We start from the raw sequence: 1,153,433 nt of genomic DNA, 5'->3' as shown, positions 1-1,153,433 counted from the left end.
GTATGAGGGCAGCCCCAATGTTAACCTATGATGGGAGCAGGCCTCGCAGCAGTGTAAAAACAAATTTAGGGGTTTTACACTACCAGGACAGGTAAACTACTTAGGTACATGTCCAACCTTTTGCCTACACAGCACCCAGCCATAGGGGTTACCCAGGGCACACCTTAGTTTTAGGCTTGGCAAGTACTTTTAAATGCCAAGTTGAATTGGCAGTGAAACAGCACACACCGGCCTTGCAATGGCAGGCCTGAGACAAGGTTAGGGGGCTACTTAAGGGGGTGGCACAACCAGTGCTGCAGGCCCACTAGTAGCATTTAATCTACAGGCCCTAGGCACATAAAGTGCACTCTACTAGGGACTTATAAGTAAATTGAATAGTCCAATTGGGTATGATCCAATGTTACCATGTTTAAAGGGAGAGAGCATATGCACCTTAGCACTGGTCAGCAGTGGTAAAGTGTGCAGAGTCTAAAAACCAGCAAAAACAGTATCTAAAAATTGGAGGGAGGCAGGCAAAACGTTAGGGGTGACCACCCTAAGGCTGTCAGGCCTACCAATATGTATATGAATGTTTGTTGGTAACATGAGGCTAGACCTAAAACTGAAATGAAAACATGCTATTTGAAACAATATGGGTAACTTATTTCTCCAGCTTTTTAGATGTTCCAACTCCTGACACTAAGAGAAATGAAGCGCTCACTATACCTTTCCCCAGCCCTAATATTGCATTGGTTATCACCACTATGCAGTTCTGCACATCTGACTTGTAAATTCAATATCACAACTTCTCTATAAATACAAGTGATTCCACTGTTTCCAAACAAAAAAGAGGAAACATAGGAAATGCCGTGAATTATTTTCTTCTCTAGAGAGAAAAAAATATGAACTGAAAATATAGCTGATGTTATATGCTGCATAAATGAAATTCCAGAACTTTACAAGACAGTGCAACACAAAACCACACACAACCACAGACCACATTATAGTGAGATAGACAACATTTATTAGGACAGGTCACAGTTATGTCAACATTCAAACACAATAATGTGCACCCAAGCCACATTAATACATAGTGAACAACCCGGTCATCTCCCATCCCTTAAAGTTCCTGCCACCCCAAAAAATGCCAAATCTATCCCCCCCAAAAAATTAAATCGCCACACTATAATTTTCCTACCATTCTCCACTACTCTAACAACTCAATGGATCAAAGGCCAGCCACAAAATCTGCACCATTGACCCTCTCACCTCTATACAACTAACCCTAAACCACCACCGTACCTGGCCCTGACTTATCCATCTCTGGGATCTCTGGCCAGTTCCACATACCTGAACCAACCCAGGGGGAGACAAGCCTAAGGGCCATGCTCCCCAACAAACCTCCCATTGCCTACCTCCAGTTAAGCCAGTACATCCTAGTATTAAAGAATGTTATGTGCATTGGAAGTAACATTACATTCTGATAACCCTGGTACTGTACTTTTTGCCAGCTTGCAACTGACAAATCAACAGAGCAATGTAAACATAATTATACAAACTATTATGTATTGTGTATAATTGGATAAATACTATTGAAGAGTTGTTAGTTATGCAAAATATGTGCATAATGTAAGGCCTTTGTTCCAAAAAGAGATGACACATCTAGCCCATGCAGAAACCAAGCTGCATTTCAGTTTTGTAACAGAACCTTCAACACAGTGTTTTTCGGTTGTACCATAGTCAAAATGCAAGTCAGACTGAACCTGAAACATACAAACTTCTTGTACGCTAAAGCAGCAACAAAGTATATCCTTTTTACCTTTTAGTAAAAGCAACAATTGACCTCTTCTTCCCTTCCAGGACTGTAGTAGCTGACTACTATGGCCCTTGGAGTTGTTTTGTATTTCCGGACATCTTTGTTGTGTATAAAAGTATAGATGGATAACAGTGCATGTTTTCAGCAAGAGGTTTTGAGTGCCATCGAAAATAAAGAGGCTGCCTGAAAGCATTGTCTCCTGTCTCCTCTACTGTATGTGTGTGTGTATGTATATATATATATATATATATATATGTATATATATACTGTATATATATATATATATATACATACATGTGCTGGTAATATAAGGTCTCCTATAGACAGCTGGTGTAGGTAGCTCTGTAAGCAAGACTTAAAAAGGGAGAAGATCAGTTGTTAGAAACTGGGTTTCTAGATGGCAGAGGTATGCACCCTGTCCAAGTAGGGACTACAATCCTAGTCATGCTAATTCAGTTACATTCCCTAAATTAAGCAGTGCTCAACCTCTGGTTGCATGGCATAGAGTAATCAGGCATAACTTAAGAGGCAATGTGTAAAGTATTTGTGCAACACATGCACAAAGTAACACAATACAAATACCACAAAAGGGACTCCCCACCAGTGTAAAGAAATAGAGACTATTTATCTAAGTAAACTAGACCAAAACAACAAATATCTAATCAGTAGAAGTAAAGATGTGAATTTTTAAAGAATAAATTCAAAATTGTCCTTATAAGTCACTAGGGGTCAAAAGGTTACATGAGGTCACAAGGGACCGGTGTAAATCCAAAGTTCAGGCCCACTGCAACGTCGATGTCAAGGGCATGATGCGTCGGTTCTGATCCTCGCAGTCAGGTCCTGCATTGGTGCCTAACTCCGTTGAAGTGTATAGTATGCGTCACCGTCAAGCCGCACATGCTGTGGACCTGATGTCTTTGGGCAGCCTCTGCGTCAGCGTCCAAGGAGTGATGTGGCAAAATTTTACACACACTTGTGTTGATGCATCAGTTTTTACAGGATTCAGCTGCAGAACCCACTTCTGAGACCCAGGACTGGAGAGGGGCACCTCAGGCCAGGGTAGGACTCACAGATGGCAGAGTCCAGCAGCACAAGGAAAGTTGCAGGCAGTCCTTGGTGTCCCTGAGACTGCAGGAGAACAGATGGCAAGCCAACAAGCCCTTTGAGAATATTGGGAACAAGAATGTAGAGAACAGGTTCAGTCCTTCTCACTTCAGGCCAGAAGCAGTGGGCAGCTGGCCAACACAGCAAAGCAAGTAGCAAATTGCCAGGCCCTCCTACAGCACAGCACACACCAAACAGTAGGTCAGCAAAGCAATGCAGTTGCAGAGTGGCAGTCCCTCCTGGCAGCACAGCAGACATTTCTCCTAGCAGAATGTCATTGGTTCCAGTAGAGTTCTGATTTGGTAGGGTTTTGTGTGCAGTACTTATACCCAAATGTGCCTTTGAAGTGGGGGAGGCTTCAAAGAAGCCTTTTGAAGATCGCAAGGTCCCTGCCCTTCCTTCCCTGGTTCCATATACTCCACAGGGTGTTATGCAGCCCCTTCTGTGAGGAGAGGCACAGCCCTAATAGGTATAAGTATCAACTTCTCACTCCATTTAGTCCAGGAAGACTCATCAGCCTGGTGAAGGGCCATCAGGATGCAAATGCCACACCCAAGCTCCCTTTGTGTGTGACTGTCTAGAGGGAATGCACAAAGCCCAGCTTTCATCCACCCCAGACATGTACTCAGAGACAGGCAAAGGCACAGGACGATTAAAGGAAGAAAATGCCAACTTTCTAAAAATGGCATTTTCAGACTTACAATTTGAAATCCAACTTCACCATTAATTGTGATTTTAAATTGTGAGCCCAGAGACACCAAACTCCATATTTCTATATTTTCCCAATTGAATGTTACTCTTAAAGGGTGCTTCAAAGAAAGTCCAATGTTAACCTATGGTAAAGATAGGCCTTGCAGTAGTGCGAAACGAATTTCTCAGTGTTTCGCTACCAGGACATGTTAAATTTAAAAGTACATGTCCAACTTTTCAAATACACTGCTCCCTGCCCTTGAGGCTAACTGAGACCTACCTTAGGGGGTGACATATATGTAGTAACAAGGAAAGTTTGGGCCTGCATGTGGGTGTATTTACCAGTCAAATTGACAGTTTAAAACCGCACACACAGGCTCTGCAGCGGCAGGCCTTCAACATGTTTGAGAGGCTACTGTAGTGGGTGGCAGAATCACTGCTGCAGGCCCACTAGTAGCATTTAATTTACATGCCCCGGGCACATATAATGCACTTCACTAGGGACTTACAAGTATATAAAATATGCCAAACGTGGTTTAGCCAATGTTACCATGTTTAGAGTACATAGCACCTACACTTTAGCATTGGTCAGCAGTGGTAAAGTGCCCAGAATCCTAAAATCAGCAAAAATGAAGACTGAAAAACAGAAGGTCAGAGGACAAAAAGTTAGGGGAATGACGCCAAATGTGCCAAGTCTAACACTGGTCTTCTGCACTGTATGTATATATACGTACATGTGCTGATAACATGAGGTCTCCCATAGACACCTGTTGTAGCAAGTAAGCAAGACCTAAGAAAGAGTTGTGAAGACCTGAAAAAGAGAGGTGAAGACACCTGCCGCTCAGTACATTTCAGCTTGTTCGAGATGCTCTCTGGAAGGTGACATGTCTTGTACTTCCTCCAGGAAGACGTCGCAACAGTGATGACCTCAGGATCCTGTTCTGTTCTGTTCTTTATTCAAACACAATGAACTTGGAGCGCAGAAATGTGGTACCTGGTCCGACAACACCTAATAGATGAACAAAACTACTAAAAGATCCTCACTTATTCAAGGTTGGGGATCAGGTTCTAGTACTTCTATACACCTTTACTAGTGGTTTGTCAGTCCAGTGGAAAGGGCATATCACACCAAAGTGTTGATTGAATATATAGCATTCATGAACATGACATATAAGTCAGAAAAGGTGCCCCAGGTAAAACACAAGATTATAGGAATTTCCCTTGATTGCTTTAGGGGTATTCTTTACAGGAGCACAGGTACAGGTTACCCACACCACGGGAACGTGAGGCCTCACAACACGGACAGAAAATGCAAATATTTGAGACTTTTAACAGAAAATGGAGTGTACCTTTATCGTTGATATCCAACCCCTATGGGTCAATTGGTTTGTGCATTGATTTTCAAACATGGAGCTCCATGTTGGTATTGGTGCATATTCGATTTCCTGTGGATGTTCCATAGGCTACGCATACTGCATCTCACAACTCACTTTTACTAAGAGGTAGTGACGGATACCAGTTTTCAATGATGACAGAGAAAAGACTACCTTTTCCTCAACATTAGGACTATTTCATGTTCATGGTATGCTCTCTGTACCATTTGAAGCTACAGCAGCATTTCAGTTACGAGCGGACCCATTGATAGGACCACATCAAGCATACTGAATAAAATATTTAGAAAGGATCCTCATACTACACTAAAAATAAATCTAATCTGTCTGCAGTATGTTCCAAAATTGGAGCCGACCCATAGTGTTATTCATTGGAGGATGAAAAGCAGCTGGACAGGCATTATTTCAACAAAGCAGATGGTTCTACAGGGAGTGCAGAATTATTAGGCAAATGAGTATTTTGACCACATCATCCCCTTTATGCATGTTGTCTTACTCCAAGCTGTATAGGCTCGAAAGCCTACTACCAATTAAGCATATTAGGTGATGTGCATCTCTGTAATGAGAAGGGGTGTGGTCTAATGACATCAACACCCTATATCAGGTGTGCATAATTATTAGGCAACTTCCTTTCCTTTGGCAAAATGGGTCAAAAGAAGGACTTGACAGGCTCAGAAAAGTCAAAAATAGTGAGATATCTTGCAGAGGGATGCAGCACTCTTAAAATTGCAAAGCTTCTGAAGCGTGATCATCGAACAATCAAGCGTTTCATTCAAAATAGTCAACAGGGTCGCAAGAAGCGTGTGGAAAAACCAAGGTGCAAAATAACTGCCCATGAACTGAGAAAAGTCAAGCGTGCAGCTGCCACGATGCCACTTGCCACCAGTTTGGACATATTTCAGAGCTGCAACATCACTGGAGTGCCCAAAAGCACAAGGTGTGCAATACTCAGAGACATGGCCAAGGTAAGAAAGGCTGAAAGACGACCAGCACCGAACAAGACACACAAGCTGAAACGTCAAGACTGGGCCAAGAAATATCTCAAGACTGATTTTCTAAGGTTTTATGGACTGATGAAATGAGAGTGAGTCTTGATGGGCCAGATGGATGGGCCCGTGGCTGGATTGGTAAAGGGCAGAGAGCTCCAGTCCGACTCAGACGCCAGCAAGGTGGAGGTGGAGTACTGGTTTGGGCTGGTATCATCAAAGATGAGCTTGTGGGGCCTTTTCGGGTTGAGGATGGAGTCAAGCTCAACTCCCAGTCCTACTGCCAGTTCCTGGTAGACACCTTCTTCAAGCAGTGGTACAGGAAGAAGTCTGCATCCTTCAAGAAAAACATGATTTTCATGCAGGACAATGCTCCATCACACGCGTCCAAGTACTCCACAGCGTGGCTGGCAAGAAAGGGTATAAAAGAAGGAAATCTAATGACATGGCCTCCTTGTTCACCTGATCTGAACCCCATTGAGAACCTGTGGTCCATCATCAAATGTGAGATTTACAAGGAGGGAAAACAGTACACCTCTCTGAACAGTGTCTGGGAGGCTGTGGTTGCTGCTGCACGCAATGTTGATGGTGAACAGATCAAAACACTGACAGAATCCATGGATGGCAGGCTTTTGAGTGTCCTTGCAAAGAAAGGTGGCTATATTGGTCACTGATTTGTTTTTGTTTTGTTTTTGAATGTCAGAAATGTATATTTGTGAATGTTGAGATGTTATATTGGTTTCACTGGTAATAATAAATAATTGAAATGGGTATATATTTGTTTTTTGTTAAGTTGCCTAATAATTATGCACAGTAATAGTCACCTGCACACACAGATATCCCCCTAACATAGCTAAAACTAAAAACAAACTAAAAACTACTTCCAAAAATATTCAGCTTTGATATTAATGAGTTTTTTGGGTTCATTGAGAACATGGTTGTTGTTCAATAATAAAATTAATCCTCAAAAATACAACTTGCCTAATAATTCTGCACTCCCTGTAATTCCTTAAAATGTATAACAATGTGATCTAATTCTTTAAAATGTAGAACAGCATGATTAACAATTTTCAAAAACTCCATTTGAAGAACGTACTCACAGACGCCTGATGATGTGGCAGTCTGCCCAGTTCTCAATCACCTCAAGTTCATGCATAAATAACTCATCTATTCCATGCCTTTCTTTTGCATTTTGGGACTCGTAGTCATGCTGTTGTAATGTAGTACGCACGACTAGTTGGCCCAAAATGTTAATTAAAAAGACTACATGTCCCACAATGCAAATTAAAAACGTGCTGAAAGAACTACTAATCCACCCAGGTGTGATACTTGAGAACTCCAGGACTGGGCCATATTCTTCTGACAGTATTTGGACAAAAAAAGTTCTTAACAGAAGAAATAAAAGAAAATACCATGTTGAAAAAGTGAGCGAAAGACACCGAGTCACAAATTCAGTCACAGAATAATGCACATCAAACGTGATTTTGGCAAGAAAAAACATGAATTAATTCAAAGCAAGTTTTCCTTCGTCATTTTATTGTACTTAAGCTTCGAATTAGGTCCTCTAAAATTCCCCTGAAACAAAAGCTAGAAGCTCAAAAACAGTCCTCGCATTAGTTAAGGTCTGCTAACCTTCATTTTAATTTCCTGATGTTGGCAGGTGATGCCTGGCCCCTCCCCCCCCCCCGCGATCTTTCCTGTGGTACGCCCTGACACCTGATAAAACGGCGGCGCGGGTCCGCTGCTAGACTGTTTTACTGCTCAGTGGGGATGAATCTAAGTGAGGTGGAGAGACGCTGCACCCAACAGCATGAGGAGAAGCAACGGGATGCGAGGCTGGCGCACCCCACCGCCGCTGTGGAGCAGGGCTTGGCCCAGCCGGCCCGTGACTGCTCAGAGGGAAGGGAGGAGACCCTCGAGGGCTGCTACTGCTCAGCCCCCTCCTCGGCGGGCCTGTTACTCCTCAGTGATGAGGTGCTGCTGCTGGTACTGCGGATGCTGGACCCCTTCTCCCTGCTGCGGGCCGGCTGCACGTGCACCGTGCTGTGGCGCGTCTGTTCCACCGCCTCCCTCTGGCGCAAGCACTGCATGGTTAGTCCCGCACAACGGAATGGTGTTCAGTGCTGTAGACAAGACCACACTGCTTTATCTAGGGGCTTCTCAAACAAACTTTACACACATTTGGGCTGCCAGCAAACGTTTCTTACGAAACCTTTTTTTGAAGGTAGCCAATACGTTAGTGCAGTGGTTCCCAACTTGTGGTCCGGGGACCCCTTGGGGTTCGCGAAGCCTTCTCAGGGGGTCCGCGAATGCTTAAAAATGAAAACAATATTAACAGATTAGGTCCCCAGCTTTCAGTAATGGCTCAGTGGAGGGATCCCCGGATTACAATAATGATTCAGTGGGGGTCCCTGGTCCCAGTAAAGATAAAATGGGGGTCCACACAAGTCAAAAGGTTGGGAACCACTGCGTTAGTGATTATTCCAGCAGCTGAGTTTCCACTTATTTCACTAGGGAACGTATTACCGTACCAAACAGCGCTACCACGAGGGCTAGCGATATTCGACTTCATACGGTCCTATGCAGTGCTTGAAATGGAGAAATAGAAGTGCTTACCTGCTTGTTTTTGAGAAGCTCCAGTACTCTCCAATAAAAAGTATTACTTTTTTCTTGAGAAGTGCAGGTACTATTCCCTCCCAAAATGCAAAAAAAATAAGTCCAGGTACTCCGTACTGGACAGTACCGGCCCATTTAAAGCACTGGTCCTGTGGTGTCATTTTTCACCAGCAATTTGCATTCTGGTACGTGTTGTTTTCCTTTCCCTTAAAGTGTCCGCTTTGATATTGGCTGTTGGCCATTGGCCAGGCCTGCATATTCTTTTTTTTGGGGGGGGGGGGGGGGGTGCACTTACATTTTAAACGATCGCTAGTTTTTTCCAGCTGGGCTAAAAAGTAATGGTTCATAATGCAACTGGTTAGATGACCATTGTGAAGCTAAGTTCTTAAAATTGTGGATTTCCCTTTGTTGGGACGTTTGGAATTTCTGGATAACCCGTGGAGATGGCTTGCTTTGGCAAGTTTATGGATTTAATTTTAATTTCCGTCCACTGCGAGTTTAGACCGCTGGCAGATTTTTGCTGCCCCTTGAGTATTAAACGTTTCAATTATGGTTTTATTTGCTTTTAAAATTGCTCTTATTTGCATTATATGAAACTCCAGGCGTTGTATCACAGATTCTCCTGTTCCCTTTACGCATTTAGACACGACGAAGCCCACGCACCGATGCTGTTTTATAATATAAAGTATACGTGCCTATTTTAATTGATACATTAAATAAATAGTAACTGTTTAGCTGGCCCACGTGAAAGTTGCGTGCATTCCCTGGGTTGTTGCTCATGTGTTTATTAGCAAATAAACCATGCGTGTGGGCGGGGTGTGCAAATGATCGAACGAAGTATATAGAGAAGACAATTTTTTTTTTTATGTCAAGTGGTGATATTGCCTGTGAAAGAATTGTGGATGGGGGTCTGTGCAGCCAACCTTTGTGCTGACTGGACTTTCAAGGCAACGATACTATGTACCAGTGGGCGGGTTAGCACCTTGATTTGATCAGGACAGATGTGATGGACAGCTTCCATGTGGGGTCTCTGGTGGCCCCTGTGAGCTTCTTAGATGGGTGAGTGGCTTGGACCAGGGATGCTCCGGTTACTTATCGGTCATCTTCTTTACTCCAGGTCCAAGTCTTCCCCGATAGTCCTGGGTTTTCCATGATTATATGTGCTTCTTTTTTTCTGTAGTTTGTTTGATACTACAGGATGTGTGGATTGACTCCTTTTCCTTTTTAGTGGCCCCTGGGTAATGGCGGCCATGTTGGGAGAACTATTTTGAGTCAGCTAGGGAATAGGGTTTGCCAGGAGTAGATGAGGTATCACATGTAAGTGCTGGATCTGGAAAGATGGGCATGAAGGTAATGGCATGTGCCCCCCTGAGTAGGAACAACTAAGAGGAGAGGACTGAGTGTGTAGAGGGACTTTGGCAAGCAGTCTTGCTGACGTTTGTTTCCTACATGTTGGACCTCCCAGTCAGTCTTGGAAAGCTAGGCATTCAAATTTGTGTGCTGCATCCTTTTTACTAAGCAGCAAACCAACTTCATTTGGTGTTGGTAGCTAATTCAGCAGTTACCCCTTTTCGGTGCATAATAGTTGCTGTTGCAGGCCTTCCAGGCTACCATCTGTGTGTAAATTGTAGTAGGTGTGAATTGACCCGAGTCGGCCAACAGCAGAGCTACGCTTATTTTACTCACTGGTTGATATTCATTGAAGCCTAAATGGTTATGCCAAATTACACCGGGAAAGACTGTTCTGCCCCCATTCACTCTCCTCATAGTGTGGCTTATAGTAATTTCAGTGAAATAATCACAGAGCACAGTAAAGTTAAACCTGTCATTCACTACCAAACACTCTTAGTGGTAAGTAAGGCAATGCTTGCCTTATACCACTGTCTTACGAAAGTGGAGGTGAGAAATTTGAGACAAGTGTGTGATTTGTAGCCATGGTCTGTTGTGGTGTTTTATGCTGTTATGTTTTTGTGCTGTCCTATTAGATTGTACTTTTTGGTGCGTTCTGTTTTGACTATTCATGGTTTGGTGTTGTGTTTTTGTTAGTGATTTGCCCCCCCCCCCGTTTTTTTTTTTTTTAGGAGCTCTCAACAAATGCTGCTACATTTCCTTGCTAAAGCAGCACATTCCTTTAAATTTCCAGTCAAACCAAGCTCTTTTTACTACTGTCTAAATTAGCAGAACACGGCTGCTTCAGTGTTTAAACTATTTTAAACAGTCTGTACAGAACTGTATCGGAGACTGTATCTTAAATTAGTATTTCCAGGTCTTGCGTATATGTCTCAAACGTTTTGTAGTAATTTTGTTTCAGAGCTGAGGTGGGATTTGTAGACCCTCGAGCTATGCAGGATCTACTTCACAGGGCCGTAGCTCTGGTAGGGGTGTTACACCCCCCTAAACATATATTCTTTAGTAATTAGTTGGGTTCAAGTGCTTTCAGTCGGATAATGTGAAGTGTGTCAGATGTCGCCTGGGATTTTTATATACCCAAAAAGACAAACACACCATGTTTTGAAGGCCATGAAAAATGTTGTTTTAAGTACCCCTAACAATCCACATTCCTCTTTCCACTGTCCCTTAAACCTCCATGTTCTGCTTTGTATATAATGCGTTTTAACAAGATACCCCAGCCTGAGTGATGGGAAACCTGAAGCATCCGCCCCCCCCAATCATACTAACCAAGCTACGCCCCTGCTACTTCAGTTCTTCCGTTGTCTTTCCAAAGACAGACTTCCTCCAAATAGACCAAAACTTCAAGTTCATTCCTCCCATATTATGTTCCATGAGCTGCTGGAGGTGATTTTTGCACTGTCTTCTATGAATACGCGTTTGCTCCTCTGTTTTTATTGCTTCCGAAATGAGCTATGAGCTTTGTTTGCAACAGATCTTCCCAAAACTAACTTTATTCCAAATAGGCCCCTACTAATACATTTTCCAGTATTTATATTGTAATAAATTCTTCATACCAGCTGTCCCCCAGTAGAAATATATCCCGTCTTTTTTATTTTGGGGAAACTGCTCTAAATTAGGTGCCAGTTGGGCTGAACTGTATATCTGACAGTGCTTGTTGTTTCCGGTGCGGAGCACGGGCACTTATTTTTGAGGGCCGGCGCGTAATTATCTGCCTCAAGCATTTATTGCGAGCAAAAGACACGTATGGGAAAGACAGAGGAAGAGAAAAACGAAAAAGCGTGACAATGGGAGAAAGTAGAAAGCTGCAAGAGTGAGCTGAAGAGCCAGGAAGTGGCTGTAAATTGATTAAAGAGGCCCGAGAAGGCTTCAGGATTATGCTGCCTCAGTATTCAGTGTTGCACATTTAATTGTAGCAGAAGTGTTTTTAACCCCTTCGCTGCCAGGCATTTTCCCCTTCTGTGCCAAGCCTTTTTTTGCTATTTGGGGAAGTTCGCGCTTAGGCCTTCATAACTTTTTGTTCACATAAGCTACCCACGCCAAACTTGCACCCTTTTTTCCAACACCTTAGGGATTCTAGAGGTACCCAGACTTTGTGGGTTCCTCTGAAGGAGACCAAGAAATTAGCCAAAATACAGTGAACATTTTTTTTTTTTTTAAATAAAATGGGAAAAAAGGGCTGCAGAAGGTGGCATCAACAAAAGGGTTTGCGGTGGTAAGATCACCATCTTCCCAGCTTTCAGGAACAGGCAGACTTGAAATAGAAAACCCAATTTTTCAACACAATTGACATTTTACTGGGGCAAACCCCATTTTTACTATTTGTTTTTTGTGCTTTCAGCCTCCTTCCAGTTAGTGACCAAAATGGGTGAGAAACCAATGCTGGATCCCAGAAAGCTAAACATTTTTGAAAAGTACACAAAATCCTGAATTCACAAGGGGTCATTTGTGTAGATCCTACACGCGTTTCCAACAGAATATAACAGCTGAAATAAAAGAATATTGAAATTGAGGTGAAAAAAACAGCAATTTTTCTCCACATTTGACTCTGTAACTTTTTCCTGCGATGTCAGATTTTTGAAAGCAATATACTGTTACGTCAGCTAGACTCTTCTGGTTGAGGGGATATATAGGGCTTGTAGGTTCATCAAGAACCCTAGGTACCCAGAGCCAATAAATGAGCTGCACCTTGCAATGGGTTTTCGTCTATACCTGGTATACAGCAATTCATTTGCTGAAATAGAGTGAAAAATAGGTATCAAGAAAAAATTTGTATTTCCAAAATGGCCACAAGATTAGGTGTTGAGAAGCAGTGGTTATTTGCACATCTCTGAATTCAGGGGTGCCCATGCTAGCATGTGAATTACAGGGCATTTCTCAAATAGACGTCTTTTTTACACTGTCATACATTGGGAAGGAAAAAATGTAGAGCAAGACAAGGTGCAATAACACTTGTTTTGCAATTCTGTGTCTCCCCCATGTCTCCTGATAAAAATGGTACCTCACTTGCGTGGGTAGGCCTATCGCCGGTGACATGAATTGCCCCAAAACACAATGCGGACACATCACATTTTCTCAAAGAAAACAGAGCTGTTTTTTTGCAAAGTGGCTAGCTGTGGATTTTGGCCTCTAGCTCAGCCGGCACCTAGGGAAACCTAGCAAACCTGCGCAGTTTTCAAAACTAGACACCTAGGGGAATCCAAGATGGGGTTACTTGTTGGGATCAGACCAGGTTCTGTTACCCAGAATCTTTTCCAGACCTCAAAATTTGTACAAAAAACACTTTTTCCTCCTATTTCGGTGACAAAGTTCTGGAATCAGAGGAGCCACAAATTTCCTTCCACCCAGCATTTCCCCAAGTCTCCCGATAAAAATGGTACCTCACTTTTGTGAGTGGGCCTACTCCCCATAAAAGGAAATGCCCCAAAACACTATCTGGACACATCAAAATGATCAACTACAAAACTACCTGTTTTTGCGGGGGGGGCACCTGCGTTTTGGGCCTGGGATCAGCAGCCTTCTAGGGAAACCTACCAAACCAGACACTTCTAAAAACTAGACACCCAAGGGAGTCCAGTGAGGTGTGACTTGCTTGGATCCCCCAACTATTTCTTACCCAGAATCCTCAGCAAACCTCAAATTTAGGTAAAAAATCAAATTTTTCCCACATTTGTGTGGGATCACTGCACTGGGACAAATTTCATACCACCCAATGTTCCCCTCAGTCTCCTGGTAAAAATGATAACTCATTTGTGTAGGTGGGCCAAGTGCTTGTGAAAGGGAAGAGCCAAAAACATGTTGATATTGAGGGGGAACCAAAGGGGGTCCAAAAGGGCAGTTTTCAAAAAACATTTTTAGGTAGACAAGTGCAGCAGAATTTTTATCCGTATAGATGAGACAATGCTCGGTGGTAGGAATTTTGTGGATTCCTGCAAATTCCGGAAGGTTCCATCACAAAAATGTGGTAAAATGTGTTATTTCTAGCAAAGTTGGAGGTTTGCAGGGCATTATGGGTACAAAAATGGTGCGGGGTGCATGTGAAACACCACCCTGGGATCACCCAGATGTTTAGTTTTCAGATTTGTCTAGGTCTAGTGGATTTTTCTACATGGCAGCGTCCCAAAGTCCATAAAGTGCAGCCCTCACCATTCCAAGTGGGACGATTTTGAGTTAGCCAAGCTCTCGTGGCCCTAATGTAAAACCAAAACCCAAAATAATCAAATGTCTTCTTGCTTGCTATGAGATAAGATGTTTGAGTGTGGGGGAGAGCTGAAAGACTGTTAACCCCTTCAGTTGGGGTGGGGGCATAACCAGGCCCATACTGGTTGGTAGCCACCACCCCAATATATATATATATATATTTTTTAAAATTCCCTGGCATCTAGTAGACTTTCCGCTCCCCTAGGGTGTAGATCAGGGGTAATTGCCCCATCTGTCCACTGGTGGTCAGAACAACTTTGGACCCATTTATTTGGGGTGGGGGTATGGCCATACCACCACCCTCTTATTTTGGAAAAAAAACTTTCCTCGTCTCTGGTGGGCTTTCTGCCCCCCCTTTGGTGCAGATGGGCCTTCCAAAAATGGCCAACAGTAATGCTCCCCCATGGGGAGCGACCCGTACCCAAGGGGCTGGCCCCCTAAAGAAAACACACACATATACACACACACACACCAATCTCTGGTGCCCAAGTGGTTTCTGCCACCCTTGGGGCAGATTGCCCTAACAAAAATCGGCCGATCTGCCCCCAAGGGCAGCAGAAATGGTCTAAATACAACTTGCCCCCCAGGAGAGCGACCCTTGCCTAAGGGGTCGCTCCCCACCTCTTAAAACAAAACAAAAAAAAAACCCAAAAAAAGCCCTGGTGCCTAGAGGTTTCGGGGGCAGAAATGGCCTAAAATTAATTTGCCCCCTCCCCCCGGGGTGCGTCCCTTGCCTAAGGGGTCACTCCCCTTCCGTGAATTTGGTGTAAAAAACAAAAAAAACTCCCTGGTGTCTAGTGGTTTCTGCCCCCCCTTGGGGGCAGACTGGCCTCATAAAAATAGGCCACTGGCCTAAATATAATTTGCCTCCTAGGGAGCGACCCTTGCCTAAGGGGTCGCTCCCCAACTAAAAAAAAAAAAAAAAAAAGATCCCTGGTGCCTAGTGGATTCTGCCCCCCCACCTTGGGGCAGATCAACCTAACAATAGGCCAATCTGCCCCCAAGGGGGGCAGAAAAGGCCTTGCACAATATTGCCCCCCTGGGGAGGGACCCTTGCCCAAGGGGGTCTCTCCCCTTATGCCAATTTCCTTTTCAGAATAAATCCCTGGTGTCTAGTGGGCATTTCAAAAGCCGAATCGCTTTACAATCTGGCTTTTGAAATGCTCTGAGAGACTTCAAAGGGAAGGATTTCTCTTCCGATCGCACTGGAAGCCGAGCTTCCAGCGTGATGGGGAAGTGGCCTCTGATGAGGTCAGTGCGCAAATGCACGCTGACATCATCAGACGTCACTGGGGAGAGGGGGGACGGGGTGGAAGGGGAAGGGCTCCCCCTTCCATCCTTGCTTTTTGGGGGTGGGGGGGTGGGAAGCCCACAGAGGGGAGCGCTAGTCCCTCAGAGCTCAGTGCCCAGGACGTAATGGTTACGTCCTCGGCACATGAGCACTGTGCCGCAGGACGTAACCATTGTCTGCGGCACAGAAGGGGTTAAGAGGAGGGCTTTGGGCACAGGCACGTTTTTATTTACAAATTAACCACTGTTCTCCGACCAAGTTTATTTAAAAATATGTACTTTAGTGCGGGGGAGTAATACGTCTGTTCTGGAGAAAAGATTGTGGGAATTTTAACAAATATTTTGATGTTTAGCTATTCACCACTCTGGACATTAGAACTAGACTCGGGACTTGTGAGGCAAAGGTTATAAGATGACACAGTATTTTCAATTGTCCACCAGAGGGGATCGGAGGTTAGTTGTCTTCCACTATTGTTAGGCCCCCCTCCCTACTTTTAGCAGAGTCTATATTTTGTTATTGAAATCCTCTTTTGTGAGTTTTGTTGCTTACATGTTGATTGGAGTGAAACACATCTGCCACAAACACATACATTTTATTACACACATTTTTGAAATCTCTTGAGAGAGTTCTACCCGTTTCTACCCTTCTTTTTCGACACTGTTCCATCATGCACAGCACACTGGTAATCAATGGGGCCTGCTACAAGGTGGGCTATCATGTTTACTTGAGGTCTTGGTTTCTGTACTGAGTGCACATGTAAGCACTTTCTTGAGCAGTGTGCTTTGATGTAGCAGTGCCATATTACAGCGAGCATTGGTTAAGCCAGTAGGTCTGCTCTTGATTAGCTGGTGAAATGGTTTGTTTTTTCACTTTTGTATTGCAAACATATGCAACAAATTGAAGACAAAACACAACATGCTGACATCTAAACATGGTCAAAAATTGCAATACAAATTTTAATATGGGGGGGAAAAATAATCATCATAAATAATTTTAATAGAACACTAAGTGCTCTCTACTAGACTTGCATGTGGAGTTTGGGATCTCTGAACTCACAATTTAAAAATACATCTTTTAGTGAAGTTGGTTTTGCGATTGTGTGCTTGAAAATGCCACTTTTAGAAAGTGAGCATTTTGTTGCTTAAACCATTTTGTGACTCTGCCGGTTTGTCGATTCCCTGTCTGGGTCAGTTTGACAGTTGGGCTGGTTGCACCTCACACTAGACAGTGACACCAAGGGAGCTGGGGTGTATCCTGCATATCCTGATGAGCCATCTGTGCTAGGAGGGTGGGGGGGGAGTGGTCACTTACACCTGAAAGGGCTGTTCCTGCCCTCACACAATGCAGTCTCCAACCCCTGGTGTGAGTCTGGGATCTGGCCTGGGCAAGGCAGGATTTCACAATCAAGAGACTTTTGTTTGAAGTAAGCCTACTTCAAGGGCCAAAAATGGACAGAAGAGCGGCCAAAAACAAACTTTAGCTCACTTCTGGACACCAAGAGGAAACTCTGCCTGGAGAAGAGCTGCGGAGCAGTGCTGCCCTGCCTGTGACTGCTTTGTGGAGCTATCCTGCAGTTGCTGCTTCTGCCTGGTGAAAGGGGACAGACTGGACTTTGTTGTGCATTCCTGCTTGTGAAGAAATCTGTAAGGACTTGTCCTGAGCTTGCCTCCTGTTGTTGAAGTCTCAGGGCCATCAAAGGCTTTCCCTGCCAGCACCTGGACTCTCTGCTGAGACTCCTGCCCTGCCAAGTGGTGCCTTATCCAGTTCCGGGGGACTTGACAGGTGAAGCTGGCAGACCAAGATTGAAAATCCAATCAGACCGCTGTGCGGGGAAATGTCCGATGCAACCTCCAAGATGCGGCTGAAGAAACGACACGCCGCCGGCTTCACGGCTGATATTGACGCTCTGGCTGAAGCGCAGCTGGAAGATGGAAGCATGCGGCTGAAGAAACAACGTGCAACATCACTGTGGCTGGTAACATCGAAACCCACACAGCGCGGTTTTGCTGATACCGTGTGGCAGGTTTTTCGATGCAAACCTTCCTGGGTGTGGAAAAATGACGCAGCGCCTGCCGAGACACGAGTGCTTGCCCGGATCGACTCATCACTGTCCTGCGGAGAGGAAAAACAACGCACGCTGACCCGACCGGAGAAGGAGAAAGGACACGGGTCTCACTTCCGGCTGAGAAATCGACACATTGCTAACCTTTTTCGACACACTCACCCGTGCTTGTTATTTTGACGCTACCCAGGTACATTTCAACGCTAATAGTGTTTTTACTGTTTACAAAAGGATTCAAGACACTTTTGCTTTTAAAATGAATAACTTGACTTGTGTATGTTGGATTTTTGTCATTTTGGTCCTGTTTTGTTTAGATAAATATTACCTATTTTTTTTTGTAAACCGGTGTTGTCATTTTGTAGTGTTTTCACTGAGTTACTGTGTGTTGGTATAAATATTTTACACCTAGAATCTGAAGTTAAGCCTGCCTGCTTGTGCCAAGCTACCAAGGTGGTGAGTGGGGGTTAACTGAGCGTGATTCTCCTTTACCCTGACTACAGTGAGGGTCCTTGCTTGGACAGAGGGTAACCTGACTGCCAACCAAAGACCCCATTTCTAAAACTATGCATGTACCGTCTCTCTACTCTTATTTGAATTGTATCCATGTACAGGGTATCTGGATACCGGGTGTTCCTTAATAGTTTCATTAAGCATATAGAATTGCCGAATAGTCTAAGAGGATGGATTTCTAGACTTGTTCTTCACATTCCAGTTTTTACTAATAATTCCTGGTGCATGTATTTGTCACCCTAAACTGAAAGAATATTCATTAAACCCTTTGTACGCAGAAAAAATGTTACTGAATACAGCTTTAGTGGGTGTGGAATATTGCCGGGCCACCAGGAATGCCTTTTTTCCCTTCTCTGGTCCCTGCTGCATAGCTTCTCAGCTCCCTCTACCCTGCTTGGCTAATTAAGCAACTTACAGCTCTGTTTTCCTCAGTCCCCATGACTATCCCTTTTCACCCCAATCTAGGTCTCTAGGTTTACCTCGGTCTCTAGGTTTGATGTATGTCTGTCAGTTTGCCAGTTGATGCCGCCATGGAGGTCAGAGTTTCCCTTCAAGATACGTTGTCTTCATTATTCTTGGCCCATGGGGTCTGGGTTATGTCTTGAAGCTTCCTTTCAATGGGAGCAGGGTCGGCTTTAGTGCTAATGGCAACATGTGCAACCATTAATTTTTATTTTTTTAAAACCTCCTCCCCATAAGACCTTGTCCATGGATTCTCTCACTACTACCCTTCCAACAGTGCCCCTCATTGGTCCTTGGCCTTCTCTTTCACGCATTTAATTTGTTTTATAGCGCTACGTGTACCAGTGTAGGGTGTCAGAGCACTTCACATCACACACATAATGCAGAAGCAGTGAATAATACTTGTGTGAATCAATACATATGAAATGTTATACAAGACAATGAGGATTGCAAGGGGTTGGAACTGTAATCCATTCTAGTAGATTTTAAGAGTGTTTGGTCTGGAGAAGCACAACTCAGGATTTAAAACATAACACAGTGGTTGGCTTTGTTACTAAGAATATATTTCTTCCCAAACAAGTTGTCCTTTTTTCTTTTTCTGAAACATTAAGATAATGAATGATTGTGGGGGGGCATAAGGGTCTAATCTGCCATCCTTTTTGCATGCAACTCTTTGACCCATCATACATCACTGTGCTATAGTAGGATTGTAATTTATGAACTGCAAGTAACACTAGGATCTCTGACAAAAGCAGTAACCCACTGAGCTAACCACATAAATTACAGTTCTGTGATCTGTGTGGTACAGGTTCTTTGCAGCAGTCATATTCACCATCTGCACTACTTTAAGTTGAATCAAAGCTTCCAATAAAAAAAACTCCAATCTCTCTCCAGCAGGAACATTAATCACCTGAGATCTTTACATTTTTATTGTTTCCTAAACGCTGCTGCACACAAAAGGAACTTTGCAGCAGCTGCTTTTAAACCCATAAGTTATATCTAAACACTACATGACCAAAGGCAAGTATACTTTAAAGAAATTCTTGGTTTGCCTCATTGGATTCTACTGTTTCAGTCCTGTGTGCATCGAACCTAGCCAAGACTGTCTTTGGAGAAGTAATCATGCGCAAACTGCAGGGTAGACTTGTGACGTTGAATAAAGATTGTTCTCTTCACATACCAGTTCGCCCACAAACTATCTGAAAAGTACCAGTTTTTAGTTAAGTTTTGGAAAGTAGAGTTTTACCAGGATATGCAAGATTTTCTCATGCCTTGCTACACTTCACTCCCCTTGCAAAATGTTTTTTTTTCAATAAACACCCTTTTTTGACAATTTTAGGAACTGACCTTTGTTCTTCAATGCTGGTTGCTTGTACGCATTTTCAAATCACAATATGTACTGGTCTCAAATTAGCCGTTCTCCTGTACATTCACAAATATATTTTATTGAAACTGCATGTTGTGTTGGGATGCCGGTAAATGAAGTGCCAAAACAGTCAGTAAGTACTTGCATGCTCCTTTATTTGCCACCCTCAGCTCGTGTCCCCGACCTCCTCTGTTCTCTACCACCCCCTTTCTGTCCCTTTTCCCTCTCTTTATAGTTCCTGGCCCTCTGCCCTCACTGGACACCTACCTGTCCGGGAGGTCTTAGTGCCCTCATGTCGCTGCTCTTATCGCAACAATACATCTTCCCGCCCTTGCACAAATGGGCTTAGTTCGGGATGGCGTCCAATATATTTCTTCTGAGATGTGTAGGACTTCAACAAGCACACTGTGGCGGACTTGCTGAGGTTCAATATGTAGATTTCACCCCCCCCCCCCCCACACACACACACACAGTTGAGGAGAGGAGTGGACTCGCTCTCTTGACTGATGTGGCAGTATCCGCATAGACCTCGCCGTCCACTCCTGAAGTTGCCTCTTTGGGTGGTGGGTTGCACTTACTGAAGTGGGTGATGCTCAGAGTAATTTTCCTATCCAAATCAGATGTGACCATGGTGCCTTTTAGATATGTTACTTGCAGTGGGTGTTCGTGGTATCAACTGTCAGATTTTCTCTTGTTCTTACCTGATGAGTACCCAGTCTCCTTCCTGGACTGTCGACCGCCGGGCCTTCTGACACCTTTTCGCATGTTCCTTCATTTTGGCATTCTTGGTTCTGTCTAGCTCTGTCAGCTCATTGTAATCAGTGGCTTGCCGGACACAGTAAGCTGATTTCTTCCAGGTGGGTATTCTTGTGCACATGGTGTGGCCTAGCATCAGGGTGGCTGGGCATATGTTTGTGGGGCTGTGGGGCATGGTTCTGTATTCTCTCAGCACTTCTTTCAGTGCTGCCTGAACATACTGTCTGGTTAGTTCAGCTCTTTGTATGGCTTTCTTCAAAGTGGCCATTAACCTCTCCATCATCCCATTGGCCTGAGGCCCCAGGGGAGTGATCTTTCGATGTCTGAAGTTGAGGTGACTGGCAAAAACTGCAAATTCTTGACTGTTAAATGGAGGACTGTAGTCTGTTTCGACTACCTATGGGATTCCTCATGCTACAAAGACTTAATCTAGCACAGGTACATTGGTGAATGCCCTGGAGGATGATACTTTATGTGCAATTGGGAATCGGAAATATTTGTCCATTATGATGAGGATGTATTTGCCGGAGTACAGAGGTCCAAAGAAGCTTACTGCAACTTGTTGTCAGACTCCTACCGGTAGTTTGGACATTTGCAACAGCGAGGGAGGTTTTTCTCGGCTGACAAGTTGGCACGGAGGACAGTCCTTTAGCATAGCTTCGACCGTCCTGTTCAGGGAGGGGAACCAGACATGAGCATGTAGGGTTCGTTTGATGGCTACTATGCCCCAGTGTCCCTCATGAGCTAGGTTGACCACCCCTTGATGTAGATTTTTTGGAATGACCATTCTTTTTTCTCTTAGCAGTAGGGCATCCTTTGGAATGGGCAGTTCCTACTTTACGTGTCAAAAGGAGGTTAGTTCTTTAAAGTCAGTGAGTTGGTTCCTTTTGGGTTCTTCTACATGGCCCCACCAGTTCATTGAGATGCAACGTGTTACATCTTGCAATGGGTCATCAGTTGCAATGGCCTCAATGATGGCTTCAAGGGGAACTGTAGGTGGTGTTGCATGAGCAATAACGAAGTGAATGTACGCCTCTGCTAGTGATGGTTTCATTGTAGAGGATGTTCTAGGGTGCCGTGACATGTAGTCTGCTGGATTTGCTGCTTTTCTGGGTTTGTGTATGATGTACGTGTTTTCTAGCAGACACATTCCCTATTGCTCGATCCTGTGAGGCATCTTTGCTCAGGGATTTCCAAATATGGTTATTAAACCCTGATGAGTGTGAAGTGTTTCCTGTATATGAAGATGTGGAAGTGCTCACAGGCCTAGACAACTGCCAGACTTTCCTTTTTCGGCTGCGAGTATGCTCCCTCGGTGTCTCAGGCTGTGACTGGCATACACCGCTATGTGTCTTTGATCTTTCTTTGTCATATTGGCCTAAGATCTTGGAGTCCCACAGGACCAACGTCCACGGTGATTTTGGTCGTCTTGCAGGGATTGAAGTATGCCAGATTGCTGGCTGGCTCAGTTGTGTCCTTGATTGCATTGAAGGCTTGATCACATCTCACTGACCACCTGAATGGTTGTCCTTTTTTAGTCAGCTCCCTGAGGGGATAGCTGATGGTAGAATAGTCCTTGATGTACTGGGCGCAGTAACTGGTCATTCCCAGAAATGACCAAGCATCCCCAGAGTCTTTGAGGTGGGGGGGTGTTGGTCAGGGCCGTGACTTTCTCAGGGACATCTCGTAACCTGAGAAGCTGTGTCCATAAAATGTCAGTGTGGACCTGTGAAATTCGCATTTGTCCTTGTTGAGGGTCAGGTTGGCTTCCAGGAACTAATGACATGTCTGATTCTGGGCTTTGTCATGCTCTTTGACCGTGGCACCAAATAAAAGTATGTTGCTGTAGTTGAGGGCATGGGATTGTGTCTGGTTAATCTCCTCATCGCTTCTTGAAACCTCAGTTGCCAATGAAATGCCAAAACAGCTGTTTATACTGAAATAGCCCTTGGCGTGTTGGAAATGTGGTGATGTAGCGTGCACTTTCATGGCGTTTGAGCTGGTGGTACCCTTGTTTAGATTCAGCTTGGAGAATAATTTTGCCCCATTTAGTAGTGTGATCATGTCACTGATATGGGGTTCTGGATGTCTTGCTCGTTCAATGGCAGTGTTTGAGGCTCTCATGTCCACACATAGGTACCACCACCACTGGGGACACCCATGGGGTGGGTCCCGAGTTCACTCCAGGAGGTCCTGTAGTTCGTCCTCGACCGCCTGTTTTAGATGAATGGGTACCTTAATGTGATGATGGGCCACTGGTATCACTTGCTTGTTTATGTGCAGGCGGACTTGAAAATTAGCCAGCTATCCAAGTCCCTGAAGAGAATTGGAAGCTTGTGTACAATGCCAGATTCATCCTCCACTCGATATAGTACCTCCACTAGCCTTAGTTGTTTGGCAGTGGGCAGACTGAGGAGACGGTCTGCTTCGGGCCCTTCGATCACATGAATCTGTGTGTGTGCAGTTCTGTCTTTGTATGTGAGGTGTTTGAAACTGCCCTAGACATGGAAGAGGATCTTTGGACATCCAAGTTTAGACTCTCACATCCGCTTTGTGTAATTTGGGCTTCAGGTTCATTCTGTTGTATTCTGTGACAGACGTAATTGAGGGAGGCACCACTCTCTAGCACAAATGCGGTGGAGTGCGTTCCTATTTGCAGATGCAGCCTTGGGCATTTCTTCAGTCTGTCACCAGTGACCATGCAAATGTACTCCTCACTGTCTTGTGAGGGATCTTGATACACTGAATTCAGAACATCGCGATCAGTATGTGCTACGTGAGTAAAGGCTTGATTTGGTGGAGCGTTTCCATTGGTCAGTCTTCACATGACACGACCCGGGCTCCCTGGATTTCATTTGTATGTTCCTCTGCAAGGCCTGGCACATCTTTTCAAAGTAGTCTTCTTTTCTGCAGCAAAGACAGCACTGGGTATGGATTGGTGTGTGGGATGTCTTGGCCGCAGCAATAGCATTTCATCTGTTGCTCCCTCCTTGGGTCCGCTTCTTGGGGCTGCGACGACATCCTGTTCATTGGGGATAGTTTGTGGGTTTCGTGTCCTCCGGCGTTCCGGTGACTGATGTTCCTTCCTGCAACTTTGAAGCCTGAATGCCTGTTTCAGTTTTCTCTAACGTTCCCACTTCTATCTTCTTTGCATGTTCTTCTGCCTGATCATTATCCCTCGTCATTTCTTCTATATCGTCCAACGAGTAGCATTTCTTTAAGAGGCGTCTGTGCAGGGACTTGGATTGACACACTTCAGTGATCCACAGGTGAAAGGTGTCTTCAGTCATAAGTGTCAAAAGCGCAGTTATGGGCTAAGCGTTTGTCTTGAAATTAACTCCGCCCACCCCCCCGCCCAGGATTCATCCCTGTCCTGGGATGCTAAGTTAAAGCTGTAGCATTCATGGTCAATGTACAGTTTATGGAAAAAGTTCCTGTTGAGTGTCTTGTGGACATCTTGATATGACAATGCAGTGTCTGTCGGCAATTCCTTAATAATCAGGTCATCCTCCTTTCCAATGAGGTTGCATAGAGCAGTTATCTGTTGCGCAGGATCAGTGACTGGTAACCCTTGCTTGAAGTCTTTGAAATCTTCAAGCCAGTCTTGCCAGCGGAGACCTATGCCCCCCTCCAGAGGTTCTGGCTGGCGCAGAAATGGGACTCCCAGTATGGCTGGTCTGCGCACTTCGTGAGGTGGAGAGCTGGGTGACTCTGAAGTGGCACCATCCGTGTTGCGGCCTGTGCTTCACGTGGAGTCTGGTGACGTGGACATCTTGTGATATTCTTTGTTGAGACGGCGGTAAATGAAGACACAGCAGTCAGTAAGTAATTACATGCTCCTTTATTTGCCTGCCTCTGCTTGTTCGTCTCCAACCTGTGTTCTCTACCATCCCCTTTCTGTCCTTTTTCCCTCCCTTTCTGGTTCCTGGCCCTCTGCCTTCACTAGACACCACCCTGTCCCAGAGGTTCTAGTATCCTCCTGTCGCTGCTCTTATGACATTACACTCAATGATCAAAGCAGTGTAGAAAAGCTGTTGCCCACTCAGAATATCTAGTTGCATTTGTTTAAGCAGGTAAATTAAAGGGCCTTTCTGAAGTTACCTATACCTTTCTTAAAATTTGAGTGCCCTTTTACATAGCTTTTTAAGGTTGTCTCAAGTACTAATTTGTGAATTTTTATGTTTCAGGACTATTTCACTTTACCATTTACTGGCTGCGAGAACTACACTCCACAAGAAGCTTTCAGACTCCTGTATATGTGGCACAGACTGTATAGAACATTACCATATAACAGACAGATGCAAGACTTGTTTTTTTCTGGAGCACCACCATCTAAATACTGGATGCAGTGGTTGGTTTTAGAAGAGATGGTGCCTTTACCTTCAATCCAACTTCCGGCTCAAGAAATACAAGATGTCTGGGGATTAAGTGAAGAATTTTTAGAAGAGAAGCATAAAGGTTGGTAGTAACATAGTATTTATTGTGCATTCTTACACTTTTGCCTTGCTGGTCTTAGAAGATCAAGCTCTTTGGCACTCCCAGTATGATTTGAATGCGACAAGGTTTTTGTTTTGTTTTTGGTGTTGCAGAATGTTGATTCTGCAGTACCTCCCTCGTTTGAGGTTTCTATTTACCTTATGATATCCTTTGTATTTTACTTTTTTTTTTGTTCAGTGATCTTAAATGTGAGATTTTTCAAAGTGAACCAAACTAAATATCTAATCATCTCTTGGAATTTCCATTTGAATTAGTTTTCCACAGTGAATGCAAAACACAAGCATGCACTCTTTGGATGGCAGGCTATTGTTGCCATTCCAGGTTGCACAGTTGCCATAATCATTTGCATTTTGTGTTTAAGTTTAGCTTTTGTACGATTATGATTAATTGGTCAATAAAAGTTATTGTCACCTCAATATTTGAGCTGTATAACACTGTTACCCAACAGAGTGCTCTGGTGTTCGGAGTACAGTAATAGCACCGATGCCATACACAGAACATTAGCTGCTTCCTGAAGTGCTGTAGGTTCCTTTGAAGAGTAAGGGAATCAAGATGTTTGGGGTTATAGGAGCCAAGTATTTGCACAAGGGCCATCCAGGACTGGATCTGAAGATTTTGGGTACATTGAGAGTTCTGTTCGCAAATAGGTCAGGAGAGGACTTTGTAGAAAGGCAGGGCTAGATCCAGAAATGGTTACGGACTATTTTTAAAGCAATCCACTCATGAGCAGCAGTCACTATTGTCAGAGCAAAGGGAAACAGATGAACGACCATCCAGGCCAGGCTAAGATTAAAAAAAAAACCTCTGTGCCGATTGAGCAGATGCTTCTGCAAGCGCAAATGTCATTAATATAATCTAATGTGGAGGAAATGTATGCCTGGACACTATCTTCCAACAAAAATGACTCTTCCAACCACATCCCACATGGTATAGCATGCTACCCATTTAGGCAAGCACTTCGGCACCCCACATATGGGTAGTAAGCGCTATGTAAATGATGTAATACAATACAACTCATCCTGGAAGTAAGAATGATCTGTCCCAAGGTACCCAGTCTAAAGAAACAGACGGAAACCACTTTAATTTGCTTTCTAGAAGATAAAGCCTCATTGAGCCAGATTCCCAGATCATGGGTATTAACAGGAAGTGAAGGGAAACCCTTATTAGGCCACCAATATATATTTTCAGTTGCCAGGATTCACAGATGACATGATTGGAGAACTGCCTATATTTAATGGGTTTTTCTTTATCCAGGCTTTGGAACTGGTGAACGACCATTCGTGAGGGTGAAAATCTGACAATCATGAACATTTCATTAGAAGGAAACCCCACAAGAATGAATCTGGGCAGAGAGAGTGGGGCAACATAAATATCGAGCTATGCTAAACTCGAGGACTAATCCTGCGTGACTCCACACAAGTAAGAACAGTGGAATAAATGGGCACTGCATCTCAACTGCCTGAAAACAATCCTGTCAAAATGGTGACAGCGGGGTCATTCCATTCAGTCAGGGGGTCAGAGTGAAATACTTGTTACCAAAGACCTTGGATAAAATCAAAAAGATGAGGGGTTGACATGTCCAACATCCACCACTGCCACAAGAGCTATCTGTGCCCCATGTGTGTGCAGTCTTACTGACCTCTTAATAAACAGGATATTTATTTTACTTCCCTTTCCAAGATAGCAGTGTAGGGATAGAAACATGGGAAATATTGTGGGTAAGAGGGCCTCTAGAAGGTGGTTTTAGGGAAGGAATGTTTTCCTTTTATAGGAGTGGGACTAACGTAACTGCTAAGTGAGGTTGAAAGTTCCCACCACCCCATCCTCTCAAGATAAAGGGAAATTAATAAATTGCTGCAAAGACAAAAAAATGAGATCAGTAACTGACTTTACATTTTTTATAAGACCCTGATCAAGTTGGGACTCAAACATAATTGCTTGGAAAATAAACTGAAGGTGTCTTCCAGTAATGACCAAGAAAATCATTCGAGACTAAATAACATGCAGACTGGTTAAATAATCTAATACAAAAGTGAAATCTCGTATTTCCTTGCTCAGTAGATTAATCTTACTCTGATTGCAAGGTCACAGATCAAGTTGAATCTTGCAGAGGTCTTTCGTAGCATGAAATGCCAAGCAGACAGAGTATTAATATGCGGCACAAGCTTCATGTCTGGGTCTTTTATCCTTCTGGATTATTTTGATGCCCATTTCTTTAGAAACTGGGTAATACTTTTTTTTTTATTTAATCAACTTCATTTGGTCTATTTACTTGCCCTTTTAGTAAGTGCCAAATCAGAGGTAAACCAGAGAGCACGTGTTAAGAATGTTTTGGTGAAATAACGCCTATGGTGGCAATATTATCGGCTGCACTCTTATTCCAATACTTACATTTCATAACACAGGAATAAGTTTGGCGAGGCCATAATTTAGCTCACCCTATGGTGTGATCCTTCAGATATAACTTTCTTCTGTGCCACTCTTGAAATGTGGTTCATGAGGGAATACCTACTTTACACCTCCTTAGAGGTGTAATAGCAAATACTAGGTCTCCACTGTGATTTCCAATTCATATGTAATGTTTCACACACTGCCACCAAAAGATAGGTCTGTGGTTTGTCAAGATCTGAACTTAATTATGATCATTGAGCTATGCCTGATTATTTGTGCCCTTAGGGTATTGTTTAGAGATTTTCAAAACAGAAGTGGGTCAAGTAAGTAGGGCTACGTGGATAATATGCCACAATATGAACATAGGTACAAGTCGTACTAAAAGACATAGCAGAAATCTTGGCATACGGGAAAAGCAAATTTAATGTTGACACGGATGTGTATTTATGAGCACTGCCCCCTCCCTTACCGATGTAGTAATGCGGACAGGTAATTAAGTCCAAGGTCAATGCAACAGCCAGGTCAAAGCGTTTGAGTCACCCAATCAAGTCTCATAAAGAGCCAAGATAAAAATGATTACTGATAAGGTCCCGGATGAGTGTATTGTGCTTATTAACGGACTTGTTAATCAGTCTGGCACTAATCAACATGGTGGCACAGATGGAAACTGCAATACTGGGGAAATGCATGCTAATTATCTGACTGAAGCTATCAAGATGCTGGGTGTGTAGAAAGAGGCTACAGCCAGGCTAGGTGCCACCCTGCCTTCTGAAAGCCACTTTAGATAGAGATACAAACAGATCATGAGTTTACTGGATAGGTTTGGCACCACCAATGTAGTTTCTGTCCTTGTTGCATGCTAATCTCAGATGGGCACAGATGGGCTTACCATAGGGAGAACCTTAAAATCTAAGTCTAGCTCTGGAAGTCTCTGCCCGCGCACCTGAAGAGACCTTTCCTCCTGCCCAAATGGGCTAAACTACTCCCACCACCTTCACTATCAGTCTGACAGCTTTCAATGAGTGGGGTAGATATTTGTTTGGTTGCATTTTCCACTATTGAAAAGTACACTAGATGCTAAGAATGTATTCGGTAAGCAAAAAAATGTAAAGGGACCATCTAACCAAAAGGAGCATATTTATTTCATGATGGAGCATAACCTTTATCACAGTGGAGCAACTCATTGGGGTTAGTGACTATTCTGTCCCATCAGGGTACATGGCATGACCTCTGCATTAGAGGTTGGAAGGGGCATCCTGTAAAGATCCTATAATGCCCCTTGACAAAGGGATCAATTTTGTTGATCACAAAACGAGAAACTGAGTGAGGATTGTGCATCCTTCCTGAGTGGGCCCTTCTCATGGCTATCTCAACTATATGTATTTCAACCCACTAAGCCCTCATTCTTCTCCTTTCAGCCCTTTTACTATGGAGGTGTGACTGATGTGGATCACATAAACTACCCAATTTTAATGCCATTTTAACAGAGGCATTAACTGCCAAGCACAATTATCCTACGACACTTAACTTTTCACATTCTCTTGGTAATAATGATCTCCAATTGGGCTTTAAGCTTACTGCACTGCAGAAGAATGGTTCTAAAACTTGGGTATGATAACTCTTGTCAATTAAATCTGGCTACATATTTATCTTGATATTAACTCTGGTTTTGCTCAGCACCAGGTGAAACCTACCACCTTGTCAATCCGCTTTATAGCTAGAGACCTAGTTGAATCTAAGGTGGTATGTTTATGGATCACACAAGCACAATATTACCCATATTGCCCTGCTAATGTCAATCTATGTTCATACAATATTTCCTACTTGTACATCCTGTTCCCATAGAAGAACGAGTCGCAAAAGCACGAGTGTAATATAATTTCTTTAGAACTTTGTCTAGACAAGGGCTCATTGCCATCCCAGTCCTGTGTACGATCTGTCCAGATGTGTGTGCAAATTTGCATTTTGGTTTGCAAGGTTGATCTGGTTTGCCATTTAAAGACTGTGCTTCCTTTTGGTGCGCCTATGGGATGGTAGGCAAAAATAACTCCTGCACAGATGTTCTGCTCTTGTAATAAATCCTAACTTATTGCAGCATGTGTATCTATAAACTGCAAGATCACCTCTTGGAGCGTCTTGTTGTGGGGTGGCTGTATAGTTACCCAGTAGTACTCATTACATTGGCCTTGTCAGTATAAAAGAGCTGAGTGGACCCACTGGGGTTCGAACCTGTAACTAAGGTCAAACACAGCCTCTTGGTTTATTGGTAGTGGGCCACTGAGCCACCAGATCAGATTATAAGGCCTTTGCTGAAATAGTAGGCCATTGTTCTTTACTTTCTAGAGCGTAGGTCGCTAAAGCCTACTGTACATTTTCTAACATTCATTGTAATAGTGGTGTCGTTTTGTTTTACCCGTTTTTCAATCCATTCTAAGTTAATAACTTGAACACTTACATATATGTGAATTAGTTGAATCCCCTTTGCTGAACAGTAAACTAAAACTGCCTACTATACATTTGCTTTGATTGTGAACCCACGTAAAACTGAAGTATGACTTCTGCTTCTAAAACGTGGTCTTAGATGAAACCATCCTCAGTCGCACTTCTAAATTTAGCCCTTAGCAGTGGGGTTCTTGAACACTTCATGACTTACATTTCCGCTGAGACCCCTTTGAAGACCAATCCATTGATTTTTCGTTGCATAGCCTAACTTATTTTTTGAAGTTTGAAGCAAGTTCTTCAATAATTCTTGGTTTCATTTCTTCATTGGAACCTTTCCAGCTGATTGTGAATACACCAGCTTTTGCTTTGCCTATAGCTGTCTTTCGGTTCCATGCCATTGAGTTTACTACTTTTGACGTTTTGCTACCCGCTCGTTTTTCGTATTTTGCTATTTCTAACGTAACTTTTTCACAAAATAACCTGACCTTAGTTTGAGGCTTGTTTTTCATTCATTTTTAATGGGGCTACATTCACAAGTGTGATGAATTAGTGTACCCTCCAACTTGACTCCCATTTCTAATTGGGCTGACCTCTTTCTGAACGCTAGCTCAAATATTTTCTTTGAACATGTTGGCTTGCACATATATCGGCTTTAGTATTTTTGCTTGTCTCGCTAGTACTGGCGTGGTATAATTGCATGACAAGGGTAATACATTTTCATTGCCTGTGCTATGCACAGTGAGGGCCTCAATGTATAAAGGAGGGTCATGTTCTGCACATTCAGTTCTGCTTCTGAACGGTATATTACTATTGCTTACATGTGTAACGTGGCAGCCAGTTCTCCATAGCTACAGTAACTTTTATACAGACTTAAGCAGTAATATATATTTGTTCTTTAGTAGTAGAGCACATGTTAAGTTTTACAGTGCATGCTGAAATCTAATCATTGTGTGTTGAACTTGATCTATTTTTGTTTTAAGTTCTCCTTTAATAAGAGTTTCACGGACTTGTACCGGTGTTTGAATATTTGCAAATTGTAAGAGGTTTGGCAAGTATGCTGGGTGTTCCATTTTACAGCCTGTAGTGGCAGGTATGAAGGATGCGAAGGAGGCAGATTTCATGTTAATATCTTTTATTCTTGCCACAATAAATAAGGCCCACGAGCAGCCGGCCGGCCGCAACACCGCGCTTTCTTCGTGCCTCTGCCTTTCCGCCGCGCCGCCCCCTGACGTCACGACCGTCCTCGTTACAGATTGGTCGTGGCGTCATGAGGCGTCTAAACATAGAAGACAGACTAGCTCTGTCCCTCCGGCCTCGTGCGTTAACTCACGTACGACATCTCCCTTTTCAACAGAACAAGAAACTTAAGGAACTTCACCTCATAACAAAATCTTCGAACCTCTTGGGTGCTCGGATACGCCTAATTGGCCTGCTCGGAGTAACATACTGAAGTGAATTCGCCTTGACGGCGCACGCATCCTCTAGGCTTGACCCCATTACATTGTGACTGTCGCTCTCCACAGATTCGGGCCTGCAGCCATTCTGTCCTGAGGCAGCCGTCAAGCCACGCCATGCCTTCTCGCATCGCTCCGCACTCGCCTGTCCACTTATTCCTGGCCTGGAAGGCGTATTCATACATTCCTCCTCATCAATGACTACATCCCTGGCTTCGTGAGTTTGCCACTCATCAACATCATCCGTGCCTTCGGCCCCATCCACACGGACATCTTTCATGATGATTTTCTCTTGCCCAGCCTTGAGCCTAACTATGTCGTCCTTGCTCCGCCACCCCGCTCCTTCCAGGCAGACTGCCCCTCTTGTCACTCCTTGCACACGCACCGGGGTTTGAAACACAGACTCCCCCTTCATCACCCTGTTGGGTTTCTTCACCAATACCCAATCCCCTTGCGCTATATTTTTAGTTTTGGCTCTATTCACCATGTCAGCGTACCTCTTATTGTTTTCCTGTTTGGCCACTATTCTTGCTTTGACTCTCAATCTCTCATCAGATTCTGCCTCAATTTCCCGGTTCATGTCATACCACTTATTTAATTTGGGGGTAAGCTCACTCATGCATCTTCTCCCTCTCATCAAATAAAACGGAGTGTGTCCAGTAACCTCACTGGGCGTGTTGTGGAAAGTGTTCACCTTGTCCGCCAGAAACGCTTTCACATTCATGTTGGAAGCGATCGCCTGTTGCACGCCCTCTTTGAGGAATCTATTCATACGCTCAACCTGCCCATTGCTCTTCGGGCTGTACAGCGGGGTTTTCTCTTGCTTAATCCCCAACCTGGACAGAAAATCCGTCATCCGCCTGGACACTAACTGGGTGCCGTTGTCCGACACCATGATCTTCGGCTGTCCCTCAATCGCGAAAATTTTCGTCAATGCCTTGATCACTCGTTCAGTGGTAACTTCCCTGACGAACTTGTAGTGAATCCATTTGGAGAAGTAATCCGTAAGGACGATGAGATGTCTACATTCGTCAGGTAGCCTTGTAAATGGGCCCGCAAAATCAATGGCAATCTTGTTCCACGGGCCGGCAGGTATGTCCACCAGCTGCAACTCTCCTTTTGTCGTCTTCCAGTGCTTATCGGCCCTTAAGCACGGTCCACACCGATCAATGAATCTGCTGACATCGCTGCACATCCCTGGCCACCAGTAGTACTGCTTGAGGAGATTCTTTGTAGCGGTATTGCCCGGGTGGCCTTTATGGGCAATCCTGATTAGCTTGTCTCTTAAGCTTTCCGGAGGTACAAACAGCTCGTGTCTCTTCACAAAGCCGCCTTCGATGGTGAGTTCGGGACTAATCTGTTGGAAACTTCTGAGTGCCCCGTGCAAGTTCCGGATAGGGGGCCAATGAGCCTTCATGTGGTCCATCACCCTCCGCATAGTCCCGTCCTTCTCCTGAGCCGTCAACCATTCTTCCTCTGATATGGATCCCTCGCACATGGCTGTTGCGTCAACCATTGCCACAACGCACTCCGTGTCGTCCAGGGAATCATTCTCCTCGTCCGGGATCGGTATGCGAGATAGGCAATCCGCCCTGCAGTTGAGGCCCCCTTTGATGTGTCTGACGGTGAAGTGATATTCTTGCAACTTAGACAGTAGACGTAGGAGCCTAGAGCTGGCTTTGCCATTGCCACGTCCTTCACCGTCCATCATGTATATCAAGGGTTTGTGGTCGGTGACTCATTCGAACTCCCTGCCCCACAAATATTTTCTCAGTTTCTCCACGGCCCAGACGCACGCGAGCGTCTCCCGCTCGATGGTGCTGTAGTGCTTCTCTGCTTCGCTCAATGACCGCGATATGAATGCAATAGTGTTCTCCTTCTTCCCTTGGAATTGGCAAAATACTGCACCGATTCCCTTGGCACTGGCGTCAACCGTGATTACATTCCGGAGGTCCTTGTTGTACGGTCGTAATACTGGGGCCGCGGCGATTGCCTGCTTGACGGATTCGAAGGCAGCGCTTTGTTCTTGTGTCCACGTATACTTTTCGTTCTTCCGTAGCAGTTTCCTTAGAGACTCCACAGTGGTTGCGTATCCTTGCATGAACTTGGAATAGTATTCGCTGAGTCCCAGGAACGATCGCAAGGTGTCTTTGTCTCCTGGGCAAGGGGCATCTCGTATGGCCCTCACTAAATCATCTTTCGGCGCGATGCCATTAGGGGTAAGCACGTGCCCTAAGTATTCTATCTTGTTTTTCATGAATTTGCACTTGTCTTTGGAGACTGTCATCCCCTTTTTTGTAGCACCTCCAACACTCTGCGCAGCAGTTCTAAGTGCCCCTTCTCGTCTTCCGTGTGTATCAGAATGTCGTCCTGAAATGCTTCAACCCCCTTCATATCGCAGAAGAGGAGGTCCATTAGCTTTTGAAAGACGCCCGAGGCCGATGCAAGGCCGAATGGAAGACGGATGTACCTGTATGCTCCAAACGGGGTAATAAAGGTGGTAAGTTCCTTGGATTCCTCCGTGAGACATACTTGGTGGTATGCAGACTTCAGGTCTATCAGGGTGAAAAACTTCGATCCTGCTGTGGCCGACAATATCTCCTGAATGTTGGGCAGTGGATGGCAGTTCACCAGGATATTTCTGTTCAGTGATCGCAGGTCTACACACAACCGAATGTCCCCTGTCCTCTTCTTCTTGGACACCACGATTGCGGACACCCATTCTGATGCACCTGCTTCCTCTATTACTCCTTCCCTTTTCAGCTTATCAAGAACAGCCTTAAGCTCCCCCCTTACTGAAAGAGGAATTGTTCTGACTTTGTGTTTTATGGGTAGGGCACCCTTTTTTAGCCGTATAGCATGCACAAATCCTCTTACGCACCCTACCTTGTTTTCAAAAACGGAGTCAAACATTTCGAGGACCTCAGCTAATCCATCATGTAAATCATCAGGCTGCACATAATTGACCCAGTTATCTCTCAAAACTATGGGATCTTCCGCCCCAGGGACTAGCATCACACCTAGCTTCGCCAGGTCCTTCCATCCTACAAGGCTCCTCCCATTTTCAGCCACATATATCTTTGTTCTCACAGTGCGCCCTCGAAAGGTGAGGGAGTCCCAGAAGTAACCTTTCATCACTATGTCGTGTTCCCCGAAGGCCTTTGGACTCACATCCGTCTCGTGCAGTCGTACATCTTGCCACTTCGAATCAAATGTCCTATCAGAGATCAGGGTAAGGGGGGAACCAGAATCAGCCGTAAATGGCAATTTTATCACACCAATCATGACGGAGCCAATGGGACCCTTCACTCTACCGTCCTCACCATCAATGGACAACACCATGTCCGCATCCGCATCAGTATCATTCTCGCTTACCGAGCTCACTTTCATGCCCGTATTATATTTTTTTGCTTTGCATACTGCCGCAAAGTGGCCCAACTTCCTGCATTTAGAACAGCTTTTGTGCACGGCAGGGCAGGCCCTGCTATCCGCTAAGTGATCTTTTGACCCACATCTATAACAGACGAGCTGCCTCCTGCCTCCCCCTCTATCACTCGCTGCCCTTTCTGAATTTCCGGGCACATGTTTACGGCTGTCCTGTACATAGAACACATTTGAAGCCTGACTGGTGTTCGCCAGTTCCTTGGAAGATACCATGGAGCGTTCCACTGCCTTTGCAATGGCAATTACGTCCTTCAGCGAAGGATTCCTGCATGAAAGCAAACGTTCCTGCACTTTCTTTGAATGGCAGTAGAACACCACCTGGTCTCTAATGTACGTATCAGTCATCACTGCAAATTCACAATCTTGAGCTAGGACACGTAGACATGCAATATATTCCTCGATAGTCTCTCCTTCCTCTTGTTTCCGCAGTGCGAATTTATGGCGCCCCACCATGATGTTGCACTCCTCTGCATACTGCAGCTCAAGCCGCCGCACAGCCTCCTGGTACTCATTCAGCGGAGCTGTGGCTCCATGGGGATTCACATATACCGGCAGGCTATCGAAAACCTCTTGTCCAGCCTTCCCCAACAGTCCGAATAGCAACGACTTTTTCCGTTCGGGGCTATACCCCTGACCATCAATTGAGATAATATAGTTCTCAAATGCGCGCAGCCATCCTTTCCACTTCATGCATGGCTTACCGGGAGAGTCCAGGAAGAGAGGAGGTACGCAGATATGACCTGTCTGCAACATGGCCGGAAAGCGGGAGGCTACTGGGCTGCGCAGAACGGTAGGAGTCGTCGAAGTCAATCGTGTGGAGACCGCAGCATCAGCGCCTTAGGGGTTGCACGTAGTCCCAGTGAAGAGATATCAGCGCTTTCCACTGGCCTCCCGAAACACCAGGTAAGGTGGGCTACACTCGTGGGCCTTGGTAGAAGCTGTGACCCTCGTCGCCATTTGTAGTGGCAGGTATGAAGGATGCGAAGGAGGCAGATTTCATGTTAATATCTTTTATTCTTGCCACAAGAAATAAGGCCCACGAGCAGCCGGCCGGCCGCAACACCGCGCTTTCTTCGCGCCTCTGCCTTTCCGCCGCGCCGCCCCCTGACGTCACGACCGTCCTCGTTACAGATTGGTCGTGGCGTCATGAGGCGTCTAAACATAGAAGACAGACTAGCTCTGTCCCTCCGGCCTCGTGCGTTAACTCACGTACGACACAGCCACTGCAGTAGCAGCTTTGTGTATCTGAGTGGAAACTCAAAATGCAGGTATGACCTTTCGTGAAATTTACAGTAGTTAGTGTTTAGTTCACATAAATTGGGTGGGAAGAGGGGAAATCTCTATTTAACTAGAGGCCCGATTAGTACAGCTTACGGCCTGTCAGGGGTCTGCCAATGTTTCCGAAGATGTTGCCTTGCTCTGAAAATCTAGTGCCAGATAACTTTGAATTAGAATTACTAAAGTAACCAAAGGGGCTAGGCAGTTTGGCCATTTTGAAGCACACAGGAAGTGTGGCTTAGGATATAGGAAGCCAAAATGTAATTCTCAATGCCGCAGAGCTGAAAAGTGGATATGTTAAGCTGGACAGCCACCTCACCGTCTGTTAGGTTGGCTGCTTGAGTTAGCCATCAACCTAGGGTTGCAACTTTATTACAAAATGCCAAGATACAAAGCAGAGCTCTAACCTCTTACATGCGTGCCTCCCTACCTGTAATTGCCTGACTGGTTTCTTGTCAGTGTCTCTTTACTGCAAACTGGTTGACTGTCCACTGATGCTCTCCATACTGTGACAGATTCTTCTTGTATGTGGAGCACTGCAATTACATTTTTGTAAGATCTACTGCCGTAAAGTGCCAAAAAAACAAAGCCTGGAGCTGTGGGACTCTTCACATTTGCATAGAAGGTCTCTTGTGTGAACAGCTGAAGCCTTCTTCAAACTCCGAGCTGCTTCCTCGAATCCGGTCACCCAGAAAAAGTTTGGAGCAGCTGGTTAGTACCAAGACTTTTAGGGCTTTCCTTGATGCTGGTCTTGACTTGGTGATTTGTCAGCACAGGCTACCGGAAATCAAGCCTGACATGAATCAAACTAGAACGCCTCCTCCTTGCTCATCGTCAATCCGTGGTCAGAAAGCATATTCATCCTTGAAAATACGTAAATGAGCTACCAACATGCAGATTTAAGTCTGTGGAATAATTTTTGGACATCATTTGAACTGTAAATGAAGGTTTTGCGCTCAACTAGCTTGGGCGAACTCCGATTATCCTCCAGGACCATCTTCAGCATGAATCTTTTCATATCACCCTGCTTCACTTGGGGCTCTGATACAACTGTTAACTTGCGAACTGAGCTGTAAGAAAATTTGTTCTAAGTTATTTGTTTTTTCCCGGACAAACCTTGAGACTCCGGCTCGCTACTGCCTGGCCTGCCTATTGGTTTTTATTTGTTATTTATTTTTTAAAAGACCCATCAAACTTGAAATTTGCCATCTGTTTCCATCCCTTCACAGTCTAACACGTGCATCCATTGACTTCAATCTAGCCCACACACCCTTTTTCATTAAACCACAGTATGGACATGTCTTTATTTCGCCACTTTCTTTTTCACGTCTTATGTTTAAGTTGTATATGGAGAATATATTTTTATTGTTCTGGTTTATGTGAGAAATCGGGCTGTTGGTTGACTGGGGTATGAGCCCTGGTCAAAAAGCAACCACAGTTCTTGTCAGACGAAGGCACAAGCAAATCCCAAACTAACCTGTGCTCTCATTCTGGTAGCTCTGCCCAGAGCAGGTTGACTTAACTTGAAGGCAATTTGTAAAGTATTTGTTCAACACTTCAAACAGTAAAACTGTGCAAACTACACAAAAAGGATCTTGCACCAGGTTGGAAACCTAGAACTTAATTTAATAAATAAAACCAAAATGAAAAACATCCAATCCGTAGAACTTGAGTTATGAATTATTAAAAAATATGCTGTAAAATAGCACTTATAAGCGCCAACCAGATATTTGAGGGTGCACCAGAGCAGAACAATGTCAAAATGTTAGGCCAACCGCGATGGAGCGTGTTCAGCTATGGGGGTCCAGTTAGGCCAGCTGATCCAACGTACCTCAAATCCTGGTTCTGAAGCACTGTCAGTTCAGAAGCATGCATTAGAGACAATGCTTCGGTTCTGGACCAAGCAGTAGCAGCTATGTGTCTGTTCCAAGATGCAGTGACGCTGCAGTGAAGGTTCCTGCTGCATCAAGTGTAGAGGCCAGTGTTGAGGATGCGTTGTGCAGTTGAAGCAATGCATTGGTTCCAATCTGCACAGCGGCTGCAAGGTGGAGTGTCCGCATAGTCTTTGAGGCTTCCATCGACGGATGAGAGTACCATGCACCAGAAAAAGTGGTGTTTCGAAGGCAACATGCCGACCCCAAGATTCAAGGTGCAGTGGCTATGTGAGCCTGGTTGCGTTGGTTCTGACCCACGCAGTAGAGATGTGTAGGTTCTGTTCCTTGCATCTGCAGCAATGCATCAATTCTACTCTGCTCCAAAGGAACCAAAATCCTCTGTTGCAAAACACCTTGGTCCCACTTCCAAAGGTCCAGACTGGGATGGCACCACTTGGCTGGGTAGACTCACAGATGGCTGAGTCCAGGTGCAGGAGCATCGTGGATGGCAGTCTTTTATGTCCATGAAACTTTAAATCAGGAGACCAGCCAGCTAGCCCTTGGAGTTACTCTGGGTTCTAGGTTGTAGATGCGGGTGCAGTCCTTCCCACTCCCAGGCAAGAGGGCAGCAGGCACAGAATAGCACACCAAAGCAAGAGTAAAGCAACATTGCAGTCCAGGAGAGTAGCAAGCATTCAGCAGTCCTTGGCAGAATATCCACACGGCCAGCAGTGTACTGAAATGGTGGTGTCAGATGTCCAGTACTTATACCCAGTTGAGGCTTTGAAGTAGGGAAACTGCAGAGACCTGCCTTTTGAAGTGCAGAGAGCCCCTGCCCTGCCTCTGGATTCGCTGTAGGAGGTTATTGTATGTGGATAGGACAGTCTATTAAGGTGTTAGTGAGGGTATGCCCTAAGGCCAGCAAAAACAAAGTCCGCAAAAAATTGAGGGTACCACACCAAGGCTGCAAGTTCATACAGTTTGCATATTTGTATTAAAATGTGTATAAAAGCCCAACTCCTGAACATTTCTAGCAAAGTGGCAGATGGAGATAACCCAAGGGCACAGCAACCTACATCCCTTCCACTTTTTCTCAACTCCCTCAGTTTCTATATAACATGAGCAATAGTGTTCAGAGTTTGAAACCAAAGGAGAGAAAGGGGACCAACCAGGGCAACTCTTCACATCAGTTCATGGCAAAGATTGGCCTCTAGTTTGGGGAAGGGTGACACATTTGCAAAAGGGAACAGATCCTCATGCGATTTAAAAACGAAATAAAAAATAGTGGTGCAATGACAGGGGTGCAGGGGACCGCTCCCCACTTTCAGACTTTTCAAAGAGGTAAATCTTTTTTGTTAAATGTAGCCCGGTTTCCTTTACGTAAAACAGGCTGCAGTAAAAAAATAAAATGTGTGTATATGTGTGTATTATGCGGTTACAGCCATGGTGGTTTGCTAACCCCAGTGGGACTTTATCCCTATGATAGATTCCAATTGCAGTGAGTAGCTATTTGCAATCTTCATTAATAGTAGAGGTACATAGGATTGCGACTCACTCAAAATTGGAATTTTGCAAATTGACCATTAGCATATAGGTCAGTTCTCAAATTCCGTTCCATTCGCAAAAAGTTGATGCATAACTGCAACCCCTTCTTGTGAATGGAATTTTCATACATCTGCCCTTTGAGGTTTTTTTAATGTTACCAAAGGGAAAGTGTGGTAAACCTTTTAAAGTGCTTTATAGGGTTGTTCACATTGTCTAACTCTTAGTGTGCTGTGGATGTTGATCTAACCAGTTAGTAGACCAGGCTGCACTCATTGATATGATTAACAATTTATAAGTGGTGGAAATGGAGCTATTTCTCTGAGGTGGTGGATTATTAGGCAACCGTTTAGTAGTGTTGCTTCACTGGTGCACTCAGTGTGATGATTACTGTCAAAGGGCTGGTGGCATGCATTGCTGTCTTTGCTGGTTCATGCTACTGTATCAGTGTGGGTGGATGGACCAACAGCCATCTCTGGGTCAAGAGTTTGCTTGTCAGGTTGAAGAGTCAGGCACTGCAGAACACTCTCAGTATTGTGAATCATGATCATGTGCAGTTCTGTCCGTGGCTTTCCAGTTACTGCCAGGCTAGACTGCGTTATGAAGTCTGAGTGCCCTGAACAGCAAATGATGTGTTGGAGGGCAACACCTCTACTAATGGGGCGAGGCCAATAGTCAGTTATGTTATGTTAATTTGTATAGCTCACTATTCACCCGAGAGGGTACCTAGGCACTTGGGCAGGTTTGTGGTTCCCAAAATGCTTATACAAAGAGCCAGGTCTTCAGTTCATGCGGAACTCAAGAAGTGAGGAGGCTCTTATGTGTTGAGGGAAGTTGTTCCATGTTTTCGGTGGGATGTCTGAGAATAAGCAACCTCTGGTTTTGCTTTTGTGGATGCAGGGAGTGTGAGAGCGTCAGGGAGGCAGAGTGTAGGTGTCTGGTGTGTGTGTATGCAGTTCATGTATTTTGATCCCATGTTGTGTAGAGCTTTGCATGTGTGTATGGGAAGTTTGAATTGGCTGCAGTTGTGAATGGGAGCCAGTAACGCTTCCTGAGTTGTGGTGTGATGTGGGAGGTTGAGTCTTGCTCTGGTGTTCTGGTAGTCTTGAGTCTTTGTAGGAGTGTTTTGGGGATTCTGGTTTAGTGTTCTTGTAGTCCAGCCTGCTAGTAAGTGCTTGTGCGACTCTCCATCTGATGTTCTGAGGCAACCATTTGAAGATCTTTCGCAGCATGCATAGGATGTGGAAGCAGACCGTGCACACTGCATTGACTTGAGCTGCCATGTTTAGCTCACCATCTAGAATGATCTCTAGAATTCTTAAATGGTCTGTGGGAGTTGGCCCTAGTTCTGAAAGACACCGGGTGGAGTCCCATGGAGAGGTCTTATTTCGGAAGACCAGTACTTCTGTCTTGTTGGAGTTGTGCTTCAGGCAATTGTTTTGCATCCAGTATACAACCATTGCCATATAGTTGGTTCTGGGGTTTGTTGTCTGTCAGGGAGGGGATGAGTTTGGTGTAAAAGGAAAGGGGATGACTGTGATGCCTTGTAATCGAATCATGTTGGTGAGTGGTGTCATGTATTTGTTGAAAAGTGTGGGGCTGAGGGATGATCCATGTGGGACTCCACATATCAGTTTCTTGGTCTGTGATGTAAAAGGTGGAAACCTGAGCCTTTGAGTTCTTCCTCACAGGAAGGAAGGTATCCATTTGAGAGTGGACCCTTTTATATGCCAATCTTGTGGAGTTCTGATGAGACTTTTTGTGACAGATGGTGTTGAAGGTCGTAGAGAGACCAAGTAGGATGAGGGTGACAGTTTCTCCATGATCCAGGATGATTTGGATTTGAATGTCCTTAGGGGCTGCGATGAGTGCTGTTTCGGTGCTGTGGCTCTTTCTGAATCCTGATTGCGTGTTGTCTAGAAGATGGTGAAGTTCAAGATGGGTTGTGGCTATCATTTGCTAGTCAATTGGAGGGCCCGCCTGCCCACACAGTACATTTGGTTACTTTACAGGGCCTTTATACATGATGGTGTGACAGTGCTGTTTGCCAACTCTCTCCACTGGCCATATTTCTCAGAAGGCTGACAATCTCATTGGTGATAAGGCAGATGCTCAGCTCTTCCATAGTTATTTCTTCTAATGCCTGTCCCGTCTCTTGGTCATTGCTAAAATGGACCACACATGTGGGAATGGGCCATTTTTAAACAACTTTCCTTATTCATTGCCAGAAGGAGGAGTTAAGACTGCGCGGTTACTGTCCAATTAGAGTTGAGCACCAGACTAAATGCACTGAATCCTGTTGTATGTAACACAGGATGTAAGGCTTGAGTCCAAGCAGTCTTGATGCATCTCTACTCTGTGTAATGAAGCGTGGCACCACTGGTAGGCGGGAGGAGAGAAATACATGTAAGACACTCAGCTTTGTTTACAAGGCTGGAACTGCATGATACTTTTCAGTCCTTGTGGTGATGTGGGCATATTGGGCCAAGATAAGATGTATGGAACATGGCAGGGTGGCTTTACACCAGTGTGTATTTGTCACTCCTTCAGCGCCACAATAGCTGCAAAGTCTTCACTGTGATTGACATTTTCATGTTTTTACTGTACCTGTGTGATGTTACGTCTTCCGTTTACGTTTAGCAACCCTTTATCACCATAGGTGTTAAAGTATGAAGATGAACATTACATTCCTGTGTGGCAGTAATTGGACCGTGGGGGTTCTAATTGGAAAGCATACCATCGGCACCTGGGAAATTATGGCAGACCCTGGGTGTGTTCTAAATCCCTGGCATGGTAGCAGCCCTATTGATATATATTTATTTATTAAGTAGCATAGACCTGTATCTCCTCGGACCACTTTTTCTAGTTTATTATTCCTGAACATATTGGGAATTTTTGCCTTTTATTGTATTTTTTTTATTTTGGTGATGTCACTACTTGTGATGTCATGAGAAGCAAAGGTCATATGACATCACTTCTTCATGCCACCAGCAGTGAGCTTGTGTGATGTCACTTCCTGTGATGTAATCAGGGGCAAGTGATGTCACTTCGCTACTCCTGGCATTTTGGTGAACCGACATGCATGCCCTGTCACCTGTATGCACCAATGTATGTATATAATACATAGTTTACAAGGATTGCCTGCTATTAGCTTATCTAAAGGGCTGATTAAGAGTTTAGTGGTCAGACTGTCGGACTGCCAAACCCGTTTGGATGAGGCTGTTGTCAAGCCAACTGCCTCACACATGTCGTATTATGATGATTGCGCTGGGCTGACTGGTAGAAACATCATGTTATGTTTCTTCCAGTCAGCCCAGTGGAAACAATGTGGCAGCATTGGCCTTGGTTCCCTTAGGAATCCAAGGGTAATGCAGATGGTGCACATTTCGAGGGCGCTGGTGGGTGGCTGCACTGCCCACATCATGGTTTTGGACAGTGCAGGCCTGGCCCCCCGTACTGGCTTTCTGCCAGCCTTTTCATGTATGGGACCCCTCCATGAAAAGGCCGGCAGAAGGTGGAGTTGTGGTCAGCATGGTGGTGCCAAACTCTGTCCAGCCACGGCTGATCATGACTCAGACTGCCAACAACCCATCAGGATCTATGATCCTGGCAGTCGCAGCGGTCTCCTGGTGGTCTGACTGCTAGGATCATAATCTGGCGGTCGGACCGCCAGGAGTGCAGCAGTCTGTCCACCAAACTCTTAATGAGGCCCTTAGTCTGGTTAATGCTCTGAGCCCTATGTTATCATCTTGGTCTGGTTCTCTTACCCATTTCACCTTTGCACTGTTTTGGCAGACAAAATGTGCCACTTTGGGTTTCTTAAGTTGTCTTTTCTTGCTGCATCTCAATTTGATCCTTCCTCCCTACATAATTCCAGTGGTCCTGTCTACAGGCAATCAAGTATGCAACAACACACATGGCAACAAATGTCTTTAAGCCAACATATGCCAAAGCCATGTGATGAACCAGATTTGTATATACTGATAATGGGTCAAAACGTTGATCTTTACTTATGTGGTTTAAGAGTGAGCATATGATGTCATAACTCTTTTTTTTTTTTTTTGTAGTAATGGATGAAACGTCTATAGAATGCACTTTTAAGTACGAATGGAGGGAGATGTACACTCTGACAATGAAATATTATAGCAGCTTTTCGGATCTCCAAAGACACGTCCTGAGCAAATTGACCACTGAAAGTAAGTTTAAATGCAGTTGGTGTAATTCTTGGTGAGTACCCTGTGTTTATATGATGCATTAAGTAGAGTGATGATTTTAAAGTGGGATAAGCTTGTTGGCAGTGGCTTCAGTGGACTAAAGGGCCACCTGGGTCGGAGGTAGATGATGGCTATTGGGATGGGAGATATGCGATCACTGAAATTCTTTCCTGTCTTTGGTCATCTTCCTGACTGGGCTAGTTTTTACCTGTGGTTAATAAGAGTTTGACCTGGGGAGTGTTTGAGGATTTCGGTGAGTAGTGGGTTAAGAAACCTTGCCTGCAAATCCCATCATGAGCCAAGCACAAATGGGTTGAAAAGTGATGTGGTCTCCTGGAACAAAAATGTAACTCCCCTGTCAAGAGTTGTGCTTGATGTACATATTTCAGCCCCATGGTGTGTGTTTTGTTTGGGGAAATCACTTTGCTGCTTATTTCACTGCTTTATACTTAAACCTGAAGAGTGAAAGGTGCTGTAATTACAACGTGGTGTTTAATTTCCATTGAGGACCTGGTAGTGATTTACTGAATCAGCTCTCACATTCACAGACGTATTTTGTTTGTTTTAGCGATCCACCCATTTGAGCCTCCTAAATTTTCAAATAAAAGATATCTGGCCAGTGAGCTTCCAGTGCAGAATTATAGTTTTTTTTTTTCCCCTTCTACAGTGCTTCTTTTTCCCCTCTAACAGTGCTTTTTTTTTTTTTTTTTTAAGTGTTCAATCGTGGTAGTCTAAGCTCAGTCTTATTTCTGGAAAGGAAAAAATAAAAACTGGATGGAATCAGGCCGATTTATTCAGTGTTCAGCTTCTACTGGCAAGGTAAAGTATGCCATTGCAGAAAATGCTAAGCCGTGAGCATACCCTCACTGCCAGCCTTTCTATGTTGGTGAAACCTGGTGTTCCCTGGACCGTCCGAAGTGCACTCGTCTTGCTGTCAACGCGAGTGTGGCGGTCTTTGGACTGACACTCGTAATGAGGCCCTCAATATTTTGTTGAGTTCTACTGGGATATCAAGTCAATCAAAGATTTCCACATAGCATTTGCAGGATGGTTTTGATTAGTTCCACCAGACAACCACGTGCATGTTAGATTGTGGAAGTTCAATGTACAAGCCAGTGAGTTTTCTACTATTTGTAATCTTGACCAAAGCACTCAACCAATTGACTGTTCTATTGAATTAAGTATGCACATGTCATAGAATGATGTATTCTGTATGTCAATAAGATTTATTTGCCTTGGTTTCGTGCTACAAATATCAAGGCAAGTGTCCCTCCAATATTTGTACAATGTTGGTACAAACACTGGACAATCATATACATGAGTATGCAGACACCTTTGCTGTCAAGGGATAAATAGATTTGGCTAACATCCACGCTCTTGGACTTTGCATCTGAACTTCCATCCGTGATAGTATGCTTGAAGTAAAACAAATCCTAGAGGGTTTACTAACTTCTAGTATTGACTCTAGGTACTTACCAGGAAAGAAGATGAAGGTTTTGACCCCAGAGACTGGGAAATACCTTCCAATATCTCAAGATAAAATGAAACCTTAGCTTTAAGTGAGGGTGGATGCCTCCAGTGAAGCATTGGATTAATTCAGTTATCTTGGAAGACCAAGGAAACTGGACAACTGCAACATGCATAAACTCATTTAGCAAATTCTAAAGAACGTCTGACAGTGAGGACAACCATATAAGACTATGCTGAGCATTATTTTATTTTGGTCACTGACATGTACAATTTTTGAAAAACGTAATGGCTTTGGTAGGGATCATTTGCAACAACACTTTCGGTGATAGTTGTAGTGACACAAATGCCCCAGTTATGTTCAAACATTTATTTGGCTGGAACAAAAACAGATGGCAGGATGTTGACAAGTCTGTTTTAGCCATTGTTATTACCAATCAGAATAGTGTAGCTTTCACTGATTTATAGTGAAACTAAGCACATAAACCATGAGTTTCAGAAATCAACTAAAGCAATGAGCTACATGCTGCTGTTGATGTCTCCGATCAAGCCCCACAAGAATACAGATGACACACATCTCATGATATTTGAATGGCCACGTTTTCCCAATAAACTATTTCAAGTTTGCCCTGTTTCTTGTTGAATACATTGCATCAAGACCAGGCTTCTATTCGGCCTGCCTAAAAACACTGGAGACCACATAGTCCTGAAAATAAGAGACCTCAAGAATCAAACTGAAATCACAGGACTGCATGGATTGGTGACACTCCTAAGTAAAAAAGAATGCTTTTGTAACTTAAGTGTGTAAGACTCTACTTTCGCCTTAAGTGCGGACAAGAACCAATAATTTCAGAACTGAAAATAATCAGGAACAGGATTTTATTTGTATACATGCGCCTCTCATCTGTACACAAGACTGACAACCACTATACATGAGGGGGTTCACCTGTACAACAAAAGTATTCCTAAAAACTCATAATAGAGGGACCTTTCCTATGGGACATATCTGTTATGACAGTAGCACACTCACAATGCTAAGACTGATGCTTTGAAGCAGGAAGGGGCTTTTAATTAACCTATTATTCACAGGATTTCCTTCCAGACATTGCTAAGCTAACCAGATCCACATAAATGTTCCGGTGCAGATGCATTCCTTTTATTTGAGTTCATTATTTTAATTATCTTGTGGGGCTGCTGTGCCTGCATCATCTTTGCTCACTCCTATACTAATAATTTGTGAGGCAGTCACTTGCAGCAGATGCCCATTCAGCACCACCCGTCTAAAACATGAGTTCTCGTCTATTTCTGAAGTCCACATCAGGTCTTCAAACAAGAGAGTAGGTTTACTTGGCCCTCTCTACTTTTATATAAGCTACTTGAAGTAAAGGAAATAACATCCAGTCTGGTTCTGTTTACACAATCTCCGATCTCTGACTGTCAAGAGTGTCTGCACAACACATGTCCTTGTAGCACAAAGTCACAAACTGGACTACACCAGCTCAACTAGATCAGATACTCTTTAAACCTGAAACGGAGTCCATATTATTCAGTGTTTTCTGGAAAATGGTGTGGGAAGGTGCTCCGATTTTGCCCTGTGGTTAAGGGGGACCAAGAAAATCTGTTCTATACCAGTTTACTGCTAACCCTTCCTGTACTGGTGGTCCTGAGAAAGATATTGTGTAAATCAAGAGAATGAGGGCCTTCCTTCATCACCAGAGCGGTCTGGCACCGGCACGTAGGTACTCTCCTCGGCAATCCCTTTGGAGTGAGTGTGACTATAAGGGAATACCCCTCCCCCGGCTCTATTCAGACCAGAGGCAAATCACCCTTATCTCCGGGCCATTACAGACCTACCACACCATGAACCACCTGTTCAGGTAGGCCCTTTATGATTCACTTTGAGCACTTCACTTATTGTTGGTGCTCAAGGATCCTAGACCCTGACGAATGCCCCTGACCTACCAGCACCTTGAGAGGGCAGAAACATGTTGGTCATATACTCCTTTTTAGACTCTAAGAGACCTTATTCTCCAGTGAGCCTCCTCCCCCAGTTCTTAACCTTACCGACATGCACCTCCGTTAAATGTTAACTAGCATTAATTGGTGACATGTATGGTATTTTTATTTCTACCCCATCTGGATCCCTGTAATTTAGCCAGCCAGTTTAATTTCAGCACTCCCTCGGGTTCTTTTAACCAAGAGGTTGAGTCCGCCCAAGTAGTATCATCTTACTTGGGTGGGGCTAGGTGGCCAAATGATGAAGCAAGACACTAATGTGTGTGAGACCACCTAGTCCGTAAGGGAACTCCCCCTTCTTCTCCCCCCCCCCCCCCCCCCCCCAGGACAACAGTTTCCCATACCTGGGACATTCTTCACTCATGCCTTCTCCATCTTGTATCTTAAGGCGACCTAATTGATACCGCCCATTGAGGGGACATTGGTCAAGTTCCACCCTCAATCCCTACCACCCCACACCCTTAGTGGTTATATGGCCTTCCTTCATCCTCTTTTGGAAACCACTCTTTCTCGATATTGATTTATCGGGACTCGTTATCAAATATTTGTTGGTATTTTTTTATGGTAACACTTAATTTTGCAGTTGGTGGTAGCCGAGTTCTTAGTTCCTTGGAAAGCAGCATAAACCAATGTTTGGTTAGTTTATAGAATTTAAGTGTATAGATTGAAAGATCTATCACAATGGGGAGAAATTAAATTTAAAAATTGTAATGTAGATCTAGGCCTTCTGAAGGGTTACATCGAAGAATACAAATATGGGTTTCTACGCTCTCACGCCTGTCTGGTCATAGCGTGATCAGTTTGCCTTAAACATGGTAATTTGGTCGTTAGTTGACCCAATTTTATTCATTTAATTTTTATTTTTCTATTCAAGCTTTAAGAAAACATAAATAGGCACCAAGTAATGCAATTGAGCCTGACCTCAAACCTTCTGTTCTGTGCTCAAAAGGTTAAATTTGTGAAGGAATTTATTAGATCAAGGCAGGCAAACCAGGGTACGGACAATTGCAAGGCGTGTGGTGTCAAGCATGTGAGGTTCAGGGTGCTTGTGAATATAGGAGTACTTCTTTGGCTGAAGTTGTTGCTTCTGCATGTATTAGTGTGGAGACAAGAGACTTGCTGCTTCTCTTGAACTGTGGTGTGGTTACTGGAAGGAGGCCAATAGAAGTTGCTCTTTAGAGCCCCCACTATATCCATGTTAACTGGTGCAGATGGTAATCCTGCGTTCAACACACTGATAATAGCTGGGGCTTTGGACTACCATCAATGGTTTGGATTAGGTGCAGCACAGTGAGTGGTGCAATAGAAGACCTAGGTGAAAAGCCCATTGTCCAGACATAGCAGAATATACAGAGGCAGTGTCTGAAAACTCCCAGGAAGAGCTGTTGAGTATAAGAAAGGCATGCTAAAATCCAGTAACATCAATGAGAAGTCAAGGTATGACAAGTAGCATTGAAAATGAAGTTCATGAAAAGATGTATTTGTGGGAGGTGGGGGCTGTAGAAGCAAAGAAAAGTGTGGCAATGGCAGATGAGATTAAACCCTGTGAAATTTCTCTCTGCAACTGACATTCTGTGCAACTCTGCAGACTTCTACAAATGTGTAATAGCTAACATTATTAAAATGTAACCGATGTAGAGTCTGGAGAAAGTTGGAATCTATGCTGTAGAAATCTCAGCATGCTAAAAGGGTGAGCAAATGATAGAAGGCTTGGGGAATGATGTATGGCACTCCGGAAGATCTGGCATTAGAAGAGTGAGATGGGCAGGTGAAATTTAGTCTCCTAAAAACCGAATGGGTTAGTTGTGGAATATGGTTCATAGTAGTTTGGAAGCTGTGATACTTTCTGAGGTTTCCTTAATGCAGGGGAACCCCATGCAAGGGTCTATTGAGAGAGGTTCATCCAGGAGGGCAAAGAATGTCGGTATTCTCAGGCCACCTCGCAGGCAGTATTGGATACATTTAAAAATCCACCACCTACATCAAGAAAGAGTTGCATATGTGTAAAAAAAAATTCCCACCTGTGAGACTACCTGGAAGATGTTAAAAGCACGAGAGCTTAATGCCCTATGTATATCGGTGCTACCAGTTAAAGTGCTGCACATTGCTAGGGAGGGGCTAAGAATCGGTTACACAACGACATGCAGCAGCGAGGGCTACATGCTGTTAGGAGTGGACTGAGTGGATTTGGTCAAAAGGAAATGAATTGTGACAAATACAAAACAATTTGCAATTGATTTGTGTTTGCTTATTTACTGTATTACAAACTGAAATATTGTTCTAGGGTAACTCCCTACGCTTTACTTCTGTGTATGGTCAAGATGTTATCAAAGTGCTCTGTTTTGTCTTGCGCCTCTTCTTCCACCTATGTCCCTGTTCCCGCAGTCCCATTCACTGTGTTGTAAGGGATGAGTATGAAGGTGGTATATTGGAGTTTCTAGCTCTGTGTAACAAAGGTAGAAGCTGACATTTTACCAATACTGAGGGTTCTTTGTTTGCTTTGTCCAATAGTTCTACTCTGTGAAAAGGGATGGACTGGAATGCTTAAACAGCAATTCAACCTCAAATTGTATTGATTGAGCCGGACCCTCTCTGGAAGGGTTTTCATGCAACCGCCGGTCCCATTTTTAAAATAAAAAAAATAAAAAAAAATAAAAACTTAGGCTTTTTGTAGCAGCATATACAATATATTGTTTCCTTTTTTTTTAATCTTTTTTTTAATGTTACAAATAGTTTTTCAGCTATATCTATTCTAGCTTAAGGAACCTAGGTGGTACCAGTTTTCACAATTCCTCCAAATGCTAAGCTCTACACAAGCAAATTTGTGCAGCGGGCTAGAAGGCAAAGCACAATTGACATAACCATAGCCAATCTAGTTGCCACAGTACCCCGGTATGTAATATACCATATCAAGGCAAGTTTCTTGATGTGTCTGTACTTGAAACACCACAGCTATTTACAATAGCCAGCCATGTACTGCTTCAGTTTATAAAGTACTATGGCCAAATCAAAATTTAATTTTTTCCATAAGTATGTAAGACACATAGTTAAATTATTCATGATAAAATCACAGGATGTGCATCAATATTGCCAGACCAGTAGCTAGTGAAGCAGCCCCTCCACCCCTCCCGGTCCATGTCCCCTTGGTCTAGAGTGTGAAACATTGTTACATTGCATTTCCTTCAGGCCTGTATCCATATTGCTGCAACATTGAAATCAAAAATGCCATTGAAGGCAATCTGCAATGTGGCATTATGTAATGCATATGCTTATGTATGAAACCACATGGGATGTATAGGATTCAACATTATTTTAACGGTCCATTTGTAGATTGTGATGCTTCTGTCGCTCTTGCCCATTCTACTCAAAGTATTCTAGAATCTGCATCAGAGATCCATATGTAGTATAAAAGCTATGGTTTTGGAGGAAGCCTTTTCCCTACCCAGAGCATAAATGCTCTAGTAGTGGGGATGGCAGTGTGGGCTGTTGGTGTGGGTTGCAAGAAGGGTGTAGGATGAAGAATTGCCTGATCCTGCAGGATTGGGTCATTGAGTGGATAGTTGGCTGCTCTGGGGATTTTCTTTTTGGAAGTTCAGTCTAGCATGACTTTAAATACTCTCTAGTTCAATATCTACAGTTGACAATTTAAGTTAGTTTTCGGACTGCACTGTTGCCACAAATTCATGGCATGTCCAGTCTTTATTGGTTGTTTGCAATTGATATAATCATAAATGCAAACTAAACCTTGATAGCTTTATTGTTCTTACAGTAAGGTTTCTTAAAAGTACAAGCTGGAATGGGGTCGGCAGAAGGCTGTTAAGGGTTCTCCTGGAACCAGATAGATCCGTTATGTGGAGGATGTCAGTCGGTCACTTGGATTGGTACAGGAGCACGGGGTTGCATCAGTGGGAGTGTGAGAACACTGCATGAGCTACTTCAAGTGACTGTACTATGGCAGAGAGAAAGACCTTTGTCAATTATGTTGTGGTAAATTAAACTGGCACAACCAGGCACTTGTCATGTTGTATCAGCTTTTCCAGCTTATATTAGGCCTTTATGGGGAATCCTAAATGCAGCACAGGACATATGGAAAAGGGAAATAACCTTTTCAAATGATCACTTATTTATCTTCTCGCCGAATTGTTTGTCCACTAGTATGATTCCAAGATCGGTGGCATGGGCATAAACTGCACAGTACTTTTTATAGGTATTTTACTTAATAATCCACTATTATTCTCTCACTAGGTCATGAGGAGTTGGATTGGCTGTTTGGCCAATATAATCGATTTAGATTCCAGTGGCTTTTTACCTATTGGTTGTTTGGTTTGTCAAAATCTTGTGCCAAACAACTGCAAAGAATCTTCCTCTGGTGGAAAAGGTTCAACAAGCAGAAAGTTTCCTCCTGGGGGAAAAAAGACTGCAACGTCCAGTACCTGGCTTCACTTCACCACATCACAAGTGATTTCTGGAATGGAAGGCTGGCCAAAGGGGATGAAAACTTAGGTAATGTATCTGTAACAAACAATTGTCATCCTAAATTCCAGGGACTCCAGAATTTTTACTTCTAGATCTCAACTAGCGCGTCCGGGTTTGAAACATGTATATTTGGGAAATTGAAATCAAGTCGCCCAAGATAAATGAACAATGTTGCTGTGTAATCCGCTTGTGTGGATGGCTACTCTTGAGATTTGTATAGCAGTCTGCAGTTTTTACAAGAATAATTCAGTGACGGTCTTGAGAGTTAAATCAACCACTGTGACTGTCTCTTTGTGTGATAATGGTTGAAATCCTCAGTGGCTTTTCAGATATTGATGTAGAATTTTAAAGTTGGGAGTGGAACATCTAAGTCTGGAAGGGAGTAGGCGATGTGCTCCTTTGTCACTGGACATAAACATTGGTTAGTGAACCAGTATTACACTACCATGGGTGAAAAGTATGTGTGGTGGTAGGTGAGTTTGGACTTTGGCATTTGTAGACAAGATAACATTTATTTAAAAACCTGCTAAGTTGCTGAAGAGTGAACCCCTTTCACCTTAAACAAGGCAGGTGTATTTACATTCATTCTACACAAGATCTGAAATGGGGGAAACAAGGACACTATAAGATTTAGCATTCGCTTTAGGTTCTGTTTTGTTTAAGTGAGAACTTCAGTTGTACACTTGACTCTGGAAGAGGAATATTGGTGAGTCTGTGCCTAAGAGATGCAGGTTTTTTTTGGGGGGAGGGTGAAAGATTGGGTGTCGGTCAGCCGCATTTGAGCGGAAGGTGATTTTAAGGCTCGAAATGGAGCCACCTGGAGGGACTGCAACATGAATCTGCTGCAGGATGTGTGGTCTGAATCCAGCTTCTACTTTTTTTTTTTTCCAAAGTGAAAATTGAGCTCTGAATGCATGAACTGAACGGCATCTTGCCCACCTCTTACCTTAGAGCGATCAGTTCCCATGGTGCTAGGAGGAGATTAATAAGGATCCTTGTGTTTTAGTGAGTTAGATTCCCAGTGGCCCATTGCCAAAAAGACTATGATCTAAGCAAGATTAGGTTAAACGTGGATATGTTTTGAATACACCAACTCCATTTCTTCAGCAAGTGTAATTACAGTAGAACAACTGGCAAGCAATTACAAAGTTTCCAACAATGGTAAATTGTCAAACGTAGAACATCTGTTTTACAGGATAGAAATGACTTCCTAGATACATGTTACTTGATCTAGTTAGGTGGAACCGGTAGAAGGATCAACTGAAGTTGATCGGACCGAGGTAGAGTTGCATGTGTGCAAGTTGTGTGCACATCTTGTGCATTCTGCATTCTACCAGCCTTCAAACTTGCATTATTTTTAGAAGAAATGGGAAAAGGTGCTGGTTTAAACAGGTTCTTACCTAGGGTGACTCATCTTTTTATTAGAAGAGCCTGAATACCACCTGTTTAGAGCCGTTGTCCACTGAAATTGCAGTCATGCTCCATTGTGGACTACAAGTTTTCTTATTTGTTTTTCCTCATTATCGAACTTGGGATCTCCTTTTTTTTTCTCCTTGCTTTGCTGCCACGTTAGTTTGCTGTGTTACAGTTCTGGTCTTCTCCTTATGTGTGACCCTTTTCTCTTTATGCTCCCCTATTCAATGTAAACATTTTAATTCTTGCCATTGCTGCTCTTCTCCTTTTTTTTTTTTTTAACACTTCCATTTCCATGCTTCTCCTATTTTTTTTACAGTGATGCTCGAGCACCAAAATAGATAACGAACATGAGGAGGGTCGGATTGCGATTGCAAATAGGCCTGCACAGCAAAATAAAAGTGGCTCCCTTTAGTAAATTAGAAAACTAAAAAAAAAAAGTGTCCTATGTTTGCAAATTTGGGATACTGCATGCATCGGAGCTTGAAGCGGGCAATGTTTGTTCTGTCAGGGAAATTAGCAGTAAAAATTCGGGCCTCCAGACCATAAAACAGGCCCAGAAACCGCCAGAAAACCATCCCACACTTATCTTTAGGGACTACCCAATTGCCCTACAGGCCAGTCCGAACCTGATCCACTCTTAGGGGCAAGCAAGTCAAAATAACTTAGACAATGCAAGTTTCTTTTCTCGGAATTAATCTCCAAAACACATTTTCTCTAGTCCTCAAGGATGCTCTAACTACATTCCACAACATACTTGGCTCCCCTGACTGTCTTCCCCACTGTCTGAAGTCAGTATTGACCCCAAGACCATGCTTGTCTCCATTTTTCTGAATTCCTCAATTCTAAGGTTGATGGCAAATATTCACAATCCCACAGAGCCATCTCGAGCTTTGAAATTCAAGTCATTCATACCTGCAGCAAATCCCTGCATCAATTAACAAATATCCATGTGAAACTTACCTAGCCTCCATCAACACCCATTAAGGTGTGTGTGTGCCCCAGGCAGCAACCACTCGCCAGGCAACAAGACCTGAATCTCTGGCATATACTTTGCCATTCTAAATGCCATATTCCTGCCCACGGACAAAAAACAAACGGAACCCACCTTCACCAGATTGGCATCCCATGCTTGCCTCCTTCAGAAATCTAGACATTCTTTTGAAGAAGGTAGCTGTTTGAATCATTTACTGCACAACTACGCCTGGACACCTACCAGACAATCATGTTGGTTTTGCTACATGTGATCAATAGTAATATTGGACTCTGGGACAAAGACCAACTCAGCAAAAGCTGATCTGGATGCTGAAGATTCATAGTGGGTTTACTCGAGTGAGGTCATGTGCAGTATTCTAAATTCATCTTGTTGATAAATCTGGTGTTATCAGCTTGTTTTTAAGACCTTTTTATGTGCTCAAGACAATGTTAAAATGGCACAACTAATTTCTCTTGGGTTGTTTTTTTAGGTATCCAGACTGTAGAGAACTATTTCTCCATGTGCAAATCGCTCTCTGTGTGGATTCTCGGGCGCAACTGGGGCAGACTGAAGCAAAAAAAGGTGTGTTTCTATATTTTTATTTTTATGTTTGGGAGTATAATTAGTAACTGGTACTCATCCTAGGTTAATGGTTTCACAGATTAGTATAGGACCACCAATACTATGGTTAAGGTTGCTACATATGATCCAGTTCTGTATTTCGTGTGTGGTGAGGGAAAGTGTGTGTGGAAGCATGAGCAAGTGTCCAACTGCACAATGGTGGTAGTGGACATGTTTGATGGTTGTCTCAACTTGTGGAGAAAAATTGTACTTCATAAAGATTCCAGTGTCTAGCTGATTATATGGGGGATCATATATGATTATATGAAGCCCCCACTTCAACTAAAACGCGGAAGGTTTAGGGGTAAATAAACTGGACCGGTTGACCTTTATTTTCCTGCCAAATACGTATCTAAACATGCATGATGCTCTCGGCAGAAAAACAATTTTCTCAGAAGTGCCCTTCTATTCATTATAAAGGAATCCAAACGCTACACTGCCTAGGAGCTTGAACGCCTTTTAAAAACATCACAGTAGATACAAATTGGGTGCTTAGTATAACACTTACTAGCGCTGCTTTTGACATTTTTAAGGGCTATAAATAACATGTTGCTAGTCCCAATGTAATAGTTCTCAATTGTCCTCAAAATTCTAAAAGCAGGGCTGCATTGGTCATGCTGGCATCCAAACGCCTGTAGATCACGCCAGATGCCAGCGGCCATTCGCCTACACGCTGAGCCTTTTACAGTGTCTTGAGTGGGCTGAGCCCTGGCAAAGCAAAAATCCATGTATTTAGCAGCCATACTACCGGGTTGCCTCTAGACAGCCTCTGAGGCATAGCAAGCATTGGTAAAATAAATAGGTCTGGTTTTCATCTGCTTACAAATCAAGCAAAATTCGTGCATGCCTATTTGCAAGCAAGATTAGCACATTGAAGCCAAACCTGTTGGCATTATAAATGCTGGCCTCGATGCTTTTGAGCCCTGGAGGTGCAACGCATGCAGATGCCACAGATTAGTCCCTCAACCTTCCTCAGTAGACAACAACGCTGACCCAAAGTTTTGAATAAATTATGAAGTTTTAAAATGCAATGTTTTTCCTCATACAGGGAGTGCAGAATTATTAGGCAAGTTGTATTTTTGAGGATTAATTTTATTATTGAACAACAACCATGTTCTCAATGAACCCAAAAAACTCATTAATATCAAAGCTGAATATTTTTGGAAGTAGTTTTCAGTTTGTTTTTAGTTTTAGCTATATTAGGGGGATATCTGTGTGTGCAGGTGACTATTACTGTGCATAATTATTAGGCAACTTAACAAAAAAAAATATATACCCATTTCAATTATTTATAATTACCAGTGAAACCAATATAACATCTCAACATTCACAAATATACATTTCTGACATTCAAAAACAAAACAAAAACAAATCAGTGACCAATATAGCCACCTTTCTTTGCAAGGACACTCAAAAGCCTGCCATCCATGGATTCTGTCAGTGTTTTGATCTGTTCACCATCAACATTGCGTGCAGCAGCAACCACAGCCTCCCAGACACTGTTCAGAGAGGTGTACTGTTTTCCCTCCTTGTAAATCTCACATTTGATGATGGACCACAGGTTCTCAATGGGGTTCAGATCAGGTGAACAAGGAGGCCATGTCATTAGATTTCCTTCTTTTATACCCTTTCTTGCCAGCCACGCTGTGGAGTACTTGGACGCGTGTGATGGAGCATTGTCCTGCATGAAAATCATGTTTTTCTTGAAGGATGCAGACTTCTTCCTGTACCACTGCTTCAAGAAGGTGTCTTCCAGGAACTGGCAGTAGGACTGGGAGTTGAGCTTGACCCCATCCTCAACCCGAAAAGGCCCCACAAGCTCATCTTTGATGATACCAGCCCAAACCAGTACTCCACCTCCACCTTGCTGGCGTCTGAGTCGGACTGGAGCTCTCTGCCCTTTACCAATCCAGCCACGGGCCCATCCATCTGGCCCATCAAGACTCACTCTCATTTCATCAGTCCATAAAACCTTAGAAAAATCAGTCTTGAGATATTTCTTGGCCCCCTTTTGACGTTTCAGCTTGTGTGTCTTGTTCAGTGGTGGTCGTCTTTCAGCCTTTCTTACCTTGGCCATGTCTCTGAGTATTGCACACCTTGTGCTTTTGGGCACTCCAGTGATGTTGCAGCTCTGAAATATGGCCAAACTGGTGGCAAGTGGCATCGTGGCAGCTGCACGCTTGACTTTTCTCAGTTCATGGGCAGTTATTTTGCGCCTTGGTTTTTCCACACGCTTCTTGCGACCCTGTTGACTATTTTGAATGAAACGCTTGATTGTTCGATGATCACGCTTCAGAAGCTTTGCAATTTTAAGAGTGCTGCATCCCTCTGCAAGATATCTCACTATTTTTGACTTTCTGAGCCTGTCAAGTCCTTCTTTTGACCCATTTTGCCAAAGGAAAGGAAGTTGCCTAATAATTATGCACACCTGATATAGGGTGTTGATGTCATTAGACCACACCCCTTCTCATTACAGAGATGCACATCACCTAATATGCTTAATTGGTAGTAGGCTTTCGAGCCTATACAGCTTGGAGTAAGACAACATGCATAAAGAGGATGATGTGGTCAAAATACTCATTTGCCTAATAATTCTGCACTCCCTGTAAAACATCTGATTTTCTGCAACATGGAAATACACTATAGCAGCAGAACAAGTGTGTTAGGAGTGCCAGATGTGGAACGGAAGGGAGAAGCAAAGAAGTCTCCGTATTATACAGTGGGCTGTCATCGCTTGACTAATCATTTTACACTGTAATCAATTGGAACACTCCGGGAGATGGGTGAAAGAGTGAAAGAATATGACCACTATTGTATGGAGACTGGGATTAATCCATATTGCTTAAAACATCTTAGAGAAACATAGGCTATCTAGGGAGTGAGCCACAAAAGCATTTGTGAATATGGGAACAGGTCTAAAAGGAGTACTATTTTTACATACTCCTAATATTACTTTATGTACTCCAAAATGCCTTCTGTGAATGGAACCCATTGCATTCTTTTTGGTGTAGGCAGTTTGTTGCATGAAGATAATGTGATAACCTGATGCTAATTATTTTAGTTTAGCTTTTGTGACCCTCGGGCCAACACCCAGTGTTTTGTGCAAAACGGAAGTACAGACCACTTTAACTGTAGAGCTGCCCTTGCTCTCAATGCAGCTTTTGATGTGAGACCAGAAGAACTCTGAATAATAAAAGGACCTCCTTGTGAATGGTCATTCTTTCAACATCACGTTAGTTCAGTAGACTTTGTACTCCAAGCCATGGTGCATGCCAGATGTGGAGCAGTGGGGCGTTTCACAGGGCAATTGATAATTTACAGAGTCCATTCCAGCTATCCGTAAACAGATGTCTCCAGCAAACTTATGATTTTCAAACAATAACTTCTTTATTGCAGAAGCAGGGACGGGTAGCAAATACAGGTGTCCATGGTACCCAACAATATCAGGATGGTTAGGGTCCATGTGGTTGTACTGCTCAAGTACACAAGCCCCTGTCTGTCTCACAACTTGTCTCATTATGGGTAGTGGTGGTACGAAGGCTGGCAGTCAGAGACCAAGAAGTCCCGTGCAGTAATGGTTACACTGTATGGTCAATAAACATGGACACTAAAGATTACCACTTTGTTAAACTTTTTGTGGGCAAACTTAACAAAACATTTCATACTATTGAAGATGTTGGTGATCTACTGAGGAGAATGTTACCTTTTACCCGTTACTCGCTTTTCTGCTTTGTCAACGAAGGTTTGCTAAAACCAACCATAAATGGGACTTGATGCACATCATAGATACACTAAGTAGACCTCTATATGTGTATAATTCTGTAAGGCAGTACGTTCTCTTGAGTTAGAAGCATGTGAAACACCTTGTTGCTTTTCCCCAATCCTAGGATTCATTGTTTAAATCTTGAACAAACTATTTATTGGTTATGTCTTGTGCAGTTCTTCACTGAGAATTTGTCACACAGTGGCCATAGTGTGGAACATGCAACACATTGGTACTACTTTCATACTTTCTCAGAGGCATACATTATAGAACCAGCAAAACCATGCACGCACCCTTACCAGGTATTTAGCAGACGAAATTAAACTGCAGATGTAGTCCTTGACTTAGCATGGACATGATTGTACTTTAATTCTATAGATTTTGTGCAGTCGTCACAACGGTGCCAGCCAAGCTTTCGAAGGGTAGCACTTGCCACCAATGCCGAGAAGACAATCGTGAGATGCCAGACAATAGAAATACCATGTTTCCATGAACTGGTCATCAAATATGTAATGTTCACAATAATTTCTTCTATTTACTGAAAACCTAGTGCAGCCTATGCTAACCTTAAACACTTACCCACCAACTGCATACTTTTAGTATGAAAATGAAGCCCCATTTGTGGAAGAGACTGCTGTTTCACATTTGCACACATGTGAAGAGTAGGTGTACCGTGTTGTACATGAAGCTTAACCAACAATAAATGTAACCTGCACACCAAGTCCAATTAACATACACTAGAAATGTTTAATTTTGTTCTACAGTTGTTGCCTGCTGCAGATGGAAGCATACACAACTGAGCAGGCTCTGGAGATTTACTCATTGATTCAAGAAACTAAAATATCAGGGGCTCAAGGGGGGGTCCATTACTCAACAACTTAAAATATTATAATTTTTATTGCAACAGGAAATTAGTCCTATTACATGCTTCCACGCTGATTCAATATCATCGAGCCAAGCATGTTACATGCAGTCTATGCCTGGCTATCAAACCTATGTTACTTAAACTTCAAATTCAACAAGGCATTTATGGAGAAATGGTACGCGATCCTTAACAAGTACTCCTTGGATTCAATATTACTTCCCATTGAAGAATTGTTTAAAGTCCTTTGTGGATTAGAGGAAGAGATTTATGTTCTGAAAAGGCAGTTAACATGCATGGAGCCTGACATTAGGCAATCAATGATGACTGAGAACTGAGAAATTGGATAGCTATATCCAAGAACGCCAAGAGCGAAAACGACCGATTTAAATGAGGTACCATTGATTATAAACTCAATGAGGTTTACACTTGGGCAGACGTTTCCGCTCAAAGGCAGTCATTGAGAAAATCTACTGTATCCTCTGAGGAAAGTATAGTATCGGACAAGGACCTATGCCCTACTCGCCAGCCGGTGTCTCGCAACACAGGATCAACATCCCAGAGCTGATCCACAACCCACATCGACATTGATGCAAGAAACCTGTTTGCCAGGACCACCTTCTTTTATTGACCGGTCCAGTGGCCAATCATCCACCAGACAGCAGAAGGCAAAAAAACAGGTCCCATATCCGCAAACCTCGCTGAAGACAAAGAAAAGGACAGAGAATGAAGAATAAACTTACAAACCCACAACAAGATTTAGTGATCATATTTCATCCACTAAATTTACATCTAAGCAGACAGCTGTGTTGAACAACGCTTTGTCATTTGTTCCTACCTATAACACTAACTTGTTCGAAACTGAAGTGGCTTTCTTTAAGTTTGAGGAAATTACACCTACAGCACTTTTCTGATGTTGCATAACCTGTTAATCTGAGTCTGCATATCAAGAGTTCAAACCTAGATCCACATTAATTGCACCCATTTCACATAAGATTTTAGATACCATTGAAACCTTAGTTAAGCATTATCTTTGTATTTTGTTTGGTAATTCATTTGTCAGACAATGTAACACCTAGTGAACTGGGGATCTTGAAAATGTTATCTACTAACAAGGAACTCACCTTACAAATGGCTGACAAAAGTAGCACGCTGGTGGTGACACGTGTTATCATAGAACTAAAGTGATGAATCACGTTTCTGATGACACAACATATTTGCGTTTGGCTCAAGATCCCACATGAGCCTTTCTCAAGACCTTGGATACCATCTTGGAGAAGACTGTCTTTAGACTGAATCAGTGAAAATACAAAAACGTTTGACTACAGATTTTCCAGGCAGACCTAAGTTATGCATGCTGCCTAAGATACATAAACATCCCACAGATTTGCCGTTCAGACTGATAGTAGATGGGTGCGGGTCATTACATGAACCCCTTGGCAGGAATCTTGAGGCATTCTTGCAACCTTTTGTTCAACAATGGCGAACCTACATGCAAGATAGCACAGATTTTCTAGGAAAACTGCAGAATCTGGTTGTGGTGGGAAATGCCCCCCTTAAGGCTCTGCACAATTGATGTTACTGCGTTATAGACTTCCATCTCTCACCTAGAATATTTGGAGCAGTGGAATGGGCTTTGCTGCAATTTCCAGAGGTCCATGCTACCTAAGTTTTTCTATAGGAAGTAATTCATGTTTGCCTCACCCACAGCCATTTCCAGTGGGAATATCAATTCTCCTTACAAAGAACAAGGAATTCTATTAGCTTTTCGGGTGCTCCTTTGTATGCAAATATCTTAATGGCCAAATTTGAGGAGGGATTTATTCTCAATAATGTAAACCCAATTGAACATTTGAATCCCAGGATTAAATTTACTCATACTATCAGTAATAGGAGTATTACATTTTTAGATGTCTGACTTGATTTGGATGAGCATGGGTTGAACACCAGCATCTCTAGAAAATCCACAGATTGCAGTAAAGCTTTGTTCTTTGACCGTTTTCATCCGGCCTCTTTGAAGAACTGTTTGCTATATTCGCAATTCCTTTGGATTAAGTTACGTCTGATCCAAACACATGTAGCAAAACTTTGGCAACACACATCAGCTTTCCAGGCGCTGCATTATCCCATTGATCATTTGGATGGTATGGCCACTAAAGCTAATTCTCAAGAATGTAGATGATTATTTCAGAAACAACCATCCTCAAAAACAGAACGCAATGTCTTTGTGACTATTTTCTACAAAATCGTAAATGATTAAAAAGTTGATTTGTAGACTGTTAGAAATGGGGTCTCTGGTTGGCAGTCAGGTTACCCCCTGTCCAAGCAAGGATCCTCACTCTAGTCAGGGTAAAAAAGAATCACCCTCCGCTAACTCCTGCTTGCCCCCTTGGTAGCTTGGCATGAGCAGTAGGCTTAACTTCAGATTGCTAGGTGTAAAGTATTTGCACCAAGACACAGAGTAACTTAAGGAAAACACTACAAAATGACACAACACAGGTTTAGAAAAATAGGAAATATTTATCTAAACAAAACAAGACTAAAATGACAAAAATCCACAATACACAAGTCAAGTTTTCAAGCAAAAAGTCTTCATGTAGTTTTAAACACACACTAACACTGTTAGCTAGAAAATGTAATTTGGGTGTGTCCAAAATAACCCCGCATGGGCGAATGTGCTGCAAAAAGGGCTTGCAATGCGTCAATTTCACTCACGAGTGAGACCTTGTGTCGTTTCTCCTTTCGGGTCAGGGCGTGTAGTTTCTTCTCTTGGCAGGAGAGCGATGCGTCGATCCGGCCAGCACTCTCGGGCAGGCCTTGCATTGTTTTTACACGCCCAGCGGTACTTGCGTCGGAAATCCAGCCTCACGATAATCGAAAACCACTCACCGTGGGTTGCAATCTCCCAGCCTCGGTAAGCGATGCTGCGTGTCACTTCTCCAGCTCCATGCGTCAATTCTTCAGTCACGTTGCAGGTGAGTCGATTTTCAGCTGCGAAGCCGGCAGTGCGTTTTTTCTTTTTTTATCAGCCGCAGATCTGAGTCACGTCAATCTTTTCCCCGCACAGCGTTCTGTGTGGATTTCTTCCTCTTAGGCTGCCAGCTTCTCCTTTCAGGGTCCTAGCAACTGGATGGGCACCATATGGCAGAGCAGGAGTCTCTCCAGAGACTCCAGGTGCTGGCAGAGAGACGTCTTTGCTGTCCCTGAGACTTCAAATAGGAGGCAAGCTCTAAATCAAGCCCTTAGAGATCTTCACAAGATGGAAGGAACACAAAGTCCAGTCTTTGCCCTCTTACTTTGCCAGAAGCGGCAACTGCATGATAGCTCCACAAAGCACAGTCACAGGCAGGTCAGCTCTTCTTCCTCCAGCTCTTCTCCAGGCACAGGTTCCTCTTGGTTTCCAGAAGTGTTCTAAAGTCTGTGGTTTTGGGTGCCCTTCTTATACCCATTTTCTCTCCTTTGAAGGCCTACTTCAAAGCAAAGTCTCTTGATTGTGAAATCCTGCCCTGCCCAGGCCAGGCCCCAGACACTCACCAGGAGGTTGGAGACTGCATTGTGTGAGGGCATACACAGCCCTTTCAGGTGTAAGTGACCACTCCTCCCCTCCCTCCTAGCACAGATGGCTCATCAGGATATGCAGGCTACACCCCAGCTCCATTTGTGTCACTGTCTAGTGTGAGGTGCAACAAGCCCAACTGTCAAACTGACCCAGACAGGGAATCCACAAACAGGCAGAGTCACAGAAATGGTATAAGCAAGAAAATGCTCACTTAAAGTGGCATTTTCAAACACACAATCTTAAAATCAACTTTAGTAAAAGATGCAGTTTTAAATTGTGAGCTCAGAGACCCCAAACTCCACATGTCTATCTGCTCCCAAAGGGAATCTACACTTTAATCCTATCTAAAGGTATCCCCATGTTAACCTGTGAGAGGGACAGGCCTTGCAACAGTGAAAAATGAATTTAGCAATATTACACTGTCCAGACATATAAAACACATTACTATATGTCCTACCTTAGCCATACACAGATCTCTGCCCTTGGGGCTACCTAGGACCTACCTTAGGGGTGCCTTACATGTAAGAAAAGGGAAGGTTTAGGCCTGGCAAGTCGGTACACTTGCCAACTCGAATTTAAAGTTAAAACTGCACACAGACACTCCAGTGGCAGGTCTGAGACATGATTACAGAGCTACATATGTGGGTGGCACAGCCAGTGCTGCAGGACCACTTGTAGCATTTGATTTACAGGCCCTGGGCACCTCTAGTGCACTGTACTAGGGACTAACTAATAAATCAAATGTGGCAGTCATGGATAAACCAATTACATACACATTTTGTAAAGGAGCACTTGCACTTTAGCACTGGTTAGCAGTGGTAAAGTGCCCAGAGTAACAAAAATAGCAAAATCAGAGTCCAGCCACATCAACAACCTGGGTAACAGAGGTAAAAAGTTAAGGGAGACCACCCCAAGGATGAAAAGTCTAACATAGACGATGGGAAATATTAACCAAGAAAACAGATTTCATGAGTATTTTCAAGAATAAGCCACAGTTTGCATAAACCAGGTCGAAAAACTTAAGTGTTTTTGTCTTCTGTTTCTAATACTTCCGGCATGGCTTGTGACCAGGAAGTGTCAGTTGTATTCATTGTAACAATGTGATCACAGGCAACACTATTAACCATCCTATCGTAGGCAAACTAATAAGACTGCAACATTCGGCTGATTGTAACTCCCCGTGTGTGATGGACTGTATCAAGTGTCCTTATGGCTAGGTATACATTGGCAAGACAAAGTTAAAAATTTGCATCATTGAACATAAAAACATTATTCACAACAATATTACCATTTCTAACTTAGCAGCACATTGGTTAGAATCCAAGCATTATACTGCTCAATTGCTTTTTCAGGTGGTTGAAGTGTTGAGACCCAGTCCGGAAGTGGATGTTGTGAAATTATCACAACATAATTCATTATGGATAAACTGTAAATTTCGTACTTGTATAGTGCACTACTCACCCGTTAGGGTCTCAAGGCGCTGTACGCATACCGCTGTGGAACCCTTCCTGGCTTTTCCCTGTGAGGTGCCCACTCCTGGGCAACCTCCAAGGTGAAGCCAGGCATCCCATCGCTGTTGGGGCCGTTGTGGAGATTAAGCAAGCTATTGCCCAGAGTTAGAGTGGGACCCATGAATTAGATTGGGTACCGATGCGAGAATTATCAGGTCTGAGGAAATTGAGCCCAAGACCCGCCAAGGCGGGAATTGAACCCTGGTCCCGGGCCAGATTTCTGCATCCGGGTCTGCCGCTCTAACCATTGAGCCACACTTCTCCACTGGATAAGACGCTTTGACACTATGACCACATGGGGTCCTAATAACCATTTAGAATTATCATGTTTCCCCTGACACATTAACTTGTGGTTAGGGACTTCTACCTTGTCCACCTTCTAGATACCCTCTGCTTAGGGCCGACAGCACACGTAGTACATGGTTTAGTTAATGCACATTTTTGGAGGAATTCACACTTTGAAAACGCTGGAAATGAGTTAATGTACAATGTCATTTATTGGGCATCAATAGTACATTGCGTTCTCCTGTCCTATGTGCATGGTGTAACTTTCTATCTCTGTACGCATACTCCATTTCACCCCCCCCCCCCCCCCCCCGCTTTTTCACTCTTGACTTGTGGGGCGGATGAAAGGAGTTATCTGGTTCTTCCAAGTAATCAAAACTCCTGCAGCTACCACAGTGTCATTGCTTCGTCGTGTATATTCAGCAGAAGGACGACTTCCTGAAGCTACTGTCCATTTCAATTAGTTTTTGTTTGGCTGAAGATACAAAATAATAAACTGCTGCTGGCAAAAATAACATTGAGTTCCTATTGTACGTTTTGTGAGTTTGCCTAATATTGCAGGCTCTGTTTTTCATTTTCGTATCACATTCGCCAAGTTTGTGCCTTTGCTATTAAATAACAATGGCATTTGGAAAAATGTTTTTTGCTCCAGACCTTTAGTCCAGATGATCTTGGCAGATGTTATCTGAATCGGCAGAATGAATGCTGTAGGTGGAAAGGGATGGCATTGGAAGGATCTTAGGATACATCTCCCCTGGTCAAAATGGGGGGGGGGGGGAGGGTTGGAGAAATGTCATGGGCTACAAAAGAGAAGGACTGCAGAGCAAAGCCAATTAAAGAGAACATGACGCACCTGAGTAGGGAAAAGGCATCAACTGGGAGGCAGTATATAGCGTAATGATGCGATATGGCTAGTTTTATGTAAGTACTGTGAATTATATTTAGACCAATGGTTTGAAACTAGGTGATTTGAAAATATCAATTTTCACGGCAGTTGACATTGGTTCAATTGAGTTGGATCAAGTACACATTGGTCGTTTTTTTTCACTAGTCCCTAATCCAAACTCTTCAACAAATTGCTCCCACACATGCCCCAATATACATATCCAGTAAGCCCCTAATCATGGTGCCAACACTTAATTCCTATCTCCTTAAACTAGCCCTTTTCATTTTGCTTCTAATATTTAACCCCCATAAACTTTGTTCTTAAACGTTTGGGAAGTACTACCCCAACAAATTACCCAATCCATTGCCCAAGTCCTTGTTCTATTTGTACTGTCTTTGAACACAGGTATTCTCAGGAATGGTTTTTCTAAATAATTGTTTTTTTAGACATTCTGTTAAGAACTACATGTAATTCATATCAACTGATTCAAATCCACCAATGAGTATGAACTAATCAGTAAAGGACGATCTATCTTGTGTCATAATGCAAAACTCCTAATGAGGCTCCTAGCCTGCCCAGGGGGGCTGGGGTTGCCGGAAGTGAGTGGTGGCTAGATCTGACCGGTAATGGCTGGCTTTTCATGAGTTTTCCAATTTTAATCACCCTTTTAGTTTGACCTTTACTGTACCTTGGACAATGGGTGGTGAGTCTGGTTTAGTCATCATGCTTGTGATTTCTACTTAGATTGGCAGGTGAAACATCAAAGTGAAACACCATCCTCAGATTATATTTAGAGGGACCACCAGCATGTATGGTGAGGAGTACTATTTGCTTGCTGGCCACAACAGGGGAACATCTGCATGGCTTCCACAGATTGATTGGTCAAAGGAGACTTTTCTTCTGTTTGCCATTCAGTACCACAAATCCAGAGAAGTATCTGCAGTACCAGAATATTCTGGTTTGCCGGACCATCTGAAGAAAATGTTACAGGACCCTGGATCTTGGTCCTGAAGGCCTGTAAAAATTGGGAAAGGACTCATTGGAGAGCAGGCTTTTCACACCCTTGTCCGCTCCCAAGACACGTTTGAGCACAAGAGAACTTAACTTGGAAGAGATGGCGCATAGGATACTAGTTAGACTTCACTTTAGCTCACTATGCTACGACCATTCCCCTTTTGTTGTATTTTTTTTTCTTTATTTTTTTCCTCTTATTCAGTTCCCTGGTGCCTTGCTAGTGTATTGTGCTTAATTACTTCCTTGTTAGTTTGACTTTTTGTCTAGGCCTCCTTTTTTCCAAGTGCAGTGCAGGTTTTTATCTTCTCCTGTCTGGAGTCTGCGGTATGCCATGGGCTAGATACAGAGTGCTAGCAGAAGGGATGATTTAAGTCATACACCTTGTTAATCTTATATCTAATGTGTATTCAATGATGTTCTCTCTTTAGTATGTATTCCCTCACTCTTACGTGGAGACAATGAACTCCTTAACTTGGCCGTGAGATATTATGCCTCAAATCCACTCTTGTTTTTCCAAATACCAGCCTGCAGGAGCATTTTAACCATCCTTACCACCTTTTCTTCTTAGCCTGGATCTTTAACATCCTTGGTCCAGTGCAAGTCTACCTCTAGGGGAAGACTGATGGATTGGCCTCGACATCCACACTTATTAAACACTGTGATGACAGTTTGCACGTCCCACGCGAAATGGAGACTGAGGCCTATACTCTGCCGGCAGCGGCATATGCAATTCATAACTTCCTAGATGATCTTGAAGTCTCATCAGCAGCAAGCATTTCTCTTAGAAAAGGCAATCTGCCTTCATAGTCACTGGAGGGAAGGATTGAATCCTGCTACTTCTAGTGTCTTTACCCGTTTAGATACAGGAGAGAGTAGTTTGATAGCTGCACAAGCGGGACTCTTCTGTTTGCATGGTACATGAAAAAATTAACGGGAGATCACATCACTTTCAATCCTTTATGACTCAGTGCAATTTGCACTTTATGACCAAACATCAGTAATTTGAAACCAGTCCGGCTAAGATAACGTTTACGTTATTTTATTTAAACAAAGATGCTTTGCTTGAGTCACTCACTTAGTTTTCCAGCAAAGCCCTCCACTGTCGATCTTTGAAATCTTGATGCAGCAATTTATGGCAGCTGCCATGCTTGCTAACACTCTGTTCAGCAAGGCCACTAAGATTTTCCCCGTTTACTTTTGAGTCAGTCAGTGGAAGCGCTCCTACAGGCGAAAAGTAGGGTACAAATGGCTGGGCAAGATATAAAAGGTTTGTTGATGGGTATCGCACTTCTTGTCCTGAATACAAGATTGGGGACAATGTTTGTGTTCCAAAGATTACCTACCCATTCTGGGGGAATACACTCGAAATCTGTTTCATAGTTTGTGATTCATTTTCGTGGGATAGCAACAGTAAGATTAGTGCTTCCTGCTCACTGGAAGATTCACCCAGTTTTTCATGTGCCAATTGACTACTTATGTGATTTCTTCTCTCACTTTGATTGACGGCCGCCTAAATATAGGGTTGAAGCCATTTTGGACTCCCATTGGTGCTGTGGTCAATTACAGTATTTGGTAGCATGAAAGAAGGGTGTAAGAGCTTGGATAATTCAAGGGGACCAGTTTCATTTTTCCTTACCCTAGTGAAACCGAGATGCAGAGGAGGGGAAACGTGGGGGGAGCAGTGGTAGTGTAAGGTTACAAGACATAAAACTGAACTTGGCAGACTTGTAAGACTTTTATATGTGGTCTCCAGAACTCAGGCTGGTCACCCTGGCTGGCCATCTCTTGACGGTACATTACATGTACTAAATCCTGATTCTACTGTCTGTCACATTTTTAAGCTTGCATGGTTTGTATGGAAAAATCTCACAAAAGTTTTAAAAAAAAAAAAAAAAAAAAAAAAACTGGTAATTTTAAAGAGCTGTCACACAACATTATTTTTTTAATTCTTCACTTTCACAATAGTTTACTCTCTGCTTGTTTGGCCGTATACCTTTGTTGTTTTTTCCCTTTGTTCTATTCCATTATGCACCCTTTCGTCACCCTTGTTTTTGAATCCTACTTTATTACCTCCTTATCAGTTTTTCTTAACAGCTAGGCCTCCTCTCTGTGCGGGGTTGGTTTCCGTTTTCGGTGTGGGGTTTGTGATATGCCGGGGGTTAAGTCTAATTCTAGGGTTAGACAGAGGGTTCAATCTAGACATCCACTCTCTCGAAACAATGAGTTCATGGCAAACTTTACCCCTTAGCTCATGTAGGTGGGCCCAAAAGGGCTGCCTTTTTTTTTTGTAAACACTTTTGGATATGGCTCTGTGGCATGACTAAAAGATCAAGTGAGGCTCTACAGTACTGTCTGTGGGGGTGGCACAGAAAGCTTCTCCACCATGATGTTGAAATCCTGTGCAAAAATAGTTTGCAAGTACCTAATCTGTACCAACCCAAGCGACTGATGCGTGCAAAGAAAAATGGCTCCTTGGAATGAAAGCTTGTGGGTTGGCCACCAGAGGAGGAGTGAGGCAGTGCTTGGCCAGAGACAGACCCTGTGGCCGCCTTCAACTGTGCAGTGCCTTCCTGCACAGTGAAGAGGTTGGCTGCCTGCAGAACTGGTAGATGCTGGACATGGCTGGAAGCCAAACCCTGTGGTCCGCCTTCTGCTATGAAAGGCTGAAGGCTGTGTGAAGGAGTGGGTAGTTGCATGTGGAGGGGTAAGTGCAGAGCCAGATCCTGTAGCCAATGTTCACCCCCCAAACTTGGTTGCAGAGGGATGGGAATATAGCTTGACTAAAGGCCATTCAAGGAGAAATCTGAATAGGAGTACCATAGATGACGTAATCATGAACTTATGTTTAACAGGTCATAAATTATGTGATATTTGAGATCCTAAGCAGTGCATGACTGTGGTGCAAGTTAGTTCACTAAACTAGATCTAGCATATTTTAATGGTTTTTCATTTTTTTAAACGTTAAGTTCTTTTTTCAACACCTAACTGTAAAGTCATTTTACCCTTTTTCTTTAGGTGGAAAAATATATATAATAATTTTATAATTACATTTTAAGAACACAAAGTACATTTAAATGGGATAATTTCAAATAACTGAATAAAACAGTATATTAAATTATCACTAGGGCAGCAGTCCAGCAGATTAGCAGTCCTTTTTCCTGGCAGTCTTCCACAGGTCTAGAAGTGTACTGAAGAGATCAAGCCTGAGGGCCAATACTTATACCTAGTACCCAGGTTAAAGTAGAGGAAATGTCTAGAAGTTCCACCATTCCCCGAGCTGTCAAGCGTCCCCTTCCTCCTTTCTCCTGCAGTTCTGGGGTAACAAAAGTCAAGTGGCAAGTCCTTTGTGAGAGTGCCCAGGCAGAGCATTTGTGATGTGCAAGTGTGGTAGTTGGCACCTCCTCCCCTTTAACTCCAAATTACCATCCTGCCAATACCTATATTCCCTTTGTCTCACTGTTTGGGAGCAATACGCAAAGCCATCTGCCAGCTACACCTAGTCATGTGACCTAGGATCAGGCTATAGGCACCAAATGGCTAGGTCAAGAAAATGCCAACATTCTAAAAGTTGACTTCTCAATTGTGACTAAACTCTGACTTTAGCATTAAAGAGAACTTTTTAACTGTTCTTTAGACACCGAAGTCGACTGTCTTACCTGCTTTCATTAGAAAGCTGTCACTTATTAAATGTAATAAGATAACCCTAGGCCTTGTGGTAGTGTAAAATGAATTTAAGATCTTTTTTCACTACCAGTACATGTAAAACTTGTAAGTACATGTCCAATGTTGTAAATACAGTGCCCCTTGCCCTCTGGGCTGTTCGAGCCTACCCTAGGGGTGACTTACATATATCATATAAAGAAATGTTTGAGTCTGGCCAAAGTTTTATTTTGCCAGGTCGAATTGGCAATTTAAAACTGCCCACACAGGCTGTAATGGCAGGCCAGCGACCTATTTAAAGGGCTACCTAAGTGGGTGGCACAATGAGTATTGTCGTCCCACTAGTAGCATTTAATTTACAGGTAATGAGCATATGTGTCCTCTTTACTAGGGGCTTAAAAGTGAATTAAATGTGCCATTTGGGTATAACACATGTTACTATGTTTTAAAGAAGAGGGCACAAACACTGTAGCAGTGGTAAAGAACACTCCGTGCTAAAGGCCAACAAAAATGGGTTCAGCAGCGAGAGGGTTGAGGCAAAAGGTTTGGGGATGACCCTGCAGAGAAGGTAAAGTCCAAGAATGGTTCTTCCCACAAACCTGGGGTCTGTTATGCAAGCTTCAGGACTCTGCATCAGTTAGCCAGATGAGCTAACAATGCAGGTAGTGGCATGGCTTGGGACTGATGGGCTGGTTCGTTCAATTTCCATAAGTGAACATGGTCTTTTAGGGTACTGGGCCAGACTGAGGAACATGCCACACACATCTTGCTGTCCCGCACACATCTTCCATTCTCGAACATCTTGCCTTCATTAGCCACTGTTCTATTCTTAGAAATTTTACCTGGTAATGAGCCTGAGGTGGATGCAGAGATGCATTGGTGAAATGTGGCTGGGCAAGCAGCCCCTTGCAGTAGGCAGCCGTGCACACAGATGAGGGTGTTACTGACCTGTGAGCTAGGTGTAGCTTTTCTCCATGGCATTGGCACATCTGGGCCACCATGAACACTTTGCCTAAATCTCACCACATGTGTTAATGTGATCATAGATCCCTCCGTCCGGGACGGTGTTGCTGACCCACAGATTTCCTGAACAGTGAAATCACACACCTGATACTGTCATGCCCTGTATTAACATCATAACAGCTCCAATCCATGCCTTTATCTGTGTGAACACTTTCGTCCACCTTGATAGGGTCCCCATACTAGCCGGGAAAAGGTCATTCCCCGTCTTGCCACCTCAACCATGCAGAAAGCACACACACTAGGTCAGGATATAGCTAGAGCCTCAACCAAACGTTACTCGAGGGTGCAGCAAAAGTTACAGAATGTCCCCTATCTGATCAGTCATCGGTTCGATTTTAATTTGTGGCCTTTCTTTCAGGGTGAAAGTGAATCTGTCATAAGGTTCTTCCAGGAGATCTGCTGAAGCGAATGGATACGATTTATGATTGTGTGGGGTGTGGGGGGGGGGGGGAGTGGGTAACTATCATTTGGACCTGTTATGCATTGTGCTTTGTGGCTGTGTAGCAACGTGGGGATGCTGTAGAATGTTCTGTGGTTGCTGTGAGAATGTGATGATGCATGGAATGTTTGGGTCTGTGTCTCGTGAAGCCTGGAAGTTGTGTACAGTTAAAGGGAGACTGGAAGCCTAACTAAACATATTTCTGCGACTGTAAGCTAAGGGCCTAACGGACTAAAGTAACTTGGCTCCACCTGAATTGTTGAATTTTCCATGAAGACCCTGCCGATCATCTACAACAGGTTGTAAACTATATTCTTCTATAATGGCTCTGAGCTTTTATTTCAGTAACTACATAACCCCACTGGTACCCTCTTTGATCAGTGACTTAGTGTTTCTTAAATCTTTTCACTCAAGTCTGGTGGAGCGATGTAGTGTATGCAGAAATTGTTGCTATGGGACTTATTTGAAAACATCTTTGCTCTTTTCCTTCCTGGCTTCCATTCATGTTCATCTTGGAAATATGTACTAATTTTCCTAAACTCCCGAAGTTGTTCACCATATACCCATCAGGGCTCAAATAGTTTGCTGCATGCATAAATTGTTACCTGCTGAAAAAGCTTTCCTAATACATTAATTACTGTTGGTTCCCTTGCACCTCAGAACCAGGTAGCATGTTCTTTTTCATCTTCCTTTTGCCACCTTACCCAAATTATCAGAATCCTGTCCAAAGGAGAGTACAGCATAGTCTGCAGCCAACAAGACCACAGGGTAAAACCATCAAATACCGGTTCACATCTTAATTCTGAGAAATATATTTGTCATATGTATCCTACCTTTCTTTTCTAGTGAGCTTGTAGAGTTCCTCAGCCCGCCGCTTTCCAGCAGCTATTTTTTTGAGGACGCATCCTGCATTGTGCTCCCTGTAACCTTTATGTGATGAGGATGCATTTTTCTTTCTTTGCTTATTGAATTGAAGTGGGCCACCATGCATTCCTATGGTGAGCATCCAGTAGTAGCCTCTGGCCCTTGTGCCAAACAAAAAAGCCTTCTGCCTCATTCATCGGTGAAACCTGAATGGCAGTAGTCCACTGGCACAAATACACTTGACACTTGGTTGTGCCCCCTCCCAATACTCTTGTCCACAGTCCTCCTGAAATAGTAGGTTCTCCTACAGCAATTGGTAAAGTACCTCAATTTACACTCTGATGTCTGTGGGTCTCATTATGTTGCCTTCTCTCTATTAAGAATTCCACTGCCCCACAAACACATCTCCAGTTTAAATGCCATACATGTTGGTACCAGTTGCAAGCTGACGTCCACATCTACTTTGCAGAAAACAAAACTTGTCGGGTAAAATTCAGACTTGCTTGCCTACCTGGTGAGGAGTGATTTGTTTGTGTTTGATCTTTACTTTACTAAAGCCACTTTTATATTACATTTTTTATTTTTTGTTTAGTTTCCAGTGATTCCTTTGGTAGTTTCACCGTCTTCATCATTTTGGAGGTCTCCTGGTCTAATCAGGAGAAGTTTAAGGATCAATGTTGGTCTTTGCTGCAGTACTAGCGTTATCAAATGTAACAGTTCTATGAAAAGATTGTTCAGTAGTGACCATATAAAGTAAACACTATTACTGTGATTTGGACTGTAGCCTGTCCAAGTACAACTGCTTTGTTAACTGGGATGCCTCGGAAGGTACGGCACATAGTCTTAATTTCTGGATCTTACTGTGAAACTTTGTTTTGCAGGTCTACGAAGACACACTTGAAGGAGTGTACAGGTCACTAAAATTAGAACTACAACTGTCTGTTGTTGATCATGCCCAGTTCTGGCAGTTGGCAAAAGTTCAGATGACCAGGGTGTGCAAGCTTGAAGAAACAGCTGCTAACTATGTGAACTGGAGGTTAATCGATTCCTTGCCTTCCTACAGGTACACTTCATGATCTTTGAGCTGTACTGCATGCATGTTTGTCAAATGGTATGTTGAATTTTTGGTATCTTTTGAATTTAATAGGTTTTTACAATGTGTTAATGTAACTGAATGGAACCTTTCTTTAACACCAAACATATTGAAGTATTGAACCTCTGAAAATGAATATAACAGTACTTACATCATTGACACTAAATGTATGTATGGCTTCATGTGTCATGCTGGATTTGAGTCAAATTTTCCCTTATTTGATACAACTTTCCTGTCTCCTTTGGCAGTATTCCTTGGTTTTGCCAAAGGAGAAAGCTATTGGAGAAAGAACTAACATTCTTTGTGAGAACATCCCTTCTTTAAGCTATTTACTCCCATTTTGGTAACCTCTGCTCACCAGGGCATCGCTGACCATCCATCATGAGATTTGACACCTAAAACATGGTAACTTTACCTAAATCCCAATTTACCTATTTCTTTCAATTAAGGCCATCGTATATGGTGCCACAAAATACATAAAAAGGCATAAAAATAAAAATCTCACGTGGACTGCAGCACATGTTGTGCCATCCACTAGGCTGAAAAACATGCCTCAGGCCTACCTTCACACCCTGCCTGTTGATGCTTTTAAACCTGCAGGCAAAGTGCAACAATTCAGTGTTGGCATATACCTACATTGACAAGTCCCCAACAAGCTACCTTAACTGTTGAAGGACTGTAGTTGTCCTATGAGGAAAACATAAGGTTCAGATAAAATACTGTCCTTTGGAACAAGCTCCTGGAATAATTCAGCTACTAATTTAATTGTGTATGAAAAATCCAATTTACTGGTGAAGTTGGATTTTTAATATCTAGGCAAGGTAACTTCTAAAAAGTTACACCTGTTTTGTTCAAACCTCCAGTAGGCTAATTAGCATTAGCCTCTCAGCATCTAGGCCTTGCCACTGCTTACCATTAATGAGGTGTGAAAGCTGTTCCTAGAGCAGAAACAACGGCTTGCGCCTTTTGGCAGGAATTTCTGATCTGAAATGTAACCCCCCAACAGCTCAGAAAGGGCAGTTGGGACCGGTTCAGGAACTTTAACTTGAAAAGGACTGCGGTGATACCTGACCATTTATAGTTAAGGTAAAGATATGTTTTTTTTTTTTCTCCTGGCCATCTGTAGCCAGCTTCGTGCCAGTCTAGTCGATGGGAGAGTTAGTCCCAGAACCATCTGCTCATTACCTTAGAAATACACCTGACTGGCACTCCCACCAGCTAAATGGCAGAAGGATGCTGATGTGGATTTTACTCAGAATATTGCACTGAATGATCATTAGCAGTATGGAAAAGGGGTGTGGTACATAAGTGGGAAGAGTGCCTCTGGAAACTTTTTCTTGTTGACTAGGGAGCTTCGAGGAGTTATCTCCATTGACTGGCTAGTGAATCTCACAAACGTGTTGCCTCATTCACAGTTCATCAGACCACATCCGAGCCTGCAAAAGAACCAAAGAGGACTAGGCTTACTGTCTGCAACCTTTGTGGAGAGCTGAAGGCCTCAAAGTGTCACTTGCCTTTTACCTTTGAGGCTACAGGGAAACAAACTTCAAGTAGGCTTTTCCTAGAATGACCATCTGACCAGTAACAAATGGACTCAGAGAATTTTGACCCCCTAAATACTGTTCTTGTGGTCCTGAGAGATTTAGAAGTAACCAAGAGGAACTGCTCCAGAAAGTCTTTTTTTTCCCATTTTTTTTTTTTTTTTTTTAAGAGGAGGATTTTGAGCTCCATTAAAACAACTAAGACCCAAGGTAGTAATCTGGGCAAAGGCTCAAAGTCTCACTCTAATGAGAGGATTGGATTTCAGCAGCAGCAACCTTCTCCCCCTCCCCCCCCCAAACCTTTTCCTCTAATACCAATGGCTTCTGTAGGACCTTGTCAAAAGGGTATCTGACTTGGAGAGGACTTCACTGGATGAAGCCTCCAGCCCTGCCCCAGGTGAGGAGTTCAACTTCCATTTCAGATACTAAGTCAGAGGATAACATCTTTCGCTCGATGCCACTCATGGTATCTGACTTGTGTGCTGTCTGTTGACCTAAAATCATACCTAGGTCCCAGTCAGCCGCAGCAGTGACTACTGGTTGGTGCTTTTTCTTAGTGCCTTTTGCCCTAAATCTAAAAAAATTCCTGTCTTCTAAGCCATCCGGTTTTGTTTAGGTGCTATTTTTCTTAGTCCTTGTTTCTCTTTCAGAAATTGAGTATGGGATTTTTATTATGTTTTGATTTTTGTCATTGTTGTCATACTGGTAAGCACTTTACAGACTTTTCCTTAAGTTAAACATGTTTGCTTTTTTATTTTTGTATTTTTAATTGAACTTGTGTGTTGGGCCTTACAGAATTTCAGACTTATTACTTGGAAAGGACTTGCATCCTCCCCAACTAACAAACTATTTTCTTACACTTCATAAATATACTGGACTCCTCCACCTCATGACCATGATCCATGAAATCTTGCCTATATCTTCACATGTCGCAGGGGAGCAGTTGGTGGCGGTCGTACACTGGGCATTTTTATTAAAAATTTCCCTGCCTCAGTAAGGCTGAGCACCATGAACTGGACTATGGTTCTCCTGAATGTTAGGTGAGTTTTTTTTAATCAGATGGGAAAACAAAGCCCTGTACCTTCCATACCGGCTCTTGTGAGGTCTCGTTCAGGTAAGATTACCATGGACAGCAGTATCTGCTTACCTGTGGTCCATAAATTTGAAGTGTCCTTCAGGTGTTCTGGAGTGGTAGTAATACCATAAATAATTAGATGAAAAGTAGGCCTGGGTGGAGTTCTGCTACGTGGAACTCCACAAAGTGCTGAAAAAAAGTCTGCGCTATGTGGAGTTCCGCGAGCAGCGGAGTTTGAGTAAGTCACACTGTTCGTGTTTATTTCCAGTGCCAGGAGTTTCTCCTTCACTGTAAAATCAGCACAAACAGCGTCACGCGGAGCACCAGAGGGTGCTAACTTCCTTCTGCCACTCGAGTAGATTTATTATATATTTTTTTTTTGAACGGCAGCTTCCTCGGCACGAGCAGCAGCTTTCATCATCAGTGGTTGGTGCCCACAAATCTCATTCAGAAATCTCGCTCGCAAACTTAATTTTGGCTAGCGCAAAAAAACCTCTGTGCTGCATCACTTCGCTGAGTTTTTCAGAACTCTGCATGAAGTGAGAAACTCAGCGGGCGGAGCAGAATTCTTCGCCCACCCCTAATGAAACAAGTATGTGTGAGGGCCTGTCCCTCATTAGACCTCCAATGTGCCCCCACCACCACCACCCCTCTAGGACATCCTAAATGATGGGCCTTGCCTACAGTTTCTATCAGGAACAAATGAGGCATCTCGTAGCTGAGGGCTAATCTAGTGATCAGGTCTCACCTCATGGCAGTAAAGCAAGATCTAAACAATGTCCACCTCAGTTAGTAGCTTTCAGCTTGGTGACCCTCCATTCATTGCCAAATTACTGTTTAAATAGGTTCCAGTGAGTCTATGCCATCCCATGTGCACCATGCCTACTGATTCCAGGCTGCATAACTGCTAACTTCTTGAAATCTACCTACCATTGGCTGAAACCTACTATAGCCTTAGAACCCGCCGTAGTGGGCTCTACCAGCTATTAAAGGCCCGCTCCCCGCGTTAAATGCCCGAGCCGAAGGCGAGGGCATTTAACAAGGTCGAGGGACTTTAATAGCCGGTAGAGCCCGCTATGGCGGGTTCTAAGGCTATTAAAACATTCTGCCACTCAGGGCAGAATGTTCTATTAAAAAAAATATATGTTCACGGAGCCCGAGGGGATTAAAATCCCCTCGGGCTCCATGAGGCTTTGTTCACAGCTGTTGCTGTGAACAAAGCGAACATTGGAATGTTGGCGTTGCGGGCTTTTACCGGCCAGTAAAAGCCCGCAGCACTCCATTGTTTTCAATGGAGCTTCCAGCATTCCAATGTTCCAATGTTCAACAGCCACTCACTTCAGGAGCACACTAATCTGGTCACTGCAGTTATTGTCACTTACACTGGACCTGGCTCAATGTACACCTGATAACCTATTCCTTCATTTGTAATAGAAGGTACATTGTTCTTACTCCTGTATCCCAGCTGTACCTTTCCAGGCACCTGCAAAATAGTACACATCCTGCCATTGTTCTCTGCACTCTGAATATGCACTCTTTGAACATTGAGGACGGTCTTGTGTACTGTTTACTTTTGAATAGTATGTATAGAGTAAGCATGATCTTGAACTTTCAATATGTAGCTGGAAGTGGAGGTAAAATACACTTTATTAAATCAAATGACTGTTGGCTTTCTGAAGTACTGCATTTTAGATATGTGAGTATTTGTTATTGGTGTGTATTTATATAGGAGTGCATAGAATATAGCAAGGTTTAGTGTTTATAGGTTTGTATTTGTCTGTCCACTCCCGTTCTGGACAAATTATTTCTATTCTATTATACAACCAGCTATGTTATTGGCTCCTGAATTCCTCATTTGAATGTTGCCAAGGGAAAATTGAAGCTCATTTGTTGTGTACTTGTTTTATGTTTTCTTGCTCAGTAAACTCGTGTCAAAAGTTCCTGCAAGCTGCATCACAGTAATTTTGGATGTTACTCCCCTACAGTGCTTGTCTTGGCTGAAGTGTAGGCCAGTTCTAGCTCTGTTCAGAATGAGGAACTGTTGCCCATGTGACCATGGTAACATGTGACTGACGCTTCTTGTGGTGGAGTTCACTGTTCTCATGCTGAAAAGGCCATCTGTTGGCCCTCTTGGGTAAAGGCTGCGGAGTTTGTCATGGGAGTGACATCTCACTCATCCCACCTCCTTAGAGTACCCCACCCTGGGATCAGCGGGGAGGGAGGCTGACTTTGGATCGGTCTGCCCCTTAGATGCTGGGTTGCCAGTGAATATTTGTAGGTCTTTGTAGGTAAATGTCATATGTCCTAAGGACATCACTGCTCTTGCCTTTACTTCAAAAGGCAATTCCACTTGTCAAGTAATAGCCACTTGCTTTCACATGAGGTAGTAGATGCGCTCTGTTCCGTTTTCCGTAGCTTGTGCAGTTCGTACCAACTAGCTGCAGCCCCAAATAACTTCTGTGTGGCTGAGACCTGTCATGAGTTATTCATAATTCACTGAGCATTACAGGGCAGTCCCCATCAGTATGGTGCTTCAGAGATTGCAGGTATTATTCAATGGTTAATCACTACTTGACAGGAAATGTATAAACAATGAATTTGGTTGGGTCTGTTACTTAACAAGTGCTTCTCGTCATCTGAGTGTCTGGTTGGCCTGTGCCCCAGGTTAGAGGATAAAAGCTGGTACTTTACTTTAATGAAGGCCAGTAGAATGTCCGACCAGAGGGGACAAGGGTCAGGACTCTTGTTTCGGTGAACCTATGAATCAGCCAGGGGAAAGCTCTACAAATAAGGAAGAAGCCTGATGGTTTTGTGACTCTGAGAAGGAGGTAAGCTATCTACGGTGCAGAGAACTGGTCTAACCTAAAGTTCGAAAGCCATAAAGCTGACCTGCCTTGAGATCTGCTGTGAAGGCCTGCCTGTGAGTGTTGGTGTGGGGACAGCAATGCACCCTGCATGGTCACCTGGTGCATTGCTGTGCCCAGAGGGCCCAACTGCATAGGAAATTGGCATCCTAAATTGTAATTTGGCCCTTGCATTCCATTACTCCAACATGAGCAAAGAAGCCTGTCCCTGAAACATCCAGAAATTGTCCTGTAACCTGGATAGACACACCAAGTAAGCTGTCATAGTGGACAGTGGGCTACTGTGCCTTTCCTGGGTGTAGTACATAAGCAGTGGTGGCAGCTTTCTGAGTTTTGTAGAACAGACCTATTTATCTGTCAATGAGTGCGGCCTACTGAAAGTTCTGCTATTATGTCAAACCCTGAGCCTTGCTCTTACATCATGTGTTATGTGCATGTATAGTATGCATTCTGTAGATGTGTAATAGTAGGACTCTGGGTGAGTGCATTCTGTAGACCGTAGAATCCATTTTTTATTCCCTTGGTTGTCGCATGGCACACAATGCAATATGCTAATGTCTTCCCCCAGACAGTGGTAGTTTATACATTCCTGCAACCGGAGGTTGGAGATTGGGCCAGCTTTAGCAACACCATGAGCTTTTTTCAATGGGGCTGCTAAATAGTTGGCCTGGCCTGCCCTTTTGTCTCCCTCATTATTGCTTCCGGAAAGCTGATGACCGCAAGATGAAGAAAACTTGCACTTGGTTGTGCTGAAGTGGGTGCTCCTGCTTGGAGACACTCATTGCTATTTACTGTGACATGTTTATAAAGTAGCCTCAGAAAGAAAATTGAAAGATAGCCAGCCCAAACTGGTTCAGAAATTTGAGACCGTGAATTCACATCCCATGACTGCCCAGGGGTTGCCACCGCCTGTAATCATCCTTGCCATGAGAAGGGTTGGCATGAAGGCTGCATCAACCTTTGGCTGAGCATACTGGCCTGTAGCAGCTCAAAGCTCCATCTGTGGAGCTGAGCACCAGCATGATGGCCCATCTCACGCAAGGTAAACACGTGCACACAAGGTAAACACACGCATATATAGTACGAGTTGCAGAGATGTTTCAGACAGGCTGGATATTAAATCTATGGATTGTCCAAAAAACGTGAACACGAAAAATAGTTTCTTTTATCAATAAATGAGTTACCTACGTTATTTACATTGTGAAAAAGGTGGCATGATAGAGTAGTCATGTAGAGCTTTAAAAAAATGAAATATACAGTACAGTTGTATAAAATGCAAATGTTTCTGTGTAGCAGTTATGTAAAAAAGTGTATATATAGAGATATATTTGTGTGTATGTGTGTATAAATATATATATGGACAGGACATTGCTCAAGAATGTGAGTGATTAAATCACTTAAAACACAAGTGAGTGTGAGTCTAAGCATTACTTTAATGATAACAACCATTCTCATGTCGGGGTCATTCCTTGCAGAAGCCCCATAAGGAGGCCAAGCTCCTATTTCGGCCTTCACCCCATACCTACTGCTCCATATAGCCAACCTTTTCTGGACAATCAAGCGGGCAGCTACCTAGTGCGCACATTCTTCACTAATATCTGCAACTTTTCATGGAGAGCCAAATCCTTCTGGACTGTCGAGTCCGTTTAGGAGGCCAAGTACCTACTAAGCAAACCTTTGCCTGTAGCAGTAATTTTGCGGGTAGTTGACCTCTTGTGGACAATCAATGAGACAGTTCAGCAAGTCCATGCTGCTCTTGGTCTTCACCCTGTGACTACCCTTCATAGAGTTTACTCCCGTCAACTCCCCTAGATAAATCAAGAGGCCAAGCATATTACGAAAATATATATACACTTAAGCAGTCATGCGTGATGTTATATGTGAGGTGGTGTTATATGTGAGGTCCTATCAGCGCATGGTAGGGGCACAAGTTATAGGAAGCATGCTGAAGTATAAATGGTGAATTTAATAAAAAAAAAAATCTGGTTTAAAACATTGTTTTATGATTTATTCTGTAGCCGAACTATGTCACTTTACCCTTTTGGTTGTACTGTGAAAATGTAAGGTTTCTTCAATGAAAGTAAAGGTGATTTTTCTATATCCAACTAAAACGTTGGCTTAACCTTTGTTCATTGAATTTCATAGGATTTTTTAATGTAAAGTAAGATGTTGCAGGGGGAGGAAGAGGCTTGTAGAAGCTTGTTGCTTCCCTGTAGCTTAACAAGAGGTCAGCCAACTGACCCCTGGAGTCACTTCAGGTGTTCTGGGTGCATGACAAGCAAGTACGGTACTCCTTCAGGTTCTTCACACAGTGGAGCAGTTCTTATGAATCTTCCCAGCCCCAGAAATGTTCTCTGGAGAGGTCCATTTTTATGTCAAATACCAACCTGTGGGTGAAGGGGGGGGGGGGGTGTAGGGGGCAGGCCTTTGTCCACCCCTAAACCAGTTCTGGTCAGTTTCTCTACCCCCACTTGGTTTGGTGCCAACCTTACTAGAATGACAAAGGGAGAGGCTTGCCTAGGTGTGATTTACCTCCCAGTGAGTCATCATTTGAACCTCAGGAAAGGGCTAGGCACAGCTCTAAGGCCATCCTCTGAAGAGAGTAATCCCCTGTCCCACTTCCAGGGCCCTTACTCCACTGTCTGGGTGCGATATTAATTTTACCACAGAGGAGACACTAGGTGTCAGGTGACTGCTGGGCCCTGGCAGGGAAGCCTTTTTGTTTTAGGTAGGGAAATGACCACTTTCTAAAAGTGTAATTTCAAAAATAGAGATATATTCGACTTGACCATTTATGTAATATTGCATTAATATTAACATGAGTCTTTGAACCATTTTTATAGCTACTCCCAAACTGATTTTGGCACTTAAGTAGTAGTGTAGACCAGTGTCAACCCATTGTAAAGCCAGCCTTGCCACAGTGAAAAACAACTTAGTAGGTTTTTCACTGCAAGGACAGGTAAAACAAATTATGCTGGGCATATTTTTCAATACCATGCACCCTGCCCTTAAGACTTTAGGGCCTACCTTGGGGCTGACTTATAAGTATTAAAATGAAATATTTCGTTTGGTAAAGGCTTGCTTTGCCAAGTCGTAGTGGCAGTTTTAGAAATTGCACACCCTGGCTGCAATGCCAGGCCTTGATCTGTTTTACAGTGCTACTTTAGCGGGAGTACAGTGAGTGCTGCAGCCTACTGGCAGTAAGTAATTATCCGGCCCAGGCTACTTGTAGTACCATATACTGTGGACTCAAAAGTAAATGAAATGTCAATTGGTTACACAGAAGTGTTTAAAAAGGATGGCACTAGCACTGTATAGCATGAGAAGAGCGCAGAGGCCTATGGTCCACAAAACTGGTTCAGCAGAAGGCAAAAATCTGGGGGAATGCTACATAAGATTGGTAATTTCTAACAGCTAGTAGCGTATACTGGCCATATTTTTTTCCAAGTGAAAAAACGAGTGCTTAAGAAAAGAAAATGGACCTTTTAATGTCTAGTAGGTACTGCTATGATAACATGAGAAACTACCATAACATTCCATTTGAGTGTCAAATGTTCTCATAGACCACAAAACAGACTGTGAACATACAGTGGCTTTACAGCTGCAGATGGTTTGGTACAGGCAGACAATGGTTATAGTAGGAGCTTGGACATTAAATGGGGCTTCCTTGTCTGGAGAGTGGCTTTCTGTGAGGGGTTTGTGCACTTGGCGAACTGCACGCACAAAGGGTTCTTGCCACCCATGCCTGATTGAGTGGGCTTTCTGTGAAGAGCATTACACAGGGCAATGTATGTGCCCAACATATACCCACCAATGTGTGCTTCCACAAAAAGGTCATCTACTCATGAGTTAAGCGCAGGATGAAGGCTGTCTCTAGTACGGGCTCCGCCACATAAGGGGCTGAGGTGTCTAAGGAGAAATGTGCTCTTTGTGAGGTTTTACATAGGAGCAAAGATCATTTGCATCAGGGGCTCGCCTACCCATGTCTGGTGAATTGCCAGTTGTATACAATGCAAAGTCTGTACATAGTAGGGGTGTAGACTCATAAGGGGACTTGGGTGTGTAGAGGAAAGTATCCATGAGCTCTAGCCAGAGGAGGTTGTAGGTTCCCACCCCCCTCTCGCTCTAAGTGGTCCTTGAGAACTGGTGGGGGATCCAGCATGGACCCCCAGAAGTCCCACAGGACACATGGGGATTGGTGCTGGGACCCAAAGGGTGGGATTTGTGTGTGTTTTTTTTTTTTTTTTTTTTTGTGTGTGCCCCTTGTGTCCCTATGTTATGTAATGGTGGCCAAAACATTGGTTTGTGTTGCCGACAGCCATTCGGCATGCTCGGTTTTGTGTACTGACTGAGAAGAGAGTGGGTGGAAGAGGGGGCACGTGGGGGGTTGGAGGTGCAAAAAAGCTTTTGCAAAACTGAAGGAGGATCTCAGTACTCCGTGGGTCAAGATATCATATTTTGAACCTTAATATCTCAAACCTGCTGAACAGATTTACACACATTTTTTTTTTTTTTTTTAAAGACTGAGTAAAGATCTAATTTTCTACCCAATTTGGTACAATTCTGTTCGTTTTTTTTCCTGTATTGCTTCTCAAAATCCCTTTGGAGATTTACATGGGCAATACGTGTTTTGGGATGTCCCCTTTTCTTTTTCTCACCTCCACATTCACAGATCACCCAAAACTTTCCAAGAAGGGGCTGAGAAGGATATTTTTTAGCTGTTAATTTCAACAAGCCTTTTTATTTCGCCCTTTTGGAAGTGACCTACTCTGTGCATTCAAGACTTGGTTTGCTTTTCTAACTTTGGCTGATCTACATACTTTCCATCTATTTCAAAACAGGCTCTACATGATGTCTGGGAATCAAACCTATTTGGATCAGATAAGAGGCTTTCTAATGAGGAAAAGGCTGGTGAATAACTGGCTCCTGAAGGAAGAGAATGCATGGGTGAGATGTTTACTACCTGAAGATCTCTTACTCTTGCTGGAATATGACACTAAGCTATGCGAAGGTAAATAAAACTGATTGTTTTGTATAGTAATGTATCTTATTTGACAGTGGCTATCTTGTGTTAATTGTCTGGAGACATTGCCATCTGGGTGTAGCTAATTACTCGCTTTTAGCATCACATGGTGTATGGAAAGGGCACTAACAATACCAATACGTTATCTATGCATTGTCATTTTGCATATGCTGTGCACATTTCTTGTTTTATTCCAGGCAAGAGTCAATGGAGCACTTACGTATTTTTACAAGTTGTCTTTGCCTTGTTGCAAATGTCTGACATACAGTTTAAAAAAAAATGCAACCCGGAAATCATGCATTTCTGCATAAACGTTATTGACTAGTTTTGGGTAATCCCTTTCCTCAAAGAATCTAGCAATCACCTCATCTTATCTAGTCATATAGCCATTAGGCTTGGGCGTCCTTTACACGGGTGGTGCAAAAGGTGCAGTGCTAACATCACTGGTTCCATTTTCTATTTATAGTAACAAAGTACTCCATTTCCTTCACATGACTTAGTGTTCAGAATTCCAAGCTGCCCTGGAAATCCCAATGAGGGCTCATTTGAAGCTTGAAGCCCTGTTTAGGCTCCTGGAGGCCAAATATTTTATTTCAAATGTTCCCCTCTCTGCACAGATTACAAGAATGAGCATTGCTGTGGGAGACCCAGGGACCTGGTTGCCATGTGCCATGATGTGCCCGGGATGGGGACCCACTGGCCCCAGAAGTCCTCTCCTGCTTGCCCTGGGATAAGACACTTGACCTTGGGTCAGAGCCCCAGTGGGCCCAAGAGTGGAAGCCCCCGGCATTAGGTTCTGATCGATACCCTTTCCTATCACATGGAGGCTGGGACTAGAACCTGTGGGCCAGAGGAGACCTAAACTGCATGCCCATTTTAAAGAAATTGGGTTGCTGGTTGAGAGGGGGTAAAATCCTGCTCCAGCAGGGACTGCAATCCTTGTCAGGGTGAAGGCACAAACATACCCTAAATTACCCTGTGCTCTTCCCTTGGGTAGCATGGCACAGAACCGTCCGGCTTAGCTCCCAGTCCTCGTGTAAAGTATTTGTGTAACATTTTAAACAGTAACAAAGTGAAAAAATCCCACAAAAACGGTCCAGATAAGAAAAATGAAGTCATTTTTAATAAATTAAACAAGACCAAAATAGCCAAAATCCAATCAGTAGAGCTGGAGATACTCAGTTTTAAAGATTTCAGTGAAAATAGCGCTGAAAAGCACATCACCAACCATGGATATCTGGTTTTGCTGGACTCATTCAACTTCACGAGTTAAGGCCAACCACGATGGAGCAGGGGCTGGCTACAGAGAACCAGTTAGGCCCATTGAGCAGGAGTAACTTAAATCCTGGTCATGGAGCATTGCAAGGTCTTTTGTTGAAGATGTGTCATGCAGCTGATTCAATTTGAAATCTGAGTTGGAGATGCATTGCGCAGCATCAGTTCCTAGGACCCGCGATGTGAGGTCCTTTGTAGACATCAAAGAGGTTGTCATCGAAGGAAGCTTGTGATGCAAAATCCTGTGTCAAGGATGCGTCACACACAGGCTGGTTCTGAAGAGATTGTGAGGCTTGCAATATGAAGTCCTACATCCTTGGTGAGGCTGCCCATTGATGAGGTTTGCAATGCAAGGCCTGCCTCTGGATGCATCATTCAGCGGCGGTTCCAATGAGGGTGCAAGGTTGATGCAGAGTCCTTACGCTGGAAGAATTTTCAGAGGCAATGTGTTGGTTTTGGTGGGGGGGGGTCGTACCACGGAGCAGAGGCTGTTGGATCTTCTGGATTCACAGATAGGATGGCAGACAACCTTCAAGCCCTCTTCCAAAGGCCCAGGACTGGGGTGGCTCCCCTTGACAGGGCAAGACTTGAAATTGAGAAGGCCAGGTGCTGGTTACAAGAGACTAGTCCTTGGAGTCATTCTTGGGGTCCTGGGTACAGGTTTCAGGTCCAGTCCTCACCCAGACAAGAGAGCAGGTCGTCAGCACATTAGCCAACAGTCCAGCAGAGTGGCAGTCTTTCAGCAGCACAGCAGTCTTTCCTGACAGTCTGCCACAGATCCAGATGTGTACTGAAGTTTGTTTCTGTGGTCCAGTACTTACACCTGGTGCCTCCTTTGAAAAGGGAGAAGCTTACAGAGGTCCCCCTTTAAAGTGCACAGGTTTCCTGCTTCTTCTGTCCTGCCTCCAGACTGACTACATGGGAGTATGCAGTTCTTTGTGGAGGCAGGACACCGCCTATTCAGGTGTAAGTAGGGCTGTGTCCAGCTCCGCTCTCCCATCCTGCCAGTCATGGGCCATCCCGGCACACCTAAACTCTCTAGTATATGTGGCTGTCTAGGAGGACTACACAGACCAACTTTCAGCTACTTCCGTCCAATCATGTGACCCAGTGACAGGCTGCAGGCACTAAATGGCGGAGACAAGAGGATGCCAACTTTCTAAAATTGGCATTTTCAAAATTGGATTTACCATAAAAGCGGAATTGTAATGAAAAATCCTGATACCAAATATGAACTAATGAATGAATGTGCGAAATCTATAAAGGGCGTGAATACCAGAGGGTGTCTTGGCACTAAGGATCTAGACTTACTGGGAAACACTTCCAGCTAGACTGCATGGTTAAGAGGATGTGTGAACAACCAAGAGTTCAGCAGCTTGTGACCGTTATGGAGGCTTAGTTGATTACGAAGAAAGCATTTTGTTCCATAGCTGGCTAACATTATAGTCAAACCCATGTCCTCCCCAGGAGGCTTTATTTATCCTAGTAGTTAGCACGAGAAAGGATGAGGTGGATCTCAAATTTTGGTTAGGTTGGATACAATCTAATTTTTTTGCCATGTAGTGGGATTTGATGCTATGGAGAGCTTTGCGGGCGCAGCCAACTGCCACATGTGAATGAAGGCAGTTGCTGCATGGATGAAGGAGAGCTTCCTCAAGCTAAATACCAAAGAAACTGAAGTCCATGTCATTGGCAACAACCCCTCAGCGTGGGACATCTCTTGGTTACCCACAGCCTTCAGAAGCACTCCAGCCCCCACCGACCAAGCCTGCAACCTCGGATTCATCCTGGACTCTTCACTCTGGCTGAACCACCAAGTCCGCAGTCTCCTCCACCTGTTTCAACATCATGCGCATGCTTAGGAAGATCTTCAAATGGATCCCCACTGAAACCAAAAGAACAGTTACCCAGGCCCTCGTCAGCAGCCACTTAGACTACGGCAATGCACTCTACGCCGGAACCACCACCAAGGTACTAAAGACTGCAACACATCCAGAACGCCTCCACCCGTCTCATCAACGCCACCAAACACAGCCACACCTCCGCCCTACTGAGAGACCTGCACTGGCTCCCAATAGATAAGAGAATTACTTTCAAACTTCTCACTCACGCATACAAAGCCCTCCACAACGCTGGATCAGAATACCTCCATCAAAGACACCACTTCTACACACCCACCAGGCAACTCTGCTCCGCTGACCTCTCACTCTCCGGTGTCCCATGCATCTGGAATGCCACAGCAGGAGGAATGTCCTTCTCCCACCTCGCTGCCAAGACCTGGAACTCCCTCCCGATCCACCTCAGAAGACCTCCCACACTTTCCCAGTTCAGAAAGGACCTCAAAACATGGCTCTTCACCTGATCTCCTCTGACCTTAAATGACAAGTCAGCATCCAATACAACCCACCAACTTACCATGAAAACCAGATTTGGAGGCGGTCCTAATTCTTGAGGCCACCAAGAGTGGCCCCAAAAGATTAGTTCTTTTCCAAAAATTAAAACTTCAGTTTTATCTGAGTTAAGTTTTAGACAATTAGAAGACATCCAACTTACTAAAGCATTCATGCAATTGTTCAACCTGTCAGCTACTTCATCTGCATTGCCTGGAATAGAAACTACAATCTGAGTGTCGTCGATCTAGGCTACTGAGGCAAAACCAAAGGATTGAATAAGTTTAGCCAAGGGTGCCACATAGATATTAGAAAGTGTGGGACTAAAGGATGAACCTTGGAGGCGCCACAGGGAATTAAAGATTTTGATCAGAAATCCCCCAAGGCCACTGATTGTTAACTATCACTCCGGAAGGAAGTGTTAAGTTTGAATGCAGGTCCAAAAATGCTGATGTTGGCCAGGCAGTCTAACAGTACTGTGTGTCTAACTGTGTCAAACAGGGCAGAACGATCAAGTAAAGTTACCTTCACACTTCCACCATGGTCCTTTATGGCTCCAGTCACCACTAAGACAGCAATCAAAGCTGTCGCTGTACTAAATCCTGGTCTAAAACGATACTGAGTAATCGCCAAGAGGCCATCTCCTTCCAGATATTCTGATAGGCTGACATAAAGATGTTTTTCCAACATTTTTAGCAGGGAAAGGAAGTCTTGAGATGGGGCGGTAGTCTTTCACCGCACTAGGGTCCAGAGAAGGTTTTTTAATAAAAGTAGTACTAACACCTTTTTGCCAAGTGGCAGGGAAGGGGCCATTAGAAAAAGCCATATTCAACAAAGTCGTCAAGACTGGAGCAATGCAATCTGCTATCACCTGCACAACTTTGGGTGAGCAGGAATCGGATGGTGCTCCTGGTTTAACTTCACCAATGGGCTTGATCATTTGATCACCACTGTGGGAAATGATCAAGGCTACCTGTCCCCATTTCGAGGTTACAGCTTATTAAATGTAATAAGCATAACATCAATGATATGCTTTGCAATAGTGAAAAACTCTTACATTCATTTTTCACTATCAGGACATGTAAAGCTTAAAAGTATGACCTACTTTCTTTAAAATATTGTATATATTAAAAGGAAGGTTTGGGCCTGGCAAAAGGTTTATTTTTCCATGTTGAAATGGCATTTTAAAACTGCACACACTGGCTGCATTGGCAGTCCTTAGACCTGTTTAAAGGGACACAAGTGGGTGGCACAATCTGTGCTGCAGGCCTACTAGTAGCATATAATTTACACGCGCTGGACACATTTAGTACCATGTTAATATGGACCTGTAGGTATATTAAAAATGAAAATTGGGTATAAGCAAATTCTGCTATAATTAGATGACAGAGCACAATGACTTTGCACTTCACCACTGTTGACCAGTGCTAGAGTGCCAAGGCCACCAAAATTGAAATCCGAAAAACATGGAGTAAGGCAAAATGTTTGGGGAAAGGCCACTCCAAGGCTGACGGGTTTAATCCTGTGAACAGAAGCTCTGACTGGGCCCTGGTTCAGAGACCTAGGGGGCCTGCAGATCGAAGACCCTAGCCCTGGGCTCTATTCCATGGCCTGTCATGTCACTTAGAGCCCCGGACGGGGACCCACTCACCTGGAGAGGTCTGCCCTACGTGTCTGAGTTGAGAGCTTTAACTAGGCCCCAGGTCAGAGCTCAGGCTTGCCTTTGGGTGAAAGCCCCCAGCCCTTGACTCTCTTCTCTGGCCTGCTGTATCGCAGAGTGCCTGGGACTGGGTCCAAAGGCCCAGGGAAGGAGAGAGCTCTGCTTGTCTGTGTTCAGAAGCTCTGACCGATTCCCCTGGGCCAAGGGTGGAAGCCCCCCTGACTTGGGCTACGTTTCATGGCCCACCCTATCTAAGTGCCTTGGATGGGGACTTGCATGGCCAGGGAGGCCTTCCCTGCTTGGCCCGGATAAAACGTTCTGCCTGAGCTCTGTTAGTCATGCCCCTTGCATTTGCCAGATGGCTGGGCTGCTCTGGAAGTCCAGATGAGGGACAATTTGACACTTTGAGCCCAGGTAGGGCTCTAGGAGGTCAGGTATGTTTTCTCCGATGGCCCTCTTATCATGCTGTGTGCATGGATTACAAGAAAGAGGGTAGACTTGCTCTGGAATAGTAGGGACAGCACCCCATCCCCTTGTTGACCAGTCAGTCTCACTCAGGTGCTGCCAGGGCCGGACCTCTGCTCCCAGGGGCCTGAGTCTGTGGCTGGGTTTCTGGCCTGGTCAATGGGCGTTTCCACCAAGCATTGCTTCCTGGAGAGCAGACTGGGATGTTAAGCTGAAATCCCCATGCAGGGCGGTCTGCTCATGTTTTAGCCAGCACTGTGATTGTGATGACTGAGCTTATTTGCAAGTCTGATTAAATCTCATATGACTCCAACCCCAGACAGGGCTCCAGGAGGTCAATTGTGCATGCTGATGGCCCTCCCTTCCCCCCCCCCCCTTTTTTTCTTTTTCTGGGTCCATGGATTACAAGAAAGGCAGGTAGTTGTCCTCTGGATTATTGGAGACCAGGTATGAAGCACCATATTGTCCCCTGGCGTTTCTGCCCAGATGCTGCAAGGAACTGGTCTGGTCCACCCTGGGGTCCCAGAGCCCTCAGTCTATGGCTGTCTTCCAGCCTAGTTTAATGGGTCTCTCCTCTGAGCCCTGCTTCCAGTAGGGATAAAAAGGTGTCCACCCCATGCAGGGTGGCCTGCTCTGGGACAGTTTAGCCAGCACTGTAATTGATTGGTTTCAGAAGCTCTGACTAGACCCTTGGTCAGAGGTCCACCTCTCTACCCCCTGTCACAAAGTGCCCAGGGTGGGGTTCCGCAGGCTGGGAAGGTGTGAGGGGGGCCTTCATAGAGCTCTGTCCCAGGGCCCAGTCGGCTTCTTAACCCAAAGAAGCTGGGGAGACCAATAGTCTCTTGCCTAATACTCATCTTAGGCTCCAAGAACCCAGGCCTTAGAGTCCCCGTTCTCTCCAAGGGAGAGTGGAATCCTTTTGCATAGATTTCATAAGACATGGTGCAACCAGATGGCTGTCCTTTGAGATGAAGCATCCAAGCATGTAACATGCATTCCTGCTGAACATCCAGATGACCTGGCTGCCCTAAAAGCACCAATGAGGGCTAATTTGATTCCTCAATCCCACATCCAATCCATGGTGCAAGCAATTCCACAAATTATAACTGTATAGACACTATCTAAAGACCATATTCCACGGACAAACGTGTGTAAGTGTAGATGGAGGGCTGGTTTAGACCGCTGTCCACAGCTAACTGAAGGTGCAATGAAGAAACTCCAAGAAGGCTATGGGAATCCCATAATTTGAAAGTTCCAGAAACATAGCCACATGTCATTGATGGTGGGCATTATATCTACCTATGTTACCTAGAGAAAACCCTGATTGCATTTCTTGCTTTGGGCAGTGAGCACCTGTAGGGCACAAACAGGCATGGCCTTCTATGGTGGTCATTCGAACGAAACCTTCTGCTGATCTTGCCGAGCTTTTGGTCTTATTTGACTGCAGCCCGATAGGACACCCAGCCATATTGCCACTACTCAGTCTAAATTCCATTCCTTTTAAGACTTAGCAACGTTCTGCTTTACGGTTTTAAAGTTGCTGATCTTGGTTAATGGAAAGTGAGTATATTACATTTTTCTTGGCAACGAAGAGGATTGAACCATAGCATACCTTAGTTCTCATAGGTGGACAGTGGCAATGACGGGTGAAATATTCTTGAGGTTAGAATTCTCCTTACAGTGGTTATTTATGACAGAACACACTAATTTAATTTTTCAATGCTTATGAGCTTTCAAAGATGTCTTTCACATATATTAAAATCACCCAGGAGTGGGTTGAATTAAAACAGTAAGCCTTTTGTTCAGCATAGATGGGCATGCGTAAATGGTTTGCCAACTGCTGATCTCATGTTGCTTTGTTTTTTGGTGATCCTTATGTTTACCTCCTGAGTCAGCCCTGTGTACGGCATACGTGGTTATAGGTAGGAGTACCCTTGCCCAGTAAGTCCAATGAAATGAGATCATTTTAGGTGGTGAGACATTAACAAGAGTAGTTGCACTTCTCAAGCGAAAGAGTACAACATTATGTGAACAAAAAGTCAAGTACTCTGAGTACCAACCACAAAATACCTATTAATTGAACTAATTTTTTAAACAAATAAATGCATCAGTTTTGGTATAGGTTATGAATAAGAACATATTTGGAAGCCTGAGAGCAACGCTTCCAAAATTTTGAATCGGTTTCTGCTTTGTCAAGGCTAAAAATGTACTGCTTTACTGTTTCTTCAGTACTAGACTTGGCCCTCCAAGCTGCACTAAAGTTGGAGTGGTTGACTATTGGGTTTTTCATCATGCTTACTATATACCACAGTCATGTGGTCTGCAGCTATGGAGTAATGGCTGGTGCTCCATCCGGCCAGTTGCACGATCTGTTTTTTTTGTTGCTCTGCAAACTAACAACCAGTTGTTTATGCGTGAATGAAACTATCTTTTTGAACAAGCCTCTTGTCCTGAGTTCTTCAGTGATGGCTACTATTTAAGCATATTGAACACTCCTTCAAACTACATCTGTGAATAATATCCACTGAAACTCATCTTCGAAATTGCCTTTGGGGCTAGATTGTCATGTTCTTCTCAAGGACCTGCATGTCCTCTGGCAATGTCTGCTTCCACCTGTAGCTTCTTCCCACAACCTCCAAGTACTCTGCAAACTGATGAGGTGTTGGACCACTCTTGAAGCACGACCTGCTCTCACTTGACAACAAAGATTGTATTAATTGGTTCTAAACCGGAGTTCTTATTTATCTGTTGTCGGCCACATTTTATGGTATGTAATATATTTCTTATCTGCCTTGGTTTTGTATGTCGCCTTCTTATCTGAGCAGATTTTAGGTGTTTGTCATTTCCCCCTTTAATATCTAGTAGGGTTAAATGCCATTTGTTCAAGTTAGTAACTGGAGAGTCAGATTTCTCACCTCTTTGTGTACAACTCATTGGGTAGTAGCTGCTATTAAAGAAAACCTATTGCGTCTATTTTGTCTTTCGCTTCGGTCTAGGTCGTGGCATCCGCACACCAGTAAAATACTGTCCAAGATAGATTTATTGTTCCCTATATCGCCTCTGAAAAGGATATCCAACGTTATGAGCAGCATACAAAAGACCATATTCGGGGCCTTTCCAGACCTCATTGTGTCTGTACTGTTCTGTTTCTTAGAATTCCAAGACTTTAGGCTGATGTGGAGATTCCTGAGGCCAGGATAATATGTTGGAAAGTTGAGCTTAAGGCTCACACAGTGGCTTTTCTTGCAGGTGTCTGACAGCCTGCGTTTAGTAGATACTGGTTATTACCCATAAAACTCTGGAAAACCCCTTAAACCACTCATAGGTGGTATATGGCATCCCTGATTTTGTGGCAATCCTACACATGTCTATTCTGGTTGTGTTAGAAAAATGAGAATCCCCAGAGAGATTGTCATAGATGTACCAAACACTTCCTTCAGCGTGCATTTCCTTAGATTTGGCTAACCACATTAGCATCACAGTCAGTATTAAACAATGTGCCCCGGGGGAGCCACTGCCATGTGCACCCGCTTTGTGCACCCCAGGGGCACAGTGGTATTACAAAAGGGCCTCAAATGCTTGTGTGTCCCCCTCTGTAATACTGATGGCACTGGCACACACGTAGCGGCAGCACTATCATGAGGGAGTCTCTTTACTGCTGCACACGTGCCTTATGGATGTAGCTACAGAGGCAAACATGCCATTCAGTGTGCCACCTATATTCAGCCCTCTGGAGTGGGAAAGTGGGTCCCATGAACCACCTCCGCCCTCCCCTCCAACACCTACCTGAATATGGGTGCAGTCACTTACAGCAACCACCTTCAAGGGAATCTCTCGCCCCTCTTCAAAGTGTGGGTGGCATACCGCTTGCACTGTGACACACGGAGCACCTTTGAAGAACATGCTCTGTATTTCACATGAATGCACTGCACCCAAGGCAGCATCAGTGTGTTACTTCGTTGGGAGCATCGTATTCTTTGTGATCTGGCACACTGTCCCTATTTGCACCCTGGGCTCCTTTTTGAAAGGTGTGCCAATGCGAAAACAGGAAAAGCATGCCATATAAGTGATATCGCCCCAGGTGTGTGACCAGGTTGGTTGGTCATTTAACAGTCTAATTTGGATACGCCTTAACAAGAGAAGAGGTTTAAAAGGGTGAGAGGGATTTCCACAGTTTCTGCTGTGTAGCTCCTTTCGAACATGGTCAGCAGGAGTGACCATGACCATTTTCATGAACAGCAGCAATGCATCTGCAGCTTCTGATTTTCAGCCATCCTTTCAGTTGGTGTAACGTTTGTGATACGAGACATTGTGTAAAATGCCCATACTGAAAAGTCCGAACACTGCTTCAGAAGTTTAAAAATGTGGATACACCATCAGCTGAAGATTGAAAGAATGGTTATCAAAGAGATTGTGTTCAAATAGCATAATTTCTGTTAGTGAAGAACTGCAAGGTACAGATGGAAGACTGAATATGGTCCCAATTTTTGTAAAACACTAATTGTGATGGAAAGACCACATTGCAGTTTCTCATTTGCCACACCAGCCACTGCTTTTTTTTCTACAGCCACAACATATTGTTCAAAACCAAAACAATGTTGCATTTTGATGTGCATCATGATGGCCAATACAGTTGATTTTAAGTTAGAACATCCATGCCAATTGCTGATTGCAACTTGCAGTTCACTGAAGCTGATGATCTAGATCAGACACAGTTCACTCCCGGACCCCCTCTGTACTCTCAACACTTTATTTAATGACAAAGTGATGGCAGTTGTTAAACGATCAACCAGAAAGTTAATCTACACTAGCGTGTTTGATTAGGGAACAAGAAATTAAACCTACCTTGAGTCTATGTACTTTTTTACGTATTTTCATTTTCTGAAAGACAAATTGATGCAATGAGGCAACATTCATTGTTGCAAACTCTAGAACCAGTGCACCTGGATTTGAGGATTGTGCAAATGGGCTGCCCAAATGCAGTCTATTGTAATTATAAAATTGCTATTGAAGGGCAGCAGAAAATTAGTGTATCCTTTGTTGGCACTGAAGAAGTTTGTTCTATAATAGGCCATATTACTCAAAGGTATGCATTGGCAACGAATGGTAGAAACTTCTTGAGGTTCCTAATCCAATGTATGAAGTGGGTGCCATTTTTTTTATATATTCCTTTTATACAAACCCAAGATGGCTGATGCCTATTGGAGCAGTATATAAAATAATTTTCACTTGTGCAAACGCGTATTCATTAAAGTGGAACATCCCATCCTGGTGGGTGATTGGCCCACCAGAAAGTTTAAAAAATAAAGTGTTGTGAAGACTTCTGAGATAGGTGGGAGATGGAGGTAACAACATGCAGTGCATGGTGTGTGGCTATTCAACAAGTAAAGCAGGGCATAAACGAGAAAGCAGTTGGGGGTGGAAAGAAAATGGAGTGCGGGGGAGGATGGTACTTGGGAGGGTAAACATCACAAAAAGCAGAGTGTTTAACACGTGCACTCGGTGCTAAAAAAAAAAAAAAAAAAAAAAGTTCCCTAAATGAGTAGTGGAAAGATACAAGTCAGCCAGTCGAAAAAGATGGAAAAGTGTATGTGCTCAGGAGGGACATACACAAGAAAAGAAAGGCCTGCAAGCAAAATAGTGACCTTGCCAAACAATGGTAGCAATGGACGGGCTCTAACCTCTCTAAGTGTTAAGTGATAGTAACGAGGCCTTTTGCATTCAGGCTGCTAAAGGCTGTTTGATAGACGAGCTCTATAATTGCTCGCCAGCCAGTGCTAGTTACAGAGTCTACTTGTCCTGATAAAGTTTGGCAAGTATGATTTTGTTTTCCACCCTACCTCTGGTGTTTCTGTTCACTGCTGTTAGTTAACGTTTTATCCTCCTCAAGAAAATCTCGTCTTTTATCACCAAGATCTTTTTACTTTTTTTTTTAGGCCAGCTACACGGAGACACCTTATCTGCCCACCTGAGTCGAATCATTTGGATATACCTCCATTCTAACCAGCAGCTGTACATGGAAGCTATGAAGGGCTTCGTCTTTGAATGCGCACATGCAAGTTATATGTCCCAGATCTACGAGAGCGGCAGTATAACCCTTTGAAAGGGCGCACTTGATGCAGAAGCTAATGGACATTTACTGCATGAATCATTTTACACTGCACATTTTAAAATCAGTCCTGGCAACTAGTTGGGCTGTTTTAGCAATTTTTAGGATTTTTGCACACTGATTTAAGGTATTTGTTGGACTATGTATATATGGTTTTATTCAATTTTAAACCAATATTTTCTTAATGCATTACTTTTTAACCTGGGTGTATGCCCATAATATGAAAAAGCACATAGGAGTATTTGTACAGATATTGCCTCCCAACTCAACAGCTGCTAAATGAGGATTATTGCTTTAATTCCCGAACATTAGCACAGTGTTCGACAGATTACGATTAACCATGCTTCCCTTGATTTGATTTAGAAAAGTTATGTATCTCACTTTTACAGTGGTGTCCTGGGAGTATTTGCATGCCTGGTATTGCAAGTGAAAATGTATTGATTACTGTGTAAGATAATTTAACACTCAACATGCTTAAAGTGAATTCTACTGAATTTTAACAGAAGCGTTTTACAATACTGTGCATGCAGAAGGGGGCATTGGTAACGTTTTTTTGAACTAACACATCGATTGTTGTGTAGATTTAACTGGTTATACATCTGTATTTTTGTATGGCTGGTCACTGGGCTATTTATTATTCCCATTGGAACAATAAATACCTTTTGTGCATGTAAACCAAACAAAATGGTATTTTATTTCAGGCGAGTTAAATTTTCTTTGTGTCAATTTTAAGTCACTTAACCTATACTTGTGCAAGCACGCCCTGGGCTTGGAGTGGTGCACGGATTTTAGCCTTTTCAAATGAAATTGTTACCCCCTTGCGTCCAATTTTTGTTTAAGAGCTTCTTGGTTAATTAGCGTCCTGCTGCTGATAGCATTTTTGATGGTTGCCTAGAATTGCATTATTCTAAAGCGCGCCCTAAACATGTGGTCAGTCCTGACAATGATAAATGGGACTAGATGCATTGGATTTTCATTCGAGGCAAATTCAAGCCTTTGGACACACCTTTCTTCAGTTCAGAACAGTAACCATTTTCTGTTGAAATTGTTTTCTCCAGGGAATGCTTATCACTATACGTTTGGAAATGCTTTAGCAAAAGTGTGTGTAACCGATAGGGTGTACCATCAAAAATTTTCTATTTTCGTTGGTCTCAAATGCTGGTGTAAATTATTTCATTTTTTATTTTATACTGTATAGTCCGTATTGTAAACAAATGAAATACGAAAACGAAATAGCTGTAGGATGTTACAGGGCCCCGTCCTGTGAGATGACGCTGACCCTCACCCTGACCCAACGTTGGAAGTTGCGGGTGATTTAATTAAAAGGGGAGAAACTCTGCCCTTCTAACAGATGCAGAGATACCCAGCACAGCAGCCTTTTTCTCTTGCACCTGCCACTCCTGCGGACCCTGCAAACCACAGGGGCATAACAAAACTTGAGGAGGGCCCCCTGCAAAGTGCATGAAGCCCCCCCCCCCCCTCCGAACCCTGGAGCACTTGGACCAGGGTATTAAGCTGGAGGGGACCCTGCAGCTCGGTCACCTCCCCCTCGCAGTGGCAGTGGGGTGCATTGTTCTGCAAATGAGTGGCGGTGAGATGGAGCAGGCCCTGCTGCACCCTTTTCCCCAGCCCTAATTAGGGGAGAATGTGCATGCCGCCAGATGTCCAGAGCAATTGACTTGAAGGATACAACACTGTTCAGCTGCACCAGCTACCTGAAGTAGCCCAGCAGAATGAGCCATCCCTCAAACATCACCTTACGTTGGCACCTTACCTAGCTCCACAGTGCCCTGCCAGCTAGCTACATTTGTAGCTGCCTGATTTAGTGGAAAGTGCCACTGAATAATCTTTAAATCTCTGATCCTGCCAGACCATACCGTGTCCCTGCACTCTTTCTCTAGCCTGTCTTAGCTCTTCAACCTGAATGTCGCACAGCAGGACAACGCGCAGGCTGTCACGTCAGCAAGACTCACCCCTACTCCACCTGGCCACACCTCAGCTGCAACGCCTCATGCCAGCACATTGTAATTGCAATAGTATTTATATAGCGCTTACTACCCCTGACGAGACGTCGAAGTGCTTTACGGCGAGTAGCACGCTACTCCGGAACCCAACAATAATTAGTGATGGATTAGTATCAGGAAATAGGAGTACAGTTTTAGTAGTATTATGAGTTAATTTGAGCCGCGGATATGAGAGTTTCTTAGTTAGATTGACTGGAGTAATGGAGGGGTGGAGGAGGAAAGAATCCAGAAGTGTTAATTGGGAGTATATGGTAATAGGATTTAGGCTTGGGATGAGTAAAGGAGGATGGAGGAGGGAAGAGTCTGTGGAAGGGGTTAGAGTAGCAGGGTGAGATAAATGAGGGTGAATTTAGTAGGGTTGTTTGGGAGGTCATGGTAGTAAAGTGAGGTTTGGTGAGTTAGATGTGGAAGCGGAGGGAAGAGCTTAGACAGTTATTTAGGAGATGAAAGTAGTAGAATAGATTTGGGATGAGTCGGAGTGGGAATGGTGGATAGATTGATAGACATGACATATGATGATGCGTAGATAAGTGTGATATAAGATGAGAGAAGGGATTCATAGATATCTAGTCTAACAACCCACCCAGGAGACATGCAATGACCCACGAACATGCCAAGAAAGAACATACACACATATATATACACACATACATGAATACACACATGCACACATGTACATACAATACATATTTAAAACATATTTAAAACCATGGGTAAATATACTTAAACAGGTTTAAAGAGTGTGTGTAGTTTGTTATGACATAGTATGTATGTATTGGGCATTTATAAAGCGCATTCCGGCCCTCGGGCATCGAAGCGCTAACTGGGTGAGGCCGAGAAAACCTAAGCAAAGGAGCTCCCAAACTTATTGAGGAAACAGCCATGTCTTGACCAGTTTCCTGAAAGTTAAATGGTTGTGTTCTTGCCTTATACTCAGTGGAAGAGAGTTCCAAATTTTAGCAGCTGCAATAGTAAAAGCTCTGTCTCCCCATTTTACTTTCCTAGTACGGGCTATTTGAATTTGATAGGCAACGGCTGAACGCAACAAGCGATTAGGCTTATACCATTTTAGTTTGGTGGTTAGTGTTGTAGGCCCAATCCCATGAGCCGCTTTGTGAGTGATGCAGAGGGCCTTAAAAGAAAGCCGATGGTTGATCGGAAGCCAGTGTAGATCTTTAAGGCCCCTCTTAACAGAGGCCCCACGAGGTAATCTTAGTAGCAGCCTGGCAGCCGTATTCTGCATCAACTGAAGTCTGTGCAGAGATTCTTTATTCAGATTAAGTAAAAGCGCATTCCCATAATCCAATCTGGAAATGACCAGGGCCAAAATGACAGTGGTTCTACTGGTCTGAGGAATGAAAGGGAGAATTTTTTTTAACTTCTTCATTGTCCACACACAGGACTTAATTATCAGATTCACCTGAGGTTTAAATGACAATTGCTCATCGAACACTACTCCTAAATTTCTCGAGTGAGACCGTGGAACAGGAAGCGTCCCACACTCTTCCGGCCACCAGCTAGAGGTCCAATGTACCCTGTCCATTCCGAAGCACAAAATCTCGTTTTTTTCGCAATTGAGTTTCAACCAATTGGACTTCATCCAGTGATTGACTGCCGTCATACAGGCATTGAAGCGAATAGCTACTTCTTCAAGATCATTATCAATAGGGATAATGATTTGAGTATCGTCAGCATAAGAAGTAGGAATGAAGCCAAAAGATCGAACCAACTCCGCCAGAGGTGCCACGTACAAGTTAAACAACGTCGGGCTCAAAGAAGAGCCCTGAGGGACCCCACACGGCAAAAGATAGTAGCAATACATTTTTCTAAAGAACTATACATAACTAGAAATATACACCTAATCAAAAGATATTTATCAACATAGGCATATGCAGTCCATAGTTGTTTGTATATGGTGGTTATGAAGGAAAGAGCCAACTCTTGAGTAGGTTTCTGAAGACAGTTACCTGTGGCTCTTATAGTTGGGGGTAATGAATTTCATAATTTGGCTGCTTGAATTGAGAAGATGTACCCCCTATAGTCTTTTTCTTGTATCGTGGTGTTCTAAGGCAGGGTGCCAATCTTGAGCGGAGGTTTCTTTGTTGAATGTATTTGGTTATTTAGTTTCTGAAAAAAAGCGGTCCTGTTCCATATATAGCTTTGTGGGTGATACAATGCAGCTTGAAAGTGCATCTTCTGGCAACGCGTAACCAGTGTAGTGCTCTCAAGGCAGGGGAGATGTGGGCTTGTGGCTTTACATGTAATAGTAGCCTGGCTGTGGAGTTCTGAATATGTTGTAGTTTTTTTTTTATAATAGAGATGGTCCATGGTAGAGGCCATTGGCATAATCCAGTTTGGATAGTACAAGCGAGATAGTAGCTTGCCCCTTGTGTGGAAATCCGAGGTGGGGGGGAAGATGCATTGTAGAGTCTTCAAGGTGATGAAGCTTGTTTGTGCTAATTTGTCCACTTGGACATTCATAGTTAACTTGGAGTCCATGGTGATGCCAAGGTTTTTAACTTCCTTGGATAATTGAGGAGGAGGTGGTCCGAGATAGTCAGGCCAGACGCCCAGAGGGTCATAATGTTTCCAGTCACCACATAGAAGTATTTCTGTTTTGGAGGTATTTAGTTTGAGATGGCTCCAGGTCATCCACTGATCAACGGCTCTGAGGCAACTGAAGATTTCTGAGTTTTCAATGTTTTTGGGGCATTCTAATTTAAGTAGTATTTGTGTATCATCAGCATAGTTGTAGCATGTGAGATGAAAATTATTGATCAGTTCCGGTAATGATATGTAGATATTGTAAAGCAAAGGTGAGACAATTGATCCTAGGGGGGTCCCCTGCTTTTGTGAAGTAGGGCTTGGACGAGAAAGGGGGGCGAGTAGATATTAGATCTTTTTTGAAGATACGAAGTAATCCAGTCGAGAGCAGTCCCTTGTATGCCGGCTTCGTGGAGTCTTTGAATTAGGGTGTCCTGGTCAACCGTATCAAAGGCAGCCGAGAGGTCCAAGAGAAGTAGTGCAGCAACTCCATTGCAGTCAACTGTGTTTTTAAAATCATCCCAGATTGCTATGAGTGCCGATTCAGTGCCTCTTCCTGGGCGGAATCGAGTTTGGAAGTCAAAGTGTAGAATTGTCTTCAATGAATTGTGACATCTGGGCCAATGTTGCTCTTTCTATCAGTTTGCCTAGGAAAGGTCCATTTGTGATTGGTCTGTAGTTGTTGGGGTCCTGCGGGTCTAGGTTTGTTTTCTTTAATAACGGTCGTACGTATGCCTTTTTCAGGTCAACAGGAAAGGTTCCTGTAGTTAGTTGTTGGATTCTTCTTACAGGTGTGGCAGCAGAAGTAGATAAAAGAATGTTCTTGAAGATTTGTGGTGGACAAGGGTCAGAAGGGCAACCGGAAGGCCTGCTTGCTTTGACCAAATCCATAAATTCACCTTGGGATATTTTTTGGAAGGACTATAGAGGCTGGGTTGGTTTATTCTTGGAAGGTATTTTAGAAAAGGTGTTGGTGCTGATGGTTTTCATCTGTTTTAAATAGGAGTCCAATGTGTCTGCCTTGGTTGTGTAATGAGTTGCCAGTTTGTGAAATCTTGAGCAGTGGGGTGACTTCCTTCCATGCATGTAGGTTTTTTTAATTTGAGAATTTTATAATTTCTTGGATGTAGATTTAGCATTTTGAATTCTGTCTAAGTAGTAACTTTTTTTTGTTGCTTTTTTGATTGATTTGTATACTGTTAAGTTTGTGTAGCTGCAGTTTGTATTGACTGTTTTGAGGCAGGTCCTCTGCAACTTTCTGATCTGTTGCTTTCTTTTTAAGCGCTGTGTTTCTCCAAGGTGTTGGTTTTCTTTTGTCCTGCTTACTTTTTCTGAGTGGTATTAGGATATCAAAAGCTTCCTGTAGCCACTCATAAAGGTTTGGAACAGAATTGATTGTATCTAGATCTGTGTTGTCTGTTAGTTGTGTTTCTAAGTCATCCAAATTGAGTTTGTCCATGGTCGATAGGTGTATGTAAGTAGTTGTGGGGTGTGAATTTGTGGAGTTTAACCTGTTCTGTGCCCAGGACGTAATGGTTACGTCCTGAGGCACAGTGATGGTGTGCCCAGGACGTAACCATTACGTCCTGGTCACAGAGCCCAGAGGGAGCGCTAGCGCTCCCTCTGTGGGGTTCCCCCCAATCCCCCCCCCGTGACGTCAGCGCACGAGCGCGTGCTGATTAGTCACAGGGTCTCCCCCATCGCGCTGGAAGCAAAGCATTTCTCTTTCAATCCCATGGGGGAGGCCCGGAGGGGCTTCAAAGGGAAGGAAATGTATTTCCTTCCCTTTGAAGTCTCTCCCAGGGTTTCAAAAGCCGGATTGCTTGCAATCCGGCTTTTGAAACCCCACTAGACACCAGGGATTTTTTTTTCTTCTCTGAAACTGACAAAAGGGAGCGACCCCTTGGGCAAGGGTCGCTCCCAGGGGGGGCATTTTTTTGTGAAGGCCTTTTCTGCCCCCAGGGGGGGGCAGAAACCTCTAGGCACCAGGGATCATTTTTTTTTTATTTATTTATTTTTTGTTTTTTTAGGTGGGGAGCGACCCCTTAGGCAAGGGTCGCTCCCCTAGGGGGCAAATTATATTTAGGCCATTTCTGCCCCCCTTGGGGGCAGATTGGCCTATTTTGATGAGGCCAATCTGCCCCCCTTGGGGGCAGAAACCATTAGACACCAGGGAGTTTTTTCTTTTTGCGTGAATTTCACGCAAGGGGAGCGACCCCTTAGGCAAGGGTCGCTCCCTGGGGGGGGAATTATTTTAGGCCATTTCTGCCCCCCTGGGGGGTAAAGAAGCTTATTTTGATTAGGCTGATCTGCCCCCAAGGGGGGCAGAAACCACTAGGCACCAGGGATTTTTTTTGGTTTTGTTTTACAGATGGGGAGCGACCCCTTGGACAAGGGTCGCTCCCCTGGAGGGGTAAATTGTATTTAGGCCATTTCTGCCCGCTTTGGGGGCAGATAGGCCGATTTTAGGTCAATCTGCCCCCAAGGGGGGCAGAAACCACTAGGCACCAGGGATCTTTTTTTTGCGCCGTCACGTAAGGGGAGCGACCTTGTAGGCAAGGGTCGCTCTGCGGGGGGGGTGGGCAGCATCATCTAGGCGCCAGGGCAAATTGTTTTTTTTATTTTTTTTATAGAGATTAGGCAAGGGGTCGCTCCCCTGGTTGGCAAATTGTATTTAGACCATTTCTGCCCCCCTTGGGGGCAGATTGGCCGATTGTAGGTCAATCTGCTCCAAGGGGGCAGAAACCACTAGGCACCGGGGATTTTTATTTTGGTGCCAATGTCACGCAGGGGGAGCGACCCCATAGGCAAGGGTCGCTCCTGGGGGAGGGGGTGGGGGGACAAATTTATTTTAGGCCATTTCTGCCCCCCCTGGGGCCGGCTGAGCTAGAGGCCAAAATCCACAGGTAGGCACTGTTTTCTATGAAAAAAATGTGGTGTCTCCACATTGTGTTTTGGGCCATTCCCTTTCGCGGGCGCTAGGCCTACCCACACAAGTGAGGTACCATTTTTATCGGGAGACTTGGGGGAACGCTAGGTGGAAGGAAATTTGTGGCTCCTCTCAGATTCCAGAACTTTCTGTCACCGAAATGTGAGGAAAATGTTTTTTTAGCCAAATTTTGAGGTTTGCAAAGGATTCTGGGTAAAAGAACCTGGTCAGAGCCCCACAAGTCACCCCATCTTGGATTCCCCTAGGTCTCTAGTTTAAAAAAATGCACAGGTTTGGTAGGTTTCCCTAGGTGCCAGCTGAGCTAGAGGCCAAAATCTACAGGTAGGCACTTTGCAAAAAACAGCTCTGTTTTCTGTGATGTGTCCACGTTGTGTTTTGGGGCATATCCTGTCGCGGGCGCTAGGTCTACCCACACAAGTGAGGTATCATTTTTATCGGGAGACTTGGGGGAACATAGAATAGCAAAATAAGTGTTATTGCCCCTTGTCTTTCTCTACATTTTTCCCTTCCAAATGTAAGACAGTGTGTAAAAAAGACGTCTATTTGAGAAATGCCCTGTAATTCACATGCTAGTATGGGCACCCCGGAATTCAGAGATGTGCAAATAACCACTGCTTCTCAACACCTTATCTTGTGCCCATTTTGGAAATACAAAGGTTTTCTTGATAGCTATTTTTTCTCTTTATATTTCAGCAAATGAATTGCTGTATACCCGGTATAGAATGAAAACCCACTGCAGGGTGCAGGTCATTTATTGGCTCTGGGTACCTAGAGTTCTTGATGAACCTACAAGCCCTATATATCCCCGCAACCAGAGGAGTCCAGCAGACGTAGCAGTATATTGCTTTCGAAAATCTTACATTGCAGGAAAAAGTTAGAGTAAAACGTAGAGAAAAATTGATGTTTTTTTCACCTCAATTTCAATATTTTTCTTTTTCAGTTATTTTCTGTAGGAAACCCTTATAGGATCTACACAAATTACCCCTTGCTGAATTCAGAATTTTGTCTACTTTTCAGAAATGTTTCGGTTTCTGGGATCCAGCATTGGTTTCATGCCCATTTCTGTCACTGACTGGAAGGAGGCTGAAAGCACAAAAAATCGTAAAAATGGGGTATGTCCCAGTAAAATGCCAAAATTGTGTTGAAAAATTGGGTTTTCTGGTTCAAGTCTGCCTGTTGCTGGGAAGCTGGTGATTTTAGCACCGCAAACCCTTTCTTGATGCCCTTTTCAGGGAAAAAACCACAAGCCTTCTTCTGCAGCCCCTTTTTCACATTTTTTTGAAAAAAACGAACTTTTCACTGTATTTTGGCTAATTTCTTGGCCGCCTTCTGGGGAACCCACAAAGTGTGGGTACCTCTAGAATCCCTAGGATGTTGGAAAAAAGGAAGCAAATTTGGCTTGGCTAGCGTATGTGGACAAGTTATGAGGGCCTAAGCGCTAACTGCCCCAAATAGTCAAAAAAAGGCTCGGCACAGGAGGGGGAAAAGGCCTGGCAGCGAAGGGGTTAATGTCAGAAAGTTATCAGATGGTGGTCTGACCATGTGATTGGCGTGATGCTATGAAGGGTAACTAGTTCAGGCTTAGCAAAAATGAATCTAGGATGTGTCCAGCGATGTGTGTGGGATTGTGTGCAATCTGATGTAGGTTCAATGCGACTAGGCCAGTGTTAGCTTTTGGATGGGGCATATTGGGTATGTCAAACCAACTGTTTAGATCCCCAAGAATGCATAGGTTGGAGTATAGTGTAATACGGTTTGAGACTGTATTTAGAAAAGTATCTGGGACTGTTGAGTTGTTAGGTGGAGGTCTGTAAAGGAGGAGAAAGTTACTGGAGGAAGTTGGAGTAGGGTGGCATCTGGTGAGGAGGGCTTCACAACCTTGTATGGAAATGTCTGTTTTACTGAACTGTATTGCCTGTTTTAATAGAATAGCTGGTCCTCATCCTCTCTTGCCTATACGGTTTTGTGTGATGGTTTGATAGCCTGGAGGAAGGGCTACGTGCAACACTGGGGCCATGTCATCTCCCAACCAAGATTCTCTTATGAATAGTAAGTTGAGTTGTGTGTATGTGAGCAGGTCGTAGATGTGGTGCTTTTGAGAGTGATCGAGCATTTATTAGCTGGCAGTTTAGGAAAGGTGTTAGTGGCAGTGTTTCCTTTAGGAGAAGGGTAAGCAGTATAATTTGAGCTTGAAGCAGGTGTGTTGTGATAACTGTGTGAGGCTCACAATAGTCTTGCTTTTCAATATAGTGTTCCTCTTCCAGCAGGTTAAGGAGGCATTTTGTTGGGGTGTGGGGGGGGGACTTGGTGGCTGAGAGAGACATGAAGAGTGTTCTGTTTTTTGTAAGGTAGTCTTATTATGTAATAGACCAGGGGATGCAAGGTTATTAAGAGTGGCATGTTAAATATTTTGTTTGCGTCTGTTTAGTGTGGATGGAGTATGGGTTAGGGGTGGTGGAGGAGCATGTGGATCATGATGTAAGGCTCTAAATTGTGCAATGGAGGAGAGGTGAGTGAATGAAATTGCTGGGTTGGGGTGCTTGTGGTAGGTGTTTGTGGATAGTGGGAAAGTAGGACTAAAGATAGGACAGGACTTGTATTCTTAGTGTAGTCGTGGGAGTGGGTGTGACGATAAGTATAATGAAAGTTTGTGTTGATTTGATGTGCGTGGTCTGTATTGTTTTTGTGGAATAGTGAGCGGGGATATTGATGTTGTTTTTGGTGAGGGGTGTTTGAGTTAGTGCTGGTGTGTGGAGTTAGTGTTACAGGGGGTGTTGATGTGTTTTGGAGTTTAAATGTATGAGTTGTGTAAGAGGACGTGGATGTGTCAGGGGAGTTAGTGTTCGTTGTGATGACTGGAAAAGGTAATGTGTGGTGGAGTGAATTGTGGGGATTGTATGGTTGTGTGTAATTGGTGAGGAGAAGGGTGTTTGTATATTGTGTAGGAAGGCTGGGTTTGGGCATTGTTATGATGAAGGGTGGTCTGTTTGGAGCAAACAGAGGATAGTGTTGTTGGTTAGTATGAACAGGGAGTGTGTATCTGGAAGGCTGAGAGAAAAGTATAGTGTGGTTTTGTGTTGTGTGGGTGATGGCAGATTGTGTTGGTGGGAGTCATTTGGATATACCTCTGTTCTAACCAGCAGCTGTACATGGAAGCTATGAAGGGCTTAGACTTTGAATGCGCACATGCAAGTTATATGTCCCAGATCTACGAGAGCGGCAGTATAACCCTTTGAAAGGCGCACTTGATGCAGAGGCTAATGGACATTTACTGCATGAATCATTTTACACTGCACATTTTAAAATCAGTCCTGGCAACTAGTTGGGCTGTTTTAGCAATTTATAGGATTTTTGCACACTGATTTAAGGTATTTGTTGGACTATGTATATATGGTTTGATTCAATTTTAAACCAATATTTTCTTAATGCATTACTTTTTAATCTGGGTGTATGCCCATAATATGAAAAAGCACATAGGAGTATTTGTACAGATATTGCCTCCCAACTCAACAGCTGCTAAATGATGATTATTGCTTTAATTCCCGAACATTAGCACAGTGTTCGACAGATTACGATCAACCATGCTTCCCTTGATTTGATTTAGAAAAGTTATGTATCTCATTTTTACAGTGGTGTCCTGGGAGTAGTGGAAAGAGTAGTGTTTGTTGTGAGCATGCAGGTGTTTGACTGTTGTAGTTGTGGAGGATAAGTATATATGTGTTGTATAATGGGTATTGTGTTGGGTAATGGGACATTGCAATCTGTCTGTGGTCTGTTTGTGAAGCATTAGTTAGATGCCTTTGCAGATAATGTGTTTGCATGTTGATGGATGTGCAGGGACTGAAATCAATCCTGGTCAATTGAGAATTGGGCAGCATTTCCCGCCCTAGGCCCTACCTGTTCTGAACAGGCCCAAACAGGCAACAGCCTTTGTCCTCTCCACCCTTAACCGAGACGCCCTGAGTCGTAGGCTTAAATAGCCCTTCTGGCCAATAGAAACCTAGTCCTAACCAGTCAGATTTGTAACCCGGATTCAAACAACTATTGGGAGACCCAGCCCTAATCACCATTCATACCCCCTAATCCTGACGACCACTAATCACAGCCCCAGAACCACCAACCAATCAGATTCCCAGCCCTATCCACGAATCAGCCTTAGAACTAGCAACCAATTAGAATCTCAGCCCTATCCACCAATCACAGCCCTACAACCAGCTACCAATCAGATTCCCAGCCCCCTATCCACCACTCACAGCCCTAGAACCAGTAACCAATCAGATTCTCAGCCCTATCCACCAATCACACCCCTAGAACCCACACCTAGTACCAATCTCAAACCCAACTCTAATACCAGGAACCAATAGGAATATCAGCCCTAGTACCAATCACAAACCCAACCCTAATCCCTAAGCCAATAGAACGACCAACCCCCAACAACCTATCACAACACGATATGCAACAACCAATAGACATTTATATAGGAGCCAAGTTAACTGAAGCCCCAGTCCCTGTGGGCTGGGAGGAGGCAGCTGCTGCTCTATTCAGAATCTCCTCGGATATAGACAGGCCGAATCCACACTTCCAAGTTAGCAGAGTCTACCTTCCAGGTAAGAGAGATTGTTTAAAAACAAACACTGAAATACTGCTTGTCGCGCACTCTGAAATGTGGCTTTTTTAAGGCAAAAAACAGGGGAAGCAGACAGTTTCTAAACACAATTTAAATCACAGAAACAGATTAAACAGTCTCCTAAACATATTCTGCAAGATCTATGTACCCTTTGTACTTTGAAAAAAAGGGGGGTCGGGGTTTGAAGTCATGTGCCACAAACTAGAAAGGTAAATCGCAGTCATGGCAAAAAAAAAAAAAAAACTTTAAAAGGCCAAGTTGCCTGAAACACAGAGAGCATAAGTAAAACAGGAACGGGTAGCTGAAAAACCCCCACACTTTTGAACAAATAATACTATTTACCCAGAAAACTGGGGTGGCTCCAACCCGCTGGCACCATTCAGTGAGCTCAGTGACATGGTGACTGTGGAATCACCAATGCATGAACAAACAACTTTTAAGGTCACAAACGTCTGGTGTACTACTAAACTATGTTTACTGCAGTACATGGGAGAGGAGATATTCAAACTATTTTGCAGTTTACCCTGCACTGGCACAGGTAATGACTGACAGGGCCATCACAGTCCTCAATGCAAACTTTGATCCTGATTAACTCTGATTTTCAAAGATTTAAACTGTTTAAAGGCACACCAGTGCAAAGAAGAATCCATTAACCTTTTCTACTCCCACCTGCGGGAACCTGCACTGCAGACAACCCACAGAAGGAGGTGCATGTCTCTAATTATTCAGGGCTGCCAGAAATGCTTTATTTGAGAAAAAATAAGTGTTGGGCTCTTTTCAGGAGTTACCAGCTTTTTGCACCACCCTTTGCCAGCACTGCCAATGACAGTAGCAACACAACTATCATCACACTCCTCCAAGTGTGACAATTCAGTTTATTCCAGGCCCACAAAACTATAAGAATGGCTTGGAAGCCAGGTATTAGTGACTTTTCAGGTATACTGAATTACAAAATAACTTTTTCAGCTAGTCTCTAAATTGGGCAGTTACAACAACCATGTGACAGACTATCAGCAGCAGCATTGTTGATAATTAAATGCTTGTGCTGAGCACCAGAAACCAGACACAAATTTAGCACTGGCTGCTGGGTTAGCTGTGCTGCATAGCGACATCCTTCACCACACCAACATGTAACTGGATGATATTCTAACTCTGGCCTGCTCCCACAACCTGTCTAACGATTGTGAGACCAGATTGAACTGGTGCTTCAAAAGCCTGCCACCATACCAAAACTCCCATTGCATCCCATCAGAGTGGAAACTGCAGCTGCAATCTTGAAGGAGGCACCCTAGGAATGTTACTCCCAAGCATCTCCCCGTGGACAAACTCTCCAAGAACTCCTGCAGCTACTGTGGTTTCTCTTTGCACCTTCCCATGAGTGTCCAGAGGGGGGCAAGTCTTGTTCCTCCTTTCACTGCCCTAACCACTTTGCAAAGGTCTGCTGAGGTGGAAATCCATCTTCAGCTTACATACTGTGAGGCACACTTTGATGCTCAAAGTATGAGAGCAGTCACTCAAGACGGCTAAAAACAGAAGAAGAACCGCTTTGCCCACAGGTGACACCCATGCCCCAAGCCAAGAAGACGCTGATGACATTTTGAATATACTCCCTTGAACAAGGACACATCCTGTGACTGGCTTGCCCCACATGCAGAATAACCATGAATGATAACCCTGTAATTTCTTTAATCAATACTGGTGGGTCTGTCAATATAACCTGCCTGGAGCAATTCCAAGCCATTCAGCCGCGTCCCTACCTCCTTATAACTACTGCCAAACTCTTTGCATATGGCACTTCAACTTCCATTTCACTAGCCGGACTTGCTCCATTTCCTACAGAGCCCACTCTCACTCGACAAAGTTCTTCATCACCTTTACAGACTTTTAAACATTCCTGTGTGACACTGCAGAGCGACTGCATCTCATCCACTTCACTGCTACCATTGAGTATCCTGTCAGTGATATTGACAGCATCCGTCTCAAATTCCTACAGTTGTTCACCAGTCTAGGCTGCCTGAAAAGGCCCCCAGTATCACTCCACAATCATCCCACAGTCTGTCCTGTTGTACTGAGACACTGCAGAGTTCAGTTCCACCTTTGCCTTGTTGAAGTGGGATTCCAAAAACTGGGTTGCTGGAGTGTTCCAAAAAAGTATCAGGACCCATCCCACGGGTGCCTGGTATGGTGGTTGCAAACAACCAAGAGCATCCCCATCTGCACTGACCTGCACCTTCCCAACAGGGCAATGAAATTAGAATGTTTTATGCCCCCCCGATGCCTTAATCAATGGAACAAAGTGGTATTTGATGTTTGACGAATTCTGGATATCATAAGCTTGAACGCCACAAAGACAGCAGATATATTACAATGTTTTCCACCCACAACAACCTTTCCCACTACAGCAGCTCAACTTTGGAATATCCTTGGTTGCAGTAGTTTTCCAGAACGCCAATCGTGAAGTTCTCCCAAGCCTTGAAGGAGTCATCCATGTCAGTAATGACATCCTCATTCACGCTCCTGCAGTCTAGAGGCACCACCGCTGTCTGCAAGTGACTCTCCGAAGGCTCACTTCAGTCTGCCTCACTCTCAGTAGGACCAAATGACAGTTGTTTCGTCAAGATAGAGTTCTTTGGATATCTTTTATCACACATGGATAAAGGTTGACCCCGCCAAATTTGTTAATATCAGAGGCAACCACACCATCTTCAGCTGTTGAGGTCCTGAATGTCCTTGATCTCGCAACCTACTGTGGGAGATTTATCATCAATCTGGTGACTCTAGCTGGCCTGCTAAGCCACCTCACAAAAGCATCCACTCTTATAGGCATGCATTCAAGCAGAGGACGGTGCGTTCAAAGGCATGAAAGATGCCCTTCTTTAAGAGAGTCTTGACATACTTCGACTGGGATAAAGAGTCCAAACTGGTAGATGGCTGCCCCATTGTCCTTAGAGCCATCCCTATGGAGTATGCTGGCGATAATCGCTGAGCACAAGTTGCATTTGCTAGCAAATCCCTTATGGACATGGAGGAGCGATGGACACACAGAGAAAGAGGCACTCTCAATCTAATGGGGTTGCCTCAGATTCCACCTTTATCTCAACAGCCGCCCTTACAAGGTCATCACTGATTACTGAACACTTATACTGCTTTTCACTGGCACCACTCCACATTCTCCTCCCCACACTGAGATGGGATCTGCAGCTCTAAAAAATAAAATAAAAAAAAAACTGAACATAAACTACTAACCTGGATGCAGTAACCCTGTGGGCTACCTCTTACGACACCGATGGCAGCCTGCCAATGGTTCTCCAAACCTGGTGTCTGACGTAGATGAAGATGCATAGTGGATCATTAGTCAGCGGTCCAAAGTTGTTTATGCTCCATGATATTGCCTGTGCAACCTTATCCGATCAATGCCTCTCGAAGATCCTTGAGGTTGCCAGTTCTGGAACATGGAAAGATTTCCTCAGACATCAGTAGATATGAAGACATTGTCCAAAAATCCCCGGATGGGCACCTACAAATCTTCTGATGGGGCCACAGAGGTGGCATGGCTGTAGAATTCATTGCCTGTTGGGTGGGGGGCAGGCTGGGGGGGAAGGGGAGCAGGGCCTCTTTAGCCCCACCAGGGCAGGCTGCACTTGGAGCAGACTTCAGCCTGGCTTGGGGCATGGTTGCATGAGTCTCATACTGTGCACCTGTAGAGTCTGTGGTCGAGCTGATACAAATTTAAGCCCTCTTCTTCTGAATGGATCCAAGTTTCACTGATGTAGTGCACTGTGATTCTCTGGTGTTGCAACGTCACCATATCAGATGACCCTATGTCAATAATATGGTCTCTGGCTTCCCTCAACTTTAATCCTCCTACTTATGTGGGCTGGCCATTGATACAATACTCCACTCAGAAGCCATTCAACACCATCGTAAGCGATGTAATGGAAGTGCATTTCTGCTTCTCTTGTATGAATTGACTGGGGGGGAGGGGGAGGGAAGGATAACCCTTATCTGAATTTGCTCTCTAAGTGATTTCTGGGAACTCTGCACCAACAGTTTCAGATCTAACATTACCTGGTACTCAAAAGCAACAATACCTATTAAAGATTCTTATTGAACCATTTAGCAAGCTTCCGTTTCTCTAGAGTTTCAACAAGATGTTTACACAAACTGATAAAGCATTCTAAATGACCTCACTTGCTAGACATTCCGTGCTGCAGAGTTAGGCAGTAAAATACAGTTCAAAACCAAGAACTTTCACAATCCATTCAGACAGAAGTAGTTTCCATTAATGACCAATCAAACATGAAATTCGCCACTAGTCTCAAACCTGAAAGAATATATTGTATTACAGTGGCAGTCAAATATGACAAACACAGAAGTTAGAATGCCTGAACTTCAGGTTGTCTTCCCCTGCTAATTCAAGAATATCTGATGCCAGAGAAAAGCTCTGCATCAGGTCAATGTGCTGGCTCATTTTCCTGCAAGAGTAGTGCCTCCTGAACCTCCTTCCTGCCACTCTAACCACTAAGGCCCTTCAATTCCCTATCCACTTCTCCCTACAGTGCCTTCTCACACTTCTTCTTAACCCTTCTCCCACCTTACTTCACTGTTTCACTCTCATTCCTAACCTGATAATCTATTCAGGTAAGCTGTTCTCCATTCCTTACTTTCTCCTTGATACGTTGACAGCTTTCAAACTGTAGCCAAACAACAAAGCATTCCCCAGCACCTTAATTGTTGCCTTAGTTGAGATTACAGTGATCCAAAATGATTCTCTACTTGCCGGCAGACCTGAACATCTGAGTAGTCCAACCCCACCTTGATTAAAAGATTATTGCAGCAAATCTAGAGTCTTTCAACTTCTTGCTAATTTGGTTTGGTTTAGCAAATACTGCTGCACAAATCTTGGACATAATCTTCATAGCATTAGGGTTTGTTGCAGAAAAGGAAACCTCCCTGTTATCTAGAGCAATTATTGCCTCATCTACTTCCTTTACAGGTGTCCATGCTCATCAAGGCCGATGGACCATTGGACCCTGCAAAAGTGTGTGGTAGAACCATACAACTGTGTCAATACAAGCCAGTTAAATTAAACAGTATGGCCATTTTGGCCGTGCAAAGACAACTCCAATCAAGAATAAAGGTAAGGGGTTTATTACAAACTCAAGCTCCACGTCATGTAAATGTGACTCTCGGGACCGGTAGAAAGATACAGCATCACCAAGGGTTGCCCAAGGCGATGAAATCAATTCAGGTGAACTAACATTAATAAAACTAAGCATTTAATAGGGAAAACACAAAATATTAACAAGGTCATTTGTAATATAGAAGGTAAATGTTGCTCAGGCTTAGCAAGCATCAATCAGTTTCAAAACATTAGATCATAATTGCGGCTGAGCAAAGGGTAAAATATACCAGGGTCAAATTAAGGATTAATGTGTGGGGTGGAACACATTAGGAAAAAAAGAAAGGGAAAAAAAGCGCAAAAAGAAGCTGGAAAAAGGAAATCTTGGGCAACAAGATACTAAGATTGGCAAAAGATAGGTAGAAAGGCAAAGTGTCAGCATGGCAGAAGCTCGATCAAGAGTCTTCTGAAGGGATAGGGAAAAGTCTCAGTCTTTGTGGGGCCTCACAAAGAGGGCAAAGCACAGAGGAAGATGCGTCTCCAAGGGGCTCAGCATTCAAGGATACAGGAACCAGGGACTAGGCTTCTCATCAAGATTCTGAAGGGATCTTTCCTACCAAAGTCCAACTGGTCATCAGTATATTAAAGTTCATAAAGCAATTTGATTAGCTCCATGAAGCAGTCCATAGTACCTTGAAGGAGCATCATCCAATAATAATCAATCATACAACTCCAGGTTGAAACATCTACTTCCATTCTCAGGATCATCATGGGAATATCATCCATCCATGTAGCTCCACACAGGTTTGAAATATTTATATAATTTATTAGTCGATCTATTCAGAATGTTCCGATCTCAAGGACAAAATTACACTTTCTATGTCTAAACAAAAGGGCCTATTACCAAAGCTAGCCTTCTCACGAAGACTGAAAGAAAGCTCACGTTATGAAAAAATGAATCAACATGCCTTGCACAGTCATGAAATTCAAAACTAACAGGCTTTTCTTAGGCTAACACAAGCAAATTTAGGCAATACATTTAATACATTTTAATAAGCACACTTTTAATATGTGAACTTATGAATTCAACATTATTTCAATAACATGCATGCTACTTTTTTTAAACTAAAAAAACTCTACTAATGCATTTCAATTGAGACCACGCCGAACTGCATTTTCAATTTTTGGACTTGTATTTAAATCATTAATCAGTAGAAATTCAATATCGTTTCAATGCATTCTTTCAGTCCAAGGCCTAAATTATAACACCTTATGAATTAAATCCTGCAAACATTTGATTTATGAAAGATACTACCTGGGTTTCTAATACTAGTTCAAACAAATGCACTATTAAAATGATTTTTTTTATGACCTCTTTCTACATTCAAACTATTAGTACTTTTGTTAACAGAATGCATCGTGTTATATAATGACTTCTGTGACTTGACCGCACTAAAATTTCAACTACATCAATGTCAACATCCCGACTAGAAGAACCACCACAGGAACCATGATGAACAAATCTACTTAAGCACGCAACTTTGACACTGGACTCCTAGCCCATAACGACCCCTCCTTGTAATAAAATCACAGAGCTGGGCTAATTCTACAACTATCATCAAAAGCATCGTAGACTAATGTCTGAAAAACATTCGGTTACTCACAGCACAGAGTTTGCTGGATCAACAAAAATTAAAGCTTAAAACAATAAATACAACTACAGTATGATCAAAATCAATAGACAAAATAAAATAGCAATATTTATTGTGTACCCTGAACTCTATAACAGGCTATATGAATCAAGAATGTTACAAATATTACTTTTTTTTTTTAAACCAACATCCTAGCCTATGGCGAGCATGCTGAACAAGCAAAATTGTGACTGTAGACAGTAGTCTGACTTTAACAGACTCAATTTTAAGGCACTATTACAGGCAAATGGCCTTTGTGGACTAACTGTACCCAGTGCACACCCTAGGGTTACTCTCCTTTTCCTCATTTGGGGACCACATTCATCATGGAGTCTGTGTGCCTGTTACCAGTGCATCAAATGGGTTTCTCCTCTGTTGCTCCGAAAAGGACTATCTAGGACATATACCCTGATGGTTTGTAACTGGGGTGTACCATGGATTACAGAGCTACCACTCCTGGATGGACCCTGTAGTGCATTTATCGTACCTCTCTGAATTCTGGAGTCTACTGCTCTGTTACCCATGTGTGGATCCAAATGGATGTTTTCCAGGTCAATAGACCATTAGCCAGTGCTTGGTGTGACTAGGTCTTCTCCCGCCTGTCTGGACTCTATAGAGCAGTCTTCATAACTACCTCTAACCAATATATATGACCATGTGCTGCATTTCTACCAAACATTCTGAAAATGGACACTGCTAGTTTTCCTTTGTGAAAGGTGTGAATGTTAAATGCTTGAGTAGGGCTTTTGATCTTAACTTTCTTAATCTGTTGCTCACCAAATTGGTCTGTCATTTGTTGACAATGCTTGTGGGTCTATTATCCAGCTTATGACATTGGGGCCCTGAGCTATCTGTAACCTGTACATGCCTGCGGGTCACCCCTTTCGTTGATTCTGGGAAGAATTTAAAGGGCAATAATTATGCACTTTCTGGCTTCGTTTCTCCTCTGCAGGTCTGTGGTTCCTGTAGGCTAACCTTCTTTGATGCATGACTTTAGAGTACTTATGGTGGTTGTTTGAGTCCACTGCATGCTGCAACTATAGTACTCGTACATGGAACTAATAGGGAATTTCCTAGATTTCTATATCCAGTCCTTGCCCATGGCCTACTTCCTTTGGCTCAACACATACCCCAATTAGGAGTGACTTCAAGCAGGCCATGGACTTGCTTGAGGGACTGTAGTTTGACCGGAACACAAATTCTGTTTACCATGGATATGAAATGTTTGCACACCAACGTTGCTCTGGCAGCCATGTTGGTTGCTTCAGAAAACTACTGAATGATTCCATACTACTTCTACTCTTCACTTTATCTCCGCTCTGTATTCAACATTTACTGTAACCATTCCGACTTAGTGGTTTGGTCGACATTCTGACCTCCATTCGGAGTTTTGTCTACTTGAATATTATTACATATAGCTATTCTAGGTAATGAGTTGCTTGCATTCTAAAGCAAATGTGCTGGCTCTATTGACATTTAGAATAATTATGAGCAGTATTATTTTTTTATAATCCTATGAACTAGTTTATGATGGCAGATCCAGGTTTTGAACTAGGCAATGCAAGATACAGAAGTGTATTGTTCACTTCAGGTTTGCAGCGTTTATCCACAGTGTTGCAACGGCTAACTGTGCCAGCCTGGATGCTCAAGAAGAGTGCTCGCGATTGAGGAAGTGAGCTGGGCTTCACAGTCCTTGCTCACAGGAGACATCCATGACAATGCTTTCTGTGAAGGATTTTGTGGGACAACAAGCGTGCACAGTAGATCGCTACTTTGGCGTCTCGTATTAAGTCTAACTATCCAAAGTTGAGAGTTTAATAAGATGTGGCCTGAATCTGTGTGAGCTGTTTGTCTGTTTTTACTTTCACTGAGTCAAACATTTTTTCCATATTAGGCAGTGTAGCCTATTAACCCCCTGGGTGCCTGGGGCGAGCTGGTCTCGTCCCGGCACATGGTTCCTGTGCACTAGCGGTCCCCGTGGGCCTCCCTCCCACACCCCCCACTCGGGGATGGAAGGGGGATCGCTTCACCTTCCAACCCCCAGTGATGTCTGATGTCTGATGTCGTCCGCGTGCAAATCGTGCGCTGACCTCATTAGAGGTCACCTCGGATTGCGCTGGAAGCATGCTTTCAGTGCGATCCTGGAAGAGAAATGCAAAAACATTTCTCTTCCAACCAGGAGGTGGGGGCGGGAGAGACATGAAAGGACCTTTCCTTTCCTTTCATATCTCTCGAAGCATTTCGGCAGCCCGATCGCGATGCAATCAGGCAGCAGAAATGGCCACTAGAAACATTTTTTTTTTTTGTGTATTTCAATAAGGGTAGAGGCCCTTTGGGCAAGGGCCGCTCCCCAGGGGGGGGCAAATGATTTTTATGGCAGGACACCTGGGATTTTTTTAAAATCATATTTACGCATGAGGGGAGCGGCCCCTTGGGCACGGGCTGCTCCACAGGGGGCCAAATTATTTTTAGGCCATTTCTGCCCAACCCCTCCCTCCCCCCCCCTCCTCCCCCAGGGGGGGGGGGAAGAAAACCCATAGACACCAGGGATAATTGTTTTATTTTTTTATTTTATTTTTATATATATATATATATATATATATATATATATATATATAGGGTGCGACCCCTTAGGCAAGGGTCTCTCCCCGGGGGTGAAAAATATTTTTAGGCCATTTCTGGCTCCCCAGGGGCAGAAACCACTAGACACTAGGGTTTTTTTTTTTTTATTTATTTTTTTTATATGCTTACGCATAAGGGGAGCGGCTTCTTGGGTAAGGGCAAAATATTTGTAGCCCTTTTTTACACCCGGAGGGGGCGGGGGGGCAGAAACCTCTAGACACCAGGGATATATATATATATATATATATATACTTTGTTTTTATGTATGAGGAGCAACCCCTTAGGCAAGAGTCGCTCCCCTGAGGAGTCAAATTGTATTTAGGCCATATCTGCCCACCCTTGGGGGCAGATCGGCCTATTTTGGGAAGGCTCATCTGCCCCAAAGGGGGTCAGAAAGCCCACCAGAGACTATTTTTTTTTCCCCCCAAAATAAGAGGGTTGGGAAATGGCCATACCCCCCACCCCAAATAAATGGGGCCAAAGTTGTTCTGCCCCACCAGTGGGTAGATTGGGCAATTACCCCCAATCCACACCCTGGGGTGGCAGAAAGTCTACTAGATGCCAGGGAATAAAAAAAAAAAGTGAGGTGGTGGCTACAAACCAGTATGGGCCTGGTTGTGCCCCCACCCCAACTGAAGGGGGTAACACTTTCAGCTCTCCCCTGCACACTAAAACATCTTATCCCACGGCAAGCAAGAGGACATCTGATTATTTTGGGTTTTGGTTTTAAATTTGGGCCGTGAGAGCTTGGTAACTCTCCAAATCGTCCCACATGGAATGGTGAGGGCTGCAATTTGTTTCCACAAGACCTAGACACATCTGAAAACTAAATATCTGGTTGATTTCATGGTGGTGTGCTTCACATGCATCCTGCACCATTTTCTTACCCACAATGCCCTGCAAACCTCCAACTTTGCTGAAAATCACACGGTTCCCACATTTTTGTTATAAAACCTTCCGGACTCTGCCAGAATCCACAAAATTCCTACCATCCAACATTGTCATCTATACCTATAAAAATTCTGCTGCACTTGTCAGCCTAAAAATGTTTTTTTCCAAACTGCCCTTTTGGACCCGCTTTGGTTCCCCAACAGTTTCGACATGTTTTTGGCTGTTCCCGGTCACAGGCACTTGGCCCACCTACACAAGTGAAGTATCATTTTTACGGGGAGACTTAAGGCAACGTTGGGTGTTAAGAAATTTGTCCCGGTGCGGTGATCCCACACAAAAATGTGGGGAAAATGTGATTTTTTTTTTAGCTAAATTTGAGGTTTGCTAAGGATTCCGGGCAAGAAAACTTTGGGGGATCCACGCAAGTCACACCTTCCTGGACTCCCTCGGGTGTTTGGGATTGGTACCGTTTTTATCGGGAGACTTGGGGGAACTCTGGGTGGAAGGACATTTGTGGCTCCTCTTAGATTCCAGAACTCGGTTACTGAAATGTGAGGAAAATGTGTGTTTTTTGGGCCACATTTTGAGGTTTGCAAAAGATTCTGGGTAACAACCTGGTGAGAGATCCACAAGTCACCCCATCTTGGATTCGCCTAGGTATCTAGTTTTAAAAAATGCACAGGTTTACTAGGTTTCCCTAGATGCTCGCTGAGTTACAGGCCAAAATCCACATCTAGGCACTTTGCAAAAAACAGCTCTGTTTTCTTTGGGAAAATGTGATGTGTCCACATTGTGTTTTGGGGCATTTCCTGTCATGGGTGCTAGGCCTACTCACACAAGTGAGGTACCATTTTTATCGGGAGTCTTGTGGCTTCGCTCCGATTCCAGAACTTTGTCACCAAAATGTGAAGAAAAATGTTTTTTGGGCCAAATTTTGAGGTTTGCAAAGGATTATGGGTAACAGAACCTGGTGAGTGTGAGAAATGGATTTCTTAACTTGGCATGAGGTCTCCATTTTGTCTAATATTTTAGTTCCATTTGTTCTGTGCTACAAACAAAGTTGAATGCCTTCAATCAGCCCTGTTTAATTTAATTTCTTGCAGATTTGCTGGTTTCTTAGAGTTGCTTTCGAAAATTTGCAAATGGGTTAAACAGCCCTATGTTGTAGAAATGTTATCTCTGTGTTTGAACATCCTTTTCTTGTGGTTTAAAGGTGTTACAGGAACTGTTTGTACTTGTTTGGAAATTATGATGCATGTAAAGTGTTGTGTGTTTTTTTTTTTTTTTTTTTTTTTTTGCAATAAGACATCAAAGGCTGAGGGAAAGGGCAGTTGCTTTGGCCAAAGAGTTTCATTTTGACACTCTTTGGAAGTGACCCGCTGCAATAAATAAAATGCTATCTTGAAGCATAATCCGAATCCTTGTATTCTATTTTGTAGAAATTCAGCCTCTTACAAGAAGAGACTCGTACATTTATTTCACAAACCTGGTTGCCCATAACGGGGACTCATGGGGAGAAATTTGACAGACTAAAAGGCTATGACAGAGGAAGGAGACCGCGGATCATGGGGGGCCCTGCTAAGACACGTTTCTTGCAGCTGCCATCTAACGTCGCCAAGTTCCATCACCTGTAAAGAATTTCTCCCACTGAGACCCAGTAGGAGGCTGAGGAGACATTTGACCTCAAGAATAAGAGGATCCTGACCCGACCTATTTGGTGAGACTGTTCTGTGTCACTTGTAACTTGTATCCTGGTTTTGACGTCCTATTCATCTTGGTATTTGATCTTGGTACTTGTTTGTGATCTTTTCGTAGGTGAATTCTGCATTTAGGACAACCATGAGTAAGTTCAAGAAATGAATTTCTAAATGTTGTTCTTGTTTCTGGACTCTTTTCCTGGACGAGTCAATACCCGTGCCAGCTGATAGTCCAGCGTGGATAGTAATGAACTATGGTGCGGGCCCGACCCTCTGGGGCCCAATTTGGCACAAGTATATGAAGAAAGGGGGAGACACAGTGGCCATTAAATGGATCCTTTGACGATGACAAATTACGTTTTTTACAGCAGACATTATTTAAGAAAAATGTTAGACAGAAAATGTGGGACAGTTATTAGACCTGGGAAAAAGAGGCTAGAAAAAAGGCCATGAGAGGCCAGGAATTTGAAGAAAAAAATAAAATAAATTGTCAGCCTTGACACTGAAAGAATATAGTGACGTTAAAGGAGGGAGAATGACTACAAATAAAATGTATAGGTCAGAAAATGACATACGACAAGGGACTACATAGGACAAATTGTTGGAGAATATTTTGAACAGTATTTCGCCTTATGTTCCCATCCAGCCCAATGCTCCAGTGCAAAATGTTAATGTTGATTATCCCTAATCCCTGTCCTCGTGTTACTATTTCTCCTCCCCCCATATCTGCCCCTAATGTCCCCAATGTTGGCTATCAGGTTCTTGGTCCTCAAATATTTAATCCAGCCCAGACTATATATATTCCTCCCAACCCAGTCCCCATACAAATTACACAAAATGCTGATATACTAAACACTACAATGGGAGGAATGCCTCAATTGAATAGTAGTTAAAGTATAATGGTCACTCCACAGATTCATTCTAACATGCATCAAGGAACTATTTCGTATACTCCACAACAGTCATCATACATTAGTAACAATTTTAAATATAAGACATACAAGAAGGGACACAGGCCCTCTGTGGGACACACTTGAGACACCACTCCATGTAGTGTTCGGAATGACCCCACGGTAAGGTTTTCTCGCATTAGTTTGCAATATGGTCTCCTCTCTAAAGGAGAAAGAAGAAGTAGATCCCAAACAGATGGAATGGCCTTGCTGGTCACTGTAAACAGGTGAATGACGGATGCCCCATATACAAATACAGCCATAATTTCACATGAATTTAAAAAGTATAATTTTCAGCAACATTGTCTTTTGGACTTGATGTCTAAATGGATCAAGGGGAATGTTTAACATGGCCCCTATTGACAGAATAAAGGCAGTCGAGGAGCAGACTGGCCAACAAATGTTTGCAGAGAAATTTATTAATAACATGCAAAAGGACCTCTGTGATTATTTAATATACTGAAAATACATGGCCAACTAAGAGCCTGTCAGAATTCCTATTTATGGCCACATATTATGAAAATGTGTTCAAAAACAAGATAGAGGTTTGTGATAAGAAAAATAAAGGATTTGGGAAAAAAAGCGTTAATGCCACAGGCTTCCCTAATCCGGCCCAAAGTATAGGACAGATGGAGAGGGCAAGAGGATGTGGACGGTGGGTTGGCAGAGGACAAACAAATACTCCTGCGCAACAGGGAATGAGTCATAGGATATAATACCTGTGCACATTGTAAACAAGAAGGGAATTGGAAAGACACTTGTCCAGAATTATACAATTCTGGCCAAGGAATGCAGAGAAGAATGGGAAATAGGAGAAAACAGGGAGGAACAGGTGGACCATCTAGACAAGATTTTGTTGCACATTCTCAACAGACGCGCACTAATTACTTTGATACAACACACATGCACAGATCATATGTATAGACAATATGGACTAGGGATGCCCACGAGAGGGAGAAGGGAGATTGGCAATTGCAGTAGATCAGTGGGGACTGTATGTAGACATGCAGGTGTGTTGTGAAGAGCAGCCTTTTTGTTACACTGGAGTTACCCACACCTCTGCCATCCACAGCCATTTTCCTCAGACTCCCCTCTCTGGGTCTATTAATACTTCACTTGGATTTGCTGGAATGCCTGTACGAAACCTTATATCCATTCCCATTCATTGATTTTCACTGAAACATGTGACGAAAATTTGTTAGGGTTGGGTTTGTTAAAGAAAGTGCATGCTCATATTTGTTACCCTGATGGAGTATCTGTGACAATTGTTAATACTTCCATTTCAAAGAGTTACCTTGTTCTTTCGCATATAATTTACCCCAACAGTTGTCAACTATAGATCCATGTTTTTTTTTTTTTAGCTACAGGGAAAAAAAAGATTTGTTTCATAAACCTGGAACAAGTCAGGATATGCTTTAAAGAAGGTGTGTCCTTACCCCTCATACCACAATACACATTATTCCCTGAAGCTGAGGCAGTACAGGACCTCCTTGATAACGGTATTGTGAAGGAGAGTTATGGTGGTCTCTGTAGTAGTTCCATACTTCCTGTCATCAAGAAAGGCCCTACTGGACAACAAACAGAATATAGAATGGTTATTGACCTGTGAGTTATTAGCATGATAGTAGTACCACAATACCCAGTTGTACACCTAATGTCACTACACTGTTCACATGATTTCCCCGACTGCCAACTTTTTATCTGTTAAAGATTTAAAGAATGTTTTCTTTAGTAAATCAATTGTGCTCTAAAAAGCCAATTGGACACTTTAAAATTACTGGGTGGCAATGTTCTTTTACAATACATTGATGAACCCCTCGTTGTACCTGACACACTTGAACAATGTGAACAGGCCACATCAGAATTGCTGTCACATTTAGCCACACATGGAAAAAAAGTCTCCCTATCCAAGTTGCAATATTGTCAACAGGAGGTGTCCTATTTAGGGCACCTCCTGTCGAAGGGGGGTAGGAGACTAGACTCACAAAGAATATCAATAATTTGCAATTTACAATGCCCACAAACACAGAAAGATGTTTGAGGTTTCATAGGTATTACCTCATATTGCAGACAATAGATACCTAACTGTTCCCTCATAGCGAAACCTTTGGTTGCCCTCACTCTCAAAGATGTACATGTACCAACCACTTGGAATAATGAATGTGAAAGAGCCTTCTGTGAATTGAAAAAGGCTGTGTGTAATGCACCTGTGTTAGCCACGCTAGATTATTAGAAATCATTTACCCTAATTGTACATGAAAACGAAGGTTGCAGTCTTGCATTATTGACACAATCACACGGAGACAAAAACAGACCATGTGCTTATTTTTCGTCCAGTTTAGACCCAGTAGCACGACCATTGCTGCGTTGTCTCAGGACTGTACCAGTAGTGGTGACAGCAATAAAACAGAGTGAAGTATATGTACTTGGACATCCATTAACAGTGATGGTACTTCGTGTCTGTGTTTTATTCAGCTGGACATCTACAGCATAACGTTTAGCAAATGCTAGGTTGACAGGCTACGAACTCACTTTGTTTTCTCCACATATGCCAATATGGGGATGTAATGTTTTGAACCCACCAACTGTTACTTTTACTTAATGAAGTGTTACCAGCAGAAATACATGACTATTATCAGAACAGAACAAGAGACCAAAGGTAGAGTGGACCTCACTGACAAGCCATTAGAAGAGTGGGATGGCGAATTGTTTCTTGATGGTTCCTGCAAAAAATTATCTGATAAGACCACAATTGCAGCCTATGCTGTTACTACATGAAGATACTTTACAACTCTGCGAAGGTCACAGAATTGATACCCTGGATGCAAGCAGGTGAATTGAGTGATGGTTTAAAGGTTAATGTGTACACTGACAGCTTTTGGCATAGTACTTTCTTTTGGCAGATTGTGAAATAAGAGTGGGTTTATGGCTTCTCATGGAACACAAATACATCATGGTGAACTCATTGTAAGGTTATTAAATGCTTTAACCTTACCTGAGAAATTGGCTGTGGTAAAATGTTCAGTTCACAAACAAATTGAGAATGATGTAGGAAAAGGAGATGCATTTGCAGACAGGACAGTGAAAACTACTGCACAAGCTGTGTACAGTATCATGTATGTGACGGGGACAGTTAAATGGTTACCAGAAGTTGCATGATGAACCAGACAATAGATTGTGTAAAGGATATTCAGAACGCACCTACTCTAGAGGAAATATAGTGAAGGATGTTGGATAGACAAAACAAAGAAAAGGAGATGGATGTTACCTAATGCTTATGTGGATGCCATGGTTTTCTCAGCACATGTACATGCACACATTAGCTCTCAAGGAACAGTGGATACATTGGATCAAGTATGGCATAACCCGAACATACCAAAATATGCACATTATCATGTACAAAGGTGCATCATGTGCCAGACATACAATGTAGGAAAAGGCACTTTTGTCTCTAAAGGAAATTTTGCACCACCGGACTTGCCATTCGAAGTCCTGTGAATGGATTTTGTAGAAATGGAACCAGAAAAGGTATATGCTGGCAGTAATAACTACCTTGTGTAGTTAACTGAACAATTGAGTTCTATCCATGAACAGGTCAAAGAGGCACTGCCCAGAAGACTTGAGGGCTCTGGACACCAACAAGCCAGGAGATTGGATCTTTGTAAGAAATTTCCAAAAGAAAAGGAGCCTTGAACCCAGGTGGAAGGGGCCCCTGCAAGTTCCCCTGGCCACCCAGATTGCTGTGAAATGTGATGGGAAGAACTGGATTCATGCATCACATGTAAAAACAAAAACAAAAAAGTGCCCTTTGCCTTTACCTTATGACCAGTGAGTTTTAGGCAATTGTCCGGATACTGAGACTGAGCACACCCTGTACCAAGTTCCTTTTGGGAATGGGGAAGTGATTTTAAATGGTGAAATGAGGACACCAGCTAACAATTCTTCTCTTTTTGGTTCTTTTGATTCTGAAATATATAGACATAGATACGAGTTGAGGAACAGGGTACGGTTGAACTATAAAGATACTTAAAGGAAGAAACGGTCCCAGGCCCTCCTGCACCCCATGCCGGTGGTCAAGACTGCCAACGTCCGGACCAGTACATAAGCTTGCCAGTGTGGCTTGGATGTAAAGGACACTGGGGATTATTATATCTTTTGTCTGTTAGAGTACATAGGGGAAAATGGCAAGGTATGACAGTATCTCTGAGGTGAAAAAGGTAATGAACAAAGAAAAGGCAGAATATCGTAATATATTCTGCACTGATTTTTATTTTTTACTCATATTGGTGACATTGCTATTACTTGAATGGTACAAAGGGCGGTTTGTGGAAAAAGGATTTCTTAACTTGGCGTGAGGGCTCCATTTTGTCTAACATTTCAGTTCCATTTGTTCTGTGCTACGAGCAAAATTGCACGCCTTCCATCAGCCATGTTTAATTTTATTTCTTACAGATGTTCTTGTGGTTCAAAGGTGTTACAGAAAATGTTTGCTTTAACTTGTTTGGTTTTATGACGCATGTATAGTGTGGTAAAGTTTTTTGTTTTTTTTGGCAATCAGACATCAAAGGCTGAGGGAAAGGGCAGTTCGTTTGGCCAAAGAGTTTCATTTTGACACTCTTTGGAAGTGACCCGCTGCAGTGAATAAAATGCTATCTTGAAGCATAATCCGAATCCTTGTATTCCATCTTTTAGAAATTCAGCCTCTTACAAGAAGAGACTTGTAAATGTATTTCACAAGAGCCCCACAAGTCACCCCATCTTGGATTCCCTTAGGTGTCTAGTTTTCAAGAATGTGCAGGTTTGGTAGGTTTCCCTAGGCACTGGCTGAACTAGACCAAAATCCACAATTAGGTACTCTGTAAAAAAACAGCTCTGTTTTCTTTGGAAAAATGTGATGTGTCCAGGTTGTGTTTTGGGACATTTCCTTTCACGGGCGCTAAGGTCTACCTACTCAAGCGAGGTACCTTTTTTATTGGGAGACTTAGGGGAACGCTGGGGGTAAGGAATTTGTGGCTCCTGATTCCAGAACTTTCTTTCACCAAAATGAGAGGAAAAAGTTTTTTTGTTTTTTTTTGGCCAAATTTTGAGTTTTGCAAAGGATTCTGAGTAACAGAACCTGGTGCGAGCCCCACAAGTCACCCCATCTTGGATTCCCCTAGGTGTCTAATTTAAAAAAAAGCACAGGTTTGATAGGTTTCCCTATGTGCTGGCTGAGCTAGAGGCCAATATCCACAGATAGGCACTTTGCAAAAAACATGTCAGATTTCAATGTAAAAATGTGATGTGTCCATGTTACGTTTCCTGTCGCGAGCATTAGGCCTAACCATGCAAGTGAGGTACCATTTTTATCGGGAGACTTGGGTGAACACATAATAGCAAAACAAGTGTTATTGCCCCTTGTCTTTCTCTACATTTATTCCTTCCGAATGTAAGAGTGTGTTAAAAAAAAAAAAAAGAAAATTCTATTTGAGAAATGCCCTGTAATTCACATGCTAGTATGGGCACCCCGGAATTCAGAGATCTGCAAATAACCACTTCTTCTCAACACCTTATCTTGTGCCTATTTTGAAAATAAAAAGGTTTTCTTGATACCTATTTGTCACTATATTTCAGCAAATGGATTGCTGTATACTGGGTATAGAATGAAAACCCATTGCAAGGTACTGCTCATTTATTGGCTCTGGGTACCTAGGGTTCTTGATGAACCTTCAAGCCCTATATATCCCCACAACCAGAAGAGTCCAGCAGACGTAACAGTATATTGCTTAAAACAAATCTGACATCGTAGGAAAAAGTTAGAGTAAAACGTGGAGAAAAATTGCTGGTTTTTTACCTCAATTTCAATATTTTTTCATGTCAGCGGTTATTTTCTGTAGGGAACCCTTAAAGGATCTACACAAATTACCGCTTGCTGAAATGAGAATTTTGTCTACTTTTCCGAAATGTTTAGCTTTCCGGGATCCAGCATTGGTTTCACACCCATTTCTGTCACTGACTGGAAGGAGGCTGAAAGTACAACAAAAGTAAATATGGGGTATGTCCCAGTAAAATGCCAACATTGTGTTAAAAAAAAATTAGTTTTCTGATTCAAGTCTGCCTGTTCCTGAAATCTGGGAAGATGGTGATTTTAGCACCACAAACCCTTTGTTGATTCCATTTTCAGGGAAAAACCACAAGCCTTCCTCTGCAGCCTCTTTTTCCCTTTTAAAAAAAAAAAAAAAGAAAAAACGAAATTTTTGCTGTATTTTGGCTAATTTCTTGGTCTCCTTCAGGGGAACCCACAAACTCCGGGTACCTCTAGAATCCCTAGGATGTTGGAAAAAAAGGACCCAAATTTGGCGTGGGTAGCTTATGTCGACAAAATGTTATGAGGATCTAAGCACGAACTGCCCCAAATAGCCAAAAAAAGGCCTGGCACCTGAGGGGGTGGGAAAGGCCTGGCAGCGAAGGGGTTAAGTGATACTTGATATGTTCAACCTGCTGAATCACTATTGATGAATAAGGGGCCACCTAGTGTGTTTAACCTGCTGTCTTATTACAAATGGCTACTAAGCACATTCTGGTACTAGAATACTCTGTTAGACTGGCATTTAGTACTGGTTTTCAAACCACTACTATGGGCTATTGAGATCGATTACAGAATTAAGCCATCACTCAGCCCATGCCTTATCGTATTTTAGCAACATCATGATTTGTTAGAAAAGACTTGCCGTGTCTTTTGAGGTAGACCTGGTATATAAGGATGCAACAATACATGGGTGCACTTAAACATTTTTAAAAATAATTGTTTTGCTCTCATGAGAGAATAAATCCTGTATTCATTCTTCTGTGTCTCATACATCTTCAAATGTTTGTTTGTTCTACCCTTCCACACAGTGGAGATACCCTATTGATGTTGCACCAAGATCTCTCATAGGTAGACCTGGTATGATCAGTAACCTTTGGGTCAAGGTACTGACACTGTTTCAACTATCATCCACTCCTTTTTCTGAAATAGCTCCCACATGAATGGGTCTGTAGTAAGGATGTGCTTTACTTTTTAATTTTCTTTGATTTGTATTTAGGGTGCAGTTAAGAGTTTGGCGATAACCTCTTTTTTCAAAAAGCTCTCAAGTCCTGAAGAGATTGTTTGAGAGAGACTATAAAAATGTCAACCTCTTTCCTACAATGGTGTCCATATGTTTAGTGGATTTTAACACATACTGGGAATGATAAACTAATTACATTTTATAAATGTCTCCCTGACAGGTTTTTCAGACGCTCAACGTGTAGCACAAGATAAATCCCTTAGTTAACTCAGTGACACTAGGATGCAATGATTGGCTCAATTATCAGTAGGGTTCATTGTTGCCCCATGAACTGTGACCAAAGTGGATTGCTGACTATATAGCACACCGACTTTATAGTTAGTCCCACAATGCTTTTGAGTGTACACCAATGACTACAAGCCTGAGACACAGTAACCATTGCATCTGTGGTCCTTCATGCCATTCCTTTGTGTCGCCTGCTATTCTAATGTGGACTTCATAACTCTGACACAGTGGTGCTGAACCAAATGTTAGGAACAGTTGCTAGAGACCGTGCCTAATTTTTGGTAGTTTAAATTAGATCTCGTTACTGCTAGCACAGGTGTGTTAAAAATTATTACGGAGTTTTTATGGATTTTGAATAATGAGTTTGTGTAGAAAAAGTAATAACATAGAAAAATAATGCACAAATTTGAAAATGTGATTACGAAGAATGGCCACCAATATTAACGAAATGTATTAATCAATGATTAAGTATTAGGAAATGTTGAATCTATGTTGGACTAATGTAGTAATATGTCGAATTGAGGGTTATGAACTAAGCTTTAGCTTTAATAATTGTAGGCCTTAACTTGGCGAGTGTCTTGGCCTACTTGCCAGGCCTCATGTAAAAGCTGTATTTTTTAGTGCTTAATAAACTTGCTGACCAAGGGAGTTAAACTGTGAATGTCTATTGCATTGTTTAAATGTGCTTAACGGAAGCTTTTCGTGTGAACTGACTGCTAAAAGATGTTGTTCTTTACTAATGCAACATTTTATGTGTAGTGTGTGTGAGACTGACCTTCCCAAGACAAGAACAATGAAGATACTGACTAGAGTAGAAGCTGCAACAATATTGTTACCTGACAAGCCGGATGATGACATCGCAAGATGAACCAATCAACAATATGAGAACAGAGAAATATTAGAATTCATAGATTTGGGATATGAGTTTTATTCGAGTGTGACCATGCGATTAACTGACCAATGGGGATTTAAGGGATAGTTTAGGTGACTTTAACTAATGAAACTGCACAGAGTGAAGACAGCTCATTCTGAGAGAAGTCAGTCCATTCCCGTTATTCTTCCTGACTGAGAGGTTACTATTTTCTTATGCGTCTTGACAAGAGACATGCTTAACTTTAATGCTTGAAGACTTTGCCCTGAAACCTGATGCCTTGTTGATCGACTGATATCCGGAGAACGAAGACTGAATCTGCTTTGCTGATCCACCCTGAGGATAGGTATACTATAGCCTGTGATTATAATGCATATTTGCTTTTTCTTTCTAGGTACCGACTGCGCTGTTTTGATAGCCATAGTTAGATGTTTTTCGAAATTTGTGTTACTAAGTTGTTTTGCTTGAAGCCCAACATGCTGATGCTAATTTGATGTTAATTAAGGATTCTAACTAATGACTTAGGATAACAGGGACTAATGTTTGGTGAATTTCTCTGCTAAACTTCATGTACTTCATATCATTGACGCAGTTGACTTTGCTATTGACTTGCACAATAACCTTAGAATGTGTTGTAGTTCAAGCTTTGTTAGATTGTGTTTCTTCCACCGTTTTGGTCAACCAGTGTTTCTGTATGTGTTTCATTTGATTTTGAGATTAATGTACATGACCTTAGCATTGTTAATATAGGGAAATAAACATTCTAAACTTTTACTAAAGGTGTGGTTATTCATGACTGAAAGTTCATGGTGCTTGATAATTACTAACTCCATTGATTTATTTTATTACTAATGATTATTGATGTGCATTGATAAATGTACTAGATCTATGGTAAGAACATCTTAATTGCGAGTCAAAGGGTTCATCGATCTATTCACGCCCCCTTGTAAGTTTACTTAAGGTCAGGCGTGCTAACAGTCATGGTAGCAGATTGATGGTTTGTCTCCTTAAGAGCTTCCCATAGAATTCTAGTACATAGTGACAAGTGTGAACAGAGATGGTAAGAGACTTGATGGTTCATCTCATTAGAATAATAGGTGAACAGGCTTGGTAGCAGGTTTGAGTTGGAGCTTTTGAGAGTTCATTACTGGGATTTGAATTTTGTTTTTCCATGATGGTAATTAGAGAGAAAATGATGTTCCCTTAAGCCCAGAAATGACTTTCCCAGATCTTGGATCCTATTAATGGGTGTTTGAGGACGTTCCCGGCGTTCTAGTGAGAGTGAGTGAAATAGGTTTTGCTTGCACAGCTTATGCAAATCGCAGGTGAATTGTGACGTTTGTGAGGGCTTTAGGGAGTTTGCGTACTACAAATGAAGTTGTAGGAGTGTGCGTACTCGGCAGTGTGAGAGTAGGGAAGTCGTCGAACTTCACGTGTGTGTGGTGCTTTGTGCTCAAAAATTGTCCACGTGGTGGTTGATGTATGGACCCTTCGTGGTCCAATACTCCAGAGTATATTAAAAAGTGTATGAGACACTTGGTTATATGTTGGAATCTGTCTGGTTGATCAGGCGTGGTCGACAAGTCAGAGTGTGAGCTCAAGTTAGTGTAAGAAAAGTTCGACTGAGATTTGGTGAGTCCTAGGTTTTCCGCGATTCTTTTATAGTTGGGAGTCTACACCAAATTTGGAAACACAATATTATTAAACCTCTACTGAAAAAACCTAAGCTGGATGCATCTCTACTAAGCAATTATAGACCTATTGCTCTTCTTCCTATAGCATCCAAAATAGTGTAAAAGCATGTTAACAAACACATTTCTGGCTTCTTAGAAGAACATAAGCTCCTACATCCCACTCAGATGGGTTTCAGACCTCAACATAGTACGGAAACCTCCCTTTTGACAGTGACGGAAGAAATTAGACAGCGACTAGATACTGGTGGCTATGCAGCAATTATTTTATTAGACTTAAGTGCAGCAGTTGACACAGTAGATCATAAAATCCTTCAAAGAATTACTCAAGTGGGATTCAAAGGTACTATTTTTAACTGGCTTTCTTCCTTCTTACAAGGTAGTTTTTCATGTTTTGGGTAGGTCTTTTTTCTGATATCCAGTCCTTTAGCTGTGGGGTTCCTCAGGGCTCCTCTAAGCCCCACTCTTTTTAACATCTATATGACTCCCTTGGCTAAAATTTTGGAACCTTATGGTCTCTCTGATATATTATGCTGATGATACCCAGCTGCTATATAATTTTAGCACCAATGTAAACTCTGATCAGGAAGCGTTATTCTCCTGCCTTAGACATCGCTAACTGGATGTCAGATAGTAAACTCAAGCTAAATGATGAAAAACTGAAGTAATGTTGGTTGGCAATTTTTCCCCACTTAAATCTCCCATCTCAATTCCAGAAGAATTGAAAAGACTTCCTCCCCCCAAGGGAAACCATAAAATGCCTAGGAGTATGGCTGGACTCCCGTCTATCGATGGAACAGCATGCAAACAAATTAGCGACTTCTTGCTTCAATCTTCTAAGAATGCTTAGAAAAATTTTCAAATCTCTCACCTTCACTTGCCAAGACTTACTATTCAAGCCCCCATATTATCCCGCCTAGACTATGGGAACGTGCTATTCCTGAGTTCTCCCATCTGTATGAAGGAGACTGCAAATAGTGCAGAATGCGGCAGCCCGGCTACTCATGGCCATCCCCAGAACTGCATTGGCCAAACCAGCCTTAGCTTCCCTCCAAGGGCTTCCTTTCCAGCAAAGGATTAATTTTAAAGCCTTGTGTATGGTACATTGAGCTCCTCATGACAGGGGACCTTCTTTTATCAAGCGCATGATCACCCCCCCCCCCCCCCCCCCCCCCCCCCAGAGATCCCTTAGATCCTCATCTGCAGCTCTAATTAATACCTGCTGTGTTAAAAAAAAAAAACAAGATGGGGAGGTATGTCCTTCACATTCAAAGCAAAAAATCTATGGAATTCCCTTCCCATGTCACTTGGAATGGACAATTCCAAACTCTTTTGGAGGTAAATTGAAGAATCTTTCCAACATAAATTCTCACTGTGATGCCTTGGTCCTCTTTCAGCACTGGGAGGCCTTCGGGTAGCCGTGCGCTTCATAAATCTATTAAATTAAACTGTGCACCAGGACAGATCCATTGATAAGTTGAGAGTAACATTTTTGGGTTGAATTTTGCTTGGAAATCTGGATGACTGCGAAAGGAGTAGCTGTAAGTGCGGGAAGAGCCATCAGTGAAAAATCCGTAAGGTTTCTGAAGCCATTGTGTTATCTTTCCTGTAGCAAATCAGCAGATTTGTTTTGGGGTTTTGGTTTTTGATTAGTGATCGCAATATTTTGCATTCGTTTTGTGTGAATTGGAGTTTGGGAGGGCAAGCTGCAAGGCGTTGTCAGCCGCAGTACGTATGAGTGTGATGTCATTGGAGCGGCGCTGGGATAAGATGGTTAGTGAGTAGGGTCGCTCACGGATTGGCAGCCATCCGTGAGAGGCAATTGGTTGAGAACATAGGTGAAAGGAATCTTGGGATTAAAAGTCACTTCCTGATTTGATTTTGAATAACAAAAAGATAGAAAAGATGACATTTTTCAAAGCATTAAAAAGTGCCCTAAGGGGAGATTCGCATATTACAGCGAGTGTAGGCGAGGCTACATTGCCAGAAAATACACCAGCTTACATTGTAATGGAAGAGAGGTGCCGCGCCAAGTCTGTCTAAAGCGATGGTGCAAGTTGATAGAGAAAGATGGGAACTTAGTGTTTCCTACAAATGGGATGTTCAATTTGAGGGTTTTGGAGCGTTCACGTTGCTATAAGAATCAAAGCCTCTCCTGAGACTAGCACAGTTTGAGGCATTAACGATTTGGTAACTAGTAGCCAGATAGCAACAGCAACTGAATTCAAGAGGAGGATGAGAAAGGCAGAAAATACTCTAGCGGAGGCTAGATGGGATTGTGATAAAGCATGGAGAATGGAGACCTTGCACTGAATTAAGTTGTTTCCGGCAATTACGTAGGAGAACGATCTAAAGAAAGCAACTAGGAAAATGAATAAAAGTCTATCCGAGAGTAAGGAGGCTAGAAAGTCTTCAACTATAGAGGAGGAATCGGACGATGAGTTTATTACACGGTTATTGAGAGAGAGACCCCCACCATATACAGTACATGAGTGGTCCAAGTACCAGTGTTGATGGTGTCAACGGAGCAGGTCTTCCCGAGACCGATACTGGTTCGGTCTGAGCCAACACCGATTTTACTACCCCAAATACAGCCACAGGTAATGCCAAGATTTACACCAGTGACAGTCATATATGACTCTGATGATGAATCAAAATATGGGGGTTGCTCTCCTACAGTGTGGGAGCCAGAACAGCCCAAGATGCTAGAACGCTACCTATTACTGTTGGTCCAGCTGTGCCATTATTCGCACAGAAGAAGCGGACTGTAGGTGAACAGGGAACAATGTCCCAGAACCTAATGATGGAGAGGACATAATGAACATGTTCAGGTAGTCTCGCCTGTGGGTCAGACTTTTGACAGATCAATATCACTACTAGACCTTAGTCCATTCGAAGCACTTCCAGATACGGTGACAGGGCCAAATGTTAGCCAGAACTTGAAATTATTGACACCACGGACTCCAAAAGCAGTTGCACAGCAGGTGCCCCCGATCCAAGCAAGTAACATTTTGTTACAGGGACTGACAGCTCAGCAATTAACTGAATGGTTAGACAATCTGAATACCCCACAGAGTGCCCCTAAGGGAGAGGAGTATTTGAATTGGGCTAGGCTAAACATGAAAGCAGGTGAACTCATGGAGGGAACGATGGGATGAATAGGTTAGAATCCTATACAGAGGCAGATTTGAGGTATCTGTAGCCAAAGATTACAAGAGAAGTGAGCAAGGTGCATCGGAGATTAGCAGACTTGGCGGAGAAATATGGCATAGAAATAGAGAAAACTAAGCACTTGAAAAGGAGTTACATATTAGATTTTAAGGCTAAAGATTTTGAACATGAGAGATCTGTCTGAATGAAGGCACACCTTAAAGAATCTCTTCAAAGTGCTCAAACCTGGGGAGCTTTAGACCAACGGGAAGGCAGATGGGTAAAGAAAAGAGAAGAGAAAATGTATTCTTTGGAGCTGACTTAAAATATGCAGCAGGATAAAGATCCAGTGAAGATTTTACCAATGAGAGAGATTCCAAGGGGACGTTTTGTTCATGTCCCTTGGAGCATAAGTGACATTTTGTCTTTCACAAATGGTTACCCAAAATTGAGAGAAAAGCCAGTAGAATGGTATACGCAGACACAGATTCATGAAACTTGCAAAGTGAGAGGACTTGAACACATTACTAGAGATTGTGGTTCCAGCTGACTTGTGGATTGAGGGTAAGAGGTGTGTAGATTGACCAACAACTGAACCAGAGAGAGACAAGAATACAGGTGCACCTTCTCTTGAGGTAATGAAATGTTACTATAAGGTGATTGAGTTTCTAAAGTCGAGAATTTCAACCAAGAATTTTGATTGGCAGAGGACTGACAGAACAGCTCAGGAAGCAAGAGTCCATACATGCATATTATGAGAGATTGTTGCAGGCATTCAAACATTACAGTGTTAGAGACAATTGAGGCAAAAGACATGTTTCACTTTCTATTCCTATTTGCAGAGGGATTTATACCTGAAATTAGTCAGATGAATATAAGTCATTTGATTTTGCTGGCAAGCAAAGCTGATTGATGAGGTGTTGCAGTATGCGAATTACTGTAGTGATGAGATTGAGTTGAAGCAGAAAAAGTTGAAAGAGAAGGCGATGGTGACGCAGATTAAGGCAGCTCAAACAGGAGTGCAAGGGAAGTTTTTGCAGCAGTTACCACAGCAGATGGGAAACATGATGTTTCAGCCCCTGATGAGAGGTAGAGGTCATGGAGGCAATATGAATTATGGTCCAGACTTGAATACTGTAGTGGTTCAGAATGATATGCAGGGAATTAAGAAGCTATTGCCATGTCACATTTGTGGAGCCGTTGGACATTGGAAACGGGAGTATCTGAAGATGGTGCAGGAAGGTGTTGTTCAGCAGAGTAATTAAATCAATTCATTCCAGAATGTGAGAGGGCAAAGAGTGAGAGGTCCCGTTAGAAATTGGGTCTTTGGTCGGCAGTCAGGTTACCCCCGTCCAAGCAAGGACCCTCACTATAGTCAGAGTAAGTCGCACACAAGCCAAATTATCCTGTGCCTACCCTCTGGTAGCTTGGCACTGAGCAGTCAGGCTTAACTTAGAAGGCAATGTGTAAAGTATTTGTGCAATAAATCATACAACGACACAGTATAGAACCACAAAAATACAAAAAGACCTTTGAGAGGCTTGTCACCCACTTTTACTGGCCCCTAATGCACAGGCATTCAAATGCACATTGCAGGTCTTGCCAAACTTGTCAGGCAAGTGGCAAGAGTTGGGGGCACTTATGATGTAGACACTGGGAACAGTCCACCCATTAAACAGAAGGTTTACAGGGTGACTGACAGGGTCAGGGCTTGCAATAAGGATGAAGTATCCAAGATGTTAACCCCTAGGGGTTATTGAGCACTCCATCAGTCCTTGGGCCAGCCCAATGCTATTGGTCCCAAAGGCTGCTGCACCTGGTGCCACTCCAGAGCCCAGGTTCTGCGTGGACTACTGGGGACTCAATGCGGTCAGCCAGACTGATGAACTCCCCATCCCCGGAGCTGATGAGTTCATTGACCGGTTGGGAGCTGCCCAGTACCTCAGTACGTTTGACTTAACATCTGGGTACTGGCAGATTGCCTTAACTGAGGGAGCCAAGGAGAGGTCAGTATTTTCTACCCCAGATGGACACCTTTCAATTTAAAGTGATGCCATTTGGGATGAAGAATGACCCTGCCACATTTCAGAGATTGTTCAACCAGGTGTTGGCTGGGCTGAATGAGTTCAGTGCTGCCTACCTGGATGACATTGCTGTGTTTAGTTCCACATGAGGAACATCTGCAACACCTCTGGAGAGAGTTAGAGGCCCTGCAGAAGGCAGGCCTCACTATTAAGGCAAGCAAGTGCCAAATAGGGCAGGGTTTGTGGTGTAATTGGGACACCAGGTGGGGAGTGGAGTGGCCAGGTAGCTCCCCTACAGCCTAAGATTGATACCATTCTGGCTTGGGAGCCTCCCAAGACCCAGACTGAATTGATAGCCATCTTAGGTCTCACAGGATACTACAGGAGGTTTAAGGGGTATGGTACCATTGTTACCCCTTGACTTCTCAGAAGCAACCCAGGAAAGTGATCTGGACAGAGGCTTGGCAGAATGCTTTTGATGCCCTGAAGGCTGCCATGTGCACAGCACCTGTGCTGAAGGCACCGGACTACTCCAAGGAGTTTGTTGTGCAAACAGATGCCTCAGAGTATGGTATTAGTACAGTAATCACACAGCTTAGTGAAGAGGGCCCAGATCAACCTGTAGCCTTCATTAGCAGGAGGTTACTTCCCAGGGAACGTAGGTGGAGTGTCATAGAACGTGAAGCGTTTGCTGTGGTCTGGGTGCTGAAGAAGCTAAGACCCTACTTATTTGGGACTCACTTCCGGGTTCAGACTGACCACAGGCCCCTCAGATGGTTAATGCAGATGAGGGGTGAGAATCCAAAACTGTAGAGGTGGTCCATTTCTGTAAAGGGGATGGACTTTATGGTGGAACACCGTCCTGGTATAGAACACGCCAATGCTGATGGTCTGTACAGGTTCTTCCGCCGTAGTGATGAGAACTCCCATGAGGTTGGGTAGTTGCTCCCCACTTTCAACTCAGGGGGAGACACATGTTAGAGTTTTCATCCTTGGCGTGGTCTCCCTTAACTTTTTGCCTCTGTTTCCCAGGTTGTTGTGTGCTGGACTCTGTTTTTGCTGTTTTGTTACTCTGGGCACTTTACCACTGCTAATCAGTGCTAAAGTGCAAGTGCTCCTATATAAAATGTGTATGTAATTGGTTCATCCATGATTGGCATATTTGATTTACTAGTAAGTTCCTAGTACAGTGCACTAGAGGTGCCCAGGGCCTGTAAATCAAATGCTACTAGTGGGCCTGCAGCACTGGTTGTGCCACCCACATAAATAGCCCTGTAATCATGTCGCAGACCTGCCACTGCAGTGTGTGTGTGTGCAGTTTTAAACTGTAAATTTGACTTGGCAAGTGTCCCCACTTGCCTGGCCTTAAACTTCAATTTTCCTACATATGACACCCCTATGATAGGGCCTAGGTAACCCCATGGGCAGGGTGCAGTGTATGGTTAAGGTAGGACATATACTAATGTTTATATATCCTGACAGTGAAATACTGCCAAATTTGGTTTTCACTGATGCAAGGCCTATCTCTCTCATAGGTTAACCTGCGGGCTGCCTTTTAACATGATTAAAGCGTAGATTTCCTTTGAGAGCAGATAGACATGTGGAGTTTGGGACCTCTGAACTCACAATTTAAAAATACATATTTTAGTAAAGTTGGTTTTGAGATTGTGTGTATGAAAATGCCACTTTTAGAGTGGGCATTTTCTTGCTTAAACCATTTTTGTGACTCTGCCTGTTTGTGGATTCCCTGTCTGGGTCAGTTTGACAGGTGGGCTGGTTGCACCTCTCAGCTGCCTTGGGCCCCTCTAGTGCACTGCACTAGGGACTTACTAGTAAATCAAATATGCCAATCATAGATGAACCAATTACATACACATTGTGTATAGGAGCACTTGCACCTTAGCACTGGTTAGCAGTGGTAAAGTGCCCAGAGTAACAAAAACAGCAAAATCAGAGTCCAGCACACATCAACAACCTGGGAAACAGATGTAAAAAAGTTAACCCCTTAGCTGCTGGGCCTTTTCCCCCCCAGTGCTGAGCCCTTTTTTTGGCTATTTGGGGTAGTTCGCGCTTAGGGCTTCATAACTTTTTGTCCACATAAGCTAACCACGCCAAATTTGCGTCCTTGTTTTCCAACATCCTAGGGATTCTAATGGTACCCAGAGTTTGTGGTTTACCCTGGAGGAGACCAAGAAAATAGCCAAAATACAGTGAAAATTTAGTTTTTTCCCAAAAAATGGGAAAAAAGGGCCGCCGAAGAAGGCTTGTGGTTTTTTCCCTGAAAATGCCATCAACAAAGGGTTTCTGGTGCTGAAATCATTATCTTCCCACCTTTCAGGAACGGGCAGACTTGAATCAGAAAACCACATTTTCCAACACAAATTTGGCATTTTACTGGGACATACCCCATTTTTACTATTTTTGGTGCTTTCAACCTCCTTCCAGTTAGTGACAGGAATGGGTGTGAAACCAATGCTGGATCCCGGAAAGCTAAACATTTCTGAAAACTAGACAAAATTCTGAATTCAGCAAGGGGTCATTTGTGTAGATCCTACAAGGTTTTCCTACAGAAAATAACAGCTGAAATAAAAAAATATTGAAATTGAGCTGAAAACAACAGCCATTTTTCTTTGTTTTACTCTAACTTTTTCCTGCAATGTCAGATTTCTGAAAGCAATATACCGTTTTGTCTGCTGGACTCTTCTGGTTGCGGGGATATAAAGGGCTTATAGGTTCATCAAGAACCCTAGGTACCCAGAGCCAATAAATGAGGTGCACCCTGCAGTTGGTTTTCATTCTATACTGGGTATACAGCAATTCATTTGCTGAAATATGAGGAGTGAAAAAGAGGTATCAAGAAAACCTTTGCATTTCCAAAATGGGATCAAGATAAGGTTTTGAGGAGCAGTGGTTATTTGCACATCTTTGAATTCCGAGGTGCCCATACTAGCATGTGAATTGCAGGGCATTTCTCAAATAGACGTCTTTTTTTACACTCTCTTATATTTGGAAGGAAAAAATGTAGAGAAAGATAAGGGGCAATAACACTTGTTTTGCTATTCTATGTTCCCCCAAGTCTCCCGATAAAAATGATACCTCACTTGTGTGGGTAGGCCTAGCGCCCGCGACAGGAAATGCCCCAAAACACAACGTGGACACATCACAGAAAACAGAGCTGTTTTTTGCAAAGTGCCTACCTGTAGATTTTGGCCTCTAGCTCAGCCGGCACCTAGGGAAACCTACCAAACCTGTACATTTTTGAAAACTAGAGACCTAGGGGAATCCAAGATGGGGTGACTCGCGGGGCTCTGACCAGGTTCTGTTACCCAGAATCCTTTGCAAACCTCAAAAAGTGGCTAAAAAACAAGTTTTCCTCACATTTCGGTGACAGAAAGTTCTGGAATCTGAGAGGAGCCTCAAATTTCCTTCCACCCAGCGTCCCCCCAAGTCTCCCGATAAAAATGATACCTCACTTGTGTGGGTAGGCCTAGCGCCCGCGACAGGAAATGCCCCAAAAAACAACGTGGACACATCACAGAAAACAGAGCTGTTTTTTGCAAAGTGCCTACCTGTGGATTTTGGCCTCTAGCTCAGCCGGCACCTAGGGAAACCTACCAAACCTGTGCATTTCTGAAAACTAGAGACCTAGGGGAATCCAAGGAGGGGTGACTTGCGGGGCTCGGACCAGGTTCTGTCACCCAGAATCCTTTGCAAACCTCAAAAAGTGGCTAAAAAAACAAGTTTTCCTCACATTTCGGTGACAGAAAGTTCTGGAATCTGAGAGGAGCCACAAATTTCCTTCCACCCAGCGTTCCCCCAAGCCTCCCGATAAAAATGATACCTCACTTGTGTGGTTAGGCCTGGTGCCTGCGACAGGAATAGATCACACAACGGTCAATGTTGGTCCTTACGTGAGGCAGCTGTTGACCCTGGGGTGATCCATTCCTGACAGACACTAGGTGTAGGCACTCAAGTGGGGTAGTGTTTTTATCAGGACAGGTGAGGAGTCACTGGGTGGTAGGAATATTGTGGATCCCAGCATATTCCTGTAGTTTGTGTGACAGAAATGCGAGAAAAATTGAGTTTTTTTTCAACATTTCAGCTTTGCAGGGTATTCTGGGTAAGAAAACTTTGGGGAAGCCACACAAGTCACACCTCTGTGGACTCCCCCGAATGTCTAGTTTCCAGAAATGTTTGGGTTTAGTGTGTTTCTCTATATGGCCGCCGAATCCAGGACCAAAAACACAGGTGCCTGCCTTACAAAACCAGTTTGTTTTGCCATGGATAATTTTGATGTCTCCACAATATGATTTGGGTGGTTGAATTTGGGGCTGAACTAAATTGGGGAGCTCCCAAGAGAGCACTCTCTCTCTGCTTGCCGCCGCATTCACCTGCTCTCTGGGTTGGCCTAACCCACTATTACCCAGTTGCACAAACAGCTTGCGAAGGGACAGCAGGACTGTCCTCATCACCTCCCTCATAATGTACTGGAAGAGGAGTTATCGAATGGGACTCCTATTACTGAAAAATCACTCCCAGAGTCTGCGCCATTGTCCTATCCCTCAGATGCTGTCTCAGTATCTGATGTCTCAGTCTCTGATCCTATGTCAGAGCGGTCCTCTATAACCCGAGTGTAGGCAGCAGTCATCCATCAAGATGCCATCTCTGCTATTGGCTAAACTGTTGCTCTAAAACACTAGCCTACGTAGACAGTCACAAAATCGATGGTGTGTGAGATACGTGCAACAGTAGAGGCCACCTTACCTGCGCTTCTTCCCTCAATCAGCACGTACTTTCAAGACACTCAAAAAACACCTTGTCACATACCATTCGTCACAGTCTTTAGCACCTCCTGCGCCCAGTCCAACAATCATTATTGGTGCTCCCACTCCCTCCTCCTCGGATTCCCTCATTACCACCCAGCAAAAGTGCCCTTCATCTCTCCATAGACTTTGCTAATGTACTCAGCTATTTACATAAAATACAGATTTGCTCTTTGCAGTAGGCATATAAACCTTCTGCGCTTCTTTATGGCACTAAAACTGCCACTAGACAAGTCGGACCCTTTTCCCCCCAGGGAAACCACACACATATTGACAAAAGTGATATATATATGACAGCCAATCACCTGAAACTCAACTCAAGCAAAACCGAAATAATCCTCTTTGGCCCACACAAAAACACCTGGGACCCCTCATGGTGGCCCACCACGCTAGGCCCTGCACCCACCCCCGCCAACCACGCACGCAACCTCAGCATCATCCTAGACTCCTCCCTCTCGATGACCCAACAAATCAACGCTCTCACCTCCTCATGCTTCAACACACTCCGTATACTGAAAAACATTCAAATGGATCCCCACAGAGACCAGAAAAACTGTCACTCACGCACACATCAGCAGCAGGCTTGATTACGGAAACGCCCTCTACGCCGGCACCACTCTAAAACTCAAGCTCAAACTACACGCATCTAGAACTCAGCAGCACGACTCATCCTCGACCTCCGCCGACACGAACACATCTCTCCACACCTCAAATCCCTCCACTGGCTCCCCATTGACAAAAGGATCACCTTCAAGATCCTCATCCTCGCACACAAATCACTCCACAACACAGGCCCTGCCTACCTCAACGAGAGTCACCTTCCACACCCCCACACGAAACGTCCGCTCAGCTGACCTCTCTCTCGCCTCTGTCCCCCGCATCAAACACACCACCACCGGGGGCAGATCCTTCTCCTACCTTGCACCCAAAACCTGGAACGCCCTCACAACCCACCTTCGCAAGACCCAAAACCTACTTCTTTTCAGGAAGGGCCTCAAAACCTGGCTTTTCAAACAGTGAACCTCCCAGCCCCTTTCCCTCCCCCCGCCCCCCCCAAGCGCCTTGAGACCCTCACAGGTGAGTAGCACACTTTATAAATCTCTTTGGTATATATAGATCTACCTCTATATATATATATATATCTATGTACATAGATATATCTATAGATATATCCATGTACATAGATATATCTATCTACATAGATATATAAATATAGATCTATATATAGATCTATTTTTTTTAGTTGTTGTATGGTTTCCTTGGGGGCCAAAATGGCCCCCAGGGAAACCCTACAACATCTAAAAAAAAAAATTGCCCCCACAGGGGGTCACCCTGCCCACGGGCGACCCCCTGTAATTTTTTTTTTTTTTAATTTTTTTTTTTTTTTTTTTTAAAACAATCCCCGATTGCGCCCCCCCCCCCCAGGGGGCACCTACCTTTTTTTTTTTTATTAATTATGCCCCGGGGGGGGGCGGCCCATTTTCCGAGGGGGCCGCCCCACCAAAGTGAAATCCCTGGCGTCTAGTGGTGTTTCCTGGCCCAGAAACAGTTTGAGAAGGCCTTGTAAGAAAGGGGAGACAGCCGATGCAACAGCAGGTTCCCATGGTACCTAGACAGCAAATTCCAATACCTCAGACGCATAACAAAAATAGTAATACAGTGCACCAATTCCTGTTACACAGTGAGAATGGAATAAATGAGGAGTGGACGAGTGATAGTTCAGATGAGGTGATATGTGCTTGTGACTTTCTTAGAAGTAGATCAAAGAGGACCCTATGTGAAGGGAAAGGTTATGGGTCACAAATTTTCAGTCTTGGTTGACATGGGAGCTACACGCTCTAGGAAACACTTTCAGGTTTCCTGGCCCCCCGATCGCAGCACAGCTGCGATCGGGGGCCAGAAACAGTTTGAGAAGGCCTCGTAAGAAAGGGGAGAGTCTCCCCTTTCTTACGAGGCCTTTTCAAAGTGTTTCCTGGCCCCCCGATCGCAGCTGTGCTGCGATCGGGGGGCCAGGAAACCTGAAAGTGTTTCCTGGCCCCCGATCGCAGCACAGCTGCGACCGGGGGGCCAGGAAACACTTTCAGGAAGGCCTCGTAAGAAAGGGGAGTGTGTCCCCTTTCTTACGAGGCCTTCCCGAACGTGAGAAAGGCCGTTTTCCCCATCAAAGCAGGAAGCGGCCGCAAGGCTGCTTCCTGCTTTGATGGGGAAAACACCTTTGCAACGTCAGCGCGCCGCGAGGCGCGCTGACGTCACAAAGGGGCGGGTGGGGGGGCGGGGGGAGACACGGAAGCTTCCGTGTCTCCCGGGGGGGGGTTTAAAAAAAATAAAAAATCCTCGGGTGCAACGCACCCGAGGATTTATTGATACCCTTCCTGGTGTCGGCCACTGGTCGTGACCCGCACCAGGGAGGGTGTGTGGGCGTCGGCCACTGGCCGACGCCCGCACCTAAGCGGTTAAGGGAGACCATGGCAAGGTTGAAAAGTTGAAGAGGTCCGAATCCAAATATTCTGAATAATGTGAATCAAGTGCAAAATTTTCAGCCCATGCAGCAGGTGCAAATACCCTGTGCACAAATGTCAGTTGCAGCCGATGCAACAGCAGGTTCCCATGGTACCTAGACAGCAAATTCCAATACCTCAAGCCCTGATGGAGCAGCAACAGATGATGCTTTCTCAACAGGTCAGACGCATAACAAAAATAGTAATACAGTGCACCAATTCCTGTTACACAGTGAGAATGGAATAAATGAGGAGTGGACGAGTGATAGTTCAGATGAGGTTATATGTGCTTGTGACTTTCTTAGAAGTAGATCAAAGAGGACCCTATGTGAAGGGAAAGGTTATGGGTCACAAATTTTCAGTCTTGGTTGACATGGGAGCTACACGCTTTACAGTGAGAAGTGCAGAAGTTCCAAACTTGCCCCTTTCAGGTAGAACAGTCCAGGTTGTGGGGGTAGCAAACTAGTATTTGACAAACCTGATTACAGATCCAGTTCAAGTTGAGATTGGAAGTTTTCAGGGATTGCATAAAATTGTAGTCTGCTATTCAAGTCTGGTATCACTACTGGGAAGAGACTTGTGTAAAAAGAAGTGTTTAATTACTTGCTCAAACGATGGAATTGAGATTCAGACGAATAGTGCTTATGAAGAACAAGCCCCAGAGATAGTGTGAAAGTATGAATGAGGAGTACCCTTTGACGTTTTTCTGATGTTCACAGTGAAAGAGCTCCATCCTGATTTGCAGGGGACGGTTCTAGAGAAGGTGTGGGATTTGACAGGAAAAGAAGTGGGTCGGATTAAGGGAGTGGAGCCAGTTAGTTACTGTGAAGCCGAATGCAGCTTTTCCTCAGCTTCCGCAGTACCACATGCCACAAGATGTCCTGAGGAAAGTTGCTCAGATAATTGCAGACTTTGTAAAGCAAGGGGTTCTGAAAGAAGTATTGAGCAGTCCATGTAACTCACCAATAATGGGTTTGAAAAAGCCCTGTGGGAAGGTTGGGATTGTTTAAGATTTGAGAAAAATAAATGAAATTGTGGTCAAATGTTGTCCTGTGGTGCTAAATCCAGCGGTGATTATGTTCCAGATTCCATGTGATGCCGAGTGATTCACTGTTATCGATTTGTCACAAGCATTCTTTTCTGTGCCTTTTCATGAGGATAGTCAATTTCTCTTTTGTTTCAAATTCCTGTTTCGAGTCTATTGCTGGGGAAGAATTCCTCAAGGGTTGTCAGTCACCTTCCACAATCAATCAGATCCTGAAAAATATTTTGCCCTTGGTGTAGTAAATTGATGACTTGCTGATTGCGCCCAGGACAAGGGACGAATGCAAGCATGATACGATTGCCCTGTTGAACCATTTGGGAAAGAATGGTCATGAAGAGTCTCTGCTGAAATTGCAGTACTGTCAGAAAGTAGTGAAGTATTTGGGTCACCAGATTGAAAACACCACAGAAAAAGGAGAAGGTTCAAATTTGACTCTGAAGATAACACTGACAGAAGGTCCACTGAAGGGAGATAAGTGGCCGAAATTGCAAATGGAGAAAGGGAAAGAGGTGGTTGTTGAACCAACAATCGAGGAAGGAATAGATACCACAAGGAAAGAAGATCTAAGTGAAAGAGAGCTGAAATGATGATCGAAAATTGAAAAAAGAAAGAAAATAGCAAGTCAAAGATACGCAGATCCTGAATGGATGTATGCAACTACTAACGAACGGCAGCAAGAGTTTGTATTTTTGTTTTGATAGAGAACTTCCGGGTCAGTATTTTGGCACGTAAAGGAAGCTAATGAACTGAAACTGTTGAAACCATCTGAGAGAAGTTTTGAAAAAGAGACTGCTGAAAAATAGCCAGAAGAGACTTTGATAACCTGATTTGACTTTTGAGACCTGATTTTCACAAAGCTGCTAACAGAATTTGATTGAGGGATCCTGCAACTGAAACTGAACTGCTGAAAGAAAAGTTGTCTATTTTTGATTTTTGCTGCAAGTTTTTCTACATTTTTCTGCTTTCTGATTCTTTACGGATCATGAGTAACATTAGCCAACAAGGCATAGGTGCTAGACGCTGTAAATATATGAGCATTGGTTTGGGGATTGTGTGGGATATTGTTTGTGGTATTGATTGTGGGTATGTCTGTTCTTGATAAGAGGGAAGCCAATCATACTTCTGCTTTTGAGTCAATTACTGCTCTAACGGCATTATAGAAATTTAGGTTTGATGAGAAATATTTGCATGAGGATACCAATGCGCAGGGAGAACTTTCTTCTTACGTTTTCTATCGCTTATAAAGTGAGTATGTTTTGACAATGGATGCGAAGATGTGTACGCAGATTCCATCATCAGTTGAGGAAGGAGTCACCTATCATAGCTTGCCTTTAACCTACGGGATAAAGTTGTAGTCTGTTAATAACATGATTTTATAATCGGGAGTACATTCAAAGTTTTTACTCAAACTGTGTTTTCGTTTGCTCCTATAATTAGGTATTGGAGTAGAGTAGCTGAAGATAATGACATAGAATTTTTTAGAGGGTTCTTTTAACCTACATTGACGTTTGGCACAGCTTATGCACATAGAAATAATTTTACATGCTTGCTTACACCGTTGGAGAAAAGCTTCTTAGATCCTTTAAATGACAGGAGAAAGGCGTTAAAGGAGAAATTAGGAAAAGGCCTAGAGAGAAGGACTTACAAAAATGATTATGCTTATAGTGCAATCAAATTGCAAGGGAAATTAGCTTTAGATGTACAAAACATAGGGAAACTTTGTATATATAGGCCTAAATCGTGCACTGACACTTAATTTGTGGGAACGAGTGAATGTACGCATGGGTTTTTGTTTCAGAGTAAATGGACGTTTATGTTGAATGGACAGGACCCTGCAATTCCAGGGATTTACTACATCTGTGGACTAAATGCTTATTACCGTCTTCCAAGTGGATGTTATGGAACATGTTATTTGGGGATAGTTTTCCAAAAGAGTTATCAAATGGAGGATTTGAAAAAGTTTCCAAAAGTGACTGAATTACATCTTAGGAGACAGAGGAGGGAGTCCTATTCTGCTATAGTGGGAGATATATTTGGAGCAGTCATTCCTTCAGTCATTAGTCATTCTAAATTCGATAAAGATTCAAAAGTTGTCTACTATTGTGGATAACATGCTGACATTTTTCAGGAGCCATACTCCTGATAGACACTGAATTAGCTGCTGATAGAACTATGACTCTTCAAAATCGTCTTGCTTTAGACATTCTTTTAGCGAAGGATGGTGGAGTCTGTAGAATGATTAATTTTAGGCATTGTTGTTCATATATAGCAGATAATAGTGAAGAGGTAAGAGAATTACTTACTGATCTGACTAATGCAAGTGCTGATTTTAAAGAATTTAAAGAACCAGGTGTTTGGGAAAAGGTTGGCAAATGGTATGCTTCAGTTTTATATTGGTTTAGCCACATTTGGAATGGGATTCTATGGAAAATATTACAAGGGATATTAATTGTTGTGGTTGCCTGTTGGGAATATGGGGATTGTTTAAATTATGCAAAAGATTTGACACAAAAAGGTCGAAGAATAATCAGAGGAGGGAAGAAAAGGGAACATTTTTACAGAGAAAATTCAAGGGGGAAACGAAATTATGAAGAAATTAAATTATAACATTTTTAGCTGGTGTGAACTTTTGTGGGTAATAGATAGTGTGATTAAATATATAGTCATCAGAGGAGCGTTTGCTAGCCCCGGTGTTTTAATAAAAATTATTAGTGAGTGTTTATGGATTTTGAATAATGAGTTTATGCAGCAAAAGTAATAATGTAGAAAAATAATGCACGCATTTCAAAATGTGATTACAAAGAATGGGCACCAATGTTAACAAAATGAACTAATCAATGATTAAATATTATGAATTGTTGAATATATGTTAGACTAATGTAGTAATATGTCATATTGAGGGTTATGAATTAATCTTTAGCTTTATTAATTGTAGGCCCTAACTTAGTGAGTGTCTTGGCTACTTGCCAAGCCTCATGTAAAAGCTGTATTTCTTAGTGCTTAATAAACTTGCTGACCAAGGGAGTTGCACTGTGGATGTCTATTGTATTGTTTAAATGTGCTTATAATGGAAGCTTTTCTTGTGAACCGACTGCTAAAAGATGTTCTTTACTAATGCAACATTTTATGTGTAATGTGTGTGAGACTGACTTTCCCAAGAGAACAACAATGAAGATACTGACTAGAGTAGAAGCTGCAACAATATTGTTACCGGACAAGTCGGATGAAGAGGACATCGCAAGATGAACCAATCAACAATATGAGAACGGAGAAATATTAGAATTCATAGATTTGGGATATTAGTTTTATTGGACAGAGTGTGAACATACGATTAACTGACCAATAGGGATTTAGGGAATAGTTTATGTGACTTTAACTTAACCACACTGCACAGAGGGAAGACAGCTCATTCTGAGGGACGTCAGGCCACTGCCCTTATTCTTCCTGACTGAGCGGTTACTATTCTTATGCGTCTTGACGACAGACGTGCTTAACTTTAATGCTTAAAGACTTTGCCCTTTAATTCTGATGCTGAAACCTGATGCCTTGCTGATCGACTGATGTCCTGAGGACGAAGACTGATTCTGCTTTGATGATCCACCCGGAGGATAGGCATACTGTAGCCTGTGATTATAATGCATATTTGTTTTTTATTTCTAGGTACCAAGTGCGCTGTTTTGATAGAGCCCTAGTTAGATGTTTTTCCAAATTTGTGCTACTAAATTGTTTTGCATGAAGCCCAACATGCTGATGCTAATTTGACGTTAGTTAAGGATTCTCACCAATGACTTATGATAACAGGGACTAATGCTTCGTGAATTTCTCTGCTAAACTTCATGTACTTCATTTCATTGACACAGTTTACTTTGCTATTGATTTGCACTATGACCTTAGAATGTGTTGTATTTCAAGCTTTGATTAGATTGTGTTTCTTCCACCATTTTGGTCAACCAGTGTTGTTTCTGTATGTGTTTCATTTGATTTTGAGATTAATCTACATGATCTTAGCATTGTTAATATAGGGAAATGAACATTCTAAACTTGTACTAAAGGTGTGGTTGTTCATGACTGAAAGGTCATGGTGCATGATAATTACTGACTCCGTTGATTATTGATTTTGATTGATTAATGTGTATTGATTTTTGATTATGTACTGGATCTATGGTAAGAACATCTTAATTGCGAGTCAAAAGGTTCATTGACTTATTTGCATCCCCTTGTAAGTTTACTTATTAAGGTCAAGCGCGCTAACATTACTGATGTCGATTAGAGTCACTTTCTCATTGGGGTATGTGTTGAACTCATATTCTGGATAGATAGTGTCCCAACAATTAACCTTCCTAACTCCTTTGCGTATATGGACCCTTTTGCCTCCAGCAACAAGTTCTTGTTTGTGGGTTACTCAGTCATTTCTGCTCAGTCAATGTAATATAGATGCATGTCTCTTGTGTGCAGCAGTACAGGACTCTCAAAATAATGACAACCAAGAGCGCACTGGATGCCAGATCTCTCTCGTTTACATGGAACATGTGCAATGACTTCCCAGATATATTGCATTAGATCACCTCCGTCGTTAACATTAATCAGTGTACAATTTGTGTGTTCTATCTCTGTCAGACCCTGCTTCGGAGGAGAGGAGTTAAAAAAAGAAACTACTGGGCCACAACTGCGGTGGTTGGGGTCATTTTCCAGTGGTGTTCTGAGGTCTCTCCTACTGTGACTCTGAAAACTAGGCCAATTCCCCCTTTTTTGCACTTGACTGTCAGGCTAGCGAGAGTGAATTGTCAAAGACTTCTAGGGTAGGTAGTGTGAAGACTAATACTCAGAACTCAACAATCAAGAGACACAGTAATTCACTGTCCATCCCAGTGTTAGTTTTAATCGAAATATAGCTAATTTAATGTCACATCAAAACTCAATGTTCTAAAGATTAATGGACATTCAGCTACAGGTTTACATGATCCCATCTAGAGGCTACAGCCAAGAGTTGTACCATCTATAATGTGCGCTCCCATTTCCTATAGTGCCTCTGATAACTAATATGCTTAACTGAGATGAAAGGTCACAGCCAATATTTAGGTACAAGTGCGAGTTGACTAGCAAACCATCATATTAGGCAATCCATAGGCCACTTTTTTTGGGGGATCTTGAGCTAAGCAGTTCACACTGGCAAACATTACTTTTGGCTTTATCTTTATAAAGTCAAGAGATATTTCCTATTCTTTTATTCTAGCTGCAGGGGTTATGTCTTGGTGCAGCACTGGATGGTACACTGGTTGGGATTGAACTGTCAGCGTCTTCATCAGACACTCAGTACCAAGTGAGATGGTCTCTCTCTTCACTTGGGCTGTTGGTGGAACAGCATAGCACCTTAGATCAGAACATACTTGTCTTCCACAATTGTACCCTCGAAGCTGAGGGGGGCAGGTTTTCATCTTTGATAGAAAAGATAGTTCTTGTATGATCTGCTAGAGGTCAAGGAACGTGGATCCACTGTGGAAGATCCTATAACTGGTTTGTTGTGGTTCCCTTTCAAATGTATTTTTTTCACTTTAGAGCAGACACTTTTTTGTGCAAAGATGATAGCTCTCACAGCAGGTAGTGATGATGCTGGCTTCAAGTAGAAGTATCCAAAGCATGGGCACAATGAAGTGTAAAGTCTGCGTCTGGCGGTTGTCAGCCTTCCTGCAGTAGCAATCAGGAAAAGACAAAAGGACAGGTCATGCCTAGAAACGTCCTTACCTTCACTAAGAGTCTTCTGACTCACCTTTTCTTCACTGTCATCCACCAAATGACACTAGTCAGGAAATACTAATCAGCAATCCCTTGCTACTAGGTCCCCATAATTTCTAAGAGTAGCCCTATCGCCATTGTCCCTTGCTTCAGTGCCTGGGTCTCCTTGCACCATCTCCAGTAATGACGACAATACACTTCTACTGTCTAGGGATAGTGAACCCACTTTTCCCTGTGCAATGCTAAAGCAGGGGCCATCCAAAATATATCCCTCCTATCCCAGCAATCATACTCAACAAACATGGGGACTTGCTACCACTTGTGTACTATATATATATATATATATATATATATATATATATATATATATACACACACACACACACTCACACTCAGTAGCAAAGTCATCTATGCTAAACTCTGCAGGAATGGGGCCTTTAGGCTGTACTACCAGAAGCTGAAAAAAGGTCTGCTCCGGATTATTACCCCACAAAAATCAGTACACTACCAACCTGACTTCAAGCCAGCATCCTAGGACGTGGACTGTATTCCCATGTCAGTAAAGAGAGTGCACTTGGTGCGTCCCTTTCAGGTCATATCACAGGTTCTGGACCTTGGATTTATCCTGGTTATGCTTAGGTCTCAGTGCACGCTCTAGATTAACATGTTGGATGTGCAAACAAAAGATCGGGAAACCAGATTCACATGTAATCATGTCACTCAGGATGGGAGTACATTCCCGTTTACCATGTACAGGTCATTCTAGGTCCAACACTCGCTCTCTTCATTTTGCTTCTACAAGCATACCTGCTGTGAACTAAAAAGGATAGAATCACCATTCTAGTCCACATGCATTGCACCGTAATTTAACCTTCTTCCAAGCACGTCTATGGGAAGCCGTTCATGTCAAAATTACAGCTCCCCAAATAGGACACCTCCTGAAATGCATAGCGTGTTGCAAAATGAATATGACCCACACCAGAATGAATGTACTATGTATCAAAATAATTAGGATACCTGGAAGATTGACTCTGAATTGAACCAAAACAAATATGAAACCAGTCAGAGTGAATATGCTACTTAGTGATTAATATGAATAACAAACACACACCGAATTGAATAAGAAATATACTGAAATATATATCAATCATACTGAAATTAATATGGCCCTCACTGTAAACAATAAAGCAATCACTGAAACAAATACAATATTCATCTAAAAGAATGGGACATTTCTTGAAAAGATTGACATATGCCAAGAGGAATGTGGCATACATTGAAATGAATATGTCAGATTGAAATGAATATAAGGTACTGATGACATTATTATATTATATTTTGAAAAGAAAATAATGCATATTGAAAATAATATAATGTACACTGAAATGAACATTAAACCTGTTGTAATGAATTTGATTTGTGTTGATATGAATATTACCCAGATGGCAATGAATAGGAGACATATCGAAATGTATTGGAGATGATTGAAAATGAATATGGCCTGTGTTGAAATTAATGTAACCCATTGAATTGAAGTTGACATGCCTTCAAATGAGTATGACCAAAGCAGAAATTCTCATGCCATTTGTTAAAATGAATTAGGCACGCTTTGAAATTAATATGACACATATTCAAATGAATATGATATATGTTAAAAATAAGTTGCATCTTAAAATTCATATTACAAGTGTTAATAGGAATATGACATCCATTGAAATAAATATAACATCGATTGAAAGGAATATAACACATGTTAAAATGAATATTACATAAGTTGAAATTAATATGACCTTCATTGAAATGAATTTGACATCTTTTAAAATGAATACGAGTAACACTAAAATGATCATGACATTTATCACAGTGAATATGACTTGCATTGATAGTAATATGATAGACATTGACATGATTGTGATATATGTTGCAATGGATATGATACATGTTGAAATTAAGACGTGTTAATATGAATGAAACATTCATTGAAAGGAATATGACAGATGCTAAGATGAATATGACTTGCATTGAAACAAATAGGAGTTCCTCGCATATGACTTCAACATGTCTTAAACTGATTATGACCAATGCTGAAATTAAAATTAAACTTGTCAAAATGAATATGTTATGCTTTGCAATTGATATGGTACAGAGCAAAATAAATATTGTATATATTGAAATGAATATAAGCTATGTTGAAATGGATATGACCCGTGGTAAAATTATAAGGTGTTAAGGTGAATATGACAGCCATTGAAATGAATGACCTCCTTTGAAAGGAATATGACACGTTAAGATGAATATGAGCCACTTTGAAATTAATATAAGACATGGTGAAATTAATATGGCCCACCTCAAAATTAACATGACATTCTGTAACATGAATATAACACTTTTTGAAATGAATATGAAAAAGTGAGATAAATGTAGCATGCTTTGAAATGAATTAGGCACATATTGAAATGATTACAAGCCATTTTTAAATGAATATGACCCTGTTTCAATTAATATGGCTTGCACTGAACAGATGTTGATTTGCTTTAAAATTAATATTACATGTTGAAATTAATACTACATATTCTCAAAGGGTATGATATGGACTATTCCAAGAGACTTGGTCAGAAGGGGTTTTGGAATGGAATGGATTCCAAAGGTTTGCCGTTTCGTCAGAATGGGTGCCTGGTCACCACTGAAAGGAGGATCTAGTCACCCGGTCCACATCTCCAAGATCTATAGGGCCTCATTATGGCCCTGGCGGCTGACGGTACACTGGCGGTGTACTGGCAGTAAATTATGACCGTGGCCCATTAGCCATGGCCATACCGCCGGCCCCTCCAACTGACCGCCAGGCGGTCATAATCCCCAACCGCCAGCCTTTCCATGGCGGTAAACACCGCCATGGAAAGGCTGGCGGTAAGGGGGACTCAGGTGTCCCTACACTGCCCATGTACTTGGCATGGGCAGTGCAAGGGCCCCCTTGCACAGCCCCATCGCGCATTTCTGTCGGCTGCAATGTTGATGTGACTTTTCCGCTGGGCCAGCGGACAGAAACACTGTTTCCGTCTGCTGGCCCACCGGAAAATTTATAATAGGGAGCCACATATAACGCCAGCACTGGCGGTATAGTGGTGCCCACAGCTTTGGCGGTCTTTTAGTAAGTTCGCCGAAGTCTTATCGAGGGCCCTAGAGTGTATCAGATTAAAGGTAGCCATCGGGGAATCCTCATTGTCTGGGTGGTGTTTCCAAACAAGTATAATATACTCCTGGTAAATTTCTATAATGCAGTATGGGATTTTGGTTGCCGAATTATGGTCCTCTTTTCTGCTCTGCAGACATTGAAGAGAAGGTTGGATCCCTGCTGTATGGAATTTCATGTGATTGTAACTGGAGATTTTAATGCAAAGACAGGGGGCTATCACACTGCTGAGAATCCCTTTGAGCAGGATCATAGTGTGTATGTAGACAAGAGACTACAGGATGCCTGGAGTAGGACCCTCATTAAGGGGTTGCAGAGTCTGGGGTTGATAAACATCTTTGACCTGGAATTTGCTTCTGACAAACAGGCCCCAACCTTTGTGGGTAGAGGGGTTGGGTCCATAATTGATTATATTTTCGTGTCCACCCAGGTGAGAAATTTGGTCCGGCATGAGGAGGTCAAAAGGCAGAACTTCAGTGATCACAACCCCCTTATGTGGTCCCTAAATTTTCCATGCAACAGTTTTATGGCCGCGAGTGTAGGGCCGGCTTGCTTGAAAACAAAAGATCAGGGGTGAAGAATATGTTGGCGGCAGGCAAACATCCCACAGGTACTGGAGAGGGTGGTGGGCCAGAATTTAAACCTAATAGTAGGGGTTCCCTTGGCTGAATCCTCCTCATTGGGGGAGGTGATTGATGCCACGGATAAAATAAATGATTCCATTTAAGCTATTTTTACCAAAAACAGAGAGGGCCACTCCTAAGCGGCAGGATGGATGGCTTAATAAACCCTGTCACGCAGTGAGGAGAACTCTGAAGAGGGTACAGAAGATGCAGCCTAGAGATAAGGTTTCTGTGAATAGTGTGAGGGCACAGTACAAGCTGCCTCTGAAGGAGAGAAAACGGCAGCTCATGGAGCAGGCCTGGAAGAATTTGGAGTCTGTTCTGGAAGATAGTAAATAGGGGTCCTCTTGAGACTGGCATATATGTGGGGCCGGGTCATAATATTCCCCCCGAAGAGTGGATGAGCCATTCTTATATGGTCTTCTTGGGAGTAATCCAGGGTGAGGAAATGGATGATTCGTTTGGTTCTACCTCAAATCTGTCCATCAGATTTATGCTGGAGGAGGCGGTGGTGGCTCTGCAGGATAGCCCGAGTCACAAAGTGCCTGGTCCTGATGCAATCCCCATGGACCTGTACAAGAGCAATTGTCAGTTGCCGGCACCTATAATTCTTAGGCCCTCATTCTGACCTTGGCGGTCTTTTCGCAAGACCGCTGAGTTACCGCCGCGGTGAAGACCGCCGACCGCGGCGGTGTGCCGCTGTGCGCATTCTGACCGCTGGGAGCGTTCCGCCGGAAAACCGCCAGCAGCCACACTGGCGGTCGGCGGGAAAGTGGAGACTGGTCAACCTCCACCGCCACGCCAGCAGAACACCGCCCACAGAATTACGACCCACATTTCTGTGTGGCGGTCTTCTGTTGGCGGTCTTCTGTTGGCGGTCACGTCCCTATGGCTCCCGTCGCCTCCCGGAGGACCAACGCACAAGGTAAGTTGATCGTCCGTGAGGGGAGGGGGTGGGGGGGTGTTGTGTGATGTGGGCGTGCATGGGGGTGTGCGTGTGAGTGTGTAGAGTGGGTGTGTGAGTGCGTGTATGCGGGCGGGGGGTGCTGCTGTGTCTATGGGTAATGTGTGCTGTTCGGCAGGTGCGCATGTCGGCATGTATGTGTGCGGGTATGTGTCCCCGTTGTGTATGTGTGTGTAGGGGGCGTGTATATGTGCATGTTGGGGGTGTGTGCATGTCGGGGTACATGTATGTGCATGTCGGGGTGGGGGTGGGGAGGGGGTTCGTACCACCTCTGGGGGGTGGCAGGGGGGTGGAGGGTGTGGGGGGAGGACTCGGGTGGGTAGTGGGGGGTGGGGGAGACCCCTATCAGTGCCAGGGAAGGAATTCCCTGGCCCCGATAGTGCTTACCGCCATGGTTCGCACGGCGGTTCCCGCCCGCAAGAAACCGCGGCGGTAGGCAGGGTCATAATACCCTTGGCGGTCTTGGGACGACCGCCGGGCCGGAGTGCGCAAACTCCAGCCCCGCGGTCATGACCGCCGTGGCGGTCGGAGTGGAGAAGTAGCGGTCGGTCGCGGCGGGGACCGCCGCGGTCAGAATGCCATTTTTAATACCGCCGGTCTGTTCGCGGTCCGACCGCCGTCTCTCCGCCGACCGCCAGGGTCAGAATGAGGGCCTTAATGTCCTAGATGCTACATTAAGTGTAGGAGTCCCTCGCTCCTGGAAATCTGCTTGCATTGCTCTTATGTTTAAAAAGGGAAACCGCAGTGATCCTAAGTCCTATCGCCCGATTTCACTTCTAGACTCATCGATGAAAATATTGGGTCGTGTTGTGTTACGGCATATTGAGGAGTGGATGAGCGAGCAGGATCTGATGAGTAAGGTGCAGTATGGTTTTAGGGAAGGGTTGGGGACTCAGGAGCAGTGTTTGTACTTCCTTATGTTGATTGGTAAGTACACTCAGGTGAAGGGGGGTACTCTTTATCTGGCCTTCATGGACCTTATCAGTGCTTTTGATAAAGTAAATCGTAGCAAACTATTGGGACGTCTAGCCAAGATGGGTATGGCGACCCAAATCATGGAGCTGCTGCGATACTTACACTCTGTAACCAATGCTTCTGTGAGGTATGTGACCCATGGGGAATGCACAGAATCTTTTAATTTTAATAGAGGTGTGAGGCAGGGGTGTATTTTGGCCCCCACACTGTTCCTTTTATATACAAATGGTTTGTCCAACTTTTTGATTGATAGATGCAAAGAGTCCCTAAAATAAATGGAAAGAGTGTGCCGTCCCTGATTTAAGCCGATGATTGGCCTGCGCTATGAATGGTCGCCGTGTGGTGGTAAATGCCTATGTTGACTTCGTGTCGTATTTAGATTTAGAGGCCAACATCAGGAAAACATTTTACGGTCTGTGGCAAACCGTTGAGCAAAGTAAGGGCCATGGTGATTAACGGCCAAAACATCAGCCGTGTGCATGAGTTTCCCTATTTAGGTGTGATTTTTTTTTTATGACAAATGGTCGTGGAAGCCCTGCATAGCGAGGCGATGTGCTCGTTTTAACGCCGCTGTCGGGGCTACCTTTGATTTCACAACTAGAGTGGGTAACAAGCCCATAGCACCTCTGCTTGAGATATACACATTCCGCATGAAGCCCCCTCTGGGGTTACTCGGGAGGTATGGCTCCCCAGATAGAGGAAAATCGCTTTTGCAGAAGGTTACTGGGTGTGGGGCAAAATACTTCTGGGTTTTGCCTACACGAGGAATTGGACTTTGTGGGTGATGGCATTAAGATCACGCCTCTCCTACTGTGGATCTCTGTGTGGTCTAATGATTGTGCCTCCCTAAATAGGGAGGTGATCCATAACTGTCTGGTTTGTGACCGAGGTTTGAATATTCCTTGGATGGCATACATCAAAGAGGGCACCACGCTTCTTGACCGTCCAGAATTGTTTACTGCCCCACAATGTTTAACATGCACCGGCAAGCGGTGGGTGAAGGAGAACTTTTTAAATATTTTGAGAACTAATGGGGAGGCGAAGGAATTAATGAAACCAACAGTGAGAGATGTTTTAATGCTGAAGTCGCAGGCAGGTCCTGAGGTGTACCTTTTGGCGTTACAAAATGTTTGGGAAAGGACACTTATTACTCGCTTCCGATTAGGTGTAATTAGATGTAATCTGTGCTTCCCACTCAGCCAATATGAACTGAAATCTATACAAATTTGCCCGTGTGATGGGGTGTCTTCATAGTCTTTAATTCATTTTACCCTGTTTTGTGATTTTTATGCTCCTTTTAGACAAAGATTTTTACTTCCCTTACTGAAGAAAAAGGGTTTTGTGCAATATCGCCCAGCTTACTTGTGGCTATGTATGGTCCTGGATGTGTTGGCGCGCCGGGGGGTTGGTTCTTTTTTAAAAGGAACAGAACAGTATACATTTTTAAAAATTCATCTAATGTTTTAGCTTTCGTGATAAGACTGTAAATGAATTGGGTATTTTTATGACTTTTCTTAAGTTTTTATGTTTGTAATGATGTTTTATGTGATTCATGTTTGTATTTCATATAACCAACCAACCAAATAAAGAAAGACAGATATGGGCTAACGTTAATTAGCTAAAATTAATATACCATACATTTAACAGAATATAAAACAAGGAACCAGCCTTTACCACGCATCCATTACATGCATCTATTTACAATGCATGTAAGCATTTCTACATTTGTCACACAGTATTTTATTACACAGGTAAGTATTTTTTGTAACTAATTGTGGAAGGCTCGGCGGTACAAAATAAGATTCGGATCCGTCTTATAGTTTACCCAAAGTGAGGCTATTTTATTAAATTATGTGTAGTAGTCAGAACTGTTCGTATAATGCACATCTACAGCTGTTCTTTTCCTGGAGTTGCTTCTCTTAAGGTCTTCTTGTAACAATATCTTGTTCTGTCCCTTTTTTCCTAGGTTGTGGCGGTCTCCTGGTCTTCTCTCTCTCTCTCTCGCTCTCTCGAGGGGTTCCCGGAAAAACAAGAAGACCTGAACAGGACAACTGGTAAGTGGCGTTGTGGGGTTTGTTCGGGCTATGTTAGTAAAGGGGGGGGGGGAGAAGTGAAGGGAAAAATATAGAGGCCAGTGTATTAGGGTGCACAGGCTTAGGATTATCCTTGTGAGGTGGTGACAAAGGGTCTCAGGGTGAAGTGATTCTCCCACAACTGTTTAGTGCTCAGCCCAGCCTGTTCCCTTTCTTTTATCCCGTCCCAATGCCTCTTTTCTCCCCAACCCCTCCCCTTTATCAGAATTATGGCCACTCTTCAAAGTCGGTTGTCCCTTCAACAGGGACCGTACCTATGTAAGCCACGACCCTCCTTGGCCGTGGCGGGGCTTGTTTTCTTTTCGGTCGAGGTTTCGGGCTCCGTTCTCGTTCCTGCTTGCCGTTTCCTCGTCTGCTTCAGTTTCAGTCTTTTCCTCTCTTGGCGTTTGCACCTTTCCTCTCGCGGGCTCCTCTCTCCCTTCCTGAGAGTCCGTTCTCTCTTTTCCTTTCTCAGTAACCCGGAAATCCGCTTGCATGTCCGGTCCCCACGCGTCTCCATGGAAACGCGTAAAGGGGTCCTACGAGGTGCGCGAAAGGCGCCATTCCGAAATGGCGATAGACGAGGGCGATGAGACCCGTCTACACTCCCCATCCCAAGAGCGGGACTGGTAGAGGACCGTAGAGTCAGGACAGCGGGAGAGAAAATCAGCAGGGCATTGACGGGTTCCGGGAATGTGGCGGACCTGAAAGGTAAAAGGCTGGAGCTCAAGAAACCAGCGCAACACTCTTGAATTAGTTTCCTTATGGGAGGCCAACCACGTCAAAGGGGCATGATCAGTGTAGAGGACAAAAGGTCTACCCAAGAGGTAATACTGTAAACAATCAATGGCCCATTTTATGGCTAGGCATTCCTTATCGATAGTAGGATAGTGAACTTCTTTCTGAAGGAGTTTGCGACTAATGTATACGATAGGATGATCATGACCCATCTCGTCGGGCTGAGCTAAGACGGCCCGAGACCCACGTTGGAAGCGTCTGTGTAGAGATGGAACAGTTTGGAAAAATCTGGACACCGTAATTTAGGTTCTGTCGTAAGGGACTCTTTTAGTAAGTGGAACCCCCGATTCTGAGAGGCTGAAAAAGGGGGAAGTTTGGTGGGGATATGTTTCTTCAGAAGGTCCGTGAGGGGGGCCGCAATGGAGGAATACTGCGGGATAAACCTACGGTAGTATCCTACTAACCCTAAAAAAGAACGGAGTTCTTTCTTGGTTCTGGGAAGAGGTATCTGCTTAATAGCCTCAACCTTGTCTTTTTGGGGATGTAGGACCCCCATCCCAATAATGTAGCCGAGATATGAAATTTGGGTTTTCCCTAGTACACATTTCTTGGGATTAGCCTTGAGGCCGGCCTTTGCTAATGTGTCAAACACCGTTTCTAGGTGGTGTAGGTGTTCTGGCCATGAACCGCTAAAGATGACAATGTCGTCGAGGTATGCGGCCGTGAACGCTTGGAACGGTCGTAATAGCCGGTCCATTAATCGCTGAAATGTAGCAGGTGCTCCGTGCAGACCAAAAGGAAGAACAGTGAAATGGTACAAGCCGGATTGGGTTGCAAAGGCTGTCTTCTCTTTGTCGGCTGGGGCCAAGGGGATCTGCCAATATCCTTTCGTTAGATCAATGGTAGACATGTATCGTGCGTCTCCTATTTTTTCTAGTACCTCGTCTACCCGGGGAATAGGATATGTGTAGAATAAACAGATGTCGTTTAGTCTCCTGAAGTCAATGCAAAACCGGATGGACCCATCCGGTTTTGGAACCAGAACGACCGGGGTACACCAGGGGCTCGTGGAGGGTTCGATAACTTTTAAAGATAACATTTTCGTTATCTCTTCTTCGATGATATGTTTCCTTGCCTCCGGAATCCGATAGGGCCGTAGGCGTATGGTCTGACCCTCTGGGGTTCGAATATGGTGTTGAATCCGAGATGTCCGGCCGGGAGTCTCTGAGAAAAAGTCGGAGTATTGGTGTATCAACGCGGTTAATTGACTTTTTTCTGTTGTGGACAAGGTATCGTTGATACAGGGACTAATGGGTTGTTCTGTGTTTGGCGTGGGGTACAGGTTAAGATCCAACCCGGTGGTCGGTGTTATTAGGCACCCAATAGCTGGAAGGTCAGGGTTGTTTTCAGGTTTTTCCAGAGTCGTCTCTTATTTTCCGTAGTAAAGTTTTAATGGTACGGTTATATCGTTCCACTAAACCGTCTGTTTGTGGATGGTATACTGCGGTCTTTATCTGGGAAATCCCTAGTGTTTGGCATATCTGTTTCATAAGACCTGATACAAAGGGGGTACCTTGATCAGTGAGGATTTCTTGCGGGAAACCTACGCGGGAAAAAAATATTATCATGGCTTGGGCGACTGCTTTTGTTGTGGTGCTGGTAAGAGGGATCACCTCAGGATACCTGGTAGCATAGTCCACTATGACGAGTATATACGAATGACCCTTAGAGGACGGTAACAGAGTGCCGACCAGATCCATACCCACTTGCCTAAAGGGAGTGTCTATAATAGGTAGAGGTTGCAAAGGGGCTCTCCTCAAAGCTCCTGTTTCGACTAACTGACATCTGGGACATTGTGTACAATACTTTCGGATGTGTTCATAAACTCCGGGCCAATAAAACCGCCTCTATAAGTATTCTTCTGTTTTCTCTCGGCCACAATGTCCACCACCTGGTTGGTTATGAGCTAGGAACAAGACCTGAGTCCGGTAGGCCTCTGGTACCACTAGCTGTTTTTTTTCCCCGTTAGCCGTCATCGTGACTCTATATAGCAGGTTTTTATGGACTAAGAAGTATGGACCTACCTCCCCAGTGGACTCGCTTTTGGCATTCTTCCAAGCGTGTGCGAGGGTGGGATCCTCCCGCTGGCTATGTCTAAAAGAGACTGGGACACTGTCAATGCTAGCTATCCTCTTCTCTGGGGACCTCTCCCTCCTGTTTAGGGCATACTTTAGTTTTTCTTCTCTTTTTTTCCTTCAGGGATAACTTCTTCCGGTCGGGAGAACCCTCAATGTGACTGGTAGCAAATGGTGCATTCAACCACCACTCAGTGGTGGGTTCTGGTTTCCTTGTTTGTTCTAAGAGATCAGGGAATCTGGGATAATCAGTACCAATAACGCATTCTTCTATTAATTGGTCCATTAAACCTAGGGGGAGAAAATCATGATACGTTCCCCATTCTATTCTGACCAGCTCCAGGGGGTAGTTGGCCCTGTCTCCATGGATACAACATATTGTAACCCACTGACTCGGAGTCGGGCTTACGTCTTTTACCACATCTCTGCATATCACCGACTGGCTACAACCCTAGTCAATCAAGGCCTCTACCGGTGTTCCGTTTATCCTTATGATTTTTTTGAAGGTGTTATTCCCTTTCCCGATACACAACACCCTACCCCGGGTGACTCCTATTTCCATGGGTTCAACCCCTTCATGTTTTTTTGGACATCCTCTTGCGATGTGGCCCCATTCGCCACAACTGAAGCATTGGGGTTGTTGCATGGGGCTATGTTCTCCACTTCGGGAGGGCCCAGGTTCCTCGAGGGGTCGTCGGGGTGTATACTTGAGAGGTCCTATAGATGGTTTACTTAGGTTCCTGGGAGCTAGAGCCTTAACATCCACAGACCGGTGTTACGCACAGGCCAGGTCGACTGCCAGTTCGGTGTCTATTTTAGGGTGTTGTATCCAATTTCGGGTACTCCCGGGAAGGGAGTCTAGGTATTGTTCCAAAATAATGGCTTTAATGACGTCTTTGCGGTCGGTCCCTAATGGCCCCAACCACTTTAGACCGAGGTCCTTGACCCGGAAGTAGAAAGTACGGGGACCTTCATTCTGTCCCCATTTGACTTTCCGGAACTTTATTCGGTGTCATGGCCCACTCTCTCTAGAATGCTTTTCTTAATGTCCGTATACGGGGTAGTGCCCCCGGGATTCGCAGCCTGATAGGCGGTTTGGAGGATACCCATCAAAAGGGGGGTAATATATTGACCCCACCGATCCTCAGACCATTGAGCCGAAGAAGCCACCCTCTCAAAGTTTGTAAAAAATGAGTCAGGGTCCTCTCCTTCCTGATATTTTTGTAATACCGAGCTGGGAACGTTCGGGTGTACCTTACTGGCTGCAATGGTGTCTGTCAGTTTCTGAAGCGCAGTCTCGTGCACCAGCTGGTTGTTAGCCATTATGGTGGCTTGGCTTTTCAGAGCTGTTTGGAGGGCCTCCCGATCTTCCTTCGCTTCCCTTTGGTGTGCCTCCATACCAATTGCAGGTGGCGTTGGCCCTCGGCCAATTGTATTATCATCTCCTCCAATGTGGGTTTCTCTCCCATGGTATCGGATCTTCTGTACCGCCTAGGGACCGTAGATCCCACTTCTGACACCACTGTGGAAGGCTCAGCGGTACAAAATAAGATTCGGATCCGTCTTATAGTTTACCCAAAGTGAGGCTATTTTATTAAATTATGTGTAGTAGTCAGAACTGTTCGCATAATGCACATCTACAGCTGTTCTTTTCCTGGAGTTGCTTCTCTTAAGGTCTTCTTGTAACAATATCTTGTTCTGTCCCTTTTTTCCTAGGTTGTGGCGGTCTCCTGGTCTTCTCTCTCTCTCTCTCTCTCTGTCTCGCTCTCTCGAGGGGTTCCCGGAAAAACAAGAAGACATGAACAGGACAACTGGTAAGTGGCGTTGTGGGGTTTGTTCAGGCTATGTTAGTAAAGGGGGGGGGGAAGAAGTGAAGGGAAAAATATAGAGGCCCGTGTATTAGGGTGCACAGGCTTAGGATTATCCTTGTGAGGTGGTGACAAAGGGTCTCAGGGTGAAGTGATTCTCCCACAACTGTTTAGTGCTCAGCCCAGCCTGTTCCCTTTCTTTTATCCCGTCCCGATGCCTCTTTTCTCCCCAACCCCTCCCCTTTATCAGAATTATGGACACTCTTCAAAGTCGGTTGTCCCTTCAACAGGGACCGTACCTTTGTAAGCCACGACCCTCCTGGGCCGTGGTGGGGCTTGTTTTCTTTTCGGTCGAGGTTTCGGGCTCCGTTCTCGGTCCGGCTTGCCGTTTCCTCGTCTGCTTCAGTTTCGGTCTTTTCCTCTCTTGGTGTTCGCTCCTTTCCTCTTGCGGGCTCCTCTCTCCCTTCCTGAGAGTCCGTTCTCTCTTTTCCTTTCTCCGTAACCCGGAAATCCGCTGACATGTCCGGCCCCCACGCGTCTCCATGGAAACGCGTAAAGGAGTCGGACGAGGTGCGCGAAAGGCGCCATTCCGAAATGGCGGTAGACGAGGGCGATGAGACCCGTCTACACTAATATAATATTTTATGTGCACGTAGAGGTAATGGGAGGTGTTAGTTGGCAGTGGTTTTACCCTGTCTAAGTATGGATCCTCACTCAGGGGTAGGGAGTCACACAGCTAAGATAACCCCTACTCAAAGCCTTAATAGCTTGGCGCAAGCAGCCAGGCTTGTCTAAGAGACTTGTGTAAAGTATTTGTGCATGCACACATAGTAACACAATAAAAAACACCACAAAAGTACTCCACACCAGTTTAGAAATAGCCAATATTTATGTGAATAAAACAAGACCAAAGTGACAAAAAATCCAACATACACAAGCAAAGATATGAATTTTCAAAGATTAAGGGCTTCATTATGAGTTTGGTGGTCTGTGCACCGCCATGCCGGTGGTCCAACTACCATCTGCTTGGCAGTCGGGCCACTGTTTTATGATGCTGGCAGTATCATGGAGGAAAGACTGCTGCTGTCCCCCTGGCACCACAAGGCAGTGCAGACCACCGCTGTGGCGAGGAAGGCCAAACAGGCCAACAGAGCCAGTGTTTCTGAAGGAAACATTATGATGTTGCCTACCGCTAACGTGACATGGCAGTCCAACCACCGCATCCCAGTAGGTAGAAACAGAGCATAAAGGAAGCAACTCACCTGCAGGCAGGTTTACACATCCTGTGCCACCATGGAGCCCATCACACACTCCTACCACAGGTGTTGCTCATCGATTGACCCACAGAGCTCCCACATTGCAACACAATGGAAGGTCAATGGAATGCACAATAGGTTGTGTAACAAATATCCAAAGCTCACAATGCAAGCAATACCTGCACAGTGGTGATGTCAGCATCAGGAGCATTCATGGAAGGAGTCTGCCCTGGGACACATTTCAATTTGCAAATGCCCCAAAAACAGCATTTTCACAGGAATTGGCCCTCCATGTAGCTCAGGGACAAACAATATTTGAGCCTAGTGACATCTCTATCTGCCAAATGTGTAAGTGCAAGTCAAGAAAAAACATACATCAGAACAGCATGGGCCATACATCTAGATGAAGTAGCTGCAAGGGATACACATCAAAATGGACACATGGTCAATCTAATGCAAAGGAAGCTACTACGTTTGAACCATCCATGTGTGGACAAACAAAACTTTAGCTCCCACGCATGAGACAAAAGTACATTCTATATCAGGGGGACCAATCTAACACCATACCTGCTGACATTGGCCAACACAAGATGAAATACCCTAGCAAACATAACTCAATGCAATGACACCCCAATTGGATCAACACCCACATATCCATATAGTGCACATCTACCCTTGTCTTGGGTGGCCAGCACTGCCCACAAAGTCAGATATTGCAAACAACAGCAACTGGAGCAGCAATCGGGGTGAAACACACACAACTGTAGGCATACAACACAAGTTACTCAGGAACAACATAAAGGTAAAAAAGTAATGGCAGGACAAACCTGTACCCAACAAAACAACAGTTTGGGTATATTCAATTTAAATACTGAAGAGTGAAGGTCATTGGCAAGTCCATATGAGTCCATGCACATTACTGTGCCCAACCTTGACTCCAATTACTGCCAGGGAACCTCCACAGGAAGGGGCATCAAGTGGGCAGCCAGGCACCTCAGAGCTCATCCTTAGATGTGGTGTGGTCAGATATGGGATGGGTGGGTTTAGGAGGGGGGCTTTTTCTTCAGAGGGGTGGGCTTCTCCTTGTGGGGGAGGGGAGTGGATGCTTGCAGGGGGGCAGGTGTGAAAGGGGAGGACTTGGATGTGGAAGGAATGGGTTGGGTTGAGGTGGGACCCTCTTGGGTTTGGGAGGGGGTTTGGAGGTAAAAGGGGAAAGGTCGAAAAGGAAACTCTCTTTGGGAAAACGGGTAGGGTCATAAGAAGGGGTTGGGGATTTGGCGGTTGAGGGAGTGGTGGGCTTGTCTGTGGGTATAGATGCCCTAGGGGTGGGTGGGTGTGTGTGTGTGAGGTACGCCTGTGTTTGGGTAGAGTCTGTTGTGTGTGTGAGTGTGGGGATTTGCGTGTCTTCGGGGGCTGGGAGGTGGAGGTGCTCGGTGATGTGGGAGTGGTGGACGTGTGTGTGTCTGGGGTGTGCTGGATGTGTCTGTGCGTGGGGTGGTGTGTGAGGGCATGGTGGATGTGTGTGGGTGTTGCAGTGGTGTTTAGGGGTATGGTGTCTGAGGTGTGTGGGTCCGTAGGTTGTGAGCTGTTGTTTGATTGTATGGTGGGTGTGGTGGATGTGTCACTTGGTGTTGTGGTGGTGTCTTTGGGTATGGTGGATGTGGTGTGTGGGTCGATAGGGGTGTCTGTTAAAAATGGTTGTTGATGTGGTGTCTGTGGGTGAATGTTGAGTGCCTGCATGCTGGTGTGTCTTGTGGTATTTGTGTCGATGTGTGCTGCTTGTGTGCATTGAGGTGGGTGGATGTGTCTGTGTGCTTAGGACAGGTAGGGGAATAGGGAATTTGGATTGAGAAAAGGGTGGGGGTGGGAGGTAGGATTGGAGGTGGATGGCTGCCATCAGTGAGGAGGCCAGAGCCTGAAAAGATCTCTGTAGGCCAGACATGCCACAATGAATGCCTTCAAGGAAAGCATTTGTCTGCTGAAGTTGGCATGACAACCCCTAGATGGCATTCACAATGGCAGTCTACCCCACAGAGGTAATCCTCAGGAAGTCACTGGCCTTCTCACTCAGGGCAGCAGGGGTAATGGGCTGGCACTGAGGTGCCTCGGGCAAAGGAGACACCCACCCTCTTGGGTGAGTGGCATGGCCAACTGGGTGGAGAGCAACAGGGAGGGTGCTGACAGAGCTGGGGGTGGCGGACAAGGATGGTACAGGAGCGGGTCCTGATGGGTCCCCCACCACTAGGGAGTGGGCACTGAGGTAGAATCTGGAGATGACGAGGTTGATTCTGTGGCATTCCCCTCACACTCGGGGCCACTCGGTCCCTCTGTGTCGGTGGTGTCATAACTGAAGGTACTGTGGCCCGATGCTTTCCCACTTGGTTGCTCCCGGTCTCCTTCACTTGCCTGGGATGATGCTGCAAATACAGAGGAAAAAAGCTCACCACATGTTCCTGATCACACTTGAACAACAGCTGTGATTAGCAGACATTACCATGACGTCAAGTATGCCCCAGCAAAAAACTACATCAAGGTGGTTCCTGCATACGCATGCATGCCACATGAACTGTCAACAGTTCCCCTCAGGAAAATCAGGATCTCAGACAGCTCCAATTGCATGGGTGAAGTTGTGCAATCACAGTAATCATTGAACAAGTAGGAGACCATATCACCTTCAATACTTTGCCTTATGGAGCATACCTGTTGTCATACAATAGTAGGCCAATGCCAAGTTCATTCCAACAGATCCCACACAATGTCACACAGACATCTATTTGTCACATACACAATAACACAACAATAAGAAATGATGCTCCAAAATCCTGCCATGTTGCTGACAGCAGTACAGTATCCTGAAGAAGGTGACATGGAAATAGTCATGTCACACTGGAAACATATCAACAATGCACACTTCACCATGTGTACATTTTCCTAATGGAGTCATGGAGGTAGTACTAATGTTGCTCAGAAGTACTACATATTTGGCATGGAAATGTACACTGTAGACAAAATGTGCAAATTGTCAGGGAGATATGTCTCTAAAATTTGCAACACAATAAATCAGCTAGCCCCAGGGAAATCACCACTACTGTATGGCACCCCTTCCAATGACATACCCTGATTGCATCAGTGGAAGCCAATAGTCCTTTGTATGTTGGAGAGGCCCAGGGATTTGCAAGTACTTGTAGAAGGCCCTCAACATGTTGCCTGGTGTGAAGCTACATCACTGTCTCCATTTTGGTCCTGCAAATCCAGAGTCCGTGGATGAATGGTTTTGCCCAACCACATGTGATTCCAACATAACTGCACCACACACTATGATGCATGCCAACAGTCAGGTAACAAATCTTCCCCATTTCACATGTGCAGTGCACTTTGCCACATGATGCCACATCAATGGCATGGAAATTGACATTTTGTGTAAAACCTCTAGTCTTACCTGTCCTGTCCTTCATTGCTACTGCAGTTGTAGATGCCAAATGACATGCAATGACGGGTGAGGGTAGGTGTGAGCCAACAATCAATGGTGACACACTCCTGTCTGTGGTACCACATGAAATGTAGCCTCTTTGCATATGTCAAATTTAAAAGACAGGTTGGCATGCAAATATATGTGAGGGAATACAGAAATCATCCCATGAACACAGGTAGACGATGCATGAAACAACAGAGTACACATTTTGTCAAAAGAGAACGGGACACATGTTAATATGTCAGCACAAGGGATTTTGACAACAGTGATGGGCCATAAATAATGTCAATGGACATTCCCCACTTACCAAGGGAAGGTTTTGATCTGTAGCTGCACCCAAAGAACAATGTATGCTCTGTTCATGTCTGATGGCCACCTTCATGTGACAGACAGTAGTGAGGCACCAGCACTCATCACACACTGAAAACAAGTGGCCTCTGGGGAGCAGATGCCAATTTACTCACTTGACCAGACACATGGCTGAGGACAGTGATCCGTCACTTTCTTTTCCTTTGGGCTGTAACACTGAGGACTAGTGGTCTGTTGCATAGAATTTAGACCCACTACAACAAGAAGCCTTACTTGATTGATAACTGTACACAGCCATGTGTTGTCTCTGAAGAGCAATTTTTTGTGGATTGTACTCAGTTGTGTCCTAGGTCCCTGGGCTAATAGGTAAGGCACATCAGTATGTGCCAAATTACACATCTACACAAACAGTTACTCATCTTGTGTTTCACACATGGCCCATCCCCAGTCATCAGGAGATGTTAGAATTTAACACATCAACGTGGCTATGTGACAGGCATGGGTATACCCTGTACTCATACCCTTGTGGCTGCTGTGCTCCCCTCAAACTCCCATCAAGGTCCGGGTAGGTCATTGCTAGAATGCATGACCTTAGGGGGGTCATGCTCCAACGTGCACCCCACCCAGGTTGGGAGGAAAACCCCAGCTGGACCTCCGCAGTCTTCCGGGCCCAGTGTCTCAGGTCCTCCCACCTCTTGCAACAGTGGGCACTCCACCAGCTATGAACCCCCAGGGTCTGCACCTTCCGGGCGATGGCTCTCCAAATCTCCTTCTTCTGATGGGTGTTAACCTTGTCTCGTAGGTACTCATTATCCTAATGAGGCTACTGGATTTGGGTGGCAGAATTGCATAGATTGTGGGGGTACTAAGTACAGTTCCACACCATGTGATGCCTGTTCGCCTAATCCGGGTTTTATGGCTAACTAGCAGCAACTCATCTCTGCCCAAGAACAGGGTTGATTGTGGCAACCAGGCGCATGACAAGAAAGACTGCTCAGGGGAACCGTGATCGATCAGATCGCACCCCTTTCTCTCGATTACATTAGTCTCACACAGGCAAAATATAGTTAAAAAAAGATTTATTGAAGTGACTACATCTTAGATAAAATGGCATGTATTGCAATAACTAGGATGATAAAACACACTAAAAGCAAAAAGGTGACAAGGAGTGTGAAACACAAAAACAGTCCCACCATATTGCCACCAGGAGTGATATATATTTTTCCTACCTAAGCTATGTTAGAGCACAGCATAATAAGCCCTAGTCTGCCCTTCAGGTTTCCTCCTTGGGAAGACATCATCCCTCGTAGCTGAGCAAGGAAGCCTGTAGTCTAGAGAGACACAATCCCCATAGAGACCAGGGGTTTGGTAGTCTCAGCAAGCAGCTGTAGCGAAGGTAATCAGCATGCAGTCGTGGTCATCTGGATGGAATCTCCCTCTAACTTGTATGGGACAAAGGAGTGTCATTATAATTAAACAGTTTATGTCCTGAGAAAGGGTCCCACGTGAGAATATGTATGTTTCTGGGAATGCTGGAGACACAGCGTACCACTTTGACCGGAAACCCTTTCTGACTGCAGCTTTGAGGAAAGCACAAAGTGTAATGCTAAGAACATGATGCTTTTCTAAGGGAGGGAACAAATAGAGAAAATAAAACAAAACCGCAAATGTGGCTTATGCTAGAAAAATAAAGCGATGCTGAATAAAATGTATCTGGACTAAAGTGCACAAAGGCAGGCCTAGTTTGCTAAAATAACATGTCTAAAATATGGCTAAAATAACTATATAACAACCTATATGGATGAAAGAGACAAATCAAACAATTACAAACACAAGCCTTTGCCCAAATGGTTGTGTTACACACATGTCAGAAACACCAAGCATACAATGGGAAATAAGTCAACATACCACAAGTGTGAAGCACACATGCCCATAAGTACAGGGACATGACTACACATTTTTGGATTCATCTGTAGACTAACCCACTACCCTGCTCTAGGCCTTTAATGACTAACAAAGGGCTGCCATGCTGGGTATGGAAATTGTCTTCCCTGTGCATGTGTGAACGTGGCCTACCAAATGCAGACTCATGTCACTCCAGGGTGGGTTTCAGTGGTATGAACCTGTACCACAAAACACTCCTTTAAACATATGTTTCTAGCGTACAGAGATGGCATCCAGCATACAAAGGTATGTATTGTACTATTTCTGCTATGTAACCAAGCTACTGAGTCGCATGTCATGGCCTCCCAGGAATCTACACACTGTCTGCACTGTGGGTCTGTCATTTGTGCATTAAACCTGTACAGGACAAATATGACTTCTGTGAAGGTGACAACAGAGCTGTGGGAGCAGGAGGCCTGTCATGAATCAAAGACACACATTGACAATGATGCAAAATGCACATATGGCCCAGTTCAGGAATTTGCCTCAGTACCCATTCCTAATTTAGTGAATGGACTGAGGCATTCAGGGCAAGTTTTTCCACTAGAGCCTCATATTGGCAACCTGACAAGAACTGCAGGTCTACAGGAAGTGGGCACAGTGTCACAGCTGCATAGCCACAGTGACTCTCCCACAGCCTGGACTATGTCCTATACTGGGAGATACATTTGACAGGCCCTGATCTCTGCAGGCTGAGCATACAGAACCTACATGACACTCACATTTCCATCACTTCCATACATGACAGTACATCATGTGACCATCTGCAATGTGGCTTGAGGCCACCTGAAGGGCACAGTGAGTCATCATATGCCTTCCAGACACCAGTTTGGCAATGCCAGATGTGGGGTGAAAGATCTGTGGCACAATACACATAGCTTGCAATATCCTCACTGACTCAGACAAGATGCATACAGAGCTCATGCTGTCATGAACATACATATTGTATAACATTTACAACCATCATAAACAAAACAAATTTCATTGGATGGCAGTAAAGTCTCCATGCCTAGTTATGCTCATCCAACATAAGAAGGATCTAGGGCCCCAAAAAACTTCGCACAACACAATGTGAATGAGCACATCATATAGTACTGGTCTCCAATATCTGCAACAAGTACATCCCATTGGTGCCACACAGACTGCAACAACAGGCACACAAAAAGTCTAACTGGCACACAGGGTCACTTTGTAGCCTGTGAGGAGGGAAAAGGAGGTGCTGAACCGAGTCAATCATGAAGTACTTACCTGCTCCTCTGGTGAGCAGTAGTGCTGACCATACAGGGGAAGGACATTGCTCACAAGCCTCTCCAGCTCCTCTGGAGAGAAAGCAGTGGCCCTTTCACCTGCTGGACATGAAGTGGTGGATGTGTTGCTGGCAGCAGTTTCAGGAGTCAAGTGACTGATTTTGCACAACGCGGCGTACACATATGCAATGTACGCGGTCATCACCACTGACATACACAGCCATTGGTCTGTGACCACCACAGGCAATAACGTTAACCTATGGCTGTGTCCCCCGTAGTTGAAACCACCTACCACGCAGATGACTTCCACTGGAGGCCGTGGGTTGTTCCTGATGTCCAGTGGAGTACATCAGGCATCCGCCATTTTGGCGGCTTGATAGACTGTAAATGGCCCTGTTATATACAGCACAAAAACAATCTAAGTTGAATATTATCACAAACATCTTCAATCTGTCTTGTTGTGTAGGTCTGACTACACAATCACCAGTGTAGTGGGTTGTAGGGCACAGATGGTATATGATGGTGGTGCATAGGCCACCGTCATGGACGGTATTTGTGGGGGTCGGAAGTACAGTCACATTTCAAGGGGAAACTGTAGCAGATAGTTGGGTGTTCCCCGAATCCATGTTGTGGACACATGTGTTCACAACCATGGGGGTCACATTTGCCTCTAGTGTAGTTGCCACCTGTGATATGTACTGGGTCTAATGTATATACAGTCTGAAATGCTTTGTCACATGATATTGTTAGCATTCATCATGTCGCTGTGGACACAGTGACTAATGTTCCAAATCATTTCTTTTCATACATAGGTACCCTGGGAGAGGGAGGATGCAACAACATCCTGTCTACCATCCATTGCCAGACCTTCAGACCATGGAGAAATGCCACGTCATCTAGCTGTACAGTTTGAATAGGCAAACTGTAGTGGATTTATGCCATCAGTTGGTGGCAGAACTGATGTCACCTAACAGTAATCCATATTGCGTACCACCCATTGTAAAAGTCATGTCAGTATTGCACTTCTCGGTCACAGGCTCCTTCCAACATACAGTGGCCCTATCTGGTGGTATGTCCCAACCTATGTTCAGTCTGGTGTTGAAAGAGTTTCTATAAGCAGTGTTGAAACACATTGACAGATATGTCCGGTTCCCCCGATGTGAGGATTTAGCCAATGTGAAGGCTGACTTCTATGGGTTTGCCTGCATCCCACATGTGGTGGGGGCCATTGATGGCACACATGTTGGCCTGGTGCCACCACAGGCCACTGAACAAGTCCATTGCAACAGAAAAAACTTCCATTCCATCAACGTGCAACTTGTCTGTTTGGCGCATCTCTACATCTCAAATGTATGTGCCCGTTTTCCTGGATCATCACCTGATTCCTTTGTAATGCAGAACAGCACCATACCCCAGCTGATGTCACAACTGCAATCAGAGCGGGCCTGGCTGGTTGGTAAGTCACATCTGTACTGATTATTTGTGAGCAATGTCAGGTGCTACAATCATGAAGTGAGTGACTCAATGCTGCATTTATGTCCCACTCCCTAACAGGAGACTTAGCACATCCAACCCGTCCTTGGTCATTGACGCCACTGAGGAATCCAACTATGCCAGGGACAGTTCGCTTCAATGAGGCCCATGGATATAAACCAAAGGCACTAGATTGGCTTTAAGGCTAATCAAGGCCAGATTCCGCTGTCTGGACAGGACGGGTGGAGCCCTCCTCTACTTACCCAGGAAAGTGTGTTAGATCACTGTGGCATGCTGCGTGCTCCACAACATCCCCCTGCGGAGAAATATCCATACATCCCAGAGGAGGGGGAGCCTGGAGTGCCACCAGGTGAAAATCCTGAAATGCCAAATGAAAATGAAAGTGGAAAAGAGGAAGGAGCTGACTTGCGAGAAGATCTCATCCACAGATTCTTCTTGTGAATGTATGTCACATGATGTAATGACTGTGACTGTACAATGAACTGTAGTTGTGAGAATGCGTGCGGTTAGTGTTTTTGAAACAGTTAGGGAGCTGATACTCTGCAAAAATCAGCCATAGGCACTGACACATTCCCACCTTGATGAAGTTGCTTTGTTTGTGTCAATTTCTTTGTAATGTAATTTGTTTTCCAGATGCTTGCTGTGTGACTTGTCATATGTATAAGTCTATACTCCTTGTTTTGTTCTTTGTACAGGCACCTTCACCATGACATCTTCATGTTGGCATTTCAGAGTTGTGACCTGGGCAGGTATATGATGCTGTTCTTATATAAAAAGTGGCCATGGATTGTTCCAGGTAATGTAGGTAGCAGAGTTTAGGTGTATGAGACCTGTACAAAGACAGTTTGCAAAGTGTCTGGGTGGAGGTTCAGAAGTGCCCATTGCACTTGTTTTGTGTCCTGTGGTGGGCATGATGCATCATGTTTGTCATCATGTGGTAATCAAATATGTAGTCCTAGCTTATGACCAAGTCATTGTTCCTTCACTTTGACTAAACACTTTTTGTATGACCTGTATGTAGCTGTAGATATGTTTCATCATTGTAGGCCATAGCGCCAAAACACTGACATATGTTTGTGTCATATCACCAGATGCATGAGCACTGTATTATAAAGGCCATGTGATCAGGAACTGTTGTACTGCCATCTGTCTAAATCTTGGATTATATGGTATTTGATTACTTTGTTGTGGTATGTGATAAGGATCAAGCTAGTGACACCCACCACTTCAATGTTTGCCTATTCTACAGGGCAATGTCTGACAAATTCCTTCCGTCCGTGGTCTGGAGTTCTGTATTTGTAAATATGTTGTTTACTTAGTATGAGTCAATCATTTATGATTTCCAAGAGTTCAGACATATTGACTGCCTGTGTGCTGATCACTATAATATTTTTTTGTTTGTTTGACCAGACACTTGTATGTATGAGTTTGTGAGGGATGGTTGTAATCCTGAGCAGGAAACCGTGTGCATGCAACATAGCTGATATTAAATAAATACCTTCGATCATCATTGTATGGTTCACATGATCTGACATACCTACATGGCTAAGTATGAAAGCAAAATCATCAGGGAATCAGCTGCTACAGAGGCAGGGGTGTCTGTGGCTGGTTGTTCCTCTGGCAGGGCCTTCCTTCCTGTGGCAGTCACTGATGTTGATGGGCCTGCTGTTGGTGAGCCAAAGGAAAGAGAAGATTGGTTTTGAAAAGCCCTGCTAAGGGTTGTGTGTATGTCCCTCAACACTCCTGTTAGGGAGGCCATGTTGGAATTGTGGGCTTCCAACTGTTCACGTAAGTCCCTATGCATGTCCCTCTGTAGCTTGAGTTCCAGGAGTTCAGCCAACCCATTGCCCATCACACCTTGGGGCTCCTGATAAACCCCCTAGATGTGGCTGAAGGAGCCCTAGTCTGGAGGAGTGCCAATAGCCCACATTATCCCTCTCACGCACCCTACCCCCACAGGCCTGTGCCCTTGCCACAGGGTGACCTCTCTAACTTGTTCATGGACCCTCATTGTCCAAAGCAGTGCACTGCAACTCAGGATCCAGGACTGGGGGGCATAAGATGATAAATACTGTGCTAGGTACACAGGTGGGGGGGAGGTAAATGTTTTTCTGTGATGTTGAAGGAACAGGGTTGGGAGGTGACGTTGTGGGCACAGTGAGGCTCACTCTTGCCATTTGACCAGGTTGCCCATATGGGCCAAAACCATCCTCCATGTCCACAAGTCCAGGAGTGTTGTCGTCACTGAGGGTTTCATCCAGGAGTGTAGTGGTAGTCTGTTCTATGGCCTCGGTTTGTCTCGAGCAGATACACCTGTTGATTAAATACATACATTGTTGCTTGTTGAATTGTGACATTTACCTCCAAAGGTTTTGTGTTACAGTAAGCAGAGACCTTTGACAAAGTTAAGTTGTAGGTAATCAAATTGTGCCAAGTAACCATGGGATTGGGTGATTTGACATGACACGTGTGAAGCATGCCAATGCAATTTGACTCAAGCAGCTGATGAGATGTGCAGATCAGCTGCACTTTGGAAGATGGCCTGAAAATGACATTTTACCACCAGCACAGCCAACACAGTGGAGAGGCAAGATGGGTCTTTGATCATTTGGAGGCCTAGTTGAGTGAGATGCAAACAAACCCAGGACTTTGTTGTATATGTGACTGGAGTCATCATGTGCACTGTGCTATGTCATTGTGTCTGCTACCAATACCAATCTGGTGATGCATCTTGAGGCCTTAGGAACACTTGTTGTATACACTGGGTAAAATGTCATACCTGTCCTCAATAGTTTCAACTTGGGGTAGCAAGTCAGGATGGAGCTAGGTAGACAGACTTGTCTCTGATTTGAGCATGATCTGTATCTGAGTAAACTTCAATTGAGAGAGAGTTCACAAACCAGTGACTTACTGAAACAGGGCCAATTGTGCTTTGCAGTCAGATCCCTCTCGTTACTGAAACAGTGCCTCCTGGGAGTTGCAGTCAGGTCACTCCCCCTACTATACACACTTGACAAACATCCTCCCCGGTGAGTACAATTTAATTGAGCATTCACAAACTAGGGTATTTGGACAAGTGACCACTGGGCTGTTGTTTGGAGTTACTGAAACAAGGCCTATTGTGCTTTGCAGTCAGATCACTTTCTACACTACACACATTATACAAATGGCATCCTCCCAGGTGAGTACGCTTCAATTGAGAGTTCACAAACAGCGGTATTTGAGCAAGAGACCACTGGGCTGGTGTTTGGAGTTACTGAAACAGTACCTCCTGGGAGTTGCAGTCTAGTCACTCCCGCTACTACACACACTTACCAAACTGTATCCTCCCAGGTGAGTACACTTCAATTGAGAGTTCACAAACAAGGGTATTTGGACAAGTGACCACTAGGCTGGGGTTTAGAGTTTCTGGAACAGTGCCTCCTGGGAGTTGCAGTCTGGTCACTCTCTCTACTCCCCAACACTTGACAAATGTTTGGTTTTACATATCTGTATGCAGGTTGCATTTAGGTTTGAGCATAAGTTTACATTTTGGAACATACCATGTATCCTGGAATGTGTTTTAGTTATTGTGAGATTTCCAGACACCATTCAGACTTATGGCATGTGATGGGCCTTGGTAGCTGTGATGTTGGATCCAATTATACAGATTGACAGTGTTACAACTCAGATATGGGTACTACATTTTGTTGAGGTACATGAACAAGACAGTGGCAACAGCTAAGCTGTGAGCATGCATGACATAGCAGTTTAGTGACATTATTTGTGTTGTGACTTATCAGACTCCACTCCCCCGGTTATTTGTGTCAAGCCCTGTGGATGCAGGATGGCCAAGACGTTCTCCTCCCAGGGAAAGAGTCTTAACAGAGCACTGGGAAGGCCACTGCCAGTCTTCTTGGCTTCCAGCTGCTGCCTGCAGACCAGGAAACTGACCTTGCCCCTGAGGTCGTTCCACCTCTTCCTAATGTCCTCCTTTGTGCACCAGGTGGTGTCTACAGCATTCATTCTGTCGACTATCCTGTCCCACATTTTCATTTCCCTACTGAGAGGAGAGTGCTGGACTTGGGCTCCAAACAATTGTGGCTCTTTTCTAATGATTTTATCCACCATGACTCTCAACTCATTCTCTGAAAATCATGCGTTTTTGGCCTGTGACATGCCTGGAAATTAAAGGGGGTGACAGTGACTACCTAAACAAGACAAGTGAATATGGGGGAAAAAATAGACGATGTGTGTGGAAGGTGTAACATGGGATGGGGGAAAAAAGGGCTGCCTTATGACAAAAAATGGACGAAATGATGTGTGGTCTGTCTTTCTGTGCTGCAGTGGAAATGCAAAAGATTGTGGTCTGTTAAGGGGTGTGATTTTTAACATCCTATGTAGGTGAGTCCACTTGGCTGATGTGTGTCAGCTGTGTTACTTTTGAATTCATCCAGTGTGCACTTGTCTGTTACTTTGCTGAACATCAGACTCCACTCCCCCGGTTATTTGTGTCAAGCCCTGTGGATGCAGGATGGCCAAGACGTTCTCCTCCCAGGGAAAGAGTCTTAACAGAGCACTGGGAAGGCCACTGCCAGTCTTCTTGGCTTCCAGCTGCTGCCTGCAGACCAGGAAACTGACCTTGCCCCTGAGGTCGTTCCACCTCTTCCTAATGTCCTCCTTTGTGCACCAGGTGGTGTCTACAGCATTCATTCTGTCGACTATCATGTCCCACATTTTCATTTCCCTACTGAGAGGAGAGTGCTGGACTTGGGCTCCAAACAATTGTGGCTCTTTTCTAATGATTTTATCCACCATGACTCTCAACTCATTCTCTGAAAATCATGCGTTTTTGGCCTGTGACATGCCTGGAAATTAAAGGGGGTGACAGTGACTACCTAAACAAGACAAGTGAATATGGGGGAAAAAATAGACGATGTGTGTGGAAGGTGTAACATGGGATGGGGGAAAAAAGGGCTGCCTTATGACAAAAAATGGACGAAATTATGTGTGGTCTGTCTTTCTGTGCTGCAGTGGAAATGCAAAAGATTGTGGTCTGTTAAGGGGTGTGATTTTTAACATCCTATGTAGGTGAGTCCACTTGGCTGATGTGTGTCAGCTGTGTTACTTTTGAATTCATCCAGTGTGCACTTGTCTGTTACTTTGCTGAACACGGACTGCAGTGGTCGATAGCCATTGGCTTCCTGCCTCAGCAGCTGTGTGTTTGTAATAGGCTTGGTGTTTGGCCACGGTGCTGACGGCGCTGGAGGTCAGACCGCCTAAATCCAAGCCACTGCGCCACTGACGGTCTGCCTTTTTTGCTTGGCAGATGGCGGTCCTGCCTGTACGAATCGTAATACAGTGGTCTGGTGACCGCCAGCGTGGCAGTCTTTTTGGGACTGCCAACATTGCGGACTGGCGGCCAGGCCACCAAACTCGTAATCAGGTCCTAGAATCAGCACTTAGAAACACACTAGCTCCAACTGGGGCTATCACGACGTCTAGTCGGAGTCATTCCCCACAGTCTGAAAACAGACTGTGGAAGTGTGGGCTGACAGTTGCACAGACCCCAGGTACAGTACCTTGAAAAATGAAGAAACAAAGATTTTGCACAAAGTCAGGGAAGTGAGGCGTCACTGGAGTCAGTGTGGTGTTTTTTCCTTACTGCTACTGGGGAAGGGAGGCATTGGTTCCTTACTGTTAGGCAGGGTAGGTGAGGCATCAGTTCCTTCCGGTTGCAGGGGAGGTGATGCAGCATTGGTGGTGAGGCGTTGGTTCCTTTTGACAAGGTAGGGTCGATGGATCCAGCAGGTCAAGACACGAGGCGTCAACTTCATGGTGTCGCAATCACACAATGGGGCTACAGGAACTTCGGTGGAGTCAGAGTTGGGTGTCAGTGAGCCTGCACTTGGAACTCACGCTGTGGTAGAACATCGCAGGTGCTGCAGTGGCATCGGGCTTGTGGCATCGGTCTCGGTTTGTTGTACTCAGTGGGGACTACGGCTCGGGTGTAGGCAGCTGCACGGAGTCAGACATCGGCGCCTGTTCCGAAGTTGCCCTGAAGTTGATGTACATGGTTTAGTCTTGGCTGCACCAGAACTCACTCCCAAGGGCCCAGGAACTGGATTTGGCACCACTTGGCAAGTCAGGACTCTCAGCAAGAGAGCCCAGGTACTGGCAGATGAAGTCTTTGATTTCCATGAGACTTTTTAACAGGAGGCAAGCTCAGTCCAAGCCCTTAGAGAACCTTTAAAAATAGGATTTAGAAAGCAAAGTCAAGTTCTTTCACTCTCAGGATAGAAGCAGCAAGCATCAGACAAGCAAAGCAACAGGCAGAGTGGCAGTCCCTCCTAAGCATTGTTATCTTGTAGTGCACAAAACCCTGCCTTTTCTGCCTTGGCCCCAGACACACTCCAGGTGGTTGGAGACTGCTTTGTGTAAGGACAGGCACAACCCTATTCAGGTGCAAGTGCCAGATCCTCCCACTACCCTACCTCAGGAAGACCCATCAAGATATGTATAGCACCCCTCTGATCCATTTATGCGGCTCTTTAGAGTGAATTCACAAACAGACCAACTGTCATACTGACCCAGACGTGTATTCCACAGCCAGGCATAGACACAGAATGGTTAAGCAATACACTGCCCACTTTCTAAAAGTGGCATTTTCAACCTTGTGAGTTTTGAGACCCCAAACTCCAAATCTCTATTGTTAGCAATGGGGTTTCTGGTTGGCTAGGGTATGCACCTAAGCCAGGCAGAACTCGCCCATTCTAGTCTGGGCAAGGGAGTTACATGTTCAAGATAACCCCTGCTCACCCCATTGGTAGCTTGGCACAAGCAGTCAGGCCTATCCCGGGGGCAATGTGTAAAGTGTTTGTACAACACACACAACACACGTGACACAATGAATACACCACAAAGGAATCACAACACCAAGGTATATAAAAATAAACTGTATTGTTCACTAGATCAAACACAACATGTCAGTAATACCCTGCTACACAAGCAGTTGTCAGCACATTACGCAATACTGTTACTCTGCAGAAATCAGCAGTAGTCACATATGACACACAGGTTACTCATTATTCTGCAACATAAGCAGTAGTCAGGAAAACATTACTGTTCAAATAATGTACATGTCATAACATTATCACCAAACAGGTAGATGTCATAGGAAACACATTATCATGAATGCCAGGCTATCCTTTTTTAGGAACATATCATGGAAACCCCCCCATGGCACAGATCGACATAACTCTCCTTGACATCGCAGTCAAATAACTTATGCTTATGTTAGCCTATGAGTGGTGACATGATTCACTAATGGTTTGTGCAGATGCTCCTGTGCTACTTTTAGGGTAATTATGGTATAATGGGCACTCCGAGCACAAAGGAGCTGAGGTGCTCCTCTTACAACCAATGCAGCAGCCAAAGCTTCCCATATGGTTTGTACCAAAGCTCCTGCTCTCCTTTTGGGGTTATAACGGTATCCTGGGCACTCCAACCACGAAGGAGCCCACATGCAAATCTTTACAACAAAAGCAGCATCCAAAGCGGACGCAAAGGGGGCTCGGCAGGGACGGGGCCTCAGGCGAGGTGCCCCTTCCCACCCTGTGAGCTGCCTCAAGGTCAACTCCAATGACGAGGGGGGAGCACCCACCACCGGGACATGCAGGGAGTCCTCGCTCCGTCACAAGGAGCACTATGGTGATTCTCTGGTTGGGCCTCAAAGGCTACCGAGGCACGAACGGTTTGGCCGCGCCTCTGAGGATTTCTCCAGCGGTGTTCGCACCCTTGGAGGTGTGGTTAAGGATCACGAACTGTAGCTGCCCTCCTCCTTCCTTACGGACGACTGCACTCACCACGCGCTTTAGAGGGGGAATCCCTCAGCGCTCACCATGCGCTTGAGTCAAACACAGGGGGGGTTGCTCCCAGCACAGCGCTGTCCTCGCGCTAGATATCCAGCAGGTGCAGGGGACAGGGGCCACAGCACCCAGCCCCTGGAGGACACAAATGAGGCACAGGGCCAGCACAAAGGGGATGCAGTCAGTGGAAGTTCCTCCTAGTGACCCAGAAGGTCACAGGTCAGCACAGCAGCAGCAGTCTAAGGCAGTTCCTGGTGAGTCCCTCCAGCAGCATTCTGTGTCCAGTTCTAAGTATGTTTCTTGTGTCTCTTAATGGGGAAAAATATCCTGTACTTATAATCAGTTTTGCAAAGCATTTTCAGTGAGGGGCAGAAGAGGTTTCAACCAGTTACAACTGGTTCTTGGAGTGTCCCCTCTCTCCTCCAGCACAGGCTCCAAACATCAGTTGGGGGTAAACGAGACCTTTGTGTGAGGCCAGGGCACAGCCTTTACAGATGCAAATGTGCCCTGCCTCCCCTTCTCTCAGCCCAGGAAGACCATTCAATATGTAGATGCACCTCTGTGACACTTCCACCCTCCCTGTGTACAGGTTGTCTGAAAAGTACGCACTAAGCCCAACTGTCACTCTGCCCAGACGTGAATTGGAGTCAATGTTCACTTAATAGAAGTGGCATTTCTGTAATGATAATAAAAAATCCACCTACACCAGTGAGCAGCATTTCTCATTACCAGTACAACCATACCAAACATGCAAACACTACCTCTCATAAATCAGATAATACCCCCTACACATAAGGCAGGGCATTTCTTATACAATCCTATGAGAAGGCAGCACTCACAGCAGTGAGAAACCAAATAGGCTGTTTGTCACTACCAGGACAGGCCATGCAACCAGGCACATCTCCTGCCTTCTACTTACATAGCACCCTGCCCATAGGGTTGATAGGGCCTACCTTAGGGGTGACTTACATGTAATAAAAGGGGAGTTCTGGGCCTGGCAAGTAAAATTAGATACCAGGTCCCTGGGGCAGACAACTGCGCACACAGGCCCTGCTATAGCAGGGCTGAGACAGGTTTGAAAGGCTACTTCAGTGGGTGTCGCAAGCAGCGCTGCAAGCCCACTAGTAGCATTCAATTTACAGGCCCTGGGAATAGGGATATCACTGTACCAGGGACTTACAGGTAAATTTAATATGCCACTCAGGTCTAAGCCAATCATACCAAGTTTACAAGGGAGAGCACGTGCACTTTAGCACTGATTAGCAGTGATAAAGTGACCATAATCATAATGTCAGCCAAAAAGGGTCAAAAAAATTAGGGGAAGGCAACAAGTTTGGGGAATCAATCAATCAGGAATTTGTCAAGCACACTATTCACCAGTGAGGGTCTCAAGACACTGAGGTGGGGGGGGGGTGTTTGGGAGGGGAAGTTGCTGCTACTGCCCGAATCAATCAGTCAGGAATAACCCTGTAGAAAGGGCCAGGTTCAAAATCTATCTGCTCCCAATGGGAAATTACACTTAAAAGATATTTCAAGGCAATCCCCATGTTACCCTATGGGGGAGATAGGCCTTGCAATAGTGAAAACCGAATTAAGCACTATTTCACTATCAGGACCTGTAAAACACACTAGTACATGTCCTAACTTTTAAATACACTGCACCCTGCCCGAGGGGCTACCTTGGGCCTACCTTAAGTGTGACTTACATGTAGTAAAAGGTAAGGGTTTGGCCTGACAAGTGGGTGCACTTGCCAGGTTGAAATGGCAGTTTAAAACTGCCCACACAGGCGCTGTAGTAGCAGGTCTGAGACGTATTTACAGGGCCACTAATGTGGGTGGCACAATCAGTGCTGCAGGCCCACCAGTAGCATTTGACTTACAGGCCCTCGGCACACATGTTGCACTATACTAGGGACTTACCAGTAAAACGGTAATATGCCAATCATGGATAAACCAATCATCAATACAATTTAGACAGAGAGCACTTGCACCTTAGCACTGGTCAGCAGTGGTAAAGTGCTCAGAGTCCTAAAGGCGGCACAAAAGAAATGCAGCATAGTCAAAAACATATATTGATTTTAGGTAGTTCATTTTTGTTCATATCATATCCTTTCAGATTATGTAATATTAATTTCAATACATAATGTTAATATTAAAGCTAATCAACATTGCGTCAATGCAAGCCATATACATGGCTTATATTCATTTAAACATGCCTTGTGTCGTTTTCGATATGTGCTTTATTCATTTCAAAGCATGCTACATTTATCTCACATAGTTTTATACTCTTTTCAAAAAGTGTCATATTCATTTTAATGAATGTCATAATAATTTTGATATGGGTCATATTAACTTCTCCAGATGTCAAATTCATTTCAAAGTGGTTCATATTCATCTTAACATGTGTCATATTGCATTCAATGAATGTCATATTCATTTCAATGGATGTCACATTCACCTTAACACCTGACATAATAATTTTAACATGGGTCATATCCATTTCAACATAGGTCATGTTCATTTCAGTTTATGCAATATTCATGTTGATAAGTATCATATTAATTTTAAAGCATGACATTCATTTTGACAAGTTTCATTGTAATTTCAGCCTTGGTCATACTCAGTTTAAGGCATGTTGAATTAATTTCAAAGGGGCTCATATTCATTTCAATGCATGTCATATTCATCTTAGCAGGTGTCATATTCCTTTCAATGGATGTTTCATTCGTATTAACACATAATATTAATTTTAGCATGAATCATACCCATTGCAACACATATCATAATCATGTCAATATGTATCATATTACTTTCAATGCAAACCATATTCATTTTGATAAATGTAATGTTCATTGCACGTTATATTCTTCTCAGAATAATACATTTTCATTTCAGTACCTTTTATTCATTTAAATTTGTCACATTCATTCCAATGTATGTCATATTCCTCTTGGTCTATGTCAGTCATTTGAAGAAAGCTCCCATTCTGTTTTTATGAATATTGTATTTGTTTCAGTGATTGCTTTATTGTTTACAGCGAGGGCAATATTTATTTCAGAATGATTATTATATATTTCAGTTTATCTCTTTTTCAACTCAGCGTGTGTGTTATTAATATTAATCACTAAGTAGCATATTCACTCTGCAAGGTTTCATATTTGTTTTGGTTCAAGTGAGATTCACTCTGCCAGGTATCATATTCATTTTGACACATAGTACATTCATTCTGGTGTGTGTCATATTCATTTTGCAACACGCTATGCATTTCAGGAGGTGCCCTATATGGGGAGCTGTAATTTTGACATGAACGGATTCCCATACACGTCTCCATAGTGTATCATGGTACCCTTATGCTAATGTGCATCACTGGGGTATGGTTCGCTTTTACGTAAGGGTAAATATAAAAAAGAAGTGATGCCGATATTTGACAGTATCTATCAAGTGACTGAAAGTGAAGCGGATTTCTCTGTTAAATATTTGATTTCTCTGATACTTGAATTCACCAAATTCAATCTCCCTGAAATGTATACATTGGTGACAGACACCCGGGTTTACCAGGTTCATGCAAAACTTAAAAAGTGAACTGTGAAATATTTACCATCAGATTTTTGCTGACAATTTCTGTTTAGGTGGAGTGATGGTCTTCCAGTACTTTGTCAAAAAATTGTGAAAGCTTGCTTGCCGATTTGAGAAAATAAGTTAAACTCTGGAGGCTAATATTATGAATTGCTGTTTTTTATGGGCTATAATTTGCACCACCTAGGTCCAGCAGCAGGTCTTCAGCTTGAGCACACTTCCTACAAAGTGTCTTGGTGTATATCCCTATTTCTCGAACTGCAAGGGAAAGTTTCGTAGTTCTCAGTCTACAATCTTCCCTTCTCTAGATATGCATTAAGTATCCTCTAACAAGCGGAATCATGTCACAGTATGTGGGAATGGATGATGTCTATAATGAAACCAAATCTTTGCAGCATGTTGGTGAGAGTTTCCTGGAACACTTGTCTAACCAAGCAGTAATAGTCTTAAGTGACTGCCTAGAATGCAATGGCCTCATGCCACAGGAGTGATCGCAGACTGTACTTTACCGAGGGTCATGCTTTTAGAACGCACTCCACTGATTGATGGGAATTAGAGTTAGATCATTTTAGGTTTGTGACAGAATCAAGGAGGAGTCAGCCCAATTACTGAATTTGGAACTGTACACGCAGTGGACCTGAGCCTGGTCCTTATATCCAGCCATAGCATTTGGTTAAGCCTCCTGGATCTACGAAAGGAATGGAGAACCAACTGAATGTTATTTATCAGGTATGGTTGTCCTGTGACTGTATGAGTTCATCTCCCTCTTTTTAAGCATTGGGTTATGCCTAGTTATGACAATGGTGCAAGCTTTATTGAGGTACTCATTTGCAGAGGCGTATAATAAAGTATGCCTTCTCTGCTAATTCTTTTGCAGTCCTTTTAAGCAGTTGGTGTTGCTGACAGAGGACACCTGCTCCCATTTATGGGAACCAGGACTTATTTTGCATCATCAGATTTTGATCCAGAGCAAGACCAAGGCAGAAAATTGAGAAAGGAGAAGAAAGGGAAACATAGAAGAATAGTTCAAGGGTAGAAAGTAGGGCTAAAAACTTTCAAGAGTGAAATAAAGAGACTGAGTATGGAGGGTGGTGGAAGGAAGAGGCACTAGGTAGAATCAAGACTACGCAGCCTTGAACTTCAGCAACTCTGACGTCCAACAGTGTTGATGGTGGGTTCGTAATCAAAACTTTGGGCTCCTTCCCTTATTTATTTTTCTTCACAAAATAGGCACTGGCACCTTCTGATATCTATTGTCGATGGATGGGTTATCAAATTATCTTTGATAACCCAGTTCCTTTTTTTTTTTTACAAGGCTTGGGGAAATTCTAAACAAGTTTAAATTTCAGTTCTTTTGATTCCTTCCGGAGCTATTGTGGACTCTGCCACCCTTAAACCAGCTTCCCATCAAAGCCTTCGAGGACCCCACCAATGAGTACCATCATGCCAGGACAGGTTGGTAGTGAGAGTGCTCCTCTGGTGTGATACTGAATTGGCAGTAAGTGGGCTATTAACTGTATGAAGCAATAGTGTTACATGTTTTTTAGTATGCTGTAACCAGTGCTTAATTTGTGCTTGTTGTTTCTGGTGCGGAGCACTGGCACTTATTTTTGAGGGCCGGGCCTTATTCTTCTGCCACAAGCATTTTCTGTGAGCAAAAGACACGACGGAGGAAGGGAAAAACGAAAAAGTGTCCCAAAGGGAGAAAGAAGAAAGCTGCAAGAGTGAGCTGAAGGGGCAGGGAGTGGCTTTATATGGATTGAAGAGGCCCGAGATGGCTTCAGGATTACGCTGCCTCAGTATTCCGTGTTCACACATTTAATTGCAGCAGCCACGTGTTTGAGAGGAGGGTTTTGGGCACTGGCACCTTTTTATTTACAAATTAAGCACTGGCTGTAACCATTAATTTCACCCATAGTTTGTGAATTAACTATTCTCTTTATAAGCAGACATTATTTTCCTGACATATTGCAGCCGTTGTGTCTGCTGTCAGAGGTTAACTTCTATCTGGACCTTGCTGTTTTTAACTCACTGTTTATTCTTCATTGGAGAAGTTACCTAATAGGTCCTGTGTTGGGGCGGGACGCCTTGCATTTGGAGTCAAATTACATATAGAAACAATTAAAGCTTACTTACTACTGGTGAAGCCAGTGTCCTTAAATGAATTCTTCAGAAAGAAAATTTGTATGTCCAGCACTTTTCGCATCATAGAGCTGTGAGTGTTTTGGGAACAGGGATTTGCCTCTAATACCTTTTGAGAAGGCTATTTAACGTCGGTGAACCACTCCCTCCTTTTGAGCACCAGCCATGCACTTGTAGCATGTTGATACTGCTTATAGGACTTAATCGCCACTGCAAATTAGGAAAGGAAGGTGAGATTCTCACAGTTTGTTTTTGTGTGGATCACAGACACAAGCATAACTGAGGTCTGCACATCACCCTATGTCCTACTCATCGATTAAATCCCCACCTGCAGCTTATACATACATGTTTTTACGAATTGCACTCAAGCAGGCCTCCACGATATCCTGAGTCCAAACTGCCCAAAGGGAAAATAAAAGCTTAACCAACCAGGAAATACCCAATGAAGAAACTTAACCAGTAGTGATTTTAGCCTTTTAAGTGAAGATCATGGCCAGCTGCCACTGGTTTTATTTTGTAAATTGTGCAAAAGGTGGCTGAATTAATTTCATGAGGCATGTCCTTCAGTTAGAGATGACATGGGTTAGGAGTAAAATGCCCTTTTAGGGTATGAATACTTCCAGCTGACCACGAATGCCCCAGACTACACTCTCAAGTGAGGTCACCTACTTCTTTTCACTCTGTCATACTTTTTCGTAAGTCTGTCTCTATCAAGTTGCACTCCTTTGTCTCATACAGACGTCTTCCATACAATCCAGGCTGAAGCCTTCTACCACTCTCCATAGCACCATTCTCCTCATCTACGCAAAGCCCAATATTATTAATTTATTCTGCACAATTGTACCTCTACATTTTTAATATTTATATTTAAATATAGGGAAATATCGAAGCCAAAATATAGACACCTTTAATTTCGACAACCCAATATTTATCATTAATATACCCAAAATGCTGAATCCAAACTATTGTGCCACTGGGAAGTTAGTTAGGTCTGCATTTCCATAAGAAGAGTGCTTTATGGTTTGCTTATAACTTTGGCTCGATTGATGAATCTTCACAAAACTTTATTTAAAAAAAAAATGTTTATCCACCTCAGCTTCTTCCTGGAATGTTTTGGGGTGATCCGTCAAGCGCGGGCTGAGAAAAAAGGAAGGTCCCAAAAAGAAATTTCTTCATGCATTTTCCATTACATTTTTTTAGGCAGCTCTACCACAAAAACTGCTGAACAGAATTATACCAAATTTGGCAGGAAGCTAGATCCTGGTCCAGAAAACGTGCTTTGTGTGTTCTTGGTGTAAATCCATTCAGTAGTTTTTGAGTTATTAGCCTTAAAATATATTTGTATATCTGGACAGTTGGGTTTGAGGGACTCTGATGAGAGTCCCTCAAACCCAATTAAAAAAAATAAAGCGTTTTGATTGGCCCAGGGGGCTTTTTTTCTCTCCTTGAACAAATGCTCTTCGATGGGAGACACGCTTCTGCGGTAGCAATCGCTCAGCACATTAACAAAAACATTAACAAAAATATTGCAAGGAGTCATTATAGGATTTGGGGACTTGGGGCCTCATTATGACTTTGGCTGTCCCACCATGGGACTGCCAAAGCCACAGGGAGAAAAAAAAGTATTCGGGATATGATCATACATACACGCCCACGGGTAAACCCTACCACAAGTAGACAAAGGACCCTTTGGGACCTGCCTCCCCCCAAAGGACACTTTCCATGCGGCAGCTGCAGCGTGTGCGCACTTACCAAGAAAACCCTTACACTTGATTTAGGACTACGGACGCCCTGGGAACTGAGACAATTAACAAATTGCAACAGCAAAAACGTGGTATATATGATCACATGCCCCTGTGACAAGAGATACATTGGGATGACAACGAGAAAAGTGGGCACACGCATCGTCGAACATAGGAGCACCATCCGGTGCAAAAGAGATGCCACAAGACTCACTGAGCATTATATCTCCAATAATCACCATCCTGACCACATGCAATGGGTGGTGTTGGACCAATTGAAATCAACAACAACCAATGCCAAACATAAACTATTACTATATGAACAGAGGTGGATATGGAGGTTGCAAACAGACACTAGAGGATTGAATGACAATATCCAGTGGTCATCTTTAGGTTGATGACTAGATGTCTTTATGATTCCCTCCCCACATGAGATCCCCCCCTGGGGCCCTATTACGCCCTACGGCGGGTTCCACTACCCACTCACTCGTTATTATTTTTGACCAGGGGAGTACCCCTATTAACCAGACCAGTCTCCTCTCTCCTGCCATCAGAGCTATTGTCGCTCATTTTCTCTCTCTCTCTCACATCTTGTTCCTTTCCTCTTCTGCACATACCTCTATTCTCTCGTTCCCTGTCGTCTTTTCCCTTCTCTTTCCCCTTTCCTTCTTCCTTTTCTTTCCCCCCCCCTCGTTGCTCTCCCTCTCTGATACCCTCTCCTTTCCGCATACATCCCGTCTGTCTCCTCTCCCCGACCCTTGTGTTAATTCCTCAACTTCCTTCTGTCGTTCTTCTTTCTAGTCTTTTCTTTCCCACTTGCCCCCTTCCACCATTTTTTTACACCCTTTTTTCCCCGTTTCCCTTCCCCCCTTCCCTTTCTCCCCCCCCTTTTTTCCCCCCCCTCTTTCTAGCCTTCCCTTTTTATCCCTTTTTTTTCTGTCTTCTTCTTCTTCCCCCCCCCCCCCTTGCTCCTTTCCCTCTTTTATCCTCTGGCTCCCCCCCCCCCTTTTTTAGCCTTTCCTCCTTTTTTATCCTTTTCCCCTTTTCCTTTCCCATCCTCCTCCTCCCCCCTCCTCCCCCCTCTTCTCCCCCGTTCTTCCCTCCCCTTCCTTCCTTCCCTTTCTGTTCCCCTGGCTTCCCCTTCTTTTCTTGACTCCGCATGGGCGTCCTTCTTGGACTAGCAGGCGCGCTCCGCTGGACTCCATTTCCCAGAGTCCCGCGAGCGTAGATGACGCGCCGCGCCTCCCGCGACGCGTCTCGGCAGGACGCTCTCCGCGCCTGCCAGCCGCCGCATCCTCATGACGTACTTTCAGCACGTCTCCCGCGGGCCTCGGTTTCTCAGAGATCCCGCGGGTGGATCCCGTTTTGAAGCACCGGCGCACCCCGCACGGGGGGCGCGGCCGGTCTATGGGCGTGGCAGCAATACTCCTTGAGAATCGGGAGTCTTTTAGGCAATACGCCCGACACACCTGACAATCTTCACACCGGACCCCGCCCCCTGGCTCCCCAGCCTCTTGCCAATTGGTTGTTGATCGACATAACAGTGCAGAGCAGCCCTCGAGTCAGTACCAGAGCGGCCTGGCTCCGGCATGTAGGTACCCCCCATGGTATTCCCTTTGGAGTGGTAAGTGTTAGCCTCCCTGGCCCCTTGTATTTTTTCTTTGCCTTTTTCTTTCACCTCTTCTACCCTTCTTTCTCTCTTTTTGATTCCAATCCTGTTTCTTCCCCTTTTTTCCTGTTTTCCTCTTTCTTTTCTCTTTGTCCTTTTTTCCCTTGTTTTCCCCCCCTTTTTCTTTTTTTCTTTTTTTCTTTCTTCCTTTCTCTTTCACCAACTGCCCCCCCCACCCACCCCCCTTTTCTTTCCCTTTTCTATTCCCTATGCCCCTGTTCTTGCTTTCCCTGTCTATCCTCACTTCCCTCTCTGGGTCTCCCTCGTGCCCTCAAGTTCTGCCCTTTCTCTATACAATTTTTTATCTTCTTCCCCTTGCTCTTCCCTTCTTAAACGCCTAAGCTCCTCAGAGTGTGACTACAAGGGAAAACCCCTCCCCGGCACTAGCCAGACCAGAGGCAAATCGCCCCCTACCCCTTGGTAAGTCACATCTGCATGCGTGTGTGATTGCCTTTTACATTTTTTACATGTTTTCACCTTTTGCTGTGTGTTTTGCAGTTGTTTGCCACGGTTTTCCTCACTCTGAATATATTCTGAACAAATTGTGGTTTATTTATTTTCTATCACAGACCTACCCCACCGTGAACTACCCGTTCAGGTAGGCCATTCATTATCCACTCTGAGCACCCCACTTACTGCGTGTGCTCCGACCCTGACGAATGCCCCTGATCTACCAGCACCTAGTGAGGGCAGAAACATGTTGGTCACCCATTTTTCATTTTAGACTCCAGGAGACATTACTCTCTAACGAGCCTCTTCCCCTTGTTTTTAGTCTTACCAGCATGCACCTATATTAAAACTAGTAGTAACTATCGGTGACATGCTTGGTAATTTTATTACTCACCTCATCTGGATCTAAGTAAATATCCAGTCAGTTTAATTTCAGTACTCCCTCTGGTTCTTTTAACCAAGAGGTCGAGTCCGCCCAAGCAGTATCATCTTGCTTGGGTGGGGCTAGGTGGTCATATGATGAAGCATGACACTATTATGTGTGTGAGACCACCTAGTCCGTAAGGGAAATTTCCCCCTTCCCCTGTAGGACAACACAGCACCCCCCCTGCCTGGATATTCTCCAACAATGACTCCCCTGCTTTAGGATCCAAAGCAACCTAACCAATACTGGACACCGACATAAGACTGACCCAGTCTTACCTTCGGTTCCCTACTACCCACACCTTCAGTGATTATATAGATTTCTTTAGGGAGGCGGTGTGGGCTAGCAACACTCCCAGTGCTCTCCTTTTGTGTATTTGCAGGGAGAATGCCACCATCGTGCCAGTACCCCCCCTCGTCTTACAAAGTTCCCGCTGTGCTGACCGGTGGGAACAGTTCTACAGTATTGATCTCGGCTCCCCTGTAGTCCTCTGCACTGTATTTACACCAGCCTTTTCATGGTGGAGTCCCCGCTAGGGAAAGGCTAGTGGAAACAGGAGTTGTGAAAAGCACAGTGGTGGGGAGTCCAGTGCTGCCGTGGCTGACCATGTGTCTGACCCCCATCAGCTCTTCGGGAACCATGTTCCTGGCAGGCATGTTGGTCATAATGTGACAGTCAGACCTTCTGGATTGCGACGGTCTGACCCTCATCACGAGTCTGGCGGTCCTTGGACTGCCAGATTCGTAAGAAGGCCTTTGTCCCCTGTCCTGAATTTAAAACATAAACAAAAATATAAGAGGTCTGTGTTCCTTGTCCCTCTAGCCCTTGTTGGAGGTGTCCCAGAGGGATCCAGAAACCCTCCCTTAGCCAAAATATATGTGTATATATATATTTTTTTTAAGTCACGGTTTTGCAGGACTCCGGAAAGATGAAGACTTTGAAAAAAGAGCGATGCTGGGACACCCCTTGTGGCCCTCAACGTATTGATTTCTGGGTGCTCTGGGTCAGCACTGGGACACCCACCAGAGGTTCCGGGCGTGGGGATGCCTGGGACCATAAAGGCAATGGGAGGTGGGGGGAATGTGTCCAACACCCCTTAATTTAAAATAAAATTAAAAAAAAAAGCCTGGGGGATTGGGTCCCTTCATGGCTTTTGGAAGAGGGGGGCATGCCGCCCTCCCCTTAACTTGAAGACAAGTCCCAACGGATGGATGGTGTCTTTTGGGCATGCAAATGCTCAGGAGGGGGGGCTGCGCATCTGCCTCCCCTTATAAACAATAATATATAGGTGTCCCAGTTGTGCACCGGAATATCCAAAGTATGCTTATTTTTTATTTTTTTTAAAGTGAGAATAATAATTGTGGTTCAGGAGCTGGTCACCTATTTACTGTTCTTTCGAAGGAGCGCCCCGTAAGTCCCTGCAAGTGCTCTACTTTTTGCAATATTTTATTTTTATCTGGTGGTGCCCTAGAATAGAGGGACACCACCTGCCTTTTTTATTAATGTTGGGGGATGTAGGGAGTACAGTTGCCCCACCCCTAATCAAACATTGAAAGAAAAATGCAATAAGACCTCTGGGTTAATAAATCCGTGAACCCAGGAGAACTTGCCATGTTTGTTGTTGCTCATGAGCTGGAGTGCAAGGCCCTTGTTTGGTTGTTTTTATGGTTGATTCTGGACGAAAAATGTTTTTAAAAAAAGACTCTGAGGCATGTTGGTTTTATTTAAAGAAAAACAATATGCCTCTATTTTAACATTTTCACCAACAAAATATAATAATGCCTACATAAAAAGAAAGTAATATACATTGTTATATATTATATGTAATAATTAAAAATGTATTAAACATTTTTTATAATAATCAATGTTAATAAACCTTACATTGTGTGAATTATTGAAAAATACATTTGATTAAAAATATTGGTGATTTTTGGGGAAAGGTGATAGATCTGCTTTATATATATTGACATTCTCACTCCTTGATAAAGCCAATAGGCTCACTTTTTATATTTTGATCTTGTGACAAAGTTAGTAAGTCTGCCTGAGTGTGGCAAGGTACTGTGAGGCCACCCGCACACTGTACATGCCAGGAGGCCGTGTGTGACATAGGGTTGGCTGCTCGCAGGCTAGGCCTTGCAGCCATTCTCGTGCTGTTCATGGGGGGTTAGCTGCCTTCAGCCATCCCTCCAATGCACATGGCCAAAGGCCGTGCACTTCAGGAGGGATGTTGGCTGCCTGTGTGGGGTTGGCTTTACATATGGTAATAAAATATTACTTTAAGCTAAAAACAAACCTTAAAAATTAACTGGAAAAAAACAAAGGATAAAGTGACATTTTTGTTAGATGAACGTTTCAGTGACAGTGCAATGTTTTGAACAGAAAAAACACAGAAATTCTCCAGTTATAGTTCTCAAGTAACTATAATTCGTGCCCTAAAGTAACTATAATTTATGCCCTTGCCATACACAGCTAGTTACCCTACATATTACATCCTTGTGTTCTATAACAACATTAAAAACATCATTGCAACCTTTGAAATAACACTATTGATGAGAAGACTGTGTATCATTAATTTAAAAATGTAATTATAATTAATACACTACCTAATGTAAACCCCAACAATACTTAAAAACAATTAACGTTAATTTATCTTAAATATATTTAAATATAAATAATATATTAAAACACTTAAACAACATTATGCAGCAATATTTGTTTTACATATATTTAAAACTATGATATTATTTAATAAAATAGAAAAATTATATACTAATCAACAATAATACTTACCTCGATATAAATGTAGTCTTGCTGTTCTGTCTTCAATATTTAATACAATCTATATTTTGACTTCAATATTAAGGGTGCAACCCTCCTCCTATTCAACATATTTTGATGCTGTTTGTGATTCTAATACATAGGGGGTTATTACAACTTTGGAGGAGGTGTTAATCCGTCCCAAAAGTGACGGTAAAGTGACGGATATACCACCAGCCGTATTACGAGTCCATTTTATCCTATGGAACTCGTAATACGGCTGGTGGTATATCCGTCACTTTACCGTCACTTTTGGGACGGATTAACACCTCCTCCAAAGTTGTAATAACCCCCATAGTCTCTTTCCTGTTTACCTGTGTCATTCAAATCGATGCATTCTAGTAGATGTATCTTGCAAAATCAATCCAAGTCCTCATAAGTGATGTCTTCTTTACTTCTCTGTAAAATGTGTGATGTATGTGACATGTTTCACATGTGTTGTGTGGATGTGTGACCTGGTACAAAGTAAATGTTGGATGTCCTGAGGTTAATGCAGTGAATGCTGCAGAAAATGGTGGTACTACTGCACATGGTATGCGCATCTTGAAGATAGGATAACCTGTCGTCTTCTTGGACCATAGCTCATGACCTTCTCAATTTCTTCTGTACTTGGGGAATATACAGTTTTATCCTGGTCGTGGGATTATCTTCCCTTCAATAGTACCCAACACCTTCTTATCCCTTTGTTTTGTGCTCAGTGTTGCTTAACAGCCAAAAGCCAGCGGCCCAAGGCAGCTCAACAGCCACAAGTCCAGAATTTCATGCCTGGTCAGAGGTGGTCCCCCACCCCCGCTCCCATCCACCTCTTGTCCTGGGCATTGTTAGCCATCCGCCTACCCCTTACTCAGTGTATTGCGACTCACAATCTCACCTGAGCTGCATGACAGAAGTGATACCAGTGAGGTCACGTATGCTGCCCATTTGTCACTCCTACTAGCACAGTAAACCCAATTTCTATGCAGGCACCCCAAAATCCTTGACCATGTGCCCGTCAGAGTTGCAAGCAAATATGGGATTTTGGGATCTACTGCAGGATTTGAGGATCTACTGTAAGATTCAAGGATCCCGCAGTCGATTAGAGCCACACCCTGGGCATGGCCTAGTGTTTGGCTTTCCTCCCTGGTGTCCATGTTTCTTCAGGTTGTCTTAGTTGTGGAGCATTAACAAATGCCTTAGGACAGTTGACAGAAAGCAATCTCATGTCTGTCGTTTAACTCATGATGTTAACAAGAAAAAGGTATTGTGCAATTGATATGTTGAATGTTTATCATAGTGCATCCATTACTTGAGTAACTTTTGTGTATAATCTCATTTAAGTTGGTTACCATTCATGTAAAATCCATGTAAATGAAAAAAACTGTATTTTAAGGTGAGCAGAGAGTAACAAAAGTCTTATGTTCTGTTTTGTAGTAAAAAGCTGTCCATCGTAAGAGTCTGTGGAAAATCTAAGAGAATCTCCATTTGACAGGGTGAGCTGTATGACTACACTCCTCCCAACCTAACAAGGATGATTCCTAATTCTGTGGAAACCTGCATCCCCCCTGTCAGAAACTGGACTGTTAATTTGGGACAGGTGATCCCTACCAACTTAATAAAGACAATCTGGGTAGATTGAAACACTTTTTTGATAGAATCTCTGCTCAACCTTGGTAACTATAGAAAAAGCAGCAGGGAATTCCCAGAGAGCTACCTGTTAAATTTCAGCAGGACCAACAATTTAAAAATAAAGAACACAGCACAGTAAATTTCCCAAACCAATTCAGAAAAATAGGGACAAAATGTAATGGGCAAAAAACATACAAAGATCTTGAAACTAGGATATTAATTTTAGTGTTTTAGGGTAAAGAGCACCTAGGAAACATTAGGTTGCCATTGAAAACAATATTTCGTAGTTAACTGGGACCTAGGCATAATTTCAGGACAACAACGATGGAGCAGGGGGTTGAATACACCAAGCAGGGCCTTCACCCTTAGTTTCTGAAATTGATTTTTAAATTTATAGTGGGGGCAAGGTCTAAGGCTGTAGTCAGTGAAGGTTCCCTCAATGTTCACTACTCCAGCTGGAGCTATTTTGTTTTTGGCACCCAAAGCTCAGAGTGGGACAAAATTGTACTTCATGCCTGCCGAGGGTGCTTCATTGCTCAAATAGATTTTCCCCCGTGCTCCTGGTCCAAGAATTTTCCTTCAGACCTAGTGAATTTTTGGGGTATCAAAATGCTGCAACATAGTAAGTCTGGAAGCGGCAGCTGGGCAGGGCTCCATAAGACCAAATAATTTTACAGTGTGGTCCCATTGAATCTATTTTCAGTGCAGTGAAAATCTGAGGGCAGCCGACCTTCATGGGCAAGCCTGTGCTCCTTTCTTGGTCCTTCGAGGTGGAAAAATGACTTGGGGCCTCATTACAACTCTGACCACCAAATCTGTGGGGAGGAAGCAGCCACGATACCGGTTGCCTCTTCCCCTCCACCCTGTCGTATTACGATGTTCTCGTCGGCCTGACTGTCAGCAACAGTGCTACTGTGTTGGCCTTGGCTCCCCTAAGGGAGCCAGGGTCGTAATCTGGTGGTCGGACCGCCTGGAATGCAACAGTCCAATTGTCACTGTGAGACTGGTGGTCCTTGGACCAGCTAGACTGATAATGAGGCCCTTAATGCCATTTTCCTCTAACTGCTAGGAAGGTTGCTTCTGGAATTTCCTATAGACCCTAGCTCACCAATGCAGGGGTTCTCTGCACAGTCTCTCTCCCTCTAGGCCTCTTGCAGGGTCCAGTCCATTGTGGACAGCCTGGCCCTCATCGAGCCAAAAGTCATTCTAAGGCAGGCAAACAGGAGACCAACTGCTTGACCCTTGAAGTGTGTTTCAAATCCCTGGGTGTCAGCAGGGGTTTAGGAGTCCTTGAGTGAGTGCTATTTTTTCTTGCAGGATTCGTGAGCCTTCTTCCAGCATGGCATTTTACTTTGAGTGAAGTCTTCCCTAGTCTAGGAATATTTTGAGGATGTGGTGGTTGGGGTGTTAGATTTATCTTGTGCAGTAGCCAGTGATTGGAGAAATGTTGCTAACTATTCCACCTCCAGCTGCAGCATTTCCTCTTTGTCTTACTGTAAAATTACTCGGGAGCCCCTGTTTCAATATTTAAGAACTCTTCTTCCAACAGATAAGGCAGTGTTTAGTTCTGTAATCGCGTCCCTATTTAGGTGAGTTATCCTCCCACCACCTGACTGGGTCCAAAGATATCCCTGCCACTATGACTGGAGTCAAGCTGTCCAGGAGATTCCTGGGAATGAATAGAAGCCATCCCTGGCAATGAATAGAAGCCATCCCTGGCATCTCCAAGTCAAAAGAGATTTTAGGCTGTCCTTTTTTCTGCCAATTGATCCTCCCCTCTTCCATACCGCAAATCCCTGTCAAGTGCTCAGCAACTAATACCCCCAACCCCATCCTTTCTTGGCTAAGAGGCAGGTCATTGTCTTCTGAGCCTGAGTCATTAACTCTCCCACCAATGATTTGCATTCCAGCTCTGGAGGTATGATTACTGAAGGGACTGGTTTTGCTGCAAACCTCCTGAAGTGCTTCTATTTAAACTAGTTTTTGACCTTTAATCAAATTTTGCCAAATACATAAGAAATAAGGGCCAGATGTAGCAAAATCCGATTTTGCGAGTTGCGAGTCTGAGCGACTCGCAATTTGCAAGTCGCAAAATCGGATGCAGAATGGCGTCTCAGACACCTTCTTCGACTCGCTATGGGGTCGCAAAGACCCACCTCATCAATATTCATGAGGTGGGTCGCATTTTGCGGCCCCATAGCGAGTCCCTGCACTCACAGGGATGGTGGCCTGCTGTAGTCAGCAGACCTCCATGTCTGTGACTGCTTTTTAAATAAAGCAGTTTAAAAAAAATATTTTGCAGCCTGTTTTCCTTAAAGGAAAACGAGTTGCAAAATGAAAAAAAAATGAAAAAAATACTGAAACCATTTGTTTTTGTTTTTTTTCGATATTAACCAAGGGGAAGGGGTCCCCTGGGGACCCCTTCCCTTTTGCGAATGAGTTACCACCAGTGTGACACTGGTGGTAACTGCGAGTTGCTTTGCGACCGCATTCGCGGTCACAAAGCAACTCTGAATTGCGATGCGAGTCGCAAATAGGAAGGGAACACCCCTTCCTATTTGCGAGTCGCATTCCCAAATTACTCGCAATTTGGGAATGAGCATCGCGTGAGGCCGTTTGCATGGCACAAACTGCGTTTTTCGCAGTTTGCACCATGCAAACGGCTTGCTACATCTGGCCCTAACTTTGAATATTGCTATCACTTTCCCAGGCAGAGGTAGCCTATTAAATATTTAACCATACCCAAGTCTGTTTATTGGAAACATCTAGCTAGGGTTAGGCCATCGGGACTGTGGGGGGGGGGGGGGGGCACTTTTATTAGTGTGCTATTTTTCAAATTTAATGCTGGTAGACCTAGAGCACTGGGCAGGCCATCCTCATTCCCACCAAGCTTAACTCTGTGAGGCCAGTATTTTGTAATTAGTCTTCATTTTTCCTTGATATCTTAGGAAGAGTGATTTACATACTGGGTTCTTTCGAATGGCTCTGAACCCTTGTTGGGTCCATGAATGGCAGAAACATGTTGACCACGCAAAGGGGGTATATTTACTATAAATCCCCCAGTCCTCTCTCTTTTTAACTCTACCACAGAGATCATCTGAATAAACTTAGTCTATCCCTTCTGGAGATGGTTTTAACACCTGTTGATTTCTTTTGCATTCTGCCCCTCGATCCCTGCCAACATCTGCACATCAATTTAAAACACATCAGCTCCTTGCCATTGGTAAGTTGTAATCTACACCAGGGACCTTGCGGTCGTGGCGTGAGGAGGAAACTCGATGATGATACATGTTACCCTAGGGTAAGTGAGGGTTCTCGTCCTTAAAGAAGTGCTCTTTTTCTGGAGACACTCGTCTTCTTCTGCTGTCTCCTTTTTTCTTTTTTGATACCAGACATACCTTTTGTGAGTTTCATGGAATTTAGAGAGTAGTACCTTTCTGGTAGGGCATATCCCTTTGGAAATGATATAATATAATTAAACCAATATAAAAATTAAACAAAAAAAAAAAAAAAATCCCACCCTATTTTTCTAGAAACCAAACAATACACCATGAAAGGGAAATAATGTATAAAACAAACCTCTAAATATATTACTAAATTATCGAAAACAAAATTACAATAAAATAATTAAACTCACTTAACATTAAAATACAGACTTACGGCACAAAACTAAACACAGTCATTAAAAAACAATATTGTATAATTATTGGAACAAAAAACCATAATGGCTTAAATGAACAATGTTCTTACCGTCAATATCCATGTTATTTTTGACATAATATTTTCCACACAATATTTGTGTCAGTCAATGTTTTGGAAACAATATTTTGGACGTGGGGTGATACCCCATTTTGTTTTTAATTGTCGGTGTTTGGAAGGCTTAAAACTTCAAAAAGTTATCAGGAGATTCTTAACAACTGGAGCACAAACAATAGGAGTTGTCCATTCTTGCAGTCAGTATATTCTGCAACATTATGCAGCTATTTAGGTCTATTTTACACACACCGACAAAAAGGATTTCAATATTTGTTAAAACTATACACTCTCAGAAGATCCTATTCAAAATGTTATGCGCCAGCAAGTAAAAATACTTGTTTGCACACCACCGCAGGTCTGATATATTTTACTAAAACTAAAGGAGGCACAAACTTACAGCTCTTTGTGGATGGCTAGAAAGTATCATTCAAAACATCAACACAGTGAATTGAATTTGAAGGATTTTGTCCAATTGGATCATAAATGTTAAAACAAACACATTACAAATACTGTGAATGGAAACTTATGTTTGCAGATCCTCATAAAATTATGATGGTTGATGCACTCAGAAGAAATTTAGATAGGTGTTGATACAGTTTTCATTGATTATTATGAGTGCTACAACTTTACTCTTCTCTTCATAGTAATGGGGTTTTCGTGTAGGAGAACCAGAGAGAACCTTCAAGGCAAAAAAGCACTTTTAAAAAAATGAAAAAATTGCAGTGAATTTGTGATGGCGTTTAATTTTTTGTTTTGTTTTTATGAAGCCTGCAGGTGGGCCAGGTCCTGGACATGTTGAATAAAGGAGAGGGGCTCTGTGTGCCCCCTCATAGGGCATTTTTATGACTTGGGGACCACCACCACCTCCCCGGGGCATAAACCTTATAAATTGCGAGGGTTGCTGTGGCCATGCAGCCACAGACCTTCAATCCCAGGGACCACCACTTCCCCAAGGCTTTGATAAAAAATGAATGCAGGGGGACCGCATTTCCCCCGGCAGGCCTGGGGACAGCCACTTCCCCAGGGTAAGTGTTCATTGTGTGCGGGGGGGTCACAAGGCACTCCTGGGGACTGCCACCTCCCTGGGGCTACTTCACATTGGAGGGGGGTTGCACAGGCCCCCTCGTGGAGCCAGTAATAGCCCTGGGGATCGCCAGCGTCCAGGACCAGCTCCTGCTATAACCAGAATAGCACAAAGTGGACTTTTCATCGGTTTCCCTGCATGCAAATATGCGTGCGGGGAAATGGATAAAAACATTGGTCCTGCAAGCAGGGAGCTGCTTGTGGGATCAATGGCGGCTCCGACAGAACGCGGGGAGCCAGCTAGGACCACAATGGCCTTGAGGATCCCCCATGGTGTGTTGTCTCTCTTTCTCTCATTCTCTCTCTCGTTCTCTCTCTCTTGTTTTCTCTCTCTCTCTTCTCTCTCACCTCCCACACCAATCTCATCCATCCCATGATGGGATAGAAGAGAGATTGTTATTGAAATGGTCACATCATGTAATGATTTTAAAGCATCAAAATAGCAATATGGTTTTGATGGACAGCAGACCAGGGTCACTTCTGGCCTAATGATAAAGCTCTTGGCCTGTCCGTAGGTCGAAGGTTCAAATTCTAGCATCTCATCACAGTGTGCTTCTTTATTTTCTAGTGTTTTGACTTTTAAACTACCCTATTGATGGAACATTGAAGTCTTTTTCCACCTCAAAATCTCTGGGTTGAATGCCATAGCTACGTCTGAACACTGCAGAGTGAGGAGTCACCGTTGGCCTAGTGGTTAAGTTCTCAGACATGCACACTGAAGGTTGAGGGTTCCAGTCTAGGTGAGTTTATGGTCATTTCCTGCTTTAATTTCTTTTCAACTATAAATATTTATGTTACATAATGAAAGGTGATCTCACTCTTTTTAATTGACAACAGCATTTTTCTTTTTAATTTGTCCAGAAATATCTAATTCTCAGTATATCATTCATCAAAGACTAAAAACATTCTCTGTCTCTTTCTCAATTACTATCTGTGAAATCTTTCTCTCGATCACCCTCTCTCTAAATCTCTCACTTCCCCCAACCCCTCTCTCAGGTTTGTAGGGGATAGGCCGCAGCAGTCAATCCCTGCTGCCACGGCCAAAGGCTGTGCATAGCGATGGTTGGATTAACATATGGTAATGAAAATTATTGTACATTAAAAAATAAATCCTAGAAATTCACTGAAAAAAACAAAGGTTACAGGGATGATTTAGTTAGGTTCACATTTTAAATGTACAGAACCATAGAAATTCACCTGTTATAGTTATAGTTTGCGCCAAGGTAACTATAACTCGCACCCTTGCCATGCACTGCTAATTACCCCACAAATTACAGCACTCATGACATATTTGATAACATCATTAATAACATCAATGTATATTTGCAGTAAAAGTTTTGATGAATATTACCTGCTGGCAGTCACCAATAGGTAGTTTTACTTACGACCTAGTTTCCATAGGAAAAGGTTTTTGGTTTTGTCAGTGGCTTTGGCGCTGCCTGATGAATCTCCACAAAATTTTCAAAATTCATACAACAGTTTGTGCAACTGCTGTCTTGAAAATTTCAGGGTGATCCGTCAAGCGGGGGCTGAGAAAAAAGGGGGGGTTCTTAAAACATGTTTTCTACATGGTTACCATAGGCTCTTTAGACATGCATACAGCCCAAATCGTTGAATGGAATTACACTAAATTTGACAGGAAACTAGATCTTGGTGTGCAAATTGTGCTTTTTGGTGTAAATTTGTTCAGTAGTTTTGGTGATATTAAAGGAGAAAAAATATAGATATAAGGGGACGTGGATGCTCCATGGATCCATTTCGGGTTGATCTGAGGATCCGCTTGCCAATGCAACAAGCGGATTGGCTGGCCGCAACCCAACAGGGAAGTTGTGGCTACCATTTTATTTTATTGGGGAAATGGTCCACTGGGCTGAAATGTGGGAGCGGTGGAGATTATGGGGTCAGGGTGGAGATTCCCTGACCCTCTGGCAGTAAATACCAAACAATGGGTAGCAAATACCTACAAACATATTTTTTGTTGTTTGCCAAGATCTGCAGATCCAACCATGGGGCTCAGTGCAGCCGCAAGTTTAAATCTGCAGATGGATACGCAGATTTCACAAAATGTATAAAAACATATATATATATATTCACCCACCCACTAAAACAGCCAGACAAACACTCTCACACCCACTCTGATACCGAGACACACCTTTTCAAACCCAGACAAACCATTTCACATCCAATCTTGCACAGAGACAGACACTCTTACACCCACAAACACACCCCGACAGACACTGCCACACCTACTCTCTCACCCAGAGACACACTCACACCCATTTTCACACCCAGATGAACAATCTCACACCTATTCTCACACCCAGAGGCACACTCTCACACCTGCTCTCACAGGCAGACTCTGTCACACCCACTCTCACACCTACTTTCATATCCAGACACACACTCACATCCAGGCAGACACTCTCACACCCACTTCCACACCCAGACACAGCTTCTCACACCCATTCTCACAGCCATACAGACTCTCTCACAATGACTCTCACACCAAAGCACACCCTGTATCACCAATTTTCACACCCAGGCAAACCATCTTACACCCACTTTCACACCCATACAAACCCTCTAACAACTACTCTCACACTGAGACAGTCACTCTCACACCCAAACAAGCACTTTCACACCTACTCCCACACCCAGAGACACACACTCATACCCACTCTCACACCCAGACAGACTCTCACACCCACTTCCACACCCAGACACAGCATCTCACACCCACTCTCACAGCCATACAGACTCTCTCACAACGACTCACACCAAAGCACACCCTGTATCACCAGTTTTCACACCCAGGCACACCATCTTACACCCACTTTCAACCCATACAAACCCTCTCACAACTACTCTCACACCGAGACAGTCACTCTCACACCCAAACAGGCACTTTCACACCTACTCCCAGACCCAGAGACACACTCCCATACCCACTCTCACACCCAGACAGACACTCACACTCAGACACAGGCTCTCTGTTAGACCTGGCATCCTTGGTGTGGTCTCCCCTGTCTTTTATGCCTCTGCGTCCTATGTTTTGACTGTTTGTTTGACTCTGTTTTTGCTGGTTTTGGTACTCTGAGCACTTTACCACTTCTGACCAGTGCTAATGTACTAGCGCTCCCTGTGTAAAGTGTATGTGCAATTGGCTTTTCCATGACTGGCATATTTGATTTACTAGTAATTCCCTAGTAAAGCACGCTAGAGGTGCCCAGGGCCTGTGAATCAAATGCTACTAGTGGGCCTGCAGCACTGATTGTGCCACCCACAAGAATAGCTCTGTAACATGGCTCAGACCTGCCACTGCAGTGTCTGTGTGTACAGTTTCTAAACTGTCAATTAGACCTGGCAAGTGCACCCACTTGCCAGGCCAAAACCTTCCCTTTTTATACATGTAAGGTACACCTAAGGTGGGCCTTAGGTAGCCCCATAAGCAGGGTGCAGTGTATGTTAAAAGTAGGACATGTGCTGGTATGTTTTTGCATGTCCTAAAAGGGAAATACTGCCAAATTTGTTTTTCACTGTTGCGAGGCCTATGTCTCTCATAGGGCAACATGGGCCTGCCTTTAAATAACTTTTAAGTGCAGTTTCCCTTGGGGATCAGATAGAGATGTGGAGTTTGGGGTCTGAGAACTTACAATTTAAAAATACATCTTTTAGTAAAGTTGTTTTTTAGATTGTCAGTTTGAAAATGCCATTTTTCAGAAAATGGGCATTTTCTTTCTTAAAACATTCTATGACTCTTTCTGCTTGTGTATTCCTTGTCTGGGTCAGACTGACAGTTGGACTGTTTGTGTCACTGTCTAATGGAGATTCACAAAGGAAACTGGGGTGTAGCCTGCATATCTTGATGGGCCATCTGGGCTACAGTGGATGGAGGAGTAGTTACTTACACCTGAAAGGGCTGTGCCTACCCTCACACAATGCAGACTCCAACCCCCTGATGTGAGTGTGGAGCCAGGCCTGGACAAGGCAGGATCTTGTGAACAACAGAGACTTTCCTTTGAAGTTTACCTACTTCAAAGGCAGAAAGGGGTAAAAGTAGTGGACCCAAAACCTCAGATTTTTAGATTACGTCTGGATTGAAGAGGAACCTCTGCCAAGGAGAAGAGCTGGAGGAGGAGTACTGCCCCTTTGCATGTGACTGTGCTTTGCTGGGTTGACCTGCAGTTGCTGCTTCTGCCTGAAAGAGGACAAAGACTGGACTTTGTGGTATATTCCTGCTTGTGAAATGTCTCCAAGGGCTTGGCATGACATTGCCTCCTGTTTTTGAGTCTCAGGGCCCTCAAAGCCTTCCTCTGGCAGCACTCTCTGCTGAGCCTTACTCTGGCACGTGGTGCCCTATCGAGCCCCTGCGTCCTTAAAAGATGAAGCTAGTAGAACCAAGGTGGAAATCCACACACAGAAGCTATGCGGGCAAAATTTCAACACACCACCTGCAATGCGGCTGTAAAAAATGAGGCGCCACCCAACTCTATAATGTCTTGATGTTGGCAATCCTTAATGGTTTCAACCAAAGGGAGGAATTCGTGCTATTTTAACCCTCTCCGGCCAAACCAAGTAATATCCACATTAAGTAAACCCAGGCCCCTGTCAATGCTAATTTTTTTTTTTTAGCACTCGCTCTGGCCAAACGTATGTCCCACAATCCACACTCCGAGCATTCTGGATAGAAGCTGGAGTACAACACAGGAGAAGGCTCACCTTTTTTCCGCTGCCCCTTCCCCTGTCTTTGACTGGACAACACCTGCCATTGCTGCTGCCACTGACCCATGGAGTAAAACCACCCCCTGTTGATGGACTACAAGATAGGGACTACGCATTGCCAGTAAACATTGGGTGGGCACTGCATGGAAGGTGGGGGCCACTGGAGACCTATACATGTCACAGTAATTTTTTTAATCACTGTGAAATGCATATGTTGGGGACACAAGTGGGATAGACTAGGATGAGGGACACTAGTGTACAACATATACAGCACACACACAACTGTATTATAAAACCATAAAATACATTCTTTTCTTGGTAAAGAATGTGAACAGTTGTTATGGAGTCATACATATAATTTCAGATAGGGAATGCAGGTGAGCCTTGACTGGTGTGGACACAATGTAGGCCAGTGAGTAAATGTCCAGATGTCTGGCCTGAGGGGTGTGTGTCCCTGCAATTGTTGTGTGTGCTGTGTTGTGATTGGCTATGTGTACCTACCTACATCTGGCATCTAACGATATGGTGTTTTGGGGAATGCATGCATCCCTTTGGCCATATGTGTTTTATTGAGGCCAATCTCCAGGGACTATTGTGGTGTTGCTTTCTACCTGATCTAAGTTTTCCTGTTTGTGCATTTGGCTGTTGGCTAAGTGTTACCCCACCTATGAGATGTCAGTAATTAACCTCAGGCCTTGGTCTGCAGGAGTTGACGGAGAGTTTATGATGGAGAAATCTAATAATGGTGGGGCGTCTTTGCTCGTGTGCATAAATGTTTTTGTTGTGTGCATTGGCATTAATTAATCCAATATTAACATTCCCCCCTCTATTTCAATTTTCAACTACATTGTCAAATCCACGTCATGAAAGTCATATTGTCAGTACCTAGTTGTCCCATTTCCCTCACTACTTTTACTCTACCCAATTTGAGAACTGCATTTCTACAGCAGGAAACCCTCACTTGCAGGAAACCACACAAAAACAGTAATATGATAAAAGCGGGTAACAATGACGTGCACCGACCGGTCAGCCACTGGGGGAGCCAGGAGAACCAGTTTGTGAACCACTCTTGTTCAGGAGCATCTCCCACTTCACGTATGTCTTTTTTTAGTCGGTGCAATGCTTGCCTAGCAAGAGTCAGAGTTTCATTGTCCATGTCATTGCCAGATGTAAAAGTGCACCAAGATGCACCAATTTTTGTGCACACCCCATTCTCCATTGCAGTCAAGTCCAAAACATACTGATGTTGCATCATCATGAGGCGGATAGCTCTCAGTTCTTCCTCTATTGCATCAAGGCTGAGTATGGTTCATCATTTTGAGCATTTCCCACCAGATTACTTATAACCAGTGGGCATTTGCTTTTGTCTGCAAGGTGAAGAAGTGCATAGACCCTCCTGCTGATACGTGGGCATCTTGAACAATGTAAACGCCTCAGGAATGTTCTTGTACTGAGCCAAGCCAAAATAATCAGCAGTTATTTTCCTTCAAGTTTGATGCAACAGTGTTTTCTTCCTCAGCGGGTGCTGGTACAGTTCAGACAGATCTTCTCAGAGGATGACCAGGGTTGGGGTGTGTATGATGATGAGGGAGCAGAGGCTACGCTATGCAGGGTCGAGCTGCATTACCAGTAGGTGTCCATCAGCGTGGAGGTGCCCCATTGACTGTATGGAATGTGTAGTACTGTGCCACAGTTCTTGTTCGTACCCAGCAGAATGATTACTTTGTCTCTAAAACATAAGGAATACAGTCTGAGTTTCTGTACAATTAGGGGTTCTCCCTTCCCTTTTATCCACGTGTACCTATCCATCTCAGTGTCCCAGATCTCCTGACATGAGGTACCTACGCTGTTGTTCAACCCTCCCCTATGACACCCATTTCCCTTCAATCATTGAGGTGGATGGCCCTGCACTAAAACTCCATGTCTGAGGTTCATTTGTTGGTAACATAGACAGCCCCAGACATGCTAAGGGCCACCCTGGGACTACAAATGGAAGTGGGAGTAGATGGGTTTGTGCACTGGTTAGGTGGTTAACTTCCTCCAAGAATCTCTCCTCTGGGAAATCTCTGGGCCAAACAGTGTCCTCCCCTATTGCTCCCTTTTTTCACATCCCGTCTAGCTCATTATGGATACTGCTAGACTCTGTGAGAAGGTATGCTGCGGGGTTGGTCTTGTAGTGGGTCAGATTTACTACTATCCTGTGGGGCCCTACTCTAATAGGTTGCATTTTGTCCCTAATTCTACATAGGTCGAGATGGAGAAGACATTTTGCTTTTTCAGGGGCCATCTCTTGGGACAAGTAAAGCCTATCTGCGCTCACTACATGTGGTATCAACAGACATAACATGGCCCGGCTGATGTCTTAGACCTGATGGGAGTCATGTGCTGACGCCACGTGTTGTAAGTGTGTGTGGAATGCTTGTGTTGGGTGCGGTGTAATTATATGTGATGTAGGAGAGGTCCCTAGGCAAATGCTGTGGTGATCTCTGGGTAGACTCCATTAGACTAGACTGTTCTTTGGAATGGACTGGATGCTGCAGTACCCAGAACAAAACAAAGAAAGTACATACGTGCAACTATACATAACTTTTGAACATTTTCAGATGTATCAAGGTAGCATGTCTGTAGCCCTCTGGTAGCTGGAGTTTGACAGTTTCAACAGTTCAAAAAAGTTTGTGGTGCAGTTCATGGAGGGTGTACTATGGAAGGTTTCAGCCGTATGTAGGCATCTCTCCCTTCCTCCTTCAGGGCAGTATGCGTGGTGAAGATTACTCGGTAGAGTCCTTCAAATTTGGCTTGCTTACATTTTTTTTTTTTTACAAAGTTCCAAACATAAACTTCTTGATGAGGTTGTGGTGTTTGATATGATAGGTTGGTGGTGGTGCACTTGGAGCTCTGATGGGTGACCTGTTTGGATAAGAATTTAGCAGTTTTGGTTAGCTCTGAGATATACAGGTAATTTGTCCCCTCATGCTTGAGAGCTAGTCTCAGCGCTCAATTTGATCTGAGTTTTGGGGAAGGGTGTCCTCCATGGTCTACCTGTTACTATTTAGTGTTTTATGAGGTGGTGATCGCTGCTTGGTGTGTTCCTCTGTGCAAACAAGGCTACAGGCAAACAGTGGAGTCACTTCTTGTTGAGGCTGGTGCAAATCTTACTTTATTTATTTTTTAACATGCCATTGAGTCTTTCAATTACACTGTTGATTTGTAGGTGTTACACAGAGGCTAGTTTGCGTAATCCCTAAAAAGGTACAGATGTGGTCCAACATGAAGTTAATGAAGTGATTTCCGTTGTCTGACCGGATGACATCCAGTACCCCTACCTGGGTATTACCTCTCTTACAAGGAACTTGCCGCTGCCTTAACATTATAGTGCACGCAAGGACTGGCTTCGATACAACTAAAGTATGGGCAGATCACTACTGTCAGGTCTCATAGTTAGCACATCGATCATGTCAATTAAGTTGATGTGTAACATCCTGATAGGCGACGACACAAACTTGACAGTAGGTTTCAGGGAGTATAATTGGCAGATGGAGTATTCGTTCAAGTACATTGTCACTATTTCAGAAAGTTGGGAATAAACCAGTCACTCTGGAGTTCTGCTATTATGTTATCTTTGACTGTGTGTGCTGGTAAGTGTAACTGGGGCACAGCTATGTTGACTAAGCTCTGCTGCATGACAGGTTTCCCTGTGGGCATGTCTGTATATGAGGTTGTGTGCTGTCGGTGTGCAGCCCCTGGCTACCCATTGCTCTTTCTTTCAGGCAGTGCAGTTTCCTCAAGTATAGCCCTGTGGTTTCCATGTAGGGCTTTCCCTGATGGAGTTCTGCCTCTGATGCCTGCTTTAATGGGAGTACACATGCCTCCACAACCATACCACATGCTGCTCTTTTGCAATTTCGTCGTCTAGTGCATTCCCCCAGGATACAAAATCCTTGCCTCCAGTACGAGCAGTGCATTTTACCTCGGCCACGCACTTAGGCAGGGTCAGCGAGTTGATGAGTATCTCTAGGAGGTCTCGGTGTGCAATGGGTATGCCATCTGACTTTAAAATTTAAAAGCCCTCCTTTTTTTCACCTTCCTATGCTTGAGTGTACCATGTTGGTGACATAGGCTGAGTCCGAATAAATTGCTACTGTCTTACCCAAGCTTTGGGTTAGGGCTTCAATTAGTGCTGTCAGCTCTGCCACCTGTGCTGAGAGGTGGGGAGCAGAGTTATCTGTGCGATGACATGCAGCTTTACATAGGGCTTATGGCTATAGACCGCAGCCCCCTTGTGTTTTACCCTTGTCTCTTGTTCGATCATGCAGGAACTGTTGGTGAACCGTGCCTCAATATCTAGGATGGGATTCTCCTCTGCCTGGTTGATCTCCTTGGGGGTATGTCAGATAGTCATGGGTCTCCTCCCCCCTCTTGAACCTTATGCGCTGGGAAGGTGGCTGCATTCACTCGGTGACACTGTACTGCCTTTAGCGATGGGGTAGAGAGAATCAGCTTGTAGCTCGAAACCCATTACATAGTCAGCATGCTCTTGTGGATAACTGCAAACACTGAATGTTCTGCATACATCGTCAGCGGTGCCCCCATCACGATGAAGGTGCTTTTGTCAACAGCAAAGGCTGCTGCTGCCAGCGTCTGCTTGCATGGGAAGTGACCCTGCATGACAGAGCCTAAGAGCTCGCTGTAGTATGCGAGGGGCTTGTGTCCCAGGGGGTATTTTTGTTTCAGAACTGCTGACTTGATTTGCCTTTCGCTGTGGCGAAGAATTCTTTCCTACAATCAGGCGTCCCTAACATGTGGGAATGCGTGATCTCTGTCTTCAGTTTGCAGAAGGCGTCGTACATCTCAGGCATCCAGATTAATTACTTGTGGCCAGCTTTTTCCTTTTTTATGGCCTTGAGTAGGGAGGCAACAAGCGTGCTGTAATCGAAGACCCACTGGCGGATGTAGTTGAACAGCCCTAAAATGTTCTGCATGCTCTTTTCTGATTTCAGTGGTGGCATAACCCTGATAGTCTGCGTGCTCCAGTGTGATCTGCAGACTGGCCGCTGATATCAGCTGACCCAAATAACTAACCTCCTGTTGTAAGTACTGCATCTTCCCATTCTCTACTTTGCACCCTCTCTCAGTAAGTGCAGTCAGGAGGGATATCATATCCTGACATCATAGATCCTCAGAGGGACTTCATATTAATATGTCATCAGCATACTGTTTCATGGTGCTATCTGATCTGAAGTTGGTAACATACTGTCTCAGTATCCTATTGAAGATACTGGGGGACTCACAATACCTGTACAGTAGTCTCTGGTATAGCAGCTGACTCCCTCAGAAAGTGAACGCAATCAGGTAATAACTGTCAGGGTGCAGCAGGATGCTAAAGAATGCATTATTTATGTCTATCAAAGTGAAATAGCGGGCTTCTGTGAGTATATTGGTTAGTATGATGGAGGGGTCTGGCACCATGGGTAATTCCAAGACCACAGTGTTATTGAGGGGGCACAGGTCCTGCACCAGTTGCCAGGTGCCGCCCTTATTCTTTTTGACTAAGGAGATCAGGGTATTGCGTGGGAAACCCCCCCTATGGAAGACTCCTACTCAATTAGTGCTTGTATTGTGGGTGCTACACCCTCATCAGCTTCCTTGGAGAGAGGGTACAGACACACCCAGGGTAGAATGTCCCCTTCTCACAAGGTTATCTTTACTGGTGCACCAGTTGATGAGACCCACGTCATAGGCACCCCTCGCCCATAGCTGGTGCGATATTACTGACCTTTTGTCAATACTGCCATGGGCGGCAGAGCCCCATTCTACACCTCTACCCAAACCTTAAATGAATCGGCAAAGATGATCTCTGAGGCTCCTGGACACTCGCTGAACAGGTGTTCATTAGTTTCCTCCTGTACACTGAAACCGGGAGTGATGAAGGTGATGCATGCCCACAAGGCGTCTGCCTGGTCAGTGGCCAGCAGGACCCCATATTCAGACTGCACCTCAACAGCCTCCAAGCAAGGCAGCACCTCCTCTTGGGGTTTTCAATCAAGGTGACTCTTCTGGGGGAACACAAATTTGCAGGGTAGCTGCAGCCTACAGCCCAGCAGTCTGGTGCATTAATGACAATTGTGAGGGATGTGTTAGTAAAGTCTGTCCGGTCAACAGGCGCCGCTCTTATCGGCCGGTCCGTGCAGTGTGGGCAGGTGAAAGGCGTCAGCCTTGATGGGGTAACCCCAGGGGTTAAACAGGTCATTGTTCCATCTTCCAAAAAATGAATGGTCATGTTTAGTTTGGCCATTAAGTCTTTCCCTAGGAGATAGGTTGGGGATATGGGGTGATATAGCAGCCGTCCTTCCATGCAGTTGCCTCCCACGTCTAATTCTAAGCGTTTTGTGAAGGGGACCCTCATGACCGTGCCGGAAAACTCCTGCACATCCATGGAGTGTTTGGATAAGGGCACAATCCCTTCTATTAAACACAATTATGTTGCTCCTGTATCTATTAGGAAGCAATAGGGTATGGTATTTACCAATACTGTCACAGTGGGCTCCTCCTCAGGTCATCAAGTTACTGACAGTACGAGACACATAAGAATTGGCGAGTGCATATCATCCACCGGACGCAGGGCTGACCCATGTTGGCCCCACAGCTTATCTGGTTCTGGGAGCGGAAGGGCAACTGTGACCTGGTTCCGGCATTGGTAGTCCCCCTGTACAACCTCATCAATTCATGCTACGTTCTCTCTGAACCTCTGCTTTGGCACCTCCATTAATGCTGCTGCCTTCTGAGCCATTGCAGTCACAGCTGTTCTGGCCAGGACCCTCTTCTCCCAGCTCAGGGATCTTGCTGTAACAACCTGGTTCCATTCTACCCACTTCTTGCTCTCTTTCTCTTCCCTCCTTTCCTTCTCTCCTAATTTAAGTCATTGCTGCATGTAATGGAAATTCCAGTCAGGATTCCCATTCTTGTATCTGATGCAGTCCTCTGCTATAACCTTGTCCTCTAACTCTAATGGCCCTCCCCTAGTCCAGGACCGGTCAAATTGGTTCCCCTCCCTAGTCCAGTCTGCCAACAAGTCGCAGAATGGGCACGCAAAGAATACCCCATCGTTTCTCACTATTACCTCCAGGGGGGTCAGCCTGCGATAGTCATGCTCTGAGGCCTGGCAGCACCCACTCTCATCATCGGATCCCATAAAACCAGGATCCCTCTCCTCACCATCACTGGTTGTAACTGCAAGGAATCTCCCCGTTACTGCCATGTGCTCCCCGGAACCAGCAGGAGTGGGTGTTCTCCGTTCCGCTAGGTTTTAGTACCCTGAATGCGACAGACGTGGGGTCGAGCTTCGGAGCGCTCTAGTGCTGGACTGGGTTGGTGCAGGGAGTGTCATGGCCTGTTGGCCTGTTAGTCCGACATGCCTAGACCTAACAGCCTGTTGTTCAGTAGGGCTCCATGGGCTCCCTTGACTGGCAGATTAGTGTATGTTAATGTGGGGATAGCAGGCATCAGGGAGAGCACCTCCATAACTTCATATGATAGGAGATGGTGCGAGCGCCTTACTTGCTGATTGCGGATCAATGTTATTTGTCTGAGCCTCCTCAAAGACGGCTCATAATTTGAACAATGCTTCCCATTTGTCCTTCTTTTTACCTGTGTACTTTGCATAAACGTTCTCGTATGTTCAATCCTGTTGGAGTCAAAGGTTCCGTATTTTGGCCAGAGGAACGTGTGTACCTTGGTGTATGTGTGCCATTCATGGCAGAACTTGTCAAGCTTTTTAGCCTGTGTGGGGAATTTATCTTGCATATGCTTTGGTGGCTTATGATAAGTTTGGGTATTTTTTTTATGGGATATTACCAGCTAGCTTTTAAATCTTTATTGGGGATATTTAAGTTATACATGTTCTAGCTTATCTGTTTTTATAGTATTTTCTAAGTTTTACTTCTAGTGGTGGGGAAATATGTACAAGGTTGCTACTAGCTCTACCCCGGTAGGCAATATGTACACAAGGGGAATACTGGATCTAGTCTGGTAGAGGGAAGGTATACACAAGGGAATTGCTAAATCAGATGAGCTCAATGTTATTCACAGATGCATCAAATTAAACATTTTCACAAGCACAAACATCAAAGCATATAAAGAACCACAACCTGGGAAAAAGTGCATTTGTTAACTCAAAACAGTTTAGAAATCTGGCATCAAAATAGCGAGCCTTACTTTGGCATCAAATAACAATTTGTAAAAATCAACAATGTTTTCACAGCATATTCATCGACAAAACACAACACTTAAAGCAAAACACAGTTACATGAAATTTACCGGCACAGCACGTCGGGTCCCCAACAAACACAACACTTAAGACGAAAACACAGTCATATTAGTTCACCAATGTCACAATATCAAAACAACACCCTTACAACTGGCGCAATGAAAAACTGACTAGGCAAAAAAAAAAAGTGAATGGCCTGTCAGAGATACCTTAGCCCACTCCTAACGCACGTACTCCTGTGACCAAGTGAAGCTCTGTGCAGCACACAGGGCTAGAGGAGCCTGATAATCTTGTCAATATCAGCTCAGGAGTGAAGATTAAAACAATTTATGTAGAGAAAGAAAGGAATCACTTCAATAACCATAGACCCTTCTTGACAAAACACAAGCCATGCCTCTAGTTCCCTAATCGTACAATTTCCCCTATGTCATACCCAGGGGTCCTCTTATCATCTGTGTCACCCAGTGGTCCAGTCGAACACACCTCTCACTTCTTTCAGATACTTTCAGTGTTAAGAAACTGGTAGTACTGAGAAAACCTCATTAGCCTAGCAAGATTGAAGTGTAGGCCCTATATCACACCCAGAGCCTATGTGTACCATCTGTGTCATGCCCAGTGGTCCAAGCGAAAGACACCTTCCCTGACAATCAACAAAAGTGACTTCCACAAGTTATATGGGTATACTTTTTTCCTAGTTTGCCACACACCAAATGCTAGGATTACGGTTGTGATGTAGGCTCTTACCCTTCTGAGGGTGGCTTCAGGAGGGACCTCCACCCTGTGGATTCAGGAGAACTTCCAATCAATTGCGGAGTCTGCTCACCTCTCTTGTTGGGCAAATGTGAATACGTCCATGCAGGGTTCCCTTCCTTTGGTTGCAGTCGGGTCTGAGAAAAAACAATCAGCTCCTGGCTGGCTCACCAAAATGTTGCTCAAATGGGAATTTACCTTAAAAAACAAAAGACAAGCGATGCCTTGGCATAACAGGAATGGTTCATTTAATTAAACATTATGGCCATGAGAGCACTTACAGAACCGGAGTCTGAGGACCGTCTCTCATTGTACAATGGACTGAAGCAGGTTTTTATACATTTCTCCGAGTGTCATAAAACCATAAACATTATTTTCTTGGTAAAAAATGTGAACAGTTGTCATGGAGTCATAAATTCAATTCCGAATAGGGAATGCAGGTGGGCCTTGACTTGGTGAGGACACAATATGGGCCAGCAAGTATGTGTCCAGATGTCCAGCCTGAGGGGGATATGTGATCGCAGATGTGCTGTGTCCTGATTGGCTATGTGTACCTAACTATATGTGGCATCTAACTTTATGTTTTTTTTGGGAATGCACGCATCCCGCGGCCATGTGTGTTTTACTGGAGCCAACCTCCGGGTATTATTGTGGTGTTGCTGCTTATCTGTGGGATCTGATCTATGTTTTCCAGGTTTGTGCATTTGGCTGTCTACTAAGTGTTACCCCACCTGTGACCTGTCAGTCATTAACCTCTGGTCTGGGTCTCGGAGCCTGCGTGACAATGTACCTATATGCAGAGGTTGACAGAGAGTTCACGACAGGGGAATCTAATAATGGTGATGTGGCTTCCTTAGTGTATATAAATGTTTCATTGTGTGCATTAACATCAATGAATCCAATGTGAACCACAGTCTCTACAATATGTAGCAGTGCTTTCGGAATCTGGTTGCCCATTCACAGATGTAGTCCTTTAAACATGGTTTGGGTGTACTACTGCGGAGCCCGAGTATGAACTTTTATTGCCATCTCAACTTGGTATTCAAATGTAGATTTCTAAATGTTAAACTTTCATGTTGGACAGAAAACACACCTCAACTATGTTGTAGCAAGGTGATAAGACTCTGCCCTTTCTCCTTAAAAAGTTAACATTTTCTTACTTTCACTGAGTTACCTGGGCACTAGCAGAAACCTGTGGAAAGTTTATATGCAGTCTCCCACCCATACTGCAAGTCACATACCTCTTTATGAAAGGCTAGATCCCCTCACACACTCAGTCAGACTCTGAAGGACCCATTAATAAATTCATGCTCACATCAGCTATATATGGCACTATATCACAGGTAGTTGCTAAGTGATACATTCACTATGATATGTACTCAACTACTATTATAATCTTGCTTATTCAGATGAAACGTCTTTAGTTTCACTGAGTTACATGAGTTATTTACAAAAGCATAAAGCCACAACCACAGCCAATCAGGCAATGAAAGAGACACTTATGCATTTATGCACATAAATAGCAGTTACCTATCCAGCAGTGTTGGAGCCAGTTGCACAGACAGTTACCCATGCTAAGCACTGATACGACCTACTTACCACGATAGAGCAGTAGTATTTTAAACATGGCTCAGGCCTTCTTCTGCATAGCCTAAGTGTAAAGTATTAATGTATGCTTGACTTGGCAATAGAAACCCTGCTTGAGAAGCCTTAAACTGCTTTTTAGTACACAAAACTCACCACTCAGCTATGCTGTAGATAGATAGATGCTTTCTTCTTAAAACATGAAACATGTCCTTCTTAGATTCACTGAGTTAAACATACACTTGCACACCCCCTATACTCAGTTATATATGGAGTGTCCCACTAACACAGCAATTCATGTATCTACATACAATAGCATAAAGCCACACACACAGCCAGTCAGACACAGAAAGAACCACTTAAACATTAATGCACACATCCAAACAGCAGCTATGTATGCTGCAGTATGAGACTTTGTTGGCAACTGATAGCCAACCCAATAGTACTCTCATTACCTAGTTACTCCTTCAGAAAAATACTCCTTTGAATATGGTTTGGGCCTACTACTGGTGAGCCTGAGTGTACGCTTGCCATTAGAAAAACTGTTTGATTAGCTTTACCCTCCCCTTTTAATACACACAACTAACCCTTAGTTTGGCTGTAGGCCATAGAGGAAAGTCCTTTGCAATTAAAAGGTGAAATGTCATTATGGGTTTAATTGACTTGGATATCACATTATAGATCCCTATGCCCAGTTATATATGCAGTCTATCTACACATACCACTGCTTATATACCTAATAACAAAAGGATAGGTTCACTCACACACCCAATCAGACACTGAGACATCCACTTACACATTCAAGCATATACGCATAGAGCAGTTATGTATCTAGTAGTATTGGGCTCAGTTGCACATAGGGTTAGATACCCCTGTACTCATCAGTCCAGCCAGTAAACAATTTATATAGTGACCTACATGCACATTTACAGACCTACATACTTAGTAAAAGAGCCAGATATATAGTACCATATTTACTTATGTAGTGCTCACCCATAGAGGAACTGATACACTCACTTAAACATAGGAAATTACTGACACAACCAAGTTACCTATCTAGACAAGCAGTCCTTTAAGCAAGGCTTGGGCATACTACTGGACTTCCTAAGTGATAACTACTTATAAATGAATAGAGAAACTCACATGCCAAGTCGGACAGAGAAAGAACCACTTATTCACTCATGCACACATGCAGACACCAGCTATTTGTGCTGTAGTATGAGACCTAGCTGGCAATTGATAGATGACCCCAATATAGAGTCAAGTACTCTCAATAACTAGTTGCTCATTCATCAAAGTAGTCCTTTCAACATGGTTTGGGCCGAATATTGCTGTCTGTGAGTGTGCATTTTTACTGTCAGCTCGACTTTTCATTAGAAAAGCTTCTTGAGAAGCTATGGACTCCCTTTTTTACTGCAGAAAACGCAACCCCTAGGTAGGCTGGAGGTAGGTCATAGAGCAGGGCACTTTGTTATTAAAAGCTGACACGTCCTTTCGAGTTTAACTGACTTAAATGTGTACTTACAGATTCCCATGCCCAGGTGTATATGCACTCTGACACCCATACTGTAACTCATATAACTATTGACAAAAAGATGGAGCCACTCGCACACCCAGTCAGAGACTGGGAGACACCCATAGAGGGACTCATACATTCACTCAGTTTTGTAGGAAACTACTGACACAACCTAGTCAGCCATCCAGAGAAGTAGTTTAAACATGGCACAGGTCTACTACTGCACAGTCTTGGTGTGCAGTTTTACTCTTAGCTTGGGCCTACGACTGCAGAGCATGCAGTTTTAGTGCCATTTCAACTTTGCATTCAAAAGTCCTTTGCCTAGCCTTCAGCTTTAATTTTACTACACATAACTCACCCCTCAGCTAGGCTGTAGGTAGACCACAGAGCAGGGTGCTTTAGCCAGTTGCACATACTGTAACATACCCCTGTACTCAGCAACACAGCCTGTAAGCTCTTCATATAGTCACTTATATACACATTTAGAGACATGGCCTTGCTGAAAGAACCAGTGATTTACTGGCATGTCCATCTAGTGTCATACCCTTAAAGGGACTCATACACTCAGATATGTGGCAAAGTACTGACACAACTTAGTCAACCATCAAGACAAGTACTTCTTAAAACATGGTTAAGTCCTACTGCTGCAGAGCCTGTGTGTGCAGTTTTACTGCCAGCTTGACTTGGAATATAAATGTCTTTTGCCAATATTTAAGCTATCTTTTTACTAGAGACAACTCACTCTTCGGGTAGGCTGTATGGTAACAATTGTCCTTTTGAATTTTAGTGCATTACAAGTGCACTTGCAAACTCCTGTGCCCCTTTATATATTCAGTCTCATAGCCATACTAATAGATCCAGCTACTTATCATGCATACGCTTACATACCTAAACACAAACTCATGCATAAACTATAACAGCGAGGCACACCCTAATGCATACACTGACAGATCAAGATACATGTTGATGTATGCAGTCACACATCCTGGTACACACTGATGTACACTCTGACACACCCAAGCATAGACTGATACATACACTGACATACCTAGGCACACATTAATGCATACACTAACACTCCTAGATACATAATCATTCATATAGTGATGTACCGAGGTACACACATATATACAATGATATACTTAGGTACGAACTAACAAATACACTGATACACCTAGATATACACTGATACATACACTAATACACCCAGGTCAACACTGCTGTATACACGTAGACACCCGGGCACACAGTGATGCATATAATGAAACACTGAAGCACACAATGATAAAAACACTGATATCCGGAGGCACACACTCATGCATACACTGACATACCCAGGCACACACTGATGCAAGCACTAACGCACTGAGGCAGACAACTGTTAATGAGAAAGGTAGGAACACAGTGTGTCTTATATATACAGAGAGATTTCTTCAACTATTCAGGCACTTAAAGGACAACTTATCCACGTATTTAATTACTTGATGTATCTCATTTTATACTATGTTCTGTAGAGTTAAATGTATTGTTTGTTTCCCAGATATTTACTTCCAATTAAATAAGAACATTGACAATGCCTTATAAAACACAAAGAAGAAGGAAACAGAAACAACAATACTACTGGGTTAAAACTGACAGTAAAAAGGAAGACAAGGTAGAAAATGTGGGAAGAAATAAAAAGACTCACCGGTAAAAGCACTAAGAATTTTTTGGAGAAAAAAAATGCTGTAAAATGAGGGAAAGATGTCAATTAAAAGGGGAAGTTTGAAATGTACTGACAAACAGAAAGAAGTGCATGGTGTTAAATGTAGGAAATCTGTTAAGAAAACAGACTTTGACTTACAGACAGAAACAGTTTAAAGAGTTAGGACTACAAATGTTTCAAAGCATAGTAATTCAAACTTTGCTGAAGAAGATGAAGTATAAGAGGAGAAGTGCAGTACTTAAGCAAAAGCAACATATTGAGAGTATAGTTGAGAAAGCATTTGCTGTGAAGAGGAAACTTGTTATCTCAATATTGAACAGAATTAAGACACTAGACAAAACAGTATTGTTCATGAGGAAAAGGGCATTAAGGAAAAGGCTTATTAACAAACATTATTTTTGTAACATTTTAAAGGTGAGTGGATGCACACATTGTTAGACCTGACAGTCTTAGTGTGGTAATCCCCCAACATTTTGCCTCCCTCCCTCCATTTTTCAGACCCAGTTTTTGCTGGTTTTAGGTCCCTGCACACTTTACCACTGCTGACTATTGCTAAAGTGCATGTGCTCTCTTCCCTAAACATGGTAACATTGGCTTCTACCCAGTTGGAATATTTAACTTGCCTGTAAGTCCATAGTAAATTGCACTGGAGGTGCCCAGTGGCTGTAAATTAAATGCTACTAAGTGGGGCTGAAGAACTGATTATGCCACCCACATAAGTAGCCCCTTAACCATGTCTCACGCCTGCCATTGCAAGACCTGTGTTTTCAGTTTCATTGCCACTTCGACTTGGCATTTAAAACTACTTGTTAAAGTTAAACATATTTGTGGATATTGAACTTGGTTTTAAAAAGTTAAGCCAGATGGACAGAAAATCATAGGATGAATGTCACAATAAAAAAGAAATTGGAATAACAAATACAAAATAAAAATAATTGCAATTAAAACACTGACATACTCTACTTCTTGTTAATGGATTACCAGAGTTTACGACATCATGCAGCCTACCAATGGTAATGTCTTTATAAGGCTTTTCATCTACTTCGATCCTTCTTACATATTAATTCTATTATGACACTTTTAATATAAAACATACTTACAATAAGCATGTATCTAATTCATAACTTAACAAGTATAGGTAAAACAGGTAATTATTTGTGGCAAATGTGATATATAGTAATGCTAATTTAAAATAACATATTATGCACATATGGTTTTTTTTCTACAGTCTATTTGATTGTTTTTCCCCTCCTTTTCAGTGATGGATATCTATACAACACTTTAAAACACTGTAAAAGTACGGAAGCTGAGAACAGTGAAAAAGAAAAAAAGAAAATACTTAAATTACATGTATGATTGCATTACAATGATACACATTTGATCTGTTTTACTATTAAAAAAAACTTTTCATTACAGATTGTGAAACTTTAATGATAAAATATATTATATGAAACTTTAACCTCTATTTCTGTTATCTTTTTCTTTTTACACAGATTAATGGACCCACTTATTGGAGTAATGTAGGTTATAGACCATTGGTACCTGCACTACAGCAAATGTGCAATGCAGTGATACACTAATATACAGTAATGAAAGCACTAATATATCCACATGTATATTTGTACATGCACTTACTCACCAATGCACACACTAATGCATGCACTCACATACCCATTCACACACTAATACATACACTGACACACCCATGCACACACTGACATATACGCTAACACACTCAGTCAAGCACTGATACATACACTATCACACCCAGGCACACACTAATACATACACTGAGACACCCAGGCTCACACTTATGCAGAGACTCACATACCTATGCATACACTAATGCATACACCGACACACCGAGGCACACACTGACACATACACTGATATATATACTAACACACCCAGGCACACAGTGATGCTTACACTGACACACCCAGGCACACACTCATGCATACACAGACATACCCATACACACACTAATCTATACAGTGACACACCCAGGCACACACTGATACATACACTATTGTGTATCATGCGCACACTGATGCATAGGCTGACACACTGATGCACACAGTAATGCATGCATTAACACACGTTGACACACAGAGATGCATATAAACATACTACCAGACACACACCGATGCATTCACTAACATACTCAGGCATACACTGATAGATACAGTCACACTCCCAGGCATACACTAATGCATGCACTAGCACATACAAGCACACACTGATACTAACACTTGCATATCCAGGCACATACTGATGAATGTGCTAACACACCCAGGAACACACTAATGCATACACTGACACACCCAAGAACACATTCATACATACACTAACAGACCCAGGTACACACTGATGGATACACTTACACGCTCTGGCACATACTGATAGATACAGTGGCACACCCTGGCACACACTCATGCATACACTGAGATGCCCAGCAACACACTGATACATACACTGACACACACATGCATACACTTACACTCCCAGGCACACACTCATGTGTACAGTAACATACAAATTCACACACTTGTGCATACAGTAACACATCCATGGTTGTGCTGATACATACAGTTACACATCCAGGCATACACTAACACACCCAGGTACATAGTGAAGCACATACCAACACACTGAACTAAACACTGATGTATGTACTGACACACACACAGGCATATCCTGATTCATTCACTGACACACCCAAACACTGATGCATACACTTATATACCCAGACAGACACTAATACATACACTAACATATTCAGGCATACACTAATGCACACAGTGACACACTCCGGCACACACTGATGCATCAATCAATCAAGCAATCAATCATTCACAGTCAGCAATTTGTATAGGGCTGCTGATCTCCCATGGGGGTCTCAAGGTGCTGTTATGGGTGTGCCGATCAGTCAAAGAGCCAGGTCTTGAGGTCATTCTTGAACTGATTCAGTGAGGGGGCCTGCCTGAGGAGGACTGGTAGTGTGCTCCAGGTCTGCACACATTAACGCAGCCAAATACACATGATGCATACACTAATACACTCAGGCACACACTGATGCATACACTGACACACCAATGCACACGTTCATACATATATTGACACATCCATGCATAAACTAAATGCCTACGTACTTGCTTATGCAGACACTCAGTCACCCAGGCACACATTCATCCACACACTGACACACCCAAGCAAACACCAATACATACATTAACACACCCAGGCACACAATGATGCGTACACTGACACACCCACACACTAATACATGCAGTAGTAGCCACAAGCACTGGCTCCTGCATGCACTAACACACCCAGACACACAGTGATGTATACAATAACAGACCCAAGCACAAACTGATGCATGCACTAACATACCCAGACACAAACTGACACATATACCATCTCACCCAAACACACACTTACCCATGTACTAACACACCCAGGCAAACACTAATAGATACTCTCAAGCCTACACTCATCGATAAGTTTAGACAGCAAAGCGCACACTAATGCATACACTAACACATTCAGGTGTGTTTATTATTTTCAGTCAAAAATGACCATTTCTGGACGCACTTTTACTTGTCCTTCAATCATTTTCCACCATGGGGAACATACATTTTATTGTCCTTACACCATATAGTTAAGAAACAATACAGGATGGACTGAATGTGATGACACAAAGTTAAAATGTAAACCCAGGTTGCGGAAAAACATAGCGAACTGTTTTAGTCTTATACTAACTCCCAATTTTAATTGTAGGTTTGGAAGTGAAGAGTACATATACTGCCTACAATAGATACGTCATTATGTGGCCTAGCATGGTTGATGATTTATGAAGGAATCTACTGTTTTAGGTAAGCAATGTAGTTACATTTTGGGAATATGTTTACCAATTAAAGTTCAACTAACAGGTGAACTAGCACAATTTTATGTCTTTATTTCACAATCAATTTGAGTTGTGTTTTCTTCCCAGTGTTGCATGATGATCACATGGAAATGCTAATCTGTACCCTGGTGTCATAAATCATAACATAGATTAGTAATATTGGTGTTCCTAACATCTCAAGGACACCAAATAAAAAAATCTTACAATTTGTAATAAATACTGTATATTACATGTTTTGTTTTTCTCTGCATTTTGTTTACATTGCAATCTAAGCAAAACATGTGATTTTAAATTACAAAATAACAATAGCATTTATCAATGTAATGGAAATTGTTATTTTTCGAAACTTACTGATCAATTGCCTTCTCATTTACTCTTCAATTGCATCCACTTACTTCTAGTACCTATAACTAAAAGGTTAGCTTTTTATTAAAATGAAATTGAAAATATTTCAGACAATCTTTTTCTTTTGGTTATTTTTTTCCCTTTTTGTTGTTTCAATGAACTATAGAACAACTGGACCAACGAAAAATAAAAATAAATCCGACAGGGTACAAACACACATCCTGCCAAAAACAAAAGCTATGATTCTGGGGAGGACAAAGGTGAGCAAGCCAAGCTCCTGATGAATGTTCAAGTCACTCTCCTTGTCACGATAACTGTATGACAGTACAGACAGTACATTGCAGTTGGCTCCATGATGTTTCTCTGCTGTCCAAGATGGTTGACAGCAACTTGGGTGCCAGGTGCTGTAATGGTGGGTGGAGTAGAGGTAGAAGGCTGTGGTGGGACTTGCCTCTGAAGGTCGGATGTGGCAGGAACAGGAGCAGGTATTGCGTCCTCAGAAGCACCAGTTGTTCCCTGTTTAAGTTCTGCCAATTCCATGTTGTGCCTTTCACCTCAGGACAAATGAGTTGCAAGCATGGCTTGCAGGTGCTTCATCACTCTCGTTGTCCCACGGGAATACTGTTGGCTGGTCCCACGCGAAATAACTTTATTGCATAAGCAACAAGTAACCAACCATGACCTAACATTCTTCTAACTGGATGGAATTGAGAAGAACTGCCACACTACAGGCTCCTCGAGCTTCTTCGGACACTCCAGCTCCTGTTTCCCCCATTGTGATCTCCTCCTCTTCCCTCTCCAATGGATCTGGAGCAGCTGCAGCAAGTTCACCTTTCTTTGCCATCTAACAAAGAACTCAACTAGAACAGCAGCAGGAGATGAAGTGGGCCTGGTAAAGCTCTTAACAACTCTGAGCCACAACAGAAAGAATCTAAGACCGAAACAAGCTTCTTATTGCCTGGAAAGATCTTCTTCCAGCCCATCAGAATCAGTGTACAAGTGCACTTGTGGAGTATAACAGTACTCATGAGTGAGTACCTTGGTACCGGCAAAATACAGAAAATAAAACAATGCTTACTGTGAATATAGAAACATATACCCTGGTCAATACTACTAGGTTTCACCTATAAAAAGTTGATAAATCATATTTCTAACTCATTTGCATTAGAAACAGTTCGTAAAAAAAATATAGGGCATAAACATGGCCCAAATCAACCCCCCCCGAAAATGAATTACCTTCTAAAATATATATAAAGTCAGCAGATAACTTTATATAATCTTCTCCTCTAAAAACCCAACAAATTCACAAAAAACTAAGGTTACAACGTAGTTATAGTTAGGGGTTATTAGATTAGTACAACAACACACTTAAACTACATAAACATTTGAATGACCATAGTTATAGTTCTTTAAGACTTTTACTTAAGGCTTTATAGCATAAAGTATACTATGGTCCAGATTTTCAGATTACATATAAACGTCAGGTACACATTGGAAGAACTATAACTTGCCAATGTTACATCTATTCTTTACAACATTAAACAAGCCCTTCATACAACATATATGAAGGTAGTCATCCTATATGAAAACTATTATAGAAATGCATATTTTTAGTCATACGACCTCGATATATCTCCAGTTATAGTTCTTCCAATGTATCTGTGACGTTTATATGTAATCTGAAAATCTGGACCGTAGAATACGTTCTGTAATAAAGTCTTGAAATAACGTTAAAAAAAAACTATAGCTATGGTATTTTAAGTTTTTACTTAGTTTAAATGTGTTATTGTACTAATCTAATAACCCCTAACTATAAATGTATTGTAACCTTTGGTGGGTTTTATTTGGGAATATACATATATATATATATATCAAACACTGATCACACATCGAAGAGTACCAGCCTCTGCTCCCTCTACATGCCAAATTCCCATCTGCACTTTTTGCAAGAATTCTCTTTTTAACAACAACACAGGCTGATATAACAAGATTTAGAAGTATAAAGTAAGACCCGTGTTCATCAAACTACTCCCTTATGTGACCTATTTAGAATGGGAAAAAGTTGATTAGAATGCCAAATATTCAACAAAGCTCTCCTACAAAAGCCCCAGGGAACCACCTAATGAGTCTGTTTTGATTATTTCCGTGATTAGCCCATTAAACTTTGTGAACCTGCCAAGTACAAAAGCACGCGTCAGTACCCTGTTCGTAGTCCATTCACATGACTAATTGACAGAGGACACTCATTAAAGCTCTAGCATCTTTAAAAACAGATGTTTACCTAATCCATTAACATTTCAGCTATCACATTGAATTGACAAAATATACAAGAAGATGCCATCTTGTAAGTGCTGATATCTTTTCTGCAAATAGGTAGTGTACATTTACAGCAGAACCAACTGTTATGACTGAATGAATAGATTTGAATAAGTTGACCTATCAAACTGCTTACCGAAAATTCTCCTGTTTGAGAAGTGCTGAACCCTCCTTTGGTGGCAAATCTAGTTTCCTTTGCCATAGTGTGTAGCTACCTATATATTTTCATTCATCTGATTCCTTGCTCACTGCTCCCCCACAAGTGGATGACTACCTGGAAATAACATAGGTGATAAAGGTAGATTCCTGCCTCCAGCATGCGAGAAACCCTGAAACACAACACAGCTCCTGCAGAGTAAATTGTTACCAACATCAGATAAATGTTCAGAAAAATGCTACAAACATGACTAGCTTTGATTAGATCACGTCTTCTGTGACTTGCTGATTAACAAGCAGTATTAAAATAGTTTAATTTGAGTTGATTAAGATTCATGACTTAGGGGGTCATTACAACCTCAGCGGTCTTGCAAGAAGACCGCCGAGGCTGCGGGAGACAGAATACCGCCATTGCCGGCGGTATTCCTGGCTCCCTATTATGACATTTCCGCTGGGCCAGCGGACGGTAACAGTGTTACCGTCTGCTGGCCCAGCAGAAATGTCACATCAACATTGCTGCCGGCTCGTAATAGAGCCGGCGACAATGCTGATGTGCAGCGGGTGCAGTAGCACCCGACGCGCATTTCACTGCCCGGAATTCAGGCAGTGAAATGCGCGACGGGGCTATGCCTGGGGGCCCCTGCACTGCCCATGCCAAGTGCATGGGCAGTGCAGGGGCCCCCAGTGGCACCCCAAGTCCCCTTACCGCCAGCCTTTCCATGGCGGTGTTTACTCATAATCCCCAGGGCAGCGGTGCTTGCACCGCTGCCCTGGGGATTATGACCGCCAGGTGGAAACCTGGCGGTAAATTGGAGGGGCCGGCGGTCATAATTGCTGCCGGAACACCGCCAGCCTATTGGCGGTGTTACCACCACCTTACCGCCGGCCGCCAGGGTCGTAATGACCCCCTTAGTATTGTTAAAGAAAGGGTAATAAACTTACTAAACTTATGATTAAAGGTGTGGTTATTCATGGCTGAAGAGTCATGGTGTGTGAAATTTACTGTTAGACTTTTCATCCTTGGCGTGGTCTCCCTTAACTTTTTGCCTTTGTTCCCCAGGTTGTTGATGTGTGCTGGACTCTGATTTTACTGTTTTTGTTACTCTGGGCACTTTACCACTGCTAACCAGTGCTAAATTGCAAGTGCTCCTGTTTAAAATGTGCACAAAATTGGTTCTCCGTGATTGGAATATTTGTTTTACTGTTAATTCCCTAGTAAAGTGCACTAGAGGTGCCCAGGGCCTGTAAATCAAATGTTACTAGTGGGCCTGCAGCACTGGTTGTGCCACCCACACAAGTAACCCTGTAATCATGTCTCAGACCTGCCACTGCAGTGTCTGTAAGTGTATTTTTACACTGTAAATTCGACTTGGCAAGTGTACCCACTTGCCAGGCCTAAACCTTCCCTTTTCTTACATGTAAGGCACCCCTAAGGTAGGCCCTAGGTAGCCCCAAGGGCAGGGTGCAGTATATGGATAAGGTAGGACATATAGTAATGTGGTTTATATGTCCTGACAGTGAAATACTGCCAATTTCGTTTTTCACTGTTGCAAGGCCTGTCTCTCTCATAGGATAATATGGGGGCTACCTTTAAATATCATTAAAGTGTAGATTCCCCTAGAGAGTAGATGGACATGTGGAGTTTGGGGTCCCTGAACTCACAATTAAAAAATACATCTTTTAGTAAAGTTGATTTTAAGATTGTGCGTTTGAAAATGCCACTTTTAGAAAGTGAGCATTTTCTTGCTTAAACCATTCTGTGACTCTGCCTTGTTTGTGGATTCCCTGTCTGGGTCAGTTTGACAGTTGGGTTGTTTTTCACCTCGCACCAGACAGTGACACAAAGGGGGCTGGGGTGTAACCTGCATTTCCTGATTAGCCATCTCTGCTAGGAGGGAGGGGTGGAGTGGTCACTCTTATCTGAAAGGACTGTGCCTGCCTCTGACAATACCGGCTCCAACCCCCTGGTGTGTGCCTGAGGCCTTGCCTGGGCAAGGCAGGATTTCACAAGTAGGTGTGAGTCCCCTTTGAAAAAGGTGACTTCAAAGATTAAAATGGGTATAAGAAGGGCACCCAAATCTACAGACTTTAGAAACACTTCTGGAACCAAGAGGAACCTCTGCCTGGAGAAGAGCTGATAGCTGAGGAAGAAGTGCTGCCCTGCCTGTGACTGTGCTTTGTGGAGCTTTCCTGCAGTGCTGCTTCTGCCAGAGTAAGAGGGCAAAGACTGGACTTTGTGTGCCTTCCATCTTGTGAAGAAATCTCCAAGGGCTTGAGTTAGAGCTTGCCTCCTGTTGTTTGAAGTCTCAGGGACAGCAAAGACTTCTCTCTGCCAGCACCTGGAGTCTCTGGAGAGTCTCCTGCCCAGACAAGTGGTGCCCTAGCCAGTCCCTGGGCCCCTGAAAGGAAAGCTGGTGGAAATCCAAGGAAATTGACTTCGGACGACTCAGGACCGACACCGCTGCTGAATCCGGTAACGCCGCCTGCACCCGACGCAGTGACCTTCGCTGGAACGCGACGCTCTTCGCAGGCCCGACGCCGCAGCAACCCCACTGAAGTCCGCGACTCCGTGGAAGTCGCCGCACCACGTCGTGACCGACGCCGCTCGAAGTGCACGGATTCAACGTTTCGCACAGACGCCCCGATCCCCGACTTCGCGCATCGGCTTGTTTTCACTCTTCACCAAAGGTACTGTACTTGGGGGTCTACACGACTCCATGTCCGGCGCCACTGGTGTCGGCTTGTTGGGAACGACTCCGTCACGACGCCGTGTTAACATCTCATTGAAGCATTTTTGTTTCTAAGCGCTATTTTTTAGTTTAATCTCTAAAAATTCATAACTTGACTTGTGTATGTCGGATCTTTGTTGTTTTGGTCTTGTCTTGTTTAGATAAATATTTCCTATTTTTCTAAACCGGTGTTGTCATTTTGTAGTGTTTTCATTAAGTTACTGTGTGTGTTGGTACAAATACTTTACACCTAGCGCTCTGAGGTTAAGCCTACTGCTCTGCCAAGCTACCAAGGGGGTAAGCAGGGGTTAGCTGAGGGTGATTCTCTTTTACCCTGACTAGAGTGAGTGTCCTTGCTTGAACAGGGGGTAACCGGACTGTCAATGATTGTTGATTTGACTAATATGTATTGATTATTATGTGTTGAGTGTTGATCCTGTATCGAAACTATGGTAAGAACACCTTATACGAATCAAAAGGTTCATCGACCTATACAGGTCCCCTTGTAAGTTTACTTATTTAGGACTGACGCCCTAACAGTTATGGTAGGAGACTGATGGTTAGTTTGTATAGGGGCTTTCCATAGGTGTTCGATACAGGGTGACAGGTGTTGACAGTTGTGCTAGGAGACTGATGAACAGGTGCTTCTAGTTATGGTACAAGTTTAAAGAATGATCCATTAGAGAATTCAGTATTACTGAAATTTGGATTTTGCTTTTCACAATGGCATCTGTAGAGAGAATGATGTTCCCTTAAGCCCATGAATTACTTTCCCAGATCCTGCTAGTAGTGTTGGGTATGTTCCCGGCGTTCCAGTGATAGAGTGAGAGGGATAGGTTACTGTAGTGGGTTCTTCTTAATTGTTATGAAGAAAGAGATCCGACCACTCCTTTTTAATAGTAGAGTGTTATTATTTATTTCAATTCAATCTGTTGAAATTACCCTCCATGAACTGTTTTCTTTTTTTAGTTGTTCTTCTTCTTTTTTCCTTTTTGTTTCTTTAATTTCTATCTGTTGTCTTCTGTTCTTTTGTGCTTTTTATGGCTTCCTTTATTGTTCTTTCTCTCTTCCTTTTAGACGTCATCAGTGTTCCCATCGGACGTAATTTTCCACCACAGGCCGGATGCCAAGGAACAGGAAAAAAAAGGTAAGTGGAACCTGTTTTTCATATATATATATATCTATATATCTATAGATATATAGATATATATATATATGTCGGTGTTTCTATAGGGTTATGGGGAGGAAAAGAAAAAGGAAATGTGGGAAAAGAAGAACAGGAAAGAAAAGAGAAGGAAAAAAAAACCTGTGTAGAAAAAAGAAAGCTTCTTCCTCTTAGAGTAGTGAAGGATACTGTTCTTATCTTGTGTTACTATCCCTTCATTTAAGCTGCTCTGCTGTCACACACTCTAGTGTAAGTGAAATCTGGACCCCAATAACGGTGGTGCCAACCATTTAAATAGCCCAGTCTCACATTTGGTCAAAGTCCTCCTTTTCCCTCTCCTTTCCCCAGTCCGCCCTTCCCTCCTCCCCACTTCCACAAGTATTTAGTGGGACTATGTAAGCAGGCACTTACCTGCATGAGCCACGTCCCTCCAGGGACGCAGCAGGTTCTCTCGCTTGTCCTCTCCTCGTTGTGCATGTTTCTGCCTTTGGAACTCTGGGTCTCTGAGGTTCTCTCACTCGTGTCCTCTCTCCCTGTTCTCTCCTCCTCCGCGTTCTCCTGCCGTGCTCTCTCCTCCACCGTGTTCCTCTGCTTGGCTCTCTCCTCCACAGCGTTCCTTTGCTCTGCTCTCTCCTTCGTAGCGCTCCTCTGCTCTTCTCTCTCCTCCGTCGCGCTCCTCTCCTCTGCTCTCTCCTCCGTCGCGCTCCTCTGCTCTACTCAGATGTCTGGTTTTATGCCGCTATTATGGTCCTTTTGGCTTTTGATCGTGCCCCTGGGGTACTGAGTCGTCAGCCCCGTATTAACAATGTCCTTTGTGGGCCGAATAACCCTGCTACAGTTACACTTGCACAGCTTATGCAAATCACAGGTGAATTGTGACTTATGTGAGGGAATTTAGGGAGTCTGCGTACTCCTAATGAAGTTTTAGTAGGGGTGTGCGTACTCCGTAGTATGAGAGTAGGGAAGTCTTCAAACTTCATGTGTGTGTGGCGCTTTGTGCTCAACAATTGTCCACATGGTTGTTGATGTACGGACCCTGCGTGGTCTAAGACTCCGGAGTATATTGAAAAGTGTATGAGACACTTGGCTATATTTTGTAATCTGTCTGGTATAGTAGGTTGATCGGGCGTGGTCAACAAGTCATTGTGTGAGTTAAAGTGGGCGAGAGAAAAATTTAAACTGAGATTTGACGAGTCCTATGTGCACCAGGACAGACCCATTGATCAGTTGAGTGAAATTTGCGGGTCGAATTTTGCTTGTGAATCTGAGAGACCGAGAAAGAGTAATAGCTGTATGAGCGAAAGGGCCATCAGTGAAAATCCTTAAGCTTTCTGAAGGGATTGTGTTACCTTCCTGTAGTAAACCTGCAGATTTGTTTTTGGTTATTGGATTTTGTATAACTGCTCGCTATAATTTATATTAGTTTTGTGTGAATTGGACTTTAGGAGGATGAGCCGCAAGACTTTGTTCGCCACAGTGTGTGTGCGTGTGACGTCATTGGAGCTGCACTAAGATAGGTCAATTAGTGAGAAGGGTCGCGCACGGATTAGCAGCCATCCGTGAGAGGCAATTGGTTAATAACCTGGGTGAAAGGAATCTTGGGAGTAAGTAATTTCCTGATCTGAATTTGAATAAACAAAAAGTGGAAAAGATGCAGTTTTTCAAGGAGTTAAAGAGTGCCCTAAAATTTAGGGAGATACTTACATTAAAGCTAGCGTAGGAGAGCCCACCCCGCCAGAGAATATTCTGTCTTCCATTTTAATGGAGGAGCGAGGTGTCGCGCCCTGTCTTTGGTTAAAGCAGTGGTGCAAGTTGACAGAGAAGAATGGTGGCTTAGGGTTTCCTGAGAATGGGACGCTCAATTTGAGAATTGTGGAGCAATTGCGGATGGCGCTGTATGAATCGAAGCCCCTTCCGAGCCAGCACAGTTTGAGTCATTAGCAGTTTAGGAGCAGGTAGCTAGACAGCAACAGCAAACAAAATTCAAAAGGAGAGTGAGAAAGGTACAAAAAGTCACTAGCAGAGGCAAGATGGGACTGGGAGCAGAAGTAATGGAGAGCAGTGACAGTGCAGGATGTTGAGTTGTTTCCAGCAATTAAACAGGAAGATGACACGGAAGGAAAGAAAGCCACTAGAAAGTCTAATAAGGGTTTGGCTGAAAGTAAGGAAGCAAGAAAGACTTCTATAGTAGAGGAGGGCTCTGATACAGAGGATCTTGTTACAGATACTGTGAGATAGACCACCACTGTATGCAGTGCATGATGATGGTCCGAGTACTAGTGCTGATCCAACTGCCCCGGCACAGGCAATGGTGATAGGGAGTCCGATACAGGTTAATACTAGCCAGACACAGGGTGTAGTGCAAGGACCTAATGTGTTGACTACTCCAGTAGTTTAGGCACAGATGCATCATCCACCCATGCAGAGAATCTACCCTGATCTGCCGGTCTTAGAGACGACTTCGAACTTAGTGGTACCTACGGAGCAAGTGGTTCCAAGACCACTGTTGGTTCAGACTGAGCCGACTCCGATTTTGTTGCCTCAGGTACAGCCGCAGGGAATGCTGAGGTTTACGCCAATGGCAGGGACACAGTCAGACTTGACACCGATTATGAATCAGAGCATGGGAGTTACTCTCCCATATTGTTTGGGGGCTAGAGCAGCCCCAGATGCAATATCGCTTCCGATTACTGTTGGTCCAGCTGTACCATTTTTTGCGCAGAAGGAACCAGGCATGAGTGAGCAAGGAGAGATGTCACAGAGTCTAGAGAGGAGGGGACCAAATGAACAAGTGCAGATAGTCTCTTCTATGCGTCAGACCTTTGATGGGTCAAGATCATTGTTAGATCTCAGTCCATTCGTTGCACTTTCAGATGCTGTGAATGGACCTAGTGCAGGTCAGAGATTGAAATTGACACTGCAGACATCAAGTGCAGTGGTACAGCAGGTGCCACCGATGAACATGAGTAACATTTTGTTACAAGGACTGACAGTTTAGCAGTTGACCGAATTGGACAAGCTGAATACTCCACAGAATGCTTCCAAGAGTGAAGAGCAGATCAATTGTGTCAGACTAAGTATGGAAGCAAGTGAACTGGTAGAGAGAACGATGGGGGTGAATAGATTTGAGTCCTACACAGAGGCAGATTTGAGATACTTATGCCCGAGAATTACAAGAAAAGTGAGCAAGGTACACCAGAGATTAGCAGACTTGGCAGAGAAGCATGATTTCGAAATTGAGAAAATGAAGCATCTGAAGAGAAGCTACAGATTGTATTTTGAGTCAAAAGATTTTTAACACATGAGGTCAGCCGGAATGAAGGCACACCTTAAGGAATTACCGCAGAGTGCGCAGGTTTGGGGAGCATTAGAGAAGTGGGAAGGGAGAGGGGCAAATAAGAAGGATAAAAAGAAACAAGATTCTCTAGAGGTGCCTGAGAATGTACAGCAGGGCAAGGATCCAGTAAAGATTTTACCGATGAGAGAGATCCCAGGGGGACAGTTTGTTCATGTCCCTTGGCATAGGAGTGATATTCTGTCATTCACAAATGATTATCCAAAGCTGAGGGAAAAGCCGGTAGAGTGGTATCAGCAGACGGACAGATTTGTGAAGGTCTCAAAATGTTTGTAGGAAGACTTGAATACTTCACTGGAAATAGTGGTTCCGGCAGACTTGTGGGTCGAGTGTAAGAGAGCTGTAGATTGGCCGACAAGTGAGCCAGAGAGGGATAAGAATACAGGTGCACCATCTCCTGAGGTAGTCAAACATTATTATAAGGTGATTCAGTTCCTGAAGACGAGGATTTCGCCCAAAAACATTGATTGGCAGAGAATTGACAGAACAGTGTGTACTATGAGAGATTGTTGAAGGCATTCAAGGAGTATAGTGGCAAGGAAGTGATTGAGCCAAAAGACATGCTGCATTTTGTGTTCAGGTTTGTGGAGGGACTGAGACCTGAGATAGGTCAGATGATTAAGAGTCAGTTGATTTGCTGGCAGGCGAAGCCGATTGATGAGGTGTGGCAGTATGCGAAATACTGTAGTGATGAGATTGAGTTGAAGCAGAAAAAGTTGAAATAGAAGGTGATGGTGATGCAGATTAAGGCAGCGCAAACAGGAGTACATGGGACTTTTGTGCAACAGATGCCACAGCAGCAGGGAACTGTCATGTTCAAGCCTCAGATGAGAGGTAGAGGTCGTGGGGGCAATATTCTTGGTATGGATTTGAATACTGTAGTGGTTCAAAGGGATGTGCAAGGAATGAAGACGCTATTGTGTCAGATTTGCGGGGCCTTGGGACACTGGAAGCGGGAGTGTCCGATGATGGTGCAAGAGGGTGTTGTTCAGCAAAGTAACCACGTCAATGTATTTCAGACTATGAGAGGACCGAGATTAAGGAGTCCTCATCCAAATTTTCAGTACTTTCAGCCCATGCAGCAGGTGCAAATGACCCGCCGACAAGTGTCACAGTTGCAGCCGATGCATCCGGAGGTTACCATGGTACCTAGACAGTTAATGTAGTTACCTCAAGCACCGATGGAGCAGCAACAGATGATACTTTCTCAACAGGTCAAAGGGCAGAGACAAGGCAGGAGTAGTAATGCCGTATACCAATTCCCATTACATAGTGAGAATGAAATAAATAACGACTGGAGGAGCAATAGTTCTGATGAGGAGCCATGTGTGCGACTTCTTTAGAAGCAGATCAGAGAGGACCCTATGTGAGAGGAAAGGTTATGGGTCACAAAGTCTCATTTTTGGCAGACACAGGAGCTCCACGCTCTACAGTGAGAAGTGCAGAAGTTCTGAATTTGCCCCTTTCAGGTCCAACAGTTCAGGTTGTAGGGGTAGCGAATCAGTATTTGACAAACCCTATCACAGATTCAGTGCAAGTTGAGATTGGCAATTTCCAGGGACTTCATAAGTTCGTAGTCTGTGATTCGGGTCCAGTATCCCTACTGGGAAGGGACCTGCTGTGTAAGACAAATTGTTTGATTACTTGTTCAACTGACTGAATTGAGATCCAGACAAATAGTGATGATGAGGAAGACCCAGAGCCCGAGTGTGAAACTTCAAATAAGGAGTACCCCTTGATTGAATTTTCCCGATATTCACAGTGAGAGAGCTTCATTCCGATTTGCAGGGAACAGTGCAAGAAAATGTGTGGGACTTGACAGGGAAAGAAGTGGGTTTAATGAAAGGAGTGGAGCCAATTAAGGTCACCTTAAAACCGAATGCAGTTTTTCCGGAGCTTCCCCAGTATAATATGATGCAAGAAGTCCTGATGAAAGTAGCTCAGATTATTGCAGATTTTGTGAAGCAAGGAGTTTGGAAGAAGGTGTTAAGCAGCCCGTGTAATTCACTGATAATGGGTTTGAAGAAGCCATGTGGAAAAGTCTGAATTGTTTAGGATTTAAGAAAAATAAATGACATCGTGGTCAAATGTCCCGTAGTGCCCAACCCAGCTGTCATAATGTTCCAGATTCCATGTGATGCAGAGTGGTTCACAGTAGTCGATTTGTCACAGGCATTCTTTTCTGTGCCTCTTCATGAGGATAGTCAATTTCTCTTCAGTTTCAAATTCCTAGATCGAGTCTACTGCTGGTGTAGACTTCCTCAAGGGTACACAGAGTCACCATCCTTGTTTAATCAGATCTTGAAAAAGAATTTGGAGTCATTAGAATTGCCTTTCCAATCGACTCTGGTGAGGTACATTGAGGTACATTGATGACTTGTTGATTGCATCCAGGACAAGGGACGGGTGTAAGTACGACTCGATTGCCCTATTGAATCATTTGGGAAAGTTTGGTCACAAAGTGTCACCATTGAAGTTGCAGTATTGTCAGAAGGTAGTGAAGTATTTGGGTCACCAGATTGAGAAAGGGTCGAGGGAAATATCCAGAGTAAGGATCACAATGACACTGCAGATAAATCACCGACCTCACAGAGAGATGTTAGGATGTTCCTGGGAATGGTGGGCTATTGTCGCCAATCGATACTGAATTTTTCAGAAATCTCAAAACCACTGCAGAAATTGACCCATAAGGATGTCACAGACCCCATAGCATTAGATGAAGATCAGAAGAAAGCGTTCACTGAATTGAGAGAGTTTGTGCAGAGCTCCAGCGTTGGGTATGCCTGACTACACAAAGCCATTCACATTGTTTTGTCATGAGCATGATGCATGTTCATTGTCTGTCTTGCCGCAGGTCCATGGAGGTGCTCATCGCCCAGTAGCATATTTTTCAGCTACTTTGGACCCAGTCGCCACAGTTGGTCAGAGTCTTTCACAGTGTGAAGGAGTAGTGATGAGATATCCCCTGACTGTAATGGTCCCTCACTCGATTGAGATTTTACTTACAAGGACTAAAACCCAATACTTGACTGGTGCTAGGCTGACTAGATATGAGACAAGTATTTTGGATGCTCCAAATGTGACACTGAAGAGATGTACAGTGCTGAACCCGGCATCTCTACTTCCAAGTGATACTGCTGAAATAGAGAAAGAGGAGGATGTTGAACATGATTGTCTCGCGGTAACTGAGTTGTGCACAAAACCGAGACCTGACATTAGAGATACCCGATTGGAAGAAAATGACCAAATTGTTTTTGTCATTGGTTGTTGTCTGAGAGACAGCACAGGGGCACTGAGAGCAGGATATGCAGTGTGCACAATTAAAGGTACCTTACAATCTTCCTGGCTTCGAGGAGTGTATTCTGCTCAGGTAGCGGAATTGGTCGCTCTTACTAGGGCGTGCCATATTTCTGCTCGATTGAGAGTCACCATCTACACCGATAGTCAATACGGATTCGGAATAGTTCATGATTTTGGTCAATTGTGGTCACAGAGAGGTTTCCTGACCTCTACTGGATCACCAGTGAGAAATAGTGAGAGAATAAAGGCGTTGTTATATGCGATTCAACTGCCAGAAGAAATTGCCGTGGTGAAATACAGTGCACATCTAAAGTCACAGGACTACATGTCACTAGGGAATGGATATGCGGATCAAGTCACAAGGTTTTGCGCATTGAACTGTATATCGTTCAAGGACAAGTGGGAATTGTTACCTGAAGAAGACACTACATGTACGAGCTTTGCATTAAGTGATCGATACATTAGAGGAGTTACAAACCTTGCAGAATCATGTTGACAAAGAAGAGAAAAGGTCATGGAGCAAAATGAAATTTGTTCAAAGACAGGATAAGCTGTGGGTATCAGAAGATGGTCAAATGGTATTGCCAAATATTCTGTTGTCTCAGATACCGAGGTACTATCATGGTCAGGCACACATTGGGAGGGATGCCATGGTACGTTTGTTCAAAATTGACTGGTTTAACCCCAAGTTTAGACAAACTGCTGAAGCAGTATGCCATTGTTGTGTCTTTTGTCAGCAATTAAATGTGGGGAAAGGGACAGTGGTAAATTTGAGCCACACTGGAAGAGCAGGGGGTCCAGTCAGCAGAATGCAATTGGATTTCATTGAGATGCTTGCATGTGGAGGTTTGAGATGTGTTGGTGATTATGTGCATTTTTATTCATCGGATTGAAGCACACCCTACCCGGAGAAATGATAGCCTCACTGTAGCAAAATTGTTGCTTAGGGAACTGATACCATGTTTCGGATTTCCGATCTCTTTAGAATCAGATCGCGAAACACACTTCAATAATGAAGTGAATATTGAGCAGAAGTTGCATTGTAGTTACCGCCCTGAAGCATCAGGACTAGTGGAACAGATGACTGGTACCTTGAAATCAAGAATTGCAAAAATGTGCGCAGCTACAAATCTGAAATGACCAGATGCATTGCCTTTGGTGTTGATGTCAATGAGAAACACATCTGGCAGGAAGACAGGATTGTCGCCCCACGAGATTCTCATGGGCAGAGCAATGAGGTTGCCAGAAGTTCCAGCAAATGCACTTGTCAACATTACAGATGATATGGTGTTGGATTACTGCATGGGTCTGGCTGATGTAGTCCGCTCTTTCTCTCAGCAGGTGGAGGCCACCACACGGCCACCGATCCATGATCCAGGGCACAACCTGAGAGCTGGCGACTGGGTTGTTGTCTGAAAACATGTTCGCAAGATGTGCTTGGAACCTCATTGGAAGAGACCATAGCAAATGGTTTTAACAACTACGACAGCTGTGAAGTGTGCTGGGATCCCGAACTGAATTCACGTGAGTCACATGAAGAAAGTAGAATGTCCACTAGATCATGAAGTGTTGTTTAGAGTACCAACAACTGTGAAACAAATGACAGCACCCGAACAAGAAAAGGAGCAAGGAAGAACTGAAGCTGAACCTGAGCTCGTTGAGAACGGTTCCCTAACCCTTGTGAGAGACGAAGGTGAATATCTCCAGGAAGGTGCTGAGGAACTATTACAACTGAACCAGCAGGAGAGCCAAGTACTGAGAGAGCTTTCCCTGAAGCAGACGATTCTGAGTGACAAACAGAGCAAGTGCCAGGCCAAGAAGGGGAAGGGGTTGAGCTGGATCAAAGCCAAAGTGATCTGACTCCTCCTGAACCTGTTGCAGGTCCACCAAGAGAAAACACCACAGAGAAAGAAAACGGTTCAAGTTCAATCTTGAAGAGAATATTAACAGAAGGTACACAAAAAGGCGATAAGTGGCCGAATTCGCAAGTGGAGAAAAGGAAAGAAGTGATTGTCGAACCAACAATAGAGGAAGAAGTAGATACTACAACAAAGGAAGAATTAAGTGAAGGAGAGTTGGATGGTGATCAGAAGTTGAAAAAGAAAGAGAATAGCAAGTTGAAGATACGCAGGTCCTGAATTGGCGTATGCAACTACAAACAAATGGCAACAAGAGTTTATGGCTTTTTGTTTTGATAGGGAAGTTCTGAGTCAGTATTTTGAAGTGGCTTGAAGAAGATTGATGAATTGAATGGTTGAAACAATCTGAGAAAATGTTTTTGAGAAAGAGACTGATGAAATAACCAGAAAAGACATTGATAACCTGATGTGACATTTGAAACTGATTTTGACACAGTTGCTAACCGATTTTGACAAGGAGAAGGGTTCCTGGAAGTGAAACTGATCTGCTGAAAGAAATGTCTATTTTTGATTTTTGATGCACTTTTCTAAGTTACTTCTGCTTTCTGATTCGTTACAGATCATGGCTGATGTAGATAAGGAAATTAGGGATGTTAGGCACTGTAAATATATGAGCATATGTTTGGCAATTATGTGTGGGATATTGTTTATAGTATTGATAGTGGGAATGTCTGTTCTTGACGCGAAAGTAGCCAACCATACTTCTGCTTTAGAGACTACTACATTAATGGCCTTAGAAAGATTTAAGTTAGATGAGAAGTATTTGCATGACTTTACTAATGTTAAAGGAGAACTTTGTTCTAATGTTTTCTATTGCTTGCTGAGTATGTTGAGACGATGGATGCAAAGGATTGTCTTGTGTGTACACAGATTCCTTCATCAGTTGAGGAAGGAGTCACTTACCATACTCTTCCACTAACATGTGGGATAAGTTGTAGTTCTGTTCCTAACAAGATTCTATAATCAGTAGCACATTCAGTATTTTTACTCCAATCACGACCTCATGTTTTTGTTTGTTCCGATTATTAGTTATTTGAGTAGAGTAGCTAAGGATAATGACATATAATTAGTTAGAGGATTCTTTGAACCTACACTAACGTTTGGGACAGCTTATGCTCATAAAACTAATCTCACATGCTTGCTTACACCTTTAGAGAAAAGCTTCTTAGATCATACTGATGATAGGAGAAGGCATTGAAAGAGAAATTAGAAAAAGGCTTAGAGAAAAGGACTTATCAAAATGATTATGCTTCCATTGCAATTAAAACGCAAGGGAAATTAGCTTTAGATGCACTACACATAGGGAAGCTTTGTATATATTGGCCTAAATCGCGCACTGACACTTTATTTGTGGGAACGAGTGAATGTAGGCACGTGTTTTTGTTTCAGAGTAAGAGGACATTTATGTTGAATTGGCAGGACCCTGTGATTCCGGGGATCTATTATACTTGTGGACTTAATGCTTATTACCGTCTTCCAAGAGGATGGTATGGGACATGTTATTTGAGGATAGTATTCCCAAAGTTTTACCAGATGGAGAATTTGAAAAAGTTTCAGAAATTGACAGAATTACATCATAAGAGACAGAGGAGGGAAACCTCTTCTGCGATAGTGGGAGATATATTATGGTGCAGTGATTCCTTCAGTGGGAGTCACCCTGAATGCAATCAAGATTCAAAGGTTGTCTACTATTATGGATAACATGGTGACAAACATTTCAGGGGCTATACTCCTGATACATACTGAACTGGCTGCGGATAGAGCTGTGACTCTTCAAAATCGTCTTGCTCTAGACATTCTTTTATCGATAAATTGCAGAGTCTGTAAAATAATTAACTCTAGGCATTGCTGCTCTTACATTCCTAACAACAGTAAATAGATAAGAGACTTACTTACTAATCTGACTAACGCCGGTAGTGATTTGAAGAAGTTGAAAGAACCAGGTGTTTGGGAAACAGTTGGTAAGGGGTTTGCTTCAGTGGGAAATTGGCTTAGTAGTATTTGGAATGGAGTACTATTGAAAGTCATACAGGGAATATTAATTTTCATAAGTTATTTATGAGGAATATGGGAATTATTTAAATTATGCAAAATAATTACATTGAAAAGTTCAAAAAATAATCAGAGGAGGGAAGAAAAGAAAAGGGAAATAATTTATAGGGAAAATCCGAGAAGACAAAATGTGGATGAAACAGTGTTGTAAAATTGTGGGTGGGAAATTTGGTGTGATGACACATTTAAACATAAGAGGGGGGATTGCTGAAGCAGATGTCTTAATTAGAAATTATTAATGAATGATAACGTATTTTGAATAATGACATGTAGAAAAATGAATAACATGGAAAATTATCTGCACGTTTGAAATTGTGACCTTGAAGAATGGCCACCAATGTTCACGAAATGTACGAAAATTATGATTAATCCTCATGAAATATTAAAAATGTATTTGATTTGTGTAGTAATATGTCATATTACGGGTTATAAATTGTGTTATTGCTTATTAATTTTATGCCATATCTTAGCGACTGAGAGCCCAATGTGTTGCTGATCAATTGATGACCTGAGGACGAAGATTGATTCTGCTTGACGACCTATTCTGTGGATAGGTAGATATGACTGAACTGCATTCTTATGTCTTTTCTTTCTAGGTACCAACTGCGCTAGCTTAATACTTTCCTTTAGGTAGATGTTTTTCCAAATTTGTGTTCTAATGCTAATTCATGTTAGCTGAGGTTACTCACATGACGAATGACGAATTACAGCGACAAATGGTTGACAACCTATTTTGCTGAACTTGATGGAGGTCATAGCTTTGCTGAATAGGGTTTTACTAATGTTTTGTGTTGATGCCTTTAGAATGTCTTTTGATTCAAGCATTGATTAGATCACATCTTCTACGACTTGCTGATTAACAAGTGTTATTAAAATAGTTTGATTTGAGTTGATGATTAAGATTCATGACTTAGTATTGTTAAAGAAAGGGCAATACATTTACTAAAGTTCTAACTAAAGGTATGGCTATGTATGGCTGAAGAGTCATGGTGTGTGAAATTTACTGACTCCATTGATTGTTGATTTGACTAATGGTTATTGATTGTACGGAAACTATGGGAAGAACACCCTATACAAATCAAAAGGTTCATCGACACATACGCGTTCCCTTGTGAGTTTACTTATTAAGGACCGACGCACTAACAGCGATAATGCAGAAAATGAGGAAAAACAATTGATACAGTTTGAATATAAGTTTTCCTGCCTAACCATTTGATCTAAAATCCTAAATATGCTAATGTTCTATAGCTTCAGGAAAGGAGTCAGCATGACAGAACTTCTGGAGAAGTTTCCATCAAGAGAGGTGTGGCAGAATGAAGCCAAAAGAAATTAGACTTCAAGAGAGGTATCTAAGTAAGGTCTACTCTCAGCTAAGGTCAAAAGGAATCTGAAGATTACTGCTAACTAAACCACACTTTAGTTTTGATTCTTCCCAGGGTGAGCTCATTGGCAAATACCTATCCCTGTTCAAAAACACAGTTCCAAATTATAAGTTGCTCGTTTACCTTTAGTCTTCTGAGGTTTCTGCATCAACCTTGGTACTCCCTTGTATTGTGGAATTTCACAAGAGATACTGCTGCCAGCGCAGGATCCTCCTCACATCCTCGATAAGCATTCCGCTGGCCTTTTCTTATCATCTCAAACAATGAGCTCCCTATTAACTCTGTCTCGGATCTTGACACCTGCATCTTTAGGATAATAGTCAAAAAACAAGCTTCACATTGATGGTTAGAACACAGAAAAATATATGGGCCTTCACTCTGGCCAAACTAATTAAGCATGAATACTCTTTTAGGTTAAATAAATTCTTTATGTCTCTTATGTCAAATATATAATGATTATAAAGAATAATATTTGTATGGCACTATAATATAAAAATGATTTCAAAATGATGATAAAATATGGCATACATGAAACATTGCATTCATCTGTGCACTTTGCTCAGATATTTCACCGTGCACAACGTTTAAATGAAAACATTTCTTACATTAAGCAGAAAAACAACCACCCCTTCACTTGATGGTTTAAGAGACGTAATGGCACAGCCAGGTTACACTCTCACATATAAATATTACTCAAGAAAACAAAACAATGTTGTTATAATGTAAGTTACCAGGGCCCCATTCACAAAATGTTTTATAGTTCTAAGTTACCCTTACCGCAAGAAATTGAATTTAAGGTCAAAATTCTAAAAACTTGATTCACAAATGATGAAGGCATTTCAGTTCAAGGAAAATAATGGGATGTGCCCTAGTGTGTTGAGCTATGTCGTGTGGGGTTACAAGCATTAAATATTAGACCTTCTGGCACCATAGCAAATCTCTCACTTCAGCAGGTCTGCATGAGTAGCTAATGAAGTCCAGGCTTTCCGCTTTGCACTCTGGGACTTGTAGTCGATCTTACCCCCTTGCAGATGTTCCCAAAAAGCAAAGAAAAACATGGTGTGCATGTGTTGTTGACAACTGAAACTTGAGAGCTCTGCAATCATACAGAAGTTAGGGTAGGTTACCACATGTATGATTCCTACATCTGTATTTCTTTTAGGCCAAAATATAGTAAGGTCACCAGATAACTCCATGTCACCAAGAAAGAATTTGCCACTGGGGGCTTTTCTCTTACAAATCATTGCTTTCAGCTATGTAATGCAAGTGAACAGAACTAGGATTACAAATCCCAGAACACAATAGGTTGTTCAATGAAAACAAAGGCCTTGAGTGCTGTGTCGTTTGTGGCATGGAGTCATTTGGTAACCATACTCTTACGCTGCTGTAGAAGGAATCAAGCAATCATCGTGCACCACAGACCCACCACTGTGCCTATCCATGCATCCAGTCGTAGGCACAAAAGATCCAGGGCCAGATTTATCAATAGTTCATGCAAAGCAACACAGCAAGACAACTTGCTGAGCTGCAATAAAAGGGAGAGGGCAGGAATACGTCATATTTAGTAATATATGGCACATTCCTGCTCTTGCCTGCACTGAAGCAAAAAGTGTTACCTTGCATCAATGCAGGCACTCTTGAGCCATGGCGAAAGTGTTCCTGCACTGCATACAGGATTGTTTTTGTGTGGTAAGGGACACCTTCTTGCACATAATTATTCCCCTGAGGCTTTTTCTCCTTTCTAAATGTGCTGCAGAGGAAACAACGAGAAGAAATATAGATATTCCTCCTCGCTGCACCTTACCTGGGAAAGGAAGCATTTTGATATAGTCCCAGGTTTACTAGTAATGATAAATATGGGAATGCACCAAAATCCATGGGTGAATACTTGGGAACACCTACCCTCCACCCATGAAACGCCTTCCCAGAGTAAAGTAACACAAGGCAGCACCTTGCACTGCCTTGCTCTGCTCTAGATTTAGCAAGCAATGCAGGGCTCACAAGGTGGCCTTGCGCTACTTCCTAAGTCTGATTTATTGAGTCGGATGCCCTTGAGACAACCAGTGTGACGCATGGGCAACACAATCCTTTGCTAATTCTGGCCCCTTGTATCTATGCAAAACTACTACCAGCAGACTCAATCTCATTGACATGAATACAGGATGAGACCACATATTATTGTGAGCATGGCGAATAAAACTAAAATCAAGGGTGTCATTAATCATTGATGGGACATTGCAATATTAATCCATGCATTGCTGTCAGGGTGGCTTGTTATGCGGAGCCATGCGCAGCAGGGACCCTGAACATAATAGAAGACATGGAAAAGTTCAAAGTGATGGCACCCCGAGAAATGCTCAATAGCAGATTTTGCTTGAAATTGCTTGAGATTCTTCATGGTGGTTAATGCTCTAAAAACGCCGACATCAATGAAGGCAAAAATCAACACCAGAACCCCCCTTTAAAAACAGTACACTTGTTAACTGTGTTATTTTTCAAACCAGAACAGCCCTGATTGTCTGCGTGGTAATGCGTAATTTCGAGTAGTTCTCATTTATAGATGGTGGGATTGTGCAGATTATTTGTTGATTGGCGGGATCGATTGCTTCCACCGTGATTAGATGCTCGTGGGGTGACATTTCAAGGAACCATCCACTTCAGAGGGATTTTATGTTGCTTTTTACCCAGCCCAGAATGTTCATCTGATAATGTATGGTTGGGGTTGGAGGCCTACTTGTGACATCTTTCACCAGATGGCCCCTTTCAAAAAGGGAGATTGGAGATGGAGGTTGAGCTTTAGAGGCCGTGAGAGCACTTGTTAACAGGAGTCATCAGCTACCTGACATGCACCACTGTAGGGAGTGAAATTGCACCCGCGGCTGGATTGTTGTGCTTTCCTGTTTTTCTGGTATTTTTTTGTTTACATCTGTTTTATTCAATTTTTCATTTCTACATTTTACAAACATAAGTGACATCAAGTTTCAACACTTACAGTGACAGCAGTTACAATTCGGTTTCGTAATTGTGAGTATGATGCATTAATAGTGGAAGTAGGACACATGGCCTAATATGGCTCGGAGAGATCAGGAGTGAAAACGTCCATGTCCATCCTTTAAAGTAAGTATGACGGCGTGACTGAGAAACACAAGGGGGTCACAGGTATACTCGGGTCACAGGAGGATGCAATGCACAACGTGAGAAATAAACAAATCATGACTATAATAAACTAGAAAAACTACGATAGGAACGACAGTAGAACAATAATAACATAACTATTGATTGTTCAGGTCTCAAGTTCTCGTAGCATCTCTCCTAGACGATCATTCATAATGCAGACGATGTTAAGGACAACCGTAAAGAGTTGGTGTAGTACTCTATTTTTTAAGTGGATACCTGAATTGAATGTCTCTGACCCACCACATGGAGATATTGCGTGGTACGGTGTATGTAGGGCTCCTGTGCTATGTCATCCCACACCTGTCTCAGTGCCCCAATGAGAGAGTTGTGCAAGAGGAAGAACCCCGGCAGCAAGTCCCTCTCCTCCATCAAGGCCTCATATGAAAGAAGTACCCCATCTCTGTAAAGGTCTCTAACCGTGTGGATTCCTGCCTAATGCCAGTAGATAACTCCACCATGGATGTAATCCTTTGCCCTCTTGGTGTGCCCAATAGTGCCAATCCGGGAGCATAAGAAGTAGTTCCCTTTCTGACATAAAGGCATCCACAATAGCAATGTCGTTTTTCTTGCATGTTCTTTCTATTTCCCTAGTGGGCTCGGCATCTTAAAGCCCACTGAAGGCACGCCATTCATGGTTGGACAGTTGGTATATCCAAAGAGGACTCTTGCCCTTGGCATAGGGTAAACACTGTTGCCCCCTCCACCCTGATACAGGGAGACAGATGGATGGTGAAAGATGAATAAGTAGTTGTGGGTTACAAGATTTGTAATGGTCTGGATTGACAGCAGCTCTTGCCAGACAATTATGTGAGAATCATCAGGAGAAGCGTTTTGCCCACCACCCCACATGTTGGGAGTCAGTACTACTTTTTTTGATTGGACAGAGGTTGTGTGTTTACACAAAACAAAGTGCTTCCCTCCACATAGCTGTGATCATTATGTTCATTTTTCAGCTGCTTGAGCTTGACTTTTCATCGACACACACATGACATTGCGATGCTAGTAAAAAGTCTTAAACAACTAGATCATTTGTTTTTTTCTATGGCAGCAGCACAGATGGAAGGAGGGCAGCCATTAACCATATATGGATTTTAGGGACACCTTGACAGTGCAATTGTCACCTGACCTTTTAACTTACACCAACATTTTTCTACAGTTCTTTGCTTCCACATAACTACATATTAATTCTAATGCTATTTACTTGTAATGCTTCACCATACCGTATAACATTCCTTTAAAGCCAGACCTATTGGCATTGCAAATGCTTGTTAGTTTTACCCCAGGCAGTAGGACTGCAACTCCATGTGGATGCTCTGCACCACCCTTAAGAACTGAGATCTTTCATTTCCCACTAAGTACACGGTTTGTGTCATATGGTTTCTGTTGTGTGTTCCATGTTTGAGAGTCCACGTACTGTGATAATAATGTCTTCTGCAAGAATTCAATTATGTCAGCACAAGATGGAGAGTTCCTATTTTTAAGTACATTACAACCTGCATGCATCTTTGCTTCTGTGACCACATTATCGGGCTGGGACAGTGAGAAAATCAATATTAATATCCTTCCTCAATACAGAATGAAGCACTGGCTTAAAACTATATGGTGTGAGAGCATCTCTCTCCCAAGGTATACCCACAGACCGGTCGTATTCCGAACATTTACCCTGTACCTCCTTCATACACATCCAAATAGAAATCTATGACCTTCTGTGGTATAGGCAATGGATGAGTTCAGCCTGATTAGAATGCTCACTAGCTTTGTCTGAGGTCATCCATGACATGTGAGTAGAATGTGGAATGGTAGGGAAGGAGAGATCACTGTGAAGAGAGCTGTTGGATTAGCTGGATGGTGGATGGGATGTTCAAATAAAAGAACCTATAACTTCTATCTGGAGATCATTGGAGTTTATTTATTACACTGGCGACGAGGGTCCTTTGAACATCTCAACACAGAAGGCCATCTCAAGAAATCTACAAGGAATTACTACAACTCTGCTGTCATTTTATTTGACGTCTGAAGACTTGAACAGCTTTGTCGTTTTCAACTGATGAAATCTCCATAAGGTACTTCTGAACTGATTTATCATAACTTATATGGACTTTACAGTTATCTTTTTCAGTTATTTCATCAAGATTTATTCTAATAGCTATAACGGTATCAGCTGGCGCGTGGATCAAGTGCGCGTGCACTAGTGATCAGAAGAATGTTGTTCGCTCGCATCTAACGCGAGCTGCCTGCCGCACGCCTTTCAACTCGAGCGCGTGCAGCTATTTTGAAAGAAAACATTCTTCACGAGCGTCTTTCACTCGCATCGAACGCGAGCTGCCTGCCCGCACGCCTTTCAGCTCGAGCACGTGCATTTATTTTGAAAGAAACATTTTTTTACGTGCGTCTCTTGCGCTGCCATTGCGAGCCGAAGTATTATAACTTCAAAGGATATCTACTTCATCTGTATGCGTGTTTCTCGCGCTTCCAGTGTGAGCCAGAATCGCCTAATTATAACACGCATTTCAACTTAGAACAAACCAATTACTGATGTGAAAACCAAGAAAACATTCACTCGTAACTAGCTCCTTTCTGAACATTATGAAATTCATTAATCTGCTTTTATGTGTTTAACCAGTTTGAATTTAAAACATTCTACTTCATTTTAGAACAATCTATACAACAAGAGGATATAAACAAACATAATAACTTCCCTGCAGTTAACATCAAGAATTTCAGCCATTCTGGTTCATTTTACACTTATCAACAAGAGAATTTAAACATGCAAAATATTCCTCCTCCGCCTTTTTTCTTAACTTCTCCAGGTGAACCACCAATAAAATGGTCTAAATGGAAAAAATCATTTTTACACTATTCGAGGGTGTGTGGAACGAATCTATCTAGTGAAAGAAAGACTGCTCTTCTCATGCATTGCTTAGGTTGTGAAGGCCAAGAGATATTTGAAAATCTACCAGATCTTGGTGAAGAAGCTACGGATTTCAATGAGTTTGAAATGTGTTTAAAGAAACTGGATTTACATTTTCTGCCTAAGATCAGTACCATATTTGAGCGGTTTCATTTTGGCATGAGAGAGCAGAGATCTGGTGAGAATATTGAAGAATATATTACTGCTCTCAGGAAGCTGGCATCATCATGCAAATTTGGGAGCACGTTGGAAGAAAGGATCCGTGACCAGTTTATGTTGAGATGTACAAGTGATAAAATCAGACACGAGTTATGGAGCAAAGATGATCCAACTTTACAAGAGGTGATCGTCCTGACTAAAAGTGTAGAACATACTATGGCGTGTGTTAATGAACTGGAGAAAGAAAAAAAGGTGGAAAAAGTGGATGTGAGCAGGATTGTTACAAAACGTGAACCCACTGCTAACATGCATTACAATGTGATGGAGGGTAAGGATGATCTTTCTATGGTGGCACGATTTAAGGATGCTAAATGTTTCCGTTGTGGGAATCCGGGACATTATGCGTCCTATAAAAGATGTCCAGCGGTCAACTCAATTTGCAGATTGTGCAATAAAAAAGGGCATTTTGCCAAATGTTGCCGAATTCCCAAGAGTCAGACTTCTGTGAAGGTAGTTGAAGACTGCATCTTGACGGTTTCCATGGGTGCTGAGAGGAAAAAACACCCCAAGGATGTTGTGACCATTCTTGGAGTGTCATGTGAAATGTTGTTTGACTCGGGAGCTTGGTTAACCCTGATATCAAATGAGGTTTTTGACAAACAACTCAGTTATAAAGTTACATTAAAAGATCCGGATATTGTTCCAGGAGGCTATGGTGGTCAGACGATTGATCTCAGAGGTTATTTTGAAGCTGAAATCACCTATCAGACTAACACCATACGTGGGAAGGTTTATGTGCCTGTGAAAGGAGACAGTGTTCTAAGCTGGCCTCATCAGGGAGATCTGAGAGTCATACTGGATCCAAATTCGCCTTCGCCTGTCATGACTAAGGAAGATTATGTTAATTCTCTACATCACATTGAGGAGTTGCAGGTACAAAAGAAATTGCTCTTGTCTGTTTTGGTTGAAGAGTTCAAAGAAGTTTTTAGTGGGAAGTTAGGCTGTCTAAAGAAGTACTCTCATCAAATAAAGTTAAAAAAAGGTTCCGTTCCAGTAGCATCCAAGGTACGTCCGGTTCCCATCTCTTTAAAAGATGATGTAGAGAAGGAGATTAAGAGACTTTGTGATGAAGACATCATTGAGCCAGTCGAGTCAGCTGAGTGGATTTCTCCGATTGTAGTAGCCAGGAAGCCGTCAGGGGACTTGAGACTATGCATAGATTTGAGGAACCTCAATAAGTGTGTGGTTAGCGATCAATTTCCCTTACCCAACATCACGGAGATGGTCACGATGCTGTCAGGTTCAAAGTATTTTAGTAAGATTGACTTAACCTCTGCGTACCATCAAATCAAATTGCACCCAGATTCGCGTAGTTACACCACCTTCATCACTCCGTTTGGGACCTTCAGGTTCATAAGGATGCCTTTTGGACTGGTATCGGCAGCTGCTGTGTTCCAATGTCTAATGTATAATCTATTTGGGTCGGAACCTGGTGTTAAGTGCTACCAAGATGATATTTTGATACATGGGAGGAGTGAAGATGAACATGACTCAAGAGTGAGAAGAGTGCTAAGTATACTCACAGAGCATGGTCTGACTCTAAAGCCAAAGAAATGTTCTTTTGGGGAAACAGAAGTTGAATATCTGGGACATAAGATCACTGCAGAAGGATTATGTCCAAAGGCTGAATTAGTGAGGAACATTTTGAACTTGCGGACTCCGGAGAAAAAAGAAGAATTGTTATCGTTTTTAGGAATGTTAGAATTTCATGCTAAATTTCTTCCTAACCTAGCATCCAAGACACTCAGCATGCGGAGACTTGTTAAGAAGAATGTTGAATTTGTGTGGGGTAAAGAATGTCAGAGAGAATTTGATTGTATTAAAGCAGAGTTATCTTCAATTGGATCATTGAAGTCGTTTGATCCAAACAAAAAATCTGTGATTATGACGGATGCTTGTGAGACTGGATTGGGGGCAGTGTTGTTACAGTATCTGGATGATGGAATTCCTAAGCCCATAGTATTTTGTTCCCGGACTTTGAGAGGAGCAGAAATCAATTACTCCACAATAGAAAAAGAAGCATTGTGTGTGTTTTGGGCGATTAGTAAGCTGAGAAATTTTGTATGGGGTAGAGAGTTTGAAGTACTTACTGATCACAAGCCTCTGGTAGAGGTGTTCATGAAAAAGGGTCTAGATTTGATCTCCCGTAGGATCAGTAGATGGGTGGTCAGTCTCCAAGATTATGATTATACTGTACACTATGTTCCTGGATCATTCAATAAGGTTGCAGATTGTCTTTCTAGACTGAGTTCAGAGGTAGAAGAGTTACCGGAGAAGGAGATACATTGTGCTGTTTCTGAGTGCATGGTCACTTGGAGTGTGATAAAACAAGATGAATGGGTGAGAGCTGTGAGTGAGAATGAGATTTTGCAGAGAGTGTGTGAACTGATTAGGTGTGGCTGGAAGAATGAGGTCAAACAGGATAAAGATCTTGTAAGTTTCTGGAGAGTAAAAGATGAATTATCTGTGGAGGATGATATCCTTTTACGAGGTCTAAGGTTAGTTGTTCCTGTTGAATTAAGAAACAAAATCATTGAGTTGGGTCATGAAGGTCATCAGGGTATGAGCAGGACGAAGGCAAGGATTTGTTTAGATTATTGGTGGCCTGGGATGGATTTGATGATTGAAAGGTTTGTAAGGGAGTGTGCAGACTGTTGTTGTAGTGACAAAATTTATAAGACTAGGGTCCCTCCTATGTGCATGAGGGATATGCCACGTAGACCTTGGGAAATAGTAGCTGTGGACATTGTTGGACCTATAGGTGGAAGAAGTGGTTCAAACTATTTGATAGTTTTAATTGATCAGTTTTCAAGGTGGGCTGAAATTGGCATATGTAGTTCCACCGAGTCCAGTAGAATTATAGACTTCTTTAAAGATATTTTTGGTCGTGAAGGTATACCAGAAGCTATTGTGACGGACAATGGACCACAATTTGGGTCAATTGAAATGGAGGAATTTCTCCAAAAAAGGGGGATCCAGCATAGAGTGTGCTCTTTGTATCATCCGGAAGGGAATGGTACAGTTGAGAGGTTTAATAGATGTGTGAAGGAGTGCATTCAGTTGGAAGTGGCGTCTAATAGAGATTGGAAAGAGGGATTGAAAAAGTTTCTTTATGTGTACAGAGTTACACCTCATTCCACAACGGGGAAAGTTCCATTTGACCTTTTCAAAGGTCGGAAAGCCAATACCTCTCTCTCGCCAGCATGGGTGTACTGGAGCAAGGATGTAGCAGAATGTAAGATTAGTGTGGGTGAGGAGAATGACTTTGAAAAAATATGCATGCGGAAAAGGAAGGAGCATTTTGATGATAAGAGAGGTGTGCATCTCTTTGATGTTAAGGTTGGAAATCTGGTTATGGTAAAGAAACCCATTCAGCGGAAAGGTGAAAGTAAATTTTTAGGTCCATTTGAGGTTATCAAATTGTTTAGAAATGCTGTTAAGATTAGGGATGGTAGAATTTGGAATCTTAATAGAGTAGTTAAATTTAAGGGGTAGAATTTGGAATCTTAATAGAGTAGTTAAATTTAAGGGGAAGTAGTATTGTTTTATTGTTATTCCGTTTCCTGTATTTTCTGTTATGTTTATTCATTGTTAAGGGGAAAGATGTGTGGTATAGGCAATGGATGAGTTCAGCCTGATTAGAATGCTCACTAGCTTTGTCTTGGGCTGAGGTCATCCATGACATGTGAGTAGAATGTGGAATGGTAGGGAAGGAGAGATCACTGTGAAGAGAGCTGTTGGATTAGCTGGATGGTGGATAGGATGTTCAAATAAAAGAACCTATAACTTCTATCTGGAGATCATTGGAGTTTATTTATTACACCTTCCTATTTTGTTGGAAATGGAACAGGCTAGAAACAGGAAATAATCAGTTTAGGATGACTATACCATTGATCTCAAGTGCATTGGTATAATCTGTGTTATTTCCCTGCCACAGAATTACCTCTGCTGTGAGGCCTCGTTATTTAGCGGAATTTTACATTATTACACATTTTGGGCAAAAACATGCAGGATTCTTGCATGGTTTTCCCGGTGTTTCACACAGAGATTTTGCTGCTTTCAGCACCCGAAAGCCCAATTTGAAACACCACAACCTAAAATTGTGATGGAACAAGTAACTTCCATTACTTCATTATAATTAGCAGGGTGTAGGAGGCTGGCCCTCTATGTAGAGTACAAAACTAGGCACTGTGTGTGTGTGGGGGGGGAGTCCAGGTAAACAGCATGTTGGTTTCCAGAGGCAAAAATCAGATCACCTAATGCTCCGATTTTTTAGGTAGTTGGTCGAGCAGTTAGGCTAATCCAGGAGATGTGCTAAGCATTTGTTGTACTCACAGTATCAATCATGCATCCACACACACACACACTCAATAATTAACTTGAAACCAAATTTATGAAAATGCCCCAGATTTTTATATAATTTTTTAAGACCAAGATGGCTAAGATATGTTAAGTACTTTTTGAGTTATGATTTTTTGAAGTTAAAATAAAGTTAGTCTTTCTGTGTGCAATTATGCACCATAGGAATCAATAGGCAGTCACTTTTAAAAATGCATTACAAATTGCACAGTCGGGTTACCAGGTTCTTTTTTTCAGGATGGTCAAAGCAGTCGGTGGGCACACTGTGCCAGCTGGAGAGCCTCAGGTGTCTCCCTGTTCCGGCGGGAGCAGAGCTGGAAAGTCTCTTGGCACAGGCACAGGGCCACGTGGAGGGGCCACCTGGAAAAGGAGATGGTTTGCAGATTTGAAGGTGGTGCCTTGGGGTCCCCTTGGGTTGTCAAGGTTGCAAGAGGTTAGCACACAGCTGGTTCCGCGATGCAGGGCTCAGGGCAGCCAGATGCAGGGCGAGTTGGAGGTCTTGGAGGCTGTGCGCACTGGAGCCCTTTGGAGCCAGAGGGTAGTCTTCTTCTGGGGGTTTTGCAGGAAGACAATGGTGCTCTGGTGGGTGGCCTAGGGTGTTCCTGAAGTCCCTCGACTGGGGCTTCCTCCTGGTCCAGTTGCAGCTCTGGGCGAGCTGTTTTTGCTGTAGTCTGATGTGTACTGACCAGTACTTGGGGTACTGGCACAACTCGGCCACGGGAGGGTGCAGTGCCACTAAAGTTGGCACACTTGTAGGTCTCATTCGAGCTGTCGTTGGTGTGTCGTTGGGTCCAGCTGCAACATCCGGTTGCGGAGATCTCGGCCGGTTGGTGAAGAAAACCCTCACTGGTTTGCTAGTTTCTTTTGGTTCTTGAGTGGTGCCTGTACTCAGGAGGGAGATCCCAGGCTATTTGCTAAACCTGGAAGTCCTCTGGGTCTTTTGAGGTTGGTCCAGTGGTCAGCTCCCATGCAGTGGTGATTGTCAGGACTCTGGTGCAGCAAGCAGGGGTCTTGGAGACTCTTCTGGTGCAGCAGGTCCTCTGTTCTCGTGTTGTCGGGTTCTTTGGTGCTGTCTTGTGTTCTTCCTGATGAATCTAATTTCTTGGTCTAGGGTTTCCCACTAAATACTGAATTTAGTGGGCGTTTTAGGGGGAACCTGGTAGTGTCCATTGGAACACTTACCCTTGGGTGGCTACATCCACTACAGTGACCACTTCCTGTGGGAAGGATCACTACCCTAAACCTCATTGGCTATTTTCCTGCCATCTAACATGGAGGAAAATGAGATAGAGGGTCCACTTCGCCTGCGAGCCCCTAGGGGTAGTGAATACTCAGTGAAACCCCTCCTCCTACCCTTTGTGTGGTTTCCTGCCTTTCCTCCTGCCAAATGTGGGGGTTGACAAAGGGGAAGCCATCTGCTGCCAGCAGCAGGCCTGGGACTCGAGTTTCAAGGGCAGTAGCCTTTTGAAGCTCAATGCCAGGGGAATGCACGTTCCAGAGGGAGGGGGTGTTAGCTCCTCCACCCAGGAAGGGCATTGTCTCACAAACCAGAGAGACAGGGCTCTCCCCCAAGGTTTGTGCATTGGCTGTCTGGAGGTGGCATGCTGGATGGAACCAGCCAGCAACATGCCAGTTAGGTTAGCTTTTGCAGGGCACACCTCTAAGGTGACCCCTGAGTACATTTAGGGATAATTCCAATACTGGTACCAGTTTGGATTTATCATCCTGAGTTGTTTGATACCAAACAACCCAGGGTGCAGAGTGGCTAGCATGTAGCTGGGGAACTCGTACTTGACCAGTGTCCAGTACACATACTTAAAATGGCTGCTCTGTTCACTCACTATGTCCCAGGTTTGGCAAGGACACAGTGGGGGCATATTGCTCATGCAACTATGCCCTCACATATAGTATGGTGCACCCTCCCTTGGGCTGAAAGGCCTGCTACAGGGGTGACTTACCCATAACATACGCAGTGTAAGGTGGGCAGGGCACATAGGGTGTGTGCCATGTCAAATTTGTCTTTTTAGGTTTGCCCCAGGGCACTCAGCCAGCAATGACAGTGCTGGGTGCAGCGCCCTAGAGGGTGGCACAATCAGTGCTACTACCTTCAGGGGCCTACCCCTAATATTCCATGCCCTGGGTACAGGTGTACCCATTTACTAGGGACTTACAGTGACATTGAAGAGTGTATCCAATTGTGCTAAGCATCACAACAGATTTAGGGAAAGAGCTGTGGCCCAGGGAACCTGGTTAGCAAGGGCCCGGGGCACTGCAACCTCTAGGGCACATCAACATCAGGCAAAAAGTGGGGGGCTAACCATGCAAAAAGAGGCCTCCTCTCACACATGGCTACTCATAATGAAACCCAGAGTATTTCCAATCCGACGTGCACCTCAAATACTGACCCCAGAATATCGATTGAACACAATATGGACAAAATATAGTAAAAAACATATCAACAGGTAAGTGAAGATAGGTTTTCTATACCTATGTACCTATAAGGCACATTAATCTTCTCAGTATGTAGATGCGGAGTTAAGAATTGTAAATCTGTACTTCCCTACCTGCACTTACCTTTTGATATTTTGTCTCCCGATATTCTGCCCTCACTATTCCAGTCCAATGAAATTCTAGGGATTGATATTCATTAGTACAATCCTCCAATCCCTGGTCCCTTTGCTCATTTGTGGCTGCCTCTCTCTTCCAGAGTATATAATGTGCTCTGCATTGGAAAGTGGCACACCTTGTGATTTGTCCTTGCATCCTGACTGACCCACCAATGACACATTAAATAGATAAGAACTGCCTCTCCTGATGCAGTTTCTTTTACTTGTGTGGACTGCAGAGTAAGCTCCGTACCAGCAGCACACAGAGATGTATGACCAGGGCACCTCTTGTTGCTGTTTCTTCAGATGGCCAGCTAGGAAGATTGGAACAGCTGGGCACTCTGGCTCTGCCAGTTCGGCTAGCTTGGAAGGGTCAGTGAGGACAGGTTATTTTGGTCCCATCATGGCCTATGGACCAAAACAATGGCCTGCTTACTGGCCCTTTCAAACAAGCCCATCTTACAGTGCCAGAGTACCCGCCAGTCCAGTCCAGTCTGCTGAACAGATGGCATGCCTGAATAGATGAGCAATGCCTTGATGAACCGAGCATGCTTAAAAGCCACAAGCATCGGCAGCCCAGTGGCAATACCGGACCATGATATCTGCTTCAATTGTGCATTGTGCCTTTAGCCGCTTAATTTTGTAGGAATGTGTTAGTCCGCTACCTACTTTGAGTGCCGACTCAGTCCCCAGGATCAATAACCCCATGTCAGAACTTAAACCTTTTAGGTCAGATGGGGCTGTAACAGTTCTCTCCCGAAGTTGTCTCCAATCCCCTCTGGCACTGACCACTTGATCGCTGATTACCACATCAAAAGGATTCTAGAAATCTGCCGTAGTGATCTCTTTCTTATGCCAACTAGAATTTACCTTGGTATAGATTGGAAATCCCAGTTCCAATTTTGGTAGTCAGTCTTTGGGCTTTTTGTGATTTTATTCAAATTTATAACCTTGGTGGATACTTCCAAATAGCCATTTGTTGCCCTTGAGCCCTGTGGAAACGTCCCAGATTGGAGGCTAGAGGTGTGGATGTCCTTTCCAGATTCCAGGAGCTGAATACCACCCAACTAGGTCCAGTACATTTACAGGAGTTTGCCAGTTAAAAGATGAGTAGTTGCCACACTCAGGTCAGTTGAGAGGTTTGAGGTTCATGGACCATTGAGCCCAGAAGTACACAGTGCTTCTGAAAGAAGAGGTGCTGGATAGAATATTAACTCAGCTGTGTATTAGACGATACCACTACTGTCCATCGTCAAAGATTCATTACTCTGTACGCTTTAGAGTTGATATAGATTTAGCAGCTTGAGTTGTTTGAGGAGATCTTGGGGAAGAATAAAACTAGAGCGTTTGGGTAGGCAAATTTCATGGTGTAGTAAAAGAGTAATGAGATAGAACAGATGGAAAGGGTATCAACAAGTGGATATTGCATGAGGTGGCTGATTAAGAAAGGGACAGGTTGTTGCTGTTCAGTTTTTAGGAACTGGAAAAGGAGAAGGCATGGAAAACTCAACCTCTTTGTTACCTCAACTACAATGGGTTCAACACAATATTCCTGGCAGGTTTTGGGGAACTTTATCATTAGTGCTGACATCCTTATGTGGATGAACACACTTGAGTTGGTATGTAACTTGCAGTGGCTGATAGAAGAATTAAAAGCAGTGATCCTACAGGGTGGTTTTGCAATCAGTGGCAATGAAATTATATATGGGCTAAGGTACCCCCTGCCATACATTGTAAGGAATGTTGCAAGTCACAGAGGAGTTCCGTCACAAAGAGAAGAATGAGGCTGAAGGCTGAGATCCTTTATAAGGTCATGGCACTCCAAGGTGACTTGTAATGCGTGTAAGGGGTACTTTAATCCATGTAATACATGGTCACACCATCTCCCTTCCCACAAACCACTCACGTCTTTGGTGTGGTGCTCTTTCATTTGAAAGAGATGTTTGTAAATATGAAGAAAAAAAATAGAATCTCTAGTGCAAAATTAAACAAACCAAGATTCTATCTTCCTAATAGTTACCTGAAGGGTGAAAAAATATAAACACGTTGCCATAAATATTTCATTTTTTCTTTATTGCCGTTCATCACCAAAACAGTGCAGAAGAAAAAAACGCCACATTATAATTTTGTTTTTGAAAGTGCAGGTTTAATTATCCTCCATTTCCTGCCTTTCACCTTGGATGCTTGTTCTGGTAGCAGGCACTGTGATGGCAGAACTCAATTGTAATGGTATTAAGTTAAGCAGCTATGTTGGTTCTTTATTACATACAATTAGATGTGTCACAAGTAATCTGTAATAAGTTAAGACGCATTTTTATTCAAGGAGTGTAGGATCCCATGTATTATAAAAGAGTTGGGGGTGGGATACTTCGTCACAAACATGGTGGATGTCTGGCACACAGTATGACAAGTGCATTATAGCCTATGGCAATTGTAATACAGCTGATGGGATAGAGTATCCCATCCGCCAAACTCTCAATGAGGTCCTAAGTGGAGGGTTGCCTGTTTATTCCATGGGGCATTTCCCCAGTGGCCTGGAGCCACTGGGGCCATGTTTTAAGGCAGAGGGCTGTTGCTAGCATCCCTGACACTTTCTGTTACTCTCCCAGGTTATTACAGCAGATATTAGAGAGGCGAGAGAGGAATGAGAGAAAGAGAAGAAAGAGAAAAGGAGAGAGCGTAAGAGAGGTGATAAACGAAGGGGGTGAGGGCTGTTTTGAACATTTGAGGCAGAGCTGATTTGTTTTCCAGTCTGGTACTGCCTAAGTGAAGTGGACCATAAAAGTGAAAAAGAGGCAATATATGTGTGCCTGAATGTTGTGTGTGCTTGAATGTGTATGTCTGTGTACCTATTTGTATGTGTTGCTATTATATAGGGCTTCACCACAGATCAGCACTTGAAAAACGATCAGATATACAGGAAGTTAGTGAAGTCACATGGGGGATAATGATGCTTGGGGTGCAGAAAACTAGTGTTGGGGAAGATGATGGCAACCACTGAAGGACCAAAAAGCAGTAGAAGGTACAGCAACAATGGATCTGTTGTGTTTCCATAAATGTTCCAGTTAGAAAAGCAAGGCACCTTGTGGTGGTCAACCCACTGCTCTTCATCAACTATCAAGACTTTCGGAATGAAACAAAATGAGCACTTAATCAAAGTAACAATCCTGAAGTCTCAATTTGTGGTCCCTTTAATACACATTTAGTACATGTGCTATTTAGCCTTCATGGAGCAGGGTATTATGGATCTGTGTTTGTTAACTAGAGATAACCTTAGTTATGTATTGAAGGGCATTTAATTTCGGACAATGCACACATTGCGGGGAAGTTTTAGTGCCTATTCTGGGCTGCATTTTACGTTGCAGATAAGCTCCTTTAAAATGTTTAAATGAATTTAACTTTGGAAAAAATATGTATATTAATGCACTTGTACACATACAGAAGTATTTATATGCATACACATATGTCAATTTGTATACACATTCATTTTTAAGGTTAGGCACATTTAGCACATGAAGCGTAAAGTATAAAAATGCATTGCAATTAATTTAAACATTTTAGGTTTATTCTCATTTTTTCGTAATTACATTTAAGGTTAAATTATAATTTGATATTGGTGTTTAAATTTAATATATTTTGAGTGTTTTTATGGTTTATGGGTGGGTACAATTTTGGGCGTAATAGGTTCTTAAGATTCGGGGATTGGAATGGGTTTAGGGTTAAGGAGGGGGTATAGTAGAGTTTTTTTTTAGTATATGGGTTTCCGTTTTTAGCGTTCTGGAATGATTTTTTTCCATTTATAGGTTTATAGAATTTTTAGGGTTTAGGTATGAGTACCTTTGAGGATAATGTATTTTTTTATGGTTCAGTGATGGGAATGGGTTTAGGATTGAGGATAAATGTAAGGGTTTCACGGGGCGTTTTTTGGAAGGGTTCCCTGTAATGTTTAGGGATTAGTTTTTTTGCTTAATGGGAATTTTAGGGATCAAGGATGAGTTGCGTTTGAGGGTAATGGGTTTTTGGTATTATTATGTACATTAATAATTACAAAATTATGAATGTAGTTATTACTGTTATTATTTAGGTTGAGGTTATTTAAATTGTAATTATGAATCCTCTCATTGTTTTTATGAATTTGAAAATATTACATATTGCCATTAAAGTTACCATTATCAGAATTATTAATTTTGTAGCTATTAAACTATCGTAATAATTAATATGTACATTCAGAACACTAATTTATATAAATACTACTAAAAGTAAATGCATATTTACATTAACATATATCTTTTAAATGTAATATATATATATTTATATATATATATATATATAAAAATCTAGTTTGTGTGTGTACGTGTACTTAAACTAAAACATTTAAATTAAACTTACCATTAATATTGTGAGTAAAGGCGCTCCCTATGAAATAATTCCTGATGTACAGGTCCTTTCAATGCACTTACCATGAAGTAATAACTCTTGATCTAGTTGTGTGCGAAGAAAAGACCGACATTCGTGCTGAAGATGCTGAACTCGCACCGCATCAATTGATTTGGACACCTTACTAAAGTTACAGGGTGGCTGGGTTGCTAGAACAGTTTAGACAACTCGTTTTATTAGGGTCGAGCCTGCGTTGCATGCGCTCGCGCATGCGTATCGCAGCGAGACACTTTAGTTAATAGAAAAGGGCTCGGAGCCATGTCGACATCACGTCAGTGTGTTTCATTGGTTCATGGGCTTGCCTAGTAAAATCTGATTGCTTTCATTAGTGGAAGGCATGTACACGTCATGCCTTTTCCGGTGGTTAGCCCTCCTCGAGCGCAGCGACCAAGTACAGAAAACATGCAAGACTCGCTGTTTTCTGTCGGATCGTGGACTACTTTTTCTCTACTTTCCTAGCGCGATTTCGCTTAGCAGAAGTCGAGCGCTTTACACAGTTAATTTGACTTTTTCGGGTTACCTACATAAAAGCACTTTTGCCGATAGATGAAAAGTCGGGTTAGGAGTTTACAACGAGATCAGCGCTAACATGAGCAAACGCAAGACCTGTTGCTAACATGTACTCGGATCATGTCACACTGGAAGTGCCCATCCCTGTAACAGCCTGGAGCTGTGTGCCCAGCACAAATGAGAGGAACATATTATCTCACATCATGAGGGTACTCCTGCCTGTAATGTTCGGCTTCTGAAAAGCCAGTGCTACAGAAATATATATATCCTGCTGCCCATGTGAACACAGATCCCGTCCATCATGCATGTTTTTCTGTTTTTGTTGATGCTTTGTTTTTGCACAGCACACATTTCTGTGACCTATGGCAATTACATCAAGAATTCATAATTGTACAGCTGCCTTTGTGGACTTGTCACATTGAGCCGCCCTTGAATCTATTTTGTTTTGTACGGCGGCCGTGCAGATCAGGGATCGCCTGGAGTGAAATTGTATTATTCATGAAACAGTGTGGGCTCTCCTTGCTGTGTTTGTGAGTTGGTTGGTAGCAATTATTGGAATGTTGATCACGGAAGTTCGGCCAGGACATGTTATATTACATTTTGTATTTAATGCATCGGATGAAAAGTGCTTTTTAAATTTGATATGTGTTTTTATGGCTCATCGTAGAAATAAACTGTTTAGGATTAAGGGAACAGTGTTTCAAACCAGAAAGTATGATTTTTAAGGACTCGAGGATAATGTTGAGGTGGTTCCGAGTATGGTACAATTTTCGGATTCAGCTGAAAATGACACAACAAAACACCACAACAGACTAAGGGCCAGATGTAGCAAAGGGTTTGACCCATTCTGTGTCTATGAGAAAATGTGTTCGTACATATGACCCTAAATCACGTTTTGCAAAAGATTTTGAAAAATCTAGGCTAGAAACATAGGCAGAATGGTCATTGTTATTCCCAGGCCTGCCCAGATGGGGAAGGTGCCCGTCGAGCATGATGTGAAATCTGAAGCAGACAGTGATGCTCAGAACAAGGCCAGTAATGGGTACCTTCAAAGTGATTAGCAGGGCTACAGATTAAAAGACTGCCCTTGGCTAAAAGTCACAGCTCTAACTGCTAGCATTGTGTTTCACTTGGGAGTGCAACAGGGTCCCATGTGCTCAGTACAGCCAGTGATAAATCTGATGTCCAGTCAACTTACCTCACACGAAGATGTTGTTTCACATGCCCCACATAGCTTCCCACTTCAAGCATCCCCAGCCCCAGCGGTGCAACAGACATGTGCACCCATTTGTGGACCCACGTGGTACTGTGGTATTATAATAGGAGCTGCAATGCTTCTTTGCCCCCTTTTATAATACGGTTTGTGCTTGGCACATTTTATGCCTGCAAGATCACAAATGAGTGTTCCATCATGTGCACAGGGACATGGCCCCATGCAATTTAAGAAAAAAACTTTGCTTCCGCGCTCATGCTATATTGTACTTATGGGTGCATATGCAAAGTAACCATCAGGAGGCACACTGACTGTGCACCACATAGATGGAGCCCGTTGGGGACAGGGGGGTCCCAGGGGGATTCCCTGCAGGTGTGGGCAGTCACATCTGCATTCACCCGCAGGTGGATTATTTCCCCCTTTCAAACTCAGACTGAGTTACTCCTCACATAATGACAGCAGGCCAACTGCTTCAAGCAGCCAGAACCATCTTTCACTAACACGCTGTCTCCAGGGAATGTGCGAGACCCAGAAGGGACTTCGTTTCATCAATGTTCCATGTCTTTTAGTATTCTTTAGAGCTTTGTGCCAGAACAACAAAGGTATCCTCATGAAGGGTGGCAAAAGATGGGGAACAGCTGTCCCATATAGGATAGAGATTAGGTTATGTGCTCCCTCGAGGTCAAGCTCCAGCCTCACCACTAATTCCTCTCTATCACAAAAGAGCTAATCATTAATTGGAATTAGCTGACCCTGTGGTGTATTTGGCGACCTGGCATCCACTCCTCCCATCCTAAGGTGCCTAAATGCATTTGGTACTGCTACCCATTCTTTAAGGGGGTTACTCCAATCTGTGGCTGGAGTAAATCTCTAGTTATTTCCAAGATGGGAAAGGGTCGGATCAGAGTTTGAGAATGCCAGCAACAGTATATGTTTATGGGCGCGCCTGAACTTCCAAGGAAAAACAGACTTTGGACTGACCCCTTTCAACGCTTGAGCAGGATTTACTGTAGCAGATTTTCATGCACTTGTGGCAAATCAAATGCTTGCCAGGAATCCTTGTGTGACTAGAGGTATTTTTCAGCTACAAGCGTATGTTTATGTCTAAAAACACCATGTTTTCCCAATTGAATTCTAGAACAAATTTAACTACTTGCATATTGTTGTGAACTTAAGGAGGATTTTAGGGCACTATCAACTGATTGTACTTGTGCTTTCATGACTTCTTGAATGAGACTGTGCTTCGGGATTAGATCATTATAGCATTATTTTATTAACAGGAATATTAGTATTTTAAAATATTTAATCAGATGCAGATATTCTCAAAAATACATTGGGAATCCAGGCAGTATCTAAAATCTTGCCCCCTACCAGCACACATCAGCACAGCTCTTCCCGCCACTCTCCTTGCCCGTAAAAGGGAAAAAGAAGTGAGAAATGTCATACAAATCAAAAATTTGGGTTGTAAAGATTTTTCACTGACAAAACGTGATGGAGAGGTGGCTATGCATGAGTGTCTAACAGAAATCCAACTTAAAAAAATCAATATCAATTCTGTTGCAGAATAACTTGAAAATGATTCCAAAGCACAAAGTAAATCTTAGTAAAAACACAGGAGGCTATGAGTAAGAGTGGAGCCCCAAGCACAGAGACAAAACGAATGTAATATCTTGGCATATCCATACTACAGGAAAGTGGACATAAGGTATTGGATACATTATATAATGTGTAAACAAGAAATGTCACAACGCTACTATCAAGGCTTCCCAAACAAGTCATTATGCCTATAATAATGATTATATGGGTGGAGGGTTTATGTGTATTTCTACCATATCTTTCACCTACTTTATAAATTAAAGAAGGGAAGCAGGCGATAAAAACTTTCTGGTTGCCCAGAGTCTCCTGCTACACTGGGAGTAGAATCCAAATCCAATGGTACATTGGTGGGCTCTTGAAGTTTACCAGATATCCCGCCTTTATTCTTTCAAGTACGGCAATCAGTTTAGCTTACTGTGAAGTGGACAAAATCAAGGCCTTTAGCTTCCATGGAATGTAGTTTGCATTAGAGAAAGCATATTAGGAAGTGAGAGTTCAATTCTTCCACCCTGTTCAGAAGATCTAAAATGTGAGGATCCAATCTTCAAGAAATTTAGAGGTTGGTTATCTTCACCACGGTAGGGGAGTCTGATGAATGCAGGGCAACAAATTAACTATAGAAAGGGGGTTGACTTGCTTCCATCAGTTCCCACTACCCTTCCCCTGAAGTTAGACATGGTGAAGATGATAAACAAGGCCCATTCTTACCAACAAACTTCAAGGAGATGTTGAAGAGAGGGTTAGTGATAAAATCTGTTGAAGTCTCTTCCAGTCCAGTAGGGCTATTCAGCCTACTGGAAAATGGCCAGAAATCTAGGCTGAGGCTGCTAAGGTTTGGTCCTTCTCTTTCAGGCTTCCCCCACTAATAAGGTTAGCTCAATGGCCATATCACCAGGACTATGTATAGTACAAGACCATAGGACAGAAACTTCAGGGCTGAAAGCCATATATCTTTCCAATGTTTGTGGTTCATTGGGACGTTTCTGAAAGCATTAGTTGATTGATAATGTTTATTGACAAAGTTAAACATTGATACTGAGAGTGGGGGAAGAAAAGGAACTAAGCTGCAGTTAATTTAACCATTGAACTTGAAATTTTAGCACTGCATCCATCTTGATATGTTAACTGTGACACTGCATTGTGTCCTGAAACCAAACTGGATTCACAATCAGGATCTGCGCTGGTCGGAATAATTCCCAACTTCATTTGTTCTTCACAATTGGAGCAAAGGGACCGCAGTGTTTTTGTTGGCATTCACCTGATTGAAGGGGAAAAGGCTCACAAAGGTCTCTGAAAAGTATCAAATATCACCTGGGTATTATTCGTGAGGGAGGCTTGTTTACTGATAAATACCTTTGATGTCCTCTTCAGAATTGTTCTGGTCCTGCAGAGCAGTAGGCTGTTGAGGATCACCAGAATACTTCGAAAATGCCAAAGTCCAACAGACTTCTTGGTATCTCCAAGCTGGAGTGGGCTGAGTTGCATTGTGATTTAGACACACAAAGTGATGGCCATAGTTGAGTTGATTTAGGTCTCTAACTAAGTGCCTCGCTGGTGCCACCTGGACGACAAATATTCGACCCTGGCTCCCTACCACAGGCCAATAAAGCTACGCTCCTCAGCAGGCTTTAGCACCCCCTCCCCCCTTTACCACCTCTCCCATCAGCCTCTGTGACCTGAGCTGAGCTGGAGCCAGGATGGCAAGTACCATCACGCTTTTGTGCTGCTAAGATCTATGCTCTAAAGGCTGTTTACAGCTCATCAAGCCTTTTTTGTCTCTTTAAGCATCTCCCCAGTCCCTCTTCTGCCCCTGATCTGTCTGCCTAATTGTGACAACTGCATTATAAAAACACCAAAGGAAGATAACTTTTAGATGTGAAATCAGCAGCTATTCAAGTGCTGTTATCACATCTTATCCCCATTCACCTGCAAAACACAATGTTGCAGAAAAATAAAACTCAAAGCATGCAAGTCTCCTGGAGTACAAAAGAATTGTGCCTTCTCAATAAAATGTATCAAAAATTGTTAGAAATGGGGTCTTTGGTTGACAGTCAGGTTACCCCCTTTTCAAGAAAGGACCCTCACTTTAGTCAGGGTAAAAGAGAATCATCCTCAGCTAACCCCTGCTCACCCCCTTGGTAGCTTAGCAGAGCAGTAGGCTTAACTTCAGAGTGCTAGGTGTAAAGTATTTGTACCAACACACACAGTAACTTAAAGAAAACACTACAAAATGACACAGCACCAGTTTAGAAAAATAGAAAATATTTATCTAAACAAAACAAGACCAAAATGACAAAAATCAACAATAAACAAGTCAAGTTATCAATTAAAAATCAAAAATAGTCTTTATGTATATTAAAGCACACTCTAACACTGTTAGCGTGAAAATGTACCTTGGGTGCGTCAAAAATAACCCCGCATGGGCGAATGTGTGTCAAAAAGGGCTTGCGATGCGTTGATTCCACTCACGAACGGGACCTTACATCATTTCTCCTTTCATCGGGTCAGGGCACGTTGTGTCTTCTCTCCACAGGAGAGCGATGCGTCGATCAGGTCAGCACTCTCGGATCCGGGCAGGCCTTGTATTGTTTTTACACGCCCAGCGGCGCTTACATCAGAAATCCAGCTGCACGATGATCCGAAAACCACGCAGCGCGGATTGCGATCTCCAAGCTTCCGTCAGTGATGCTGCGTGTCGTTTCTCCAGCTCTGTGCGTTGATTCTTCGGTTGAGTTTCTGTAGAGCGTCGATTTTCAGCCACAAAGCCGGCTGTGTGTCGTTTCTTCAGCCGCAGATCTGAGTCGCATCGATCTTTTCCCCGCACGGCGTTCTGTGCGTGGATTTCTTTCTCTTAAGCTGCCAGCTTCTCCTTTCAGGGTCCCAGGAACTGGATGGGAACCACTTGGCAAAGTAGGAGCCTCAGCAGAGACTCCAGGTGCTGGCAGAGAGATGTCTTTGCTGTCCCTGAGACTTCAAACAACAGGAGGCAAGCTCTAAATCAAGCCCTTGGAGATCTTCACAAGATGGAAGGCACACAAAGTCCAGTCTTTGCCCTCTTACTCTGGCAGAAGCAACAACTGCAGGATAGCTCCACAAAGCACAGTCACAGGCAGGGCAGCTCATCTTCCTCACTCCTTCGGTTCTTCTCCAGGCAGAGGTTCCGCTTGGTTCCCAGAAGTGTTCTAAAGTCTGTGGTTTTAGGTGCCCTTCTTATACCCAATTTCTCCTTTGAAGTAGGTCTACTTCAAAGTAAAGTCTCTTTTGAATGTTAAATCCTGCCTTGCCCAGGCGAAGCCCTAGACACTGATCCAGGGGGGTTGGAGACTACATTGTGTGAGGACAGACACAGATTTTTGACGTGTATAGGGACCACTCCTCCCCTCCCTCCTAGCACAGATGGCTCATCAGGAAATGCAAACTACACCCCAGCTCCCTTTGTGTCACTGTCTAGTGTGAGGTGCACCCGGCCCAAATGTCAAATTGACCCAGACAGGGAATCCACAAACAGGCAGAGTCACAGAAATGGTATAAGCAAGAAAATGCTCACTTTCTAAAAGTGGCATTTTCAAATACACAATCTTAAAATCAACTTTACTAAAATATGTATTTTTTAATTGTGAGCTCAGAGACCCCAAACTCCAGATGTCTATCTGCTCCCAAAGGGAATCTACACTTTAATTAGATCAAAAGGTAGCCACCATGTTAACCTATGAGAGGGATAGGCCTTGCAACAGTGGAAAACAAATTTAGCAATCTTTCACTGTTAGGACATATAAAACACATTACTATATTTCCTACCATAACCATACACTGCACCCTGGCCTTGGGGCTACCTAGGGCCTACCTTAGGGGTGTCTGACATGTATGAACAGGGAAGGTTTAGGCCTGGCAAATGGGTACACTTGCCAAGTCAAATTTACAGTTAAAACTGCACACACAGACACTGCAGTGGCAGATCTGAGACATGATTACAGAGCTGCTTATGTGGGTGGCACAATCAGTGCTGCAGACCCACTAGTAGCATTTGATTTACAGGCCCTGGGCATCTCTAATGCACTGTACTAGGGACTTACTAATAAATCATATATGCCAATCATGGATAAGCCAATTAACCATACAATTTACACAGTGAGCATATGCACTTTAGCACTGGTTAGCAGTGGTAAAGTGCTGAGAGTTTGACAACCAACAGCAACAGGTCAGAAGAAATAGGAGACAGGAGGCAAAAATATTGGAGATGACCCTGCATAAGCAAAAAAGTCCAACAAAAATGTATAACATTAGAACATAATTATATTATTGTTAGCCGTTTTACTTTTTCAATGCTGTGAGGTCACTCATGGCAGCGCTTTAATGGAAAAGTAGGAGTATAGGTACTCACTAAGTAAAGTACCTGTTTGCTCCTGAGAAGTGCTAGTACTCTAAATGTATTGCAGCAGTGCTGAGAAGTGCTGGTACTCACCCTATTAAATAAAAAAATGCAGGTACACAGTATCGGGCAGTACCTGTCCATTTAATGCACTGATTTACATGATGCACCACAATATACATGTGAACAAAACAAAAGAAATGATGTTTTCTGGTTTAGGGTTATCTAAGACATTCTATCAGCTTTTCTATTAATGTACATGTATTGTTTTGTAATAGTATTTATATAGTGCTTACTACCCCTGACGAGGCATCGAAGCGCTTTTCGGCGAGTAGCACACTACTCTGGAACCCAAGAGGAATTAGTGGTGGATTAGTATAGGGAAATATGAGTACAGTTTTAGTATTATTATGAGTTAATTTGAGCAGAGGATATGTGAGCTTGTTAGTTGGATTGACTAGAGTAATGGAGGGATAGTTGAGGGAAGAATCCTGAAGTGTTAGTTGGGGGTTTATAGTAATAGGATGAGGCTTCGGATGAGTAAAAGAGAAATGAAGGAGGGAAGAGTCTGTGGAAAGGGTTAGGGAGATCATAGTAGCAGGAGCGGTTTTGGATAAGCCAAAGGTGAGATAAATGAGGGAAAATTTAGTAGTGTTGTTTGGGAGATCATGGTAGTAAACTGAGTTTTGAGTGAGCTAGATGTGGAAGAGGACGGAAGAGCTTTGGCAGAGTTATTTTGGAGATGAAAGTAGTAGAATGGGTTTGGGATGAGTCAGAGTGGGGATGGAGGGGAGATTGCTAGAGACATGACATATGGTGATGGGTAGATAAAGTAAAGCTTACAAGAGAGTAAATTTATATTATTTTTACCTATTTATAATTATATATATATATATAGTCACGGTTTCGGGCGGGTCTGATCAGGATTCTGGTTGGGACACCCCTTGAGGTCACCGAATATCCTAAAGAGGTAGTGTACTGGGGCAGAAGAGCAGCTAAAGGCATACACGGAAAGGACAGCTATGGACAGACACAGGAAACAGGAAAGTAAAAGCAGAGCAACCCTTGTGTGAACAAATGGAAACAGATTACTAGTGGACAAACACGCTGGAGTTGTACACAGAGTAAGGCACAGAACCTCCCACAGTGACAGGGAATCTCAATGCCTCTGTGCAGTTTGCTCTTACAGATAGTCATCCTGCCAGCCCCATAGAAAGGAGGCAGCAGAAGTGATTCTGTCTCTGGACCCTAGAGCACAAACAAGGATAGTACTTACATATACAGGACACACTCTTGTGGGTCCAGCTGGAAACACAGTGGCGATTCCTGAGAAAACAGCAATAGCACACTGTCACTGTTAGGCACGAAAGACAACGTATAACACTAGACAAGGATGGGGGCTGGAATTGCCTCCTGGAAACCAGGAGCCAACCCCAGTACAAAGGAGGACACTTATACACTTGTGAAGACTGATAGAACACTTACCAGACACAAAGAACCAAGAAGAAACGGAAACAGAAGGGAACAAACTAAGAGGCAGAGGCAAGGACTGGGAACAGGCTCAGGCTGAAGCAAAGGCAGGACTAGGACTGGAAAACAGGGCGCAAACTTCTGGCTGGGACAAACAGACAGGACTGGGAAACTGAGAGCAGGCTCTGGCTGGAACAGGCAAGGACAGGACTGGAATACAGGGAGTAGGAATGAGTAACAACAGGGCTGGGAAACAGAGAGCAGGTTCAGGCTGAAACAAGGCAGGAGCAGGGCAGAGAAACAGGGAGCAGGCTTTGGAAGAAACAAACAGATACAAGGCTAAGAGATAGGGAGCAGACTCTGGCTGGAACAATCAGGAGCAGGGCAGAGGACCCAGGACCCAGGACCCAGGACCCAGGACCCAGGACCCAGGACCCAGGACCCAGGACCCAGGACCCAGGACCCAGGACCCAGGACCCAGGACCCAGGACCACCGACAAAGGGTCTGTAACACAAAGGAATCGAAGTCCGATGCACGGCGGGGAGCTTGAGGAAATGGCTGCTTATAAGCAGTTCCAAGCTGGGCTGCACAGGAGAGGTTTCAGGTGTGTGTGGTTTCGGACACTTGCAAGTCCTGGAGGAGAGGATCCAGTGAAAAGGAGCAACTGGACTTCTCCCATTGAAAACAATGGGAAACAGAATCCGGGTTTTCCTGACTACCAAGCTGTGCATTATGGGATATGCAGTCCCAAGAAGCAAATGTAGTCCTACACAAGTGTACCATGGAGAAAAGAGAAACAAACAGGAGTCAGCAAGGGACTCTAGATAGGTGTTCAAGGTGATTCCCAGGCTTCTGATAGTCCCCTTACAGCGCCCCCTGGAAATGGGACGACCGAGTCGTAACATATATATACATATATATATATATATATATACACATTTTTTAATCATTATGTTTATTTTTCTTTAATTTATTTATTCATTATTATTATATTTTTACTTTACTTATTTATGATTTGAATGTTATTTATAGATTTTATTTTGTTTATTTTTATTTAATTTTTCTCTAGTACAGTAGGACTAGAGTAATGAATAAATAGATATGTAAATACATAGTGAGGTAATATATGTTGAAGGAATATAATAATGGGTATAATAGATTTTTTTTTTTCTTCTCTAGTACAGTAGGACTAGAGTAATACATAAACAGATATGTGAATACATAGTAAGGGAATGTATGTTCAATAAATATAATAATGGGTATAATATGAGAAGAAAAGTAGTATTGTATAAACACAGACTTTCAAGATTTGTAATATTCGAAGTTAATTAATAAGTGTATTTTTCTAACATTTATTTATCTTTCCTCAATTTTTGAATAGCGAAATGCTTATGATAATAAAAATTTGATCAGTGTGATATAAAATGAAAGCAGGGATTTATAAGTATCAATATAACAACTTATCTAGGAGCTACGCAATGACCTATGAACATGTTAAGCATAGAATAACGTACAAATATACGTAAATACACACACACATGCATACACACATATACACACACACACACATATATATATATATATATATATACATATATATATATATATATATATATATATATATATATATACACACACACACATATACATATGTAACTGTGAGTAAATATACATTTATTAAACAGGTTTAAAGAGTGTGGCCCTCATTATGACATTGGTGGTAAATCCCACTTACCGCCAGACTGACTGCCGCCAACTTATCGCAGCCACGGCGGATATCCATTCACCATATTATGACACACACATACCGATCCATCAGTATTCAGCCACATACACAAATCCACCAGGCCAAAGGTCAGTGATAAACTGACGGTATCAAAACCCACACCATTACGCCAACAGAACAGTGCCCATCACATTATGACCCACAAATCACCCGGCGGACATTCAACGGTGGTAAACCATTGGTGGTACATACCGAGGTGCTCAAAATGGACACACACATGCAAAATAACACCACGTTGGACAATTCAAACAACACACACCTGACACCCATACACACACCACACCCACACCACTAAAAAACACACACCCACATTACCCACAACCCTTTACCATTTCAAACCATTGCCAGCAGAGAGACATCAAGACCACTCACACAACTGGAGCCACACACTATTCACATCTATACACCACTCACGCACCCCACATCACACACCCCAACACATTACCCAACACACCCTCACCTACACACCTCACACAACACCCATGGCACCACAAAGACACTCCAGTTTCACAGAGGAGGAGCTAAGGGTCATGGTGGAGGAAATTATCAGGGTAGAGCCACAGTTATTTGGAGCACAGGTGCAGCAGATATCGATAGCTAGGAAGATGGACCTATGGCGGGGAATCGTGGACAGGGTCAACGCCATGGGACAGCACCCAAGAACTAGGTATGACATCAGGAAGAGGTGGAATGACCTACGGGGAAAGGTACGTTCCATTGCAGCAAGACACCAGCTCGCTGTACTCCGGACTGGCGGTGGACCCCCACCTCCTCCCCTCCTCCCCCACAACTAACAGCATGGAAGGAGAAAGTCTTGGCAATCCTGCATCCTGAGGGCCTGGCCGGAGTAGGAGGAGGACTGGACTCTGGTAAGTCAACTCTCTACTACTACTACTACTACCCCCCTACCTGCATGCCATCACATACCCCCACCCTCACTCCACTCCATCCCACACACCCCACCATCACATCTCACTCATCCCAATGTCAAGCCCTGAATGCTCTACCAATGCATGGACACCACTCACAGCCCTGCATGGACACTCATCACTAAAGCATGCACACTATAGAGAACTAACTATCCCGCCATAAACCAAGGTACACAAATGAAAGCTGCCAGGGCAAATGCATCCCAAGAGGGCAAGACACGGATGCATAATATGTCAGATACAGAAACTATAACACATCATTTACATCCCCACAGGTACCCCAGCCAATGTCAGCGGAGAGAAGGTGCCAGCACTATCCAGTCCCCCAACTGAAGAAGCCTACAGTGATGACAGCAACTCTGGTCTTCAGGATCTGGATGCCATACCTGGCCCATCAGGAACGAACCTCTGGACAGCCGGTTACCCAGGCCCAGTCACACACCACCACAGAGCCTCCCCCATCAGGAAACACCACCACAGCACCCACCCAGCGTACCAACACCTCTGTCCTGAGGACACGTCAATCAGCAGTGTGTCCACCTCTACAGGGGGAGGACAGGCCCAAGGAACTGACGCTCCCAGGATCTCTGCAAGTGCATCCTGGAGAGTCAGTTCCTGGGAGCCTATCAACATTCCCAGGATACGATGGGTCAGATCCTGGACAATGTGCAGGAGAACAGGCGGCTGCAGGAGGGACAGTACAAGGGGATCAGGGAGGATTTGCAGGCCATCAACAACACCCTGATCTCCATAGCAGGGGTGCTGGCAGACATGGGCAATATTATGAGGGAGGCAATCTCACACCAGCTGGCCCCTTCCACCTCTGCTGCCGCTATTGGCCAAGAGGCCCCGCCAGAGGACTCACAGTCCACCAGCACCCCTCCCCCTGCAGAAGGAGAACCACCCCACAAAAGTTCCCTGCGATCTAGACAGAAGCCAGAGACACTTGCCAAGACCCCGCCAGAAAATTAGACTCTCCTGATTGTCACCCTTGTGTCCCACCCGGTCACCCAGTCCACCTTGAACTGCCATTGCTCCCCTTCCTATGTCCCCTTGGACAATGCACCTGTGCTACAAACAGACTGGAACAATACACTGGACTTTCCTCCATTATCACCCCATCCCATTGCACTGCCCCCCCCCCAATATTTTAGCACTTCATTAAACACACTTGGAAAACAAGAAGTTTGGAGTATGTCATGTATATGAAATATGTATTCATTGAAACAGGTACAAACATTGCAAATCAACTGTACAGAAAATGAACATAGATTAATGACCTGTAGCTGGCTGCAGCGATCATACCAGGAGTATATGTGAGCTCACCAACATCTGCAAAATGAATTGCCAGAGGAAACAGTAAGTGGGCATTGAAGTGGGAAATATCTGCATGCCAGTGCCACACAAATTAAAACAAATGTGAAGTAACACTGTCCTACCTGTGTGTCATTGGAAGTATTGTCTGATCACAGATGTTCTGTTGTCCTCATCCTCATCCTCTGCCTCCTCATTCTCACTGTCCACAGGGCTGGCACACGGTCATCTCCAGCCTCCTCCTCCTGCCTGAATGGGACATGGCGTCTGAGGAGCAGGTTATGCAAAATGCAGCATGCCACCACTATCTGGCAGACCTTCTTTGGTGAGGAGCACAGGGATCCACCTGTCAGATGGAGGCACTTGAACCTGGCCTTCAGGAGGCCAAAGGTCCTTTCAATTTTCCTTCTGGTTCGCCCATGGGCCTCATTATAACGTTCTTCTGCCCTTGTCCTGGCATTCCTCACAGGGGTCAGCAGCCATGAGATTTTGGGGTAACCAGAGTCACCTGAAATATTGAGGGACAACATTTAGCCACATGACCCACACCATACCCATACTCCAACATATACTGGGTGGGAACCAGGGCTCACCTATTAGCCACACTCTGTGCCTCTGTAGTTGGCCCATCACAGTTGGGATGCTGCTATTGCTCAGGACAAAGGCATCATGCACAGACCCAGGATACTTAGCATTGACGTGGGAGATGTACTGGTCCGCAAGGCACACTATCTGTACATTCATAGAGTAGAAACTCTTCCGAATCCTGAACACCTGTTCATTTTGGCGGGGAGGGGACAAATGCAATATGTGTTCCATAAATTGCCCTAATTATGTTGTGGATATGTCTCATTACATAGAACTCGGCCTTCACTGTGGCCAAATCTTCACCCTGGGGCAAAACAATGTAGCTGCACATGTGTTTAATCAGGGCCGACAACACTCTTGTTAGCACTATTGCGAACATTGGCTGTGACATTCCTGCTGCCAAGCCCACTGTCACTTGGAAAGAACCAGTTGCCAGGAAATGGAGCACTGATAGCACTTGCACAAGAGGGGGGATCCCAGTGGGGTGACGGATAGCAGATATCCGGTCAGGCTCTAATTGGGCACACAGCTCTGTGATTGTGGCCCTGTCCAGTCTATAGGTGAGTATAATGTGCCTGTCCTCCAGTGCTGCCAAGTCCACCAGGGGTCTGTACACGGGGGTATGTCCCAATCTTCAATTCATCCGCAGCAGTAGGAATCTAAGGGGCACAAGATTGAGGAGCCAGTCACAAACTGAACAATGGAGCTACAACTGAACGTTGCATCCTGTAAACTTGTAATGGGTCAGTGTGATTTGTCCAGTATGTCCTAATATCACCAGTGATGCAGCGTTTTTCCAAAGCCTGTCCCCCCCACGAAATGGTGCACACCTGTCCTGTGTGGAGGGACAGGTGGAAGTGATGTAAGTCTGCTGATGTTGTGCGCTGTTGCGGGAGGCGGTCAGGAACCGCTGTGCAGCTCCTCATTGGTTACAATTGGGCCCTATGGGGTACAGTGGCCAATGGTGATCTATGCCGGCGGTGACGGTATGCACCGCTGTGGACATGACTGCCATTTTCTATCTAATTCATCACTTGCTACCTGACCTTTCAGAGGAGAGGACCTACACTGCATGTGCTGTTGTGACCTGTGTCTGGAATCTACCATGGCCCTTGTGACTGGAGAAAAGGCCCCAGCCTTCACTTCGGAGGAGTTAGAGAGACTGGTGAATGGGGTCCTACCCCAGTACGGACCGCTGTATGGGCCTCCAGACCAACAGGTGAGTACACTGTAGGCACAATGCATGTGGCATGAATGCAAGGAGTGGTGTGTGTGTGAAGGCCTCGTATAAGGGGGGGGTCAGGTCATGTCCTCTGGGCGGCGTACAGGTTGTGTGCTGGGCCATGTGTGTGTAAATGGTGATGGAAACGGTGTGGTGGGCCATATGTTTAACAGGCAGGACTGTTTGTCTAAATCTATTTTCCTGTGTGCATTGCCTCTGCAGGTCAGCGCCCATCAAAAGAAGAATATATGGCGTGCCATCACCAAGGACATGCGGACCCTGAGGGTCTATAGCAGGTGGAGCACCCACTGTCACAAACAATGGGAGGACCTGAGATGCTGGGCACAGAAGACAGCGGAGGCCCAGCTGGGGATGGCCTCCCAATGAGGAAGGGGTGCCCGTCGAACCCTGACCCCCCTGATGGCCTGCATACTGGCAGTGGCCTACCCAGAGCTGGATGGGCGCTTGAGGGCCTCACAGCAGCCACAAGGGGGTGAGTACAGTGCCCATAATTACAACTTACACATGGTAGGGCCTGGCATTGCAGCATAGGTCCCCTGGTACCCATGGTTCAGAAAGGAAAATCTTGCTACCTAGCTCGTAGGCATCCACTACTGGTCAGGGCTGCATGGGTCTCATGTGTGCTGCATTTGGCGGTGTGTGCCCCTCCCCATTCCTTGGCCGCTAACTATTTCTCTGATAGTGCAATGATATATTGCGTAGGCGTGTTCCCTGTGTGTGAGGGTGCTGTGTACGCCAGCTGTAGTGTTGGTGCAGCCAAGTGGATCCTTTGTCTCTTCCCCCTTTTTTTGTTTTGTCATCCTGTCCTTATGTGCATTAGCATCATCTGGCAGAGGAGCAGAGGCACCGGAGACAGAGGGAGCTGCATCCCACAGGACTCAGGAGGCAGAGTCCACCGACGGTGAGGGCACCAGTGGGATGGAGTGTGAGGGGAGCACCACGGCGGAGACTGGATGGGACAGTCCAGACACCGATACCTCCTACGATGGAAGCTCCCTGGTGGTGGCGGACACTTCTGTGGCCACCCTAGCTACAGGAACATCTGCCACCCCGTACTAGCACCGCCCTCCCAGCAGCCCCTCAGCGAGTTGCCCGTGCCCCCTCACTCAAGAGGGTGGGCATCTCCTTCACCCCAGGCACCTCAGGCCCTGCCCCCAGTGAGCCCTGCTGCCCTGAGTGAGGAGGCTATTGACCTCCTGAGATCCATCTCTGTAGCGCAGTCAACCATTGTGAATGCCATCCAGGGGCTGGAAGCCCAGATGCAACAATCTAATGCATTCCTGGAGGGCATTCACACTGGATTGGCGGCCCAACAGAGATCGATTCAGGCTCTGGCCTCCTCTCTAATGGCAGCCATTGTCCCTGTTTCTACCGTCCCCCTTCCAACTTCCACTTCCCAGTCCCATTCTCCTCAACCCCAACCCATCCCAAGTACACATTCAGATGAGCCTGCACCCAAGACAACACCCAAGAGTGTCACAGGCAAACACAAGCACCACACTTCATCCCACAGGCACTTACACAAACACCATCCAGTTGCAGACACAACATCCACTATTTCCACTGTCTCCCCCTTCTCCTCCTCCACCACCTCCCACCGAGTTCCATCCATACTCACACCTGCATGCATTACATCATCATCCACTACCAGCATCACCACACCAAGCAGAACACACACCTCACTGGCAGACACCTCCACAACAGCCATGCACACATCCCCTGTATCCTCTCCCACTGTGCCTGTCCCCCCCCTCCTAAAGTACACAAACATAAGCATTCAGACACCCAACAGCCATCCACCTCACAACAGCATACAGCCCACGCACCTGCACCCAAAAGCAGCAGACAGACACCTCCATGGGCAGGGTAGGAAGAACCAAGCCAAGCACCTCAGTCACACAGTCCACAAGCCCAGTTGTCACCACACCCACTCGTGGTGGAAAGGGATCCAGGCCACATGTCCTGAAGGTGAAGACCAGGGAGCCTGCACCAGTACGCAAGAAGGGAAAGGAGCCTGCCCCAGCAGCCAGGAAGACCAAGGAGCCTACTCCAGCAAGCAAGAAGGGAAAGGAGCCTGCACCAGCAGGCAAGAAGGGAAAGGAGCCTGCCCCAGAAGCCAGGAAGACCAAGGAGCCTGCACCAGCAGGCAAGAAGGGAAAGGAGCCTTCCCCAGCAGGCAGGAAGACCAAGGAGCCTGCACCAGCAGGCAGGAATTCCAAAGAGCCTGGGCCAGGAACTGTGACGGAGTCCCCACCACCAACCATGGTTGTGCAGCCATCTGAGGTTGCAGGGGATGGGCAGGACCCTCCTCCCCCCACCAGCAGCACCACCACTGTGCAGATGTCCGAGGTTGCAGGCGATGGGTAGGGGCCTCCCCCCACCAGCAGCACCGCCACTGTGCAGCCGTCCGAGGTTGCAGGGGATGGGCATGGGCCTCCCCCCACAAGCAGCACCACCACTGTGCAGCTGTCTGATGTTGCAGGGGATGGGCAGGAGCCTCCCTCCACCAGCAGTACCACCACTGTGCAGCCGTCTGATGTTGCAGGAGATGGGCAGGAGCCTCCCTCCGCCAGCAGCACTATCACTGTGCAGCTGTCTGAGGTTGCAGGGGATGAGCAGGGGCCTCCCCCACCAGCAGCACCACCACTGTACAGCCGTCACCACCGGCGGATGGTATGTAATCCTACCTCCATGTGCTGCTGTGCGGCCTGGCCCTCCACAGCCAGTGGGTACGACACCCACTGGAGAGACTGTGAACTTGCACTCCCCAGGATTAAGCACAGGGCATGTTGCCCCCTGCAGAACCAGTGGGTATGACATCCACCTTAGAGACTGTGGCCCATCACTCCCCAGGATCAAGCACAGGGCACGTTGCCCCCTCCAGAACCAGTCGGTATGACACCCACCTTAGAGACTGTGGCCCATCACTCCCCCAGGATCAAGCACAGGGCATTTTGCCCCCTCCAGAGCCAGTGGTCTTGTTACATCTCCCGGCTGAGGTGCCTCCCTATCCCCCGTTCCCCTGAGGTGCCTACCTATTTACCAACTGATGCCCCTGCAGTGTTCTCTATGTGTTGAAGCAGGTGACATGTGTGGCCTTGGACTTTGGCCTGTGGCCATGTGGCCTACAAACATTGTGGACTAGGCTGTGTCCCTTTTTCTGTACATATGTATATATCTATTATCTTGCCTAACTTATTTTTCATACTGTGTTGATCTCATTACACTCACTTTTGCTAAATCGTTTTGTCCTTGCATTATTCAGCCGAGTGACGGGGTAAAAATGTTTTTCTAATGCATCTGGTTGTGTGTATGGTGTGTGTGTGTGAGGGGTGTGTGTTGTGTGTTGTGTGTTGTGTGTGTGTGTGTGTCACTCTCTTTTTTTCTCCCCCCTCCCTTGTGTGCTAGGCGGCTGTACTCACCGTCGTCGCCTTTGCCAGGGTTGGTGTTCATGATGGAGCAGAACGTAGAAGATCATCGGGAAGACATGCAGTGCAGGTTCCATGGCGGGTTGGTTGTTCCCTGTGTCTCCAATGGTGAGTCCTTTCCTTTGTGAGCTCTGTTTCCGCCAGGCTTTTGATGTCATTGGTTCCGCCCGGAAAAGGTGGCGGTTTGGCATGTCATAATATGGTGGGCGGAACATTGACTTCTGCCTGGCTGTAGATGGCTACTGCCGTGGTGGCAGTTGTTTTCCGTCCCACCCTGGTGGTCGGTGTGGTACATTTGCTGTCTATCGGAGATCTTTCCGCCATGGTCATTATTTGGCAGTAGTTACCGCCGGCCTGTTGGCGATATTACTGCCACTCTAGCAACGACTGCCAGGGTCGTAATGAGGGCCTATGTTTGTAATTTATTGTTATGATATAGTAGTGATACATATTTCCTAAAGAACTATACATATCTAGAATATACAGATAATTAGATTAAACATATTTATCAACACAGGAATATGCAGTCCATTGCTGTTTGAATATGGTGGTTATGAAGGAAAGAGCCAACTCTTGAGTAGTTGTCGGAAGACAAATAGTTATCCATGGATCTTATATTTGGGGGTAATGAATTCCATAATTTGGCTGCTTGAATGGAGAAGGATGTATCACCTATAGTCTTTTTCTTGTATGGTGGTGTTCTAAGGAGGGGTGCCAATCTTGAGCGGAGGTTTCTTTGTTGAATGCATTTGATTATTTTGTTTCTGATAAAAAGCGATCCTGTTCCATGTATAGCTTTGTGGGTGATACAAAGCAGCTCAAAGGTGGATCTTTTGGCAACGGGTAACCAGTGTAGTGCTCTCATAGCAGGGGAGATGTGGGCTTGTGGCCTTACTTAACTTGGAGTCCATGGTAATTCCAAAGTTTTTAACTTCCTCGGATAATTGAGGAGGTAGTCCGAGATTGTCAGGCCAGGTAGACAGTGGGTCATAATTTTTCCAGTCACCACATATGAGTATTTCCGTTTTGGAGGCATTTAGTTTGATATTTCTCGAAGAAATTCACTGATCAACGGCTCTTAGGCAACTGAAGATTTGTGAGTTTTCAATGACTTTGGGGCATTCAAATTTAAGCAGTATTTGTGTGTCATCTCTATAGTTGTAGCATATGAGTTGAAAATCATTGATCACTTCTGGTAATTATATCATATAGATGAGGAAAGCAAAGGTGAGATGATTGATCCTTGGGGGACCCTGCTTTTGTGAGGTAGGGTTTGGATGCGAAGGGGGTGAATAGATAATATTAGTTCTGTTTTGAAGGTAAGATGTAATCCAGTCGAGAGCGGCCCCTTCTGTGCCGGCTTTGTGAAGTCTTAGAATTAGGGTGTCCTGGTCAACCGAATCAAAGGCAGCCGAGCGGTCCAAGAGAAGTAGTGCAGCAACTACATTGCGGTCGACTGTGTTTTTAAGATCATCCCAGGTTGTTATGATTGCTGATTCTGTGCCTCTTTCTGCGCGGAATCCAGTTCTGTAGTCTGAAAATATGGAATTGTCTTCAATGAATTGTGAAATCTGGGCAAATGCTGCTCTTTCTATCAGTTTGCCAAGGAAAGGTCCATTTGTGATTGGTCTGTAGTTGTTGGGGTCCTATGGGTCTAGGTTTATTTTCTTTAATAACAGTCATATGTATGCCTTTTTCAGGTCTTCAGGAAAAGTAGCTGTAGTTAAAGAGTTGTTGATGATTCTTCTTACAGGTGCGGCAGCAGAAGTAGATGAAAGAATGTTCTTGAAAATGTGTGGTGGACAAGGGTCAGAAGGGCAACAGGAAGGCCTGCTTGCTTTGACCAAATTCATAAATTCACCTTGTGATATTTGTTTGAAGGACTGTAGAGGCTGGGTTGGTTTATTCCTAGAGGGTATTTTAGTAAAGGGGTTGGTGCAGATGTTTTTCTTCTGTTTTAAATAGGAGACCAATGTGTCTGCCTTGGTTGTGTAATGAGTTGTCAGTTTATTTGTGAAATCTTGAGTAGTGGGATGACTTCCTTCCATGCATTTAGATTTTTGAAATTCATTGAGAATTTTATAAAATTCTTTGGTTGCAGATTTAGCATTTTGAATTCTGTCTGAGTAGTACCTTTTGTTAGCTTTTTTGATTGATGATTTGTATGTTCTGTTAAGTTTGTGGAGCTGAAGTTTGTCTTGAATGTTGTTTGTTTCAAGCCAGGTCCTCTGCAACCTTCTGATTTGTTGCTTTATCTTTTTAAGCGCTGTGTTTCTCCAAGGTGTTGGTTTTCTTTTGTCCTGCTTCGTTTTTCTGAGTGGTATTAGGATACCAAAAGCTTCCTGTAGCCATTCATAAAGTTTTGGAACAAAATTAATTGTATCTAGATCTCTATTGACTGTTAGTTGTGTTTCTAAGTCATCAAAATTGAGTTTGCTCCATGACCGATAGCTGCATGTATGTAAGTAGTTGTGGGGTGTGTTGATTTGTGGTGTTTTATGTCAGAAAGTTATCACATGGTGGTCTGACCATGTGATTGGTGTGATGCTATGAATGGTAACTAGTTCAGGCTTAGCAAAAATGACATCTAGGATGTGTCCAGCGATGTGTGTGGGATTGTGTACAATCTGATACAGGTTCAATGCGACTAGGCCAGTGTTGATAGCTTTTGAATGGGGCATATTGGGTTTGTCAAACATAATATTTAGGTCCCCAAGAATGCATAGGTTTGAGTATAATGTAATAAGGTTTAAGACTGTGGGGGTTATTCTAACTTTGGAGGAGGTGTTAATCCGTCCCAAAAGTGACGGATTTACCACCAGCCGTATTACGAGTCCATTATATCCTATGGAACTCGTAATACGGCTGGTGGTATATCCGTCACTTTACCGTCACTTTTGGGACGGATTAACACTCCTCCAAAGTTAGAATAACCCCCTGTATCTAGAAAAGCATCTGGGAATGTTTAGTTGTTAGGTGAAGTCTGTAAAAGGAGGAGAAAGTTACAGGAGGAAGTTGAAGTAGAGTGGCATCTGGTGAGGAGAGTTTCACAACCTTGTATGGAAATATTGTCTGTTTTACTGAGATGTATTGCTTGTTTGAACATAATAGTTAGTCCACCTCCTCTCTTGCCTATACGGTTTTGTGTGATGGTCTGATAGCCCGGAGGAATGGCTTCATGCAACACTGGGGCCATGTTATCTCCCAACCATGATTCTGTTATGAATAGTAAGTCAGGTTTTGTGAGCACGTCGTAGATGTGGTGCTTATTTTTTCAGAGTGATTGAGCATTTATGAGCTGGCAGTTTAAAAAAAGTGTGTTAGTAGCGTGTTGTTTTGTTTAGGAGAAGGGTGAGCAGTATATTTTGAGCTTGTAGCAGGTGTGTTGTTAGTTGTGATAACTGTGTGAGGGTCACAATAGTCCTGTTTTTCAATATAGTGTTCCTCTTACAGCAGGCTTAGGAGGCATTTTGTTGGGTCTGTGTGTGTCTGTGGTGGACTTGGTGGCTGAGAGAGACATGAAGAGTGTACTTTTTTTGTAGGGTAGCCTTATTATGTAATAGACAAGGGGGTGTGAAGTTGTTAAGAGTGGCATGTTGTTTCTTTTGTTTGCGTCTGTTTAGTGTGGAAGGAGTATGGGTTAGGGGTGGTGGAGGAGCATGTGGATCATGATGTAAGGTTATAAATTGTGCAATCGATGAGAGGCGGGTGAATGAATGTTGCTTTGTTGGTGTGCTTGTGGTGGATGTTTGTGAAGAATGAGAATGTAGGGGTAACGAGTGGTCAGGATTTGTATCCTTTGTGTAGTTATGAGGGTGGGAGTGGTGTGACGGAAAGTATAATGAAAGTTTGTGTTATTTTGATGTGCTGATATGTGTGGACGATTATTTATGTGGAATAGTGAGTGGGGTATTGATGTAGTGGTTTTCTGTGAAGGATTTGTATGTGAGTTAGTGCTGGTGAGTGGTATTACAGGGGGTGTTGATATGTTTTGGAGATGAGTGTATGAGGTGTGTAAGAGAGAATGGATGTGTGTCAGGGGAGTTTGTGTTAGTTGTAATAACTGGAAGAGGTAATGTGTGGTGGGGTGGAGTTTGAGGATTGTATGGTTGCGTGTAATTTGTGAAGAAAGGAGAAGGGTGTTTGTAGATGGTGTGTTGGAAGGCTGGGTTTAGGTATTGCCTTGATAAAAAGAGGGTCTGACAGTAGGAAATAGGGGATAGTGCTGATGGTTTGTATGAACAGGGATGGCTGAAAGTAATATATAATGTGGTTTTGTGTTGTGTGGGTAATGGCGGGTTGTGTTAGTGGGAAGGGACAGAGTAGAGTTTGCTGTGAAAATGAAGGTGTTTTACTGTTGTAGTTGTGGTGAATATGTGTATAGGTGTTGTATATGGGGTATTGTGTTGGTTGATGAGACATTGCGATCTGTGTGAGGTCAGTTTGTGATGCAAGAGTTGGATGTCTTTGCTCATAATGTGTTTACATGTTGATTGATGTTTAGGGAGTAATGTCCTTTCTGGTCAACAGAGATTTTGGCAGCATTTCTGGTCGTAGGCCTTACCAGTCCCAAACAGGCAAATACCCTTAGCCTTGACACCCAGGCTGAGACTCCCTGAGCCTTAGGCTTGAATAGCCCTACTGGCCAATAGAAACCTAGTCCTAACCCTGTACAATCAGATTTGTAACCCTAAATCTCACACCCAAAGGGAGACCCAACCCTATTCACCAATCCCTAATCCCGACAATCAATCACACCCCAACCCTAAAAAACAGAAGCCATTAGGAATCTCACCCATAGTACGAATCACAAACCCAACTCTAATAACCAAGAACCAATAGGAATCTCAACCCTAGTACCAATCACAAACCCAAACCTAATCCCTAAGCCAATAGAAAGACCAACCCCCAACAACCTATCACAACACCATTTGCAACAACCAATAGAAATGTACATAAGAGCCATGTTAACTGAAGCCCCAGTCCCTGTGGTAAGGGAGGAGGGAGCTTCTGCTCTATTCAGAATCTCCTTGGATACAGACAGGCTGAATCCACACTTCCAAGCTAGCAGAGTCTACTTTCCAGGTAAGGGAGAGACTGTAAAAAACACTGACATACTGCTTGTTGCGCACCCAGAAATTTGGCTTTTTCAAGGCAAAAACAGGTGACTCAGACAGTTTCTAAACACAATTTAAATCACAAAAACAGGTTAAGCAGTCTCCTAAACACACTCTGGTTGGCCACTGAGGTGTATGTAGCCTTTTTACTTAAACAAAGTTGGGTGGGGAGCTTTATGCAGTCTTTTGCCACAAACAAGAAGGGAAATTTCAAACAGTCACGGCTAAAAAACAGCACTTTAAAAAGGCCAAGCTGCCTGAAACACAGAGAGTCTACAGTAAACAGGCACAGGTAGCAGTAGAAAAGACTTTTAAATGAATAATAAGATTTCCCAGAAAGGTCTGTGGCTCCTTAGCTAGGTCTCTGAGGAATCCTTGATTACTGGCTGTATTAGGGCGCAGGGAAAAAGCTGGGCTCACAAAATGGAGGTGGCTGTCTTGGGGTTCCCTCCACAAACTTAAGGGGCCAGCGTAGGCGTGTTATGTGCATGCATACATTTTTGTGTATATGAGTATATTTGCCAATATTGTGCCTTATAAGTCTTTTGAAGGGCATCCCAGTATTTCATCTGTGTGAGATTAATGAAATGAGTTTCACTGATTTTCTTGCACGCCACCTGATATTTACAGTGCTGTAATATGCAACATCTACTGTAGCAAACACTAGTATCTCTGCTAACAGACTACACTCCATTCCATAGAGCACAACCACAACCCTCCTCTCTCTGAAACCCGATAATACCTAGTCCCTTCTAGCCACTCTAATCATCTATTCACTCACTTGTGTGATACCACAAAGCCCTTACAAATGAACTGCTACTGAATTGGTGCCGGGTTAAACCTTAAGAATGCACCTGTCTTAGACTACCATAAATATTAAAACTCTGAACTATATTGTCGCCCAATATCTATGGCTATACCTGTGCACAAATCACGTCACCTGCCACCAAAGGGGCAATCCTGAAAGGATTACATCCAAAAAGTTATGGATAGTGCACCACTGCGCAAAGTCAGTAAAGTCCAGTAACACCACGTTGTCTTTTAAACATCTTCATTTTTTATTATTGCTTTTTCTTGAACAAACGTGCAATCAGCCAACGCGTTTCGTCCTACACAAAAGGACTTCTTCAGGGCTTATATTTGCATGGTCTTTAAATTGATTGTCTTTCCATATTATTGGAATTAAATGTCCAACCTAGTATTACCCATAAAGTAAGGGATCAACCATGTCCGTCCCGGTCGGCAAAGGAAGTGCCCTTACAAATGTTATCATTTAATTCCTAACAAAGAAATAGATGCAAATGCATGGAATTGGGTGTCTGATTTCAGAAGCATAAACCTGATAACCAATACTCCACTAACCTAAACATTTACCTTTGTTTCCCGTAGTAGTGTGCTACTTGACGTAAAGCACTCTAAGACTTCATCAGGGATGGTGAGAGCTATAGACAAGCAATTACAATGCAATATTTTTTTTCTACAATGAAAACAAGGTGTCATAAAGTGCTACAGTGAGTTATACCAGGTACAGGCTACAATACAAAAAAAGAAAAGTTTAAAAGGTACTGAAACAGATGAGTTGAAGTGTGTTTTTGTAATAAAAAAAAGTAGCACCTTACAAGGTACAATTTTTCCTAAACAATGCATGAAGTTATGTCATGTTCTTTCAGTACTGGTGTTACTATAAAATTACTTAAGAGTTTTCTGTGGAATGATAAGTTTATTCATAAACATCCTAAGTGATATGCTTTGCCTTATTGCACCCAATGTACCTCAAACCATCCACTCTAAGTAGGGTGGAAGGTCTGATTTACTTACACGAAAGGCCCCCATGTCAGCCAGGCTGTCAGTGTGAGTGTTCCACCGGCAGAGCCGGAGATCGCACCACTGTCAAACATAATGGGCTGCCTGACTCTAAATAGAGTGGGAGGACTATCGGTTTGGCTGAAAGCATGCATGCTATTTTATGTATTTCTTGAATGAATATGTATATTTTTATGGTCAGTTCAGTTTGAATGCATTTAGCTGACTCATGTTAATGTGGTGTTGTGCAGATGCTATATAAATGTACATTTGTGTTTGTAAATGTACATTCATTGATCTAAATTCTTTGGAGCAGGTGAACAATAATGAAGTCAAATGTATTTTCTTGGTTTAAATGTACATTGGTTAGAATGGTTGTACGTTTGTCCGATTGCTCACTCATTCTAATAAATGTACATTTGAGTAGGCTCCTTTACTATGTGACAGATAGCTAATGAAGTGGATTTCCTACCAGTTCAGAACCTACTGAACTGGTTTTGGTAATAGCTTTGTGTTTTGACGTATTTTATTGTAGCATTTGCATACCAGTTTCCTACCCTTTATAATGCCTGAAGTATTTTCTGGTGGTCAGGAAAACATATACTCAGCTTGTTATGCATGGCTGGTAGGCAGAATGTTCCAAATTGTGGTCTATATTGAAAGTACTTTGATGTGTGTGAAGTTCAGTGGTGTGTTACAAACCTCTGGCAATATTTTGCGGTGCTTATCCAAGGTACAAAGCAGAAAATATGTTGGGAAGTAGAGCTGCTTTTGCATACATTTACCCTACTCTACTTGCCATCATTATTTACAATGGTGCTGTTTGAGTGAGCTACCTCTTCTGTGCTTGGTGAGTAGGTGTGGGGTTGGAGCCCAGGCAAAGGAAGGGTGTGACCCAAGGGAAATCAACAGTCATCATTGTTATATGGTGCATCTAAGAGCAGAGATGCTCTGAAGCAGGAGGATCACAAGACCCCATTCATACATGGGTCTATGGGATTCACCAGACAAGAGTCCCTTCTTATATGAGTCTATGTGGCCCACCATGAAGTGGAGATAATACAACCCTAAGAATCAGGTGTCTTTTAGGTCCAACCAGGAGTGAAAGATGCCATGTTCCAGCAAAAGCAAGAGCCTCTACTTGTACAAGGGCATATGGGGACTGCCCAGAAGTGAAATTTGGTTCTCACAAGAAACAGAAGAGCATATCTATCAGTCTTTTGTTGAGCACATCATTTATTTATATGCTTGATAAAGTTTCTAAGGAGGGAAAGTCAGTCTTGGGAGAGAAAGTCTTTTGCATGGCTCTGAAGAGTATGCTGCCCGGCCCTTGTTGTGTTTCCTGTAATAGTGTGTCTTTTATTTGTTTTCCCCCAGTTAGCCCTGTACTCCACAGAGATCATTGAGGCACCTCCATATTACATGGTCCTAAACCCCACAGCTTTGTGTTGAGGTTGAGAGGAAGCCAGAATGCACCTTATATATGAGCATGACTATTGTCCTCTCTGTGTGGGCACTGTGGGACTGGCAGCAGTAGTATCATGAAGGCACATGTAATTTTACCTGTCTGCTTCAGTGTGGGGGACTAATGGTCTGCCTCATTTGAAGGCTTCTGCAATTCTTCCTTAACAATTTGTTTACATATGATTAGAAAGGGTGTGGAATAGTATGCACTTTGTATGTGATTGGTTGTGTTTGAACCCTGTTGAGGCATTTGGAAGAATGTATAATGGCATCCACTTTTGCTCTGTGGTGAGTGATACAACATGGAATAGAAGATGGTTTTGTTTCATCCACTCCTCTAGCACTAGAGCGTAGTGTAGTGTTGGGCAGTCTGGCATCTTGAAAGGGCCATTGTATGGTTTGCTTTTTTGGTTCTTCCTGCCCATTTGAGAAAAATAAAGCCCCACACTAGACTTTTCAACCTGGCCCATCTGGCAGTGCCAGACTGCCTGATAGGCCAGTTCAACTCTGCCACAGGGTTTCATTGGGTGAAGGCTATTAGTGCCAGGCACTGAAAGTTGCTTGGGGGGGAGCTTTCAAAGAGCACTCCCATCACCTCTTCTTCCTCCTGAAGAAGCTTCAATTTTCAAAAGAGAAAGTACTTGCTGACATACACCACTCTACACAGAAGAACCTACCTGGAAAGAGTTGAACAACTCATGTGCCTAAGGACCTGTTGAGGGATGTTGTGAAGTCCATGCTGCTCCAGGACACAACATTGCCAAGGTGCTGTGCAGTGAAAACACTTAAATCTGTCTGCATCCCTCTGGGCTCAAAGGATAGATTGTCACCAGCACCACTGCTTGATGACCCACCTTTTTCTATGACCCTGCTGGCATTGCAAGGGAAAAAGGAGGCTCTACCTTATTGCATCCAGGAGGGCTGGTGACCCCTGGGTTTCATCTCTTTGCCTGGAGAAGTCTGAGACGTAATTAGATGAAGCAACACTTGGGACATAACTGCAAACTACATCCAAACCAATGACACTGTTAAAGAGATATACTGATTTGAACTTCTGTCTCCTTCTCCGTCTTCACTGAGTGCTGCCACATTGGAGTCCGCGCCCCTTGTCTTGTGGGCACCCTCTGCCACAGAGAAAATCCAACTGGTAGCTGCAAAGACATAGGGCTGCAAATGGTGCAGTTCAGATATAAATATACTAATAAACCCAGGTGTTTTTGTGAAGGTGGGGTGTGAGGGAACCCTATGGTTACCATCAGTTAAGACTTACTTGAGCATGTCTCATTGTGTGTGGATAGGTCTTGATATCTTGACTCCATACATGGTAAAAAAGAACTCGCAATGTAACAACTGCAGGGATGGAGTTTTAGTCCAGAATGCCATAACACCTGAGTGTCATACTTTGATTTCAAGAAATTTGTTTTTAATTGTTTTGTTGGAAATACACCTTGATTGTGACGGATATCCGTTTGCCGAGGTTCAGTCTTGAATGCCAAGCACTGGGTAATCATGCGACAGAAACCAAAGTGAAAATGGTGTTGCTCTGTCAAATTCATACATGTGTAGTGTGCACAGTGCAGTTGTGCTTTTTGAGCCACAAAGGTGATGAAGACGCAGCTTAGTAGACGTGGTAGTATACTGAAAATATTGTAATGGAATTGTACTGGAAATTTTGAAGAACTTTCTTTAAGAAACCTGGCCACTATAAAACTGAAATTCAATTGCGGTGTCTCAATACTGGATTCCTCCGAAGAGCTTGTTTGAGTGATTTTTCAAACAAGAAAAGCTTGTTTGAGTGATTTCTCAAGCAGGAGTACCAGAACGTTTTCTACATGAATGCTTACCCATGTGAGGAGCCTCATTCTTGAGCTGTCATAACCATCAGTAACATCACTTCCCATAGCACATCTCACATCTTTCAGATGTTCATTCACTACAGCTCGTTTGTCGCACACCAACACCATGGATACGTCCTGAATAGTATTGTATGTTGTAATATGCCACTCAAAACTCTTGACTTTCTAATTGGCTAACATTCATACGCTATAACCATAAATCATGAAGAAGACATAATTCATTTTATGACATCATTCCTGTGTGATTTTGAAATGTTAGCTTTATGATCAAAACATTTAATCCTGTTTTTTGCCAGTAATGGCTTACTATAATATCACAGCAGTCAAAATTCACCACTCATGTGCTTAAGGCGTGACGTAAGCAGTAGTGCTGCCTGTGGTAATTGCTACACCTGGCGTTGCTGGATTTGATATAACAGGCTTGGGCAATAACATTAAGCAGCAAGACCAGGTGTCCTGAATTTGCAGCTTTCTGTACTTGATAATCTTTGGTGGCGTTCAGACTGCACTGTACCTGTTGAAGGAATTTTGAAGGTCATGCAGGTTTTCAGACACACTAAAGCTTCTGAATAGACTGAGAAAAGAAAAGATATGAGCTACACAACAGTAGAAGGAGAAAGAGAAAAGGAGATAGGGATTTCCAGATATAGTGGGAAATAGTTGAATAAAGTGAAAATAAAAAAATGGACGAGAGCTATACAGAGTGAGGCAGAGAAAGACAGAAAGAGATTTAGGAAATTGATGAGATCGAGGAGGACATCGGAGGATAAACAGAGAAAGACATAAAAGAAGTGAGATAAATGAGAACAGAAGAGAGAATCAGAAAAGAGGGGGTAAAAGAAACAGGAAACTGAGAAGGAAAAGTAGAAGTGAGCCAATGGCAGGAAACTGTAAGGCAGAAAAAAATACCAACGTTAAGGATTACTGTGGGTTGAGTCAACAGGGCAGTTCTTGAAGTGGTAGATGCCAAGTGCAGGTATTTATTGTCTCAAATGACTTATTTCCTGCTCAGATTGGCCAGTGCTTTACCTCTGAAACTCAAATGAAGTTGGGATTAGGATTGCTGACCCTATGTATTTTGCCCACTTCTCTGCTGCAACACAATACAAAATATTATGTCTGCAACTTACTCTTTTCATAACACTAATTACTCCTGATGATCCAGAAACGTTTTCAATTCCACTTCTGATCTGTCCCCTTCACTCTAGCTGCATGCATGTATTATGTAATCTGCAAAAATTCGACAGAGTTAAAGATAAATTCAAATCAAATCATTAACATTTATAAAGCGCGCTACTCACCCGTGCGGGTCTCAAGGCGCTAGGGTAAAAGGGGGGGTTACTGCTTCTCGAATAGCCAGGTTTTTAGGAGTCTCCAGAAAGCGGAGTGGTCCTGGGTGGTCCTGAGGCTTGTGGGGAGGGAGTTCCAGCTCTTGGCCGCCAGGAAGGAGAAAGATCTCCCACCCGCCGTGGAGCGGTGGATGCGAGGGACGGCAGCGAGTGCGAGACCAGAGGAACGGAGGAGGCGGGTGGGGACGTAGAAGCTGAGGCGTCGGTTGAGGTATTCCGGTCCCTTGTTGTGGAGGGCTTTGTGTGCGTGGGTGAGAAGTCGAAAGGTGATCCTTTTGCTGACTGGGAGCCAATGCATGTGTCTCAGGTGTGCGGAGATGTGGCTGTTGCGGGGTACGTCGAGGATGAGGCGTGCCGATGCGTTTTGAATGCGTTGCAGGTGATTTTGGAGTTTGGCTGTGGTCCCGGCGTAGAGGGTGTTGCCGTAGTCCAGGCGGCTTGTGACGAGGGCGTGGGTCACGGTTTTTCTAGTGTCGGCGGGGATCCAGCGGAAGATCTTGCGGAGCATGCGGAGGGTGAGGAAGCAGGCGGAGGACATGGCGTTGACTTGCTTGGTCATGGTGAGAAGAGGGTCCAAGATGAAGCCGAGGTTGCGGGCGTGGTTTGTGGGGGTCGGTGCGGTGCCGAGGGCCGTGGGCCACCAGGAGTCGTCCCAGGCAGACGGGGTGTTGCCGAGGATGAGGACTTCCGTTTTTTCAGAGTTCAGCTTTAGGCGGCTGAGCCTCATCCAATCTGCGACGTCCTTCATACCCTCTTGTAAGTTGGTCTTGGCGCTGGCGGGGTCCTTGGTGAGGGAGAGTATAAGTTGGGTGTCGTCGGCGTAGTAGGTGATGATGATGTCGTGCTTGCGAACGATGTTGGCGAGGGGGCTCATGTAGACATTGAAGAGTGTTGGGCTGAGTGAGGAGCCTTGAGGTACGCCGCAGATGATCTCGGTGGGTTCTGAGCGAAACGGAGGGAGGTAAACTCTTTGGGAACGGTTTGAGAGGAAGGAGGCGATCCAGTCCAGGGCCTGGCCTTGGATCCCGGTGGAGCGGAGGCGGGTGATTAGGGTGCGGTGACAGACGGTGTCGAAGGCAGCCGAGAGGTCGAGGAGAATGAGGGCGACTGTTTCACCGTTGTCCATCAGGGTTCTGATGTCGTCAGTGACTGAGATGAGGGCGGTTTCCGTGCTGTGGTTGGTTCGGAACCCGGTTTGTGAAGGGTCGAGCAGGTTGTTGTTTTCCAGGAAGGTGGTCAGCTGTTTGTTGACGGTCTTCTCTATTACCTTGGCTGGGAAAGGCAGAAGAGAGATGGGGCGGACGTTTTTCAGGTCGCTCCGGTCAGCCGTAGGTTTCTTTAGTAGGGCGTTGACTTCGGCGTGTTTCCAGCATTCGGGGAAGGTAGCAGAAGAAAAAGAAGAGTTGATGATGGTCTGGAGGTGCGGGGCGATGATGTCGTCGGCTTTGTTAAAGATGAAGTGAGGGCAGGGGTCCGAAGGGGCGCCGGAGTGGATAGAGTTCATTATGGATTTGGTTTCTTCAGTGTTGATGTGGGTCCAGTTGTTGAGGGTGATGGCCGGGGGTGCGGGTTCGGTGGTGTTATGTTGGGTCTGGTGTCCGAAGCTGTTGTGGAGTTCGCTGATCTTGCGATGGAAGAAAGTGGCGAGGGATTCGCACAAATCCTGAGAGGGCGTGATGGTGTTGGCGTTGGCGTTGGGGTTGGAGAACTCCTTGACGATGCTGAAGAGTTCTTTGCTGTTGTGGCTGTTTTTGTCCAGTCTGTCGGTGAAAAAGGTCTTTTTAGCAGCGCGGATCAGGCGGTGGTGTTCGCGGGTAGCGTTCTTGAGGGCGGTCATGTTGTCAGCAGTGTGGTCCTTGCGCCAGGCCTTCTCGAGGGCGCGACAAGTTTTCTTTGATTCTTTGAGGGTGTCAGAGAACCAGAGAGGTTTTTTGGTGTTGGTCTGTCGATGCGTGCGTTTGAGGAGAGCAAGGTTGTCTGCGCAGTTGGAGATCCAGTTTGTGAGGCTGAGGGCTGCGTCGTTGGGGTCGGTGGTGAGGGTGGGTTGGTTGGCGGCGAGTGCTGAGAAGAGTTGCTCTTCGGGGATCTTGTTCCACTGTCGACGAGGGATGGGTTGAGTGCGGAGGTGGCGGGTCTCGCGTCGGAATGTGAAGTGGACACAGCTGTGGTCGGTCCAGTGTAGAGCGGAGGTGTGGCTGAAGAAGACGTGTTTGCTGGCGGAGAAGATAGGGTCAAGCGTGTGTCCGGCGATGTGGGTGGCGGTGTTCACCAGTTGTTTGAGGCCGAGGTTGTCGAGGTTGTCGAGCAGGGTGGCGGTGTTGGGGTCGTTGTTTTGTTCCAGATGGAAGTTGAGGTCACCTAGGAGGATGTAGTCCGGTGAGGCGAGGGCGTGCGGGGAGATGAAGTCTGCGATGGCGTCGCTGAAGGGGGCGCGCAGTCCGGGAGGATGGTAGACGAGGGATCCTCTGAGGGTGGTCCTCGGGTCGGTGCGAATCTGAAAATGCAGGTGTTCAGCGGCGAGGGGGGTGTCTTCGGTGGAGGTGGTGACGCTGATGGAGTCTTTGAAGACGATGGCGATACCTCCTCCTACTTGGTTGGTGCAGTCTTTTCTGGAGATCTTGTAGCCTTCGGGGATGGCGGTGGCGATGTCTGGAGCAGAGGAGGCGTTCATCCAGGTCTCCGTGATGAAGGCGACGTCCGGTGCTGTGGAGTCCAGGAGGTCCCAGAGTTCAACGGCGTGCTTGTGGACGGATCGAGCGTTGACCAGGATGCACTTGAGGTGGTTGATGGCGCGTGGGCTTGTGGTCGTGGTGGTTGCGTGGTGGAAGATGCGTTTGCAGGAGTTGCAGGCGAAGGGTCCATGGGTGCGTTTGGGGTGAGCTTGGAAGCAGGTGTTGGAGCGTCCTGGGTTGAGGGCGAGGAGGGTCGTGGGGTCGTAGCGAAGTTCAAGCAATGTTACCAAGCAGTTTCTTCAATTGACTTATTATTTGATATTCTATAGCTACCTGTGCTATGAGTATGTGTTATCACGCCCGGACAAGAGGCATTCTTACCCTTGACAGCAAGACGGTTGATTCCTGTACCAACATCTGTCCTGCAAATATGCTGGTAGTGTTTGCTGGTAAATGTAGCATGAACATAACAATAAGTACAAAATTGTGTTTAACCAACCACTGTTTTGCTATACCTAAATTGGCGATGGCCACCCAAATATTTTGTAAACATTGTTTTTAAGATGATTTTGTTAAGACTAACAAGATTGGAAAATGTATTACAGAATTGCATTTTTAGCTGCTGTTTGACCCAGAAACTAGAACCGGAAACCCCACACCTTTTTCAGGTCTCGTGGCTTCATATGTAATACAACAAAGAAACATTTGTTATTCATTCTTCTAAAATTCCTTGAGGGAAAACTCTCCCAGTCTAAGAGTTGGTATGTCTTGTTATGCTAAGACCAATCTTGCTGCCCAGTGCACTTGAAATGGTTTATTGGCCACATATCACTAAAAATAATGACACACCGTATCAGGTATTGTACCAGAAGATTAAAGGTAACCCCACACCTGGCTTTCATTCAGCTCTGTATATGGCTCCGCCCCCATTATTCTGAGTGTAATATAGTTATATACCTTCACAAATTCAGACATTCATCTTGTTAAAACATTCTATTTAATTTGTTGGTATCCCGCTTTGTTCGGTACATAGAACATCCGTCTCACATTCACTACTTTCTTGGTCTTTATTTGCCTCCTTACATTCAGCAATGCATTGCAGCCTTCTCTCGCCAGTAGATTACAAAAATCGAATTGTCTTTGCTTTGCTTCTGACTCTAAGCAACTTTCAGGATAGGACTTTTAGGATTTGTGTTGTAATATGAGGGTTGAGGGGAGCCGTTGATGGATGTCACGTATTGTGTACAGTGACCCACAGTGTGGCTAGATTACATATGCATGCTGTGTTGTCATAACTCATAAAGAAATATTTTTTAAAAAATACATATAAGGACTGCATGTTGGTTTTTGCAGGTGGAGAAAGGAGGATAGTGGATGATGGGCAAAGCAGAGTTAGCGGACCCACAAGCTTCTTTGTAATTCTCTTTGACTTTTAGAAAGAAATGCAAAGTATGTAGGTCACCATAATAGGATACTGCTCATCTGCAATGCATCTTGTGATAGGAGTTTCCAATCATCCACAGGATATCTACCTTGTACCAATGTAATACTTACAATCATTCTTTATACTCCACAGGATGTCTATTTTGTACCAATGTAGTAATTATAATAAGTCTTTATTGCTTGATTTGTTAAAAACCATTGCACTACTATACACAATAAAAACATTGATAACATATATAAAACGTATGCAGATAGTCATTATCATTAAAAGCATTATCATTATCAGTAAAAAAGCGACCCTTGCCTAAGGGGTCTCTCCCCTGACATGAAACTGACAAAAAAAATCCCTGGTGTCTAGTGGTTTCTGACCCCGGCCTAATAAAAATAGGCCGATCTGACCTGGGGAGCGACCATTGCCAAGGCGGTCGCTCCCCGCATATAAAAAAAAAACACGAAAAAAAAAAAAAGATCCCTGGTGTCTAGGGGTTTCTGCCCATCCTGGGGGCAGATCGGCCTAATTATAATAGGCCAATCTGCCCCCATGGGGGGGGGACAGAAAAGGCCTAAAAATATTTTGCCCCCCTGGGGAGCAGCCCTTGCCCAAGGGGCCGCTCCCCTTACGTGTAAATATAAAAATTAAAAAAATCCCTGGTATCTAGTGGCATTTCTGCTGCCTGATCGCATCGCAATCGGGCAGCAGAAATGCTGAGGGAGACATGAAGGGAGAGGAAAGGCCTTTCCTCTCCTTTCATGCTTCTCTTGCCCCCTCCACGTGATCGGAGGAGAAATGCTTTTGCATTTCTCCTTCGATCCGAGGGGTAGGCCTCTGATGAGGTCAGCGCGTGATCGCGCGCTATCATCAGATGCCACGGGGTGGGTGTGGAAGGGGAAGTGATTCTCCTTCCATCCCTGCCCAGGGGAGGGGGTGCGAGGCCCCGAGGGCCCCTACCTGGAAGTAATAGTTATGTCCTGGGCACCCGAGCGGTGCTGCCCAGGACGTAACCGTTACTTCCAGGGCACCCGAGGGGTTAAATATGAGAGGCCTGCTGATTTGTCTGGGAGTATTCGACTGTTGAGCGCTTTGATGCCAAGGTGTTCAAGATTGCCTCGTAAAGTCCGTCCTCTCTTGACCTCTTTGCACCTCTGTGACCTCATTAGCTGGTAGTGCACTCATTAGCCACATATTGAAATCCCTGATATGATAAGGTCTGTACTGGGCCTCTCAGTCCTTAGGCCTATTGTGCTATTAATCAGCTTGTCAGAGAGCACAGACCTTTATCTTGCATGTGGATGGATGTTCACATTTATCAAGGTGATTTTCTTAGTCTGGCCATTAGATGTTTTGAGATTCCTTTCTACTACCTGCCATCCAGCATCATTGCTATCCTATTCCATGACATAGATTGCACTGGTGGCAGATATGTAAATGGCAAGACCACCCTTGCTGCTCCCATACCTACATACTTTGGTTGCTGTGATGATAAAAACGATTTGGGTAGCCCTCCAGGTGAAGTGCAGTCTGTGACCAAGTCTCTTGCAGGAGCACTATATAGAATGACCCTAGATATTGAAGGATTTCCAGGTCTTCCAACTTGTAAGCTAGGCAGTTTATGTTCCAGGATCATACCATTAGCACCTGATCTGTGGAGTTGATTGGGAGAGTGCTTTGTCATTGTAGAAGTCTAGATGAGTTCAAAGCTCTCACCATCAGCCCCATTTAGCAACCACTGCGGGTCCAGAGGTGGGCTTGCCCAGAAGCCCACCAGTTTGTTGAGTCAGGGAACCTGTGGATTTGCTTAGGGTGTTTCTTAAAACCGAGTAGACTGGTCTACATCGGGTCAGTGTGGTGCCTTCATTCCTCAGTCTCCCTGGTTCCTTAGAGGGCTGATTATGATCCCCCCAGTGCTTAAATGTCTCAGCATTTTCCAGGACCTTCTGGGCAAAATCAGAGGTTCCCCAGATTACCTTGGTAATTTCGTTGCTCTGGCCCGGGACCAGGCTTATAAATTCAATTGAGAAAATGTCTTATGGTGAAACATCTCGGGGCGTGTCCAATAATTGTACAAGCCTGAGAATGTTTTCCGGGTAGAGTAGCATACAGGCTTCTGCTGTTGAGAGTCACAGATCTGCGTGAGGACCAGCACATAACTCTAATGATGGTTGGTCTCTGCGATCCTGAGGGGAGACTTCTGAAAATTCTTTTGTAATGAAAGGGGGTGGTGCTTGCAGATTGGATGGTTCTCTCTTGATTCCAAGGCATATGACAGGCATCTTGTTGTCATTACTGTGCTGAATCCTAGGAGTAGGGTAAGACCCCCCCGGTGCAGGTATTTAAACTTGAGATTGATCTTGCCTGGGCTATCGTCCAAGAGAGGGCTGCAACGAGATCTGATTTGCCAATTGTGACTGACTCTGTAGTGTCCTGTGAGGCACTTGCTTGGGCGATTTCAGCCTTATTGGGTACTTGGGTCCCATGGATAATCTCAGGAGACGGGCCCATCTATGTCAAGGCCACCTCCCCTGCTCTGACAGGTTCTTGTTCATGGTCCTAAACAAAAGAGAGCTGGACTTTGCCTTATATGAAAGATTGGATAGGCTGCCAAGTTGGGAGCCTGAGGTAAGTTTTTGTTGCAACCCTTCCTTTTGTCTGCTATTTTACATTAAAGGATGTTCCCTGCCGGATTCTTGAGCACTTGTAATTGAGGCTGGTATCTCCCTGCAGCCAGCTTTGACATCATCTCCGGAAGTGTAGATAACTTGTTGAGGATGGAGGAGCAGTTGCACCCCCAACCTGAGCCCTATGCATTCACCTGTACTCTTTTAATCAAGTTCTTTAGGTTGGCAATCTTTTCATCAAGTCCTTCTACATACATTGCAAATGTATTTAGGAGGCTGATCTGTAAGTCCATTTTATTAGCCTGGAAATGTATTGCCTCCACTGAGCTCTGCAAGATTCCGAGCATTGTTGTCCAAAACAGCTCTTGGGGCCCTTGGGTTTCCCTGTTGCCAGTTATGATGGGACTGTATTTTGTCTGTACATCAGTGCCATACGTACGCAGCATGTTCTTCCATTCCTTGAAGTGAATATTGGAAAGGTCATTTGAGAAGTCTTGTGAGTCTTCCTTAGATGGGGCAGTTTGACTAGCTCCTTTTTGCTGCAGCTTCTTGCATCCTTGAATCCTGAATCCTGAATCCGTAGATGTGAGCATAGTTGAGCTGGTCCTGCTACATCCTGCTTTGTGGGCTAAGGCAGCCTCAGTCCCAGGTGGAATGCACTGTTTTCCTCTTCCTTTAGTTGATTTATTAGGTGGGACAAGTCTTCCCCTTCCATTGATAAGCTGGGCAGAGGCTGCGGCTGTGGCAAGTATCCCCTGTCTGTGGATTTCAGGTTGATTTTCTTGGCTGTAGCTTCTAGGGCCACTGATTTCTCTTGTGGCAAGGGGCTAAGAGAATTACTCAAGCACGTTTTAGCAACCGTCTCCTCATCCCTGCCCTGAAAGTCATAGCCGTACTCTTTGAGGGAGGGGCCTTGGTCAACATCCATGCTCTTAAGTTCCTTGCAGTATCCTGGGCTGTCTTCTTGCCAGGAGAAGGGCTTGGCCCTTAGTCATATACCCATGGTGGGACGGGAATGTCCATGATATTGGTGTTGCTGGAAAAAATGATAGCCCTTGTGTCCTTTAAAAAGTTGACTTTGGTCATGATTTTTGGTTGAAAGCGACTTGAGTTTGTCCCTCCTGAAGAGCGGTATGTGCCCACATGCGCAGTTGCTGCAGGCTGCACTGCTACTGTTCCGCTTAGTGCTACGATCTTGTCTAGATGGGCAAGATGAACTAATAGGTCTGTCTGCTTTCTTCTTTTCTTTTGGACCATTACCGGTCCTTGAGATTTTCCGGATCGCATAGTGAATAGTGCGTCCCCTTGTAAGCACTTTGGGCTGACTTGTGCAAAAGGGTCAACATGAGGTTCAAGTCACACCGGACCAACTCCTGCTGCTTCCAAGCCTTCCCACTCAGACACCAACCACCTACTATCTCTCACAGCCCAAGGGTCTCTCAGAGTGTGGCCCAGCGAAGCCTAGGCACTCGCCTCATGTGGCACTCCCTACCTACTGCTGCGGGGTTAGGAGTGAGATGTACAAGACGGCTGATAACTCTGGCTGGTAAGTCCATTAAGTCCTGGTGCCTTGCTCCTGGGTACTTGGGCATCACTAGCTGCTGAAGGGGCACACCACAAGCACACAACAGGATAGGACTGAGTAAGGCCAAGGGTGGAGCTGACGGCAGCTGACAGTGGTGCGGCGGGAGGGTGCAGGCTCTCAGGCTTCCAGAGTGCACCACACTGATGCGCCTAGCCTCACACCTCACATGGGCTTTCAGAACCCCACTTCCTGCTTCCAGAGCACCCCGTTTCCAGAGTGCTATGGCCGCTATGGCCTGTGGAGACTGGGAAGTCATTGTCCAGGCAGTATCCCAACAGTATCACGGCTGCAGAGACGTGGCATCTTCCTTCCTCTTTGGAGCTTTCTGCTCGCTCCTTCCCCTGTGATGTGGTTGGCGTGCGGGCAAAAATTGCATCCCAACCTTCCAAATCTTGTACGAATGTGAATAAGGTCAACAAACTAGTTTCTAAATTTCATTTGTTTCCTTGAAGGAGTTTTTGATCTCAATCCTTGTCACTATTAGACGCATCTGAATAGAATTCCGAATCCTTGAAGCTCATGCTTGCTTTGCACATAAACATGTATTTTTTATTTCCTCAAATGACACTTATCAAGTATGCATGGCTCGTCAAACCACCATGGCGTAAAATCTAGTATCTTTACAGGGGGATATTTGTATACTTGTTGGTTGTTCCAAAAACCCATCTGGATTTTGAAATTCCATGACTGGGCGATACATGCCCTATTATCAAGGATGATTTAAGTTGGCTCTATACCTAACAGGATGACTGAGCATGAAGGAATCACTGTGTGCCCATTGCCTCTGAGTATGTCTCGAGAGTATGTGTCCAGTATGCCATTTCCTTTTCCTCTCTCAAACCACTTTCCCAGGAAGTAAGTGCATCAAGATGGTTGATACACAGCCTTATTTCTTGGAGAGGGCACTCTTGAGCACACAGTGTCCCATTCCACTAGCCTCTTTGTATGATGGTCTGGAACCCCTGCCACTGCAGAGCATGCCAAATATACAGCCGTCCAGGGCAAGAGTTCTCTGATTTGCTTGCACCCTGCGGGCCAGAAGAAAAACAATGCTCTATCTGCCAGTAATAAGATGATAGCTCTCGTTCAAAGTGGCAGCAGGAACCCGGTTTAAACAATGATGAAATCGGGTCCTGCAATTCCTGTCACATCCACCTGTTGAGGTCGGTGAGAGCTGCAAGTGTGAGTCCCGCTTTCAAATGTCCCAGAAAAATTTTGTTGATTCCTAATTGCACAGAACGCGCACTGTGATGGAATTGGGGGGCGTTTCAGTGAATTGAGCTTCAGAGAGGGATCTCCTGTGCCTTCTGGACCTTGAGATGGATAGATCCAGTACAGATCATTTTGAACCCAAATCAAACTACAATCCTGGAACACCACATGATAACATTCACACCTTCCATGAGGTGGCAACCAGAGATTTAATGGCAATATGGAGTAGTGCTAAGACCAGTTAACACCCAAAATCTTATGAAGGGCCATAGATTAGCCCTGGGCACGTTAAGAAAAGACCTGACCATTATCATTAAACTCTCAGAATAGGGTGGAAATATAGTTCTCTAGGGATGTTAACAAGTATACACAGGAGGCCTATAGACAATTGCAGACATCAGGCAGTTGTGAAGTGACCAGCTTCGACACATGCAAACAGTCCATTACAAAAGACCACAGCTTATTGTATGATTAGAAGAAGGAAGGCCATATAAACATAGATGACTACTAATTCTGTACATAAGTAAACCAGTAGCTCCATGTTTTTTATATGCTACCCAAGGTGCACAAAGACAGGGCAAATCTTCCAGGGAGACCTATTATCTCTGCCAACAACAGTCTGCTGGAGAACACTTCCACATACTTAGACTGTTTCCTTTTACCAGACAGCACTGACTTCATTACAAAAATAGGGAAAATCCCTTGGCAATCAAGTATTTTTTTAAATAAACTATATTGGTTTATAGATATATCACATAGACAATTACAGTGAAAAAAGAAAATCTCAAAGTCAGCATCATATTTTGTTATCATCCATGGCAAGTAAAGGCCCAAATGGACCCAACATCGTAGTGCACACAAACTTTGGTAGATACACAAGCAGTGCTAGCAGTCAAGTATGCTTGAAGAAACCGCATTGTCATGGTATCCTATGTCCAATACATACATAAGAAATCCCCCCACCCACTCCCACCTGCTCTTGCACCAAGTCACTGCAGAACCTGCAGCGGAAAAGTCTCCCTGCCCAGATATTTATAGCCCACACCAAGCTGCTCATTCTCCAGGGATCACCCAGATCACAGGCAATCTGTTGCAGAGTCTCAGCTCCATCGCCATCCAACTCTTGACTCTCCTTTAAATCACAAAACATCGCAGACCATGTACATATATCTTCCTCCAGTTTATCATCACAAAAGACATGCCTCATCTGCACCTCTTCCACCATCGCCATTTCAAAAATATCTTTTAACCATGCAATGTATGTGGGGGATGTTGGGCTAAGCCAAGCTATTGCTATGCATCTTTCCGTCAATACCAGCCCAACAAGAACAAATTTCCTGCTCAGTTTCTTTTTCAGAGAGGAGGGGAGCAAGCCTAGTAATATCTGACAGACCTCCATTGGCACATCCCACCCTTGGCTTTACTGAGGTTCAAGACCACCTCATGCCAGTAGGAGGACAGAAACTGACAATACCAAACCATGTGGGGGAAGTTGGCCACCGGGTCCCGCACCATGGACCGCTCCCTAAGCGAGAATGGTATATTCCGTACAATACCTCAGGGGTGAGGTATGTCTGATGTATAAAACTATAATGTATAATGCTTAAACTGTGCGTTAGTTGATCGCCTTAACCCCCTCATGAATCTCCAACCAGATTTCAGCTGACAGGCTCCCCATTCATGGCCTCCCATTTGGCCTAAACAGGTAACACCATCAGTGATAAATCATCCCCAAGAGCGCTATATAGGTGGGAAACCAACCAATGCTCCCAGGCCATATCTAGCAGCTCAGTCAACATACAGGACCAAGGCGTCTCACCAGGGAAGGACAGCCACACCTCCTGTGCCGTGGTTGAGATTTTGTTATACTGGAGGAATTGATCCAAGTCTAGAGAGAAGGACTCCTTAGCCTCCTTCCTCCAATGAACCACCCACCAGGATAAAGGTCACCCATACCCTCACAACCTCCGTCTCTCTGTTTCTGCACTGACATGGAGTTGGCAATGCTAAAAAACTCTTGTACCACTCACAAAGGCATTTGCAGGGCATACAATGCCAGCTGAGGAACCTTGTGGACTGCTCCCACCCACACCCCCACCGCCAGTCGAATAACAGATGGAAAGCAGGAGTATGTAGAGGCCGGATGCATCTGACAGACCCTTAAGTAATGGACATCAGTCAGCATCTAAGGAATGCCCACCTCCGGCAGCTAATTAGCCAGAACCTTCAATGGAAAAGTTTAGATTTGTTTGGGTTTACCTGCAAACCAGATAGTTCACCGAAGACCTGCATAACATTAAGTAAAATAGGTATAGGTACAGAGTAAACCGGTTGCCACAAATACACTAAAGCTTCATTGATGTAAAGGGAAACCACATGGTTAGCATCTCCTAGCGATATCACCCATGGGCCTAATGCCTGGCGCAAGGTCTCCGCCAGCAGCTCCATGGTGATGGCAAATCAGAGTGGTGAGAGAGGGCATCCCTGTCGGGTGCCCCTACTCGAGAGAAAGGGATCTGAGACCACTCCACTCATGCACACCCTGGGGTATGGCTCATAATAGAGGAGACAAACACAGCCTATAAATCTGGGGCTTGGCAATTGAGATACATCCTGGTTATCATAGATGTAGTTTCTTTGTACACGTGCCTTGATCATGATTTGGGAATCCAAGCTTGCATGCATTTTTTCAGAGGTAAACCCATTCCCATGCATGAGCATTCTAGCATGTTATTTGAAATGTAACATTGTTGCCTGGAGAGCAATTTTTTCTTATGTAATGGTGTGTGGTACAAACAACTAGTTGGGACAACAATGGGCTGTTGTTTTTCTCCAAGCTATGCACAAATCTTCATGGATTAGTGGGAGGAGCAACATGTGTGGGCAGAGAATGATGAGGAGTGGACCAGACATATATCTTTCTGGGCATGTTATATAGATGACCTCGTATCATCTGGGATTGACCAAAACCCAAGTTAGAGGAATTCTTGATGTTCATCTCTGGGAATAATCTCAATTTATGGTTTACCCACAAGATTCATTGTACCGAGATGGATTTCCTGGATGTGTGTGTCAAGGTTATAGATGGGTCTATTCAAACCAGTCTTTTTTTAAATGAAGACCGGGAACAGTGTTGTACATGCTCGCAGCAGCCACCTCAAGAAACTCAAACAGACTATTCCATTTGGGGAGATACTGATGGCAAAATGCAACTGCAGCGCACCACAAACTTTCAAAGAGGAAACAAAAAGAATGATCAACAGGTTCAAGATTAGGGGTTACCCTTCCTAGGTTCTTAAAATTACCAGTGAAAAGGCTTGGCTTTTTCAGGTATTTAGACATGCACAGCACCTTTTCTATGTTGATTATTTTAGAATTGTTTTTAAAGGTGACTGTGCACATGAATGTTTCGGGCCATGAGGAAGACTGCAAGATTGAAACGCGTTACCATTGGTTAAACATTTGAAACAAGTCCTAGAGTTCGAGCCTTTCTGTGTGATTACGGATCAACACAATTTTTCTGGGACACTGGAAGGAATGGTCGTCACTAGGTAGTTATAGTTAGGACCATGTTTCCATAGAAAAAGCTTTTGTTTTTACTTGCCTGTATCTTTGACACTGTTTGATGAATCTTCGTGAAAATTCCCCCCAAAAAGTGGCCTGGTGATTCTTGGTGGGTTTGAAAAGTGTTGAGGTGATCTGTCGAGCGGTGGCCGAGAAAAAGGGGGCTAAAAAAACATTGTGTTCCCATGTTAATTCCCATAGGATGTGTCAACACATCTACAGCCAAAACCGCTTGACGGTATTAAAACAAATTTGACAGAAAGCTAGCTGTCAGTACGCAGATTGTGCTTTTGGTTAATTGGTGTAAATCCCTTCAGTAGCTTTTTAGAAATTTAGGGAAATTCAAATGTGTATAACTGGCCGCGAAGTATTCATGGACAAAGATGAGCTTTTGCGCAGGGAAATGCATAGCTCTGATTGGCTGGTACACTTCAAACCAGGAAGTGTTGGCAGCCATATTGGGACTTGGCTTGAGCCAAGTCCCAGAAAAAAAGTTAAAAAAAAAAAAAAAAAACGGGGAGATGCCCTGACTCCTTAGCACTGGTGGGGGTAAAAAAAACATTTTTTTAATTAATTTTTTGCAGTGAATTCACGAGATTTGTGAATTTGCTGCAAAACTTTTTTTTAAAAAACCAGCATGGGCTACAGTGCTTGTTTTTTATAGGCCCCTGTGTGGGCCAGGACCCGGGGGCATTAAAAGTTTTGCGTGGGAGGCCTCCAGGCCCGCCCACAGCCCTGGGAACCACCACCTTCCTGGAGCTTTCATTTTTTTATATGCGGGGTCCCGCAGCCCCCTACTGCCCTGGGGACAACCACCTCCCCAGGGCTTTCATTTTTATATATGAGGGGGCCCGTGGCCCCCCTGTGTCCTGGGACTACCACCCCACAAGGGTTCTATGAAACAATATGCAGGGGAGCCCATGGCCCCCACGCTCTGGGGACCGCCACCCCCAGGGCTTCATTTATTTAAAATATATGCTGGGACCCAAGTGTCCGCAGGCCCCGGGGACCACTACACCCCCGGGGCAAAGAGAAAAGAGTAAAGGGCATCCGTTTCAGACTCCCGTTAGCCCCTGATACCACTGGCCCCCGGGGTCATCTTCATGTTGGATGGGGGGCCCGTGCCGATCCTCTTGGAGCCATAGATGGCCCTGGGGACTGCCACACCCCAGGGCCGGCTCCTGCTATGTCCAGGGGGTACCCACCCACGGGACATAGCTGTTTGCTGTGGCTTGGCTGCAGCACTGCAGCTGCAGCCAAGCCATGGCAAACAAGCCGCTGTTTGACAGCAGGAACTGTAAAGCAGGTCCCGCTGTCAAACAGTGGAGCTTTCATCTGATTCAGCAAGCAGGGAGCTGCTGTCAAAGCTTTCTGAAGCAATGGCACTGCGCAGGAAACCTTAAGGCTTCCCCTGAGGTGCCAGGTAGCCCATAACGGCATCAGTAGGAAAAAATAATAATAAAAAAATTAATAAATAATTAAAAAAATATTTAGATGCCCTGGAGGAGCCCTTGGGGGCTAAGAAACAGCTAAGAAAAATGCTAAGAAAATAAAGGAAAAGCTGCGTTTGGGGTTTGAGTTCAGCTGGACTTGTTACCCTTTATTTTATAATAAAGTACAAATTATTATAATTTTTACAAATCCTTTTTTATTTTTTATTGTAAATTGTACACAAATAGATCATTCTAAGTATATCAGACATCAAAGCCTAAAAAGCTCTCTATCTCTCTGTATTTCACTTTTTTCTCTCTCTGTCTCTCTTTCAGTCAATTCTCCCACTCACAGACCCACTCAGACACTAATGCAGCCACTCACAGACCCACTCAGACATTCACGCACACACTTACAGACCCACTCAGACCCTCATGCACTTACTCACAGCTCCAGTCAGACCCTCACGCACTCACTCAGACCCAATCAGATAGTTATGCACCCACTCACACTCCAAGTCAGTCTGTCACACACCCACTCACAGACCCACTAACACCCTCATACACCCATACTGACACACCCACTAAAAATGCTGATGTAAACACTCTCACACCCAGACAGACACTCTGACAGACACTCTTACCCCAGATACAGCTTCTTACACCTATTCTCAAATCCAGATAGGCCACAGCCAACTTCTGCCGTGCATGCGCAAAGCGCTGTGCACAGGTTTGGGTTGGGTGGTTAGGGACTTTGGCTGCAGGGAGTGGCTGCAGGCCAGCCCTTGCGGGCAACTCCTACTGAGCACAGGTGCGAGTTATAGTAACCTTAGAGCTTGAGTTTTAGTTACTAGAAAGACCTCTAACTATAACTGCTGAATTTCTATGGTTTTGTACGAGTAAATTCAAAGGCTAACTATAACGTTCCTGTAACCTATGTTTTTTTCAGTGAGTAAATATATATATATATATAAAACCAACAGGCGGGTGCCAGTAGGTAGTTAAATTATAGTTAGGACCTAGTTTCTTTAGAAAAAGCGTTTTTTGACTTGGCCATATCTTGGGCACCGTCTGACAAATCTTCATTAATTTTTCTAAAAGAAGTATCAAGTTGGGTCTTGTTGTGTCTGGAAAGTTTCAGGGTGATCTGTCAAGTGGTGGACAAGAATAAAGGGGATAAAATAAATGTGTTTCCCAAATTAATTCCCATAGAGGCTTTAGAAATGCCTGCAGCCCAAACCGCTGCACAGACTTACACCACATTTGTCTGTAGATCACACTTTTCATTATTTGGTGTAAATCAGTTCAGTAGTTTTCGAGATATTAAAGAAAATCTAAATTTGGATATCTAGAAGTGTGAATACTTTGCAAATAGTCCCAGTCTTGTGCTGATATTTGAGTGGCTGCCAACAAATCAACCAGGAAAAAAACGGGGCAGGCTAGGAATACCCTAATCCTCTAGCCTTGGTCCAGGTGTCCCCCTGGAACTCCACCAGGGCAACCAAAAAGCAGTTTTTTAAGCCAGTTTTGAAAGATTTTTTTTTTTTAACACGAGTGCGGTCTCCCCTTCTTGCTTTTAATTTTGCCCATGGTTGGGCCTTTCCCCAGGGGCATACTTATTATCATATTTAAGGAGGGGGCCCACAGGGTAGTTGTAGATAGGATCACTTGCCTTCACAAAACTTTCCCAAAATAAATTTGCCAGTTCCGTCAGCTGTTGCCTGGATAGGTTCAGGGTGATCCATCCAGGGGGGTGGGGTGGGGCGAGAAAAAAGGGGGACCCTAAAACACAGTTTCCCCATTCATTTTTCCATGGGGATTTTGAATAGTGTTAGCGCAAAAACTACTGAACAGAATTACACCAAATTTGCAGGAAGGTAGGTCCTGGGCCAGAAAGAGTGCTTTGTTTGTTTTGGTGTAATTCAGTTTAGTAGTTTTTGAGAAATTAAGAGGAAAACAAATTTGTACATCTAAGGACGTGAAGGATTCGCGACCCCTAATGATCTCGTGCTGAAGTGCTGTCAGCCATCTTCGGACTCAGCTTCAGCCGAGTCCAAAAATAAACGTATAAGAAAACGAAAAGGGCCAGGGTACAAACAGCCTGACCCCTTAGCTGTGGTGGTGGGGTCCCAAAGCCCAACCCCCACACCAGGCAAAAAATATATATCTTTTTTTCAGTTTACGAGCAGTGACGTGGTGGACCTGCGAATCTGCTGTTAAAAAAAACAGAAAGCAAAGCGCGGACTCCCACGCTTCGTTAGCCTAATGCCCCTGGGTGGGCTGAGTCCCAGGGGATTTAAAAAAAAAAAAAAACAGGGGTGGCCTCCTGGTTCCCTCCCACTGCCCCAGGGACCACCACCTCCCCAGGGCTCATTTTTTTGGGATGTGGGGGGGGGGGGGGGGGCTGTCACCACCGCCCTAGGGCTTTATTGTAATATGCGGGATGGGCCTCCTGGCCCCCTCCCACTGCCCGGGGACCACCACCTCCCTGGGGCTATCTTGTCATTAATAAGGGGGCCCTGTGGCCCCCCGCTTCCCCAGGGTCCACCACCCCCTGGGGCAAGACTGTGGCCCATATTTATACTTTTTTAGCACCGCATTTGTGCTGCTTTTTGACGCAAAAACGGCGCAAACTTACAAAATGCAATTTAATTTTTCTAAATTTGCGCTGCTTTTGCCTAAAAAGCGGCGCAAATGCAGTGCTAAAAAGTATAAATATGGGCCTATATTTGGAGCGGAGGACCACGTGGCCTCCCCAGGCCCTGGGGACCACCACCCCCAGGGCAAATGTTTTAAAAAATAAAGGATGTCTGTTGCGGACCCCCGTGTCCCGGGGACCACCACCCCTGGGGCAAAACTGTAGTTGGAGCAGCTCAAGTAAGGAACACCCTGCAACACCGGCAACACTAGATTTGCTCGCCTCAAATGTCTGTTTATCTAGCAAAGTTTTTAAGCATAGGATCAGCACAGTGCTATCCATGCCAAGCTAGATAGGGACAAAGGCCCTCATGACGTTGGCGGGCGGCTTCAGCCGCCTGCCAAGATCTGACTGCCGGGCGGCCGCCAATGCAGCCGCACTCTCACCGCGGTCGTTATGAGATCCCCGCTGGGCCGCAACACAGGAGCTGGCTCCAAATGGAGCCGGCGGTGTTGCTGCTGTGCGACGGGTGCAGTTGCATCCATCGCGCTTTTCACTGTCTGCATCGCAGACAGTGAAAAGCTGCACGGGTCCTGTCAGGGGGCCAGTGGCATGGGCAGTGCAGGGGCCCCCAGGGGCCCCCGCGACTCCCCGTACCACCAGCCTTTTCCTGGTGGTTCAAACCGCCAGGAAAAGGCTGGAGGTTGGGGACTCGTAATCCCCTGGGGCGGATTAACACCGCCGGGGCAATTGTGGCAGGAAACCGCCGGCCCCGGCGGTGCGACCGTGGCGGTCAAAATACCCAAGATTGCACCGCCAGCCTGTTGGCGGTGCAATCGCCACAACAGCCCTGGCGGTCTTTGACCGCCAGGGTTGTAATGACCCCCAAAGTTTTTTGCCCTTTGTACAGAAAAATCTTAAAGCATAAGATTGACACAGTGCCATCCTAGCCAAGCAGTAAAATGACAAAAGCCATTCACCACTCCAGGCAAGGTATTACAGCTTTGGACTAGTAAAATACCATCCAAGCCAACCTGGAATGAGTAAAAGCAAACCCTGACAAGTGTTCCACTATTATTATAGCTCGTCATAGAGGTTTAGATTTGTCCAGACACAAGGGAGCACCCAGTATCAGTCAAAACAAAGCCTTTTCAGGGTTTGAGTGATGCATAAATTATGCAAAAAGAAGGGAGATCGCTTGGTAGTTCCGAAGTTTAGGTGGACAGCAGCTCCAGTAAGGAACACCCTGCAACACCAGCAACACTCTTAGGACCATATTTATAGGCCCGTAGCGCCACAGGAGCGTCTCTTTTTGTGCTGTATTTACAAGGTGGCGTTAAGCTACTTTTTGTGGCTTAACGCCACCTTGTAAATACGGCCCCTTCTCACGCAGCACTGTGCGTGGAAGGGTTGTGCAATGGGTGTTGCTGTGGGCGTGCCACAGCAACACCCATGGCATTTTGACGCTGCCTCAGATAAATGAAATTTCGTAAGCCAGAGGCAGTGCCAAAATCTAATGCCACTCTCAGGGCTGGCGTTATCAGGGCGCAACAAGGAGGAATACTTTTATTCCTACTAGTTTTTTGCTTTTTCTATGCATGCTGCATTCTGCCGCATGCATAGAAAAAGCAAAATTCCAGAAATGATTGCGGACACCTTCCCGCACATAAACAATCTTTGAAAATGATGCTTTGGCACTTCTGTTTGTGCTGCATTGTGCAGCACACACAAGTGCCAAAACGCCATTAGTGATTGTTTATGTGCAGGAAGGGACACCTTCCCACACATAAACAATCACACCCCTCAGCACAGACATCCTTGCACGATGGTGCAAGGATGCCTGAGTTGGCGCTGGCAGCTAAATTTAGCACCAGCACAGGGGGAAACACAGGGGTGCACCGTATTCCCTTAAATATGGTGCATCCCTGCATTTGCAAAGTGACACAGCGCGGGGCTGCCAATTTTGGCACAGCACCTCACTGCGCCACTTTTCTTTAAATCTGGCCCTAGATTTTCTCACCTCAAATGTCTGTTTATTTAGCAAAGTTTGTAAGCATAGGATCAGCACAGTGCTATCAGCGCTGAGCTAGATAGGGCCAAAGACGTTTGCCATTTGTACAGCAAAATCTTTAAGCATCAGATTGACACAGTGCCATCCTCGCCGAGATGTAAAATGACAAAACCATTCACCCCTCCAGGCACAGTATTACAGCTTTCAACTGGTAAAATGCCATCCTGGAATGAGTAAAAGCAACCCCTGACACTTGTTTCATTATTATGAAAGCTCTTCAGAGAGGTTTGGCTTTGTCCAGGCACAAGGGAGCACCCAGTATAAGTAAAAACAAAGCCCTTTCATGGTTAGAGTGACGCATATATGATGCAAAAACAAAGAGAGAACTCTGGGTAGTTCCCACGTTTAGGTGGAGAGCAGCTCCAGTAAGGAACACCCTGCAACACCACCAACGCTTTAGATTTGCTTGCCTCAAATGTCTGTTTATCTAGCAAAGTTTTTAAGCATAGGATCAGCACAGTGCTAGTCACGCCGAACTAGATAGGGATAAAGGGGCATATTTATAATGCCCTAGCACCACCTTTAACGTAATTATTTTTTACGTTAATGTTGCCCAACGAGGCAAAACCCCTGCGCCTTATTTACAGGGGGGCGCAATGCATGCATTGCGCCACTCTGTGACTCTTTGCCCTACATTTAGCCTGTGATGGGTATAATGTATGCAAAAGGGGCGTTCCCCCATTAGGGGAGCTGGAAAAATGGTGCATTTCCTTGCACCATTTTTTACGGCACTTTTAATGTCTGCTCAAAAGCAGGCATTAAAAGGGGGCTTCCATTCTTTAGAATGGGGCACTATGTACACTGCAGGAGTAGCGCCAATATTTTGCTATTGCCCCTCACCCTGCACTATGGTGTGCCATATTTTAAATACAGCGTACACATGGTAGCAGTAGGGGGGTGCTAAGGGGCGCAGGGAAAGTGGAGCTGCACTCGGTGCAGCGCCACTGTCCATAAATCTGCCCCAGAGTCTTTTGCCATTTGTACAGTAAAATCTTTAAGCATAAGATTGACACATCGCCATCCTCGCCAAACAGTAAAATAACAAAAGCCATTCCCCACTCCAGGCACAGTATTACAGGTTTGGACGGGTAAAATACCATCCAAGCTGACCTGGAATGAGTAAAAGCAACCCCTGACACGTGTTTCACTATTATTACAGCTCTTCAGAAAGGTTTAGCTTTGTTCCGACACAAGCAAGAACCCAGTATAAGTCAAAACAAAGCCCTTTCATTGTTAGAGTGACACATAAATTATTCACCCTACTGGTGATAGTTAGGACCAACTTTTCCCATACACATATTGTTTTTTGTTTTGCTAATAACTTTGCTGCCATTAGACGAATCTTCACAAAATTTTCAAAACTAGTTTGCCACTCACTTAGCTGCTGTGCGGAAAGTTTCAGGATGAATTGTCAAGCAGGGTAGAGAAAAAGGGGCGGTCTCAATTCTTTTTCTCTATGCAATGTCTGTGAGGATTTTGCATGTTTTGAACACAACTACAGCTCGAACCACTGAACAGATTTACGCCTAATTCTAATTTGGCAGAAAGCTAGATCATGGTACAGAAAGATCTCTTTTTGTTATTTGGTGCAAATCTATTGAGTAGTTTTGGAGTTATTTAAGAAATAAAAATGTGTATGTCTAGGGATGCAGATCCTTTATGGGTACCCGCAGATCTGAAGCCCAATGAGAAAGAAAGAAAATCACCCACTAACGCACAATATTCCTACTGCACACGCCGAATGCCATGCACAATGCGGCATTGGGTGCATGTGGGGGGTTGGCAGCAGAACCTGTCCTGCATCCAAGCCCTGATGCCAACCCCTGCCAACCACAGTGGCGGTTGTATTAACATACAGTATTTATATATTACTTTACATTAAAAAAATAGGAATTCACTGAAAAAAAAAAACAAAGGTTACAAGTCGTTATAGTTAGATGCACGTTTTACCCACACAAATCCATAGAAATTTAGCAGTTATGGTTATACTTATCTGAAGAAAATATAACTCATGCAGGAAACTATCTTTAGGCTACAAGTTATAGTTTTTTAACATTACTACATACATATTATATAAATGCACCTATACACAAATATATGCATACACATAAATGTACATAATATACCTACATAATTGAAAGGGTAGGTGCAATAAATCATTCAAAAAGTAACTTACCTGTGCAGTAAAAAAAACTAAGAAGTAAAAGGTATTACCATTTACCTGTGATGTAATGACTTCCGATGCGAAGATGTAATGACTCCCGATGTAACTCTCACGGTGGATTGTTGTCGATGTAAGGCCTATGAAGTAACGGTTTCACACCTTTCAGACTTCTAGGCTCTCTATCCTGATGATGATCTCATGTAATTTACAACACCCTAAAGATGTTAGAATCCATTCAAACACAGTTAAAAAGCAGGATATCTGAACAAGAATGTATTTACTAATATTTCCACATATTTTTCAGTGTCACCCTCGACTGCACACAAAACAGACTTGTGAGCCCAGTCGCATGTGTCTGATCCTACTGTAAATCACATTGAACATTTACCTCAGGATTTTGCTTTTCACACATGAAGGTGCTCATACTAGTTGGTAAATGGTGATTAAGGAAACACACATTCTCAGAAGGCTTTTCATGGCTTATTACCAAGTGTTTTGATGTGAACACTAATTTCCTTCTACTGGCTGATCTGGGAGTTCGAAGTACACACAATGATCTGGGTCATGTAACAGAGATAAAGAAGAATTTGTGAATAAGAGATGATGCATACAGAAGTAATGTATTCATTTTTCAAACATTTTTTAACTTATGGCTGAAACTGACACAACAATTGTAGTAACTGTGTCCTTGAGGCACACTCAGGCATCAGTGTTGATGGACATTTGTTCGTTATACACTCCGGTCTGGTGTGATAGTCCCGTAGGGTCTGGCAGGGGAGCTTTTCAAGTCTCGGCCACTGTAATATAACTACCACCCTGAAGTAATGAAGGTTAGGTGGTGAACTTTATTAACACGACCCATCCACCATCCGAAACCTGTAACTGACTCATTTAATGTACAGGACACTTTAATTAGCATTCCAGGCCACCATTCTTAATTAGAATACTGTCTAAGGGGCAGATGCAGCAGCAAGATACCACAGCTACTTTATTGATTGCATCTATAATGTCTTCCGAAATTCTATTATGGAACATTATATGATGTCTGCACCCCAGTTCTAGGTAATTGATGGAATTTTTGCCAGGTAGCAATACGTATTGTCTCTTTACCAGTTGTTTGAAATCCCGTATCCAGATCGTGTTTTGATTAAATCTGGAAGTAGACAAATCGCAGTGGTAGTTGCTATAACACGTTTGTTTCTGGAAGTGTAAGTGCTCTTCGAATCTAACCATTTCCATTTTCCATTTTATTTGTTGCAGCCTATCCGGCCACAACAATTACACACAATAAATACCAATCCATCGTAACACTGTAAAAATCACAGTAGATAAAACATCTCAATAAAAACTACACTTGGCATCTTTGGTTTGACATGTGCCAAAGTGCACCCAATTTACCCTACATTATCATAAACATGATTTATAACAATAATTTACATAGCACACTTAATATATTCTTAAAAGACATTATAAATCTAGAAATTATTCTGGCACTAATCATTTGGGGCCTTACGGTGCCAACCACCAGTTTGATTGCGGCCCAGGACCCATCCCCATTTTACAGCAGCCTGCACCAGCTTCCCAAGCTGATAGCAGTTATGGGACGACGCAAGCAATTATACTTGTGCCAACTGCAGGTGCATTGATAAACGTAACTTCCAAGCCTCCAGTATATAAGTTGAGACCTTCGTCACAATATGTTTTTCATCTGATCGCATACATAACACTTCCGCTTCTTTGCACTTCCTGACTCCGTATGATCTAAAGAGTGGACGTAAGTACAATTTGCGGAGTTTAAGCATGAAGTGACATAATAAAAGGAAGTGGGATAATGTTTCTTGGCCACCATGAAGACATGTACAGCAATCTAATCTACCCGGGGGGACGGGTTGCCATCTATTGTCACCGCTATCACCGGTAGTGTACCCATACGAAATTTAAAATAGAGAGACCTTTTTTCTTCCGGATAAATACTATCTATAAAAACAGCTGGTTTGAGCTCTTGATTAAACAAAATATAACGCTTAAATAAAGGACTAAGGGGGTGATTCTGACCCCCAGGGTCGGCGGGAGCACCGCCAACAGGCTGGCGGTGCCCCGCAGGGCATTCTGACCGCGGCGGTTTGGCCGCGGTCAGAAAGGGAAAACCGGCGGTCTCCCGCCGGTTTTCCGCTGCCCTATTGAATCCTCCATGGCGGCGCAGCTTGCTGCGCCGCCATGGGGATTCTGACACCCCATACCGCCATCCTGTTCCTGGCGGTTCTCCCGCCAGGAACAGGATGGCGGTATGGGGTGTCGCGGGGCCCCCGTAAGAGGGCCCCAAAAAGAATTTCAGTGTCTGCTTTGCAGACACTGAAATTTGCGACGGGTGCAACTGCACCCGTCGCACCTTCCCACTCCGCCGGCTCAATTCTGAGCCGGCGTCCTCGTGGGAAGGGTTTTTTTGCACAGGGCTGGCAGGCGGCCTTTTGGCGGTCGCCCGCCAGCCCAGTGCAAAAGCCAAAATACCCTCAGCGGTCTTTCGACCGTGGAGCGGTATTTTGGAGGGGGGAAGTCTGGCGGGCGGCCTCCGCCGCCCGCCAGACTCAGAATGACCCCCTAAGTGTCTCACACATGTTCTGTGTCTTTTGGTCCCAGTATGCCTTTTTTATAACAAATAGACTAGGCCTTCTGATTTTTTTCTGGATGGAGCCAGAGATCTTCCTGGCCTATAGCAGCCAGGATGGTTGAGATGTGTTTGAACCAGGGCAATTTCCGATGACTTTGTAGCTTCATAATGTTCATAATGTCCATTAGTGCATCTCTATATGGTTTAAGTTCCTCTTTTGCCCAAATACGAATCCAGTATCTTATTGGAGCCAATGCAATGTAATCCTCAATCTTCCTCATTTGTAGATCTATTCTTATTGCGTTCATCAGTGTGGCATTGCCTAAGCAAAGTAATCGGCGTAAAAATTTGTTCTCGGTTACTTGTATTGATGGAGTCTTTCTAAATCCCCAGATCTCTGCGCCATATAGTGCTGCAACCCTTGCTTTTGTTTTAGATGCAAGCAGTGCAGAACTCACAGAGTGATTGCCTGTAGCTTTTGCGAATCTGAGTACAGCTCCAGCTTGTTGGGCCAAGGAGATGTTGCTTTTATAAATTTGAGGTTTCCATGTCAGTTTTTTGTCCAGCCTACAGCCCAGGTAGTCATAAGTAGCCACTTGGGCCAAAGGCTTTTTATTTACCCTAAAAGTCAATCGCATCTTCTGTTTTTGGTTAAGAATCATGAACTTGGTTTTCCCCTCATTAATTACCATACTCCTTGAGGTACAAAATGATTCAAAACCCCCAAGTAGTCGATGCATTGCTATCTCCGTTCTTGCCAGTAATACAGCGTCATCTGCAAAAAGCAGGATAGGTATGTTTTCATTGGCTAGTTTTGGCACATCCAAATTTAATTTCCTAGGTCTTGACTTACTTCGTTTATGCAGCAATTAAATAAGGTTGGAGCCAAAACACAGCCTTGTTTTACGCCTCACTGGATTGGGATCTCTGCCGTGTAATTGTTTCTCGTACCGTATCTGACCCTGGCAGTATTACCTGTATGCAGTAGGATTAACAGCCTTAGGATTTTTCCCTGTATTCCCATTTCCGACAGTAACTGCCATAATGTTTGGCAATTCACGCTGTCAAAAGCTGTTTGAAGATCCACAAAGACCAAGTATAATGGACAATCTTTTAGGGCGACGTATTTAGCGCAAATCATGTTCAACTTAAAAAGTTGATCTGTTGTGCTTTGGCCTCTCCTAAAACCAGCTTGATGTGTCGATAATAAATCTCCATCCTCTAGCTATTGATCTAAACGCGATTGGATCAGTTTGGCGAACATTTTTCCCACACTATCAAGCAATGAGATTGGCCTGTAATAACACACCATATCCCGTGGCCCTTTTTTGTGTATTGGAACAATTATTGATTTCTTCCAAGAAGTGGGGATTACCTCGAGGTGCCAAACACTATTGAATAGACGAGCTAAAGCACGTAGCCATAACGCTAGTTGGTTACGATAAACGTCTGAAGGAATGCCATCTGGGCCTGCAGCCTTGTACGGCTTTTGGAGGAGAATAGCATGTTTAATCTCTTTCTCACTAAATTCCAGTGTTAACTCCGTTGCACATGGAACAGCATGGATTGCTTGCATGGAATTTGTGCTAGGGAGTTTATTAGGGACTGATTCGTCCTGTGTTTCATTTTCCGACACAACGGGCCATTTTAATGATGCCACATAAGTCTCTTGGAGTGGAAATGCCTTACTTGATCTTTGGTTACTGCCTTCCAACCCTTGACTGAGACTATTTAAGTTATTGGTGCTCCCGGGTACCATCTTGACCTCTTCCTGGTACAGGGCAGGGAAGTGCTTTACCCAGAGTTGCGGGTTGATGTTCAGCTCTAGATTTTTCGGAGGGCCTTCGCATCCCCACCTAATTACCTCCCAAAACATTTTACAGTTTCCTGCCGAAATTGCATGCAGGAGAATTTTCCAAAGCTTGTGTGGGAAAGTCTTCCTCTTGTATCTCAGTAGTTTCTTGTACTGTTGCCTGCGCTCGTAAAAATGTTGTTCATTAAAGTCATTCAGATGCCGGTTCTTTAATGCTTGTGATAGCACCCTTTTTAATTTTAAACACTCACCATCAAACCAGCCCTCCATCATTTTTTAATTAGTTTGGAGATGGTTGGTTCTTTCCTTTGTTGTTTGTAATAGAAGATTGTTAAAATTATGCAGGAGGGGTAAGGGCTCGTTAACTGATAGATTAAGGAATGTGCTGAGTGATAACAACCAGGTTTGACTAGGTACACTCATGAAGGATTCGTCCACATTGGACCATAATATGTTTTTCCTATTTGGTCTCATAGTTATTGTTAGGCTATTCCCGTTATATGGAGACTCAGTTTTCCCTGAACTCATGTCCGGATGGGCCATCTCCATTAACAATGGGTCATGGTCACTCTCAATTCTGTCCCTTATTTCCATGTCGATGACTTAGTGCTAGGCTTCGATGTTTATTGCCATGTAATCGGTTATACTTTGCCTTTTTCCAGTTCGAAGGGTGGGTTTGAAGACTCTGGCGGTCATTCTGACCCTGGCGGTCAAAGACCGCCAGGGCGGAGGACCGCGGGAGCACCGCCGACAGGCCGGCGGTGCTCCAATGGGGATTCCGACCGCGGCGGTAAAGCCGCGGTCGGACCGGCACCACTGGCGGGCTCCCGCCAGTGTACCGCCGCCCCATTGAATCCTCCAAGGCGGCGCAGCTTGCTGCGCCGCCGAGGGGATTCCGACCCCCCCTACCGCCATCCAGATCCCGGCGGTCCGACCGCCGGGATCCGGATGGCGGTAGGGGGGGTCGCGGGGCCCCTGGGGGCCCCTTCAGTGCCCATGCCACTGGCATGGGCATTGCAGGGGCCCCCGTAAGAGGGCCCCTAAATGTATTTCACTGTCTGCTGCGCAGACAGTGAAATACGCGACGGGTGCAACTGCACCCGTCGCACAGCTTCCACTCCGCCGGCTCGATTCCGAGCCGGCTTCATCGTGGAAGCCTCTTTCCCGCTGGGCTGGCGGGCGGTCTGAAGGCGACCGCCCGCCAGCCCAGCGGGAAAGTCAGAATTACCGCCGCGGTCTTTCGACCGCGGAACGGTAACCTGACGGCGGGACTTTGGCGGGCGGCTTCTGCCGCCCGCCAAGGTCAGAATGAGGGCCTCTATCTGAATTTGTTCTTCCATTTAATGTACGGATTCCTCCTTCTATTAGAGCTTCAAAAATTAATTCTCCTTTCTTGGAGTCTTGACAACGTTAGATGAGGGGTGTCGGAATGTTCCAAGCGTGATCTTCCTCTACTACTTGTTCATCCCCAAGAATAGAATGGGGTTTAATGTTGAAATCACCGCATATTAGTAAAAAGGTTTTACAAAGCTGAGAGGGGCGGTTGTTCATGTGACCAAATGCTAGATTCCTCCAACCTTTGGATCTTTTGTTTAAGATATGTTCCTTGAGGAGCCACACACCTGGCTAGACTTGGACCAAGCTAATAGGAGGGAAATACACATTTACTATTTATCGTATTTTACTGCAAGCGTGTGGATTTCCTTGCTTAATACAGCATGAGTTACTGCAGAGTTTCCCAGCAGTGAGGTTCTGATCCAGATGGTCAAGCCTCCTGATGGTCTTCCTTTTTTTTGTTTGGTGGCAGGTAGATGTAAAGTAGAAAACCCATCTAGATCGATGGCATTAATAGACCAGGTTTCCTGGAAGCAGCTGATATCTTGTTGTTTAATGAATTCTACCCAATCCTTGTCCTCCATTTTGCTTTTTAAGCCTGCAATGTTCCAGCTTAAGATTTTTAATGTTGGGCTGGTTCTGTCCTTTATATTCAAGCAGTCCATTTTTTGCTACAGGCTTCTAGATGTCTGATCTTCATATATCTGCGACTGTGGGGGGTTACCCATGCTGTTTCTTGGGGAATTAACCAACAGGCAGAACCTCATGTTGCTCAGATTTGTTCATTCAGGTAGTTGTTGTTTGGAGCTAATTGCTCCCTGCAGTATCAAGCCAGAATTGCCTTTTACCTCCTGCCGACCTGACACATTTTGCTTTGGAGCTTTTTCAAGAAATATTGTTGGATACGGTTCCTTTTGCGGAATGGTGGTAGATATTCCCCAGATCTTCAACGAATTAGAACATTTAAGGATCTGTTTTACTATCCAAGGTGAAGCCCAGACTGTTTCTGTTGATTCCCCACTCTCTAGTCCTTTTCTTTGTATGAATCTTACTGAGAGCAGATCTTTGGTTGTTACGTTCTGCAGGGCTGGCAGGGAGTTAACCAGATGTAAAATATTGGACCTATTTAGGATGTCTTGGCTTCCTCTTGAGGAATACTCGGGGATAAAAATAATCGTGTCTTCAAGCTCTTCGCTTGTTTCAGCCACATCCCTGCGACCATCTTCCTTGAAGTTGATTATCTTCCTTCTCTTTACTGTAGGTGGTAGCTGCCCATCCGGACAATGCTAGTTCTTCCTGACCTTTTATCCATCCATATTGTGACTCTATATTCCTATATCCTTCATGTGGTTGCCTTTTTGGAGGCCAGTTTCCCGTTTTCTCTTTAATTTCCAGGTCAAGCACTGGGCGCGATAGGGCAGGCAAATCAATAACCCACCCGGGCTGGCTACTGAAATTGTAATTTCCTGGGCTAGCCTGAGAGCTGTATTTTGCTTTCGTCCGAGGTGCGGGAACCGGAGCTAATAAATTGTCCACGCACATAGTTGTTCTTATACTTTGTTCCCTTCCTGTGAGCTCGGGGCTCTTTGCCCTCCTGATTTCACTTTTACTGTTTTCTTTTGGTGCCCCCTCAATAATAGAGTTCGGAGGCTGCTGACATTTTCCGTTGTAGTTCCCTACTGTGTTTGAGTAATGTACCTGAGCTACGTGTTCTGTTTTTGTAACTGGGAGGTACTTGTCCATGCCAGTGCTTAATTTTGATGTCTCTAGGCTCTTTTTTAGATATTCCATTGGCTAGAGCGTTGCTTACCTCGCTTGTCCCTAGGTTTGCACCTGGAACTTTTTCCGACCTCCTTTCATTATGTGTGTCTGGCCCAGACACTTGGTTTCCCCTGAGGCCAGTGGGTATACGATTTATGTGGGAATGGTAAGTGCAGCTTTTGTCGCACAATAGTCCGGGATTTTTATTTGTAAAATTACTGTCTTTATCTGTTGATTTTTCAAAACTCTCAAGCTTAATGTTTTGATCTCTGTACTGCTGTTGGACAGGCTGGTCACCTATATTCCTAATTTGCCCCACTGGGCTTGCCTCTCGTGACAAATTTAGTGGCTTTTTACTGACACTTTTTTTATTTCCTCTGGCTTTTTTCCACTTATTTTTCCATTTACCTATTGATTGAGGCCTTTTGCTCAGGACCCTCTTTTCTGCTATACTTAAAGCTTTGATTCCAGGTACAGGACTTTCGTTCTTTCCCTTTGTCTTATCTATACAGATGTTCACATCTGGGCAATCCTCTCGTGCTGGGCCTAAAGGCCCTTCTCTGTCTTCTCTGTCTATTGGCTTTCCCATTGATCTGGGCTCTGTTTCTGTTGACTCATGGTTGCACACCTGTGCGCTTTTGAGGCTGTATTTACAATCTTTGATTATATTTTTGATTACTTTTGGGACTTCCAATAGTTTTTCCAGCAGTGGGCCACAAGCTTGCCTGTCCATCTTGTCGGCCACTGCCTGATGCAACAGATTTTCCCTTACAACGCCCTCTACTAGGGCCATCCTGTAATCTATGGTCTGCATTGAAGTTGTAAATTGTTTAGTCAGTTCAAGTTGATCATCGAATTTTTGAGACTGGGCCATGATCTTTGTTGCAATTGAGTCCAATGTTGTACATATAACTTTCATAATACTAAGAATTGGTTGGTCTAATGAGAAATCATCTCTATTTCCCCAAGCTTGCCCATTTTGTTCATTAATTGTTTGACCTTCTAAGACCTAATCATCCTTTTCCCTATGGCCTTGTTTTAGACTGCCTTCCAGGAAATTTAAATCTTCCGATGTTATACTATTTAATTGGGGCTCTATATTGCCAATTACGGAGTTGTCGAGCGAGGAAAGCTCCAGACTAAATTAACTACTTTTGTGTCTACGAAGTGTTGAATTGGTTTTTCCTGTTTGGCTTTCGTGATGGAGCTGAGACACTGAAAGCTTACGGGTCTGCTTTATTAATAATTGTTCTGTTTCGGGCCCCTTTGTATTTTGGATTACTATAAGTTCTGCTTGTGCACATTGTAGGGGGGATATTAGTACGGAGCTCCTACGATTTAATAGTCCTGTTTGGGCTCCGGGATAATTTCTAAATAGCTCATGGCTTGTTCTTTGGTCCCCCAAAGAATGGCCCCATTCTGGGAAGTTGTTTAACTCCACTTCGCCATCCTTGAAGGAGTTATTCATTGGACGAGATGATCGAGAAGATCGCAACTGGGATAGGGGAATATCCGGCTGCCCGGTCTCTGAATGCTCCAGTTCGACCCCCCCCATGTTGTTGCCACCTATTTCCCCCGGTGGCAATACTGGGGAGTCACTAGCTTTTAAGCTTTGCATCAGCAGCCGATCAGTGTTTGAGTTCACATGGTTATAGTAGTTAGTAATGGTGTTTGCTTTTGGTTTGGCTTTACTTGCCCCCCTAGTCCCACATGGACCCGGGTGCATCGGTGTGTGCGGTTGTCTCCTACTCGGAGGACTTGCAAGGCCCCCTGCAGTTTCTCCTACGTTCAATATTACACCCCCCATGTTATTGGGGTCAGTACAGGCTAACAGCAAAGGTCCTAAAGCCAATTCAGGTGTGCCACCCATCTCCTTGATTTACAAATTCCCTTTGGGATAGCTGAGTGATTCCGGGATCCTGGTCCTGGTCTAACCCAGGATCTTGCGGACTGTCGGATTCCTGCCTTGATTTTTGGGATTTCGTTGGGCGGACTAGTGCTTCGTTGGCCTCCCTAGCCTCCCTGGCCCTCTTTATTTCTCCTCTTGTTCCGACCATCTTCCCCGTGTCCTCCCCTCAGTTCCTCACTGGGTCTTTAGAGAGTAACTTTTATTATTATTGTTATTGTCTTATTATATATTTTTTTTACTTGAACTCTTGCCGCAAAGGACAATACCAGCAGTTTGTTTTTTTCAGAAGTGAAATTGTTTTTGTGGAGGTACACAATACGTGGCGCACAAAACGCAGTACACAGATGGTGTCTATCCCTCCGGCACCATTAACATCTGCTCCTCTCTTCTCTTTATCAATCTCCTGTTTCCTTTCGTCCCCCCTTGGCAGCCGCTTCACTCCACGTCTCAAATGTCTATAACTGTCTATAACTGACTTGACAAATTAATAGCAAGTTGGTAAAGTCGCTTACTTGCACTGTTTGTGCTTCCACTCGTGTCCACCGGGGTCTGGCATCACCACCCCTCTCCACTTCTCCACTTCTTCACTTCTCCTGCCTCTCGTCACCTCAGGATGTACCTCACAGCGCCTTACACCTCCCAGGGCTCAAGGACCACATGGACCGAGCAACAGCCGGACCACCAGCAACCAAGGCAGGAGCTGGAGCTGGGGGCTGAGGGCTGTGGGCTGAGGGCTGTGGCTAGGGCGAGGCAAGGGGCGACCAAGCACCAGCAGCCGGAGACCAAACCAGGACTGGCGCTAGAGCGGGGCGGGGTACAGCCAAAGCACAAGTCTCAAAGCACAGCAGGACCAGCACAGCAGGAATCAGCAGGAATCGGCGCAGGAGTCAGGGACTGCCTCAGGCCAGGCACAGCAAGGCATCACAAAGCGCCGCAGGAGCCGCATGAACCGGCGTGGAAGCCAGTGTGAGAGGCAGGGGCTTGCTTTAGGGCACGGCAGGAGCCACAGGAACTGGCGTGGAAGCAAGCATGGGAGCCGGGGGCTGCTTCAGGGCTGCTTCAGGCCGAGTGCAGCAAAAAAACGGCAGCAGGAGCAGCCCTCTCAACCAGAACACCGCAAAACGCTGCAGCGCCGCAGCAGCACACCTCTGTGGCCGGGAGCCAAAACGCAAGCCACCCGGCACCGGCGTCAGACAGCGTCGCTCGCTCGTTCGTGAACAGCATCTTCCGAGTACTGTAAAGTACAAAACGTAGCATGAATGCCAAGGACGCAAAACTGGTTCGAATCTAATGAAACTCTTTATAAATCAATGGTCACCACTTCTCAGACATCCCTGGGCAAAGGCAGTGTTAGAAATGGGGTCTTTGGTTGGCAGTCAGGTTACCCCCTGTCCAAGCAAAGACCCTAATTCTAGTCAGGGTAAAAGAGAATCACCCTCAGCTAACCCCTGCTTACCCCCTTGGTAGCTTGGCACTAGCAGTAGGCTTAACTTCAGAGTGCTAGGTGTAAAGTATTTGTACCAACACACACAGTAACTTAATGAAAACACTAAAAAATGACACAACACAGGTTTAGAGAAATAGGAAATATTTATCTAAACAAAACAAGACCAACATGATAAAAATCCACAATACACAAGTCAAGTTATAACTAAAATTGCAAAAGGAGTCTTCATATAATTTTAAACACAACGCTAACGCTATTAGCATGAAAATGTTCCTTGGGTGCGTCAAAAATAACTCCACACGGGTGAGTGTGCGCCAAAAAGGGCTTGGGATGCATCGATTTCACTCACGAGCGAGACCTTGCATTGTTTCTCCTTTAGTCGGGTCGGCGTGCGTCATTTCTTCTCTCCACAGGAGAGCGATTCGTCGATCCGGTCAGCACTCTCGGGTCCGGGCAGGCCTTGGGTTGTTTTTACACACCCAGCGATGTTTGCATCAGAAATCCTGCTGCACGATGATCCGAAAACCACGCAGTGCAGGTTGCGATCTCACCAGCCTCCGTCAGCGATGCTGCACATTGTTTCTCCAGCCGGGGTGTCGATCTTCCGGTCCCATTGCAGGCGAGTGTTGATTTTCAGCCGCGAAGCCAGCAGTGCGTCGATTTGTCAGCCACAGATCAGAATTGTGTCGAACTTTTCCCCGCACGGCGGTTGGTTCGTGGATTTCTCACTCTTCGGCTGCCAGATTCTCTTTCCAGGGTCCCAGGAACTGGATGGGCACCACTTGGCAGAGTAGGAGTCTCAGCACCGGCTCTAGGTGCTGGCAGAGACAAGTCTTTGCTGTCCCTGAGTCTTCAAACAACAGGAGGCAAGCTCTAAATCAACCCCTTGGAGATCTTCACAAGAAGGAAGGCAACACAAAGTCCAGTCTTTGTCCTCTAGCATAGGCAGAAGCAGCAACTGCAGGAGGGCTCCACAAAGCACAGGCAGGACATCTCATCAGCTCTTCTCCAGGCAGAGGTTCCTCATGGCTTCCAGAAGTGTTCTAAAGTCTGTGGTTTTGGGTGCCCTTTTTATACCCATTTTGCCCTTTGAAGTAGTCCTACTTCAAAGTAAAGTCTCTCTTGTTTGTGAAAGCCTGCCTTGCCCAGGCCAGGTCCCAGACACACACCAGGGGGTTGGATACTGCATTATGTGAGAGCAGGCACAGCCCTTTCAGGTGTGAGTGACTAATTCTCCCCTCCCTCCTAGCACAGATGGCTCATCAGGAAATGCAGACTACACCCCAGCTCCCTTTGTGTCACTGTCTAGTGAGAGGTGCAACCACCCCAACTGTCAAACTGACCCAGACATGGAATCCACAAACAGGCACAGAAATGGTTTAAGCAAGAAAATGCTCACTTTCTAAAAGTAGCATTTTCAAACACACAATCTTAAAACCAACTTTACCAAAAGATGTATTTTAAATGGTGAGCTCAGAGACCCCAAACTCCACATGTCTATCCGCTCCCAAAGGGAATCTACACTTTAATCATATTTAAAGGTAGCACCCGTGTTAGCCTATGAGAAAAACGAATTCAGCAATATTTCACTGTCAGGACATATAAAACACATTACTATATGTCCTACCTTAACCATACACTGCACCGTGCCCTTGGGGATACCTAGGGCCTACCTTGGGGGTGTCTTACATGTAGGAAAAGGGAAGGTTTAGGCCTGGCAAGTAGGTACCCTTGTCAAGTCGAATTTACAGTTAAAACTGCAGACACAAACACTGCAGTGGCAGGCCTGAGACATGATTACAGAGCTACTTAGGTGGGTGGTACAACCAGTGCTGCAGGCCCACTAGTAGCATTTGATTTACAGGCCCTGGGCACCTCTAGTGCACTGTACTAGGGACTTACTAGTAAATCAAATATTCTAATCATGGATGAACCAATTACATATACATTTTGTATAGGAGCACTTGCACTTTAGCACTGGTTAGCAGTGGTAAATTGCCCAGAGTAACAAAAACAGCAAAAACAGAGTCCAGCACACATCAACAACCTGGGAAACAGTGGCAAAGAGTTAAGGGAGACCATGCCAAGGATGAAAAGTCTAACAGGAGCGTCTGTAAATATTCTACATTACAAGCTTTGTTTGTGCTTTTACAGATTTGAGAGTCTTTTAAAGACTTATTCACTTTCAAAATATGTAATCCCAATCTTTTATTGTATAACTTTCTAAATGTCAACTATTCCTGTTACCCTCTTGAACCAGATTCACAAGTGACTAAGGGCCAGATGTATGACCTTTTGTTTTGCGAGTCGCAATTTGTGATCCGTTTGGGCAAAACAAAACGTACAACAGTGTTAAGTACACTGTTTGCTATTTCCAATGGGGCCGCACATGACCTACCTCATCAATATTCATGAGGTAGGTTGCAATTTGTGACCCCATTGGGAATGGCTGCACTCAGAGGCTTGGTGGCCTGCTGGGGACTGTGTTTTAGATAAAACACTTTTTTTTCAATGCTGCCCGTTTTCCTTCAGAAAAAACAGGATGCATTCCAAACAAAGAAATTAAAAGGGTTTTTTCCCATTTTTTCAGAGTAGGCAGTGGTTCATGGGACCACTACCTGCTCTGAAAAAGTATTTGTGCTTCTATTCACAAAAGGGAAGGGGTGTCTCAGGGACCCCTTCCCGTTTGCGAATGGGTTAACACCATTTTGAAATTGGTGTTAACTGCAATTGCTTTGCGATGGACTTTGTACTTCCCCAAAAACATTTTTCTAGTCGCAAACGGTTTGCAACTAGAAAAATGCTTTGTACATGTGGCCCATAAATGTCTCTTTTGCATTCAGAAAATTGTCAAGCTGTCTAAGAAGCAGATAGGACCCAGAGTACCGTCCTTCATTACAACAATTATGTCACTTACTATGATAGAAAAGTTGTATGTAATCAAAGCGACTTTTCAATAGCCGACTAAATGAGTTGAGTTAAAACTGACATGGTAATAACGTTGAACACTTCCTTATGATTCATGACAGTTCAAAAATTGTCGAATTTTCCAACTCACCTTTAGTATAAAGATTCTTTAATTGATCAAACTGCACCCTTATGACTGCTTTGTTTACTTAAAACAATTCCATCCTAGAACCCTAAAAATTCCAAACTACCCGTTAAGGATAGCCTTCCCTGAACCCTAAAAAACCCTTACTACCCTCTCAACGCCATCCATTCTTGAACCGTCAAAGCTCCAGACTACCTCTTAACCCTGCCCTTCTCTGAATACTGAAAGCACCGTACTAGTCACCCAATCCATTTCCCACCTTCCCCTCCTAATGCAAATACTCCTCTCTACTTTAGGTGTATACCAACATCCCTGTGCACTTACATTTGCCCCATGTAGCTCAAATTATTTTGATGTTTTTGTAGCCACAATTGTTTTATTCTATTTTGTCAATAGAGAACATTTTTGACATAACATTTTGGGCATTCTACTTTTTTCCCCATGATCTTTTTGCTACAAACTGATTCAAAGTGAATGGGAATTCTGAAGAAAGTTTTTGATATATTCGTCTTGAATTAAGGAACCTTGCACAGAGTATATTAAGTGATGGGCAAAAGATTTCTGACTTCTTAATTTTGCTGGTGGAATTGGAGGAATTTTCCAATTCCACATTACTCTTGTAATGCAGAATTACTAATTAATTCTGCCACTCCGCTGGTTTACAAAGTGGTGCAATGATTGTAATGCAACACTTTGTGACCCCTTGCGCCACAGTATGACTGCATCAGGCATAATGTATGAAAGAGGGGAGTTCTGGCACAGGGAGGCCTAAAAAAATGGTGCACAAACATTTCACTTTGCCATTGTTTCCATCATTTTTAATGTCTGCTCAGAGCAGGCATTAAAATGACACACCCATTGAATTCATTGGGCTTCCCTGTGCTTTGCTACACTAGCATCAACATATTTTATGCTAGTGTAGCAAAGCGCCACAGTAGCATCAAACATATAGACGCTATTGTGCTAACGACCTCCATGGAGCACCGTATTCTAAATACGGCGCAACTATGGTGTTGTTAGGTACCTGTAGGGGGGCGCAAGAAAAGTGGCACTTCACCTATAATGCACCACTTTCTTGTAAATATGCCACTTAATATCTCTGGTGCTTATAATTAGATTTGTGTTGCTTTGGTTGTGCTTTATTTATTAAAAAACACTCTATTTTTAAACTGGTGTGGGATCCTTTTGTGGTGTATTGCCAAAGTGTTAAATTTTGCAGTGTTGCACAAATACTTTACACATTGCCTCTGAGTTAAGCCTCACTGTTCTGCACAAAGCAGCCAGAGCGTTGATCACAGGTCAATTTAGGGTTTGCTTGTAACTTCACCCTGAGAAGAATGGTGGTTGCTGTTTGAGAAGGGTTCCCCCCCATCAACCAGTAACCCAATTTCTTACACTGGTGTTCAACGGTGAGGATATGTATTTGGGTGTGTGCAGTGCCCTACACTAATGGTGTTACACTACCACCCCACATAAATATATGTAAGACCAATTCAAGTTTTTTAAATTGTCCTTGATTATCTACTTTTGTTTTTTCAAATCTACTCTCTTTGCTACCTGACTGTCTGTGACCATACCTGCAGTGATGTCTTTCAAGCTGGCCAACATGGACAATTACACCATGACTGAGCTCAAGCAGTTCTGCCAGAAAGGTGGGGTCCCCACCAAGAAGAGTACCAAGACATTATAGTTACAGAAAGCTCTGTGGGCCAGGTTTGGTGGGAGGTTCACCAGTCACTGACAACCACAGAGGACAAGAGGATGAAGATGATCTGGATGAGCAGGATCAGGACATAGACATTAACTCTGAAATTTAATCTTCAGTAGAGAAAGATGACCCTTTTCAGCAGTGTATTCTCACATGGCCTGAACCCTGAGGAACTAGTGAACAGTAGTTTCAGCTCCAGATGGTGAAAGAAAAGATGGGGAAAGAACTGACTCTTGTTGAACATAAACTTGCTTTGGAGTATTTGGCTCATTCAAGGAGTCTAAGAGAGCTGGAATTGAAGGCAAAACAGGCAGATTCCAGCAGTGGCGGCAGCATACACTCAGGCCCTCATTACGAGTTTGTCGGTCAGTGTACAGCTGCAGTGGAGTTGGCGGACACACCACCACGGGCCTGGCAGTGAAGACCACCATATCACAAGTACTGGGAAGGCACCAGCAGAACACAGCAAAGTCACCTTTAGGCCCGCCACAGCGGAAGGGCTGCTGTGCCAAACAGCAGCCATCTTCAGCCTGGTGGTCAGGCTGTTTCCCATAACCATATTACAAGTTGCACACCAACAGGATTTCTGTGGCGGAACTCCTGCCACCAAAAGCCTGGCGGAAATCAAACCATATAAAAGGGAACACCTACCTTCAGGAAAACAGGCATGTCCATAGACGCAATGGCACACGAATTGCAACTCCTCCCAATCCTCTACCTGGCCCTGCAACTCCCAGACCAGTGCCGGCGACCACGAGACCAACCGTAAGTACACCAACCTAGCACACACTGGAGGGAACGACGTTAGTACACACACACACAACACACGACACAGGAAGCCATGCCCACATACATAATCAGCCGTACCAACACACACACACTAATACCCACAACCACCACACATAAATGTTGAATAAAAGCCAGGACCAGGTAGGTACCATCAACACCAATGGTATTGTGCCGTATACATATAATAACTTTTAAAACTGTGTATAAAACAATGAACATACTGGCCCAAAGGGCAGTCCAATAGTCCACAGTGCCCAAGCACATTGGGCACAAGCTGACGCCCCAATTTGACTCCTGACTGCACAGTGCAGGCCTCCACAGGGCAGGGGTATCAATGGGGAATGAAGGCACTTCAGGGCTGAGAGGGTGCAGGGGGCCTTGGGCTTGGAGGGGGTTCCTTTTGTCTGGACCTGGAGGGGGGGTCCTTAGGAGTGGACTTGGATGGGGGGGTCCTTGGGCTTGCCTTTGGAGGGGGGGCAGCCAGGTGGGGTTTGGGCGTGGCTTTGGAAGTGAAGGGAGTGGGCTTGGGCTTGGGTTTGGCAGCAGGAACAGTGGACCTGACAGGGGCGGCAGTGGCAGGTGGTGGAGGGGCAGTGGCAGATGGGGAGGTGGAAGGCAGGGGCATTTTAAGGGTAGCAGGGCGCTTGGGGGGAACAGGAACAGGAACTGGGTCAGTGGTGGCAAACAGGGTAAACTCACATAGGGAATGTTTTTTGGGGAGTGGGTATGGTTGTGAGGTGTGTACGTGTGGGTGCCTTGGGCGCAGGTGCATGGATGGATGATGTGTGTCTGGGGGACTGTTGGGTGGGTGAGTGCGGGCGTTTAAATGTACTGGGAGGAGGTGGGGAGGAGATGCAGGGAGAAGATTGAGTGTAAGTTGGGGTTGTGTTTGCCGGTAGGGTGGATGTGCTGCATGTGGGTGTGTTGACAGTCATGGTGTCTGCGCCAGTGTTGGATGGGATGGATGAATGGGGGTCAGAGGATGTGGTGACGGTGGCAGTGAGGGTACATGTAGCAGGATCAGTGACTGATGTTATGCTGACTGCAGGTGTGAGTGGTGTGTTGACTGTGAGGGGGAGGTGGTGGGGAGTCAGTGCAGGCTGTGAATGTTGTCATGTCTGCATGTGTCTGTTGAGTGTGTGCATGGCGGTGGTGGCTTGTGTGGTGCTTATGTCTGTCCTAGCGTACTGTGTCTGCTGATGTGGACACATTTGGGTCTGTAGGTGTGCCTTGGATGGGTGAGGAGAGTGGGATGTGGGTACGGGAACGGTAGCTGGAGGGGGACAGAAGTAGAAGGGACACTAGCTGTAATCAAGGAGGATGCCAGAGCCAGCAACAATCTCTGTAGGCCAGATAAGGCACCGTGAATGCCTTCCAGGAACGCATTGCACTGTTGTATCTGGGATGCCAGTCACCGGATGGCATTCACAATAGTTGTCTGCCCCACAGAGAAGGACCTCAGGAGGTCAATAGCCTCGTCATTGAGTGCAGCAGGGCTGGCTAGGGCAGAGGTGCCTGGGGTGAAGGAAATGCCCACCCTCTTGGGTGAGCGGACACGGGCAACTGGGTGGGGAGCTACAGGGAGGGCGGTGCGGGTAAGGAGGTGGCAGACTAGGATGGTGCTGGGATAGTCCCAGATGGGTCTGCCACTGCCAGGAAGCGTCTATTGGAGGAGGAATCAGAAGATGTAGTTGTCGATCCGGTCTCCCCCGTGGCACTCCCCTTGCCCTCCGTCCCACTGGTCCCCTCGGGTCCGCTGGTGTCTGCCGCATCAGTCCCATGGGCTACAGCTTCCCCACTCGCCGGTGCCCCTTCTCCTTCGCCAGATGATGCTTTTGTACACAAAGACAGAGGAGGACAGGGAGGGAGAGAGAGACCGGGTGCAATGGGTCAATGCCAGCACAACAGTCACACCTGGTAGAACATCAGCATTTGATGCTATGCCATGATACACTATGCCCACCTCTGAACATCCTACAACTTGGGAGCACCATAGGGGAAACAGCAACAATGCACATGTCAACCACTGATGGTCTGACTGATGCAAACATGTACATAAGGAGTGTCATACCCGCCACACCTGTCCAGCACCTGCCCACTACCCATGGCTGTTGAGACAGGCATGCAAAGGACTGCACAGCGAACAGGATCCTGCATGGCTAGTTGGCAGGCCTACTTGGGTATTGTCAAGTAGCACTGTCACCACTTGGTGCACCCACCCCACAACACATGCAGTTCCTGCCAGCTGAATAAGGTCATGGATCCAACCCTGGCACAGTGGTTGGTCAGGACCAATCACAATGCCATGGCACCCCAGGTGTAACAATCCTGTTACCATGAGCTGGCATGCTTATCTAGCTAGTAGGTGGCCACACTGTTTCAACATTGGAGAAGTCTGCCCCGCTACCACTGACTACATGGCATTACCTACACCTATGATGCCAATCCTGCCCAGATGGACACAACCCATAGTGGACATCATTGTACCTAGCATCCACGCCACAGCTACCAAATGGTGCCCACCCAGAGCCACCATGCCAACACATGTTGCAAGTGAGAGTCAGTGCTTACCCCCATGTGGATGCTGTGCTGCCCTCAAGCGCCCATCCACCTCAGGGTACGCGACCGCCAATATGTGGGCCATTAAGGGGGTCATGGTCCGACGGGCACCCCTCCCTCATTGGGAGGACGTCCCCAGCTGGTCCCCTGTGGTTTTCCGGGCACAGAGTCTCAGGTCCTCCCACCGCTTTCTGCAGTGGGTGCTCCGCCGGGCATGAACCACCAGGGTCTGCACTTGCTTGGTGATGGCACGCCAAATCCCCTTCTTCTGATGGGTGCTGACCTGCAAGGGTGACACAGACAGAAGGACACGGTCATGTAAAGTGGCATCCCTGGAGTGAACAACACACATCACACTCCCACACGTCACCAGCCAATGTAGTCTTAGGTCCCTCACCCTTGTCGATGCTCCATACGCACTGCCACCTACTAAGGTCCCAATCCCCATGCACACATATCACAGACAGGACAATGACATTGGGCTCACCTGCTGCTTTGGTGCCCCAAACAACTGTCCATACAGGGGCAGAACCCCATCCACGAGCCGCTCCAACTCTTCCTGGGTGAAGGCTTGGGCCCTGTCTCCAGCAGGACGTGGCATCTTGGCTACCAGAGTCGGGAGAGCAGCACATGCATTCGAGGTCTTCAATGCACGAGGTTCAGAAGTCAGGTGAGCAATAGCACATGAAATGGCGCTCACGGCCACCGCGGACATCACCGTCACCACCAGCGGCGATCACCATTGGCCCCTGCCTCCCATTGGCAATAGTGTTAAACAATGGTGAGATGCACAGTGGTTGTGACCACCTACCGCCATGACGTATTACGCCTGCGGGATGATCTCACTTCTACCTTTTCCATGCCTGCAGACAAGCGGCTAGCATTTCACATATCATATTCAATGTGTACTGTGTGTGAAAGTTACTGCATCATGGGGGACATATAGTGGGCTGCGGCCACATCATCACCATCGACACAGTCTATGGTGCACAGCATTGAACCATCTCTCTACTGTTCCCAGGAACGATGGATGGTTGAATATGAGGAATGTGGAGACATGGAGGGCTGTGATGGGATATGGCCAGTGGTAGGGGCCTGCTGGTGGATGGTGGACTCACGCATGACAGTGGTCAAGTTCTTAAGCACCCCTACTATAGAGTCCATGGTGGTATTGTGGGCCTGCTATTGTTGCATGGCCTCTTGATGGTGTTGCTCCTACAGCCCCTGGGTCTCGTGCACAGTTCGAGGATCTGGGTCACTGTGTCCTGGGTGTGCTGGTATACACCCAGGACTTGGTTGATGCCCTCCTGGGCAGTCAGTTGGTGTGGTTGTCCCAACCCTTGTCCCAAGGTTCCCCTCCCACTACCCCTGACTCCCTGTGCCCCTGGCACAGTGTGCCCACTCCCAGTAGCAGCAAGGCTTTCATTGACTGGGGCGTGTGCCCTTGACTCTGGCCGCTGTACTATGGGGCACACCTCTGATTTAGGGGTCCCTGGGGAACAGGTTTGGGGTTCAGGGTCTGGCTGTGGTGTTGCCACATGGGTAGTGGTGTCCGGTATGTCCAGGGTGGGTGTGCCGTTGGTGGACTGTCCAGTGGCCCCAGATGGCCCAGGCAAGTCGTCCTCATCCACACATCCAGTGGGGCCTTCATCCTGGGGAGGGCTGTCTGGACCTGGCATCCTCTGCAGGGTGTCAGTGGAAGGGGTACCTTTGGATGGATACAGTAGATGTTAGTTGTGTGACTGTAGTTGTTATGTCCCTATTGTGATGCATGCAGTGGCTTGGCTTGCTTCCCAGTGATGGCAATGACAGCTGCTGCACTGCAGACATTGATTTGGATTGGATTGTGGGAGCTGTGGTTCTTCACATTGCGGTTGATACCCATGCATTAGAGGTGTGTGAGTAGGGATAATGAGAGTGGGGTGGGTTGGCATGCAGAGGAGGAGTGTGGGGTGTTTGGAAGGGGGCAGTGGGGTGAGTTGCAGTGGGTTGGAGAGTGGTAGGAAGGCATGCTGGGCGTGGGTGGTTGGGGGATGTTGCTGGCACCGGTCCTCGGTCCTGACTAGGTCGTGAGAGATGCTAGTTGTACCACCATTTTTACTTTGTTTAAGCCTGCTGTTTTAAAGAGATTTAGCGATTTTTTTTAATGTATTAATATTTTATTAGTCTGCACTGTGTTTAGCTCACTGACTGAGGCCTGTGTTCAGTGGCCAGTCAGTGTTATCAGGGAAAGTTTTACATCTGGTGCTATTCCCCTTCTTTTCCCACTCACCTGCCTGTTTTGCTGCCGTTTTGACTGCCGGTCAGGGTGTGCCCGCCATTTCACCTTCTGGGGCCATAAGCAAACCGGACTGCCGCCATCTTTAGCTGTTAGCGGTCTAGTTGCTAGAGAACTAAGCCGAGACCCCTATTTAGAGCGCAATGTTGCGGTCGCGCAGCGGACGCGCGCAGTGGGCGAGCCACTGGCGCGCCGAAGGCACGCCTAAGGCAAGCCCGTCTGCGCCCGTCCGTGCCTGGTCAGGCCTAGGGGTGAGTTCCCCTGGCCCGACCACAATAAAGGGTTCAAAGAGGTCTGTCCTTGTTTATTCCTTTGAAACCCTCCGGACACTTAGGCCGCCCCTTTTTAAGGAGTGTCTGGCTTGCCCAGATCTGAGGACTAATTCATGGAGATGCCCCTCCTGCCAGTGGTCTCCCCAACTTAGAGGGACAAGGGCGCCCACGGAGGTTACATCCCATACCTCCCTCCTGACGATTAATTGTCGGTCTTTGCCAACTCACAATTTTGATATTAATCTTCTATTAAGTGAGGCATTGCCTACAGCCTTGTTCCTTACGGAAACGGGGCTGCACGAAGGGTCGGGCCAGATATCAATCTGGCACTACCTCCAGGATACCTCATAGCTAGGGCAGATAGAACTACCTCCAGAGGGGGAGGAGTTGCAATTATTTATAAGGACTCTACTAAACGTACCCACCACCCCCTTCAGTTATCAGAAGGGGAGGGTATGTTCTTCTCCTTCGCGCTCAATCCACTATTTACATTCTCAGGAATTTTACTCTACTGCCCCTCCCCCGTCCCCCCCCCCCCCGGTTCTCTGGATTTTTTTTTTGATTCTCTATCAGACTATCTTACAGATACAAAATGTAAGAGACCCAATTTCACTATTTTAGGTGATTTCAACATCCATGCTGAAAAACTAGACCAGCCGGCGGCCAGACGGCTTCTTGGTGACATGGATGCTCTGGGTCTAGAGCAATTGGTGAGAGGCCCCACTCACGATAAAGGTCACACCATCGACCTAGCTTTTAGCAATTTAACAGCTTTAACTTCTAAACCCCCTCTTCCTTTGGCTTGGTCAGATCACTTTCTAATTTCTTTGGAATTAGCCATTGCCACCTCAAGGGGTTGCTTACAGACAACTGTGCAGTCTGGCAGGCGCTGGCACAAGCTTAGTACCAATGACTGGATTGGAGTGCTGGAAAACCGCAAACCCTTTTTCTTTAACAGTAATGTTATCGAAGCGGAGGCATTCAACGATTGGATTAGTGACAGCTTAGATACATTACTCCCTTATAGGGCAAAAACCAGGAGTCGCTGGAAAGCTGGTTCTCAGTGGTTCACCCCTCACCTGCATCTTCTTAAAAGAAAGTGTAGAGGCTTAGAGAGAAGGTGGAAAAAATCATACGACCTGTCGGACAGGGATGCATATAGGATATCGATCAGACACTATCACGCAGAGATAAAATCAGCACAGTGTATATACTCTGCTGACAGAATTGAAGAAGCCTCTGGCTCTCCCAAAGAGGTCTTTCAGGTGTTGAAAGAAATTCTTCAGGTTCCTTTAGAGGAGGACCCCACTGTAGCTTCCGTAGAGCACAGCAATAAGCTGGCTGTGTTCTTCCAACAAAAAAATTATCGATATATATTCAAACCTTCCTACCAGTAAGGCAAGGTCGGGATAATTCCACCAACAATGCTACTGCCTCTATCTCTCAGTTCACCCCTCTATCACAGGAGCAGGTTGCCTCGCTTCTCATCTCTCTTAAATCAGGATCCACTGGACCCAGCTCCCCCTCAGATATTACTTCGGGGGGGGCCTCAGTTATTGTTCCGGCCCTGACGGAACTACTAAATGTGTCATTATTCAGGGGTTCAGTACCCGGTCAGTGGAAACACGAGATAGTCAAGCCACTGCTAAAGAAACCTACCTTGGATGCCGCTGCACTCAAGAATTACAGACCCATAATCATTATTACCCACTCCGGCCAAAATATTAGATAAGCATATTAACACTCAACTTTCTACCTTTTTGGAGGAAAATAACTGCCTTCACCCTACTCAGATGAGTTTTAGACCCCGTCATAGTACTGAGACAGCCCTGATCGCAGTCATGGAAGAGGCTAGGAAGCGCATGGACCTGGGCCAGATGACGGCGGTGATACTTCTTGATCTGAGTGCGGCCTTTGACACCGTAGATCACCAGGTGCTGGGTCAAAGGATGAAGGAAATTGGAATTGGGGGTCTAGCTCTCTCTTGGCTTACCTCTTTTTTAGAGGGTAGATCATTCCAGGTCCTTCACCGATCCTACTTCTCGGATAGACTCCACTATAGCTGTAAAGTGCCACAGGGTTCATCTCTCAGCCCCACACTATTTAATATATATATGGCCCCTCTGGCCGAGCTGGTGGAATCCTTTGGACTATCACTGGTTTCTTACGCAGATGACACCCAATTGGTGGTCTCTTTCTCATCAAATTTTGCCTTGGAGAACTCTTCATTGTCCTCCTGCTTACAAGCAGTCTCAAGATGGATGACGGATAGTAGGCTTCAACTTAATGGGGATAAAACAGAGGTAATGATCTTGGGCCATTCCTCTGGACCAGGCAAGCTTATTACGATGCCAAGCGCCCTGAGAGAATTGCCACCCCAAAGAAATATATTCTGGGAATTTGGCTAGATCCCCTACTTAAGCTGGAACAGCATGCTAGGAACATCTCTGCCACCTGCTTTGGATTATTGAGACTCTTGAGGAAGGTCTTTGTCATACTTCCATCTTTGGCAAAAAGGCTCATTATTCAGGCTTTTATTCTCTACCATCTTGATTACGGCAATGGTCTATTGCTCGGCTCTCCCACTTATGTGAAAAATAAATTGCAGGTGGTACAAAATGCGGCGGCCCGCCTTCTGTTAGACATTCCCAGACGTTCTTCTGTAAAATCAGCATTAGTCTCGCTGCATTGGCTACCAGTGGAACAGCGCATAAAGTTTAAGGCCTTGTGCTGTATTCATAGGTCACTGCACAACAGAGGTCCTCGTCTGTTAAAGACCCTTGCAGTCTTTTATAAGCCTAACAGAGACCTCAGGTCGGCATCGGCAGCCTTGGCCACCCTACCTAGAGTTAAAAAGGTAAGATGGGGCGGTGCTACGATGGCTTACCTGGGAGCCAAACTGTAGAACTCCCTCCCCCCTAGACTTCGACTGATAAGTCACAAATACAATTTTCGTAAAGCACTGACAACTTGGCTGTTCTAGAATTGGCTGTCCTTCCTCCTAGTTTAGGTGTCGGTCCATTAGTGCTGGGAGGCCTTTGGGTAGCCATGCACTCTAAAAGTTTAATAACATAACATAACTTACCAGAGTCGAGCCCGCTGCTGATGCCAGTTAGGCCCTCGGGATGCAAGATGTCCAGGACCTTCTCCTCCCAGGATGTCAACTGAAGGGGAGGAGGTGGGGCTCACTGCCGGGCTTGTTACTGGCTTTCCTCTGCTTGGATGCCATGGAATGGACCTTTCCCCTGAGGTCGTTCCACCTCTTTCTGATGTCCTTCCTTGTGCGTGGGTATGTGCAGATTGAGTTGACCCTGACGACGATCCTCTGCCATAACTCCGTCTTTTTGGCTATGGATGTTTGCTGTACCAGGACTCCCATGAGCTGTGGCTCTACTCTGATGATCTCGTCCACCGTGACCTGCAACTCAATGTCGGTGAACAGTGAGTGCTTCTGGCTTGACATGTTGTGGGGTGGGTATGGGTTGTGCATGGCAGGTGCAGTGCAGGGTGTTTGGTGATGTGGGGATGTTTGGATGTGTGTGCTGGTGAGCTGTGGTGTTGATTTGTGCAATGTGTACAGTGTGATATTTGTTTGGGGTGTGCTTTGTCTCGAGTGTGGCTGTGGTTGCTCGTATTTGTTGCAAGGGTGTTAGGGTTTGTGCACAGCAAAGACCATGTCCCCTCTCACTGCACTAGTGGGTTCTGTAATAGCTCCCTTTTAAACTTACTATTGAAAGCCTTTCTTGTTATCTCACCTCCCCCCCCCCCTAGGCTTCTGTGTATGTTGTTTAATGTGCTGTTTTGTTTACACATTGGGCCTTGCTTTTACCAAGGCTTCTTTAAAACACTCCTCTCTAGGCCATGTGTTAATTTAACTCATTTGCATAATAACTGAAACTCTGCACACCTTTCAAGAACATGTGCAGCATGTGAGGACCACACCCAGCTCTTCAAACCACACCCAGCTCTGCACACCTTTCAAGAACATGTGCAGCATGTGAGGACCACACCCAGCCCTGTCTATAAAAGGCAGCCCTCGAGCCTCGCCCAGTGCTTGTGCTCGTCTACCTCCCGCTTACCTGAGGACAGATCCCTTGGCGCTGGCACTCCTGCTCTCTACAGACTTTCATTGGCTTCAATGGGCGCAGCTGCTGGCTCTTCCTTCTTCCGGTTTCCGGTTCCTCCTTGCCTCAGCCTCTCTCCTACAAGCAACCTGCAAAAGAGAAAGAAGACAAGGTTAGACTGATCAGTATCTCTTGCCAGCAACAAGTAAGTGCAAAACTTTTATTACCTGAACGAACTTTGACAACAATTTCTGGATTTGTGTATAGAAAATTTGAAACAAGATACCTTCCACGAACATTGTGATTCAAACTCTTTGTTACAACAATACTTTGCAGAACTTTGTGAAGCAAACATTTTTTTATGGAACTTTTAAGAATCGAACCGTGGAAACCATTAACAGCAAGGCAAACAGTAAATCAAGGACTTGCACAAATTACATGCTGTATTTTGACGTAAAAGTACAGTATTTGTTTTATAAAGGATTCTGGAAATATGGGAAAAGTGAGTCTGCTATTGGCAATTTAGGCTTTAGTTATATTAAGATGAATGTTTGATATTGATAATTCTGATAACGGTATTTGTTTAATGTTTTAGAAGCTTTAGAGTAATAGAAAGCACATCCCAGAGCAGTAACACATTCCAAACCTGGAAACTAGAGACCAGGATCCAAGAGGTACTTTTAGAAGAAAATTTCTAATAAATAAAGGGATAGTCAGGAACCCAGTTAGGAATAGGATGTACTTATCTGTTCTTTGTTTATGTTTCCTTAGGCACCAGTTTCTACCGAAGTCAGAGAGGGCCGCAGATTTGTGCAGCACTTCAACAGTGGAAACGCAAGAACGCTGTTGTCTCTTTATTTTATTTTATCCACTTCCCCCCTTCCCTTGAGCTTCTGTTCTTAGTGCACTGTTTTAAAAACTAGTGTGCTGGAACAAGCAGTTTCAGGGTGGGGTCGGATTGTCTTCAACCTCCATCAGAACTGAACAAGGACTCAGGTGAGCTGGGCTTTGACAAAGGGATTGGTGGTGTGGAAGGGTTATATGGTGGCGTGAAAGGTCGTTATACCGCCACCAATGCAGGTATGGTGGCACCATTTCACATGGTGCTCTTGCCTGAATGCCGCCAAACTCGTAATGAGGACCTCAGTGTCATACACTCAGTGTCTGTAGGAGACAAGAAGGCTTGGATACCCAAAGACCTAATGCCCAGTTATGTGGTGGTAGATGATATTGACAAATGGTTTATCGCTTATGAGGTGACCCTGAGTTTACACAAAATCCCAAAAGAGCACAAGGGATGGGTGGTCTGTGGAAGCATATGCCTCCATTGGGGAGGGACATTCTTTTGACTCTAGAAGGACCAATGTATGTACACCCCAGTGAAAGACATTCTGCTAGCTAAATTTGGACTGACTTCTGGAAAGTATTGCTGAGGTTCAGACATAGCCACAAGCTTCCAAATCAGTCTTGGGTGGATTTATGGACTACTCCAGCAAGGCACAGAAGGGCTGTCTGAGAGGCAGCAAGGTCAATGATTATGATTGGCTGTACAACTTGATCCTCAGGGAGAACATGCTCAGTACTTGTTTTACAGAGCAGCACCAGCTCCTAGTGGACAGCAAGCTGAAGGACCCCAGGAAGCTTGCTGAGGAGGCGCACCTCTGGGTCAGCACCAGCGTGTCCAAAAGGCATCTGTGGGGACTCCCAAAAGGGTGGTCAATGATCCTAACAGAAGAAAGAGGGGTGAAAAACTTAAAGATAAGGAGTTGTCAAACAGCCCCCAAAATTATTACCAAGGGAACAGTGGTAACCAGTCCCAGCCTGAACCCAAGAAAAAGAGATCCTTTGGCATGTAGACGGATAGGTTTGTCCCCCAATGTACAGAGTGTTACAAATATGGGCACTCCAAGTGTCCCAAGAGGGCACAGCGTCCCACCAGTGGGCAGACACCTGGGTTGACTAATGTAGCACTCAGGGAAGAGGTGGTCCGAGTTGCCTTTGGGGAGCAGACAAAGGTGACCTTAGTGACCCTGGGGTATAAGGAGATGGTGTCAAGAGCACATATACCTGCCAGTATTTCTAAATACAGGCAGTGGGTCACCATCAATGGGTAACGAGTCGAGGATCTGAGAGAACAGAAGCAATCATGATTGCTGTAAGGTATCTACTAATGTCCTCACAGTAGGTCCTCCATAACACATTCCACCAAGTCATTGTCACAGACAACTGTGAGAGTCATCTATCTGTGGCTCTAGCTCCCTTTGAGTGGGAGGTCTCAGGTTCTCTAAAAGTATCTGTGAACCCTGCCCTGTCTTGCGTGTAGATAGTTTGTTAGACCATGATATGAAGCAAATTATCTGAAGGGAGGTAGAGCTCAGAACAGACTTGGACATGTTAGGATTGCCTGGAGGGGTATGTATCACCACAAGGTCTATGGCTGCTAAGGAGGGTAACCAATGGTGCATGGAACGAGGCCCAGGCAGCTACCAAGAAAAGTAGGGACAAAAGGTGGGGCAAACCAGCCCTGAAGTTCCCCCGGCCCAGGTTGATGGGGCACCTGAGGAGGATGCTTCTGAGCCAAACGCAGAGGACATTGCTGCCCTTTGTGACGTGCCTGAGCTTGCTAGATAGCAAGTTGAGGGTGGACCTACCGGGAAAGAATTCAGGAAGGTGCCGAAGGGTGCCACACTGTAGAAGCTTAAGGCAGCAAGCTGAGGCCCAGGCAGCAGGTGATACCTCTGGAGATCACCTTATCTACTGGGAGAATGACTTCCTATTGGTGAATCTAAGGTTCCTAGACCTGGAACAGCCCACATGCTGGTGGTCCCTCAGTGTTATAGGACATTCCTACTGGGGATGGCTCACAACATTCTCCTGGCAGGACATCTAGGGCAAGACAAGACCTTTGCCAGGTGTGTTGCCCACTTCGATGGGCCCTGGATGAAAAATGCCTCAAACATATTCTGTAGGTCCTGTCCCAACTACTAGGCCAGTGGGAAGTCAAGGAAAAAGCTCAAGGCTCTACTGACCCCATAACTTGTCACTGGTAATCCCTTTGAGAGGGTGAGCATTGACATTGTTGGACCTATGGACCCCTAGGCAACTTTAGGCAACAGGTTCTTCCTGGTCTTTTTGGATCACGCCTCTTGTTACTGAAAGGCCATCCCTCTGAGGTTGGTGACGGCACCTGCACTGTCCAGGGCCCTAATGGGAAGTTCTCCACTCCCTATGACCCCTAATCAAAGAGTTTTGTGGAGAGATTCAACAATACTCTCAAAGGCATTGTAATGGGTTCACCTGAGCCCATGAGGTGCAAGTGGCTTACTTAACAGAGTACCTTAAATCCTGGTTTGCGGAGCATTACAAGGATCTGTGCTGAAGATGTGTTGCGCATTGGTGCCAAGATGCGGCGAGGCTGCGGTGTGAGGTCCTGCATCATTTTTTAGGATCCCATCGACCAGGGCTTGCGATGCAAAGTTCAAAATCGAAGATGCTCATCGTAGTTGGGGTGATGCTTCGGTTCTAAGGAGCTGTGGGGCTGGGATGCGGAGTCTGATGTTGTCGTTGAAGTTGCTGTTGATGAGTGATGCAATGACCTGCACTAAGGATGCGTTGCACAGCTGCAGTTCCGGGGTGGTGACGGCTGCAATGCAATGCAGGTCTTTGCTGCAGTTCCAATACATGCAGTTGGTTCTGCTTGGGCATGCAGAGCAGAGGAGATGTGTCGGTTCTGCTGGATCCACACACTGGCAAAGCATCTTGGGTCCACTTCCAAGAGTTCAGGACTGGGGTGGCACCACTTGGCAGGGTAGATTTACAGATGACAGAGTCTAGGTGCTGGATCAAGGTTGTTGGAGCCTTCTGTCTCTGAGACTCAAGTCAGGAGGCCAAGCAACTAGCCCTTGGAGTAGCTATGGGGTTCTAGGTTCAAGAGATGCAGGTCTAGTCCTTCAAACCCAGGCAAAAGGTCAGCAGGTCAGCACATCAAGGCAGCAGCACATCACAACAGTATTCCAGCAGGACAGCAGTCAAGCAGAGTGGCAGTCCTTCAGCAGCACAGCGCTCCTTCTTCTAGGCAGAGTATCCACAGGTCCAGAAGTGTACTGAAGTAGTGGTCCCTGACGTCCACTATTTAAACTCTGTTGTGTCTTTGAAGTGGGGGATAAGCTTCTACAGGTTTTGCTTTGAAGTCCCCAGGCATCCTGTCTCCCCGGTCCTGGCTCCAGACTAACTACAGAGTGTATGCAGCCCTTTGTGTGGAGGTAGGAGACAGCTCCTTCCTTCATCCTGCCAGTGATGGCCCATCCAGGCATACCTAAGCTTCTTATAGTGTGTGGCTATCTAGGAGGAATACACAAAGCTCAACTGTCAGCTACACCTAGTCATGCGACCCAGGTATAGCTACATGTACTAAATGGCAAAGGCAGGAAAATGCCAACTTTCTAAAAGTGGCATTTTCAAAATGATAATTAAAAATCAGACTTCACCCTAAGCTAGGATTTTTCATTACAATTTTAAAGACACCAAACATGAACTCAATACCTGCTCCCATTTGGAAGTTCCCACTTATTAAATGTAGTAAGCTAACTTCAATGTTAGTCTTTGGAAGAGACAGGCTTTGCAGTACTGAAAAACAAATTTAAGCATTTTTCACTGCCAGGACATGAAAAACTTAAACGTACATGTCCAACTTTTTAAATACACTGCCCCTGCCCTCTGGGCTGCCCAAGGTCTACCTTACAGGTGACTTATGTATATTAAAAAAATATTTTTAGTCCTGGCAAAAGGTTTATTTTGCCAGGTTAGAATGGCAGTTTTAAAACTGCACGCATATGCTGCAATGGCAGGCCTGAGATGTGTTTAAAGGACTACTTAAATGTGTGGCACAATCAGTGCTGCAGCCACACCAGTAACGTTTTGTTTAGAGGCTTTGGGCACATGTAGCGTACTTTACTAGGGACTTACAAGTACATTACATAAGCCAATTGAGTATACGCCAATGTTACCATGTTTTAAGGAGTGAACACAGGCACTTTAGCACTGTTTAGCAGAGGTAGTGTGTGCAGAGTCCTGGTTGTTTTAATTACTGAGGTTGCAGATCTTGATATGCTTGATATGGCTATCAAATGTATTCTTTGAGACAGTGACAATTAGTTAACTGTGGAACTGACCCCAGACAGATCCAAAGATGTCCTGTGCTAGTTAATTATGAATCTTCTCTTCAGCTCATCCCATAGCACTGAAAGATAGTCTTCAATATTGCTGTGCTACTGAATTAATTGGTGAGTCAACTTACAAGGTTATCTTGCAGTAATTAAATTTTCCACAGCTGCAAACCAAACTTGGGAATAGCCTTTTTTGATGTCATAAGTAAGAGTCAATGAACGTCCTGGAAGTAGATAGTTGACGATGTATTGGAGATTCATCAGAACCTTACTCTGATAGTGAGGAGGCAACAACTATCTACATTTCACCAAGTCAAGAATATTTTTTATGTTCATTCTACATTATGACGTTGGCAATAGCACCTGTGTCAGTAAAGAAAGTGATCAGGAAAACATTGATGCTGATTTGTGAGACAGGCTATAGTTACCACTATACTAGCAATCTGCATGCTTTGGAAAACATTGATGCTGATTTGTGAGACAGGCTATAGCTGCCACTATACTAGCAATCTGCATGCTTTGGTGGAGGTAATGTTGACACACAATGCTTCTCCAGAGACAGAAATGGACCCACTGCTTACGCTCTTTTATGTCTATACCTCTCATGTTCTGGTCTTGTAAGTGGCACCTTCCTGCTTCTAGGATGAGATAGGGTGCAGTCCATTCCAAAATGGAATGATGCATAAGGTTTATTATTTTTTATCTCAATGGTTGCTTTGCAGATGATTTCAAAATGATTGTCACAGCCACATAGTGTGAAATTGTGTTGAGTGATGGGGCACATTACATTATTAGGTTAGCCCTTGTCTCAACTGTAATATTTACTATGACTAGTGCACTAGATCTGATGCATGCCTTTGAGTTATCAAGCAATGGCCATGAGTCGAGGCTCATCATGGCCAGTGATTCCTCCACTTTTCGTGGTTTCTGAAGTAGTTTGCGCCTGAAAGAGGGCCACTGACATCCAGAAGTAAGCTGTAATTTGAGGGCCTACTCATGGGATATTTGTGGGAATCACAGTCTTTCATATGTGCCTTCAACTTTGTCCCATAGCCTTCCATAGATCCTCCAGTGTTCTGGGTCATTGAGTGGACGATATCTCTTGTAATCAACATTTTTCATAGTATTGTAACTAATGACCCTGGTCTTGAGTTTGTACTAGATGTCATACTCATAACTAGCAATATATATATATATACATCAAATCAAATAAAGGGCATATCTAGACTTCTTTTTCCCTCCTAATCTGTGACACACAAGACAATACCAAAGAGATGAAACTTGTGCCACCACTTGTACATGAAGTGATGAAAGTTTAGAGATGATAAGGTATTAATAGATATTCAATGGGATGGGCCCATCCTATTGCCCCTCACCATCTCTGAATACATTTTATTCTGTGATATGCCTGTTGAAACTATCCATGGGTATGCACTGTAGGGGGCCCAATAACATTCTGTACTCCTCAGGAGAGTAATGCAAGGTCCTATCAATGCATCCCTCGCACAAAAGGTATGGGGACTGCAAATGATGTTAGAATGCTGACTTGAAAACAAAGAATAGGGGACATGATGCAGGCCATGTGGCCCAAATATAACATCTTTCTATGCTTTCTAAAGCAATGAAAAGATGTGGGCAGTGTAGATAATCTTGTATTTACGATTTCCTGTAATAACATTATCAAGGAAACCTTGAAGGTTATTACAAAATCTTTCTGTGCAAAGAGAGACCAGTTGCACCACTTTACTCTCTCTTAGGTCTGGGTATGTCCAATCCATCATTTCCTGTCCCCTTTGTATACTTGGGACGCTCTATGTAGGATAGAAGATAAACTACAACACCCATTTAATTAATGGCTTTTCATGTAGCAAATTTCCCTGATGTCTCAAAGTGATTTGGATGCTTCTCTTTGGGTTACTCAGAAGTTCATCCCCCAGCAATTTAAACCCCACAGTTCAATTTATTTTTTATAAATACATTTTATTTATTTGAACAAATGAAAACATTGTATCATGACAACATTTACAGTGCAGTGAAATTATCTGTCCCATGAATCATATTTTTTTATTAATGATAATGTCCCTTAATAATCTATGTAACAACCAAAAACAATCTTTGACAACACAACAGGCAGCTACCATAGAAGCAGGGAAAAAGAACAGGGTGCCAAAAAGTGTAAAAAGAGAAAACAAAAAGAGGGGGATAAAGAGTTTCTTTGTTATAATTACTAAACATAGAAATCTTCAAAAGGGCTCCATATGTAAGCAATTTTATTAAAGAGGGAGGGCACTGCCAAGTAGCTATTGACCTGGGTTGGGTCAGTGGGTTCCAAATGGAAGCCTACCCCCTTGGATAATATTGCTATTGTAAATCAGATGCTTAGAATGTGGGGTGAAATTCATAAAGTCATGAATTGTGTTTTTCATAGGTCAAGAAGCATACCTTTTGGATTTTTATGCTAATTGTTAAATTAAGAAAAAATAAGAAGTCAAAAAATATTGTACAGTGAGGATTACATTTCTAGGGGGTCCATTTTCTGTGTTTTCCAATGATAAATATGCTAAGCACTTTGAGACCACAAGGAAACTTGATTTCTGAAATGTCCTTAATTAAATAGGCTTTGTGGTGTTGTCATTACTAAGGGCACCTCAAGGGGAATATAAAGGTAACAGGGAGTGATGGATTTGACATACCCAGACTGCAGAGAAATGTGGTACAAAAGGTCTTGTTTTGTGTACAAAGTGCAAGAATCTTTAAGGTTTCCTTGATGATGAATTGTATTGAACACCTGGTTTTGAGGGTCACACATACTAGGAAATATAAAGGATGATTACAGATTTTAATCACATATATTTGTTGATGATATCATGATAATATTAGAAATTGTGGTGAGCTCTAAGAAGATTTCACGCTGTGAAAAAAACAAATCCTCTGCTGGGAGAGAAAATGGTTTCGTCTCATGATTTTCTCGTAAAGGTTATGGAAAGGTGCTCCAGAAACTAAAATAAGAACATGTTATCTATAAATTTACAAATATCTTCCTCAGCCATGTGAGAAAAAAAGTCTGGCTTGCTAACTGAAGCATGCAATTTACCAGGGAGCAGCAGCCTGTCAGTCGATTCCCCCGTGCTCTACTTCAGTTTCAATATAGAGCTCAAATGAACAACTACAGCTAACATTCTATATTCATGACAAATGTGAAGCACATCTGAACACCATGTCATTGTAATCAGGGCAGAACTGGAAGGGTTTCCTACTGAGGAAACTGCAGTAAATGATCAAATGGAGGCATAGAAATAAAATTAGGGGTCTAGAAAGTTACAATGAGGGCATTTGTTCTAGAAATTACCAAAGACCTTCATTATCCAGGTCAGGAACAAAAGCCTGGAACACTTATGAAACATACATTTAACAACATCAGCAGTGTGTCAGTTGACTCCCCTCACCACAGAGTTCTAATGAACAATTAAAGTGCTAACGTTCTGTATTCAAAACAAAGGTGAGGCACTCCTGAAACCATTTTGTTGGATTAGTTGTTGAACTTAAAGCCTTTCCTGGGAGCAACCTGAAGTAATTGAGTATTGAGAAGTTATGGCAGATACGATGTGAGGGAGGTATGGGTTTTAGTCATTTGAGGCATAATATATTTTTATAGGGGTTACAAATAGTTAAAGAGAGAGAGAGATCCGTACCCGAGTACAACCATCTCTTTCAACATCTGTTTACTTAGTCTAGCCATCTTCTTTGCCGCTTTGTACTGCCCTATTTCTAAAATAGTAACAATTTTGGTAGACATCAAAGATATTTTTGATCTTCCTTTGCAATATATGTGAATAGATTTTTTAGTGATGGAAGAAGCTATTTCCAGACAGATATAACATGCAAAATCAATAGATGTGTGCTGCAATTGGTAGTGAGACCTTCTGAAGGAGTTGCTGTTCAGCTAGTTAATGTTTTTCTTTTTACTTTTTCCCACCTCCTCTTGTCAGTATTTGCAACTACTTGCACGGATGTGTGGTGTATTCACAATATTTCTATGCCAGGTAAATACAAGCAAATAATACAACAAAATTAAAATATATATTTACTGTCTATTAAAATTCCAAGATAATTAATTAAAAAATGCTTTAAAATAATTAACATTGTAAATTCAAGAGTGAATACTGCAAGGAGGCTTATCTCAGGTACTAGCTATGAATTTCCAGGATAGAGTCTGAATAATAACTTGAAGCAACTCAAAATGCAGCATTTGTGTTACCATATAGCTGTCTGATTTACAAAGATTTGTACATTCTTCATCTTGTTTCAAGTGCATTATATGCTCATATCTTGACAGTATCATTTGCTCTTCCACCAATTCCTCAATGCAATGTACAGTGTCTGTTTGGGCTTCCAATGCTGCAATATAAATGCTTTAGCCACTATCAGAACCCTGGAGATCCAATTGATCCTAAGTCCCTACTTGAAAGTAAAAGTAAAGGGGGTAATTTCAACCCTGGCGGTACAGGACCGCCAGGGCAGAAATGACGGAAGCACCGCCAATAGGCTGGGGGTGCTTCCAGGGTCATTACGACCGCAGTGGAAGCGCCGCGGTCGCACCGCCGGGGCCGGCGGTTTCCCGCCACAATGGCCTCGGCGGTAGTAATCCGACAGGGCAGCGCTGCCCAGGGGATTACGAGTCCCCCTACCGCCAGCCTTTTCCTGGAGGTTTGAACCACCAGGAAAAGGCAGCCGGTACGGGGAGTCGCGGGGCCCCTTGGGGCCCCTGCACTGCCCATGCCACTGGCATGGACAGTGCAGTGGCACCCTGACAGGGCCCCATGCGGCTTTTCACTGTCTGCTCTGCAGACAGTGAAAAGCGAGACGGGTGCAACTGCACCCATCGCACGGCCTCAACACCACCGGCTCCCATGTTGCAGCCCAGCAGGGATGTCATAATGGGCACCGCGGGAGTGCGGCTGCACGCCGGTTACAACTTGGCGGGTGGCGGTTGCCGCCTGCCAATGTTGTAATGAGGGCCAAATTGTTTGCTCATGGGTGATCCACAAAAAGGTTGAATCTATCTAGAACATCCTTACCGAAATATGTAATTTTACTGCATGACCAGTGCATCTGACATTATGGCCCTCATTACAACATTGGCGGTAAATGCCGCCTACCGTCGTGCTGACGGCCGCCAACATACCATGAAGGCGGCACTATACCGCTACGGGTATTCTGACCCACACAAAGAAATCTGCTACTATGCAGACACCCACACAAGTCCGCAAGACCAAAGGTCACTGACAAACTGGCGATACCAAAACCCACACCGTTACGCCAACAGAAATATGCCCACAGTATCAGGACCCACGAATCACTGCAGCGGTCTTTCAACCGCAGTAAACCATTGGTGGAACACACCGCCGCACTCAAAATACACACACACTTACAAAACTACACCACATTGGACAATTCAAACTACACACACCTGACACACATACACACCACACCCACACACCGACAACATTATAAAACACACACTCACATTACCCACAACCCGTTCAATGAAAAAAACATTGCTAACAGAGAGAGAGAGACAAGCCAGGAGCACCCACTCAATCTGAGCCACAGAACAACATCACCCATACACCATCCACACACCTCACAGCACACACCAAAACACATCACCCCACACATCCTCACACATACCACTCACACCACATCCATGGCACCCCACAAACACCCCAGGTTTTCAGAGGAGGAGCTAAGGGTCATGGTGGAGGAAATCATTTGGGTAGAGCCACAGATATTCTGATCACAGGTGCAGCAGACATCCATTGCAAGGAAGATGGAGCTATGGTGGAGAATTGTCGACAGGGTCAACGCCGTGGGACAGCACCCCAGAACAAGAGATGACATCAGGAAGAGGTGGAACGACCTAAGGGGAAGGTGCTTTTCGTTGTTGCAAGACACTAGGTAGCTGTACAGAGGACTGGCGGTGGAGCCCCACTTTCTCCCCCACAACTAACAACATGGGAGGAGCAAGTCCTGGCGATAAGGCATCCTGAGGGCCTCACAGGAGTACCAGGAGGACTGGATTCTGGTAAGTCAAATCTTTGCTACTATATCCCCCACCCTACCTGCATGCCATCACAAACTCCTACCCCTACCCTCACACCCATCACTCCACCACCTCACATATACCCCACTATCACAACCCACCCATCCCAATACCAAGCCCTGCAAGCAACACCAATGCATGGACACCCATCACAGACCTGCATGGACACCCATCACTAAAGCATGCCCATTAGAGAGAATCACCTAGCCCACAAAATCACTACTCACACAAGCCAAAGCTGACAGGGCTATCACAACCCTACAGGGAAACACACCTGTGCACAAGATGGCACACACAGATACAATAACGCTGCATTTACCTCCCCACAGGACCCCCACTCAACATCACCGGAGAGGAAGTGCCAGCAACATCCAGTCCCCCCACATAAGAGGCCCACAGTGATGACAGCAGCTCTGCATGCCTGGATCACGATGACCAACCTGGCCCATCAGAGACCTCTGGACAGTCAGTTACCCTGCCACAGTCCCATACCACCACAGACCCTCCCCCTCAGGAAGCACCAGCACAGCACCCTCCCAGCGGGCCCATACCACTGTCCCCAGGACACGTCAATCAGCAGTGTGTCCACTACTACAGGAACCCCAGGCAACCCCACAAACCCAGGTCGATCAGGGATCTGGGGTCAGTGGCAGTGGGCACACGGTTCAGGGGACAGAGGCACAGGACAACAGGGAAGCTGGGAGGACTGCTGTGCGACAGGGGGAGGACAGGCCCAGGGAACTCACTCTCCACGAGGCACTTGCAGGGATCGTGGGAGCATACCACCATTCCCAGGAAACCTTGGGCCAGATACTGGCCAAGTTGCAGGAGACCCAGCGGCTGCAGGAGGGCCAGTACCTGGGGATCAGGGAGGACCTCAAACACATCCACACGATCATGGTCACCATTACAGGGATGCTGGCTCACATGGCCAACACCATGAGGGAGGCAGTGGAACACCAACCGGCCCCTGCCACTAGCCACACTGAAGAACAGCCCTCCTCCTCCACCGGCACTAGGAAGCCTTGCCACTGGAACAACAGGCCACCAGCACCCCTCCCCCTGCAGGAAATAGGACTCTCCTGAATGTCACCCTTCTGTCTCACTATGTCACCCTATCCACCTTGAACTGCCATTACTCCCATTCCTATGCCCCGTTGGACAATGCACTTGTGATACAAAGAGATTGGACTCTATCTGGACATTCATCCTCCATCACCCCAGCCCATTGCACATCCTCCTGAACCTCTTAGCACTTAAATAAACACCATTGGAACAAATACAAGTCTGGAGTCTGTCAATTGATTGAAATATGTATTAGTTCAACAATCTGTAAACATTGCAATTCATATGTACAGTTATATATACATTGGTATGACCCGTAGTGGCCAGCAGTAAACACACCAGGAGCCAGAGTGGGGCACAGAGATCTGAAAATAGAGATGCCAGAGGGTACAGTAAGTGGCCATAGACAAAGGGAAATCATGCTGCCATGTCCAATGTCCAACACAAAACTGCAGTGTAAAGTGAAGTTACAGTGTCTTAACTATGTGTCACTGGAAGTACTGCTGTATGAGAGAACTTCTGTTATCCACATATTCAGCCTCTGCCTCCTCCTCCTCACTGTTCACAGGCTCCACTGCTGCCACAAGACCATCTCCAGGCTCATCGTCCTGCAGAAAAGGCACCTGGCGTCTCAAGACCAGGTTGTGCAACATGCAACATGCAACGATGATCTTGCACACCTTCTTGGTCAGATGGAGGCACCTGAACCTAGCCTTCAGGAGGCAGAAGGTTCTCTCAATTATCCTCCTTGTTCGCCCATGTGCCTCATTGTAATGCTCCTCTGCCCTTGTCCTGACATTCCTCACTGGGGTCAGTAGCCATCAGAGGTTGGGGTAACCAGAGTCATCTGCAAATATCGAGGATACCTGTTAGCCACACACCCTTAGGGACATCCCCATACACCAACATATACTGGGTGGGGACCTTGGGCTCACCTATTAGCCACACCTGGTGCCTCTGGAGTTGAACCATCATATATGGGATGCTGCTATTCCTCAAGATAAAGGCATCACGCACAGAGCCAGGATACTTGGCATTCACATAGGAGATGTACTGGTCCGCCAAACACACCATCTGCACATTCAGAGAGTGATAGCTTTTTCTATTCCTGAACACTTGTTCATTTCTCTGGTGGGGGCAAATGCTACTTGGTACCATCAATGACACCAATGATGTTGGGGATATGTCCCAGGGCATCAAAGTCAGCCTTCACTGTGGCCAAATCCTCCACCTGGGAGAATACGATGTAGCTGCAAATGTGTTTCAGCAGGGCAGGCAACACTCTGGTCAACACGTTGAAGAACATTGGCTAAGACATCCCTGATGCCATGGCCACTGTTGTTTGGAAGGAACCACATGCCAGGAAATGGAACACTGAAAGGACCTGCACTAGAGGGGGGATACCTGTGGGCTGGCGGACAGCTGAAATCAGGTATGGCTCCAATTTGGCACACAGTTCTTGGATTGTGGCCCGATCAAGTCTGTAGGTAAGGATTATGTGCCTGTTCTCCATTGTCGCCAGGTCCACAAGGGCTCTGTACACAGGGGATGTCTCCATTTCCTATTCATCCGTAGCGGTTGAACTTTAGGGTGGAAAACAGTGATCAGAGGGTCATGGTCACACATATGTTGCAATAAAAATGCATTTCTTCCTTTCCAGAAACATTATTTGAATTTGCAAGTCAGTTGATGTGCCAATGTTTGCTGTGATGCAGTTAGGTGCCATGGCCTGAGCCCCCCTGAAATGGCGGCTGCCTGACCTCTGAGGAGAGACAAGTGGAAATGAGGTAATTCTTCTGGTGTTGTGCGCCGTTGCGGTCGGCGGTCGACAACCGCCGCGCAACTTCACATTGGTTATCATTGAGCCCTATGGGTTCCAGGAGCCAATGGCGATGTACCCCGGCGGTGACGGTACACACTGTCGCGGACGTGACTGCCATTTTCTATCTGTTTAATCACTTGCTACCTGGCCTTCAACAGGAGAGGACCTATACTGCAAGTGCTGCTGTGACCTGTGTCTGGAAGCAACAATGGATCGAGTGTCTGGGGAAAGGTCCCCCGCCTTCACTTCGGAGGAGTTGGAGAGACTGGTGGATGGGGTCCTACCCCAGTAAACTGCGTGGCCAATGAATGTATGGAGTGCTGTGTGTGTATGCCTTGTGTAGGAGGGGGGGCTGAGGGGTCCTGGGTACAGCGTTGCATGTCTGGTGGTCAATGTCTGTGCGTAAGGGGATGGGAGGGATATTGTGGGACTTGAGTGTAACAGTCCAGACTGTATTAGTAACCTCTTTTTTTAATGCATATTTCCCTTCAGGTCAGCGCCCATCAGAAAATGGCTATTTGGCGTGCCATTGTCAAGGAGGTGCGGACCCTGGGGGTCTTTGACAGGCGGACAACCCACTGCCGCAAACGGTGGGAGGAGCTGCGCCGCAGGGCAAGGAAGATGGCGGAGGCCCAGCTGGGGCTGGCCTCCCAATGAGGAAGGGGTGCCCGTCGTACCCTGACCCCCGTGATGTTACGCATCCTGGCGGTGGCCTATCCGGAGTTGGATGGGTGTTTGAAGGCATCACAGCTGCTGCAAGGGGGTGAGTACACATTCAGAATCATGACTTTAAGGTTTTACCTGGGTGGGGGATGTGGGATGTGGGCTGTGGGCTAGGCCAGGGCGAACATGGCAGGGTAGGTCCCTTGTTGGGCAGGCTCTGAGGCACTCCAACCCCAATAGTGTTAGTGGCCATCAACTACTGGGCAGGGTCCTGTGGGTTTCAGGTGTGCAGCTAATGGCGTTAGGCATTGTACCCTATGGGCTGGTGACTAGCTGTGTAACTGGTAGTGCGTGGCCTAGTGCATAGGGCAGCTCCCTGTGTGTTATGTACGCCAACAGCAGTGGTGTTGCTGGCATTGACCAAGTGTATCCTCTCTTTCTCCCCCCCTTTTTGTTTTGTCACCCTGTCCTTGTGTGCATTAGCATCATCTGGTGGCGGAGCAGAGGCACTGGCAACTGAGGGAGCTGCATCCCACATGGGCCTGGAGGCCAAATCCCCGACGGTGAGGGCACCAGTGGGATGGAGGGTGACGGGAGCAACATGACGGAGACAGGAGAGGACACTACCAACAGCGACTCCTCCGATGGAAGCTCCCTGGCCGTGGCAGACACCTCTGTGCCCACCCCAACAACAGGTACATCTGTTACCCCTGTACCAGCACTGCCGTCCCAGCAACCCCACAGAGTGTTTCCTGTGCCCGCTCACCCAGGAGGGTGGGCATCTTCTTCGCCCCAGGCACCTCAGGCCCTGCCCCAGTCAGCCCTGCTGCCCTCAGTGAGGAGGCTATTGACCTCCTGAGATCCCTCACTGTTGGGCAGTCCACGATTCTGAATGCCATCCAGGGTGTCGAGAGGCATTTGCAACAAACAAATGCATACCTGGAGGGCATTTACTCTGGCGTGGCGGCCAAACAGAGAGCATTTCAGGCTCTGGCCCCAGCACTGATGGCAGCCATTGTCCCTGTCTCCAGCCTCCCCCCTCCAATTTCTTCTACCCAGTCCCAATCCCTTCAACCCCAACCTATCCCAAGCACACCTTCAGACCAGCATTCACCCAAATCAACACACAGAAGTGGCTCAGGCAAACACAAGCACCACACATCTACCCACAGGCACTCACAAAAGCACCATCCAGATGCAGACACACCAACATCCACTGCCTCCACTGTGTCCCCCTCCTCCTCCTCGTTCACCTCCCTCCCAGTAGCGTCTCTACTCACACCTGCATACACTACATCCTCATCCACTACCTCCATCACCAGCACGCCTATCACAACACGCCCCTTACTGGCAGTCACCACCCCCACATCCATGCACACGTCCCCTGTGTCCTCTCCCACTATGTCTGTGACCCTTCCTCCCAAAGTACACAAACGCAAGCACACACCCACCCAACAGCCATCCACCTCACAACAGCATCCAGCTCATGCACCTGCACCCAAACACAGCAGACTGACACCTCCTACAACCACGCCCTCTTCCTCCAGTCTCAAACCTTCACCCTCTTCCCGCCCCAGTGTCCCTAAGAACTTTTCCTCGCCAGGACATATTTCCACTCCCCCCACATCCTTCACCTCAGGCTAGGGTGGCCAGAACCCAGCCCAGCACCTCAGCCACCAAGTCCACGTCCGCTGTGGTTTCTGTAACTCGGAGAGGCCACCTGCACCGCGGACACCACCGCCTGCTGCCCCGCGGCCAGCACCGCCACCTGCACTGCAGACAGCAGCACCGCCACCAGCAGCAGCAGCCCCAGTGGGCAGCCGTCTGAGGCTGCAGGGGAAGGGCTGGAGCCTCCCCCCTCCACTGACAGCACCGCCACCTGCACCACAGCCACCAGCTGCACCGCGGCCAGCACCGCCACCTACACCATCGCAAGCACCACTGCAAGCAGCACCGCCAGCAGCAACCCCAGTGGGCAGCCATCCGAGGCTGCACGGGAAGGGCTGGAGCCTCCCCCCCAACTGGCAGCACCGCCACCTGCACGGCACTGCAACCACTGTACAGTCGTCCCCTTCAGCGGATGGACTGTAGTCATGCATCCATGGTGTGTCATGCATCCTCCCCACAGAAAATCGTGTGGATCTGACACCCAGGTGAGTGACTGTGACCTTGCACACCCCATGTGCTGCATCACTGGGCACCACAGCCCCCTCCAGAACCAGTGAAAGAAGGCATCCACTCACCCTGTCCTTGGCGTGATGAAGCACACTGGGTACCAAGCCCTCTCCAGAGCCAGTGGAAAACCGGCACACACTAGAGAGACTGTGGCTTTGCAGTCCCCAGGACTAAGCAGTGGGCACCCCACCCACTTGAGAGACTTGAGAGACTGTGGCTTTGCACTCCCCAGGAGCAAGCAGTGGGCAAACCACCCACTTGAGAGACTTGGGAGACTGTGGCTTTACACTCCCCAGGAGCAAGCAGTGGGCAAACCACCCACTTGGGAGACTGTGGCTTTTCACTTCCCAGGACCAAGCTGTGGGCACCCCACCCACTTGAGAGACTGTGGCTTTGCACTCCCCAGGACCAAGCAGTGGGCAAACCACCCACTTGAGAGACTGTGGCTTTGCACTCCCCAGGAGCAAGCAGTGGGCAAACCACCCACTTGAGAGACTGTGGCTTTGCACTCCCCAGGACCAAGCAGTGGGTAAAGCACCCACTTGAGAGACTGTGGCTTTGCACTCCCCAGGAGCAAGCAGGTGGCAAACCACCCACTTGAGAGACTGTGGCTTTGCAAACCCCAGGACCAAGCAGTGGGCACCCTACCCACTTGAGAGACTTGAGAGACTGTGGCTTTGCACTCCCCAGGACATTGCAGTGGGCATGGAGCCCCCTTCATGAGCAGTGGCGCTGTACCATGTTCCTGCTGAGGTGCCCCCCCTTCCCTATCCCCCTGAGGTGCCTGTGTGTTTTCGACCTGAGGCCCCAGCAGTGTCCTCTCCGTATTGAGGCAGGAGTCAAGTGTGGGCTTGACCTACATGTTTTGGCCCAGTGGACCACGGACATTTTGAGTGGACATTGTCCCGCCTTTTGCACATATTGGATTTTTTTTGTAAATACTGTTTTTGATTTATTAACATATTTCTAGCTATTTCTAATATAACACTCATTTGACTCAATTACTTTTGTCTTTGCGTTATTCCAGAGGGTTACGGGGTGTATATGTAATATTGTTGCATGTGTTTGTGTGTATGGTGATGGGGGTGTTTGAGGGGGTGGGGGTGTTGCGTGTGTATGTCACTCTCTTTTTCCTCCCCCTCCCCTATGTGCTAGGTGCAGTACTCAAAGTGGTCGTCGTCGCTGCCGTTGGTACACCTGATATATGAGCAGATACACCAGCATGGGGAAGGCATGCAGCTCGGGCTCCATGGCGTCCTGGTTCTTCCTTGAGTGTCGAGAGGTGAGTGGTTTCCCTTCAAAGTACTGTTTCCGCCGTGCTTTTGATGGCGTTAGTACCGCCCTGGAAAAGCTGGCGGATGGGCGGGTTGCAATGGAGTGGGCGGTACATTGTCTTCCGCCTAGCTGTTGGCGGTTACCACTGTGGTGTTTGTTGCTACCGCTGTGGCGTTTGAAGTGTTAAAGTAGCTGAATCTGTTGGCGGTTTCCGCCGTGGTCATGATTCCATTTTTGTCACTGCCATCCTGTTGGCGGTATTACCGCTGCTTTAACACCGACCTCCAGTGTTGTAATGAGGGCTTATGTATCCTTTTTCTGTTAAATACCCTACAGATATCTGATAATGATAATCCAGGTTTCATCAGTCTGTTGGGTGTTCAGTAAAGTTCACATGTATTTTTGCTGAATACATTTTGCAGATCTTTGACCATTGCCTAAAGTTAAATGTAGGCTTGTGTACTCTTCTTGTGCTCTGAATATTTTTTCAAGACAATTATGATTTACTAACTTCTTTTCTTAATTCAAAAGAAGGTAAATCAACCTGTCTTTTTAATACTACTCTGATGGCATATGTCATTTTAAATAGTCGTGCAAATTTGTATTCTTGTACAATACTGTAAAAAGTCTTGCAAAGCCTAGTTCCTCTGTTGTCTGTACTAAGTGTGAATCCTGAAACTGCTTGCTTACTAACTTAAACACTTTATTCCTGTAACATTTTGAAGGCCAAAACTGTTGCACATAAGGTTTGTTGGACACTTTGTTAGAAATACTAAACATTAAGGCCCATATTTATACTTTTTGCTGCAAAACTGTACAAATGCAGTTTTGCGGCAAAAAGAATAGTGCCGGCTTCCATCATTCCAAAGTGGCAGCTGTGTGCAAAATTTATGGAATCCTGCAAGCGGGCATTCAGGTTGGGCTAGCAACAGGGAAAAATGGTGTTAGCCGGGTGGGGATCGCGGTACGGGGGAAGGGGGTTTTGCCTTAAAAAATTACGCTATGCTGGTTAGAGGCAAAAAAATGCTGTTAAACGGCCTAGCGTCATTACCTGACACAAAACCATCCATACCACATGACTCCTGTCTTATAGAAGGCACCCCAATGGGCAGCACAGGTGACCAGTGTGCCCTGGGCATGGCCATTGCACCCAGTGCCATGCAGGGGGTCCTATTTCAGGGCCCCCAATGGCACTTAGAACATTTTCAATAAAATACTTACCTATATTTACCCTACTTACCTGGGATGGGGGTCCCCCATCCTCTGGTGTCCCTCTGGTGTGGGTGGGAGTGTTCTAGGGGCTTGGGGTGGGCACCTGTGGGTTTATTCCATGGTTTTTGACCGTGGAAATGGGTCCACAGGTCTTCTAATGCCTGCTCTCACCCAGGCGCTAAATAATGGCACTAAGCAGGTTTAGTGCCATTATTTAGGCCCGCCTCCCACCCGTGCACCTTTTTTGCATGGGAGGATAAATAAGGCGCTAGGGACTTGGAGTAATTTTTTGGACAGGAACACCTACCTTGTATCTCATTGACTCAAGGTAGTTTCACGCATCCAAAAAAGTATGTTAACTCATATATTTTGCTGCTAGATGGGTCTAGCGTCAAAATAGAAATATGGAGTTAGGTTTGCAGCAAATTTCCATACCAAAAAAAAGATGCACATTTAGCGCAACCAGAGTATAAATATGCCCATAATTACATGGATTAAAGAATGTAGCATTACTAATGCTCAAAGGAAAGCATTGCGCTGTTTCTCTATTCTGAGAATTTACAGAGTGAATAAATATATATTTAACTTCTTTTAAGCTGTTTTACTTCAACATTCAACAACCAGTTATTTTTGATGAATCAGAATAGAATTAAGATGCTCAAGGTGGCAGTTCATGGTCCGATTAAGAAATTTCAGAAGATCTGAGAATCTCGTTTGCTCTCCAATAATGAGCGTTTAGTTAAATTTTAAAAACTCAAAGCATAATATTGAAATGTGTACCAAACATCTTTAATCATCAAAGTTCGCACTAATACCCAAAATGTAAAAATGACATTTATTATTTAGTTGTTAAGGCTGAATCCTACCACAGTGATGCATTAAAATATATACAGTAGGACACCCAGCTTCACAGCGAACTTGCTTCCAAACAGTTGTCGTGTACCTGACAGTGAGAAACATTTTTTTGTTGGGGTCATTACAACCCTGGCGGACGGTGTTAAAGCTGCGTAAATACCGCAAACAGGCCGGCGGACAGAAAAAGGGAAATATGACCCTGGCGGTAACCGGCAACAAAGACAGCCACTTTAACACACCGCCCGCCACGGCGGTACAGACAAGCAGCGCGGTGGTTACCGCAAACACAGGCGGGAGACAATGTACCGCCCACACAATTACAACCTGCCAATTCGCCTCCTTTTCCGGGGCGGATTCACCGTGGATAAAAACACGGCAGAAACAGCTTTTGCTATGGGAAAACGCTCACCTGAACACATCCCACGAGGAAGGAGGATACCATGGAGCCCGAATTACAAATCCTACCTGCCCTTGTCGTTCTGCTCCTCTACGACCAACAGCTACGTAGGCGCCGAAGACACCGGTTAGTACTGCACCTACGACATGGGGGAGGGGGGAGGCAAAAGTTAGGGGGACACCCAACAAACACCCCCTCCCCCACCCTCGCATATTACAACATACACACCAATGCAGTCACAAAAATCACAGTAACAACCCACAATCCCCCCGGAAGAATGAAAACACAAAGCGAATTTCAGGCAAACATTGTAATGTGGCAATATACATGTCATACCAAAATATACAGATATATATCTCAAAATCACTCTTATTTACACATACAATCCGAGAAGTAGTGCAGATATGTACACAACAATGTCCGTGCACCAACAGTCCAAAAATGCATGGGCGAGGCCCACAAACTATACCTGACCAAAATCGGAGAGAACACTGCCGGGGCATCAGATAGAAACACTACAGGCACCTCAGGGGGAAGGGAAGGGGGGGGGGGGGGCACCTCAGCCACATGAATCCGAAGTCAGATCCACGACGGGGCTCCATGCCCATTGATGTATCCTGGGGAGTGCAAAGCCACAGTCTCTCAATTCTCTACAGTGGGTGGGTTGCCCACTGTGCCATCCTGGGGAGTGCAAAGCCACAGTCTCTCAAGTCTCTACAGTGGGTGGGTTGCCCACTGTCCAATCCTGGGGAGTGCAAAGCCACAGTCTCTCAAGTCTCTACAGTGGGTGGGTTGCCCACTGTGCCATCCTGGGGAGTGCAAAGCCACAGTCTCTCAAGTCTCTACAGTGGGTGGGTTGCCCACTGTCCAATCCTGGGGAGTGCAAAGCCACAGTCTCTCAAGTCTCTACAGTGGGTGGGTTGCCCACTGCCCAATCCATGGCAGTTCTGGACTGTTCAGCTGTGCTTTGCCATGGCGGTCTTTGCCCTGTTCAGCGGTGCTTTGACATGGCGGTTCAGGACTGTTCAGCGGTGCTTTGCCATGGCGGTCTTTGCCCTGTTCAGCGGTGCTTTGACATGGCGGTTCAGGACTGTTCAGCGGTGCTTCCACATGGCGGTTCTGGACTGTTCAGCGGTGCTTTGCCATGGTGGTCTTTGCCCTGTTCAGCGGTGCTTTGACATGGCGGTTCTGGACTGTTCAGCGGTGCTTTGCCATGGCGGTCTTTGCCCTGTTGAGCGGTGCTTTGACATGGCGGTTCAGGACTGTTCAGCGGTGCTTTCACATGGCGGTTCTGGACTGTTCAGCAGTGCTTTGCCATGGCGGTCTTTGCCCTGTTCAGCGGTGCTTTGACATGGCGGTTGTGGACTGTTCAGCGGTGCTTTGACATGGCGGTTCTGATACGGACATTGGTGTGTGGCATGACGTTCTCTACAATGGGCATTGGTGGGCGGCATGATGTTCCATCATTGCCCAGTGGGGCTGAGACTCCGGCGGTGGTCTCCTGACCAGTAACGATACTTGGGCCCTGCTGGGCTGTGACTCCGGCTGTGGTTTCTGGACCAGTGACGATACTTGGGCCCTCCTGGGCTGTGACTCCGGCGGTGGTTTCTGGACCAGTGACGATACTTGGGCCCTCATGGGCTGTGACTCCGGCGGTGGTCTCTGGACCAGTGACGACGGTGCTGGCGGTTGTGTCTCGACCGCCGGAAATGATGGCGCACTTCTCCGCCGTGACACTCACAACTGGCTGGGCAGACTTCCTCTGGACCTTCCCCACCTTTGTTGGAGTTACAGCTGACTCACCAATCCCCTTCGAACCCATGTCACTTGTTGTCCCACCAGGAGTCTTAACACAGTCCCGTCAGCCACTCTCCAATTTTAGAGCCTTTAAAGGGGGTGGGCTGCGAGTGCCTTGGCTCCGGGTCCTACTGCCTGCCCTGGTGGCCGGTGCACTCCACAAGCCTTGAACACGCACCACTGGTATTGGAGCCTTTTTGGCTGAGGCGCTACGACGGGACTGATGAATTGGAGGGGGGGGGGTGAGGGCAAAGAGGTCAATTTGACATAGGGACAGTTTCTGACGGACACTGGGATGGGTAGCTGGAGGGGGTCTGGGAGTGGAGGAAGAGGAGGTGGTTGTAGGAGGTGTCACTTTAGGTGTTTTGGGTGCAGGTGCAGGTACTGGAGGCTGTCGTGAGGTGGATGGATGTGGGGTGAGAGATTGCCGGCGTTTGTGTACTTTGGGAGGGGGCATCACAGACACACTGGGAGAGGACACAGGGGACGTGTAAATGGCAGTGGAGGTGGTGAGTGCAGGTGATCGGCTTTTGGTGCTGGGTGTCCTGGTGTGAGTCCTAGTGCCTGTAGATGTGGTGCTTGCAGGTGTATGTGTAGACGAGACTGGGAGGGAGGAGGGAGAAGAGGAGGAGGGGGACACAGTGGAGACAGTGGATGTTGCTGTGTCTGTATGTGGGTGAGGCTTGCGTGAGTGCCTGTGGTGTGTGTGGTGCCTATGTTTGCTTGAGCTACTTGTGTGTGTTGACTTGTGTGCATGCTGGTCTGTAGGTGTGCGTGGCATGGGCTGGGGTACAGGGGATTGGGTCTGGGTGGAGGAAGTTGGAGGGGGGAGGCTGGACACAGGGACAATGGCTGCCATCAGTGCTGAGGCCAGAGATTGCAGGGTTCGCTGAAGGACAGCCTGACCAGAATGAATGCCCTCCAGGAATGCATTACCATGTTGCAACTCTCGTTCTACACCCTGGATGGCATTCACAATGGTAGACTGGCCAACAGTGAGTGACATGAGGAGGTCAATGGCCTCCTCACTGAGGGCAGCTGGGGAGACTGGGGCAGGGCCTGAGGTGCTTGGGGTGAAGGTGATGCCCACCCTCCTGGGTGAGCGGGCACGGGGCGAACGCTGAGGGGCTGCTGGGAGGGCGGTGCTGGTAGGGGAGGTGGCGGCTGTACCTGTAGAAGTGGGGTGCACAGATGGTGCCACCACCACAGGGGAGCTCCCATCGGCGGACGAGTCCGTGTCGCTGGTTGGTGATCCGGTGGCCGACGTGAAGCTCCCCTCGCCCTCCATCCCACTGGTGAATTCAGAGTCTGTGGTGTGGCCCTCCATGGCCATGTGGGATGCAGCTCCCTCGTGCTCCGGTGCCACTGTACCTCCGCCTGATAATGCTGATGTACAAGAGGACAGGGAGAGCAGGAAAAGGGGGGGGAGACAGAAGAAAGAGAGTTTTAGTGCATGGCATTCTGCTACCGTTGGCATACAAGACAGACGCAGCAGCCCCCTGCATAACGCCGTGCTCCTGCCCTCTGCACATGCAATTTCGGGAAATGGCCTACATGGCAAAGGTGGACATCTGCGCACATGGATGCCACAGGGGCAACATTACCTCAACTTGGCACTCTGCTGAGGTGGGGTTGAGTGCCACATGGCCTACATTACGGAGGGGCCTTGCCTACAGAATTCGCCCTGGCCTAGGGACACCCACAGCCCACCTCCCCCACCCAGACACCTCCACTGCACGCAAAGTCCGCAGAATGAGGTTGTACTCACCCCCTTGTGTCTGCTGTGATGTCCTCAAGCGCCCATCCAACTTCGGGTAGGCCACCGCCAGAATCCGGAACATCAGGGGGGTCATGGTGCGACGGGCACCATTCCCACGTTGGGAGGCCATCCCCAGCTGAGCCTCCGCCGTCTTCTTGCTGCAGCGGCGAATGTCCTCCCATCTCTTGCCCCGTCTCTGGTGGGCCCCCAGGGTCCAGACCTCCTTGGCGATGGCACGCCAAATGTCCCTCTTCTGGTGGGCGCTGACCTACATGACATGCACAAGGGAAGAGGAACAGTCATTACCAACTGCACCGTCAATGTGAGTGGCCCCCTCCCTACTCTGGCCATGTGGCCCATTCATTCACATGCATTAATGTTCTATGTACTCTGCCCCCTTCCCTCTTCCACCCAGCCCTCTCCACCCAGGCCTAGCCCATACAACGTGCTCCCTGTGTACTAACCTGTTGGTCTAGAGGACCGTAGAGTAGCGTGTACTGGGGGAGGACCCCATCCACAAGTTTCTCCAACTCCTGTGCAGTGAAGGTTAGGGGCCCTTTCCCCAGATGCAGCAGCCATCGTCGCTTCCAGACCGAGGTCACAGCAGCACTAGCAGTGTAGGTCCTCTCCTGTCGAAGGTCAGGCATCTAGTGATTGAAGAGATGAAATGGCGGTGACGTCCGCGGCAGTGAGCATCATCACCGCCGGCGCACCTGTTCATTGGCTCCTGGGACCCATAGGGTCCAATGTTAACCAATGCAGCATTGCGCCGTGGTCTACGACCGCCTACCGCGACGGTGTGCAACGCCAGCGCAGTTACCCCACAATCCCATTGTCCCAGTTTAGAGGTCAGGCCATTTCAGGGGCCCACATGGCTTCATTTACTACTGCGTCACACATAGCTAGGCCTACACTCAACACACATACAGGAAGGGTTTTGTGTCTGGTGTAGTCTTGTGTGTAACTGTGGGTACATACCTGGAGGAATAGTGACTGGTTCTTCGCTGTTGTCCTTCGTAGGCACCGTCAGCTGGGACATATGAGAAGATGGCGGAATCCTCCGGTGTACCGACCGGTGGTGGACCTGTTGACAATGGAAGAAAGACATGTCATCGTCACCTACAGGTTTGACCGTGCCACTATCCAGGAACTATGTACCCAGTTGGAGCCAGACCTGATGTCACCGATCCGCCATCCGACTGGAATCCCCCCTGACGTGCAGGTGCTGTCAGTGCTCCATTTCCTTGCAAGTGGGTCATTTCAGACAACAGTGGCCATGGCATCAGGGATGTCCCAGCCTATGTTTTCCAACGTCTTGTCCAGAGTGTTGTCTGCCTTGCTGAAACACGTAAGGAGATACATCATATTCCCTCAGGTGGAGGATTTACCTAGAGTGAAAGGTGACTTCTATGCCCTTGGACATATCCCCAACGTCATAGGTGCCATTGATGGGACCCATGTAGCTCTGGTCCCCCCCCGCAGGAGTGAACAGGTGTACAGGAACAGGAAGAGTTATCATTCCATGAATGTCCAGATGGTCTGTTTGGCAGACCAGTACATCAAGCAGGTATATGCTATGTTCCCTGGCTCTGTGCATGACGCCTATATCCTGCGGAATAGCATCATCCCTGATGGTCAACTCCAGAGGCACCGTGTATGGCTATTGGGGGACTCTGGTTACCCCAACCTTTCCTGGCTATTGACCCCAGCGAGGAATCCCAGGACCAGGGCAGAGGAACGGTACAATGATGCCCATGGGCGGACTAGGAGGCTTATCGAACGCACCTTCGGCCTCCTTAAGGCCAGGTTCAGGTGCCTCCATATGACAGGTGGATCCCTATTCTACTCACCGAAGAAGGTGTGCGACATCATCGTTGCCTGCTCCATGCTCCATAATTTGGCATTGCGATGCCAGGTGCCTTTTCTGCAGGAGGATGATCCAGATGACGGTGTTGTAGCAGCTGAGGAGCCTGTGGAGCTTATGGACAGTGATGAGGATGAAGCTGAGGAAGAAGAAAACGACAACAGGGAGTCAGTCATACAGCAATATTTCCAGTGACACACAGGTGAGAACATTTTCTGGTTTGACATTACATTAACTTTCACACGTCTACCTCTATCCTGTACCTACATTTCACTCACTATTTGTTAATTGAGTTGTACCCTTCCATTTCAGTTTCACAAGTGTGGTAACCTACGTGTCAACTGCTTGCATCCTTCAAGGGCTTGTGATGTGTGACATAGGTTTGTTAGCCTTACAATGGGTAACCCATTATGACACTGTGATTGATAATACAAAGTACCAAATCATAGACTGACTCCAGATTTGTTGGTGTTTCAAGGGTGTTTATTTAAGTGCTCATAAAATGTTGGGGGGTTGTAAAATGGTGATGGGTGATGGTGGAGGAATGTCCATGGCAGAGTCCAGTCTATTAGTCTCACAGTGCACTGGCCATCTGGGCTTTGGAAGTGGAGCTGGGGCAGTTCGAATATGGACAGGGCAACAAAGTGGGACAGTGGGGGGAGAATCAGGGTGGTCTTATTTCCTGGCGGGGGTCTTGCCATCTTGCTCTGTCCTGTTCCTGGATCTCAGGGACCGCTTGCGTGGTGGTTGTCTGTCTGCAGGGGGTGGGGTGCTGGTGTGGTGGTCCTGTGGCGGTGCCTCCTGTCCACTAGCGGAGGTGGTGGGCAGTTCATCGTCCTGGCTAGTGTCAGGGGCCCCTTGGAGTGCCACGGTGTCCTTCAAGGTCTTTTGAATGTCCGTCAGCACCCCTACGATGGTGCCCAGGATGGAGCCGATGGTCCTGAGCTCCTCCCTGAAACCCAAATACTGCTCCTCCTGCAGACGCTGGGTCTCCTGCAACTTGTCCAGGACCGTCGCCATCGTCTCCTGGGAGTGGTGGTAGGCTCCCATGATGGAGGAGAGGGCCTTGTGGAGAGTTGGTTCCCTTGGCCTGTCCTCCCTCTGTCGCACAGCAGCCCTTCCTGTGCCTCCGTCCCCTGGACCGTGTGCCCACTACCACTGCCCCCAGGTCCCTGTTGTTGTTGGGGTGGTGGGTTAGCCTGGGTGCCCTGTAGTGGTGGACACACCGCTGATAGACCTGTCCTGGGTAGGGAGGTTTGGGCCCGCAGGGTGGGTGCTGTGCTGGTGTTACCAGAGGGTGGAAGCTCGGTGTTGGGCTGTGGCTGGGCAAGGGGAACCGACTGTCCTGAGGCCCACGATGGTCCGGGCTGGTCATCAAGATCCAGTGGGGCAGAGCTGCTGTTGTCACTGTGGGCCTCTTCTGGGGGTGGAGTGGTGTTGTCTGGACCCTCTGGTGTGGTGACGGACCTTCGGGTTCCTGCAGGGGTATAAGTACATGATTATTGCATGTGTGTGTTTCATGGTTTGCAATGGGTGGGTGTGCGTTAACCCCAGTGCAGGCATTCCTGTGTGGGGGCTTGTGTGATGGTTGGGGGGGTGTTCTGGGTATGTGCAGTGAGCATGCTTTAGTGAGGGGTGACCATGCTTAGTTGTGTCATGCAGGGCTTGGTGTTGGGATGGGTGGTTTGTGTTATGGGTAGATTAGTGAGGATTTGGGGTGATAGGGGAGGGTGTGAGGGTGGGGGTGTGTTATAGCTTGCAGGTAGGGTGGGGGATGTGATAGTTAAGTTTTGACTTACCAGTGTCCCATCCTCCACCGACTCCTCCGAGGCCCTCAGGATGCAAGATGGTCAAGACTTGCTCCTCCCATGTTGTTAGTTGTGGGGGAGGAGGTGGGGGTCCGCCGCCAGTCCGCTGCACCGCGATGTTGTGCCTGGAGACCGTGGAACGCACCTTCCCCCGTAGGTCGTTCCACCTCTTCCTGATGTCCTCACTATTTCTTGGGTGCTGTCCCACAGCGTTCACCCTGTCCACTATTCTGCGCCATAACTCCATCTTCCTGGCTATTGATGTGTGCTGTACCTGTGAGCCAAATAGCTGTGGCTCTACCCGGACGACTTCCTCCACCATGACCCTGAGCTCCTCCTCAGAGAGGCGGGGGTGTCTTTGGCGTGACATGGGGTGGTGTGTGTGAGTGTGGGGTGGTGTATGTGGTGATGAGTGTGATGAGTGTAGTGGTATGTGGTGTTTTGTGCATGGATGTTGTGTGGGTGATGGTGTTGTGTGCCTCTGTGTGATGGGGTTGTCAATAGCTGTGCTCTCTCTCTCGCCTTCTCTCAGAATTTCTGGTTGTAGGGGTTTGTGGGTGATGTGGGTGTGTATTTTATATTGTGTTGGGTGTGTGGGAGTGGTGTGTGTATGTGTATCAGGTGTGTGTATTTGTAATTGTCCAATGTGGCGGTGTTTTGGAGCTGTGTGTGTATTTTGAGCGCGGCGGTGTGTACCACCAATGGAATACCGCGGTTGAATGACCGCCGCGTGGATTCGTGGGTCGTAATAGCAAGGGCGTGTTTCTGTTGGCGTGGAGGTGGAGGATTTGTTTCCCCATGTTTATCGCTGGCCTTTGGTGTGGCGGTGTTGTGTGGGTGTCTGAATTTCGGCGGATTCCGTGATGTGTGTCATAATTGCTGTGGCGGTCTACCGCGGCGGTGTATTGGCGGTCTTCTGCACGGCGGTAAGCGCCTTATACCACCAATATTGTAATGACCCCCAAAGTGTTCTTCAATATGATACCACCTTACCATATTAGTTTTAGCTTCTCTAACCTAGAGTTTTTCATTATTATTTATAATAATTAAATAAAAAATTGGAAGCGACTTCAGATTTTTTTCCCACTTGGTGTTCCCTATTATACGATGCATTTTTTCCCTGATTCTCATAGGAAATCATATTTTTAAACATTAAATTATGGAGTGGTAAAAGGAGAGTTTATAAAACATTAAATAATTCCGGAAATACACATTTTCAGCCTATACACTTCCTCAGAAATGTGAATTTATCTTCTCCCATCTAATGCAATCGGGATCAATCTCTGTAAGACTAAAGCATAAAATATACTCAAGAATAGGCATGGTGTCTGTCACTCCTTTCTTAAACGGAGTACCTGTTAAATTTGTGTTATCTTTGATGAAAGATAGACCAAAAATTAGGCCCACAAACCGAGAAAGCCTGTCTTGTAAAAGGCTCACATTAAAATTTGGGATGACTGCAAATTGAGATTGCAGGAAGTCGTACCCCTTTCACCTCAAATACTTTGGACCTTTTCCATACAATTTATTTTTCATAGTAGTAAACAGTATATATCGGGTTCTAAGTTAACTGTTTGCAGCACAATGAGACGCATGTGAGAGATCAACCAGATACTTATTATAGACCATGTGGAGGAAATCAAACTGTTCAGGCTTTTCTGAGGATAATTAAAGAACAGCCATCATGAAGCCCTTGAAATGTAGCATGTTGAACAATCAAAGCAAACCAGCCAAGCCAAACCACTGACTAGGCACCACTGTGTACACTTCGGTCTCAACTGACAGCGCATCACAGACTGCAGAATATTATTTGGAGCTATTTTCACTAGGGGTTGTGTTTTGTTGAATAGTAAACTCCTTGACTACAGCCAGTGATTGCAGTGATCAAACCTTCTGAAACTCAATTATTGTAATACCTCAACAAATCTTCCTTTGCTTCACCTCCGTTCAAAATGGTATGTTTCTCAGTTCCAACTGTGTGATGTCTCCTGAGGCCCGTAGCTATAGTTGCATACTATCTAAAAACCTTCTATTGTGCCCTAGCTATATATGTACAGCACTCTGATTCCTGGCAATGGTGTGTTCCATGAATAAATGCAAATTTACAATCTGGTACTTTACTTAATGCTCTCTTTCCAGGACATATCAGGTTATTATTAATGGGTATATTGCCTTGGTGGATGTCACAACCATACGTAGTCGTTGGTAAGAAGAAATAATAGTGGTAATAGCCCTGGAAACTGTGCTTTTCTCAAGTGGCCAAGTTGGCCTGTTACCTAGCCATGGTACATTAAAGGAGAGTAATGTGTCTGACTAAACTGTGTCTTGGCAAATTGTGTTCTCATCTTAGTCCTGGCCCCTTGATATACCTCTGTAAAAAAATTGTTGGCCAAAGATTTTCATTTTTGACTTGTGTTTTTGTATCATTAGTGAAGTAATTTAGCTTGGGTAGACGTTGCTAAGCCGGACCGATGTTTTCTGGACAACATTTTTAAAAATGGCGGATGTGTTGTAATGATGATGTAATATTTCAGGAACAATGAGACCTATATTCTTCATTTTGGTGTCAAAACATAGGTTTTGGGGATCTAGTAGTCTTATAGAGACAGAAAATAACTCCTCGTAGTAACCCTTCTGCTATTTTCCAAAATAGTGGCTCTTTAATGATGTGTTTTAGAGATCAAATTGGTAATTTATTTTAATACTGTTTTTGTTTCAGGTTTTCGGTTGATTTTAATTTGTAAACAAGAGAGAAGCAGGTGGTAGCAGAGGATCTTTACCTCCTGACAGAGTGTTGCTAACTACAAAATCTGAGGACTCCTTCAACGTAAAAAAATGTGTCATATGTAAAACTATTCTGAAGGAAAAGCTAACATCAACTGTGGCCGGACAAAAGAGAGTTTGAGATGCTGCAGAAATATGGCAAGACGAAGTTCACAAAAGATTGAAACTGATGGGTGAATAGGATCAAATATTTTATCATTGTAACAACAAGTGCTACAAGTCGTATACAATGGAGAAAAGCCTGGAAAAGAATTGTCAAAGAAAAGCAGAAACCAATGATTCACAACAAGAATTTGAGTCTTCTGAGAAAGTGACGACAAACAAATCCAATTCCCCTCCACTTAGAAAATCGATGGCTACCCCTTGTCCACCTCGAACAACTGATCAGAAAGTTAAGAATCTTCGATGTGTTATCTGTGGATTAGCAAGAACCAGGGCCAAGGGGATTGACAAAAGAAAAAAGTACAGAGTATGTGAGTCTGAAAGGGCAAACATGTTTTTATCTGCAGCTAGTTTCTTCCAAGATGAAGTTTTCAGCAGAGTAGCTGATCTAAACAGCGAGGTGAATGTATTTGCAGTGGATTTGTACGCCCACCCGAACTGCATGCGTGCATACATTCGAAAATATGAACGTACAATTAGCTCCCATCATCGACGTAACCGCCAGCCTTCAGATATGTTTTCACTCTTTGAAAAGGGAATTAAGTTTTAAAGCCTTTCTTGAGTGCTGGCTATGGGTGCACACTTGGGGCCAGATGTATCAAGCTCCCGGTTTGCATTTCTTAAATAGCGAATTTAAAGAAATCACTATTTTAGAAATGCAAAATGGGATGTATCAAAATAGCGAGTCGGTATTTGCGATTTCGTAAAATTCGCAAACACAATTTGCGATTAGCAAATACCGAATTGCAAACCATTTGCGATTTGGTATCTGAAAATCGTAAATTGTGAAAATGGCAACCCGGAACAGCCTGATGACATAACAACCAGGAAGTGAGCCAGCCCATGCTGTATTGAGGAGCCACTTCCACAGGAGCAGGCAGGGAGACACAGCCCAGCACCAGGGAGCCAGCTTTGTGATCCAGCCAGGACCAAATTGCAACATGGACACTGATGAGAAGATGAAGGACAATTCAGTGAGCAGGAATTGGAGGTGCTCACTGAGGAGGTTGTCAGGAACCATGACAAACTCTTTGGGAAGAACTCACCGCAGGTCCCTGAAAGTGAGAAAAGGAAACTCTGGTTGGAAATCCAGACTAAAATCTGTGCAGTGGGTGTTGCTCTGCGCTTTGTGGAGGAAATTCACAAGAGATGGTATGACCTGCGTTCCCATGCAAAAGAAAGGGTAGCCACCAGGCTAAAGGAGGCAAGGAGCACCGGAGGAGGACCATCCATCCAGACACCGTCCACACCAATGGAAGACACTGTAGAGTCCACACTGCTTCCGGAAGCTGTCAGTGGTGTCAATGACATTGACACCTCAGGGACACCTAAAACAACAATGACTTATGGGAGTGATAGGCCACAATCCTAAGGTCAAAAAAGCACATTGAAAACAACTTGGTGTTAAGCCATATAGAGAAAAAACACATACAAGTCACAGTGATACAATGTCAGAGTAGAACATTTACTATTGTGCTACTTATTGTGAGATATAAATGAATGACATGCTGCACATTGTCATTGCAGATGTCCTAGGCCCTGCTGCAGCAGAAAGTGGAAATGTGGGGGATGTTGAAACACAGCCACAGTCCGACTCCAACACAAGTGAGTCTCTCAGTATTGCACCAACCTCACACAGGGCAAGGGTGTTACCTCACCCAGAGTGCAACCTGGACTCAGATGAGGCGCCGGATGAACTCCCCACACCACCCCCAGAGGATAGACCCACAGGAACACAGCAGTCCCTGCCGCAGCGTCAGTCAACTCCCCTCAGGAGGTATCATGATTCAGGCAGACAGTGCACAGAGGACAGAGAGGGCCCATCAATCTTTGGCGAACTTGAAGCTTCCATGCTGGAAGTGCAGTGCCTGCAATGCAAACATATGAGGTCAATGCACAGGCAGTTGGTGTCATTTAATCAGAAAATGGGCGCAATAAACAAGCATTTGGAGTCACTGCATAAGGGACAGAAAACAGCAGCCGAAATCACAAAGGACATGACAAATGCCATTAGGGACCACTGCACCGAGATTCAGCAGGAGCATGACAGCCACCATAGGCGCCATCACCAATTTATGAGATGGTTTGATGGGTTCTGCAGATTGGTCAATCGGCTTGCTAGCTCAACTGCCACGATGTCACGACATGCTGTGGGTTTACAGGTGGAGATGGCACACTGCAGTCGGGACGTTGCACAGGGTTTGACTCAAATAACCAACGTCCTGGATGCAATGCAGACCACACTCAGTGCTACAAACAGCGAACTGGGTGATGGAGATAGTGAGGAGTTCTCTAGCCTAAGCAGTCTTACAGCCCCTGTGATGGATCCAAGGCGTCGCAGTACCAGACACTGCCAGTGAACCCGCTACAAGAGGTGCCAGTGAGGCCACTGAGCACTCAAGTGGAGTGCGTGAACATAGGAAGTAATGTTAAGGCCTACAGGGGACTACCGTAACATGTAGCTGTACAGTTATACTATGATGCTAATACTGTGACACTTTTATTTGCACATAGTAGCCTATGCTTCATGGTTATGTCCTATTGACACATACGGCACCTGACGTCAAGGTAATCAAGTTGCTAAAAACAGAAACACATAATATTGCAGTGGTGTTGTCATTACTTACTTTAGAAATGGTTGTGTATGATGCCAGCACATCTTTGCCTGCCCTCTGCTGCACTGCTCCTGTCTACTGGGTGATGGGGTGGTAAGGGATCTCCATCTTCATCTGAGTCCGGCTCCATTGGTTCAACAGGTATGCCCCTTCTCGTTGCTATGTTGTGCAACATTGCACATGTGGACACAGTTTTACATGTTGTCTCTGAGCTGTACTGTAGTGCCCCTCCACTCTTATGGATGCACCTGAAGCGGCTCTTCAGGAGACCAAAAGTCCGCTCCACCAAACTGCTGGTTGCCCTGTGTGCAGCATTGTACCTCCTCTCTGCAGGAGTTGCAGGGTTCAGGTAGGGCGTCAGTATGTAGGTGCGCACAGCATAGGCACTGTCTCCTGGAATGAACAGAGGGTAAAATGAGTACTGTTGGAATCTGACGTCACTATTACTTAAATGCAACATAGTCATCTATTACTTTACCCAGTAGGTATCCTTCGCCAAACTCCCCAGCTAGCAGTCTTGTATTAATCCTGCTGTGGTGAAAGATGTAGGAGTCATGTGTGCTACCTGGGTATCTGGCAACAAGATCAGTGATGATGTTAGAGGCATTGCTAATCACCTGTATGTTCATGGAATTATGTTTTTTACGGTTCTGATAAACATACTCGGTGGCCAATGGTGGACAGATAGCTACATGTGTCCCATCAATGGCACCTATGACATGAGGGAATTGTGCAATCTGATAAAAATAGATTTTTGTTTGTTGTATTTCCTGTGGCGTGTTGGGAAATCTTATGTGCTCTTGTATTTTGCTCAGCATGGCATTTAAAAAAGCTTTGAACAATCGTGAGAGAGCACTCTGTGAGACCCCTCCTGCTGCTGCTATGACCCCTTGATAGCTCCCTGATACTAATAGGTGCAGGGAGCATAATACCTGCACATGGGTGGGTATGCTATTGGTCCTGTGTGGGGTGTGCTGCAGTAGAGGTTGTAGATCTGCTATCAGGTCAAGTATCATGACTGAGCTTAACCTGTAGTTATCATTGATTTCCTACTCTAACTGATCAAAAAGGGTTATGCACACTCTGAAAATGCGCTCCTGTCTCCTCCTCCCTCTCCTCAAACCTGCCAAGATCTTCATCCTCCTCGCCATCACGTGGAGTACAGCCATTGTGGAAGAGCGGCTGAGGCATTCTGGGCCTCTTTATATAGCTTGCACCTGGTTACCATCTGATTTCAGTTTGTGGTAAATTGCATGTGCAAAAGGCCATTCTGAGAATTTCCGTAATTTGTGAATTTTTGATGCATCCCATTGCGACATGGTTTTGCGTGTCGCAATCAGTGTATCTCAAATTGCGCCATGATTTTGCGGATCGCTATCTGTGCTTCGCTAAACTGTGTCGCAGTTTGCATCTCACAAATAGCGATTTGGTATTTCATGTCGCTATTTGCGATACGATGATTGTGACATGCAAAACCATGTCATATTCGCAAACAATTCGCATTTTTTGCGATTCAGTTTTTTCACACTGCGAATGCCTTTCATACATCGCAGGGACCATTTTTGCATTCGCAAATAGTCGATTTTTCCTATTCGCACCATTTGCGAATGCAAAAAATCTTGATACATCTGGCCCTTGGTGAGGTCAGAGAAATAACGGTCAACAGTGATGAAATTGTACTGATCCATAATAATGAAATTAAGATTTTTCTGGTAAGGATGTGCTATGACAGCATTTGTTTTTGTCAGTCTAACAAAAAGAATGAGCCACTTTTGGTGTTCTCAGCTGAATTGACTCCTGAATTTCTTGCTGCCAAAAGAAGATCACATAATGCAGTAAAATCAGCAGGAATCATTTTAAGAAATATAGTGAAACATTTAGATTCTGGACTTAATGACAAATTTTGTGTGGAGCCCCAGAGCTCTGCAATTCATAGGAGTCAACAAGAATGGTTTGTGCTATCTTAACATTTTTTACATCATTGTTTGATATCAGCAAAGCAAAACTGTTACAAACTAAAGTTTTTGAGGTCATAATAGAAGCCGACAGCATTGATGATGGCTTTAAAGATATAGGCGAAGAAGTGGAAGACAATCCCATGAACTAACAGGCGTATGCTGTGCAAATGAACTGTCTTTTCCAAATCATGTTCTATGAATTACATCATAGCAAAAAGAAAACTCTGCTACACATGGTGACCGCCCACACAATCTATGACACGGGCAAAAGTAGAGAGCTAATCACTTCAATGAATAGGATTGGTACATCAACAAGTTATAATGACAGTACGGATCAGGAGCTTGTTAGCAGCTCATCCTGTAAAATCTTGTGAATTCAATAGCTCACCACTTCCAAGTCACTTTACCAGTAAAGGATTTTAAAATTGCTGCTCTCGATAATTATGATTTTGAAGACAGCTCTTCTTTGCATGGAACAGCCAGCACACATGATACTGCCACTGTACTTTTTCAAGACTGTTCCAATTAAGTAGCTGCTGGAAAACAAGCTGTGTCTGCTGTAGGCATAAACAAATGAAGCTGTAAATGTATAAACCAACTGCCTTGCCAATGTGAACCAAATCACTTCAAGCCATCAACAAATTCCAGCCTACCAGAAAGTTTCAAAGTGGCTGAGGACATGGCTCTTCTTCTACCTTATGCTGTGCTCTCTAAAGCTGATCTAACTGAATTAATTATATTGCTTATTCGTTGAGAACTGAAGGATGAAGAAACTCCAGTTTCTCTATGGGCTGGAATTCATGCTCTGATCTCTCAGAATACTGTCCCACCGAAGAAGGTTGGGTTTTTACCAGCAGTGCCATCTCCAGTCACATACTACGCAACAGTATACACATCTCTAACAAATTTCCAAAATGTGCATGCTAAGCTTGAAGACTAGCCTATCCTGCCAATTTTCTGCAGTGAAGGTGTTTTCTGTATTGTAGCTGACATTTTTAGGAGCAATCCAGTAGAATTTGATTACCTTTATCCAATGATGGGCATATTCCACATGACAAAAGTTGCATTGCGATGTGCAGGAAGTTATCTCGGTGGATGTGGCATAGACGATGCACTTATTGAGGCTATAATCTCTGGAAGCAAAACTGTCCAGTCAGTATTGAGCGGAACTCATTATGTTTGTTCATTACAAGGTATGCTCATCATATCTGAGGCAATAGAAACATTGTATTGGAATGCTTTCTGGAACAATAATGACAAATTAAGTTTTGCACATCGTATCTCAGAAGTGAACATTGAACAGGGTGCACTTCATTTTAAAGACATAATACAAAGCCAGACAATGTTCAATACACTCAGTTCAAAATCAGAAAACCTGTAAACCAAGTTCGTAGAGTTTGTCAAAGAATGTGAAGAAAAAGCAGAACTTTATAAGTACTGGGGACATTTTTTTACAAATTATAGCATTAGTGAAAAACTTTGGACATGCTGATAGGGAAGGTATTTGGGAGCTGCACGTGAAAACTGTGGAGTCACTGATTATTGTGTTTCCCAAATTTGATTGAATAAAATGCCTAAGAAATGGGCCCTGGTATTTGGAAAGCATGAAGAAGCTGGAGGTGGAAAAACCATGCCTCTACAGAAAATTAATCCAAAGACATTTTGGGTGAAAGACAGAGATGAAAGGTTCAATGGTGTGGCTCCAGATATGACATTGGAGCAGACATTCCAGAGATCATAGAAAAGCTCCAAGGAAATTAATGGTCAGACATGTAAAAGGGAATATGTTGCTCAACGGCAGCTAGTTTATCATGAAGACCTTTCTATTTGTAATGTTATCAGAAAGATGACAAATTGTGAAACTGTTCCTCACCACTAACTTGGGAGAAAGAGAGGGAAATGTTTTAACAAACACGTTGACAGCCTTCTTCATTTGATGCCGCAGCAAGGAAACCCCTTTGAAATTACTGAGCCTGTGCGACTACACAACTTTGTGATGAAACAATATGCAGGTAACAATAAAAAGACACGTCTACTAGATGTCCTGGATCATGGAGTGAAACTATACGCAGAACTGAAGCAGGAGAGATTTGTATTCAAAGAAAAAAAAGCTGTTTTATATATTCACTAAAGCTAAACTTCCATGCTTTAATTGCCATAGTAAGAGTTTCGTCCAACCAGCCACTACAAAACAGACTACAAAAAAAAATATTTTTGCAAGCACATGGAGAGATGGATGTAGAAAAAGAAAGCAGTGAATTTATCAAAGACATTCTGTTGGATGATCTTCTTCTAACAAACGCACAAGTTGATGGAGATGATGCAATCAAACCAGTGAGACACAAACTTGTACAAGAGCTCCAAAAAAAACTTTCACCTGAAGACTTTCAATTCGAAACTGTGCCCTCATTGAATACTGCTGTTGTTGTATCACAATTGCGAATGGACAAGATTTCACCCATGCTAAACTTCGCAGGGGTTGTTCAGAATGTTCTACAGATATCAAAGTCAGCGTGTACCTTGCAAGAACTGCACATTGTCTTTGACAGTTATCTTGAAATATTTGTCAAAGAGTGTGAGAGAATCAGACGAATGCCTATAAGTGGAACAATTGACCTTGCCTGCATCAAAAAGTCAACACACATCTTGATAAATTCTGGTCATCAACATCAAACAAGATGAACTTGGAGATGGTAACTCGCCCAAACTTTGCTGATGCTTCAGTGAACACTGAATTTCCAGTTAGTGCAAGTGGAATGATTGTCAATGAGGAGTTGATGCCTGAAGAGGCATATTCAAAAAGTGAGGGCCATATTGTCCACAAACCTAACAGCAAATTAGGGGAAGTTGACTTTCGTCTTGTGCCACATGTTGAGTGGGCTGTTTGAAATGGTTCCAATCGAGTCATTGTACTGTCAAATGACACAGATGTTATTTTTGTGCATCGTAGATTTGTTGCAATGTTCATAAGATAGGGATTGTTGGAGTTATGGATACGTTATGGAACAGGCAAGAAAAGACACTTAGGGGGTCATTCCAACCTCGGCGGTAAAAGGCGCTTACCGCCGTGCAGAAGACCGCCATAACACCGCCACGGTAAACCGCCACGGTCATTCTGACCCACAACAGGCAAACCGCCAAAATACAGACATCCCCAAAAGTCTGCCACACCAAAGGGCAGCGAGAAACTGGCGATGACCAAACCTCCACCGTCACGCCAACAGAAATACGCCCACACTATCAAGACACACGAATCCACGCAGCGGTCTTTCAACCGCGGTATTCCATTGGTGGTACACACCGCCGCGCTCAAAATACACACACATATACAAAACACAGCCACATTGGATAATTCGAAATACACACACCTGATACACATACAAACAATACTCCCACACAGCCAACACAATATAAAACACACACCCACATCACCCACAAACCCCTACTCCTAGGGATTCGTGAACACGCACAGAGATAAGAGACCCAAGCACCCAGACGCGCAATTCACTGTCACCCAGCAATATTACCACGTACTTCAAACTACACACCAATACACATCACCACACTTAGCACCACACAATCCACCCCACACATCACCCAAACCACCCCATGGCACCGCAAAGACACCCCAGGTTTTCTGAGGCTGAACTCAGGGTCATGGTGGAGGAAATTGTACGGGTAGAGCCACAGCTCTTCGGGACACAGGTGCAGCACACCACCATTGCCAGGAAGCTGGAGCTATGGAGCAGAATAGTGGACAGGGGCAATGCTGTGGGACAGCACCCAAGAAATCGGGACGACATCAGGAAGCGGTGGAACGACCTACGGGGAAAGGTGCGTTCCATGGTATCCAGGCACAACATCGCGGTGCAGCGGACTGGAGGCGGACCCCACCTCCTCCCCAGAATTTACAAAATGGGAGGAGCAGGTCTTGGCGATCCTGCATCCTGAGGGCCTCGCAGGAGTAGGCGGAGGAATGGACTCTGGTAAGTCAAATCTTAACTACTTCATCCTCCCAACCCCACCAGCATGCCAACTCCTACCCCCACTCTCACCCCCACCCCCACCCCCATCACACCTACTCCTTGCAAATGTCTCACCCTCACAACCCACCCATCCCAACACCAAGCCCTGCATGCGACCACAAAGCATGGACACCCATCACCTAAGCATGCCCACTGCACATACCCACCCCCCCCCCCAAACCACCGTCACAAAAGCCCCCACACAGGAATGCAAGCACAGGGGTACACGGGCACCCACCCATTGCACGCTATGGCACACACAGAAGCAATAATCATACTTTTATACCCCTGCAGGACCCGAACGCCACGTCACCGCGCAGGAGGGTCCACAAATGTCCACTCCACCCCCAGAAGAGGCCCACAGTGATGACAGCACCTCTGTCTCCCTGGATCTAGATGACCAGCCCAGCCCATCGGGGACCTCTGGACAGTCGGTTCCCCTCAGACAGCCACAGGCCACAGCCCACAGCAGACCTTCCCCCCTCTGGGAACACCAGCACAGCACCCACCCAGCGGGCCCATATCTCTGTCCCCAGGACACGTCAATCAGCGGTGTGTCCACCACTACAGGGCACCCAGGTTAACCCACCACCCCAACAACAACAGGGACCTGGGGGCAGTGGTAGTGGGCACACGGTCCAGGGGACAGAGGCACAGGGAAACAGGTGAACTAGGAGGGCTGCTGTGCGACAGGGGGGGGACAGGCCCAGGGAACCCACCCTCCACGAGGCCCTCTCCTCCATCATGGGAGCATACCACCACTCCCAGGAGACGATGGCGATGGTCCTGGCCAGGTTTCAGGAGATCCAGCTTCTGCAGGAGCAACAGTATATGGGGTTCAGGGAGGAACTAAGAAACATCAGTACCGCCATGGGCACCATCGTAGTGGCTCTGAATTAGGTAGTCACCACATTGCGTGACACTGTTGCTCCACAAAGGGCCCCTGTCACTAGCATGGACCAAGAACTGCCTACCACCTCTGCCGGCACTAGTGGACAGGAGGCCCCGACACAAGACCAACAGGCCACCAGAACCCCACCCCCTGCAGAAGGAGAACCACCCCGCAAGCGGGCCCTGAGATCCAGGAAGAAGACAGAGTAAGATGCCAAGACCCCCGCCAGCAAAGGATACCTCCCTGATTGTCATCCCACTGTCCCACATTGACACCCTGTCCAACCTTACACTGCCCCTGCTCCACTTTCCACAGGCATCTGGACGATGCACCTGTGATACTGATAGTCTGGACTCTGCCATGGACAATCCTCCACCAACACACCTCAACGATTTGCAACCAACCACCAATTTAGAGCACTGTAATAAACACACTTATTGCATAAAACAATCTGGAGTCTGGCTGTGATTTTGTACAAATGTATTAGACATTACCGTGCCAAATGGCATATTCACATTGTGATGCCAACATACCAATGTCACACAGCTGTAGTCCATGGGGAAATAAAGCAGATGTCACGCAGTGCGGCCCACATCTCTGAAATCGGAAGGGAAAGTCACAACTCAGTTACCATACACTGGGGGAAAAGGACAGACAGTAGAGAGGTAGTAGGGGTTAAGTATATGTAATATGCCGGTGTGGATTCTTACCTGTGTGTCATTGAAAATACTGCTGTATTACAGTGTTCCTGTTCTCTATGTCGTCCTCTTCGCCTTCCTCCTCTTCACTCTCCACAGGCTCCACAGCTGCTACAACACCACCATCTGGACCATCCTCCTGCAGAAAAGGCACCTGGCGTCGCAAAGCCAGGTTGTGAAGCATACAGCAGGCCACGATGATCTGGCACACCTTCTTTGGTGAGTACATTAGGGATCCACCTGTCATATGGAGGCACCTAAACCTGGCCTTCAGGAGGCCGAAGGTCCGCTCGATCACCCTCCTAGTTCTCCCATGGGCCTCATTGTACCGTTTCTCTGCCCTGGTCCTGGGATTCCTCACTGGGGTCAGTAGCCATGACAGGTTGGGGTAACCAGAGTCTCCTAATAGCCACACACGGTGCCTCTGGAGTTGACCCATCACGTAAGGGATGCTGCTATTCCGCATGATGTACGCGTCATGCACTGACCCAGGGAACTTGGCATTAACATGGGAGATGTACTGGTCAGCTAAACAGACCATCTGGACATTCATGGAATGATAACTCTTCCTGTTCCTGTACACCTGTTCACTCCTGCTGGGGGGGACCAAAGCAACATGTGTCCCATCAATGGCACCAATGATGTTGGGTATATGTCCAAGGGCATAGAAATCAGCCTTCACTGTAGCCAAATCCCCCACCTCAGGGAAGACGATGTAGCTCCGCATGTGTTTGAGCAGGGCAGACAACACTCTGGACAACACCTTGGAAAACATGGGCTGGGACATCCCTGATGATATGGCCACTGTTGTTTGAAATGACCCACTTGCTAGGAAATGGAGTACTGACAGCACCTGCACTAGAGGGGGGATCCCTGTGGGTTGGCGGATTGGTGACATCAGGTCTGGCTCCAACTGGGTACATAGTTCCTGTATAGTGGCTCGGTCAAGCCTGTATGTCAGTATGACATGTCTTTCCTCCATTGTCGACAGGTCCACCAGCGGTCTGTACACGGGAAGATTTCTCCATCTCCTTGCATGTCCCAGCAGACGGTGCCTATGAAGGACAACAGCGAGCACAGAGTCAATCAACCCACAGGTACGTAACCACAGCTTGCACATAACACGATTCCCAATGCATTGAATGGCTTGTATGAGTGTCGATGCAAGGCCTAGGTATGTGTGACGCAGTAGAAAATAAGGCATGTGGGCCCTTGAAATGGCGGCTGCCTGACCTGTGAAGTGCGACAATGGGATGTGAGGTCAATGCGCTGGCGTGGGACACCGTGGCGGTAGGCGGTCGAAGACCGCGGCGCAAAGCTGCATTGGTTAACATTGAACCCTATGGGTCTCAGGAGCCAATGACGATGTGCGCCGGCGGTCGCGGTACGCACCGCCGCGGTACGCACCGCCATTTTCTATCTGCTTAATCACTCGATACCTGATCTTCCACAGGAGAGGACCTACACTGCAAGTGCTGCTGTGACCACGGTCTGGAAGAGACAATGGCTCATGTGACTGGGGAAAGGGCCCCTGCCTTCACTGCTCAGGAGTTGGAGAAACTCGTGGATGGGGTCCTCCCCCAGTATGCGCTACTCTACGGTCCTCCAGACCAACAGGTAAGTACACTGGGACCATGCTTTGTGGCCAATGCCTGTGTTAAGTCGGGTGGATGAAAGATGGTGGTGAGGGGAGCGATTGAGGCATGCATCAAACGACAGATGAGAGCATGTGCCACATGGCAAGGGTGGGGATGGGGGGGCCACTCACATCGAGCATGCAGAAGGTGATGATTATTCTTCTCTCCCTGTACATGTCACATAGGTCAGCGCCCACCAGAAAATCGGTATTTGGCGTGCCATCGCCAAGGACGTCCGGATTCTGGGGGTCCACCAGAGACGGGGCACCCACTGCAGGAAGAGATGGGAGGACATCCGACGCTGGAGCAGGAAGACGGCGGAGGCTCAGCTGGTGATGGCCTCCCAACGTGGGAGGGGTGCCATTCGTACATTGACCCCCCTGATGTCCCGGATCCTGGCGGTGGCCTACCCCGATTTGGATGGGCGTGTGAGGACATCACAGCAGACACAAGGGGGTGAGTACACTCAAATCCTGGTGACTTTGCGCGCAGTGGAGGTGTCTGGGTGGGGGAGGAGGGCTGTGGGTATCCCTAGGCCAGGGCGATATCTGTAGGCTAGGCCCCTCCGTAAGGCATGGCCCTGTGCCCCGCCCCCCACCTCTGTAGGGTGCCAAGTACAGCTATTCATTGCCTTGTGTTATGTATGTGAGCAGAGGTCGCCCATAGGCTTGTAGGCCATGTCCCACGGATTGCGTAGTCGACCCCAAGTGCGCGGCGTAGTGCAGGGGGCTTCTGTGTCTGTCCTGTCCGCCAACGGTGTCGCCAATGCATGCACTCAACATTTCTTTATTTTTCCCCACCCCCCTTTTTTGTTGTCTTCCTGTTCATTTGTGCATTAGCATCATCAGGCGGAGGAGAAGTGGCATCGGAGCACGAGGGAGCTGCATCTCACATGGCCATGGCGGGCCATGCAACTGACTCGGATTTCACCAGTGAGACAGAGGGCGAGGGGAGCTCCACAGCAGGGACTCGTGCGGATGTCAGTGACAGCGACTCGTCCTCTGAAGGGAGCTCCCTTGTGGTGGCGACAACATCCGTGCCCCCCGCTACAACAGGTACAGCCGCCACCCAGCGCACCAGCACCGCCCTCCCAGCAGCCCCTCAGCGTTTGAGATGGTCTGCTGATTAAACCATCTTTAACCATTAATAAATTGGTGTGGTTATTGTTTGAGATTTAAAATCTTTGATGATATTAATTATTGTTGATGCCTACATTCTTATTTTATGACATCCTCTAATTCCTATGTTGCTTCAATTCATTGACCTCTTGCGCAGAATCCTCTATTCAGTTTAAGTAATGGGTAGGATTCCGTGGCACTGCAGCAGTTTTTGGTAGCAGGAAAAATTATCCACGTGGTTGTTGATGACAGACCTAAGGAGAGAGGTCTGGGACTCTCAAGTATATTGACAAGTGTAGTGAGACAGTTGGTATATGTTGTAATTTGTCCATTTAATAGACCGATCCGGCGTGATTGGTAAGTTGAGGTTGTGAGCTAATTGGTGTGATTGAAACTATACTGAGGCTTGGTGAGTACTAAGTGCACTAGGACGACTGCCCAAAGATCAGCTGAGAAGTAAAATTTGCAGGTCGAATTTTACTCGCGATTGAGGGGAACTGTGACAATGCGTAAACTCGGGATAAGAGTGAGATTTAGGTGCACAATCTAATGGAGTTTCTTTGAAAGGTTTATCTGCACAGGAAATAATTTAAAAACATTGGAAAGAAAAGACAGGGAAGAAGACACAATTATCAGAGTGAGGTTATCAATGGAAGGAAATGAACCCTTGGAAGGGACTAAGGGGGTGAACAGACTTGAGTCTTATACTGAAGCCGATTTGAGATATTTGTGTAAAATAATTACCAGAGGAGCAGAGAAGGTTCATCAGCAGCTACAAGAAAAAGCAGATGAATATGATATTGATTTATCAAAAATGAAAAATCTGAAAAGAAGTTACAGTTTAACATGGAGGAGGAAGATTTTATACACATGAGATCTGCAGGGTTGAAAACACATCTTAGAGAATCACTTGAGAGAGTGCAGGTTTGGGGAGCATTAGACAAATGGGTCAAGAAAAGAGAAAGACCAATGAAAGATGAAGCGACACAGGCAGGAGGTCCAGTGAAGATGCTACCAATGAGGGAAACACCTGGAGGAAATTTTGTACATGTACCTTGGAATAGGGGTGACATTTTAAGTTTCACAAATGATTACCCAAGGTTGAGAGAGAAACCAGTGGAGTGGTACCAGCAGACAAATACGTTTGTGAAACTTGCAAAATGTCTGTGGGAAGACCTGAATACACTTTTTGATATTGTTGTTCCAGCAGATATGTGGATTGAATGCAAAAGGAGTGTGTATTGGCCAACGAGTGAACCGCAAAGAGATTTGAAAACAGATGCACCATCTCCCGAAGTAATGAAATATTACTATAAGGTTATTGAGTTTCTGAAAATGAGAGTTTCACCGAAGAATGTAGATTGACAACGCATAGACAGAACATCACAGGAAGGGAAGGAATCGGTTCATGCGTATTATGAAAGGTTGTTGAAGGCTTTTAAGCAATTTAGTGGCATGGAAACAATTGAGAAAGAGAGCATGAATCATTTGGTGTTCAGGTTCATTGAAGGGTTGAAACCAGAAATAAGTCAGATGATTAAGAATCATTTAATTTGTTGGCAAGCAAAACCGATTGATGAGGTGTTGGAGTATGCTAAATACTGTAGTGATGAAATCGAGTTGAAGCAGAAAAAGCTAAAAAGAAAAAGTGATGGTGATGCAAATTAAGGCTGCACAGACAGGACTACAGGGAAATTTTCAGCAGCTGCCACAGGGAAGTGGTTTGTTTCCAAGTCAAGAGGTCGAGGTGGAATGATGCTTCCGGTAGTCAATAAAAATATAGATTTGAGTTCAGTGGTGATGGAGGATGAGCAGCAAAGGCGAAAAGTGTTACCATGTCATAATTGTGGAGGAATTGGACATTCGAAGAGGCAGTGTCCGATGTTAAATCAAGGTGGAGTATTGCAACAGACAAATGGTGTCAATCCATATCAGAGCATGAGAGGACCTACAATGGGGGGTCAAAATCAAAATTTCCAGAATAATGTGAATTATATGCAAAGTTATCAGCCTTTACAGCCAATACAACAGGTACAGAACACACAACCACAGGTACATAAGGTACAAATGCCACAAATACAGCAGATGCATCCACAGGTGCAGATGGTACCTGTACAGCAAATGCACATGCTGACACAGGTTTAAATGATACAGAGTCCTATGGATCAACAGTGGGTGATGCTTTCGCCAATGGTCAAGAATCACAAAAAGAACAAAAGTGTAAAAACAGCTGAACAGTTTCCTTTACACAGTGAGAATGAAAAAAAAGATGAATGGCCGTTAGATAATTTAGATGAGGAGGCTTATATGATGGCCGCATCATTAGAAGTAGATTAGGAGGTCCTTATGTGAAGGGTGAAGTACATGGTCATGAAGTAAATTTTCTGGTTGATACAGGAGCAACACGCTCAACAGTGAGAACTGTAGAAGTTCCAGACATACCAATCTCAGAAAGGAGAGTGCAGATAGTAGGAGTCGCAAACAAACATTAGACTAATACTCTTACAGAACCAGTTCTTGTTTAGGTTGGTAATTTTAGAGATTTTCAGTTTTGTCATTTGTGATTCTAGTCCGTGTCATTATTGGGAAGAGACTTGCTGTGTAAAATAAATTATTCAATCTTGTGATCAATTAAAGGGATTGAGATTGAGACAAACAGTGATGGAGAGGATTCAGCAATTGTTGTCGAGAAAAGGATGGTGTCTCGAGAATTCCCTTTGATTGATCCTGATGATCGAACTGATGAAAATGAGCAGACAAATGAGGATAACGATTTGGTATATTTAATTAATTTATTTACAGTCTTAAAAAATAAAAGATCTGCCAATCGATTTATAAGAGAGTCAAGTCAAAAGTTTGGGACTTGTCAGGAAAAGATATAGGTTTGATTAAAGGAGTTGAAGGAGTCAGAGTAACATTGAAAGAGAATGTAGTGTTTCCACAAACTGCACAATATCCAATGACAAATGAGGCGATTGAAGGGATAAGACCTTTGATCGAACAATTTTTGAAACAGGAAGTTTTGAAAGAAGTGATGAGTAGCCCGTGCAATTCACCAATAATGGGTTTTAAAAAGCCGAATGGGAAAATTTGTCTTTTTCAGGATTTGAGGAAAATAAATGATACTGTGGTGATACTGTGTGTGTTGTCTAGTTGTACCAAATCCGGCAGTGATAATGTTTCAGATTCCGTGCAAAGCAGAATGGTTCACAGTGATTGATTTGTGCCAAGCTTTTTTTCTGTGCCTCTAGATGAAGACAGCAGATATCTCTTTTGTTTCAAGTTTCTGACCAGAGTCTATTGCTGGTGTTGAATTCCTCAAGCGTTTTTGGAATCACCAGCAATTTTCAATCAGATTTTTAAAAATAACCTGGAGCCATTGGTAATGCCTTACCAATCAACATTGGTGCAGTAAATTGATGATTTGTTAATTGCATCAAAGACAAAAGAAGGTTGAAGAGAGGATACAATTGCATTGGTGAACTTTTTGGGAGACAATGGTAATAAGGTATCTCCTACTAAGTTGCAGTATTGTCAGCAGGAGGTGAAATATTTGGGTCATTTTATTGAAAAAGAATCAAGGAGAATTTCGAGAGAAAGAGTAGCGGCAATAATGAAAATGAAAATACCTAGCTCACAGAAAGAGTTGAGAATGTTTCTGGGAATGGTAGGATATTGTCGCCAGTGGATTCCAAATTTTTCAGCCATTTCCTAACCACTGCAAAGGCTGACACATAAGGATGTTTCATATCCCATAATGATGGATGAAGAATGCAGGAGAGCATTTACTGATCTGAGAGAAAGTTTGTGTCAAGCTCCATCTTTAGGTATGCCTGATTACACAAAATCTTTCTTGTTGTTTTGTCATGAGCGTGATGGATGTTCCTTGTCTGTCTTGACACAGACACATGGTGGTGTCAATCGACCAGTAGCATACTTTTCAGTTACTCTGGATAATGTTGCAGCAGCCTTACTAAGAGCCTTGCGAGCAGTTGCAGCAGTTGAGCAAAGTATAATTCAAAGCGAAAATATTGTGATGGGTTATCCTCTGACAGTGATGGTACCTCATTCGATAGAGATACTATTGACCAGATCAAAGACACAATACCTAACAAATGCAAGGTTGACACAATATTAGACAGTGAATCTTGGATCACCAAATGTAACGATCAAGAGATGCACAGTACTTAACCCGGCAACATTGTTACCAAATCAGGGAGATGATCCAAACAGAATAGATGACATTGAACATGATTGTTTTGAGGTGACAGAATTATGCAGAAAACTAAGAGATGACATTAAAGAGACTTGTTTGGAAGACAATGATCAAATTATCTTTGTCAATGGTTCCTGTCCAAGAGACAACAGAGGTACATTGAGAGCGGGTTACGCAGTATGCACAGTTACTGGCATACTAGGAGCATCATGGCTTAAAGGAGTAATTTCTGCAGAAGTTGCAGAATTAGTGGCTTTTACTAGAGCATGCCTATTATCAGTTCAGATAAAAGTAACGATCTACACTGATAGTCAGTGTGGATTTGGTATTGTACATGAATTTGGGCAAATTTGGTCACAGAGAGGGTTTCTAACGTCGTCAGGTTCACCTGTGAGGAATGGTGAAAGGATACATGATTTACTACAAGCTGTAGTGAAACCTGAGAAAAGTGCCATGGTTAAATGCAGCGCATACCAGAAAGGACAAAACTATATAACTTTGGGAAATGCTTATGCAGACCAGCTTGCAAAATGTTGTGCTCTAAATGGAATTTTATTCAAAGGAAAATGGGATAGATAAGGGAACAATTAGTAGAAGACCTAGGATTGATTATGCTTAAACAAGGAAACAAGGAAAATTAACATTGGATGCTGAACACGTGGGAAGACTTTGTGTATATGTAGGCCTTGGAGTTAAAATGATAGAGTGTTTGTTGGAAAGAGCAAGTGTAGACATGTTTTTATGTTTAGGAGTTAATGGGATTGTATGATGAATGGACAGGATCCACCAGTGCCTGGTATTTACTATATATGTGGAAGAAATGCATATTACCGTCTTCCTAGAGGATGGTATGGAACATGTTATTTGGGAATAGTCTTTCCAAAAATCTATCAGTTGGAAGACTTGAGATGATGAAATTTCAATTGAGACACAAGCGAGAATCAATTTCTAGCACTGTGGGAGACATTTTTGGGGCTATAATTCCCTCAGTGGGAGTTGTTCGAAATTCTATCAAGATACAGAAATTGTCTACAATAGTGGATAACATGTTGACAAGCTATTCTGGAGCTATCATTCTTTTAGAGACTGAGTTGGCTACTACAAGAGCTATGGCACTTCAGAACCGCCTTGCGTTAGACATTCTTTTAGCAAAGGAGGGCGGAGTTTACAAATTGCTTGGTTAGAATCATTGTTGTGCATACATTCCTGATAATTCAGTAAAAAGTTAGAGAATTGATAAAAAAAATTAACAATTAACAAAGAAGATTTAAAAGAACTAACAGAAACTACAGTTTGGAAAAATGCTGGCAAGGGAATTGCATTTGTGGAAAATTGGTTTAGTAATGTGGGAAGAGGCGTAATCTTGACAATAGCAAAATTGGTGTCAATAATTGTATTTTGCCTAATTGGAATATGGGCAACATATAAAATGATAAAATGTTTGAAAAAGCGAAAGCTGGAAAAGAATCAAAGAAGATTTGATATACAAATGGCAAAACTTTATGGGGAAAATAGAAGGACAAAGAGGAATAATGCGAAAATAAATGAGACCAAATTTTGAAGTATTGATGATAATAAATACATTTATTATGGATTGATGTGATGACATAAATATTAATCAGAGGAGGGATTGTGAGAGAGTAAATTTTCTAACAAGTTTTATTAATGATTTTGGTACATTAATTATATAGGTAATTAACATGTGAAAACGGGTGACTTTTGAAAATGGTCTCCATAGTTCACTTCTGTTCCTAACTGAGCTAAATTCTAACTAAATGTTGTGGTTATTTTCCATTGTTTAAAGCTTATATAAAAGTGTGTTAGATAATTTAACAGATGTGTACACAGCTACCCCTATTGGGTTGCTGCATTATGTCTTACAAGACCATGTTTTAACCGAGCTTTGCATAAGTTGAATGTTCTATTGTTTGAATATGTTCCTAATACGTGGTTTCTTCCTCGAGGATGGAAGTGAATGTAGTAAGTGAGAAAGTTTCTTCCTGGGAAGAGAAGTTTAGACGAGATGGAACAATGGAGCTACAGACAAGAGGGAAGAGAAAAAGCTACTGTTGAGAGAATGTCCTGGTTAATGTGACGTTGTTGCATTTTAGGTTATCAATTAGAATTATTATTGGCTGAATCATAACCACCCCATGAACTGACCAATCATAAGCTTTTTAAAGATTAGTATAACAACCTGAGTAAGATTCTTTTTGGAGAGAGATTCTGAGATTCCATGATGAGAATTTGAGAAGAGAGACCTGAGATCCAGATGGTCCGAGTCATATTAGAAGTGTGGGTTTAGCTGTCGTTAGGCCTGAACCTCTGAAGACATATCTCATGGTGTCCCCTTGCTGAAGTGAACCGCATGTTGTTGTTACTGGGGTAATGTATGACATTGTAATGTTATATGTGTCGCTTTTGCTTTGCAGGTACCAGCTACAACTTATGATTTAACTGCTGCATACTAATAATGGTTGTTTATAATAACCCGAGTTAGAGTGATTTTTCTAAATTCGTGTTTCTAAATTCTTTTTACATGAAGCCCAAAATGTAGATGCTAATTTGAGGTTAGTGAGGGTATTAACTTCGAATGCTCAAGATTTATATTGACACCTTCTGAATGTTTGTACTGATGTATACATTGCCATTATTACCGATTCTGGTGCTGCTAATCAGTGTAATAGTTTTGGAGATTATTTGCTTGATCGTTTTGATTAAACTTAGATATATAAGATGTTCTAATCAACCACTATTAAGTCTGTATGCTTATCATTTGTGTTTGAGAGTTATCTTCGTGACATTAGCATTGTTAATCTAGGGAAATACATTTTATAAATCTTCCTAATAAATTGGTGTGGTTATTGTTTGAGATGTAAAATCTTTGATTATATTAATTATTGTTGATGCCTACATTCTTATTTTATGACATCCTCTCATTTCTATGTCTCTTCGATCCATTGACCTCTTGCGCAGAATCCACAATTCACTTTAAGTAATAGCTATGATTCTGTGGCGCTGCAGCATCTTTTACACTTTTGTGATCACATATACATCACTTCTGATTTCAATTAATTTCTGGCAGACAGTGTGCTTTATAGTCGAAATAATAAGTGCCAGGACCCAAAGTTTTAATCAGAAGCCTGCAGATAGCGACATTGGCTGCCACAGATGCAGAATATTATGGCTGCATAGTCTTGATTCTACTTCGAGCCTCTTACTTTCTTTTTCTTTATTGGTTTTAGGTTCTCAGAACAAACACGTTTGACCTTATAACATATTAAGAAATGCAGTACACATTACTTGTTGAGTATCAGCAATTAGCTGTTTGTTACTGTACATTTAAACTGTTTTAATGTGGGTGGCATCTGAATGCAAAAGCTGTAGTCGTAGGTAATAAATAACAGCAGTATACTTTGCAGTATACATCTTAGTTCCTGGGTCGCTGTGTCCCAATAAAATTAACTAGAAGAAAATACATCGTGGCATGTGCTTTGCTAGTGGTAGCTGTGAGCAGGAGCATGTGGGTGGCATTCAGTGCCTGTGAGGGCTCAGGAGGGGGGTCTGCTTCCCCGGCAGTGGGAACCCTGCGGTAAAGGCGGGGGATGGGGCCAAGAAGTAGGGGATCCCAGGAGGTCTCCATAGGGCCCTGTGCCATGTGGGGTCATTTTTCATGAAGGAGCTACCCTTCACTCGGTATGATTTTAATGTGGTAATGAAGTCAGGCTTGAGCTTGTTTGGGCGGGTCGATCCGAGGGGGGGCTACAGCACTCGCTCATCAGAATTGGATTTGGAATCTATCTTTTCAAGGTATGTCTGCCAATCTGGTGGTGTAAGGGTTATGAGTTGATTAGGTCCACGTTCTGCTAGTATTTGTTGTTCTACCAGCACAGCTGTACGTAAGTCAGACAGCTGCAGCCTGATCAGTGTGGGGGCATTGGATTACCATGACATGCTATCCTACGTTTTGCCAGCACCAAGACTAAGCCTATTAATTTATTAATGGATTTGCGCGATGTGGTCCGAGTAGTGATGCCCAATAGACAATGCGCACTATCCTTCCAGAAAGGGGTGCCCCGGGTGTCTGTGAGAAAACCCACAATCTTGTCCCAGTAAGGGGTAAGTACTGGGCAGTCCCACACCAGGTGTAGAATGGCAGCTGAGGAGGCGTGACAGCAGGGGCAGGTGTTGGTTGCCCCTGGGTACATGCGTACTATTTGTTTAGGAGTCAAATAAGCGTGATCTAAGTATTTAAATTGAGTGTGTTTAAGTGTGGCATTCTTTGAAATAATTTTTGGTGCGCTCAGGCATTGGACCATTGCGTATCTGTCAATTGTGTTGCGATTGTTGTTTCCCAATAGGTTTTGAGATGGGGTAAGGGGAGTTTCCTTTCTGACCGCAGGGCGGTATACAAGTGTGTTACTGCTTTACAGGCTGTCCCATACATCAGTAGTACCTGCAGCACCAGGGAGGGTTCCGGTTCATCACGCGTTGGAGGATTCGAGTGAGCGTGGCATAGGGTGGAAAGGAGCCCTGTGGGTTCCCTTTGTCGTCTATCAAATTGTCTAAAGCATTAAAAATCTTGTTAGAGAATAAGTTTCCCCATGTTGACAGTCCTGAATGGGTCCAGGCTGTTGCATCAGGTCATCTCTGTAGGTCTTTGCACTCTAGGAATGCCCATAGGGGAACTGTTGGTGAGTATGGGGGCAGTTGTGTTAACCAGCGAAGTACACGGTCCAGCACAACTTAGCTACCCTCATCAGTTCCTCTTAGCCCCCGGTGCATCTGAGTCAGGTCCCAGCAGCCATTGTAATGTCTAGACAGTCATCAGATCGGGTCCCTCATGCCCCATTTCTATGGTGGTGTGGTTTGCGAGCGACCTTATGGGCAATTGGAGTTGTCCCATTGCATAATAGTATTCGTACTTTGGGGCACCAAATCCACCTCTATCGATTGGAGAGTAATATTTGGTTGGTGCAACCCTGTGTCTGCCTGTACTCCAGATCAACACAATAAGAAAAGTGCTGAGATCGGTGAAGATTTTTGCTGGTAATATCATCGGCACGTCTGAAAAGAAGTAAAGCTCTCTGGGCAGTATGAGCATTTTGGAAATAGCGACTCTGCCCATTGTTGAGAGCAGAAGGGACAGCCAGAAGGGGAGGGAGGATCTGACTCTTCTGATGGTTGTGCCTATGTTACCTTCTATGAGGTTTGTGGTCGAGTGGTACACACGGACTCCCAAATATTTGATGGAGTCTAACTCCCAGGGGAGTGGTAGGTTCCCCTTCTATGGGTCAGTCAATTCCCTTAAGGGGAACAAGTTAGATTTACCCCAGTTCACTCGTAGACCTTATGACTCTCTGAAGCATTGAAATAGGTCCAGAAAGTGGGGGAGAACATTAAGGTCATTTTTGAGATACATCATGGCTTCATCTTCGTATAATGAGATGATATGGCAACAAATAATGCGCATATATATTTCCCAGACCAGGGCCCGCGCTCAGAGGGCCCAGGCTAGCTAGCGCGCAAATAACAGGTGACATAGGGCACCCCTGCTGGATGCCCCATTCTATAATGAATGGTTCAAATATAATGTGCCCAGTCCTAACCTGTGCCTGTGGGTAGTTGTAGAGTGTTTTGATCCACCATAAGAACGAAGGGCCAATTCCCATCCTTTTGAGTACCTTGCATAAGTACTGCCATCCGAGGGTGTTGAATGCTTTCTCTATGTCTAAGGAGGCGACCCAGGGGTGGCTTCAGTAAGTTTTGCCCAGTCCATCAACATGAATAAACGGTGAAGACTCAGGAAGGTGTTCTGTCTTGGGATGAACCCATTTTGCTAGTCGTGTACTAGCTGCTGAACCGTGGGTGTCAATCGGTGGCCAGGACCTTCCCTATGATCTTGTAGTTGATATTTAGCAGGAAAAGAAGGCTGTAGGAGCCCATTAGAAGTGGGTTAAGGTCTGGTTTGGGGAGGACCACTAAAACAGCTTCTCGAAGTGATGGCGGTAGTATTCCTTTGGTGAATGCCTCATTAAAGACCTTGATTAGGTGTGGCAAGTGCATGGAGCGGAACGCAGAGTAGAATTCAGTTGACCAGCAATCCGTCCCCAGTGTCCTGCCTCTCACCAATTGTTGAATTGTCTCTGATATTTCATCAGCAGTAATCAGGCGTCAAGAGAGTTTCTTTGTGGTGCCTGGAGATGGGGTCGGTCGATAGTGTCTAGAAATGTGTTGAGTAGGGTGCTGTCCACTGATGCTGGGGCCAAGTTAAGGTTAGCATAGCAAGTTCGAAAGGCCGCATTTATGGCCCCTTGGGTATTGAGAATGTTTCCCATTGTGTTGTGTATAACAGTAATTTGAGCCCTGGGAGTCTTGGATCAGAAGAGCCACACCAATAGCCTATCCGCTTTGTCCCCCTCAGCGTGTTTTCTAGTTTGGGATTCCATTTAGTCTAACTGACAAAGATGTTCCAGAGTCGCTTTGTGGGCTATGTGCAGATAAGTGAGTGGACTACCACCGACAGGTCAGTGGGTAGCCTTAGTTCAAGATTGTGCAAGTCAGATTCTAGGATATCTAGCTCTGGGCATAGCGTCCTTCGGGTGCCATACACTGTTGTGATTGCGTGGCCATGTAGGACCACTTTAAAGACATCCCATTCAAGTCCACGGCCAGATGCCATATGCTCATTGTCCTTGAAGTATGTGGTGATGTGGGTAGACATAATCTGCCGAAACAGCACGTCTCATTAAGTGTCTGAAGGGAGCCACCAAGTAGGTATACAGGAGCACGCTTGTCCCGATTTCATGTGTAAGAGTAATGGGTAATGATCAGTGCTGGTGATCCCCAACAGCGCATCCGCGCTGCAGTATAATATGTCTATCCTGGTGTGTACGTCATGTATACTAGAGTAGTATGAATATTCCCTGTGGGCAGGGTGCAAGCTCTGCCACACATCTTTGATCTGCATGTTTGTGACCCAACGCGTCAGGTGTTGTGAGAGTACTGTTGACTGAAATGGGGAGATGGGAATGATCTATTTTGGTGTCTGGTATGCAGTTAAAGTCTCCTCCCCAGCAACTAGATGCTGACAAATTGTTAATTAGTGGTGGCATGAGGATTTGCAGGAATTGGGATTGGCTGGCATTAGGTGCATATAGGGGAAACCAGTGCATTAGGGAGGCCATTCAGCACTCCTTCTAGTATTGCTTATCTCCCTTCCGTGTCCATCTTAGTGTGTGTAATCTGCAGTAGTGTGCCTGGCGCTACCCAAATGAGAGCCCTTCTGGCATATTGTGAGTACGTGGCTCCTAGCAGGTTACTCTTTGAGGGCTTGTGCGTGTTTTGTAGGTTAATTGCTGTCAGGTGCATTTCCTGTAGGAGCGCTACCGTTCTGTGACGTCTTTAAAGATATTGTTAAATTCAGTAGCATTTTGTGTATCCAGCCATCCCCCATAGGTTCCAGGTTAATAACCGGTAGTGGGTGTCCAATCTCATCACTGCTGTGACCATGAGAAATCTGCGACTGCTGTGGTGTATTTAATCCTCTCTCCCTCCATGAGGACCTGCCGTCGCCCCCAGCAATTGTGTCGCACAGCATGCCTGGATCAAATAACAGTAACAAAGTAAAATATGAAATAATAACACAACCCTAAACCTGAACATCCCTTCCCCAGATGGTGCGCCAACAGGCACCCAGCAATTCGCACTCAGTTGCTGTATAATGGAAAAAAGAAAAAGTGGTATTTGAATTATGGATTTGTCAATGTAGTGGGGGATAAGGTTTCAGTCTCAGTATATGTCCAGTTTATGGCATGATGTGCCTAGCCGTTGCAGTGTAGAAAGTTAAGGCTCTCCATCCCAAGTTCGTCCTGAATTGTCTCTTCAGGAGGTCCCGGGACGGGATAAATGTATGAGTGTCATTCCCCTCTTACCTCCATACATTTCTTCCATTGTCTGTGTGGTGACCACCGGGCTGCACCCGAGTACGGTTTCCCTTAGTGTCTGGAAAGGCTTGCAGTGACCTCCTCCAAGCCCCTGGCCAGGGACTCATGGGGGGGAGGGCAGAGCGTATTCTGACCTCTCCAGTTCTGTCACTGATTGTGCTTGTTCCTTAGCTGTTTGTTCCCTGTTGGGGCCCAAGAGGGTGCGTGTTTTACAAGCCTTATAACATTTCTGTGTGCTCTAGTTCTTCAAGGCGTTCTTCGTCCCAGGTGGTGTCGCTGTTATACCTTTGGCCTCTAGCCAGTCCTTGGCCTCCTCAGGAGTACTGCAGAATGTGGTGTTATTGTCGTGCATGCCCCTAAGTGTGGCCAGGGACTGCTGTGCATATTTTATACCATATTCTCGTAGTCAGCATTTCACTGGTAGGAAGGATAATAGATGGCTCTGCACTTCTAGGGTGTAGTCTGGGAATATGTTGACTTGACTGTTCTCCACTGTTCACGGGCCTTTGGATTGAGTACCTTGCAAGATATGATCGTTGTCTCTATAATTGAAGAGCCTGGCTACCACAGGGCATGGAGGGGCACTGGGTGGAGGAGGGGTGCCCGGAACCCTGTGGGCCCACTCTACCGAAAAGAAGGTTGAGTGTTTACCTTGTAGAATGAGGGTTGTGAACCAGTCCTCCAAATATAGCTCCTTACTGTGGCTGTTTCTTAAGGTAGCCCACTTCCTCCTGCAGGTCTTTGATTAGAGTTGTGGTTTTCAACACTGTAGGCCTGATAGATGCTTGCATGGATTCAGCTGTCGCCACACGCTCCTTCAACTTCCTGTGGTCATCTCGCAGTACGCCCATGTCGATCCTTAGTGTATCAATTTTTGGATCTAGTGTAGTTTTAACATCCAATACTGTGGAAAGGATCTTATCAAATCTGTGGGACTGAGTGGCCAATGAGGACTCTATGAAACCACCTGGGGTGGGGTGGGGTGACAGCGCCCGCAACCAGGGCCGGTGCTGTATCTGTTGGGCACCCCATTGCCTTGTCTTATTTCGTGCAACCATGTTAGAGTTGGGAAACATCCTTTATGCCGACTTTCTTAGAACGAAGTCCTAGTTAACGAAAGCGGAACAACGCTTTCTTTAACCACGACTTCGTTATTTTGTGCCTTAACCACGCATGTCCTGAACAACGAACATGCATGGTTAAGGTACAAACAAGGGAATTGGCTGAGGAGGACGACGCAGATGATGAGGCGACGACTCAGGTAAGTGGGGTTTTTAGGTTTTGGGGAGGGGGTGGGGGGTCGGGGGTTTTAGGTTTTGGGGTGGGGTTGGGGAGGTGGGGCGTTTTGGGTTTTGGGGAGGGGGCGGGGGGCCGGGGTTTTAGGTTTTGGGGTGGGGTTGGGGGGGTGGGGCGTTTTTGGTTTTGGGGAGGGGGTGGGGGGTCGGGGTTTTAGGTTTTGGGTTGGGGTTAGGGGGGTGGGGTGAGGCATGCAGGATCAATGGGTGCCTGTTACTAATGACTTTACCAGGAATGCCTTTACAACGAAATATCGTTGTTAAGGCATTCGTGGTAAAGGCATTAGTAGTAACAACGAGGTCGGTGTTCCAACCTCGTTGTTTAGGCACCCGTTATTTTGTCAGTCGGCATTCCGTCGTATAACCGTTAGAGTTGTATGGTGCTTTTTTGGCTGGTTCCCAGAATGGGGGAGTGTGAGGCGTGTCACAAGGGTCTCCCCAGAGGATCATTTGTGGCCGTGAGGGATCCTCAGTGTCGCGGTAGGAGGTGGCTTAAAGTCGAGTCAGCTCCTTATTGCCTGCATCGTCGATATGGTGGGGGTTCGTAGATCGCTACCCCAACTGCTGCTACTGGGTCACATTGTGTCTGGTGAGGCCCAGTCCGGTACCCCACCTCTCTGTGTTTAATTTAGGCTTTTCATGGCGGGGGAGGGTGAGGCCCAAGGAGGTTTCCCTTCAGTGGAGCATTGTGGGGTGATGGTGGGGATTGAGTGAGGGCCTCATCCCTGGGAGTGTGCCAGTGCTAAGGGGCTAGGTGGTCTCTGCTTCATGGCTCCAGTGGGTGACCCCAGAGGTGGTAGTGTTCTATGCAATTTGTGGCTTAGGTCTATCTCTTGATGTGGATTTTTGGTGCTGTTACTCCCCCCCCTTCCCACGCAGTCAGGCTGAGCCGATCCATTATGTACCTGCTTTTTGTGGTCACGGTGATCCTAGGACTGGTTGTTACAGCACACAATCAATTGTCGTGTTCCTGGCGTGTGGATCAATGATGGGAGGGCCCTTGGTGCCTGATGAATCAGTGGGCCCTGCAGATGGGCTCCACGACTGGTATTCTCCCCGGGCTTCCCAATACACGCTAGTGGTGTCACCTTTCAGCCCTGGGGTCAGGTGGGGTCTTCTCATTCGGAAAATGACTTTTGGAGCAAGGGCTTATTTCATGGTGGTTTGAGTTGTTGAGGGTGGGCTGCTTCCCTTCAGCATGCCAATCGGGCCGTTTCAGTCACTGCGCGGCCCACGGCTCATTTTGCCGGTTGTTGGGTGTGGACACATAGTGGGGCAGCAGCTGGGGGCTCCAGTAGTAACCCCCAGGCAGTTCAGGGAGGGGTAATGTTCTGCCTCCTCGGGGGACTGCTGCCTGAGACATAGGGTTGGTTTCCACTCTCTGGTGGAGTCCCCGGCCCGTGGGCGTTGGCCGCTGCAGTGGAGCCTGGTGGAATTGTGGGTCCATTAGGTCGGCTGCCTCCTTGCAAGAGAGTGTTGATCAAGATCCAGTGCCCCCTGATCTCTGATGGTTAGCGGAGAACTGTTTTTGGTGGTCAGGATGTTTATTTTCAGGCCCGATATCATGGAGCCCTGTGTTGTGCGACCTACTCATAGTAATCTTGAACACGCCCCCCACTTCAAGCCTCTTTCATCCACCCTCAGACATTCCACCCCTTTATCATACCCTTTCAATTTGTTTAATCCCTTATTCCTTTCTCTGAACTTCATTTCCATCTTTTTTCTTCTTTACCTCTCTTGTGTTGTTCTCTTCCCTGCTCTGGTTCAAAATCTGATGAAACAAAACAAAAATTCCAGTCCCTAAAATTCAGTACCAGTGGACCCAACCTGCAAACACCGTCTAAAATTAGGCACTGCTGGCAGTTGTCTTCATTGCCGACCAGTGTTTTACTTATGGAAATTGCAATCTCCTTGATCTCCCACAAAATCATCTTCCGTATATGGGTTTTGCACCATTTTTCTTAGGTGAGAGAGTGTATACCATACAGGAATTGGCATCCTTCCTCGTTCTGTATGTAAGTTTGATGTTTCTTTAGACAATGTGATGATGCTTCGTGTAGGTATTTGATTCAATGTTGGCGAGGAGGTCTTGGACATTGGCATATAAAAATGTTGGTCACACAGTCATTCTCATTGTAGTATTGATACACATAATTGCCCTAAGACTTCATGTATGGTATATGGTATGTTCTCGGTTGCAGCCTTTTGCAGCATTGGTGCTCCATTCTTCAGTAATGAGTAGTAAATGCAAGTAAGCTATTAACTCCTGCTACTGCTCTTCACACCTTTACCTTCTCACTGGGTATACGAGGCAGAAGGAGCAGAAGGATGTTTACTTCCAGAGCTCGGTCAAGGGAGAAGTGGCCAGTTCATTCTATGATCAGCTTAGAAATGCACTGTGTGCAATAGATTGTAGCAGTGAGGAAATTCCGCTATTGTAAACAGGCCTGTCAGCTGAACAAGGTTTCACCCCTTGGGTGATGGGAATGAGACCAGCTTGTTGTGCACCCGGCCCATGGGGGAGCGCTAGAGCCCCCCCTGGGCAGTGATAGCAGGGGAAGTGCTTCCCATGCCACCCTTGATCCGCCCGTGACATCTGATGACATCAATGCGAGATCACACTCTGACCTTATCAGAGGTAGCCCCCTCACGCTGGAAGCTCAGCTTCCAGCATGATTGGAAGAAAAAAACTTTTGTTTCTCTTCCGATCGGGGGCTGGGGGAGATGAGAGAGGCATTAAAGGAAAGGCTTTTCCTTTCCTTTCATGTATCTCTGAGCATTCCTGCAGCATGATCGCAGAGCGATCATGCTGTAGGAATGCCCACTAGTCACCAGAGACTTTGTTTTTTGTTTTTTAATTAGGCTGATCTGCCCCCAAGGGGGGCAGAAGCCACTAGGCACCAGGGATAATTTGTATTTCTATTTATTACAGGTGGGGAGCGACCCCTCAGGCAAGAGTCGCTCCCCTGGGGGGACAAATGTATTTTTGGCCATTTCTGCCTCCCTTGGGGGCAGATCAGCCTATTTTTATTAGGGCATTCTGGCCCCAAGGGGAGGGGGGCAGAAACCACTAGACACCAGGGATTTGTAGCTTTTACGCCAATTTCACGCAAGGGGAGCTACCCCTTAGGCAAGGGTCACTCCTCTTGGGGGGTCATTTATTTTAAGGCCTTTTCTGCCCAACCTGGGGTAGATTGGCCTATGTTAATTAGGTCGATCAGCCCCCAAGGGGGGCAGAAACCACTAGGCACCAGGGATCTTTAAAAAAAAATCATTTTACAGATGGGGGCAACCCATTAGGCAAGGGTCTCTCCCCTAGGGGACAATTTTATTTTAGACCATTTTTGCCCACCTTGGGGACAGATTGGCCTATTTTTATTAGGCCTATCACAGAAACCACTTGACACCAGGGATTTTGTTGCACCAATTTCACGAAAGGGGAGCAACCCCTTAGGCAAGGGTCGCTCCCCTGGGGTTGGGGGGCGTTTTATTTCAGGCCATTTCTGTCCCACTTGGGGGCAGATCAACCTACTTTTATTAGGCCAATCTGCCCACAAGGGGGGCAAAAACCACTAGGCACCAGGGTTTTTTTCTTTACTATTTTATGTAAGGGGAGCAGCCGCTTGGGCAAGGGCCATTTCCCATGGGGGCAAATTATTTTAGGCAATTTCTGCCCCCCTTAGGTGCAGATCGATCTATTTCTATTAGGCTCATCTGCCCCCAAGGGGGGCAGAAACCACTTAGACACAAGGGATTGGTTTGTGTGTTTTGTTTGGGAGGGGGCAGCCCCTGCGGCAAGGGTCGTGCCTCATGGGGGCACATTACCGATGGCCATAACTGCCCCCCTTAGGGCCACATTGGCCTATTTTGGAAGGCCCATCTGCCCCCAAGGGGGGCAGAAAGCCCACCAGAGACCAGGGAAGAATGTTTTTTTTAAAAAGAGGGTGGAGGCATGGCCAAATAAATGGGGACAAAGTTGTTCTGCCCACTCGTGTGCAATGGGACAATTACCCTCAATCCACACTCGGGGTGGACAGAAAGCCTACTAGATGCCAGGGATTTAAAAAAAATAAAATGAAAAACAGTGGGGTGATGGCTACCAACCAGTAGGGGCATAGTTATGCCCCCACTTCAACTGAAGGGGATAACAGTCTTTCAGCTCTCCCCCCGCACACTAAAACATATTATTCCAACAGCAAGAAAGAGGACATTTGATTATTTTAGGTTTTGATTTTACATTTGGGCCATGAGAGCTTGGCTAACTCTCAAAATCGTCCCACTTGGAATAGTGAGGGCTGCACTTTTTGGACTTTGGGACGCTGCCATCTAGAAAAATCTACGAGACCTAGTTACATCCGAAAACTAAACATCCGTGTAAGTCTAGGGTGGTGTGCTTCAAATGCACCCGCCACATTTTCTTACCCACAATGCTCTGCAAACCTCCAACTTTTCTTGAAATCACACATTTTCCACACATTTTTGTGATGAAACCTTCCGGAATCTGCAGGAATCCACAAAAGTCATACCACCCAGCAGTGTTGCATCCATACTGATAAAAATTCTGCCCCATTTGTCAGCCTAAAAACATTTTTTTTTCCAGAGTGCCCTTTTGGACCCGCTTTGGATCCCCCTCAATTTCGACATGTTTTTGACTCTTCCCTCTCACAGGCACTTAGCCCAACTACACAAGTGAGGTATCATTTTTATCGGGAGTCTGAGGGGAATGTTGGGTGGTAGGAATTTGTGCAGGTGCGGTAATCCCACACACATGTGTGGGGAAAATGTGATTTTTCAGCTAAATTTGAGGTTTGCTGAGGATTCTGGGTAAGAAAACACTGTGGGATTCACACATGTCACACCTCCCTGGACTCCCTTGAGTGTCTAGTTTTCAGTAATGTCTGGGTGGGTTTGGTAGGTTTCCCTAGATGTCTGGACTAAAAAAGCAGGTACCCCCCCTCCTGCAAAAACAGGTAGTTTTGTAATTGATAATTTTGATGTGTTCACATAGTGTTTTGGGGCATTTCCTGTTTCGGCCACTAGGCCTACCCACACAAGTGAGGTACCATTTTTATTGGGAGATGTGGGCAAAAGCTGAGTAGGAGGAAGTTTGTGGCTCCCCTCAGATTCCAGAACTTTGCAGCATCAAAATGTGAGGGAAAAAGTGTTTTTTTTACCATATTTCGAGGTTTGCTAAGGATTCAGGGTAACAGAATTGGGTGAGACCACAAGTTACCCCATCCTGGGTTCCCCTAGGTGTCTAGTTTTCAGAAATACCCAGGTTTGCTAGGTTTCCTTAGGTGCCGGCTGAGCTAGAGGCAAAAATCTACAGCTAGGCACTTTCCCAAAGGCATGGCAGATTTCAATGTAAAAATGTGATGGTCCATGTTTTTTTGGGGGCATTTCCTGTCGCGGGCACTATGCCCACCCACACAAGTGAGGTACCATTTTTATCGGGAGACTTGCGGGAACACAGAATAGAAGAATAAGTATTATTGCCCCTTGTCATTCTCTAATTTTTTTCCTTCCATATGTAAGGCAGTGTGTGAGAAATAAGTGTCTTTGAGAAATGCCATGTAATTCACATGCTAGTATGGGGACCCCCTGAATTCAGAGATGTGCAAATAATAACTGCTTCTCAGCACATTATCTTGTGCCCATTTTGGAAATACAAAGGTTTCTTTGATACCTATTTTTCACTCTTAATATTTTACCAAATAAATTTGATGTACACCTAGGGTAGCTCATTTATTGGCTCTGGGTACCTAGTGTTCTTGATGAACTTACAAGCAACCAGAAGAGTTCAGCAGACATAATGGCATATTGCTTTAAAAAATCTGCTATAGCAGGATAAAGCTACAGAAGAAAACGCGGACAGAAATGGCTGTTGTTTCAGCTCAATTTCATTTTTTTTTTTATTTCAGCTGGTATTTTCTGTCGAAAAACCGTGCGGGATCTACCTAAATAACCTCTTGCTGAATTTAGAATTTTGTCTACTTTTCAGAAATGTTTAGCTGTCCAGGACCCAGCATTGGTTTCACACCCATTTCTGTCACTAACTGGAAGGAGGCTGAAAGCACAAAAAATAGTAAAAATGGGTTATGTCCCAGTAAAATTCAAAAATTTTGTTGAAAAATGTGGTTTTCTGATTCAAGTCTGACTGTTCCTGAAACCTGGGAGGATGGTGATTTTAGCACCACAAACTCTTTGTTGATGCCATTTAGAGAGAAAAAAACACACACTTTCTTCTGTAGCCCTTTTTCCAATTTTTCTGAAAAAAACACATTTTAGCTGTATTTTGGCTAATTCCTTGGTCTCCTCCAGGGGAACCCACAAACTCTGGGTTTAGTTTATGTGGACAAAAAGTTATGAGGGTCTAAGCACGAACTACCCCAAATAGCAAAAAAAAAGGCTTGGCACAGGAAGGGGGTAAGGCCTGGCAGCGAAGGGGTTAACTTCCATTTTTAACAAAAGTTCTATTATGGTCTGTTATATATTGGTATGTTATGTTACGTTGCGGTATGTGACTTGCATAGCATTGGGTTTCCATTTCTGTGTCATCCAAGTTCTGCAAACACTGTCTGCAACAGAGTCAGTTATTGTAATTTAAAACAGATGACCATTTAAGGGAGGAACACAAGAAAATGGCGTTAGCAAGTACCCCAAAAACTAGAACATGTGTTTGTTGTTTTTGCACATTGGAGATTAGAACTCATATTTGTTGACAAATTCAAAGGCTGATTAACAATAACAATAATTGCAGGGAAACCCAGTCTTGCATTACAATTGGATTGAAACACCTTGACCATTTAACTGATTGTTAAAAAAATATAAAGGAAAAATAAATAAGCAACAAAATAAGGGACTACAGTAAGAAATAAAGGTATATATCTTGCTTCTTTGCTTTGAATACATGTTCTATTATCCTTAAACATTAGGATATCAGTTGTTATTTTTTTCCAAGCCCTACCTCATGTATGCACATTTCTTTTTATTTTGCTAACTACTTTACTTTGGAGTCTTGTACAGGGCACACAGCAATTTAAATCACACTTGGATCCCCCTTAAACGGGTGTTAGCATCAGTGCTAATAAAATATGGTGGGTTTGAGTTTCTCTCCAAACTGCAGCCAGTTACGATGATGTTCTCAGTTGGAACTGAGCAGAAATTTCCAAAAAGATGATTTGTTCAAGGTAATTGCTTAATCAACGCACCTGTGCACAGCTGTTTTATGGAGGACCCATTGTAATAATTAAGCCTAAAGCTTTGGGTAGCCCGGGGTGAGATTCGTCAGTCACATGAGACGTAATATTATTAAGATGTCTTCTACACTGACACCATAACAATATCAGACTCCATGGGAACGGTGTGATGTTTGGCAAATGTTAGCAGTGTTATTCCATTCTGCTGCCTTCGCGTGCTGCGGTAGCCGCTGCCATCCACACGACCTGCTTTCACACTAAAATGCAGAAATCACTCCTAGCAAACAGAATTGAAAATGCATCCAATTGAGCACCACCAGATCTGAACGTCTGAGCTTGGCAACGATCATCTAAAACACAAAAAATTTGCGTGCAATTTTAGAAAAAATGTTGATGGGCCATTTTAACGTCTGATTAAAGTTTTGCGAAAAATGAATGCCAACGTAGTTCCCAGTGAGTCCTAATTATAACTTTAATAAAATATGCCAGGCACAGTGGGGTAATTGTAATCCACAATCACAGTAGGGTGTTGCAAATCCAACTGCGTTTTTCAATTTTGTTTTTAACTAGGGTAGACATTTTGTCATACAGAAAAGGGATATTGGCGTGCAGGCGTGTAACATTTTGCGATACAGAAAAGGATATTGACGTGCAGGCTTATAGACACTGTTATTCGAGTTTAGCGCAATAAAAGTGGCCCAGCGTAGCTAACACGCTAAACCACAGCACAACACGTTGCACAATTAAGCACAATTAAGCAAATCCTTAATTTTAATCTGTGCGCTTCTTCATTTTTTAGCATCTTTAGGGGAATCAGTGCATTGGACTGAGGTGAGTGAGGGTTTTCGGGACCCATTCAGTGACTAAGTCAGTTTAGTGTAAAAGGCCATTTATTTAGGACAGGATGGCAACTTATACTTACTTTTATCAAACTTTCAACAATAACCCCAACATTATAACTCCATCTTTAAACATTATCATCGCTCATCCTTTCAACCCCTCCCTTCACTTTACACTTCCATACCCCCACACATTCCCCTTTTCCTTTCATGCCCTACCTGTTTCGGGCATCCCCCACACTCTCATCCATCACCTGCTTCTTTTCCCCCTGGAAGGGTGGCCAGGCCCGCATCTGACTCTCCACCCTCCCCATCTACTGCCTCTCGTATTCTGTCACAACCTGCCCTAACTGGCATCCCAAACCCCCCTATCCAGCTCTTCCCTCAACACGCTCTTATTTTATTATTTACTTATTTTGACCTACTACTCTCTCGCCTGAACCTATCTACATGCTAGGTGGCCAATTTTCTTTACGTGCGATGAGTAGCACGGAAAAGAGGCCGGTCCCTCCTCTACAGCTCCTAATAAACCCCCACCCATGTCCCACCCCCACTTACCTGTCCACCAATCCTGCTGCTGCAGGTCACTTCCTCTCCTGAATGTTCCCGCGGAGAGACTAGACCGAGTCTCTCTCTCTCAGCGGGTCCCTCAATCGGGACCCATTTAGTGACTCAGTCAGTTTAGTGTAAAAGGCCATTTATTTAGGACAGGATTACAATTTATACATACTTTTATCAAACTTTCAACAATAACCCCAACATTATAACCCCACCTTTAAACATTATCATTGCTCATCCTTTCAACCCCTCCCTTCACTTTACACTTCCATACCCCCACACATTCCCCTTTTCCTTTCATGCCCTTCCTGTTTCGGGCAATCCCCACACGCTCATCCTTCACCTGCTTCTTTTCCCCCGGAAGGGAGGCCAGGCCCGCATCTGACTCTCCACCCTCCCCCATCTACTGTCACTCAGCACAAACCCACTTGCCGTTTTGCTGCCCCACCACGAACACTACTGCAACATACTTTCTCAAACCTTTCCTTTGAGCCTCATCTTTTCACTCCATAAATCACCTACAAGTAACCTCAAATCCGTAAGATAATATGCATTCCCCAATTCAGACAGATGCACCCCATCAGACGTGAACAATGCTTCATTTTGATTCGTAATGTCTTCATGACATAAAACTTTGATGTCTTGTGCCTGACAAAAAACCCTCATAGCTCTATTGAGCTCCCTCCGAGCCCGTTCATGGCTCCATGCTTTATAGCCCCCCTCCATGTTCTACGAGGCACAAACTCAGTCCACACCAAGCATGTGCCATGCAATTTCTGTTTAAGCAGCTCCAGATCCCGCTGCATATGTTGCAGGAGTGTGAGCCCCGAAAGTCTGACCAAGTCATTCTCACCCAGGTGAATAAGAGCAAATCAGGACAACCCTAGGTCGGCAAAACAGAGGTTATAAATGGAAAAGATTGCCCCATCTCATGCCACTCTTTCCCCACCCAAAAACTTCATGTTGTTTACAAGGTAGTCCCAATGCGCATCCATAAACTTGTTTTTCCTCAAACTTTGCCGCCCAGTGGATGAAGGAATGGTAGACCAGCCACGTAACCATTTTTTCCCTCCTTGGACCAGACATGCAACCTGAAAAGAAAAAAGACTGTAATATCTCCAATGTACCACCTACCCCCCCAACTCCCCAAAACTGTTTGTCAGTGCCCACCCACAACTTCACCACTACTCGCCTTTAAGGCCTCACATAACGCTCACAGCACCTAGATTTCCACCTCCCAACCCTCCGAATCTGTGCCCAGTCCCAACCCAAATGAGCCACAGCTATAGCCGCCCCTATTCTAAAAGAATGTATGCCAAAACCTGAAGGCTGTCGACCCGTCCTCCTCAGTGCCATTCGTAATACCTGCAACAACTGAAAAGCCGTATGCTTAGCACCAGACCTATGAGTAAAAATCCCGCTCCCCCCAACAGGTGCCCTTAGAACTTGGAAATTCATTCACTCCAAAACCGGACACATGGTAGCATCCCCACCTGTCTCGAGCCACACCCATTTTCCTTTTCCTAGCTGATCAGTTTTGGAGCACCTGAGCCAGATACCCAAACGGTCCCCATGACTCAGAACCTCTTCACACTTCAAACCAACAGCCTTGCCTACACCCAGGAGTTCTGACAACCTGAAAGCCCTAAAAAACATCCACACCATGCATAAACGAAACAGGGCCAATTCATATGAATCTACGCAGCACACAGGCAAGACATGCACCAACTCGCACAGCAGTTCAAAAGTAATCGGTTCCCCAGCTGACCTGACTGACCCCCTTTCATTCGACCCCAACCTTTCAACATTTTTTCCAACATGTCATCCTTAGCTGGATCACAACCAAAAAACAGCTTCCCGTAGAGGGAATCCCCTGCTAACTTGCCCCCTATTGTGGCGGGCGATAAACCCTTGTGAATTAAAAACAGAACAAAATGCAACGCTCGAAACTCAAGCTCCCTGTCGTTCAGCAACCAGAAATTTCCGGAAAAGCTGTCATAACTCTGAAACTCCAACCATGCCAGTCGGTAACTCCGTCGTGTGGACTCAGCTAATGACATCTCCACCAGCCTAGTGATCATCATGCCCCCCCATTCCCAAATTTCTGCCGGAACCGCTATCTTGGTTCGTTCTGCTCCAGGCACCAGGGTACAAAAACTTTGCCACTGTGAACGAGACAGTGAATCTGCAGTCTCATTATACACACCAGGGATGTGCGCAGCTTTGAAGATAACATTCAAGGATAGACATCTAAGCATAAACTGCCATAAAAGGCGCAGCACCCTGAGATCCTTTGCCCTTTGCCTGTTAACTAAGTCAACAACCGTCATGTTATCAACGTGAAAAACCACGGTCCTGTTTGCCAGCTCCTCGCCCCACACTGCCAGGGCAAGGAGAAAAGGAAAAAACTCCAGGAATGCTATGCTCCTCCCCTGCTTAAGCCATTGCTCCGGCCATGCCTCCGCACACCATCCCAAAAAAGCCCAAAGCCATTAGCACCTGCTGCGTCAGAAAATATCTGCACTTGCCAAATCATGTCTCTCTCCCCAAACTGCATTGAAACCCTGTTGAAACTCGTCAGAAATGTCTCCCAGACCCGTAGGTCCTCCCTCAGTCCCAAAGACACCCGTACCCTATGATGCGGAAGGGTAACACCTGACATGGCGAGGCCCATCCTCCTACAGTATGTCCTACCCCCTCTCACTACTCTGCAAGCAAAATTGAGATAACCTAACAGCTTTTGTGCTGTATGCAAATCAATCTTGTGCAGGGACCGTATGCGTCACAGAAATTCCAAACTCTCGTCCACTTTGTTGACAGGTAGCCGTGCTATTAGGACTCCCGCATCCAGTTCAATGCCTAAAAAAGTCAATACACACTGCGGCCCCTCCGTTTTCTCTGGGGCCAAAGGTATTCCCATCTGACGAGACAGGTTTTGAAAAACAGCTAAGGCCCGTCCACAAGCCCCAGATCCTGCCCCTCTGACAAACAAGAAATCATCCAGGTAGTGAGTCACCGTCCGATGCCCACTGACCTTCATGAAAACCCACTGTACAAAGGTGCTGAACGCTTCAAACAGCGCACAAGAGGTGGCACAGCCCATTGGCAGGACTCTGTCGACAAATATCTCCCCATCCAATTGCATCCCCAGGAGCTCAAAATCGTCTGGGTGAATAGGCCACAGCCTGAAAGAAGATTGAATGTCACACTTCGCCAATTCCGACCCTTGGCCACACCCACGTATTAGCTTAATGGCATCATCCACAGAGGAATACACTACTTTAGTATTGTCTGGTGCAATGTAATCATTGACCGAAGCACCTTCCGGCCATGACAAATGATGTATCAGGCAGAACTCGCCAGGCACCTTCTTAGGTACCACTCCCAGTGGAGATATCATTACTCCTGCATGGGCCAGTCGTAAAATGGGCCCGCTATTCTGCCTAAAGACACTTCCTTGCATATTTTGTCCCTCACTATCTGTGGCATTTCCTTTGCAGACTGCAAATTGTCTTCCCATCTCCTGATTCCTGGGCCCTGGTAACTAACCCTGGAACCTTCCTTAAAACCCCATTCGAATTTACAAGCCGTGACCTTATCGGGATAAATTTGTAACCAGGACAAAAGAGCTTCCAACCTAATTGGTGTAGGAGCCCTTTGCCTGAGGAGCGCCTTGCATGCCTCTTCCCTTGGATGCCCTCCACTGCTCGGATGGGGTTGACAGTGAAAAACACTGTGTGATGACCCCCACACTTGGAGCAATCATGCTGAAATTTACAAGGCTGTCTGGAACAGAAACCCTTATTAAAGTTCCAACAGGCCCGGGGGTCCGCTGACCAACACCTGCCCCTCCCTGGGTGGCACGAGCCTGAAAAGGCTTGTACTCCACTGGTAACCCACTCGCAGTGTCCGTGGAGGCCGAAGACTGCGGCAACGCCATCCACTGCATCCATAATTCAGGGTCTACGTTCCCCCACGGCTTCTCAGGATTGATACTCACTCGGCCCTAAACTCCTCATCGTAGCTCAGCCACGCAAATTCCCCGAAATGCATCTGCACTTTCCTGATAATATCCATATACTAGAATAACGCTATGACCCTGTCTGGGAATTTCTCGCAATAGATACTTGCGAAAATCAGAAAAGCCGAAGTCCAACTGTCCATTGTTATTGGAACCCGTGGACAGCGAGCCAGTTCCCATTCTTCCTCCTTGGACCCTTCCTTGGCCTGTATGTCCCTATGTAGGAGCTTGAACACATCAACATATTCATGTTTCCATATCCGTGCCTTCGTCTTCTACGCTACATGGGAGCCTAAAGGCATTGCCAAACACATATATGGAAGCCGCTTCTTATGCCCTCCTGCTTCCTTATCATCTGCACCTTTCCCTTCCCCAGCAGCACACCCCCCAGTCCCGGCTGCCAATGCCATCCCCACATCTTGCGACTTGGAATTATCAGTGACCTGACTCACACCAACCCCCAGAATCTCAACAATTGAATAGTCACCTACCCCAATAGATTTGTGAGGATGACCATTACCCGTACTCTGGCCTTCTCCCCATACAGACCACCATTCCGCCTTACCTGTGCCTCTGGAGACTAGAAACCATGCTCCCTTTCTTGCCCCGGGACCGCGTGCTACACCTCAAAGCACCTCTTGTGGTTCACCACCAGCCTTCCGCTCCTATAAGATAGAAACAGAAGAGGTTGCGCCACTCCTGCGCCCCTTCCCTCTCCCCCCAGCACCGCTCACTTCTTGTTCCCGAATCTCCCCTTCTTACCAATCATCCATTTCTTCATCATAGTCAGGTTCAAACACATCCTCCTCACCCAACTCCCATCTTCCGCCCCCCCCAGACAGGCAAGCATTAGTTGTCGCATCATTCGCATTTCCCACATGGCGTGAACCATCTCTGTGAAGACCCCGCTCCTGCATTGTAGAGAAGGTTCCCGATGACCCCTCTATTGCTTCCAACCAGTGTCCTGAGGCTGTGTTGCGCACCGCTGGCATCACCTTCCTTCTGCCAGTCTCCACCACTGGCATTGACTCTCTGCGCCTATCATGGCCATGTGCACCAATCATGTTCATCGCGCCACTAGACCCTCCGGCCGCACCAGCCTCCTGCTCACTCCCCTCCTCTACCTAGGCACCCAGATCCAACTACCTCTCACTGAAGTCTGGCCTTTAGGCGCCATTTCAGCCCTCCCCCCAACCTGACGCTTCACCTGTCTGTCACTAACTACGTCCCTGTCCTTACACAACTGCGCCCATCTCTCCTCCGTCTCAGCCACAATGCACCTCTGCTCCCTTATCCTGGCTTCCAGATGCCACGTTTCTACTTCATCTACCCCGTCCTGCCTGACTCAGGGCTCTCCTGTACTGGGCCAGAAACCCCTTCACCCTGGCCTGCCATGCCACACCCAACTGTAACAGGCGCTGTGGCCATCCCTTCTGTATCCTGCACCACGCTCATTGCTGCCCCCCAACACTTTTGCCAGCACTCTTGGCCTTCCTCTTAGCCTCCTGCCTTCTGCATGCCCTGCCCACCTTTTGGCATGGAGAGATCCAGTGGCCCTGTACCACCACTGGGTCCAGCCTGTTGATGCACTAGCCCTTCATTCGCTACTAGGGCCCCCATATCTATTGCAGGGAACTGCTGGGCCCGTCCCTGTCTGTATTACGAGGGCCTGACCGTCGGCCAGATGTTGGTCCTCCCCCGTCCTGACTAACTTCACGTGCTGCAGTATGCACTTGGGGGGTGGATACGCTGCGCTGCGCGCCCTCCCCCACCTGTTTCTTCTTTTTGGACCTTTCTGGGGATGTACACGCGGCAACTGCAGCCGCTACCCGGCCCGACGCGATTCGCATCGGGTGTGCCATGCCGACCTAGGCCTGGTTGAGAACACTAGGCCTGAGTAGATCAGCCCGGCCAGCTTCGCCCAAGATGCAAAACGCGGCCGTTACTGCTTCCGCTTCATGGCCGGTTGCCATGACGCAGAGGCGTTATACAGAAAATCAAGACCTGCCTGAAAACAATTATCCCCCGGGGACTGACCAATATTCTTTACGCGCAATGAGCAGCATGGAAAAGAGGCGGGTCCCTCCCCTACAGCTCCTAATAAACCCCCACCCATGTCCCACCCCCACTTACCTGTCCACCAATCCTACCGCTGCAGGTTACTTCCTCTCCCGAATGTTCCCGCAGAGAGACTAGACCGAGTCTCTCTCTCTCAGCGGGACCCTCCATACTACACAAGCGATGTCTTGCATGCATCTCGATTACTGACTTACCTCTAGTTTGCGGGGGTCCCCGTTTTTCCTCCTTGCCAAATGTTGCCTCTCAGTTTGCCGCTATTCCTGCGTGATTGCTAATTGGATTTTAAAACAGATTGCCATTTTTCTGCGGGTTAATTTACAGTTTTACTTGTGACTTTTTGGATATCAGCAGTCATTTTTTTTTCTCATAACAACCTAAGTGGACTTGGGAGCCGTGATTTTAATGTGAAAAGCATGTGCAGAAAACTTTGCAAACTACGAGTAATGATCGCAGTCGTCGCGGGAGGTTTGAGAGAGAAACTTTTCAATTCACGTACCCTTAGTCCTCAATGGTTTAACCCAAAATGTCGAAGGCCCCCTGCAGACCATAAAGAGGGGTCCAAGTTTCCGATATGTCATAGATATTCATTGACCTTGGCCTAAATGAAGGCCCCTGAGGGTTGAGGGAGCCCCTGAGGGGGCGGGCCCCCCATGCCACAGGGGCTGCAGAGACTTGTGTTACACCCACTAATAGTGTATAAATCCTATATTTCCATTTCCCCTCAAAAACGGAGAGGCAGATTTATCAATCTTTTACCTTTCTGCGCTGCGCGAAAGGGCAGGAATGCACCACATTATTGGGGTCATTACAACATTGGCGGTAAAAGCTGCTTACCGCCGTGCAGAAGACCGCCAATACACCGCTGCGGCCGTGGAAATCTGCCACAGCTATTATGACCCACATCTCGGAATCCGCTGAAATTCAGACACCCACACAAGTCCGCCACACCAAAGGTCAGTGATAAACTGGCGAAAACAAATCCTCCACCGTCATGCCAACAGAAACACGCCCATGCTATCACGACCCACGAATCCACGCGGCGGTCTTTCAACCGCGGTATTCCATTGGCGGTACACACCGCCGCGCTCAAAACACACACACATCTCCAAAACACCGCCACATTGGACAATTCGAAATACACACACCTGATACACATACACACACCACTCCCACACACCCAACACTATATAAAACACACACCCACATCACCCACAAACCCCTACTACCAAAAATTCAGAAAGAAGGCCAGAGAGAGAGCACAGCATAGACAACCCCACCACACAGAGGCACACGACACCATCACCCACACAACATCCACACACAAAACACCCCACACCACTACACATCACCACACTCATCACCACATACACCACCCCACACATCACCTACACCACCCCATGGCACGGCAAAGACACCCCAGGTTCTCCGAGGAGGAGCTCAGGGTCATGGTGGAGGAAATCGTACGGGTAGAGACACAGCTATTTGGATCACAGGTGCAGCACACCTCCATAGCTAGGAAGATGGAGCTATGGCGAAGAATCGTGGACAGGGTCAACGCAGTGGGACAGCACCCAAGAAATCGGGAGGACATCAGGAAGAGGTGAAACGACCTACGGGGGAAGGTGCGTTCCGTGGACTCCAGGCACAACATCGCGGTACAGCGGACTGGCGGCGGACCCCCACCTCCTACCCCACAACTAACAACAAGGGAGGAGCAGGTCTTGACCATCATGCATCCTGAGGGCCTCGGAGGAGTCAGTGGAGGAATGGACACTGGTAAGTCAAATCTTAACTATCATATCCCCCACCCTACCTGCATGCTATCACACACCCCCACCCTCACCCTCTCCCCTATCACTCCAACTCCTCACTAATGTACTAATAACACAAACCACCCATCCCAACACCAAGCCCTGTATGACACAACAAAGCATGGTCACCCCTCACTAAAGCATGCCCACAGCACATACCCATAACACCCCCCCAACCATCATCACAGAAGCCCCCACACAGGAATGCTAGCACTGGGGTACACGCTCACCCACCCATTGCACACCATGACACATACAGATGCAATAATCATGCTTTTATACCCCTGTAGGACCACTACCCAACGTCACCAGACAGGAGGGTCCAGACATCTCTACCCCACCGACAGAAGAGGCCCACAGAGATGACAGCAGCTCTGGCCAACTGGATCCAGATGACCAGCCCAGACCATCGTGGGCCTCGGGACAGTCGGTTCCCCTCGCACAGGCACAGCCCAACACTGGCCTTCCACCCTCTGGAAACACCAGCACAGCACCCACCCAGCGGACCCATACCTCCGTCCCCAGGACACGTCATTCAACTGTGTGTCCACCACTACAGGGAACCCAGGATAACCCACCACCCCAACAGCAACAGGGACCTGGGGGCAGTGGTAGTGGGCACACGGTCCAGGGGACGGAGGCCCAGGAACACAGAGGACCTGGGAGGGCTGCTGTGCGACAGGGGGCGGACAGGCCAAGGGAACCCACTCTCCACAAGGCCCTCTCCTCCATCATGGGAGCCTACCACCACTCCCAGGAGATGATGGCTATGGTCCTGGCCAAGTTTCAGGGGACCCAGCGCCTGCAGGAGGAACAGTATTTGGGCTTCAGGGAGGAACTCAGAACCATCAGCTCTGCCCTGGGCACCATCGTAGGGGTGCTGAAGGACATACAGAACACCATGAGGGACACCATGGCACTCCAAGGGGCCCCTGACACTAGCATGGACGAAGAACTGCCCACCACCTCCACCTGCGCTAGTGGACAGGACGCCCCGCCACAGGACCACCACACCAGCACCCCACCCCCTGCAGACGGAGAACCACCCCGCAAGCGGTCCCTGAGATCCAGGAACAGGACAAAGCACAATGCCAAGACCCCCGCCAAGAAATGAGACCACCCTGATTGTCAAACCACTGTCCCACTTTGTAACCCTGTCCATATTGGAACTGCCCCAGCTCCACTTCCTATGCCCATATGGTCAGTGCACCTGTGATACTAATAGACTGGACTCTGCCATGGACATTCCTCCACCATCACCATCACCATTTTACCACCCCCTCCAATAATTAGCACTTCAATAAACACCCTTGAAGCACAAAACAATCTGGAGTCAGTCTGTGATTTTGAAAATGTATATTAGCAATGACAGTGACAAAATGGGTTTTCAAATGTAATGTCAACATACCTATGTCACATATCACAAGACCATGAAGGATGCAAGCAGATGACACACGTTGGTAACCACACCTGTGAAACCGTAATGGATATGTACAACTCAGTTACCAAATACTGCTTGAAATAGTCAGACATGATAAAGGTAGAAGTGTGAAAGTACTTGTAGTAGGCAGGAATGTGTTCTCACCTGTGTGTCACTGGAAATATTGCTGGATGACTGAGTCCCTGTTGTCAATGTCTTCTTCCTCTGCTTCCTCCTCATCACTGTCCACAGGCTCCACAGCTGCCACAACACCGTCATATGGACCATCCTCCTGCAGAAAAGGCACCTGGCGTCGCAAAGCAAGATTGTGAAGCATACAGCAGGCGATGATGATCTGGCACACCTTCCGTGGTGAGTAGAATAGGGAACCACCTGTCATAAGGAGGCACCTGAACCTGGCCTTCAGGAGGCCGAAGGTCCGTTCGATCACCCTCCTAGTCCGTCCATGGGCCTCATTGTAGCGTTCCTCTGCCCTGGTCCTGGGATTCCTCACTGGGGTCAGTAGCCATGACAGGTTGGGGTAACCAGAGTCCCCTAATAGCCACACCCGGTGCCTCTGGAGTTGACCCATCACATAAGGGATGCTGCTATTCCGCAGGATGTAGGCATCATGCACAGAGCCAGGGAACATAGCATTTACCTGGGAGATGTACTGGTCTGCCAAACATACCATCTGTACATTCATCGAATGATAACTTCTGGTTCCTGTACACCTGTTCACTCCTGTTGGGGGGGACCAGAGCTACATGGGTCCCATCAATGGCTCCTATGATGTTGGGGATATGTCCAAGGGCATAGAAGTCACCTTTAACAGTAGCCAAATCCACCACCCGAGGGAAAACTATGTAGCTCCTCATGTGTTTCAGCAGGGCAGACAACACTCTGGACAACACGTTGGAAAACACAGGCTGGGACATCCCTAATGCCATGGCCACTGTTGTTTGAAAAGATCCACTTGCAAGGAAATGAAGCACTGACAGCACCTGTACTTGAGGGGGGATTCCTCTGGGATGGCGGATTGCTGACATCAGGTCAGGCTCCAACTGGGTACACAGTTCCTGGATTGTGGCACGGTCAAACCTGTAGGTGATGATCAAATGTCGCTCCTCCATTGTCAACAGGTCCACCAGCGCTCGGTACACCGGAGGATTCTGCCATCTCCTCACATGTCCCAGCTGACGGTGTCTAGGAAGGACAACAGCGACCACAGAGTCAAGCTACTCAGAGGTATGTACCCACAGCTACACAGAACACGAAACATAATCCAAAAAGCTGTCTGTAAGTGTGTTGAGTCCAGGCCTAGGTATGTGTGACGCAGCTGAAATGAAGCCATGTGGGCCCCTGAAATGGCGGCTGCCTGACCTGTAAACTGGGACAATGGGATATGAGGTAACTGCGCTGGCGTTGTACACCGTCGCGGTAGGCGGTCGAAGACCGCTGCGCAATGCTGCATTGGTTAACATTGGACCCTATGGGTCCCAGGAGCCAATGACGAAGTGCGCCGGCGGTGATGATACGCATCGCTGCGGACATCACCGCCGCGGACGTGACCGTCATTTTCTATCTGTTCAATCACTCGATACCTGATCTTCAACAGGAAAGGACCTATACTGCAAGTGCTGCTGTGACCTCGGTCTGGAAGAAACAATGGCTTGTGCTTCTGGGGAAAGGGCCCCTGCCTTCAATGCACAGGAGTTGGAGAAGCTCGTGGACGGGGTCCTCCCCCAGTACACGCTACTCTACGGTCCTCCAGACCAACAGGTGAGTACATAGGGTGCAAGTTGTATGGGCTATGCCTGGGTGGAGAGGGCTGGTTGTAAGAAGGAAGGGGGCAGAGTTCTGCAAGCATGAAGGACTGTGAATGCATGTGCCACATGGCAAGGGCAGGGATGTGGGCCACTCACTTCAACGGTGCAGTTGGAAATGACTTCTCTTCTCCCCCTGTACATGTCATGTAGGTCAGCGCCCACCAGAAGAAGGCTATTTGGAGTGCCATCGCCAAGGACGTCTGGACCCTGGGGGTCCACCAGAGACGGAGCACCCACTGCCAGAAAAGATGGGAGGACATTCACCGCTGGAGCAAGAAGACGGCGGAGGCTCAGCTGGGGATGGCCTCCCAACGTGGGAGGGGTGCCCCTCGTACCATGACCCCCCTGATGTTCCGGATCCTGGCGGTGGCCTACCCTGAGTTGGATGGGCGCTTGAGGGCATCACAGCAGACACAAGGGGGTGAGTACAACATCATTCTGCGGAATTTGCGCGCAGTGAACGTGTCTGGGTGGGGGAGGAGGGCTGTGGGTTTCCCTAGGCTAGGGCGAGTTTCATAGGCTAGGCCCCTCCGTAATGCAGGCCATGTGGCACTCCACCCCACCTCTGTAGAGTGCCAAGTACAGGTATACATGCCCCTGTGTCATCTATGTGTGCTGATATCCACCATAGCCATGTAGGCCATATCCCAGGAACTGCATCAGTAGAGCCCAACAGCGCGGCGTAGTGCAGGGGGCTGCTGTGTCTGTATTGTCCGCCAACGGTAGCGGTAAGCCATGCACTCAACCTGTCTTTCTTCTGTCGCCCCCCCCTTTTTGTGCTCTCCCTGTTCTTTTGTGCATCAGCATCATCAGGCAGAGGTACAATGGCACCGGAGCACGAGGGAGCTGCATCCCACATGGCCATGGAGGGCCACACCACGGACTCTGAATACACCAGTGGGATGGAGGGCGAGGGGAGCTTCACGGCGGTCACCGGATCAGCAACCAGCGTCACGGACTCGTCCTCCGATGGGAGCTCCCTTGTGGTGGCGGCAAAATCTGTGCCCCCCACTTTTACAGGTACAACCTCCACCCCCCTACCAGCACAGCGCTCCCAGCAGCCCCTCAGCCTTCGCCCCGTGCCCGCTCACCCAGGAGGGTGGGCATCACCTTCGCCCCAGGCACCTCAGCCCCTGCCCCTATCACCTCTGCTGCCCTCAGTGAGGAGGCCACTCACCTCCTCAGGTCACTCACTGTTGGGCAGTCTACCATTGTGAATGCCATCCAGGGTGTAGAAAGGGAGTTGCAACACACTAATACATTCCTGGAGGGCATTCATTCTGGTCAGGCTGCCCATCATCGAACCCTGCAATCTCTGGCCTCAGCACTGATGGCAGCCATTGTCCCTGTCTCTAGCCTCACCCCTCCAACTTCCTCCACCCAGACCCAATCCCCTGTACCTCTGCCTATCCCAAGCATACCATCAGACCAGCCTGCACACATGTCAACACACAAGGGAAGCTCAGGCAAACATAGGCACCACACATCCCACAGGCACTCACACAAGCATCACCCACATACAGACACAGCAACATCCACTGCCTCCACTGTGTCCTCCTCCTCGTCGTCTCCCTCCTCCCTCCCAGTGTCATCTACACTCTCACCTGCATGCACTACCACTACAGCCACTAGGACCCGCACCAGCACACCCACCACCACACCCCGCTCACCTGCACTCACCACCCCCACTACCATTTACACATCCCCTGTGTCCTCTCCCAGTGTGTCTGTGACGCCCCCTCCCAAAGTACACAAACGGGGGCACACACACACCCAACATCCATCCACCTCACGACAGCCTCCAGAACATGCACCTGCACCCAAATCATCAAAAGTTACACCTCCTACAACCAACTCCTCTTCCTTCACTCCCAGACCCCCTCCAGCTACCCGTACCAGTGTTCCTAAGAAACGTTTCCTGAGCAACGTTGACCTCTTTCCCACCACCCCCCCCTCCAATTCATAGGTCCCGTACTAGCACCTCAGCCAAAAAATCTCTGGTACCAGTGGTGCCTGTTAGAGGTATGTGGAGTGCACCGGGCACCAGGGCAGCCAGTTTGACACAAAGCCAAAGCACAGCCAGTCCCCCCGTGAAGCACCAGAAGTTGGACAGTGCCCGACGGGATAGGGGGAAGAATCCAGCCAGCAAAGCCGCTCACAAGGGTCCCCGGAGGAGTGTCGAGTCAGCTGTGACTTCTCCCAAGGTGGGGAAGGGGCAGAAGAAAGTGCCAAAGTCTGGGAAGAGCAGCACGGCGGAGAAGGCCGCCATCATCCCCGCTGGCCAGGAGGCCACCACCAGCCCGATCGTCACTGGTCAGGAGACCACCGCCAGAGTCAGTGCCCAGGAGGGCAGTCCCATCATCACTGGTCAGGAGACGACCGCCAGAATCAGTGCCCAGGAGGGCAGTCCCATCGTCACTGGTCAGGAGACCACTGCCAGAGTCAGTGCCCAGGAGGGCAGTCCCATCGTCACTTGTCAGGAGACCACTGCCAGAGTCAGTGCCCAGGAGGGCCCCGGCAGCCACAGCCCCGCTGGGCAATGAGGGACCGCCATGGCAAACACCGCTGCACAGGTCAGAGACAGCAAAGTCAAGCACCGCTGAACAGGGCAAGCACCGCTGAACAGGGGAAACACCGCCATGGGAAGCACCGCTGCACAGGTCAGAGACAGCAAAGTCAAGCACCGCTGAACAGGGCAAGCACCGCTGAACAGGGCAAAGACCGCCAGGGCTAGCACCGCTGCACAGGTCAGAGACAGCAAAGTCAAGCACCGCTGAACAGGGCAAAGACCGCCATGGCAAGCACCGCTGAACAGGGCAAGCACCGCTGAACAGGGCAAACACCGCCATGGGAAGCACCGCTGCACAGGTCAGAACAGCAAAGTCAAGCACTGCTGAACAGGGCAAAGACCGCCATGGCAAGCACCGCTGAACAGGGCAAGCACCGCTGAACAGGTCAGAAACTGCACACTCAAGCACTGCTGAACAGGGCAAAGACTGCAATGGCAAGCACCGCTGAACAGGGCAAGCACCGCCATGGCAAGCACCGCTGAACAGGGAAAGCACCGCCAACTCAAGCACCGCTGAACAGGGCAAGCACCGCCAACTCAAGCACCGCTAGCCCATGTGCGGCAAGGGCAGTGACGGAACTGGGACCGTGACGGGGAGAGTGAAGCACTCTGGGCACCAGTCCCCCTCCAGAACCAGTGGAGAACAGCATCCACTACTTCAATCCTTAACAGGATGAAGCACTCTGGGCACCAGTACCCCTCCAGCACCAGTGGAGACTGTCATCCACTTGAGAGACTGTGGCTGTGCACTCCCCAGGATGGTACAGTGGGCAACCCACCCCCTGTAGAGACTTGAGAGATTGTGGCTTTGCACTCCCCAGGATTGAACAGTGGGCAAACCACCCACTGCAGAGACTTGAGAGACTGTGGCTTTGCACTCCCCAGGATTGAACAGTAGGAAACCCACCCACTGTAGAGACTTGAGAGACTGTGGCTTTGCACTCCCCAGGATTGAGCAGTGGGAAACCCACCCACTGCAGAGACTTGAGAGACTTTGGCTTTGCACTCCCCAGGATTGAACAGTGGGAAACCCACCCACTGCAGAGACTTGAGAGACTGTGGCTTTGCACTCCCCAGGATTGAGCAGTGGGCAACCCATCCACTGCAGAGACTTGAGAGACTGTGGCTTTGCACTCCCCAGGATTGAACAGTGGGCAACCCACCCACTGTAGAGACTTGAGAGACTGTGGCTTTGCACTCCCCAGGATTGAACAGTGGGCAACCCACCCATTGCAGAGACTGGAGAGACTGTGGCTTTGCACTCCCCAGGATTGAACAGTGGGCAACCCACCCACTGCAGAGACTTGAGAGACCGTGGCTTTGCACTCCCCAGGATTGAACAGTGGGCAACCCACCCACTGTAGAGACTTGAGAGACCGTGGCTTTGCACTCCCCAGGATGGTACAGTGGGCAACCCACCCACTGGAGAGACTTGAGAGACTGTGGCTTTGCACTCCCCAGGATACATCAATGGGCATGGAGCCCCCTCGTGGATCTGGTGTGGTGCTGTCATCTGGCTGAGGTGCCCCTCCTTCCCTTCCCCCTGAGGTGCCTGTTATATTTCGATCTGATGCCCCTGCAGTGTTCTCTCCGTTTTGCTCAGGTATCGTGTGTGGGCCTCGCCCATGCATTTTGGGCCCAGTGGTCCACGGACATTGAATGGTGCATACCTGCACTACTAATCGTGATGTATATTTTGTTGAATGTGTATATATATCTGTATATATTTGGTTACTGTATTTTGATACATTACAATGGTTGCACTCATTTCCTTTTGTATTTGCATTCTTCCGGGGGGTTTTGGGGTTGTTACTGTTATGTTTGGATATGCATTGGTGTGTGTGTTGTAGTGGGTGGGGGTCGGGGTGGGGGTGTGGGTGTTGCGTGTGTGTGTCCCTGACTTTTGCCTCCCCTCTCCCCTATTTCGTAGGTGCAGTACTCACCATTGTCTTCGGCGCCGGCGTTGATGATGATCGTACAGAAGCAGGAAGACTATTGCAGGGAGTATTTGGAGTTCCGGCTCCATGGTGCCCTCGTTCCTCGTGGAGTGTGTAGAGGTGAGCGTTTTCCCTACGAAATGGCTGTTTCCGCCGTGTTTTTATCCACGGTGAATCCGCCCCGGAAAAGGTGGCGGATTGGTAGGTTGTGATACTGTGGGCGGTATTTTGTCTCCCGCCTGTCTGTTGGCGGTGACCGCCGCGCTGCTTGTCTGTACCGCCGTGGCAGTCGGAGTGCTATAGTGGCTGTCTTTGTTGGCGGTTTCCGCCACGGTCATAATTCCCTTTTTTTTTTTCGCCGGCCTGTTTGCGGTCTTACAGCCGCTTTAACACCGTCCGCCTATATTGTGTATTCCTATTCTTTTGTACCACTGGCATACTTTTGGCTGCCTAGAGCTCGTCATGTTGAAAGGGTTCCTGTGCTGAACATAGGTTTGTTTATGTGCACGAAGGCACACCTTCTTGCACAAAAATCGTAATGAGAGGAATTTTCCTCTTTCTACGTGTGCTGCTGAATGCAACACACGTAGAAAGAGGAAAAACAAGGAGAAAAAAAAGATATTTCTACTCGTTATGCCTCACCTGGGGAGACAGGGCATTTTTACACATTCCTAGGTCTACCAATAATGGTAAATCTGGGAATGCATCACAATCCATGGGTGGATGCGTGGAAACACCCACGCTCCACCCATGGAACACCTGAGTAACATAAAGCAGCGATTTGCCCTGCCTTGTATTGCTCTAGATTTATCAAGCCATGCAAGGTCACGCAAGGTGGCCTTCGGTGGCTTGATAAATGTACCTTAGGTTTTGCATTGTGCTTGCACCCCATTGCATGGCGCAAGGGCGACACAAAGACCTGATAGATATGGGCATGAATATCTGTAGTGGATAGGTAGGCTTTGCTCTCCAGAGATCTTCTTATGACTGCTTCTGCTTTTACACATCTAAGTGAGTTTCAATGAAATGCACGCAGACAAACTATTCATCATTGGTCTAACTCAAGAACCCTAAGAGACTCAGGAGGAAACATGCACAATGCACAAGCCTGGAAAACAGGAGCTGCATAATTTTCTACGATTCACGAAGGCCAAAGCAGGAGTATGTATTCATATTTGCAAGTTTTAATTTTGGCAATTTCTGCCATGACAGCAAAATGTATCCATGTTGAACTATAAACCGGGAACTATAAAAGTGGGAGTCTCTAATGGGTGTGCTACTGAAAATGAGGAATTACATTAAAAATGTGACTTTTGGAGGGGTTGCAAAATATTGGCCATAGGAAGATAAGGGAAGCTAAGGTACACACTTGCAAAATGTTAAGTCGAACAGAAAGCATACTTCTTCCAAAAAACACACACACACACTTATTCCAACCATGGCCATTCATAATTTGTTACTCACTAACAGTGGTTTTGGTAGCTGACCTCACAGTTCTCAGGCAGGGGATGTGACCGGATTAGTGCACACTCTGGAATATTACAAAAAAGGTCAACAAAAAGGACAACAAAGGTCAACAAAATTTACAAAACACTGATGACTGGGCAGAAACACTTGATAGAGATAAAATGTTACTAATACATTAGTGGTATAGAAGTTAGCATATGGTGACTTACAAACATGTCGTTTCGTTTAAAGCCTAACAGAGAAATTAATGTGGAAATGTAAATTGTGCACATTTAAATAATAATGGACAAATGTGGCCGCAATTCGTATTTTGATATCATGTTTTAACATAAAGATATTGTACACTTAAATTTGAGTAAGATATTAATATGAATTAATGCTAAGAGTGTTTCTATTAGATTAATATTAGAATGGAAGTATTAAATGAACCTGAACTAATCATATTTATACCAATTTAAATGGAAATTATTAACGTGAGTTACATGTGGGCAGAAAAATAACTGCACGTTTAAACTGTTTCTAATATGTTATAAGTAATGTGTACAATAAAATAATTTCCTTTGTATAATTGATTTTAATTGTAAGGTGTGCAATAGGGTTTATAAATATTACATTGCATTAGAATGTATGTAGGCTTTCATAACTTGACTAGGCCTGAAAGATTAATTTTTGCAGCAGTAAAGGAAAATTATTTGCTTAATTCTGTTTCTGTTAAATAACAATATTTGTTCTAGCTGTCGAACAAGACAGGAAACATATACATTTCATTTGAGAAATGCTTAGTCAATCCTGAAATAACAATCAATTAGAAAATGTAATATTTTGTTGGAACTGTATGAAATCATTGATATGACTATGCACTTTTTTCCAGAGAAAATCCAGAATAGCTGCAAGCTTGATGTTGTCAGCGGCAACCACTGGATGCTGAATCTTGTGAGTAAGGTGAGCCCACCTGAAGGACCAATCAAAGGACCATGAATATTTCTAATTAGTGAGGAACTCTGAAACTTTGAGTCATTTTGCTAGAGCCAGTCTTGATGCGCTGATGATCCCAGATGGGGTGCTGCTCTCTGTTTCTTCTGAATCCCTCTACCCTTTAGCTATCTTCTGATTAATAAAGTCATGCTTTTATATGCCCCAATTACTTATGCTGCTTAGTACTAATATGCCCAGCCAATTCTGAACTGCTGACCTGTCCTATGTGCAGCCCGTGTTCTGCACCGTCCTGATGCTTCTGTCTACTGATGCTGATGTGATTTTTGTTCCCTTTCAGTTTACATATTTCCACCAGCATATTTTTAAAGTGAGTTGTCCTACTTAGTTGATTTTACCAAATTATTTTTGTCCTTTCTTTTTTGAGTTTGCCTGAATGTATTAGCCTGTTCCCACACACGCAAGTCCAAATTCGTGTTATTGATAGGAATGGCCCAGCACTGAAATATGAATGTTAATAACTGCATTTTGATGATTTACTGATGTAACCATCATCTGCTTTAAAATTTGATATTAATGTGCATATTGTGGTTTTGCTTATTTATGTCAATCTTTTGGAGTGTTTAACAATATTGATGTTTAGTAGGCTAAATCTCATTAGACGTTATGGTCAGCCTATGGTTTTCATGTATGTTTATAACTTAGTTTTGTGCACTTATAAGTTATGTTGATTCTGGGATTTTCATAACGCTTCGAAACATTTATTCAGTTTGTAGTTTGATTTAGTTTTTAAATTGTTCCTGATATTAAAAAGATTTTTGTGGTTTTATGTAGTTGTTTTGTGTTGAAATAACCTGACTACTACACTCCTCCCTAAGTTCAAAGATCCAATTGTCTCCAGAAGGTGGGATAAGGTATGGTGTCTCACCAGCGCACTTGTGGTTTCTGAACCCGTGGTGGGAAGAGGACCTCTACGGGCGCACCAGCACACTCATGACCTTAAAATGAATGATATGTATTAAACCCATCAGAGACAAAACTATCTGGAAAAGGAGTTGTGCATCAAGGTTGAGCTACCCAAGTGACCTCAGTTGTGATAACGCGTCCAGCCCTTATAAATTACCTGTACCTGGACACGTTGGAGGTCGGTGAACCTTTTAGCCGAGTTGGGCTCTTCTCATCCTAGAATAGTCGGGTCACTTAAATCAATAATCAATGACTATTGTAATCGATAGCCAATACTCAATTAATAGATCAAAATAACACATTAGGAATCAGTAACAGTTGGTATTTCGATGCAACATGACCTTTCAGTTTATTAATAGTTAATGATTTTATTTCCCTATATTAACAAAGCTAACACAATATATATGAGTCTCAAAATCAAATGATATATGTATACGAACATTACTAGCTGTCCATAACGGCGGAAGAAACGCAATCTACGCAAAATCTGAATTATAATGCACTCGGTTACGGCAATGCAAATCACTAATATGAGTAATTGAATTTGACTAATTGCATATATCGGTCAGCATAACAAGATTTCAGTTCAGCATGGTGCGTCAAGTGCATACCTCGACTAACCTCTAATTAGCATTGGCATGTGGGGCTTCATGCAAAACAAATTTAGTCAACACAAATTTGGAAAACTTCTAGCTTAGGCCCTATCAAAATAGCAGTTGGTACCTAAGAAGGAAAACACAATGCATAATACAATTATCCTTTCATAATTACCAAATACAATCAGCATACAAGGAAAATCTTCGTCCCTCAGGTACCGGTTCAATCAGCATGGGGCAGATTTCAAAGAGGGCAGGGTTTAGGGCAAGTTTCCTTGCAGCAGCAAGGAGAATGGGGCAAAGTTACTGCATGGGCAAGACGTGGCAAATTAAAGTTAAAGTCTCTAGGGTGAGAATTCTTAAAGTCTCTTTCTCTGGAATAGAGAAAAGGGCATCAAGATGTCGTCCAAGATGGCGTCTGGCATTTGGCTTCAAAGATGGCATCAAGGAAAATGGCTGACTTCTCTTTGTCCAGTGGGTTTAAGTAAGAAACATTCCAAATACTTCAGGGTCTTCCATTGGAGGGTTCATAGGGTGGCTTCAAATTGACCAATGAATAGTGTCTTTCTCCTAGTACTCATTTATGCATACATGGTCCTTGGAGCCTTGGAACACAAGTTGCAACAAAGTTTGCCAATTATTTCGGTATCAGTACTTTTATTGTCCGCACCTGCAGAAACTGACCTTGTATCAAAGGGGATGAAACCGGCCTAGCACGAAACCTTGGAGATAAGTGTATTAGTCATCTTCTACTGGAAAAACACAGAATAAGACCTTTTTGTTAATAAAATGAAATCCTACACAGTTAAATTTGAGGCCAGGCGACTAGGCCAAAGCCTCTACTAAATTTAAGCTAAGCATAAAACAGTTTCAACAAGAAATCATAGCACATATTTGCAATTATGACGGATTACTACAATTTTCAATTCTTCATGATTAATTAAGCTTGTTTATTATAATGACGAACTACTCCAAGGGCACAATTTCCCACGTACATTATTTTCTTTACTAAAATCACACCACCTTATACCATTTTTGGTTACATGATATATGAATATATGTTGGTCCTTCTTTTTCTGCATCATCAATCCCTCCTCTGATGACTAATTATGTCATCACATCAAATCTTCCCACAAATTTTATTCCATTAAAATTCTGTTTTAATAATTTGGCACTTCAGTCAATTCCCTCTTCCTTTTTGTTCCCTTTGATTTTTCTCTGTATATTTCTATCATTTTATTTTGTTCTTTCTCTTCTCTTTTCCTTTTGTTTCTTGTTTTCAATATTTTAATAGCTTTCCATATTCCCCAAATACCTAATAAACAAATTAACACTATTAATATTCCTTTTACTATTTTCAGTAATAATCCAGTCCAAATGTTGCTGAGCCAATTTCCCACAGAAGCAAATCCTTTTCCAACCTTCTCCCATACTCCTGGTTCTTTCAATTCTTTCAAATCTGCACTTTCGTTAGTTAAATTTGTAAGCATTTTTTTAATTTGCCCGCTGTTGTCCGGAATATAAGTATAACAGTGACGTGTACCAAGCATTTTGCAAACGCCGCCATCCTTTGCTAAAAGAATGTCTAAGGCAAGCTGATTTTGAAGAGTCATAGCTCTGTCTGCAGCAAGTTCAGCATCCATCAGGATTATAGCTCCTAAGAATTTTGTCAGCATGTTATCCACAATAGTAGACAACTTTCGTATTTTAATTGAATTCAATATGACTCCCACTGAAGGAATCATTGCTACAAATATATCTCCTACCACACCAGAAGCTGTCTCTCTCTTCTGAACATGTTGTGATTCAGACAGCTTTGGGAATTTCTTTAAGTCGTCCAGTTGATAAACCTTTGGGAATACTATTCCCAAATAACATCTCCCATACCATCCTTTAGGAAGACGATAATAGGCGTTAAGTCCACAAATATAATATACCCCTGGAATAACTGGGTCTTGTCCATTCAGCATGAACGTACATTTGGGTTGAAACAAAAACGTATGTTTACATTCACTCGTTCCCACAAAGACTGTGTCATAATATGATTTATGTCTATGTACACTGAACCTCCCTACGTGTAATGCATCTAAAGCTATTTTCCCTTGTGTCTTTATCGCGGCAAAAGCATAATTATCTACAGATGTCCTCTTGTGTAATTCCCTTTCTAATTTTTCCTTCCCTGCTTTCCTCCTATCGTCAGTGTGATCTAAAAAACTTATCTCCATCGGTGAAAGCAAGCATGTAAGGTTTTCTCTGTGGGCGTGAGCTGTGTGAAAAGGTGACAATGGCTCAAAGAAACCCCTCATCAATTTTATATAATAATCTCTTGCTACTTTACTCAGGTACTCCATTATGGGGATATATGCAAATGTAACATCCTGATTGGAATAAAAGTAGTGAATATACTCCTGGCCATAAAATCTGGTCATTATTAAACTACATGTAATTCCGTACGTAAGAGGCATGCTATGAAATGACACCCCTTCCACTACTAAGGTAGATATTTGTGTGCATACATAACAATCTTTTGCATCCATTGTCTCAACATACTCACTCAACAAGCGATAGAAAACGTTGGACGAAAGTTCCTTCTTATCATGCAAATGCCTTTCGTCTTGTTCGAGTTTCTTCAAAGGTGTTAGTTCAGTAGTAGGTTTAGAAGTAGAAGCATCATTCATTTCTCTCTCATTCTTTCCATGCATTCCAAGAACTATTGCTACAATGATTAGTACACATGCAGTTATTAGACCTATACACACGTATTTACAACACTTCATCTTATTTCCCTGTGTAGTGTAGCCTGTCATGATCTATATAGAATCAGAAAGTTTAAGACACTTTATAAAATCAGATTTGCAGATATATATATATATAAAGCTGAACGAGTTTAATGTTCACACAGTTCTTTTTAGCAGCTTAGTCTCTTATCGGTTTAGCAGCTTTGTCTTAAAATCGGTTTCAAAGTCAATCAAGTTAGCAATGTCTTAGCCGGTTCAAAAGTCAATCACGTTGTTAATGTCTTATTCGGTAATGTTCATGGAATTTCACTTTTCAAGTGCCAAAGTGAAGTTCTGCTTCTTCGTCTGACCAATCGTTAGTGGCTCTGTATGCCCACTCCGGACCAGAATATCTTCTGCTCGGTGTTCTTTTCCTTTTAAATTTTTCATCTCCTTTTGATTCTCTCTCACTGGTACTTTCTTCCTCCGGTCTTTCTCTTCACATGGTGTTGTTATTGTGACAGACACTCCTTTTCTTTTCTCTTTCAACTTTGGCCCTTCACTTTCGTTTAATATTTCCCTAGTTCTTAATTTCACTGGCGAAATGCTTTGTCTCCGTTTCGCACTGCTTTCACCTGACGGACCTGCAACCGGCTCTGGAAGATTTTGAACAGTTTCACTCTGTCCTGTCTTGTCTTCTCCCCCTAGGAGGTCAATCAGGTTTTCTTTTTCTTTTCCTGTATCGTCTGCTTCTGGGAAAGTCCTCCTCTGATCAGGCTCTCCTGCTCCTTCACCTGTCGCAGGCTCTTCGTCACCTTCAAGATCTTTGTCACTTTCTGAGGCTTCTCCTTGGTCCTCCTCAAACGAATCAGTTGTTTCTTCCTCAGAAAATATCTCTCCCTCCTCTATTTCTGCTTGTTCGCCTCCAGGTTCTCTTTGTTCTGTCTCGGTGCCTGGTACTCTCTTGTCAGTCACTGGCGATTTCAGCGCTTCAACTTCCTCTTCTGTGGGGCATGTCACCCTTTTCGTGTGACTGGCGTGAATCCAGTTGGGAACTCCCGCACACTTCACAGCGGTGGTAGTTGTCAGTATCACTTGGAAAGGTCCTTTCCAACGGGGTTCCAAACACGACTTCCTCACGTGCTTCTTTATCACGACCCAGTCACCTGCTTTCAGGGCGTGTCCTGGACCTTGGATCGGTGGCAAGGTGGTTGCCTCCACCTGGTGAGAAAAAGAGCGCATCACATCAGCTAGACCTTTGCAATAGTCCAACACCATATCATCTGTAATATTCAAAAGGGCATTTGCAGGAACTGCTGGAAGTATCATGGCACTGTCCATGAGGATCTTGTGCGGGGACAGTCCAGTTTTCCTATCAGGGGTGTTTCTCATTGACATTAACACCAAGGGCAATGCGTCAGGCCATTTCAAGTTTGTTGATGCACATATTTTTGCCATCCTCGATTTCAAAGTGCCATTCATTTGCTCCACTAGACCTGATGCTTCAGGGCGGTAGCTACAATGCAATTTTTGCTCAATGTTCAGTGCTGCACACAGTAATTTTATTACTTCGTTATTGAAGTGACTTCCCCTATCTGATTCTAAGGAGATCGGGAATCCGAAACGTGGTATTAGTTCTCTCAAGAGTAGTTTTGCAACTGTGAGACTGTCATTTCTGCGTGTAGGGTATGCTTCAATCCAGGGACTAAAAATACACACAATCACCCACACATACTTCAAGCCTCCATGCACAGGCATTTCAATAAAATCCATTTGCATCCTGCTGAATGGACCTCCAGCTCTTCCAATGTGGCTCAAATTCACTATTGTTCCCTTCCCTCCGTTCATTTGCTGGCAAATGACGCAACGATGGCAAACTGCTTCAGCAACTTGACGGAATTTGGGATTAAACCAATCAATTTTGAATAGCCTAACCATGGCATCCCTTCCAAGATGGGCTTGTCCATGATACAGTCTGGCCAACTGCGTCAAAAGACTGTTTGGTAGAACCAATCTCCCTTCACTTGAAACCCACAAATCATCTGTTTTCTTTACGCATTGTAATTTGCTCCATGAGAGTTTCTCATCTTCACTAACATCGTTCTGTAGGGACTTCAATTCATCGATTGTATCTACAACCTTTAGAGCGAAAGCTTCACTTGGTTCAAGTTCTGGCTCATTTATCAAGTTCCATTCGTCTCTGAGCAATATACAGTTCAATGCGCAAAACCTTGCGACTTGATCTGCATACCCATTTCCCAAAGAAACATAGGCCCTCATTCCAACCCTGGCGGGCATAGAGCGCCAGGGTGGATGTCGACGGAAGCACCGCCAACAGGCTGGCGGTGCTTCATTTGGCATTCCGACCGCGGCGGTACAGCCGCGGTCGCCCAGCCGGGTCCGGCGGTTTCCCGCCGGATTTCCCCCGGCTGGGAGAATCCTCCATGGCGGCGCTGCAAGCAGCGCCGCCATGGGGATTCCGACCCCCTTCCCGCCAGCCTGTTTCTGGCGGTTTTTACCGCCAGGAACAGGATGGCGGGAACGGGTGTCGTGGGGCCCCTGGGGGCCCCTGCACTGCCCATGCCACTGGCACTGCCACTGGCATGGGCAGTGCAGGGGCCCCGTAACAGGGCCCCAGCATGATTTTCACTGTCTGCATAGCAGACAGTGAAAATCGCGACGGGTGCAACTGCACCCGTCGCACCCCTGCAACACCGCCGTCTCCATTCGGAGCCGGCTTCTGTGTTGCAGGGCCTTTCCCGCTGGGCCGGCAGGCGCTCCCTTGGCAGGCGCCCGCCGGCCCAGCGGGAAAGTCTGAATGGCCCCCGCGGTCTTTTGACCGCGGAGCGGCCAAGTGGCGGCGTAAGTTTGGCGGGCGGCAACCGCCGCCCGCCAAACTTGGAATGACCACCATAGTTTTGTGATTTTGAGTGTGCACTCTCTTCCATTGGAGGGTTCATAGGGTAGCTTCAAATTGACCAATGAATAGTGTCTTTCTCCTAGTACTCATTTATGCATACATTGTCCTTGGAGCCTTGGAATACAAGGGGCAACAAAGTTTGCCAATTATTTCGGTATCAGTACTTTTATTGTCCGCACCTGCAGAAACTGACCTTGTATCAAAGGGGATGAAACCGGCCTAGCACGAAACCTTGGAGATAAGTGTATTAGTCATCTTCTACTGGAAAAACACAGAATAAGACCTTTTTGTTAATAAAATGAAAACCTACGCAGTTAAATTTGAGGCCAGGCGACTAGGCCAAAGCCTCTACTAAATTTAAGCTAAGCATAAAACAGTTTCAACAAGAAATCATAGCACATATTTGCAATTATGACGGATTACTACAATTTTCAATTCTTCATGATTAATTAAGCTTGTTTATAATAATGGCGAACTACTCCGAGGGCACAATTTCCCACGCACATTATTTTCTTTACTAAAATCACACCACCTTATATGATTTTGGTTACATGATATATGAATATATGTTGGTCCTTCTTTTTCTGCGTCATCAGTTGATACCCAGTGATCCAACCCAGCCCAGCACATGCATGACCCTTTGGGAACTTTGTATCTCTCTTGATTCTCTACACAAGTCTGTTCATGCAAAGTGTTACTCTCTTTGGCAGGGCAGACAAAAAGATAGTGGTAGGGATAACTTTCACCCACATGTGATTCTTTATTGTCAGGGGTTTTGAGAGTCAGCTGACATAAACAACTGCTCACTGCTCTCCCAAGCCACTGGCTCCATTCAAAAGACGAGGTACAGCACAGTGGGTATTTGAATTCCATTGCTCTTTCTTTGTGGCAGGATACCCGTTTTGTATGTCTGTGCCAGGTGCTGTGGAGTTTCAACAACTACAAGTTGCCGCGCATCATCGTACTGTGCCAAAGTCCATTCAGGATAGGCACTTCTACATCTGGGCACATTTCCCATGCGACCTTGGTGTACGGGTCTGCTTATGATGCATTACAGTAAACTACACATTGACCATCTATTTTTCAGACTACAGAGGTGGCACAGCTTCGGTGTATATGTTCTTTGTGATCCAAGAGTACACATCACATATTCATATGCTAATATCCAAACAGCAACACAAGACAGTTACATCTTCTGGCAATTTGCTGCTCGCCATGGGCTGACCACTAGTACCTTTTGGCTTTTTGGTGAGTATCAACAAAAATGAAAATGTATGAAGAGTTGATGGCCCATCGCCAGCACTTGAATGAACATTAAAATATGAGAGCACACACTAGAATGAGTGCTCATGAATGATGTACAACACAGATCATATTCACACAAGTGGCAGGACAAAGTTTCTCTATTTATTTCAATTGAAAACATTTTTATGCTTTCTCCACCATAAACATTTGCTGAATAATTCCAGGCTGGCACTACTGTAAGGTATGGCTGCTTGGCAAGTATCTTCAAAAATGCAAATTTACAGTTGTGTGAAATGTGGTGGGCTTCACCATTAGCATTTGGCAACACACATCATGCATGGGCCCCAAAATATTAATGCATATTGGAATGAGTGTTCATGGACAAGTGATGATGCCTTACAACACATATCATTTCCACACAGGTGACAGCACATAACATGCCTGCCCACATCTTCGGGCATCCTAGGACCCACTACACAATCTCACTCATACATAGCAGGGGCCAGAGTTATCATTGTGTTGTGTTGCCCTTGCATCACACAAGGTAGCACAAGGACAAGGCAACACTAAAGTTAGATTTACAAAGCCACGCAAGACCACCTTGAGTGACCCTGCAGTGGTTGGTAAATCTGGAGTAACGCAAGGCAGAGCAATTTGCTGTCTTGCGTTATTCTGGCCCATCGAGGAGTACTATGGGTGAAGAATGGGTATTCCCATGCATCCACCCATGGATTTTGGGCCTTTCCCAGATTTACCATTAATGGTAGATCTGGGAATGTGTCAAACTGCTACACCTCCCAAAGGAAGGAGTAACAAGGAGAATTACATTTAATTCTCCTTGTTTTTTCCTCTGTTTATGTGTGCTGCACTCTGCAGAATCTGTGGAAAGAGGAAAAATCCTCAGAGGATTGTTTTTGTCTGAAGCTGTCACTTCCTGCACAACATCATCCTGCCTACAATTCAGGCACCATGGTGAAGGAGTGTTTATGTTGGCGCTAGGCAACCGTTTGTGTGCCAGGGCAGGCAAACAGCAGGAATGCATTGTATAATGTTCCATATGGCGCATTCCTGCCCTCTCCCTTTCATGCAGCACAGTACAGCAAGGTGGCTTGCTGCTCTATGTTGCATGAATATTTGATAAGTCTGGCCTTAAGTGTCTGGATCACATTGGTGGAATGCTCCTTTAGACCTCAGTGTTGTTTTAAAGATCATATTGAGTTATGATGTACAATATCACACTCCATCAGTCCTTTTATAATGTAGTCAGCCCACGTTTCTGTTTTGACCCAGGATCTGCTGCCATGATCGAGCAAAGGGAGCAGGTGGTGGAAGCGAGAAACCATGAAATAAAATACTTTTTACCAGGTTGCCCACTGTGGCAATTGGCTGTAATTGTATGTCAATGATGAAAAAAAAATTCCGTTGTTTACACAGCTATATCAGCCTATGGGCCTGATTTAGAGTTTGGAGGATGGATCACCTGTCACAAACGTGATGGATATCTTGTCCTCCGAATTACTATCTCCATAGGCTATAATAGGATCGTAATCAGGTGGACGGGATATCCATCACGTTTGTGAGGGAGTAACTGCCACTACCAAACTCTAAATCAGGCCCTAAGATGCCTATATCAGAACTGGAGGCAGACTACAGCTCAGATGAAGCGCTGACTACATTCCATGCATCTCGATGGATAGTAACCCTGCCTTACCATAAGCACCAAGGATCTATGCCTCCAAACCAATTCCAATCTGTTCTTCATAGACCATGTCCACAGAAAATCCCTGTTGGTGTTATTCTATTAGTCACATGCAAGTTTAAACCCTTTCTTCTTTCACACACCTTCTAGTCAACCGTGGAGATCTTTGTTCTCTTTTTTATCACAGTACTCTCAGATACTACCCTCACAAACATCAACGTCAACTTTTATGGTACCGCACAACTGATTGCTGGAAAAGGCAAATTTATTCACATTGCTTAGAACATAAAAGACTGGCCAACAATTCATATCCTTATGCATCGACTGTGAACCAAACACCCTGACTATCTAACTGAAAAACCCACTCTGGAAGAGCGCACACAAGCCATACAAAGCATACACCGTTGAATTCTTGAAATCTCTAAACAATCATTTATAAAAAGTGAAGGCAAGCTATCTCATTCTTCACACCCTCTTATGTGGATTTGACTCCTCCCTCATCTCAGGCTAGTCCATTCTCTTTTGGTGTTTATGAAAGAAGCATACACCCCTCTCTTCTCTGTTAACCTCCCTCTGCCTTCCCCATACCCATTCTCCCAACCAACATACTTCTATCACTTTTCTCCGTCTTGTACTAAATTAGCCATCAGTTTACCAAAGCCAATGTCACACGTACATTTCTGTATTGTAAAGCCTAGGTTCAATTTATCCCTCTATATGGTTGTATGTCAGAAAATTAAAAAATATTATTTGAAATTGCGCGTCCAAAATATTTTATACAAATTTGTCATTTCACGGAGTGTAGATTTTCTAATCTTACCTCTAATTAGATAATATTAAGGACACAATATTTATGTCAGACAATATTTTGTTATGATATTCTGGTACCAAACTCTAGGTTGAAGTTAATAGCTTCTGCAATAATGTATTAAAGACATAATTTCATGTAAGTCTGTACCCATGTAAGATTATTGTAACTCTGCAAGTTCTTGTATATGGCCGACAGGACAACATTACCATGTACTTGTCATGTCATATCTTTGCTCTTTTTAAGGGGGTTAGCTGCCAGTCAGTGCTTAATTTGTGAAAACGTAAGAGCTAGGGCCTGAGGTATTTGTTTGGAAACGTACTGTGGTTAGCGCTACCTACTGTCTATATGGCCTGAACCAACAGCTTTTATATTTTATAAGTATATTGCTATATTGTTGATGAGGTGTGCATAAAGATATACAGACAGCGCCACCATGTGGTAAGCTGTCATAAATAAATGTTGTTTACAAATAAGTCCCAGAGCTAAGCACTGGCAAACAAAGATACAAATTAAGCACTGAGGCCAGAACTCTACCGTATAGGAACAGGGCTTCAAAGAACCCCAGCAAAAACAAAATGGAAGCTGTACCCTTGACTTTCTTTAATTGAACCGGTAGGACTAACATACCTGTAAATGCTGTCTTGGAATGGAAAAGGGCAGGGTTTGAAGCAAATCCCCTGTGGACCATTAGTGATCTGGCCCCTTTGGGACTGTTCTGGATGAGTGTATTATATAATGAAATAGACTGAGCAAGCATCAAAAAGCACGCAGAGCTAGCATAAATTATTTATATTTTATTGGAAAACATTATACAGGCGGTACATTGCCACATCCAGTCCATATACTGTAAGAGCATGCAAATATCAAAACAGAGAAGGGCTTTCCTTCCATTGGTGCAGGGTTCCCTTTGTTCCAGTTCAGACAGTTGCTTCACATTCTGCAGTGTCAAAACTAGTGTGCTTTGTTAGTTAAACTAGTTTAATGATAGAATCCTACCCATGGGGTAAGATATACAGGGAGTGCAGAATTATTAGGCAAATTAGTATTTTGACCACATCATCCTCTTTATGCATGTTGTCTTACTCCAAGCTGTATAGGCTCGAAAGCCTACTACCAATTAAGCATATTAGGTGATGTGCATCTCTGTAATGAGAAGGGGTGTGGTCTAATGACATCAACACCCTATATCAGGTGTGCATAATTATTAGGCAACTTCCTTTCCTTTGGCAAAATGGGTCAAAAGAAGGACTTGACAGGCTCAGAAAAGTCAAAAATAGTGAGATATCTTGCAGAAGGATGCAGCACTCTTAAAATTGCAAAGCTTCTGAAGCGTGATCATCGAACAATCAAGCGTTTCATTCAAAATAGTCAACAGGGTCGCAAGAAGCGTGTGGAAAAAGCAAGGCGCAAAATAACTGCCCATGTACTGAGAAAAGTCAAGCGTGCAGCTGCCACAATGCCACTTGCCACCAGTTTGGCCATATTTCAGAGCTGCAACATCACTGGAGTGCCCAAAAGCACAAGGTGTGTAATACTCAAAGACATGGCCAAGGTAAGAAAGGCTGAAAGACGACCACCACTGAACAAGACACACAAGCTGAAACGTCAAGACTGGGCCAAGAAATATCTCAAGACTGATTTTTCTAAGGTTTTATGGACTGATGAAATGAGAGTGAGTCTTGATAGGCCAGATGGATGGGCCCGTGGCTGGATTGGTAAAGGGCAGAGAGCTCCAGTCCGACTCAGACGCCAGCAAGGTGGAGGTGGAGTACTGGTTTGGGCTGGTATCATCAAAGATGAGCTTGTGGGGCCTTTTCGGGTTGAGGATGGAGTCAAGCTCAACTCCCAGTCCTACTGCCAGTTCCTGGAAGACACCTTCTTCAAGCAGTGGTACAGGAAGAAGTCTGCATCCTTCAAGAAAAACATGATTTTCATGCAGGACAATGCTCCATCACACGCGTCCAAGTACTCCACAGCGTGGCTGGCAAGAAAGGGTATAAAAGAAGGAAATCTAATGACATGGCCTTCTTGTTCACCTGATCTGAACCCCATTGAGAACCTGTGGTCCATCATCAAATGTGAGATTTACAAGGAGGGAAAACAGTACACCTCTCTGAACAGTGCCTGGGAGGCTGTGGTTGCTGCTGCACGCAATGTTGATGGTGAACAGATCAAAACACTGACAGAATCCATGGATGGCAGGCTTTTGAGTGTCCTTGCAAAAAAAGGTGGCTATATTGGTCACTGATTTGTTTTTGTTTTGTTTTTGAATGTCAGAAATGTATATTTGTGAATGTTGAGATGTTATATTGGTTTCACTGGTAATAATAAATAATTGAAATGGGTATATATTTGTTTTTTGTTAAGTTGCCTAATAATTATGCACAGTAATAGTCACCTGCACACACAGATATCCCCCTAACATAGCTAAAACTAAAAACAAACTAAAAACTACTTCCAAAAATATTCAGCTTTGATATTAATGAGTTTTTTGGGTTCATTGAGAACATGGTTGTTGTTCAATAATAAAATTAATCCTCAAAAATACAACTTGCCTAATAATTCTGCACTCCCTGTATATTCATAGCTAGCGCCGAGGAATAATAAAATGGTTAAAAAAAACAAGACTACACACGTTTCAAATGTTAATAGCACACGTTAGCAATATCTACACTAAAATGTACATGAAAACCTTGCAGTTTGAGATGACACAGTGGTGCAAGATACAGAATTGCTTGGTCGACGATTTTTTTTGTTTTTCTTTTAACTGGTAGCTGCTTTTGGGTTGAATGATAAGCAACATTTAATACTAGTGCAGCTCTTCGCCCTGTGTCTGAAACTACCTCGGTTTTTATCGGTTGGTAGAGCAGATTTACCTTCACTTCGGTCTGTATCTGTCACATTAGGTGACTGTCTGTTGGGGCCTCCTCCAAGTAAGACCGCTTTGGATAGATTACGCAGATTGGTCCTGTGTTGGAAAAGTTTGCACCAACATTTGTACCAGTTGACATGATACAAAAACAGCATAGGCACTGACTAACTGATGCAAAATGTTATTTCTGTGCTCTTAAGTCTGGGCACATGATCCCTGGAAGATTGATAAACTCAGGAAGGGAAATATGGGCTGTGATGAGTTCAAAGTGTGTATCATCCAGACACGCACGTACCAACACTTTGGTTCCGCATGTCCATGGGAGGAGTGAACAGGAAGCTGGGTCATGTGAAAAGCAATTAGCTCTCAGCTACAGAGATGTTTTAAGGCATGATCAAAGTGGGCATGTGCCCCTGGCCCCCCGCTTTCTAGGTGGCCCCCCGGGGAGAGTTCACTTTCTCTCTTTCTATCTCCCCTCTGTCAATTTCTATTTTTCAACATCTTGTCTTCTTGCTGTATACCTCTATCTCTATGTCTTTCTTTGCCCCGTATCATCTTCGTGATTTTGGAGCTACTGAAAAAATACAATATTTCAACTGTTTTTGTTTGATCCCCATTTCTGAAAGTTTGTTTGCCATCATGTGGGCTTCAATTAGCAGAAAATGAGGATTAAAATTCAAAGTTGCTATGAATCAAGGGCCCAAAATGTATCTCGCCCGAGGCTCCAAAAATCCTTATATGACACTACTGGGCTATTTAGAGAGGCAAGACACAAGTTGGAAGGCTTCTGCAGCTTTCTCCTTTCAGATATGTTAAAATGTATGTGGGTTAGAGCAATAAAATCTGTTGTACCCTGCTGGTTTCCGTGTTTCTGGACAATAAAATCTGAGTGACAACTAAGGTCTTGTATGAGCAACATACAGGAATGTTGTTGTTACTGGTATAGAGTGCATATCTGAACAGTCACAAGCTATTTCCTTCAGTTCAAAGGTGAGAAGTTTTAAAATAGTCTCAAAACTTATGTGATGTCCCCCTCGAGCCACCACAGTTGCAGTCCTTCTTAGACAACACCCAAGCCGACAAAACTGGCTAGGAGCAGCCACTACGCCACTGCACCAAGTTAACGCCTCCGGCTTAGTGTCATGGCGGAAAAAAATGGTAAAAACGAAAATAATAAGAGATTCCAAAAATGGTTCACAGCATAAATAGCACATTTGTGATAAACTAAACGTATGTAAAATGGAAGTATGTAAACATACAACAAAGCAAGTGGCAGTTTTCAGAAATCTTTACAATGACGTCAAACAAAATAGTCAGAGAAAGGTATTCTCTTGGTTCGCTGAGGTTCAGTAGCTGCCTCCTTATTCCTGTGTGCGTCTTCATTCATAGAATATCGTACATGTGTTTTAGGATCTGTGTAACATGTTAATCACGTTCTAAGCTTGAACCAATTGCAGTATATTTTCTTAATGCAAAACAGAAATGAAGTACTGGGGCATATAGTGGTCATTACTGCAGCAGATGCTGAGGCTTTGGAGCCTAGGTGTGTGAAGGTCAAACTGCAACTCCAATATGTCTCACTTTTACAACCCTGTGTCAAGAAGGCAATACCTTGTAATGGGGCCATTAACTCCCTTGCTTCACAACGAATGAGAAGACACATGTAGGAGTACACAGAAAGTCCACTGGTGAGCAGGAACACTAACTATTTACTAAGCACTCAGTGACCGGACCTTCTTGATAGAAAGTTCGGATAAAACAATTTAGATCATAGGGATTAAAGTGGAGGAAGAAATCATATGCACTTAAAAATATAATATGTAAGAGCAGCCCTTAAATGCCCGGTGCCTGCATTGCTCTTGTATCTGTGTGTTGTGTGTGGTCGTGTGAGAAATTTCTGCAATGTGTAAAGAGAGAGAGAGGATGCAGACACTTGATTCCAGAGGTGTCGTCTTTGGAACTGGGGTCCAGAAGGATCCTCAGCACAGCTAAACATCCTGTGATTCTGGACAAATCACTTAGGGCCAGATTTACACTTTTTCACGCAAAACTGCATTAGCGCAGTTTTGCGTGAAAAAGCATAGCGCCGGCTAGCGCCATTCCAAGATGCCGGCCGTGCGCCATATTTATGGAATAGCGCTAGCCGGCGCTAAAACCCTGTTGGCGTCCTTGGATAGGACGCTAACAGGGCGGGGGAGGCGTAAGTGAAACCGGGGCATGTGTGCCTAATTATGGTGCTACATTGTTTAGAGGCAGAAAAATTGCTTCTAAGCGGTGTAGTGACATTTTCTGGCACACAACCCCCATGGACATGGCTCCTGTCTTAGTAAAGACAGGAGCCATGGCCACCACCCCAATGGCCATGCCCAGGGGACCATTGTCCCCTGGGCATGGCCATTGAGGCCAGCGCCATGCATGCGGGCCCAAGTCAAGGCCCCTGAGCGGGTAAAATAAAAAAATATATATACATACCGGGACTTACCTGGGATGGGTCTCCCATCCTGTGGTGTATCTCCGGTGTGGGTGGGGATGGGTAGGGGTGTCCCTGGGGCCAGGGAAGGGCACCTATGGGCACTTTCCATGGTCTCTGACCATGGAAATATGCCTACAGGTCCCCTTACGCCTGCCCATACCCAGGCGTTAAATAATGGCGCTAAGCAAGCTTAGCACCAATATTTAAGACCCCCATACCCCGTGCTGATTTTAGCATGGGGAGATAAATATGGCGCTAAGGCCATATCGTCCTTTTCTGGACGGGAGCGCCTACCTTGCATCTCATTGACGCAAGGTAGGTTTTCACATCCAGAAAACGACGTTAACTCCATAAATTTGGCGCTAGACGTGTCTAGCGCCAAAGTATAAATGTGGAGTTAGGTTTGCGCTGAGTTAGGGTAAAAAAATCACGCTAATTCAGCGCAAACACAGTATAGATATGGGCCTTTATCTCTTTCTTCCTTAAAAAACATGAATGTTACTTTGTACAGACCTGCCAACTCACAGGGTGCCACCGTGTGTTACACCATTTGGGCTAACTTTATACAGTCATCAGGTGAGGAGCTGGAAACCACTGCATTTAATCCTTTTTTTGTGGCTCTATGTAGCCAATGTTCTTTAAGAGGTCTGGAAACACCCCAGGATGTCGGTGACAGCCTCAGAGACCCATTTTGTGGGGGGGAGGAGGGGGTGCGGTAGGCTTGGTGGAGGGCAGAGTGCCTCTTAGGTAGCTCTCCGAATGATGACCCACCCCACAAAGGCTCCAACCCTCCTCACACAGTGACAATTATTTACAGGTTGGCAGGCTTGCTTGTGTGATGTAACTGGTGCACATGAAAAGCGTTTCAATACCTTAGAGTCAAGTTTGCGCCATATAAAACTGCAAAACAAATCTTGTTTCTGTTGAAAGGCCGCAGGATATGTAAAGATTTAACAGTGCAGAGTATAACAGTCATTTTTTACAAAGCACATAAGAACATGAAACACCACTAGGCTTTGTTTTAGAAGACTAGAATACAATTAATATCACAAAATAATTTCTCACACTTCATGGCTGCAATAACGTGAATCTCCTTAGGGGTCAGTAAGAAAATAGATACATTTACCCGCCTTTTAGTGGTACCCTCATTCCAGAAATGCTCTTTCCATTAAAATGCAATGTTTTATCACATGAACTCAGACACTTGGAAAATATACAGCACTATAATTTGATAAACTACATTTTGGCAGTGAAAAACGTTCTTGGGCCTGCTTTTATACATGATTGTTGCCAGCCATTCCTTCCTGGAATCCAAATTCGAGGCGCTATATTGTATCCGCTCCTCTCACTTTGGCTTGACAGTGATGTGCATTTTAGCTAAACGTCATCATTAACATACCCACAGTGTAACAAACACTATGTCGAGTGCAAACCCAAATTTCGAGGTGAAATTAACATCTAATTTAAGCAACCTAACATTAACTTTGAGGCTTAGTGATTTCCAGTTGATTTAAATATCAACGTGTTTCAGTACAGCATAGCGAAAGGTAGAGCGTTCCACAGTCTGCATCGTCCCGTTCCACTGTTTGCTAATATGCATCCAGTGAGATATCTTTCATTGTGTTCCTCAAGTAAGATGAGTTTGCTATCTTTGCTTGTCACCTGGCATAGCCGCACCTGGTAAATACCTTTCTCTTTGCACAATACAGGGATAATGGACATAAAAGAAAAACTCCACTGAATCCTCAGTGGGTTGCAATAGCCTTGGTTTAGGCAACACGGACGCGGGGTTCCTCTTCCGTTTCCTGCCCTAGGCTGGTGTATGTTACTGATGGTTCGAGCTGGCCAGAGGCCGGTAAGTCTACTGCAGGTCCAGATGGGTTGCGGAACTGCTTGTATACCCTGGGATCCTGGGCGATGTACGTAGAAGTGGACGAGTACAGGACCAGCCCAACAACGATAGTGAAGAATGACAAGAGGTACAGACCTGAAAACTAAACAGAGAAAAAAGGATTCATTAAAATATGTAGTGATGTAGACTGTGGCATACTTTCCTGAGTTTAATGCATTGTTGACAGCCTGACTGGAGCACGCAAAAACTTGTCAGTCCCTTTTCCATTTCTGATGTATATATAATTGACATTAGACCACTATTTCTGTTCACAGACATAAAGGCTGCATACGTAATTGACAGAATCCCTATAATTGACGTAACAGATATAAAGGGAATAGTTTAATGGTGCCAATATGCACAACAGGACTGTTGGTAACAGTAGAAGCCTGAACCTATATGTTCCTGCAGAGCCTTGTGTTTGGGGAATGTTAATTCAATGACAAAAGACCTCTTTGGAACTAGTTAACGAGAATATCAGCCAGATCCTGAAACAATAAAATACCACAAGAATGCAGAATTCAAATGCCACAAACATAACACAACATACCATGCATTTCTCTTGGGGCCGAAACACAAATTGCACTTGCATTGATGAACAACGCATACGGTCTCTAATGTGATGGTTTATTGCAGTGTCTTCATGAGAGAAATATCCGAGTGTAGAGCGAGTGAACAGAATGTGTATGTGTGCAGTCCATATGAGTTGATTAAGTGAGTTGTGTTCAAGCAAATGCAGTGCTGTGGTGGGTTGTGATTATAGTAATAGCATGCTTGCTAGGTGAGAGCAGAATGCACTTGTGTGTTGCAGGCACATTCAGAGTGTACTGATTTATTGACTGTGTGTGTGTGTTTTTGGGTAGTTTGCACAGGTTAATAAATTATGGGAATAAACTGTTAGAGGGGGCGAGCAGAGTGTACACCTGCTAATAAAGTATGAGAAGAATGAGCATAAGAGTGGAGTATGAGTAGTTATACTGTGCGTGACTGAAGTGTGTCAAGTTTGATTTAGTGGATTGTTTTGGAATATAACGTTTGTGCATTACTACATTGTGTGTATGTGTTGGTCAAGTTTGAGTAAAGTGGGTCTGTATGTAAACCATAGTGGATGTTTTTTCTATGTGTGAGAGTTTGTAAATTAGTTCAGTACTAATTAGTTAAACATGTAAATGTGGTGCATGGTTGTGTGAAGTGTGTATGTGTGTGTATATGTGTTTGGGTGAGTGGGTGAGTGCCTTTGTTAGTTCACTGAATAGGTAAAGCATAAGTGGAATGTATACAGGGAGTGCAGAATTATTAGGCAAATGAGTATTTTGACCACATCATCCTCTTTATGCATGTTGTCTTACTCCAAGCTGTATAGGCTCGAAAGCCTACTACCAATTAAGCATATTAGGTGATGTGCATCTCTGTAATGAGAAGGGGTGTGGTCTAATGACATCAACACCCTATATCAGGTGTGCATAATTATTAGGCAACTTCGTTTCCTTTGGCAAAATGGGTCAAAAGAAGGACTTGACAGGCTCAGAAAAGTCAAAAATAGTGAGATATCTTGCAGAGGGATGCAGCACTCTTAAAATTGCAAAGCTTCTGAAGCGTGATCATCGAACAATCAAGCGTTTCATTCAAAATAGTCAACAGGGTCGCAAGAAGCGTGTGGAAAAACCAAGGCGCAAAATAACTGCCCATGAACTGAGAAAAGTCAAGCGTGCAGCTGCCACGATGCCACTTGCCACCAGTTTGGCCATATTTCAGAGCTGCAACATCACTGGAGTGCCCAAAAGCACAAGGTGTGCAATACTCAGAGACATGGCCAAGGTAAGAAAGGCTGAAAGACGACCACCACTGAACAAGACACACAAGCTGAAATGTCAAGAATGGGCCAAGAAATATCTCAAGACTGATTTTTCTAAGGTTTTATGGACTGATGAAATGAGAGTGAGTCTTGATGGGCCAGATGGATGGGCCCGTGGCTGGATTGGTAAAGGGCAGAGAGCTCCAGTCCGACTCAGACGCCAGCAAGGTGGAGGTGGAGTACTGGTTTGGGCTGGTATCATCAAAGATGAGCTTGTAGGGCCTTTTCGGGTTGAGGATGGAGTCAAGCTCAACTCCCAGTCCTACTGCCAGTTCCTGGAAGACACCTTCTTCAAGCAGTGGTACAGGAAGAAGTCTGCATCCTTCAAGAAAAACATGATTTTCATGCAGGACAATGCTCCATCACACGCGTCCAAGTACTCCACAGCGTGGCTGGCAAGAAAGGGTATAAAAGAAGGAAATCTAATGACATGGCCTCCTTGTTCACCTGATCTGAACCCCATTGAGAACCTGTGGTCCATCATCAAATGTGAGATTTACAAGGAGGGAAAACAGTACACCTCTCTGAACAGTGTCTGGGAGGCTGTGGTTGCTGCTGCACGCAATGTTGATGGTGAACAGATCAAAACACTGACAGAATCCATGGATGGCAGGCTTTTGAGTGTCCTTGCAAAGAAAGGTGGCTATATTGGTCACTGATTTGTTTTTGTTTTGTTTTTGAATGTCAGAAATGTATATTTGTGAATGTTGAGATGTTATATTGGTTTCACTGGTAATAATAAATAATTGAAATGGGTATATATTTTTTGTTGTTAAATTGCCTAATAATTATGCACAGTAATAGTCACCTGCACACACAGATATCCCCCTAACATAGCTAAAACTAAAAACAAACTAAAAACTACTTCCAAAAATATTCAGCTTTGATATTAATGAGTTTTTTGGGTTCATTGAGAACATGGTTGTTGTTCAATAATAAAATTAATCCTCAAAAATACAACTTGCCTAATAATTCTGCACTCCCTGTATAGACCAGTAAAACGTGTAAGTGCATATACGTGACTTGCATGTGTAATTTGAATATGCACGAGATTGACATGATTTGAATGTAGTCAGTATGAGTGTAATATATCTGAGAAGAGTCTGTGTAGAGTGCATGAGTTGTGTGCATCCACATGTGAGAATACAGAAAAGTGTGAGCTACTCAAATAGGGATAAAAGACTACATTAATTTGTGTATGTGGTTTTTAATACACACATTAATCTGTAAGTTAGTACTAGAAATGGGTGATAAATTCCACTCCACTTGCAAAATTGATGGAATTTACACTTGTAACACAGATTTCCAGGAAAATTCCACCAAACGCTGTGTGCGTTTTCCTGTGTGCGGCTCACCAACAGTAAGTTGGCAAGTGCAAGTATGAATTGGCATTCCCCAGCACGATTTTCAGGCACTAGGAAGGTACCCGGTGAGTTTTTCTTACTGCAAAAGGGCTCGAGAGCTCGCAACCCTTCACAGTGAGAATAGTGCTGTTCAAGTACAAAAATCCACTTGAGTCACAGCAAAACCAACTTGAGCAACAGTCCCATTTTGCGAGCCATGTGGTGGCATTCGTTCTGATTTTTCAGCACGGATCAAGCTCCCGGTGCTAAAATCAGCACAAGCAGTGCGACGTACCAATTTCCACCCATTCGCAGAACTCTGCAGAATCTTATGGAGTTTTCATGTAACTCCCCAGAATTATGCAGAGTGAAACTCGGCAAGTTCCACCCATCCCTATTTAGTACAGTAAGTGCCGTACCTTTTTGGTGAGTCGAATGTGTATAAATGAGAGACATTTTTGGGTCTGTGGAATTTATGTGCGGGGTATATTGGTTTAATGCTTGTGTGTTGGTTTATAGGTGGTTTGTGCAGGGTAATGAATTATGTGAATGGATGATTGAAGTGGGTGAGTGGAGTGTGTACCTGCTGATAACGTAGGTCTGAGAGAGTGAGCATAAGAGTGAAGTGTGACTAAATATATTGTTCGTGTGGGTCTGTTTGTAAACCATAGTGGGTGTTTTTTTTATGTATAAGTGTTTGTGAATGGAGTGCTGTAGAGTGGAGTATTAATTAGTCAATCATGTAAATTTGGTGCATGAGTGTGTTTATGTGTTTGGATGAGTGGGCTGAGTGCCTTTGTTAGGTCAATGAAGACATAAAACATGAGTGGAGCGTGTATAGACCCGTAAAGTGTGTATGCGCACTTATGTGATGTGAATATGTAATTTAAATATGTGTGAGTGTGACATGATTTGAATGTTAGTGTAGTGGTGTGACATCAGATGAAAGTGTGTGCAGAGTGCATCAGGTGTGTACACCCAAAAGTGTGAAAACAGAAAAGTTTGCACTACTCCACTGGGGAGAAAATAGTACGTTTGTGTATGTGCAAGTATGTAGATTATTAAAGCATGCTCATGAGTGCAGAACCTTTCTTGATGAGTCAAATGTGGATAGATGAGTGTATTGGTTGGGTCATTGGAATGTATGTGTGAGGTCCTAATGTGTGTGTTTTGTGAATGGCAATCATGACAATTACCAGGAATTTTAATTTCTTGAAGACCAAATCCTTTCAACATAATAATTTCTTTTTGTGTTGAAGCCTCATCACATAGATAGTACTCTAACGTCTAGCCTGTCCTACATGTTTTGTTCCAGTGCCAAAAATACTCCTGAGAAAGGACTGTGATGCTGAAGATGGGGAAGGTTCCAATCTGCAACTATGAGGAGTGCAAAAGGAAGGTGCTCCTCCTTACGGTTATCAGACTTAGGTACCAATTATGCGTCTTCCATTGGTTTATAGCCTCTAAGGATACACCTGAAATATAGGCTGTGTATGTACAAAAGGTTGGAAGCTAAAGTATTGATTCTGTGAAACCAGGGAGAAGGGTTTCATTGATTACTCTGCCCTGAAACAGTGATTTCTAGGTTTTACTTTCATAATATGTTGGGCTCACAAAAGTTGTCTGAGTCCAGGGGTGAATTGTGGACCTCAAGAGATGTGGATCATGAGGAGGTTGTGCTTCTACCACGTGGCATGTCAAAAAATTCACTCCCACCCGCTTTTAAATTAATACATCTACTGTGGTGGCCTCATGGTTGATTTGAAAAGGACACTACCCTCTGCTTCCAACAAACACAAAATTAGATGCTTTTGAGAATCTAAAAGTAAATTAAATTAAGTATCTGTAAGTAAGTTTTACTTGAGCAAAATTGAGTTTGAACCAGCCATATGTACATGAGTAGAATGAAAGTGAAATAGTTCCAAAGTCATATTTGCATTTTTTCTAACTTGTCCTTGTAAAAAATTGGCCTATTGGTTGACTTGGGTGTGAGCCCTGGTCAAGCAGCAACCACAATCCTTATCAGGGTGAGGAACAAGCCAAACCTAAATTAACCTTGGCTCAACCCTCTCATAGCTTGGCACAGTGAAGTAAGGCTTAACTTAGAGGCAATGTGCAAGTATTTTTGCAACACTTCAAACAGTAAAAGAGTGAAAATGCCAACAAAAAGTTTCCACACAAGGTTACAATTATAGAGCAGAATAAATAAAACAAGACAAATTGACAAAAATCCAAATTAGTAGAACTGGAGTTATGAATTTTTAAAGAATAAATTGTAACATAGTGCCTAAAAGCACAAAGTGCCAAATGCAGCTTTCATTCATGCCGGACCGTGTCAAAATCAAAAGATCAGGCTGACTGTGATGGAGTGCAGGTCGGATGCAGACCCAGGTTAGTCCCTCTGAAGTTTTACCTTCTCAAGTTCATGCTAAACTGTTCACGTTGCAGAAGGTGGTGAGCAGCAGGGAGAGTGTTGTGGGATGCAGTTGGTGAAGTGCAAGGAGCTGGCCGGTGTCATGGGCAGGCATTGCTAGACCTTCATGGTGGCGGTCCCAGTGAGTGGTCAATGCTGCAGTGCAAAGAGTTGGGCTGACAGTGCTTTGTGCTGATTTGCGGTGTGAGGGGCGAGGTCTTGGTGCAAATAGGAGCTTGATTTCAGCACCCATGAGCCACACCAAGGGTCCATGACCTGAGAAGCACCACATGGGGGTCAGGATCGACCTGCAGATGGGTCCAGAGACTGGTTAAGGAGGTTAGGGAGCTTTTTATGCCACCCAGGGCTCAGATCAGGAGACCAGCAGGCTAGCCCCTGGAGTCACTCTCGGGTCCTGGGATCAAGATGAAGTTGCAGGTCCAGTTCTTCCCCAGGCAAGAGGGCAAGAGGGAGCAAGGCAGCACAGCAGGGCAGCAGTTCCTTCAGAACAGCAGTCAAGCTGATTGGCAATTCATTTAGCAGTACAGGAGTACTTCCTCCTGGCAGAGTATTCACAGGTCCAGAAGTGTACTGAAGAGTTTTTATCTGAGGCCCTACACTTAAGCCTACTGCCCTGGTTTTTGAAGGTGGGAGAAGCTTCTAGACAGTGGCATTGAAGTGCATGGAATGTCCTATCTCCCCTGCCCTCACTCCAAGTTGGTTGTAGTGACAATGCAGAGTTGTTAGGCTCTTTGTGTGAAGGCAGAGCACAGACTTTGGGCCTGATTACAACTTTGGAGGACGGTGTTAATCCGTCCCAAATGTGACGGATATACCACCTACCGTATTACGAGTCCATTATATCCTATGGAACTCGTAATACAGTAGGTGGTATATCCGTCACATTTGGGACGGATTAACACCGTCCTCCAAAGTTGTAATCAGGCCCTATAAGTTGTAAGTGGGGCTGTGGTCAGCTCTGCCTCTCCCATCCTGCCAGTAGATGGTCCATTCAGGCACACCTTCTCCCTCTTTTGTGTGAGTCTAACTTGCAGTTGCACCCAGTCATGTGACCCAAGACAGGCTGCAGTAACAAAAGGGTTAAGAGCAGGAAAATGACAACTTAGTAAAAGCGGTGTTTTAAAAATGGTAATATAAAATATGACTTTTCCATTAAAGAGGTTTTCTTATTACAATTTCATAGACACCAAAAATGAAATAGACACCAGCTCTCAATTGGAAATGACAGCGTATTAAATGTAATAAGAAATCTCCAATGTTATCCTATCGGAGGGCTAGGCCTTACAGTAGTGAAAATGAATTTAGGAGTTTTTTTACTACAAGCTCATGTAAGATTTAAAATTACTTGTCCAACCTTTTAATTACACAGCACTCTGCCCTATAGGCTACCTAGGGCCTAGCTTAGGGGTGGTTTATATGTAAAAATGGGGAGATTAAGGCTTTGCAAGGTGTCCCTTACTACATACAAACAATCATTCCTGCAATACAGACCCCCTTGCACCATGGTGCAATTGTGTCAGCATAGGCGCATGGCAGTCAATTATGCGCCATCACAGTGGAAGAGGACAGGAATGCGCTGTATCTCAGATACAGCGCATTCCTCCCCTTTTCTTTTGTTGCAGGACAGTGCAGCAAGAAGCCTTGCGGCGCTGCCCTGCGCTACAATATTGTAAATAAGCCCCTTGGTTCCTAGAACCTAACAAAGTGATCTAGCCTTCCAGACAAACAATACCACTAACAGTTCCACATGACATAAAGGAGAGGTACTATCACCCTACAATGTGCAACAAAAGCTTCAGTTGTTTGGTGACTCTTAAAAATTCAATTAGGGACTTCCGTTCTCCCAGTACCGCTACCATTCTAGGATAAAATATTTCACAGAGAAAGAGTAATTTAAACTGAATCACAAAAAAGAGTAGGACTCCGTGGATATGTCATCACTCAAACTTAATTTGGGTGTTTTAATTTGGACATATACTAATTGCACTTTATAGTTTAATTGCCATTTGAAGAGCAGAGAAATCAGAGAAAACAACCTATGGCAAGTTGATCATAAGATACACAAATACAATTATAATTTATTGTTTTCCCATTAAAAAGCTTTCAAGAAGGAGGGGTATTTGTAACACATGTTAACTGTTATTTTGCTTACATGTGTATATTACTTGTGTGTTTGGATATACGTGTGCTGCTTTCTTGTGGTTCATTAATAATAACAATAAAACGATTTTATAAAAATAAAGCCTTAACTCAAAACACACACAAAGTTTTTTTTTCAAAGGTGTCTAAGATTACGGTGTGTTTAGAAAACAAATTTATTAAATATTTTGTTTTGGCAACAAGGATTTTCATAAAAAGTGTTTTTGAATGTAGGAAAAACAAATGATAAAAGGGATTATGATCTGAGAAAATATCTTTGTTTTCCCATGTTGCATACATGTATGTCTGCAATGTTGTAATTTGAAATTCATTTCATTTGTCTGTTGCGAGCACAAGAGGTCTGATTAAACATGGGAGCTCTGAAGCTTGTGCTAGAAAGGAGCTTTGTGCAGTCGAGGGACTGTTAAACTGCTTTGTAGCAGGAATGTTATCCAAAGGCCATGCAGTGTAGCAAGAAGTGTGTAGAAACAGAAACACATGTTCATTTAAAGTACAGCCAGATGCTCAATATATTTTTTCTGCCAGAAAAAAATATTTATTTGAATATAAAAAACACTCACGTGGCGCTATAAAGATAGATAGCATTCCGAATGTAGATGAGCTACATAAGGGGATCTTTCACAGAGACATCCATATTTGAAAATGTTCTTGTTTTAATTGTACGATTGCACAATATATGTTCTATTTTCGAAAGTTCTCAAAAAGTATTGTTTTTGGCGACATCTCAATTCTCTTGTAATAAGCTTAAAAATATTTCCTATTATTTTTTAATACTAATATTATTATAGATGTATCAATAAGTAGAATTGCAGAAATTCTTATTAAGGGGACATTTTAAGTAATACTTTGAGGCAGTGCAATTCATCTGCCAAATCTTTATTTAAGTGCATTATTACTAACACACATATTAGTGTGATTTCTAAGTTTCTATGTTTGGATTATTGACTGGAGACGGATCACATGTATATATTGCATTATGTTGTGTGTGCTACCCAGTATGATAATTCTCCATCCTGAATCCAAACAAAAGTGGAGTTATGTAGGAAGAAGGAAATCCCCCAGACAAATAGCCATACTCATTTAGATTATGATCTCCACTAATTTGTGGGATATTTCCCTGTATGTTTTCGGGGCAACCATATTGCTGTTTAGGAAAGTGTTCATCACAATGAAACTTTATAATAAATTCACAAAAGATCGTGACACACCGATCGCCTTAAGAATAATTTAGAATAATCTCAAATATGGATGGTGATATATAGCTAGCAAGTACACAGCTCCAAAAATGAGCTCATTGTGTTTGTCAGGAAAGGAAGAGTGTGGATTTGATTCAAGCCCTGTCTTAGACATTTTAGACAAAGTGTTTAACTGTTATCCAATACTTCCAAATTTAGGTGTGCTCTTGTTGAAAATGTCACCCTCAAAACTCAGGTAGGAGCAGTAGAGAATAACTATTTCATCGACTTAATAAATTGAGGTATCTCATACCAGTTCTTTCATCTGAACATTTGTCTCTAGTGGTGGGGACTGCAATTATCTTACACAAAGACCATTGTAAAATATAAAAATTTGGGTTGCTAGCATGTTAATTTTATCAAATTTAGAGAGCAGAAAATACGGCAATTCACATAATCATGAGTACATTTAAAGGAAGTCGATGCACTGCTGCCAAAAAACACATTTCATTGGCCCCTAGTTCACAAGGGCAGATGTTTAAAGTGAGCTGCATAATTAATAAAACCTCCTTTATCAAGCCACTGAATATTTGGCAAAAAAGATGTCAGGACTGCATCCCTGCTAGGAATATCAGAAGCCAAACATGAGTAACTGGTGGTCCCACAGTACAATCTGTGCTCTGTGGCGGCCATATCTTCCTCTCTTCAAGGTCCTTGCCTCTGGGATCCTGAGAAGTACCAAGTGACCGTCTTGAGAGTGATGTGAGCGATCTGTTTAAGGGTAATGTGGAAAGTCAGCCAGTCAGCCGGTGACACAATAGCTGAGCGTGAAGAAGTAGGTGAGAAGTCATAAAAGAAGAAAATGAGACATCACTGTCAGCGTGCCAATGAAAACATTGAAAAGTGATGACAGAGCTCCTTACAAGACTTTGAACTTTAAGGCTATTGATGAGAGATGAGTGGAGTGTAAAGGGTAAGCCAAGACAAATAATATATAAAGGAAATGGTTGCCATAAATAGTTATTTTCCTCAGAATAGTGCCTCGCCTTTCACATCAACAACCCTGTGGTCCATGTAGTTCTTAACCTGGGATTGCCTTAATACCAGAAACAAAGTCACTACTATAACGTTTAGGTAGAAAGCACTACTGTAAGCAATGGGTAAGCTATCCCCTGTTTGTTTTAACAAATAAAAATGAGGATTTACGTGATTATTTTGCACTTTCCCTGATTTGGTTCCAATCTTATCCTTCCAACAGTGATGTGTACCTTTTTATGATGCCCTGTACATTACTTGAATTGTTTTTATCCTTGCACTTAATCCAGTAAATTATTACAGTTGAATTTATACAATCTACAGTTGCCACACATTTCCTCAATGGCACCTACGTGTCATCAGCCTACCCCTACAACCAAACAAACTGCATTGGACGTACATGCCTACCTTTTGCGTACTGGACTCTATGACCTGAAGCTACAGCTTAACCTTGAAAAAGCCCAAGCTGACCTCGCAATCAGGTGAAACTCGTGTTGTCAACTGTGGCTTGTATAAATTACTTTCATTGGCCTGCTGTTCTTTTATTGATGCCACTTTGTATCTCTGATGAGCTATACAGGACAGTGTGACAAATATGAACAAATCAAAAAGTACACAGGATTTTCTCAAACGGGTTGTACATTCAATCATCCAGAAGAGGTGGTAGTGAGTAGCGGAAACGCCCACTGGAGGCAAAATCTCAGCAGTCACCACTTGTCCACAGAAAGTGCTGTATTGACCCAAAGCATTGAAGGTGGAAAGTTATACACTGCCCAGATATAGATCAGTGGTCTGCTGTTCTAAACATGGATGGTGTGTGCAGGGGGTTCAGGTGGGTCTGGAACTAGATCAGTGGTGTGCTGTTCAAAACATGGATGGTGCAGGTGGGTCTTTAGAGATCAGAGGTATTGCTGTGACTTTCCAAGGGAACTAGCTACTCTCTTACTAAGAAGCATCATGCACAGTGGAACAGGATGGCCCTTATTACACACAGGGCACACTTTTCATGTTTGTGCCATGGCACACCTTTAAATAGGTGCACCGTGTGCAAACAGTGAAAGTGCATCCAATTACAGCGAATGCGTTGCCCCCAGGGCAGCCGCGAACTTGTCAAGTAAAATACGAAGTAGCTGCCTAAAAGTGAGTGACTGCACCGACCTGCAAAGGGATGTTTGGGGGGTCCATAGGACCCTTTTTCCCTCCTCTAGGGGGCTGCCATCAGGGGACACACTGAGAGTGCACCCCCTGACAGCTGCTTTGCCTTTGCACCTGCATCTATCATACAGCGCGTTTGCAGAAGCAAGGAGATTTCCTCATTTGCATGGGGGCATGGGAATACTCCTGCGGTAGCAATGGTGCTACAAGTGGGTCAGTGCTATCAGTATTACAGAAGTGGTAGCACAAGCTACTGTGGCCTCTTCTGTAACACCAAGGTCTCCTGGGAGGGCCACAAAGTAGGCACACACGCCTGTTGCCCCCAGGGGCACTTTCTGTAAATCAGGCCCAAATGTCTCCATCTGATGGATATATCCAGTGAGGCAGGAAAACGGTCTACTTGGTAATTTTTCATGCCTACCTAAATGTAGGGGATTATTCTCTGTGCTCCCACTCTGCAAGGGCCAGATAACTTATTTCCACCTAGGTACATTGGACTATTTATGTAATGAGGCTCACTAGTTCTAAAACAGTGTTAGGGTGACCAGATTTTGAAAACCGAGGCATTCCACAAACATAAAAGTTCGCTTACAATTGTTCCTGCACTGAACAGCATAGAATGCTTAATTGACAGCATTCATCAGCCCAGAAAACGCAGTTACTGAGGCGCTAGGGGGAATTAAATTTACACAAAGTATCTTTGCAAATTGAAGATGTTAAACCATACAGTGAATTCATTGTACAATCTTGTCAGCTTACACAAACTCCTCTGTAATTCAGTGACAGCCAAAACATGTCAACTAAGATTTAAGTGATAAAAAAAAGCAAGTTGGACATATGCCCAATTACACAATGCATTGCATACGACAGTAGGTTTGACCACCTGCTAAGCAGTGTCACATAACATTCCTTTTAGACACAGAACTGAGAGGGGTAAGGGTTATCCATGGGTGTCTATTCACCAAAATGCCAGAGGTGGCGGAAGTGACATCACATACCCTTTGACCTTAATAACATCACAAGAAGTGACATCATGTGACCCTTGCTCCCTGTTTGTTTTAGCAGGAAGGTATACATCATGGCCCTAGCATCACCCTCACTCTCCTGCATCCATTACACTCATTAATCTCACTCCAACTCACTCATACTTACCGACACTCACTCACAGGTTTCTTAACTTTGGACCGTGTGGATGGAAACCAGTGCAAAGAGTTAGGGTTGACTTTACTATCCAACCCAAATCCTGATTTGTGTTAGACAGAATCCCATAGTAAAGCAAAGTTGAGCTATGCACTGACTTCCTTTCTTTTGGGTCATTAGTGGGCATTCCTTGGGTGGTAATGGGGCATTCCCATGCAACCGCTCTTACTTTCTGAGCAAATTCCTAGCTACAAACATTGGGAAAGTGGAATTTGTGCCAAAATCCTACGACTTTTTAAGGCAGGCCAACTTTGTTTGTGTGCTGCATTTTACAGAACACTACAAATTGGGTAAAGCCTTAAAGTATTGTTGTACTGGAAGGAATCCGTCCCAGAAAAAAACCTAGGCTTTAGAGAACACACACATCCTTGAACTATGGCGTAATTGTGAGTTCGTTGGTACATTGCTACCAAAAGTGCACCAGTGCAGAGAGAGAGAAACAATGCACTATATCTTAGTAGATATTGTGCTTTGTTTCTCTCTCCCTTTGATGCAAGGCAGTGCAGCATCTTTGGTGGAGCATTGCCTTGCATCAAAGAATAGTAAATATGGGCTACAATCTCACCCACTTTCACTCACACAGATGCTTATGCATACACTCATGCTCACACGCCAGTTCTCACATAAACACACCCTCACCCACAATCATGCACACAACATACATTTAAATACATTTTTATTGATCACAGCTGCCACTAAAGATGTGCTCAATTTTCAAATACACTCATAGTGAATAATAAAATATAATTCACTATTAGTAGAAAGAAAAAATGGCTAAAATGAAGGAATGTGAAGCTGCCCAGTGCCTAAATGAAACTTGATGGGGCGCCCCTGCAGAAACCATGGAGGGACCTCTTCAACCCTCCCCCCCTGGACTCACTGGGGTGCTTTCAGGCCAGAGTGCTGTGCTGAGGGAGCACCTTGCAGCTCAGAACTCCCCCCCTGCACTGCGGAGGCTGCAGGGGCTTTTTGTTATGCCACTGGAGCTGCCCCTGTGTTCTTGCCGCTAAGGGCCTGATTTATGAAAAGATTTTGATGCAAAAGCAGTGCAAACTTACAAAATATAGTTGTATTTTGTAAGTTTTCACCTCTTTTGTGTAAAAAAATGACGGAAAGGCGGCACAAACTTTTCATAAATCAGGCCCTAAATTTGCCACCTCTGAGGTCAGCGTCGCAAAGGCAGTGCCAGAGGTCACAAGGGGCAAGCTACGACCCCTGGAGATACCTAAATGACGCCCATGGGTTAACTGTGATGTGTGGCTTAAGCGACCGTATTGTGTTTTTTAGGGTCGTGCCTGCGTCTGCGGAGCCCCCTCCACGTCACGTCATTGGTTCATGGGCTTGCCTGTTAGAATCTGCTTGATTTCATTAGAGGAAGGCATGCATACGTCATGCCTTTTTCGGTGGATAACCCTCCTCGAGCGCATCGACCAAGTACAGAAAACATGCGAGGCTCGCTGTTTTCTGTCCGGCCCGTGGACTCCTTTTTCTCTCTTTTCCCAGCGCGATCTTGCTTGGCAGAAGTTGAGCGCTTTCCATAATATCGGCCCTGTGACACAGTTAAATGCACTTTTCCGGTTAGTACATAAATGCACTTTTGCCAATAGGTTTCATTAGCAGTGAAAAGTCGGGTTAGGAGTTTACAACGCTGTCAGCTCTAACACGAGCAAACGCAAGATCCGTTGCATTGAAAATGCTTGTTTTGTTTTGTTTCAGTGAATAGATCTCAGTGCTCTGAGAAAACACTGCATGTCTGCGTTGGTAAGAATATCACTTTGTCACTTTCCTGTTAGCAGCTGTGCTGCAGCATGGACGATCTGACACTCCAAATATTGCTGACCATGTATGCTAATATCGAAACACAGGATTCATGCCATCACCCCCACAGATGTACCAGAAACGTTCCCGACTGTGGGTACGACAGTCTGCCAAATGGATGTCTAAGTGCTTTTGAGCATTAGTCGTTCACTGAAGGCACCCACTGTGAAGTCAAAGAGTCTGCCTACAGGTTTGTGCTAATAACTGTTATTTAATCTTAAAATGACTTAGCTGTCTGCCAGAAAGTGGAAGATCCCTCGTGTTAGTAAATATGAGAGAGGGGGTATTTAAATTACATGTTTTGAAGCTTTCTGGATAAAAGAGATATGTGTCCATGTGTTCACCAGCAGAAGACTCCACTGTCTGACAGTCAGATATTGATTGACATTTTCTTCCCATACAGCAGAGCGCCATGGAGTCCGTTCATCCAGTCATAAACGGGCGTGACCCTGCATATGTTGCAAACCGTCTATGTAGTTATGCTTTTCACACGTAACGCTGCTACTTGACCGTGACAGGGATGATTTGAGTCTGAAATTTGTGAGGCTCATCTTCCTCCTGGCGGTTTTTACGGACAATCCCTCTTGATGTGCGTCGCTCTACGTGCCCACTTGTGTTCAGTCCCGTCCGGCACTTTCTTCAGCCTCCACCAGCACATACTGCATATGATCCCGTAATGCTGAGCTAAAATATGGGATATTGCAGTTCGCTGTGTCTCTTTCTCCAAAGATAGCTTAGCATTGACCTGACCACTAGATCACATTGTGGCCCAGCGCTCCCCAGGGCTGACCTTTTGGTAAAAGAAAGGTAAAGGACATGGGCTTGTCATGTCTCTGTCTGTAAGTTTTCCTGTGCACACCAGATCTGAATGGTGATGTCATCGGCAGTAACCATAAGGTTCACACCTGCAATGAGTGTGGTTTGTCTAAGGGACGCAGTCTTAGACTCCCAACACATAGGGAATAGTTACAATACCCTTGCGCCAACTTAGCACTAAGGCAGCACTAAGGTGGCTTTTCTGCTACGCCATATTTACAAAGTGGCGCAATGCTTCCATTATGCCACTTTGTAAACCCTTGCACCGAATTATGCATGCAGCAGGCATAATGTTTACAACAGTGGCGCTGAGACGCAGGGAGGCCCGAAAAAAATGGCACACTGAAATTTAGAAGGCTTCACTGCAATATTTTTTCCTTCATGTTTAATGCCTGCTCAGAGCAGGCATTAAAATGACGCACCCATTATATTCAATGGACCTACCCGTGCTTTGCTGCACTAGCGTCAAAATATTTGACGCTAGTGTAGCCAAGCACCACAATAGAGGCAAAAATGATAACGCTATTGTGCTAATGTTCGCCATGGTGCGCTGTATTATAAATACGGGAAAACCATGGTGTTGTTAGGTGCCGGTAGGTAGGTGCAGAAAAGTGGCACATCATTTATAATGCACCACTTTCTTGTAACTATGCCCCATAGTCACTTGTCTACGTCTTCGAGTCTGTAACAGAGATGAGACCTGCCATGCTATGGGGCTTACATTTAAGGCTCTAATTTTTTAGCTGATTTTTACATAAAAAGATAGACATAATACAATCTGCTATCAGGGCTTATTTATTTGGGACACCGCACAAAAGAAGAAATTCGTTCTTCTTTTAACTGCCACTCCATGCAGTCAGTCATGACTGCCAGGCCAAAAGCTTTTCAGGTTGACACATTGGTAAAATGGACGAGAGTTCTGCTGCACGTGCGTGGTACTGTTCATGCTTTTTTGTACGAGAGTTGGTTAATAGCATAAATCTACTTAGTAGGTTCGAATTTTACAAGCATCAGTTTGCAAGTGCACATTCACTCCTGAAATAAGTATAGAAATGTACTTGTCACAACTTTATTTTTTGACCCATGAAACACAGACATGGATAAATAGCAATTAAATGTGAAAAAACTAAATATGGATTTGTTTATGCTCTAAAAACATAGTTAAGAGAGTATCTGAGTCTTCATAATACTGAGTCAAAGCCAAATCCAATACATCTAAATTAGACAGAATTTCAAGTTAAACCTTATAGGTTTGTTCAAAATTAAAATCATTACAGAAAGCAAAAACTCGTTATTTATGGAATTAACAATACATCTTTCAGTAGTGAACCTAAATAATGCAAGAGGATTAACATAAGGTGTATCTTCAGAGAAATTAAGAAGCCAGAATCAAATACAGTTAAGCAAGACTGGCATAGTGTATGCCTCCAAAGAGTGTTCCAAAAACTGTAACACATCTCGCAAAAACAACATCTTTCATATGGGTTTAAACAGAGAAGTCACACACATTTAGTGGAGAGAGATAACAAAATAGGGTTGTACTAGCAATGTAACATACTATAACTCCAGTCACCATTCTAATTCATAAGATGCATCAAATAAGATGCATCTAGGTACACCTACTTTACTGCACATTAATGAATGAGAAAAGTAGCACTGCCAGCCTAGAGAATCAAAAGCAGCTTGGCAAAAATGATCAAACCATAATTTTTGCCAGCTCCTTCGTCTCCTTCCACACTCTCCTGCGCTCTCTTTTCATCTATTCTCTCTGTCTCCTGCTCTTCGCTTTTTTCCCTCCCTGATTGCTTTCCTTTTAACTTCCCCCTACCTATCTTTCTCTGGAAGCCTTTCCGAGCCTGCTGCAATTCTCCTAGGGGAGCTCAGCAAAGTTAAAGAAACAGCAGGAGTGGCCCAGGCTTTCAAACCTGGCCACCAAGAACTCCAGCCCACTGGGGAAATGCCCAGTGGAATGGCATGCATGTCCAGTCCTAGAAAGTAACTTCTAGAAAGTACTGTGGGGATTTTCATGCGAGGTGGAGGCCAAGAACCGGTGCTCTGGGGGTGGGGCTTGGAGGGCTGAATGCACTAAAATGTCTAGGGGGTTGGGGGTGAGGCTCTGTTTATTGGAGATGCCAGCAAATCAAAACTTTGTGCAAATGATGTGGAACGCCAGTGATCCACTATTTTGGGCAGCCTCATTACAGAAAGCAGAATGTCAAAGCTCACAATTGGGGGTAGATGGCTCCACTTAGGACACTTGCTGGAGGATTACTTCAATAGAAAGAGTCATACATCCTTAAAAAGGAACACCGTTTCTCTTCAGCCAGAGCTCGAAGGATCTGTTAAAGCCCCTACAGTGGAAAAGCAAAGCACCTGAAAAAAGACAGAACTCTATAATATCTCAAAGATTAGCATAAACATACTGCATGAAGTACTCTCAAACCCACAGAGTACCAGTCACACACTACTGAAGCATTATTACACCCCTCATGTACTAATAGCCTTGCAGAACTGGCAGCACTCTAATACCCAACAGAGTAGTAGGCACATGCTACTGGGATCACTCCCGCAACCCTCACAGGCTATCATTTACACACTTCTATCAGCACTCTCACATGAATGACAGACCAGTCATCATGTACTATCGTAAGCACTCACACATTAGCAGCAAAGCCAAGAGGTCTAGCTGATAACTAAAAGCTTACAGAATTACGTAAGCCTTAGACCTCCATTACCTGTGCGTGCCCTTCCTGGGATCAGTCCTCAAGTGGCACCGCCCTTTCAGCTATGGTCTCAGACACATATCCCCATGGAAAGGCCTCTATATTGAGGAGATCTTCCCAAAGAAAATGGTGGCAGTAGGCCATTCCTAGCCAGCAGATGAAAAAGGTATTTTTGGGAAGAGCAATCAAGGCAGCAGATTCAAACGACTGGAAGTCAGAGCTGCAGTGTTGTATTTATGAACTGCATCACCAGTAAATCCAACCCAAACTGTGCTGAGGAAGTAAGATACCCAACATTGATTCATGTATACATGTATAAGTGCAGGGTCCCAAAGTTTTCTCATGAGTCCACTGCTGGTACAGCTTTATGCTGGGCATTCTAAATACCAAAGCTGCCTCGTTTTGATTCTCCCTCTTTTTCTCTCCACCTAGTAGTGCCTGTCTCTTATATCTTATTTTTCATCACTACTTTCTTCTTTTCTCACTTTTTTACTATCCTTTTCTTCCCACTTCCTTGTCCATTTTCTGCATTTGTCGTGTTCTGAATCCAGGATTGATCATAGAAAATAAGTCCAGTTTTCAAAAAATGAGTGACGATTCCCACCACCTGCAACCAACAGTATAAATTAAGCTCTTATGCTTGAAACTTTCCTGAAACCCTCATGAATGAAGATTTACAGGTTTAGAGGCAGGCAGGGCAGGGCAGGAAAAAGCAAAATCTCACACCAGGCTATAAGTCTATTGTAGATGTCGAAGGTCAATGGGCTTGTGGTAAGATATCAATGATTTAAATTTCTTAGGTAGGACATACTGTTACTAATTTAATTGCACCGTGCATCTTCTGTTAGATGTCAGAATTGAATCTCAGTCAATCTAGGCCTTGCTTTTCAAAAGGGATTGCATCCAGTTAATTAAGTGTAAGCATCTCTTTGTTCAAGGAACAGAACATTATATTATGCGGTTAACGGATGGCATCCAACCATTCATAGAAGGGAAAGTCAACTACACAAACCTTTGAATCATATATTAAAAGAGTGCCCAATCTGAAACGAGCACTTGCAGTAGTTCAGTGAGATTGGAAAGCAGAACTCTCATCTATAGCACAGCACTGTTAAAAAGAAGAGAATTGAGTGCTTGCTAACAGTAGTAAGTAGATCTCTTTTGGCATATAGCCTTTCCCTTGGGTACTCGTTCATCCATTCATTTGAAGAATTCCAATCTCATCGGTGAGAGAGCCCTCAGCAATTGCCAAGGAGGCTAGGCCTTTTCCTGGCAATTGTTACACTACACTACAGAGCACATTTCCCTGCATATATATGCAGATACAGTTACTTTTCAAAGGTTGTTGCATCTCATAGGAAAGACAATTACACACAGCAATTTCCCCAGAATACGTCTTAGCCTTTTTTCACATAAACAAAAATATCCTAACCGCTTATAACAAGTTCACTCCAAGCCGACTTTGGTTTTACACCATGAAGCCACCCACACTCCCAGTCCTTTTACCACATGTTTCCACTTGGGAGAGAATGCCTTGCTAGCTTGAGGGGCTTGTGCTAGGCATGTGCTAAAAGAGTTTACTTGAAGTTCAGTTTGGATCCAATAGAAAAATGGTCTCAGGACTCCAGAGATAAATGACTCAATTCATCCAAATTGAAGTCCAGTTACCCCTGATTGAAACGTGGCCATCCCCCCTTAGACAGCTCCCACATTCCCACATGAATTGCAATTATGGTGCATTGTAATTGGCCACTGCCCCAGAAGAAATCAGTCTTGCTAGAGTTAATCAACCCCAGTGCCCCCTGCTGTGGCATTATAATCTCTAAAAGCTATAAGAGTGGTCCTTACCTGCTACTTAAATGAGTACAGCAGCAAACTGCATACCACTCAGTACCAGGCAATCTAAAGTTATTGGTACTGTAACCTGTCCATACAGTTCAGAACTGGTTGGTGGTTGCCTATGATGGAAAAGATAAAACTTTCTATGTTCCCAGGGTACTTCTTTCCTAGTCAGTACAGCACACAGCTTTATCGTCTTAACAGCGGCAAAACAATATGTGTTCACTGCACAGCAGTAATCTTCATACAGACATACATCACTTACTTGTACACAGTTCTATTCAGTCACACACAATCCTCCTTCCTATTTTGAAACCACCATTCACCAACATAGTTGCAAGGCTTTATAAGTATGATTATATCCAGAGTAGAAAAGACTGGCCCTGTTTGGCTTAGCTCTCTCTCTATGTCTCTTTATTCACAGGATTCCTTTTTCTGTGTGATTCCTGCAAATCAAATACTTGAATCATAATTTAATCCCACAACAACTTCTTATACTTTCCTAAAAATCCATCCACGTTGGCCTTTCCCTGTAAAGATGGATCGACGCCCCACGAATGGCCAGATGATCTGGCCAGGTGACGTTTGGTCTATATTCCCACACATAGGCTGTTTAAACATGAAGGATGCTCTGGGACAATGACATTTAGGCACTCATTTACAAACCGTTGAAAGTGGTTCCATCATTGCCTTTTGTCAAGGTCCTCAAAAAGTTCTGTTCTTATGAGCCTCTTCTAATTTCACAGCGTATAACATTTTGTTTCTTTTATTTAGACTATTATCCGGGGCAGCTTCTTCACCGCACTGGCTGATCCAGTAGCTGAAAAATGAAACAATATTTTAATATTGTTTTATTTTTCAGCTGCTGGTTCATCCTGTGTGTGCAGGGAGGGGTGGGGCTGGGCCATGGGAGGCGGGAGAAGGAGGAGTGGAGTTAGCGCACTAAGTGCACATGTCAGTTTGGTCAGCCATCTTAAGCTGGCCAAACTGACGTGCACTTACGTTTCTCCAACTTGACTGTGTTGCACATCCTGGTTGGAGAAACTGCACAGACTCAAGTGCACTGTCTGAGTGGCAGACCAAGCCACTCAGACCAATCCTGTCACTGCTGAAATACCATGTATAGCATGTGAGCAGCACCAGGATTGCATGGGGAGCTATGCTGATATCTCAGGGACTGCTGGTACACCAACACCATCGGAAGAGGAGTAAGGCGGCCGGCGGTGGCAGGAACAGGTATGTTTTTATTTTTTTTATTATTATTTTATTTTCACCCACCCACCCCTCCCCTTGAAATTGCAGCGGCCGCCGTTGTCTATTAGCATGGCACACCTAAGCATTTGGTTACGTTTCACCACGGCCACTTGGGATCACAGTGGCAAGATTAGGGAAGTTAATAAATGTACTCTTCTCAGGCTCTGTATCCAATCAGAATAATTTCTCCTTAGGCTAAGCGAGCTCTCCAAGTCCAGCCTAGGTTCACACAAGATGGCACAGTCCTGCTGTTTACTTGAGTCTCTATTAGACCTCTCTTTTTCGTTTGGGCCTCATTAAAAGGCAGGCTCAGTATATATTTACGTGAATCCACCCAGCTCTCCATTACTTCCTCTACTTCTTCTTGTGGCAAAGCTTATATCCTTCATACCATATATAATGCTGAAGAACTGACAAATTAGAGCAACATACTGGATGCAATTAAAACAAGTTAACTGTAGGCCACTAGAGTATTGGAAACATAGACATGAAGACTCAAATCTAATAAAGTATTCAGACTCTTGTTCGATGCAACCAGCCACAGAAGACGGTGTGGCATATTCATGAGCCCTGATGTGTCGCTCTTGCACCACGCAACATGGTGCAAAACCAACGCAAGCCGAAAATGAGATTAATGAAGCCAAGCAAGGCCACCTTGTGTGGCCCCGAGTGGCTTCATAAATCTGGTATAAGACAATGCAGTGCAAGTCGCTGTGCTGTGTTACTCTGCCCCAGGTAGGCATTTCATTTGTGTTTCATCGGTGTTTCCACACAGAACCCATGGATTTTGACGCATCCCCAGATTTAGCAGAAATGGTAGACCTGGGAATGCTTCAAAAACCTACTCCTCCCCAGGTGAGGCATAACAAGGAGAAATACCTTTATTTCTCCTTATTGCTTCCTCTTTCTCTGTGTGCTGCACTCTGCAGCACACATAAAAACAGGTCTATGCCTCAGTAGATTCTTTTTGTACAGAAAGGTGCCCCGTCTTGCACAAAAACAATCCTCCTTACAATGGAGGCGCTCTTGCACCCCGGTGCAAGGGTGACTGCCTTAGTGCTAGGCTGCCAAAACTGCGCCAGTGCAGGGACAAAATAGGAATGTCCTTTCCCTGTGACGCAGCATAGCAAGGATACTTGTTGCACCATAAAGTCATAAATATGCCCCATTGTCTGTTTACGAGCGTCCATGCAAACTTTACTGAACGTGGCCCTCTGTTAAGGTATACTAAGGTATACAGAAGTGAATAGCTGCTGGCACCTGATGACGCCTTCACTAATACAACGAACTTCAAAGTTAACGGAGAGAATTACAACTCATCCAGTTGTCTGATGAACGTGGACGATGATACGCCCCTAAAGGTTACACTTTCCCTTTTAAATTGGGTTTCCTGACCTGTTATTTTGTACAAGAAACCCCTAATATTATTTTATTTAAAAAAGGGTAGTTCTTTTGATATGAGGGACTCTGTGATTGATTGCCAGGCAAGCATGACGTCGTCAAAGAAAATAGCTTTATTCTCGCTGTTTGCACTCTGGTATGGATCCTGAAACATTGGAGCAGCTAGAACACGCTGTTCTGTTCGCTTTTCCAGAGAAATAACGTTTAAATGTACTATTTTTTGTAGGCAGTCAAGCATTTAATCAGACCACTTCAAATAATTGGAATCCTTACCCGAGGGGGTTTGTAAGGCCCTTATTTTTGGGAACATTGCCCAGTTAAGATTTCGCTCTTTTCTGATATATTTTCCTGCAGTAACAACGCCCCACAAAAAGAGTTTAACGCTAGCCAGGGGACTTTAAAGGATAAAAATCCCGAGCTCGAGACCTTAAATGAGAACTTATTGCTTTATCGAGCCGGCGATTTTGTACAAAATCATTGTATTTATCACATTCATTAATCGCATCATTACATTCTTTGCACGCACCGTTTAGCGGGAGCGGGGGCAGTAACTGATGACCCTCATTACAGCCCCAGAGGACTGTTTTCCACAGCCCCAGGAGTCAACTATTCACAATAATGTTGCTTTAAAAGTTAATATGTCTGTAGCTGTTGTGTTGAAATTCTGACGCCTTGAAATTTCAATAAAAATTGTGCTTTAAAAATTCCCTAGCCCTTAAACTATTGTGTAATGCACTTCCTATAATATGATGATGGTGGTAGGATTTGTGATGTCACTGTAGGAAAGTCATCCTTTTTGCCCTGATCACCCCCATTTTTTACTGATGCTGGTTGTTACTGACTCTGACAGTGCCCTGGGCTCTACTAACCATTCCCATGGCCAATGCTCTGTCCTCTAAAGGTATCTGTCAATTGATATAATTTTAATTGGCAAAGACAACCTGCTAGATGCTGGGTTTCTGGTTGGCAGAGGTATGCACCCTGTCCAAGCAGGACAACAGTCCTAATCAGGGTAAGTCACAAACACTCTAAATTAACGTGTGCTCATCCTCTGGTAGCTTGGCACAGAGGAGTCATGCTTAACTTAAGAGGCAATGTGTTTAGTAGTGTGCAACACTTCGAGCAGTAAAACAGAGAAAACACATTACAAAAAGACACCACACCTTGTTGGAGAAATAGAGCTTCGTTTAATGAACAAAACAAGAACAAAACGACAATTAAGTAGAAGTCGAGATACAAACTTTTAAAGGACAAACTTAGTCGTAGTGCTTAGAAGCATACATTTGCAACCGGGGCTATGTGGTCCCGCTAGACTGGGTCATATCTGAAAGGTCAGGTCAATTCTGATGGACCCATGGTTTGGATACAGGGACCAGTCTTGGCCCGCTGAACCAGTACCTTGATTCAGAATTGTGTCCACATTGAGAACAAGATGCAAGGCGCAAAGGAGGCGATGTGCTGGTGTTGATCTCGAAGATGTAGGCGATGTGTTAGCTTAAGTCAGAGCTGCGTCGGGAATTGAGGTGATGCATAATGCAGTTGTCATTGCAGTATTTCAGATCCTCGCAGCAGTGGGGAGGCGCAGTTATCAACGGCGATGTGATGCCCTCGATCCTCGAAGCAGGGGAGATGCGTTGACATTGATGGACATGCACTGGTTCCAAGCAGTGCAATGGAGTTGATGTGTGGATTGGAACAGAACTTTATACCCACTTCCAAGGGCCCAGGACTGGTTTGGCACCACTTGGCAGGGCAAGACTCACAGATGGAAGAGTCCAGCTGCTGTAGGTGATGAGTCTAATTGTCCATAAGACTTTGGAAGAACAGGAGGCAAAACAGCAAGCCCTTGGAGTCACTTTGGTTCTGGGTTCAAGTGTTGTGGGTCCAGTCCTTCTCACTCAGGCAAGGGGGGCAGCAGGTTAGCTCAGAAGCTATTCCAGAGCAGCAGTTCTTCCAGAGCACAGTAGCAGTCCTTGTAGCAGCACAGAAGTCCTTCTTCCTGGCAGAGTATGGACAAGTCCAGAAGTGTACTGGGTTGGTAGGGTCAGAAGTCTAGTTCTTGTACCCGGTGATGCCTTTGAAGTGGAGGAGACTTCAAAGAAGGGCTTTGAAGTGCACAGAGGTCCTCCCTTCCTGCCCTGGCTCCAGCCTCACTACAGGGGAGGTATGCAGCTCTTTGCGTGGGGTCAAGACACAATCTATTCAGGTGTAAGTGTGAGACTGTGGCCAGCTCCTCCCTCCTATCCTGCCCAGGATGGCCCATTAGGATCTTGGTGGCCCATCAGTCCCACCTAAGCTCCTTTGTGTGTGGCTGTCTAGAGAGAATGCACAATCCCAGCTGTCACCCCACTCCATACAGGTTGCAGGCACACAGTGCTAAGAGCAGGAAAATGCCAACTTTCTAAAAGTGGCATTTAAATTTTTTTAACAATAAATCTGACTTTACCATTAAAGAGGTTTTACCATTACAATTCTATAGGTACTAAACATGACAGGTCTACCTCTTTCTCATCCGGAATTAAATGTCATAAGGAATCCCCAATGTTATCCTATGGGAGAGGTATGCCTTGTAGTAGTTAAAAATGAATTTGAGAGTTTTTCACTACCAGGACATGTAAAACCTAAACATATTTGTCCTGCCTTTTCATTACATAGCACCTTGCCTTGTGTAGTACCTAGGGCCTACCTTAGGGGTGATGTATATGTAATAAAAGAGTAGTTTAAGGCTTCGCAAAGGGTTTTAAATGCCAATTCGACATGGAAGTGTAACACTGCATTCAGACTGTAATGCCAGGCCTGGGACATGTTTTAAAGTGGTACTTAAAAAGACGACCCACGAGTTGCATTTAATTTACAGGCCCTGGGCACATGTAAAGCAATTTACTAGGGACTTATACTTAAATTAAATATGGCAATTAGGTATATACCAATCAAGCCTTGTTTTAGGGCAAGGGCACACGAACTTTAGTACTGGTCAGCAGTGATAAAGTGCTCAGAGTCCTAAGGCCAGCAAAAAGAAAATAGTGAAAAAGGTGAGGCAAACAGGCAAAAAGTTTGGAGGAAGACAGCCCTAAGGCTGTCAGGTTTAGCACAAACTACCTGTAAGTCCCAGGTATATGGTAGGGCATGTAGGTTTAGAGACCCTAGTGGACTTAATGCACTTAAGTGCACTGCTGTAGTGTTTGGTGTCATTAAAGCCAGGTCTGTCTTGAAGGGTTATTTTTAGATGCAACAGTGTCCAAAATTGACTTTAGAATTAAAAGTACTTCCAAAGACCTAAACTATCTTTTTATTACGTTTAATTAACCACTAAGGTCTGCCCTAGGGGCCCCAAGGGTAGGGTGCATCGTTATAAAAAGGAAGGACATTTTAAAATATGTTTTACATGCTCTGATAAGGAAAACAGCCACTGTTGTTTTCCCTATAGTAGTGGTGCTAGGCCCATAGGCTAACATGGGAAGGCTTTATTAAACTTAATAAAGTCTAACTTTTGATTGGAGCTAGCTAGACATATCATTCAAAGTATCAACATAATAGTTACAATAAACCCAACAACTTGCCAGAGACAGAGTTATTATAATTATTACAGGAAAGTAGTGTTAGAACTTACTATTTTGAAGTTACCTAAAGCAGCCCTGTAGCGGCCTCTTCTGGATGGCCAGCCTTTAACGGCCTGAGCTAAGCTGCTACTTGAGTAGGTGTGAACTGGCCTGAGGCTGCAACAAAACAGTCATTTGGTGGGAGAAGATTTGCTCCTTGGAGAAGCCAGGGGGAGAGGAAGGCTGTTTGGGGAGATAAGCTGGACTTCAAAAGCAGGAGAATAAATGTCATAGGACCCAGTCCAGCCCCTACTTCCTAGATCCCCAGCCTGATGGGAGCCCCCTAATTAGATTAGGAGAGAGACTGGAAAGGGAGTGTAGTCAGATGTTAGACACATATTGGGTTGGATTACACAGACACAAACAGAGAATTTCTCCCTCCATTTTGATTTTTTGGGGAACAGTGCATTCTGGGTAAAAATACAAACAATTTGTAGGACACTGTCATAGCAGGGGGTGGTTGCTTTATCCCTATTGGTTGGGGTGACCACCCTTCTACAAGCCCAGAATGGAGGATAAATATGAGAGAGCTGCAGGTGCTCTTCAGATCACTGCCTGAAACATCAGAAGTAGATGGACTACCCTTCTGGACTTTTGGAATTTACCACAGAAGGCTTGCACTTGGAAGGACTGCACCTCCTGCACTCACAGGGCTCCACAAAGAATCGACTGTGCCTGACTTAAAGTAAAAGGAGTGGACTCTTTGATCAGCAACAGATACACCAGAGCTGGGAGAAGTCACCTGCCAAGCTCAAGGGAGGATCACCCCAGCTGATCAGTTGCAACTGGATTTTTCCTGGACTGTGCAGGTTCATTGTGAGAAATTAAGTCCTAGCCCCTAAGAGGCAATCCAGAGTCTCTAAACACTTGGCTAGTGCTAGTGGACCCTTATATTTCCTAAACGACTTATTCAGAACCAACAAGATTTCAAAGTTGAGAAACTTTCTATAAAGTTTTACAGAAAATCTCCAGGAGGAGACTGGCTCGATATTGAGAGTCAAGCCGTAGCCTTTGACTTGCAAATTGGCCTGAATGCACTGGTTTGACCCGCTGAAACTCCAGAGGTCTTTGTCATTGAGGACAAAGTCTTCCAGAGACTCACAGAAGCATCAAGTGCAGCAGGCTGCTGCCATCAAATCAAACTCTGGATCTGAGGATCCCGAAGACTCGTTGCTGAGGGTAAAACTCCATGAAAAAGGCTAAGGGCCTAATTTAGAACTCAGTGGATGGGTCAATCTGTCAACAGTGATGGATATCCCATCCACCAAAATCTAAATCCCATTGGATATAATGGAATTTAGATTTTGGCAGACATGATATCCATCACCTCTGTGATGGAGTAACCCAGCCGCTGATTTCTAAATCAGGCCCTAAATCTGAAGGTAAACTTTTGATCGGGACCTAGTCCTCTGCTTATTTGACCTGTGCTCCATCACGGTCAGCCTAAAACTTTGACTTTGACGCAGTCAGGCACATTCAGATAGCCGTGAGAGGCAGTTTAAGCTTTTTGGTGCTAGAAGCACAATTATTCATTTAATCTTTAAAAGTTAACCTTCTCTGGTACCCTACATTAGATTTTTGTTGTTTTGGTGTCATTTTAAAGATACAAATATTCTCTATTTTTATAAATTAGTTTGGATTTTTATTATGTTGTGTCTTTTACTTATATACTGTTGTGGTAGTATTAAATGCTTCATAGATACATATCTCCCAAGTTAAGCCTGAGTGCTAGTTTGCTAAGCTACTAAGGGCTGAGCAAGGATGAATTCAGTGAGACTTGACTGGGCATATTAGTGATTGTGGTATTATTACTAGCTGAGGTTGAATGCCCCCAACTACTAATAACTCACTTTCCTACAGTCACTCCCACTGTGTTTGTGTTTTTGATATAGTAACCACATTCACCAAACCCTCACAACTCCCAGTGAACAAGACATACTGATGATATTCTGAGGATCTTTTTGGAATTGAGAACTTCATTTTTTGGAAGACCTTTTCTATGTTTCTCAGAGATGGTAAAAGATAGTAATGCAGCATTTCCTCTCACTTAATCAAACGAAAAATGACCAGGCCTATTTTTCTTTGTATGGCATGCCAAACCATTAGTCCTGAGTATGATGTTATGGGATAGTTTGAGGGAACTAATCATGATGGACTTTCAACTCAGTTCCATGCCACTAGTGGAGCCAAAAGTCATTATCTGTAGTATCACCTGATACAACCAGTGATGCCTTTGCAACTACCTGGCAGTGCCTAACTACGGTATTCAATTTGTGCCAGTGGTTGCAGTCAGTGGGCACCGGAACTCTATTTTTGGGGATCAGTACTTAATTTTCAGGATAAGATGCTGATCTAGAACAAGAAAAAGAAGGTACAAACATGAGAAAGAAGGAGAAAACGATACATAGAAACTCAGTTGCAAAGAAAGAAAGCAAGATGAAAAAGAAACCAGAGTGGGATAAAGTGATAGAAAGCGTAGTGTGACAGAAGAAAGAGCCTGAGGTGGAATCAAGTCAAGGCAACTTTCCTATGTAGTAACATCGACATTTGGCAGGACAGTCCAGAAAAAAAACTCTTGGGTCCAGATTTACAAGCACTTTGTTTTGGTTTTACATTCCTTTTTAAATGCAATCCTGGTGCAAAGTGTTGTGGTGGGTGGATTGTAACTCAAAGTAATGCAAAGCGGTGGAATGCACTGCCTCCTATTACTATGCATCATGGAAGCGTTCCGTATATGGTACATAGGTGTTATGATGTAACCACCCTTGGGTTTCGATGCAAATCCCTTTCTACAAAGAATTGCAGACAGGGATTTGCGCCAAAATCCTGCCCCTCCTCGAGGAAGGCATAACAAGGAGAAATGTTTTCATATTGCCTCATTTTTTCCACTTTACATGCGTACTGCATTGTACAACATACATACAAAGTGCAAAAAAGATAAAAGCATAATTTTTGAACTCAAAGGACCCTGTGGCACTATGGCGAAATGGTGCCTGCGTTGGCGCATGACTGCTAAAAGTGTGCCAGCGCTGGGAGAGAGCAGAACATTGCCACATATTTGTAGATAAGGCAGTTTGCTGCTCTCTCCACAGCAAACTTTACTGGCTGTGCTGCATTTTATCACATTTTAAGCTTGGCCTTGGTCCACACTCTTTCTGTTTTACAAATTGAGTACTGTCTAATTGAAACATGCAGAGCGAGATGCCAAAAACATACAAAATGCCTACACAACAAAAAACTACACAACTTGATGCTGTCTTAACTCATTAAACCAAAACCTCATTCACATGCTCATGTCCTGCCCAGTTTTCCTTCAGGGAAGAAAACTTACCCTTGCTAAGTACTCCGCATACTCCCTCCATTCAAGAGGGAAGCATTGTGTGTTTCATTTGGCAAGGCTGCAATGCTCGAGTGCTCTCATTCACTCATATCAACACATGAGCGTGCTTAGTTTGTCTTCTTATATTCTAGAAAGTGTACGAGCTGTTTGGTATGTCTTGAATTTATATTTTTAATTTGAGGCAGCTTACTTGTACACTCCTATTAATACTGCACCAGTAGTGAATTTATACCTACTTGTGATTTTGCACTTTATTGTGACGTTGCACTTGGTTAAAATAACACAATGCTGCTTACTTTACATCAAACAGTGATTTTGCATCTAAAAGTGATTTTGGACTTTAAAGTATTTTCACACTTGAATCCGATTTCGGCTTCTTAAAGACTACACATATGCTGCTGTTGCATCAAGTGTGATTTTGCATTTCAATATGCTGTCAATCAAATGTGATGTCATACTCATACACATATGTATGCCTAAATTGACATTGTACTACTGCATTTTCTCTGTCTACTTAGGATTTTTTCAGCTAAAGGTGCTTCTTTGTGCTAAACATTTCAAAGGAGTGTCAGAAAGGAGGGAGTGCAGCATGTGATATCAAAAGTCTTCCTCAGGGAAAACGTTTTTCCATTCTAGGCATGGATGGATGCCACTATGTTGCCGCATACTACGTCAGAAGTCACTGTACTACAGCCACTACAATTCCATGACCATCTCACTGGTAAAAAAAATTCTAAATATATTTCTCCTTTCACATTTGTCTATTAGATGTTCCTGTTTTTTCAACATTTTTTGTAGGAACTCATTTTTTAATATAATTTTCTATGTCCTCAACCATTAACTCATACCAACATCATGTTTTATACTCTTACAGCCTAGTGCACAGGGCTACTCCAGCTTCTAAAGTCCCTGAGTTTGAGGTCTATAATAAGGGACGCAGAGACCTCAGGGGTGCAAAACTTTTTTCTCTGGAGCTTTTCGCTCTAAATCACAGTTTTGCTGAGTATCCATCTTGATGCCAGAATATGTTGATTCTGAGCTCTCTCTTCTCTTGGCTCCATCCCACTACCTGCTCTCACTGAAGGCCATTGACATTCAAAGGTTCCATTGGGACGCACCTAGTCATTGTATCCAAGCCATGCTTCATTTCAGCTGGCTTGAAAACGTATTCTTGATCTGGTCTAGCGTGACCAGTTGCCCACAATTGGCATTTTGCACTTTTTGGTGCTAATTTTATTTGTAATTTTTTTAATTCATATCTCCTGTTCTCTTTATTTTTTTGTTTAGGTCTTATTTTGTTCTTTAAATTATCCTCTATTTTTCTAATGTGGTGTGTTTTCTGCTGTTTTTAACTGTTTTGATACTTTTAAATGTTTACACATTTTTGTATCTTAAGCCTGTCTGCTTTGTGCCATAGCTACCAGAGGTTGAGCTCCAGTTTAAATTACTGAAAACTTTACTGGACACAACAAGAACAGTGACATTATTACCTGTAGTGCCATCCTCCCGAGCTAATAACTTACTTTCTAACAGCACTCAAAAGTTGATTTTACACTGCTTTGCATCACAAAGTACTGCTTAAGATAATGAGAACGCCCTCAAGAAGAGTTTGTAAATCTGTGCCTGCGTGTCTTGCCAGTAAACACCTGTTTAGTCCCACTCCTAATTGAGAAGGAAATCACGCATCTAAAACCAGAATTTTGCAATAACTTAAAAAATTAACTAAAAACAACGGGTGCTTTAATACACTTTTGCTGGAGGTCTGCAAGGCTTGGCATTGCAATAGTCAGCTACACAAGCCATTGAAGATACTCAGGTGAGTTTGCAGCCTCTGCTTCCACTTGTCTTCATTAGTTCTCAGAGCCATAACTGGTCCTGGTGTCCTGGGACACACTACTCTCAGAAATGGCCCTTTGCTGTCACTAGCCAGGAGCAAACAAGATAATGGCTGCTTCATGGCACCTCCTGCACACTTGTGAAGCGAAATAGATCATGGCCCAGAAGAAATTAGCTACTTAAGGTAAAAAATGTGATACGCATGTTTTGACTAGTAGAGCTCTGGAGTACATATCTTGATTCTTTGGTTACAGTTTAATCTGTCAATACCTTTACCTCATTATGCTATAGAACTGCTATATGCTTAGCATGTATAAGTGTGTCTTTCATGCATCCATAGTTTGAAAATTGACCATAGGCCCTGTTTTGAGGCAAGGCTGTGCTATTCAAGAAAAAGTAAAACTCAGCTTGCTAGCTGATAGTCTGCTGTCCCAACACTGCTCCAATGAAAACTTAGCCTCGGTGAGATTTTAATCACACCTGCAAAATTACCAAACTTCCCGTCACAAGTTTCTCAGAAATTTGCATTATGCAATTTCGAGTAATTTTTGCCCGCGGGAAACTGTCTCGTTAAGGAAATGTTCGCCGAGGGTAATTACTGCTTGAACCAATCTCCTGGCAGAAGCATAAACACGTCCTGTGACATACTGGCAAACCACACCACATTTTGACCTAAATGTGTCATTTTGCAAAAAGTTACTTGGAATTCCATGAAGTTTCAGAAAAATTACACAATTATCAGGGTTTATTAGTCCCACACAGGGCTCTGGGGTTCTCCCTATAGCTACGATTGCCAGTTCACTACTGCATAATAAATCCGTGTTTTATTAATTTCTGTTATTGAGAAAGTCTAGTTATGTTATCTTTGTTAGCAGCAAGTCACGCATTATTATAAAACCAGCAACAATGAAGTGTTGAGATGCTGCTAGGCGCTGAGCACCTGACTTTGGTCAGTAAAAAACCCAATCTATTCCCATCCTGTTCTTCTCTCATGCTTCTGCAAGTGAGCCTGCACAGACTTGTCATTTTTCATTCTCGTCTGGGCGACTGAAGGAATAAATGCTGTGTTGTTATTGTTCTGCAATACTGGTTGAAGCTTTGTCACATGATTTCTGCCCAGGAGTGGCAGGCTTATACTCATTAAACCATGCCAACCAACTATATGCACAGAAGCCATCTCAATAAGGCTCTGATTATGTGTATGTGTGTATTTGGGGCCCTGTGCAACCCTCTGTTTGTGAAGGGGTTGAAATTCTAAGCTGGTGGTAATTCTCATAGCTGGTAATTATCAGGCTTTAAGCACATCACTCTTCACTAAATGTCAACAGGTCAAACTTGCCAGAATTTAAAAGGGGAAATAGTGTTTACCATCACCTATAGATTTTAGGGCTCAAAGCACTAGAGTTTGCATGCTGTTCCACAAAACTTGGAACAGATGCTATATATCACACCCAATAAATCCTAAACCCTGAAGTATCAGATTTTATCGGATGCGATAAATAGCACGTACTCCTGCGACCAACTCCGAATCAGGGCCAAAGTATGCTGCACTTGCTTTGACTCTTACTCCACACAGGGTTCCATTTTGAATCAAAGATTGGTGCTTTGAGGGAGAGACAGACAGCAGAAGTAAATTGCAGGGGTTTCCCCAGAATATTACAGGGATCCTTTATAGGGAGTCAGACTGAAAAGGAGATAAGGAGACTGAAGACAGGGAGGATCCCACTGCCTCTTAATGGCCTTTTGTTCTCTGGCAGAGGCTACCCCTCCCCCACAGGTTAATAGGTAATTAAGTGAGCAGCCTGTCTAGACTCTGTGTTCCTGTTTTGGGCCGCTTCCGAAAGGAGCCTCATGGCTCCCACGTGGCCTCCTGATCACACTTGTAACAAAGACCGAGGCCGGATCAATCAAAAGTGAAAGACTGCCAGAAAAGGTCCCAGAACTGAACTGCTGGAATACCCAAGAGCTGTCTGCATTTTGGGTAAAAAACGGGACAGCAACTTCTAATAAGTGCACCACGATCTACTGACCAGAAGCCTTTGGTTCCACACCAAGGCCACTGGAAGATTCCCCTGAGCTCCGGGGTTGGACTGATGACTACCAACGCCACTTGCCAGGGTCGGGACCATAACCTTGGGAAAACTCAACTAGTCTTCCAGGTAGGGCTGCCTGTCACTTACATCAAGGTAAAGAGATGACAGGAGGGGCACTGGAGGCGCCTTTGCACGATGAAGACACACTCAGAAGAAGAGAGGATTGAGAAGGAGCGTATTCAAAGTTAATTAATATTGCTTCTATGACACAAGGCATGACCAGAATCACCATGCCATGAGTGAGGTCAAAAAGCTAGAATATTAGTCCCCAGTAGTAGAGGCATCGACACCTAAGGCTGAGTGTGTTATGGAACTTAACATGATATGAGTTCTGCGAAGCTATCCAGCATCAACAAGTGTCCGAAGTGCTAAGGACACTGTGACCTTTGTCTATGGTCATGCTAACAAGAAACATCAAGTGGCAAGGGGAGATTGACATCATCAGAGAAGTGTCAGAGCTGTGACTAGTGGTAGGCACCTGCTTGTTTGAGTGGAGGAGGATCAAAGTGGCAAAAACGTCAAGACAGCGAGCACTGAGACCCTTGGTGCATCTCCTTCTGATTGGTGCTGGCACTGCTGTGACTTGCCTGAGGGTGCAGGTGCTAGCACTCCAACGTGAAGCACAATCCGCGCCGGCTGAAGCAAGGACCATCTCATCCCCGCTCTATGGGCGATGAAGGATGCACACCACTCAATGGTACGACCACCACAGACCAGATACTCTTGCAGGTGCTGCCTGCCAGAAGGACTTCATGAACTCTGCATGGACAGTCAGCTACTCTGGCATTATGCATGAACCAAGGGTAGTGGGGGGTGCGGACAAAAGTGCATATCGATAAGGGGGGTGGACTGATTTAGTGGGAGAATTAGATCACTACCTATGTGGTATCACTCTGCTATAAGATGCTTTCCCCCTGCAGAATATCACAGAATCACATTGCCACGCCAATGTACAATTAACTTACCATTACTGACTGTCTCAAAATAACAGTGGCTACTGTCTCCATTAGCGCTACAGATTCATTCCCTCTGTTGATAGTATGTGTTATTTTATGCTATGTGAAAAGTGGTATTCAATACGTTTTCTTCTTCATAAACTAAAGTACTGAAAAAACATTGATCTACTGATTTTTGGATGCTTCTCAGGTTCTGAGTCTTTAACCCCACCCCACCTCCCAAAGTAAAATTTGGACCACTTGATTTTACTATCATTAAAGTCAAGCATGAGATGTATTTACTTGGTGATCAGCTTTCGGTCCAATAGTAAGGTTAAGCCACCAGGCCATCAATGGTAAATACATTGATTCACTTAAACAGAGCACATTAAACCCCTGCCGCCCTCTGACTCCTGAACAAGAAAAATCAGAAAAAACAAGAGGAATGATGGGAATCCTTAACATATTAGATGAAAGCTCTAAGAATCCAAACTGCCAATCGCAATGGAACACCACCACTTCAGATAGTGCGGTCCAGCTTTTGGGATTGGCAGAGCTGTTTAGAAAATCCTAAGGAGCAAAAGTATTGAAGGCTTATTAAAGAACTGATAGTAAAAATGGTTGACTATCTGTTAATGGAGAGCTCTCATTTCCCTACGTGCCACCCTGGTTACCGCTTATGTCTGTTTTTTACCAGTCACCAGACTTTGGTACCTCCACACATCCACATCACCACATACTGACAGATGTGTAGCAAGACAATAAAGACTTATGGGTTACTCAGGGAGAAGTGTCATGCCACATTCTCCACTTTAAAGACAGACAACCATAAAGTGTTCACGAATGCATCTCCTTAGCACGAGCAGTATGTGCAACACCTCTGACAATGAGGCATTTGGGGGCATATTTAAGAGCCCCTAGCGTCATTCAAACGCCTCATTAGTGTAATTTATTTACGCTAATGTGGTGTTAGAAGGCCAAAAACGCACAACTTTGTAACCCTTTGTAACCCTTTGCGCTACATTATTCCTGCGCCAGGCATAATGTATGCCAAGAGGGTGTTCCCCCGTTGGAGGGGGAGGGGTGAACAAAATGGTGCAAAAGAAATCTAACAGATTTCTTTGCATCATTTTTTTCTGGCACTTTTGACGCCTGCTCAGAGCAGGTGTTAAAAGAAGGCTTCCATTGGCTACAATGGGCCTCTGGGCGCTTTGCAGGATTGCAGTCCATTTGCAGTATCAACATTTTTACGCTAATCCTGCAATGCGGCGGACTAGCGTCAAAAATTTGAACGCTAGTTCCCTAACTACCGCCATGGTGCACCATATTTTAAATATGATCCACACATGGTGGCATTAGGGGGGGCGCTAAGGGGCGCAAGAAGAGTGGAGATGCACTGTGTGCAGCGCCACTTTCCTTAAATATGCCTCTTGGTATTTTAACAGCATCCTTCCATTTATGTAATACACACCTGTTAGAATTGGGGTCTTTGGTTGGCAGTAAGGTTACCCCCTGTCCAAGCAAGGACCCGCACTCTAGTCAGGGTAAGTCACACACAATCCAAATTATCCTGTGCCCACCCTCTGGTAGCTTGGCACTGAGCAGTCAGGCTTAACTTAGTAGGCAATGTGTAAAGTATTTGTGCAATAAATCATACAATAACACAATATAGCACCACAAAAATACACCACACAGTGTTTAGAAAAATATATAATATTTATTTAGATATTTGCAGGTCAAAACGATCAAAGATGTAATAAGGAAATGTAGAGATATCACTGAAAAGTGATATAAAGTGTCTTAAGTCTTTTAAAAGCAAACAAAGTCTCTTTCAAGCACAAAGTACCTGGTTTGCGTGAAAAATCTCTGCAAAAGGCTGCAGAGGAGGAGAAGCGTGGAAGCAAAGGGGTGTGCATCGATTTCTTGGGCCGCACATGGCGATTAGTTTCCATGCAGGGACGGCTGTGCATCGATTTCTGGCACTCGGTGGTCAATCCTCTTTAGGTTGTGGGGTTTTCAGATGCCCTTGGGTCTGTGCGTGGAATCCTGGGCTTGCGGAGCGAAGTCACAAGCACTGCATTATTCCGGTGGGCATTGCGTGGAAGTTTCTTCCGCACGGCAGGCGCTGTGTTGATTTCCCCTCTGAAAGTCGGGCTGCATCGTCCCAGGTCGGCTGTGCGTCGATCCGGTGGGCCGTGTGTCGAAGTTCCGGTCGCAACGTAGGTGCTGTGTAGATCTTCTCCTTGTGAAGTTGCGATGCGTTGTTCCGGTTCGACGTGCGGGGAATTTCTCACCGCGGGGCAGGCTGTGCGTTGGTTTTAGCAAGCTGTGCATCGCATTTTCACCGCACAAGGAGTCCAGTTTCAATAGAGAAGTCTTTTTGGTCCTTAGACTTCAGGGAACAGGAGGCAAGCTCTATCCAAGCCTTTGGAGAGCATTTCTTCACCACAGCCAGAGAGCAGCAAGGGAGCAGGGCAGCAGCAAGGCAGTAGTCCTTCACAGAAAGCAGTCAGGTGAGTCCTTTGGGCAGCCAGGCAGTTCTTCTTGGCAGGATGCAGGTTCTGGTTCCAATTATCTTCTCCAGGAAGTGTCTGAGTTGGTAGGGGCAGAGGCCCTGTTTATATACCCATATGTGCCTTGGAAGTGGGGGAGACTTCAAAGAGTGGGTTAGAAGTGCACCAGGTCCCCTTTCAGTTCAATCCTGTCTGCCAGGGTCCCCGTAGGAGGTGTGGCAGTCCTTTGTGTGAGAGCAGGCCCTCCACCCTCGCCGCCCAGGAAGACCCTCAAAATGCAGATGTATTCAAGTGAGGCTGAGTATCCTGTGTTTGGGGTGTGTCTGAGTGAATGCACAAGGAGCTGTCAACTAAACCCAGCCAGACGTGGATTGTAAGGCACAGAAACAATTAAGTGCAGAGAAATGCTCACTTTCTAAAAGTGGCATTTCCAAAATAGTCATATTAAATCCAACTTCACCAGTCAGCATGATTTTATATCACCATTCTGGGCATACTAAATATGACCTTCCTACTCCTTTCAGATCAGCGGCTGCCACTCAAATAATGTATGAGGGCAGCCCCAATATTAGCCTCTGAAGGAAGCATGCCTCACAGCAGCGTAAAAACGAATTTTGGAGTTTTCCACTACCAGTACATGTAAACTACCTAGGTACATGTCCTTCCTTTCGCCTGCACAGCACCCTGCCCCATGGGTTACCTATGGCATACCTTAGATGTGTCTTATATGTAGAAAAAGGGGAGTTTTAGGCTTGGCAAGTACTTTTAAATGCCAAGTCGAATTGGCAGTAAACTGCACACATAGGCCTTGCAATGGCAGGCCTGAGACAAGGTTAAGGGGCTGCTTAAGTGGGTGGCACAATCAGTGCTGCAGGCCCACTATTAGCATTTAATCTACAGGCCCTGGGCATGTATAGTGCACACTACTAGGGACTTATAAGTAAATTAAATAGTCCAATTCGGTATGATCCAATGTCATCATGTTACAAGGGATAGAGCATATGCACTTCAGCACTGGTTAACAGTGGTAAAGTGCGCAGAGTCTAAAAAACAGCAAAAACAGTGTCCAAAAAGTGGAGGGAGGCATGCAAAAAATTAGGGGTGACCACCCTAAGGCTGTTAGGTCTAACAACACCTTTATATTGGTTAACAAATTAACTATGAATCAGAAGTCAGCTTCAATAGCTGAACCCCTTTGCACAACATTTGTCTTCCTTTAAAAATAAATTGTGCTGGTTCCTTCAGCCTAAGTACTCCTGGATGGCAATTATTCTTTCTTCAGTCAAGTAACGGCTGTCCTGAGAAGTATTGATTTGAGGGTTTATTAGGCCCAAAGCTGCCAACGCATCTAAAAGTGCGGCATTACAAGTGTACAAACATGGACTGCTTGTAAAGGTTCCTGGATGATTGAGACCTCTAATTTGTGTTTCTGTTTTAACATTGCCGCACTTATCGGTGAAGCCATCACAGACTGAAGGTAAAGATAGAATTGTAGACTTGGGCCCTAGTAAGTCTTGGGCCTGATAAACCCGTTTTGGGCACAAACTACAGTGTGCACTCACAACGTGCTCACATTCTGGACACAAATTCCTGGTGTTCTCTTTCTTTATTTGCTGAAGGCGAAACCCTGCACAAATCGCAGGAGCAATTAATGCACATGGGTTGTTTGGTCTTTGTGCACTAGGGAATTACATGCACTACCAAATGTTATTGGCCATTCTAAACGTCAACAAGCATTTGCAATGCAACGGGTCTCGCGTTTGCTCATGTTAGAGCTGACCGCGTTGTAAACTCCTAACCTGACTTTTCACCTATCGGCAAAAGTGCATTTATGTACATAACCCGAAAAAGTGAAATTAACTATGTAAAGCGCTCGACTTCTGTCAAGCAAAATCGCGCTCATAAATTAGAGAAAAAGAAGTCCACGAGCCCGATGGAAAACAGCGAGCCTCGCATGTTTTCTGTACTTGGTCGCTGCGCTCGAGGAGGGCTAGCCACCGGAAAAGGCATGACGTGTGCATGCCTTCGACTAATGAAAGCAAGCAGATTTTATCAGGCAAGCCCACGAACCAATAAAAAACACTGACGTGACGTTGACAGGGCTCCGAGCCCTTTTCTAAACACTAAAGCGTCTCGCTGCGATACACATGCGCGAGCGCATGCAACGCAGGCTCGACCCTAAAAATGTGACTGCGTGCAAATTGCACACCAGATAATTAGAGAAACCCACACAGTAATACATTAGTGAGGGCAGCGTTTGCATATGATTGTTGAGAGCCAGCCATGACGGGGCCCTCAATAAAGCATACAGTGTTGTGGCAGGCACAGATCTCTCCAGATGAGATCAGGTGCCTGACACCAATATCTGTCCATTTGGGTGTGTTATGAGCTTTATCTCTCCTTGAGGACCTTACTGACCTAAACGCTTGCCCCCCAGCAGGCTGTGGTGCTGGGGATGCTGCTCTCATCTTGGAATCTGGTTGGCTTCCCGGCAGCAGAAACAAGACTGAGAGACGCAGAGGAGCCTGATGACTGCAACACTGCAGGATTCTTCTATTGTCATAATTCACAAAGATCAGAGAACTTCAGGACTGCCCAGTGGATGGGATACACCTCTAGGAAAGGTCTTGACTCCCTGCAGAAAACAGGAACTGCTAGCTGTGACCGTGAGCTAGCGTTGCATAGACAAGATGGATGGGCTGCTTTCTCTGGTTTGGCCTTTGGAGCCAGGTGGTCTAGTGACCTCAATGAATTCTTTCAAAACAGAGGAGATTACTACATCCTTGCGGCAAGTAGGTTGAGGGAATCTATGTAATCTTCTGGAAAGGTGGAGGGTTCTTCTCAGACCCCCATTGAAATGAACAGCCTTTCTTTCCCTGGGATTGGCTGCCCCTACTGGGAGCCAGCCTGGAGGGAAAAAGGAGATACAAGGACTCAGCTGCTGGGGGTTGCTATATTCTTCCTGAAGATCTAAAGAAAGTTTATGCTGTAGTGCCGGCAAACTCTAACTAAGTCCCACCACCCTCAGCAGTGCTGTTTGCCGGAAGAGTCCCTTGAGTTCTTGGGTTGAAGCATTTGTCCATTCATCTGCAGTGTGTGCCATTTAAACTCACTAATAAGACATTTTCCCAACAGAGGCCTACTACTTAGGCATCCTCTAGAAGCCCGGGTGGTAGTTTTTCACTTGGCAGCATCATTGTTGATTCACCCTCTTCTCTCACCCGGGCCCTGCATAAGCTGCTGGACCTACTCCTTTACACATGCATCATTCCTTCACTGGGGCTGGCCAGCCTGCCATCTATAACATCTGTGCTATCTGGCTGCTCCTTTATCATTGGACTAAAGACCAAACGTGCCTGGACTAAGCCATAGCTTGTGGCCCCAAACTAAAGAAGAGAATCACCTCTTAAATCTAGCGGTCTGTGATTTCTTACAAACGTGTCACATATGATCACCAGTGTGTCTAAACACTGGGGAGGGTATAGTGCTTATGATGAGGTGACAAGTACCTGGGGTCTACAAAAGCATTCTCCATGGGTAAGCGTGTTGTGCTTATGAAAACATTAGTAAATCACATCTAAAGCTACAGTAAAACACAACTACTCACAGAAATTGCTTCATGGCTTAGCGTTGTGACAGAAAAGGTCCTCTGCACGGCGCCAGAGAGGATGCGTCCCTACCTTAACTTCCCCGTATCCCTCAAAGTTCTGTATGATTTTACTTCTGTTTCAGCACACAAGACAATCATGCGTGAGTGCTGAGGGATACCTGTGTCACAGAATACAACCCTAAGTAGGGTTCTGGGGCCTGAATGGATGGATCCTGTACATCCACATTTTCTGAGTGTGACTCCATCACAAATGTGGCAAATGTCCAGTTTGCCATATTACAACGGCATTATAGCCTATGGCAATGGAAATACAGTGAGTGGGATATCCACACTTTTTGAATGAGTATCCCATCTGCCAAAGATTAAATAAGGCCCTAGGTGTTCAGAAGACAGAGGGGAGGCACTAAAATAATCTAATTGTATTTAATTATTTCATGGGGATTTATTTAACGTACTATCATTTCAGCTGAGTCTCTTGGGGCTTGTGTGACATGCAGGAGCAGAATGAAGGCTGGTTGCTGAGAGAATGGCTAGGCAGCTTTTAAGGGGTTTTATGAACTGTACAAGATATGAAATGGCACTCGTGTTCTGAGGGATGGAATTCCATCTGTTAGCTCCTTGTACACCAAAAGAACTGCCACCCCAGTAGTGACTGTGAAATGGGGGTCCTCAAACAGCAAGCAGTTTAAAGCTGGATCTCAAGGCTCGGGGACTGATATTTTCTGAATTTCTAAGTTAGAAGCATAGGGCCCCTGTCAGCGTAAATATGATGAATAATGCGGGCAGGTATAAATAGAATTCTTTTAAGGGGAATCAGTGCAAAGAATTCCAGTTAGACGTAGTAAAGTCAATTTTGTTGAGCTGAACGATACCTCTAACGAGGCATTCTGAATTTTCTGGATTCTGGTGAAGGAGGTCTTAGGAGTGCCCAAGTACAAGCTATTGCCCTAAACGATTCCGGCACATATGAAGGCATTGGATACCATTATCTTATGCAGGCAGGAGAGTAAGTGGGAAATTCTCCATGGGCCTTTTTTGGTGGGAACAGAATATAGTGGGCAGGTGAGATAGTATTTAAGCCTAATCTGCAATCAAGCACAATGGCATGATTTCTAACTTTAGTACTCGGGTAACGGGGCATTCTCCTAGAGCGGGGGGCCATAGGGAGTTGTCCAAGAGATTCACTTTATGAAAGACTGGGAGGATTTCCGATATTAGCTGGGTTGATCTTTAGGTTGTTTCATGCAATGCATGTGACAACCTAATTCATGACAGCTTGTACATCCCGTCAACAGGTTCAGGAGTTGCCCTGATGATCAAAGATGAGATGAATATTGTCATAAAGATAGCTCATTTCTTTGCCTATGAAGTTCTGCCAGTTGACCATAGAGATGGAGAGTATCTCTGGGGATCTTACCACTTCAACAAGAATAGGGGGGGGTGCAAAAGGTACCAAGTTGATAAATTTGGGACCTCTCCACAGGAATGAAGCGATCCATTTGAGAGCTGTATCTTTGATTCCTATTTTTTATGACTACCAAGGAGAAAGCCACGATCTATGGTGTCAAATGTTGTGAAGAGGTATTGCAAAAAGCAACACTCCCAAACCTCTCTTCTTAGCCAGAGTTTGAAGTTCATCCATCGGTGAGAGAACAACCAGCTCTTTGGAGCAACTTGTATATCACACAGGAGATAATGTGCCTCTACATAGGCTTGCAGTTGGGCCATGACTATTTTTGCAATATTTTGGTGAAAAACGTTAACTGGGAGATTGGCCTAAAACTGGCCAGGTTATTAGAGTCCAGGCAACGTTTTTTGAAATGTGGTATAGCAATTGCTTTTTTAAGAGTAGGAGAGATGATGCCTTTGCTGATAGATGAGTTTAAAAAAATTGTTAATTTCGGGGCTGAAGGACATCCTTGTGACTTAAGGACAACCAAAGGGTATATATTGAACCGGGAGCCCACAGGTTTACTGGTGAGCAGGATTTTACTATAAAAATCTGTGGTGATATGGGAGAATCTGGGTAGGTTAACTGTGAGGCTGGCCTCTTAGCACCCAGAGCGTGGGCATCAATAAATATGTAGAAGGGCCTCGGGGTTTGCACAGAGGTATCCTTTATGATTATTTTGATTTTATGGTCAAATTAGGTGCCTATTTTGTCTTACAAACAGTCAATCAATCAGGATTTGTAAAGTTGAGCTAATCACCCAAAGGGGTATCCAGGCACTTTCAGATCCCGGAGTAAGCAGTGAAACAAGGGAAAAGCAAGAAGTAGACACACAAACAACAGGGGGAAAAGCAAGACGAAAGCAGTGAAAATGAGGACAAACCAAGGAGAGAGACACACAAAATGGGAGAAAAAGCAAGGAGAAAGCAGTGAGAATGAGGGAAAAGCAAGGAGCGGGCACACAACAAATGGGGAAAAAAGCAAGGAGTAAGCAGTGAGAATGAGGGAAAAGCAAGGAGAAGGCACATAAAAACAGGGGGAAAGCGAGGAGAAAGCAGTGAAAAACAAAGGAAAAGTAAGGAGAAGGCACACAAGAAAGGGGAAAAAAGCATGGAGAAAGCAGTGAAAAATGAGGAAAAGCAAGGCGAAGGCACATGAAAAATGGAGGAAAAAAAAGGAGAAAGCTGCAAGAACAAAGGAAAAGCAAGGAGAAGGCACACAAAAAAACCTGGAGAAAACAGTGGCGTAAGCAACTGGAGAGGGCCACCCTGCAAAGAACATGGAGGGGTCCCCCAAGCACTCATGAGCTCTCAGGCCAGGGTGCTGTGCAGAAAGGCCCCCCTGGAGCTATGGTCCCCCTGCACCGCAGGGGCTGCGGGGCCCTTTGTTACACTACTGGGGGAAAAAGGATGGAGAAAGCAGTGAAAAACAAGGGAAAAGCAAGGAGAAGGCACATACAAATTGGGCAAAAAGCAAGGAGAATGTATGAGAATGATGGAAGAACAAGGATAAGGCACTCAAAAAACAGGGGAAAAAGCAAGGATAAGATGGGAGCAAGAGCACGCAGCAGCACGGGGAGAGCTGGGCCTGGGGCCTGCTACTTGCTGAGAGTATTTGAGATCTACCTTTGTTGCCAAGCGGGGTATGGATTTTCTGTTGTTATGAAAAGTACCCTGCTATTATTAGTGCAGAAATGATCTTCTGGAAGTAGAAAGAATCTTTTAGCTTTGTGGGTCAGATGGTGTTTATGCATTTGTGTGAGATAGGCATTGAACACCCGAGGTTTAGATGAGCTTTTCAAAGCTCTTTTGAGCTTGTGGAGAGTTTTTTTCCCGCACTGAGAAGGTAAAAAAACAGATTGGCTGTGGCATTTGGCTTTAAAGTGGTTGACCTGGGAGGGTACTAGTGTCTCTATGATATGGCATTATTAAGACTCGTCAGTAGAGATTCTCAGTCAGAGGCAAGGGAAGGCAACAACTGAGTACAATCTGCCAGTGTTAGTAAAGATGAGGTCAAGGGTGTGGCCTGCTTTGTGGGTGGAGAAGGTCAATAATTATCTGAAGCCTAAAACACAGATATTCTCAATATTTTTCAAATTGCCTATTCAGATTAGTTGATGAGCTTTTTGGCCCATATGTTAAAATCTCCTAACTATAGCAAACCCTGAAAGAACATAGAGACAGTTATGAAGAGTGCTTCAAGCTAATTGAAATACACTCTGGTGATATGGAGGGACCTGTAGCAAAAAAAATATCTTTAGGTCAAGAGAAGGGTAAGATTGCAGCTTGTGAAATATAGGGCCAGAGTTGGAGTTTGGCAGAGAGGGTACTCTATTGCAACGGTAATTGCCTACCCTCTCCGCCAACCTGAAGGTCCACTTGCCTCATTTAGAGTTGGGCGGATCTTCATTATATTGATAGCCGAGACTACTCCATTTCTTCCACTGACATAAATCTCTGGCAACCTGACAGAGTAAGGGCTGTTGGAGATTTGGCCATGTGTCCTCCCACCCAATTTAGAGTGGCACACATATGGCCACATAGCAAGCTGTCACTGGCAGGTAAAACCCTGTGGTACAGGGCAGTGAAAACTGCAAAATGCTCTCTTTGCCATGGGAGAAAACTCTATTAGAACAGTGTTCAATGGAATGCACCTATTTTTGGTATACTGCACCTCAATATTTTACACTAGGGCACACCTCAGTTATTAGATACCATGGTGGAATCAGTGCCTTGATATTTTAGTTGAGGGCAACAAAAATATCAAAACAAAATAAATCTGTAGCTCTGTAAAGGAGCACCATAAAACATTTCTACTAAGTGAAAAGGCATTCATGTTTCACTTTGAATCCAAGGACCAGGGCGGATTTGCATATGTCTAGCTCTAATTTGAGGTGGCTTGTGGAAATTTTATTATTCATTGTGATGTCCTGGGTGCAACAGGTATGCCCAGATGTAAGTTTTGTGCTCAATGTGCCCCTGGAACCAAGCTGCACTCAGCTGAAGAGACCCAAATAGGCCAACACTGTTCTTGGGTTGCTGATGTTCTGGTTCAGAGAGGACCTGGCTTGGCAGCTCCGGCTAGAATGTTCCCACTGGAGCAGGCACAAAGGCTAATTTGCAAATGGCTGGGTCTAGTCTGGGGTGGCACAAAGGGGAGAAATTGATGGGCTGGAATACGGCACCAGTAATTACCAAAGGATGAGATCAATTTGAGAATTCCTTACAACATTTTTGGTGTACTCCAATATAAATCTACTCCTATAAATATAGGACCATTCAGTGGGATAACCCGCAGGGTACAGTCCCACAGTATGTGCCCACTGTTCTAGATAGTGACCCACAGAATGGGATGGGGTTCTACATGGGTGGGTACAGGCTAATACGCGAGCCGACAAGAAAAATTCAGCCTCCACCCTCCCCATAGCATGTCTCCAGCACATCCTCCATTCAAAACAACTACTGTAGGTCCCATGTCAATGAAATAGACTACACCGGTGTTAATCACCATGCTAACCACCTGGGGTGATTGCTCATACCTCACTTCACCAATGCAGTGATACATAATCCGGTGGAAGCATTTGGTGCTACTTAAATATATAAACAAACGCAAGCTATGGAATGTGGACCATGTCTTTTACAATGAAAGACAACTTCGGACAAAAGAGGAGAAATCATATGGCTGACTGATATGCCAACAAGCCCTAACAAAGGACATCACGACAGGTGATCCCTGGAGGTAAGGAAAATTAAGTCTATCTATAGACCCATAGTGAGCTCTTTCTTACCATTAGAAAACAATAGTTCCATGTGGCAAGTTTTAATCCAGCTATTTGTGAGTCCCCTCCACAGTAAATATTTTGAAGGTATATAGCTTGCTTATTGGAGGAAAGAGCTTCTTTCTGGTTGTTAAATGAGACAATTTGAGACAGAATTGCAAGTTCTGTTGCTCAAACTCATATATGCACAGAGTCCTACCATACACATGCTTCACGCATACTAGACCCACACATAAACACACATGCACATGCATGCACGCATGTTCTCCATAGACTAACAGGATGTTAGCACTAGGTGATGAGTTTTCACATAACAGCAAAACTTTGCATGAAAGGTGACAATAGCCCACCCTCACTGACACAGATAATAAGGTTGGTCAACTATAGGAGATCATAAAAAATAATATGTTCCACCATCTTTATATATGTTAACGCTATAGCAAGGACAGTAGTTCTTTCACTACTCTTGTCTCAGGACAGGTCCAGGACCTCGCTTCGTCAGAGACAGGCTTAGGTTTCTCTGTATAATCTAAATTAATGTGAAGCCAGGGCCAAAATAATAGTCAGATTAGCAGATGCATGCTCATTCTGGCACTCAGGGCAGAGAAATAAACCCATATACCAAAAAAGGGATAATTCAGTTCACAACAGAAATCAGTCTAAGTGGCAGAAAGACTGTTTTCCTGATTCTAGTGCCTCTCAAAGTTCTTAATATAGCACGACTCGCATGCAGATACTGTTGTTTACATCCTCAGCTTCCATAGGAGCCCAAAAAGTCTCCTTTCACTATATTCTAAAACCCTGCATGAAAATGTGACTTTGACATACAACTTTCAATTGTTTCCTCTGTTGTTCTATTGAATGAAAACCCTCCTTATCTCAGTACTTTGTATGCATTCCCTCTCATGGTATAGCCTAATCTAAATCATATGTCTGCCCCCCACTCTCATTTATTGCATTTCTGCAAATCGCACATGCTTATTTTCATTGACCACAACCATGCCTTCCGTTAACCACACCTATGCAACCTAACAGTACTCAACCTCCTATAGCCTATCTATTCATCCCACCAACCATTTGGAAGAGCTCACGTAGGCCCCACTAATGAGTGCACCAAACTTCTCTTAATATATTCTAATACAAGAAACAGAAGCATTTTATGAAATTCCCTTATGGCTCTAATGCGCATGTGCAAACAACATACCGCTCCTCAATAGTCCATGAAATGACCACGCTTCCAAAGGGATTGACGGTAATCTGCTACGTCAAAACATAATTCAATACCACCCCCTCCACTGAGGAACGAAAATCTTGCTGGCTGTCGTGTTCGTCTCTTAGGGAGTCTGGCCTGTCTTTCCTAGGAATGCTATTAACATTCTATCTGGGAGGCAGATGAAATGGGAACACCTGCAGCACGCGGCTGATGATGTTCCAGAGGTGATCAGAACCTGTGAAAACGGATGACGGACAGCGAGCCGACTGGGACTTGACGATTAATTCAACAGAGGTAATACGCAAATCTGTTCATTATTATTATCTTTGAGAGCCGATCTCGGTCCCACAGGAGTGCCTCGTAGACCTGCGCGAGTTAATGACAATATGGCAGTCACACAGACGGAACAGGCACGCGCAGCGTTAAACAGATTAACTTGAGCCGCTGCCACATTAAGGCAAAGACAGCATAACGAGAGCCCTGGGAGAAACAATAAAAACTGCAACAAAATCTGGTGGACACGTGGCAAAAACAAATGTATACAGGTAAATGATGGCATAACAATGAGCACAGGCATAAACGGCAGACGCCTATTGTGGCACAGCAATGTCACCTGACACGCTATGAATTTATAACACCTGCTCTGCTGATCTCTTAGAACGGTGTGCCATAATCAATCTGATGGCCCCGAATATCAAAACCACAATATTGAGGGGGCACAATATCGAGGACAGAATAGCACAAATAAAATATTGGCAGGTGAGTGCGTCTAGATTTTCTGTACCTAAACATGTATGTACCTTCGCAGCACATATATCTTACATATTTCCACATATGTATATGGAGTTATAGTAAATCTCTACTTCCCTGTACATCGCTACCTTTTCTTATTTTTTATCCTTTGATGTTCTGTCCTCAATATTCTTGTACCGCACTGATGTTGGTGTCGATATTAAGTGGTACAACTGTAATTAATGCATCTGTTAACTAATCAATAACAATAAAATATTAAAGACTGCTAAGAGTAAAAAATATATTAACTTTCTAGGAGCAGACAGACGTGCCTAATAGAAAAAAAATGCAGCACACTATGGTAGAAACTGGAAACGATTGAGAAATATCTCTTCTGCAAAGACCAGGATGGACCAAGAGTGGCTTTGATGAGCCTCACGAAACAATCCACATAAACACAGCGTCAGTGTGATTTTCAGCGTTTTTGGCATTCCTGACACACGGATCTGATCGATGCCGCAGCGTGCATTATTTGATATATTTTCCTCCAAGTCAACATTCTCAAAAAACGACTATAGCAACCACACAAAACAATACATAATCAGAACATAGAGGAGCTCATTCAAAATAGGCTACTAAAATATTTTCAGCCAGTCAGAACAAAAAAAAAAACGTCAAAAGACGGTCACAAGTCAAATTTAATTGCCTGGAGGCTCTACACAATTAATACATTTTGGCTGCAAAATAGTGGTTTACGTGGCAGAATACTACTCGCAGTGCCTGGTCTAATATTGACGAATGAGGAGAATACTAAACATTTTAAGCACATGACCAGGTGATGGGCAAGGGGAAAACATTTGTCACCATCATAAAGATTTGAAAGTCAAGATTTTGACATGAGAGCGAGTCTTGATTGCCATTGAACGGATCAGAAAACTAGTATTGTTGGAAATGATCATCTTTTGCATGGCAACCACCCAGATGTGTGCCTTCATTACCTTATTTGTTTTACTGAACCCGTTGTTCTTGACATCATAATTGTGCGCGATGCTAATGCCTTGCATGGGCAAAATGGTTGTGGCCTCCTTTACAAACTTGGTAAAATTGGTATACACCTAATTTACTTATAAGTCCCTAGTGATTGGCACTACATTTACCCAGGGCTGGTAAATTAAATGGTACAAGTGCGCTGCAGCTCTCATTGTGCCACCCACTAAAGTAGCACTGTAAAACATTTCGTAGTCCTACCAGTGCAGTCTTTAGTGCTGTTTAACTTCCATTTAGATCTAGCAAAATAAACGTCTTGCGGGCCTAAACCTTCTTTTTTAATGCTTATACATCACCCCTAAGTAGGCTCTCAAGGCTCCTAGGGCAGGGTGCTTGGTATTTAAAAAGCAGGACATGTGTACTTAGATTTTACATGTCCTGACACTGAAAAACTCCCAAAGTCATTTTTCCACTGTAGAAAGGCTGCCTCTCCCATAGACTAAAACTGGTTTACTTTATTACATTTACTAAGTGATAACTTCTGCCATGGTTTCCCCCACTTGCATGCATGCCTGCACGATTAAAAGTTCATCTACCATTGCCTTCCATATCCTGTTCCTACATGCCGCCCTGCATGTCACCCCTCCAACTCCCTCATGCTGCTTCATGCTGTGTTGTTAACACGCATGGATAACATGTCCCCAGCCCTTCAGCCCGGTGCTTTCCTGATAGTCAGCACAGTGCAAGCAACCTGCACTGCTACCACCCTGGTGTCCCCCAATCTGCATGCCTACAGCGCTGTGCTCCCAACATGCCCCTTCCTTGCACTCTAACATACAATTTCCTCACTATGTGCTGTAACCACCAACATGCACTGCTCTTGCACCCCCAATACATGCCTCCCATTAGGAAGTAATGTGCCAGTGAAACATATACTGAACTACCCACGTATATACTTGTTTGACAGATTTGTGGGTAGTTTCTGTTGCCTTGGATAGGGAGTGTTATTCTTCTGTGCACGTTTCAGGTTGTTTTTTCCTTCAGTACATTGAGAACTCGCTGCTGTGAGTTCTCACAAGAAGATCCTTCAGGTCTCGGGCACCATTTTGGATTGGTCTGGCCATAATAGGCAGCCGCTCCCAGAAGAACGTGCCAGTTCTTCTCATTCCAGCTTCAGAGCAGCATCTTGAACTTCCATCTGGAGACTGATTGTAGATCGGGTCCTACTTCCTGGTTCGGTGTGGGCAGGCAGTTCCTTGCACCTGTGGTGTGCATGTGCACAGAGTCTGAGTCAGAAAATTCACACCACTAGAGAAATTCCGGTAAGGCATGCATTACCTACTGTGCACAGTCAATAATTGCTAATTTACACTACTCAGCTCCCCAGGCTACCTATCCCTAGCTCAAAAGATTCAGAAAGGTGCTTTACAGTGTATGGCTTGAGATTTTAAACTTAGAGTAACTACAAGAATGTTTGGACACTAAGACTGATATTGTGCAAATTCTACTAACCCTTTCCTTTCCAGGTCTCCTTCCTCACAGTACCCTCCCCAAATACCCCACCACGTCTAGTCACTCTGAACATCTGTAACTACTTGATTCAGAATCTGTGCTGCCTGAAGGTGGGCTTTGTGAGGGTACTGATCCGGACGAACCAGGCTCCTGACAACTTCAGTTTGGAAGCAGATAGAAAAATACCTTTTTCACTAATTTGAATTATAATTTAACATCATCTTTAATGGTAAAATCTGATTTTAGGTTGCTATTCTGAAAATGCCACTTTTGAAAGGTGACATATTGCTTCCTAAACCAAATATGCTTTTCTGCCAGAGTCACATGACTTTAATAGCTCTCATGTGTATTCTCTCCAGAGAGGGGAATAAGGGAATTTGGGTTTGGAGAAGGGTGATCCTCTCTGCGTGGTATTGCCTGGGGGGCTGTCCTCAGATCTTCCAGAGTTCAAAGGGTAGTCTGGAGCTGAACCACCTTCTTCCTGACTTCAGAAGTTGCCTGCTCTGCCACTCGCAAATACAATTGACTCCTGGGCCTGCCTGGCCTTTGTTAACCTTGTCAGTTTGGAGCCAAACCCAGGGGAAGGGAAAAACTGACCAGAACTAGTTAGGGAATAGATAAAGAGAGTGATCCCCACACACAGCCTTGCACTGCATATAAATGTGACACATTCAGAACCTCTCATTAGAACACTCCTCAACCTGTGGAAGATTCAGTAAATTGACTCCCCTGCTGTATGAAGAAGGAAGACTGGGCCTGCTTGCCTTGAACCAGGGATCCCCAGAAGTGACTCCAAGGGTCAGTTGGCTAACCTCATGTTTGTGCTTCAGGGACACAGCATGCTTCCGGGGGCCTTCCCTGCAACAGCCCACCTGCCCAGAACCAACTGGACCTGCCTGGAGTGAGTCTACACCCTAAGAGGTGCCTTCCCAGGTATTGGAGCCATGCCTGGCATCAGAGTGTACTCGTACTATTTCAAATTTGCATGAACTGAACTTGAGGTGAAAATCCAGAATCTTTGCACTCATCGTGACTGTGAATGATCACCCACGTCTCCCGTCAACATGACGATCCCAAGGTGACCTGTTCTTCATGTCAGCAACAACCCCCCATGTCATCGGCCAATGCAAAGTTCTGATGGTGACCTGCTCCTTGCACCAACAATGATCTCACTGTGGCTCCTGCCGACATGAGTCTCTGGCTAAGGCTCCTCGCTTGGAACTGAAGTGTGTGAAAAGGTAAACTCCCCACTGTGACAAACCGCATGCCTCTATCCAATCTGTGATCCATTGCGTTTGGCCTGAACTGTTAACTTGAACCGGGTCAAGCTCAAGAAGATAATTGATAGTGGCACTTTGGGCTTCTTGACACTATTTTTACCTGATACTTTAAAAATTCATAACTCCGGACTTACTTACTTGATTTTTCTCATTTTTGTGTCATTATCTGTATTTATAATAATGTACTCTTTTAAAAACATGTTTTGGGATAGCTTTTGTTTTGTGTTTTCACTTTGTTGTGGTTTGAACACTGCATGAATACTTTACACATTCCCTGTAAGTTAAGCCTGATACAGGTTTATTTAGTGACCTTTGTGGTTCACCCTAACAAGGATTGTGTTTATTACTTTTGTGGGTCTCTCTCTCCTCTCAACTAATAACCCAATTTCTTACATTTTCTACCATATGGAGAAAGTGGATAGATAGGATGACTGCTGCCTTCTTTGAAGGAGACACCACCAAGAGAGGCAATCAGACTTCGCTTTCCTCCAAAAAGGCCATCAAGTGCTGCTTTTTTTTATAGAAGATGCCTTTGGACGCTGACTTCTTCATAAAGAAGACACCACCATATGCTGTATTCATCAAAGAAGAGGCAATAGGTTGCTATATTCTTCAAAGAAGGCACCATCAGATGCAGCACCCTTTGTAAAGAAGTGGACATCGGATGCTGCATTCTTCATAAAGAGGATGACATTGCTTTTGGCATTTAAAAAAAAGACAGTATTGAATGTTGCATTCTTCAAAGTAGAGGCCATATGATGATGCATTCTTCCTAAAGAAGATATTGCCATCAAATGCTGCTTTCTTTAAAGGGGTGGCAGTTGAATGATGCATTCTTCAAATAAGAAACAATAGCTGATGGATTTACGCTGTACTCTTAAAAAATGTCGTCAGATGATGTATTCTACAAAAAAGAGACCATCAAATGCTGTATTCTTCAAAGAAGAGACGATTAGATGCTACATTCTCCAAGAAGATGTCCTGGCAGATCTTAGTACAAAAGGCTTTAGTCAAGACCTGATGTTCTGTTAGCCCTTGACTGTTTTGTTAGTCCTGCCATACGGAAAAACTGTTTCCCAGGTTCAATGGTACTACAATCTTCTTTAGTGAGGTTGCTCATTTATCCTTGGAGTTCCTGAATATCAAGACCACTATTTGTAGCATGGCTTAGCATCTGCACTATTCATACATACTGTGCAAACTCCAACAGACATCCTGATCAGCGTAAGATTGTTCCCTATCCTTGGACCAATAACTCATTCTGAGCCTATCAGCAGACGTTTATAAAACCACCTTATGGTAAAGGTGGCACTTGCATGCTGTTTTAATTCACCTGCATTTAGACCTTGTCACACTTGTTGTAGTTTCATGGCTGGTAATATATCTTGATTTCTCTCTAAAGGTGGTTTGTGGAAAGAAAAAATAAACATATTTAAAATCCACTCCCAAACGTAGCCACTTTAATATCACCTTCATTTAGATAGGTGTCCCAGAGACAGCACAAACACATCCATTTTCTTTGCCAGTAGCAGCACTCAGAGGTTTACCAATGGCTCTCCCTTCAGGTGGATAATAATGTTGAGTTCTGAGCAAGTGAGTTAGTGATACCAATCCACTGCAAGTAGAATTAATCAGCTGCCTCTCTGGTACGTGTCAACAAAAAACATGTTTAACGTTTAGAAACCATTAACTCTGCAGTGAGACATCTGGGCAGGAAATCATAATTCCGGCTTGTATCTATCTGTCAAGTAACAGGGATTACAAGTTATTTCTCTCAGACTGGGGAATAGCATGCAGAGCTGATGTGGCGGTAAGGCACAGTTTCTTTCACTTTAACTGGAGGGATCGTTTTCTGCTCCACTTCAGGAGCCAGGTGCAGAAGCTACTCAGCCCTTGCAACTCCTCACAAGTCTCTGAGTCTGGTGACTCTGGGAACAGAATTATTAAGCCTGGGATGTTGAGGACTCAGTAATTCTGGGGAAGGAGACAATGGAAACCTTGTAGGTGGCCCTGAGTGGTATCCTCCGTCGTAGGACTCGCGTTGTAATAACAAGACTGGTGGATTTTGGGCGGCAGCACCACTGAGAATGGGGGACTGAACCTGATCCCACACCGTGTGACAGGTGTCGGCCTAGCCGTCTGGCTAGTTAGCAGCACCTCACCAGTACCAGATGTAAAAGTGATTTGTGGCAGCCTATCCATGAAAATCAGACTCCTCAGAGAAGCCATGGTAGAATCCTTTCTCTGTTATTCAAGTCTCATACATATAGAAACAAAACAGAAGCAGGATCTTGGTTCAATAGGTTTTATTGAAGCAACTGCGCTCTATGTAAAAAGCCGTGAATTGCGATTATGAGGATAATGAAACACAGCTTTATTACAGCAGTGACCAAGAAAGTGAAACACAGAGAGAGTCCCACCATATTGTCACAATAGCATGTCTAACATCCCTACCTACACTACTAAGTTTCTACATGAGAGCAAGTTGCAGTGGTAGCCCTAATCCACCCTTCTGGTCCCACTAAGGAAACCTAACCCCCATACCTGTGTTCAGAGGTAAAGAAGAGGTATGTTTGTATGCTAGCATTCCTCCCACGTAGACTAAGAGGAACCAAAAGGTTTCAGCAGAAACTGCAAAGACGTCTAGTATGATATGGCAGGCTGGCTGGAATGTCCCTTCTAAGATGGTGTGTGCAGTGTGATGTATTATAATCATATATCTATTGTTCTAAGAAATGCCCTAACATGACAACACATGATTTTCTGTGTAGGGTAGACAATGTACTCTTTGTACTGGCAATACCCTGTAAATATCATGTACAGCCTTGGGTTGAGCACAGGATGAAAACGCTGTGCAAAGATATAAATAACACATTCTGTATGGAAGGGCAACTGATAATAGAATGAAAAAACATCTCCACTAACATGAAACTTTGCTAAAATAATAAAAGGAATAAAAGCGAAATGTAACTAGGTGAGAGGGCACAGGCCCAGGGCTAAATAATGTGCCTGCGTAAATGTTAAAATAATCTCAAAACACCCCCATGGGATTTCACCCTGGGAAACTCGAGTGCAAAGCCATTGACACTCTCAGGAGAACTCAAGCTCCCACGCACAGTGCTGTGCCCAGAAAACTATACTTACTCTGTTGAAGGGCAGACTGGAAGGACTCTATCTAAGCTAAACCATTATACTTTCCCTTTTCTGAACAGTGGCATTCTTTCATCTTTTTAGCAATTATACTCTGTGCATTCAATACCAACCTCGCTATTGGTGTGGAGAGAAAACCAGATGCAAAAACTGTCCATGTAATATACTGTTAATGCAAATTCTCAGGATGCTTTTTGTTCTAGATTCTGAGCTTCACACTCGAATAAAGTGCAATCCTGGCTTTTGTGACTTATTTTAACACACTGACTTCTCATTAGAAAACGGTCTTAACTACATATTGCCATCTAAGTAAATTGCACATGCAAAAATGGATAGAGAAGCCCATTTAGTACTGAACCCATGATTTAAAATTCGGTGCAAAGATGGCACCTGGTTTCAAACTTAACACAGCACATAGAATGAAGCTATGCATCTAGGGTGTCTAGGTGTCCCAGATTTGTCGGGACAGTCTAGGTTTTTCTGCATTTTTCCTAGTCAGTTTCAAACAAATTTAGCACATGTCCCTGTTTTCATCAACTAATGACACAGATTAAACCAAGTGTAAAGGTTACATTTAATTACTCTTAGTGCCACATTGTCTCTGCCTTTTATGTTTATTAGCACTATCAATTAAGTCATTCTGTGTCCATCGCTGATGCAAAATTGGAGTTCTTTTTCTATGTTGTGGAATGCCTGGTTTTTAGTGTTCAAAATCTAGTCACCCTACATAACTAAATCAGGGGGGTAACACAAATTAGAACATTGGAATGTTGCGAGCTCTATTGGAGACAATGGAGTGCGCAGGGCCTTCATAGCTAGGCTATACCAGCAATTAAAGCGTTCGGCTGGGCCCTTAATGCTGGAGTGGGCCTTTACTGGCTGGTATAGCCCACTACGGCGGGCACTAAGGCTATAATAATGGTCTCCCAAAATGATAAACCCCATAAGGTGAAAGTTGAAGTACATTTAGTTGCTGTCCCAGTGCTGAACAATCGCACAACAGCCAAGATAATGGCAACTGACAAAAAGTCAAACAATACACTCTAGACCAGTGGTTCCCAACCTGTGGTCCGAGGACCCCTGGGGGTCCGCAAAGCCTTCTCAGGGGGTCCGCGAGAGCCTAGAAAATTAAAACATATCATTAAATATTGACAAATTAGGTCCCCAGCTTCCAATAATGACTCAGGCGGGGGTCCCCCGGATTCCCATGATGATTCAGTGGGGGTCCCTGAGTTACATTAATGTTAAAGTGGGGGTCCACAGAAATCAAAAGGTTGGGAACCACTGCTCTAGACTGGTATGAAACTTTGTCATTAACAAAGCAATAGGAGTGAGTATGAGCCTAGTCACACTCCCAGTCCAAGGTAAGTATTCACATCATGACACCTTTCCCCCGCAAACGACAATAACAAATCACTAAAAATAAATAACAGAAAAATACCTTTACTAAAAGAACTAATGACAATCTTTAAGAAGCAAAACATTCATCCCGTTGTGATGGCCTTACAATCGCATGCCTACATTTGCTCATGTGTGTACCCTCACGCCCATTTACACCGTGCTCACCAGAAGTCGAACTTAAATCAACCACATCACCATCCCCACTCATCTGACCTTCATGTTCATCCATTAATCATGTAAACTTCCTCTTCACGTTTCTTCCTATTTCCACTGCACTCATTTGTAATACATTAGACCCACTCTTAGAAACCACAAATCTGCAAAAGTGCCACATATAACCATTGCTCAATTTGGCAGCATTGGTGAACACTGCCGTGTCTTCTTAAGGATCTGAAAAATACCTTATCTCCTTTATAAACCTTGCAGTTTTTTGTTTACTCAAACCGAATCACCTTTCTTCAAAACACATTCTTTCACACACATCAATCTTTTTTGTACGTTAACTGTACTTTCAATATATTGTCTATCACAACATCATCTTTTCATTATCCAACTCTGATTATCCTATGTGAAAGGTGTCCTCCAATGCATAATAGAAAATGTGCATTCTGTAAAAGTGGGAGTAATCTTCTCCAACTCTCTTTTCCAATTAAACACATACTTTCTAGACAATTGTAATGTTTCTTTTACAACTCTGTTAAATCTCTCAATTTCTTCATTACCCCCAGGATGATACACTGAATTGAGCTTGTGCAAAACACTGTTCTAAGCCAAAATCCATGTGAACTCAACAGTGGCAATGGTCAACATGCTCTTATTATCATTTTATTTTTCTCCTTTCCTGCTTCCTTTCAGCATGGGGGTGACGCTCCTCTGCCATAGTGGAGGGGCCACCCTTGGACATCCTGCAGAAGAATATCGATTCATGATAAACCACTAATTCATTAGAGGTGCACATAAGAAGAAACCAAATAGATAGCAGTAATGACTCTACCGTTGATGAAGTTTGCCATCAAATGATGATGTCAATTCTTCCCAAGAAATGTGCACCTGACTACAATGCCCAATGAACAACTGCTAAAGCAAGATGACAACTTCTAAACATAACCTCAAGTTGCATGTTTTGATGAGAACTCTTCGAAAATGGCTGCTTCCAAGCGTAACTACTCTTTGCACATTTACAGATCCAAAACGGCCTCTGGCAAACATGATCACATGTTGCAAGTTTCCAGATCTCCAAGGCACTAGCTTACTTGCTGACAAAATCACACACAGGTTTCTCTACACACAATGTCTACATCAGAGCACAGTTGTGTGTGCACTACCATTTACACAGAGAGAAAATCCATCAAAATTCCACCTTATGGTCGATAGTAGAAGTCAAACTACACACTGCAAAATACAAACACCTTCCCCTCAAGGAGCTGCGCTCCCTTGGAAGAAAACCCTTGCGTTCCAATAGCCCAGCACAGGGTCCTGGAAACTCCAGGCTCCACAATGGGCTTCTTGTACCAACTGGGGCTGCTCCAGCTCATCAGCCAACTTTGCAATGATGAATCCCACAAAAAGGAAGTTGAAGTAGGTAAGTTTATTTGCAGCTCTGGTGCTGAACAGCCATACCACAGTCAAGATAAAAGCAACTGACATAAACTCAGACAATACATTCTATACAGGAATAAAACATCGTCATTAAGAAAACAGTAGGAGTGAGAGCACGCCTAGTCATTCTCACAATCCAAGGTAAATCTTCCCAAAATAACACTCCTTCTGCAGATTGGGATGAGTGGGCCCCGGAGTACAGGGCCAGCTTTAGAGTTGATGGCGCCCGGTGCAGTGTTTGTTGCCGCCACTCAATGACCACCTTCGCCATGGATCACCACCACCCTTTAACAGAGCCCCTCAAGTCTCCAGAACCACTCTTTCTTAGATGCATTTATTAGTTTTATAGCACCACTCATACCAGTGTAGGGTGTCAGAGCACAGAGACAATCAATCTTACGTGTGTAAATCAGTGTAAAGAAAGTGTTACATATAACAGAGTACTACAATGTGTAGGTAGGCAGTATAGAAAGTTTGGCCTGGAGAAGCACAAACTCCAAATTTAAAATGTGACACCAGGGTTGGGGTTCTCTTCAATAACAAGAATTGATTTCTACCCAAATTAACCCATTTTGCAACATTAGGATCATGAAAAACAGGGGAAAAAAACATAACGCTCTGTTCTATATCTTGTAGTTTGCATGCAGCTCTTTAATGACAGGTATTATAACTCCCTGTTCTATTTTGGGATTTTAACTTATAAAATGCAAGTAAAAAAGCGTCTCTCTGACAAAAGCAGTAACCCACTGATCTATATACATTATATGCACTTTATTATCTGCATGGTACACGTTATTTGCAGCAGGCATAATAACCCTCTACACTACCTTATGAGTGAAAACTTTCATTGGACAAAACTCCAATCTCTCTCCAGGAAGAACATCTATCACCGGAATTGTCTTTTTATTGTCTGAAAATTGCTGGAGACAAGGAACGCAGCAGCAGGTGCATTTTAAAGTTTTATATACCTGCAAACATGGCGCCCCCACTCGAAGTCGGCGCCCGGTGCGGTGGCACATGACGCATCGCCCTAGAGCCGGCCCTGCCGGAGTATCCCATATTTCAAAAATATTCCTTTGGGGCGGATGGGGGGTCTCCTGAAGGGTTGCCCCCCAAACCCCCGCCCCGCGCCATAGAGGCTCTAGGAGCCCCTGAAATAAATCTATCAATTGAAGCCTGTGCTGTCGTTTTAAAGATTCTCCTACGTTTATGAACACGTATGTTGCTTTGCAGCCATCTCTACAGAATGGAACAGCAACTCAATACACCACTTCAAATGTGTAGTCAGCTAATAGCGTAGAGGCGTTCCTGGCGACCCTCTAGTGCGGTTCCACAAGGTACCAAAAGGGAATTCCTTTCACCGTGGCAGTACATAACGCGATTACATGGCTGAGCCAGTCGAACAGTCAGTTCAGGGGAAAAGAATAAAGGGACCCAGGGAATAAGAAATCACGGGCCATTTTCTGAGCCATCATAAAAATGGAGCCAACGAATGACACTAAACCAGTTTTATGGCTCCAATTTAGCATTAAAGTAATGTCCGATTCGCATAAAGAACGACTTCAACGGATACAGCATGCGCCACAAACAAGTGGATCCGCGTGCCTGCACGTAAGCACCACTCGGCCAATAATTAGCAGCGTCTGAGGAATAAAAGCATTTCGAAAAAACAAAAGCAACACGTTAGAGGGAATACTCCGACTTCATTTAGACCAGTTTTCTTTTGATACATACCTTTGTGGGCTTCCCCTGGTGAGGGTAGCGGGTGAGGGACAGGGATATATTCAGAACAGGCAGGAGGCACACCTCTGCAGCCCCTGCAGTGAGCTCCAACACTTCAAGGGTCGCCGAACCTTCAGCGGTTCCCATTCAACCCAAGGCCGAGGTACATCTGTGAGATACGGGATACTCAGCGGCCCTCAACACGTCCCCTCATCATTTTGCATTACGCCACTGATGCAGAATAAAGCGGAATGAGCATAACATGGAACAATGCAAAACATTGCTCGCCAGTCGATCATAATTACTGAATTAAGCAAAATAAGCCTAATTAGTGCTAACAAAAAGTCAATTTGGGCTACCTAAGGCTAAAGAAACATCAAATGAGACAAGATACTTTCTAATTATTATAGGTGGGTGAGCCTCGGAACGGTAGAACTGGCTTTGGCTCAGCCCAACGTACCTATAGAACCCTTGAGCCAAAACAGAGCCAAGCCCAACTGTTAAAGAGTGACTGGCTGGGGCCCAAGAGGGAGGGGATAGGGATTAGAGAGGAAGAGAGACAGGACAGAAGAAGCTGTCATATTATCGAAGACACAGAGGAATACAGGTGACAGCCTGGTGAGGGATATGCCAGCAAAAAATATAGGGAACCATACTTGGCACTTGGGAAAGGTGTGGAAATGGAAAAGGAGTGTAAGAGAAGGGGGAGGAAATACATGCCATGCACGAGGGGTGATACTGCAACATGGGTTGTAGGAAGAGCAGGTGTGCTGGGGCAGCATCAGTTGTGTGACATGTGACTGCATTTGACTGCCCCCCCTGCCTGCCTTTCAGGGGTATCTGCCTGTCACAACTTGTCCATATGCACTAGTGGGTCACTCCATCACTCCTCTCCCTGTATATTGCTTCCACCAGGGTCAGTGTGGGAAAGAAAACAGGTCCAGGAACTAAAATGAAAGTGACCCTATTTGTGAATCTCATAGCTAAAAAAGTAGCACACATTTGCAAATTGGGGGAGTTGTGAACTTGAAAAGATAAGCTGTATAGCTGTTTTCGATATATAGGAGACCAAATGCATTTGTGCTTGCTGCAGGCAATGATAGTGGTAATATCAGAGAACTCAACAGTATAAACTGACCCACCAGACCATAAAACAGGTCCACAAACAGCCAAAAAAAATCAGGGCAACAAGCTGACCTCTCAAACCTGTCCAGCCTTTCTGTCACTGACACGTTGCCCTACAGGCCAGTCTGACCCTGTCTCTCACTCCCCGCTACCCCTTTCTCTACTCCCTAGCATTTCCCAGCATGACAATGCTTTTGAAGGCTTGACTTGTACTTTGGATTTTAGAGGCAACCTAAACATATGTTTTGGCTCGGATCTTCCAATAAATTCTCCTGCTTGCCCACCTCTATACTTACATGCAAAATAAATGTTAAATAAAGACTTAAGCCCTGATTATGAGTTTGGCGGCTGGACGAGCCAACGCCATACTCGCATGGATGAGACTGCCATCAACCTGGCGGCCTCACCCCCAGTCGTATTAACCGTTGGGAACATCGTATTACGACATTACTGCCAGCCAGCCCAGTGGGAACAGTGCTACGGTACTGGTCTAAGCTCCCATAAGGGAGCCAAGACCAATACCATAGCGCAACAGCACCTTCGGAATGCACACTGTCTGCAGAGCAAACAGTACCCATTCCAAGGGTGCTGGGTAGGAGGGCCCTGCTCTGTCCACGACATGGTCATGACCAGTGCAGGAGCCCACCTGTGGCCCCCAGCACTTCCTTTCTCCCAGCTTTTTCATTGTGGTTCAACTGCCATGAAAAGGCTGGTGGAAAGCCTGATCACCGTCAGCCCGTCGGGAGCCACGTTCCTAGCAGAGACGGTGGTTCCCTGATGGTCTGACCGCCAGGGTTGTAATGTGGTGTTCTGACAGCCAGGAGTGTGGTCGTCCAACTGCCACCGTGAGGCTGGCAGTTTCAAGACGGCCAGCCTTGTCATGAGGCTCTAAGTATTCCTATTTCAGTTACCTTATTGAACACAGGCTACACCCTTGAAAAGTGTAAACATCTCTTCTCTATAGTGATGTGGAAACAGAACATTGCTAGAATTTGGGTTATTGGTTGGGGGTTGGAAGCCACACTCAGGCAACAACAAGAATCTTTGTCAAGGTGAACCACAAAAGTCACTGAATTAACCTGTTCTTAACTCTTTGGTAGCTTGGCTCAAAAGCAGTCAGGCCTAACTTAGAGGCAATGTGTGAAGTATTTATTCAGCTTACAAACAGTAATAAAGTGAAAACACAACACAAGGAAAATCCCAAACCAATTTGGAACCGGAATAATTAATTTTTAAATCTTTTAATGTAAAATAGCACCTACACGATCAAAACACAGTATTTCGCAGGCACAAGATCAGGGCAAAGTTAAAAGATAATACTAATGAAGATGAGGAGCGGTTTAGATACAAGGGGTGGATTGGTCCCGGTCTCGGCTTACCTTCAGACTTAAAAGAAATGTTGAAGAGAAGTTCCTGAGAAGGTAGAGGTTTAGCAGGGCAAGGCAGCAGGCAGTGTCTGACGAGGAGGCGTTGTCATTGAGGAGCCACTATATGAAGTCACAGTGAAGACTTTTACCTTCAGACCTTTTTGGAAGTCAGAACTCTCTAGTGGGATGAAACTGCAGGCTGTAGCTGATGAGGACATCATGAGGCCAGATACCTTCACAGGGAACTCCAAGAGCTGCTGCAAAGTAAAGTAGACCGAGTATGCACCATGGGTGGATCATCTGGCAGGTGGATCCTGGTCTTCTGTTTGTTCTCAGGGCACTTTTGGTGAATTGTATTAAGTCAGAGCCTTCAACATCACCACAATGAAAGGTCCAGGACCTGGGAGGGCACCATTTGAGGGGGTTAAGACTTGTTCCAATGGGAGCTTACTCCAGAAGGAGGTGCAGGGTTCAAGGCCCCAGGAGTTTGTTAATGTCCATGTAGCTCACTCAAGAGGTCAGCCAAATAGCCTTAGGAGTCATGTATGTTGGCCCTGGGTTCATGGACATGGTCCAGTTCTCCTTCTCGCAGAGCATGGCAGTCCCCTGGTAGTAGCAGGACTGTTCTCTAGGGAACAAGGCAAGCCTTTTAAGTAGCAGGGCAGTCCTCTGTGTGGGAAGGCTGTCCTGGTCTGTAATGTTCACAGGCCCTGGAGTGAACTGAATAGTTGTTCAGAGAGACTGCTTTTTATACCTAGTGTTAGTCTTTGAATGGGGTTTTCCCAATACTACACCCACATCTGGTTCTGGAAAGATTGTTATGTGTGCTGAAGGCAAGCCCCTGTGAAGTACAAGTGGTGCAGGTAATAACTCCTCCCCAGCCATCCTGGCAGGATTGCCCATCCTGTCTGCTCTTAATCCCTTTTGGGTCACTACCTGGGAGGGATACACAAAGCCCAACAGCATAGTCATTGACAGTCATGTGACCCAGACAACAGAGGAGGCACAAAAATGCTTAGGGCAGGAAAATGCCAGCTTGCTAAAAGTGGCATTTTCAGAATTGTGACCTAAAATCCAACATTACCGTTAAAGAGGATTTTAAATCACAATTCATTTGAGTCTAAACCTGATATTCATCTCTCCTCCCAATCCTGAATTAGCACTTTTTAAATATAATAAGGTAGCCTAATGTTATCCAATGGGAGAGATGGGCCTTACAGTAGTGGGAAAGGCATTTAGGAGTGTTTCACTACCAGGACATGTATAACTTAAATCCACATGCCCTACTTTTTAAATACACTCCACCCTGCCCACTGGCCCTTTCAGGTCAACCTTGGGGGTGACATTTATGTATTTAAGAGGAAGGGTTATGCCTGGCTAAAAAAAATTGTGCAGGTCGAAATGGCAGTCTAAAACTGCACTACAGGCTGCAGTGGTATGCCTGAGGCAATTTTTAAAGTGCTTCTGTAGTGAGTGTCAGAATGAGTCCTGCAGGCCACTGATAACATTTAATTTACAGGAACTGGGTACCATGTAGTACCATGTACTAGAGACTCATAAGTTAACTAAATGTGCCAATCAAGTGTAGGCCACTTTTACCATGCTTAAAGGAGAGAATACAAACACTTTAGAAACACTAGTAAATAGTGGTAAGGTGGAGCGAGCCCAACCTGTAATCACATACTGTCAGTGTATTGCATTTTGAATTGCATCAAAGAAAGGAATTCTGGTTCAGTAGGTAAACAGAATCTATTGTATCACAAATATATCTGAATTAATAACCAAGATCCCAGTGAATTTGGAAACACCCCTCTTGTTCTCACCCAATACAAAGAATTCTGTTGTCTCCAAATAGGCTTGTCCCACGCTGAGCAGATACATGCTTCCCACCACCCATGGCCTAAGATGTCTGTTGACTGTCAGGTCAGCCTTCCATCCCCAAAGTTATATGTATCTTGGATGATGGGTTAAACTTTTTTTGTGTAAAACCACTTCTCAGTGCAAATTTTGGGCTACAATTTTTCATTGAGTGAATATGTCAATATCATTTTATATTTTAATTTTTTCTTCTTTTTCTTTTTCTTTCTACCGCACACTACTCCCTTTGGGGACTCGTCATACAGTTGCCATTTCACCCACAGTTCCTTTGCATCACTGTCAAAATCAACACCCCAAGAACAAACAACACATACGCGATCTCTGAAAATATTCATGTCATGGCCCACATCAGGGGCTACAAATACACTTAATGGATTAAATAGATGAATGCTTGCTGTTGTAACAGTCAGCGATTTGAAGGTCATCAGTTTGAATGACGGCAGACTTGCGGTAGGCAGAGCTATATATAAAAAACAATATATGATATTAAAATGGTTAAATTGAATCTTTGAAGGCTACTATGCTTCTAGAAATAACACTTCTGTAACGCATCCTTCCATCATCTCACGGTATACAGCCAGTGGCGTAACAAAACTTAAGGGGGCACCTCTGCAAAGTACCTGTAGAGGGGGACCCTCCACCCTGGACCCTGTCAGAGGACTGCCGCCCAGGCACAGTGTACTGTGCTGTGGGGGCCCCGTGGAGCTCACCCCCCGGCACCGCGGGAGCTGTGGGGTCTTTGTTACACCACTGTGAACAGCATTACATACACGAAAATCAAACCTGTGCCAAGGATTTTTTTTATTACTTTCTCCAATGTGTCAAAAAAGGAAGGGAAATTTAAGACACTTTGTCAAGGTCCATAAAATTCAGCAAAAACGTTAAAATGTACTAATGTAAAGAAATCTCCAAATGGTAGGTGAAGAAACAATTTACATGGTGGTAGGAACAAACTATAGAAGGGAAATGTCAAAAATCACATCACAGTGGTATTTGTGAAATAGCCACTTACCGTGTAATGAAAGAGGAACAAGCCACAGAATAGGCTATACAGGTCTGCAGTCAGCAAGGAGAGGCTGACAGATGTGGCACTGGTTTTCTTGATGACCACTGGCATGAAGCTGTAGAGACCGAACATGCAGGCACTGAAGCCAACGTAGAGCAGCCCTGGAGAGGAAGGACCAAGAACACGATGATCCAACACGTCCTCTTAAAGAAAGCATTTTTCCATTAAGTAAAATGTCTTAAGCTAGAGGGATGTCAGAGTTCCCACTAAATATTGTTTCAGACAGTTGTTGACTATGTTAAGGAAAATGTTAAACATATCTTGGATGTGCAAGATGGTGATTCGTGAAGGTAAACTGTAAATGTTGACAATGAGTGCTGAGTATGGGTTGAACTGCTAGAATTTTGCAAAAGCCCATAGCAATTGGGACATGAAGTGTGAAATGTTTAACGCCAACAACGAACGTCCTATCCCAAGTACCCAAAGAGGAAGTGGATATCCTGTATTTTACTTATAGGTACATTAGATTCTAGTAAAATGTTTCTTGCCAGGAGATGGTTTGGAATGCATACTTGTAGATTAGCTCAAAATGATGACATGTAGAAAATCAAAACATATTTCTATTTCTTCAAAATGAAGTTCACAGTGTGCTCCACAACCCATCTTAACATCTGCAAATGCAGGTTTTACACTTACTGCCAGAAGCAGCTACTGCACAGGCTTGACCTCACTGACAATATTAAAATCAGATCAAGCAACAAATCCTTCAAATTCTATGACAATTTATTTTTAACATCAAACACATTTTTGCGCTACCACAAACAGTCATACCTATTTGCCAATCCCATGGTACTTTAAGCAGCTCCTTGTGCTCCATTATTGCTCTGAAACATAAGCACAAATTAAAGAAAACAACGTTAGTTGATCAAGGGTGTTGGAGACCTGTGCAGTCTTGATTTGGTTATGCCTGGTTAGAGATAAGATCCACCACATGCCCCTCCCATAAAGAGAATATCTCAATTAGGAACGCAGCAAGTTGCAAATATGAATTTCTCCCACATTGTGAAGAAGTTTTCAGCAATTTGACAAAGTGTCTGATGGTGAGCTGACTTTTCTCATTTAACACTCCATTCACTCCATGTTTACATTTTGGTGATTCTGAGTTTCTATTTACTTTTGATTTTCTTTGTTTGCGTTTAATTTCACTAGGAGACCTATATTGTTTATTTCCTTTGTGCTATCACGTTTTATGCCTATTAACTCCATTCTGAAGTAGAATGCATTTCTTTACATTTCCTTTCATCATCAATGTCTTCTCTACACAATTTATCAATACTCTTTTGACCCAGTTTAATAGATAGTAAAGGCAGAGCATACTGGGCAACGGGTACAGCCATTAAATGTACTAGAGTGTGAGTAGTTAAAACTACCAGATTGGCCACTCATTAAATAAAGAGCTTAGCGAATAAACCCATGGAAATTAATTAGATTAATGTATTCCTCATCCATATTACGTGTGCTGTCCTGAAAATCTGACTTGATTTTGATATTCGGTAGGTCTTTTTAAGAAACAACACATACGTATTAAGAATGTATGACAAATGTGGCCAGGGCCGGCTTTAGGACTGGTGGCGCCCTGTGCAACAGTTTATTGTGGCGCCCACCCACCCATGACCGCCTCCTCGGTTTCACTCACTACCACCGGCAACTGTGCCCCTCACCTTTCCATCACTCCTCTTTTACATACATTCATGTGTTTTAAAGCACTTGTAAATACTGGCTTTACTAATCCACTCAGCTAGCCGCTTAAAATATAGGGGCATATTTAAGAGCCCCTAGCTCCATTCTAACGCTACATTGCCCTCTGACCCCTGTTTCGCCCCTAAATCTAGAATTTAAGAGTACCCCTGAGCCCAGTTCATCAGATTCCTGGTGACCTCACAAGAAGAAAAAAAAAAGAAGGACTGCTTAGCTGAAACCCCGGCAGAGAAGATGGAAGACAAAAACTGACTTGGCCCCAGCCCTACCGGCCTGTCTCCAGCTTCAAAAGCCCTGCAAAAGAAAGCAATGCATCCTGTGGTTCCAGCGACCTCTGCCAAGCCTCCAGAGGACTGCCTGCATCACAGAGGACCCAGATGTCTCGTAGACAGTGGCCCTGTTCAAGAAGGACCCACACCTAAGGACGCCAGAGCCTCCCCGGATCCGCAAGTTTTGACCCCTCCTCACCCAAATCCGACAGCCTGTGTCCAGGTGGCCCAACCAACTAAAGAGGGTCCCCAGGTGATTCTGAGCAAGAGCCTACCCTGGGTTGACTCCTCCTACCCTCCACAATGATACCTGCAGCCTGAATCCAGAGGACCCCCCTGATCGTGACAGTACCAGACAAAGATACCCATTGACAAAAGGTACATTGTGCCCAAAGCCACCTGGCCTCGGGGAACCCAATCTCCAGTGCAGCAACGTTCAGCAGGCAGCCCTCCCAGTTGTCCAGCCTGTGGTTTTCCAGAACTGACACCCTGGACCCAGCCTGCAGCATCCAAGTGATCCCGGGGGTCCCCCTATAGGAAAGCATTGGGAGCCTGATGCTGTGTTTGCACCCTGCACCCGGCCACCCCTGCACTGCTGAAGGTGTATGTTTGGTGCTGACCTGTGGCCACCTTGGTGCTCCTTTAAACCCCCCTGGTCTGCCCTCCGAAGACACTGGTACTTACCTGCAACCAGGCCTGAATCCAAGTGCCCCCAGTCTCCATAGGAACCCATGTTAAATTTGCCTCATCTTTGACTTCTGCACCCAGCTGGCCCCTTGGTGCTGGTGGTGGGTGTTTGGGGTTAACTTGAACCCCATCTTGTGGACTTCCTAACCCCCAGAGACTGGAACTGTAAGTCTTGTACATACCTTCAAATCGTACTACCTTTTCTTCCCCCACAAACTCTTTCTGAAAGTTGCACTGTCAACTTTTAAAAGAGATTATTGCCATTTATATTGTAAACTGTACAACCTGCCAATTCTAATCAAAGTGGTACTGATTTGTCAGTGAACTGCTCTGCCTCCCGTAGCGCCACTGGCAAGTAGAGCCCTCGTTCCTCTAAACTCTTGACCTCTGTCAGGAGTTCGAGGCCCTTCCCTACCCGCAGGCTTCTGCTTGCTCCTCATCCCTGGTGTCTAGTGGGAGAGCTCTGCTCTTCTACAAAGCTGCCTTCTGCTTCTCTTCTCCTTTTTCCTACTTTGCGCTTTGTGTGCTTTTCCTTCCGTATTCTGTCCCTTTTGTGCTCCTTTTGCCTTTCGCTTCTGCGTTTCACTCTTTCCTCGTTTCTTTCTCCTCTCACTCCGCGCTCTCTCTCTCACGCTCGCTCTCCTCCCTCTCTCTCCCCTGCCGCTGCTGCCCCTGCCCACCTCCTCTCTCTCGCTCTGCATTCCCGCCGCTGCTGCCTCCGTGGCCCCACCACCTTTTTTCGACACTGTTTTCCACCCCCGCTCCCGCTTCCCAGCTGTCCTCTACCCCCCTCCCTACTTAATGGTGGCCGCGCCGCTGGCACGTCGAAGGCATGCCTAAAGCATGCCCGTCTGCGCCCGTCTGTGCCTTGACTGCGCCCAGCACCAGAACCCCTGGTTCTGGCTCCTCCCACCGCTGCGACACATGACGCTGCTACGATGTTATCAGCCTCCATGCGCTCAACGCCGGCCACTCATCTACCTGCCATCAGGCCACCCCGCAGCTCACCCACGGACCCTTCTCCTGCCGGAACTGCACCTTCACCAGCCTCCATGCCAGCGACCCCGACCACCAAGGCAGCACTCAACCATCTCAGATGCATCCTACTCAACACCCGCTCCGTACACAAACACGCCATCAAACTCTGGAACCTACTCAACTCAGCCTCCCCAGACGTCCCCTTCCTCACCGAGACGTGGATGAACCCCTCCTCAGTGCCTGACATCGCCATAGCCACCCCTGACAGCTACAAGATCACCTGTAGGGACCGCACCAACAGACCAGGAGGAGGCGTCGCCGTCGTCCACAGGAATACCCTCAGAATCACGACCTGCACCAAAGACACCTTCAGCGCCACCAAACACCTGCACTTACAGATCCACACCGATCCAAACAGCACCCTCAGAGGGACGCTTGTTTACAGACCCCCCCGGATCCCAACAGCAGTTCAGTGACTCCTTGTGTGACGTCATCAGCACGCGCACCCTTGCATCCACAGACTACGTACTCCTCGGGGACCTGAACTTCCACCTCAAGAACACCAACAACAACGACTCCACCACCCTGCTCGCCAACCCCGCCAACCTTGGCTTCAAGCAGCTCTTCACGACACCCACCGGACGACACTCCACAGGACATATGCTCAACCCCATCTTCTCTGCCAGCAAACATATCTCCTTCAGCCACACCACCGAACTCCACTGGACCGACCACTGCTGCATCCACTTCACCTTTGAAAAACTCACAACACAACACCACCCACAATGGATTCCACACCACAGATGGAAGAAGGTTGCCGAAGACCAGCTGTTCACCACCCTCTCCCGGAACCCACCAATCTACACCACCGACACAGCTGCCCGCAACCTCAGGCAATTGATCGACGACTGTGCCAACACTCTCGCCCCGATCAAGAAACCTTCAAACAGACGCTTCGACAGAAAGGCCTTCTGGTTCACCGCCAACCTCCAAGAATCCAAGCAAACATGCCGAAGACTCAAGAAAAAGTGGCACCAAGAACAGACACCGGACAACCACACATCCTTCAAGAACGCCATCCTCATTTGAACCGCCAAAAGAACCGCCTTCACAGAACACATCGACAACAATGCACACAGCCTTAAGGAGCTCTTCAACATAGTGAAGGAATTCTTCAACCCTGGTTCCAATGTCAACAACATCCCACTATCGCAAGACCTCTGCGACTCCCTAGCCACCTTCTTCTACCGCAAGATCGCAGACATCCATGACAGCTTCAATACCCAGACCCCCCATCAACCACCGATATCACAGACTCACCGCCCCCCAGCCACACCAACCTCCTGCTCTTCTGGACCCACGTCAACGATGAAGACACCATCAAAATCATGAACACCATCCACTTTGGCTCACCATCCGACCCCTGCCCTCACCACATCTTCAACAAAGCGAGCTCTGTCATCGCACCCTAACTCCGGAAGATCATCAACAGCTCTTTCGGGACCGCCTCCTTCCCAGAGAGCTGTAAACACGCAGAGATCAACACCCTCCTCAAGAAACCCAAGGCAGACCCAAAGGACCTCAAGAACTTCCGGCCCCTCTCCCTGCTCCCCTTCCCAGCAAAAACCATTGAGAAAATTGTCAACAAACAACTGACCCGCTTCATCGAGGAGAACAACACTCTGGACTCGTCCCAATCCATATTCCGCAGCAACCACAGCACCGAAACCGCCCTCATCACTGCCACCGACGACATCAGGACCCTACTTGACAACGGCAAAACCGCGGCCCTCATCCTCCTGGACCTCTTGGCTGCCTTCGACACTGTCTGCCACCACACCCTACGCTCACGCCTCAACGACGCAGGGAGAGAGTCTACCTCCCTCCATTCCGCTCTGAAGCCACCAAGATCCTCTGCGGCGTACCCCAGGGGTCGTCCCTCAGCCCGACCTTCTTTAACATTTACTTGGCTCTGCTCGCAAACATCGTCTGGTCACCCAACCTCAACATCGTCTCATATGCCGATGACACCCACCTGATCCTCTCCCTCACCAAGGACCCCGCCACCGCCAAAACCAACCTCCACGAAGGAATGAAGGCCATTGCCGAATGGATGAAAAATAGCTGCCTGAAACTGAATTCTGACAAAACTGAGGTCCTCATCCTCGGCTCCACCCCCTCCGCCTGGGACGATTCCTGGTGGCCTGCCACACTGGGAACCGCACCGACACCCACCGACCACGCTTCCTGCTTCAACACCCTCTGCATGCTTTAGGAGATCTACAAGTGGATTCCCATCAGAACCAGAAGAACGGGCACCCAAGCCCTCGTAAACAGCAGACTGGACTACGGCAACGCCCTCTACAAAGGAACCACGGACAGGCTCCAGAAAAGATTGCAACGCATACAGAACGCCTCCGCACGCCTCATCCTGGACATCCCCTAACACAGCCACATCACAGCCCACCTGAGAGACCTGAACTGGCTCCCTGTCAACAAGAGAATCACGTTCAAGCTCCTCACCCATGCTCACAAAGCACTGCACAACACCAGACCAGAATACCTCAAAAGACGACTCTCCATCTACAACTCGACCCGACAGCTTTGCTCTGCTGACCTTGCCTTTGCCACCATTCCACGCATCCATAGAACGACCGACGGTGGCAGATCGCTCCCCCACCTCGCAGCGAAGACGTGGAACACTCTTCCTATCCTCCTGCTAACCTTCAGAAGACACCTCAAGACCTGGCTGTTCGATCAGTAGCACCACCCCCCCTCAGCGCCTTGAGACCCTCACTGGTGAGTAGTGCGCTTTACAAATGCTATGATTGATTGATTGATTGATACATATGTGGAATGCATATTTATCATTGTACTTACTTGCAACTTGAATCTTGTGGATCTAGAAATAAATTAACAAAATATATTTTTGCTATATAAAAACCATTGGTCTGGAGTTAGTCTTTGAGTGTGTGCTTCCCTTATTGTCTGTGTGTGTACAACAAATGCTTTGCACTGCTCTCTAATAAGCCCAACTGCTCAACCACACTACCACAAAAGAGGGCATTAGCATTATCTACTTTAGCCTCTGTTAAGTCTCTGGGGATCCCATGTACTCTGTGCACACTACATCTCATTTTGATATAGTATATACAGAGCCAGCTTCCTACAAACTTTGAAAAGCAACTCACGAGCGTGGGACAACATTGCTTTGATCTCCCACAAATCTGGAGCCGATTTGTATCTTTGGCAAGCAAACTTTATGGTGCTACAATGGACAATGCAATGCTTCGAAACTCAATGATTGGGAATTCAAAACGAGCTCCTGTGGTGTTCTCTTATTGTAACCTGATACTTTGCCCTGCTACAGTAACGATTCTTAATGAAGGGGTAGTGCACCAGTTTCCAAGGGGATCTGTGACAGAAATAGACAGTTATGGTCCAATTTACTAAAAGTATTTTTCAATTTTTAAATTATGATTTTCATGTTTAACTATTAACTACACTGGATTAAAAGGCACGAGTTGCCTTGCAAGAGCCCTAGTAAACCTTTTAACCATTAAATGACGTTGCTACTTTGCTAGCCCATCACGAATCAGGCATTAAACAAACAACTGGATGCCTTATTGATTAGATATAGGCCCTGCTTACTGTTGCCCAAACCTTCTAATTCCCAAGTATAAGTTGAAACCCACTAGTGCTGTCTGTTTTTACCTTCCCAGGCTGCACCTTTGAACTGAAATCTGAATTTAATGAGGGAGCAACAGTGATTATTCATTACAGAGGCATCCATCCCCAATCTGCGTATCATAGGTAGGAAAGTCAATCACTCAGAACACAAACAATACATGTACTACAAAGCAAAGTAATGTGTTAATAGTTTTTGTAATTAATGTTGTAGGTCCTTTTTGTGCGTATCCTGATGAGACCTAGTAAAATACTAGAGACTGCAACGCATCAACATAATTGGAGGAAAAATATGAAAGAAATGAAATTGTAAAAGTGAATGCATTTTTCTATGTAAAGATAGGCAATTAAGATACTTTCATTTTGTAGCTCAAGAACGAGAAAGAACTGTGTACATAATAAAGATGCAATTTGTTTAACTTTTTTAAAGGTTTTTGAATATCAAAAACATAGATGAAATTGAAATAAAATAAATGTTAGAAATGGGGTCTTTGATTGGCAGTCAGGTTAACCGCTGTCCATGCAAGGATCCTCAATCTAGTCAGGGTAAAGGAGAATCACCTTCACCTAACCCCCGATCAACCCCTTGGTAGCTTGGCACGAGAAGGCAGGCTTAACTTCAGAGTCTAGGTGTAAAGTATTTGTACCAACACACACAGTAACTCAGTGAAAACACTTCAAAATGAGACAACAGAGGTTTTGAAAAATAGGAAATAATTATCTAAACAAAACAAGACCAAAACGACAAAAATCCACCATACACAAGTCAAGTTATAAATTATAAAAAGCAAAAAGAGTCTTAAATCCTTGAGAAAACAGTAATAACACTGTTAGCATTCAAAGGTACCTGGGTAGCGTCAAAATAACACCGCACTGGCAAGTGTATGTCGCAAAAGGGCAGCGATGCGTCGATTTCCCACCTGTAAGCGAGACCGTGCGTCATTCCTCCTCTGGTCGGATCAGCGTGTGTCGTTTCTTCTCTCCCCAGGAGAGCAATGCGGCGATCCGGGCAAGCACCCTCAGGTCCGGGCAGGCTTTGCGTTGTTTTTCCACACCCAGTGAGGTTTGCGTCAAAAATCCTGCCGCAAGGTATCACCCAAACCGCGCCATGTGGGCTGCAACGTTTTCAGTATCCATCAGAGGGTGATGTGCGTCGTTTCTCCAGCCACGCGTGTGGATCTTCCAGCTGCGATGCAGGTGGAGCGTAGATTTCAGCCGTGAAGCGGGCGGCGTGTCATTTTTCAGCCGCGTCTCGGAAGGTGTGTTGAAATGTTACCCTCACGGCGGTCTGTGTGTGGATTTTCAATCTTGGTCTGCCAGCTTCACCTGTCAAGGCCCCAGGAACTGGATAGGGCACCACTTGGCAGGGCAGGAGTCTCAGCAGAGAGTCCAGGTGCTGGTAGGGGAAGTCTTTGATGGCCCTGATACTTCAACAACAGGAGGCAAGCTCAGGACAAGCCCTTGGAAATTTCTTCACAAGCAGAAGTGATCTAAATTCTCAGGGTTTGGGTGCCCGTCGTATACCCAGTTCTACCTTTGAAGTAGGCCTACTTCAAAGGAAAGTCTCTCTTGTTTGTGAAATCCTGCCTTGCCCAGGCCAGGCCCCAGACACACACCAAGGGGTTGGAGACTGCATTGTGTGAGGGCAGGCACAGCCCTTTCAGGTATAAGTGACCACTCCTCCCCTCCTAGCACAGATGGCTCATCAGGATATGCAGGCTACACCCCTAGAGAGAGGTGCAAACAGCCCAACTATCAAACTGACCCAGACAGGGAATCCTGAATGGTTTAAGCAAGAAAATGCCCACTTTCTAAAAGTGGCATTTTCAAACACACAGTCTCAAAACCAACTTTACAAAAATATGTATTTTTTTATTGTGAGTTCAGAGACCCCAAACTCCACATGTCTATCTGCTCCCAAAGGGAATCTACGCTTTAATAATTTTTAAAGGCAACCCCCATGTTAACCTATGAGAGAGATAGGCCTTGGAACAGTGAAAAACGAAGTTGGCAGTATTTCACTGTCAGGACAAATAAAACACATTAGTATATGTTCTACCTTAACCATACACTTCACCCTGTCCATGGGGCTACTTAGGGCCTGCCTTAGGGGTGTCTTACATGTAAGAAAAGGGAAGGTTTAGGCCTGGCAAGTGGGTGCACTTGCCAAGTGGAATTGACAGTTTAAAACTGCACACACATACACTGCAGTGGCAGGTCTGAGCCATGTTTACAGGGCTAGTAATGTGTTTGTTCAAAATTCGGCCTGTCGTGGAATATTTGTCTTCCAGGTTTCCAGAGATCTATACTCCTGGAAAGAATATAGCAGTCGATGAGTCCTTGATCCTGTGCAAAGGAAGGCTGCTGTTCAGACAGTACATTGCGAGCAAAAGAGATTGCTATGGCATAAAGCTGTACATACTGTGTGAGAGCTCTTCTGACTACGTGTACAGCTTGAGAGTGTATACAGGGAAGGACTGTACCCTAAACACTGTAGGTTGCCCTCCTGTGTTAGGGGTTACAGGTAGGAATGTATGGGAACTTGTCCAGCCTCTCCTTCACAAAGGTTATAACCATTATGTGGACAGTTTCTATACAGGAGTAGAGCTGTTCAGTGAGCTCTACAAAGCTGGCACTGTGGCCTGCAGTACAGTTCATCGTAACCGCAAAGTATTCCCACAGGAGCTTGTTTGCAAGAAGCTCCAGAAATCCCAGAGTACTGCGTTGCATTCCAACGAACTGCTTGCAGTCAAGTTTTTGGAAAGGACTGATGTATACGTGCTCACTACAATTCATGATGAGAGGACTTCCCCCATCACGGTTTGGGGTCAGATGGCCAAAGTCCACAAGCCCATCTGTAAACTTGATTACAATAAGTACATGGGCGGAGTGGACAAGAACGACAGGTTCTCCAACCATACAATGCGTGTCGTAAAACTCGCACTTGGCACAAGAATCTGTTTACCCACCTGATCCGGATGCGTATGTTGTTTTTTGTCAGGCAACTACAGGAACACTCATGACTTTCCTTGACTTCCAATTGTCTGCAATTGAAAGCCTCACTGGTGTTATAGAAGCAGCAGAAGCCTTCACCTCATATGTTCTGGCGGATGTGGCAAGGCTGCAAGAGCGACACTTTGCTGATCGCATTCCTGAAACATCCAAAAAGGATCTTCCATGTTGTCACAGTAAAGTGTGCTCAAAGCATTGAAAGCGTCAGGAGAGTTAGTATTACTGTCCCCAGTGCCCACCTCATCCAGGCCTCTGTGTCCCTACTTGCTTTACGTTCTATTATACTAAAGCAAAGTTCTGGGAAATCGACTGAGATGGGGCTGCCGTTGGGTAATCCTTTCAGTGGCTGTGCATGGATACCGAAAATCAATGGACCACTGCTTCGTTAGGCAAGCAGTAACAGAATTTTACTTCATCTACTTCAGGAAATCATGGACTTCCTTAAGGCATGCTTGACACCTACATCCGCCGTCAGAACATGGTAGGTGTTCTGTTCAATTGACATGCATTATAGTTCCCATACTGCACATACTAGTGGACAGAACATATGTCACAGAGTACCCTGTGTGGCAAAATGTTAAAGGCATGACTGAATTTTGAAGTGCTTCTTAGAGAATTTATGTATGCTACACAAGGACCACCATGATTGCCAACGAGAACCAGAGTAAGTGTAATAAGTCAAAAAAATGCCCTGTCTGACATATTTACCAACATTTCTACTTGTTTGAAAGTGTGCAAACTCAATTTGTAGCTTCACTTTTGAAGCAAAAGTAAAGGTGTTGGTGAATGAGTCCCACAGGATATTTGTTTGACTTTTTACTTTAGAGACTTTCGGATTTCTTCACCAGCATGTCTGTCTTAGTTCCAACAGTAGATATGCTCCCTCAGTTCGAGGAATTGGCCTCCCACGGAATACTCGGACACCCACAACTTGCATCCACAAACTAGTATAGGTTCACTTGGCAATTATACAGGATTAGTCAGGACTCTGATGAGGACAGAGACATGAATGGGTAAGGAAAGCCTATGGTAGGTGTGCCTTTACAGGGATATTGCACACAGAGAGGGCAGATAGTAAAGGTAGTACAGATGTACATCACCTACACTTATCCCATCCCAGCACTGAAGGACAATGACACATATGGTTCAGTGTTAGACCTGCTTTTCATGCTCATCCTCCATCAGAACTTAGTAGATGTTCAATTTGCTGTATGATAAGTCCATTACAGTCACAGCACTGCACATAATGTTGGCTGGGACATATGCTACATTCTCACAGACTACCCTTTTTCATAGTCTCTGACCTTCTCTTTAGTGAACATCATGAGAATTCCCCAGCACGTCTGCCTTACTTTCAAAAGGTAGATATGCTCGCTCTGTTCGAGGAATCACTTTGTACGGCATACTCGGACACCCCCCAACTTGCATCCACAAACTGGAAGGAGTTGGATTTAGCACTGTGAGAGCGTTAAAGGTGCATGAAAAACATGTCTTCCTGAGCCTTTGGTGGCTGTCATGGGAGTCATTAGTAAAGGTCCGATATGCATGCCTTCGATGATGTTCAGGAAGAAGGAGGCGGATACTTGACAGTTGGTAAAATGTAGTCAAACTTATTCTGTCCTGTGGAGTATGAATGTGATGGGCCCTTGTCTGGCAGCAGTAATTTAATGTGAGTGCAGTGATTGGTTGGATTGAATGGCGTGTCAATGGACCATAAAGAGGTTGGTGCCTGGACGAGGCTTTATGGCCCACATTCAGAAGGCTTGGTTGCAATATTCTGATACTTTGATTAGTATTCATGCTTTGAAACTGCTTTGAAACCATAATTTCTGGAGGTGCTAAAACAAACCAGTGTGAGCGGTGGATTAACTTTAACATACTAGTACCAGGGGAGTCCAAGGGTGCAGGACTTCTGTGACTCTCACCAGTTTTCCTTCACCCAGAATCCCCTTGAAATCACAAACTTTGCTTAAAAAACACTTTTGTCTTACAGGTCAGTGAGGGGAAGTCCTGGAATCTGCAGCCAGCCACAAAATTTCTACCACCCAGCATTCCACTAAGTCTATAGAGAAAAACATTGCCTTACTTTAGTGGGTGGGCAAGTGACCGCAACAGGGAAGTTTCCAAAATGGATTGGGAGACATCAAAATTACCTACCACAAAACAGCCTGGTTTTGTAAGACACTCACCTGAGTATTTGGTCCTGGGCATGGCTGCCATATAGGGAAACCTACCAAACCCAGACATTTCTGAAAACTAGACACCTGGGGCAGTCCACGGAAGTGTGGCGTGTTTGGATTTGACAAAGTTTTCTTACCCAGAATACTCTGCAAAAGTGAAACCCTGATTAAAAACACTATTTTTCCTTGCAGATTCCAGAAGTTTCCATCACCGAAATGTGAGAAAACGTGTTTTAGTTGCTAAATTTAGAGGTTTGCAAAGGATTCTGCGTAACCAAACCTGGTGAGAGCCCCCCAAGTCACCTCATTCTTAATTTCCCTCAGTGTCTATTTTTAAAAAATGTACAGGTTTACTAGGTTTCCCTAGGTGCGAGCTGAGCTAGAGGCCAAAATCCAGTGCTAGGCACTTTGCAAAAAACAGCTCCGTTTTTTGGGGGAAAATGTGATGTGTTCATGTTGTGGTTTGGGGCTTTTCCTGTCACAGACACTAGACCTACCCTCACAAGTGAGGTACCATTTGTATCAGGAGACTTGAGGGAATGCTGGGTGGAAGGAAATTTGTGGCTTCTCTCAGATTCCTCAACTTTCTATCACCAAAATGTGAGGAAAAAGTGTCTTATTGCCAAATTATGAGGTTTGCAAGGGATTCTGGGTAGCAGAACCTAGTGAGATCCACACAAGTCACTCCATTATGAATTCCCCAGGTGTCTAGTTTAAAAAAGTGTATAGGTTTGCTAGGTTTCCCTAGGTGCCGGTGTGCTAAAGGCAAAATGCACAGCTAGACACTTTGCAAAAAACAGGTCAGTTTTCTTTGGGAAAATGTGATATGTCCGTGTTGTGTTTTGGGGCATTTCCTGTTGTGGGCCCTAGACCTACCCTCACAAGTGAGGTACCTTTTGTATCGGGAGATATGGGGAAACACAGAATAGAAGAACATGTGTTACCACCCATTGTGTTTCTCTACATTTTCTCCTTCAAATGTAAGACAGTGTCTAGTCTAATGAAGTGTATTTGAGAAATGCCCTGTAATTCACATGCAAGTTTGGGGACCCCTTAATTCAGAGATGTGCAAATAACCACTGCTTCTCAACACCTTATCGTGTGCCCATTTTGGAAATTCAAAAGTTTCCTTGATACCTATTTTTGACTCTTTATATTTTACCAAATAAATTGCTGTATACTTGGTATACAATGAAAACCCATTGCGAGGTGCAGCTCATTTATGGGCTCTGGGTACCTAGTGTTCTTGATGAACCTACAAGCCCTATATATCCCTGCAACCATAAGAGTCCAGCAGACGTAATGTTATATTGCTTTAAAAAATCTGCCATAGCTGGAAAAACTTATAGGAGAAAATGTGGACAGAAATTTTTCTTTTTTCACCTCAATGTCAATATTTCTTTATTTCAGCTGTCACTTTCTGTAGGAAAACCATGAAGGATATATACAAATGATCCCTTGCTGAATTCAGAATGTTGTCTAATTTTCTGAACTGTTTAGTTGTCTGCCATCCAGCATTGGTTTCACACCATTTTCGATCACTAACTGGAAGGAGGCTAAAAGCACAAAAAATAGTAAAAATGGGGTATGGCTCAGTAAAATGCCAAAATTGTGTTGAAAAATATGTTTTTCTGATTCAAGTCTGCCTGTTCTTGAAAGCTGGAAAGATGGTGATTTTAGCACCACAAACCCTTTGTTGATGCCATTTTCAGGGAAAAAAACATGCTTTCTTCTGCAGCCCTTTTCCCATTTTTCTGACAAAAACTAAATTTTAGCTGTATTTTGGCTAATTTCTTGGTCTCCCCCACAAACTCTGGGTACCTTTAGAATCCCTAGGATGTTGGAAAAAAGGATGGAAATTTGGCATGGATAGCTTATGTGGGCAAAAAGTTATGAAGGCCTAAGCGCAAACTATCCCAAATAGACAAAAAGGGGCTCAGCACTGGGGGTGGGGGTGGGAAGGCACAGCAGCTAAGGTGTTAATGGACCAGTGCATTAGCTTAATGCAGAGTCTCCAAAAATGAATATATGGCTAGGCCCATCCCTAGAACAAAGAAGTTTGCTGATGAACAGGACCCAATCGAGGGCATTACTCATGAACCACCTGAACTGGATTGTAGCTTCATTGATACCAAACAAGAAGGGGAGGTGCAAAAATTGTTCAGCACCTACAGCATAAAAATACATTGCCTGCATGTATTACTATAGCTCAAACCTAGCAATGAAGTAATGAGAACTTGCATCAGGAAGGACTAGTTTTGAGGGGATACAATTCAAGATTGTGTACAATAATATGGAGTGAAACTGCATGCCTTTTTGGGCGTTAGAGACTGGAGGAACCTGGACAGATTTGAACGCTATGTCAGCAGGCTATTATGTGTTAGTAATTTAGATAGGCCATGGAACAAGGCAACAGATTACTGAGAATCATTGTTCTGGATTGAATTTGCATTCACTCTTTTTATTGTTTTTGTGGACTTTTAGCCACATCCAATAAAGAATGTAAAAAGTAAAGCACCAACTGAAAAGGAAGTGTGTGAAACTCACAAGCATAAAATACTGTACAAATGATAGAAGATTTAGAGCCTCATGAAGGCTCCCCCGCAAATTGGCGGATGCTGCATCTGTCCATCTGTTGGATCTCCCAGTTTATTTAGAGGTCACAGGAATGGTGTTTTCCCAATGAGAAAGATGGATGTTGAAAACCTTTACACAGCGCTAACTCATTGCAAATTACATCAGAGGGCAGCCCTATTAAACTGGGCCTCTGAGTCTAGATCCATTGGTGTCTTTCCTGTCCGGGACCAGCATGCAACCCATGGCAACCCTGGACACAAAAAGTCCTGCAGTGTCCCCCAGGATCCGGGAGAAGACTTTTAGCACACAGAGTCAATACCGTATGGGTATTTGTATTCATCCTATGGCTCGATGACACCAGTGCCATTGCGACAAGACCACTACTAGCTTGCTAATATAAGCTATGATGAAATCAGCAATACTATGACTAGAATAATGCTCTCTTGGCTAGTCAACCGCAGGTCAATCAGTTGCTTGGAGCACTGAATGCCCAATTAATCAAATGTTTTACATGATAGTTGACTTTTTAACTTAACTCTTGATCCTTAATAAACTCCAATGATGGGCTTCTAGCAAATAAATTCAACAATATTTAATCGATGCTCATGATGCTTCCCGGTCTAGGAAAACAACACATGAAGTGACACTGTGACTACAGAGCTGATGGATTCACTCTCTGTAGGAAAGTACCATCTTGCCTGGCATGTTACCCCCATATTTCACTGTAAATATGTTGTTTTAGTCTATGTGTCACTGGGACCCTGCCAGGCAGGGCCCCAGTGCTCACAAGTATGTGCCCTGTATGTGTTCCCTGTGTGATGCCTAACTGTCTCACTGAGGCTCTGCTAACCAGAACCTCAGTGGTTATGCTCTCTCTGCTTTCCAAATTTGTCACTAGCAGGCTAGTGACTAATTTTACCAATTCACATTGGCATACTGGTACACCCATATAATTCCCTAGTATATGGTACTGAGGTACCCAGGGCATTGGGGTTCCAGGAGATCCCTATGGGCTGCAGCATTTCTTTTGCCACCCATAGGGAGCTCTGACAATTCTTACACAGGCCTGCCACTGCAGCCTGCATGAAATAACGTCCACGTTATTTCACAGCCATTTACCACTGCACTTAAATAACTTATAAGTCACCCATATGTCTAACCTTCACCTGGTGAAGGTTGGGTGCAAAGTTACTTAGTGTGTGGGCACCCTGGCACTAGCCAAGGTGCCCCCACATAGTTCAGGGCAAATTCCCTGGACTTTGTGAGTGCGGGGACACCATTACACTCGTGCACTGTACATAGGTAACTACCTATGTACAGCGTCACAATGGTAACTCCGAACATGGCCATGTAACATGTCTAAGATCAAGGAATTGTCACCCCAATGCCATTCTGGCATTGGAGGGACAATTCCATGATACCCCGGGTCTCTAGCGCAAAACCTGGGTACTGCCAAACTGCCTTTCCGGGGTCTCCACTGCAGCTGCTGCTGCTGCCAACCCCTCAGACAGGTTTCTGCCCTCCTGGGGTCCAGGCAGCCCTGGCCCAGGAAGGCAGAACAAAGAACTTCCTCTGAGAGAGGGTGTAGCCTCCCCCAGCCTCTGGAAATGCTTTGATGGGCACAGATGGTGCTCATCTCTGCATAAGCCAGTCTACACCGGATCAGGGATCCCACAGCCCTACTCTGGCGCGAAACTGGACAAAGGAAAGGGGAGTGACCACTCCCCTGACCTGCACCTCCCAGGGGAGGTGCCCAGAGCTCCTCCAGTGTGTCCCAGACCTCTGCCATCTTGGAAACAGAGGTGTTTGTGGTACACTGGACTGCTCTGAGTGGCCAGTGCCAGCAGATGACGTCAGAGGCTCCTTCTGATAGGCTCTTACCTCTCTTGGTAGCCAATCCTCCTTCCTTGGTAGACAAACCTCCTTTTCTGGCTATTTAGGGTCTCTGCTTTGGGGATCTCACCAGATAACGAATGCAAGAGCTCACCAGAGTTCCTCTGCATCTCCCTCTTCACCTTCTGCCAGAGGATCGACCGCTGACTGCTCAGGACGCCTGCAAAACCGCAACAAAGTAGCAAGATGACTACTAGCAACCTTGTATCGCTTCATCATGCCGGCTTTCTCAACTGTTTCCAGGTGGTGCATGCTCTGGGGGTAGCCTGCCTCCTCTCTGCACCAGGAGCTCTGAAGAAATCTCCTGTGGGTCGACGGAATCTTCCCCCTGCAACCGCAGGCACCAAAAGACTGCATCAGTGGTCCTCTGGATCCCCTCTCAGCCCGACGAGCGTGGTCCCTGGAACTCAGCAACTCTGTCCAAGTGACTCCCACAGTCCAGTGACTCTTCAGTCCAAGTTTGGTGGAGGTAAGTCCTTGCCTCCCCATGCTAGACTGCATTACTGGGTACCGCGTGATTTGCAGCTGCTCCGGCTCCTGTGCACTATTCCAGGATTTCCTTTGTGCACAGCCAAGCCTGAGTCCCCGACACTCTAACCTGCAGTGCACAACCTTCTGGGTTGTCCTCTGCCGTCGTGGGACTCCCTTTTGTGACTTTGCGTGGACTCCAGTTCACTTTTCTTCCAAGTGCCTGTTCAGGTACTCCTGTGGGTGCTGCCTGCTTCTGTGAGGGCTCCCTGACTTGCTGGGTGCCCCCTCTGTCTCCTCCTCCAAGTGCCGACATCCTGGTCCCTCCTGGGCCACAGCAGCACCCAAAAACCTCTACTGTGACCCTTGCAGCTAGCAAGGCTTGTTTACGGTCTTTCTGCGTGGGAACACCTCTGCAAGCTTCATCGCGACGTGGGACATCCACCCTCCAAAGGAGAAGTTCCTAGCTCTCTTCTTTCTTGCAGAACTCTAAGCTTCTTCCAACAGGTGGCAGCTTCCTTGCACCCTCAGCTGGCATTTCCTGGGCTCCTGCCCACTCTCGACACTGTCGCGACTATTGGACTTAGTCCCCTTGTCTTACAGGTACTCAGGTCCGGAAATCCACTGTTGTTGCATTGCTGGTGTTTGTTCTTCCTGCAGAATCCCCCTATCACAACTTCTGTGCTCTCTGGGGGTAGTAGGTGCACTTTACACCTACTTTTCAGGGTCTTGGGGTGGGCTATTTTTCTAACCCTCACTATTTTCTTACAGTCCCAGCGACCCTCTACAAGCTCACATAGGTTTGGGGTCCATTCGTGGTTCGCATTCCACTTTTGGAGTATATGGTTTCTGTTGCCCCTATACCTATGTGCTCCTATTGCAATCTACTGTAATTTTACACTGCTTGCATTACTTTCCTTGCTATTACCTGCATAATTTTGGTTTGTGTACATATATCTTGTGTATATAACTTATCCTCATACTGAGGGTACTCACTGAGATACTTTTGGCATATTGTCATAAAAATAAAGTACCTTTATTTTTAGTACTTCTGTGTATTGTGTTTTCTTATGATATTGTGCATATGACACCAGTGGTATAGTAGGAGCTTTACATGTCTCCTAGTTCGGCCTATGCTGCTTCGCCATAGCTACGTTCTATCAGCCTAAGCTGCTAGAAACACATCTTCTACACTAATAAGGGATAACTGGACCTGACACAAGGTGTAAGTACCTCTGGTACCCACTACAAGCCAGGCCAGCCTCCTACACTCTCCAGTACATTAGTTAGAGAGTTTAAACGATAAATACTATATTGATGCTGGGCTCACTTAATAATTCTCACTGGAGATTTAGTTAATCTATGGAGTGAGGAAACCACAGTGCTCTGTTTACTGGCAAGACCTCGGGTGATCCGTCTGACGCTTGTGACCTTTAAGTATATTTGATGACAGGACTGACACATGAGGTGTTATAATAAACTGGATGGAATAGTTTTGCACTATGGCTTCTGTGGCAAGGGCAACTCTCTTTTGAAGGCTCTCACTCATTCAGCTGTATTCACCTGCCAGCTGGCCTGGTAACTGTAAATCGCTGCACTCATGTCCGAGTTGGGTGCCTGGCGCATCTCCCATCTAGCCCATCAGCCCACTGCTGAGTGAATCCGGGCCACCAGCTCTAGTGTGTGGCGCCACATTGCTCTTCAGTCCTCTGCTGTGGCACCCCAGCCTCACTGACCCACGGGAATCTCTGCTAGCATCTTCCAGACTGCAGAAGGTGTCACTTCAGAGCACCAACTTGTAGATCCTTTTTCTTTTCTTGACAGAGCATAGTCTGCACTATTGCTTCTTGGATTAGAGCCTCTGAATGATGCCCTCGTGCTATCAGTGAAGATCCTTTAATCTCCCTTCGCTGTGACCAGATCTCCCAGACCTCATTGTCATTCAAGTCCTCCAGGTATTAGCTCCATTTCATTTACACATTTTCAAGTCAATTTAAGTCCATTTAATTTACTTTACAACTGAATATCTTTTGCATTGAGATCATATCTGTTCAACACACTGGGCTGAAAAGCATGAAAGAAACCCTAGTTAATCCGTAAATATGTTTAGAATGTACTTGGTTCTTAACACCTGGCCTTGCATGCTGCATCACTATATGAAAACCAAGAGAGCAGGGCCTTGGCTCCTGTATGCTTGCACAGACACAAAGGCCGCCTGCTCTTCTAGATCACTTCTTGTGTTTTTTAAATGGGAGGTGGCAAAAAAGACTCAATAACTCTATTTCACAGCTCACCAAAGCTTTTACAAGGCATTTTGAAACACCATGCATGACATCTGGAAAAATGTGCAGGAACTGGATTACTGTGCACGTCTATCCCGCTGGCGCGTTTTTACTGATGCATTATACTGCAGTAGAGTACTGAAGATCTGTGAAGTTATCAAATGTAGGTTATCAAAAAGCTAATGATAAAGATAGGCGCATACATTCAGAAAAACTTACTGTAACAGTGTTAGTCGAATTAGTTTACATTTGTTAATGTAAACCTCTAAATCAAGGGGTAATGATGCACACCTCAAAGCCAAGATTTATCAAGGTCTGCTCAATGCAGGAGTGTGCACTTTTCCGTGATAACAAAACGTGGCAGTGCATCTCCGCTGATTTCATCCGCCATGATCATGCAAAAGATGAGATTTTATCTAGATTCTAAACATGGTTTAGCATTGCCCTACAGCGCAGGGCAAGTGTGCAGTGTCCTTTGTGAAATATGTGATCAAGATTTTAGCTTGCAGATAAACCTCAAAACATAGGAAATCCCCTAATTGTTATCACAGCATGCAACAAGGGTCAAGTGGGTCAGCTCACTTCAGCAATTGACTCTTGCGCTGTCAGTGATGGCATTTTTTCCAGATCACATGTGCTCTTCCGTGTAAAAAGAAGCCCCTTCAACGTCTGAGCTGACGTGTCAATACATTACGTTGGCAATGTTTTTTTCTTTTCTTTCTTCATTTATTAAAAATTGTAGTCATCCTTTAATGTTTAAACTAAAACATCTTTAGGTTACAGTATTTCAAAGCCTGTGGTACCTTTTCTTTGCTTCAAGTAAGAATCCTACTTTCCTGTGTTTCCTTTGCTGCTACAAAGTGTTTCTATACCTCCCCTATGCTGGGAAGCGCCCGTACTGTTCTGGCAAATGCGACTGTTGTATTTTTTATTTACATTTTTGTTCTTTAAGAATGGAGCTTCCATGTGTAGGTGGTGGCATGCTTTTTATTTTTGCGGCATACGCTTGAAATAAAAGTTAAAAAGAAAACGAATCATCGGACCAGTTTGCCAGGCCAGACCTACTGACTTTGCTAATGCTTGTTTCTATATTGTTGGAGGTAACAGGGCACATTTTTTTATGGTGTGATATGGTATTATTAAAGTATTATTCAAAATTAACAGGAAGTGTGTCGTAATGTGTTAAGCATCCCGTTTCAAACTCATTTCTGCAGCAAGTTAAAATGATTTCCTCTTGCGGACCCTGGGGTAGGGAGGATGTCAACGTGTGAGTTTATTCCTATCTGTGGCCCGAGGAGCGTTTTTGCAATATTACATTTCCCTAGGCACACAGTCTAAGTTGGTAATTATAAAACCTCTTGATTCAAACTACAGTTCAGCTCATATACAACCACTGCTGCTCGAGGACCTGGGACTTTGAAAGCTCTGGCACTTAAATGATTAATAATGTGTCACTATGAGTTATGAACTCTTCTGAGTCACTTAGAACTGTGCAAATCTGGTAAACCTAATCCTCAGAGTTCAGTGTGATAAAATGGCTGTGTAAGCCACAGATATAGACCACAAATGCCTTTCTAGAGACATCAAGCTAGGGTCATAAGAGCACAATGACGTCCAGCATCTAAGCACATGACGCCAATGTTGACAAGATGGCAAACAATCCTGAGATCTCTTGTATGGTTGGGCGAGGAAACACTTGTTTTTCTGCTGTGAAAAAGGGAACTTTTACTGGTCACAAGCTGGGCTCACATCTATCCATCCTTTGTCTGGGCTACACAATCCATCATGCCTTAAACAAAACACTGATCACTACCACTAACCTTCCCCCACCCTCTAACCCTTTTCCCACCTCTACATCTCGCGCCGCCTTCTTGTCAACAGTACACTTTTAACAAGAATGCATCCTACATTCTTCATTTGCTCTCACTTCTGTCCTCTGCTGCTTCACTTTGCTTGCCTATCCTGTCTGCCCTTGGACCAAGGCTACCTCTTGGCTCTGTATCCTTCCTGTCTTTTCCCATACTCCCTTTGTTCACAAGGAAGTACGCTTATTCATCTCTCCATTCTTTGAGCCTTCATACTTTCACCAGAAAACTTATCCACATGAGGCCTTCTTCCCACCAATTCACAGCCCATTCCCCTAACTTTCCACCACCTTTTCCTGATAGGGCATAAAGCACCGGACATTTGACCATAATCTCCCTATGTTTGATGACCCTAATTTTGTTTGACCTCAAAACCCCAAAATTTCATTGTTCACTTCCTTTCAGATCCTGATTATTAAGCCTTGCTTCTTGGCCTTATTCCATGCACTACTGGGCAGTTATTGAGTCCACAATTGTGGTGTCTCATTCCTTTTTTCTTTTATGGTATGTGGTTAACTCTTCATCATATTTATGAGCTATAGCCCTGTCACCAGAACCTGCTCAGTTTCCCCAAAGTATAACATTACCAGAACTGGCCATGGCCACTTAGCTTTCACCGCCCACAATGTGTACATCAGTTTTCCCCACCTAATGGAACCACCTCCTGCTCAAAATCCATTCCCAACTCTTGACCAAAACCCTGCCCCCCCCACATGGCTTGCAACCCACTTCACAATGGAATGATCACAAATCAAGAACCCTTTCTTCCTATCCCTCCACTCCACCGGCCCTGTGGGCTGAAAATATTCCTCTTAAGTTCTAATCCCTGTTGCTCCTTTCTTCACATAAACTCAAATGCAGTCACTCTTCCACCTACATATGATCCTCAACCTAGCTACTTTCAGCCACATTTGAAACCTTTCACTGCTGCCCCTGTTGTAAATGAGTGGGTCCCAAAAAGCTCTCTCATCCCAGTGTCCTTTCTTCAGTCATTTTATCGGAAATCACAACAGCTGCCTTTCCATCGCCTATGCAATGTCTTCATGCTGAAACAACATCCCTCATTTCATGCTTCTCATCTTAATGAAGCCTCACCCGACATATCTCTTCTTCCCCTCTTGCTCTGATCAAACTCATGTTGCTCTTCCCATTTTGACCCGTTTCATTTCTCACCCGAATGAATAATTTGTCTCCCTGCATCTTGATATTGCCCCATTATAGGCCCTCATAGCCCAATGACTCATCTACCACCAATATCCAGAAGGCTCTGAAGAACAACACTAAAGATTGTACTAAAAAATAACCTCTCCCAGGTGGGCCAATATTCTTCTCAAAACATCTACTGTGATCGGCTTCCACCGATCCCTTCCTCTAATCTTTTTCCGGCCCACCCTTCCAGGATCCTTTTCCCCAGTTTGCCACTACGTGGATCGTAACCTTGTAAATATTTACCATATAACACAATGCCAACCAGTGTGCCCCTTGTGGTCACAAGCGCTAGCCTTTTCTCTTTTTGCTTCATCAAAAAGTTAATCACGTCACTCCTCTTCTCTTTCAGTTCCAGCACATTTTTCACTCACCTCCTCAACCGTGAGTCAATAAACCTGTACATTCTCCTTGTCAGCTCTTCTGCAAGTTTCTCCACCAGCTGCAGGACTTTAAAAGTCCTGAGGTACTGGTGTTCGTCTCAAAGTGTCTTTCTGGGGGCAAACCATGGAATCTCCTCCCTTGCGATTTAAATAACATATCAGCCACATCGTTGTCTAGTCTCAGTATGAGCCTCAGTTTGAACATCACGTTCGATTTTAAACACATCAGCACCAGTTCTCTCAGAAGGCGCAACAAATGTTCAATCTGTTACTAACGTGCACAACAGACTCATTGTTCATTACAAAAAAATCACTTTCTAGTCCCTTAATTCCTCGCTCCATAATCCTGCTGCTAGCATTTCTAGACAGAATTCCAAGAAAGTAATACAGTGCCATTTGGCTCTCCTTGCTGCTGGCCACCTTTCAGCACATCATTGGCTCTTTGAGGTTACTCCAAAACTTCCTGTGCCTGACACACCCGTAAAGACTTCAACTGTCCAAGCCAAGTTTTGTCCTGGAACCATAATGTTACACTGTTGTAATATTCCAAAAAAATCATCCTTATTTGTTGGTCATGTTTAATTATGTAGATGTGTCACTAACTATACCTGTTGTTCTTTTGCAGGTCAACTTTTCTGCCCATCAGTAGCTGAGCCTAGGTCCCTGTAAGGAATTTTGAACCCTTGTGAAAACCCATTCAATAAACCCTGACCACAATCCCATCTGGGTACCATAGTAGCCACTCTTTAATTCCAATTGCTTTAACCAGTGTAGTTGCTCTGTCCCACAGCTCCCTTCTCTTCCCCTTTGCCTCAACTTTGTCCTTGACCTCTGAAGCACTGAAGGACCGAGTGATTGTCCCTGTACTTGGAATATTGATGCCTGAATCCACTCTGGTAACTACGGTACCTCCTCTTTTGTAATTCCAGCATACCCAAGCCAGACCTGACCAGGCTGCAAATAGTGGTTGAGTGCCCTTGAAAAGACAAGTAGAGTAATGGTAACCCGCTGGCTATGTGTACTGTCGGTAATGGCTATGTCGGTGTCATAAACTGAAGCCAAAGCTCATTGTCCAGGTCACCCCATGAATTCCCTGTCGTATGAAATCCATGCTAGATCCCCAAAGCTTATACTGGCCTTCCCTATGATATCCACATACTTCTCTGAGAACTTCCCTCAAATAACATTTACACAGATTGTGAATGCCTCTGCCCTGGAGTCTATATTTTGGTTGACAACTTTAGGTGATTAACTAATTCTACCACCAGTTCTTCATAAAACATGCTTCGATTTTTTAGTTACTTTACTTTTATTCATTTTTCTGTCGGACAAAAAGTTGCATAACTATATAGCCAATATGTTCAAATGGAGGTCATAGTAAGCATCGTATTAAACATGGCCTGCTTTCACACATAAGAGATAGGTTTGAGATGCTACAAATAACCTAAAGCACTACTATAAACACAGGTGGAGCAGGTCGCACCCTGAATTACCCACTGTCATAATCGGGAACTTTACAATTATGTCTGTGCATCTTGTCTAGGTTCAGTCACCTATATTAAGTGCCATGTTTATGTTTCACCTTGGGTCGTTTGACATTTCCAGAAGGTAGGAATGGGGTAGATGAGACTAACCAATGGAAATATGAATGCTAAAGAGTAATTTTGCAGGTTGAATCACCATGAACACAGAAGTATCTTTGTCATGAGTGCTGCAGCCTTATCAAGAGGGTCCACTGTTGTATTTGTTGTCAATTGCAAGAGAAATGTGCCCTATTCGTTGACTTGAAAGTGACGTGGAGTGCACCTCTGCTGACCAGTCAGATCAGCTTCTTTAACCTCCGGTCACTTGGAGAACTCTTTTCTCCAATGCAAAGCATGGGTACTCTATCACACCTCTACAGTACAGCTATGTGTCTCCATGCTGGGGGATGAGTAGTAGGACTATACATTTGCATTCCAATTTGTTACGCTTGGTTCCCAACATTAACCCCTTAAGGCACATTTTGGGATTGCATTTGAGATTGTGACCCGATATGTGTTCTGTCTACTCTTGTGTATTCATCCAGTAGGTCATCCTGAGTGGCAGGATCAGAAAATAAGGAGAAGGCCTGTGTTACTGATTCACCACCTAGGGCATAAGTCTGGTATCGTGGCAAACATTCTGTGGAGTCAGTTAGGTGTCATATAGTATTTTGTACTGCAGCACTTTGAACATTGTATTTCCGGACACCGTTTTTGGATCGTTTAATGCCTTCTGCTAGTCCTCATTCTTCATTGCCTGCCCTAGGCTTTCTGTTCATAATCTTCTGAGTGTCCTTGAACAAAAATAATAAGTGGCAGAGCAGTAAGTAAACCCAGTCTCCCTTGGGGCGACATGTCCGCCAGACATCAACCAGTGCATAGGAACTCAGTAGCTACCACAAAGTGTCCCTAGGATAGTGATTTGCCTTAGGAATCATACTCGGATGCCCAACGCGTGAGGAGTCAGACCAGGATCAGGATAAAGAGTGACATTAAAGTCATAACAAAGTATCAATGGATCAGGCCACTAATGGAGCTCAGCCAACAAGCCATTAAAAACTGTCATCCTCATTAGGACCAGTAATGCGGCTAATAATGCATTAGGGGTTCGGTCCAGTGAAGGGGGCGATGTTGGAATGATAATGTTGGATGAAGAACATTCAGCCGTGCCTCCTGGGCTTTTTTCTGGGTAGATATGAGGGACTGTGGCTTTGGTCCAAGGTTTAGCAACCAGGTACAAAAATTGTACATGGGTTTGATGGTGGGTCTTTTTTTCTGGTACTCTCTCAGACCATATAGCGATCACCAGGGGTACTCGCAAAAGGTGTCCTTTATCACCTCAGTTATTCACATTATACATCAAGCCTTATATTCAAGCTTTAAGAAGGCATGAAGGTAGTCGCCCACTATGTATACATCAACTTAAGCTTAAGGTCCTAGCCTATGCAGACGATGTCACTATTATGACCTCCTCCCCAGATACCGCCTTGTCAGCAATAGATGTAATTGCGAGTCAGTTTGGGGATGTGTCTGGGTATAAATTTAACATCGAGTTCTGAGTAATTTCTCTGGTTTGGGACTAGACAGGTGTTGGGTACAGTCTGCAATATATCTTGGCTTTCAGCTATAATTGCAAATGGAAGAAACTGGGGATAATTGAGAGGTGTAATCCTATTAAAATGATTATTTTAGATGTATACCTTTCTTTCTCCCCTTTTACAAGATTGCGGCAGCCTGGCAGAAATTTATTTGGAGTTATGGAAAACCTAGATTTAAAATAAAGCTTCTTCAACTGCCTCGAGAATGAGGGGGTTTCTCCCTACTTGATCTTTGGGTTTACTACCTAGCCGCATTTATGTCTAAATTAGCCACGGTGCTTGGCAGAGGGCAGTGGTAACTGTGGTGCTTATTCCCAGAGTATCTACCATGGGGGCGTTATATCGCCCCTCGGTTGGTATTATCGACACAATCTATTTTAAAAGGGTATCACTCCATCTGGTCTTATTTAAAAAAGACAGTATTGAATATCACTTTATACAATAACTACACATATTTGGGTTATAATCCTAACCTGCCTTGACTAGTGCATGAGAGCTTCTTGGAATGGCGTGAAGGATCTAATCTTTTTACATTAGGGCAGCTATTTGAGTGCAGTACTCTCCTCTCTTTTGAGAACTTGCGGCAGTGATTCTCCCTCCCTCATGCCGGTTTTTCCAGTACCTTCAGGTCCAGCACATATTGAGTAAAATAAAATGGAAGATGTCAGTGTGCCTGTTGTGCCTTGAATACTTTTCTGGAATTCCTGATGAATGGCCCCCTTAAGGGAAGCATTAGTCTTTCCTATAAAATGATTTCTTCAGCTGAGGCTGTCAGTCTATGGCACGTAAGTGTAGCTGGCAACGTGGTGTGGGGATAGCCTTAGAGGATTCAATTATGGGGACGCAGAATCTAATCTTGTTGGCTAATGTGGTATAGGATCCTAAGTTACTCATATTAGGACATGCTCCAGCGGTTCCATCTCATTTGCAGGGGATTTATATTTTTCGCAATATCCCTGGCAAGATTGGTTTTGCCCGGACACTGGCTTCTCAAGGTGGCCCTAAACCCTTTGCTCTGGTGGCATGAAATCTTGAACACTGGTTTTCTTGAAATTTCCTTAATTAACAGCGATGAGCAATGGGCTAGGTTAAGCAGAATCTGGGTCCTGCTGAGGAGGATCCTCACTAATTTTCGGGCCGGCTAGGACTGGTCATGGCCCTTTATTGGTAAAATTCATTTTCTGTTTACTTTGCAATTGTAGTCAATCAGAATCGTTTTATTCTGAATTCTGTAGCATTTTGTTTTACAGCTTTGCATTTCTTGAAAGATGACCTACGTGTCTTTTTTTTTTTTTTTTTCCTTTTATGCTTGAATGCATCCTTTTTGGAATGAAAATGTACTCCAAAGGAAGACGGAAAAAAGCAACACTGTCACTAAAGGAAACTCCGTGTGTGTGGAGGTGCACTTTGTGAAGGAGCAAAATGCAGTCACTCAAAGTGATGTTAACCAGCAGGGGCGGCTCCTCCATTAGGGCAGAGGAGCGTTGACCCCCGCCAGCAGCGGCAGCTGCAAAACCTTTAAAGAAAAGGATAATAAACACAGTTTACTATCCTTTTCTTTTAAATGGGTGGGGCAACTGGGGTGACAAGCAGTGAGGGTGAGTGCTCACTGCACATGTATGTTTGTCCGGCCTTCTCCGATCGGCCAAACATAAATGCGCAGTGTGCTCTTGTTGCCGGGCTGGAGAGAGTCTGCACAGGGCACTCCCAGCCAATCCTGATGCTGCCCAATCCTGATGCTTTGTGCAGCATCAGGATTGGCCGCAGGGCAGGCTGGGAGCCTGTGCCTGCAGCGAAACACAGGAGAGGAGCGCCGTTGTGAGGAGTGAGGTAAGTGTCTTTTTCAATGTAATTTATTTTAATGCTTATTACTCCACCCTGCGCGCCACCCCACGCCTTTCACGCTCTGCAAGCTGCTCCTGCTAACCAGGGGCTTAATAGGCTGACCCATTGCCCCATATTTTATGAGGTAATCGGCGGAGACAAATTTGGAATGGCACATAAACAGACCAGTGGGTGAAGAGACGTGGCTGAAAGCCCCTTTCAGTATTTTATACATGTTATATTAGTAAAATGAGGTCTCAGTTAACGCCAGACCTAATTATGCCTTTCTTGGCAATTTCTTAGAACATTTGTTCTGTAAAATATACCATTAAAAAACACTTTGTGGTTTGACTACGGTGGAACACAGTGTATACTAATGTGATCTATATTGTTTTCCTCACTTGCTAGTTGCAGTTGTGGCCTACTTTTATGCCTCACCAGTTGAAATGTTCACCTGCTGCAGCTGCTTATTTTACTAAATGTGAGTTTTCTGTGCCAAAATTCCATGTAGCAAAATCCAGTGGCTTTAAAACATACGTCTTTGAAAATATAGACAACAGAGATGTCAGTGTATTATAGTATAGTGTATTTATTTGCTATCATACAGCAAACATTTATTTTTATTTTTACATTTTCTGACACGAGCAGCTTGACTTTTCCAGCAGAAATGCCATGGAAAAGAAGGCAAGCAGCACATAGAGGGACAGGCAAATGAGGTGAACAGCACACGCTAGTCTGGGTGCTTGAAATATTGCACAGATATGCTATTTTTGCATATGTAGTGTAAACAGATTACTTCTAACAACTAAATGGTAGATCTATCCCACCCTCCATTTTCCAAACAGCCCTATCCATAATGACCTTGAGCCTGCTGATTCAATTTCAAGGCCATTCTAGATACAGAATTTTGGAACCAGGACAGCTGAAGACACTCCTAAAAAGTTCTGGACAGATTTAAGAAAAGTGGCGCTGCACCCAGTGCATCGTCACTTTTGTTGCGCCCCTTAGCGCCCCCCCTAATGCCACCATGTGTGTGCCGTATCTAAGACATGGCGCACCAAGGCAGTAGTTAATGAACTAGCATCAAAATGTTTGACACTAGTTTGAAACTTTGCAAGATTAGTGTAAAAAATGTTGACGCTGATCCTGTAGAGCCCATGGAGGCCCATTATGAATAATGGCGTACCTCCTTTTAACACCTGCTCTGAGCAGGCGTTAAAAGTGCTGAATAAATGACGTAAAACATCTCTTAGATTTATTTTCGCGATTTATTCGTCCCCCTTAAATCTTTGCATACATTATGCTTGGCGCATCCATGATGTAGCGCAAAGGGTTACAAAATGGCGCAATGCATGCGTTGCACCACATTGTAACTTTGGCACAGCATTTTTGGCCATCTAACGCCACATTAGCGTAAAAACAAAAAAACGAATGTGTCATTAGATGGTGCAAGGGGCTCTTAAATCTGCCCCTTAATTACCTGTTTTGCAGTCAGAAAGTACCAGCAGACCCTGTCTGTAATGCATTGCAGTAAGGACAAATTACACAAAGATTTGAGTGTACCATCAGATTTAATGTTTTGCAAAAAACAGGTTTAAATGTTTGGAGATAGGGGCTACATTTCAAGTTAAAGGGCTCCTTTCACAAAGAACTCACAAGTTGTAATCTCTGATGTACAACAGTGTCTGAGACACAATTTGCGATCCCCAAGTGGGTAACAAGGGACCTGCCTCATTAATGTTCATGACGCAGGTCGCAATTTGCGACCCATTGGGAATGGTCCACACTCACAGGGATGGTGGCCTGCTGGGGTCTGCAGACCACCATGTCTGTGACTAATTTTTAAATAAAGCATTTTTTTTTAAATCCCTGAAGGAAAACGGGCTGCATTTAAAAAAAAAATGAAAAGCTTTCTTTAATTTTTTTTTAGAGTGGGCAGCCTGCTCTGAAAAAAATTTGGCGTCACCATTCACTAAGGGGAAGGGGTAATTTGGGGACCCCTCCCCATTTGCGAATGCCTTATGACCAACTTGAAGTTGGTGGTAAATGCAAATATTTTAAGACTACATTCCCAGTCGCAAAACATTCCTACATACCAGTGCAACTCGCTATTAGCAAGGAATGCCCTTAACACACCCCTTCCTAGTAGTGGCTTGAAAACCTTATTTTGCGAGTCAGTACTAGGTTACCGACTCGCAAAATAGGGTTGGTACATGCCAAAAAGCATTTTACGAATTGCAAACAGACCATTGGGTAAAATGCTTTGTACACCTGACCCTTGATTCATTGCAAAGCTGTGGTGTTTTTCCCCCGAGTCTGTAGGCCCAATTGTGAATCAACCCGTCTTCCGCATTAGGGCAACATCCTAATTATTTAATCACTATAAAACACTGCACGTTTTTCACCCATGAGACATCTCTAATCCTCTTTCCATTCATGGGGCATCGAAATTCTTCTCAGGCTTTATTCTAATTCTTCAGTGTCTGTTTTTTTTTCTATTTTTCCCTTCACAGAGACATATTCTCATTACTTTTTGCACTGGGGCATCCTCCTAATTCTTTTACATCCGAAGCAATGTCCTATTAATTCTTCCACCTATTGCTCTAAGGCTTCCTCCTAATCCTTTCTGTGCTGCATAGACCACTAATTCTTCACTCACACTGCATCATATCACATCAAGAATGAGGGAACATTCCAAATCTTCTTCAATGGGTCTCGTTCTACCTCTTCAATAAATGAGTTATCATTCTATTTCCCCTTCCACTGAGACATCATAATAAAACTTCTTCCAGTGGAACATCCTCCTAATTATTTATCCTCTGGAGCAATATCCTAGTTATTCCTCCACTGTGGCATCATTCTATTTCTCTCTCCTAGGGAGCTTCATCTTAATTCTGGCTCCTGCGGGGAATTGTCCTAATTTCCCCTCCTCTAAGACATCATTCTAATTCTTCAGCCACTGGGGCACCCTCCAAATTCTTTTGCCTTTATAACAATGTCCTAAATCTCAATTTATTGGAGGGCCAACCTAAAACACCCTCCTTTCGGGTTATCTTCCTAATTCTTCTTTCACTGGGGCATCATCCTAATTCTTCCTCCTTGGGAGCACCATCACAATTCTAACTCCTCTAATTTTTCCTCCACTAGGGCTTCATCCAAAATATGTCTCCACTGAGACATCATCCTAATTCTACCTTTCTTTAGGAATCGTCCTGGCACTTGTCCTTAAAGGCATTATCAACTTCTTCCTCAGGGGTGTCATCTAATTGTTTATTTTACACTAGGGTTCATTCTAATTCTTCCTCAACTATAAAAAGAGTCATTATGCTACTTCTTCCTCAAAGGAGGCATTATACTAATGTGTCCCTCCACAGAGCCAACATTCTTTAAGAGAGAGACATTGCTATTGTGCTGTAAACATCCATTGCATTCTACCTTATATCCAAAAATACAGCCATCTCAAATAGAACTATATCTGTGCGTTTTGCAGTAAGCAGCGAGGCCCTTATGTAATAAAAGTCCATGCACGTGTCAAGGCTAGAAATGCTTTGGTCGTGCAGCTGGGTCAATCGCCTGCTAGTTTATGCGGCATCTGCTGTGGGAGCCATTCAGGTTTTATACTGAAGAACCACTTTGTTCCCAGGATGATTGATATCTAAAAACCAGACTACTGTTCAAAAGGCATTTCCTTGCTAGTGTTTTGTTGGCAGGGAGCTCAAGTGCCAACCGTGTTTATTGCTACTTGTTTAACATGACCATAAACAAGATCTATTTCTAAAAGCAAGGGGGAGACAGCAGTCACAGACAGCAACACAATTTACTGTGAATGATTTTTGAATGCTTCATTGCGTTTAGTGTCAACAACTGTCCAGTAGCCATTTGAAAGATATATTTAACTCATCGTATATACTGGCACAATCATATGAGGAATTGAAGGCGACTATTTTAACTGCAGAATCCCTTGTTTTCACTGTACCATATTATCTGTGCCAAAAGCTGCTATGGTCAGTTCAGCAAAACGGCAGGAGGAATGAATCAAAGACCATTTTAATTGCTGAAGACGTCATTAGATTCACGCCATGCCACAACCATTTCCATCATTCATCTCCCATTTGCTTCAAGATAGGGTCACAGGATTTTGTAAACTAAACACAAGGGCAGTCCACATACATAGAAGAAGGACTATCATTTTGCACCAGCTAATGGGCACAGAACGACTTAATTGACAGCTCAGTCCAACATAGGAGAGGCAGACAATATGTACTAAGGGGAGTTATATGAAGCTTTTACACCAAGTATTATCGGTGCTAACTGAACTGCTTTCTGGCAAGAGCTAATAATTCTGCACCAAAATACGTGAAAACTTTCCCCCCTTCGTATTGTCACTCCAAAAACAGGATAGGTATTCAAACCTGCAAAGAAATTTCGTGAGTAAACAGGCCAGCCCCAGCAAATCCAGGTCACCAGGTCACAGTAACAATGACTTCTCTTTCTGCCATGGAAGCACTATACAGGCACATCCCACAAACCAATGAGACAGACTATGGACCTCATTATGAGCCTGGCGGTCTAATGACCGCCAGGTTCGCCGGATGGCGGTAGGACCATCGCCAATGCGGCGGTCTGACCGCATTATTACAGACATGGCGGTTGGTGCCACGTGAGGACTGCCAGCACTGCCAGGATCCTGGACCCCGGTGGCTTGGCGGTCTCAGCGATCCTAATCCTCTAGGATTACAATTGTTTTTCTCCACCAGCAGTTTCATGTCGGTAAGACAGACATGAAACTGTTGGTGGAGAAAGGGTGCAGGGGGCTTCGGGGGGAGTCCTGCTTTGCCCATGCACTTGGCATGGGCAGTGCAGGAGCCCTTGGCCAGCACCGTCGCAATGTTCACTGTCTGCTTGCAGACAGTGAACATTGTGAGGGTGCTGGTGCACCAGGCTGCCTACAGCATTGCCGCCTGTTCAATTATGAACTGGAGGCAATGCTGTAGTCAGCTTCCCGCTAGGCTAGCAGGCAGAAACTAAGGTTTCCGTCCACTGACCTAGCGAGAAGTCTATAATAGCATCGGCGGGGAGGTCACTGCGTACGCGGTGGTCTCTCTGTCGAGAAGTTGGCGGACCAGCTTTTCGGTCTGTCCACTTCGTAATCGGCCCTAATATGTTAGCAAGGCAAACACAATCGGCTTATTAGAGCTTGCACCTTTTTGTTCAGCTTTACCTACCTAATGGAAGAAATTTCAGATGTCTCAAGTTGCCTTATGAGTAGATCATTGAGCCTGTTGGCATTCTGAGACTTGTAGTCTTGCAAATATCCATAAAAATATATATTTGCATTTTCTGCAACATAGAACCAAAAAGAAAACATACAGGGGAGCTTTTTAAACAAGAGACAGCATTAAAGTTATGCCCACAGATCACAATCTAAACTAAAATAGTGCAAACAGTGTTTTCGTTAAGTAACCCATTGCCTTCATTCCCAGATGTTGTGATGCACCTAATGGGACAGTTCACAAGCTTTTTTTTGACTGTTTTCTCAGATTCTGATATGCCCCTCTTTACACACTGTTGTGCTGATTCAATGACACTGAAGTTCAATAAGGCTAGAGAAAGGGCAAGACGTGGAAACTGCAAAGGGTTAAGTGCAGAGGCATAACAAAACTTGAGGGGGACCCCCTGCACAGTACATGGAGGGACTTCCCGCTTGACTCACGGAGGAGATTTCAGGCCAGAGTACTGTGCTGAGGGGGCCTCCTGGAGCTTGAGGCCACCCCGCATCACAGGGGATGTGGGAGCATTTTTTACGCCATGAGTTAACTGGGCTTCTCGATTCTTTGCAGTATGAACAAGTGCTACTTATTGTGAAATAATTGGTGCTGGCTTTGTGTTGAATTTGCTCAACAAATCAGAAAACAAACCTAACAGAAGAAACGTACACAATATAGGGAAGGTCAGAAAATGTGCATAATGCATGTAATGTAACATACAAAATGGACATAGTAAATACACATAACTTAGGAAATGCTCATATGATAGCATAACATATTGGTACAAAATAATATGGACTGGTAACATATAAAAAATTGCTGTAAAATAGCACAAGAAATGCAGATTCAAATAATTTAAAATGCTCATAACACACAAATGCAAAAAAGATAAGCACTAAACATATCATAACAAAGGAAACACAAAATCAATAAAATATCACAACATTAAAAATGGACATGGGAAAACAAGGTAGGTATAGTGCATAGATATGCACATAAAATAACTTCTCTACTCACAGCTGGATACCACTGAAGAAGGATCCAAATAGTCCAATCATCCCCAGGAACTCCACCCGACTAAGGTTCCGGACAATGTACTCCTCACAGACATTAGAGATGCCGTACAGTGTGGCTCCCGCCAACACAAACAGATCTCCGAGCAGTTTGTTCTCACCTGGAAATAGGTACTCTCCTTGAAAGCAAAAGACAAACAAATCTTTGTGGCTGTTCTTCAGCTTAAAATACATTTGAAACATCAACAATAAAGAGGTGAAGCTAGACTCAACTTGAGCAGAGAGTTAGTTCCTCTCTTACAAAGCAATCATCTCATATGTCTACTTTTCCAAGTGCTATGCACTTGATGGTACTTTCGTGTTCAGCCTGCAATTTACTTTTCATGCTGTATATGTGACAATCAGGCTGCCCTTGTCACTTCCAGGAATCATTTAGCATGTATTCAGTGCTCCTGACCCAGGAAATTTGTGTCTCCTCCTGGAAGAAGTTGTAGGCAAACCAAACTTCTTTTATGTGCATTCAAGACCTTTCAGACCTCTGTGACCAGGATGAGATATTGGTCCCTTACTAAAGTGGCCATCTGGTGAAAAAAGTCACACTAGAGCTCAAAATCGCAACAATTAACCAGACTTTCAATATTGCCTGTTGTTAGTGAAGCAGGACAGGGTAAAGAGAACTTTTTCTCTAGTCTGGATGGTCCCTTAAAGGAGCTGCATAATATAATTTGTTATGTGCCAAACTAGTGTTTTGGAAGTTTTTTTTCTGAGTGCCCTTTTAGACCAGAAAGAAGTACCTGTTGATGTTTCTTTCCTGAATTCTCAATGCCTGTTAAAGATAAATGCAACTGATGCGTCATTACAGGGAGAGTTGGCTTATCGAAGGCCAGAGTCTCCTGTGGAATTGGCTATACAGTTAAACCTGTGTTCTATTGACTTTGTACGTAGGAGTTTATGTGTGGGTTTATATGGTTTGCCTAGGGGGGCTGACAATCATACAGGCAAAACTCACCCTCTCCTTTTATTTGTTCTCTCATCCTTTTACCCATGCCTTTGCTCCATATGCAGAGCAGAGCTGTGGTGGAAAATCAGGTGGTTTTTCATATTATGGTGTTTAAGGTGGACTGCTGCAAACAGAAGCCCTTCTCTTCCTTCCCCGGCCCACTATATTTGTTTCTTCTTTGACAAGAGAAGGCATACATCAACTGGGGTGCACCTCTTTCTCCCACCCAGGAGTTCTTCATCCCTCTCTTGCTCATTTCTATGACTCAGGGGAAGGAGAAATTGAAATCCCTTTCGCTGCTTTTGGTTGCTTGGTTAGCATGAACAAAGAGGTAGGACCCTCCATTTTGAAAGTCTGTTTCTCTGTGAAGCATTTGAGCTTATCTGTCTGGCTAAGCACCACAGATAATACTAAGCACCTTAGCCACAGTTTTGCATAAAGGATAGGGACAATCTCTGCACTGACACTGCAAGCAGATCCATACGTACCTGCTGCTTCTCCTGCTGATTCGTAGGCAGAAGACTGCACTGAAGGAGACATGCAAGTGTCTTCTTCACTGAAACCCCCAATAAGTTGGTGGAGATGACTTTTGCCTTTTGGTATTACTGGTTCTTGTACATGCCTGCGTATGGTGATAGCTGAAGCCAAGCGACATTTGGAAACATTTGTCTCTGGGCATCTCCTTAATTATGATATACTTAGCTCCCATGAATCTGGGCTATAGACTAACACCAATGGACTGGATTTATTACATTGTCTTCATGTTCATACAGCTTTCAGGGAAAGAAATGCAATATAATTTTTTAGTCTCAGAACACATTGGCACTTAGATGAATTTTGAAAAAAATATATTGAAGTGATCTAGAGCTTTAAGTGGGCTTAGATTCTCATTTGAATCTAGCCTACGTGCTTTACCACACACCCTCCAACACACTTCTACAAGCTACAAATCGTGCAGGAATGATCTTGCTGTCTTCACCGGAATCCTCACATAACGAAGGAGGCTGCAATACACCAGGAGTGACTTAAATCCAGATTGTAGCTTAGGGTTTCTTCAATTTAAACAGATTTGTAGCCTCATTTATGATTTGTGTATGATCCACCAACCCCGGAGCTCAGCAGGACCACATTCACTGTGATCTGGCCGCCCAGTGGTAAATTGGTCATCAGAGTAAGGGTAATAACCACATGGTTCTTCTTCCTAGCAAGAGGGGATCATAGATATGGCTGACAGAGGATCTGTCATTTGTTGGTGGATGCCCCGCTTCTTCAATCTTCTAAATGAGGCTCTAGGTTCTTTCCAGAAACCTCCACTTCTTATGAAACTGTTGCACTTAGCTGCTGCAAGAAATAACGTGACCTGGACAGATCCATACAGTTTGTCCTGGTAAACACTGTATATTATTGAGAAGTCTATCTGGCCAATTGGGCTTTTTCACTCTTCCCTGCATCCTGCACAGTCCTCCAACACTCCACTTCTTAATAAATGAATTGTTTTATGTACTATATGATTGGTTAATACATTTTAGGATTGCATTTTTGGTTTTATTAATTGTATATTTTCCTTGAAACTATTGGTATAGACAAGTGATCGCATTGTATTCTGTATGAATTGCATTTTTGTAAATGTGCTTTGTGTCTGGTCTACTGCTGCCTCTCAGCCTGCAAGTGTTATTGTAAGAAACTATTACACTTTTTGTGCTGTCTTTTAGAACCTGAACATGGTAGGAATTCTGATTTGGTTCCCAACTTTGCCCTCCCCCATCCTCCTCTAGTCAACAGAGTATTTTCTTAGAAAATGCACTGTAATTAAATGTTGACATTATAGAGAATTATTTCAATATTTGGTAATAAAAAGATGTCTATTTGATGATGAATACGAATAATCTCTAAAAACAGTAGGTTTGTCCCAGCAAAGGAATTTAAACATAAAAGGATTTGAATAAGCAGGGTTAGACTGGGACAGAAAATAGACCCAGATACAAAAATCTAAGTGGTCCATATAAGCCATTCAGATACAAATAAAAGTGGCCCATGTTTGCATACTGCGGTAGTAAACTTGTAAAGAGACGCTTTATAGTTGTTTTGCTAGGTATGGAAGACTGCATGGATTTGAGCTTATGAAGGCATTGTTTGAGTTAATATCAGGGACGTCTACAATAAAAACCAGCCCAACAAATCACAAACAGGCCCACAAAAAGCCAATAATCTGGCCCACACACTGACCTGCCACATCACTCTTTTCGTGCACTGCCTGATTGCCCTGTAGGCCACTTGACCCTGTGAATATGTATTTGGCATAGCTATTGATGGATCTGTAAATGATGTCCTGTGAAATATGATCAATACACATGAAAATGTCATTAAGGGGGGCAGACCCATCATGAGAGTACTCATCAAACATACTTAGAATATTTTCAGAAATATTCTAGTTTCATCATAAACAATTCTGCTAATTAGTCAGTTCTGAATTCTAAAATGTTGAGAAGTGTGAGAAATTGGTTTACTGTTTGAGGAGGGGTCAGTCGTACTCAAGTAGAAGCTACAATCCTGGTGAGGGTGAGGCACAAGAAAACCCCAAATTAACCTGTGCTTAACCCTCTGGTAGCATGGCACAGAACAGTTAGGCTTAACTTAGATGCATAGTATTTATGCAACACTTCAAACAGTAATAACATGAAAACACAACATAAAAAAGAATTCCACACTAAGAAAAGTAGAACGATTTTTACCACATAAAACAAGATCAAAATAACAAAATCCTATCACTAGACTGGAGATACACAGTTGTAAAGATTTAAATAAAAATAGCGTCTAAAAGCACAAAGCGCCAACCTTGAATATCTGGCCGCACTGGACTGAGACAAAGTCACAAATTCAGGCTTACCACGATGCAGCACAGGCCAGCTACAGGGACCCGGTTAGGCCCAGTTAGGCCCATCGAACAAGAGTACCTTAAATTCTGGTTGCAGACCATTGAGAGGTCCTGCACTGAGGATGTATCATGCAGCTGAGGCGATCCATTATTTCCTGGCAGCTGCAGAGCAGTGATGTGAGGTCCTGGATCATCATCGAGGAGCCCGTTGATGAGGGCTTGAGATGGGAATTCCACCTTTGAGGATGCGTAACACATTGGAGGCAATGCGTTGGTACCGAAGAGGTGCGAGGCTGCGAAGGGAGAATCAGCATCACCGTCGAGGCTGCCGTCAATGAGAGATGTGCGATGCAATGCCTGCATCAATGGTGATTCACACAGCAGCAGTTTCTATGTGAGCTGTGCTGTTGATGCACTGTTGATGCAGAGTCCTTACACTGGAAGAACCCTTGCAGTAAACGTCATGCGTCAGTTCTGCTCGTGATTGTTCCATACAGCAAAGGAGATGTGTCAGTTTTGCTGGATCCACAGGTGGGCTTGCAGGGCACCTCCAGGCCCACTTCCAAGGGTCCAGGACTGGGTTGGAATCACTTGGCAGGGTCTGACTCACAGATGGAAGAGGCTTGGTGCTAGATTCAAGATTGTTGGAGTCTTCTGTCCCTGAGGTTCTAGTCAGGATGCCAGTCAACTAGCCCTTGGATTCACTTTGGGGGCCTGAGTTCAACAGATGCAGGTCCAGTCCTTCTCACCCACACAAGAGGGCAGCAGGTCAGCACAGAAGAGCAGCAGTCATTCAGAGCAGCAGGTCAGCAGAGTGGCAGTCCTTTCAGCAGCACAGCAGTTCTGCTTCCTTGCAGAGTATCCACAGGTCCAGAAGTGGACTGAAGAGTTGGTGTCTAGGGTTCAATATTTATACTTGGGCCACCCTTTGAAGTGATAGAAGCTCTGAGAGGTTTCCCTTTGAGGTCCCCTGGCATCCTGTCTTCCCTGTCCTGACTCCAGACTAACTACATGGAGTACGCAGCCCTTTGTGTGGAGGCATGACAAAGTCTATTTAATTGTTATAGGGGGGTTGTGCCCAGTTCTGCCCTTTCATTCTGCTAGTGATGGCCCATCCAGGCATACCTACGCTCTTGATTGGATGCGGCTGTCTAGGAGGAATACACAAAGTTTACCTGTCAGCTACACCCAGTCATGTTACCCAGAGGCAGGCTTCAAGCACTAAATGGCTAAGGCCGGAAAATGTCAACTTTCTAAAAGTGTCATTTTCAAAATTGTAATTTAAAATCTGACTTCACCATGAGAGAGGGGATTTTTCATTACAAATTCAAAGATACCGGACATCATCTGTTTACCTACTCGGAATAGGAAATTATCACTTATTGGATGTAATAAGGTAACTCCAGTGTTAAACCAATTTAAGTGTTTTTCACTACCAGGAAAAGTAAAACTAAAAGGTCCATGTCCAACCTTTTAAATACATTGCACACTGCCCTCTGGGCTGTCCCAGTGAAGATTTATATGTATTACAAGGGAAGGTTTGGGCCTGGCAAACGGGTTAGCAATTTAAAAAAGTGCACACACAGGCTGCAATGCCAGACTTGAGACATGTTTAAAGAGCTACTTATGTGGATGGCACAATCAGTGCTGCAGACCTACTAGTAACATTGAATTTACAGGTCCTGGCCCCAGGTAGTGCCACTTTCCTAGGGACTTACAAGTAAATAAGTAAATTAAATACACCAATTTGGTATAGGCCAATTCTACCATGTTAAGGAGTGAGCACAAGCACTTTGGCACTGGTTAGCAGTGGTAAATTGTGCAGAGAATTAACGCCAGTAAACACCCAGTCAGATAAACAGGAGAGTTGAAGGCAAACAGTGAGAAGGAAAACCACATCATGGATGCCAGGTCTGACAAGCAAACATAGACATATTGATATATTTTCCTTTGTAAGGCCAATTGTAGTAAAATGTGAGAGATAGATATCTGTATGGCCATTTACAAAATGTTAATACGTTAATTTAATAATATGGCACTGAATGACCATTCACAATACTCTAACAGGTTTACGATAAAATTCAGCATTTTGGCACTATATGACTATTCACAACAGTATAATAAGTTTATGATAAAATCAGTATGTTTGGTGCTCTATGGCAATTTACAACAGTCTTATATGTTTATATAACAAATCAGTAATATGGCTGTAACAGAAGTGGATCTAGGTGAACTGAGCGTGGAGTTCTTTGTGGCACATCTACCCATGGCTCTCACCATGTATTTTGTGGACAATAGGCAAATATGGCACTGGCAGGGAATTAACCTGCACCCAAGCGACCATGTGGTACAAGAAGAGCAATATCATGAAAGCGCAGTCCACATAGCCTTGACCTTAACAATAAGTTCAGATGTAACGTAAAACTGGCTTTATCTATCCCAGTACATCTTTCTTTGTTCCCTGTAGTGACACATTCTGGGCCAGATGTAATGAATTTAGGAAATTGCAATTTCTAATGTACATAAATGTACAAATTAGTAATAGCGATTCCTTACGGGGTCACAGTAGACCTACCGCATGAATATTAATTTGTGACCCAATAGGAATTGCAGCCATCACAGCGATGAAGGCCTGCCTGCTGTGGTCAGCAGACCACCATGTCTGTGATTGCTTTTTAATAAAGCAATCTTTTTTTAAATGCAGCCCTTTTTCCTTAAAGGAAAATGGGATGTGTTTAAAAAAATTAACTCCACTGTACCACTACCTGCTCTTAAAAATAATTAGTTTCAAAATTCACAATGGGGACAGAGTCTCGCGGGGACCCTATCCCTTTTGCAAATGGTTGCCACTTCCCTTGAAGTGTTGTTAACAAATGAATGTTTTGCGAACGTAATTCAGTCGCAGAACATTCATACATACTACTGCAATTCAGTTTTTGGAAGGCACTCCCTAAACACGCCCCTACCAAGCCATGAATTGTAAAACACAAATTACGATTCAGTAACATGATACCAAATCTCAGTCTGTGCTTTGTACAAATGTTAAAGCATTTTTGCAGTTGGAAACAGCCCAATTCTGTGATTGTATTCTTATGTAATGTTAATGGGCTCAAGTCATTGGTCTATATATTTGAAGGCTCAGCTTGCTCAGTCCATTGTCAAAGTGCTATGCAACCATTCACAACAGTGATACGGTGGTCTACTGCACAGGCACATGGTCACAAAATGTGTGCACAGCATACAGAACCCTGCACGCCACCATCTATCATAGGTGGTATCGCCAGTCCAATGAAAGTATGAATAGAATAAAATGTACAAAACCTCATAGGTGGGCTACAAAATCCAGCTCAGATGAATGTGTATACCTTGTAATGGCAACAGGCTCTGAGATGCATGAGGCACACTTCTAATCAAACTAGGCGACTTCATATTTTGAAAGCACATAATTGTGATAGGAGGTACTAGATTACAACAGAGCATAGGGCCACTGGCACAGGCCCACAGTGAGTCATGATACAGGACACATAATTGCTGTCTTAATAACCTTATGCAGAGCACATTAGCTTAGTCGGCAACAGGGTATTTGAGAAGTCTGTTGCTTGTAACAATGGTCTAAAGTGGTGAAAACCTTTTCTGCAAAGAGAAACACTCTGAGCATCATCCAGAAAACTCTCCCTTAGGACTGGTAGTTTTAGAGATTTCCTTGGAATGTGGGGACCAATATGCAAAGATTCGTAATGAGAAATCATAATTTGAATCAAATAACGATTTGCCATTTGCCAGGTTCTTATTAGGAAGCTACTAAAATGGATTTGGTAGGAGTGGAAGATATTTGCACACTGAATGCTACTGAATGCTTTGGTATTTGTGGACCAACCTTTCTATTCCTAGGTTTGTTAGCAAAATATTGATTTTTAGTGGGTTGCAGTTCGACCTTCCCCATTAAAATACACGCAGCAGGTCGCAAATTGAAACCCTCTACGATTGGTTAGATTCACAGGCATGGTGGCCTGCTGGGGTCAACAGACCACCATGTCTGTCTTAGCTTTCAAATAAAGCCATCTTTTTTAATGGAAAAAGATACAGGGATATGTTTAAAAAAAGAAAACTATTAATAAAAAAAAAAAAAGCTTTTTAAGAGCAAGCAGTGGTCACATGGACCACTGCCTGCTCCTAAAAACTGTTTTATCAACCTTCACAAAGGGGAAGTGGTCCCTTGGTTATCACTTCTCATTTGCAAATGATCACGACCAATTTGGCTCTTGTGGTAAAATATTGATGTTTTGCAGACGGATTTTAGTCACAAAAGATTAATAAATACCTTAAGGAATCAGTATTTGGAAAAAAAAGCCCTTTAAACGCCCCTTCCAAATGTTGATTCTGTATTTAATCTGAACCCACACTGCGATTCGGTCATGTGTCACTGAATCGCAATTTGGGTTTTGTACATTTAAAAATGACATTTTGTGGTTTCAAATGCTCAAATTTGACCTTTGCGACCATAAAACTGCCTTGCACTTCGGGCCTGTGGTTATCTCACTTCTGTATTAATGAACATGAAGTATTTAGCTAAGTGACTCCTGTCCATCACTCATTATTTGCTTTTTCTCATTGCACAGGTCATATTGCTTGCTTCATACGATTTTGGAATTCGGGCCTCCATTTACAAAAAATCTAGTTGGGATATGTGGTCACATATTGTACACTGACTTTTACCAAATAATGTTTGATTTTGCGAACCAATCTATATATTGATAGCTAGGTTCACAAAATACAGAATCGTAATGAGTCTCTATTTGACCTATCTTATCAATATTCGAATTGCAATCCATTATGATGGGATGGTGGCCTGCAGGGTTCAGCAGACTACCATTTCGGCTGCTGCTTTTAAATAAAGCCATCTTTTTAAATAAAAAATGGAGGCCCTTTTCCTTAAAGGAGAATGGGATGAAACGAAAAGGTACACATTATTTCGAGTAGACAGTACTCCCATTAACCACTGCCTACTCCAAAAAAACGATTTGTCAACATACACAAAACGGAAGGGGTTCCTTGGGCACCCTGTTTACGAATAGGTTACCAGCTCCTTTTTGTTGGTCACAAAATAATAATGTTTTGCTGTTGGATTTCAGTCGCAAAACATTAATACATACCGTAAGAACTATGCATTTGGAAGGGATGCCCTACACAAATCCCTTCCAAAAGTGAATTCCTTATTATTTTTAAAATCCATTTAATGTTTCAGAAAACTTTTTACGAACCCTCATATCTCTTTAGTACATTTCAAAAAGTGCTTTTGGTGTAACAGACCGTCAGATTGACTAAATCTGAGGCTTTGCAACTTGCAACTGTTAAAACACTTTGTGGGAAAGGCTTTAGGTCACGTGTGCTCTTGGTAATGTTGCTCTAGACTTTCTCTTCTCTGTTCTTGCACTTTATGGACAATTGGCCTGAAGGACTGGACAAAACACTGTAGATCAAGTCTTGCTATTCATTTGTACAGCAGTAATACAATATATTTCAGTTATATTGACAGAATACCTGTATATTAGAAAAATACATCAGTACGCTCACCTGTTCCCAGTTGTCTTCCAACGAGTACATCCGCACCGGCCAAGCAACCTATTCCTAAGATGCACACCACCACTCCAATGCAGTGCACAGCCTTGTATCGCACCAGCAGGAAGAACCAGGACAGCAATATCACCACAGGAATGATGAAGCAGCTAAGGAGCTAGCAGAAGAACAAAGAGGGACAAATCATGACTTTGAAGCCTCTATTTCAACAAAAGACTAGTCTAAAAAGCATTGTGTTTCATCATGGAAACTTTAACATTAACCAGTCAAGAACACCTGTAGGATTCAAACAAGAGCAAAAATAGTAATGTTGACAAATGAGTTTCTATGCTTATTTTGGTTACTATTTGTGGTGAGAAGTTACATATGTGTTTGTGTCACTGTTTAGGTTTCTGGGCGAGTTATTCATGAGCAGAGTTTGAAACTTTTTAAGAAGTCCAAATCCTGTCTCTAGAAGTAGAAACAGAGGTTGAGTGATCTAATTGAAAGCTTCTAATGGTGAAGTAGTAGCAGTTCTTCTCATTGAACAAACAAGCAATGCACCAGCAATAACCAATGGTTTGTAGCATTTCACACAGGTATTAATGAACTGTGAAGCACTGTGTAAATTTCAAACACCGACTTTTTTTATCACTCTTTTTTAGCCATTGCCTAGAGACTTTGTCAATCACTTCATGGCTGAGCCTGAGGAGTATTTCTCTCTCACCTAGAGCTATTGACTATTACAGTGTATCTTTCCACTCCAGTGGAGTGTTTTCTTTCTACAAGCCTGAATATTGGCTCCTCATGCACGTTTCTGTCCCTTCCACTTTCCCTTGTGTGTCTTCTTCTCCTGACTACTGCCTACCCTTGCTTTATCCTGTGTGTCTCACTTTTCTGTTTCCCAGCCCACCCCTCCCTCGTGTTTCTGTTTTAAGCCCCACTCTCTTTCATCTGTGTGCTCCTCTTTGCCCCTTCAACATGTCCCCTTGTTCCTACTTCCTGTGTCCGTCAACCTCAATGTTCCTATAATTTGCTTTAATGAGCATACACTGCTTGATTTAGTTCCTTAAACCCAGACTTATTGACTTGTTCGATACAAGTTTTATTCGTAAGTTGAAACTAACGCTGCCTGGCAGTCCCATTACACATCATTATGATGTAGGAATTAATTTGAATCAGAAACCAGTCTCTGAGACCAACTTTATTTTGATAAACAAACTTCAGCCCATGGCCATGTCTATATTTAAGAACCAGAAAAAAGCCAACCTGAAATAATTGTTTATTTCAAAAGCGGTGTCCCCTGTTGTTTCTGACAAATGAGTCATCATTTCCATAATTCATAACTCTATGGATAAGCACACCACTATTAAAATTCCCTGCATCCTACTGTGTTTGCTCTAAATGCATGCTGAAACTAGGTGTGAAAATGTAAACAAAGTACCAATTTGCATATGTTTGCTTGTCATTGCAAAGATCATGTTCTGTTCACGGAGATCATAATTAGAAGGCTGGGAAAGACAGAACAGTAGTTTGAAAATTCAGTTCTCTGTTAATCACCAGTCCAACATTCAGGTTGACAGCGCTGGCCAGTGTTTTAGTGCCCGAGTGCATGTTGGCGGGCTAGAATTTGGGCGACCACACTCGCCATTCATTTTACATTGCTTTTCCTTCTCATTGCCCATTGAAATCATGGTCTTCTGGGCAATGAAGGGGTGTGGGTAAAGGCTGTGGTGTCTCGTTTTCATTGTGCCATAGGATTCCAGCTGCACACCAAGCAGACAAAAACTGGCATGGGGCTGCTTGCATTACTTTCTTAAGGGGGCGTGGCTTGTCAATCTGGACTAAATGGTTTCTCTAGGAGCTGGCCCCTGACTATTAGCTTTTGACTGGTCTCTGTAAAGGGGGGCAGAGTGGGCAAAAATGAGGGACTGGAATGTGGCCCCAGGCGATGGCGGGTGGCTGAGATTAATTCAAGCCTTGCTCCCATTACTTCGCTTTAGTTTAACAAGGCATTCATGGAGTCACACAGCAGAAGAGAATTTAGCAGACTGGTCACTAAAATTAACAAAGCCATTTCAGTTTGTGTGAAAGGGAGAATAAATCTTCTAGTCACCACGTGGCTGACCCTTGAATCCAAAAGCCTGGGTTCCAGTCTCTGTGAAAGGGAGGGTAAACATTCTAGTGAACACGTGGCTGACCCTTGAATCCAAAAGCCTGGGTTCCAGTCTCTGTGAAAGGGAGGGTAAACATTCTAGTGAACACGTGGCTGACCCTTGAATCCAAAAGCCTGGGTTCCAGTCTCTGTGAAAGGGAGGGTAAACATTCTAGTGAACACGTGGCTGACCCTTGAATCCAAAAGCCTGGGTTCCAGTCTCTGTGAAAGGGAGGGTAAACATTCTAGTGAACACGTGGCTGACCCTTGAATCCAAAAGCCTGGCATCCAATCTCTGTGAAAGGGAGGGTAAACATTCTAGTGAACACGTGGCTGGCCCTTGAATCCAAAAGCCTGGCATCCAATCTCTGTGAAAGGGAGGGTAAACATTCTAGTGAACACGTGGCTGGCCCTTAAAACTAAATTCCTGGGTTCCAATCCCAGTTTCTTGTCACAAGGCAGATAAATGGTGTGTTTTGGGGCAATATTTTTTTCTCCCACTGCCTACATGTAACTATGTGTGATGTAAATGTGTGAGAGCATATTGCTCACTTTGCTAACTAGTACTGGCTCAGTTACCTGCCACCCCCTCTCCATCACATGCTACCTTCTCTGATCTGAGCTCGATTGGCCCCCACATCGTTAGCCTCTATACTGCACCTCAAAATCCCTCCTGCAATACAAATACTCATTGTAAAGTTCCTTTCTGCTCCTTCGAGCTCTGTCAGTTTGTTTCTGAATTCATACTTTAGTTGGGCAAAGGTTTTTTGCAACCATTGCAAATTTTATATAATATTTTTCAATTTTCGCAAATGTTGCAATGATTTTTTGCTTTGTTACAAAAGGGTGAAAATCATGGCTTTTGCTACAATATATGTTGCAGATGTCTTTATTTAAGATTAATAAAATGGTCCTAGAAAAAATATACTTTGCAGGAAAAGAGTTGTATGCTGTGTTATGTTATGTTGTGCTATGCTATGTAACGTTACATTATGTTAGGGTGTGTTATGTGTCTCTGTAAAGCGCACTATCATCCGCGAAGCGTACCTTGGTGCTGACCAGTTTCGTTTAGTTTATTTAATTAATTTATCGCATAGTTGCTAAAAACCCTTGCCATAAAATACATCATAAAACCCATCATTTAAACTATAACACAGTGTAACAATGATTGTGGCAGCTGCCCGTAGTCATACTAAAATGACACTAAAATTACATATATTTCAGTAAAACCGCTGGGCAATAAACCAGACAGTACTAGGTATGACAATTAGCCGCTGTACCTTAGTAAAATACAGATCGAAAGGGACAGGACAGGGAAGGGCATCCGACGGTGGTGCGTCGGTGCATAAAAGTGCAAAGTAGGTTAGTTCGAAGGTGCCAGAAGAGATGCAACCAAGATGCAAGTAGGTCAGTCAAGTGCGAACTAACAAATAAGTGAAGTGGCTGGACCCTGTCGCCCTGTTCACCATAAGGCTGTGTTAACTGAGTGGGAGAGCTGTATGTGAAAGTGCCTAGAAAGTGCAAACGGAAAGCGGACACTTCACAGGATGCAGCCAGTCAATTTGACAGGGGCGATGGCCCTTACCTCTTCCCAGCAAAAGGACATCCCAAGTAACTGATCGACTGTTAAACTTGTTAGGGCCATGCACCCTAGGAGCTGACTCCTTCCATTGTGACCGAAGCCATTACTGACACCCAAGGAGAGGGGTAGCAGGCCTTGCTATGTGCCATCTTCTTTTCCACCTTTAACAAACATTTTACCAGTAGGCAGTTCAGCTGTGGATCCCCTGGTTTGAAGTAGGCCAACATGGCCTGCCTCCGCATGTGTCTAACTCTTTGGTTAGGAGGAACTCTTGCAGCTGTCCCGTTTCTCCTACCACCACCTCACAAGAGCATAACAGGTGCAGCAAGTCTTCGTTTTCAGAACCTCATAGGTGCCAAACTTTCTGCAAGCCCTACCGCTGCCAAGGGGAGAGACAGAATAGTGAGGGCAACAGCTCTAGCCGGTACCTTAAAAACTTAACTGTAATAGCGTACTCATTGGCACTGACCGGATTTGTGTGCTTATCCTTGCCTATTGTAGGTTGGTTCATTGAAAGGCCAGAAGAGAGGAGGAGGCCCTGATGTGGAGTGGGAGGTCATTGCCTGCTTTAGGAGTAGTGCAAGAAAATGGATGTCTTCCTGATCTAGTTCTGTTTATGCACATGATGTGTGTGAGGAGAAGTCCTATGGAGAAGAAGTGTCTGGGTAGTTGGTGAAAGGAGAAATGCTACTGTTCATGTAGGTGGGGCCTATGTTGTGTAGTGCCCCGAATGTATGTGGGAGTAGTTTGAAATGAGTGTCTTTGTGTATCATTTGTGTGTTTCATAATGCCATAATTAAAACATGTCTGTGCAAGTTTAGTGTCCATTTTAATAGAAAATGATTTAACTGACATAACACAGGTGGCAGCTCCCACTCTCAAAACTGATCCAGCACACTGCTTTCTGCACCCTCTATTACCATTGTCAGCTTTGGGATAGATTTCCTTTCATTTTTGAAGTATTGTGCTTTTCCAACTAGATATGTGGATGCATGTCAGTTAGTGACTTTTCAGATTCTCGTCTGGGGTTTTTCTAACTGGGATTGGTTGGGTTATAACTGGTGTTGCCCTAACTTTTTGGTACCTGGCTCTTTGTAATTAGAACAGATCTGTACTCTTCTTGCCTTTTTCTTTTGGGTCTATACCCTTGTCATGGTATGTTATGTTTGGCATTTCCTGATCTAGTGCCAGACTATGGACCTTATTATGACATTGACGGAGGGGTTTCCTCCATCACAAATATGACGGATATCCCATCTGCCGGATTACGATCTCCATAGAATATCATGGGATCATAATACTGCAGAAGGGAAATACGTCATTTTTGTAATGGAGGAAACCCCTCCGTCAAGGTCTCAATATGGCCTTAGTGTCCCTTTACCCAGGTCCCTCACTTCAGTCCTGCTATCAGTGGTAGGTTATTCTCAGTGCTTAATTTGTAAAAGAATCAGCTCCAAGTCCCAAAGATTTTCTCAAAAGCTGACCTCTGGCACTGCCAATTATTGGGGTTGCTGAATACCAAGGTTGTCTAGTCTTGATTTCATTTCATGGTACTTTCATCCATGACCATGCACTCCTTTCCCTTTATCTCACTCATTTACGTTACTTTTCATTCCTGCTTTCTCCCTTAGTCACTTTTTTCTGTCTTTCTCTTACTCCTTCTTTCCCCCTTTCTGCCTTGTTCTGGGTCAAGGCCTGATGACGAAAAATAACTCCTGGTTCCCAAAAATGAGTGCCAGTGCAACGATTTTAAATAATTGTGCATTAAAGATTATATATGAGTGATTGCTGGTGGCCCCACCATAAAGCATGGGCCCAAATGAATCACAGCTTGTTCTACCTGGAAAGACAACTAGCACAGCCCTTCCTTGGCCCCTATCCATAATAGTTACATTTCCGCAGAGAGTCTAGCATTGAGAAAGAGTTTGGGAGAAGCATGAGCCAGTGACTATCAGTGTTACCTTCCCTCAATTCCCTAGGAGCATTTTTGGAAAAAGGAAATATCTGGAATTAGGAAGAAGCCCTTGTTAGTTTGCTGGAAAGAAGGCACTAGCAATTAGTGATCGCAGTGTGCCGAAAAGAAGACCCCGGCACTCAGTCATCGCAGTGTGCCGAAAAGAAGACCCCGGCACTCAGACATCGCAGTGTGCCGAAAAGAAAGCCCTGGCACTAAGTGATCGGAGGGCCGCCTGATTCATACTTTTGGATGCCTGTCTACAAGGAGAAATTTCAGTGTTTTTATAAAATGTCATAGATTTAAATAAATGTATTCTTCTTCCTGGCACTTTAATAGGGATTCCAAGGTAGCTATTAAATGCAAAATTGGTTAAGACCAACTATTCTGTGTGCTGGTATTAGTTACAGAAATAACCTCTAGAGGTAAGTAATGTAGTAGCTAATTCCATAGGATTACTCGTCAAGATGTCTCACACTGTCTGTGATGCCCCTGTTATAGTGGTCATGAACGCAGGAACGGGGCCTAAGTGTTCTCTTCACTTTCCCCAGGTGCAAATCCTTGCCTTTCTCCTTACCCCCATTAGCAAATAATTGGCTATGGAGGAGCTAAGGGTGAGAGAAGGGGACATACCAGTAATGTCATCAGGGGTCAAATGGTGAGTGGTATCACTTCTGCTTCCCTTGACACTTGACCCTGTATTGACATCCGGTTCTTGGTTGTTGACTGCAGATCACATATGTTACTATTGCAAAATTCAATTGTATTCAAATTATCAAGCTAGGAAGGCTGAACGCTGACTAGGTTCTGCCAATGGCAGTTTGCAAAATCATTATTCCCACAAAGGTTCAAATCTCATTTAACTGTCCCATAAGCTCCTTTCCACCCATAATGTGAAAAAAAGTAAATTAAGCCTAGAATGATTCCGCTATAAACGCTAACTAAGGCTCATATCAGATTTGTAGTGCCTTCGCCCAGTAGTGCATGCCTGGCGCTATTACCTCTTCTTCCCCTTCTACTTCACTGAAAATAAGCATTCTTATGGGGTTAGAGTGCCCACAAGATGCCCCATGAATTATTTATCGTATAGGATTTTGAAGACTGTGCAAAACGCTACCTTCTATTTTAAACCAGTAATATTTATCAACAATACCATTTTGTTTGCTTATAATAGTTCTTGTTAAACTGTTGTTCTTAAAACAGAGCAGGGAAGTTCTGGATTCCAGCTGTAATGCGGTTGAATGTTTTTAGTAATTTTAATAATGTTTTTTATGTTTGATCTTGACACACAGTTATCGTTTTGCTGTTAGCTGGCTTTTTATTTAGCAGTTGATTAGTTTAACATAGAAATGAACCTGAAATGTTAAATAATAACCTACCCTGAGATTTACATCAATTGACTGGAGTAATGCATCAAGTATCTTTTTCTATGATTGTCTATTGATTTCGAAAACTAGTATTCTGGCCAAAAGCGCACCTCAAAGATCATCAATATTAGAGTTATTTTAAATGAGTCATAAATACACCATCGCTCATTGACACGCCTGCTGAATTATTCACAGTTTATCTGTAGCACCGAATGCATTTTTGGTCTCTAAAATTGACAATGCAGAAAAGAAAAAAAGAAAAACAACATTAAAATGTTGGATACCTGAGAGGTTATACTTTTCAAATTAAAAGAAAAATATGCAAAAACATTTTTTTCATCTCTTGGTTTCTGTCAGAATACAGGACATAACATTGGAGCTCCTAAACTGGAGGAAAGGAAAGCAAGCTGTTTTATTTCATGATCGCAAGGTGTGTTACAAACCACAGTGTTCTTCTTGGGAATCATTTTGAGGTCCTGATTGTGAGGCCTTTTAAGCCTCCTGCCTCTCTAACAACGCTGTCCCCAAAATGTACAGATTCCTGAGGCACCAGTACCACCAGGTGTGGAATTATCGGGATTACATGTGGGAATCCAAATTTTCAGGAGCCAAAATCCCCAGGTAACCCAAACAGGATGCACATGTGTTCCCGCAGATCTTGTAAGCGTAAACATACAGGAAGGTTTTGGTACTGACCCTGTTGGTATTGCAAGGGGACTTGTAATGAGGCCTGTTGGGTTGACATGCATGATCTATATGAAGTAAAATGGAGTGATTCCTTCCTCTCTGATGTCAATTAGCTTTGGAAATTGGGCGTATGGTATGGTAACTTGTTCCATCATTGCTTAATATGTTAGTCTGTGTTGAGTTACTTTGCCTCAGGTATGCAATACATAGGTGGAACATAGCTTTCCCATGCATCCTACCATGTATGTTGTCACAAACTCAGAATTACATAGACTTGTGAGAGAGATCAAGTTTTAACAATATACTAGTGTCGTAGAAGTCAGCATACGGTGATTAATTCACCTAGATATAAAGGCCTGACAGAGAAAATAACATGAGTTGTAAAATTTGAACGTTTGAATTATGGTGAACCATGTGGCCACCACTCTTATTAAAAAACACACTTTAACATGAGAGTTTTTGCATTCATATTAAATAAAGTATTAATGTGAAATAATATTAAATATAGTCTAAGAATTGAAAGCATTAATTGAATATGAATTAATCATACTTATATTGAATTAAATGATTTCATTAATAAGAGTTACATGTGTGCAGAAAAATAAATGTACATTTAAATTAGCTCTAGCATGTTATAAATGATGTTTACAATGAACAATTTGCTTTGCGTATATGAATTGCAAGGAGCACAATAGGATTATTAATGTGTTAATGTATTAATGTGCATTAAGGTTTCTTAGCTTGACTGGGCCTGAAAAATTCATTTTGCAGCAATAATGGAAAATCATTTATTTACTTTGTCCCCTCTGACCTGAATATTTTCCCTAAGCCACTAATGCGAATGTTGAATGTCCTATTGTATTGTAGGCAAGAGACATGTTTTAGAATTAACAATGTAAAACTATTTGTTCTGGCTGTCGAACTAGTAGTTCTCAGTTGAAAAGTATTGGTTTAGTTTACTGTGTGTCATGAGAAAGGATCTTAAGTAACAAATAACTAGAGAATGTAACATTTTGTTTGAATTGTGTGAAATTATTCACTGACAATGCACTTTTGCTTAGAAGATTCCGAAAAGATGCAAACTTGGTGGCACCACCGCTAGCCATTGGATGTTAAAGTTGACAAACAAATTGCACCCACCTGAAGCACCAATCACAAGATTTGAGCATATTTTAATTAGTGAAGAGTTTGGAAACTAAGGGTCAATCCTATGCCTGCTTTGGTGCTGTTTAAAACTCTGTTTTAGTCCATTTAAGTCTGCTGTCACACTCAGTTTCTCTAAATACTCTGATGAGTTTCCTCATCGTAGTCTTAATTGCCCTATTTTGTTATGTGGTTCAGTACTTATAAGGGCAACTAAATCTGAACTGCTGATCTGTCCTATGTGCAGCCCGTGTTCTGCACCGTACTGATGCTGCTGTCAACTGATGCCGGAAGAAGATGACCGTCCTGTCTTGACGAACTACACTGTATGCTGTCCCATGAGGAGAGGTATAACTAAATGTGGTTTCTAGTATCCTTTTCAGTTAGGTACTTACACCAGCATATATTTCTAGTAAGTTATCCTAGTTAGAAGTTTTTTTCAAATGATTGTGTCTTTCTTTTATTTTTGTTTTTGCTCGCTTGTGTTAATTCGTTCCCACACGTACAAGTCCAAATTCACTAGTGATAGGAATGGCCCAGCTCTGAAACTTTAAATCTGAAATTGAATGTTAAACTGTAATTTGATGATTTACTGATGTCACCGTCATCTGCTTTGAAATCTAACAATAAGGTGCATAGTGTATTGTTGCCATTTTACATTATCCTTTTGGAGTGCTAAACAGTATTGATGTTTAGTAGGCTACATCTTTTCAGACGTTTTGCTCAGCCTATGGTTTTCATGTACGTTTAACTTAGTTTTTGTGCACCATATATGTGACATTGATTGTGGGATTGTAATAAAGCTTTGAAACTTTATTCTTTTTGGAGTTTGATTTAGTGTTATCATGGTATTTAGAATTGTTTATGGTATAACGTTATTCATTTGTGATTGAATAATTCTGATTACTAGACTCTTTGCCAAGTCCAAAGGTTCAGTCGACCTCTATAGTTGAGAATGGTGATGGTATCCACCTGAGCTCTGGTAGTTGTTGAACCCGGAACTGGGAAAAATAAATTATTGTCCTGGGCCCCCAGCACTCCCTCACTTGTAAACCTGAGTTTGTGCCATAAAAGTGCACCTACCCAACTGAGGCATAACAAGGAGAAATATCTTTATCTCCTTATTACTTCCTCCCTATCTGTGTGATGTATTCTGCAGCACACATAGAAAGAGGAATTTGCCTCTATGGATTGTTTTTGTGCAAGGCGGTGTCCCTTCCTTCATCAAAGTATTTCTGCCTGTAATACAAGCAGCCTTACACTATGGCACAACGGTGCCTGCGTTGGCTCTTGACAGCATATGGATAGAGCAGAAATGCTCCATATTTGTTAATATGGAGCATGTCTGCCCTTTCTCTTTCACACAACGCAGCACTTGCAAGTTCTGAAGCTGTGCCGTGTTGAATGAAATACTAACAGGCTTCTCCAATGAGAAGCTTGTGAGCAACTGGTTGCTCTCCTGTCTGCATTCCAGGCTTCTAATTTCGAACATTTTCCTTTCTTGAATGAACATATGTATGACAAATTTGTGTACTCCAAATGAAAATGTGTGTATTCTCAGAACTTATAAGCTGATGTTTGGAGACAAAAGACTGAGGGCCTGATTCTAACTTTGGAGGACGGTGTTAAACCGTCCCAAAAGTGGCGGATATACCACCTACCGTATTACGAGTCCATTATATCCTATGGAACTCGTAATACGGTAGGTGGTATATCCGCCACTTTTTCCAAAGTTAGAATCAGGCCCTGAATTTCCTAAATATTTTGAAAGATAATTCTTAGAGTTATAAATCATGGGCAGAGACTTGTTACTAATATGGTTACTTTTGTGACAGGACACTGTGGCTGCCATATATTACCAATGCATAGGCATTCCAAATTGAAGAAGCCTTTTTTTGCTGGCAACCCTCCTGGTGCACTGAGGTGATCACTGCTTGTAATCTTAGACATGGTGGTTACTAATGTAATCTTGTCCGATGTGATCACTATTACAACACTAATAATATAGTAGCTTGCGATGATTTTCGTTTAACATAAGTAGCTCTTGGTACACAAAAGGCTGGAGACCCTTGTACTAGTAAATGTGTCCCCTGATTCATTAATGCCATTTGTTCTGTAGGGACCATCTGGAGGCCTCTTGATGCAGTTCAACTGTTAAAGGCCCATTACTGGTGCCATCAGATCAGAAGGACACATGTAATGAGGGCCTACATGTTCAACAAATGGAAGAAATAAGAAGCAGCACTGCAAAAAGCAACAGGATTTGTATTTGATCAATTTCTCATGCCTCATACTTCTCCTTGGTTTTATAATCATAACTGAGTCATAATGTTCTTTCCTATTTAGAAAACACCATTGAAGCATAATTCAAAAGATGGAGAACATATTGAACGTTAACTTTTAATTTATGAAATGTTGACATATTGTTTAAGGTTGCAGAGCGGCAGAAGCACCATGAAAAGCAGAAGCAGACAATGGTGATGTGCTTTGTATCATACAAGAGCTACAGTCATTTGTGTCTGAAAGATCAGACCGCTGCATAAAGAACTCCTTGTACTGACACATGCCTGAATACCAGGGACTACAAAAAAAAAGATAACTTCAGGAAAGGGAGATATTTTTGTATATTCTGTAAAGTGCTTCTTTGCTGCTCGAACCACGCATCTCAGGCATTTGCTTCACAAATGGCTTTAGCCAGTTTCTCCTTGAAAATGATCAATGGAGATGTAGGGGAGTATTTATGAAAGGCTTGCACCGCCAATGAGTCACTTTTAGTGTCGCAGAGGTGGCGCACATCTTTCAAACATATCTTTAAGGCCATACAAAGCCACCTTGTTTGGCACTGAATGACCTCACAGATATGGAGGAAGGCAAGACAGTGCAAATGTCTGCGTTGCCTTACTCTGCGTTAGGGAGGGGCTCCATAGGCGTTGGGTGTTTCCACATAACACCCATGGATTTTGACTCATCCCTTAGATTTACAAGACTTGGAAACTGGAAATGCACCCATGCCTTACACCTCCCCAGGGGAAATGCAACGAGGAGAAATATCTCTATTTCTCCTTGTTTTTACCTCTTTTTATGTGAGCTGCATTTTGCCTCACAGGATTGTTTTTGTGCAGGAAGGTGCCTGCATTAGTGCTATGCATCCAAAACACCACTAGTGCAGTGGGACAGGATCTATTGCATAGATACAACGCATTCCTGCCTTTTCCATTTGACACAGGGCAGCGTAGCAAGGTGACTTGCTGTACTACCCTGCGCCAAAAGCCCATAAATCTGGACCACAGGTTTGTTTTTCTATCTCAGTGTTTACTTTATTGGATCTTAGGGGAAAATTTATAATCCCTAGCGTCACCTTGCGCCACATTAATGTCATTATTTTTTTACGTTAATGTGGCTCAACAAGGCTGAAATCCCTGCGCCCTATTTACTGGGTGGCGCAATGCATGCATTGCGCCACTTTGTAACCCTTTGCGCTACATCATGCCTGCACCAGGCATAATGTATGCAAAGGGGGTATTCCACCACTAGGGGAGCGAGAAAAATGGCGTAAGGAAATCTATGAGATTTCCTTGCGCCATTGTTTACGGCACTTTTAACGCCTGCTCGAGAGCAGGCGTTAAAAGAGGGCTCCCATTCTTTAGAATGGGGCCCTATGTATTCTGCAGGAGTAACACCAATATTTTGAGTACATCATGAGAAATTATGCTATTGCCCCCTACCCTGTGATAAATACGGCACACACATGGTGGCGGTAGAGGGGTGCTAAAGGGTGCAGGGAAAATGGCGCTGCACTCGGTGCAGCGCCACTTTCCATAAAACTGCCCCCTAGTGTATTAACCAGAAACACCTGGAATAAAATGAGGGATGACTAATAAAACAACTATTGGGGGGGCATTTTTGCGATCTAGACCAAGTAAGCGATTACAGAAGAAATATGACTTTTAAACCTTTTTGGTTTTCTTGGTCATAAACATGGTCCAAAAACAAGGTTTGACCAGTTACAAGTGTACTCAGAAGCAAGGTTAAGCCACGAGTATTACTTGTTACACAGACACATACCGCTTTTTGTTCCAGTTAAAAGAATGATTAAAAAAGAGATTACACTATGGTTATTCCTGGTTAACTGCATACAAACTATATGTTGTCTCAATCAAAATCATGTTGAAAAAGAAGGTCAACCTATGGTTTATACTGGTTGACCATTTACAAACCATCTATTGCCCAAGTGAAAATCATGGTAAAAAAGATGAAAACATGAATATCTCATTGCACAAATTAGTTGCATATCAGAATTTTGTTAACAAAAATATTGTCGAACTTAAATCTCACGTAGAGTTATATTATTAAATCCAATGGGTGATAATTTTGCATTCTCAATTTAGGGATGTTTATGTCACGTAATGTTTAGGCCACAATATTATAGTATTACACCATACAAAGCAACTGTTGTTCCAGTCAAAAATCAAATTATGGTCAAAACCAAGGTAAGTATGTGGTTATCCTTGGCAGAACAAAAAGAAACTGGTGCTCAAGTCAACCGCATGTCAAAAGTTTAAAATATGCGTATTCTTTGTTGAGCATTTACAAATCATTTGACATTCAGTTCAAAAAGAAAGTCCAAAATAAGGTTAATACGTAGTTATCCTTGGGGCACCATATACAGTACATTTCTAATTTCTATGACAAGGTTAGATGGCCAAAACAGGCTAAATCATGGTTACCCTTTGCTGACCAAGGACAAATAATTTTTCGCCTCAGTCAAATGCATGGCCAAAAAGAAAGTTAAGCCGTGTTGATTATCAGAAAGTGGGTTATAATTTTGGAATGCAGGAAATCCCTTATCAACTTAATACATACAACATGTGAATAGTGAATAGGTTTCAACACAATTCTCAGTGAATCGCTGCTCAACAATGCTAGCGATGGTACAAGCAGCTGGCAATTCCACTGAGAAGTATGTGTTAAGTTCAAGCGGTACCAAACATTTTATGAAAACAGCTCAATAAAATTCCCAAACCAATTTAGAAAACTATATAAAAATGTAATTAGCAATATGATCCCAAAGTGACTAAATCAGATAAGGGGAATCAGAAATATGAATTGAAGTTTGAAAGGAAAAAGCACCAACAAAAAGTTAAGCGGCATAAACAAATTACAATTTGTGGTAGACAGGAACCTAGATGTCATTTGAGACTGACTGTGACTGAATTGAATACATAAGTGGATAGTCCCAGTCAAAGTTTTTACTCTCTGACTTAGCCTACTTTTTGTTGGTCAGAATCCTCAAATGTGGCAAAGTTCACGGCTGAAGGCAGCGAGGGTCCTTTGAAGTCTTATATGCCATTTTTTTAGCTCCTGCTTAAGCTGCAGGTTTGGTGCCAAAAGTTGTGAACCAAATCGAAGCTGGTCTTTGTAGCTGCCTAATTTTTTTTGCTGCTGAGATAAAGCTGCTGTCACCCCTGTGCCCAAGGTTTTACCTCTGGACTTATACTCTCTTTTTGCTACTCAAAATCTTTCAGTGGGGCATGATTTGAAGGTGTAGCTGGGCATGTCTCCACGAGGCTAGATACCTTTCAATTGTGGTCCTGGAGAACCCATTTTCAGCCCCCAAAAAGCTCAGTATCATACAAAATTGATTTTCTATCCACCCTGGCAAGTTGCAGCACTTTGTCTCGGTCCTACAGATGTGGAAAAAATTACCAAGTTCGACTTTTCTCCAGTTGCTGGAAAACTTATTTCTGGTCCTCCAGGCAGATTTCCAGACACCTCATCTCTCTCCAGTCAGCGCACCTGGAAGGTCTAGTCATCTGTGGCAGCTGGCCCTCTTGGAGTCAGTAGCGCCTCTGATTTTTGGGCCTTGGGAGCAGGCAAACAGGAGGTCAACTACCCAATCCTTGGAGAGCACTTTCAGTACTGAGTTGCCAGTAGGAGTCAGAAAATCCAGAAGTTCTTGAATCTTAGGGCCAGATGTAGGTAAGTCACAAATTGCGACTTGCAATTTGCGAGTCATAGCGACTCGCAAATTGCAACTCGCAATTCGCGATGCAGAAAGGTGTCTCAGACACCTTCTGCGACTCGCTATGGGGTCGCAAAGACCCACCTCATAAATATTTATGAGGTGGGTCGCAGTTTGCGACCCCATAGCGAGTCTAGGCACTCACGGGGAAGGTGGTACCATCCACTTCAAGTGGATGGTAACTGCGAGTTGATTTGCGACCGCTTTCGCGGTCACAAATCAACTCTACATCGCGGTGCGAATCGCAAATAGTCGGAAACACAATGTGTTTCTGCATCGCGTGAGGCCTTTTGTGCCTCGCAAATGGCGTTTTTCGCCATTTGCGAGGCGCAAAAGGCTACCTACATCTGGCCCTTAGTTCTTCCAGAAGAGTGTTCTTCCTCAGATGTAGTCTTCCCAATTCAGAAATATTATGCTGAGGTGGTGGTGAAGTGCTAGTCATATCTTGTATACCAGCCAGTGACAGGAGATTTTTTACACCCATTATGTCTGCGTTCTTTCTCTCTGCATACCTCTTTTTAAAGCACTTCTTATTTACTTTACGAGTTCCCAGAAAACCTAAACCCAAATGGCTAACACCTTATCCACCAGAATGTGTGCTCTGTCAGGGTCAATAACTGTTTTGCCCTGCTAGTAATGGAGCCAGAAAGTATAAGGTGCCCTTGTAAATGAAAGGGGCAAAACCTGCTAGTCCCGTCTGCTATCTCCAAGTCATTAAAGGTACTGTGAATGCTGTCCTTTTTCTGCCAACTGTAACCTATCCACTTCCAGAAGGGTATTCCCTGTTATTTGGCCAACGGTTAGCAAAACCCTTTCCTTTCTGGAACCAGAGGCCAGGACATTGCCCTCTGATGAGCAAGTCATTACCTACAGCCGGGGGGGTGTACTGGGACTCCAGAGGTGAAATGAGTGGCAGTTTTGTTTGAGGCAGCAGAAAGTAAAGTTACTTTTCCACTAAAAGTGTCAAAGTCTAAATTTACCAGGACATTAAAGTTTTAAAACTAAGTGAACATAATTTTGAACTAATTTGGTACCATTCCCCAGAGAAAGATAGAAATTAGGGGTATGACTTTAAGGTATTGCTGTTGATAGAGATTCTAGCTGAGGCTGCAAATAAAACAGCTTTTTGACATTTAGTCACAGTGAAGGCACTCTATACCACATATGTAATTCAATATTTTTTTGTATCTTAAGCACTAGCCATCTAGGCCTACAAGGAACAATTTGTGAGTGACATTAATATATAAATATATGTTGTCATACGTGGCAAATGCACTTCTGTGTGTCACTGCAGTGCTTTTAAACCTTAGCGCAGACAGAGCACAGTGGTGCTTCTGGTTGCAATATATTTTGTCACATCTGTGGGTGGTGGAAATAGACCATGCAGCTGACATATGACATTTTATTCCAATGCCATTAGTTTGGTTTCTGTCCCACCTACTTCGGCCTTATAGAAAGTTAACTAGGCCTTTTGGGTGAAAGGAAATTTGACAGTATCATTTTAGAGCCAGAGCACACCCACTGTAGTACTGGATAGCAGTCATAATAGCAAGAAAAACTGTCTAAAAAAAAGGAGAAAAGTCTAAGGTGACCACACAGACCAGAAAGGTGAGGGTGCTGCAGTCATCTATGGTAGGCCAAGTACAAACCTTAGATAGCCATGGTCTGACTTTAAGCTAAAGGTAGTGTTTCTTAGGCAATGACGACTCATAAAACTTTGGCCATTCAGCCACAAGTGATTTTAAAAGAAATAGAAAATGTCAAATTGGCATAATTTCTCATGGAGCAATTAGCAAATCCAATAGTACAGCAAGTAACGGCACAAATGGCTCTGGTGCTATTAACATTACCAGCAGTCATTTCTGTCATATTTAGGGGATGTCGAGAGAAATTAGCAAATAACTTCAGGAAATCTCTGATCATTTCTGTGTCATAGACATTAGCGGAAATGAATTGCTGGTGTGCAGTTTTTCCATCACATCTCCTTGTACATTCCAGAAATGTTTCTAGTTCTACAAAAATGAAAAGAATATCCAGAAAACCAATTACTCAAATCTTTTCATCTCTTCAATGTTTTTTCTTTAGAAAAACAGTTCCTAAAATATGCTTGGTAGATGTCATAGAATTAAACAACATAAAAATAGAATACATGGAAAATCGGAACTTTGTATTAGTTGTATGTTTCACTGGAAAGTGCAAGGACAATACAGCTTGGTGGGGCAATGGAAGCCTGGGTAAGAGGATGAGTAGCCGACATATCTGGATGTAGGTTAGGGTTTTGTTCTCACAATGTATGTCTGGTATTATGACTCTGCTTGTTAAACTGTCGAGGTGGCAAGTAACCCTTCTAAATGGTGAAGAACTCCCGATCTCCCGTGTGGTGCCATAAGATGTGCTTTAACAATGGTTGATATTTCTATGTGGTTCACTGAAACTTACCAAACGAATAACCTAATTGGGTTACCACACACTGCTGAAAAATGGCTTGCTTGAATGAACTGTTCTATGATAGGCGTCCCAACCATTATTAATGTACATAGGTATAGATAGTAGTCATCATCCTCGAGGGACCGACAATAATCAATCTTTATCCTCCTTACATGCCCTCTCCCGTTATCTATAATCATGGCAACAGGAATTATACGGCACAGGAGTGCCAAATTATATAGCAAGGTTGAGCAAATTATGTGGCAAGAGAAGGCAAATTATGTGGTGTAATGTGGCACATTTTGTGATAGTATTACTTCCTTATTTTGTCATTTTTACCCTTGTTAACACTGTCCGTGCATTGGCAGCACCTCATTAATATCAGTTTAACACCCAAATATACCAAGAATCAACAGAAAGATGACCAGTCAACATTTGCAAAGGGTCTTTGACTGTGTGGCAATACATGCTGCTGCGTTTGTAGTAACCTTTGAACCATTTGAGCTAGAATTTTGTTATTTGTTAAACAGAATATCTAGCTGATGGTGGATGTGACAAATGTGGCCAATCTACAATTATGTGAAGAAATACAACTGCCACACAATCACTTAATTCCAGTGGCCCTGAGTATAGATTGTCCATAGAGGAAGGACTGGCATTGGTGTGGGAGGCTGAAGTGCAGATAGGTGATAATGAAAGGGTGGAACAGACTGGTTTGAATGAAGTAATACTATCACAAAATGTGCTGCACTGTGTTGCATAATTTGCCTTTTCTAGCCACATAATTTACTTGACCTAGCTGCATAATTTGGCTCACCCTTGCTGCATAATTCCAGTGGCCTTGTCCTGTCTACTGTCCATAATCCCTCCACATGGTTCCCACACCAATACCAAACCTTCCTCCATGAACAATCTGTACCTCAGCCTCCGATTCTAATGTGAAACATGGATTGGGGCTTACAAATTACTTGCAAAGCTGTGGCCCTCAAGTTTAGGAATTTGGAAATTATTTTAGAGTTCAGCATTGAGCTGCAAGTCCCCATCTGGTCCTTAGCTGCAAGATACTGTTTTAGCTCCCTGCTCTCCATAAAGATGTATGCAGAGAAAGGTACCCTTGCAAGAATCTCCCTGGTGGAAGCATGATGCTCTTCAGGCAGTTGCTGAATAGTATCCCATTGACGAGAACTTGGCATCACTATTTGAGAATTTGTACGCCCACACTAGATCTCCTTGAATACCTATATTATTTAAAGCATGACACACCCATGGATCTTTCATGTGGGGATGGATGGGATGACTCAACTACTGCCACCCAGCTGAGACACAGAAGACTGTATCATTGCAAAATAAACAGCCATTCAAATACACCACACATCAATGTAGCCCTTGTAGAATAATCTCGAACACAGGTATTCTACAAATAGATTGCATGGAACTCATATGGCATAAAAATCACACTGTATACTCAGGATAGCCTGCCAACCGTGCCTTTCCTCATAATGTCCCAATCCTTCCTTCTGCAGCCTCAGTTGGTCTGTGAAAGTGCTGATATTTTTGCATGACATCAGCATTTTGCATTTTTCTGTGTTCCAATGTAAGTACCTATACCTCACCCACAACTACACCGACTTTCTATCTGAGCTGAGCCCAGCAGGCCACCATGTCTGTGACTTAAGCGTTTCCTAACGGGTCACAAATTGCAACCAACCTCATGAATATTAATGAGGTAGGTTGCTTTGCAACCCATTAGGAAACGCCAAATGAAACTCCATGAATTTCATACAATTGTATATTGATTCCCTAATTGCGATTCCCAGGGAATCACAATTTAATTAAATGATACATCTGCCCATGGTCTCTTATTGAGTTTGTGCAATGAAATGGTTTTTTTTTCTTGTCTCTGTGGAGAAAATATTTGTCATTGTGTAGAAATCCCGGCCTTTATCTCACCAGATAATTTTATAGGTGTTTATTTCCCATTACCACCCTAGAAATTGATTTGCTCCTGCCTTAGACAGGAGTGAATCTTTAACTGTTTCCATGGTTGGGAATAGCCACATATTCTGGAGTGTGTGACTGCTCCCGAACCTTCTAAGGGATCGACTCTGAAATACCAACACAGCTCGGTAGTATGATATACTCATCCGTAACATTACACCATTCTGTGTAAATGGATTGAAGGATACAATTTCATCTTTTGAATTCCTATAAGAATACTCACAAGCATTCAAGCATGTGGATGTTCCTCTACATTTGCAGGTAGGACCTCCTTGAAACAAGTACAAACCTGCCCCGGACCATGAATTTACGAATGCTGAAATTCAACCGATGCTGGTGGAGTTCTTAAATTCACAAATCCCATTAGTGTGGGGGGTTGGAATTTCTAAAGATTGAAATTTTGTCCTCTGAAATGCAGTTGTTTATGTTTTGATAACATGCAGAACAGGCCCTGTTCTAGAGGGTAGGCCAGGTGGGCCCACCCAAGGATATTTATAACTGAAAAACAAACCTTTTACACTTTAATTTTTTTAATGGGCGTGCGTCCCGATGGGCTCTCCCTCATCGTTTATTTTAATGATTAGCACAATTGACATTAGACATTTTCAGGCGTGGGGAGAAACTTCAATGCTTTGCCAAATAAAAAGCTAGCAACGTTTTTTAAAAACATGAAAAGCTGTAAAATGGCCCTGCATGGCAGCAGACACATTTCTGCTGCTGCACATGACCAGAAGAAACATTTTGCAGTCAAAGTTCTGCATCTTAAAGATCTGACAAGCATCTTCCCTCCCCTTCGCCAAAGCACAGTGAAGAATGAGAAACGTGCAGCTCATTGGGTGTTGATTATTGTGTTAAACATGTCAAGCGCGGAAAGATGCCAATAACTAAATTATCAGATAATTACGTCGGTTTTTGGGCCAGTACTCGTTCATTTTCATGGCCCACCCATACTTCTTTACGGCCCTCCCAGACAAAAAAATTCTCTAGCCGGGCCTGATGCGGAAGCAGATTGAATGGCCAAGGGTCGGTTCCATAGCAGCAGCTCGCGGTCGGCGTCCCTGCACTAAGATACTTGGACGCTGAGCAGAGGGGGAGGTGGCAACGTTTGTCCTGCAGACAAAAACGGAATCTGACAGAAGAACTTGAGTACACGCGCCCTGTCATATCGCGGACTGCGTGACCAGTGTTGATGTGACGCTAAGGGCAAACGTTTCATGTGTTTACACCAGTTTGCGACTCACTCTTGAATCAGTGACATAATCAAGTTTGCCTAGAATTATCAGTTGAGCTGCTCACCCGCCCCCTCCCCGAACATTTTCTCCCGCCCGGAGGTACCGTTAAACAGTGAGTGTGTCATGCAATTTCAAGTAATTAATTGTTATATTTAAATAAAAACATTAAAGATGTCTGGCAGCTAGTTTGCTTTTCACTTTCAACTTCTACAAATGGGAAGTTTAGGCAACGTGCAGTCGTTTTGTGCATTGTTAATTGTAGTCTTAAGTGATTATAATGTAATTATTTTAGGAAGTAATTATAGTTGGGCGCAATCAATTACAGTTTCGCTCAATTATATTTCTAATTACAACTGATTTCCACTTGTGCATTTTTGATTGGGTTTAATTACTGTCACACACATCAACAGTTACAGTTTGCCTGTTTTTTGGTTGTACCCACAGCAAGGTTAAACCGGTGTGTTAAATAAATCTACTGAACGGAGAATAGACGTGAATGCATTCGCAGCACCAACTCTTATGTTTTCTTAAAAGGTGCTGCAGAATGTTACCCTCTCCACTGTAGCAAAAATGATGCATGATATTAGACAACTATATGCACTTGAAAGGGCAACTCTAGCTATGAAATATGATTTACCTCCCAGAAGCTTTGTGTCTATCTAGGAAAACTTCCTTTGATTATTTTTAGTTCCCATAATTAAAAAGAAAAAGATGCTTTGTGGCTGTCCCAATCATAAATTGGCAGCCATTTTACTGGAGCACCATCACCCTGTTAAAGCAAGCAATTACAAAACCAAGGGGTCTGGTCTCAGCAAACTGTGCATAGATTCATTTTTCTTTTCATTTTTATTGATGGCATGTGCCATAAAAATTAAAAAGAAATCATGCCACCTCTTAAATACAATATGCTTGCAAAAATTATATTTAAAAACATTCACTGATGTTGGCATTTTGCTAGCGGTACTTATCAAGTAACTAGCCTTTTGTCTCTCGCAATGCATTTTATTATTATCACTATTATTATTTGAGAAGGAGACTCGAATAGATTTTCATCTAACCATGCACTCAAATTGCAGACATCTCCAGTTTTACACTGTCATTTAAACACTTTATAAGAGCAACTGTAAAAGGAGACAGGAAGTAAATCACAATGTAACTGGGAATCCAAAGTTTAAGTAAAATAAACAGCTGGTTTAATATAAAAAGAACACAAAAAATCACACCTTGAAACAGCTTTGCAGCTGAAAACAAACTATTTTTACGCACATGTGAACAGTATCCACATAGTATATTTACTTACTCAAAGCGAAGGGAGCAAAGAGGCAAAAAAGGATTGTTTCAATGCCCGTGCTGTATGCTGTGGTAGGTGGAAGCACAGTGTGAACGACAATTAAACAGATCAGTGAAAAAATCCCGCTGACCTAAGCCCCTCAATGTATGTATATTATGTATGATTTTTTTTAGGAAAACATAACTCTGACAAAAGAGCTGAAGCTGTCTCAACGGCCAGACCTAAAAAAGGCTTCCAGTAGCCTGTTACAATATCAACAGGGCAGGAAGAGCATAGCAAAAACAACAAGTGATGGACGGAATGCTGAACATTGTCAAACATTCACCCCCAGTACAGTGATCTGGGCCTAAATCCATCGTTTTTTTGCTGCCCATGCCATTCCAGTTTGGACCCAGCCATATGCAAATCAGTCTTGACCCTGTTCCCCATGGGAACAGTCCAGCCCGAACTGCTAGGCCAGGTCTTCCCTGGACTGGAAACAAGCATCCTGGGACCGGTTTCGGGGTTTCACCCCTCATCAGCCAGGCTAGCTTGAATCCAGTGGCATGGGAAGCACGGGACCCACGTCTGGGCATACCCTTCCCACTTAGGGCGACAAAGCAAAAACAACAAGTGATGGACGGAATGCTGAACATTGTCAAACATTCACCCCCAGTACAGTGATCTGGGCCTAAATCCATCGTTTTTTTGCTGCCCATGCCATTCCAGTTTGGACCCAGCCATATGCAAATCAGTCTTGACCCTGTTCCCCATGGGAACAGTCCAGCCCGAACTGCTAGGCCAGGTCTTCCCTGGACTGGAAACAAGCATCCTGGGACCGGTTTCGGGGTTTCACCCCTCATCAGCCAGGCTGGCTTGAATCCAGTGGCATGGGAAGCACGGGACCCACGTCTGGGCATACCCTTCCCACTTAGGGCGACAAAGCAAAAACAACAAGTGATGGACGGAATGCTGAACATTGTCAAACATTCACCCCCAGTACAGTGATCTGGGCCTAAATCCATCGTTTTTTTGCTGCCCATGCCATTCCAGTTTGGACCCAGCCATATGCAAATCAGTCTTGACCCTGTTCCCCATGGGAACAGTCCAGCCCGAACTGCTAGGCCAGGTCTTCCCTGGACTGGAAACAAGCATCCTGGGACCGGTTTCGGGGTTTCACCCCTCATCAGCCAGGCTAGCTTGAATCCAGTGGCATGGGAAGCACGGGACCCACGTCTGGGCATACCCTTCCCACTTAGGGCGACAAAGCAAAAACAACAAGTGATGGACGGAATGCTGAACATTGTCAAACATTCACCCCCAGTACAGTGATCTGGGCCTAAATCCATCGTTTTGATGAAGAGCATAGACAGGCAGCTAACCTCATGCTGGCTCATGGGCTGCTTCCCTGTCTGTGGCATAAATGCAGCCTTCACTTCTTAAAGCTTGAAGGTGATTTCTTTCTAGAACACATTTTGACAATATAGAGCAATATGAGGGAAATATATTTAGGACCGTAGGGAACCCCCTTCTATTTAGCATATCTAACAACAACAGAATGCTGTAGTCCTTGTAGGATGAAGGAGGTTGCAGCCAAAACAGGCTAGTTTACTTGTTACTTACTACCTAACTGTTCTAGCTAAAAGCTAAAGGGACGACCGATTCTCAACCATGCAAGGCAGAATGCTTTGACATAGGATCCGTGCCTCATCATAGAATAATGATTTATTCACACAATAAATTTGTTGTTAAATGTGAATATATTAATAAGTACTGCCCCTACACACACACACAGACACACACACTCACACACACACACATATACATATTTTCAGGTTCAGATTTTACACACACAAAACCATAAAAAATCAGCTGTTATAGTTACTTCAAGTAACCATAACTCGTGCCCTAAGGTAACTATAGATGTTACAGTGATATTCTCAAGGCTGTCATAGGAGATGTCATGAGTGATGTAATATCTGGGGTAATTAGCAGTACATGGCGAGGGCACGAGTTAGTGTTACCTTAGGGCCAGCTTCTCCCTACCCTCTGTTGTCCGAGTCCACGCACCAACCCCCTCCCTTTGGCCCTACATGGTCCGATGGTCTGCCACTGCCCATTTATATATGTATCCCATGATTATATATATATATATATATATATATATACATATATATTACCTAATGGGGTTCGCCACTAGGTAGTTATAGTTAGGACCCAGTTTCTATAGAAAGAGCGTTTTTGTTTTGCTGATAAATTTAGTGCCGCTTGGTGAATCTTCATGAAATTTTAAAAGGAAATACGATGCTCACTTGAGCTGCTGTCTGGAACGTTTTGGGGTGATCCGTCCAGTGGGGTAGAGAAAAAGGGGGGTCCCAAAACACCTTTTTCCCATTCATTTTATCATACAAATTTTGAACAGCGACAGCGCTGAAACTACTGGACGGAATTACACCATATGTGGCAGAAAGATAGGTCCTGTTCCAGACAGTGAGCTTTTTTTGTTTTGGTGTAAATCAGTTGAGTAGTTTTTGAGAAATAAAGGGGAAAACAAATTTGTATATATAGGGACACAAAGGATTCGTGACCACCTCGATCACGTGCTGGGATCTGATTGGCTGACAACACTTCCACAATGAAGCTGTTGAAGTATTGGCAGCCATCTTGGGACTAAAAAATAATACAACATACAAAAGGGGCCAGGGCAAGAACACCCTGACCACTTAGCTGGGACCCCCCCAGGGCTAAAAAGCATTTTTTTTAAATGTTTTTCTACCAATTCGCTATGAGCTTGTGAATCCGCAGTAACAATTGAAAAAAAACCAAGGGTGGGCTCTTGTGCTTGTTTTTAAATAAGCCCCCGGGTGGGGCAGATCCAGGGGCACTTTTTCCTTTTTAATATGGGGGGGGCTTTCCACCCCTTACAGCCCGAGGACCACCACCCACGGGGCAAAAATTATTTATATCATGGAGAAGGCCCAATGGTCTCCCACACAGCCCTGGGGACCGCCACCTACCTGGGGCTATAATGAAATATCAACAGGGGTCTACGCGTTCACCTGTGCCCCAGGGACCACCACCTCCCATGGCAAAAATGTTTTTATATTGTGGGGGAGTCCCAATGGCTTCCCCCACAACCCCGGGGACCACCACCTTCCCGGGGCTATAATGAAATATGAGAAGGGGATGCATGGCCCCCTGTGCCATGGGAACTACCATCCCCAGGACAAAAATGCTTTTATATCATAGGGGTGGCCTCCCCCACAGCCCCAGGGACCACCACCTTCCAAGAGCTATATTTTGATATGTGCAGGCGGCTCTGTGGCCTCCCCTGGGCTATATCAGATATAATTACAGGGGGTCTGTTTCGGACCACTCCCTGAGGCTTCCTTCACATTGGAGGGGGGCCATGCAGCCGCCCCTAGAGGAGACACTGATGGCCCTGGGACCACCACCCCCCAGTCTAAGGCTCCTGCTGTGTCCCAGGGTGCCCACACCGGGACATAGCTATTTGCTGTGGCTTGGCTTCAGCTTTGCAGCTGCAGCCAAGTCACAGCAAACGTTCTGGTTTTTGACAGCAGGACCTGTCAAGCAGGTCCCTCTGTAAAAAAATAGTTCTTTCATCTCTGTTCCTTGCACACAGGGCTCCCCGCAGTCCTAGATAGCCCATAAAGGGCTAAAAAAAGAAAATATAATAATTTAATAGGTTCACATTTAGCATTGAGCGTTCAAGTCCAGCCAGACTCGTTTACCTCTTTTTTCCTACAAATTGTTAAAGCTCATACTGAAAGGTAATTTTACTCTTTTTAAATGACAAATACATTTTTCTTTCTAATTTGTCCAGAAATATCTCATTCTAAGTATGTCATATATCAAAGCCTATAACACATTTTATCTCTCCCCCTCTCCCACTCTCTTTCTTTCTCTCTCTCTCTCTATCAATCTTTAACCACTCACATACCCACTCAGACACCAAAGCTCCCACTCACAGACCCACTCAAAAGCTCACGTACAAACTAAAAGACCCACTCAGACCCCCAGGCACCCACTCACTGCTCCAATCAGACCCTCGCGCACCCACTCACAGACCCACTCAGTTAAGCACCCATTCAAGGATCCACTCACAGACCCGCATACACACTGACACACCCACTAAAACACACTCTCACACCCAGACAATCTGACAGCCACGCTCACCCCCATATACACCCTCTCACACCTTTTCTCACATCCAGAGAGGCAGCAGCCAACTCCCATCATGCACGGCCAAAGGGCTGTGCACAGCATGGGGTTGGGTGGTTAGGGGGCATTGGCCGCAGGGTCTGGCTACAAGGCAGGCCTTGCAGGCAACCTCCCCTGCACACAGGTGAAGGCCGTGCATGAAGCAATGTTGGGTGCTTATAAGGGGGTTGGCCTCAGGGCTCTGTGGCTAACCGTGAGTGCGGCGGTGGTTGCAATGTCGTACAGTTATGCAAAATTACTATATGCTATAAAAACATAGATATTCAATTGGAAAAAACTAAGGTAACTAGGACGTTATAGTTAGGCTCACATTTTAAATGTACAAAACCATAGGAATTCACTAGTTATAGTTAGAGTTACCTCAAGTAACTATAACTTGTGCCCTAAGGTAACTATAACTCACACCCTCGCCATGCACTGCTAATTACCCCACAAATTATGGCACTCATGACATCTTTGATTACATCATTGATAATATCACTGTAATATTTGCAGAAACATGTTTGATGAAAAAACAGTGCATGGGAGGGGCGCCTTGTATGGCAGAGCCTTGCCACAGGGCTTTCCCTGTGGCCTACCCTCTATAACAACTTAAACCCACGGCACACACAGCTTATATATGGATGTAGGGCCTGACCATGGTCTTCAGCCATGCACGGCAGGTCTTGCCAGCAGGGCCTGCTGCAGCCTACCCCTGTAAACACCCATGCCAGGTATAGCCTTTGGTCTTGCGCAGCAGGGGGTTGGCCTCCACCATTGTGGCCTATCCCCTATAAGCACCCAACTCCATGCCAGGCAAAGCCTTTTGTGAGCAGGGTGGGGTTGGTCACAAGACATGGCCTATAGCTAGGTCCTGCGGCCAACCACCCAAAGTCATCCATCCACGCCTCCCTGGGGCTTTATTAACATTGGACTCATTGAGCCCTTAGGTCCACCACTTCCACAGGGCCTATTTTGTTTAAAAAGGAGGGGGGCACGTGGACCCCTCAGCTGAAGCTTGAATATTCCCCAGGGACCACCACTTCTCTGGGGCTAAATGCACAATAATGAAGGGGGCCGCGTGGACATCCCAGGGACCACCACCTCTATGGTTTTTAACATAAAGTAATTTTCATTGCTATATGTTAATCCAACCACTGCCGCACCTTCGGCTGTGTGCAGCAGGAGGTAGCCAAGGGGCCTTGCATACAGCAAGGCCCTGTGACCAACCCTCCTATAACCACCTAACCCCATGCCAACCACAGCCTTCGGCAGGGTTTGGCCACAGGACACCATAACCACCTAACCTCCTGCTGGGCACAGGCTCTGGTTGTGCATGCCAAGAGTTGTCCTCAGGGCCTGTCTCTCTGAGTGTGAGAATAGGTGTGAGAGGGTGTCTCTGGGTGTGATAGTGGGTGTGAGAGTGTATGTTTAGGTGTGAGAGTAGGTGTGAAAGGGTCTATGTTGGCGTGAGTGTGGGTGTGAGAGTGTCTGTCTGGGTTTGGGAGTAGGTGTGAGAGGGTGGCTCCGGGTGCAACAGTGCGTGTGAGAGTGTCTCTGTGAACGGGTGTGTGAGTGTCTGTGTGGGTCTGTAAATGTGTATGTGAGAGTCTGAGTGAGTCTGTGAGTGGGTGTGTGAATGTCTGAGTGGGTCTGTGAGTGGGTGTGTGAGTCTCAGAGTGGGTCTGTGAGTGAATGTGTGAGCCTCTGAGTGGGTTTATGAGTGGGTGCATGAGTCTTTGAGTGGGTAGGTGAGTGGGTGCGTGAGTATCTGAGTGGGTCTGTGAGTGGGTGCATGAGTGTCTAAGTGGGTCTGTGAGTGGGTGCATGAGTGTTTGAGTAGGACCGTGAGTGGGTACATGAGTCTCTGATGCATATGTGAGTGAGTTTATGGGTTTCTGAGTGGGTCTGTGAGTGAATGCATGAGTCTCTGAGTGGGTCTGTGAGTGGGTGCATGAGCCTGAGTGGGTCTGTGAGTGGGTGCATGAATGTCTGAACGGGTCTGTAAGTGGGTGCATGAATGTCTAAGCGGGTCTATGAGTGGTTGTGTGAGTGTCTGAGTGAGTCTGTGAGTGGGTGCAAGAGTTTCTGAGTGGGTGCATGAGTGTCTGAGTGCTTCTGTGAGTGGGTATGTGAGTGTCTGTGTGGGTGTGTACAGTGCGAGTGACTGAGCCACAAATGAACCTCACCTGCCCTGTTATCCAACAATAGTCCACAGCGTTGCACAAAATATCTACCTAAGTGGAGTTCTTTCTACCTCCTGGGGTAAATGTCCAGTACGTATTCTACACTACAACTGTATAATGGACCATAAGGAAATGTCACCAGTAACCTTGTGTGTGTTTTGGCAACATGATTGTTCCTGTTGTCTTTTTCTCTAGAATTTTGTGATAACATATTCTCCTATAGTGTGGCCAAGGAGACTGCAATTAAGTAAATCTCCACCAAACCAGGGTCCTTCCTCTTATCTATATGAAGTAAATGCTTCTTTGTTTTGTGGAGATGTCCTCATATTCCTCGTTGTCAAGAACGTGCCACCAAACAGGCAGGAAACAGATTGTGGGGCCCTTTGGGAAGCTATCTTTCATTCTGGAAAAATGTGGGAAGACCTTTGAATACTACTGAGGTGGACAATGCATGGCCAGGTGATTTGCACATTTGCATACTCATAGTAGTTTAAAGATCCATGTACTCAAGGGGAGGGAGGTCATGTTTCCCCCCCCCCCCCCCCGGGCCGATTTTTGGCCCCGGAGACGCCATCCCCTGCTGTCCTGCCATAAAAGCATGGAGGAGGGGACACACAGCCCCCTCCTTGGGCCAAATTTGGCCTCAGGGACCCCATCCCGCAGCCCGGCCTTCATTCAATAGGGAGGGTGGCTGCACTGCCCCTCTCCCTAGGATGATTTTGGCCCTGCTGACCCCATCCTCCAGGGCCTGGCCTTAAATAAATGGAGGAGGGGGACCATGTGCCCCTCATCCCTAGGCCGAATTTGGCTGTAGGGACCCCATCACCTGGGGCCCCACCATGTCTCCTGAGTGCCCGAGGCCACCTAGTGTGCAATGGCATAACGGGGGGAGCCTCAAGGCCCCTGCGGTCCCAGCCAGCTCCCCGCCTACTGCATGAGCCTGAAATGCTCTTGCACACAGGGAGCTGTTAAACATGCTGATCCCTGTGTGCAAGCGCAATAGTTTCATCTCTTTCCCAAAAATGAAACCACTGCTTCCAGTGGGCAAGAGCACTTTGACAGCTCTTGCCCGCTGGAAGCAGAGTGTTTGCTCTCACTTAGGGGTCTGACAAAGCTCCCTGTAATTCAGTGCAAACAGCTATGTCTGGGGGTGGACACCCTGGGACGTAGCAGGAGCTGACCCTGTAGATTGGCGGCCCCCAGGGCCATTATTGGCTCCACAAGGGGTGCTGCATGGCCCCCCTCCAATGTTTAAGATAGCCCCAGGGAGGTGCCTTGAGACCCTATGGGTGATTAGCTGCCCTCTACAGATCTATGACTGATTGATTGATTTTGATTGATTGGTGGTCCCCGGAGTAGGGGTTCTGCAACGGACCCCCTTCATGATTGTTTCCAGTCCTGGGGAGGTGTGGGTCCATGGGGCTGCCGGGGGATGCCTGCTCCCCACCCCCTTAATTGGAATAAATTTCCATGGGAAGGTGGCGGTCCATGGGACTGTGGGGGAGACCGTACGCGCCTCCCTCATTAGAAGTTACTCTTTTGCCCCGGGGAGGCGGTGTTCCCTGGAGCTGCGGGGTGTGCGCCTGGGCCCTCCTGCATTAATGTTTTTTTTATCCCTGGGAGGTGGCGGTCCCTTGGACTGTGGGGGAGGCTGTACAGGCCTCTCTAATCACATATAAACATTTTGCGCCGGGGAGGTGGTGGTCCCTTGAGCACAGGGCCCAAATTGCCTGGCATATGTTTACATCATGTTTACATCATTGCCCCAGGGAGATGGTGGTCCCTGGGGCTAATTTAAGCATTAGGATGGTAGCCCCATGTGTCACCCTCCTTTTTTAAGACCCCAATGCCTCTGGAACCTGGCCTACCCGCTTTAAAAAAAAAAAAAGTCAGAAAAACCCATGGATCTGGATCCACAGATTTTTCTGAGATTATTTTAAAGAAAAGATTTGTTAATCCTGCCGGGGTCCATGAGGGACCCGTACACCAGGCTTGGGGCTCAGGGCGAGCCTACTCTGGCCCCTTTTCTGTTTTTTTATTTTTTTGTGAGATTCGGCTGAAGCTGAGTCCCAAAATGGCTGGCAACACTTCCTTTTTGAAGTGTTGGCAGCCAATCAGATATCAGCACAGGGACAGGTGGATCCGCGGAGGATCGGCATCCCTGGATATCTATATTTTTTAAACTCTAATACCTCCAAAACGTCTGAACGGGTTTACTCCAGATCACAAAAAGCACGCTTTCTGGAGCAAGAGCTAGATTTCTGTCAGATTTGGTGTAATTCCAATCACATATAAACATTTTGCATCGGGAGGTGGTTGTCCCTTGAGCACGGGGCCCAAACTGCCCGGCATATGTTCACATCATTGCCCCATGGAGATGGTGGTCCCTGGGGCTAATTTAAGCCTTAGGGTGGTGGCCCCATGTGTCACCCTCCTTTTTTAAGACCCCAATGCCTCTAGAACCTGGCCTACCCGCTTTAAAAAAAAAAAAAGTCAGAAAAATCCATGGATCTGGATCCACAGGTTTTTCTGAGATTATTTTAAAGAAAATATTTGTTCATCCTGCCGGGGTCCATGAGGGACCCGTACACCAGGCTCGGGGCTCAGGGTGAACCTACCCTGGCCCCTTTTCTTTTTTTAAATTTTTTTGTGAGATTCGGCTGAAGCTGAGTCCCAAAATGGCTGCCAACACTTCCTTTTTGAAGTGTTGGCAACCAATCAGATATCAGCACAGGGACAGGTGGATCCGCGGAGGATCGGCATACCTGGATATCTATATTTTTGAAACTCTAATACCTCCAAAACGTCTGAACGGATTTACTCCAGATCACAAAAAGCACGCTTTCTGGAGCAAGAGCTAGATTTCTGTCAGATTTGGTGTAATTCCATCCAGCGTTTTGGACTGTAATTGTGTTTATGGGAAGATGCATTCGGAAAATGTGTTTTGGGACCCCTCCTTTTTTCTCATCCCCTACTTGACGGGTCACCCTGATACTTTCAAGACAGCAAATTAACCCAGTGAAGTATATGTTTTGAAGATTTCTTGAACATTCATCAAGCGGCACCAAAGTTATTGGCAAAAAAAATGTTCTTCCTATGGAAACAAGGTCCTAACAATAACTACCTAATTATATATATCTATATCTATATACATATATATAGTAATTTCAAGTAACTATAACTCACATTGTAAGTTAACTACAACTCGCCCCCTTGCTATGCACTGCTAATTACCCCAAATATTACAGCGCTCGTGACATCTTTTATAATGTCAATAAAAATATCAATCAAACAGTAGCAATCAAATTACTATTGAAAAAAATGTGCATGGTGGGGGCTTTCTGCCACATTTGGTGAAATTCTGTCCAGTAGTTAGGGCTGCAGCCTTGTTCAAAGGTCCTATCACAATAAACATGGGAAGCACAACTTTTTTGACCACCCCCCTTTTTCTCTGCCCCCGCTTGATGGATCACCCCAAAACTATCAGTGTGCAGAATCACCAGAGGACTTTCTCTTATTTTTTTCATTTCATGAAGATTTCTCAAAAGGTGCCAAAGATAGGCAAGTCAAAAAATGCTTTTTCTACGGAAACATGGTCCTAACTATAACTACCTGGTCCAGACGGCCACTAGGTAATCTCAGAGCATCTGTGACATAATATAGAGAATAAAATGCAGCCCTCCTTCCACAGACTCTTCAAAGATCTGAGCTCAGTGTACAACCTATTGTGGAGGGTGGAAAAACATGTAATATCTAATAAACCCTAGAAAAAATCATATAATCACTGCATCAGGTCTTTGGGAAAAATGTCAAAGTATTGGGGCTTAATTAAAACAGGCTTGCGCTGATGGCGTGTCACTTTTTCTGATGATCCAGTGGCCCAAACTTTTCAACCATATCTATGAAGCCACTCAAAGCCATTTTGCATGGCTTTGAATGACCACATAGATATGGAGTAAGACAAAGCAGTGCAAGTCGCTGCATTGCCTTAATCTGTGCCATGAAGGCGCTCCATGGGCGTTGCAGTGGGTTCTACCCCAGATTTACTTAATCATGTAAACCTGGGAAGCACCAAAACTTCAAACCTCCCCATCGGAGATGTAACGAGGAAAAATATTTTTATTGATCCTCGATGTTTCTTCTTTCTATGTATGCTGCAAAGAAAGAGGAAAACGTCTATGGGGACTGCTTTTGTGCATGAAGGTGGCCCTTTCTGCACAAAAACAAACCTACATGCAATGCACTTACTTTAGGCAGTCAATTGTGCACCAACACAGGAAAGAACTGGAATGCACCATACTGCATAAATATGATACATTCTTGCTCTTTCACATTGGCGTAGGGCAACGCAGCAAGACGGCTTGCAGCACTTCCCATCTCCAATACCCCATAAATTAGCCACATTATTTGCAAAAGTGCACTGTTTGAGAACAGGATATCATAATGTCTCTGCTGTTCACAAAGAGGGCTAACTCTGAGCTTCATCTTTCTGCTCTCTAAAAAGTCTGACACCTCCACAAGACTTACAGGACGGAAATGCTATTTCGACTTAGGAACAAAAGCTTTATTTCCTGATTACAAAATGTGAGTACCTGTATAAGAGGTTATGCTTCCTAGATTATTTATTTTTCCGTAAACACTGCAAATCCAAAATGAAGGCTAATCTCCCATCATATTTTGTGTGTTGATGTACCACTCTAGGTGGCAAGGGTGTGCGCAGATGTGGACCCCAAGCTCAGTGTGTCTCTGGAAGCAAACTACATCCAACTGATGAGGTAAAGCCATTCTTGAGTTGCTTGTGTTCCAGTTCAGGGAGCACCAGGACTGACAGTTCATATTGGACTGTTCCTACTGGACAGGGCCAAGACTGATTTACATATGGTTTGGTCCTAACTGAGATGGCATGATTGGAAAATGTACAATGGACTGGAAAGCTATACTGAGCGATTGCCAGTGCTTAGACAGATTGCAAGCGTTCTTCTGACCCTCATTTTGTGTGTTTGATGTTACCACTTGGCTTAAAGTCAAAATGAATATGAAAACAAGATCCAGTTTGGTTGTCTACAAAATATTACTTGTTAAGTAAAGGCTGACAAAACATCTAAAATCTTGCCTTAGTGGTCCATGTACAATACAGTAAATTCATGAATTTAAGTTCTACCATGATATATAAAGATTCATTTGGTGTTCCCATATTTTAGGAAACTGGAAGAATGTCAGTGGGCACATGGGTGTTTGGACAAAATATTGAGTTTTAAACATCAAGTTTCCGAACTATCAGAAAAAAACATCATTTTATACAAATATCACAAATACAGAAATATCGTTGCCAAGGATATAGATTTTTTTACCTAAGTAATATAGTTTTCAAAAATATCTTTCTTCTTAATTCATTTTCGAAATTATAGTTGTCAAAATATTGTTTTTTAATTATCTTCATGTGTTTTAGTTCATATTTTATTTTTATGTTTTATTATAGTTTGTCTAATTGTTAATATTTCTAAATATAGTAGGTAATTTTAAGTGATTTATAATTTTTAATGTAATTGATAATAGTAGTCTATGGTGTTGTAGCGGGTTACTGGGTTTGTAGGGGGAGGAGGTGGAAAGTTATTTAAGCAATAATTAATTAACAACTAATTATTAATTTATTTTAAATATTTAATTGATTATCAATCATGTAAATTGTGTAATAATTATCTTTTTTGGTTATTTTGTGGTGCAGGCTGCTGAGTTTGTAGGAGTACGGGGTGGGAATTTAACTAAATAAAAACTAATAATGAAATAATATTTTTATATTAATTATTTAATTGCTTATTAAATATGTTAATTATGCAATATTTATATGTGTAAGTAATACATTAGGTGCAGGTTGTTGGGTTTGTAGGGGAATGGGGTGGGAAGGTAATTAGGTAATAATCAATGAATTATTATTTTTTAATTTATTAATTGATTATTAATTATGTTGATTGTTTAATAATTATAAGTTAGTTGCTGGTTGCTGTGTTTGTAGGGGTGTAGAAGTTAATTAAGTAATAATGAATTGATAATTAATTATTTGTTAATTAATTACTATTTAATTGATTAGTCATAATATTAATTGTTTTTAGGTTATATATTGAATGCGGGCTGCAGGTTTGTAGGGAGATAGGGTGGGAAGTTAAAATGTTAATCAATAATTAAGTATTAATGTATTATTAATTATGTAATTGATTATTAAATACGTTATTCGTGTTATACCTAATTATTTTTGTTATATTTTAAGTGTGGGTTGCTAGATTTGTGGGGGTATCGTGAGAGAAGATAATTTAGCAAACACAAATTTTATTGATAAATAATTATTACATTGTTTAATAATGTATAAATTGTTTAATTATTTTATCTTCAGATATTTTTTATTTTTAGTTAGGTATTTTTCGTATTAGGAGTTTTCATATTTCTTATAAATTAATAGGGTTATTTAGTTATGGTTTGTCTTTAAAGTGAAGTATTTCAATACTGTTGCATAGACTGGAGTGGGAATAATAAATTTTACCACTCCGATATCTAACGCTTTCCCTACTGATCCCCAGACTGGAGTGGGAATAGCAAATTTTGCCCTCCGAAGTCCAACGCTTTCCCTACTGTTGCACAGATTGGAGTGCATATAGTAAATCTTGCCCCTCCAAAGCCCAACTCTTTCCCTACCGATGCACAAACTGGAGTGGGAGTAGTAAATATAAGCCCTCTGAAATCCAATGCTTTCCCTACTGTTGCACAGACTGAAGTGGGAATAGTAAATTTAATACCTCTGAAGTCCACTGTTTTCCTTAATGTTGTACAGATTGGATTGGGAATACTAAAGTTAACCCCCTTCACAGTCAAATGCTTTCCCTACTGTTGACAGACTGGAGTGGGAATAGTAAATATAAGCCCTCTGAAGTTCAACACTTTCTCCACTGTTGCACAGATTGGGGTGGGAATACTAAATCTATTTCCTCTGAAGTCCAATGCTTTCACTAGTGTTGCACAGATTAAAGTGAAAATAGTAAATGTAACCCCTCTGAATTCCAATGCTTTCACTACTGTTGCACAGACTGGAGTGGGAATAGTAAATGTTACCCCTCTGAAGCCCACTGCTTTCCCAACTGTTATACAGACTTTAGTTGAATAGTAAATCTTATCCTTCCAAAGTCCAGTGCTTTCCCTAATGTTGCCCAGGGTGGAATGGGAACAGTATATCTATATTTGTTCTAACTAATATTTTTAAACATATATTATTATTATTATTATTAGTTTATTTTTTACTTTAAAATTATTTTGTTTATATATATATATATATATATATATATATATATATATATATATATATATATATATATATATGTGTGTCATACTTTGTAAAGCTCCAGCACTTCTCGTTTGCGTGGGTTTGTGTTTACTATTTCCCAACGCTGCTTTGTTTCCTTTCTACTAGTAGACAAGGTTACACAGGACCTTTTCCATTGGTACCTACATAGTTGTCCTGTAATGACCCTCACAGTTTGTCACTCTCACAAGTCAAATTCAATGTTTATATGAAAACATTTTGGATGAATCAAGAACTATATGCCTGAGAGCTCTGCTTTTACTGAGGTTATGAACAATATATTTGCATACTAAAGACAGTCATGACATCATACTACACTCAGACTACCCACCAAAGACTGGATGTGCTACAGTTGGATGCAGCATACACTTACACAATATAAATCCCAGTAGTTGGCTCAAAGACACTAAAAGAGAGCATTTGCACATCTCCCATTGCCAATATCTTTTTGTGTACAATAGCTATGCAATGGCAGATGAAACAAACAACAAAGTGATCGAAAGAATGCTTACACTAACTTCGGCAACTGGCAATTGCTTGGGGCCCTATTCCATACCACTGTTTTCCATCCACTGTGCCACTTTAGACAGGGAACAACCATGTGCACATCAGTCTTGGCCCTGCTCGAGTAGGCAGTCCAGCTAAAGTGACGGGTCAGATCCACAAGCCCCTCCAGATGGAAGCACTAGCATTCCCAAAGACTACTGGGTCGAAATGTGGGATTTAAAAAAATATCCACTCTCATTAATTTGCTGTATTCTCTTCCAAGAGCATCATGGGCTCCAGCGAATTCAGAGTTGTCTTTGTAGTTTGTATTCCTCTACCAATTGTGAACCTGCTGGCCCTCTCCTTCTGGTATTCTGGTATTGTTGATGACACTCTGGGCAGGCAGACAATTCTAACAACACACGCACACCACTACCTTACAAGATAAACAGTATTTCAAAAACAGTGTTAGGCCTACTGGTCCAGTATTTTGTCACCAGAGGGCGTACACCACAGGACTGTGGGCCATATGTACAAAAGCTTTTTCCCATAGATACAGAATGGGTTAAAATCCTTTTGTACATCTGGCCCTATATGTGTTGAAAGGCCTTTATTGGTCTTCCGCAATATTCTGCATTCTTTATACATCATATTATATTCACCGATTTACATCTTATAAAATCTATGCTGTCTATGCAATGTGCTAGGAAAAGCTCCATAACTCAGTGAAATGATCATGATGGAAAAGAGAGCTATTTGGCTGCATAGAAGCTGAGTGGTTCAGACTACTCTCCACATATGGCACTGGCATCGAACAGCCACCTCTCTGGTGCAGATTGTGCACCCTGAATCCTTCTAGGTAAACCTCGTACTTACCTCTTTGTTATGCTCCTCCCAAGAACCTGAGCGCTAGGGCTTGAGTACAAGTGTAATAGAAACCCATCCAAAATATATTTAGTCAGTTACACTAATTGAATGAATGTTATAGAACAATTCACGAAGGTCACTGCTCAGTTATGCAAAATTGATGAAAGAGCTTCAGCAAGAAAATATATAACATTATAATTATTTGCGACCTTGAGGAAGAGCACATTAGTCAGAAAAGCGCAGCTTCGGAAAATGTCATTTTGACTATTATTGAAACAGCTCTATGTAGATAGGATTAAAGTTTGTGAAGACTTGAAGACACATCAAGGATGGGGAGCGTGTAAAGCACCGTTTGAATAAAGACAGAAAGAGCAGCAGCCTCAGAACCCTAACAAAGTGAAAATGTCTTTTGAGGGTTGGCTCTCCAGAGGTCTGTGCTCATATTCAGAGGCATGCATTGCTTTCAATTCAGTCTGATGAAAGAACCCTCCGGGGAGGATCCAGTGCTTCGGTTTGGACAAAATTGATATGGGCAATGCAGGGAATGATCTCTGCACTTCAGGCTATGGCAGGCTCCCCAGGCTGAGCGTCCGCAGCCTACAAAGGCAGATCATCGCAACAAAAGGCATATCATCTCCATTTCACCTTCCAACAAAGGATGGGAATCTCCAGAGAAAGCATAGAGGCTGCTCTGCGGTTTAAAACACTGACAGAACCTGTGTAGCCTCAACGCTAGCATGAGCATGTCCGACCCAGGACACTCGTCCTTCATATTCACAAGGTGGGAGAATGCGGGAACAGCTGTAAGCGGCGAATCAAGTCCCTTGTATCCTGCTGTGTGAAGTGTTTAGAAATCCTTGGCTATTGGGCACACAAAGTAGAAATTACTATCTGTGGCATGGCTTTCCTTAGCCTTAAAATATGATAAGTTTATATATTTAGTCAGGAAATACATTTAATAAATGCATGCATAAAATACAAATGCATAAATATATAATTTAATACCTTTAATATTTTTAATGAAGCTTTTTTATGTTGAGATAATACATTTTGGGAAGTTCAAACTTATACTATATACTATATAATTATAGTAAGACTCAGCCTTCCTTTGGCTGGGAAGGTTATGATTGCATCCGACTCACCAGGAAGGCTGTCTGAGATCTTGAGGCTGATCAATCCAGTGGGAGTCATTTTTCCTTACCAGCTCTGGACATACACTACCGTACTGAGCCAGTACCCGAAGATGCACTACAATGCTCTACATAGAACTCACTCTAAGGGTGTTGATTCTTTTGCGGGGGCAGTGTATGCTATGATTATTTGTATACAAGCAATATCGGATTTCAGGAACTGTACTTGCCTTAGTCTGTCAGCATGTGCAACCACGCCCTCTTCCTTCAGGAGCCTGCTGAAGGCCAACTATTCAAGCAATCATTTGACCGACACCGCACGCCCCTGGCTAGAGCAACCAAGTAATCTGGGACGGTTTCTCAGGGAGTGCCTGAGGCTCGCTCGGATAACTCAGATAATGAGTCTGACCTCGCTGAGAGATCCCAATCTGAAACAACATTCAGCGACCTACTTCTCTATAAAGTGGACTATTAAATGGTAAAAACTTGAAAATTATTGGATCACTGTATTAAGGATTGTTGTTGATCTCATGCACAAATGTAAGCCTACATTGATTTATGTTTCAAAATTGAACACATTCCAAAAAAGGATTAGAAATGGACAAATAGACATACATGCGTGTATGAGCGAATGACTACCACATTGCCAGGAGGGGAATTAAAAAATACTATTGCCTCCATGTAATCCTTCTTGAGGTTTGCCTAAGAGTTCAGAAATCCATTTCTCCAGGGATAAGAACAATCACCTCCTACAAGCTGTGCAAGAATAAACTAACACCATTATGTTTGACCACCACTTGTCTCTGTTTTCCACTGTACTGTGGAAATGTTTGTTTATCACCCCCTCCACCACAACAACCTCCCCCACCATCTGTCTTTACTGAATCTTGTGCAGGCACCACTACCAATTCTGCATATTTCTCACATGCCATTTTTGTGCATGCTAAACAGACATGTGCACTTTGCATTTCTCCATCCGGCTGTATTGAACAGCCAGGCGGAGAAAGTGCACAGGCCTTCACTCCCACTGTGAGCACCGAAGGAGGGTGCTCACAATAATCATAGCGCTGCTGTCATGCTGGTGACAGCAGTGTCGTGATTTGCTGGGAACTTGTTTCCTGCCACGAACGCGTATCCGAAAGAAAGAGGTAAGTGTTTTTTTAAAATGTATTTATTTTTATAATTGTTTTTTTATTCCCCGCCACCACCGTTCAGTGGCAGCTGCCACTGCTTAGATGTGACACCTCGATGTATGATTTAATAATTGAGAAATTAGAAACCTGGCGAGTAGACTTTAAATTAAAGCTTTTTTCTTTGAATGTTAATGGGATAAAGGGAGTGAGTATGCACAAATTAATGCGAGATAAAATATATCTTTTGCATGTAGAGATAGATTGTTATGCAAGTTAATTGGCTCTCACAAATTAGGTCACTGCAGCATAATGCTGGTATCTATTAGTAGACAATATGTGATAATAGTACTACCGAATATCCGCCCCAACAATATTGTGGCATACTAATATCGAGGACCCAATATAAAGGGACAAAATATCGAAAGATAGGTGCATAAAATGAAGTATTGATTTGCTATTCCTAACTCCACATCTATGTACCTTGAAGATATATTGACCACTTAGGTATATAGAGGTCGAGTTAAGTAGAGAAAATGTACTGACTGTTGATATTTTATTTTCAATATTCTGACCTCGATATTCTGTCTGACTGATTTTGTTGATCTGATATTTTCAGGGATACACCAAAAAGATAGAACTGAATTAGCAACTTCCAATAATAAAGTATGTCAGAGACACTCCTTGCTGTCACATATATCAAGGTTAATGAGTACTCCACAGATTTTGAAAACAATCATATGCTTCATGTTTCAACATCAGTGCTCTTCCATTACTAATCAGCAAAGGGATGTGCCCAGTCAGTGCCTCCCTGATGTCTTTCCCTGAATACGAAAATAAAAGAGGCTGCCTTTAAAAAAAGAAATCACAGATAAGGAATTCTTATGAAGTGATGGAGGTTTGCTGTCCCTCACAGGCCTCCATCTCTGCATATGCAAGCATCCATAAAGGGTCGCAAAATGCCTCCTTCCTCCCTCATAGGAGTTATGAGGTAGGCGCTTTAGTGACATCCTCATAATGTACAGTTTGCTCTGTCACTAATTAGAACGTCACTTACTGGTTTGTATCTTGGGAATAGTAAATCTAGGGCCAGATGTATCAAAGTTCCATTTTGCATTACCTAAATGGCAAATTTTAAGAAATCGCTAATTAGGTAATGCAAAATGGAATGTAACAAAATAGTGATTCTCTATTAGCGATTTCTTGAAATTTGCAATCGCTATTAGAGAATCTCTATTAAGGAATGAGACTCAAATGGGCCTGAAGGCCCATAGGTGTGAATTGTTCTGCATTTCCTAATTTTATAATTCCTTTTAGGAATTTGCAAATTAGGTAATGCAAAACCAAGGGCGCTTAAGGCCTAAGACCCCCTTTGATGCCCCCCCAAAATAATTGTGCACATGTAAAGTGCACACATGCCCAGAGGGCATGTGTGCGCTAAATGGCACTTCAAAAAATGCATTTTTAATGCATTTTTTAAAAGTGCACATGGTTACCATCAACTTGCAGTTGGTGGTAATTGCATTTCCTAAATGCCCAGTTCGCATTTAGGAAATGCATGATACATGTGCATAGGAAATTGCAAATAAGAATTCCCTATTTGTGATCTCCTATTTAGGCTATTTTACATTCACAAACAGTGGAATCTTGTGATTCGCACCGTTTGCAAATGCAAACTGTTTTGATACATCTGGCCCCTAGTGCTTATTGTCTAGCTTTGGGCAGTACATTTTCCTTGCTAATATCACAAAAAGTATATGATAATTAGCTCTATGAATGATGTGCCATAACATTTCATGTTCATTATGTCAGTGGTACAAAGATAGGTAGAAATGAGAAACTATTTATGAGGGTAAAATAAAATCATTTGCATCTCAGATGCCCCACATAACACCTTTATAAGAATTTTTATTAGCAAATATCCTTAAGCAAAACATTTTCTTTCCAGGATATAGAAAAGTTAGCCTGCTTAATAAGTCACAAGAAAGACAATCAGATGGAAAGGCATAAAGATAAGTAGAGAAGTAGAGACTGCTGAGTGAGCAATGAGCAATTATATTTTTAAAGGGGGCATCTTACCTGTATACTGGTTAGGTTTGTGTACTGGTATGACTTGACTACCAGATATTTGGCTTCAATATCGATAATCCCCAATATCATGTATTTCCACCATCTTCGTTTCAAAATTGCCAGCAAATTTTCTTCTCCTGTGTGAAAAAATATAAAAGAGTTGAGTGCCCTACTATAGTTCAGAACAGAGTTCAAGCCAAAACTATTTTCAAAAAGCATGAGCATAGGATAACTGAACAAGCCTTGTAGCTTATCTACTAAAGGAAACATACTTGGAAGTTACCTGATATGATACAGTAACTTGAATAGAATATTTAGACGCCGGATCCTATATGAGACACTTGCTTTAATGGAATTCACTAAAAATAATACAAAACACCAGTCGTAAGTTGGGCTATGGCACCCTCCTTAGCTGCGTAGATGTAACATGCTTTAGGAGGTATTCACAAGACTTATTAAGACAATGCCTGATGTTGAGGGGCAGACCAGGCAATGAAAGACTTGTGGTTCTAGTGTTTTATAAAAATGAGGCAACCTATGTATGGAATGTTTCAGCCAATGAGACAGTCCCAAATATTTAATTATGTTTTTATATTTTGAGGACCTTTCCATAGTGCTGTGTGTTGCCTTTCATTTGTTTGAATATGATGACAGACAAGGAAATACAGCCTACTGATTGAATGGGGGATCTAGGGTTTCACCAGGAGAGGAAAAGTAACAACATACAATTTTGTTAAATCACAACCCCTGTTCTTGCTGCGTTCAATTACAGGAAAAGTGTAAAAGTTATGTCTGGAGGAGTTTCTTGAACCTCTGTAATTAGGTTCAGCTCTCATGTTGGGGTTAGGGACATTCCAAGTTTCAGCCCCTGCACCACAAGTGATCTGCTTCCATGTTTCATCTTCTGAGATGGTTACTTAACCAGATGACGAGACACTGAGTGAAGGTCTCGGCTGGGCAGCAGTGAGGTGTTTCTAAAGATATTCAGGTCCTTTCGCCAATTAAGTGCTGTGAACGGTGTACTAGATCGTAAATTGGATCCTGACATCTAGTGGGAGCCAGTGGATTGCCAAAAGGGTGAGTGTGATGGGATCTGGCATAAGGCATTAAGAACAATTCATACCACTTAGATGAGTGGTTCCCAACGTGTGGTATGGGTCCCCGGGGGTCCGCAAAGCCTCCTCAGGGGGTCCGCGACTGCTTAGAAAATTAAATAATATTAACAGATTAATAAAGTGTATATAAATAAACTGGGTTATTGTACAGTTATAATTTTAAAACTCACTGTAAATGTCAAGGAATTTTATATTGGAGGCTAAAAATTAAATACGTTTCCTCTGATTGATTTGTAGGAGAGGAGCAGATGCATCAAACAAAATATGGAATGGACGATGTGTGGATTCAGTGGAATTTAGAAAAGCTCCAATCTTCCGAATAAAATTATGTTTTTTTAAATTTTTTGTTTGCAAATTAAATATATGTTATCATTTGTGTATGTGTATGATGAATGCTTATTTCTGTATTTTCATGTGCATTGTTTTGCGTTTCAAATCAATTGACAATGTTTAGGCCTGAGTCCCCGGATTCCAGTAATGACTCAGTGGGGTGTCCCTGGATTCCAATAATGATTCTGTGGGGGTCCTTGGGTGTATCATAACAATCAAGGTGCACTAGGACGAGCTCTGTGGCCTGTTTGATTCAGTGGCCAGCATGAAAAAATGAAAGGATTTACAGCAGAATTAGGAGCTGTGTGTTTAACCCCTTTGCCACAATGCTGACACGAGTTGAAAAGGTAAGGTTGTTGAAAATAATTCTCAATTAACTTACTTTAGCTGAGGTAGTGGGAGGAGTTACAAGGTCTGGGTACCGGACAAACAATATTGATCAGACTTGGAATCTCTGATCACTCGGATCTCTGTATTGGCACCGTTCATGCACATAAGCCTCCGCTACATTCAGTGGAACACACAGGATAAGCATGAGATAATGTTATTTGGATATTCTGGGCTGCTTTCGAAGCAGCAGTGGCTTAACATAGGCCCCAGCAGCCCCCACGGTGCAGGGGTCCCCGGGCACCAGGGGCTCCTTCAGCACAGTACTCTGGCCTGAGAGCTCCTGCATGAGTCCAGAGGGAGGGCCCTCCATGTACTGTGCAGGGGCCCCCCTCAAGTTTCGTTATGCCACTGCCAAGCGGAAGTGGATTTGTGGATCATTAGTAGACCTATGGAAGTTCACATGGGACTGCTCTCAGAAGTGTGCATGAGGAATACACACATGTTGAAAAAGAGACAAGAGAAAAATGATCATTGGGGAATATAACCTCTCCCTGGACACCTGGATAAATAAATGTGTAAGAGTCTGTCATTTTCACTGCAGTTAATGACAAATGATTAGACCCTTGCAGCACAGATGCACTAACGCCTGCCCAAGAACTGAACGTTTCTTTTAGTATTGTGTGTCCAGTTGTATGACAGACTGCGGACAGGCGTCAGGGAAGTTTTATTATTCTCTGGAAAGAAGAACCTCTTTTACTACTGAGAGTGCCTTACAAAGGAAGACGTGAGATAACGTAATATTTGAAAAAAACATCTTGACTTTTTCATCTTTGATACAGGCGTTGGCATGGTTAAAATCCGGCCACTCTGAAAAGTAATGTTTTAAAGTTGTTAAACATTTAAAGAAAATAATGTGACATTTTTTGGAAAATCAATTCTGCGGCTACCAGTAATAAATTGTTAGTTATAGCTTTGGCTAATTTTGTATGAGGAAGTTTTATAATTATTATATAGCGGTCAGTCGTAAGAATGTTGCAAATAATTATAGAATTGTATGGAGATTTCATCCTGGAGTTTATGTAGAAAAGGGTAAGGCAAAAAACGCACTGTAAAACAAAGCCTGTCTTTGCTGTCAAGGATTGTTGAATGATTGATCATGATGTCAGAAATATGTGATAATTGAAGCACATGAACACTCAAGATCTGCCATATCTTTTCTGTGCTGGGATTCCTATACATGGCGAAGAAAAAAGAAACAGAGGTTGCAAACCGTTGACCACTTCCAGCTGTGGAATGGGGTTGTCTCATACACCCCATCACGCACTTTTTTCCGATAATTATTGAAGCTGAAAACGCGTGGTCAATCAGTGCGGTCTTAGGTTTTGTTTCAAGTTTAGAGAGTTTTGGTCTGTGGTTTTGGTGGTTAACACCTGAGATTAGATCTATTCGAAATCAGAAATCACGGTGGCAAGTGTATGACAGTAGAAATACTCAAGCTAAATGCCGATAATACAAACGTTTGTACATTTGTGATCCTAACATTTTGCAAGCTGTTTACTGAGGGGACCCCAGGCAGTGAAGATCTTCCCAAACTAGCTCGGAAAGGTCACCCTATATAACTTGGGCTAGTCTCTGTTTCATAAGGCACATGGTCTGGAGGGCAATGGGTTGGTGAATATCTGTTCTTAAGATGATGCATAGCTTATAAAACAAAAAAATTATCCTATAAGCCAGTGTGACCCTATAACTGGTGATGTAACAAATTTCTTCCAATCTATCATGTCTCCCACCACCCAGACTACCTCCCTACCAAGCAAAGGAAACAGATGCTCTGCAAACAGGAAGCGCAAACAAAATGAAGACTGGAATGACAGCATACACAAAATTGACATCTTGAGAGACAGGCCAAATCTTAGCTTATGTCAGATTATGTTGTTACCTTTTCAGAGGATTTGTTCCTGCACTCTCCGCCCTTACTAGGGATTACCAGGAGCCTGAAATTGTGCCTTTATAGAGATAAGCCCTCTTCTGATGCAGCACATTCTGCAAGCTAGCATCCCCGTCTGACTTGAACTTTTCTGTTTATTTGTTTTTTTCAACATGAAACGTAGTGTTCTTTGCAGTCTGTGGATTTCTGGTGCTATAATCAGGGTTGGGAAGCAGGGACCACCAGCAAGGACATTATGCAATGGACACACTGTTGTCTGGAAAAAGGTCAGGATTTTGTATAGTCCAAGTGGGTCACTGCTTGAGTGTAACAGAGGAGTTTTCGCATTAGCGGATTCAGCATTTCACATAGAAGAAATTAGGCAGCATGAGGTTCAATGTACACCTGTGGGCGCTCTTTTTCAGATAATCTGCATGATTTTAATGAAGGGGGGCTGCGCTGTCCTCAATAATGGATGAGGCAATCTGCCCCTAAAATAAAATTCAAATTAGCATTTCCAAACTCGACCAATAAATAAGCACTGACACAAAAAGGGCCCTGCAACACTAAATTAGAAAACCATGAAGGTTTATCTAAAATATTAAAGTGTAATGCAGAAGGCAAACATATAGTAGTTTCAGTAAATCAGGGTTAAACTATGGAAATCAGTTCTTATAAATACAGCATTTGAAATAGACCCAGCAAAGAACAAAGTCTGTAATATGTGCAGCAAATCAGTGGAAAATCACTCGGTGTCACTTGAGGCTTAAAAAAGAAGCTGATTCACACGTAAAGTGTGTGGCTTTTAAATTAATTTTCACAGCAGAAAGTAATGGAAATCCCACAGCCAGCATGATGTGAGTAAATGTATCAATATAAAATTCAATCATAGCACAGCATTATACAACGTAATAGAATAACACCATCCTAGCACTATTCCCCTAAATGAATAATCATGCCCCTTCTGACCTAATGTTTTTGGTGGTGTCAGAACAAATCTGGTTACATAAACAATGAAAAGACTCATAAATGAAAAGCCTATAGTGAGTGAGCAGAAAAGGCTTTAAAAAGTAACTACAGGCTTCCTCCAGAGGTCTTCGAGAACAACATATCATCACAAAACAAACAGTGCACAATTTGCTGTGTGCAGTATCAATGAGAAATAAACATATGATGAATATTTCGGATGCTACAGGGAACAAAAAGGGGCCGAGGTAGAGCTGAAGTGTAGTTTGGCTATGTCAGGAAAACATAGTTCTGTACGTCACAGCATTATTGTTTCAACTACAAAAGGTTCATATTGGTAGACAAATATTATTCTCATTAGAAATTATCTACAATACACCCCTTATCCGGCTGAAATTTAAGAAGCATACTTTCATAGCCTAATTTGTAATGTCTACTTCTAATTAAATAGGGTGCCCGTAGAAGAGATGTTGGGTGGAGGGGAAGGGTGGATACTACTTGTGAGAAGGCAATTGTATTGTTGTTTTTGAGGTTTCTGCACCTGGTGCACCTGGATGCTACCATTGTCTTGCTACTAATTGCAAATCACCTACCCAGGCTGAAAAGAATGAAAAGGTGGTCAGACCACACAAGCTCATATTCAGAGACTGAAATATCCAGACCTCAAGGCTGAAAGAAGGTCAAAACTATGGCCCGTTTTATGGATGAGTGTCTATGTCAGTTTGTCGGCTGGGTATAGCCAATATTGTCCATATCTGCAGCTATTCTTTGACCCAGATATTCAAGTTATCCATGAAGCATAAACTATTAGAAATGGACTGCAGATTCTGGGTCACTTTGTAAGGAACACAGCACAACCACAGAGAGGACAGACGACTATTACACATATAAACAAGGAGAAAGTGCTGCTAATGTCTTTGTCAATCATCTGGAACAGCACAGCCCAAATTGTCCATCTATATATCTCCTCTGATACAGAATACAATTAACCTTGGATCATTTTTAGCTTTGTAGGGCATCATCAGTGGGGAGCAGCTCGATTACTGTTGCACAGCAAGAACAGGGCCCATGCCTGAACACACCTTATGCATTTAGGGTACTGCAGGGAGGAAAACACCTAGGTAGTTGTCAGAAAGGTTTCAGCCCCTAGCAATCACTGTTAGCAAATTTCCGTTCTAGCAGAAGGAATGTTTCGTTTTGTAGAGAACACAGTAGTTGATAGGTAAGTGCTTGTGGAGTAAGATGGGTTTGCTGGTAGGAGCCTTGTCTTTTTAGTGGAAAAAAGTATATGAATTCTCTATGCTGCGTTTGCAAATTCCTGTAGCATATCTGAGCACAAATCAATCACTGGCTTCCTAGAAGGCTGTTGCATCAAAGTGGTCAAGTGATAGAGAGGATGAGCTGCTTCTGAGTGTTGGCGGACCATGGGATTGAAGGTGAAGACAGTACAATGGAAGGTTTGAAGATTGCTTTAAGAACTGGAGAGAGTTTTACACCCACACTTTTTCTTTCATCATTGCAGGACCGTTGTCACACCACTTCCGAAGGTGTACCCTATCGCTTGCGTTATCACACAATGTCATGTGTCAAAGATGATATTTTACACTCAGGCCCAGGTGATGCAGAGCAAAGCAGCGGCTAACTAAGCATAAATTTGCAAACAAAATACCTCCAACACTCATAATCAGTGCAGGGCTGTGGTTTAAAATTAGATTTTAGAGTACAGTACCTATGCGATGAAGATAATCTGGTTGTTCTACTTGATAGATGTAGAACGTAAATGCTGCTAGGGGTATACTTTACATGACAAATGCCATATTGTTAACTATTAATTCAGGCTCCACGGGTGGTATTCAGCATTCCAGCATGAGAGGGTGCAACTACAAAGAGAAACAGATCACAGTAATGAAATACAGGTGCTGATATTTTACTGCCTGCTAACATACCGGGAGGTAAGGTCTTCCACAGTAGTGCAGGGTAGCCTGCTCTGTCTAACTGTGAGTCGCTAGCCAGCCTCGGAGAACGAGAGAGAGCAGAATTGGTACTCAGGGATGGAGAGGAGTGTGAAAGAACACAATGGAGACTACGCAGCTCTCCCTTCAAACCTGAAACGTCCTCATTTCCAGGAATTGCAGGGCTCTAGAAGTATTTGTGATGTTTTATTTATAAGGAATAGCTAAGATGAGTCAAGAACAGTTAAGGGGTTAAGACTGCATGATATGAAATTGGGAAGTTTAGAAACAAAGTAATGAAGAATTCTGGAACTGCATTGAGCACATTGAGAATGACAAATGTTTCAGGTAGAAACTCAACTTTAGTTCATGGCAAATGGTCAAAAAGTCATGAATGCTAGGTGGAAAATGGTTGTGAGCAATGACATTCTTGAAACTGTACTTTTAACTTACAAAAAATGGAATATTAATTGTATTACATATTTGGCGTGTTTAACAGTAGTCAGTGAAGCAAAGTGCAGTGTGTGATGATAAGCAATTGCAATAGCTATCAGAAATTGGAGAATTAGTTGTGCAGGAGGTAAGGCATGCATAAGCAATAGGTTCTCAATTGTCTCCTTTCTAGCAACCAAGTACCCAATTAGTGCACTGGACCCTCTCAGTGTATTGAAGCACAGCAAGCCAAGGCTTACTGAGGGGACGTGGTGTGAGCTAGTAATCATTATTCTGTGGCACACAGTAATATTGCTCAATAAACGATTGTGCAGTTAGCATTTTTTCTTTGAAAAAGGAAATGTGCATTTAGCACACACACACACACACACTGCTGTATACTACACATTCATTTACATAAAAACACATCAGGCGGATGACATTCTGAAATCACATTAACCCTAGCTAGGTCATGTCCCCAAAATCGCAGTACCCCCCCTACCCATACCAGGTAGAACACCACAATATAGGGATGGCATCCTTTTAAAGAAACCCCACCTAATGGCTTTGTTCAGGATAGTCACCACATCAATATATAGGACAAGCCTATTGGCTTTGTCTGGGGTCACCGAATCAATATATATGACAGTCTTTTGGCTTTGTCAAGGTGTTACTACATTACAATATGAGGCAAGCCTATTAACTTTGTCAAGGGGTTAAAATATAAGGCAGGTTGCCTGTGTACAGCTGCTAGCCTGCACACAACTATAGTCTCTCTTTGTCATTGGGCCACCATATAAAAATATAAGGCAAGTATATTTGCTTTTTTTATGGGGGTCACCACATTCTAGGAGCAAAAAACACATGTTGAAAATCACCATTATAATACTGAATTCAATAACCACATTTAAATGCTATCACTATTGTCAATAAAAATTGTGTTCTCTGCTCATGCCCAGGCATGGGCACGGGGAGCGGGAGGCAGCAATCTGACGTAAGGGAGCATGGTGGCGCTCCACCTTCCCACCTCAGTCTTTGAGATCTCAGGAATGGGGTCCTAGGACCATGCCATGATCTTCGGGGTCTCAGGGATTGGGTCCCTGGCTACATTTAAGCTAGTGCCAGCCTGATGAATGGGGTTCCTGGACCCAATAAGAGTCTGGAGTGGGGGCCTCATGCATGTTCCCCCCCTGGCAAAGTTAACAAAAAGTGGTGCATCCTCCCCTGGAGTTTTGCCACTCCCTCAGGGTATTTAAATGAAATAGTGGGGTAGCCCCACATGCTCCGTTTGGGGAAAAGGCAAGTTTAAATCAGTCAAAATGTAAATGTGCATAACTTAGGCCCTGTTGGGCTGACTTTCTTCATGTTTTAGCTCCTGGTAACAGGCCCTAACCACCTAGTGCATTTTCACAGTCCTCCCGGACTAAGAATGGGTGCTTTCTGTGGGGAAACGGTTTTACTGGCTGCCTGCAACAGATTCTCGGTTGCCTGGATCCTGGTGCTGGGACATAGAAGTCCAGGTCTAGGTCTTCCCTCATTTGGTCCTCAGGAGGTGTGAGGGGGCCAGCATCACTGACCCTAGGAGACCCATCTGGTCCTGGGTGTCAGATGCAGGCAGAGTCCTTAGTCCATCAGGGCATCAGGTTGTTTGCCCTTCCAGCTGTCCATGGAATTGCTGCCATCGCCATCTAGGTCCAGGTCTTACTCGCCTTATGATTCTTGGGCTGACACTTTTATGGCCAGTGCCTGCTAATGGATGCGGAACACCCCTTTGCCTAACCCTGAAACTGGTTCCGGTCAGTTCCTCCCTTTCCCCAGGGTTTGGCTCTAGCCTGGATAGTAAAACAAAGGGAGGGGCAGGGCTGGTGGCTGGTACCTTTCTGTGTGCTGGAGGAAGGTTCCTTTGAAGTGAAAGGACAGAGCACAGCTCCTCTGCGGTCACCATGTCAGGAAGATCCACTTCCTTCTACACCCTCTCCTGTCTGGCCCTAAAGCACATTTCCGATTGAGAGACCTTTCATCAGCCCCAGCAGCTGGCCACTCACAGAAAGTTCCTAAAAACTTTAGGCAGAAAAATGCTAAATATCTTAAAGTGGCATTCCAAAATAATAATTTAAAAGTTGACTTTATCTTTAAAGAGGACTTTAAATTACAATTAAAATCAGTGGAAGAACTATTTCTCTAGATGCTACCAATTCAAATTAAGCACTTAATAATTGTAGCCCAATAATTCCTTATGGTAGTAGCCAGCCTTGCTGTAGTGAAAACCTTTTTTGGGGATATGTCACTATAATGACATGTTTAACATTTATTTATACACGTCCTATTTGTGAATTTCATAGACCCTGCCTTTATGGGCAATGAAGGGTTCATATGAGTGACATTAATATTTTAAAAGAATATTTAGGCCTGTCAAAACAGATTATTTTTTGAAAGGTCAAATTTACAGTTTAAAACTGCCACAGCCAGATTGCCTGTGTACAGCTGCTAGGCTGCACACAAGTGTAGTCTCTCACACAAAGCCTAAACACAGACGCACATGCATTTGCACACTTGTAATTTACAACGCAATTTTCGTGAGTGAGATGCAGGAACTGAGACTCACCAGCAGTAAAGATCCAAAAACTGGGTAATCAAAAAGGGGGAAAAAACGTGCCGTACTAATTGGGCATAACCCATTTGTAACAGTAGCATACTGTCCTTTAAAACATGATTGTTAAACTAGCTGGAGAGCTAGGCCGTGAAATTGTGAAAACAATTCAGGAAGCAACTAGAGTGGGCATTTGTGTGCTGTGTCTGACATCAGGATTATAGTTTTCTGTATCTGTACAATCTGTCCAAGCAATGCCTGCCAAATTTAGGATTGATCCTACCAAGTGCGACTGAGATCTGTCTGCGATGATGCGATATGTAGAATCAATGCACCTCCCACTTTCCTTGTAAATCAATTTCCAACTAGAGAAGCCCATTAGTCATCAGACTCTAGCAACCATAAATGCTGGGAGTCTCTTAGGAACGTCTTGTGATGCATATTGCGCCAAATTGAAAACCACTCTGGGAGTCCTTGGCATTCAATCAAACGTAGGTGTGTTAGCTGTTGTTGGAGCTCATCTACAACCCTTCCATTATTGAACAGGGGAAGCTGAGTCCTGCAGGATTGCTAGTTGATATATAATATTTGTTTGTCTCTCTATGTTCTAATATATTCCTTTAAGACACTAATTATAGAGGTTATGGATTATTTTTTCACAGTCATGATTTTTAAATCTTCTATTTCTGAATTAGATTTAATTAATGTGTTTTCCCAGTGATGTGCGTTTCAGGCGGGTTTGTAATCTGCCCCATAGAAACATCACTCTGGAATTAAACAAATACAAATATATTGAATGATGTGAATCATCATCGTGAGATTCTCTGAGGAAGATTTAAGGAAAGTGGTGCAGCACCCAGTGCAGTGCCACTTTTCTTGTGCCCCTTAGCGTCCCCTTAACGTCACCATGTGTTCACCGTATTTAAAATACAGCGCAACATGCTGGTAGTGAGAGGTACGAGTGTCGTAATGTTTTACTCTAGTCAGGGCCTTTGTGGGATTAGCATCATATATTTTGACGCTAATCCTGCAAAGTACCCAGAGGCCCATTGAAAACAATGGGAGCCTCCCTTTAACCCCTGCTATTAGTGGGTGTTAAAAATGCTGATATAATTGTTGCAAAGAAATCTCTTAGATTTCGTTGCCCCATTTTTTCAGACCCCCTAGCATTGGAATGCCCCGCTTGCATACATTATGCCTGGCGCAGGCATAATGTGGCACAAGGGTTACAAAATAGCGCAATGCAAGCATTGCGCCAATTTGTAAATTTAGCGTGGCGTTTTTGGCTTTCCAATGCCACATTAGCATAAAAAATTATGCTAATGTGGTGTTGGAATGGAGCTAGGCCCTCTTAAATCTGGGCCTCTGTGTCTTGCTAAAGGTGTGCCCAGTGAAAAGGTTCTGGTATGAACCCAAGGAGCACAGCAAATAGACAACAGACAAATTTTGTCCTTATTTGTGAATAGTTTTACACTGGCTATTATGGAAATCCATTGGATGTGAATTTTGCTATTTATTATAACATTAAACCTTATGAGAGATGTAAGACACATTAGGGGTCATTCCGACCCTGGCGGTAAAAACGGCCAGGGCCGTGACCGACGGAAAGCACCGTCAACAGGCTGGCGGTGCTTTCCTGCCCATTCTGACCGCAGCGGTAAAACCGCGGTCAGAAAAGGGGATCTGGCGGTTTCCTGCCGGATTACCCCTGGCTAGGCTGAATCTCCATGGCGGCGCTGCTTGCAGCGCCGCCATGGAGATTCTGACCCCCTTCCCGCCATCCTGTATCTGGCGGTTTTTACCGCCAGGAACAGGATGGCGGGAACAGGTGTCGTGGGGCCCCTTGGGGGCCCCTGCACTGCCCATGCCACTGGCATGGGCAGTGCAGGGGCCCCCTAACAGGGCCCCAGCATGATTTTCACTGTCTGCTTAGCAGACAGTGAAAATCGCGACGGGTGCAACTGCACCCGTCGCACCCCTGCAACACCGCCGGCTCCATTCGGAGCCGGCTCCTGTGTTGCAGGGCCTTTCCCGCTGGGCCGGCGGGCGCTCCCTTGGCGGGCGCCCGCCGGCCCAGCAGGAAAGTCGAAATGGCCCCCGCGGTCTTCTGACCACGGAGCGGTCTTTTGACAGGGGAAGTTTGGCGGTAAACTTGGAATGACCCCCATAGATATCTGTAAGCAAACAAATACAGAGAAAATTTTGTTTTGTGGAATTAATTCTGCATAAAAAGTCAATATTTGTAAAGAGCAATGCTAAAAATATGCCACTCTTCATTTTGTAAGTGGATTATAGTAGTCCATGGAATACAGTGCCGGTGAGAGACAAGAGGAAGTTGTCAATTGTAATAAAATGAATGCAAGAGACATGAGAATGATGTGACCTGTGGACCAGAGATAGGATATGGAAGGATATAAGAATGAGTGTGCAGGTGATAAGGGGGATTCACAGGGGAGTATAGAGCAGGGAACCTGATCGAAGGGTGCAAATGCTGGGGCTGGGAACATGATTGAGCGCAAAGGTCAAGATTAGAGTTTCGGGGAATTCCAGAGTATGATGCCCTAAGTGGGTATTAGGAGTCTGTGGATAACATACATATATACACACAAATAACCCTCATGACTAATACGGTGTAATTTCTTTAAAAATTGTCACCCTTTTTTCCAAATACATTGATTATGAGCGCACATACCAAAGACATGTTCATCTTTGAGGAAAAAGCAAGTAGAACTTGCACAAACCATTCTTTAGCTTAGCCGCACGTATTACAAATGCCATGAACAACCTTCCAACATGAACAACTAACTCATACTCCTCCCTCGAGTACATCATTCCACTAGCTAGGCTCTAAACCCCACGCTGCCTCTTACCATCAAATTGTAAGTACAGTTACCCTCATTACCTTCATAGGCTTTAAGCCCTCAATGTTTCTTTCAATTAATGATCATGAATCACTCTTACTTTCTTGTCCAACCTGGACGCTTTAAGTCTTGCCCTTGACTACGTCCCCCCACATGGTTTGAGTTCTTAGCTTTCTTAGCTACCCACCTCGCTTGGCCTCAGTGCTCCACCTAGCCAGCTCCCTTTCCTCCGCCTGCGAGTCCTTCGTATATCACATCTTCTGGTGCAAGAGCTTAATTATTTCTACATACTCACTCACCACAACTTTTCCTTTGTGCTCCATAACAAGGACACTGGGTGTCTAAATGTCCATATAAGGCAATCGTATTTTCAACGCAATTGCCCTACTGCTGTTACCAGGTTCCTCGGCCCAGCTCCCTCCATTCCACTTGCCTTTCTTAGCTCTTCTGACCCATTGTCATCAGTTTTCCCTGCAATCGCAGGACCACCAGTGTCACCTTCACTCTCGGGCCCACCCCCATCCGTTTGGTCACAGTAATTCTGCTATTACCTTGTACATTCAACTACCTTGTACATTCAACCTCTCCTTTCCCAAAACCTATCCAACAACTTGCACCATGTTCTTTGGAGTTCCTCAAAACTGTAACCTCGAACTTTGTCCTCAGTCCTCCTGTTGCCAGCACCTCAGTTGCAAACATCGCTCAGTTACCCAGTTCTGTGCTCTCCCTTGAATCCCCCAATCACCAATATACTCACAATCATGCCCATCCCTATCCAATCTCTGGCCCCCAGGCCATTCTTTTGACTCCTGCATCAATTTGATCACCCTTGACAACTGCTTCTTGGCACTCACTGGTACTGTATTCCCCTTGTTTGTGGTGAATCTCGCTGTTTTTCCAATGACTCTGACCCAGTTTCACCCTCAGAACCTTGGGCACGCCAGTAACACCATCCTTCTGCGATTCACACCTTCAGCTCCTCACTATATTATTTGCCTTGCTTTCCCTGTCCTGGCATTCTTTAACTCCTCCTATGTGAGCCTATTGACTTACCTTCCCTCAAACTGTTGCACTCCAAATAGACCCCTTCTATTTCTTCAATGCCCCCATCAACAGCTACCATAGAGCTTGATGGATGCCCTGTGTATTCTTCTGTATATTGGGCTCTTTGACGCCGCTCCAGATAATGGAAATGCCTCATGCAACATCACCAAAACTGCTTTTATTTAAGGGTGGGCAAAAAAGTCTACTCTGACAGGAGAGTTCGCAGAGTTTTGAGTTCTGGCAAGACACCACTGCTTGGCTGAGTTTTTTCTTATGCACGGCTCGCCAGGGGTCAGTTGGTGAGCATGAGTGAGAACTTGCGTACCCTAGCATGATTTTTGGGCATTAATATGCCTACCGGTGATATCTCTCAGGTCGCAACCATTTGCGTTGAGAAAGCTGCCACTCGAGTAGAAAATCTACTCGAGTGGCAGGAAAAAAGCAGCGACCTTTGGTGCACAGCATGGTGCCATTCGCGCAGATTCTACAGAGCGGAACAAGCTCCTGGCACTAAAAATCAGCACAAGCAGCACAAAGTGTTCGAATTCCACCCACTCCCAAAACTGCATTGAATCTCATAGAGTTTATGTTCTGCCCAGGCCTGCTTTTAGTTACAGTTCTGCTTCTCTGCTCCTGAGCTAACTCACCCACTCATTCACTTTTGTAAGGCTTTGAACATAATACACTACATTTTAAACAAAATGTAACTCTGAGAAGAAGCCAGTAAAGAAAATGTAAGATGAGCAAATTATTGTCATACTTCTTTACTATTACAGGTAACCAGGCTGACACATGAAAGCATATCTTAAGGAGACAGAGTGCACTCAAAGGAAGGTCTCCCAAATGACTTGGCCCCATTCAATTGAGACAGAACTATTATGTGAGCTGGAGATGAGAAAAAGATTAGGTGGAATGGAAGGTTGATTAGCTCTCAGAAGATAGATAGAAGATCTGTGCGATGTAGAATTCTATAGAGAGCTCTCCTTCCAGTCACAAACCCAACTGTTTACCTGAATTACAAGCCATGACTGAATTTGAGATTGGCCAGTTGATTGAAAGATTTTGGTTAGGCTGAATTTGAAGAATGAAGCAAAAAAAATACAAGACTGACTAAAACGCAATTCTTCAAGTTTTGAGAACCTATCTCTAGATGAACTGACTTATGCTCACATTACCAAGGCTTGAATTGCCCATTTGGGGCCCATCTATAGATGAACTGGTTTCCCCTCTTGTACCAAGGCTAGATATGCCCATCAGACACAGAAGTGAATATATATAAAGGTTGAAGAGCATCAGAGATTTGGATAGACAGAGATGAGATGTTAGTCCTGGAATTTACTGTCTGAGCTAACTGGCATTTCCAACAAAAAAGTGAGCCAAACCTTCCAAGAAACTACAACCACACCCTTGCAAGTGCTAAGAATAGACAACAATGCCCCATTGACCAATGTCCTAAAAGTAGTCCCTATTAGTAGAACCTACCATCCAGCACATTGAAAGTGACCTTCATCACCCGAAAGGTAGACGTTCCTATACTGCACTGGAGCCTAGAGCAGGTTAATATGATTTTCAGGGACCACAGTACTCTGTACTACAGCTTTCTTATTAACCTCCCCAAAACGAGGAAACTTTATGATTGGGTGAAAATCGCTCACATCGTCAACATCCATATGTGCTTAGTAATGCCTTAATCGCATGGATTTCTACATCATAGGGGAAACTTAATTCCTTAACAGAAACATTCACAATGGTAAGAATGATGTTTATGGAACACAAAGCAAATACATAATTGTGTGTTACAACTATGTCCTTTCTTGATTTTGCTCACCACCTTAGCTGAATTTGGGGAAATATCTGGTCTTCATGTTAACGCCACTAAATCTAAATTATTCCCTGTGGGCATTCTGGGAAATGTTGAAAAGGAACAACTACAGCCCTTACCCCTTCCTTAGGAGGTGAAAGCTGTACGATAGCTTGGCATAAGGATAGCTAAACAACCACAATTGTTTCTATCTCTTAATATAGAACGTGTTGTGGAGGGCCTTAGACCTATAGTAAAATTCTGGAACTCATTACACCTGTCCATGATGGGCAAGGTGGCATTGCTTATACATGTTTCAAGGAACGACATTTGATTATTTGATATACCCCAAAAATATTTTCTGTAACTTAATTACTTACTCATTGAGTTACTTTGGGCCTCAGGTAGGAAAAGGGTGAGTTTGGCCACCTTGTGGTTGCCTTGGCAATGAGGAGGAGTTGTGGTGCCTGACTTGGAACTATATTACTTGGCAGCCTTGCTACAGCATGCGGTACATTGGATGGATGGGGAAGACGCTTGGGAGAAGTGTTTCCTCTCGGGGACCCATGGGAATATACCTCCTCCTGAAATTCTTATGAAGGGGGCACAGATACCTCCAACAATGCTGTATGTGTTGGGCCAGGTCTTTAGAGCATGGGTGTAGGCTGTTAAGAGGGTGATACAACACGTTGCTTATGCGCCTGATATGTGTCTGTGATCCCTACAGCCCATGGTACACTGGCGACAAGGAGGGTGTAATACCTTAGCATATTTGTAACCCAATAACAGGTTTATTACGCTGCAGGACACGGTGGAGACCTTTAATTTAGGAGAAGGACAATTCCTACATTTCACAAAAATGTCTGTCTTTATGCGTGGTCTGTGGCCATCGTTCCCAGATGTCCCCAAGGTGTCTTTGACCTTAACCATGATGCTGAATATGGTGGGAGGTAGATGGTTAATCTCCTTTCTGGATAGAGCACTGAGGGAGGATCTTCCTCATAAATCGCTCCCAATACAAGGTAAATGTCAGGATTGCCTGGGGGAACTTATTGGGAATAAGAATTGGGACACAATACATGCGGCAGACCAAAAAAAAAAGGTTAACCCCAGACTTAAAGTGATCCAATACAACGTCATTTATTGTGTGTATCTCCTTCAGAATACCATCCACAAATTATATCTCGGTAGGGCACCGGTTTGCCCTCGCTGTTTGATGGACAGTGCAGATTTTAAACATATGGTTTGGAACTATGGGAAAATACATGCCTACTGGCAAGCTGTGACTGAGAAGTTGAATGTGGTGACTGGATGGAGTATCCCTAGGGATCCTAAACAATGTCTCCTGGGGCCATTCACTGGCTGTCCCCTGTACTCCCTAGAGTGCAGACTTGGCTAACTGATATGGCTGTTTGGGCAGTGGCTGAGGAAGTGCGTATGAGTAAGTGTAGAAAGGATGAAAAATTGGAAGACGACCTAAGAGCTTGGGCTGCTATGCTGCCAGACATGCTTGACCCCCCGGATACCAGACCACTATGAGTCCTGAACCAGGTACTCTGTATTGACTATGGGTGGGCCTGAAGGATGGGATGAAGGAACACATGACAAAAAGGTCCCTGCACTCATCTGCTCCTAAACTGAGGGGGAGGCTGAGCCCTCACACACAAGGATGATAAAAGAGTATGTGAACTCTAACCTGATATTTCGCTCCCAGACAGCCTAATGGACACTATGTTGTGTGTCATCAGAATGATAGAAGGTGGATGGAGGAGGGGGGATAAGGGAACTGATGTAGAGTTGTAAGTACCAAAGTTATTTTATATCTTATACATCTTATGTACCTTTATGTACAAATGCAATACTTGCTGAATTGTTTTGGAAATGCCAATAAAAAGCATGTGAAGATGTGCAGAACTGCGGCCCAGCTGTTAGACTTTTTGCACCTTGGTGCAGTCAGCCCGTGAGCCTGCAGGTCTCAGTCTGGTGCCTTCTTTCTCGCCTCCATGCTTTAGTGCAGTATAAGCACAGACACCAAGGCTACGACAAGCTCCTCACATTTAGTGTCAGAAGCTATTATACATGTCCCTGACTAAAAACATTCATAAAACCGACAGGCTCGTCTGCTGCAGTCCCGAACCATCAGAACGTGTTATGGGAACATGCTCACAAGTCACAGAAGCTCTCCCTCCCATCAGTGGTATGAAGGGATTCAACTATTTTACAATTAAAAAGAACAACTCCACTTTCTCCCAGGAAGCCTCAAGAACAAATGCTGTTGTGAAAGTAACACATTTAATTTCAGCTTCAAATCATTACATTTTCCCCAGGCTGTCAGACGACATGAAGGAATAATGGGTCGTCACTGCTTTCCCGCCTGAAGATTAAAAGAGTTTAGCAAAACCATCATCTTCAATTTAACTTTGGGGACTTTTTCAGCACTTCAAAGCAGTGGTAAAAAAAAAAAAACTGGAAAAAAACATGAAAGAGCCATTGTTCTCTCTTTGTGCCCAAAGTATTTTCTAGTGGAGGCTTTATGGGTGACCAGACAGAGGCCGTGCTACACAGAAATAATATTTGTCTCTTGTTCACCTACTCCCCAGTTGGGCGATTCCATGCTTACCCATGGCACAGTACATTGAAAGTGCCGGCCCTTGACCACCAAAGACAGGAAAGATGCAAAGATCAATTCATCTTTACTTCTTCCACGTAAAATCAGCTATCCATTTAGGAAGTAGAGCAACCCTACTGGGATATGGTAAAGCATTCAGGGACATATTTATAATCTGTTTGCACCAAATTAGCGTCATTTTTACAAACTCTAATTCGGTACAAAAATAACTCCATATTTATACTTTGGTGCTAGACCCGTCTAGCGCCAGATTTATGCAGTTAAAGTCATTTTTTGGATGTGGAAACCTACCTTGCCTTCATGAGATGCATGGTAGGCGTTCCCGTGCAAAAAATTACTCTATGGCCTTAAGGCCATATTTATACTCCCGTGCAAAAAGAGGGAGGAGGGGTCAAAAAATGGTGCAAAGCTTGCTTTGCCCCATTTTTTAACGCCTTGATCAGGGCAGGCGTTAGGGTACTTATGGGCCTATTTCCATGGTGGAACACCATGGAATAAGCCCACAGGTGCCCTCCCCATGCCCCAGGGACACCCCCACCCACACTAGAGGGACAGTGGCGGATGGGGGACCCCATCCCAGGTAAGTACAGGTTACATGTAAGTATTTTATTTTATTTTTTAAAGTGCCATAGGGGCACCTGAAATGGGCCCCCATACATGGCACAGGGTGCAATAGCTATGCCCAGGTGACCCTGGTCCCCTGTGCTGGCTATTGGGATGGTGGGCATGACTCCTGTCTTTTCTAAGACAGGAGTCATGTGGTATGGATGGTTTTGCATCAGAAAATGACTTGAAACAGGTTAGAGTCATTCTTTTTCACTCTAACCAGCCTAACGTCATTTTTTTGTGCAAAACCCCCTTCTTCCATCCCGCCAGCCCCACCCGACGAACGCCATTTTTTTTTTTACACTAGCCTACCCTTTGCACCGGCTTGCACCATTCCATAAATATAGTGCCCGGCTGGTGCACAGAAATGGTGCAAGCCGGTGCTTAACTTTTTGGTGCAAAACTGAGTTAGTGCAGTTTTGCACCAAAAATATAAATCAGCGCCTCAATGCCTTCTCTTGTTAAACATTTTGTAAGAAGCTTGTGCAAGGACCTGCTTTTAGCGTGTAAGCCGTGAGGAGAAGAATGCTTATTGTGTCAGGCATGGGTTAGCATGTGCATTGGGACAGTGAGCGTGCCCTTGATCCAAGGTCTCCGTTTTCCACTTACAAGACTGTGCAGTGCATATGGCTGGCATGGGTGGGATGTCTGTAGGGCTACCATCCATAAACATATGGACTGCTTCGTGGCAGGACTACCTTGAGGTACGTGTTATCCATGACTGTGGTCGGTCAGGTGGATGAAGTGGAGTGTGTAAAATCTGACCAGAGTTAAATCTTCTGGCTGGGAGAGTCATTCTGCTTCCAGAAGTTAGTGGATGCGTCGCCAATGGTAACGAACAACACCAGATCATCCTGTCATAAGATAAATCAGTGAGTTAATTGCATGATTATGAGATATGTGTCTTTCTTTTGTGTCTAACCAATCATGCCTGATGTGTGCCTAGTATGATAAACATCACACAAACAGTGTGAACAATTAAGGGTGATTACCTTAAGTTGTTAAGTATACTGTTGATAACATTTCAAATGAACCCAAGATTGAGTTAATCTGTTCTCATTTATATATGATTTGTTTGTCTTCCAGCTTAACTCTTGATCCATAACTAACATGCATCTGTATCCAAAGCACTGAACTCGGCTTGGAGCAGCTTTTATACCTTATTTTAATCAAATAATCACCATCACGGCTGAAAGATGTACTCCTGCAATAGGTAAACAAATGTGCTCTACCTGCCTTTAGACTTTATGTGGGCACACACAGGTCTCTTCTGTTCACCAGCAGATCAAGTGGGCTTCTGGGTTTTCAATTGATTTGTATTGGGTGATATAGTAGGATTGTTGGCATGGACACCAATTCACCAAAATACCAGAGGCAGTGGAAGTGACATCACATGCCATTTGACCTTTACTTTTACTCACACACATATGCTTACACATACACATATGTTCACACATACACAGACGGCCTATCACATAAACATACTTTCACCCAAAAGGACACACACAACATACATTTAAAAGCATTTTTTCTGACAGGGAGAGTCATATTCCAGCAAATTGTACTCCATTGTTATTACATTAATAGTATATATGATATTATTCACTATTAGTGCAATGGGAAAATGACAGAAAACAAGGAAAGTGGAGCCTCAATCAATGTCCATAAGGACAAGCTACCCCAGTGTTCCTGGCACTGATTTTGCCACCTCCGAGGGCAGGGGTCGCAAAGGCAGTGCCAGGGATTGCAAGGGGCAAGCCAGGAGTTGCAGCTCCAACCCTTGGCAAACCCTAAATTATGTCCATGGTTGTTGGCTGTAAACAGGGTGAATCATTATTATAAGGCCCTGCAACAAATTATGTGTCGTGGGCATGGTCAAGTACAACAAGAGACGGTTTGGGAATTGTGCAACTGATGAGCAGAATCTGATGATTACAAGTTAAAAACTATCTTGAAGGAGAGGAAGGAGAAGAAGGGGGCAAAGAAGGTTGTAGACTTAGGGCTTATTTACAAGCCTATTGCACTGCTGGTGCATCACTTTTAGTGATGCATCGGCAGAGCAGGCTGCAGGCCCATAGCTACAAGGCCATGCAAAGCCGCTTTGCATGGCTTTTCATGGTGCTGTTGATATGGAGTATGGCAACGCTGGGCAAGTCGATGCGTTGCCTTACTTTGTGTCAAAGTGGCGCTTCATGGATGTTGCAGTGGGTGTTTGCACACAACACCTATGGATTTTGATGCTTTCCCAGATTTACAAGATTTTGTAAACCTAGGAATGTGTCAAAAGCCTAGGTCTTCCCAGGGGAAGCGTAAGGGAGGCGCAACGAGAAGTAAAATCCTTATTTCTTCTTGTTTTCTCCTCTTTTTATGTGTGCTGCATTCTGCAGCACTCATAGTAAAAGGAAATCACCTCCAGTGATTGTTTTTGTGCAGGAAGGTGACCCATGGCGCAAGGGTGCCTTAGTTGGGGCACAGCAGCGAATTGCACGCCAGTACAGGGGTAAAGGACAGGAATGTGCCATATCTCGTAGATACGGCACATTACTGCCATTTTCTTTTGACGCAGAGCGGCGCAGCAAGAATCTTTGTGGAGCTGCTCTGCACCAAAATCTTGTAAATGAGACCCTGAGTTTCCCTGTTACAAATTCATCCATTTCCCAACTGAGTGTAGCAAGGTATATACTCAAATTGTTCCTATGTTGAAGAGAAGGAAGTTGCAGCGCTGGTCGTTAAGATGATGAGGATAGGCAAATACGTTTCAAGAAATAGTCCCCAAGGTTCCTGGAAGAATGAAAGTGATGCGAATGGTCAGGATTGGAGATAGGAACAACTTAAAGAGAAATTAATTCAGTTTGAAACTGGTTAACTATTCATCATAACTGATGAAACAAATTCACCTAAAACACAAGTACCTAGAATATAAAGTTGCAATAATATACTTCGGAAATATGTTATGCTGATTCGCTTATATTAGAGCCTTTTTTACATAAGTAACAAAAAATTTAAGTACAAATTAAAATTAGACTGTGTAGGATTTGTTTAAGGCTTACGCTGTGGGCTAGAGGTAGGTCTAGCTTTAAGGTATGATTGGTTTTAAGGTCAGGACTAGAGTCAGGTAAGATGTTACAATCAGTCTTAGGCATTGCTTAGGTTTATAGCTATGATTAGGCCTAGTTTCTGGGTTTATTTTGAGAGATAAATTTGGGTTCAACATCGGCTAATTAATTGTTTAGGCGTTTCAGATTTCTGCTTTCATTATTGTATACCCAGTGCATTTTAGGCACTTGGATTAAATGCAATTGTTTAAAATCATTACTTTGTAAGTATTATGCCCACAACCAGCTGACCATAGTGCAGTGCAGGGCCACCCGCTGCAGAAAGGCAGCTATGCAATCAATTGAATATAACCCATTTAGTTAGGAAGAGCACAGAGCAACAGGAAAGGCTGCTACCTATAGGACCACTGGAATTATGCAATTCTGTGGCCTTGGCAGTTTTCACCTACTTTGGGATATACCACCTTTGTCACATAATACACCACATGCTTCAAAATTGACAGATAGTACCAAAATGTACCTAGTTCAAACAGATCAAAAGTTGCTAAAAATGCAGCAACAGGTGTTGCCCCACAGCGCGGGACATTTCACAAAGTCAGCTGGTCACATTTCAATCGCCTGTTCCTGTATTTGAGTGTTAAACTGTTACTAATGAGTTTTGACCTTTTGCCAGTGTTAAAATGTGTAATAAAAGACAGTATAATGCAGTAATATTTTCATATAATGTGCCGCATTACGCCACGTAATTTACCAACCCTGCCCCACAATTTGGTCCTCTCCTGTCGCATAATTCCTGTGGCCTGGTATACCATGCCACAACGCACTGAAGGAGCTGTTTAATGAACGGGCTCAGTTGTGTAACACATTTGTCCAGAGGCATCAAAGGGCTTCCGCACAGAGAAAGACAAACATGAAAGGGACTCTACACTACGGATGACGGATGCACAGTAATATCATTCTCTCAGGTAAGTTCCCAGCTCATTCTTCGGACAGATAATAACATAATACTGATCGAAACAAGCATCCACGCGTTAATAATAATAAAAAAAAAACACCTGCAAGCAATCTCTTAGGAACAGTACAGTAAACATATTTATTGTACAGATAATAAAATCGAATACAATTGGACAGAAGGAAAAAGATAGGCAAATAGAAGCGGAAGCTAAATACATACTAAAACACATCATAATTAGAACACACATAATAATAAGAAGAAAGCATTCCTACCTAAAAATATAAAAAACAGTTCTAAATCTAAAAATATTAGGAACAGGATAAAACTTGTACTGCGCTGTGGTAATAAACATGAAGGGTTTCCTTCGAGATGAGGAGGGACTGCTTGTTAAGAGCTTGATGGCAGCGTGGGGTTGGGTGGGGGAGGAGAATATTTTAAAAAACAATATTACATTAGGGGTGCCTGCTCAATATCGTTGAAATAGGGAACGGAAGATTCCACGCTGCATTTTGACCCACGTTGATACATTATGCGGCTCGTCCATATACATGTGATAGGTGCAGCTTTCCCTGCCCAGATTTTGTTTAACACTACATTACTACATTCAAGAAAATGTGAATATGGCTGAAAAGATCAGAAAAGAACAGTGGTGATGAATGATTCTGTCAGCTACACAGAAGTGGTAACTATACTAATCAATGATCATCACCTCAAAATATCATCTCTTTGAGACCCCTCAAAACAACATTACCTCGTGACAATAATAAAAACAATAAGAATGATGATGATGAGGATGATGATAGAAAGAGGAAGAAGAAAAACAATAATAATAATAATAATAATAATAATAATAATAATAATAATAATGATGAGGATGACGTTAATAGGAAGAGGAAGAACAATAATGATGATGATGATGATGTTAGTAGGAAGAGGAAACAACAACAATAATGATGCTGAGGATGATGATAATAGGAAGAGGAAGAACAATAATAAAGAGGATGCTGTTAATAGGAAGAGGAAGAGGAACAATAATAATGATGATGAGGATGATGTTAATAAGAAGAGGGGGAAATAACAATGAGCGTAGTGATCGTGCCAGTACTCATAATTATAATTACCGAATAGCTTGCAGCTGTCCAGGTTCCAATCAAGCGGCTCCTATGAGCAGTTTCAAAGTGTTTACAATATTTAGATAGATGTCTCGCCTACAGTTATGGCTTGCGTGGTGGAACATAAATAAGACGTTATTGAGATATAGGTATTACTGCTGCCTAATAGCTTTCAATGACAGGATACCAAATGGAAACAAAGACAAAAAACAATAGTTATCATTATTATTATTATTATTATTAATACTATTATTATTATTATTTCTACTGAGTCGAAACTGATCTACCCAGTGAGAACATTAACCCACAGACTAGCATGGATGGAACTTATGACTTGTGCATTAACCATAGGAATTTACAATTCTGGCTTTATTTTCCTGCTCTTTTCTTTCCTTGTCTAGTCTTTTCTCTGGTATCTATGTAAATGCGTTCCTTTGTTTTTTAAGTATTTCTTAACGTTTTACTGATCTCTCTTTCTATTCTTTTGTTTTAGCTTTATAGTCGTTTGCAAATGCTCTGCATTCTCTTTCATCTTTCTGTTATCAACAACTTTGTTTTCTGGATTTTCTTTTTATATGTGATGTACTGTTTCTCTGCATTTTGTGCAGTTGCTTTAAATTCTTTTCCTTTTTGCTGTCATAGTTTGCACTTGCCATTTGCTCCCCTGTCTTTTTGCCACTTTTGTTTCTGCCTTCTCCTGTGCATTCTTTCTGGTCAAGTGACAAGGGTAGAAGAATGCATGGGAGCCATGCACATCACATTCTTGGTGGGATCCAGCTTCAGATCACAAGAGCAGCCCCACTGAGGCCCTGTGCTGAAATCCTCAAGCATCTGGCTGATATATAATTAAAGAGAAGACACGATGCCCACAAAACAAGAAGTGGTTGGAACTCAGGGGTTCCACTCAGTGGAATTCCATGGAGTAACAAAAAAACAGAGATCACATGAAATTCCAATGACAGGTAAAAAATATGCATATCCTGCTGCTTGAGCTGCAATTTAGCAGCAGTAGCATGTGCAGCAATGAAAAATCAGCATGAACGTCACTATGCGGTGCGCTAGAGCATGCGGCCATTCATGTTGATTTTGCTGCTGCTCAAGTACAAAATCTAATTGACTGGCAGCAAGTCTACTCAAGAAGCAGCCCTCTGACTGCAACTGCTTGCAACCCATCCCAACTACCCATGTTAGAAAATGGCACTAGGGAATGCCAAATCTCGCTGGTGCTCACCTTTCGAGAGCCTCGCATTTGAAAAATTCCACCACAAAGTGATTGGCAGAATTTGTCCAGATCACTGCTTTATAAGAGTAATGTGGCATCGCCACATTCCAACAACTCACCACTACAACAAACACAAAAACCCCAAAAAACCCAAAACCCCATCACAGAGCCATGCACAGAGCCACTCATTCATCAGCTTTGTGCAGTAACAACCAACTAGTGTTGAACATCAAAGCTGCCCCCTTCTAAACCCTGAGAGCAGAAATCAGACTAAGAAAATATGTAGGGAGCAATTACATAGCAATGAGTTTTTTTGCCACCCTGCCCCAGGAAGTGATGTTACAACTTTATCACACTGATGTCCAAAAAGTGTTATACATATGATATACCCATATTATATAATAACATAGAAAAGTAAGTGTTGTTATATAAAACATATATTTAAATCAGTCTGCTTACTTGCCTCTCACAATAAGCAGTACATATTTGAATCCAGATACTTTTAAACAGTAATTCAGGCATTTATAAAAATTCAATCATACCTGCCATGAAACAAAGCACAAACTATGGAATACAAGAATTGCTTCTAAAATCCTGTACACACTTAAACTGTTATACTCTACAGAGGAACGTCATCAGGTTAATATCACTGATGATATCCCATTTAATATTCTTATTTTTGATAAATTATAATGATGGAGAGGTTTGTGATTGTGTTATATTTTATTGGTTCTATGAATCAGAGTGAGCACTACCTGAGCACCATAGAAATATTATAATGTTTTATATTTTCACACATAAAAATATGAAAAGAAATATGAGCTAATAGATTGCTCAAACTCATAAGATTTTAAAGCAAAAGAGGGTTGCGCTCTGTTGACATTTACACAGTCTACTTAATTGTATTTACCACATTTGTGCCTTTGTACAAGCATGGGTTTTCCCATGCATCCACCCATGGCTTTTGGCGCATTCCCAGATTTATCAAGGCTGGTAAACCCGGGAAAGTGTCAAAATGCTACACCTTCCCTGGGGAGGAAAATATATATATTTCTCCTAATTGTTTCCTATTTCTAAGTGTGTTTCTAAGTATGCTGCATTCTGTATCACTCTTAGAAAGAGGAAATGTCTCTGAGAATTCTTTTTGTGAAGAATGTGCCCTTTCTTGCACAAAAACAATCCTGCCTACAACACAGACACCCTTGCACCATGGCACAAGGGTGCATGTGTTGGTGCAAGTAAGTACATTGTGTGCCAGCACATGGAGAGGACAGGAAAGCGCTATATAATGCTAAATGTGGTGCATTCCTGCCCTTTACCGTTCCCGCAGTGGAGTACAGCTTTGTTGCATGAAAGTATGACAAATCTGGAGCTCAATAATACATTGCATAGTCAAGAATCTACTGCATGCCTCTTTAATTCACTACCAGACATTCCCTTCTCCTTTATCTCACTCTGGCAGGTTCCTGCTTTCTCCCTTTGTGGCAGATTTTCTGAAGGTAGTATTTTGACCCTTCTTCCTGCCAATCTCGTTACAGAATATATAAAATAAAAATGACGGTATGCAATTTTGACTTCAAAAGCAGCCATGCTGATAGAGTGTGCCTAATACACAGAGGAATGAGGCTAGTGAAGGCACACTTCAATGGTTATCATAGCTATGCATTTTGGGAAATTTCACATGCTTCCCTGACATACCCTAGAGAACTGTTTGGCTTTCTCATATCCCTGAAATATACCACCCAGCTCTTGCATTACGTCTATGAAGTATCTGTTTACCTGATGATCTGCATTTAGGCATTAGGCTTTCTGTCCAATTCCACAGTTTTTCCCTTATGGTCTTCACATGGAAAATATTTGTGTTGGGAAACCAGATAATGGTGTTTGTGCACTTCCCCATACTCAGTCTGATTTTCAGATGGCCAACCTATTAGGTTTTCCCTCAGGTGGCGATCTTAGGGTCAGGCCATCTGAACCACATACCTCTTATGCCCACATGTGGTAAGTGTAAGTTTAGAAGAACAACAGGAATGTATAAATGGGTTTGAAAGTCATTGTACTCCCTCGCAAAGATATTACTTTGTTGTCATCTATCAAATTTGCAATGACTGCTGTCATGACCTTCACTTTGGAACTAGTATACCACTATTACATTGAACTTTACTGCCAAGATCCTGTCAGAACTTCTGGTGTTTCTGCACAGTTTTATGTACCTTCTGCACATGAAACATCTGCATATTCTAATTGTGTAAATAATGCCCTGCTAATTTGAGTCACTTTTTAAGCACCTAAATTTGAACTGAGAGTCTGAAAGATTCTGTAAAAGAAGACCAGAATTTCTATTGCTCACAAGTGTGCGCAATGTGCAGTAAAGTCCCAAATGTTACCTGATTAACCTTGGATCTGACTATCAGGGGACTTTCCTTTGTGATATTTCCTCTCAAATGTTGGACGATGGAGAAGCTCAAAAAGCAGTAGTATGTGCAATTTATAATCGCTTCTTGAAAGAATTGAGGGCCATGTTTCAGACCTCTCTATTATGCTTCAAATTGTATTAATAAACAACACAATTCAATGCTTCAAGCCAAATGTACAAACAAATGGTCACAGAGTGCTGGTCACAAATTGCAACCTGTATTTTTTAACCTAATATAGAATTTCACAATCCAGAACATACAGTAATAGGTTGGATTTTAAAATCCAGAATCATAGTGGGTCTGACCTACCTCATGAAAATTAATGAGTTTGCTTGCAAATTGGAACTCACTACAATTGGAGGACATCACAAGGATGGTGGCCTTCTATAGTCAGCAGACCAAATGTCTGTAACTGCTTTTTAATACATTTTTTAAATGCAGCCCCTTTTCCTTGTACAAAGACTAAGGAGTGGCAGCACAGATTCTACATCACCTCCAGCTGCATTAACAACTTCTAGGCCCTCCGATGTATTGCTTCATTTTCAAGAGATTTCCCTTGTGCTCGTCGCTGAAGCATTAAATGTGAATGCTCCTCTGATCTAAAGCTCAGTTATTGAGTAGTTCCAGTTATTATGATGATTACTCTGCTAAACTCAGGTCATGGAGGGTGTCCCTTAGCACAAGAGGAAACTAGGGTTGGAACCAAATCAGGTACATTTTGGGTAGTCCAAATTTTTGGTGTCCTAAATGTTGAGGTACAGAGTTCTGCTCCCACATCAGATGTAGTGCATGCTAGAATGAGTTGCTGCTGACAGCACTAGTATGGGACAAACCTACTGTCACACTAGGCCCATCAAGGCCTTATGTTGGTCACTTCTTCTACCACTAGACACAGACCATCTCCATCCTCTGTCATCATATCTCAGGCCTCCATGTGGAGACTCAGAATTTTCCCTGGGCATAGAAGGCTGAGCATTGCTGCCAAACTGTGTCAGCATGTGTCTGAGTTGGTACAGCACTCAGTGATGATGGTAAGTATAGCGTTCTCCAAAGTGTTTTTGTTTACATTACACCCCAAGTGGAGTATTATTTTCACTTATCCCAATGTTCACCAACACCAGCAGAGAGTAAAGACCTTCCTCATGTAAAGGCCTAGAATACAAACAAGCATTCACTTTTTCGGATCCCTTTTCAGGTTATCAACTTTGTTCTCAGCATACCTAGTGCTTAATCAGAGCCGAGGATTGCTGGTGGGGCCCACCGGCACTCATTTTGGGGGACCAGCACTTATTTTTCCACATCAGACATTGACCAAAAGCAAGGAAAGGAAAACGCACAAAGGAGGAAAAGGAGGAAGAAAAAGACAGAAAAACCATCACAAAGTGAGAAGGTAGGAACCTGAAAAAGTAAGCTAAGGCAGCTGAGTATGTCTGATAGTATATTGAAGAGGCATGAGGTGGATGCAAAACTATGCACTCTGCGTGCCCACAATTAAAAGAACCAAGTGCAGGCCTCAGCAGAGTTTTGTGCGCAGGCGCTAATTATTTTACAAATTAATGCACGGGGCACATCTACTGTAGTTGAAAGGGGCACGATAATGATGACAGCCTTTGGCAATAGAAAATGTGTGTACTTTATCATTTAAAGTTTGAGCATATATACATTTAATGTTCTATAGTAGTACATTTATATATTTTACATCATTTACCTGCCTCTTGAAATATTAAATCAAACGGCATGCATACTTCACTTTATCTATACTTGTCATTAAATGTTTTGTTAATTACTCGCCCACTTTATGCAACAATACCGATTTCATAAATACCGTGATAGGGGATTAACAGTTTGTTCTCCTAGTTGCCCAATATGTTTGTAAAACTCATGCTAATGGTAGCATTTCCTGCTATGAAGATGCATGGATATTCATTGAAGTTTGTATTCACTTTGTTTCTTTATACCGGTGGCTCTCACTAAATTACAGCCGATAACACAAGCACTAATAGGAAACATTTGTTTGTTACCCAAGAAGCCCTGCATGTATGTAAAGGTCCTCTCAAGGTCAACATCTTCTGATGCGACATGCAGACAATGTAACTCGAGATGGAAGGGATGAATACCTGGCGAAACTCCTGATGAATGTCAACAGATTTCATATTCCAAGTGCATGTCTAACAGCGCAAGACAGCAGGTATACCTCAGGTGTTTGAGAGTGGAATTTAATACACACAACCATCTCAAATAAGCATTAGCATTGCCATCAGTTCTGGCTGCATTTTCCTAGCACACATCAGTTCTGGCTGTATTGTCCTAGCACACACAATCGGCAGCATGCACAAGTGCACACATTTGAATGCCTGCGTTTACATGTGCTACCACACTAAGGGCCATATGTACAAACACATTTTCCCATAGACACAGAATGGGCAAAACTGCTTGCTACATCTGGCCCTAAATGCAGACATATTGGACCTTTTTACGAGTTTAGTTGTTATTTTTCTCACCTAGTAAACTACAATACCACTGGGTATTTTATTTATCGGTGCTAAAAATAACATCTCTTAAAAGTTATTGGTGAACAGCATGCGGATTTTGGTATTTAACGCACCAAAATTCAGATGATATGGTACACACTTTATCTTTTTTCCCTGGTGAATTTGGACAGTTTTGGCCTGCCGAAATTTAATGAAGGATGAGGTATTTGACACATCCAACAATTATCAGAAGCGTTAAATACAACCAAACTCGTAATTCCAGTGTATAAACAGTGCTTAATTTGTGCTTGTTGGTACCGGTGCAGAGCACCAGCACTTATTTTTGAGGGCCGGGGCTTATTCTTCTTCCTCAAGCAATTGCTGTGAGCAAAAGACACATATGGGGAAAACGGAGGAAGAGAAAAACGAAAAAGCGTCACAAAGGGAGAAAGCAGAAAGCTGCAAGAGTGAACTGAAGGGGCAGGGAGAGGCTTTAAATGGATTGAAGAGCCCGAGATGGCTTCAGGATTACGCTGCCTCAGTAGTCATGCTCACACATTTAATTGCAGCAGTCACGGGTTTAAGAGGAGGGCTTTGGGCACTAGCACGTTTTTATTTACAAATTAAACACTCTGTATAAAGAGAGGTTTGCGCAAAGGAGGAAATTAACCCACCCAGTCATGATCTGGTCCATTGCCTTTGCCAGTTTATGTTGGAAGGAGGCAGTGGGATTTGCAGTAAATTTTTATTTTTTATAACTATTTTCTTGTATCAGCGATTTAATTGCTATCAGTCATTTTGAATAAGCTTTAATAATAACAACATCGTAATTTATGGGTACATGATGTATAATTTGCACCAATAAATCTTTGTGACATTTAAAGAGCTCTAATAAAGTGACGGTTGAGCAATGGCTCTTTCCCCTCTCAGCTGAAAGTTGATGATAAAATTCGACTTTTGATAAAGAAAGTAAAGTAATGACCGTAATTTCCTTCTCCTGGGCTCACCTTTCAAAGTCTAGTGTGCAAAAGATAGGCTTCTCGACGCCTTCTTTTCATCCTTTATTCTTTAGTCTTTTATCTCTTTAGGGACGGCCTTATGATTGCATTCTTTTCATGCTGACATAAAGGACTCATCAACTCCCTTAACAAAGGGACACATCTCTTCTTCATTCCCTACTGTCACTGCACATTTACCCATGACCTACATTTGCTTAATTGTGATTCCTCCATTTCTTTTCATTCACCACTCTGTTCTATGACATAGCTACTAAGTCTGCGGAAGCACTGATGATCTTCAGAGTTTTCATTCATTAGATAAAGCGCTTTACTCAAATTCTAAATGTTAGGTCATGGGAGACCACTGTAATGTTTGAAGGGCAGGAGGACAATATGTCTAACTTGCTTGTGATTGCTGTTTTGTTCTCTGCAGTTCCCTTTAATAGCTCTTGAGGTCCTTGCAGTGCTTAATCTGGGTCAGTGGTTGCAGGTAGGGCCCGGCAGCACTCATTCTTATGGGCCAGCACTTATTTTGACTCATCAGACATTGGCCCAGAACAATAGAGAGAAAATCACAAAAGAGGGAAAGAAAGAAGAAGAGAAAGATGGAAAAGTGAAAAAGAAAGAAAGCAGGGATGAAAAAGAGTTCGCTAAGTGAGCCATGTTATTTGGCAGAACCAGCAGTGGATAGCGCCTGTGGATAGCTTCTGAGCTCAATCTTGGGCCCTGGCACTTCTTTTACAAATTAGGCATTGGCTGCTTGAATATGGTGCCCTTTGTGCATACCAAGCCCTACACCCGGTGTCCACCATGCACACTCATGTGGACACTTTGAGACTCATTCGCTGAAAAATGTGCATATCGGAACCTGGAAAAAGGTGCTCAATGTCATGCTACAAAAAACACAAATAAATTGGAAAAAATGACAGCCTCCTCCAAGGGGTTGGCAAGGAGATAAGGATTGCCTGTGAATGACCCAGGAGTCAATGCGGTCAGAGAAAATGTTATAGTTTGTCAAGGTACTAGAGTTTACCTTCGGTCTTAGAAACATTTCTGATGGAAGAAAATGTTGAATGGGGCAAGTGATAAAGTTGTAGGCACCTACTGGGGGGATATATGCAAACATTCCTGGTATTGTCTCGAACTTCCTGTAGAAAACCTCCAAAGTAGGAAAAAATGCAAACGTAAAACCATTTAAGTTGCATTTTTTGGGTAGACGTTTGAAAGGCTATTGGGTGTTTTTTAAAATGTCCAAATTTATCAGAATTTATGGTAGCACTTTTGCTTTGAAGAAAGGTCCTCTTACCCTGAGGACTGACTTCTCAGACTTCGGTCCTCTTCTTCCAGGTGTAGTGGGATCCCCATAACTCAACTTACTAGTGCACTTGAAAATGTGTGGTTCTTGGTGGTCTAGTAGTACTTTTTTAGTGAGACAGAGTGTTGCTCTGTAACTCATACCATTCTCTGATCTATATTCACATGATAGACTTTCCACCGTGGTAAGTAGGCTACTTCTACAGGACTTTAACTCCCATTAGGCCTGTAAGTCAGCAGGAGAGTGGCACAACCAGTCCTGGAACAAAATGCTGCAAACAGAATTTCCGGCAGAGGAGGAGACACATATCTTCAATGACTTCTGGAGGTTAGGCAGAAATTCTTCAGTATAGAAGGTAGACAATGGCCTTCTGCCCTTCAGATTCAAACAGATTTATTTTTTGGAGTGAGAAAAGAAGGTAATTTTAAATGGTAAATCATTGGTGGGGAGATTAAGACAGTCATGAGAAACCTCCCAGTTTTAAAGAAAAGTGGGACACTTCCTTTCCTGGGACATACTTTGGAGCATCAAAACAATTCAGCTGAAAATGAGATTCAGTTGATAGATGATTCACCATTAATTTTGTCCCCTAAGACTTTGAATGATCATTCTATTGATTGGATCAATGTGTTAAACAATATTTGAGACATCAAGCTTTGCTCCAAGGGAGGAGGATTAAAGTTAGAAGTGGTTAACAGAGTTAATATACAGCATTCTTCAACAGTCTTCTATTGATATGCCAGCTTTGTGATGTATGTCCATTGTCCTCATATATTTCCTTTGGATTAGTCCCTGTCTACCACAGTCACTTCTGTGCAAGAGAACTTAAACAAGTTGATAGTCATTCATAAATCAGAACAGAAAGCATTGGAAAAGGCTTAGAAAGAATTAGAAATTTTATGCTGATCAAAAGAGAACTCCAGCACCCCAATATGTTGAAGGTCAGAAGATATGGTTACTCCAAAAAATTGCGTCTGAAATTTTCTTTAACGCTGCAACCAAAGAATCTAGATTTAATTATGGTTGAACAGATCATCAATCCTGATACTGTAGAGTTGACATTACCCGTATGATGCTCCACCCATTTCTTTCATGTATCTTTGTTGAAATCCTGTTCTGCAAATATACATTTTGCTTCACATCCTATGCCACTCCTGGTGAGTGATGACAATGAGTCTGTAGTACATATTATTTCAGATGCAAGAATTGTGAGAACAAAGCTGGAATTTTGGTGGATTAGAAGTGGTTTAGCCCTGAGGAGCAATCTGCGGCACCCGCTTCTAATTTTCATGCCCCATGACTATTTAAAAAAATGTCATCCTGATAAACAAAGTGTTCCACTGCCAAGATGGTGGCCTTTGGTGAAGGTGAGGGGAGGCAACACTGTTAGCATGGCTAAAGACATGGCTTGCTACTGAAGACTTGGTGAGCACGGAGGAACCGTACTCTAAATACACTCACATTGAGTTAGTCTCAGGTAAGGAAAGGTTTGCAGTCATAGCAGATTGATGGTGCTGCAAGGACAAAGGCTTAGCATGCCTGTTCATTGCCATACACTGCCCTGCCCTTACAATGAGCTACATCTCCCAGAAAGACATGTATTCTAACATACCTTAGGAACATGGCAGTCATGTCAGATTTCTGGGTGTAACTTCTGTCATGGCTGAGGTCAGCTTTTCATTGCAATTGTAATACAATGTTGCTGCAGGCAAAACCACATTACAGTGATCTAGGCTTTCTGTTGTAAAGAACTGTTGCTTCCCTTTGAAAATTTTAGAAGGACATTCGAGATACAGAGAAGTGTTCTGAAAATCATTTAAGTTGGGAAAATAAACTTTGATCTATTTTGAACATTTAACTTCTTTAAAGTCTATATGTTTGCCAATTTACACTCAAGGTTATCCTGTGATCCAACAGGAAGGACTTTTCAGTCAGATCTATGTTGCATTTGGTATGTATGTTTGATAATGGGTAAGGCGATCAGAGTCTAAACATATTTATACATGTTGCCAAATTAGGAATCACAGGATATCATTGTATGCTAAATACTTTGCCAAATGGAATGAAGCTCCCACCTCTACGCCAGCTTCATGAACTATAAGAAGGAATTTGACAGCATGAAGCGAGGCCCTTTGGAAACTCCTCCGCCACTACGGTGTGCCAGTTAAACTCGAAAGAATCAACAGGAACTCTTACTAGGGAATGACCTGCATGATAGTCCATCGAGGACAACTCACAGAAGCCTTTGAAGTGAGGATTGAGTCCACCATGCTTGCTTGCTCTTGCCTTTTCTCTTCCTGTTGGCCATAGACTGGATCATGAAGACATCCAAAGCAATGAGAAGAAATAGGATCCAGTGGACATCTTGGATACAGCTCGACAACCTGGACTTTGTAAACGACCTTGCCCTACTATCCCATTCCCATTTGGAGACACAAGAGAAGACCAACAAAGTGGCAACCACGTCAGCACAACCTGGCCTCAGCATCCACAAGGGAAAAAACAGGATGCTTGCAGGTGATGCACTGTAAGAGGTTGCGGCCTTCACCTACTTCTGCAGTGTCAAATAGAAGCAGGGCCGCACAGATGCCAATGTCAAGGCAAGAATCGGCAACGCAAGGGCTACCTTCATTCAGATAAAGAAGATTTGGAGCTTCAACAACTTAACACTCCAACCCATGAATAAAATTGGTCCTTCTGTATGGAGCAGAAACTTGGAGGACAACAGTGACCACCGCCAACAATGTCAAGACCTTCATCAACACCTGCCAGAGGAAAATCCTCCAAATCTGCTGGCCTAGCACCATCAGCAATAACAACCTATGGCAGCAGACTTTCCAACTCCCTGCTCATGAAGAAATCATGAAAATATGCTGGGGCTGTATAGGTCATACTGTCTGCAAGCGCACATCAACCACCACCAGGCAAGCCTGGACCTGGAACCCTCAAGGGAAAAAGAAAAGAGGAAGGGCAAGAAGCATCTGGCTTCGAGGCTGACTGCAAGGAGATGGGTTACACCTGGAGTCAGATTGAAAGAAAAGCCCTGGACAGAGGTGACTGGATAGTCCTAGTTGATGACCTATGCCCTATTTGGGGTAGTCAGCATAAGTAAGTAAATACTTTGCTGTGGCTCAAGAGTCACACAGAACTATAACTCATCATCCACAGACTGTGCATAGCTCTGAAGATTGAGCTAACTATCCTCATCTCTTGAATGTTTTGATTCCGGAATAACATGTTCTACTTGACAGTACTGTTATGGACAGCTACTAATGTTATCTGTCACTGCTGTTAGACAACCCACTATGTTGTGAAGACCCTAGAACTTAACAGAAGTGAATAATTAGACTGGCAGACTCATGTGTCTGTTTCCTCTTTTATCCCATTCCTCTTTCTCCATTTGTACGTCTATGCCTCCTATTCTTGTGGTTATTGGTAGAGGTTAAGGTGAGAGAGTCAGAAGAGTGCATCACTCCATTTAGTGCTCTATGACAGCCTTGAATAGCAGACATCTGCCGTTACAGATGTCTAAATATTATAGTCCAGTGCAAATAAGGTGGAACTTGCTAAAAGATGAACTACTGCCCCAGTTGGATTAAAAAACAGTGAAACCAACCAATACATGTGTGCTTTAACCACAATTATGTTTTTAGAATAGATTATAGAAATACTGGTCTTAAAGACTTAATTCCAACCATAAAACCATGTGGATGCCCATAGTACTGCTTCAAAAGATATCATAGATAAATGTGCTTCTCTCAAGCTCTTCTAAACATAAACATGTCAAAGGGCAAAGTCAGTCTACATGATTTGGAGAGCTGCTTGGAAGCTTAAACATGGCATTAATCTCTTCCACAAGGGCAACACGAAATATGCACACCTGCTCCAGCTTGCAAATTCAACAGGAGTGAGTACTAAATGACCATACCTAGTACCATTGCACAAACGTCAAGTACAAATGCAATAACAGTAATCATCGTCCTCAGCTGGCCCTATCAACACAGATCACCTATTTACAAGGTCAGGATTGATTAATTATCTGCCTATTCTTCATGCGAGCCAACCCATGCGAACTCAGGCTGATTTAAAAACACCAAAGTCTTCTTGCATCCTGTAAAGTTGCACACACCATCAATGAAGCAACTCTAATCCTTTATGGCTCAATCATTTCCATTACTTGTTTTCTCCTTACTCCCTAACCATGCCAGACCTCATAACACACCAAGCAAATGTCACAAGCTGCAGTACTGTTGAGTATGATCCAAGTCTGATAAAATCAACCCCAAAACATTCTATTGCAGCACAGTAAAGCATGCATGAGCAATGGCAATAGGTCTGGCTTTAAAAGGGAGTTGTATGACAATGTGTTGTTTTGCAGACGGTTGTGTGATGGTGTATTTGCAGGTGTTGCAGGTTGTTCTGGGGGAGAGGTATGGATATCTAAGAAATCTATCTATGTGACAGTGGCTGTTCATATCCAGCTGCTCCCGTAATCCTCAATTCAGATTTGCACCGGGGAAGGCTCAGCCATAGTTTCTACATCTTCTTAGGAGAAGTGGCCCTACGTCATAGTGCTAGAGAGGTGATTGGACTTGTTGATTTCTACTTGGTCTCTCTCTTGGCAGCTCAAGAGAGGTAAGGAATTGGGATGAGGCTTGGCTGGGATCCAGCATTGCATTATCCATTGCTGGATGAACTGAGCCCCTCAGAATAGGGAGCAGCAAGGACCTTCGTGCTTCTCTCCTTTGTTGATGTGTATTTTAAATTCAGGGTGTAAGATGGATGCAGGAATCCCACTTATATTATTCTTTCTGTGGCATAACTTGGAGGTGATAAAGCATGCTGGGCCAATGCCCTCGGGTAAAACCACAACATGTGGCGCTGTAAAAAAAAAACAGCTCAGTTATACAGAGCGTGATGCTTCGTAAAGATAAATTGTATCCTCAAGCTGGAACTTGCTAAACTGTTTAGGATACGTTCTCTCTGTTTTTCTTGTTTTTTTTTCTTTTCTTTTAGTGTAACACTTGTTTTGTTATTTTAATGTTAAACTTTCTAATTACAGAGCTCTTATCCCCTTTCAGATTTCTGATGTGACTTAATGCATGTGACTGCCTCGCGGAACACTGGGGGTGGGTCACTGTCTCACCCTTATGCAGTGATCTAGCCATAGCCGTGTAAGTCTGAGGTTGGATGGGGGAGTAAAGTCGACTGGGATCATTGGAGTAGGGTGTGAGAGAGCACTCGGTGAACCAAGGGCGAGAGGGAGAGTGCCAACGAAGAACAGCGAGGAGGGCAGAGGAAGGTGTAAAAAAAGAGGGTACTTATGCATCCTTTTAGGTGTATCCCAAAGGACACCAAAGATGAGAACAGGCCTTGCAAACTGGGGTGAGTGAGATAAAACAAGTAAGGAGGGACAGGGAATGCCTGAAAAAAGGCCAAACTATTGGTACAACAAAATACTCCTGCTTGTGTACGATGACCAGGGTGTCACATCCTTGACGGCTGGCCACCCTCAAAGCACAGGTTCCCTTCATAATGCAATCGGATTAGTCTGAGAGGCAAAACATGATGTGCGCTCAAGTTAATTGTGAACACATCATGACGCTTATGCTGGCCATCGTTTGTAAACTGCTTCTCTCTGGAATGATGCAACGTTCATCCAGCCATACTGCCAAGTTTGCAAGCTGCTGCTGTTCTCATCTGCAAAAAATGGCTCATCTTAGTTGATAAAAAAGTACATGTCACTCAAAAGGGCAACACCTCACACTGTCCCTCTAATGGGAAAGGGTTGTCCAAGTACCAACAGATGGTCCATGGGCTTTGTGTAATTTGAATAGTCCCAGATCCCGGAAACTCTCTATCTTTCTCTCCAATTTAATGAAAGATAGTGTGAGCATCCTGGCAGGACACATTGTCCAATGCCTGTCACGACCCAATGCCAGCTAACCAACTCTTTTATTAGTTATGCCTTCATGCTCAAATGCCTCTAGGAATCAGCCTCACTTGACTCCTAAAGAACATTTTCCTGTACCATGGGATATTGGGAAACTATTCCTCTGTTGCCAAACTCATGTGACTATCCAAACTCCCTGAGGATAGTGGATTCTATGGACTGCAGAACTTTATGAGGTCCAGTCATATCCTGGATATCTGCCTTGTGTAGTTGAACCCTCAAAATGCTACAAAGATGTTTCTGTTCTCAGGTTAAGACATATTTGCCAGTATAGATAAGGTATGTCTGTCCAGGTACATCCTGCAGATGCGCTCCACAACGGTGTGGGTTTAGAATATCGAGTAAGGAATATTTCCATGTCTTAATATTATAGCCAAAATTTTGAGAACAAAATTATTGGCAGGAAAATATGTATTGATTTTCAATAACTAGATCACATCTATGAACTGTGACAATATATATATATCTTCAAAGTATGTAGATGTGGAGTTAAGAATAGTAAATGTATACTTTCCTATAGCCACTTATTTTTTCATATTTTGTTCCTCAATATTTTGGCTTCCACATTAATGTATGATGATATTCCCTACTCAACATTCCAGACTGCAACCCCCCCCATACAAGATTGGTAGGTTCAGTCTTTTTATCTGTAAGGAAAAACAAGGACAAAATGGGTCCCCTATTGCCCCTGCACTGTTTTTTTTCTGGTGCAGAATGCCCTTAGATTCACTATTGTCACCAAACTGTACATCACCGAGGCAGCTCCATGTCACTGAAAACAGCACACCCATTAAAACAGAGCTAAAGAATACCCATTCAGCACAAAAGCCTGACTCGAAACTCACATCGTAATCAGAGACAATAGATGCCTCATTCTAGGAACTTGTCCAGGACTGTGGATGGAATTCTTCTGAATGCCTATAGAGTCGTCCAGAAAAACAGGGATACAGAAAGTTGAAGATAGTCAATACTGTTAATATGAGTTGACTTGCATCACGATTCCCCCTGTTCGCCACACTTCTCAACGTGCACCTGAGGGATAGGTTAGGAGAGCTATACCACCTACCAGATATACACAAAGATGAAAAAAACATGATAAACCATTGCTGTGAATTTACAAAGTATTGGGTTTAAAAGTCGTTTGCAACTTTGACCGAGGGGGTAAAACAAGACAGTCCGACGTCCGAATGGTTGACTCGGGTTAGCTCTCCTCTGACAAAATTTTGAACAATAGCAGGCAGAATTGTGCATTTTACAGCACACTTTAATAAAGAATTTAGGCACAAATATAGGTTTAAAAGGAAATTCTACAGGTGCATTCTGAAAACATTAACATAATTAAGTGTGCCTCCTTTTTTGTATTTTTTGAGACTTTATTTTTTTAAGACGTAGAGACAACTAAAGCTAAATGTGAAACCTAGCTGCCATAAAAATGATATGAGGATTGTCAAAAACCTCAGGTGTCCTTATTATTCTGTATTTGGCATGTTTTTGGTTAACAAGTATAGCTTTTGCAAACATATTCTTTACTTATCCCCAAGAGATGTTTGACTGTGGCTTGATTTCCCACTAAGGAGACTGAGCCAAGATCTGCGCACGCGCCTTCGTAATGATATGTTTGTTCATGGAAATGAAACCGCCAATCACTGTAGAAACAGACATGAAATTGCTTTTGGACGGCCATGCCAGTCATCTACTTTAAACAAAAAAGTGTCTGAATTATTTTGTTTTGCTCAACAAAGCCCACCACAATGATAGAAAAACAATGCTCACTTCATTTTTGATTTTACATGTCATGATCACATGACAGTGATATGTTAAACTGAATGTATAATTGATGATGATGATGATGAGATGGTGGAGTTATGGCTAAAGCTGCTAACTTGAACAGGGGAACCAGGTTTGAGCTATGGCATCAGCTTAACACCCTCTGATTGTGGGCAAATCACTTAGGGGGTTATTCCAACTTTGGAGGAGGTGGTAATCCGTCCCAAATGTGACGGATTTACCACCAGCCGTATTACAAGTTCCATAGGATATAATGGACTCGTAATACGGCTGGTGGTATATCCGTCACTTTACCGTCACTTTTGGGACGGATTACCACTTCCTCCAAAGTTGGAATAACCCCCAGAATCTCCTCATGCCTACCAAAATTTAACCTGTCCTTGTACAATGTAACTGGTGCTCATGTGAAGTGCTCTAATGCCCTTTGGCCGGGTTTGAGGTATATAAAACTGCAAAAAAATAATAATAATGCTTGACCATTTGTAAAGCACACTGTTGCCCCTTCATGGTGTCCATGCCCAGGGGTGATAGATGCATGTGGGTGAAAAGGCCAAGATAGGAAAGAAGAACAACAAGGCCAGACAAATGGATTCTATTAGGAGAATAGATGAGTCTGACTGTTTCCGAAAACTCTAGTGAGAAGAAATAAAAGAAAGTAAGACGAACGTTGGTTCCAAAGCTTAGCCTTTACATGAGAATGTGTGTAGTCCTGCTTTCCTGATGCAGGGAATGTTAAGCAGGACAGCAGATGATAAGGTCGGAGAGCCAGAGAGAAGTATACAATAGAACGGTTCTGAATGTAGCTGGCTCCTGTGTCATGAAATGCCCTATGACAGATGCACAGGACTTTGAACATGCATCCTTCTTAGGTCTCACCTGAGACAGCGCATGCGCTGCCACTTGGGACAATGTACTGTTAAGAAAAAAAAATCTTAAACGTGGCCTAGAGCCTACCTATTACTTACCATTTGTTGCCTTTATTGTCACTCTCATTTTCTTGCTTTTCAATGGTAAGCACATGTGGTTTTCTGTCCCTTTGTGTATTTGTCTTTTCTCTGAATAACAGACCAAGTAACACTTCCTTTTGGAGTGTCCTTCCACTGCTTTCATTGGTGGAGCTACTTTTTAATTAGGTCTCAGCTATTCTGCACATGCATTGTCTCTTTGAAACATGTTTAAAATCAGTGGTTTTAGAGCCCGACCATAGTTTACCATTTGTTAGCTTCAGCATCACTCTCATATCCTTAGTTCCCGTTTGGCAAGGCATTCATGCTTATTGGCCCTTCTTGTCTTTTGCCCCCCCCCCCTGAGCATGGACCAATTATTTGTGTCCATCAACTGCTCCCATTACTTTTTTATTTGTATTTAAGCATTTCATATGAGTGCTCGTATTTTAGTCGTTCCTTTCCCTCCCACTCACCCCCCATTTCTGTTGCAAGTTACGACCTGAAGCTCTGTAGTATAAAGGGTTGGCCCCTTTACACTCACTAGTCACCCCGTCCTCCTTCTGCTTACTCCTGCCCTTCACCCATCTATTTTTCTCCCGACACCTCGGATACTATTCGACTGTGAAACACAGGGGTCCCCGACGCTAATCCCATCTACCCGTTCTGTGAGAGCAGCCCCAATGCCACTTTTGTTTGCAGTTTTCTATAGAGTGAACTCAACCCGAAGGCATTAAGGCACTTTACATGAACAACAGTAACATTAACCGAGGATGCATCCAATTTGGGTCTCAGCTACACCCCCCACCCATGTTGTGTTCCTGTCTCGCCCCTCCTACCAGACAAAAAAGTTGCATATGGTGGTCAGTTGACTTTCAGCCAAGCTAAATAACAGATGGGCAGCTATACAACACAGCTAAAAGACATTCACACGGACAATGAAATAGCTTTTGCATTGCTGCGAATTTTTTTTGCTTTACCAATGCTTGTTTTTAAAGAAGCACTTTGTGCAGAGCATGTTTTTCGTATCTGTGCTTCTTTGCACAGACTTTTTAAAGGTTTAATAGTAGTTTGTCATCTGCAGACCACAATGTTAAATTTGAATATCGGCCAAACCTTCTCAATCTTCCATGCCTCCGGGGTCCATAATTTGAAATATATTCATTTGGGTAATATGCTTGTTATTTACAACGTGTAGAAATGAGAAAATGTGCGGTATGAAGAGCTGTATAAAAATGAAGTTATTACTAATAGCAAATGCAAAGAAAAATAAACGCAGATAATAGTATACACACACAATAGCAAAACTTGCCCCAAAATGGAGCAAATGTTGCGCAGTGGTAGGGAAGGGTGGCTTTGAGTAACATTTGAAGAGGTTTCCTCCTGCATGCCTCACTCTCCAGCACCCACTGCTTAATTTGGAACATAATGGCAGCTGGTGCCCAAAGCTCTCTTCAGAAGCCCAGTCGGAGTTATTAAACGTCAGTGCGCCGAATACCAAGACTGCATATTCCAGAATACACCTCAGTCCTCTTTAACCGACTGCCAGCCACACCCTGCCCCTTTATCTCACTCTTGCAGGCTCCTGCTTTTTCTTTTGGTGATGGTTTTTCTGTCTTTCTCGTCCTCTTGCTTTCCCTTTGATATTTTTCCCTCTATTGGTTTCGGAAATGTCTGATGAGGAAACATAAGTGCTGGTCCCCAAAAATGAGTGCCGGTGGCACCACCTGCAAACACCAGTTCAAATTAAGCACTGCTAGCACTCCAGCAGTTACATGTGAGTTGACCCCCCCATTCTCTGCTAACTTGAATAGAAGTAACATTTGACTCACTGGGCTTCAAAGAAACAAGGATCTGAGGTGTTTTCTTATATCCCCAGTTACACACCCCCAGGCCAGCCTGCCAGTCCACATCTGAGACCACGGGCAGATGATAACACCATGTTTTTGATGTGCGCACTGGGGGTCCAGTGTCACTCTTCTTTCAGGTAGATTCAGTGCTCAGCCATAGGTCCTGTGTTTCACTTAACATGCGTTCACCTTTTGGTATTAAAAGAGAACTTGGTTGGAAGGTTTAGCTTTATTTATGAGGAGACAGGGTCACCACAGCCCTGCCTCCCCAACAAGCACATTCAGTGACCCTGTACTTAGCTTCCAGGAGGACTGACTCCACTGGAATTCGAGGAAAGGAACCACACACACCCAGGCAAAGCTCCAACCACCCGCCAGGGTCAGGCAGCCAGGCAGAAGCTCATCCTTGGAGCTGGTTGTCCATAGGGTGACCTGACCATCTGGTTGTAAATCACACGGAATGTCCGTAATGTCAGCCATGTCCGTTATTGATCTGACAATAGACAGCATTTGTTTGTAAATTTGGACACTGGTGATTTTTACAGCTTTCCGGTCATATTATTCAGCTGGCAGTTCCAGGATCCAGATATCAAAACTGGCTTTCAGTGCAGCTTCAAAGGTTATTGAGCACTGACTGGAACATCGACATATTTTTAAAAGAACACAAAAACATTCTAGGGCATTTAAACAACTCTAGTCGGTCGCTTGTACTGCTTTTTTGCTGACTTTTAATATTATGGTTTGCAATGTATTTTCTTTGTTTTACGATTTTCCTCTCACATATAGAACTAAGATTTGTACTTATATAGCATGTTTTCATTTAATTTGAGCATCATGATGTTTCAATTATTACTATTTGACGTAGACAGGTGTATGGATTGATGAGTGAATAGATAAACAGAGAGATAGATGAGTAGGTGGATGAAGTGATGAATGGATAGAGAGTGGAGGCATGAATAGAGAAGGTGTAAATGGGGTGATGTTTGAAAAGATGCTTGCATTGCTCGGGAGGGTGGATGAATACTGGATGGATGGATCTTGATGAATGGATGGCTAGGTAGATGAATGGATGCACATAAGTGCCTGCATGGATGAATGGTTGGACAGGATAGGTATTTGGGTGGATGGCTGTATGAATGTGGGTAAGTGCATTGCTCTTGCTGGGTGCAAAGATGGCTAGATGAAAGAAAGGATGGATTGGTGCTTGGATGATTGATAGATCAGAGTGCAAGGGTAGGAGGTTGTTGCTGAGTGCATGGATAGATAGATGGATATACGATGGGTGCTTGGATAGTTTGATGGATTGATGAATCTGTGTAAATGGATGGATATACAGAGGATGGAGCAATTGTGCTTCTCAAACGCACCACCAGAACCGTTGTTGCAAAACTGGGGACAACTAGGGATTGTTTGCAGTATCAAAAGGTGCACTGTTCCTCTGATTTGGTTCACTGTTTTGAGGATGCTGGTGGGGTGTACCGAAGGTTGGGGATCACCGTGGATGTGGATAGAGCGATGTTGTACTCTTTTGTTAGAGTTGTGCATTGTGATGTGTGTGATGGTGCACTATTACATTGGGGAGGTGCACTTTGTTAGAGGGTTTGGTGCAATGTTCCTAGGGTGATAGTGCACGATTGTGTAAGTGACAGTGACCTGTGCTTTGTGGGCTGCTGCCTTGTGCCACTGGTTGTGGTGCATGACACAGTGGATAATGGGGCACTATGGAGCTCGTGGAAGTATGCTGTTAGGCGCATCCCAGGTTTGTGGACGGAATTGAACATGTGTGTGAGTTTTTGAAATTGGTATATGTGCTCCTATGCTGCATCTCATTCATGTTTTTAGGTTTGACCTATAATTGGTTTATTCTTCTTCAGTCAGTAGCTTTCCTCAGGATTCAACTATTCAGCTATTGATTCAAGGCATTGTCAATCACATATTTGATTTGACAACAGGAGTTTTTTACTCTCTCCTTTTTATTGGCTGTCAGGGTGTTTCTGACTGCTTCCTTTGGAATGCATGAGGGATTATTTAACATCCCAAAAGGATAGACTCTCATTACACATTCAGTTCTCCATCTCATCTATGCATTGCTTACACAAAGTAATCCCACTTTAATTATTTTGAACTGCAGCAGGTTTATTTATTTTGTCAGCACTCATGTGTCAATGTCAGTGGCGTAATGAAATTGACTGTCCCCCCTTGAAAAGCACATGGAGCCCCCCACCCACCCTCTAGACTCACTTAGGAACTCTCAGGCCAGGGTAGCTGAGGGGTCCCCCCGGAGCTTGGTGGCCCTGCAGCACCTTGGGGGTGGTGGGACCTTTGCTATGCCAATGTTAGTGCTTGTACAAGACCTAAATGCTAGTCTCGGCTGATGGATGCAGCGTACGAGTAAATAGCGTCGGGTGAGGGGTTGGGTGAAATCCTACAATAGTTGTATAAGATACAATCACAATGAAATACACACACACATTATCTCCTTCAAATATTATGTAAGCACTCAACACTTCACTCACTCACTGCCTCTCATAGTAGTAATACTAGTGCCTAGGAACTGGAAGTCCACATTCATCTGCTTCCTGGTAAAAGGGCAGTATTGTGTTACAATTGTCCCTTATATTGGTTGTTAAATTATGCTAAGTGTGCACATGCTTGCTGATTTTTTTTATCTTTAAATAAGTCCAATTACATGTGAATGTTTGCTCAGAACTGCTATGTGGTATGCAAGCAAAAGAAAAGAAACCTATTTTGACTTTGGCTTGTATCAGCTGTTTACTTACTTTCATGTTATTGCCTTGCCTACTGTGATGTGTCCGTAACATTTATGTTTTGACCTGCATTTTTGTCCTGAATTTTCCGCCCTTGTCCTGAATTTTTACAGTTACTGTCCAGAATTTGCCTCCATGTCAGGTGGTCACCCTAGTTGTCCCCAGAGCACAACAAGCGTGCAGAGTTGACCCTCGAAAAGAATCCAAAGAATTCCAAAGAATCGAAAAAAGGGGATAAATGAAATTACTTGTTCTTAGTTTCTCCATTGCAGTTCCTTTACTGTGAACGTCACCATCTTCCCTGTTTGACCATATTGTGGGATCACGGGCAAGTGCTTTTTTTCCACCGGCCTCCTTTTTGTTCATTGTCACACAACATTAACAATATTGACATCAAGGATGGGGCAGAAATGCTTCTCGGTTCATGGTGTTTGCACAGTCACTTTTAATACATAGGGGGTTATTCCAACTTTGGAGGAAGTGGTAATCCGTCCCAAAAGTGACGGTAAAGTGACGGATATACCACCAGCCGTATTACGAGTCCATTATATCCTATGGAACTCGTAATACGGCTGGTGGTAAATCCGTCACATTTGGGACGGATTACCACCTCCTCCAAAGTTGGAATAACCCCCATATTTTTCTAATAAACTGATAAACTAAGCTGGAACTCTTATGTGGATTAAAAGAAATAAACATTCTGGATTTTGAAGACACCTTAAATTACACCCACCACAGCCCATGAGAAGAGTAGCTACTGTGCTTTTGTTCATGATTGACAACCTGAATATTTTCAGGGCTCCGATGGTTTATGGGCTCTTAGAGCCAGATGCAGGCCTTGGCTCGGCTCTTCCTTTTGTTAGCTCTCCCGTTTTTGTCTGTCCCATCGCAGCCCCCGAGTATGAAGGAACCATCTCCTCCTCAGTGGAGAGGGGCCTTCCATGGTCCTTGCGTCTGGTTGCTGCTGCCTCTGCGTTTGGTGTCGTAGGACACCCAGAGAAACTCCAACTATACATATTCTTTGTACATTCAAATGCGATTTTTAGATTCAACAAATAGAATGTTCTGTAAAGTCACCAGCAACCATTTTAACATTGTCCTTGGGTCGTTGTTTACCTTAATTGTCAGTTGGAGATCTCCAAGACAGCTCTGGAACACAGTTTCAAGTGCTTCCTTCTCATATTCATATTATACAGTTCAAAGTATGTAGTAAAAAACATTAGCAACCCCAATAGGTCTCTCCTATGAGAGAGCTATTGGTTTTGTCAATGTTTTCATGGCTGAATGTAAAAAAGGTGCTTGTCATTGCGGTTTTTTGCTCATTGTTACATTCATCCGTGCTGCTGTACAATATGGTTAACAATCATTGGCAAAGCCAATAGCTCTCTTGTAAGTAAAACCTATTGGCTTTGTCAATACTTGTTTCAAAAGGCAGCCAATGAAGATTGCAAAGATGTTTGGACATATGATAGAACTTTGTAATACCAAGTCAAAGATGAGCTGCAGAATCCGGAATAACTTGAAGGCACAGAATCTGCGTTTTAGCGAGACATAAGACAAGTGGAAATATAACAGTCTAACCTAGACACAATCCAGGCTTAAACAATAGTTTTCCTATGTTCAATGGATATAAATGGAAGCACTTTCTTAAGTTTTTTAGCAAAATGAAACTAGAAGAAACCATTTTTGAGATATGCTGTTGGAAGGAGGTGCTCTTTATCATCAGTCATCTCCAGATTCCTTGGAGCGAGACTAGGGGTGGAGAGCTGGTCCCAGTCCAATAAGCCACCAGTCCACATTCGAGACAGAGCCATTACTGAAGACAAGGATATCAGTTTTAGAGGAATTCAATTCTAAATAATCATTATCCATCCAGAATGTGACGAAGGGCAAGCATTCATTAACACTGGAATAGACAACTGAGACCTAACTCAATCTGAGAATGGGTCAAGGTTGGGCCCTCTCATGCCAGCTGATTTGAGGCGTTCAATGAGAACGAAGTGGGAGACTGTGTCAAAGGTGCAGAAGGATCCAGTAATATAAGAATAACAGAGCTTTCTTGATCAAGGCAAATATGCAGAGTGTTTAACTCTCCAACAAGAAGTGACTCGAGAAAGACTTGTGGGGCTCATGAAACTCTGTGGCCTCAATATGAGAAGATAGCTGAGTATTGATATATGGTGCATGATTCAATAATTTTGAGGGGGGCTGGGAGGCATCAGACAGGTCTGTAGACAAAATGGTTATGGGGGGCAGTACAGGGCTTTTTGAGTAAAGGAAGAACCAAGGCCTTCTTCCCAAAAATTGGAACTTTTCTTTCTAACAAAGCTGAGTGAACACTGCGAGCCCAAGATGTTTGACATAAAAGGCCTAAGCAACTATTCCTCTCAGAGGAGTCTCTCTCTCTCCTTTCTGGCAGCTGCAAATGTATGCAGCAAATGCTCCAAAAATCTGTTTGCAGCCCCTAGAAGACCATCCTCTCTCGCTGCGCCTCTCTCTCTCTCCCTTCTCCATCTTCCCCCTTCTTCCTCCTCCTCCCTCTGCCTTCCTCCCTGATGGCCTAGACACGAGCAAGCTGAATGTTCTCCACATAGTTCTGAATGTAGCTTCCTAGCTCTTTCAGGTATACAATTAACAGGGCCAGGTCACCCCACCTCCATAGGGTCATTTCTGGCTCCCACTGAAAATGAAATGACATCTACTGTGTCATGTGCAAATGCAGGCTTGGCATGGACACACATGTCCTGGGGCAAACCACCTTCTGCAAGCCAAATAGGACCCTGCGGCCTACAAATATATCCCTGCTTGCCCTGAACGCCCCGGAATCGAGCCCAACTGCCCGATTCTCCTCTCCTTTATGCAAGACAAAAAAGGCACAGCTCTTTCAACGGCGTTTGCCCTCAGGCTTTGGTCACAAAATATGTTATCCAGTAGGGCCTAGCATTTCCAAAGTAGAACATGTAAATTAGTGCTTCTAATCCTCTAAAAACATGCAGGCCACCCAACACAGATGACACTCTCTCCCCACTTCCCGTACAGGCCTTGCAACAGCACAGGGTATACTGTCCTCCACAGAAGGATAAACTCAGAGGCACATTTACTATTATTTCAAGCAATGCATTACATGAAAGAGCAGAAATGCTGCATATTTACAAAAATATGAAGCATTTCTGCTCTCGCCTTGAGCTGGTGCTCTAGACTAGTGCCAAAGCAGGACCCTTGGGTGCTTTGGCTGTTCTGTGTGCAGGAAGGAGCACCTTTATCTATAGGCATATTTCTCTTTCTATGTGTGCTGCAGAATGTTTTGCTGCAGGATTGTTTTATGGAGGAAGGGTAAGAAGGAGAAAAAAAGTCATTTCTCCTTGGTATGCCTCTGTCGGGGAGGTGCACCATTTTGGCGCAAATCCAGCTTTACAAATCTTTGTAAATTTAATTTTGCGTCAAAATACATTTGCCGATGGATGGGAGTGCACATGCTCCACCTATGTCACACCTACCCGAAGCAAAGTAATGCAAGGCAGCGCTATGCGCATCTTTGTGTTACTCTGTATTTTCTAAAGCATGCAAAGCCAATCAAAGTGGCTTTGCATGGCTTAGTAAATGCAAAAATGATTTTGCGTCAGGCCGGTCAAGAAAAGTGATGCAACCCTGATGCAAAATCATAGCAAAACTGGGCCTCGGTCTCCACAATGAGCCCTGTGTACAGCAACAATGACAAGGATCCTAACTCGAGCAATGAAAATGGGCCTCTCTACCCACAGTTTGGTAGTTAAAGACATTCAGAATTGGAGTACAGAGGCTCCCTTACATCCCCGAGCCCTGGCACCATTGCACCTGATGCACTGTTCGTAGCTACATCCTTGCAAGAGCCCTGAAATTCAGTATCATGCACCATGCAAGAACCACCCCGCCTTTATTTATCATAATTAGGAAATGTATTATCCTCTGTATATCACTGAAAAACACCAATCTTCCTATTTTAGTGGGAAATCCCACACTGCACACAAGATGATAATGAGACTGCAATGCGTCACTGCTGGTGGGTCTGCCTGCAACGCGGTATCTTTTCAGGCAGATTGTTTGTTTTCAAACACCGCCTGTCTGCATCCGGGCACTGAGGACATTTTTAGAAGTGCAGGACGCTATGCACACAAAGGCGAGCAAACATAGAATCCATACTGGAAAGTTGAAAGTTCAAGAATTCTGTAATCGAGACGCGACTAGAGTGCATTGTGTGATCTTGGGAAAGTACATTTATAGTGCCCTCTTTGACGTGAGAAAGAAAATCGAACTCTTCACTTTAGAGAACCAGTAATATTCAGTTCCTTAAACGACCTTTCTCTTTTGTCTAGCTCTGTCCTCCTATTTAATTCTGGAGTGGCAGATAGCTGATTAATAGAATTCTCCTTGGTGACATGACACATGCCGAAGAGGGCCGAAGAGGGCATTACTGCTATGTAACCATCGAACACGACAGCACATCTATCTTGTTCCATGTCTGCTCTTCTTCCTGTATTTCAAGTTGCTGATTGTGGGAAATTGGCTTTTTGGTTGAGAGGTTTAAAACCCTACTCAAACAACAGCTACAATACTTGTCAGGTTGAACCACAAAAAGCCACTGAATTAACCTGTGCTTGACCTTCTGATAGGTATAGCACAAAAGCAGTCAGGCTTAGCTTAGAAGTGATGTGTAAAGTATTTATGCAGGGCACAAACAGCAATAAAGTGAAAACACAACACAGTAGAAATCCCACTCCAATTTAGAAAAATAGAGAAACATTTAATCATTTTTTTTACAACGAAGACGACAAAAATCCAATTAGTAGAAATGAAGATATGTAATTTCAAATGTTTACGGTAAGTATAGCTCCTAAAAGCATAAAGCGTCACTCAGTACAATCTGGTCATCTGTGACTGTATGAAAGGTTAGCCCAGCAGAAAAAAACACCTTCTAAAGTCTTCCACGAAGAGTCCAGTTCATGGTGGAGGAATCTGTGAGGAGCAGTAAGAGCATCGCGGATGGACGTTGCTGTAGCGCAAAGAGCAGGCTAGGCATTGCAAACGGTCTTCGCTGTAGCATGAAGACCTCGTCAGGCATCACAGAAAGTCATTGATGGAGATTCACATTGACAGTCACAGCGAGCTGCAATGCTGGCAATGCTGGCAATGCTGGCAGTCAATGCAGCGCAAAGAGTCACGTTCAGCGGAGCTTTACTTTGGTGCTCAGCTCAGGTGCCAAGATCTTGGCATGAACAAGCGCGTTCGGGGTCAAAGATTTAGGATTTCTTCTTTTCTTCAAGGATGAGTTCAACTGATGCCCCACCAAGGGTCCAGGGCCTGAGAGGCACCTCTTAGGAATCAGCAACTCACTCCAAGGAAGGCCAGCAGTGCTCAGGCAAGGTGAGTTGTAGGTCCAGGCAGGTCCAGTGCAGCAGAACAGATGGACACTTGCAGGGAGTCCTCTGGAGCTTGTTGTGTCCCTGTAGCTCAGAACAGGAGGTTTTCATCTGACCCTTGGAGTCACCTCAGCCTGGGGTGAAGGATGCAGGTTCAGCCTTCCTTCTTGGCAAGCAGGGAAGGCCTCAAGCAGCAGGGTATCATGCTTCCTCTGTAGTAACTATAGGTCCAGGAGTGTACTGAAGAGTGGGTCCGGGGGTCTCCTTTTCATACTTGCTGCCCACTTTGAAGTGCCAGCAGCTTCTGGAGTTTCTCCCTACAGAAGGGTGTGGATTTCCCTGCCTCCCTGCCCTGGTCCCAGTCTATCTCAGGGAAAAATAGACTAGTGTGGGGTCATTTGTGTGTAAGTTGGGCCAGTGCCTTTGAAGTGCAAGAGTGGTATGTGACAGCTCCACCCCATCATTAAACCAGGATTGCCCATCCTGCCAACACCCAGACCTTCTATTGTGATTCTGTCTGGGAGGAATGAACAAAGCCTAACTGCCAGCTACAACTAGCCATGTCTCCCAGGATCCGGCTGCAGGCACCAAAGAGGACAGGAAAATGCTAACTTTCTAAAAGTGGCATTTTCAGAATTGAGACTTAAAATCGGAATTTTCCAGATAAGAGGTTTTTAAATTACAATTCCTCAGACACCTAATTTGACTTTACTATCTGCTCTATATCGAAGGTTATTACTTATTAAGTGTAATAAGGTAACTCAATGTTATCCAATGAGAGAGTTAGGCCTTGCAATAGTGACACATAAATGAAGGAGGTTTTCACTACCAGAACACAAAACTTAAGAGTACATGTCCAAAGTTTTAAATATTATGCACCCAGCCTAAAGGCTGTTTAGGGCCTACCTTAGGGGAGACTTTAATGTATTAAAAAAGAAGGTTAAGGCTTGGAAAAAGGTTTGTTTTGCTGGTTTGAAATGGCAGTTTAAAACTGCAAACATAGGGTGCAATGGCAGCCCTGAGACATGTTTAAAAAGGCTACATAAATGGGTGGCTCAATAAGGGCAACAGGCCGATTAGTAGCATTTAATTTATAGGCCCTAGGTACATTTAGTACAACTCTACTAGGGACTTACAAGTAAACTAAATGTCCCAATTATGTGTAAGCCAATTTTACCATGTTTAAAAGAAAGAGCACAAGCACTTTAACATGCATTAGCAGTGGTAAAATGTGCAGAGTCCTAAAGCCAACAAAACAGGTTTAGAAAACAGGAGGGGTGAAGGCAAACAGTTTGAAGGTGACCCTGCAGAAAGGACCAAGCCCAACACTGATATTTCATTGTCCCACACCATTGAACTGACCGATCAAGCTCCCTGTCTGGCCTCCTGTAAGTGTCTATACTTTACGATTGCCCTTTAACTTGAAGAGGGCTATAAATGCCCTCTAATATTGAAGGAGGGGACGGTTTACTATTCTAACATCAGTCCTTAAATATTTGAGGAAGGTGTTGGTTTGTGAGTGCTGCTGTACTTCTGGTGAGTTGATAAGAGTATAAACATCTGTATGTCAGTGCGCATGTGTTGACTTGGTTGTTTGTGGCCTGCTCTGCCCCGCAGGCATGCAAACATCACAGATAGGACCAGTAAGTTATTCTGAACTACTGCAACCGGTGTGGCATGTGGAGAAGCATAACTTTAGTGCTCCTTAATTTTTACTAATTTTATGTTCATTAATGTGCTAATATGTTACTCTGTGTTTTTATGTGGCAGTATATCAATGTAATCAAGACATATTCATATAGATGAAGTATAATCAATGGATTGCTTATGGCATTTGTTGCATTAATTTAACTGTAGTTTCTTAATGTTAGCCTGATATGCCACTCAAAGTATTTCTTTAAAAAGTAATGTGATTCCTATGTGGATTCCCATCTCTCTTGCCATTGCAGGTGCTTTATCATCTTAATTAGTTAAAATGGCAGTCATTGTTTTAGTTTGGGGAAATGTTAGATTAGAAAAGTTAATTGGACCTTTACCGTGATTTGTGCTGTGTGTGGGGATAAGAGAGAGCCCCTGGAACTAGGCAGACTGGACTGCAGATTCTTCCAAGGGCATGCAGATGTGTTGTCCTTTGATGGGCGTTGGGAACTCAGGGAGTCTACCTGCTCCCAGAAGACGATGTATGCTGGTTGGTCCATCAGGAGGGATTTGGTGAACAAAGCTTCTTGGGAATTATGTTTGATATAATTGTGTGTCTCTTAGAATAATTTAGCAGATCATGTCCTGATTTTGCTGAGGGAAGACCTTTCCCACGCTCTACTGGTTTCCCTATCTCTGATTCTTGAGCTTCTCTCTTGTACTTCAATGCCTGCTTCCCCTGAACCTAAATTTGGTTCATCTGATGCTGACACCTGCTTGGAATTTCCCCTTACCACTCATGATGCTTTATTTTGCATAGAGGAGTTTCTTTATGTGACCGATATACTCTCTGTTTTGCATCATATATTAGGTTCTGATTTGCATTGCCATTTATATAATGCACAATTTCAGACTGAATAGCCAAATTAATATATACGCTTATCTAATATACTGATTTATTGATTGATTAAAGTTTCTAACTCTGACTAATCTGCTAATGAACCCTTAAAGTTTGGAATCCATCCTCTCTGCCATTCTTGTGGAGCCAAAGAGGTTTCACTGTAATTAAATTCTGATGCTTACACTAGCTCTTTTCATACACTTCCAGTAGATAACAAAAGGTCCATGTGAACAGTGACGCAATTTATTTGACATCTACAACAAAGCCTTCGGATATAAGAAAGCTCTCTGGATCACCTGTTTATTTACCTCAGGTGAGAACTCATTTGGAACAAACCATTATGATTCAGTATAGCGGGTGATATCTACAGAGGTGTTTCAGACACCCCTCTTTACCTATACAAATATGGACATACCATGTATGCATGAACTGCTTTCACATGCAGTCCACAAACTGAACAACACTGAAAGATGGAGAGCTTGAACAGGCAAAACACCCACAAATAATAACTTATTTTTTACAGCTAGGTGGAAGTAGACGGTTGCTAAATAATACATTGCTTTGTTGTTTTTCAAGGTTTTTTCTATAGTGAATATTGCAAATGACTTTTAGGTTCTTGCACTATTCAGACCATAAAAGGCACATTAGGAAATCCAAGGTAGATAGAGTGTGATTGAGAGACCTTCACCCTGACCCATAAGGGCTTAATTCAGAAGAAATACAAAAATATAAAACTACATATGTGTTCCTAAAGCAAAAAGTTCATAGTAAGTGTAACATTTATGAATCTAATGACATTCTTGTAAAATAAATATATAATTCAATCTAGATTAAATAGATGCATAATGCATATATTACCTCGATTTGCGTATGATCATCTAAATGCAGAAGTAGGTCACTAAACTAAAAAACTGAAAAACAGGGACCATCTGACACTACTGCCACCTGAAATATTGACCTAATCACATATCAAAACCATAATCTAGACTCCTAAATTATTGTCAAGATTATTTTATACTTACTATTATTTAATTGCGTGACAATATGTCAGTGTTGATATGATCACAACAAATGTGTATGTCAATATTAGACATCTGTAATATGGTCCAGAAACAAACAGTGATGGGTTACAAAAGAGAAATGTAGATAGCTTGTGAAACTTTAGAAAAGCTAGCCTGGCGAAGGGTGAGAAGGAGACTTTGTAGGATCCTGATAGCTGGACAGACACACTGGTGTTATAAATGGTAGGCCCTGATCATTTTTCTGAATTGAGGAGGTTTTGATGCATTGTCTCGCAATGAGAAGGAAGTTCGAGAATAGTGGACCCACAACAGAAAATCTGTAACCCCCTTTGGATAAAAGTTATATTTAAGTTTTGTTAATGGCAGTTTGTGTGCCAGAACCAATAGTGTGCCTCAACTTGTAGATTTATTTTGTCTCTTAGTGGGTGTTTCGTGATTGAGATATCTGCAGTAGAAGCAAAGTATGTTGGGTTTGATCCATGGTTTGATTGGTACCCAGCATAATTCCCTTATTGTTGGGGGTGGTGGGTTGCCATCAATTCCACTGCTGCAATTGGGATTCTAAGGAGGTAAGCCATGAACGTTTGGGGGGGGGGGTGCTGTGGTAAGGAACGGCACTAGTCTTCCTGTTGTAGATGGTCTTCCAACTGTGTTCCTTTAATTTTTTTCTGTAGGAACACTGGTGACCCCAATATGATGGAATCAGTTTGAATCTGGGCACTGCAGAATGGATTATTTAAATCTACTGCATTATCTATTGCAACTGTGTTGTCTGTGGACATAGCTTTACTAGTTGTGCTTTATTTGTATTCTTAGATACATGCAAAAATTGTCCTAGGTAGTGTAACGTGTTCACCTTCCCTTCGCAAAAGACTTCTCAACTATGATTTTTAAATATGAATAAGATGATACTCCTATTAAATTTATAACATCACACTGATATGGTTTTCACCATGTATCAGTAGACACCGCAGCACTACATTAGGGACATACATCACTAGGTGATTAGTTAACAATGTATCCTTCTCATTCTTAGTCATAGCACTAGGGTTAGTTATCGGCAGTCCTGTTCTGTTCCTATCAAAACTTTAGATTGCCTTGAAAGATGATATTATACTCCTTATTCTATGAGGCATCATCATTGTCCTTGGAGAATTCACCAATGTTGAGAAAACCGGACACAGTAGCCTCTGTATCTGTGGTACCTGAGGTTGCTCCAATGAGGTGTTTCCTCAGAAAATAAGTTTGGACCTGGAAGGGTTGAATACTGACATAAGAGTGTTGCAGCAATGAAACCCAGAGACTACCAATTTCCCCCATTGAGTATGGGCTGCACTGCATTCTGCCCTTCAATCAAGACCTACATCCCATACAGATCATCAGAGACTGTAGAAGAATCCTGCCTTTAGACTTTCTCATTGAGGTTGTGCTTGATAGCCTCGTCATACTCTCCATATTCTCCATCTTTGTAATCCCATCCCAGACCACCATTCTTCACCTTGGCTGGGGCCAAGGCTATCCCATCACCAACCACAACTCAATCAATCAATCAATCAATCATAGCATTTGTAAAGCACAGCACTATCACCCCCAGGGGTATCTGGGCACTGAGGGTGACATGTCTTCATTGAAAAGCCACAACTTGAGTTTCTTTCTGAAGTCTGCTAGAGAGGGAGCTGTTCAGACGTGGAGGGATAGGCTGTTCCAGGACTTGGCTACTGTGTAGGAGAAGTAGGGGCCTCTGGTGGGGCTGTGATGGATGTGTGTGCAAGGTTTAGTGAGGCGGGGCATCGTTGTCTTGCTGGGATGTAGAAGCTTAATCGATGGTTGGTGTAGGATGGCCCTAGGTGGTGGAGAGCCTTGTATGCAAGTGTAAGGATTTTGAATTGGCATCTCTTCTGAATGGGTAACCAGTGGAGGTTCCTGAGGTGTGGGGTGATGCTTGAGCACTTGGGGAGGTTGAAGATGAGTCTGGCTGTTGTGTTCTGTAGATACTTTTAAGGGGGGACACTCCGATGTAGAGAGCATTGCCATAGTCGAGGCAGCTGGTGACTAGGGCATGTGGGACTGTCTTTCTGGTGTCGGTAGGGATCCATTTGCAGATACAGTAGAGCACACAGAGGATGTAGAAGCAGGAGTAGGCTACTGAGGTTATTTGTCAATTAATGGAAGTCGATGATTATGCTGAGGTTTCGTGCGTGGTCTGGTTAAGAGGGCGTTGGTCTCTGACAATGTGTGCGAGGGGGTCATGTAGATGTTGAACAGAGTTGGGCTGAGGGAGGATACTTGGGGTATGCCACAGGTGATGTTCTTGGGTGTAGACATGAAGGGGGGAAGACAGATGCTCTGGGTGCGTTCTAAAAGGAATGCGACAACCCACTTGATCGTGTTTTGTTGAATGCCTATGTTGTGGAGTTTGTTGAGGAGAGTGTAGTGGGAGACTGTATTGAACGCTGAGGAGAGATCCAAAAGGCTCAGAGCTGCGGACTCTACTCGGTCAAGGAGGGTCTTGATGCCGTACGTGGTGGCGAATAGTGCAGTCTCTGTGCTGTGGTTGGCCTGAAATCCTGATTATGAGGTGTTGAGAAGGTGGTTTCGTTCAAGGTAGTCGGTGAGTTGTTCGTTGATGGCTGCTTCAAGCACTTTGGCTGGGAAGCGGAGCAGAAAGATTGATCTGTAGTTTTTGAGGCTGCTGAGGTCAGCAGAGGGTTGCTTTCGTAGGGGTCTGACCTCTGTGTGTTTCCATTTCTCTGGGAAGGTTGCAGCAGAGATGGAGTTATTGAGGATGTGGGTTAGTTTTGTGTTAATAGTGTTGGCTCAGAGGTTGAAAAGCTAGTGGGGGCAGGGGTCGGTGGGTGCCCTGGAGTGGATGGATGACATGATGGCTGTGGTGGTCTGTGTGGTAATCGGGGCCCAGAAGATGTTGCCTTCACTGGAGCTGGAGGGTTGGGGTTCAAATATTTGTATATGGTGGTGATCTTTCTGTGGAAATAGTCTAGGGGGTGTCACAGAGTTCCTGGGATGGGTGGATGGTGGTCTTTGTGGCTATCGGGTTAGAGGATTCTGTGATGATTCTGAAGAGTTCCTTTGTGTGACTGGCTGCAGTGTCAATGTGGGCAGTGATAGCTGCTATTTTTGCTGCCTTGATGTGATGGTGGTAGTTGCTGAGGGCTGATTTGTAGGCAGCTATGTCTGAGGGGTGCTTGGTCACCCGCTATTGTTTCTCGAGTCAGTGGCAGTCACGTTTGGAGTTTCTGAGCTCTGGAGTGTACCATCTCACTGGCTTGGATGTGTTGTTGGTTTTAGTTGGTTTCAGCAGGGCCACTCTGTTGGCGGATAGGGTGATCCAGGTAGTAAAGTTTTGGTCGGCCTGGTTGAGGTCGAGGTCTGCCATGGGCTTGAGTTGTGCAGTGCCTAGGGCCTGTGCCCATAGGGTCTTTGTTACCTTGCCCCAGTTTAAGTGTGGGGTGCTGAGGTGCATGGGGGTGGTGTGCTGGAGATTACAGATGGTAAATTGAATGATGACATGGTCGGTCGAGGTGAGTTTAGTTACGTGGGTGAAACTGATTCTGTTGCTAGAAGTGAATGGCGTCCAGTGTGTGTCTGGTTTTGTGCATCGGTTTGATGACCAGTTGGGTAAGACCGAAGTTGCTGAGGTTCTCTATGAGGGAAGTGGAGCTGGTGTCATTGGGGTAGTTAAGGTGGAAATTGAGCTCGCCGAGTAGGACGTAGTGGAGGGAGTCGATGCGAGGGGGGGGGGGGGTGAGGTTGGTGATGGCATTGCAGAAGGCTGGGCATGGTCCCGGGGGTCTGTAAGTAAGGGTGCATTACCTTGTGGTGTTGGCATCGGTCTGGAGTCGAAAGTTGAGGTACTCCATGAGGGATGTTGGGTTGTCATTGGTTATGGTGCTTTGGATGGTTTCCTTGAAGATGATGGTGATGCCCCCAACATCTTTGTTGATGCGGTCTCAGTGTATCATCTTGTGGCCGTCAGGGGTGGCAGTGGCGATGTCGCGGTTTGAGAAGGGTTTTAGCCATATTTCAGTGATGAAAGGGATGTCCGGGTCGTGGGTGGTGATGGTGTCCCAGATTTCCGTGGTGTGTTTGTATAAGGAGCGGGCGTTTAGCAGGATGCACTTGAGTGTTGCTTGGTTGTTCATAGTCTTCTGTGTGGGTACAGTGCTGGTGTAGTAGTAGTAGTGTATGCAGGTGGGCCAGCGTTGCAGGAAAAATGGCAGTGTAGGCAGGCGAAGGGTCCTTTAGTTGAGCGTGGGGAGGTTGTGAAGCAGCTGTTGATGGGGTATCTGACCTTCAGGGCCTAGAGCTCCTTGGTGGTGTAGCAGTGGGGGTGGGAGGACCTGGTGCTGGGTGTGGTCCAGGTGCAGACGGGCGCAGATGGGCTCACCTTTGGCATGCCTTCAGTTCACCTGCAGTGCACCTTCTGTACACATCTGCTGCCCTGCCACACTACACCCTACATTATATGTCCTGGGAGGTGGGAGAGGTTGGGGCAGGAGGTGGGAAGTTGGGAGGACGAGAGCGGCAGTGGTGGGAAGGAGGCATCAGCAGGGGTGTCAGGCTCAGGAATGCAGGTAATGCTGTCACAATCAGGCTCAGGACTGCGGGTGGCGCTATTGCAATCAGGCTCAGGAATGCAGGTGGAGCTGTCAGCAGCAGGCAGGAGGGCCATGGATTGGCTGGGGAACTTTGACTGGCGCAGTGGGTCATACCTACTGTTAGCTTATCTTTTTGAACTCATTAGCACGGCCCGGGGACTTATACCACATAACCCTTATTCCGACACCTAAAACAAAATCATTTAACCCAGGGTATCAATGGCATGCCACCAGGCCTATATATTTAGGAAAGAATTCAGTCCAAGGTAGGACTGTGTAGATTACGCCTCACTGTGTTGATGTACATAGTTATGTTGCCCTCTTTTCCCTAGGTCAGGATACTCAAATTGTGACCTGGGAGTCACTTCTGGCCTTTCTGACTTTGCATGCAGCTCCCGGTGAACAGCAGCACTGGGCTGCTGTTTACTTGAATAAGCATAAACATTCAGAGTGATGTTAAGTAATCGGGGCAAGTATTCATTTGCACATTACCTGACATACAAAAAGTGTCCTGCACCACTTATATTTAAGAACACCTTCATTTTTATAAACATCTTGCAACAAACAGGAAAGTATATGATAAAGTATACTGTAAATTCAGAAAGAGTGCATCTTTAGCATGCTGAAGTGTTTCACCTTAGTATATGAGATTATGTCACTGCATTGAGAGGCATTTTTTAAACGTGATAATTTTCAAACATGAACTTAGAAACATTCATGCCTCCCCTTGTCAATTGTCATGTGCACCCTTTGTGTGGCGTAGGTTGTTGTTGATACATGGAACAGCATTATCATCTATTAAATCAAACACAAGGGAGGATTTTGTACAGAGCACATCCTGAACTCATATTTCTAGGTGCTCTCATGCATGATAATTAAGAAAAAGGAGGCAAAGTGGAATAAACAGCTGCCTAGGATCATGCAGTTTGCTCCAGCTGGGATTGATCCTAGCTTTTCTGGTTTTACAGTATGCAATTAAACCATTAGGTGGGTATCTCTTTCCCTCTCTCAAACGTTACTGCTTTGTATTTAGTTTTTGGAATATGGAGTTAGAGCATCTGTGATAGATATTAGTTAAATGTAGGTGCGGCTTTTTTACCCTTGAGGATTCAAGAGGCGCTCAGTATGTGCCAGAGCCAAACATTTGGCTTGAGCGTGGCTTGAGTCTTCAGTGATTTGTTTGCCTCTGCCACATAGCTGCAATCAAGGGGACAAAGGCAGAGAAAGGACATAGTTTGACTGTCATCAAACAATTTGTGAAGAAGGAGTACCAACATCACAGTGCAGGACTCTTTGTTACAAAGTCCATAAATTTCTCACAACACCACACATTAGTGAGTGGACAACGAGAATGGGTGTTTTCTACCCATGGGCAAAATCAACTGATTGTTGATGTACAGTTGTATTGTCTTAACACATATGTACACTAGTCTTAAGGTCTTAAGTTTGATCTAAGTTCTTCCCATTACTGTAAAAAACAAAATGAAGCAGAGAAATATGTTTGAAATGTGATTGCCCAAGAGCACCCAATTTGTCACAAGGAAAGGCCAGGTTAACAAGATAAAACATGCCTTCTGGGTCCAAAGTTTCCATCTTGCTCATTGCAGAAGAACTTGGGTGTGAGTGGTTCTGATGGTGAAGCTCGGGGCTACTCTTATCAAATAAATGCCACTGTGTTTTGGAACCTGCCTAGCCAGACAAATAGAGTTTGCTGTCAGCATATTTTTGCACAGTGGTAAAGCCAGGATGAAATGTTAAGTCTCCTAGTTTCATTGTTAAACCTTTTTCCACGGTGTCTTGTCTAGTGATGGAGGTTGGGTATTTGTTTCTGCACACCTCAGTGAATTTCACACCTTGTTAGAGGGTCTTTGTCAAGGATGTTTGTACAGCACTTGTTACCCTAACTGAGCCTGCTACTCAGCATTCCTGATGTTTAAAGATAAGAGACTAAAGGCATAAGGAGACTATGAGGCCCAACTTACTTTCTATGTACACCTGACTCTCCAAAATTAGAAATAGCATGCAGAAAAGGCCTATTCCAGGGTGCAGTAAAGGTACTGTAACATGCAGCAGCGGCTGCCGCAAATCTCAAGGGGAGGGGCGGGGGGCAGAGACTAATGGGGGGAAAAAAACGCTATCTCCATCTCCTGCCGCCTCGCTCTCCTCTTCCCTCCATGTGGTATCCAAGCAGTCACTGGGACACCAGCACAGGCTCCCCAGCAATCCTGGTGCTACTTTCATGCTAAACATAGCATGAAAGCAACATCAGCATTGGTCTTAGTGGCAGTGACTGCTGCTCAGATACAACCCTGGGTCCTGTGCAGTTTCTCCAGCCCAGCTGTGCAACAAAGGAGCCTGCCCTGGCAACATGGACACGGCATAAGACAGTATTGTCAAATCTATGTCATTTTTCAACAATGGGAGCTTAATTTAGAGGCCATAATGGGGCATGTATGAGCAGTCTGTAACATGTAGGCCTTACAACATTAATGCAGAAGTAACTAATAACTTCCAGATGCATCTAATCTGTTTTTACCCTTGTCAGCTGACTCCATTAATAAATGTGTACCCATTCACTGGGGCGTTCCTCTAGGCAACTTCATCTTCAGATCCCCCATCTCGAGCCAAGATCTCTAAGTGCTCCCAAGATTCAGAAGGTCGAGTCTGCTTGACCAATTCACATCAGAAGTGAGGACTCGATGATGAAGCCTGCCACTGAGGTCTAGTGGGTGAGAGTCCTTTAAAAAAAAAAGCTAACATATTTTGTCGATAAGATATGGCGATCTTAACAAAAATAAGAGCGTGCTCCCTTTCTTTTGATTTTTTAGCAAAACCTTGGAAGTGGAGCTAGCCTTCTGAGATTATTGCTTCCACCTCTTCCCTCTGGGCATCTTAAGTACTTCTTGCTCCACCAACCCCTAAATATGTCTCTTACTGTTTTCTGTAAAGTATATATATTGTGTAAAGCTATTTTGCTAGTGTTAAATAAAGATATCTGATACATAAATTATAGCATAAGTTACCATGATCACGCAAATGTGCCTACGTGAAACTGTTTGCACACTTCTTAAATTACAAAGCTTTCCATAGAACTTTGCAAAGCTCACAAAAATCCACTTGAGGAGAAAAAGATGAATATATGGCTATTATTTAAAGGCTTATGTTGCCTTGTGAATAATCGAAGATGTTTCAGCAATGTTCTGTGTATTAGGGACAGACCAACGGAAGTTCTCTTTTAAATTTTTGTGCAGACCTGTATATTGGAGGTCCATCACACAAGATTGTCAGACTGGCAGACAGGCTGCCACATACACCACCAAATGGTACCTAATCCCATTAAAAGCAGCTTTACTGGGCGTAATGGCGCCACCTAGGGTTGTAGCTATCCTATCTTTGCATGCATGCAAGTGTTCTTTAAAACGAGACATTAAGCAATCGTTTTTACACAAGACACACACTTTTTAAAAATGTGTCATGCGGTACTAATTAAATGCGTTGTTACCCGAAGTATTGTTTGTGCAAGCATCATCGTTTCTGTAAGATGAACAATTTATCACACAATCGCTGTAGTGGCTGCAATTTCCTCCTCGCTCCTGACAGAAGACTGTATCAGTGTTGTGTGGGGAGGGGTTTAATCAATAGGGCAGTCACCCATGACAGCCTCATATCCATCCCATTATCCCGAAATATGACGGCAGCGCTTAGCAGACAAGTCTGCGGAAAACCGCTTCACATGGAAATGAGGAGCTTCAAGGGGGGGGGTGCCCTGTAGCCTGACAGAAGTTTATGAGTAACATATGGCAGACCACAGACTGTACAGACAGCTAAAATGCAGTCTCTGTATTACCTTTACTCTGCTTTAGAAAGAGAAAAGAAATTACAATATGGAGCAGCGTAATTTTGGCTCCACCCTTACGTGTCACAAATGTGCATTTCACACTACATACTTTGTGTGTTCAAACGTTACTAATGTAAAGTGCTGCACTTGAACTCAGTACTGGTGTGCATTCACTGTAGAACTAGAAAATCATATACTTGTGTGCCTCAACCTTGTTAAATGAAATGTAGTCTTTCAAATGAGATAGAAAGCATCCTCACATTATTAAGTTATTTATTTTGGAAACAAGAAGAGTTTATGTAAACATGTGCACTAATGTTTTCACATTGCAATTTAAAATCTACTTCTCTGTTGCATTTATACTTGTGTACTCAATTTTGCATTGTTTTTACTTAAAACTGTATTATGATTTTAATTTGAATTAATGTACTGACATTATCATATATTTGTAGTTATATGTGCACAACTGACACATATTAAATGTAGGCCTGGGTGGTGTGAACGGAGTCTGGCTTCGTGGAATTCCGCGGAGTTGAAAAAATCTCCATGAAATTATGCGAAGCCGGAGTTTCGTGCCCGGCAGAATCATCCTGAATGCCCCCATCTCGGAAGCGCTAAGCAGGGTCAGGCTTGGTCTGCCTGGCTTGACCTTACTTAGCGCTTCCGAGATGGGCGCATTCAGGAGGGCCGTAGGCAATGAGAGCTGTCAATTCAGGCCTCTTGTGCATCGGCCACTGCACAAGTGGCCTGAAAGAACAGCTTTCTTCCGCTGCCTACAGGCCTGGCCTGAGCTAAGGTCACGGCCATAGGCAGCGAAAGCTGCCAGGCCTGTTGTGCACCAGCCTGCCTGCACACAGGCCAGGCCGGTGCGCAAGAAGCCTGAAATGGCAGCTTTCACTGCCTACGATCCTCGCCTGAATTCAGACCCAGCCAGTAGGTAGTGAAAGCTGCCGTTTCAGTCCTTGTTTGTGCACCAGTGTGCACCAACAACGACAACAAAAGAGACAAGGACTTACCTGGGTCTTCCCGGGGGTCCTCCTCCTCGTCTAATGGCGACGTGTCCTCTCAGCAGCTGCCTCCCTCCTCTGCTCCGGTGCGCGATGCAACCCATACTGGGCTGCAGCACGCACCCGGTAAGCTCTGCTCCGCTGGCGGGGATAGCAAAGTTTTATGGATAACTCATTGCTCCAAGCAGAGCACAGAGTTCCAAAAACTCTGTTAGCTCTGCTAGCCGAATTATACATTTAAACTTGACATAATTAGGCATCAGTTTCTTTCAATGTGAAATGTTGTTTTCCATTTCTGCTTGTATGTCCTTTACTTTGCACAGATGTTCACATGAATTGTTAGCTTGAGAATAGAAGTTATCCCTGTATTAGTGACAGAGAGCTTGAGAAAGAGACCTTGATGATGGACATGGAGAAACTGAGTTCTAACTAACAATCTCTATTTAGTAATGTATCGAGAATTTACAGGTGTCCAAGGCCAATGGGGTTCTCGGGACTGGTCTGGGAGAATCCACAAATTTTACAGCTCACAACATGAGAATAGAAAGGACAATGGAATCTCGAGAATGAGGGGTGTTACCTAGAAGATTTGTATGGTATTTTGTTTCTTACAGGTTGATGTGGGTGACTATTCTTTTGGACTTTGAGAGGTGCAGACCGCTGTGCTGTCCCTTTTTGTCCCTTAAGCTAACATTTATTCTCTAGAAGACTCTTAATCGAGCTTCTGAAATGCTGACACCATCCCTGATATGCATGTACATATACATTTTCATCCGTTTTCAACATTTTCCCCGACTTTTTGAGATTTTCCCCGACTTTTGATTTACTGAGGTCCTAAGCCAGATGACAAACTGAGGATGGAAGACTTTTTCTGAGCCCCAGATTTTATTGCTAATATTCTATATTACAGTAACTGAACTTCTGGTTTGTCTCATGCTGATTCGCATAAGCTTCTTCGGGAGATTTGGTTATCCTATTGTAATCTTGTATCCTTGCAGCATGGTATTGCGACTGGTTTATATTAACCTGACTGGTAACTTGTAATAAAACTCCTTAACTTTAGTTCTGATTCCTGGTCCTTATTGTGTAGCCTAATGTGTTGCACTGCTAATTGGGAATTGTTTTGACTAATGCTAACTGCTTTCCTTTCTTGACACGACAAGAAAGGTCCATCAGGTAACTGATTTAGAGAAGGTGGCCCAGCGCTCCATCAACATGTGGGTTATATCCATTTTAGTTCTTTAGCCTTTGCCTGGGAAGAGTGCAATGATTTTTAGCGCTGACAGCAAAATAGAAATTCTCCAGTTGGAGCGCTTCCATTACACTGAAAAAAGGCACTAGGTACTTCACCTTGCCTTATGTCAGGACTGTCCCCCTGCTCACCACACACATTAGATTTCAGCTTCTTGATCTTCATGAAGAAAATAGAGATCATAATTAATACCTTTTATTGGAACAAAATATACAGATGTAACTAATATATGTGCTATTTCGGGCTCACAATTAACCCTCCACCAGCTGTGCAAATGGCAGGACTAAAGCAGTGTATGTGCTTCCCAGCAGGGGCAGAGCTATCACTCAAGTAACAGGAGCAGTGGCGCCGGGGCAAAAAAGGCTCTGGTCCTCTGAACTCCGCTGATAGCATTGTGGAGGACAGAGCGGCCGAGTTTCCAGACTCGCCTAGGCCCCGTGACACCCTTGCCGCGCCATTGCTCCCCAGCGCTCTCTCAGATACCAGGATTGTCTCCACCTCATCCATGCTTCCGAGGGCGTCGCAGGCTGACAGAGGCTGGCACACAACTTTGTCAACATTAGGCCTTGTTACAGCAGGCGGCGCTTGCCTCACTTTTACCAGCCACTGTTGTGCAAACATAATGAAAGACGTGCACACGAATACGCTTCTGTGATTAACCTACGGAGAACTTTGTCTACCTGCTGCTCTTGTTGACAAAATATAATTCGCAGAGAAAATGTTTCATATGAATCCTATCTGCGTTTCTAGAAGCAGCGGAGGTGATTGAAATTCAGTTGATAAGAGAGCACATTCGAGCTGGACACCTCTTGTTTTCATATTTATTTAACAACACAGAACATTTTCAACCTTAGCAGTCCTACCAGAGGCTACATTATTCAATCTGGGGGCCTGCAGACTTAGGGACATATGCCCAGCGCAGGCACACCTTGATATTACAGCGGATCCCAAAAGTCCTTAAAATGAGTGCCTGTTCGCTTTTGCCATGTACCCACATTCAGACGAGGCAGTTTCCCCGTTTTGAAGGGGGGCAGCCTCGCTGAAAGGAAGCTGGGGCGCGTGCTTCATTTTACACACCCATGCACACCGGCAAATAGACACTGGGCGGAATTGCTGAATGTATGTCATTCATTGGGGCACCTAAATTGGCCACCGTCGTCCTTTGGGGGAACGGCCCCCTGTAGAGAGTACAATAATAGTCAGCACCTCCCGCTGCAGGGATCCCAATACCCACCCCCCCATAAACGTAGGCCGTAGGTGTTCTTGCCCAGAAAATGCAGTGCAACAGGAGGTGCGCTGTCAGTGTCTATAGGAACATGTCAAGGCCATTGGGTGGGTGCTGAAAGGTCCAAAAAAGGCTGAGAAACAATGGTTCAAGGTCTAACTCAAGAGTCGGGCGGTTCCTGAACCATGCATGCAGCACCAACACACGCGCACATACCGTGGCAGACAAACTGCTAACCTACGTCTCCCCAGGCCTGGTTTCTTTTTTGGACAGCTAGGCTTATATACAGTACATATTAAAATCACTGCCTTTTGACTACCGGCCTTCCCATTCAGCACCCTTCACAGCTCTCTCCCCGATATTTTCCTGACTGTATAGTAGGCCAGAAATTGCTTCTTCCAGCCCAATACTTTGTGACTGGAGTGTGGCCAATGTTAGACTACTCAGCCGGAGTTAGAAGGAAGCTGTGGAGAAGTGAGGCTGCACTCTTGATGGAGCTATAGCTGAGCTCCCACAAAGCTAAATCAACTTGATTCTACTGGCTTCTTGGCACAAGCAGCAAGGCATTTCTGAGTGGAAATTGCATGTGTGCATGTACACCAGCATCAAGACAACATTACACTAAATGATTTTAAAATGTCAACCCAATTTAGTCGCAAAGATACCAAAAATGTAAAGCTTACACTGGCACCAAAATGAACGACATCAGATGTAAGCATCAGGATTAAAAAATAAAATTAAAAAAAAACTTTCCATAAAAAACATCAGGAGCTAAAAAATCAATATAAAAAAATGGAATGCGTGTGACCCGGAACTACACTAACAGAGCTTGATCGGAAATAAGTTGTTGGTTCATCCTGGTAAGAGGGTACGCAGACAGGGGCTCTGGAATCATTCGTAGTCAGCTCACTATAGTATGGAAGGGTTAGTGGTTTTTCCCAGTCAAAGGGTTTACCTTCTTAGTTGTCTGAAAATCAAATATCTTTAGTGTGGCTAGGGTGGACACTGGTGCTAAGCAGGGCTCCACCAGTCCTAATGCTTCTTCTTTTTTGCAGTCCCGTAGTAGCATCACATTTTCCAGTCAACAAACCTCACCCCCAAATGTTAGTTGCCAAGGACACACTTTTTCTGGAAGCCTTAGCACCTTGCTAGTCGTCTGAAAACAGGGGTGTCCCCCACTTTAGCAGCATGAGTGGCAGGGGGGAAATGTGTAATTGGGCAGTTTTGTATATAATGAAACATTTAGGTTTTTGTTTATGACTCCTGTGACTTTGATGGGTATCTCTGATCCCAAAACATCTCATAAATACTATCCCCTTTAGTGGAAGAGAGGAAAAGAGAGATGGAGAGAAGGAAGGACGGATGGATGGATGACGAAGGTATGGATAGAGAGAAGGATGGATGATGGTTAGATGAAGAGAGGTATGAATGGAGAGAAGGATAAATGGATGGAAAGAAGGATGGATGGATGGATGGTGGATGGAAGGAAGGATGGATGGGTGAATGGCTGGAAGAATGGCTGGAAGAATGGATGGATGAATGAATGGGTGGTTGGATGGTTAATTGATGGCTGGATGGATGGTTAGAAGGATGGATAATGGTTGAAAAGGGAAGGAAAAACCAAAGAAGAATTGAAGGCATTAAGGATAGATAAATAAAGATGGAGAGAAGGAAGGTTAGATTGATAGAAAAGATAGAAGAATAGCTGATTGGACAGATGGATGGTAAAAAGGCATACAAAAGGATGGAAAGAAAGAAAGAAAGCATAGTGGGAAAGGGCACAAAGATGGAATGAAGGACAAAAGATTGAAAGAAGAATGCAGAGAAGAAGGGCTTTTAAGAATTTCAAAATTCTCTCAGGAGCAGCCATATCCTGAACGATTGCCAGGTTCACATGCCTCACTCACTCGCTCAGAGCTATTTGTGACATTGTTCAACGTTGGGTAGTTTATTTTTCTGGTGACCCCCTTGTCCAAAGATGAAACATTTCTATGCTCATCTTTCAGGGTAAGTTCTGGTGTGCTTCAAAAGTATTCAAACTTTCAGGAAAACGCTCTTAGTCATCAGGCCATGAGTTCCCAAAACTCCCAGCCAGATCCACAGTACATTGCCCATTTGCAACTAGCTTCTACATTTCCTGTCAAACCTCCTTCTGGCCATATGGCCTTCTTTCCTGTCCAAATACAGGGGACGTTTCATATGCGTGACTGGCTGGTGAAATGCCCAGTCACTTGTCTACAGTTTCTCTACTAGATGGACTCAGATTTCTCTCCTTACCAGCTTTAGCAGAGAAGTTCCAAGAGACAAGAAGCCTCCCTGTCACCGACACATGGACTCCTTTGTCATTATTATTAGTCATCCATAGACTACTGTATGTTGCTTAGCACTTGAAGCAGCATATCAGTCTCAGAGTCCCAACATAATGGAGAAACAAAGGGTCTGATTTAGAGTGTGTCAGTTTTACCTTTGTCCATCAAGGTGGTTGAGAACATTACGTCTGCCACCAAGATAGGCAAAGGACCGCCATATTTAGAGTCCACTGCTGGCCCAGCAGTTACTATGAAGGCACTGAATGTTTGGTGTGCGGCTACCATCACTTAGGCGGCTGCCCACCACACGCTTTTCTTTTCCACAAGCAAACTCCCAAAGTGAGAGTTTGTTGTTGAAAATCAGAAAAATAATCGTCCTCACACCCAGTCTGACCAATATGTATCCGTTATTGTTACTTTGCTATGTGTCCTTGCTAGTCAAATACAGCGAACCTGTCAATCAGTAGAGTGTATTGTACTCTATTATGATTCAGCTTTGTCGACTTGTTACAGTCAGTGTGGGGTTTTCTAAACATTGGTTTTCTCCTTCAAGAATGTTGATATCCCAATGCAGGACTATTTAGAGCCGTCTGATGTATTTATGCAGATCATTCTTAGTAGCCCCTTAAAGGCCTCTCATTAAAATTCTACATTCCCTACTGAGGCTGAGGTTTCCTCAAAGTCACTGGTGATGAATTTCTCTTCAGTGGCCTTTAAATACAAATCTGACAAAGCTGCTGCCTGTATTTTCAGCTTGGAATAGTGGTGCAGGGAATCCTCCAGACCATAATCAACAACAGGGAGTTGTGGTCGGATAATGTTTGGTGAAGATGCTGAACAGAACCATGAAGATGTATAATCCAGAAAAACATGTCAAGTTTAGCATGGACATTATAGAAATATTTATAAAAAAGATACTTTCTGTCAGGCAAGTGTGCCCCCCTCAAAAAGAACCCCTTGTCTAACCCATATCATGACACCCCTTGCGTATGCTGATTATGTAGAGCAATATAATTGACTTCTTCATTTTTTTAGTTTTTCACCCTCCTGTTTAGTTAGGTGTGTTTACTGTGAAAGTGTGTAGTGTGTACCCCTCCTCCTTAAATATGCACGCAGCCTGAATCGTTAGATGTATTTTGCAGTTCTCAGCATTCCAGGACTGACATGCCTATCTAGATGGCAATGTCTTTGTGACTTATGTGCTTTCTAAAGATTTATGCCCTCCTTGTTTCACCCTTGTGGAGGTTCCATATTGTGAACTGAGTATCCTACGTCACCTCTCCACCCAATAAAAATGTCTAAGACTGTGCATTTCACATGTGTCTGGCTAATGCACTACCTGGTCCTTCTTGCATTGGGCGTATGCTAATTAAGTGGGAAAGGGGTGAGAAGAGGACTGGTCCCTCCCAACCACCTCAACCGTATTGACACAGACAGCGATCCTCAATGCTCCATTGCAAATGTTAATTCAGGTCTTGTTGCATACAAAACGTCCCAAAACAAAACAAAGAGGCCTTGAACTTCATAGGCTGAAAGCAGTAGATCTGTGCATTGTCTTAGGGCAGCCATATGTGCTGGAGGTCGAGCCATTAGATCCAGTCGTGTTAGCAGGAGTGTCAACCATGACCCGAAGCCGTGGTGTCCCCTCCTGTTTACAAACTGCCACCACTGCTGCCAGCATCTCTGCCTCTTGCTGCTCTACACCCAGTCCCAGGCCCCCACTTTGACTAGCCCTCAGGCTCGTTGTGAATCCAGCAGTAGCAGCCCAGTACTCCTTCCAGTTCCATGAGTCTTCGGGGTTTGTGAAAAGAACTGGGTTTGTTTCTATCTATGACTTTCAGTTTTTAGGGAAATAGCAGCATGGAGAAAGAGTACCTCTGTTGCTGCACAGCAGCAGTGAAGACTGGGAACAGAAATACTTTGCCTCCACCTACATCAAAAGGATCAGTTAGTCAGGCTGTATGTAGCAGTTAATCCTAATCACTATAGTTCAGTAGGTGAGCCACCACTGGACTGGAAGGCAACCCAAAAGTCAGTGGAAAGACAGGGGCCGTGTGCTCTCTTGACAACATGAAAGCATGACTGTCCATTTGGGACCACTACAGTGATGCACCAGTCTTCCAGGAACAATTCCATCTATTGCACTTCAGCTTGCTTGTGCAGGCACACCAGTCATTTATTATTTCTATGGCAGCACTCTTTGGCACCTTTCAGTCAAATTTCTAGGAATTAGGTCTGTTCAGTTAGTTCTGTGACATTTGCGCAGGCTTCTGTACTGAACTTTTGTTTTTATTTTCTGTTACCCTATCCATCAGTTTTGTTTGGTCTGCCCTCAGGAATTATAGGTCGGCAGCCACATGATCCATCTACTTTTCAAGTGCCTTGTTTGTTTTTATGATTGATAAGCTGGATGTCTAACTAGCTGGTCGAGAGGTACCTAGGAGCGTTCCATGTTTGGTTGGGTCACGGCCAGACATTGCATTCTGCCACTTTGAGCAATTCAAGAGCTATGCTGATGCTTCCAGCTGCTTAGGTAATGGCATGGCTTGCTTGGGTTTACCCATTTTAACCACCTTGTGTCTTGACATCGTCAAGCTAGTCAAGCACCAGCAGTTCTGTTATGCAGTTAGGCTTATGAGGCACGCTGCATCAGTGACGGGGTCTCAGACTGCATGTTCTTGCCAGTGGTGAGCTAAGGACTTTCTGAGTTCAAGCTTTTTTGGAGGGTGGAGAACAAACAAGCTAAACTGACCTGAGGGCTGCTGCATTCAATCCACATGTATGAATCAGGGTATGTTTTCTGTGCGCCTGTCTTAAGTGCTCCACTTGCACTCATCTCCTATTTTAGGGAGTCATTAGTACACATGATGCATCACTGGAAATCCTCCCTGTTCAAAAGACGGGGTAAGCAGGATACCACTTCCGCCTCCTGAGTGGTTTCGGCTTCTCTGTGGTACAAAGGAGTGAGGATGGTTCTTACCACCACTGTGTATGGCAGCGATTCCACCAGGAACCTGGAAAGTCCAGCAGGGATTGATGTGGGGGGTTTGCAGTTAGGAGGAGGACCCTACAACTCCCAGTCTGGCCAGCTTGACAAGTTGGATGGCTCTTCTGCGCCTATCAGCCTCATTAAGGGCAACACGTTTAATGCTTTCTTGCAGGCGCCATATTGGAAGCTGCCACAACCAGAGGCTGGCATCAGTTGTTCCCCAGGATGCGGCCCCTGCATTTTCCCTCCATGCCAACTCAGTGTGGCATCTGCATCCAGATTCAGGCACCAGTGAATCAATTCGGGGCTGTTAGAACTTGTATGTAAGTCAGCCTTTTAAAACATCTCCTTCAAGATTACAGCTGCGATTAAAACTGTGCAGCTGTGTGAAACTAGTGTGCAGTGCATAGTTAGGGCTGACTTACAAAAGGATTGAATATGTGCTGAAGTTGAGCACAATACTATGAGAGCCATGCCAGTGTGTTCAGGAATTCCTTTATGAAGCAGCAACCATGAGAAACACCCTAAAGCTTCCAAATGTTGCCACGTGATAACAGTGAATATATAAATCAGGTATTCAAGCGAGTGGCTCCCAGTGAGAGCCATACTGTTACATAACTTAGCAATTCATATTACGTGCTGATTTTCATCAGTTGATGCACCCCGGCTGATATACAGGAAAATAGCATTTTATTGAAACGTGTGCTCAATCTCTTGACCAAATCTTGGGTTCGCTTGTTCTGCTGTCTTTATCCTGTATAGCTCTTGCACAACACTGTGGTGCCATGAGGACTTGCTATTAGATGCCTTGAGTTTGGAAGAGCTTAAATAGGATTGGAAAGTACCAAACCGTTTTTATTAAAGGATTTTATAAAATGTGAACGTCACCTGAAATGGTTGCCAAGAGCTGTAAAAAAAAGTACAACCATATGAAATGCAATGTATTGGAAATTTAATAAGATATTAATACAACTATAGACAACATTTGTGCTCAGGTTACGATTCTCAACAACACAGCTCCGGTGTGAGCTAGAAACTGAAAATTATGCCCAGAGAGGACAGACGATCTCTAGCAAAGATTCTGTTTAAACAGTTGGATTTTGATGCCAACTGAAAAACAACATAGTTGGTGCCAAATATACTACAAATAGGAAAGAGTTCGAGAAACTAGAGACTGCTACAGAGAATTGCATAGGGACCAATTCTCAATTATCAGAGCTTTAAGGACAACACTTCTCAGTTTGGACCAAATGGAAAAGCCTTATGGTGTGGGGGAAGCCAATGTCACACAACGTGCAGAAAATATGACAGAACTTGAGTCAAGACCAGTGAGTGTATAATCTTGGTAAGCTGATCTGAAGGAACAAAGTATTTTATATTTCTCACAGAGATATGTAATGGCCTACTTAGTGTTTGAACAAAATATTGAGTTAAAAAGATCGGAAGATACAAATCTCGGAAATTAAATATTGTGACAAACAAATATCCTGATGCACAAATATCATTGACATGATTATAATTTTTTGAGGCCAGTTATTTCGTTTTATTAAATAATCTCAGTGTTTTTAATATAGTGGTGAAAAACATTGTTTTTAATTATTTTAATGTGGTTTAGTCGATGTATTAATTTTATGTGTTACTACTGTTTATATAAACGTTATTAATTGTTTTTAAGATAAAGCTTGACATTTTAAGAGATTAAAAAAAAATTAATTAATTTTTAAAGGTAATTTAGAGAGTTGTAGTGGGTATTTTGATTTGTAAGGGATCAGGTGGGAAGTCAATTAGGTAATACTTAAGTAATAATGATTTAATACATTTAATTTAATTATATGATTGGTATCTAGTATGTAATTTATTTATTATGACACTGATTTATTTTTGCTATATGTTATTTGCGGACTTGTAGGGTGGGAAGTTAATTGAGTAATAATGAATTAACTATTAATTGTTATTTGTAAATTATTTATTTGAATTTAAATATGCAAATTGTGGAATACTTATTTCTTTTCATTTTGTTTTAGTTGTGGTATGCTGGGTTTCTATAGGTTTGGAATGGGAAGTTAATTAAGTAACAACTAGTTAACAATTAATTGTTAATTAATTATTTAATGAATTTTAAATATGTAAGTTATTGAAAACATTTTTGTTGGTTATCTTTTAGGAGTGGGATGCTAGGTATGTTGGGGGACATGGGGAAAAATAATTAATAATTGAATAATGGTTATTTATTCATTGATAATTAATATATTATTGCAATTATATAAATCGATTAAATTTATATATATATATATATATATATATATATGCTTTAAGTTAATATTTTTTATAAAAGAGTTTTTATTTTTTGGTACGTTCATGGGGTTTACTCATATATGTAATGTGTTTGAATATTTACTTTCTCTACCGTTGCGCTGTTAGGAGAGATATAGTCAGTTTTACCCCTCCGAAGTCCAACACTTTCCCTATTGTTGTGCTGTTTTGAGTAGGAATAGTAAATTATACCCCTCCGAAATCCAACACTTTCCCTACTGTTGCACTCTTTGGAGTGGGAACAGTAACTCTAACCCATCCAAAGTCCAACACTTTCCCAACTGTTGCTTAAAGTAGAGTGAGAATTGTATATTTAATATTCTTACACTCCAATAAATTTCATATTATTGGTTAAATAGAATTGATAGCATTCATTATTTTCTCTTTATACGTCATATGATTTGTTTTTAGTTTTAGATTTATTTTAATGATTATAGTATTTTAAGTAGATGTGTAGATGTGTTTTTTGGGTTTTTCAATGTCTAATATTTTATTTACTGTACCTATTATTGTTGCATTAATTAATATATTTTTTCCTATTCAATTGTTTATATTTTTTAGGGTATTATTGTGTATGTAATTATATATGTATATATATATATATAACCTAAAACACTCCTTCCAATATCAGGAGAACCAGGACACCTCCAATATGAAAATTCAGTTTATTTCAGCACAAAATCCAACGCGTTTCGGCAACAGCCTTACTCATGGACTTGGTTACGAATATATATATATATATATATATATATATACAGTATATATATATACAAAATGAAGATTGTCCTGGGAAGCGTGTTTTCGGCGCACTTGTTTTTCCGGTGGTGCAGGTTTTAGGCAGGACATACCATGTTATAAAGAAAGGATTCTCTTTCAGATTCGAAAAGAGAAGAACCGCACTCCATCGTTGTGCAATAAATCATTCTATTTTAATTCCATTAGTGAAATCTCAAGCAAAATAAACAAACAGGAATCTCCTGACGCGTTTCGGTCACACCGAGCACCGAGCTGGCACAACGATGGAGTGCGGTTCTTCTCTTTTCGAATCTGAAAGAGAATCCTTTCTATATATTTTTATATATATATATATACATATAGATATCTAAAATATAATATATCATAAATATTTTTATTAATTGTTACTATGTATAATATATTGATATATGTATTTATAAAGGTACAAACACATATATATTGGTTTGTGTGTTTATGTAAGCGTTTATTTATATATTGTATTAAGTATTAGTAGAATATATTTAATTTACATTTTATTAAACGGATATATTACAATATTTGTATTTTTTGTGTCTATTTTAGAACGATATTTAGTGTCAACAATATTTTTTTCTAATATTTTTGTACTTAACATTATAAGTACAGGGGCACAATATCGTGGTAGATTATATTTTTGATACAATATTTGTGCCAACAATATTTCTTATCAAGATTTTGTGTCAGTGATCCTGGCTACATGGTTCATTTTAACGATGTGAGCATGAGAGCAGACACTGAGGCCTAGGACCCAACCCTAAGATGGCAGACAGCAACAACTGAGGATGGATACCACCTGGAGCAGGACTAGACACCAAATATTGAACAAATAGATATGGTTTAGTGGGTGAAAAGTGAATATATTCTGATTTTTTAATTAGTTGGTGCTGTACACCAATCACCTGAAACTCACAAACAAATCTTCGGCAGAGAACTTCTTGAGTAAGCTATATTTGAGAAGTAGCTATGTGTCAGCGGCATATACAGGATGGTGGTGCTCAATCTGGCCACCAGATAAATTATGGATGAAAAAAATGGATCAAAGACATAAAATGAATTGTTTAAATAAAAACCTTGGTCAGCAATGTTATTATTTAGACTAGTTTTCATACATTTAAAGGTAATCAGCGACGGCCAACACAAAATAAAAGTGATGGGGCAGGTGGAGGAGGTGGGTTGAGCATGCAGGGTGGGGGGAGAGCGCAGGGGGCGGCTTAATAGTAATAACAAATAATAAAAAACACTTAGCTGGTGCTACCAGCCGCCTCGCACTCCTCTGCTTCCTGGTCCCAAAAACTCCCCATACAATCCCAGTGCTGCTCTCATGCTAAGCATCAATCAATCAATCAGTGGTTGTAAAGTGCAACTACTCACCCGTTAGGGTCTCAAGGCGCTGGGGGAGGTGGGAGTGCAGCGTTTACGAGCGAAGTGGTTCTTAGCCATGTCTTCAACATGAGAAGGGATTGGCCTGAGGGGTCTGGTTTGCCGCACGCTCAGGCACAGGGAGCCTGTGCTGTTTCTCCAGCCTGGCTGTCTAATACAGCTGGTTTGGAGCAACCTAATTGCGCATGTCTGTTTGGCCAGCCTAGAACGTCCGTCCAAATAGACTTGCGCAGTTAAGTGCACTCACACCCACCTCCCCCCTCCCATGGCCCAGCCCCGCTCCTTCCTGCACAGGCTGGCTCAGCCAGCAGCAGAAAAGTAAAACGAAAGCTAAATATCATTTTATTTTTCTGCTGCTGGCTCTGAGCCGCTGGCGCAATGCTCATCTGTCACTGCGGAGGTGTCGCCGCTGAAAGTAAAACTAGGGATATAAAAGTCTTCATAAATGCAGAGCTGATTCCTAAACCTGCGCACCCTAAGATGCAAAGTTGTGCATTGATGATAATACAATAAGTGTGTTTGTAGATATTTCTCCATTAATTAAATTACCACGACAAGAAGAGTTTAGTGCTTTCACGCACAGAAATTCAAAATCCGTGTCAGGTTGTTCAAAACCTAATGAGAGCAGATGTCATCTATATGACTGAAGTTTTGGTAGTAACACAATCTATGATCATTAAGTCACAAAAGTAATATATAAAATAAAAGTTGTTCACTCGGGTACTCAGATAGAAGTGGTGGTCACCAGCTTTAAAAGAGAAATGTATCCCTCCTATATACTGAGTTTACAGATAAGACAATGTACAGATTATTTTAAGGTTTTTTCAAACGTTTTATTGACCTGATCCCGTTTTTCATCAGAAGCTTAAGTTTGATACACTTCCTCCATTTTCAGAATTGTTAGGTTAAAGAATTTTTAATTGATTATTGATAGATCTGACCCCCTTGGATGATGCCACCATAAACCTCTACCAACCTCACAGTGGTCAGACCAGGTCCATAGGTTTTGTACACCCTGCAAAGGCATAAAAGATGTGAGCCCCCCACAAGATATGCCGAAGGGGCCCCTCACAAGAGTAGGGGCTGAAGGAGCCTCCTCCAGTAAGGGTAAGCCTGGTGCCCCTCCTGCAATGCAGGGATTGCAGGGGGTCTCTCTTATACCCCTGGCACCCAGCCTTAGAGTCTGTTGCATACCTATCAATAGTGCAACTGGTGCAGTGGCACTGAAACCCACAGGTGGTAGGGACAGATTTGATCCCAATCATGTGTTGTTTTTATAGACCAACTGGGGCCGGACAGCTTATTTTCCTTTCCTGCATTAGGGCCCATGGCAGCCTTGCCACGTCACTGATTGAAGGCTTTATCCATCAACCTCCAGCTGAGGCCTCCATGGTATCATCTCTGTCTCTTGAACTATTATGATCCAGCTAAGTGCGAAACACAGGCACTGAGGAAGCCACTTAGAATCCAGCTGGTCTACAAAATGTTTCCACTCTTAACCATGCGTGCCATTGTCACCTCCTTTGCTGATTAATGTCAGAGGTTCCATATGCTGCAGGGATGCTAGCCCTTTGGTATACCTGGCACTACCCTGGCTAACTTGTTTTTAAAAGCCTTGTTTCTTTTCTGCAGTGGCCAGTCCTCTTTTTAGCTCTTCATCAGCAAACAGGAGACTGTTAAGGGATGAAGAGTGGGACACTAGGTCATCGATGTGATGTTAAACGGTGGGCAAAGCGTGTACGATGTCACTTCCACTACACTGGCATTTTAGTGAACTCACTTCCGTATATTTCTACCTTATCTATATGCATCTATAGCATTATGGTAGCTATCTTTTGTAGCGCTAGCGGGGTACGGTTGCCAAAATATCACGGACTTTAGCGCAGACAAAAATATCCTAAATATTGCTTACAAAAATATCACCCCTCTCGAACTAATAATCTAAAATCTACACCCAGTGGAGCGATATTTAGGACATGACATTTATTAAAGACCATATTTTTGTTGTCAACAATATCCTGATGTACAACATTCAGCAGCTGAGAACGAAACTTGTGAGAGTGTTTTGCTTACAGATCTACAAGGTGATGTGCCTGGAAGGTCACTAGTCGCTGCCCCTAGAAAAGCTGATTGGCCACTTCCGTGAGTGTGAGACTGTAAGTAAAGATTGTTCAGTGTCCTCTTATGTACAGCGCTCTGAATCACCCAGAGGACTAGTTTGTCCTATAAACAAAGATGGTTGGTTTTTCCACCACTGTCTGAACATCTGAACATTTAAAGGATGAAAAGCTTTTTGTGTGCCATTTTCTAAAATGTTCCTAACCGCTTGGCTATTCATGGCCAATAACATGTACCTCAGGCCTCAGCGCCTCTCTGAATCACCGAAGCAGCCCATTTTAAATGTTAAGTGAATGCTGACAGTAGCAGAGCTGATGAAAAGCTCTAATGACCTTCAGGCTTCCCTAATGCAGAGTCTGGCATTTCCAAGCCAGTGGTTTTGCATCTGATGGAGGACACCCCCCATCTTCAGAGGCAGGCGATTACTGTAAAAGTTGCGGCATCAGGAAGTAGTTCCCTCTTCATTATTTACAGGCTTTAGGCCATATACGTTGTGCAACTAGATTATGTTATGCTAGAGGGAACATCTGTCACAGCATGGTGCTCTTGCATTTCATTATTATGTGTTGTACAGTGTTTAACAGACACAAATATACAGCAAGTGGCCGTGTTAAAAATGGGGTCTCTGGTTGGCAGTGGTTTGCACCCTGTCTAAGAAGGGACCTTCACTCTAGTCAGGGTAAGGAAGTCGCACAGCTAAGATAACCCCGTTCACCCACTTGGTAGCTTGGCACGAGCAGTCAGGCTTATCCCAGAGCCAAATTGCAAAGTATTTGTATACACACACACACACACAGTAAAAACATCACAAACGTACTCTACACCAGTTTAGAAAAATAGCTAATATTTATCTAAGTAAAGCAAGACCAAAATGACAAAAATATAACATTCACAAGTAAATATACACATTTTTAAAGAATAAATGTAGTATATGGCTTAGAATCATAATAGCTCCAACTGGGGCTATCCCTTTGTCTTGATGGAGTCGTTTTGATGAAGTTGTTTCCAAAAGTCTGATGCCACTCGCGAGGGAGTGTAGGCTGGTCACAGAGACGCACGGACCACAGGTACAGTACCATGGAAAACAATGAGGAAACAAAGGCGTTGCATGGCGTCAGGGAGGTGAGGCATTGCTGGAGCCAGTGCGGCATCTGTCCTTACTGCTCTAGGGGCCGTGAGGCATTGGTTCCTTACTTATAGGCAGGGGAGGTGAAGAGTCAGTTCATTACAGTTGCAGAAGAGACAAGTGGGGTTGATGAATCCTGCAGGTCAAGACGTGAGGCATCAGGCATCAGGCATGTGGCACTCAGGACTCATGCTGTGGCAGGACTTCGGAGGCACAGCAGCAGTGTCTGGCCTGTGCTCCACATCGTGGTCATTGCACTCAGCATGGACCACAGCATCCGATGCAGGCAGCAGCACTGAGTTGGGCAGCGACGCCAGTTCTAAAGTAGCTCTGGAATCAATGTGCTTGGTTCATTTTTGGTTGCACCAGAACTCACTCCCAAGGGCCCAGGAACTGGTTTTGGCACCACTTGACAAGTCAGGACTCTCAGCAAGAGAGCCCAGGTGCTCGCAGATTAAGTCCTTTGATGTCTCTGAGTCTTCTTAACAGGAGGCAAGCTCAGTCCAAGCCTTTGGAGGACCTTTTGAAGCAGGATGTAAAAAGCAAAGTCCAGTCCTTTCACTTCTAAAACAGAAGCAGCAGGCCAGCACAGCAAAGCAACAGGCAGAGTGACTGTCCCTCCTCTAGCATCCAGCTCGTCTTCTAGGCAGATTGTTCTCAGTCCAGAAAGATTCTAAAGTTGTGGTCTCAGAGGTCCAACACTTATACTCATTTCTGCTTTTGAAGTAGGCAAACTTCAAAGGAAAGTATTTGTAGCACACAAGACCCTGCCTTTCCTGCCCTGGCCCAAGACAAACTCCATGGGGTTGGAGGCTGCTTTTTGTAAGGGCAGGCCCGGCGCTGATCAGGTGCAAGTGTCAGCTCCTCCCATCACTCCAGCCCAGGAAGATCCATCAGGATATGCAGGGCACACCTCAGCTCCCTCTGTTTGACTATCCAGAGTGAATTCACAAACAGCCCAACTGTCACTCTGACCCAGATGTGTATTCCACAGCCAGGCAGAGGCACAGAATGGTTAAGCAAGAAAATGCCCACTTGCTAAGAGTGGCATTTTCAAACTCACAATTTAAAAAAGAACTTCACCAAAAGATGTATCTTTAAATTGTGAGTTCAGAGACCCCAAACTCCAAATCTCTATCTGCTCCCAATGGGAAATTACACTTAAAGGCAATCCCCATGTTACCCTAGGGGAGAGATAGGCCTTGCATTAGTGAAAAACACATTTAGCAGTATTTCACTATCAAGATATGTAAAACACACCAGTACATGTTCTACCTTTTAAATACACTGCACCATGCCCATGGGGCTGCCTTTGGCTTACCTCAGGGGTGACTTACATGTAGTAAAAGGGAAGGTCTTGGACTGTCAAGTGGGTACACTTGCCATGTCGCACTGACTGTTCCAAACTGCTCACACAAACACTGCAGTGGCAGGTCTGAGACATGTTTACAGGGCTACTCAAGTGGGTGGCACAATCAGTGCTGCAGGCCCACTAGTAGCATTTGATTTACAGGCCCTGGGCATACACTGTGCACTGTACTAGGGACTTACTAGTAAATCAAATGTGCTAATCATAGAGAAACCATTCACCAATACCATTTAGACAGAGAGCACTTGCACTTTGACACTGGTCAGCAGTGGTAAAGTGCCCAGAGTCCCAAAACCAGCAAAAACGAAATTCAGCATAGAATCAAAACTGGTCAGAAGCCAAAAAGACAGGGCAAACCGTGCAGAAAGAGCCATTTTCAACAGCCAGGAATTTGTCAATATTACCTAGCGCAGCAAGAATGTTCACTATGTTTGGTAAAACTCCCTTTGGAAAACATCAACATAAAAATCACAATGAAACTGCATCACAAATATAAGGTAAAGTTAGTCTGTGGTAAATAAGTAGAGTTTACGACAGTGGTACCCAGCATGTGGGTGGTAAGCAACATGTTGCTCAAGGCACACTAAAATGTTGCTCCCCAGTGGTTATATGCCTCAGATTTATTTTTATAGTGTGACATAACTCAAACATTTTTCTTGTGAAAACAAAGTGGATGGTTTCCATAATCTGTTCTTCCAGTGGCTACTCTAACACATGTTCCTCAAGGGCTTGTAATGGTAGCAACATGAGTGGTCCAGGATCCAGGATCCAGGATTTGAAGACAGGTTGAATTTAACATCCGTAGTGGTGGATCGCGATGAGGCAAGGAAAAGACAACTTTGCTACTGAAGTGTCCGATTAAGTCATCAAGATCCATCTGGTGGGAAGCCATACGATTATGCAATTCTTTTTCACATTTCTGCGTAAAGAGGATCAACAATATGTAATGATTTCAGGCAAGAGAGTATCACTGATTCGTAATGATTATATACAACCTTCAAAAAGTATTACTCAGTTTTCCGGATTCTCTTTATTATCACCAATTGATTTAACATTTTGGGTGATTTCCATTGGATCATCTAGGGAGCTAAGGTCCAACTAGCCAGAACCAGAAAAAAATAGATTCTGCTAACTGCAGCATGATGAAATTCGGAACGTGTACATACCAGCGGCTTTATAGGACCAAGTACAACGTCCTACCCAGTACACTGCGGAAACTGACATATGCGAAAATTGGGGATTATGAAACTTGCAAATGTGTATACTGAGGCCATTCAGAAAGCTTGTAAAGTTTGTTCTCTTTAGAATTATGTAAAATAGCAAAGTGATACATGGACGTTATAGACAACTGCAAGTTGAATTATCAAAACCTTTAACATGCGCTAAGCATAGCATTATGGAAACTTGTAACATGCTACATGGAGCACATATTGGAGTTTATTTAGTAAGAGTGCATACTGGGAGACTTATGGAAGATTTTAAAGAAAAGACTGCTAATTAATGAATTAAGAAAACGTGTACCTTTGAAGTTCGTTTATAGTGACCCTAATTACCACAGTAATGCCTTGTGATCTTGTGTCTAAGCTTCTCACTTTGTAACCCAGAGACCTGGATTCCAATCCTCCCTCCAGCACTAGAATGAAAATTGTACTGTGCTGAGCTAACAATTTAGTGCCTGATTCCCAAAGATAAACTTGAACTTTTGAAGGGATTTACAAGTAGCACATCTGCGGAGACTTTTCATTTTTAAAGATACTACTCTTAAATACCTTTGTGAATACTAAACCATCATAAATTTACACAAAAGTGTAAATTTACCTTTGTTATTCCGGACCTGAATCTCGCTAGGCCGAAAAGTGCAAATAAATGTCAAATGTATTTTAATTGTAAGTATGTGAAATGTAATGTCACAGTGCAATTCCAACCCGTAAAACTTGCAACTAATGTTTATAATGTTGCCTCATCTCAGTTTCTACCAAGCCAAGTTCATGCTATATAAATAATCAGCAGGACATACATACATTTAAATCCCACCACAGTTTGAAAAATGTGCTTTAGGACAGCACTATTTGCCATTAAATGTTATAACCAATTATTGTTGGAGAAATCCATGCCTTTCTTTAGGGCAGGGCGAAAAAATTAATTCCACTCACAGGATTGGTGAAATTTGGCGACTTCGTATTACTCTTGTAAAGTAGAGGTCTGGCCCTAATTCCGTCAATCCGCACATGTTAGAATTTTTTCTCCAGCAAGGCTCAGAAATGTGAGCTGGTCAGCGCAAATGTGATTTGGCGCCCCCTCGCGTGATTTCTGATTGCTAGGAGGACTTCCAGAGTGACTTTCTAACATGGACGGTCGTGCGCATTTGTGATGAGAGTACTGCTTATCGAGTAGTTTTTCTACTTGAGCTTCAGCAAAATCAGCTCAAATGGCTGTCACTCCAGTGCACTGATTTTTCAGCACAGAACGTGCAACAGGCGCTAAATCATGGCACAAACAGTTTGATGTGCATATTTCTGCCCATTTGTGGAACTCTCTGGGATCCTGAGAGTTTTTATGAAACTCTGCAGCATTCTGCTGAGTGAAAATTCCACGATTCTGCCTTATCCTACCTTTCTTATATAACAATATATAGATTCTATCAAGTTTTACTAATGTTACAGAAAAGGTCATTTAAAAGTATAATTCATGACTACTATTGCCAACAACTCCTTGGCGAAGACCCCCATTTCCATTTCTAAGGTGTTTCAAAAATCTCTAATGTTTATCAATTTACTAATATAATGTGCTTTAACATCCACCTTTTAGTAGTAGAGTTTCACAAAATTCCTTGGAGGAGAATCACACATCTTTAAATTCTACTAAATGTAAAATAAGCCTTCAGCCCATTGTCTTTAAGTCAAACGTTGATCAGTGTAACTGGCCTGCAATGTGTTTTCACATGCATTTTGTCACTAATTTCCCTATCTATATCTATATCCATATGTATATCTATATTTATAATAATATATAATTAAATACATTATATGTGTAAAATCAAGTTCTTTTCAGTTTTAATTCATGCTTCAATTATTTTACCAATACATCTACAGTAGTAGGTTTTGTTGTGGTTCAAATGTTGCTCACTGTTGTGTTTCACTTCCAAATGTTGCTCATTGCCATCTAAGGTTGCGGGTTCCTAGTATACAATAAATCAAGAACTGGTTTAATTCACATTGTATCAAGGAAAACTACCTAGAAAATGAACACCATCTGAAAAGCACGTGGTAATACCACTGATGTCCCCTGCAACAAATGCAAGCTTATCCCAGTATTACAAGAGTGACTTCTCCATTGACGCTGTCACAGTGCACACTGCAGCCCTGGCTAAGTAATCCTGTAGCTTGCCTATGCAGGTCTCATTGAAATATAGGAACGAAAACATCTGCTACTTGCAACAGAGCAGTGGGAGTAGAAGGGCTGTGGGAATGTACAGTGTAAGAACCAACCCTGAAGCATGGGATCAGTACATATTTGCAGGGCATGTAGGGTTGCCATTGACAGTATTGTGTCCACAGAGGTCATAGGGATAGGGACAGCCATGCCACCACTTGGTAAGCTGCAACCACTCCTACATTTTCATGCCAATGGTGCCCTCTCATTGTGCTGTTGCCCTGACGCACACCATCTGACAAACTTTACCATGCTCGAGGCTTTTAGATATGTAAGTGAGATAGCACATGTCCATATATGCTATAAAAAACTTTACACATAGTTTAGCCAAGATCCTACGAATGTATATTTATGCCTGGTAAAGTTGAGAGAATATGAGCTGTAAGCACCACAGCGTGAAAAAATATGTGATTTTCCATGTTTCTGAGTCAGAACCTTGCAATGTTACCGTGTTAGCACGGGTACTGCAAACCCCACAATTTTGCGAGCAAAAACACAAATGGGAAAGACGGAGGAAGAGAAAAACGAAAAAGAATCACAATGGGAGAGAGCAGAAAGCTGCAAGAGTGAGCTGAAGAGGCAGGGAGTGTAAATGGATTGAAGAGGCCCAAGATGGCTTCAGGATTACGCTGCCTCAGTATTCCATGTTCGCACATTTAATTGCAGCAGCTGCATTGTAAGAGGAGGGCTTTGGGCACTGGCACGTTTTTATTTACAAATTATGCACTGATTATTTGCTATTGGTTTCAGCAGCTGTCAAGGAAATTTGACGGAATGATCTGCTCTGTAGCACTGCAAAGATTAGTGCAAGGAGGGAATCACCAAATCACCAAACTGCACCTACAGGGGCTGATGGAGAAAGGTCAAAGAGGATGTAGAAGCTGATCTTTGTTTGTTACAGCACACCTTTATGGTGCTTGTTGACCTATGTACAGTGCTCTGAACTAGTACTTAACTTCAACCGCTGGTTGCAGGTGGGGAGCACCACCACTCAGTTTTAAGGATCGGCATTTATTTTTTTCTCATCAGTCTTTGACCAAGAGCAAGAGAGGGAAAACACATAAGGAGCAAAGAGGGACGAAGAGAAAGACAGAAAAAAAATCACAAAGGGCGATAGTAAGATCTTGCAAGAGTGAGATAATGTGGCAGGAAGTGTCTGGTGGTGGACTAAAGAGTCTTGATGTGGAATCAAGACTTCACAGCCCTCTGCTTGCTAGCTTGCCCTGCTGAAGAAGTTCTGATTTCCAGAAATGTTTTTAAGTCTGAACGTAGAGAGTTTCATTGAGACCACCACCAAGTAGCATCCCATCCTTTTCAAGGCCTTTCCAAGTACAGGCTTCTTACTTCGCCTGCTAGGAGTTTCACATCTTCATCGATGGCGGCACCAGAAACCTGCTTTTCAGCAATCTGCTGTTGCCAACCAATATATCAGATTCAACTTGCATACTGCCCTCCCGATGATTTGCAGACTTTTCTTCCAAAAAAGTTTCTAAGTCAGAAGATAATCTTTCCACTGGGATGAATCTGGTCCCTCCTATGCGACATGCTCTACTGCGTAGTTGGCCTCAACATTTGACTTTGACTTGGTCTAGAGTGACCAAATAACCATGGTTGGTGCTTTGTTCTTTGTTGGTACTATTTTTAATTCAAACTTAAAAAAATGATATCTCTGGTTCTGCTTATTAAATTGTTGTCATTTTATTTATTAAAATGTACTCTATTTTTCTAACTTGGCTTGTAAGCTTTCTTGTGTTGTATTTTCACCTTATTACTGTTAGGGTACTGCATAAATACTTTATACATCGCCTCTAAGTTAAGTCAGACTGCTTTGTGTCAAGTCACCAGAGGGTTAAGAACAGGCATATTTAGTGACTTTTGTGGTTCACAGTGACAAAGAGTGTGATTATTATTTGAAGTGGGCCTTCACCCCCTTCAAATATGCTCCAATTTCTTACACACCTAACACCCGTTTCTTCCACCACTCTATGTTTTCTGTCTTTTATCTCACTCTTGCGGTTCTTTTTAGCCCTAATCTTTCCCTTTTCAATGTTTCTAATCTCTCTCTTCCCCTTTCCTCACTTTTCTGCCTCTGTTCTCAGCCAAAGTCCCAAAAATGAGTGCAGATGCTCATCAACTGCAGCCATCTGCACAAATTAGGCATCAGCAGTTGGCTTCATTCTGAGACTGTTACTGGGTGAGAGCTGAGATTTTCTTGATATACTGTTGAGTCTTTACGTAAGTATACTTACAGATTAATGTGAGAATAAATTAGATAATAATATTTTGTTTACGACAATTGTGACTCACTGAATGGCCACCATTTTATGTAAGGCCTATGTTTTGTCCATGCTAACTTAAGCTGATGAAATGAATCTTTCTTTATAAGAGAGTGTGTTTCTTAACTGAAACAAATGGTAGAAATAAATGTGTATTTTGTGGCCTCTGCTGGACTAAAGTAGAAGCAGATGCAAGGTCATTGTACAATGCAAGCTGTATAAAATGTTTCTAGTGTATTCTGTAGTTTTGACTGACTTCATTGTTTGAAAATATGTTTCTAACTTGTATGTCTTTCCTCGAGGGTAAAGAAATGGTGTGGTAACATATTTTGTAATCGTTCTTCCTGTGATTTCGTATTTTGGTGGAGTGGAAACAAAGGATCCACAGATGAGGCGGAAGAAGAGGAAGTACAGGATACTAATGTATTAGTTTACATTTTGTCAATGGAATAACAAGAAATAGAAGAGCTTGGAGTAAACTAATTGTATAGTTTTGTTAATGTTCTGATTGGTCATAACTTTCTCACCTCATGCATTATCCAATCATTTTCATTTAACAAGTTTAATTTAATGTTCAGTCACCATTGTTTGTGGTCATTCTTCTTTGGGATTTTTGTGTATCCTGAGTCCTATAGATTCTATTGCTTTATGATCTGTCACTTTGACATTTCATGTTTTCCAGACAGTCTATTGACATTCTGGTACTTTATTAGTTTATGTCTGTTCAATACTGAACCTATGCTTAGATGGTTCAGTGTATCTTATAGTCCAAATTCTAAACCATTACCCTTATCCATATCCCTGTCCCTGTTCTGATGTTGGTGCCTAATGTTGCTGTCCCATTGATGAAGTAGACATTGTTGCTGGTTACTGTAGTGATTTGGTAATGTATTTTTTGTGAATTGTCATTTGTCTTTTGTATTTCAGGTACCAGCTGCAATTGCTTATTTACTTCTGCTCATTTTTTTTATTTTTTAGCGCCACAGCTAGATGTTTTCAAAATTTGTGTTACTAAAACTTTTACATGAAGCCCAACATGTCAATGCTAATTAGTGGTTAGTGAGGCATACTCGCATGCTCATGAATTGACTTTGATATTTTCTTGTCTTATCATTATTCAGATGTATTCCGTTTCTCTTGCTCAGATTCTTTTGCTATGGTCTTGTGTCATAACCATTGAGATAATTTGTCTTTTTGCTTTGATTAAACTTAGATATATTTGGTGTTCAAATCCGCCTTTGTTGTTTTTCCATATGCATCATTTGAGTTTGAGAAATATTTTCATGGGTTTAGCGTTGTTAATTTGGGGAAATATATTATTAACTTCTTAAGAAACTGGTGTGGCTATTGAGGTTGAATTGATTATCATATGTTATATGTAATGTTTATGACGTATTTCGAATGATATTTTCTCAAAACAGATTTGGTTCGGTTCATCGACCTAGTGTGTGAAATCCACTATTCAGTCCTTGGTGACTAAAAATATAGCTAGGGTTTCTCTGCGTCAACTACTGTACACAATTCCTGCTGGGCAGGGAGGATCTTGGCAGTAAGATTGGGTGAGCAAGTGCTTGTGTGTGAGTGACTATATTTATAAAGTAGAACATAGTGCTAGGAAATCTCGGATCTGAAATATGTGAGTGGTCAGCACATTCTCTGAAACTACACTTTGCCATATTACAGTTTGGGCTCAACTTACACTGCAAATATAATGGTCGGTCTACCCAATTTAAATACAGGCAGACCTTCATTTTGGCCACGGCGGAGACCACTCTGTCTCTGCCCTGGCCAAACTTCTCCAGTAGCTCTGGGGAGTAAAGGCCGTCAAGAAATGGCTACATGTCCACTCACCCAATATGAATAGTTGGACATGTAGTCGTTTTTTTATACTGTTTCTTACATCCAGGTCAAGCCTGGCGATAAGGAACACTAAAATCGTTATAATGCTCCCCCTGCCATGGGAAAAGATTCTTGAGGTGGGAGGAGCATTATATTGTAATCCTATTTTGGGATTTTCTTTTTGGAAAGAATAAATGATTACTCTGTGGTACAGGGCTGCAGCCCCCAAGCACAGAGTAATATGCATCACCAGGAACCTCAGTCACGGTGGTTTCTGGCAATGCGTTTATAGATGACCCCCTGCTTAGCTGTCATTTATAAATTAGGTGGGTGGCCTCTCAACAATGGGTATGGAGTAATTTACTCCATCTACATGGCAGATGGCAAGCTGCTCGCTGTGAATAAAAGCAGGCCCTTAGTTAAGTATATATCCATGACTTAGTTAAGTGTGTTTATAGCGGCTCTGTCTGAAAAAAATACCCATGACTTAGTTAACTGTGTTCGTAGTGGCAGTGCCTGAAATAATATCTATGACTTAGGTAAGTGTATCTATATTGGTATGATCTGTAAATAAAAAATCAGTGGTATAGTTAGGTTTATCTGTGGTGGTACTATCTGTAAATAAAAACCAGCAAGGATGATTCTGGATGAAGGTGACAGACAAAGTGGAAGTGCCCTGTGAGTGAAAGAGGCAAGCAACCAGATTAACAGAAAACATCAACTTTCCACTTATAGCCCGTCTAAAGTTATAAAGTGGACCTATGTTGCTGGAGCGAGATGAGTGCAACCCTCAGGGCCTAAGAGCGCTCGCCGGAGGAGGTTCTAAAGTGCATAGAATGCGGGTCGGTCTATGGATTTTCCGCATCTCCGCAAAGGGAACTGATTGCATGTGTTGGCCCTCGTGGTGTTCCGAGGCATGACTGTTAATGTCTTTTATCAGACTGGAGGCTGAGTTCACAGCAATAAAATGCTGCCTGGTCTGGTTGGTGCTCATAGCCCAACTAATTATCTTCTATGCAAATATATATTTCAAATATTGGCAAATACAAGGCAACGAATTGCAACTCTAATCTACAAGTGCAGCTTCTGCATCAGAACTGGCAACAATGAGCCGTGTGATTGAGACCGATTGACACACACACACACACGTGCATGCACACGCACACGCGGGAACACACACACACACACACACACCACCCCACACCACCCCATATGGTACAGTAGTCGATGGCACAATATGCAATAGTAACTCGCCTCGTGTAAAAAGGTCTTACACCTCGGGTTTTGTCCACGCTAGATGGAATACAAAATAAATAATTTGATATACATACTGTTCTCCAAGTGCCAAAGCCAGTCCATCCATGGAAACTTCCATCTTAAAAATCCACAAACTAAAGTTTACAGCCACGGAGGTAAGTGGCATAAAACGCAAGCATTGGCTTCGGCAGTACATCTGGCTTTCACTTAATACAGTGATGCTTACCAAGCTTCAATAACACCGTGACCAGTCCTGAGATTCTCAGTTTAAACGCTGTGGGAAAGGGCCGTGTTTGTTTTTAAAGGGAGAAGTTGAGTTCATGAGTGGTTTAATGAATGGTTGAGTTGTTGAGATATGAAAGAAGATGGATGGCTGAGTGACTGATCGAAAGAGGCAGTGTGTGTGGGTTGAAGAGATAGGTAAAGGGGTGAGTGGAGCAGCAAAGTGGTGAATGGAGGGTTGAGTGATGGATGGTAGGGTGGATGGGGTAATAAAGCGGACAACGAATAAAGAAAAGGATGGTGCACAGGCATTGAGTGGATGCCAACAAGGGAATTGGAAGGAAAAGGTAATCTCTGCTCCACTGCTGTACTTATACTTTGGTGTTATATCTTTTTATCTACCTTATGTTGGCATGGAAGACATGGACGTCATTTAGTGGTCGCCAAGGGTCGCAGCTGCGACCCCTGGCTCGCCCTTTTCGACCCCTGGCACTACCTTTGTGACCCCTGGCCTTAGAGGTGGCAAAATTTGTGCCAAATACACAGGGGTAGCTTGCAATACCAGCCAGACTCCAGCCCTCTTTTCTGCTCGTTTTTGTTACAGTAATAGTGATCAATAATCTATACTTCACTATTAATGTAATAACAAAATGGAACAGCAGGATCTGGAACGGAATCTCCACTAGGGTCTTAGGTAAATGAACTAAAATACGTTTCAGTATATTTTATAAGCGTGTATCTGTATGGCAGAGAGGGTGAGAGAGCATGTGTGAGCATGTATGTTAGTATATGGGATAGTGCATGTGTGTGAAGGTGTGTGAGTGAGAACATACAGGTGACTCAGAGTAAGAGTGAGCAAGAGCGTCAGAATGAGTTAGGATAAAAGTGAGCGCAATTATTGGGATGTCCTGAGGGTTAAGGTCATGTGACATCACTTCCAGTGACATCATTAAGGTCAAAGGGTGTATACTTCTTCTACCCCTGACATTTTGGTGAATCGACGTCCATCATGGAAGATATGATGCGATTCATTTCGGCTGAAAAACGTCTTAGACCGTCTCTGTACACTCATGTAGCTTGACAGCCAATGAACAACTGACAACGGTTTTCTTTCCAGTCCAGGGTCACCACACATGAATATCACTGACAGAATATGCTCCAGTTGCCTGATTGGTTGTGTCCAACTGAGTTGACCAACCTCTAGTCGGGCAATGTGTTATTATAGGACAGAAGGCATACCTTAAGGAAGTTGTTTCCACCCTGTTCAGTATGTTTGAACAATTTTGCACATCTGTGGCAAATAATTCAAATATGTAACAAATATAAAAGCGACAAATACTGTACGAAGCCTTTTACTGCTTTGTCATTGTAACGACTTTAGGGCAAAGCACCTCTCTGACACCAGGCTCGGATACCAGCAAAAGGGCGGTAAAGTGTTTCTATTAGAAAAAAAGGGATATTGGATGCTCCTTAGTGAAAAAGTTCCTTCTATCGAACCTGCAAAAATAGTTGCTCCATCCTTAGTTTCCCAAACACTGCTTTGCAACTCCCCTAAATCAATGTCATCTCAGACGGCTGTAATTCAAAACAGTGAAGACAGGAGTTCTTCTGTAGTTCTTTCTACTACTACTCTGTTCTCCTAGCAATACTAGATTACCCTCAGAGTTACCAATTCACATTATTTTTTATCAATTGACTTGTGAAGATTATGGGTACATGTAAGATAATTAAAAAGGAATAAACGAGAAGCAGTAATAAAATTGCAGTTAATTTTTTTAATTCATTGGCAAGGAGACTTGCCAGGCTTTGGTATCTGGTTTTATATAGAAAGTTTAATCACTTTCAACAGTGTACACGTATTGTGGGCTAGAAGTCCCTTTCAGGTCCCAAACAAGCAAGGAGCCGACAGCTTGTAGCACTCTACATCTTCCAGACTCTCCTTCTTTTGCTTTTCAATGAAGCAGGCATTGTAAAGGAGAATTGAATGTTCCCGGTTTATTGATTACCAACAGCAAGGTTTGCAGGGACAGTCATCCGAGATTTGCCCCAATCAGAACTCAAAGCGTTATTAGACTTTCAGCACAGGAAGGCCTGCGAAGTACCTGGACATATGGTAGCCTTGTCAAAGCCAAAATCATTGTCCTGTCAGCAGAGATTTTGAGTCCGGCATAGATAGTAAAATCCACAGTCACCAAAGCCCATGATGATCTAAAGCATCTTTGGGCTAGGATGGACTCGAGTTGGTAATTTAGAATGATCAATTCAAGATGGTCAGTCTTCAAGCTCTGGAAGCCCCTTCTCCTGATACAACACACAATGGTAATATGCAGCCTTTATCAGCAGAGATACAGGAAGGGCAAAGCAAGATGTGAGCAGCAGCTAAATTCAAGACAGAGGGATTTTCAGGGAAGTTCTCAGCAAAGTCCCCTCTAGTGAGAAAGGGTCTCAAAATATCATGGTCTTTGAGTAAAAGGCTGTTTGCGAAAGAACCCAAATCAAAGTATATATATTCTTCGGTGTGAATTGGGGTAATTCGCAGGCATTGTAGAAAGACATACCACTAGTTGGACCAATAATGCACCAGAATGGATTTAGACATTAGTATTAGAACATTCAAACACAATATAAAGGTGCATTTTTGGTACTACAAAAAAGCAGCACAAAATATATTGACGTGTGTTACATATTGGTATAATCTTACATGATATTGCACAAATACCAGTGGTTTGACAGCTCAAAATTCTCAAAACTCCTGTCATCTCCATTGTTCATTTTCGATCATTCTCTGCAGTGGCATTATTTCTTCATGAACTATAGGTTTGAACCAATCGGAAACCCCCAAAATGTGCAGCCCTATTTCCTTGTTACCAATGAAAGAGCACTTCTTCCCTATGCATTAAAATTAGGCCCAGATGAAATTTCCATTTTGCCTTCTTAGCTTTCCGTAGTTTTGGGAAGTTTATGCCTGTCACACAAAAGTCACTAAATTACACTATTGTGCCAAGTTGTGAACTTTTGCACCATTTGTGGTAAAACATTAGCGCAAGTGCAGTGGAACAATGCAAATGGCTGCTGTTTGAGGTTCTTGAAGTTTCTGAACTATTAGTTTCGTGCAAAATGAGTATTTCTATTCAAAATTGACATCAAAGGATGCTTTTCACACTAAAATAAAGCACCTACTGTCGGTTTTGCATTTTACGTAAGTACAGGTATTGTTGCATAATTTTCCCTAAATTTTACATAATTACACAAGTGCTAATTATGCAAGTTTAACACACCCCTAAAATCAATTTGTCTAATTATTAAAATGACTTAAACAATCATCTTTGTTCACTCTGCACTCTACACCCTTGTTCAGATGAAGTTTGGTTCACTACTGCAGTTGATAAATCAATAACCCCCATTAAGGAATGGCCTGCGTTATCTGAATCTGACTGTAATTAAAACAATCATAAGGAAGCTGAAGGTGTACACAGAAATTTTCTTGTGCCCTCATTCAGCTCTTTGTCTCCAGTTATGTCCAAAATGAGGGAGAAGGTGATCTTAGCTCCCATCCGCAATTTCATGCGGCTGAACTGTTCAGACAAAATTCGAGTCAGCTTCTGCACGTTCAGAGTTCATATGGTGGCTGTCTTGGACAATCTTAAGTTAATTACCTATAGAGATGGTGTCACTGCTGATATTGTTAGCTTAATATCATATGCACTTGACACTGTGGACCATTCAATCTCTGTTGGATGTTTGGAACATCTGGACGGCCAGGTGGACCTTCTTGGCTTCTGTGGTATTTGTCAGGCATAATACAAGCAATTGCCCTGTCCTTTTAGATCACATGCTCACCCACCAGGCATCAGGGGACCCCGGGATCCTCAGTATCAATCATCCAAGAGAGTCACTTAACTATGCAATGTTTTTAGAAAAATAGAACGTCAGAGGGAAAAGAGCATGGTATTGTTACAATTTCCTTCCTTCGCTCTTATGGGTGCAACTCTGGGGCCTGCTTTAGGGACTTTTCAGTATTCAGCTTTATGCATGACCTTGTAGTATTATCATATATTTATCCCAAAGATCTGTGAATGTATTTAAGATGTGTCTTCAAGTATAGATATATTTTGGGATTTATGAGAGCTAGAATGCTGGCACTCTTTAACGTCACAAATAGAAGGAAGAAGAGGCACACTTGCTCATGATTGCAGGCCTTGAATGACCAGGCCTGAGGTATGTGAACATTCATGAGCATGCTCAGGTTGCATTAATCCAGTCGCGGGTTTGATTTCTGTGTACCTATTATCACTCTCAGTTCCAGAGTTATTGCTGATTTCGGTGTTTCATATTCATTGCTCAATTAATTTCTCGAGCTCAGATTCCCTGCATCAATTCATCGACTTCTGAGCTAACTGTTTATCATTGCACATTTGCTCACTGAGCTGGCACAGTTAACCCATCCTTGTTCCCTAAGTGCTGAGCAGCCAGTGCGCCCCTGTTTCTTGTGCTTGCCCTCTGTATCACAAAGCCCTTATTCTTCAGTTTGCACTTCCTCTGGTTGGCTTTTCCCACTCTTTTTGTTGGTCCTGCCTGTCAGACTGCTTACAGTGGGCTGATAGTCCTTTACCATTGGTTTGCTTTATTAGTGTGGTATTTTGTTTGCTTCTTATTCAATGGCTTGCCTTCCTCTTCTAGTCTTAGTTCCTCCCACAAAGCGTTGGCAGCTCTATACTGTCCATTTGATTGGATGACTACACTGCTTATACTCGGGGAACTGTTTTTTCTCTTTCTTTCAGCACTCCATGAGATGTTTTCTAGTTCTTTCCTTTCTATGCTGCTCCTCCAAGCACCTGTGCACGTGGCTCTGAGTTGCTGTCTCCAAGCTTGCCTTTGTTATCCCTGTCCCTCCTTGCCTCTTTTAATTTTTCTGGCCTCTCATGGCCCAGCCAGAAGCACCACTATTGCTCCTTCGAACCCTGCCCACTCCTGCTGTTTCTCTGCACAAGCTCCATCCACCCATTCCTCAGTTGGTACTCAAGCCCATCACGCTCCAAGCATTTTTTTATTTATCATTTTTGGAGGGCAGTGTAAAAACTTCTTTGCCACAACTAAAATTACATTTTTGAATTATTTTCTGATCTGCGTAGCAGACACTGCCCTCGATCGGTAAAAACATAAACAATGTCTCCTGCATCATTCTCTAGTTGTGCGCTTGCGTGGCGAAGGATGCATGACCATTAGTATTCACACTTGCACTCACATAGGAAATGACTCGCCCGACAGACGCAGCTACATCTTTGCACCTTTTTTCCTCTTTTTCTTTGTGGAACAACATAGGCAACAATCATTTCACTTTTTTAACTACACATCATCAGGAAAAAGCATTGGCATAGTTAGTAGGTCAAAAGGGTGAGACGAATTGGCTTTGCCAATGCTTGTTCATCTATCCAACTTCTCGTTCCTCTCACCCTAAGGGGAGGAAGTGGTGTTCACTGGATTCCCCTGTCACTGCTTACTTCGATTCATGTTTTTTACTGTGCTAAGAGAGCTGTTTCATTGCTTGCTTGTTTCTAGGTGTTTGACTATATTACCCGTTTATCCTGTAAACGGCTCCAAAATTGGTTATTGTGGTCATGTATTGAAATCTACAGCCAATATGTGTGCAGCCTTTCACGTTCCTGTGTGATTGACAGAATCCATTAGCCTACCTGAGAAGAAATGTGGTGTTAATGTTATTTAGTGGTTTCTGTTTGTATGCCACCTTTCTAAAATCACCTACGTTGTCGGCTCCTCAGAGTCTTTCGTTCAATGTCAAGTATATATTTATGACAGCACTCTAATAGAAAATCTAGGAGAGGACTTTGCTAGGCTTAAGAGAAGGAGCCACAGATAGCTTACCTCAAATCCATTCCACAATAACTTAGTAGTTTTGGTTTCTTGCACATACTGTGCCAGCATCTGTATGGTGTTCAGACAAAACATGGAGTCCAGAATATTGTGTGGACAGAATATCGTGTCAAGAATATCGAGGACAAGATTATCATGAAAGGAAGTTTCTATGACAAACCAAAGTTTTACAGTTCTCTACTCCACATATATGTACCTTGACAATATATATATATATCTTCAAGGTGCGTAGATGTGGAGTTAAGAAAAATAAATCTATTCTTATCTATTTGCACTTACCTTATAGATGTTTTGATCCTCGACATTTTTGACACAATATTCTGTCCACGCGTTATTTTTGTCCTCAATATTCCGTCAGTGACCCATCTGTATAATGACTTGCCTCCTATGTCTGCCCACTCCAAGAACTGGCCTGCTGTCCCTTGCCTGTGGTGTTGACATGTAAGCACCAAATTCCAGAGAGTGACATAATTCAGATAACCTAACTATTGAGATGATTATACCATCATCAATTCAGAATTGTGCACTTTCCGCCTACTTTCAGCAGACGGTCCCCCAGTCAGGTAGGGTAAGAGCAAATATTTCATATGCACAACAGCATCTACAACATTTCACACATGTAGAACAAGCATACTGTTCAGTGCTTTGTTTATAAACAAATAAATGCCAAGACCCAGAGATCTGCTCAGTGCTCATGACTGCAGCTATCAAAGTTTAGGGTACTGAATGCCAATTTGCATCGTTTTGATTCTAAATGGTGCCTCTTTAATTCCCCACCAGGCTCTTTTTCATCCTGGATTTACTCCTTTATCACTTTTTTTCTCATAATTCTCTTTATTCTTCCTCCCCCCTCGTGTTTTTCTCTCTTTCTTTCTGGATCAAAGTCTGTCAAAGAAAAATAAATGCAGATCTCCAGCAATGAGTGGCAGTGGGACCCATCTGCAGCCATTGGCTCATATTTAGCACTGGTACTAGTCAGAATCCCTCTACAACACTTGGGGCCATATTTATACTTTTTGACGCAAAACTGCGCTAACGCAGTTTTGCGTCAAAAAAATTAGCGCCAGCTAACGCCATTCTGAAGCACCATGCGGGCGCCGTATTTAATCAATGACGTTAGGCGGCGTTAGCTGCCGGCTCTGCCTGGTGTGCGTGGAAAAAAACGACATACACCAGGCAGCGCCGGCGTAGGGGGATATGGAGCTTGGGCGTCAAAAAATGGGGCAAGTCAGGCTGAGGCAAATTTTTCGCCTCAACCCGATTTGCGCCATTTTTTCCGACTCCCAACCCCCATAGAAATGACTCCTGTCTTAGCAAAGACAGGAGTCATGCCCCCTTGCCCAATGGCCATGCCCAGGGGACTTCTGTCCCCTGGGCATGGTCATTGGGCATAGTGGCATGTAGGGGGGCACAAATCAGGCCCCCCTATGCCACAAAAAAAAAAAAAAAAAAAATGACTTACCTGAACTTACCTTAATGTCCCTGGGATGGGTCCCTCCAGCCTTGGGTGTCCTCCTGGGGTGGGCAAGGGTGACAGGGGGTGTCCCTGGGGGCATGGGAGGGCACCTCTGGGCTCCTTCCGAGCCCACAGGTCCCTTAACGCCTGCCTTTTCAGGGCGCTAAAAAACGGCGCAAAAGCGGCGTACGTAATTTTTTTTGACCCGCCCACTCCCGGGCGTGAATTTTGCCCGGGAGTGTAAATACGGCGCACATGCCTCGGAGTCAATTTTTTAGACTGGAACGCCTACCTTGCATCTCATTAACGCAAAGTAGGTGTCCACGCAAAAAAATGACGCAAACTCCATGGACTTTTGCGCTAGACGCGTCAAACGCCAAAGTATAAATATGGAGTTAGTTTTGCGTCGGAATTGCGTCAAAAAAAACAACGCAATTCCGGCGCAAACGGAGTATAAATATGCCCCTTGGTCTGTCCACATGGATAACTGGTGCTTAGAAATTTGGGATGTGCTGACATTTACCTTCGTGCCAGTACAGCCCCTTCATTGTCGCACCCTTCATTGTCCAATTCATAATGTGTTCCATGAAGCCGAAATGACTTGTACTTTAAACGCAAGGCAATTAGGTATGCATTGGATTAATTCATCACTACAGAAATGAACAGAGCAATATCAATGTAGTCATTTCATATTGTGTGCTGCCACACTCTGAATACTTATTGTGCATCTACATTTTTGGGAATACTGACAGAATATTTGAAACAGAAATATTGGGTGGGCATAATATCATGTCAAACATACTGAGGACCAAAATATCGAGAAAGTAAGTGCAAAAACATAGGTATAGATTTACTATTAGTAACTCCACATCGATGTAATTTGAAAATATCTATTGTCAAGGTACATATATGTGGAGTTATATATAGTAAAACCTTGCTTATCTAATAAACTTACCTTCACAATATTTTTGTCCTTGATATTCTTGACAAGATGTTTTTTTCTACGATATTTCTGTTTGTGATATTCTGTCTGAACACCACTGTTGTAATCAATGATGGATACTCATGGGTTATAAAAGAAGTAGGTTTATTATCTTAGTTGTAGGTCACAGATAAAGCCCCACCAGGAGAAGCATCCCGCCACTCAGCCCATCACACTCCAACTGTCTCATCCAAGCACAAACACTGTCACCATTTCAACCTCACAATGACCTCACTCACTGGCTGAGCAGTAGGGGCATTAAGGTAATGGGGAGAATGCATAAGATAGCAAGAGGCCACAACACATATCCCCCTTATGAAAACAATGAAGTATTCAACAGAACAGAAAAAGGCAAAACACCCCCACCAACTGTCCTTCAAAATTATGAGTACCCCATCAAAATAAATAGAACAGATTAACACACACTCTCTATTTAACTTCAATACTCCAATGGGATGTAAGATGCTAAAACACAGTTAATCAATACATTCCACAAATTCACAAAAGGAGTGTACAAATAACTCAAAACTTCCCTGCTCACCAAACAGAGAACACTAACTACTTGTTTCCCTCCAAACCACGCACACTATAACAGGACCAGCCCGTTGCCTTTCACAACTCAACGCTCAACAGGACTAGAGTCTCTTCCACCTCTACTGCATTGGGGTGTAACCATGTACCACCATCAGCGTACACCTAAGCAGAACCAGGGTCTCACTTACCCTCCACTGCATTGGGGTGCAACCATGTTCCCCCATCACCCTATACTCAAACAGGACCAGGGTTTCACCTACCCTCTACTGCATTGGGATGTAACCACTTACCCCCTTAACATTGGGCCTAAAACACTACCCCCCACATCCTTAACCCCGGAGGAAGGATTGACAGATATCCCTGGGATGTACCCCCCTTAACATTGGGCTTAACACACTGCCCCCACACCCTTACCCCATAGGATGGATTGACACACATCACTGGGGTTTACCCCCTTAACACTAGGCTTAATACACTGCCCCCACATCCTTAACTCCACAGGAAGGATTGATACATATCACTGTGATGTACTCCCCTTAAGAATGGGCTTAACACACTGCCCTCACATCCTTAACCCCATAGGAAGGACTGATACATATCATTGGGATGTACTCCCCTTAACATTGGGCTTAACACACTGTCCCCACATCCTTAACCCCATAGGAAGGATTGACACATCACTGGGGTGTGCCACCCTTAACATGGGGCTTAACACACTGCCCCCACATCCTTAATCTCTTAGTAAGGATGGTCAAAAACATGATCCCAAATATGGACCAATATACTAATATCACAACATTAAAATGTCACTCTGTACGTGGCTCTAGCATCCAACCTCAAATTACATGTCTCTAAAATCAAGCATGGCTTTAAAACGTCAGCTCAATATACACATGCAAAATATGGTAAGCAAGATCTAATGCTAAAATAGCATTAGGGTGCACCTCCCATGTGTAACATACATGCCATGACTCAACAACTTTAAAACACGTCAGTAACAGCATAACATATCTCAATTTAATACATCACAAAGAATTAACTTCAGCAGCGGCAAGCATTGCCAGCATAAACATAACATTACTCAATTCAACCCAATGCATCTTTAAAATCCAGTATAGCAGCATTGACAAATACAGTCAAGCAATTTATGGTATTGAGTAAAATGCACACAACAGTATATCTTAAGTTAAATTATTCTCTGGAATAGTGAAATACTCCACAGTAGTGAGTGACTTTTCACCCGAATACATTACCACTGTGCATTTTATTCCATTTAAACGCATGCACAGTTCCATATCCTCGTACGAAAAAGTGGCACACATGCTCCCCACTGCACACAAGCTGTTCCCATGAGCCAGGTTGGCGCTCTAGTCTTCCTCTCAGAAAACATCCTGGAAACAGATCAGGTACCCAATGACCTCTCTTGCAGAATAGGGGGCGGGGAAACTCAGCAACCCAGTCAACAGGAAAACTGTAACTGTTGCTCACAATGTGTGCCCTTAAACACAGTGATTCAAAGTGACTAGTGCACAGGTTCACTAATCACTCTTCAGGTAGGGTTTAAATGCTGACACCAGATGTTCCTCTGACTGACTTTCCACTAGGTTGCCAAATATTCAGTGCCGTACATTTTTAACTCTGTACACATGCAGTTCAGCAGACCATTTCCTCAATATACCTAGTCCATACAAGCAGGTACAACAGGTCTGGCTCAGTGCACAGCTGAGCCAACACCTTCTCAATCTGAAGGCCACTGCACTCCCTGTTTGCTGCGCCCCTAGTAGCCTGCCTTGAAGTCAAACAGGTCACACGCCCTCTAACATTTGTTAAGTACAGGCTGGCTGGTAGAAAAGACACTGGTGGGGCTTCCAGGTCATTCTTCTTCACTTCAATCTTCAGTTTCTTTTGCTTTATGTTTATGTCTTAAATTTTCAATCTCTCTTCTCTTGGGTTTCCTCTATAGTCTGGTTCCTCCTTAGGTTTTCTGTAGGTTCAGTTTCTTTCTTCTTTCATGCCCTGGTTCTGCCTTAAATTGTCACCAGTGTTGCAATCAATGATGGATACTTGTAGGTTATAAAAGAAGTAGGTTTATTATCTTAGTTGTAGGTTACAGATAAAGCCCCACCAGGAGCAGCATCACGCCGCTCAGCCCTTCTTACTCCAACTTTCCACTCATCCAGGCACAAACACTGTCAATTTTCCAACTATGCAATGACCTCACTCACTTGCTGATCAGCAGGGAACATTAAGGTAGTGGGGAGAATGCATAAGAAAGCAAGAGGCCACAACAACCACATTTCAGAGTACAGCCTTTTGAGGAGTATTTTCTTACCCGAAAACAGGAAGACATGACCACTTAATCTTTTCTGGTTTAGCATGAAAGAGCTTTCTGGAAGGAGCTCAATGACAGGAGCAAAGTAGCAAAAAACAACAGGCACTGAGAATGCCAAGTAGGCAAGGGCCTGATTTAAAGGTTGGTGGATTAGGTACTCCGTCGCAAACACTTCACTGACTCGTTTATAGATGGTAGACCTAAATAATTACATTGAGAGATCAACAGTTGGTGATGGAATATTTCTCCCGACATCCTGAGGAAGTATACACCACCCACCCTATTTAAGGTGGACACTTTAATGACTATTCTTTCCCATCCGTCACCTCCAGGAAAAATCAGGCATGGGGGAACAGGTAAAATGCAATGGTTATCTCCATTCCCAGTGCATGGGGGTCATTAGTCTTTTTGTTTTTCAAAAACAAACTCTCAAAACAGGAGTTTGCTTATGAAAAACAAAAAGAATTGTTAAACATTTGGAAGATGGCCATCAAATCTGACAGTGGCCATTCAGTAGGCATTTAGCATACTTTTGAGATGGCAGTTCCTTTCAATATACAGCAATGACCTTACAAAAAGCGGCCATCTCTAAACTTGTGCAAAAACAACAGATGATGGACGGAATGCAGAACAAATCAAACACTCACCCCCAGTCACAGATCTGGGTTTAATCTATCAGTTTTTTTGTTTCCGGTCCACTGATCACCTGGCTTGGCAGTTGGGCTGGACTGTTCCCATGAGGAACAGGGTCAAGACTGATTTGCATATGGCTGGTTCCAAACTGGGGTAGCATGGTGAGCAAAAGAACGCTGGATTAAACCCAGATCTGTGACTGGGGGTGAGTGTTTGGATTGTTCAGCACTCCGTGCATCATCCTTTTGTGTTGCTGAAGTTGCCCTAAGTGGGAAGGGTATGCCCAGACGTGGGTCCCTTGCTCACTGTGTCACTGGGTTCAAGCTAGCCTGGCTGATGAAGGGTGAAACCCTGAAACCGGTCCCAGGATGCTTGTTTCCGGGCCAGTGAGGACCTGGCTTGGCAGTTTGGGCTGGACTGTTCCCATGAGGAACAGGGTCAAGACTGATTTGCATATGGCTGGTTCCAAACTGGGGTAGCATGGTGAGCAAACGAACGCTGGATTAAACCCAGATCTGTGACTGGGGGTGAGTGTTTGGATTGTTCAGCACTCCGTGCATCATCCTTTTGTGTTGCTAAAGTTGCCCTAAGTGGGAAGGGTATGCCCAGACGTGGGTCCCTTGCTCACTGTGTCACTGGGTTCAAGCTAGCCTGGCTGATGAAGGGTGAAACCCTGAAACCGGTCCCAGGATGCTTGTTTCCGGGCCAGTGAGGACCTGGCTTGGCAGTTTGGGCTGGACTGTTCCTATGAGGAACAGGGTCAAGACTGATTTGCATATTGCTGGGTCCAAACTGGGGTGGCATGGTGAGCTAAAGAACGATGGATTAAACCCAGATCTGTGACTGGGGGTGAGTGTTTGGATTGTTCAGCACTCCGTCCATCATCCTTTTGTGTTGCTAAAGTTGCCCTAAGTGGGAAGGGTATGCCCAGACGTGGGTCCCTTGCTCACTGTGTCACTGGGTTCAAGCTAGCCTGGCTGATGAAGGGTGAAACCCTGAAACCGGTCCCAGGATGCTTGTTTCCGGGCCAATGAGGACCTGGCTTGGCAGTTTGGGCTGGACTGTTCCCATGAGGAACAGGGTCAAGACTGATTTGCATATGGCTGGGTCCAAACTGGGGTGGCATGGTGAGCAAAAGAACAATGGATTAAACCCAGATCTGTGACTGGGGGTGAGTGTTTGCATTGTTCAGCACTCCATCCATCATCCTTTTGTGTTGCTAAAGTTGCCCTAAGTGGGAAGGGTATGCCCAGACGTGGGTCCCTTGCTCACTGTGCCACTGGATTCAAGCTAGCCTGGATGAAGAAGGGTGAAACCCTGAAACTGGTCCCAGGATACCTTTTTCCAGTCCAGTGAGGACCTGGCTTGGCAGTTCGGGCTGGACTGTTCCCATGAGGAACAGGGTCAAGACTGATTTGTATATGGCTGGGTCCAAACTGGGGTGGCATGGTGAGCAAAAGAACAATGGATTAAACCCAGATCTGTGACTGGGGGTGAGTGTCTGCATTGTTCAGCACTCCGTCCATCATCCTTTTGTGTTGCTAATGTTTCCCTAAGTAGGAACGGTATGCCCAGACGTGGGTCCCTTGCCCACTGTGCCACTGGATTCAAGCTAGCCTGGCTGATGAAGGGTGAAACCCTGAAACCGGTCCCAGGATGCTTGTTTCCGGGCCAGTGAGGACCTGACTTGGCAGTTTGGGCTGGACTGTTCCCATGAGGAACAGGGTCAAGACTGATTTGCATATTGCTGGGTCCAAACTGGGGTGGCATGGTGAGCAAAAGAACAATGGATTAAACCCAGATCTGTGACTGGGAGTGAGTGTTTGGATTGTTCAGCACTCCGTCCATCATCCTTTTGTGTTGCTAAAGTTGCCCTAAGTGGGAAGGGTATGCCCAGACGTGGGTCCCTTGCTCACTGTGCCACTGGATTCAAGCTAGCCTGGATGATGATGGGTGAAACCCTGAAACTGGTCCCAGGATACCTTTTTCCGGTCCAGTGAGGACCTGGCTTGGCAGTTCGGGCTGGACTGTTCCCATGAGGAACAGGGTCAAGACTGATTTGTATATGGCTGGGTCCAAACTGGGGTGGCATGGTGAGCAAAAGAACAATGGATTAAACCCAGATCTGTGACTGGGGGTGAGTGTTTGCATTGTTCAGCACTCCGTCCATCATCCTTTTGTGTTGCTAATGTTTCCCTAAGTGGGAACGGTATGCCCAGACGTGGGTCCCTTGCTCACTGTGCCACTGGATTCAAGCTAGCCTGGCTGATGAAGGGTGAAACCCTGAAACCGGTCCCAGGATGCTTGTTTCCGGTCCAGTGAGGACCTGGCTTGGCAGTTCGGGATGGACTGTTCCCATGAGGAACAGGGTCAAGACTGATTTGCATATGGCTGGGTCCAAACTGGGGTGGCATGGTGAGCAAAAGAACGATGGATTACACCCAGATCTGTGACTGAGGGTGAGTGTTTGCAATGTTCAGCACTCCGTCCTTCATCCTTTTGTGTTGCTAAAGTTGCCCTAAGTGGGAAGGGTATGGACAGACGTGGGTCCCTTGCTCACTGTGCCACTGGATTCAAGCTAGCCTGGCTGATGAAGGGTGAAACCCTGAAACCCTGAAACCAGTCCTAGGATGCTTGTTTCCGGTCCAGTGAGGACCTGCCTTGGCAGTTCGGGCTGGACTGTTCCCATGAGGAACAGGGTCAAGACTGATTTGCATATGGCTGGTTCCAAACTGGGGTGGCATGGTGAGCAAAAGAACGGTGGATTAAACCCAGATCTGTGACTGGGGGTAAGTGTTTGCATTGTTCAGCACTCTGTCCATCATCCTTTTGTGTTGCATCTCTAAACTTGGCAGACGGCGTTCCCTCTGGATGGTGTAGATAATGTGCTCCAAAAACTAGACTTTCAGCTGTATATGAGGCCCTTGGATAGCAAAATATTCTTGTTATTTCATAACTACTAAGTTATCTGTATAGGGAAATTTTGAACCACACAACATATTTATTGCATTTTTCTCAAGTGCTGTGTGTCCAGCTCACCTGTGGGGATTGCCTGCCTCAACTTGTTTTCTTTGCAGGTAGAGCCACTTTGAAGCTTCCAGACCTGCAAATCACCTCATATCATGAACTGAATAAAGCCTGAGGCCCAACCAAATTACTGTGATGATTAAAGCAAGCAAATTGACCCCAGTCATGTGGATTATGTTTCACACGGCTTAGCAAACACAGTTCTCCAGAACAGGGCAGCTTCACAGCCTGGTGGCTTCAGGATAATTACTGGCTTCAGGCTGCACCGTTTGCCTTGATAATTGGACCTTTCTAACAATTGATCGCACTGACATCTTTCCGAATGTGGGCAGAATCAGGATCGCTCAACCGCGCCTGCACATTTTCCACAAAGTGCTAGAACAATGTACTGTGTTCTTTACTTGAAGACAAACTCAAGAGGAAACCCACCAAATCTTTAAAAGATTTGTTGTCTGCCAAAGTTCTTGGTGGGACTGCAGTGAACCCTCATGCCCGAGGCATTTTAAGGCATGGGAAAAGTGGGCTCTGGCCCAGGGCCCCAGCCTTTCAAGGGGGGCTCATGGGGGTGCCTGCTCTGTTCTTCAGATATTCTTGCTCTGATGACCATGAATAATTCTTAAACAGATTGTTTTAAATACCGTTTTCCTACAATTTATTTTTAATTTGGGTGATGTGTGAGGGTCTATTACAGACATTTTGCAGAGAAGTGTTGTGTTTATTTTTAATGCAATATGCATAAAATGTTAGTTTCGGAGATTATTTGCAGTTGAATTAGTGAGCTGGTGCTGTTAGATGTAAACACATTTAGAATATGGAGGAGTGTGTGTGTACACTATAAATGACCTAACTAAAGAGGACATAAAACAGTTGAAATTGGATCATAAATTTAAAGCTGTTCCAGAAGAGGGGGCCCCCAAAATACGTTTGGCAGAAGGCTCCTAAAATCCTGGAGATGTCCCTGCCTCGTGCAGTTTTTTATGCTGCTGTGCATTATGCTTCATCATGCTTGATCACAGGTGATGACGTGCACAGTAAAAGAGGCTGCAGGTGATGAGTCTGCATATGGTGCACCACATTAAGAGTACTCGGTGGGTTAATGCTTCTGTTGGAGAGGTCTTTTTCTGGGCTAGTCGTCTGAGGTTCAACCACGGGTGGGTATACCCAGGCCTTCAGTCTCAGATAACTATACGTCAGAATGGGTAGTATTAATAACTATTATAATGGAAAAAATCAATTAATTTTGTTGTTTGTGTGAGATCAGTAGAGAACTGCAGATCGGAAACTGTCAACCAAAGAGATGATTTTCAGTAAGGCGCATTAAGGGGGTGATTACCGCTCCCCGGTCGAAAGACCGCTGAGGGTATTTTGGGATTTGCCCTGGGCTGGCGGCCGACCGCCGACCGCCAAAAGGCCGCCCGCCAGCCCAGGGCAAATTATCCTTCCCACGAGGACGCCGGCTCAGAATTGAGCCGGCGGAGTGGGAAGGTGCGACGGGTGCAGTGGCACCCGTCGCGTATTTCAGTGTCTGCATAGCAGACACTGAAATACAAAGTGGGGCCCTCTTACGGGGGCCCCTGCGGCACCCCCTACCGCCATCCTGTTCCTGGCGGGAGACCCGCCAGGAACAGGATGGCGGTAGGGGGTGTCAGAATCCCCATGGCGGCGGAGCGCGCTCCGCCGCCATGGAGGATTCTAAAGGGCAGCGGAAAACCGGCGGGAGACCGCCGGTTTTCCGCATCTGACCGCGGCCGAACCGCCGCGGTCAGAATGCCCTGCGGGGCACCGCCGGCCTATCGCCGGTGCTCCCGCCGACCCTGGCCCCGGCGGTCTCCGACCGCCGGGGTCAGAATGACCCCCTAAGTGACCTCAAGACAATAAAAGAGGGTGCTGCTTTGTTGCACTTGGAATCATGAGAACTAAAGCATCCTCTTGTTAAAAAATATCCACCTCCATTATTATGTTGCTTATAGATCCCATAGATAATTTTTATCAGCTGCACACTTTTCTCTTAAATGTAAAAAAGGCTTTTTAAGTTAAGTAGTATAGGTTTACTGTTATGAGTTTCTGCCAATCAGCTGTTAATTGCTCACTACTTATGCATGTTTTAATTTATTATCGTTTTCTTTGCAGTTGAAAATTTTGTGGACGCATGACTTTTGCTTGTTATTCCAGGTCTTATGTGGAAAAAACATATTTTGATTTAAGGAGCCACATTCTAGTCCAGAGTTTTTGCTCACTGTGCCACTGTAGATATTGTCCAAGCATTTGATCCTTGATTCTGTCTCAACAGGAATGGTTTACCCAAATCGCCAGGCCTGGCCCAGAGCAATAGCCGGTGAATAAGATTAATTCAAGCATTCCATCCATAACATCTTTACTTTTACCACTGGGAAGTGGATGAGCCCGGGATTTGTCATGGAACTACTATGAAATGTAAATGAGAAAGGAATTGGTGGGTAAATGTGACTAGGAATGAGGTAAGGAATGTGTAGAGGTAGGGGGCAGTGAGGAGCTATACGGTATTAGAAATGAGGGAGTTTGCAGAGGTCTCCAAGGCTCAACCCCTTTTCAGTGACTGTCGCACTCAGTCCTGAACACAATCATTTTTATTGTAGTTTTAATACGTCAACTATGACAATTTAAGAACCACCACATGAATATCAGCCTGATCCACAGGTCATATACTTCTGTAGGACTTGATATCAAAGGAGTTACGTCATTTCATCAGCAAAAATATGATATTCAAACAAATTGCCCGAATCAGAAATAAAACAAAGTTTATCCCTGTTGGCTTTTCCAAGTCCTGGCCTCTCTGGTTCATTCTCAATTACATTTTGCCAAAGGTTAATTCCTGGCAGTACACTATAAGACACTTGCAGCATACTCAGTTTGTGAGAGATTGCCTCCTGGCCTGCATCCCCACACAGCAAACATTTTCATGCACTAAGACTAACATGACAGTTCTTGCAGCCAAAAGAGTCCATTTAAGGCACTTTGGTGCTTTTTTAGAGTGCTGCAGGTAGAGCAAAAATATGTGACAAGAACCTAAGAGAAATTGGGTTGTTGGTTGACGGGGCTGTGAATCCTTCTCAAGCAACAACCACAATCCTTGTAAAGATGAACCACGAAAAGTCTCAAAATTACCCTGTGACTAACCCTTTGGTAGCTTGGCACAAAAGCAGTCAGGCTTAACCTAAAGGCAATTTGTAAAATATTTATGCAGCATTTAAAAATCAATAGAGTGAAAACACAACACAAAATATCGCATACTAATTTAGAAAGATAGAGTACATTCTAAAAACATATTTGACACCAAAATGGCAACAGTTCAATCAGTAAAACAGGAGGTATGGAGTTCTAAAGTTTTTAGTGAAAAATAGAAACCACAAGATCGAAGTGCCAATCGTGGACATCTAGTCGTGCAAGACTGGGACAAAGTTGAAAGCTGTGGCTGACAGAGATAGAGAGCAGATAGGATACACAAAGTGGTTTGGATCCGGTCTCCGCTTACCTTTCGAATTGTTCAAGAAAAATGTGTCAGAAAAATGTCTGAGAAGTTAAAGTTCAGTGTGGCAAGGGAGCAGGAGGTGTCTGAGGAGGTGGTGGATCATTGGGGATCTACTGGACAAAGCTGCTGTGAAGATTTATATGTTCAGACTTAGGGTCTGATTACGAACCTGGCGGTCTCAGGAATGCCATGTTTGTGGTGGTGGTCGGACCACCGCCAAAGCAGCAGTCCCTGCACCACATTACGACTGCGGCGATTGTGCCACAGTCGGACCACCAGTGCCGCCAGGATTAGTTGTCCCGGAGGTTTGGCGGCCCCACGGTCCTAATCTCCCAGGGTAGCGCTACCCTGGGGATTATGACTTCGTTCTCCACCAGAGATTTCAGGGCGGTAGCAGTGCATAGGCACTGCAGGGGCTCCCCTGGCCAGCACCGACAGGACAATGCTGTAGGCCATTTACCACTAGGCCAGTTTCCACCCACTGACCCAGCTGGAAACTCGTAATGGGCACAGGGGAGGCAGCCACAATAGTGGCAACATCCCCGTCGGGATTTCGGCGGCCGGGCTTTTTCGTCTGCCGAAATCATAATAAGGCCCTTAGTCTCTTTTATGGAAGTTGAAACTCTTCAGGGAGACAAAGCTTCAGGCCGTAGACAATGAGGGTTCCATGATGCTGGATACTCCATCTACGAAGAGCCGCTGAACTGGTTCGCTACTGTGGAGAAGAATGTAGCAGAGCTACGGCAACGTCAGGCTGGCCAGTGATGCACCTCAGATGGATCGGCGAGCAGATAACTCTCAATCTCCTCTTGATTCTCAGAGCACTGTTTGGCAGACAATTTTCAAAGTTTTGAATTTGGGCTATCTGGGCACCTTTAGTGCCACTTCCAAGAATTCAAGACAGTGCACCTTTTGAAGGGTCAGGCTCACTCAGGCTGAGTCCAGGTATGGGTTCAAGAAGGTTGAGCCTTTTCTATCACTGAGACTCTGAATAGGGGGCCAGCCAACAGGCCCTTGGCGCCTTGAAGAAAAGAAGGTCTCAAGCAGCAGGGAATCCTCTGAGAGCACAGGGCAGGTTTTAGGCAGCAGGGCAGTCCTCCTGGTGCAGCAGGGAGGTCACCTGAAGTACACAGAAAGCTACAGGCAATCATCTGAGACTCATTCCCCAGATTCAGAAGTGAATTGAAAAATGGGTCTGGGGTTCCTTTCTTTATATCTGATGCCAGCTTTGATGTGGAAAAAACTTCTGGAGTTTCTCCCCCTGCCCACCTCAGAAGTGATTGAAATTTCCTGCCTTTCTGCCCTGGTCCCAGTCTGTCTGGGGGCACAACAAGCTAGTGTGAAGTCCTTTGCATGTGAGCTGAGGCAGGGTCTTTGAAGTGCAAATAGGACTGTGCATACCTCACAAATTCACATAAGACATATCTTATAATAAGTTTTGTCCATCACCAGAACAGTACAGCGAAAAAATCAAACATCATCAAATGGACATGCAAGGAATAAGAATAGAGATCTGTCACACATTGCTGGACAGTTCAGAGGACTTTAATATTGTCCACCATTGCAGGTCCCAAATATCTACACGATCTGACCGCTTCTATACATCTCACAAAGACACTCAAATATGGGATGATAATAAAAATGCCCATTCCATTAGGTCTCTACACTTCTCTCTCCCTCCAACCATGTCAAATCAGTACCACAACTATGCACAAAATATCAGATTGGACAACCCAGTGCAGTAACCACATAAGCAGTCTATATCATATCAAATGCCAGAAGGGAAACTGGAGAGCTGTTCAAATCTACCAGCGTACCAAAAACTATAAACTGGATATGCCTCTCACTCTTTATCATTCAGCACACTTCTACACTCTTTGTCCCATAATACGATAATCACACCTCGGTGGTCATCATGCATGACATGGAAACACTTCACACATAGGTTCAAGGCAAAGAGAACATTCTTCCAGCCACACACCCTGCACAATGTAGCATACTACTCATGGAGGGAAGTGCTTCAGCACCCAACATAGGGGTAGTAAGCGCTATAGAAAAACAGCAGTACAATACAGCGCAATACCTGAGGATTGTTCAATTTAAGTGTATTCCTGAATACACATCTAAGAATGTCAGTCTATGATATGGAAATGTACTCATTATTTGGTGAAATGTTAACTGAGTGGTTGGAAGTGATCGTATTGTTTTAAGGAAAACACCTTACATACATTCCCATGTCCAAATTCAACTTGCTTAAAACATAGTCCTAAGCAAATTTGCTGCCTTAGCCTCACTGTTAACAGTGGCAATCATTTTGTGATTTCCGAGCAATTAGGGCCCTTCTCCTGCAGAATAGCATTTTCACAAATTTCCGATTGTTATGGCATACAGACCATTAAAACTACAAAGATAAACAGACTCACTTCAGAATATGCAGGAGACTTTGTTGTCAGGGTTTTCATGGAAACGAGTAAGGAATTACCTTACTAAGTAGTCCAGTGATAGAATGATGCCAAAAACACCCTTCATTTATTATGTTAATACAACTTGCGGAAGAACATATATTTCGACTCCAAAAATACGTAACGATTAACTCGCTGGTTTCTGCTGTAAGTAAATTCCAAAGCACATTTACTTTGGTAAATAATTCAATCACAGGAAAAACTCGAGGGGTATTTTCAGCACTGTGTTCTCTAAAAGATTCTCTTTTAATGAACCACGCAATAAATCAAGCCCCTAGTTTGTCAACATCAACTAATTTAAATCTTAATGTTATGTTTTATGCATGGTCAGGGCGACTGCTGAAAGCAATAAAAGCCAGGAACGGCAGTATACTTCCTTAATTTATTTAGTTAATTATTTATGTCCCTGTTTCTGACCCCTCTGGTATGGAACATCAGAGCATTTGCCTGTTTACAGCATGTGCATTACCCTTATTAGACGTTTATGTAGAATTTGTGAATTGACTTTTGCCTTCAGATTTCAATTTATAATGCTGTCTTCCACCCTCAAATAAGATAGCAATAGGAACAGAAAACACCAACAAGGCATAATCTGAGAATACCATACTGCCTCGAGATCTTTAAACTCCTATAATTCCAACCTGCATTAAATCCCCATAATAAGAAAATCCAGGTTAGAGATTTATACTTCAGTGGCCTGTCCTGAAGTGGTGTTACCCGGTGACTTATAGGAGCCTGACAGCTCCTTTTTCCAAAGAAAATTCTAAACTTTCAAGTTCAAATGCATATGCGGTCAATGATCAATGTACAAAACCACAGAACGCAAACCACACCCACTTCAACTGTGGTCTTTTTTTTTTTTGGTGGATTTGTCTGATAATCTTAGACTGCAACATGAGGCCATAAACTGTCTATGCTGGACATGGCAGGTAAACATGGACCACGAGCATCAGTCTTCGGCAGGTTTGACCTTGAGACGTTTGCTTCCTATTGAGAATGTACCCAAGTATGCTCATTCACACCCCCCCACATTCACACACCACATACACAAACATACACACACAAATCACGCAGTCACAAACAAACACACATGCATACACACACACACACACATGCGTTTAGCGTATGAATTCTACTCCTAACAGGACTATTAGCAACAATACATTTGGAAAGGCACATGCAGAATTTATTTGTAAATCTATCTCAGCAGACAATCCAATGCCATGAGTCAGCACACCCCACGCTACCAGCACCGGTGTCGGCCAGTTAAAGATGTATCACCACCCCTTCTACAACTCTTCAAAAGTGTCTCTGCCTGCTGCATACACCCAACATTTTTATTTGAGGGTCCTCTACTATGATGTTAAAGTGATGGTCTTGCTATAACTTTCCTTTCTATTCAAATGCACTGAACTGAAGGAATAATTCAGAGAGTCTCGTCAGAAAATTATTTTTTTCATGATACAGATTGTCAAATGTTAGACATAACCAGGATTTTATTGTTTGTTTTTTGTGGAACATTCAGTGTTTTTCATCTGTGAGGTTTCAGTCCAACCAATGCACATATATATATATATTCATTAATGATGAATACATAAGTTGTTTATTAAAAGTGTGTTTATTATAAGTTCTTAATGAAATGTATTGCTTTAATTCACTTGTGTTAGCTTAAGCGAGGCCTGTTAGATTGTAATTCATGACTGTGCAGGAAATGCTGATTCATTTTCTCATAACATGAGTTTTCTTTCAGACTTCATTCCCATGAGAAGACTAGCTTTGGTAGTAGGTATTATTGTGTGGACATAAAGAGAAAATATAACAGTGTTCTTGAAATTATAACATCCTGAGCCGACAAACTGTTGAGTTCTATAAATGTTTCAGTCCTGTGTGGAACTATATGGATGGATGAGGTTCCCAAGACCAGACCTGGGAATTGAAGTAAATGTTGCAACCTGGAGTGATGTGATCGATTACTATTGGATGATGTCCCTTCAACATACTGTGAACTGCTTTCCTGAGCAAATCAAATTGTTTTATGAACTTTAAGTTGGATTTTGGTCAGTTCTTCAGAGAACCTTCCAGATTCCTGATAATGAGAAGCTGAACCCTTGTTCCTGCATGTTGTGCCCATTGGAGAGGTATCGTCCTCTCTGCTTGCCCCCTTGAGATATCCTTTTGAGATTTAGAGAATTTTATCTTAACCTCTTTCAGAAGACCCTTGACACAACCTCTGATATGCTGACCCTTTCCCTTTTTATATACCTTTTGCCCACTTTAGTTAGTATCCTTTTGCCTGAGATTTACTTTTTCCAAATTCTTTTTGTCCTTTTTGTTCTTTTTGTCTTTTGTCCGCTTGTGTTCCGCCCCACACATGTATTTTCTTAATTCGATCATGGTAGGATTATCCCTGCGGCCAGCTAGATTATGACTGCTAAACTGAATTGCTTGATCATTGATAACTCTGAGCTACGCACAATTTCTGCATCACAGATATTTATTTTGATGATATGAATTGTTCTTCTTTAAAGTTTAGTCTTGTTGATGTTAATTTGTCTGAATTTATTTCGTCGCCTTGGACAACCCTTGCACTTGACCAAAGAATGAATTTAGTTGGCCTGTCTGGGAAACAGACCATAAACTGTCACAGTCATGGTCCATCTTTGGTTGTCTTGTTTGATGCACACAGGCGACAGACATTGACAGTGTAATTAGTGTTTTGGGAGCCTGTCTTTCAACTACAAACCATGCTGCTTGCACAGCCACGCACGCTGACTGCATAGTCGCAATCTGTTTATCCAACACTGGCACATCGAATACACAGTGCAACTACTCGTATCTACTGTCGATTTTTGTAAGCGTGTATAAATATTCATCATCGTGATAATGACTATATACTGGCTAGATCAGTTAAGAACTTGCCACTGTAATCTTATTGTGCTAGCACCGTAAACAAATAAAAACAGTTACAAATACTGCCTATCAAAATGCAAAACAGTGGTAACAAGCATTAAATACAAATTGTATATTCCCTGAACATCTAATGTACACAATAAGTATATTGTATAAGCCTCTACCCTGTGGTTCCAGTGGCATCCATGAATGTTATGTATTACCTATTTCCCAATTCTTTTTTGGATCTCAGCTACAGACAGCTTTGGCAAGAGCCATTGTTTTCAGCACATCACATATGCTTAGAAAGGGACTTGGATATAGCCCTTGCTGATGACTAAATGACTTTGTAGTTCATTTTCGATTGCTTTCCTCCCTATTCTAGTGTTTGTTGTACTCAGAATGTTTTCTGTCTCACAGAGTTCTGACTTGTTGAGTTGTAGCCTCGGCCAGCATATTTGGGGTGATTCTTGTTTTTTTGTGTCATTTCTTATTGAGCACTCCATGAGAGTGCATGTTTTTCCTTGTCCTCTCTCCTCTTTTCTCTTTGCCACTTGAGCAGGCTGGATGTGGTCCAGAGGCATGTGCCAAAGCGTGTGAGCCAAAACAGCTCCCACTCCAGTGCCTCTTCCCTAAGCTCCAAAGCAGGCTGGGATGACCTCTGTAATATTGACCCCACAAAAGCTAAGGAGTAAGAATACTAAAACTCCGTCATGCCTTAGCAGAGAGTCTGTAGAGTGCAAGAGGTGACAGAGGACATCCAGCCTAAGCCACTCACCAGGGATGCCCCAATACCTCCTTAAGGGTCTCCATAAGCTAAGGCTGCAGATTTTAGCATCAGTCTTGCCCAGAAAGAACAAAAAAGGAACGAGTGATGCCCTTGCATCCAAATAACCAACCCAAGGCAATAGTAGAGTAGACATACGAAGCAAAATCACTCCTCTGCCAGGACTACATCTTGTATCCCACTGCTATGCACTGGTACCATGCAGAAATCCGTGAAGGGTTCCATGTCATCAGCCTACAGATGCATACAAAGCAGCTGAAGACCTAAGTTCTTGATTTCAAACTTCTAGTGCAGTAAAGTAGGTCGTTTGGCATGGACCAAGTGCTTTGAAGACAATCAATAGCGCTCCAAATGCACTTCATCTGCTGACACTGTGAAAAAGGTTCACTTTATAATTCTTTCTTTGATATATAAGACAACATTAGGCATCAGGCATCCCATAAATCAGCCAAAACTGGACTTTGGAAAGTGGAGCATACATACTAGAGTACTCAGTGAGCTTCGTTTCAGTATTCCCTCATCTTCACTATGTCATTTTTAAACCATACCATTGTTGTTATCAATGTATAGCTGTTTTCCTGCATCCTATATTATTATGGAAAGAAGGCACCCTCTTTTCTTGTGGTGCTCCTTCAAAATCATACTGGTTGAGGCGCTATGATTCCTCTTCTGTAACTCATTGTGTTGGACTTGGGAAGACGAATGCAGCAACCTGATTACAAATCCCCAAAATCAGGCGCGGCTTCTTCGCAATGGCGAAAGGAGCGTCTCCCCACTGGCAAAGAAGCAGCAGCTGAAAAATAAAACAATATTTCATTTTATTTTTCAGCTTCTGGCTCAGGTGAGCCAGGGTGTGAAGGGAGGGGCAGGGGCATGGGAGGGGAAAAGGGGAGGAGGAGTGGAGTGCGTGCGCTAAGTGAGCATGTCAGTTTGGCCGGGCGTCTTAGGCAAGCCAAACTGACATGCGCACTTAGGTTTCTCCAACCCTGCTGTGCAAACTCAGCCGGGTTGGAGAAACTGCACACACTCCAATGCAGTGTCTGGGTGGCAGACCAAGCCGTCTGGACCAATCCTGATGCTGCTCGCATGCTAAGTATAGCTTGAGAGCAGCACCAGGGTTGCATGAGGAGACTGTGCTGGTGTGCCAGGGTCTGCTGGGACACCGTCAAAGGAGGAGCGCAAGGTGGCCGGTGGCATCAGAACAGGTACTTTGTTTTGTATTATTCATTTTTTAAATGTTTATTTATTGTTCCCCTCCACCCTCGCCCCCCACTCCCCTTGAGATTTGCGTCAGCCATCGCTGTAAACACTTGCCATAACTTTAATGCATGCTGTGTTTGTAATCGATTTGGTTTCATTGGCAGACTGGGAGGAGCACTTGTGGCCGTTGCTTGAGCTTTTATTGGAAAGTAAATCAGTTAAGGCTCTACAGTGGGCAAAGTTGTGAGGCTGAAATTATAGCAAGCACTGTTAAAGCCAATACTTTTGCGCTTGAACTCAAGCATTGACAAACGCAAAAAAAATGCATGCTGCTTTGAAAAACAGTTTAAAAATTTACTGCTTTTTGAAGACAGTTGCTTTTTTGAGGTAACAAATAAAAATTGTGACGACAGACTAATTTTCAGATATAAAAAAGTCTCTCATTCAGTCCAACAGAGCTGGAAGATTACACCCAAGCATCCAATAGAAAGACTAAAATATTCCAGTAGTCTGATACAAGATGTGTTTGGCATTGCCTCAAGTCAATGGATGGAGGTTGCGAGTCAATAAAGCCAACGGCTGAAGGAGGCTGAACCAACGCCCCTTAGAATGCGTATACATTGCAATACGTCATCATAATGACATATATGTGTCACCCTAAAATGGATCATCAGAGCCTCTAGTGAAATTTAGAAAGACACCTAAAAAGTAAACTGTGGGTTTATGCTCAGATGGACTGAGCAGCCACTTCAGTCTGTTTCCTCATCACGTTACATCTGAGTGCATCAGATGACTGAAGGAAGTAGGAGAAACAATTTGTTTTAATGATTACTTGTACTTTGAATCAGGTCCATTACCTTGGGATTCGTCTCTGCCTTTGTTTCTTACTGGCATGGTTCTGGGGCAATCATTCACTCTTTAATAATATTGCTGGCACTACATTTTTGGTCAGTACTCTGTTTCATGTACTTAAGATAGGACTCATTTATATGGAAGTATTTAGACCAAGAAGATGTTTACTGCACAGATGAGGTGTGCTATATATCTGCTTTGTGATGTTGCACTGACATTCTTAGTGGATTTAGACAAACCACACTTGTCACTTAGGGTCTGAGTCAAACAGGTAAATTTACACTTTTGTGTAAGTTTAGGACTTTTTCCTATTCATAAATTAATTTTACAAGTAGTATCTTTACGCCAATGGAGTCACTGCATAGATAAAGATAGGACACTTCTATCTTTTTCTGTCTGGAGACTCCGCAGCCGTGAAGATACTACTAGTAAAATTCATTTGTGAATAGCAACAAATTGTAAACGTACACAAAAGTGTAAGATTATCTTTGTGAATCAGTCCCTGAATGTCTAAGATCACCCAGTAGCTGCCTTTCTGCGAAGACTTTGGGTTAGAAGGCGTATGTTGGTGATGGAGTTGTCATAATCATGTTTAGGGTGATATTTAGTTCTAGGATTAATTGCTTTCACTGGTTTGCTAACCTCTGTTGTTTGTGCTACGTAAAGACTTGGACTCCCTGTTTGGATGAACACAGTTTTTCGTGCTTTTGCTGGGATCTCCAGAAGCTCTGTTCCATCAGAAAGGCACCAGCCCCGGCATCTTCTCACAAATCCCTAACAACCAGCCTAAGCTAACAAGCCCTGGGCTGTGCAGCATCTGATTGGAGCATTGTCTGGGGGTGCCAGCAAACAGGCACAGAGCATATCATCTAAAATTCACAAAGCAGGTCTAAGCCTGGAGATGTATGCACCTTTCCTAAGGGGTCTGCACGGCAATCCTTGAACAGAATCTGAAAAACAGGCTTAGTGAAAAAAACACACACAGGGATGCCGGATGTCACATTTAATGAAAACCGAGGACGGCAATTCAATCCACTGCAGGGACTGCTTTGTTCTCTCATTACGATTCCCTTTTAATAAGGAAGACGATTGTGATGCTAAACTCCATGCCTCTGCATGCTGCACTAATTATACACAGAGCACTGTTCTGCCAGAGATGGGGCTTATCTCCTTCGGGCTATACAGTTATCATCTTGTAACCACCTTACATGAGCGGCCGAGCTACGTGCTGGGAATGTGTATTTCCGCATGCTGGAGGGGCCGCATGCAGTGCCGCAGGCACCCGGAGCCCAGAAATAGCACACAGAGATGGGCGGTGGGTGAGGTGAGCGAAGGCAGGCGAGGTACCCCTTCGATGTGGGTCGCATCTGCATATGAGGAGCCGGAGGCTCCGCATTGACTTGAAAATCAAAATGTGATTTCTCTGCCAAAGCATTTGCTGACATGTTTGAAACCTCTACGAGTATGGCAGGGGGAGCGCGAGTTTCTCCTGTTGGTATCTGTTGTATTGCCCGTTTTAAAGTGTGAGATTTTTTATATTTAAAGTGTTTTTGCAGGCCATTTAATGGTGAAAAAGCGAATGTGATCGCCAATAACTATAATTTTAGTTGTAAATTGTATTTATGTACCTCTTACTCCTGACGAGTTGTTGAAGTCCTTTGCGGCATGTACCACGCTACTACAGAATCTATGGTTAGATATAAACAGGTGGTAGATTGTAGTGTCGCACCAGTGACGAAACTGCGCGTCCGGCACTAGCAACAATGTTTGCTGCTGGAGGGGTGCTGTACCTCGTGCTGTTTTCCCCTGATAAGGGGTCGTGTATTGGTTTAACCCGTGGTCATGTGACCCGGGTAATAAAAGGGTTGGAGGGCCGGGAGACGTGACGTAACAGAGCAGCAGTAGACAGACGAGCAATACGTGTCTGCCCGCGGCACTTTGCATCCGCCTCCGGTCTACCCCAGCGCTCAGCAACAACAAGGACTCAGCCTCAATTATTTATCTGACGTAGTGCCGGCCGTCGCCGACACTACAGTAGATGAGTGATATGTGACTCCTTTTCCCTTAAAAAAAAAAAAAAAACATTTATAAAGTGCGCTACTCACCCGTGAGGGTCTCAAGGCGCTAGGGGGAGGGGGTTACTGCTGCTCAAAGAGCCAGGTCTTGAGTTGCCTCCGGAATGCGAGGTGGTCCTGGTGGTCCTGAGGTTGGTGGGGAGGGAATTCCATGTCTTGGCCGCCAGGTAGGAGAAGGATTTCCCACCTGCCGTGGTGCGACGGATGCGAGGGACGGTGGCGAATGCGACGTTGGCGGAGCGAAGTTGACGGGTGGGCGTGTAGAAGCTGAGGCGACGGTTGAGGTATTCAGGTCCCTTGTTGTGGAGGGCTTTGTGTGCGTGGGTGAGGAGCAGGAAGGTGATCCTTTTGTTGACGGGAAGCCAGTGCAGGTGTCTCAGGTGGACGGAGATGTGGCTGTTGCGGGGTATGTCGAGGACGAGGCGGGCGGAGGCGTTTTGTATTCGCTGCAGACGTTTCTGGAGTTTAGCGGTGGTTCCTGCGTATAGGGTGTTACCGTAGTCCAGGCGGCTCGTGACGAGGGCGTGGATCACAGTCTTTCTGGTGTTGGCGGGGATCCAACGGAAGATCTTTCGGAGCATGCGAAGGGTGAGGAAGCAGGAGGATGATACGGCGTTGCCTTGTTTGGTCATGGTGAGAAGAGGGTCCAGGATGAATCCGAGGTTGCGTGCGTGGTCTGAGCGGGTTGGTGCGGTGCCATGGGCCGTGGGCCACCAGGAGTCGTCCCAGACGGATGGGGTATTTCCGAGGATGAGGACTTCCGTTTTGTCTGAGTTCAGTCTCAGACGGCTGAGTTTCATCCATTCTGCGAAGTCTTTCATTCCATCTTGCAGGTTGGTCTAGGCACTGGTGGGGTCCTTGGTGAGGGAAAGTATCAGCTGAGTGTCGTCGGCGTAGGAGGTGATGTTGATGTTGTGTTTGCGTACGATGTCGGCGAGGGGGCTCATGTAGACATTGAAGAGAGTCGGGCTGAGCGAGGAGCCTTGAGGGACGCCGCAGATGATCTCGGTGGGGTCTGAGTGGAACGGTGGGAGGTAGACTCTTTGGGAGCGGTTGGAGAGGAAGGAGGAGATCCAGTCCAGGGCCTGTCCTTGGATACCGGTGGAGCAGAGGCAGGATATTAGGGTTCGGTGGCAGACGGTGTCGAAGGCAGCCGAGAGGTCGAGGAGGATGAGGGCGACTGTATCTCCGTTGTCCATCAGAGTTCTGATGTCGTCTGTGACTGAGATGAGGGCGGTTTCTGTGCTGTGATTGGCTCGGAATCCGGACTGAGAGGGGTCGAGTAAGTTGTTGTCTTCAAGGAAGTTTGTAAGTTGCTTGTTGACGGTCTTCTCTATGACTTTGGCAGGGAAGGGGAGGAGCGAGATGGGGCGGAAGTTCTTCAGGTCGCTGGGGTCTGCCGTAGGTTTCTTTAGTAGGGCGTTGACTTCTGCGTGTTTCCAGCTCTCGGGGAAGGTGGCAGAAGCAAACGAGCTGTTGATGATGGTCTGGAGATGCGTGGCGATGATGCCGTCGGCTTTGTTGAAGATGAAGTGTGGGCAGGGATCCGAGGGGGCACCGGAGTGGATGGAGTTCATGGTAGCTTTGGTCTCTTCTGTGCTGATGTGAGTCCAGGCGTTGAGGGTGATGGCTGGGGTTGTAGGTTCTGTGGTGGTTGGCTGGGTCTGGTGTCCGAAGCTGTCGTGTAGGTCGGTGATCTTACGATGGAAGAAGGTGGCGAGGGAGTTGCAGAGGTCTTGTGAGGGCGTGATGGCGTTGGCGTTGGGTTTGGAGAGCTCTTTGACAATGTTGAAGAGTTCTTTGCTGTTGTGAGTGTTCTTGTCCAGACTGTCTGTGAAGGAAGTTCTTTTGGTGGTGCGGATCAGATGGTGGTGTTCGCGGGTGGCGTTTTTGAGGGCAGACATGTTTTCTGCGGTGTGGTCCTTGCGCCAGGCTTTCTCGAGGGTGCGGCTGTTTTTTTTTAGATTCTTTGAGGGTGCCTGTGAACCAAAGAGGTTTCCTGGTGTTGGTCTGTCTTGGAAGGCGTCTGAGGGGTGCGAGGTTGTCTGCGCAGTTGGTGATCCAATGCGTGAGGCGGAGGGCTCGGTGGAGAAGGTGGGTTGGTTGTCGCTGAGAGTGGAGAGAAGCTGTTCCGTGGGGATTTTGTTCCAATGTCTGCGTGGGATGGATTGTGTGCGGAGGTGGCGAGTCTTGCGTCGGAAGGTGAAGTGGACACATCTGTGGTCGGTCCAGTGTATTACGGAGGAGTGGCTGAAGGATACGTGGTTGCTGGCGGAGAAGATGGGGTCGAGCGTGTGTCCGGCGATGTGGGTGGGGGTGTTCACCAGTTGCTTGAGACCGAGGTTGGCAAGGTTGTCGAGCAGGGCGGTGGTGTTGGGGTCGTTGTTCTGTTCCAGGTGGAAGTTGAGGTCACCGAGGAGGATGTAGTCCGGCGAGGCAAGGGCGCGCGGGGAGATGAAGTCAGTGATAGAGTCGCTGAAGGGGGCGCGTGGTCCAGGGGGTCTGTAGATGAGAGTTCCTCTGAGGGTGGTCCTGGGGTCGGTGTGGATCTGGAAGTGCAGGTGTTCGGCGGTGAGGGGGGTGTCTTCGGTGGAGGTGGTGACGTTGATGGAGTCCTTGAAGACAATGGCGATTCCTCCACCGACATGGTTGGTGTGGTCTCTCCTGGAGATCTTGTAGCCGTCGGGATGGCTATGGCGATGTCGGGGCCGAAGAGGCGTTCATCCAGTTCTCAGTGATGAAGGCGACGTCCGGTGCGGTGGAGTCCAGGAGGTCCCATAGTTCAATGGCGTGCTTGTGGACGGATCGTGCGTTGATCAGGATGCATTTGAGGTGGTTGTTGGCACGTGAGCTGGTAGAGTTACAAGTACCCTTGTAGAGTTAGTTGTGATAAGTCTGTGCTCTTGTGATCTCATGCATTTCTAGTGGTTTGAATAAGGATATGTTTATTGAGGTGGATTTGTAAAGGGAGGATGTGAGATGTTATCATGAGAGTTGGACATGCGCACCTGTTAGATTTATGAGTTGGATAGGAGGGAACAGTTTGAAAGGATGCTTCCGTTGAAATGTGACTATGAACGCTCTAAGAAAGAGCACAATGAGCACAAGGAGTGGAGTAGAGTTGACTGGTATAGATTTAAGTAGAGTGGAGTAAATTGCCTCAGAGTCGACTGCAGTATAGTGGGTTGGAGTGGCATAGAAGGAGTTGCACAGAGTGTGGTACAGCAGAGTTGAGTGTCATGCAGTGCCATACAGTAAACTAGAGCCCCATATATTTGCACAGACTAGAGTATACTTTTGTACAGTGGAGTACTATAGATTGGAGTATTGTGTGGTAGAGTGGAGTAGAGTGCCATAGGGTGAAGTAGAGTGAAGTGGAGTGATGTACAGTGGAGTAATGGCCTACAATAGAGTAGTGTGTAATAGTGTGTGATTGAATAGAGTGGAATAACATAGGTGTAGGGGCATAGAGGGAGTTGCATAGGCATTCAGTGGAATAGCGTGCAGTGGAGTGGTGTATAATCGAGTGGTGTAGAGTGACGTACACTGGAGTTGTGTATAGTGTAGTGTAGTGGCGTAGAGTGCAGTGGCACAGAGTGCAATACCACAGAGTGGAGTGGCATAGGTGTAGGTGAACAGAGTGGAGTTGCATAAAGTGGAGTTGTGTACAGTGGAATGGAGTGGCCTGTTGAAGAGTAGAGTGGAGTTGCGTGGAGTGACATATTGTAGAGTTGAGTGGATTGGCATACAGTGAAGTGGCAATGACTGGAGTGGCATAGATTCGAATAGTGTGCTATAGAGTAGAGTAGAGTGGAGTGGTGTGAAGTGGAATAGTGCACAGTGGAACAGAGTATAGTGGAGTGGCATACTGTGAAGTGGCATAGCGTGGAGCGGCATAGAATGGAACAGTGTAGAGGAAGTGATGTACAGTGGAGTGGTGTATAGTGGAGTAACATACACTGGAGTGGCATACAATGGAGTGAGTTACAGTTTAGTGTCCTGTAGTGGAATAGCATGCAGAGGAATAGCATACGGTGGAGTGGTGTATGGTGAAGTGGTGTAGAGTGGAAAATTGTCATGTGGAGTCTTGTAGAGAGGAGTGGGGTAGACTGTAGTGGTGTACAGTGTGATAGTATACAGTGGAGAAACATAAAATGAAGTGGCACAGAGTGGAATAGGATAGAGTGGACTGGCATAGAGTGGAGTGCCTTAGAGTGGATTGGCATATAGTACAGCTTAAAGTAGAGTGGAGTACAGTAGAATAATGTTATGTGTAGTGGCATACAGTGAGTGATGTAGAGTGGAGTGCCATAAAGTGGAATTGTGTATAGTGGAGTGGCATAGAGTAGAGTGTTGTACAGTGGAATAGTGTTGAATGTAGTAGCATAGAGTGGAGTGGCATACATTGGAGTGGCATAGAGTAGAGTAGTGTACAGTTTAATAGCGTACAGTGGGGTGTCGTAGAGTGTAGCGGCATAGAATGGAGTGGTGCACAGTGGAATAGCATATAGTGGAGTGGAGTTCAATGGAGTGGCGCAAATTAAAGTGGCACAGAATGGTATAGTGTAGAGAGGGGTAGTGTAGAGTGGAGTTGCATACAGTGGAATAACATAGATTTGAGTGGTGTAGAGTGTGGTGCTGTACAGTGGAGTGGTGTAGAACAGAGTGAGGTACGGTGTAGTGGAGCACAGTGGAATGGCTTAGAGTGGAGTGGAGTACAGTGGAGTGGCATATAGTGGAATGGTACTCTACAGATTGGAATACCATGGATTTAAGTGTTGTAGAGAGCAGTGGGATACAGTGCAGTGAGGTAGTTTTTAGTGGCGCGCAGTTTAATATTGTACAATGGTGTAGAGTGGAGTGGTGTAGCGTGGAATAACACTGAGCATAGAGTGTAATAGCATACAGTGAGGTGGCGTAGAAAGGAGTCACACAGAGTGAAATGGCGTAGAGCGGAGTGTGGTACTTGAAACAGAGGTAGCATGAACGTGGGTTAAAGGATGTAGATGCAATGTGACAGGAATGTAGATTATAAGGTGTAAATAGCAGTGTTAAAGCAGAAGTGTTAAGCTACTTAGTAATATATTGTGGTGCGGTACACCACAGTAACTTCGAGGTATACTACGGTGCATGCCAATGACATGGCAGTATCAAATTGGCTAATGGCTGTCTTTACAAAATATAAAAGGCAGCCATGTAATTTTCAGCACACTTTCACAGAATTCTGGGTCAGGACCTTAGCTATAGGTGAGTAGCAAATTTCACTGTTTAACTATTACCACTTCATTAAAGTTGTAATAGGTAAAGAAATCTATTTGTATCCTTCTCTATATTTTTACAGCACTTTACAGAGAACTGCACTTTAAAAAAAACATGTTTTAAGTACCACAGTTCTTCCTAGGAAGTACCACAGTTCTTCGTACTTTTTTTATTTTATATATAGAAAACTACATTTTCCTACCTATTACCACTTTAATAAAGTGGTAACAAATAAGGAAAATGTATAAAACCTAAAACCTACCTCTATCTAAAGCCATAAACCAGAAAACAGCCAAAGTTAATGTAAAACAACATGGGTACCTTTAACTTTTGTAAAGGCAGTCATTAGCCAATCACATAATGCCTTGTCATTACTATGTACCCTAGTACTTTCGTGAAATACTGCAAAATTTGGTGAAATTACTACAAAAATGATATCACTAATTTAAAATGCCTTATAACTTTAAAAATACCTTTCCTACTTACCTGCACTACCCAAAAGGATCATATACACACCATAATCCTTATTCCTGATCAAATCAGCTTCATGATCCTGCACTTGTCTGAGCAGGTAGCTGATTTGTAAGTGAAAATGATGTTACAGCTGTTACTGACTCCAGAGGGGAATTTCGAAGCCTGCTAGTTTCAGAAATTATGAATGGAGTGGTAAAGCACCTGGATTCTGAGATGCAAGAAGTTTCTAGAGTTGCCATTGTTCACATATGGGAAGCTCTACATGTACAGCTGCACAGTGAAACACATTACACATTTTAATTACCCTCAGCTACTACCCTAAACTGTTTTTCTATGTGACCCGACCAAGCAGCAATGCACTCAGATTGTCCAATCACATGACAACATTTTCAATCTTGAAATATTTACTTAGTTTTGGATGTAATAGTTTGTAGGGTGCATAAGAGCACATTTCTTTATAAACAATATACATTTTGAACACATTTTAAGGTCAATGCCCATACCTTAACATGGAAAATTAAAGTATCTCTTAGTTTTCTGTCCAAATTCTGTTCCTCTACCTCTTAATCCTTCTCTATCTCTCATCTCCTCAAGCTCCCTACTGTTTTCTTAATATCCCTCACTCTTTCTCTTTTTATTTTTCTCCCTTTTTTTGGCTTCCCCATTGTCAGTTCCTCTACACAAAGTTAAAGAACTAGTAAAAGTCAAAAGGATATAACAAGAATATAATTTTGGGGCTTTGAATCAGGGTCATGATCTAGGACGTTAAGGGGTTGATCAATTATAAGAGGGGATGAGTAGGGTTTACATCTGGCAACAAAAACTACAGGTAACATTTTGTTATTGGAAACACATTTTCTTGAGGAGGAAAGGTGTTAGTCAATCTACACCACGCACTCAATGGAGGGGGTGTTATGGCTGGCATTGATGACCCCACTGTTATTGACACAAGTGGTATTAAATCCTGATGGCAAAATGGGCTATAAATTGGCATAATAGACAAAGCAGGTGTGGTTGTAGTGATTACATATGTGGCCAATATGGATGATAACTTGTTTTACTATGAATTGTGAAGCTGTGTGCATTGCATGTAGGAGCACGCCTGCTATGGGTAGTTGATTCAACTGCACTTTAGATAATGTGTAGGACAGATATGCCCTATCACACAACTAGACTACAGAAAAACCTAAACATTGTGGTACAGCCAGTGCTTTAAATGGACAGGTACTACCATGTACTGAGTACCTGCACTACTTTAATTTGGAAGTGATAGTACCAGCACTTCTCAGCACTGCTCTATTGTCTTTAATGAAAGAGTACCGGTACTTCTCAGCAGGAAACTGGTACTGTGAGACAAAGAGTACCTGCACTTCTATATTTTCATTTCAAGTATTGGCTATAACAAAATACTCTTTTGTGACTTTGAACAGATTTCACTGGATTTGTGACAATTTAGGTGGATCGAGGTCAGTGATACAATGAGTATATAGCTTATACAAGCAAATAGGTACATATTGTTCGAGTGGCTCAAGCCAGCTCCAACTAACTGTCAGTTATTTGACTGCTAATGTTTCATTGATATTTTATTGATGTTTTAAAAGTTGTCATTGGTGCTATAATATCTGGGGTAATTAGCAGTGCGTGGCAAGGATGCGATATGTAGTTACTTTAGGGCGCAAGTTATAGTTACTTGAAATAACGTTCACTATAACTACTGAATTTCTATGGTTTTGTGTGAGTAAATTCAGAACCAAACTATACCATCCCTGTAACCTTTGGTTTTTAAAGTGAATGTCTATGTTTTTTTTATTTCTATTTCCTAACTATTACGTCCCTGTAACCTTTGGTTTTATCAGTGAATGTCTATGTTTTGCTTAACGTAAAGTAATTTTAATTACTATACATTAATCCAACAACCGCAGTGCACAGCCTTTGGCTGTGCATGGTGGTGGTTGCTGCAGGGCCTGGCCTGGGGTCTAGCCTTGCGGGCAACCTGCCATACCTACCCAACCCTGCACCACACAAATGCCTTTGGCCGTGCACCTACGGCCAAACCTCAATTGCCACCAAAATCCCAACACTGCGCCACACACAACATTGGGCTGTTCACAGCGGGATTGGCTGCAGGGCCTGGTCAGAGTGTCTGAGTGAGTGTCTGAGTGCATCTGTGAGTGGGTGCGTGAGTGTCTGTGTGGGTGTGTCAGTAGCTCTGTGAGTAACCGGCCACAAAGGAACCTCACCTGCTCTTTTATCTGACAAGTGTCCATTATTTTGCACAAAATATCTACCAAAGTGAATTTCTTTCTGCCTCCTTGGGTAAATGTCCATTATGTATTCTACACTACTGCTGGGCAGAAGTCCACGAGGAAATGTCTCCAGTGACCTTGTGTGCATTTGGCAGTGTGATTGTGACTTGTGCCTCTTCTCCAAAATTCTGTGATAACAAGAATCCTCCTATGGGGAGGCCAACAAGACTACAAAGACGTACATCTAAACCAAACCAGGGTCCTTCCTCTTATCTATATGACGTAAGTGCTTCTTTATTTTGTGGAGTTGTTCTTATATCCCTCCTCATCAATAACACACCACCAAAATCAGCAGCAAATGCACTGGGGGCCCTTTGGTAAGCTGTCCATCATCCTAGCAAAAGACCTTTTATTAATAGAAATGGGGGAGGGGAGCCACGGTTCCCCGTCCGCTGGCCGATTTAGACCATGGGGACCCAATCCCCTGGGGCCCAGCTATGTCTCCCTGGGTGTCCTGGAGCCTACCCAGGGCACCCAGTGTGCAATGGGACCAAGGTAGAGCCTGAAGGCCCCCGCGGTCCCAGCCAGCTCCACGCGTCCTACTGGCACTGCTATTGCACATAGAGAGCTGGTAAACATGCAGCTCCCTGTATGCAAGAGCAACAGATTCATATCTTTCACTGCCAGCATGTGTGTGGGCAGGGAAAGAGATGAAAACGTCCCTTCCAGCAGGTAGGAGTACTTTGACAGCTCACGTCTGCTGGAACTGGAGTATTTGCTTTTGCATGGTGGGAGCTATCAACTCCCACTAAGCAAAAGCAAAGAGCTATGACCCAGAGGTGGGCACCCCAGGACTCAGTAGGAGGAGGCCCTAGGGGGTGGTAGTCGCCAGGTCCATTATTGGCTCCAGGAGGAGTGGCCGCATGGCCCACCCCTCCTTTACTTTTCATCGCCGGCCCCAGAGAGGTGGTGGTACCCGGGGCTGTATGTGGCCCAGAAAAAGGTCCACACAGCCCCTCTCCATTGTTTAGAACATTTGGCCTTGAGGAGGTGGTAGTCCCCGGGGACCAGGGATCCACGGGCCTCCTTATTACATGTTATTTAGCCCCAGGGAGGTGGTGGTCTTGCCACCACCCCCCCCCACCTCCCCATTATTGCTAATTTATCTCAGGGGAGGTGGTGGTCCCCGAGGCTTATGGAGCCTTAAGAGGGAGGCCTGGGTGCCCCCATCCTTTTTTCTAAATAATGCCCTAGGGAAGTGGTGGTCCCTGGGGCTCACAAGACTCAGGAGGGGGGCCATGTGCACCCCCTCCTTTTCATAAATAATGCTCCTGGGAACAGGGGCTTTTTGTAAAACAAGCGAGGGAGCCCGCACTTGTTTTTTTTTTCAATTGTGAACTGGAGTCACTCTGGGATCCCAGTACCAGAGCTAAGGTGTCAAGGTGTCCCTACCCTGGCACCTTTTCTGTTTTTTTAATCTTTTTTTCAGTGACTTGGCTGAAGCCGAGTCCCAAGAAGGCTGCCAATACTTCCTGGTTTAAGTGTTGTCAACCAATCAAATTTCAGCAGGGGAACTGTCAGATCCTTGGAGGATCTGCATCCGTAGATATACAAATTTGTTTTTCTTTTAATATCTCAAAAACTACTGAACTGATTTTAACCAAATAACAAAAAAGGCACTTTCTGGACCAACAGCTATGTTTCTGCCAAATTTGGTGTAATTCCATTCAGCAGTTCGGGCTGAAGTCATGTTCAAAAGCCATATGGGAGTTAAAAATGGGAAAACACGTTTTGGGACCCCACCTTTTTCTTGGTCCCCTCTTGATGGATCACCCAAACAATTTCAAGACAACAGCTGAAGTGATTGTCAATTTTTTTTTGAAAATGTTGTTAAGTTTCATCAAAGAGCACCAGAGATAAAGGCACATAAGAAAATGCTTTTTCTATGGAAAATAGGTCCAAACTCTAATATATGTATATTTTTTTCTTTTTTTCACTGAAAAAATCAAAGGTTACAAGGACGTTATAGTTCAGAAATAGAATTAAAAAACATAGAGATTCACTTAAAAAGCCAAAGGTTACAGGGACGTTATTGTTAGGCTCACATTTAAATGTATGAAATCATAGAAATTCACCAGTTATAGTAACAGGTACCTCAATTAACTATAACTGGCGCCCCCGCCATGCACAGTTTTTACATCAAACATTTTACTGCAAATATTACATTATATGGCTCAATACACCACGCTTTTCATGTTTCCAATATTATCCCCAACAACAAAACGAAAAATCTAGCTATATATACCCCTCGCCACCCACAATATACCTGGAAATCTTTTGTGCATGTCCACAGGAAAAGCCCAATGGCCGTCTCCCTGAATTTGAATAATCCCTAACTTAATAGTCAGTGGAACTGCAGTTAAAGCCCCTTCTATCCAGCGGTTCTAACGGCAACAAACTAATGAAGTTCTAATAGTCACCAATGCAGGCAAACTCATTAATGGGGGTGCTCCGTTTGTGAGGGCAGTCTCACGTAAACATATCTCTCAACTCCTCAAAGAGGCACGGGCGCTCATGGGGTCAATAATCCAAACCTTTTTATTGTCATTGTGAACGAGCAGATGCGTTTTGGCTCCTGCCTTTTTCAATGCTTGATGTGATGAGGACAAATTATTTACAGATTATTTAAAGTTTATTTAAACCGTTAAGCCTTACACCCATTGGATAATTTATTAGTCAAATTTAAATGAAGGACAAACCATCCCTGTGCTGCTGCTTTCTCAAGCAGCCGCCCTGTTAGCATGTAGATCTCAACATCAAAACCAAGCTTCTCTTTTCAATATTGTTGCTGTAGAAATTCAGTAGTACAAACTGTCACCTTATATAGACATTATTGTCTATGTAATAACTCGCCAGCATGCTGCCCCATCATTTTAAGTACTGCCTTACAAATCTTGTTGCTCTGTCTCAGGTCCCTTCACTTTCTCCGTGAGCAGAATTAGCTTCACGCGGCCGACTCACACTGCGCATGGCCAAATGGGGTTGGGTGTCTAGGGAGTTTGGCCCTCCTGCCCTAAGGTAACTATAACTTGTGCCCTCACCATGCACTGCTAATTACCACGTGTAATAATAAATATGTAATATATGCCCTTGAGTGTGATTGCTGAAAATTGTACATTAGTAGCACCATCAAAAAATGTAAAGTAAGGATGCTGCAATACCTAGGGCTCTATAAAAAAACTGTGATAAAAGTTATCCGATGGCCAGTCATTTTATAGAGATTCATCAGGGTTCCTTTAAGAGGTTCTATGGCATCAAACATATCTGGAAACATCCGTGGGGTAAAGATAGGGAATTGGAACTGAGGCGATAGGAATCAAGGTTAAGCCTAGTGATGGGAACTGTGGGTCAACAACAGTGATACAGAACTACATGTGCATCTGTGATGGGCATTGCTTATTGAGCGACATGGACATTAGTGCACTTTTACCAGGATGGAAGTTGGAGATCTGTTTTATATAATGAATTTTTGGGCCATCTGAGTTCCATATGCATTGGCAATCTGCATCATATTTTTTGAAAGAATGATTACATTACAAGATTTAGGAGGTCATACTGTTGTTGAAATTCATGTAGTGGGTGTATAATTTATCACCAGTGAACAAGAGTAATGGAGGGACTGCTATGATAAGTTTTGCAGTGCACAGTTCAATGCTATATGGGGAGGAAGGTGTGCATATATACAGATTAACGAAGGATTGCATAGGTATTGATGTTGAGAAACAGACAGAGAATGGGACATCTAGAGTGTACAACTTCTTATCAAGAATAACTTCAGAAGAATGATGCACATGATACTGTATTCAGTGAAGGTCCCTTTATGATGCATGTCTGAATTATATGAATGCACCAGTGCACTTCCTATGCCTTCTATGCCTCATAGCATATTTGAATAAGTGCTTACGTTGATTGATAAGTGAAATTTACAGGTAAATTTTAGATAATGTGTAGGAACTTTTATAACATATGCACATGACACTTTATAGAGGAAAGATCATTTACCATTCGTAAAATGAACATGAAGTACTTTATTAAGCAGGCTTGCCTCATATGAATGCACTTGCACACTTGAAAGAAAAGCAAAAAAAAAAAAAAACATTTATTTTGAATTTGTTGCAGAGAAAACCAGGATCATCCATCATTTTTTACAGGAATGTATATAGCACTTTAATGTGGGCGCACAAATGAAATTGTCAATTTTGAGAAGCTGAAAGATTTAGTATAACATGCAAAATGCATATAATACTTTGTTCATCACCTAGAAGAGTGATATATCATCACCTACACTTTGTTTTGTGTAATTTATGATATTAATCTAATGGCATACTTGGTATTCTTTTTGATTGATCACGAGTAGAAAATATTTTTTTAAAGAAATGTGTGAAATTGAATGCAAATTGGGATTAAGGTAAAAAACCTGATGAAATTAGGGAATATATGGTGAGTAGAGTTTACATTTCCAATGAATGCTGTGGAAAAACGTTGGCCAAGGTACTCCAATGTTATCAGTATTGCACTGGTCTAGCAAAGAAGCACATCATATTTTTGTAAATGCAAGACCACTGTATTTGTCCTTACGCATAGTGGGAGGCCCTATGCTAAAACACAGCGACCATCACGTACCTGCCAGAAACCCCCTTATCCTCATTTTTTTTACATGAATTAAAATAAGATTTAACAAAATACTGGAATTACCTCCTGTGGTTAAAATATATTCTTTTTTTATAGGCCGGGAATTGGTGCCTCCATACACGCTATCTTTGAGGGTGATGGTGTATAAATATATATGTCAAACAGGTCCTGCTGTCAAAAAGCTGAGTTTTCATCTCTGTTCCTTGCACGCAGATGAAAGCTTTCCTTCAGCAACCAGCGAGCTGCTACTTGGTTGCTGGAGCAATGGGAAAAAAGAACAGTCTGGGACCATGGGGGAGGCCTTGAGGTACCAGATAGCCCTGCAGTACCAGCTAGCCTGTAAAAGGCATGTAATAAAATTTTAAAAAAAGAATACTCAGGGACTGCAGGGAAGGACTTTAGGCTTTCCCGCAGTCCCATATATATCATTGATGACATCTTCTATGACATTGTTGATATTATCACTCCAACTGTGCATAGCGAGTGTGTGAGTTATAGTTACCCTAGGGCACAAGTTATAGTTACTTTAAAGAACTAGAACTATAACTGCTGAATTTCTATGGTTTTGTATGAGTAAATTCAGAATCTAACTATAATGTCCCTGTATACTTCGTTTTTTTTCAGTGAAAAAAATAAAAATAATATATATATATATGTGTGTTTGTTTAAATATATATATATACATACATAATACATATATATATATATATATATATGTACATATATATATCAAAACAAATCCCTTTCAGGGTTAGAGTGACGCATAAATTATGCAAAAAAGAGAATAGAGAACTCTGGGTAGTTCCCAAGTTTAGGTGGAGAGCAGCTCTACTAAGGAGCACCCTGCAACACCAGCGACACTCTAGATTTGCTCACCTCAAATGTCTGTTTATCTAGCAAAGTATTTAAGCATTGGATCAGCAAGAACTATCCAAGTTCTCTATTCTCTTTTTTGCATATATATATATATATATACATATATATATATATGACTTAGTTCTATATTTCCAACTTGGAAAATGTCAGCCAACACATTCAGAGTTATATCCTACTTAATTTAATGATGAAATTATGTTTCGGATAAAATGAATGAAATAGTAATTTTAGTAAAATATACTTTAACCTGAGCAAGTACTGACCTAAAACCAATTCTGCCACTTTTCACCCCTCCAGAGATGGAGCATGTGCTTCGCTGGAAGAGGTAATAATCCAAACAATAATTTCCTGTCTCTGAATCAAGAAAGAGAAAAAAAGGGATGTTGACTGCTGGGCACAAACTAGCTACTTGGGAATGGACAGGAACAGCTGGGAGAACAAAGGACAGTCTTAGCACTATCTTATTGGACTTAGAGATACCTTGGAGGGGTTCTCCTATTCTGAGGTTCATCATAGAAAAGTAATCTGGACCCTACCATGTAAGAGAGAAGATCATCTAAATAGGAAGTGGCCAAGGAGCTAAAGACGTGCCTATCTGGTAACAGAAGGGTTCTGCCATACTGTAAGAGGAGCTCCTGGCTACATTTTGCAGCTGGCAAAGTGGAAGTGTTGTAAGTGGAGGTGAGAGGCTGTAGCAAAATAGTTCAGATAGGTTGGCAGAAATTCTCTAATCACTGGCTGTTCCACATGCTACATCTGGCAACTCAATTACCACCTCCCCAAAGTATTTCTGAACCTGGGAAGACTCAATTCGAAGAATGCCCTGCCGGAAGAAGACTCTCTGCTCGCAAAACAGAACTCATTCAAGAACTCAAAAACTCCTGACTCCTGCTGGCAACCAGGGGCTGGAATTACTCTTCAAGTATTGCATGTTTGGCTTCCTGTGTCTGCTTCTGGGACACAAAAAGCAGAAAAGCTCCTGGCTCTAAAAAGGCCCTACTGACCACAGAAGACTGGAGCTTGCAAAAGAACTGGCAGGAGAGAGATGTGATGCCTAGAAGTCTGCCTCAAGAAGTAAAGCTGACCAGAAGGAACTTTCCATGCAGTTGGAGAAAAGTGGGGCTTAGTCATTTTTCCAACCTCCAGACGACCAGTGCACGGTTTTGAGGCTTGGCTAGGGAGTTTGCACCATAGGCAGGCAAGAAAACCAGGCACATCTCATTGGGAGTTGTTTTGCAGTGCTGAAAACAGGCTCGGGGATCTCATGGTAAAGGTATTCAATCTCATGGAATTCAGCCAGCTACAGCTTCCGCATTTGCCATGCTGTAGTTTTTAGACTTCAGGGTAACTAAGTCAAAAGGTAACACCTTGGACCAGGGTGAAACGGCAAATCTATCCATCCAGTGAGCAGCTTTGCCCACCATGAAATCAAGCCTTGTCCCACTTTGAGATTTTAAGCACCACACCTAACAGCTTCAGTGGAGACTAGATGAGTATGTAGCTGAATTGGAAGGCCCCTCGCCGGCCATATTCTTGGACTTTGCCCCGCATGAAGGTTTTGACTTCTATTTTAGAAATTAAGGCCCTCATTCTGACCTTGGCGGGCGGCGGAGGCCGCCCGCCAAAGTCCCGCCGTCAGGTTACCGTTCCGCGGTCGAAAGACCGCAGCGGTAATTCTGACTTTCCCGCTGGGCTGGCGGGCGGTCGCCTTCAGGCCGCCCGCCAGCCCAGCGGGAAAGAGGCTTCCACGATGAAGCCGGCTCGGAATCGAGCCGGCGGAGTGGAAGCTGTGCGACGGGTGCAGTTGCACCCGTCGCGTATTTCACTGTCTGCACAGCAGACAGTGAAATACATTTAGGGGCCCTCTTACGGGGGCCCCTGCAATGCCCATGCCAGTGGCATGGGCACTGCAGGGGCCCCCAGGGGCCCCGCGACCCCCCCCTACCGCCATCCGGATCCCGGCGGTCGGACCGCCGGGATCTGGATGGCGGTAGGGGGGGTCGGAATCCCCTCGGCGGCGCAGCAAGCTGCGCCGCCTTGGAGGATTCAATGGGGCGGCGGTACACTGGCGGGAGCCCGCCAGTGTTGCCGGTCCGACCGCGGCTTTACCGCCGCGGTCGGAATCCCCATTGGAGCACCGCCGGCCTGTCGGCGGTGCTCCCGCGGTCCTCCGCCCTGGCGGTCTTTGACCGCCAGGGTCAGAATGACCGCCTAAGTCCTCGAATAACAACACTGACCGTGTTGATTTGCTTCGTGTACCTGACCTCTGCACCATTACGGCGGGCATGAAATAGCACTAGGTCGTGGTCAACTACAGCTTGTTGTTTTTCAATGGCTCTTATATTTTTAGGCACCCCTTATCCTATTTTGATGATTATGGTGTTAGTTTGTTCATTACACTTTTCCATTTTTCTGTACTGATTTGGAAACCTAACTGTGTTGTGATCTTTACTTTAAAATTGTTTCTACTGCTTGTTATTGCATGCATTTCTGCGGGGATGGCATTCTCCTTCTGCTGGAAGGGGCTGAGCAGAGTTTAACTCGGAACTGTGTTTTTACCTAACCAAATTGTGTTTATTGAGTGGTAGGGCCACCCCCTCCCCCAACTAATAACTAATTTTGGACAACCGTTGCATGCTTGGCAAAGTAATATAATCTGAACATTTAACTGTGGCTGCTAGATATTAGTGCATTTGTTGAGCTGTATAAAAAGACAAAATAAATTAAAATACAACATATTCCTTGTTTTGAATGTATTTGATCCAAAGTCTTGGAAGACTATGAAAACTGATTGACTGGAATAATATTTGCAGAGCATAGTGAGTTTTACCATACTTAAATCAGATCCAGCACTCCTGAGAGCCCTCTTCTTTTTCTGTGATGATATCTCGCTCCTTTAGTGTAATCACTTTTCTGAAAATTGTTAAAAATAGATCTTTATAGGTAACAGATACCATTTTATTTTAGTATGGATTGGTTAGACTTTGGTCAATCAGGAGTGCATATGTCTATGTTTGTTTCCATGCAAATGTGTTTCCTGTGAAAATAGTCTATCTTACCTAATCCAATTGTATTATTGTTCATGTTGTTTTTTATATGTATAGACTTCTTCCTAATAAAAAATATAGAAAAGCCATTGTAATCCAACTAGGATTCAGTACTATGCCATTGGTACCTAATACCTGACAATGCACACACAAATGTAACCAATACACCCACAAATGTAATCCAATTTGTGGTGTCAGCTACCAGGTATGGGTTTTATCCCGTGTCACCACCATCATGTGGTATCAAAAGTACATCCTTCCTTTGATGGAGGCATCTTAAATCTGCCCTCCAAATTGAGTGCTTAATTTGAAAAAGAATGAGTGCCAGTGCCCGAAGCTCTGCTCAGATGGCTGATGAAGTAGGTGCTAATAAATGTCCGCACACTGAATACAAAGGATCGTGAATCCACCGTATGCCTATTTAATCCACTACAGTACACTCGATCCCCTTATCTTGCTCTTGCAGATTCTTGCTTTCTTCCTTTCTGATGGTTTTTCAAGTCAGATGTGTGTATTTTCCCCTCTTTTGCTCTCCGTAAATGTCCAATGGAGAAAAAAAAAAGCTAGTCCCGCAAACATTAGTGCCAGTGGCCCCCACTACCAACCACTGTCTCAAATTAAGCACTCTCTTCACCTGAATTGTTAATGAACATGTAGTGAAATACCCATTACTGGAACCTGAATGTGTTGACTCTTTCAAATGTACTGTCTAAGACCATTAAATCACTGCAAACTCGAAACAAAAGTTTCTTATAAAAGGCTTAGAAGTGAAAAGGGACCAAATGAATCTATCACCAAAGCAACCCATTTTTTACAGACCTTTCGAAAGTAAAAACATTTGACTGGCCCTAAACCAACTCTTCAGGCCTTTCAGACTCTCAACCTGTCAGATGATTTACTCTGGGCCAGCCCAACAAGTCTTTCAGAGGCACCATCCTGATGTGCGATTGGCCCTGGCCCAGGCTTTGAGAACTGCCAATCAGGTGTGGCTTTGTCATAGTCATCCACCCTTTCAGATTCACAGGGATGATTAACCATACACAACCATAACAAGTTTTTCAGATTCTCTATATAACATATGGCCTACTCTGCTCCAGGCACACTTAGCTTTAATTTCCACCTGCTCTGAGTGGCTGGATTTCTGACTTCCACAGGCGCAGATGTGACATGTGACAGACTCTGGACCTGATTTAGATTTCAGCAGATGGGTTACCCCATCACAACAGTGAGGGATATCCCGTTCATCAAAATATAAATCCTATAGGAAATAATGGGATTTATATTTCGGTGGACGGGACATCCAGCATGGTTGTGGCAGAGTAACCAGTCAGCCGAAGTCTAAATCAGGTCCTCTGTCTGAGCTGTACCAGTCTTTCAAAATAACTAAACATGGCCTATTAGTTTCTGATCCATGGTTCTCACTGACCTATGAGAGGCACCAGCCTAATATGTTGTTTCCTCAGAACACCTCCTCAGACTGCATGCTAACTCAAATAAGCATTGGCAAAGCCAATAGGTCTCACCTATGTGGGTGCTGTTGACTTTGTCATTGTGTTTTAGCCATGTTCTACACCAGTGTGGCTGCTGTTGAGCATGACTAAAAGTTAATGGATTAAGGTGGGGTGAGGGAGGATATATTAGAGTGGGCCAGATTGGGGTAGAGGGGAATGGGGTAGAGTGGTGTAGAGTAGAGTGGGTTGGAATGGAGTGGGGTAGATTAGGGTATATTGGAGTGAGTAGATTGGGATAAAGTGGAGTGAGGGAGTTGGGTTGATTAGCATGGTAGATTGGAGTGGGATAAAGGGAATTCGGATAGATTGGGGTGGAGTGGGGTAGATTGGAGTGGAGTAGATTGGGCTAGATTAGGGGGGGGAAGATCGGAGTGGGGTAGATAGGAGTAGGGTAGATCAGGGTAGATTGTGGTTGAGTGGAGTGGGATCTATTCGGGTAGATTGAGTGGAGTGGGCTGGATGTGGTAAATTGGAGGGGAGTGGGAAGACTGGAGTGGAATTGAGTAGACTGGAGCGGAGCATGGCAGATTGGAGTGGGTTAGTTTGGGTGGATTATACTAGGATGAAAGGGATGGAGTGGCAGTAGGTTGGGGTGGCTTGAGTGGGGGATATTGGGGTAGATTGGAGTGGGGTGGGGTGCATTGGGAAAATGGGGTAGAACTGGAGTGGTGTAGGGTAGATTGGGAAGGGTGGGACATACTGGAGTGGGATGGAGTGGATTAGATTGGGGGTAGAGTGGGGTAGATTGGGGTAGAGTGGGGTACATTGGGGTACATTGGGGTACATTGGAGTGGAGTAGATTAGGATAGATTAGAGAGGGCTAGGCTAGGAATGAAGTGGAGTAGATTGGGGTAGAATGGAGTGGGGTAGATTAGGGTGCTGTGGAGTGGAAAGGCTGCAGTGGAGTGGTGTAGATTGGAGAAGGCTAGATTGGGAAGAGTGGGGTGAAGTGGTATGGAGTAGACTGGAGCGGAATGGGGTTGACTGGAGTAGAGTCAATTGGAGTGGAGTGGGGTAGATTTGAGAGGAGTAGATTGGGTAGATAAGGGTGGACTGGGGTAGATTACAGTGGAAATGGGTAGGGTGGAGAGCGGAAGGGTAGATTGGAGTGAAGTGACGTAGACTGGAGATGAGAGGGGTAGATTGGAGCAAGACAGATAGGAGTGGGATAGTTTGGAGCGAGTTAGATTGGAGTGGAATGATGTAGATTGCAATGGAGTCGACTGGAGTGGAGTTGGACAGAGTGGTGTGGGGTAGATTTGGATAGTATGGGGGAGATTGGAGTGGAGTGGAGTAGACTGGGTTAGATTGAAGTGGGGTGGATTGAATGAAGTAGATTGGAATATAGTAGTTTGGGGTGGAGTAGGGTAGATTGGAGTAGGGGGATTGGGATGGAGTGCGATAGATTGGACTGGAGTGGGGCAGATTTGAGTGGCATGTGGTAGATTGGAGTGAAGTGGAGTGGGGTAGATTAGGTAGAGTGGAATGGAGTGTCATAAATTGGTGTAGAGTGCAATGGGATATATTGGGTGGACTGGAGTGGGTGATTGGAGTGGGGTAGATTGGGGTAGAATGGTGTGGGTGGGGTGGAATTGGATAGATGGAAGTGCAAATGAAAATGGAGTGGGGTGAGATAGATTGGGGAAGAGTGGTGTGGGGAGGTTGGTGGGGAGTGTAGTGGGGTGGATTAGTGCGGAGTCTGGTGGGGTGGATTGGGTGGATTAGAGTAGGGTATGCTGAAATGGAGTTGGGTAGATTGGAGTGGGGTAGATTGATGACGGATGATTGGAGTTGACTAGTTTGGAGTGGGTTCGAATGGAGTGGAGTTGGGTAGATTAGAGTGGAGTGAGGTAGACTGGGTGGAGTGAAGTGGAGTAGATTGGAGTGGAGTTGGGTAGATTGGAGTGGAGTGAGGTAGACTGGGTGGAGTGGGGTATAGAGTAGATTGAGGTAGATTGTAGTAAAAAGAAACAGGATGGAGTAGATTAGGTGGAGTGTGGTAGATTGGAGTGGGGTAGATTAGAGTGGAGTTGGGTAGATTGGAGTGTGTGGTAGATTGCAGTCAGGTAGATTGGGGATACAGTGGGGTAGAGTGAAGTGGAATTGATAGGGGTAGGGTGGAGTGGGGTAGATTGATGACGGATGATTGGAGTTGACTAGTTTGGAGTGGGTTCGAATGGAGTGGAGTTGGGTAGATTAGAGTGGAGTGAGGTAGACTGGGTGGAGTGAAGTGGAGTAGATTGGAGTGGAGTTGGGTAGATTGGAGTGGAGTGAGGTAGACTGGGTGGAGTGGGGTATAGAGTAGATTGAGGTAGATTGTAGTAAAAAGAAACAGGATGGAGTAGATTAGGTGGAGTGTGGTAGATTGGAGTGGGGTAGATTAGAGTGGAGTTGGGTAGATTGGAGTGTGTGGTAGATTGCAGTCAGGTAGATTGGGGATACAGTGGGGTAGAGTGAAGTGGAATTGATAGGGGTAGGGTGGAGTGGGGTAGATTGGGTAAAGATTGGGGAGGGGTAGATTGGAGTAGGGTAAATTGGGGTGAGTGGGGTAAACTGAAGTCGGGTAAAATTGGGGTGCAGTGGGTTAGACTGGAGTGGAGTGGGATACATTTGAGTGGAGTGTGGTAGATTGGGGTGAGGTAGACTGGAGTGAAGACGAGAGGGTCGATTTCGGTAGAGTGGAGTGAGATAAAATGGAGTGGGGTGTGATAGAGGGGAGTGGGGTATATTGGAGTGGGATAGATTGGGTGGATTGGAGTGAGGCAGTTCGGAGTGAAGTGGGGGAAATTGTGGTAGATTCGAATGGGTAGTTTGGAGTGGGTTAGATTAGAGTAAGGTGGGGTAGACTGGAGTGGAGTGTGGTAGATTGAAGTGAGTAGGATTATGGTGGAGTGGGGTAGGTTGGAGTGGAGTGGGGTAGATTAGAGTGGAGAGGAGTTGAATATATTGCAGTGGGGTTTGGAGTGGAGTAGGGTACTTTGGAATGGGATAAATTGGACTAAGGTAAATTGGAGTGGAGTGGAGTGGAGTAGAGTGGGTAGTTTGGAGTGAAATGGAGTAGAGTGGAGTGGGGTTGTTTGGAGAGCAGTGGGTTGGATCCAGGTACATTGTAGTGGGGTGGCTTGTGGTAGAGTAGAGTGGATTGGAGTAGGGTAGACTGAGATAGATTGGAGCAGAGTGGGGTAGATTTGAGTGGAGTGCAATAGACATGAGTTGAGGTTGGGTTGATTAAGATACATTAAGTGGAGTGGGGTAGATTGGAGTAAAGTGGAGTGGGATAGATTGGACTAAAGTGGAGTGGGGTAGATTGGAGTGGAGTAGGTTGGACTGGGGTACATTGTTGTGGGGTTGATTGGAGTTGACTGGAGTGGACTGGAGTGGAGTGGGTAGACTGGGATCGATTGAGCAGAGTGGGGTAGATTTGAGTGGAGTACAGTAGACTGGAGTGGGGTAGGGTTGATTGGGTTACATTAAGTGGAGTGGGGTAGATTGAAGCAGAATGGAGTGGGGTAGAGTGGAGTGCAGTAGATTGGAGTGTGGTAGATTGGAGCGGAGTGGATTGGTGTAGACTGGAGTGTAGTGGGGTAGATTTGGTTTATGTGGGTAGATTAAAGTGCTGTAGTTTGGGTTTGGGTGAGTAAATTGGGATAGGGTTGATTGGCGTTGGGTAGACTTGAATGAAGTGAGGTAGACTGGGTGGAGTGAAGTGGGGTAGATTGGACTGTAGTAGATTGGGGTAGATTGTAGCGAAGAGAAGTGGGGTGGAGAGGCCAGTAAACACTGGAGTGTAAACACTGGAGTGGAGTAGAGTGGGATAGATTGAAGTGGAGTGGGGTAAGTAGTGTGGAGTGGCATGTTGTGTTGTGGAGAGAGTGGCATAGATTAGAGTGTTGTGGAGCTGAGTGGCATGGTGTATCGTAAAGTGTCTTAGAGTGGAGGGGTAAGCGTGTGAGAGCAAAAGGCCTGTTTACAAAAAGCAAGTTTGTGGAAAAATATAGTAAACAAGGTTTGGTCAGTGGGAGGACGAACTCAAGCTGGACAGCCTAAATCAAAAAAAGCCAGCAAATAGAAAGCTAGGAAATGTGAGTCACAAACCACAAAGCCAATGATAAGCAACGAGCAGAATGCATTGTTAGATCAGCTGTCTGAATGCCCCCAAGATGTCTTTAGCAAACCAGACATGTGTGCTGTTTGGTAGGCTTTAGCCTAAAACACTCAACTATGTTCACAAAACCTTTCATGGAAAATTTACCATGATTTAAAACCATGGTTTGTTCTCTTTCATTTCTTTCTATTGACTGAACCCCTGTTTACCCTCCTTCCTTTCCATGCCTCCTCTCTGAGTGCAACCTACTTCAAGTTGAATGCCTGGCTGCCATAGTCTCAATTATTATATTTATTTGAATTGTATGTACCTTGCCTTATAGATCACAACCTCCCCTTCTATGAGACCAAATGACTTTAATTTAAAAACAGTCATCCATCAAAGAGTAACATTTTCATAGTCTCACACTAATGATCACTATCAACTCCTATTTATTTGTTCTACCATAAAGCAGCTGAGATAAATGCTTGGAATGTTTTCCTTTAAGGTATAAAACTAATTAAAAAAATCCATAATAACTTATAAACACTGAGTTTAAGAGTTGCATGCTTTCTGCTATAAAGCGCTTCAACAACTCCCCTGGGCTAATGCGCCATGTAACTGCAATTATGATAAAATACAATAAACACTAACAAAAGCATAACCCAACTCATAAGCATGGGTGACACAAAGGAGCCACTTGTGGGCAAATCACAAATAAAATCTGACAAGGCTCCTGCACAAACACACACACACACACAGGATGTCTAGAGGCTGGAGCTGCCGAGTTTGGAACCAGGGATCCAGGTTTGACTCACAGACGTGGCTCTTTAGTCCACATCCTCTGATTCTCGGCACATCACGTAATCCTTTGAAATGAATGATATTTGTATAAACCACAATTAATGTACACAATCTTATAGATTATCATTCCCCCAAGTAATGGGCAGCACAACCTTTGCTTGGTAGCTAGGTTCTAAATATACAAATACCAATACATACACACACATGTACACGCTTGTGAAGAATAACAAGCTCTGCTGTCTTCTGAGCCAGTAGTCTTTCTAAGAAGGACCGAGGTTGTTAGAAGGAGGCAATTATAGTAACTCAAAAGTTTGCTACAAAATGCATACACGGTTCAAAGAGCCCCTGGTTCCAGGCCTTGTGAGGAAAACAAGAAGTTACAGAGCCACCTTTGTTTACGCACGCTGCCGAGAATGACACCAAAAAGATATGCCCTGAAGAGTGTCAGACAAGAAAGCCATCACATTCAGGCAGCTGAGGAGAGGAAGAAGCCAGGAGGCAGGTGAGAATTAATTTGTTTCCACATCTCGCTTTGAGCGCAATACGTTACCTGCGTTATATCCGCTCTTGTCATGTGAGTTCTGAAGATATGAGAGGAAATAAATTAAAAGGATGCCTCGTTTGCATTCGTTTTGCTAGAAGGTAGAGGGAAATATTTCCTGGAAAATAATTCCCGTGCTCGAGGGCGACTCTGATCTCGTTCGACTTTTTATTCCAACGTTGACTCCGATCCACTGGAACTTGCATCACTCCGCACAAACGATCCTGCATGCGGAACTCAGCGGTAGTGATGACTACCGCCCGTTAAGCCAGTACCATAATGTAATAATCTTATCTACACCCTGTCCTCCATCACTCGTTAGGAAAGCAATGCCCTGGTGTGTTATTAAATCTAAGCACTGTTGGCCTTTGCTTGGGTAGCAAAACAACAAGGTGATAGATGGAATGCTTAAATTAAACTCAGCCACTGGCAATCAATCGGACGCATCCCAATCCATCATTTTTTTGGCCCACCATGCCACCTCAGTTTGGACCCAGCCATATGCAAATCAGCCATGACCCTGATCCTCATGAAAACAGTCCAGCCCGAACTACCTGGCCAGGTCCTCCCTGAACCGGAACACAAGCAACTTCTGGCCTGTTTCACTCAAGTTAGGGCACTTTAGCCAGGTATAGCTTGGTTCCAGAGGAACAGTGAGCCAGGGATGGTTGGGTATGCCCAGACGTGGGTCCCGTGCACACTCTCTCACTGGAACCAAGCTGTGCCCGGCTGATTAGGCCATAACTAGGGCAAAACCGGCCCTAGGTTGCTTGTGTTCCAGTTCAGGGATGGCATGGCTTGACAGTTGGGGCTGGAATATTCTGACTGGAGCAGGGTCAAGACTGATTTGCATATAGCAGGATCTATGCTGTCTGCATGACCTTAACGCAAATAGCCCTTTGCGTCCCTCTGGGGACTGGTGCCATGGACAAAGGTCTGTGCCAAAAGCTGGCCCTAGAACCAAGTCTGTCACTACTACTCCATACAGACTATACTTGGATAAAATATATTTCTACAGCAGAATAGATCAATAGGCTTTACAGAGAAAACAGAGAAAAGACAGAGAAAACAGTGTGCCCAACATCTATGAGCAAGATATTGCTAACAAACCGTCATATTTCTCATTTTGATTTTCAAAAGGAACTAAGCCATTACAAGGAAAAAAGAAGGAAAAAAAAGACAAGCGTAAAAGCAATGATAAGTAATTAGAGTAACTGTAATAAATTCCCCCTTTCAGTGCATGCCCTCACATCAGGGAATGTAGGTCCATTCAAAGATCCCTTCAGTTATAGTTATGAGTACCTTGGCCAAAATGTGCACGGAGGAAAACTGCTCAACCCAAATGCCGTTTAAGGTGTGCTATTGTCTTATGCCCCATGGTGCCTTCCAGTTACTTATATTAGCGGTATCTAAGTGGGATGCAACAGTAAATGCTGATAGAATGGCATCCCAGAAAGAGGCTTTTGGGTACTTGTGGAGTCTTACGGTGTCCTCCCTGTGCAGCACTGTGCTCTGTGCCTGGGCCCATGCGAGAAACGAGACACACCACGCCTTCAGTTGTGGGGGTTCTGACAATTTCCATCATCTCTTAATGAGGCACTTAGCTGTTATGAAGCCCAAGTCCAAAAAACAAGTGGTGGTCTTGTTCTTCTTTTGTCTGCGGTATAGTCTCAAGAGACACACCTTCTAAGCATTTAGGCTCTGTCGGTCGGTGCACTCAGGTAGGCTGGATGTTACTCCTTGCCAGTAAGTCTGCAAGTGTGGGCAATTCCATAACATGTGGAGTATATCTGCATCCACATAATGGCAGCGAGGACAGGCAGCATCTCTTCGATGGAAGTACTGATAGTAGCTGGGTTGCGGTAGGCCCTGTGTGTGACGTAGAGCTGTGTCAGTTTAAATCGGGCATTTTGGGGGACATGTGTCAGGCCCTCTAATAGTGCAACCTATTCCTTATCTGATCAATGCTGGGCTAGATCAGTTTCCCATCTGTGGTGGAGAACTGTTAATGGTGGGGCAGTGTGGATGTGTAATGAATTTGTAAACCAGCGTATTAGGTTCCGACCCCCTCCCATCTCATGCAGGTACTGAATCATAAGGTGTGTAGGGGGTTTGTGAGACATGTCACCCCAGTACTTTTCCAATGAAGTCAATAAGGAAGTATGTAGTAAAAATTGCCTGGGGCTAAATCATCTTCTTTCATTAGTGATGTATATGAGAGAAGAACGCCGTCCTGATCCAAGTCTCACCCATTGGAACCCCTTGTACTTCACTTGCTATCCCTTGTCCCAAGACTCATGAAGGCAGAAGAAGGAATGCAAAGTGAGCTAGGTTCTAAGATCCCTGCTTACTTTATGCAATTTTTTAACCTTGAGCTTCCCCGAGCCCCTCAAAAACATCTTGGTTTGTGGGTTGGAGGGTCTATTGTTTAATGTCATTAAGAACAAAGGAAGCCTGATGTGACTTGGCTACCCTATCTATTTTGATGACTTGGCGTCCATGGAGGGAAGTTAATTGCCTAGGACAAACTGGGAGCAGCATTATAATACACTCAGATGATTCAGCAGATCCTCCAAATGACAACTGCCTGATACCCACTTTGAGCAAAAGATCCTGCTCACAAACATGTTTCAGGTCACGATGAAGCAATACATAATTTGTAACTCTGATAGTCAGGTGGGGCCCTCTTTGAGAATAAAGCCCACACGCTTGTGTGACATTGACTGTTTTTTGTGAACTTGGTCAGGTTGAGTTGGCTGCAATAGTCTTAAATGTTGTGCAGGACATTCACTGATTGCAGTTTGGATTGATGCATCATGCAGCCGATATCCATAGTGTCTTATCCACAGAAATTGGGTCTAAGGGAATCGCAACCGGCAATGAAAGAACGTGAGTTCTTGGGGGTGGAAATTACTCCTACCAGACCTTAAATATACACCAAGACTCACGTTGAGCTAGATGTGCTGTTATATCTACTTTTACTATTTGGACTTTTTCTTTAAAATATCTGGATTGTCTCTTAACGCTGCTTGTGCTACAGTGAAGTATACCATTTTCAATGTCCTATGATGAGGGGGTAGCTTTATTATCCAATGAGTTTCAATGGCAAGTAATAAGCAAAACACACTGGTGAAAGAGCTACAATTTAAATTGTGACAGACAGGAATAAGGTATGTCAGATAATTATTCCTTGCATTCTAATGAAGGACTGAATTGCATATGTAATTTGACCTTCTTTGCAAAATTAGTTTGTATAGCAGACAGAGGCTCAAAATTAGCAACTGTAAAATACACTGATTTGTTAGTTCAATTCATGATCTGACATTGTTTATATGAAACTAAGGGGCATATTTCAAGAAAGTGGTGCATCAGCTACGATGTGCCACTTTTCTTGTGCCACCTGTGCTTCCCTAACGTCACCATGGTAGCGCTGTATTGACAATATGGTGCACCATGGCACATGTTAGCACAATAGCGTCAACATTTTTTACGCTATTGTCATGCATTGGTCAACTGCAGGCAAAAATTATGGAGCTAATCAAGCAACTCGTGGGCAGGCCCATTGGAAACAACGGAAGCACCACTTTAAATCCTGCCTTAGGCATGCATTAAAAATGACAGGGAAAATGGAAAGTGAAATCTTGTACATTTCACTGCGCCGTCTTTCTAGGCCTCCTAACGGTGTTGGGGGAACACCCCCCTTGCATACATTATGCCTGGTGCAGGCATAATGTGGCACAAGGTGTTATGCTTGCATTGAGCCACTTTGTTTATCTGGCGTGGGCAAGAGGCCTCCTTGATGCCGCCTTAGCATAAAAAAAGTTATGCTAGGGCAGCACAAGGAGGCGCCAAGGGCTTGTAAATATGCCCCTAGAAATGTTACTATACAGAATGGAATTGTCCATCAAAAGTTGAACCTACTTATGTGCAAATCGTAGGACACTGACTTCACCAAGACTGTGAATGTCCATATTCATTGTTTCGATGTTGTGATAATACTTTAAAGAAAGCATTGTTTTCATGTTTATCTGTTCTACCCTAAACATTGTGTCATAGATATGCTTAAGGGACAGGTGATTTATTACATTCTTAATGAGGAAAAGGATAGGAAAACAGGGCATGCAAGGATTAAATATAATCTACAGGAGCGAGATGGAGACAGGAAGTGGGTGGTGGTGAGGGGAGAAAAGGTGTCTGTTAATACACCTATTAGATAAAAGTTCAAAGGCGTTTCAGTGCATAATCCATAATTTTATTGAAAGCGTGATTAATAGTAAATTCATTTATATCTGCACACTTGCCAACAATCTGTGGCCAAAAATAAGTAGGATTTTCCAGGTTTCAATATAACTAATTAGCATGACAGCAACATCACAGGAACAGGGGTGCAGCTTCAGGGGGTGTATAAATGTATTTTGTCATAAATAGTTGAGTACAACTGCATTCAGTCGGGTATGGTGAGGTGTCTGTCGGACTTCACAAGGAATTTTTACACACAGCCGAAACTCACACACATTCTCGCCCTCTCTGTTTGTAAAGACTTCATAAATGTTGCTTATTTCACAAAATAATGTGTTTTGTCTCACTGAGGGCCTCAATTGAGGCCCTAGTGCCACTGGAGTGTCACTTTGTGCGACGCTCCGGTGGTGCTGTGCAGTGCACCGTATCTAGAAGGCGGCGTTAAGCCACTTTTCCTGGCTTAATGCAGGCTTGTAGATATGGACCGCCCCAGTGTGACATTTTGAGGCTAATTGGTGTACAATGGGTGTTGATGTGGGCGTACCCATGCAACACCCATTGCTTTTTGACACTGTCTCAGATTTACGAGAATTCGTAAACCTGGGGCAGCACCAAAAACTAACGTCTCCTCAGGGGATGAGTTGCAGTGGCGAAATGAGGAGAAATACTTTTATTTTTCCTCATTTTTTGATCTTTCTAGGTGTGCTGTATTCTGCAGTACACATAGAAGGAGCAAATCACCATTAAAGATTGTTTTTGTGCAGGAAGGTGTCCCACCATGGCGCAGGGGTGGCTGCGTTGGCATTAGGCAGCTAATTTAGCACCGGCGCAGAAGGAAACACAGGGATGTGTTTTGGAAATGACGCAGCTCGGCGCAGCAAGATTGTTTGCAGCGCTGCACCATTTTCTTTAGTCCTGTAGTCCTCCTACCACTCCACATTTCTCTCCCTTCCACTGCCTATTAAGCCCCTGTTGTGCATCTTGCTTGTCGTAAAACGTATTTTAGTATTAAGTATCAGTGTGATTGTTGGGAAATCTGAAGCTCATACCCCCTTCAATCTTACTGACTAAGCTACGCCCCTGCACAGGAAATGGCATAACACAAGATGCTACCCAAAAAAAAGAAAATAGCAAGGTGGTCTGAGGACTTTTTAGAAAATAACATGAACAGATCACTACTCCACGGCTCCTGTGTCATAGGGAATACTAAAACATTTTCTGCTGGCAAAACTATTGTAAATAGTGCAAGCCCCTGATCTGAAAGCTACAGAGAATAATGTCTGACCATGTAAGAAAAGCTTAGGAATAAATAATGCATAAGGAATATTGTATAAAACAGCCCTTTCAGCGAGGTACTAATACGTAGTTAAAAGGTTTTTAGGTCTGCCAGTCAATACAGCAGGAGATGACTTATTTATGTCTCACAGTAGGCACTTATTACACCCAAGGAGCAGCCTTTGTCCACCACCAGCTCCAAACCCCTTGTATCTGCTGCTCTGTTCTGAGTGGTTTACTGTGTCTGCTTTAGCTTCTGCACTATAGTCATGGCCACTGCAATGATAATATAATATTACCACACTTGCCACATAATTCATTATCTGCTGCATCGTTTTGCTCGCCACTTCTGCCTAATTCCAGTGGCCATGACTATCATGTCGCTGAGTGAACCACTTTTGCCAAAATCCATTCCCATAACGAGCCATCTTTTACTGACACATATAGTAAGTAGCTGCATGGTGTTGTGTGCAGGGGTCTTCAAGTACCACCCTCCTGGAATTGAGTTTCACAGACTGGAAGCATTTCCGAGGTCCCTTAATAGCACATGAGTTGCATCTGAGACTTTCCAGTCAGGTCCAGGCAGACTCTGTCGTGATTGTCTGACAAGGTCAGAATATGTAAGACCAGTGCGCCCCAAGTTTCATCCCGAAATCCCCCCAACTTTTAAAAAAAAAATTATTTTTATAATTTTTAATAAGTTAACAAATATAGTGGTAACCATATGTTACCATATCGACAACTGGCATACATAATACAATTTGATACCTTTCTAATATCATCATATTTCGTTTTAAAAGACATTGTTGTATTATTGAGTCTATGAACACAAATTTTCTCATGTTTAATTCTGCATCCCTATTGTTGCAAACTACTTCTTATGCCTTTCCCTTCAGCCATTTCACATATGGGAGCGCCACCTCAGATTGACTTGCTATATTTCGTTTGGCCAGAACATTCTTCTGACAATAAGAATGCAGTATGTTTAGAACCCCCAGGTCATCAATAATCCCAAATATTGCCATTTTAGGTTCCAAATTGAATGGTTCCCAGTGACACATTCAAGTGTACTACACCTGTACGTCCAGTATCTGATAATAACGAGGGCAGGACAAAATGATATGGAAATCATTTCACATGTCAGTTTCAAATCTGCAACACTTGGGATCTAGTTTTCACCTCATGTACCACAGCCTTTCAGGATAGTAGTAATGTAGTATGAAAATGTTTAAAATATATGAAGTATAATCATGACGAGATGGCCAGAGGTCATGTGGACATCTCCGCTTCTGTCCACTGATCAGCCAAAAGGCAACCCATGTCAACCTGCCATTTGGTCTTCAAGTCTGCCAGTGGATCTGGTGTGCTAGTACGAGAGCTCTATATCTCTTTTCATGGAATGGTTGATGAGGTCCCATTCCCATGTGTTTCCGAAAGTGAGATGCCATTTAAATCCCATGATCCAAAAACCCTTTAGTTTGGCTACTTGGTCCAGCCAGTTTCCTTACCAAAGTGGGGTTTCACGGCTAAACTTCTTTTCCAGTTCTGTTCACCAGAGCGCTGGATGACAACTGGATGGCAACACTGTATCGAGATTTTAGTGATTCAGGGAGTGGATTTGGTGTAGAGGCTCTGTAGAATAAATTTAGCATATCTGAGCTCTCTAGCATGATTAGCTCTAATCTACTGCCCGGTCCGTCCCTATCTCCAAGAATCCAATTGTTGACTGGGTACATTTCAGTTACCTGGTTTCATATCCACAAAAGGGTGACTGCATACACTTATGATAAGATTTTGAGCATCCCTCCATTCCCATAGATAGCTGGTCAACAAGCATCGGAGCTTCCAGAAGAAATTATAGTGAATTGTGTATGGATAATTTTGCAGGAAGCATATAGTCGTGGTAGATAAATCATCTTGAATAACACTACCCTACCTATTATGTTTAGGGGTGTCTTTTTATGATTTCATGTCCTTCTGCATGTGCATTACTAAAGGGGTAATGTTCAGTTCTCAGCTAATCTTCACATGCTGTCTTGTGTATACCCAAGTCTTTATTGTCTACTGTTTCCCATAAACACTAGTGCCCATATTTAACAGAAAATGATGGAGAGTGACGCTGCGCCAAAACTGGCAGCGCCGCGCCCTATCATTTTCCCAACACAGGGATGCGCGGTATTTAATTGCAGCACACATAGAAAAAGCAAAAAACAAGGAGGAATTAAAGCATTCCTCCTCGTTTTGCCATGCTAACGCCACCCCTGGGGTGGCATTTGTTTTTGGTGCTGCCTGAGGTTTTGCGACAACTTGTAAATCTGAGGCCGCATCAAAAGCAGTGTATGGTGCGGTGGAACGCCCACCGCAACACACATTGCACGCCTTCTGACGCAGAAAACTGCATCAGAGGGGCCCATATGTACAAGGAGGCATAACGCCACAAAAAAATGCCATTACACCTCTTTGTAAATATGGAGTAGTGCTTAGCACCACCAGAGCGTTGCAGAAAAGAGGCGTACCAGTGGTGCTAGGGGCACTTAAATAAGCTTTCTCATATATTTGAAGTATTTGCATCAGTCGGGGAATGGAGAGGTCTGGTTTCTGGATATATAGCAACATATAAGGCTCTATCCTCTTATCTCTCTGACTGTTGGAGTCCTCATATCTGGTACATCTTCTGATTAAACAAGAGTGCCATTCACTAAAGCAAATAGTAATGGGGACAACTGGCATCCCTGCCATGTACCCCATTCTATCGTAAAAGTCGGGAAGAGAACACAATTAATGGGAACTTGTGCATATGGTTCTGTACCGAGGATTTTAACTAGCCATTAGAAGAAACAGCCAAAGCCCACCATTCTCTGAAGTACCTGGAACACAAAAGGCCAGTGCACTGAGTCACAGGCTTTTTTGAAGTAGGCCGAAATCAGGGCACTGTCCCCCTGCAGTTTACCTACTTATGCTAATGGTGCATGTCAGCGCCTAAGATAGTGGTGTGTTCTTAGGCTGGGTATAAACTCTTTCTGGTCTTAGGGGATGAATGCTAATATTATTCTCATTGATCTGATAACCAGGATTGCAGCTAAAATTTTCGTTTTCATATTTTAAGTTATCTAGGTTAGTGGGGTTTAGGTATCACCCCTCAGGTCGTTTCGGACTTGCTCCAGCTGTATGACCTCTTGGAACAACGCCATCAAAAGAGGGATTCAGAGTGATGTGCTGTTCTGGAGAAATATCAGAGAGAAGCCATTGGAGGCTAGTGTTCCTGGAGGCACTCTGGTGATTGTCTCTTGTATGCCTTCGGGTGTGATAGGGCTATCCATATCTGCTTTTTCAGTTTTCTGAAGGATGGTAATTGATAGGTGACAGCTCACTATTTGTCCAGTGGCATGTGAAGGGCGCTGTATGTTTGGATGATAGACAGAAGAAAGGATTTGTAGAGCTGTAGAGCAGCACCACTCAACGCTCTACTGAAGTGTGCATGACATGCCTTGTTTACTGTTGTACCTGGAATCTGCATGTGGTGCCCAATAAATGCATCTCTTGCAAGAGAAGGATGACAAGGGAGTGTTTTTTTGGCAAAATGCAAAACCGCCCCTTCTTTTCCTGTCATTGTGGCCATTTTCATTCTTGATAGAATGTGGAAAGGTGTATTCTCAGTATATGACATTTTAGAAATTGTGTTGATTTTGGTCCATCAACGCCTTTTCTAAATGTAACTGGAAAACTATACAATTTAAACTTGCACCCTCAAATTCCCCACTTCCCCACACTTCTTCCCAAGAAATTTCTGTCACCCATTGTACTTCTCTAAGTGCCAAACTCTACTGTCTTTTAGGGGATGTGGGCTTGTTCACTGTGCTGGGGCCTCTGTGGTCCTCACCTGCCTATTTCCTGTACTGAATGGATCAACGTGATAGGAGAAATAAATGTTACCATAAGGCTGTGCCTGAGCCAAGTACAGCACCCGTCACGCTACGTGGCTGAGGCTGTTCCAGCGCGCTGACTGCAGATAACGGCATTCAAGATGGCAGCTTGGTACAATCCTGCTACTCGCTCTGCCTCCATTTAGCAATCTGCTTCATGTGGGCTGCGAGGAAAATCTAATCCGTGTATGATTGTGCTCGCATTGGGTAGCGGTCTCTCCTGTAAACTCTAGACGGTGCCCCCATTGCCTGCTAAATCACTTGCTGCATCTTTATGAGGAAAAAACCCATTAAAGCCGAAAGAGGAAGCAGCGTTCAAGCTCGTAAAGCAGATAACTTGCCACAGGATGAGCAAGCACGGTAACTGGGTTCAGATCGTAAACTATTGTAGGGCTTGATGATGATTGAATCACATCCCGATTCATGTGAGAAGCTTTCTGTTTCTTCTGCTGCAAAATAAGGTACTGCCTGGCATTTAATGGAGAGTGGCTGCATGAGGCAAGTTATAAGAGGGCTTAATAACATATGATGGCATATCTAATCACGTATTACATGCACACCAAGAGAAGTAGCAGCCCGACCGAGTGAGAGAGTGATGCAAGCCTGAGAGGGAGATCCAGGATTTTGATAGGGGGCTGGACCACCACTGCAGGCATTCTTACAAGGCATTCCATCAGAGCTTGTCAATCAGTGGGGCATGTACGGACATTGACGGGGAGCCGCTAACTCAGCCAGCATAATATGGAGGCTATCCCCACAGTCAACAGCTCAGGAACAACCCTCGAGCAACAAACCTAACTCATGCCTCTGAGGAGGGTAGTAGGTTCCCTAGGGAGGGTCTCAGTGGCAGTTGCAGATGGGGCCTGTGTAGCTACAGGTGCAACTTGTGGGTCACACAGACATCGCCCAGTGCAGGTTTGTTTAGAAGATGAAGAAACTATCAAAAGAATTAACTATCAAGAACCAATCAACCAGTAACCCGGTGTGCTGTGTGAAGCATTGTGGTCATACCTCTGCTAAAGGAGATAGACTTAAAATATCTCATGCAACAATTAAACATATCTCCACTGATATATTACAAAAGCAGGGGACCCATCCAGAAATGGAAGAAGTAACTCTTGAGTCTTGGGGAAACAGCCTTGCATGCAATAAAGCAACAAAGATATCCATAAAACTGAGTGCCAGTGGTGTTACTCCTTTAGGCGTATCAGAAGAGGGTCTGGCTGCGGTGCAAGTGTAAAATTTAAATCCACGGACTGAGTCCCATGATGGGCCACATATGGGAGAGAGAGACAGCCAAGCCCATCATTTGCCAACTCACCAGCAGGGAAGCAAATACAGGCCTATCTCCTGTTTTCCAGTAACAGTGTTAAAGAACAGCGTAAGGAAGGAAGGTATATTCTAAGTAAGGACAGCTCAATAGTGAAGGAATACAAGAATGCACCCTCCCTAAGATCTATGGCCATGGATCTTTTGGCTCTTACACCACAGAAGAATCTACAGAGGGTTTAGGTGGACGAAATGGGAACGCTAGTTCCTATATCCAAAATGCAGTAGGTGCAGGAGGTAGAACGCATCGCCAGGGACAGGGACTCCCACGAAGGGTCAATAAGTTCACTTCATCAGAGTTTAGAGGAACTAAAGCAAATTACAATTTTGCAAGATGAGCTGCATAAAAAAACAGAGCAACAACTTAATCCTATTCACTCTAATATACAGCAGCTTGGAGCCCGCATATCAAGTGTGGAGCAATGAATCTCTGAATTGGAGAACATAAAAATATGTCAGGAAACTTTTACAAGCAAACTACAGACTGAACGACAGGAGCTTCAGATGAAAGTGAATGACGTGGAAAATAGATCTTGTTGTTCCAATTTGCGGTTTACAGGCATACCAGAGGGGTGTGAAAATGACCAGTTAGTCGCTAGCCTGGTCTCTAATGTTATTCTGAAACAGATTTACCCGGAGGCTGCAACACAAAAGATATGCCTAAAACAATTATGCAAGCTCAACGCATCGCAGCAGTTCGGCCCCATAACGCTAAATACGCTAAGTACGATCATTGTGAACTTTGGGGACTACAGGATAAAGGAGCTTATCCTGGCTAATGCGCTCAGAGATAAATTTTATCAGACTTCGGAGAACTTTTCCTTCAAGTTCTTTTTGGATATATCTGTGTTTTCAGATAGACAGCATAAAGAGTTTAAAGTTATGATTAGTTTCTTTCAAAAGCTAGGCATCCCCGCAGGCATCACCCAATAGGCCAAATAAAAATCCTATACAAGGGGGGTTGCACATCTTTATAACTGTTGAGCAGGCTCAAGACATTCTCTCATCTCTTCAGGACTCAGGGGGAATCGTTGAGGTATAGAATCCCCAAATAAATGTCAAGTTTTTGATCAGGGTTGAAAAAGATGTGATATTGACTTCTTTACTAGACAATGGTATGATAGCCATATGCCTAAAATGCAGTCCAGTAACTAGATGTTTCAGATACTGCAGTTAGCAGCCCAAGACAGTCTCAAGGCGCCATGCCAAGATGCCATAATTGAAGGAGGCAGGGTTGGAGGGACTGGGGGGAGGAGCGTCTGTGCGGAGGAAGGAAGGGGGGGAAACTCCCCAATGAGCCCCAGGTGGGGTGGGCTCCACGGACACGGAAAGTGGGAGGGCAGTGAGGGAACACTTTGGGGGAGAGGAATGGAGCGAGAAGTATTAAGGGGAAAACAGATAATCAGGAGAATAATAATAACATAAATAATGTATCTTCAGCTTTAGAATGCCCATCTAAAAAGTGGAGTCAGGTGGCATCCTAATGTTGGCTGTGCAAGGGCTGAACTGAGGCATTAGGGCAGACTATGCAGGTGCTAACAGGGAAAGGTTGCTATGATCACCTCAAATTTTAAAAGCAAAATATTTAGGACCATCTCATGTAACATGAATGGTATTAATAATCCCATTGATTCTATCATGTCTTAAATCAACAGGTGCTCAAATAATCCTTCTTCAGGAAACACATTTGAAGGCATTTGCTAAACAGCCTGTAATTTAATGCCAATATTTATATTGCAGGCATTTTTTGCATCTGCAAATGCGGCTGTGGCCATTTTAATAACTCAAATATTTACGAGTGAAGTGCTATGGGTGGTGCGAGATCCAAAAGCTAGGATGGTTTTGCTGAGTGTAAAAATCAACACAGCAAATCATCTAGTCAGCTTCAATGGGCCTATCGAAGATGAGGTGACTTCATTACAAGGAATCTATGATTCTTTAGCCTCCTTCACAAGATTCAAGAGATTAATTATGATTGCTCTTGTTGAAACAAAATGCAGACCAAACCAAAATCAGCAAGGATTTTGGCCCAGCTGGGGTGGGATCTCGCATTGATAGACCACTGGAGAGGTGATCATCCCACGAGGCGTGAGTCTATGTGCTTCTCTAAATGCTTCAATTCAGCATCTAGTAGTGACTACTTTTTAACTTCTCATTGTTGGAGATTTGCTGGATCAGGTATATATTCAAAACCCTTCTCTGATCACTCCACCCTGTATGTAGATTTGCAAATGATTAATACTTCTAAGGGAGGTATACAATGGTCTCTAGATAGATCTTTGCTGACCCAAGAAGATTGCATAGCTAGTATGCAAGCAGCCCTAACTGACTTTCTACAAAGGTATCAAGGTAGGGCCTCAAAATGTCCAAATTGGGAGGGAGGGGGTAAAGCCTTTATATGGGAAGAGAACATTGCCTACATAGCCCATTTAAATAGAACAAGATGTGAGGAAATTGCAGCATTACAACAAGAATTCGAACATGCTAGAAGGGATGACATCAGCTTAAGTCTAAAACCAGACTGGCAATATCAAGTCAAACCCTTAAAGACTATTTTGTTTTGTGAGATACAATCAGCCAAAGGACCTGTTCCCCGAACGTTTATGAAGAGACCAAGCATACTGGGTGCTTCCTAGCATGGTCAATTAAAAAGAGGTGTAATCAGGAGTCACCAGAGCAGTTTTAGACGCAAAACAAAATTATATTACAATGGATCCAAATCAAAGCTGTAGAGTTTTTTTAGACCATTTTCCCGAATTTTATTCATGTAGTGATAATCCCTCGCCCAACACAGTTGAAGCCTTTTTGTTTCCAATTAATCTCCCTTCATTGGATAATGAATTGCAGGAAAGCATATTAGCTCCCATTACACCGGCGGTAGTTCAGAACGTCATCAAAAGTCTCCCTAATGGTAAAGAGTGAGGCAATGATGGTATACCATCGAAATTCTATAAGATATCTGACTTTTTTGTCATTGTATTCAATGAATTCTTGAATGGCAGCGAAATCCCGAAAGATTTCACTGAATCAGTTATTGTTAGCTTTCCTACAAAGGATAAGCCTCTTGAGCTACAGGTCTCCTGTCGCCCTATAAGTCTGCTGAAAGTGGATTATAAGCGCTTTACTAAAATGTCACTGAAACTAGCTCCTGCTCCAGCGTCAGTGGTACATGGAGACCAAAATGGATTTTTGCCAGGAAGGTCTATATCAATCAATACAAATGTCCTTGTCCAGGCAATAGATTACTTCTCAGCTAATAACACCAAAGCAGCCATAATAATGCTCAATGCTGAAGATTGACCGTGTTCAATGGGAAGTCCTATTCACAATTCTTCTAAGCTTTGGTTTCCTTGTACATTAATTGGGCTACTATATAATTAATCTATGTGTTTAAGCAGAGGACATGATTGTGATTAATTCCCAGGTGATAGGCTCCATCCCAATAGGTAGGAGCATGCGCCAAGGCTGTCCGAATTCAGCGGTTCTGTTTTATTTGTTTGTGGAGCCACTGGCCTCTGATACTAGTCAGGATCCTGAAATCCTGTTGCCGCTATATAGAGACCCAAAATTATAATTATTTGCTGCTGATAATGTTTTCTATTTTGCATAAGATATTTAGGTATCTTTGTTACTCATAGTTTCTTGGACTCTTCAAACTGAAGTATTCAGCCATCCTAAAAAAGACACACACCATCCTGGCTAGTTGGCATAACCTATCACTATCCATCATAGGTCGGGTTGCGGTAATTAAAATGTCTGTTCTCCCCCTGCTTATTTTTGTTTACTTGAATATTATGATTGTTGTAAACAATTGTTTTTTACAGACGTGGATCAGATGATGCAGGAGTTTTTATAGCAAGGGAAAAAACCTTGCCTCAAACTTACTACGCTCCAGCTCTCTATTGAAGATGGAGGTCTGGTACTCCCACAAAATGTGCAAATATTATCAAGCTGCACACTTAAATTGGTTGAACCAGGCTTCTGCATAAAGCACTTCATTGAGTTGCTTTTATTTGCAGAAAATGCTGGCCAAGTCGGAGATATAGTTACCTGTATGTTTGAAAGCTACTCAAGCGATCTTGGTGCAAGTTCCCAAAGGCGCTCGCAAAAACATTCTTGCAAATCCAAGAGCAATATTGGTTTTCCTCTAATGCATCCCTGGATCTCATTGAAGGAATATGCATTAATAGGTCTAACTTTGCACTATAATAACATAAAAAATGGTTTAGAGTAGGATACCACAAATTTGAAAACATTTTAATAGCTGGCCAAGTAAAAACTTGGAGAAGGGTTGCAGCGGCTAATGCCAACATCTCAACTGATCTTATATTTTCCTACATTCAAATCCATAAACATCTTCTGGCCAATATTCAGGCATCTAGTTTAGTAAAAGAATATATTTATAAGGCCCATTTTATAAATAAACGTATAGGTTTGGGAAACTGGTATAAGACGCTATATTCATATTCTCATTATTAAATTGGTCTATTGCCCTTTAATTCTATCTCACAATATATTAAGGGGGAAATTCGACTGCGCAGACTGGGGCAGATTTAATCGTATGTTCCATAAAGCCCTGCAAGGTGCAAATTGCAAACATTTGGCCTTCTATGCTAAATGGGCTTTGTCTCTCTGTGTCTCTCCTGCAGCAAATGTTTTCGTCCTCTTTGGCTAAATGTTTTAGATGCAATCATTCTCTTGGAGACTGGGCTCATGTAGGTTTTCTCTGCCTCCAGTTGTTTGATTTTTGGAATAAGATCTTTAACTTTATTGGCAAAAAATTACAGGTACGTATTAAATCAGAGCTACAGGGGGGCTTTGTTTGGCAATGTGAAAACTTACTGTAAATTAAGGCTGCAACGTCAACAATATTTCTTCATCGGCTCACTAGTAGCAAAGTCACTGACTCTACAAAAATGGAAATCCCCGAGTCCCCCTATATTGCAAAACTGAACATCTAAAATGGATCAGGCTAGGAAGCTAGAAGAAAGCTTTGCTTAGAGAGTAGTTGCTCTGAGAAAAGCCAAAGGAATTTGGGGTCTTTATAGAGAGACCGATCAGGGCGTAGTGACTAATTAAGGTTATACACTTAATTATACTGTATCAACTAACAAACTATTAGTATGTATTTCTTCTTTTTACATGATATAGATTTTGAATACTACCTTAAGGTTTTAAGATCAAAGTAAACATTTATAGTATTCCCAGCTCAATATACATTTTCCCAAACCATCTAGAGCAGGGTTCTACAAAGTCGGTCCTGGAGAGCCGGGTCCATGCCAGATTTTTAGCATATCCACATTTAGAAACAAGATATTTCAGAAATCTACATTTTTCTAAATGTGGATATGCTAAAAATCTGGCATGGACCAGGCTCTCCAGGACCAACTTTGCAGAACCCTGATCTAGAGGAGCACTTGCAGTCACAGAAATACAATCACAAGAGTGAGGAACGGCTAGCGGGCCAGAAGTGGGTAACAGCATGCTGTCGTGTCCGTTCCACAGGGAAGTGTGAGTAGATTGGCCGAGGTCAGTGGGCCCAGTTCAGTCCTGCAGACCATGCTGAGCTGAAATGACCTACAGCACAATTGCTCTGTCAGAACACAACAGGAAGGCTGCCTAGGTGCATAGAAATAAAGCAGAAAACAAAAAAATATAGAGCTTTTATGAAGTCTACTTGCCAGAAGGTAACGTGTCTCAGGTCTTTCACGAGTAGAATGACTTGGAAAGATAGGACTGGACGTATTCATTGGTTTAGGTGTTTAAAATCGTAGATGTGCCCATTTTAACTATAAAAGATTTATGTTTATATCTCATTAAGATTGAAACACCCATTGGTTACTTATTAGGGACTTCCTATAGTAATTTTGCCTAAGCGTTGTGGGCTGAATATTTGAGATCATTTCTCAGGGCAAGCTGTTTCCTTCTAGACACTTGAGTTCAAACTACCTGTCTTCAGACCCAGACATTGATTCTAGTCTCAATATTAATGAATAGTGTATGAATTAGTTAATTTTAATATGAGAAAGAAAGATGCACATTAAGGTATGCACCAGTGGCCCTGCAAAACCTCAACCCCACCAGGTAGGAAAAATGCTTAACCCGCCTTAGCCTGATACATAGCAATTACTCCAAAATAACTAGGCTTTGGTGGCACTTTTTTTAGTTCACCAAACGATAATCCAATTACTTATGGCAAAGTAGACATGTCTGACAAAAATAAAAAAGATGTAACCCTCCAAGCACACCATATACTAGTGGTAAATATAATCTAATGTAAAATCACCCAAACAGGTATAAATTTTTTGCCAAATGGTAATCCAATTACTAACGGCAAAGTAAACATGTCTTACACGAATAAAAAAGATGTATACCTTCAGGCACACCATATACCAGTGGTAAAAATAATGTAATGTAAAATGTTCCAAACAGGTACCGGATTTTTCATGAAGTGATAATGACATTTTATTTCTTTTAAGTAGCAAGACAGCCAGCACGTTTGGGGGTGCTAGGACAGATGACCTCCCAGCGCTGAAAATTCACAGCAGCGCCATTTCATTGATTCCTGCTAGAATCTTCAACAAATTACCATACTGAATATTTTGTCTGCTGTATCAATGGCCAAATGAAGAATACGACTTGTTGAAGGTATTACAAATATGTAGGAAAATGATCAGTAGTATTTATTTCCACATTGGACATACGATATTGTTGGCTTTTAAGTGACCAGAAATGTTATTCTTATCGAATAAGGCCCTATGAGTTGCTTAACTATCCAAAACAACCCGTTAATGGACCACAACATTTTTTAAAGTCCTACAATATTCCCATATTGTCAATGGTTGTTTTTGATGGTCACATGACATGTTGCTATATGTATTGTTGGAAAGTGGATTATTGGTAAGGGCAGGTAGAGTAGCTATACATAGCAACGGACCACTAACCTCCACTTAGATCCACTTAGGTCTTAATAAATTAAAATCAGCTCAACCCTTGGTAGCTTGGCAACGAGCAACAAGGCTTAACTTAGGAGACAAGTGTGTAAAGCATTTAAAAATCACCAAAACAGTAAATAAGTAAAACACAAAACTCAAAACAAATTCAACACCAATTTATACAAATAGATTATATTTTTAACTTTAAAATGACACCAAAATGATTAAACACAGAGAAGGAGAATGGAAGATATGAATTTGTAAATAATTATTGTTTTCTAGCACATAGAAGCAACTAGCGCTGAAAGGGTTAAAAAAAGGTCACACTGGACAGGGACAAAGTCCAGAGTTCAGGCCACCCATGAGGTAACACTGGTACACTTACTTTCAGAAGTGTTTCTTGATTCAGGAAAGTCGTCCACAGCACCAGCCAAAGGTTTGGAGGCTCTGGTTTGCCTCTTGGGGCCTGGGACTACAACTCCCACAATGCACCTCTTCAATTTATGGAGTTGTTCCAAACGTCTGCAAACTTCTGGGTCTTCTTACAGAGGTCCTTTTTGGGTCCTGGAAGTGTCCACAACTTGATCCAAGGTTCCAGAAGCTCTGAGTTGCTCCTTCGGAGTTGGGACTACAATTCCCAGAATGCAACTGGTAAGAATCCTCAAATGGCCACTGGACGCTGGTCAGCTGGTGCTCTGCTTGCAGGACTTGATGCAGGAGAGTCTGGGCAGCTCTTTTGTACCTGTAGCTAACAGGGAGTCCCTTCTTGAACCAGTGGAAGACAGGCAAAGTCCTTTTAGCAGTGAAGCCCAAGTCTGCAGCTAGTGCAGTCCTTCAGAGTTCAGTGTCCAGGTGCAGGTCAGGGGTTCAGCAGGGCAGTCCTTCTTCTTCTTTGACTTGTTCCTTGTAGGGATCTGAGGTGTGGGTGCAGCTCTGCCATATTTATTGTTGCTCCTGGGTGGAAAGCGGGGGGGCTGGTTATCCAATCACAGGCAGGCTCCTTCCCCTTTTGATGACCACTTCCTGGGAAGTGTGGCAAAAATCAATCCCAGGGAGCAACATTCTTCTAAAATCCAACATGGCCGAAAGTTATTTTTGAAGGTTAGATCTGGCTGAGCCTACCCACTGTCATGGATAAAAACCCAGACCTCTCCTGCCATCTCCTAATCTAATCAAGAGAGCACCTAATTGTCTGGGGTTGCAGGATGGGAGGGAGGTCCTGGGCTGCTCCAAATGTCCTTCCCTGTCTTTGAAGACCAGTTTGGCCGTTCTCCCCCCATCCAGCTTCACCATCTGCTGAGGCAGATCTCCTCCCCCAGGCACATCCAATGTGTTCAGCCGAGGCCACTTCATACCTCATCAAGGCAGACTGGCCAGGCTGCCAGAGGCTGGCAATCAGAGAAGGGCACTACAGAGCTGAAGTTGGCAACTTTCAGGTAGAGTTTTAAAACTCTTTACCTGAACTAGTTATATTAAATCCAACAATTGCAAGTTGTGGGATTTATTATAAAAAATAATTTGATACCAAACTCAAGGTATCTGGCACTTAAGGGGATTTGTTAATTAAAATAAAGTCTCCCCATTTTAGACTATGGAGGCCATTCACTACAGTGAGGGAAAAACGAATTTGCCTATTTAACTTCACCAGGGATTATAAAACAATTTGTATAAGGTCCATGCTTATAGTTACATTTAGTTACATGGCACTCAGCCCTAGAGGCACATAGGGCACACCTTAGGGTTGACTTATATGTAAAAATAAGGTAGTTTAAGACTTTGTAAGTACTTTTAATTCCAAAGTCAAATTTGCATTTAACTTTAGTTTGAAAGCAACCAGCAAGGCAAGCCTGCCTTTAAAATGACACTGGGCACCTCAGCAGTGCACCTATGGGGGCACTACCTATGCTGGGATTCCTAAACCTACATGCCCTACCATATACTAGGAACATATGGGGAGGTTGACATAGCCAATTATAATTAGCCCAATGTACATACTCATTTTACACAGAGCACAGGCCATGGGACTGGTTAGCAGTAAAAAGTGAAAAATGTGGGCAAAACGTTAGGGGGCCTATATATATATAGGGACATTGAAGTACTTCAAACCATGGGGCACTTAACTGAAGACAGTAGTTATGTGAATGATCCTTTAGTAAATCTGGAAAGGGAATGATTACAAACTAATTTGGACTGTGGGGCAGTAAATGTGTTTAAAACTAGATCAACATTTTGTCCCCAAGTAATGACTGCATCAATTGATGTATTTGAAAAATGCATAATTAAGGAATTTTGGAAATTAGAACGAAAGGAGAAATGGTGTCATCATAATCTCAAAACAAAGCAATTAGAAGCTTTAATGGAGTTGAAAAATAACGCAAATATAGTCATACAACAATCGGATAAGGGCGGCAATGTAGTGATTTGTCCATTAGATAAATACCTGGAGGAAGGTTTGAGACAATTGGGTGATATAAAGCAATATGAATAAACTACTAGACAAAAATATCTTACAACTAACATAGAGTATTTCGGAGAAATTACAAGATTGGTTTGATAAAAAATTCATTGTGAAAGATTAATATCTGTTTTTGATATGTGAATATCCTAAGCCCAAATTGCATGAAGATTCCGTCAATCCACCAGGGAGACCGATTGTTTCTTCAAGAGGTAGTATGTTTGAGAATACGTCTAAATATGTTGATTATTTTCTTCGACCCTTTGTTGAAGCTTTACCATCTTTCATTAAGGACACTAGTGATTTTTTTAGAAGAATCCATGAGGTTCCATGGGATGAGCTATTTTTATTATTAACTTTGGATGTTGAGAGTTTGTATACCTGCATTCCACATGATTTAGGTATTAGAGCATGCAAACATTTCTTTAGAGCAAGGTCATTATCGTTTTTACAACACACTGATATTTTAATGCATATGATGCAAACATGTTTAACCAATAATGTTTTTATTTTATATAATCAAATTGCGATGGGCACCTGCTTTGCCCCCAGCTATGCAGGACTTTTTCTGGGCTGGTGGGAGGAGCAGGTGGTCTACAATAGCCATCTGTTTGACGAGCACGTGGTGGTATGGGTGCGTTACATCGATTACATTTTTTACATTTGGAATGGCAGTGAGAATCAAGCTGTGGATTTTGTAAAACAATTGAATGTCAATCGGATGTATCTTAAGTTCACAGCACACATACATCACTCTGAAATTGAATTTTTAGACCTTAAGTTACAGGTCAGAGGTGCGAGATTAACAAGTACAATGTTTCGCAAAAAAACGGCAGGTAATAGCCTTCTTCCTGCGAATAGTTGTCACCCAAAAAATCTAATTTGGAGCATCCCCTATGGGGAATTAATGAGAGCTAGAAGGAACTGTAGTGACAACATTGACTTTCTTTTGGAAGTAGAAATCATGAGGAACAGATTTCTGGAAAGAGGGTATTCCCACAGTTTTATTGATCACACTTATGAGAAGGTATTATCATTAGACTGTGAAAAATTATTGGTTCCCCAAAATATTGACAAGGTTAAGGATGATAAAACCATTCATTACTAATTTTAACACTCAGGCATGGGAGGTGAGACAGATTTTGAATAAATATTGGGACATATTAAAGATGGATGAACATCTAGTAGATTTGATTGGACTAAAACCTCAAGTCACTTTTAGGAGATGTCCCTCTTTGAAAGACAAATTATGTACAAGTTTGATTCAGCCCACACAACAGTGCAGAGAACTTCCTATTCAGAGTTTTTTTGTTTGTGAAAAGTGCAAAGCGTGCAAGGGCAGTAAAAACTGTCTGGAGATTCAGTTATCACAACATACACGTCCCTTTATTATCAAAAAGCACTTAAATTGCAACACAGAATACTGTGTTTATGCCTTGTGTTGTCCATGTAATAAGTGCTACATTGGTAGCACAATTCATAAAGCGAAGAAACGTGTGCTTGAACACATGAGGGCCATTACTAAGGAAGATAAATCATATCCTTTTGCAAGGCACTTTGCTACATTTCATCATAAGAACAATGATTTACTCAAATTCTGCGTACTTGACAACATCTCTGTACGAGTAAGATGAGTAACAGAGAACAGGAACTAAGGAGGTTGGAGTCCAAGTTCATAATTAAAAATGCAACAATTTTTCCGGGAGGATTAAACCAGGATGAAGAATTATCAGTCCATGTGGGTTAAGATGGACTTTAAAATTATTTCAATCAGATAATATGAAGCAGTTTATCAGTTGGTATGTTTAATATGGGTTAGGACATTCATGTGATATGTTTTGGAGCCCATACTTTTGTTGTTGACCATTTGTGTTTGCTTTTTGTTATCAGATATGATTTTGTGGCAATTGACGCATACCAATGGAAAGCACGAGAGCTATTATATTAAGGATTTGTCAGACGGATTTTTGATCAGGGATGTTCTTAGTATAACAAAAGATAAGTATATGAACAAATACAAAAATGGTATAAAGTGTTATACGGTGTGTAAATGTTTACTATTTGTTTAATGCAGCAGTAGAATTTTGGTTTATTTGTTTATAATGTGGTATTTTACAGTGTTTTCACATGATACTTAGATCTTTTGAAGTACACAGTAGAATACAATAGGACCACTCCAACATGGCCGACATTTTCATGTGAAATTGCAGGGTTAGTAATAGTCCGTTGTTTATGTTTATTTTGTGGAGTTAGAAATGAGTAGATATTAAACCATTCACGAAACATGGTTTGTGTTTGACCTGTGAGCAAGGAGGGAAGGCTCTGAAACGCGTCAGGACTTTCTGTTGAAAATTCAATAAGCACACTACTGCACAAGAGTCATGGTATGTTGTTTTCTTAACTCCGAGGCTTCTCGTGGGTTTTCTTGACAACGCATTTGTGAATAGATAGATAGATAGATAGATATATTTTTTCACTGCAAAAAACAAAGATTACAGGGACGTTATAGTTAGGTTCTGAATTTACTCCTACAAAACCATAGAAATGTATCAGTTATAGTAAGAGTTCTTCCAAGAAAAAATAACTTGTGGCCTGAGGTAACTATATCTTGTGTCCTTGCCACGCACAGTTTTCTTATTAATAATTTTATTGCAGCTATTGCAGTGATAATATCAAGATGCCATGAAGATCTCATCAATGATAAAATATGTGAAGTAATTAGCTGCGCACTGACATGTTTTGAGGAAAGAGTTGCGTCAATTGAAGGGTGTTTGGCCCATGATATCAGCCAATGGTGCCACATGTATACCAACATAGGCCTTAGACATGAGAATTCATGATCACAGAAGAGATGACAGAGTATTGTAGTCATGAGAGAGGGAAAGCAATCAGAAGAAGAAGACTTTTAAAGAAAATTAAAGTGAGGCAAACACAGACAAGCAATCAATGATAATTGACACTCAGAAGAAAAGCATTATTAAAATACAAAATAAGAGATTTTCCCTCCTGATAGAACAAATTCTGCTGAAAAAACATAAGGTGCGCAATATGGTGAATCTGTGTGTAAAAGACCTTGCAACCTTTTATGAGAGTTGATCCACTTTGCAACACAAATTAAAGAGACAGTAAATTATAATTAGCAATATATTCCTTGGTGTGAAATTTCCACGAGGAAAAGAAGTCTTGGGAAGACAAGGGGTGGGAGAAAATTTGTAGTAATTTAACCGTGCATGTGGAGTTAATGTAAAAATAACGAATGTGGCTCCTCTCTGTTAATATAAACCGAGTTTTGGTCTGTGCGTGTAACTCTGCTTCAATATCCGTGTGGTCCATCATGTTTGTTGATATGTATGAGCCAGTGCGTATGTGTTTTACTATGCTAATGTGTGAGCTGATACGTGAGTGTGCGGTCTTTAACTTGTATACATTTTGTTAAGGTCCCCCTAGAGTTTTAGGGTGGTTATCCTGCTGGTGGGAATACCAATTTCTCAGCTTCTGGTATTTCTCTTGGTAAGGACTTTTGTCCAAGTGCAGATTTGAGGCAGCTAAATTATTTGGATACTTCTAAGTAAAGAACATGACTAAGGGGGGAGGGGACCAAAAGGTTTTTATCCATGCATTAAATGCAAAGCATGTAAACATTGCCCTCATTAACTTCAAAAATGAATTCCCCTTTTGCCATATGTCAAACACAGTCAGAAAATATATAGCATGCAAATCTGACTTTCCAATATAGTGTATCAAATTTCCTTGTAAACTAAGATACATAGGGGGACACTATATTGAGAGTAAAGAAGCTGATTTTTAAACACATCCGCACCACCAAAAATAAGGACCTGAAATACCCTATAGCCCGCATTTACAGATGCTCCACCAGAGTGACTGGACCAAAATAAACTTCTTCAAGCTACACAGAGTGGTGGAACGTATCAGGAAATGGTGAGGTGCCTGGAGTTACGCAAATTGCAATCGAAATATAGCATAAATTTAGAAACGTGAAATGATGGGACTAAACAGTAGTAAGGAATTACCTACTCACTTACCATTATGATTCTACAATGAAAGAACTGACTGAAGTGTACTACTATGTCCTCTTGAACCAAGTATTTATGTATTTCGTTCTGTTTTAAACAGAGATACATAATATCACATGGTCAAATGCAGGACAAATGTACACAAATAATTGGAAGAGAGATGGAATTTGAAATTAAATGATGTATAAAAATGAATGTGGCGAGCAGACCCACTAGGTCCAAGCTACTGATGTGAGATCTACATATGTATTACGAACACCAAAACATGTCCTGAGAACATCATAAATATCAAGATTCATGTATGCGCTATTGGGAAAGAATAATTATTCATGAATTAATGTTCGTTTTAGAATATGAGGAGTATATTTCCAGCAAGTGAGATCATGAGAATAGACTAGGCCCACAGGGGCGCGATATGATCTGAATCCCCTTCCCAGCCTTGGAGACATCAATGAATATATCCATAAATCATTTATCTGCCTCAAATCCACGTAGAATTATGAAATCATATATGTTTCAAAATATTTACAAAGCTATTGTGAAGAAAGTATATAATAGAAGAAAACTGTAAGAAAGGAAGAAAGACTTAAGATGCACATCACATGTGTGTTGTTTATGTAAATTTTATTGCTCATTTTACACAATGTTTTTTCAAGATATTACCCATCCATAATCAACCTATGCGGGGTCAAGCTGAAACATTTTGTGTCCCGGTACGCTACGAATGTATAATTAAACACAGGTTCACTAGCACCCAGCCTTGGGTGTTATATGCAGAAAAGCAGAGTTCGTGAAATTTTGGGAGGTTTTCTGTTCCTATACACCTGAACCGCCTCATCAGGGTCAGAGTCCCTGGCAATAGAGAACTTTTTGGGGTACATATATATATATATTTATATATATATATATATTCACTGACCAAAAACAAAGGTCACGGAGACGTTTTAGTTAGGCTCACAATTTAAACATACAAAACCTTAGAAATTTGCCAGTTATAGTTATCTCGAGTAACTATAACTCGTGCCTTAAGGTAACTATAACTCGCGCCCTCCGCATGCACAGTTTTACTGCAAACATTACATTGATATTATCAATGTTGCTATCAAAGATGTCATGAGTGCCATAATTTGTGAGTAATTAGCAGTGCATGGTGAGGGCGTGAGTTATAGTTACCTTAAGGCACGAGTTGTAGTTACAATGTTGGAAGCTGGCTCTGCATATTGTATATCAAAATGAGATATTGTGTGTACAGAGTCCAGAGGTTCCCCAGAGGCTTAACAGTGGGTAAAGTTCAGAATACTAATGCTCTCTTTTGTGGTGGTGTGGTCGAGCAGCTAGGCTTATCCGAGGGTGGTGCAAAGCATTTGTTGTATACACACAGCCAAGAAACGAGGCACATACTCAATGACTAACTCCAGGCCAATTGTTTTTATATAGCAGAAATATATTTTGTTACTTTTTTACTAGAACCAGAAGAACTTTGTTGCAGGTAAGTACAGTTGTAAGTAGGTCTCAAGCATATGTATCAAATGTACTTTGGTTTTAGCAGATAACACAGTTTACAAGTAAGTAGCAATGTTCTATTTCAAAAGTTGACAGTGACATTTTCCTTAGGAGTCCATAGAGTCCTATGGGTGGCAAGTATTAGTACAGTTAACAGGTAAGTACACAACTTACGACTTCAGTCTTCGGAGGTTAGGATGTCCATAGGTCGAAATTTAGGTTGACCCCAAAAGTGCTTCACCAGCAACACGGGCCGGCTGGGTGCAGAGCTCGAAGTTGGCATTGGGTTTACAATGGAATCCTATGAGGACTGGGGGCGCTTGGAAAAGATCTGTTTGCAGGTAAGTACCTAGGTCTCGGGAGAGCAGACCAGGGGGGGTTTGGATGAGAATGGGGGGGGCATAGGTAGGCACTAAACACACACCCTCAGCCGCACTGGGGTGGATGGGTGCAAGGTGCAAACACAAAGCTTGGCGCCCAAATATTTTATAATAGGGGGACCTCGGGGGTCACAAAAGATGCTGCAGGCTGAGTCCAGGGGGTCAGTTCCCCAAAACCACAGGCTGGACAAGGAGGAGAGTCACCTGCTAGATGTTGCTGGGCCATCAGTTGGATTCCCCAAGGCTTGGGGGCTGCGGTTACAGGGGTAGCTTTAGGCGCCTGGAATCTTCATCGGATCCAGTTGCGGTCAGGTGTGTCCTCTGGTTTCAGGCTGCAGGCATCGTTGTGTTGGCAAGGAAGGGTCAACCCAGGATGGACACAAGGTCGGAATCGCCTGGGGACCTGCTCTAGACCGGTGGGTCATCTTGATACTGACCATGGCCATGGGGTGCAGAGTGGACAGGGCTTGCGAATCGGGGGTGGTTCTGGAGTCCTTTTTGGAGTTTGTTGTGGACAGGGCCACTGTCCTCGGGAGTTCTTGGTTCTCTGCTGGGCAGGCAGTCCTCTGGGGGGTTTCAGAGGTCGCTGGTCCTGCAGGATGCATTGCCTTTTTGGAGCAGCAGTTTTTGAACCCACAAACAGGCCTGGGGCAAAGTAAGTTGGTGTCTTGAGTCTTCTCTGCTGGGGTTGGCTTAGCAGTCCTTCTTCTTGTTTCTTTCTTCTTTTCTTCCTGTGGTCACCAGGAATCTGGTGAGCTTGGTTCAAGGGTGCCCCTAAATATTAGATTTAGGGGCGTCACAGGCGTTAGAGGGCAGTAGCTAATGGCTACTGTCCTTGAGGGTGGCTTCATTCTTCCTGTGCCCACTCCCTTTGGGGGGGGGGGACACCTTCCTATCCATATTGGTCCCTTTCCTCCAAACCAAGATGGAGGGTTTTGCAAGGAGGGGGTCATGACAGCTCTGGACACCTTAGGGGTGGTCCTAGTTGCAGTGGTCACTCCTTGTTTTACCTAACTTTTCCGTCGGACCTGCCGCCAAAAGTGGGGCTTGGCCTGATGGGGGAGGAGCTGCTTTGACAGGAACTTCGTGCTTGCTGAAGCATTTCATCTCTGTGGGTACAGAGATGAAAGCTCCACTGTTTGACAGGGGGACCTTCTTTAGACGTCCTGCTGTCAAACAGCGGAGTGTTTGCTGTGGCTTGGCTGCAGCCAAGCAACAGGAAACATCTATGTCCCAGCAGTGGGCACACCAGGACATAGCAGGAGCCAGCACTGGTGGGTCGCGGTCCCCAGGGCAATCTGTGGCTCCAAGAGGGGGGTTCCACACCGGGGATTGGAGGTTCCAAAGTGACCCGCTTTCATTTTTTAAATATTTGTCCCTGGGCTGGTGGTACCCGGGGCAGCAGGGGGCCTCTCTCACTTACTTAAGCCATTTTTGCCCCAGGGATGGTGGATCACCAGGGCCATCTGTGGCTCCAAAGGGGGGGGGGCATGCGGACCCCCTCCAATGAGGACCAAGCCCCGGGGAGATGGTGGTCCCTGGGATTGGGGGTCCCAAATGGATCACCTTTCTTTTTTAAAATATTTTCCCAAGGGGGTGGCAGTCCCTGGTGTGCAGGGGGGCAGTGTGGCTCCCCACACATTTTCGTATATTCGCCCTGGGGAGGTGGTGGTTCCCGGGGCTGTGGGTGAGGCTGTAGGGACTCCCCCACCTTAAAAAGCATTTTGCTCCGGGGGGGGGGGGGGGGGTTATGTGTGGGAGGGCCACACATAGCCCTGGGGAGATGGTGGTCCCTGGGGATTGGGGTCCTGAATGGACCACCTTTGTTATTTTAAATATTTTCCCAGGAGGTGGTGGTCCCTGGGGTGCAGGGAGCTGCGTGGCTCCCCCTCACATATTTTTATATTCGCCCTGGGGAGGTGGTGATTCCCGGGGCTGTGGGTGAGGCCGTAGGTACTCTCCCACCTTAAAAAGCATTTTACCCCAGGTGGGGGGAGGCCGAGGTATGAGGGGGCTGGGGCCCCCCACTCACATTTGCTCAATCACCCTGGGGAGATGGTGGTCCCCGGGGCTTATTAAAGCCCAAGTGGGGGGTCCCATTGCGTCCCCCTCCTCTATTAAGCCCCAAATGCTCCTGGGACCTGGCCCACCAGGAACAAATTTAAAAAAGAGCGGAAGACTGTGTTTTTTTTTTTATCTCAGAAAAATCCACTGATCCATCCGCGGATGTTTCCAATTTTAAAAAAAAAACTTTTATCCCTGGCGGGGTCCCTCAGGGACTCCAGCCCTAGGGCCAAAGGGTCAGGGTGACTTTACCCTGCCCCATTTTCTTTTTCTTTGTCTTTTTTTTTTTTTCTGGGACTCAAGATGGCTGCCAATGCTTCCTTGTTGAAGTGTTGGCAGCCAATCAGATATCAGCACCGGGGCAGTTGGGTCTGCGGAGGATCTGCATCCCAATATATAGAGATTTTGTTCTCCTTAAACTACTTTGAAACTACTGAATGGATTCGCACCAAACCACAAAAAGCATAATCTGCAAAACAGAATCCATTTTTGTGCCAAATTTGGTGTAATTCCATGTCTAAAGGCCCTATGGAAACATGAATGGGTAAAACGTGTCTTGGGACACCCCCTTTTTCTCAGCCCCTGCTTGCAGGATAACCCCGAAACTTTCAGGACAGAAGCTAAACTTAGTAAACTATATGTTTTGAACATTTTGTGAAGATTCATCAAGCAGCTCTAAAGTTATAGGCAAAACAAAAACCGTTCTTCCTATGGAAACTAGGTCCTAACTATAACTACCTAGTGGCGACTGCATACATATATACACATATACACACACATTCTCGAACATGCATGCACGCAGGCATGCATGCATCCATGCACGCACACACACAACACACCCTAAATATATTGTGTATGGGTGAATTTAATGCCCAGGGAAATATTTCATGGTTCCCTGTGAAATACATATTTTGTCATCATGATTACAGTGCCCCAACCTCTCAAGTGATTTAACATTGTCAGTGCTGCTAGGATTGTGTTGAAAAGATATCTAACTTATACAGAAAGGATAACTTATTTGAACAGCAAAAAGCAAGTTATTTGGCACATTTTCTCTCAGTATTTTCATCCATTTGATTAAGAAAAGCATATTTTGTGAAATCTGCAAATTGTGTGACAAATATAGTAAATCCATAAGTATGTGATAAATTCTGCACCCACAGAATTGCATGAAATAAATGGCCCTCCCCATTGTCCATTGTTTTATCAGCAATGTATGCATGAAAGGTAAACCTAAACATTGTACTTCCAACCATTGCCAATTGTTACCTGTACTTTGCAGAAAACAACTTTTTCATGCTAAATACCCAAATCAAAAAATGGACTATAAAAAATGCGTACCGGGTAATGTGTAATAGGTCCGGTATGGCCACCACGAGTTTCTGATTACATTTACAAACCCAGCCAATCCTCTTTAGTCCTTCCGCAATGATAACACATTTGGACACTGCTGCCTTCTCTCTAAGCCTCTGTCAGGATAAGTCATCATTTATAATCCCCGGATATAAACTATGGCTGGGTCCTGACTCCGCAGTTCATGGCAAATTGGCTCAAATTTCATCATGATGTCCTGTCCTACCAGGACTTTATTGACATGCTTTTCTCCATTTATTGACTTGACCCCTCCATATATTTGTCCCAAACGGATACAATGGAATAGATATTGCCATTCTACATGCACATGTAATGGATTTTGTATGTCATTGGGCCTTGACTTTGGATCATGTGTCTATTTCTAACATATCCCTAATAGAATACTAAAGACAATCAAAATTGGTGGCTGTTTTTTTCTTTATTTTTCGTTAATAGTGTGATATCTTCTAAGGTGAGCATCACATTTATGGTTTTGAAATACGGCAATATGCAAATATTTTCAAGATCACCTGTTCTAGTTTTGTTTGTATCACAGTCAAGCAGGACATGCATATTGAACAATGAGTACTGAATACTAGATACTGAACCCCTGATCAAGTTTTGAATCTATCACTCCAGAATGTTGTGTTGACTCTATGAAGGGCATAGACAGTCCCACGCTTCTGAACTCTTTGGAGCAAACATGTTTGTGCTGAAAAAGTCTGGGCACATTAACAGTTGCTTGATTCCCCATTCAGTAGTGTAGATTTACTTTAATACTCAAACTAAAGTTCAGAGTTTGGACTTTCAAAACTGTTCCAAAGTGGTTTGGAGATCAAAAACCTCTAACAGCAATACTTAAAAAAGCTTTGCTGCTTGCGGAGTCAACATTATTGCTGCCATCGACCACAAAGATTGACTTATTATACAGTCTGTGGCTCCGGAATTTGCTGTGATTTACTCCTGCAGTACCTCTGGCTTACTCCTTGAATTCAGGAGTGAGTCAGGAGTAAGAGTAAGTCACGACTACTCAAAGAAAATTATTTGTAATTTGGGCCTTGCATTACTCTTTTCTAGCATCATTGTTCATTGACTGAAAATGTGCTGGAATTTGTGCACGTATAAGTACATTTGATTGTGGGGAATTCACTAGGGGGATTAGCACAAAAGGGCACCAGCTTGAGACCCTGGATGTGATATGATGATTGATTCATCCACTGCTATTCCACAGTTTTCTCAATAACTCATTCCTATGATGACCAGACAACCTGGATTTGTGAGGACAATCCCAGTTTCCTGGCAAATTTCTAAATATTCAATACAAATCCAATTTTTCTACTAAACACACGGGGGGTAAGCGTCCATGTGTTCCAGCGCAGAGTTATCAGCACAGACCAGAAGGAAATGTAATCAACAATAATGATATTAGGTTTAAAAGTTGCATCTAATTACTCTTAGTACCTTATTGTATGTGTTTGCTTATGTCAGCGAGCATTATCTATCAAGTAAGTCAATTGGTGGCCCAAAGTCAATGCAACACTGTAGTCCTACTTCTATGTTTGTGAATGTCCTGACTTTTGTTGTTCAAAATCTGATCAATCTACTTCTTTGCATTATAGATGTAGTCATCTCGGTGTATACAACGTACTACTGTTGCTAATTTGACTTTTTAATACACATCAAGTAGATCAAGATCTTTGTCTATTTGGATTTTTTTGCCAAAGTGTCTCTCAGTCATAGGATGATTAAGCATTTTTCTAATAGTCTTGATGATGACACTGAAGTTCAGGTAGCGTCGTGAATGCTGTCACCGAATGCGGCAGTAAAGACCACTGCTGCAGAGTAAATGCAGGGATACATTTATGGATACTGTACAGCTTATTACTCTATGATTAGTTGTTTTTATGTCTATCACCGTTCATCTTTTAAAACAATTGGACTTTATGCTGAAATTCTGCTTGTGTTCATTTCTTGCACTGAACAGTTTGTTAACTTTTTTGCCAATTGTTTATTTTATTTGCACTTAGGAATCAGTGTTTGTAATGAAAGAATATAATTGAAATAGACGTGGGTTTTTGTTTCTTCTCATTATTATGCGGTTTATTGATTATACCAGTTTTAGTTGAATAGCATTTTCCTTTATTAGTCATACACCTCGTGTGTGCATTGTGGGTATTTATAGCTTTATTCCCAGGTTCCATTAGAGGTTTATAGGGCAGCCCCGTGGCTTATATTGACAGCTCATGCACGCCATGTGTTTAGCAACAGCATGAATTACTGTTCCTTAGATACTAGTATTTGCCAAATAATTGAAATGGATCTTTTCCATTTTCTGTAGACTGGCCATTATTAGGGCCCAAGTAACACGGTGCACCTCACAATGGCCTGTTGATGAGTTGATGGCCATCCCAGACATAAATATTAAATGCACTAATGTGCACATATGGCCTGAGAATTGCACATAGAGCAAAAATAGGAAAACAAGATAAACTAGCTATTTAATGTAAGACATTAACATTTAAACAAGCTCTCTGTTTCAGTTTTCTGTTTTTTTACAGATAAATATAGTCCTAATACATGTATTTTTCTGTTTTTATTTATTTTTAAATGTGGATAAAAACGGAAATTCGGTTCTTTTTCGTGTGATTTTGAATACTGTCAGATATGACTGTCAGGCTAATAGCTGTTTGGAGTGACAGGTAAGGGGGTTAAAAAAGAAAAGCATTTTAGAAACGAGGCTTAAACGCCAGTAGCTAAGCAAAAGGCTGGTACTAAAATGTTCATATTTTCATGTAAGTGTATTGATTTATCACCTGTGGATCTTCATATTATTGAAACCTGTCAGAGATTCAAATAAGGAGTACACTTATTGTTTAAATATTCAAATGTACTAATGTTGCTTTTTTTTGTTCACAAAACCTAAAAAAATATGGATAAATACAGATAAAATTAGCACAAAAAATATAGATAAATTCGGATGAAAATGTCAAAAAAATAAATACCATAAAGACGAGAGCCCTAATTATAAATTACATTTCTGCTACATCAGTTAATGGTTTGAAACTTTTGAAGTCTTTGTGTGGTACCTCCTATGCTGTCCCTTAAGTCTTCAGGTCTTTCTACAAGGGGTGGGAATTATTCCTATGAAGAACTCAGCACAGAGTTGTATCTGTAATATTATGCATCATTTCTATAATAAAGTTCTGTTTGTCTCTGTTACTAAGTACATAGATAAGAGCAGATTATTTCTGGGGGTGTACAAAATTTGCCTAATTTGCTTTTGCGTAATTATATGAAATTTGAGGAAATTTGTGCAAAAATTATGTGTAATTAACCAAAATTCAAATTGGTCGTTTAGTGTTATATTTTAGACAAAATGACTTGTTATTTTAATCATTGACATGTGAACGTATTTTGGGTGTAAATAAAAGGATATAAAACACAATTGCTGGGAACAGCCACCCACATCCTGGTTGTTCATGTTGTTGCCATGCTCCTGTGCTAATTATGCCACGAATGACTGCATATGCATGCAACGTTGTACAATGGCATCATTTTGGGAATTTCACATAAGTCAAACATTAAATTTCTGAAATTATGTGAAATGATGTGAATTACTCCAGGGGAATTTAAATTTTACTTGTGCCTAAATTTTGCATCTGATTCGGCGAGAGACAGAGAGAATCCATAAGTGTAAGCGGGCTCATTGTAAATCAACAAAACATTAATATTACCCCAGTGAAGGATCCGTCTTTTTAGAAAAAATGTCCTCTTAAGAGCAATGGTTCTGCAGCAAAGGTAAGGTCTTTTTCCTTTTACGTCTCAATTGTTTATTTTGGTTGGATGAAGGTAAAACAAACCTCTAAAAGCTGAGTTAAAGGATACAGAAAATACGAGAATATGTTTTTTTTCCTGAGAGGGTGTCTTACCTTGCCTCACAGCTAGTGTGGTAGTGTAGACCAGGAACAGGAGGATGTAGTTGAGGAAGCTCTGGAAGAGAGGCGTGTGGGCATGGAAATCCTCTGATAAGTATTTGCTGGTAAGGTTTATGCCGCAGATCAACAGTGACAGCACTTGACCTAAAGCCACCGACAGGAAAAGTTCCCTAAGAGTGAAAGAAACAGAGAAAAGTAGGCATTTGTGGCTTCAGCATGTGAAACAAGTTTACAGTCAGTGTGGCTGAGCAGCTTAGTTTCTTGGCGCTTACACCTGCAATGATCTGCTGGTCGTGGGTTGAGAATGGAATCCTTGTGAGGCAATCTCACCTTCCATCAACCCTAAGTCACTTTATTTCGCACAATCAACCAGAATAAATTGCATGCATGGCTTGTTATTTACAGTGGATAGAGACTGTCAATACTCTGCTGATAGAACTACACATAAACCAAGTTTTTTTGTGAACATTTTGTGGTCACTCCTAAAATACACTTGCCACCATAAATTTACTATAGCGATGCACATAGGTTTGGGAACTACATGCCAGTATCCATTAGTGCCACCTAAGCGGTACTTCATTTAGGAAAGAGCTGAAGACACATCTCTTTAAAGAACACTACGTCATGACGTTGCAAATGGTGATTTCTGCTCTTAAAGCACAGCTACCCCTCCAATCACTCAGTGGCTCTATCCTGTGTTTGTATAGCGGTCTGCTGCCTTTTGGCTGGGATTGTGCTATGCTGATAACACATACACACATACATTTGTAAAAGGTTAATGCCACAAAGAATGTAGGGCAATGCAGACAAAAGAAACCTCGAGGCAGGATTTGCAAAAAAAATGACAAACAACTATGAGGCTTAAATCAAGCTATTAATGCACAGGAGTTTGGAAAACACACCAAAAAACAGTATTGGCCAAATAGCTAGAGTCAGATCAGGGGGTAAGATGAGTCCATTTGGAAATTCAAGCAATTACATTTTCGCACAGTGACAATAAGTTATGCGCGCTTCTTTATGCATGGTGCCAGTGAAATAGTTTAGAACTTTGGAAAAGTGTGTTAATTCAGGCTGTCGTTGAGTAATGGGGTTTGTGCCATGCAAAGCTTATTTTACCAGTCACAAGGGCTGGAGTGGGTACCTTGCTTTCCTTTTTCTCCCTCTACCTCCATTTAATGTAGCTTCCCTTCTCCACAGAGCTGTGAAGTGGCAGATCTCTGCCACCTGAAATGTGCAAGAGTATGGTCCTTATTATGGGTGGCCTGGAAAATGGCCTGGATTTAACCCACCCTCAAAGTTATCAAGACCAACGGTATCAGTACCTCTTTCGCATGGACGTCAGTTCACCAAGATGTGAGGGGTAGCAGAAGTGACATCACATGCCTTTGACATCCACTTTCACTGATACACACAAATTCACACTTACATAAACTCTCACATAAACACACTCTCACCCGCAAGAACGCACAAAACATACATTTAAAAGCAATTTTTACTTATCTCATCTACCATGAAAGGGCCTATTCCAGCTAAATGTACTCCATTTTTATTAAACTTATAATCAATAACTTATTTTTAATCACTGTTAGTGTAATAAAACATTGACAGAAGACAAAGAGAGTGGAGCCTTAACTGGCATACATGAGAACGAGCTGCCACTGTGATCCTAGCACTGAATTTCCCACCTCTGAGGCCGACCCCCAGTACCCCTAGATGACGTCCATGCTCCTATGGCAGCACATTTTGCCCTCAAAAAGAGGCCTTGCGTTCTGCACCCGCATGTCATTTGTCACCTGATGCAGTAATTTTGGCGTGCAGTGATCGGTTGTTGATTACTGCACATCAAGCACCCTTATTTCACAACCTGACAATTTGTCAGAACCCCAGCCGGGCTCTGAAGAAGTCTTCAAAGACGCTGGCATATCTGGTTCCCGGCAGACCAGAGAGCGCGGGGAAGTGGGGGGAGGGCGGGGGTTAGGTAAGGTTTTAAACTGTTCCTTAATAGCTTTGACCCAGGACTGTTGACCTACACCATACTACCATTCACATCCTACACCTCCTACTAAAATATTACCACCATCACTGTGCATCTGCTTTGGCAGTGAAAAATGTAATTGCTTCTCCATTGCTGAAAGAAAACAAGCTGTCATGGTACATTTCCCATGTACCACCAGCAGCACAAAGACAGCGCGCGAAGAAAGACTACTGATAAGACCTCTTCAATATTCGGGGCACAGGGACACAGAAAGGGAGGACTCCATTTGAAAATATTGCAGCAGCCTCTGTGTCTGGAGCATCACGTAAACTGCCTGGGTCGAAAAACATCTCAACGTGATATATCTATTCACACCTGCCAAGCCGCTCCGATCTCATTTGTTCAGGCCATCACATAAATTGGATTTAAAACGACACCAATTCAGCCATCCGCCTCCAGTTATACTGTTCCTCAACAGGTTTTCTGTGGCGGCAGTGGGGAGGGCGGGAAGCATATGTGGAGTTGCATGTTTCCTGTTACCTACATTTTCACACTGTGCATTTTCCTTTAGTTATTTTGCTAATTTCTAAGAGCCTGATTTGGAGTTCAGCAGACGGGTTACTCTGTTACAAACGTGATGGATATCCTTTACACCATCTTACAAGTGCCTTTGGAAATAATGTTGGGTCCCTTGTTGCTAGTGCCATGGGTATAATGCACTTGGAATACGACAGACAGGATATCCATCACGTTTGTAATGCACCAACCCATCTGCTGAACTCTAAATCAGGCTCTAAGTCTGGATCGACAGAGCAACGCTCTGCAAGGAATATTTTTTATCAATTCTTCAGGGTGTGAATGGCCTTTCGGGCAGACTGGCAGTTTGGCAATGGCAAATAGGCCAGCTTGATGGACCAATGTGCCCCTTTGTTTGTTAACCCTTTCTTTAAAATATTTATATAGTGGGCTTTGGCTTCACGTAGAACAGTATACCCCTTTCATCTCATGCTATTTGTATTATTCCCCTTACCAGTATGTGCTTCCATTGGAATTCATTAGGGGCTTTTTTGCATCTGAAAAATCACACTAAATCAGCATGCGGTTTGTCACAATCAATTCTTTCTCCTGTATGTTTTCTATACAGAAAGAAATATTTTTTTGCTACTGTTTGCACAGCATTGTTGAAACCAAATGTGCATGTTTTTACTATGATAAACAGTATTTGTACACACAAGGTAGATAAACCTTATCTGTAAATGCTTATGTTTATATGTGTTGGTATAGAAAAGCTAGACCAATTGGCTTTGCCAGTGCTTCTTGATTTTACTTGGTAGGTGCATGACAATGCCCTCTTGTTTTAACCATATGGTCTTACTTTCTGACCCTTCCCAGTCTGAGAACATAGAGCCAATGGTGCACCATGTGGAATTTGCTGGACAATGCTCTGAGTGTACATAGGTTTACTGATTTAATCAACCTTCCTTCATTTTTTTCCTGCGTTCTGATTGATTTCGAGCAAACAAGAGGAAATTCTCTGTATCTGAAGGAATATTGGGGGATAGGGAGAATTGTTCTAGAGGTATTTTAGAGCCACATGCGTCTGGGGGACACAAAAGTCATCCGTGGCACAGCAGCGAACTAATTTCACATAATATATAATATTACTACCACTCTTTAAGTGGCTGAGTGTTTCTAAAGAGGGTTTGAGGAGAGTTAAAACCGACCAGAAATATTTGGAAGACATGGTCCAAAACGGTGCATCTTACAGAATATATCTCAACAATGGATAATTTTATGAAATATCCATAGGTATACAAAACTGTGCCAGCCATATTAATGACCATGAACACCAACAAACGTTCTCTTCGGTAAGAGGGGCACACAAGGGAGGGATTTCTCTGTTGGTTACTCTAAAGGGCAGTGTCCACATTTTGTTGCAGCATTTCCCAAGCAAATGAGAAGAGCACTGCTTCTGATGTGTATCTTGTTTTATGGAATGTGCCCCAGAGGAAGTTCACCTCCCCGTGGTAGCTCTGACGAGCCACCACGCAGGGGATGGTCAGTTTGTGCTTCAATGTGGTAGTCTTCCAGACTCTTTAGGAAAGTTCAGTGGATCCTGATGGGAACATTTTGTGAGAATGTAGCCCAGCATTGCACCTTCCCGCAGAGGATGGCATCTTCACCGCCCCCTAAAGTCATGAATTGGCTCTGTACTGCTACTACTCCTACTACGACTACTACTGTTACTACTACAGCTACTACTACTGTACTACTACTACGGCTACTACTACTGCTACTAATAATAATAATAATTACAGTAATATTACTACTACTAATAATAATAATGATAATCATAATAATAACAGTAATAATAATAGTAACAGGGATCCCAGATACAAGCAGTATGTTCATGTCTGAATCGCAAAGATCTGCCTTTGAGTGAGAATAAGCCGCAAGCCTCCCTGTGAGTGACCTCCCACACTGACCAGACAGGCCACTCCTCTGTGCCTGCACGAGCAGAGGTGCACATTACGTCTTCACTTAGGATCAGGAGCTATGTGCCTCGTGTGCGATGTGTACCCAGCACAGCACTGCGATTGGCGAGGTTAAGATTCCCCCACACCCGGCACAGACAGCAACCACCTGCCCGGTACATAACTGGTCCACAGTTTGACACAGTCTCCCCAGGGACTGCAGACAGTTCTGAAGCGGAATCTCAAAAAGAATCCAAACTGCAAGGACTGCAGGTAGATTATACTGCAGGGCACAATCCTGTGGTGAACCCATGAAAGGCATTCTGGCATCCAAACAAACAAAATTGCACAGCAGAATATTTGGTGTCTTGAGGGCAAATCATACCCAGCTGAAACATGTTTTGACGTTTGCGCGTTGCTCACCATAATTAATGTGCAATTGAATTAATGATCATATTATATTCTATGCCGAAACATATTACAAAGACAAATTAGTGTACTTAAACAGTATGCATTGACCTATAGTTTGAAAGGGCAAAATATACACTTTTATAGTATGTTCTTAGTTTGTTTTTTATTATGTATCACTAAATTCAAATTCCCCAAGAGCTGGACTTGGGGTTTAGCGGTGGGAGGAACAGTGTAAACCAGTGGCCATCCCACCTCACCAAACCAATGTTTCTTCCATTCTATTTAGAGTCAGAGGAACACCTGGCCCAGCCATCCGATATCCCCAGGACCGCTTGGTCATAGTGACCGCTGTCCCACCGTATTGAGGGCAACATTTTGTCACTCATTTTCCCTGCCTGGAACATTTTAAATGGTTCCTATGTTCAGGGAAAAGCTCTCTGCACAAAGGGGCCATTTACTTTTTGTTTGGAAGAAGCAAATGTTTGCTGAGAAGGCACTTTAAAACTGCCACCCACTCAAGAAACCTTCAGTGCTATGAAGGGAGCCCCCATGGTGGCTTCTCCTTTCTCAGCATAGAGACCTACGGCAGGCAGAATTTCTAAATATGGCAGACACCCTTCTGCCAGGGTGGCAAAGATCATGACGTTCGCTACCCTAGCATACTGGAGAAGTGTCTAAATAAGTCCCAAAGTATATAAAAGTACAAGTTCATCAAAAAATTGGATGGTTTCCTTTTTTCATATGTTTTACTTTTAAATCAAAAACAAATTTGAGTCTTTCTCCATTGAGGTCTATTGACCTAAAGTTATTATGAAAAAATGTATAGTGTACATCTCCATAGGTCTTTACAATACGTTCAGCTCTTCTTACACAGAGTTAACTTGCTTCTGCTCATTGGCCTGGGCAGTTAACTTTCATAAAGGTACTTTGTTTCAAACTCTGTAAATTGCATATTACTTTAAAATGCCACTCATTACCCCCACTGTGCACTCAATCTGGTGCAAGAATCCATGACGTAGCATAGTTTGACAAGTAACCGATCCTTCAATGTTGCTTCTTTTACGAAGGCACCAAGACCATTATGGGGGAATGAACGGAGCATGTACATCCTAGTTATCTTTTAGTCAACAAATCACAAATCTAATGATGTGGCATAAAGAATCTCAAGAGCAAGCGAGCATTCGAGCAGCAGAAGTCTCCATGTTAGAGCCACTTCGAAAATCAACTTGTCTCTACAACATTCAACTCCTTCAAATAGAGGGTCACATTGCATCCAAGATTTACAAAGTGCTAAATAAAGCCACACCAACTGTCCTACATACCAAATGGTCTTCATACCTCTCCACTAAAGATACACCACCCCTTGGAGCGGATACCTGGTTGAAAATTTGCCCCCGGTTACTTCAAAACACATTATTCTCTTCACTAATACAAACAAGGTTTTTTGCATCTCATTTCCTCTAATGGATCCCTATTAAATTCTCTTATCTAAAAAAAAAACCAATATGTTCTGACAATTGTTGATCATGTAAATCATCACCGTGTGACAATAAGCATATACTCTTTTTGGGTGGATATCCCCCCTCAACTAAATAAAAATTTAAAAACCTCAATCTCATTGAAATTCTGAATAATAATACTTGGGCCACACACAGCTGTATTACCTACTGACCTCCCAGACACAAACCTTGCCCTACTGGAGTTGTTGCTCACTCTTGCTCATAAGGTTATTTTGATAGACTGGAAATCCTTTAATAATGTCTCTTACCAAATGTGGTGGGTGTGGGTCACTTATCTTAAGAGTACACATATAGCACAATCACATGACAGTTGCAACCCTGTTACATTGCAATGTGTTAGACTTTTCATCCTTGGCGTGGTCTCCCTTAACTTTTTGCCTCTGTTTCCCAGGTTGTTGATGTGTGCTGGACTCTGATTTTGCTATTTTTGTTACTCTGGGCACTTTACCGCTGCTAACCAGTGCTAAAGTGCAAGTGATCCTTTACAAAACATGTATGTAATTGGCTTATCCGTGATTGGCATATTTGGTTTACTAGTAAGTCCCTAGTAAAGTGCACTAGAGGTGCCAGGGCCTGTAAATCAAATGCTACTAGTGGGCCTGCAGCACTGGTTGTACCACCCACATGAGTAGCTCTTTAATCATGTCTCAGACCTGCCACTGTGTGTTCCCACTTGCCAGGCCCAAACCTTCAGTTTTCCTACATGTAAAGCACCCCTAAGGTAGGCCCTCGGTAGCCCGAAGGGCAGGGTACAGTGTATGGTTAAGGTAGGACATATAGTCATGTGTTTTATATGTCCTGACAGTGAAATATTGCTAAATTCGTTTTTCACTGTTGCAAGGCCTGTCCCTCTCATAGGTTAACGTGGGCTACCTTTAAATTTGATTAAAGTGTAGATTCCCTTTGGGAGCGGATGGACATGTGGAGTCTGGGGTCTCTGAGCTCACAATTTAAAAATACATATTTTAGTAAAGTTGATTTTAAGATTGTGTGTTTGAAAATGCCACTTTTAGAAATTGAACATTTTCTTGCTTATACCATTTCTGTGACCCTGCCTGTTTGTGAATTCCCTGTCTGGGTCAGTTTGACAGTTGGGCTGGTTGCACCTCACACTAGACAGTGACACAAAAGGAGCTGGGGTATAGTCTGCATTTCCTGATTAGCCATCTGTGCTAGGAGGGAGGGAAGGAATGGTCACTTGCACCTGAAAGGGCTGTGCCTGCCCTCACACAATGCAGTCTCCGACCTTCTGGTGAGTGTCTGGAGCCTGGCCTGGGCAAGGCAGGATTTCACATTCAAAAGAGACTTTACTTTGAAGTAGGCCTACTTCAAAGGAGAAATTGGGTATAAGAAGGGCACCCAAAACCACAGATTTTAGATCACTTCTGGACATCAAGAGTAACCTCTGCCTGGAGAAGAGCTGAAGAGCTGAGGAGAAGTGCTGCCCTGCCTGTGACTGTGCTTTGTGGCGCTATCCTGCAGTTGCTGCTTCTGCTAGAGTAAGAGGGCAAAGACTGGACTTTGTGTGCCTTCCATCTTGTGAAGAAATCTCCAAGGGCTTGATTTAAAGCTTCCCTCCTGTTGTTTGAAGTCTCAGGGACAGCAAAGACTTCTCTCTGCCAGCACCGGGAGTCTCTGGAGAGATTCCTGCTCTGACAAGTTGTGCTCTATCCAGTCCCTGGGCCCTTGAAAGGAAAGCTGGTGGAAATCCAAGGAAATCTACTTCGGATGACTTCCGACCGACGCCGCTGCTGAATCCGGTGACGCCGCCTGCAACCGACTCCGTGATCTTTGCTGGAACGCGACGACCTTCGCAGGCCCGACGCCGCTGCAGCCCCACTGAAGCCCACGATTCTGTGGAAGTCGCCACACCACGTCGTGACCGACGCCGCTCGAAGTGCGCAGATTCAACATTTCGCACAGATGCCGCGATCCCCAACTTCGCGCACCGACTTGTTTTCACTCTTCACCAAAGGTACTGTACTTGGGGGTCTATGCGACTCCGTGTCCGGCGCAGCTTGTATCGGCTTGTTGGGAATGACTCCGTCGCGACAACGTGTTAACACCTCATCGAAGCATTTTGTGTTTCTAAGCACTTCTTTTGAGTTTAATATTTAAAAATTCATAACTTGACTTGTGTATGTCGGATTTTTGTCATTTTGGTCTTGTTTTGTTTAGATAAATATTTCCTATTCTTCTAAACTGGTGTTGGGTCATTTTGTAGTGTTTTCATTAAGTTACTGTGTGTGTTGGTACAAATACTTTACACCTAGCACTCTGAAGTTAAGCCTACTGCTCTGCCAAGCTACCAAGGGGGTAATCAGGGGTCTGCTTAGGGTGATTCTCTTTTACCCTGACTAGAGTGAGGGTCCTTGCTTGAACAAGGGGTAACCTGACTGTCAACCAAAGACCCCATTTCTAATACAATGCATATGGGAAACACTCAACACCTTAATTCACAACTTGTACCACCTGTAAGGGTATCCCTAGATCCTGCGACCCTGACACAGTACTCACATTCTGCTTCAGTTCTGTCAGACCACCCATCATTTTACACAGCTCCCCTTTCTTTTCTCCTATTCTTCTCACTCCTTTAGCCCCTTTTCATATTTTTTTGCTATCTCTATTTTTTGTGCCTATCTTGTCCTCAGATAAAGAGTACACCAACCGTTGTTTTTTCTCAAAATGGTGTTAATCTCAGACTTTACTCACAATGACCAAATTGATACAAAAAAAGTTTTATCTCAACTTTCTGGATCATCTAGACCTAAAAGGTCTATTTGGTATCACCTCTATCTTTATTATTGACATTTTGTGTTGTTATATGTTTCTACGTCACCTAAAAAATTCAAAAAAATATTTGGAACAAAACATTATTTATTTATTTGCAGTTTCATATAGTGCAGATCAAACCCGGCCTAGCGCTTCACATAAGACAATGTTACAGAGAGATCCATGCCAGTAACACAGCAACAAGTATAATCAAATGAGATAAACAGAGTATCACAAAATTCAAGCAAGTTACAGCTTATAAACAGGAGTCCTATACATGATAAATTTATAAAGGTGAGCACTGTAAGGCTCAAAACATGTTGTTCTGATGGCAAGTGTAATGGAGTCACAGACCATGGGGGCACTCCTGGAAAAGGACTGTTTTGTTATTTTGACTTTTCCAATAGAAGGATTTCAACAAGAAGAGTGCTGGCCCTCCCACATTGGTGCTGGACACTTGAAATGCCCTGTTCTAGCCAAGATATTTTGGTATTTCTAAAGAGACTGCCTCATGTTAAATGTAGGCTATATTATAGATAACTCTTAACTCCTCAGGGAACTGATCAGCGTGATCAGAATTGATTAAATATTATCAAACTTTCTTAAACCTGTGGCTATACTCACCACTGCTTGGAAGACCACTTTGAGAGGGGGCAAGTGTAGTTTAGGCATTCCTGGGTAGAGATGTTCCATGGTCTACCCTTGATGGAACAAGGATCTGCACCACTCATTTAAAGTTATCACATGAGATTAGAAATGTAATCCGCTATAGTGCCTGAGCTGTGACCCTTTAGCATAATTAATTTGTTTGTAGAACAAATAATTGCTCAATTCTGACACATTCAGGAAATTCCAGATAGATTTGAGCCAATGACAAACTAATTCAAAAAATTGATCAATATATATATATATATATATATATATATATATATATATATACATATATATATATATATCCAAGAACAATGCAGTCAAGTATAGCGACACGCTCCTCAGCTGGTGCGAGGCACGAGGGCTGACTGAGCCCTCAATTATGAATTTAAACAAAAAACTGTTGGCGACGCACTCCGTTAAGGTTCAGTTCTTAATTATCCAGTCACTGGACTAAAAGAGTATAAAAAGAGAGAGAGAGAAAGGACTTTGAAACCAGGAAGAAGACTACTTAGTCGAAACGCGTTGTTTTGTTTTTGTTGCACTGAATAAACTCGAATAATTGAGAACTGAACCTTAACGGAGTGTGTCGCCAACAGTTTTTTGTTTAAATATATATATATATATATATAGAACAAATATTACAAATTAAAATCTTTTAACAGTCTTGAATACAGTAATGGGTTCTCACATTCCCCAACACCAATCATTGAAACAATCCTTAAAATATGCTTTTAACGTCAGTTCATAGGTGTAACCTCAGCAGCACCTTTCAATTACAAAACTGTTCATATGCAGGAATATAATCTTAGGTACTATATTCAGTAATTAATACTGCTGAGCTTCTTTAGCTACACTGTATACTATTTACAGACCATCTGTAAAAATGTAATGTTTGGGCAGCCTCAATTACATTTCTCTCTAAGGCAATCATACTCATGTTAACATAATAGATCATTCAAAAAACAAACTGAATCAAAAAAGTACTATGCACATATGTAAAATAATTAAAGAAAACTGAACAAGAAACAGACAGAAAGTGAAACAATAACAAAACCTACCAATTAATTAAATGAATCTTCCTAAAAAGTGGCCAGGACACTGTTACTTTATTAAGTTCATTACGTTTGCTACAAAAAAATAAACTGGTGTGCCTGTACATGTATAGATCTATGTTTATAACATTACATATTCAATTTGCTCTCATGTATGTATTGCACATAGCTATGATTTACATTGCATCCTCGAGTCTTTAGCATACTTTTGTTACTTAACCACAAGCCCTATTCCGCATAGTGCCCTGAGGGCGCAACATGCATTAGTGCCTGCTTTTTGGCATTACCGACAGACGCTTATTTGGTCCCTTTTGTATTATTGATCATGCCAGAACAGAACATGTTTCGGGGGTCACCAGGGTGAGATCCCTCATTTGGATGGGGATCAGTTGAAGGGGTAAAATGCCTTTGGGAGGCGCTGTTGATTTCCATCATATTCCCATTAACATTGTCCGTCGCAAGCACAAATGCACAAATCCCATACCTAGTAAAACACCTACATAGCATGTCTTTACAAGTTCAAAGCTGCCCGCTTTGCAAATCTGTGCCACTATATTAGCTGTGTAATCTGCTAATGCTTGGATTACTTACTCGTAATATTCATTACTCTGAGTCATAGTCTTCCATGTCACAGTCCTACAATTTCCTACCCTCCACTACCTAAAGGTTATTTATTTGGAGAGTGATAAATACATTTTAAGTCTGTTGATTTGTGTTATACTTGGTTATTAATAGAAATTGTTATACCTAGCCCCTCCTTTATAGGTCATGTGATAGGAAGTGACATGACAGCCATGTTGGAAAGGGCCACTTTCTTTATAGAGGTGACATCTGTGTCAGGGTAATGCATGAGCTCAATTCGAGACTGGGATGAGGGGGAGGGACGTGCAAGATAATGGAGATCACTTTCATTTTGGTGCCCCCCTGATTACTTGCTGGCCCAGTCCGACCCTGCCTAGCGGAATTGATCATAATTCTCCCTTTGGTTTCACAAAAGTAGTATGGTGACACCTAAATGCAGGGGAGCCACATTTCAAGAGTTTCCGACTAAAAAAAAACCTTTTTGACCCCCATCGATTGTCAGCTCCAGTAAAAGGTGTTTCTGGTCGGGTTGATTCTCCCAGGCTCTGCCATGTATTTCTCAGTGCGGTCAGGTCCATCAGTGAGACAGACTGTCTCCTGCTGAGTGCTGACAGCCCACTGAACAAATAAATGTACTTCAGGTCGTGCCGCTGCCTGGTGAATCGCGCAGGCGCAGTGCAGAACTCAGGGGCGTCTTCGCACATTTGGCGTATCATAATGCAACTTTCGTTACAGTTTTGTGGATAAATGAAAGCTAATGATGGAGAGAAAGATGCCAGTTAATTTCTCAGGGGTGAGAAGACTGTCGAGAAGTTACAAGTCTCGTGTTCTCTCAGGCGTGCACCAAGGACAGGGCTATTCTGCGATTTAACACGATTCAGGGTTTAAAGAACATAAAATAGAGGGGGTGTTGCACGGGGTGGGGGGTTGCATTTCGGCAGCGAAAACACAGCTGGAGCGTTGTTCTAGCTAATTAATTACATGACAAATAACTGTGGGATGGAAATTATAATGTATAATTTACTCCAAGAATTGAGTTGCACCCAGGGCTGCATATAGGCGTGGATGACGCAGGGTATGCGGTTCCCTATGGCACCACCTGCCGGCGTACGTCGCCGCAACACAATGTCACTACCAGTGATATTTAATGTAAGCTTATTTCCCATTCTAGAGTATACAATATATCGGTCCTTTTATCCTTATACCTGCAAAGCAATACACAATTAGCGTTTGCCAGCAACTGAACACTGCTCAGACTGCCTACAAAGCTCAATAATAATTCACTTTTATTATTTTCCATATTCCAGCAGTTACCATTTTTTATATTTACTTTAAGTTTTTTTTTTTTTCAAAATTCCATCATTTACTATTTTCTATGGTTTTAAAATTGACCTTAATTGGCTCTCAGCTGCTAGCCTGTCTTGGTATCCATAAAAACAAGCATTGGCAAAGTCTATATAGGTCTTGGCAATCCAAGAGCTATTGGCGCTGTCAATGTCTTTTAGCCATGTAGAATAGCAGCACGGCTGCTGTTGAGCATGGCTGAAAGTCATGTAAAAAGCACTATGGCCCAGCCTGGACTAGAGTGTGAACTCGCACTATGACACAGCTCGTACTATGACCCAGTCTGCGCTGTATCCTGAGCTCCCACTATGACCCAGTCTGAGCTGTATTCTGAACTCGCATATTTCAAAGCGCTTTCATGTGTAATAATGAAGACAAAAGTTTTGGTGAAATAAAATATTTGGGCAAGAGCATTGGCAAAGCCATTAGGTCTTGCCTGTGCATGGGAGGTATTGGCTTTGTGAATGTGGCATGCGCTGCTGTGCAACATGGGTTCAAATTACACAAATCTCTTCTAAAGTAAACATTCAGCATCAGTCTTCTAAGCACATACTACCAAACATATGCAACTGACTGGTGGTGTACTGATAATCGGTATGAAAGTGAGTCCATATTAAGAAAAGAACTACAGTGCCGTAATATTGATACAAAGCGTTATATAAATGCTGATAACATAGCACGCCCACTAAGCCAAAGCATTTAAAGAGATCCCATTAAGCATTCCGACTTCCAGAAAATATTCATATGGGGATACAAAGATGCATGTGGTTAAAAGTAACATGAGCAAGTTACTTCACCTTTTGATGAAATCCCAGCTGACACAGAAGGTGTATAGTTCTTTACGCCATGCAAGAGGTATGGAAAGCGCAATATAATTAACAAAACAACACAACTTAATGTTACCACCAGCATGTGTGCAAAGTTTTAAATTCATTTTTTTTTGCTAATGGCCTACAATATACATAGCAGACTGCTGTAGTTAGAAATGGAAATCAATTACGCATTTACATGAGTTAAATCTTGTAAACAAAAACAGTCATTGAAACACAACACTTTGGATAAGAACTGCATGTACAGTGTGTACTGTAGCCTACTCACACTTCAGCGGCATGTTGTCATGTTCTCAGCGTAGTGAACCCCTTTACTGTGCCTAGCTGGGGCCCCTCACTGATACCGATGATGAAGCCTGCTCACTTTGAAAACCCTCCCTGTGCGGCCAGGGCAAAGGCCCACAGACAAACGCTGCCAGTAGCCAGAAATGCAGACCGACGACCAGACAGACTTGGCCAGACTCGGAGAAACCATGTTCTAAGCGTGACAGCACCCCTCAGGGCCAGCCTTCCTTCAGAAACATTTAAAAAAGAGACAGCTTTCGAAAAACCCAACAGAGGCGTAATAGGAAGCATTTTATTTTGACTCCCTGTGTGCCCCCCCTATGAAAAGCTTCTATGACTAGATAAGAGTTCTGCTATCACACTACCGAAGAGTTAAGGGAGATAAGAAACATGAATTTGGTGGGGAACAGCCATACTAGCTCCCTCTTAATAAAACTAGTCAACACAAAAAAGGTATGGGGTTCACCAATAATGTGGAGCTGTGTTCACGAGAGATTATCCGTGGGCTCCTGGACCTCGCTGGGTGTGAAAAAACGTGTGGTGTGGGTGCTGTGTAGGGTGAGTAAGGGAAGGGGGTATTTCCTTTACGGACTAGGTGGTCTCACACACTATATAGTGTCATGCTACATCATTTGACCAGCTAGCCCCACCCAGGTAGGACAGTGCCACCTGGGCAGATTCAACCTCACCGTTAAAAGAACGGGAGGGAGTGCGTAAATATATTTTATCTGGAGATAATGGGATCCAGCTAAGCTAGGGGAATATAAAAACACCTAGGCAGCTACCTGTGTGCGATCTACACTTTTATTAGTGGTGTCTGCTGGTGTAATAAGAACAAAGGCGGGACACCTCGGTGAGAATGAGGACTCACTGGGTCACCTATCTAAGAATTGGCCGACATGTTTCTGCCCTCTACTATGAGCCATGGAGGTCTGGGGGCATTCTTCAGGGCCTAGGATCCCTAACCATCATGCAAAGTGCAGATAGATGAACCTCCCCTCGTGTAGGGGGGGGGGAGAACTACCTCGTGGAGGCCCTAATATCTAAGGCTACTGACCTCAGATTCCAGGAGGGGGAGTGTCCCCTTATAGTCACACTTGCATCAAAGGAGGCGCTCGCTGTGCGCCTAGACCGACCCCTCGCTGGACCACTTGAGGTTATAATTACTTCTCCTTCCCCCCCCCCACACGAGGGGAGGTTCATCTATCTGCACTTTGCATGATGGTTAGGGATCCTAGGCCCTGAAGAATGCCCCCAGACCTCCATGGCTCATAGTAGAGGGCAGAAACATATCGGCCATTTCTTAGACAGACAACCCAGTGAGTCCTCATTATCGCCGAGGTGTCCCGCCTTTGTTTTTATTACACCAGCAGACACCACTAATAAAAGTGTAGATCGCACACAGGTAGCTGCCTAGGTGTTTTTATATTCCCCTAGCTTAGCTGGATCCCATTATCTCCAGATAAAATATATTTACGCACTTCCTCCTGTTCTTTTAACGTTTAGGTTGAGTCCGCCCAGGTGGCACTGTCCTACCTGGGTGGGGCTAGGTGGTCAAATGATGAAGAATTACACTATATAGTGTGTGAGACCACCTAGTCCATAAAGGAAATATCCTCTTCCCTTACTCACCCTACACAGCACCCACACCGTGCGTTTTTTCACACCCAGCGAGGTCCAGGAGCCCACTGATAATCTCTCGTGAACACAGCTCCACATTATTGGTGAACCCCATACCTTTTTGTGTTGACTAGATAAGAGTTCTGACCTGCGCCTAGGAGACTCAGGTAGATACCCTGCGAGCTGCTCTCCGCACCTTTTGGGGCCCCCATTTCCTGCAGATCTGCTCAACAGATCATCTAAATACAGTGATCCGGGTGGAAGTTCTGGAGCTCGGCTGGGGCATGGGAAGTGTGTGCAGTCTGGGAGCTGGCTGTGTCCCTGGCCCTGTGCAGGCCGCAGCATCTGGCACCTCCTGCACAGTGGTGCATTCAATGTTTCACAGAAAGTGCCAGGGATCCCTGTATGCAAACCAGGGGGCAGGGAACACCATCCTTGAGCCATCCAAAGTCATCGGCAGCAGCCGGGGAAGGTGCCCATGCGAGGGCCACTATGGATAGAAGCAGAGTAGCCAGGCGAGCTGTGAACACAATGGGACGAGCCAAATATGGGCACTTTATAACGTCAATCTGCAACTATTTCAATTTTTTCTAAATAATGAAACTCCATAAACAAGTTACTGATTGAAACAGAAAAGGCGCAAGGGCAGGTGAGGAAGTGAATAATAAAATCGATCTGCCAAGAAAAAGAATCAACAGTGTTGGAGTGAGTGGGAGGAGACAGAGCTTAGTAGCAAGCCCTTAGGAGGCGCAGGTCCTATCAGAAGACAGAGTGAGAGAAAACACAAGCACTTGTGTGTATTGCTCAAAAGACAAAAAAAATGTAGTTCCTAAAACGGAAGCAGTGGATGGACACAAGTGCTTGGTCCATCCTCAGGAGGAGCACTAAACACAAGAAGAGGCATGATGCATCAATGCCATAGACAAATGGGGGCAAAGGATATGAGAGTGATAATGGAGCGAGCAAAGGGTAAGCCTGTGGGTGGGCTGAAGCACACAGAATGAGCACAACACGTCTCTTTGAGACAGTGCATGCACTGTCTAGCCGAGACCTAACAAGTCTGTATTCAAGGTGCTGCCTAAAATTCCAGGACTTGTTGGAATTGTCACCCATAGCAGAGGTTCACTTAACAACTGTGTAAAACTGAAACAAATTAAAACAGCACTGAAATAAGATATGATTTCAGTAATATCTGGGAAAGTAATATATAGTTCTCAATCGACATTGAAATACAATTTATGCCCTTCATATTTTCCAGGTCACCACTTCCACAGGCAAGTCAATGTTATCCAACGTTTCTTCTCTTGAAGACATCATACAGTGGCTCCCACCCAACCCCCATGCATCCCCTTAAAGTGGGGACAAATACAGCAAGGTTGTCTTTTTGCTACTACTGCGACTGGACACAGATATGAGAATACCATCGTCTTGACGAGATAGCAGATTGGGCTCATGCGTATGCAGATATCTGTGTGGAAAATGCAGGCGGTGGGTTTGGATTCTAGTTGGGCTATGCAGCTTTTTCTCCTTCTGAGGTCTATAGTGCAGTAGAGTTATTGTGATAACTGAATCGAATTGCAGATGCGGTGATGTTTGTAAAAGCAGAGAACACAGAGGATTATGATCCTTCTGGCAAAAAATTTGGAACTATTTATAAATTATTTTTGATTCCTTACCGATAAAGAACACCAGGTAAATTACACAACTACACAATATAGAAGGATCAGAATGTATTGGATGAAGACAATAGCCAAACACAGCATAATTAAAAGAGTGTCAGTGTTCACAATCTAGTTATGTATCTTGAAATATATGTTTAACTTCCGATCTTGAGGTAGCCTTCGGGCTAGAAAATAGATAATTGAATCTGGGTCCTAGCAACCCCTGGTCCATGGCTCCACAAAATTATGTGGGCGGAAATCAAGGTACAGATGTGAAGAAGGCAACTGTTCAACCCTCAAGAGAAATTAGTGTGTCAATCCACAGGCAAAAGGGCACCCAAGAGGGCTAAGCAGGCCTTTTTCAGACTATCTGTATCAGGCTAGGGCTCATTTCAGCAGTGTGCTGGATCTCAGCACTGCACAGCCCAGGACCTGCCATGTGTGGCTCAGGACTCCTCTCCCTGCACCTAGGCCACTTAGGCTAATGTCGATCCTGTCCTCACAACACTCCCGGTAAATGCTAAAGGGTACTGCAAAAGGACAAGTAGGCGAGTCCAACAAAGATGACCAAAATAAAGCAAAAAAAAAACATTGGCACATAGAGGGAGCATGCTCACCAGGGAGAGTGACCTCTCAATCATAGCCGGACTGGGAAACCAAAAGCAGCCAAGCCCAAAAATGTTCAAACCAGTCACACACTCTTTATGTCCTAGTACAATTTCTCTTTTTCCGTCTCCCCCTCTCCTTCTCTCCTCTCACCCTTCTCCCTCTTTGTTCACTTTCTCTCTACCTTCACCTTTCCGCCATCTCTTTCTCTCTTTCTTGAAGCCTCCCCGTGCTTGCTCTTATTAAGCTCAGAGAGTTGGAGAAAGTGACAGAGGCACCAAAAGTGACCCCGGACTTTTAAAACCAGCCTCACGGGCTCCAGCACACTAGGGAAATACCAGTGGAATAAAAGGCCTTTCTCTAATGATTTGCATTGGAAATTTCCCTAAAGTAATGCAGTGCCCTGCTGTTTGCTACTTTGCATCAGAAGGGCATTCCATGGGTGGTACGCTGGCATTCCAAAGCATCCAGTCATGGGATTTGGTGCAAAAATTCATAGTCAGGGTGTTGTGACACATATGCACGCTTCCTCGAGGCAGATGTAACACAGAGAAATGTTTTGATGTCTACTTGCTTATCCAACTTTACATGTTTGCTGCATTGTACAAATTGGAAAAGTCTTGAAGGATAGTTTTTGTAATGCAAGGATCTCTTTCCAGTACAAAAACTCTGCTCTAGAGTAGGGACATACCCCTCAACTGTAGCACAAGAATGTGTGTGTTGGTGCATGGCAGCCAAAAGTGCACCAGCCCTGGAGGAGGGACAAAATGTGCCACATCCTAGTAAATGGCACATTGTTCTGTCTCCCTTTGATAGGCAACTTTGTTTCCTGCAATGCACTGAGTCAAATTATTAGTAAATCTGAGCCCAGGTTTACTAATGCGATGCAGTGGGTTTGTGTCACAAAAGTGACATAAACAAAAAGATGGGAAGGGATTTACTATCCAACACAAAACAGGATTTGCGTTGGAAAGTACCCGTTGCACCAATAGGTCATCCCATAGGCAGCATTTGGGTATTTCCACGCAACTACCTATGGAGTTTGATGCAAATCCCTATCTACTAATGTAAGGAAATGCCTTCTTTGGCATGGTAACCCCCTGACTGTTTGCCTTTTGTTGATGCCAGTTATGATTGAAAGTGCTGAGACCCTGCTAACCAGGCCCCAGCACCAGTGTTCTTACCCTAAACTGTACCTTTGTTCCCACAATTGGCACTGCCCTGGCACACAGATAAGTCCCTTGTAAATGGTACCCCCTGGTACCAAGGACCCTGTTGCCAGGGAAGGTCTCTAAGGGCTGCAGCATGTCTTATGCCACCCTGGGGACCCCTCACTTAGCACATGCACACTGCCTCACAGCTTGTGTGTGCTGGTGGGGAGAAAATGACTAAGTCGACATGGCACTCCCCTTAGAGTGCCATGCCCACCTCACACTGCCTGTGGCATAGGTGAGTCACCCCTCTAGCAGGCCTTACAGCCCTAAGGCAGGGTGCACTATACCACAGGTGAGGACATATGTGCATGAGCACTATGCCCCTACCGTGTCTAAGCAAAACCTTAGACATTGTAAGTGCAGGGTAGCCATAAAGAGTATATGGTCTGGGAGTTTGTCAAAAATGAACTCCACAGTTCCATAATGGCTACACTGAAATCTGGGAAGTTTGGTATCAAACTTCTCAGCACAATAAATGCACACTGATGCCAGTGTGGGATTTATTGTAAAATACACCCAGAGGGCATCTTAGGAATACCAGTCCGACTCCTAGTGCTAGGCATACCAGTTTCTGCCAGCCTGCCACAACCAGACAAGTTTCTGGCCACATGGGGTGAGTGCCTTTGTCACTCTGTGGCCAGGAACAAAGCCTGTACTGGGTGGAGGTGCTTCTCACCTCCCCCTGCAGGAACTGTAACACCTGGCGGTGAGCCTCAAAGGCTCATGCCTTTTTTTACAGCACCCCAGGGCATCCCAGCTAGTGGAGATGCCCACCCCGTCTGCCACTGCCCCCACTTTTGGCAGCAAGGCAGGAGTGGATAATGAGAAAAACAAGGAGGAGTAACCCATCAGTCAGGACAGCCCATAAGATGGCCTTAGCTGAGGTGACCCTTGCCTTTAGAAATCCTCTATCTTACGTTTGGAGGATTCCCCAAATAGGATTAGGGATGTGCACCCCCCCCCCCACTCAGGGAGGAGGCACAAAGAGGGTGTAGCCACCCTCCAGGACAGTAGCCATTAGGTACTTCCCCCCAGACCTAAACACACCCCTAAATTTAGTACTTATGGGTGACACAGAACCCAGGAAATCAGATTCCTGCAACCTATACAAAGAGGAAGGACTGCTGACCTAAAAGGCCTGCAGAGTCGACGGAGACGACAACTGACTTGGCCCCAGCCCTACCGGCCTGTCTCCAGACTCAAAGAACCTGCACAGCGACGCATCCGACAGGGACCAGCAACCTCTGAGGACTGCCCTGAAACTGAAGGACCAAGAAACTCCTGAGAACAGCAGCACTGTTCACCAACAGCAACATTTTTGCAACTTTGAAACAACTTTGAAAGAACTCTCCCTTCCCGCCGGAAGCGTGAGACTTCTCACTCTGCATCTGACCCCCCCGGCTCGAGCTCCAGAGAACAAACACTGCAGAGAGGACTCGCAGACTACTGCGATGACGTGAGTAACCTGAATCAACCCCCCTGTGCCCCCACAGCGACGCCTGCAGAGAGGATCCAGAGGCTCCCCCTGACCGCGACTGCCTGGTAACAAGGAACCCGACGCCTGCCCCCAGGACCGAAAGGAACCAACCTCCAGTGCAGGAGTGACCAGCAGGCGGCCCTCTTCCTAGCCCAGTCGGTGGCTGGCCCGAGACGCCCCCTGTGCCCTGCCTGCATCACCTAAGTGACCCCTTGGTCCCTCCATTGCTTCCTATAGCAAACCCGACGCCAACTTTGCACACTGCTCCCGGCCGCCCCTGTACCGCTGAGGGTATGTTTTGTGTGCCTGTCTGTTTCCCCCTTAGTGCTCTACAAAACCCTCCTGGTCTGCTCCCCGAGGACGCAGGTACTTACCTGCCAGCAGACCGGAACCGGAGCACCCCTGTTCTCCATAGGCGCCTATGTGTTTTGGCCCTCCTTTGACCTCTGCACCTGACCAGTCCTGTGTTGCTGGTGCGGTGACTTTGGGGTTGCCTTGAACTCCCAGCGGTGGGCTGCCTATGCCCAGGAGACTGACTGTGTAAGTGCTTTACTTACCTGAGCAACTTAACCATACTTACCTCCCCCAGGAACTGTTGATTTTTGCACTGTGTCCACTTTTAAAATATCGTATTGTCATTTTAACCTATACTGTGTGTACTACTGCTTTAATTCAAACTTACCTGTGTGAAGTACCTTGCATTTTATGTACTTACTTCAAATCTTGAATCTTGTGGTTCTAAAATAAATCAAGAAAATATATTTTTCTATATAAAAACTATTTGCCTGAAGTTCTTTGAGTGTGTGTTCCTCATTTAGTGCCTGTGTGTGTACAACAAATGCTTAACACTACCCTCTGATAAGCCTACTGCTCGACCACACTACCACAAAATAGAGCATTAGAATTATCTAATTTTGCCACTATCAACCCTTGGACTCTGTGCACACTATCTCTCACTTTGAGATAGTATATACAGAGCCAACTTCCTACATTGGTGGATCAGTGGTGGGGTCTAAGACTTTGCATTTGCTGGACTACTCAGCCAATACCTGATCACACAACTAAATTCCAAAAATTGCCTTTAGAAATTGATTTTTTGCAATTTGAACAATTTTTCTAAATTTTTGAAAGTCCTGCTAGGGCCTTGTGTAAGTCCCTATTAGCATTTCTTTTAGAGTTTAAAAGTTTGTAAAAGTTTTGATTTAAGTTCTAGAAGTAGTTTTTAGATTCTTAAAAAATAATCCCAACTTTTAGAGTGATAATGTCTAATACAGATAGTATATACAGAGCCTTCTTCCTACAACTAACATTTACAGACAGCTCCTAGAGGCAAATGTATCAAGGAGAAATATTTTAATTTCTCCTTATTTTTCCAAGTTTGCATGTGTGATGCATTGTGCAGCCCACACACAAAGTGGAAAATGTATTTTTGTCCTGAAAGGATTACCTTCAAGTAAAAAATCTACTCTTTAGAGCACACATACATCCTGTGGCACAAGGATGTATGTGTTGGCGAACGGCAGCAAAAAGTGTGTCGGTGCTTGAGGAAAGAAAAAAAGGACCACTTCGTAGTAGATATGGTGCATTTATTACTCTCTCTCTTGTTGATGCAGGACAACGCAGACACTTCAGGGTCTCAACCCTGATGTCAGAAACTAAAAACAAAAAGAATAAACAATGTTCTTTGTAGCTAGAAAATATCTTACTTAAATACATTGTTGAGATTTGTTGCCTTTTTTCTATTGATGTAATGGAAGAAGGGTTAAAACATAATCTCTTTCTCAAATAGGTCTTATAATTTTGTTTGTTTTCAGGTGCCCACTGCATGCCCTCGTTCCCATTTTACTGTGTTCAATGTTCTCCTTCTGCAGAAATGGCTCCTTTGTAGAATTTACTCTCCTGGCGGGAAAGGATCGCTGGTATGAACACCAGCATGCTGTTTTTTTGTTTTTATTTTAATAACGCGTCAGGCTGGGAGAAGGTACATAATCTATCATGAATATATTAAGAGTGAAGTCAACATTAGCATGATTGATGTGCAATAAAATGTGCGCAGCAGACTGGGAAGGCACAGATCATGATGCCTTCAACGGCGCCGGTGGCTCTTTAATCAAGTTTGAACATATAGGCTTATATCAAACCAACTTGAAGACCAGCCTGATTGGGAACTTTCAGACTGGATTGATAGATGGACTTTTCACACACACATGCACAGAGATCTCAAGGTCGAAGAGCCAACAGGCACAGGGGGTTTAGATTGAGGAATCTAAGGATGAGACTGCCCTACGTTCTGAGCTTCGGACCTAATCAGTGAGAATTTATAATGTAACCTTAACTTGTTTTTATGTAGCATGCACTACCACAGTGATGGTCTCTCTTGCCCTTGGATTTTGTCAACAGTCTTCCCATTTAGCTGTGATTTGACTGATTGCTACATCCCCTGACATCTTAACCAACATTCGCAGCTATCTCCTTGTGCCTGGTTCCCGCCCACTCACCCACATCCTTTCCCATTATTAGCAAGCAGCCAGCACTCTGCTAGATGTAGAGGCTCTTTGCCTGCATCTCCAATGAACTCCTGGGCGGCCTTGCCGTTAGTCTATAACGCCTTCTTTCATCATCACAACCCCTACTACGACAACCATCTCTCCACTATGAACAATCCCTTCCTGGCAACACAAATATATCTGTCTGATGAGATGACTGCTCTGGGAAGTGCCCTGCTGAGCTTACCCTACTTACCCTCATGTGCTGAGGTTCTTACTACCCAGTATCTACGCTACCAGTGTACCTCAAGCCATCAGAGTGCTTCTGGACCTATCTCTTATCAATGTAAATCCTTCTGGCTCTCCCTCTTGTTAGTACCATCCAGAGGGTTATAAATCCAAGATGAATCCCAGCAGCCATCGCTGGCTGGGAATCAGCTTCATCTGCCCCACAGTTAGCACAAGGGTTACCTAGTCACTATCATCGGTTGGCAGTCAGCTACTAGTGGGCCTACTGAATAGCAGGCTAAAGGCAGTTTTAATGATCTGTCATCCTCAGTCTCAGAAGTCATCATAATGCAGTCACATAGACTACTACAAACCAATCCCTGTAAGAGCCAGTCAACCCTTTCTCAAAAGGCCACTTGACAATGCTATTCTTTTGAGCCTCCACAATCTCCCCTCTACTGGCAATACAGAGTTAAACATTCACAGTAAGTAAAATACCCAGATAAAACTACTTACAAAATACTTCAAATAATCGATTACACATAATCCCAACTCAACCTGGTCACTGCAGCTTCAACTTAGTTGTGTCTCTGTTGGGCCACAATTATGGAGGATGATTGCCAACTCCAGCATCTCCTCCTTCACTTCAACATTCCAAACCCAGCATATCCTATAGGGAACCATTAATGCTGCCTAATATAACAGTCTCATGACCAAGCCCAGTACTATGTCCTCTGCAGGGCCCTTGACACAACACTTTGCACATCCTGTGCCATTGCAAGCGCCCTGATGCACCACTAATATTGTATTATTATAACTTTACTGTCACAGTGTACGACCCAGTCATGGACTCACAGATCAATATTTTGGTATGCCTACTTGGCAGATACCAATTCGCTTGCCAGATGTATGTGGATGATATGCAACTTCCAATTATATTATTGGGGGGGACAATGGTGGACACCATCAATTACTGGAAATCCCTTGTAGAAGGATAAGCATGGATGTTGTTGAACTGACTGTGCCATAATACTTTTAAAAATGAGGCCCTTTTCTTAGATCGAGTGGACTCCTCACCCCTCTCAGTCAGCTGGCATGCATACACACTTCCCTGGCGCCTCACACATATTATTCACACACTGGGAGTCACTGTTAACGCTGATCATATGTCAGTGTTATAGCCAAGGGATTCCTCTGTGGAACTCCACACAATTCCCCCTACTAAGCCCCGCATTCACATCAAACCACCAAAATGTCAGAAGTGGTGGAAGTGTCATCCATCACGCATCACTTGACTCTTAATGACATTACAGGGTTAAGTCCTTGCCCCACCTCTCATTAACCTGTGGTTTCTTGCGGGATGCTGGAGTAAGGAAAAGATGTGCTGACTACAGAAAGTAAACATGGCTGTAACAGTGCAATTTGCTTTCTGTTCCTGACATTACCTTCACAGTGCTGCAACCAAAGGAAGCAAAAGCAGTGCTGGTGACACCAATTGGCAAGGTAGGTTTAGCATCTGCTGCAATCATTGACATCCATGAACACCTGGGCCACAGACTCCATTAATATAGCACACATAGATACATCTTTACGGTGTGGTACGAGTTCTAAATAGTCCAGTAAATAGATACAAACCCATGTATACCCCTTCTTCCCCGTTGTGCAAATCAGACCTGTATTCATTCAGGAAAGTCATCTGATATTTTGATAAAAGAGTCATATTTAATTCTGGGGGGACAAAAGGTCTGATTTTTTTGCCTACGTTTGTTGAATATGTTACTGATCTCCACATCTGCCATTTCAAAAATTCAGTTTCTTACTCTAAAATTGATCTGTGCTCAATACCCTGTTTGTTGTTTTTGTATTATTCCAGAAGAAGATACTATGACCTTTAACAAACACATTTCTCCATTCAGGTAAGAGAACAATTATGTTCATTTTGATGGTACAGTGCATTCACTTCCGCAGAGCATTGCTCGTCAATACATCCGGAGCGGGACACCTGGGATTCCGTGACAGCCAAGGATCAAATTCTGTTGCAGGCTTGACTGGATTCCACAGCGGGGAGCTGTCTAATGCTTCCGCGGTTTTCTAATAATAGTCTATTTATTATTGGTTCTTCATGTTCCAATAGAGTGTAGAATCCGTTTGGTCTTGCTATGAACATCTAGGTGCATGCAGACGTTGAACCACCATTCCCACCACATCGATATGTTTGATGTGTATGGGAGGGTCTGCTCAAGCGGCTGTGCTGTTACTTGGAGATGTAGGGACACCTAATATACTAATTCACCTGTGCTCCCTGTGATGATTTGCTTTAATGTGAAGTGTACAAAGGCGCTCTGTGTGATCCTTGCGCTGCCTTTATTCTGATCTATGAGGCTGATTTAGAAGCCAACTCCTATCTGTGATCATGATGCCACTGGTGATTCTGCTCCCTCCTAAAGCATTGAGATCATAACCATAGAAATATGCTGCATTTTACAATTCCATAATGCAGCCCTACTAATGACTTAAAGTATGTTTCTTGGGCTATCACAAATTCATTTCTAAATTATTTTTATTGGTTTACAGCATCAATGCATTATAGTAAAATACATCTAAACTATATTGAATATCTTGCTTTGAACTACTGGTGTTCAGTCTTACCACCTTGATTTGAATAATACAGAAAGCATATTTTTATGCATATTAATTGTTTAATTGCTCCTCGCTACCTCGCTACTGGTCACATTCCTGAACATATTCCCTTCTAAAATGTGGCAAAATAACTTTTCCATGCGCCCATTATCTTCTCAAACTTTCAAGGACATCTCTCTCCCTCATTTTTCACTCACTCTGCCTCCATTCACCAATCTATTGCCATGATTTAGAGTTTGGCAGATGGAACAATACCAGTCAGAGCGACAGAGCACTTTACTCCATCACCCTGATGGACATCACATCCACGAAATTTAGAGATATTTACATGCCCTATGAACATCTCTCCACATGGGCAGGAACTACCAACATGGTGGTTCCTGTCAATGTAGGAAAAGTTTGACAGACAGTACCGTCGGCCATGTCAATCATGCTTTGCATTGAGGGGCCCTGAACATCTTGCTATATTCTAACAAGATGTCAGAGCTAACCGGTGGCTCCGATGGCTATCACACACTGCTTAAAACGCCTGAGCAGGAGGATGTTCTTTTGCTGAGGAATTTACTGCTGGTTGGACTTAATGATCATTTGGCCTTCAGGAACGAGTTGAAGACATGTATTTTTTCCCCAAAACGTTGAAGCTCATTTTTGTGATGCTAAGCCTGGATTCCACTATTTAGTGCCGGGGGAAATGATGGCTAAACGTGTGCTTTGCAAAGTTATTAACATAATACAGCATACGTTGGTAGTCGATATTAGTTCAAGTCAACATTTAATTTTCAATAATATGGTAGAACGCACTTTCAGAACCTGTGATGTCAGAAGCAGAAGATTTTCAGTTAAAAATCTTGCCCTGTAAAACACCATGCCTCAACACCTGAAGTGCACTTTCAACCTATTATTAGCCTTAAAGGCAAGAAAAGACCTGTTTTTTTTGTTAAATAAGTTTTCATCTATTTGATTGCCTAACATACAATGATTATCTTTCTTCCTTTACTCCCCCACACTGCCCTTCCATCTTCGTGAGGCTCCTTGAAGCCTCAGCAGTAGATATGTAGTTAAAATAAATAAAAAATAAATGCACGCATATATATATACATAACTGAAAAAAATAGCTAATATAGTTAAAATATTTTATTTAACTGCGTTTGGACTAAACTAATAACTGTTAAGTAATTCCCAAGAGCTGTCCTGCTGTAGACACAGCCGAGTAGATTTTATGTGGTTCGCCAGAGAATTCTCTCCACTAAACAAACGATGGCACAACTGGCAAATGTACTTTATACTTCAGGAGGGTTAAAGGTCGGGCCTTAAGTTGCCTCAGACATTGGAGTGATGTCTACATTTGATGAGCTATTCTTTGACTGGGACTTGATGAATACAATCTCTTTGTACATTTCCTAACAGGTTGTGACTACCTTTAAATACTTAAACAGGTTCATTGTTTTTCAGAATGTGTTCACTCATGCTGTGCATTGAGTGAATAGGTAGACTACGATACAGTCCTCATAATTAGGTGCAACTACTTGTGTGCCGCTTAAATATGGATGTCATTTTTCTCACACTAACATAATCTTGTGTAATTGCTGGCATTTCACATCACTAGTTACACAAAATACCCGAAATTACATGATTAGTCCACACCGCAGAGTTTTCCTTCAGTTTGGGTTAAAATCCTATTGTGGAAGAACAGAAAGAACGTGATAGCAATCGCCTACTGTTCACGTCATGCATGATCTAATGCTATTTTATAGCATAGATTACGTCCACGCATATAAATTAGATGCAAGGGCGCATTTCACGCCAAAAAACATAGCACAGATGTCTAGGGGAGTGCTTTGTCCTGGAGAGCTCTAGAAGGAATTTCATATTTGGTATTCCTGTGCTGTAAAATGCAGTGTTTCTCTTATGTCGAGCTTTGTTTTGTTCGTCACTGTCATTTCTGAGCAGCAGGCTGGTACACATGGAGCGGTGCGTTTTGGGTGATTGAAGGACGCATCAAACTATAATTTCCCACATACTTGTGGAGGTTTAGTCACCTTTCACAATTTGGTTTTCCTTACCCAATTATTCACCATATCTGGGCTCATCAGTCTACCCAAACCCAAAGGCCTCTGCCAGCTATGGACCAAGACCACCAGTGAGTTATCCTACACTGTTGGTACCCCATTTGATATTTGGCTGGAATTACTAGCAGCAGCCTCTGTGGGTACTGCCGGCGCCCTACCATCGACACCTCCATCCTTACCTCCTAGGGATTAGGTAGACAGAAAAGAAAATGGGACTTTTCAGAGTAGAGCATACCCTAGTACACATTTTGCTGCCCCTTCTACTTTTCTTCTGACCTTATTTTTCTTTTCAACATGCTGTCTTACCTCATCACAGCATCTTTTCTTAAAGTTAACTAGTGTCCCCATGGGGTGTTTGAACACTTAGCAAGCAGAAGTAAGCAAGTGGTTACATTTACTGTCTGACTGCGTGAGAGCATGCATTTTCTGCCGATCATGAATACAGTCACAGAGGTAGGTTTTCTCATCATGTGCCATAATGAGACTGAATGAGAATAACAGACAGGCAGGGGCTTTGGCTACTTAACATCAGCACTTGTATCATGAAAGCTTTTTGGATGACTAGTCAAACAATTCTGTTTAAATAACTGGATTGGTGCAAAATAAACAGATTATTTCTAGTAATCATCCAAATCGAGGCTTTGAAACATTTTATTCGAGTGCCCCAATGGTTTGAACGCCTCAAACGATTCTTATTAGGGAACAATAACACCGAACGTAGATTCAGGCACAGAAAACTGATTACAATTTATTCCAATAGAAAGCAGAAACATAGTTTAGAAATTAAACAGACCAAAGCTGCATCGTGCTTGCATTAACCAGAGAGGCTGCTCTAATCCCGAGTGCAATACACCTGATAGACAACTAAACTGGTTGGCTCAGATTAGAAACATTCTCAAAAACAAAATGCACACTTTCGTGTACAATTTCTTATCCAATTTGCTTAGGAAAACACCAGGATTGGAGCAGCCCTGGAACAGAAAGTGTATGCCAGAGGCTTCAGTTTTGTTGGTGTTGTGGATCTGGGTGGTGTCCGAGCCATGGATGCCAGATGTTTAGCGTTTTCAGAGTGGTTTCCCCATGAACGTCGATTCACCAAATTGCAGGGGTAGCGGAACTGACGTCACACACTTTTGACCTTCAATTCCACTCACACACACATGCTTACACGTATACACATTCACACTTACACACACACACTCATCTAAACACACGCACCCTCAAGCACGCACACAACAGACGTTTAAAAACATTTGTTTGCTTACTTCAGCGGTGAGGGAGGGTCTAGTCCAGCTAATTGTACTCCATTTGTTTATTACAGTAGTAGTGAATAATTAAACATTATTCACTATCACTGTAATAAAAAAAATGAGAGAAAGCAAAGAGCAGGGAGTCCCAACCAACGTCCATCACGAGGTGCTTCTGCTGTGCTTCTGGCACTGCTTTTGACACCTCTGAAGTCAGGGGTCGTAAAAACAGTGCCAGGGGTCGCAAGGGCAAGCCAGCCCTGGCGACCACTAATTGACGTCCATGGGTTTCCCTTGCTCTGCTACTGTACAGCACCTTATTCAGTGAGATCAGCAATAGCCTTGTCAGAAAGTTGGTGCAGGGCCTGGGGCTAATGCACGGGGCCACCCCAATCAGGGGGCCCCCGCTTATGGTGGTGGCGTCGGGCCAGAATGTGGGGGTGGGGGTCGGGGAGCGGTAGGATCCCCGGCCCCCACCCCTCAATAAAAACACAGCCGTTTGGCTGTAAAGGGGCCCACGGCCCCAGAAACACTGTTTGGCGGCCCCGGAGGCGCTCTTCGCGCTTCCGGGATCACGCACAGGAATGACGTCACACGGCCGACCTTATAAGGCGCCCGCTTTTGGCGAGCGCGTCTATCTCGCGCTCGCCGATCGTACCAGGGGGCCCCCGTGGCCGCAACAAGCAATTTGGGCTATTTTTCTCCGACATTGGGCTATTTAATTTTTTGGGGGGCTACTTTGGGCTATATAGTTTTTGGGCTATTTTTGCAAATTTTTCTCTCTGTGCACCTTTTAACCTTATAACCTTATTTAATTCATTTTGCAGGTTGCTTTTGCAGCATTTCAGGGGAGAAGAGGATGACGCGAGTGGCCCAGCAAGCCTCACAGGGGCCGTATGGGTTTGAGCTTAGCTCACCTGACCCGAGGTATTCTCAGTGGCGGCATCTGTGGGGTTCCTGGGCTACTAGGTGAGCGGCCACCTGGCCAATTTTGTGCTGGGAGCGTTTAGTGGTCCTGTTTTTTCTTGGTAGACAGGGTAGGGGGCCTCCTAAATTGAGGTGGAGTGTAGGGGAGGTACCTTTTTGTCACACCTGTTGGGGCCTATGGTAAAGGGGCCCTTACATTAAGTGCTTTCTCGGTAAGGGGAGTCCCATTGGGGTCAGTGAGCGAATTCCTGTTTAGAGGGGTTTCCTTGTGGGGCCCATTTATACATTTGCCTGTGCTAGGGTCCGTGCGTGGGTCATGGCGGGGAAATGGTTGCGACCAGAAGAGCTCCTTGAGGCCCTGATGCTTAGGATGGACGCTATGGACCAGGCCATAGCATCCTTGAAGGCGCAGACTTCTTCTTCAGGGGTGGTTGCGTCCTCCAACGGGGATGTGCCCCAGCGGGTGGGAATACCATCCAGCGAGGCGACACCCACAGCTCCAAAGAGGGCGCGGGGCAGAGGAAGGGCAAGGGTGCTGGGGGAGGTGGTCGGAGGCCCCCCTGGCGCAGGTTGGGGACGTGTCAATATAGCTTCATTGCGGCCTGGGGTTAGTGCATCGCTGGTAGTGGATGCGGGGCACGCTGAAAGGGAGGGCCAGAGTCGGACGGCAGAGAACACTTCGGGCGTCGTGGTCCCTCCACAAGACGCAGTTGCGGGTAAAGACACTGGGGAGACCCAGTCAGCGGGATCTTGTAGGCCACTTCACGTCTGTATTGCTGTGGCTGTCTGAGATGGGGTTGCTGTCCACCAATTTAGTGGGGGAGGCCATTGTCAGGGGCTAGGGAGGGAGACGTGAGGGAACAGGCGCAACAATTGATTTACAGGTTGGGCACTGCAAAGAGTGCCCAGGGGTCTCAAGATAAAGGGTCCGAGTCTAACACCAGCAGAGGGGGACCAGTTGACTACTGGTGTGGCGTCCATGACAAAACCGGTTACTTCTGCGTCAGGCGCATCGGCAACCCAGACAGTTAATCCTCCAGCGGTGGTGACCTCTACAGCAACGACTTCGGTGGCACGGGGAAGAGCAAGTGCAGGTACTGGTCACCCTTCACCCCTTACGGGCTTGGGGGATATTTGCTCAGAGCATGAACAGTTAGGGCTACATGTACCAGTAGAGGTGAGGGAGAAGATTTGGAAGGGGGCATACATCGATATCTTCGATTTACTGGTTGACAAAGCTGAGAATGAGGAGGTGCGGCGTTGCAAAGAGTGTGCACATTCGAGAGAGTGTGGGCATGGGCCACAAAGAAGGAGAGTGGAGGAGTCTTTGTCCAACTGGGTTAGAGCGTTCTCCATTTATCAGGCCATTCTAGCTGAACGTTTCAGTGGCTTGACTGCGCAGTTAGCTTGCTATCAGAACTGGATTGTGGGGGCACATGATGAATATGGTGGCACGGCATGGAAGGAATATGATAACGAATTCAGGCGAATTAAGGCGTATAAGCCTTCATTGGCATGGGATCAGATACACATAATCACTTGGTTGCATTATACAAATTGCACTCAAGGGCCAGGTCAGCAGCCTTTTCATGGGCCTGCGGGGATGGGTTCAGGAGCCTCAGGTGGTACTGGGGCCAAGAAGGGAGCCTGCTGGGATTTCAACCGGCGCACTTGTTCCCGGTCTCCCGGGACATGCCGTTTTAAGCACTGCTGTTCCTTTTGTGGCCAGGCCTCCCACCCAGAATTCAAGTGTTTTAAAAAATCACGAGATAAAGGGGCCAAGAAACAGGATTGACAATTTGGGGTGCGGTATCTTTTGTTAAGGCTTTCTCCCCCGTTAATCTTTTGGCTATGGTCCCTTGGCTTAACGTTTACCCCAACCAAGCAGCTGCGCAGGTGTTGTATTTGGGATTTAAGGACGGTTTCAGAATACCGGCTCAGGACTATGTTGGCTCGCCCCATTGCAAAAACCAGCTGTCTTTGCGTTCCAACCCCGGGGTGGCAAGTAAGAAAATCAGGAAGGAACTGGATTTGGGTGGGTGGCGGGGCCCTTTGATGAAATTCCCCTGCAGGGCTTTGTTTGTTCTCCCTTAGGGGTAGTCCCCAAGAAAGAGCCAGGGGAGTTCAGACTGATTCACAATCTGTCCGCTCCAAGGGGGCAGTCGGTGAATGAGGCCATTGATGGGCATTGTGTTCGGATAGGTATGCTTCTTTGGATCAGGCAATTCAAATGCTGCAGGAGCTGGGGCCTGGAGCTTTGATGGCAAAATAGGACATTGAATCTGCATTTCGGTTGATGCCAGTACATCCCGAGGACTTCCGCTTGTTGGGTTTCCAGTGGGAAGGAAAGTATTACTTTGATAGGTGTATGCCAATGGGCTGCTCTGTGTCATTTTGAGAAATTTAGTACCTTTCTGGAGTGGGTATTTAGGGACAGGGCGCGGAATAGGTGGGTTTTACACTACTTGGATGATTTCCTTTTTCTGGGGCCCGCTTGATCTAATAAATTTGATGGTGCATTGGACGTATTTAAAAAACTCATGAGGGAATTTGGGGTTCCACTTGCGGAGGGAGAAATGGTGGGCCCCTGCTCCACGATTGAATTTCTTGGGAAAGAGTTGGATTCAGTGGCAGGTGTGTCCAGAATGCCTGGGGAGAAGGTGGTATTTTTTTCACACGCGTTGCGGTCCTGCCTGAGGGCGCAGAATGTGACACTTCATCAGTTGCAGTGCTTGGTCGGGCAGCTCAAATTTGCGCTGCGAATCATACCTATGGGGCGCCCCTTTTCTCGGTCAATTGCCCAAGCCATGTCAGGGTTAAAGGTCAAGCATCATCACACCAGGCTTTCCAGTGAAGTCAAACAAGATATGAGGATTTGGGAAACCTTTTTGCGTGACTTTAATGGGACGGGGTGTGGCCTAGTCCGCCGAGGTCCAATGAGGAATTGGAACTTTTTACTGATGCAGCTGGGAGTGTAGGCTTTGGGGCTATATTTGGTACAGCATGGTGCACTCAGCAATGGCCCTCAAACTGGGTCCAGGAGGGCCTAGTGGCCAATATTGGTTTCTTGGAGCTGTTCCTAATTTTAGTGGCTTTGTCTATTTGGCCCGAGGGATTCCGGAATCAGTCGGTGATTTTCTGGTCTGATAATATGTCAGTTGTTGAGCGCATTAACCAGCAAGCGGCTAAATGCAAGATGATCCTAAGGCTGCTGAAAGAGATAGTATTATTGTGTTTAAGGTTGAATGTGACCTTCAGAGCTAAACACGTACCTGGAGTGTTGAATAACGCTGCTGACGCACTCTCCTGTTTTAAGATGCAGGTTTTCAGGTCTCACCTCCCAGGAGCAGAGGAGTTCCCAACGCCCTTTCCAGAGCATCTGTGGCAGATTGGTGCCAAGGAATACCGGACCTTGTGGCAGCCAGCTTAGCACCCAGGACGCTGAAGGCTTACCAGGGAGGATTTGCAGCATATGTTGATTTCAGGGGTGGGGCGGTATCGTCAACTTGTTTTGATCCACTTCAATCTTGGCATTTTTAGAAGTTTTGAGGGCTGAGGGGAAGTCAATTGCGTGCGCCAGGCATTACTCCACTGCTATTTCTTTCTTTGCGCAACTATGGGGGCTGCCCGACGGGACAAAATCATTTTTGGTAAGAAGGGCCCTTCGGGGATGGCAGCGCATTCAGGGCTCTCAGCCGGACGCTCGGCGGCCCATTGATGTAGAAAAGTTGGGGGCCTTGCTAGTTGCATTGGATCGTGTTTGTACTTCTCCCTGGGAGGTCACCTTATTTAAGTCAGCCTTTACCCTTGCCTTTTATGGTGCTTTTAGAGTGGGTGAACTGGTCGCGCGCAATAAAAGGGACACCTCGGTGTCTGCAGTTGGCGAATATTCATTGGCCGAAGGTGACTTGGTGTCTGGTGATTACTGTTCCCCGCTCTAAGGTGGATCAGGATGGAAAGGGGGACCATATTCTATTGCAATGAGCACTGGGTAATGCATGTTGTCCTGTACAGAAATTGGAGGCCTTCCTAGCACAGCATGCTCCAGGGGAGACTGGTGCGGTTTTGGTGCATGCGGACGGTACGCCGCTTACTAGGTACCAATTCTCACAGGTACTCAAGCGTTCCCTTCTGACAGCAGGTTTGGTTGCCTCAGATTTTGGCACTCACTCCTTTAGAATAGGGGCAGCCACAGCGGCTGTGGCAATGGGATTCCCAGGAGCAGTGGTTAAGAGAATTGGAAGGTCGTCATCGGATTGCTACAAGAGATATGTGAGACTGCACATGCTAAGAGTTCATGTCCTTGACACCTCTCTTTCTTTGTACTCTTTTCAGACACCCGCCACAAGTATTTGACGGTTCCGAAAACTCCGGGGCACGCAGGAGTTGCTGGTATCATTAAGGTGTGGGTAATCGGACATTCCCATGTCCCATGTGCAGGTGAACTATTCGCAAGGAGTGCCTTTGCGTCACGCGCATCGGAGGCTGGTTTCGGCATTTCTTTCCTTGGCCGAGGCGGGCTGCGGCTCACTCAATTAAGGACTTTCCTGGATTCAATGCCCCCCTTAGGTTACTCATCACCGGACATCATTGTGCGGCACCTTGGGTGTAATGATCTGGTTGCTCTAGGACGCCGGCAGCTGTTTGAACTGGTAATATCCGAAATTGGTTGGTTGGCCAAAACATTCCCTCAGGCTGTCCTTGCTTGGTCGAACATGATTCCTCGTTCTCTCTGGAGGGGCGGGATCTCTGTAAAAGCCTTCAATGACTCAGTGAGAAAAATCAATAGCAAATTGGGCAAGTTGTTTCGGATTCCAAGGTTGGCTGTGATCTCGCATGGCTGCATTAAAGGCAACAGGTTTTTTTCTGCAGGACGGAGTTCATCTTTCACGAGTAGGCTATGAAATGTTTTTAGAAAATATACTTGCCTGGCTCTCTCAGCATACGTGACCTCTTCCTGGGGGGGGCACATTGTCGGGCAACGATGCAGGCCTGTGGCGGGGTGAAATCATGACTGGGAATATAAATGGGTATCTTCTTATTACAAAATTGGGTGACAAGCTAATTGGACCCTCCAAGGGGTGCTGGCTGGGAAGTGTGGACGACACACAGGGGCGCAGGAGGTTGCGAGCAGTCGCTGGCGTCTGGCCCCTAGGGCCAACCACCCGCGCATGCGCAGAAGGTCTGAAGCGAGCACTGGCCCTTGGGGGGGTGGAGTCACAGGGTGACGGGGGTGACGGGGGTGCCTGAGGTAGGTATCCTAGCGGGCAGCCGAGCCCCCTCCACAGCAATCCAGTCTGGAAGGTATGAGAACGCCCTGATGGAGATCCTACCCCTGGGATTTGTAACATAAGGAGGGGTAGGGTTTGGGGTATGGGGAAACAGTCATGATCTCATTCACGGCCACCGACATTGGGTACGCAGGAACAAATGGTTTTAGTCAGTGACAGGAATGTGGATGTATTAGCGTACTCTGTTAAGGCTAGGCATCCCTTGAACTTTGTAAATACTTTGTGAACATGATTGTGGTTACTGGGTATAATTTGGATTATGATTAACAATATTTTGTCAATAAAATAGGGCCGGGGGTTTACGACCCCTAATCCCAAGGTGAAGTGCATCTAAGGTTTTAATTCAAGCTTACGCGGGGTGGGGGTGAGTGGTGTTTGGTGGTAGGAGGCCTCGGCGATACCCAGCCAAATGCATGGGCCACCCCAATCAGGGGGGCCCCGCTTATGGCGGCGGCGTCAGGCCGGAACGTGGGGGTAGGGGTCGGGGAGTGGCAGGCTCCCCGGCCCCCACCCCTCAATAAAAACACAGCCGGTTGGCTGTAAAGGGGCCCGTGACCCCAGAAGCACTGTTTGGCAGCCCCGGAGGCGCTCTTTGCACTTCCGGGGTCGCGCACAGGAATGACGTCACGCGGTCGGCCTCATAAGGCGGCCGCGTTTGCCGAGCGTGTATTTCTCGCGCTCGCCGATCGTACCGGGGGCCCCAGTGGCTGCAACAAGAATTACCCACCCGCCTCCCCAGTTGTTGGGCATCAGTGTCTAAGAAATTAGTTCCTTTTCTTGCAGTCAGATTGAATGTTCTAAATAACCAATTGTGGTCTACATGCTAACAATTTCTTTTTTTCAGGCGACTCAATTTGTGGTGAATGGACCGTTATAGTTTGTTAGTTTGTCGTATTTTGTGTATGATGGTGGGCGGGGTGAGATCATGACTGGGAATATAAATGGGTACCTTCTTATTACAAAATTGGGTGACAAGCTAATTGGACCCTCCAAGGGATGCTGGCTGGGAAGTGTAGACGACACACAGGGGCACGGGGGGTTGCGAGAGGTCGCTGGCATCTGGCCCCTAGGGCCAACCACCCGCGCATGCGCAGAAAGTCTGAAGCGAGCACTGGCCCTTGGGGGGGGTGGAGTCACATAGTGGCGGGGTGCCCGAGGTAGGTATCCTAGCGGGTAGCCGGGCCCCCTCCACGGCAATCCTGACTGGAAGGTATGAGAACGCCCTGATGGAGATCCTACCTCTGGGATTTGTAGCGTAAGGAGGGGTAGGGTTTGGGGTATGGGAAAACAGTCATGATCTCATTCACGGCCACCAACATTGGGTACGCAGGAACTAATGGTTTTAGTCAGTGACAGGAATGTGGATGTATTAGCATACTCTGTTAAGGCTAGGCATCCATTGAACTCTGTAAATACTTTGTGAACATGATTGTGGTTACTGTGTATAATTTTGATTATGATTAACAATATTTTGTCAATAAAATACGGCCGGGGGTTTACGACCCCTAATCCCAAAGTGAAGTGCATCTAAGGTTTTAATTCAAGCTTACATGGGGATGAGTGGTGTTTGGTGGTAGGAGGCCTCGGTGATACCCGGCCATAATCTTAATGTGGTGCCCTCTGAATGTGTCCTCCGTTTTTGCCAGGTCCAACAAGTAGACACCTTTTCTATGTATTAATAAATGTACTTCCGGGAAAGAGAAAGCATAGCGTCTGGTGCCAGAGAGAACTTTTGCCACTAACAAGGCCTCGTTATTAATGACAACACCAGACTTGCCTGCAATTAAAATATGTTACTAAATAATACGGAGAGCGAGTGAGGCCCTGGAATGTTTGGGGCCTGCAATATTATACCCTATCTGTCCCACTTTGTGATGGCCCTGTGCAGCGAAGAGGACCAAGGGCTTTAGTGAACATATTGGACTCCACATCCTTCAATGCCCTATGTTATCCCAGTAATTTTGCCTGGCACCCAATGAATCTAAATTATCATAGTTCAATGCCAACAGTCTCATTATCAGCCTTTTTTTGCCCAAGTATATGTTTTCTTACTTTCATCCTCCAAGGTCTGTTTGTGTCACTGTCTCCGTGTCCCAGTGCTTGTGCCGCAGAATATGTGCTCGTCCTTTAGTTTCTGTATTTCTGAATCATTGTGCTCGCCATTCCATATTCAAACTATATTAATCTCTGTGTTTCAATGGTTGTTTCCACCGACAGCTCCTCTGATATAGCACAGGAGCATCACCCCACTGTCTCAGCAGCATAAAAACATGTAAAATAAAATTATAATAAAGCAGTTTTATTATAATTTTATTTTATATGAATGGAGTCAGGCCGAGCAAAGTCTTGGGTGCGGGGCCAAGGCAAGCACAGAGGGCACTTGCAGTGGTGGGCACTGCAAGTGCACATGACGGGTTGGCCGGCTGTCTGAGGATGGCCAAACCGTCATGCACACTTATATGTCTTCAGGCTATTGCCAGAGATCATCAGGCACAGGCTCCCAGTCCTTCTAGGAGCGTAAAAGCAGCCCTCTATGTCCAATGCCAGCACTGCTCTCATGCTGGTTAGTAGTATTATAAACATGAGAGCTGCATCTGGATTGGCGCAGACAAGTCTGGGAACCTGTGATCAGAAGAGCACCGAGGTGGCAGGCATGTTTTATTTTAAATGTATTTCTTTTTGTTCCCCACGCTGCCCCACCACTTTTCCCTGCTGGCAGCCACCACTGGTTGTTTCACTGTGTTTGTATTCTATTTGCCTCCTGTGCTGTGTCTATGTCTCCACATTGGTGTTCCTGTCTACTGGTGTTTATTAGGGGTGGGAGTAATTTGTGTATTTCCATATAGTGTAACCACGAGGAATTACCCAAACATTTTGTGAGATTATGTGGAATTACGAGAGAAGTGCCATATGCCCCATTGCATCCAAAATGGATGCAAGGATGCATTTTGCACTAAGAAAATAGCACTAAACGCAACAGAACATAAACAGCAGCTCGAGCAGCCGCTCACACTTACTAAATGTGCTCTCGCTGTAGGAATTTTTCCCCTCATAGTACTCTTAATTACAGAAACTGGTGTAATTGTGCTGTTAACAGTAATTCCGACGCAATGAGCAATGCAGAATTGCTAGAATTACAGTGATTACGCCGATGTAATTGAGATTCAGCCCAGGCTCAGTGCTCATGCCCAAGAATAGAGTTTTTCATCTGTGTTCATGTTAAGCATAGTGTTATTATTTATAGCAGCAAGAAACTACTGTTGAGGTGAACCTGTGCTCAACAAATGTGTCTGTTGTAATGTTTTTGTCAGTGTTAGTTGCAATGTCAGGCTCTGTGTCAGAAACATGCTTTAGAAGTGAAGTGACAATATCTGCTTTTAAAATGATGAGTGCTCTGCTTACAATTCCAGACTGTGTCAAGCATTCCAAGCCAGAATGTTCTTGTCTCACATAAGGAAACATTCAATTTTCTGAAATACATTCTGGCAGCAGGGAATGTACAAATTCATTACCAAGATCATATCCTCAGCAGAGCACAAAATATTTCTCTTCTAGCAGGAAAAATGTAAATGGTAGTTTTTTTCATTGAAGATTCAGTCATCAGCATCACGTTTCAAAAATCAACTTAAATTGAGTTTTGGGTTTCATTAAAGACTCAACAAATTTGATTTTCAACTTTCGAAGAAGAAAACTTGACATTGAAATTCTAATTTCTTCAGAAACATTAGCAAGGACGGTGGAAAAGTTTTAATTTTTATTTTGGCCATTCTCCTTAGACACCGCCTTCACAGTATCAAAGCAATTAATTTTAGGAAGACTCTTTAATTTAACTCTTCTGAAATAAGATAAACAGAAGAGAGGGCAGAGGGCTGCCAGCCCCTGCCAGAAAGATCACAACAGTGGGATGCATCCATGTATGTGTGCTCTGCCGCCAATGCTTACTTAAATGATTTTGGTGCCCGAAACAAGATAGAGGTCTTATGCTTCTAAGTCCCTTTTTGCATCAGCAGCTACACCCTGTACAATATGTCCATGAATAATTTCCTTAGGCGACTTTCTATGTGGCCTATGTATTTATATATGGTGATTCTGGCAAAGGGCATTGAAAACGTCTTTTGAAATGTGGAGGATTTATTCATGCAGAGGATTTTGCCTTGTTTAATAGGGTGCAACACTAAGCACCCAGGGGCATAATGGGTGTCCGCACCTACTTTCTGTTCGCCCTCGGACACTTTGGTATTACAGAAGGGATGTGGATGCTTGCTCTGTCTGTTCTGTAATGAAGATCACACCGGCGCTACATAAGCCAAGGTGCGATCTCAATGGAGCATTGACTTATTTGCATGGGGGTGTGGCCGCATGCAAATGAAGGAACACTTTGCCTCTGTACCTGTGCCATATAATTTATTCAGGGCTCTGAGGCAAAAGATGTGTCAGGGTTCACACTGACTGTGCACCAGAAAGAGGTGGTGAACATTCAGTGCATCCCTAAGTGTGAGCCATGCAAGGGGAAAGAGAATCCCATTGATCCCCCAGCAGGCAGGACCAGTGAATCTTTACACCCTCCTTCAGGAGATCTCTGTTCCTCTTTGAAAGATAGACTGTGTTGCCACCTGCAAATCGAAAAATGAATTAGCTGCCTTAAACAACAAATCTTCCTTTCATTATTCTGCTGCCCACAGGGAAGGTGCAAGTTCATTGCTGCCCCTGTTCTATCTCATTAATGGTTCTGAGCCTGGTGCACCCACTTAAAGGGGTGCTTTAGGGCAGGCCACAGAGGAACACCCTATACGTAATACATCCCCAGGTATACTTCTCCATTTCAGCATGACCTGACTGCATGCTGTAAAACTAATCACTGGGAGCTTCACTTTTTTTCAAGCAATTTCTGACAATTTAAGTGATGCCAATAATTATATTTGAGATTAATATGGATATGATTATTTGCATTCAAATAGGTGTCCTTCAACAATATCAAGTTTTAATATCAACCTGCATACATAATAACTACCATTATACCACAAAGATAAATATATACAGCTGAGCAGAGATTTACAATTCTTAAATTCACATCTATGTAACTTGATGTATCTACACTAATCCACGTTGACTTATCTTGACAGTATAGCAGAAGGTGATATTCTGCAATCAATATTCTTGTAGGCTTATATCTTTGATATTGCTATTTCAACATACAAACATTCAAAGATTGCAAATGTATGTTTGCCGGATAACAAATGTGCTCGTTGCTGTGTTATAATTTCATCTAATTTAAGTTGCTTTTTAGACATACATTTCAAAGTGTTTTAACGTAATCTAATTTACTCTATCTAACCTAGTCTATCCTATTCTAACCTACTCTATCTAACCTAGTCATTTTCTAATTTAACCAATCTAATCTAACCTAGCCTAATTAAACCTATCCTAATCTACCTACCATAATTTAACCTATCTTAATCTACCTATCTTAATATAATGTAACATAACCTATTTTATTCTATTCTATTGACATATCGGTAGGTACCTAAAACTCAGTTCATCTTTGGGGTTACGTTTCTTGATAGGCAGTGAGTTTCATAGATTAAGAACCAAGGGCCAGATTTTTGAAATTTTTTTGCACTCGCAAACGGTGTGAATCGCAAAATTCGGCCGTTTGCGAGTGCAAAAAAGTGGTCTGCCATGCATGAAAGGTATTCGCAGACCACAAATAAGAAATCGCAAAAATTGCGATTTCTTGCGTTGCGACCTGGTTTTGCGAGTCGCAATTTGCGATTCGCAAAATCCACATCGCAAGGCGATGCTGCAAAAAATCGCAAATTGCGATTTTTCGCAGAATGGCATTTTGCACATGCAAAATACCATGAAATGAAACCAGGTGGTAACCTGGTGCAAAATTTAAAAATGCATTTACATTTTTTTTTTTAATTGAACATGTAAAGCACACATGCCCTTTTGGCATGTGTGCACCTTCCATGTCCCCCAAAACATTTTTGGGGTGCAGCAGAGGGGGCCTTAGGCGCCCAGCACCCTGGGGTTTTGCATTTCCATAATTGCAATTTCTGGTTCAGAAATCGCAATTTTGGAAATGCAAAAAATTTGCAGATATGGGCCAACAGGCCCATAGCTGTGAATGCGGCAATTTGCGATTCGGTAATAGCATTTGCGATTTTTAAGAAATCGCTATTACCGAATCGCAAATGTGATACATGGCACTTTGCGAGTCGGAAATAGCGATTTCTTAAAAATCGCTATTTCCGACTCGCAAAGGGCAGTGATGATACATCTGGCCCCAAATGAGCAATAGACTGACCAACACTTTTTGAGTTATGGATCTTGTGAATTGTTAAATGACCTAAGACATCCTAACCTAATCCATTCTCATCTAACCCATCCTAATCCACCTATCTTAATCTACTCTGACCTATCCTAACCTATTCAATCTACCTACCCCCACACAACCTAATGTAACCTAACCTAACCTAACCTATCCTAACCTGACCTAGCCTAATCTACCTACTCTAACCTAACCTAATTTATCTTAATATATATATTTTACCCTAACCTAACCTAAATTATCCTAACAATGGCTAATAGTGGTAAGATTTCAGCCATGTTTCTGAGTTTTGAAACAGAATCCAGTGGGCATTCTTCTTGCAATGCCTACATGTTGAAAATGTTACCTAAAACTATAAGTACCAGTATTATACATTGTTTGGAGGAGCAGTCATTAGAACTTTGCTGTAACCTTTTGGGGGAACTGCCTATCTAAGCCACGGCAAGACTCATCTATGTTACTTTGCAAGGGCATCACAACCGAGCAAAAGAAAAATGCACTCAGCACAGGTTAAAAAAAAAAAAACGTGAAAAAAAGGTGACAGGCCTCGAAGTGAAATTAACTGCTGCAGACACCTATCCCTGCCGTCATATCAAGAATGACAAGGACGCTGCAAGCTATGCACGCACTGAGATTTCACAATAGTTATATCTACCTTCTCGCAAGAGTGCAAACTCGACTCCGGCACTGCTAAAAGGGAGGAAGTCATTCTAAGTACAGTTTAACCAGAGGTCTTGGCCAGTTTTGAGATGGTCAACCAGCAAACTCAAGAGCAACGTGTGAGCGAGATCAAAGTACATGATGCTTGAAAACATATATTTTTGCCTTGTTTCCACAGATGTTTCGATGTCTTTATGTTTTAATCATGCACATATAGTTAGTAGAAGACTTAGGTGACAGGAGGGCACAAACCAGTGCTTAATTTATAAAACAAAAGTACCAGGACTCACGTCAGGGGGCCACTGCAGCTTGCACCACACATTGCCCCGCCATTTTGCCAATTATAGTAACAACTTCTAAACATCAGACTCCTACTAGTGTGACAATTTGAATTATTCCAAGCCCCCACATCTATAAGAATGACTTGGGTGGCAGGCAATAGTCATGCTTAATGTCTATTGAATTAATAATTAACTGTTGTTGTGGTCATCTCTAAATTAGCCAGACAGCACTATCTTGTGGCAAGATGTCATAAGTGCTAGTGTTGGCAACTAAGTACTGGTGCTGAACACTGGAAACCACTAGGTCAAATTAAGCACTCACTTCGACTGCCGATGCCAACCATATAGTTCTGTCTGTTTCTCTAAAATCTCGCCTTCTTTTGTCCTACAACTATATATAACACACTTTTAATACCAGCACTCTAAATGGGCAGGTAACCTGCGCTTCTCAACACTCCTACAATACATTCAATTAGAAAGTGCTGGTACTTCTCAGGAACAAACAGGTATTCTAGATGATGAGTACCAGCACTTACATATTTCCATTTAAAGCACTGAATAATACCCAATCAGCTTTGCAAGACACCACAGAAATACAATTGCATACAATGAAATTTGACAATTATTTCAACGAAAGTACTCCACATTTATGCAGAAAGGCAGTTATACAAAGTTGCTCCAAAGTTGTCTAGAGTCAGTATTTTTTCAAGTTCTGTTTTTCTTTTGTATTCTTTTTCTGTAGTCCAGCATTTATACTGGGAAACAAAGTTTAAGTCCCTGAATTCAATGGCTAGTGCATGCACTTGCCTCGACTTGAATGTGCCTATTTATTTTCGCTGGGGTTCTAAATCTAAATCTGGCATGCCAATGACAGACGATCCAGCCAGTAATATCTGGGTCAAAGGCTGAAGGCGAGGCAAGAATACCACTGGCTTTATGCACCAGGGTTCAAATCACCAGTGGTAGATACACCGGAGGCTCTCCTGCCTTGAGTTTGTGGACGAGTTTTGGAGAGGTTTTGTGTGCCACTGGCCCCATTGTCCCTTTCCTGTAGAAGTATTTCTATTTTCAAGATATAAATGTGTGCGTATCTCTTGCATTTAATAAAGCTCCACAGCAGCATCGGTAATTTATTGAAAATGAAACAACTAGCTGGCAACTGCACTTTCAGACCAATCAAGAAACAAGAACCATAAAAAAAGCTTGGCGCTTTAAAATGATATCTGAGGCTGAGCCCGGGCAAACGGGTGCGCTAATTGTGCACTTGGGGCCTAGAGTACAAGGTTCAGGGCTACAATTCCTAAAGTCAATTTAAAATACCCCAACAACAATTATATTGGAGGAAATTTCAGGAGAGCAGGTACAAATGTTTGTGCATTGTGGAACAGGATTTTATATGCATATCATTAAAAACAAAGGAATAGATTAATATTAAGAATTTCACATAATGTAAAGGTCGCCTTGGTGTTTGCCCACACTGATTCCCTTATGGGGATTCCATTTAGCCAATAACACCTGTGTTCTTTGCAGATCAAGGTTCAAGCATGTGGGATTTTGCGCACCTACTGAACTGCTGCATAGAAACTTTCTGGTGATTATACTTGCATTGTAGAAGTAGCTGTTGGTGGTTTACGTAGTATGTTGGTTTCAATTTGTATTTTTAGCCTTGGGTGGAACACACAGAGGGGCATATTTAAGAGCCCCTAGTGCCATTCCAATGCCAAATTAGCATCCATTTTTTACGCTAATGTGGTGTTAGAAGGCCAAAAACGCCGCCTCCATATTTATAAAGTGGCGCAATGCATGCATTGCACCACTTTATAACCCTTTGTGCTACATTATGCCTGGTGCATGCATAATGTATGCAAAAGGGGCGTTCCCCCATTAGGGGGGGGCAAAAAATGATGCAAGGAAATCTAAGAGATTTCCTTGCATCATTTTTTTTGGTACTTTTTATGCCTGGTCAGAGCATGTGTTAAAAGGAGGCTCCATTGCTTACAATGGACCTCTGGGTGCTTTGCAGGATTAGCATCAGAATTTTTTATGCTAATCCTGCAAAGCGCCGGACTAGCGTCAAAAATTCAGATCCTAGTCCCCTAACTACCACCATGGTGCGCCGTATTTTAAATACGCTCCACACACTGTGGCGTTAAGGGGTGCTAAGGGGCGCAAGAAAAGTGGCGCTGCACTGCGTGCACTGCCACTTTTCTTAAATATGGCCCAGAGTTTCATAAAAACTCTGTGAGATTCCCCAGGCATAATTCGGGCACGTTGCACTGCTCATGCTGATTTTTAGCATCGGGAACCTGTTCCATGCTGTAAAATCAGTGTGAATTCCAACACATAGCGCACCAAAGCACGCTGCTTCTTTCTGCCACTCGAGTACATTTTCTATTCAAGCGTCAGCTTTCTCAACGCGAATAGCCACAACCACCACGACCGCCCACATTGAGAAATCTTGCGGGTAGGTATTCTAGCACCTCAAAAATACACTAGGGTGTGCAAATTCTTGCTCATCACCTTAACATTGGCAAGCCATGCGTGAGAAAAACTCTGCTACACGGTGGTTGTTGGTGTTTTGCTGGCACTCCATGCTCCAAACAGAGTGGGGAAACCTCCGCAAACTCCCCAAAGTTTTTGCCCACCTCTAGTTGTTTTATGAAACCAGTAAGCATTATACCACATTGTGGAATATAGCATCCTTTGTGTCAAAAACATAACAATTAGGAACAATGCAAACAACCAGAAAGCGAGTAGCTGCTGTAAGCAGCGCTTGCGTTGTTTGCTCTTTTCTTTTTAGCATGAAATGTGTCCCAATGTCCCAAGTAGTATTTTATGCTAAAATACAGAAACTAAAGCCAGTTATGCCTTTTGTGTAATCATGAGTAATTTTGCATAATTTCCCCACGTTTACAGAAATGCAAATTATGCAAATTTCACATACCCATAAATAGAACACCTGAACATCGACTAGCTTTTCTAGATATTGTAATTTCAGTTTAACTCCTAGACCTCACTATTTTAGATCAGATCTATAAGACTTGCACGTCATAGACTGAAGGATGGGAGCCGCATCCTGATCTGGTGTAGGGATGTTATGTGTAGGCCTACATATGGTATATATATATTGACAGGTTTCTTTTACTTACCGCAAATGTTCAGCCGCTGGCTTTCAATTAAAAAATTGTATTCCATTCTGTTCCTGACGTTACCATTCATTTAACAACCTCACGGCACAGCTAGCAAATTGTCGGCCCTGTGCGGCTCCCTATAATTTCCCGGGGAGGGATATGAGGTCTCTAGAACCTGCAAAAGTGTGCAGCCAGCAATCAAAGCATTTAATCGAGCACTGCAAGTGGCACTTAGGCAGGCTCTCGCTGGGCAGGGGAGTCTAAGTGCTGCTGTACAGTCCGCCTCAAAGCCGCGGCAGCCTTGTTTTGCTTCTAGCCATGAGGTATGATGTCGGATATAATCCCGCGGCAGAGAAATTGAGGTGGCTGAGCCTCTTGAAGCAAGGCCTGAAGATCGCCCTGAAAAACAGAGTCGTGAAATAGGGAGCAGGATTTAATTGTGTTCAGCAGGATCTCTTCAGCCCCTGTGATGGGCGGGTACTTCTTACACAGTCTACGAGAACACAGCTAAGTAAGATGGAGCGCGGTGCAGCAACAGAGTGGCACCAGTGCTAATTTGTAAATAAAAAGGTGCCGGTGCCCAAACCCTCCTCTTAAAACAGCTGCTGCTGCAATTAAATGTGCGAACATGGAGTACTGAGGCAGCATAATCCTGAAGCCATCTCAGCCTCTTTAATCCATTTACAGCCCCTCCTGCCCCTTCAGCTCACTCTTGCAGCGTTCTGCTTTCTCCCTCTGTTGCGCTTTTTCATTTTTCTCTTCCTCCGTCTTTCCCATTTGTGTCTTTTACTCGCAATAAATGCTTGCGGCAGAAAAATAAGTGCTGGTGCTCAGCACCGGAAACAACAAGTACAAATTGAGCTCTGGTTGTCATGAAGAAACCTCCACAGCACAAATTAACTGCTCCTAATTTAACTTCGGTAACGTGCACCTAAGGACTTGAGGAAAGACAATTTGTGAGAAGGTGAGAAGATGCTCCGCGATAGATTGTATGTTTTATATACACAGACTTTCTCACTTTTGCACGTTAACACTGTGTGAACACTTTTGAGCACAGGTTTTAGACAATACAAATCTAGGACTGTGGTGAATAAAACTATTTTGATTACTCATTAAGGCCTAACAAGGTTTTTTTGCTGAGACAAGATGACAATTAATGTGCTCACATAATGATTAAAGTTAGTTGAATATGTCATTTTGAACCATTTTTCCATGTACTTTGTGTTTATCCAAGGTTCATTTGGCATTTTGTTACGCCTTTGCATTTTATAATAATTTATGTTTATTGTGCATCAGGCAACAATATAAATGTCAAGATAACTCTGGTGATTAATGCTCCCACTAGTGAGAGATCAGAATGTTGCCTAGTGGCAGTTCTGGCTCATTATAAAGTAGCATGGAGGGTTAATGTGCCTGCTGCTAAGAACATGTTCCATTCAGATCACAAAACTGAGTGTGAGTGAATTAAGAGCAGCACAATAAAAAATGTAATGTAAGTTGCAGAGAGGCTATGGAGAGATGACATGCACTATTGGAGAGTGGTAGTGAGGGAATTCATGGAGAATGAGGTCTTGGAAGGGGGGCGCCAAAAAACATTGTCGCACAGGGCGCCACCAGCACTAAAGCCAACCCTGGTGACTGTGTCAAGTACCCTTTCTTGGGATTGCCACCCTTAGGAAGATAACACCTGGTATGAGTAGAGCCCCCTTATTTCCACAAAGAAAACATTACATTGTTTTCTATCACAACACAGTCTTTCCGTTCCTTACCTTACCATACTGGAAAGATATCAAAGAGAGACACATATACAGAGGCCTATATGATTTGAGTAAGAGTAGGGATTCTCTCAAGGCAAACTCAGTGAACTGCTTGAGTAAGCTTAGACCATTGGTTTGGCAAGAGCTTTGCTTAATAATCCAGTTTATGGCAAAATCTCATACATTCTAAGCTTAACTCTGGGTTTGTTTCCATAGGGTTACTTCGAAGTTTGACCACAAAAATAACTTTTTAGAAATTTATAAAGAAATGCATGAATATTCTTTTTTTTTTTGAAGATTTACTGAAGTAGTCATGCACATTGATTGGTCTGAATACAGAAATGCAACAGGTGTGCAGTTAAGCATGCAGTAATGCAATGCTATTGCACCATAAACATTTTAAAAATATTCTGCACGAGAAAATTTTCTCCATGTAGACAAATTGTTCCCCCTGATATTTTGGGGTGTTTGCTTCCAATTTCACCTTGAAAACATTTACTTTCGCCTTGCTTTTACTCCTCAACTATGCTGCACCTGCTGTGAGAGAAGTTCAGTTATATGTGTTTTCTGTATCAGACGTTACCTGCAGATTGTTCAAGAACACCCACAAACCTGTGCTGGTGGAGCTACATTGCTGAAGCATGGACCTGTTACTATCACTGGATTTGAGAGGAGGTGGGAATCTAAGCAACCACTGCATGTTTTTTTTCCAGTCGCTTCCGGGCATGGCTGACAAAAGCTGTTTTGTTGCCAGTCTATGTCCTTTGTGTATACTGCGTGGCAGACATCATTATAAACAAGTTGCTTGGGTTTATGAGGCAGGCAGTGACATTGTTGTATGTGGGAGAGAGGAAGTACGACACAGGGCCAAATCACATGGGGCTGTGCTCCTAAGTAATTAAAAACGCAATTCCTTGCAAACCTTCCTTTCTCTTTATGAGCTAAAAGGAGCTATTTTATAACAGATCTCAAAAAAAGGCGCAGCAGCTGGCGGGGGAGAGGGTTCCACTCACAACCTACCACCTCAATAAGACGGGCGCGCTCTGTGCACGGCGACTGACAACTACTTTCACCCTTCAAAGACTTCCATATCCTCATTCATTAAAGGCACATCATGCACTGCTCCTTCAGGCAGACATTTTAGGCCAAGTTCTGCAACAAATGCATTGCTCATTTTTCAGGAGATAAGACAAACACACTTGAAATGGATATCATCTGTTTGCATTAAGCTGACGAGAGAATGCATTGTTTAAGGAGCACGTGGTTAAACTGATGAGAACTTACCTATCAATGTCAGTGATCACTGCACTGACTTAAGAGAAAGATGATAGAAAAAGAACAAAAGATCGTGCTGAGGCATGTATATATTTTTTGACACAAACTGCGCAAACGCAGTTTTGTGTCAAAAAGTATAGCGCCGGCTTGCATGATTCCAGGGCACCACCTGGGCACCAAATTTATGGAATCCTGCAAGCCAGCACAAAGGGTGGGCTAGAGTCTGAGAAAATGATGTTAGCCAGGTGGGGGTGGCCTTATGGGGGAAGGGAGTTTTGCACCAAAAAATGCCTCTAACCAGCCTAGCGTCATTTCCTGATGCAAAACCATCCATACCACATGACTCCTGTCTTAGAAAATACAGGAGTCATGGCCACAACCCCACTGGCCAGCACAGGGGACCAGTGTCCCCTGGGCATGGTCATTGCACTCTGTGCCATGCAGGGGGTCCCAAGTTGGGCCCCCAATGGCACTTTAATTAAAAGAAAATACTTACCTATACTTACCCTACTTATCTAGGATGGGGTCCCCCATCCTTCCGTGTCCCTCTGGTGTGGGTGTTCCTGTGGCTTGAGTAGGGCACCTGTGGAAATGGGTCCACAGGTCCCCTAACGCCTGGTCTGACCCAGGTGTTATATAGTGGTGCAAAACAAGCTTTGCACCATTATTCAGCCCCTCCTCCCACCCGTGCGGCATTTTAGCACAGGGGGATAAATATGGGGCTATGGGGTTAGCACCATTTTTTAGATGGGAATGCCTACCATGTATCTCATTGATGCAAGGTAGGTTCATGCATCTAAAAAATGGTGCAAACTCCAATATTTTTACGTTAGATGGGTCTAACAAATCATCATCATTAAGGGCCTGTCGGAGTGATGAGCTCAGGACCTTTGGTCTCCCTGAATCTCCACATACCATAGTCAAGAAAGGAATAATGGATTGTATAACGACCTTGTAGCACAGTTTTTAATCCTACTGCAGTCTGCTCATTAAAAATAAACTTCTTGAGCATTTTGTATCGACAGGCAATGCTAGAGAACAGGTGGCCACTTTACAAAAGTGTAGGTCTTGTTCTGCAGGTCCCTTGCTGTGATGTCACACTGGCCTAGAAATGGACTATAATTGGCATCTGCCGTACCAGCACAACCAGCAGTACAACCATTTATGTCTTTGGCCATGTCCTTGTACGTGTCAATCGAACATCTACTTGCTCTACAGACTCCAGTTCCCTTCTGTTTCTACGCTCAATCCACACACCTCTGAGTTCTTCCTAACAGTATCTCTCACTGTCCTATCACCATTTAATAGGTATGTGGTATGCCCAGTATCGACTTGTCCTAGATTGATCTTCCAGAGCCCACAGCACTCATTGCCTAAGTGGAATAACTCATCACAAGGTGCTCACCTTTCACAAACAGTACACCATGATGCCTAACTACCAAGTACATGCAAGAGACCAATGCCCTTCTATCGGAACTGCACCCTCTTTGCTCTTGAAGACTGAAAACAACACTCAGTAACTCTGGCCTAACACTCATTAGCCATCGCAAGGACTTGATTGACCATCCCATTGACGCATGGTCTGGCTTCACCTTCTAAAAAATCTTTAATGCTATTATGCTATGCAGTTTCCCTTCAATTGGTTTCTCCATTAAAAACATTCAAACTTGTTAGAAACCAATTAGCACTAAAATTATAAAACTATTACATATCTGCTGCGGATAATTTGCACTTAAGTTTTTTTCCTCTGCATTTTGCGTATTAGCATTTATACTCTTAACGGAGCGTGGCCTTCTGCTTTTTCTGAAAGAGCTTCATGAATCATTAGCACAAATCCTGAAGTGAACATACAGTCATTAGGGTCTAATGAGGCATTTCACTTTATAATGGACTTGTTTCTTAAACTTCTGTATTCGAATTAGTGTTAGGTGCACATAAAAAGTCATCTTCAGGAGTAAATGGCAGATCCTGTAGATATTCACATGCCTTCCCAGAGGCTTTTACCTGCTCGTGTAAACAGGAACGTATTCTACCTACAGATGGAGTTATTGTGCAAACTCCACAGACCTTACTGTACCTAGGTGCAAACAGAAACCAAGTCATAGAGATCAACTAAGCAGATGGGCTAGCAGAATAATATGCTCTTCAGTGCTTTCCTGAAAGACACTAAGGCCCAGATTTAAGAGGGCCTAGCGCCTCTTTGCGCCACATTAGCAGCATTTGTTTATGCTAATGTGGCGCAAGGAGGCCAAAATCACCACGCCATATTTACAAAGAGCACAATGCTTGCACTGTGCCACTTTGTGACCCCTTGCGCCACATTATGCCTGTACCAGGCATAATGTATGTAAGGAGGGCATTGCCCCATTAGGGGTGTGTGAAAAAATGGCGCAAATACATTTAAAAGATTTCTTTGCACCATTTTTTGCTGCATTTTTAATGCCTGCTTAGAGCAGGTGTTAAAAGGGGGCACACCATTGTTTTCAATGGGTCCCTATGTACTTTTCAGGGTTAGCGTCAAAACGTTAGCGTTAGCCCTGAACAGTACATCGATAGCATTCTGAAGCTATTGCCTCATACCCTGCACCATGGTGCGCCGTATTTTAAATATGGTGCACACATGGTGGCAGTAGGGGGGCGCTAAGCGGCGCAAGGGAAATGGAGCTGCAATGGGTGCAGCACCACTTTTCTTAAATCTGCCCCAATGCATTATTTCCCTTTGAACAAGTAGTGGAAGTAGGTTCCATAGAATATGGCACAGCACTGAGAACATTTTGTAACCAAGAGACTTATATTTAGAGTAAGGAACCATTATCAAACAGAGTTCCTGAGAATTAAAAGTCATGCTAGGTCGACACTTTGTAACTCTCTTATAAAGCAAAAGTAAATATTTTAAAATACATTCTAGACTCAACTGGTAGCCAAGAGAGGGCCTTCATTAAGTGTGAGACGTTGTCTCAATCACTATAGTCAAGCATCACTGGCAGAATATTGGAAACAGAAATATTGTGAGGGCATAATATTGTGTCAAAAATATCGAAGACCAAAACATTGAGATGGTAAGTATAAATAGGCAAATATTCCACATCCACGTACCTTGAAGATATACATATATAGATTATATATATATATACATGTATATATATATATACATATATATATATGTATATAGCGTCAAGGTACATACATGTGGAGTTATATATAGCAAAACTTTGCTTATCTATAGAACTTACCTTCATAATATTTTTGCCCTCGATATTCTTGAGACAATATTTTTGCCCACGATATTTCTTTTTCTGATATCGTATCTAAATAATGAATACGATATTTCCAGAGCAAAGGTTTTTGTTTAACAGGTCACCCCCAATTGCCAAACACCACCAACAGCATGTTCAAGGTTTGTTACATAGCACTGACTCCCTCTATAAGGGAATACCCTACTAACAGGGATAGAATCCATAATGGCAAGTATACATACAGAGCATACCTCATTCTTGTTAAACAACTAGTACAGTCCTCTAAAGGCAATCTCTGTGTATCTCCTTCAAGACATGGCCTGTGTCCCAGGACGTCAATGTTTCTCTGCAACACTGTTTTGAACATTCATAATGACTCACTAATAGACACTATTGGGATCGCTAGTGCTCACAACTTGCCCTATCATATCTACTTTGATGACACCAAGATTGATCTACATTGATCTATCAAGGCGAATCAGTATTTGAAATTACAATGCTGGCCAAAGAAAATAGCACAGCTATCACAAGCTACCTCATATTTTATCATGAACACCATGACAATCCTAAGTAGAACACCCTATATTTCATTAAACCAACAACTTCAAAACTCAATGCTAAAGGTCAAATGAGGTGTTCTATCACTACAATAGGCCCAAAATGTAAATTTGCAATTGCATCAGAACAGCTGTATTGAGAGTAGTACCACAGCACAAGTTAAATGGATGCAGGGATAAAAATAATAAACTTATACCTACCTTGACAATCCAGAGGCGGCCGATGTAGTGGATTTCATATTTTTATAGGTTGATATTTCAGTCACAATATGGGGACATACATCTCAGGGGTGTGATCTATCACTTCAACTGTCTCCACTATCTCCACCTTCTCCACTCATTGTTCTTCGGCCCTCATTCTTCACTCCAGCTCAGTTGTAACTGCTGTCAATGGCCTGTGGTTGCTTTACTGCAACTAACTTTGTTTAGTCTTTTGCAAAGTGCTTCACAAAGTCTACTCAAGTGGTTCTAGAAACTGTTAAGAATGTGGAGGCTAGGATACTGTGTGGGGAGAAGCCCAAACTTCCATCTTATATACTGTAAAAAAAGCCCTTGGCAATCCGAGACTGTCAATGTGACGATCAATTCCTTATGTATTATTCTTCAATATCTTTGGTTTACAATTAGAATTTGATTAATCACCTACCACAGATTGCTACCAGTGATTCAAATTCAGATCAGAAAGGAAACTTGAGAGGACTCCAGACTCTGCAAATTAAGGACTAAATGCCCTGCCAGTTGCAATAGATTAGCCAACCAACAACCCAACCAATTCAACCGCTCTTACGGGTGCAGGGCTCCATTTTGTCTAAGCAGCCCAGCACATGCACACACAAATCCAGTCAACCAACATATAAAAAAGTTGTGGCAACCAATTCACCAAGAGAGCCACTGATCTTAAGATTTGTTGTAAGAGTGGCTTTCAAAGTTTGCCACTTTATTGTGGACAGGCAGTTTGGGTGTAAGCAGGTACGCTGCTCTTAGAAGCATCTTTATATGAAGCTAGACCCCACTTTGACGATCCCAATAAATGTTCCTGCCTGCTAAAATATTTGAAGTATAGCAGGTTCCTCCATACGACTTCCTATATAAACAGTAAAGTCTGCTCTTGAATCATCCAGTAGAGAGTGTACACTTTCCATGCGGAAGTTTCAAAATGCCAGCCCCTTTGTGCAATGGTGCACATTGGTTAAACATTTTTCTTCAAGAGGAAAATATTTTCCCCTTCAATAGACAACTTACTTTGTATCCTCATACATTTCAGAAGTGTTCATTTCAGTTTCCCACTGTACAGAGAAATTTGTTTCCTGCATTTGAGAGGAGTAAGTCCATAAAATTTTCCAGTGTAGAAAGGGATCCGAGAGACTTTCGTGAATACTCACAAATTATTTCGTTTGTGGGCATTCCCAAACTTTTTAGGGACACCACTCCCTGAACTGACCACATTCCTGCTGTTGAGTAGGATTTACTCAAGTATAATATTCCACATTTGTGGGGTAATTTGCTCAAGTAATTAAGACTTGTACACACAAATGGCTTTGTAAACTGGGCCCGGGGTGTAGCATTGGTTTTAGAAGCATCAGGACACTGAGGGTACAAGCATTAATTAGTAACATATCTCAGTGGATTAATGCACTTGCGGTCCAGATCTGTGTGCAGTCTGAAGCTCACAACTTCGAATGCCTATGTGTTGATTCATAAATTCACCCTTCAGAGGTGCGACTGAGTTGGGTAATAATGCACAGTTTTTTTTCACTTGCGGAGCAGTGACAGGCAGTTAGATGTAAAAGAAAATTGTTACTGGGCTGGTCAGTTTCTGGAGTGAATCCAATCTTCTACAAGCAGGGCAAATATGCTCACTGGACCCAAGTGTAAGAGAGAACCACTCAAGGGACTTCTGACTCGTTCCAACAGACGTTCAAAGCCCAAGGAGGTGTTCCCTAACGGTGGACTATACAGGGACCATTAACATCTACATATAATAGCATCAACAAATGGAGAGTAAGCACATCTCACACATACAACATTGCTGCCTCGTCTCTAATCCTTACTCACTGCACACAATTTTTCCTTATGTAGGCCAATCTACAATCAACACGCTTTCAATCACACATCTAAAGGCCACCAAGCAAGCTTATGAAAATCTAAGCACTTTCGTGAACAAGCAACAAACAATTTTATGAATTATATATATAGAGTCAGGGGCGTAGCTTGGTCAGTAGGATTTGTTGGGGGTGTTGAGCTTCAGATTTTCAGACTATCAGTCTGGCATATAATGTTTAAATACATTATACGACAAGCAGAGTGCATGAGAGGGGCCTAAGGGGCAGTGGAGAGGGAGAGGAATATAGATTGGTAGGAGTACCAAGAGGGAAAACACAATCTTTTGTAAAATAAACAATATTTTTGAGGACTTCTAAAAGAGTGAGAAAGAGAGGGAGTGTGTGTTTTTGTCTGTGTGTATGTACAAATTCCTGATGAAATCAGACTGACATCTCACAATACCCAGCTGACAGCACCTGTACCCAACTACTTATCAGAAAATACATATATTAGGGGGTGTCACACCCCAAACACACCCCCCTCCCAAAAGCTATACCCCTGTACAGAGTACCTGCTTACTCAACAATGGAAAAAGCGTTTCAGGGGTACAGAAAGAACTTTATAAATACTACACAACTTTACTGTCCACTATAACCCTACCCCTCCCACTGGCCTCTACCATTCATATTTTGGTTTTGTTACATGGCTTGGACAATGTAAACTGTTCTCCATTCCCTTCCTGTGTTTGGAGACTGCTCCCAAAGGCTGCCTTTCTCAGGGTTGGACAGACCGTTTTGGTTCATCTGGGCATTTCCCCGGTGGGCTGGAGCACTTGGAGCAGTGCTTAATTTGTAAAGAAAAAGGTGCCGGTGCCCAAAGCTCTCCTCTTAAACACGCGGCTGCTGTGAACACGGAATCCTGAGGCAGCGTAATACAAAAGCCATCTCGGGCCTCTTCAATCCATGTAAAGCCACTCCCTGCCCCTTCAGCTCACTCTTGCAGCATTCTACTTTCTCCCTTTATGACGCTTTTTCGTTTTTCTCTTCCTCTGTCTTTCCCATATGTGTCTTTGCTCGCAGCAAATGCTTGAGGCAGAAGAATAAGCCCCGGCCTTCAAAAATAAGTGCCAGTGCTCAGCACCGGAAACAGCAAGCACAAATTAGGCACTGACTTGGAGGCAGGTTTTGGAAGCCCAGGGTCGCTCCGGGTGCCTCTCTCCCTTTCTTCAGCCTCTCAAATTCAATGCAGCCGGCACAGGGAGTCTTCTAGAGAGAGAGAGAATGCGAGAGAAGCAAGGGTGAGGTAGAGAGGAAGTGAGAGAGTGAGAAGAGAATGTGAGGAGGAAGAATGGATGATGGAAAGAGAGAAACTGCGCAAGGTGAGGAAGGGATTGAGCATTTTTTGCCAGGGCTGCGTTTGGATGCCCAGCCCGGCCCTGGCCTTCCCTTGACTCAGCCGAATCAACCGACTTAGAGAGCAGGCCGGGTTACAGTTCGCAAATGCTGAACTAAATGCGTCTCCTCGTCCAGCAGCCTTGCAGTGGCACATTAATTGGACGTGAGCGATATCCTACATTCTCAGGTTAAGAGGACGAGTCATTTCCGTGCTACTGCTCAGAGCACAGACGTTTGTGCTGAGCCGCCATTTCCTTCCCGGCTGTATGAATCTTAAAGACATGCAGGCGAGTTAGAACGCACCCCTGCGCCCCAGTGAACACGATGATTTCTATTTCGGGCTTTCTGCGCAGATAAAAGCACAAGTTACCTGTCCATTAATTCCAGTTCTTCCCATGAGTGGGTCTCCCCATGGAGCTAGACTTTCCATTATTGCCTTGGGTCGAGCGGGGTAATGTTCATTTTCTGTTTGCCTCCAGTTCAAAGGCCGCTCGCTGAATCTGCCGTTGACTGCAGGATGCAGACAGTCTTTGAAGCATCTTTTATCCACACTGCCCGAGCTAGAAGAAAGGGAGGGCGGAGGTTGCCTGTTTACCTTCATTTGCTGTCAGAGGTAGTCACATTTAGGGGCATATTTATGAGATAGTGGCGCATCAGTCCTGATACGCCACTTCTCTTGCGTCTCCTTTGCCCCACCTAACGACATCATGGTTGCACCGTATTTACAATACGTGTCACCATGGTGGTCGTTATTACAACAGAGTCCGAATTTTTGACGCTTTGCTAAACTAGCGTAAAAAATGTTGATGCTAGCGCAGCAAAGCACAGGGAGGCCCATGGATTTTAATGGGTGCATCATTTTAATGGCTGCCTTAAGCAGCCATTAAAAATGACGGAAAAAATGGCGCAGTGAAATCCAGTAAATTTCACTGCGCCATTTTTTCTGGCCTCCCTATGTCGGAACGCCCCTTGCATACATAATGCCTGGCGCAGGCATAATGTGGCGCAAGGGGTTGCAAAGTGGTGGAATGCATGCATTGCGCCACTTTGTAAATCTGGAGCAGGGGAAAGGCCACCTCTGTGCTGCCTTAGCTTCAAAACAATGATGCTATGATGGCGCTAAGGTGGCGCGAGGGGCATGTAAATATGCCCCTTAGTGCTTAGTCTCTGCCATTGGTTGCGGGTGGTTGGTACCAGATCTCTACATAAGGCTTGATTTTCCTCATCAACGTGGGCATAGAAGAAGAATTTGAAAGGCAGAAAAGGACGCACAGTGGAGGAAGGGAAAAGAAAAGAGGGACAAAGGGAGAAAGCAGGGATGAAAAACAACCTGCTAGAGTGAGCTAAAAAGAGAGGAAGAGTAGGGAAGAGCAAAGGAGAGATATGAGGAGGAGTTAGGACTAAAAGCCTTTGTATTGGTCAACTCTGGCATTTGACAATATTGGTGGTGGGTTGCTACGAAACACTTTGCCCCTTTCCACTGTTTGTTTTACTGAATAGCACTGTTAAAATGTAAACTTTGTCTTTTTGCAAAATCCAGACTTTTTGGTCACAACTGAAAGAGTAGCACTGGCTGGAGAGACCCCTTTCAAAGATGGCTTTATCAGTCCCTGTACTAAGGAGGCCACATGTGTCAAACCCCACTGGAAGCCTGGCACGACCAGTGTGGGCTTTGCAAGACAGTGATCAGTTGGCTTGCTTTGCGAAGCCAATGCCCAAGCTCATAATGGCTTCAGAATCTCTAAAAATATAACAAGGTAGCTCTTGTTTTGTTGGAGAAACACAAATTAAAGAACACCTTCAGTATAATATACAGAAAGACAAATCCTTCCTCATTCTTCTGACTATCTGTTACCAACTCTTCAAGCCAGAGAACAATGCAAACCTGCTGTAAACTAAGCTGGTTCACTTTTACTACTCTGACTCTGTAGAATCTCATTATGGAAAGCTGAGACCAAACTGAGACAAGGCAACCTCTCACAGTAGTATTTTTTCAAAAGTACGTTCACTCTTCTCAAGCTCAATATTGAATATTTAAAGATGGCCTTCCGCTCCTATTTGTAAGTGAAAGCAGACAGAGTAAAACCTTTACTTGAGAGGGTGGACATTTTACCCTTCTTTCTGATGAGGAGAAGTTCGCAGCAAACTGACATGCAAACAGAACAGGTAGTAGGTTCAATATACAGAATGCCCATGTTTTGCAAAAGCCAGCAAGGCCATTTGCTGTCTGAGGACATAATCAGTTATTGACTTGAAGGTGTCTTCTATGCAGATGTATAAAGGCAAGTGAAACCGACTGTGAGGAGAAACTCAGATTGTCGTGTCACTATCACCAGCACGATTGAAGAGGCACAAAGAAAACTGTAAGTGGATCGAGAAAAGAAGATAACTAGATTCCCAAGATGGCAGAGCAAAGAAGAGGGACATAGAAATACAGAAGTGGTGGAATGAAAAAAAAGATACAGCAGAGTTATAAACATTTGCAGGAAAGGGGGTGGGGGGGTGACATAAGTGCACAAAAAGGCAAAGCTAGAAAAGGAGGCAGAACAAGAAAACATAAAAAGTGAAAAAAGCGTGACACAAAAAAGTTGAGAGAAAGAAGAAAGGAGGAATGAAAAAGCAGAGTAAACAACACAGTTGGAAAAGAGGAGCAAAATATAGGAAAACGAAACGCAAAAGAACACAATGAGTAGACAAATGTAAAAAGAAGGTTAAAAAAAGCGTGAAAGGGTCAATGCCGGTCCAAAGGGTCCAATGTGTGAAAAGAGGAACATCAAAGAAAGCAAGCATTGCCATTAGGTTTGATGATCATCCTCCAGTACCGAACAAAGACATTAAAATCTCTGCTGCAAATGTATTTTTCAGATACAAAATAGCTTCTCATGCATTCCAATAAGGTGGAAGAATACATCAAGCCAGCCATCAGAAAGAAAACGATATCTATATCAGCGGTCAACTTGTGCACTCACAACTGATAAGGTACTCATTCTGGACTGAACCTTGGGTGAGTGCCCAGGCCCTGTGTCATCACTCCAAACCCACCTCCACTATTAGTTTCAAGTCTGCTACTTCTGTAACCATCTGAATCCGAGCAGCAGATGTAAAGAGAACCCAGGTCTTTGTCCTCCTCTGGGAACAGACTCAGGTGCACTGCTCTTTTTCGGATAGGAAAAAGGATCTGTTTACAGGAAACAACCTCTCCAGCGCTCTTCTCACCATGCCAACCTATCTGAAACTAGAGAAGGCCAAGCCACTAAATTCAGAGAGACAGCCAAGCCAGAGACGAGCCGTGAGTCTGGCCTGGCCTTAAGAGCCAAAGAACGAGCTGAGCCATTAAAACACTCATCTTGTCCAATAGGCTTATTTTGACTTGCTTATTTAGCATTTAATTTAAATCACAAGCCCCTTTTGCATAGCAAGAATGTATATTTTGTATTCTATTCATGTTCATAGTGTGCCAAGCAGCTCTCCTTCAATATGCAGGATGTTGCTTATTTTTTTCTTTCTCCAAGTTGCATAATGGTGTGGGGAGAGGGCAGTGACTTAACTCTTCTCTCATTAATCCTTCGGTTTTGCCTATGAGCCCAATACAAGACAGACCTTTGGTCCATGTAAGACTTGATCATGCTGTGGCTCTCCCACCTATACCTCTAACAACTAAAGAGGCTTGGAATGTCTTCTAACCTAGTTCTTGTAGCTGGTTTCAAACGCTTCACCACAATTCTTGCCTTAGCCTATAAGGCCATGTTGCAAAATTATATGATCCAGCACGCTTACATCTACACCCCACCCCCTTCATAGGAGAATCAAATTTGATTTCTACAGAGGACGTAGAACTGGTGGTGAAAGCAGTGGTTCTTTCACTTCTGCTTGGAGGCAGTGCAAATCAATACCTCCTCTGGTACCTACTGCAGCTAGACAACTTACCAGAGCATAAAAGAGAGTTCTTTTTAACCCACATCTGATTCATTTGCATTGAATTAAACTAGAATCAAAGATAATGCTTAAACATCAACAATGAAAGTAGCCTCCGCTGCTAACCGTCCTGCCTCCATGGTAAACTTACAATGGCAGGTGTCTCTGATGGTACAGAGGTCATTTCAAACTCTTTCAAGATATACCTGAAGTTTCGAATCCTGAATCACACTGAATCAAGCTTTCACTTGAAATGCTCCACGCTCTTTTCATGCATCTTGCCAAGTTCTGTCATGCCGTTGCTACAATCCTGACATCACAGGCAGTATTGAAACAAATATTCTTCAAGTCCTTTCTTACAAAGGACTAAGGGGGTCAAACCAGCCGCCAGAATACCGCTGCGCGGTCAGAAGACCGCTGCGGTTATTCTGTGTTTCCCGCTGGGCTGGCGGGCGACCGCCAGAAGGCCGCCCGCCAGCCCAACGGGAAACCCCTTCCCACGAGGAAGCCGGCTCCGAATGGAGCCGGCGAAGTGGGAAGGGTGCGACGGGTGCAGTAGCACTCGTTGCGATTTTCAGTGTCTGCATGGCAGACACTGAAAATCTTTTAGGGGCCCTCTTACGGGGGCCCCTGCAGTGCCCATGCCACTGGCATGGGCACTGCAGGGGCCCCCAGGGGCCCCACGACACCCCTCACCGCCATCCTGTTCGGTGAGGGGGTCGGAATCCCCATGGCGGCGCAGCAAGCTGCGCCGCCATGGAGGATTCCTCAGGGCAGCGGAAAACCGGCGGGAGACCGCCGGTTTTCCGTTTCTGACCGCGGCGGTCAGAATGCCCTTGGGAGCACCGCCAGCCTGTTGGCGGTGCTCCCGCGGTCGTTGACCAGAATGACCCCCTAAGTTGCTACCAAACATCTCTTTTGTCGAGCCATCCTCATAGGTTTGGTGGTATATGTCAAGATTCATCGAGCCGTATGTGCTTTCTCATGAGTTGCTATGACGCGACACAAGGTCCAGATATGTATAAACGCTGATCACCATTTAAGCCAGCTTCAAAGTGAAGGTGGTGAAGCTAAACACCTTTCAATACCATTGGTTCTGTGTAGTTACTTCAGTGACATAAAATTAAAGAAATCATATACTAATCTTAGAATTTGTCTTCAATTTTAGTACTCTATTTTTTTGGAGGCAGCCGCACATCATCCTTGAAAAAGTGCTATTTTCTTACTTTCTGAGCACAAGACATACGCTTGAATATGGGAGCAGATGAGATGTAGCTTTCCGACCTCCATTGATTCACGGCCTAGCTGGATATCGCAGCACAGCATGCCTCCTAGTTTATCATCTCAAAGAACCTTCAAAATCTGATTGCAATGGTCCAGGCTTCCACTGGGCCACCGTACCTTTCAACCTCAAGTTGTCTTGCGTGAGCTAACCACAGGATATCATGGGAGGATAAGCTTGTGGTAAATGCAGGGGCACGGCAATCGGTTTCCTGTTTTTTTTTTTTTACATACTGCATGTAATATGAAAGTTCTACACAGATGCAAATTAACAATGAAAGGAAATGATGCCAGATATTTTGTAATGGTTTTTTTTTAATGTGGAAATGACAAAACCTGTGCTAGCGTGAATCTAAATGATGTTTTGCCAGTACCCGATTTGTAAATACCATTACTTCTGTGTCTCCAAATTGTAACACTTTAGTGATTAAAGTTTAGTTTCTGATACCCCACCATGAACTCTGCATTTGTCCACAGTTCTTTCCATGGTTTGTGCGGCCAAGAAACAAAATGTGTTGTTGATATGCACTGGCTCCTGTGGCCAGTGAGGGCAGCAGTAGGTGGGACTACGACTAACACCCACTCGAGACATTGTCCAACATCCAAATAGCCAGTGAGGAAGTTACCCCTGTGCAAGTTTCCCCAGTTCCGCTCAGTCAGTTATCACATTCATTCTGCTCTTCAGCCTGGCTCTGAAAACTGCGCCATGTTGGTTTTCTAGTTCGCACTACCAGTAGACTTTCTATTGGTCACTCGAGGCACACTTGTAAGTTGGTGACAGCCAAGTGAAATAAGCAAAGGGCTACCAACCTGGGAGAGTTTCTGAAATAAATCCGAATGCTGTCTGCTGCTTCAAGAGCACACAATCCCATAGTTCAGATACCGGGAGACAAGCCAACAAATGAACAGGGAGAGCTGAGCCAGAGCCAAGTGTATGTCTCGGTATCCAGGATCTAATATAAAAAAAAACTGCACCACTAGTCTGTCACTTTTTGTTATGCACTGGCAGAGCATTGTGCAGGCCCAAATCTACAAGGCCGCGTGGCTTTCATGGCCTTGTAGACAGGGTGTAAGGCAACCCAGCGCAAGTCACTGTGTTGCCTTACACTGCATTAGAGAGGTGTTTAATGGGCGTAGCAGTGGGTTTTCCCACAAGACACCTATGGGTTTTGATACATTCCTAGATTTACAAGAATCTGTAAGCCATCGAAATCTTACGCCTCTCCAGGGGAGGCGCAATGAGGAGAAATATCTTTATTTCTCCTCATTATTTTCTCTTTCTACATGTGCTGCATCAGGCAGGGCACATAGAAAGAAGAAAAAGCCTCCAGGGATTGTTTTTGCTCAGGAAGGTGTCCCTTCCTGCACTGAAACCATCCTGTCTGCACCATGGTGCAAGGCTGCCTGAGCTGGTGCTAGGCAGCCCATTGTGCGGCAGTGCAGGGGGAGAGGACAATAACGCACCGTATCTTATAGATAGGGCACATTTCTACCCTTTCCCTGTGGCACACGGCAGTGCCGCAAGGCCACTTGCTGCACTGCCCTGCGCCACGGTCCTCGTAAATTAGCCCCTCAGAGTTGTAACACAAGCAGAGCCATGAACATATTTGACTTGTAACTCATGCGAAAAACATTGTGGAAAAATGTAGCAGATTACAAAATTCAAAAAAGTCTACATCTTTAAAATGCAGGAACATAAGATCATTTCACTGCATAAATTGGCATTCAGTTTATGCCGTTATTACCTGGTTTCCCTAACTTATAAAAAACTATTTCAAGAGATGCTCAACTCCTTCACTAAAGGCAATTTCTCTCAATAACACAACAAAGGACTGGGAAAACCCACGATATTCACATGACACAAGTGAAGTGCAGAGTTTAACTGCCAGACACACGCTCACAAAGGGTCCACACAGTGGCATAACGAAAGTTGAGGGGGTCCCCTGCACAGTATGTGAAAGGGCTCCCTCCAGACTCACTCAGGAAATTTCAGGCCAGGGTACTATGCTGAGGGAGCCCCCTTGAAATCAGGCCCCCCTGCACCGAGGGGACTTCAGGGGTCTTTGTTACACTCCTGGGTCCACACCATGCAGGGTTTTTGCATTTTTTCTTTAATCCAACCAGTGGTCAAAGTGGGTGGGATCGGAGGAGTACGACATGCCCAAACTTTTATGAATTATGAAACACATATCCCTATTTTTTGTAAAAAGACAACCGCCCCAAGATGGTTAATTCCCACAGGTTAAATGCCTCTGCTGAAGTGCCATTCAGTGAGTCTCCTTTGCAGTGAAATTGAAGCTGGTCAGACTGCTAAAAAGTCTTTCCATGCCTGCTTACGTGAAAGAAATGCAAATGTGAGCTATGAGTTAATTTGCAAATGTAAAGGATGCTTTGGAGCCTGTACTGGCTTAAATTGATCTAATCACTCCAAGCTTTGTGATGACAAAGATCTTTTCGAGTGGTAGTGCAAAGAGTTACCAACTGGACTGTGAAGTGTATGCTTTTAATTGTAAATGTATTTATATATCACACTTACTACTCTAGGAGGTGTGGAAGCGACAGTAATGTAAAAAATGCACTAGGTACACTCTGGGTAATACTAACAACTATTTTTTGGAAGAACTATTTTATCTGAAACATTTTGCACATTTTGTAGCAGTCTGTCTTATACTGTGTGCAATGCAAGTTGAAAATAATGAATTACATGCTCACAATGCCTTCTGTCACAGGTTGTGATCTTGTAGCACTAACAATACACATCACTTTCTCCATTGTAGCAACCAAGACTTATTTCTGTGGATCTCTGGTTGCACACAGACATCTGCAGTGCATTAATCATTAGAAGTTTCATAACGTGCATTTCCCAATGAGTAAAACTTTTATTATTTATTTTTCATGTAAGCTATGTCATTTTATATGTAGCTACCTGACGGTGACAGACAAAGAAAACGTACAGAATATTTTATTTCTTTAGCCACACCTTTAAACCCACCCATGCTCACTGACTCCGCCCCCACTGCATGCAGCATCACAGATCCCATACTTTTTTAAATGCACTTCGACCGCTCAACCTAACCCTTGGCTCAGGGGTGGGGGCATTTTAAACAGCTGTCCATGAAGGTTCTGCAGAGTACTGTGAAAATGCTTGAAGAAAAATAATCAGCATAACATCCCTATCCGAACACTTTCACAGCACTCTTAGGGCCATATGTACGAACACATTTTCCCATAGACACAGAATGGGCAAAACTGCTTGCTACATCTGGCCCTTAGTCTTCACTATCCACCCTTCAGTGAAACGAACACAACAAACATAGCACATCACTGGGTATCATCTCCTCTACTGCAGGAGTTCTGAAGGGTGGCAGAGGTGGGGCATTGATGATTGAGACAGGGCCAGCTTTAGGGCAGTGCTACCGGTGAAGCTGCATCTGGCACTGAGCTAAGGGGAAGGGAGGGAGTGCTGTGGTTAGAAATAACCTATGGGTTTAAAAGCATCTGCTGTAGAGTTCCTTGCACTTTTCAGGCAATCAGTTTTGTCTAGTATCTGTTGTGACTCCTCAAAAAGTAGCACAGAAAGTTAATGTGCCTGCTGCCAAGAACGCATATAATTCAGATCCCAGAATTGTATTTTTATGTGGATAGCTCAGTGGTTTTCTGCTTTTGTCACAGATATACTGTTGTTACTTGCAGTCCATAAGTTACAATCCTGATATAGCACAGTGACCTATGGACTTTCATCAAAAAGCTGCATGGTATAGGTTAAAGTGTTCCATTTTATTTTCTAGTCTTCATTAACCTAATGTTACTAAAAAAACATTAGTTTGGGTAGAAATACATTCTTATTAGTAAAGTAAATCCCAACCACAGTGGTACATTTTAAACCTTCAATTTACTTCACCAGAGCAAACACTCTTAAATATACTGCCTTCTAGTGTGGGTGGTATGTGATTCCTACACTTTGTAATCCTCATTTGTTACAAAACATTTCCTATAGACTGATTTACACACGTATGATTCATTGGCTCTGTATAATAGGTGTGTGATATATAGTGCCCTATACTGGTATGAGTAGCGCTATAAAACAAATAAAATGCATGTAAGAGAGGGACTATGTAGAGATGAAGGGCACTGTTGGCATGTAGGTAGTGAGGGAACCTGTGGAGTAGGAGATTATTGGGGGCTACCAAAAAACATTGTTGCATCAGGCACCACTAGTGCAAAAGGTCATGGATTGAGATAAGAGGGTGGGCGACTGAAGCCATATGTGGGCTCAGCTCATTGTTTGCACCAGATTCCAAAAGGAAGTCAATATGAACGATAGCCAGCCATTTCGCTCGAGCATAGATCAAGCCTTCAGTGGCACATCTACCTCTAATTTCAGAAAAGCTCATGAAAATTTAGGTTGGGTGTGGAAGATAAATTTAAAAAGTAGACTTACTGTTATTAAAATGCAGCCAATCTCTCTGCTAATTGTTGCTGCGAGATCCTCCATTCACCACTTGATTTTTGTAGTTCAGGATGTATTCTGGCCAGAAATCAAGCTTTATTATTGTGCCACGAAGCTGTCTTTACTTACTAGCCTGACAACAGAACCAGATTGTAACTTAGAAGCATTGTACCAGATTAAGCAGTATTGCTCATGTTGAAACACAGCCCTAGGGCACAGAGAAGGTTTAGCACATAATCCTCCCACAGGGGTTGCACCGCCACTGCTCCACACTATATCCTCTTACAAGAGTAATATGTACTAATGTGTGTTCAGTGTGTGCAATATCTAGGTGTGGGTGAGGACTGTCCAAAAAAGCAACCATCCCACCTACTAATGTGCTTTGGTCGGGAAAGGCTTGCAATGCAGATTGTGTTTTATCCATTCTATATCAAATGTAATGAAGAGGAATGGCAATTCAAGCCCCTTTCACAATTTTCTAAGTCTTCTTGAGTATTAGGTATGAATTTTCCCCGCATGAACACCACACACACACACACACACGTGTCCATACTCAGACACACACAGTGTGCTCACTTTATGCACAGATCTGATGTGCCCCCCCCCTTAAGTGATATAGGGAGGGGTCTGCAATCTGCATGACCCTGTAACTTTGTTATAAAGGCCTTCCGTGCTTGCCTGCGTGATAGAACGAGGTTTAGGGCTCATCGTCCTTGCCCTCCAACAGTGTAGAAGGTGTCATGGCTCCTCAACGATTACACCATTGTTTCCAAAATAAATATCCTAACATTCCCTTTTCTATACCCAGATGTTTACAGGGGAATATCTCTCAAGGTACATGGCCACCAGGCTTTTAGGAACACCATAAAACAACAAGGAAAATTGAGTTTTACAGAGGTACACACCAATCGTACCCTCCACACGAATCATACATTAATGCTAGTATTATCAATTTTGGGACATATTGTCAATATTTGCAATAAGTATGGTATTCCTAGCGGTAACGTAACAATGTTTAGCTCAGACCCACATATTAATCTGCCTTCTAATGTTCTCCTGTCCTGTTATGACTGTTGAAACAGTAGAGTCACTTTCCTGGAAAACAATAGACGATAATTCGGAATTCCTCAAAAGACCTGTGTGAGATATTAGAGAAGACTCCACCCCCCCCCCCCGCCCCCCACCCCTCACACACACAATTCGTATCTTTGGGGACACAAAGTGTTACCAGACTGCTACACATCGAGGGCTAATAGCTGCAGTCAATTTGTTAAGGGGTTCAGTGTACAAATTCTGGCTATCCCACTCTTAGACAATGTATATTTCAGCACATTAAACTCAGATATAATCTACAAAACCTTGTGTCTTGCAAGAGGACGCTAAGCAGAGGATTTCCAAAGTGGGGTAACAGAAAGGGAAGAAGTAAATAAGATGGTCAACAGTGGCTCTCTGTCATTTTTTCTCAAATATGTGTACCTCCTGTCGGTACTTTACAGTGCTAGCAGTTCTTATATTTATTGAAAAACTTCATAGCAGTTGCAGCTAACAAATTTACTGTGAGCCCCTGCCACTGGTCATTCAAAGACAGCTTAAGGAAGCTTGCCTCTTAGGTGATCCTGGCCTATCTACGGGCTCCACAGGGACTTGTGACCTTTGGTTTGCACTCCAATACAGTGACATCGTTGTTAATTCAACTGCCTTAATGAAGTTCCCCTTTCTGAAGTCCTTGGGGTGTGTGATCCACAATCTGGATAAGGACACCTGATGTTGCACCCTTGCCATTAAAATCACACAAGACTGCAAATATTTTGTAGACTGAGAACCTTATGAACTAAGTTAAAGCCACAGATATTTTATTTGATATTGCTAGCAATGAGATTCCCTTGAGTGATTTAAGAATGACTGTGGAGCCTATTCCATGCTCCGCTAGTCACTTGGCAGTAACACTGCACATTATCTAAGCTTTCATGCACGTAGATGGTAAGGGTGGCAGCGAGATGGTTCAGTGAGTTGACTGCTAACTGCTGAAATATGCAGAAATTGGCAGGTTACTGCAAAGCTAGCCCTCCTTCCAAGTTTAATAAATGGAGTACCAATACATTAGCTAATAGCAAAGCCTTTTATTTACAGAGCTTCGGAGTGACAGATGTGCTCTGTGAAACGTAATATAAAAATATTATTACAGATACAGGTGGTGAAATATTCTCACAACCAGGCCTGGGTGAAATTTAAATTAGATCTGAAAAAATCAGCAAAATTCCCGAATTTCATGGTAGGTGAAATTCTCAAACATTCACAAATGTATTGGTTTCGCATAACTGTAGTCTGTTAGAAACTTTGCTGTGTAAAAATAAGATCTCATTGAACATTGAGAGACGTTTCATGCTAGGTTATGTCATGACGTGAAAATCGTCAGAAAATATCCCGGGAAAACGCATTTCACGCTAAAAGAAACTGCGCGCGATTTTTATTTCCTTAAATTTCACAGGAAAAAGGATATTATCGTGCGCGCCGGGCAACCTGCTGAAGAGCTCTCTCTCTAATACTGAGTTTGTGGCTTTTACTACTTTTTCACTTTGTAAAAACATCCTCTGGGACACAAGGGGCTGAATTCGACAACAGTGCCGAGCTGGTGTTGGTTTGAACACAGTAGTCGGGCACCATTATTATAATTGTTGATTGTAACTTTTTGCTTGAGTATGAGACTAATTACCATGCGGCGGAGATTCATTACACTCATTCAGCCTTTAAGCTTTAATTAACTAATCAAGTACCTTTCAAAGCTAGAAGTCTTTGCTTGGATCTGATTCTTTTGCTCTGAAAGTTGAAGCAGTTATTCTTAGACACCACGAAGGCCCTGTGTGAGTTCCTAAGATCCAGATGTGTCTTCTTCCATCATATAAACGACTCCCTTTTGCTTCCTGTTTAATTTTGCACCAAATGAACACCACGCGCCTATGTCTTTAAAGGACCAATAAGTGCTGGCACTGTATCAATCTCTTTCAGTTCGTCTTGAATCTGCACTGTAATCACTTTCTTGAAGCTTATTATATTTTCGTCAGCTATTCTTGCTGCCCCTTGGGCACCATCAAGGCCTGGTTGAGCAATCTCACCTTGTTTACAGGAGCCATTATTTGACGTAAACAAGAGTACCCTAGGGGGTGCTTTACACCATTTAGAGGCAGGTGGGCAGTATACCACCTCGTTAAGTTGACTGAGGCCCTTGTCTAAGTCCACCAAACCGAGATCCGTCAGCCAAACTGAGCTATCCCTGCCAGCCTGAGAGGGATCTACCTGATGAAAGTGCATCTACCATTGTAGCAGATGTACTTTCAATAAAGCTAAAATACTGAGATGGTTGCCCCGTTGTTGCAGCCCGCATATTATTCTATTTTGCTTTTCAAAAGCAAACCACCAAAGTTTTAGAGATGTTTGTTAACAGAAAAAAGGATGTATCTGACGATAGAGAGCTTTCGTTTAGAATTAGGGTGCACTTTAGCTTTGTTTTTTTCTCCACCCTTTTCCAAGTTGTGAAAACCCTCAGAAGATATGGGTGTGTGTGGAAACGTTTTCAACACCAAGTTTGCTCCTTTTGGGCACTTAGGGCCTGATTTAGATATTGGTGGCCAGGTTACTCTGTCACAATGGTGACGGAGATCCTGTCTGCCGGAATCTAAATCCCATAGGAAATAATAGGTTTGAGGTTTCTGCGGATGGGATATCTGTCACGGTAAATCAGCCCCTTAATTTGGATGCAGAAATAGTGTGTGAAGACAAGAGAGAATGTTGATGAATATCACAAAATAATGACTAAATAGGTTCTTTCAACAGTACCATTGAACAGCTCCTGCTCATCATCTAGAAACACAGGCCCCGATTCGCAAAGAGCTTCCGTACTTATGGCGGAGGTCCCGCAATCGTGGCAGGGGCTCTCACTCATGGTGGGGGCCCTGCACTGGTGGTGGGACCACCGTGCTGCAGTTACCCATTGCGGAGTGACCACGAGTGCAAAGGCCCTATGTGAATTAGCCGATCATATTCTCTTAACTTAAATTATGACTGTGAAGGATCTGCCAGACTTGAAGATTTTCAGAGGGAGTGTGTTGCATCTGGTAATGTAAATATCCATACATTTTATTAATCTGGATCAGAATTTATAATTTGTGCCTGCAAGTGCCAATTTTTTTGCAGCTAAGTTCAACTTAAATGCTCAACTATTTGTGAATGTTGTGAACTGGCCTTACGTGCAACCCTGTAGTGAAATGTTAGTTGAAACTTACAACAGACAATGCACTTAATTTGCCTAAGAACAGAGTGTTTTCAAATAAAAAATATTAGAACATTCTTGCCTAAAAAGAGACTCAGAAAACTTTTGTAGAAGGAGATAAGGCACTATTGCCTATAATCAAAACAGAAAGAGTGTTTGAAATCTTTCCCTTTAAAAAGTCAACTTGGAACCCACTCCTATTACACACATTTGGAACTTTGAAGGCTCTGCTGAACTACGGTTCATACAGAAGCGAAGATTTGCAGATTTGTTCTCTGTTGCACTGGGCATCCTGCTGTACTGAACATGCCTTCAAGGTTTGGAGAATGCAGCTCCAACACACAACCCCAGGGATTGAGGTGCCCTGTATGTTGTTGAAAAATTAAGTATCAAGGCGTGTGGATGCTCTGGGGCTTGTCTAGTCCAGAAATACATTGAAGTCAGAGACTTGCAGCCATTCCTTGTAGTTTGTGGTCTGTACCTAGCTGTGTATAAAAGAGAGGTCTGTGACACTCTCTAGAGCTCTGATGTGGCTGGGCTTGAAGAAACCTGAACTTGTTACCTGCAGAACCTTCCAGCTTTGCCAAGGCCGCTAATGTCTCTGGCACCCATGTCACCCCAATGGCTTCCAGCTAGAAACCCACTGTGCAACCCTTCTCTGTGGCAACCCAGAAACAACTCAAGCTAGTACACATGTCCCTTTTTGGAGGATGCGCATATCCTCCAAAAATTGGTGGCTATTCTGCCCACCCTTTTTAGTGTGCATACATTAGGAGTGGGTGTAACTCGCATAATTCAGTGTGGTGTAATCACTCTGGAATTACCTAAAAATTCTCTGAGATAACACATAATTTTGCAGAAGAGTATTTCCAGGTTTAGCAATATTTCTTAATGCAAACATGCTCCTTGGATCCAAAATTGGCAGGGGAATGCATTTTACACTAAGATACAGTGCTAAATGCAACAGAACGCAAATAGCAAGTGTGAGCAAACTCTCACACTCGCCAAAAGTGCTCTTGGGATAGGAGTCTCACACATGCCCCTGCCATTTAGTGCTATTTTCTTATTGCAAAATGCCCTTCTCGTGTCCAAAATGTGTGCAAGAAGGCATTTTGCACTAAGAAATAATGCTAAGTGTGCTGTTGGGGTTGTGTTTTCCCCAGCTTACTCCAGGCATCTAGTGCTATTTTCTGGACACGAGAATGGATTTTGCATTAAGAAATAGTGGTAAATTCAGCAGAACACAAATAGGGAGTGTGACCTGCCACTTGATGTCGCTAAATGTGCTCTCGAAGTAGGATTGTTTTCCCCAAAATTACTCTTAATTACATGAGCAGGCGTAATCACATTATTATCGGAAATTCTGCATCAAACAATAACATGGAATTACCGAAATTACTCTGATTACACCAGCATAATTAAAATTATGCCTGGGCCTAGTGTACAGGGGAATACACTCTAAATAGGACATACTGGGCATCATCAATTTTTTGGCTGAGATCCCCTATTTGCCAAACTCTAGAAAATTCCCCCCCATCCTGATTTCAGCCTTCACTAAAATGAAAAAGGTGCGCCAGGAGATATATTTTGGTGACTTTGGTTTGATCCTCTGACCATACCGGCTTTTAGGAAGTTTTTGCCATAGCACGTTTTTAACCTCAGCTAGCTTGAGGATACTTTATTATAATATTTTTTCAATAATCATGCTAAGACTTCCACAAGTGGTAATGCGTCTGGTAGGATGCAAAGTTTGGAGGTCAACCTCAAGGAATGTTTGAAGAACTATGGGAACCTGCATGTATTTATTAATATTTTAGCAGCTTATTTCATTTGTAAAGCACAAGCCTACGTTCAGATGAAGAGGTGCTGCACAAAATCAAAATATAAAAAATACCAATGGCATGAAAGAACATTTTGTTAATCCAAGGTACTGTCGACCTTCCGGAGTATGGATAAATCTGAAGCTTGGCTTTGCAGTATGTCCTTTAACTAATGGAAAACTGTGGCTGCTGGTAGTAACTTTTCGCTGTTCATCATAGAATGAATGCATCGTCCATTGAATCATTTTTATAAAAAATAGCCTCAAGTTTTATAAACTGCGGGGGTCAAGTTGTTATTTAGTAAATGGCAGAAATGGGGCACATGCTTGAACAACAATCTTCGGTAGAGTAGAAATATCAAAAGACACCATGGACAAATCTCTTCTTCTTTGCAAAGTAACAAAAGAAAAAAAAAATTAAAACTCTGAACCAGACTTTTTCTTCTCTGTTCTGTAGAATCTGGATTTCCTCCCTTGAAGAGCTATGACTAGCACCAGATTAAATACTTTTAATAAATGCCTGGTAATCCCACAGCTTTTCAAGGCCTCTCTGGAAAATGAACTTCTGCTTAATCCATCTTTTTTCCGAATATTCGTGTTGTCATTCTTCCTAACGTGATGCTCTCCTCTTCCCCTTGACTAAGCCCAAGCCATGCAAATACTGCAAAGTAATATATAAATACATTAGTTTCCTCAAATGTAAGCTGCACAAACCCCTGCATCTCCTTCCTCCCCCTCAATTTTTTAACCTGGAACTCTATGACGCTGGCTGGTCCCATGGTGAACATAAAGCTATATGTACCAGTGTTCATGCAGCAATATGTAGCACTGATCATGAGGCTATATGTAGTGCTTTTCATTAACTGGCAGGATCCGAGCAGGAAACGGCTAACAGGTACCACAAAACTAATCTGAGAAAGGCCTTTACCTGTGCTGTTATAATCTATGCCCCAGGCTATTCCATTAGTCACTTGCTCTTACAGCTTCTAGACAACTAATACTTTACTCATTTGAATCGATATTTGCCTCTTTCAGGTTAACCGTATTCAAATTTAGATAGAACACTTTATGATTAGGGATCCCAGTTTAGCATTTTTACTGATTTTTTACTGATAAAACCGGACACAAAACCATCATCTACGCCTCTGTCTGAACCTGTTTTAACTACAGGAAACACAGAACATCGCTCTTCTTCTGAGTGATTCTTGATGCTGTCAGTCATGGCTGCCAGACAAACAGCAGTGCAGAATGACAGGAAGGGAAGTTTTACAAGCATTGGCAAGGCCAATAGTTCTTGCCAGCCTTCGCGGCCTATTGGTTTTGGCAATGGCTTTTAGTCTAGCTGTATATAATCCCTGATGCTGTGCAGCATGGCTAAAAAATGCAAAGTTAACCAAGCATTTGCAATGCAATAGGTCTTGCGTTTGCTTGAGTTAGAGCTATTAGCATTGTAAATTTCTAACAGGAATTTTCTTGCCACATACAATGAAAATAAAAGTTAAACAGTTCACATAAGTGGGCCGATTCAAAGCGCCACAGACACCATGAGTGTGAAGGAGACACACAAAAGGCAAAATGAAAAGGAAAAAGGTGGACATAAGCGAGCCGATGCGAAGTGCCATGGCCGCCATGAGAGTGAGAGCAAAGGAGACACATAAAAAGGAAAAATGAAAAGTAAAACAGCTGACATAACCGAGCCGATTCAAAGCACTACGGCCGACGTGTGCCCGAAGGAGACACACAAAAGAAAAAAGAAGTTCATTGGCAGTCAAACATATCAACAAACATGCAATTATCCATGTAACAGGGTCAGTCCGCAAGGCGGTAACAAATCCGCCCCAAGGACGGACAAACGGAAAGCATTTACCAATGACAACAAAGGATTTTTTAAAGGCAAATCCATGAACGTGTGAAAGTGATGGGCGTAAGGTGGGCGTGGTTAAAACCCACATAGATACCAACACGTCAGAAAAGCTGTGCTTGTGCACCACTAATCTCGACCTAAAAAGGGCACTATGATTCAGGGGTCGCTTAATTTTGTAGGAGCATGCACCATGCATGCGCGTGCCTACATAATGACGTAAGCGTTTTAAATGCTACAAATATTTTGTTTCAACATGAGGGTGGAGGAGGAAAGAACAGCAATGGGCAAAAGAGAAGGGTGGTGCAGGTGGGGAAAGCAACACAGAGGGTAGGATGGGGAGGAGAATCAGCGGGCGAGAGAGGAGGATGGTACAGGTGGGGGAAGCAACACAAAAGGTAGGGAGGAAAAGCAAGAGGTAATAGAGAAGGTGTGGGTTGGGAAGTAACACAGAGGGCAGGGATGAAAGCAACCGATAGGTACAGGCTGCGGAGGGAAAGCAACAGGAATGAGAGCAATGTGTAGCAAGGGGAGGAGAAACTCATGGGAAGGAAAGCAACAAGGGGAGTACATGCTGGCAAATGCCACATGGAAGGGGCGGTGGCAGACAGCAATATTGAATGCAGGGGAAGAAAAGTACACAAGAGAAACACTTAGAAATCGCATAAACTTCTATTGAGTGCTTAACCCAAAAGAAAAAAAAGTAGTTCTTGAAAAGCAAGCAGTGGAAGCACTGAAGCCAGACAATCAAAAGAGTTTGACAAGACTGGACAGGCAAATGAGAGTGACAGAAAATCGAGCCAATAGTAAGCACTGGGTGGGCTCCAAGCTCCTGTGTGTTCTTAGTAAGCCCACAATATGTCTCACAGCAGATAGCGTATACCCTGTCTAGTAGCCTTGACTTAAGAAAGGACGAGGTTTCTCAATTAAGCTTCAAACAGCTGCAAAAGTGCATGTGTTAGTATTACAAGGCTAATGTTTTCACAAGAGGTTACTGAATGTGGGAATGCATTATTTAAGTCTTCTCATAGAACTAAAAACCATCATATAGACAAGTCTATTGCAAGTGTCTAAACACACATAGGAATACATGTAGTGTGTATTTTTTTTTAACAAATCACAAAATAAATATAGGTGAAAAAAGCAGAATATGAATAGGGATAAATACTGGCACAACTACTTAAAAATAACTACCATAAAACCGAGATACCTAATTATTATATACACACAATGACCATTGTTTCTACATACAGTGATTTTACAGTAATTATTGGCACAGCAAAGCTGTTATAGACCCACATGCAGTAAGGAAAACGACTTTATGATCCCAGTTGGTGAAATACACACATAATGGGGCTTGTGGGCTCCACAAACCCTTGTCGGCTGGTGCCACTGCATTTGCTTTACCAATGATGGCTACGGCCGTACAATAATTAGCAAATGAATGTAGCATATTTGATAATTGAATCATTTTTATGTGATGATGGCAGGTGTTGTGATTAGCCAGTTCAGTGGAACTCATTGCATCAGCATCAAAGGGACAAACGTTTGGTGCCAAATCTGTGCACCTCAGGTATACACAAGTAGCTAGGTACCAGCCCAGTTTCTTTCTTGCCAATTGTATCCAACTACTGTCTCCCCATCACAAAGTCTATACACTGGTAGCTTCCTAGGCACAGACATCTCCTAATCAGAGCAGGACATCTGTATGAACATCTGCCACAGACAATCAACAGTGAATCTACAATTATTCCATATGTGTCATTGGCTATGTTAACTTTTAGGCATCAGCCAAATGTGAAAATTCAGGTCAGACTTTGTCTTACAGCCATCAAGGTTCTTACACGTGCTTACATTGCACTTATGTTAAAGATACTAGGAATACAGAGGTTTGCCACATAGAGGGCTCTAAGTGTTGAGATGCCATTTTCTCCAAAGAGGCACTCACTGCAGCTGCTCCACATTTGTGGAATTCCTTTCTGATATATATTTGCCTTGTTCTGGACCTTCTTGGTTTTGACGTCTTGTGATCTATTCACTAGTAAAAATTTGGTTGGAAATACCATGAATGCGGAAATCTTACCAACCGTATTTGCACTCAAGAGGTGGGTGGTGGCATTGCAATGCTTGGTTTGCCTTGAAAATTCGGGAACACCTGCAGACTTGTATGTTTGTGGGCATTCCCAAACTACGACAAATCCCCATTCTTCACTGCTGTGGGGTGTATAATTACTCCAGCACAAGGTTTTTGCAAATACTCTTCTAAGATTGGAACAAGAATGGATCATCTTGCTGAGAAAAAAAAGAAAAAGTGCATTTACACAGGGGATCCAGTTCCTGCTGTGCAGTGTTTTCTTCCATGGAAAAATCTGTATAAAGGGAAAAAGCCCCCATAGAAAGTTACATGAACCTCCCAGGAGTGAACCTGGAAACCTGTCAATGGCTCAGCTTTCAGGACATACTGCTGGGAATGTTTAAGAATACAAAAAAAATAGGAAAAATATTTTTCGACTTTTTTCTTGCCTTTATGTTTTTAGAAGGTCCTTTTCCTATTATCTTATTTTTGATTAATTGTATTGATTGTTTTCCTGATATCTTTTATTTTTATCGTAGATTGTATTTCCCTTTTTTTACTCTGTTGTATTTATTGATATATTGACGGTGTCCTAACTGCGGGTGTCCAGAGAATCACCAGAGGTGGTGGGCTTGTCAGCAGAAGTGCTGGTTGTGGTGACTTTGTAGATGATGCAGCAGGTTGTGGGATGGCAAAGGCAGCAATTAGGGTTCCATCACAGAACGAATGATGTGGTCACATTTCTTGAGGACCTTGATGAGGTGTACGGCTACATATGGGATGCTCCTAACAAGTGCCAGTGTGGAGTCTGCGTGATCATGAAGCAGGGCACTTCCACTATTCATATACAAGAAAACAAGAACGTGAACAGCAGTTCTGATGGCTGTGTGTGGGAGGAATGATTCCAATTTTCTTTAATAGAGCTGGCTCCAGGACATGTTAGTTTCCTTGACAATGTCTTCCTTGAGAGTGAGGTCGGTGCCCAGGGTGAATTCAAAAGAATTGGCATTGAGTGAAAGTTGGGATTTGAACCCATCCAGGTTCATGTTGAGTGGCCAGGTCTTAACTAATTGTTGCTTGCTGTTCTTGGCAAACAGCGAAAATTCTGGCAGCAGGTAGGTGCTGGACATCCAGGTCTGGATGGGGTGAAAGCAGTGTTCGAAGCACTGAATGTACAGAAGAGAGGGGAATTTCAAATACAGTTGTGACTCATTGGTGTATTGGCAAATTTTGATGATATCTCTGAGTAGAGCCCCAAGGTCTCCTTGTGGAGATGAAAGATGATAGGGGACAATATGGAATCCTAGTGATCCCAGCATGTGATCTAAATCTTGTTGGATTTGGAGGTGACCATATGAATGAAATTGTTTTCGGTGAGATGGGTAGTAGAACTAACAACAGATGTTTCCTGTGTATCCCATTGGAAACTTCAAGGTGTGCTTGAGTTTAAGGTGGCCGACAGTATTGAAGGCAGCTTAAATCAGGATGCCAAGGACATCTTTATCTGGCCGCAGGGATCATAATCTATGATTTGCAAGATAGCTGCCTCAGTCCAGAAGCGTGATCATGACAACATGTGGTAGCATTGAGGGAGTATATGATGTCAAATAGACATACAAATTTGACCAATGACCAGCTGGTATAAGTGTGTATCACGGAAGAAGCAGATACATTTACATTTATTTTGGAATTCACAAACACAAATGCAATAGTAAGTTTACAACTGTAATGAATCTGCAATCGGGTTAGAAAGGTCAGCACCTAAAAAAGGTATGCATAGGTATCTTTTTATGTGTGTGGTTCTCCACCCCAACTGTGGAGTCCCTGCAGTCTTAAACTAAGTATTGGTGTTTTTGAATTCCAAAACAAACGTAAACTTACACAAAAGTGTGCGTTTACCACTGTGAATCAGGCCCATGGTGTTTTTGAACTGATGTTAGATTTTTCAGTATTTTTTATTGAAGAAGTGATTGATGGTAGTGCACTTGCATGTGGCGTATGGATAAGGTGGATCGCCTGGATGCAGTACTTGGTTATTTTGAAGAGTGTTCTGCTTCTGTTGGTAGCTTAATTGATGATGTTGGGGTTAGTATTTGGCTGTGACTGGTGTGATTAATTGTCTTTGTATTCGCTACAGAGCTTTCAGTAGAGTGAGTCATTGGTGGCTCTGTTTTTCTTCTATTTCATTTCATGTGTGCGGATTGAGCATTTGTTGTTGGTTAGGTATTTGGAGTACCAGGTAGTAGAAGGTTTCAGCTTGCCCATTTGTGCTTTAGTTGGAACATAGATGTTCACATGGCTTTCCAGAAATACAATGAAGTCATTTAGAAAGGTACTAAAGTCATGAATGGAGACAGCAAGGCAAAAGATGAGTTCTAGTTTTAGGCTACTTATGGGGAATCCTTTGAAGAATCTGATGGTTTGTTGCTGACGTTTGAATTGACATTGATATGGGCTGCACACTGAGCAGTGTGACGTGGTTGTAGAGATGTTAGGTCCCGTCAAAGTGTATGGGAGGCTTGCATTAAGTGGTAGGTGATATTGAGATGACAAAGTCCATGTCTGTCTCTGCAATCTACTCATCAGAGGCCTGCAGACAGGTTTCTCTAAATTGCATACACAGTCATCAGTAAATGCCCATATTAACTTTTCATAGTTTGTGTAATATGCGCATCTGTGCACTTGTATGTCACAATATCGGTCAGGAGTATCGACATTCACATTTATCAACTCCAAAGTACCTAATCTACTAACATATCATCAAGGTAAAAATTGTAGGGAAGTATATATTTACTATACTTGACTCTGCCTTGTCCTACCATGATGTTACCTTGGCATTCGATATTGTAAAGACAGATGCAGATCTATAGTTAAACTTTAGTATCATGGCAAACCACCCACTGCAGTTACTGTTCGCAACAGAAGGCAACAAACCGATGATTATGAATATAAATCACCAAATGACAGACGCACATGCGCAAACCCTTGTTTCCACAAGTGCACATTGTTCGTGACAATATCCAGCAGTATTGCCTGCGTCAGACTATGTAGACGTGGGGTCTGCTGGTGGCAGTAAATTGTCCTGATAAGGCGGTTGTTTATGTCGTCAGAAAAAAAATGGGTCCGTTATTCTTAGTCCTGATAAGTGAGGGGACCATCGCCAGCACATGATTGCTGCAGCTACACGCATGGCTGAGTTGTATCTGAACTAGGAATAGAAATTAATATTTTAGAAACAATGAGACAACTTTTCTGTTCACAATATTGAATAATATCATGTGGCCATACTATTTCCTTGCAACGTTTTACTGACTGGTGTGAAGCTGTAAATATCTCATTCTGTGCTTTCCGATGAGATATATCATTAACCGGAGACGAGCACCACCGTTGTACTCTAGTGATAAATTGGTCCAGCTTTAATCTCATGCATGGAACATATGGTGAGCTAAGAATAACGGACCCATTTTTTTTCTGACGACAGAAACAACCCTCATGGGCTCTGCTAAATAATAACACGGCAGCACTCCAAGCACGGGGTTAATGCTCAATGAAGGAGGAGAAACGTCACTTCCGTTTATGCTTAACCACTAGCATCCAACTTGTGAACACGTTTGCTGAAATGACAATTACTCCGGTTTTTAAGTCGGGGACGCTGCACTAAAATCACGGCCATGACGCTTTTGCTCTACAATTTTTTATTAAAATGTTCAACAACCAGTTCCTTGTTAATGAAGTATTGTGCGGCAACAGGTTCAAACTTGCCATAGGGAAGTTAGGGCCAGATGTAGGAAGGTCTGAATTTGCGATTCGGAAATTGAGAGTCAGTGCGACTCGCAATTTCCAAATCGCAAATTCGGGTGCAGAACGGTGGGCCAGATGTAGCAACCCTTTTGCGAGTCGCAAACGGCGAAAATCGCTGTTTGTGACTCGCAAACGTGGGTTTGCAATGCACAAATGCATATTGCGAGTCGTTACCGACTCGCAATATGCATTTGCAACTCGCAAATAGGAAGGGGTGTTCCCTTCCTATTTGCGAGTCGGAGTGGTATGCAACTCCATTTGCGACCGCGTACGCGGTCGCAGATGGAGTCGCAGTTACCATCCACTTGAAGTGGATGGTAACCCACTCGCAAACGGGAAGGGGTCCCCATGGGACCCCTTCCCCTTTGTGACTGGACCCCATATTATTTTTTCAGGGCAGGGAGTGGTCCAAGGGACCACTCCCTGCCCTGAAAAATCCGAAACTAAAGGTTTCGGTTTTTTTTTGTAGTGCAGCTCGTTTTCCCTTAGGGAAAACGGGCTACACTTAAAAAAAAAAAAACCTGCTTTATTGAACAGCAGGTCGCTAACATGGAGGCCTGCTGACGTCAGCAGGCCTCCATGTTAGCGAGTGCCTATACTCGCAATGGGGCCGCAATTTGCGACCCACCTCATGAATATTCATGAGGTGGGTCATTGCGACCCCATTGCGAGTTGCAGTCGGTGTCTGAGACACCGTACTGCATAGCAATTTGCGACTTGCAAATTGCGAGTCGCAGGGACTCGCAATTTGCAAGTCGCAAATTGCTTTTTTTGTACATCTGGCCCGGTGTCTCAGACACTGTCTGCGACTCGCTATGGGGTCGCAAAGACCCACCTCATCAATATTAATGAGGTAGGTCGCATTTTGCGACCCCATAGCGAGTCCCTTCACTCACAGGGATGGTGGCCTGCTGAGGGCAGCAGACCTCCATGTCTGTGACTGCTTTTTCAATAAAGCAGTTTTTTTTTTCATTTTGCAGCCCGTTTTCCTTAAAGGAAAACGAGATGCAAAATGAAAAAAATAACGAAACCATTTGGTTTCGTTTTTTCAGTGTAGGCAGTGGTCCATTGGACCACTGCCTGCTCTGAAAAAACCTTTATGCCCACATTCACAAAGGGGAAGGGGTCTCATGGGAACCCCTTCCCTTTTGTGAATGAGTTACCACCAGTGTGACACTGGTGGTAACTGCAAGTTGCTTTTTGACTGCATTCGCGGTCACAAAGCAATTCTGAATTGCGATGCGAGTCGCAAATAGGAAGGGAACACCCCTTCCTATTTGCGAGTCGCATTCACAAATTGAGAGTCAGTACCGACTCGAAATTTGTGAATGAGCATCGCGTTAGGCTGTTTGCATGGCGCAAACTGCGATTTTCGCAGTTTGCACCATGCAAACGGCTTCCTACATCTGGCCCTTAGACAGTGCCTGATGTGCTCATCTGACAGTTTGTGGCACGTTTGTTCGTTCGAAGCCTACCTGACATCCCAGCTTTCTGGTTTGCTAAGAAATCTTGGGGACATTCTCAAAGATTCCCTAGACATGCCTTCCACCCCTTGCTTACCATTGACTTGTGGGTTGTATCTCATGTTTTATGTCTTTCTGCTTGCTAGCTTTATTTATTTTAGGCAGTTCAGCTTGAGTTTCTCCCTCCTGTTGCCGAAACCTTGTTTACTGTATTCTTTCACAAACTCGCTCTCTGTGACAGGCCTTTAAATCTTAGTAGTTTACATCTGACAAGTGGCTCCTGAACATTATTTGAGGAGGTTACAGGACAGAGTTCTCATCTCTTTTGACCCACTCAGGGACCATTCATAAACCCTTACGAAAGTCCCAAGAAAAGATGAAAGCATTGAAGGAGGAAATTTAGACACTGCTGATGAAGATGACCATTGTTCCTGCTCCAAATTAGGAGGAAGGAGAAATGTTTTACTCAATTATATTTCTAGTTCTGGAACAGACTATGATAGATCTAGACAATATGAGTGAATCAGTATTTTTTCTTTCAAGATGAAATCCCTTCAAAAGATCATTCCTTTGATTCAGACAAGTTACATGCTGGTAACATTAGAATTGATGGATGCTCATCTACTCAGAGGTTCTTGAGGTTTTGTGTTTAAGGTCAACACTGGCAGTATAGAGTTCTTCTGTTTGGCCTTTGATCATCACTGAAAGTCTTCACCAAAGTGGTAGCCCCAGTGGTCGTGTGTCTACATCTTCAAAAAATATCAGTTTTCCCTACTTGGAAGACTGGTTAATACAACTACCTTCTCAGAGTTTGAATCTACACTCACTAAATACCATAACAATGCTAAATCATCATGGGTTTCTACCCTATCTCCCTAAATGTCAGCTACAGCACTCACAACACCTCATTTTCATAGGAGCAAAGTTTGACAGAAAACAAGGCAAAGTCTTTCTCCTGATGGAAAGTTGCCCAGCTCCAGTTCTGCTGAATTCCTTTTTGGATGACAATGAGGCAACAGTCTTGAACTCCAAGTACATGTGGCAGTGACTGTGGTCACTGTTAAATGGGCAAGGCTGCCTTTTTGACCTCTCTTGTGGCATCTCTACAAACCTGGAGCCTTATCACCAAGGGAATTAGAAGAGATAGTTCCAGTATCTTCGGATATCAAGTTGGGTTTACAATAGTGGCAGGACACAGACAATCTTTGCAAAGGTATCCTGATCCATCTGGATCCCCTTGGGCTCTGACAACAGATGCCAGCACCTTGGGATTGTGTGCTAAGCTAGAGATGATGTCAGGCCAAGCAAAATGGACTTGGGCAGTGGCATCATGATCTTCAAAGTGGGGAGAACTACCAGCTGTATCAGGACCTTTTCATCACTTCAAGCTCCAGCTGAGCTACTCCAATGTGTTGGTAAGATCCAGCAACACCGTGAGTGTGGTCTATATCAATCACCAAGGCAGTACTTACTCTCAGTCCTTGAACAAGGGGACTTACTCTCTGGCATTTTAGTGCACATCAAGGGTATAGACAGCACAAGGCAGATCTCTTGAGCCAGGTATTTCTCTTCCCTCAAAATAAGAGTCTGTGCAGGACAACATTAGAGAGATCTACAGGATCTTTGGGTGCCATTACACATATCTCTTTGCTTCCAAAATCAATGCTTTTCTCCAAAGGTTTTGTTCCAGGTTCTCAAAACAGCGTGGGAAGAGAATATTTTGCCCTGAAATGGCTGTAAAGACTGCTGTTTGCCTTTCCCCTGCTTTCTCCTGGAACCAGAGGTTGTTGCAGAACATTCAGAAGGAGAGAGAGCCCATATGGTAGTGGTTCTCCCCTTTTTGGCCCAGGAGAATGTGGTTCCCTCTTCTGAAGAGGATGCCACTTCAAACACCTTGGGTTCTGTTGAAGTTTCCTTATCCTCTAAGAGCTTTCAGCCCTCGATTTTCTCAAAATCTCACTGTATTGAAATTGGAGGTTGAAAGGCTAAATCTTGACAAACAAGGTTTTCCTCCACATATATATAGTTCAGAGTTCTGGAAGATCTTCTACCTTTTCTGGCTACCGTAGACATTAAAGCACTCTTGATGCATGGGGTTGTTTGCAAAATGTATCCTCTGTATTCTGTTTTATTTCCTCTACTCTCCAGTGTCATTTGAATGACTTTAAGAAGAACGTATCTCCTCATAAATACTGATTATGTAATTGAAGAGGCAGAGGTTCTGTTTGCAAGAATGTTGAAAAGCTTTGCTATCTCCCATTCTGTTTCTCATTCTTCTGTTCCTCCCTGAGCTTCCTTTGGTGTTGAGGTATTTGCAGGGTCCTACTTTTGAAACATTGAACGGTTTGTAATTAAAATGTCTCACTTATGAAGTTGTTTTTTTAGTAGCAATCACCTCTGCTCGAAATTTGGGGGAACTCTCTGTCTTGCTTTGCTGCCCGCAATTCTAACGATTCCTGGATGTTGCAGTACTTTTAAGATTGGATCATGCTTTTTTGCCCAGCATCAGTTCTAAATTTCACTCTTCTCAATAACTTATTTGTCCTGCTTTTTACCTTACCTCTTCTTCTGAAGAAGAGCCAATGTTTAATTTGTCTTATTAATTTATCTGAACAGATCTAGTTACTATATGAAATTTGACTTTTTGTTTGTTACTTTTGGCCTTCCCAGAAGAGGTAAGAAGGCTTCCAAGAAAATTAATTCAGATCAGTCTTTATAACACAAACTGTGAGCTAGCTATGGCTCCTTAGGTGGAGTTTCAATGTGCTGCTTTGGATCAAATTTTATGAGCTGTGCTTCAGAGCAGATGTTCATAAGACGTTTTAGACTCCAGCATGTTCAAAACAATCATAAAACATTTGGTGAAGGGGTGTCATAGTCCATACTACTCTAATTGAAAGTTTCTCTTTTCTTTTTTCTTCATGCATTATTCATCACAATGTTAGCAATTAAATAAGAAGGGTTTGCAGTATATCTTGGTCATGTCTATATTATGTTATATTTATTTGTCAATGTCCTTTGTTGTTTGTTTTGGTATATGTTATACCTGTCTATTTTTCTAAATTAGTGTGAAATTTTTCTTGTGTTTTCACTTTATTACTGTTTGAAGTGCCACAAAAATACTTTACACACTGTCTGTAACGTAAGCCTGACTGCTTTGTGCAAAACTTCTAGAGAGTTAAGCAAAGGTTAATTTGGGATGTGGTTGTGACTATACCGTGACAGAAATTGTGGCTGCTGCTTGGTCAAGGACAGTCAAGGATGAAGGACACAGAGGTAATGCCTCTATTACTTACCTCCTTCATTACTCTTAGTCCTAGTCGTCCTCCTCTCAGTTATTACATACTGTGCACCCTCAGTGATATCCAGACCTTTGACAAGAGCTTTGGATTACAGGAAGTGCTGAGGGAATGCTATTCTGATATAGCACCCAGCTGAGGGTGGGTGCGGTTAGTAAAGCATTCCCTGTTTGTTTCCTGTCATTTGATTGAATGAAAATCCTCATGGTTAATGACTTGATCAAGGACTTTAGAACTAAAAATAATGAAGATTACTAGTAAGTAATCAGAGCATTTTCCAAGGAGAAATGGTTACAATTATTATTATGTTCTCCTGAATACTGTTTTGCCGGGTCTCATTTTGAATAACCATTCAAATTAAAAGAAGGCCGAAAAAAAATATCTGGTGATTCAAATGAAACAGAGAAGTATCTTTGAGAGGCCCCTATACAACTTTTTCAATCTCATAAGTGTTCAACTAGATATTTTTCAACTTTAATGGCAGTCATGGCTCGCACCAACGAGATGGGGCATGCGTGCGGGGGTGTAAATAAAAATTAAATAAATAAAAAGAAAAACACTTAACTCCTCTGCCGCGATCTGCTACTCTGTCCCTTGTCGCTGCTGCAGGCTCCCAGCCTGCTCTGCAGCCAATCCTGACCCTGCTCAAAGTAACTGTGTTGCCAGGTTTGAAACAGCCTACTGCGCATGTGTGTTTGGCCGGCCCAAGCCGGCCGGCCAAACATACATGGGCCGTGAGGGGGAGTGCTGAGCACTCCCCCTTGTTGCTCTTCACCCCTGTGGCCCCACCTTTAAAAGAAAAGGATAATAAACAGAGTTTATTATCCTTTTCTTTTATCCTTTTCTTTTCAAGGCTTTGCAGCTGCCACTGCTGGTGGGGGTAGGCGACGCTCCTCCATCCTAATGCCCCTGTTTAATGCTTGTCTACCTCCACTGAATAGAGACATGATTTCAAAAGAATGTTTTTGAACAAGAAAGACACCCACAGCTTTGCTGAGGAGTTCCGTAAGACAGGCAACTCAGACCAGTTTTAAAAAAACCGCAGCATAGTGACAGGGAAAATGGCCATCAAGGAGATGAAATATAGCTGTCTTTATGACTATGTTGGCTTTCAGGAGCAATCATTCAAAGCTCCTCACTTGTTAACGCTGGGGCCGTGGAAGGAGCAAGCTGAATCATAGCGTGGTGCAGTTGAAGTACTTGACAAGCAAAATGACTTGTATCAGAGCACAGAAATGAAAAACTGACCGCACCGAGAAGGAAGATTGCCCACTGCAAATGATGGCGCGAGGACAGGGAGAATGATGTTTGAGAGCTGGCAAAATCTTGAAAACATTTGAAATTCTTGTCAATCACTGTCTGGAATCCTGAAAAGTCAGTTCATCAGGAAGCATACAGCATGACACAAAATAAGAGGAATTTACATCTGTAAGAGGTTCAAAATGTTTGTGATTTTACCTAAAGTAAGAGAAAAGTACATATCACAACAACAGTAACTTTTAAAGGTCACACATTCTGCCAGTGCTCTGTGTAAACAATTTTCTAAAATTCTGCATCCTCATCTGTAGGATGGGAGAGGAGAAAACAGACACCATTGATGTTTCTACATTATTCTTTCAGAAAAATCACACTATTAGATGCTAAATCTACTTCTGGGAGTTAGTTTCCTACCATTCTTGACCTACACTAGCTTACTCAGCACTGCCCCCCTTTCTCTCCTTTCTCTTCCTGTCACTAGACAGGAAGTGGTCATCCATTGTCTAGCAGGCTGAGGACACTCCGGATCCTACATCAGTATCCTTAATCGTATCTGTAAGTAAGATATGCAAAGCAGAGTAACTTGACTCTTACTTAAGTTGGGATCAAATCCAGCAGAAAATAGAAGTGATAACAATTGTGCACTGGAGGTGGTAGGACGGGAATGTCCCTCTCATGGTTTGGGGGTTCATTCCTCTGCCTTTATTGCCAAACTGTATATGTACCTTATATTCTGACTTTTTTCACTCTAGCATCACTCTATTTTAGTGTGAGTGCAGAGACCTAGGTTTGTCTCTGACTATGTGAGGTCCTTGACTTGTCCTGTGACCTAGAGGGGCACAAGAAACGTGCCCTAATGCTGAACAGAGCACTAATGTTCGTTGTCTTAGTATAAGACATTCATCAGTGGTGGCTGCTTGTAGTATTTTGAGATTGATAATGTGACTAGATCTTTTATATCTGTTTTACTGAGAGTGGTCTATAATCCACTGTTGTTCAAAGTTCCACTGTTATGTGTTTGTATGTTCTGTGTGAGTATGTTGAGTGCATGTTCATATAGTGTGTGTATAGCAAATGTGCGATAGTAAGACTTTCTGTATGGGTGAGACGGAGTACTGAAGCCCTTTTGGATGTCCCTGGCTTGGCATAATACAAGATGAAGGTATAAGGACATCTTTATCGGACCACAGAAGTGTATTTCCTGCATTCCTGTGGTTGGAGGGTGAAGATTCAGACACTGAAGTGAGGAGGATGGAGACCGGGGTAGCTTTAGAAATTATATGAGAACTTTGCTAGCAAGGGGTGCTTATTAGCACTTCCTGGGCACAGCCATTTGGGTCATAATAGGAGTGAAGAGTGGGAAGGCAGTTTCTGTTGTGTTAGGTGAGAAAATTTCTAGGTCAAGCCTTCCCTTTCGGCTCTCTCTGTTTACTGCCCCCCTGAGGCTAAACCCATGTACAGAGAGCCAACAGCCTATTGTGCTTGTTTGGGGTATTCTAGTCTGGAAACAGCCCCAGTGCTTTCAGTTGTGAGAAGCTTCTCTCTACACAAAGATTGTGTCTGGAGCGCAGTCTGAGAAGGACACTTGAAAGGAGATTCATCCCAAACCAGTTCTGAAGTTTCAGACAGTGGATTGACAGCACTATGTAGAAGGTGTGTATAAAAGTGGAACCCTAACGTCCCCACTTGGTTTCAGTTTCAAGACCTTTAAGCCCAATAAAGACAAAGCTGCATAGAGTAATCAAGGTTCTGCTCTGTGACCAGTGATGACTGATGCCAGAGAGCCAGTTTACCACAGATGAGGGAACAACACCTGACACTTCCTGCTGGAGGAGCTAAGGGTCTGCCAGAATGCCAAGAAGATGGTAGGAGCCTGGATGGCCCGAAAACAGGAGAGACTGTCAACACCGAGATACCCATGGCATCGCATTGTCTGGCAGACATCCAGGGGAACCATACTACTAAGAATAATCTAGGAGTGAACTGTGCTGTAGAGGCCCCCCGGTCTTGTGGACAAAGTTTGTGCCAGGACCTGCTTTATGAAACTGCCTGTTTGGCCTGATGGGGCACATCTTCTGTGTGATTAATTAGGGCTGCAACCCCTGTTTTGGCCAGATCAGCTATGCATCTTTGAAAGAAAATCAATTACTGGTTGACTGAGGAGTGAGCCCTGGTCAAGCAGAAACCGCCATGCCTGTCAGGGTAAGGCACAAGCAAACCCCAGATTAACCTGTGCTCTGACCCCTGGAAGCTTGACCCAGAGCAGTCAGGCTTAACTTAGATGAAATGTGTAAAGTAGTTGTGCACCACTTTAAACATTAAAACAGTGAAACACCACACAAAAAGATCCCACACCAGCACAGAAAAATAGAGCCTGATTTAATAAATTCAACAAGACCAAAATGACAAAAAAGAAATCGGTAGAACTGGACTTATTAATTTTTAAAGAATAAACTGCAATATAGCACCTCAAAGCATGAAGCACCAACTGTGGCTATCTGGTGGAGTTGGACTGGGTGCAAGTCAAAAGTTTGGGCCAACCATAATGGAGCACGAGTCGGACAGAGTCTCAGATTAGGCCCCCTGAAGGTCAGGAACTTGATGAAGACGGGTTCAGGAGTTGTTGGAGATCTTTTTATTTCCCTAAAACTCAGATCAGGAGGCCAGAAGACTAGACCCTGGAGTCATTTTGGGGTACTGGGTTAAAGATGAAGGTGCAGGTCCGGTTTCTGTTCCCCAGGCAAGAGGGCAGCAAGTCACCACAGCAGGGCAGTAGTTCCTTCACAGCAGCAGTCAAGCAGAGTGGCAGTCCTTGTAGCAGCACAGCAGTCCTTCTTTCTGGCACAGGTCAGACGTGTACTGAAGGGTTAATGTCTGAGGTCCAGCAGTTATACCCAGTTGTGCCTTTGAAGTGGAGGAGAAGCTTCTAGACTTTTTCCTTTGAAGCCCCTAGGCATCCTGACCCCCTGCCCTGGCTCCAGACCCATCCTGCCTTTGATGGTGCAATCAGGCACACCTAAGCTCTCTAGTGTGTGTGGCTGTCTAGGAGGAATACAGAAAGGTAAACTGTCAGCTACACCTAATCACATGACCAGAGACAGGCTACAGGCACTAAATGGCTAAGGGTGGAAAAATACCAACTTTGTAAGACTTGCATTTTCAAACTTCTAATTTAAAATCTGACTTCATCATAAGTTAGGTATTTAAATTCCAGTTCCAGAGACACCAAACATGAACTGCTTATCTCTTCCCATTTGGAAATGACACTTATAAAAAGTGATAAGGCATCTCCAATGTTATCATAAGTGAGAGATAAGTCTTGCAGTATTGAAAACCAAATTTTAGAGTATTTAATTACTAGGACATATAAGACTTAAAAGTACATGTCCTACATTGCACCATACCCTCTTGACTGTCCAGGGTCTAGCGTAGGGTGACATATGCATTGAAAAGGAAGGTTTAGGCCTGGCAAAATGTTTATTTTACCAGGACGAAATTGGTAGTTTAAGCTGCCCACACAGGCTCTGCAATAGCTGGCCTGAGACATGTTTAAAAGGCTACTTAAGTGGGTGGCACAATCAGTGCTGCAGACCTACTAGTAACATTTAATTTACAGGCCCTGTGTACATGTAGTGTCACTTTACTAGGGATTTATAGATAACTTAAATATGCTAATTGGGTATAATCCAATTCCACCATATTTAGAGCAGAGAGCACAAGCACTTTGGCACTGCTGAGCAGTGGCCAAGTGCACAGAGTCCTAAGGCCAACAAAAATGGATTCAGTAAAAATAGTAGGAGTGGTGGCAAAAGGTTTGGGGATGACCCTGCAGATAGGTATTGGTCCAACGATCTGCCATGTGATCACATTGATCCAATCAGGGCTGCATCTGCCATGCAATGATATCGACGCCAGACAGGGATGCATCTGATGAGGGATAACATCAGCCCACATGGTTGAATCTGCAAAAGTGACTGATCAGCTCAGTTAAGGGCCCAGATCAGCTCTGTGGTCCAATCAGAACCATTACAGCCCTGTTTACATCTGTGCAGCACAGATGAGCCGCTTTACCATGATAAGCAATCCAGGCAGCATCATGCCTACAGAAACAACAGTGTCTGTCCTTGGCAGAAGCCTCTAAGGCTCTTGTAGCACACCATCAGCTCATCTTGGGAAAATCTAAAACACTGCTGTAAAAACTCTAATAAGAGTATGAAAACATTGCTGCATACCCCCTAGAACACCTGGGGTGGGAAACTGGAAAGAAACTTAACTGTGTGCACATGTGACTTGTGGTGGACAGAAAAGACTGCACCTGTGCCTGGTTCATGCCTTTGCCATTACGTCTGGGAGGAAACAGCCATTAGCGAATCATCTGTATTGGGATTTGGCACAGAGTGGCTCAGTGAGTGTAGCTCCACAAGGAGAGGGCATCACCAGATGCACTGACTTGAACCTTCAACTGAACTGTGTAGTATTTAGTGCTTCCTTCTGCTAAAAGATAGGTACGGATCTAGACAGTGCAGCTATTGTCCCTGTTGGATGAGTTTTGAGTTTTAAGATTATGCACCCCTACACTACCTAACTACCTGTTAAGAATGGGAATGCTTTTCCATGCTACCTCCAAAATCACATGTGGTTTGTTTTCAGAGCCATAGTGGGACAAAGTTGGGTCTGGTAGCCCCTAAATGGGGTCTGGGGCATAGCAGCTAGGCTGGGAAGTGGAGCTGGACCATAGAATAATGGAAGTAAATGCTTACACAAAGTCCTAACAATGAGGAAAAGGTCTGCCGTGGTAACATATATAGGGTAGATGTCATGGTGCACACTAATTACTTGTGGCAGGTTTTTACATACCATTCTTCAAGAGGTAAGCAAGCAAACACATAGCCCAGTTTAGAATCTACAATGTGTATCATAAAAACTGCAAGATGAAGGAAAACAAATGGACAAGATGTTTTGTCAGTGTCAGTTGCTTTTATGGATAATAGGGAAATCCTGCATTCCAATAAGGAATTTTGCTGAACATGAGAAGTAAAACTATGTTCCATTAGGAGTTATTCAGGATCAGCAACCACAAATTATTTCATGGTTGAAGGGTCATGTGTATAATATGTAGACCATGGGATTAATCCTAAGCTGAAAAATAAGAAAAGGATGACAAGTACAAAGTGGACAAGTCCATATATGTTCGTATGCCGTGTTAGAATTCATTAATCAACAAGTCGAACAAAGAAGGATGCTACCAACAATTATTTGCAGGTGCAGGTGAGTCAACTTTAACTCAATACTGCAGGGTTCGGATTGTGAGGCAAAATGGTCCAATCCTTTGTGTTCAAAACTCAAGCCAACAGTTGTTGTTAAGTTGAAAAACGTAACTCAAATCATGCTGTAGGACATACATGTGTATGTTTCCTTTTGAATACAACTGTTTGTGGGGCTAACAATGTTAATGTTTGGACTGATGTTAAAACGGTCTTATTCAGGAGATGAAAATGTAGCTATAATTTATGTAAGACACACAGGGGCTATTGTTCTGGACCATGGTTGGCTAGAAAACTGTGACAGAACGAAGCAGCCTCGATCCATGCTGTAATTTAATGTTAGGGTAAGTACATTCTAATCATAAATGCAGGTAAAGATTTGGCAAATTAAGGTTCTGAACCTCATCAAAGAGTACTACTGGTAAATGTCAGCTGCAGTGCAATGGTGGTAGAAAGTTGTCCTGCAGAGAAGGGATGTATAATGTGAAGTTTTAAGACGTGCATGGTGGGAGTCAGGTTATAGTTAGCTTTGCTAACTATAACTGGTGAATTTCTGTGTGTTTTTTTTAATTCAAAACGTTAAAGTTGTCTCTGACATATTCACCTAACTATAACTTTGCTTTAGTCTTTGTTTTTTATGTGAATTTCAAAGGTTTCTTTTAAACAAAAACACATCTATTAAACAGACCTAACTATAATGTTACTTAAACCTTTGTTTTTTTCAGTGAATTTCTCTGTTTTTTTTAACGTAATGTTTTACTACCATACGTAAATCCAACCCACCACAATGCATGGCCTTCAGCTGTGAGCAGCATGAGGTTGGTGACAGGGCCTGACCACAAAGGCCCCCCTCCCAAGCCTTTTCGTGCCCAGGGAACTTCATCGCCTGGAGCTGTCTTTTTTTAAAAAGGCACGAGCCTCCATTAGCACCGGGAACCCATCTCCCAGGGCCATCCATTTTTTAAAAGGAGGAAGAAGGCCACATGGCACCCCTCCTCAAGCCTTATTAGGCCCGAGGGGCCCAATCACCGGGGGTCTCATTACATAATAAATGGGTGGGTGGCTTAGTGCCCCCCCATCCCTAGTCTCATTAGACCCCGGAGGCCCTATTCTCCGAGGCTGCATTACATTATAAAAGGGAGGAGTGAGTCGCATTCCCCCCTCCTCTTTTTTGTTATATTTGGCCCAGGGGGATAGGGTCCCTGGGTGGAGCAATACTCTATTCCCAGCCAGCCCAGGAGTATGCAGGCAGGGAACAATTCAGTGTTACAGCGTATGTGGTCCCCAGGGCATTTTAATGGCTTGGGGTGGGGGCCGCACACTGCCTTCCCAAAAAAAGCATAGTGGGCCCAGGGGATGGGGTCCCAGCCTCTGTAAATGGTTTGGGAGGGGGGAATGCACAACTCCCCTCCCCAAAATAACTAAATAGGCCCCAGAGACCCAGGGAATGCATCCTGGGGCATTGAAATGCCTCAGGGATGGGCCCTTCATGGCCCTTCCCAAAAAGTATTCAATGCACCAAACCCCCAGACACTGGCTCAGCCCAGGTGGCTTAAAATGAAAAAGGGTGGGAGAATGCTCTTTTCTTAATGGGACCATGGACCTGCGGATGATCAGTCGATCCGTGGTACCTCTATGTTTTTGGAATCAGGGGAGGTCCTTCTGGGACCCCCCCAGCAAGGTTAGGGGGAGGTCAGGGTATTCCAACTCCACCCCTGTAGGATTTTTTAACATTTCTGTAGCACCCCTAAATCCTAAAATGGCTGTCTCTACATGTTTGTTGATGTAGCGACAGCCAATCAGATTTTATATTTAGATCTGTTGGACCGCAGATCTTCTCCGGGGTGATATATGCATACATTTTCAACTTTAATTTTTCAAAAATTATTAAAAAGATTTATACTAAATCATAAAAAGCATGCTTTCAGTGTCAAGATCAAACTTTCTGCCAAATTTGGTGGGATTCCGTTCAGCTGTCTTGGTTGTAGCTGTGTCTAATTTTCCTATGGAAAATTGCATAGGGAATACCTCCCCTTATTCTTGGCCTGAGCTTGACAGATCACCCCAAAATTTTACAAGGAGACACTGAGATAAGATCTAGATAAGATTTTTTTTGGGGAAAGTCGTGTGATGATTCAGCGCAAAAGATATAAACTAATCAAAAAATCTGTTTATTTCCTATGGAAACATGGCACTAACTCCCTAGTAGTGATATAGTAATAAATATATATATTTATTATATATATATTTATATATATATATATACACACTCACACACACATTTATGTACATATATATAATGAAAATTAAGGTTAAAGTGATGCTATAGTTAGGTGTTGCAATAAGACAAAAACTGGCAGAAAAAACAACCAAATCACTGAAATATGGCACTTATAAATTAGTCAATTAACTTATTGTGCATGATTGGCAACTATACGACCTTACTATGTTTGTGAGGATAATATCTAGATTATCCTTACTAGTAAGTGTGACCTCTGGATAGGGAACATTAGATACTTCACTACCACATTCTATTCCAAAACTTAATGGGCCAATGCTTCCTCCTGTAGGACAGGGTTAGTCTATTAAATTATGTGTCTGATCATGGCCATAATTATGCTTTATCTATTCCCCATAGAGGCAGTTTTAACTGTGGCCAAACCGGCATGAGTAACATATGTCATTACCACTACTTACAACATTCAAAAAAGAAGTGTGATAAATATAAATGGAGGATGACATCCACCTCAACATGCTCTCTTAATTTCTAAACAGGCTTTCACAACATCCCAGAATCTGGCCGCTTCATTTAGATTTTACAAAATCTGGAAATACTTTTACTGATTTGATGAAATTACTGTTTCTGCTCAGGACACACACAGCATTCGAGCAGACTATATTTCCCATCAGCCATGCACATGGCGCACAAGTGCATCGATGGCCTACCGCCAATGTCTTCCCCTTTCTAGCCGGTCCTCTCAGGCGGAGAATGGAAGTAAACACGAGAATCAGTAGATAAGAAATAAACATCATGCACACTTGACTTTTGGTAATCACACGATGCCTGCTTTCTCCTCTTTTTTGTTCAGAGGATGTTTGATAACAGATCATGGACGCCGATTCACCAAAATACTAGGGATAGCAGAAGTTTGTCTCACTTCAGGAGAATCTTGGAAGCAGAACTATCTCTACCGGTTCCATACCTCCTGCAGTTGCCCTTGGCTTCTTTGCTCCAAATGGTTCTGTGCCCAATTTCAAAATACGTGTGTCTGAGGGTAGCTGGACAAACCTGTGGCGGAGTTGGGCTGGTTGTATTGCGCAGCCTATCACAACTCACATGAAATGAAACCCACTATCTAGGTAAGACTGCAATCACTATATCAAAGGAGTGCAGGGTCCACTTAACCACCATATCATATAATGTGAGGCACCAGTGTCAACAGAAAGATGTATATACTTACATGTGACTCTGTTTAAGACTAACCATGTTTTCCTCTGTCCTTAACTTCATACAAAAGACCAGTCCCAAGATGCTAAGTGCATCATCCTGTGACAACCGAATCTACCCGCAATGGACGGGATATAATATTTTAGTCACTATAAGTGACACACATACATTTAGCAGAGAGAGAAACTACGTCCTAATGAATAGTCAAACACCTCACTTGAGGGTGTCCTGGGGGCCGAAGCATGTTGAATTTGGAAAGTGTGTTGAATCATCTCCCACATTTATTGGCCTACTCTTGAGGACCAAAGAAAACTATTTTTGTCCTCCTCGAAGTAGTTCTAGCATAGACTCCCCAGTTTCTGTCTCTCCTCTCGACACATAGACCCTTTCAGCTTTGCCTAGGCGCATCATCAGCCCCTGCCCTACTATCCAATAAAAAAACCTAAGGAACTCTCCAGCATCTGGGTGGCAGTTCACCCAAGATCTTTCAGACCGGAACCAGGAGGGGCCCAGTGATGAAGCATTCACCTGATAGGTGGATGAGGGCCTTTCGTCTTTCTGACAAACAGTACTCTGGTGCATTAATGGTTTTGTTAGGCGGTTGCACTGTCTTTGCTTCTTCCTCTTTATCCCCTTTCTTGTGTTGATTAATCTTTTCCTGCAAATACATTACATTTAGCTAGAGTGTGCATACCTTGGCCCAAATATGAAAAAGGGCATAGGACTCCAGTTTATGCCTGGCCCTCATCATTGGGTGTGTCTGGCGCAGAGTGGGATTATAAGCCATATTACATTAGGGCAAAGCACTCTCCAGGGACGGTGCCAGTGGCGGCTCCTCACCAGCAACAGCAGCAGCAAACCCCAAAATCAAAACAATAATAAACTATGTTTATTATTGTTCGGATGATAAAATATGTTTATTATCATTTTTATTGTTCGAGGCAGCCACCGGCGATGACAGGGACAGAGGGGGGTGCACAGCACTCCCCTCAGTGTGCGTTTCTGTTTGGCTGTCCGCCTTGGGCCAGCCCAACACACATGCACATTAGGCTCTCTCCAACCCGGCACTGTGTTGCCGGGTGTGAGACAGCAGGCAGAGGCTCCTGTTCTGCCTCGGAGCACAAAGCCAGGGTGTTCCCTCCAATCCTAGAGCTGCTTTCATGCTGCTGGCAGCATGAAAGCAGCGTTAGGATTGGCAGCAGGGCAGGCTGGGAGCCTGTACCTGCTGTGACAGGGATCAACAAGCGGTGCGGTGGAGGCAGCGGCAGCACGTCACGTACGTTTTTTATTCATTTATTTATTATTTGTTGTCATACCTCCCATGCCACATGCCGCCCTGTCTCTTTTGACCATCATAAGGCACGCCTGGACGGCACAGCAGTTAACAAGGAACCTGCATGCTTTCTTTAACTGGAGGACAATAGCTCTTAAATTTTAAAGAGGGGGATAAGGCTATTCCCGTAGGTGGGTGCAGAAAGCGACACCGGCTGGTGGGGCAATGAATCACCTCTATCTCCTCACAAGAGGAGCCCTAGGGAATGTGCTAAATGTACCCTACTCCCTCTTGTTTAGTTCACGTTGAAATAAAGATGCAACTTTCTATGCTCACATTTATTTAGCTGATAAAACACTTCCAAGTGTGTAAGATTTTAGTAAGCTCAGTGGCCTTATATAATGAAGCAATACTCCTACCTGAAACCACCACCTTTGCAGAGGTATGACATGCAGACATATACAGCTACTTAACATTCATTAGGGAAGCATATTTATTCTTCAAACTATAGGCTATGAACATGAACAGCTAATACCTCACATTAAGAAAGATGGTGGCAAAAAATCAGCAATAAAAAATTGTCTGAAGAAAATACAGGTAGTCAAATGTTTGCGAGAGAATTAAAACAAACTCGTTGTACCTTCTAAAGGTTCATCGAGTGCAAAAAATGATGATCTTTGCCCAATTAAACAGGCACAAAAATATTCTTCTTATTATTATATTACATCCTACAGGGTCACAAATCAGCAGTTTCTTTAGGATAAGACTAGCCTGTTTTGGTTTTTAGGTTGTCCAATAGGGTTGCTAGAATGACTGCATCCTCGGTTTCATTTTACGACATTTTGGAATAGATTGATCTATTTTTTTGCGTTAAATTGATAACTTGACAGGTCATAATTTCAAAAAACGGTTGGAACATACCGAGAACCTTTTTCAACAGCAGTAAGGGAGATTAACCTATTATATCACAAAGCAAGCTGTTGTTAAAAATAAGTTTATTATCAAGTGTGTGTGGCAGCTGCGCGACTTCAGCTTTCTCCCAGGGACCTGCTGAAGTGTTACTAATGTGCAAAAAACGTTTATTTTTTCTGAATGTCAAAGGCGTTTGCATCAAAGTGTGCTCTGCGTGTTTCTTTATGCGCGCCCACAAAGCCCTTGTACATCTAAACACTTTAAACATGCTACTACCTGTTTTAATTGTCTAAAATGTCCTTGGCATTTTTAGAAAGTTATTCTTAACCTGTTGCAACAAATGCTCTTGGGTTTATTCCGTAGAACACCGTTCAGTCCGTGGAAAGGCTAACAACACCCCGGTGGTTCTGGTTGTCCAGATGGCGTGTTTCATCTCACAGTGCTGGTTCAGGGTTATTATTCAATTCGGAATTTCGCAATTAGCAACGTTTTGGCAGAGGCAGGCCGGATTCGCAGGTTTAGGGGAGCTGACAGTTTTGTAAACCCCCCAAAATTTTCCTTTGTGAACGTCCACTTTAAGGCCCCAACCCAGCACTTCACCTCGTTTATCTTTTCTTAAATTTTTTTTGGTTCAGTCCGTATTCCTCTCAATTCCTCACAAGCCTCAGGAAGACTTTTGAGGTCACTGCATTGGACTACAGTCATTCATTCACTTGCTGTTGCAAAGTATACTTACTTACTGCCCATTAAGCCGACTGGCAAGTAGGTCACCAAGGAAGGACCCCCACTTCTGACTGTCTTGGTTTCTGTACGGTGCCCCAGCTTTTGTTCAAGGTCTTCATTTCTGTTTCCACCGTTCTTTGGCTTGCCTCTTTTTCACTTGGCTTCTGAGGTGCAGTGGAGAGCAGTTTATGTGATGGAGTCTTGTTGTCTTCTGTAATGGTGCGTCCTATCCATCTCCACCTTTTTCTCATAATGTGCTCGTGTGTTTGCATCTGGTGAGCGCTACGTGCTTGGAGATGGCTAGGATCCAAAAGTGTACAAGACTCTTCTCAGTTTGTTGGTGTGGAAGGCTGACAGTTTGGTGATGCCGCTCTTCATCATCGACCTTTTATAAAGGAAGAAGGGTCCCTTAGATAAAAGGACTATAGATTTAAATACCACATAAAATCACAATGAAGTCTATGGAAAACGTGCAATAAACCAGTATATTTATTCCAAACGAAAGTGAGAAAACAGTGTAGTGGGAAAACACAAACGGCTTGGAAACCATAAATCATAATTGCTCAGGCATACCCATGTGATGGAAAGCACAGTTAAAGTCACAATTTCACAGTACTCTTGCTCATGTCAAAACATATATTAATGTACAGAGTCCAAGTACTAAATGTCAACAACATTTCGATCCCTTATTTGATTGTTGGGATCATCATCAGGATTCCCATCTCATAACTTGTTTTGCCCTAAGTAATTATGGCTAATTGTTGAATGAGGGCCTTGATTGAGGATCATAACTACGGTCGATTTATTGAGGACTTCTTAATTGACAGATGACCCTACAAAGGTTTGTTCTGGTCTTAGTTTTATAGTCAGACTACTTATGTGCATCTCAGGCATAGTTTTTATGTCCTGATGATGATCTCAACAATCAAATAAGGGATTGAAATGTCGTTGACATTTAGTTCTTGGACTGTGTACAATAATGTATGTTTTGACATGAGCAAGAGTACTGTAAAATTGCGACTTTAACTGTGCTTTCTGTCACGTGGGGTATGCCTGAGCAATTATGATTAATGGTTTCCAAGAAATTTTTGTTTTCCCACTACACTGTTTTGTCACTTTCGTTTGGAATAATTATACTGATTTATTGCATGTTTTCCGTAGACTTCATTGTCCATTTATCTAAGGGACCCTTGTTCCTTTATAAAATATGTGCCCCATGTCCCTTAGCACCTCTGGGTTGTCCCTTGTGTGTTCATCATCAACCAGCACTCTGATCTATACAAGAGCGTAGACAGAATGTAGCTCTGGTAAAACCTCAGCTTGATGCTGGTTTTATGCTACTAAGCAGCTGATGGCTTCCTCATGTCTGCCAATACTGTCCATCTTACTTTGGTTACATTTTGTCCTTCCCTTTTCCCAGGCTTATCTAAAGGAAGGATGCCACCCTGGAACACATTTTAGGACTATTTCTTGCTCAACTGGAAAAGCATAATTTTATCAACCTACCCAAATCCTTAACTGTCATGTGTTACTTGAGTAATGTTGCCAGTACTTGAACAATCCAAAAGCAATTTCCACCAAAATCACTCCTAACATCTATAGCTACTTAACAAGCTTTCATGATACACTAAAACACTGCAACTTTCAACAATTATGTGTAAATGGCAAACCAATTCCTATAGAAGGAAGCAAAATACACAGTCTGCCTCTGTTTCTTATTACCTTATAAACAATAACTCAAAAGTAACTTTTGTTGCTCCACGGAATTGTGTGAAAGCTAAGGGCCCGATTTAGAGTTTGGCAGATGAGTTACTCTGTCACAAATGTGACGCATATCTCACCTGCCATATTACAATGCCATTATAGCCTATGGAGATCATAATGCGGTGGACGGGGTAGCCGCCACATTTGTGACAGAGTAACTCGTCTGCCAAACTCTAAATCAGGCCCTAAGTATCTGCCCGTTTGTGTTTCCTAAATGCAACAAAACAAGAACAATGATAATGTATATGTGGCACAGCCTCCTAATTAAGAGAAGAACTTCTCATAAAGGCAAAGACCATCTTAAAGAGACACTAGGGCATGTTGATGCACACATGGTGACGTACTGGCCAGTAAGAAACAGGATGAGCAGGTGTTTTGTATACCTAAAAAAGTTGCATAAGAGAGGAAAGTGCTTTTTGTCCTATAAAAAAGTACCTTCATAGCGCAAATGCTTTTTTTCAGATTTCCATAGGTGGAAGATATGCAAGTGATATCACCCTATCCTTGGCCGCTGTTATGTCACATCCCTACTTCATTTAATTTGTTAACCCACCTAGTTTTCCCAAAATTGTCAGACTATCTGTAGGCCCTTTTTAATGGCGTCAAAAATGAGCACTGTTTTCTTCAAGGAACAATCCCATTACTATTGTATGTTTTTAATATTCACTTTTAGCTATTTTCCTCTTCATCATCGCCAGTCTCTTTCTCATCAGATATGCCCCTTCTAGAGAACAGCAGTAATGAGACATTCACCCAAAATCGGTGGACTTCCTGACCACTCTTCTCTATCTTCCCCCATCTCATTGAGAGGTCAGGAAAAACATTACATGGACTTAAAGCTGGTGGAAATGGTGCTGGAGGGACTGCCTTAATGAGGGCAGTCTCCTGATACCATTTGTTTTATCTCTTGTCTGTGTGAGTCTACCATGTCAAAGGTGGCAGTTTCAAGCAGAAAAAGTATACAAATTCCCCCACACAAAAACAAAGCTCTCTGCGTGGGGTTGATATTAGCTATGCAATTTACAAACAGAGCCCCACCCCCTCATTCTGGTGGGTTTTCGGCAAAGGTGACAGATGTCCACCATACAGTAATGACATGGTGGACGTGCTCTCATTGTTTGTTTTCACTCCCAATGGCTCCCATCATGAAGGCGGGAGCAGTCAATGAGGTGGAGCAGAGTCCCAATAGAGGAGGATTTAGCCGCGAGCCTGGTAGCATGCAACCAGTACCGCAGCCCAATCACAACATTGCTGATAGAGGCAGTGCCTTGCAACAGCTGCCATGCACACAGTAAATGATCAGCTGGACCAACAGTAAACTGCCCCAAAGTCTTTTGAAGCAGGCTTTTCAACCCATCCTCCAACAGTCTCAGTAGCAATACTATTGTAAATATTCTTTCTTCCATTGCTGTCAATGTCTTCCGATTCTTACCAGAATATATCTATTACGAGACATTCACATGCTATTAGGAAAAAGCAATCCTCTCATCTTGATTGGAATTTGGCCACAATTTAGAATGGAATTTGTTGGCAATAGAGGAAAAAACAAAGAGAGTCTTAAAATAATTGGTGTGACAGGAGACTTGAGTTTCCTTCACTGATCAAATCACCCTCATCAGTTGGCATTTTATGGGTCATATGATATTATACTTCTACTTCTGCTGCACAACTGCATTTATCAATGCAATTTCACCTAGTTCAATGAAGCCTATAATATGTTTTATTAATCATGAGATTAATTTCTTTAGCACTTCACACTTTAGTATGGTTCTCCTTTTTTGCATCTTTTCCATAGTTGATGTTGCAGTTCCATTGCTACATTTGCTACAGAGCCCAGAAATCTCAATCCTCACCTTGCCCTTTCGAAGGGAAACCAGAAGACATTTCTGAAGCAAGAAAACAAACAAACGTGCAAGGGAAAAAGATCAGAATCCCTTGTCAATAGCATCCGCATCACGCATCTATCCTGATAACTGGAAAAAACTGTTTTTTTCACAGATCATTGACATTGTTCTGTGCATTTGCTCTTATGATGCAGTCAGTGCTACAATCAAAGTCAACATCTGCTACACTCCAGTCCCCCTGTGGCTCCAGTTGGAGTGGCAGCCTGACCACGCCGGCATTGCGGGTATTATGGACCTCTCGCTGGAAATTCAAGCAACATTTTGGGCTCAGTTAGCATTTAATAACTCCATCTCACCATACGTTTAGTTGTCCTCAAACTTTATGTAGTAAGAGCTCAGCAGGGTCGGCAGGCAGTCAGGTAAAGTAAGTAACTTTAGTGAAGAGTGAAAACCCTGTGTTGAACCACAGAGGCCAGGAAGCTGGTTGTAACTGACAGTCTAGAGCGCCATCATGAAGCAAAACAAAGAACATGGAATGAGGAACATTCTGCATAAACCTAAAGCTCCAACACATTCAAAACATAAAAGATGGTACCAGAGGAGCAGTGCAACATTTTAAAAAGTGTTACCTGCTAACAAAACATAGAAACAACATCACCCTTTGAATCAGTTTGCTGTGCACATTAGCTTTAGCATGTTGTTCAGCTTTGAAATAGCTTTGGGGACTCATGAAGCTGGTAAGGTGGCCATGTGTTCATTTTAGATCAACATCTGTTGATTAAATACAGCCTTAAACTAAGGTCAGTTCTCTGTTTTTCCAGTGCCTACCTCCAATGTACCCGACACACTATACCAATCACTGAGAGGGCATTCTACAGAAACATGCAGCTTGACCCCTATGTTGTTCAACGGCATAACAGAGTGGATAAGGAGCAGATAAGGAAACACGCAGTTGACAACAATGTAGCAGACATCTTCCCTCAAACTTCATTCCACAATGCACCCAGATGGCCATCTTTCAACACTTCTACTAACAATGGGCTGTCAAGAATATTGATTTCCCTTAAGGCCACATTCTACATTCTACGAAAATGACACCAACTCATCCTCAATAATGATGTGCATCACCAGCTCACTTCCCAAGCTACAGTTGAACATTAGCCCACCCACACCTAAAATCCATTCCCTGCCTCTGTCAAAACCAGGTAGATCATCCTACTACCAAAGAAGGCTAACCTCAACCTCTTCAACCCCACCGCTGACAAACTGATTACCCACCTCCTATTAATCGGCAAGAACATAAAGAATGTATTTTCTTGGCAGCTAAATGAATTAATCAAGTCCAAAACCTTTCTACAGGGCTATCAAGCAGGACTTATGCCACAGTGTAGACAGAGACAGCAACTAATCATGTGACTGATAATGCTCACCACATCACCAACAACATAGAACGCTGTGTTCTTGTCCTGCTTGACCTCTGTGCAACAGCTGACCCATTCTACCATCATGCCCGGTTGAAAACACCCTGTCATATTAATTAGATGTCTATCTATTGACAGGTACAACAGACAAGATCAAGTATAAGAATGTTACAAGGCAATGAATCACCCCAGATCTGACTCTAACCATTATTCTGATCCAAAGCTGCCCCTCACCTTTACCTGGACATTTAACTGGGGGTGGGTGGAACTCATGGAGTTTCACTTAATGGAATTCCACAGAATGGGCAGAATTAGGCACTTTGCACTGCTCGCACTGATTTTTAGAACTGGAAGCTCGTTCCGTGCTGCAAAATCAGCACAAATGGCACCATGCAGCATGCCAAAGAGTGCTGCTCCTGAAGTTGATTCTTCTGCTGCTCAAATAGATTTTCTACTCAAGCTGCAGCTTTTTTACCACGAACGGTCAGGGAAACCACATTGGAGAACTCTCACCAGGTGCCCTCCTAGTGACCAAAAATCATGCTAGGGGATGCCAAATCTCACTCATGCTCGCTAAGTTACCGTTGGTGAGCCGCGTGCAAGAAAAAACTCCACCATGGGGCGGTTGTAGGAATTTGGCAGAAACTCTGCATTACAAGCATAACATGGCGTAGACAAAAATTCTGCAAACTCCACCAGAGGACCAAAATGTATTACCCAACCCCACACTTAACCTTACTCTAACATTAACCTGAAGCCAACCTGTTCCTATACCGTGAACTGAACTAAGCAATAATCTTGTGCTCAGTGGTTAACATAAAATTCTTGAGCTCAGTGGTTAACATGATCCTAACTCACCTCCAGGCCTAAAGGTAATCCTGACTTTGATATTTACCCCTTCCCTGACTGTAACCTGCCCCCATGCAAACTCCAGTGTTTACCTTTTTAATGACCTTGACCATAGTGCAAGCTTTATCCTTAACCATTACCTAGACTGTTGGCCTATGCTTTATCCCAGCCTTTACCTAAACTTCTGATTACAAGCGGATGTTTGCAAAGAAGATTACCTCTAGTGCTAGTATTGGGACAAATAATACATTCTGGGGGTTATTCTAACTTTGGAGGAGTGTTAATCCGTCCCAAAAGTGACGGTAAAGTGACGGATATACCACCAGCCGTATTACGAGTTCCATAGGATATAATGGACTCGTAATACGGCTGGTGGTAAATCCGTCACTTTTCCGTCACTTTTGGGACGGATTAACACCTCCTCCAAAGTTAGAATAACCCCCTCTATGCCGAAGAACAAAAATGGATACTTTGCTTGGATTGCAAAAAAACTGAGTTTTCAATGAGAAACCCAATTGGGTTTCAGTAGCACAGTTATCATTGCCAAATAGTGTATGTTTTATCTTTCTCATTAGGAGTTTGGATTTATGGTCAATTGCATGCACTATCATCCATGATAGGTTACTATACAATATGTCTCAGAAGCTTTGTACATCAAAATGTTCTGGCGATTATCCATCTTTGTACATAAAAAGATGTACTTTTGTAGTAGTCTGTACGCTTTTGAACCACTGTTTGTGAGCTTTGGCATATGTGATGTAATGGGAGTTTTCAATCCAGTTACATGACTGCCTTGTTTTTAAACTTCGTTTGAGGGATGTTATTTTTCATTTGGATCGCTGTTGCAATACAGATACAGTGTTGGGAAGTACACAGATGAAAGATGGGCTTTAGTTTCCATCTATAATATGGAAGGTGGATTTAGGCGGAATCTAGTGTTTGAGTTTTTTCTGAACAGGATTACTTTTGATCACCCTGTTGCAAATTACCATAGAATACAACCATGCACAACAAATAGGAAATTACCCATCCACAAAGTTGGTGTGTAATTGTATGAGCAACCATATATAACATGGTTTGCAGTCCGGTCTTCAATTTGTCGTGATTGTATGCAATGCTAATTTATGAAGCATTTTTATGTATAAAGGGTGCCTGAAAAACGATCTTTCTTTTCTCCTTTTGCGAATTCATTGTAAACAAGCAGCTATTCCCAAAAATTCAGTGAGGCTATATAATTGTTATTTCCCATACCATTAAGATGTGTTTTGCTTTTTCGTTATTGGTATTAAATTTTAGTGGTGCTTAGTACTATAAGCCTAGAAATCCCCTTATGTTTTAGCGATACTACAAACTTAGTCTGCCCCTCTTGTACACTTGCTAAAATTTCTAGCACTAATTGAAACCATGCCTTCAGTTGGCAGTGAGATGATAAAAGCTCTGTACTGACTAGTCTTGCTACACACTGGTTTACTGGTTCTATTTCGAAGTGAGTTATCCCTATGTATTTATTTGTTTGGTCCGGTCTATATTACTGCAACATACTTGTTTCAAACATTCAATATTTACCATACTTGAGGGAGTTCCATGAATCTTCCTGTGAATCCTGACTAATAACTAATCCGGTAGAGTTCTGAGTCCTAATGAAGAGTTTTTAACTCTATCATTTCACCAATGGCAGGACTTACAATATTAAATGACAGAGATCTCTTGTAAGTTATATGCAGAATGTTATCTATCTTACTAATACACAATACAGTGTTGTTTCCTTTGGCTATATAGAAGTGAATGAATATGTCACCATTTTGTAATTAGACAAATGATAAAGAACACAAAAAAAACTAATATTAATAATTATCGGTGTGTGGACCACTATTATAAGGCTGACACAAACACATATTACAGTATTCACCTTGATTACTATGTTTCACTTATTCATAAGCAGTAGTAAACATAGTGAATGTTCCTGGTCTTATATTGAAACCTAACTTTAGGTATCTAGAGTTCATTAAACCTTTCAGATAAAATTCAGGAAAATAATTGCCTAAGAAAGGAGTATAGCTGTTTCTCCACTCTCAGATAAACCTTTGTCTATATGGAATTATTACTAATAGATTTTGGGGGCACATGAGCACATTGTAAATATATTGATATTGTACATTTCTCACAATTTTCAAAAAATATTTTTGAAAATAAATCTTTGTCATACGTTTGCATTTATCTCCTGTGTTTAATTGATCCAGACGGGAGAGTGGAGTACTCTGGAAACATTTGGGGCCTGATTACAACTTTGCCGGAGGGGGTTAATCCGTCCCAAATGTGACGGATATCCCACCCACCGTATTATGAGTTCCATAGGATATAATGGACTCGTAATACGACGGCCGGGATATCTGTCACATTTGGGACGGATTAACCCCCTCCGCCAAAGTTGTAATCAGTCCCTTAGCCTTGATGAAGGCTGAAGAGGAGTGGATTATTCTGACAAAAATGTGGCCTCACCAGGTATCACTGGGAAGTGCAATCTGAAAATATTTGACGATTGTTGGGTTTTAGTGACAAACAGTGGTCAATTATGATTGCTATTCAAGTATGATACTGGTGCATTAGGTCTTCAATACTGTGTTTCTTAAATAATGAGGAGCATATATGTGTACTTGTATTGAGCTAAGTGGTGATTTGTCTTTTTTAAATATCAGTTCCATATAATTTGCTCGTAATCTTTATCTCTGATTTAAGTTTCATAATAAACATTTTGAATATAAAATTGTGGAACAAAACTAATTTAATGTTTTCCTAAATTATATGCTTAGTGTACGTGATACATATATATATATGTATCAAGGTGATACTATGGAAGAAGGTTTAGAGCAGTTAGAATAGAAAGGTTTATCCAAGAGGGTAATTGAGGTTTCTCTCTAGCTAGCTAACAAGTAGTTTACTGAACGTCCATTGCTTTGCGACAACAAGCTGACTTCTAGTGGTCATCATCTACTGCACTCCCAAAGATACTGCGCTATTGTCTACCGTGAGTCAAAGGCTACAATCCCATGATAAATCAGAAACTAGAAGAGGCATTCCGTTAAATCAACTAGTGTTCAGTAAAACAATTATCACTGTTATTTGTCATCCCTTTGGTTATAATTTATACTATTATACTTGAATATCGCGATTTAAATATATTCCTGCAGGTACTATATATTTTTATTTATTTTCAAGGTACAAAGATATGGAATTAAGAAAAGTAAATCAATACTTAGCTACATGTACTTAACTTCACGATTTAGTGGTAATTGATATTTTACTAACAATAATTTTGTATTTGATATTCTGACATACAGCCTAATTTCCTTTTAGTTTATTGCTCTATTGCTCCTCACAGTGAATATTTGGGTGCATACCTTTTTATTGCAGTAGTTATGCACGTATATCTTGGGCTGAACCTGTGACAGCGCATATAAATTGTACACGCCCACAGATATTTTATATTTTCCATGTCAATCATGATGTTACTGACCGCCCTGTTTTTCAACATTTTAAAAGAGACTAAAAGGATGACATTTGAGGAGGAGTGGGGCTATTTCCTGCGTTTCATGTGACAGCTGCTTCCAGCATCCATTTTCAATACCACAACCCACTCGACAATTACTAATTCTTCCCTCTCCTGCCCCTGTCTTATGCATTTACAGAAGCACCTGAAAACACATAAAAAGTATCCACTCTCATTCCAAAAGCACCAGTATAAGGGCTGGGGAATTCAGTATTATTGTGGCTTTAAAGATACCAGGAGCCGGTGGCACATCACAAATCCAAATGGCTTAGCTTCAGAAGAAAAGGATAAAGTATCAGGTGAGACCGAGGCGAAGCACTGAAATCAAATTAAATCCTGTGAAGCAGCCTGTGCTGCAGGGTCTAGTCGCACTTTTTTCCTGAGTGACGGATGAACTTGAGGAGGCTGAGAAGATTAACTCAATCCGATATTAAATGTGGGGGTTTTATTGTGTATGTGTCGCGCTGCAAATAATTCCGTGAAGATTTCCAGAATTTACTCTTTTGTAAGACAAATAATAAATAATTCAGCTCCCGTACTGGGCTGAAAGGCTTTTTTTCATATAAAGGTGAATACTCTTAGAAAACAGAAATAATAATGGAGTTAATGATCTTCAATGAGCTACTTTTCTGAAGAAATTGACTCAATAAAACAGAAGTAGTATGTTGCCTCAAGTGGGAAAAGCCTGTAAGCACCAAGCCCAATGATAAATGTCAGATCTCATAATCAGTCTAAGATGGAGACTGTAACCAGACAAGCTTTTTATCAGTGCCTACGTTGGCTAATGTGGTCAGCTTTAGGTTGGATGCCCATTATTTTTTTTCAAATTGCCTACCAATAGCAGCACTTAAATTGACTCAGAGTAGTCACTCTTCTTCCCAGCATCAGCTCAATGAGTCGTTTCCCACATCTGCTCTTAGGTCATCTCTTCCCACTATCAGCAATTAAAGTGACCTGAGCAATAAGCTCTTGGAGTTTCTCAAGTTATTAGCCTTGAGACTGGGTACCAATATCCGCTTTTAGATTCACTTAGAATATCAGTCTCCTTGTCTGGATTCTCATTTCTGCTCTTTCATTGGCTTCCAGCAACACCATGTAGATTTCCTCCCAGTGTTAGCTCTTATAATGTCTCACATTCTTAGATCTGCAACCTTGCCTTGCGGCTTGAGTGGCTTACAAAACAGAGAAATAAATAAAAGCTGACTCTCAGTATTAACAACCTGGATAAGTTTTCAATATATTTTCTCACATTTGCCACATGTGGCAGCTCTTTACCTAATGGGTTCAATTTTTGAATAAGCACCAAAATTTCAGTTTTTGGCCAGCTTCCAGTATCATTTTGATTAGTGCCACAGTCAGCCATTTCTCCCCTCATTGAATTCACAAAATTCAGTAAGAGAGGTTAAAGTACTTCAACAGGCTGTTCCTGGTGTAGTTTTCCTCCCCTTCTATCACCCCAAGCCCCAAACAAAATAAGGATAAAAAGTAAGGTTTTACTTGGTATTGAGAAACCTCTATCAACATTGACTTTAAGATTAAATTTGGCAACATTACAACTAAAGTGCATTGAAAAGTTGGTCACTAGTGCTTGTGTAAGCAAACAGTGTGTTTGTGACTGGTCAGACAGGATCCCATATTCTCCATAGTGATTCAGCCATCCCTATTCGCTCTCCAACAGAAACACAAAGTGCGGATTCGCCTCGGATTTCCATGAACACTGATTCTAATCCCCTACTGGTTAGAAGTCTACCTGCAATGGACTTAGAAAGCTATAGGATTCAATAAAATATTGGATTACATTCAGTACTGCCTGGTCCATTAACTTAGCAGAGAGATGTCCGAGATGGCTTGCAAGTTGGATAATTCGGCTGGGACGAGTCTAGGTATTTTTAACTAAGCGGCTAATACTGTGTCCTTCAGTTCAGAGCTGACCAGAGGCCTTGCCCTTATTACCTACCTCCTTCACTTGGTGTAGAGACTGAAACAGCTTGAGTAGGGTTGAAATATGGCAAAACAGGAGTGACTCAATTGCAAGAGACCATTCTTGGGCGAGTAGGAGTGGTCTGCTTGACTACAAGAAGAGAGTGGTTATCTTGACTTTTTAAAATAAAGTGTGAGCTAGTGTTGGAAATTCCTGAAGTTCATTTATATTTTAAGAAAAATTCTCGAGCACAGCTGTTTCATCAATTCACTTACCAGAGTAACCCCTTTTGTATTTCACATAGTTTTTTTATATATAGGTATTGTGTTGTAGGTGTTCCTCCTTGGCCTCTATAAAAAAGTACTTTAGAGAATAATTTTGCTAAGCTTCCCTACCACCACCCCCCAGAAAGACTGAGGGAGGGAGCAAGCACAATCAATTCAGATGGTGCGAAATTCTTCATCAATTAGGCTTTACAGATGTCCCACTCAGACTCACGATTTCTGAGAGTAATGGGAGAGAATGTTCAACATGTGGCAGGTTTAGTTCTTCTCAAATAGATTAGGCTCTATAAACTTTGGAAAAATTATGGAGAAGGCAGCACTTGCGAATCATACCAAGGGTCTGGAGTGACATTTCGCAGTCTCATTAGGGGCTGTAAAGAAAATCATATTGAATATCTAACCACCCTTAGAAGGGTCAAACGTCAAATACTGACATAGGTACAGTGCAGAAAAATGTTCAAATTAGGTAAAGTGCAAAATAACATGATGTGCCATTTTGACCGGATCTGAGACTTGCTGATAAAATTATTAAAAATGAGTTAAACGATGTAAAATAAAATAAAAAGTAGAATATATATGTAGAATACATTGATTAAAGTATAGAATATAGAATAATTGTAGAATAAATTAGCATTGAAACTTTGCACTAGTACAAATAAAAGCGTAAACATATCAGTAATTTTTGCGCTGCCCACATAAAAAATTTGTGTGTCTGTTTTTGCTACCTAAAAAAAAGTATCAAACTCTTTATGTCAACTTTTAATTATATGTAATTGCAAAAAGTAACATGAAATCTATATGTATCAGTTTTTGATCTAGTTCGATATTTTACTTTGGAGTAAGGACTGTTTCCTCCTTTCTGCTTCAAACAAGATACAAAAATAGTTGAAATGCATTTGCCGTGCCTTTTGCACCAAGGAGTGCGACTGTGGCCGCATAGCTTTTGAAATTTCCATATTAGGGCAGATGTCTTCCCTGCAGTTAAAAAAGGCTGGTGGGCTGGTGTACATGGAAGAAAAGAGGGAGATGGCCAAATAAAGTTCTGTCAGAGTAGTAGAAGGCAACCTAATCTCTACTAGATAAGTCATCCGAACATCCACAAAGGATTGACCAGGCAGATACTAACAAGCTAGATATTGTTGAGTTTAGGTCTCCTGACTAGTGTTGAGTGACTCTGACTGAAAAAGGGGAGTTTGTATCAGGATTGGAATTATGAATAATGACACGGTTGCTTGAAATACTAACAGCCAACTCTTTAACGAGGAACATGAGAGCAATGCCCAGAAACCTAATCCCAGAACCATGGTGAACTAGTCAAGAGAGAGGAAAGGTCATACTTGTGTTTATGATGTATTTATTGGGTATTTGTTTTGCATCAGGAGAAATATTGAATATGAAGAAAGCAGTAACTACTTGCTGGGGCATTGCCTTATCTGAAACCATCGTATATTGTACAAACAAGTATGGTTTGGATTTAATTTTTAGAACGCTGTCCTAAGGCTTTATGGTGTTAAAACTAGATAGAAGGAAAAGCCCGAAAGGGGTCTTAACAGAAAAAAGTCTTTAAAGGATTTCTGGAAGGCCAAGTGGCACAAGGAAACTGGCAATGAAAGAGCAGAGATGATCCTAGGAACCAACGTTAGAACTTGAGGTTCTAAAGGAGGCTGACTTGTAGGTATCTACGTCCTCATTTTCTTGGATAGAAGAATAGCTCTGGTTTGATAGTGAACCGGATGAGAGAAACAGAGGACCCTAAAAATATTTGTTGTGACACAGGAAACCAGTGAAGCTTTTTACGGGCCTCAGTGACATGGGAGAGAATGTGCTTGAGAATACGTGACTCACCCACATCAATAGTTTGGTGCCAAAAGTGAACGAAGTCACACTGCCTTTTCCACTCAATATCCACACAGCATTTCTCCATCCACGTTTGCATCAAAATAGACATTGTGCTCTTCGGAGGGTAGCAGGGCTCATTGACTCATTGTATATCAAAACCTAGTTGGCTTTTCAGACCATCCATGTCTAATTTGTACAGGTGGTTGAATGTGATGGACACCTGCACTCGTTTTTGAGAGTCTGGACTTTTTTTCGTCACCAGACTTTGACCCTGAGCAAGATTTAGAACAGTGGCAAATTAAGAAAAGAGGAAGAGAAAGATGAGAAAAGGGCACGAAGCAGGTAAGTAGAGATTAAAAAGAACCTGAAAGTGTGTGATAAAAAGACAAGAGGTACGGAGTAGAGGAAGAAATAGATGTGTGGTTCAAACCAGATTGGGCAACCATAGTATTCAGGAAATCTGGCGTTCAGAAACAATGGCGACATGGTCCATGTTGGACCTGGCACTTTTTGCAGGGTCATCCCCAAACTTTTGAGTAGCCTGTAAACAAGTCTTAGACCTGCCACTGCAGTGTCTGTGTGTGCAGTTATAAACTGCCAATTCGACCTGGCAAGTGCACCCACTTGCCAGGCCCAAACCTTCCTTTTTACTACATGTATGTCACCCCTAATGTAGGCCCTAGGTAGCCTCATGGACCGGGTGCAGTGTATTTAAAAGGTAGGACATGTACTGGTGTGTTTTACATGTCCTGATAGTAAAATACTGCCAAATTTGTTTTTCACTATTGCAAAGCCTATCTCTCCCATAGGTTAACATGGGGATTGCATTTAAATTACTCTTTAGTGTAATTTGTCTTTGGGAGCAGAGTTTGGGGTCTCTGAACTCACAGTTTAAAAAATACATATTTTGGTAAATGTGGATTTTAGATTGTCTGTTTGGAAATGCTGCTTTAAGAAAGTGGGCATTTTCTTGATTAACCACTCTGAGCCTCTGCCTGCCTGTGGAATCCACACCTGGGTCTGACTGACAGTTGGGCTGTTTGTGAATTCCCTAAAGACGGTGACACAAAGGGAGCTGAGGTGTGTCCTGCATATCCTGATGAGTCTTCATGGGCTAGAATGGGGACGGAGGAGCTGATTCCAGCACCTGAAATGGCTGTGCCTGTCCTCACACGATGCAATCTCCGACCCCCTTGAGTCCGTCTGGAGCCAGACCTGGGCAAGGCAGGATCTTGTGAACAGCAGAGACTTTCCTTTGAAGTTTGCCTACTTCAATGGCAGAAATGGGTATAAGTAGTGGACCCAAAACCGCAGACTTTTAGAACACTTCAGGGTCAAGGGTAACCTCTACCAAGTAGAAGTGCTGAAGAGCTGGCGGAGGAGTACTGTCCCTTTGCTGTGTGTGCTTTGCTGGGTTGGACTGCAATTGCTGCTTCTGCCTTAAAAAAGACAGACTGGACTTTACTGTGTAGCCTGCTTGTGAAGTTTCTCCAAGGGCTTGAAGTAGAACTTGCCTCCTGTTGGAAGTCTCAGGGATGTCAAAGACTTCAGATTAATCTGCCTACAGCACTGGGAACTGTATGTTTTGTGCTGCAACAGAAGAGAAACCACCACAACGCAGTCAATGACGCCGCTGCCTGCACCGTGACCTGATGACGCCACATGGAGCCGTGCCCCGCTTTGCACCACAACCTTGGTCTCACCAACGCTGCTACTGGATGCCGTGACCGAGCCACTGCTTGCACGGTGACGTGTGGTCACCGCACTCCACCTTGCCTTGCTCACACTGTAGCCTTGGCATCCCCGACAACGACACTCTATGCTGACACCGCTGCCTGCACCGTGGCCTGAGGACACAGCTTGTGAGGTACATGAAGCACCTTCCATTTCCGCACCCCAGCCGAGGTCCACCGACGCTAGTCCCATCAACTCCCCTGTTGTCAACAGATGCCTCTGTCTGCACCGAGACCCGTGGGCGCAGCACAGAGCCCACCCCATGACGCACCGCCGTCTTGGGCCTACCGACAACAGCGCTTCAGCAATGATGACAACGATGTCTACACCGTGACCTGGAGACACTGCACGCCGCACCGCCCCACTTCACACCGCAGCCTTGGTCTCACCAACAACACAGGATGCTGTCACCAAACCACTGCCTGCACCGTGGCCTTTGGGCACCGCACGTCACACTGTCCCGCTTCGCACAGCACCCCTGATGCCATCATCGCCCGCGCTCCTGATTTCATCATCAGCCCAGAGTTTGACCTGCAACGCGTGTGACTTCAAGGCCCTGGTGACCCCCGCACCGAACATCGGAACCAGCGCCTGCAACGTCAGCAACACCAACAATGCTGCACTCTGGATCTAATCACAAAGATCACTACACCCTGTATTTCCAGGGTACTGTTTGCGGGTCTTCCCGACACTGTAGCTGGCCTGCGACGCCACAGCTGGCCTGAACTGTTGGATTTATTGTTCACGACACTGGGATAGCCCCAGACGGAGCTATCTACTTCAAGGAACTGTATTTTTCATTTAATTCTTGCAAAATTCATATCTTTTTTATTGTATGTTGGATTTTTTTTGTTTTGGTCTTGTTTTACACAGATAAATATTGGCTATTTTTCTAAAACTGGTGTTTGTAGTGTTTTACCAGTATTCCTGTGTATGTGTAAATACTTTACACATTGCTTCTGAGATAAGACTAACTGCTCCTGCCAAGCTACCAAGGGGGTGAACAGGGGTTAGCTGAGCTGGGTTTCTCCCTTAGCCTGACTAGAGTGGCCCTACTTGGACAGGGTGCAAACCAACTGCCATCTAGAGACCCCATTTCTAACAGTCCATATAAAAGCATTGAGTCCCTGCAGTTCAAATTTTATAATTTAAGTACAGAATGCATATGAGGATCACTTGCACATCATAAATTTCATGGATTATTGTGCATTAGCGGGGCCATTTTGAAGACGTGTATGGCTTTCACTTTGTGGTCAATAAGCGTAGCCGTACCACGAAAGAGAAAAGGGAGGTCCGTGTTTTCAACAGGACTGAAATGGCGCTCAGGCAGACAGGAACAGAGAAACCTGCCCTACAATGAATTTTGATATTTGCATACAGGTACACAAATAGTGCACAAGATACACTAATATCAAGCAGAAATAGCAGGAGTCTATGGCTTCTCGAACGAACCCCAGTATTAAAAAAGAGACGAAAGTGTACGATGATTTTTTCAAGTAATTGAAATTCCAGCCAGATTTCAGAATCCAGACGTTAATTGAATAGAGTCTAAGCCTACACTACATGCGACCAACGCACAGAGACATCAGAGAGACTTGCAGATGTCTTGAAACGCGCCTCCATTTTGCTTTCTGCATCAGGAAAGATTCATCATCTTCAATTATCGCTAATGAAATCTTCCTAAAGAGAAAACCCACAGAGCTCCTAGTATCCCCTAATGGGCAGATGAAAAATGAAACGCTTTTGCTTCATTTCAAATAACGAAGCTGCCTGGATTTTTTATAAGTATTCAACTCCGTTAGTAATCACGTATAATAGCGCGTGCCTGGCAAGATCTTACACGCGTCAACTTAATTCAAAAATAAAAAGATTATAAAGGATGTATGCATGCATGCATTATTTTATGTGTTTGTATAGTGCCAACAAGTTGACTTGATGGCACTTTACGGCCTTTTGAGACACTATAACCCTACATAAAGCATTCAAAGCAAACAGGGATTTCATCGTGCATTAAAAGAGCAAGTGGGATATGGTGCCTGGAGCCAATTCGACGGTTAGACAGTTCTGGGACAATTAACCTATAGACAGTTCTAAGGTAAGGACATTCTAGGTGCCTACTAGGGATCCAACCACAGACCACTCATTAGTTTGCCCCCTCGAGCACCCAATGTGTCCTTATAATTAAGGGTTAAGGTGGCAAAATAACTCTTTATCTATAGAAAAAAAAATCCCTATCACGTGTCTTGCTGCCGCGTGCACCATCCACCAGATGGCCCCTGGATGGATTGCAGGTGGTAATGTGCACGGAGCATTTTCAAAATATTTTAAGTCAACAAAAATGATCGTTTGGGGTCTGATCAAGCGTTTGGTTATAGAGAAAATCTGAATCAGTAACTATTCAGATATGCAGTTGGTTCTGCAGAAAACAGCTGGAAAGCGTGTTCCTCTGTTCTGTGCAACACATACGAATCCCTCTGCGAAGAATATGGTGCAATGGCGAAAACGATACATTTTTATTAAAATTGTGTCACAAGGCCTCAACCGTTGCAATAATTCACAAAACGTGTGTCGTCCTTGTTAATCCAAACATAGCCTCAGTAGAGGGGAGCTCTGTTGAGATAATTAATATATTAATTGTCAGCACATCAAAAGAAAATAATATGAAAAATGATCAAGAAACAAACTCTAAAAAAAAAGTCTATGAGAAATTATTTTGAAAGAGAACTGTTGTTTAGATTTTGTAATTATTCTTAAAGGCTTTTTGGTTGAGTGGGTCAATGTGCACACGGACTGTCTGCAAGGGCAGCCTCCTATTTTACAGGAAAGGAAGGAAAAGAAGATAAGGTGAAGACAGGAGCATATTTATGATGACCCTAGGGCCACATTACGCCACATTTGCATGATTTGTTTTCTACGCAAATGTGGCGTTACGTGGCATTTCCCACACACCACATTAAAATGGCGCAATGCAAGCATTGCACCACTTTGTAAACCCTTGCACCACATTATGCCTGTGCCAGGCATCATGTATGCAAGTGCCGTTCCCACGTAGCGAGGCCCACAAAAATGGCACAGTGAAACTTACTAGATTTCACTGCGTCATTTTTAGCGTCATTATTAACGCCTGCCTAAGGCAGGCATTAAGATGACGCTGCCATTGAAAACAACGGGCATCCCTGTGCTTTGCTGCATTAGCGCCATAATTTATGGTAAAACTATAACTGCTGAATTTCTATAGTTTTGTGTGTGTAAAACATGAACCTAACTATAACGTCCCTTTAATCTTTGTGTTTTTTTAGTGAATTTCTACTTTTTGTTTACGTTAAGTAATATATAACTACCGTAGGTTAATACAACCACTGCTGCTCATGGCCTTTTTCAGTGAATATATATATGTATGTTCACTGGAAACAAAACATTGAAGTGGAGTTATATTTAAGTAAGGTAGTAAGATGTTAATTTGCAGTAAAAAAAAAATCTTCGAATTTCATAGGAGTATCTGAGTCCTGTGATCACAGCTGCAACATTTCTCTTCATATTGCAGGCAGCCAAAGAGAGTGCTTAGTCCAGTATGACCCATCTCTGCCCTTCGGGACCAGCTAATCACAATGCTTTATTTTGAATTCTGGTACCACAGGACTCCCGCTGGAGTACCAAGCCTAATTTTTGGATCTTAATTTCTCAAAAATGGCCGTTACACCAAATCACAAACATCACACTTTTTAACTTTCTGCCAAATTTGGTTTGATTCTATTCAATAATTTTTCTGTATTGCTGTCTACAATTCCCTACAGAAATTGTATGTGGAAAAAAAGTGTTTTCCGAGCCCCTGCTTGACGGATCACCCTGAAACATTTGAAGAAGAAGTTGAGGAGGGTGAACTTTTTGGAAAAGTTTTGTGAAGATTCGTCAAACAGTGACAAGATTATTAGCAAACCAATATTTTTTCTTTCTATGGAAACTCTTACTCATGCATAACTACATGGTGGCAACTGACACTGTGTAATATAAATATATATAATATATACATTTATGTGTAAGTTAATTTATAGAATATATAGGCATGTGGTTTTATTGATTTATTTTTTTAGAGTTTTGGAGTTTTTGAGGTGGATTGGAGTTTATAGGTTTTGGGGATGGGTAGCTTTAGGAGTATTGGGGGAGTATTGTGGGACTGGAGGATTTTACGGTTCAGAGAAGGGTAGTTTTCTGCCGGGCCACTCCTTTTTCAAAACACATTTTCATGGACATTTACCTTTTTTATTTGTCACTCTAGAATTGGAGTCCACCATCTTGGAACGTAAATAAAAATATAAATTTGCACACCCTGCATAATCTATGCATGTACCTGCATGGTGACACATGCACAGGTATATATCAGAAAGCTAGTCTGCCATAGTATAAGGATGCATAAGAAAGAATGTGTCAACATGCATGTAAAAGTTAACGCTCACATACACACTGGATGGACTGTTCTCTATTTGTTGCCAAATTTGCAGGCAATCTGCAGCCTGGAGACATTCATGGATTAGTTTTGGGTCTACCATAACTAACCATGAGATCTCCAGTTTGAGGCCTGCCGCAGATCTAAATCTATTCCAGAACTGTCTCCTGGATAGCCACCCATCCTATCCAGTGCCTATCCAAACAGGTGACAAGATCCCAACCTCTGTGAATGAGACTTATGGCTGCATTAGAGCATAAGTTGTCGCTCTCCAGATCTGAAAACTGACCACCAGGACCGTGTCTAACTTGCCCATGCAGTCATCATGCCCATGTACAGAACTCATCCTTGAACTCTTCTGACATGCTTAGGGTCAGTGGGTAGCTGAATGATGCTTGCTAAGAAGCCGACAGGGCACAACGTTTTATGACGCCAAGTGAGAGCCTGGCAAGCTACTGCGAGAAGTTCAGGTCGATGAAGCTGTCAGGAGAAACAGTGGTCCTCAATTAGGATGCTTGTAGCCCCACATTAATCCCAAAGGCCAATTGTAAGATATACACTTTTACACACTTCCCTTTCAAGAGGTATCCACATCCTTGAGTGTGGTAGGGTGCCATAAACACCACAACATGTTCTGTACCAGTATGAACACACATATGAGTTTATGTTGTTATACTAGAACTGACAGCTCTAGATATTCGTGCAGATACTTTGTCACTAAAACTACAGCAAATCCCACTCATCCTCATCAGCTAGATGAGTGAACTCTTCCACATTATTTACTTAGGTGTCAAGTGGCAAGGAGCTACTCTATCTATTCTGGGGCATGCTCAATTTTTTCAAACTCCTGATTTTAATTTGCAATACAGATAAACAGAGCTGGAATGGTTGGTGGTGTTGAAATGTTGCTAGTTGTAGGTTTGAATATTGAGTACAAAAATATCCTTGCCACAAACTTTACCCCCACAATTCTGTCAAGATAAGTATATATAAGATAAATAGAGATTTGGTATTCTTAAATCCATATCTATCCGGCCTTGATGATACGTATGTTTCTTCAAGGTATTTATATGTGAAGCTACAAATAGTTAATCAATACTTACATATTCATATTTACCTTCTCAATATTGAGGTAGTAGAAATTCTAGCAACATTATTCTTGTATGCAAATATTTCAAACATAATATTCTGGGAGAATACTGTGTCAGCTGGGAACACATGCCAAACGTTTTATTATGAGGTCCTCTTGTGTTGAAAGATGGAACCCCCAAGGGTGCAGATGTCTCGTGGAGATGATCCTTGCCACAAACTTTACCCCCACAATTCTGTCAAGGTAAGTATATATAAGATAGAGATTTGGTATTCTTAAATCAATATCTAACAGCCTTGATGATATTTATGTTTCTTCAAAGTATTTATATGTGAAGCTACGAATAGTAAATCAATACTAACATACTCATTTTTACCTTCTCCATATTGAGGTAGTAGAAATTCTAGCAACATTATTCTTGTAGGCCGATATTTCCAACACAATATTCTGGGAAAATACCGTGTCAGCTGGGAACACATGCCAAACGTTTTATTATGAGGCCCTCTTGTGTTGAAAGATGGAACCCCCCAAGGGTGCAGATATCTCATGGAGATGATCCTTGCCACAAACTTTACCCCCACAATTCTGTCAAGGTAAGTATATATAAGATAAATAGAGATTTGGTATTCTTAAATCCATATCTACCAGCCTTGATGATACGTATGTTTCTTCAAGGTATTTATATGTGAAGCTATGAATAGTAAATCAATACTTACCTATTCATAATTAGCTTCTCAATATTGAGGTAGTATAAATTCTAGCAACATTATTCTTGTCGGCCGATATTTCCAACACAATATTCTGCCGTGTCAGCTGGCAACACATGTCAAACGTTTTATTATGAGGTCCTCTTGTGTTGAAAGATGGAACCCACAAGGGTTCAGATGTCTCAGGGAGATGTAGCTGTGCTTGACTCCTTGCAACTGACAGTATTCATTTTGGCAGAAAGTGATTAACGTAAATACCACTACCAAAACTACTGCTACTTCCACTACCACTTATCTTAGTACTACTAATAATAACAAGAATGTGTTTAATATCTAACACTCCATACCACACCTCTGCCGTTTCTAAATAACAGATGGTATTAATACTTAACATATGGAAGAGCTTGAATGTGAATGGGGCCCTTCGCCGTATGAAGCTTATGCACATAGACTTCGTAAAACATCTGGACTGCAATCTATTGGTCAAAACCACACTTGCCTTCTATTTTGAGCTTTCTCTTATAGCTTGTTGCACAACAGGAGTCAGTCTACTGTTAGGAGCTCCTGTTCCTAGAGGCCTTAATCTATTTGACATTCTTGGATGTGATATCCTAGCCAAACTCAAAAGCCTTCTCCAGTTAATTCTTGACGTCCTTCACATGTTGTAGATATGTTTAGCTTCCTCTGACAGCACATGTGACACTGAACTGTTGTCCACAAGAAGTCTGGAATTCCTTCTAAACATGAGGTAATGTGGAGTAAATCCTGAAAAATCAATTTATGAGCAGTAGCAAAATCACTCCAAGTATTTTAAATGCCTCGGCGTTGTGTGACATTATGCCTGGTTCCTGCCAGTTGGTTGGCAGTGGAATGCCCTTCTCACCATAACATTCTACTGCAACTCCATTATTTAATTTCTCCAATCCCATCTGTCTGGACTCTAGACTCATCATAAGTAATGCTGATTTTGTCTCACAAACAGTCATACGTGTTTGAGCCACAAACGCTGGACACTCAAGCACCTGCCTCCATTTTCTGAATCCAGGGGCATCATTTACTACAAAATGACGCATCACTCATGATGCACCAGTTTGCTTGCCCCACCATGCGGCCCCCCTAAGGACACCATGGTAGTGCTGTATTTACAATACAGCGCACCATGGTGCTCGTTGACACAGTTGTTGTGCTTTGCTGGATTAGCATAAAATGTTTTGATGCTAATCAAGCAAAGCATGGAGAGGCCCATATAACAAAGCACAGCATCACTTTAACGCCTGCCCTGAGCAGGCGTTAAAAAATGACGCAAGAATGACACAGTGAAATCTTGTAGATTTCACTGCACCATTCCTAAGGGCCTTCTTGAGGGGGAACGCCTCCCTTGCATACATCATACCTGGGGGGGTATAAGATGGCGCAAGGGTTTACAAACTGGCGCAATGGTACCATTGTGCCAGTTTGTAAATATGGCACAGGTAGGGGGACTGTTCTGCGCCCCCATAGCGTCAGAAACAATTAAGCTACAGGTGCGTAAGGGGCTTGTAAATTACAGGTATCTGAAGGTGACTTGACTGGGGCAGCTACCAGCTATAAAGCTATGTTTCTTTCTTTCGCTTGACACATTTGGGAACTATGCATCACAGTATGGCACAGAAGTTCAAGCAAACTATGTCAGACCCCAGAATTAGGGTTTGATTCACAGGTATGACATAATTCCTTAAAGGTACTGTTTTGACAAGTAACCTGAAATCAAAAACAAAAAACATGCAGTATTATACGATTATTTCACCTATATCACGTGTAACTCTACAAATAATTAAGAAAAAGAGAATCAGCTCATAGATGTCTCGGGATTGCCAGCTGGTGGGCTCATCTTTATATGGTGAAAAAACATTTTGACGTATTATGCTGTCTAGGAATAGTTGACAGTGTGTTACCAAATGCTTCTTAGATTTGTTTGTGCATTAACAATGGAACCCAGCATCACTCTGGAGTTTCTTAACACAAGCAGTGACTGTTCCATTTCCAAGTGAAGCACAGGATTTGTATATCTCCTTTGTTGGGACAGCAATTTACTCTTTTAGTGAACTAAAAAGGAAACATCAACAAAAGGGCTTTATGATTTAGCCAAGGATCAACCACTTCCTTATTTTGACTAAAGTCTTAATTTTTCTATTTTATTCGCTGTGCTTTAGTAGAAATGGGTATAAAGTTGCTGAGGTTGACTGTCCTTTTCAGCACACTCTGTGGATGTTTTGATCTGCAGCTGGAAGGCAGCGGTGCCTATCGGAACAGGCTTTTGCAAGATTCGTAGTCGCCATCTTAATCGCCCCCGGCCAACGCCGGCATATGCTGAAAGCACTTCGCTTTCATTTCAAGCCTGGCTCAGCTGCAAAAGACCAATTAGGCGCCAGCAACTCCATTAGAGATCAATAATTAGAACGGAAAATACCATTGCAGGCTCAACAACTGCCCTGATGAGTCCACGGCTTGCTATTTACCATGCCCTCTCAATATGTATCACCCTCCTCCTGACAGTACACCACTTTCAACTGGACATATAGTAATGGCTCAGCAAGAAATCGCAATGTTATGATTCACTTTGGGATTTAATCATATTTCTTACAAGGATGTTTATCAGGCGCCTGTACTTTATCATATGCTATGGGAGAGTCTTGACGGAATGTAGATTAGGCCATACAGTTTACAATTTAAAACGTTCACCAGTAATACTAACAGGTCATTTTTTTGTTCTCTGTTGTGTTTTCATTTTGTATTAACAGGAAAGTGGAAGCTTACCAGGTCAGTTATTATTTCCGTGTAGCAGAAGTCATTGTTCTACAGGAGGTTTGATTGTTATTTTATTTTTATCATGCCTGCCCTGCAACATCGATAGATTTCTATGGTAATTTTTGCAAGTGCTATATTGGTATAATAACAGTTGCCGCTGCTTATTGCTCCCATGATAGTCTTTCTTCTATTGCAATAATGCATGGATCTGGCATGCAAATTGTTCCTCAGCTTCAGTGGTCTGATGGGAGGTTGAAGTAGTGCCGCTCTTTCCGTTATTACCATCAGGGGTCGAAGTCCTTTAAAAAAAGTATGGGAACTTTGATGCTGCATGCAGTGGGGGTGGGGTCAGTGAGCGTAGGGGCAGGGTCAAAGGTGTGGCTAAATAAATAAAATATTCTGTACTTTTTTTGGTCTTTCATCGTCATGTAGCTACATATAAAATAGCATGCAGCTCAAATGAAAAATAAAAATAAGGTTGTAATTCATTGGGAAATCCACTATCATACATTATGAAGCCTCTATAAGTTCGTGCACCGCAGAGGTCTGTGTGTAACCAGACAGCCACAGAATTAAGTCTTGGTTGGTGCAGTGGAGAAAAGAGGCTTGTGTATTTGTAGTGCTACAAGTCAGAGCCTGTGACAGAAAGCACTGTTAATATGTAATTCATTATTTTAACTTGCATTACACACTGTACGATAAACTGCTACAAAATGTTTAAGATAAAATGGTGCTCCCAAAATACAGATTTTAGTAATACCCAGAGTGTACGTAATGCATTTGTTTTATATTACTGTCCCTTCAACACTTACAGGTATAGTAAGCCCAACATAAAAACAATTACAATGAAAATCACACACTTTACAGTCCAGAGCTATGAGTGCCATGACCTCACATAACCGATAAAGCCCAGACGCCCTCACAGCAATAGATAATGTCTATATTTAATGTCCAGATCACTGATAAAACCACTACTCACCTGGCATAATACTCAGATCAACTATTCATGGTCATGCTGAGTCCCACTCCCACCTTTAATTAGCACTCTGACATAACAGATGCGGTGCTAATAATGACATTAGTGGTAAATCGTTTCAGGCTGCACATAATGCCCCCACTTTGTCAGAGCTCTTTCAAAGTCACCAAGTTAGCACTTCACAGCCCAGTTGTTAACTCTTTGCACTACCATTCAAAAAAGAATAAATCTTTGCCATCAAAGTATTGAGTGATTAGGTCACTTAAAGCAAGCACCAGCTACAAAGCATCATTTATATTTGCAGATTAACTCCTAGCACACATTTGCATTTCTTTAAGGCAAGCAGGCAAGCAGGCAAGCAGGCACACTGGCAGGATGGCTTGTTTACTTGTCTCTCTGGCTTTGGTTTCACAGCACAGGACACTCTCTGAATGACACTTCCGCTGAGGCATTTAAACTGTCAGAATTAACCGTCCTGGAATGGTTGTCTTTTTACAAAAAGTAGGGTAATGGCATTTCATAAATCATAAAAGTATGGCCTGTTGGGCCCCTCTGGTCCTGCACACTTCGACCACTGATTACCTTTGAGAATTACTTGTGGTCTCCAGCATTCATGTCTGTTTGTATGGGTTGGCACTATTGTCCTTGTACCTTTCTATTTGTCTTGTTCTTTTGTGAGAGTTGATTGTTGCTGATGTGGCAGAGTTAGTTCTAAGGTTGCTGTTCTATTTCCGTAGTGAAAGTCAATGTTGGGGACGGTGTCTTTTTTTTATTTTTTACTTTAGCCCCCCTTAATGCTCATATCTGATGTCTGGTTGTTCCCTAGTCTCGCTGACAATGCCCCTCTAACTCTTTTTCTTTTTTACAGGGCAGGAGGCGACTGGTGTAACAAATCTATTTACAATCATGGCTCTTGGGTTCAGGTGATTTAGACCATATTCTTTTTCTGTGACTCAGGCTTCGCTATTGCCGCACTGAAATGATTTGCATTGCTCGGCATGACAAACAGAGTAACAGGTCACCGGCCACTCAAAACACTTGGTAATAATAGCAAAGTACTCGACAGTACCACTGTAAGAAAGAGCTGAGACTTAGAAGTGCTGCACAGCATTGCATGAAACTGAACATGCTTTTTTTGTTGATGGGCAAATGAGTCTAACAGCAGAATTCCTCCTCCTCATTTCTTTATATGTTTGTGTTTTGGTGAAATGCACTGGTATCACGAGAAATGAGGAAGCTTCACATGTCCTTGCTATCTTAAAAGAGTTTCCATTGCTGCATATGAATGGGTAGTGTAGCACTTCCACTTCAGAACACGAAGGAAACAGTTCCTCCCACTGAAATCCTTTTTCTATGTCTGGAACTGTGGCAGGAAATGACCTTCCAAGTGTCATAGCACAGTTCAGGGTTTGATGCGGTCTGTTGTGAAGAGCAGCAGGACTTGCTAGAGACTTCCCCACTGCAAGCAGCCAGGGCTAGGGACCCTTTTACCTCTTCCACTTTGGTAAAGCATGCAGTGGGCTGTGGCAGGTTGTGGTTGTACTCACCTTATGCTGTGTTAGACTCCCTCCTCCTTACTGATCGGTGTCCAGTTCCTTTCTCCTACGTGTAGCCTTAATTCTGTTCTTTTTTAGCTAGTCTGTAAAACAAGATGGCAGATGCTAGGCATGGAGATATGGAGGACAGAGCTCATATGTAAGCTAATAATACTTTCATTTTTTTTTAACCATTGTCCTCCATATCAGCTATGATGGTCCATGAAGTGAAGGGTATAAAGAAGGTTGGTCAAAAAGTGATGTTTCCTATTTTAACTCCTATAGGAATCTTTCCTCTCTGCTACAGAAAAACGCTGAACCAAACTGCAGCAGAAGTAGCTTGAAAGTCGACCTTTACTCAAGGAAGTGCCAATGACTGATTTCATGCATATCTGTTCAGTAGGTTTTGAGAAATTCACATTTTAAAATTGTCTCAAGAGACCCTGAAAGTCATGTGACCTGTCAATCACATGAGAGATATCTAGACCATTAATACGATGATGGTCTCCAAACCATCTGCAGAACCACATTTTATAAAATACTCAGAACTGATCGTGCTATAGATACAAAACTGTATTATTGGATATGAAGCCCTCTAATGGGTTGCCTCAGCATGAAGAAAAATGTAAGGGCTGCCATTACAGAATGTGGGGATAGGGTCCCTGCATCCGTAACAATAATAATGAAAACCTGTTAAGTCAGGAAGGGAAGTACCTCCTGACTCCCTGGCTCACGTGTGAGGGCCCATGTGCAGTGTGGATTGGTCACCAGCAGTAGTTCGGATGAAGGATTTGGCCTCTTTGGCCAACCACTGCTGCACATGGCCAAAGCCTGTGCTCATTGGGAATCAGCTGTAGCCAGCAGGTTAGGTGTAGGGCCAAGCAAAAGACCAGGCACTGAAGCAGAACCTAACTGTGCCTTTGTACGAACAGAGTTTGCCACCTGCAGCTGACTTATAGCAGGGCCTGCTGCCAAGCCCCGTTGTGTATGGCTGAAGGCTGTGCGCTGTGGAGGCTGGCCACCACCGGTCATTTGGGCACATTGCCTGATTGAAGGCTCTGCACAGCAGGTATTTGCAGCCCAAGATTTGCTGGGGACAAAGACACGTGCAGCATAGGCTAGCCACCCGTGAGAAAGGTGCAGGGTAGGGCCCAACTAATATGCATGGGTCATCATGCACTGCTTATGACCTCACATATGCATAGGATGCCACGAATGACATGTTAAATGTCATGATTGATGACATCACTAAAGGCAACTTAGATGAGTGCAGCATGACCTGACCGTTGGCAAGAATTTGGGCCTAACCTGAACAGGTGGCCAAAATCCATTGAGCAGCAACAAAGGCCACTTGAACTGACCTTCAGCTAGGCCCAGTGCCCAACCTGCTGTGGGGAGCCAAACCCACTGTTCATGGCTGTGTGCAGTGGGTGTTAGCTACAGGACTTGGCTTAGGGCCAGGCCTAGTGCATAAACCATTGCAGGGGGCCAACCACTTTTACACGAGGCCTTTGGGCTTGAGGGCCCAGATTCCAGCCACCTGGGATGGCCTGAATAATGGCCAGGGCCTATGACCAACTCATCATGGGCAGTCAGCCACTACCGCACATGGCTTTTAGTTATTCACAATGGGGGTTGGGCAAAAGCCCTGGCCTTCAGCTGCAGCCTATTGTCAACTAACCATAGGATTGGCACAGTTGGTAAATATGAATGTACTTATTAATACTTTTCTCAATGGGAAGTAAATAGAGTAGTGGTATCATTGGGTGATGTCATTGTTGTCATTAATGACGTCTTTGAGATGTCATCAAGGATGTCATCAATGTTGTCATATAATGTTATCAGTGATGTCATAACTGAGGTCATAAGCAGGACATGATGGGGACACAAGTTATAGTAAGTTAAAGTCATTGACTGCAGGGTGTTTGTGCATTCCTATGCCAGACAATTTCTATTTGTTTGCACAGACCTCAGACAACACAGAAGGAGCATGTTGACATTTGTGCTTAGCGGTATGTAGAACTTCCTATGGGACTGTGTTATATTAACTAAATTTTGGCAACGCATTTTTGACAGACATATATGATTTTGCAGCCTAAATTTCCTAAATCTTATGATGCTGTGATGGCTAGCAATGTTTTGAGTTCAAAACAATTGTATGTAGTGTGTTTCTTCAACACAGGAAAATCTATCAGCTTCAAACACTGATATCAGCAGACAGGCTACAGTCTCTGAACCGGAGAGCTTGTTGTAGATTGAGCTCAAAAAGGCAACAACCGTTCTCTGCCCTTGCAGTTAAGATTTAGAACTGGCCAGGGAGGGAAACATCCTGAACAACTAGGTCTAAACCACTACTTGCCTGAACCACTACTGCTAAACAACTAAAAAGTCTCTACAACTAAGTACTGAACAACTACTGTCTAAACAACAATTGTGCCTGAATAACAATTGCCTGAACAACTAATTTTAAGGTAAGGTTTTCCTTTTGGTTTTTATGCTTTATTAGTTGTTTAGAATATATATATATATTAGTTGTTCAGGCAATTGTTATTCAGACACAGTAGTTGTTCAGACAGTAGTTGTTCAGTACTTAGTTGTAGAGACTTTTTAGTTGTTTAGCAGTAGTGGTTTAGGCTATAGTTGTTTAGGACCTAGTTGTTCTGTCACATATTCGGCCAGGGAGCGTGAATTCTCAGTTCTATCAGTTTCTTGAAATCGTATTTAAAAAACCCACAAAGTGCCATTATTATGTTATTTCCACTGGTTTTCTAAGCCATTCATCTCCCCATGTTCTTTTCTTGGTGCTAGGGCAGGATTTCGATGACCACTGCCTTGCAACCCTCAGGGATAAGGCGCTGATGTACAAACAGGAAGGTCGCATATACTGGGTGCAAACTGCCCACCAACATGTTGCAACCTGTCTGTTATTTTGTGATGCACCTATGTACTAATTGGATGTGTCACAAAATGTCCATTCCCAAGGGGTCACTGAACCACCTCTCTAATTAATATTATGAGGCAGGTCACTCTTTTCACGCTTCTGTGATTAGCTACCAACGCAGAATGGAGGTCTGTAAGGGGCAGCAAACTTACTGAGCCAACCTGCTGTCTAGTTTGAAATTATTGGTAGCACAAACTATCATAGGAGTAGTTTATCCAATTAGAAGGTCGTCTATTTAGCAGTTCATTTGGATAGCTGAAGTCATTGGTCAGTTACCTTATCTTTATCTGTGAAAGTCATTGGTTTACTCATATTTGCAACCAGTAGTTTTCTTCAACCAGCCTCGTTCAGCAATTGGCTTGAGTCTTGTCATTCACATCTTGGCTTAGCCCAGTAGAGTGTTCATTTCTTCTCTAATACTATTGGCTGATTGAGTGTATGCATCCATTTCGACTTCAGTTCTCCTACTGAAATGCATCAGGGACTAATTTAGAACTATAGACTTCTAAGTCCGCTGGTTCTTTCCATGTTTCTTGCTCTGATCTTCTAATGCCACGTGCATTAGCACATCAAACCCACAACTATTGGCCTTGCCGTGCTGTTTAAGTTAGGAGTTAGGGCATTTTCAATTGAGAGAGCCCAGACGACTGTTCAGCGGAACTGTATGCACAAATGACATCTTTGTTGTTTAACCAAGGCTTCTTTGCCCAGAGATGATATTTTAATGCAGTTTTCCTTTGTTTTCAGCATCAGCGGGCCAAGGGGCAACACCGAGGGTTCGGATCATTGTTTAGATGTCCTTGCATCTAAACCAGCTACCTACAAAATCGATAGAGCAGCGGCCTTGTGGGTACAATTACACCTTTTGCCTTGAAAATTCATTTTGTATTTAATTTTCTCTGCACTCCGAGGAACCTTCTGACATTCTAACCTTGGAAAAAGGATGAAATGTTTTGCTGAGTTTTGGCAGAAGGAATGTGAGAGAGAACTGGCTGTCCAAATGCTCTTGGACGACAAAAAATGTCCTTGTTCATTGTTTGTGTGATCTGAGATCATTCCAAAGAGTTGGCTGGGAAGGGAGTAACCAGAAAACAGTTGCGTGCTTTCTCAAAAAACCTCCACATTGAGTCGTTAAAAGTGGCCAAGTGCCAGAATTTTGAAAGTATCAGTCTCTTTGCTTTTGCATTTCTAGCCTGGTCAGCCTGAGGGAATAGTTGATCTGATGTTGAGGTGCCGGGCAGAGAGATCAGGTGTAATTTCCAAATCTGGCTTGGTGTAAGGGTTGTGGAAGGTCTGCGGTGGTTGGTGCATGCTGGAAGGCGGGTGTTGCAACAAATACCCACTAACGGATATCGAAAGGGAGTGTCCCTCAAGAGTCGGTACCAGTGCTGGTGGCTGTCCAAGCCCTTGTGCTCCACTGACATTTTAGTCAAGGTTTTACTGCTACATATTATTAGCACCTCTGGCAACAAATGTATTGTTGTCTGTGTCCCCATCCCAAGCAAGAATGCCAAATCTGCAGCTCCAAGCTGCAGAAAACTCTTACTGTCCTTTGCATGGCGCCTCTACCTTACCTTGCATATGCACCCCTCCTGGAAAACAGGGGCATAAGAGCCCACTGCAGCCCTGCAGTGCAGGTGGGGCCCCCAATCCCTTTAAGAGGGGCCCATTCTGTCTTAGGCCAATTAATATCTGGAGATACAGGAGGGGCCTTTCTTCACATTATGTAGGGGCTGCCTCATCATTTTACATTACGCCACTGCTGGGAAGAGGAATATATAGACCCCCAAAGTCAGTTGTCGCAAGTGTGGACATGTGAGGACATTGTAGACTTGCATGATAAAACATCTTTGGATGAGTCAATGAGGCACATGGTAGGTGTGATATCTGTGTTGTGAACACCACTACATTTTCCTCCTATCAATAGTTCATTGGCATTTTCCTTGGGTTTTACCTCTGTATATGAAGTAAAATGGCATCACAGTTTTCCAATTGCATAGCCTTCTGCTAAATACTACAAAACAGTTTGTATTTAGCATGACAATATTAAAAGGGAAAAAGTCTGTCTGTAGAGGCCAGTCTTCAAATGTAGCACATTTATTATTTGAGTAATATCTCCTGCTAAAATGGCACAGGACTGTTTATTGCTTCTGTTTTTCCTTATTGTTTTCCTTATGCACGGCAAGATCTGCTCTAAAATATAGGACGTGATGCAATATCTCTTATTTAAGAAACCTTCAATAACATAATTTAACAGAACTTGTACTCTGCACTACAATTATTAGTAATATTGACGTACTCTAAAAGCAAAGCAAACACATGTTCCAATAATACAATAAACAGCTCTGTTTTAGAGTGAAGGGCAAAGCACCTTGCATTGCAAGGAGTAAAGGACCCCCATAGTGTACATTATCACAAAGTGGAAAGTCACCTTGAACTTTTGTTCAAAAAGTCCTATTTGGTCAAGAGTTGGTACTACTGCATTTCGACTACAGTAACGCTATCCAGTTCACCTTGCTCCACTTACAGCTTCTCAGCATGCTGAAGTAAGCTTTATCTCTAGGACTGGCTGCTTTTATTACTTCACCCCTATACCGCTCTCACTATGCTTGCTCCCTATTGATGCCAGATTCACTTATACATGCGCATGTCCACTGCACAAACTCTAAGAGTCTGACTACTCTCACTCTTTGACCGGTAAATTCAAGATCTTCAGTGGCTCCTGCCGGCTATGAATCTCATTTGCTCGCCTTTAAAAAAACCCACTTAAAAATAAAACACACTCTCCTGGAGTATGGAATTTTTCCTACCTTCGGTTCTCACCCTTGCCCTTTTACTTGCCTTCATATGGTAATTTAAACACTTTCTCCTTGATCAGTACTTTTCTCCACCCACCATCTCTTCAGCAAGAATCTCACTGTGTCAGTCCTTTTAATTCAGTTTTGAATTTTGGAGATGTACAGTACCCAGTTGGACTGTTACTTCTTCACCTGATTTCATGTAAAAAAAGAACAATTACCTACACTTTGACTTTCTGTGGCACACTACCCTACCTTTGTTAGATCTTACATTCCCCTCCCCTCATATGAATATAACTCCTATCAATATTTATAGTCGCTGTTAGAAATTGGGTTGTTGGTTGGACAGCAACCAACAGAGGCCAATGACAGCTATCATTGTCCAGAGCCAGGCCCCAGGCCATGCAGGGGTATCTGACCTCTGTGGTTTCTCAAAGTGGGAGCAGTAGACCCAGGTGTCTTGCACCCTTTTTCCAACTATACCTCCCACCAGTTCAGCTGTGATATCCTGGGACTGTTCACCCATCCTAGGGTTTGTACCCTAGGGCTGAACAGGAGACAGGGGTGAGCTCTCCCTCACATTGCCCCTCCACCTGGGGCCCTGTACCCTCCGCTAGAGAGTGGTACCCCAAGGAAACTGAACAGTCAGGACACCCTGGGAAGCCGCCCCTCCCAGCTTCCCTGACAACGGGGGCAACCTATTCCCCAGAATGCAGTCTATGGGCACCTTGCTATCCCACTGCAGGGATACCAGGGCCATCCATCAGAGGAAGTCCTGCCAATGGGCTTGAATTATCCTACACACCTGGCCGGTGTACTGCTCTGGAGAAACCAGCCTTTCCACTATCTTAGACTCTCTAGCCCTGGTGTCCCTCAGAGAAGTGATTCGGGTCCCATCCACTTTCACCTGGAGGAAGTGATGACTACCACCCTCAGGGAAAACCAACTCAGCCTCTGAGTCCACCTCCCAGCTAAGGGAGATCTGTGACCTGTCCCTGGGGACTACTTACCCCTAAGGCCACATTGGTAACCCCTTTAGAGCTCCCACTGGACCAGGACAAAGTCAAAGGTTCAGGCCAACTAGATATCCCTGGGTGGGGTGTTTTGCTTTTAGATGTTATTCTGCAGTTTATTCTTTAAAAAAATCATAACTCAAGTTCTACTGATTGAATTGTTGCCATTTTGGTCTTATTTTATTTATTAAATAATGCTCTATTTTTCTAACCTGGTGTGGGATCAGTTTTGTGTGGTGTTTTCACTGTGTTACTGTTTGAAATGTTGCACAAACATTTTACACATGGCCTTCAAGTTAAGCCTGACTTGTGTGTGCCATGCTACCAGGGGGTGCACACAGGGCAATTGAGGGTTTGCTTGTGCCTTACCCTGACAAGGGATGAGGTTGCCGCTTGACCACGGCACCCACACCCCAGTCAGCCAACAACCCAATTTCAAACAGTTGCCTTGTACCGATTTATTTTTTACTTTAGCTTCTTTTCCTCTAATTACTGCTGCTGTCTTTTATCATATCATATACACTCCTTTACAAAGTACGGCGTTCTGATGCTCTAAAACATTTGATGAACGGATAAAATAAATATAATGCCCTAGGTCTACGTGAATAGTGGTATTTAATCTTGTATCTGTCAGTGGTTTAAGTGGGCAGGTACTGTCTGGTACTGAGATGAGCACTTCTTTAATTTGAAGAGGAGAACACCTGAACTTCTCAGCACTTCTGCAATACATTTCATGGGAGAGGAACTCTAACTCTTAATACTGAGTACCTACACTTCTATATTTCCTTTTAAAGGACTAGTGTGTGTGTGTGTGTACGTATATATATATATGTATATATATATATGTATATATATATATATATATATGTATATATATATATATATATATATATATATATATATATATATATATATATATATATATATATATATATATATATATATATATATATATATATTACTTAAAATGAACAGGCCCCTTGTTGAAGACATGGCCCTCTGGTATGAGCACTACATTCCAGTGGGTGAATGTGCTGTAGGCCTACAATCTCACACTTTCATGTCATTTGTTAAAAGAAGAATGCATGTGGCATTGAGATGAGCAAACAATTGCCAATCACAAACTTGAAAGGGTGAGAAAGCTCAAAGTAGAAAAGCACGTGACGCTATAATCCCTGGGATTTAGCTATAATCAGTCTCTCTGGGAGACGGGCGCTCTCTTTGTCCTGCGCCATTAGTGTGGATTCAGTGCTGATTTCTTTCCACACCCACCAACTCCAGACAATCTTCCTGAAGAGAGCTGTAATTAGCAACGCAAAAAATGAAAAATGGAACGAGCGGCAGCGAGCTCGTGTATTGCTCTGACGTGTCACCCTCTGTTTCAGAAAAAAATGTTATCTAGCCAGAAGCTTATACTTTGTGTGCAATTAAGCCATTTTTCATGTCTAAAGTACAGGGGGAGGTTGCTGATTTCAGCTGCCGTATTTTTGTAAGCCCCCCCTTTGTCATTACTTAAAAACACATTAACCATCTCTGAAACGACGTTAGATTTTCTGCATAATTATGGCGGGCTCTGCCATTTCAGGCGGTTGTGTAGTGAACGTCTCTCAATCTGTTCTTTTTTGTAGATGTGTTCTCTGTCAATTTTCTTGCTCTGACTGATTTAAAGGCAGATGTTTCTTGAGAAAAAAAACGAACGGAACATTCATAACTGATGACATTGAGCGTCTTCCATCTGTTCCGTTTTCTTCCCAGCGCCTTATGAATCCAGACTGTTCAAAATGTTAACCACAATATTCTGAGAGGCTAGAAACATTCAGGGGCGTAGATGTCAAAGGTGCAGAGAGTGCCGTTGCATGGGGACACAAGGTCCCAAGTGCCCAATGACCTCTGATTATTGATGTATTTGACTAGTCAAGCAGTACTTGTTTACACTACGGTCCAGAGCACCCATTCTATGTCACTAGCGACAACTAAGATGCAGGAGTTGTGAACATCAGCAGCTGCAGCTCGTCCTTAAGGGAGGAGGGGCCACACCCCCCCCACCTTTTGCCCCTCATGAAGAGGGGTTGTCAGGCTTAACAAAGGTCAGCCTGAGAGACACTCTTCATGTTCAGCTCAGGCAGCCAGCAACAGACATGCATGATTTGCGCAGACTCCTGGCTGCCTGAGCTGAACTTTGCTGGGCTGAAGAGGTCACAGCTCCTATGGGCGTGACCTACTCAGCTCAGTAAAGGTGCCTCGGGGCCCTCCCCCTCGGTGATGAGGGGAAGCGTCACCCATTGACTCTGACCTGGGCGCTTCAGATTTAAGCCCTGAAGCGCCCAGTTGCGAGTGTCAATCAGTGACACCTCGTCACAGAGTGGGATGGGATCAGAAGTCTCACTGACCCCATCCCATGTTGTGACGAAGTTGGGACTGCTTCCTTCCCTGTCTGGCTAACCTAAGGTCCCAACCCAGGAGCAGTCCCAACCCTCCTGGGACCTCCGAGCTGAAGGTAAATGTGTGTGTGTTTTTTAAATGAATGCTTGGGGTGTGCGTGTATGTTTGAATGTTGATGAGTGTTGTGAATGGATGTGCGTGCGTGTGTGAATGAATGAGTATGAGTGTGCTTCCCACCCGCCCCCCTCCTTTCTAAAATTACAGGCTGCCACTGAACATCAAGACTGGGGTATTTTTCGCAGAACAGCTGGTGTGAACTCATGGACAGTAAAAGGACATTTAGGCCTTATTCTGTTATGTTAAGTGTATATGTAACAAGCACTAACACATTTGTATAGACATTTGTATAGTACAAACATATGAGGAACAATGCATAAAATAAAACTGAACAAGAGCTCAAGGGTATGATTTAAGAATATTTACAAAAAGGTTACATGATAGTAGGTATCATCTTTGAATGTTTGTAATGCCCGTCAAGGGAGTCAAGCAATGATGAAGAATCAAGCCATACTTTTCATTGCACTAGTAGTGTATAGTGCTTGCCAGCGCTGCCAAACACCAGAGTGGAGAAGTGTGGCTCAATGGTTAGAGCGGCAGACCCTGATGCAGAAATCTGGCCCGGGACCAGGGTTCAATTACCGCCTCAGCGGGTTTTGGGCTCAATTTCCTCGGACCTGATAATTCTCACATCAGTGTCTAATCTAATTCATGGGTCCCACTCTGTAACTGTGGGCAATAGCTTGCCTAATCTCCACAACAGCCCCAACAGCGCTGGGATGCCTGACTTCACCTTGGAGGTTGCCCAGGAGTGGGCACCTCACAGGGAAAAGCCAGGAGGGGTTCCACAGCGGTATGTGTACAGCGCCTTGAGACCCTAACAGGTGAGTAGTGTGCTATACAAGTACGACGTTTACAGCCTGTCCAGTATAAATTTCAACTCATGTCTCTTCCTTTCACTAACATGCATTTCCTGTCTCTTTCCCTCACTCTTGCAGGTACTTTTTCATCTCTTTTTCCATTTTTCACACTTTTCCTATCTTTGTCTTCCTCCTTCTTTCTACCTCCATTGCTTTTCTGTCTTTTGTTCTGGGTCAAAGTCTGATGATGAAAAATAAGTCCATATTCTCAGAAATGACTGTTGGTGCTCATCATCTGCAACAACCTGGAAAAATAACCACTGTTAGTGTCTTGCCACTTATTGTGGAGAGTACTCACAAAAAGCAAACCTGGAGGGTACACTCCACGCAGTAAATGGAGATGCCATTGAATCTTGCACTACGCAACAAAACTCTTTATCTAGACGTACAGCACAAGTCAATTAGTTTTCAATGTGCAAGGATGAGATTTTGATGTTATTGTGGTTTGGTATCATTCTATTGCCCATGGTGGGTATACCCCAAACAGAAGAAGAAGGATTGAGACCAGAAGTTTAATTTCAGAGAGTACTCTGAATAGCAAAAACACAAACTAGAGACTAGAACCTAGTGCACACTCTAGGCATAGTGGAATTCATCAGGGCCAGACTGAGAACAAAAAATAGTTTTCAGAAAAATGTTTGAACCGGCTGTGTAATTAGGACATGTACTGCGAGAGGCGATGGCAGGATATTGTTTTTGAATCCATTATATCTGACATGCCTTTTCACCTATTCAAAGTCAAAGTGTAATGAGTAGCAGCCAGCTTGTTTAAATATCTGCTTACATCACATGATCAGACCCTGCTCTGACACCCCGCGGCTATGTTGAGTGCATGTTTGTATGTGGTGAATGGTAGCAAGACTCCATGTTGGTTGTAAGTGTGTGAATGCTGAAGCCAGTGGAATCCATTTTGAATTGACCCTGGTTGACATAGCAAATTACAGAGGTTGTGATACAGCCTTCTCAGTAAGTGGAAGTTTATTACCTGCATTCCTGAGCTGAAGTGCGTAGCTTCAAACAGTGAAGTATGATGGGATAGAGACAGGGGTGCCTTTAGAAATTCCACAGGAACTTTTTTTGTAGGAGATCACTCATTGGTCCTTCCTGGGCTCTGCTATTTGGTTGATGGTGGGAGACTGAGAGTGGGTTAGCAGATCCATTTATTAAAGGGAGAGAGGTTTTTGGCATAGTCTGGTCCTTTTATCTTCTCCTTGAGTAGCGCATCCAGAAAGGCAGAAGACAACCCAGTGCATAGCTTCACACTTATTGTGCTCATGCTATGGTACTACTATTTGGAGCCAGTCTCATCACTAACTTCTGAGAGTGGTGTCACCTCACATAAAGAATGTCTGCACTGTAGCCTGAAAATGAGAGGGAACCACTCAAGCCAGTCCCTGTAATTTAGATAGTGGATCCACATCTGTTGTCTCAAAATCATGCATTAAAGGGGAACCCACACATTTCCTCTCTGTCCCAGTTCTGAGCTTTTCTACTGACCAAGGATTTGGTACTATGAAGAATACTCAGAGATTTGCTGTCTTCATGGCTGGTATCTCTGAGAGCTAGTCTCCCAAAGGTGAGGGGACATCACTTAATTCTGCACATCATACTGGAGATTTGTTGGTCTACTGCAACCTGGGTGTCTGCCTGCCTGCTTAGATGGTAGAAAGGGTGATTTGTCCCACTGGAGTTTGTCTGCTTGAAGAGGTAAAATTCAGTTACTGAGTCTGGAGAGAAGAGTTATCCAATACAAGTGAACTGCTGTAGCAGTGTGTCCGGAGTTGACCTGAGGGTCTTCTTCCACCCTGCAAACAGAGACAGCCTTAGCGCTGATGACTCCCTGTGCGACAACCTTTGTTGCCGCCCCCCATGACCACCTTCTCCACGGTTTGCCTTACTACTACCCTTTAACAGTGTCCCTCAAAACTCCGATCTCTCTCCATGGAGAACATTAATCACCAGCGTTATCTTTACATTTTTATTGTTGCCTGAAAATTGTTGGAGGCAAGGAATGCTGCAGCACATGCTTTTAAAATTATAATACACTTGCAAACACGGCGCCCCCACCTGACGTCAGAACCCGGTGCGGTGGCACCAGTTGCACTGCCCTAGAACCAGCCCTGCCTGCAACCCTAAGAAAATTCAACATAATCCCTTGACTCACCAGTATTCTCATTCCAGCAACTGCTACAGAGTAGGACCAGAGTACCTATGTTGACCCTGTCTTTGCTGCATCTCGAGGACAACAACCCTGCATCCCATACAGGTGGTGATAGCAGAAATTTTAGTACTGTCCCTCATGTCACAATGATCATCTATACGTGACAGTTTATGCCCTATGTTAATCAAGGCACTAACAACTCTAATGTAAAGTTGTGTACTGAAAAGCCTTAATAGCATGCATTCACTCTAGGTTTATCATTGAAACTTATGTGGTATAGCATTTACATGTAATGTTTGAAGAATTACTTCATCATTATGTTATAATTCACGATCGAAACTAATGGTCTGCGTTAAAACGATATTAAATTTCACATGTAAAATGTGTTAGACATAACGTAATGTAGAGAATGTAGTAGTGTGTTATAGTCACATAAAAGAGTTAACAGGATCCTATAGTATTAAATGTATTGTAACATGAACCAGTCTGGTTGCTTATTAATATTGAATTCTGGGTTAAGACGATAAATGTGTATTAAATGTATACAGGAATGTGATGTTTTAATTCATTGGTTAGCCTAACTGAGGCCTGTAAGGCCGTGCTTCGTGACTGTACAGAAAAGGTTTATTCGTTATTGTTAATGTGAACATTTTTTTCAGATTTCGCTCCCATCAGACAGCTAGTTCGGTAATAGATGCCTTATTGTTTTACACTTTGAGAGTTTGTGAATTTGGCCTTGAATCTGGTACATTCAGAACTGTGGACTGGCAACATATGTAAAATGTATCAAAGTTGCATGGGTGAGAACTGATGGAATATTTCCTACCTGTTGGTAAAGGGAATTCACGGCCATGTTGCATTCTGTGTCACCAGATTGATTTCTATTGGATGTTACTATCTTCTGCGTCATGTGGAAAGACAAATCATCCTGCCCAATGAACTTTAATATTCCATTCCCTTAGAAGGACTTGCAGCAGATCCTTTTGCCTACCTTTAGATGCTGAGCCTCTTGGACTATGAGAGGTATAGTTCTCTCTACCCCCCGCCCTTCGAGATGTGTTGCTGAGACTTAGAGATTTTCCCAAACCCTGAGAAGAAGACTATTGACCGAGCTTCTGAAATGCTGACGACTTCCCTTTTTATTTTGCTTTTTTCCCATTTTAGTTAGTAACCTGCTACCCAAGATTTCCTTTTTCTAAATTCTTGTTGTCCTTTTTTGTGTTTTTTATCTTTTTGCCCACGTGTGGTTAGCCGAGCACAGGTTAATCCCTGACTGGGTAATCTATAGGATTTTCCCTTGTTAAACTAGTTTCATTTAGATGACTTTAAAATGTCTTGATGCTTGTAAGAACTGAACAGCACTTATTTTCTTTACATCAGGTGATTTTATGTTTTGTATTGTTTTTGTGGAATGTTTAGTCCTGCTAATGTTAGTTTGCTTGAATCTTTTCCATTGCCTAGATCAACCCTGGGTAATTTTGTATCTTTATAACTTTCTTTTAAGAATTGTCTATACGATTTTGAGTTTCAGTTTTCAATAAAACCCCTTAATCTTATTTCATATTGGAGTTTTTCTTGTGTGGCCACATTGGTCATACTGTTAGTTTGAAAATGAATTGTTGCAAAATGTAAGGATTTGTCTCCCTACCTTTATTGTGTGTCCAAAGATCCATTGCCCTAGTCAAGCATTGATTCCTGCGAAGGAAGAAATACTCCATCACAGGAGAAAGAGATCCCCCAGACTTGAGTGCCAGGCTTGCCCAATCAGTGTGCCTTTATCTGTGCTGTTTCACCTTCCATTGGCCAGACACAGAAAGGAGTCAAGGCCCTGTGACTACAAGTGCGATTACTAGCATCGAGCTGTTGTTGTCTACACACTCACAAATACAGATCCTGAGAGTACTTCACCTGGGGTAACTAATGCTATCACCTGAATAGAACACTGACTGAGAAATTGGCTTACAGATTTTGGTGGGACAATGCTGAGATTATTGTAAGCTGCTTAAAAGAACTACCTAGTCAAATCATACAGCCTGACCTATGGGTCACGTAACTCAGGAAAGTGGTTTAATTTCACCAGGTCAAAGTGACCCTCCACATATGGTTAAATCTAAAGCTTCTGTTTGTCTGTATAGTAATCCTCATTGCATTCATAGAATACTTTCCCCGTAGTGCAACACATTCCTTGTAAATATTATTTAGCTGCAGGGTAATTAAAGTACTTTTCTTTTCCTTAAAAGACAAGCACTAGCTAGACATTTTCCTATTGTGTCTCTTGTTTGATTGCTTGAGTTGTAATCCATCCCCACATTTTCTCTCGAAGGCACCTTGAACTGCTCGACCTCACGCCAAGCGCAGCAGAGGTTTGCCCGGCCAAGCTAGCTTGCAGCCATAAAGTAGAGCTGATCCTTAGACACCAGAGCCAAAATACACCACCCCCACCTTCGCAGCCCAGTAGCCTCTGACTGCCCTATAGCCCGCCGAACTGACACTGACACTGTTAAGCGTCATTTTTTTTACTATTCGTAATGTTGTCCAGCCCCAGCTGCACTATCTCAAGATTCTCTTGGGCAATGTCGGGTGCTGGAGCACAAGTGGACATACCAAGGGATGGGTGCTGGAGCGCGGATGGGTATAGCAAGGGATGGGTGTTTGAGTGCAGATGGGCATACCAATGTATGGGTGCTGGAGCTTAGATGGACATACCAAGGCAAAATCGTAACCGCAGATTTTGTCTTAGTAGCTCAGTTGAGGTAAAGGTCCGTATTTTATGTCAATGTATTATTATTATTTTTGTAATCTTCATTCATCAACAATATCTGTACATTCAGATCGTTTAACTTTCATTGACAACATCAGAGTTCTTAAAATATTTTTTTATTCCAAAGACATATTTATAAGTGAGGTGGGTTGTGAGTTTTGAAAAGCCTTTGAGCAGGTTTTATGTTGAAGGCAAATAAAATGATAAAGATGATAAGATTAAAGGAAATGTAAGAAAAATAAGCATGCAACTAGGCACATGTTTAATCCGTGTTAATGTGCGCTTAAGTGATTTATCTGAAAGCAAGATTAAATGATTAATACAATAATCAAACAGACCCAAAACATATATAGCTGCATGTGGCCCCCATTTCTTGTTTGGTACCGCCAGTCAATCATGGCGCTTCTCTGAATCTTGCGTTCAGATACTTGTAGTTTTGCCTTTAGGCCTACAAAGCCTAGCTTTCAACGTGGTGTAACCCTGGGCACATCTCTTATGTGGGTGTTTGACAGCTCCATTGGCTGCAAAATAAAGAGCTGTCAAAGCTGTTAAATAATGGCATCGTGCAAGTGCCTTTGCTTTAGAGCCTTGAGGAAAAAAACATTTTCCTTCCCGTAGCACCAGTTCTCTTCTTCCCTATAACTTTTGATTAGTGGCCCTTTTCCGACACCCTCCTCCATCCAGCTTGTGGGCCAACAGAGCATCTTCTCTTAACAACCTAATATATCTCAGAGGTAAGAGAGGCGTCTGCGTGGGAAGCAGACTGCACGCATCTAGATATTCCAGAATCATCACTTTCTTTTAATAGCTTCTCCTTGCATCTCTCGATATTGATTCCGAGAGAGGCTAAAAAAAAAATCGTGCGCGTAAAAATAGCATCTCTTTCTGAGTCACTAATCACCAGCGCAGGATGAATTAATGACTTGCGAGCAGCGCAAGGATCTCCTGAGGGAAGCAGAGTCTAGTTTACCTTCACAAGGACATGCGCACTCAGCCAGGAGGCAATGACGTAACCAGGGCGGCCTTAGCGCTGGCGGCGTCCTGTGCGACAATGTTTGTTGGCCCCCCATGACCATCTTTGCCATGGATTCCCTCACTACCACCCTTTAACAGTGCCCCTCAAGTATAACCGCTCTCTCAGATGCATTCAACTAATTTTGTAGCGCCACTCATTCCAGTGTAGGGTGTCAGTGCACACACATTACGCAGAGACAATCAATCATAAGTGTGTAAATCAGTGTATAAGAAATGTTACATAAGACAGAGCACTACAAGATGTAGGAGTCACATGTCATCCATACTGGTAGGCAGTAAAGTTTAAGAGTGCTTGACACGAAGAAGCTGAGACTCAGAATTTAAAATGTAACACCATGGTTGGGACTTCTCTTTTATAATAAGAATTGTGTTATACCCAATTAAACCCTTTTTGCAACATTAGGATTATGAAAGATTGGGGGAAAAAATTATAACGCTCTAATCTATATCTTGCAGAATGCTTGCAGTTCTTTGATGAAAGTTCATTGTTTACTGTTCTACACTAGGATTTTAATTAATAAACTGTGAGTAACAAAAGTAATGCGCCATGTGATTTGCATGGTACTTGTTCTTTGCACGAGCCATATTAACCCCCTGCGCTACCTTAAAACTTCCACTAGAGAAAACTTGTACTCTCTCCAGGCAGAACATTAATCACCAGAGTTATCTTGACATTTTTATTGTTGCCTGAAAATTGCTGGAGGCAAGGAACGCTGCAGTAGGGGCTTTTGAAACCATAATATACCTGCCAACCCCTCCCTTTCAAAGTCAGCACCTGCTGCGGTGGCACCGGTCGCACCGCCCTAGAGCCGGCCCTGGGCATCACAAAACTTGAGGGGCCCTCCTGCAAAGTACACAGAACCACCCCCCCTGTCTCACCACCTGCCAGTTTTGCTGAGAGGGCCCCCTGGAGGTCAGGGCTTATGTTACGCCAATGCCATGAGGGGAAAGCACTGCTGAGATCTGTTTAAGGGAAGCTTTGAGCTAAGGGCAGGCTAGGCAATGCCCTGGCTACTTACCGTTTATCTTCATTGCTCCAATTCCAGGTCTTCCCCAAAACAATCCTATATCCCACCCTCTCCCTCCCAGAGGGCGGGATTGATCATATCTTTTGTGATGGTTGTCTCTCATGGCATAGATAATTAACAGGAAATTAACCCCTTTTTTTAGGGGTCGTTGGGTAGTCAGCCGCCAAAATGGGAGAAGTAATTCAAGTCCACTAGGGAATAGGTCTCAAGACTGGAGAACATATCTCGCAAGTGAGGATTGGAGTGGGGAAGCCTGACAAGGAGGTAAGGCCCTTAGCCCTTAATGACGAGCTTTTCTTCGCATGGATTCAGACAGACCCCCATCATACCACATTCTGCATCAGCTGATAAAAGACTGATGCAAGTGCTTAATTTGTGCTGGTGAGTGGAGGTGGTTAGACGAGCACTCATTCCTTGGAGCCAGTATTTGTATGTTTTATCTTCAGACTTTGATTTAGAATAATAGAAAATTACCATTGGCATTGCTGATACGGGTGACCTATGACCTAGGCCACTGGAATTATACACCAGGGGAGGGCCAAATTATGCATCAGCTTTCATGTAATTATGCTGCAAGAAAAGGCAAATTATGTGGCATAATATGGCATATTTTGTGATAATACTACTTCATTTTCTGCCATTTTTACACATAATAACACTGTCTGAGCAAAGATTTCACCATATTGGTACCAATTTAGCACCCAAATACAGTAATCGATAATTGAAAGCTGACCAGTCAACCTATGTGAAGGTATGTCCATTGAGCAGGGAAACGCATTGCCACATTTTTAGTAACTGTTGATTTGTTTGAGCTAGAAACAAACTTTTTTTTAAATATCTGCAGATTATGCAGAAAACAACGATGTGACAAATAAAGCAAATCCATAATTATGCGAAAAACGCCAGATCCGCAGAAACACATATTTCTATTAGCTCTGCTTTAAATAGGCTCAGAGCAAGAGCAAGAGAAAAGCAGAAACTGGAATAATAAGCATGAAGATAAAGACTTAAAAACAATGACAAAGGAAAAAGGACTGAGACAAAGGGGCAGTGTACAGATGTGGAAGAAACAGGCATAAGGGGGAACTCAGCACTTGGGCAGCCTTGCTATTGGGTAACTCTGGCATTTTTGTGCCTCTTTCTTCCACCACACTACACTTCCCGTATCTTTACCCTTCTCTTGTATATTCCTTTTCCTCCATGCTATTTTCCTTTCTCTTCCCTCTTCTTTCTTCCTAAACTGCCTTTTCGCGCGAGAGAGAGAGAGAGAGAGATTTATGCTCTGCCCACATGTTCTTCCTGGTGTGTTCTTCCACTGAATAAGGGTGCTTGTTTGGAAGGCTTATGCGTACAGCAGTAGGCCAGAGTTGATTGTGGGGACATCGTGAGAAACCGTGAGAAAGGCTATTAGTCTGACTAGTTCGTTGGGAAAACACATGCCAGGTGCCATTAGTCTGATCTGTTTATTTTGAAAAGTTACAATGAAAATGGTAGACTTGACTGTTTTATTTTGAAAAGCCTGTTCAAGGCCAATCCATTTTATGGGTGTATTGTTTTTGCACTCTGTTAAAGGTCGAAGGCAACTGTTTTATTACATGGAATCTGACAGATTACCACAGTAGGCAAGGGTTTTGGCATTGATAATCCCCTCTGGCAAACTCTGGGGGTAGAAGAATGACACTGTGACAATCCTTGTTGCTCCAGTTTATGTGGAGTTGTATATTGTGTTGCCAACTTAAATTTTTTGTATATCCTTGTACTTTTATGACTTTATGACCTATGCTGTCTTCCAGGAAAACTTCTGCACATTACAGTAGGCCTGAATTTGTTATAGTGAAAAACGAATGATAAGTGCTACAGACCTTGTTGGTTCGTTGTGGAAGGTTATGTAAGATGCCATAGCGTCCAATCTGTTTATTGTTAAAAGTTATGATTTAGTTATTGTGAAAGCACAGGCTAATGCCAGCAATAATTTAAGGGTTGGCTGTTTATATAGACAGGCATTTTTTACATGGAATCCCAGAGATCACCATAAAAGGCAAAGATGTTGGCACTGATTACCCTTCTGATAAACCCTTGGAGTAGAAGAAGTGCTCTGTGATAACCCATCTTACGCCCTCATAGGAGAAGTTGTATATTGTTTTCCCAAATGTCATTTTGTACCTCTTTGTAGTTTTATATCCTTCGTAGTTGGCTTGTGGCAAAGTTTAGGCCTGCATTGGTTATTTTATCAAGCCAACATAAAGGCTATCAGTTTATCTGGAAAACTTTTATCAGCTCCCACAGATGTGATCTGTTTATTTTTAAAAGTTATGACAAAGGCAGTAGGTCTGACTTATTTAGTTTATGTTAAAGCCAATGGGCATTTAAGAATGGATTGTTATCACACTGTGTTAAAACTATTAGATTGGTGTTGTCACATGGAAGCTCACAGATTACTGGAGTTGACAATTTGTTTGCTGTTGGTTGAGACTGTTGATAAATCCTGGACAAAACAGACTGTGGCTGGCATGTGGCAATGGGCCAGTGCATTTGAGCCATTGGTTCTACTGCTCTGCAAGTATGGCATTTTACCTAATCACTTGTGTGCATCTGGCTGACATTGAGTGGACTCATGAGCCAGTCCTTTGACTGCATAAAGCCTGTACACACAGTTTACTTCCACTTAAAATACTTCCTTTGTTTTCAGTGTCAAAGGTGGCTTAAAGTATGCTGTTTATTCGATTTTGGTTATTAACTTTAAGTACCAGCTATTTATTTTGTCTGCACTTTAGGTGCCCAGTTAGATCTGTATTTATTTCTTCATCTCCTTCCTCACATTATAAAGTTTTAAGCAACATTGTAGTTGCCTGTGATTTGAGTGTTTGGCTATGTGGCAATTTATTTTGGCAAGTAGAATGCGAGGATGCTGAGGACGTGGTTACTGATCGACTGCCCTGGCAGTTTGAGACATTCTGGCACCTAGGGATAAATATTGATCATACGGATCGAGATCTCTTGGATAGCACTCACGGCAAGGTCCTGGCCTCTTTGCCCCTATCGCCTATCCATCAAGCATTGATTGCAGAAAATGTTAGTACTCCAGTGGCTCCTTTATTTCTTTGCCTCAGTACCAGTGATCTCCACCATGGCCTTCCGCGGGGATCCCCAGAAATTGATGTCTGACTTCATCTGGGGGATGCGCTCAAGCGAGAAGCTATTAATACACTCCAGTGCTCCTTGAAAGAGGGGGATGCTGAGAGTGACTGATCTCAAACTATATTTCAGGGTGGCACAGCTGCAATGGCCTATGCAATGGCTAGTAGGGGATGCAGTGGGTGAGGGTAGGTTGGTAAGGGAGGAACTGGGAGAAGTGGGTTTACTGGAGTAGCTCCTGACCGGGGAGATTGGCACACACTGTGATGGGCTGCTGGAACAGGTACATCCAGATGCAGAGAGGAGCACCACCTTATGCCCGCAGCTGCCGCTCTGAGAGCCCTGTTGGAGGTGCATGATCCAGGACCCTAGAGGGAGGTGGCGGTGACAGGCTTGGGAGACCTGTATCACAAAGGGTCCCTGTGCTTCTTTTCAGATTTGCAGGCTGGTAATGATATGGGGGTTGGCCAATTACTAGCATATACTGCTTTTGTCCTAAAGATTAGGAATACCTGGGAGGAGGATCATGAAGTCCCGCCTCTACATAGCAGACTGCACCATATCTACCTCACACTGCACTGTCTACATAAGATGTTCCCAGGAGTGACCCGGTGTGCCCTCGATGACATGATCATGGCATGACTTTCCTCCACATGGCGTGGGATTGCCCTTTGTTGCCCAGGGCATGGGTGCGAATTATGGAGCATGTGTCTGAGGTTATCGATGTCCAACTGTCACCTGATCCTTTACACTGCTTACTGGGTGTTACACGATGCACGAAACACTCTCAATATTATCTTGTTTGCTGACCTGGCTATGCCCCTTTTTAAATGACTGATTGCTATATCAGGAAAGGCAGCACAACTGCTCGTGATTGGCCGCTGGCTTCGTGGTGTGCTGGGGTGGGCGACTGCAGAAGCTGACGCAATAGCCCGGGATATACAGACACGGGGCAGGAGGGTTGCAGCCTCTGCATGGGATGCCTATATACTCAGGCTGCAGGACAGACTAGATGCTCTCACATGAGCATGGTCATGGCCCTGTAGAAAGAAGAAAATATGCGCCCCCCATGATCCTTCCCCCTCCGTGTCCTCCCCACAGACCTCCACCACTAGATAGCACTAAGGACCGGGTTTAAGGAAAAGTGGCGCAGAGCCGTGCTGTGCCATAATTGGCAGCGCTGCGCTGCATCACTTTAGAAACGCAGGCATGTGCCGTATTTAAGTGAACATGGCACATCCCTGCATTCCCCCTGCGCTGGCTCTAAATTTAGCTGCCAGCGCCAACACAGGCATCCTTGTACCATTGTGCAAGGATGTCTGCGTTGAGGGGTGTGATTGTTTATTTGCAGGAAGGTGTCCCTCCCTGCACATAAACAATCACTAATGGTGCTTTGCCACTTCTGTGTGTGCTGCACAATGCAGCACACACAGAAGTGACAACACATCATTTTCAAACGATTGTTTATGTGCAGGAAGGGACACCTTCCCGCACATAAACAATCATTTCTGGCATTTTGCTCTTTCTATATGTGCTGCAGAATGCAGCATGCATAGAAAAAGCAAAAAACGAGGACGAATAAAAGTATTCCTCCTCGTTGCGACCTTTAGATTTTGGCGCCACCTCAGGTTTACGAAATTTCATGAATCTGAGGCGGCGTCATTGCACGCCCCTTCCATGCATAGTGCTGCGTGGAAAGGGGCCTTTTTTTTTCAAGGTGGCGATAAACTACAAAAGGTGGCTTAATCCCACCTTGTAAATACGGCGCAGTGCTTAGCACCACAGGAGCATCACAAAAAGTGACGCTCCTGTGGCACTAGGGGCCTATAAATACTGCCCTAAATTCGACACATTAAGATCTTACCAGTAACTTGGCTTACAGATATCAAATTGAATATATCTGGAGTGCAACAATCTGGAGACTATATTTCACTGATTAAACCCCCCCCCCCAACTAACACAAATGATACAGTTGCTATTATCAGAGTCGGTAATGTGATGTACACGTGCAAGTATGTTGCTCCGTAACGGCCTAATATCTGATGCTGAACTTTTTGGTTTGTGATCCTTATGTTGACACATGGGAAGACATGAATGGTCGGGATTCTGTTATGTCACATTGATAAAAGACTAATAAAGACATACTTAATAACAAATGTGGTCATTTATTCTTGTCTTTCAATAATAGCAATGATAATAATAAAAATCATGGTACAACCTAAAGGCATGGTATTTTAAAATCATAACTGGTACAGGGCTACATTAGTGATTGTTTTCATTAAAAATGTTTAATTCAAGCATGTGGCAGCTAGGTATATGAGATATTTTTTTTTCTTTTTGTGTCATATGCTTGTAACAGTCAAATATGAAAATTGCATAGCTTACCAGGGGCAGACATATTGCTTTTGTTAATGCTTGTTCTAATATGTTAATTCATTTTTTTAAATAGCTGTCCTCTACTCTGTATAATTTGTTATTTACCTTTTATTGTAAGCGTACGCTTTTATGGACAGGCAGCTTTTTCATTTTTTACAATGTAGTTTGGATACGCTTATTGAGTTTCTTGTGTTTTATTGTGGACAGGTGAGTGGTTAAGGGCAAGAATGAATCAGTTGTTGGATGAATGGATGCATGATCACAAGGGTGACCGACAGAGTGCATGAACAATTAATTACTGAGTTGCTTAATTTACTAGTAACTGAAGAGGCATTTTCAGTAATATGCCAGACCTGTTGACTTTGTCATTGCTTATCCTCTTCTGCTCTGTGTCAAACTCTGATGATGAAAAAATGAGTTGTGGTCTGCAAAAACGAGAAATGGTATCCACCACTTGCAACCCCTGACACAAATTAAGCACTGGAAGAGTGAACCTATGTTTTACTTTGTCAACGCTGGCACAGCGTTTTTATCACCCTTAAAAAAAGGTCAAATTCCACCATTGGGTATATAAATCTGCTTTTCACTGCAGCACTGAAGATATCTCAGGTTGTAGTGATTTAATTTGTTACCTTACTGGCATACTTTACAACCTCAGGTACACTTCTGCCCTGGACGACAGTCATTCCGATTCTGCATTTCTGTAGAATAAGCTTTTGCAATCAACTTTAAATTATGATTAGGATGCCTTAAATAATTCATGAGCTTTAGCTTAAAATTAGAAGCAATCAGTGCTTAATGTGAGCTGATGGGGGACACTGGTGCTTTTTTTGGGGGAACAAACACACTTTTTTCAGCAGGAGACAGAAAAACATATAAAGCAGAAAGAGGGAAGAAGAGAGAGATGGAAAAAGCGCCATGAAGGGAGAAAGCAGGAGCCTGTTGGAGTGAGACAGACAGGCAGGGATTGTCTGTTGTGGATTAATGATGCATGAGGTGAATTCAACACTGAGCAGCCTTGGTATTTGGTGTGCTGACATTTAACTGCAGAGGGGTTTCAGAGCAGAACCTTGGGTACCAGCACTCATTCCGTTACAAATGACGTACTGGAAGCAATAAAGGGGAAACAAAGCTGTGGCATGACTGGAAGTGAATTTTAGGTGGTGGTCACACATTGGGTCACAGATAAAACCTGTGGGGCCACATGCAAAGTGCAATTATAAGGAGTCTGTGTACAAGATTATATATGTATGTTTATTCAAAATGTTTAAATCTGACTGTATATGTGTATATATCTATATATGTACATGAAAATGCATTGGCGCACATAAATATAAATTCAGATTTAAATATCTTAAGTAAAATAGCACTGCTTTACAGTGAAAGGTATATGTACTGTACTGTGCCTGTAATTGTGTCCTTTTCTATAACTCAGATCAGGGATCTCCAACCTTTTCTCTAATAAGAGGTTCTTCTGGTCAATGGAATCTATTATTATTTTAGCGTTGATATAGAGAACATGTCAGATAAGATTACATTAGTGGCTCCCCAGGTAAAATTACCAGCAGTGATCACCTTAGCGTATCAAGTGGTGTTATCAACAGTATTTGGAAAAAAAGGCTTTATCAACTTGGGATGCCTCTACATGGCTAATTATGACAGCCATAGCTGCAGTTTCACTAGCACCAAAGTAATATTATTAATAAGTCTCCCCATCACTGCATGATTTATCACTCAAACATTGTTCTACAAATACATTTTGGAAATTGAGCATTAGCTTATGAGTTCAGAAAATACAAATATTTACTTATCAAATACAGGCTTTTCAAATTTGGGATAAGTATAATATTAATTAAGCAAAGCATAAGCTTCTATTTTAATAAACTGGGCAGCACACAGGAGAACAACTTGTAAGTAGCTGGAGAGCTACCAGTAGCTCATGAGCTACTCGTTGAAGAAGCCTGGTGTAGATCCTTTGTGAACCCTAGTGCTCTGTACAACACTCCATTGCTTTCCAGAAAGATTTTCACAACTAAATAGAAATACTAATAAATGTGATTGGACATTTATCTAAATACATAGCATTATACCTTTAAACAGAGAGAAATATTTTTTGTACACATTTTATTTGTTTCAATGAGGGCATACACAGGAGGGGGAACCACAGTGCCTCACACGAAAACACTGAAGAGAAGGGTCGGTCTTGAAGTGTTCCGTGTCTGGGGTAAGCAGCTTGTAGCAGCTAATTTTAACATCTATATAGAGACAGCTGCAACTGTCTGCTAGTATTAGGCATAGAGTTTTATACTGCCAGAGCATTGCATGGCACGGTTTTGTCACAGATAAAGTGGCCACTGTCATGTTCTGCTTCACATTTGAAATGCTTGGCATAATGGCATATCCTGTGGCTACTTTGGATAAAACAACCAAGCCAAACATTTTGGCTTTGCCAATAGCTTGTTTCTTCCTGTTATGGTATTTGTAGTTCAACAGGGGTGATGAAAAGAAAACCCCAAGTACTTGAATCCAATTAAAAACACAACTCAATATGTTACTTGCTTTCCATTGTTCAGCATGAGAGCCCTAATTTGCTATGGCTGGAAGCCTAAAACTAAATATACATCTGACCACACTAGTGCCTGCTAGTTCCTCTTTAATGAATGGGGCATCACAAGTCATGCAAGGAGAGTAGGGAACGTTTGGTCCACCCTGTCTCAGGTCAGCCAATGTTAGGCATACCCTGAGTCTCTGTAGGGTTCTGGGGAGGTCTCTTGTACCACTGTTGTGCTGCCCATTTGTGACAGAAGCAATTCAATTTTTGTTAAAAAACAAACAGTGGTTTGCATAGGGATCAGAAATGCTTGTTATATGATAATTATAAAAACCTCAGGGTTTTCCACTATTCATCAGTGGGGAAAAGCCTGGAAACAAGGTAAAACATGTGGAATTTGAGGTGTTAAATCCTAATTCTACATGTTACGCCTCATTTTCAAGTTGCAATCTCAGAATACTATGTACTTATCGCATGCAGTAAATACTGCACCCCAGGATAATGGTATTTACCAGGTGGAAAATACCCCACCTTATTTCATTAAACTTGTGATGAGGCCACTGGCTCTTCTTATGAGAGGCTTATAATTTCTGATGGGGTCTGAAGCTCAGTAACCAGCCCCATTGGGAATTATGAGGTCTGTGGAGTTTAGGCGTCTTTGGAACTCCCAATGGGGCACTATGTGCTGTGGTGGATATTGGGGCAGGAAGAACCCCTGCATGGTGAATGGGTGTGTTTCCCTACACTGAGTTCTCAACTGCATGTGAAATGGGTATCATTACCTTATGTGTGGTCCTAGTGTCACACTAGTGTAGTGTGTGCTTAGATGCCTAGGAATGACTCTGGTAATGTGAGTTTCAGAACCTGCTCTGTGACCTGGAGGGCGCACAAAGCTTGCCCTTACAGTGGGTATAGGACTACTGCTTATATGTTGGATGAATAACATACAGCAACAGTATCAGCGTACTGAGTTTTTCTGAATCATTTGTGTGACCAGATCTTTTTCTCTCTGTCACACAGAATGTGGTCCACCGACTACCTCACGTAAAGGTCTGCTGGTATATGAGCCCAAATCCTTGTGCTGATACTCAGTGAGTATGTCCACTGTGTTACATGTAGTATGTCTGTAGCACATGTACAGTAGTGTGTCATGTGTAGTATGTATGTAGCACTTGTACAGTAGTAGGATTTTGTGTATGAGGATAGTCTAGGACCAGTGGGATCCATTTTAGATGCCCTTGGATTAGCATGGCACAAGATAGAGGGAGGGTACAGCTTACCACAGACAATGGAATTGTATTGATTGTATTCCTGTAGCTAGAGGGTGGAAAACCAGACACTCAAGTAAAGGAAGATGGAGACAGTGCTCCTCTTAAAGGTTTAATGATGACCTTGTAGCAAAAGGCTGCTGATTAGTTCTTCCTGAGCACTTCTTCAGTAGATGGTAGGAGTGAAGAGTAGGACTGAAGATTCTGTGGTGCAGGGTGAGGAAGTTTCAAGGCAGGGACTTTCCTTTTGTTTCTTCCCGATTACTGCTTCAGAAAAGCTAATAATGGCCAGAGGCAAAAATCTCACACTTCTTTGTGTCCTTGTTTTGGATACCCCGGTCTGCAGCAAGCATTAATGCTACCTTCTGTACGAGCCATCACCTTGCACAAAGGCTGTGTTTGAGATGCACCCAGAAAATTAATTTGAAATAGAACCAAACAAAACAAGTATTGATCCACATCCCTTGTCTGAAAATGTGTGGGATCTAACCCATTCAACTTTAATCCAATTCCAAGCTCTTCATGACCCAAAAAGGGAGTGCTCCACAGATCACCTGAAGGTCTGCTATGTGATCAGGTTGGTGTCTGCAGGGCAGTTTTGTTAAGGTGAGGGGACACCAATTGAAATCTGCAATTTTTGCTGGAAGAGCTTGGGGTCTACTTAGAGCCTAGTAGCCTGCCTGCTGAGAGAGGTCATGCAGGAGAAGAGATTGTCAAAAAAAAGTCCAGTATGTTCAATGGTAGACAGAGGAAGTGACTGATTGACAATGAGCAAAACAAAGAGCAACCAATTTGTGGAAGAAGTTCCTTGGTGTCCTGGCATACCTTTGGATGCAAACCGCATCAGGCATTCTATTAAAATCAAGCATGGAGTGTGTTCAGAAGTCTGTCATGACTGAGACACAGGTGATGCTAATGCCCATGGATTACACATGCTGGGGAACTGCTATTGCTGGGGGTTGGTACTGAAGACTCTAGTGTCTTGAGATCACAAATAGGATTTCAGCCCTCATATCTAGATCCCCTCACATGCTGCAGGATGTTGTCCCCTAACATGTTGGGGGGATATACTTTACTGTGGTGACATTCCACCACTATCTGTGTAGTAGTTTTGCATAGACTGAAAGCTATCTGGCATGGTAGCAGACCAGTCACATTAGGTTGGGCAGTTGCTTCATCAACACTACTGCTGGAATTGCCACCTCATCATTGCGGACCCAGTGGCAGAGCTGAAGAAGTCTCCACCAATGAGCAGTCCACCACTGAAACAACTCCAAAATGTAGAAGTTGAAGCAGAAGGTGCTGCAACCACTGGAACAGGGATGTATCTGTCACTACACCACCACTTCCTGGATGATGTGTCCCACCTTTGGAATGAGGGAGTCTGACTGCGAGGAGACGAGGTCGGGAAGTGGGTGATTAGCTTGACTAGCACCTGTCAGTACCACCCCTATATTCTCTATAACAACTTGGGATGCATCACAGAAGGAATCACAGACCACCATATACGTGATGTGAAGCGTCTGTTGCTTGGGTGTGTTTTTTTTTTTAGAGTGAAGTTGTGTGCATTGAATTGAGTGTTCGCCTATTTCACTGAGCACTCTTCTCCGTTTTTGGTATCTGCAAACAAATAAGGATATCAAAAATGTGATATAAAAGCAGGAAACAAAAACTAATTTTTTCAGAAACTAGTGTTCAAACAGAGTGGAAGGACAAAGTTCCCAGACAGAAGGGTCCCGTTTATATTGTGTTCAATGTGTGCAATTTTTGGTTGTAGTGTATGGCCGTTTTTGCTGCGACCTGACAAGATGATTCTGTATTCTCTGCACACACTCGTTCGGCCGATCTCCCAGACGGTAAATGAGTGCTGGCATGGCCTCGTTTGACCCAGACATGATGGACAACAGAAGCAAGGCATCAGCAACATAATGATGGTAAGATAAGGCAGTGGAAAATGTAACCATGTCTTTAAATGAATTCTGCATTGAAGAGGTAAAATGCAATACGGCAGAAGGTTTGTCCATCTGTCTAACTAGGAACTGCCTTTGCAGAAAGAATCTTCTAATGGAAGCAAGTGAAACATCTACTTAGTACACAGGAAAGGTGACCCAACAGTAAATGTTTCTGTTTGGTATGCTTCATTAGCTTCTGTTATAAGAGTAACATCCCCGCCCTCATCTGTAAGGCCATGCGTTAATAAATGTTGTGTTAGTGCTTGTCTAGAATTTTCAGGAATGTCTATGGCAGCAGCCATTTTTTGTTTAGAAAAAACTGAACACCAAAATTGGGAGTACAAGTCCTTTTATGAGTTCGAGCTCGAACAACCTACAGCTTAATCAGGTGTTACCTTTTCAGCTGAGGAGGATTTTCCCAAAGACCACGGAGGTCTCCGTATAATGGTACTTAGGGTACCTGTTGTCTGTGAGACAGTGATAGTTGGGGTATCTGTAAATCAGTGCCTAAACACATTCATTGGTGTTTAGGCACTCCATGTCGTAGTTTGGACTCTTGCTCTAGTCAAGACTGCTGGTTAAAGGATGACAGTACTTTTGTTTGTAGGCGACTATGCCTATCCTACAACAAGTCGCAACTGTTGTCCCAACCTTACCGGCTCACTAGCAGCACCTCACCAGAAGCACAATAGTAATAGGTGATTTGTGGCAGCCTTTACGCATGGACTCGAGAATAAGACATCTCAGGGAGTGTCGTGGTTAAACGGAGATTACCCTTTTCTCACAGATAAATCATGTCTCATACAAACACAGGCAATGACAAAGATGCAGTAAAGTTTCAATAGTTATTTAACATAACTGCAATTTGCGATAAGTTGCATGGCTGCAATGATTAGGATAATGAATAATGCAAGGAACAGAATTGTGAAGGCAAGAGTCATTATTACAAAGACCCCCACCATCTTGCAATGCATAAGAAAGACATACGAGATGTAATATGCCCTAATACCCTAATGTGAGAGGCCTAACCTCCTACCTAAAGGAGAGCTGGGTTTGCTAAACCTAATCTGCCAATGCCATGTCCATGAGAGGAGCCCCCAACCCTTGTTACCTTGGAAGGAGGTCTCTATCTCAGACTCCGCAGGGACACGAAGACTGGGTCAGCGTCAAGACGACATGCAGCATCGATATCAGCGATGGGGGCGATGCCCTCTGGTCGGAATCCCTCTGATTATCTGTCTAAAGTGCGATGTATTTATACAGATCTACCAGGACCCCTTACGTAGGTGTGTTCCCAAACAATAGGTAACAGACATTCTTGGGATGGCAATTAATATAAACAATCCCTCAAAAGTATAGAGAGGGAAAATCCTTAAGTGTGAACACCTACTGTTTGTTTGTCTTTGTTGCTTGATCTTGACGCTTTAGCGCGGTGGCACTGATAAAGAAAAGCATAACAAGTGGCCTAACTATAAACAAGGCAGCCATCTTAGAAGAATTAAATAATTAAATGGGCTAAGCCAGAGCAAGCTAAGTAGGTTAAAAGTCACTAGGTGACGGGGGCACGAGTCTGCAAGCCAAAGGCTAAGCTAACTCCTGTTATCCCATTAAAACGAACTAAGATTCACTACAACATCTTTGTTCCATCATTTTCAAAGATACTATACCTGGGGTCTGTGCGACTGCATGATCGGCTCGTAGTCCCTCACAAGTGGCATCGGTCTGTTGGGAATTACCCCGTCAAGACATTGTGATAGCCCCATTTGGAACTACTGTGTTTCTAAGCACTATACTGAAGTTTAATTTTTGAAAATTCGTATATTTGCTTTTGTATGTTGGAATTTTGTTGTTTTACTCTTGTTTTATTCTGCTAAATATTGGCTATTTTTCTTAACCGGTGTAGAGTATTTTATGTGGTGTTTTCACTGTGTTACTGTGTGTGTGTGTGTATGTACATATACTTTACACATTGCCTCTGAGGTAAGCCTGACTGCTTAAGCCAAGCTACCAAGGGGGGTGAGCAGGGGTTATCTTAGCTGTGAGGCTCCCTTACCCTGACGTGAGTGAGGGTCCCTATTTGGACAGGGTGCAAACCACTGCCAACTAGAGACCCCATTTATAACAAAGTGTTTGGGTGATATTTTAGTTACAGGTTGTAATGTATTTGTCCAAGATGGTATTGCCCATTGATGTCAATTGAATCATCCCTAGGCGCGTTGAGACTGTGTTCCACAACGTTGAGATGGCCAACATTAAGCAGATAAAGTGGCTTATTTTCAAGCCCCTCTGCACTTTTATGACTATCCGGCAGCACACACTGCAGATCCATATTTACAAGGCCACCTAAAGCCACCCTGTGTAGATTTTCATGGTCTTGTAGATATGGAGTGAGACAATGCAGCGCAAGTCACTGCGTTGCCTCACACTGCAATAGGGATCGGCATGCCATGGAAGTTATGGTGGGTGTTCCACGTAACACTCATGTCATTTGACACATTTCCGGATTTACAAGATTTTTTCAAAAGCCTAAGTCGCCCCAGAGGAGGTGTAATGAGGAGAAATAACTTTATTTCTCCTCGTTTATTTCTCTTTCTATGTGTGCTGCAAGAGCAAATCACCTCCATTGATTGTTTTTGTGCAGGAAGGTCTCCCTTCCGGGCCAAAAACAATCACCCCTACAACGCCATGGTGCAAGGGTGCCTGCATTGGCGAATGGCAGCTCACTGTGCACCAGGACAGGAATGTGCTGTATCTCATAAATATGGTGCATTCCTGCCCTTTCCCTTTGACGCAGCGCAGTGCAGCAAGAAGGCTTGCAGCGCTGCCCAAGATCAAAAGATTGTAAATGAGGCCCTAAGTTTTTAAAAATGTTCCAAAGGGCACGGTGCACAATAAGTAAAAGGGATTAAAGATGTTTTGAAAGATGTACCATTGATATGTTTAAATTCCGTGCTACTTTTGATTAAATGAAAGAGATTAACAGAGAAAATGTGGATTTATGTTGATATTATTTGTTAAGTGTAATTTTAAGGAATGAGGGAGGTGCATAATTTTTAAAGGGACGTGCAATTTGGATGAGCTGATCAGTTGTCCTTGCTGAGCCGGTGGTCTAGCGGTAGTCTAACAGCTGACATTGTTCAATTGATTCCAGTGCCCATCACGTCATACGGCACCTGGTCATATGCCAATATTGCTATTTTTATTATCGTTTTGTATTGTTACATTGCAGGCTGCTAAAAAAGCCTTCTCTATAGCACTAAAATCCTGTAAGGAAAATGTATCTTGACATAAGACTACTTATTGGTGTCTATCCTTTTTCTATCAAATGACCCCCTTCTTTCCATACTTTCTGTGGCTCCTCTCTTTGGGCACTGCTTACTCGAAGTCCCATGCATCATCCCTATCATGTATTTATTCGAATTGCCACACCTCATTTCAAAGTTTACAACCTGCCCCTCTTTCACTTATATCCCTGCAACCTAACAATAACGAATCCCCTACAGCTCATCTATTAATCCCACTAGCCATCTTCATAAGCTCCCATACCCCCCACTTAATTATCACACCCAACTCCTATTGATTTAATAAACTGCAAATAAATTGGAGTTAATGCATGGAATGGTTTCCTTCTAGCACAACCTCAGTAACCAACAATAATCACTAGGTTACCCACAAACCTTGATTTCCAGAGCAGCATGTAGCCTAGCATTTAGTGCTTGAATGTCTCAGCAGAGGTAGTGCGAACTATTTAAATGCATTAACAAGTCAACACAATGCTAACCTACCATACTTTGTACACAGTCCCCAGATTACAATCATTGCTTCCATCCATCAACAAAAAAGTCCCAACACAGAAAATCACACAAGGGATTCAAGGAGATGCCTCAGTATTGCTTGTGCTCCCTGCCTCCATTGACCGTGGAAAATAATCAATAGGGTCTGATGCCTTTGACTGGTGTTTACGAGAAAGAATGAGTGCAAACAAAATGCGAAAAGCAAACAAAATATGATTTTCAGAAAACACATATTGCAGGTTGTGCTCCTTTGTAAAGGATCTGCAGACATGCTGTTGCTGTGCCTTTGCAGTCAACAGCTTTTCTTCATTATGTATAATTGCTGCGCATTAGCAATTTCCATTGATGTGCATAAAAAGAAGCAATTTCATGCAGATGATGGGAGCCCGGAGCTTTCCTGGCTGTGGCGGCTGATCTGTTCCCTTTTCATCCGTTCAGCTTCTGCTTTGCAACATCGAACGAGCTGGGCACGAAAGCAAACTTGCCAGCCAAAAATTACACACATCCATTGAAGTTCATGGTGGAGGGAATTTGAGATGTTCGCCTAGCAACTGCTAAGGAGGGTGGCAGTTTGGTGGGTCTGATTGTCACATATTTTGTCTATGTCCAAGTTCTCATTACTAATAAAGTACAGGAGAGACACCAATGTTTTTATATTTTACAACTAGGTTTCATCTTAACCAATATGTGTTTCTTGATATTCTTGCTTCTTCTGGGCTCAAACTCATGTGGTTCCTTACTGTCTATCTCAGGTTCAATCCATCAATTTGTTTTAGTTTGTGCATGATCAACACTATTGAAAATATTGAGGCATAGCAGATCTCTCAGTTAAACATTGTGGTAATGTATGCAAGCTTCCTTTGGATCAATTCCTGTCCCTAGTGCAGAGCCTGGCTGCTATATTCCTGCAGCATTTGTTTGGCAGCGCAGATGGCAGTCTGCACATCTGTATGTTCTGAAACATTAAACAGGGCCTGAGTCAACTCTTCTCTGTAACCTGGATTAAGGATCTGCTGAAATTTTACCAAGATTCTAGGAGGGCATCAATTCCATGGAGTGAAGTTCTCCAAGCATTTGATCCTTATTCAGATGAAACAGGGTGCATGTGACATAGCTACGTCACCTGTATCTGCAAACACAAAGGAATTATTTAAATACCCAGGGCACGTTATGATCTTCTGTATATTTAACATAAACCAAGATGTAGCCATGAGCTAGAAAGGTATACATGAGCGTGGAGTTTCTATCTGGTGATAAAATATGCTAAGAAAACAAGTTCAGTCAACAATTCACTCATGACACACAAAACGAAAATATTAAAGGCCTGATTCACAAATGTAAACACACTTTTGTGTAAGGTTACAACTGTTTGGTATTCACAGAGGGATTTACGAGTAGTATCTTTACGAGTGTGGAGTCCTAGGGCTTTTTTAAATGCAAAGACTCTACATTCGTAAAGACACTAGTCGTAAATCCCTTTGTGAATAGCAAACAATGTAAACTTGCACAACGGTTTAAGTTTACCTTTGTGAATCAGGCCGTGAGACTTTCAAGAGAGGAGACAAAGACAATTGATGTGGTATAGAAAGAGTACACCGAGGAAAGAAATGGAAAGATCTGAAACACTAAGAAATTACCAAAAAAAGAGGCCAATTCACAAACATCATTTCTGTGTACAGGAAGTTGTATTACAGGAGTACACTTACATGTCTTTCTGAATTGGCCCCCAAACACATTAATCTTACATGACAACAGTTATGTAGATGGCTACTTATTCTACAAATGGCAGATTTGCATCCCTTAGTGCGTAGGGAATTAAGATATCAAAGTTCACAGCAGCCATGCCATACAAAACAGGTAGAATCCTCGCAGTTCATACAGTTTCTTACTTTTTTATGTCATTGTGATATGAAATTAGGCTTTTACGTCCAAACTGCAGAATTTGCAAATTCAGAGCTCAAATTGAACCAGTGCCCATCTAGCAAAGACTTTTCTAGCCTACAAAATATTATAGCTAACTTCCAACTGAAAGGTGTAGAGAGTAAGAAGAGGCACCACATACGCTATAAAGGAGCTCCACCTTGAGCATTTTGGTATGGGTAGAATTTTGGAATCCCGTTTATATGAATTTGGCCTTCATCTACCTTCTTAGGTGTGGACGTAACTATTACTGACAATATACATAAACTGGTCGTTTGATCTGCAACTTTCAACCACTGGCTTTCTTCAATCAGCCTTTTTCAGACATTGGCTTGAGACTTTGCCAATCATGTTTTGGCTCAACCCTGTAGTGTATTTATCTATCACCTAACACTATTGGTTGTTTGGATGTATCCCTCCATCTCCACTCCAGTGATTCCAAAGAGCTGCACAAGGGACTACTAAAGCCCTCTCTTTCTGTTGTTTCTGTCTCCCTCTGGAGTGAGGATCACTAATGTTCAAATGCTGACTGTGGTAGCACAGCAAACGTAGACCAACTAGCTTTGTCAATAGTTGTTGCTGGGAGTGATGACAGTTCGACATATTATATGTTTGCTTTTAAGGCTGGAATACCGGGAGCACAAGCCATGCATACTGCTATGGAGATATCCGCGTTCTAAAATTACTAATCTATTTTACTCCATACTTTTCGTAAAGTCACAGTGAAAGCTTTGACCATGGAAGAGTGGGTACAATGGTAAATTACGAGGTGCTTGAATTCAGGGCCACGTGTGTTGCTACGTCAGGAAGATATTGCACAGCTGCCATAGTGAGAAAGTGCGGTTAAAAATAGTGTATGATATAAATAAATGACATTTTGGAAGTGCCTAGGGAGGTGGAGGCAGTGTGCCTTTAACGTGTACGACTGCTCATTTTATGTTTTTTAATGCTCTTTGGTTTTGTCAGGCTGACACGGTGTTCCATCTACTTTGCGGGTTACTAATGAATCCATCCTCTTTATTAGCATGTACCACCATAGGAGACAGGGCAGAGCCACGCGGAGCAATGAGATGCGCCCCTCTCGCACAAGTGTCATCACAGCGGCTCTGAAGGCCAGTGATGAAAGACTCAGCATGACTCGGCCTGCTCCGCCGCCGCTAATGGGCCACGTGACAGGGTTATTAGAGCCGGTGCTCCTGGATTCCGAGGGCCCGTCAGGGGGCGAGGATGATGCAAAGCTAATCAAGACAAATTGGAATGATAATATTGCTAAATTGTAATTTATGTAAAGAGGAAACCAAGAGCTACTGAGTGCTTCAAGCTAGCTCACCGAGCAGGCACCTTTTAGATTAAACGGATAAGGTCATGCGAAGTAAATTAAATGCTGGGATTTGAATAGTAATAGAGGATTGCATTCAACGATAAGGGAATCAAACAGTGCTAGGGCTGGATTGGTATTTTATTCCACTGGGCATTTCCACTGTGATCTGAGCCCTTAGTGGTCAATTTTGGGTGTCCAGGGCCACTCCTGGTGCCTCAGTCTCTTTCCCCAGATCCCTAAGGTGAATTGCAGCAGACTCAAAGTGCTTCATGAGAGAGAAAGAGAGAAAGGAGGTCTTGGTAAAGAAACAGCGATCAGAGAGAGTGGAGAGGAGACAGTGTAGATAGAGAGGATGGATGGATGGAAAAAGAGAGATAGGGCTAGGAGATGACAGAAGTGGGGTTTAAGCATTTTTGCCAGCGCTGCTTATGGTTCCCCATTCTGACCCTGAACCCTCCCCACTGGACTCGGCCATGGAACCCATTCCATGGAGATTGGGTGTGCCATATAGTGTTCCGTAATTTGAGGTAAGTATTGTTGCCATTGTGTTTTTATGTGTGTTTAAAATGTTGAAGTGGCCAATATTAATTAATATTTGAAGCACACCACAACACCAACAAAGATTCCTGCAAATCGGCTCTTTGGATTTGCCACCAGTGCCTCAAAACCACCAAGAAACCAGCCCCCACTGAGTGTATGCACAACAGTTCCAACTCCACCGAATAAACCTTTGGCACTGTGAAAGAATTTGCATCTCCCCCACCTGCTCAATGAACGGGAACTCCCAAGAACTCTCCACACAACTATCTATCAAATAAAATCTAAACCACCTACAAAAACGTTGTCACCAGACCTCTCTTTCTCAACCTCTATCTCTGCAGGGGCAGCATAGCATTGGAAACCAGCACCCTGATCTGGTGGCTAGTTATAACTACTATAGAATCCACCAGCATCATATATTGCATCCACTATGGCGCCCCATCAGACCCATTCCCACACTATTTCTTCTCCAAAGGTCTTTATCCTCTCTGCACAGGCCTCATACTCACCCTATCACTCTCCACTGCCACCTAAACGGACTCCCAAAAACACACTACCCTTATTTCACTTCTCAAAAAACATCGGTGCACCCCCTGACTAGGCCAACTACAAACCTATTCCTTCCTTCCTTACCCAAACAAAGCCCTGAAAAAGTTCATCAATACCCACCTGGCCAATCACCTTGAGGCAAGCCACCGCCTGTGTCTTCCCAGTCTGGATTCAGACCCAACCACTGCACCAAGACAGTGCTCAACTCAGTCAATGATGACATCAACCTCATCATGGACAAAGGTGACACAGCAGTCCTTATTCTACAAGACCTCAGGACAACATTTGACACTGTCTCCCACCTCATCCACCACCTGCACCAAGCCACAAAGCCACCAAGGTCATCTGCAACATCCCAAGGCTTCTCCCTGAGCTCCATCCTCTTCAATGTGTGCTTAGCTTCTCATCAGCATCATTCACTCCCACAGATTCTGCAACATCGCCTATGCAGATGACACCTGGCCCATTTTCACCCTCTCAGAAGACACATCCACCAATCAAGCAAACTTCACTAGATGTATGTCCTCAGTAGAAAACTGGATTAACAGGAACAACCGCAAACTTGACAGCTACAAAGCCAAAGTGATTCTATTTGGCAGAGGCATTTCTGGTCCCGTTCTGGTGGCCCATTGAGCTAGATCCAACTCCCCCCGCTAATGCCATCAGGAACCTGGGCATTGTGATCACAGCTACAATCTCCATGTCCAACCACATCAACGCTCTCACATTCACCTGCTTCCACACTCTCAAACTGCTTATTATTGAACAATATTACTTTGCACATCTATATTGTGGTGAAACTTACCTGGACATTGGTCAATGTGGGAGGTTTGGGGAAATATTCAGCTTTCTGAGGTTTTCTCACTTCTATGGTTTAACAATGGTACAGCCTTCAGTTTCGATGTAGTTACCAGTGATTAAATCCCTAATCTCAATAATACTTCAATGAAAAATATGTTGTAATTAATTGTATTAATTGTAATTAAAGAAAAACACAGAAGGATGTTTTCAATAATGTTTTAATATGCTACTGCAGAGCTACCTAGTAGTTCAATATTGTCTCCTTGAGTTTGGTGGGGACATGGTGCGATTTGACCATATATCCCATTGGGGTTAACAATCATGAAGTATCTGGGGAGATACAGCAATAGAAACATTGGAATATTGTAGTTGAAGGACTATACACACACCACTGTTCACCCTAAACAACACTGCTTTAATGGTGCGCCGTTCAAGAGTTAAACTGGATTGTTCATTCCTAAAAGAAACTCAACTAAAATATTTATAATGGCACACATTTAAGGGCTCATTCCAAGTGCCCCAAAAATGTATCCAGGAGGTCCATCACAGAATTTACCAAAACATGTGGGATAACTAATGGGTACCTTGAGAAATGAGGAATTACTGGCGGAATCGGCAATTTCAGTCCAAATTACCCTGGTTATTCAACCCACCAACCCACCATCAGTATTTCAGCCCAAGACTTAACCTGCTTTATGCAAGTGGAAAGGCATCAGATCAGCAGTGGAGTGACTGTGGATCTCATAATTCCAATAGCTCAGGGAACATCATTTCCATATGAAAAGAGAAAGCCCAACAAAGGTTCTGAAACTTTAAAAAAGAGTTTGCCAGTAGTTGATGGCCAAACCATCTGTCTGTCACCTTGCTTAGCTGGCCCCTCTAGTTGTAGTCTGCTACTTCTACAATGCCCTAAGAGTTTGTACACTGTAAGTGGCAGTGTTTCATGGGAAATATACTTAGCAGGAAAGGAAGCTGTAAGGGTGAATAGTGTTTAAAAGAGAAGTTACTTACAAGGGAGTCACTTTTTAGATCTTGTTTGGAACGCAACACCCAAGAAATAAATACATTCTTGGCTTGGTAGTCGGGTCAGGGGGCCCTGAGTTGGGTCTGCAATCTCCCTCTCGCGATTTCTCCTTGTGAGTATAAAATGAAAGACAAAACAGTGAAGTTTAGTGTAAACAGGAGAGAGAGAGAGAAACATATATACCTATCTGCTGCTGAATTTCAAAATGTGAAACCAGATAACCTGGGTCCAGTACCGGCTACCCTGCTTGTCTAAATTGTGTGATCCTAGGTACCTATTTTATTTCACAGAGCCTCCTTTATCTTTATAGTCAAATTTAAGGGCACTTTTCAATTCATATTGTGGCTGTACAAGCACTTATTATATCTGACTTAACTGACTGTAATTTTGTTCCATCATAAGACTCTGGGCCACGTTTTAAGAATTACATGACTACTGTCTTAATTCTTAGGCCCTGATTTATACTTTTTTTACGCCGCATTAGTGTAATTGATTGACGCGTAAGCGGTGCAAACTTACAAAATACAACTGTATTGTATTTTGTAAGTTTGCGCCGCTTTTGCGTCAAAAAATGACGGCAATGCCGTGAGAAAAAGTATAAATCAGGGCCTTAGTTTCGTTGAGGAGCAAGCCATGAATGTTTCTACTACCTCGAGAAGTGTCCATGCATCATTTTTTTTTTATATTTCTAATGCAAAGCTCACAATTTAGCATTAACACATTTGCAAGATGGCATTAGCTATAGCATGTGGGCGAGGTATAATAATCAGGGTGCTGACACATTGAAAAAAGTAACATCAGCACCGCTGCAAATTACCTCTCGATGTAAACTTCACCGTAATTATATCTCATTAGTAGCCAATTCTCCCACACAGCCCTGCTGCAGCAGGGATACTAAGGGGCTAATTTATTAGAAAAAAAACACAGCACAGCAAATCACCTTGCTGTGCTGCACTGTGTGATAGGAAAAGAGCAGGAACGCACTGTATTTAACATAGTACAGAACATTCCTGTCCTTTCCTAGTGCTGGAGGACAATGTGCCGCTTAGTGCCAACCTAGGCACCTTTGCACCAAGGTGCAAGGGTGTCTTCGTTGTGAGCAGGATTGTGTTTTGTGCAGAAAGGGACACCTTCCTGCACAAAAACAATCCTCTGAGACATGTTCCTGTTTCTATGCATCCTGCAGGAAGAGCACACGTAGAAATAGGAAGTAACAAGGAGAAATAAAGGTATTTCTCCTCATTACACTTTACCTGGAGAAGCATAGCTTTTTGATGCATTTCCAGGTCTACAGTAATGGTAAGTCTAGGAATGTGCCACAATCAATGGGTGGATGTGCGGGAACTCCCACACTCCACCCATGGAACTCCTTCCCAGGGTAGGATAATACAATGCAGTGATTTGCACTGAGTTGCGTTATTCTAGATTTATCAAGCCATGCAAAGCCATTTAATGTGGCCTTGCATGGCTTGATAAATCGAACTTAAGAGTTGCGTCACTCTTGCACTCCATTGAGTGGCGCAAGGGTTGCGCAACTCTCTAATAAATATGCCCCTAAATGAACAGCCAACCAGTTACCATAGCCGTGGAGCATGCGGCGTCTACTACACATCCTTGATGAGGGTGCCTAATGGTGTCATCTTTTAGTGACTTCCAATTTTTTTTTTAATCCAAATTATTTTCTTGGCTACCAGCAGTCATGGCTGGAATGTACTCTCATTAGCAGAACACGAGCCTGCGCCATTTTACCTGCTCTACACCATTTTGCTGCCACCCTCCCAAACTGGATTTCATGATCTCTCCTCCCCACCCCACCCACACTGGTGTGGATTGTCAGTGTGCAAAGTAGCTGTTTACAACAGACGTCAGTATTTGGACTTATGTCACCGTCTCATCTTGACAGCTTTGTTACGCAGCCCCTGAAAGTAGGAGTCCACTCTGGAGCAGCGACAGGCGCTTTGCGTGCTATGCTTCTGATGTCAATTCTTCCATACCTTCGAACTACATGCCCACACAACTGACTAAATCTAGCATAGGGAGCAGTAATTCGCAGCTAGAACACAGTTCAAGAATCATACGCCAGGCACATAACACATGCCCATGCATTTCCTGCAGTGCAGGGGGTGGGGGGCAACTCCTAGAGGGCTCCGCAAGTCTCAAGAGGGGCCCAATCCAGACCAAAGCCTATGAATATTTGTGAGATATTGGAGACATGAGGACTCTCTTATTTCAATTTTCGGGGGTTGTGGGGCATGATTTCCCATTGCGCCACTTCCACTCGCTCAGCTGCTCTATGTAGAGAGGGGTGAAGAAACGCATAAAGAGAGACCAGCAGGATGGAGGGGGCTGATGCCAGCATACCGCAACCGAGATCTAATATTTCTCACCTGTAACTGCCTTTTGTGAAAGGAACATTTATTTGTTATTTATATACATATTGCTGTGCAATACCTTCTCTTAATTTTAACTGTGATGTTACTAGCCCCGGACTAAACTTTCATTACAGCAGTGTCATCTTTCGAAGTTTCTGTCATTTCATATTTCGTTTGTTGTGCAAAATACCCCAAATTACATTATTGTACCAGATCTTGTAACTAGACAGTCATTCAGGGAAACACAGGAACAATGCAAAGAAACAAAGCATGAGCAGCTGCTGTTCGTGTTATGTGCAATTTAGTGCAAAATTGACATGAGGACACATTTGCCCACAATTCTGCTTAATTATGCAAGAGAAAATTACACACATTTTGAATAACCCTAAATTTGTTTCATGGGCTTAACCCTTAACTGGCATTATCATTTCTTTGCCTCAGACAAATCACATTCCCTTAACTATTTACTATTGACTCACCACTTGCAACAAGTGGGTGATCTACATTTTAAATTTTTCCTCAATTCCTCAATATTTTAGCATCATTATCTTTCTCCTTTTTGTGCACTTCATTAACCAAGGTCAGTGCTTGCAGCTAAGGCACGACATAGCTTCACGTTTGGGAGTGCGTGGGAGGAAAGTCATAGGCTGTGTGTTTAGATAACAACCATGGGTTAGAAAGTTCATAATGGCGTTGATTGCACTGTAAATGTCAGACGTACATCTTTCATTCAACCCAATCCCTTCATGCACAAAAACAATCCTGCCAAAAACACAGACACTCTTGCACCATGGTGCCTTCAATGCCCCTAGGCAGCAACTTGTGCCCCTGCGCACAAGGAAAGGATTGAAATGCACCATATCTTGCACCTTATGGTGCATTTTTCCCCTTTGTATGTGGCACAGAGCGGTGCAGCAAGGTCACTTGCTGTGCTGCCCTGCGCCGTGGGGCTTGTAAAAGTGCCCCCTAGTATTTAGAAGAGAATATGTGAGATTTGCCTCATATAAAGACAGGCAGGACAAGTGATTCGGAGGATAATCATTTTCTTTTATGATTGAAAGTGACTGTGTGCTTCAAAGTGAGAAGTTTCCATAAAATATAAGGCCTGTGACAAGGAAGACTTGGGCTCAGAATAATGAAGAATAATAGTAATTAATTGGGACAGTAACTGGCACATACAGCTCTCACTTTCTTCAGCACAGAATGAAAGAGTCAACAATCTGCACCCCATTATCCATGATTGACGTGCGTTTTGCCATCTTCATCCTCTTAATAAGACTGAGGCTATTCATCCCCTCCCACCTTCCTCTGCCAGGTCCTGAAAAAAACATTTAAGGATGAAACAGGATTGTCTGCAATATTTTTCAAAGACAGCTGGGAGGTATTCAAGTTTTCTTTCCACTGGAATGTCCCTTTGGCTGAGCATCTAATTTGATTCCATGTACACCTGTAATTATTATCTGCGGTAATTGTCTATGGAGAGCTTAGAAAGTCCCACTGAGTGATTTTTTCTACTAGTATTTTTCAAATGACAGAGTAAATTAAAAGACTTGGAAAACGAATTAACCTAATGGCATATGGCGCAATGTACTGGAACTATATCCAATTTAATCAGCACGGTCTCCTTTCATGAATGATGGCTTGGGGTAAGAGAAACGTAATTCAAGCTGTTTTCACACAAAAATGGAGAATTCCCCCTTCTCCAAAACCAGGAAGAACGTTATTTAGAAATCTATTGTGGTGGATACGAGTATGAATCATGTCATATACCGTCCACATGTACACATATCTTTATGAGGGGCACATTCTGTGTGATGATGCCATGTTGGTGTGAAAGAAACAAAGGGTTTCTTAAGAGTTTGGTGGATGGGATACTCTGTCAAAACATCCGATGTATTACTAGTGTCATACAGTATAATGCACTTGTAAACTGCCGGACGGGATGTTCGCCAAGTTTGTGATGGCATTTGCAACAGCCAAACACTAAATAAGGCCTAATTTCTTTACTAGGAAATAATTCTTAATGACGGTTTGTGATTTAGGAGACTTATGAATGGTCCCATGATTAAAGGTCTGTTAGAGAGTCAAAGGCAGGCTGTTTTTCAGCTAAGCAAACCGAAGAAACTGTAACTGACAAACCCTCAAAATATTTCGGTTAATTGTACGTTTAGTTAAGTGTTATGTTCCTTACAGGATAGGTAGAGAGTTTCTTCAGCACATGCCCAACCGTGTCAGAGGTTTGCTGCTCACTCACAAGGCCTTAGTGGAGAAATTATGCAGATTTCAGGGGAAATCTTGTCCCAAATTAGTGTGGTCATGTATTCCATGCTTTTCACTTGCCAAAATCCATCTACAGGGTATACGTAAAAAGGTTAAAGTCTAAGAAAGCTAAAATGTTCAGACTTCTCCAAAGTTGAGCCATCTTACAACATGCACCCAATTTTGTTTGCCAAGGCAAGAATAGTTACTTCTCAGTAAGGGCCACAATAATATTTGTAAAACAGCAATGGAATTCTCTGAAGTACGTACGTCCTGTCACTAATGAATTACTTGTTGTTCTGTTTAGACACCAGTTTGCTTTTCTCAAGCAATAATGATCTATAAAAGGGAGAATTATGATGTCCAAATTCATGCTTTTATATTCTCTTCTTGTATCCTTGTCTTGTAAATGCCTCCTTTGAATATATGGGATAAAGTACCCCCTGCTGTACATTATAAGGATGTTGCAAATACACTACCACGTTCTTTTATAATGTTAGGGAAGTCCGAGGTGACTTGCAATATCTTTATGTTGTATGGCAGGGGGTACTTTTTTCATATAATAGAGGCTGTCAGAATTTTACTCTAATGGGTTATTACAGTTGACGTCCGATGTCTTAAATCGCAGATTAGAAATAAACTAGAGATAGGCTTGTAGTACAGTGGTTGCAGAATCCCATGCATTATAACATGAATGTTAGTACGCTCAGTTTTATTGTGCAAAATGGTGTGGAACTTGGAGAAATATTTAGTGATATTTGAGTGAAAATGGAACACAATGGCGTACCTTGCATTAATAATTCACACAAGCTACAAGGAAGAAGCCTGGTTCGCAGAAAATGTGCCCTGTGTGATATTTTAGGCCTAAAATAGTGTCATGCGAAAATAAATTGTGAAACATTCTGCAACCTTTCATGAACTTTGAAGGCATAATAAATATTACATACATGCCAAGAATTGCAATGAAATGAAAATTTGCAATCCCATTAAAATAATGCAATGCATCTTAAATGTGTATTTTTGTGGAGAGAGACCTTTTCAGTTCACATATCCCTCCCTATACTCTCTTTATCCTTTTTCAGCATCTCTGATCACTGTTAAAAAGATCTCAAAACGTAGGAAATTTGATAAGAAAATACACATTGTTTGGAAATTGTTATATACATCTCAGGGAGTGTATTCCTGAGATATAGACTCGCTGTGTGGCCTACTGGGCCTTTTGAGAGCTTGGCCCTAAATGGTTTTGTGGCCGATTTTTGCCCCATGTCCCTCTTCACTCTGTTTGATTTGTTTCTTTTCTTTCTGTTCTATTCTCTGTCCAACACTCTAAGGCCCATATTTATACTTTTCCTGCACTACATTTGTGTAATTTGTTTACAAGAAAGTGGCACAAACTTACAAAATACAATTATATTTTGTAAGTTTGCACCACTTTTGCGTAAAAAAATGACACAAATGCAGTGCAAAAAAAGTATAAATATGGGCCTATGCGCTCCTGGCTTGGTGGGCAAGCGTTTCCTCTTCTTGCTACCCAGTTGTGGAACAGACCTTTAATCATGAGAGCTTTTACAAGGCTTTTTAATCACAATTAGTCATTAAGAAATAGTTCATAGCCTGTGTCTCCTCTCCATCAGGTATGGACCATTTGGGTATGACTGCCCCCAGGGGAGAAACTGGTTCGCATTCCTAAAATTCTTGAAGTTCTTGTAACACCTAAATCCCTCTAATCAGTTATTGCCATGAGGAGGAGAAGGGTCCATCTTTTCCATTTTTTGCCCTTCCACCCATTACCTTGTGATTTCCTCTAAAGATCCTCTCTGGTCTTTAGCTCCTTCCTTTCTCATTATGTATTTCTCCTTTTACTCCATTATGATATTAATGTAATTCTGATGATTGACCTATTGTTCTTAGAAATTTGGTTCAAAGCATATATCTGAAATGCAGTGTGAGTCTTAATCTACTCTGCTTCAAGACTGAATATTACTTATAGTGTTAAAAGTGAATAATGATGGTGGTAAACCGTCTCGAAACTTGTTAATAGGATTGCGCAGAACATACTGGTTACAAGGTCCTAATTTTGTGAATTCTGTTCTGAAATGCTGAATTGGTAAAAAAATAAATGTCTAAAAAAATCAGGTCTTAGATAGTTTCTTCTGGGTCTTAAAAGTGAGAATTACAAACAAGATACTCTTAGGTGGCTGTCGCCCTCTAATGTCACTCACTCACTCCTAAGTAGAGATGAGCAAAGCAGTGAGAGCACCAGCTCATGGGATATTTCATTACAAAAGTGTTCAAACAGAAATGTTTAAAAAGTCACTAGGCAGCATACACTTAAGATAACTTCAAGGACTTTCCTAAGAATATTTCTGTGATGACTCTTAAATTAAGGGACCTCAAGATCATGTTTGAAGATTCGGTTGTACCTTGTTGATGAAGGGACCATGCTAAATGATTCATTAGATCCTGGTGGATGCAAGGGTCACGTTCAAAGTTCTTTGCATCACACACAATATCTGTTGGAGCAAAAGGCAAGAATACCTGGTGGATCTAAATACCCCACTACTTGCCTAACTGGAATAGACATTTTAAGGCACTGGCAAAATGGGCAATTGCTCAGAGCCCTCACCTTCCTAGGGGCTGCTAGTAAAGTGACCTTTCTCTCACTGCATCTCAACTTTGTTAATTTCACTGTCAGAACCTCTCTTGGCCTACCTCTGTCTCTGACCCTGTCTTTCTCTTTACCCAGTGCTATTGTAAGTATTCTTGAGCAAGACATACTGCAGCTGTTTTTGTGTGAAAGTTAAGTTTGCCGGCTTAAATTAGTAAGAAAATAAGTAATACATTCAAAGTTGTTGCAAACAGAGGGGCCCCAGAATATATCTTGTCTTGGGCCCCACCAATCCTTACGATGACACTGCTAACAGGATTCTACACTCAGCAACAGCACACATGGCCACATATTAGGCCAGATGTACAAAAATGCAATTATGCATTTCTTAAATAGCGCCTTCAAAGAAATCACTATTTAAGAATTGCAAATTGCTATGTACAGAGATACCGATTTCCTAATAACGATTCCTACAATGTAGGAATTGCTATTAGGAAATTGGTATTAAGAAATCCCATTGAATTGTAGTCAATAGGCTGGTTTTGCATTTCCTAAATAGCGATTTCTCGTAAAGAAATCGCTATTTAGGAAATGCAAAACTATGGATGGCAAAGGGCGAAAGCACTCCTTGGTGCACCCCTAAAATAGGGGTGCACCCCTAAAATAGGGGTGCACCTGTAGAGCACACATCTGCCTAAGGGGCATGTGTGTGTTTATTGCAATTAAAAAACACATATTGGGGTGCTTTTTTTAAATTGTACATGGCAACCACCGATTTCAAGTTGGTGGTAATTGCATCTCCTAAATGCCAAGTCACACTTAGGAAATTCTTTGTACATCAGAATAGGAGTCACAAATAGGTAATCCCTATTTGCAAATGTCCTATTCTTGGAATCACAAATTGCTATTTCTACATGCTAGAAAGAGCAATTTGCGATTTCTTAAAGGCCTTTGTACATAAGAAAAGACAGTCTTGCATTTCTTAATGGCCCAAAATACCAATTCGGACCATTGGCTTTGTACATCTCACCAACTGAGCTTTGAAATGGTTCAAGTATTGAAGCAGGACTCTAGGAGTCCAGGGCCTCATGCTATAGGACGATCTGAATCAAAGCCTGAGGGCAGAACCAAACTACATGCACTTCAGCAGAATCACAAGAGCCATGCAAACAGAAGGTATGAGTGAAGAATATCAGATTGAGTCAAACTTTGAGGGATCAACCTCGAAATTCCAGAACAACTACAAACGTATGGAACAAACAAAAGGCAATGCACTCTCTTCAGAACTACTGATTGCTAAACATTTAAATATATAGTTTCACTGGGAATTCGACTAAAAACAGGTGTGCATCATTGTACTGACAGCTGTGGAAAAGAAGGCTTTTCCTTTCCATTTTCAAAGTACCTAAAGGTTCTCTGCAGCAGCAGGACACGGCATTGGGCCCAGGGGCACTGTAGTTCAGCTAGATAAGTGCAGATCACAGCGCAGGCAGAAATATTTTTGAATAATATTAAACAGGGAAGAGTGCCAGCAGAGCAACAGTGCTGCGTGCTCGGCATCAGTATATTTGACCTTGTGCAGCTTACTTCCTATGGAAAAATTTGAGGGCAAATTTAGGAGTTGTGCTGTCTTTGTGGCACGCAAGGTGATGCAAGGCAATACAATTCCTTAATTCAGATTTGTAAAGCTTTTTAAAGAAATGTAACACAACGCAGCTGCTTGCGCTGTGTTACATTACATTTCGTACTGGGCTTCACGTGCATCCACCCATGGATTTGATGGAATTTCAAATTTGCAAAGGTTTGTAGACTTGGGACTGTCAGAAATCTGCATGCCCCACAGAGGATGGCATAACAAGGAGAAACATATTTGTTTTCTTCTTGTTATTTCCTCTCTCTATGCATAATGCATTGTGCATCACACATAGAAAAAGGACAATGCCTTGGATTATTCTTGTGCAGGAAGGTATTCCTTCCTGAACAAAAGCAATCCTTCCCTGTGTGCAGGCACCATTGCAGCAAATAGTGCTGCTGTGCAAGGAGACAGCAGAAATTTTCCATATCTTTATAAATATATAAAATGCTCTCTCCCATTTACGCAACACAGCACAGCAAGTTCCCTTGTAGCACAGCCTAGCATGAAATAATAGTAATGGTGCCACCTTGGGCCGTTGTCATGAGTTGGCCATAATTTCTGACCGGACCAGTAACTGGAGGTACTTGGTCTTTAGGAATTGCAAGGAGCTCGGAAGTGCCAGTAGCCCATACTGTTTCCCTGAGGGCTCCAGCTACTCAAAGCAGCTGCAAAACAATCTCCTGTGAAAACTCCTGGCAGAAATGAGGAATAGTAGTCTGGCAGTTTGACACTGCAGATGGGCCAGCTTGAAGAGTCCATTCTGTGGGCCATTTTTATGGTCCTGTGGGTTATGATGGGACCGAAAACAATAGTTCTCAAACTAGCACTTTCAACTTGGCCCATTTAGCAGCACCAGCCTGCCAGACTGCCCGAAAGCCATTCCAATGCTGCTCCTTGGTTTTTCTCATTGTCACTGTTTTCTCGTCTTTCTCTTCCTCCTTCCTACTACTTTTTATGTCTTTCTATTTTTTGCACCGGGTCAAAGTCTGAGGATGAAAAATGTGTCACAGTCTCCAAACATGATTCTTGGAGCCCACCACCTGCAGCCACCTGGAAATATTAATCACTGTACTCGGCTTTCTCTCGCCCCAACACCCAATTACATCCATTAATCTAGTCAGCTCGATTTACTACCTATGGCTGCCTCTCTCCGCCCTGCAGGCACTACCCCGTTCATCCACCCTCCCACAAGGGATGGCGAGACCTTCTTAGTCCCCATACAAAAAATACAAATATGAAGCCTGGAGAAATTTCACCTTCATGCTTGTGTGGTACATGTAAAATTCCTGCAGTGCAGACAGAACACTACCACTCAAACAATACTGTCCATTATTGCTTCACTTGAACTGCTGGTGTTGAAATACTTCTGACAAGCAAGACACAAATGTTGCAGTGCTGGAATTATAACTATTTTCACTCTGGTGCCAACTTGTCATATTTGTTAGTGTTTCACACACAAGGTGTACCATAAATGGAATAGAAGTTCTTTCTGTCACGATAGTTCGTCTAACTAAAAATTCGGGATATTTCAGAATATTAAATCTTAGTGTATTAGCTAAATAAGTACAGTATGTGAATAGTATGTTGAGTCTCAAGAACACATGCACCCTGACGAAGGGCGCCAGGTTGACAATGGAGTTGAAACCAACTACTGCATCATCTTAGTATTTTTTCAGGAAGTCCATCCAATATATTTAAATATAGGACCGATTTTGTAGAAATCAAACTACAAGGCTGATCTGTACTTTGAACATAACTACACGTTATAATTGTGCAATTGGATGAGCTGATGGCAAAATGCAAAACGTCCACAAAATTATGAGTGATGAGGCGCATTAACAGTCTGAATCGTCTTGTACACAGTGCTATGGAGAGGTGAGGGATCTGTAGGACAGCTATTAGTCAAAACCTGGATGGCATGTCATGACTAGCAACAGGACTAGAAAGTCACCACGAAGAAAAACTTGCAGATGGAGATTAACTGCGTAAATACAATTCATACAAGGTGGATAACTAAACCGCAATAGTCTTTCATTCAGTTCTTTATTGAACTGTCTTATTTGAATCGTCTTTCAGACGTTTAGGTGGTGTGTCACAGACAAAAAGCCCTCAGACCGTACAATTAAGAAGACCATCAGGATCTTACTTTAGGTCTGGAGATGCAATGTTTCGCAACAATTAGAGACTATAAACTGCAGGATTTTACCAGTTGAACGGGAGTGCAACCCACTCATAGAGTAGACCCAAAAGACATTTAAATTCTGATTGTTCTTATGGTAGGAGCCAACGGAGTTCTAATGTGGTTAGGATTGCTGAGCATCTTTTTGATAATGTTTTGAAAGTGGCTTTCTTGATTTTTAAATGCATACAAGAATGAATAAAGTAAAATGTAACAAATACATACAGATCACTGAGATATCAGATTATAAATATATGTTAAATAATTGGTGCTATATGCACTGTTTCCTCTTTAATGTGCCTTGGGCTGAGTTGCATCCCGTGCATGATCTCCTGAATAGGTATATTGAACCAATGGATGCAAGATTTTCTGACTGCGAGGGACCTCAGGCTTTCATCCTTTATTTGCTTATAAAGACCTCATAGAAGCTACAGTAGTCTAATTCTGCTAGAACAATGGGTAGAACCATTGTCAATTTCTAGGAGAGGGTTAGAGTAGAGAAATGTGTGTGCATGGTGTTAAGCTTCATCATATAAACTTAAAGTAAAAATGTTTTATGAATACCAGTACATACATTTCATTGGTGTGAGCAATAAAATAGCTCCAACACCATCTGCTCATTCTCCAAAGCCACAACCCAATGAGAACGTTTTTCAAACAACGCCTTTGGTTGGCAACATTTCTATTAGGATGGGAATCTATGCATGTCAATCGTTTAAATGCTAATGTAATGTGTTCTGGGAATGAAACTGATGGTGAAACAGAGAAGGCTTAGCAGAGAGCCAAAATCCCCTTGACACCCCTTTAAAATGCTCATGATATAACTTTGGCTCTTAAATAATGCATTTAGGTGGATCATTTGAATGTGTAAGATATCTTCCAAGAAGCTGCTTTCCATTACTGAGGTGTCTATGGTTTCCTTTAGATAATACCTTCAGCTCTTGTGGGTGTCACCCAAAAACCCTTTCCTGTGTTGTTTGTGGTTTTGTCGCCGGTTGTGCCGTGCACACTTCTGGATGGACCCAGTCAACACTTTACCAAGGTGTGTGTCTATGTTCTTGGCATGCACATTCAATGCTTTTGGTAGCCTGCATAGACATTCACTCAGATGCCCGGGGATTTTCGTAGACCTGTGTCTTCAACACTGTTCGGTAACCTCCCTAGACCCTTTACTAAGGTGTCTGTGGTTTACTTGGGTTGTGCTGCAGAGTTTTTTGGTGAATCCTATCAACAAAAATAGTGCTATAATGCAGTATACCTGCACATTCACTCAACCATCCTGAGAATGGATCAGCACACACACCATGCTTTTGCCACGCGACCATGTATATACAAAAGATGCTCCATGAAGCTCCCACTGTTTCCTCTTGCATTCATCTATTAAACATTACGTGCAAACTAGTGGTGTCAGATTCATTGTGATACATTGGGGAACACATGTCAGAACTTCACCACTCCACCTATTTCTTCACACATAAGTCATCCCGCAACCACACACCTCCCCAACTAAGCTTACAGGTCTATCAGTAACTGATTCTGACAGCTTGACAGTTGACAGAATAGCGCAATAGTGGCAGTTGTGTGCTTTATAAGTACTAGATAACAAACATAACATTACATTGCAGGGTGTTGAACATGCTTCACCAAACTATCAAACATCTGGCGTGGTCCCCATCTGCATGGCGAGATTCAAGTCTGTTTGAAGGAGCGTGTGGAGTGATGCGTCGGAACAATTAGAGTTCATGTGTTTCAACATAAAATGCCTATGATACAATCAATTGCTGATACTTCATCCGGACTATTGATCAGCCATTACTCATTGGCAATCCCTCAAGTGAATAAAATAATCGAATAATTCTCGTATGGTGTATTGTGGCTCTCTGTAGTAAGAGGAAAGACGCATAAGAGGTGAACAATAAAGTTAATATTGTTTGACCTCTGTGTCATCACTCTATTGTGACCTATCAAAGTGTTTTAGACATTCACAGACAGATTCTGAGCCAAGAGTGGCTGCTCATGCATTAGACATCAGACAACGAGAGCTAACTAGGATGCCTATCAGGGACTTAATTGTAAAAGAAACAGCTCATTTAAACAACTGAAGCAGATGTTGAAAAGTAAACTGAGGAGAGGAAGAAATTGGCACAGAAGATAGGGTGGAGGATTGTGGTTTTGGTGACAGGTAAAGGCCAACTTAATAAATAGGTTTATTTCAAATTGTGAAAAAAAAATCTTAAACTATAAAAGGTTGACATCAAATATACACAAACGTGTGTAATATTTAACAGATATTAAAAGACACACTGTAGCTTGCCACAATCACATTCCAGTGTAATAACAGAACCTAGACTTACAGTTTCTTGACATTTAGGGGCATACTTAAAAGAAACTGGCACATCGTCTCTGATGCACCAGTTTCCTTGCCTCCCCGGTATTCCCCTAATGACACCATGGTAGCACTGTATTTACAATACAGTGCACCATGGCTCTCATTAGCACAACTCCACCAAACATTTTGGCGCAGTGTGGCTCTTTGCTAGACTAGTGCCAAAAATGTTGGCACTATTCTAGAAAAGCTCAGGGAGGCCCATAGGATATAGCACTAGCATCAGTTTAACACCTGCAGTGGGCAGGAGTTAAAAACTAAGCTAGAATGGTGCACTGGAATCTTGATTTCACTACATTATTTTTTGGGGCATCTCTTGCATACATTATATCTGATGCAGGTATAATGTGGCGCAAGGGTCTACAAAGTGGCACAATTCTACCATTGTGCCACTTTGTAAATACGGCCCAGGGAGAGGGCCTGTTTAGTGCCACTGTAGCGTCAAAAAAATGACACTACAACTGCGCTAAGGGGCGCAAGGGGCTTGTAAATATGCCCCTTAGTTTTTATGGTGAAAGCACTGTTAACATGTTAATCTCCCTTAAATGCATCTCATCTTATGCGTTTTCTTTGCATTTTTTTTAAATAAATGTAGATTTTCTAATATTTAATCATAAACTTAAAATAAATGCAACATTTCTGCATAGTGTGAGGCGTGTGTAGACAGGATTGTGTGTCATCAGTGTGTCAGACAGACCTCTGTATAACGCAGATAGTGTGTGCGTTGTGTGTCTGCATCGGTCATGTGTCAAGTGTGTATATTAGTCTGAGTGGTACTCAGACTGCAGTATGATTGTATCTAGTGTCAAGATTCTGAAGTATGTTGTATGAAACTTGTTTATGGAGACAGAAGCAGTGGCACTGAAAGTAGGGTTGCGGGAGGTGACACTACACCCCCATAAAATATAAAAGTGTTTAGATTCAGGATGAACTATAATGGGGCCATTCAAATATTGTTCTTCTGGCAGCATTTGTGGTATTTTCAAAGACAGTCTGCTGTATGAAAACCTATGGGGACATATATACAAAGAACTGGTGCATCGGCTCTGATGTACCAGTTTCCTTGCGTCTTCCTGCGCCCCCTAACGATATCATAGTGTGCACTGTGGCACACTTTCGCACAATAGCGTCAAAATGTTTACGCTATTGTGGCACTTTGCTGGACTTGCGCCAAAAATGTTGAAGCTAGTCCAGCGAAGATTGGGGAGGCCCATAGGAAATAGCTTGCCCTGGGCAAAAAAATTATGCTAGAATGGTGCAGTGAAATCTTGTAAATTTCACTGTGCCATTTTTTTGTGTGGGCCTTGCACACATTATACCTGGTGCAGGTATAATGTGGCGCAAGGGTTTACAAAGTGGTGTAAAGTTGCACAATGCTAGCATTGCACCACTTTGTAAATGTGTTTAGCGCTGCCGTAGCATCAACAAAAATTGACACTACGGTGGCTCTAAGGGGCACAGGGGACATGTAATCATGCCCTATTGTCTTTAGTGAGGTGAATGACTGCCTAGCAACCACAATGTAAAAAATTGATTGTTACAACCCCGCTGGACAGAAGTGTCTGTTTAAAAGGTATAAGATGTTAGGAGTATGTTTGTTTCAGTGTTGGAGTTGGGGGTGGGCTGCTGTCAGTATAAATGTACTGAGAACATGTCAAGGGTTTATAGCGTTCCAAGCATATATAGTCAGGAATTTGAATGTTATATGAGTGTGTCATAAGTCAGGAAAATGTGAGTTGTAAAAGAGTGTATACAAGCTATTGCATTAGGAAGAGTGTTTGTGTGTGTATCATTTGCAGTGTGTGTACCGGGTTGCATAAATGTTTCTGTCCATATGTAGGGGACGTGTGTTTGGCTTATTGTGTGTCTGTATTGGATGTGCTGAAATGTGTACATTAGACAAGTATCAGCATGTGTATCGGGTGGATTGTGTGTCCATTGGGCATAGTGGGGAGTGGTTATCAATCAGATGTTTCAGGAGTCTCTGTCAGTCTGGTTGTACTAGAGTGCTGACTGTGTCTGTGTGCTTTATGAGTGTGTGTAGAAGTCAGGACTGTTTGTCTTTGTAGAGCATGTACAAATGTTTGTATCATTTGGAATGTGTGTGTGCTGGCTGTACATATTGCTTGCAGTGTGAATATCAGGTGCTTTGGGTGTGTCCCTTCGTATTATGTGTTGGCCAGCGTCTGATTGCGAAGGCAGGCAGTTGGGAACTGGGCGATTGGCTGGTGCCTCAGGGTCACATGTGGGACAGTTTTATTAGGGCCTCAGTTAATCGGCCCACAAATCTACAGTCTTGCAGGCCCCCTGCCAGGCCACTGTAATGTGTGTTCATCTCAGTCATGTCATTGCCCCACCCAAGCCAGGCTGGGGGCCAGTGAGAAGAATGGCCCTTGGGGCAGTCTCACCTCGGAGCCCCCACCATGACCCAGCCCAGCAGCAGTTTTTCCCCCTGATGCCTCCCCGCTGGACCACCACATTCTGGCCATGGTGAGCAGGGGAGGAGGGAGTACGCAGAGGCCTTGCTGTGGGCAAGGTGTTGTCACCTCATCCCCAGTGCCTTTTAGGCCCTGGAGTGGATGTGCGTTTGCACAGGCCTCACTGTGACACCTCTCCTAGAGAGAAAAATAGGCTGTAAAATACTTTTAAGTCCCAGCTTCTCTGCATCTTGTGATTGTGGGCAAATCAATTAATTTCTCAAGACCTAAATAAAAATGAGTTTGACCTTGTGCCGTGCAACTAGTGCTCACTAAATCCCTCCAATGCCTAAACAAACAAAGTAAACAGCCAGATTCTGCAAAGCCTCGAGCCATGATAAATAAGTAAGACTCTTTACATAAAAACATACATATTTCTTTTTAAAATGGCTTTTCTGCCTTCCTCTAGGTTGAACTCACTTTTAAGAAAACATTTTAATGTACTTTTGCATTACCTTTGCTTTTAAAGTATGTAATAACCAGAGCTAAAATGACCAGCTTTAGGTGGTTTTCTTCGTTTTCGTACCAATTAGGACATTAAAATACTCGTCATGCTGGCAAACAAATAATGGCAGGTCAGAACCCTAGCCAGATATGTGGTTGTGGCTGCTTTCTTTCATCTTGCCAGGCTGCCCAAACTGCAGCGTTTCTAGTTTTCACCCACTTTGCATCTCCATAAGCTTGCAAATGCTTAATACAACTTTCTCAAAAAATTAGTCTCATGAAACTAAGCACATGGTGTTCAAAGAAAAGGGATTCTTTCAAGAGCGTGTATCAACACCTGTTTGCATCACTAGCAGTGTGCGCATCAGGTGTCGTGGAATGTGTCTATCCGTCACGTGTAGCAGACGTGTTTATCTCGCGCACTACTTGAAATGCGTGCGTCACGTGTAGCATGTGAGTTGGTGGTGTGCCTCAAGTGGAGTATGTGTAAAGCTTGCGTATGAAACATGTTGCCAAAGTGTCTTACGTATATGCTATCCGCTGTTCATAAAATCATGTTTGCAAGTTCCCCTCGTGTACATATTTTACTACTTTTCACAGCCTTTGAACGTAGTTTGCAAACGTTCTGAACCCCAAAAACAGATGATCGCAGTTTTACGAACATATTTTTTAGCTGGTATAGGCACTTACTTTCTGTTTTATCTCTGTAAAACCGTGGAAAGTCACCGAATAACTAACTGAAAGACCACAATGTCATAAATATTTAGCAACCATCTGTTCAGCAGTTTCACAGATGCAGGGAGAAAATTGTCCTCTTGGAAATCCCATTTTAATGGCCCCTGAAAAATGAGCCTGGGGGCATTTCTAACATTTTGCTGGCCAAAATTGATATATTCTGTATGTAGACTTTTCCACGTCACTGAAGTTCTGCATGCCTAAATATTATGTATGTGCAGGTCAATGGCGGCTGGTGATCCCTGAAACTGATGGGGCACACATAGGTGTCCAGAATCGCATAGTGAAGAAGCATTATTTCTGCAATCAGGGCCTTTGGGATGTTTCCCGCAATAAACGTTTGAATTAAAAAACAAATCAACTCTCTTATCCTGCATCCTTCTGCCTCCCTCTCTCTTGCTAAGTGTAATTCACTCACACTCACTCCACCCGTCCTTCGCTTAGTCTATGTCTGCCTCTCAGTGTCTGTTTCTCACTCTCTGTTATCTTGTATAAGGTCTTGCTCTGTGTTGCCATCTTGATTCTTTCTTACACCTGTTCTCCCATGCCTCTCTCTGGTACCTTTGCCTCTCCATTTCCCTCTTGCTTTCTGTCACTAACTACCTCTTTTTTCCTTTGTTTCACACTGTCTTCCACTGCTTCGTGCTCCTCTCTAGTTCTCTCTCCTGTCTCCCTCTGGCTGTCGCTCCCTCCCTCTCACCATCAGCGTCTCCCCATTTTCGTAGTTTTTTTTATTCTTCAAATCTTGCTATTTCCCTCTCATTGTTCGTCATGCCCATTTTCTCTCATGTTTGTTTCCTCAACGTCTCTCATACATTCTCAACCCTATGGCTTCTAGCACTTTAACTGACTCCTGTGTTTTTTTATACACATTCTTGGTTCCCCGTTCACATCATCTACCTCTCAATCATAACATCCATTTTCCAGTCCCTTAATTTTCAATCCCGTACGTCCTCAATCTCCTCGGGCTCCCTGAGGCCTTTGTTCACAGTTGTTGCTGTGAACAAAGAGAACATTGGAATGTTGACGCTCCGGGCTTTTACTGAGCACTCCACACTCATGCCCTGTGGCTGAGGGTCAAGTCCATGGGTTGCTATTCCTAGCTTGGGAGATGAGTAGGATGGAAGCCCAGTGCAGGGTTTTCTTCTGGTGCACACTACTTTGGTTTGCCAGCAATATAAAGTAAAATGCAGCTAGGTTTCTAATTCATGGAGGAAATAAACTGGGGGCCCTGAAAGGGGTGTTTTCTTTGATATAATAGACAAACATTCCTTGCTAGCAACATTTTAAATGTGTTATGTATTCCCTCCATCACGTACGTGATCCCACAGTTCGCTCACCAGGAATCCTGGCTGGCTACTGTAAAAAACATAAGGTGACTAGAGCCTGATTACTTCAGCTTGAGTATGGCAAAACAAGTGCACCGCCTGCTGAAATGCTGCCACTTCATGGAATGATGAACTCGGACGGAAGCCCTTGGACATTGCTGCATACTTGGAGTGCTGAGCAGCATGCAGCAGCCTGATGCTGCAATCAATCAGCCTGCCTCCAATTTGTTGTTATTGATCTAATTCTCTAGCAGAGGAGAGACCAATGGCAACACTGGAATTGCCTTTCTCCCCCTCTTTCTCCATATGTCACAGGCAGGGGGGTTGTCAGATTCGCTAGCTCCACCCTCATTTAGTTAAAAGATCAGAAAGGCTTTGGGTTGGACCATTGAAATTCCACCCCACCTATCCTGTAACATAAGACGTAAGGGTGAAGTGAAAGGCAGGTTTGGACCCTTGCCCCTCTTACAGAATCAGAATTTTTAATGCTATTGTGGCACTTTGCTCCACTAGCGTCAAAAACTTTGACGTTAGTGGAGCAAAGCGCAAAGAGGCCCATAAGTTAATATGGGTGCGTCATTTTAACACCTGCTCTGAGCAGGCATTAAAAATTATGCCAAAAATGGAGCAGTGAAAGCTTTTAGATTTCACTGCGTCATTTTTGTGGGCCTCCTAAAACTGGAACGTCTCCCTTACATACATTATGCCTGACGCAGGCATAATGTGGCACAAGGGGTTACAAAGTGGCACAATGCATGCATTGCGCTACTTTGTAAATATGGTGTGGTGAAAATTGGCTTCTTGAGCCACATTAACATACAAAAATGAGACTGGTGTGGCTCAAGGAGATGCTAGGGTCTTTATAAATCTGGCCCATTGTCTCTGTATGTGTGTGATGTAAAGTGATCCAGCACCCTTCACTGGTATGAGAGGCACTATAAAACAATTAAAAAACATGTGAGAGAGGAATTATGGAGAAATGAGTGGCACTGTTAGAGAGTGGTACTGAAGGAATCAATCAATCAATCAATCAATCAAGGATTTATAGAGCGCACTAATCACCAGTTAGGGTCTCAAGGCGCTGGGGGGGAGCTACTGGTCGTAGAGCCATGTCTTGAGGCGTTTCCTGAATGTCAAGAGGTCTTGGGTCTGGCGAAGGTGGAGGGGTAGGGAGTTCCAGGTCTTGGCGGCTAGGTGAGAGAAGGATCTTCCTCTGGCGGTGGTGCGGCGGATACGGGGGATGGAGGCGAGGGCGAGGCTGGCGGAGCGAAAATTGCGGGTAGGGGTGTGGAAGGTGAGTCTGTCGTTGAGGTAGGCTGGGCCTGTGCTGTGGAGGGCCTTGTGTGCGTGGATGTGGAGTTTGAAGGTGATCCTTTTTGACACTGGTAGCCAGTGAAGGTCTCTGAGGTGGGGGGAAATGTGGTCACGGCGTGGGATTTCCAGAATGAGGCGGGCGGATGCGTTCTGGATTCTTTGCAGTTTTGTTAGGAGTTTGGTTGTTATTCCTGCATATAGGGCGTTTCCGTAGTCCAATCGGCTGCTGACCAGGGCGTGGGTGACAGTTTTCCTGGTTTCGACGGGAATCCACTTGAAGATTTTGCGGAGCATGCGCAGAGTGTTGTAGCAGGAAGAGGAGATGGCATTGACCTGCTGAGTCATGCTGAGTGTGGAGTCCAAAATGAAGCCTAGGTTGCGTGCGTGGGTGGTGGGTGAGGGCGCGGATCCTAGGGAGGTGGGCCACCAGGACTCATTCCAAGTTGAGGGGTTGGTGCCAAAGATGATCATTTCTGTCTTGTCTGTGTTTAACTTGAGGTGGCTTGATTCCATCCAGCTGGCGATGGCGTGAAGTCCGTTGTGGAGGTTGTTCTTTGCAGTTGTAGGGTCTTTCATGAGGGAGAGGATGAGCTGAGTGTCGTCTGCGTAGGAAACTATGTTGATGTGGTGGGTTCGTACGATGTTGGCGAGGGGGGGCCATGTAAACGTTGAAGAGCGTGGGGCTGAGAGAAGATCCTTGGGGAACGCCACAGATGATTCTGGAAGCTTCTGACAGGAACGGTGGGAGGCGGACTTTCTGGGTTCTGCCTGAGAGAAATGACGAGATCCAGTCGAGTGCCTTGTCACAGATTCCAGCATTGTGTAGGCGTGTGCGGAGAGTGTGATGACATACCGTGTCGAAAGCTGCGGAGAGGTCCAGGAGGTTGAGTGCTGCTGTTTCTCCTTCGTCGAGCATGGTCCTAATGTCATCTGTGGTAGCAATGAGTGCAGTCTCAGTGCTGTAGTTTCTTCGGAATCCTGATTAGGAGGTGTCAGGTACCTTGCTGTCTTCCAGGAACCGGGATAGTTGGCTGTTTACAATATTTTCGATGACCTTGGGTGGGAAGGGGAGGAGGGAGATCGGCCGGTAGTTCTTGGGGTCATCTGGGTCTGCCTTTGGTTTCTTTAGCAGGGTGTTGATTTCTGCGTGCTTCCATCTTTCTGGGAAGGTGGCTGAGTCGAAGGAGCTGTTGATGGTTTTGCAGAGGTGGGGGGCGATGATGATGTTTGCCTTATTGAAGATATGGTGTGGGCAGGGGTCCGATGGTGATCCGGAGTGGATGGCGGCCATGGTGGTGGCGGTGTCCTCTATGTTGACGGGGGTCAAGGTGTGGATGAGGTGGGTGTTGCTTGGAGCGTTGGGTTCTTGGGTGTTTGTAGGCAGCTGGTGGGTCTGGGGTTTGAAGCTATTGTGGATTTCTTCTATCTTTCAACGGAAGTGGGTTGCCAGTGAGTTGCAGAACTCCTGTGATGGCAGGGGTTCTTTGGAGCTGGTCCTGGGGGTGGAGAGCTCATTGACGATGCCGAAGAGCTCTTTACTGTTGTGAGTGTTGGCGTTGATGCGGTTTTTGAAGTGGGTCCTTTTGGTGGTGAGGATCAGTTGGTGATGTTTGCGTAGGGCATCCTTGAAAGCAATGTGGTTGGAGTTGGTAGGGTCAAGGTGCCAGGTTTTTTCCATTCTGCGACATAGCCGTTTGGATTCCTGTAGTTCTGGGGTGAACCAGCTGGCCTTGATTCTGTGGGAGGTGTTTTTTTTTTTTTGAGCGGTGCGAGGGTGTTGGTGCAATCTTCTATCCAGCGATGCAGGTTGGTGGTGGCTATGTTGGGGTCCGGGGTCCCAGGGGGTGGGGCCCAGGTGAGAGTGGAGATCAGTTGATCCGTTGATATTTTGCTCCAGTTGCGTCGGGGGGGGTTGTGTGCGGTGGTGGTGAGTGACTGGTTTTTGGTAGGAGAAGTGGATGCAGCAGTGGTCTGTCCAACTGAGTTCAGTGGTGTGGCTGAAAGAGACGTGGTTGCTGGCTGAGAAGATGGGGTCGAGTGTGTGGCCTGCGGAGTGGGTGGGTGTAGTGACGAGTTGCTTGAGGCCGAAGTTGGCGAGGTTGTCGATTAGGTTGGTGGTGTTGATATCGTTGTATCATTGGAACCATTGAAAAGGCAAGGAATCACTCAAAAGGCCCAACAAAGATTTTTATATCCTGGTGCACTCTAGGCTTATCATTTACTATGCTTTAAAAGCTAATACAATTGAATATAAAATGAAAATTGTGTTGTAGAATGCACTATTTTTGTCCTACATTTCCAGGGGGCAGAACCCTGAATATTCTTGTAGTGGTCAGGCTCGCTCACTGCACCTGCTCACTATGCTATGTCCCTTATGGGGGATGGTCTGACAAAATTTGCCAGTGCAGCTTTGGGTTCTCAGTCTGGTCCTGGTGAGCCAAGAGGAATATTTTACTCTCATTATCAAGTTATTATTTGTTTAGGTCTATCCGCTCACCTACACAGAAGTGTTTATATCACACCCTATCCTCACATTTTTTGACACAATATTTATTTCTCATGCATGCATTTCATACAAAAAGCAATTTGTTTGCTATTTGTTCACCACAAAACACATTGGTTCATTTATTACAAGGTGATTTATTAGGTACTCCAAAGAGTTGTTCCTTTCATGGTTTACATTGGGTGTGTTACAGCTCTGCCAATATACTGACTGGCACAACTTGGTCAAGGTTAGCAGATGCAAAGTTAGAATAGTAAATCTACACTCCCCTATATTCAGTGGAGGCAGCCACAAATCTCAAAGGGAGGGGCGGCGGAAGGGACGGAGGAGTACAGGGGGATAAATAAAAAAAATAGATACACATTTTTAAAAACGTACCTTATTCCCTTCATCGCCACCACTGCCTCCTGCTGTGTTGCTCCTCTGGTCTTCCTGTGGTGTCCCAGTATTCGGTGGGACACCAGCACAGGCTCCCCAGCAATCCTGGCGCTGCTTACCTGCTAAACGTAGCATGTAAGCAGCATCAGGATTGGGCTGAGTGGCTTGGAGTGCTGCTCAGACAGAAGCCTGGGGTCTGTGCTGTTTCTCCAGCCGGATGGGTGAGTGTCTATTGGTAGGTGAGTGGGCACGTAAGTTGATGAGTGAGGTGCGAGTAAATGAGAGGTTGAATTACTGAATGAAAATTGTACAGAGCAGACTGTTACCCCAAATGTGCCCTAACACTGACTGTAGGTTATAGTTGCTGATGCAAAAGGAAAGTTTTAAAAACCGAGGGGCAGATTTATGGAAAGTGGCGCTGCACTGGGTGCAGCACCATTTTCCCTGAGCCCCTTAGCACCCCCTACCGCCACCATGAGTGTGCCATATTTAAAATACGGCGCACCATGGCACAGGGTAGGGGGCAATAGTGTTATTTTTTATAACACTATAGATGTACCATGCAGGATTAGCGCCAAAATATTGGCACTACTCTTGCAGAGTACAATGGGGCCCATTCTAAAGAATGGAAGCCTCCTTTAAACGCCAGCACTTGAGCAGGCGTTAAAAATGCCGTAATAAATGGTGCAAGGAAATCTTAGAGATTTCCTTGCACCATTTTTCCAGCTCTCCAAATGGGGGAACGCACCCTTTGCATACATTATGCCTGACTCAGGCATAACGTAGCACAAAGGGTTACAAAGTGGCGCAATCCATGCATTGTGCCACTCTGTAAATGCAGCATGGGGATTTTGACCTCGTTGGGCACATTAACTTCAAAATAAATTACATTAATGTGGTGCAAGGTGGCCCTAGGGGCCTATAAATATGCCCGCCAGTCTTGAGTAATTTCCTGAAATAAAGTTATGGGGAGTAGGGGATTACAAATGAAGCTCTAGAAGCAGGCAGATGAGGGTAAAAATAGTCCTAATGTATGCATGAGCGAGTTGGTAAGTAGGTGCGCAAGTCAGTGTCTGAGTGTGTGAGAGACCATCAGTAACTGATCTTGTCAGTGAGTGGCTTGAAGGGCAACAGGGCTAGAGAATGAATTTGAGTGAGTGAGGCCCAAGATTTCATTTCAAAGGATAGATTTCAGTATCTCCCTCAAGTGAAGGAACTTTCCTAAGGCTCTAAAGTGGAGGTTTATGGATGCAAGTCCCAACTGACCCACAGTATCTTTCTCTGATATTGCATTTTGGCTCAGGGTGTAGAGTCCAACAATCTTCTGTTAGGTCACCATTATTGTACTAGCATTAATTTATAAGAAGATGGCAACGCTTTTGGTGCCTTCACCAGGCAACTATGGCATGATTATTGGGGGAGAAATAAACGGCCTCTTCCTACTGCTGTCATGTACAGCCACTCTGTCCTCTGCATCACTAGAGTGCTCCCACCACAGGACCTGCAGCAGGGAACCTCCCTGGGACTCTCTGAGGCCTGGGGAGGAGCACAGAGGTGTGCATGTGCATCTCAAAGTCATGAGGAATCCACAGCGTATTCCCAGGCCTACTGAGTAGGAATCATGGTATTCACTGATGCCTAGGAATGTGAAAGCTAACAGGGAAGAGCATTGCAGTCGATTCCCATTTGTGCAGAAGTAATGCCTCTTTCCAGATATAAATGAGGGATTTTACTTTTATGATGAGCAGGTTCCTGAATTAGACCGTGGCAAAAAGAACAGATGATGGACGGAATGCTGAGCAATGCAAACATTCACCCCAAGTCACAGAGATCTGGGTTTAATCCATTGTTCTTTTGCCCACCACGCCACCCCAGTTTTGACCCACCCATATGCAAATCAGTCTTGACCCTGTTCCCCATGGGACACAGTCCAGCCCGAACTGCTAGGCTCGGTCCTCCGTGGACCGGAAACAAGCATCTTGGGACTGGTTTTGGGGTATTACCGCTCATCAGCCTGGCTAGCTTGATTTCAGTGGTGCAGTGAGTACGGGACCCACATCTGGGTATACCGTTCCTACTTTGGGTGATAAAGGTAGAAAGAACAGATGATGGGCGCAATGCTGAGGAATGCAAACATTCACCCCCAGTCATAAAGATCTGGGTTTAATCCATCATTTCTTTGCCCGCCACCCGGCTTGGACCCAAACATATACAAATCAGCCTTGACTTTGCTCCCCATGGGAATGGTCCAGCCAGTACTGCCAGGCCAGGACCTCCCTGGACTGGAAACAAGCATCCTGTGGCCAGTTTCGGGTATCACCCTCATCAGCCAGGCTAGATTGAATCCAGTGGTGCAGTGAGCACAGGGCCCACATCTAGGTATACCCTTTCCACTTAGGGCGACAAAGGCAAAAAAGAACAGATGATGGATGCAATTCTGAGCAATGCAGGCATTCACCCCAGTCAAAGTGATGTGGGTTTAATCCATTGTTTTTTGCTCACCACGCAACACCAGTTAGAACCCAGACATTTGCAAATGAGTCTTGACACTGCTCCCGATGAGAACAGTGCAGCCCGAACCGCCAGGCTCGGTCCTCCCTGGACTGGAAACAAGCATCTTGGGACTGGTTTGGGGGTATCACCCCTCAACAGCCAGGCTAGCTTGAATCCAGTGGTGCAGTGAGCACAGGACCCACATCTGGGCATATACTTCCCACTTAGGGGGACAAAGGCAAAAAGAACAGATGATGGACAGAATACTGAGCAATGCAAATCTTCACCACCAGTCACAGAGATCTGGGTTTAATCCATTGTTTTTTTGTCCACCACTCCACCTCAGTTTGGACCCAGCCATATGCAGATCACCTTTGACCCTGCTCCCCATGGGAACAGTCCAGCCAGTACTGCCAGGCCAGGTCCTCCCTACACTGGAAACAAGAAACCTGGGACCAGTTTTGGGGTATCAATCCTCATTAGCCAGGCTAGCTTGAATCCACTGGTGCAGTGAGCACAGGACCCATGTCTGGGCCTACCCTTCCCACTTAGGGCGACAAAGGTAAAAAGAACAGATGATGGACGCAATGCTGCTGAGGAATGCAAACATTCACCCAAGTCACATAGATCTGGGTTTAATCCATTGTTTCTTTGTCCGCCACCCTGTTTGGACACAGCCATACGCAAATCAATCTTGACCCTGCTCCCCGTAGGAACAGTCCAGCCAGTACTGCCAGGCCAGGTTCTCCCTGGACCAGAAACAAGCATCCTGGGACCCGTTTCAGGTATCACCCCTCATCAGCCATGCTAGCTTGAATGTCATGCAGAGCACAGGACCCATGTCTGAGCATACCCTTCCCACTTAGGGTGACAAAGGCAAAAAGAATAGATGATGGACGAAATACTGAGCAATGCAAACATTCAGCACCAGTCACAGAGATCTGGATTTAATCCATTGTTCTTTGCCCCCCACTCGGTTTGGGCCCAGCCGTATGCAGATCAGCCTTGACCCTGCTCCCCACGGGAACAGTCCAGCCTGTACGGTCAGGCCCTTTCCTCCCTGGACCGGAAACAAGCATCCTGGGACTAGTTTCAGCATATCACCCCTCATCAGCCAGGCTAGCTTGAATCCAGTGGTGCAGTGAGCACAGGACCTACCTCTAGGCATACCCTTCCCACTCAGGGCAACAAAGACAAAAAGAATAGCTGATGGACGGAATGCTAAGCAATGCAAACATTCACGCCCAGTCACAGAGATCTGGGTGTAAGCCATCGTTTTTTTGCCCACCATGCTACCCCAGTTTGTACCCAGCCATATGCAAATCAGTCTTGACCCTGCTTCCCATGGGAACAGTCCGTCCCGAACTGCCAGGCCATTAAACCCAGTTCTTTGTGACTCGGGGTGAATGTTTGCATTCCTCAGCATTCCGTCCATCATCTATTCTGTGAATTATTTAAACTAGGTGGATTTTACACATTTCATGTTTTTTATTACTTTAGCATCTCAAACAAATATTAGAACACTTGAATGCTAGGAGACAATGAAGTGGCTTGTGGCTAATAATGGTTGATATAGTCCTTCTGATCCAGAATTAATATGCTTTTCTTTCTGTTTCTTTTTCATAGAGGACATTCCACCCTCAGTGGTTGGAACATTCTAATAGCCTTATAGCTTCGTGCCTCAGGCCATAGTGTTTGTTAAAGTTCCTCTCTCTTGTTATAGGCTCTCACTGCCTATAAGTAGGTTCATGGCCTTTAACAACTGGCATAGCCCTCAGCAGTGGGTTATAAGGCTATATTTATGCTCAAAATGGCTTACCTGGCAATTTTGCATTTGAATAGAAAGGTTCCTCTTAATCCACATGTTTTGCAGCACAACTACAAGATCTCTTGGTGCAACCACACTTAACAAGAATTGAAACTAACAAACCAATGATTGGTCTAAATACTAAGGGCAGAGTCAGAGATGCTCTAGTTTTCCCTCACATATAAACGAGACACATTTCTCTAAAGGATTCTTGCAGAAATTATATTTTCAGTTCCTTTCACAGCCCTGTAAAGATGAGGGTTCACTGTTTAAATGATTTCTGAGCCTCTGAATATCAAGGATGCCTTGAAACATTATTAAATGTTCTTCTTTTTCCCTACACTCAGGCAACAAAAGATTGAATATTCTTACAAGAGCACGGGGAAATGTCTCACACCAGGCTTTCCTTTTATTGAAAGAATAAATCCATTTTGTGAATTGTGAAAAATGTCGCTTTAGGTACAGAAGTCAGCCGAGGCCCGCACAATGGCGATTTATAATCACAAGCTAACTTCAGCCAATATGCTTGATCGCTAATTAAGTAGAACCTTTTCAGCAGTTTTTTTGTGTGGGTCCAAGGGTGCTTCTAGGTCTGACAATGAGGGCAATTTACACCGGCAAAATGTAATCTACACTTGAATAATCTTGCTTATTTTCTGATATTTCGAATTGTGATTTTATGTGAAGGACTTTGGAATGTGCCATAATGCCACATCTCGTAAATGACACTTAATTCAATTAAGACTGCTATCGCGGAAGCACGGGAAGTACACGCACAAACCAAATGGTACTGTCTGGAAACATGACTAGCTGTTTGTGCCTGGTGTGCTTTTGTGCTATTTTTGGAGCACAAAATGTATCCTTGCGCCAAAAATAGAGGCAAGGGCACATTTTGCACTAAAAAACATAGCACAAACTGCCAAAGAAGGCCTTTTGCACAATAACAGATAATTTCAGGTAAATTTTGAATTATTTCATGCAATTTCTACAAATGAAGGGCATGACATTTTTCTCAACATTTGTGAAGTCACTAAGGCAGGCATTAACATTAAAAACCCAATGGCCAGAGATAGGAAAAAGTGGAGCAATGTAGAGCAGCAAGTAACTGCGTCACCTGGAAAGAACAGGAATACGCCATACTTAAGGAATGCCGCACATTCCTATCCTTTGCCCCTGCACTAGCGCACAATATGCTGCCTATCGCCAATGTAGCTACCCCTGCACAATGGTGCAAAGGTGCCTGCGTTACATGCAGAGTAGGTTTTGAGCAGGAAGGAGCACCTTCCTGCAGAAAAACAATCATAGGAGGTTTTTTCCTCTTTCTATGTGTGCTGCAGAATGCAGCACACACATAAAAGAGGAAACAACGAGGCGAAATAAAGATATTTCTCCGCGTTGCACCTCCCCTGGGAGGCATAAGGTTGTGAGACATCCCCAGGTTTAGAAGATCTTGTCAAAATCCATGGGTGTTATGTGGGAGCACCTACAGCAATGCCCATGGAACGCCTCCCTTGCGCAGAGGAAGGCAACGCAGCGATTTGCACTGCCTTGCGCTACTCCATATCTAAGAGGTCATTCAAGGCCATGTAAAGTGGCTTTGTGTGGCCTTATAGATATAGTTGCATGGAATGCGTCACCATTGCACCACAAAAAGTGATGCAACGGTGGCACAAGTGAGTCATAAATATCCCCCTGCATGTGCCTGCAACACAGGCAAACAGCATTTGCGAATGCCTGCTTACATGTCTTGGTAAATTAAAGCCAGAGCTCTTGGCTTTGTTAGTGCTTGCTTTTCTGTAGAAATGAACTACTTTTCTTCTTTTCACACTTGAATGCCCTCTCCTGGTAACTACCTATGTGAGGTTTTGTTTTTGGACTTGAAGGTGTTGATTTGAGGATCAAAAAGTGAGGGTCCCCAAACTAAAGGAGTGGTGTACTATAGGATTCATTCCTGCGGCTTTTCAGTGTCGGATATCGCCCATAAACTGTGAAAAGGGGGATACTGGGAACACCTCCCCCAATCTTTGAGAAGGATTTACTTTGACTGGAAACACATATTCTATGCTATAAAATAATCAGCACTCCTGAAGAGCCTGCAGCTTCGCTACAGGAGGAGGCGAGAGATCCCGCAGCTCCATTTCAGAAAAGTAAGAGGCATATATACAAGAAAGTGGCGCAACATAGATGAGCCACTTTTCTTGCGCCCCCCCTACCAGCACCTAACAACACATGGTTGTGCGGTATTTAGAATACCATGGCGATTGTTAGCACAATAGCATAAAAATAGCATTAAAAATGTTGATGCTATTGTAGCGCTTTGCTATTCTAGCATCAAAAATGTTGATGCTAGCGCGTCCTATTGAGGAAGCCTATTGAATATAATGGGTGCATCATTTTAACACCTTCTCTGAACAGGTGTTAAAAATTACAGAAAATGTAGCGCAGTGAATGTTGTAAATTTCACTGCACCATTTTTTCGGGCCTCCCTGTGTGGGAACGCCCCCTGGCACAGGCATAATGTGGCAGAAGGGTTAACAAAGTGGCACAATGCATGCATTGTGTCACTTTGTAAATATGGTACGGCAGAAAAGCCACCTTAGCGCTACCTTAGCGTAAATAAAATTATGCTATGGCGGTGCTAAGGTGGTGCAAGGGACTTGTAAATATGGCCCTTACTGTCCATAAATCCAAAAGTTAACTCACTTGTTTTTTTTCTCTTTCAGAGGGTAGTAAAGCACTTCTGTTGCATTTTGCACTTCCATCACATTTTAAATTTCACACGCGGTTGGCAGCAGCTGCAGCAAGGCTCTGTGTATCTATAATTTGATTCCGGAGTGGACCATCTATCACCCACCGGTTTTGCAGCAAGCCACTTCCATTTATCCCACTCTAGGCAAGCAACTTGATGGTGTCCAACAGCATGTTCTTGGGGCTATTAAAGTGAAGCGCTGTTCTCAGTTTTTGTTTAGCGCTATCAGATAAACAACGCACTAGAGGAAAGCGTCCTTGAAGAACCAATGAGCAAGATGGCAGCAACATCAGGTAAGGAACACTTGGAAAGAAGACTCCTCCAATATAAAAAAAACAAAAGCATGGACTCCCTCATGCCTGATCTATGCACCCAAAGGTTTCTTTCAAGCACAGAACTATTCCAAAGACTAGGCTTTGATACACTCCTTTATCAAACTGGGAAATCCAGTCCCTAAAACTACACCACTGCAATGTTATCTATGTAACCATATTTGTGGCCTGCTTCGAATCATGGATGTCAATTCTTCAAAATGCCTTTTGATCACAGAAGCACATCTTGGACCCTTTGACCGAGGATGAAAACACGTGATTGAATCTTTTTTCCATTTTTAAACCCCCTCAAAGGCTCTCTGTTTTCTGTAAAGGAGTTGGAGGAACTACAGAAAGTAACCAAGCAGTGCTTAATTTGAGCCAGTGTGGCTCACTGGTATTCATTTGTGGTAACTGACATTTATTTTTCTTCATCAAATATTGACATCAAGCAAGAGAGAGAAAAACACACAAAGGGAATGAAGGAGTAAGAAAAAGACGGTAAAACAGATACAAAAGGATAAAGCAGGTACGGGCAAGAGTGAGATTAAAGGGCAGCATTGTCTGAAGGTGGATTAATGACCCTGAGGTGAACTCGACACTAAAAAGCCCTGGTATTCAGTGCGCTGATTTTTAATAGCACTGTTAGAGCAGAGCTTTGGGCACCGGCACTCATTCTTTTACAAATTAAGTACTGTGATCAGGCATCTCTCTTCATCACTAATGAGACCAGGAGTATCAAGGGCAACGCCAGTGGTACAAAGAGGTACCACATGCTGGCTACTCATAGTCGCCATCCATACTTTGCATGTAGTCAAATAATGTAGCCATCTGTTGTGTACTAAGTCAGAACATCAGCCCCTGGTACTGTTGCACATGAAGAACATGCCCCCAGTTTGTGCTAGAACTTCCAGCAACGTGAAGCGGCTTAGAAATCCTGAAGCATGAGTGAATTGACAAATTATTTCATTTAAAAGAGAAATAACGAGAGATGCTTATTCCTCACAAATAATTTAGGTAGCTTTTACCAAGGTTTTTTTAATCAGTCCTTTTGAAAAATCATAGGAGATTCCCTATTTATGCGTACTACAAAAACTTACAGATAGAGTTGTAGTGGAAACTGCTGCAAAGATTACCAATATTCAGTACCAATCACCAGTGCCCCAATCCATCTGCTGCAATAATTTGGCTGCTGCCATTTTGTATTTGCTGATATGTTGTGTATGTCGAGTCAAGAACTGAAACATATGTTCTACAGCTGAATGCTCTGAACCCTCAAAGTCATTCTTGAATGAAAATTGCTAAACCCTTCCTAACAGATCCCTTAATGTCCTCACAGACTCTTCATTCCCTCTTATTGACCCTCTTAGTACCTTTAGCAATCAGTAAAAGAAGCCCCTTGGTAAATTACAATCCTTACCATTAGTGCTGATCATTTGTTTGTCACTGGCACCCATCAGTGAGTAACACTGGAGAAAACAAAGTGCACTTTTGCGGTTCAAGTTGGAATCATTTGCTATAAGCAAATTAACCTGTTAGGTTGTTCAGCTGCAGGCAAATTATTGTCCTATTGTTCTATGTCCAACTCTGCAAGCATCAGTGTGCTTATGAATCAACAAAGGGGGAATTTATTTGCCTTTGGATAATTGTAGACCACATGTATACTTCTATCTAATTAAAAATAACATGTAAAGTGCACCTTTGGTTTGCATATAGGATCAAGCTAAATAAATGCCCGACCATGCATACATTAATAGAATAAAAGTATTTCAAATTAAGCAGACCGCTATCAATCATATGTAATGGGATAATCTATTTCACTACCTGAATCCTCAAATAATCATAGATTCCTGTGGTATAAGTCTCAAGCAGTCAACTAAAACTATGATCACTGCCTACAAAGGCCTCAGTGGATCAACAGTATCTATGTAGATGAACTGCTGATGACATGTGCTGGCTGTTAAAATTGTCTAGAGGAGGCCTTCTTCAGGACTTACACTGTTGGGGAACACACAGCACTAGACCACAATAGACTCAATAATGCATTGAATCAATAATGAATGCTGTCTTTTTCATGTAGAAGCCTCTGTTTTAAGAAAATTACGGGGGAGGTTTAGAAGCAGAAAACTGTAACAGATTGAATTATTGAAGTAAGAGGAATGATGATGATGTGTAATCTTCCAGTTAACAGTTAGAAATGTCTCAAAATGTCTTTATTGTAGATATTGGTCTCCAACCAAACAGCCCACTATTAAATAATTGCAAAGTGCATGCTACAAATTCAGATGTTTTCAGCACCAGCAAAAGATAAAAGAAATACTGATGCCACTTACCTCTGGTGAGGCAAAAAAACAACGGCCTGATTTAAGAAAAGTGGTGCTGCATCCAATCCAGCACCACTTTTCTTGCGCCCCTCTACCGCCACCATGTGTGCACCGTATTTAATATACGGCACACCATAGCGCAGGGTAGGGCCAATAGCGTCAAACATTTTGACACTATTAGTGTTCTGTGTTGGATTAGCGCCAAAGTTTTGGAGCTAATCCTGTACAGTACATACGAGCCCATTGAAAGCAATGGTATGCCCCATTTTAACGGCCGCTCGTGCAGGCGTTAAAAGTAGCCACAAAAAATGACTCAGTGGAATCTCTTAGATTCCACTGCACCATTTCTGCGGTTGCCCTAATGGGGGAATGCCCCCCTTGCACACATTATGCCTGGAGGAGGCATAATGTGGCACAAGGGGTGACTAAGTGGCGCAATGCATGCATTGCACCACTTTGTACATCTGGAGAGGCGATTTTGACCTCATTGGGCCACATTAGCATAAAGAAAATGATGTTAATGAGGCGTAAGGAGGCGCTAGGCCCTCTTAAAATCTGAGCCATGGTGTTGGATCCTATCCCAACAATTTAGCAGCTTAGACTCATGCATACTGCCGATCCTCTCTCTTCCTTGTGCCTGCGTCTGGAGCTCTGTTGCACGCACTGGCCTACCAAGGTATCAATGACTGTTGTTGGCGCTACTACCTCCTTATGCCCCTACCGCAGCAGTGCTGTGTGTCACAGATACATAGAATCATGCCGTGTTCTCATTGGTCAATCACAAACAATCCATTATTAGTAATCTTAAACGTGGGAATTAACAGCATTGTTGAATACCATATTTGTAAGATGGGTCTTCTTTAGAGCAGTGATTAGCAAATTGTAAAATAGGTATTTTGGAAATATAGCCGTCTACGAATAGAGGAGTTCAAGAAAGGGTGAAAGGCTGTACCTGTAAAAAGCAGGACAAACACAGATCTTAGAAGCAAGCATGGAATGCGCCACGCTTGAATGATGAAGGCTTGACTAGTCATCATCTGGCAAGTCACGTTACTACTCTCTCAGTTAACAACGTTCATTTCATTTCGATTTCCCTTTAGACAAATCTGCTCCAATCTGCAACTACATTTTTGTACCTTTCATTTGGCAGAGATTCCATTTACACTAATCTGAATCAAATCATCGAGTACCTTTTTCTTTACCTTCAAATTCTGATTAACCGTAGGATTCCAGCTTTCTTTTATCAACATATCAAGTGTCCTTTTATCTGCTCTTTGAAGAAATTGACATTATTTTGAGACATATATCTTACTTTTTAACAAGACTTCAGCGGTGACTTCAAAACTGCTTTCGAGAAACCTGATTAAATCGAGAGCTCTGCAGTTCTCTCTTTCAGTTTTTTTATATTCTTTTTAACATGATGTAAATCTGCAAAATGATTGGTCATGCAGAGGTATTCAATCAATGTACCTCACTTCCTTATGTGAAACATGTATCAATATGCTCTGACAATAAAAATCTAAATGGTCTAAAAGATTTCTATCAAAATATTTCACATTATCAAGCTCTGAAAATTCAAAGACCTTGATAAAGAAAAATAATCTATTTAATAAAATAACTGTTTATGTGAGTAAAATGCGTATTTTTTCTGTATAGTTTTCAGTGCCTGTAGTTAGCAAACAGCTCCAAGTACTATTTCTTTGCCTAATTGAGGCCTGGCTTCTAAACAACCTCGGTAGATAAGACCAAATTCTAGTGGTGATGAGGGGAATTAGATAGGGAGACTGAGGTCTAGGGCTAGCAGCCCCCCACACCACACGTGCTCTGATTTCATGTTGCCTTTCAACTTGACCTCAAGCACAACCCACCACTCAAAATCTATAATCCTGAGTTTAAAAAATGCTAAGGCATACTCTTTGACTACTACTGGCTTATTTATGAATTCCAGAACTAAGTAAAGTGCATTGCTGGCTTGCTCTTATTGTTCAGAAGTACTCTAAATGTAAGTCACACCCACTCACAACAAACTCTTTGTGAATCAGACCCATGGTGTTTCAGCCTGATTCATGAAAAAACGTATAGCTTAGAGAGCGGGTGGTCATTGAAGTGGGAATCACTCTTTTGCTTCCAAAGCAATGAATGACAATGATTTAACCAGTGCTGAGAGTAACCATTTGTAAAATGGAAGATGCCTAAGGTGGATAGATTTAACTGAGTGTGCTGCCAGGGTTGGGTGGGCAGGTAGTGGTCTTACTAGACAGCTGTCTGCTCTTATAATGACTGTTCCTCAGAGCAATTCTGTTTCGGGATTCGGATCTCTGTTCCTTTAGAGACAGGGGTAGCAATGCTGGCGCACTACAAAGTAAAAGCAGAGCCAGAGGTCTGCGATCCCTCACAGGCTGGCAACCTTGCATTCACAGTTGTGTGCAATGTGGCATACAACCAAATCCCTTCACATAAATATTCGTTAGGTGAAATGTGTGTGCTTAGCTGTTGACGTCGCTATTCTCAGGCAATTAGAAATAGTTCTTAAACCATTTACGAAATGTTAGCTAGAGTTGTTTGCTATGCTATAACTGCATTCAAAAGCACCAGGAAACCAGAAACACAAAAAAATCAAATCAACACGTATTCTTAGTAAGTTTTTGAAGTAGTAAGTAAAGTTGGCCCTTGAAATCAATTAAATTATGTTTATTAAATTGCTGTTTCACAAGAAGAGGAATTACAAAGAAAAGGAAAGTAATGCAGTTGCTCATTTTTAGGGTCGAGCCTGCGTTGCATGCGCTCGCGCATGCGTATCGCAGCGAGACGCTTTAGGGTTTAGAAAAGGGCTTGGAGCCCTGTCGACGTCACGTCAGTGTTTTTCATTGGTTAGTGGGCTTGCCTATTAAAAACTGCTTGCTTTCATTAGACGAAGGCATGCATACGTCATGCCTTTTCCGGTGCCTAGCCCTCCTCGAGCGCATCGACCAAGTACAGAAAACATGCGATGCTCGCTGTTTTCTGTCCGGCTCGTGCACTACTTTTTCTCTAATTTACTAGCACAATTTCTCTTGCCAGAAGTCGAGCGGTTTACATAGTCAAATGCACTTTTTCGGCTTACATACATAAATGCACTTTTGCCGATAGGTGAAAAGTTGGGTTAGGAGTTTACAACGCTATCAGCTCTAACATGAGCAAACGCGAGACCCGTTGCATTGCAAATGCTTGTTAGGTTTTGCCTCCACAACACTTGTGCTGTGCTTGTAAAATCTATTGTATTTATTATATATTTTAAAAGGGACTTACATCCCACTTTCACTTTTCATTAGTTTGTGTGCTTGCTTACTTTTCCTCCAAGTCTAATGGTTGTCACATGCCATTCCCTGTTGTTCTTCCTGTATTTTTCTTATAAGCAACCCATGGCCCAAGTATTCCTATTCATCCGCTTTTGTCAAACTTTTTTTTTGTCCTCTGCCCTTTAACTGCACACATTTCAAGTGTGCTTGTTTGTCCTACGTCTCCCTGTGGCAGCACACATTTTCAGCGTGTTTGTTGGCTGCATGTTTTTGAGGACTAGAGTTATTCTTCAGGAAGCACTGAAACACATACACTCCCAGGAGGACATACAGGAATAATTTGAATACTGGCCAATGCGTCACAGGAGGTGGAGATGTTTCTTCCACAGCAGAGGCACTTTCTCCAGGCCCACCTTTTCTGGACTGGGTTGTGTAATTTGTATTGACACATTGGCAGTCCAGTTCTAGAATGCTACATCAGCTCCTCCTCCCTCACCCACGGACCTGGTATTGCTCTTCTCATGTGTCCCCCCTGCATTGCTTAACACCATTGTCACAACACACTTTCCATTTAATTGTCAAGTCATCAGCGCCTTAAACTGAGAGGTGTTGAATCTGCCAAGGTTGTATTTGCTCACCGGCACCCATGTCAGACGCACTCTGTGATGAGCTACCTCCGCTCTATAAAATATCAACACCCGGTTCTTTATATATGTCTCGATTTCAGATACTTAGTAACTGAGGGTGCATTTTATAATTATCTTTACAATTCAGCAGCAATGTACAATTGTACAATATGACAAACGCACCCTATCAACTAAAAAACAAAGGGGTTTTCACCAATAAAACAGATAATATATCAGAACTCCCAATATGTAAATTAAGCTATGACGGTCGGCCTATCACTCGTGTCTAACCTCAGACACAATCACGGACCACGCTATGGAAAAGCCATCAACCATGTTGATATAGTTCATTCCTTCGAGTCTATGTTTGTTTGCTCTGCTCTGGTGCCAGTTTGGAAGGGTGGTAATGTCTTGTTTGCTGTGATTCGACCATTAAACTCAGGTGTAAACTTCTGTCTCGACAATTCAGCACAATGGTACCACCCACTTCAGAGCCTTTGAAAAGTGAGTGCAGCTCTTGGACTGTAAAGAAGGCTCGTCGAAGAAAGAGCAGCGCTGAAGTGAGGCTGATAGAAATTAGAATTGTTGTCAGTCATGAACAGACAGACCAGGAGAATTGCATTATTTATACTTGATTTGTTTGTGGGCGATTATTTTATGATGTCCCTGCATCCATCTTGGACTCGGCAAAAGCCCCAGGTGTTTTCTGTCTATCTTTTCTGGGTGTTTGCTATTGTTCACCACTTTGTACACTTTATGTGGGGTGCTTCAAGCAGAGCGTGATTGATGTTCGTCTGTGCCACTTACAGAAGCTGCAGGGTAGTGAACGGCAAATGGCTCCATCAAAGACAAAAACAGCATGTGTTCTTAACACAGAGGGCTGCTATAGTAGCAAAGCTTGGCCATCTGGGTCCTGGCATCTCAGACAGAGATAGTATAGCCCTACAGTCTTACAATGTCATCAGTATAGCTTCCCCTTTCTTCCTCCTGCTGTTTCTGATACAATTGTCGGGCATGTGGAAAGAACAAAGCAGCAACTACATCGTTCAAGAGGTTATCTAGGCCAGTGGTTCCCAACCTGTGGTGCGGAGACCCCCGGGGGTCCGCGAAGCCTCCTCAGGGGGTCCGCGACTGCTTAGAAAATTTAATAATTTTAACAGATTAGGTACCCAGCTCTCAGTAATGAGTCAGTGGGGGAGGTCCCCAGATTCCAATAATTATTCAGTGGGGGTCCCCGGATTCCAATATTGATAAAGTGGGGGTCCACAGAAGTCAAAAGGTTGGGAACCACTGACCTAGGCTGTATTTAAGCTGTCTTCTGGCCTGATGCTTCCAACAAAGTAAATGAACATCACAGAACTCTCAAGCTGCCCAGGCCCATATACAAGTAGCTCACCCAGGTCAGTCTCTTTTCTGCATTCTGCTATTTGGAGTCCTGAGTACCACATTATCAACTCAGGAACTCCTGTATAATTATGCAAACAAAGAACCCGGACAGGATTAACTGCTCAAACATGGACATGGAAAAGATTGCCCCCTTTCTCTTGCCACGCTGCCCAGAGCTGTCAATTTGCCAGATGCATCCAGTCCTGGTTTTCACTTTGTCTGGGAGCAAAAACGAAATAAATACATTCATTCTTAAGCATCATAATTGAAAATAAAAAAATTGGAGTTGATGATCTAATAATACCTGATGTAGAGCTCCTTGAGATCTCAGACCGCTCTAGACTGTTAAAATGTGGTTTTTCTGAGTCACAGCAGTAGAGGCAATGTGTCTTTGCCTTCCCTTCGCAAAAATCTTAACTCCTGCACTAATTTGATAGAAATTAAAAACTAGCATATTGTCTATACAATGCTATTAATAACCAGTGGTATTATTACACAGTTTAATAGTATATGATTTACCAACCATAAAAGGATGAGAGGCTGAGTTTTCTTTGCTTTGCAATTTGAAAACATGCAGCAGATCACACCAGATGTCAGTGGCTAACTCGCCGAGCCACATAGTTGTTCTCTTTAAACCTGATCTGCAGAATACACAGCCTCTGTTTCTCATCTGAGAGACAGTATAATGGCACACGGTGCATATCAGGTTAAGAAAACGGATGGACACGCACAGAAATAAATACATAGTGCTAAACAGACAAATTAATTGCATAGAGATATAAGGAGAGGCAGATAGCATGCAAAACAGCACAAACAGGGCCATACCCCGGGGGTAAAAGTGTGCTATACAAATCTACATAACATCACATACATACACACACAGATTAACACGGCTATTTACACGTAGGTGGACATATACATGCATATATAGGCATCCTGACACATGTAGGCAGATGTGCAGACACACAAAGAGAGACATACTACTTCATAAATAGAGAAGCAGCTAAACACAAGACCGAAACATATTTTTGCTGTTTAAATCGTTTCATTATATTTTCTTTTAGTTCAAGAAAACATTAACCAGCACATAAATAAAATGTACCCTTCACATACACTAGAGACCATTCAGTATTCTAAATTGAGCAGAACATTCACTATTCCATCCACCAAATATTAATAGTACACGCAATAGGAAAAGCAATCAGAACTATGCATATAAAATTGTAGTGCAATTTATAACAAAACCAGAACCCTTTGCGATTCCTTTGTCAGTGGGAAAACATTAATTAAAATGAATTAAATAAAAAAACATGTTACAGCGCTGCTATGTGACATGTTTTTTTATTTAATTAATTTTTGGGGCACTTTTATATAGGACCAACATCACCCAAAGTTACAGGAGCGCTTTATTTTACCACCAGTTACTTTATACGAGCACACAGGTAACTGATCGCCTCCGCATTTAAACCTGCTTTTCAAAATTTTCTTTTAGGGTCAGTTTTATATAGCGCCAACATCACCCGAAGGTACAGGAGCGCTTTATATTACTACCAGAACTGCACAATATATTGCCTTTCTCAAAAAACAAGTCATAACAATTTTACTGAGTTTCCTTAACTTATATTGCACAACTGCTCACAAAGCTAAAACTTACAAAAAATGTAATATTATTCATATAGGTGAAACCTATTGCAATTGCCAATTATTGTTCATGTGAATAATCAGAGCTTATATAACTGTAGGATGATGCCCACACATATCTAAAGTAACAAATACTGTTGTAGAAAGAAAATAAGGTTAAAAAACCATCATGCACACAGTCTACAAGCTTCATTAACATTCTGCTGGAGATGCTGGTGTCTTAGTGAAGGCCTCAATCCATTATTTATGGGACTCAACATTCTCTTTAAATGTCCTATTAATTGCTTGTCCAGGTACTCATTAAGGAATCTGTAACTCTGATTTATGGGTTTCAGTTGTCTTTCCAGCCAGCACAAAATAGGCGGCAGCTAAAAAAAAACATTTTCTTGCACCACCCTTCTACTTCTCCCTCCCAGGCTTCCACGGGCTTGTGTGATCTATCATGGAAAATGTGGGTGTCAGAGCTGCGCCACTGTAATTTTCCATGGGTACTTTTCATTTACATTTTCATACGTTATACAGTTTGGCGTCCTCAGAAATTCACATACTTCATTTGGAAATGCTGGACCTCAGTTCAAGATACAGCAAGAATGAAAAAGAGTCAGTCTGCTTGAAATAATCACCATGTAGCAGCCTGATCTTCCCAGAGGCAACAAGCACTATATTACAGAGTTTTTCCATCACGCTCGATGCCAATGTAGATTTTTAATGACTTCTAGTGGAAGAAAACGTTAGCGTCAAGTTTTGTACTGTGGGTTTGCACATTTGCATACGTTTCACTCATTTTGTAACGCTTGACATTTTCCATCCGACTTATAAATATGTAATATATTTTCTTCAAATCTAGACTCTACATTTATCATATATTAGAGGGAAGAACGGTCCACAGATGTTTTGATGATTTTAATTGATCTATAAATTGAGAAATCCAGAAAAAGTAACGCCAAACGCATCAATCTAAAATAATGCTGAATGGTTATACCTGAATCAAATGTTATTTAAATATATGCATTGGGCATATCCCAGTCATTCTCCTAGTGAAGCGAAAGGTTCCTAGTCTTGGATAGCCGCCAACAATCAAAGAATCCCTCCCCCTAACAGCGCGATTCAAATTTAAACACCAAATCATTGTTCCCCATGTACCTAATTAGTTAGACAAGAAATAAGGAGCCAGTACTGGCACCTTAATGATCAACACATAATAACTGAAAGGTTTGGAAAACTAGAATCTATGCTGACTGCTCAGGGGTCTTAGGTCTTCGTGTGGTGTTGAATTTGAGATAAACTTAATATGAAACAGGAAAGGTAGACCTGAAGCACTCTGCTGTATTTCTCAATTTTTAGCTTGGCCATGAGGAAGATGATATTAAATAAAAGAGAGAAATTACATTAATGTTTACTGCCCTAATGCTCACTCTCAAGCCCTCTGCTGTAGCTCACTATTTTCAGAATGACCATGAAGAAGATTATCCTAAGTAGAAGAGAGAATTTCTGTTTCTGTTTACGGCACTCGGGCTCACCTTGTCGGTGTTAGTGAGCATCGATTGATGGTCCTCAATGATGGAAAGCCCATCCTGTCCCATGTAGCCTCAGGGCTCATCTGGCTTGTCCCTTTCTCAACACACACTCTACTGCACTCCACTTGACCATCAAAAGGTGAGCGGTGCAGCTTCCGGCCCCGACTTTAAATTCACTGGTTGCCAGGTTTAAAATGTTTTACCATTCTGAAGCTGCTTAAATGGAATATCCTGATGCTTAAACTGCTTCCTGCCTTTTTATGCTGTAATTCGAAACTGATCATTTACTGAAGATTCCTAAGTGAATTAATACCCTTTGGTATATTGATGACATCTAACTGGAATTGATAGGATCGAAGGAGGATATTAAGGACAGCTTTAAGGAACGAAAGGAATTACACAACAGAATCATTTTTTCTCACACAATCAGCAATATATCAAAACAATACTCTAGGATTTTTTGATACAGAGATTTTATGTATAAAATGAAAATGAAGCACCAGACTTTATGTCAAACCAACGGCTCCGCAACAATATTGTCATAATCTCAGACTGTGAGAAGCAAAGTAATCATTTGAAAAGAAAGTGTGAACAAATTTAAATGAACAATTAATCAAAAAAGGCTATCCAATTGAGTATCTAAAAAAGTAGACAAATTCACCTGAGCTCAAATGTTTTTGTGAATAGGTTTTTCACTCAAAGCCACCATATTAAGAATGCAATATTAAACCCTTAGGCAGATGTTTGTAATTGATCAGAAGTGAAATAAATGTATAAAGTAAAACTACATTTTGCTTATGAAAAAAAGTGAATATTTGTAAGATATTCTCCTTACAGCAAAAATGAGTTTGGAAACCCTGACACAGACTAACACTACTGCAAAGAGCAAGGGGCATTTCCCTTTTTTGCAGAGTGCACATTGTACCCATGCAATCACAGAAACTACATAAAGCATCAGAGAACTGTTACAAAAATCTGGCTTCACAATTCACCACATGTGATACTGTGTACATCTAATGAAATGTCCTTGGCATTTTATTTGGGTTACATCAACAAAACTGAACAGAGACAAAAATATTGCTAAACCAAACATAATAGTGATATATAATGAGGCCAAATAAAAAAAAACCTTTGCAATGCTCTTTTACCAATATAGACTAATTATATAAACCAAATCAAGTTCCATATTCTACATCAAGTGAAAGCATTGACCACGGGAAACCACTGTTACGAAGCAAACTGATGGATTAAAAAAATGTGATAGAGACCATCCAAATGGTTAGAATGAGTTATTTGTGCCTTATTTAATAGTAAGCCATGAACTGTTTGCACGCTACAAAAAGCCAAGAAAAAATAGTAAATTGCATAATTTGACTGTAGATATCTATTCTTAACAACAGTTACCTTTGAGTCAGATGGTAATGGTGACGTGATGCCTCAAATGTGCATTTGGACTGTACCTTATAAATTTAAGAACTAATGACATGTCAATAAAGAGACTATTGTGCCGATGATCATGGTGAAAGTAGCTTTTTGTTTTTTAATCAATAGTACTAAAAAAAATGCGATTTTCTTTTTGCTTTTCAGAATGCACTTTTTCCTGATGAACGACATGCACCCCCCATAATGCAATACGTTTGTAAATGGCAGTTATATAGAATTATATTAATACACGAATTTTTGGATAGCATTTTGGGGCAGTATACTGAACAAATCAATAATATGTGTTGGACCATGTCATCTAAACAGAACTGGCACAGAAGCGCTTATGGTGTTCAAACCTAGTATAAAGGCTTCATCTTTAACCACCATTTTAACGAGCCTTTGCTTTGTCTGCGACGTAGTTGGCATTTTTATGACTCTGTTGGCATATGACACAAAGCTCAACAGTAACTAATGATCGTTCAAACTTTCTGCTTTGAATCCCCACAAGACTGACTCAGCCTTTCATCCTTCTGATACACGTTTCAAGTAATGCCTTTAAACAGGTGCCTTTTCTTACTATACATATATGAAAGGTAAGTCAATAAACTGAGAAAAGAATTCACCGTGCAGTAGGTAAGTCCTGTGAAAGCTAGATAATGCCCAGCCCTCACCAGCTCCTCGTGAAGCAGTCCTGCCCAGAATCAGAAGAAATTCATAACACGTGGACGTGCAGGTTCTTATTGGGAAATGCCTCCTTTATAGCTTTAGATACCTTTTAAAGATATGTCATCTTAAACATGACGTTGGTAGGCAAAGTTAGGCGTCTTTAAAAGTCTTCAAAAGCTGAATTTTGTCCTTTTTGGCTTTATCATTGTTGGTGCAGCCTCCTTTGGAGGAGACAGGGCACAAGGGAGTGTAATTCTGTATGTACTATCGCCTGATGACGGCTCTCCTCTAGGCACACCCTGTTTCAAACATTTAACAACTCAGAGTATTCTAGGCGTTGTAGCACTAACTAACATGTATACATTCCAATCGTTTAAAAAGATAAAAGGCCTGAAACATGGCGTCCCCACAACGCTGATACATTCAGTAGCCTAAACTATATTCCTTGAGTTTTTGGGGAGAATGAAATGGTGGGTTGGTGAGGATACGGAAAAAAGTAATTACATTTGTGACTGACAAATCCAGTGGGAGCATGTGCTTTGCTAAATGTTTATGGTAGTCCGGCTTTTTAATCGAAAGCTTGCATATGGATACTCTGCAGTAGGCCTCGTGCACGTTTCTCTTTTGCACGTAAATTGATTTTGGATTAGGCCATGATGATTCAATGTCTTTCACAGACCACCCTGGGTAGAAAGGCAAAATCTGCTTTTTTTCTAATCTCGACTGCCAGTCACAATTGTGACTCATTTTCTAGTAATGTCAAACATAGGTTCTTTTACTGATATTTTCAATCCTTGACGTACAACAGACTGTGCAGCTTGTCTATTGTGCATATTGTGCAGGCTGTCTCAGCAGTGTAGCAGTGTCCTGACGGCAGGAATCGTCTCTTCCATAAGGCCAACATACGACAAAGCATTGTGATGGCTTGACTGGGAGAAACTAAGGAGCACCGCGTGCACAGGTGCTTTGGGAGAGTCTCTCAGCAATTACCAAAAAAATGTTGGCCCTGGGCCCTCAAAACAGCCTAAGCACAAGGGGAGAAGAGGAAGAATATGGAGTGGCGTAGATTGTGCTCGGACACCTTACGTGTCAAGTAACATACATGCCAATCCTCCTGATTGAGGTGGGAGACTACTAATTTCAAGGCTAGTCTGTCGATTCCTGTGTGCAGGAATCGGAGTCAGGTTGCTGAATCGCGATCTGCTGGAAAGTTGGGAAATATATATCCTGAGCTGGAATACTGCGTCCTCAATTCTTTGAGGGGGAGATTTGAGGGTGTGACGGGCCTCAACATTCAATTTTTGGCTGGTTTACACAACACATACAAAAAACGGAGTTTACATAACTCTGTTTTTTTGTTAGTGCTATGTTATTAAACTGCCATAAATGAAAGGTTGATTGTCTGTCATCACGTATGCCAACAGACCCAATCCAGGCAGATTGCCTCTGCTTCATTCTAAGTCAATGGGGAAAATACATTCTCCCAACTATTTTGTAAAATCTCCCACTTGCCTGTTCTAAAATGTTGGCATCTATCAATTAGCAGCACAGCTGTTTCCTGTCACTCTGAGGGGGCCTAGTCAAAATGGTAAATTTACATGTGTGGCTGTGTAAACCTACAACTGCAGCTAGTCATAACATGAGGCTTAGTTGCTATTCTGAGTCTTAGTTTACTATAGATGTACACTTACATGTCTCCCTCCATCTCCTCAAAAATGGGGGCGAGGCATGCTAAAACAGAATTCATAAGTGAAAAGTACTATTGCGAAGTTTGGACACATAGGTACCACCGGGGTGGAGATCTCCGTATGGAAAAATAGACAGGAAAATAACAAAGTTTAACAGTTATTGAAAGAAAATATTGAACATATTTTAATATCAAATAAGAATGTAAAGTAACTTAAACTAATTATTAGTATGCTAGAACTAAAAACAAAATGCCACAGCACATTAACTCATCAAATTACATTAAAAAAAATATATGTATAAAATATATATATATATATATATATATATATATATATTTTTTTTTAATGTATAACCCTGATTTCAAATACTTTTATGAAATCTATGATATCATTTTTAAATTTGTTTATAATGAAGTACATGTAACTTATTTGGTTAATTAATTTTTATTAATTTCAAGTTTTATTACAATTTAAACATTTTATTTAATTATTTTTGCAAAAAAACTTAAATAACACTTTATTTAACGTATTAATCAAATACGAAATTAATATAATGTAAAATATATGTATGTACTTTAACATTTTAAATAATGTATTTGATTTAATAATATTTAATATTGAGTGTTACTTTAAAACACTGCTTTCGCTGTTTCGAATGGGAGGATTTGCTCAAAGGTTGAGCTGGCGTACAGTTATGATTATTCTGGAATTTGTTTGGCTGTAGTAATTTTAGAAGTGCAGTTTGTGAATAGCGGTTAACTTGCACTTTTGTAGGTGTGTGCTAGTGTTTGCACGACCTTCCTAAACCCCTAATTTCCCCTTCCTAATACCTTTGCACTTCGGAGTAAGCATTCCCCATTTTACAGTCACCCTCTACAGGTTCTTCCCATGATCCTTACTAAAATGTAAACCTCTGTGTGCGGAGATTTCTGCACACATGGTGGAGACCTCTGCAAATTAAAGATAAGAAAGCAGGAGGCTAATATCTCCCATTTTCAAGTACGTGAATAGTACTATTGTAGTACTGCTAAACATACTACAAAGTGCAGTTTGTGAGTAGACATCGGAGTGTCTGAGTACAGAAATACCACTTTGTACAGTCAGCACCATTCTCCTGGACTGAAACAGAATATGGGTGAAAATGTACATGTGGGACGATTTAATCAGCCAATAACACTTAAGCCATTTTTCTATTTGTTCATGTGCAGGAGTAATTGTGACCCTCATCTCTGTAGCAAAGCCATTTGCATCAACATTCCAAAGCAAATGCTTAGCCATTAAACAGATGCCATAAGTCAGGTAGTAATTACAACAGTGCAGGGTCTGAAACGCAGCTGATAATCATGCGGCTCAAGTGCATGATTAGCTCTGTTTCTGGCCCTGCTCTGTCAATTACGCTGATAGTGTTTGTGCAGGGCTGTCCATGCTTCTGACAGAAGAAAGTGGGAACAGAGCAAAGGAGTACGACCTGGAACTGGTGTGGGAGTCAAAACCAGTGTGAGAAGCAAATAAGTTGCAAACACAAATTCTTGATTGCTGTTGCTCTGTGTGTTTTTTTCGTCTCGGCACATGTGTTTGCAAGCCTGCAAGTATTTGGGTGTGTGTGCCTTAGGAGGGGGTAGTGCTGCAAGAAAATGTCCCTCCGAAGACTTTACTCCTCAGCCACACCCTGTTTACAGTTCCACCACAAATACATAGGAGACAGTCTCTGGCAGAACAATGATGACAATCATTGACATATTGAGAGCATCAATGATACGATGATGTGTAACCCTGGTATACCGACGGCTTAAACTTAATGGTGGTAATTCATGTCATGTGGTGGGCATTCAAGAAATAATGTTGCCTACCATTGGTTTAATACTGTCCCTCTAGTAATATTAATACTTCTTGGCAAATGATGGCATGGCATGATGATACCCGCTCTTGGCATAATACTGAATCCAGCATAATGGTGTTGATTAGTGTTATATTGTGGGCTTTCATGGCACTGTAGTACAAAACCCTAGTAGAGCGTGCGCACTGAAATAATGTCATTAATTTTTCGCATATTGTGAGCATGCAAGGCATGATGATGCCGATCTCTGCTATAATAGTGGTCCTGCGATAATGATAACTCCGAGCATAAATTGTGCACCCTTCACATGATGGTACCCTTTGTAGTATATGTTGTCCATGACAATATTGTGTTTATTTTTGGCATACTTTGGGCATCCATTTGAAAATGGTGTCCTAATATGAACACTGCCATACTGCTGATACAACTTGGCATATAAAAATGACTAAGAAAAATTGCATGTCCGAAATGTGATTTGTTAAAATATTTCTCAGAAACATTCAAGAAGAAATGCACCATTTTGATCAAATGCACTTGTGGATGGTCATGTTTGCTTGCACACTATGATAGTATTACATAATTTCAAGGCTGTGGCCCTCATTACAACCCTGGCGGTCGGTGTTAAAGCGGCGGTAAGACCGCCAACAGGACGGCGGTAAAAAAAAGGGAATCACAACCATGGCAGAAACCGCCAACATAGACAGCCACTTTAACACTCCGACCACCACGGCGGTACAAACAAACAGCATGGCGGTCACCGGCAACAGACAGGCGGAAGACAATGTACCGCCCACACTATTATGAGAGGCCAATCCGCCACCTTTTCCGTGGCGGATTCAAGCGAACAAAAACACAGCGGAAACAGGACTTGGAAGGGGAAACACTCACCTCTACACAACCCACGAGGAACCAGGACGCCATGGAGCCAGAACTTCAAATCCTCCCTGCGATAGTTTTCCTGCTCCTCTACCAGGAGCACGAAAGACGGCGGCGACGACCACAGTGAGTACTGCACCTACAACACAGGGGAGGGGGGAGGGAAAAGAGAGTGACACAAACACGCAACACGCAACACCCCCACACACACCCTCACCCACAACACACACACCAATACATGCTGAAACAATAGATTTACACCCCCTAACCCCCCCTGGAAGAACGCAATGACAAAAGGAAATGATTGTAATGATTGTAATCAATAAAAATCCATTAGTCAAAACTTTAAATACAGTATTAACAATTATGTACACCAACTATACAAGTCCAGATAGTGCACCATTCAAAGTCCGTGGACCAATGGGCCCAAAATGCATGGGGCGAGGCCCACACTCGATACCAGACTGCAAACAGAGAGAACACTGCTGGGGCATCAGATTGAAATGAAACAGGCACCTCAGGGGGAAGGGAAGGGGGATCACCTCAGCCGGATGAGTGCACGACGCCAGCTCCACTAGGGGGCTCCATGCCCATTAATGTATCCTGGGGAGTGCAAAGCCACAGTCTCTCAAGTCTTTCCAGTGGGTGGGTTGCCCACTGCTTTATCCTGGGGAGTGCAAAGCCACAATCTCTCAAGTCTCCCCAGTGGGTGGTTTGCCCACTGCTTTATCCTGGGGAGTGCAAAGTTACAGTCTCTCAAGTCTTTTCAGTGGGTGGGTTGCCCACTGCTTTAACCTGGGGAGTGCAAAGTCACAGTCTCTCAAGTCTTTTCAGTGGGTGGGTTGCCCACTGCTTTATCCTGGGGAGTGCAAAGCCACAGTCTCTCAAGTGGATGCCTTTCTCCACTGGTTCGGGGGGGGGCTTTGTGCCCAGAGTGCTTCATCCTGCCAAGGACTGAGGTAGTGGATGCCTTTCTCCACTGGTTCTGGAGGGGGCTTTGTGCCCAGAGTGCTTCATCCTGCCAAGGACTGAGGTAGTGGATGTGATACTCCACTGGTTCTGGAGGGGGCTTTGTGCCCAGAGTGCTTCATCCTTCCAAGGACTGAGGTAGTGGATGCCTTTCTCCACTGGTTCTAAAGGGGGCTTTGTACCCAGAGTGCTTCATCCTGCCAAGGACTGAGGTAGTGGATGTGATACTCCACTGGTTCTGGAGGGGGCTTTGTGCCCAGAGTGCTTCATCCTGCCAAGGACTGAGGTAATGGATGCCGTTCTCCACTGGTTCTGGAGGGGGCTTTGTGTCCAGAGTGCTTCATCCTGCCAAGGACTGAGGTAGTGGATGCCTTTCTCCACTGGTTCTGGAGGGAGCTTTGTGCCCAGAGTGCTTCATCCTGCCAAGGACTGAGGTAGTGGATGCCTTTCTCCACTGGTTCTGGAGGGGGCTTTGTGCCCAGAGTGCTTCAACATGCCAAGTACTGAGGTAGTGGATGTGACACTCCACTGACGGTGGTGCAACATGCAAGCTGGCCAGGCTCCTGGAACTGACCACCAGCCTCGTACGACTGACCACTGGGGAGGGCAGCCATGTCTGCGGTGGTGCCACTGGCTCAGGATGTTGCGGGGCCGCTGGCGGTGCTGGCGGCGGTGTCAGTAGCGGCGGTGCTGGCGCGGTGTCAGTAGCGGTGGTGTTGGCGGCGGTGTCAGTAGCGGCGGTGCTTGCGGCGGACTCTGTGACATCGGTGCTGGCGGCGGGTTCTGTGACATCGGTGCAGGTGGCGGGCTCTGTGTCATTGGTGCTGGCGGCAGGCTCTGTGGCATCGGTGCTGGCGGCGGGCTCTGTGGCATAGGTGTTGGCGGCGGGCTCTGTGGAAACGGTGCTGGCGGTGTTTGTGGCGGCGGTGCTGGTGGCGGGCTCACTGACTGCAGTGCTGGTGGCGGCCTTACTGACTGCGGTGCTGGTGGCGGGCTCACTGACTGGGGTGCTGGCGGCGGTGTCAGTAGCGGCGGTGCTGGTGGCGGGCTCACTGACTGCAGTGCTGGTGAAGGGTTCAGTGTCTGCGGTGCTGGTGAAGGGCTCAGTGTCTGCGGTGCTGGTGAAGGGATCAATGTCTGCGGTGCTGGCGACGGTGTCTGTGGCGACGGTGCAGGTGGCGGTGCCGGTCTTGTCCACCGTGCAGGTTGGCGTCGACGTGGACCTGCCTTTGATTTTTTGGCCCTTCCTCTCCTTGGATGGTGGTGCAGCTGTCTTCCCACTTTCCACTTTTGTTTTGCCTTCTCCCTTGGTGGCAGGTGTTTTTGCCTTCTCCCTCCGAGATGTGGGCAACTTTTTCTGTTTTGGAGGTGGGGGAATGTCCTTGCCCTCGCTCCTTGGGACACTGGCAGCCCTGTTGCTTGGCGCACTCCAAAATCCCGCTATTGCTGGCACCACTGTGCCCGGTGATGTGGTGGCTGAGGTGCTGGGTTGGGACCTGGAAAGGCGGGCCCTAAGGGACGGATGGGGTGGAGGTGTAAGGAAGAGGTCAAAATTTGATAGGAAAAGCTTTTTAGACACACTGGGATGGGTAGATGGAGGGGGTTTGGGAGTGGAGGATAGGAGGTGTACGTTTGCTGACTTTTGGTGAAGGTGCATGGGCTGGAGGCTGTTGTGAGGTGGATGGCTGTTGGGTGGGTGTGTGACTGTGTTTGTGTACTTTGGGAGGAGGGCTCACAGACACACTGGGAGAGGACACAGGGGATGTGTGAATGGTAGTGGGGGTGGTGAGTGCACGTGAGCGGTGTGTGGTGATGGGCGTGCTGGTGATGGCGGTAGTGGCTGAAGATGTAGTGCATGCAGGTGTGAGTGGAGACGAGACAGGGAGGGAGGAGGGAGACGTGAAGGAGGGGGACACAGTGGAGGCAGTGGATGTTGGTATGTCTCCATGGGTATGGTGCTTATGTGAGTGCCTGTGAGATGTGTGGTGCTTATGTTTGCCTGAACCACCCTTGTGTGTTGAGGTGTGTGCATGCTGGTCTGATGGTGTGCTTGGGATAGGCTGAGGTACAGGGGATTGGGTCTGGGTGGAGGAGGTTGGAGGGGGAGGCTGGACACAGGGACAATGACTGTCATCAGTGCTGAGGCCAGAGCCTGAAATGCTCACTGTTGGGCTGCCTGGCCAGAATGAATGCCCTCCAGGTATGCATTTGTTTGTTGCAACTGCCTCTCTACACCCTGGATGGCATTCAGAATGGTAGACTGCCCAACAGTGAGGGATCTCAGGAGGTCAATAGCCTCCTCACTGAGGACAGCAGGGCTGACTGGGGCAGGGCCTGAGGTGCCTGGGGCGAAGGAGATGCCCACCCTCCTGCGTGAGCGGCCACGGGACACACGCTGAGGGGCTGCTGGGAGGGCATTGCTGGTAGGGGGGGTGGCAGCAGTACCTGTTGATGCGGTGGCACAGAGGGGCCCACCACCGCAAGGGAGCTCCCATCAGAGGAGGAGTCGGTGTCGCTGGTCTCTGCTCCTGTCCCTGCCGTGGAGCTCCCCTCACCCTCCATCCCACTGGTGACTTCAGACTCCGTTGTCTTACCACTGGTGGGGTTGGGGTGCCACATAGCCTGCCTCACAAAGGGTCCTTGCCTACAAAGCTCGCCCTGGCCTAGGGTAATCCACTGCCCACCTCCCCCACCCAGACACCTCCTAATGCGCGCAGAGTCAGATGGATGTGACGGTACTCACCCCCTTGTGGCTGCTGTGATGCCCTCAAGCGCTCATCCAACTTCGGATACGCCACCGCCAGGATCCGGAACATCAGGCGGGTCATGGTGCGACAGGCACCCCTCCCACGTTGGGAGGCCATCCCCAGCTGGGCCTCCGCCGTCTTCTTGCTCCAGCGGCGAATGTCCTCCCATCTTTTCTGGCAGTGGGTGGTGGACTCCCAGGGTCCGGACGTCCTTGGCGATGGCACGCCAGATATCGTTCTTTTGGTGGGCGCTGACCTAGAGGAATAGTATAGGGGAAAAGGATGATCTTTAACCGTCCGGACCGTCACAGTCATTGGCCCACGTTCCCACCCTTGCCCTGACGAACATACACTCACCGTCCGCTCAGGCAGGCCTCAGTCCCCCCCCCCTGTATCTTCCATCCACATTACTCCAAACAGGCATTGCCCATACAGCATGCTCACAGTGTACTCACCTGTTTGTCTGGAGGACCGTAGAGTAGCGTGTACTGAGGGAGGACCCCATCCACTAACTTCTCCAACTCCTCCAAAGTGAAGGCAGGGGCCCTTTCCCCAGACACATGAGCCATCGTCGCTTCCAGACACAGGTCACAGCAGCACTTGCAGTGTAGGTCCTCTCCTGTCGAAGGTCAGGTATCAAGTGAGTGAACAGAGAGAAAACAGCGGTCATATCCGCGGCAGTGCTTACCGTCACCGCCGGCATACATCGTCATTGGCTCCTGGGACCCATAGGGCCCAATGTTAACCAATGCAGGATTGCGCTGCGGTCTTCGACCGCCTACCGCGACGGTGTACAACGCCAGCGCAGTTACTTCATATCCCCTTGTCCCACATTACAGGTCAGGCAGCCGACATTTCAGGTGGCCACATGGCATTATTTTTAAATGCGGCACACATATCTAGGCCTTGCATACACACAGCGACAGGCACATAGCGGATTGACAAATGTGTGCAATAAATTCTTTTTTTACTACCTCAGTGTTGGCTGACTCTGTGCTCACTGTTCTCGTCCATAGGGCATGTCCGCTGGGGCAGGTGAGGAGATGGCGGCATCCTCCGGTGTACAGACCGCTGGTGGACCTGTCGACAATGGAAGAACGACACATCATTATCACTTACAGACTTGATCGTGCCACAATTCAGGAACTGTGTGCCCAGTTGGAGTCAGACCTGATTTCAGCTATCCGCCATCCCACAGGAATCCCCCCTCTAGTGCAGGTCCTGTCAGTACTCCATTTCCTGGCAAGTGGGTCTTTTCAAACAACAGTGGCCATTGCATCAGGGATGTCCCAGCCTATGTTCTCAAACGTGTTGTCCAGAGTGTTGTCTGCCCTGCTGAAACACATGAGGAGCTACATCATTTTCCCTCAGGTGGTAGATTTGCCCACAGTGAAAGGTGACTTCTATGCCCTGGGACATATCCCCAACATCATAGGTGCCATTGACGGGACACATTTGGCCTTGGTACCTCCCCGCAAGAGTGAACAGGTGTACAGAAACAGGAAGAGCTACCATTCAATGAATGTGCAGATGGTGTGTTTGGCCGACCAGTACATCTCCCATGTGAACGCCAAGTTTCCAGGCTCAGTGCATGACGCTTACATTTTGAGGAATAGCAGCATCCCTTATGTGATGGGGCAACTCCAGAGGCACCGTGTGTGGCTAATAGGTGAGGACAAGGACCCTATGCCCTGTGAATAGTTGTCTGAGTTTGTCCCTAAGGGTTGGTGTGTGTCTAATCACATTTGCAGGTGACTCTGGGTACCCCAACCTGTCATGGCTACTGACCCCAGTGAGAAATCCCAGGACAAGAGCAGAGGAACACTACAATGAGGCACATGGGCGAACTAGGAGAGTGATCGAAAGGACCTTCGGCCTCCTGAAGGCCAGGTTCCGGTGCCTCCATATGACAGGTGGTTCTCTCTACTACTCACCAAAGAAGGTGTGCCAGATCATCGTGGCCTGCTGTATGCTGCACAACCTGGCTTTGCGACGACAGGTTCCTTTTCTGCAGGAGGATGGTCCAGAAGGAGGTCTTGTGGCAGCTGTGGAGCCTGTGGACAGTGAAGAAGAGGAGGCAGAAGAAGAGGATATCGACAACAGAAACAACGTGATACAGCAATACTTCCACTGAGACACAGGTAAAAAGACATCACTGCCTCCTACATCTCATACAATTGTTAGACCTATTATAGGTCTGTCACTTTCACCCAGTGTATGGACCCTGACCTGTCACTTTGCCTTTCCATTTCACAGATGTGGGTCCCACTGTGTGACCTCTGCTATGTTACCTCATGGACTAGAGCTGTGTGACATAGGTATGTTGACAATACAATGGACATTGCTATTTTCGTTAGTTATAGCAAATACACATTTGTGAAAGCACAGACTGACTCCAGATTGTTTTGATATTCAAGGGTGTTTAAGTGCAAATTAGTGGCAGGGTTGGAAAATGGTCATGGGTGATGGTGGACGAATGTCCATGGCAGAGTCCAGTTATTTGTCTCACAGGTGCATTGTCCAAAGGGGCATAGGAAGTGGAGCTAGGGCAGTTTAAGGATGGACAGGGTGACGAAGTGGGACAGAAGGATGACATTCAGGGTGGTCTCATTTCTTGGCGGGGGTCTTGGCATTGTTCTCTGTCTTTGTCCTGGATCTCAGGGACCGTTTGCGGGGTGGTTCTCCATCTGCAGGGCTGGGGTGTTGGTGTCGTGGTCCTGTGGCGGTGCCTCCTGTCCACTAGCGCCGGCGGAGGTGGTGGGCAGTTCATCATCGAGGCTAGTGTCAGGGGACCCTTGTTGTGCCACAGTGTCCCTCCTGGTGTTCACAAGGTCCTTCAGCACCCCTACAATGGTGACCAGGGTAGTGTTGATGGACTTGAGTTCCTCCCTGATCCCCAAATACTGTTCCTCCTGCAGCCGCTGGGTCTCCTGAAACTTGGCCAGTACCGTCTCCTGGGAATGATGGTACGCTCCCATGATGTTGGAGAGGGCCTCGTGGAGAGTGGGTTCCCTGGGCCTGTCCTCCCCCTGTCGCACAGCAGTCCTCCCAGTTCCCCTGTTTTCCTGTTCCTCTGTCCCCTGAACCGTGTGCTCACTGCCCCCAGGTCCCTGATGTTCTTGGGTTTGTGGGTTTGCCTGGGTTCCCTGTAGTGGTGGACACACTGCTGCTTGACGTGTCCTGGGGACAGAGGTATGGGCCTGCTGGGTGGGTGCTGTGCTGGTGTTTCCTGAGGGGGGAGGCTCTGTGGTGGCATGTGCCAGTGTGTGGGGAACCGACTGTCCCGAGGTCCCAGATGGGCCGGGCTGGTCATCTAGATCCAGTTGGACAGAGCTGCTGTCATCACTGTGGGCCTCTTCTGTGGGGGGGGGGGGTGGACATGTCTGGAACCTCCTGTCCGGTGACATTGGGTAGGGGTCCTGCAGGGTTGTAAAGGCATGATTATTGCATCTGTGTGTGCCATTCTGTGCAATGGGTGGGTGACCCTGTACCCCAGTGCTTACATTCTTGTCTAGGACCTTGTGTGATATTTGGTTTGGTGATCTGTGTGGGTATCTGTATTGGACATGCTTTGGTGATGGGTGTCCATGCTTTGGTGTTGCATGCAGGGCTTGGTGTTGGGATGGGTGGTTTGTGATAGTGGGACATATGTGAGGTGTTGGAGTGATGGGGTGAGGGTGAGGGTGGGGTATGTGATAGCATGCAGGTAGGGTGGGGGATGTCATACTTAAGATTTGACTTCCCAGAGTCCATTCGTCCTGCTACTCCTGCGAGGCCCTCAGGATGCAGCATAGCCAAGACCTGCTCCTCCCATGTTGTTAGTTGTGGGGGAGGAGGTGGGGGTCCGCCGCCAGTCCTCTGAACTGCAATCTGGTGTCTTGAGACCACGGAACGCACCTTCCCCCGTAGGTCGTTCCACTTCTTCCTGATGTCATCCCGTGTTCTTGGGTGCTGTCCCACTGCATTGACCCTGTCTACGATTCTGCGCCATAGCTCCATCTTCCTAGCAATGGAGGTGTGCTGCACCTGTGATCCGAATAGCTGTGGCTCTACCCGGACGATTTCTTCCACCATGACCCTGAGCTCCTCCTCAGAAAAACTGGGGTGTCTTTGCGGTGCCATGGTGTGGTGTGGGTGATGTGTGAGGTGGTGTGTGTTGTGATGTGTAGGGGATGTGTTTGTGTGTGTTGTGTGAGGTGTGTGGATGTTGTGTGAGTGATGGTGCTGTGTGCCTGTGGATGCTAGTTTGTTGATGGTGGTGTCTCTCTCTGTGCTTCGTTCTCATTTTTTGTCGTAGGGGTTTGTGGGTGATGTGGGTGTGTACTTTATATTGTATTGAGTGTGTGGGTGTGGTGTGTATATGTGTATCAGGTGTGTGTATTTCGATTTGTCCAATGTGTTTGTGTTTTGTAAATGTGTGTGTATTTTGAGCGCGGCGGTGTGTACCGCCAATGGAATACCGCGGTTGAAAGACCGCCGCGTGGATTCATGGGTCGTGATAGTGTGGGCATATTCCTGTTGGCGTGACGGTGGAGGTTTTGTTCTCGCCAGTTTATCACGGACTTTGGTGTGGCGGACTTGTGTGGGTGTCTAGATTTTGGCAGATTCCGGCCTGTGGGTCGTAATAGCTGTAGCGGATTTCCGCGGCCGCAGCGGTGTGTTGGCGGTCTTCTGCACAGCGGTAAGCGGCATTTACCGCCAATGTTGTAATGAGGGCCTGTGTCTTTAAAAACTATGCTTTTTTGGGGGGAAATGCTGGCAATTGGCAAACAATACTGAAAATCTATAAAACCAGGGTGTGGTGCCACCCTTATAGGGTAGCAGATGGGATTTCAAAACCATTAGATCAGAAAGGTGCAATGCTGGGATGGCAAAGATTCTGGACCTCTCTTATAGTAAAATAAAAACTCACATTTTTTTTATTTGAATTGAACTTAATAAACAAGTTGGTGATTGCCAGGTGTTCTTGGTTTATAGAAAACGATTATGGGTCTTACCAGTTACTGGACTTTATGGTACATAGTACAGCTGGAGTCTGAATATGGTGCCAACTTACATCAAGGCAATGTCAATAGGTTGGGCTTATAAATGCACTGTCAAGCTAGACTTAAAAATCATCATGGAGATTGATGACTGATTCATCCCATCTGCACTGCTCCCACAGAAAAATGCCATAAATGATCAAATTATACAATACACTTTAAAAGTATTGCAATGCCATGTGTGCGCTCCAGAAAGTTCAAGCTCAGGCAGTTGGATAAATAAACAAAATGATCACAGCTGTGCATAAGGCAAGCACATTTTTTTGTGGAAGCACGCAACTTCTGTCCAATGAAAAGAGGTACTCCTGACCCCAAAATGTAGGTGGAGTCAAAGTCCTTCTTCTGGTTGTTCTCATGTAATTGCCAAAAACTGTGCTGCTAAGTCAGACCACAATGACAACCTAGTAATCCATAGGTGACTGGGTGCAGTATTCACTGTAAATACAATTGTCAAAGTAGGGGAGTGCGGTTCTCACACCAAATGTTAACCAACAGGGAAATAGCTAAGCACAGTGGGCTAATTATAATAACATAAATTATACCTGAGAGCTAGCTGTTTTTAAAACCTCGCATAAAAGAAATATTTAGCACTACTCAGAAATGCTCTTATCTTAAAATAAATTAGAGGGTTGCAATGCACTAAAGACTAGTCAAACCATCAGTTGTAGTATGAATTTTATTGTTTACATCACACGTATTAAACAAAAATACACTCGAAAAAAAATATTTTTTTGGGTTTAGTTCAGTTTTGCATGGTGCTGCGTGTTTCCATTCAGAAATAACAGAGACACTTCACAGTACGGTAGGTATATGTTAATGGATATAAGGGGAAATTCCTATCGAGCAATGAGTAAGGATGTGCAGTTGTAAGAAGAAAGAAAAAAAATACCAGAAAAGAGGAACACTAAGGTGTAGCCAGTGAGTAGCAAACAAAAATAATTCGTTATTTTTATATATATTGCTTTATATTGTTGTTCTACTCTTAAGCGCTGAAAATGAGAACATGGAGAAAATATAGGTAGTTAAAATGTATAGGAGATCGCAGGAATCAAAATAATTAAGTAATCAGCAGGACTCAATAAACGCCATTTTTTGGTGTACACGTTGTGCAAACCAGTGCAGATTTGTGACATCAAGTCCCACTTGGGACAGGTCAGTGTTTCATCACTTAAGCTTCGACATGCACCAAGCCTTCATCAGGACCAGGGAGAGATCTATAAATTGAGCTCTTTCCCAGTTTAGGAAAACCCCGAAAGATAAAACTATCACCTATTTTATCAACACATATAATGCTCGTACCTCTATTATTATGTTAATGCATGTGCCTTGCTTATATATCAATCAACAGTTAGTTCAATGTGCTAAATCTAGTAGAAGACAAGACTGTGTCCTGGCACGAATAATAATATCACCTCATAATTTTCAAATACGTCCTTTCATGTCATGTGAATAAATGAGCAGCACACCTTGATCCAGCCTTTTAGAAATTCCTAATAATATACACATAAATCAACACCTGAAGGACATCTAATCTGTTTTTCCTTTCTTAATCAGCGTGGCTGTACAATTATGTGGCAAGATGTCCCCTAAAAATGTATGCAATCTAAAAAATAACTTCGTTGAGGGAGTATAGTACCACTGCCTGAGGTCTTGCTCATGGGCTGCATTTGACAGAAGAGCATGTATGACGTTCTGTTTGCTTGAATGATTGATCTTCTCCCAAATATTGATATTAGGTTCTCCTGAGAGTAACTGGGACCTGTGGGAGTTCCTAAAGCATAAGGTAAAGAGAATGGATCTATTGAAAGAGGTTGTATGATGGATTCATGCATGCCTGAACCACGCATGACTTGGGACGAGGCCGCAACAACGGCTGCGTCTTTACCACATATGCCTTTACCACGCATTCCTTTACAATGAATTTAATGTAAAAGCATGTTTGGCAAAGGAACGTGTGTGATAAATTGTCCCCCGTCCTGCCCCCTTACACCTGATACCATACTCTGCAATCCACCCCTCACCAGCCCATAAAAGTGCCCCTTCCACCCCCTGCCTTGATCCCTACACCCCCCCCTGCCATGAGCCCTAAAAGTAACCCCACCATGCCTCTTAAAACTACCCCAACCCCCTTCCCCCCTGAACCCTAAAATCTACCCCGCCCTGCCCTAAAAACTACCCAAATCCCCCATCCCCACCCTGAACGCTAAAACCTACCCCGCTCTGTCCTAAAAACTACCCGACACTCTGACCCCGCCCTGAACCCTAAAACCTACCCGCCCTATCCTAAAAACTACCCCGTCCCTGCCCTAAACCCTAAAACTTACCCCGCCCTGTCCTAAAAACTACCCTGACCCCCTGCCCCCACCCTGAGCATTAAAACCTACCCGGCCCTGTCCTAAAAACAACCTGACCCCGCACTGAACCCTAAAACCTACCCTGCCCCATCCTAAAGACAACCCGACCCCCCACCCAAACCCTAAAACCTACCCCGCCCGGTCCTAAAAATTACCCTGACCCCCACCCCACACTGAACCCTAAAACCTACCCCGCCCTGTCCTAAAAACTACCCTGACCGCCCCCATCTTGAACCCTAAAACATACCCCACCCTGTCCTAAACCCCTCCTACATGCCCCTGCCCCACTTAATGGGATGCCGCAATCCTGTTCCGGCTGATCCCGGTGTGTGCCTGAACCACGGATATGCATGGTGCCTTAACCACACATTTGCGTGGCTCAGGCACATGCCTGGTTCAGGCAAGCGTGGTAACGGCCTGCGTGGTTACGGTCACGTGGTAAAGGCTGTTTCCCTTGAAAGAAAGATCTGGGATGCATGCCTGGCACCAGTGGCATTCAAGAGTGAAAATATTGCTTGTTATTATTGCAAGAGAGCAACTTTTAGCCAGGGACAACTAAAAAAACGCTGCAATACCCAGCAGCTTGAAATGTTACTTAAGATATTAGAGAGATGTTTGACTTTCTGTGACAGAAATAAAAGCAAAATAGAAAGAGTCAAGAAGGGGATTTGGTCAAGGCAACTGCCTGGTATAAAGTTAGTCTCCAGTAGTACAATTGTGGACACTTACTATGGTTTAACACTATAGCTTGTTTCTTTGCTTGCCAAACTAGTAAAAAAAAACAGTTAAGTGTAAAATCGGTTCTTTTCCATTGAAAGATACTACCAAACACGTCTAAACCTTCAGTGTCCATCTGTGGTAAACTACTCTGTTGCGATATGCTTTGGCCGAACCACCCACTATTGGATCAGAGTGATAGCATACCCCTGTCGGCTCTCATGGTAGCAAAAGGATGCCACTAAATCATTGCCAGTCGCCGGTCAGTGGCGCGAGGAGACTGTTCATTTGCCACAGTCTTTACTAGTTCATCAGAATAGCCAATTACTTGCACAACCCACATTTTAGCAAACAAATGCTAATTCCCACAATTGCACACTCTGGACACCCGAACAGCTCTCATCGTACTGTGTGGCATTTGAATTCCACTTCGACTCTCTCAATGCAAAGATACTTTAAAGATCGCCATCACAGGAGTTTTACGTCTCCTGGGTGGCTTGTAGATTGTCATTCTTAGTGCACTCCATGCATGTGTAGTTGCTCACAAGGACAGTTTTCTTCATGTGGCAAGCAATACGATGCGTGAAATGGGCTCCTTTATCCACTTGTCATCCTCCTGGGTGGATTGGCCAATTCAAGACAAAATATAAGGACATACTATACTGCATTCAATAACAGTCAATGGGCAGTTTGACTAACTGTGGGAAGACTACTAGGCTTGCTAGTTCAGTGGTGGCCAGGCCTCTGCCACTGGGCAGTAGACTTGTCACCTTCCTAGAAGTTCCCATCTGCCTGGTGGGGATCTCTGAGCCTTAAATGCATCAACGGGTGCAACAGATGCACTATACGTATGGTTTAGGTGAACACTGAACATGTCAGTGTCCCCAATCTGCATTTCTTTAGTTATTCACATACAAACTCCCAAGCAGGAATTTTTTGTGGGAAATTAAAAAAGCTCTGTCTTTGAAATACAGCAGTTTCATCATCTCTAAATGAAGTGAAGGAGTGGACAGTTTGGAGAGCAGGAGCACTGTCAATGTATGATGGTACTCCTGGTCTGCCAAACTCTAAATGAGGGATCTAGTCTTCTTGTTTAACCTCCTTCAACATGGGAAATTGTAATAGTCCATTAGGTGGTCCAGGCCCACATGTCCATCATGTGCTGGTCAATGGGAGAATCTCCTAAATGCACTCTAGCAAGTTTATTTCTGAAGGCACCACTCCACCTCCACCCCACCTTAAAAGTAGAGTTACTTTGAGTCCAGACGTCACCAAAGTTGAAAGCGTGCCAATTGCTGATAATCAGTTTCTTGACCTCCTAATTTAAAGGATAAAAGGCATTAACACATATGTTTATTATCATCCACTTTTTCTCAGTTTATATTTAAGACAGTTGATGCCCATAGCGTTCTTAAATTGCTGCCCTACCAGTTGCTGGGAATAGTCTTCTTGTAGGCCTTTGGCAGACAATGGGGCAACTGAGAAAGATTTTCTTGAAGTAATTGTCTTACTACTGTCTTAGGTGGGAATTTCACCTGAACATGCATCACCTGAACAGGTATTTTTCCGGGACTAGTTTCCAGGAGTGAGGCATTTCTACTAATCAAAACGTGAAAGCAAGTCTAACTCCCTTAAATTCATGACTATGAGTGTCATCCTGATGTGTGGCCCATCAACTCGCTAGGTCACCAGAGATCATGGCCTCCATTCCAGTAGCAGAGAACTAGCCATTCACTTTGGAGCTCTCTAAGCAGCAGCTCCACTAAAGGATCATCAATGTGCAGGGAGAGTGCCATGTTGTTGTTGCCCTGTTTGGCATTATTTTTGTCTGGTGTAAACTTGCAGTGCTAACGACAAGCAAGGTGTATTTATAAAAACCAAGAATTCAGTCTCCATCACCTCTAGAAAAATCAAAGAACTCTTCAAATACATTGTTTTAGCACTGCTTGATTCCACATGTGCTGTGACCGTCAGCAGTCCTAAGGGTCTCCCAGCGCACCCGGCACTATATTTACTGCTCATGGCCAATGAAAGACACGTTTTTATTGATGAGGTTTCGCCTTCAAACAATTTATTTTTTACTGGCTTTTCCCCAAAAAGGCATCTGGTTTCCGTCTCTTCCTCGTCACTGAGAAATGTCATCGGAACAAAGCACATTGCCCTTTGTACTGTTTTTATTCTGTTTAAAGAAGACAGTTTTTGTGCCCAGTATTACGAGCATTAGGAATAAAGGGCCAGATGTAGGAAGCCTTTTGCGCCTCGCAAACGGCAAAAAACGCAGTTTGCGAGGTGCAAAAGGCCTTCCGCGATGCAGAATCACATTTTGCGAGTCAGGACCGACTCGCAAAATGTGATTCCGACTCGCAAATAGGAAGGGGTGTTCCTTTCCTATTTGCGACCGCATCGCGATGTAGAGTTGCTTTGTGACCGCGAAAGCGGTCGCAAACCAACTCGCAGTTACCATCCACTTGAAGTGGATGGTAACTCATTCGCAAAAGGGAAAGGGTCCCCATGGGACCCCTTCCCCTTTGTGAATGCCCACAAAAATATTTTTTCAGAGCAGGCAGTGGTCCTATGGACCACTGCCTACTCTGAAAAAAACGAAACCAAATGGTTTCAGAATTTTTTCTTTTTGCAGCTCGTTTTCCTTTAAGGAAAACGGGCTGCAGAGGGAAAAAAAACTGCTTTATTAAAAAAGCAGTCACGGACATGGTGGTCTGCTGTCTCCAGCAGGCCACCATCCCCGTGAGTGCCTAGACTCGCTATGGGGTCGCAAACTGCGACCCACCTCATGAATATTCATGAGGTGGGTCTTTGCGACCCCATAGCGAGTCGCAGAAGTTGTCTGAGACACCTTTCTGCATCTCGGATTGCAAGTTTCAATTTGCAAGTCGCTATGACTCGCAAATTGCAACTCGCAATCTGATACCTACCTACATCTGGCCCCAAGTCACACGCTACTGCTTTTGCTTATTTGCACCAATTGAGTGATGAAATGGTAATACATGCTGTTTTAAGTTTTGTAATAAGTGCTATTCAGGTATGCTCTGGATATTGAGGTCTGTTTTTAATGTCAGGTCGCCTGTATTTTATTTGTTTATTTTAAATGTTCTGTGTGTTTATAATTTTTGGGACTTCTATGGTTCAAAAGAGCGGAATGAGGTATTTTGATGATGGTCTACTGTAGGATGCCCTTGCTACAAAAGGGCTCTTTCTGTACAGACATAGCTGATGCATGCTGCTACTCCAATCAGCCAAATAATACAGAAGTTAGTTATTTATCCCTTGTTATACTTTTACACCGATCTTTACAGCTAGAAACATTCGTCCCCAACACATAATATGAATGTGCTTTATTAACTCAGAGTCAATAATCTTAGAATTAAACCCTGAGAGTATACTGCTGAGATTTCTACCTTTGACCTTTAAATTGACAACAGTTCTCATCAGTGTGGACGTTAAGCCCCTCATGTCTCTGTCCAGGCTCAGCCCTAGCCACCACCCTGCCATTGTTCGCGACACCTAGCATCAGTAATTGCGCTCAGATACCAGGTCAGCCAGACGGTGGTGGAAGAACCTCAAGGCGGTTGCAAAGATCAGCATGGTGAAGTAAGCTCCTGCGATCTTGGCTGAATCGAAGGCTGAGTGTACACATGGTGTGCAAAATTTGCATAATTTGCATAAATGCATGGCATTTGGGGATGATTACGTAAAATTATGCATAAATACATGAAAAGTAAATCTGTCATTTGCCTCCATACTTTGGCGCAAAATGCATCCCTGTGTCAAATTCTAAAAGAACACATTTTGCGCTAGAAGTGTACAGAAAAACACAAAAGCCGTCACAATTGTTCTTGTTGTTGCATTGTTCCCGCACACGTAGGCTAAAATTTTTGCACAAACTGCAGCGTAATTACGCAATGTCACGTAATGGTGTAAATTCAGGAATTTATCAAAAGAAGCCTGACATGAAATTATGTGAATTACACCAGCATAATTTTAATTTTGCCAAAGTCTAGTGTATGCTACTGAGATTTTGAACCTTTGACTTTTATGTAGCCTAGGAGTCTCAGCGGCATACACACAAAGGGCCTTATTTCAAAAAGTAACTTACACTTTTGAGTAAGATACTTTTGAGTATGTTTACTACTTTTCAGTATTCACAAACTGCACTTTTGTATTAACTTGCAATTTGGTAGTAACTTACACATTAGTATGTCCAGTATTACACATGGCCAGCCACTGGTACTGTAATACCCTCCTATAGAAAATAATAGAGGTAGGGACTTACTACAATAGTGGAGATTGTGAATTCTGAAAAGTAGTAAACTTAATTAAAAGTGTAAGTTACTACAAAGTGCAGTTTGTAAGGAGCACTAGTTTAGCACTACAAAACGTACTACAAAGTGCAGTTTTTAAATCAGTCCCAAAGGTCGTTATTTAGACCTGGGGAAAGGTATCGTCTTGACTCAGTATTAAACAGCACGACTCCCCTGAAATGGCTAAGTTAGGGCTCCCTAATTACATATTCAGAAATCTGAAAACCCTAAAGCAGACTCAGTCTTAAATCTTTCTGAGGACAGTAATTTGAGAACTAATAAAATGGCTAAAAGTAACATCTGTTATTTACAGCACTTAGAAATGTCAGAATTGCAATACAAAACAAGTAATTATTGTTGTCAGCTTGGCAGGGCAGGCACTACCATGCTGACGTTCTTGTTCTGAATGGCCCACATGTAAAGGCTGTATCTGACAGAGAGTCCGAGGATTCCTCTTGATCTGAGGGTCCAAAGACACATCAGTATATTTCTCCTCTAAGGTATGCAAAGGTACTCTTGAAAACTACTGTGCTGGTACTATATGAAGGCATAATACTGGTGAGGGATTCCTCTTTTGTCAGCAGGAGCACGTACAACCCAAAGAATGTATTCAAAAGGAATACTAAGGATGTGTGAATGACAGAACTGTCTCCCCCTCCACTAGAACTAACCCCTTAGATCTGCCCCCGTGGTTTCTCTGGTGAGAACCAGATAGAAGGCTTCCACCAGCCCACAACTGGTTGACATCTCCCCTTCTCTATCATTCCTCCACATCAGTCTATCAGATGCAGAGTACTGCCTCATGACTCATTAGAGGCATGTTGACCTAGTACATTACAGCCTCACTCTACCAAGTTTTAAATAATTACCAAGCACACTTAGCTTACCTACTTTCCACTCAAGTAGAAACGTTATCCTAAATGTTATAAAGTTAAAATAAAATATACATATATTTTATATATGATATATATGTACATGGTGCTGCAAAAACAGACCAGCATCCACTCTGTGTGCTCTGACCCCTAAAAACATGTAGAATTGAGTGGCATGTTTAATTTACCTATAGATCCCTACTACCTGGTACTCTGTGTGCCTAGGGCCTGCACATTAAATGCCAGAATTGGACTGCAGCATTTATTGTGCCCTCCACTAAAGTGAGAAGTGAAAACTAGACTGTAGGCGTGCTGGTGCATCATAACTATGCAGTTTTAAACTGCAAATTCAACCTGGCAAAATAACCCTTTTGCCAAGCCTAAGCCTTCCTTTTTAATACATATAAGCACCCCCCTTCCCCCCCCCACACCAAAGGTAAGCCCTAAGTGTCCATAGGGCTGGGTGCATGGTATTTTAAAAGTAGGATATGTGTACTTAAGTTCTACATCATCTGGCAGTGAAAAACCTTCAAAGTTATTTTTCACTGTGGCAAGGCTGTGTCTTCCATAGTAAAACACTAGTTTGCATTGTAACATCTTATAATGTATAACTTCAGTTTGGGAATACCTAGACCAATTATTAAAGGGCTCAAATTAATAGGAATTTAAAATCCAATCTGATGGTTGAGTTGGATTTTAAATTAATATTTTAAAATTGCCACTTGGGGAAAGTTGGCATTGTCCTGTCCAAAGCTTCTAGGAGCCCTTTTGGAGATACTCCTCAGCTGCCGCCCGACAGCCTGCAGCAAGGTGTGAATTGCTCTCATGAAACTCACAAAAGAGCTTTAGTTCGAAGGAGTTGTGACATCCTCCTGAAAGGATTGCCTGGGGGATGTGGTCACCAAATGTACACACTTCAGAGGGCAGCCCTTGTCACAGGGGGATATAACTCACACCTAGCCCTGCCTTCGGCCAGGTAGCCAGAGTTGCACCAGTCCAGAAGGGGGAACCTGTCCCAGAACTGTTTTTTTTCAGGCAGGCAGAGTTTCCTCATTTCCCTAGACACTCCTCAAGCTGTGCCCAGAACTCTGATCAAGGGAAGAAACATTCTGCCATGTTGGATTTTGGCAGAGCAGGGCACTGTGGGATTACTTAAGGCCAAATCCCCAGGAAATAATGTCAAGATGTGTAGGGTTACCCCTGGAAACTTTTTTCCAACAGGTAAGGGCTTCACCCCCATCCACAAGCTAATGCTAAGAATAAACGTGGCATTCCCCACTACCTTTTGCAAAACGCCTCTGGACCTGTGGACGATAGAAGAAGGAATGCAGCTGCTGAACCCTGAAGTTAAGAAAGAGGACTGCACCTACTATAACCTGTGGAGAGAGACCCCAAGTGCTTGACCATCTCCAACTTGTACCCAGGACTCAAGAGTGGTCTCCAAGGGCTAGTTGGTTACCCTCCTGTTGAGCTCCAGGAACGCAAAAGCTGCAAGAAGCCCCAGACTGTGCTGAGCCCAGCTGACCCTACCAACTGGATTTGACATTGGTGCTCCTGGTGGGTTCCGGTAGACCGAGTTCAAAACTCCCAAGTAGTGCTTAAAAGGTTCTAGATCCTTGGATCATGAAGATTTGAACTCTCTACCCAGTAGGGTAATGATTCTCTATTATTGATGTTTGTTATTTTGGTGTCTTTTTCCCTATTAATCATTATTTTTAATCTAACGTTTATAAATTGGGGAGGATTATTGTGTTGTGTTTTCTTTATTTAACTGTTTTGGTACTGATAAATGCCTTACGCATTTATCCTAAGTTAAGCCAATCTGCTGTGTGCTACAGCTACCATGGGTTAGGTTGAGGTTTAATTTATTGAAACCTAACTGGACCTAATAAGGGATAGTGCTAGTATTACTTAAAGATGTCTTCAATCCACTATAAATAATAAACCACTTTCTCACAGTTGTTGAAAGCAGCTTCACCCGGTGTTGTTTTCCATTGGGGTTTCACAGTTTCTTAATAAAATACTATGTTACACCTTTACTCTATAATGACCTCGTTATAGATATCCAAATGAGAATATGTTGGTTAATTAATGAATTGATTACTTTTTTAATTGGAACAAATGGTCTATTTGACTAAACATGAGACAATAGTCGTAAAAACCCACCTTTAAATGCAGCGCATCTCATTTGCACTAAACTCTGTAATCACATTTGGCTGTAATTAATTAACATAAGCTGCATGCAGTGTGCAAGGGCACCCCACAGAGACAGATGGCACCCTAGGGAAAATGCTGAAGCAATACGCATGCATTTTAGATGAAGTTCTTGTACTAGTCATAACAAATAATGCTTGTTAGCAATCCTTTTACAGTATAACCTCTTATACTATGTTATCTTATGTGTACCCCACTGGAAATAGGTGGAGCCAGTGAAGTCTCAGAAATGACAGAATTGTATCATTTGTGATTGGGAGCATGGTACTCAAAACAAGACAGGTTGTAAAGACCGAAGGAAGTCATTTTGAAGACAAATTGCACTAAACTGCAAATCTTGGTTCATGCTTAAGCAGGACCATCATTCAACGAACTCCCAGATAGTCGAAGACGTCATTCAGTTAATAAGGTTGCCAGAAAAAATAATTATATTCCAACAGAATTTGCTTTTTTAGTGTTATGATTTTAAATTTCGTTTTTAACCTAGAAATACCTTCAGTTCTGGGCTTGGACAAATCAGATCCCATCCTATTGGTAGTGGCCTCTGCCAATGAATGTGGGGGGCGGGGATTTAAAAATGCTGTTTAAAAAAAAAAAATTAAAACCTACTTACCTGGTTAAGTCCGGGGACGTGTTTGTCTCCTGTCCTCCTCTTCGTCCAGAAGCACACAGGCTTCCAGACTCCCCTCAACCAATCGCGAGGCTGCTGTCACCAGCATGACAGCAGAGCCATGATTGGAGTGAGTGGCCTGGTTCGGCATTCACAGAGGAAGTGGCACTCTGTGCACTTTCTCCTAATGGCTGTGAAATACAGCTGGGTGGAGAAATTGCAAAGTGCGCCTGTCTGTTTGGCCGGCCAGTGGGCGACACTCCTCCACCTTAGTGCAAAAACCACCCCTTCCCATTGGTATCAAATATGTTCGAAATACAAATCTGAATATTTAAATTGGTAAAGCCACTTTCTGAGAGTTGGGAGGCTCATCTAGGCCGGGTGCTCCTTGGAATGCATCAACACACCAAGCACTTTACTCCTGTAACTAAAAGGTTACTCCAGATGGTAAATTTGTAGATGAAGGAGGGGCAGAGCAAGCAGGGCCCAAGTAATTGTATCATGCTGTTCAACATCAAAAATGGTACTATGAAGTGGTACATGAATATAACGATGTTACTAGTATCAGATGTGTTGTAGATATGTTTGTTCATACCCACAAGTAATTCTAAAATTACAGTAATCTTCATTACTCTAAAAACCCTTTCCTTGTCCCAGTCTTAGCTTCATGAGATGTGCCCACCTCAGGCAGTCCATCAACAAGGCCCACAAGAATGAGAATTAGCCCTCTACAGGTGCCACAAAGGGAGGCCATGACCAACACTCAACCTTACTACTACTTACGTACAACTTGCGTGGACACCATAGACCTTCTGGGATGTATTATGGAAAGTAAGAACAGCAGCAAAAAAAAATCATAATAACTTTGTGCCCAGTGTTTTGACCAAGTACTTGCTTCATGATATTATATCAAAATTACAGTAATCCAGCAAGATGCTTGAGATGCAGGAGCCGAATTAAATGCAAGAATGCCAAGTCACATGTATCAGCAATTAGTTGGGGGATCTGAGGATCGAAGGCACAGATCTGAAGCTGCATTGAGGAGTCAGAAAGCAAATGGCATTTCAGAAGACCATCTTGGGCATTCCCAGCAGGACTCTCCCTGCACACAGAAATCCAACCGCAGAAGAAGAAATGCAAGCCATAATTGCACTATGCTTCCCAAAAAGTTATCACCTGGTGCTGCCAGTGATTATAAGAAGAGACGAGCGGAGCATAAGTAGCGACCATTATCTTCAGAAGCTGACATACCCATTGCCTAAACACTGTTGGACAAAGAAAGCCTTGCTGAAGTCTCACTTCCTGGAGTTAGTAAAAAGACGGACGTTAGTACACCCCATCCTAAGCAAGTACTTAATTAAATGAAAATACTTTGTAAGACCGAACTATCTCAACTAGATATTAAGCCAAGACAGTTAATTGTAAAAGGGGCATCTATCTAAGGAGAGACATGACTTCTCCAAAGGTGAAAGTCAGTGGCCATTGTCGGTGGACATCTGGGCATAGTCACTTGTGCTTTTGTGAGCGACTTTTCTTAAAATGCCAACTGCATCATCTGAAATCCAGGAGCACTTATAACAATTTTTTAACTCGTACCTCATAAGTGATCAACATTTTAATAACAGGTGGAACCTGTAAAGAAGCCAACACCATGGAAACCCGAAGCCAAAAGTAGATGTCTAACCAAAGGCCAGAGATAACAAAAACTATCACAAACCTTCACAACCCTCAATAATTTCATCATTTGAGCAGGAATTATCCGAGGGTCACCTGCAGATTCCAGAATAAAATTTGGCACAACCAGAGACAGGCTGAGACGATCAGTAAACTACAGCTTGTCCCATAGCAAAGAGAGAAAATGATCACCCCCAGAGAATGCAAACTATTTCAGTGTGGTCCTAATAATACCACTGAGTACTACATGCCACGCAGTAGGAGGCAGTGGTGGCCTTGCCAAATGCATGTCTATTGGGATCAAGATGCACACACGACTGTGGTCTATAACAATGAGAATAGGAGAGTTATTGAACATATTTGTTGAAAATGACCCTTAAGGCAGTTGCAGATGGGTGGGTGCTGGCCAGTGGAGTAGAGATCCTACCACTCTAGCAGCATAAGAAGGACTACCGTTGGACCCAATGGGCTGGTGAACTGGGCCCTACTCAAATGTTAATTAGTTGCTAATGCGCCTCTTCTGTCTGCAACTTTGCAGACAAACTGGCAATAAATAACACTGCTAGGGAATACCACAAAACAAGATGGTGATCTGTTGGCTGTCAAGCACAGTGAAGTAAACAGACAAAGAGAAAAAAATCAAAGAGGGGAAAACACAGAAGTAGAACAAAGAGAAACAAGCAATGGTAAAGACAATGGTTCTCGCCTATGACAGCTATTCGCTTCCGCAATGTTTTGTAGCCTTGCTGTACAGCAGTGCATATTTGTTGTAATGTTGCTAAAACTAATTTTTAAAAGTGCTATCATGCAGCCAAGGCTAATGCACTTTTATAAGTGAATTAGAGCTGGATGCATCACAGTGTTTTTATTATTCTTTTAACCATGCTGCTATTTGGCATGGCTACAAATCACTGCCAAATGTGGCAATGCCCATGCTGCACAGTAGAAACGAAAGGCAGTGGTAAAGGCAATAGCCTTAAAGGAGAGACATATTGGCTTTGATAATGTTTGTTTTGTTGCGGCACAACACACCTGTCATTCTGAGCAAACCAGTTAATCTCCTCATTGGTAAAAGTAAAAAAAAAACATTTAGAAAAAACTCCTGCCATATAAAGAAAGCCATTGCACTTGTGTCCAGGTCTTAGTGAAAATACATTTGGAACCAGATAACATCTGTTGTCACAATAAAAGGAGATAGCATTTGTTGTCACAATAAACAACCATTTCACTGGAAAAAAAGGGCTTCTTTGAAGTGTGTGTGGCATAGTAAAATACATCTACACATGGCAAGAGTTCAAGAAGGATCACAGGAAAAGAACCCAAATATTACCTCAATCACATCACAGTCACTGGAAGGGCAGAATAAAGCTGAAGCAATCATTACTTGGTCCAGATCCAGCTAAAAGTGGAGGAAGTAAAGACAGCATGCACTGGCCAATTAGAAGGCAGAAAATTAAGAGTGATAATGAAGCCAGCGAATGTTAAGCAATGGGCTGGATGCAAGCCCCTTGTATTCAATGTCTCTTGCAAGCAGGAGAGCACGCTGCACATGCACTGTCTAAGATGAGACCTAAAGATGGGCATAAAAGCGAGAGGTAAGAAACAAGATAAAAGGATGGGGGAACACAGTTTGGTAGATATAAAGGGAAAGAAAGAACAGGAGGAGGAAGAACGGGTGAGAGAAAGGACAGAAATATAAAAAAAGAAGGAAAAAAGGGATAGAAAGATAGATGGAAGGGTGAAAAGTTGGCTCAAAGAGTGAAAGGATCACAAGGTAAAAAGTTGAAAGGACAGAAGAATGGATAGATAGAGAACATGGATGCATGAATGGATGGAGGGAATAGATCAATGTGTGAATAGATGAAAAGGTGAAAAGATTGCAAGGTGAAAGGGTTAATGGACAGAAGGAAGGAAGACTAGACAGATGGAGGCGAGTGAATGGATGGGTAAAGTGCCTGGAGAAGGATACATGAATATATTGATGAATGGAGGATGGGAGGGTGGATTGAAAGGTAAATAATTGGCAGGTGATTGAATGGATGGACAGATGGAAGGGTGAATGGGTGTCTGGCTTTAAAGTTGAAGAAAGCATTAGAAGAACGTATGTAAAAAGGGTCTGGTTGGCTCGCTTCGCTTGCTCATCTGATTAGAGCAGGGGTCTTCAAACTAGGGGGGCCTCAACTGATCCCGGGGGGGTGCCGGGCTCTGACCTAAAGAAGCATTTTTGAGATAGCAGGGCTTTGTTTTAAGCAGAAACGTATTTGCATTAAAAAGGTAACAGTAATTAACCGCAATGTTTAAATAGGTTTCGACATATTTAAACATTGTCAGCTTAAAAAAATAATTATGAAAAATTCAGAGGGGGGGGGGCAATGATTTTTATTCTTCAGCTGGATGGGGCGTGGTATTAAAGAGTTTGGAGACCACTGGATTGGAGGGATATTTCAAATGGGGGTAGTTTTTCGTTTTCTTCCTACTCCCTCGGTTGCGACCACCAAGCGCCTGGACACACGCTTCCCAATGGCAAGCACCCATCACAGGCAAAGAGTTAACACATCTCCACGCGGCGCTTTCGGTTCGTTTTTCTTGATTTCCGTTCCCACCATTGTTTGTCTCTGGAATGTTGTGTGCATGTAACCGAAGCTGGCTCCTTTATGAGTCGCGTTGCGCTCCCCGGTGATGTCACAATCCAGCACTTGTCTGCGTGGACCCCTCATTCAGCTCCCGGCGCTGACGCTGGCCACAGGCCGCTTCCGCCCGCCGCAAGAACCCGCCGGGGGAATGCGTTCACACGGACAGCGCTGCAGCTACCCTTCACCATACGACAAAATGTGCTTCATGTTAAAACCCAGAAGAAACAAAAACACCCAGGCGGGAAAATGATTCCGACAGCGCATCTCTTACTTGCAGCCGCGTAGTCCATTTTCTTTCAAAGTTTTATTTTTCTTTGACGTACTTTATTTCTATCGTCTGACATGTCAGAAAATCAGTGCTTTAAATGGGCCGGTACAGTCCGGACCTGAGTACCGGCACTTTTTTATTTTGAGAGGGAGAGTACCGTCATATCTCAAGAAAAATGTAATACTTTTAATTGCAGAGTACCGGCACTTGTCAGAAACAAGCAGGTACTCTGGCACAGAGTACCTGCACTTTAATTTTTCCATTTCAAGCACTGCAAAAATCAGTCAAATGTACTTTTATGGAAACTAGTGTTTTATCTCACCTTCCAGACCTTTCTTTTGTGCATGTCTAACTTTTATGCCATACAGAGTTGCCAAGACTGGTTGTGGGCCGTCAGTAGCACCAGTGAGGTCAAGATGTTTGCCCTGGGCACTCCTATTTTTTATGAACTCACGCTGAAGTGCTAGGAAGCTAATTGATCTGATCTCTGAGCCACTGCAGTTAGCACCAGTCCGGGCTAAGGGAGGAGACATACCACGTGCCATGATGAGATAGTGGGAATGGGCCGAAGACCACCATATATGTCGAATAAGACTTGCCTCTTCCAGGTAAAATTAGGAAGTCACCAGTCAAAGAGAGTGAGTATCACTCAGGGATGCCAGGTGCTCAGTCTCTGACTTAGAAAAACAGTTAAGAAGTGCTGAGTGGAATGCTTGAATTCTAGGGCCACAATCTAGTCCATTGTTATTGCCCACTATTGCACTCTGGATAGAGACCAGCCATACGCAAATCGGAGATGGCCATGCTCCAATAGGAACACTCCATCCTGAACTACAGTCAAGGCCATCTCTATCCAGAAAAACAAACAGCTAGTGATCAATGTCTGCTTTTAGGGCCTCGTCAGAGAAATGTTGCTTGAGTTCAATGGCACTAAGAGCATGGGTGTAAAGTCTGGGTGAATCTGTGACTTCTCATTTAAAAACACTCCATCATGGAAGGTTAATTTCTTGAGCCCTCCAAATTTGCATTGCAATGCTTAATAACACCACCTAGGCATCCAGAAGATGAGTGTGGTAGCCAACTGAGCAATGTCCATACTGTAAAACCCCAGAGCCTAGGGGCTGTGGAGGAGCTGTCTTGCCATGGGAGTCTATCACCCTGTGCGTTCGGTTTCTATTTTACTAGAACAAGTGCAACTCCAATGACAATTAGCTGTGCAACATGTTAATTAGTCCACAGGGTTAGTATTGTACTGTTTGATTGTGTTATGGACTGATCACAAGGGGCGATCATTTGATAATAATGAATCCATTACTGAGCTGATAACATGGGTCATTTATGTCTTATCATGTAGGATATGGCAAGCTCGGTGCTATTATGTACTGATGTGTGATATCGAGCATCTAACTAACATAGTACGCCGTCTTGAAAAATAATTGATTATGAGATCTGCTGACAGGAGAAATGCCAGTGATTGTATCACTTAATTACTTTTCTTGACTATTAGGCTCAAGTTCCCATTATAATTGCATTTGACTACTTCCAACCTCCATCCCTGTTTTTAGCTAATTGTGGATTTATTTAGTCTATTTCCCAGTAACATTTTGATAACTTATTTGGATGAAATCTATCAATACCCACTGTGTAAGTGTATTTCAATCCTTCAGTTGCAAACAATGTTACGTGCAGAAGGAACTTTCAAATTCGTCCTTTGCTCCATTGTACCAAAAATTCATTATTTTAGTAGTAATCAGTAATATTTTAATAGTATCTAGTTTTCAAGAATATTAAGATTCGATTCAATTTAAGAGTCACAATTTTACACAACCCTCCACCCTCGACAAAATTTAGCGGAGAACCCTATGTATTCCTGTAAAGATTTCCTTTAATCATATTATGTGATAACAAGTGCCCCTTTGTTTCTACTTTTCTCCAAAACATCTTTAGGAGAGAACACACAGGACATCTGTATACAGGTATTTTAAATGCTGTTCTGTTTTTCACCAACGTTACTAAATCAATGTGTGGGAGGATGGCAGATGTGAAAACGGAGACACCCATACAGAAAGAACAATGCCAACTATCCAGCCTTCTATTTAGTCCTCTCTCGATGCCAACTTGCCTATCTATTCCCAGTTGTGCATCCCATATATCCCCATTTTAACTATCCTTAATGTGTTCACTGGAAAAATGACAATTAACCTACTACCTCTCTGTTCGTATCTGCCAACGCTCACCACAATCATGGCAGCCTGATTGCAGCACATTGCCATCCAGCCATGCATAGCTACACTTACTGTTCATTACATGCTTAACACTCCAAAAACATACAAATCTAAAATGATGAAATAAAACTAAAAAAAACAAATTAAGTTCATAGTTGTTAAATATTTGTTGCTTACTGGCAGTGTATCTTATACAGGATGTACATCTCTCAGGTCCTTCAAAATGTTTGCATTTTCACTATTAGCAATGGCTCTTTAGGTTACAAAATGTATCATTTTCTTCAAACTTGCTCGAATGTTCCTTGGATGCGAAACGACACCAGAATATGGAGAACATGTGTAAGACGATTAAAGAGGGCCATTCAGTAAATGGTGTCACAATACATATCAAAACTGAAGCCGACATCAGATGATGGAGCATTCCAGAATGCACCTAGTAATTGTTGGAGATGCAGGAGTGGGTAAAGAGAGCATAGAGGACTTCTTTTTTTCTAGATTGGTTGGCCTTTTCACAGGACTTGCAGACCCCACCCCCACCCCAATACTCCAGACAGGCTTGATCTTTCTTCAGGAGTTGCCTGAAGAGTTCGAAATCACCATAAATCTTCAAGGTGTGTGTGTGTGTGAGAGAGAGAGAGCGATTGAATTTAGAGAAATTACCTGTCCCAAATGCTTCAGAGTCTTAAGAACTATCTCCCCAGAGGTATCAAAATAGGGCAACTGGATTGCTTGACCTCCTCTCAACTGTAACTATTTTGTGCACCTATACACTTTTCAATACAGCATGGCATTGATTAATTCAGGGGAGGCAGACGGGAATTCCGGAAAGTTGTTGTTTGATACAAATTTTGGTTTATTCCATTTCGACTTGTCCCCGCCAAACGGCAGTTGTAGGAAGTTTCCTTTGTAAACTTGAAATTAATAAAAAGATTTGACCGATAAAGACAAATAATTGGTGGATGTAAGCATCTGTAACTGAAGTAAGCACAAAGCAGATAGACCAGCCTGGTATATGTATTGCATTAAGCAAAAACCTATCAACAAACAAGATCATTATGTTCTAGAGTGGACCCCCTTTTGAATCTACCACTCTTCAAAAAGTTGTGCAGGGGCGGACATTCCTTTTTCCTTTAGACCGCCCACTTTAGAACTCAATCCCTGCCTGAATAAAATAATTGACAAGCAATTGGAATTCTGTCAGGCACTAAAAACGTAGCTCTGCCTAGCTACACAAGACAAGATGCAGATAATCAATTATATAAGTTGGAAAGTAGGCATGAATGAATGTATTAATTCCTATTCCCTCCACAATGCCTCCTGTTTATGTGCAGCGACGTATGATGCACCTTTTTTGAAACTTGTTTAATCCTCACAGACATCACTCAATCTCTCCCATATTGAATACACAATCTAACATCTAACTATCTAATATCCTTCCAACCATGCACTCTCCATAAGGGCAAGTAGGAAGCAAATGCCCATCTGAGTACTTCGCAGTCTCTTCAGGGATATGAAACGCTGAAAAACAATACAATGGAGACATGCCCTGAAACACTGACAATGGCATGTACTGATGGCAATGCCCACCTTTCTGCACAGAACAGGGAAGCTTAAAAGATGTAAATGCTTTTATCTGAGAGTGTTAAATGCCTTGCTCTACAACTAAGTTCAAGGGGCCAAATGTAAAAAAAAAAAAACTGCTGGCAAAATACTGGTTGCCAATTGAGAACACTATGGGGGTCATTACAACCCTGGCGGTCGGTGTTAAACCGGCGGTAAGACTGCCAACAGGCTGGCGGTCTCACTTTGGGGAATTATGACCATGGCGGTTACAGCCATGGTCATCCGCCGGTTCTCCGTTCCGCCCGCCAGGGCGGAGACGACCGCTGGGCTGGAAACCTGGGTCTCCAGCCCGGCGGCCGTCACTAGACCGCCGGCGGTATTTGGACCCGGCTTACCGCCGTGGATTTCCAGCGGTTTGAACCGCCATGAAATCCATGGCGGTAAGCACTATCAGTGCCAGGGAATTCCTTCCCTGGCACTGATAGGGGTCTCCGCCACCCCCCACCCCCACCCCGACTCCCTCCCCTAAACCCCCCACCACCCTTGCCACCCCCCAAAGGTGGCAGGGCCCCCCTCCCCACCCTGACCCCCAACATCACATAGCCACGCACGCAGGCACCACCTACACACTTACACGCACACACGCCGACATACATGCCTACATCCACACACACAGTCAGACACGCACACCCACATTCAAACATACACGCACACATCCATACAGACATCCCCACAGACATACACGCACTCATTCCCATACACACAACACCCCCGCAAGCATACACGCACTCACACACCCCCTCTACATACACACACGCACACCCCCATGCACCCACACAACACACAACGCCCCCCCGCCCCCCTCCCCTCATGGACGATCGACTTACCTGGTCCGACGATCCTCCAGGAGGGGATGGGAGCCATGGGGGCAGCTCCGCCGACACCACACCGCCAACAGAACACCGCCAAGGCGAATCACAGGACGTGATTCGCTGGGCGGTGTTCTGTTGGCGTGGCGGTGGAGGTGGAGGTGGAGCAACCTCCACTTCCCCGCCTCCCGCCAGTATGGCTGTTGGCGGCTCTCCGTCGGTAAAAGGACAGAGAGCTGCCAACGGTCATAATAGGCTGAGCGGAAAAACGCCAGCACTGGCGGTCTTCCGCACGGCGGTCCCTCGGTGGTCTTCAAAAAAGACCGCCGAGGTTGTAATGACCCCCTATATTTTCTACCAGTACAGAATTTTACAAATCAACCTGTATAGTAATAAGTCAGTTTGTAACAAATTTGAATTGTAATGGGTCATACTATCACCTACCTCATGATTATTAATGAGGTAGGTCTCCAGTTGTGGCTCACTATGATTGGAGGCCATCATAAGGATGGTGACCTGCTAGGGTCAGCAGATCACCAAGGCTGTGTTCGCTTTTTTAATAAATGAATGTGTGTGTTTTTATTCAAATGCAGACAGTTTTCCTTAAAGGAATGCATTTAGAAACAAAAGTTTACTTTTTCAAAAAAAAATTGAGAGTTAGTAGTGGTCCCACAAACATGGCGCACTTCCCAACATCTTTTTATTAATTTATTTTTGCGAACAAATTACCAGCACAATTCTGGGGCCGTAATTTGTCAATGTTTTGCAATCGTATTTCAGTTGCAATGTGTTGCTATATAAAATACTCACTCCGAACTTGGAAGGGATGCCTACAAAACACCCTTTCAAATACCAATTTTGTACAGGTGTTGGAATGCCATGTAATGAGTTGTAAATGTTTACAGACCTCTAAAATGGTGTTAGGATATTCAAAAGAGCATTTTGAAGGTCACAGACGCCATATTGTAGAGTTTGTGACCACTAACATATTTGGACAGCTGGTCCCTATGTTATGTAATTAACTCTTTAAAAAATAAACTGTATATGGGTAAATTATTGTAAGTTGTCCCACTGTTCTTGTCTTACACATTAGAACATATATCAAAATAAACTCTGCTGTATTTCTTTTTTACTTAGTTTAAATTAACTAAGGCATAGAACTCAAAGCTGCCTCATTTGGGTGGGCTAGCTAAGCTTATTGGCTGAACTGGTCTTCCAGTGTGCTCTTCAGCTTGCTTATGTCTGTCAGTGTTCTTCTTTCTGCTCTAAAACTTACAAAAGCAACAGCTGCAGTGTGTAAAAACCTTTCAAAGACACTTGCTCGACAACATCAAAACATAAGGGGAAAAAGGGCGATTAATCTGCTCTGCGCCTGTCAGGGCGGCAGTGGTGCTTCCTTAATATTTAATTTTGTATCTTTTTGAAAAAGAAAATAAATGCTTTCTCCTTTCTAGTAGGGAATACTAAGAAAATGCTGGCTCTTTGCAAATCCAATCTCTCAAACAGTTCATCTGGACACAACTTTTTTTCGAAAATGACAACTTAATTGTTCTGAAAACCTACATTAGGCAAAGGATGAGACGCCAGGGACCGAGCATTTATCGCCAGAGATCTCTTCTGCAGCAATACATTGGACAACTGCCTCTCGTGCTCACACAGAGGATTTTTCATTTACTGGAAAAATCAATATGTATTACTGAGGAGTCATTTTATCATATGGTTAATAGTATTTGGCGAACTTCTTTGACAATAACCACAGACAACGCAAATAGATCTAGCAGGTGTGCAGTGCATAAAAACACGTCCACCGCACACTCATGCACCACACATCTACAGACATCCATGTATGCAGATCAACATACGCACAGGCTCATGAAGACACGCATACACACAGAGACAACACCCACAGGGGGAAACCATGCACACCTCCAAGTACCTGTGAACAAACCAACAGCTAACGTAGATGTACGCAAACTGTGACTAAACGCACGTAATAGCCACAGAAAGCACGCATAGGGAAAACATATATGTTAGGGTGAGTGCAGACATGGATTGGTAGATGGACGACAAACATTAAGGGTGGGTGTAGTGTCGGGTGTGGCTGTATACCTGGATGAACGGTGGAGTGCATTGACTCTCAGTGGAAGGAAGTGTACATGAGTGAATGGTTGAATGAAAAGTTGAAGGGAGTCTGGGTGAGAGAGAAAAAGGACAGGTAAATACATGTAAGTGTGTGTGTGTATGTGTGTGTTTGAGTGTGTGGGTAGCAGGATGACATTGTGCGTGAATGAGTGGATGGATGCTTGGATTGATATTAAAAGCTAAACTGATGTATGTGTAAAAATCTGAGTGTGGGATAGTGTATAGACGAATTCAAAGGTGTGTATAGATCAATTGATTCAGTATCCATACATACATTAATGTATGAATTTGATGAATGGATTTATGAATGGATGCAGGTGTATCGATAACCCTATGTCTGGGTCGATGTGTGAGTGCGTGGGCAGTGTCTCTCCCCCTTGTTTCACTGTGCTTCCTCTCTCTCACACCCCATCTCTATCCTAAGATTTACTAGAGTCTGTTGTCCATGTACTCAGACTGTTCACAGCTCCCTGTAGTTTCAATGACTACAGCACAGATATTCTCAGGCACTGATCCTTGGTCTGAGCGGTGAGCTAAACCGTGGTTTGAGATGATTTTTTTAATGACTTGCACAGTTTAAACTGTCATACCACGTTGACTGTAAGAAGCAATCCTATGTCCAGAGGGATGATTATACTGGAGTGTGAGACAAGAACAATCAGACAATTAAGGGGAGAGTGCAATGTTTTTGGAAAACCACTGCTTGTAAGTGCCCTTAGATGCTCAAGTCAGTATTCATCATAGAGAGCAATTCTGTTCCAGGTGCTCATGCATATTTTGATGTCAAGAAAATACACCAGTGCCTGACTCTAACATGGCTGCTGTGGTTACAAGAACTACTTTTGATTACATGCACAAGTGAAATGAAGCGATTCGATATATAAATGGTGCTCCTGCCTTTCCTGCCATGTGATGCATGGCATTTGCTCTTCTTATCAAGCGCCAATAATTAAGGCAGAAACGCTGCATGCCACAACCTTAGGTCAAAAAACATTACCTCCCCTGTATAGACTAGTGAACTGTAATGAAAGATGCTGAAGACAATAAGCAATGGCAAAGCCAACAGGTCTGGCGTGCATTTTGACTCCTGACTAAAATATTTTTAAAAGCTTGCTAAAATAAAAAAAACATATATATTGTGCAGATAGCTGCGCTGTCAAGACAGGCCTAAAAATAAAGCCATTTGGTTTGAAGGTCGAAAAGACCATGGGATATATGACAGGTATTTTTATGGTCAATAGCATAACACTGACTAGCAACGAGAGCTCTATCTTAAGTATTTCTTGGCAGCACCACAGAAATAGAAAATGCATCTTTTTGAGGTGATTTTGAATATATTCTCTCTCTGATCTAGATATGCCGTGGCTTGACAAAAAGCTATACCTCTTTGTGTCATTTTCCCCACAATAGTCCGTGATACATTCCCAAAACTGAATTGTGGTACAGGCAAGAGGGCTAATCTCGGCTTCTGTACTTTACCACATTGTGTGATCCAGTGCAAAATATGTAATTTCTGCTTCATTGAGCACATTCAAAACAACCGACAAACCTCTCAGACCCCACCATCACCACAGTGAAAGTTTCTAGAACAGCCCATGCGCACTCTCTTGACTCAGTTAATCCAAAATTCCACTTAGCTGCGGTACCACGTGCTCACCGCCCTTTCCGTCAGCCACGGGCAGTTCATACAAACAGTACAGTGAACATTTTGCACGTAATATATGTCCCAGAAGCACAACATATAATTATTAAACACCAACACACATCCTCGAGCCTCACAGGGAGCTCAACGTATAATTACAAATTACTAAACACATGCCCTCGCGCCTCCATTCATTTATCTACAAAGGTAGGGGAGCTTAACACGGGCCAAGTTGCAGCGTTAAAAGCGATATAAGAGCAATACATGTCGGTGTGTGTTTTTGACAACTCAACGTGTCCACAGCACGGCCAGAGCTCCCGTCCAGGCAATCAATTCAAGTATCTGTACTTTTGGGGCGCGGAGGTGAGCTCACCCCATCAGGCCGAGAGGCGTGCTTTGTTGGCGGTGTCAACGTCTCGCGGCACACTGGCAGGCCGTGCTCTCACAATCGCCGCCATTCATGTCGAGTGCCACCGGGGATGTCACGAACAACTCCTCATTGAGAGCTCTCCGAAAACAGGGAAATAACTGCTGAGTTTTTTCCCTTCTCGACCCATTCAGAGGTCCGTGCAGATCCCGGGGGCGCGGGAGGCCGGAGGGAAAGGACGCAGCAGCTTAACTTCGAAAGGGCGCTGACCTATTTCTGGGCTTGCTTCTGCATGGATGAACAGATCGTTCAAACCCTACGTGCCGAAAAAGTTTCCAGCAAGAATGAGGCTGTTAAAGAGCAGAAGGTCTGGTTCGCAGGGTGACGGTAGATGCTGCAACAGTTTGAGGAAGAATGGACGCATTTATCCGAGGAATGTTCCAGAGACAGCAAACTGGGCCGAAAACACAGGCACTTATTTAAAATGTCTGACGAAATGAATGTTTCCAGTATTCTTTTAGATGATGATACTTTGTTGCCAAAATGCTGGCATTTTACGATTTTTTTTGGTCATTTTATTACTTTTTTCTAGTTATGCTTCTCCTTCTGCATTAAAAATTAAATGTATGCATTTTCAAAGCCCGTTAATGCACACGTGGGTGTTAATAATTCTTTATTGCATTTATAGCGCACACACAGTAAACTGTACCACTTCAAGGCGCTTTGAGTTGCGATATGTCACTAGGAAGGGAGGACAGTGAAAGTCTAGTGAAAGGCGTATGCCTTGAGAATTATTCTGTTTGTCAGTTGATGCTACATTTTACCATGATATTTTGGGATATTTTCCATGGCTTTGCTCCCAGTGTGGATGGATATATGACATTTTTTTCAGGTTTCACCTGAAAGAACTATTGTGGACTATACCAAAAACTTGCAGGGGCTTCGACTGCTTACCATTACTTAACTTTCTTATCGTTCAAATTTACTTGCGTCTTTTTCAATACCTTTTCTTTGTCTTCCTGTTTGTCACTCGCCTGGAGCATAGGTTATCTACCATATTTTTGATTGAATGACGTTTTTTTCTTCACAGCTCACATTCAGGGAAACATTTTTTTCTTTTTCAATCAGCACTGCATGAGAGTGCATGTGTTTTTTCTGCTTCCACCCTCATATGCTGTGTCACCCCATATTCCCACCCCTTACTCCGCCAGTGTTGCTCATAATCCCGCTCAGTTTGTCTGTAAAAGAACAGCATCAGGTACTTTTTGGCGAAGTATGACTAAGCAGACTTTAAAGGTTGTTTTTATTTTAACTCTTGCCTTCCACATATGGGATGAAAGCACAAATCTTGGCAGACAAAGAGTTTCATGGCAGTGGGGAAATGGCCAGCTAATGTATTCAACTTGTGTTTGAGGCAGAAGGTGTGTGTCACATGACTGAAAGGAGAGTTTTTTTTCTCCTAGAGCCTATAATCTGCTCCTTGAGCTGCGCTAGAGGGCAAATGGCTGGAGCATTTGTATCAGTTCTGCATTCTGTGAATAAGAAATTAGGCCCTGATAAGCATTTTCTTTAAAGTCTGACATCTTCTTATTCTTTTTAAAATCTGTTCAGAGCTTCCTGATTTAAAAGTATTTGAAACACATACCAGACTAAAAATATTTAATTTAATGTACAGTTTTGAGATAGATTAAGAAATGTGTTTGCTTTCCCTGTAGTATTTTGAAATGTTTTTTCTTTACTTTTAATCAGGTGCTTTACAAATAAGCACTGGCAAAGTCATTAACTTTGCACTTGCATTATAGAGGTGAGGCACACTGGTTTTGCCAGTGCTTGTTTGATGTGCTATAAAGTGGTGGCACAAGCAGGGTGTTTGGGTCAATGGGAATATCCCTGTAAAACTGGGAAAGTATTTTAGCAGGACTGATGGCTCAGTGTCAGAACATACTTCCCTTCCCTCTTGCAGTAGCTATACAGTCATTATTGGACTTGCCTCCACTACTGCTTTGTTTTGCTCGCATCTTCCTAACCAATGATGTCGACTGCGGACACCACGGCTATCACTCTTGCTTGTACTCTTGCACACTCTTTTGGGTTTGCAACAGAAACCCTGTCTCTAATTTCCTTATTACAGGTTACTTGTGACATCTCTACTCACCTGTTGTAATGAAACGACGTAACTGCTAAGACTGCATACGTTATTACAGTTGAGTTGCAATGTCATGATTCCTCCCACCAGAGCTAGCAGTCAACGGTTAAGGCAGGTCGCAGAACATCATTTCAGCTGCAGTTTCAATAGTTCAGCAAAATGCGAAAACTGGCTTTACTTTCTTATGATCTGTTTCTCTACAATAAATAATGATGAGCCGAACGGATTATATTTATGGCAACATGTTTATTTGCTCTCTGCCTATTTGTACATATTGCGAGTCTTTGAACTTTCTTAATCTGACTTCCATTAAATTGATTCCAATATCTTTTTGCAACAATTTACTAACTGCTTTTTTATACATTTAATGTCGAACTAGATGCCACTAGATGCCACTTTTATTCTTTGTGTTTGCCATCATACTACCTCTTTCATACGTAAGTGCCAGGCACAAAGGATTTACATGGTTTGCGGAAGAGTGATGGTGTGACCATGTACTAAAAGGAATAAAATATCCTCTGCCATACATTTTAAGGATATTGCAAGTAATCTCTGAGTTCCATGACCTTAAAAAGGAACTCCTTGATGATTCACAATATCCTTATAATGTAAAGCAGAGGTACAGTATCCAAAATATATTATATCTCCATTTAAGAATATCCTATTGTCTACTTACCTGTCACCCAAAATAATGGGCCACATCAGATGCTCTCCAGCTAGGTGTGTGCTGTATGCTATATAAACATACATATGTAAAAAGCGACTTTCAATCTTAATTCTTAAATCACTATGATCTGTTTCATATGCTGCCCCAGTTGTTCAAGCTGCAGAAAATACAACCCTCTTGTGAAAGAAGACACTCGACGCTTATTTAACTCAAGCGCTCCAAAAAGGCCAGCTGTGGGCAAGTATCCTTCTAGGCCCCTGATTACAAATGGACCAGGAGATTTGGAGCTCTGTGCAGGGGTCAGAATTTGATTCACAAGGACACCATTGCACCCCGTAGTATCTGGGTGTTATAAAGCCACAGCTGTGTTAAATTTCAGCAGTTCAATTCTCTTGGAACTTAACAGGGAAAAAATAATGTCAATACTGGCACAAGCAGATTTTGGTGCGGAAAACACAACAGTCTGTGTGTTACGCTTCATTTTTGTTGATTGCTGAACTCAAAATAGGGGGTAATTATCCAGCCTGATAAAAACTGAACACCTGGGTGACGGATTTTATTGGTGCAATAATTATAGGCAACCTTTCAGAACTCTCGTAATCAGGGCCGGGTGCTTGAGGGCTATTCAGTTTCAAGACTGTGAGCCATCTTAAAAACAAAAGCTCCTTGGATGTCAATGGAGTCATGGGACAATAGAAGAGCCCGCCTTTCTCGTGACAGAGCACCGGAAGGAGTACCCATGCGCAAGCAAGAACACGAGAAGAGTATGTAAGCGGAGCAGCGCTTTCCGGCGCAAAGTGACGCAGACGTTATGATGAATTTTAGAGACCAGTGTGGGTGCCACTGTGGTTAGGGACAATATGAGATCAGAGCGTGACAAATTAAAGAGACACGTGACCAGGCCCTTCGCCCAGTTCTAAGAGGGTAAAGGTCATTGTCAGCAATACAATGCTAGACCCAGGGGGAGGTGAGGAAGGGCAGTGGGGGTCTTTTTTGCTTCTCATGTGGTCTGAGGAGGGAAATAAAAATTCCTCTAAATCGGGCACAATAAACAAGTCACCCTTCTTTCTCTATGTGAATAGCTTCATTCATGTGTAGAGCGCCTTTGGATGAGCATGTCACAGCCTTATGGCGCTATGAGGTCAGGAGGAAGCAAGGCCTGCGTGCTTCAGTGATCAGCAGACTGTTATTAAAGAGATTTATCGCTACAACTGGGTTGGTTTTAGGGGTTTTTCTTTAGAGCACCAGCCTCTTAAGGCAACACCTCTAGCAGATGACATGTTGAAAAGATATCTTCATGCTCGTTCGCTGGCCCCTCTGCTGGATTTTACTTAGTATTATTTTAAAACGGGACTAAACAAGTAAATTAAGTCAATGGTCTTTTTCAAATTCAATTGTTTCAGGGTGCTTTCTTCCTTTTCCTGTTTAAGCCTTTTTATGTTTTTGTTGTAGTTTATTTACATGCAATGCTTCATCTTACATTTTGCTGCTGAGTTGCAAGAGGAGCTATGTAGTTTATGCTTACGCATGCATTGCTACACTTTGTAACTCCTTGCACCACAATGTGCCTGCGCGAGGCATAATGTATGCAAGGGGGGCGTTCCGGTGCTACGAGGCCTGCAAAAATGGAACACTGAAATTTACAAGATTTCACTGCACCATATTTGGTGTCATTTTTAACACCTGCTCAAAGTAGCCAATAAAATGAGGCACCCATAGTAATCAATGGACCTCCTTGCACTGTACTGCACTATCGTCAATTTTTTTTATGCTAGTGCAGCAAAGCGCCGCAATAGCATAACAAATTCTGATCCTACAGGCCTAACGACCTCCATGGTGCACTGTATCATAAATACGGCGCTACCATGGTGTTGTTAGGTGCCAGTGGTGGGGAAGGGGGCGCAAGAAAGGTGGCGCATCACCTATGATGTGCCACTTTCTTGTAAATATGCCACCCTTTGAGTTTAGGGTGCGCTTTAGAAGCATTCCTAACTAGATTGTTAAGTAGAAAACCAGATCGATTCTGAGATGATTATTCTGATATTCACTGTTTTGAAAAAAAGAAAATTGTTAAAAATATTTTGTCCCAGTCCTTAATTGCCAAGCTTTGGTACTACGTCTAAAATCCAGTTTACAGAGTGCAAGAAAGCCTTACTATGCAGAACAAGAGCCAATAGAGGGTGTTTGATGTTGAGCACACCATTCTGATACCTGGCTGTGGGCACTGATACCACAATTCCTGACTTACCTCCTGGGAACCTGTGAGTGTTATGTTAAGGCATTTATTTATCTCTTCATTTTTTTAACATCTTCATGTGACTGTTGATCAAAGTGAGTCAAGGCATGGGCATGGAAGCATGCAGCTACCCCAATAATACCCACATGCTCTTTAGACTCAATACAGAAACACGTGAATCAGTCTGCAACTTTACCTTCTGCCTGCCCTCATGCGTGGATGTGCACCAGCAGGCTGAAGAGAAAGCCAACAAAAATGAGGTCTTGGTCGTTTCTGCCCCTCCCTAAACCCAGGATCTCAAGTGTCTCACCTCAAAAAATAAGAGACTGTCAAAAACGTGTACAAAATGTTAGGAAACATGATGGCAAATGTAAGAAAAGTGGCGCTGTGCCCCTTAGCGCCCCCCTAACACTGTCATGTGTGTGCCGTATTTAATATTCAGCGAACCATGGCAGTAGTTAGGGAACTAGCGTCAACATTTTTCACGCTAATTTGGCGCTTAGCCAGTTTAGCATAAAAAATGCTGACACTAATACTGCAAAGCACCGAGAGGCCCATTGAAAACAATGGGAGCCTCATTTTAATGCCTATTCTGTTCAGGTGTTAAAAATGCTGAAAAAAGTGGTGCAATTAAATCTCTTTGATTTCTTTGCACCATTTTTTCACCGCCCCCCCCCCCAATTAAAGAACACCCCCCCCTTGCATACATTATGTTTGGTGCAGGCATAATGTGGTGCAATGGGTTACAAAGTGGTGCAATGCATGCATGGCCCCACTTTCTAAATATGGTGCGGCGATTTTAGCCTCGTTGGGCCACATCGGCCTGAAAAAGATGACGCTTATGTGGCGCAAGGAGGTGCTAGAGGCTATTAAATATGCCACATTGTGTCCTATGGAATACAGATATGTCTGTGCCAGCACAAGCAATATTGGAGGATTGATTGGACAATCTAAACATTCTCATTCATACATGTCATGTTCTCTTTTGAGTTCAGACTACCCTGGAATCATTACCCAACCATATGGACCAGCCAACAGTGTTTACACGCGCCCTTGTGTCTCCAAAGAGCACAGAAGGCTGTAGCAAACAATCACCTCTTCCTAGCTCTCTGTTTAGGCAACCCAGGACTTTGAGTAAAAGGCCATGTGTTTAGTATGCCACGATTTCTACAGGCTAGCTCCATTGTGACTCTCAGTTCGTTAAAGAAGAAAGAAAAGAAACGGAGACTGTGTCCTGCTCCTTCATGACTGTTGCCATGTGAAAAGCACCATGCGTTGATCTGAGGGCAGTTTCTGACCATCTGCTGTTTCCATAATTTCTCAAAGCCCATCTTTCCTAACTCTGAAGCTACTGTCTAGCTGCCCGCTTTCATCGCAGCACCAAGAGACCACACCTGTGGTGAAGACTGTGATTGGGTATCAATTAATATAAAAGCTACTATAAATATTTTAATATCATTTTGCATCCAAGGCATGAAGCATTGCTGTAACATCAGCAAGCTCATCATGCTGGGTTAAGCAGGCAGCATGTGCGCTGCCAGCCTCGTTCTACTCCGCCACTAGAGGGCAGTGTTTGAGCTGAAGTACATGGAGGTGACTAATCTATATTAATGTATGCATGGCACAAGAATTATGACGAAAACCAGCAAAGAAGGCCCAAAAATCGACTGGAACACAGACCTAAAAAAGAACCAGGCTAAGTTTTTTCCCGAACCATCTTGAGAGCCATTTTGATGCGTCTTGCAGGACTGGAGAATGTTGGTGAGATTAAGGTGTGTCCTTTTGTAGGCTACACAGACCATTCCAGGTTTTCATGAAGAAACAATTTCACTTAGTTGTAATCACAGTTCACTTCGTTGTCATCACAGTTCACTTCGAAATATACACGAAATTCCATGAAGCATCCACAAATCAATTTACAAACAGACCCATAAAATAAAGTTAACAATATGGTATAAAACTGGTAGACGAGAAGCGCATCAATAACACTGCAAACTGCATACAATAACTCCAGTTTAGTACATTGGTCCGTCAGTTGTGTGGTGGTGGAGTGCATGTTTTCCTTTTGTGTTAAGGTTTAATGTTACTGCCGTTTTTGCGGTAAACCTTGATGGAGGGAGAACACAAAAACCAACAAGTGGAGGTGTTTTTACCAAGCATGAAATGAAGAGGTTACCACAAAAAAGATTTCAGGCTCTTGCTCCCGCCCTGACTTCCAGCATCTCAGTATCTCCACTACTCACATGTCCACACCGCAGACAATGAATCCGCTACATGATCTTGTGCCGGTAGAACCGCCTTCTTTGCTTTTTGAATTGATTAGCTCAAAGAGACCGTTGTGCAGAGGAGACTCCAAGAATCCGATTTCTCCAAATGCGGTTTAGGATTTACAAATCCTGGGAATCTGAAACCTATGAAAACGGTGACAACAAATGGACTTCTGGTCTCATGCCCAGCTGCTGGCAGGGGACTTTCACCTGGGAGGCAGACAGTTGAAAGAAGTCAACACATGACGTTCATCTTCTGAAATGCTTAAAAAGTTCATTGAATCAGCTAAACCGTGACCCATGCCAGTCAGTCCTGCATGAGAGCGAGATGCAGGCATTGACACCGCAGACTTCATTTCACTGCTTTGTTGTATCGGGGTTAATGGCATTAGTAAAGTAAGATTTCTCCAGAGCTTTAATCCGTGCCCCAGGTTAGAGGCACATACAACCTTTCCTACAAAGTATCTAATGCTCTGAGTAGGAAAACCACCTGGCATAGAAGTAAATTCTGGACATTGTAAGCATTTACGGCAAAGAGTCGAAATTCATGAAAAAAATTCACAGAAGGTCAATTTTACGGACACTTAAAAAATAAACTGCTGACATACGCACAAGTCAAAGTAGTTTATGTTCAGTGGTTTGTAAAACATAGCCATACCGATCAAATTTTTAGGTTAGGTAAGGCAGCAGCCAAAATGTGCAACCAAGCAATGAGACTGAATAACATCAAGAAACCAGAAAAGTGTCAAATGGGACCATGTGCAAATGTAACTATTCCAACACGGGGAAGGTACACACACCAACAGCTCATACAGTTTTAACTACTAACATAGATTTTTTTGTTCAAAACCTGTATCTCCACTATGCTTATCAGTCTTCACCTTGCTTTCCTCCTACCTTAATTCACAAATTGTTTGAGACCATTTCTGCCTTCACATGTCATAAAAACTCCCCCATATTTTTGGCAATTTAAATCTGCATCTTGGACAGCAGTTTCATGATTTTATTTTTGAATAACAATTAACTCACTTGCAGGATTGTGGCCCTTTGCAATTTATTAGAGGCCCTACTCATGCTGCAGGACATATTTTGGACATTTTACATGCTCCTAATGACCTGATTGTCATGAAGTGATCATTTTTTAGGTTGGGTGTAAGCATACGACCTCTTGTATACTTTTAGTTATACTTCTTCTGTGAGCTTAAAGCCATTTTATTTGTTCATGTCTGTGTCATTTAAAAATCCTTATTTGCTAGTGGTAAGTCATGTCTATTTGTCCCTTCTTTTCTCTTTGGGAGCAATGACCATCTACTGTATAGTTACGCATTGTTGTGTTCATCTGTTTTTGGGAGACTTTTTTTCTCTTCGTTTCCTGCTTGTGTTTGGTGAAGCTTCCCTTTTCATTTGCAGATAATTCTTGCTCTCAGGTTAGCTTTGTTGTAAACAGGGCTGTAAATCAGGCTATTTTGGTGACATTTTTCCTTCATGGGCTCTTTGCACCCTCTCTCGCTGATTCATATTTTTTCAACAGTAAATACACAGGAGAGCCATTGCTGAGACCCTGCCCACGGCATCCGCTATCGGCATAATTTTTGGTCAAACACACAAGGTTTTCATGCTCTTTTAAAAATTTACAATAAATACACGGGGAGAGCCGATGCTGAGACCCCACCCACGCCCTCCACAGACAGCATAATAAGGCTTGTCAGTGCTTCAAATGAGGTTCAGGAAGAACATACCGTGGCACCATCTGTGAAGATGCCCTGGCTCCTAAACATATAGTTACATTATTGCTTTAAGAGAGGTTCCCCAAATTTCATTTTGTAAATTGATGCATGTGGTGATTATATATTTTTTTCTATGTGTGCGTGTTTCGTTTCCCTTGCTCCCCCAACCCACCCTCCTTAATCTAGCTCGCTAGTAGCATTCTGTATGCCCACTTTTAAAAACCCTGGCTTTACCTCGATCCAACACCTTTCCCGGCGCAGCATCATCTCACTCCCCTCACCATCTGTGTGTTTCCTCCCATCCCATCCAGTATGAACCAGCCATTGTAAAACTGCAATAGTACAAGCTTCATAGCCACTTTAACAAAGGTTCAACAGCACATTAAAAAAGGAAACATCAACAGCTGGTGTATGGAAGTGCAGGCACATGTCAATTCTGTTTAATCCCTCAAGCACCCGATTTACCCCTTTGTGGCAGAGCTGCGTTTGTACAGATACTGTATCAATCTCCCCCTTCTTCCGTAACTTGCTGTGTGTGTCTACTTTATGACCTAAAGCCCTGCCTTCTCCTTGCTTGACATGAAGAGACAGAAGCAGCAGCATATCGAACGGAAGATGAGCTGTGAGCGACAAGCAAGTCTTTTTGTTTTCAGCAGTACAGACTTGAAAATACAGATAGTCACAATTAAACTGATGCGCTGTGAACCTGCCTTTGTGCGCCATTAAGTGCCCACAAATCGTTCAAACCAAAAAGTCCATAAAGTAGTCATGTCTCTATCAGGGGAAGAAGACCAACTGGTGAGTGAGAGGAGTGTCGTTCTTTGTCAAACGTATTCATTCATTTAAGTTGCTAGTTTGTCATTCATAACATGTAGGACTTTGACAAGGAGTTGTGATGCTTTGGGTGAAAGTGTACGAGGCACCCTCCCATCACACTGTAACCTCTGCATTAGACTAATGTTAGTTGTATAACCAGCAATCACTTCTCTTGCCACTTTCAAGGGAGTTATCCATGCTAGGTGGCTCGAGCACTGACCAGCCCTGGATCCACACCGAGGAGGCAGGCTTGCTGAATAAACACAATGCCAGGCATTAGCCCTAGGTAATAAATCTCATGCTCATATCAGACGCTGCCCATGTCTGTTAGTGTTGCCGTAAGGGATAACTTCCAGGCAAATCTGCCCAAATTTATGGCAGCGTCCACTCCCTGTGCAGGAGAAACTGGGAGGAATCAATGCTATTTGCAGTTCAGGTCCAGTTGTATTCAAATTTATCAAGCTCCGAGCCTTATTTAAAAACTTTTGCACTTCACTGAACATATCTTCCTAGCTCATCTCAGGCCTGCAAACACTGCTCCTGCAGAGGTCATCTTTTGTGTTCACTGCCATGGTCCTGTAGTTCTGAGCTCTTGTTGACTGGGAGTATTTGTTTTTGCCGTTATCAGACCACAAGGGTACAAAAACACCCTTGCAGAGACAACATAGAATGTATATGACTGTTATTAAGGACTGTTTTTGTTATCTTTGTTGCAATTTTAGATTTTGCATTTATAACAAAATTGGAGTGCAAATCGGTACACTTTGGTATAATATTGGTCAGTGCTTTAAATGGAAATACGAAAGAGCAAGTACTCTCTATTTAGGGTACCCGTTGTTCCTGAGAAGTGCCGGTACTCACCCACTGTAATGTATTGCAACTGTGCTGAGAAGTGCCGGTACTCACCCACTGTAATGTATTGCAACTGTCCTGAGAAGTGCAGGTACTCTCCCCTTCAAATTTAAGAAGTGCAGGTACGCAGTACCAGACAGTACCTGCCATTTAAAGCACTAATATTGGTGATTGGGGCATTCTTTGTCCGATTTTATGGGAGTGGGGGCTGTCCAAGATGTTATTTTGTCAGGAACAAGACCTACGTCGACGTTACATTTGCAGGCAATAATCCAAGGGTATTTTTGAGTTTTTTTGCATTCCATGTCCTTGTGCGAATCCTTTCATGTGATAATGTTTCTTATTTTTTAAAATACAAATTATCGCTAAACAGCATCAATGTTTCTCCATCTTTTCTTTTCCTCCAGTCTTCCCTTGAATATATGACGCCATTTTGCAGACTGTGCATTTCCATTGTTTGTTCTGAATGTTGTCCTCATCGCCAATCTTCCATCTCTATTTTTTTTTTTTTAACTTTGTTTATCGATTTTCTGTGTTTGTTATTAACCATTTGTACATACATATTTCCTTCCAGCAGGTCATAATTGTAGGTTCATGCTATTCCATCTCTATTTAACAGTGTATCTTTGCAGGGCATGGTGGTGCTAACAAAGCTGCTGCTTTTGTGCTGATCATACCAGTGCACGGTATTACGAAACTGTATCTTTCAGTATTTGAGTCATAGGCATTAAGCTCAGGCAAAGCCACCTTATTCACGTTTTTTAAAACGAAGTGGGAAACAAAGAGGAGTAAAAAACAACAATGACCCACAAACGTCATCCACGCTCCTGTGCTTTACATCAATAACTCTTAGCAATACTTAATTCTCTGCAGTGCAGTGACACTCGTGCCTAACAATATAAAAAATAAATAATGGCAATATTTACATTTTTTGCAGCAGACAAAGGAAGAAGTTTAATGGAAGTGCTTTACTTATGTGCAGGGCCACTGGAATTATGTGGCAGAGAGGACCAAATTATACAGCAGGGTTGACAAATTTATGTGGCAAGAGAAGTCCAGTTATGCATTTACAACACCAATAGCTTTAACTCAAGCAAATGTGAGATCTATTGCATTCAATTTAATCTGTAGACCAGAGGTCTTCAAACTGGGGGGCGGGCCCCCCTAGGGGGGCCTGAAGTGATCCTAGGGGGGCCCCAGACTCTGGCCAAAATAAATATTCTACAGATAACAATCCTTTGTTTTAAGCAGAAGCATGTTATTGCAGTTTTAAAAAGGTAACAGTACTTAACTGCAATGTTTAAATAGGTTTAGACATATTTAAACATTGACATGTTTGTAAAATAATTGTGAAAAATTCTAAGGGGGGGCCCAATAATTTTTATTTTTCAACTGGGGGGGCGCGGCATAAAAAAGTTTGGAGACCTCTGCAGTGTAGACAATGCAACCTACATTGATTCATCTGTTACTTTATCTAAAGCTTTACAAAAAGTTAACCACTGAGGCTTCCAAGTTCTCTTCTATCTTTGACCACGTTGATTCCAGTTATGTTATTTTAATGGGTCAATAAGACTGCAGATCACATAGTGCCCCTGACCAAATACAAATGTAAAAGTGAAAATAATATTGTACCTTGGTTTACTCAATCATTAGCCAAACTGAAACCTGAGGTTCACCAAGCTAAGCGCAAACGGTGAGATCATTCGCCGGAGCTCAAACTGGATTTGCAGAGAAGCTGTCTCAATATAAAAGGGTTGTTCGCTTAGGTTGCTCAGAGTTATACAACACCTGTAGCATGAACACAAGGTCTATACAAAAAGAACCTTTAAAACTAATTGTGGAACTAACCACTCATCCCAGTTGCGCTTTTTATACTCATGAATTCTGAGACTCTTTAGTGCACTTCTTTGTTGACAATGTGACTACCATTTGGTCCTCTATTTTAATTAATCATTCTAACAAATCCCCTCTCCTAATATTGGATTATCTTCCTTTGACGATTTTAACACCCTTGTGCTTGATGATCTATTCTGCATCATTAAGAAATGTCAATCTGATTCTTTTAGTGACTTTATTCCACTTCAGCTTATTCATCTTGAGATTCCTGGCATTAATACGACCATTTTACAAGTAGTCAAATTCTCAATGCTCCCTAGTGTAATTGCTTCTGAACTAAAACAAGGCTTGGTAAGGCCAATTCTAAAACAAATCAACTTAGACCCAAACTTACCCTCTATTTAGGAGCCTATAACCCTCCTTGCTATGGTAGCCAACGTCATGGAGACTATCATAGCAAAACAAACATGTTCTTCTCTAGCATCCAACAACCTGCTGAATGATGCACAAGTGTGGCTTCACCCCTACAGCCTAACAGAATCAGCACTTAGTGCATTTCTTGATAATGTCAGGAAATGTGTGCGTCATATTCCACCTTAGTCCTAACTCCTCCATCTCCTGGAACTCTCTTCTTCTAGATCTCCCCTACACTCCCTTGCTCAGTATGTTACAGAAAAAAATAAAACTTTCTTTTGCTTTTATTTCTGTGCATTGCAGGTCAAGTTTCCAGTTTAGTGCCAAGAGACCTTTGGGTGTCTGTGTGCTTTAGCAATTCACAGTAACATAAACATCACATTAAGCAGGCAGTGGCAAGATGGTCACACTACCCCACTCTTTAGTCCACTTACATTGGAGGCCTAACCACTGGAATGGAAAAAACGTGCATCAAGGCACTGTGGAGAGGCACTGTGCCTGTGGAGGTAGGTCAGGGCCAGACCTTGTCGAGTCAGCAGCAGGTACTGGTCCACTGGTCCAGGTCCAGTAGTCATCTGCAGCTAAATTGCATACATATGGAATCAGGTCAAACACTACAAGTTTTTCCTGATTCTGGAGACTTTTCCATAGATGTTTCCATCTTCACTGAGAGGTGGAAACTGTCCACAGAAATCTCTGGTTTTACCACATGCATTTCCACACCTGGTAAACTGGACCCTGTGTTTTTGCATCCAGTAATTCTACGTTCGAGAACATTGGGCACATCAGCATTGCCTGGAGCTTTATTACCCGTATCCTCCATTTACACTTTTCCTCCTGAGGATATTGCTCTGAGCAACTCATATCGAGGGACTAGGAGGCTGACTTGCAGACACTTAACCAAAACTCAAAGAGCAGCAGTTCTACACTGATGATAGTAACTCATGCATTAACTGTCACTCATTCACATCCACCCTCTATTCTAGGTCAGTAGAAGTGGGACTGTAGATAGGAGACATTAAAAGAACCAGAATTAACAAGAGTGCAGTAACAGGTCTGCAAGGTGGGTTCCTTCATATTTGGTCACTGTGAAATCATTCCACAGTAACAAACTCATCCTGGAGTAATACAGTCCACCCTGGAATCATCCAGGAGTAACATACCACCCTAATAAGTCCCAAAATCTATGCACTATGACGGCTTCTTTACATCTCAAGATGACACTCAGATACAGAATGATAGTAACAGCACCCCTCCCAGAAGATCTCTCCACTTCTGTCCCCCGTCAGCCATGCTAACTCAGGCCACATTCATAAAAAAAAAATCCGGCCTAAACAGCCCAGTGAAGTACAGTAACCAGCTGAACAGACTATAATCATAAGAAATGCCATAAAGGGACCTGCAGAGCTGTTCAAAGCTGTCAGTGTACTGAAAACCATAAACTGTGCGTCTCTCTCTCACACCCCATCACCCATCACACTGCTATGTGCTGTGTCCCATAGTGTAATAACCCCACCGTGGTGGTCCTAACTCACAACATGGAAATACTTCCCACATAGGATCACAAAACAAAGGCAACACCCTACGTGGTGTAGCATGCTGCCCTGGGCAGACAAGTGCTTTAGTGCCCCACATAGAGGCAGCAAGCTCTATATAAATGCTGCAGTACAATACAATACAATATAACATTGCAGCTAATGAGAGGTTGCATCTTGTTTGGAATGGCTGCGACCTAGCGGCTGAGAACACCCCTTACCCAGCCTGGACCTCCAGCCCTGCTGCAAGTATTGCTGACTGTCACTTTAGTTTATTTTTAACGGAGTTACGAACTTTTAGGTTAAAAAGTGTGCTTCACTTTAGCACATTTGTTTATACCATTGTAGCTAGAGGGCGTTTTGTGAGAATTAGTGAAAGCGCCCTTTATGCCCTGAAGATTTTGTTAATGACTCAAGACACACCTCAAGTTTTGTGCCTGCTATAAAATACTTTATGGTTACAAATGACATTATACTCTATTAAGCCATATACATTGGATTTTCTTTGTACAACACACATCCTGAAATGCGTTATTTCAAGGTGCTCTGAAATATAATGATCATGAAATAGGGCGCACAGTGAATAAAAGTAATTGTCTAGGATCACACACTTTATTCAAGCTGGGAAATCGGGAAAGAATATGCTCTTAGCGAAAATCTCACAAAAAAGAGTTTAAGTCTGATGTGAATTAATATTGAGTAATCCAACACATCATTCAGTTTTTCGCAGCACTGTAATCTATCGAACCACTTGTCAGCGAGGCTTTCCTTTGAATTGCTTTGTCTGGGACTTGAATGACTTCTGCTTCAAATGTCCTCATTAAGGAACATGAGTAAATGAGTGGTGAAGTGATCTTCCTAGAAATACAATTTGGTGCAATTTGTGAAGGAAGAGCTTGGCTAAAGTGACTCACTGTGCCTAGGCCTTGCCCTGCCCTATCAACCTTAGCCACCAGCCTGCCCCGAATATAAGTATCTGGTTTGGATACAGCACCCTCCCCCTCGAAGTTTAAAGCTTCACCCAAACACGGAATCCCTTATAATTCAGATCTGCATGTAGCAGACAGTTTATAGTAATGTGTTAGGTGTATGTTGTTGATCATTAAAAAAAATATCCATGTTCCATGGAAATCCATTTGCTTCCTTTTTTATTAATGCTCTTTGATTTCAACATTTTAATTTGATGCCCTGGAACATTGACTTTTTTTTTTGGTTTTGAATTTGGATTTTTTGTTTTTTGTTTTGGATTATGGTGCACCAAGCACTTTCAACCCTACTGCCCAGCTCCATTGCATCACACATTTCCTGGTAAAACTGAAATAATTTACTCATTCCACTCAAACGTTTGTGCAAGCATGGATGGAGCACATCACCAGACAAGAGAAGAACGTTCACAAACGTCAACTATAATGCACCGCGGAACTGTTGAAAAAGACAGTGGTAAGGCAGGCACAATGAGAAAGGGCAGACAAGCGTTGGGACTTTTGCCAATGCTTAATTTGAGAAAGAGTGACTGCCGGTGCCTGAAGCTCTGCTCAGAGGCCTGTAGCCTGGGTAAATAAACGTTCGTGCATTGAATACCAAGACTGGTAGTTTTAAAACCACCTCATACCTCTTTAACCTACTACCAGACACAACCTCCCCCCTTCTCTCACTCCTGCAGGCTCCTGCTCTCTCCTTCTGTGACAGTTTTGCCATCTTTCTCTTCCTCCGCCTTTTAGATCTGTGTAGTTTCACTCTCTTGCGCTTGGTAACTGAATGATGAAGAAAAATAAGTACAGAACCCCAACAATAAGTCCAAGTGCCCCCCGTTGGCAACCACGAGCTCAAATTAAGCACTGATTTCTGCGTGATCGGGAAACGCATATGAGCTGATATTATCTGACAGCATGCATAGATCTTTATTAAGGGAAGCCTCCCTCGCCTCCTCACACTTCAGCTGCAGATTTAATTGAATTTAGGAAGTCAGAGAAGCCAAGAAATGGCGTCATGCCAGCGCCCTCGGTTCCCTAAATACACATCTGCTGAGTCCAGTCGTCGTCTGCAGATAAATGCAAGCTTCAACATCAGTGCAGGGTGTAGGCAGCAGATGTCGTAAGCCACAGTGGTCCTCTCGGGAGAGGCCTAGAAGGGAGCAGATTCATCACCATACTGATTCCTCTATGTCTTACTGCCGCCATACCATTGGAGGATGTATGCAGCCAAATGATTGGCTGCCAGAAGGCACCAATGAAATTACAAATTGCTACCCGTAAAAACAGTAATTAATAGCAATGGATAATGTCCAAAATAACGGAGAGTCTGCATAAATTACATTTAGGTGGTCACCCTACCTCTGGGCAACTGAAAGATTCCAAAACACACATTGGCAAAACCAGTAGATCTCGCCTTCGGGGCTTATTGGCTTTGCCAATGGTATTTAGCCATGCTGCAGAGCGTCCCGGGTGCCGTACTGCATGGCTAAAGAACTTAAGAAAAAACAAAATAATTTTTAACGTAACTGACTCATCAGTTTGTAGGGACAGGCTTCACACGTGCGTGCATACAAAATGATGCAGCCACTTTTTTTAAAGTTACATATTCGTATTGAATCAGTAACTAAAAAGAAAATAAAGTGTGAAAGTGTTTTTTTTTTCTCATAGTGGGAGCAACATTAGGATAACAAAAGCAACGAGGGACAAAATGGGGGTGGCGGTGGAAGCAACATGAAGAGTGGAGGTGAAAGAAACAGCACTGAGGGCATGGGTGGAAAAAATATCCGGTCAAAGAGTACAGTGAAGCTGGCAACGATAAGTACGTAGGTGAGAAAGCAACGCTGGGTGGTAGGAGAAGCACATGTGGGAGAAAGAGAAACATAGAGAGAAACACGGAGCTCCGCAAAGAGAAGATGTACATGAGGGACAATATTGGAAAACACACATTCTTGTGGAGTGCTTAAACAAAAGAAAAAAGTAGTGCTTGAAAAGCTAGCGGTGGAAGGACACAAGTAATGTGCCCATGCTCCAGTGGAGTGACAAACATACTAAAAATTAGGAAAGCCCGCACAATGTAGCGAATAAGAAGCAAGGAAATGAGAATGACAATGAAAACAGACAAAGTTAAGCAATGAGCGGGATATAAGCCCATTATAAACTAACCATATGTCTTGCTATAGACAGCACATGTGGTGTGTATACGTCTTTGACCTAAAAAATGTAGATTAGTGGGCTTGCAAGGCGAGCCGGTATTGCTCTGCATTGAAAACCAGAGGCACACAAATGGTTGGAGTCACACTAAAGACAGAGTGGTCTCATACATCCTAACCCCAATTTTAAATCCATAAATGTCGTTCTGGGGTACAAAGCGCATGCCACTTTAAAATACCCATTCATGGTTGCTATATTTCTCACAGTCTGCCTCTCTCACTATATTAACTGTTCTCTTTCCCTCTCCTTCTCTTCCATTTCTCTGTCTTTCTCTCTCTCTCTGTCTCTCTCTCGCTCCCTCATTCTCTGTACTACTCGCTTGCAGTGGCTATTTTGTGCAGGTGTGTTGTGAACACAACTTTTTGCTAGCACTTGGTGGCTGCGGGGTGCAGGACATGGAGCTGCAATACTGTGAAACCCAGACGGCTTTTGAAGCCTTCGGTTGCAAACAAGGGGAAACACTTACCTGGGGCTAGTTTTACTTGAACTTCCCATCTCCTTGCTGAGCTGGCCTTCTTCCAGGTGGGTTGACTAATAAGCTCCTCTGGTAGTTACGGCTTGGCTGTTTCTTTTTCATTTCTTCCTTTTCCAATATGGCAGTTCCTTCCTTTAGCTTCTTTTAGGTTTCCCAATCCATCATGGGTATTGCCACATAGGGTGTTTCATCTTTTCTTATTCCTGTTTTTTTCACATAGAAGGGCTCCTGTATGGTTGGAGGATGAATTGGAATGCAACTGCGTTCCTTCGGCAGTTCTTCTCTCTTGCCACCTGCTGGTTCATGTTTCAAGTGCTAGGAGGTGTCCCTTTTGGTATTCTTTTTTGCTCTCTGGATTCCTCCATTAGGCTTTGGAAGTTATTCATTCTGCATTCGAGTTTTTGTGCCTATGGCTTTTTCCTCATGAGAATGTGACAGCTTCTGAGGGCACATTTTTAATGACACGTTCCACTTGTCTGAGAAGATCATGGCTTCAGGGAGTACTCATTCAAAATTTAACTCAGCATCTAGGTCTAAACAAGAGGGCTGCAAGGCGTGGGTAAAAGCACTCATGGGATCCAGGATTTATGATACATTAGCAGACTTTGACCCGAGGCAAGGCAGAGAAAGACAGAGAAGGGAGGAAGAAGGAAGAGAAAGATAGGAAGCAGTGACAACGGATGAACGCAGAGATGAATAAGAGCCTGCACCAGTCAAAGAACAGGAAGTGGAGGGTGGTGGAAGAAAGGGGCAGGAGGTGGAATCAGGACTAGGCAGTCTTGGTATCTGGCAACCCTTGCAACCGGAAGCACCGTGGGCAGGCTCCTGCAGGTGCAGAGCTATCAATGGTGCAAGTGGTGCAGCGGAACTGGGACCAAAGGCCTCTGAAGCCTCTGAACCCTGATAATTGCTGTATTTTACTACCTAGTCGGTGGGGCGTTTTCTTTGTTTGCGTAAGACACAACTCACCCCTGCTACTCTGCTGGAGTCCTGCACTTATTTCTTACAAATTAAGTTGCTCAAGACCCAGGTGGGTGTTCTGTGAGAGATGTGTTTTCAGGAAGGAAGGTGTGTTCGAAAGGGTTAAGCTCAAAGGCAATTTACAGGGGAAAGATGATGAAATGACTGATTATTGGTTTCAAGTTAGTCAACAAAATAAACCTCAGTTACTAGGTGTCGGCGTCACACTGAGGAACAGGCTAGTGTCAGTGGCTACTCTATTGGCTTTAATGCAGTCTCTTGGGACCTGACTGAGATGCCCCGAGTGGCTTGGAAGGATGCCCCTCGTCAGTGGCGTAGCGTGGGTTGTCAGCACCCGGGGCAAGGCAAGTAATTTGCGCCCCCTAACCCGGGGCAAGGCAAGTAATTTGCGCCCCCTTACCCGTGGATTTTAGCACTCGAGTCTCTTCCAAGATGGTGCGCCCAGTGCGGCCGGCCCCCCCTGCACCCCCACACTACGCCACTGCCCCTCGTGCATACCTGCACACTATGAGCATGTGCTGTAGAGAGCTGCTCCAGAGGTGCCACCATTTGTTTAAAAGGTGAATGGGAGACAAGGGCTGCAGCGTGGAAGGTGTCCTGTAAAACACAGCTTTAGTAACACGTTTATGTTGGGATTTGAACAAGAAGAAATGTGAAATCCTCCATGAATGCAGCCCTCAACCAGCAGAGGATCACCCCTACCACCCTTAAAATAGTCAACCTATTCAGTGCCAATCCAGTTTTAGCCAAGCAGAGGTAATGCTCGTCCACCCCGGTTACTGGTAACTCAGCAATCGTCATATTTTACCCCTGTTCAGTCATCGACTTTGTGATCTCGGGGGGGGTCATGGTGCAGACAATCAGGACCAGTCCAGAGGCTGTAGGTTGGCCATAAGAATGAAATGACGTACAGAGAAGCACCCTCGGAGGGATAAAGGCCTACTGCAATGAGTTGCTGATTTCTGTATTGCTTCACTACGATGCTCCTGTGAAAGGAAAAATGAGTGACCTTCACAGAAATGGCTCAGACAAAGAAGCGATTTAAGGCACAATTGGAGGAGGACCCATGTCTACTCCTGGAGGCACCCACGACTAGGCACTATCATGTGATCATCCTTGAAATCTTATTGGAGGATCCCAGAGTTTCAGCAATGAGAATTCACCTCAAAGTTCTGTAGAGCTGTTAGTGCGCTGCACCATGTGATGAAGTAAAACGTCACAGGACCCTCACTTTTTTAATATTCTTTTGATTGGGTGACTTGTATCCTTTCGCTGCTCACATTCAGGGAACTACATTTTCCTTTTAGTACTTTGGGGAGCAGGTGTTGTCTTTCTCCTTGCTTTCTCACTCACTCCACTCACACCACTGCTCCACCTTCACATCGCCATTTGGCGCGGTATTCGTGCTGCTCTCTCCTCCCAGCTTGTCCGCTGCTTCACCCCTTTCCCCATCCTGCTTGGCTTATGCCTTTTTTTTAATAAACTCCCATCCAGTGCTTCACCATCTCTCCCTGCTTACGCCCGTCGCTCGTATTTCTCCTCTCATCCCCATGCCTACATTGCTCCCCCTCCTCCCTGTCTTGGATTTTTAATTTCAATTTCATCGCGGAGGGCCCAGCAGCTGCAATTTGCCCCTGGGCCACTCTCTTCATGTAAATACGCTTTCACGTACCTTTTATGTTTTTTTAATCTACCTCTCCAAGATGAGCATCCACCATCTTGGAACAGTAAATATAAACAATCCAAAATGTCTGCCATGCACATGTCACCAGGCTAAAGCCAGATTTTCCCTTTTTTGCCAATGCTGTTTACCATCTGCAATATTTTTTTCGTTTTGTTGATGCTAATCAGTATCAGCAATAAACACTGGCAAAGCCAAAAGGCTAGCTAACTCCTTTCAAAGGAGAGACCTATGGCTTCGTAAATCTTGTTTTGATATATTGCTTCTATTAAACCTACTTCCTGTGTAAGGAATTCAGGTCAGCTTGACTGAATTGCACTCTGCTCTCTAGAATTGTCAGCAACACTGCATCATACCTATTTGTTCTTGAGTGATAATAGGTGTGCCATAGTTTATTTTTTTCTATGGCGTAACATGAGTTCTAAGTAGCCTTCACAAGGCCCCTAAAATGTGGTACGAAAAAGTAATGCCTTTCAGGTAGGAAGCAGAAAGAAATGGGCACATCAATTGTTCCTTCAAACTAGATTTGATAAATGGTTCATACCCTAGTAAACCTCGGTAAGCTGGGCAACCTTTCCTTGTCCTGGGCGATATATGTGCTGTGAGTGAGCTGTAAATGCCCAAAGCTCAGGACACCTCTCATTCAGGGTGCAATAAGGCAGAAAACGAAGCAATCAAACCAGGGTGTGCGTTTCTGCTTCTATAGAGCAGGAGTTTGCGCCGGAAATGGGAATACATTTGAAGTTATGTTTTTTCAATATGGTGTTCTATTCAGCTGGTCAATGGAATGCGCATTAGGAAGATGGAGGGCGACACATTAACAAGGCTTCCTGCGACTTCCACAGCCACCTCTCCACGATGGGAAAGGCGACAGAGGAAGGCTAATATTAACAGCTAGCAAGAGGCGCCAGACGCCAGAGCGTGAAGTGAGCAGGTTCAGTGAGCTGAGATGGCTCAGCAAACTAGGCACGCTGGGCTGATTCCAGAATCAAAGCCAGAAATGCTATATTATGCAAAAGGAGACCAAGATGGCGGCAAAGAGGTTGCCCTATTGTTTGCAGCCATCACCAAAAGATACCTCGTCCTGCAGGGCCTCAGTTCTTGATTCAGGATTAGCAAGGCAAACAAAAAAAGACAAAGCTAGTGGGTTTTGCCTTGTAAACTGATGCGCAATTCCAATGTTTTTTGCTTATGCAGTGTGGCATCAGCAAAATAATAATAATAATAATAATAATAATAATAATAATAATAATAATAATAAATAAATCCCAAAAAGGTGCAATGTTGCTGCCGCTGTTGTCACTTGGATCACCATGCGTGTGCATACCTACAGAACAACGTGAGCACCATTGCCTTTATTTAGTAAGAGGGCGCCACTTAGGACATCAAATGAAAACAATCATATTTTAAGTGAGCAAAAGCGTTATTCTTCTAGTGAAACACCTGGCAGCAAATGACAGATGCTGGCTCCTCCCCAAAAAAGTGTATTTTAAAAAGAAATGCCTGTGAGGGATACCCTAGCAATGCAAGAAAGGGTGGGGGGGGAGCAACAGAGAGTTGGGGTGGGGATAAAATAAAAACAAGCCAATTCAAAGCGCCACAGCCACCGTGAGCGCAAAGGAGAGACACAAAAGGAAAAATAAATTCACTGGCAGTCAAATGTATCGCCAAACGTGCAATTATCCTTATAACACGGTCGATGGTCAAGGCGGTAACAAAACTGCCCAAGGAGGGACAAACGTAAAGCATTTACCAACCATAACAAAGGTTTTGTGAACGGCAAGCTCATGAACAAGTAATAGTGCAGGGCGTGCGGTGGTTGTGGTTAAAAGCCCTGAGATAGATTACAACACGTGAAAGCGCTTGCATGCTTGACCTAATAAAGCCTGACTTAAGGGAGGAGGGGAAAAGCAACAGAGACGGGAGAGAACAACCGGAGCGCTGGGGATGGGTGTTTGGAAGAAGCATGAAAGAGAAGAGCACACAAGGGAGTGAGCGAAACGGATCACTGAAGCTGGTTATTTCGAAGAGGAGAAGCAGATGAGGGAGAGGGACAGAAAACATACACACAGAGGGCTTAGTGAAACAAAGTAGCTCTCTAAAAGTGAGTGGTGGAAGGATACAAGAAAGCTAATCAAAATGATGGTAAAGAGGGTGTGTTCCAGGGGAGGAGCAAACAGAAGAAGAGGAAGTAAGAAGCGGGACAGCCACTGAATAAGAAGCAAGCAAATGACTGTGACAATAAAGCCAATGAATGGATGCAGCGGGCAGGTTCTTGGCCCACTGTAAGTTCTTAATATAGCCCGCAAAAAGGTCTTTTGCAGCCTAACAGATAAAAGCCATATGGTAGGCGAGACCTAAAAATATTTAAATTCTACTGAAAAAAACTTATGAACCACAAAGATTTTGTTTACCTTTCTGCAGCATTCATGCTATGGATAAAATGTCATGTAAATATGAGTACATATTTATTTTCAAAAAACGTTCATAAGAGACAACATTTCAAAAATGCCATTTTCACACCAGTAATCACTTCTTTAAGCAAAATCTATTTTAATGTGATTTGATATCCCTGAAGGCTGAGAGTGAATTAAGAGCAGGGTTATTCTGCGACGAATTCCCCGAATCCACAGTATAATTGTTCACACAGCGGTGAGGTGATCTGTGCTCTCTGGGCAGATGGTCGTCTAGAAAATAACTGAAGACAAGTTGATAATTTCTAAAGCCCCAAGGGCCATATGTATGACCACATTTTCCCATAGACACAGAATGGGTAAAACCCTTTGATACATCTGGCCCCAAATGCCTACTGCAGTAAATGAATGATTACCAACGAAAACTAGCACCCCCCTATTATCTACTTTACATTCAGCAACTGCACATCTCATCACCCAACAAACCATCAAAAGGATGCAACACAGAGGAAGGCCCTTGGGAGCCCATGGCCCCAAGTTGTGGAAAGCACTATACAGGAGCGTGTCCACTGTAAGTTCACAAGTGCCAGAGCAATGACATATTTTCAAGGAATGAACTGGATGAGACAACGTGGTACATTTAGAATAAAGATTATCTTTTGTAACTACTATGAAAATCTGGAATGCGTGTGGCCGTGTTGAACACACTTGCACTAAAACCAATCCTAATGGTTTGGCCAAATTACAAGCCTTTCAGAGAAGGCGTGGGGCTGGTCCAAGTCACCTACAATAGAAGTCACTCACCTGAAGGTAGGGATGGAAAGGTAATAAACAGGGGCTTCCCTCTCAATTAATGTTATGTTATTCCTATTTGTATAGCGCACTTATCGCCGCAGAGGGTATCCAGGTACTTGCAGATAGGTAGGCTGTGCCTACTCAAAGAGCCAGGTATTCAGCTTCTTGTGGAACTTGCAAATTGATGAGGAGGCTCTGACGCGCTGTGGCAGGTCACTCCAGGCTTTGTGTGCAATGTGAGGGAAAGTGTGCACTCCAGTTCTTTTCTTGTGTATGTGGTGTACCTGTGCTAGTGAGATTCGCATGGGTCAGTGGTATCAGGTGGGATGTGGAAGCGTATGCAACTATTGAGGTAGGCAGCCCTGTGTTGTGCAGTGCTTTGAGGTGTGGGGAGATGTGGGTGCGGCAAGGTAGGTTCAGTACGAATCTTGTTGCCCGGTTATGGGTAGTTTGGAGCCTGTTCAAGAGTTGTTTGGTGCTCCCTGCATAGAGTGTGTTGCCATAGTTCAGTCTACTGGTAATTAGGGCTACTATTTTACTGGTGTTTTCTGGGAGCCATTTAAAGATTTTTTATAGCATACTCATGAGATAGAAGCAGGTGGAGGTCACGTTGTTTATCTGCCCTGCCATGTCAAGTCTGTCATTGAGGATGATTCCTATGTTCATGGCGTGAGTGGTGTGAACTGGTGTGGGCCTGAGGTCTGCTGCCAACCAGATGGAGTCCCATGATGAGGTCTTTTATTTCTGAAAATCACCACTTCAGTCTTGTCTGTGTTAAGCTTTATGCAGCTGATCTCATCCAGGTTGTCACAGCAGACATGTATTTGGCAAAGTTGCTTTTGGTTGCAGGGGTCTAGTTTGACTGGGACAGTACCAAATGAGTTTCGTCTGCATATAAAGAATGTTGATGCCATGTGATCTGATGAGGTCTAACACTGGCGTCATGTAGATGTTGGACAGAGCTGGTCTGAGAGATGAGGCATCAGGGACCCCACATATATGGTTCTTGGCTTCCAACTTGTATGGTGGCAGGATAGGTCTTTGGGTTCTTCCTGTAAAGAAGGAGCAGATCTAGTTGAGGGCAGGTCCCTGGATATCCACTTCTGATAAGGGTAGAGTGGGAGATGGTGTAGAAGGATACGGAGAGGTCAAGCAGGATGAGGGCTGTTGTTGCTCCTCGTCGGTTGCTGCAATGAGGCTGTTTCAGTGTTATAGTTAGCTCTGAAGCCTGACTCAGTGGTGTCCAGGAGCTGGTGTTTGCAAATGTGGTGGGTCAGTTGCATGTTGATAATTTCTACATTACCTTGGATGGGAAGGGAAGAAGGGAGATTGGGTGGTAGTGTGCTAGCAGGGCAGGGTCACCTGGGGTTTTTGTAAGTAGTGTGTTTACTGATTAATGTTTTCAGGTCTCCACATTGTTCCCATGGTGATGGAGGAGTTCAGGATGTGGGTGAGAACTTCACTGATGAGGGAGATGCCCATGTTGAAGACATAGTGAGGGTATGGGTCTGTTGGGGCCCGAGAGTGAATGGATCTCATTATGTTGGCTGTCTCATCCATGGCAGCTGTTTCTAAGCTGTCAGGATGTTTATGAGGCCTTGATAGGCAGACTAGCAGTGAATTTGGTGAAATCTGGCTGTGGGTGGAAATTGTTGTAGATGGTTTTGATTATGTTGCAAAAGAATTCTGATAGGTCAGTACATAAGTCTTGCAAGGAGGTGGTGCTGCTGGTGGCAGAGGTTGGTGCAGCAAATTCTTTGACATTCATGAAGATCTCTTTGCATTTGTTGGTAGCGTTTTCTCTGTGTTCTGCTGGGGCCTTCTTTTTAGTTTCTCTGATCTGCTGGTGGTAGTGTCTCAGGGGCACTTTGAAGGTGTGTTTGTCTGCGATGTAGCCTCCACCTTCTCTACAGTTGTTTACAAAGTTGTTTTGTTACTCATCGTTCATCAGAATACCAGCTTGCTTGCTTCCGGTAGTGTGTGACCTGATGAGTTAGCCTGAGGTTTCTAAGGATTTCAAATAGTGTGGAGGAGCCAGGGTCATTCCGGTTCTCCAGGTAGAAATTCAGGTTTCCAAGTAGGATGTAGGCTTTGCCTTGATGTTGAGAGGGGGACAAGGTCTGTGATGTTGTTGGTGAAGGTAGCTCTAGGTTCCAGCGGGTGGTAAACAAGGTTTCCATTCAGGGCAAAATTTACAGTTTGAAGTGTAGGTACTCCATGTAGGCATTGGCGTTCTCAGTAGTTGTAGTGCAGTTTGCAGATTGGGACAGCTGTGGCAACGTCAGGTGCTATCTCGACGAGCGGACATGTTTCCATGAGGGATAGAATGTCCGGGGCTTTGTTGCTCAGGATGTTCCAGATTGCCATGCTGTGTTTGCTAAGTGAGGGGGTACTGAGAAGCATGCATGTTAGTTTGACATGTTTGCTGACACATGTGGGGATTTTGTTGCGTGTGTATGTGTGCAATGGTGTTGTTAGTGATGTGGTTGTGATTTTGCACACAAAGCAACAATAGGTGCAAGTAAAAGCTCCTTCTGTGTTGTGTGGTGTGGCAGGGTAGCAACAGGTCGATAGGTGCATCGGATTTAATGCCCAGAGGGAGGCAGCGGAGTATCATTGGTATGCGGTTGGACCAGGGTTTGTGGTGCTGGCCACAGTCCATGTGCAGACAGGTGCAGATGGGCTCACCTGCTGCAAGTCCACCTTGAAGCTGCCATTAGGTAGGTCTTGGGAGGGGGAAGTGCACAGGGGGCAGTGAGGTGGGCTTGTCAGGAGCACAGGAAGGACAGGCAAGGAGAACGGAGGAGGGACGGGTCACAGGAGAAACAAAGAAGGAGACAAAAGGGAAAAAAGGCAAGCACAAAGCCACAAAAGGAGTGTGAGTGAGTGGGAAAACAGGCAAAACAGAGGAAAAAGAGCGAACAAAAAAGAAGGAAAAGAGTGATGCACAAGGTATAAAAGGCCCAAAGGAATGAGTGGAAAGCGAGCAGAGAGAAGTGAGCGAAAAAACGGACAAAACAGAGGAAAAACATAGAAAACAGAGGAAACAGAGCAATGCACAAGACATGAAAGAGACAAAAAGAGCACAAATAATGAGAGAGGCAGAAGGACAAAGAGTGAGAAGAAGGGACATAAGAAAAAGAATGGGTGCAAAAGTGAAAGAGGAGCACAGGCCTCAGTTGCAGGAGCAGCAGAGGCGGTGCCTCTAGGCACAGGAACTGGGTCCGTGAGGGCCAAAATCGGTGGGAGGATTGATCCAGGTAAGGCGCAGGGCCTACTTGCTTAATGGCAAGTGCCCGCTGCTGCCGCCGCCATCAAGTAGGTGGGGGAGGGGGAGGAGCAAAGGAGGCAGTGCCTTGTCCGGAGGAGGAGTGCAGGAATGACAGTAAGGGGAGACGGAGGGGTCACAGGAATTGGGAGACTGAAAAAGAAGTGCGACGGGGTAGCACAGAGAAGCAACAAGGGGAGCAAAAGGACAGAAAAAAGGCAGGCAAAATGCCACAAAAGAGTGAAAGTGAGTGGGAAAATTGGCAAAACAGGGGAATAAGAACAGACAAAATAGAGGATATGAGCGATGCACAAGGGGTGAAAGAGAGCGGAATGAGTGGAAAGTGAGCAGAGAAGAGTGAGTGGAAAAACAGGCTAAACATATGTGAAAGATCGAAATTAGAGGAAACAGAAATGCACAGGGAATGAAAGACACAAAAAGCCACAAAGAATGAGAGAGACAGAAGGACAGAAGAGTGAAAGAGAAGATCAGAAAAAGAACGAGCACAATGAGAGAGAGGAGCATGAGGCATGAGCAGTGCTTAATTTGTGCTTGTTGTGGCCGGTGCAGAGCACCAGCACTTATTTTTGAGGGCCGGCGCTTAATTTTCTGCCTCAAGCATCTATTGTGAGCAAAAGACACATTTGGGAAAGACTGAGGAAGAGAAAAACGGAAAAGGGTCACTAAGGGAGGGAGCAGAAAGCTGCAGGAGTGAGCTGAAGGGGCAGGGAGTGGCTGTAAATGGATGGAAGAGGCCCGAGATGGCTTCAGGATTACGCTGCCTCAGTATTCTGTGTTTGCACATTTAATTACAGCAGTCGCGTATTTAAGAGGAGGGCTTTGAGCACCGGCACGTTTTTATTTACAAATTAAACACTGGGCATGAGGCAGCAGTTGCAAGGGCAGCAGAGGTGGGGCCTCTAGGCACAGTACCCTGGTCAGTGACAGCCAAGACCGGTCGTAGGACTGGTCCAGGTAACTCCAGGGGACAGGACCTAGGTACCTGTTTAATTAATTAACTAGCTTCCCACCATCATGGCATCCAGAATGTTTGCTTTCAAACAGCATTTTCAAGTGCCTGCAGGGAGACACGCAGAGCTTTACAAAACGATATTAACTGAAATGTTAATATACGAATCTGCTGTTCCCGGTATGTACCGATAGAATGGAACAGAAAACCTATCTGTATTTCACACTCTCTCCACAATTTTCATAGGCCACTTACTCATTGCAGACCCTCACCGCAAGGTTAACTTTTGGCACTTTTCCAACAGTGGTATAACAACACTGACAATGTGGCTGATATTTTCAAGAAATGCACGAGTTATATATATTTTTTTAAATATCCGCTTTTGTGAATTACATTTTGTTTATTGGAACTTTGTGGTCAAATTCCAATATACAAAATGATGTAGGACACCCTTGGATTGTGAATATTATTTATTCCTTCAGTAAATGGCTTTTCATTTGTGGCAATTCTATTTCACAATTATTTTTTCAGGCCACTTGCCCGGAAGGGTCGATTAATGTTCAGCAGGCGAGCCTGGACACCTGAATTCTCAGCACACCATTGACTATTGTGTTTGGTCAGTGGGCTCTGAAACTTTCAAGAGACCCGCTCGCCCCAGTTTCCAGTGCTGGCATGACAAATCCCGCCGTTCATTCTTACAAGGTGGATAAAATAGGCCCCACAGATATTGGTGATAACACAATTTATCATTCTGGAGTCCCGAAGTAAATCAGTTTATAACGGCCATGTAAAGATGTATTGCACCGTTAAAATTACTATTAGTAGCAGCAGAAAAAGTAGTAGTGTTGTTGATATTACTATTGTGTCCTCATATGTACCTTATTTCCCTTATCTCCCCAAATAGTTAAGCGCTTAGAAACAGAGCAACTTTCCAAGCAGTAAGCGCAAAAGCCGCGGTAATAAATTGCACAGCACAAGATGCACAGGAATGCCAGATCTGGAGTTATTGTTTCCGGCTGGTGTTCCTGTTCCAGGGCTGTTCCAGGGTTTTGCCACCTCTAGGGCCACGGGTCCATGCAGGGGGGGCTCCTTTTTGTGTTATGCCCCTGAGTATTTACCCCTTCCGGTTGCTTAGGGCAGTGACATGTTATCAGGGGGTTGACAGCTGGCAGTGACGTAGTTCAGTCTGCACAGGAGCTTGTATTTGACTGAGTGCACCGGAACGTAAGTGGTTCTGCTGTTGGCCAGAAGCTCAGAGTGCGAAGGGAATTTATTTAGCAACTATGGCAAGAAGATGGAACTTACATGGAAGAGTACGTTGAGGGGCTGCCATGGGAATCAAGGCAGATGATACACAAGTCAGTGCTCTATAGAAAGGAACCAGATAGGACCCTGACCAGGACACTGAATAAAATGATGGGTGGGTGAAACCAGGGGTTATGAGGACCCAACTCACAAAGAGCATACAAGCCCCTACAATGAGGCCACCAATGAGTTGCCCCATAAATGGCCTGGCACTGGAGCCAGCTGAATGATGGCCAGTTATGTGGGGAATACCAGCCCTGCATTTTTGGTAACCACACTGTACTGCAGCAGAAGGAGACCGGTGAATTGCCTAAACAGCTCGCCACCCCATAGGATGAGGAAAACATTCAAAGGGAGAGCGAGTGCTGTTACATAGGAGGGATTCTGAAATTCTCTCTCAAGGATCAGCTATGCAAGGGTACCAGAGAATATAACCACTGAAATTATGCAGAAGAGGAGAACCAAATTATGCAGCAGGGTTGACTAAATTACGGAGCATGAAAGGGGAATTATGCAATGTAATGCAACACACTTTTGTGGCAGTATTACTTTAAATTTTGCCATTTCTTTCACATGCTAAAACTGGGAAAAGTTTTATCTCATTCATCTCACTTTACCATCCAAATACAGTAATACACAAGTGAAAAATTACCAGTCTAACTTTGCATAGGGACTTGAACTGCACGGCAACACATGTTGCTGCAATCTTAGTAAGTTTTGATCTGTTTGATCTAGAAATACATTTTTGTTAAACTCTGCAAATTATGTAGCAGGCATAACAAGGATTATGTGGCAAATGTGGCTAATACAAAATTATGCAGAAAATTCAGTGGCTGCAGAATCACATGATTCCAGTGCTGTAACTCAAGAAGGTGTAGAGACCAACAAAATATGTGTCATTTTAATGAAATGTCGTGTATTGCATCAGTACACCTGCTGTAGGCAAGCAGGTAGCACTGGAGAAGTACAGGAAAACAAATCACTTTATCACTATTCATTGGAATGGAATAGAGCTTTACCTGACAAAGTTCTTGGAAGGGAATTTGTCTCTGTTAGCTTGCGAGACAAGTAAAGAACTGCTGTTAATGCTTTCAGAATAATCAGGTTTCCCGAAAAGCAGCACGTTTAGAAAAAAGAAAGAATTAGAGAAAATACAGTAATAATAATCGGTATAATAAGAACACAGTAAGATAATTTCACTCAAAAATAAGTTGTTTTGCTTTTGCAGCAGTGGGAATGAATCTGTTGTGGAATACTTAATGAAGGAAACCAGGCGCTGCCCGTCCTTTAGGGCAGAGGGGTCACCCTTCCCACCTTTTGCCCCTCATGAAGAGTGCCGGTCAGGCTGAACAAAGGTCAGCCTGACAGACACTCTTCATGTTCAGGTCAGGCAGCCAGGAGCAGACATGCGCGATTTGCTCAGACTCCTGGCTGCCTGAGCTGAACTTTGCTGGGCTAAAGAGGTCACAGCTCCTGTGGGCGTGACCTCCTCGGCTCAGCAAAGGTGCCTTGAGGCCCTCCCCGAGTGATGAGGGAAGCGTCACCCATTGACTTTGACCTGGGCGCTTCAGGTTTAAGCCCTGAAGTGCCCAGGGCGAGTGTCGATCAGTGACACCTCATCACAGAGTGGGCTGGGGCCAGCAGTCTCACTGACCCCATCCCACCCTGTGACGAAGTTGGGAGTGCTGCCTTCCCTCACTAGCTGACCTAAGGTCAGTGAGGGAAGGCAGCAGTCCCAACTCTCCTGGGACCTCCGAGGCTGAGTGTGTGTGTTCTTTTTAAATGAATGTTTGGTGCATACGTGCATGTTAGAATTTTGATGAGTGTTGTTAATGGATGTGCATGCGTGCGTGTGTGTGTGAAAGAATGAGTGTCAGTGTGCTTCCCGCCCGCCCCCTCCCTCCTAAAAATGCCAGCCTCACTGAAGGAAACGTGTTTCCATGTGGGTGTAGAGTAAAGAGGGGACGAAAACTGAGCTAAGAGGGGCAAATACATGAGTAGGAAGTGTAACACCTTAACACAACAGGGTATCCCAGACCTAGGGGTAGACTCAACATTGGGCCAACTGAGTAGCAAACATACCCTGCTTGAAAAAAAACTAAAGGTTTTGTTTGTTACACCCTCACCCACTATATTAGAGGCATGCTTCATCTTCGGGTCTCTAGAAAACCAGGATGGGCTCAATCATATTCCAGGGAGTACTTTGATTATTATCAAAGCCGGGGTCTTAGAAAATATGTCAAATTAAGAAGGTGGAGGGCCATTATATCCCTGATTATGCCCCTCGTATCAGTTTTTACTCAGACCTGAACAAGCAATATTAAAGAGATATCTTGGTTGTTCAAGGTAATATCTAAAGTGCTTCATGGAATATGGTTGAGCCGATCCTGGTTTTTAGGGACCTGGATGAGAGCTGATGATTAAATATGCCAATAATAGAGGAGGCGAGGATGTAACAAACAAACATTTTGGTTTTTTTTAAGCAGGGTCTGCTTCTCTGTCTGGTCAACATTTTGAATATACTCCTGGGTGTGAGATACACTATTGTGTTAAAATATTATTTTGGGAGAATGTGTCCTATAGCCATCAACATTTCTTGCTCCCTTTCTTGAAACGTGGTCTGCTGACCAACATGTCGGGTCACTGTGTTGTGGACAGGGAGTGTAACAGTCAATAAGAGTGAGGCTGTCTAGATAGCCCAGAATGCCCAAATGGGCAGTTATATTGTAGTTTTTGGCCCTGGAAGGGGCAAAAGTGAAAGGCAGTGTCAAAGCACAAAAAAAGAAAGATTTGAATGTACTCCAAGACTGCGAGCAGAGACAGTTAGAGCAAAATGGGAAGGTGAAGATCAAACTAGGCGAATAAGAGAAGTGAGGGCAAGGCAGCTAGACATATGAGGGTATCATATTTGGTATGGTTAAAATGTAATGCATAAGAAGACAACAAAGAAAATATAGTTGTCAGGAAAGAGGAGATGGTGTCATGGGAGTGAAAGAGGTGAAAAGCTGGAAATCTTTGCCAAAATGTGGGAGGGGGTACTGCAAGAAGCTATAATCAGAGAGCAGAGATATAGCAAAGCAAAAGAGAGGGCCATGGACAGATCCCTAGAAAACTATGTAGAGAACGGCAAAAGAGGAGGGCAGAGGCTTGGCCCAAGAGATGAAATTGTGCCATCCCAGACATAAGAAAAACCTACAATAGAGAGATACTAAGGTGGCCAAGTGAAGGCCAGTTGGACAGCTTCTCCTTTGGGAATTGTGTCAGGTTGCCTCGGGACCAATAGGTCCTGGGGTCCACTGCCCCGAACTAGATATTTCCTTTTTTGAAGCAGAACCCATTCATTTAAAGAAAACAAAGTGTTTAGGGTGGCTTAAAACAAAAAATGACTTTTTTTATATGCAAATGTGAATGCAGAGCTATCAGTCTGATGTTTGATGCCGACCACTATCCCTATATTAGTGGCTATTTTCTGGGGGACACAAATATCAAGCCACTAAATTAATATTCATGAGGCAGGTTATTCTGCAACCCCCCTGAGAATGGGACCTATTGGTACATGGTTCGCACCACAAAATTACACGCAGGTCACAGAACGTCGATGTGCAAGTAGCACCCACCATTTATGACCTGCCTTGTAGTACTCCTGGCACATAGTCACTAAAGTTTCTTCTGAAATGATTTTCAAAGTGCTTTCTCTTTACCGGTAGGAGGCAGTGCTGACTAAACTGCATGCCCAACCGTCCACCTGAATTCCTGTCAGAAAATTAAAGCCATCGCTTGAGGAGACCGCGTGCACAGAGTACAGGGAACTCCGTCCCTGCACGAGGCCAACTCCTCCGTCACGAGACCCCAGGCTGCTGACAGGAGCTGGACTCTAGTGAACCACATAAAGAAACTATAAATTCTTGATGCCTAGCAGATATGTCTCTTGAGTGGGCAGGAGGGCATGAGTTCAGACGGGCAGCCTAAGGTCGCCTTCATCGCATAAAACAATAGTGTCAGAGAGGAAAGCTGTGAGTACGTGATCAGACCACTGAAATGTTTAAAGTCGACCTAGTATTTTCGCACCCTTTTCCTGCGCGAACAAAAAAAAAACATATAAGCCAAGCAAATAGATACTGCACACAAAACGGGACGTCAACCACACTGCAGGAGCACTGATCAGGAGCGTACATACCATGGTGCAACAGGTGCAGTGGCAACGGGGCCCAAAGCCCTGAGGGGCTCATCGCACTCACATAATTGCTGTAATTTGCTATCCCAAACGCAGTCAAAGGGGGGAAACCCCCTACTCTCCTCACCGCACGCGCTTTTCCAACCTGGAAAGGCGTTGTATTCCTTCGCTCACATAATTAAATGTGCAAATGTTTCCAACGTGTGTAGACCTAAAAACGTACAAGCTTGTGCAGGTTACCAGTCCCTGCGCGGCGCACCTCCCAGAAACAACTGCATACCTGGTAAACCGCTTTGCAAGTGTAAAATTCTCCATGTCAGGAACCAGGAAGTGGAGTATGCCCTCGTAATTTGAAGTTTTTGTGCGACTAAGTGGAGTGGTATGCACTTTAGGGCTGCCTCACCTTGCCAGCTGTAAGATTTGTGCCCAGTTATGCGTGGGGAGATGGGTGGGCTATCTCAAGTGTTCGTTTGCTAAAGCGTGCATTGATAAGTATCATCTTCAATGTGGTGCTCACTTACAAAAAGCAAAGGCCACATTTTGCAAGAATTCGTTTATAATCATTGCACATTATCTGCCTCCCAACCCCAGAGAAGATGAAAACTCTCTAGTAGGACCTTCAGCAGTCCGCTATGTTGCAGTAACTCGCACCAATTGTCAATTCTCTGCAAAACGTAAGAGTAAAAAGTTCAGAACCAAGGACCTCATTTACACGACCTTCAAGCCTCTGCTGCGTCATTTTAGCATGCACTGCATGGCTCAATATTTACATACCAATGTACTTGTAAAGCCCTGCGTCACATTATACCTGAACCAGGTACAATGTCTGCAGGGTAGGTGTTCCCACGGGAAAAGCCACACAGAACTGACGCATTGAAATGTATATTTCACTGCGTCATTCTGCGACTTCACTGTGTCAAACTTTTACCACCTGCTCAAAGCAGACATAAAATCGATGCAGGGCTTTGTCCTATGGGAGACTCCTTGCATTGCTGGAGTTTCATAAATTTAACAATGATACTCCAGCAATATGTGAGTTTAGTGCCAACAGATGCCTCAGAAATTCTGAGGCATCTGTGAAGACGTGCGCCATGGAGCTCTGTATTATAAATACAGCGCACCCATGGAGTCGTTTGGCGAAGTGCGGGAAGTGCAAAAAAATGGGACACATCGATGGCGATGCATCAGATTCTTGTAAATACACAAGTGCAGCCAACTGAGACCATCATCCTTCCAAGGCTGAAGAAGAGTAATTATTTTTACAAATTATGCTAAAAAACATATCCCGAATCACCCTCTTTGATAATGGCCAAGTTTCGGTCACAAAATGGCGGGCATATGAGCAAACATTTTAAGGCAGAAGGCCTCTAGCTCAGCAAGTCTGTACAGTGCTTCCTATGAAAGGTTCAGAGCAGCGATGCACAGCCCCGACCTGCATTGACAGCAAATCACGTTTTTAGAACGTCTACTGAATATGCAAAGATGCTCCTATTTAGATGTTCGAGATGCAAATACGTCTAATACGTCTAATGCATATTCATGATACATATCTGCAAAAGCCAGCTTGATAGCAGCACTCAAGGAATTTACGTTGCAGAGAATTCACACTGAGGGGAGCTTTATTTGTCACGATTTTGTTAGCAGGCGCTGTTAAACAGGATCATATGAAGTCACGTTTTGCTTTTGAAAATAATTATTATTCTGGAAGCGTTCCATCTAGGTGAGAACAAATCAGATGATCTGCAAGACGAGAACGTGTCAGCTATTTCTGAATTTGAATGAACTGCCTTTCAACTACTTCAGAGTGGTGTGCGGCTGGTGATGAAGGATGTGCAGTTTCTGGCGACTTGCCTGATCAGTTAGAAACATGCCCATTATGTACTGCCGGGATCGCCACGCTTTACTGACCAGCGGCGTAGCAAGGATGACACAGGCCCGGGGCGAGCAAGAAAAACAAGCATTTACAATGCAACGGGTCTCGCGTTTGCTCATGTTAGAGCTGATCGCGTTGTAAACTCCTAACCCGACTTTTCACCTATCGGGCAAAAGTGCATTTATGTACGTAACCCGAAAAAGTGAAATTAAATATGTAAAGCGCTCAACTTCTGCCAAGCGAGATCGCGCTGGTAAATTAGAGAAAAAGAAGTCCACAAGCCCGATGGAAAACAGCGAGCCTCGCATGTTTTCTGTACTTGGTCGCTGCGCTCGACGAGGGCTAACCACCGGAAAAGGCATGGCGTATTCGTGCCTTCAACTAATGAAAGCAAGCAGATTTTATTAGGCAAACCCACGAACCAATAAAAAACACTGACGTAAAGTTGACAGGGCTCCGAGCCCTTTTCTAAATACTAAAGCGTCTCGCTGCGATACGCATGCGCGAGCGCACGCAACTCAGACTCGAACCTAAAAAAATGAAATAAAGGACCCAGTTGACTATTGTTGGGGTAGTAAAATATAGCAACTATCAGGTTTTGATGCCCCTCTCCCCGCCCTCAGGTCTGTGGGTCTCAGTGCCACTGCACCTGCTGCACCAATGGTAGCTACACCCGTCACTGACTGTGCAGTTCCGTTTGCAGGAATGTCGTCTTCTTGCGCCAATGGTATCCACATTCATAACCCAATATTTGGTGCTGGGGGCTGCATCATAGTAGCACACTGATACGCTTAGCACCATACAGTAACACATAATACCTCACTGTGCAGGAAGAAGCATGTTCTCAGATCCCAGCTACGCCTCTGACCACTCGCAGATTGTGTCTTTGTCTTAGACCCTGTACAGTGATCTGCCACCTTTCAGATGTTAGTGGTACACAAATACCACATATCTACATAGCATGACAGCACTACGGGCCATATTTATGACTTGGTTTGCGTTTGCACCACGCAACATGGTACATGTGTGACGCAAACTTTAAGTGAGATTTACAAAGCCACGCAAGGCCAACTTATGTGGCCCTGAGTGGCTTTGTATATCTTGAATAATGCAACACAGTGCAAATTGCTGCGTTGCATTACTCTGCGCCAGAGAAGCGTTTCCATGGGACATCGATGGATTTTGATGCATTCCCAGATTTACCAGAAGTGGTAGACCTGGGAATGCGCCTAAATCCTACACCTTCCCCGGTGAGGCATAATGAGGAGAAATATCTTTATTTATCCTTGTTTTTTCCTCTTTTTACGAGTGCTGCATTCTGCAACTCACTTAGAAAGAGGAAAAAGCCTCTCAGGCTCCTCAGTCCTGTATGCAACGCAGGCCCCCTTGCACCATGGTGTACGGGGAACTGCATTGACGCTAGGCAGCCAGAAGGGTGCAAGAGCAGGGGAAAAGGCAGAAATGCACCAAATTATTTTAGATACAGCACATTCCTCCCCTTTCCCTGTCATGCAGTGCCACGCAGGAAGGTGACTTGCTGAGCTGCACTGCGTCACTATCCCCATAAACAAGTCCCTAAATACGCAGCAGTTTTTCTGAAAAAAAATTAACATGGTGTTATCTATGCAGTAGAAGTTTTCTGTATGTATGCTTAATGTAGTGCTAAATGTGTAGCAGAATTTTTCTGTATGTATACTGATCATAGTGCTAAATAAGTAGCAGATTTTTATTGTATACATTCCTAACAAGGTAGCGCTAAATATCCAACAGAATTGCGCTGTTATTGCTATTGTGGGAAATAGGCCTCGCCTCCCCCTCCCCCGACTCCCACCTAAGCACACTATAATGACACATTTGACATTTGTCACATGCTGTCTGTTCCAAAATCGAGTGTGTATGTTGCAGGAATTATTTTGAACAAGGCTTTGCTGGAATGGACAGCAGCATGCTCAATGATGTCCATCTTATACTCTGCATAAATATATTGTCCACCATATATTTTGTTGTCCACTATTGTGCTCCTAAAGGTTGCACTGTATTGTAATTGCATTTATCTAGTGCTTCATACCCCTGACAAGGTGTCGAAGCACAGATGTGGATGAGTCGCACACTGCTCTGTGTGAGTGCTTCAGTGGAAGTATGTGCCTGTCAAGTGGCCTATGCGGGTGGTGTTTTGATGCAGTGAATGAGGACACGATTGGTAGTACTTATGGTGTCTTCACACTGCGTCTTGGTGCATAGGAAATCAAAAGGACAGAGGGCAGTGCTTTAAGCGGCCCGCTGATCTCCAGTATTGAGTACCTGCACTTCTTTAATTTGAAAGAGAGAGTACGAGCACTTCTCAGCACTGCTGCACTAAATGTAAAGGGAGAGTCCTGGCACTTCTCAGGAGCAAATAGGTAGACTAAATAGTGAGTACCTGTACTTCTATATTTCCATTTAAAGCACTGACATGGTGACAGGCTAATAAATCACTACTGCATAGATGCAGAGAAACGTGGGAGTAAAATGGGACCTATCTTGTAAGCAGTCGGTGTTTTTCACTCTAAAAGTGAAGTGGCAAAGATTTATTTTGAGCTATATCCCCCCAACCTCCCCCCCCCCCCTCTGATGTCTCCATAGATGTGATCCTCACCTCTTCCCCACTTATCTCTCCCCACTCCTCACATAAGAGTGCACGTTGTAAGATGGACGCCTCTTCCGAGGCTCACAGCTGTCCTAGCAGTGCTACCGCACCCCGGCTGCATCAGCGGCAGGGCTTGGCCGGCGGCCCATTAAGGAGGCTTGGATGCTCTTCCACAAAGGGACGGTCATGCTTTCAGCCTTGGGTTTTATCAATGAGCCCTGCGGATTCCAGGCATTGTCCCGCCGTTGCCTAGCAGAGGAGAGTTCATTGAGGAATTAATCGCAGTTTACGCACCACAAAGGAGGGCGCTGCAATACTTCATGGCACAAAGGGGCTGAGGAGCACATCAAAGAAAACAAAGCCAGAAACTCATATATGTCCCCTTTACCATTCGTGGCAGACGGGGAGCAACGCTTCCGTCCTCATGGGAAACTCATAAGCGACTGCGCCACGGTTTACAGCCGCTTTCTACCGGCGTGCAGGGCTTGTTTGGCCTTTGATTAATAATACGGAGGCCGCGGTGCTCCGCCATGCTGCTTCTCAGGAACCTTGCAGATTAGTGAGCTATTTCCTCAGTAAACAGAGAAGAAGGGCCTGAGAAACTAAGCAGCGTGCATCGGTCCGTGATAGGACAAAAATGGCCTGAAACTCCCCAGCTTTTTCCTTGAACTCCAGGAGATATATCCAGGGCCACTGGAATTATGTGGAAGGGAGGACCAAATTAATTGGCAGGGTTTAGCAAACTACGGGGCAGGAAAAGGCAAATTATGTGGCGTAATGCAGTACGTCTTGTGATACCACTACTTCATTATTTTGACATTCTCACGCTTATGTACATTGCCTGCGCTTTGGTTGCACCTCAGTAGTACCAGTTTAGAACCCAAATATAGCAATAGGCAACAGAAAGGTGACCAGTCACCCTTCGCGAAGGGCCTTCAATAGCACGGCATCAGGTGTCACTGCGTTTTCAGTAACATATGAACCGACTGAGCAAGAAATAAATTCATTTTTTTAAATCTGCAGATTATACAGAAGATTATGGGTTATGTGCCAAATGCAGCAAAACTATAATTATGCTGCACAATCACATAATTGCAGTGGCCCTGGTTAAAGTCTATCCTTTTTTAATTATACCGCGAAGCCCACAAGCACTCGTTTTCGGGGTTCAGCACTTATTTTTCCTCTCTCTCTTCCTCTTTTCTTGAGAGCAAGAGAGAGAGAAAATACACAGAAGAGGATAGGTAGAAAAGAAAGATGGAAAAACAGTGAGACAGGGAGAAAGCAAGGATGGAAAAGAACATGCAGAAGTGAGATAAAGTGGCTGGAAGAGGTGAGGCGGAATCAGGACCACCAGCCTTCATCTTCTTGGTCTTCGATGCCTCGACCTTCAATAGCACCAGCCGTTGGCTTGTGAGCAAAGCTTTGGGGCTCATACTTATTCTTTTGCAAATTAAGCACTAGCGCAAATGAACAACCAAGTGAATAGATATGCTTTAGTGCAGCAGTGCTCCAGTGCATAGTGCGCAAAGTTACCAAGATATCTAAGCGCTAGAGGGAGCCTGTGCTAGTGTCATTATTGGTGGATGAGAAGTAGGACTATCCACCTTCATTGCGATCTTGAAACGTCTGGGCTCACAACATGGCAAAAGTAGCGCAGGACAGGTCTGTTGGGTTTTTAACCTGCCAGCTGGTAATAGGCACACTGAAAGGATTGCAAACATTCTGCCCTGCCAGGCAGGGAAAGCAGTGAACTGCATCATCACCTACCCAGCTATTTCCAACCAGCAGTCCACAAAACTGCCAAGTAAAAATGTCTCCACCTGGCGGTGGGGGAAGGGGTAGGTACCGTTCCTCTAAAAGTGGGCAATTATGGCCTTCTTTAGGGGGTCAAAGAGTTCTCTGGGGAGCTCAGCGTACCAGTTACTTGCTGTTGTGCAGCTAATAGTCCTCAAACAATAACTTTATTTTAGGCAATATTCGCTTTACTACGTCGGCAATGGAATACCCGATTCAAATCCTGAGGTCAGCAGTGGAAGGAGTGGATCATATTCACATGGCCCAATGAAAGTAAAGGTCTGCTCTTTCCGTAATGGGTGGTGGATTCTTTGGGGGGGATTAGTTTCCGGCAAGAGATCATACGCCTCTCTGCTATATTTACGGGATCTTAAATCTGGGACTCATGCCAAGGTCTTCTTCTGGCTCTTCTGTGTGGAAGAGTGTCAAAGGCTTTTCAGGGACTCATGTACACCAAGTACCGTTTTATGTTCTGCTAGCTTATTCCTCGTTTATCTTCTGAAGTACAAATAATTTTATTATAGTTTGTGTTTTAATTTAAGTTATGTTTGTACGCTTCTGCTGCAATCGCAAAGTGATGATTAAGTTCCTGTCTCTCTCAGATAAGTTTCATAAACATATGCATATATTACTGTCCCTTGATTTAATGGTAACATAAAATGAATTTAATAAAATGTCCTGGCCTCATTATCCTCTTTTGAAAACTATCCCATATTCGATCTCTATTTGTGTGGCTTCAAATTCTTCCCCTTCCTTCCCTATATTTTTCTTTGAATTTTTCCAACTGCACAGGCAGACATGTTAGCAAACCTCTCTAGGTTCTTCCCTGAATAAATTATCTTTGAGGTGATGTGAGCAAATAAGTGGTAGAGCTACCACTTTAACATAGTGCTGTAAGGTGAACAGCCTGGCTCTGCTCTTTTCCAGTCCTTCATAATCACTCCCTTCTCCAACTAGCACTTCACATGGCTGCAGGGTTATAGCACTACCTGTGTGCTCTCAGTGAGCTGAGGTATGCCTGCCTGCCCTGGTTAAATCTGTTCCATACAGTTTAGTGACCTTGTGAAAAGTCACAGCTGCCAAGGATTTGGCAGCTAGCATAATTTAGCGAAGTTTATGAATACAATTGACCATCAACCACTATCCTAGGGTAGTATCCGTAAAAAAATTACATATATTTTGCATCATGTGCACAGTCAGGTGCATTTCTTACTCTCAATCGTCACCTAGCCAATCAGGTAGTGTGTACCCATGTGGTCAGCAATTGCATTACTCTGTTCAATTACTTCAACTGAAGACCACTCTCCTCTATGGCTGTGATCAGGTCACTGGAATTAGGTGAATTTTTGGTCACTGCATTTTCTGAATATTTATGAATTTGCTGCACTTGCCACATAATCCATCATCCAATTCATAACATTCAGACTTGAATAAATAATTGATCGCAGCTCAAACGGATCAAAAGTTACAACAAGAAGCATGGTGATATGGTCCTTCGCAGTGGAAGGCCTTTCGCAAATGTTGACTGATCATCCTTCAGATGCTTCTTGCTTGTTTGGTTGTTAAACTGATACTAAGGAGGTGAAATCTTAGCCCAGACAGTGCTATCTTTAGTAAAAATGTCAAAATAATGAAGGAATACTTTCACAAAATGTGCCACGTTTTGCAGCATTATTTGCTTTTCTTGCCGCATTATTCGGTTCTACCCTGCTGCATAATTCCAGTGGCTTTAGCTATAATCTGCGATTCTTCCTGTATGCTAGCAATACTAATTCATCTTACATTGTAAGAAGGTTGATGATTTTTTCTCTTCCCATACTGGTATTGTTCAGTCGATGACTCTTTGTATGATGTTCTCCAGTTTCTGTGTAAGTGAAATTTGTGCTGCTGGCTGTGCTCCACCGGTTTTGTGTTTGTGAAGGAAGCTTGCACTTATGCTGTCAGTGCTTTAACTGTTCTCTGTGAAGGAAGCTCACACAGCTAATGCCTGTGTTGTGAAGGTAGTATGTAGCCCTTGGTAACTCTGACTATCTCTGAGTGGCAATTATCGCCACAAGCAGGGCATAATTCCTCACCTTACTACTTACAACCAAGGGTAGAATAAGCTTTACAGTGACAGGAGAGGCAGCCAGCCATTTTGTCACCTGAGGTTTTGCCACCAGAGGTGTGAGCACCTTCAGGTGGGGTTGAGCGCCACCTCAACCCCACTTCTTAAGGCATACAGGATCTTCACTTTTATTTAGGAGCACACAGTAAATATGGACTCACTTCGATTTCATTCATTCAAACACCTTTCTTGAGAAGATAAGTAAAGCTTGGGGAGTGAGGGATAAAACTTAATACATTGTACCTGATCTCACTGCCAATTGACCAAGGATGCATTTAATTAGTTCTGGCCTGGCAGTCCCACTCTGACAATGAAGACACCTCCCTGGGTGCTTCCCAGCTATCTATAGGGGCAGATACTGAACAGGAAGAGGTATAATATTCCCCCCAAGCTGAATACCATCAGTCAAAAGCTGTGGCATCACTGACTAGAGTTTATGACTGTGCATTCCTTAAATGGAAACCGTGCCCCTCCCCTCGATCCGTGGGTGAACTCAATAAGTGGGTTGTTCTGTATCTTTGGTGGCTGATCTCTGGATATTCGGCAGGTTTACAGGAGCCCACCACCTCAGACTGAAGCGAGAGGCTCAGGTACTCTAAGTCACCCGATGACCGGTGATCTCATGTAGAGGCCAACACTTGCTGCCCACCCACTGTGCATCTTCCTGGTCTCTATCAGTCTGATGCTTAAGGAGGCTGGAACCACACCTGGTTAAAAGGGTAACTGGCTAAGCAGCCTTGCCCAATGTGCCATCCATCAGCCATTCACACGTACATTAGGTCTGCCTGTATGGGTCATTTACTACCGTCGGTGCAGCCAGCCGCTCATGTGGAAGTCCACAGAGGAGAGCATCCCAGGGAGTGCTGAAGTGCAGCTCATCAGTGCTCTGAAGTTTTGATGAATCTCTCCTTTTACAGAGACGTGGACACTCTCTCTTAGTCCCTGGCCAATCTGAAACATCCCTCAGACTTTACTTTACCGGGCTAACGAGGCAAACACACCTGCCTTTATCTCCCATTATTCATTTATGTAGGCCCAGATTTACAAAGGTTTTGCATTGGATTTTTTAAGCTGGACACGATACAAAATACTTTTTGGTATTTATGAAGTAAAACAAAAGGCTATTTGGGTTGCTTTGTAAAAAAATAACACAATGCAGTGGCTTGCATTACTTTGACTTGGTAGGTGTTCTATGGGTGGCTCATGGGTATTCCTAGGCTTCCACCCATGATTTTAACACAAACACATATCTACAAACACCTTTAGACATGGATTTGCACCAATGTGGCCTCAAAGGATAGTTTTTTTGTGCAGGAAGCCACCACTTCCTACACAAAAACCTACCCTGACCACAATGCAGACACCCCTGCACTATGGCACAACGGTGCCTGCGTTGCTGCCAGGCAGCACACTGAGGAAGCAGAACTGAGCCAGGAAGATATGATGCAGTTTTACTATCCCCAGGAGAGGCAACACAGCAGATCAACTTTGCTTGCTGCACTGCGACGAGCACGTTAGTATACCTGGCCCTTAATTTGGAGTATTATGTAACCAGTATTAGGAGCCCCGAGTGTGTCACTATGCTGGTTGTCCCCAATAACTGTATTTCTGCCAACAAGAGGCTCCTAGCTCAAACTCATTAAAATTAGAGATCTCTGTTTTTTTTTTTAACTTTTCCCTCTGTATTGATCCGTTTTTCTCATTTGCTCAGTTTTCTGTTTGTTCAAACTGTTTATATTTTGTGAAAACTGAACCAGTAACTAGTTCATAGCCACACATTTCTATAACATGCACTCACTCTTCAGTACCTGATGTATTTTCTGACCTATAAAAAAGAATGATGCTTTTTCCTTCTTCTGCTCTGTTCTAGATCAGGGATACCCATTGTAGTCGAGTGCGCTTGCTGACCTTTACATGTGCCCCCCGGTGCACAGCAGCACGGGGCTGCTGTTTACTTTCCTGAACATTAACATTCAGAAAGATGTTAAACATATGTTACGTGCATTCTCTGTGTGGCCTATATAGTTGTTATACATGCAAAAAAGCATAGTCTAATAAATCAATCACTAGAAAGCGTTTTGTACAGATACATCCTAAACTCCTATTTCAATGTGATGACGTATGCGATAATGAAAAAAGGAGACAAAGGAAAATAAAACAATTGCTTAGGGTGACACAGTTTTTCGAACTAGGAATGTTCACACTTTTTTGTTTCACACCATGCAACTGGACATTTAGAAGGAAGTTCTTTTTCTAACTCATTTCACAATGAAAGGTAATGTTTTGTCTTTAATTCTTGGCACATGAGGTCAGAGCCCGGGTGGCAGACAGAAGCCATTTGCCATTGTGGCTCACTTGGGGACTGAGAACAGCTTGAGCTGAGCCGAAGCCAGGTATTTGGACTGAGAACAGCTTGAGCTGAGCCGAAGCCAGGTATTTGGACTGAGCTTGGCTCTTACCTTCAGTGCTTATCTCGCCTCTATCACATAACTGTGATTAAGGGGACATGATAGGAAGGGCATGATTTGACTATCATCAAACAATTTGGTGAGGCAGGAGCACCAACATCACAGCATAGGGCTCCTTGTTACAAGGTCCATAACTTTCTCAGTACACCACAATTTTACTTTGAGATTGGGTGTTTTCTTTCCCATGGGTAAAATCAAATGATTATTGGGTTACACTCCTAGTTTTCTTACTAACAGTGTTCAGTTTGATTTAAATTCTTCCTGTTAATGTAAAAAAAAGAATCAGTGTAATGTTCAAAAGTGATTGCCCAAAAGCACATGATTTGTAACAAGTGGAGGCAGGGATTAAAAAAAACATGCCTACTGGTTCCATAGTTTCCATCTTGCTGATTACACAAGAACTGAAGTGTGAGTGGTTCCGATGGTGGAACTCAGGGACTACTCTCTCTAAATTGCCATGGTGTTGCGAAACCTTTTCAGACTGTAAAGAGTGGTCACTACCGGCGTATCGTGGCACAGGCGTAGACCAGAATTAAACATATTTCTCCTAGTGGCATGGCTAAACTTTTCCCACTGTACTATGCCCACCTCAGGAACTGCACACCTTGCTGGGGGAGGGGGGGTCTTTGTCAAGGATTTTTTAATAGCATTCACTACCTTAACTGAGCCTATTTCTAATGTTTCTAAGCACTTCTAATGTTTAAAGTTGAGAGGCTAAAGGCACAAGGAGACTGTGATATGTAAGGTTCTCTTTCATTCATGCCTTGTTCCCCTATATGGTCATGGAAATTCCTAGTGACTTCCTATGTGTACTTAGCCGAAAAAAATCAGTAAAATTTAGATGATGCTACACCACTACCACTCATACGGTCAACAGGAATCAAGCAGTCTGGATACTGATGACTCCTGAATTGACCCGGTCACAATTCACTCACACATATGCTCACTAGGTGGATTCTTACACTCAAACTGTAGCTTTAAGTGCTGTATATGTTCTGTGTTTGAGCAGAAGTTTGGGAAGAAACTTGCCCTGCAGCTGCATGTGCTGTACCTGTTCTGCAGTGAGCATAGCTTGCACTGTCGATGCCTGTATTGCCCGCAGAGCATAAAAGGAGGTTTGCACTCTAGCTGCTCAATCTGTACACGAGCTGTGTTCAAGAGGAAAGCTTGCACACACTGCTACTTTTGCTGTACATTTCCTATGTTTAAGAGAGAGCTTTTGTAGAGCTGCTGTTGATAAAAAATAATTAGTCTGTGTTGGAGGCTTTAGAGAAGGGCAATGCTTAATTTGTAAAATAATAAGTGCTGGTGCCTAAAGTTCTACTCATATGCCCGCAGACGGTTCCATTAAATGTCGGCACGCTGATTGCATAGTCTTCAATCTATGTCAGGCCTCTTTAATTCACTACCAAACACACCCTACCCCTTTTTTTCGTAGTCATACATGTTCCTGTTTTCTTCCTTTGTGACGGTTTTCCCGTCTTTTTCTTCCTCTTTCATTTTGCTGGCCCCCAAAAATTAGTGCCAGTGGGCTCCATGGGCATCCTAACACAAATTAAGCACTCGAGAGGGGTAAGGGTGCTTGATTGAGGTTGCATGCAAATCTGCTGCTCGTGTTCTGCATGTTTTCTGTGTGAGGGAATCTTGCATTGCAGCTGGTCTGCTATATCAATTTTGAATTTGGAAATGTACCCCTGCTGCTAACCATACTGTGTCATTTTTAGGTGTTTTTGTAAAGCTTACAAAAACTGTAGGCCTTGTCAAGGCTTGTTTCTGTCTGTTTTCTATTTCAGTTTCTGAAGCAGATGGTCTGAGGGCTGAATCTACTCTCACACTGTCTGTCTCACAGACACTGTGATGTAGAAACTAAGAAGGGGGGCGTGTTGTTTATTACTGAGAGCGAAAAATACCCTGTCTCGGGCTGAACACTTCAATGGCAGCCGCAGGAGACTGTGACTGGCTGTGACACCCACACAATCTTAGACAGGCTGAGAAGTCATGGACAGGGATTCCGTTAATGTTTTTGAAAGGGAAGTCAGAAAAAGGACTCCCTAAAAGTTGGAATGTCTTAAAATCTTTTAGGAAGTCAAAATATATCCATACTTAAATTTCTCAGAGTAAATGTCTTCCATTACAAACAAGTATTTACAATGCAATGGGTCTCACGAGTTGGAGCTATTAGCGTTGAAAATTCCTAACTGGACTTTTCTTGCCACTTAAATTGAAAATGAAAAGTAAAATAGTTGACTTAAGCAAGCCGATTCAAAGCGCCATGGCAGCCATGAGCATGAGCACAAAGGAGAGACACAAAAAAGGAAAAGAAGTTCGCTTGCAGTCAAACGTATTGGTAATCATGCAGTGATCGATGTAGCAGGGTCAGTCAGCAAGGCAGTAACAAAACGGCCCCAAGGAGGGACAAACGTAAAGCAGTTACCAATGATAACAAATAATTTTTGAAAGGCAGGCCCATGAACTAGAGAAAGTGATGGGTATGGTTGAAAGCCAAAAAATTCTTACAACAGGTCAAAGCACCTGCACACTGGACCTAAAAATAAGTCAAGGCGTGGTAGGTATAATTTACTGCCTTGTTTTTGCAATTCAGTCCTGAGAGCGAAACAAAAGACAGCAGCCAGCAGGACTTGTAAAGAGACCCAAACCAAGCTGAGATAACAGAAGGAAGGTATCGCGAGAGACTGAATGGGAAAAATAGATATCAACCAATTAAGAATTGACTGACCGACTGTTTCCTCATGGCTGCTGTGTAGATTATTTTCTAAACAACTTTGCACTTTCTCTTGCGTTTTGCACATTATAGATGTAAATTGTAATTTTGAATTTTATGGCATGTATTATTTTTAACGATGATCGCTGTATTTTATGCACTTTTATGTATGTCTCGAACATTTGAGCAAAGATTAATTGCATTCAATTGACTGACTGATTCAGTACACTCACAAATCACTCTCATACTCCGGAAAAATCTCTAGGCATAGATGACCTATTTACGTGCCTTAGACATCTAGAGCTAGTCTATCCAATGCATACAGTGAAAAAATGAACTACTGCTTGCCACTGCATGAGGATTTAAATGAAGGAGTTCTGATTTAAAAACCAAGTGAGCTTCCCAAAAGATAAAAGAGGATTTGTGACAGATTTTATAGTCACAGTATTTAGAAGCCAGATCGAAAGTATGTAGGAGCCAGCTCGAGCAGGCATAAGAACATCTAACATGCTAATTCAAAGGCGTACTAGTCTTTTATGGGTTGCGAGTGTAGGGACTTCCTGACCTCACAGACATACGTCTCCATTTAGATGTTGGTGCACCGTTTGACAAGCCACAGTGGCAATGAAGGACTCACTTTTGTGCCCCTGCAGTAGCTATCCCACCCTAGCGTTCACTGTATATGTCGGAGGGGATATTTTACTGAAATTTGTTTTGCCAAGGCATCAATGGCACATATTCTGAAACTGTGAATATCTACCCACCCATCATATCATGCTAGCATGCTGTTTGCTGGGTATGACTTTTTAGGTCTTAACTAGACAGCGCATGAACTGTCTCTTCAACACTATTGTAATCTTACAGTGGGCTTAGAGTCAGCCCATTGCTTTCCATTTTTTGGCTTGCATGTCACTTGTCTCCTAAATGGTCACTGCAGGTCTAGCATAATTTCCTTTCTTGTCTGTGGAGCAAGGACCAAACAACTTAATCAGTGCTAGTTGGCTGCTCCTGACGTGATGGTACTTGTTTTTAACTTCTGAGGCCCTGCAAACAGAAGATGTGTGACTGCCTAAAAAGTGCCCAGCAAGACCAACAAAATTGCAGAGTTCTATTTTCAATAGTCAACTAGTTTCCTTTATTTTGTGAAGTCTTTTTTTCTCACTTTGCACTCTTGTATTCGCTCGTGGGCACTGACGATTATCTTATTCTAAATATTGCAAAACATTGTAACCTCAAAAATTATGCGTTAACACATTTTCGTGCATTATAACCCAATCCATCCACTCCAATCCAGTCCGCCCCACTCCAATCCATGACAGTTCACCCAACCTCACCCACATAAATTCACCATCCTCAATCAGATCCACCCCACTCAATCCAATTCACCTCAGACCAATCCAATCACCGGAGACCAATCCATCCCACTCCAATCCAAACCTCTCACCCAAATCCACTGCACTCCTTCCAACCCACCCCACTCAAATCTACCCCACTCCAATCCTAAACATCCTGCCCCACCCCAATCCAAAACAACCTGCCCACTTCAATCCAAAATAATCTGCCCCACACCAATCCAAAACAATTTGCTCCACACCAATCTAAAATAATCTGCCCCACTCCAATGTAAAACAATCTGCGCTATTCCAATCCAAACCGATCTGCCCCACTCCAGTCTGCCTCACTTCAATCTGCCCCATTCCAAACCAAAACAATCTGCCCCACTCCAAATCTATCCCACTCCAACCCCAAACAATCTGCCCCACTCGAACCTGCTCCACTCCAATCCAAAACAATCTGGCCCAATCTAATCCAAAACAATCTGCCCCTCTCCAATAAAAACAATCTGCACCATTTCGATCCAAAACATTCTGCTCCTCCCCAATTTGCCCCATGCCAATCCAAAGCAATCTGCCCCACTCCAATCTAAAACAATCTGCCCACTCCAATCTACCCCATTCCAAACCAAAGCAATCCACCCACTTAAAATCTGTCCCGCTCCAATCCAAAACAATCTGCCCTGCTCCAGTCTAACATATTCTGCCGCAATCCAAATCCAAAACAATCTGCCCCACTACAAACCAAAAAAATCTGCCCCACTCCAATAAGAACAATCTACACCACTTCAATCCAAAATATTCTACCTCACCCTAATCTGCCCCATGCCAACCAAAAGCAATCTGCCCCACTCTAATCTAAAACAATCCACCACACTCCAATGTAAAACAATCTACCCCAATCCAATCTGCCCCCTTAAATCTATTCCACTCCAATCCAAAAGAATCTGTCCCACTCCAGTCTGACATATTCTGCCGCAATCCAAATCCAATAAAATCAGCCCCACTCCAAACCCAAAAAATCTGTCCCTTTTTAATAAAAACAGTCTGCACCATTTCAATCCAAAACATTCTGCTCCACCCCAATCTGCCCCATGCCAAGCCAAAGCAATCTGCCCCACTCTAATAAAAAACACTGTGCCCCACTCCAATCTGTCTCACTCCAAAATGCCCCATTCCAAAACAAAACAATTCCGCCCATGTCAAATCTGTCCCACACCAGTTCAAAACAATCTGCCCCACTCAAATCTGCTCCACTCCAATAAAAAAACAATCTGCCCCACTCCAGTCCAAAACATTCTACCCCAATCCAATCCAAAACAATCTGCCCCACTCCAATCCCCAAAAAATCTGCCCCACTCTAATCTAAAACAATATGTCCCACTCCAATCTTTCACATGCCAATCTGCCTCATTCCAAGCCAAAATAATCTGCCCACTTCAAATTAGTCACACTCCAATCCAAAACAATCTGTCCCACTCAAACCTGGCCCACTCCAATCCAAAACAATCTGACCCACTCCAGTCTAACAAATTCTGCCGCAATCCAAATCCAAAACAATCTGCCCCATTCCAATCTAAAAAAATCTTCCCCATTCCAATAAAAACAACCTGCACCACTTCAATCCAAAATATTCAGCCTCACCCTATTCTGCCCCACGCCAGCCTAAAGAAATCTGCCCCACTCTAATCTAAAACAATCTGCTACACACCAATGTAAAACAATCTACCACAATCCAATTTGCCCCACTCCAATCCTAAACATCCTGCCCCACTACAAACCGAAACAATCTGCCGTACTTCAATAAAAAAAACATCTGCACCACTCCAATCCACAACAATCTGCCAAACTCCGATCCAAAACAATCTGCACACTCCAATCTGCTTCACTTCAATCTGCCCCATTCAAAACCAAAACAATCAGCCCCTCTCCAATCTGTCTCACTCCAATCCAAAACAATCTGCCGCACTCAAAACTGATCCACTCCAATCCAAAACAATCAGCCCCACTCCAATCCAAAACGATCTGCCCCACCCCAATCCAAAACATTCTGCCCCAATCCAATCCAAAACAATCTGCACACTCCAATCCATAAAAATGTGCCCCACTTCAATAAAAAAGATCTGCACCATGCCAATACAAAACAATCTGAACACTCCAATCCATAAAAATCTGCCCAACTTCAGTAAAAATGATCTGCACCATGCCAATCCAAAGCAATTTGCCCCACCCCAATCTGCCCCACGCCAATCCAAAACAATCTGCCCCACTCTAATCTAAATTAATCTGCCCCACTCAAATCCAAAACAATCTACCCTACTACAATAAAAAAACATCTGCACCACTCAATCCAAAACAATCTGCCACACCCCAATCCAAAACAATCTGCTGCACTCCAACCCAAAACAATCTGCCCCACTCCAACCTGCTCCATGTCAATCCAAAACAATCTACCCAACTTCAATCCAAAAGAATGCAATCTGCCCCACTCCATTCCGCTCTCTCCAATGCAAAACAATCTGCCCCACTCCTATCTGCCCTACTCTAACCCAAAACAATATGCTACACTCCAATCTACCTCCCTCCAATCTAAAACAATCTGCTCCACTCCAATCTGCCCCACTCCATTCAGACCCACTACATTCCAGAACAATATGCCCCACTCCAATAAAACAGTCTGCACCACTCCAGTCTAAAACAATCAATCCCACTACAATCCAATTTAATCTGCCTCACTCTAATTTGCCCCACACTAATCCAAAACAATCTGACCCATTTCAATCCAAAACAATCTGCCCCACTCCAATATGCCCTACTCCAATCCAAAACAACCTACCCCACTCCAATCCAAAACAATCTGCCCCACTCCAATTTATCCCTCTTGAATCCAAAACAATCTGCCCCATTCCAGTCTGCCTCACTCCAATCCAAGACAATCTGCTGCACTCCAGTCAGTCCCACTCTAATTTGCCCCACTCCAATCCAAAACAATCTGCCCCACTCCAATCTGCCCTACTCCAAACCAAAATAATCTGCCCCTCTCCAATCCAAAACAATCTGCCTCACTCCAATCAAAAACAATGTGCCGCACTCCAATCCATCCACTCCAGTCCCCCCCACAGAAATCCAAAAACAATCTGCCTAACTCCAATCCGCTCCACTCTATTCTGACCCACTCTAATCTAAAACAACCCGCTCCTCCCCACTCCTATCCACCCACTCCAACCCTCCCCACTCCAATCTACCCAACTCGACCCACCCCATTCTAATTCAGTCCCCCTCATCCCAATCCATTCCACCCACTCCACCCCGATTCACTGCACTCCAATCCAATCCACATATTTCTAACCCACTTGAATCCAAAACAATCAGACGCACTCCAAAACAACCAGACCCACTCCAAAACAATCCACCCCCTTCCATCCAAAAGGTCTGTCCCATCACAATCCAAAAAATCTGTCCCACTCCAATCCAAAACAATCTGCCCCACTCCAATCTGAAACCTTCTGCCCCATTCCAATCTAGAACAATCTGCCCCCACTCCAATCTACCCACTCTAATCTGCCTTCCTCCAATCTGCCCCACTCCAATCCAAAATAATCTGCCGCAAATCCAATAAAACTATCGGCAAAACTCCAATCGGAAACAATCTGCCACACTCCAGTCCAGTACAATCTACCTCACTCCAATCTCCCCACGCAATCCAAACCAATCTGCCCCACTCCATTCCAAAACAATCTGCCCCACTCCAATCCAAACCAATCTGCCCACTCCAGTCTGCCCCACTCTGAACTTTCCCTCTCCAATCCAAAACAATCTAACCCATTTCAATCCAAAACAATCTGCCCCACTCCAATATGCCCTACTCCAATCCAAAACAACCTACCCCACTCCAATCCAAAACAATCTGCCCCACTCCAATTTATCCCTCTTGAATCCAAAACAATCTGCCCCATTCCAGTCTGCCTCACTCCAATCCAAGACAATCTGCTGCACTTCAGTCAGTCCCACTCTAATTTGCCCCACTCCAATCCAAAACAATCTGCCTCACTCCAATCAAAAACAATGTGCCGCACTCCAATCCATCCACTCCAGTCCCTCCCACACAAATCCAAAAACAATCTGCCTAACTCCAATCCGCTCCACTCTATTCTGACCCACTCGAATCTAAAACAACCCGCCACATTCTAATCTGACCCACTCCGATCCTCCCCACTCCTATCCACCCACTCCAACCCTCCCCACTCCAATCTACCCAACTCCGATCCACCCCATTCTAATTCAGTCAGCCTCATCCCAATCCATTCCACCCCACTCCGCCCTGATTCACTGCACTCCAATCCAATCCACATATTTCTAACCCACTTGAATACAAAACAATCAGACCCACTCCAAAACAATCCACCCCATTCCATCCAAAAGGTCTGTCCCATCACAATCCAAAAAATCTGTCCCACTCCAATCCAAAACAATCTGCCCCAATCCAATCTGAAACCTTCTGCCCCATTCCAATCTAGAACAATCTGCCCCCACTCCAATCTACCCACTCTAATCTGCCCCACTCCAATACAAAATAATCTGCCGCAAATCCAATAAAACTATCAGCAAAACTCCAATTGGAAACAATCTGCCACACTCCAGTCCAGTACAATCTACCTCACTCCAATCTCCCCACGCAATCCAAACCAATCTGCCACACTCCATTCCAAAACAATCTGCCCCACTCCAATCCAAAACAATCTGCCCACTCCAGTCTGCCCCACTCTGAACTTTCCCTCTCCAATCCAAAACAATCGTCCCCATTCCTATCTGCCTCACTCTGAACTGTCCCTCACCAATCCAAAACAATCTGCCCCACTCCCATAAATTATACCTGCAACACTCCAATCTAAAACAATCTGCCCCACTCCAATCCAATACAATCTGCCTCACTCCAATCTGCCCCACTCAATCCCAAGCAATCTGCCCCACTCCATTCCAAAACAATGTGCCCCATTCCAAACCAAAACAATCTACCCCACTCCAGTCTGCCCTATTACAATCCAAAACAATCTGCCCCATTTCAAACAGCCACTCTCCAAATTGTCCCTCTCCAATCCAAAACAATCGGCCCCACTACAATCTGCCACACTGCAATCCAAAACAATCTGCCCCATACCAATCTGTCCCACACTAATCTGCCCTTTCCAATCCAAGACAATCTGCCACACTCCAATCTTCCCCACTCCAATGAAAAACAATCTTCCCCACCCCAATCTGCCCACTCCAATCCAAAATAATTTGCCCCACTCCAGTCTGCTGCACTCCAATCCAAAACAATCTGTCTCACTCCAGTCTGCCCCACTCCAATCCAAAACAATTTGCTCTACACCAATCTGCCCCACTCTAACCCAAAACAATCTGCCCCACTCCAATCTGCCCCACTCAATCCAACACAATCTGTCCAATTCCAATCCGCTCCACTCCATTCTGATCCACACAAATCCAAAATTATCTGCCCCACTCCAATCTGCCCCAGGCCAATTTGCCCACTCCAATCCACCCCACTGCAATCCACCCTGCTCTAATCCCAGCGGCTGCCACTAGAAATCACAAGGGGGAGAGATGGCGGGGGAAATAAACACAACAAAAATAAACTTACCTTACCACTGTCTCCGTATCCTGTTGCGTTGCTCCTCGACACCAGCACAGGCTCCCCAGCAATCCTGGTGCTCAGACACAGCCCTGGGGTCTGAGCAGTTTCTACAGTTCAGCTGTTAAACACAGCCAGGCTGGAGAAACCTAAGTACGCATGTGTGTTTGGCCGGCCTCTTGGCCAGGGAGGCAACACTTCTTTGCCATAGTGAAGGAGCCGCCCCTGTTTTATCCAATCCACCTCACCTCAATCCAGTTTGCCCCACTTCACCCCAATCCATTCCAATCCAGTACACCACAATCTACCGGACTCCAATCCAAAAAAATATGTCCCACTCTTGTCCAAAATAATCTGCCCCACTCCAACCCAAAACAATCTGCCCAACTCTAAAACATTACGCACCACTCCAAAACAATCCACCCCTCTCCAATCCAAAATGTCTGCCCCACCCCAATCTAAAAAATCTGCCCCATTCTAATCTGTCCACTCAAATTCAAAACAACCTGTCCCTTTCCAGTCTGCCCCAGTCCAATCCAAAACAATCTACCCAAAGCCAATTTGCCCCACTGGGATCTAAAACAATCTGCCTCACTCCAGTCTGACCCCTCCATTCCAATCCATCCCACTCCAATACCGTCCACCTTAATCCACCCCACTCCAATCCAATCCACCCCATGCAAAACTATCATAATCCAACCCACTCCAGTCCACCACACCCCATAACAATCCAATTCAACACACTCCAATCAACCCCACTCCAAAAACTCCACCTTCTCCAATCCAATCTACCCTACTCCAATCCAATTCATCCCACTCCAATCCAACCCACTCTGCTCCAGTCCAGTCCACCACAATCCACCCCAATCAAATCCAGTCCACTCAAAAGCAGTCCACCCCACTCTAATCTAATCCACTTTACTCCAGTCCACCCCACTCAACTCAAATCCTCCAACTCCAGTATACCCAACTAAAGTCAACCCCACTCCAGTCCAATCCACCCCATCTAATCCACCCCACCAAATTCAATTCACCCAACTCCAATCCAATCCTCCCCACTCCGGTCTGTCCCATTCCAATCCACCCCAGCCCAATCCAGTCTACCCCAATCCATCCCACCCCAGTCCACCCCAATCCATGCAACCCCAATCCAATCCACCCTACTCCAGTCCACCCCAGTCCAATCCATCCTACTCCAGTCCACCTCAGTCCAGCCCCACATTTCAATGCACTCCTCTCCAATCTAATCCACCTCATTCAATTCTCCTCAACTAGCCGACCGCACTCCAATCCATCCAACTCCACTCCAATCTACCCCACTCCAATCTAATTCATTCCACCCTACTCTACCCAATCCAATCTACTCCACCCCAGTTCATTCAACCGCAGTCCAATCCAATCCACCCCACTCCAGTCCAATCCACCCCACTCCAATCCACACCACTCTAGTTCGATCCACCCCACCCCACTCCAATACAATACAATCCAATAAATCCAATCAACCCCACCCCACTCCAAACCACCCCACCCCAATCAATCCAATCCACCCCACACCAATTATATCACTGCAATTCAATCCACCCACTTCAATCTAATCTAATCCATCCCACTCCTATCCATTTTAGTCCAATACACCTCACCCCATTTCAGTCTACCCCACTCCAATCCACCCAGTCCACTCAATCCATCCCACTACCTCAACCCTCTCCAACTACCTCAACCCACTCCAACCCACTCCACCCTATTCCACCCCACTCTACTTCACTCTACACCACTCTGGTCTATGACACTACACTCTACGAAACTCTCTTCCACTGAACCACTGGACTCCACTCCCCTCGACTCAACTCTCTGACACTCTGCTCCCCCTACTCCTTTGTACGACACTGTACTCCAACAAATCCACTCTACTACACTACTCCCCCACTCCACTCTATGACACCACTAACTATTAGCCATGCTGAACAGCAGCCAACCTAGTGTACAACATGGCGAAAGCATATTGACAAGCCAATAACTCTTTAGGTGAGACCTACTGGCTTTGCTAATGCTTGATTGTTTTGCAAAGACATGCCCTCACAGTGGAGGTTTGCCATCACACAAAAAGTCCCTGTCATGCAGGAAGTTTTTTAACAGTACAACTGCTTCATTCTTCCCTTAGTCTTGCTCAGACCCATCATACTTTAGATGGCAAATCTAGTTAAAGGATAAATAGCTCAGAAGTCCCACCCAAAATAGGATGGCGCTTCCAATGCTGTTTAACGGGTCGTTATGTTGTGGCTGGCCACTCTGTAAAGGAGTATTCAACAGCAGAGCCAACTGAGCATGTAAGGTCCCAGCCATTCATCTCTGTTGGTACTGATATCAGATCCCCTAGTGCTGTCTGATCAAATGTAATATGTTTTTTATGTCTAGCACCTTACACATTTCACAGTAGTCTGTCCTTAGTCCATGTATACACGTCTGTGACTATGGTTTAGGGAGCACCCATTGGTAGCAATAGAGAGCTTTGTGCTCCAGGAGTTGATGCTAGAAGCAGAAAGACATCAAAATTCTCTACCAAATATATATGTCAATTTTGACTCTCAGTTGAACCTTAATTGCTTCCAAGATATAACTGCAGACTACTGCCCAGATGGGGAAAGAAGGAAGAAAGCTTCGCCTCTGGTGAAAAAATCAAATATTTTATTAATGTCAGTAGCTCAAACTCTGACTTTAAAACAACTGTCTGGGATACCTGCCTTCAGAAGTCCCATGAGTTACAGTGTTTCCCTCTGTGGTAGCGCCAGTCTCTTTGCTGCTGTCAGTGTTGTTTTTAATAGGTACCTTGCACTGCAGCAGCCTGAAGGTCACATAGAAAGCAAGTGCAAAATGCATAAGTGCTGGGAGACCAAGCGCAAAAGTGACATTTCAGTATACCTTCTGCCAAGGACGTTTTAAGCCACAGGCAAAGTATGTAATTATCCGGGGCCTTCACTTTCGAAGGGACCCTCAGGAAAGTGAACATTCCATCTACTTGACTACAGTCTACTAACTCTCTCCCTTTCTCTGTCTGTCTGGGATTCTTTGTATGGGTCTCCCCAGTGTCATCTTAAGAATGTTTGTGCTCCATAGTGAGGTAATTCTTCTAGTGTGACCTAGTTTCTAAGAGTTTTACTTACATTGCTGTATAGTTTTGGGATAATGTCGGCTTGAATTAGCAGGAAATGCATAATCAATGTAATAGTTTTTCCAAACAGGGGCCCCCCACATGTGTCTTGCCAGGGCCCCAAAAGGTCCTTCAACACAGCTCCCCCTTGCTGTTTCACTGCCTACCTGGTTACTTAGTTGTTCACTTCGCTATTGTTATTGTGCTCAACCTTGTTAAACTCAAATTTGTTTAATCCTGTTGAACTTGTTTAGTTTTGTACTGCCTTTGTTAATTTTTTTTATTGCTCCACCCGCTCGTTTTCCCATTGCTTTTTGCCACTGCATCTCCCTCCTGCTAACCTCCCTTGCGGGCCCTGCCCCCGCCACTATGCTCCCCTTCCTTCTCCCAAGACCTACTTAACGGAGGCCACAAAGGCAAGCCCATCTGCTCCTTTCCATGTCTGGACCACACCCAGCAGCAGGAAACCTAGTTCTCTCACCACAAGTGGATACACAGCCACTGAGCTCCTAGCCCTGGACCCCAGACTCCACAACAACTGCTTCTGCACTTCCCCACGATCAACACTAAGACCTTTTACCTGCCAGCACTGTCTCTTCTCCTGCAACAGCGGAGCGCATGCACTCACAACAACCACCACCCACCACACAGACTACTCCAATCACAACTGCTTCAGAACAACTCCACTGCCACTTGCTCAATGCACGATCACTCTGCAAGCACACCACCAAGATCTGGGACACCATCACCTCCCCCACCCCTGATATTGTGTTCCTCACCAAGACCTGGCTCAACCCTGCATCTGCTACCAACATTGCCTCAGCAACTCCAGACGGCTATAAGATAGCAGACGCGGACCGCATCAACAAACACGAAGATGGAATCACCACCATCCACAAAGAAACCATCCTGCAAGACTACATCACCCCAATCATGGAACACCTTAATTATAAATTCCAAATCAATAGCAAAACCACTATCAGAGGCACCCTCGTCTACAGACTCCAGGACCACACCCCAGTTTCTGTGATACCATTCCCAAATTCATCACCCTCTTCGCAACTGACTGCAAATACTACATCTGAATTGGAGAACTAAATTTTCACCTCGATGACCTCAACAATGCCAACACCGCCAACACCCTTGAAAGCATGAACAATATCGGCCTCACCCAACTAGTCACTGACCCTACATACTACGCAGAACACACCCTCGACCCAATCTTCACTGCCAATGACAGAGGCGAGTACAGCCAGGCCACCAAGCTCACCTGGACAGACCACACCATCGTCCACTTCACCATCACAGTATCCCCGGCACAGCCACCAAGCCTCCCAGCATCTCACACTGAACTGGAATAAAGAATAAGAGAACCAGTAGACCGACGCCATCAACACCTCCCATCCTAACACCACAACCAACTGTCAAGAACTTCTCTACTTGGATCACTGATTCCGCTAACAAATTCACCCACGTCAGCCCACCAAATTAAAGAGACCCACCAAACATGCCAGTTGCTACACCACGTAACTGAGAACTGTAAAACACAACTGCATGAGATTAGAAAGGAAGCAGCGCGCCAGCAAGGAGCCCACGGACCGAGGCACCCTCAAGTCGTCCCGCAACCAATAACCTCAGCCTCCTCCCTCCCACAGATTCAAAATCAATGCTATCTCTGACTACCTGCTTGCTGCCTTGGACCAACTCACCACACAAAACACCAAAGCCATTGTGAACTCCATCCAGTCAGGAGCACTAAATGTCCCCACCACATTTTCAACCTCGGGAGAAGGAGGATCAGCAGCAAGCTCACCACCATCTTTAACTCATTCATGACCACAGCCACCTTCCCCGAAGTATGGAAACAAACCCCTTCTCAATAAACCTTCCACAGACCCCAGTGAGTCATTGAACTACCATTCCGATCTCTCTGCTCCCCATTCCCGCCAAAGTCCTCTGAAGGGCCATTAACCGCCAACTCACAAAACACCTGGTGATCAACAATCTTCTGGACCCCTCCCACTCCAGATTCCGCACAAACTAATGCACCAAAACCACCCTGATCACTGCCGCTGACAACTTCCGAACCTTCCTAGACTGTGGAGAAATGGCAACCGTGATCATCCTCGACCTCACAGCAGCCTTCAACACCATATCCCACCACACCCTCATCAAGAGGCTTCATCACATAAGAATCCAAGGAGATGTCCTTAAATAGAGAACATCCTTCCTGACTGGAAGAATTCAGAGAATACACATATCACCTTTCAACTCAGAACTCAAGAATATCATCTGCGGAGTCCCTCAAGGCTCGTCCCTCAGCCCTGCACTATTCAAAGTCTACATGAACACCCTAGCCAACATCATCAGATCCCAAGGAATGAACATTATATCCTACTTAGACAACACAGAGCTCATCCTCTCACTATTAGAAGACCCCTCCACTATGAAGGCCAACTTCTGCAGGTACATGAAAGGCATTGCCGACTAGATGACTAACAACTGCCTAAAACTCAGCACTGACAAAATGGAAGTACTGATCTTCGGGAACAACACCTCCCCATTGAACGACTACTGGTAGCCTACCGAACTAGGACCAGTACCCACTCTGACAGACCACACTTGCAACCTTGGCATCATCCTGGACAGTATGCTTCAATAAAAGGAACAGATCAATGCAGTCTCTTCTACCTGTTGCTCATTCTTCACATGGTCCATAAGAGCTTCAAATGGCTCACTGTAAACGCCAGGTGAACCGTCACTCAAGCCCTAGTCACAGACCGACTGGAGTGTGGCAACACACTCTACGTAGGAATCACCAAGCACCTCCTGAGGAGACTACAGAACACACAAAATTCAGCGGCCAGGTTCATCCTCGACCTTCCCAAATGGACCCACATCAACCCCCCACCTCAAGAAGCTCCACTGACTCCCCATTCAGATGAGATATCTATTTAAGATTTAGGTCCAAACCTACAAGACCCTTCACAATCAAGGACCAGCATAAATCAACCATGCCTGAACTTTCATCAACCCTCCAGACACCTCCACTTCACTTCCCTCTCCCTCATACACATCCTCCTGTATCCGTCAAAGGAACAGTGGAGGATGCTTCTCCTACCTTGTGGCAAAAACCTGGAACGACCTCCCCCTTAAACTATGGATCTCATTCTTTATCCTGGAATTCAGGAAAGAACGCAAGACCTGGCAGTTCAACTGAACCCCTTAGCAGTTATGTTCTCAGCACCTGCCCTTGAAGGTTATTAGCCGCACTCTATAGATCCTGTTTGACTGATTGTTTAAGATGACAATGCTGTCTACTGGCACTTCCAGCTTTAATGCCATTTGATTTGTGCAATCCAATTTTAAGAAAAATGTATTCTACCACCTTTTGCATCTTTATTTCCTAGATGCTTTTGCTTACAATTAGCCACCTGTACATATCGCAGAGGCATTAATCCCAATCCTGCCACAACTGACTCAATTTTGCATCCACCAGAGGCAGATAGATCCATTTCTTTCCTGAGAAAAGTACTAATAGTTGCATGATTAAATACCATTCATTTGGGCATTTGCAAAACTCTTATTCTCAAGACACATGCATAAACTCTGCATCAAGTAGTGCTGGTGGGCACATAGGTGGCATCTGACAGACTTCTAAAATTCTGTCATAAATTCAGTCTGTGTAGGTAAACAGGCAGTGCTTAATTTGAGCCAGTGCTAGCCAGTGGGGGGCACTGGTACTGATTTTTGGCGATCAGCACTTATTTTTCCCTGTCAGACATTTCCTGAGGGCAAGAGAGGAAAAAACCACACACGGGAAAAAAGGAGGGAGATGGACACAGGAAAACAGTCACCAAAGGAAAAAGCAGGAACCTGCAGGAGTGAGATAAACGGATAGGCAGTGTCAGGCAGTGGATTAAGGAACCTGGGGTGGATTCAGGATTATGAAGCCTGGTATTCACGTGTTCCGTCCTTTGGGGCACTGGGTGTTTCAGCAGCGCTTTGGGCACCAGCCCTCATTATTTTAGAAGTTAAGCACTGCAAAAGGGTGTGTTTTTATCTAAGATCTCCCTTTGTAGCGGTTGTCCGTCAGACTATCGACACAGAAATATCGTCCTTCAAAAACATTGGGGCCAAAGCAATGAAAAATAAAATAATGTTAAGGTAAGCATATGCAGGTAAGTATAGATGTATCATTCTGAGCTCCACACCCTTCTGTCTTGACGATATATAGACTGCCAGGGTACACACGTGGAGCTAGATATGGTACTTACCTTCACAATATCTTGTTAGTCGATATTTAAGTCATAATATTTTTATCTGACGATATTTCGTTCACGATATTCAGTTACCATGCCAATGTGGGATCTCCACACCATCTCATTAAATGCCTCCTCCATCAACAATGGAGGTACTAATCGACCCAAAAAGCAATATTTCTGGCAAGTCTCAAGGCTCTATTTATTTCTATCATCATTCATACAAAGCACCGTATTGATTAAGCGGTTAGATTTTACAACAAGCTCCCTGCAGTCTTGTACACTTCTTGCCAGAGAGCTGATCTGAGTTCAATAATTTCAGCCATCAATCCACGGCTGTCATGCCTCTTTAGACATTGATATAACACATATGCGTTGTGTGTGGCTAATGTTCCGACTGCCTAAAAAAATGTGCTCTACCCCTAGACGTAAGGACAGTGAAAAATTGCAATAGAAATGAACAAACATTCTTCTAATGAAGAAAGTATCCCGAATGCCAACTAAACACCACCAATATTAGATGCATTTTAAATAACCTCTACAATTTATCAAAGGAAAGATCTGCATATCCAATTAATGAAATCATTATTTCCCCAGGGCTCACAACCATATCCTTTTTCATGTTTTTGTTCAGCCGCTAAGAATCATTAGGTCCCCCAAATGAGCTCTCAGACTTTCCTTGACATAGATTTATCTGCATTTCTCCAGCAAAATACTTTCACTGTCTGAACAAAATAAACGCTGGGTGCCCACAGGTTTCCTGAAGTGTAATGGATTCCAAGCTAAACACTGTCCCTTGACTCGAAAGTCATCACTAATAGCAAGCATTGAGAAAGCCAGTATGTCTCGCCTATGGCAGAGCTATTGACTTTGCCAGTGGCGATTAGCAATGCTGTGGAGCAGCACGGCTGCTGTGCAGCATGGCTAAAAGTTATTAAAAAAGCACCATGACACAGTCAGCACTGGACATGCCATAGCGTTTTTTTGCTTACGGCGGTTGTGGGTGGGCAACAGGGACAACGAGAGGGAGGGTGGGAGGAAACGGACAACACGAAGAACGGGAGGGAGGGTGGGTGGAGATGGGCAATGGTAGGGTAAAAAAGTGCTATGATAGGGCCAGCGCTGGCCACCAGTCATAAGGCTTTTATTCATATGGCGAGTTTGTGGTGGGGGTGACACAGACATTTGGAGGGTGGGGGGTCAGAGGGAGGAGCAACATGGAAAACTACAGGGTAGGGATGGGAGGAGAAAACAACAACATGGACAAGGCAATGGGTGGTGGGGAGGAAGAAGAAATATGGACAAGGGGGGTGTGGGCTGTGAAGAAGCAACACTGACAAGGTGGTGTCCCTAGTACATGCTGTTCTCCCAGAGTCACTCTTCAAGTATTGCCAGAGAGTTTACACCGGTCAACTTTTTCCTGGAATTGTTCTTGTATTTGCTGTGCTTTGAATGAAAGGCCTCTGTGAGCCCAAAGAGTGAGAGAAGAATTTAACTCCAATTGAGCCTAGTAAAACTAATGGATGCGGCACAGAGAATGCGTTGCACACTGCGGGCTGCACACTGCGGGCTGCACACTGCGGGCTGCACACTGCGGGCTGCACACTGCGGGCTGCACACTGCGGGCTGCACACTGCGGGCTAAGATCATGGTCAGCTTGGTCAGATGTTCATTTGGAACAGAAAAGAGCTAGAACACAGCCAGTCACCCTTCAAATTCGGTGCGGTCCCTGCTAATTTTGGGTTCTTTTGTAGCCTCACAAAAAGTTGTCTCCAGATGCTCTGCGCAGTTTTAGATGAGTCTGTTTTCTGATTTCAGACGATCAGGCAGACCTTCGGAGAAGACAAATGGTGCTGCGACTGTAGGCAGCACGTTCTCAAGAGCGCTGTAGTATTGGCCGGTTTGCGTACATACCATTAACCATTCCAAAGTTCATGGGTTTCTAAGTACTCACACCTCCATGACGGATAAACGGGCATGAAGGTTTACTTAGGTTTTCCAATATTTTAGGGCAGGGTAGACGCTTCAAAAAAGTTAAAGACACATTCTTTACAAAAGTATATATGATGTTCTGGTAATGGTGTTTGGTTATTCTCTTTGGGGCCACAAGGGTGGAGCTTATAACAAAGCCAGTGGAATAAGGCAAACAACAGGCAGTGCGGCTTGGGACAATTACGTGTGGCTGTAATTATAGGAAATAATGATTAATAATGTAAAAATGAGGGATTATAGTCAAACATTCTAGCAATTGTGTAGCAGAGAAAGACACACCTCTTTTAGTTCCTAGTAGTATCTTAAATAGAGTTATTATGCGGAGGTGCAGTCCTAACATCCATTGCCCATAGATGTGAAACAGCAATGCATCTCGACAAGATATAACTCTTACATTTTAAGCACAAATCAATATGATCCCTGCAGAATAACAAGTGGCTTTCACGTCAATAGTCCAGCATTCATTCCATTGTAAACTTTTGTGATGAAGCCTTCTGAGAGTCACAATTGTGGTACAGTCAGATTCCTTGTTCTTGAACATTGATCATAAGAGAACACGATGCACTGAATTCCTAAATTGCAGCCAATTTCGAACAACACGTCTTTCGGCTCCCAGAATTCTCCAGGGCTCCATTTCAATCTTATAAGGAAGATTTGCAAAGTAGTAGAATGGTACATTTTTTAACAGAATGCCTTTAAGATAACTGGTAACTTTCCATTCTATACATCTAACATCCTTGTATTGCAGTTATTTTGAAAATGTTGTGTGAGTCCATGGCACATTGTGTAGTAGCAAAACTAGATAAAGCTAAAAACCACTAAGAATTATAGGGAAGTGTATCCCAATTTGTATGTTTGCCATATTACATAACTGTGAAAAACAGTTTGGAAAAAAATCAAAACTCCACCTCTTAAAATCCATCATCTGCAAACGAGAATCGTGTAAGGTCTGAAGACATTCTGAAACAACGGAATGAGAAGTAATGAAAATGGCAGTAGGTCTTACTTACACTGTCAAAGCATGTTCAATGATACTTCCTATGAAAACGATCTAATAAACTGAGCTACATGATTACTGCCTTGGAATGGACTTGATAGACTATTACAAAACAATCTCCATTCTACTCTTCTGGGTACATTATGTAAATGCAGCAATAACTTACAGTCAAATGCATGCGTACGGTACCCACCACGCTACAAGCAATTAATCGTACAATTGAAGAAAATGTTCAACACATCAAACAGAGTGAGATCTGCAATGGTCCATTGTTTTACCAGTTCGTTCATTTTTCCTGCCCTGATGCAAATTGCACAGCATTCAGCTAACTTTGGGTGTTGTTACTTCTAATGAACAATTGATCATGAACAATTGATCCTCTGGAGCAACATGGCTGCAGAGGAGACCGTCAGTTTCCAGATGTGTCTTCCCGACTCAGCCTCTGGAATGGCTTTCTATTGCTTCTGGATCTTCTCATCTCCATCTCCATCTCACCTACACTCACTCCCAAGTGACAAGTTTTGGCACTATGGCATTTTTGTTCACATTCCGCTCACCTCTAGTTCATCTTTTTTGGTGAGAGCCATTCCGTGCACTGTTTATTGTACACAGAGCCATACAGATAAACTAAAGAGATCAAACAACATTTTTATCTTATTTTCTATGTGTGGTGCTAGAAATCTACTTGCAAAGATCCATGCTATGGAAATAGTGAGCGGCCTCGGTGGCTTCAAACAGGTAAGGTATGGCAATCAACTCTTTTTTTGTTTTGTGGATTCACCTTTGAAGTTTCCACCTTTGAAGTAAGCCATGGATGCAAGCGGGCAGAATAGGCAATAGTTTATGGCCTTGAAGCAATAGATTAGTTCACTGAAGATGCTGATGCATGTGCAATTGATCGATGTTAGCAATGCCAATGTACATTTATTTTAAGTTAAGCACGTAATCTGCATAATATCAATACAAACACAGCATACTTTCTAAGCAAATGTTTTAACAGACATGCACTCCTGACTTTACCGGTGTCAAGTATGTGTTATCACAAATACTATTTTAAGCAAACTGTTTTTAAAATATTTTATATTGGTTTTTAATGTATTGGTCGACTAGACGTAGTTAGGCAAGCCATTTATTCACCGCCTATCCCTTGGATCACAAAGACAGACTCTTGGGAAACTTATTAAATCCTCTGGGCAAAGGTCTGTGACATCATTATATCGATGTATGCATTAAATTTGTTAATGCCCCAATAATCTTATCACACAACCCTTTCAATCCATAATATCAGTATAGATGCACTACCTCTCAGCTACACAGCGAATCACAAGGCTGAGCTGTACTACAACAAAGGGTAGGAGCTCTGCTCCTAAGGACCACACTCTCCTTGTTCCACATTAAGCTCCACTTCAAGCACTGAGCATTTGAACTACAAAACAGAGATGCTTGATATTTCAACAGCAGCAATGAAATAACGTCCCTAACGTCCCCAGTGGTTGAACAAAGCAGAAATGCCCGAGCCCTAAAAATAGCACTTGGCAATGTACACCGTGCAGAGAATTCTTCAAAGAACAATGCTGGGTTGGAAATCAATTGATGGCCGGGAGCAGAGGCGATTGATCTAAGCCAGTCCTTCTGTGTAAACCATCCCAACAAAAGGTTCTTGCAGACGGTTTTCGCTGCGCCGCGATGATTATAGATGCGATGAATGTCTGTAAGACAGGCCCTATGCAGGGTGGTGGGTGGTATCAATGAGAAGCAGGAAGTACATTTTGATGGCATCCTTCAAATACCAACCAACCTGGCAAGCACAGGGTCTCATTTGCCGCACTTTTAAGTGAGGTCTGCACATTAACGTCAATTCACCAAAATGCCAGGGGTAGCGGAAGTGACATCACACGCCCATCACGCGCCCTTTGCCTTTAAATTTCACTCTCACATACGTGCTTAAAGAGACACACACTCTCACACCTACACACACTCTCCCAGTAAACACACACACACCTGCAAGCACGCATACAACATTCATTCAAAAGCATTTTTTAAATATGAGCTGCTACTGTGTTCCAGGTACGGACTTTGGCACTTCTGAAGCCAGGGATCGCATAGGTGATTTTAGGGGTTGCAAGGGGTAAGCCAGGGATCATGGTTGCAAACCCTAGCGACCTCTAAATACAGTTGCGGCTTGCTGTGCATTAAAGGGACGGCGCGGAGCATGGGGGGGAGCAAAAACATGAAATTAAAAAAATAAATAAATAAATAAAAACTTACCTGCTACGCTACGCCGTTCCTCTTTACTGGTCACTGCAGGCCAGGCACAGACTCCCAGCCTGCCCTGCAGCCAATCCTGATGCTGCTAAGAGCAGCGTTAGGATTGGATAGAGTGCACAGCCAGGGCGCTCTCAGGTTGACTGGGAGCCTGTGCCTGCTCTCTCCAGCCGGGCAACACATTGCCAGGCTGGAGAGAGCACAGTGCTCATGTGTGTTTGGCCAGCATTTGACGGCCGGCCAAACACACATGCGCACTGAGGGGAGTGCACAGTGCACTCCCCTCATCCCCGTCATCCCTATTGGCCTCGCCCCTTTAACAACGAACACAGTTTATTATCCTTTTGTTGTTAAAGTTTTGCAGCTGCTGCTGCTCACAGGGGGCGATGCTGCTCCACCATAGCGGAGGAGCCACCGCTGCCTAAATGACGTCCATGGGCCTGCAACCTCCAGCAATGGGCATATGCCCAGGAAGTGAGCTCAGCAGTTGGATTACTAGCAGTGGGGGAGGAATGTGAGCACATTTTTCAAGTTGTGCTGCAAACTAACTATTTTAACTAGAAATATTACATCCTCTTTCATTCACGCACATTGCTTCTTTTTTGTTGCTATAAATGCTGTTATTGTTAATATGTTTGGAGCCTTTTAGTTCTTAGATTCTAGTGTCCTCACTGAAGTCTCCCTCCAATGAAATGTCACAAACTATAAGGAAGACAATGCACATGAGGAAGTCAATCCATGCTGAGATATAATAGTAAGTATCTTCCTTGAACTGACCACCGGCACCTCGTCGGCCAACTGTCAGCATCAGAATCACCGCCTATAAGGACAGGAGGCAAGGAGCGTGAGGCAGCGCTCATGGCAGCCAGACCTCACAGAAACTTTACAAATAAGACAGCTGAGCTTTATGTTTTGGTTACTAAACCATCTGTACAGCTTTGTTTACGTAAGTTTAATGTGGGTCATAATCAGACAATTTTAGTCACTCTTTCTGTAAATAATACAATTCTAGCTGTCATGCTTCGCTAAGAAGGCTTTTTCAAAGCTAATGTAGTCTTCCAACAACCCATCCTGGTCATCCACGGCAGTTCAGATGACTACCTCGCTCATCCTCCAAGTGCCCTCCGATACTTTGATGCTGCCATTCCAGATATTCCTCAGACCCACAGCCTTTTCTTCTACTTTGATGCTGATACCAGCATCCGCTAGAGCACTTCACCTCTCCATAAGGGAGCCTGAAGGGCCCAGACGATCTGATGGTAAAAAGCGAGCTGAAACTTTAAAGAATCAATGTTGAGAAACGTATCTAGGACTCTGGATTCTCACTCTGACTTCCCCGAGCCCCCACATCCTAAAAGCATCCAGTGCCCTACATCAACACAATGACAAACCTAGACGCCCACATAGACAATGACCCTCACCTGAGTTTCGAGGTCAACATGTTGACTAGAGATCCACACAAAAAAGGGAGTGCTAAGGTGGTCCAGATTTTTTTACTTGAGTGTTCCAAAAATGGAGTAATACTAGAACATTTCTAAAAAGTCTTCTTGTATGAAAATACAATCGTTCTTAGAAATTCAATGAGGGTGGGAGCCATGATATTGTGCTTCAATCCAAAATTGTTTCTTTATCCCTCTAATGATCATTCAACACCAGCCCATCCAATGCATTTAATCCCCCAAGATGTGACTTCATCAGGATTTTTTATACACTTTTTTACTGATTCTCTGATGATTCTTAGTTTATAGCACGTCAAACAATGCTCATGTTTCCTTTTCCGTGGTGGGACCTGTGCTCACAAATCCCTAAGTGGACATTGGGTAGAAAGAGACAGAGGGGTAGGTAGTTAGCAAAGAGGGAGAAAGTTACCTTTCCCAGTGTGGCTATGGCAATGTGGGGGTCCTTGGCAATAGCCCACTTTGACCATGCATTAGGGTGTCTCTGCATTTACAGCTCCTTCAAGTCTGTTGGAGCGTAACTTTTAGTAATGCTTTTAGTGCACCAGGCATCAGCATTTGGTGTCATTAATATCCATGTTTAAAAGCCTAACATAGAGAAAAAGCTGCACTACACATATTTTAAAAGTGTACACGTTTATATTTGTGGCAGCCATTGTGCCTAGCAGAACTGGCAATGTGCTAACATGATTTAAAACAATGTTGAAATATATTTTGATCATTAGAATAACAATGACTAGTAGAAATGTATTTGATTTATGATGATTTATGATTTAGTAGTATAAAGTTACAGATGTGCAGAAAAATAAATGCAAGTTTCTGTCATACTTAGTTTGATGCTTTAGCAAAGATTGCAATTATTCATGAAATGCTATTCCATATTCTGATGATATATTATTGATATTGAATTCATATGCTTGCAGATTATGTATGTTTTATTAATGGTGATATTAATGCATTATATTTCTTGCATTAGCATAACTAGGCCTGAAGTCTTCATACTGCTGTCACGTAGATTTGTTGAGTCATTTCTTTCTCTCAAACATGATTTTTTCCACTAGGTTGTTTCACATGATTAGTAAAGAGCCCCATTGTATTATGTGCAAGTTTTACACTGTCGTGTCCTTGGATCTTTCAACATTGGAACATGATGACTGAAAGAAGAGTAGTAGTATTGTTTTAAAGACTCATGAGAAAGGAGTAAATTGTCTTGTGCCATGGGAAGGAATGTGGATTGCAACAAGTGATGTACAAATTGTTAAACTATTGGAGTCACACGGAAAGCAGAGATGACTTCACACCAAGCCTGGGTGAGTTTCCTAATGTTTCAAATTTGATTTCAGCCATAACTCTGATTGAATATTGCCCTCTTTGAGTAATGTGGAATCATCCAATGGATGAATCAAACTGATTTGAGTAATTCTAAGTAAGTGAAAGACTTGTAAGTTTCAGAGTCAGTCCCCTTTTGAATCTTGTTCTGTTAACTTTTTCCCTTGGATGTTCCTGATTTCCATGTGCAGCCCGTGTTCTGCACTTTCCCCCTGATTGTGCCTCTAACAGACTTTGCTGATGATCCACATGCTTAGCTGATTAAACTGAATTGAATGCTGATCCTAGGAGCGGTATATTCTATTACAAATGTTATCTTCCCCTGACCTACTTTTTAGAGTAGAATTTAGCATGTGGACACCTGTCTTTTATTTTTCTTAGTTAGCCCGAGAGAGAAGCTTTTCCAAATAATTTTTTGTCTTTTTTGTTTGACTTTTGCCTGCATGAGTAGCTCGTTTCCACACATGCTGGTCCTAATTTGGTCAGTAGTAGGGAGAACCTATGTCCCAATCCCTGAATTCTGAACCTTTGTAGTTTATTTGACTGATGTCTTCACAGACTGAATTGAAACATGTTTCTGTTCACAAGTGATTGCTTTATTAATATGCATTATTCTTCTTGAATATCTAATGGTGATGATGTTGAGTAGATTAAAATTGTTTGGTAGCTTTGGTCAGCCTATGGTGATCATTTATCTTTACAACTTGATTCTGCATACTATTTAGGTGACTTCGGCTTTGTGATTATAAATAAACCTTTGAAACTTTTACTTTGATTGGAGAATTCTTCTGTCCCTAAATGGGTCATGGTATTTTAAATTTGATGTTTTGAACTGAATTGATTGTGCATGGATACCCCACTCTTCACTGGGTCAAAAGATCCCACCGACCTCAGGAAAAAGTGAAAAGCGTTTTTTTCGAATCCTGCAAAGGATGAGGAAAATGCGCTAGCAAGTCCCAAGAACAAGTCAGCAGGACCTGTATTAAAAATGTTACTAGCTCATACTGTCTTGCAAAATACAAGCAACAGAGGTGGAAAAAGGGGAAAATCAGGGAAGAGTTAAGTATTTTTCCCCAAAGGAAGAGGCATCCCCAGCACTGCCGTAGGCAACACGCAGTGAATGGCATCACCAGAGGCCCAGATCACCTGCAGACACTTCCATTGAATGTGTCTGACCTGCTGACCTCACACATAGCTCACTCAGAGAGCTTCATCCTCATATCTTATATCACACGTTTAATCTCCGGCACCTGTCATTATGACCGGCAGGCAGGGACAAGAAAGAAACCAACCAGCATGGGGGCCGCCTTGCTGTATTTTCAGGAAAGCGCGTGCCATCTTCACGTCATCAGTGCTGAGAAGGGACCACGCTGGATAATGTCTGCCACAGAAGGCCAAAATAAGAGCAGACAACACGTATCTCTTCTCTAGTTTGTGGAAACCCTGATAATCGGTAAATAAAAGCACACAATTGAATCTGTATTTTGATGTAGTGCTTTTGTTCACAGTTTTTTCCCTCTGTGCTATCTGACTGGAAAGTGGGGGCAGGTGCCATTTCTTGTTAGTGTGTGCACTATAGTATTTATAAATTCCCCAAAATCCAGGCATTTTTGTTGGAATGAGGTCTTCACATTTTTATGGCTCTTAATACCGGGGAAAGCACATCTCTAATAACATCGGGAGTTAAAGTCATATCCTGAGAATCAAGCAAAGAATAAGGGTTTGAACTCGGGTCTCTAGTTTTCGGGACCTTTAACTACGCACTAGGGAGTAAGGAGTCGACACATGCTTGTCTGATGTGGCTTCATCTGAAGCACTTTGCGTAATATCATTGATAACGGTACATAACTGATAGAATATACATAAAGTATTTACAGAAGTATAGGTAGACATCATTGATCAGGAAAGTATTGATAACGTGTTGCAGGCATAGCAAGAAAAGCTGAGGGTACATGCGGAGATCGGGGTTTGAGATCAAAGAGGACGAGGAAAGGGGACAGGCGATGAGTGAGCAAAAAAGGAAGCACAAAAACCAGAGCAGCTGTGAACACTAACATGAGGAGTGCTAGGTGAGGCCCAGTGCCATGTCATAATAATAAGGCACAAGGTCTTGCTTTGCCTGAGTGCACCGTCGTTGTTGTAAAATAAATGTGCGAAATGACACCTGAGTTGTAGGCAAAGCAGCACTGTGAGACAGACATTTAAAGAAGGGAAGGCATGTCTAGCCCGCACAGGTGGGTGAAGTGTATGACCCCATCCATTTAGCAGACATCCCCTTTTCCCCCCTTCCCAAAAGACACCCCATGGAGTGTGGAGGTGTGTTAGAGGATTTCTGTCCTGTAAAGACTGCTTTTCTGTTGTACTGCCAGGCTACCTGTTGCTCTCTGACCTTACTGAGGGAGAGTTGAACTCTGCCTTCTACCTTAAATGTGCTCCAAGGGCTTGTTGGCTTGCCATCTGGTGCTTGAGACTCAGCGATATCAAAGTCTCTACCTTTGCCTGGTTCACTGCAAGTGAACCCAGATACATGCATCACTGAAATCAACGCATCTCCTGTTTGCATGTAGCAGAACTGGCATATTGACCAGTTTTCAGGATCAGAATTGGTGCATCGCTCTCGGAACCAATGCTTTCCCTTAAGAGCCAGATGCTTCGGAATTGTGCTTCGCTGCTGCAGCATTCTACAGAAACTGACACATCCCTTGATTGCGTGGAAAATCCCAACGCATCGCACTTCTGAACCAACGCATCTCAGCTCCAGCGCTCGTCTTCAAAACTGACACATCGCCATCACTGCATGGGACAGATTGACGCATTGCCATCCTTGCAATGACACGATCAACGCATCTCACCTTGCATCTCACTGTTGCTACCAGGAAAGGTACTTTATTCCCCAGGGCCTGCATGGGGTCTTTAGCCAGTCTGCGATTCATCGCAGTCCATCATAGTCAGCCCACACTTTGACTTTGCAAGACATAAAGTAACCTCTAAAAGCGCTATTTGCTTCTAAGCGCTATTTTGCATTTATTCTTCAAAAATTCAAATCTCAACTTTTACTTATTGGCTTTTTGTCACATTTTGTTTATAAAATCATATTCTATTTTTCTAACTTGATGTGAAGTCTTTTTGTGGTGTTTTCACTGTGTTACTGAATGAGTTATTGCACAAATAGTTTACAGATTGCCTTCTAAGTAAAGCCTGCCTGCTCTGTGTCAAGCTACAAGGGGGTGAGTACTGGATAATTTAGGTTGTGTTGTGACTTACCCCGAGTAGCATTGTTGTCCCTACTTGGACAGGGTGAATACCTCTGCCAACTAGAGACCCAGTTTCTAACAAGGTGCATTAACTGTGTATCCCTTACTCGATAGTGCACAGTAAGTGTGTCTCTCGAGAGGCACTGTGCCCGTATGCCTGTGTCAATAATATGGCAGAGGGGCAAAGGTGTTCCCCCATTTGCTTGTGGTCAGTCCCTTTTGTAAATGAGGGAAATCCCCTTTCTGATCACATAGACACAAATTGAGCACCTTCCCAATCTGTATTACAGAAGGGGCCACACATTTGTCTGTAGCCCCATCTGTAACATGGAAGTGCCTCAGGCTCAAATTACTGAATGCAAATGTCCACTGTACCCCGTGGCACTTCTCCAATACAGTCCCAGGATTGCTGATAAAACATGGAATTGATATTGAGACAAAGTAAAAGACCAGCAGAAAAGATAGGGAGCAGTGGGCACAACAAGAGAAAGCTTAAACATGGCAACACGGACTAGAGGCGGGGTAATTGCTAAATTTCTAGCTGGAAATAGGAGACCTGCATTCAAATTGTTGCATTGGCACTTGATCAAATTGGTGTCTGTGGCAAACCACTTCAACCAACCTTTACCAGAAATTATAAGTATGACAAAGATAAATGTGCTTTTGAGTGCAATCCCATTATGTATTTCCCATTTAACAGTGTTTTTTAAATTAAAGTCTTAACAGGACTCCAAGAACTCAGTTCTGTTTAAAGTGCTCCTGCTACATTATTGTGCTGTGCAAATACTCTTTGGAGCTAGGTCCATGCTACACCAAGCAAGTAAAAGAAAAGTGTTTGGCAGAAAAAGTAAAACCTGTTTTGACTGAGGGCATTGAATACACTAGAAGAAGGACATAAATCAGAGTAATCGTAGACATAGCTAGTATGGAGGTCGACTTACAAAAATGCCATGGATAGCAGAAAAGACATCACACAACCTTTGGCCTCATTTACATCACAGGAAGGGGCATCATTTGACCTTTGACCTGATGTCATCTTAGGAAGCGATGTCACCAAAATTCACAACCATAAAAATAAGTGCAATGCCTATTATTATTTTTTTTTTTAAATGAAAAAGCCTAAAATTCCTAAGCGCAACTATTGAATGGTGAGACATTCATCACTGACATGCTAGAGTGCCCTACAACCATCATATTTTGCTGTATTCATTTGTTAAAGGAAATGACTGTTTTCCTTGCCCCGTCTCCCTTTCTTATCTCTCCACTCATTTCAAATCTTTCTCTTCCTTGTCAAATTTCTCTATTGCATATTTCTCTGCAGTGCTTCACATCTTTCTATTGTCCTGTTCTGTAGTTGTCCCCTCTCTTGCTTCATCTCCCATATCATCTCTCTCCCCGGCCCTCTCTTCTTCTTTACTGCCATCTTTTCTCCTGTTTCTCATGTTGTTATCCGCCTACTCTACCTTTTCTATATCATTTGACTATGTTTCACCTGTCTCCCTTTCGCACCTGTGCCTTTTTTGCATGTCTCTATCATTAGCCATCTGTTTCTCTCCTGTCTGTCTCTTTATCATTTCTGACATATCTTCTCGGCTTGCTCAGCTAAATTTCTCACAAATCTCTTTCTTTTTACTCTCACCTCTTTCTGTATGCACTCTTTATCTTTCATCTGTCCTTCCTCCCCACTTTCCTTTCTCAGCTGTCTCTTTATAACCTGCCTGCTTCTCTTTATATCCTATGTCTCTCACTTGCCCATCCCTCTTTGTCTCTCTTTCAGATGTCTACTACCTGTCTGCCTCTTTCCTGCCTCTCTCTAAAATGTCTCCATCTCTCTCTGAGTCTATGATTTATTTTTCACCTGTCTATTCTCCTGAACTCTTTCAGTTGTCTCTTCCTAGTCTGTCTCTTTATCATTGGTCTCTTTCTTTCTTTTGTTGCCCTCGCTCACTCTAAGCTGTCTCCCACCAGCCTGATTTTTTTATCACCCCTCTCTCACTGGCCACCTTCAACTATCACCTGTCTTATCCTCTCACTTGCTCACTCCTTTCAGTTTCCTGTCTACTTCCTGCGCGTCTCTGTTTTGCTACGCCTCTCACATGCACATCTCTCTCACCACTGTTTTATGTTTCCCAGCTCTGCATTCTCTTTATGTCTCATAGACAAGCACACACACCCCTTCTCAGCTGGTTCTTGTAGTGTCCTCTTTCTCTCTTCCATTCTTTCAGCTTTCCCCCATGCTCTGTCTCTTGCCTCTTCTACATTTCCCTTTCCCTCCAGGGGCAGCTACTGAAATGGAGACACTTTTTCACTTGTTGTATGTTTCATGTTATTTTCATGCCTTCGAGAAAAACTTGCAAAGTAATCTTAGGGACACCTCACAAAGGAGCCACCAGTTTACAAATGGTTTAATATGGCAGCTTGTTTTTTGCTGGATCTGCTTTACAGGGGTACATTCCCTGCAGGAAACAGAAAGTAAACAAAGCTGCAAGAGCCCTGTTTAACTTCTGTTCCTTGCCCTGCCTTTGCTACCTCTGAGACCCCTAAATGATAGAGAGACTGTGTGCAGGGTGAAGGAGTTTAAGAGGAAGGAATGAGGAAACAGATTTCTCTCTCTCTCACACACACACACACACACACACACAATGAAAAAGGTTTCGCCATGATGAACTTATGACATATTTATACTTAGGTTTGCAATTTCCCCCCTCACCTGATACCCATTTTTTAAAAAGAAAATGGCCTGCTCTCCCTTTGATGGTGCATAATTTCCTCATTTAGGTGAGGGTGGTGTGAGGCAGTTTGCACGTGCGCAATCCTTTCTGGCCACCACAAAACTCCAGAATTATGTGGCAGTGTGCCCGCAGCTTTGGTGCCACATTAATGTGCATATGATGCCACCATTGATTGTCACAAACATATCGGAATGACCTGGAGAGATTTTCTAGCCTCTCCCAGGTCCTTTTCCAGGTTAGGATTTGTAGAGAAGGAGCTAAGAGCAGCTATCGTTGCTGATACCCACCTCTCCCAGCCAGGCCCATTGACACTATCCAGTTTTACTGGACGTGGGGAGGAAGTGGGGTGATGGAAGGTTGGGAGATACAGCACAGCTTACCAAGGTCCTTCCCACTAGCCCTCCCACCTATCAACAGAAGAAATGGTCCTGGAGGTGGGGACCTAAAGGAGAGGTACAAGGACTGTTCCTTGGCCGTGCCCTTCCAATTCACAGTTCATGATTAGTTACTTTCATTTTGATGGCAGCTCCTTACTTTTACAATGTTTCTCAATCCATATTAACCTTGTCACAAGAAGCAACTGATAGACTGCACTTCAGCCAGGGGCTAGAGACTATTTAGATATTTTCGTAGCCTGAGACAAAAAACAAAGAGCAACTTGCTGCTTGCTGTGCCATATAAATAGAGACCTGTTTCCCAGAAAAGAGCGAGATGCAGTTTGGATTTTTTTCTGAGCCTAAGAAAAAAGCTAAACAGTGTATGGCTCCTTTTTTGGACACTGAGAGGCAGCCTTTTTTTCTCACAGTGATTTCATGGGCATAGAAGCATTGTGAGAGGAAAGAAATGTCTGTTTGTGTCCCAAGCAAGGAGCCTGATGCTTTTTAGATTTTTTCCTCGGCTGAGAAAAAATCCAAACACCATCCAGCTGCTTTCTGTTCGTGTTTTGGAAAACATTACTGAAATCACACAAACATCATGTTCAGCGCATTTTCCCTGCCAACCACTCAGAGCAAGTAAGGTCTGACTTACACGAATAGACTCCTTAGATTGTACAGAATTAGAAAATATACATTATTTATATCTGTCATTAATTCTTGACTTTGAAATCTGTCAGCAAATGAACAGGGCAACCATTAAAAATGATTCTACCACAAGTCCATGACTTGCGCTTATTTTACAATATTGATTGTGAAGACTACCTTCCCTTCTATGTATATTTGCAATTGCCAAATTTCAGACATTGAGGGTAACATTTCTTTGGTTAGCGTTCTGGGATTTATTATTTTCCATCTGAAAAAAAAAAAAAAAATTGAACACATTTCTTTAGAAATTAAAATGTTTAATTTTTCATGCTGGCTCCAGGTTGTATGGGATACATATGGGGATTTGCACCAACGACTAGCTCATAATTTCCCCAGAAAACCACATAGTTTGCATGGTGCACAAAGAGACCAAAGAGGTACATGAGCGTGAGCCCATAAATGCTGTTTTTATTTCTTTTAAAGCTCCAGGAAACTGGCAATCAAACACCCCAGCATAGAAAGTAATAAGCAAATGAATGATCTAGTTGTGGGCAAAACAGGAAGGAAGAGTGGTAGGCAGGAACAACAAAAGGGCAGAAACACAGAGTGAGTGCAGGGGCAGAGACAATAGGGAAAAGGACATTTTATCATTTTGTTTTGGAAGTGATTGAGGCAAAACCTACGGCGTCTGTAAAAAGAAGTAAGAAAGAGCCAAGGCAGGAAAACAAAAGAAGCTTATACGTCTTAAAGAGACAACGAGATGATGGGAAGACATTCCAACAGAAGAAAAGCTTGTACAGATGAAGATGTGGATGCCAATTGGAACAGAGCCACAGAGCAGTATATTTAAAAAAGAAAGTGTCGTGGAATCCTAGGTGATGGAAGTATGGGTGCTTGGCGCGATGTGGCACCCCAAATCAATCATGCTGGAGTTTAGAAAGCAAATGAGCAATAAAGTTGCATTTAAATTTTGTGTGTATCTTGTCTCCTTTGCTGAGTGTTCAAAGACAAATGTCACACATCAGGCTATTTCTTCTGACAAATTGCTGCTTAATCAGAAGCTGCAGTTTACTTTTATTTCTCTGACTGTAAAGTGAGAGGATTTTGTTAAAGTGAATCTGGTGACAATCCTGCTGAGGGATAGGAAATGAAAGGAAAGGAATGTCAGTTTCTTTTCTAACACACAACATTTAAATACTGAGAAATAAACTATACATATGTCAAAGTATATCAGCAATTAGGAAAGCACAGTTTAAGCACTCTTTTGCAACTCTGAAATGTGAGTGTAAGAAAGATTTTAATAGGATCAAAACAAATCAAGTCGCTTATCTTGGTTTTGTGAAAATGATAAATAGTTAATGAAATACATTTCCACACACATTGTTTTTAGCACTATATTTTTTTACCAGTAAAACTGCATATCTAAGCAACTTTTGGCCCATATTTATACTTTTTTAGCGCCGCCTTTGCGCCGCTTTTTGATGCAAAAATGGCGCAAACTTACAAAATACAATTGTATTTTTCAAGTTAGCGCTGCTTTTGCATCAAAAAGTGATGCAAATGCGGTGCTAAAAAAGTATACATATGGGCCTTAGTGTCCATTTCAATGGAAAATAGATTGTCTGCAAATGACAGTGCACTACCACAGCAGTGCTCCAATATGCACCACCAGATCCGTAGAGCACCCTTACTATACTGCTGAATGAGCATGACATACTTGATATCTTTTTCTGTATGGCTCTTGGATCTTTCACAGTCCCTAGGACTTCAGTAATATAACAATGACATTGCCTCCACTGTAACAATTGTTCCAGCATCACTGCGTGGCATTCAAAGCTTTCAATATAAGGCTGGAGGAGGGAGATGTGCTTAAAGAAGGGGGTCACTGTAAGATAATAACAGAAATGCCAGTAAATGAAGGGGATGAAGCAGGGGTATAAGAAGCTGAAAAGTGTTTTTCCAAAGGTCTTTGAATAGGTAAAAAAATATAGCCTTAATGGAAGAAGAGATATTGAAAAATTACAAAACATACCAAGAATGGCATAAACTATCTCGTTGGTGTGGAAGACCCATAGAAGCTGAAGAAGTCATGGTTTATTTTCTTGAAGAAGAAATAAGCGGGTGTGATAACCCTACATCAATGCTTGAAGAGCACATACCAAAATAAAAAAGAAGGATGTTTTTTAGCAAGGACAGCTGGACTCCGCAATAGGCTACTTATGTCTTTACAGCCTTGATCAAACACCTTAGAAGGGCCTACTATGCACGTGGCGGAAGTGGATACCTGGCCTTACTGTTTGAATTAGAGAGCATTAAAATGAGCATATTGGCACAAGAGAACAATACTTTTGCCAACTCTTCATACACGACTGCTTCTATTTCCACACGGTGATTTCTTTATTTTTGCTTTAAGCAACATCAACATTCCATAGCTCTCTGTATTCTGGCAATTAAATGAACAGGAAAGACCATCTGTCTCCTTCTAACTGCACTAACTACGTAACCCACACAGTTTAAAAATAAAGATCTTTATTTAGCATTTAACCATATGGATCAGTAAATATCCATGACATCATATTTGCTGGATATATCTTTCCTAGCTAGCTCTAGATATAACTGAGTAGTAGCTGCCGTGCAGCATCAGTGTGCCTGCAGCCTTTAGCAAAGAGTAAGCTACCCCCATTGAAACCAAACAGCCACAAGCAAAGCCTGGTGGAAGTTGTAGAGCAAGGCTCCACTGTAGGAGGTCTTAGATACTTCTCTAAATAGGTCCAATATAAGGAGGATGGAGAGTGTGGTGTTTGGACGGGAAGCTGCTGCAGTTGGCTATCTGGCGTGGATGTACCTGGGGTGTCAGTCTGAGAATTTTCATATTATATCCCTTTGAACAGTGAGTTGTCTATGATGGAATGATTCCCCCAAAGAATGCTCCATGCTAGATTTCTGAAACAGCATGTCTGGCCCAGATGAAGTGAAAGTGTCCAACCAGCAACTTCTTTGTTGCAATCTACCCCAAATCAGTTGAATTTCCGCTATCCAGGGCAAAAGAAGGTGGCATGCGATATAATGGTTCAGTGGCAGAGAAGATGGAGGTAAACCTTGGACTGACCTTGATTACGGTCCTGTTTGGTGGATTCCCTTTCTCCTCTAGGATAAATGGTTGGAGGTTACTGTATTTGGTGTTGCAGGAGGTGTAGCAGGCCCATTCTGTCACAGTCTATGAGGTGAGTAGGTGCCCTCAGAACAAGAGTGACCGGGAGCTATTGGAGTAATCCCTTTGCTTTATCTAACTTCCAATGACTCACAGAAGTCGACTGAAAAGAGGTGAGCAACTGGATCACTAAGAGGTGTGGAGATGTTTGAGTGCAGCTCTTTGGTGGCTTCACCTCTGGCCATGTGGACATGGAGTGTGTGGTGAGATAAACACTTCTTGGGTGTTCAGGGCTGAAGAATTGAGAGGGAGGGCATTTGCATTAGATTGGGAGGAACTGAGGGGCGGCCTCTGAACCTAGGAAATGAGGGATCCTGTGCCAGCAAGCTGCAATTTAGCAAATAAGAGAGCCTTAGAGGTTTACGGGGGATGTAGGTTCAGATAAAACTGCCTTTGAGGATACTCTGGATCAAAGACATGGGCGAAACTTAGGGCCGGCTGTTAGTCTTTATCTTGCAGCATTATGCTACTGGGGTGAGCAAGAGTGGGAAGGAAGTTATGCTAGTATGTAGTCACAGTTAATATTGTCCTTTGGGTTGCTTACCAGCTTTTCATCCCAGTGGCACATAAAAGATGTCTGGAGCTCTATAAAACCCACTGCTTTTACAGAGTTTCCAGGCAAGTTCGGGAATGTAGCAATAGTATGTAGAGTTGACACCGAAAATCCAATAATACAGCTTGATTTTATCGAATTGCCTTGCTGCAGAAACATGGGGGGTAATAACTGTTTTTCCTACAGGTATAAGAACATGTGAGGCAAATGTATGTATGGAATTTTGTATAGACAGAACCTAGCCGAAAAAGCAACTGAGCGCTGAATGGGTAGATAGTGTTTTTAAAAATAGTATAAATGGTTGTCATGGCTATTTTCACTTTCTGTGGTTTTTGATAATCCTAAATTGTGGTCCTTGAAATGGTAAGTGGTGCTGTCAATGGAAGTCGGTTACAAGTCTCTTGGTATAACCATTTTGAGGTTCATGGCAGGCTTGGGCCACAAATTCTGATTTTTCTTATCCTTAAGTCCTGCAGAGGTATGATTACATGCTGATTGGAGTCACTCCTCTTGGATGCTTTTTATCTTACTGTGACAGTTTCATTTCCAGGACATCCTGACCTAGAACCAACAGTGGTAGATGGACAAGTGAAGGGAGATGCTCCCTGCCGAGGCCCCTTCTGCAGCATGGTGACATCAGTCGGTGGCAGGTTGAGCAGGAAGGCATTTCGAATATGATACAGACTGTAGCGGTAGGGCAGCCAGCAGAGGGGGAAGAGACAGGTATTTTGTTGAGCTGCTATAGGACTCTCTTCCATATTTATGACCTCTAGACTGGATTAGACAGACCAATGGAAGTTTGCTGTCACGTTAATTCTTCTAAGGCCCATTCATCTGAGAGTGGGTAGGTGTACTCTGCAACAAAGTCATTAGCTCAATGTGGCAAAGGCACAATCATTCTAGAGAGAAATGCCTCTGGGAAAGCCCTCAGCACCCACTGTGCGAAGATGACTGTGCCATAGAAGAATGTTTTTCCAGATCACATGTCATGAGGGGGGTTGTGCTGCGAAACGCGTTTCTGACATTGGCTATAAGTGAGTTTAGTTTGTGATGAGTTCAGAACAGGGTGGAGAATGTCTAGAAGAAGTAGTGAAGTTTTTTTTAATTGTGGGGACATTTAATGATATAGTTCAGTTTAACAGTCACATGAAGGAAAAATTGTGCACGCCATGAAGCACCGCCATAATCAAGCCTTGCAATTACAAGGGATTGAGAGTGACAGCTAATAAAAGAGATATATCACCCAAAGACGCTGACTTGAAGGTGTCAAAGAGGAACCTCGCATGGCTTAGGAACAGGTGCAAGAGTGAGCTGTTAAGAGTGACACCAGAGAATTAGTTTGACTCCTAAAGAAGGAGTTACCCTCTTGATAAGTATGCACCACATCATAGCATCAGCTCAGGCTGGGAAGAGAAGATGGAACCACTACTGTTTGCTTCCAACGTCAGGCCGCAGTCGCGTTGTTGTCACCTGGAGGTCACTCAGAGTGCGCCTTCAACCTATTGCATGTCTAGTGCTGCTGAATTCGTTTTGTGAGAACTAGGAAATACATATACTGTACATATCTATCATTATTTCTTTTCAAAGACACTGCAGAGTTGGGTCACACTTCTCAGCTCCTAGCGCTTCTGCTAAGACTGGGAAAGAGAAAAAAGATGCGCAGTCTCTGTCAGGGCACTCCTAGCGTGAAAACACTAGGCAATGTATCACGTAGATAGAAGCACAGGCCTGGTCAGTGCAAGGCACAGCAACCACCTACAGACATGGGACCATGCGCTCTATTACAAACAAGGCGGTAACAAAACTGCCCCAAGGAGGGACAAACGAAAAGCATCTACCAATGATAACAAAGGATTTTTGAAAGGCAAGCCCACGAATGAGTGATAATGATGGGCGTGCAGTGGGTGTGGTTAAAAGCCACAGATAGATTAGAACACGTCAGAGCACTTCCACGCTCGACCTAAACATGTGCTGCCCCCAGAACAGGTCCAGGCTCATGACTGCACTGGAGACAGAGTAGCAGTGAAAGAGGGACCGGAGGTCTCAAGCTACCAGTCATCTTTTGCTGCAAGCGGCCTGGTCTGGTTTTGAAAAGGGTGCAAAGACCTCTCCTCCCCCCACTGGCTTATGAAGTGTGAGACTCCAACTGTGAGCTGATGATGGACAAAGACCTCTTTATCCTCCCAAAAGCCTCGTCATCCCCAGAGTCGCACTGAAAGTTGTTCGCACTTCGTGATCTCAGCCAGCAAGTGTGACTGTCAACTGAAGCATTAATGAGCCCGTCAGAAACCAAGGCAATGACGAGGTGCCTCGGCTAGTGTAGTGGTAACTCAGCCTCAAGGACATGTCACGGCAGATAAGCCTCCTAAGAAACACATGCCCCCAATCCACTTGAGTGATTTAATCTTCCAACCACAAATACATCGGTTCGCCCTTCCACTTCAGTGATGCCCATCGCAGGTAATGTTAGACAGAGAATGCGCAAGGAATATGAAGAACAAGACTACAGAAGGCCATCTTTAAACAACCTCCCTCTGTATTATCAGAGGCCCAACGAGAGTCCACCTAGAGCTGTGGAGCCTCTGTGCCAAATTAACGAAGGCTTTTCTGAGTAAGGCTGCTGGAAAACCCACACTTACTCATGGAATAAAACTCTGTAAAGGTTCCTAATGAACGAGAGCTGATTAGATGTGAGCAAGGTGTCCTTTCAGCGGCACACCTGACATTTTTACTGGCCTGACTTACACCCCAATGTTAAACCAAAGCCCAAAGTATGGATAATGGCAGCCTAGTAACTCATAATGCTGAGAGCCAGAGCGACTCAATGTTAGGCTGAATAAGGCCTCTGTTATCCAAAATATCTCTTTTGTTATCTACTCTTTCTCCACCTTCACTGTTTTTCCCCCTTCTATTCTTTCCCCTTCCTTCCGACTCTCCTCATTCTGCTTTTTGCTTACTTTTTGCTTACTCCCTCAGTCTCCTCTCTCCCTTGCTTTACATCCCATGTGCCTGCATTTATTTCTCCTTTCCTCCTCTCTGCCTTGCCCTGTTTCCAGGTGTGCCTCTCCCAGATCACATATATGAAAGCCGGGCAATCGCTGGATTATTAAGGGCCTGTGGCCTAATGAAAAAGCAACCTAATTTTCTGCTTACCCTATGCAAGTACATCAGATGAGGTTATACTATGTAGACTAGTGGTTTCCCAACCTTAGAAAATTAAATAATATTAAAAGATTAATAGAGTGTGTATACACAAAGTGGTTAAATGTACAATTGTACAGTCTTACCCTCAAAGCTGGGATTAGAACCTTTTCCTAGGATTCTTGCCAAAAGAACCAGAGTCACCTACTGGACCGCTGCTAAACTGGAGTCACCAACATCACATCATCAGTCAGATTTGCATTGGTGGTTTGCTTCAATGAAAGAACTTTGACTTTCATAACAATTTGCAAGTCCCAAGGTAAAAATCTTCACCAGGAGAAGATGCTGAAAGTATCCAGCTGGCGAGGGGCCTTTCCTTGGTCAAAGCCTGTATTGCATACAGTCTGAAATTTACCACCAAAAGTCAACATCATCACCATGTCTTCATGTGATAGTTATCTGGCCTCGTAGAATCCATGATGGCCACAGCCTGCTGCCTTGCCCCACTTTCTCAATTTGTATAAAGAGGAATGGGATTTTTATTGTGTTGTGTTTTCTACGTTTTTATAAAGTGGAACAGGATTTTTATTGTGTTGTGTTTTCTACTTTTTAACTGTTTTGGTGCTGATAAAATACTTTACACATTTCTCCTAAGCTAAGCCTGTCTCCCCTGTGCTACAGCTACTAACGGTTGAGCTCAGGTTTAAATTATTGAGATTTATTAGGTCCTAGTCAGAAATAGGTCCATTATCATTTGAAAAGGACTACTGTCTACTTCAACAAATAACCCACTTTTCCACAATTTCTATACTCAAATCCTTCATTTTGACTCTTAGAAAGAGGGATGTATCAATCTGATAAAACAACAAAAAAAATTAACAGCATACAGTTAATTGGGAATCTGGTGCAAAAAACCCAGTGTTAAGACTTATGGTGTAAATATAATGTACACCACTTGTTTTCCAGGCTTTTGCCTGATTTTTACCATAGCTTACAAAAAATAGGGAACATCACTCATGAATGGTGTGAACTGTATACACTCATTGTGCACATTATTGACACATTTTTTTAGATTTGTGCTTGTTCTTACCACCAGCACTCAGCGCTAAAGAGGCACTATTATTATAAGAGATGGCAACATACTTTGCACCTGTTTTAGGACCATCTCCGGATCCGTATGACCTACATGGCACTTTCAAACTCATGGGACCAAGTGTGACGGAGTTTCGCTCTCACTATGTATGACAGGCTCCACATTGGGACTTCAAAATTCACAATGAAATGTCAACCTAATTGCTAGAGGCCATCTGTTGGTTGTCAATACACCCTTTGCCAAAACCACCACTGTTTCCTATCTGCTTCTGAATGCACCACATACACCAAAGCAAAACAACAGCTTCAGAATTTTGTCTCAGGATCTTGCCTTCTCTCTGCAATTGAACTACTTGGAGACAGCTTCTGGTCTCTGCATCTTTGCAGGCAGGGAAACAGAGGAAATCTCCACTCACAGCAAGTAAGAGGTGTTTGACAGCTCTCATTTGCTGCAAGCAGACTGTTTGCTGTGACTTGGCAGGAACCGTCAAAATTCTCTCCAAGTCACAGCAAACAGGAGCTAGCCCCTGGGGGTGGCAGTCCCCAGGGCCCTCTATGGCTCTTCGAGGAGGACTGAGTGGCCCCCGTCCAATGATTGATTTAGCCCCAGGAAAGTGGTGGTCCCCGGGGCTGCAGGGGGTCCACATGCCCACTTATTTTAGTTAAATTACCCCAGAGAGGTGGCTGTCCCTGGGGCTGCGGTAAGGCTGTGCCACCCCCTGCATTAATCTATAGTTAAACCCGGGGAGGTGGCAGTCCTCGGGGCTTTGGGGGAGGCCATACAGGCCTCCTCCATTTTCAATAAAGATTTTGCCAAGGGGAGGTGACGGTCCCTGGGGCTTTGGGGGAGGCCATTTGAGCCACCCCCATTTTCAATAAAGACTTTGCCCTAGGGAGGTTATAAACCCCAGGGCATGGGGGAAGCTGCACGGCCTGCCACACATTTTAATGTCCCCAGGGCTAATATAAGCCCTAGAAGGGGGGGCTCCATGTGCCCTCTTCTTTTCAATACCCCAGGACCTGGCCCACCCGGGGGCTCTTTACAAAAGAAGCCCAGGAGTCCATGCGTGTTTTATTTTTTTTCCGTCAAATCTGCTGCAACTCGTAGAGAATATTAACAATACAATGCTTTTTTGCTCTGGGGGGTCCCCTCTGGGACCCCACCACCAGAGCTAAGGAGACAAGGTGTTCCTACCTTAGCCCCATTTCCGAGTCCCAAGATGGCTGCCAACACGTCCTTGTTGAAGTATTGTTAGCCAATCAGATCTTAGCACGAGATCGGGAGGATTTGCAGAGCCTTCACGTCCCTATACATATATATATATATGTTAGACTTTTCATCCTTGGCATGGTCTCCCTTAACTTTCTGCCTCTGTTCCCCAGGTTGTTGATGTGTGCTGGACTCTGATTTTGCTGTTTTTGTTACTCTGGGCACTTTACCACTGCTAACCAGTGCTAAAGTGCAAGTGCTCCTTTACAAAATGTGTATGTAATTGGCTTATCCATGATTGGCATATTTGATTTATTAGTAAGTCCCTAGTACAGTGCACTAGGGGTGCTCAGGGCCTATAAATCAAATGCTACTAGTGGGCCTGCAGCACTGGTTGTGCCACCCACATGAGTAACTCTGTAATCATGTCTCAGACTGCAGTGTCTGTGTGTGCAGTTTTAACTGTAAATTCGACTTGGCAAGTGTACCCTCTTGCCTGGCCTAACCCTTCCCTTTTCTTACATGTCAGACACCCCTAAGGTAGGCCCTAGGTAGCCCCAAGGGCAGGGTGCAGTGTATGGTTAAGGTAGGACATTTAGTAATGTGTTTTATATGTCCTGACAGTGAAATATTGCTAAATTTGTTTTTCATTGTTGCAAGGCCTGTCCCTCTCATAGGTTAACATGGGGGCTACCTTTAAATCTGATTAAAGTGTAGATTCCCTTTAGGAGCGGATGGACATGTGGAGTTTGGGATCTCTGAGCTCACAATTTAAAAATACATCCTTTAGTAAAGTTGATTTTAAGATTGTGTGTTTGAAAATGCCACTTTTAGAAAGTGAGCATATTCTTGCTTATACCATTTCTGTGACTCTGCCTGTTTGTGGATTCCCTATTTGGGTCAGTTTGACAGTTGGGCTGGTTGCACCTCACACTAGACAGTGACACAAAGGGAGCTGGGGTGTAGCTTGCATATCCCGATGAGCCATCTGTGCTAGGAGGGGGGGGGTCACTCACACCTGAAAGGGCTGTGCCTGCCCTCACACAATGCAGTCTCCAACCCCCCGGTGAGTGTCTGGGGTCTGGCCTGGGCAATATAGGATTTCACATTCAAAAGAGACTTTACTTTGAAGTAGGCCTACTTCAAAGGAGAAATTGGGTATAAGAAGGGCACCCAAAACCACAGACTTTAGAACATTTCTGGAAACAAGAGGAAACTCTGCCTGGAGAGGAGCTGAAGAGCTGAGGAAGAAGAGCTGCCCTCCCTGTGACTGTGCTTTGTGGAGCTATCCTGCAGTTGCTGCTTCTGCCACAGTAAGAGGGTAAAAACTGGACTTTTTGTGCCTTCCATCTTGAGAAGAAATCTCTAAGGGCTTGATCTAGAGGTTGCCTCCTGTTGTTTGAAGTCTCAGGGACAGCAAAGACTTCTCTCTGCCAGCACCGGGAGTCTCTGGAGAGACTCATGCTCTGCCCTGTGGTGCCCATCCATTTCCTGGGACCCTGAAAGGAGAAGCTGGCAGCCTAAAGACAAGGAAATCCACGCACAGAGCGCCGTGCGGGGAAAAGATAGACGCCACTCCGATCTGCGGCTGAAGAAACGACACGCCGCCGGCTCCGCAGATGAGAATTGACGCAAGCAGGAAACGCGACTGAAGAATTGATGCACGGAGCGGGAGGAACGACGCGCAGCATCGCTGACGGAGGCTGGCAAATCACAACCCACGCTGCAAGGTTTTCGGATCATTGTGCGGCTGGATTTCCGACTCAAGTACTACTGGGCGTGGAAAAACAACGCAAGGCCTGTGCGGACCCGAGAGTGCTGACCGGATCGACGCACCGCTCTCCTGCAGAGAGAAGAAGCGACGCGCCCGACCCGGCGAAACGAGAAACGAAGCAAGGTCCCACTCGTGAGTGGAATCAACGTATCGTACGCCCTTTTTGGCGCGTACTCGTCCGTGTGGGGTTATTTCTGACACACCCAAGGTACTTTTTCACGCTAAAGGCGTTAGTGTGTGTTTAAAACTACTTAAAGACTCTTTTTGCATTTTTATTGAGAACTTGACTTGTGTATGGTGGATTGTTGTTGTTTTGGTCTTGTTTTGTTCAGATAAATATTTCCTATTTTTTCTAAACCTGTGTTGTGTCATTTTGTAGAGTTTTCATTAAGTTACTGTGTGTGTTGGTACAAATACTTTACACCTAGCACTCTGAAGTTAAGCCTACTGCTCTGCTAAACTACCAAGGGGGTAAGCAGGGGTTAGCTGAGGGTGATTCTCTTTTACCCTGACTAGAGTGAGGTTGCTTGCTTGAACAGTAACCTGACTGTCAACCAAAGACCCAATTTCTAACAATAAAAAAAAAAAAATCAATAGAAACTAGGTCTTAACTATACTACCAATTGGTGACCGCCACTAGGTAATATATATATATATATATATATATATATATATATATATATATATATATATATATATGTATGTATATATATATATATATACATATACTTTCACAATTGCCACCAATATTGCCGAACACTTTTGGGATGGGCGCTTCCTTCGTGCAAGTGGCATGCACGTGAAATATATATATATATATATATATATATATGATGCGCGCTTCCTTCGTGCAAGTGGCATGCACATGAAATATATTTATATATATTTCACGTGCATGCCACCTGCAAGAAGGAAGAGCCCATCCCAAAAGTGTTCGGCAATATTGGTGGGATTTGTGAAAGGATTTAATTGTTATTGCCAGAACTGCCGCAGCCCTGGAAACTCCTAAATGCCTGATGTTTTATCAGGACATGACTACATGTTTTTGTGCCAGTCATTAGACTACCACTTTCAGGTATGGAGAGATATAAAATGTGGGCAAGGGACGGCCGGATGAAAAGGCTCATCTGATTTATTGCGCTAAGAGGCATTTGCTTGCTTTAATAATAACAGGAAAGATTACAGCTAAAAGCGTGCCAGTTAAAATGTGAACAGCCATGTGCCCAGAACCATTTGGGTATTTAACTCTACTAAAGAAGAGTTATAACTGGGACTAAGCAACATCTAAAAGTACATGTGACCATGGCGGCGCTGCTAGCTGTGTGATTTATGGAGACATTTGAGTCTTTTTTTACTTAGGAGTATAATGAAATAACAATGAAGGAAAGCTATTTAAAGCACCTGGGCATTTGAGAAAGGCAATCTACTGAAATGCGTCATGCTGGGTGTAATAAATGTGGCTGAGAATCCGAAGAGTGCTCCTTTTTGGCTCTAAAGTGGAGCCTGTTTGGTTGTTTTATATATGTATATATTTATTTATATATATTATTTTATTTTTTCACAAAAAACGCCAAAGGTTATAGGGACGTTATAATTAGGTTCAGATTTTATTATATAAATTCAGCAGTTATATTCAGCTAAAGAACCTATAACTTCTACCCTGTGGTAACTACAACTCCCGCCCCCGCCATGCACAGTTTTCTCATCAATAATTTCACTCCAAATGTTGCACTGATATTATCAATTATGTCATAGAAGATGTCATGACTGATGTAATATAGGGGTATATATGTGTATATGTACACTTATATAGATATATATATTGATATATATACATATACAAATTAATGCAGGCTTTAATTAGCCAAAAATACCCAATAATATTCAAAGTTGTTCCAAACTGGGGCCCCAAAATCTGTCTGGCTCAAAGCCCCAAAAATTCTTAAGGTGACCCTGGTAAGATACAAGCTCTCTGAAATAGAACTCGCCTGGCACTGAGGGAGAATACAGTTGCTGTCAGTAAGCTAACATTCATCTTAGCCGCCTGATTATGGCGTTTTCTATGCATTGTGGTTGCTGAATGCATTTTTTGGGTCATCTAATGTACACTACATTGCCATACATACAGGTGCCATACAAGGTAGCACTGGTTTACTAAGCAAACTGAGAGTGTTTGCATGGGCTGGTGTCACAGATCAGTGTACGAACTGTTTTTTGGCTGTTTGTGGGCCTGTTTTTCATTCTGGTGGCACAGTTTGTAATGTTGATTTCTCTGATGTTACCACAAGCATTGTCTGAATCAAGCAAGAAGATATGCAGTCTCCCATACCCTGCAAGCACACACATTTCGCCTTTGCAAGTTTAAAACTCCCTTGATTTTCAGATGTGGGCCACTTTTTAGGCTATCTGAATTGTTAATGAGGGACACTTTTTTTTATTTTGGTGCAGTGACTTATTTTCTGTCCAAGCCCGACCCTGTTGCCATCTTACATTTTGCATACACACGCAAACACACACAGGCACACAGACAATAGTCTGGTACAGCTTTGGAAACATGTGCCTCCAGTCGCCAGAGACAAATGCGTTTCTGACAAGCATGTTTCTGCACAAGCTGTCCTTTGACAAACAGTTATCAATACCGGGCTCTCCGATCACTCCTTCAGGCTCGCTCCACAGCCAGCACCAGCTTTTAGGCCACAATTAGCGTCGGTGCTGCGGTTCGCAATAATTATGGTCCTGTTTCACTGAACACAAATGAGGCTGTTTATCAGCCTTCGGGAGCTGATTTGTGCGGCTTTGCGTCGATAAAGGGAGGAGACCACCTCACTAATGGAGCAGTTGTTCGTGCCTGCCGCCCTGGCAGCGGTGGCAAATACAGAGACCTCAGCCATCTCCGCAGCAGAAGAGCCACAAAGGACTCCTCTGATCGTCGCTGGCATCCGGGCTGCCCCTGATGAGCACACTGAAGCGGCACTGTCCGTGCCATCAGATGCACACTGTCCATCCCCCACAGGGCGCTCTATGGGGCCCATTGACACGGCCGCACTGTGCGGACGCGGCCCACGGAGACCACTTCAGGAACAAAGCCGTGTCCCGTTTGTAAAGCCGGAATTACAACCTGCGGAAACATTTCAATTATAGAGGGAGGCTGACGCAATCAAAAGGTCTGGTGCCTAATAACATGACAACCCACAGGCTTCACGGTGCTAACTTGAGGCAGCAAGCAATGGAAGCTAGAAAATGGCGGAGCCAACGGAGGGGAGCTGGAGTGACCCACCTGACAACAATGTGGCCCAACTGTGAAGCTCCAATACCCGTTACGTTGAATCAGCATGAAGGGGGGACCCTGTGGTTCAAGGCCTGTTGCTGATTTTGGAACCTATGGCAAAGCAGTGGCGTAACGAAACGTGACCCACCCCTCTTCAAAGAACATGGAGGGGCTCCCCTCCGGACCTACTCACAAGCTCTCAGGCCAGGGTGCTGTGCTGAGGAGGCCCCTTGGTGCTCGGGGGCCCACGCACTCCGGGGGCTGCGGGGGCCCTTGTTACACCACCGCAGCAATGATGCTGGGCTCCCTATTGCAAACAGGGGAAATGGGCCCTCATGCCGCTGTGGGTAGTGAGAGACTGCTATAAATAGGGTGCACAAGGCAGCCCACAACCCTGGGGACTGGTGTGATTGTACCTGTCGCTCTAATGATACCTATATCCGTCTAGACTCAGGCCATATGGAGTACCATTAAAATCTATAATAACGTAATGCAAAATCAATGTTTAGACTGCACATTCCTAATAAGATGTTTCTATATCCCTCCCCTTCAGACAGGTGTGCTCGTGTGTGCACATGCACACACATGCACATCATGTTCATGGTTTACCAACACTATGAGATGAGTCCTGTCTCGATATTGTAAGTTATATTTGCCTCACACACAGACATGTGCACAAGCACACACGTGCGCACACACACATACATCATTCCTGGATCACTGTTTAACAACACTGTAAGGACTGGTCTGGTCCCAGCATCGTGAGTTATACATGCCCCAATGACATCGCAGGGTTGACGTAGCCATCATAGCCTCCTGTTTGCTGTCGATGGGCTAGGGGAAGGTTAAGAGGTGGTACCTTCAGAAAATAAACAGGGGTATAAGAGCTTTTCTTGCTCTCAGATCCTGCTACTTACCTAATGACACCCAAGACTAAGAGAATGAAGGGTTGCGCCCATGAAACAGTATAATAATCTCTTCCCAGCTCCCTCTCTATCTCTCTCTCTCTCTCATCTTTCTTCCTCCCTCTCTCTAACTACCTTTGACTGTCTCTCCACCTATCCATATTGCACCACTTTAGGTGTCTGTCCACCTATGATTCTATCACCTATTTCTTACTCTATCATCTCTCTCTTTCTCCGTGCCTTGCTTCTCCCTCCATATCACAATCTACTTCTATCTACCTCCCTCCTTAGTCATACATCTCTTTTTACGCTGCTTTTATCTACCGCTATAGACACTCTTTCTTTACTTCATCTCTCACTACCCCTCAATCTTGAAGCACATCTCTCTACCTCACCAATAACTAAATCCCCACCCTTCTCGGTGTTTGGACAAATATCAAGTTAGAAATATCTTGTGGGCAAAATATCATGTCAAGAATATCGAGGACAAAATATTGTGAAAATAAGTTTCTATGGGTAAGCAAAGCTTCACTATACTTAACTTCACATATATGTACCTTGACAATATATATATATATATATTCTTCAATGTACATAGTTGAGGAGTTAAGATTAGCAAATCCATAGATTTACCTTCTCAATATTTTGGTTCTCAATATTTTTGACATGTCATTCTGTCCACACAACATTTTTAGCTTTGATGTTCTATCAGACAATCCCCCTCTCTTCTCTTCACTTTTGCTTTTTACCTTCTCTCTCAAAACCTCTGTGTCCTTTGTCTCACACAGTACCTCCATGTCTGCCTCACATAGCTTTCTGTCTCAGATTTCTCTCCGTGCTTCTCCTCATCTCCATCTGGAGAGGAAGGGTAAAGCAAGAGAAGAGAATTAAGTAAAACAGGGATCAGGGCTGTGATTTTCCCTATTGCAGCAAGAATGGCAATTGTTAAGGGGTAGTTTATTATGATTATGAATATGTGGCAACTAAAGCTAAAATTTCAAGTGCTGTACATACATGTCTTACTTTAATATTGCGAATTAGTTCAGTAAACATACACCAAGGCACTGGCTTTCTTACAATATGAGGATTTGGCTGGTTAGGCCTTCCATGTAAAATGTAGCAAGACAAATAATATTACATACATGCACAAACAGGTTTGGCCATGGCAGGGCTTGTTCAATTTGTTTTTTGGTATTCTGGGTGCAGATGCTGGGTGGGCTAAGCTTATTTTCGTGTGTCTTGCTTCTAAAACTTTAATGTGCCACTCAGTATTGTTTGGCATCCCGTGGGTTTGCTCAATATTGGCAATAAATCTAAAGTTTGTTCTGTTAGGTGGTCCAAAAAATTTCCTGCCTGATGTCCCAAAAATCCTTAAGGTAGCCTTGGAGCATGCTAACTCTGGCTACTCTTAGTTGATGTCTATGAAAAAGGCTGATCCATATTCCCTAATAATTCATAGAAGATATCTCAAGGATGACAGAGGAAGAGGAACACATCAATTAAAAGAATGTGCAGAAATTTGCATGCCAAAGGTGTAAGCGTACAAATGCAGAAAATAGACTGTATTTCCCATGAAAGGAATGGGTATGCTTAATAAGATCTTGGAACCAAGAATTTCACAATGTTATTTCAGTCCTCAAGGGAACAAACATACAGCAACCACTCAAAAGCACAAGAAACACTCAAGTAAGTGACAGATGATATGCTGGCAACATGAAGAATGTGTGCAATTTCTGCGGGTGAGGTATCTACTGCCAAAATGGATGATATTATAAATCTTCGCAAAAATGCTCTAGGATATGAACGTCTGATTTAGAGGGTGACAAGCACACTCATGTGCAACATAGTGTCAGAAGTTTTGAAATGATGCAGAATGATCTGGTATCCAAAGCTTCAACTTAGATACTGAAACCCTTCCTGTTCTGGGAAAAGCACTGGGTGAACAAGGCCCTGAACTATGTAATACTCTGCTACCAATGATGAAGGTGCAACCCAACAGTTGACACTTTTGGAAATGATTTAATCTAGAACATACAGCCAATCACATAAGTCAACCATGGGCCCCCTAGAAAATGCAATGAGTAACATCTAAAAAAGCCAGGCATGTTCTATGCCCACATGACACACACTGGGTCTACATATTACCAGAAAGTATTCATTTACCCCCCCCCGTAGCAGAACTATCTAAGCCAGATCATTGATAGGTATATCCAGGCCCTGTTTGGTATCTTTAAAGGGGCGTAGTCAATCTTAATTGGCTAGCCACAACCCCAACAAAATGTTTTTGGCAGTCATTACAGGACTCAGTTGCATGGTCCCTGTACCCTGAAAATGAATTAAAACAATATAAGGGGGTAGGGTGAGCACACCCTGACCCCAAAATGACCCCCACTTAATTGGCTGGCTACAACGTAGATAGCATTTGTGGCAGCCAATACAAGACTCTGGGACATGGTCTACTTAGAAATGCAGGTAGTGAAAGCCTGTTTTTGCGGGGTCACAAAAAGGAGCACATATGAAGACTGATAACAGATTTAATTCACAATATAAATCATTTATTGGTAGTACCATAGTAATTTAGTGAATTGTGGTATGCTCTAAAGTGGTTTTATCCAGAGAAAAATATTGATGCTCTTTTGGGATTTAATGAAGCAACTGTTTCTCTCAGAATTTTCTCACAGAGTTTATTGAAGGTGCTCCAGACCTGAAAATGAGAACACGTTTTCTATAAGTTCACACTTACTTGGCCATCTGAGAATAAAGTCTGACAACTAGACTGCTAACATTCTATGTTCATGACAAAATTGTGCCACACCTGGACTCATCTTGATTGAATTGAATATGTAAAACTTGAAACATTTTCTTAGAAATTACTAAAGTGAAGGGGTTCTTTTGTCATAGAAATTATAGTTAGTGCTCTAGAAAGCTAAAATGAGGACAAGTTTTCTATGAGTTCTCAAATATTTTCTTGATATACTTTAGTAAAACACTCTATACGTGTAGACAGCAGCAGCAGTCTGTCAGTTAACTACCTACTGATCAACTGTGGCTTTACCACAAAGTTCTAATGAGCAACTAGAGAGATAACATACTAAATTTATGACAGAAATGTGAGACATCCAAATTCCTTCTTGATGGAGTCAAAGCTTTAAAACTGAAAGCATTTCCTACAGAGGATACTGCAGTATAAAAGGAAACAAGGTTTTTTTTTGTCATAGAAATTATGGCTAGCACTATAGAAAGCTAAAATGAAGACACGTTTTCTCAAATGTTTTCCTCATAATTTCAGTGAAACATTCTGACATGAAGAGTAAAACATGCACTCCCAACATCAGCAGTAGTCTCTCAGTTAACTCCTGAGTAATGAATTGTAGAATCACCATAGAGTTCTAATTAACAAGTAGAGCAACAACATTTTACATTCAAAACAAAACTGAAGTTCTCCTGAATGTTATTTTAGAATATGAGCTGTTGAGCCTTTCCTTAAGAGCAGGCTGAACTAAATGAGCATTGAGGTGTTATGCAGGCATAAAAACAGAGGGTTAAAATATCAGGGAGATTCAGATTGTGATTTTAAAGGAGCTAAAAATAGATAAAGAGAGACATGCATGAGTACATCATCTCCTTTTCCACATCTGTTTACTCAGCCTACCCATCTTCTCAGTTGTGTAAAGGCTCCTAATTATAAAAGAATACATTTTTTAATAGACAAATGGCTAGATAGATAGATAGATAGATAGATAGATAGATAGATAGATAGATAGATAGATAGATAGATAGATAGATAGATTGATTTCCACTGAAAAAACAAAGGTTAAAGTAATTTGTAGTTAGGTGTTAAAATAAGGTAAAAACTAATGTTTAAAAACCAAAACACCTCCTAAATCCACTAGTTATAGTTTACTGAACTAACTATAACTTGCAACCCACCATGCAATTCTTATAACCTGATGTTAAAAGACATAATTGATAATATCACAAATGACATCTCAGATGACACTACTGATAACAACATAGCCAACACAGCCAACACAGCATGGGGTTACGTGCACGTGTGGGCCGACATCATAGAAGCAAGGTAAGTCCTGGAAATAAGTGGAATTGCATATTTTAAAAGAATTATGTTGCAAAATGCCTAAATATAGCTCTATAGTTTAAGCTGTGATGTCACCTATGATAATTGCACCGCTAAGATTCCGCTTAAATTTATCACGAGAAACTGGAAATGCTTTTCAATTACAATAATCACTTGCCTGGAACAAGCTAAGCCTGTTACATACAGAGTTTTTCTCCAACCCTCCATTAAACTAGAGCAGATTCCCCAGAGAGAGATGCCTTCTGAACAAGTGCAATATATCTAAGTGTTTCCTCTACAGTTTTCATATTTCTGCCCTTTTATAATCCACATCTCTAGTTTGCAGTTAAAGGATGATATGAGCTCTTAAATAAGGATATTTTAATATTTCAGCCACAGTAAAAAAAATATGTAATTTTTCAGTCTTCCCAAATAGTATCCCTTTGTTGAGGACTTATCCGTGTCTGGCGTGTTTCATTTCATACACACGTAAGTCATGCAACGAAATCACCAAACACAAACATCGCCACAACAAAAGACACTCATTTGTTTTGGATATCAGTGAAAATACTCTGCTTTCTTACACATCCTTTTTATATGTTATTCAACGTCGAGCTAAAGCATTCACTTGCTGCAATCATTATCATATTTTTTTTAACCTTATTATGACATTTCCACCCCAATCAATTAGATTATTGGTTTTCTAAATCAACCCGCGGCACTCCTGCAAATATTATGGATTTTGTCAATATTTGTTTGCTAAATCAGAGGCTTTCGCATTGTCACAAGGCGATTAGCTTTCCCTTGTATCATCTCCGGTGTTGCTAGTTTTCGAACGTAAACCGGGTCCAGGTTCGTCGACACATCAAATAATAAATTCCTATCAGGTTTCAGACTTCGCCGCAGGCGTGCAAAACCTCTCCACTGATTGTTTTTTACATGCGAATGTTGCCCATAAATAATCATGGTGGATATTCTACAAACCTAAATTAATTTTAATATTTGGTGGTTCAAAGAGTCCGGCTCTTCAGAAGACTGAATAGTTTTATTTTGAGGTGTTTTCTTGACCTGGCAAACTCTCCCTCTCATTGCTTTTCCCTTCCATTTTCAAAACCAAATAACAGACAATGGTCTTTTGAAATCTTTAGATCTGAAGTACCCTTTCATGCCATTTTAGGAGAATGGACTTAACATCTTTTGGCAAGGTGCTGTCATGGGACCCTTCAAGCAATACCCTCTAAATAGTGTCACCTACTAACATCCCAATTCAGTGGCTCATGTTTAAATCTCCCCAAAAAGAGTAATTTCATCTCGTCACCGTCTCCCGAAGGATGCCACTCAAAAGGACCTTCTAACAGAGTGATCGCTCACTTAATTCAAATGTAATTGTCAAGATTACATTTATTTCATTATATGAATTTTAGGGGTTATGTATAAGTTGTATGTTTGTAAAAAAAAAAACATAGGTGCAGATGCCCAAAGATTTTCTTGTAAGCCTCATGCTGGTACAGCTGAATGCCGGGGTAATTTCTACGCATTCTATACAGCAATGCATTTCAATCACAGGGCCCAAAAGGAAAGGTTTTAAGAACATAAGACACACTCAACCCAAAAAGCAAATGGCCTGATTTAGAACTTGGTGGACAGGCTACTCCATTACAATAATGATGAATATCCATCTGCCGAAATTTAAATCCCATGATAGCGTTGTGACTGAGTAACCCACCCACCAAGTTCTAAATCAGGTCCAGACTCTTCCAGAGCATATTTACGTCAAATATCTGCCCTGCAGAATTCCTGTCCTTCAATGGACGAAGTTTATTATCTATTAATCAGGCCTTTTCTAGCTTGTCATATGCTACCATCTTATCAGTCTGCACTCAGTCATGTGGAGCAATGTGCATTTAGGACCATGTCTCCACGGAAGGCTAAGGCAGAAACACTTCATCCAGTGCACGCCTATGCATCTCTTACCAAACAAGTGGCACCATGTCACACATGAATATTGTGTTTTTCTTCTTGCAATCTCGAATGTAACCCCACTATGAATTGCCTTATATAGTAAGCCCAACTGTGGGGCATTGTCTCCATGTGTCTCAATAGCACCTGTTCCTTTCGCTAAGAATGTGTTATACCTGATTCTCTTAGAAAATACTCTATTGCCCTACTGCAAAGTCTGTGCTAAATGAAACTGCAAACAAAATAAAAGCCCTATGATGTTTGGGTTTTTATTTCTATGCTATGCTAACAAAGTGCCTCTTGCTTAGACTATTTTTTAGTCAGTAGTCCAGTACGCAATTGCATGGTGAAATTTATTCTCAAATGTTTCTCAAACCATACCGCTAAGAGTTAATTTTTTGGACCAAATGAAATCCCCCTTTAAATTAGGCATAGACAAGATGCTATTAATTGATTAAACATTTATTAGAACTAATATGAAGAAGATGCAACTATTTTTCAAGGAGAAATTGGATTCAGCCCTCTTAGATGTTGTCTGGGAAGCCTATAAAACCACATTGAGAGGCCAGCTTATTCTTTCCAAAGAACAATTAAATTAATTCAATAAATATTGATTACATTCCTAATAGAATTTACTTTTTCAATCCAAATCTAAATTGAATTCACATTGTAATAGTCTAAATTTTCATGTGGATGAAGCAGACACATATAAAATGAGAAAATATTTATTAGCAAAAATATTATTGAAAACCTACTCTATGGCTCAGAAACATTAGTAAGAAGGAGAATATACCGGGAAACCTCTTGCTTGGCAAGCAAAAGCTCAAGCACCCAGAAACATAATTCTCTGCACCTTTTTAGAAATATTAATACTTCTGATATTTCACAGATAGCGCAGAGGTTTTCCAATCATTTTAACAAATCTATTAAGAGAAAGCTGACACTTCTGACAAGGTGATTGTGGGATTTCTCAACCAGTAACAGATTCCCTCTCATTCTGCAACAGAAACCCAAGAATTAATATGCCAATTTGAGGGAGAGGAAATTGTCCACACAGTAAAAAATTTACCTAAATGCAAGACACCTGAAGAAGGAAAATGGTTACTGCGCAGAAGGGTACCAGGCTTTTATAGAAGTCATTTTAGGATGAGAATATCACTCATTCTAATTAGCTTCTTAAAAATGGGCCAAGACCCTTTGGACATAAACCTTATCATCCTATAACCCTTCTCAATTCTGATTATAAATTATTAAATAAGCTGTTAACCAGCCATTCTATTTTGCTCATTCCAGTTTAATACATCCCAATCAAAATGTTTCATTCCCACTCATCAGCTCTATTTCAACACATATTTATTAGCAGAAGCCATAATTATTGTTCAGCCAGTAAAACACTAGATACAAGTATTTCCATGGATTCCAAGAAAGCCTTTGACCTTGTGAGGTGGAATTGTTTGTCTAATTCACTGCAAGAGATGAGTTCCCACCCAAAAGGAGAATTACCACTTTATACAATGAATTATCTCTTAACAAAATGAATATTCTTCTTCTAATGACATTCCTGTTCTTAACATTCCCTCGTATACTATAAGAAAAAACGTTAAGAAAATTGAGGCATCAATTTATAGTCTTGGTATTGAACAAACATCAACCTAGAATCAGTATAAAGAGAGTATTTTTAGCAAGAAAAGAAGGCGGTCTTGCAGTACAGGATTACCACTAGGCTGCCTATTTATTAGTACAGGGAGTGCAGAATTATTAGGCAAATGAGTATTTTGACCACATCATCCTCTTTATGCATGTTGTCTTACTCCAAGCTGTATAGGCTCGAAAGCCTACTACCAATTAAGCATATTAGGTGATGTGCATCTCTGTAATGAGAAGGGGTGTGGTCTAATGACATCAACACCCTATATCAGGTGTGCATAATTATTAGGCAACTTCCTTTCCTTTGGCAAAATGGGTCAAAAGAAGGACTTGACAGGCTCAGAAAAGTCAAAAATAGTGAGATATCTTGCAGAGAGATGCAGCACTCTTAAAATTGCAAAGCTTCTGAAGCGTGATCATCGAACAATCAAGCGTTTCATTCAAAATAGTCAACAGGGTCGCAAGAAGCGTGTGGAAAAACCAAGGCGCAAAATAACTGCCCATGAACTGAGAAAAGTCAAGCGTGCAGCTGCCACGATGCCACTTGCCACCAGTTTGGCCATATTTCAGAGCTGCAACATCACTGGAGTGCCCAAAAGCACAAGGTGTGCAATACTCAGAGACATGGTCAAGGTAAGAAAGGCTGAAAGACGACCACCACTGAACAAGACACACAAGCTGAAACGTCAAGACTGGGTCAAGAAATATCTCAAGACTGATTTTTCTAAGGTTTTATGGACTGATGAAATGAGAGTGAGTCTTGATGGGCCAGATGGATGGGCCCGTGGCTGGATTGGTAAAGGGCAGAGAGCTCCAGTCCGACTCAGACGCCAGCAAGGTGGAGGTGGAGTACTGGTTTGGGCTGGTATCATCAAAGATGAGCTTGTGGGGCCTTTTCGGGTTGAGGATGGAGTCAAGCTCAACTCCCAGTCCTACTGCCAGTTCCTGGAAGACACCTTCTTCAAGCAGTGGTACAGGAAGAAGTCTGCATCCTTCAAGAAAAACATGATTTTCATGCAGGACAATGCTCCATCACACGCGTCCAAGTACTCCACAGCGTGGCTGGCAAGAAAGGGTATAAAAGAAGGAAATCTAATGACATGGCCTCCTTGTTCACCTGATCTGAACCCCATTGAGAACCTGTGGTCCATCATCAAATGTGAGATTTACAAGGAGGGAAAACAGTACACCTCTCTGAACAGTGTCTGGGAGGCTGTGGTTGCTGCTGCACGCAATGTTGATGGTGAACAGATCAAAACACTGACAGAATCCATGGATGGCAGGCTTTTGAGTGTCCTTGCAAAGAAAGGTGGCTATATTGGTCACTGATTTGTTTTTGTTTTGTTTTTGAATGTCAGAAATGTATATTTGTGAATGTTGAGATGTTATATTGGTTTCACTGGTAATAATAAATAATTGAAATGGGTATATATTTGTTTTTTGTTAAGTTGCCTAATAATTATGCACACCTGATATAGGGTGTTGATGTCATTAGACCACACCCCTTCTCATTACAGAGATGCACATCACCTAATATGCTTAATTGGTAGTAGGCTTTCGAGCCCATACAGCTTGGAGTAAGACAACATGCATAAAGAGGATGATGTGGTCAAAATACTCATTTGCCTAATAATTCTGCACTCCCTGTATATTCATGATTTTTAATCACCCAGATAATACACTGTTTGCTTTTATATTTGAAATTTATGATAAAAGAGAAGATTACATATCCCATTCCTAAAAGACAAAGCTACTAAAACCCCAAGTTATTACGCTATCACACTTTAAAGTCATTGAACATACAGCAGTCACTTCAAGCACAGCCGATTCCAGATACCCACGCTGAAACATTACTTGGGGTGCTCTGCACGCAGCTTACCCCAGCTGGAATAAAGCTGGAATAGAGCTGGCCTTCGGTAAATTAGGAGATTGATTTATTAATGCCAGACCCATTTTATGGGATTATTTAAAAGATAACGAATCCAATGATATAGGATGGTTTCAATTTTCCTATTACCAAATATACAACACATTACGCCAATGCTCAGCCCACTAGATTGAAACTGCTAAAGTGTAGTACCTTACCTCTTTAAAAACACACTACAAATCCTGAAGTTTGGCACTGAGAAGAATTTCTTAGAAAGGCTAAAAATGACGCCAATCCTTTTCTGGCAGAGGTAATAAATAAAAAAGACACTGGCTCGATTATAAGCTCCACTAATTTGAACAAAGCATCTGATTAAATTTCATGCGCTGTACATGGAGCTCACTTGAGGTCAATACAATTGCATGCCTAATGAGTGAATTACCGCATCCCCGCCTTTCTTCAAAACTACAAATTAATTATATCAAATCAGTGGCCTAGCTGTCGTAGTTATAGTGATTGGGTGTGTATTTCATTTTAGAAACAAAACTTTGCAATCATAACTGGCTATGTTGGTATTAATGTCTCACCCACTGGAAAGATAAAGAACCCACAGAATTCCTGAAATGGGTTAAACAATGTGAAAAGTGCGCGACTTGGAAAGAATTTATGCCAAACGTTCCAGAGCGGTAAATAAGTTTAACAGAATTTGGAGGTGATATTAGGTTTCTATGCCAAAAGAGAAACAAGACATACCCCTTGTTAAGCTGGATATTGGAATAGTCAATGTTATATTCAAAATGGAAGTAATGGTGGATTATTGCATTATGGCTATGAATGTTATTGGGTGTGTGCAACGCTAAGAACAGAAATTATGGTATACAAAGTTTAATTCGAATTGACATCAGTTTTAGTACTACTTTAGAAACCAAATAAAAATTAGTAAAAGGAAAAAAGATTTGATTGGTAGATTGAGGATTTAATGTGTGGCCTTTGTGGGAAATAGTTTGGTGTGGTTCACGCATCTGTATTGGAGGAATGTTCCCATCATACTGAGGCAAACGTGTGGCCTTGTCTAAGAGTGGGGTGAAGCAATGAAGAATGAGACATACAACTGCATGTGCCTTCATATGCAGAATGCTTATGCAACAATTTAAAAAATAAAATATTATAGGTGATTTTCACCTATACCACTTGCCTTTCCAGCAATTATCTGAAACCAGAAACATATTCTAAACGCAAATTTCAAGGTGGGTCTTTAGGGTGGATTGTATGCCAGAATATTGAAAACAAAAATATCACCTGACATAAATATTCTGGCCTAAATATTAACAAAAACATATCTCTACAGTATGTAGATTTACTTTTATTAACTCTAGTCGAGGGGATAGTATTGTAAACGATATTTAAGATGCTATATTTTGTCAGATGTCATAAAGGCGACCATAATCCGGTATGATACCTCAAAGGGGCCGTGGCTGGTCTGAGAATGTGTAAAACGGGCCTAGTTTAGGGATTGGGGTTTATTTAACCACAGACTGAACGCAGACTAATTCGCCACACAGCTTTAGAGAGGAGGGAGAGCTATTACCACAAGCCACAGCAAGCCTGTTCCTAGACATATTTATTTTTGCCTCTGAATCAGATTTGCATTATGTATGCATTTAATACGACATAATAAGCAAGATTTTTCCTGGTCCTTTCTGAGTGGATTTATTTGATTCTCTGCTTCTCAAATCAAGTCAACTGCTCTGATGAAAAACCGAACACAATAGCGCCAAGCAGCTTTTCTTATCAGATTGTTTACAGTGACATCTCTGAGCACGAATCACACATACTTTACTTTAAGTACTCGTGTCTAACTCTCCTTTTAGGGCTATTATACTTGGCACATTTTGCCACTCTAAAGAGCAGAGCAGATCTAGGAATAAGCCTAGTCAATGAATGAAAAATATGTAGTATGAAGCACGTCCATCCGTCTATGGCCCTGATTACGAGTATTGGCGGTGTTTATCGCTCATGTTAAATATTGATACCACGGGGTAAATTATTTACCAGTGCGATAAATACCACCTAATATGAGTTGCTGGGGAATAGCATGTGGGTGTTGGTGTTTAACGTACCAAAATCCACATGATATGGTAAATACCATATGGCAGTGGCATAACAAAGGACCCGACAGCCCTAGCGGTGCAGGGGCGGCCCGAGCTCCAGGAGGTCCCCTCAGCTCAGTATCCTGACCTGAGAGATCCTGAATGAGTTCGGAGGGGAGTCCATGTCCTTTCCCCTCGTTAAATTTCGACAGTTTTGACTTGCCAAAATGTAACCATGGTTGGGCCATTTAACACATTCTAACAACTCGTAGTTCTAACCTGCACGTAAACAGGGGTCGGTACAGGTCTGAACTAACTGCCCAACTCATAATCAGGGCTGAGGGTCAAAACTAGTAATGGTGTGGTAATACCTCAACTAGTAATTAGTAAATCCTCCTTGTGGTATCAGTAATACCAGGTCCAATAAATATTACCCCACTGATTTACTGAGCACCTCATAATGAGGCCCTGAGATATGAATTACACCCGAATGTCAAGGCGTAACTCACAAAGCAATTCCAGTGAGTAGTTGTGTCTTACACCAGACTTAGGTGTCGCCTGCAAGCAGTAAGACATTAAGCACGAGAAAAAAATGCTTTAAACAGATTTACTTGGGTAGAAAAGATTTCACAAAACATTTTTTTCCAGTGAGGAAACATGCCTTGGTATTAGAAATACTTGTATTTTTCACTTCTAAGGTTGGTCTGCTTAAAACACTGTGGGTTCTTACCTTAGACTCCTATAATGATGGAAGAAAACAATGGTCACTAGTATTTCTCGCTGTCAAAGGCACTGTTTTCCCATGTTTTATGTGGCGTGCAGCCTCATGGTGGACTCTAAATGTGCCCAATAATTTGCTGCTCAGCACATGCTTCACAGAGGGGGTCTAGTTTCCGAACTGCAAAGCTGCAGCATTACAAAGCCTCTATGATTTCTGCTTGAATTTGCTGTAAGCAGCAAAAGACAAAAATACCCTTCTAAGGATGTCCAGGTGGAGGCAGCCTTAAGTGCACGGAGCTCTGACACCCCGCTTCAATTTCACACTGGTAAGCTTTCCATCAATTTATACAGGAGTGACTCTGCCCACATCATCTTCATTCACCTGCGTAGGTCGGCACTCCCTTCAAATGAAAATACTGCTCCCAAAACTTCAGATCAACAGGTAAAAGAGCACACCTTCAAATGTACAACACATTGGGGGTCATTATGACCCCTGCCGGCGGCGGAAGCCGCCCGCCTGGCGGGAACCGCCAGAAGTCCGTACCTTGACCGCGGCGGTCATTCTGACTTTCCCGCTGGGCTGGCGGGCGACCGCCAAAAGGCCGCCCGCCCGCCCAGCGGGAAAGCACCAGCAACGAGGAAGCCGGCTCCGAATGGAGCCGGCGGAGTTGCTGGTGTGCGACGGGTGCAGTTGCACCCGTCCCGATTTTCAGTGTCTGCTAGGCAGACACTGAATATCAATGTGGGGCCCTGTTAGGGGGCCCCTGCAGTGCCCATGTCATTGGCATGGGCACTGCAGGGGCCCCCAGGGGCCCCACGACACCCGTTCCCACCAGCCTGGTTCTGGCGGTGAAAACCGCCAGAACCAGGCTGGCGGGAAGGGGGCCGGAATCCCCATGGCGGCGCTGCTCGCAGCGCCGCCGTGGAGGATTCACAGGGGCAGGGGAAAACCGGCGGGAAACCACCGGATTCCCTTTTCTGACCGCGGCGGTCAGAATTGCCCTTGATGCACCGCCAGCCTGTTGGCGGTGCATCCTCCAACCCCGGCCCTGGCGGTCCATGACCGCCAGGGTCGGAATGACCCCCATTGTGTGACTGAGGCCCTGGGATAGTGAAAAATATACACAATTTGTTCCTATGTCTATTTTTGTACGACTGTCTGTTTTGAAATAAGAGATTTTTTTTTATTCTTCTGCACAGGCACTTGCACAGAGTAAGCCTTCCTAATGAATACTTGCCAGTGGTTTTAGAGCTCGTATCTACAGAAAAAGGACTTACATAAGAATTATTTCTCATAATTCAGAGTGATGAATTATTGTTGAAGGATATTTAGCTTCCCTAAACAAATACAAAAGTTAAATGAATAGTTAACACAGAATTTCTTCTTCTTTCTGTGTGGGTTAAAAAAAGACGTTCACAATGACTGCTGCTTTCAGAGTATTAATCACCACACCTGACAAGCTTACCCTTGCAGGCCCAACCTTGATGCATGCATTAGGAATCGTCCCCAGCGTGTGCAAATAAACATCGTAAATACAAAACTTTGCCATCAAAAAGTTAGGATGTTCTACATTGCACTTTCTTTTTTTTTATGTAAGCCTTGCTGAACTTACTGTATAATTCCAAATCACTACAAAATAAATTCACATTTTAGATTACATGTTTTTAATTTCCTTTCACTTTTCATTTAAAAATTGATTTACAATAATACATACTGTTGTATAAAACATATTTTAAACATAAACCCATTATCCCCAGTAAAACCACACATTTCTCAAAACATTTACAGACAGATCTGCAGTCTCAGGTAAATAATGATCTCATTAAGAGTACTAAAATGAGTTAATACATAATGCTATATAAAATACATAAAAAGTAACATGTAATATGGTGCTATTTTCGTCGTTTATAAATGACACTAGAATCACTCGATGGCAGTATAGGTCCATATTACACAGTTACCCATTATCTTCTCTCTCTTGCTCTCTCTCGTTTCTCTCTCTGTCTCCACATATATATCTATGCCCATCTGTCTATAGCATGGGTACTCGCAAACATTTTCCCAGGGGCCAAAATGTTTGGTCTGTGACGTGCCTGGGGCCGCATTGATGTCTGGTGGGGTGGCTGGGGGGATTGGTGGCAAGGTAGGTGTAGGAGAAGCAAATTATACACATCTAGTGGCCGAAATAAACAATGGGAAACCAGAAAACCTGAAAACCTGGAACTAATCCTGGCTTACCCACTTTTCCAAATAGTGTGATCCTAGACAATTGTTTAGTCTCACTTTCCCTCCTTTTTCTACATTATCACATTTAAGATGACCTCGAAATACATGATTCATGGTGTGCTGCACAAAACCTGCTTCTATGTTTGATTTATTAAAGTGTAATGTTGTTCATGTATGATAGGAACCCAGGCCACCCATAAAGCGCACATACCAAGTGACTTGTCTCTTTAATTTACTATTGGTGATGTTCTCAGGGCTAGGGAAATAATTAATGTTTCCAAATTTATGTTTCCAAATTTATGTTTGAAAACTATCACTTTTAAATGGATACATCTCAATGCACTGATAAAATAAATTGTACTAAGGCAAAAAGGTTCTGCATGTTAACTAAATACACTTTTTTCATTTTGAAGAGGCTGTCTTAGTTTTACACTTGTGTTGCAAGATGTCCTTAAAAATGAAGGCGTTTCTAAAGTTAAGTGCAGGAGTCCTAGTTACTTCCTTTCTTTAAGACCAATTGAGCTTGAAATAAATGATTGTGCATGTATTTCATATTTTTATTGTTAGTGCAGAGTTGAGCAAACAGCTGACCAGTGCTCCTGTTGCTCGAAGGGCCGCATGTAAAGGTCAGAGGGGCTCCATGAGGCCCGCAGGCGTACTTTGAGTATCCATGGTCTATAGGGTCATGCTCGTTTCCTTTGGCTGAGAGGTCGAGGCATTGTGTCCCACAGAGCATTGGTCTTAGTTCACTGTTCTGTGCTTGCCTGCCTTTGTGTGCCTCTTGGGAGGTAATTAGACCTAGCAGCAACTGCCTGAGTCACCTTACAAGAGTGAGAAGCACAACACAATCTTAGGATCATACCATATTTCTGCTGCACTAACTTTACAATTCCTGCACATTCTAAGCTTGACTAGTTTCCATTTTTCACAAGACAGAATCCACATTTTACAGCAACCCTTTTAAGCCTCAACAATATTCATTTCTACCCAGCCACACGTGACACACTTATACTGCTAAATTTCAGATTCTACATAAACTCTGTGACGTCAGAGAGTCTCAATAACATGGCTGCTTTGGCGGTCGTGGGTAAGGGATTTGACTAGCCTATTTGGCATATCAGCCTAGGTATGTGCTTTAAAATTTTAATATTGTGCTATGAGGCTAAAGAAATTGTAAAACAAAAATATGTATTTATGTAAAATGTTTCATTATTCCCTTTCGTTCCCTCATGGCTCTTGTTTACATCAGCCAATTGCTGTTCTCTCTTCGCTTGGAATATAGTCAGGCACCCTCATTTCTTTTGCTAATTAATGCTGAACCCCTTTGCTCTAGCATGGAAATATGTACCGTGGTACTTCTTATCATCCACTAACTAAAGAAATATTGATGGGAAGATGGGAAGTACGCACCAACTAACTGAAGTAATATTATTGATGATGAGATGGGAAGTGCACATGGGCCTGGCTTGTGCTCCTGATTATATCAACCAGTGCCTTCGAGCCAAGCTCGAGGGGGCTGGTACACCTGAGACTACAGGGTGTCCTGGTACATCTTTCTGTGTTATGAAAACAAATGGAAACCAGGTTTTTCTTTGAGTCTTTGGTGGTGCTCCTGAGAACTTTTTAGTAAGTACTACAGCACTCTACTTACCTGGTTCTATGTCCCCTCTCCCAACCTAGTGGTGTATCTTTGCTTCTGTATTCTCGTCACCACTTTTGCGTGAGATGTCGTACTTGCCAGGTTTCACATTATCTCTCACCTGACCCTGATTTGACAGTGTCTCCATTCAGGCGACCTGCATCACTCTAGGCAGATCTTACTCTTTCCAGATCACTGCATGAGGAGCTGTTCATCTTGAAGGCTGAGATTCCCAGCAGTAAAGTAGGTAAGCCGCTGGAAACTGGAGTGCTCTGCAGGATGCATTCAATCCAGAATCTAGGATTCACCTCTTTTCTTGCATGGTAAGGTCACGTCAACCACTGGCACTAATAGCAGTCACACTTATTGGATCATTTTGATTATCTCTTTTTCTCTTGGGGTTTGTGAGGAGTGGTGGAGGAAGTGTGGCGCCCGGCAAGGAGGCAGGTATAAGATTGGCAGCTGAGTTGTGGATGTATGAGCCAAAGTCATCAACTGGCACAAACCAAGGGCTACTGTATCATGGCACCTGACATCACTTGGTATAAGGGGATTCACCAGAAGATATGCAGGGGGATTAGGCGAATCATGAGTGATTTCCAATATTTTCAACCGCAATTGTCATTCGGCCTTGCCAGTTCATTCACTTGAGGCAAAACAAACTGACCAATGTTAAGGAATAAAATGGAAAAATAGTTTGTTGCCTGATAGTGAGAATGTAGTTTATTGAAAAGACCTTTAAACAGTCATCTTGCTAGACTCTTGATTGTGTGTTTGCAGCTTCATTTCCATTACAATTCCAGGGGTACCGGTCCTTCCCAGACCTTTCGCTGCAAAATTATGCAACAGAAGAGGATCCCACCTGAACTATTGGTATTATTTTACACCTTGTGAAGTCATTCCACATCCGAAGAGATGCCTAGCTTATGTTTGTTCGTGGACATCCACTAAAGGGCCATGCACTCCCACAGGATGTGGAACACCACCCTGTAACATCCACAATGATTAGTTCCCCATTTCTTGCTTTAACATCGCTTGTGATATTGTAAAGCGCTGTTTTTGGTTCCCCTGGTGGGCCCTGGCTATGACACCAGGACCAATGGGTGTAAGGGGGCATTTTTACATAGTTATGGCTGTCTTTTATTACTCAATCAAGGTAAAGGGTGCTCATCGTTTTGCTTGCTTGTATTAGAGTCTAAGATATGCTTTCCACTGCACAGAAAAGAAACAAAATGGCTGTGCAGTCACTAAGGCCCTTATTTATATTTTTTGTGCCATTTCATGTTAATATTCCAATTCCGGTAATTGCACTGATGTAACCAGTAACAGTGATTTACCACAAGATTCATGTTTTTACACAATTATCCCTAGCTCATTTCAAATGCTTTCAAGAACGGATTTCCTTGTAGAGCAAAGCCATTAGTACTTTTCATGATAAAGTAATGCTATTTTTTAAACACAAAATCGAGTTACATGCATACAAATCGACTTTCTGCACATGTTGCATGATTTTTTGCTTCTCTGTACAATCTCTCAATGGGGCTCTGAATGTCTTTGATGGTACCTGATTGGTTCGGAATGACTTTTCAATTCATTGAGGAGTATGGTCTCTGGACTTGTAAATACTAGCAACAAACGCCCCTTTGGTTATTTTATTAATGTGTAATGGGGAGTCAATCATTTTTTCCTATCAGCTACTTTCCGTGTTGGTCACACCTTTGATCTGAATTCGATTTTCTCTTAGCATGAATTAGGAGGACCATAGAGAATTGCCTGCTTTTTCAAACCAGGCCGAATGTGTGGAAGGCCTTTGATGGACCTTGACAACAAATAGATCCTCGAGGGACCAAATTGAAAAATACTGGCAGGGTATATAACAACGCTAAGTACCAGGGAAAATCAGTATAAACCACTGATCACATCTCACCTTCTACCAAAGCAAAGCATGTATTTACAAGTAAATACAATAATTAAACCTGAAAATTAATAATAAAGTAGCGAAATGCATTTATGATATTTATAAAGGGGAGCAGATAGGCAACATGTGCAGTAAAAGCCTGTGGCGCGACTGTGTGTCCTTACAGTCATCACAACATATTCAGAAACTATCCATGTCACACGAGCAAACAGAAGTAAAAAATGCTGGCAAGATATATTGTCTTTGCTTTCTTCTATTTGTAACACTTGCAAACTTTAGCAAACGTGCTGGCTTAAAGGACTCTCTGTTCTCCAACTCTGCAAATTCTGCAAGGCAACAGATAGAACAGGAAGTGAAGGCCTCAATAAGGAGGTAGCCATGTTTAAACATGCTTTATGAACGAGGTCAGTGCGGTACAGGTAGATTCAGATCTAGTGGAAACGAGTTTCAGAAGGGTAGACCTCACCCCTTTCAAACTAGATGGATCGACACTCCCACAGGGCAGGAGGAACTGCAGACGCAAGCACTCCCATTTGTGAGAAATGACTTTCACACGTATTCCTTAAATTACAGCTTCGTCAGGTGTAACAAGAATAGTTCCTTCAAGGCTCCACAATGTAATCTTATGGCATGTCGAATCTCAGGAAGCTTCCTGAGGGCAGCGGCTTGCTCTTTTGTTTGGGCCCAGGCCCGTATCGAGCACATGCAAGCGATGAGTAGACTATAAATCCAGCCACAATAACTGTGTCATTCTATTGGTGGATACACCCACGGGAAAGCTCCAGACAGGTTGTTGTAAGTCCCTATGAGTCATGAGGCTTTTCCAGGAACGAGGCAGGCAGCATATCACGCCGATACATCTTTCTCTGTTAGGAGAAGGACTGGTGGAAAATAGGAAATTGGATACAAAGTATTGTGCAGGTGGCCCCGCCTTTGCGATCCAGGTATCCCCTTAACCACCTCCTCACAACTTCCTGTTGCAAAGATTTTCCATGGCAGGATTTCTATGTGCTCGCCTGCGCTCTGCCCAAAGTCACTATCTGTGACAACAATTAAACATACAATGTCAACAAGGAGGAATACTGACACCACCCTGCTACAGAAGTGAGACTCAAATTATCACAGCACGCATGACAAAGAAACTAAACCTAAAATGATACGGTGAGCTCAAGTGTCCTGTGGTTCTGGCCACCACCTGCCCAGTAGAAAACATTCAATGGTCGTTAAAAACAGATGGGAAGAGCTGTGGGCGACTCAGGATGAATACTTTGTTATATCAACACACAGAGAATACGGGCCTGTCGACTGCGAGAGTAGCAAGGCAGTGTGGACTGTTGACATTAGATAAACTGTTACACACAGAGTCAGGTCTATAAGTGGATTATATTTCCCCTGTAGATACAGGCTGTATATCACCTTACAATCACACGTTTGTGGATAAATAATGGCATGTGGAGAAGCTGTGCGTTGCTGTACAGAGTGTTTCTATACATAATTATGAAAAACTTTATGAAACAAATTAATATGATACAGAAATAAATCAGTTTTCAAAATACGTGAGTCCACTCTACCGACTCCTCTCTATGCTTTATACAAAAAATGAGGCTGCTTTGATACCTACAGATGCTTGAAATGTAAAAATTTCCAAAAGAAGTGAGAAATGAAGACAGCCCAAAACGATTCAAATGGATATTCTGTTACAACACACACCTAGCATTAAACAGTAAATACAATATTGTAACAATTTATTGAATTAATTTGCTACATTTTTTTAGGAGGGACCAGGTTCATGTGTTGTTGACTCAATCACTTTTTATGTAATTTACACGTCGTCCTTGGAGTCACAACTTTGGGATGAATTCAGTGCTTTATTTTCTCATCCCAGAAAAATAATGAGGGTTTTCTCTGTCATTTTCTATTTCAATACATGTGCAGTTAGAAAACTTTTGACAAGTCGCACAAAAAAAACTTACCATCTCGGGACCAACTCAGAACATGAGGGCAGGACCCTGTTGAAAAGGAATTTAATTGTTTTGCTGATTTCCTAAAAAAAAGGTCGAAGATGCATTGCTAAAATAAGCATATGCTTTAAACTACCAATAAAGTATACCAAATAAAAACGGAGTAATCTGGTTAGTTTTAGCTCAAGATTTGAAATGTAAAATGAAGGAGTAAACACGATTATCAATACATCAGAGCAATGCAGCTAAAATGTGAAGACCACAACTAACAGCTACATCCTGCAGGCCACCCATTGTTCCTGCTACTGAAAGACTACCAACAGCAATAACAAGTAAAGGCTAATCCCGGTATCAGCTACTGCAGCTGAAGATACAGCTACTGCAATATCATGCAAAGTAACTGCTACTGCTGAAGGAGCACATTGAAGCAACCTGTACGTCAAGAATACCCGTGGTAAATGTTATTGCAAAAATCATCCAACACCATTGCAATTAAATCCCACCTTATGCAGCAGGTTCTCCAGGGACCCGCAGTCACCATGTTAGACACATTCACTTATCAGTTACAGGACTCCCTGCGTGAGATTCATTATACCTTCCTGGAAGCCCCTCCAATGCTTTGAGTGCTGGAGATGACTCTTACAAGCATGTCGCCGCACAGGCTAGCCACGAGGCTATGTGCAGAAATGCAGGCAACTGCACCGGTAAGGATACCTGGCTCCCAGCAGGTGTGGGAGGTGGATCTAGCCGCCTCCCTTACTGAGGAACAGTGGAAATATTGTTGTACTCTATCCAGAGCTATTTCCTCGAATTACAGGCTGCGCCTAGTCCATTTGACATATTTGCATAGGTTGTACCGCATACCTGAGAGGATCCATAGAATGGGTCAGGTTGCAGATGTGGGCTGTGTGTGCTGCACTGCGCCAAACATTGACTTTCTGCACTTAGCGTGGGATTGCCTGAAGTGTGACACTTCTGGGTCACAGTGTTTGATGATATTGGGGAAATCATGGGGCGCATCCCTGAAACTAGAGATCCTTGGCTATGTCAAGGACGTCCTGACCGAGGCGCGGAAGCTGACATCCATCCTGCTGGTGCTGGCGAAGCATCAGGTGGCGAGGCATTGAGGAAGGCGCCTGAATCCCCAGAGGGATGGGTGGCTTCGGGATGCGGTGTACTGCCAGGAGCAGCTGAACCTCTATTGGGAGTTGATGAAGGTTCGATCCCATCCCAAGGATAAAGTGTCCTCTTTGGAGATGTTCTTGAAGGCATGGGGTGGAAATGGGGTTGATGCTGCTAATCCAGCCCCCAGGCATTGGGCCCCAGTACTCAGGCTGCATAGTGTAGTGAGGCATGAATTGTGATTGGTGTGAGAGTGTTTATCAAACCAAAGTTTGGTGCCTTCCCCACAGGCTGACTTTTCGCTGAGTGGCTGTTCCCTTCTTCCCTTTCCACAGACCTATTTCACTGTTTAAGACAAGTTCAGTAATGTGCATTGATGTATACAGTTATAATAATTTTAAGATGCATGCTGTCCTTTTGGTTGTATGCTGTTTTTTCACTGCAAAATTCACCCAATTTGTTTTTTCAAAAATCCCAGTTTAAAGAAATTCGCACTAGATCAGCAAACATTTAGTACAAATCCAATCTACACCAGCAGCGACAGCAATCCCACCAACTTAAACTTTGACTTCAACACCAACCTACAGCAACAGGTATTATAAAAAAGAAACTGCAGAGTAGCTACTGGTAGACCCTCCTACTTGAACTAGAGTGGCAATCCACTTTAACATTGATAACAACTACCCCTGAAGGGCCCCCGACAGGCACAAGGCGGAAGCTTGCCTCGTAGAAGATACCACTTCAAGACTATCCCACAGAAACTACCATTGTAAAATTATACAAAACCGAAACTAGCAGAGCATGCATCAGGAAAATATCCCATTGAGCCAATTATTAGTGATTAATCATTTGGAAGGACAGTGCTGGACCCAGTTAACTCGTGGAATAAATCTGTGGCATTAATTGAATCTAGCACAAGGTGCCCAATTTATTACCATTTGATGTTCTAGGACACTTCCTGTTTCTCTTTACTTAGCTGAGCCTCTTTTCGCTTCAGCCACATAATCTAGTACGATAATCCCACTACACGTTAACTGGCAGTACTGTGAGCCCACAGCACATCAACGGCTGCTACAAGTGCACTACAGACCCACCCACAACTACTACTGCTCATAGTCAACTACCACAAGCCACAAGGATGTTTATTGACATCTTACTCACATTTACTAATAAGGAATCACACAGAACAGCTACTACTGCTTCAAAGTTAACCATTTAAAGAATTGTTGCAAACAAATTCCACATCAACTGCTGCCGCGTGGCCAATTCACTCTTACTCCGAATGCAACAACACCCAAGTAATCAACCATTTCAGCAGTACCTGCAGCAGTTTATGCCATACAACCACACACAGCAACTACCACTTCATTGCAGCTACTACTGCAAGAGAAGCCATTGCAGGTAACAGTCAAATCCCACTCCACAGTTATAATTACAAGAATAATTCACAATCACCCAAGCAGTTTCTGCTCTAGGTCCAGTCCATTTCAACTAATGACAAGTACACACCCTCAAATGCTTCACGAGCAGCCATAAAAACTTTTACTGCAGGTTTTATTGAAGTAGCAACTTTTGTTATCCTCCCACAGCAGATGTGAGGACCTTCGTAACAGCTTCCACAGATAGACCACAGGAGCAACTAGAGTTGTAATCCCAGCCACATGAGAAACCATGGCAAGAACTTGCCTTAGCTTAATAAAACAATTCAAAATAAATACCACCGCAAGACTATCCCACAGCCCCTAATACTGTAACTGCAGGTCTTCCCTAAAGAACTACGGCAAAACAACCCTTCACAAACGCCATTGTAAACTCACTTCTCTTACATTGTTTCATGCTGTAAAACACACTTTACAGCCAATGATACTGTAATCCGATACCTTAAGAGAACTACTGCAACTGCACCTTAAAACAATTATCATTGAAGAATACCACACAGCATCTACAGTTGAACTACTAGGCCACAACTATTAGGTAGAGGGTTTCAAACAACACTTGCTACACAGAAAATATTATGTTATTACTGGCACAATATGCTAGATGAGCTATCACTACAAACCTGCCCACAGCAACTGGCATTATGATGCTACCCAACAGCTACCGTTAATGCAAGAACACTCCACAATAACTACCAGGGCAACTACGGTAAACATGCTGCAACAATGGGAAACCACTGCAAAATGTGCCACTGGGACTATTACAAGAAAAGGGCCAACATCAACTGCCCAAAGTGTTGAGGGTATGCCCAAATGTGGGTCCCATGCTCACTGTATTCACGCTAGCCTGGCTGGTGAGAGGTGATACCCTGAAATCAGTCCAGGATGCTTGTTTCTGGTCCTGGGAGGACCTGGCCTGGCAGTTCGGGCTGGACTGTTCCCACGGGGAGCAGGATCAAGACTGATTTGCATATGGCTGGGTCCAAACTGGGGTGGAAAGGTGAGCAATAAAACGATGGATTAAACCCAGATCTGTGAATGGGGGGCGAATATTTGATTTGTTCCACATTCCATCCATCATCTGTTCTTGATGGAAAAACACAGTCAGGTAATAATACTCTAAGGCCACCCCACGGCAACTACTACTGAAAGACCACTCACAGCTGCCAGCACTGCAAGCAGACATGCATGAGCTATACCAGCATGCATGCTCCACAACTACTGCTGTAATCCCTATGCAAGACCAGTCACAAAACTCAACACAGTCAATATTGAAAAAAACAGACATCTCCCTATTAATATTATTACTACTCCAGCAGGCAATATGTAGTCTATTGGAGTGGGAGGGGGGGATTTAAAATTAAAACACCAGACTAACTCGGTTCAGTAATTTACATTAATCTACCGACATAGTCATTATAAACTCTGTTCAATAATTTACATTAACCTACTGACATAGTCATTATATCTAAAAAAAATGCGTGCCATCGAGTGATGTTTCATGTCATTCCACTGCCACATGAATACCCTTTCTTTCACAGATGCAACATGTTTTGTGGTGTATGTAGATCTTGCCATGGCCCGTGCCAGCCTAAGGCAAAAGCCATCATATCTTCTATTGCATTAGATTATGTCACTAGCAAAACAATCTGTCAAATGATACTCTTATAAGACAATGTATTTAAGATGCCCTTGTGATCAGCACGAATTATCTGAGAAATATATTTTGTGACCAAACACGCGCCCCAGAAATCTCTATCTCCTTGATGATGCCCAGAGGCTCGCTCACCTGTTGAAAACTCTCCTGATCCTCTGTTGCAGGGTGAAGGGCGTTGAGATGCTTTCCGCGGGCATGTTCTCGATGGTGGACACCACATGGTTGGCATGCTCGGGCATCATGTTGGCTGCAGGTGGTCCGAGATCAGAAGGCTGGGCACATCCTGGGCAGCGCCAGTGGCAAGGGCTGGGCACCGCCTGCACCAGGGCTGGGGGCTGAAGCAGCGGCAGGGCAATGGTGGTCGCGCCTGCCCCAGGGCAGGCCGGCAGGTCCAGAGGAATGATCAAGGCACTGGCAGGAAATACGCTGCTGACCACACAGACCCACCACTCACAGTAGTCTGCACATCTCGTACACAACCCACTCACACGTGCAGTGCCCAGATAATAAGCACACGGATCAGCATTAATAACAGACACACGTATGAGGACAGACTGAAACGACTCACACAGTGCAGGTTAAGATCTCAATCCCATAGGAAACCCGAAGCAGGTACCAGGCGCACTGCCAACCTGCCAACAGCTTGGCACTGTTCAGAGAAAATCAGATTTACAGAGGCTAGATTTCACATATCATAGCAAGCAATCACGAAGATTGGCGCGCGGCTCTTACACAGATGGGTTCTCACAATCGGATCACACAATCACAGGTGATTACAAGGAAGCCAGGCGATCTCATAGGATCCGGCGGGCTATACAGCCTGGGGGTTCACGCAGTCTCAGGGTGTACACACAGCCTCTGAGTGTTCACACTACCACGGAGTGGCTATACAATTTTGGAATAAACATAGGAGCCACTTCAAAGTGACCACGCAGTCCCAGGACGATCACGCAAGCATCCCACAGGCAAAACATGAGACGGACCCCGGACTACATTAAGCGCCACATTAAGCGGATCGCGCACACCCACGGGGCCCACAGTAGCCCAAACCACAAAGTAGATGACGCTCTCACACTCAGCACTACAGATTCGCGCCGCTCTAAACTTGCCCCTCTGGAGCTTGTCCGGGCTCACTGGAGCCGGTGAATGCAGCGCACCAGTATCATGCGGCCCGCGGTGGGTTTCTGAAGTGGGTGAGGGGTGCCTCGATGCTGCACGCTTCCACGGTATGGCAGGTGCCGGACTGGCTCAGTGGGGTCCTGGCACGGGGCTGCGGGCTCCGCCGCAGCAGGGCTGTGTATGTTCTCTTCTCGTGCTGGTCACCCTGCTGCTGGTTCAGATCCCTGTGTGTGCCCGCTGGCCTCCGGCCCTTCCTCCGATCGGTGCAGGTGATGCGCGTTTCTCTGGGCGGGATGCAGCGTGCAGTGTGCCTCCGCCGCTGCCTTGCACAATGAAAGCGAGCGCGGGAGCCGGGTAAGCCGCCGAGCTTGGGGGGGAAGACGTGGGCCTGTTGTTCCAAGCTATCGCCAGGCGAGGGCGCACTGCACCGCCCCAATGAAATCTGGAAAACCAGGGCTTCCTCTGGGAAGGTTCTTCAGAACCACACGCTAGGACAGCGGCCACACCACCCCGTGGAGCACCGATGCTGACTCTCACTCAGTCCCAGTGTTTTCAAGCCAATAGAGGTTGTGATGAGAGCTATTTGTCACCAACCTGCTTGGCAGCTCAACATCTCGCAGGCGCCTATTAAGGATGGGCTGTGAGACCATGTCAAATGCTGCAAAGAGGTCCATGTGAGTCAAGGCTGCCCTGTCTCCTCAAGGAGGGCCACGATAATGCCGATGTCACCTTTGGTGACAATGAGTGCTTTTTCTATGCTGTGGTTGGGCCTGAATGGCGTTGAGTAGCTGGTGGTTTCTGAGGTGGTCAGTGAAGTGTCAGTTGATTAGTTTCTCTAGGACCTTTGATGGGTATGGTATGAGGGGGATGGGTCTGTAGTTGGAAAGCATGGTTTGGTCAGTGGATGGTTTTTTTGAGCAGGGGCATGACAGTGGCATTTTTCCAGGTGTCCAGAAATCTGGCTGAGTCAATGGAGGCATTGAGGGTGGGTGTCAGTGCTTCGCTAATTGGTAGGGGTCCTATGGTAAAAGTGTGGTGGGAGCAAGGGTTAGATGTAGCCCCCGGAGTGGATGGTCTTCATGGTAGCAGCAATCTTGACGGTGGCGATGGCGGGACACACAGTTCTTCGGCCCAATGGTGAAGTTGGATTGTAACAGTGAAGGGGTCCAGTTTAGGGTCGACGTTGCTGTACATGGAAGTGGTTTTGTTACAGAATAATTCCAAGAGCTTGTTGCAAAGGTCTTGTGAGGTGATGATGCTGCAGGAGCCGACAGGAGGTACAGTGAAATCTTTGATTATGAAGAAGATTTCCTCCTGCTGTTAGTACTGGCATTGATGCGATCTGCAAGAGCTATACACGTGATGTACCATATCTGCTGATGGTAGCATCTCAGGGCTGATTTGAAGATGTCTGTAGCTGTGGTATGTTGATTCGTTCTCCATTTGAACTCTAGTTGCTTGCAGTGGTGTTTCGTCAGACTGAGTTCCTCTATGTATCAGCTCTCCTGTGGTCGAGTTATAGCCATTGCGTTGTGCTTGAGGGTAGCCAGGGTGTTGACGCATGTGGTGATCTAGCTGTTGAAGTTCTTGAAGGCTTTCAGCAAGTTGCTGGTGTGCTCGGGCCATTGCAATGAGAGGGCAGAAGCCCTCTCTTCGTCTGTGATGCTTTCCCAGCTGCGGTGGGCTGTTTCGGTCATGGTAGGTCTCTGGTGATGTGGGAGGAGTATGCTGAAATTGATGAGAGTGTGTTCTGTCCAGTTCATAGTTGTTGGCTTGTTGACTGTTATGTTGATGATTGAGGAGAAAATTGGGTCCATTAGGTGTCAAGCAGTGTGGGTTGCTCTGGTAACCTGCTTGGTAAGGCCAAGGTTTTTAAGGGTTTCTAGGAAGGCCTTCGAGTCAGGATTTGTGCAATCTTCGAGCTGAAAGTTAAGATGTCAGAGGAGGATAATTGTGCTAGCATTGATGATGAGGGGTGTGATGAAGGCTGTGATAATGCTGGCAAAATTGGTGAGGGGTCCTGGTGGTCTGTAAATGAGGCTTCCACACATGGAGAAGTTGGCTGTGATGCATATCTTGAACATTACTTTTTCCATGTAGTAGGTGGGGCGTCTGTGTAGGTGGTCCAACTGGTGGTATCTATGAATATAATGGCGACTTACCTCTAGGCTTTGGGTGGTGGTCTTGTCTGGCCATGTTGTAGCCAGCAGGGTTTAGCCATGTTTCAGTGAGAAAGAGCAGGTCTGGAGTGTGGTCATGAAGTAGGTCCATTATCTCCATACTGTATTTAGTGAGTGAGCAGGTGTTAAGGAGCATGTATGTGAGTGTCGTGCGCTGGGTTGGTGGTGGTTGGTCTGTGTGAGTGAGTGGTTAGTTTGTGTGAGTGAGAGTGAGTGGGGTGCTGTTGGTAAGAGAGTGGTTAGCATAGGGTGTGGGAGAGTACATGGGATCCTGCAGGAGGCGCATATGAACGCTCCTTCCATGTTGGGTGGTACAGTGTGGCAGCAGTCTACGAGCAGTGGACGGAGTTGAGAGCACGGAGGAGCACAGCATTGTTGAGATGGGTTGGGGGAGAACCAGGGTTACTGGTGCTGGCCGCAGTCCATGTGCAGATGGGCAGGGATGGGCTTGCCTATTGTGCTTCAACGGTGCACCAGTGACAGGCCCATTGTACACATCTGCTTTGCATCCACACTATAGCCACTATTAGGTAGATCCTGGTAGGGTGGAGTGCAGTGTGCAGGGGGTAGGAAATCCAGAGATACGGAAATCCAGTGATGTCACTTTCTGTGCAGATGGGTGATGGGAAATTAAGTCCTCCCTCTTTGCTTATTATTTTAAAGATGATTCTGGTGGAAAACCAGAGATGTCACTTCCTTTGCTGATGGATGATGAGAAATCAAGTGATGTTACCTTCTGTGTAGATGGATGATGGGGAATCTAGTGATGTCTCTACTTGTACAGCTGGGGGATGGGAAATGAAGCCTTCTTGCTTGGGTTCTTCTTTTAAAGACAGATTCAAGTGTGTCCTTGAATAATCCTTATACTCTCCTTGTTCAACCTGTATCTCTTAATAGTGAATATCAGTGGAACACTAGCCACCCCACCTTTCCTTTAAGGACCCCTGAAGTATCCTTTGTAATGTGAACTAGGTCACATTGAAATTGTCAGTGCTGTAAACATCTCTCTATTACATATGCTTCACGTCAAACCAGATGCAACTTTGACGAGCATATAACCATAGGCTTGTATGACTCTGCTTCTGGTAGGCTCTTCCATGCCCAGTGGGCACCCCCTGTGACTTGAGTGTCTCAAACAAAGAATATCTTGTCTGCAATAAGCAAGTTGAGAGAAACAAGCACTAGGGAACAGCCCTAAATGCCAACCAAAAGATGGTTTTCCATGTCTACTTAACATTTGGCACCTTGAACTGCATTGCTGCATGTCTGAGTCATAAATTGTCTCCCAAAGTTTGTGTAGTACTACCCCATTACAACCATTATTACCAGGTGTCCCTGGTATAAACGGCACATCTTTAAACGGGGATGCTGCCCAGCTTCTTGTGGAAACCAGCAACTCCTTTTCAGTGCATGTTGCATTCCAACTTCACTTTTCGATGGAGGTTTTCTTTGCTTTGACACCAGTGCTACTATATTAGTGCTTACCCACTGACACCCGCCTGCAGATAGCCTACGAAAAGAGCAGAAACAAAATAGCCTGGAAAATGTATCAATGGTCCCATTATTGCAAGCAGAATCCAGGTACTGAGATTATAGGAACCACAGGTATATTAACACCATCAAAACTGGAAGGGATGTTCCAGATCTTTGCAATCCCTCCCCAGGAAAGGCCACATAATCCTTTAAGTGCTGTGAAGGTATCTGGGGGCTACATGCTAGTATGATCAATGGGCATGTTCACAGGATACATTCTTTGGTGTGGAAGGCAAGGCTCCGAGCACAGTTCATGGCAGAAGGTTATACCACATTCCCAGTGCCCAGCAGAAATCAAGGGCAATGTTATTGACTACTATCTAAATTTCCACATTCCAATGGCTTGCTCAATCCTCTCTCCTATGGTTTCTTAAAAACAGTGTGTTGGAAATGGCCTTTCTGCAGGGTCACCCCCAAACTTTTTGCCTTCCTCCTCCTCTTTTTCAGACCTCATTTTTGCTGGGCTTAGGACCCTGCTCACTGTGCCACTGCTAATCAGTGCTAAAGTGCATATGCTCTCTCCTTAAAACATGGTGACATTGGCTCATACCCAATTGGCTCATTTAATTTACTTGTAAGTCCCTAGCAAATTGCACTACATGTGCCCAGGGCCTGTAAATTAAATGCTACTAGGGGGCTGCAGCACTGGTTGTGCCACCCACATAAGTAGCCCCTTAACCATGTCTCAGGCCTGCCATGGCAGGGCCTGTGTGTGTTGTTTCACTGTCACTTCGACTTGGCATTTAAAAGTAATTGCCAAGCCTTAAACTCCCCTTTTTCTATATATAAGTCACCCCTAACATAGGCCCTAGGTAGCCCATAGGGCAGAGTGCTATGTGGGTAAAAGGCAGGACATGAACAAGTGAAGTTGGATTTTATATTACTATTTTAGAAATGCTACTTTTAGAAAGTCAGCATTTCTCTACACTTAAATCCTTCTGTGCCTGCCAATCCACGTCTGGCTAGGTTTAGTTGACAGCTCCCTTGTGCCTTCACTCAGACATCCCCAAACACAGGATGCCCAGTCACACTTGCACACGTCTGCATATTGAATGGGTCTTCCTGGGCTGGGAGGGTGGAGGGCCTAACACTTACATGTCAAAGGACAGTAGCCTGCCCTCACACAAAGGACTGCCACACCCCCTACTGGGAACCTGGCAGACGGGATGGAACTGAAAGTGGACCTTGTGCACTTCTAAGCCACCCTTTGAAGTCTCCCCCACTTCAAAGGCACATTTGGGTATTTAAGCAGCTCAACTCAGACACATCTGGACAAGAAACCTGCTGGAAAGAATCTCTGAACCAGAACCTGCAACCTGCCAAGAAGAACTGCCTAGGTGCCCACCCAAAGGACTCACCTGACTGATTTTCTGCAAAGGACTCCTGCCCTGCTGCTGCCCTGCTGCCTTGCTGTCCTCTGACTCTGCTGAGAAGTGCTCTCCAAGGGCTTGGATAGAGCTTGCCTCCTGTTCCTTGAAGTCTCCTCTCTGAAAGCAACTCCTTGTACAGTGAAAATCGATGCACATCCTCCATGAAATGACACACAGCCTGCATCGCAGTGAAAAAATCATCGCACGCCGAACCGGAACGATGCAGCCCGACTTCCCGACAAGGAGATCGAGGCAGCGCCAGCGTTGCAACTGGAACTTTGACACACGGCCCACTGGATTGACGCAAAGCCGACCCGGAACAACACAGCCTGACTTCCTGAGAGGAATCGACGCAGCGCCTGCCGTGCAGCAGAAATTTCCATGCATCTCCCACCGGATCGACGCAGCTCCTGTGACTTCGTCCTTCCCACCCAGGATTTCCACGCATCATCCTCGGGTGGTCTGAAAGCCCCACAACCCAAAAAGGATCCCAGTCTATGCACCGGAAATCGATGCAAAGCCTGCCCTGCATGAAAACTCAACAACGCATTGTCTGTGTGCGCCAGAAAAATCGACGCACACCTCCCCATTTTCCACACATCTCCTCCTCTGCAGTCCCTTGTGGAGAATTTGAACACAAACCAGGTACTTTGTGCTTGCAAGAGACACTTGTTGCTTTTTAAATACTAAAGACACTTTATATCATTTTTACAGTGATATTACAATGTATACGTATTGATTCTTGATCGTTTTGACCTGCATTTAACCAGATAAATATTATATATTTTTCTAAACACTGTGTGGTGTATTTTTGTGGTGATTTATTGTACGAATACTTTACATATTGCCTTCTAAGTAAAGCCTGACTGCTCAGTGTCAATCTACCAGAGGGTGGACACAGGATAATTTGGATTGTGTGTGGCTTACCCTGACTAGAGTGAGGATCCTTGCTTGGACAGGGGCTAACCTGACTGCCAACCAAAGACCCCATTTCTAACACAGTGCTTTAAACTGTATTGCCATTAGTATAGTTGAGCTCAATGAAATGCCATCAAACTGGTACTAGCACTTCTGAAGAAAAACAACTTACTAGTGTGTTGGCTAACCAGTTTGGAGACACACATGCCTGTATTCTTTTGGAGTACTATTTATTATAAACCTTTGTATGATGCCATACATTTATTTGAAACAGATAACACTGTGGGCCTCATTACAAGTGTAGCGGTCTTAGGACCGCCACACTTGCAGTGGTGGTATGGACTGCCACCTATGCGGTGGTCCGACCGTCACATAACAACCCTGACGATCCGACGACCAGGGAACCACCAGCTCCGGCAGGATCTTGGATCCCAGTGATCTGGCGGTGGCAGAGATCCCAATCTGGCAGGGCAGCACTGCCCTGCGGATTATGGCCTCGTTCTCCGTCAGCCTTTTCATGGCGGTAACACTGCCATGAAAAGGCTGGTGGAGAGCACGTGCGGGGGGACACAGTGAAGCCCCTGCACTGCCCATGCACTTCACATGGGCAGTGCATGGGCCCCCCCGCCCAGCACCGTTGCAATGTACACTGTCTGCTTTGCAGACAGTGAACATTAGGAGGGTGCTGGTGCACCGTGCTGGCTACAGCTTTGCAGCCGGCTTGATTACGAGCCAGAGACAATGCGGTAGCAAGTTTCCCACTAGCCCAGCAGGTGGAAACTCAGGTTTCCATCCACCGACCTAGCGGAAAACTCGTAATGACTCCGGTGAGGAGGTATCCTCGTAGGCAGCGGCCACCCTGTTGGGAGTTGGCGGAAGGGCTTTTCCATCCGCCAAACTCGAAATGAGGCCCAATATCTATTCAGCCTATTGCAAACAATTTATTATGTTTATTTAATTCAGTGCTTAATTTGTGCTTGTTGTTTCCGGTGCTGAGCAACGGGGCTTATTTTTGAGGGCCGCAGCTTTTTCTTCTGCCTCAAGCATTTGCTGCGAGCAAAAGGTACATATGGGAAAGACGGATGAAGGGAAAAACAAAAAAGCGTCACAAAGGGAGAAAGTAGAATGCTGTAAGAGTGAGCTGAAGGGGTAGGGAGTGGCTTTATATGGATTGAAGAGGCCCGAGATGGCTTCAGGATTACGCCGCCTCAGTTATCCGTGTTTACACATTTAAATGCAGCAGCCGCGTGTTTAAGAGGAGGGCTTTGGGCACCGGCACCTTTTTATGTACAAATCAAGCACTGGTTTAATTCATTTCACTATGTTCCTCAACTCAGCAGAGCTAAACATATTCTATGTGCAAAACATTTTTTTTAAAAGCGTATGTATTGCGTTCCAAAATTTACACTCCAATGTAGAGCTTTGTGAAAAATATCTGCAGCCGTGAATAATCTTTACACATATCGAGATAAAGCATCCTTTCAGCAAGAGTTTTAAATTATTTTCCGTACATTCAATATTAAAAAAAAAAAAAAAAGTAAATTGTATGAATAACTATATCTGAAAATATATCAAAATGAAGTGAAAAACACATTACCGGTTATACCATAGACGGATAGATTTAATAGGACTTCTCCGTTCTTACCTAATTATCTTGGTTTTCTGACACCACTACTATTTTATTAATTTAGTACTCCCAGCATAGGAAGCACACCTCAAATGTAATAATCTAAGAAAGTTCGAAATATATGGCATCCAGCCTTATGTCCAATGCAAACGTAGAAGTGTCTAAGAGGGAAGAGACTTGAAATAAATAAATGTTTATCACAGCTGAAGGAAACCCCTGTCTACACATTGTTCAAATGTAATTAAAAGAAAATTCTTATACCTGCCACTAGATGGTGATAACATTACTTGGAAAGAGTTTGTCAGAAAATTAATAATACTGTATCTATTGTACTAAAGGCCCGTGCAGCATTGTACATCTCATTAAAACTATTAAAACAAGGATAAAATAAAGTTGTCTGTACGCAGAAGCGAATTTAGATTGAAAAAGAAGGCGGTATTGGTATCAAGCCATTTTGTATAAAAACATGATTTAAATCGCACAATCATCCTCCACATGTCTAAAGTGGTTTTATATCTTTTCTCAGTGGGGCTAGAACGGCTATTGATATAGCCCATTTACTGTGGTCTCTCAGACGTTTTTGTTGTTTGTCTATCCTGAGAATCATTTCTATTTCCTTTCGTGAAATCATTTCAATCAACAATAACATTAGGAAGTATTTCGTTCCAAATGTAATTTTTAAACAATTAATTGTTTTTTTTAAAATTTCTTAAACAACAGATATATAATTCTGAGGCAGCTCTCTAGTTTTGATGTTCATTAATTTCTTTCTAGAACACCAAATCTAATTTATCTCTGCAGGTATAAGATTTTGTTTCTGATGCCACAATTTAAAGATAGTTCCATATCTTCCAACACCTGAAAATGAAACCTTAAAGTGTTCATGATCAGCTGACAAAAAGTGGCATACCAGAAGAGATGTCATGCTTTTTGTCTTAGTGGTCTGACTATTAATCATTTCGTATAGTTTTAGCCTTCTTAAAAGCTTGATCAATCTACAAATGCAATATATGTCAGATACCACGAAGTTATTATTGCACGTGGTATAATCTTTTAATGTTATAACTTGTTCTGTATACGGATGGCACATCACATTTCAAATGCAAATATGTTTAATGCTAAAGTATTTCACCACGAGATAAGAAATTAAACATCTACGTAATTCATAGCTTATTCAACATGTTTATACAATTGACATATTTCAAACACAATTGCCCAGGAACAGTGTGATATAAACATGTGTAGGTTCAGTTATTTTACACACGTGTTTTAATGAGTGATCTTTGCAAACATATACTTGCCATTTTCAATTTATGAAATACACGAATGACACAAAGTGCTATTTGCATGCCTCCCCCTCACAACAGGCAAGTACTATGATCTTCGCAGACTATGCAAAGCATCCCTTTCAATACTCCCTTCCCAGTTCACAAATCCAATTTAACTATCCCAGTTTGGAAATCATAGTACTATCCTGTATCCCACGCACTCCCTCTGGCCTTATTTTATACAACAACACTCTCTGTCGCTTTCATAACCGCATGGCATTTGCAAGTTCTTTTAATGGATTCCTTGGGGTGCAGCTCAATAGCACCTTTTCCACATCTTGCCTAAATAACTATAAATTATTGAGGCAACCTCATTCCTCTTTAAACTGTTGGGATGGTCGACATGCTTCATTTGTGGTGTCTTTTCCTATTTTTCTACTCTCTGGAGTGATTATTTGATACCAGTTGTGTATTATTCTGAAAGTGGCTTTGACTGTCACCACAGATGTTCCAAGTTCATTTTTTTCTTCAGTATAACATCCCAAACCGATATGTTGTATGTTCTTCCAAAATGCCCGATCTAGTTTAATACGTGTAGATAGTTTCTCCACTAGTAAGTTCTTAAATACCGAATAAAAGGGGGCTCTTTATTCTCTTACCCTGTGTCACTGGTGGAGTCTTTCAACCAAGGAGTGAATGTAATTTCATAAATCCCACAGAACCAAATCCTCCTTTGGTTTTTTGGGCCTTTAACTGGTGAAGCACCTAATAAAACACGCACCGAGGAAAAGCGCCTAAAAAGGGACATTGTAACCAAACATGTAATCTAGCATGATTAAGTGACTAGGCTTTTCTATGCCTACCACTCGTCTTTGAACTGGAGGAGGTTACAAAGTGAGCTTTCTGAGGGTGTAGTATCTAAATATTAAGACCCCAAAAAAGATTGGCCTAATTAATTGTGATATGTTACTTGTTACCTCACATATCACGATTGTGAGTTGTGCAATAAGCACTGCAACCCCAGCATTTTTCACAAGGTATAGTTGGGAAGGCCAAACCTGTGGGTTTTAATATGGTAAGAGTCAAAACCAGCAGTTAATGCTCCATTTTGACGGCAACAATCGTAACCAGATGCTATTTATTGCAGCTTATACATTCCCATCACTGTAAGGTTAGAATTTATTGGGTGTGATCTAAATTGCACACTTTTCTGGAACAACTATAATCAGGACCAACAAGTACTGTAGTCCTCTTTACACGTGAGCTGTCTCTGTATTTCCCTGTGAAAACCTTAACATGCTTTAAGGCTAGTGAAAGATCCACAATGTGTTATGCAAACAGAAGAGATGGTAAAACATAGCATTGTTTCAGAGTGTTTGGTATGCATTCCATTATTCTCTCCTCCAGTTGTCCTTAATCCCTACCTATGAGTCTGTGTGCAAGGCAATGTAAATATTGTAATACTCAGACAGTTACCTAAAACATTATAGGGACCTACACGCGTATTAATTCCAGGTTATCAAAAGATGTAGGGAAATTGGCAAATGCTTCATGGATATTTTGGTTTTACCTTTACCAGCATTTTTTTGCCAAGTGCATGAGAATACAGTTATTACTTGAAGAATGTGCTTTTCTAAGCCACACCTGCTGAAATAGTAATATGCAGTTCATATCAACTCAGTTTTGGAGCACTTAAGGTGTTTGCCTTTCAAAGCTTCTGCAAGTTGTGTTCAATTAAGTGATCACCATGTAAGTTGCTGGCTCTGCTATTTTGCTTTATTTTCCAAACAGACATAATTGTAGTAAAAATAAAATTTTCAGCTACTTTAAAAAAAAAAAAAGTAAACGCTACCTTCCCTGTATGAGGTGTTCATGCTTCAAAACAATGCTCCCAATCTCAATCAAGCCCTGCACACTGAAATTCATTACTTTATTCCAGGCGTTTCCATTGAATTCCTCATTATCCAAATAAACTCTCCTCCCCATCCCGATTTTGGCTGTGCCACCAGTTTACTGCCAACGCTCAAGCTCATGATCTACTTTTCTGCCACATTCGACTCATAAATGTAGGTAATATATTCCTTTGGATCTCACCATTAAACAGTAGCAGTTTAGTTGTTAGCAAATTCCCCACAGCTCAAGCTGCATATCATCAAAAGTTCTTAAATTGAACCTTTTCAATAACCATATTAGTAGCAACCTTTGTTATTCTCTTTTAATTTTATCAACCTTCAGTAGTCTTTGATACAATCTGTTATTGTCAGTATTTTTAGAAACGTTTCTAGAAGCATGCACCACTGTTAGTTACTTGTTAAGAAATGTGCATTTACACCTCATATGGTGCCCATGCTACTGCCTTCCAGGTAGGTTTTCACCTACTCGTATTAACCATATTTAGAAGGTAAATCTTAATTACACCAAATACTTTCTCTCACTAGAGAGGTTCTCTCAGTTCTTCACCATCAATTCCACTCATAGTCCTCTTTAGAAACCCATCCCATAGAAAATTCAAATTATCCTCTTTCGACATTGATATAACCTTTGCTTTGAACTTTTTGTTTCAGTTCCCAAATTGTAAACATGAGATTGTTACTACTTTTGTGGAGAACAGTTCTCTGATGCATGCTTATTTTTTAGGTTTCCGTTTGAATAAACATTGCTTTTAAGTTGGATAGAAAAATATTGGTTTTATGTGAAACATGTTGAATTCAAAACATCAAAAAGTTTAATTTTTAGGGCTTTTATTTACATTGTTAATTTTGCATTCTATTTTCCATCGATGTATTTTAATTTTTAATTTGATTTTGTCTCTGCCTTTTGTAACATCAACAATTCAGAATTGTTGTATAAAATATTTGCAGCATGTCTTTATTTCTTTGTTCAATGCCTTTAGTTCCAAAAAACACCCACAGTCATGGTACATATAATTCTCTATAACCTTGTTTTGGACCATTTCCAAAACATTTGTAATCATCGTGAATTCTTTTCCAAATTTCAATCATCTCGTTGATACATCTACAATGATATTGTACAACGTTGCAATACTCTAAATTCTTAAACAGATGTGTCAATTACCAAATGTATACATGCTGAAGTTCCTAAAGGTACTTCATCAAACCCCATGTATAATCCTGAATCTTGTAGGAAATGTTTTCTTTTGATTTGAACTCATCCTGAACATATGTTGTAAATGTCTTCTCACCTAGTAGAAAAAAGTTGTCTGTACACGACAAAAATGATGGCAGAAGAAAAATAATACTTGCTGGTCTACAAAGTATGCTTTGCTTTTGAGATCTTATGAAGTTTTAGAACACTGTGCAAAGGTGGCATACCAAAATGTTGTGGTATTGGCATTGTTTTTTCTTCTCTGAGTACCGGTGCATGATTCTGTCCTTTCCGATAGTATAATAAGTGCTTAAGGTTGCTATTAAACGGTAAATATGGACCTGCAAGAGCAAATCTTATTTGCAAACCAAAACACTTTTATTAAGAATATGTAATAGCCTACGTTTAAATAGCACATATATCAAACACACACATTTGGTAGTAGGTAATCATACTAAAATATTATAGGCTTACAAATAAAGTAAATAAGTGTTGATTTAAATTAGCCTAACTGCTGATGCTATGGTAGTGAAAATAATGCATAACATTCAAATGCCTGTTTTTAAGTTGAGTCATTGTTTTCCATTAATGTTTTTCTTTTTTGCTGCAGATATTGTAACTTTCCAGAAGCCTTCTATCAGTTAGTGAGTAGGCATTTGTTTTATATTAGACAACTGATAGTCAAGTTCTCAATGGGAGGAAATAAGCCACAGGAAAGATGATTCATGAAAAGAAAAGCCTGGACTACAGCATGGGAGTAATGTAACTTTTTAAGGATTAATGTCTAAAGACTGTTGTACGAGTGTCAGAAGATGAGGAGTTTACATATTCCCAGGAGTTTACTACAATCCTATTGGATAATACAGAGATAAAAGACACTTGTTGCCTTTTGGAATATTATGTGTTGATTTTAGTTCGTGTTCCTAGGATAGTGTGTAACTATAGCACCCTTATTTTCTGTGTATTCTCTTGTTGATGGCAGCCTTTACTGTCCCATAACAAGATGATGGACAGAGTGCTGAAACTTTTCAAACACTCACTCAAGTCACACATCTGGGTTAAATCCATTGTTCTTTTGCTCATTATCTCACCCCAGTTTGGACCCAGCTGGGCTCCAAACTGAGGTGGCATAGTGAGGAAAGAAATGATGGATTTAAGCCAGATCTGTGACTGAGGATGAGTGTTTAACAATGTTCATCATCCCATTCATAATTTTTTTGTGTTGCTGTAATTGCTCTAAGTGGGAAGGGTATGCCCAGATGTGGGTCCCCTGCTCACGGTGCCACTGGATTCAAGCTAGCCTGGCTGATAAAGGGTGATACCTCGAAGCCAGTCCCAGGATGCTTGTTTCCGGTCCAGGAAGGGCCTGACCTGGCAGTTCGGGCTGGGCTGCTCCCCTGGGGAGCAGGGCCAAGACTGATTTGCACATGGCTGGGTCCAAACTGGGGTGGCATGATGAGAAAATAAATAATGGACCAAGATCTGTGACTGGGGGAGAGTACTGGACAATGTTCAGCATTCCATCCATCATCTTAAAGAGTTGCTTTAATGTCCCTGCTGTATACTTATGGAAATGTGCTAAGTGCCTTATATAATGTGTGGACATCTAATTGGTAGTTAAGTTCTGCAGCCTCCTTGTGGAAATGTGCTTAGTGCCTTTCATCTCTAAATAATGTGTGGACATCTAATTGGTAATTAAGCTCTGATGGTACAACAGCCTTAAGTTTCATGCAATCACTATAACACATTTTCTGAGGAACTGAAGTCTTCTGTGTAATCCCTTTATGCTATCACCATTGATGGCTTTGCAAATCAGAATGGTTGTCAGGTCCTGCCGTGCCACTTGTTCATTACAAATAACAATGCAGTTTAATGCACTGTGAACTGAGACATTACCAATGCATGAGACAGTTTGTCATCTATGGAAAATTGGTGAGGGTATCTGTTGGCTGCAAATTGAACTGTAGCTTTTGTTCTCCATGTGTGTTGTTGTCCAGAGGGATGGCATACAACACCTGGGAATGGTCTTCAGTGAAGGAGTGCCTTTGCCATTTTGAAAGAAGAGGATGCAAAAAGGAGAGAGTCTGAGCTCCTTGGATATAGTTGGCCATCTGAAATGGCCAATTCTTGGGCTGCATAGGAAGGGAACTCGAATGAAGTGCCTTATGGGTAAACTGGCTAGCTTCTTATAGATGCCTTTCAACATAGTAGGTTGTCAGTTCAGTATGATTAGGATTGGATAACTATGATTACATTTTTTGTGTCAGTGGCCAATCTAGATGCTGTGTGCAGAGTTGCTTTGATTTGAGAGGTGTTCATGGGTGTAGGAAGTGTGGGGGATGCGGGGGATATATCCCCCCAGATTTTGGAGTGCGGGGGACAAGGGTGTGGGGGACAAAGGGACAAAATAATTTCCCCTCTCACTTATATGATTTGCATGACCATTTCGACCCGATGTATTTTTATATTGTTAGAAGCGCCCGCAGATACTTCCAGAAGCTCTTTCATTCCTTCTAGGCAGCATGGGAGAGAGTTTCTGATTTAAAGATTTTGCTGGCACAGGACAAAGGATGAAATTAAAGGGCCATCAGACCTCCTTTTGTTTGATTATTCTAGCTGGAAGCTATTTGGGGCCAGCCTCACACCTCACACCTAGCTAACATTTAGGAAACAAAAGCAGACAGCTTGCTATTACTTCACAGGTATCCAAGAGAGACATGGTTTTGACTTTGTTTAGTCCCGGCATAAAAGAGATACATATACACTGTAAGAATGTCAGATGTGTTGTTATGCCCCAGTATTTACACAAATAACAATTTAAATACCACTATTTTGTTTTATTTCTTTTTAGTGCTACTTAATCCAGTGCAAGGTGTCCAAGCGTTTTACATCATACACATTATTATTATTCCCTGAGATATACTGGGCACACAAAGATCTCTTCAGCAGATGCCTTAACCCCCACAAGAAATTTTAATATGCATACTTTGCACCTATTAAGTAGAACTACTGATTTACTGACACATTTCTCCCTCATGACAATTTCTTTGTGGCAGAGCCTCTAAAAAATAAATGTATAAATTGAGGCCCAGATATTGTGTCACGGTTGCTTAACTTTTTTGGCACAACCCCGAAGAAAAATCTAATTTGTTAAATATAGTAAAGAATTCAAATGTACTCATGATAGACCTGCTAAACATGTCTTGAGGTGTTAAGATCTGATGCCAGCATGCCATGATGTCATGCATTGTGATGCTGCCTAACTTGGTTAGTCCCTACCTCTTTTTTTTAGGACTTGCGCCCTGAGTATTTGTAGTTGCCTAGGATCACACCATTTAGTGAACAGGGAAAGTGAGATTTTATCTTTTCACACTATACAATTTAACTACTAGAACAGTATCTCTTTCTAACATTTACACATAATGGAAATCTGCCCCAAGTGCAGACGGAAAGATACTACTTGTAAATGCCCTTTGTGAATTCCCAAAAATCGTAAAATTAGACTTTGGTCTAAATTTAGACCAAATGTCTAAGTTTACCTTTGTGAATTGGGCCAAATGTTTTTTTATCCAGGTAATAAAGGGTTGAATTACAGTTTGGCTAACAGGGAGAAGCCATGTTTAATTTTAGGCAGTTTGCCTAGCGTTATTAGTTATGTTGTTGTCATTGTTACATACTTAAGACATGAAAACCCTGGCTGCAATGCACCCAGCGACAGGAATCTCAATTCCTGTCGCCGGCACATGCACCTCCACCAATCCGCACACCTTCATACATGCACCCTCACTCATCCGCACACCTTCATACATGCACCCCCACTCCTTTTGGCTGGTCCACCAACTGTCTGGGCGAGGTGGTCGTCCGGGAGGGGATGGGTGTCGGAGTTTCCACCTCCAGCGCCAGACCGCTGTGCAGGAACCGCTGTGCCATATTACGTCTCATAATACGGCGGGCGGAGTCCTTTTGGCGTGGTGGTGCTGGCGGTGGAACCATCTCTCACCTGCCGCTGGTCAGGCCGACGGTGTCAGAATTCTGCCCTTAAAAGGGCGGAAATCCTTGGACGAGTCCTAACACGGTGGTCTGTGGACCACCAACACTGGTGGTCTTTGGGTGTTTTCGATGATGGCGGTCTTTCCAAAAGACCACTGAAGTCATAATGAGGGCCCTAATATGTGAGGTTATCAATTGTGAATTTGGCAATATATATATAGACATTCTAAACAACTTATATATATTTATAGATATTGTCCAAATTCTAAACAACACATATATATAGACTAAAAAGTCTCTACAACGAAGTACTGAACAACTACTATCTAAACAACGATTTTGCCTGAATAACAATTGCCTGAACAACAAATTTTAATGTAAAAGAAAAACTTACATTAAAATGTGTTGTTCAGGCAATTGTTAATCAGGCAAAATCGTTGTTTAGACAGTAGTAGTTCAGGACTTCGTTGTAGAGACTTTTTAGTTGTTTAGCAGTAGTGGTTCAGGCAAGTAGTGGTTTAGACCTCATTGTTCAGGATGTTTCCTCTTTGCTTTACTTGAGGATGGAAAATGCCAATCACACCCTCAATGTCTGAAATGTGAACAATTATTTCAAACCTCTGAACTTTAATGTATGATTGCAATTATTTTATGTGCCGCTTGTTACAGATTTACTATATTAGTTGATGTGATTTAATTCAGTGTTAAAATCAAGAGAAAGAGGAAAGAGGGGAAACAGAGGTCATGACACACCCTCCTCATATACAGTGCCGGGACAGAGAGTCAACCTCGAGTCATTTAGGGTGGGCACACTGGATATGAGGGAAAGACCTTTTTCTTAAAGGAACTTTCACTCACTAAATCTTATTCAGTGACGTGCTTAATCATCAAGTTCATTCCGACCCGCTGAGGGTCGGACATGTTGCATCCTCTTTCCCTACAAGGGAGCACTTTTTTATGAAAAACTGTGTGAGATCTATATACGGTAATCTTTAACATTGCCAAGGGAGTGCCCAAATCAGTATTTATTCAGAGGTTCATCTGTCAAGGTTAAAAACTGGGGAAGATGGGATAGTTGGAGTTACTATCACTTCTTGACCCTTAAGTGTGATCAACTAGTTTCTGCCACGTATCGCAATACAGTGGCTTTCATCATGATCAGTAATCCCCTGTTAATACCCTTTTAGGAAAGGTTGGCTTATTTAATCATTCAGATCATGCCACACACATACACGTTACACTACCGTAATAATCCTCCACATAAGAAACACATTTAGTCGCAACAGGGGACCATAAGTATGGTCCAAAATATGGTTCTGGTATGACCTGCATAAGCAGAAAAAACTGAAAAGTACTGTGTGTACCTTGAGACCATAACATTAAAACTGAAGCTGGTGAGTGTGTCAGTGTCTTCTCTGCCGATACAAACAAGGTGAAAACACTGCAAACACAAGCAATGTGTGAGAGGTTCCGTTCATACCACAGACAGACACCCTTAGGGATAGTTAAATAAAATGCCTACTTATTTTGTGGATGCCTGGTGCTTCAAAGGGTTCTTCCGAGGGTAGTGTGCACAGCAGTTACACACTGTAGGGGAAAATGGCATTGTAAATAGTTTGCCATAGATGGTTTTGCTGGTACTACACTGCCATTGCCTTGGGTAAATGGGCATGTACTCACGTCCTCTTGGTTCCCCACTAGACCCAAGACCTATTCACCTCCTCTGAAGCCTACATGTTACCGACTGCAGGACTGAGCAGGGATTAAATACACCCTTGCTTTCCGCAACCGATCCAATTACAAGCTGGCCGCCCAGGATGGAACCACTTCTGGTTCCCGGACGGGCCCGCCATAATGTTTTATAGTGCTAGAGGCATAGGTTAGAAACTGAAAAATGGCTCGAACTCTCATTCCAGTTACAAATAGATTTGCCCCGTTTGAATTAGAGACTATTGATTGACTGTCATCCAGTTCAAGGGAGTAATGAATGCATCAAGGGTCCTATTGGTCCTGCAGGATTAACATCTATGGATTTGCCCCCTTTCTGCCAGCCTTTGCATAGCGGTGAGACTGTCATGCAAAGGCTGGCAGAAAGGGGACTTGTAATCCCCAGGCCAGCGCTGCTTGCAGTGCTGTCCTGGCGGATTGCGACCACCGAGACTGCCAGGCTGTCGACAGGTGGCAACCAGGCGGTGCTGGCGGTCGGGCAGTAGCCCATCTGCCACGGTCATGATAGGGCGGTCGGACTGCCCTGTTTGCGGCAGTCCTAGCGCCATCACGAGTGTAGCGGTCTTGAGGAAATTGTCTAGGATCGTTTTGAAAGCTTCTCCATGTTAGCCGTTGCATCACCTGGGCAGGGAGCATGAGTGGGGGGCCTAGCCACTATGATCAATTTCTAAATTTTTTTTTTTTTAATGTTCCGATTGCTTTCAGACATCAAGGGATCCAAATTTTATGGGTTGTTGATACACTATTCCATGTGTTATTAGCCCTAAATTGAAGATCAGCAAGCATATTCAACAATTTTCATGTGGCCATAGGTGGTGATTTTAATGCTAAAGTGGGTGCTAATACAACAATGCATGATCCCTTCTTGGTTAGTGAAAAGTCATCACACACACAAGCAATTGATTATAAGCATCTGAAGGTTTTACATGCTTTATCCATTTTTGGTCTGTAAAATACAGTGGAATTGTGGGAGATTTTTATAAACAGATTCCCACTTTTGTCGACTGGGGAAATCATAGACTACATTTTTATCTCCAAGGGTTTGGACCTGTATATCCATTCTTGGAAGGGGGATGGTGATTGTAAACAGCTATAGTGATTATAACCATATTGAGTTTGTTCTTAACTTACCTAACAGTACATGACCATCTGCTCCCACTCCACCACCGGAGTGCTTGAAATGGGCTTAGGCTAAGTTGGAGGGCAGTTTATATCCCCACCTTGTTGAACTCACTTGTTGGATTAAACCTTGATTTAATAGTTAATCATTTGTTAATTAATAACCCCTTTCCTCTACAACTGAACAAACCGATTCAAAATTTTATAACAGGCCGCTCTAAGCCCAGGGGTGGTTTGTGAACCAGGGTGGTTTGACAATGCTTTTAGAACCTCTAACTCAAGACTATATGCACCCCTTAATAGTAAGCAGTGGGACAAGCCGCTCTAGGCCCAGGGGCGGTTTACAAACCAGGGTTTCTTGAAAATGCCTGTTGAACCGCTAACCTAAAACTGCATGCACCCTTTAATAGTAAGCAGTGGAACAAGAAGCTCATTGCAGAAGCAAGGTTACCTTACAAACAATTGATCAAGAATAGGAAACGAATGATTAAGGAAAAAAATGTGGGAATGCATAATTAAAACATGTAAGGAAAAGGATACCAGGGGATTCTGGGAAATTGTAAATAGAAGCAAGGTAGTGTCTTCATTGTCAGAGGGGTGAGGTTCAAATATTAGTCCAGATGCATGGCTAGAAAATTTTAAACAGATTTACTCTTATGGAAATAGTTCTGTAGACTTTTATTTAGAAGGTGCCCCAGTATCCCCTGGAAATAAAATTTGAGCTCGAAGAAGTTATTGCTGCAGGTCATTGCTGCCATATTGACAAGCCCATCAAAAATGGTGTTGGGTCCTGGTGGGGTACCTATAGATCTTTTCAAGAAGAATATTCCATTGCGGGCTTCTGTAATGTGTTTAAGTGCTTCGGTCTCCCACAAAATTCCAACCTCATGGGAGCCTACTTCTAATGTCCCAGGCTACTCAAAAAGAAACAGGCAGGCTCCTCATTGCTACTGGCCAAAATCACTGCTGGATTCTGTTGTTAAGACTGTGGGGCATATCATTTTGCACAAGTTCAAGGTTTGGGCCCAGCAAAATGGTATCCTTTGCCTTGTAAAATATGGTTTTAGAGAAAGCTTTGAGACTCAGAAAACGTGTCTAAAATTATACCTCATAGTAGGAAAATATACGATTGCCCCCCAAAGTTTTTTTTTATCTAGCTTTAATGGGTCTTAGCAGTGCCTTTGATCATGTTACCTTTTCCAAATTGTGGTCATCATAATCAAGACAAAGTTATCCCTACCACTGGTTGATTTTCTTTATGCACTGCACCATGGGGTTAGCATGTCAGTAAGATACTCTTAGAAATTAGCCCCAATATTTATACTTGCTTTGCACCAAATTTGCATACTTTTCTTTGCTGCAAATTCGACACAAAGCTTACTCTAAATTTATACTTCAACGCTAGACCCGTCCAGTGCCAAAGTTTTGGAGTTAACGTCATTTTTTGCATGGGGGAAACTACCTTGCATCAATGAGATGCAAGGTAGGCGTTCCAGTGCAAAAAATGATGATATGGCCTTAGCGCCATATTTATCCCCCCGCCAATATGATGCACTGGGGAAGGGGGCCTTAAATAATGGTGCTAAGCTTGCTTAGCGCCATTATTTAACACCTGGATCAGGGCAGGCATTAGGGGACCTGTGGGCCTATTTCCATGGTCAGAGACCATGGAATGGGCCCACAGATGCCCTTCCCTAACCCCCAGGACACCCCCACTCACACTAGAGGGATGACAGAGGATGAGGGGACCGCATCTCAGGTAAGTAAGATAAGTACAGGTAAGTATTTTACATTTGTGTGCACAGTGCCATAGGGGGCCTAACTTTGCCCCCGCTACATGACACTGGGCCCAATGGCCATGCCCAGGGGACACATGTCCCCTGGGCATGGCCTTTGGGGTGGTGGGCATGGCCCCTGTCTTTACTAAGACAGGAGTCATGTCCATGGGGGTTTTACGTCAGAAAATGATGGTTGTCCGGCTAGAGGCATTTTTTATGCCTCTGCCCATACTAGCATCATCCTTTGACGCACAACCTCCTGTTCCCCATACGCCTCCCCCACCCAGCTAGCGTCCTTTTTTAATGAGGCTAGCCGGACCTTAATGCCAGCTACCGTCATTCTATAAATATGAAGCCCGGCCGGCACCTTGGAATGGCGCTAGCCGGCGGTATACTTTTTCACGCAAAACTGCGTTAGTGCAGTTTTGCGTGAAAAAGTATAAATATGCCCCTAGGTCTCTAGTTGGCAGAGGTATGCACCCTGCCCAAGTAGGGACCACAATCCTAGTCAGGGTAAGTCACAACACAACCTAAATTATCCTGTGCTCACCCTCAGGTAGCTTGGAACAGAGCAGGCAGGCTTAATTTAGAAGGCAATGCGTAGAGTATTTGTACAATAACTCATACAGTAAGTGAAAATATCACAAAAATACTTAACATCAGTGTAGGAAAGTAGATATTATTTACCTGAATAAAATAAGACCAAAACAACAAGAATTCAAAATGTACAAGTCAAGATATCACTTTTTAAAGATTTAGGTAAGTCTTAATCCATAGGAGTCAATGGTTGTATGTTTTTAGCACAAAGTACCTGGGATGTGTCAAAAATAATGGTGCAGAGAAAGTGTTCAAGAAGAAGGCCCCTGATATACTACTAGCGATTAATGCTGAACAGGACCTCGACCGATTGGAGTGGTCCTTTTTGATGATGACCCTATGACGGTTTGGGTTTAGTGACCAATTCATATCCATGATCATGAGCAATCACACCTGCCCTTGTTCAGAGGTATTACTCAATGGTGTGGCTTCTGACATTTTTTGATCTGACGAGGGGGACAAGGCAGGGCTGTCTCCTTTCCCCAATATTTTTGCTCTTAGTATTAAACCCCTAGCGGCCAGAATCAGAGCTGACTCAGGGATTCAAGGCATCCAATTAGGTTTTGATGAACATGAGATCTCCTTTTTTGCAGGTGATATCTTACTATTTGTTACTTCTCCCCAATCAGCTCTTCTTCCCCTCCAGGCAGAACAAAACTCTCCATGTACGAGTCGGTCTCGGGGTTCCGGGTCAACCTTAGGAAGTCCTATATGCTCAACCTGACGGTCCCCCCATCTGAGATGTAATATATTGCCTCTGTGACACCCTTCCAGTGGGGCAAGAAAGAAATGACCTATTTAGGTATCAAAATTACACCTAGAGTATCCGAATTTTATAAAGTGAACTTCCCCCCACTACTTAGACATTTGCAAGTGGACTTCAAGATTTGGGCTCCCCTACACCTCACATGGGTGGGACGCATAAATGCCATAAAGATGACGGTTCTTCTCCGTATATTGTACCTGTTTCAAGGTCTCCTAATCGACATACATATAAGTTACTCACATGACCAAAGACATCTGGAGGCCTGCGCCCTCCAGATCTTCAGACGTACTATAGAGCAACACAAAGTTGAATAATTGCTGAATGGTCCATGAAGACTTCGGATAGATTATGGTTCCACATGGAGCGTGCAGTTGTAGGCAGGACGATCTGGGACATCCTCAGGAAGCCTAGCAAAGACCAACCGAGAAACACCTATCTTAGCACCTCCACGGCCACCACTCTTAAGGTTTGGGATGTAGTAACAAAAATTTATGAGGTGACGACTTTCCCCTCCCTACATACCTCAATATATTGCAGCCTTACCGGTGCAGTTTCCGGGACCCTTTGATAGGTGGAGGGAGGGAGGTTCCTAACTATCTTGGATATATTCCATGGGAATGATATTTTGACATTTGAGAATTGCTGCCAGAACTGTCAATTATCCCCTTCCGAACATTTTCACTACACCCAATTGAAACAATGGGTTTTGCACACAAAAATGTGCACATTGGCGGCAAGAGAGTTACTCCTGATCGAGCAGTTTGTATGACAAGGGGGATTGACAAGGGGAAGTATTTCTACACTCTACACACTACTGATGTCCACATGATGCACTCCCCTCCTACACCATGTAACATTTTGGGAAGGAATACTTGGGGTTGCGGTGAAGGAGAGATAGTGGGATATTCTCTATAGAGCTATTACCAAATATAATCACTCCATGGACTTAAGAGAGGCATACTATAAACTTCTGTATCACTGGTACTTATACCCAGAAAAACTCAAGAAGATCTTTCCACATATTTGATTGATGCTGGAGGTGCTGTGGGTTGCAGGGCGACTTTCGACACATTTGGTGGGACAGCCCATCTATTTGTCCATACTGGGAAGAAATACTATCACAATTTAAGAATATCTTGGGCTACCCAATCCCTAATACTTTACAGCATATACTGCTGGGTTTCCGCTCACCGGCTCTGCACCACCAAAAACTAGGTGATCGTTCCATCATGTGGCTGGTTCTAGGGGCTGCCAAGATGACCTTGGCGTATTTTTGGAGAAGTTAGAGACACCCTTTATATCACAGTTGCACTCTCGATTTTGGCAGTTCCTCTCCATGAAACGGCTGGCAGTCATTTTAGCAGACACAAGGAAAGGTTTTAAATATATTTGGGACACCTTGGAACAGTTTCTCTCTAAGGGCCTTCTGCTTCTCTCTTGCCATCTGCGTCTGAGGGCACTTCATCTTTTTGATGTATAAAATGACCCAGCCTGCCCTTCTGCAGGTGTTTCATTGGTGTTATGACGCATTCAATTTTCAGTAGTCTTTGATGACCCTGAAACTTGTGGGAGAAGGCAAAGTCCTTCCAGCAGGCAGCAGGGCAACGAGTAGGAGAGCAGTCCTTCCAGAAAAGCAGTCCATATGAGTCCTTTGGGCACCAGAGCAGTCGTACTGACAGAGTCCAGTTGTAGGCCAACATTTGTCCAATTGTAGGGGGTTCCAGATCCAGTATATATACCCAAATGTGCCTTTGAAGTGGAGGAGACTTCAAAGAGTGGTTTTGAAGAATATCAGTTCCCCTTTCAGCAAAGTCCTGTCTGCCAGGACATCTGTGGGGAGTTATTAATCCTTTGTGTGAGGTTAGGCCACTAGCCTTTAAAGTGTAAGTGAGAGCTGCTCCACCTTTCCTGCCCAGGAAAACCCATCAGTATCCAGATGAATGTAGATGCAGCTTAATATCCAGTGTTTATGCCTGTCTGGGTGGAATGCACAAGGGTTGCTGTCAACCAGCACAGACCAGACGTGGATTGGAGACATACTATAAGGCACAGAGAGCAGTAGGTGCTGGAAAATGCCACTTTCTAAAAGTGGCATTTCCAAAATAGTAATGTTAAATCCAACTTCACCAGTAAGCAGGATTTCTCACTGCCATTTCAGCCATATCAAACATGACAATGCCAATGACATGACTCCTTTCAGATCAGAAATTGCCACATAAAAGTATAGAAGGAAATTCCCAATGCTGGCTTATGAGAGGAGCAGACTTCACAATAGTGAAAAATGACTATGGGGTTACCCTCCCTTTCACTTACATAGCACTGTGCTCTATGGGCTACCTAGGGCCTACCTTAGGGGTGACGTATATGTAATAAAAGGGGAGTTTAAGACTTGGCAAGTAGTTCTAAATGCCAAGTCAAAGTGGCAGTAAACTGCCATATACTCAAGTGCCTTCCAATTTTAACCTATGGAGCCACCATTTGGGAGTATCATGATTGCTCCAAACGATAGCAGGAGGAGAATCATTTTTGTAGGAGGCTGTTAACCATAGGCACAGGAAGTCCCCGTTTCTTCCGTCTTGCAGAGCTGGGTTTAACCTCTGTGGAAGATCGGATGAAACTTGCTCTACTCCCTCTCATGGTTAACAGTAAGGAGAAATCAGCACACCTCATTCAACCATCATGTGATCACGGATTGTTTAGTCTGTGACTTTGGTTGTAAGATCCTGTAGCTGGGACAAAGGAAAGTTCTGTTTACGGAAGAGGTGGTCTCACACACTTAGTAGTATCATGCTTCAACATAGACCACCACTAGCCACCCTTGTAGAACAATGTCACAAGGGCAGACTCGCCTTCCAACCCTTCCATAACGGAAACTTTCCTTTGTCTTTCTCATGCATAGAGGGAAATCAAAGAGTTTTTTCCCCAACCAGGGTGTCCTTGAAGTAAACCTATCTTCAACCTTTGACAGTGCGAGATATGGCCCTCGTTGGTGGTGCCTCGAATTGAGACACCCTATCGAGCTCCTTTTTGTAGTTCTCCCCTCCACACCTTTTCGCATATATAGATATATCCTGTTAGTATGACCAGACATCTATATTGTTTTGCCCCTGTGATAACACAACTTTGCAAACATTAACCCCTTCACTGCCTAGCCTTTTCCCCCTCAGGTGCCAGGCCTTTTTTTTGCGATTTGGGGCAGTTTGCGCTAAGGCCCTCATAACTTTATGTCCACATAAGCTACCCACGCCAAATTTGCATACTTTGTTTCCAACATATTGGGGATTCTAGAGGTACCTAGAGTGTGTGGGTTCCCCTGGAGGAGACCAAGAAATTAGCCAAAATACAGTGAATAGTTTGTTTTTAAAAACATGGGAAAAAAGGGCTGCAGAAGAAAGATTGTTCTTTTTTCCCTGAAAATGGCACCAATAAAGGATTCATGGTGCTAAAATCACAATTTTCCCAGCTTTCAGGAACAGGCAGACTTGAATCAGAAAACCACATTTTTCAACCGATTTTGGCATTTTACCAGGACATACCCCATTTTTACTATTTTTTAAGCTTTAAGCCTCCTTCCAGTTAGTGACAGAAATGGGTGTGAAACCATACTGGATCCCAGACAGCTAAACATTTCTGAAAAGTAGATAAAATTCTTAATTCACAAGGTGTCATCTGTGTAGATCCTTCAAGGTTTCCCTACAGAAAGTAACAGCTAAAATAAAAAAATATTGGAAATGAGGTGAAAGAAACTCCCATTTGTCTCCACATTTTACTCTGTAACTTTTTCCTGCAATGTCAGATTTTCAAAAGCAATATACTGTTATGTCTACTGAACTCTTCTGGTTGCGGGGATATATAGGGCTTCTAGGTTCACCCAGAACTCTAGGCACCCAGAGCCAATAAATGAGCTGCACCTTGCAATTGGTTTTCATTGTATACTGGGTATACAGCAATTCAATTTCTGAAATATAAAGAGTGAAAAATAGGTATCAAGAAAACCTTTGTATTTCCTAAATGGGCACAAGATAAGGTGTTGAGAAGTAGTGGTTATTTGCACATCTCTGAATTCCGGTATCCTCATGCTAGCATGTGAATTACAGGGCATTTCTCAAATAGACGTCTTTTTTACACACTGTCTTACATTTGGAAGGAAAAAATGTAGAGAATGACAAGGGGCAATAATACTTGTTCTGATATAATATGTTTCCCAAAGTGTCCTAATAAAAATTGTACCTTACATGTGTGGGTAGGCCTAATGCCTGCAACAGGAAACGCAACATGGAAACATTACATTTTTACATTGAAATCTGACGTGTTTTTTGGAAAGTGCCAAGCTGGGGATTTTGGCCTCTAGCTTAGCCGGCACCAAGGGAAACCTACCAAACCTGTGCATTTTTCAAAACTAGACACCTACGGGAATCCAAGATGGGGTGACTTCTGGGGTTCTCACCAGGTTCTGTTACCCAGAATCCTTTGCAAACCTCAAAATTAGGCAAAAAACACTTTTTCCTCACATTTTGGTGATAGGAAGTACTGGAATCTAAGAGGAGTCACAAATGTCCTTCCACCCAGCATTTCCCCAAGTCTCCTGATAAAAATGGTGCCTCACTTGTGTGGGTAGGCCTAGTTCCCGTGACAGAAAATACCCCAAAACTCAACGTGGACACATCCGATTTTCCCAAAGAAAATTGATACATTTTTTACAAAGTGCCTAGCTGTGGATTTTGGCCTCTAGCTCAGCCGACATCTAGTAAAACCCAGCAAACGTGGAAATTTCTGAAAAATAGACAGCTAGGGGAACCCAGGATGGGGCAACTTGTGGTGCTCTCACCAGGTTCTGTTACCCAAAATCCTTAGCAAACCTCAAAACGTGGCAAAAAAACACTTTTTCCTCACATTTCGGTGCTGTAAAGTTCTGGAATCTGAGGGGAGCCACAAACTTCCATCTACCCAGCATTTCTCCAGGTCTTTCTATAAAAATGGTACCCCACTTGTGTTGGTAGGCCTAGTGCCCGCGACAGGAAATGTCCCAAAACACTATGTGGACACATCAAAATTATCAAATACAAAACTTTCTGTTTTTGCAGGAGGGCACCTGCGTTTTTGGTCCTGGGATCAGCAGCCATCTAGGGAAACCTACCAAACCTAAACATTTCTGAAAACTAGACACCCAAGGAAGTCCAGGGACGTGTGTCTTGCAAGGATCCCCCCTGTGTTTTAACACCCAGAATCCTCAACAAACCTCCAATTTAGCTAAAAAATCAAATTTTCCCACATTTCTGTGTGGGATCACTGCACAGGGACAAATTTCCTGCCATTCAACATTCCCCTCAGTCTCTCGGTAAAAATGATACCTCACTTGTGTAGGTGGGCCAAGTGTCTGTGACAGGGAAGAGCCAAAAACATGTCGAAAATAACTGGGGTCCAAAAGGGCAGTTTGAAAAAAAACATTTTTAGGCAGAATTTTTATCGGAATAGATGCGACAATGCTGGGTTGTAGAAATGTTGTAGATTCCTGCAGATTCCGGAAGGTTCCATCACAAAAATGTGGGAAAAATGTGTGATTTCAAGCAAAGTTGGAGGTTTTCAGGGCATTGTGGGTAAGAAAATAGTGCAGGGTGCATGCGAAGAACACCACCCTGGACTCACCCAGATGTTTAGTTTTCAGATGTGTCTAGGTCTCGTAGATTTTTCTAAATGTCAGCGTCCCAAAGTCCAAAAAGTCGAGCCCTCACCATTCCAAGTGGGATGATTTTGAGAGTTAGACAAGCTCCCATGGGCCAAATGTAAAACCAAAACCCAAAATAATCAAACGTCCTCTTGCTTGCCGTGGGATAATATGTTTTAATATGCGGGGGAGGAGCTGAAAGACTGTTACCCCCTTCAGTCGGTGGGCAGAGCAACTTTGTCCACCTTTATTTGGGGTGGGGGTAGGGCCATACCTCAACCCTCTTTTTAAAAATAAAAAATCTTCCCTGGTTGCTGGTTGGCTTTCTGCCCCTCTGGGGGGTGGATGGGCCGTACAAAAATAGGCTGAACTGCCCCCAAGAAATGGCCAACAGTAATATGCCCTCATGGGGAGTGACCCCTCACCAAGGGGCTGCCCCACCCAAACAAAATACACACACACCAATCCCTGGTGCCTAAGTGGTTTCTGCCCCTTGGGGGCAGATCGGCCTAATAGAAATAGGCTGATCTGCCCCCAAGGGGGGGCAGAAATGGCCTAAAATAAATTTACCCCCCCCAGGATAATGACCCTTGCCTAGGGGGTCGCTCACCTTGCATGAAAGTGGCGCAAAAAAAATAAAAATCCCTGATGTCTAGTAGGAGTAGATCGGCCTAATTAAAATAGGCAGAAATGGCCTAAAATTAATTTGTCCCCCCAGGGAAGCAACCCTTCCTAAGGGGTCGCAACCCACGTATAAAAATGTAAAAAAAAAAAAAAAATGATCCCTGGTGTCTAGAGGTTTCTGCTCCCGGCTGGGGGCAGATCTGCCTAATTACAACATGCCAATCTGCCCCCAGGGGGTGGAGAAATGGCCTGAAAATAATTTGCCCCCCCCCTGGGGAGCGACCCTTGCCCAAGGGGTTGTTCCCCTTATAATCATAAACAAAAAACAACAAACTCCCTGGTGTCTAGTGAGCATTTCTGCTGCCCTATCGTGAACCAATCGGGCAGCAGAAATGCTCAGAGACATCAAAGGAAAATGGAAGGCCTTTCCTTTCCTTTGATACCTCTCCCGTCCCAGCCTGTGATCGGAAGAGAAATGCTTTTTGCATTTCTCTTCCGATCTGCGCTGGAAGCTGAGCTGAGCTTCCAGCGCGGCGGGGCGCCCTTTGATGAGGTCAGTGCGCAATGGCGAGCTGACGTCATCAGACATCACTGGGGGGCATCTGGGGACTGGGGTGGAAGGGGAAGGGATTCCCCTTCCATCCCTGCCCATGGGAGGGGGTGCAAGGCCCTCAGGTGGAGCGCTAGCTCTTCCCCTAGGAGCCTATATTAGGACAAGGTGGTTACGTCCCTGCCAACTGAGCGGCACGGCAGCGGACGTAACCACTTCGTCCAGGGCACCCAAGGGGTTAAAGCACTTTACTTTTTTTTTGCAATTATTATGAGCCATTTTGACACAGACACTTTTTACCTGTTCTTAAAAATTATGGCTTTCCCCAATACAGAACCGGCATTTTATTATCTTTTTATGATGTCTGAGCTGGCTGCTTGCTATTCTGTGAGCGGCTTCTTGAAAAGTGCACTTCACTGGTAAAATTCAATTAATTTTTAGGTCTCTCCTAAGCGACTTTTGCACCCTATATTGCCATGTGCTGTGTCTTAAATTTTGGAAACTCAGTTCAGATATGACTGTGTTATGTTACAATGTCTTTTTATCTAATTTAATGTATATATATAATCTTTGAATTAAATTTTCAGTGACATTAATAAGTATTTTTCACTAAAGTTGGTTATTTATGATTATTTTTAATAGTTGAATATATATATATATATATATATACATATATACATATATATATATATATATATATATATATATATATATATATATATATATATATATATATATAGAGAGAGAGAGAGAGAGAGAGAGAAGTGGACTCACAACATAAAGAAACAAATGAGAATGTCCAGTAGGATTTTCAAAGGCATTGAAAGTGTACGTTGATTTCTCTCTCAACAGTACAATTTTAGTAACTTGTAATGGATTTCTAATGATGGTGAATTGAGAGAACCAATTCAAAAATCAAAGTAAATAGAAGAGTATATGCTATATCAAAGCGCTGGCTGCACTGAGATTTGAGTTTTTAATTTGTCTATTTAGACGGACTATTGGACCGCTAACTATGGCTGAGAGAATCTCTAAACGGGAACATATCCTGAAAAACCTATTTGAGAAGGAGGAGAAAGAAACTTGCAAGGACTATCCTCCACAAAAATTTTTGAGTTTCCTCTTAATTTATTAATAAAAGAGTTGGAACAAGCACAAATAATGGAGATCAATAAGTAGTGGGAGAAAGCCACATTGCAAAAATATATTGAGTCTGGGAGAGTCCCTAGGGAATTAAGGATCTTTGTATTACCAACATTAAATGATATGGACTCAGATTTTCTTAAACAGTGGCAGACAGACACAACGGAATTCCCGATAAAATTGATGCACTTATTCAAGCGGAGTGAAAATTAGAGAAGACTTTACAGAGAATTAAGGATATTGAAGACCAATTAGACTCTGCACAGGTTACGGAAAAAATGAAAAATATGATAGAAGAAATGGAGAAGAAATTGGAGAAACATGAAAAGGAGATACAATTGAAAAAAGCAAAGAAATTTAATACAGGCAAAATAGATTATTCTACAGGGAGGATATATATTTTGCAAAACATTTTGACTACTTTTATTGCAAACAGAATATGGACAGATCCATTGAAGTCCCCTCAAGTATTGAAAGCTCTGATTTAAATTCAGGGGACGAATTACCAACAGTGGCAGGACCAAAACTTGATTTTGCTGGAGAAATGCACTTGTATCATACGGAAACAAGGAGGCGAGGGAGAGGAGTACAAAATAGAACAAGCACAAAGACATCTCAGGGAAAGAGGAAGCAGCAAAAGATGAGGAGGAGGATGAAAGATGAAAGCTTACCAGTACAAGAAAATTTGGTAATCAATCTCTCCTCGAAAAAACTTGATAATAAATAAATAAACATTTCAAACTATTAAACAAGGGATTAAGTTTCTGTCCAATGACAAATATGGATCTAGCAACTGCTAGGACTGGTTTATACAAGTTTTCTAGGAAACTTAAATTGAAAACAT

General features: G+C 43.6%; 2 protein-coding genes across 4 annotated transcripts; one reads left to right on the top strand and one right to left on the bottom strand.

Moving 5' to 3' along the window:
• Positions 1-7,699: 7,699 nt before the first annotated feature.
• LOC138296332 (uncharacterized) lies at positions 7,700-96,933 on the top strand. Its single transcript, XM_069235374.1, has 8 exons — positions 7,700-8,057; positions 24,827-25,097; positions 43,629-43,757; positions 51,504-51,761; positions 54,614-54,705; positions 73,492-73,673; positions 84,025-84,194; positions 95,933-96,933. The coding sequence occupies exons 1-8, from the start codon at positions 7,737-7,739 to the stop codon at positions 96,097-96,099; spliced, it is 1,590 nt and encodes a 529-aa protein (XP_069091475.1). The 5' UTR covers positions 7,700-7,736; the 3' UTR covers positions 96,100-96,933.
• Positions 96,934-431,309: 334,376 nt separating this feature from the next.
• Positions 431,310-1,122,970, bottom strand: SLC35F1 (solute carrier family 35 member F1). Of its 3 annotated transcripts, XM_069235371.1 has the most exons (9): positions 1,121,642-1,122,970; positions 1,117,307-1,117,342; positions 762,595-762,770; positions 587,291-587,418; positions 546,025-546,184; positions 536,580-536,754; positions 502,937-502,989; positions 502,112-502,266; positions 431,310-437,874 (listed from the first exon to the last, which is right to left on the bottom strand). In XM_069235371.1, exons 1-9 carry the CDS (start codon positions 1,121,749-1,121,751, stop codon positions 437,650-437,652), a joined length of 1,218 nt encoding a protein of 405 aa, XP_069091472.1. In that variant the 5' UTR covers positions 1,121,752-1,122,970; the 3' UTR covers positions 431,310-437,649. The 3 variants fall into 3 exon arrangements, with proteins under 3 accessions (XP_069091472.1, XP_069091473.1, XP_069091474.1); XM_069235372.1 differs by lacking the exon at positions 1,117,307-1,117,342; XM_069235373.1 differs by lacking the exons at positions 1,117,307-1,117,342; positions 1,121,642-1,122,970 and adding an exon at positions 1,005,286-1,005,373.
• Between the last annotated feature and the right edge of the window lie 30,463 nt (positions 1,122,971-1,153,433).

The sequence above is a fragment of the Pleurodeles waltl genome, chromosome 5 (genome assembly GCF_031143425.1).
Source record: "Pleurodeles waltl isolate 20211129_DDA chromosome 5, aPleWal1.hap1.20221129, whole genome shotgun sequence".
NCBI lineage: Eukaryota > Metazoa > Chordata > Amphibia > Caudata > Salamandridae > Pleurodeles > Pleurodeles waltl.
This window is presented reverse-complemented; position numbering and strand designations above follow the sequence as displayed.

Coding starts and splice junctions, on each gene's coding strand:
- LOC138296332 (XM_069235374.1), top strand. CDS start 7,737: ATGAATCTAAGTGAGGTGGAGAGACGCTGCACCCAACAGCATGAGGAG. Junction 51,762..54,613: donor CAAAGGGGATGAAAACTTAG/GTAATGTATCTG, acceptor TTGTTTTTTTAG/GTATCCAGACTGTAGAGAAC. Junction 54,706..73,491: donor GCAGACTGAAGCAAAAAAAG/GTGTGTTTCTAT, acceptor TTTGTTTTGCAG/GTCTACGAAGACACACTTGA.
- SLC35F1 (XM_069235371.1), bottom strand. CDS start 1,121,751: ATGATGCCCGAGCATGCCAACCATGTGGTGTCCACCATCGAGAACATG. Junction 1,117,343..1,121,641: donor ATCAGGAGAGTTTTCAACAG/GTGAGCGAGCCT, acceptor CCTTTTCAACAG/GGTCCTGCCCTCATGTTCTG. Junction 502,267..502,936: donor ACCATGGGATTGGCAAATAG/GTATGACTGTTT, acceptor CTTCCTCTCCAG/GGCTGCTCTACGTTGGCTTC.